Source organism: Xyrauchen texanus, chromosome 16 (assembly GCF_025860055.1).
Source record: "Xyrauchen texanus isolate HMW12.3.18 chromosome 16, RBS_HiC_50CHRs, whole genome shotgun sequence".
Taxonomy (NCBI): domain Eukaryota; kingdom Metazoa; phylum Chordata; class Actinopteri; order Cypriniformes; family Catostomidae; genus Xyrauchen; species Xyrauchen texanus.
In genome coordinates this window covers 9386989-10444827 of record NC_068291.1, presented here as the reverse complement: position 1 = coordinate 10444827, position 1057839 = coordinate 9386989, and the positions used below count along the sequence as shown (strand labels likewise).

General features: G+C 39.9%; 1 protein-coding gene and 1 pseudogene across 1 annotated transcript; one reads left to right on the top strand and one right to left on the bottom strand.

Moving 5' to 3' along the window:
• The first annotated feature begins 115620 nt into the window (after positions 1-115620).
• LOC127657223 (ALK tyrosine kinase receptor) lies at positions 115621-867353 on the top strand. Its single transcript, XM_052145921.1, has 29 exons — positions 115621-116341; positions 398124-398237; positions 437121-437267; positions 574080-574281; positions 726402-726529; positions 767984-768109; positions 778087-778221; positions 783735-783835; positions 788742-788908; positions 791272-791366; positions 809576-809713; positions 824731-824896; positions 827449-827596; positions 827764-827874; positions 834917-835058; positions 837778-837948; positions 839316-839414; positions 843907-844062; positions 846489-846602; positions 848147-848333; positions 848867-848957; positions 850060-850124; positions 850278-850407; positions 850788-850885; positions 852120-852212; positions 862810-862911; positions 863097-863231; positions 865482-865572; positions 866092-867353. Exons 1-29 carry the CDS (start codon positions 115621-115623, stop codon positions 867043-867045), a joined length of 5127 nt encoding a protein of 1708 aa, XP_052001881.1. The 3' UTR covers positions 867046-867353.
• Positions 867354-896759: 29406 nt separating this feature from the next.
• LOC127656595 (CAP-Gly domain-containing linker protein 4-like) lies at positions 896760-947620 on the bottom strand (annotated as a pseudogene).
• Between the last annotated feature and the right edge of the window lie 110219 nt (positions 947621-1057839).

Here is a 1057839-nt window from a genome sequence, read left to right as displayed (position 1 = left end):
GCATAGCCAGGAAATCACTTTTGGGTGAGCCCCAATAAAAATGTTTTCACCCCAATTTTTTTGAACAAAATTTTCCCTTACAACAGAGAAGCGGTACATTCAAACAATACTTAAAAAATGCATGAATTCTGATTTCTGCAAGTATGAAACTACTTTATAAATATATATTTAAAGTCAAAGAATAATTTATTATTCTGGGTGGGCCTGGGTCTGGCTATGCCATTGCTACAGTTACTGATGGTAGGATAAAACCACAGTAAATCAATATAGACTTTCCTTCAAAACGCAAAGTTATTTGGTTTAATACATTTTTTTTATGACAGAGGTGGTTGATATCACTGTGAATTTGGCAACGGTAGATAACAATTTGAAAAACTTTCACCAGTCGCCAAAGTGGGAATTGTTTGGAATGTTTGGGTACACGTGGAGCAGTTCTTGGGTAAAATGTCCACAGAGTTGTAAAGTTGTTACGCACTTCTCGGCCGGTAAAACAGTACATGCTTTAGGTTTGCATGCAATTAGTATGAAAATATGACAGACAGACTTCATCTGGGGACGTGTATATTGACCCTTGACCCAAATGTATGACGTAATATAAACAACCACAGAAATCATTCACAGCCGTTTTTTTTATATCCACGTTTATTTATCCTTGTCTCCTTAGCTCCCAAGGGATCGTAAAGTGTCCAGTAAATTCGCACTTCGGAATCTCACCGGAAATAGTAGGTCATCCAGGTATTTTCCAGTTACCTGATTTTTGTAACCTTGCATAATCTGTACACACAGTCTGTGTGTGCGCATGGAATTGTTTGCACTAATTAATTAGTTCACTAGGTGGCAACACTCACAGTTGGCCCATTGCTTTCACAAAGTACTGCTCACAAAGGTGGAAACAACAACAGTGGATGTGCATTTTAAGAGCGAGTGTGTGAGGAGGTCACGAGATATTTGAATTTGTTTAACTCAAGCTTGAAATACTATAAAGACATTTTTATGTGTATAAATTCCAGAAGAGAAAGGAACGCATGTAAACTGTTCAGTTGGCGACTGTGACATAAACACGTAGATGGTGTGCAACAGCGAAAGCCATCTGTATGGGGGTTAAGATGGGCAAGGAGGAGGCGAGAACCAGCTTGTCAATAGAAATAATATTTAATGAAACTCAAAACAAAAACACACAAACATAAACACACACATGATGGACATGCCCGTAATTCTCTCTCTCGAACCGTCGTCACCGGCCGCCTTTATCCCTCGCGCGCCCAATCAGGCCGATTGGGGACCGGGCGTGCGACATTCCAGCCCGGCCCCGCCCCCCCTCCGCTCCACACCATCCATGTAGTGCAACGTCATAAATGAACACTGTTCTGTCGTTCAGACCACTGAAAAGGCCTCGTGGTCCCTTTATCGCTTGATGTCACTGTGAAGTCGCCAGTGGGTGGTCCCCGTTTTTTTTTTTGTCCCTAAAATTATCATTCTGCTGGGGAGAGTGTTTTTATATGAACTGCAGAAGTGCTCATTACATAATATCATTAATAAGATGAACGAACCATCAATGTACCAATCAAACTCACTCAGACTCCCAGCAGTTTCTTTTCCACACATCATTTTTTATTGTATTCATGTATGTGGTTACAGACGAATCATACAAAACAGTGAAGTGGTTAACAGAAACTTCTCCTCTCCCTGCGCTCAACTCCATTATCTCAAAGGAGACGGATGACGTGAGATGCACTGACACCGTTTTAGCTTCGATTGGTTGTCGCTCCCAAAGGTTGCTCCTCATTTGCGTAAAGTTTAACTTTTCTCAACTTTGTCGTGTCGCTCACCACGGCCACAGCTAGTCAAAAGAGGTCACTGTCGCTCGTGTCGCCGGAAGTCACCAGCGCTCATCGACAATGGATGAGGTCGCTTTGTCGCTGGAAGTCGCTGCATGTGCACGGGGCTTAATACAGCCCTGTTTTGGTGTTAAGGGTAAATTTGTATGGCAATTACTTTTATATAGTTCTTGGCGTTTAAAATATCACCAGGCTCAGACAGAATCTGCAGACATTTTTGGAATTTCTGTGCTCATTTTGAAGAAAAATCTATGTATTTGTGGATGAACCTGGCTTAATGTGTTAAGCAGAGATGATAGTAGTACATACTTACTGGCTGATGAAAGCACAGCAAAGTAGTTTAAACATTAAATAAATGAATATGCAAGAAGCAGTGGATTTGTAGAAATGTATAAATGACAGGTGTTCCAATTCTGCAGATCTGTGTGAGTCTACACATCACTAAAAAAAAAGCACCAAAACGTAACCCAGTGCCACTTTGTTTTTTGTTTTTGTGTTTCACACATACCATGGTAGCATGATATTTTGATACATGAATAATGGAACATCAATATGGTAATCATTCAGTAATCATAAATCAAAGTACCATCCTACAGCCACAGTACTTTTTTGCTTGTGCAATGCAGGGTTGAGATGTTTCCTCAGAGGTGTTTTCATTAACTTTAACAACACCTTTTCTGTTGTTTTATTAAAGGGAAAATTCTGTGGAACCAGGCACATTCTCAGGAACATCCTCATACTGTAGGCAGACCTGCGTTTTTTCATATTCAACATTTGTTTAGCTTGGAGGCCTTGCTCTGTGGTTGTGGGCCAGCAACATCGTGAATATCAGTCAAATATTTATGAGTGCTGGTGAGAAGCAGGCTCTGGTTTCAATGGGGGTGGGGGGGTGGTGGTATTAGGGTTGTGGGCAGACTTCACACAGTGCTGAGAAAAAGCTTATGACACAATCTCAGAAAGAGAAGCCCTTCTTGAGAGAAACAACTTGTATTTCTCTTTTATCATAAGCCCCTGACACAAACGATGACAACACATTTTTCAGAGGAATGTAGGGGAGTGGGTCCTCGGGAGAAGAGGGAGGATGTCTGGCTTTGCTGTTCTTGGAGTCTGCACTGACTGCACTGAGATGATCCTATTGCTGCTTAAAGGTTAAGTGTGTAACCTTTCCAATGTTAAAATACTTTCTCCTACTCCAGCTTATTGTGGATAGACCACTATAAATAAAGCCAAGCCAATGTAATCATAGGCTGTTTTCCCTAAAACTTGTTGATAATTGTTAGTAATGTGGCTTTGTGGTTACACCATTGCTCTGTTCAAGCACCCTGACAAGCCCTGTTTGCAGACATGAACGATACCTCAAATTTAAAGGGATAGTTCACCCAAAAATGATCTAGTCATTTACTCACCCTCTTGCCATCCCAGATGTGTATGACCTTCTTTATTCTGCTGAGCAAAAATTAAGATTCTTAGAAGAATATTTCAGCTCTAAAGGTCCATAAAACACAAGTGAATGGTGGCCAGACTTTTGAAAGGTCCAAAAAGCACATAAAAGCAGCATAAAAGTAATCCACATGACTCCAGTGGTTAAATACATATCTTCAAAAGCGATATGATAAGTGGGGGTGAGAAACAGATCAGTATTGAAATCCTTCTTTACTCTAAATGCTCCTCCCTGCCCAGTAGGTGGTGATATGCATAAAGAATGCGAATCAATAAAAGCTAAAGAAGAAGAAGGTGAAAGTGAACATAGAGATTTATAGCAAAAAAGGACTTCAATATTAAGCAACTTGGCATAACTTGGTTCAAGTTCACCTGCTCATTTGCTTCATCGTCTGTGCAGATGTAAATTGCAATTTATGTTGTGTATATAGTTAATAAATCTTGCATAGATGTGTTTGAGTAAGGTAATTAAACCATTAGTAATGGTCATTGTGCTGGTGTTCAGTTCTTGCAGATAAAGCAGCGAAATCCCCAACAAACAGTAATGACAGGATTGTTTAAATCAATTCTTTCTAGATTTTCTTTAAAAAAAAACAAAAAATAAACCAGGCATGCTGAGTGACTCCAGTCAGACTTCCTAAGCAACCAATTGGCCCAGTTGCTTGGGTGGGTAGAGTCATGTATGGTTAACCTCCTCATGGTTGCTATAATGTGGTTCTCGCTCTTGGTTGGGCATGTGGTGAGTCGTGTGTGGATGCCGCGGAGAATAGCGTTAGCCTCCATCCTGGAAACCACCAAACACCCTAGGATTGTGGTGGACAATTTTGCATGTGTAAGTACAACTCACATGTTCTTCAGAAAATGCAAAAAAGTTAGAATTATAACTCTACAAATCCTGCTTGACTGGATATTATTGTGAGTTTGTATTGAATTTGTCTGATTGCCAAACGTTTGTGGTATAAGAGCATATTGCCGTTAAAGGAACGTGTATCAGAAGTAATCACAATTCCGCTCAGTTTTCAGCTAACTGCTATGTGATACTTCCTCGCAAGACACAGATCTAGTCTTCTTGTGCTTTGTTTTAAGTGGCTTCATAATTTATAAACCTCCATCAAATATTTCCACGGTCCACAGTAAAACTGTCCTCTTTAATTTTTTAGATGGAACACAGATTTATCTTTGGCTCCAAACACAGTTGAAACATATCTAATATTTACCTTATCAGAAACTACTGTAGCAAAGAGCAGCCACCATTAGACCAAAGCCCCACAATATAATACTTGTAAGCCTTGCTTTAGTCATGGAATTATGAAACAGAGTGCACTGTCTGTGTCAATATGCCAAAATGAATCGTAATATGCTTATCCTGAATGCCGCTGACAGGATTAACTGCTCAGGATTTCATTTTGAAGAGTTTTCCCACCGTCCCTACATAATTCAAACCAATCACATCATACAGTAATTGCTCACTTTAAGTTGCAGGCAGTGGCAGAGCTAGGGGGTGGCCAGACCGAAGCCTGGCCACCCCATTGGCCACCCCACTCGCAATTGCTGTTTTAGTCATTTTTTTGGGTCATTTTTTGGCACAATTTAGTTCTTTATAGGTGAAATCATCTCTGTACAAATGTACAAACTTAACATGTGCGCACACCAAGGTCGCCAAAGCTCTCTGTCCCGGGTGTCATGTTTTCCATAACTCAGCACTGTTTGCAGACATGAATGATACTTCAAAATTAAAGAGATAGTTCACCCAAAAATGAAAATTCTCTAGTCATTTACTCACCCTCATTCCATCCCAGATGTGTATGACCTTCTTTATTCTGCTGAGCACAAATTAAGATTTTTTGAAGAATATTTCAGCTCTAAAGGTCCATAAAATGCAAGTGAATGGTGGCCAGACTTTTGAAGGTCCAAAAATCACATAAAAGCAGCGTAATACACATGACTCCAATGGTTAAATACATATCTTCAAAAGTTATATAATAAGTGTGGGAGAGAAACAGATCAATATTTTGTTGCTGGAGAATATATGACAAATGATTGAATATGAACCCCATATATGTTGAACAGCATTTTTGTTCTCTGATTTGTTGCCTTTTCACCCAGATAATGACAAATTCTTGACTCAGTCTCATGCTGTTCCAAACCCATATGACTTAAACACAAAAGAAAAACCTTTAAGGGGCTCTTTGCCATAGAATGACTGCATAAAGTGACCAAAGACTGTCGAGCTTCTAAAGGGACAAAAACGGACCATAAAGATACCATAAAAAAGTACCAAAAAGTCTTTTGAAACCCAACAATAGCTTTGTGTGGGAACATCAAACTTATTGTTCCAACTTGATCATTCCAGCTTGATCTAACCAATGGAAATGATTTTTGTTGGTGTAACCTAATTTGTTATGTAAATTTAGTATGATTAAATATTTGTTTTTAATCGAATAAAACCAGTACATTTAGATGTTACCATATGAAGCACATTTGTAGGTTACCTGAAAAAAAAAAAAATACAAATAAAAACACTAAATGTTAATGTACGCAACCGTGAATGAGATTTGAGAGGTAGAGGAGAAGATTTCCAGTAAAGAACAGTATGCTTCTGGAAGACTTGGAATATACCACACAAGTTTTATGGACTATTTTTAGACTATTTATAGACCTTTCATGGTCCATTTTTGTCCTTTTTGGAGCTTGAAAGTCCATGATCACTATGTGCTTTTGTTCAATAGATAAGAGCAGTGTGAACATTCTTCAAATCATCTCTTCTGACATTCCACAGATGAAAGAAAGACATAAGGGTTGTGAACAACATAAGACTGAGTAAGTGAAGACAGATATTTTTTGAGACAAAACTAATCAGTATGTCTTGTGTTTCAAACAGACTGTAATCCCAGTTGAAAATGAGGATCAGTACTTTAAAATGCTTGGAAGGTTTCAGTCTTTTCAATAAAAAAGTTAGTTTGTTCTACTAAGTAGTTCTTTATCTCTTACTATTCCGTTTTTGCCCTTGCACAAAGAGAGCAGAAAAAAAACCTAATGATTAATAATTTATAAGTGTAATATATAAAGCTTAAGGAATGATCTTAGCAACTCTCAGAAAGTCTCATTAGCCTTTCTATTCAGAGAGATGATAAAATGATTTCATTTGCACATTTCTTGACCATTTGGCTTTTTTGCACCTTCGTCTTTGCCTTATATGCAACCAATTATCCTACCCAATTAGAACTCTGTATAGCAACACTGCATAATGCATGGCGTTAACGGCTTCAAAACAGTTTTATTTTAAAAGGAAAGAGGCCCAGAGCAACATACAGTCAGGGGGCCCAGAATTCCCTGCTATGGGCCATGCCTGTTATTAGCTCATAGTCCCTATGAGCAGACATCTTCAGGTCTGCATCAAAGCCTCTGTCACTCTGAGGTCTTGGCTTCTCATGCATGGCTAAGACGGCCCTCTCAGAGCGAGTCTGCTTTCTTAATTTGGATGATCTGAGACACAGGATTTTCCAGTACACAGCTGCCATCCGGCTTAACATACAGATCTTATCTTTTGATTTGGGGAAGGGCATTGATTTATGTTGCTCATACAAGGGTTTTCACCATGTTTCCTTACAAATAAATGTAAATATCTTTGGAGATATTTGGAGCAAGTCAAAACTGTTTGATTTCAGGATTTATGACAATCCAATATTAATTCAAGATGTCTTTATAATTATCATTATTATAATTGCTTATAGGGTTAGGGATTTGAACAAACCGTAAGCAATAAACTGTGATCCAAAACTCGTCTACGCCTTTTGTTCTATGGACAAATCATGCGGTTTGATGAAGAGAGGTGAGCTTTAGAGGTCAACAATGCCTGCCCGCTTTTTCAGCTGTCTGGGTTTCAGAAGTATTTTTCCAAAAAATACAAACCTACTGTGTCAAACAATAGACAGTGTCTCTCATAAGTGCATGAACTACAATCCCATGTAGCATTGCAGTATACATAATTGAATAAGAAACAATAGAAAAATAGAAAACTATTGATTTGAAGTTATTGTTTATAAGTATAGAAGGTCACACTTTATATTAGGTGGCCTTAACTACTATGTACTAACATTAAATCCATACAAGACTATGTATTTACTGTGTAACTACATGTTGTTCTGCAATATTCCCACATTTGCTGCTACTGAGGTTGAGGTACAAGTAGGTTTAGGAGTAAGTTTAGGGTTAGGATTAGGGGTTAAAGTTTGGTTTTGGGGTAAGGGTTGGGTTAGGGTTAGTGGTAAAGTTAACAGTGTAACTACATTTGTATTTGAATGCAAGTACTTTAAACATAAATACAATGCAACAACATTGTACATTGTATCAAATGGTTAAGCACATAGTAGTTAAGGCCACCTAATATAAAGTGGGTACATATAGAATCAATATATGTTCATTTTGTTGCAAAATATGAATCTATTTGCAAAGATACAAGTAATACAAAAGTGTAGGCAGAATGACTCGATTATGTGATTCATAGTGTGTCATTGGCAGTGGCAGGCCATGCATTTTAAATCTAGACTTTCAGTGTGATTCATGCCATTAAGAAAACACAGCTTCACAATGAATAAGACACCCTATGCCTTTGGGCATCATACATTATGTCGCAGCTAATTAGTAATACCAATTGACATTTTAAAAACTCGTCCATGCACGAAACCAGAACTTGAAATGACACTTAATGCTCAAGCAAGCCTAATTTTAACTGCAGCATGACTGTTTTGTGAAATGAACATCTCCCAAACAGACATTCAAAAACTATAATTTTTCATATGAATCTACCAAGGATGTTTATAATACCTGGAAAAATCTATCTAATAATATCTGCGATTTAAATGTTGCTTGCAATAAATTTTGTTTCGTCAGGGTACACGGTTATGCTCCGTTCCATTCAAGTTGGATCAGGGATATTCCTACTTGATACCTCCGACCATAAATGCATTCCATTTCCCGATATTCAGAAGATGACGTTTAAGAAAACAAAATGCTCCTGTTAGCTTAGCAGGGTTTTAGAGATATCTCCTAGCAACCCAACTGATAAACAATGCTGCAGTGCTAGCTTTTGTGCTTCAGGTGTACGATTATCAAAAGAGATTATAATTTACCATGTTTTATACACCTGTTTATACAGGCTTTTGTTAAACAAGCTTCAATATCATGTAATGTGGAAACAAACACATTTATCAATATTACTTAATTAAGTGAATGTTTATCACTTACTTTGTAAATCTCCGTGAGTGTCCACAAGTTTGTGTGACGTCATGCACCTGCATCTCGGCAAAATTGTTGAGAATTTTAGCAAGAGCCTACAAGTTCAAGATGCATTCCATTGCACTTTTCCTAGTAGGAAGTTGTAAAATCCAACATTGCGAGTTGAATGGAGTGCAGCACTTCTTTTCAAAACTTGATCTGACACCGAATGCAGTGATGACAGCCGACTCGTCAGCAAGATCTCGCGCTCTTCGCTTTCAAATTATGTACATCACTTAAAGCGTGATTGTGTCACTCAAGGCCAGCTAGAAGGTCTCAACCGGGACATATCCTAAAGATCACACCCACAAAGAACAAATAATGAATGGCTGATGAATCTGACAATCTGACTTTAGTTGCTTCGGGGATGTGATTTGTGAAACAGTTGTCACACTTTGCTTGTAAGCATCAAAGAATATATTCTGACTGGATACACTTTTCGTTTTTCTCTATTTGATTGTAGATTAATTAAGAGTGGAAAGCGATTAAAAATGCATAGGCAAAAAGGTGATTGAGAATTAAAGATATGTATTTATTTGGCATGTTGGACCAGCAGAAAAGGCTTTGCTGGCCCTGAGAATACGTCACTGGTCATTGTAGTGGCCAGTCATTGCAGTGCTTGTTTGGAATGCTTTGTTCCCTGCAGGTCTCTGATTGGTTGATAGTTTCCATCTAGGGCTAAAAAAATATATATATATATATATATCAATTTGTTGCTTCAATTTACTTACTTAAAATGAACTAAGGCAACACAATTCTAGAGCATTTTATTCAAATTGATTTCATTGCGTTCTATACATTTATATTTGTTAAATGGAAGTTTACTTAATTCACTATATGAATCATTTATAAGGAGTTAATATAGCATTGATGAAACAATTTACGCACTACCAATTATTTTAGCATTGCACCATTAAACTTTGGTGTAATTTAACCCTACGTGTAAACTAAACAAAAATATTTACAGAAGCACCGACCATAACGGTTGAAAGAAACAAATTAACCGACATCAATAAGCTCAAGTTTTTTATGACTTCAGTCCATAGACATACAGTATGTGCTGATGTTGACATTTACACAGCTTACTACAGGTACTGTTATAAACAGTTTGCACTGCCCTTTGTCACTGGCATACCAAATAAAATAAAAAAATACAGGACATTAAAATGAATAAATGCCAATTTTCCCTGTCTGTTGTATTTATTTATTACTTCAAAGATTCAGTATTATGTTCCATTTATAAATTAGCGCTGTCAGTAGATTCAAATGTTTAATCGCAATTAATCTCATAGTTGTTCATAGTTAATCGTGATTAATCTCATATTTTAAAAGCAGTAAAATTGTACTCTATATATACTTATTTCCTGTGATAATGTATGTACTTGTTCTTTGGAAAGAACAACACAATATAACAAAACAACACAGTGTGTAACAAATATACTTCATGAACATTTTCCAACTCCACAGTATAAAGATTTGAGTAAAATTCAACATTTCCCAAAGTCTAAGTGGTATGTTAACTTATTGAAAGAACTAGCATTCATTGCAATGCACGTTAAACCCTCATTTAATATTAATTAGTCAGCAGGCTGTCTTTCACTTTGGATATCGAATGCACATGATTTGTGTCAGTGCATGTAGCGCTTCATTGAACTCATTATGAAAAGTGCGTCTTGGCGTGTTGTAGTACTCCCAAGAACATATTTTCATGGTCTTGGTCTTGTCATGGACTCGTAAGCAATTTGACTCGGTCTTGACTTGTATTCGAACAAGTGTGGACTCGGACTTAACCCAGAGTCCAGTCGAGTCTCTTTTAAAAAAAAATACAGTGAAAGCTTCGTTTATCTGATAAACATTTTTGACTGACAATATAAAATATGACATTTGTCCCACATTTCAATCCACCGCATAGAATCAGGACTAGTGATGCGCGATTCACAAATAAATAATTCTATTGATTCTTGGCCAAACAGGTTAGTAAAAAGGTCATCAGCAGCATCTCACTCATTAAAATGGCATCGAATATTTATAAATACCTCTTTTTTAGAGGCAACTTTGAGAAATTTCCATTGGTGCTGTGTCTTGATAATAAGGGCTGTGCACACGAAACGCATTGCTGCATCCACCCATTCTGTTTTACAGTTGTTTTTCTATGTAAACATGCTAAACGTATGTATTTGACCATTGCATTACGGATCGCTGTGTTTTTGCCATCTCGTGCCGAAGCACCCCATTTTTTTTAAGTTCTTTTGTCAAGTTCAAAAGAACCTCAACTGTTAAAAACGTGTCTCGAGACACCCGTGTTATACTCTTTTTCCCTGATAGCACACGTGCAACACCCAGACGTCTATTTTACATTGTCTGCTCTTCTGAAATAAAATGTCAACAAGTATGTCTCGGATGTTAAAAACACATTTTGCTAATGTCTTTGAGAAGTTTATGATTTAGAATGATTGTAAATTTGCTCTTTTAAAGATGTTTAGCAGATGTTAGATACTTTCCAGATGAAAAGATCTAAAAAAAAAAGGCATCTTGTATACATAGGTGTGCTATCTGGGTTTGCTGCACTGCATTGGTCTGAACTTTTAGAAATACTTTAGCCATTAGTTACATCAGAGTTTCCCAACCTTTTTCCTGCCATGGCACACTTTTTATGACAAAAAAGTTGTACGGTACACCACTATCTCACATTGGCTAACCATCGTCATTATTTTTCCTTTTCAAGAACTTGTCCATGTTTTCTGTCTGTCTTAGTTGCGTGTTTCCTTGTTTGCACTGTGGTGTGGGGACGTGGTCATGTGTTGTCTGCGGGAGAGAGAGAGCAGTAAGGCTTGTCACCTGGTTCATAATTAACCCTAACACCTGTCTCTTGTTATAGTGATGCAGAGGGAGACATAAAAGGCACGCCGAGTGTCCAAAGAGAGAGAGAGAGAGTGACCTACTCTTATTTTTTATTCCGACGGTGACCGTCGATTGTGTGTGTGTGTGTGTAAAGCTGAATAAATTAAAGACTGACATTGAACCTGCTTCGCTGTCTCCTGACTCCTCCATTTCCCTGAACGAACAGCTTTTTACATTCACAATTTCATTTTTAACCATGAACTTACAGGACGAGCATAGCAGATTATGCATTTATTTATTTATTTATGAAGACAACAGATGAACAACATAGACACCACACGAAGTAGATGAAAGTGGAGGCCACTAAAACATGACATATGAACAACGCAAAAATACAAAAAACAAATACGATTAAAATATGAACAAAACACGTAAAACATGAACTGAACAGAACTCAATCGACAACTCCAACTTTCCTCCTGGTCCGCATCGCCTTAAACTGGGTGCTCGCTTGTGCGTAATCAAACGCATTAAGGGAGACGGATGCTGAAGTAATTGTTATTAGAGTTTGTGCCTCGGACAGACGACTTCTCATGGCAGTTTTAATTTGGTTTGTGAGGCTGAACCACAATAAACATTGAAAACATGTATTTGTAAGAGAGAAAAAGCATAGTTGCTTTGATAGCAGAAAGTGAATTTGAATTAGTTCAATAACTGGGGTCTCTGATATATGTAAACAATAAGGTAATATTTAATTAAAAGAAATTATGAGACATTCTATGTCTCTTCACAAATTTGGAAAGTTTTTAAATATTTCTTGTTGCCTAGTACTCTCAAAGACATTATTGGTGAAGTAAAAACGTGTATGTGAAAAACACTTTGGTGTGACGTCACTTCATAGACTTCAATGTATTCTGCAGCACTGATGTGAGTTATGTGAAAGACCCTTAACGCGTATACATATTAATCATTGCATTTCACAATCACAGATTATGGTTTCAAAATGGCAAATTTCTCCGAAATTTTATAATTTTCCATGGCACACCTGACAATCTTTCATTTCTTTGTTTGGGAAACACTGAGTTACATGAATGCTACACATACTGAAGAAAATGTAAAAATACTTCTCTCAGTGTCATCAGAATTGAATGGTTTCTGAAAAACAAAACAAACTTGTCTGTGCATTACCACAAAATGAAATATTGCAGGCAATTCTGCATACATGACTTACAATGAATTAAATATAGTAGTGCAACTGAGGAAATTGTTAATAAGGTGTGCAATAATTTTTCCAGTAAATGCACGGATATGAAGTAGTTCCAGGTCTTGACCACATAAAGGTTCCATATCACTCCGCCATGTTAACTGAAATAACAGAAAAGTTATAGGCTTGCTATAAGCTGGGTTATAGATCAAACAACAAACAAAATGACAGACAACTGAAATTTTCCAGAAATAACTTCAACAACAATTTCAACAACTGGGCGGCAGCTGAATTGGACAGTCCAGATGAAAGATGTTACAAAATAAAGAGAACATCAAAGTTAGCCAGCAACTGAAACTAAAAAAAGACTCAACGATGAACAGCTAGACAGGCTTGAGGGTGAAAAACATGAAGTAAACTCCAAACAAAAAACAACAGCTTGGGCAGAAAATGTGTTTAACGGTTGGCTTAAATCCAAAAATACTTCTGTGTAAGAGGTGGAGAGAGAGGGGGAAAATGCCCAAAATACCCAGCTGCGTGCTTTCTACGCCACAGTCAGAAGCGCACTGGGCACAGAATATTCAGTGCCAAGTTTTCACTCTCTAAGAGCTGGACTGATTCGTTATATTTCTAAAAATAACATCAGTGGGCAAACAGAATTCAAATCATCCAACGATGTATTCAGGGCTGTCCTCAAAATATTTCACATGGCTGAGAAAGACGTCAGCCCTGATCATCCTCCAATCTCCACTGCTGAAATAGAGCACATTTGTAACTCTCCATATCTGTCACAAGACACCGCAACTTGGCTGGTTCGAAAAGTCTGGTTTGACATTCAGCTGAAACTGACGAAGAGGGGGCGAGAAGGAATTCGAGAGTTAAGAAAACACTAAAAAAGATGAAGATGGTGTTGAATACGTTTGCCTGTCTCATAATGCAGAAACAGAAAACCACAAAAAGCTCAGTGATCCCAACAAAGAATACTACCAGGGGTGTAAAGTAATGAATTACAAATTCTCACATTACTGTAATTAAGTATTTTTTCCCAGGAATTTTTCTTTTTTAAGTAATTTAGAAATTGGATACTTTTTATTTTACTTGAGTTCATTTTAAGTGTTGTAACTGTTCTTTTTCTGCGCTATTTTCCCACCGTCTCTGTTCGCTACTTCCCCGTCCTGATTTTATTTTTATCTATCAACATGATTGGCTATGAGAGTCTCATGACTCCCATCAAATCAAATCACACACTTGAACGGCAGCTGTAGAGGATGAAGGCCAACTGTGGAGGATGCCTCAAGCACAGTTCAACACCTGAAAGCACTTTTCTCAGTGAAAAAGGCCAATTGCTTGATCATATGAGTTTAACTTGCTCAAGCCAGATATCATCATTAAACCTGCCTCTAATCTGAAGAAACTTATCAAGGTAAATTTAATATTTCTGATTACTCGATCCTGTGTGTCTATAATGTAGCCTGCAAATTAGCTATCTAATGCTGAGATTATTGGGTCGATATGAGAGATTAATGCAATGTTATCAATAGGGCTGGGCAATAAAACAATCTTGATGTTTAGCTGATAAATATAAAAGAGAGACTGTCATGTTCTCTGTTGTCTTTTGTTTTTGTGCTTTTATGTTGAAGTTTAGTTAAGTTCCTGTTTCCTGTTTGGTTTTTGTAGTCCTTTGTAGTTTCATTTTATGATTGGTTCTTCCCTGATTATTTCTCATTCCCTAATTGTTTCCCCAGCCCCTGACCCTGTTCCCGTCCTGTGGCCTCCTCCCAGGCCTCCTGACCCGGTCCCTGTCCTGTGTAACGGCAACTCCGCTGCACGTTGTGGCTGCATTACCACCTTGGATGTATATTCATTTTCAATAATTCAACGGTTCGTCATCAATTATTCCTGACATATTAACTTTCTGCGTAAACATTATCATATTTAATAAATTATCGTTTGGTTTTTAGGCCCATTTTAGTTGTAGTACAGTAATACTGTATTTTGTTATGCAGAAATGTGTACATAACTTGAATGGAATATAATAGTATACAGAAGCTGGTAGTTTGTATTGCCATGCTGAGCCACATAGGCACTTTGAACCTTTAATTTAAGTTCTTTTTATGTATGCCACTGTATCTGTGAGTAACACTTTCACAAAACATGGCCTCATTTCCCAAAACATAGAAATATGCAATATAACAATTACAATAAAAACAGTTTATTTGATTGTTTCTTTGGAGGTAAAGTTATAATAGAGAAATGGTTATATGCTAAACAAATTAATGTGCGTTACTGTGCAAAGAAATCTGTGTACTCAAAAATGAAATTTTGGTAATTGTTACCAAAAAATGTAAGTGAGACGTTACGCACAATTGGGGCAACCCTACTCAGAACAGCAAAAAGACTTGGGTGTGTCTCTTTTCAGAAAGAGAACACCCAGAACACCTAAGCAACCACAAAGAAACAACCGAGCAACCACCAAGAACACCCTAGCAACTGCACAGCAATGCCCTGGCACATACCCCCCACACTCCCTTCATCCAGCTCCTTCCTAATCAAAGCTGGACACCTCAACGCCTCGCTGATCCCCTTCTGCATCTGAACCTGTGGGTTGGCACTGACTGGTGATTAATGCCTGTTCTCCTTAATGAGCCTACAGTTTAATCAAAACTGCCCCCTAGTCTGCCTCATTCCCCCACCATTCCTGTGATAACAAAACTAGTCTTGTAGGCCCCTAGATTTAAGTCTTGTTGAAGTAGTCAGGCATCAAAATGTTCTATACAGATCCCTCCCGAGACCTTTAGCAGCATTGTGATTCATTTGGCACTCAATTCAAAAGCCTTTCCTCATTCAATCCGACTTAATCCCCATATTAATCAAAGGATCTTGTTGTTTTCGCTTCTCAGGTAAAATCCTTGAGCTGCAGGTGCTGATCTGATAAGTTGCTTGAAGATTAAACCCTGAGGCGTTTATCAGAGAGAGATTTCCTAAGCTGCATTATTATTTTGAAGTTAGACAGTGAAGTTTAGGTTTTATGACAAAAGGTCTGGTCCTCATTGCAGCTTATTCAGAACAAGAAATGCCACTTAGAGAAACAGAGTCAATCCAACTGACATGTAAATTGACCAGCCACAGCTCGTTTTGTTCTTACATGTTATTTAGGAAAGGGTTTTGAATTGATTCTAGGAACAATTTGTATGTATTTTTTTTCCATAATATAACCAAAATTATTTAATCCCAATAATCTTTCCTCAGACCAAAGGGTGTATAACAGTAAACCTTTGGTACTACACCACTTTATGTTGCTTGGAAAAAAAATTAAATAAACTATAATAAATAAATACATATCTTTGCATAATTGCACGTTGTGGATGAAGCCTTCCGGGAGATGCTGAAGACATTTTTGACAAATATACATATTTAATAATAAAAATGCATGGTTAATCCAGATTATTTTTACCCACTTGTTCTATTTCTATGCAGAGGACACAACTTTTTCTAACAAGCTTTTCTTCATTTCCTCCTTTACAGGGAGTCAACTTATCAGTGCTGTCTAGTCCCCTTATTTTGTATTTGTATTTTTCTTTTTATGTATGCCACTGTATCTGTGAGTAACACTTTCACAAAACATGGCCTCATTTCCCAAAAGCATTGTAAGCCTAATTGGATGGTCAAACTAGGTTTTGAGTAAACTCCCTTTAGTAGATTGGAGAAACTATCATTTTAGAATTATGGGCTGTTTCCCAAATATGAAAAGAACTACTGTAATAGAAATGATCAAATAATTAGGCCTAAATAAATAGATTACCTACAAGGATTTGTGTGCACAGTTGGTACTAAGTGGCCGCATGATTGTATTACTAATTGAATTTGAGAAATTGATGTTGAATTTAAGGGGAACATTGTATATCTTGGCTCTTCTTTCCAGCTTTTTCTTCTTCTACAACCTCTTAATCTTTCTCTCTGATATCCAAGGGCACTGTCACCCGCACTACATTAACTACTATTAATTGTACTGCATATTTAATTATGTACTAAATTAGTTATTTTAAATAAATTATTTGAAACATTTCCCAGGGAGGTAAATATTATATTCATAAAGTTAAGCGCAACGCTTGAATGAAATTACAAGGGCAAGTGACACTATATGGTCACATTACAGCACTTCACACATGGACAAAGACTCTTAAGAAACACATAAAGGAGTAGTTTACCCAAAAATGAAAATTCTCATTAACACACTTTCATGTCATTCCAGATTTGACTTTCTTGCTTTGGCTGAAGATGTTTAAAACAATGTCTCAGCTTTGTAGGTCCTTAGTGAGCAAGTGAGTGGTGCCCAGAACTTTGAAGCTAAAAAAATAAAATAAAATAAAAGGCAGCATAAATGTAATCCATACAACTCCAGGGGTTTAAAATATGTCTTCGGAAGCAATGCAATCACTTTGAATCCTTTTTTACTATAAAACTGTGAAATAATGTGAACGTGGAGATTTATAGTAAAAATCTGTTTCTCACCCACACCTATTATATTGCTTTTGAAAACATAGATTTAACCACTGGAGTCAGGTGAATTACTTTTATGCTGCCTTTATAATTTTTGGAGATTGAAAGTTCTGGTCACCATTCACTTGCATGGTATGGACCTACAGAGCTAAACTATTCTTCAATGTGTTAATAATTTTTTTCAGTAGAAGAAAGAAAGTCATACACATCTGGGATGGCATGAGGGTGGCTATCCCTTTAAAGTGCATCATTGCTCGGTCATGTTAAGTGCAGTTTTGGGAAACGCACATGAAAAAGGAAAGAACGGTTCTAACATTGCATGTAGAGAATGCTTGAAGAGCTAAAATCCATCATTATGAGAAAACACAGCCCAGTTTATTTTCCCCACTCACAACAATAATGACAACATAGATGATGGACAGAAAAAAAGGAAACATATTAGGGGTAAAAAGTTCATTTCTCAGTTGTTTACTAGTCTGCTATGATTTATAGTTAGATTTGATGCATTAATGCAGATTTGATGCTGCTGGAGGTTGACTGAGAATCAGAGTATTTGTTTTTAATTTATTATCATTATTTTTATTTAGGCCTTACTTTCTGATACTTTCTGATGAAACTTCTGTTTCATATGGCTAAAGATCTAAGAGCAATCTGTGTGTGCTCCCTTTTGTTTTACCCCAATATTGGTTACTAAAGAAGTAAGTTGATTCAGGACTTTATTAGTTGTAGAAAAACATGTAATGCACATGTGCTCTGTGGGTGTACCAAGGTTTAATAAAAAAAATAAACAATAATCATATGTACCGCATGTGATGCTTGAACAAACGTACCCGCTACTTAAAATTAGTTTGAAACTCCTACTCTTCGTAATGTTATCTTACTAGTACAAGTGCAATGGAATGCCACTTGAAGTCAACTTGGAACCTGAAGGAGGTCCTCAACTCTGACTTTGCACAGATGAAGGTCAACGACCTCACGTAAACATGTCGGCATGCAGGGAGATGTATTAAGTTAATGATAAACATCTCTCTCATCAGTCAAACACTTGCTTAGCTAACATGAGCGTTGCAGTTTTATATCCTTATTAAGTTGGCTTGTGAGAGCCAACTTACTGAAATCCTATTTAAACTTATTAAGTTGGCTTGTGAGAGCCAACTTACTCAAATCCTATTTAAACTTATTATTATTATTATTAGTGGTGCTTGCAAAGCATCACTATTGTAATCTCACATACTTATTTTTATTTTTATACTTTTTATTATTCTATCTCCGTACAAAACTTCGGCACCTAACTCGTCCCGCACCGTTTGGCGTAGACCCACGAATGAGGTGTCAAATCGAACGACCTATTGAGGACACGTGTGCTATGACTTTTATAAGCGATCGGAGTACGGTAATTGCCCCAGGGGCAAAAAAGCGGCCGAAAAATCCCATAGACTTAACATTGCGACAAACTTTGACGCGTCACAGCTCCGAGCGAGGATTTCGCAGAAACGTGTGATTTGCCACATTTGAAGAGGCTGGCAGGCTCTGTAAGAGCATACCTCAAAATGGGGTAAAAGTTGCACCCCTGGGGGCAGGAGCTGCCCAAAAATGCCCCAATTGACTTACAATGGTGTAGGACGGCCCATGAAATGAAATGGCATTGGGATTTGTATTCAACATAGCTCTGGATCACAGTGTCATAGAGACAATGGGGCGGGCTCATTTTACTCAGACGACCAATCAGTATCTCAGGATCATTTTGAATCTATCAAGCCACGCCCTAGCAACAATTTAGAGCACCTTAGCAACAAGTCCCATACACTTCTAATGAAAGACATCAAAGGGATATCTCCGGATAGAAGTTTCATAGAAACACAAGGGTGGTCTCGTTTCACTCGGGGCAGCAAACAGCCAATCATGAATCACCTCAACACTTCCTAGCCCCTCCCTAGCAACCATTGTCGAGCACCTTAGCAACCAAAATCCATAGAGGATATCTTCCATTCTGAATGTCACAGAGGCATGGGAGTTGGTTTATATCATTCATACTGACAAGCAGCCGTTGGAGATTAATGATTGGCAGCTGCCAAGCCACTCCCTAGCAACTAAACAGAGTACCCTAGCAACCCTTTAGCAGTAACTATATCTCTGCACCAGAAAATCAGAGAAACTTCTGGGTTGATTTATTTCAATCAGGATGGCAAGGACACTTCATTAGTATCACTAAGGTAACTGCCTAGCAACCAGATGGGGTTACCCTAGCAACCGAGTAACAAATCACATATCTCTGCATCAGAAAAACGTAGAGACTTCCGGGTTGACTTATTTCAATCAGGATGGCAAGGACACTTGATTACTATCACTATGATTACTGCCTAGCAACCAGATGGGGTTACCCTAGCAACCGAGTAACAAATCACATATCTCTGCACCAGAAAATAGTACTGACTTCCGGGTTGATTTATTTCACTCAGGATGGCAAGGACACTTCATTACTATCACTATGGTAACTGCCTAGCAACCAGATGGGGTTACCCTAGCAACCGAGTAACAAATCACATATCTCTGCATCAGAAAAGCGTAGAGACTTCCGGGTTGACTTATTTCAATCAGGATGGCAAGGACACTTGATTACTATCACTATGATTACTGCCTAGCAACCACATGGGGTTACCCTAGCAACCGAGTAACAAATCACATATCTCTGCACCAGAAAATAGTACTGACTTCCGGGTTGATTTATTTCACTCAGGATGGCAAGGACACTTGATTACTATCACTATGGTAACTGCCTAGCAACCAGATGGGGTTACCCTAGCAACCGAGAAACACATCACATATCTCGGCACCAGAAAAGAGTACAGACTTCCAGGTTGATTTATTTCAACCAGGATGGCAAGGACACTTCATTAGTATCAATATGGTAACTGCCTAGCAACCACATGGGGTTACCCTAGCAACCGAGTAACAAATCACATATCTCTGCATCAGAAAACGTAGATACTTCTGGGTTGACTTATTTCAATCAGGATGGCAAGGACACTTGATTACTATCACTATGGTAACTGCCTAGCAACCAGATGGGGTTACCCTAGCAACCAAATAACAAATCACATATCTCTGCATCAGAAAAACGTAGAGACTTCCGGGTTGACTTATTTCAATCAGGATGGCAAGGACACTTGATTACTATCACTATGATTACTGCCTAGCAACCAGATGGGGTTACCCTAGCAACCGAGTAACAAATCACATATCTCTGCACCACAAAATAGTACTGACTTCCGGGTTGATTTATTTCACTCAGGATGGCAAGGACACTTGATTACTATCACTATGGTAACTGCCTAGCAACCAGATGGGGTTACCCTAGCAACCGAGAAACACATCACATATCTCGGCACCAGAAAAGAGTACAGACTTCCAGGTTGATTTATTTCAACCAGGATGGCAAGGACACTTCATTAGTATCAATATGGTAACTGCCTAGCAACCACATGGGGTTACCCTAGCAACCGAGTAACAAATCACATATCTCTGCATCAGAAAAACGTACATACTTCTGGGTTGACTTATTTCAATCAGGATGGCAAGGACACTTGATTACTATCACTATGGTAACTGCCTAGCAACCAGATGGGGTTACCCTAGCAACCGAGTAACAAATCACATATCTCTGCACCAGAAAATAGTACTGACTTCCGGGTTGATTTATTTCACTCAGGATCGCAAGGACACTTGATTACTATCACTATGGTAACTGCCTAGCAACCAGATGGGGTTACCCTAGCAACCGAGAAACAAATCACAGATCTCGGCACCAGAAAAGAGTACAGACTTCCGGGTTGATTTATTTCAACCAGGATGGCAAGGACACTTCATTAGTATCAATATGGTAACTGCCTAGCAACCAGATGGGGTTACCCTAGCAACCAATTAACAAATCACATATCTCTGCATCAGAAAAACGTAGAGACTTCTGGGTTGGTTTATTTCACTCAGGATGGCAAGGACACTTCATAAGTATCACTATGGTAACTTCCTAGCAACAAGGAGGGGTTACCCTAGCAACCAAATAACAAATCACATATCTCTGGATCAGAACATCGTAGAGACTTCCTGGTTGACTGATTTTACTCTGGATAGCAAGGAGACTTGATAAGTATCACTATGGTAACTGCCTAGCAACCACATGGGGTTACCCTAGCAACCGAGTAACAAATCACATATCTCTGCACCAGAAAATAGTACAGACTTCCGGGTTGACTTATTTCAATAAGGATGGCAAGGAGACTTCATTACTATCACTATGGTAACTGCCTAGCAACCAGATGGGTTTACCCTAGCAACCGAGTAACAAATCACATATCTCTGCATCAGAAAACGTAGAGACTTCTGGGTTGATTTATTTATGACCATAATTTTTGTTCTTTTCAAGCATGCTATTTCACGAGTTTTGCCACGGCAAGCACCACTCACATTTTCTTCAGGAAATGTACCTATCTAGTTATTATTATTATTCTTCTGAGACTAAAATTACCAAGACTAACTCCTCCTAGAGCTTTTAAGCTACAGGCACCAAACTCGGCACAGACCTTCAGACTAATCCCGAATAGTGTGCTATATCTTTTCTAACTGATCGGACTTACGGTTTTCCTAAAAATGATGATCAAACTCGGAAAAAACTCCCATTGACTTAACATTGCGGAATGTTCAGAAATTCAAATTCCAACTGACATTTTCACACACACAGACAAAAAGGGCCTGTCAGCCCTGCATCTCTCCCTCTCTCTCTCCCTCAGAGGATTTCTTTTATCAAGCAGCCAAAAAGTAATGACCTAAAATCTTCCTAGCCACACGCTAAAACATGCTAAAAGCGTGCTAGCATCTATCTGAGGGTCAATATCTATCTACCTATCTATCTATCTATCTATCTATCTGAGGGTAAATATCTATCTCTCTCTCTCTATCTATATCTATCTATCTCTCTATATATCTAAGGGTAAATATCTATCTATCTATCTATCTAGCAACTAAGTTAAACTTTTTTAAAACTACACTGTAGAACTGGCTCATTAGAGTCATTCATTTGGGAATCAGACTACACTGGTCACACTGTATGTTTCACACTGTAGATTCAAAAGAACTGGCTCATTAGAGTCATTCATTTGGGAATCAGACTACACTGGTCACAATGTATGTTTCACATTGTAGATTCAAAAGAACTGGCTCATTAGAGTCATTAATTTGGGAATCAGACTACACTGGTCACACTGTATGTTTCACACTGTAGATTCAAAAGAACTGGCTCATTAGAGTCATTCATTTGGGAATCAGACTAAACTGGTCACACTGTATGTTTCACACTGTAGATTCAAAAGAACTGGATCATTAGAGTCATTCATTTGGGAATCAGACTACACTGGTCACACTGTATGTTTCACACTGTAGATTCAAAAGAACCGGCTCATTAGAGTCATTAATTTGGGAACACACACAGACAAAAAGGGCCTGTCAGCCCTGCATCTCTCCCTCTCTCTCTCCTCATTGCATAGGGATTTTGTATTGAACATAGCTCTGGATCACAGTGTCATAGAGACAAGGGGCGGGCTCATTTTACTCAGACGACCAATCAGTCTCTCGGGATCATTGTGAAGCTATCAAGCCACGCCCTAGCAACAATTTAAAGCACCTTAGCAACAACTCCCATAGACTTCTAATGAAAGATATCAAAGGGATATCTCCGGATAGAAGTGTCATAGAAACACAAGGGTGGTCTCGTTTGACTCGGGGCAGCAAACAGCCAATCATGAATCACCTCAACACTTCCTAGCCCCTCCCTAGCAACCATTGTCGAGCACCTTAATAACCAAAATCCATAGAGGGATATCTTCCATTCTGAATGCCACAGAGGCATGGGAGTTGGTTTATATCATTCATACTGACAAGCAGCCTTTGGAGTTTCATGATTGGCAGCTGTCAAGCCACTCCCTAGCAACTAAACAGAGTACCCTATCAACCGTTTAGCAATAACTATATCTCTGCACCAGAAAATCAGAGAGACTTCTGGGTTCATTTATTTCAATCAGGATGGCAAGGAGACTTGATAAGTATCACTATGGTAACTGCCTAGCAACCACATGGGGTTACCCTAGCAACCGAGTAACAAATCACATATCTCTGCACCAGAAAATCAGAGAGACTTCTGGGTTGATTTATTTCAATCAGGATGGCAAGGAGACTTGATAAGTATCACTATGGTAACTGCCTAGCAACCACATGGGGTTACCTTAGCAACCGAGTAACAAATCACATATCTCTGCATCAGAAAAGCGTAGAGACTTCCGGATTGACTTATTTCAATCAGGATGGCAAGGAGACTTCATTATTATCACTATGGTAACTGCCTAGCAACCAGATGGGGTTACCCTAGCAACCGAGTAACAAATCACATATCTCTGCACCAGATAATCGTAGAGACTTCTGGGTTGATTTATTTCAATCAGGATGTCAAGGAGACTTGACAAGTATCACTATGGTAACTGCCTAGCAACCACATTGGGTTACCCTAGCAACCGAGTAACAAATCACATATCTCTGGACCAGAAAATCGTAGAGACTTCTGGGTTGGTTTATTTCAATCAGGATGTCAAGAAGACTTGATAAGTATCACTATGGTGACTGCCTAACAACCAGATGGGGTTACCCTAGCAACCGAGTAACAAATCACATATCTCTGCACCAGAAAATCAGAGAGACTTCTGGGTTGATTTATTTCAATCAGGATGGCAAGGAGACTTGATAAGTATCACTATGGTAACTGCCTAGCAACCACATGGGGTTACCTTAGCAACCGAGTAACAAATCACATATCTCTGGACCAGAAAATCGTAGAGACTTCTGGGTTGATTTATTTCAATCAGGATGGCAAGAAGACTTGATAAGTATCACTATGGTAACTGCCTAGCAACCATATGGGGTTACCCTAGCAACCGATTAACAAATCACATATCTCTGCAACAGAACAACATAAAGACTTCTGGCTTTGTTCATGGGACTCAGGGTAGCAAGGATCAATCAATCAATCAATCTATCTATCTGAGGGTCAATATCTATCTATCTATCTATCTATCTATCTATCTATCTATCTATCTATCTATCTATCTGTCTCTCTGTCTGTCTGTTGTCTATCTATCTATCTGAGGGTCAATGTCTATCTATCGATCTATCTATCTATCTGAGGGTAAATATCTATCTATCTATCTATCTCTCTATCTATCTGAGTGTCTGTCTATCTATCTATCTATCTAGCAACTAAGTTAAACTTTAAACTACTTTAAACTAATTTAAACTAATTTAAACTATAAACTACTTTAAACTATAAACTAATTTAAACTAATTTAAACTTCAAACTAATTTATACTTCAAACTAATTTAAACTACAAACTAATTTAAACTTCAAACTACTTTAAACTTCAAACTACTTTAAACTTCAAACTACTTTAAACTTCTTCAAACTTTCTGGTCCAAACTTTCACAAGCCAACTTAAAGTTTGTCTCTGACATAACTTTTTTTCTAGTTATTATTATTCTTCTGAGACTAAAATTACCAAGACTAACTCCTCCTAGAGCTTTTAAGCTACAGGCACCAAACTCGGCACAGACCTTCAGACTAATCCCGAATAGTGTGCTATATCTTTTCTAACTGATCGGACTTACGGTTTTCTTAAAAATGATGATCAAACTCGGAAAAACTCCCATTGACTTAACATTGCGGAATGTTCAGAAATTCAAATTCCAACTGACATTTTCACACACACAGACAAAAAGGGCCTGTCAGCCCTGCATCTCTCCCTCTCTCTCTCCCTCAGAGGATTTCTTTTATCAAGCAGCCAAAAAGTAATGACCTAAAATCTTCCTAGCCACATGCTAAAACATGCTAAAAACGTGCTAGCATCTATCTGAGGGTCAATATCTATCTATCTATCTATCTATCTATCTATCTATCTATCTATCTATCTATCTATCTATCTATCTATCTATCTATCTATCTACCTATCTGAGGGTTAATATCTATCTCTCTCTCTCTATCTATCTATATCTATCTCTCTATATATCTAAGGGTAAATATCTATCTATCTATCTATCTATCTATCTATCTAGCAACTAAGTTCAACTTTTTTAACACTACACTGTAGAACTGGCTCATTAGAGTCATTCATTTGGGAATCAGACTACACTGGTCACACTGTATGTTTCACACTGTAGATTCAAAAGAACTGGCTCATTAGAGTCATTCATTTGGGAATCAGACTACACTGGTCACACTGTATGTTTCACATTGTAGATTCAAAAGAACTGGCTCATTAGAGTCATTCATTTGGGAATCAGACTAAACTGGTCACACTGTATGTTTCACATTGTAGATTCAAAAGAACTGGCTCATTAGAGTCATTAATTTGGGAATCAGACTACACTGGTCACACTGTATGTTTCACACTGTAGATTCAAAAGAACTGGATCATTAGAGTCATTCATTTGGGAATCAGACTACACTGGTCACACTGTATGTTTCACACTGTAGATTCAAAAGAACCGGCTCATTAGAGTCATTCATTTGGGAATCAGACTACACTGGTCACACTGTATGTTTCACACTGTAGAGTCAAAAGAACCGGCTCATTAGAGTCATTCATTTGGGAACACACAGACAAAAAGGGTCTGTCAGCCCTGCATCTCTCCCTCTCTCTCTCCCTCATTGCATAGGGAATTTGGATTGAACATAGCTCTGGATCACAGTGTCATAGAGACAAGGGGGCGGGCTCATTTTACTCAGACGACCAATCAGTCTCTCGGGATCATTGTGAAGCTATCAAGCCACGCCCTAGCAACAATTTAAAGCACCTTAGCAACAACTCCCATAGACTTCTAATGAAAGATATCAAAGGGATATCTCCGGATAGAAGTGTCATAGAAACACAAGGGTGGTCTCGTTTGACTCGGGGCAGCAAACAGCAAATCATGAATCACCTCAACACTTCCTAGCCCCTCCCTAGCAACCATTGTCGAGCACCTTAACAACCAAAATCCATAGAGGGATATCTTCCATTCTGAATGTCACAGAGGCATGGGAGTTGGTTTATATCATTCATACTGACAAGCAGCCTTTGGAGTTTCATGATTGGCAGCTGTCAAGCCACTCCTAGCAACTAAACAGAGTACCCTAGCAACCGTTTAGCAATAACTACAGTGAGGAAAATAAGTATTTGAACACCCTGCTATTTTGCAAGTTCTCCCACTTAGAAATCATGGAAGGGTCTGAAATTGTCATCGTAGGTGCATGTCCACTGTGAGAGACATAATCTAAAAAAAAATCCAGAAATCACAATGTATGATTTTTTAACTATTTATTTGTATGATACAGCTGCAAATAAGTATTTGAACACCTGAGAAAATCAATGTTAATATTTGGTACAGTAGCCTTTGTTTGCAATTACAGAGGTCAAACGTTTGCACACACTGCAGGAGGGATTTTGGCCCACTCCTCCACACAGATCTTCTCTAGATCAGTCAGGTTTCGGGGCTGTCGCTGAGAAACACGGCGTTTGAGCTCCCTCCAAAGATTCTCTATTGGGTTTAGGTCTGGAGACTGGCTAGGCCACGCCAGAACCTTGATATGCTTCTTACAGAGCCACTCCTTGGTTATCCTGGCTGTGTGCCTCGGGTCATTGTCATGTTGGAAGACCCAGCCTCGACCCATCTTCAATGCTCTAACTGAGGGAAGGAGGTTGTTCCCCAAAATCTGCATAATACATGGCCCGGTCATCCTCTCCTTAATACAGTGCAGTCAGCCCTGTCCCATGTGCAGAAAAACACCCCCAAAGCATGATGCTACCACCCCCATGCTTCACAGTAGGGATGGTGTTCTTGGGATGGTATTCTTCTTCCTCCAAACACGGTTAGTGGAATTATGACCAAAAAGTTCTATTTTGGTCTCATCTGACCACATGACTTTCTCCCATGACTCCTCTGGATCATCCAAATGGTCATTGGCAAACTTAAGACGGGCCTTGACATGTGCTGGTTTAAGCAGGGGAACCTTCCGTGCCATGCATGATTTCAAACCATGGCGTCTTAGTGTATTACCAACAGTAACCTTGGAAGCGGTGGTCCCAGCTCTTTTCAGGTCATTGACCAGCTCCTCCCGTGTAGTTCTGGGCTGATTTCTCACCTTTCTTAGGATCATTGAGACCCCACGAGGTGAGATCTTGCATGGAGCCCCAGTCCGAGGGAGATTGACAGTCATGTTTAGCTTCTTCCATTTTCTAATGATTGCTCCAACAGTGGACCTTTTTTCACCAAGCTGCTTGGCAATTTCCCGTAGCCCTTTCCAGCCTTGTGGAGGTGTACAATTTTGTCTCTAGTGTCTTTGGACAGCTCTTTGGTCTTGGTCATGTTAGTAGTTGGATTCTTACTGATTGTATGGGGTGGACAGGTGTCTTTATGCAGCTAACGACCTCAAACAGGTGCATCTAATTTAGGATAATAAATGGAGTGGAGGTGGACATTTTAAAGGCAGACTAACAGGTCTTTGAGGGTCAGAATTCTAGCTGATAGACAGGTGTTCAAATACTTATTTGCAGCTGTATCATACAAATAAATAGTTAAAAAATCATACATTGTGATTTCTGGATTTTTTTTTTTAGATTATGTCTCTCACAGTGGACATGCACCTACGATGACAATTTCAGACCCCTCCATGATTTCTAAGTGGGAGAACTTGCAAAATAGCAGGGTGTTCAAATACTTATTTTCCTCACTGTATATCTCTGCACCAGAAAATCAGAGAGACTTCTGGGTTCATTTATTTCAATCAGGATGGCAAGGAGACTTGATAAGTATCACTATGGTAACTGCCTAGCAACCACATGGGGTTACCCTAGCAACCGAGTAACAAATCACATATCTCTGCACCAGAAAATCAGAGAGACTTCTGGGTTGATTTATTTCAATCAGGATGGCAAGGAGACTTGATAAGTATCACTATGGTAACAGCCTAGCAACCACATGGGGTTACCTTAGCAACCCAGTAACAAATCACATATCTCTGCATCAGAAAAGCGTAGAGACTTCGGATTGACTTATTTCAATCAGGATGGCAAAGAGACTTCATTAGTATCACTATGGTAACTGCCTAGCAACCAGATGTGGTTACCCTAGCAACCAAGTAACAAATCACATATCTCTGCACCAGATAAACATAGAGACTTCTGGGTTGATTTATTTCAATCAGGATGTCAAGGAGACTTGATAAATATCACTATGGTAACTGCCTAGCAACCACATTGGGTTACCCTAGCAACCGAGTAACAAATCACATATCTCTGGACCAGAAAATCGTAGAGACTTCTGGGTTGGTTTATTTCAATCAGGATGTCAAGAAGACTTGATAAGTATCACTATGGTGACTGCCTAACAACCAGATGGGGTTACCCTAGCAACCGAGTAACAAATCACATATCTCTGCAACAGAAAATTGTAGAGACGTCTGGGTTGATTTATTTCAATCAGGATGGCAAGAAGACTTGATAAGTATCACTATGGTAACTGCCTAGCAACCATATGGGGTTACCCTAGCAACTGAGTAACAAATCACATATCTCTGCAACAGAACAACATAAAGACTTCTGGCTTTGTTCATGGGACTCAGGGTAGCAAGGATCAATCAATCAATCAATCCATCCATCCATCTATCTATCTATCTATCTCTCTATCTATCTATCTATCTATCTATCTATCTGAGGGTCAATATCTATCTATCTATCTATCTGTCTCTCTGTCTGTCTGTTGTCTATCTATCTATCTGAGGGTCAATGTCTATCTATCTATCTATCTATCTATCTATCTATCTGAGGGTAAATATCTATCTATCTATCTCTCTATCTATCTGAGTGTCTGTCTGTCTATCAATCTATCTATCTATCTAGCAACTAAGTTAAACTTTAAACTACTTTAAACTAATTTAAACTAAACTAATTTAAACTATAAACTACTTTAAACTATAAACTACTTTAAACTAATTTAAACTTCAAACTAATTTAAACTACAAACTAATTTATACTTCAAACTAATTTAAACTATAAACAAATTTAAAATTCAAACTACTTTAAACTTCTTCAAATTTTCTGGTCCAAACTTTCACAAGCCAACTTAAAGTTTGTCTCGACGAACTTTTTTTTCTAGTTCATCATTGTTTCCCTTATACATCATGCATCATAGCTAGCTTTTCGAACAAATCTTTTAAGTGAACAAATCATTCTCGTTCACCTCCATTCACTGACTAGTGACTCATAAGACGCCTCTTCCTTTCAAAGCTATTGAGCTCTAGTTTGAAGCGTGAGACTGCTTTGGTGACTTTTCATGCCTGTAAAGACAGATTAAGGCCCTTACAATAAAATCTAGAGTTCTGGCAAACTAGCTGCAAACTAGCCACTCATTATTTTAACATGCAAATGAGCTTGCAATTCGCCATAATATTTGATAGAAGTTTGCATCTCTTCACCGGTAGTGGTGAACCTACAGCAAACCTTTGGCAACAATGGACAATTTGCGGCATGCGAGTCAATTGCGTTCAACATGGAGAGAAAGGGGTGAAATGCACAAAAAAAGTTTATAGGTATGCACAAAATATAACCCCCAATTTATGAATGTGTAAAATGACTGAAGACCATACTGTTAAAATGTCATGAATTTTGAATGGAACCTTTTTGATTTGGTTCCCAGTGTTATAGATATTATTAAGCTTTTCTTAAATGTTTTCTATGTCTAAAACTGAAGCCTAGCATTTGACAAAATTTTGGAAAATAAGACCTGCCATTTGTTGTGAAAATGATTATGTTGTTTAAACTCTAATATTAAGGTGTCTTTATACATTGGTAGAAATTCAAATTCAATGTGTGTTTCTTTAAAAGACTGACTATATCATGAACCAATAGCATTCGAGTGCTGGCTGTGAAGGAGCATATCATTGGTTTTACCCACTGAACGAATACACCACTTCACTTAACCAGACTAATTTCATTTGTGCATGGTCCAAATGTACTGTTGCAGTCATTCACAAACTAGATGAATGAAATGAATCAGTCATCAAGAATGAGGATCAGTTGACTGACTAAACGAGAGGAGAAAGCAAGTAATTCGTTCAGTTTTGGTTCAATGCAGTTACTTAAAAGTAGGCTTAGGATTGATGCCTTTTTCATGCATCAATAATCTGCAAATTTTCCCAATGATTATCGATATATATCTTTTTTTTTTTCAGATATAAATAGGGCTACCCCTTATACAATAGTCTTTATGTTTTCAAACATATTTCACAACACACCTTTTGTAAAGCGTGAGCAGCAGGGTAAATAAATGGGAGTTACACACTGGACGTGTCTGGCAGACAACGTGGCGCATTCTAAAATTCTGAATAATTATTTTCAAGAAGATATGCATGCACACACCGCAGGCTCGCTGTCTCTCGAGGCAGCTCGGAAATCTGTAGGGCCATGGAGCATAACTCACATAGTTTTTCCATTAAATTTGATCCAGATCATTATTAAAGGACAAAGATAATTTACTCTTGCCATCAGTGCATGATATATTGTATACTGTATGTTTTTTTGTGGTTTGACAGCTTGAATGAACCCTCTTCAAAGATACATTCAGAGAAATTACATAATAATTTTGAATCGTTTAGTTGCGCAGTTCCACCAGTTCCACACACTAACCTGCAAACTCATGAACATCACTTTCATTCAAGTCAGTTTTGTTGTGTATGTGTCCTGTGTAATGAGCTCTAAAATACTCATCCTATGTTGTGATATCTGTGCCTTGTAACCTGCTTCAGTAAATGTTACACCCTCTAGTGGTCTCCCAATGCTATTACACTAGACATTCAACAGAAGCTCATCTGAGTAAATCTAAAAGCATGCAAATTAGTCTTCTAATTTAAATGTTGACTAATGTTAATATATCGATGCCTCGAATATGTATAAATAAAATAACATGCTGATTGATCGATACATCAATATTTTATGACCAGCCTACTTAAAAGTCAGTTATTTGCTGCTATCTACAGGCACAAAGGTGTAACTTGCAGAAATGGTCAATTAACTAATCTTTTTGGTGGATGGAATCAAAAGACTCGTCACTGAAATTAACCAAAATTCCCACCACTACTAGATATAAAAAACTAGTAATGGGTTTAGCAGATTATTGACATTTTGTGATGCAAAGTGCCCCTGTGGTTTCAGTTTAATCATTCTTTTGTCCACAACACAACTAAAACTAGACAGATTTGTTGAGCTGTAAGGATATAATTGATGTTAAAAATACAGATAAAAGCTAATACTGCTCTTTGAGGCTTTGAAAACAAGTTTACGGTACTTGAAATAATATAGGAAAACCAAAGGAAGGATTCTAATCTTGTTCTCTTGCAGTTGCTAAAGTATGATCCTAAGCTGGTAAGAAAGAGTAACAAACAGCTTTGAATTTATGCAGGGCTGTTTTTTTTGGGGGGGGGGGGAATCAAGTGTGTTAAGGGGTAATTGTCTGAATATTGAAGCCATTGTTTGTAAAAAGTCTACAAGTCAAGAACCACATTTATAAAATGCAGTGGCAGGCCATGTATTTAAAGTCGAGGCCTTCAATGTGATTCATGCCTTAAAGAAAACACAGTTTCACAATGAATAAGGCACACTATGCCTTTGGGCATCATAAATTATGTCGCAGCTAACTATTAATACCAATTGACATTTTAAAAACATGTCCACGCACAAAAGCCAGAACTTGAAGCCCTAGCATTTGTGCTTCAGGTGTATGATTATGAAAAGAGATTGTAATTTAGGTTTATAGTTTTAGAAAACAAAATGCTCCTGTTAGCTTAGCAGGGTTTTAGAGATATCTCCTAGCAACCCAACTGATAAACAATGCTGCAGTGCTAGCTTTTGTGCTTCAGGTGTACAATTATCAAAAGAGATTATAAGTTACCATGTTTTATACACCTGTTTCTTGTGGAAATTTGTTAAACAAGCTTCAATATCATGTAATGTGGGAACAAACACATTTATCAATATTACTTAATTAAGTGAATGTTTATCACTTACTTTGTAAATCTCCGTGAGTGTCCACAAAATTGTTGAGAATTTCTGCAGGAGCCTTCAAGTTCAAGATGCATTCCATTGCACCTTTCCTAGTAGGAAGTTGTAAACTCCGACTTTCCATGATGAATGGAACGCAGCACTATTTTTCAAAACTTGATCTGACACCGAATGCTCCAGCAGCCTAATTTACACTTAGAAAACTCCTGATGTTGCTATAACAATGCAAAAAGCACTTACCAATTTACTTGAAGTGAAAATCAGACCTCCTTTCTTGTTTAAGAAATAAGCAATCACATGGTCATGCAGAACATCTCAGGTTTTTAAATCCTTCTCTTTCTCAACTGCAATACCAGCAGTGATGACAGCCGACTTGCCAGCAAGATCTCGCACTCTTCGCTTTCAAATTATGTACATCACTTAAAGTGTGATTGCGTCACTCAAGGCCAGCTAGAAGGTCTCGACCGGGACATATCCTAAAGACCACACCCACCAAGAACAAAAAATAGATCAATCTGATTGGCTGATGAATCTAACAATCTGACATTAGATACGCATTAATTTGCACTGTTGAGGGTTCTGTGAAAATTCTGAAGGCCTGACGGGATGGAGCTCAAACTGAAGCGCTGCTTCGTGCATGTGAAACGCTTTGCTTGTAAGCATCAAGGAATAAATTCTGACTGGATAAAATTTTCGGTTTTCTCTGATTGGAAAGCAATTAAAAATATATAGGCAAAAAGGTGAAAAATATTTATTAATTTGGTATGTTAGGCCAGCAGAGAAGCCTTTGACGGCCCTGAGAATTAGCCACTGGTAAAATGCTACCTTGCAGAAGGTAGAAGTATATTTAATGAAAAACTCATTTGTGCTCACATTCAATTCAAATTTGTTGCATCACCACATGTCATGTCGTGTAACATTTGATGCCATTATTGTCAAGGGTAATTGGTTCTTGAGTGTCTTTTCTTTTAATTTAAACTTGGGGAAATGAATTTTGACAAGCCATATTTGAACTGTATGAGATTTGAGGGCAATGATGGAGAGGAAGATTTTCAGCTAAAAGTTTGGTAATTTCCTCACAAAAAGCACACTGGATCGCTTCAGTAGACACAAGTTAAATTAACTGCTTGTCTGTTTTTATTTATTTGCTATTTTTGAAGCTTGACAACCACTATATGCCTTTATGGAAAAGGACACTGGACATTCTGGAAACATTCTTAAATCCTGTAAATTGCGATCTGACATGTTGGTCATCCCATAGATGCTCAAACAGATTGAGATCTGGCGAAATTGAAGGCCAGGGCAACTGCACCTTGAACACTTCATCATGTTCCTCAAACCATTCTTGAACAATGTGTGCAGTGTGGCTGGGCACATATTATCCTACTTAAAGAGGCCACTGCCATCAGGGAATACCATTGGCATGAAGGGGTGTACCTGGACTGAAACAATGTTTAGTTAGGTGGCACGACAAACTTCCAGTGCTCCAAGGTCCAGTTCCAATGCTCGTTTGCCCAGTATAGAGGCTTGCGAGTGTGGACAGGAGTCATTATGAGTGTGGACAGGAGTCATTATTGGCACTCTGACTGGTCTGCGGCTACACAGCCCCATATACAGCAAGGTGTAATGCACTGTGTTTTGTGACACATTCCTCCCGTAACATCATACAAATTTTCGTCTTTTCTTAAACCTTCTGTCGGTTCGGACCAGGCGGGATACCCTTCGTTGCTCTCGCGCATCAATGTGATTTGGGTGACCAACACCCTCTTGCCGGTTTGTGGTTTATCCCTCCTTGGACCACTGTCGGTAGGCACTCACCACTGCTGACCAGGAGCACCCCACAAACCGCTCAGGTCTTTACTCCTGCCCATTTCTCCTGCATTCAACACGTTGGCTACGAGAACTGATTGTTCGCTTATCTACTCTACACAGACCTTGACATGTGGCCTTGTTAGGAGATGATCAGCGTTATTCGCTTCAATTGTGAGTGGTCATAATGTTTTGGCCCATCAGTGTCTGTTACCCAGGGATGGATTATAACTTGCAAAGGCCCTGGGGCCAATTATCTCTTGCCTCCACCCAAAAGTATTTGCATTTTCTCCAAAAATATGGAATTAAACCAATTGTACATACAGTGCATAGTGAATAAGACATTTACATATAGCACACGTGAAGCATTTTTACCTTGAAGTTGCACCAGAGAGTATTTATCAGTGATGGGCCATGGGAGAAATTAGAACGCCCAACTGCAGACAACTGTCAAAGATGTAGATAGGAAGTCCTGCCTTATGTGTAAAAGAGCCTATAACCTTTTAGATACAGATATCACCTGTCAACTCAACTCGTTCCCAGCTATAAAAGCTTTTTTTTTTTTGCATAATCCGAGGTAAAGAAGCACCATTTATGATATCAATGTTGTCAGATTTAGTGCTAATTTGAAATATGTTCCTTGAATGTAATCTTGACCAACCATTTTGAATATTTTGGTCTTTCCCCATTCAAGTAAATAGGAGCACTGTCATGACTGGAAATAGCCTCCCAAGAGCATTCCAAACATGGCCGACAGTGGACTGACTTGCTAGAAAGACTTTTGTTGCACTCACACGCTCTTGCGGATCCAGCTAGCAGCAGCAATCTCCTCACATTTTAAACAGCCTGGATGGCCTGCTTGGATTGTGACCACTAACCATCATGGTTTGGGAATAAGAGGAACAAAACAAAGTTTTGATTCTGGCTGATTGAATACGCGCTTCAGTGGAATATATTAGATGAGCACTCAACAGGAAGAAAATGCTGGATTTTCGTGAGGTTCATGAATTACATCTGTTTATACAAGTTACAGTATCTGCAAATTAGCAAACGGTTTATAATATAAGTTTTATTGATATTTGCCTTTTATCATTAAAATAGAAAGTTAAAAGTCACAGAGAACTGCTGAGGAGATGCTGATAGATTATGTGCTTTAGAGGTAAATAAATTAGCTTTCCACATGATGCTGGATCTGCTCAAGATGTGTGAGGTTGGTTTATTGCATCTAAAGCTTGAGTTATCTACATGCTCATGTCTCATCTCTTCATTCCTATATCAGTAAGTGTATATTGACAATCAATGACAGGGCAGTGAAGGAGAACACAATTGGGGAGGTGATTGTCAAGATCAAAGGTTCGTTGTGAAATCCTAAAAGAAGTCTCATGCCGCCCCTCTCAAAAGATTTCGCCCTGGGCGGCTGCCCATGTCACCAATGCCTAAATCTGCCACTGGCTGCTTTTATTGATTTCACATGGATTCCATTCATAGAATGATGCCGAATGCCACAGTAGATGACAGCTGTCCAGCTCTACTGCAGTGACAGCTCCGGAACTGTCAATAAATATAAAAATAACAAACAACACATAGAAAATAGACAAATCATATATTTTCATAATTGACTATTTATTTAAAAAAAAAAGTTAAAAAAATAAAATAAAATTGGGCACACTGAGGTAGTCATGTTCTATGACCATATTTAGATCAAGATATGCATGTGAACACCCACTGGCTTCCTGAGTGAATGGAACTCATATGAGAGAATTTTAGAGTGCTTCAGATTGCATAATTAAGTTGAAATATGGACATACTATAATTCTTTGAAGAGTTACAAAGCAGTGCCACTATAACCTTGTTGGTGGTCCAATTTGGCCCGTGGGCCGGACTTTGAGTATAACTGCATTATACATAATTTATGAACACAGGGAAACTTAATGGAGAGTATCTTCACAGAAAGAGCAAAGCTATTCATAAAACATTTGAAAAAAGATGCAGCACTTACACAGACTAATAACACAGGAAGTAATTGTACTGGCAAAGGGAAACCATGCAATCCATTAGCAGGGCATTGTATTTACTATTGCACTGTTGCAGTGAGTAAATTAATATTGGAGCTGACACATGTGGAGACTGGATGTTACCAGTGGTGTCTCTACAATAGAGGCAGGTGGGGCTGTGCCCCATCAGATGTGGCGCTGTTGTGCAAAATGTTATAATTATTATGATGTGACTATTTGCAGTGGGTGTAAATAGAACCAGCCACACAGCATGGCTATTTGCACTCCTATAGTCTGGTGGAAACACATACATTAAAGACAAAGCCCTAGTGTCTCTACAGTGGTGTGGGGTATAACAACAGTGTGGATGTGCTTTTTTATGCGGACGACTCGGTTTCGATTCCTGTTTCCACTCTTAATGAATCAGTTTTTCCTTTCTTGATATTTAGACACATATGAGGCAACTGTACTATAAAAACATACTGTCAATTTCAGAACTCAAAACTTCCACATCAGTCTGAAAAGGCTGAAATGTTTCGTTTTGAAATCTGTCTGTTAGTGATGTTATGAATCATTGCTCATTTGTATTTACACATCCCACAACATGTGGCATTGCACCCTTGGCCCCGCCCACTGGCATGCAGTTCATGACAAGATGGCAGACCTTGTGTGACTATATAACTATTCCTAACATATGTCCAAAGGGGACCCATCTGGACTATTTTTTATTATTTTGTATATAAACATGAACTACACAGACTCTTTGACCACTGACATGTATCTCACCACTTTTAAGACGCTGTGTCAAGTTACAACTCTGAAAGGGAGAAGCAATTCTCTCATTCAGCTGCTGTCTCTGTCATGGACACATTCTGTCACCTATCTGCGCTATTTTTGATTGTTGGTATATGTAAACTTAGGACGTCTTTCACGATGGACGATGGATATCTTTGACTATTTTGGTGTGTTTCCGACAATGTGCATCACAGTACACCTTCAGTATGTGTGCGTAATTTCACTATTCATTGGACTATGATTTGTTTTTTGGCTCATGTCGGCATGGATTGCTTGTGAACAGTCAAAATACGATTCAAGCTTTGCTAAGGAACTGTTATTGAAGGATGGGACAGTTAAAAACACTTCAAAAACATAAGTGAACCATTTCCTTCATTAATATATCAAATGTCATGACTATTTGTTTATGGTGCCTTGTGTTAACAGTTGTGCTTGAGATGGACAGTTTAATATATTCAGATGATATGTGTTGGATGTTTGTTATATGTAAACCCTGCAATTTTGTTTTATAATGTCAAGGTTCATTCTCTTCTGCTTGAGTATGGTGAATTTGAGGGTCTGCATGATGTAACCAATCAGAACAGTGGGCGTTTACATTTAAGTTTTAAGAAGCTTAGGCCCTATACTGTGTGTTGGAATTTAATAAGGGGTTCACTGAACTTTTTCAGTGTGCCTGAAATCAACATTAAAGTGTCACAATTGAAAAACAGACACATCTCTGAAGCTCAGCAGAATTTTCGGTTATTGCAATCCCTGGCATGTTGGGTTAAGTGATTGTTTGTGCCCTGCCAGAAATAATGAGCAACTGGTTGTAACTCATTTTCTTGTCAGCTAGATTTGAGCACACTGGTTGTGTCTTGTACCCACTTGAGAGACTTTTACAAACAATAATGTTATACTTGGCACAAGCATCATTGTAGTGACTGGAGGAATCAATGAAGGATAATCATTAACTCGGCGGGTTCCAAACAAACAAGAACTTACTGTTAAAAACTCCCCTAATTACTGAAATAGCGCCAACCAGTCTCCACAAGCACAATAAATGTATTGACAAAGAGACAAGGAACCCCATTGACAGAGGATCCTCGTGGTGCTTTCTAAAAACCCCCGCACATGTGAGACTCTGTGCTTCACCAGGTGAGAAAAGGGCACGTGAAAAGTTGGCAACAGAGAATGTGTGCGTTTTCAGTTTTAAACTTAGAAATGTATTTTCTAGTGAAATATGTTTTAATCCCCATATGTTTTGTTTGTCTGATGTTAGATCAAACTAGTAAGACTGTCTAGTAGTGTAGTAAAACTAGTTATAGTTAATAAGAGGCCTTATATTTAATAGCCTAACAGTGTAAACCCATTTTTAAGGGTACCAAATATACTTTTCTTGGTATCAAATTAAACCTTACGATTTGTCCTAGCCGAATTCGAATATAAGATCTCCGTAGAATGATATTTCGGCTATGTTTACCATCTTTTGAGTCATTCAGCCCAAAATCTCTTACCGTCATAAACACAGTCATAAACATGCAAATGAGTGAGACGGGACAAAGGAATCATTCTCCTGCCCAAAGAAAGGAGAATTTTACGACCTCCAAAGGAATGCTCAGACAGGGCTGATTCTCACTCAATTCTTACTGAGAAGGAGAAATGAACACTTTTTAATCCTATATAACCATATACATATATATATATAATCTATGTGATAAAAATATTGACATGTATCTAATGTGCCATCTCACATTTTCCCTTAAATGTGCTTGATCTATGTTTTCTTGCAAACTCTAATGGGTTAATGTTTCAGACTTTGCATACCATGGTTACCCGAAATCATATGTGTGGCATATTTGGTCTCTATAACTTGGTATTTCGAAGATTGAAATGACTGTGTACATGATATGTCGATAACAACAACATATTAGTATTACAAGTATATTTCCTAGTTTTCTTTCTTGCACATGCAATGAGAAATGTGAGAACAAAAGAGCAATAAACCAAATTCCCGCCTGGAACCCAAACCCTTCTCATTGGTCGAGCCAATGAGAGGTGGGACATGTTTTCTAAGGGTATAAAATTGCTGCGCCCACTTCCTCTCACTCTCTTAGTCCTCTTTATCTCTCTTACTTCCCTCATCTCCTTACAGCTTAGTTCTTCCTCTTAGCTCTTATCTTCTTCCTCTCTCTTCCTTTTCAACTCCTCTCCTCTTACTTCACTTCTGGACCTCCCTTGGACTTCTCCCGGATCTCTTCAAGCCATCTTACATTTTTCTCTTCTCTTCTGCTGAACATTGCAACTTCTCGGAACAACCCTACAACTCTCTCTCAACAAGTGAGTTTCAACTCCACGCTCTGGAAACACCGAACCGAAATCCTCCGTCTCAAAGGACACCACGAGGACCCGACATATGTGCAGACTTGCTCAGCGACACACAGAGTTCCATTTTGCAAGTATCATTTCATCTGAAATCCAAACGCGTTAAAGTGTGTAATTCCATTTGCTGGCTCTTAAGGGTTAACTGTTGTAATAAGTTGCTATCCTTAATAATCTCTTTATTTTCCTTATTGCTTCTACTCTGTTTATTTTATGTTTATTTTATGTTACATGTTAAGTGTCTGTTTGTCAAGTGTAGTGATATATTCTAGTTCCTTGTATTAAACCCAATTATATGCTTGATTGTCTGCGTGTGTTGATCATAAAACAAAGCCTCTTTAATGTGCGATTTTAAGCTACGAGCTGATATTATCAAAGTAAGTTAACGTGCTTTGATGAGTTAGCTTATAACTAAGAATAAACCTTCAAGGGAATTGATCAGGAATATTTAGCAAAGCTGTTCAGCTGGACGAACTGACTGGTTCTTGTGTAGCCTACGGGTCAATTCCATTGAGGGTCTAATTAAATTAATATAGCCTGTCTGCATATAATGTATATTCCTAATTAATTATAATTCGTGGTGTTTAATTATCTATATATATTTGAAGCAGACTCCTGGACTATATAAGCCCTTTTTGGGGCGTTTTTACAATGTGTATGGGTATCCGGGTCAAATCGTCTGATTAATCATTGATTACGATCATTGAAATTAATTATACATTTCCCCAAACCTGACCTGCATACCCTACATCATCCAGAAGCTGCTAGATGAGACATTTCAACAGCTTTTCTGCAATATTACAAAATTATTGATATCTCATTACAGGAATGCTAACCGGTAAGATGTTAAATGGCTAGCTGGACCATTAAGTAAGTGATTTGAAGCCAGAGTTGCCCTGAGATCCAATATCTCAGTTCTTTAACTGTCCTAATGTCATATTTTATGGCTTTTAACATTTTCATATGATAACTGTCCTCCTGATGCTGATTTTTTGATAATCAGGTGAACGCCACACTGGATGGAGTAATGGCTTTAGTACAAGTTTCCTTACAAATTGGGACTGTAATATAATTGTTCCATGTTTTCCACTAAATTAAATGGTTAATTTAAATCTGAATGCTTGACTAGAGGATTAGGGGTGAACAGGGGCAATTGTAAAATGTTGAATATTTTCCTTTATAACTCTTAAAACTACTAACAATTTATCTGTAAGTTTTTCATATAAGAAACATACAGTATGTACCACCATTGAGAAATATTTGATCATGATATTGAATGTAAGAAATCAGAATGTATTGTAACTGTATAAAATATAATTACATTTTAATATAACTGAATAGTTTTTGTTTTTATATAGTACTCATTTTGTAACACTTTACAATAAGGTTAGGGTTAGGAATTCCTTAAAATGAGTTAACATAAATGAACATTGAACAATACATTTACAGCATGTATTCATTTTGGTTAATATTAATTTCACTATATATAATTTTTTTTTATTATTATTATTAAAATATGTGTATTTTAACACAAGTTATTACATATGAACAAACATGAACTAACAATGAACTGTTGTATTTTAATAAATTAACATGAACTATTTTTAGTTCATGATATCTAATGGATTTACTAATGTCAACATATAGAACGTTATTGTTGTTTTGAATTTCTCCTTTTTCCTCCAATTTGGAAAGCCCAATTTCCAATGCACTCTAAGTCCTCATGGTGGTGTAGGAGGACGAATCTCAGTTGCGCATCTTATCATGTGGCTTGCTGATCGCATTACCACGGACACCTAGCATGCAGGAGGCTCACGCTATTCTCCGCGGCATCCACGCACAACTCACCACGTGCCCCACCAAGAGCAAACCACATTATAAGGAGGTTTCCCCATATGACTCTACCCTCCCTAGCAACCGGGCCAATTTGGTTGCTTAGGAGACCTGGCTGGAGTCTCTCAGCACGCCTTGGATTCGAACTCACGACTCTAGGGGTGGTAGTCAGCGTCTTTACTCGCTGAGCTACCCAGGCCTCAAAAGAACATTATTGTATACTGCTACTGTAGCTGCCAGGAATTTTTATTTCATAACTAGTAATATAAATGTCAATTCATAGACATCATAACTTTAGACAGCAGAAAAAGAAAGAAAAAAACAATAGATTTGCTTCTACAACTGAAAAACCTTGAAAATTCAACTCATAACCTGATATTCAATTATTCCTAACTAATACACCTAAGCAAAGACCATTCCAAACTGGTTGACTGGTTTATGATGGGCACTGTTGATCTGTAACTTGCACTTGTTGAAGGTAAACTAGCTTGATCAGTGTAGACTGGGTGGGTGCTGGGTGACCAACCACAACCAGAATAAAATGGCCCAAAATACCATATACTGGTAACCAACCATTACATTTGAATGCTCATTTAAGCAGGTCACCATCTGAACCAGCTAAGTTTTTTCCAGCATGGTAAACTAACAGAAGGGTCTAAGAATGTCAACTAGTAGATACCCATGTAATTGTTTTTAAAAGCACCATGGACGTCCTAATGTAGTGCAGTAAGAGATCAATCCATAATGCCCGACTTCACTTAGAAAAAAAAACAAAAAAACACTGCAGCTGCCAATTTTTTTCTAAGATTGTCTGACAGAGAGAATTAATGAACTCTCCATGAAATACACATTCAGTTTGTCCTTGTTAAACTGATTCATTTAGAGACAGCAGCAGTGCATTACTGCCATGTGGCTGCTTGGCCCTGTCAGAGTGGGTTATGGTGAGAGCGACTGTCCATGAATAGATGTTTTGGATGCATCAGCTGCAGGCGCTCAGAGGAAGTGGGGTTCCCATACCTTCACGTTTGTGTAATGGCTGTCAACAGGGCGCTGTTTTTAATGGGAAAACACAAGATTTCTCAGACCAGCAGTACACTCTATCATTCCCGATGTGCAGTATTGATCTGTTGACAGGTAGGTCAGCTCAGTCATAGCTGCTACAGCGACTGCTGCCTCTTGATAAGTCAACTTAAAAACCCCATTTATCTTTTTCTGTCTCTCTCACACACTCAGAATCAGAGACAGCCAAAAAGTAGATAAAAGCAGCACAACAAACAAGAATGAAAGGTTTTATTTCTAGTTGTATTAAAATGTCCCTGACTTGAAGGTGCACAATAATTTTTCCAACTTAAAAAAAACGTTTTACATCAAATCAATTGTACTTTTAACAAATAGTTGTTAAACTAAAATCAGCTAAAAAGCTAAATCAATTTTCAGTGTGACCACCTTTGCCTTTAAAACAGCACTAATTCTCCCAGGGACACCTGGACACAGTTTCTCTTAGTTGTTGGCCGATAGGATGTTACAAGCTTCTTGGAGAATTCACCACAGTTCTTCTGTCTATTTAGGCTGTCTCAATTGCTTCTGTCTCTTTAAATAAACGCAGACTGACACACTGTTCAGTGGGGGGGTGGGGGGGGGTTTGTGGCAGTGGCGGCTGCTGGTCTTTCAAAGAGGGGAAGCTCATTTTCGGCCTACATTATAAACTTATTTACCCTATTTTTTGCACTAAATCAATCTTAGGTGTTGATCTGCCCTGCTGTTTAATTCTAATTTTTTCCTCGTAAGGAAGACTTTCGCCAAAAATCAGGTCGACAATATTAGCACCGTCTGCCATCGTGCGCAGTTTCACCCGTACGACGCTAGCCTAGCCTACTGTATGAATGAATGAATGAACGAACGAACGAACGAACGAACAAACGCTCTAAAACAAAATATATTAAACTTGGTAAAACTGAAACAAGGAATGTGGTGTATAATTGTGTGAAATGTATTATGCAAATTGACTAGCAATTTCGCCAAACAAATATAAAGAAATAGGTTGCAGCAGTTTGTCTTTCGACTACACTTGAGAAATCACGATGGGACTGAGCGTGAAATAGCTTCAGTGACTTCTTATAGTACAGATTAGCTGTCAATCAAAAGGAGATGCAGTCTTTCGACAGATCCTCCAATCATCACGCGGAAGCCCGGAGTCCGGGCCAGCCCACTCCTCATTCACCCCCAGAGACGCTGAGCGTCCGTGGGCGGGACATAATCACAGCATTTATCCAATGACCGTCTATTTTCGGAGCACTGAAAAAAACTGTTGAAGTCAATGGACGCTCGGCTTCAACAGGGAAATGCACTGACGCTACGGGAATGTATGAGAAGTAAATCGAGTCAGCCGACCTGCTATATGTAATGTAGCTGATTCTGAATGAACTCGTCTTCGAGATGAATGTGTTCTAACGCATTTTTAGTCAATAAATTGTTTACACAATAGTACATATTTGACCATTATTTTTTTGACATTACAGGGGAAGCTGAGCTTCCCTTGCAGTCTTAAAGAAATCCCCACTGCTTTGTGGGGGCCATGACATCTGTTGCAGGGCTCCCTGTAATTCTATTCTAATCTTTTCTATTTGCAAAAGTAATATAACATTTATATTTCCTATTGACACACTAAAGCTGAAGATTTAAATAACCATCTTAAGGCAAATGCTTTTGTGAATCATCTTATGTTCCTAAGACTTTTGCACAGTACTGTACACATTCAGGAAATGTATCTACTGTATAATTACAGGGGCTGTAAATAATTAATAATTCACAAAGTGAAACATTTTAGATTTATTAATTTCATACATATTTGTGCTTGAAATATTTCATTCTCAAGTGATACAAGACAATGCACACTGAAAACTTGAGAATTTGAAGGTCAAACAGCATATAAAGGCAGCATAAGAGTCATCCATATGACTCCAGTGGTTAAATCCATGTCTTCAGAAGCAACTGATTGTGTGGGTGAGACACAGATCAATGTTTAAGTCCTTTTTTTTATACGAAATATCTACTTTCACTTTTACATTCGTATTTTTTAGTTTTTGCCGATTTGCATTCTTTGTGCATATCGCCACCTACTGGGCAGGGAGGAGAATTTATCATTTATGGCCACCATTCACTTGCATTGTACAGATCTACAGAGCTGAGATATTTAGCAGGAGAAAAAAAGTCTGGAATGGTATGAGGGTGAGTATATTATGAGAACATTTTAATTTTTAGGTGAACTATCCTTTAATGTCTGTCAATTGCGAAGATGTTCTTTGGCAAGAGCATGGTGTAATTACAGGATCAGTCAGTCTTTAAGGGAAATTCCATGGGGGTGTGGTAAAAATGTAAATATTTGTGAGGCATTATTTGGGGTTCCTCTGGAGAATCTCATCTACAATTCTATACTTGATTTAAAAATATATATATAAACAGAATCAACACAAGCATTGACAAAACCAGATTTGGCTGTAGGGAATCAGTCATCCCTTTATCAGATCACTTTAAATCAGAAGATCAGATGTGCTGCCACTAAACAGACAGTGGAAATATTATTTAATATTCCATAGTTTAACATTAACATGAATGACTGGTTCAATTTCAGAGACTATGAGCATTTGCTGAAGCTTATGGCTCTATTTATGGATCATTGCCTTTTGGAATTAACACATATCACCATGACCAAATTATGTGGCATTGTGCTGAGGAACTATAGAAAATAAACTGTGCCCTGACCCCACATCATCTCGTCTTTGAGTTATGGGTTCAGCCCTTTTAAAAAAAAAAAATAGTAATTAAAATATATTTTTACACAAAGTTATGAAGGACATGTCTTACAAAATAACTAATTGGAGTCCGTTGCCATGGCAGCTTCTAAAATATTCTGAAAAAGTAAACAAAAGAATAAGCTACCAAACAATCATAAACTTCCAATAACCTTTACGGAAAGCAATTTAGTCTGTCGGTGTAGTGCATTGCAAAGACAGAGAGAAAACTCATTGATCTGATGGTTATGAAAACACAAAGCAATATAATCATGCTTTCATTTGGCCTTTCGTTTGATCACTGGCACCAATGAATAATGGACATGTCTTCAAACAAAACAAGTGCTGGTAGAGCTTGTATGAATATCACTATCGCTTATTGAATGGGCTATTGAATGCACAGCTTACTGATAGTCATTGAACACGGGTCATTGGAGAGCCAGTTCCTATACAATAGATCAACTAGCAATGGGAGATTAAACTGTAAGCAGAAATATTTGATAATTAACATGTTTCACCCTGCTTAGTTAGAATATTGGTAAATAAAAAATATTAAGCAATATCAAACAAACAAGACTGTGATGCACTGGCCACCTATCCAGGGTGTTTCGCTGCCTTCGGCCTGAGACAGCTGGTATAGGGTCAGCACTAACCCTACATAGGGCAAATGGCTTTAGAAGATGGATGGATGGATGGGCATGAACAAGAGTGGTGTTGTATTGAATAGTAACACAGATTCAGCTTTCGGCAGGTAATCACAGCCAAGATGATTTTCAGTACAAACAGCACAATTGTGATTCTGATATTGCTTTTAAACTACAGTTTTATAAACTTCTAAGAAAAGAAAATATCTGATATTTCCATATTAGAAAAAAAATTGGCCTGTTAGTTTGTATGTTTTTTCTTCACCATCAACAATACTTCCAAAGAAGCTAAAGCAGTAAGCTGTACATTGCCAAGCAACACACAGACTGACGGTCAGCAAGCACAGACAAGAGTGATACAAACAGTGAAATGTCCCAGTGCTGTTATCCACAATATCATCACTGTTGGAGTGCCACTTATCCAATTTAATTAGAGGACCTAACCAAACTGTTGTATAATTTATATTATACAACAGTTAGTTCCGATCCTCAAATCTGATTGGACGAGAGGTGTTCCAAGAGTCCTGTTAGCTCACACCATGCTTTACTATTTGTATCACTCCGCTTGTGTTTGTGGCATTCCAAACTAACATGTAAGAGAAGTGGTAGATGTGTGAATTTTAATTCATCCCTGTTTGAGCTATGAATTGTGTGCTATGACTGAGTTGAGCTGATGTTGACAAACTGTGTCGTCACTCATTGAGCAAATTTCTTTGAAGTTATCCATAATTGTCTCTCACTCCATGATTGCTTGTATTACTACTACACTATAGCTGAGAAATAGAGTTAAATTAACAGTTCCATGTGCAAAATATATGCAATACATAAAGTTGTTACTTATATAAGTACATATAAAGTTCATAAGTTCATGAAAATCAATGTGTTTTCACAGATATGATTGTTGTCATCATTACAAGATTGTATACATTTGAAATTATTGCACTAGATAGGATGTAGTTAAGACTTAAACCTAAAATAAACAAAAAGAGGTTGGATAGAGAGCAAGAGAGATAGGAAACTTTGAGCTTTTATCATCATAAATGGAAAAAAAACAAAAACAATCATAAGTTCTTGTTGACACACACTTTTATTGCGTTAGCTCAAGTTCTCTTTCTTTCAGGACTTATTTGATGATGTGTTCTTTTTATATTTCCTTTTAAAGATTCATTGTGCTTTTCTTGTTGCTCATAGCCATGGTTTTGCTAAAAGCCAGGCACCAGTGGTGTAATTTTCTCTGGTAACAAGGGAAACAAATGTGAGGTTGAAATAGATGCCATTTAGAGGTCTGAGGAGCGATCAAGAATCTTAGAAAGGCACAGAAGAATTACAGCTAATGCACCTCAGAGCACTATGGAATAGAAAAAGACAACTCAGGGTGCCCAGAGCGAAGTGTCTTCACATGAAACACAATCTAATATAAGGTCTGATTTGTGCTTTAGGGTATACATTACCTCTTCTTTGAAAGAAAACATTTAATTATAGTGTTAGATATTTGTTATTATTGCTATGGTGTTTAAAGTGCCGGTTCCATTGCTCTGGGACTAACTTTGCATTATTTCAGAGGGTTAAGGCTCGCATTAGCAATTTAGGTTCTTGTCAGATGCTTTCTTATCAAAGCAAACTACAGGCAAATGCGTATATGTGTATATACACTCACCTAAAGGATTATTAGGAACACCATACTAATACTGTGTTTGACCCCCTTTCGCCTTAAGAACTGTCTTAATTCTACGTGGCATTGATTCAACAAGGTGCTGAAAGCATTCTTTAGAAATGTTGGCCCATATTGATAGGATAGCACCTTGCAGTTGATGGAGATTTGTGGGATGCACATCCAGGGCACGAAGCTCCCGTTCCACCGCATCCCAAAGATGCTCTATTGGGTTGAGATCTGGTGACTGTGGGGGCCATTTTAGTACAGTGAACTCATTGTCATGTTCAAGAAACCAATTTGAAATGATTCAAGCTTTGTAACATGGTGCATTATCCTGCTGGAAGTAGCCATCAGAGGATGGGTACATGGTGGCCATAAAGGGATGGACATGGTCAGAAACAATGCTCAGGTAGGCCGTGGCATTTAAACGATGCCAAATTGGCACTAAGGGGCCTAAAGTGTGCCAAGAAAACATCTCCCACACCATTACACCACCACCACCAGCCTGCACAGTGGTAACAAGGCATGATGGATCCATGTTCTCATTCTGTTTACGCCAAATTCTGACTCTACCATCTGAATGTCTCAACAGAAATTGAGACCCATCAGACCAGGCAACATTTTTCCAGTCTTCAACTGTCCAATTTTGTTGAGCTCATGCAAATTGTAGCCTCTTTTTTCCTATTTGTAGTGGAGATGAGTGGTACCCGGTGGGGTCTTCTGCTGTTGTAGCCCATCCGCCTCAAGGTTGTGCGTGTTGTGGCTTCACAAATGCTTTGCTGCATACCTCGGTTGTAACGAGTGGTTATTTCAGGCAAAGTTGCTCTTCTATCAGCTTGAATCAGTCGGCCCATTCTCCTCTGACCTCTAGCATCAACAAGGTATTTTCGCCCACAGGACTGCCGCATACTGGATGTTTTTCCCTTTTCACACCATTCTTTGTAAACCCTAGAAATGGTCCTGCGTGAAAATCCCAGTAACTGAGCAGATTGTGAAATACTCAGACCGGCCCGTCTGGCACCAACAAACATGCCATGCTCAAAATTGCTTAAATCACCTTTCTTTCCCATTCTGACATTCAGTTTGGAGTTCAGGAGATTGTCTTGACCAGGACCACACCCCTAAATGCATTGAATCAACTGCCATGTGATTGGTTGATTAGATAATTGCATTAATGAGAAATTGAACAGGTGTTCCTAATAATCCTTTAGGTGAGTGTATATTGTTTGTGTCAATTATCCAGGAAAATAGTTTAGAATACAAGAACTAAGACTAAACTCCACTCCAGTACGAATATTATTACAACTGCAAACATGGAGCCACTGTTGCAGTGTATGATACAAGCCCAGTTACAAGGCTGGACTGGGACTAATATTCATCCTTGGAAAAACCAGCCATCTGGCCCACACATTGCCCAGTGAACGTTTTACAGATGGTGGCACCAGCACCTGATTTGGTAGCACTGGTGGGTTTTAGGGCCTTTAAATTGATTAATAATAATAATAATAATAGTAAATAAATATAAAGAACAGAAATCAATAATAATATTGGGATTATTATAGAATGGCAAATGCAGTTAACTGTATTAATATTGCATATTTTTTGTCACATTTATATGCTCACTTTATAATAAAGCATTTATTTTTGAGTTGGGATGCAGATATAAAAGCAATTATAAATGTTAATTTAGAATTAGGATATTAATGAGAATAAAATCTATAAAAAAAAATGTTTACACATAATTTATGTATAGTTATGTTCAAAAACAACAGTAAGACTTATTAATTTATATTGAGATTTAATCAGTATACTTAGTTATTGAATGAACTTTTTTCATTTGAAGTTCTTTACAAATTAACATATTTACAGAGGAGAAAAACTAATAGCTTTGTCCTTAAATCATCATCCGCCTCAAGGTTTGACATGTTGTGTATTCTGAGATGCTAATCTGCTCACTACAATTGTACAGAGTGGTTATCTGAGTTACCGTAGCCTTTCTGTCAGCTCGAACCAGTCTGCCCATTCTCTGTTGAAATTTCTCATCAACAAGGCATTTCCATCCACACAACTGCTGCTCACTGGATATTTTTTGTTTTTGCCCCATTCTAAGTAAACTCTAGAGACTGTTTTTGCGTGAAAATCTCAGGAGATCAGCAGTTACAGAAATTCTCAAACCAGCCCATCTGACACCAACAATCATGCCACAATCAAAATCACTGGGATTACATTTTGTCCCAATACTGATTGTTGATGTGAACATTAACTGAAGTTTCCTGACCCGTATATGCATGATCTTATGCATTGCAATGGTGTCATACAATTGGCCGATAAGATAAACGCATGAATAAGTAGGTGTAGAGGTGTTCCTAATTAAGTTCTTGTGTGTGTATATTACTGTTTATATTATAATTATTAATTAAAGTTTATATGCTATTTTAATATCGAGAGGTATGTCTTTATGTATTCTCTATATTTTTTGTAAACAAGTTGTAAACAACTTGGTGGCCTTGGGCTATGGCAGAAACACAGCCATGCTTTCAGTACAACAGCATATGTATTCTTGCTTGTGTGATATTGCCTAATCATATGACTATTTTCTACTCTCTCTGACCCCTGGAATTAAATATTTTATTTTTATTTTTTTGCTTTAAGGAGTTTTAAATGCCCTCACATGTGAAATGAGCAACAGTAATTTGATGTGAACTGCATATTTCTGTCAGCTCCAATATAGTTTTCAACTGCCCCATGCTTAAACTTTCACACATATGTTCACACCAGTGAGAATATACTAAGCTGGGCTCAGAGGTGTGCGATCAAACTGGTGTGATCTGCATTTGCATAGCTGTTTAAAAAAAATGTGCTCAAACAGTATTTTCAACATCACAATATCTTTATTTTTTATGTTACAAACATTTAAATAATCCCAAAATCAAAATTTAAAGGGGCCAAGACATACACTTTTTTTATTATCTTATTGTCTTTCCTGAAGTCAACTGATAATTTACTGGTAAAGTTTATGAAGGTTTAATTTTATTCTTTGTTGGCTGTGTATTTATTATTAGTCTTGTAAAGTTGCCATTCAGGTAGATACTCATGTTCCAATGGATTGACTTGCCGTATGCCTGAATGGACACCATATGCCAGCACAGCTTTTAATAACAAGATCCACTTGTTTAAAATTCTCAAAATTATTTTAACATTTACTATTATCTCGGGACAACTTTCGAGTAAAAGTTTAGCGTAAATGCATGGGGCAAAATTCTCGTGTCACAATAGCGTGTCTAAAATAGCTTTTTGTCAGGTGACAAGAGCATTGATGTGATTTGCGTGTCATTTGCTTCATGTTACACTGCAGATGCGCTGCTCACTATAAAACAAAAAATGTCAGCTCTGTCAGCGGGTGTTTTGTCAGGCAGGTGCTATAGTGACAGACAAAACATTACTAATAATTCGGATGCCTTTTGGGATGGACTCTGTAATGCAGCAATGTAATTTTTTTTAACTTTCCTGAGAATGTTTACTTATTCCAGCTAACTATTTGCCTTTACTCTATTAAACAACACCTACACCTTTTACAACTGTAGTTTAAAATGGAAGATTACATGTATTCAATATTGATGGACTCCCTTGTCAATTATTTATGTTTACAATTTGAAAAAGATGCTTTCAAATAATTTTGCCTATTATTATTAATATTATTGTTATAGTAGTTACTTAAAAAAATGATCTGTTGAATATTTTCAATGTAAAATAAAGAAGGATTTTCACAACCCTATACGTTGGCCACAAGGAGGAGAAAATGAATTAAGGTAAACAAAGATGGAGATGGAGGAGGAAGGGTTAATACCTGTAGGTCCTTCAAACCTGCACAGAACAAAAGATGTGCTTGATAAAAAGAATTGTGCATCATTGGTGGTCTGGAATTAGTTTGGTTTTGAGAAAGATGACATTGAGCAAATATCTGTCATCTGCCAGAGAATCATCATTGCTGCAGGCGGAAATACAACCAACCTATTCTGATACCTTAAAAAGAGGCACACAAATGATTACAGCCTCAGCCAGAAAATGTGTGCACCCACGAATTCAACTTTGCTGAACTTTGGTAAACCCCCGCTCCAGCTAACCGAAACATCTATAGCAGCATCTTTTGTTTTATATCACACTGTATGATAAAAAATCACAGAGATGGAAATAAATTACTCTGGTCATCTACATACATTGCTAAAAACATGGTGCCTGTTTATATCATAGAGAAGGAGGTGTTCAAAGTGTTGATTTAGATGCTTGATGCGAGAGATGCAATGCCAAGTCGCAAACATTTCACCGAAATGCAGTTGGCTAATTAATATTCATCTTGTCATGCTAAAGTTCAGTAGGAGCTACAAGGATTGGCATACTTTCAACGACAACCAATTTTTGGACAAGTCTCTCCACACTGCCATACATGAGTTTAATGGTCAGTTCAGACTCTGCAGCAGATCTTGCAAACATCTTATTTTCCAAATGACCACACCAGGGAGTTAATTGCACAGATCTTAAGAGAGGCATTATAGTCTTGGGGACTGAAAGAAAGATGGCCAGTTTGCGTCACTACCGATAATGCCAATAAACATATTAGCTCTTAAAGGGTTAGTTCTCCCAAAATGTAAAAACCTCTCATGGTTTACTTACCTTTAAGCCATAGCAGATGTTTATGAATTTCCTGCTTCAGCAGAACTGAAGTGATGATTTTTACAAGCACATTTCAGCTATTTTTGTTGTTACAATGCAAGATAATGGGTGCCATTAGACTGTTGGCTATTTGATGGCCCAAAAGTCATATTTAGGCAGCATAAAAGTAATCCACATGACTCCAGTCGATGAATTAAATCTGAAGCAAATTGATAGGTTAGTGTAAAAAACAATAATAATCCTCATCCATTAATTGGCTCTATAACTCTACCATCTCCTCTCCACCAATAGCTGGTGTGTGGTGAGCATACTGGCGCATTATGGCAGCTTTTTCATCATCCAGGTGGATGCTGCACACTGGTGGTGGTTGAGGAGAGTCCCCTGTTCACTGTATTAAGCGCTTTGAGTGTAGTGGCAGCAAAGTACTATATAAATGTAACATTCATTCACTCATACAACTTTTGATTTGAAAAATGTTTTACTATATGTTGACATTAACAGTAACTATGATTAATAAATGCTTAATAAGCATTTAACTGTTCATTGTTAATTCATGTTAACTTTTGTTGTTAACTTATGTTAACAAATGAAATCTTATTGTAAAGTGTTACTATTATTGTTACAACTATTAGTTTGTTGTTTAAAAACAAACCGACCACTATTATCTTTTAATTATATTTAATTTAAGATCCTGTTAATGCAATTTGTTAAAATATAGGTATATTAATGACGTTTTCTCTAAAGAGAAAAAACACACAGATGCACTAATGTCAATAGCTTATCACACTGACCATTGTGCATCAGATGAGGATTGTTAAGTCATGTCAAAGCATCTTACAGCTAGAGGTCAATCACACATTTAGCAATATCCTTGTGGCTATTTTCTCTTTTTCTGTAAATAGGGAAAGGTATGTATCTACCACTGGTGGAACATGACATTTGTGTATGAGGGTATTGATTGCCTTCTCCAATATCTGGAAGAGAAAGAGGGAACTGGCTGTTGCTCAAGCAGAGCTTGGGCCTACCACACCATCAACTAATACTGTGACAGTAACCCGGTAAGGCTTCTGACAAAAATGATTGAGAGATTTATTGAATGGGAAAAAGACATATACCAGGTTCTGAGAGCAGACAGAAAAACACGCAATTTAACACCAATATGGCAAGACCAGGATGTGCTTGACTCTGTAAATGCCTTTCCAGGAGAAGAGTACGTCAGTTTATCCTTATAACCTGTGCTTCGTCTTTTCAGTGAAACTGTGCTAGCACCAAATGAGGACGACACTGAAGTTACCAAAGATCGAAAATGGAAAACCTTGACTAATTGATTGAGAGGTATGCGGTTTCTGCCACACAAGATCTTCTGGACATGGTATCCTTTGTCGACCCCCAGCTCAGGACCAAATACATCAAAGATGACAAGGTAGTGTACATAATGACGAAAGTAGCTGAAGAGATTGAAGGAATTTTGTTATTTGTTTATTGTGCTAAAAAAGTGAATTCTTTATAAGAAAGCATTGCTTGCTGAATTTGATCCCAACTGTTAAATTCACATGTCAAAATAGCTCTTCAAAATATTATTTTGTTTGCTGTAAACCTTCCTTGCTTGATTTATATTCACACAATATTTAGAATTTCCTTTAAAAATATTATATTATGATATATACGTTATCAAAAAACATTTTTTTAAGTATTGTGATAATTCCCCATATAGCCCAATCCCTCGTCCAAAGTACGATGAAACAAGGTGCACACACATACAATATCATCCTGCACACAAGGCGCTCATTGCCAGAAACACATCAAATAGCATCAAAGATGTCCATCTAGTGCATGTTTACATACACCAACTATCAACAATATTGCAGATGGATGCAAGAACATGTCCAGGACACATTTGTGCTCAAAACAGCAAGATGCAGTGCAGTTAAATTAATCAGAATGGGGGTCTCTTTTAAGAGTGACATCACATATTTTAAAAGTGGCAAAAGATACACGACAATGGTCAAAGATATCTGTCTAGTGCATGTTTATTACAAAAAATAATTCCAAATAACCCCCCTTCTGGTCATTCATTTTTCCATCTCTGGAGGGGATACATTTTATCCTTTTCTAGTCAGACTGAATGCATACATATCCAACATTAGATGGTGCTAAAGCCCTATTTGGTTGTGATTACTTTTCCGGACAAATGTCTGACTATACAGTATATTATTTATTACTGTGGACATCTGTTATGTTAACTTTTGATTTGCACAGGATAAGGAATGTCTGTAGAGATCCAAGAGATGGGTACGTAAACTCATTGCATTTACAAACTGATGTCACATGTAACTAACCCATCAGAAGCTGTGCTTTTGTAAATATATACATAAACATATGCTGTAGTCTATCTGGGATTATTAGAAGAAATTTATTAAAATACCTACCTAAAAACAACATAACTGATGACATTAGTGAGCCTGTAGTCCTATATTACACTTTTGAATTAAAACATGGACAAATATTTCACATTATGTATTTTTTTATGACACTCCAGAAAATATGTTTCAAAACAAGAGGCTGCAGTGTCTGAACAACACTTTTAACCACAACTTTTCCCCATTGCTCTGTTCAAATAACAAAAGTTACATGCTTGTGTTGTGTACTATTTTGTGAAACCAGAAGTCATACACTTGCCTTCATATTTAAATAATCTCTATGAATTTCTACTCTGTATTTGCTGAATTGTTATTGTTGATGTTTTTAAGCAACTAATAATTATAATAATAACAACTATAAAACCAGCAATGAAAGTGATAATAATAATGATTATAAAAATAATGGAATCTGAGTAAATGTTAATTATAAATTTTTTTGAATTCATCCATCTGCTCAACAGAAAGGTTTGGTAGTGTAGCAGAATTCAGTAAGGGGTGATTGACATTTTAAATCACCTATCAGCGAGACAGGCTTCCCATTGAATTAGGTAAATAGAGATTGAAACTTGAAATTACCTATCAGTGAGACAGGCTTCCCATTTAAAAAGCTGGTTGGTTGCTGCCTGGGGTGCGTTAAATCTGGCTTTCATACTTTCTTCGGCATTAATGACTGTAGCTGCAGCACGTCTATTTGCCTGTCATGTTTTTCCAGCATGTTCCATTACTGGACTGGATGACTGTTTCACCCCTCAGGTATGTGGTTTAAAGCTGTCTTTGTACTGAGCTGGTGGTTCAGGATCCCTATTGTGTAGTGCAGAGACGTGGGTATTGTTTTTGTTGGATTAGTGTTTTGGATGTTGTGTGTTTCATTTTCTTTTGCAGAAACCAGAGAGCAGCGGTCAGTGTGAAGAGTAGACCCTTTTTCATCTATAGTGGTAAGCGATAGAAAAATTGGAAGCCCAGCTAATGAAAATATAGATAATAGATAATGAAAGATTGCAAAAGAAGCAAGTGCCGTTTGCACCACCGGGTCCATCTAGTGCTTTCATTCCTGCAGTTGCAGACCCCCCACTCATTGGTACTGGTGCACCAATGACAGAGCAATTTGTTTTTGTTCCTAGGGATCGAAGGTGCCCAAAATTTAATGGTAGGTCCGGCATTGGTATCAATGAGTGGGTGGAAGAGGCCCAGGCCTGCATGCGGCTTCGCCATCTCTCTAATATTGATCAGGCATTTTCTTGTTTGATCATTTGGAGGGAGAGGTGAGGGAGGAAATTCGATATCGGTCAGGGGACAAGAGGGAGGATCCAAATAAGATCATTCAGGCATTGCATGAATTGTATGGTTGTACAAAATTGTATGTAGCTCTCCAAGAGTCCTTTATTTTCAGGAGACAACAGGATGGGGAGACCTTATTGGAGTTCTCCCTGGTCCTGATGAATTTTCTGGAAAAAGTAAAATGTCAATCGCCTTATGGTGTGCCTAATGCAGAAACATTGCTGCAAGATCAATTCGTTGAATATGTTAGTGATGGGGCCCTTTGACGTGAATTGAAACAGCTAGTCCATCGTCAACCCATTGCTAAGTTGTTGGATGTTCGCAGTGAAGCTATTCGCTGGGAGCGGGAGGGAATGCCTGGGGGGGGGGGGCATGGGGCTGAAGCCAGTCCATTCCTTCCACTTATGGTATTCAGGATGGGGTACAGGGACTTCAGGACATTAGGAGAAGTAGCGTCTCAGTGATGTCTGAATTGAACGAATTACGAGAAATGTTGAAAACGCAGCAATTTAATCAGTTGACCCAAAGTATGGCTCAATATCAAAATCCCCAGTCACGTAAGTGATTTTCCCAGCCTAATCAGATTATTTGTAGAAAGTGTCAGCAGCCTGGTCATTTTGCCAGGGATTGTGTTGGGGAGCAGAGACCTTCTCGGTTTCCACCGGTGCGTGCACTCAGCTTTAACAAGGGGTGTGCAGTCACCATCAAGGCAACCGTCAGAAAACTAGTACCCGCCAAGGTTCCAGGGCCACAGATTGGTTGGTGAAAAGACAGGCTTGGGTGTTCTGATTGGTTCAGATTTTATGTCTCGTTTTATGTCGACTTGTCCTCAACTCATCATGTGTATAGGTGGGTTCAAGGTACCTTGCCTGGTGAACACCGGTTCCATGGTGTCCACCATTACGGAGAGTTTTTTCTTGACAAATTTTGAATCTTGGGGTCAGGAACAGCTTAGGTCGTGCCATTGGTTACAGCTCCGGGCTGCAAATGGCCTCTCAGTTCATTACATTGGCTGTCTAGAACTTGTTGTAGAGTTTTGTGGGTGAGTGGCCTTTGGTTGCGGAGTGCTGGTGGTCAGAGATCTTCCAGGTGGGTTGTGTGCTCAGGTTCCTGGGGTTCTGGGAATGAATGTCCTGAGCCGCTGCTAATGGGAGCTCTTTGGCCAGCATAGCACAAGCCTTTTCAATTTACCTGTTGTGTCACAGGACCCTAGTTTTGTTTTCCAGGTGTTACAACACTGTTATCACATTAACGCGCTAGTCTTGGATCGGGGGGGTTGGAGTGAAAGTGCGTGGACGTCGGGAATATCACATTCCAGGGGGTACCATGAATTTGGTTGCCGTAACTTGTGCTGCAGGGTACTTAAGTGGTACAGTACTGTTTGAGCCACCCGATTCTGGTCTTTCAGCAGGTGTACTGGCATCTCCTGCTCTAGTACGGGTGGACCGTGGTACAGCCAATGTGCCTGTGGTTAATGTTGGAACGGTAGATGTAGTATTGTATGCCAGCACTGTTATGGGTACTGTCAACCATGTCTATGTGGTTATCTTTCCCCCAGAGGTCACTGAAGTTCAGGTGGTTTCTGGTAGGGTGAGTACACAAGTTGTCAGGTTGCGCCTACTGTACCTGAACAGATGAGGGCGATTTATTTGTCTGTGTTGTCATCGGAAGATCAAGGTAAGGTGAAGACATTACTGGAAAAGTATTTGCCTGTGTTTTCCATGCATGATGGGGATTTGGGATGCACTAATATTCTTTCCCATGATATCCCATTGCTGGATGATGTTCCTCTGCGGCAGCGGTATAGGCGTATTCCTCCATCCGAATATGAGGTAGTGAAGGCACACATTAACCAACTGCTTGAGGCCCAGGTAATTAGAGAGAGCTGCAGCCCTTATGCTTTGCCCATCTTCCTGATCAAGAAGAATGATTGTAGTCTATGCATGTGTATAGACACATTTTCTACCATGGACCTTGCAGCGGGTACAATCAGGTTCCTGTTACAGAGGCAGATAAATCTAATACTGAATTTTGTACTCCGTTCGGCCTTTTCGAATGAAATAGGATGCCGTTTGGGCTTTGCAATGCCCCCAGCACCTTCCAACGATTGATGGAACGGTTGTTTGGGGACCAACAGTGCCAGTCTCTGCTCTTGTATCTGGATGACATCATTGTGGTTTCTTCTTCGGTTGACCAACATCTGGCCTGGATGGAGGTCATTTTAAGCCAGTTGGAAAGGGAAGGGTTGAAGACCAAACTATTCAAGTGTGCGTTTTTCAAACAGGAAGTGCAGTATTTAGGTCACATATTGTCCAACATATGTTGCGGAGTTGCGTTCATTCTTGGGGTTTGCTAGCTACTACCAACCTTATGTGGAGGGGTTCGCTAGGTTACCTGCCCCTCTACATAGGTTGGTGGCTGAGCTGGCAACCTCAAAGTGCCCGAAGCTTTGGTCACAGGATTTCGCTGGAGCCTGGTGTGCAAAATGTCAGAGTGGCTTTGAGGAGTTGAAGTGTAAACTCACCACAGTCCCAGTGCTTGCCTATAATGATTTTTCACTACCATTTTTCCTGGAGGTGGATGCCAGCAATGGAGGGCTAGGGGCAGTTCTCTCACAGGAGCAGCAAGGTAAGGCGCCTCCCATAACTTATGGTAGCCACAGTCTTAGGCCCACTGAGGGCAATATATCTAACTACAGTTCTATGAAACTGGATTTTTTTGGCGCTCAAGTGTTTATGACTGAAAAGTTCAGGGAGTACTTACTGGGGCATAAGTGTGTGTGGTCTTTAACGATAAAAACCCTCTTAGCTACCTGACCTCAGCGAAGTTAGGTGCCATGGAACAGTGTTGGTCTGCCCAGTTGGCAGCCTTTGACTTTGAGATCAAATATAGATCAGGGAAGAGCAACCGCAATTCGATGCCTTGTCATGACAAAATCTTCCGGTGGTGGAAGTGGTTTAGGATTTGTGCCCAGGTGCAGTTGTCCCAGTGGGGTTGCAGCAAGCCGTCCAAGGTGATCTGGGTACTCAGCAGGAGGCAGATCTGACAATAAGGGAGCTGTTGGTGTTTTGGAGGCAGAAGTCACCTCCCAGCTCTGAAGAGCATAAGACACTCTCCAGATCAGCAGTGATTCTGCTTCGGCAGTGGGACCACCTGGTGGAGACTGATGGAGTGCATTATCGTTGGGTGTTTCACCCGGATGGTGGAGAAAAGGTCCTCCAAGTGTTACTGTCAGTGGTCAGGAAGGTTGAAGTATTGACATAATTTCACCAACAGCACGGGCACCAGGCGGTGGAGCGTACAATCCAGCTGGTGTGTCAGCGATGTTATTGGCTGGGTATGTCCTCGGACATTGCCTGTTGGTGCCAGGAGTGTGAGAGGTGCCAGTGTGCTAAGGGCATACAGCCCACCTCAAGCTTCATGGGACACTTACTGGCTGCACGGCCTAAAGAAATTCAGGATTTAGATTTCACTGTGTTGGAGCCCTCGTGTTCTGGTCATGAAAATGTTTTGGTCATGACCAATATTTTCACCAAGTACACCTTGGCTGTACACACTAGGGACCAACGAGCTGAGACAGTGGCCCAGGTCCTTGTAGTGGAATGGTTTTATAAATTTAGGGTGCCTGGTTGTATCCATTTGGACCAAGGCCATAACTTTTAGTCAGCTCTCATTCAGCAGCTTTGTTGTTTATACAGAGTTGAAAAGTCGCTCACTACCCCATATCACTCGGTTGGAAACGCGAACATTTCAACAGGACTTTGCATAATCTATTGCACACATTACACATTTCAAAGAGGGCGGATTAGCCCCTCGGTCTCCCTCAGGTACTTTTTGCCTATAATACTACTCCTCATCAAGCTATGGGGGAATCCCCTATTTTTTGATGTTTGGGCAGCAGCCTAGACTTTCAGTTGACTTCCTGCTTGATAGATTTAAAAAGCCGCTGGCAGGTAGTGTGCATAGATGGGTCCTGGAGCATCAGGATCGGTTGCAGGTTGCCTTTGAGGGTGATAATGAGCGGATGGAGGCCGCAGCAGATCGTCGAAAGGCCAGGCATGATCTGAAGGTACGAGAAGCACCACTGAACGAGGGTCAGTTGGTGCATCTCCGTGATTATAGTGTGAGGCTCGACACCAAATGCAGGACCTGTGGAGTTCAGTGGTGCACCAGATCGTGAAAGCACATAAGGAAGGTGGTGTGGTAAATAATATTGCCCCAACACAGATTTATGTGAAGTAAAGCATGTGCACCAATCCTTGCTGAAAACTCTGATCGGTAGGAACTCTTCCCCTGACTTGTGGAACAATCCGGTAGTTGAATCTGTGCGGCTGTGGGAAGAGGAACTAGATGAGGAAGACTTGTTTGTACTGGTGCCGGAAACATCGCAAGTTAGTGGTAGGCAAGTGCCTTGGTGTATAGTCCCTTCTGCCCATCAGGGATTTGAGGAGATACCACCTGGTTAAGCACCTAGGGCAGAAGGAATTTCTGAAGTGGACAGTCTGACAGTGTGTAATGAATCTTCCTTCCAATTCGGCTGGGATAGAGGAAAGTGTTATGAGAAGGACTGGAAGGAGTACTGCTAAGCAGCACACTGATATACACCTTCTCCCACGATCAGTGGTACGTGTCTAGTATAGTGGGGAGTGGAGCTGCTGCTTGGTTCTGGCCTTGGAACTGAAGGTGTCTAGTTTTAGTTCACCATTGGGGCAACAGTGCAGAAGCCAGGGGTGGATTGTAGCAGAATTCAGTAAGGGGTGATTGACATTAGAGATCACCTATCAGCGAGGCAGGTTCCACATTTAAAAAGCTGGTTGGTTGCTGCCTGGGTTCTGGCTTTCACACTATCTTCGGCGTTGATGACTTTAGCAGCAGCACGTCTGTTTGCCTGTCATGTTTTTCCAGCGTTTTCCATTACTGGATTTCACCTCTCAGGTATGTGGTTTAAAGCTGTCTTTGTACTGAGCTGGTGGTTTAGCTTTGCTTGGGGGTATAGTGATTGGGTGATGTTTTAAGTAATGTGCGGTTCCCTGCATCCCTCAGTTAATTGCCAGATTATATGAATGCTGTTAGCTTTTGCCTGTGAAGGGACTTGATATTTAGGCGACTTGTCATTTTCTGGTAAGCGGTTCCTTTGTTTGTAATTCCGAGCGGGTAATATGTAATCATTAGTAATGCGTTCTTTTTGTTTGTATTCGTCGTAGGATTCTCCCTCTCATTTTTAGCGATCATTGTCCTCTGCTGTCAATTGTTTTCAGCCCTGTAGCTTTTCTGCTGCCTTGCTGTGGAAACGCAGTCATCGGGAAAATAGCAGCGGAGATTGTTGCTGTCTGGTTTAATTTTGGTTTATGTTTTCTTATTTTCTTTTCCCTGGGGGTGAGGCTTGGTTACTTAATTACTGGAGAACAAGCGACCTGGTCGTGCCGTCTTAGTGCTGTCCCTCCCCTCGTCTGTGTTGAGTTTTTTTGAACATTTTGTTTGTGATGCTTTTGTGATTGCTCACCACTGTTGCCTACGGCGTGACTGAGCTATATGAAACTATCAAACTGTGAGTAAAATTTGTTTATTGTGCTACTTTGGTGATTACTCCTATTGCATAAATGAGCTATATGAAACTATCAAACTGAGTAATATTTGTTTATTGTGCTACTTTGTTGATTAATCCTATTGCATAAATGAACTATATGAAACTATCAAACTGAGTAATATTTGTTTATTGTGCTACTTTGGTGATTACTCATTACTGTTGCCGGTTGCATGGATGAGCTGTATGAAACCATCAACTGTGATTTAAATTTAAGTGTTGTTAGTTATTTACTTATTTTTGATTTCTTTCAGGAGCTGGGTGTCCCACGGGTGGAGGGATCATTTTTCTTCCTGTGGTGGTGGTATTCCTTCAACGTGTGCCTTATGACACTTTTGAAGTGTTTGGTTGTGTGATCTGAGTGCAAGGTGGAGTGTTTGGAAGTGTGCTTTTGGATATCTAGCTTTGGTGATCGCTCATTCTGTGGGGAACTTCAGCCCTGTAGGTTGGTGTAGTGTATTTTTTTTTTCTTTTCTTGTGTAAATGTTTAGTTCCCTTTACAAAAAGCTTCACTAAGATGCTGCGCTGAGAAAAGAGCTTTGGGAACAATCCTACATGTTTGTGACCAGCTGAAATATGTGTGTAACACATCAATGAACATTGACCAGAATTTATAGCCTTGGTTGGTGTAATCATTGGATGCACCTGTGACCGGGCTATAAATGGATGCGCCACCAGCGTGTCGTCAGATCCTTTTCTTCAGAGAATTCTGTGTGTGTGTGTCTCACAAGCCTGTCAGAAACTTTCTTTCCTCTGCTAGGATCTGCAGTGAACCTTTTCTCCTTTCCCTCTTTCTATATATATATGTATATCTATATATATAAAAAGAAAAAAAAAGAAAAGAAAAAGGTGGAAAAATGTTGGAGAAGCAAAACAAACGATGCGTGTTTCCCTGTCAACGTTCTATGACTGTCAGGGACACGCATCAGTTTTGTTTTGTTTGTTTGGGGGAAGAGCATGCTGCTCTCGTGTTGGGGCAGGGTGGGTGCATGCATTGCGACCTACTTTCGGTCAAAATGCTTTGCGCTCGCCTTGCTTACTTCCGAGAGCCGGCACCCACACTTCATTCGTGGGGCTCTTGTATGGATCTGGTTGAGGAGCGAGAGATGGGTTCGACCCTTTCGCTCGCTCTCTCCCCAGAGCCGGCTGGTCCTTCCCGTGGTCTTGAATCGCCTCTTCAGTTCGTGAGGGGAACCGTGATTCTCTTGAGTCTGCGGACTTTGAGTTACCCACATCCGAGCACTCCAAACACGACTCAAAATCTTCTGAGGAGTTACTCGATGTGGTTACTCGTGCAGTGGACAGACTACAGTTAGACTGGCCGCGTGATCAAAAGACCCCCAAATGCTCCAAATTAGAGTACAGATTTCTGTCTGCTGGCCAGGTGAAGGGAATGCCTCATCAGTCCCTTCCCTTCTTTGATGACCTTCTCGTTCGTGGAGGACGCCTTATACCTCTTGCGTTTACGTGCCCTCAACGTCGTTATATTCGACATTAAGAGCAGAGCGATTTCTGGCGGCTCGAGCTGCCACGGCCACTGGTGACAGAGATCACCGTGGAGAGTTACAAGACAGTTTGAGAAAATGTCCACTTTATGCAAATGACGAGTGACATTTGCAAGCAAACACCAATGAAAGTGAAGTCATCTGTATCCTGGCAGAATGGAGATGAGTGCAGGCAAGACAGAGGACAAGTTTAAGCTTCATGAGAGATTTTTACGGTTCTATAACATTTGTCTTTAACCACAGGGGACAAGGGCTCAGGGGGCAGAGCCACAGGAGGAGGAGCGGGCAGAGCCACTTGAGAGGAAGTGGGCGGAGTCACAGTAGGCTCAGGGAATTGAGTTCCAGGAGGGTGAGTGGAGGAGGCGGAGCCACGGGAGGAGGAGTGGGCAGAGACGCATGAGGGGAAGCGGGTGGATCCACAGTAGGCTAAGGGAATTTAGACTTAGGAGGCAGAGCCAAAGGAGGAGGAGTGGGCAGAGCTGCTTGAGGGGGAGCGGGCAGAGCCGCTGGAGGAGGAGTCTCAGAAGAAGTCATGGGTTAAGCCATGGAAAGCTCGGAGGGTGGAGCCGTGGACTGTGGCCGGCCTGGGTGCTGGCCACAACCGGGGAATGGCCTCCGTGGACGCTGCCAGCGGCAGGGAGATGGCCTCTGTTGAGGTGGTCTCCCGGACTACCAGAGCAGAGAGCAGAGGGACCTTCATCGAGGGGGTCTCCAGAACCACCGGATCTAGCAGAAGTGCAAAATTTCTGTCTTCCATAATAACATTTCACAAAATAACTTACAAACATTTTGTTATTAATAGCCTTCTTATCAGTACATTTCAAGCAGTGACAACATTGTCTCATAGTGTGACATACTTCGTCTTATACTATTATACTTGCTGTTGTTATGAAATCCTATTAATTTTAGAATGTATGACCCAAAAACTCAAACAAATGCATGAAGAGGCTCAAAATGACCCCTAATGGTTTTCTTTCAAGAATAGGTATATTGTTTATATAATTCACAGCGGTTTTAATGTTTAATTCATGTTTTTTGTTAACTTTTAATGTTTTAAAATAATAATCAAAAAATATTTTCAATATTAAATAAATGAATTGCAATTCTTCTTGAACCGACTCTTTCTCAGCCTTTAGACAAACAAAGAAAAAATATTACTGTAGTCACGAACCACATTTTTAAATTCATGGTATGTCAAGGAATAAAATTGTTACTTATTGACAAAATGTGTATTTACAAAGACTTGGGGGTAGTGATACAACAATGCTAGTTTTCTTTTTTTTAAACCTATGACCAATTCATATAAAAATGTAATTAGTGAAGTTCACAAACAAGATTTTTGAGGCTTACATGGAATATTTATTTTATTATTAATACAACATTTAAAAAACCACACCCATCTGTTCAAGTTGAACCCCTTTATGCATTATATGGTTAATTGAGTCTATGTATGCAATATCTGGACCTGTTAATATTCATATAAACGTTATCTCTCGATGCATATCTTTTTTAAAAACATGACAACTCTTGACATTGTTCAGTACACTACATTAAATTTCTTAGCCTAAGTCATCTGCAATTCTGGAGAGCATGAGCAAACAGTAAATATTTTATAGCTATCTCATTGGATCTTGTGTAAAGTCTACATTAAACAGAATGTAAAATTATAATAGATTCAGTTATATAGCAAAAATGTTAGTGTAATTAATTCAGTGCAAATGTTATGTAATCTTCCATCTTCAAAGCACCCAGCTTTTATAAATGAAGTGCCCACTTTTTACAACTTTTTGTTAACACTTTTACCACAGTGCATACCATAATGTGTGCATGGCATGAGGTTCTAGGAATGAGCACCTGAACTCATTTAATCTCCATGTTATACAGTGGTGTACCAATCATATGACTGAATCAGTTTGACCAAGTCTAAATACAGTATCAAGCATTATTAAATATTTGGCTATATCCATCTTTTTCAAAATAATAGGACTATGATGTAAAAAGATGTCTTTGTAATATCTTAAATTAAAGAAATAATTAATGTAAAATAAATGCCACAGCCCCACCAAGCTGTCTTTGTTCCAGCTCAGATTTAAAAATGAATGAGAGAAAAAAGCACAGATTCGTTACATTTTCGTTTGTGACTTCCTTGGTTGTTTTACAATGGGCAACTGGAACTTATCTGAATACATTATGGTTTGAACAAGACGTTTTAAAAAGGACTTATGAATCAATAAATTACTTTCTAGACATAAGGCAATTTTTACAGTCTCTCGTGCTCTTACAAAACCTTCCTTTTCCACTCAATCAGAAGGAGTGAGGCACATTCTGTCCAGCTTAGATTGCATACTGTGGATGAATTTTTTATACCATAAGACTGATGAAAATGTTAAGAGCTAATGCAGGTGGGTGCTTCACCTCTGTGCTCAGCAAACCACACACAATCATGGGAGGAGGTTGTAATACATTTGCAGAAGTAAAACTATGAGAACTGTTTTTTTTTGACATCTGCATATAAGGTCATAAGTAAGACACATGTCACAATATTGAGTAAATCAAAGAAAAATATAGGCTTAGATGTCCTCTTATGAACAATGTGTAGTTACTGATCAATGGTAAAATATTTACAGTAGATATAATTTAAGCATGTACAGGGATATTGATACATTTATAATTTATTAGTCACAAAATTTAAAATTATTGCCATGTTGTACGACTGAGATAGTGGGACCCTACTATATACAATGAATATAATATATATTTACATATAGTTGAAGTCAGAAGTTTACATACACTTAGGTTAAAAAAAAAGTACCACTCCACAGATTTCATATTATCAAACTATTGTTTTGGCAAGTCGTTTAGGACGTCTACTTTGTGCATGACACGTCATTTTTCCAACAATAGTTTACGGACAGATTTTTCACATTTAATTGTCTATATCACAATTACAGTGGGTAAGAAGTTTACATACACTATGATAATTGTGCCTTTAAACAGCTTAGAAAATTCCAGATAATTATGTCAAGAATTTAGGCAATTAGCCACTTCACTTCTGATTGGCTAATTGGAGTCCAATTTGAGGTACCAGTGGATGTATTTTAAGGCCTACCTTCAAACTCTGTGCCACTTTGCTTGACATCATGGGAAATTCTAAATAAATCAGCCAAGACCTCAGAAAAAAATTTGGACCTCCACAAGTCTGGTTCATCCTTGGGAGCAATTTCCAAATGCCTGAAGATACCATGTTTCACTGTACAAACAATAGTACGCAATACAAACACCATGGGACCATACAGCCATCATACTGCTCAGGAAGGATATGCAATCTGTCTCCTAGAGATTTATGTAGTTTGTTGCAAAAAGTGCAAATCAATCTCAAAAACAACAGCAAAGGATCTTTTGAAGATTCTGGAGGAAACAGGTTGACAAGAAACTATATCCACAGTAAAACAAGTCCTATATTGAAAGAACCTGAAAGGCTGCTTGGCAAGGAAGACACTGGTCCAAAACCTCCATAAAAAAGCCAGACTACAGTTTGCAAGTGCACATGGGGATAAAGATCTTACTTTCTGGAGAAATGTCCTCTGGTCAGATGAAACAAAAATGTAACAGTTTGGCCGTAATGACCATCGTTATGTTTGGAGGAAAAAGGGTGAGGCTCTCAAGCCGAAGAACATCATCCCTACTGTGAAGCATGTGAAGATGGTCGCAGCATCATGTTGTAGGGGTGCTTTGCTGCAGGAGGTATTGGTGCACTTTACAATATAGACGGCATTGCGAGGAAGGAAAATTATGTGGATAGATTGAAGCAACATCTCAAGACATCAGCCAGGAAGTTAATGCTTGGTCACAAATGGGTCTTCCGAATGGACAATGACCACAAGCAAACCTCCAAAATTGTGTCAAAATGGCTTACGAGTAACAAAGTCAAGGTATTTGAGTGGCCATCACAAAGCCCTGACCTCAACCCAATAGAAAACTTGTTGGCAGAACTGAAAAAGCATGTGCGAGCAAGGAGTCCTACAAACCTGACTCAGTTGCACCAGTTCTGTCTGGAGGAATGAGCCAATATTCCAACAACCTTCTTGTGGAAGGTTTGACCAAGTTAAACAATTTAAAGGCAATGCTACCAAATACTAACAAAGTGTATGTAAACTTCTGACCCACTGGGAATGTGATGAAAGAAATAAAAGCTGAAATAAATAATTCTCTCTACTACTATTCTCACATTTCACATTCTTAAAATAAAGTAGTGATCCTAACTGACCTAAGACAGGAAATGTTTTCTATGATTAAATGTGAGGAATTTTTAAAAATTTTTGTGGCAAGTTTAAATGTATTTGGCTAAGGTTTCTGTAAATTTCTGATTTCAACTATATATATATATATATATATATATATATATATATATTATTATATATATTTTTTTATTATTTGTTTGGTTTTTATTACATTTCATTGAATTTAATTGGGAAAAATAGTTACAAAAGAGATCAATTTGATAATAGATTAGGAATTAAAATCGATAAACATTTTATTAGCTTCAAATAAACGAAATTGGCATAATTAGATTAAATGAACAGAATTTGAAAAGAAAGAATATTGAATTTAAATATCCAATTGTGTTTATTGTATTTTATTTAAGATGTATTTGTTGTATTGTTTATTGTTTTATCTGTGAAGTTTATTTTGTTCAAGTTATTCAATATAAATCAGTTATTTCACATAAGTCAGTTGTTGAGTGTGTAAGTGTACTTACTCCTTCACGTACCCTAGCTATCTTCTGATTGGCCCATCACTTTGTCGCCTGGGTGCCATCACACATGCATCCCACATGCTACACACTGCATCATCGGACTGAGCTTGTTGTCATTGCAGGCGATCTCAACACTGTACATTATAGGGATGACATCCTCCTCCCTCATGTGGTACCCTTCCTGCAGGTTCATCCTGACATGACCCTCCAGCATGACAATGCCACCAGCCATACAGCTCGTTCTGTGCGTGATGTCCTGCAAGACAGGTATGTCGGTGTTCTGCCATTGCCAGCGAAGAGCCCGGATCTCAATCCCATTGAGCACGTCTGGGACCTGTTGGATCGGAGGGTGAGGGCTATTGCCGCTCCCCCCCAGAAATGTCCGGAAACTTCCAAGTGCCTTGGTAGACGAGAGAGGTAACATCTCACAGCAAGAACTGGCAAATCTGGTGCAGTCCATGAGGACGAGATGCACTTCAGTACTTAATATTTACACATGTTAAATTTGCTGAAAATAAAAGCAGTTGAAAGTGAGATGGAGTTTTATATATATATATATATATATATATATATATATATATATATATATATATATATATATAAAGGTAACATTACACCCTTGGGATAATATGAATATATACTAATATATACTGTATGTATATATATATACAGTATATATATATATATATATATATATATATATATATATACAGTCAGGTCAATAAATATTGGGACATCGACACTATTCTAATCTTTTTGGCTCTATACACCACCACAATGGATTTGAAATGAAACGAACAAGATGTGCTTTAACTGCAGACTTTCAGCTTTAATTTGAGGGTATTTACATCCAAATCAGGTGAACGGTGTAGAAATTACAACAGTTTGTATATGTGCCTCCCACTTTTTAAGGGACCAAAAGTAATGGGACAATTGGCTGCTCAGCTGTTCCATGGCCAGGTGTGTGTTATTCCCTCATTATCCCATTTACAAGGAGCAGATAAAAGGTCCAGAGTTCATTTCAAGTGTGCTATTTGCATTTGGAATCTGTTGCTGTCAACTCTCAATATGAGATCCAAAGAGCTGACTATCAGTGAAGCAAGCCATCATTAGGCTGAAAAATCAAAACAAACCCATCAGAGAGATGACAAAAACATTAGGTGTGGCCAAATCAACTGTTTGGAACATTATTAAAAAGAAAGAATGCACCGGTGAGCTCAGCAACACCAAAAGACCCGGAAGACCACGGAAAACAACTGTGGTGTATGCCCGAAGAATTCTTTCCCTGGTGAAGAAAACACCCTTCACAACAGATGGCCAGATCAAGAACACTCTCCAGGAGGTAGGTGTATGTGTGTCAAAGTCAACAATCAAGAGAAGACTTCACCAGAGTGAATACAGAGGGTTCACCACAAGATGTAAACCATTTGTGAGCCTCAAAAACAGGAAGGCCAGATTAGAGTTTGCCAAACAACATCTAAAAAAGCCTTCACAGTTCTGGAACAACATCCTATGGACAGATGAGACAAAGATCAACTTGTACCAGAGTGATGGGAAGAGAAGATTATGGAGAAGGAAAGGAACTGCTCATGATCCAAAGCATACCACCTCATCAGTGAAGCATGGTGGTGGCAGTGTCATGGCGTGGGCATGTATGGCTGCCAATGGAACTGGTTCTCTTGTATTTATTGATGATGTGACTGCTGACAAAAGCAGCAGGATGAATTCTGAAGTGTTTCGGGCAATATTATCTGCTCATATTCAGCCAAATGCTTCAGAACTCATTGGACGGCGCTTCACAGTACAGATGGACAATGACCCGAAGCATACTGCGAAAGCAACCAAAGAGTTTTTTAAGGGAAAGAAGTGGAATGTTATGCAATGGCCAAGTCAATCACCTGACCTGAATCCGATTGAGCATGCATTTCACTTGCTGAAGACAAAACTGAAGGGAAAATGCCCCAAGAACAAGCAGGAACTGAAGACAGTTGCAATAGAGGCCGGCAGAGCATCACCAGAGATGAAACCCAGCATCTGGTGATGTCTATGTGTTCCAGACTTCAGGCTGTAATTGACTGCAAAGGATTTGCAACCAAGTATTAAAAAGTGAAAGTTTGATTTATGATTGTTAATCTGTCCCATTACTTTTGGTCCCTTAAAAAGTGGGAGGCACATATACAAACTGTTGTAATTCCTACACCGTTCACCTGATTTGGATATAAATACCCTCAAATTAAAGCTGTAAGTCTGCAGTTAAAGCACATCTTGTTCGTTTCATTTCAAATCCATTGTGGTGGTGTATAGAGCCAAAAAGATTAGAATGGTGTCGATGTCCCAATATTTATGGACCTGACTGTATGTGTATATATATATATATATATATATATATATATATATATATATATATATATATATATATATACACACACACAATCAGCCACAACATTAAAACCACCTGCCTAATATTGTGTAGGTTCTCCTACTGCTGCCTAAACAGCGCCAACCCAAATCTCAAAATAGCATTATGAGATGATATTCTTCTCACCACAACTGTACAGAGCGGTTATCTGAGTTACGTCAAGTCATTTTTATTTTTATAGCGCCTTTCACAACACAAATAGTTTCAAAGCAGCTTTACAGAAAATCATGCATTAACAGAAAATGAAACCATAATATCTATAAAGTCATGTCAGTCATCATTGTGTAGTTTGATTAGTAATGAGTTATCGTAGACTTTGTCAGTTCGAACCAGTCTGGCCATTCTCTGTTGACAACCCTCATCAACAAGGTGTTTCCATACGAAGAACTGCCGTTCACTGGATTTTTTCTCACCAGCATGTCTGGCACCTGCGATTATTTAATCAGGCAATTTTGTGGCAGCAGTGTATAAAATCATGCAGATACGGGACAGGATGGACAGCATGATTGTTGGTGCCAGGTGGGCTGGTTTGATTATTTATGTAACCGCTGATCTCCTGGGATTTGCATGCACAACAGTCTCTAGAATTTACTCTGAATGGTGCCCAAAACAAAAAACATCCAGTGAGGGGCAGTTCTGCAGATGGAAATTCCTTGTTGATTATAGAGGTCAACAGAGAATGGCCAGACTGGTTCAAACTGAGAAAGTCTACGGTAACTCAGATAACCACTTTGTACAGATTTGGTGAGAAGTATAGTATCTCTATTCTGAGATGTGGGATGGCGCTGATTGGCGGCACAAGGGGGAACTACACAATATTAGGCAGGTGGTTTTAATGTTGTGGCTGATCGATGTGTGTGTATATATATATATATATATATATATATATATATATATATATATATATATATATATATATATATATATATTGCATATTACCCCAAGGGTCTAATTTACCTTTTTACTGCAAATAAAATGTTTACAGTAATATCCTACATCATATAAATTCACAGATCACTATTATCTAATGACATAATATAATAAAATAAAACCTCAAAACTGTGGCAATGGAATAAATCTCACAAATGTTGCTGTACAGGTGGTGTCTAAATGAAAAAGACCATAGCTATTCAATATACAGTATGTGTTGAGTTGAGATTTAGTGCCATCTATAGTTAAAAGAGCATTAAAAGCTTGTAGACATCTTGCCTAATCCCTCCTACTCTGGACAGCATTGGAGCTTAAAGCACCAAATGTCCAGCAAGCATCCATTCATCCATAGATACCACCAAAACATGGCTGCATTAAAAATAAAAGCAGCAAGAAATGCCTATAACACAACAGCAAATTCCTCCTTCTTCTAAATGTAAAAATTCAAGCTAGTATGCCCGTAAACAAGGTATTTTGGAGATATGGAACTAAGTTTTGGCAGGGAAACCAAAAATACACCTCTCTGCCATTTCTGTGCTTGCTGCTTCATGCTATGTTTGTGCTGTCCATATGACAGGTGATTGAAGGGGCAGGGTTAAAACTGACTAAAAACCTTTGACTATTGACTTAATTGCAGCAAAGCCTTGCATACCTTAACAGAGAAGAGAAGTCATATCAAAGGAAGTGCAAGCTATAACTTATTACCAATAATTAAAAACATTATAATTATAATTATGCAGCTCAAATAGTTTACTTAAGAGACAAATGGTATTACTTGGTTGAGGAATTGATTAAATATAATTGCAATGCAGGAATTAAGTAGGTCTTCGTGAACTTTAATAGAAAGTGACTGAAAGTGTCTAATTTACTCTGCAAAGGAGCATACAGTATAATGAATGGTCCAGAGTAGCATGCATGAAAATTCATTTTCAAAAAATAACTTCTGGTGACCTTGTTGCATTTTGATAGTTCCCTGTGATGTACTCGCTTACTGTCTTTTCGTTTTTAACTCACTTGTACAAAACTATAATGTAAAAAGCCTTGACCCTGTCTGGTTGCTTGCCTCGCTGGACACTTGCACATTCTCATATCTCAAATTTTTTCTTTATTTATCTCTCTCTCTTTCCTTCACCCTCTCTTGCCTTAGCCTAATTTGACAGATGAAAAACAAGGCCACATTTTTCATCTTCATGCATGGCAAACTGCATTTTTACAACAGTAAAACCCTCTGCTGAGACATTTGTGTGTGCCAGTGCCCAAATTGTGTCAAGCTCTTGGAGAGTAACCCTCCCCCTTTCGAAAGTGGACCCATTTTAGAAAAACACACATGTAAAATCAAATAAATTCAATTTGCTTTCATGTATAGTATCAAGTTAAAACCTTTGATACACATTATATGTATTTTAAATGTCTTTTACTACTATGTAGGAGCAGTGATGAACTCTCAGGGTCTGAAAAGCCTCTATGCTTGTGTAACAGGCCTCATATTAATAAAACTATTGATTTTGTGTGATAGAGATAAATGCTCTGTCAATTTTAAACAAGGAGGTCTGATTTGACTTCAATTACTCATTGGCCAGTGTTTTTTGCGAGTTTTCATGAGTTTTCTAGTTTGTCAATTGCTTAAATTTGGTTCCCTATCAAGTCGGTCTCTCAACACTGCATCAGTAGCTGGAGTGAAAATCTCTGAAGCCTGAATAGAATCCTGCCAATCTATTGGTAGATGGTGCTTGATGCTCCACCACATGTGCAAATAAACTGTAGCACAGCGCCATTTTTCTTATAGATGTAGCCCTATGGGAATGTGAAGTGTTTTCTAAAATGATTATTTTTATTTTGTTTATTTTCTCAGTTCATGTTGTTAAAAATGTTTTAAAAAATATTTATGTGTGTTAAATATTAAGTCAGTTAAAATTCATGTACCCGAAAGAAAGATCCAATCAGGAGTGAGGGGAGAGGTCAGGAGAGGGAGGAAGAGAAAAAACGCGAAGGACGGAAAAAGAAAGAGAGAGATATGATTGAGAAGTGTGCTGTGAATTTCACGTTAGAAGTTGGTAAAACACCAATTTAATGCGTGTGTGTGAGTAAATGTAATTGTATATTGCACGAAAAGTGAGTTGCAGACATTTGCTTAGTTTACAGTGTGAAAGTTTATGGTTTTGAAGAACTCGGTTAGAGTTTTCCACGAGGAGAAAAGAGTGGACGGCTAGTCAGCACGATCTAACTACGAGGACTTTGCCCGCGAGTATCCTGCTCGGTTGCCCTGTTGTGCATTGTCTGAAAAAACCCTTATCTCCAGAACCATTCTCTGCATAGCTGTCGGACGACGGTTTCCATTGCCGGCAAAGCGAGCACCGCAGCGTCGCTGCTTAAAGGACGACGCACCGATCAGCACTACCACAGCTGTGAGTTGTTGTTTTTTTTCTGCGCCACGGCGGCTTAACCGTTGTGTTTAAGGTCTCCCCGCTCCCAAGCAACACTACAGGCCTGCATCTTATCCTCCTCTGACTGTTGGGGTATTCATTTTATTTCATTGAGTGGCCATTTAGTTATATTTGCCGGTTTAGCTTTGATTTTGGGAATTTAATTGTGTTTTATTTGAATTGCATTGTTGATATTTGAACTATATGTACATACTATATATATTTTTTCTAGTAAATAGTTCAAACGTATTTCTGTGGTAGTTTTTGCATTACATTGGGTTTAAGATATTGATCATTTTGATAACTAATGTAAGATAATATCATTGAGTTTACAGTATCCTGGTTTAAAGTGACAGTGTTTATTAATTCTGACTAATATAAGTGACTTTTACCTTGATGCTTATTGCCTTAAAGTGTTGATAGTCATTTATAAAGGTTGGAATATTAATGTAACTTTAAAAGCCTATTTAACCAAGGATTTGAGATAGCTGCATACAATTAGTGTTTAACTTTAATTTGGTTATAAAGACACTATTGCCACTTTACATTAAGTTAAAATCTGACATTAAAGTAACTGCTAACAAATAGGTATTAGGGAATTACATTAGAGCATTAATTAATTTAGAGAGGGAGATCTCTTGCAAAATAGGAATTCGGGGAGCGCACTCCACAATAATAGCTAGACACGCTAGGGGGCGCTACATAATGTTTATCCATCATTGTCCTGATTACATCTCTCGTGCTCATCACTTCGTTGTTCTGATCTGCACATGTAATCCGCAAATATTTTTCAGCAAGCTGCTGTGCTTTTGTATAACTGTATCCTTTGCACTACAGTGTAATGTGATTGTATTGTTTCTTTCTAGCTAAAGAAACTAAAAGAGCCATTTGTGAAAGGCGTTTTTGTCAAATTTCACGTTGCATGTGTGTCTGTGTCCTTATGTTTTATGTTGTTTCAAGTTAATTTACATCATTAAAGTTTATGTTTATGCCGGATCCTGCCTCCTCCTTGCCTGTCCTTTAACTGTTATAGTCAGACTGGGCACCAGTGACTGGAAAAGTGACAGAATGGGCGCTGGCCGCAGGGGAGAGAACGGAGACATAAGCAGCCCAAACACACACAAGGGCAGTAACAAGGAATGAGATGGTAATATCAGCTGGCATACTGACCTCAAGAACCGTGAGAGCAGCTCACACAACACTAGTGTCAGGATCCAGCCATGAAAACAATAAACAAGACAAACCAAAGTGGCAGGATCCTGACACTATATATGCAAGACAGGCATTAACACAGATGGTAATATCAACTGGCTTACTAACCAGAAGTTTGGGGTTTGGCTTATCTGGGTTACTAACCAGAAGTTTGGGGGTTCAAGTCCCAGCACTGCCAAGATGCCACTGTTGGGCCCTTGAGCAAGGCCCTTTACCCTATCTGCTCCAGGGGCGCCATATATAGCTGACCCTGCACTCTGACACCAGCTTAGCTGGGTTATGTGAAAACAAATACATTTCACTGTATATATGCAATAACAAAATGTATGTTTAACATTTGGTCACACATTATGTATAATGGGATTTAGTTATTCATTGCATTTTAATATTATTGGCATGCACATTCTCATTACTGATGCATGAATATGCACATTACATAGTTCTCAGATTTATTATGCTACGGTTTATGAAGTTCAAACGACATTTTAAAATGTGAGTAATGCAACTCACATCAACAACAAGGAAGAAAAAATGGTCATCACTCCTTGTCTTATTTACTATTTACTACCAAAGTAATGACTTTAGTTTAACATCCATGGGGTAAGAGGCAATGAAACAGCACCAAATGTGATTGTGAAACTTTTCACAAATCAGGCTTTGTCCAAATCAAGTGAAGCATGAATCCAGACTGTGTTTATTGGAAATAGCATTAAAAGTGAAGTGTCCTTATTTTTAATTCTCTAGACTCACAGACTTAATTTTAATTTAGGTGTGAAAATGTTAACATTGGTTAACAAATGTAATAATCCAACTGCACTCTAAATATATGTATATAAATATATACACTACTGTTCAAAAGTTTTTAAACACTTATTCTTTATTATAATATTTTCACAGTCATCAAAACTATGGAATTATGGGAATTATGTTGTGACTAAATAAAATCCAAAATAAATCAAAACTGTGTTATATTTTAGCATATTCAAAGTAGTCACCATTTGCCTAGAATTTGCAGACATGTTCTCTTGACATTTTCTCAACCAACTTCTTGAGGTGCTGGGATGGTTTTTAAACAGTATTGAAGGAGTTCCCATCTATGCAATGATTGCACTTATTGATTGATTTTCTTTATTATTTGGTTCAAGTCATTAATTTCAAAAACCTTTTTTAATAAAATTTCAGTTTTATAATGAAATAAATGTATGTGTTGCACAATTATATTTTTGTCTACAAAACTAGTTTCAAACATTTAAGCATACGCCTTCAGATTCAAAGATTTTTAAGATGACGAGAAACATTTCAGTCAAGTGTTTCAAAACTTTTGACCGGTAGTGTATAAAACATTATTTAAAAACAACAATACATTTTCCCTACACAATGAAATACCTAATACAGCATATTTCAAGAAACTCTTAGCCTCCCTGCAATAAACGCATATACTGTAAGCCCACACTTTGGAAACATGCACACATTAGAATCAGTCACAATTTCAATAAACTTTTCCGTCCAGCATTTCTCATCAGAGCAAATTGTAGCCTATAAATTTAATATTTTCTAATACCATTCTTGCAAGGTTATACAGTAAATGCATGAGATACTGTATAAACCACAAAAGATGCAGTATGTGTGGGTCATTACACATCGGTATAGTGACAGGGAAACTATATTGTAAAAAGGCACCATCTTTCGAATTAAACATTAAACTGAGGTCCTGACTCTCTGTGGTCATTAAAATCCCAGGTCACATCTCATAGAAAAGTATGGGTGTGACCCCAGTTTCCAGGCCAAATTCCCCCCATTGGCCCTTATCAGTAATGGCCTCCTAATAATTCCCATCAAAGAATTGGCTCTATCACTCTACATCAGTTGCAGGTGTGTGGTGAGCATACTGGCACACTATGGCTTCTGTAGCATCATCCATGTGGATGCTGCACACTGGTTGTGATTGTGGAGAACCCCCTGTTCACTATGTAAAGCGTTTTGAGTGTAGTGTCAGAAAAGCGCTATATAAATGTAAAGTTCATTCATTCATCAGTCTGACAGCAGGCTGCGACACCTGTGCCAGGTTCTATAACCTGGATGTTTCCTCTCTCTCTTCCCAGATGATGTCTTAGCAGGAGGGTTAACATGTCAATGGTTCACTACCCAGACTGGTTAGTGTCATTGCTTTTAGGGTTTTTGCCATGATTCACAACATGGACATTTCTCTCTCTTCCCACTATGATTTTCAATGTATTTCACTACCCTGTTGGCAAGTGAGCATTGTTCTGGTGCATCTGAATCAGTAGCACAGTGTTATGGTATACTCTAGTTTATATGCCCATGAGGATGAGTGCACAAGTTGACGAATGTCAAGCACCATCTGCTAATATATTAGCGTGCTTCTATACAGGCTTCAGAGATGGTCACTCCTGGGATGAGTTCCCATAGTGTCAGCTACTCTGCCCTGCAAAAGCAAAAGACCTTAACTCACTAGAGTGAGAAAAATTACTTTAACGTTTCTGTTTTGTCCAGACAAAAGTATTATAGGTAGGACTCCCAAAATTTCACAACTAGTTGCTATACTGAAGAAATGTTTGTATGCAAAAAATCTTGAGCTCATAATTGACCTTTGACCCTTGTTTGGCAGTTACTGTACTCTGCCTTTTTATCATGTGCCAAAAATCAGGAGTCATGCAAAGGCAAAAGGCCGTAACTGACATATAATCAATATTTACTTGCTGTTCACCATACTTACATCCATTATAAGAACACCTAACCACGGTCTAGTCATCATGGTATTTGTTTTAAATTATATAGAAGACCTTTGGTTGTTCCTATTTAGTGCTATAATGATCAGGATAGTGCGGCAACACTAACAAAGTTAAACTGTATAACAGATAAGTTACTTTGCAGTACAGTATGTACAGTATGAATAAATACAATAAATATTTTCACAATAAAGATAATTTAATTATAATTGAATACAAAGGTATATGTATTTAAATGCAAGATATAGAGTAATAATTAATTAAACATTGGACCAATATATTAGAGATTAGAGACTGCTCATTCCAAGTTTTTTACTGCGCCTAAATAAAATCTTACTGAAAGCTAATTTTTGAGATATCAACCTAAAATTTGGAACACAACTTGTCCATAGGTATATATAACAAAGCATTCTTGAAATACAACCATTTAAGTTTGGATAGTGATTTTCATGTCTATGCGAAAAAAGGGGGAGGGATGACAGTTAAAGGGTTAAGGGTTAAGGGCCACCAAACTGCTCAAGATGCTCAGTCAACGAACTCGACTTGGATTACTACTTTTTAATTCTGAGATAATATAGACAGAGTATACCGAAAAAAGTTGGAATTACTTTTACTATTTAGGTTAGCCTACTTTGTACGGACGCTAGCGATAACCAGCTGTAAAATCTGACGTGAACACCTGCAAGAAGGAAATATGGCTCAAACACGTATGGATTGTTGTGGATACAGCAGATGACGTGCATTGCTATGGATTATATCTTCTATGGATTATATCGGATTGCATGGAAAGGTAGGATGCCTCTGTATTTAATATTTGGTTTTCAGCATCTGATGTGAGGCGAGTGTCAGCGTCAACGTTAGCGCTAATTTACGTGACACCGATTAAATTTAGCAAGCTCCGGGCTGTCACTGACATTGACAGATCTGAACCATCGCCCTATCACATCGCTATCACAGAGTAATAATACAAACAAGCAGTCGGCAGTCTACACTTTATTTCAAAGATGTGTCGTGTGTATGTTACGCAGTTTGGTGACAATAAAAGAGCGGTAATCTTTGTCAGTATGACAAAGCCAGAGTACAGTAATATCACAGCGGCACCGTAACATCTCTCTTGATGCCAGGCGAAACAAAGTCAGAACACCTTAAACTCAACTTAAGCGTGCCGGAACAAAGGCTAAGAGCCGTAACAACTGTTACGGCGTTCTGCTGTGGTTTCTCGTATGGTTTTGGATGTTACGGTTGTCATAGCCCTTTAATTTCTCGTTAAAACAATCAAATTGACTCACAATATTTATTCACATGATAAAGGAGGTCTTGAATACCCCCAAAATGACATTAACTCATTTTTGACCAAACATGATGTTACGGCGTTTTGCCTTTGTAGGGCAGCACTGACACAGTGTCTTGTTACCTGCTTTCAGTGAACCAAGATACATTTTTAACAAGATGTTTATTGAAGTTTAAACTAGGCTGGCAACCGCTCTGTTAAATCTGGTAATCTGAAATTATATTGAAACATACATTTCCTTTTTTCTAGGTACATCAGAGTCACTCAGAGTAAATAAGATCAAAATCAACCTGATATTAACATTTATTTACATAATGGTTATATCCCCTAATGGATATATAATTAAACCATTTCAATAACAGTTTGTTTAATGTGTATTTTTTTGTTTATAATAGCCTCTATTATTTTATATTTATTATTAATGACAGCCAATGCTCCATCCTTCTTAACGGCATGCATCCCATCAAAGGCCTAGACTAAAAGTCGAGAAAAACTCAGAAGTCACCGATTTTATACATCATCGTTGTGTGTTGCGTTAAGAGTGAAGCAAAAGACAATTTGAAATCTGAATTGAACAGCCAGAGTGTCCCGGACTGAGATGCATCTAGAAAAATCTGATTTCATGTGTTTTTTTTTTGCTGTCTAGACTATCAAAAACTCATCTGGATACAATCTGGATATGCAAAAAAAATTATTTTTAGTGGCAGTCTGAACAAGGCCTTAGTGTACTGTCCATCACTGAGTAATACTCTGAATTTAGAATGACTTGGGTTCAATACCCATGCAGGAATAAAATTATCTTTTTTTAATTAATGAAATGAAATTGCAACTCTGTGTGAATGTATTAAGAGGACTGGGATCTCATTTGTTTCCATTTTAGTTAGTTATTTCACTGACATGATTAACTTGACTTTAGAGCACTGGGCAGCTTCAGTTGAATTTAACATTACCTAAAAATAACTCAAGAATTATAAATGTGACTGTTCAGCTCAAAGGTATACCCAGATATAATGAGTAACTGTCTAGTAGTAATTTGTGTGTAAACAAACAAACATAAATGAATAAAAAAAAGATTTGTAGCTTTACTCTTAAAATTTGAAGACATTTTAAGACAGAGACGAGATCAGCAGTGTCAGTCCCGTTCTTCAATTACAAATGTCCTACCTGACAATCAGTCTGAATCACTAATTAATTAGATAATAGTTAGATAAAGGGGGTAAAATTATGTTAAGTTAGGGCATTAATTAGACACTTTTTCTAATTTTCTATCACTTTATTTAATTACATTAAATGAAACTGGACCCCAATTGTATTTATTTATTTTTATTATTTTGTTCTATCTCCAAGGTCTGAAAGACTTTATAGCAGGACGAATTATCTGTCTGTAGCTGACACAAACTGTTCAAGAGAGGGGAAACAGAGCTGACTGATTTATTACTGCAGACTTATTTTTGTAGTACCGTGTGGGTGTGTGTGTGTGTGAGTGTGTCTATGTTTTAGCTGTAGTTTAACACTATGTGAAGTACCATTTTATTATACATTGACATCACCACAAAATGGCCTGTGCCAGCATGCAATATTCACTGTTAAAGAGACCAGGACTGGCCTGACATATATTTCCTTTCTAAAGCTGTGTGTATAAACACAAAAGTAGCCTTTCGAGCTAGTTACAGTCTTACACTGAGCAAAAACAGTACATTTTTTAAATCACAAATGCAATCTCTTTAATGTCTCATGTATTTCTTCTAGACAGCAAGGCGATTAAATTAAAATTTGGCACCATGGAGGCTTTTTTCAGAATTCATTTTTTATTTTTTATTAATTAATAAAATGATGGCACTTTTCCATCCCAGAGAGTGAGAGCAAAAAAGAAATAGGAAAAACAAAGACAACCATGAGTCCAATGAAGTCAACTGGATGTTTATAATGGCAGCAATTGGCAGGCTATGCATAAAGATGGGCACTATTATCAATGACATTTTGGAATATGGTCATGTGCCAGCCACTTCTAAGGAGTATTAGGAGAAACATCCGGGGCAAAGCTTATACTTAAATGAAACATAACTGATGTCCATGAAGTCTCCACAGCAATGAATGCGTAACCTCTGAGTAATGTAATTTTTACATTTACATTTATGCATTTGACTGACACTTTTATTCAAAGCGACTTACAGTGCCCTTATTACAGGGACAATCCCCCTGGAGCAACCTGGAGTGAAGTGCCTTGCTCAAGGCTGTGGGGATCGAACCGACAACCTTCTGCTTAACAGTTTAGTGCTTTAGCCCACTACGCCGCCACCACCACTCCATCAATTTTTCAAGCTAGAAATATGCTGTTCGGTGTAATCATGCTGCCTGGAAAAGGAATTAAGGAAGAAATGCTTACTGTCTTTTCCCTCTTGTCATAAACATTTAAAACCTCAATAATTGTGATTGTTTGCCACAATCAGCAATAAACATGTTCATAACTTTGATCAATACCCAACATGCATCTCATGTGTTATAACATGACTCCACATGAAAAGGTTCCATCAAATATAACTGCGCACAATATTGCCCTTTGTCGTGTATAAATTCCTGGTCTGAAACCATTCATTTTCCATTGTGATATAAAACCAATAATGAGTATTTCAGTATTTCTGGCTTGCCGTTTAATTTCATCTCATTGAAAAATGAACCTATCTTTAATGGCTGCTGGTGGAATGGCTCCTCTAATTATAAAGATTAAAAAGTTCTTTCAGAGGTTCATACCGTAGGTTAATTGCAACTGGTCAATTTTAAAACTCTGAACACAATTCACTGATTTCATTCATAATGTGGGATGTTTGTTTAGGGACATTTACACTTTAATGATATTTTCATGTTTTTGTACCTAAACGAGTAGACTATGGCACAAGCAAAGCCCAGGTCATGCGTTCCTAAGGAACACACAAACTCACAAGAATGCAGGAAGAAATTGTTAGTTGTCACTTGGGAAGGTGGCACAATGGCTAAATCTTAAACGTTTTGGGGACTGACCAAGTAATCAGATTGCCGGAGGAACAAGCAGGGCTGGAAAAAACAAAACATGGAACCTGTAAGAACAAAACCAGGATAATTTGCTCATATAAGCACACAGATACACACTGTCACAGACAGAAAAAACAAAATTGAGGGAGGCACAGAATGAAGTCCTGCACTGTAAGTTGCTTTGGAAAATGTATCTGGTAAATGCATAAATAATATCATGTTGTGTTAGTAACTATCATTTGGAAGTACAACAAAATTGTGAATAACTTGGAAAGACCAATGCAGTAACCACTGTTCTTGTGTTTCCACAGTCGAACGTGAGCATGTCAAAGTATACTTCATATAACTGTCCACCTATACACAGGCGGTTGGCGCGTGCATGCTACGAATTCTATGAGACATTGGACTATCTCTCCTTAGGAGTTTAGACCCATAAAGATGTCTTTATATTCCTTCAGGCTTGAGCTATAAAAATGCAAGTACCTACTGACCTCTTCACACACACATTCTTTTTATCTTCTTTTTTGGATTTTCTCCCCTTTTCTCCCCAATATAGCATGCCCAATTCCCAATGATCACTAGGGCCTCATGGTGGCAGAGTTGCTCACCTCAATCCAGGTGGTGCAGGACAATTCTTAGTTTCCACCGTTTCTGAGACAGCCAGCCCGTGCACCTTTTCACATGGCTTGCTGGGTGCGTTACCATAGAGAAATAGTGCGTGTGGAGGAAATCATGCTATTACACGCATACAACATATCACGTGCCCCTTTGAGAGTGAGAACCAATATATCGCGACCACAAGGAGGGTTACCCATGTGACTCTACCCTCCCTAGCAACTGAGCCAATTTGGTTGCTTAGGAGGCCTGGCTCGAGTCACTCAGCACACCCTAGATTCGAACTTGTGACACCAGGGATGGTAGTCGGCATCAAGGTAAGAGCAGCCTACATTCCAGTTTCGCCTGCCCGCAGAAACAAGTTTCTCACTTCAGAACTGCATTCAAACAGCCTTGCGTTGCCGTCTTCTGGTGGAGTAGGACACCAGGCTTAGGTGAATCTTGACATGGCTTTATGTGAGTCCAGTTGTAGAGAGAAACACTGGACACATTTGAAAATATCTTGGCAGCAAAACACTTTTATGCTTTGAATCTGAGGAAAATATAGTTAATATTTATTTATAAACGGAAATATATATATATATAGCAAATTGCAGTTTAGTTGTTTTGTTTTGCACTGTTGTTGAATAGGTTTTTAAATAAGATGTTAATTCTATGACAGCTGTTTTTTGAACAGCAGCTATAATGAACAAACATTAGGTGAGGACAGTTAGCAGGTTCAGATGTACGGCCAGCTGGTGAAGCTGGCCGTACATCTGAACCTGCTAAGACCACCAAACCACCTTTTTATCACCTATTTATCACCATGTGTGTATATGGTGATAAATAGGTGATAAAAAGGTGGTTTGCTGGTCTTAGCAGGTTCAGATGTACGGCCAGCTGGTCTGTTAGGTCCAAAACCCCTCTAAAACCATCAAAACAGACCAGCTTGACCAGCTTTTTTTTTTTTGTAAGCAGAGTGAACATTATATCATGTCATTTATCACTTTAGTAGTTCTTGAGCAACTGCTGTTCCCCATCTTATATAACTTATTCAGAATGTTGTATCATTTTAAGCATCTTCAAAGCTATTTTTGAGTTTTCACCCATTTTGTGAATAGATGACCTCCCCTTTGGCAACTTTTGACAAATTAAATAAAGTCTTTTAGCTAGAAAAAAACCCCACTGAAGAATATGAACCAAAATACCAAACAAACAAAAGGGGAAATCAATGCTGGAACCCATTAAGAGAGAGAGAATAGGCTGCAGAGCAGGGTGGGAGTGAGGGGGACTCCCAGCAATAAAAACATATGACTTACATTAAGTGAGAAAGATGAAGTACCCGGACAGGAGGAAATGGGACTATGATGTGGCCTGAGGGGGAATGAAAATCTGGGTAGAAGTATTGTGCGATCAAGGGTGACTCAGCTTTGGTACGTGAAAACAAAAATAAATAAATAAATAAATACCCCCAACCAACCTATTCTTCATCTCCCTTCTTGTTGTCTCTCTTTCCTGTTTGGCCATTATGAAATATATAAAAAAAGAATTGCATTGTAGGGAGGAGAGGAAACAAGAAGACATAGCCAGAGAAGGAGAAAAAAAACAGATATATTTTTTTCTAATTACAAGCAAGTACAGCCAATCAATCATTAAATCTATATACAGGTGAGAGGTATTGCAATCTTCTTCCTGTCTGCACCAAGACGGTATATAATACCTGAAGAAAACTATCCATTAGCATTCCTATTTTATCGCAATGGCAGTTGCTCGGCTGGTTTAAGCTTCCCTAAAGTACACAACCTGATTGATGCCTCAGCTTATGGGCACTCCAGAGAAAGTTCCAGAGATAGTGTCGTTTTTATCACTGTTACGACCCTGCGTTCCGCTTGCTCGCCTGCTGGTTTTGCTCAGAGAGAGCGTGGGAGATCGCACACACCTGCTTCTTCATTGTCCTTAATTATGAAGAGGATAAAACCTTGGATTGAACATCTCCTCTTCACCTTCGTCCAGAGGATTGACAGCCTCTGGCGAAGTCATTCGAACCTTTGATTTACAGCCCATACCAGCCTTCTTTTACTCCCCAACTGGATTATGATTTTTCCCCTTTTGATTTGAAACCCTAGACTTTGTTATATTCAGTTAATTGTGATTGTTGAGGACAAATAAAATCTTGCAAGTCATTTTGGTGTACTTGTTTACTTTATGTACGGCCGAAACGAGCTGGCCGTAACATAAATTGGGTGCTCGTCCGGGATCCTATCGGGGTAGGAAACGTTGGTAAGTATGGGTTGTATGTGTGTATGTTTTTGTGAATGGTTATCTTTATAAATGAGAACTCTGGTGAGTTAGAGTGTTTCCAGCTGGATTGTGACTACAATCCTTCCGACGGAGCACTGATTGTTGTTTTGTTTTGTTATTTTGCCTTTCTTGTTTTTGGAGGTTATCCTGGGTGGAGATTAAATCTCTGTAGGGGGTACGCTTCCGGACTTTCAGTTTGACTGATAGTTGCGGAGTTCAGCGTTTAATGTCGCCTCGAGCCCGGTACATCTCTGAAGACTAGGTAGGATTTAGTTAGTGTTTTTCTGAGTTAGGAGCTGGAGTTCTCTTATATTATAAATGGTAAATCCATTCTACAAAAATAAAAAAGGTAAATCGTTGAGTTTGCGTGTATAGTGCAGTTTATTTTGCGCTTACACTGTGTTTTGACTTGTGGGAAGTCTTTGGAAATTTTTGTGAATGAGATTGCGTAATACGGTGACGTAGTTCCTTTTTGAAGCAGTGGCTTATGGGAATTGTATTTCGAGTGAACAGCGTCTCACGTGTGTTAGCTAGTAGTTTCGTTTGTGTTATTGTGTATAAAACATACGAACAAAATGTCTTCGGTGCTCGAGGATTTCTTTGCGTGTCCATCAGAAGCTTTGCTTGAGAGTTGTACAAAGGAACAGTTGGTGCAAATCGCCGAACGCTTCAGTGTTGATTTTACTTCTCAAGAAAAGAGGCTGAAGGAGACTATGGTGACTACTCTGAAGCGGTCACTTGTTGATAGAGGAGTTATAGAGGTAAACACTGAGTTAATCACTCCGAGTGAATCGTTTGTGTCTACTCCTGTTGAGGTTTATAGTGAAAGTGAGACAAAATTTCCAGAGTTGTCTTTGCAAGAGAAGCAACTGTGTTTAGATGCCGCGAAAATTCGTGCAGAACGTGATGATCGCGCTATGAAAGAGCGAGCGGTAGAGAGAGAATTTGAAGAGAGAAAATTAAATCATCAGTTAGCTATGCGGAAAATGGAGCTTGAGTTAGAGAGGGAACGTGAAGAGAGAACATTTCAGTTAGAGAGGGAACGTGACGAGAGAGCGTTTCAGATAAAAAAGTTGGAGTTAGAATTAGCAGCACAGACAGCTGAAGTTTCACAAGCGAATGTGCCTCCTATTTCACAACAGCATGCGAATGCAGGTGAACCTGTATTTGACGTTCACAGAAATATAAGATTAGTGCCGCCAGTTTCTGAAAAGGAAGTGGATAAATATTTCTATCATTTTGAACGTGTTGCTTTGTCCATGAAATGGCCGAAAAGCTTTTGGACTTTATTGTTGGAGTGTGTGTTTACAGGTAAAGCTCAAGAAGTTTATTCTGCACTCTCACTGGAACAGAGTGGTGAGTATGATGTGGTGAAATCTGCTGTGTTGCATGCATATGAACTCGTGCCTGAGGCATATCGTCAAAAATTTAGGAATTTGAGTAAAGCTGATGAATGTACTTATGTTTAATTTGCAAGAGGAAAAGAGGACCTATTTGATCGTTGGAGCATTTCAATGAAAGTTACCACTAAGGAGCAATTAAGAGAATTAGTGCTCTTAGAGGAGTTTAAACATTGTGTTCCTCATGCTGTAGCTATGCATCTCAATGAACACAAGGTGAATACACTTTCAGAAGCTGCTATCATGGCAGATGAATTTGTGTTAACCCATTGTGGGTCATTCAGTTCAGTAGGTCTTAAAACCAACAATATGAGTAACTCTAAGTTTTGCTTTCAACCTAAGACAAAGTCTTATGTGGTGAGTAGGAATAGTAAGACAACAGTGGCTGAACATTCTAGTAAACCTGCACTCTCACGGGACATGGTTTGCTTTTATTGTAAGAAGCTTGGTCATAAAATATCGGACTGCCTTACTCTCAAGAAGAAAGAGAGACTGTCGAAATCTGTTGCTTTGGTTTCTACTTCATCATTGATTATTGACACTTGTGATGAGAAAGATCGTCATTTATCTAGTTCTAGTGATACATTTGTTGATCAGTGTATAACTTCTTCTGTTGATTATGCAACCTTTATCACTGAGGGAAATGTGTCATTGCCTGGTTCAAACGAAATGGTGCCAGTACGTCTTCTTCGAGATACGGGAGCTGTGCAGTCGTTTCTTTTAGAAGGAATTTTGCCTTTGACTTCTGAAACCGCTACTGGAACTCATGTATTAGTGCAAGGGTTTGAGATGAGGTTTACTGAAGTGCCTTTGCATCGAATCCATCTTTCCTCTGCCATTGTATCTGGTGAAGTAGTAGTTGGTGTTCGTCCTGCATTTCCAGTTCCTGGGGATTACATTCATTTTGGGAAATGATTTAGCTGGTGAGAATGTTTGGGGAAGGAGTGATGTGGCAGCTCCACCCATAATAGCATCTACACCTAGGAAATCTGATGTTGAATATTGTAGAGAATTTCCTGATTTGTTTCCAGCTTGTGCAGTTACTCGATCAATGGCTAAACCATTAATTGAAAATGAAGTTGAAGTTCCACTGCATGACACCTTCTTTTATACTGTTCATACAGGTGACTCAAGATCTGATGTGTCCAAATGTCCTGAGCAGAGAGACCTGAAATCCTGTTCTTCGTTGTCTTCTGACCAGAAAAATTCGACAGTGTTGCGACATGAATCTACCGATACATCAGAGGTTCTGTCCACTCCTGAGAAAACCAATGTTGATCTCTCTGATGTTGATTGTCCTCTGACTTCTTTGTTACAGATTTCTCGAGAGGATTTGATTAGAGATCAACAGAGCAACGACAGTCTTAAAACCTTATTCTCTGAAGTAGGGTCTAAGAAATGTTCTGATCCTCAGTCTTTTTCGTACTTTCTTGATGGTGGTCTGCCAATACCTTTTAACTGTTATGTGCCAGACTACTCGTTATCCTACTGCCTATCCATTAAGGTCCATTACCACAAAATCTGTCTTGAAGGCCCTCACTAATTTCATGTCGACCTTTGGAATACCCAAAGTTATTCAATCTGATCAGGGTTCGAACTTCATGTCGAAACAGTTCTCAAAAGCCCTGTGTCAACTTCGAGTGAAACACAGTATTTCTAGTGCTTATCATCCACAGAGTCAAGGAGTTCTTGAGAGGTTTCATCAAACCCTGAAGTCCCTTTTGAGGTCATATTGTGTGGAACTCGATGCAGATTGGGAAGAAGGTCTGCCGTGGATGTTGATAGCAATACGTGAGGTAATCCAAGAAAGTCTTGGGTTTAGCCCAAATGAATTAGTGTTCAGACATGTAGTGCGAGGACCTACGGCTGTGTTAGCTGAGGAGTGGCGAATGTCTAAACCTTCTGAAAATATTTCAGATTATGTGAGTGGATTCCGGCGTAGATTATATGAGGCACGAGCTCTTGCTAAAAAGAAACTGAGTAAGTCTCAAATAAAAATGCAACAACGCTTTGACAGAAAAGCTAAATTAAGAGAATTTCAGGTGGGTGAACAAGTATTGGCTTTATTGTCTCTACCTGCAAATCCATTTCAGGCTAAATTTACAGGGCCTTACGAGATAGTTAAACGTCTTTCCGATAATAACTATCTGTTGAATACTCCTGATCGGAGAAAGAAGGTACAAGTATGTCACAGTAATCTGTTGAAATTGTACATAGCTCCTGTTCGTTCCGTTACTGTTAATGTGGTAAACTCTTGTGATTCTTTTTCAGAATTGTCATCTTCCTTTCGTAGCCCGAGTAAGGATTCTTTGGAGAATGCTGATGGGGATGAGAGTTTTCTTTCTCGAGAAAAAGTTGACGGACGACTTAAAAACTCTGAGATTCTTCTTAATCTGTCCTCCCATCTTTCTTATCTGACAGAGAAGGAGAGGAGTGATGTCACTGAGTTGGTGATGTCATTTCCTCTCTTTTCCGTGATGTTCCTGGTCGTACTTCTATCATAGAACATGATATCGACGTAGGAGCCTCGTGGTCCGGTTAAACAGAACGCATATCGAGTCAATCCTTTTAAAAGAGATTTGCTGAAACAAGAGGTGAACTATCTACTTGCTCATGATCTGGCTGAATCTAGTTTCACTTCATGGAGTTCCCCTTGTGTTCTAGTAAATAAATCTGATGGCTCATATCGATTCTGCACAGATTATCGAAAACTTAATTCTGTTACTAAGCCGGATTGCTTCCCTTTGCCTCGAGTTGATGACTGCGTCGATCATGTTGGCTCTGCCCGATATGTTAGTAAGTTCGATCTCTTAAAGGGATATTGGCAGGTGCCTTTGACTAGTCGAGCGAAGGAATTATCCGCCTTCGTCACACCTGATGTTTTCCTGCAGTATACGGTTATGCCTTTCGGAGTGCGAAATGCACTCCGAAATTATTGCATATTAATTTCGGAGTGCATAATATATGCAATTATTTTCTCGTTTAGCAAAGGCTAATCTTACCATAAACCTCGCTAAATCGGAATTTGCGAAGGCAACCGTTACCTATTTAGGTAAAGTCGTGGGAAACGGTTGTGTAAAGCCTATTGAGACCAAGGTCGAAGCCATTTGTGACTTTCCCGTACCCACCAATCATCGTGAATTGCGGCGGTTTCTCGGTATGGTGGGATATTACCGGAGCTTCTGCGAAAATTTTGCTAGTGTAGTCTCACCTCTTACCGATTTATTGAGTCCAAAGTTGACTTTTCGGTGGTCTGAGCTCTGTCAACAGGCTTTTGAAAATTGTAAAGCGTTGCTGGCGTGTGCCCCTGTTTTAACAGCCCCGGATTTTGAGAAATCTTTTAGCCTTGCAATCGATGCAAGTGCTTGTGGTGCGGGCGCTGTTCTCTTACAGGAGGGTTCGAACAAGGTTCTACATCCTGTAAGTTACTTTTCAAAAAAATGTAATCGACATCAACAGGTATACTCTACCATCGAGAAGGAAGCTCTCGCCCTAGTGTTGGCCGTGCAACATTTTGAGGTATACCTAGGGTCAATCGCTGCACCGATTATCATCTATACGGATCATAATCCGTTGGTTTTCTTGAATCGAATGATAAATCGAAATCAGCGACTTATGCGATGGAGTCTCATGTTACAACCTTTCCATCTTGAGATTCAACACATCCGAAAATAATGTCATAGCTGACACACTTTCTAGAGCATAACCTAATCTCTGCGTGGTTCATTTCTTTTCTTTGCATCTCTAGGGCCCAGAGGTGCTGAAGAATGAAGAGAAGACGACGTTCAGAATGCTGGAGAACTCAAATGCCATATGACTAATACTGTGCAACATCTAACTTCAAGTTCTGGCAAACTTGTCACAAATTTGCCACTCAATGAGCCTCTTCATAAATATACGAAAGAATTGGGAGTCATTTCTTTTTAAAATGGAGCTTCCTTAAATATTTTCAGAGTGTGCACACACGTTCATTCACAATTATCATAATCCATGCACATGAAATGCCATATAAGGATGGCTTCAAACTTGCTAGTAAATGAGAACAGGATGCTTAAACATTTATGTGAACAGAAATACATGTTTTATATATATATATATATGGAGTGCATTCACTGCAAACACTCGCATCTAAAAAGTGAGGAATTAGTCATCTTTGCTGTTATCAGAGGTTCTTTTGTGAATTAAACTGTCCAAGAGGTCAATAAAATGGTTTGATATGAAGCTTTAGTGTAAAAAAAAATTCAGTTCACGCCGACAGGAGGATGTCCACCAACTTCTCTGATTCCCTTTCAACAGGAACAATCTACAAAATAATTTATAGAATACCTGATGAAGGCCTTTGGCCGAAACACTGTAAAATATTACAGATTTAAAAGCTTCAAGAAAGTGTGCAGGCTTTATCCTTTTTACCCTTTGTATTGTTTATGCACCTGCCAGCGATGTGTCGATTTATGGTTTCACCACTGACCATAAGTCAACTGAACATGATTTGCCTATAATAAATGATGAAATCTAAATAATAGAGCTTATATATATATATATATATATATATATATATATATATATATATATATATATATATATTAAACAATTAAATAAAAGTCCAACAAGTCATTTTAGAGGGCAGTTTTGGTTTGAGAAAATCAAACGCAAACCCATCAAGTTTAGGAAGAAACTATACTATAGCAGCAAAGAAACGTTTCTAAATGAAAGCTTTTTTATTATTATAATTTGTTATTTTTTAAGGTTAATTTCATTAATTTAATTACAATTATTTTTGTTATTATTTCTATCAAAATGTAGTCATGGCAGTTTGTGTAAAAGAACACAACACATTCGGATGTCTTACGCACGATTTACACATAGTCGGGAGCAGGTGTAAAAAAAATTGTCATACCGACTAACGTTTTGAAAATACGAAAACTTGAATGAATCCCAAAATGTATGTCAAAAGGAACGATTTACACAAAAAGCTGTTCTGCTCATGTTGATGAATGAGGCCCATTATTTTAACATGCAAATAAGTTTGCACCTCTCCACTAGTAACTGTGAACTTGCAGCAAACCTTTGGCAACAATGAACAATTTGTCGCTTCTGGCTAACTATTCTATGGCAAACCTGTTGCAACAATAAAGAGTTTGCTGTAAAGATCATTTGCATGTGAAAATAATATTAAAGTTTGCTACATGGGTTTGCCAGAACTCTAGACCCCCAGGGAGATTATTTATTAATGATAAACATTCACTTTTAAGCAAATAAAATGAATAATTGATTCAAAGTTCCAACGTTACATGATAGTGAAACCTATTTAGCAAATGTCTGCTGATCGGACAAATAAATCATCATGTATTTGGCCGAAATGAAAACGTCCGCATGCAATGGCCATTCTCCCGTATTTAAATGTCGAGATGCTTGAGGGGGACCTGAACAGTTGATGAAACGCTTTAGCATTTTGTACTGTATTAAAGCACTCAAAATGCTAAACCGTTTGTATTCCCATGGTGAAAAGTTGCCAACACTGATTGCCTACTGACACAGGCACCTGAAAGAGAAACAAATTTAAATCAATGTCATGCTTTTAAGAGCCCCTCAAATAAAAAGTTTACTGAGAAAACATCTATTATATTATAATGAAATATTTGCAATCATATGTTGCTAGCAAAAGTTATTTCAATGGATAATGATGCTTTTGCCCCAGTAATGGTGCAATTGTGACATTTACTGGCAGGGACTAAATGGACCATTCTAACAATCCAAAGCTTGATGTCTTGGTCTCCCCAACCACAACTTAGGTTTTCGAATTTAAAGTTTTCCAGTTTCTTCGGTGCAAAGAAGTCTTTGCACAGCCATGGTGAGAGAGAAAAAGAGAAACGGTGAGGCACTGAACCAGGTTTCTTCATAAGAACAAAGGTAATATTAAAAATGCTTTGGGAGGGCAGGGATGCAGACAGAACAGGGAGGGTGACAATTAGCTAACCTAAATGCCAGAGCTGCTCTCTCAGCAGAGTCGTCTTAAACTATTATATCCTTCTGAGTCACTGTGTTGATGCTATCATTTATCTTTCCTTAATGCCCATAAGAGCTGCAGGATATAATTGTGTCAGTGTATGTGCGTGGGCTTTATTCCATTGGTCAACTGCTGTGTGCTGAAATTTGATGTTTCTATTGATGTAGTATATCCATTATCTCTAATGCATCTAAGGCAAGTGTGGATTGAACCACCCAAATTCAATGGGTAACTCTATGTTGCAAAACCACAACAAAACACCATAATAGTCTCTATATTCTTTATGACTGACAAGTGAATTGGCTTCTTATTTCATCATGTTTTCGTTTGTGCTAGTACCTTGATTCTGTTGATTTCTCTTTTTACTGCATCTCATGTTAATTCAAAATAGGTCAGTGGTAAAAACAGGATTAACATGATTTACCAAAGCAGGAAATGTCCCTGGAGACATTCAAAACCACGAAACTCGTTTGGAGATTTGGAACTTCTGGGGACTTTGCAGAGTTGTGGGTGACTCTGACAAACAAGACAAAAAATAAGAAAGTGAGTCTTTAAAGATGTAGATCGCCTAAAAAAGAAAGTCATTTTATCATGTACTTACATTTTTCTTTGAGGGAAAAAAGTAAGATATTCTGAAGAATTTCTGAGCTGCTGTTCTCCATAAAATGAAATATTACATATTGTGACAAGGGGATGTCAAGCCCTTAAAAGGACAAAAATCACAATAAAAGCACAGTAAAGAAAATCCATTTAACTTGTATGCTATATACCAAGTCTTTGGAATCCAATACAATAGCTTTAAAATTTCATTAGTCATTAGTCCTTATTCATTAAGCCTTTATTCGCTGAAAATGTTTCTCTCCTCCGCAGTTCTCAAATGTAATTTATGGAAGTACATTTTCAAACTTGGGCCACCAAGACAATTTACATCATTGACACAAAACCCATTGGTTCTTGTTGCAAGTGAATGTGACATGGCAAGCTTGAATATGAATCTACAAAAAATAGATTTCAAAACTACTGCAGAAGGCACAATATGCTTTTATTGAAATGCAGAACAGCAGCTTAGAGATTCTTCAAAATATTTTAGTTTTTATTCAATGACAGAGATAAAGTCATATAGGTTTGGAATATCATGAAGGTGAGTAAAAACATAACAGAATTTTCATCTTTGGGTTATTATTATTATTACTATTATTTTTATGTGTGCAGGGCGACAAGCTTTTATATTTCAATAGTTCCTTTTCCACTATATGCGAGCCAGGGATATCAACTGACCAGCCGTGTCCAATATCCTTGAACCTCGAGCTGCGAGACCAAAATCGGTCTACTTTTCCACCATCGGGCAAATAGCCCTGCAGTATTGCCCCAAAACTGCCCTTAACAACTGGCCCTGGCACGCACTAGCCTGCACTCAATAGGCCCGATAGTGGAAAAGTGGCTAATGTGGCCTTAAGGATAGGGTTAGGAAGCAGTTCAAAAGAATATTATTCCAGGAAAAACTAAGGATGTTGATGAAGGAACATGCCTTACTTTTGCAAAATCAAATTGTATGGAGCATAATATGAAAAAAAAAAAAAAAAGATCTTGAAGATTATTTTTAGCATGGTCTCATCTGGTAATACTAGCAGAAAGAAAGTCATGAAATAAGGGTTATTTCATTTTAGGAATATCAGGTGTATTGATAGCGATGTTTACTGTGCTGCTCTTGTTAGCAGAGTATTTCAGTTGTTGCTATTTGGAGATCAGATGACTACAACATAAGACAGTGATTGAATAGCAAACTGTACACACACAACACGTCTTACTGTCCATTTGTAAACTGTTAGCCTCATAGCATTGCTTATCAGGAAACGGAGAATGAGGAAGCTGTGAAGCTACAAATGGATTTAAAGCCTGAGTGGAAAAGAAGAAAGTATCAGTGCTTATTCATACAAATGAATGGCTCTGCATTTTTCAAATGAGATTTGCATACTATTTTAGGCAGTTCTGTGTAATTTCAACTTCAACGCAGTTTTTTGCATGAGGAAAAGTGTCATCACAAGCATAGAGCAGAAATTGAAAGTGTGTGTGTGTGTGTTTGTTTGTGTATGTATGTTTGCTCTGCACTGGTGCTCACTAATTTAAGACTGTACTTTATGAACCTAAAGACAAAATGGCTTTGTCATAATAAAGTTTGCATACCTCAATTATATGTGAAGCATTTACAGTTTCTGACAGCTGTTTCACAGCTCCTGAGTTTGACAACCTTTGATCATTAATTCTCAATTGCCACTAGCACATACTAGTGGTGGGGGTTTCAATTCATCCTAGTGACTGGAATCTGTTTGTTAAATTCGTTTTGCAGTACAGATTCATCTATATACCTTTTCCACCAAAATGGTGCCGCTTCTCATGCCAGGGGATCAGGAGAGCTGTGAAACGCTCTCAGAACTGGCCCATGTTCCACTGACTTTAGAGCTGTGGGTGAGAAGATGTGTATGTGTTGAACAAACTACACCGTGTGGTTGCACACCAAAAACATGTAGTGGTACCCATCCAAAGGCATTGACACACTTGGGGGGCAGGGGCAAACATTTTTTATGACACTGTTTCATCAGTAATGTTTTATGTCTTGTAGTCATGTAGAATGAAACACTCTTTTCAGTTGGGTCTTCATTCAATCAATCAATCAATCAATCAGATTTTATTTGTATAGCACTTTTCATACAAACAGAATGTTACACAAAGTGCTTTACACATTATATTATCAATTCCCCACCCTATCATTGACACACAAAGTATTAAACAATATTAAAAATACAATTTTTCAAAATAAAAGTCTTCATACAAACAGGGAGTAAGGAACTGGGAGGTAAAATTAAATTAAAAACCAGACTAAAATGGAAGTTCTTAAGATTGGTTTTAAAAATATCAACATTCTTTGCTGCCTTCAGGTCTTCAGTGGGCCATAATAATAAAGGATGCCTCACCGTGGGTTTTTGTCCTGACTTTTGGTATCATTAAAAGGCAACTACCTGAAGACCTGAGAGTTCTAGAAGGTTCATAGGATAGTAGCAAATCTGATAAATAGGTGGGACCAAGCCCATTAAGAGTTTTATAAACCAATAGAAGGATCTTGAAATCAATTCTGAAGGAGACAGGGAGGCAATGCAGAGATTTTAAAATTGGTGTAATATGTGTTCTCTTTCTGGTCTTCATCAAAACACGTGCAGCTGAATTCTGAAGCAGTTGAAGTTGAGATAAAATCTTCATGGGGAGACCAGAAAGAAGAGCATTACATTAGTCAATTCTGTAGGTAATAAAAACATGCAGTAGTGTCTCTGTATTGGCAAGAGAGAGAAATGGTCGCAATATTCTTCAGATGATAAAATGCATTCTTAGTTATGTTTCTAATGTGAGGCTCAAAACTGAGATCTGAGTCAAAGATGACTCCCAGGTTTTTCACTTGTTGACATGGATTTTAAGCCATTGCTTGTAGTTTTCATTGAGGTTCTCTCTCTGCGCTTTAGTACCAATGACCAAGACTTCATTTTTGTCCTGATTAAGCTGTAGGAAATGTTCAGCAATCCATAATTTGATATCTAGAATACAGTTAAAAAGAGCATTGATTGGCCCTGGAACATCAGGAGACATAGCAATGTAAAGTTGTGTATCATCAGCATAACTATGGAAATTAATGTCGTGCTTCCTGATGACTTTTCCAAGTGGCGACCTATAAAGTTTAAAAAGTGTAGGACCTAAAATTGAACCTTGAAGATCCCCACAATTCATTTTATAGATTTTAGATGAACATTTATCCATGTTTACAAGAATTTCTCTATCGGTAAGATAAGATTTGAACCAATTAAAAACTGGTCCAGAGATGCTAGTCAATCTGTAAATTCTGAAGAATTGAGTGGTCTACTGTATCAAAGGCTACGCTTAAGTATAGTACTGTAGTTCTAAAATCCATATTTGACCTGAGGTAATTTACAACCATGACTAATGCTATATCTGTTCTATGATTGGTCTGAAAACCAGATTGATCTGGCATTGAGTTCATAAAATAATTTAACTGATTAAAAACAAGCTTCTCTAAAATGTAACTTAAAAATGGTAGATTGGACACTGTTCTTTAATAATTAAGGATTGTGGCATCTAAATTGTTTTTCTTCAGAAGGTTTTTAACTATAGTGGTCTTAAGAGCAGTAGGGAAGACTACTGTACAATAGTTAACAATGTTAATTAATTCTTATTTAAAAATGCTAAAATTTGTTTTAAAAATGGATGTAGGAATGGGATCTAAAAAAGCAAGTTGCCGGTTTTAGTTGGGAGATATCTTTACCAAGCATCTCAGCATCAACCATGACAAATTTCTTTAGTGTTTTCTCTTCTGTAGGACAAGGATTCTGTGGTGAGATGAATTTGAAATGGGCAGCAAATTCTTCACATTTAGGGTTAGACATACAGCTGGACTTCATAAAAACAGGATTAGTTAAATGGTCAGTAGTTGAGAAAAGGATTTTGGGATTGTTTCAGTTGTCAGTAATACATTTTGAGAAGTAAGCTTGTCTTGCATGTTAAAATGCCTTATTGTAATTAGTCGTTCTGTTTGCAGAAAATTTGATAATTGACTGTCAGTTTATTCTTTCTCCATCTTCTTTCTGCTTTTCGATATTTTCTCTTTAATTGTTCCTTGTTTCTCCAAGGAGGTGTAGAGTTTGCCATATGCTTTTTTCAGTTTTAATGGAGCTACTATGTCAAGGGTAGATCTTAGTTTACCATTAATATGATCTACAATAAAATCTCAAGAGGAGGGTAGAATATCAGCAGTAGTGTCACATTTAAGATTAATACAATTTGCAGCCACTTCAGTGGTAAGATGGCATTTCCTGACAGTTCGTTCTGAGATATCCTGTTGTATAAAACCATTAACAGTATAAAATACATAAAAGTGATCAGACAAGCCTACATCCACAACTGAAGAGATATTAGCAGACAGGCCGTGGGTTATTACAAGATCTAAAATGTGGCTTCTGTTATAAGTAGGCTGATTAACGTGTTGAATATAATGCATACAATTAAGCAAAAGTGTCTGATTGATTGTCCACATGCAGGTTAAAATCACCTAAGATAATAATTCTGTTGTAATTGGAGTTGATCATTGAGAGTAATTCTGAAAAATCTGACATAAAGAGGGTGCATTGTTTGGGTGGCCTGTAAACAGTTATACACAGTATAGGAGGGCTAATATACATAAAAGAATGATATTCAAAGGATAAATCAAACCTAATATCTTTCAAACCAAGGATGAAAGGATGGTCACTGTACCCCCACATTTTTATCCTTCCAAGAGGAATATTGTAAAATTGTAGCTTGGTGGTAAGGCTTCAATATGAGTATCTAGTCCATCAAAGTAAGCCATATGTCAATGTTATTATCTAAAATCAGATCATTAATAAGAAATGTTTTGTTTAAAAGAGATCTGACATTGATAAGTGCTAATTCAGGGTCATGGGTCAAATTTTCTTATGGGGTGAATTAGTAGATTGTAACAATATCTTTGTGTTCTGGGCAAAGGAGGAGTCAGGAGACAGCGAACAGTGAAGGTGAGTGTTTTATTGCTCTGTCACACAAGAGATACTTGCGATTGTCACCATGCACGCACCTCACCCTCACCTGCTTATTCCTATCCAATGCCCCGCCTTTCACCTAGCATTGGTGGATCGATGTTTGAGAACAACCTGTATCCACCAAAGCTTGATGTGTATCCCCTTTTACTCCTACCGGTATCCGATACACCCCTACCTGATCATGGCGGCCTGTGGAGCATGGGAGATACCGACTGGTGTCCCCACCTCACCAGACACCGATCCTGACTGTGTCCGGCTTCCCAAAAGCTCCAGCAGACCAGCCCAGGTCTTCCTTCCGCACTTGTGGGGCGGTCTTGCCAACATGGGGGGATACCGGAAGGAAACAGAGGGAGTAGGAGGGACAGACAAGGGGAGGGGTCCCCTGGACTGGGGATGGGTTTGGACTCCTCCCCACCTCCGAGGAGCCGGAACTGCGTGGGACTCGGAGGGATAGGGTTGGGGGAAGAAACATGAGACACTGGTTTTGAGAGAGAGCAGAGAGAGAAGGAAAATAAAAAAATTTGACCTCCTGGAAACAGCGATGCTGGGCAGTGGCACTGGACCCACTCAGACATTCCTTGCGGAAGCTGGACGAGGAACTGCTCCAGTACCACCAGGTGAACTTCATACACAATGCCACAGGTTCCCTCTACCAGCAACCCTTTCCAGCAGGCATCCTGGAGCTTCGAAGCAAAAGCGAACGGGCGGCCGTGCTTCCCGAAACTCAGGGATCGAAAGAGCTGAAGGCTTTGTTCGGGGCTACGACCAACCTGTTGCTGGATGGCCTTCTTTAGATGTTGATGATAAAGGAGGCTGGTGGCAGGAAGTTGCTGTGCTACCAGCTGCTTCTCCAGAGAGTAAGGGCCATAGCCACTTCCAGACCTCCTGGGAGGTTGCAAGTTTTAGCCTCCTTGTGTTTGAATAGGGTCTGGAATCAAGAATCTAAGGAGTCAGAATAAATTCTTATCAAAGAATTGGTCAAGCGGTTCAGCAGAATTATCTGAATAGGTTTGCAATTCAGTCTGAATCATTCGGACAGACAGCTCTCTCACACACTGAATTGTTTGAAGTGGTTCTCACTCAGTAAACAGAAGTAATGGGATACTTTAGAACATAGAGAGCAATATAATTGCAACTGGATAATTACCTATAATCATTATGATGAAGGAGGATGCGAATATGAATGTCTTTATTTAAAGGGATAGTTTTACTCACCCTCATGCCATCCCAGATGTTTATGACTTTCTTTCTTGTGAAAGTGAAAGTGTAGATTTGGAGTTAAAAAGGACTTAAATTTGGATCTGTTTCTCACCCACATCTGCTTCTGAATAGGGCTGGGTATTGAGATTTCCCCATTCGATTCTGATTCACAAGCACTCGATTCGATTCAATTCCGATTCGATTCGTCTCTGGTTACTTTGCTGTAACCCTTGTTCCCTGAAAAAGCAGAACGAGATGCTGTGCTTGATTCAGTGCTTTGGGGAATGTCTTTTTGGAGTGACCAGCTGTGAATGTGTGTGCAACACGTCAATGAAATTGACTAGAATTTATAGCCTCTGTTGGTGACATCATCAGAATGCACCAGTACCAGGATTATAAATAGATGTGCCACAGGTGCAACATCAGGTCTTTTGTCTGAAGAGCAGTCCTGTGACATCCTCAGTGTGGCAATGAAGCGCAGCATCTCATTCTGCTTTTTCAGGGAACAAGGGTTACAGCAAAGTAAACCGAGACGTTCCCTTATCAAAAGCTGCACTTAATGCTGTGCTTGATTCAGCACTTTGGGAACGAGAATACCCACTGTGGGTGTCTGGACCCCTTACAGTTGTGTAGTGTGTGCTCACAAGAGCACGAGAGGTCTAAGACATGAACTTGTGATGATGACTCAAGGATGTAAGAGTGGAATGAACATCCAAACTATAAAATCTTATGAATGTATGCGTAGAGGACCAGCCTGCCGCATCACAAACATGCTGTAGAGGGACACCCCCAGCCAGAGCTTTAGAAGAAGCGACCCCTGTGGTAGAATGAGCCCTGATGCCTGCTGGCGAAGCTTGACCACGTGCCTCATTGGCCAGGGCAATGGCATTTCTCACCCAATGTGACATTGTCTGTTTTGTGGCAGCCGCCCCCCTGTTACGGCCCCCATGGCAGACGAATAGTTGCCCTGACTTACACCACTGGCTAGTGCGGTGGACGTAGGCCTGAAGAGTACAGACTGGACACAAGTCTGAAATTTCTCCTGATCTGGCATTATAAACGGCAGAGGACAGAAGGCTTCAAGTGTGACCAGATGTACGGTCAGCATTCCTGGGGGAAATTCTAAGCAGGATGTCAAGACAGAAAGAGCCTGCAAATCCCCAATTATTTTGAAAGAAGTAATAGCCATAAGAAAAAACATCTTCAGAGTCAGAAGCTTGTCGGATGCCGACTCTAGAGGTTCAAAAGGGGTCTCAACCAGACCCTAAAGGACTATAGCTAGGTCCCATGATGGGATCCTGGTCCTAATGGGAGGCCTCAGTTGCATAGCTCCACGAACAAAGCGAGTGAGTAAAGGATGTTTCCCCAGTGGCACAGGCGTGGCAAGCCGATAGAGCTGCCATATAAACCCTGAGAGTGGCAGGGCATGTGCCTGCTGATAATTGTTCCTGCAGAAAGTCCAGAACTGAAGCAATCTAGCAGTTAACTTGAGCTACATTATGTGCAGCGCACCACCTTCCAAAGACACCCCATTTATTGGCATAACTTCTTCTATTAGAAGGAGCTCTAGCGCTCAGAATGGTCTCAATAACTTCAGGTGAAAATCCAGTGCCCCTCAGTTGGTATCCTTCAAGGGGAAAACATGAAGGTTCCACAACTCGGGCCGGGGATGAAATATTGTCCCCTGCGCATGAGACAGAAGGTACCACCTCAAGCTGTCGCAGAGAGCTATTATTTCCGAGAACCATACTCTATTTAGCCAACGCGGCGCTATCAATAAGACACAAGATCCTTATTGGTGAACACTGGCTAGAACTCCCAGGAGCAAAGCAACTGGAGGGAATGCATACAGGTGCATTTTGGGCCATGTATGTGTTAGATCCAGGGGGGCTGGGTGACTCAGAGAGAAGTAGAGGGGACATTGCGCTGTTTGTTGGGAGGCGAAGAGTAAAAACACTGTTGCAATTACAAATGTTGTTTTCTTTTTATATAATTTATTAATTAGTTGTAAAACGATCACTTTTGAAATGCATACATGAAGTGAGTTTTTTTTTGTTTCACTGTTTTTGCTATCAGAATTGTTCAAAATAAAGAGTATTTTGTTAAAATGTTAAAATGTTGTGCTGAAATCATTTTTTCTTGTGTGGTTTGATGAGCAGAACAGTTCTGAATTGATATACATGTATGTAGTATGTAGTGTTTACTCCTTATGTGATTTGGTTACCAGATGTCCATTTGGAGTCTCCAACTGGCCTTTTGGAAAGGACGCCTAGACGTTCCCTGAATAAAAGCTTACAGAAACTACATTTTTGGGAGTATCATCTTCAAATTTGAATCAGAACATGGTCAGACATTCAGTTTTATCTTTATGGTGTTTTCAGGCCTTTAACATAAAAGTCTGATACAGTTTTCCCTAAATGAAGTTCATTCATAGAAATCGTGAGTCACTTTCATGTAAATTTGACCTTGTTTTACTCTGTTCCTATGCTACTTTTGAATTAATATGACTCTTGGGTAACAAAGTTTCAAGTGTCTAGTTTAAAAAAATATCAGAGTTATGAATGTGGACCATATGGTTTAGGAGCTACAGACATTTGTATTTGGGTATGTCATTTTCAGAAAATTCTCAAAAATAGGGGTGCGGGTTAAGAGGTTAAGTAAAATCTTAGCCAGATTTGTTTCACTACCTCGGGGTGGAGTTTCCATTCTCCCGTCTGTATTTTTTGTCTGGACAGTAAGCCCGCTCCCACATTCAGGCATCCAGGGATATATACTGCTCTGATTGTCAGGAGCTTGCCCTGGGCCCAAAGGAAAATCTGCCATGGCAGTCTGTTTAGCTGACGTGAATGTAGACCTCCTTGATGGTTTATGTAAGAGACTGTCGCTGTGTTGTCCACCCACACCAGGACATGGCAGTCTCTCATATGCTGGAGGAAGTATTTCAGGGCCAGAAATACAGCCATCAACCCGAGACAGTTGTTGAGCCAATCAAGCTGATGGGCCTCCCATTGCCCTTGAGCTGGTCGACCACTTAAGACTGCTACCCAGTCCGACTGGGAGTCTTCTGTCGTTAGCAATCTGCGACGGCAAGATGCACCTAGAGTGGGACTCAAGGCGTGGAACCGGGGTCTGAGCCACATAGAGAGTATCTGCCTTTGGGGATTGGCCCTTGGGTGAAATCCCATGGCTTTGAGCCACAACTGAAAAGGTCTCATATGCAGAAGGCCCATAGGAATCACAGAGGATGCAGATGCCATGAGACCTAACATCCGTTGATACTGAAGAACAGTACAATCTTGGCCTAGCCTGACTTGCTCAGGGTATACTGAATGGTCTCGATTCGAGCAAGGTTCTCAGGTTCAAGGTTTTTGGGTGAACTGTCCCATGATATTGTACCATTTGACATAAGGTTGCTTGAATGCATTTAAGAAAATGTTATTTAGTATGAGAATTTATATGAGATTTTGTGTGTGTGTTTTACTCGCTGTTTGTCTGTTAAGGAGTCAAATAAAAAGGTACTACATTTTAACTGATAAGAATAATCAACACATTTTAGAAGAATAAAAGTTTCTAGAATGATGGACTTATCTAGAGATGTTTTTTTTTTTAATGTGGTCTTACTGCAGCAATTATAAACAATATCCATATGAGGTAACAGATCTGATCAGTTATGTTTGTGAATAAGTGTCATCAAATTTATCACAAAAGCACATTCCTGTACATTTTTTAAACTAAAACTAACTTTACCCTGTAAAAGTGCAGTTCTGTATTTATGTTTGGATTAAATTGTGAATCCAAAATTAGGTGTATTTGGATTCAACTGGTTCAGTGGCGGATTTAGGCATGGGCAGTCACCCAGGGCGGCATCTCGCGGGGAGGCTGTTAACTGGTGGCGGCTGAACCCCCACCCCCAGTTAACAACTTTGAGGGGCATGTTGAAGCGTGCTTTGCCCAGGACACCAAAGAAGCTAGAACCACTACTTATCTGGATAAAACCTTTACGAAGACATGGTGACACATAGTTATGTGACACACAGAGGGAAAATTTAAATAATAATTAAAATGTGTCCATCAGGAGTTGTTTAGTTATGCAGTGTAAAGTTGAGGAAGTAAAGCACACCTCCAAATGCTTCATTAGATTTGACATGGAATTGTTTGCAGTGGAGAGGATATTAAGTTAGGTAGGCAATTAATGCTCAATAATGTCTTTGCCCTGTGTCTCCTTAAAATTCAAATCATTTTTGTAAATCCTAACTGAGACCGCTCCATCTTCATTGCAATTATAGCTGCCTGGATAGTGGCAAGTGTAAGGTCTGTGTGTGCAATTCCAAAACCCTCCCCCATATCTTCTTAAAACACTTGAATACTTACAAAATTTATACCAGCTGATTTAGAATGAAAAAAAAAAAAAGAATCAGGAGAAACAATAAATTATGAACAATTTATTTACATATGTGACAGCGGTTCATGCTGCGCAAGTTCAACAGCACTCTCGAAACAGATATGAGAGTTGCTTTTGCACTAAACATGGTGGTGTGATCGAACTTACTTGTTTTTAGTAATGTGGCATAATGAAACCACAACAGGTCTGTTTTGATTTTTAGAGGTGACTGATGAAGGCACTGGTACTTCAGATTTTCTAAAGTCTTCTGTTATATTTATGAATAAGGTGCCCTCTGTGTATAATTTAGCAAATTCAAAGGTGTCTCACTCATTTTCTCTTTCTTGGTATGGATGTCCTAAAATGTTTTACAAGCTGAAACATAGCCATCATATCATAACGCTTGGGTTTTGTAGCAAAAAACAAAGCAACGTATCTGAGACAAGGATATGGGATTCATGTTATTGTAGAAGGTTTTGGATATAGCATCAGGCCTCGGAGAAGAGTTTAAATGGCAGAACATATAAACAATGAAAACGCGTACATTAATTGTACAGGCAGATTGTGAGAGAACTGTGTCCTCTATAATTTGGGGGCTCAATGAAGGTCAGGGAGTGCTGACAGTGTTTGGTCCAGGTAAGGGATGGGATCTGACGACCACATGTGCTCCATTCTTTGTCCCAGGGCATGGCTTTCAAAGCCACACATGGGTCGGAATGCAAGTGTTCAGTGATGCAGTATTCTCTAACCACTCAACATTTTCATGCCGAATGTTCATGTATCCTGAAATCAATCCCATTCACCTGAATTACTGACAAGCACCATACCCAATCAGATATTTCTGCATCAATTTATGCATTAAAGTATATTCCTCTAGTGCTGCTGATAACACATTTCACAAACCATCTACGAGAAGCAGGTTTTTATTGGGCTTTGGGCTAGTGGGTAGAGTTATTAAAGTATGCATTCCATACAGTTGACAGTATTTCATCTTTTGCAACAAAAAACGATCAAGAGCGGTCAGAATTAATGCATTAACTCATGCGATTATTTAAAAAGTTCAACACATAAACTTTTCTTAATCGTGATTAACGCATTTAAAGTTAATACAGACTAAACCAGTGATCCTAACAATGGTGCACACTTCACAACACACAAAACAGCATTTCAGTGTCAGTGAAAAAAATATGGGGAAAGGATCTCTTAAAGCTTTGATGTACAAAACAAGCCCAGATGGGACTTGTGACAGAAAGGAAGTACATTTCAGCCTATGTAAGGGGCATTTTAATTAACACAGAAGCACATCAATTCTTAACTATCAACAAAACACAGAATGAGATGTTTTTGTCTGCAAGCGCTTTTCATGCGGTGTTCAAAGCGGCACTTGATGTTACCGTTGGCGCCTTGAAGCGAATTATGAATGTGGCTTCATGATTGCTTTAGCAAAGCAGATATTGTGGAAGATGAGAGTTTAAGAGATTCTATTCCATTGCAATGAATATGCAACCTATGGGGAGACTAAATCTTTCAATAAGTCAAACTCCAACTTAGACTTTGGGAAACATTTAATGTTACTTGAATTAGTGCTATTTTAGTGCATTTTTATATTTATACCGTGGAAGGCTTTTTTTGGAAATTGTTAATAAATCATATTGTTACATATTGTTTTGTTTTCTTAACTAAGATGGAAATAAATTAATTTTGACAGGATAAGAAGTATATATAGTTTAAAATTTTAGCACTTTCCAAATCTGCGATTAATTGCGATTACAAAAAAATTATCTACTGACAACACTACTAAAAATACATCTCGCTTTTGGTGCCACTCTATGGACATTTCACCCATACGTACAACAACATTTTCAGCTTAATTATGTCAAGTATAGTCTAGTCATTCAAGTTTATCTTCACTTAAGTCTATCTTTTCTTTATTTTGTTCACGACTGAAGTTATGGTTCTGCTAAATAAATAAATGTAAATATGAAGACCATATGGATGCATAAATCTACTCATAATTATTAACAGTTTACCATATTTAATTTTATTTTCTACTAAAATAATGTATTATCTTGCTTGACACAGTATTAACCTGTTCAAACCCAAATGTCAAGATTCAAACTTCCCGTCCTCCTCTGTGAGTCAAATGATAAGGTAGTTTTCTTTCAAAACTGGCCTGTCATAGCCTAATCAATTCTCAAACAGAGAAAATAATGAAGATCATTTTAAAACCATTCTCGAGAAGTCAGTCATTTTCAGTCTTTTGCTGTCTTCAATTTACTCAAGCTCAACTCAATTTGCAATAACTTGCCTAACTTCACATGCTTTTGAGAGACGCTTATCACATCACATCTTGTCATTATTAAAATGAATACATTGATATGCAGTTCCCACCTCTTCCATCTGTATGATAAAGTGTGGTTATAGGGTTATGTGACATACATCTGGAGGAAAGTGATGTGCCAAACTCAAATCAACGCACTGACGATGTTCCTCAAGATGTGTCACCTTAAGTTCCTTGGGAGAAGATAAAAATGATAATTGACTTCAATGAAGGATGGGTTCATATTCCATTTTTGGTACACAATCTGCCTTCTAAAACCACAGAAGTAAAAAAAACTAACTTTAACTGTGTGGCCTCTTCATCTGATTCACTGAAAATGGAGTGGGAGTAGGGGGGCGGGGGAGTAACTCCTCTAATAGCTCCATTTATTTGCACTTGTTGTCTTCATAGTTTTAGAGCCTGATTTACTAAAGGAATTATGCAAATTGGGAAATGGCATGAATAGGCCCAAAAAAACTGTCCTGAACACAACTTGTGTGCCACAATTCTCCATCTTGAAGGCCGGTTCTGAGTGATGGGTGGTGGAGGATGCAGTAGACTACTGCAATCTGGCGTACTTTACTGGGAATGTACAGCATTGCTCTACCACTGTGATCCACCTGAATTGACTGTTTTACAGTAAATGCCAAAAGTGCGTTTGACTACACCTCACATCTGGATATTACCCGGTTATAATTGTTGAATTACTGCTGCTATGATCAAAAGAAGAACTAAAAAAAACCATTGCCTTTTTAATTGAATTCCATTTACCAACTGCTTTCCATGGGTAGTGATAGTGCATGTTATTTGCACCAGGCAAATAGAGATGAGTTTTGTGGCTCAATTTACAGTGAGGAAAATAAGTATTTGAACACCCTGCTATTTTGCAAGTTCTCCCACTTAGAAATCATGGAGGGGTCTGAAATTGTCATCGTAGGTGCATGTCCACTGTGAGAGACATAATCTAAAAAAAAAATCCAGAAATCACAATGTATGATTTTTTAACTATTTATTTGTATGATACAGCTGCAAATAAGTATTTGAACACCTGAGAAAATCAATGTTAATATTTGGTACAGTAGCCTTTGTTTGCAATTACAGAGGTCAAACGTTTCCTGTAGTTTTTCACCAGGTTTGCACACACTGCAGGAGGGATTTTGGCCCACTCCTCCACACAGATCTTCTCTAGATCAGTCAGGTTTCTGGGCTGTCGCTGAGAAACACGGAGTTTGAGCTCCCTCCAAAGATTCTCTATTGGGTTTAGGTCTGGAGACTGGCTAGGCCACGCCAGAACCTTGATATGCTTCTTACAGAGCCACTCCTTGGTTATCCTGGCTGTGTGCTTCGGGTCATTGTCATGTTGGAAGAAAAGCCTCGACCCATCTTCAATGCTCTAACTGAGGGAAGGAGGTTGTTCCCCAAAATCTCGCAATACATGGCCCCGGTCATCCTCTCCTTAATACAGTGCAGTCGCCCTGTCCCATGTGCAGAAAAACACCCCCAAAGCATGATGCTACCACCCCCATGCTTCACAGTAGGGATGGTGTTCTTGGGATGGTACTCATCATTCTTCTTCCTCCAAACACGGTTAGTGGAATTATGACCAAAAAGTTCTATTTTGGTCTCATCTGACCACATGACTTTCTCCCATGACTCCTCTGGATCATCCAAATGGTCATTGGCAAACTTAAGACGGGCCTTGACATGTGCTGGTTTAAGCAGGGGAACCTTCCGTGCCATGCATGATTTCAAACCATGACGTCTTAGTGTATTACCAACAGTAACCTTGGAAACAGTGGTCCCAGCTCTTTTCAGGTCATTGACCAGCTCCTCCCCTGTAGTTCTGGGCTGATTTCTCACCTTTCTTAGGATCATTGAGACCACACGAGGTGAGATCTTGCATGGAGCCCCAGTCTGAGGGAGATTGACAGTCATGTTTAGCTTCTTCCATTTTCTAATGATTGCTCCAACAGTGGACCTTTTTTCACCAAGCTGCTTGGCAATTTCCCGTAGCCCTTTCCAGCCTTGTGGAGGTGTACAATTTTGTCTCTAGTGTCTTTGGACAGCTCTTTGGTCTTGGTCATGTTAGTAGTTGGATTCTTACTGATTGTATGGGGTGGACAGGTGTCTTTATGCACCTAATGACCTCAAATAGGTGCATCTAATTTAGGATAATAAATGGAGTGGAGGTGGACATTTTAAAGGCAGACTAACAGGTCTTTGAGGGTCAGAATTCTAGCTGATAGACAGGTGTTCAAATACTTATTTGCAGCTGTATCATACAAATAAATAGTTAAAAAATCATACATTGTGATTTCTGGATTTTTTTTTTAGATTATGTCTCTCACAGTGGACATGCGCCTACGATGACAATTTTAGACCCCTCCATGTTTTCTAAGTGGGAGAACTTGCAAAATAGCAGGGTGTTCAAATACTTATTTTCCTCACTGTATATATTTAATTTACATAGAAATTAGCATTTAGCGCCTGGTTAAACTGAATTGTGAGTGGAAATTGAACAAGATGCAGGTTTTTGCGCTAAAATACCGAATAATAACAAATTTCTGGTGACTTTGCCCCCAAGAGCTGAAACCAGGACTTTTCTCAAGTTAAGGGTGGGTTTTAGAAACCAAGGATGAGAAAATGAATCACCACCACCTGCAAGCAAAAGGTGTCATTGCCAGTTCAGGATTAATTTGACACTTGTCTCAAAGAGGCAATGACTCATTCCCACAAAGTCATAATCAAAGACAGTTTGTACACCCTCTGTGGTTTCATAAAAGTCCCATCTGTCTGTTTTTCTTTTTTTGGTGGTTTCAACTATAGTTTGCAATTTATTCATCAAACAAAGAGAGGTATAGTAAGCATTAGGAGTATGGATGCATCTAGCTGTCCCAAGGCTGATGCAAAATGCATGACATGAGAAGTATGCAGCACTGGACTGCTTTCAATCTCCTCAAACACATGTGGACTGATACAGGAACTTGGAGGAGGGAAAGGTAAGTTCAAGGGGACAACTTTTTACTTTTGTAGTAATCAAACATCCTCAGGTGCTACATTGAAAAAGTGGCCTAAAGCTGGATCACACTGTAAGTGGAACACTGGCAACCGCCCTGATTTATGGCTTTGCCAAATATAATGGAATACTGGGGGTAGGGGTGTTGGGGAGGGTTGTAAGAGCATATTTTGCTGCAATTTATCACAACACCGCCACCCTATAATACTCTTGAGTGTTGGGGGAGCGCAAGATGCGCAATTGATACAACAGGTCTTTTTAACTGTAAGGAACACAAAGGGTCTCAAAAGTACAGAAACATGGCAAGGCATTTTGTATGCTGAGGGTGATACAGCCTGCACAGTTTATTCAAATGGAGTGTTACTAATGTAATGTTACAGACTTGTAAGCACTGGTACATCTTGGGGAATTTCTGTTATGCCACATGAACCTTTGATTTTGACTAATCACTTTTAAGAAACAATGGAGAATTATACCAATAACTGTAACAAAATTAACTAAAGGAATAATTTAGCCAAAAATTTAATAAATGAGTCTCCCAAATTCTGTGTCTTGGGCTTACTACATGAATGTGTATCCCTCTCCAGTTACAAAATGACTGATATCTGCTTAGTTGATGCAAGATCTACAGAAAAAATAAATAATAATACTGCATGTCTTTGAAATATAAAAAATAATATTATAAATATATATATATATATATATATATATATATATATATATTTTTTTTTTTTTTTTTTTTTATAATTTACTCATTCTCATGATTTCAACTCAAATTTGTCTCTCTTTTTTATTTATTTTTTGCACATGAAGACACATTGCACCAGGTTTGATGTCAATAATGCCAAATGCCATTGGTTTGTGCATGTCTCTTGAATAATTGTGGAACACCAAAAGACTTAACTTATAAACTACCAAGTCATTTGACTAAGTCATTTATAAATGCAGTATAAATCATGATGGTGGTTATAGCAATATGAACAAAAAGGTTGACTTTCATGCAATATCTACCAAATAGTGAGCCATCACAAGTTTTAAATTCTTAACACTTATTCAACTTGAGTTACTAATTTGGAAATGTACCTTAATGTAAATTGGACACATATGAATAATTTATTAAGGAGTTGTAAACAGAAAACTAAGTACATAAAACGATATATGGTCATCAGGCTTAATTATATGATAAATGCTGTGAAGTACTTTAGGTAACTAGGACTAGGTAATTTGGGAGTCCACTCAGAGTTGCACCATAATTTTGTCATCAGTGTGACAAGGAAAGTGAAACACAAGTGATTCATGACATTACAGTAATGTAAACATAAAGCATACACATCACAAAATTTTCACTGTAATAGGCTATTTTGGTGCATTGGGAAATGAATCATGAATAATTGCATTTTTGGGTTTTGATTAAGATAAGGTATGTACTAAGCATTCATAACATGTGAGGTAAATGGCACACTATTTTGCAAGTCTTGCATGAAAGTAACCCATCTTTATATCAATGATTTATAATGCATTTGTAATGACTTAGTCATTAATTAACCTATTTTAAAAGGAAAGATTAATGTGTAACTCAATTATCTTTCCTGAGTTTATGTTTTTCCATTGAAACAGGAAGGTGGATTTTTTTTGCAAAGAAGATAAGTCATCAATATGTTTGGGGCAATTTCTTCAAAGAGAATGACTGTCCACATATCTGTTATAAGTTTATGTTCAGTTTTCTCTTTTTGGGTCAGCTACTGTCATAGAGATGCAATAGTTTGAAGAGAATCTTGCTGAGTTGTATGAACTGTATAACGGGACCACACATATATATGGACTAAAATCAACAAAACTCCCACATTGCATACTCAGGGTCTTTAATATTCTACTCTGAATAATCAATGTCCAATTTTACACTCATTGTTATATATATATATATACCGGTTGCTTAAAAAAGGTTCCTTTTAAAGTCTTTGAACAGTTGTTGAGCACTCAGAAGATTCGTCCAGGGCAATGGTGAGACAATATAATCCCTTTGTACATTTTATTTCACCTCTTTTGACCATTAATGAGAACATTGTGAAGAATTCACTGTGCACTGTTCTATTCATTACTGCATGAAATGAAACTTCCCTGTCTATTTCAAAGGCTTGAGCATTCGTACTGAATACAGTGAAGAGGCTCAGATTTACTGTGAATGATGTGCTGAATATTAATGAAGCTCTTTCTTCCCTCTCTATACCACGCTATCTGTTATCAGTAGCCCCCGCATATTAATAAAACAACCCAACTTTATTTTTCATGGATGTGGGTCCAGTGAGGCTAGTACAAAAAGAACATTTCCTTGCATAGATGCTTAGCTGCAATTCAACATCACTCTGCTTCAGAAAGACGGATACTAAAACAAGGTGTTTTATAAATTTGTACCCTCAAGTGAGCAAAATCGGACATGACATCCCTTTGGGGACAGTTGGGACATTCTTACTTATAAATATTATCCTTATACATGTATGTAACGATTTTTTTTTTTATTTATTTTTTTTATCTAATAATGCAAAATATTTTCGGTTAGGGTTAGGTTTATGGTGTGGGTTAGGGTCAGTTTATAGTAATTTACTTATCATTGACTTATATGGTTTTTATGTAAAGCTATGTTGCCATTTAGATAACTGATCTAACGTGTGTGTGTGTGTGTGTGTGTGTGTGTGTGTGTGAGAGAGAGAGAGAGAGAGAGAGAAGAGAGAGAGAGAGAGAGAGAGTGAGAGAGAGACATGGTCAAAAAGCATCCTGTATTCTTACGGACTTATGGAAAGCCCCTGTAACTCAACTTGGTAATGTGTTTTAAATTATTAAAAAACTGCCCATATATTCACTCATACACACACCCGCTAGTGCAAATGACCGAGCAAGTATCAGCTCAGAGCAGAAATCAACCAAGACAGGCACATTTTTAGAAATGCACAGTTTCTAAATGTACAGTGAAATAAAATAGCATTTGTGTCTTCTCACCACATTAATCACGCTGTCTATAACGTGTGTTGGAAACTTCAAGCAAGTGCTTTATGATATTTAACCTCAAACTTTTTATGTTGTCACATAATCAATCACAAAATGTCCTTCTAACCATAAATATGCAACCTGTTTTTAACTTGATACTGTAAAGTGCAATGTCAGATAAGATAACCAAAAGAAATGTCATATGGTAACATCAAAATTAACTGCATTTATCATTAAGTCTAATAATAAGTCTTATTAATAATAAGACTAATTAAGTATTTTTGACTGAATCAACCTAGCAACATAAGTTTACACAAACAAAAGTATTTTTTATGAGTTAGATTAGGTTCCTCCTGATCTAAACCTTAACAACTGCAGTTTTGACAGTGTTGCTTTATTCTAGGTTCACTACAAGTTAAGCTCAATCAGCAGCATTTGTGGCAATTTATTGTTTTGACTTGTCCCTACTTTTCTTTAAAAAAAGCACAAACTGAGGTTACAGTGAGGTACTTACAATGGAAGTGAATGAGGCCAGTATTTAGAGGATTTAAAGTAATAAATGTGAAGCTTATACATTTATAAAATCCCTTACATTAATCACAACGTTAGCTCATGTAGAATTAGAGGTGTGAAGTAGTTTAAATCTTAGTTTTTGTGTGTGGTTGTTTTAGGGTTTAGGATTTGCGGTGTTAGGGGATCATGGCAAATCAGTTGAAAAATTGGATATATATTTACAGCCGTGGCAAAAAGTATTGGCAGTGACATACATTTTGTGTTTCGCAAGTTTTTCTGCTTCAGTTGTTGTAGTGTTGATTCACATTGTTTCTAGGTTATTGTGCAGAGTGATCAGATGCATTTGAAATAATTGCAAAAAGCTTCATTGAACTTTATCACAAAAACCCAAATTTCACTGTTTTTTGGTCCTGGCACAAAATGACCAGCCAACAACATTGCACTAATCATATCAGCAGCACCTGGGAAAGTGTGAACGAGTACTAGTCAGGTGAAATCACTCTATCATTCTGATTGGATTATAAGAGCAGACTGATTGCTATAAAAGGAGGGAAGATGTGCTTCCAATCATTGTGTTCTGGTTAGCAATGTTTACCTCTAAAGAAAGACGTGCAGCCATCATCACTTTGCATTAAAATGGCCTCACATGCAAGGAAATTGCTGCAAAGAATATTTCACCTGAAAGAACCATTTACCAGATCATCAAGAACTTAAAGGAGAGAGGTTCAACTGCAGTTAAGACGGCTTCAGGACATCCCAGAGTGTCCAGCAAGCACCAGGACTTCTCCTCCTGAGGAGTCAGATACGACCACCAGTGCAGAGCTTGCTCAATATTGGCAGCAGGTTGGTGTGAGTGCATCTGCACGCAGAGAGAGACAAAGACTTTTGGGCAATGGCCTGGTGTCAAGAAGGGCAGAAAAGAAGCCACTTCTCTCCAAGAAAAACATCCAGAATAGACTGAAATTATGCGGGAAGTACAAGGATTGGACAGCAGAAGACTGGTGCAAAGATATTTTCTCTGATGAAGCCCCCTTCCGACTGTTTGGGACATCTGGAAAATCGATAGTCCGGAGAAGAAATGGTGAACGCAACCATGAGTCCTGTGTCGTCTCAACATTGAAGCATCCTGAGACCATCCATGTGTGGGTTTGTTTTTCATCCAAGGGAGTGTGCTCTCTCACAATTCTGCCCCAAAACTCTGCCATGAATAAAGAATGTTATCAAAACGTCCTGCAAGAGCAACTTCTCCCAACGATCCAGGAGCAATTTGGTGATAATCCGTGCATTTTCCTAAATGATGGAGCACCATGTCACAAGGCAAGAGTAATAATAAAGTGGCTCTGAGATCATTACATTGAAATTTTGGATCCATGGCCAGGCAACTCCCCAGATCTTAATCCCATAGAGAACCTGTGGTCAATCCTCAAAAGGCGAGTGGACAAGCAGAAGCCCACAAATTGTGATCAACTCAGAGCACTAATAAGGCAAGAATGGATCGCCATAGAAGAATGGATAGTTCACCCCAAAATAAAAATTTCTAATGATTTACCATATCAGAAGTGTATGCCTTTCTTCCTTCTACTGAACACAAACAAAGATTTTTAAAATAATATTTCAGCTCTGTATGTCCATGCAATGCAATTGAATGGTCGCCAGTTCTTTGATTGGCCAAAAAGCATGTAAAGGCAGCATAAAAGTAATCCATATGACAGTGTTTAAATCCATGTCTTCAGAAGCGATATGATGGGTGTGAGTGAGAAACAGATTAATATGCAAGTCCTTCATTACTATAAAATGTCCTTCTTCTCCAGTAGGTGGCGATATGCACAAAAATGTGAATCAACAACAATAAAAAACTAAATAAGTGGAAGTGAAAGTAAAAGTGGAGATTTAGAGTAAAAATGACTTTTTAAGGCATTTTAAGGACCTAAAGAGCTGAGATATTTTTTTTAAAATATCTTTGTTTGAGTTCAGCTGATGAAAGAAAGTCACACACATCTGGGATCAAATGAGGGTGAGTAAATGTTGAGAATATTTTCCGTTTTGGGTGAACTACACTTTTAACTGTATTTTGTGTGTGTGTGTGTGTGTGTGTGTGTGTGTGTGTGTGTGTGTGTGTGTGTGTGTGTGTGTGTGTGTGTGTGTGTGTGTGTGTGTGTGTGACAATGTTAAACTAATTCCAAATGATCAAAACCAGATAGCATAATTCTCAAAATCTGATATGACACTATCATTATCTGATCATTCTGACGGACTGCCTCTCATTGCATTGCATAAGCAAGTCCCAACCCAAGACGTCAGGATCTCATTTCAGTTATGCAGTGCTCCATAGTAACCTTCTCTTAATTAAACTACAATTAGACGGATTGTCTCTTTCATATCATAACAATTAGAATACAGTGCACAATTAGTCACTCTATTTCCGGGAATGATAATACCCGTATGGCAGGTTGTTTAAATCCCTGTGTCATGAGAACATTAATGAGCTTGTCACGATGGTACAGATCAGAGGATTAAGTGCACCATACTGCCATCTAGCGGGAAAATGACAATCGGTAGCACTTTAAATAGCTGTCAGTCCTTTCAAATCTGTCTGTCTGTCTATCTATCTATCTATCTATCTATCTATCTATCTATCTATCTATCTGTCTGTCTGTCTGTCTGTCTGTCTGTCTGTCTGTCTGTCTGTCTGTCTGTCTGTCTGTCTGTCTGTCTGTTGTCATTTATCATGTAATATCCGTTAGTCTAGATCACGGATGAGATACACAACAAAAGTGATCCGCTCTCTCTCTCTATATATATATATGTATGTGTGCTGAAATAAAAATAAAAAAGGCGACTTTATATTGATATAATAGGCTACTACTGTAATTAATACAATAATATTAATAGCCTGAAATCATTTGGAGAGCAAAATAAGAAGTGCGTCTGTCTCAAATTTATCTGTGACGTGGAATGACATAATTAGAGAAACTGTGAATGATCCTTTACTGAGTCGCTTAATTATTGGGAGGCGATTCTCGTCATACACAGAAATTCTAAAATAATAACAATAATAATAATAATTACAGCGCGTTCCCGCCATACTGAGGTGTCACCGGTCATTTCAACGAGTATCGTAAGCTGTAACGAGTCGACTTGAATCACAGTCCCTCATATACTCTTATAACGACCTGCAGCTGGTGGTGATGTCATAAGTAGGTGCAGAAGTGACTTTGACGATCAAAGAACAAAATTTCTGAGAGCAAAATTTTGGCACGCGCACAGTGGTCTCGCGCACACGCGGCATTCGCAGCATCAAATGAGCAGCGCGCGCTGAAAAAGCTCCCTTGCGTTTGACTGGATGCGCAGGTAAGACCCGCTCGATTTATATAAACCACGTCAAAAAAGTATCCGTAGGAGCTGTAGTAAAAAATAAACTTCGTTTTATGCTCGGCGGCTTCAAAACTGTCAACTATGGATTATATTTGATTCCGCGCGTAAATTTGTTTGTTTCTCGAAAAGTGGACAGGTACGTGTGAGGATCTACAATACCGACTGTTGACGGCATTGAAAAAGAGAATACTGCACATCTTTGCTGAATTCTTCCACCGCGTCAAAAGCATTGCATGCAGATACAAGGAGCCTTTTTTGAGCCGCCTTGGGGAACTTGTTAGGCTTACCACGAAGCTCCACAAGAGGCGAATCTTTTTGTGAAATTCGTATAACCAAGGAATCATTTTGTGGATGATAGCCTACTTCTTTAATATGCGGGAATTCAGCAGCAACTTCAAGAGCTTTTCTAAAAAGCAACCCCACGTTTATGCATAAGGAAAAGAAATGTAGATCTTGAACAGCAATCCAATCGTTTTCTAAATCAGCAATCCATTTGGAGAGAGTGCGGGTGCTGGAGTGAAGCAGTATCAACAGAAAGCGGATCATTTCAACCTAAATCATGATTGCACGGATACTCTACTTTTTCCTTTGGTCTGCGGCTTTTCTATCCGAGCTGCAGTGCGCTTCTCAGAGAACCGCAGACGGTCTTACTACTTTCCCCATGTCTGCGTTCATCAACAGCACCGACAGAAAGGACTCCAACCAAACCTTCACCTCCAGACTGAAAAGGAAGACGCTCTCGGTGGATTTCGCCATCCCGTCGCTGTTACGGTATTACATGGCTCTGTTTATCAAACGCCCGCTTAACGGAGACTGTCTGACGTTTAACGGATGTTACACGGTACGCGCAAACTTACTGATGCGCTGCGTGCCTTTGCAGAAAACCATCACTAGTTTGCTCGATGTAAAGTTGGCCGCAATGAATGTCAACAGATCCAGCACTGGACAGCGCCCGTACAGACAAATGCGACCCGTGCCGAAAGTTTTGAATTTAGGTTTGATCAAAGCCAGTCGAAAGTCCAATCAAGTTGTGGTGGAGATCGGAGAGGAGATGGTAAAAATGGGATGTGGAGGATTGGATGTGTACGAGGACTCGCCCGTTGTGTTCCTTGAAATGGACCTAACGCGGATTTTGGAGTGGTGGCTGGGGGCAGAAGGAGGCCGGCTCAGGGTCCGACTAATCCCCGAGAGGAAAGCGCAGGTCCCGGGGAAAGAGGACAAGTACTCCGCTGCAATCAGAGCTTCGGACGCTCGACTTTTCCTACACATATCCTCAAGTGGTAAGCTTACAATTTTGACGGTTTGGTTACACTTTACATTAGTGTTCAAATCACAGTACAATTATATTGTAATTGCGCTAATTACATATTACAAGTAGGTGCTAAGTAATAATAATGATCTGCTTATTTAATATGCTAAATGGGATTGCTTGTGATGTTATACAGTTATTACAGGTAATTTCTGTAACATGGACACTGTAATGTAAAATGTTACCAAAGTGTGCGTGAAAAAGTTTGTTAAGCTCCGTTTTGGTTATCCTGAGGTTTGTCACCTACACTCTTGACTGAAACTGCCGTCACAACATGAATAGATTCAGTTGGTGGTGTATCACAGTTTTGTAAGTCTTAGCAATTCATTGGCTGTTCAAAGGGGTGACACTGCAACATTAGTGAAGACTACACACAACATTTAAGCATTCACAATAAGGCCAATTTTGCAGAACCATATAAGCTAACATATGAAAAAAAAAAACAATCCCACCACGCCTGAAAGAGCCAAAACTGTTGACATGGAAAATGTTAGTATTTTCTCATTTTGAGTTAGTGTCTAGATCGTCAGTGTTAACCTTAACTGCATGGACTACTGGATGGGCTTTCATAGAGATGCATTACTGATTATTATGTTGCAGTGATGATAGAGGCTTTATTTTGCCTGGATTATGACATCTTTTGCTCATAAACTCTATAAAAAAAGAGGACTCTGTCCGAAGACCACTGAAAACTATAAAGTGCATAGACCCCAAGAGATAAGTGTAGATATTACTACTCTTGAATAAGCTCTGTATAGGTTCTAAAATACAGGCTTTTTCCCAAAACGATTGGTTATTATAAGTTCAGAAACTACTGACCTTCTCAGTTTTTGATGTGGGTGTGTTACTTTCAGGGCATTTGTGTGGCCCTTAGAGTTTTGGCAGTGTTATAAACAGTGTTATTTTCTGTTTGGGGTGAGGACCATTACTTCTGCACAGTTAGATTGTTATATCTCAGAAATATCTTGAACTGTATATTGCATTCTAACCTGGAAAGTGGTGGTAAAGGCAAGTCACCTGTTATTGTGCACTTTGATTGTGACACATTCATATTTCTCTTGTTTGTCTCCTGTCAACGCTTTCTCAGTTATTTGAGAGACGATTTGTGACATTCGTTTAGACTGCCTGAGAACATAAGAACGTTTTTTTGATTTATGTGTTGAATACAGAATAATATGCCAGCATATTAATCATAGTCAGATTGAAGTTTGTGGTAGGATATTTTAGCTCACGTATTGGGATTTAAAGCTATCCAAATCTGGTTGGTTCTGTGCTTTTTTAAGAACTTGATAATTATTCTTTGGTCACCCATCAGCAGCCTTGCTGCCCTTTGATGTACTTAACCCTTACATTGTGTTCTGGTCGAAAGTGACAGATGAACAACTATGTTCTTTTTGGTGTCTATATGACCCCAGACCCTCTTTAAATAGTAAGCAAAAAAACATGCATCATTATGTTTTCATCCTGATATTTCATGTATTTTCCTAATTACATAAGATCTTTTCAGAAATGTGTTTTTACATAATGATAATGTTTCTGATGTCTGCCATGATGATGCTTACATGTGATGTTTGGGGTCATAATGACCCCAGTAATAAATGTTATTTAGAGCAAAGGATTTTCACATGCTTTGAATCTGTTTGGTAGCTAAAGTGCAATTTCTCAAAGCAAATCTCTCTCTCTCTCTGTCTCTCTCTGTCTCTCTCTCGCTCTCTCTCTCACACACACACACACACCCAACACACACATACACTCTCTCTCTATCTATCTCATCTGCATCAGTGAAAATCTGTGGTATACAACTGTAAATCCCCGGAAAAAGTTTCTACCTTCTCTGGCATAGGGGTGGAGCAATCAAATAAAAAGGGAAGGACACGACAATCTGGATCATTCTAAAACTTCTACACTAATAGGTTTCTCTCTTGGCTATGTTTTGGTTTGTAAATGAATAAAAGAGCTAGATTCAGTGTTTTTGAGGCATGGGATATGTGCCTCACCGACAGTGAATTTGAGGAGAATGTGTCAGAGTCAGACAATGCTTCTGAAATCAATGATGTTGTGGAGGACCCAGGTTATGTTGGATCCTCCTCTGATGAGAGCAATGCTCCAGAAGATGGCCCTTCTGAATCCTTCACAACAGCAAGAGGCCCCTGTTGCTCAGCTACCCAGACCGGGCACATTTGTTTCCAAAAATTGAAAATTGTCATGGCCTCTCTCACCACCTGAGAAAAGGGGTAGATTTAGAGATACAAATACTATCAAAATGGTCCCAGGTCCTACCAGGTATGCTGTAAGCCATGTCACAGACATAAAGTCGGCTTTCGAGCGTTAAATCTCACCTTCAATTGAAAGAATTATTCTTGAGATGACAAATTTAGAGCGGAGGCAGGTTTATGGTGACAAGTGGAAAGATGTAGATGTGATCCTCCAAATCTATATTGGGCTACTGCTCCTTGCTGGAGTATACAGATCAAAAGGTGAGGCTACATGTAGCTTTTGGAATCCAAAGACTGGAAGAGCTATTTTCCCAGCTACCATGTTTCTTGAAACTTTTCATGTCCTGTCACAAGTCATACGTTTTGACAACAGGGAGACAAGAGTTCACAGGAGGGAACATGACAAATGGCAGCCATTAGGGATGTTTGGGATAGATGGGTCCAGCAAATGCCCCTCTTCTATAACCCATGTCCCTATGTGACTATCGATGAATGTCTTGTTCCGTTCAGAGGAAAATGTCCCTTTCGGCAGTACATGCCAAGCAAGCCTGCGAGATATGGTATATATGGGCAGCTTGTGATGCCAATAATAGCTATGCTTGTAAATTACAAGTCTACAAAGGAAAACCTCCTGGAGTTGCATCAGAAAAAATGCACCAACAAAAATAAAAATGTCCTCCTGATGAGCACATTGCACAAAGATACATCTTTGGGCACCAGAGATTACAAACAAAAAAACAGACATGGTGTTAGATACAATAAACAAAAGGAGGGGTAGACAACTTAGACAAAGTGGTTGCACATACAGCTGTCAACGAATGACTGCTCATTGGCCCCAGGTAATATTCTTCAACATCCTGGATATCAGCGCATACAATGCGTTTGTGATATGGTGTGCCATCAACAATGAGTGGTGTGGTGGCAAAATGAACCGGAGGAGAATATTCTTGGAGCAGCTAAGATATGCCTTGGCGAGGCCTCACATTAACAGGAAAGAGCAGCTTCCTAGGTCACATTTTGCTGCATCCACTGTGAGGGAGATTCAAAGTCGGCCTGGAGCAATCACTTTTCCAGCAGCTGCTGGAAAATGTGGATGATGCCAGGTCTGCTCCAGAAAAAAAATATTCAAAGACTAACAAAAGATGTCGGAAATGTCACAAGTATTTGTGTACAGCACACACACAAATGATCTGTTCCTCTTGCATCTGAAGTTAGTCTTTTTTGGATTTCACCATTAGCATAATACAGTATCAGGAATTTTGTGGTGTGCCAGGGTTTTAGGAGAAAAGGATTTGGACTTCCTTTTTGTGTATTATATGTTATATATATATATATGTATATAGAGGGGATACAATAAAAACTCTTTGAATATCAGCAGTTCAAGACATATTGGGATTGGCAAAATCTATTACAGAGAGAACATCAGTTATCTAGCTTTGGAAATGTTCTGTTTGAAAAAGCTCTGTGTTTCTCTTGGGTAACAGTAATATGTGCCTGTTATTTTTTCACTAGCACTAGGGAACAGAGGCTGCATCTGGCTGCCCTGTTGCCTAGATGATTCTGTAAATTTGCACATAGTTAGTCTGCCTAGATGGTGAGTGTGTGGAAAAAAGCACTTACATTTGGATTTCTTCTGTCAAATATATACTGTATATATATATATATATAGAGAGAGAGAGAGAGAGAGAGAGAGAGAGAGAGATGGAGCGTGTGCCTGTTGCCACTCCCAAGCAAAGATGCTGTCAGCGTTCTGATGGTCAGCTTTCTCACTGGAAAAAAATGATCCAAGCGGGAGTATTTCTCCCTATTTCGTGGTAACCGCGCAAGAGTCATTCACTATAGAAACAGCGATGTCCTCCGCTATTTTAATCAGTGTGTATCCAATGTGGTTCTGTAATCATACAGTCCGTTGTGTCTCTCAGCTGCGATGAGCCTTAATCCTGACATAGTTAATTTAAAGCCAATATCCTAGCTTAAGTAATGTAGTGGTAATACGAGCGATCACCGAGCGCTGTTCTATGTAAACAATGACTAACGAATTCACTTCATGTCAAGAACTGGCTCATATTACACACAAAAATTATCTTTTGCCACCACCTGCTGGCTAACATATGTAATAATAATAAAAAAAAACTACAGTAACTCCTAACAGATATGCACTACTCTTACACTAGTTTAGAACAGCATGAACGCGGAGTGATACACACACAGTGAAGCGTCCGTGTGCTGATGCTGTCACACCATCAGTGCTCATGGAACGTCTCTCGTCCAATCAGATTTGAGGATACAATTGATACTAACTGTTGTGTGTGTATATATATATATATCTTTCTATATACAATTTTTTTATTAATATTTTGTGTAATCAAAAGTTATATGGTTATTTTTTTTTATTATTTTATTTTTTTCTGATACATAGCATTGAAATATGCATGAAATTTACATTTGGCTCTCCTGTTGCCAAGACAATCTGTATATACTGTGAATTTGCACATAGTTAGTTTGCCTGGTTAGTGAGTGTTTAGTAAAAAAAGCACTTTTGCATTTACTTAATTTTTCTTTTATAAAAAACAATGATATATATATATATATATAAGCACGCACACACACACACACACACACACACACACACACACACACACACACACACACACACACACACACACACACACACACACACACACACTTGTTGAGGGATATTTCAAGATCTACCTATCCTATTATGTTGTGTTTGGACTCTTTTGAATCTGGATAGTCTGTGGTAAGTTACAAATGTCATTGTCTGTGTTATATGTATGTTTACGGAAGTAATAAGGAAAAACATGATGCTAATGAGAATTTCATTCACTAATACTCACTGCAATTTGGCATTTTACTCATTTTACTCATTTTCTAATTGAGACGTTTCCAACGATATATAACACATGGCTACCACGTCGTTTTTATGTTTTTACCAAATCTGAACATAATTGTTATGTTAACAAATTTGCAAATTATGACAATAAGACGTCCTAATTTGCCAGCGAATTAAAAAGCATTATTTAATAATTGGTAGGATCAGCTATATGCATTTTAAAGTACAGATTCTACGCTTTGAATCTATTTTGTTTAGATCAAGCAAGAGTATATTAATTTATTACATCATTATTATAATTAAAAAAAATCTGCAGGGAGTGCCCCCCACTAGCCTAGTATGAGCTCAGTTCAATTCATCCTTTTATAAAATATATATATATATATATATATATATATATATATATATATATATATATATTGGGTAACTCCATCACCCTTACTAGTCAATTGAGCGGGTGGTCGCAGCCAGAGGAAATGTTATTGTATTCATCTTGTGTTCAGCACTTTATAAGGATTAAATATGCTTCTCATTTCTGACACACGTATATCCGTAAAGCGAATGAAGCATGCTTTCACGTGAACCGCCGCAGCACACATCAGCGTGCTCTGGAATCCCTTTGAATTCTCCTGAGAATCTTCCTTTTTAAAGCGCTAGATGGAGGAAGCCTCAAACTGATAGACTGCCCTAACTAAACTGTACTGAGGTAAAAAAAATACAAATGTGTAGCATGCATCAACATCGATTACAAGATTTTTATTTTACACATCATCATCCAAACTAAAATGTTTTACTTCAGTTACACCAGTAACTGGAATAGATGCATATTAAATCAGTTAAGTCGAATATATAAGGATTATTTATTATTAATAATCATTATTCTGTCATTATTCAGTCACCTTTATTCATCCAAACCCATAGGACATTCTTTTTCAATGAATGGAAAAAGAAAAAGGAAAAGAAAAAAAAATGTATTTCAATCAATCAATCAATCAATCAATATTTATTTATAATGCCCAATTAAAAACAACCATAGTGCTGTACAAGGTAACATGGTTATTACAAGAAAATGAAACATACAAAGTAGATAAAAAATAAAATGAAGATAAAACAGGTCACAATAATTAAAAAGAGAAAGCCAAAGAGAAAACATATGTTTTTAGAGATGAATTGAAGGTTGAAATTGAGGGAGCTAATCTAATATGTAGAGGTAGACTATTCCATAGTTTCAGTCCAGCGACTACAAATGCTCGATCACCATGTTTGTTTAGTCTAGATCTAGGCAAAGAGAGTAAACCAAAATCTGAAGATTGCAGAGTTCTAGAAGGAGTGTATGGTTGAAGTAAGTTTGATAGATATTTAGGGGCCAAATTATGTAGTGCTCTGTAAACAAACAGTAACATTTTGACATCAATTCTGTACTTGACAGGAAGCCAGTGCAAAGCAATTAGAATAGGTGTAACTGACTCGTACTTGCAAGTCCCCGTGATAAGTCTGGCAGAAGCATTTTGTACCAGCTGTAGACAAGAGTGGGAAGACTGAGAGACACTGTAGTAAAGAGAATTACAATAATCTAAACGAGATGTTACCAAAGCATGAATCCCAGTTTGAAAGTTGTGCATGGATAAAAAAGGTTTTACTTTGGTGAGAAGGCGAAGATGAAAAAAGCATGACTTTACAACCGCACTAATTTGTTTATCAAATTCTAAATTGTTATCAAATCGTACACCCAGGTTTCTGGCGCATTGTGTTTTATATGGGACAAGAGAACCTACGTCGAGGTAAACAGCACGATTTTCTTTAATGTACCTAACATCTTCTTTTGTACTCCATGGAATTATTAACTGTGAAAGTTGTAGTTGTAAGTAAGTTTCTAAATATGTTTAGGGTATTTGTTTTCCATAAAAAAGACTATAGTTAATAATAATTAAAAAAAAGATGATCTACATTAGCCTAACCACAGTAATGTGGAGCCAACCATGGAAGCCTGTTTATTACAAATGCCACTGTTAAACAATGGAAGAACAATGGTAAACTCTTATGAAGGCAAGTACAATTTACAATGGTTAAAGGGGTTAAAAGGTGTTAAACTCTGGACTTCTACAGACAAATGGACAAATTATTAACAAAGTCTTCCTCCTGTTCAATCCTTCTCCTGTTCTAACTGGCCATGTTCCAATTTTCCGAAGATGACTTAAATCATTAGTCTAAGGGGTGGCTGTGGCTCAGTTGGTAGAGCGGGTTAGCCACTAATCACAGGATTGGTGGTTCGAAATCCAGCCCACACGACTCCACATGCCAAAGTGTCCTTGGGCAAGACACTGAACCCCAAGTTGCTCCCAATGGCAGGCTAGCGCCTTGCATGGTAGCTCTACTGCCATTGGTGTATGAATGTGTCACAGTGTAAAGTGCTTTGAATACCGTTAAGGTTAAAAAGGTGCTATATAAGTGCAGACCATTTACCATTTCAAACAAATGCATGCAGTTACAGTCTCTAGTTACTTTTATCTCTTTTTGTGGGGTGGGGGATTTTGGCTAGTGACTTTAAAATATCACTAGCTACAGTGGTCGGTGAGCCAAAAATGTAATGTCAAGCCCTGAATGCAATCTCTTGGGTTATTTTTGACCAATGAAATACAAGTGATACAAGTGTTCTGGTGAATGGATAAGTTACCTTATTTTCATTTCATATGTGCAGATAAATTATTATTGTAGCTGGAAATCCTTTATACCAATCTTACATTGATTACAGCAAACATAGCTGCAGAGTCTCGAATGCCTCTCAAGTTATTTATGAAATTACAAGAGCCATAATCATGCCCCAAATGAAATAAACTGCTTTTTTCTCCAACATCATAATATTTTTCACTGGTTTAAAAAAACAAGAAACCAAAAAAAAAACGAACTGAATGATGAAGATACAACATAACGCTCAACTGAATTCACAAACAACATCACGAATGCATGTCACATATCTTGTTTCACTGTGAGGAGTTCTGCACAGAAACAACTGCAAACATCAAATAATCTGTAAAAGGAATATCAAAGGCTTGTTGTTCCTTGCAGAGAGGACAGTCTAATCCTTTAGTCTAGTTCCTCCCTGATGCCACTGGAACTTTCTCATCCGAGGGTCAGAAAAGTAATTAAGACTTCTCAGCCTCTCTCAGGCTGGTGCTTTGTGACATTGGCTGTCCTCTGCTGCTCTCAGCATTCTTCATTACAATCAAAATTTCCCCCTTACTAGCATGCTGTTCTGAGATGTTTATTTGTCCTCATGTAGTTTATATTTTGTATGATTAGCAGCAAGTGGGCATACAATTTATAGACAAATAGTATATTGGCACTATACAGCCCCACAAATGAGAAAAAGCACCATAAAAGGTATCCCATGCGTCATATTGCAGTATTTTAAGTCTTCTGAATCTATACTATAAAATAAAAATGGATTGCAATAAATCTGTAAAATTGGTTCTTGCACATGAATTTGATTCAAATATTGTGGCATTAAACATTAGAAAATGCAGGTTTAACATCATTGATGCAAAGTGCAGTTGGTTCTCACATACCACATGATCAATCACGATGTGACTTGAGGGCTGTGGCAGAGTGTTATTGCTTGGAAGTATAAATCACCATCCACTTTCCTTAAATACAAAATAGACACTCGGACATTCTGCCTAAGATTTCCTTTTGTGGCAGTGGTTGAGTGATTATTTATTTTTGGGTCAACTGTTCCTTTAACACGTTTTCACTCATCCTTTTACTCTAACTGACTACTCTGGTTAGCTTTTGCCCCCTGTTGAAAAGCTCTTTTATACAGTGTGCTCTCCTTCACTGAGTTTGAGAAGATCAATAATCCACCTGCTTGGAACAGTTTATCTTTGAAACTCAAAATATTAAGTTCCAGGTTAAACTGTTCCAAGGATAAATTGTTCCACAGTCTGGAAATTATTGTTCGATCTGTTTCGACAATGTGTGTAATTTGTTATGGTAAAACGCTTTCTCCTATCCCAGTTTAATGTGTGGAGACAACTGTAAGTAAGCCATTCATAGATTGATTTTCCTGAAGAGTAAAACACTGTGGATTTGTGGCACTTTCAACATTACTCAGTTTGATACAGGAAAACAGCAACAATGGCCCAAGCAATGATGTGAGTTTGGGGCGGAACTATCTATTTGTATAAGCAATGGCAGATTGGGGCATATTTGGGAAACCTAGTCATGAAAAGCTAAACTATGACTTTATGTTTTCAGGTGGAGTGGATAAATTATTAGAACAATGTATGACATGAGCCCTTTAATTTGTTAAAGGGCTAGTGTGCTATTGCAACTGCCACCAATAGCATATTTTGAATGTTTCTCATCATATATTGGCTGAGAAAGGCACACATTTAGCCTTTTGTACTGGCAGCTGTGTTTTGGCCAGTATTTCAGAGGCTGCCTTGACTTTTGTGCATTGAGCATCATGAATAGCTTAGGACATGTGTTCTAGGATTTGTTTAAAAAACACAAGCCTATTATATCTGTGTATGAAAGACTTACAGAGGGATTGATGCTCGATGAGAACAATCAGAAGAATGGAATTTTTGTCAGGGTGTTTTTATTTTCCCTCAATGTCAACATCAATTGAGCTAACAGTGTTAATTATGCAAATTACAGCAAAACAGCAATTTGTGGAGATTAGCATATTCACTTTATACAGAGGTCTAAAGCTGTTAGGTTATATTTGAGGCTTTGGGGGAATTCACTAAGAATGAATTGCACACACTGTAAATGCTGTTTATCTGTGCTGCTTTCAATCAATCAATATAACATGTACACATATATTTCTGTTATATGAAATTCCATTTTCCACCTGCTTTCCATTGAGTTTCACTGATTTGTGTGGAAAAAACAAGCGTCATTTCCCATCAGACATTTTTCAATCGTTCAGATGAATTTACCTTCTCCTGTGGCATGACTGGAAGTATGTTGCATCAGCAGCGTGGCACCCGAGTTCACGTCCCGTGTTGAAACTGGCAAGTAATTGCGTTTGCATAATGAGTTATGACTACGATTTGGAGGTTGCATTTTCCTACATACTGCCATGAACAAATATCAATGGGGGGACTTTTTGCCTGCGCTATTGAAATGTCCCTCTGATGTGTAATATTCAACTCATCACTCAGATGCCATTGCCTCTTGCATGTCATGTGACTGATCTTGTCATGTGACTGATTGCGACAATCTACCCTGTGTTCCAAATAGGATACATCACCATCCGAAGGGCACTTTGAAAGGAAAACAAGGTTGCTTCTAACAGAATTTCCAATAAAAATGCCTTAAAAAGTGAGTTCTGAATGACCAATATTTTTGAGTCCCACACCTTATAGACCTCCAAAGGTCTCACAGTGGATGGTAAAGTCTTCAAAGGGAATAGAGCATAGTTATGATCACTTCTGAATTGAACACACCCCTAATGTTTGGATGTATTTTCAGAGAGGAACATTTTCAGCAAATAAAACCTTCAGTTTCATCCAGTTTCCTACTCAGAGCTATCATATGGGTTCAAAAGACTTTAAATACAGCATAATGTCATTTGTTAAGTTGTTGTGACTGTGTACTTGTTTCTGTTTGTTAAATCTTTTATATTTTTGGTTGGTTATATTGTTGTTATATTACAGGTTAGGCTTAGGGTGGGGTTAGGGATCTAAATATTAATATTGATTGTATAATGTAACTAAACTTTTATTAAACGCGCAATAAATCAGAAGATTGCTGAGCCTGTGACGGAATTGTCTGAACAAGTGAAAACGGCATAACAATGTAGGTAAAAAGTTAGTTACGACTCGCTTTTGGTGCCCCTCTGTGGACATTTCACTTGGAAAATGAAGCTCTTACATTCAAAAACACTTCCCGCTTTGGCTACTGGGGCAGTGCTTCGAATTTTGGTGAGAACAGACCAAGTTTTGCTCAAGAAAATGTAACCTACTGTTTACAAATTCACTTTGAGATCAGTCAGAACCCTTCTACAGAGGGGAGCCTACAAGCATAGCCTAAAATAGCATAAACGGCTGGTCCCATAGACATTCTATGGGCAATACACTGGCGAGGAGACAAGAGGCCATTTTTTTAATAATTTTTTTTGAATGGATGTCTGTGGAGTATATGCTTCATTACGTTGCAGAAAATGCTTTTGTGAGGAAATAGCTCACCATTTAATAAATTGATCACATGTCCACCTATTATCAACATGTTTTACACTCAACAATCCTTTTGGAATTAACACCGTATGTGTGGAGTTTACTATGATAAAATTGCTGTTTTATAAGAGAAGACACGGACAATTTTGTAGGTGTCAGTTTACGGCTCTCCCCATTCATTTGTATGGTATACCCAATCAGGACTTACTGTCATAACACGCTAGTTGACCATTACGCTCTCTCCAATGGAGGTTGTCAAACACGGAGGTTGTTATCTCTGCATAGAAGATCTCTTGATCAGTCTCTAAATTACATTGAAATGAAGTGTGTTTGTGCTTACACATATAGTAATAAAGTATTACAATTGCTTAGTTTAAATATGCCTCAGCATAATTTCAGCACTCACTGCCCCTACTTAAACTGGATTGCGGCTGGTGAGTAAATGAGATGCAAGTTTTTGCGCTGAATTAGCGAGTGCAGCAGTGGTGCTACTGTTTACCTTATTGTATTTTTTGCAAAATTATTTTGTAACCTCCCATTAGCATGTTTTAAATCAGTCCTGCTTTAGAATCAGTGCTATCTATAGTCATCAAAATAACATAACTACTTCAAAGTCAAAGATTTTCATGTCTGAATCATTGTTGCGCATCTTCACACACATATGCTCACCCATACATGCATATTTTGCTTTGAAGCACGGTTAGTGTTCTCACAGGAGCCCTGCTCACTTTGTATATGCTGTTTTTGGCACTGCGCTATCTGGTTGAAGTTATTTCAAGGGTTTGCTGGAAACAAATTTTGCATGGAAGGCAGCCTTTGGTTTACGGAACAAGAGAAGTTGTTGAATCCTAGTGCAATCAAAGGATTTTTAGAGGTGTATGTGTGGTGAGAGTGCCGCCTCAACAGGGTGTAGACTTAAGATCTTGAGGTACATGGAGCATCCAGGTATCATCTAATAATAGGAAAGTGCAAGTAAGGAAGTGTGAATCAATTGGCTCTTGACTTTTCAAGCTTGTATCAATCAGGCACTCATGGACAAATCAATACGGAGTTAAATGGCACATGGGTTCATTATTTATGTATTATTATAGTCAATGCACTGGTGCAGCACCTGTCCACAGGTCCCAGGATATTTTCTCACTTTAATGGATCGATGTTTTTCAATAACGTAGATCCACTCAGTCTACAATTTATCCATACCTCTAGTTGTAAAACAAATGTATGCTTGGGATTCTAGAACTTATAGATTTAGGGCACTTTAACACTGTTTAACGTTTTAACCAAGAATAAACCTTTTTACTGGGATCATCGCTATCGGGGAGACACCTGCTGAAGTTCTCCACATTTGTTTTTTTGCATCTTTAATAAGTTCATTTTGATGTTGTTTTGAACTTTATCTAACATAGTTTTACAGAAATGTGAGAAAACATTATGTTAACTCTGTACTATAATGGAATTACACAAATTCATTTTCCCATTGGGATGTTTTATAGATAGTGGCATCTATTATATTGTATTTATTCATTTATTTGGAAATGTTAAACACACTGTAATTTCATGTATGCATAAATAGCATATTCACTATTTGTGTTTCTTCATTTCAGACAAAAATAATAAAGTCAATGTTTTATCAAAAGTTCAAAAATAGTGCACAGTGCTCAACTGACTGACAACAGAGAGCATGAGCTAGGCATTAGTGGGCTTTATATATATATATATATATATATATATATATATATATATATATATATATATATATATATATATATATATATATTTGTGAGTAAAACATTTTAATATTATTTGCAATATGGGATTATATTTAAATGTTTCAGGGGATTGATTTGCTGTCAAGTAGTTTGACATATAATCCATCAAATATATTCAGATATCTACCAAAAAAAAGCCTGGCTTAAGTGCTGACATTGATGTGAAATTGATCTTAAACTACGTCCAAAGTATGCTAAACAGTATTTGGAGTTATACCTTTCAAGGACGTTGTATGCTTGTTGTGAAACATTCTCTTCCCAAATTGTTATTAGGTAGTTTACATGATATATCAAGTTGTGTCCTGTAATGTGACATGCTATACTTCATCTAAAACTATTTGATATAATTTTTTTTTTCTAATTATTGCACAATCACTATACCTGCTCTTTTTATGACCTCATATTAGTTGATAGACAAAGTAAAACTCAACAGAGGTGTGTGTAAACCTTTAGGCTTAGTGAAACATTGACGACAACAAACAGTGTTTGACATTTTGCATCACTGCACTTGAGCTGGGATTTTCTTTTCTTTTTTTTTTTTTTTTTTTGATGTTCACTAACCACAAACCCACTGTGCTCCTAAAAAGTAACATTGAACCCAACAGATACAGTTACAGTTGCTTTCCAGTTTGAAGGGACCCATCTTTGAAGAACTTAAATGTTTGGCTCAGCTAGCCATGCAGATAGATAAAATCAATGCATCTTAATGAGCTGCCCTTCTAACCTACCACTATCTGTCTCCAATGCTAATGTGCAGTGGTTCACTCTCTAGGGCTATCTGCAAATGGGCTCCTCTGATGGCGAAATGCATATAGCTGCTGCATAGCTTTACATCTACACACTGGGAAATGGGAACAGATTTGTATGTTTCTATGTCACTATTAGAGATGTTGTCACAACGGATTGATGATAAGATGGATGCATGGACGAATGGATGGATTATTATATTATATTATACAGGATATTATATACACTCTTTGAGCACTTTATTAGGAACACTTTGGTACTAATAAAGTGCCCGACATCGTCTTCCCTTTCGCCTCAATGTTCGATGTGTTGGGCATTCTGAGATGCTATTCTGTTCACTACAATTGAGTTACTGTAGACTTTTTGTCTGCTCGAACCAGTCTGGCCATTCTCCTTTGATCTCTCTCATCAACTTGTCTTTCCATCCGCAGAACTGCCACTCACTGGATGATTTTTTTTTTGGCACCATCCTGAGTAAACTCTAAAGAGACTGTTGTGTGTGAAAATCCCAGGACTTCAGCAGTTGAAATATTCAAACCAGCCCATCTGACACCAGCAATCATGCCACAATCGAAATCACTAAAATCATTTCTGATGGTTGATGGGAACATTAAATGAAGCTCCTGACCTGCACATGCATTATTTTATGCAATGCACTGCTGCCACACGATTGACTGATTGATTGATTGATTGATTGATTGATTGATTGATTGATTGACTGATTGATTGATTAGATAATCGCATGACTATATAGGTGTACAAGTTTTCCTAATAAAGTTCACATTGAGTGTATATTATATAGCACATGGATCACAACAGTATTCATTGGACATGTATTATATTGTACACGTCTAATATAGCCATATGCAAGTGAAGACTGAAGAATTTTGTCATCTTAATAAATATAATCTAATTTATTAGTTATTTTAAGAATTATTAAAAGGCTTTATTATGACTTCAAATGGTTCTAGCAGTTCTATAGGTTCAGAGAATCCAAGCCTAATTTTGAAGTTTTCCCTTAATCAGTAGTAATGCATACAAGCATCCCCTAATCCTGGAGTTATATATGATGCATATATTCCTTTTTTTTTGTGTGTGTGTTTGATTAATTGCTTTGTTCATGTGTTGCCTGGGCAGCATTGTTAAACCTTAATAAGAAAAGGAGTATTGAGTGGAATCTTGTGAGCCTTCTTGTGCTTGCTCTGTGTCTTCATTAACCAACTACTTAATTGTGTGTGTGTGTGTGTGTGTGTGTGTGTGTGTGTGTGTGTGTGTGTGTGTGTGTGTGTGTGTGTGTGTGTGTGTGTGTGTTGGCAGGTTTGGGTGGTTTACGAGGACATTTTTGCAGGTTACAAACTGGTAATGAAAAGGATATTATGCTATACATATGGTTTAAGAGGACATTTGTAGTGTCCCCCTAATTCAAATTGCTTAAAAAACATAATAAAGCATTTTATCTTTTTTTTTTTTTTTGTGGTAGGTTTAGTGTATAGAATCTATAGTTCGTACAGTATAAAAATCATTATGTCTATGGAGAGTCCTCATAAGAATATCCACATTAATTTGTGTGTGTGCTTGCGTGCGTGTGTGCGTGTGTGAGTGTGTGTGCGCGTGGGGGTATGTACATGTAGGCCTATGCAAAAATGATTTGATGCTGCAAGGTGATTTAAGAGCTTCTAGAGCAATGTTGCTGCATTACAAGTATCTGCATCCTCATTGAAATGCAGTGTACAATCAAGTATCACTCAATATTAAATGACCTCGCTGAGTAACTCTCAGTGCACTTACATAACAACAAGGTGATTATGTGCATGTGGCATTCTTTCTATATATCTACATTAGACATGTGGGGCTTTTATGCAGGTTTTAAAAGTTGCTCTTTCAAAGGAGTCAATTCCATATACTATAATTATAATTAACAAAGCTACAGTGGCGGGTGACCCTTTTTTACAGTAATGACTTTCTCTTGGAAACAATAACCATTGGTGAGAGATTTTAACAAGGCCAAATTTATGAATATCTCACCTCAATAACAGAAGATAAGTGGGTAATTTGAAGAGAATGGAAAGAATGTAACGATTACATCTCAACAATACATTTATTTTTAGACAGAATTAATAAATATGATAAAAATCTAAAAAGATATGGATAAAGACGGTCAGTTATACCTAGAAAAAGCCGTTAGCATTCCTATTCACTGTCATTTGACCCCTCAAAAGTTCAAGTCACTCTTTTAAGAGCATGCTGGCAAAACATCTTCAATAAAACATTGCATTAAAGAGTAAAAGCTGTAAAATAGTTCAACGTTTTTATTCCTTCAAAATTCCTCGTTACCCTCCTCATATCCTTCCCTTTATAGTCCCCTCATGTGCTCTGTTCTGTGCTGGTTCATTCCATCAGTCAAACCCCGATTTCTATGTGTCTTGTTCTGGTGTTGTGTATGCTGCCATTGGTCAGTTGTTGTTGTTTTTGTTTCATATTTCTTTTCTCTTAGTTCTGTTTACTTATAGTGTTGTGTTTTGTTCTGGCTTCCATTTCCCTCGTGTGGTGATTATTTTTTTGCAGTGTTGTGCTGTTTTATGGGCAGTTTTGGTGTTCTTGCTCTTATTTTGGTGTTCTCTTCACATTTTTCTTTGTATTATCTCGGACATGTCTTTGTATTTTTATGTTTTTTATATTTTTATTCATCTCATGTGACAATAACATAAAGCAGCCTGCCCACTGATGGCCATGCAAATATAGCTGCCACTGTATAAAGGTTTAGCAAACTACCTACTGATTGGTGCATTTCTATGATTGGCGCAGTGGCTGCGTACATTTACATAAAACCAAATAATTCATAAAAAACCCGGCTGATAGCTTGGACACACCTCAATTGGGTAAAAACGATCTGATTGAGCTCGATACGAATGCATTTTCTGTTCGATTGAAAGGGGTGGTGTAGAGCCATTAACCCTTTTGCCTAGTGCGATCAAACTGGTGTGATTACACTAGACTGGGCTCAGAGGCGTATGATCAAACCGGTGTGATCTGCATACTGCTGTGCTGCTGTTTACCAGCAAAGAGGGACTGAAGCAGCTGTCATGAATAACAATGAAAAAGTCTTTTTAAGATGATAATATCTTTATTATATTTGTTTAAAACATTCAAAGAATCACTAAATAAAAGTTTAAAGCCGTTATCATCGGAGCTGACTTTGTTTTGATGCAGCGATGCAGCCATATTTTCTGACATCAAACAACGATTATACAAACTAGAAGAGGTGGAGTACTGTAAAAATTGTACTCAAGTTAAAGTACTAAGTCTTTTTAGTTATTTACTTTAGAAGTAAATGTTCTAATGTTAATAATTACTTGAGTAAGCGTAAGAAAGTATTGAATTAAAAGGTTACTCAAGTAGTGAGTAACTAGTTACATTGCAAATTACATTGCAAAGATCTAATTATTAATTTGAACAACTTGTGTGCATGAATTGTGTGCCTATTTGATCCTTTGTTTGAATGGTGACTGAGGATGTCAGTCCCTAACATTCTGCATAACACCTTGTTTTTGGTTCCAGAGAAGGTTTGTAATAATGAGAGTCTAAATGATGACAGAAAATAAATGTATGGGTGAACTATCACTTTAAGGATTCTTGACAGATCAGGTTTGAAAATTAGAAGAAACGTTTGGAAACATTCCTAGCAATTACTACAGAAAAAACAAAATGTCTCACAGGCTCAATTATATTATTTTGTACTATTTTGTATAATTTAGTTACGTATGAAAGCAAGATCATGCATTATTTATGCCTAATGTCACTAGTTCATAACTTTTAAAGTCCTGCATAAATTCTGTAGCTTACGGTATACTGATAAAAGAATTTAGATAATTAGTTTTGTGCAATAAATGAGTGAAGTTGCACATTATCTCTTAGGCTTGTTTTTGTTCAGAGCTTGTTCTCTGTTGTCCTTAAGAAAAAGCATCATAAGTGTGCTTTATAATTCATATGGCTGTTTGCTCGTGTTGCATTATCAAGCACATGATCAGCAGAGCAAAATAACGTTCTGTCTATATCAGAACTGAGCGGAGCAGCACGATGCGACAGAAACAAATTTTAAACATTATAATCAATGTTTGTTGATTGCGATGCAACATCGTTCGCGTCCATTGTATAAACATTGTAGCATGGATTTGTATTTTTATGCACTGATGTATTGCAGCACTGATAGAAGAAAATGTATCATTAAAAACTGAGATCAACAGACCCCATACATACAGAATCACACTGAAACTGACAATTCCCAAAACAAACAATCTTGCATTATCATTATCACCACAATTTACTGCAACATGTTTTATTAGTTCAAAAACCATAATTCTGTATTCTGAAATTCCCGCTAGCTGAATCCATCATTCTGTATGCTGAAATTCCTGCTTGATTTGTTGCTGAATGAAGGCATTGTATAATTTTACTGTGTGAAAAAAAGAAAGTGTTTTTTTTGAGCGCTTACTGCTGTTGCTGCGGTGATGAACTTGAGTCGACTGACAGAGCTTCACTTTAAAATCCCATTAAAAATCTCAGTTAATTACACATTTATTAACACTTATTGAATTAATACCAGTAATGTAACGACAGTAATGTCCCCCATTGTAACGAAGAGTAAATTTTTTCATTAGAATTTCAGTAAGAGTACATTTGAATATGAGTAAAAGTACCTGCCATTAAATAAAAATGTACTTAAAAGTACATTTTCTCCAAAAAATGACTCAAGTAAATATCAAAGTAGCATAACAGAGTAAATGTAGCACATTACTACCCACCTCTGCAAACTAGTCTGTCCAGTTGAGCCTTCTCTCATTTAGTAAGTCACTCATTCTACCACTTACGGTGCTGAGAAAGTGGAAGGGCTTGGTTTTTAGAACCTTCTATGCTTCTATATTATCCTGTGTTGCATTAAAATGTAAAAAATATCTATCATTATCATTCATTATTAACATCTAAAGGATAATATATCATCTGACCTTCAGTGCATCTGCTGTGAAGAGTACAGTAACTTTAGCTTTAATTACAGCATGCATTAAAGAACTCATGCTGGGGGAAACTTGCATGTGAAACGTTAAAAAGGCCCTTTGTGTAAACGTTTGAATCAGACTACTTTCTCATATGGATTCTAAAATACCTTGCACTCATGTGCAGAGCAGTGGTGTGTAGGTATATTAATTACTAATTCTTAAACTAATTTATACAAAGCAATGACATCACACATTATTAAGTTCATTGGGGCTTGCACTGAATATTCTGCTGGGTACATATGTTCTTTAACGGCATCATATACAGCAAAAAAGAACGTTGTACCATTCATGGAGTTTAAGCAGCTTGGTTGACACCGTAACCATAATTACTAAAGCATTTCTACTTTACTAATCTGTCACATAGTTTCGATTAAGGCAAAGTAAAGAATATGTTTTACAAGAGATGATGCAAAGAGAACAGAAACATCCTCCTCAAAACACATGTATGTGTTACATTTATTTCCCATGATTGGTAAGACTTTGAATAATAATAAAAAAACTAAATATCAATAGTCTATTAATAATACCTAGGTTTTAGATGTATTGATATTGTACAATTCCACCATCATTATTGAAAATTGATTTTGTATAGTCGTCCCATCCGCGAAAATTCCTTCATATTTTGTTTCCAATCCACATCCGTAATCGCCTTTAACGACAAGGTCAACTCTCACTTACCTGTCTACTTCGTACTCTCATCCAGAGATGCCTGTGGTTATATTAGAGGAGGAATGGACATGAGGCAAATACTGTATGGTTAAGCCAGACATGATGTTGGATGCTGCTTCTGATTCTTATTTTGCAGTGTAAAGTGAGTAATATACAAAGGAAGCTTTTCTGGCATATGTGTTACCCACACATTTCATTATATTTTATGGGAATAGTTATGCTTCTTCTTATTTTTAATATCACTTAAATACATTGGGCTGTTCTTTGTTATATTTGATGTAGTTTAATGTTTTATGCATCATTTTAATTTCACATGTGTTACCCTGATGGTGTTTAGTGTTTGTCTCTACATGTTTATTGGTCATTGCTCTAGGAAAGGCCACTACTGATGAACTTCATGTCATCATGTGCATTTCTGTAAATACTACGGTGAGTAACAATAGATTATAAAGTGAAAAACCTATAAATCAAAGTTTATATCTTGTATGTATGTAATAATATAAACGGTAATGAACCGCAAAATATACAGACATCAAAATTACATCCCGTAAAGGCTGAAGTGTGGTTACCGTATTTTTTTCAGTGAAATTCTGGCAACCACAGCTGCCTGTTTGTACTGTAAACAGGTTGTTTTTTTTTGTGCAGTGCAAGTTTGCGGCTAGATTCGGTTTTTTTTGTAAGGGATATTACGCCACCAAAAAAGTACTAAGCTCTCCCTGAATGTTTGGTTCTCATCCTCATTCGTATGTCCACTTCAATTTCAGCTGTGTTTAGCCATGAGGTTAATTCTGATTGGTTGGTCATAGTGATGTTATACCAATGAGACCAGAAGTTATTACAACTGACAAGCCTTCCACAAAAATATGTTTACAAAGTGAAACTTTGAGTCTCAAAACTGTCATTAAAGTGCCGCGCAAGGCTTGTGAATCATGGATGGAGTGCCAAGGTTTTACAGAATGCCAGAGGCAAGCTTTGCACTGAGAACTACCTCAGATTAAACAACTTTAAGTGAGATGCTTCTGAAAATCTCTTGAAAAATAGTAATGTGTGTGTTTAATGTTGTTCTAAAAATGTCACAAACTCCTTTTGATTTGAAAATTGGGAATCAATGTCTGACTTCCTTGCACAGTCTGAGACTGGGGTGAGAATACAGTACTACCAAACATAACACTACTCTCTTTTGCTAATGGTGTCTCTTTTTACTCTCAAAAATAGTGGTCCTTGTAGAAAACAAAACATAATTTACACACCCTCATGCCATTTCAAACAACAGAATCTTTCTTCTGAGGAACACCAAATGAGAAATTTAGCAAAATATCCAAGCTACTCTATTCTAAACAAAAGTGGATGGGGACCAGGGGCTGTCAAGCTCAAAAGAGAACAAAAAGCACCCTACGAGCATCATAAAAGTAGTCATACAGTATTCCAAATCTTCTGAAACCATACATAGGTTTGTGCGAGCAACAGTCTGAAATGTAAGTAATTCATGGAAAATAGCGGCTTAAACATTATGATATAAATAACTCAAAGAATATATTACTTCAGTTTTGGGTGAACTTTTCATTGAAGATACTGTATCACTGCTCAATATAAGAAATGTTTTGCAGTGTTTACAATGAGAAGAGAGAGTTCTACTACTGCAAACATAAAGGCAAGTTCAGTAAACTTGGCTTGTGTATGATGCAACAAAGGCTGATTGATGTTCCGCCTTCCAGACATTTAAAGAAAGAAAATACAAGAGTGGCAATTTGACAGTAGGGCTTTAAAGTCAACAGAAAATGTTGTGAAACAGGACATTCAATGAGTAACATGGATTGGATTGTAAAGAGTGGATGTTCCATACCAGAATGGAACCAGACCTGATTGCAAATTTGCAGTGAATGTTTCAGGACTACCACCCTCTTGAAACACTGCTGGTGACACTTTTCGTTGAGGCATTTTTTCACCAGGACATGGAGGCTAAAGGTCAAGTTCACTATCTTGACATATAACAATGGTAATGCTTTTTTTCAGTTTTAAAGTTATTTGGTTAGTTGGTTAGGAACATATCACATGCAATCTGGATTATGTAATTACATAATTACAAATATCAAGTTGTAAATTGATTAAATTATTTTTTGAATAAGCAGATTATACTTTATGGATTAGATGATGAAATTATTACATTACCAATCTGCCAATGACAATAATTAGTGTATAATTTAAACATTATGCTCCTAAATTTTTTTGTTGCCGGTGATGTCTGGTAAGGACCTACCTTACAAAAGGCCTACAAGCCCTCATTCCAGCTTCTCTCAACATATTGCGGACAGTCTGTGCACTGTTGGAGGGATTGTGCATTCCTGGTGTAACTTGGGCAGTTGTTGTTTCCATCCTGTACCTGTACCGCAGGTGTGATATTCAGATGTACCGATCCTGTGCAGGTGTTTTAAGGAGATCAGGGTCTCACTGTAGCGCTGTCATAGGTGTCTCACTGTACGGACATTGCGATATATTGCACTTGCCACATCTGCAGTCCTCATGCCTACATGCAGCATGCCTAAGGGATGTTTATGCAGATGAGCAGGGACCCTGGGCATCTATCTTTTGGTGTTTTTCAGAGGCCACAAGACCGAGACGGTTAACGCTGGGGGCGATTTAGGGTCTTCAATGGAAGTAACTCTGCCTGGTGAATCCCCACAGACCTCCCATTCCCCAGCATGCTCGTGCGCCCCAGTTGAATCAGGCAGCCCGCCTCAGAGCAGGTTCGACTGCTCATTCGGTGCTCAGGAGTATGATGAGATCTCGGAGAGCAGTCTGCTTCAGTCCGATGCGGAGGACTCTGCTGGGCTTCTGCCTTTGGTTGTGGTCGCCCTGTTTTAGGCTGAGTTTTAGGCCGAGCTTATGGTCATGCTTGCCCGTGCTGTTGTGAGCGTCGGGCTGGAGTGGAACCCTCCGCCCCACCCTGAACCCTCGTGGCTTGATGATTGTTCCTGGGCTTGGAGCGCTGCTCACGGCCATGCCTTGCCCCGGTCCCTTTCTTCCCAGAGGTGCACGAGGAGCTCACGAAGACATGTAGGGAACCTTTCACTGCCCGGACCCGATATTTGAACTACTCCACACTCACTACCCTCAACGGTGGGGCTGCCAAGGGGTACTCGGCGATTCCCGACAAAGTGTTTTGATAAAATATTATGAAGACAAACATTTTATTATCTGTATAAACAATTAGAAAATTTTTTGAAATACTGTAAGTAATAATTAAGTTCCTTCAATTGCTAAAACATAGAAATAAAAATGACCACAAAAGGACTCTTTACACGAGATTACTGAAATATTGACTGACAAATACCTATTGATGTTGCTAATCTAGTGATTTGTTCATAATAAATGTGGTGTTAGGAGCCCATAGACAGGCATGGTTAAACTCATCTCTTTGTGATAGCCATGTTGAGTGGATATCATTCTTGACAACTTCTAAGCCAGCTCAACTCCTGAAAGAGAGAAAAACAGAGCAAGAGAGTGAGATGTGGAGAGAGGAGACAGAAAGTTGAAGAATTAGTGCTGACTTAAACGCGAATCTGAGGGGAAATGACATCCACCACAGGATATCAACTGCCAGTTCAATTTTAATCCAAAAGAGATACGAGTCAGCCTCTGAATGGGAGTGGAATGAGCTGCTATTTCATATCTTTTTGGATTCGGTTACTGCTGAGATGCATGTGTAAGTAATTGATTTGTATGTTTGGAGTGGGCCAAGTGCTTCCTTTTAGCGTAGAGCATTACAGCCAAGTTCAGGATGTAGTGCACATGACGCCAAAGGATTACGCACCGATTTGCCTTGCTTCTTAGCATGCGTCTTCAGTAGGTTTACAGTTGGAATTTTCTTATTGTCTTGACAAGCATAAGAAAATCAGAGTTGTTAAGGTCGCCTTGGCAAGTCCTATATTTATTTGTGAGTTTGTGTGTGCACGTATGTATCATGCATGTATAATTTACAGCATGTTAAAGGAATAACGCATACACCAACATTTATTTATTTATTTATTTTTTTTTAGAACCAAAGCTCTTTTACTTTATTATTATCATTATCATTATTATTTTTATTATTTTACATTTTATCTTTAACCCTTAAATGCATGCTTTGGGTCATTAGTGACCCAGGACCTCATTCCACCCCCTGTATGTCGTATCTTGAGGTATGACCACACATCTTTTCTCTTCTGAATAGTGTAAAAAATAATAATAATACAAAATTAATGTCTAAGGGTCATTATAGACACTAGACATGTAATAGTGTGTTTGTTTTTTGCACTTTCATAAGTCATACTGTAGTTTTATGATTATTTCATATCTATATAAGTTAACAATCACATGAAATCTATTTTTTTATTACAAGACAATGATTATTATATTCATACAAATGTCTACTATATCACTGATTTTCTGTGACAATGGTGAATTATCATTATTCCATATGTTTACACATGCTATTTCTTGTCAGCAATTGACTTGATTATCATTTAACATTGATGAACAACATGAACAGAATGATTTGTCTATTGCAATTTGGGTGTAGTACTGAAATTATGTAAGCTGTGCATCTATTTAGACTCAAAAAGTGCCTGAAGTGATACATATGTGTAGCTTATATGCTCAATATGTGTTTGACAGCCAGTTGCGTCTCATGAAATTTCATTGTGGAAATGATTAATCCTGTTCTATATTTGTTGCATAATCTCTTGATGCCTCAAGATGCACTGTACCAGGTTTGACATCAGTAATGCAAATGTCCATTGGTTCTCACATATCACATAACCATGTGATAGAGTGGAAGGGAAGATTTTCATTGGGAATGTAGCACACAAGATGTATGGACTACTTTTATGGTGCTTTGTGGAGCTTGACAGACTCTGGTCACGGTTTGCCCTTGCATGGAAATGGGAAAATATATCCTTCTGGTTTAAACAGAAAAACAGGTCATAGGTAGTTATTTAGCCATAACTACATTTGCTATAAAGCATTACCAGCCAGATAGGTGCTTGATGATGACAAAATATTCATTTTGGGAGAACTGTTCCTTTAAGACACATGCCTGCAAACAGTCAAGGAGAGAGCTAGTTCCTTTTTCACAATGCTGACAATGAATATGCACGTCATTAAAGAACACCTCTGCTTTTTGCTGTCCTTTTCTGCATTTCGCGGCGGCATTTTGTGGTCCATTCTGCATAACACAGTGGCTCATTGCTGCCCATTCTGCACGTTTTGTGATAGAACCACCGGCCCGCTCGGTTCTCCCGATGGCCATTATGCCCCTGATTGGCCCAAAAGTGCATCGGCCCACCGGGAAAATGCCCTGTATGCCAGATTACCAGTCCAGCCCTGACGCTGCCTCATGCATGAGCTCGCATTACAGTGGATAATTCAAAATCACACACGGACGTGACAGCGGATCCGGGCCCAGATATGAGAGTGGGCTTTTACACAAAACACTGTGGTGAGATTGGAATCACTCATCACTATGGACAACAGTCGATAACTGGACTGAAGCAAGAGCATTTGTTAACTGTTTGTTTTGAGATACATTGATTCCATCGCGTTGTCTTTGTTCATCTGATCATGAACAGGATAACACAGTGGCTTGTTCAAAAACAGAAGACAGTGATGAGAACCAAAAACTCAAAGTTCTTTTATATCGTGCAAAAGATACCAGGATTTAGGCCTACAGTGTTTACTGGCACTCCGTCATCAAGACAACGAAGTTAAAATACTTAATAACTTTACACAGACAAGGTTTTTAACACTAGCGTCATGCTAACACCCATATAGGGTTAAATAGATTTGTAGTAGATTTACAGCACATTTATCTATTATTTATGAACATGAAATTTGGAATAGGCTTACCTATGTCTTCACACTGAACACAGGCTTATTTAGTAGCATTATAACTGGAAAAAGTGTCACCTATATGTCAGTTGCGGTAAAACTAGTGTACAGATAATATACAGTGAAACCTTTGCTTTACTGTAAGGATTTACATTAATTAAAATAAGATGATAAATAAAATTGTATTTGTTTGAATGAAAAACAGAATCATGGTTTATATTCTGACATATTTACACACATCTGTGTGTGTGTGTGTGTGTGTGTGTGTGTGTGTGTGTGTGTGTGTGTGTGTGTGTGTGCTATACACACAGTTTTGGCAGTATGTGTAGGTGTGTCTATAATATCTGCAAATATTAAACCTGTATACAATTTCATACACAATTTTATAAAGCCTCTATATCATCAACATGATAAATACTTAACTGTATGCAATGTATTAGATGTCTATTGACACCTGGTAAAAGTTTCTGTACTTCTGGAAGAAGACCTTGTAATATCATTTGCAAAATGGCCTCCTTCATAATCATCGAAACTGAAATCTTTGATATTTTTTGCTGATTTTACTTAAGTAAAAGTAGCAATAGTGTTTATTTTGTATTTAAGTCAGTGAGTGGGAGAGAGAGAGAGAGAGAGAGAGAGAGATAGAGAGGGAGAAGCTTCACATCTGTATTAAAAACCATCATAATTTGCCCTCAGATAAGAACATAAAAGGTGGAGACAAAAGGTTTGACATTCCATAAATATTTTATATTATAAATAAATTAATACATATATATATTTCAACATATTCATTTTGAAAAATAACGTTGACGATAAACCAAAGACATTTTGATCGAACTTAAGATTAAGATTTTTTTTACTCATAAATGGGTCAAAACTGACCCGGACTTAACTGGAGGTTTGGAAGTATTGTGGCTGTACTTTTGAAACAGTGTGTAGTTAACCCTTGAAGCTCTCAAGATGTTTTTAGTGGCATACCCAAAATTAAAGGATTATAACTCAACAAAAACAAACAAACAATAAAAAAAGGTGGTATTTGCAATCATTACAAAAAAAAGGTATAGATTATGATGTATTTTGAGACTGCTGTTACTAATCACGACAACTGTATCTGAGAAACATATTGTGTCGATATGACAAAGCAATCAAATATATAACATTACAAAAATAATTTATCATAGTGTCCAAAAACGTCTCCATGTGTCCAAAAGTCTCTTCAAACTAATACAACATAATAATTGTACATAAGAACTAATTACACATGCAATGACAAAAACACAACAATGTCTAAAGGTATGCATAGCATGGAGACATGATTTTAGGGATGAGATTTCACAGAATGAGTCTGTGTCATTTACATTTCCTGGTGGTGCTTTGAATGGATTATCTAATGATCTCTGCATCCGGTTAATTTGTGTGTGGGCTCATTTGAAAAATAATAACATCCTCTAGGTAATGGTATGTAATATTTTATGTTCCATTTATTTTTCTATAAGTGAAGACACGGCATATAAGTAACACCAACATAACTGTCAAAGACATATACTTAGCTATTACTCACTATATTTTTGTCTGTGAGTAAAACAAGCATGTTTGTTGTATTCTACTCTTTGAGAGATTTCCAGTAACATATGACACATGGCTATTTGACCAGTTTTATGTTTTTAGTGATTGCAATAATATGTACTGTGCATGTTTTTATATATATAAATGATCAAAATGGAACACTTCTGATCTGTCTGCACATTTCAAAGCACTTGTTCAGTTTTGGTCATAATGTCTGCATTTATTGTAAAATAGAGTTTCCAAGCTTTCAAACAATACCTATTTTCTGTTAGTCAAGACTGTAGTTAATGTTCAGTGTAGCATACACATTTATTTTCTTTATAATAAATATCTATGAATTTATGTTGAGTCTCAAAGTCCTTGTTTTGGTGGCAATGATTCACTCAACACTCTTCACTCATACTGTTCTTGGATTATGTCTCCAGGATATTACTTAAGAGGATTATAGAAGGAGAAAAGCACACAGTTCACCAATCAAAAATGTATAAATAAATAAAAAATCATGCAATCAATTCACTCATGCTCATGCTGTTAAAATCACACGTTATTTATTTTTTCTTGAAATCACAAAAGGATAATATAAGAAGCTTCAAGCTCTGGCGGCCTGATCCCATTTAAATGTCATAACTGGAGCGTCATTTTGCAAAAGGTTTTGCTCGACAGGACTTGTAACTTGGTACTTTGCAGCACAAGTGCAACACTGTATCAATAGAGCCACCACACAGTTTAATATGTTTATGAACTGCTGATATGCCTTTTTACATGTGATTTATGTGAATTAAAGTAATTTGTGTTGTAGTGCCTCTAGTGTTTTTTTCACAAGGATATAGCCGCGATGTGTACAACAAGCCAAATAAAAACCATCTTGGAAACATGTACGTATAGTAATGTGATTCTGAAGAGCTACATAAAGATTATTGTGGAACGACATCAGTAAATAATGAAATAATTCTCATTTGTGGATAAAATATTCCTTAAACAAGATGTGAGATGATGGACAGTCAAGAAGAGAGTGTAGGTGCCAAACTGAATTAGAGACACAGTTCTGCAGACTTTGCTCAGTCGCATCACCCACTTCTGACATACACCAAGCATTCACCCACTGTGCCGCTCCACAGAAATCAGCAGCACTGGCTTATGGCTGAGCAGACACAGGTGGGAGTCTCAAGTTAAGGAGAAATACCATGGGCAGGGGGAGTGTCTGAGCAAGAGGGAGCCTAGGGCTTATCGACTCAGTTCACACCATGGCATGCCATGCTCCATCGTGCAGTGGTGTGAAGATGCATGGAGAGAATCCAACTACTTGTCAGACAGGTCACCAGGATTAAATGCTGAATGCCACTCCTGACCTTTCTCTACTCTGATACCTCTTCTTATGGAGAGCTTATCTCCAGAGTTTAAACAGTGGATGCAAGGGTGTAGCAGCCCCGGGGGATGTGGGGGACAGAAGCTATATGATAGCTTTGTTAGAGGAACATGACAAAACTGAAGTTGAAAATCTTCTCCACTACTGTAGCCCTCAGTGACTCTGTCACTCTTAACTTCAACCTCTAACCATCATAGCAAAGAGCTAGCAAACCCTATTTGCATTGTTTAACATTACATCAACTAATGTGACTTACAATACTTGTAGATGTAATGCTAAACAATTAAAACAAGTTTGGCAGTAGTTCAGCTATGCTTACAATAGTGTAGCATTTCCAGTAATGAACTTCATTTATTATGTAACACTGCAGTGTTACAAAGCACTACATTTGTCACATTATATTGCAAACTCAGCAATGGAGCTCTGCTTAACCGTCTGGCATAACAGCATAGGGAGACCACAAGAGGAAGATATACCATTTACTGAAGCACACACACACACACATACACAGGATGAGTTGAAGCAGCACAGGAGATGGTAGTCAAAAATTACGAAAGTTTTGGGACTTCTTCAAGAATAAACAAAGTGACATTGATGAGTTTGCAGGTTAGTGTATGAAACTGGTGTAACTGCGCAAACTGAACAATTCAAAATGTTGATGTTTTTTATGCAATTTCTCTGTATGTAGCATTGAATATGTCTATCATTCAAGCTGTCAAACCACAAAACAACATATTTGTAACTGAAATTACATTGTGTAGGCTCTATGAAAGTTACATGTTCACAATATATCCTCCAGTGATGTCTAGAGTAAATCATCTTTGTCCTTTGATAATGATTTGGGTAAAATTTAATGTTAAACTATTCGAGTTGCTCTCCGTGGGATTTCAGAATGTTGACGCTGAAGTTTAGCGGTGTGTTCGTACCTTTGCAGGTACCTTTCGTACCACTGTTTCTCATATTAGAACGTGCCATATCGTCCGCCAGCTGCTCACACTTACCAAAGATGTGTTGAGAAATGTGTTTGAAAAGACAAAGACTATTGTGTAATAAGCAGCCCAATTTATATCTGAAAAAAATCCTGATATGTTACTGTCTTGTAAGTATTAAACTTGAATATACTCTTGAGACTGTTTTTGTTGCAGCATATGTTTATTTAAAAATAATTAAATAATTTGGGGATTTATAAACTGAACTGGAGCCAAACTTTTTTATCTGTATTTATCTTACCCAGCACATTTATTTTAAAACAAAATAGTTAATAATGTGTTTATTTACATTGAAATAGTATTTAATTACGTTAAAAGAGGTATTTAAATGACATTTTCAAGGTCTGGCCTTAAATTCCTTCTTCAGATCTGGCTGAAGAACAAATATGACCTTACATCCTCAACTTACAAATTGGTTTCAATTAACTTTTCTTTGAAAAATAAAAATATACAATGTTGGGTTATTGTTTATATAGAGCTAAACTCTGTATCTAAGTTAGAAATCTCTTTTTACATAAAAGTAATGTAGCCTAAAACACTACAGAAAAGAATGGAGAATAAAAATGTTCCTATGTATTTTATTTGAAGGTTGAGTTTTCATCATCTTTTTGTCTCTTGTGAGACAAGGTTGTGCATATAAGCTGTCATCACTTCTGTAACAGCTTTTTTTAAGCCTGTAGTTTTGACTGCACTCAGGGCTAAACAATTTGCATAAATACATTGAGTGAATAAGATGCGATAAAATGTGCTCACCCAAAAGTTGTTGGTTCATGTTTTGCAGAACAGTGAAACTGAAGTGCACTCTTAAAAATAAAGGTTCAAATTAGAACCAATAAGGGTTCTTCAGAGTGATGCCATAAGAGAACCCTTTTAAGATCTACAAAGAACCCTATATTGTAAAGTTCTTTAGAGAACCATCTATATACTGGTGCTTTAAAGAACCCAGAAATGGTTCTTCACAGTGGTGCCACAAGGAACCCCTTTTCAGTTCCACAAAGAACCTGTTTCATTTCCACAAGGAACCATGATATTGCAAGTTCTCTAAAGAACCCTTAGTACTATGGTGCTTTAAGGAACCATAGTTGTAATGATTTGAGGAAGCAGGAGAAGGCAGACGGGTGATTAGGATCCAAACGCAGTTTATTGGGGAAGAACACAAAAATAAACAAACACTGGAACAAGTGAAAGTCCACGATGGGAAAACATAGGCTTAAGTACTGGGTTAAAACACAGGAGGGGGTGCAGGCAGTGAACATCCACGAAGGGGAAAGTAGACCTCGAACGGGTGACACAACAGGGAAACACGAACGGCGGGAAGCTGCAGGGAACAGGAACAAAGAGCATACGGGGCATACACCAACGTAAGAACGAACATGGAACGTCAACGCACGACAACGGGAAGGGAAAACAGCGGGGTTTAAATAAAGAGACACGGTAATGACAAAATGACAGACAGGTGCAGACAATAACACACTGACAGGGCCGGAAACGACGGGAAGAAGGGAAGTGTAGTTTTCACAAAGACAGTGAAACGCGGGCGGACAACAAGGAAGACATGACAGGGAGCGAGATCGGCAAAACGGAAAACATGGGGCGGACAACAAGGGAACGTGACATGGAACGTAATCGGCAAAACCGAAAACACGGTGCAGACGACACGAAACATGGTGCGGACGACACGAAACATGGTGCGGACGACACAAAACCGTGACAATAGTAAGGTTCTTAAGAGTGATGCCATAGGAGAACCTTTTCCAGTTCCACAAAGAACCAAATGTACATTAGATCTCTGAAGGACCATGGGCTTTACACAGCACTGTTAAGATACAAAAGGATGTGGTCAGTTAAAATAATAATAATCCAAAGCATTTGAAAATTATAACATATTTTATTCAAATTTACCGTAATTTCCGGACTATAAGCCGCAACTTTTTTCCCACGCTTTGAACCTCGCGGCTTATACAATGACGCGGCTAATATATGGATTTTTCCTGCTTTCAAATTTTATACAAAAAAAATTAAAAAAAACATTCTGTGACGTGCTCAGTTTTTTGGCGGCGTGAAGCTTTCATTAGACCAATGAAATTGCCGAACGGGTTAAGGTCAAAACAACTTTTTTTGTTTACTGTTTAGATTAAATCGAGCGCGCTCAAACTTCCCATCATTCTGATTACGGTAGTAATTTTGTCACCCTCACCATGGCAAAGATATGGAGAAACGCATATGATGCTGCTTTCAAGTTGAAGGCGATTGATCTGGCTGTTGGAAAAGGAAATAGAGCTGCTGCACGGGAGCTTGGTCTTAATGAGTCGATGATAAGACGTTGGAAACAGCAGCATGAGGAATTGACTCAGTGCAAAAAGACAACTAAATCTGAGGCTATTCAACTCCGACACCGAAGGAGATGACTTCAGTGGTTTCAGTGCACTGGACGAGGAAGATAGTGACCAATGACTTTCTTGGTAGGCTACTGTTTACTGCAAATGTTTTATTACAAGCCGTGTGTGGCATCGGGGCGTGGTCAAGCGCCCATACGGGAGAGAAAAGCTGTAAGGGCGCTTACACCTGCGCTAAATTATGTCTAACACCGGTGTCTAATTTCAAGTGCCCTGCTTCACGTGTCCTTCTTGGGAAAACTGTCACACGGGCACCAGTGTGACAGTTTTCAGCAGGGCACTTGACGTTCCAGGTAAAGCTTTTAATGGCCACAGCAATGTTTACAATCAATTTTATAAAGTTCCTCAATTCTTCTATGCGCCAACACTAGACTGACGTGTGTCACTCTCTCAGCTCTGTGGCTGCTGCCTTTTTATACCGCTCTCCCCATGCTTACTGAAATTAGACACCGGTGTTAGACATAATTTAGCTCAGGTGTACGCGCCCTTACCGCTTTTCTCTCCCGGACGGGCGCTTGACCACGCCCCCGCTGCCACACCGTGTTTCGTTAAAGCCTGTTTATTTTTGTTACAAGCCGTGTTTCGTTAAAGCCTGAGTAAAGTTAATTTGTTTCAATGTACCGGTAGGCACCTGCGGCTTATAGACAGGTGCGGCTTATTTATGTTCAAAATAATATTTTATTTAAAAATCAGTGGGTGCGGCTTATATTCAGGTGCGCTCAATAGTCCGGAAATTACGGTACCATCCATAGCTTTTGTAATTTAATTGGGCTTTTAAGTTTATACAAATGAATTTGGATTTATAGTCCCTGTAGTTAGCATTTCATTCTTTAAATTAACATCATGACTGAATTAGAAAACAGATATGGAATTTTTTTTACGTTTTCCATAAACATTTAGCTTAGAAATGACGTGTAAACTTTCTGGACAGCAATTCAAAAACTGACATTTTCATTTTGAAGACAATTACCTCAAACCAAAAACAGTTTTTCTTATACATTCATCTTACGTAGGATTGTAAACTCTCTGGACAGCAATTGGTACTCTAATTTTCATTTTGAGGACAAATGCCTCAAGGAACAACATAGTTTTCCGTATAATTTGGAACAGGTGAAACAATGAAAATGCCAGACCCATTGCAAGTTAATGGGTCAACTCATCCATCGTCATGGACCATGACATTTCCATCTGTTTTGATTGTCACATTTGTGTTATCAAGTGGACTCCCATCACAGCTACCTAACACCAGCGTGGTTGTTGGAGACACCAGAACATGAAAATTAAAGAAAAAAAAAAGACCTCTCAGACCTTGCATCATAAACATCTCAAATCAAAGTAGGGTTTGGTGGAGTAATAGATGATGATGATTTAGGATTATTTTGGAGATAATGATGAGGATAAGTTAATAAACTTACCTTATCAATAGTGAAAAGTTTATCTTGGTTAAAAAAAATAACTGGGCAGGAGCAGGACAGCTGCATTGACCATTTGGCCTGTACACAATGAATGAAAACTAGTGAAAAGTATATTAATTTCAATAACAATCTTTGGCTACACAAGACTAAACCCAATCCTTCAATAACAGAAAACTAAAATTATGTTAAATGCACTTACATATCCAGCTCCATACTTTTCATGCAGGAATGGGTACTGGATGAGAAGCATCTTCAGAAGGTCCAAATACTACCTGTGACTTGGTTAACCAGCCATGGATATTAGTGGAACTAATTTTAACACTTAATTTATAAGCAACATCAGATCCTCTAATATTTTAACCTATTCCATTCTATATTCATATTAGCACACAATCTATCACATCTGTAATTTGGAGGATGTGAAGTGTTTATTTGGTTAAGTTTTAGAGAAGAAAACATACATAGTTTTCAGGCTAAGATTTTTTCATCTTAATCCTTTGATGAGACTTCAGCTGAGGGTCTTTGGCACTGCATTTGGTCCAGTTAGTTCACCAATGAAAACTGATGCAAAAGCACTAAATTCATTCTTCTGCAGTCAGCTGCATACATAATTCACTGACCACTAGTGTGTCAAATCTAAGATGGAAAAAGGACAACAATTATTGTTTTGTTGTTTGTAAACAATGAAAAGCAACAAAAGTCTAAGATTTATTGGAACCGTTACATCAGAAATTTTTTTAATTATTTTTACAAATTGTATTTTTTTTTAAGGCTGTCAAATATAAAATGTTAAATAACAATATTAAATAAAAATGTCCAATACAAACACAGAGTTTGATAACTTTCATTATCGCCTTAAAAAACAATCACGATTTTAAGAACATTTTAAGTTCATCCAAATCTGAAAATTGTTACATTTTCACCTTCATGTCGTTCCAAACTTTATAAACCTGTATTACATCTTCAATAGTCACTAGTGATTTTCATTATATAGACAACATATTCAAACACAACAATTAAAGTCATATGTACAGGTTTGAAACGACATGAATCTATATTATTTTATTCTATTGACAGCTATAGATTTGAACAATTAAAGGCAAATCGACATATTTTTGTGGAAAACATATCTTAGAGTCCCTTGCAAGAGCATCATTATATTTGCTGGGTCTTTGGCATCAAAATATTTGAGAACCACTGGTTCAGACTACAGACGCATTAAAAAGCTAATAAAAATTAAATATAAAAACCAAATCTTATAATATCACAATAAACCATTACAGATATGTTAAACTCCATTTTTTGCACCAAAAGAGCACCATTTTAATTTATACTATAAACAGTTCTAATAACATTACAAAAAGCAAATAGGAAGATAACTCACGTCATAAAACTAACTCGCCATACTGACCTTCCTCTAAAAATAGTAAGTTACAAGAATTAATTAAACTTCCCTTCATGTCCATCAATTTTGTTGAACTAGGTACAACTAACGGTGCACATTGATTGTTCCAACATTTTAATATCACCTCATCAATAAGTAGAAATGTAACATAAAATACTATAAATAATACATTTATAAATAATAACTTACCACCGTCAAATGAAGCTGAATGATAAACAGTTGGAGTTGAAGTTCCCGCTGGAGAAATCCGTGGACTTGAGAGAGGAGAGCAAGAGCGTGATTGGTTGTTTCGAATGAAGCGCGAAAAAGATCAATCAGGGCGCGTTTGTCTCTGTGCAGCTTTATTTCTTTATCTATCATATTTGTACATGCGTGCGCGTGCATGCACGTGTTAGAGAGAGAGTTTATTCACACAGTTACACAAGTGTATGTTTTATTTATTTATGTGTGTGTGTGTGTGTGTGAGAGATAGATGAGAGAGAGAGAGAGAGAGAGAGAGAGAGAGAGAGAGAGAGAGTTTATTCACACAGATGTATATGAGATTTTTTTTATTTATGAGTGAGTGTGTGTGAGTTTGTGTGTGTTTGGGTATATACACACACCTCTCTCTCTCTCTCTCTCTCTCTCTCTCTACACACACACACACACACACACACACACACACACACACACACACACTCATGTTGTGTTTCCATGTTTTATGGGGACTTTCCATAGACATAATGGTTTTTATACTGTACAAACTTTATATTCTATCCCCTAAACCTAACCCTACCCCTAAACCTAACCCTCACAGAAAACTTTCTGCATTTTTACATTTTCAAAAAACATCATTTAGTATGATTTATAAGCTGTTTTCCTCATGGGGACCGACAAAATGTCCCCACAAGGTCAAACATTTTGGGTTTTACTATCCTTATGGGGACATTTGGTCCCCACAAAGTGATAAATACATGTTAGGAGTGCTTCACTACATGAAACCTTAGATGATACCTCAGAGAACCATACACTGAACTGAAGAACCTATACTGAACCATAAAGAACTTTTTTAATCTCCAGACAACCATGTAACTCAAATCAAGAACCCTACATCGCTGAGTTTTGCTCAGAGAGCGTTCGGATGTATACCGCAATTTTATCAAAATAATTTGGAAGGTCAGAAGAAAGTGATTGGCGTGCCACATTAAATAACTGACTTACATTAAATAAAGGCATTACATCGTACTGGGAAACTCTGAGAAGTTGTGGTATGCAAGAAAAACTGCCTGTACTCTGTAGACAAAATTAGGGAAGTGCAGGTACTGCGTACCACTGCGTATTGCCCCACTGAAAAATTGTCCGATTATCGATGCGTGAAAAAGGCAGCGATCCCAAGCCAAGTTGTCACCCAATTTGCTTAACCCTTACAAAATATACCATAGTTGTACTAAAGTAATATTGAAGTAATCATGACTGTAACAATGCTGTTTTGCAGAAACCATGGTTTTACTAATATTGTAGTAACCATGACTGTAACCTTAAAGGGAATGTCAACCTAATTTATATATATATATATATATATATATATATATATATATATATATATATATACACACACTCACCTAAAGGATTATTAGGAACACCTGTTCAATTTCTCATTAATGCAATTATCTAATCAAACAATCACATGGCAGTTGCTTCAATGCATTTAGGGGTGTGGTCCTGGTCAAGACAATCTCCTGAACTCCAAACTGAATGTCAGAATGGGAAAGAAAGGTGATTTAAGCAATTTTGAGCGTGGCATGGTTGTTGGTGCCAGACGGGCGGTCTGAGTATTTCACAATCTGCTCAGTTACTGGGATTTTCATGCACAACCATTTCTAGGGTTTACAAAGAATGGTGTGAAAAGGGAAAAACATCCAGTATCGCGGCAGTCCTGTGGGTGAAAATGCCTTGTTGATGCTAGAGGTCAGAGGAGAATGGGCTGACTGATTCAAGCTGATAGAAGAGCAACTTTGCCTGAAATAACCACTCGTTACAACCGAGGTATGCAGCAAAGCATTTGTGAAGCCACAACACGCACAACCTTGAGGCGGATGGGCTACAACAGCAGAAGACCCCACCGGGTACCACTCATCTCCACTACAAATAGGAAAAAAGAGGCTACAATTTGCATGAGCTCAACAAAATTGGACAGTTGAAGACTGGAAAAATGTTGCCTGGTCTGATGAGTCTCGATTTCTGTTGAGACATTCAGATGGTAGAGTCAGAATTTGGCGTAAACAGAATGAGAACATGGATCCATCATGCCTTGTTACCACTGTGCAGGCTGGTGGTGGTGGTGTAATGATGTGGGGGATGTATTCTTGGCACACTTTAGGCCCCTTAGTGCCAATTGGGCATCGTTTAAATGCCACGGCCTACCTGAGCATTGTTTCTGACCATGTCCATCCCTTTATGGCCACCATGTACCCATCCTCTGATGGCTACTTCCAGCAGGATAATGCACCATGTCACAAAGCTCAAATCATTTTAAATTGGTTTCTTGAACATGACAATGAGTTCACTGTACTAAAATGGCCCCCACAGTCACCAGATCTCAACCCAATAGAGCATATTTGGGATGTGGTGGAACGGGAGCTTCGTGCCCTGGATGTGCATCCGACAAATCTCCATCAACTGCAAGATGCTATCCTATCAATATGGGCCAACATTTCTAAAGAATGCTTTCAGCACCTTGTTGAATCAATGCCACGTAGAATTAAGGCAGTTCTGAAGGTGAAAGGGGTCAAACACAGTATTAGTATGGTGTTCCTAATAAGCCTTTAGGTGAGTGTATATATATATATATATATATATATATATATATATATATATATATATATATATATATAAAATCGATCAACATTAAAACCACCTGCCTAATATTGTGTAAGTCTGCCTCGTGCCGCCAAAACAGCAGAATAGAATTCTGAGATGCTATTCTTCTCCCCACAATTGTACAGAGGGGTTATCTCAGTTACCATAGACTTTATCAGTTTGAACCAATCTGGCCATTCTCTGTTGACCTCTCTCATCAACAAGGCGTTTTCATCTGCAGAACTGCCGCTCACTGGATGTTTTTTGTTTTAGGCACCATTCAGAATAAATCCCTGGAGGTCAGCAGTTACAGAAATACTCAAATCCATACCCATCTGGCACCAACAAACATCCATGCGATTATCTAATCAGCCAATCGTTTGGCAGCAGTGCAGTGCATAACATCATGCAGATATTGGTCAGGAGCTTCAGTCAATGTTCACATCAACCATCAGAATGGGGAGAATGTGATCTCAGTTATTTGGAGTGTGGCATGATTGTTGGTGCCAGACGGGCTGATATGAGTATTTCTGTAACTGCTGATCTCCTGGGATTTACACACAACAGTCTCTAGAATATACTCAGAATGGTGCCAAAAACAAAAAACATCAAAGAAATTTGAAAAAGTGATTAAAAGAGAAAGAGAAGCTAAGTATCAAAGTTTTGAGAAAGTCAAACTTTCTCCAACCCTGCTTTTTGAAATGGTGGTTAAAATTCAGAGCAACAAAGTATGCACTATACGCTTGAGAGCACAGATTATTCCAGCTGAAATATGGAAGCGCAAAATTGGGAATGGCAGAGGTAGACTGTGGCCTTTGCATGTGACACAGGCAGAGAAACATCAATCATAACATGTGACTGTTTATTTTCCAGCACTCTTGTCTTCTAGAATCTCATTTTGGTTTGGGATTTGGGGATGAGTTCCAAGACAAATTGTTTTATTTTTTTCTGTTGTCATTTTACAGCCTTCAGGTGGCCGTACTAGCACCCTATTATTTGGCAATAAAAACACAGCACAATTTCAAAGACTCTTTTCTTTTTATATATATTTATGTTTAATTTAAGCCACAGTGGAGGAGTTTCTCCAAGTAATCAAGCTGAGCCAGACTTTTAAGTCTTGTCCTCATTATATCTTATTGTGGCCAAAAACTGCCCACTTAAATAGTAAGGTCAAGTCATTTTATTTGTATTACACTTTTCACAAAACACATAATTTCAAAGCAGCTTCACAGTAAATGATGCTGTAATGTCTTTAATGTCTTAAATGTCCTAAAGTCCTCGTTGAGCCCTTTCATTGAAAAATATAATTGAAAATCATGACTTAAATGTAAAGCAAACAAGTGCTTTATTTTTAGTGTCATTTAAGGGCGAGGGTATCAGAAATAGATTATAAAGTTAAAACACAATTACAAATGTTGAAAAAATGCATACAAATTATTGCGCAATATGTGATCACAAATGGTTAAAAAGAAAATGTTTAGACTTTGTTATCTGAATTTTTGTCTATCTAAAATTAATAAGTATTGATTATTTCACAGACATAAAATTGTTGTGCTCAGTATTTCAATGCATAAAGAGGCGGTCACACTACACTTTGCACTCCATTCAAACGTGTCCAAAAGCAAGAGCCTGCAAACGCAAGCTAATGCAAAGAAATGTTGTACGACGATGCGCTCCAAGGTTCAAGCTTGATGAATTCTAAACTGCAAATCTGGATGACGAGAGGACGCGTGACCAATAGAAGATCAAAACATCACATACTGACCTCTTGGCTCAATTCAAAGGATACATATTTCAGAGCTGCATGTTTTTATTGTTGCTAGAAAGTGTGTACAGTATATTATAACATTTTGAATAAATGATTTGTTGTTTGGGAAATCTTATTTACTAAAACCAGATGCCTTCCCATGTGACATCATATCCTGGTCCATTGTGTTGTCCAAAAAAGGTCACATGTTCAAAGCATAGTGTGAATGCCCCTTAAGAAAGCATCTTATTCACTAACCACACGCAATCGATTTTAACCAGGTGCAGTCAGCACTGTGTAATTATTTAACATTGTTTTCAGTGTAAAAATGCCTCCTTACTATTTAAATTAGACTCATTATAGTTTGCACTTTATTTAAAGTCAGCAAATCAGATTGGAACTGGCTATTTCAGCCAGCCCTGGACATTTTGGGAGCAATTTTTGGGAGCCTGCCATTGGGAGCAATTTGGGGTTCAGTGTCTTGCCCAAGGACACTTCGGCATGTGGATTCGTGTGGGCTGGGAATCGAACCGCCAACCCTTTGATTAGCAGCCGACCCGCTCTACCACCTGAGCCACAGCTGCCCCATTTTAAAAAAACCGTACTGAAATTTGTCCTTGTGTTCCGTCACCAGACAGCAATTCCGAGTAAACCTTCCGTGATCTTTGAAGGAATGCAATGTGAAGGTTGTACAAAAAGTAACACTTTTTTAACAATGTTATCAAAGTGACTAACAGGCACAGCAATGACGCTACAAAATGGGCTGCCATCTTGATTGTTTTGGGTTGAATGGATCACATGACTGTTTTCTCAAATTTGTCATCGTTTTAGATATTTCCATTTTCCCTGCACACACTACAACTCGAAGATGGCGTTTCCACATATATCCACTTAGGAGTTTGCTGTCAAAAAAGCTGTTTTTGTGTTGACGGAAGGCCAAAACAGAGAGGAAAATATGTGTTTTCAAACTAAAACATATGAGTGTGGCTGTGGCCTGAGGCTGGGACTAGTGCATAAGGATTTGTATAGATTCAGCATCATTTACATCAACCCAGTTCAACAGTTCTTGGTGGTCCAGATTGTTTTGGGATTTACTTCGAGCTGACACATCAGCACAAATGCAAGTGAGTGTAATTGATCACACTGGATAAATCCCAGTTCAATGACATTAAACTGACCTTCTTTGAAAGACCATGGGCTTGGATTTCGCCCCAGACTTTTGCTAATTTTTCTTTTTTAAATGTGTGCCGTTGGTCATTGAAAACTGGCTGGTACATTTTCGAGAGTTTTATGAACAGGACAATGGGGAAATGCTCTTGACACTATGTGAGGGCCTCCTCGTGGTGTTATAAGCTAATTATAATATAGTTAAAATTGCATTTCTAGAGCTATTTCACCCTGGCTAGAGGCCACAGAACAGAAAATATATGGTATGTTTACACAGAGACAGCATAAATGTACTTATACAGGAATCAGTATCGTGGAAAGCAATGTATTGTGCTCTAATGTTGATTATTGATGTGCTTGCATATTGGACCGAATATATGATGCACACTGACTGACATTACAGAGCTGTTGGAAACTGTGCCAGTCCAACTGCTTTCCTGTGATGTGAAGGACACATGTAGGATGTTATTAGGATGGAGCTCCATTCTAGAATTGCTGAATCGCTTCTCTCTCATTTATGTCACATTCAAATGTTTACTGACTGGTTGACATTTAAACTCTCCAGCACTGACCTGCTGTAGCCCATCAAATTAGCAATTTCTAAATTTACAGAAAGATGAACAGAAAGTATTTCAGCAAAGAAAAGTAAAAATAAGGTTGAAGGTTTTAACCTCATTAGACCCCCACATGACTGCTGTGTGCATTTTCCATTTCGCTTTTTGATTTGTAACTAGTAGCACCTAATACACAAGGGAAAAAAAATTCTAGAGGAAATAGTTTTCCTATAAATTGCGGCGGCATGCTGTTGTGTCACGTGACTTCATGCGGCAGAAGTTAACCCTTTAAATGACAGTCTAGAGTCTTGCGAACATTATCCAGTCATTTTTTATTAATTTAAATTATGTTTTGCATATAGCAAAGCTAAAATACAATGTCCATGCGTGTGGACATGGGGTTGCATGAGGTTAAAGATGTTCTCCATAAGTGATACGATTTCACCACAACACTTGTGCATCATGTCACCACAAGATATGTGGCATGCCACTGGGCAGCAAGCTGGGATTTCTTTCATTCACTTGGCAATGGTGTAGATTATTGTGGCATGTTTTGCTTAATGAGTTGTTTGACTTCATTTAACATGATATCAACATGAAGCAGAATGCGTTAACACCGTGTGACAAAATGCCCTGTCGCACATATGTCACAAACTTGCAAAAAAAAGCTGTTTCAGAAATATTCTAATATGAATTCTAATATTTGCTGTCATTCCTCTGGGATTTAGTATCATGAATCAGTGTTGCATAAATAAAAAACAAAAAATAAATAAAGATGCTTCTCTCTGACTGAAACTTAATTCCAAGTGTCTAAATAGCTCTATTAAAGGCTTTCTAGCATGAGAAAATTACGTGCCAGATCCTCAGGCTATAAGACAGGATCAGTTTGCATGTAAAATGTTATTAAGTTGTCAAGGTTTAGTGGCATCAAATGCTTTAATGCATGGACCTGGAAAAAAATAGCATTTATTTTTTACCTCAGAGGCACTAGAGATAAGAAATCTAGGTGTGGATAATTGCATCACATTGGGTTTGGGAGAGAAAATCTTCTGTTTTTGGAAATAAACATATTTTGTAACTGCCTCTGCTCCTTGAAAATCAGATCCAAGGTATTAATCCTAAATCCTAGGAAACTTCGAGGGCTAAAGGGGGTGAATCTAATGAGCAACTTAAACAAACATTCTTCCATGGCCTATTAGCTTTAATTTGTGCTCTTTTTGCTGACAGGAAGAGCAGTACTTAATTGCCATGACTGTTCATCCAGTTAGTTAAATGTCTCTGGCCTTGTTGATGGTCCATCAACAAGGCCAGAGCCATTTAACTAACTGGATGAACAAGGATGGGAATCATATGGATTTGAGCAATTCTGGTTCAAATTCGACATAATAGTTATGATATCTTAATGATTCCATCAATGAGGGTACAAAGTTGTACCCTACAAAAGTAGGCTTTATGTGTTTGATAATACAGTATATACTCTGTTCTCCAGAGCATCTGCTATAAAGTATGAGGTGACAATTTTTTTTTTATTACAATGCGCATTAAAGAATTCACACTTGGGGAACCTTCAGTAAAGGAAACACTCTAACCCAGGGGTCTCAAACTGCCGGCCCGCGGGCCACTTCCGGCCCAGGTCCGGCCCAATTCCGGCCCGCGACTTGATGTCAAAATAATAATGATTCGGCCCTTGAGGGTATTTTCTATTTTTTTGTTTTACCCCCACAATAATTACCCCCATAACAACATTTTTAGATAATAAAAAAAAACATTTAATTAAAAAACACTTATTTTGAAATTGCTAAATAATTGAAAACGAAGAGCGCAGGTGTGGAACAACACGAAGTTCACGACACGAAGACGACCACGAGGAGGGAAAGTATGTCGCTTCCAGAGAAAGGTGGATAGCGAGCATAGACAGTTTCAAGAAAGATGGACATCACAATATTTCTTTGTTGAGTTCGGTGGAAATGCGATCTGCCTCATACGTAAAGAAAAACTCGCTGTTTTTAAGGAATAAAATCTCAGGCGTCATTATTCGACTAAACACGGCGAGCATGATGAGAAATACAAGGGAGATGATGACAGGAGACAACAGGAGACAGCTACAAAAAGGACTACTATCCCAGCAAGAACTTTTCCACTAAGCCGGTAAGGACGCTGATGCTGCAGTTGAAGCAAGCTATGTGGTCAGTGAATTGATTGCCAAAGCGGGAAAACCATTCACCGAAGGGCAGTTTGTGAAGGACTGTATGTTGCGAGTTGCTGAAATTCTCTGTCACGAAAAGAGGAGCTTATTCAACAACGTTGCTCTATCAGCAAACACTGTGGCCAAGCGGATTAATGGACTGTCAGGCAACATCTATGAACAGTTACAGGACAGAGCCCGCAGTTTAATTGCGTACTTTGTTGCGCTTGATGAAAGTACTGACAAAACGGACAATGCTCAGCTGGCAATTTTCATCAGGGGTGTTGATGACAAGTTTGAGGTGACAGAAGAGTTGCAGAGTTTGTGTCCAATGTATGGTCGTACCACATCAAAAGACATATTTCAGCAGCTGTGCGGTGCGATTGAGTGGCTTGGTGTGCCGTGGAACAGACTGGTGGGCATTACCACTGATGGAGCACCGTCCATGACAGGCAAGAAAAACGGACTGGTAGCACTGGTACAGAGAAAGTTAGAGGAAGAAGATGCTGATCCAGCTATTGCTCTGCACTGCATTATACATCAACATCAACTGTGTGGCAAATGCTTGAATTTTGAACATGTGATGTCTGTCGTCCTGAAATGTGTTAATTATATCAGGTCCAGAGGTTTACAACACCGCCAGTTCCGGGCCTTTTTGGAAGAAATTGTGACATCGTATGGTGATGTGCTGTACTTTGCCTGGCACCTCAGTAGCAGGGGAAACGTGTTGAAAAGATTTTTTGAGTTAAGAGCTGAAGTGAGGAGATTCATGGAAAATGGCTGGCTGAATATTCCAGAGCTTGATGATCCAAAATGGATAATGGATTTGGCATTCCTTGTGGACATAACATAAGAACTAAACATCCTGAACCTAAAGCTGCAGGGCCCTGGTCAGCTCAACACAACAGCCTATAAGAGTGTGAAAGCTTTCTCCACAAAACTGAGATTGTGGAAAACTCAACTGTCTGCAGCAAACCTCTGTCATTTTGCTGTATGCAGCTCTTTGGTGGAAGAGGGCACAGCTTTCAGTGGTGATGAATATGTCTCTGCTATTGAAAACCTGCAGCGAGAGTTTGATGAACGTTTTGCTGACTTTAAGGTACACCGTGACACCTTTCAGCTATTTGCAGACCCCTTCTCAGCTGATGTGGAGAGTGTCCCCAGCGTTTTGCAAAATGAAATAATTGACTTGCAGTGCAACAGTGAACTAAATTTAAATTCAGAGAGGCACAGGGAAAAGCAGACAAGATTGGAATTTTTCTGAGAGAGCTGCTTCCATCATTCCCAGAGCTGTCCAGAGATTTCAGTCATGTACTGTGCCTGTTTGGAAGTACATATGTGTGTGAGAAATTGTTCTCAACAATGAACTTTACCAAAAGCAAGTACAGATCAAGGCTTACAGATGCCCATCTTGAAGCTGTACTCAGAGTTTCAACTGCAACTTCCATTAGAGCAAATGTGACTCAGCTTTGTGAGCACAAGCGCTGCCAAGTATCTGGCAAGAAATAAAGCACAAATGGGCTCAAAGATGATTTGTTTGTTGAGGGCAATACAATAAGTTCAAATAAATAGTTTGTGGAATACAAATGTATATTTGTGTTTGAGAGTGTTATTTGTTGTGTTAGCAAGAAGTAATGCATTCTGGTATTTCATTTATCAGTTCCTTGCCAGGTTTAAATAAGTTATGAGAGGAAAATATTTGTATTTCGTGTGAAACACACACATATACCTGTTTTTATGCTTTTTGGTTTGTTTTTATAATTTTAATAAATATGTATTTTATTATTATTTTATTTATAAGCTAAGGTTGCTAGCACAGGTGTCTAAAAAGAGATAAAAAGACTTGCAATTTCTGTTTGCAGTTTTGTGTTATACAATATTTGAAATAAAAAAATATTCTTGAACACTGACGTGGCCCTCCAATCAGATGATGTTTGCAGCAGTGGCCCCCAGCTCATTTGAGTTTGAGACCCCTGCTCTAACCCTAATGTGTTAAAGGGTTAAGGAGCTGTTTTTAACTGATCTAAGCCTTAAAACTAGTTTTGTTGGTGTAACCGAATACATTCAGGTTGATTTAGTGATGTTAAACAATATATTTAACTTGGTGCTGAATAGTAGTGCAGTAAACCATGTCAGAGTATTTTAATATGTTGTTCTATCCCCTTTTGGTGGAAGAATGCATCGATTCCTGTTTTAGTTTTTTTGAACAAAAACTGGTTCTCTGTTCCCTGTCCTTCAGTGGTCAGAGCAGAGCCCACTTTTTGGGAGACTACAAAGAGGATGACCAAGTTACCAAGTGAAGCAAGTAGTACCTTTCTCTTTAACATCTGGCAGCCCGGCAGCCAGTCGTAGTGTGAACCTTTTTGTCATCTTTCTGTGTTCTGAGGCTTATGTTGAAGTCTTTCCTCTGAACTACATTTCCCATCATGCACCTCCCAGACATCCTCATCACACACACACACCTGTTCCCAATTCCCTCTGATCATGGTTCCCAGCTGTTCCTTGTTATGTCTTTAGTTCTTGTGTGTGTGCGTGCGTGCGTGCGTGCGTAGTCCTCCTGTTCTCCTTCCTCTTGTCAGTTCTTGTTTGTATGGCTGTGAGTTTAAAAGTTAGAATGTTATTTCTCTTTTCAAGTGTTTTATTTTCATCTTGATGTCTTCATCATCTTCTGAGTTTCATTAATAAAAGATTCTGCATTTGGATCCACACTCTCCCGTCTCATCCTTCCTAGCAGCGTTACACTGTGATCTGCCCATTTGCACTCACTTGTGGCCACTTGGGGCAAAGTCAGGTACCCAATGTTCTATTACATGCTGTGACTTTAAGGGTTTGTGCCATCACTTATGTGTAAGCACTTCTGGACAGAATTAGTAGGGAAGATCAAGAGGTCTTCACGTGTCCGCTCCATTGAAGCTCCACTATAGCTTGTAGTGCCTTAAATAAATGTGGGTCAGGACGTGAAGGACCCCCTATTGGATCTGCGCTCAGCTTGTCTTGAGTGGTGATGAAGCAGACTGCGAGTCATCCATCTCCTCCGGCTTTACTGCTTTAGTATTGAGCAGACCTCAATCAGTCACCTGATGAATGTCATCCACAGCTGGAGAAGCAATAAAATAAATAAATAAAAAAAACGGATGGGAGAGACTGAATTAATGGCGACAGCAGAGCAGGGAGGCTACCTCACACTCTTACTCTGATTAAACAGAGACCATCAGAAGGGAAGGGGCCATTAGAGATTGATTGTATTGATTTTATTGACTTTGCTGGAAAAAGACGTGGTGGCAACCATTTTAGCCCATTCACGCTGTTTATGTGTGTGCCCTGGGCCGAGGGAAACCCTTGCTCATTCTTTCAGACAGAAATGTCTGGTAAATGGACAAGGCTCCAAAGATGTTCCAGCAGGCAGTGTCGACAAATTCGTGAAAAAGCTTTCAAAGTGAAATGCTTTAAGAAAATGCTTTAAAACGGGCTTTGAGGTGTTAAGGAGCAAACAAAACCCCCCAGGATAGCAGAGGGGAAAAGAAAAGGCAATCATTTCTGGATAGTAGGATGACTACACCACAAAAGCAAGGCCAGGATACTGCAATGTTGTTAAACTTGATTGTAGAGGATGACTTATTAGTTAAACTTCAATCAAGTTCTTTTTTCCTTTATGGTATTTTTTTTCTCCATACTGAAATTTCTTACTTTCTACCCCAGTTTAATTGTATGAGCAGTCCAGCCTATCAACCTCAGCCAATAGCGTGAGTTTGGGGTGGTACTACCTGTTTGAATGAACAATATAAAATGAGGGATAGGACTTAACTGGTTCAAATTTCTAAATAACTCTATTTCCAAGACGATATATGGATGCCACTCATACACAATGTGATGAAGTGAAGTGACCAAAATGCAGGATACTACTGTAACACTTCTTGTTGCAGAATGCCTACTGTTTTACTTTTTTTTTTTTTTAATGTATTTAAATTATTTAGTGTATACTGCAGTAGGCTAGTATTCCATTCCAAACATAGCCATTAGGTCAAAGTTCCTGTCAAGGCAAGTCAGTCCACTCAGCGGCCATCTTGGTAATGCTCCCTGGCAGCTATTTTTTATGGGTGCAAGTGGCAAATAAGGACAGTTCATATCTACTTGAATGGGGAAAGAACAAAATCGCCATAAGAACTGGTATCATGAATTGTGCTTATTTAGCTCAGATCACGTGAAAACACAGCTGTTTTACCAGCTGGTCTATATGCCCATTCTCAAGTTAACTGACAGGCAATGTCTCTATTAAAAAGGCGATTGGCTCTTTTACCTGTGTGGTGGGACTTTCATTTCTACACTGGTCTACGCCATTTAATTTCTCCCATTCATTTTAATACGAGAAGTCCTTCTTATCTTAACTGTCTCTGATTTATTGCCCACTAGTGGCGTAGAAATTTTACAATTCATCTTTATCAAATTAATTTCAAGTAGTTTCACCACCAGAAAGTTCAATATCTCAAATGAAATATTAAAGCCGTACGCCATTCATGTTTTAATCACATTTTTGCCTGTTTGGTCCTTAGAACACTGTGCCTCATGAAAAATGCTCATTGAAGTTAAAAATACATAGGTACATACATATATAGCCAACTACATTAAGCAATGAAAATGTTCAGTCCCTCTTTGCCGTCGAACTAGGTGGCAAATCTAGTAATGCATGTTTGTAAGAATAAATTCAGTACAACACATTTTAGGGATAAACACCAGCTTTCACTTGTTTACACATGATTATAGTTCAGAGTGTATGATTACAATTATGGTGGTGACAGACTACTTGGTATTGCATTTCCTGTGATGGTGCTTGGTAGTTACTAAGTGGAAGTGGGAAAACCTGGAAATGGGAAGGCCCACACATTATTTACAACACATCAGTGTTTCCGTTATCCGTTAATTACCGGTTTTTGGCTGTTGAAATGTTCTAATGACAAATTCAAACATTGTCAGACCCAATGTCCTGTGAAAATATTAACACGATGTATTAGCAACCCCTTTAGTTGATGCCACAAGTGTATGGTGTAACACCATGCCAATGACAACAGTGCTACACTGCCACAGAGGTTTAATATTTCCAGAAGTTTGCGAAGTCCTAATCCGCGATTACAGCGCATTGTGTCCTGCACACTGGCAAAAGCGACCTGCGTTATTCCCATTTTGCGTGTCTGCAGGGAGAAGCCATCTTCTGAAGATGAAATACCCCAGGCTTATATGAATCTCACTGTAAAACAGTTAAAGGATGGGCAAGGAGGAGGCGAGAACCAGCTTGACGATATAAATCATAGTTTAATGGAAAACTTAAAACACATAAACAAACACACATGACGGACATGTCTGCTAACGATCTCTCTCTCCCGCACGGCCCTCTGCAGTCAGCCTTTAAACCTCACGGAGGCATAATTAGCTTAATACGGGACCGGGTGTGTAGGATCATGACCTGGCCCCGCCCTCCGCCCTGCCACATTGCTCCCTCGTTCTCTCAGGCTGGGGAGCCCCCAGCCTGACGTACACCCCCCCCCCCCCCTTTCCCTGGGGGAGGGCGCGCCTTCCGCGCTGACTGCCGGCAGGTCATCCCCATCTACCTGGACGAGGGAGAGGACAAGGGGAGGGAAACAGAAATGATTAAAATGGGAGGGTACTCCTGTAACAGTGTAGTACCCCCCCCAAAAAACTGTAAAATTTAAAAGAGGATAAAAGCCAACACAGAGCGACAGTGAGAGAGAGAGAGGAGAGGAGAGAGAGATGAAAAAAAAAAAAAAAACTTACTCGCCAGTTCTCCGATACGCCGCAGCTTGTTCCTCGGCCACTCCTCCACCCTTTATCGGACGACAGCCGCGCCTCTCAGGGCGGATCTGAGGCAGTCCTCCAGCCCCTGGCGGACGGAACACCCCGCCGCGTTCTCGGGGACTAGAAGGGGTCTCCCCCGCCCCTGGCAGCGGTTCTCTCGCTCCAGGCGGTCGGCAGTGAGCCCCTACCCGCTCGCGGTCTTAAACCCCGCTGCGTTTCAGCGGCCGGTAGGCGACTCCTCCGCCCCTGGCAGCGGCCCTGACCGCTCCAGGCGGTCGGCTAGGAGCCCCTCCTCCCCTCGCGGTCGGCGGCCATCGTCCTCGTTCAGGTGGCTGGGCTCCTCGTCCCCCGGCAGATGGCCGCAGCTGCTCCGTTGGGGTGGACGGTAGTGGCGAGAACTCTACTACGGCGTATCCCTCCTCCTTCCCGGTCTTCGGCACCAGTGTAACATATTCAATGGAAAGGAGGAGGCGAGAACCAGCTTGATAATATAAATGATAGTTTAATGGAAAACTTAAAACACATAAACAAACACACATGACAGACATGTCCGCTAACGATCTCTCTCCCCCGCACGGCCCTCTGCAGTCAGCCTTCAAACCTCACGGAGGCATAATTAGCCTAATACGGGACCGGGTGTGTAGGATCACGACCCGGCCCCGCCCTCCGCCCTGCCACACTCACACTGGACACATTTGTCTTCACAGAAAATTGCGGAAATGAGGAAAATTGTCATAAAAATAAAGAGCCAAGAATTTTTTTTTTGCCAAGGTGAGAAATTATATGGCATTGATATTTTATGATATTTTTTTTTATTTTATTAGATGTTAATTCCTAGAAGGATGTTTTTTATAAATGTTTTTATGTAAAAGAAGCTATAATGAACAAACATTTATCATTTGACTCGATTGTGTCATTATCAGCCTATATCGCATTACAATGCATAGTCCATTGCATCCAAAATGTGGATCCAGAATTTTTAAGCAGAAACTCTGCTACACAGAAAAAAAGAAAGAAAAAAAAAATAGAAAAGTAGCTTTCTTGTGTACAAGAACAGAAAGTGCACTCTTGTGTAAATTTTGATATCAGCAGTCTCCTTGGTGATCATGATTTTAAACTAGATTACGTTTTGTAGCCCTATCCAGCACTCTGCACTATGAAGTAAAGCAAATGTGCTCCATCAACACCATGAGATGTTGTCATCATTCTATGAACATGCTAAATAGAAAATTTAGCACAATTCAGAAACAAGTGCAGCAGATTACAGTGATTACAGAGTGAGTGACTGCCAGTGCATATCTAAATGTCTGTGCACTGTGTAATGGTTCAATATTGCTGGTATTTACCATTTCTGTGTGAAATCCCTCCTGAATGAGTGAGTGTAAATGGTCTTGCAGATCTTTGCTTGCACATTTATTGCAGCATTAATAAAGTTTTCCTGTCGCAATATGAGCGCAATGAAAATAAGAACAAAAACAGCGCAGATCAGCAGAAAGACAATCATCCCAGCCTCATCGCATAATAAGAAACCAGACTGCTTTATAGTGGTTTTTTATGCTTTGATTCTAAGCAAGCAATATCTTTCATCTCAAAGTAGCCCAAAGCAATGCATACATAACTCAGCAGTAAGGACAATTTCGAATGCTTCAATGACATTTGCTTCGTATTGGTTTGAGATGGACAGGCCCCTTTATGCCCACAGAGACTGTATCCCCTAGCAGCCGCCACTGTTAAACCATTTGATCTGGCGATGTGCCTTCAACATCAGCCGTGGATATGGCAGAGATGCAAGGCTTGACATTAACGCTTGTCTGCTTGTTCGAGACATCGTCATGAAAAATTTGGACAACTGAAACGTGAAATGAAATTTATCAGATCAGACAACTAAGGTCATCTTTATACTGCAAATGTAGTACAGAAGTGATTTGAAGTGCCATATGTACCATGGAAGAAGGGTGACCATACGTCCTCTTTTTTCCAGACATATCCTCATTTTCTGACTGAAAAAGCCTCCGGCCAGGAATTCAGAATTGGCTGAAAATGTCTGGGACTTGGCTTTTTCTTCATCTTAACTCTACAGTTAGGAATATCATACATACGTGTTCTTACATGATTAATCTGGTTGACAGCGGCAGAAAGCGCACTCTTATAAAGTAATTTTTTATACACTCTCTCACTATCTCTTGGTCACTATCTATGAGCACGCTGTACATGTATGTGTGTGCTTGCCAAGAATGTAAGTAAACTTTTAATCAGACTTATGCTTACTACGCATTTGAATTTTTAAATGAAAATGTTGACTATAGTGCCCCTAAATGGCACTTTTGTGCCATTGAAATGCAAGTGCCAGATTTACAGGTCACATAGAGAGGTTGTGCTATACATATCTGACAGACTGAGTAGGCACATTTCCATCATGTTTTTTTTTTTTTTTTGTCATATTGTTTTAAATTTCCCTTTTTGATTTTGTATCAGTTTTGATCATATCAATGCCACAAAAGTCAGAAAATACACAGGTCAGGTCAGGCCATGTGAGTGGAGAACCAAGCCCTGCGTCTCTATGCACACACTATCCATGCTAAATATTATGTGACAGGCACAAAACTTCAACAAAAGGAGAGTTTGTCAAAAAAAATAACAAATTATAACAATAATTCTTCAGGAAGTTACACCTGGGAACACCAGGAGTACTGCAAAGTGTGAAGAGTAGCACTTTATTTTATATTGTTTTATTTTATTTTATGGCCATTATTACATTTATTAATCATGCCCCCTGACATAAATGCATGTTTACACAGACCAACAATTCAAACAAATATTTAGCAGACAGAACGCATCTTGTTTGAACGGCCTCTAACTTTACCTTGGAAAGATCTGACAACTTCATTACAAAATTGATTTCTGTGGACTATAGGCTTCTAAAGCCACTTTTTGTTAAGTCTGTTCAATGATTTACTCATCTTCCATAATGATTTAATGTCTTTGAATTATCTCTCTTTTTAATAATAATATCATGTAATACTTTCATGAAAATAATGAATCCATTAATAACCCTAGTATTTATACATGAATCACAATTGTGGGATACAAGGAGCACACACTCAGAAGTTGATTGTTGATTCTCGTGCACAGCTCACAGAAAACAAGACACACTGATTGAGAACAGCAAAGCTTAAGATACTAAGTGGTCATATTGTAGTGCATCTTTTATACTGCCTTTTCATCAGTACACATTATTTGTCAGTCACAGAGCCGTCTAAACTTTGCAGTATACATGTGGTTAAGAATAATCACAGAGGAATATTATTCTGTGCTGGAAACTACCATGTCCCTAATTTTCCACATGGCAGTCAAGGTTATCTTACATTTACATATAGATTCAGTTCAGATTCAGTTATGATGTGAATTGAATACAAAACCTTTAGGGTTCTGTACTCTTTCTAGGCCACTAATCAAATAAGCTGATTGGCCACCCTGCAATCCAGATATCAATATAGGCATCAACAACCTCTAGTTACAGGTTTCAGTCACCTATAGACACCACACACAGTTAAAGATATGGAAGACGTGGGCAGGAGATTTGCATATTGATCCATTGCTAGGCCTCCCAAAGAGAATGGCAATTTGAATAAACAGCAGAGTTTTCATCTGAAGACACCCATCAAGGTGGGTCAATAGCTCCTTTAGGGAAAAGAGCGGGCGTCAGATCTCCTGACAGCCATCTGCTTGGGATCAACACTTCGACCAGCATGAAGATTGAGAGAGGGAAATGTGGGGTAGCGAGAAAGAGGTATAGAAAAAAAAACATATCCATTCTTGCAGAAGAGAGCATTAGATATCATGTGCCTCACAATAGCACAAACATCTGCCGATTGAGAAAGCAGTGAAATGGCAAATTACAGTGGGTGGATATTAAATATAAGGATGTTTAAAATGTAAGTCACTATTCACTGAAAGTCATCCCCACACCTGTAGCTCCTAATTCAAATATGGCAACATTGGCATTAAAGGCGTACGAGACTTGATTTATTGACCATTTCTGCAAATTAAGCCTTTGCGCCAATAGAACAATGTATTTTACATTTTGAAGTATTGCATTAAAGTCACTCACTGCTAAAAACAAGTCTAATAATAATTTTTAAAAATGTGCATGTAAACAATTCCACTAAGATACTTCAGTACAGCAAAGTGTTTAAGCTTAATAAATGGTAAATTGTCTGCACATATATAGTGTCTTTTTAAACTAAGTGGTATTCAAAGCACTTTACACTGCATCTCATTCACCCATTCACACTCACCAATGATGGCAGAGTTGCCATGCAAAGAGCTAGCCTGCCATTGGGTTTAAGTGTCTTGCCCAAGGAATATAAATGTTTCCCCACAAATGACAACAAAGCATATCAATCATATTGTGAACTGCTAAGCACAAACTATACAAAAAAGTAAATGAGTTTTACTAATTTATGAGTTTTTTTCAGTACATTCAGTTCATACATGAACAAGATGTTTCGTCTTATTCAGACTCATCAACAGTGAAGGGGTTTATTAACTCAGTGGGTCAAACTAATTATGCACCTTCACATCCCACTCTCGAATGCTAGTGGCCAGCACTACAGTCAGTCTTTAAAATCAGGACAAAGCAACACAAATGGAATTTGATTTTTTGAAATGTACAAAGACACTTTAAAAATAAATTTTAAACACCAGAACTGTTTTCGCCAAAACATTACAAGAAAGAAGGTCTTATTTTTCCTATATTTTGTCAATTGTTGGGCTTCACTTTTACCAATACACAGACAAAGTTCAAGAAAAGCCCCAAAAATTTACACTGTGCACCAAAGCACATTTCCAATCTGAATTCATTCCATGTTAACTGAATGGACTTCAGTCATTTTTACACATTCATAAATTGGGTAATATCTGTATACCTATAAACCTTAAGTAATTTTGTTCATGAACGTGTATACATGTACATATCATTTTAGACGTCTCATTTTATTCTGAATGAAATGACCATCTCGGCTGGTTCAGTAAAGGGCGTATTCGTTCAGCTGGTCTAACCAATAATATGATCCTTTACATCCTGCACTCAAATGCTATCATTTCATTCTATAGTTAGTCTTTAAAGGCAAGAAAAGCCACCAAAGCAGTATCACACTTTAAACTAGAGTTCATTAGCTTCGAAAAAGGGAGAAACATCAGTGAGCCAGAGACATGGGACGGCTGTGGCTCAGGTGGTAGAGCGGGTTGGCCACTAATCGCAGGGTTGGCGGTTTGATTCCTGGCCCACATGAATCCACATGCCGAAGTGTCCTTGGGCAAGACCCTGAACCCCAAGTTGCTCCCAATGGCAGGCTAGTGCCTTGCATGGCAGCTCTGCCATCATTGGTGTGTGAGTGTGTGTGCGAAAGGTGAATGAATCACAGTGTAAAGCGCTTTGAAATCCGCTAAGGTCTATATAAAAGTGCTATATAAGTGCAAACCATTTACCAAGTATGTCAATGTATTGAGGTGAGCAAGATACATTTTTTCAAATATTCGTTCATGAACAAAACATCACTAACACACGAGAACTAATGGCATTTGGCTTCAAACGTGGCGAGGAGCTATTTGTCTAGTTAATACAACTTTTGTTGCCCATTTCAGAGCTTTCTATAGAAGGGAAAATTTGCTGTAAATAACACCTACTCTGCGAACCATTCCAATGGGCAGGGCCAGTAATGTGTATAGTATTTATTTTGTTGTCATAAGACCAAAGCTCGAATGATTATCAAAAGAATAATGTAGTGAAATATGATCTCTGAAAGACAATAACTAGAAAAACATCTTATGTCTGCTCCAATCACTGCTTCTGTAAACACTAATTAGCCACAAACTCTATATAAGCTCTAACCTTAGTTTTATTCAAAATTGGTCTCTCTACTTGTCTATGAACTTGTTTGGGTAAACAATCATATGTTGTGTCTCAGATGTCCAGAACATAATATGTAGTCCAGCAGTCAAATCATGATAAACAAATCATCAGCAAAGTATGTGATGATGAAATATTATATATAACCGACACCTAGATTAAGCTTCTAGTCCTCTCAGATGCTGAGATATTTGACGAAAGAGTGAAGGTGTATGAGATAAAAAAAAAGACTGAATGCCAACGGACAAGCACATGTGCGAGTGCTCAGCTACGTAAGAGGGCTAACTGCATATCAGATCTGTATATTGTGGTGGGAGGTGATAAAACATTTTTTTCCTAGTTCTTTCTGCCATGTAGCAGCATGAACTAACACTTTTTACACGGACATAGAGCCTACAGAGCCTGAATATAGTGCAACAGAGCCTGAATATAGTGCAACAGTGCCCGCACACTTATTCAGCCTTCTGGGTGCCGGAAGTATTTTCCCCATTAATTTTTCACATAGACTTTCATAAAATCCTTCATAAAAGAATTGTAAGTCATGAACCAAACCAACCAGCTCCGAGGTAAATCACAACATCACAAACTTTGTTTTGAGGCAAAAAAGCATTTGAAAATCGGACAAAAAGACAAGTTTGTGTACTTACAGTCTGTCATGAGGGTGCAGACTACAATCCCAAGAAGCATTACAAACTATATTGAATAAAAAAACTATGGAAGTATAAATATATATAATAATTGAATTAGGTTGTTGAATATAAGTATAGAAACTATATATTTTATGTTTCTTGCAAAATATTCTGATGTGTACAAATAGATAAGTAGTTAAATGTTGAAGAGACACCAGCTCGATTAAGTATTTCACTGTGCTCATGGTAGTGAGCGGTCGCTCAGAGGCACGATTCACAGGCTTGGTTGGCAACGGTTCTAGAGTCCCTTATGGCTCATGTTTACTTTAAAATATTGCTTGGATGGACATTAGAAAACATTCTTGCCCATTCTATCATGGGCTGCATATATTACCTGTCATATGCAACTAGCCGATCAGTCCTAAGGGTCATAAACTGGCTTTAGGGGGGCATTACAGTATGCTTGTCCATTTACTGCCCCCTGCCTCCATTTTTTAATATAGGAGCTCTATGCCTGACATACTGTCACGATTCCCTTGTTGTCTGCCCTGGTTTCACTTGTCTTTGTCCGAACTACATTTTCCACAATCCACCTGCCGTCATCACTGCCATTTTGTGTCATTGTTCACACCTGTGTATCATTTGTATTATCCTGTCCTTGTGTATTTAAGCCCTGTTTCTTGTTCACTCCTTGTCGATCATTGTATGTTGTAGCCTGGTATGTGTCCTCCTGCCCTATTGTTTTAGTTTATGTTTTGTTTCCCCATTGTGGGCTTTCCTTTGTGTTTTGCCTGTATTCTAGTCAATAAAGATAACTGCATTTGGGTCCTCAACCTTCGTCTGCCTTCGCTGCCTCATTAGTAACAGAACGATCGACCTCCATGGATCTAGCGGTTCTACGAGCCAACTGCCAGCTGCTCAGCCTCATTCAGGGGGACCGTCCTGTGGAAGACCACATCCGTGATTTCCTTGAGCTGGTGAGCATCACGGACTTCCCAGACTCCTCCCTGGTGGGCTTTTCCGGGCCAACCTAAACAGTGTGCTCAAGGAGCGGTTGCCACCGGCGACGCTCGGCTGGACGCTCCGCGCGTACATTGAGGAGACTCTGCTGGACTGCGCCTCGCCGTTCACTGTGGGCATCGTCGAGGAGAACCCTGCCTCTTCTCCCACAGTGGTAACCCTCCATTTGCCCGTGGTTCGTCCCTTCACGCCTGCCAGCGAGCCAACCTCCATGCCTGCCTTGGTCAAAGAGCCAGTGCTGCCAGCACTGCCCGGAGGAGGAGGAGAAGAAAGGCTTCCGCTCCCCAGTGCACACCTGCTACGGTCAGCGAGCCTGCGCCTGCCCCCTCAGCCGTCCCTGAGCCAGCGCCTGTAGCCTCGACCGTCCCTGAGCCAGCGCCTGTAGCCTCGACCGTCCCTGAGCCAGCGCCTGTAGCCTCCGTCGTCAGCGAGCCAGCGCCTGTAGCCTCCATCGTCAGCGAGCCAGTGCCTGTAGCCTCCGTCGTCAGCGAGCCAGCGCCTGTAGCCTCCGTCGTCAGCGAGCCAGCGCCTGTAGCCTCAGACGACAGCGAGCCAGCGCCTGTAGCCTCGACCGACCCAGAGCCAGCAACCAGAGCCAGCACCTGTAGCATCGACCATCCCAGAGCCAGCGTATCTCGAGTCTCCCAGGGCTCCGCCTCTCGAGCCTTCCAGGGCTCCGCCTCTCGAGTCTCTCGAGCCTCCCAGGGCTCCGCCTCTCGAGTCTCTCGAGCCTCCCAGGGCTCCGCCTCTCCAGTCTCGCGAGCCTCCCAGGGCTCCGCCTCTCCAGTCTCGCGAGCCTCCCAGGGCTCCGCCTCTCCAGTCTCGCGAGCCTCCCAGGGCTCCACCTCTCCAGTCTCTCGAGCCTCCCAGGGCTCCGCCTCTCGAGCCTCCCAGGGCTCCGCCTCTCGAGCCTCCCAGGGTTCCGCCTCTCGAGCTTCCTAGAGCTCCGCTTCCCGAGTCTCTCGAGCCTCCCAGGGCTCCGCTTCCCGAGTCTCTCGAGCCTCCCAGGGCTCCGCTTCCCGAGTCTCTCGAGCCTCCCAGGGCTCCGCCTCTCAAGTTTCTCGAGCCTTCCAGGGCTCCGCCTCTCAAGCCTCTCGAGCCTACCAGGACTCCGCCACTCAAGCCTCTCGAGTCTTCCAGGGCTCTGTCCCTCGGGCCTCCCGAGCCTTCTACGGCTCCGCCCCCAGAGCCTCCCAAGCCTCCTTTGGCTCCGCCTCCCAAGCCTCCTGCGGCTCCGCCTCCCGAGCCTCCTGTGGCTCCGCCTCCCGAACCTCCTACGGCTCTGCCTCCCACGGCTCTGCCCCCAGAGCCGCCTTCCTCGGCTCTGCCTCCTGAGCCTTCCAGGGCTCCGCATCTAGAGCCTCCTACGGCGCCACCTTCCTCGGCTCCGCCCCAAGAGCCTTCCAGGCCTCCACCTCTAGAGCCTCCTACGGCGCCACCTTCATCGGCTCCACCTCCTGAGCCTTCCAGGCCTCCGCCTCTAGAGCCTCCTACGGCGCCACCTCCCTCGGCTCCGCCTCCGGAGCCTCCCAGGCCTCCTGAACCTGTCCTTACCCTGTGGCCAGCTCCCAGGCCTCCTGAACCTGTCCTTGATCTGTGGCCAGCTCCCAGGCCTCCTGAACCTGTCCCTGCCCCTTGGACTGCCTGCCTACCCTCTGTGCCTCCTTGGACTGCCTGTCTGCCCTTTGTGCTCCTTGGTCTGTCTGTTTGCCCCTTGTGCTCCCTTGGTCTGTCTGTTTGCCCCTTGTACTCCCTTGGTCTGTCTGTTTGCCCCTTGTGCTCTCTTGGTCTGTCTGTTTGCTTCCCCCACCCCACACTCCTTGGTTGTTTCTGGGGAGCGTCTGGAAGCCGCTCCTTTGAGGGGGGGTTATGTCACAATTCCCTTGTTGTCTGCCCTGGTTTCACTTGTCTTTGTCCGAACTACATTTCCCACAATCCACCTGCCGTCATCACTGCCATTTTGTGTCATTGTTCACACCTGTGTATCATTTGTATTATCCTGTCCTTGTGTATTTAAGCCCTGTTTCTTGTTCACTCCTTGTCAATCATTGTATGTTGTAGCCTGGTATGTGTCCTCCTGCCCTATTGTTTTAGTTTGTTTTGTTTCCCCATTGTGGGCTTTCCTTTGTGTTTTGCCTGTATTCTAGTCAATAAAGATAACTGCATTTGGGTCCTCAACCTTTGTCTGCCTTCGCTGCCTCATTCGTAACACATACATTGGGAAGACTGGGGCTAGTTGTCACACAGGGAAGTTGCCACAAGGGTTATATCCCAGTAATTATAAGATTCTGAATCTAAAGTCAAGTTATTGTTTTCTTACAGGTGTTTTGTATGATGGTCTCAGATACCTTATTTTAACCCATTCTTAATTAGGAACTCTATATTTCAAACAAAAATTTCAAAATCGCCAAGTTTTTGCTATAGCTGTTGGCTGCACAAGAGAACAAAATAAAATCACACTGGCATACAATAGCCAACAATATTTGATTCTGTTAAATTATTATTATACATTTTTTATTTTGCTTAAAAACCTATTAGAGGCTGTTTAATGGCAGGTACAGTTGTGACCACATGTAGTGTGAAAAGATGCTGTCATCATCACAAAAGGTCAATGTGTGGTAAATTAACAGGATTTTTCTTTATTTATTATTATAATTATTTTGTAGTCATAATTTCAAAAATAAACATAACCTAATTTCCTGGAGTAAATAATGTGGCAACTAGCCCCAGTCTCAGTGATACATGTTTGTTTGGTTGCCATTGTGCCTGGATACAAGCATCACATACATTTAGATAAGTATATCCTCGTTCCTGACCCAACACATAATCACTATCTCTGATATGAGTGTTGAGTTTATGGGGTTACAACCTCTACTTTCTTTCAACCTGCTTACAGGGATGCAGTCTTGACCCTGAAGCTCATTAAGATCCACATAAGCTATTTATTACATTTTTAAATAATTCCTGCGATCTCTGTACTGATATATGAGTTTTTATAAAAGACTATGATGTGCAAACAATTTTAGTGAGCAAATAAAAAGCTGTTATCTTCCAGTTTTTCAAATAGCTAAAAGCCAATCATTTATACAGACAAATAACATATGCCCATAACAGATCGACAATGCTTATGATAGTCTTATCTTTCTAGTGATGGCCAGATATTACCTTACAGGATGCTTAACAGGGGCAGAGTACTGGGATGTGTTAACAAAATTTGTCAAAGTCAAACTATGCAATAATATACAAATGTATACCTATATGAAAATATGGAAAATATGTAGACCAAAAAAAAAAAAAAAAAAACTGAAATCAAGCATATATTTAAGCTTCTTCAAAGTAGCCACCCATTGCCTACATACAGCTATGCATTCTAGTAATTCACTCCAACATGATCACATAGGAAATCAACATGTTGCTTCCGAAAGTTCCTGCAACCTGAAATCCATCCCATACTGCCAAATTACTGACAAGCGGCATCCCTCATCAGACATATTTACATTATTTAAATCAGGCTCATCTTTCCCTCTATTACTACCGCTATCCAGCAGGGTTTTTCCTGGGTAAAGTATGTTCTTCGTGGTGGCCGACATATGGGAATTCTGATTCTTTTCCGTGAACCGGTTCTTTTGAACCATTCGTTTAAATGAACCAGTTCTTTTACGTCATCACGTAATAGTAATGCTATAAACTAGGCCTCATGGACTACATGCTCAAAACGTTCAATTAAAGCCATATGTAAGTTCATATTACATTTTATGCAATTCAATTATAATAATAATAAGGGTGTTCGAATATGACTGACAACTATTGATTACATCATGGATACGTTACCTACATTAAAGTTTTGCACCTAAAGCACCCAATACCTGTCACGAACCCCGCTCCTCTGCCCCATCTCCGCTTCCTCGAGCACGCACCCATACACTCCGCGAGCATGCTCGCTTCCCACTTCCTCGCTCCGCCCCCTTGAGCTCGTACGCTCTGTTTCCTCCCTCACGAGCTCACACGCTCGTTCTGCTATTACGAGCTCTCGCTCGTAAACTCTCTCCCCTCTCTGACTCATGCTCTCGTCTCACTCGCTGCAGCCTGAACATTATGACCACCTGCACTCACGCGCTTCTCAATCACCCCTTTATTATGTACACCTGCACTCGTCCCATCACCTAGTTATTCGTTTCACCTGCACCGCTCGTTTGTTCCCCTATATATATCACAACCCTTTCGTTTCACTTTCGGGTTGGTTATTGTATGTATTTAGATTCCCGTGTTTATGCCCCGCTAGTCTCGTCTAGTTTTGACCTCCCTACTTGTTACCTCTTAGCTTGCCAACTCCCCATCCCTCTAGTCCCCTCTTGCTACGTGTTTGTTTCATCCTGTTTACCCCGACATTGACCCTCGTTCCCTCGACTACTCTCCGGATTTGCCCCTTGTTTGTACTTTTGCCCGGACTGCTTTAATTTAATAAAGCAGTTTTCATCCGTCATTGTGACTGTCTCTACTTGTGTGTGTCGGGTTACAGAATAACCAACCTCACCGTAGACAGTCACAATGCGTCCACGCGGATGTTTCGCGCAGCTCACTAGAGCGGAGAGGCACGTCACATTCGGCGCAAGGAGCTACAGTTTGGAGGCAGGACCAAGCTCCACGGCCCAGGGGCAGCAGGTATGTGCGTTGTCTGATTTATGTCACACTGTTTCACCTGTGTCTGCCCCTGAGCCCGTTTATGCCTCCAGCGCATTTCTGGCGCCGTGAGCCTTCAACCCCTGAGAGGTTTGACGGCTCTTCGGACGCCGACCAAGGGGTTTTTCTGCGAGGCAGCGGTTGTGTAACCCATAACCCCGCCCTCGGCATTATGGACCCAGCGGCCCAACTCGTGGGTTTGCGTCAGGGAGCCAAACCGTGGAGGCTTATATTATGGATTTTTGTGTCCTGGCATACCAGGTGAATTTTAATGAGGTGGCTCTGAAGACCATTTTCCAATGTGGTCTGAATGAGCCAACCTCATCATTAATGCCTGGTGGTCGCTGCCCCTTAACCTGGCTCAGTTTATTGACCTCGCCCTACTGTACTCTGGTTCCTCGTTCACTGTGGGGAGGCAGACACTGAACCAGCGCTCCACACCAAGACCCCGTCTCGAAGCCTACCACGGCCCCAGTCCCGAGGCCTGTCACGGCCCCAGTCCCTAAGCCTGACACGGCCCCAGTCCCGAGGCCTGTCACGGCCCCAGCCTCGAAGCCTGGCACAGCCAGCGAGCCGGCGCCCATGCCCGCCACGCGACCAGCGAGCGGCGCCCATGCCCGCCACGGCCAGCGAGCGGCGCCCATGCCGCCACGCCAGCGAGCCAGCGCCCATGCCCGCCCACGACCAGCGAGCCAGCGCCCCTGCCTGCCACGGCCGGTGAGCCAGCGCCCATGTCTGCCACGGTCAGCGAGCCAGCGCCTGTAGCCTCGACCCCCTGAGCCAGCGCCTGTAGCCTCGACCGTCCCCATGGCCACGTCCCCTGTTGGCCGAAGACGTAAGAGAAGGAAGAGGGCCCCTTCTCCCCAGTCTCGTCTGGTGCTCAAGACCTCTGCTCCGCCCTCAGAGTCTTCCACGGCTCTGCAGACCTCTGCTCCGCCCTCAGAGTCTCCCACGGCTCTGCAGACCTCTGCTCCGCCCTCAGAGTCTCCCACGGCTCTGCAGACCTCTGCACCGCCCTCAGAGTCTCCCACGGCTCTGCAGACCTCTGCTCCGCCCTCAGAGTCTCCCACGGCTCTGCAGACCTCTGCTCCGCCCTCAGAGTCTCCCACGGCTCTGCCGGGTTCTGCTCCGCCCTCAGAGTCTCCCACGGCTCTGCCGGGTTCTGCTCCGCCCTCAGAGTCTCCCACGGCTCTGCCGGGTTCTGCTCGCCCCTCTGAGCCCTCCCGGGCTCCGCCTCACGAGTCTCCAAGGGCCCCTCACGAGCCTCCTAGGGCTCCTCCTCACGAGTCTCTCAGAGCTCTACCCCTCGAGTCTTTCATGGCTCCACCCCTCAAGCCTCTCACGGCTTCGCCTCTCGAGTCTCTCAAGGCTCCATCCCTCGAGTCTTTCATGGCTCCACCCCTCAAGCCTCTCACGGCTTCGCCTCTCGAGTCTTTCATGGCTCCACCCCTCAAGCCTCTCACAGCTTCGCCTCTCGAGTCTTTCAGGGCTCCATCCCTCGAGTCTTTCATGGCTCCACCCCTCAAGCCTCTCACGGCTTCGCCTCTCGAGTCTCTCAGGGCTCCTCCCCCTCTCAAGCCTCTCAGGGCTCCCCCTCTCGAGTCTTTCAGGGCTCCCCCCCTCAAGCCTCTCGAGCCTCCCAGGGCTCGGCCACTAGAGGCTCCTATGGCTCTGCCTCCCGAGCCTCCTACGGCTCCCCCTCCAGAGCCTCCTACGGCTCCACCTCCCGAGCCTCCCAGGGCTCGGCCACTAGAGGCTCCTATGGCTCTGCCTCCCGAGCCCTCCTACGGTTCCCCTCCAGAGCCTCCTACAGCTCCACCTCCCGAGCCTCTCATGGCTCTGCTCCCAAAGACTCCAGAGCTTCCTAGGGCTCCGCCTCTTGAGCCTTCCACGGCTCCACCACCCGAGCCTCCTACAGCTCTGCTCCCTAAGACTCCAGAGCCTTCTAGAGATTCACCTCTCGAGCCTCCTACTGGCTCCGCCTCTCGAGCCTTCCACGGCTCCACCACCCGAGCCTCCTACGGCTCTGCTCCCTAAGACTCCAGAGCCTTCTAGAGATTCGCCTCTGGAGCCTCCTGCGGCTCCGCCTCTAAAGCCTCCCTTGGCTCCACCTCCAGAGCCTTCCAGGGCTTCACCTCTGGAGCCTCCTACGGCGCCACCTCCCCGGCTCTGCCTCCAGAGCCTACCAGGGCTTCACTCCTGGAGCCTTCTACAGCGCCACCTCCCACGGCATCACCTCCCCGGCTCTGCCTCCAGAGCCTACCAGGGCTTCACTCCTGGAGCCTTCTACAGCGCCACCTCCCATGGCGTCACCTCCCTCGGCTCTGCCTCCAGAGCCTTCCAGGGCTTCACCTCTGGAGCCTCCTACGGCGCCACCTCCATGGGCTCCACTTCCTGAGCCTTCCAGGCCTTAGCCCCTAAAGCCTCCTTCGGCTCCACCTCCAGAGCCCACCAGGGCCTCGCCCCTGGGGCCTCCTGCGACTCCACCTCCCTCGGCTCCGTCTCCTGAGCCTCCCTCGGCGCCGCCTCTTCTGTCTCTCAATTCCCGCCTGCCGAGTCTCTCACGGCTCCGCCTTCCAAGGCTCAGTCTCCCAAGTCCTCCACGACTCCGCCTTTCACGGCTCCGCCCCTGAAACCTTTCCTCACTGGGTCTTGCCTGCTCCCCTTGTTACCGTTCCTCTACCTGTCCTGTGGCCTCTTCCCTGGCCTCCGGACCCTATTCCTGTCCGGTGGTCACCTTCCAGACCCCGGACCCAGTCCCTGTCCTCCAGTCGCCTTCCAGACCTCCTGACCCAGTCTCTGCCCTATGGCTGCCCCCTAGACCTCCCGACCACCCGCCTGTCCACTATGTTCCCCCTGACCTTGCCTTGAACTGCCCGTTGACCCCCATGGACTGTTTCATTCCCCTTTTGTGCCTTCTGTCCCCTCGAGCTCACACGCTCGTTCTGTCCCCTCGAGCTCACACGCTCGTTCTGTCCCCTCGAGCTCACACGCTCGTTCTGTCCCCTCGAGCTACGCAACCCAGCGTGGCCGTCAGGAGCCGTCCTATTCAGAGGGGGGAGTACTGTCACGAACCCCGCTCCTCTGCCCCATCTCCGCTTCCTCGAGCACGCACCCATACACTCCGCGAGAATGCTCGCTTCCCACTTCCTCGCTCCGCCCCCTTGAGCTCGTACGCTCTGTTTCCTCCCTCACGAGCTCACACGCTCGTTCTGCTATTACGAGCTCTCGCTCGTAAACTCTCTCCCCTCTCTGACTCATGCTCTCGTCTCACTCGCTGCAGCCTGAACATTATGACCACCTGCACTCACGCGCTTCTCAATCACCCCTTTATTATGTACACCTGCACTCGTCCCATCACCTAGTTATTCGATTCACCTGCACCGCTCGTTTGTTCCCCTATATATATCACAACCCTTTCGTTTCACTCGGGTTGGTTATTGTATGTATTTAGATTCCCGTGTTTATGCCCCCGCTAGTCTCGTCTAGTTTTGACCTCCCTACTTGTTACCTCTTAGCTTGCCAACTCCCCATCCCTCTAGTCCCCTCTTGCTACGTGTTTGTTTCATCCTGTTTACCCCGACATTGACCCTCGTTCCCCTCGACTACTCTCCCGGATTTGCCCCTTGTTTGTACTTTTGCCCGGACTGCTTTAATTTAATAAAGCAGTTTTCATCCGTCATTGTGACTGTCTCTACTTGTGTGTGTCGGGTTACAATACCAGGGGCGGACTCAGACAAAAAAGTGGCCCTGGACTTTCTGGCCCACAACTCACCACACCATAACACACTGGCTCATTGATTAGATTTTCTGGCTCAATTAAAAAATGTTTTGTCTAAAAAAATGACTGCAAACATATAAAACCACTATAACTGTGATGAGTGGAGTTTTATCGAAAGCACTAAAATAAGCACTTTACTCTGACAGTGCTTAAAATTTCATGTCAATTAATCACATAACTATGTGCAAATATTAATTAAAAATAAATAAATAAATTAAATCAAATTTGGTCAGAATATCTATAAATATAAACAAATGTAAATAATGTGTAAAACTAAATAAGCATACCTCTTAAAGTGTAGAGCTTTGCAGATATTTTGCAGAATATTTGCTCATATTTTCAATCAGTGTGAGTGTATTGTGTCTTTATATCTGCTGTGTTTTTATTCCTTCCCCAGATTATTCTTGAGAATAAATTTAAAAGTCCTATGCTTTGACAAGTGCTATTTCTACTATCCTTTAAAGTAAAGCCTCAAAAACTCAAATAGCCACAAAGAAATATTTTTCATAACTTATTTTCTGCATTATTCAGCAACCTGGACTTCAGCTCACCATAATTTTCCGTGGTATGAATAAATTATGCAAATGTACTGCTCATAGCTTTAGTGTTTGCAAATTTTATATATGATTTGTATTTGCTTGAGGAAAGAAGTTGTTGTGCATTCCGATTGTGTGAGTAATTTCAAAATAAAAGATATTTCATTATTTCAAAATAAAAGATATTATATTATTTCAAAATAAAAGTCATAATAATGCGTTATCTGACATAGTAAAATGCTTTACTGTTGAATACACGCCCTGTAAAGGGATGCACGTGAGAATGTTGGCGCCCAGGGTGGGCACTTATATCGCCTGTAGTACCGGCCGGTACTTGCGCAGCAGCGTACCAGCCCAAATTACCCAACAGCCCACTGGGAAAACACCCAGTGCTCCCAATGGCCAGTCCGCCCCTTCCCAATACAGAAACTGATTTACAAAAATTTATGTTATGTGTCTTAAGCATATAAAGTGAATAAATTAGTCTTAATCAGTCAAAAACCCTAATACAACTCATAACAATTTAAAATATAATCTGCATGCATACTGCATACTCAATAGTAAAATTCATTTACATCCCTTGTTGCATGTTTTAATAAAACATTTGTTTAATAAAACTATTGAATGCATTTTTTCTGTACGTTTGATTTATTATTAAAGAAACTTTTACTTTTTTCCCCCTCATTCAAGTCCTCAGTTCACCCATGCTCAACAGCAGCTCACTTGTCAGTTTTCAGCATTTGAGGCATGTCCGAAAGAGGCGATTCTCAGTTCAGTGTACTGGTGACTTGATAACCGCTGTCCAAGGAACAGTGTACTGTTGACTCGAGAACTGTTGCGACCGGATCTTCATCATACATTGATAAAATGGTAACAATCAAGTCAAAAGCACATTTCAAGTATGTTTTATTGTTATACTTTCTGCTGCTCAGCAGATTACTTCAACAACATACATTTCGCCCCCTTAATCACACGGCACATGCATGCTGAGTATCAGCAGCTTATCAGTTCTCAGTATTCTCGAATACGTCAAAAAGATGCTGATTTGCTGATTTTAGATCAGTGTACTATTGAATCGAGAACTGCTACGAGCGACTCACTGTACTGTTGACTCGAGAACTGTTGCGACCAGAGCGTTCAGTCCGATTTGAGAACTAGTTTGTGCGGTTCATTGCACAGGAGAGTTAGGAAAAGCAGATATCACCAGTTCTAGGATCATAATACTCCCGAGTTCCCCGTCTGTCACTCAGTCGACGTTGTGTCGCTGAGATGACACTAGGGGTCGCTCTTGCGGAGCATGGCCATCTCTGATTTTGAGAAAAGGCCAATGAGAATTGGCGTGTGGAATTTGCATGCCACTTCCCCGGACATACGGGTATAAAAGGAGTGACGCTGCAAATACACATCAGATATCTTTTTCGGAGCCGAGAGAGCAGTCATAGAGCTGAATTCCTCTGCTGTTCCAGTCATCTCTGCAAGCTGTTGGCTTTACGGCGCTTTTCAGCGGTCCTCCCCTCGCATACTACGTTGTGCTGAGCATACACCCCTGGGCGCTTCTTCTTTTTCAAGATGTCTTTCCGTTTGTGTGTGTTTCCTGGTTGCGGTCGTTCTCTCTCCCCGTCTGATGGCCACGATCGTTGCCTCTTGTGCCTGGGTGCTACCCACGCAGAGTCAGCGTTCGTGGATGGTTCATGCTCTCACTGCGAGAGCATGCCCATGGCTACGCTGCGGTCGCGCCTTGCACTCGTAAGAGCGCGGGGCACCCCAGCCGCTCCCCGTCTCGGTCCTTCTACCTACGGGTATGAGGCGCTGGGGGCTTATCTAGCGCTGGGGGCGATATGGGGACCTCAGTGGGAGCCTCTCCACGGGGTACAACCCCACGGACCTCCCACTCCCCACCACGCTCGTATGCTCCAACCGAGCGCTGGGGCGCGGTTGCCGGCTCTCTTCATAGCGGACCCGCGATCACGTTCGGAGCGCCTGACGACGATGAGATTTCGATCGGAGAGCGGGTTTGTCATGTCTGACGCTGAAGACTCGGCTGAGCTCCCACCCTCGGGTGCGGTGGCTCAGTCGCAGGCTGACGCGGAGCTGACAGCCATGCTTCCCCGGGCAGCTGCGAGTGTCGGGCTGGAGTGGAATCCTCCGCCCCCCCGAACCCTCGCGGCTCGATGATTGGTTCCTGGGGCCGGAGCGTCGTTTACGAATACACGCCTCCACCTGGCGGAACCGCCCGACGCTTCCGTCCAGGGCCTGTAGGCTGACGTCGTCTCTGACGGCTAAAGCCTACAGCGCTGCTGGACACGCCGCCTCCGCCTTACATGCCATGGCACTCCTGCGGTCGTTCTCTCTCCCCGTCTGACACTTCCGGTCTCCCCGTCCGTCGTTATTACGACTGCTGGCCACCGGTTCTCTTTGGCAGGTACAGTGCCCTGGAACCGGGTCTTCCGCTTCCACGCGTCCAGCCGCGGCACAACCCCACCCCCGAGCCGACGGTCTCCGCGGGCCATGAGGACGAAATTCTTCCTCCCCCTACCCAGGCTGTTCCGGGAGCGGTCACAAGGAGCCAGGTAAGTGCTTCGATGTCCCTAGACTCAGCACCCCGGCCAATCCTCGACCTGCGAGTTCTGAACCGGGCTCTGCACAGACTCCCGTTCAAGATGCTTACACAGAGACGCATTCTAGCGAGCGTCCGGCATCTGGATTGGTTCGGGCGGTAGACCTGAAGGACGCGTACTTTCATGTCTCGATCCTTCCTCGGCACAGACCCTTTCTCAGGTTTGCCTTCGAGGGTCAGCCATATCAGTACAAAGTCCTCCCCTTCGGCCTGTCCCTGTCCCCTCGCGCCTTCACGAAGGTCGCAGAGGCAGCCCTTGCCCCACTGAGGGAAGCGGGCGTCCGCATCCTCAACTATCTCGACGACTGGCTAATCTTAGCTCACTCGCAAGACATGTTGTGTGCTCACAGGGACTTGGTGCTCAGGCACCTCAGCCGCTTGGGGCTTCGGGTCAACTGGGAAAAGAGCAAGCTCGTCCCGGTTCAGAGCATCTCTTTTCTTGGTATGGAGTTGGACTCGGTCTCAGTGTTGGCGTGTCTCACCAGCGAGTGCGCACAGTCAGTGCTGAGCTGTCTGCGTACATTCAGACAGAACACATTGGTCCCACTGAAATCCTTTCAGAGGCTCCTGGGGCATATGGCATCATCAGCCACGGTTACACCGCTTGGTTTGATGCATATGAGACCACTCCAGCACTGGCTGCAGACCCGAGTCGAGAGACAAGCATGGCACCACGGCACACACCGCGTCCTTGTCACGCAGACGTGTTGCCACTCTCTCAGCCCCTGGTCAGACCTAGCGTTCTTACGGGCAGGAGTTTCCCTAGGCCAGGTCTCCAGGCACGTCGTGGTTACGACAGATGCCTCCCAACGGGGCTGGGGTGCCGTGTGCAGCGGGCACTCAGTCGCCGGCCCTTGGACGGGCCCGCGACTGTCTTGGCACATCAACTGGCTCGAGTTGCTGGCAGTATTACTTGCCCTGAGGAGGCTTTTGCCGTTGATCCGGGGCAAGCACGTGTTGCTCCGGACGGACAACACAGCCGCGGCGGCGTATATCAACCGCCAAGGCGGTCTACGCTTTCACCGCTTGTCACAACTTGCCCGCCGTCTCCTCCTTTGGAGTCAGCACTGACTCAAGTCACTGCGGGCCACTCACATCCCAGGTTACCTCAACAGCACAGCGGACGCGCTGTCGCGGCAGGTTACATCCAGGGGAGAGTGGAGGCTCCACCCCCAGGTGGTTCAGCTGATCTGAAGTCGATTCGGCCAAGCGCAGGTAGACCTGTTCGCTTCCCCGGAATCCTCCCATTGCCCACTCTGGTACTCTCTGGCTGAGGCCCCCCTCGGCACAGATGCCTTGGCACACAGCTGGCCCCCGGGGCTTCGCAAGTATGCGTTTCCCCCAGTGAGCCTACTTGCACAGACGTTGTGCAAAGTCAGGGAGGACAGGGAGCAGGTCCTCTTAGTGGCCCCTTATTGGCCCTCCCGGATCTGGTTCTCGGACCTCACGCTCCTCGCGACAGCCCCCCCCTGGCGAATTCCCCTGAGGAAGGACCTTCTTTCTCAGGGTCAGGGCACCATCTGGCACCCGCGACCAGACCTCTGGAATCTCTATGTCTGGCCCTTGGACGGGACGCGGTAGACTTAGGTGGCCTACCACCCGCGGTGGTAGACACGATCACTCAGGCGAGAGCCCCCTCAACGAGGCGTCTTTACGGCCTGAATTGGCGTCTGTTTGCTCAGTGGTGTTCTTCCCGTGGTGAAGACCCCCAGAGATGTGCAGTTGGATCAGTGCTTTCCTTTCTGCAGGAAAGGTTGGAGGGACGGCTGTCCCGCTCCACCTTGAAGGTGTATGTAGCCGCTATATCGGCACATCACGATGCAGTGGAAGGTAAGTATTTAGGGAAGCACGACTTGATCATTAGGTTCCTGAGGGGCGCGAGGAGGTTAAACCCCCCAGGCCGCCTGCTTCCTCGTGGGACCTCTCCGTGGTCCTTCGGGCCTTCGGGAGCTCCCTTTGAGCCCCTTGAGTCAGCAAAGCTAAAGGCGCCTCTCTGAAGACCGCCCTCCTGACGGGCTCACCTCCATCAAGAGGGTAGGGGACCTGCAGGCGTTCTCTGTTAGCTGAACTGTGCCTAGAGTTCGGTCCGGCTTACTCTCACGCCATCCTGAGACCCCGACCAGGCTATGTGCCCAAGGTTACCACGACCCCCTTTAGGGATCAAGTGGTGAACCTGCAAGCGCTGCCCCTGGAGGAGGCAGACCCAACCTTTACGTTGCTGTGTCCGGTGCGTGCTCTTCGCGATCTACTTGGACCGCGACGCAGAGCTTTAGAAGCTCCGAGCAGCTCTTTGTTTGCTTTGGCGGACAGCGGAAGGGAAGCGATGTCTCCAAACAGAGGATCGCCCACTGGGTCGCCGATGCCATCACGATGGCATACCACGCTCAGCATGTGCCGCCCCTGCTGGCCTACTGAGCCCATTCTACCAGGGGCGCTGCGGCTTCATGGGCGTTGTCTCATGAGCCTCTCTAGCAGACATATGTAGAGCCGCGGGTTGGGCAACACCTAACACCTTTGCGAGGTTCTATAACCTCAGGGTTGAGCCAGTTTCGTCCCGTGTGTTATCAGGTGATACAAACAGGTAAGTTCGGGTCAGCCGGCCGGGTGTATCGCTTGTGCATAGCGCCTTTCCCCTCCCTTGAGGTGAAGACGTGCGCTCTTTTCCCCAGTTGCGTTCGCAGGAAGTGTGAACCCTGGACGTTCTTCCTCCCTAGCCTAGCGGCCGTTGAGTCTTCGGAGAGGCTCACTGCCGCCCCGGTACGGGGGTCACCAGGCCCCCGTACTGAGGTAAGTGCTCCACATGTGCTGGTTGCCCCCTTCGGCAACACTGTGTGACGTATATTCCGCAAAATGGTTTCCCTACCGGCAAACCGCATCTTCCTTGGACAGAGGGTCCTCGGCCCCGGGTCGCCGTGTTTGTATTAACCCCTCCCCACCTTTGGGTAGGGTCTACCACGGCGCCGTTCCACACGATGTGCTTCCGCTGCTGGCTGGTAAGACCGTGTGTGTATTCCCTCTCGGGGCCGGGTGTGGTCTCTGCGGTGTCCTCCTCTTTGGAGGGACACCCCCCAGCTTGGACCATTTATAATTGGCCCCCAGCCGAACGATTGCGTTCCTTTTACAGGGGAGAAAAATAGAGAGAGGCCCGGCTGGGCCAGCCAGTCCTTATACTTCTGAGCAGTTAGCTGTTCCCCCTAGGTGCAGGGGACCGCTTCATGCCTGCCAGTGTGGTGGGGGTAGTTATGCGACGGCTTGCTGCGCTGGCTACGAGGCACACAGAGGTTTGCCCGTCTCGCACCGCTTGTTTGCGTAACTTGGTTCAGCTCTGTGGCATTTTCCATGGGACCCCTAGTGTCAACTCAGCGACACAACGTCGACTGAGTGACAGACGGGGAACGTCTCGGTTACTGACGTAACCTCCATTCCCTGATGGAGGGAACGAGACGCTGTGTTCCCGCTAGCCACAATACTGAACCATCCGCTAAAAGCGCCGGGTCTTTGGCTCGGCTCCTCAATGTGATACCTGATGTGTATTTGCAGCGTCACTCCTTTTATACCCGTATGTCCGGGGGAGTGGCATGAAAATTCCACACGGCAATTCTCATTGGCCTTTTTTCAAAATCAGAGATGGCCGTGCTCCACAAGAGCGACCCCTAGTGTCAACTCAGCGACACAACGTCTCGTTCCCTCCATCAGGGAACGGAGGTTACGTCAGTAACCGAGACGTTTTGGCTTATTTTGAGTCAGATTGTCAGGAATGTCCAAGAGACAGGTTAACATGGAGTAACATTCACTCGAGATGCAAACTGTTTCAAATGATTTAGTCCGATCTGGTGAGCTGGTTCAACCTGTACACGAAAAAAAAAGAAAAGAAAAAAACAACAACTGGACATCACTATGAATGCAGTCACCTTAATGCTCAAAGGTGGTCATTACATAACCGCAATTAAATAATATATTACATAATTATTTGACTGCATTTATTGGAAACGAGTAATTTTTCATCATCCAAGCACCTGGAACCTTTTCAATTTGACACATTTTTTATTTTACATTAAGGTGCCATGTGAAATCAAACTAAACTAAATTTAATTAACAACTTATTTATAAAAGACTAGTTATAATTCCATGACTAGACCACTGTACTGAGTTGGGACTGTGCTAATAAAAATCATTGGCAAACAAGGCCAGTTCAGTTTATTTCCTAATATTTAACATCATTAAAAGAGAATATATATATATATATATATATATATATATATATATATATATATATATATATATATATATATATATATATATATATATATACTCCTGATTTTCAAAGGTAGCAGAATTACCAATTATGCTTATCGCATTCTTCCAATGCAAATGCTACAGACTTTAAAAAAGGTCTATATGTGTATTCTCTCTCTCTCTGTGTGTGTGTTGTATGTATGTCTATTGCTCTCTCTCTCTCTCTCTCTCTGTCTTTCACACACACACACACACAAATTCAAATATAGGGCATGTGCAGAGAGCGCTAGAGCCCTGTGGAGTAACTTTACCATGCAAAAGTGTGTGATTGTGTATTTGTCCATTTGGGGATTGCTGTGTGAAACCTATGACCATAAGTAGCCTTTAGTGAGAAAGGGATTTATGATAAGTAAACACAGACTGTTCTGCCATTTTTGACTGTTGTTAGTGATATTTCAGTGCTTGGAAATGGGAATAAGCTGTGAATCAGAAGTCACCTCAAATCAAATCACTTTATTGTCACACGACAATATGTTGTTAAATAAATTGATATCTGCTGTGTTAGTAATGTGCACATATTTTCACACAGCAATCATGACTTCGCTATCTATAAAAGAGTGATGTGAAATGTGAAAATGTTTGACTATTGCCAATAGTTTAGAGAAATGTGTAGAATAGATTGAGAAAAACTGTAATCTGAACTGCAAAAATGGCAACATGTAAATTCCAAGCACTGCAATTTCAGGTAATTAATCAAATAATTTCAAACTCTAATTCTGTTCAGTCCTAATTAATGTATCTAATGAATCAGAGGACTTTGTCCTGAAATATCAGGTTATCAGATTAATATGTAAAAAAAATAAAATAAAACTTAAATAATTCACTAAGAGATATCATACATTATCATACATTTCATGTCTTAAAGGATTAATATATATCCCACTCTTCCCAGATCTATCCCCAGCTCAGGTTGAGGGAAAAGTTGAGAAGTTATTGTTCTTTGGGCACTGACTATTCTTCTGTTCGTAACAGAAGAATAGTCAGTGGCAGTAGCAGTAGCAAGAGTCAGAGCAATTATTGTGCTTTGGCCCTGACTATTCATTGTTCTGTTCCTCTGCTCGTATCTGATTTTGCTGGAAGGCAGCAACGTTGTCTATGTGCCACTAATTTTCCAGTAAAACGTGGACTGCACAGTGCAATTTTAATATGTTAAAAGCTGTGGGGTTGCCAGTATCTCATTTTCCCAGCATTAACGTAGACTTTTTGGTTATTGTGAATGTCATTGGTGAACCAGTTTTACAGCAAAAACAAATTTGCTGACTGTATTGTTGTGTTTGAAGCGAAGCTGCCCATTTCTGATCATCTCTGGCTTTCTTTTTGTTATGCATTACTCACAGCAGGTGCTCATAGTATATTCATGCTAAAAGTGAAATGGTGGAAGTTGAGAAGCTGCAATGTGATAATTACTTGTCTTGTCCCTCTGAAAGCCTCTCAAACCTTGAGAAATTAGTTGGATTGCACGGCGTCTTTGAAAAGTTTATGTACTTGCTGTAAACAAAGTGTGGCAGAATCAATACTTGGTTTAGTATGCCAGTTATGCAGTATTATAATTTATTTTATTTGGATTCCCTATAGAGCCGGTTGGCAACTGTTCTGCATTCAAGCATGTGCTTATGCCAAGATTGTGCATTTCGTCCTTTTATTGACATGCTTCCAATTATTCTCAATTGTGCAAGGCACAGTAGAGAAGTTATATGGTTGATAAGCATGAAAGCACATCCTTGATGTTATTTTCCAGATTTAAAAATTACTGAAAACATTTAATGCCAGAAATGATGTTAGAAGACACAGAAAACTCTTTTTTTATTCAGTTTACTTCATACTGTTGAACAATAACCATTAGAATGGCCTATTTTCTCTCATGCATAATGGGATGCTTTCTCTGTGAATAAGTTAAGGGCTGTCAGATAGGGTGTTCTGCTCTTTCTCCACACTTTACTGAGTTTTATCTCTTGGGGCAGGGAAATGTGTGACTGATTTTTCCTCTTGTGACTGGATGACCATTCATAAATACTTGATGGTTCAATCCCTCATTGATTAAATAAAACATAAAATAAAAATGGACACTGCTTGGGAAGTTCCATTTTTTTCCCCACTGTCCCCCAACCACAACGCGATTTAAGTGACATGTGATGAAAGTTGTTTTTGTCCTAACCAGAAGCAATAAATGCTAATTTATGTCCATTTTGGTCATTGTCACGATCATACATATCTACAGGATATTAGGCGATGTGTGAATGCAAATAGTATATCAATTGAATGTGTTCTTAATTCTGATTTTATGACCGGATTTAACTCACTGAGGAAAAAATTACCCTCCCACATGGAGTCAGAACTAACAAACTGGACACATCAAAGACACTATGCTTTTTAAATGGGCTCTTAAAAACATACACACTCAAATAGAAAGGTTCAAGAAAGTGATTTTCAGCAGTACTGGATTAGAAACCTTCCATTGCTTCTCTCTCTCTCTCTCTCTCTCTTTCTCTGTCTCACACTTTTTCTCCTGTCAGCTAGTGTTACCTTGAGCCAAAGTCAAAAAGCCTCACTCCACATTAGAATTAGAGTACATAGCTTGGCCAGTCAATTTGTTGGAGTTCTGAATTAGTTCAGAAAATCTAATCTAACATAATGTTTTGCTTAAAGGGATAGTTCACCCAAAAATGAAAATCCTCTCATTATCCTTTCATGACTTTCTTTCTTCTGCTGAACACAAACAAAGATTTTTAGAAAAAATATTTCAGCTCTGTAGGTCCTCACAATGCAAGTGAATGGTGGCCAGATCTTTGAAGGTCAAATAAGCATATAAAGGCATCATAAACGTAAACCGTAAGACTCCATTTCAAAATCCATATCTTCAGAACCGATATGGGTGAGAAACAGATCATTTAAGTTCTTTGTTTACTGTAGATTCTCCTGCCTGCCCAGTAGGTGGCAATATGCACAAGAATGTGAATCATCAAAAACAAAATGAGAAGAATGTGAAAGTAGAGATGCATAGTAAAAAAATACATTAACATTAACACAAAGTAATGCCTAAATAAAAAAATTAATAATCTGCACAGAAAATGTTATTACAGGTTAACTCCAACATTATATCTGTATAAACACATCACATCTAATTATCATTCTGTGAAGGCTTGGAAACAACTGATAAGATCGCTTTTTACCTCTATATTTTTCATGTATCTGTTCATGTTGTCATTTTTGTCGTAGTTGAAGAATAATGAAGTGGGGTTGCCCTCTGAGAGTGTCACTCACAGTAATGAGTCAGCGAGTACAATATATGTGAGGTCGCAAGTGCCCAAAGTTGACATCTCTGATGGTGGACATGCACCAGCAAGCCACGAAAAATGTGATTGTATTCTGGAATAAGTAAAAAAAAACACAACCCTAGGGTGCTCATATTTATAAGCAACACTATGGAAAAACAAGCCCAAACTCAATAATAATAAGCTGACATGGCAACTACAGGTGAAACTCGAAAAATTAGAATATCGTGCAAAAGTTCATTAATTTCAGTAATTCAACTTAAAAGGTGAAACTAATATATTATATAGACTCATTACAAGCAAAGTAAGATATTTCAAGCCTTTATTTGATATAATTTTGATGATTATGGCTTACAGCTTATGAAAACCCCAAATTCAGAATCTCAGAAAATTCGAATATTGTGAAAAGGTTCAGTATTGTAGGGTCAAAGTGTCACACTCGAATCAGCTAAACACCTGCAAAGGGATCCTGAGCCTTTAAATGGTCTCTCAGTCTGGTTCAGTTGAATTCACAATCATGGGGAAGACTGCTGACCTGACAGTTGTGCAGAAAACCATCATTGACACCCTCCACAAGGAGGGAAAGCCTCAAAAGGTAATTGCAAAAGAAGTTGGATGTTCTCAAAGTGCTGTATTAAAGCACATTAATAGGAAGTTAAGTGGAAGGGAAAAGTGTGGAAGAAAAAGGTGCACAAGCAGCAGGGATGACCGTAGCCTGGAGAGGATTGTCAGGAAAAGGCCATTCAAATGTGTGGGGAGCTTCACAAGGAGTGGACTGAGGCTGGAGTTACTGCATCAAGAGCCACCACACACAGACGGGTCCTGGACATGGGCTTCAAATGTCAAACGTCTTACCTGGGCTAAAGAAAAAAAGAACTGGTCTGTTGCTCAGTGGTCCAAAGTGCTCTTTTCTGATGAGAGCAAATTTTGCATCTCATTTGGAAACCAAGGTCCCAGAGTCTGGAGGAAGAATGGAGAGGCACACAATCCAAGATGCTTGAAGTCCAGTGTGAAGTTTCCACAGTCTGTGTTGGTTTGGGGAGCCATGTCATCGGCTGGTGTTGGTCCACTGTGCTTTATTAAGTCCAGAGTCAACGCAGCCCTCTACCGGGACATTTTAGAGCACTTCATGCTTCCTTCAGCAGACAAGCTTTATGGAGATGCTGACTTCATTTTCCAGCAGGACTTGGCACCTGCCCACACTGCCAAAAGTACCAAAACCTGGTTCAATGACCATGGTATTACTGTGCTTGATTGGCCAGCAAACTCGCCTGACCTGAACCCCATAGAGAATCTATGGGGCATTGCCAAGAGAAAGATGAGAGACATGAGACCAAACAATGTAGAAGAGCTGAAGGCCGCTATTGAAGCATCTTGGTCTTCCATAACACCTCAGCAGTGCCACAGGCTGATAGCATCCATGCCACGCCACAATGAGGCAGTAATTAATGCAAAAGGGGCCCAAACCAAGTACTGAGTACATATGCATGATTATACTTTTCAGAGGGCTGACATTTCTGTATTTAAAATCCTTTTTTTTATTATTGATTTCATGTAATATTCTAATTTTCTGAGATTCTGAATTTGGGGTTTTCATAAGCTGTAAGCCATAATCATCAAAATTATATCAAATAAAGGCTTGAAATATCTTACTTTGCTTGTAATGAGTATATATAATATATTAGTTTCACCTTTTAAGCTGAATTACTGAAATTAATGAACTTTTGCACGATATTCTAATTTTTTCGAGTTTCACCTGTATACCTGTCAGATACAGAATCACTGTGCATGCGCTGCAGTAGCCAAGTACGCAATTGGCAGCTGATGTAATCAATCATGCCATTGGCTGAAGCGTCATTTATGTTTTCAGTTAGAGTTGAGGCAATGCGATATAAATAATTCTTAAATAACATCGGCATCAGCATTTATATTTTATACATTGGGAAACCAAATGCTGGGGTGGCAATGCTTTTTCTTAGGGTGCCAGTAGCCACCTGATTAGGGCAGCAACTAATGATTATTTTGATAATCGATTAATCTAACGATTATTCGACTATTCGCCAATTATTGAAAAGATTAATCATTAGCTCTTAACCGATTATTCAGCTTATGTTCCGACTTAAAGGGGTCATGACATGGTTTTTTTTATTGTATTATTATGTTCCCTTAGGTGCAATTATAGTATTAATATATTTTTTTTTAAGAAAAACTTTTAAAATCTAGTGATTTATGACCTTTTCCCACCCTGTTTCTCATCCTCTGATTCAAACAGTCTGTTTTGGGGGCGTTTTCCATTTAAGACTTCAGTGTTAACGCCCACTGTTATGATTGGCTAACGTCAGTGCCTATGTATCAATTATTGACGCCCCAGCCAGAACAATATGCAAGTAAACTAAGTAAAAACACTGTGATTATTCATAATGAATGAAATTGCGCTTTAAAAAGTAGTTTAAAGTTTAAAATAGATTACTTACAGTTTGCGTCGTCGTTGTTCCCAGAATAGTCGGCACGGACTTATCTTTGAGCAACAGTTTTCTGGCAAAGCCAGCATCATATTGAGATTTGTTCTCAAAACAGTCATCCTTAAAATGTACAGAACAAACGCTTAAGTTAACACTGCCGTGACTGGAACGTCCGCAAAAAATAAACTGCATCCATTTTTCCCTGACGTCTGGATCTTTCGGCAGCTTATTCAGAGGTTTTGTTTGACCACAGCCAGGAACAGCACATCTGTGTGGCATCGTAATTTTCCTGTGCACAAGTAGTATCTGTCAGAGCTCGCTGTCCATCGACTGAACACTTGTGAGGCGACGGCGATACTGAAACGAGCGTAGTTGTCTTGCGCTTAAATCGTAGTTATCTTGTGCTGGAGGCGGTCATATGCAAACGCTGTTACGTCACTTCTAACCGACACGTCACTTCTAACCATGAATCCAGAACGAGCTGTATTTTGAGCTTGATTAAATAAATGATTCGTTTAGAATGGGGAGGACGTCTTAAAATATTAAACTTGCAGGACGTTTTAATGATACAAAGACCTCTTATATACCAAAAGATCAAGGCAAATTTGGTTTCTCATGTCATGACCCCTTTAAAACATTGTATTAAACGTGCTTACTAACAATAAAGATTACAAAATCATCTTAAAAAAATACCTCTAAATGACATTTACTGAATTAATTGGAAATATAAAGATATTCACTGCAAAAAATCCTATTGTTATCAAGTTTTTTTCTCTTGTTTTCCATTTTAAATTGTCTAAAAAACTAGATACGTTTACTTGAGAAGCAACATATAAAATATTTAGACTTGCCTTAAGAGAATGTCTCTTAAATATAAGTGTATTTTGTGTACAAGTGTATTATTTACTTGGTTATACTTCTATGAGTGCAGTAAAGACAAAATCTACTTATATTCAAGATCTATTCTCTAAAAGCAAGTATAAATATCGTATATGCTGCTTCTCAGGTGAATGCATCTTTTAAAGGATTTTGAGATATTTTAAAATATTTGTATGTTTAATATTATATTCAACATTCTCAGAAAACAGTTTTTTCTTCTGCAGTATAGCTGCTAAAGAAAATGTTTTTAAGGAGTTTTAGATATTTATATTGGAAATCAAGCCAAAACAAAACAAATCAAAAACATATTTTGTTCACTTCAATCCATCTTATAATGGGGTGAAGACTACCCTCTCTCTCCTTTCTGTTCACTTCAATCCATCTTTAACACACAAAAAAACAAACTCTCTCATATTAAAAAAAGCTGCATATTGACAATTTTATTCACGATAAGAAATGCACAGCGATATATATTATAATTCAATAAGTCGCGAACCAATACATTTTAATCTAACCACAGCAAGCGTGCGCACTCGAGGGATGAGCGTCCCCACAACAGAGTGCAGTTTCAATCTCTCTCTCTTATATTGGGACATTTGCGCAGCTCATAGAAGAGGCGCTGACCGCACTGAGAAATGCCAGATTCTGAGTTTGTAGTTATTTACATGATCTGCATCCGTATTATTTGAAATTTAATAAAGCTATAACACATAAAATATATCTGCATTTAAGATGTAACCCCAGGGTTTTTCCTTTAAAGAGCTTCAGCTCCACTTATTCCACAACGAGAGTGCTTCTGTATTTACTTATTTGGTATTTTTGTATAATTCCCCAATACTTTGGGATCTACATCACCTGAAGCTGTTTGAAAGGTTTAGAGTGAATCTGGACTGTGATCTGTGCAATTCTTCCTCTCCTCAGTCAGACATGAACTGCAGTGCTGCTCTCGCACGCCATCATTACAGTTTAATGTGATCCCATGTTACATTAAAAGAGATCAAAAGACTATTCGACAACAACATTTTTTGTCGACAATTTTTTATTGTCGATAATGTCGACTAATCGTTTCAGCCCTACAACTGATGCCACCCATGTTGATCCGCCCCTGGAATAATGACTGCTGAAATGTGAAACTGATCATTGTCTAATCAAGGCAATCAAATTTCTACATAGTTTTGCTTGTTTCATGTCTTTCTATCTTTCTACTGTATCTTTCTTTTCAAATAATAAATACATTTCAGGTCAAATCAATATTTCATGTCCATTAATTTTTCTTTGGTAAGTTGCAGTGTAATAAGAAGGCAGTGGGCATTATCGGAAATAAAACTCCTACAGGGTTACACAGGACCTCTTAAAGGGGTTATAGTCCAGATCACTCTGTCAGGGTTTTGTCTTAAAAATTCTAAATCTGACTTAATCAGTGTCCCAACCACCCATGAATCCTATTCACTAGTGTCGCTAAGCTTAATGGTATCCTGGATACCATTGACGGTGTCCTGTCCCTCTGATATACTCACTCCAGAAGATGTCTTGTAAATTCCTCTAAAGCTCCAATATACTCTATGATCTTGTCTGAGGGTATTATATATCCTGCTCATATGCACTGATACAATCACTCTATGATCTAATCTGAGAGTCTTGTGCACCCTGATCTTATGCTGCAGAAATTACTCACTCCAGTTTCTCCTTTCTTCATTTATTATACGGTTGGAAAGTCTCTTAGTTGCAGCAGAGAGACTCTTTGAACGGAGAACTCACATAAGCTTGCATACTGTACATTACAATATCAAAGTCCCATAAAACTTGTTTTCTTCTTTTCTGATTGGTTCAAATCTTATCATTAGACAAAAGCTATAGCAATAGATGGGTTTTCTTTCACATCAGACATGAGCATATCCGCATATGAGCATATAAGCAGTACACAAATAAGTATTAACATAAGTATTCTCCTTCAGAAACCGTGTGGGATAAATCGTTTTCTCTTAACAGCCTTTAATCCCTTAAACGGCTGCATTCACGTTTACGTGATGTTTCATAACACCGCATTCTGGAATAAGCCGTTTTCTCAAATGCATGTAAACGTAGTCAAAGTGTTGACAGAATGAAAGACATATATGGAATTAAAGATATAGAAGCCTCAGCGAAGTAAAATAATGTCCACACAGCAAACTAACAAGAAAGTATGCTATTAACCACAGGTAAAAAGCTGTAGTTCCAACCACACAATATTGCGATGCTGTCTGTGAATATTCGTTGGAACTATGGTTTCGGGAAACACCAAATCGTTGAACTATGTTGGTAGCAATGAAACTTGCGGCCATAGTTGGCTAACAATGCTTTTTGTAAATGGAAAACAAATAAATCGATAAACAAAATTCATTAGGTGGTTTGGATAGGACTTATAAAAATCGGTCTCATAAAAATCACATTGTTTATTTCCTGTTCAGTCTACAAAAAAACGAAACCAATTTTAGTCATATAGGGAAAAAAGAGATCTTTTTGGTGCAAGTCTGAACATAGCCTAAGAAACAATAAAAGGTAGCTAGCTATGGATTAGCATCTTTCTTTTTCTCTTCTTATATCTTCTTTTTTAGAAATTGTGCCCCTGAGGGCTTTGACATTTTCATAACACTCTGACTCTAACACTTGTTCCACTAGGTGTGCAAGGTTGCTCCCATCCCTCATCTCTTTCTTCCCAGCAGCAGCGCCCACTTACACCAGGGAAACTGGACTTAATCGCTGTCTCAGATACTGCAACCATAAATGGTCACCTGAATGAATATTGAAATAAAACTAAAAACTGAAATTATAATAATTCTAAAAAATGCCTGGTTCATCTATTCCGGTCCTGTCTAAGCAGATAATGTAAGAACAACTGTCAGTTACAGACTGTTAATGTTTTTGCTTAACTTATGCCCGTTAAATGTCAGCCTGCAAAGATAGATACCATTGCAAAACCATCTTTAACTGGCCCTTAATTCCTTATAGACAGCCATTTGTAACTTCCATCTCAGAATATATATGTACATTTCTGATTTCCATTACAGTTTGTTTTGCAATAATGACAAGCTGACAGTACATTATCTTTTTCTTAGCTGTTACAAGATCAGCTTTTGTTTTATTGCAGAGGGAAATCGTATACATCCCAGTTTTTGGCTTGTAAAGAACTGTTTTGGCTTCCATTTCAGATTAATTTGAAAGTTTAATCTTTCATCCAATTGGGTCAAATCCAAAATTATTGTTGCAATCAGCAAGCATCTGTCTTTATATGGAAACTTCTATTGAATAAAGCACAAAAATAAATTACTCTTCACTGGGCATTGGGCACCTCAGCTTTGCAGTTGACCCAGTCTCCATTCAGTGTCTCCAGTGAAATGTGAACACTGTTGAGGTTCATTCTTCTGTCAACTGTCATTTTGTTTCAATGTGGTGCCTGAATTGTTATTTTGATGCCAACCAACTGCAGGTCGGAGTGAAAACCTTCGGTGATCTAAAGTTAAAAGCAGGGAAAAGTATATACATTATATAGTTGGTAGTCAAACAAAATTATCCTTACTACCGAGCAAAGTACTGCCGCATTACACTGTGAATTCTCCAAAATGAAAGTAAAGCAGTATATTATATTAATAGTTATATATATATATATATATAAAAACTATGGCGCTTATAAAGTGGTTGATGTGGTCTTCTGCTGTTGTACCCCATCCGCCTTAATGTTGGACGTCTTGTGCATTCTGAGATGCTATTTTTCTCTCTACAATTGTACAGAGTGGTTATCTGAGTTACCGTAGACTTTCTGTCAGAAACAACCAGTCTGGCCATTCTCTGTTGACCTCTCTCATCAACAAGGCGTTTCCGTCTGCAGAACTGGCGCTCACTGGATGTTTTTTTGTTTGTTTTTGGCACCATTCTGAGTGAAATCTAGTGACTGTTGTGCGTGAAAATCCCAGGAGATTAGCAGTTACAGAAAATACTCAAATCAGCCTGTCTGGCACCAACAATCATGCCACGATCAAAATCACTGAGACTTTTGGTTTTTTTAGCATTGGAAGTTTTTTTTTATATTTGCATATTCTCAGGGCTGGTTCTAGACATTAAGAGACTTATGTTCCCCTCACAAAACAGATTTCTGATTTGGAAACTAAATGTATGTGTGTGTGTATGTATTATGTCAGAGAAGTAGCCTAATGTAGTTAATTGATGTTACAATAGGTGTGTTTGACTTCAGGCAAACTGATCGGTGTCTGTCTAGAGATAATACATATCGGTTTAAAAACAATTTGGTAGAATTATTATTATTATTATTATTATTGAATGTTAAATTTTTATGTATTTTTTTCCTGGTACCTTTTTTTTTTTAAATTACTATGGTATGACATGCAACAAAGTAGTAGCTTATTCAAATAATCACTTCATCACAAAATCTGCAAACAGTATCATTTCTTTCAAAGATTCAATGCCATGAAGCTTTGGCAAATCTAATAAAACATCTAATCGTTTTTGACTAGTTCTTCCTCGAAGGTGCTCATTGTAGCAGCCTGGTAACTTCTAAACAAAACTTTGTTACCTAATGAACCGATAAAGACCTGTGAAACCCTGTCTCACAAGAGTTGCATTGCAGCCAGAGAATCAGAATGGATTGTCTGCCAGCTCTTTCTATGTTTGTTGTAATATACATCATGCTTGTAAATGGTCTATGAATATTCCATAGGCAAGCTGTCTGAGACTGTTTGTTTTACAATTACATCAACTAAAACATAAGGGACTGCAAACTAATGAATCCCATATCCATAAAACATTTTGATAGAATAACATAATTTAATTACTAATTAATATTCATGTTACAATACATTATAGCCATTTCTGAAATGCCAACACATCAAAGGATATGCTTTTTTATTTCCTGCTTCATATGAAACACTAGTATAATTAATATTACCATATTTAATAAAAAGATTATTAACATTAATTTTACTGGTTTAATAATAGACCACTGAAAACCCTTTATACATCAACCATTAATATGAATGGCCAATTAGAGTAATGCATCGCAGGGTGTTTCTCTAAAAAACATCCTGAATTCAGTGTTTCTGAGTCAAAAGCTCACCATCTTTAAGCTCATTCTTTGTAAGTCAAGCATCTAGATACTTATAGAATTGCAGGCAAACAGAATAATTTCTGCTGCTCTTGTTTAGCGCAGAGGGAGCATTGCAGTACCTCGACCATGCAAATTTGTCCATGAAAGTTTGAGCGCTGGAGATTTCCAGATAGTGAAGTAGACATCAGACTCATTTTACATTTCATTTGTGCATTTTCCAAGCGCTAGAAATGTAACTTTTTATGCACGTTTTTATACGTGTAGTGCTGCTGTACATTCGAAGCCTTTATATAAAAAGTTGAACATTTCTCTGTCTCCGGTCACGCTTCTTACTAGAGCCCCGTAGAGGATGAGCATTCCACCCACCTACCTTCATATTACTGTATACAGTCCGTTACATCCACAGTAAAACGAGTCCTATAGAAACATAACCTGAAAGACTGCTCAGCAAGGAAGAAGCTACTGCTCCAAAACCGCCATAAAAAAGCCAGACTACAGTTTGCAAGTGCACATGGGGACACAGATCTTACTTTTTCGAGAAATTTCCTGTGGTCTAATGAAACAAAATGACCATTGTTTTGTTTGGAGAAAAACTAAGGCTTGCAAGCCGAAGAACACCATCCCAATCGTAAAGCATGGGGATGGCAGCATTAAGATGTGGGGGTGCTTTGCTGCAGTAGGGACTGGTGCACTTCACAAAATAGATTGCATCATGAGAAAGGAAAATGATGTGGATATATTGAAGCAACATCTCAAGACATCAACCAGGTAGTTAAAGCTCGGTCACAAATGGGTCTTCCAAATGGACAATGACCCCAAGTATACCTCCAAAGTTGTAGCACAATGGCTTAAGGAGAACAAAGTCAAGGTATTGGAGTGGTCATCACAAAGCCCTGACCTCAATCCGATAGAAAATGTGTGGGCAAAACTGAAAAAAGCATGTGCGAGCAAGGAGGCCTACAAACCTGAACTATTACCAGTTCTGTCTGAATGAATGGGCCAACGTTTCAGCAACTTCCGTAAAGCTTGTAAAAAGCTTCCGTAAAGCTTGTGAAACATTTGACCCAAGTTAAAGTCAATGCTACCAAATACTAACAAAGTGGATGTAAACTTTTTATCCACTGGAAAAGTGATGAAAGAAATAAAAGCTGAAATATATAATTATCTCTATTATTATTCTGACATTTCACATTCTTAAAATAAAGTAGTTATCCTAACTGACCTAAGACAGGAAATGTTTTCTATGATTAAATGTCAGAAATTGTGAAAAACTGAGTTTAAATGTATTTGGCTAAGGTATATTTAAACTTCTGACTTCAAATGTCTCACCCAAATGTTTATATTTATATATCAGCCGCGGCCCATGCATTTTAAGTATAGGCCTTCAGTGCGATTCATGCCATTAAGAAAACCGTTTCACAATCATACATTATGAGGCAGTCAACTAATAATTCCAGTTGAAATTTTAAAAACATGTCCATGCACAAAAGCCAGAACAAAGGAGGTCTAATACAAAGAAAATCTATCTAATAATATTTGCGATGTAAGTTTAGCTTGCAGTTTTGTTTCATCAGGGTTACTTTAGGTTAAGGTTACTACTACAGTGTTACTTTTCAAAACTTGATCTGACACGGAATGCTCCAGCAGCCTAATTTACACTTAGAAAACGCCTGATGTTGCTCTAACAATGAAAAAAGCACTTACCAATTTACTTGAAGTGAAAATCAGTCCTCCTTTCTTGTTTAATAAATTAAGCAATCACATGGTCATGCAGAACATCTCAGGTTTTTAAATCCATAAGGATCTCTTTCTCAACAGCAAAAACAGCAGTGATGACAACCGACTCGTCAGCAAGATCTTGCGCTCTTCGCTTTCAAATTACATACATCACTTAAAGCGTGAGTGCATCACTCAAGGCCAGCTGGACTGGGACATATCCTAAAGACCACACCCACCAAGAACAAATAAATCAATCTGATTGGCTGATGAATCTGACAATCTGACTTTAGATGCCTATTCACTTGCAATGTTGAGGGATTCTGTGGAAATTCTGAAGGCCTGACGGGGTAGAGCTCAGACTCATGCACTGCTTCATCTAAGGAGCATGGCTTCGAGCATGCGATTTGTGAAACAGTTGTCACACTTTTCTTTTAAGCATCGATGAATAAATTCTGATTGGATAAACTTTTTGTTTTGTTATTTGTTTGTAGATGAATTAGGTGTGGAACGTGATTAAATATACATAGGCAAAAAGGTGATTGAGAAAAAATATTTATTGATTAGTTATGATATGCCAGCAGAAAAGTCTTTGCTGAAATGGCCACTAAGAGAGAGAGAGAGCATCAGACAACTGGATATTTCCTCATCAGTTATTTATGGAGGCAAGAGGAGCTTGACAAGACGAATTATGTATTTACATGTGCAATTATTTGATAGTTCCTTAAGTTGCTACGTTGAGCCACAGGAGAGAGAGAGAGAGAGAGAGAGAGAGAGAGAGAGAGAGAGAGAGAGAGTATAAAGTACAGAAAGATATATAAATAAAATGGAAAAGGCCCCTTGGGTAAGATAATTTTTACGCTGATGTTTTTTGTTTTTTTTTTCCTCTTTGGATTCCAGTAAAAGGGTGAAATACAGTAATAAGTGAAATAGACTCCAACACTGTGCTTATTGATTAAATAACTCAGGTGTAAGTTTATATTTATGTTGACAGAATCATAGGAGATTTATTAAATTGACAGTTGTTTTCAGTGTTCATTTTCAATTTACACTTGTTGAGTTATAATATGTTGTAGAACTGTAAAATTGCACTCCAACATGCTGTCTTAACCAGGCTGATGCAACAAATTGACAATCATTTGTCCTAACTAACTCGCAAAAGGCGCTGAGCGACAGGACACTTGTCAGTTGCTTGGTTTCTGGTTTTGTAGTGTTGCTCTGGCTATCCCCATCCAAAGTAAAATCTCATTATTCCACAATCCATCACAATGTAGCTGTATATTCATCATAAATATGTGTTCTTATTGTCTGTTACTGTGTTCTGTCATGAGGCACTTTTGCTTATGTTTTTCATCATTTTCAGTGTCTTGAGTTTCAGTCTCCAACTTGTTGTTTAGTTCCTGATTAGGACACAGTGTTGAGATTCAATTTAATTGATTCAATTTAATTACATGCAAAACATAAAAATATGAATTACGTTCATAAATTTGTCTGTTTATGCTTCTGTGACAGCGTAAAGGGTTATTTAGCCAAAAATGAAAATTCTCACATAATTTACTCACTGTCATTTCATCCCAGCAGTGGATGACTTTTTTTCAGCACCAAAAGTTTTTTGGAAGAAAAATAGAAACATATCTTAGCTCAGTAGGTCCTTAAAATGCAAGTGGATGGTGATTCGACCTTTGAAGCTTCAAAAAGAACTATCAGCATAAACATCATCCATATGACTCAGTTAAATTAATGTCTTCTAAATCAAAACTATCACTTTTGGTGCAAGAAAAAAATGCAAATATGTAAAACGAGAGACCATGTGAACTCTGCCCTCTCATGAATGCACATACTGCTGCTGACTGGAAGATGAAGGACTTAGTTGCAGAAGAGAACTAAAAGAAATTGGACAATTCTACACAGAATGAATTAAATACAGAATCTACACTGACTTTCTCCAGGGCTATAAATACATTTTTATCGCATCTGGCAAAGCTTAACTGCGGGGAAAGCACAACAAAATCTCTCTCATCTTTGTTCTTAATCAGATAAACCCCCAACTTTAACTCATCAAATGACTGATAAATTGAGGGACTGTTCTATAACCATCATGGAAACCTTCATTGTTCTTCAATTTAACCAACTCTCTACACTAAAAATGATTATACTAATCATGAGGCATGTTTCCAGCTGACCAGCTCACATGAAGCTTAATTCGTGAACATTTGATATGGACTTTGGACTTTGCTTATATTACTACTATCAAAATACACAGCCATGTGTAGGGTTAAAATTGACAAATGCGTCCTATGCAGATGATTACCTCGACAATTATGTTTTTCATAATGTGTAATGTATTGACACACCTTTGGGGTGATGCTAACCTAACCTAAACTCAACTAAACTTCCCCGCCTAGGATGAGCGCTCTCTGTTCTACCTTTTTCTTCTTGCACACACGTGACGTGGCCTTGCTTCCGGGGCTCAGCCTGGTCATTCAATCACAAATTCGGGATCTACGATCTTAAACAGAATTCCAAACACTGATGCAAAAAATACTTTCTATGGATCAAGCCAAAGAACCAAGGCAGCGCAACGCAATGCAACTTACACAAGTACAAACCTCCAAACTTACACTGAAAGTGCTGCTGCTTTATTAGATTCCTGGTAACCCGATCTAAATCAAGGCATACTAAATGTTAGTTCTCACAGCATGGTCTGTAGACTCATAAACAGTATTTCAATCTATTTGTGATATTATTTTCAATGGCCATAAAAGTAGCATTACTTTAAGAATTAATCTTACATCTCGATCAATTCATTGTTGGATGATGACTTTGTTCAGATGCAAATATTTATTATTTTAATATTCCCAGAATTAATTATGTATTGCCCTATTGTGCTAAATTCCTTGCATTAATGGTCAGAGAATGATGCAGGTACAAGCTCTAAGTCACAAGTCACCATAATGCTAATTCCCTACATATAATTGGTGGAGGAACTAAATTCCAAAGCTAATTACATATAGCAAGTTGCTACATATACTGGTGGATTTGATACTGGAAGATTCCATAAACAAATTAATCATTTTCAAATCAATCGCTATAAAGTAATGATTTATTGTTAAAAAGTACTTAAATATTGATCACCAAAAAGTGCACCAACAGCAATCATTTCACATTAGAAGACATCAGTTTAAGCAGTTGAGTCATATGGATGAAGTTTATGCTGACTGTCAGTGATTTTTGGAGCTTTAAATGTCAGATGACAATGTCACAGCAGGGGTTTTATAATGTTGTGGTGATTCAGGGCATGGCCGAGTGACATCTGTGGAGAGAGAGACCGGGAGAGGAAGAGCGGTATAGATCCAGTGACTTGTTACAGTCCCAGGTTTCGGGACCACTGTAACAAGTTACTGGATCTGTAGAAGGAGGAAGTGGGACTTGGCACATTATCTTCTCAATGAATCATTTATTTACATTTACATTTACAAGTGTTGGAGCAGCTATCATTATGAGAACTCTCCATAGACATAATCATTATTATACTGTACGAACTATATATTCTATACCCTAACCCTACCTCTAAACCTAATCCTCACAACAACAAAAAATTCAGCATTTTTACATTTTCAATAAAACATTGTTTAGTATGTTTTTTTAATTGATTTTAATTATGGTGACACTAGAAATGTCCTCTTAATCCACATTTATAGCATAATACCATTGTAAGTACCAGTTGGTAACCTCAATTTTTTTTGAAACCACTTAAACCTGCACACACACACACACTCTCTCACACACTCTCTCTCTCTCTCTCTCTCTCTCTCTCTCTCCCCTCCAGCAGTTTGGACTGCCCTTGTATCCCTCTTCAGCTCTCACTGCAACACAAAACAGCTGTTAGGGGTGATATCCCACAAGTGTCAATCCTTACTGCTCTTCCTGTCCCGGCCTCGCTCTCCAAAGACGTCGCTCGGCCACGCCCCCCCATCACCACACATGCGATTACTTTTTATGAAGTGATCAGTACAATTACAATTGTAGAGAAGTAATTAGAAAATTTGGAGTGGATTACTTTTTTGAATAACTATTGACAGCCTTTGACCATAGTGGAGCGAAGAAAAACAAGCTATAAATCAACTTGAATATAAGGAAAGCCTTCTTGAAGATCATTGGCCATCTTTTTATTTGCATATTTTTTGCCTTCAAGGAAAGCAGCAAATTTATTGTGACAGTCCTTTAGGAGGTCAAACACTTTTTCATGAGCTCAGTAATCACTCTGAACATTTGCATATTCATAAAGTGTTTTGCATTCGATTAGTATAATTATACATGAGCAGACCACTTCAGTGAAACGGCCACCATCTCAACCACGTTAAATCTCAAATCAATAGCATTTAAGCACTTAATCACTTCATTGTGAAATTACCTGCACTATTGCTTCAGAAATGTATGGGTGAATGACAAACATGGATGTCCAAGATCTAAAAAACAAACAAATCTAGTTTAAAAGGTAATTAATCATACTACTGAACTCTCCTGTTATAAAACAAAAATTTCTGAAAATCTGTTATTTTGTCTGATAAGAGATTTACTGACCTTGACATAAACGAATAGGTGTGTTTGACCCTATGCAGCACTGCTCAGACCGATCTGCACTGGAATTGGAAGCAGTGCATGTCGGTTAGAAAGTTTGTCAGAACTGAGATGCCACCACCTCCTCATCACTGTGACTTATGCTATCAAAGTACCGCAAGAACTATTCGAGATGCAGATGCTCCAGAGTGGCTACACAAACTTTGAATGACGACAGCTTATTTGCAATTGGCCAGATATGTGTATCATGGGTTGCGTTCAAAATTGCATACTACACATGCTACTCTTACTTCTTCTGCTATGTCAGTCTATATCAGAAATAAGAGTAGTATGGTAGTATGAAATTACCAAAGTGTTTATTCTGACAACTTCTGTTCCACTAAACTCTCACAAATCTGTTTTTATCAGTGTTGGGTAACGTTACTTGTAAAAGTAACTCATTAGAATATTGTGTTACTCCATAAAAAAGTAACTTCATTAATTATAAAGATATTTTTCAGGGAAAGTAAAACGTTACATTACTTTTGCGTTGTTTTTGCATAACGTTTTTCTCACAGCCACTTTCTCTTCTGCTATGCTATGCATTCCATTCAAATAAGCTATGCATTGCATACAAGTGACATTACAGGTCATGCTACCTACTGTACAACACTCATGTCAAAACAACATACTAAACAAACAGATATTTAGAAAGTGATTCTTCCCATCATATTTATAATAAAGAATTAATACCATTAATATGCATGATTTGTTTTTCTATCAACATGGCAGCCAATATGAATAATGAAGAATAACCACTGTCTTACCTAAAGAAGCAAAGTCCAACATTTGAACCTGCATCATATATGGCATCATATGCTGTGCCCATCGACAATGTCAGTGTCAACATAAGATGTTTTTCAAAAGTCAGGATAAAATTCAGAGGGGAATGCCAGCCTAACATGTTCAAGGAATAAGTCTGATTAACGTAATAAATGTGAATAAATGTATATTTTTCACGATTTGTTTCATGAATTAAACTACTTGGTTTCTAAAAATATTCAACATTTTTGTTTTATAATAAACAAGACATTTTCTCTGCATACCCAATCTTTGTAGAACGTTGCACGGAGCGACTGATCCAGAGTCATCTTTTCTAATCCCATTCTCCTATTTCAGGGAGTTGTAACACAGAGCAGTTTGGCTGCATAGTCAATTGAATGAGTATTTCACCCCGTGGCCAGTGGACACTGTCTTATAATGTCTTTGCCTAAACACATTTACTGATTTTTTAATGCAGTATGTATTAACGCATGAATCAATCGTGTTTCACTCAACCAAATGTTGACCTCATATTACGGTAAAACACAAAATGCACACGTATTAGCTAGATGATTGACAGTCGATGTCTGTATCCAAAAGGTGTTTAGCTCTTTTACCAGGAAGGTGGGACTTCCTTTCTACATCCATTAACAGGTGTGTGCTAGAGCTTTTTGGTTGGGCGTTCCAATTTCTCCCATTCATTTCAATAGAAGTGACTCGTCTCTGCTAAATAGTCTCTGTCCTCAAACTCCATAAAAAATACAAGGCCCATCATTCACTACGGTGTCCTCCTCGAAGTTTGCACAATTTTACTCCTGAATTCTCGCAATACAGGGACAGTAGAGGTGTAAAAAAGCAACGTGTTACTTTATTTAAAAAGTGGTCTAAAATAAAAAATATTGCAATATTGTACTCATTACTCGAAAAAAAAGTAATCTGATTAAGTAACATGCGTTAATTCTATCGCGTTACCCCCAAGACTGGTTCTTATAATAGTAAATCATGTTTATGTCATGCTATGACTCCTTTATTGGTATTATTATAGGCTTTTATTGGACATTAGGCACTGTATTAAAAGTGCACTCAGAAACTTCTGGTGGATTTACTGCAAAGGCAATCCCTACAACAACAAAAAGGGTACATTGATGAATCAACCTCATTTCGATGTTGAATATGTTCTATTTTTGACCTAACAACATTCTGATGTACCGACCAAATAGTGAATATTGATTTAACATGAAAAATGATTGACGACTAACCTTTACAACTAAAAATAGATGATGAATCGATGCCTCCTTGCTATCTGGGTCCTCACCCAACTGCAACCGGCGAAACAGTAAATCGTGATGCAGTTCAATTCGAGCACACCTGAAATATCTGGACACAACCAAAAAAGTCACATGTTATTAACTGACTTATGCCAGGCTTTGGTTTAGGAATTACCATAGTGAATGTGTAAACTGTAGCACTTTGTTCATTTAGAGGCTTAGTTGCAGATACTGTCCGTATCATATGGCTGCTGGCAGTGTGTTGTAATAAACAGCTCATTAAGTGATTGAGTTCTTACATTCACGTCATTAAGAATCTGCGGCAGTACATTTTGAATAAGCAATAAGACTGGAAAACAGTTCCATTAAAACAGGTGAGGAATGTACTGTTGTTGTTGCTGTTCCTCCACAAGGGCGATAGTCAATTAGTAAACAGGCTTAATGAGCTGGAAATAGGAGTTAACAGATGTAGGTGAGCGACACAACCATGCTGTACTGCAGGTATTCACAATAGAGCCAGGATAGTCATGATTTATATATATATACATAACTGGTCATAACATATAGGCTACCAAACATTTTTATTATTATTATTATTATTATTATTTTATTGTTTCTTAATTTTAAAGTATCTTTTATACTCCCTTGTGTAAAAATATATGTGACGAGGCAGGCAAAGAATGAGGATCTAAGTGCAGCTTTATTCAAATAAACAAGAAATCTCAGAATAAATCAAAATGCAGGGAACCTAGCACAGAGCATAACAAAACATGCAAGAACTGACAAATTAACTGGGGGAAACAAGGGCTTAAATATCCAAGGGAAAACAAGGAACACCTGGGGAAACAATCAGGGGAAAACCAATCATAAAATGAAATTACAAAGGACTACAAAAACCTAACAGGAACTAAACAAGAACTTCAACATAAAAGCACAAAAACAAAAGACAACAGGGAATATGTGACAATATACACAATATACACAGTATATTTTATATCTCTCTTGTGTAAAATATACACTCAGTATTTTTATCTCTGTTCCTTGCATGTATCTCAGCAAATCCGAGGTGAAGTTTCCACTGTATGGCACAAAAATGGCTCAAAGATTTGTTTTGTAATGTTAATGCTATGAAGAGTTTTAAATAAAGAAAGAAAAAGAAAGAAAACTACCTACTCTAAACCTTAAACCTAAAAACTAACCAATATTGTCATAAAAAGCAAATGTGACATGAAAAACACAATAAAGAATAACAGATGCATTTCAGAAGTAAAAATCTGTCACTCACTCGATGTTGAGTCAAATGTAGTTACACAAGGGGACACAACGTCTCGTTCCCTCCATCAGGGAACGGAGGTTACAACAGTAGCATGATGTTTTCTTATGTTTTGTTGATGTCCTTAAGCGCTGCATCAACCGGCTACTCCTATGACTTACTTTGAATGAATCAATAGAGTCTGTTTTCCTCCACTCTCAAACTACGTACACTACCGGTCAAAGGTTTTAAAACACTCATTGTTTATTTATATATATATATAGAGAGAGAGAGAGATGGAGAGAGAGAGAGAGAGAGACTTTTGACTTTTCAACATCTCTTTAATTACAAACCATTAACACCAAAATATACATACACCTTTAGCACCTTACTTCATAAATACATAATTCTACTAAAATAATTTTTAAAAATTGTTTAAAAAACAGCTTATTTTACAACAGTACTTTACATCCTCCCTCTTCATTGGGTTCACATAAAATATTTTCAACACCCCATAAATAGAAGAAAGATTCAGTATCATTCACCAATTCATAATACTTATACTCCATAACCAGTCTGCTTTTAACCAGAGCTCTGAACATGTTCAAAGGATCAGTGTCACTATTAAACTGCATTTTTCTCTTTCTTGTCAGCCAAATTGCCATTTTGGCCTTACTGAATAAAACATTAATCAAAACAATTTTACATTTATTCGAGGTGCTATATTTGGGTCCAAAAATAAAAAAACTATTTGTAAACATAAAACCAAAATTATGGCTCAAGTCTTTTAACACACCAAGAATTCCCAATAGCCTAGTACAGCCAATAAATATGTGAAAAACTGTTTCTGGTAGACCACAAAACACACACTCTTCTCCTTGCAAAGAATTTAGATGCACTTTATAACAGTTTGTTGCTAAAATCCAATGAGAAATTCTCCATTGCAAATCTCCACTTCTTTTCTCAATTGGTTTTTTATACAAAGTCCTCCAACACCCTTTTGTAGAGGCCCCTGATTCAACAAAATTAACCCATTTGGTCTCTGGAAGATCTTGCAGTGCTTTTAAATGTAAATATTTTACACAAACAAGATAAAGTGACTTCTTAGATATAGTTTCAAAGAGACCGATTTCAGGTGTTGTAAACGAAAGTAATCTTCCATCCACCTCCTGCCAATCTCCTACATTTACACCCACGCTGATGCTGGGGAATACAGTCTCCACCCTTTGTTCTTGCACAGGTAATATAATAAAAGACTCCCGTATCTGAGCTAATAATTTTTCAACAGTCCGAACAGAATGAATACCAATCTTCGAGGCCAGTTTTTCTGCAGAAATCCATTTGTCCCTTGACCGAAGATGACATGTTTTACATATTCCTGCTTTAACCAAGCTCGCGCAGACACCTTTCTATTGTAACATCCCACTGGATAAAAGATGATTAAAAACCAAAGGTTCTTCAAGAACCCACTCATAGGTTACCTCAGACAGCTCTCTTTTAACAATAAATATTTGCCACACATTTAAGACTGATGCATAAAAAGAAGAGAGTCCATTAAAATCCACTTCTTTCAAATTCATTAAAAATAGGTGTCTATCCAAATTCATACGCCTGACTCTTTTTAGTAAAGCACAAGCTATTTTTGTCCAGTTCTGAGGCTGATTATATAGGAGTCTTTGTACAATCTGCAGTCTAAACGCAGCTACCTTGGACTTAATGTCCATAAGGCCTTGGCCTCCCTCACTTAACTGCAGATACAGAACTGATTCTCTTAGCCAGTGTTGTCCGTTCCAAAAGAAATTTACCAACACTCTTTGAATTTCCCTAATGAGTTCCTCTGGTGGGTTTAACACAATTAATTTATGCCATAAGATAGAGGCAGCAAGAATATTTACAACCAGCACTCTCCCTCTATATGATAATTGAGGTAATATCCAATTCCATTTTGATAACCTATTACAAATTTGATCTTTAACACCTTCCCAGTTTTTTCTTTAATATATTTCTGAACCTAAAAAGATGCCTAAAAACTTAAATCCATCCTTTTCCCATTTTACATTTCCAGGGATAACGGGTTTTGCATTGACATGACAGTATTTATCATTGCACCAAAATGCTTCTGTTTTGCTCCAGTTCAGTTTTGCAGACGATGCTCTCTCATATAAAGAGATACTGTAAATAACAACATCAACATCTCTTTGATCTTTCACAATTACAGTAATATCGTCTGCATATGCTGTTAACTTAAAAACATTTTCATCAATATTTAACCCAAACAGTTCTTTTCTTAAAATACATAGGAGTGGTTCCACTGCTAAGGCGTATAACTGACCAGATAATGGGCATCCTTGCCTTATACCTTTAAGCAAACTTATTGGTTTACTTAACCCACCCCCTATTTTTAAAATACAAGAGGCGTTCATATATAGGAGTTTGATCCAAGAAATAAAACCATCTCCAAACCCAAAAGCACTCATTGTATCATATAGAAAACCATGATCTACTCTATCGAATGCTTTTTCCTGATCCAGGAATAGAAAGCCAACATTCACTTCATATAGCTTAGAGTAATCTAAAATGTCTCTGATCATAAAAATGTTATCAGAAATGGATCTTTCTGGAATGCAGTAAGATTGATCTTGATGTATTATATCTCCTAATACAGTTTTCAGCCTATTTGCCAACACTTTAGCTATTAGCTTATAGTCAGTTGTTAGAATTGACACAGGCCTCCAGTTTTTAAGATCACTCAGGTCACCTTTTTTAGGTAATAGTGTTAACACTGCCCGTTGGCAACTTGTGGGAAGGCGTTTTTCTTTAAAACACTCTTGGATCACCTCATAAAAGTCTTTTCCAATGTAGTTCCACATAGCTTTAAAAAAGTCCACTGATAGCCCATCGATTCCAGGTGCTCTACCAGGCTTCATCTGCTTCATGGCATCAGTTAACTCCTCAAATGATACAGAACTGTCCAAATTCTCACTCTGTGTTTTAGTGAGAGAAGGCAACTGCTGCAGTATCTTTGACACACATTCAGTCTCTCTTTCTTCTTTTCTATACAAGTTTGAATAAAAGTCCACCGCAATCTTTCTAATTTCTCTTGCATCAAAAGTCTTTCGTCCATCAGGTTTTGTCAAACAATACGTTTCATTTTTTTGCTTTGACACTTTTTCTAAATTAAAAAAATATGCAGTAGGAGCATCTATCTCATGTACAGACATAAAACGAGATCTTATCAGGGCCCCTTTTGCCCGCACTTGCAACAAATCTTCTAGAATCTTCACCCAACATGCCAGCTGAAGATGCATTCATACCAGATGTGATGTGTAAAATATCTTGTTCTATTTCAGAAATTTTTTGTTTTATATTTCTTGTTGAAAAACTTGTATACTGCTGACAAAATATCTTTATTTGCATCGTTCCTATTTCCCACCATTGTATCAAATTAGCAAATTCCTTTTTCTTAGAGAAATTCCTCCATTCATTCCAAAACATTTCAAATTTCTCAATGAACTCTTTTTCTTTCAACAATGCAAAATTAAATTTCCAATATGGATTTTTAAATCTAGCTTGTGTCAAAACAATATTGACTGTAATAAAATTGTGATCCGATAGACAACATGGAAAAATATCACACCCCATTATTCTATTATTTTCAACACACTTGACGTAAAACCTGTCCAGCCTTGCTACCCTCATCATTCCCTGCGAAACTTTTGTCCATGTATATTGCTTCATCTCTTTATTCCTGTCTCTCCACACATCTACCAATCCATTCTGAACTATAATACTTTTTAAAACAGCAACTGATACAGGATGTGTTTCCTCATTATTCCTATCCAAAAGAAAATTAAGGGAACAATTCCAATCCCCCCCAATGATAAGCATACCCTCTAAAGTATAGCTTTTTAAAAACTCTCCTAATTTTCTAAACATGACAATTCTATCTGACCCTTTATTTGGAGCATAAATATTTATAAAAACGAATATCTGATTTTCTACTTCAGCTTTCACCATCATAATACGTCATCTCTCTATTTCCATTTCTGATAAAATATTGACATTGAGGTGAGTTGAAAATAAAATGGCTACACCTGCACTAACATTTGTGCCATGGCTTAAACATAGCTTTCCTTCCCACCACAACTTTAACTCAGATTCACTTTTTGTATCACTATGGGTTTCTTGTAAAAATATTACTTCTGAATCTTTAAGCCTAAGAAACTCAGAAAGTAAAACCCTTTTTCCTCCATCCCTCAAACTGTTCACATTTAATGATCCTAGTCTAAGAATCTGCATGGCAGGGGAGAGGGAAAACAACATCAAGTGACAGAAAAATAAACCAAAAAATAGAATAGTTCCCACACCCATGTGCTTTATTTTTCCCATTTTGACAATTTAACGGTATTTCTTTGAGTTTTACGTACATTTGTTAGAAACTTTTTCAGCCGAAATCGTTTCTGTTTTGAAATGACCTCATAGCCCACCGTCCTCTGAGCTATCGCCACTGATTTTATAAACTTATTAACATCAGGAAAAAATGTTGCAACCTCAACCTTTTTCCCCTTAGTTAAATCCAGAAACTCATTTAACTCTTCGACTGAATAAACGTCCTCCATAGACTGACTATCTATCTCCGAATACTCTGAACAGTTGTCACAGTCTTCCCCTTCTTCATCGCTGTTTCCACTCTCCATAAGCGCGTTATTCTGTAACCCGCTAATACTCGCAACAACCACATCATCATGAGCAATTTCCTTATCCTTAACCTCAACATCTTCATCCATCCTAACAGTCGGACCTACAGCATTATCACCAGCTCGCATAGATGAAATAAACTCACCTCTGACTTTGAACTTGGATCTAAAGCACTCCTCTCGGGTAGAGAACCCGAGGAGTAACACTGAGTTCCCCTGCCGACGCTGTAGCCTCCGAATCCTTATCGTTAACCCCGCTTAGCTTTTGTTTTTACCGATTGACTATCTTGATTCCCTTCGTTCTTTTCATTTTCTGCTTGTTTCTTATGCGGGCATGTGAACTTCTTATGTCCTAAATCACCGCATTCAAAACAACGCAAGCTATTTGTCGTTGCAAAAATCATATAGGAACTGTCCCCTTGTTGAATGCGAAATGAGATATCCAATTCCTTAGATTGCGCATTCAAAAACATGAATACTTGTTTTCGAAAAGACATCACGTGTTTTAATGCTGCGTTTTTACACCCGAGCGGCAACATTTTAATGGAGCCAGCAAACTTTCCAAAGCGACTCAATTCTTTTAGAATTTGCTCATTGGAGATAAAAGGAGGCGCGTTTGAGATGGTAACCCTGGTAGCAGGTGCGCGCAAAGGTGTTGCACCAGGGAATCAGCAACAACAATTCCATTTTCAACCAGGCTGTTTACGAATTTTTCATCTTTTAAAAACACAACCACCGCCTTGTTCATTCTGGAGGCCGATGCTACATTTTCGTGCCCTACAATCTCGCCCATTGCTAAAAGTACGTCTTCTACAGTAACCGCTTGATCGGAAAAAACTTTACACCCATTCTTGATAGATAACCCCGGCGTCCCCCCAACTGAGCGAGACGCCATGGTCTTAATCAAACTAATTAAATCACGCCAAACTAAATAATTTTTTTTTTTTTTCTTAAACTAAAAAATGTGAGAAAAAAAAAACAAACACAGAAAAAGAATTCAAACTTGAAACCAAATTCAAACGTGCTGCTCTCACACCCCACACTACACTTCCACTCCCAGCATGCAACCCACACACAGAGAGAGAGAGAGAGAGAGAGAGAGAGAGAAGACAGCAATATAATAGTAGAATTGTGAAAAAAAATTTTTACTTTACTATTATTATAAAATGTAAAAAAAAATATATATATATATTTTTTTTTCTTTTTTTTTTTTCTTCACATTTTAGAATAATAATAAAGTCATCAAAACAATGGAATAACATAAATGGAACTATGGGAATTGTGTTGTGACTAAACAAAATCCAAAATAAATCAAAAGTGTGTTACATTTAACATATTCAAAGTAGTCACCATTTGCCTAGAATTTGCAGACATGTACTCTTGACATTTTCTCATCCAACTTCTTGAGGTTTCAGCCTGGGATGCTTTTTAAACAATATTGAAGGAGTTTCCATCTATGTTGGACACTTATTGACTGCTTTTCTTTATTATTTGGTCCAAGTCATCCAATTCAAAAAATGTTTTTTAATAAAATATCAGTTTTACAATGAAATAAATTAATATGGTGGCACAATTATATTTTTGTCTACAAAACTAGTTTCAAACATTTAAGCATACGCCTTCAGATGAAAATATTTTTAAGATCATGAGAAACATTTCAGGCAAGTGTTTCAAAACTTTTGACCAGTAGTGTGTATATTTGTAAATATCTGGATATTTTGCAATGAAATTAAAAAAATATATATATTGTTTCTATACATATAATCAACAACTTTGAAACCAATAATTGTATATTTTTCTATAGATTTTCATTTAATTACATCATTCGCATGCTTCCTGGTATTGTAGTTCATGGCCTAATGAAAGACGTTCTGTGCAAAATATTTTACAATTCATTTACAATTAAATTTTAAATATTTGTTTTTTTGCTTCAAATCAGTGTTTGTAATATGTTTATTCAATGTGGAGCAGGTTGGTTTGGTTCATGACTTAAAACTCATTTACTAAATATTTTATGAAATCTCTATGAAAGAAATTATTTGGGAAAATACTTCCGGTAACCAAAATGTCTGAAAAGTGGGCGGGCACTTTCTAATGCTAATGACAAAATTAAATTTTGTGGTTATTCTATGACACTTTCAGCACTTTAGAGCAATCGAGTGCTGTGTAATCGTTCAGATTCTTATTCCACTTAACGATTTCAGTCCTTTTATGATTAAATTAAGGATTATTTTAGTACTTCTGAGGAGGGATTTAATAACTGTATCTATAAGCTACAAAATAACAACAAAAAATAAAATGTTATTGTTTCTTTTTAAGTATAATTTAATATTTAACTCTCTCGAGCGGAAAAATATTCACTCAGTAATTTTTCTTCAAAACATTTTTATAAATAAAATAAAAAATGATGAAAATAAAATTTATAAAAATATGTTTTAAATTATATACACTTAAATGAGGCTTATCATGGGCTTAAAACAATTATCTTTTTTTCAAGGATCGGTTCACCTAATGGGGCCAATATAATGTTTTCATAAAATATGCATAATTCTTCTCTTTTTTTAATGGAGATCAAAAATTATCCATTTTCCCAACACTAGTAGACACACAACCGATACTTGTGAAACTCCTAAGTGCCTTTAAACGTGTTGCCATGGTAAAAGGCTACTGGTAATTACATTCATTAAAAAGAGTGCAGAATGTACACCTAAGCCAACATTTGATTTTGTTAGTTTATATTCACTTTGGCTGGGATGTGTCAGTGTGCCCTTCCATTTCTAGACAATAAACACTATAAGCACCTTTCCTTTTCACCTTTATTTAATTCATAAAAGACAACCTCACTGCTGTCTGAACGCGACACTACTACCCCCACAACAATGTCAGCCACAGCAGAGAAGGGCACATTCACAGGCTCTGGGTCTAGCTGTCTGATTGTGAAACCACATTTTAGGGATAGTTCGCCCAAAAATTAAAATTATGTCATCATTTGATCACAATCCATGATATTCCTAAGCTGTTTGATTTTCTTTCTGTAGGGGTTGGGGGGGCATCAGGGTTTGGAACATGATGAGGGAAGCGTATTATCCATTTGTACCATATTGTTTACTGACATTTCCTTTCTTAAATTAAACTGTTGGATAAGATGTAAGGTGAAATATGATGGCAGTGTTGTATTAATTTGGGGCCAAGCACTGAAAGTGCGTAGGCTCCTGTTGTATTTGTTAGTGTTCTTATTATTATTATATTCCGCCATTGCATACTATGGTTTCAATTTCCGTCTGACTAGAATTTCCGCCATTTTGAATTTACCCAAAAACATACTTTTCGAACACCTCCTAGAACCTAACTCTGATTCGCACGAAATGTGTCAGATATCATGTAGAGTCACTGGGTAAGGTCCTGGTGTCATGGGCAGAGACCAGTGGTTAAATCCATCTGTGTAGTGCATGGTGATAGAGTTTTGTGTCACAGGTGCACCAGCTTTTTCAGCGGTGAGGAGTGGCCCTGCCCCCTGGTCCTTCGCTAATTCACACCAGAACCTTCCCGCACCATTCCTGGACCTGCAAGATTTGCTCACATGGAGATAGAAATCGGCTTCATGAGGAGAGGTGCACTCTATGTTTTAAACTCCTGAGACCCCCGCATGACTGCTGTGTGCATTTGGCATTCCCCTTTTTGATTTGATTCAAAGAATTAGAAGCAGCGTCTGTCTGACTTTATGTATTTGCCTAATGTCCATTCCTCCTCCAATCTAAACGCAGGCATCTCTGGATGCGAGTACAAAGTAAATACAGGTGGGTGAGAGTTGTCCTTAAAGGAGTTTACCGATATGGAATGGAAATAAAATAATAGGGACGGTAAGCAACAGCTGCAGATGGGATGCTACGCAAAAATCACTAAGCAATAATGACGGTACAATGGAGCATTTAATCATTCAAGAAAAAAAGGTAGGCTAGTGTGACAGATCTCTTGTTATTTTGTGAAGGAGGAAGTGGAAGCTGGGTAAACAATTCACATAAGCTTTTTATTGCACACACTTTTTAGTCTAATACACTCTGTTTACTTTTTAGCAACAAACACACAAGACTCTGCTGTATGCACCTCTCTCTCTCCTACGGCAGTCTGGACACCTTTTTATCCTCCTCCAGCTCTCATGGAAACACAGAACAGCTGTTGGATATAATTTCCAACAGGTGTCAATCCTTAACGTTCTCTTTCTCCCAGCCTCTCTCTCCACAGACATCGCTCAGTCAACGTAATTTATACAGTTCACGTAGTATATGGGACATAAACATCATGCCCAGATCAGTGATTAATTCTTTCGGAATACCCACTCGGGAGATTATTCTGAAGAGTGCCTCCGCAACACTACGTGCTGATATGTTGTACAGAGGCACTGCTTCTGGATATCACACTGCATAGTCCACCAGAACCAAAACAAAGCGATGCCCACGCTCTTGGGTGGGCCGGTGGATTTACTAGTTGACATTCACAGCATGCCGCACACCACCTGCAAACATCCCTGTGAAAGCCCGGCCAATTGAAATGGGCCATTTTACAGTTGTGATTTTCTTGCCCTAAGTGATCCGCCATCGAATTATGATAAGCCAACAGGAATAGCATTTCCCGATAGCTCTTTGGTATGAACATTTCAGTTGTATCCTCCTTTGTGTGAGCGTCCTGTGTCACTTGATACAACCGATCCTTAATAATAAAAAAATATGGGTATGAGAGTGCAACGTCTGGCTGGACACATTGACCATCAATCACTTTCAGTTGGACAAAGGCGTACCTAAGGGATTCGTCTCGTGTCTGCTCCAGAGGGAATTCCCCTGCAAGGAATCCTCTATGGGTGAGGGAAGCCGTGGCTTGTAGTTGGCCCCAGCACCGCCTCCCCAGCCAGTGAATCGCACCGCACACACCGATACACATTGTTCCAAGACCCATCCACACAAATTGCCCACAACAAAGTTGTAAAATCTGGCTAATTCGTACTTTGGTGAATAGAGGTTTAATTACAACCTGAATCCACCAAGGCTTGGTATGTACCCCCTTTAATTCTCACAGGTAACAGGTATGCTCCTGCACGATCGAGGGCAGCCTGTGGCACGTCGGGGTTCCGGACCAATGTCTCCACCTCCATCGCGAGGCACTGGCCCTGAAAATGCCCAGGTTCCCTGCAGCTCCAACATACTGGCCCAGACTACATGCCCACACCCACGACAGCAGATTCACCAACCTGTGGGGGAGAGCAGAGAGGGTTAGGGAAAACCGATGGAGTGAACGGGACAAGGGAACTGGTTTTGGGGTAGGAATTCCCAATTTCCATGGAATAGGAACAGGATGAGAGAGAGAGAGAGAGAGAGAGAGAGAGAGAGAGAGAGAGAGAGATAAAGAGAGCAAAAAGAGGGCTCACCGGCCCCAGAATATGCCACCATATGGTCCTCAGCCAGCTGTATCGTCTCATCCAGCAACGTCGGTCGGTGGAACTGGACCAACTCTGCCATTCATTTTGGTAGCAGGCAATGATTAGGCTACTTAATGTGCTCACGTTGCATCATCATTTAAAAAACGAAATCAAACATTTACTTTCCTAATTTGTTATGTATAGTATGTTCAACTGTCACAGTGGCAAAGAAGAAATGCTTTAGAAATTATGGTTTCGACACCAGGAAGTGAGTGAAGTCGCATACATGCAATGGAACACAGAAAGCTGTGTCTGCACCTGATGCTTATAGTCCCTATTAAGAATGACACAACATACTTTTTTGCTTTATGAGATGCCACGAAAGAACATATGCGCCCTGCAGAATATTCAGTGTGAGCCTGAATACCCTTAACTTTGTCTAAATTAGGTTCCCATGAAGAGTATCATAGATAAACATACACATGCACCACATCTCTACGCATGAGCACAAGGTATTTTGAATACGATTGAGAAAGTAGTCAGATTCTAATGTTTATATGGCTAATATTTTTCTTTTAATCAGATTATTTTTAGGTCTACACTGCCCCCTTCAATCGGATGAAAATGTAATTAGAATCCAGCTCAATTGGATCATTTTTTGTTTACATGAAGTCTTTTCAGTCCGACTGAGCTATCAGTCGGATTCTAAACAGATTATTTGGTTGCACGTAAACGTGGCCACTAATGATCAAGGAGGCGACACACAATATAAAGCGATATGTAAACTATTGAACAGGATAATTTTTGTAATATCAGTTATTATTTTGTTTTGTGGTATATATACTCAAACATCTAAACAGAAAAAAAGCCCTTATTTAACTAAATAAATGTTTCTTATTTAGTCTTTTTAACAGATTCTGCAAAGGCTTTACAAACTTATGAGAAAAAAGGTATGTAAACATATTAGCGCAACTGTAGAACCACCAACCCACCACACGAAGATACATGTCTATTCGATTACAGAATTGAGTTATACTGGCGACTTGCGTTGGTATTTATTTCTTCACCAAAAACAGTACACAGCTGCCATAGACATGCAAATGCACAGAGCTAGTGAAATGCCCTAGCAGTGATTTTTGCTCAGCACCTCTTGGCTGGAATGTGCCGTTTCGCAAAGGGGGATGTTTATTGACAGCTACATGTGTCAAGCTAACACCTGGTGGTGGGTTGATGATGCATGGCATAAATAGATATGGAAGACACTTGAACATATTACACTTTTGAAGGCCCTCTAAGTGAGTCACAGTAAGACCACTTCAGCACAGATACTAGGTTGTTGACATGAGCTTACATTATTTTGACATGGAGGGCCTTTGAAAAGATGAAATTCCATCACAGACATGTGTACTTTTAACAGTTTTGTCTGTGTTTGTGTTATGTTTGTTCTTTGGAGTTCTGTTCTGTTTTGAATGTTATGTTTGATATGTATAATAATCTCTCTTATTGTCTTTAGTTTCTCATTACCAATGTTTATTGTTTTCATTTGAGTTTTGTCCTGTATTGTTGTAAATGTTGGTTAATTCATGGTATCACCAAACGGAATTGCAAAGTAGACCTACTTAAAACTCACACTATTGAGTTTTTTTTATTATTATTATTTTGGGCTGGTCAGGATGCCCAGACAAACAGAGCAATGTTTTGAAAAGAATACAGAACCACTCTTTTTACACTTTTTGGGGAAATCAACCTACTGATGGCTTACTTAGAGTAGTTGTCTTTGCACATTAACCTTCTGGGTTTGAAGGACGCGCTGGCTTGTCCTGCTGGATATTTTCGTCATTACAGTGGAAACAACTTAAAATACTCTGTCATTTTTGGATATACAGATAAGTGTAAGACATCATTAGAGACTATAAAAGGTCTACTTTTATTTGTGTACACTCACAATAACAACAAAACCTTGTGCTTTTGTGAAATAAAGAAAATAAAAAGGGTGAGCTATCAGACGTGTCTGCCTCCACAAGCATATTTCTGAAACACGTCACAAAAATGAACTGAAACTCTGCGAATACTTATCACACAAACATGAAACATTTTTCTAAAGAAAGCTTAAAATGTCTACTTTTAAATAAAACAATTACAATTTAAAACAAATATTCTCCTGCAATGTAATCTGTATGAAACAAAGTGATGTACAGTTTTACCGGTACATCTAATTATAGATAATGTGATCCCACCCACCAGCAGAGCGCGCCATTCATACGCTAATGTGCTGAGATGATCAAATCAAATGGGAAAAGCCCCCGACAGTGTTCAGAGGTTTGATGTAAACACAATTCATTCACTTTAATGCGTGTTTGTAATGATACACAGGTGAGGAAACTTCTGGATATTAAGGAAGAGTTAACATTTTCCTCAGAAGAAGAGCGGGACTCTGATGAACGTTTGTATTTTGAAGCGTGACTTGATCCAGCCGAGGATACAATTTCGGACGAGTAAGTCATTTTGTTTTCTTTAGTTGACATGCTATTTTATATAAACATGTACATATTTTACTAGTGGACCTGTTTCCAGACTTGCCAGCCAGGATTCAGAGTATTGACATTTGAAATATGACTCCTAATAAGCAAGTTTTAGTTACATGTAAATGCTGTTTCTGCTAAAGCAGGTATTTAAATTGTATGCTGTATGATATAAATATGATATGTAATATGATATAAAATTATATGAATGTTTAGAATATATTTGATCTAATGTTTATGCTGCCTCATTATCATCAATGCTTGTGCTTGAAAATATGTGTTAGGGTTAAATGAGTAAAATGCACTTTAAATATGCCCATATTAGAAAATCAGCAACTTATAATGATTTCTGAAGGATCATGTGACACTGAAGCCTGCAGTAATGATGCTGAAAATTCAGCTTCGATCACAAATTGCATTTTACAATATATTCAAATAGAAAACTGTTCTTTTAAATTGTAAAAATAGTTCACACAATGTTTTTTTCTGTATTTTGGATCAAATAAATGCAGTCTTGTGAGCAGAAGAGACTTCTTCTAAAACTTTTAAACAGTAGTGTAGGTATAAAATGAAGTAAAGTCTTTATGTAAAGAAAATGTATAGTCAGATTACTTCTTTTAACTTAAAACTTGATTTTGATCATTAAGTCTCCTCACATTCATTCTCTTTCTGTCACATTCCTCATTGATAGGCCCAGGGGAGGGGTCATTTGTCTCCTCAGGTGTGAATCACATCAATATTCATGATAGTTCACGCCTATGACATTTCTAACACTAAAATTGTCTTACAAAAGTTAAATTACTATATTGTTTTGTAGGAATGAGTGATCAGGATGGTTTTCACATCATTTTGTAGCAAAAACTCTAGGCTACAATATCCAGTTCTCAAAAGTCTTGTGGACAAATGTTTAGTATGTGTTATATGGCCTTATTTCAATTACTTTTTTCAAAAACCACGCATAAACGTTATTTTCTCAAAAATACAAACCTGTACATACATGTTGCTTACATATTATTGTAGCACATTTTGTGATGAATACAGTGTTATCAGACTTTAGCCATTAATATGTTTTTAAGCAACTGAAAAAAAACCCCACAAATGTCAAGGCATGTCAAAAATGCTCCAGGGCCCAAAACACCCTCAGACCCCAGAGGGTTAAACTAGGATACAAGTATTTTAAAACTTTAATTAACTAAGGTTTTGAAAACAGATCAAAACCTAAAAGCAAACACAGACTGACAGAACCATTACAGCACTGTTATTTCATGTTTTATTGTTCAGTTTTAATTTGTCTCTTTGATCGCACAATAAGCCATGATGATTTTGCTGCTGAATAAAAATGTTAATCTCTTCTTTGGCACTTTCTGCTCACCTATTTTTTTCTGATTGATCAGAACAATTCCACAATCATTATGCTATTATAACAGATCAAAGCAAAATAACATTTGCATCAGCACATATGGTGTTCATTTTCTTTTTTAATAGCTTTAAACATGGTTTCTCTTCAAATGTTGTTTTATTACTACAAATGATAATGGGTAAACATTAGGAATTATCATTTGTAACTATAAAAGGTCTTTATCTTAATACATACAGCTATTTTCCCTCAAAAAAAATTCAGGAATGCTTCAATGCTATTTGTTGCACCATTCATTTGTGCTATTATTTTGGCTTTTTTATTGGGGATTGTTAAGGCAAGCATCTCTATAATCACTATTAATTATAATTAAGACTTTGAACAAACCCCTAAGTATTAAACACTTAATTCATCACGCATTGTTTGTGTTACATACATGAAGGAGACCTCAAATCATGTGGCTTGTTGAGAAGAGGTCATTTTCTTAAGAGGTAATTTTTCTTCTGGGAAACAATAAACTGGGCCAAAGATAGACTTACATTAAATTGAAGATTAGAATATCATAGAAACATTGGTTGTGCTCTTTTGACTTGGACCAATTAGCAACCACACAGAACTTCTTAGCAACCACTTAGTAATGCCATGGAAAAGCACTAAAAACCATTTAGAACAATTTAGTAACTGTATAGAATTGTCCTGGCCCCCACCCACTAAACCCACAGTTTTTTAAAAGTCTGTTTTATATTTTACCCTTTCACATTTACAATCAAACCGGTGTGATTACATTAGGCTTGGCTCAGATGCGTACGATCAAACCGGTGTGATCTGCATTCATGGTTCTGTTTACCAGCAAAATCAATTGTCATAATTACTGAAGAGGTTGTCATAATGAACCAGCACCTCAAATGGTCTTTTCAACATCACACCATCTTTATTTTTATGTAACAAATTTTCAAATAATCACTAAATACAAGTATAAAGTCAATACCATTGGATGTCAAAGAATATACAAACTAGTCTGTCCACTCGAGTCTTCTCCCATTCCGTCCATCACAACCACTTTCGGGCTGGGAGAGTGGAAGTGCTAGGTTTTTATAACATTCTATGCTCCTCCTTTTGTATGCTTCTACGACAATACAAATTCAGATTCCCATCTTGCATTGCAACAAAATATGGTGACACGCATAGCTGGCAAGCGCATTCACGATCACATCTTATGTGGTTAAAATATGACTAGGACATATTCTTTTGTAAAAATCAACCCTCGAAACATCAATTTATTTTTGTGTTTGACATAGATAAACACAAGTATAGGATTACCCATATGGCTTAAGCATTGTGTCCTCACTCTGTGAGGAAATGGAACACATATGGTGTCCAAATGGTGGCCATTGGACTTTCAGCATGGTCATTGGGTCTCGCCGTTAACACCCGGCAACGTGCCTTTCCAGTCCTTTGAGAGATGAACAGAAGAGCATCCTGGGAAATTGTATCAGCCTCAAAAGGCAGTTGAATCTCAGCATGCAGCCACCTGAACGCCTGTTGATCTGATCTATTTTCTACTTCTGGCATTTACCCAGCAAGGGGTTTACAGAGGAGAAAAGAGAAGGGTAAGATATGCCTACCGTGTAGAGGAGGCATTGGAAGAAACCCAATTTGATATCTGAATTCCCTCCTGGAGTTCCCTTGATGGCAAAACAGCACAGACAGTCTTAAATCTATGCACTTTATCTTCAAGCACTCCTTTAACACACAAGGGTCACTGTGTTTGTGAGTGTGTTTGAGTATAATGTGTAAAGCAGCCTTTGAGTTAATTTACCAGCATGTTCACATAGCAGCAGAGTACAGTTGTCAGTCCTGTTTAACAATGCTAAATACATAATATATCATGTATATGCAGATTATGTAGATATATGTTGATATAATATCACATAAGGGTTTCACGATGGGCAATTATGATTTTTATCCCCAATTTAACCTCTGCCTATGAGTGCAGGCTATTTATATCTGTGTGCTTAAATAAGTACGTATTTGTCATTCGTCTCCCCATCTTTAGGTGTATGCACAACCCGACAGCAGATTACCAGAGAGATAAAAAGCATGTCACAAACAGAAATATAGAAATTTGAAACTCAAAACAATTTAAAAACAACCCCCCACCAACTTACGACTTTTTAAGTCACGGTTTTGTGTGCATGCATTTGCATGTACCATGAAAGTGATACATTGCTGCGGTTCACAGCTGTCCTTTGCCGCACCAGTAAATGAATGCTAATGCAATTCGTTTTGTTACCTTCGTCGCAGTTTCCCTGCGCTAACCAGAATGGAAATGGCATGCAGTGGGCGAAAGTCGAAATTATATCTATGCCTCTAATTAGGCAAAAAGCGTATACCGGAAATAGGTTTGGAATGCTGTTAAATCCCCCATATATTTCAAAAGTCATCCATTGATTTTGTATCCCAATGAATATTCTAATGAGATTCTGGATATATGAGAAGATTGCCCTGGAGGACCCTGGCCGCGACTGCTAATCATTGGAAAAGCCATATTGTAAGGTGAATGTGTCACCGTAATGTGACGTGATTGATCAGAGTGCTAGAAAACTTGGCACAGGCAACTGAGAGGTTTCGTATATATCTCATCAATTACAGCCTTGGAAGAAAAGACAAATTAGTGTCTTGTTCTTATTAAATAAAGAAGTATAGTTTTGTGATTGTCACTTTGTGAAAGCATTACAACAGTCCCGCAGGGTGTCTTACAGTTTTGCTGTCAACATGATTGTGAGTTCTTACCCAAATGGAATATATCATATGACAGCAGCCCTCATTTCTTATTAAATAATAAAAATATAAAAGACTGCATGAGCAATGATGCTTGTTTGATTTCTGATTTATGAAGCTATACACACTATGCCTACTTCCATCAACAAATTCAACATGCCTACAGGATGAAAACCAGATTAAATTCTGATTTACACATATTTGCTTGTTATTTCCTGGAGCAAAGCAGGTCAAATTTAGTGATGCTTGCTAAAGCAAGCATCTACCAATACCACTATTGCTCATACTTAAGGTTAAGGATAAGGATTTAAACAAGCCCTCATCAAAAGTATTAAAATTAAGTATGTCATTCATCTTGAACTGTTTATGCTACAGACATGAATAATACTCAAATTATGCATCTCCAGCAGAGGAGATGCATGCTATTACTTTTCGAAAAAGTTTTACTCACGGTTTTTGCCTGGTGGTCGATAAAAAGAAAAAGTCCCATATAAAGTATTTACATTGAAGGAGGGACCCGAACCCTATCTAGAGACCAGAATATCATAGGGTGTGTCTCCTCTCAAGGTCGTGCTTTAAAATGCATCTGCTATTAATCAGCACCAAATCGCTGTAAAAATGACACTATCATACATTTTTGTTGTAGATATTAAAATGTAGTGTGTTATTATGAAAGATAAACGAGATAAATAAAGGAATAAATATACAAAGGAGTGTATTTTTTATGTTTTACAAATAATTATAATATTTAAAAAAGATTGTTTCCCTTTTGTGAATATTATAGGTGAAAAATAGTTCTCTTTTGAAAAGAAAATTAAGGCTTTGACATCATATTTACACTTGTGCTCGTCCTCTAATGGCTTAGGAGACAGAAGACGTCACAACATTTCCAGTAGTAAGCAACAATGCTCTAAGGCCAACCCTAGAAATGTTAGACTCCCTGAACAGTGCCTTGACTACTGAACTAGGGAGCTGATTGAGTCACAACCATACACTTGAGGTGGGCTTAAAGGGTCTAGGTTTGGTTAGTTATCATGGCCCAGTTTGCCCTTGCTGATTCCAAAAAGCATTTTATCAATAATAACCATATATTCTGATGAAATATTTGCAAGCAACATATATATTACTTATTTCCATTTTAAGTTTTATTTTTATTTTTAAGTCTGCTGTTTTTGAGTTTACAGCTTAACCCTCTGGGGTCTGAGGGTGGTTTTCAGTTGCTTAAAAACATATTAATGGCTAAAGTCTGATAACCCAGTATTCAGCACAAAATGTGCTACAATAATATGTAAGCAACATGTATCTACAGGTTTGTATTTTTGAGAAAATAACGTTTATGCATGGTTTTTGAAAAAAGTAATTGAAATAAGGCCATATAACACATACTAAACATTTGTCCACAATACTTTTGGAACTGGATATTGTAGCCTAGAGTTTTTGCTACAAAATGATGTGAAAACCATCCTGATCACTCATTCCTACAAAACAATATAGTAATTTAACTTTTGTAAGACAATTTTAGTGTTAGAAAGGTCATATGCGAGGAGGCGTGAACTATCATGAATATTGAGGTGATTCACACCTGAGGAGACAAAATACCCCTCCCCTGGGCCTATCAATGAGGAATGTGACAGAAAGAGAATGAATGTGAGGAGACTTAATGATCAAAATCAAGTTTTAAGTTAGAAGTAATCTAATCTTACATATTCTTTACATAAAGACTACCGTTTAAAAGTTTTAGAAGAAGTCTCTTGTGCTCACAAGACTGCATTTATTTGATCCAAAATACAGTAAAAACATTGTGTGAACTCTTTTTACCATTATAAGATGGTGATTTTCTAATATGGGCATATTTAAAGTGCATTTTACTCATTTACATCTGAACAGATATTTGCAAGCACAAGCATTGATGATAATGAGGTAGCATAAACAGTAGATCAAATATATTCTAAACATTCATATAATTTTATATCATATTACATATCATATTTATATCATAAACCATACACTTTAAATACCTGCTTTAGCCGAAACAGCATTTAAATGTAACTAAAACTTGCTTATTAAGACATATTTCAAATTTCAATACTCTGAATCCTGGCTGGCAAGTCTGGAAACAGTCCCACTAGTAAAATATATACATGTTTATATAAAATAGCATGTCAACTAATGAAAACTAAATCACTTACTCTTCCGAAATTGTATCCTCGGCTGGATCAAGTCTGTCTTCAAAATACAAACGTTAATTGGAGTCCCGCTCTTCTTCTGAGGAAAATGTTAACTCTTCATCACTATCCTTGAGTTTCCTTGCCTGTGTGTCGTTATCGACATTATCTAGTGAAGGGCTTGAGAACGGGCTTGCTCTTTAAAGGAATAGTTCACCCAAAAATAAAAATTTGCTAATACTTTACTCACCCTCAGGCCATCCAAGATGTATCTGAGTTTCTTTCTTCATGAAAAAAGAATTTAAGATTTTTAGGATTTAATTTCAGGCCTCCTCCTTTAAACAATGCAAGTGAATGTACTAAATTTTTTGACAGTCCAAAATGGATATTTGGGGTGCATCAAAATAATCCACACGACTCCAGTCGACAAATAAAGTTCTTCTGAACCCAAATGATTGATTATTTTTAGAAAAAAACAATACTTCTACACTTTTTAACTACAAAAGTTCACTTCTGTAAATCTCTTTGATGTGCGCTCATAAGGTCACGCGTCTCGTGGAGGAGAAGTCAGGAAGCGCGTCATTGTTTACAAGAGAAGGAGTGCTGTACAAAAGTTTATTTGTCTTTGCTGTAGATTTGTATTTGTATACGATTATTGTTCAAAATGGTCTTTTGGCATGTGTATCCTGGATGCTTCAGCCTTCAGAAACCCCAAAGAAAATGCATGCCGGGAACAATATTAGCTTATCATCAATTGCTTATACATGATCATGAGCGATTGAAGCTCTGGTTTATCGCGCTGAACCTGGATATCAGTACACCCCTACATTCTCTCAAATATTGGAGGGTGTGTAGTAAACATTTTACCCCTGAGGATTTCACACCATTGAAAGAAACAAAGGGTCGATATCTGAATTCATTGGCTATGCCCATGCTGTTTTTCCAGCGAACTCAGGCATGTGTGAAAACGTAGTCATTGTCACGCATCCCTCAGGCTCTGCACCTCCCACAGCGGTCCACTCCTCATCATCTGATTTTGAATTCACCACACATGCACTCAGTTCACTCACTCATCACTGCCAACTGACCTTCACACCACTTCACTCTCAAGTTTCACACAAAGGACCTGCAGAGTTTATTTACCTGTCTGTATTTGCTCTTGATCTTCATCGATATCTGTTTAGTGCTTTCCCTGTTGTTTCGCCTGTTACCCCTTCTTCAGTTTGTGAAGCTTCTCTTCTGTGATATCACCTGTACCACTGATCTCGCTGTGTAAACCCTGTAAATCCTGTGAATCTCAGTAAACGGTCTCACACTTGGTTTCACTAACTACAACTTGAGTGGCTTTAAATCCTGATGGTAATATAGGCTAGATATTTCTGCTAAAGAAAAAGCAGATAATGTAATGACATTGCTCCGAAATAAAGGATGGTTATTTACTGCAGTAAATCTTTTTTTATTATTATTATTTTTAAATTATTTTTGTATTGTTTATATTTGTTTGAAATCATTTTGGACTGTTTTCGTTTGTAAACGGCACTTGGTCTGTGTTCTGTGCAAGTTTCTCTTGTAAACTCATCCACATGATGCGTGACGTTACCGACGAGCTTACGTCATCCCTCACAGAGATGTACGGAAGCAAACATTTGTATTTTGTATTAAAAGTATCTTGTTTCTAAAAATAATCAATCGTTTGGGTTCAGAAGAAATTTATTTGTCGACTGTTTTTAGTTGTGTGGATTATTTTGATGCACCCTAAATATGCATTTTGGACCATCAAAATATGGGAGTACATTTGCTTGCATTGTTTAAAGGAGGAGGCCTGAAATATCCTAAAGTTCGTTTTTGATGAAGAAAGAATCTCAGATACAGAAATTAAAATTTTTGTGTGAACTATTCATTTAAGTACCATCAACCAATTAACGTTGTCTAAAGATGTTTAAGGCAGCCATGTAAGATCTAACAGGATAATCATGTCTTTGTATTTATTATGTCTTTATAATTATGTATTTATTTTGACTGCAGTAAGTAACTTTTTAACCATTTTTTAACCGTTAACATTTTCGTGCGTGAGTTTCTCCTGTACTTTCTTTAATTAACTTTAAATTAATCTTATGTTGCACTTCACAGCAGATGCACAGAAGGACATATTACATCACAGCAGGTGCACTGAAGGTCAGATTATATAAAATAATGTGGTTGTGACGAGGAGGAGGGTGGGGCTGGGCCATGACTACACATGCCCAGCCACAATTCGGGTTAATCAGCAGAGGAGAGGGATTAGTGCAGCGGAAATTTGCAATCCGAGAGAGAGAGAGATCCACATGTAGATGCCAAAGTGTGCGTTTGTGTTTCATGTCTTTTTGTTTTATTAAATATTACTTTGAATGTTCAGCCGGTTCCCGTCTCCTCCTTTCCCATTTTTAACCTTGTTACAGTGTTTTTTAGATGTTTATAATGGTTTATTATGATAGACTAGATGCTATTGCAAATGATGCCTATATGACGCCATATTGTTTACATGCAATGCAACATGGGATTGAGATCGTGATAGAAGTGTAGGTTCTAAAAGCCTAACCCTTTAACTTTCCCAGCACCAGAAGTGGTTAAAATTAGTGACGGATGGAATAGGAGAAGGCTCGAGTAGACTGACTAGTTTGTATATTCTTTGTTTGACATCTGAACACATGGCCGTATCGCTGCATCAAAACAGTACGCTTTGACGGTGACAACCGCTTCAGTCCCTCTTTCACTGATAAAGAGCAGCACGCATCCAGATCACACCAGTTTGATTGTACACGTCTGAGATCAGCATAGTGTAATCCCACTGGTTTGACCATAAATGCAAAGTATTAAACTATTTTTCCTTCCAAAAATTGCATATTATAGTTACTATGGATGGGCGATACAACTTATTTTCTTTTCGATGCAAAACCAATATCGTCGATACAGAAACCGGTACCTCTATTTTTTTCTTGTGATAAAAATGATAATTAAAAATATTATGTTGAGTTATAATTCAAGCCAATATATATATATATATATATATATATATATACATACACACATATATATATATATATATATATATATACATACACACATATATATATATATATATATATATATATATATATACATACACACACACACTGGGTACGGAAAGTATTCAGACCCCTTAAATTTTTCACTCTTTGTTATATTGCAGCCATTTGCTAAAATCATTTAAGTTCATTTTTTTCCTCATTATTGTACACACAGCACCCCATATTGACAGAAAAACACAGAATTGTTGACATTTTTGCACATTTATTAAAAAGAAAAACTGAAATATCACATGGTCCTAAGTATTCAGACCCTTTGTTCAGTATTTATTAGAAGCACCCTTTTGATCTAATACAGCCATGAGTCTTTTTGGGAAAGATGCAACAAGTTTTTCACATCTGGATTTGGGTATCCTCTGCCATTCCTCCTTGCAGATCCTCTCCAGTTCTGTCAGGTTGGATGGTAAACGTTGGTGGACAGCCATTTTCAGGTCTCTCCAGAGATGCTCAATTGGGTTTAAGTCAGGGCTCTGGCTGGGCCATTCAAGAACAGTCACGGAGTTGTTGTGAAGCCACTCCTTCGTTATTTTAGCGGTGTGCTTAGGGTCATTGTCTTGTTGGAAGGTGAACCTTCGGCCCAGTCTGAGGTCCAGAGCACTCTGGAGAAGGTTTTCGTCCAGGATATCCCTGTACTTGGCCGCATTCATCTTTCCCTCGATTGCAACCAGTCGTCCTGTCCCTGCAGCTGAAAAACACCCCCACAGCATCACCATGCTTCACTGTTGAGACTGTATTGGACAGGTGATGAGCAGTGCCTGGTTTTCTCCACACATACCGCTTAGAATTATGGCCAAAAAGTTCTATCTTGGTCTCATCAGACCAGAGAATCTTAATTATCACCATCTTGGAGTCCTTCAGGTGTTTTTTAGCAAACTCCATGCAGGCTTTCATGTGTCTTGCACTGAGGAGAGGCTTCCGTCGGGCCACTCTGCCATAAAGCCCCGACTGGTGGATGGCTGCAGTGATGGTTGACTTACTACAACTTTCTCCCATCTCCTGACTGCATCTCTGGAGCTCAGCCACAGTGATCTTTGGGTTCTTCTTTACCTCTCTCACCAAGGCTCTTCTCCCCCGATAGCTCAGTTTGGCCGGACGGCCAGCTCCAGGAAGGGTTCTGGTCATCCCAAACGTCTTCATTTAAGGATTATGGAGGCCACTGTGCTCTTATGAACCTTAAGGGCAGCAGAAATTTTTTGTAACCTTGGCCAGATCTGTGCCTTGCCACAATTCTGTCTCTGAGCTCTTCAGGCAGTTCCTTTGACCTCATGATTCTCATTTGCTCTGACATGCACTGTGAGCTGTAAGGTCTTATATAGACAGGTGTGTGGCTTTCCTAATCAAGTCCAATCAGTATAATCAAACACAGCTGGACTCAATTGAAGGTGTAGAACCATCTCAAGGATGATCAGAAGAAATGGACAGCACCTGAGTGTCACAGCAAAGGGTCTGAATACTTAGGACCATGTGATATTTCAGTTTTTCTTTTTTAATAAATGTGCAAAAATGTCAACAATTCTGTGTTTTTCTGTCAATATGGGGTGCTGTGTGTACAATAATGAGGAAAAAAAAATGAACTTAAATGATTTTAGCAAATGGCTGCAATATAACAAAGAGTGAAAAATTTAAGGGGGTCTGAATACTTTCCGTACCCACTGTATATATTAGATTTCTGTTTTGTTTACCCTTACAAAAACTAACCATGGTTTTACTACTAGTAAGGTTTAAACAAGTCAAGTCAAGTGGTTTTTATTGTCGTTTCAACCATATACAGTTAGTACAGTACACAGCAAAACGAGACAACGTTCCTCCAGGACCATGGTGCTACATAAAAACAACAAAGGACCAACATAGGACCACATGAGACTACACAACTAAATAAAATACCTATATAAACTACCTATATATACCTATATAAAGTGCACGTGCAAACATGTGCAAAAAGTACAGGACAGTACAACAAATTACTGACAATGAACAGGACAATAGACAGTGCTGCTCTGACCAGTACTCAGTAGTGCAAAAAGATGACAGTTTCTAAAAATGTAAACATAACATACTATGAGATAATGTTCTATGCACATAGCAGTTATTGAGGTAGCAGACAGTTATAAAGTGACAGTTATTAAAGTGCAACTCAGGACACGTGTGTGTCAAACCAGTCTCTGAGTATTGAGAAGTCTGATGGCTTGGGGAAGAAGCTGTTACACAGTCTGGCCGTGAGGGCCCGAATGCTTCGGTACCTCTTGCCAGACGGGAGGAGGGTAAAGAGTTTGTGTGAGGGGTGTGTGGGGTCGTCCACAATGCTGGTTGCTTTGCGGATACAGTGTTTTTTGTAAATGTCTTTGATGGAGGGAAGAGAGACCCCAATGATCTTCTCAGCTGTCCTCACTATCCTCTGCAGGGCTTTGCAGTCCGAAACGGTGCAAGTCCCAAACCAGGCAGTGATGCAGCTGCTCAGGATGCTCTCAATAGTCCCTCTATAGAATGTAGTGAGGATGGGGGTTGGGAGATGTGCTTTCCTCAGCCTTCGAAGAAAGTAGAGACGCTGCTGGGCTTTCTTGGTGATAGAGCTGGTGTTGCGGGACCAGGTGAGGTTCTCCGCCAGGTGAACACCAAGAAATTTGGTGCTCTTGACGATCTCCACAGAGGAGCCGTCGATGTTTAGCGGAGTGTGTTCACCTTGTGCTCTCCTAAAGTCAACAACCATCTCTTTTGTTTTGTCGACATTCAGGGACAGGTTGTTGGCTCTACACCAGTTCGTCAGCCGCTGCACCTCCTCTCTGTATGCTGACTCGTTGTTCTTGCTGATGAGACCCACCACGGTCGTGTCATCGGCGAACTTGATGATGTGATTCGAGCTGTGCATTGCTGCACAGTCGTGAGTCAGCAGAGTAAACATGGTATTTACTAAACATGGTATTTAGTAAAATCATAGCTACCACAAAATTAACCATAGTTACTTAATACTACATTACTGTAGTAAAACCATGGTTTCTGTCAAAAAACAAAACAATCCAAAAAAAAAAAACAGTCTACAGTCATGATTACTTATTACTTTAGTAAAACCATGGTTAATTTGAGTTTTTGTTATTATTAATTATTAACAACAATTACAGAACATTTTCAATTAAAATAAATTTGTAACATATGTCACACAACTCATTAGAATATACTGTATGTAATCTTAAGATATGTTGTAATTTAGTGTGAATTCACTACAGAAACAGTTTTTTTGTTTTTTTGTGTGAGAATCGATATTTACGATGCAACATCAATATCGGAAGAGTCGATACTTTTGGATCCGCCCAACCCTAATAGTTACAGAATCTTCAAACTACAAGGAGTGCTTGAAGACAGATTTCACTGTGAATTCGGCAAAAGTAGATCAAAAAATCTCCATGCTGTGCTTACAGAAATTGTAAGGTCACTTACAGTAGACTTTTGTCAATAATGGGATCAAATTGGATGATTACATTTAAATAATTTAATGGCCAGATAAACTTAAGTGTAACTTGCCAATATACTATTAGACACTATATACTGTATACATATACAAAAACAAATAGAATTCTGAAATTTAACCGGCTGAAGATTAAAATCTTAAAACTATTGTTTTCTCTGGTTGCCGTTAAGTCAATACAAATATACCTGGCTGCAGCTTGCTGAACAACCACGTCCTTTTTTCAGGCTCTATCACACACACGCTGGGTCTCTATCATGCAGTTTATTTTTTGACAGTGGTTCAGATGAAAGTAAGTGAGGGTTTTAGGCAATGCAATACACCAGAGTGCCCGTATGTCACCTGGCTCACCACTTGCGGGTAAAGTCTCCATCCTCCTTACAGTAAATCTGCTCCTGTGTTTTTGCCTAGGATGTGCTTCAGGTGTAATGAATAAGAGTGCACTTCTCCACACAACCAGTTTCTGTGCTAGGATGTGCAGTCGAGGGTGTATTGAATTAATTGCATTTTTTTTTTACTCATTAAACAGTCAACAATTAATACAATTAATTAACACGTTAAATGTCCCAACCCTAGAAAACACATTTTAATTGATGTAAAAATGTCTGAAGGGAGATGATGCTTGTCTGTAACTCGGAGTAAGTAACCTCTGTACAGAGGGTACTGGAACATTTGGTAGCAATAAGTCATCTTCCCCTGTGATTATGTTGTAAAGGGATACAACTAGAGTAGCTATTGTTTGTTTGTTTATCTACTACGTTCCATAGTTATTTCTTCTATACTTGAAATGGCCTTGTGCATGCCTCTAGAGTTTGTATGAAAGACAAAACGCAACGCCACAGAACAGAAAGATCAATACCAAGTTTGACCACTGTCCACTGCATAAACAGAATAAAGCCTCATTACTGCCTTTGCAGATAAATAAATGTCTCAAACACTTCCCAGAGTGAATAATTCATGAGAAGCAGTGGGAGAAAAATAAAACCCCACTGCTTTCAGCTGTGCTGACATGGATTGAGCTGATGCCTTTTATATTTAGAAGTCATTAAAATGGCCCCCATTTTGTCAGGCCCTCCTGGCACTGAGTTAGTGTTAATTACACTCGGATAGAGGTCCAGTTCTTATCGGTTCTACCCATGATGCCAGAACAGAGCTGGATCAAAAACACTGGTCCAGAGCTTGAGAAAAAAATAAAAAAAGACAAACACAGAGAAACACAATGACAACGAAAGAAGGTTTTGCTAGGGCATGCTCAACTAGTCACAAATGACAAATGAGGTTAATGTACCACAATAGATAATGTTCATGTCACTTTTGTCTTATACTATTGATTGGCTGTCAACGTCTCATTGGCAGTCTGTTCCCTTAAGCAAGCGATTTCTTTTTTTAATTGTGCATAACCAAGGACATAAAGAACTCATTGCACAGCAAGAACACAAAACAAAATCTCTGGGGGAATTCAATTAGAATGAATTGCATTGAAAATAAATACATTTCAGAGGCAAAGCATTATTACCTTTTAATGAAATATTAGACAACATTTTTACAAAAGTAGGGTTAATTTTTATTTCAAGCTATGTCAAGCCTCATCTCATGTCATGGCCACCTAAAAAAAGTAAGGCTGGTTATATCCACTTTCGAAATGAACATGGAAAGGATGTGATTTAACATCAGTTTACATGGGCCATGTTCTAGACAGTGAAATTGATGTGCACTTGCTGTATTTTGGGCTCTGCTTGCACATGTCCATGATTTTCACACCATAGGATGTCAACATTTTCATTTTATGATTCAAGTGCTCACAAGACTTTTGCTGCATTTGAAACCAAATGTAGCTGTCTTGTTGCCTCACTGCCCTATCAGTCAATGACTCAACAGACAGCATTTTCATAAGAAGGCAACTCCAGAAACTGGTTTTGTACAGGCTACTGAGGGAGCTCATCATGTTGCTAGGATACCAGCAACTGATTAACGCCATCTGGTGTTCACTAAAGTTAAAGCATCTACTTCTTTCATCAAACCAATCCAAAATGGTCTAATAATCTAGAACAAATTCAAGAGTTTTGGTGATAACCAAGTGTATATTTCATAACTACAATACTAATTTCTCACTAGATATGAAATCAAAAGTTGGAAAAAATGGGGACATTATACAGAAATTGGCTGTCAACTGAGACTTTGGCTGCCATTTTTTTTGTTTTGTTTTTTCAGCTCAACCACCGTAATTCTGTGCACATAGTATTGTGGGATTTCATAGGCAACTAAGTATACATCTATGCTGCCTTCAAAAATGGATCAGATGAAGGTATCTCAGTAGACAGGATGTGACATGAACATTGGATTCGGACATGCCTTGATCCCTTCCTAACTTTGTGTACAGCCTACAGAGGCAGCATTCTCCTGGTTTTGTATGCAGCCTTGGACTTTGCTGCTGACTACTATCCAATACTATATATGCACTATTATGTCACCAAAGTCTGAACTTGGAGGAGGACTGCAAAGTTAATGCACAACAATAGATGATGTTAATGTTACTTTGTCTAAGACTATTGATTGGCTGTCAACATCTTTGTCTCTCTGTTCCCTTTAGCAAGCTTGTCCGCCATTTACAGTAATTGTGCATAAGCAAATACATTGTACAGCATGAATGCAAAATAAAAAAAAAATCTCTGTTACAATAGTGAAATGGACATAATTACATTTTGCATCCCAATAACCCGGTTTCTATTTCAATTGTCCTGATGTCTTCCCAGTGTTATTCCATACTATTTTACATAGATTAAGATTGAAAATACCAACAGGTCTTTTTAGGTGAATACATCAAGAAAGTAGGAATTAATTTTCCTCATCAGGATGGCCCTAGAAGCAGAGATGTGTCAAGTGGCAACACCAGTCTTTTCTCTCTGTCAGACTCCAGTCAAGAGTACAGATAGAGCGAGAGTGGGAAGCGAGAGAAAGAGAGAGAGTGAAAATAACTGTTGGTGCCTGTCATCTTTATATTCGCTGGACAGCTCTTGTGCGTATCTGAACGCTGCATACAAATAGTGTTCACGTACTGTTCACCCTTGTGGTTAGTGTGGCCATGCCTCGATAGTTACTAGGTCATGTGAAGTGTGTTTTTGAACTGTCTTTGATTTTATGTGTTTGTAGTTCATATGCACAGCTTGACTGAAGTTAAACCATAAAACATGTGTCAAAGTTATTCAGGTGCATCGGATAAGATGAAAACAGTGTATTTATACATTTTCTACCACAATGTTTATGGTATGTAGCACATTAGTAGGCTTACATTGTGCTTAATATTTTGATTATTGGTAATAATTTTTTTTAATGAATTTTTTAATGGTTTTTCTACAATTGGGGGTACATTTCATGTCAATAAAAAAGTACAAAAACAAAGTGCTTTCTCCAATAAAACAACTATTGGTTTAAGTTCATATAATTCTTCAATGAAACTATCTACTAGTGGCAAAGCTTAAGCATTAAACACCTTTTGATATCATAAGTGAAAGGATGTTTTCCTTTGTGAGTTGTTCAACTATGTTACGAACAAACTGCATGCCATTACAGACACTGATTTAAAGCTGCACTTCAAGTAACACATATAATAATTGGTTCTTTTGTTTATTCTGCCATATGTCCAGTAATTCTTTTAAAATACTTTTAAGAATTTTATGTTTTTACAGATATTCATGTGATATTTCCAGCACGGTTACTAATAAATCTGCCTTTAGTTTAAAGAGATGTTATGCAAAACTGTAACCTTCGTGGATGTAACATATACCTCGAAGGATGTCAGAAGCAACAGTATTTATATTTGAACTGGAAAAAAAATTGTTGGTTACAGTTGACAGTGAAAATAATATAGTTGGAAAATCAATACCCTGCTTTTTTTCCTCAGTGTCTTCTGACACATACATGCTTAAATTATGACCAAAAAAAAAACTGATCTATGCAAAATAATTAATTATCATCAGTGGACACAGTAGGGTCACATCAAATAGGTTACCCAAGAGTTGGCCCTAGATAGTAACATAGTTGAATTCCCCCATTTTGACTCATAATTTCAATGGTAGGCCTTGTCTGGCCAACCAGTTTTCTTGATCAGGTTTACCTCAACTTTGACTTAAAATCATAAAAATATTGCAAGCCATAAAAATTTACCCAACATAGTTGATGGTCAATTAATATTTTCCTTGACAATATGCTATTGTAGTTAAAATATTGAAAAAAAAAACAGAGCACAATGTGTTAACAATTTCCCCCACAGAGGAAAGTGACATCAAGTTACATGGTTTTGGGATGCACAAATGTATTTGTTTGTTAGTTTTAGTAACAAAGCTGACAGAAATTTTGTGGATTGAGTAAAATAATATTTATTAAAATTTCAAACCCAATCTAAAAAATACTATTTTTCTGACGTGTTTAGAATTTAAAAATAAACTAAATATAGATATTGTTGACTTGTATTCATTATTTTGAACATAAGACCCACTCACTGCAAAAACGAACAATGCAAAAACTGTAAATTAAGAAACATCTTGGCAATTTCAAGCCAAATGAAAAATTGAGTGCACAAAGTATTTTGTATTCCCTTAATGGATAAAAGGGGATATTTGTTTTCTTCTCGAAGCTGCAGCCCTTATGCTTCGTTCCGTTTAAGTCGATGTGGGATATTCCTACTTGAAATCTCTGATCTTCAACCATAAAAGCATTCCATTGCCAGATGCTCGGAAGATGATGCGTAAACAAACAAATCTGTAATGCTCCCGTTATCCATTCAGGAATTTGACTGTCACCAGAGACATCTCCCAGCAACCCAATTGATAAACAATGCTGCTGTGCTAGCATTTGTGCTAAAGGTGTATGATTATCACATAGAGTTAAGTTAACATGTTCTGAAGCCCTTTCTCTGTAAACATTTGTTAAAAAAATCATTGATATCATGTAATATACCAGTAACTTTGACTAATTTATCAGAATGATTTAATAAAGTAAATGTTTGTCACGTACTTTGTATATCTCCCTGGGTGCTAGCATGTTTGTGTGATGTCACGCACATGCATCATGGCTAAATGATGTTCAAGCTACTTCTAGTAGTGTTCCATTGCACTTTTCCTAATAAGAAGTTGGAAAATCCAACTTTCCAATTTGAATGGAATGCAACATTAAACACCTTGTAGCCTATAAAGGAGCAGAAATGCTAGGTTCACAAGAGAAGCTTAATACATTTACACACTGTTTATTTTGTCAAGCTGCAACCTTTGCCATAAACCTGCCCTAACCCTAACTACAAAAATAAAAAATTAAAGCTGGCGAAAGAGAAGGAAAATAAAAGGAAACTGCGAGGAAAGCTGTACTAGTGACTAGTGTGCTAACTAGCAGGCTAATCAGCCAGTGACATGCTAAGCTAGTTAGCAATCTGGTTCCATGCTGGAATACAAAATACAAATAAAAAATAGATATTCTTATGCATTTCCACAATAATTATGGAATATGAGCAGATAACTATTAAAACCATTACCATTTTTTTTCGATTCCATTAGAATTTCATGATTTGTATTATTTTCGATTACAGATAAGTAATTGGTCACTATGGTATCTACAAGACATAACATGCCACCATTAGAAGCCAACACATTTCCAGTTGAGATCAACATTGACCATTACAGTTCCCATTAAACTGATACAATTCCCATTAAAACCAATCAACCATTACAAATTCTGTAAGTTTTTCTTTCTTAGCAGTGTTACCTTATGAGTTAACTGGGGAAAAAATAGAACTAGAAATTATTAATTTCACCATTTTAATATTATATATGACAAAATGTTAAACTCTTTGTCATATTTACATAGTTGAGGCAACTTCAATCATAAAGCAATTGTATAGGTCAAGGTAATTTATTTATAATGCACAATAAAAACAACACACTATTGTAGAATGTGACGTAAAATAATAAAATAATTATAAGACAATATATATATATATATATATTTAAGCAATATCACACGATCAAGAGTGCAATATGGCCCTACATCAGCACTGCTGTGATTCGGCCGCAGGCACGTAGGTAATTACAGCAGTGCTGATGTAGGGCCATATAGCACGATTGCGAGTGTGATATTGCTTATATACAACAGTTCAATGAACAAGTACATTTTAAAAAATTATGAAAAACTGAGTATGGTCATAAAAAAGCATTTGTGCATGGAACTACTTTATTACGCGACCGATCAGAATCTGCGTTGCTGGTTCAAAACAAATTAAGCATCCAACCCTTCGCTAGTAATTCAGAATGTTCACCTCAGAAATAGTATCATGGCTTGTGCTGTTTCTAATAAGTCATTGGATAAACAAAGATTGACGGATGGATGTGTGTGTGTGTGTGTGTGTGTGTGTGTGTGTGTGTGAGAGAGAGAGAGAGAGAGAGTGTTCCGTGTTCTCCCCACGGAAAGGGCAACCCAGTGTACAAAAGGATATTACTCAGGTTTTTCTTGGTTCACTTTTGTTTGTTTATTTTTTCTCACCAATAAATAACCAGGTAATAAACCTGAGAAGATAAGAAGAATACAACATTTCAATTTTCATGTGTATTAGTACAAACACAATTCAGTAACCCAATAATAATAATAATATGCAACAATAAATAACATTAATCAAAATACTAATTATAACAATATTAATATGCTATAATAATTTCACAATTATCATATACACGTTTCACACTTTACATTATACACCATACTCAAATCCTACCAAACCTCTGCAAGCAAGAAACTACATTTCCCAGAATGCTCCGCGGCAAACCAGGAAGAATAACATTACTCACATTAAATACCGTTCCGCGATTCATACTTCAAACATTTATAAATTCAAATAAAGTAAACAACTGGACACGTCTAGTATAGCGATGTTCTAAGTAAGTCTAATGTTAGCTTTGTCTCACGGTTACTTCGTCAACTTATAACTTTGAAGCATAGCGATATATTTATCAGTCAACTAACGTTAGACTGTTTAGATCTACCGGAGCATAGCATTATCTATAACGTGAAACGGACACAAACACAGTACAACAACATAGCATGGTGACAGCAGACAACATGAAGCGTACATCATAAAGTAGACAAGAAACATTTAAAATTAAGAGAGCTCACCAAGTGGCTGCACACCGGATTGAAGTCATTATAGATTCAATGAATCGCGCTTCCTTTTCACACAGTGAACTCCGGTCACATGTTCCACAGCACACTCATCTCTTAAAGAGGCACTACACCATTAGGCTACTAACCTCAAAACATTCCTCATAACAGTTGTAACTTTAATTTAATGTACACATTTGAATTAAACATAAATAAATAATAATAAAAAATAACAAAACTCCACAGAAAACACAACAGAGAGAGAGAGATGGAGCATGTGCGATCACCTGTTGCCACACCCAATCAGAGATGCTTACAGCTTTCTGAAGGTCAGCTTTCTCAGTGGAATATAGACGTCCAAGCGTTGTATTCCTCTCTATTTCAGGGTAGCTGGTGCGCAAATGTCATTCACTATAGAAACAGCAATGTCCTCCGCCATTTTAAACAGTATGTATCCAATGTGGAAACTCACAGAGCGCTGTTCTATGTAAACAATGACTAACGGATTCACTTTACATCCCCAACTGGCTCATATTACACACAATTATCTTTTGCCACCACCTGCTGGCTAACGTATGTGATTTCAAAAATAAAGACAGTTACTCCTAACACATATGCACTACTCTTACACTTTAGTTTAGAACAGCACGAACACAAGTGGAGTGATACACACACAGTGAAGCATCTGAGTGCTGATGCTGTCACACCATCAGTGCTCATGGAACGTCTCTCGTCCAATCCGATTCAAGGCCATTATCGCAAAGGCACAGCCACCCCTCAGCTTGAGTCTGGACCTGGAAACAGACCACTTATTTCAAAACAAACAGTAAAGTCATAAAATCAATTCTATAATGGACCAGCAGCCAATGAAGACTTATATGGGGGAAATGTGAAATGTAAACATCTCGAAATCACATGATATGTTTCATAATATTAAATTCCTTCCTCCAGTACATCTGCTGTGAAGTGTAAGGCGACGTTTGTTTTAAATACAGCATGCATTATATAACTCACGCAGGGGGATTAGTCAGTACAGTGAGTACTAATGTGTGAAGAGGTTAATAAAAGGCTGCACTATGGCATGTTTAAAACAAACTGGCACAGACCCTGTTGTAAGGCATCTATCGATTATAGCCAGGATACTAGGCCTGACAGTATTAAAGACTTGTTTGAGAAATTAAGATCAAATAACAACTTGTAGACAATCTGTAGTCTTCAGATGATCTCAATTTCTGCCAGGTAAGATAGACACGCTCAAACTGACTAGAACAGCAGGACATATAGGAGAAACAGATGGGTCATGAGCAGCAGATAGGATGTGAGATCTAATATCAGCAATCTTATTAGAAATGTTTAGCAGGTTGCTGAAGACACATCAAGGCAGATGGTGTCAGTGGAATTAATAACATAATTTAAAGTGCAAAGTAAAAAAAATAATAATAATATATATATATATATATATATATATATATATATATATATATATATATATATGCTTAGCTCTCCTGCATACCTGTCTAAGAGCATGAGTAACATAATTTAGCCAATGTTTTGATTTAGGTTTAGCACGCCTAACCTTTAAGGGAGCAACAGAGTCTAAAACAGTGGTACAGGTGGAGTTTGACAGAGGTTGCAGAGCCTCAGAACTCAAGTGAGAAGGAGGACTTTCAAGGGAGGAGGAATGGGAAGCATTGGTATAGGTTGAAAAATGCTTTATAGGAGCAGAGTTAATCATGCAAGCCATGCAGGTATGAGCGCAAGGTTTAACAGTTTAATAAAGGATAGAAGAATCAAACGTAAGTGGCTAAAGGCACCGTCACATTTAACTCTACACTATGAAATTCCGCAGCGAAGTAGGTGTGGGTGGATGTTGAGTGCATGTGATACCAGAAAAAAAACTGAATTGTTAAGCTGCACTCATGTGAAGTTAAAAAGTAACTGTGCTAAAATTATATAGTTTTCTTTTGTGAATATAGTAAGCTGTGTATGAAGAACCTCCCACAAAGAGGTCACTGCCAAACCAAGCAAATTCCTATTGGTCAACGTGATGCATTCACCTGTGAAAGTTCATCAAACTTGAGCCCCACTCCAAAAAAATACAAAATGTCACTAACGACAAAAAAACTCGACTATCCCCCTCCCCCTCAAATTTAAAAAAAAATTACGAAAGGATGAAAAAGTCAGATATCCGAAAATATGTCAGGAAATTAGCATATCTTCCACTGTTGTTTTGACTTATTGAAAACAGTTGTTTTAAAATAAATAGCATTACAAAAGTTAGGCAACGATGACATTAGACATAACAATGCTAGTCATATCAGATAAAATAAAAGAATTATAACTTGGCTATCAAAAAGAAAATGCAGAACAATGCTGTCAAATACATATTGCCTTTTCGGTGTCAAAATAAAAGCCCCAGGTGAAGGTGAAGTAAACAGAACAGAAATATAATACTTTTGTATAACGCAAATCTAATAATCAGAATAATAATGATAATTCTGCATTATATTATAAAAATAAACCTGAAGTGTACCACAGTAATAATATTGTATTATGCAATGTTCAACTGGGGTTTCAAAATTAGTCAGTGAAGTAGCTTTGCACACACAAAAAAATAATTATTAGTAAGATCATTTGAAGGTAAATAATGTTTTTTATTAAGCAACTTTGTATCATTGTGTTTGGAACATAAATATTAATGAAAATTATTACATTTCATTATCCCTTGTTTTTATTTAATGAGAAACTAATTATTATATTGGCTGTTTGGATGAAATATGGCTCCTCTAATAAAAAAAAAATAATAATAATAAAAAAAAAAAAAAAACACTTTTGAGCCATTTTAGAGCAAATATATAATTATCGAGATATTTATTGAATATCGTCAATTTGCTGAAGAATATCGAGATATATTTTTTTAAGACATCACCCATCCCTAATTGTTACTAGCATAAAAGTCCTTCCTTCCTTCCTCGAAAATAAAATTGAAAGCACTGCAAAATCTATGTCCATAATAAAATTACCCATATGGGTGGCTAAAGCTATCTAACAAATACCATGCTAAGAGAGAGCTACCTGGCTAACTATTGGTCCAATAAAATATCTTACCTGTCCAGCAAGATAGAACTTATTCTCTTGGTTGGTTTTAAATCCTTTAAGATTTTAAAGAAAAATGTAAGAATTGTCGCTACTTCTGAAAAGCCAATCTAATGTTTTTTCGTGTTTTGTTAAGGGTTCTGTCGTTTTCTCTTTTTGCTTGCAGACTCTTCTTGGTTCTGGTTTCTTTATTTTGAAAACCAGTGATTCCCCAGAGGGTTGCTTTTTGAATGATCCATGGTGAATTTCGCTCAGTTGTTGTGGCTACAAGCTTTCAGCTTCAAACTACTACCACACCTATCACCGCATATACAGTATACATGCGTTGTAGTAGCTGGATCTTCTTTTTCTTTTATTTACAGACATGACGTAAACACGCACGGACAAATGATGGAAGTATGCAATTTCCTGCCAAATCCGTCCAAATAGCTCTAAAATAAACATTATTATACTTACTTACTTATAGGCTAACCATAGGGAATCGAGGTAAGGCAAAAACATGGTCTGGAAGATGGATTGTTGGTGTACTTGCTCATTAATGAAATTTTGTTAATTTCTAACTAAATAAATTATACATAGTGTAGCTTTAATTTGAAAATTGCACTAAATATTATTTTAAATCAATATTTTCAGTTGTCTGAATCCAGTTTTGGACAGTGTGAAATATGAGGTGCTTGTAGGGATACACCTGTTTGACAGTGTGTATTTTGACTGGTCCACCTGTTTGCCTCCTGCTAGTGAAGAAGCTACTGCCAGGTATGAGAGCTCCTTATGCTGTGTATCTCTCAGGGAAGCTGATGTGTACTCCAGCAGCAGCTGTGCTCTCACATTTACACATTTTAACATCCAGGTGAGAAACATGCGAGTGTATGTTTTTGTGCCGTCCTTAAGCAATTTTTGCTTTGTCCCTCTCTCTTACTGTGGCCATGTTCGAAATAGCATAATACCATACTACTCATACTATTTCTGCAGTTAATTTGCAGTGCATAGTATGGAATCTATTTTGTATGCACAGAATACCGGGATGACCTACTACATTTGCTAAAATGTGCAATATATTACAGAGCAGAGAATATTGTATTATTCAATGCACAGCACTAAACTTCCATTTTTATGAATATTTAAAATATTCTTTGTTGCATACTGTGTTCTGCATAGCATACTTCGGTAGGTGATATACAGTATACACTGCACATTATTTAGTAAGCAGTATGCTAGTATTCCATTCTGAACATCGTGTCTCTCTGTTTCTCCTCAGATAACTTACACACGCATGCACGCACACACGCACGCAACACAGACACACACACACACATCCTATCCCCTCTATTTTCCCACTGGAAGATGTCTAGATGCTGGGCCATCCATTACTGTAAATAGAGCTTGAGACAGATGAAATGAGGAAAATCGTGGAGGTTGATGGGGATGTCAAGGGCACATTACTGAAGTTTGTGGCTCTCTGGGCCTCCGTGCTAACGGGCGCTAATGTAAGTGTGTGTGCCTTAAATAAATGCTTGAGTGAGCCACCTGTGCGTGGAAATGGATTTTCTGTGCATCAGTTATGTCCGGACTGTATTCATGCCTTGAATATAGCAGATTATGCTCTGTAAAATTCACTTGGCAAGAATAATATATTTTTTTTTAAATAATACATTGAAAGAATTGTTTTGTTATAGCCTAATCCTAGATGCATATGGCTGATTTAATGCTAATCATGCACTTGATTTATGTAATCACATTAACATCAAAAACCACTGTGTTCTCTTCTGTAAATTTCAGTATGTTTCGGTTTCAAAACATGTACAATTATTCATTTTGCAAATCATCTAAGGAGACAGGGGTATGAAAAGTGCCATACCACAAAGTTTCACTAGCATCAGAATAGTATTCAAAACAGATTCAAGTGCAATAATATTTTAATTTATTTATTTATTTTTAGTATATGGAGTGTTTATGGAAAAGATGTGTTTTACGTCGTTTTTTGAAGACAGAGTGAGTCGGCTTCACGGATGGAGTTGGAAAGGTCATTCCACCAATGTGGTATGATGAAACTGAAAGTCTGGGAAAGTGTTTTGGTGTTCTGCCGAAATGATTTTAGGTATGCTGCAGTAGACCCAGTGACTGTTTTGTATTCAAGCATCAGAGCCTTAAATTTAATACGTGCATCAACAGGCAGCCAGTGGAGAGAGACAAAGAGTGGTGTAATATGTGCTCTCTTTGGTTCATTAAAGACCAGACGTGCTGCTGCATTCTGGATCATTTGCAGAGGTCTAATTGCACATGCAGGGAGGCCTGCAATGAGAGAGTTACAGTAGTCCAGTCTAGTTATGACAAGTGACTAAACAAGCAGTTGTGTGGCATGTACAGAGAGGAAAGGTCTTATCTTCCTGATATCGTAGAGTGTAAATCTACATGATCTTGCAGTCTTTGAGATGTGGTCTGTGAAATTTAGTTTGTTATCGATGGTTACCCCTAGATTTCTGACCTTTTTTTAAGGTGTTACTGTAGTTGTACCAAGCTGCATGGTGATGTTGTGTTCAACAGCAGGGTTGGCTGGAAAGACAAGGAGTTCGATCTTGGCTGGGTTGAGATGCAGGTGGAGTTCCTTCATCCAGCCCGAGATGTCTGCCAGGCAGGCAGCGATTTGAGCAGTCACTGTGGTGTCGTTGGTGTGGAAATACAAGTAGAGTTGCATGTCATCAGTGTAGCAGTGGTAAGAGAAACCATATACCTGAATGATGGGTCCCAGTGATGTTGTGTATATAGAGAAGAGAAGTGGTCCAAGCACTGATCCCTGAGGTACCCCAGTAAGTAATTGATGTGGCTTGGATACCGCAACTCTCCAGGCTACCTTGAAGGACCTACCTGAGAGAAAGGAGTTAAACCAGTCAGTTCCTGTGATGCCCGGAGTAGAGAGGGTGGAGAGTAGGTTCTGATGGTTGACTGTGGCTGCAGAAAGGTCCAGCAGAATCAGAATGGTTGATATGGATTCAGCTTTCGCCTGTCTCAGCGACAGACAGCAGGGCATCCTCGGTGGAGTGTCCACTTTTGAAGTATGACTGATTGTCATCCAGCAGCTTATTCTGTGAGAGATTTGATCGAAAACTTACCTTTAAGTGTTTTTGCCACGAATGGGATGAGAGAGACTGGTCTGTAGTTTTTTATCTGTGTGGTTAAGTGCAGTTTTTTCAGCAACAGGGTTACTTGAGCCTGCTTAAATGTAGTGGGAAAAGTGCCTGTATGTAGAGATGTGTTAATTATGTGTGTGAGTCCATGTAATATGGCCTGGAGAAGGTGAGAAGAAATGGGGTCAAGGGAACAATTGTTGGGGTTGTTGCAGTGGAGGAGTTTAGAGACCTCAGTGTCAGTCAGAGGAGAGAAAGAAGGGTTGGAGACAGGAGACAGATAGGGTGTGGTGCTGTGAATGTATTGTTGATGGTTGTAGCCTTCTTAGTAAAAATGTGGCGAAGATATCTGCTGTCAGTGATGAGTCAGGTGGTGGATTGGGAGGGCAGAGAAGTGCGTTGAATGTTCTAAACAAGCTACGAGTGTCTGTGGTGCTGTTGATCTTGAACTTGTCTGGTAATATGAGGTTTTTGCAGCATTAACGTTATCTGAGAAAGTTACAAGCAGAAGCTGATACTTACATAGATCGGCTGGATATTTAGATTTCCGCCATCTCCTCTCAGCAGCACTGAGGTCAGTCCGATGTTCACAAAGGATGACAGACAGCCAGGGGCTGGGTGGTGTAGTATGTGCTGGTCTAGAGGAGAGAGGACAGATGTTGTCTAGACAGGTTGTTAAAATGGAGCTATGTGTGTCTGTGGCAGTGTTTACATCAAGCATGGAAAATACATTTCTTGTGGGAAGAGAGGCAGAGACTTCAATGGAAAGGCAAGAGTGTGAAAGGGAACAGAGGTTACGGCGAAAGGAAACCAAAGGTGGAGTCTGTTTTAATGTAGATGGGAGAGTCATATTGAATTGAACAAAGTAGTGATCAGAGACATGTAAAGGTGTAACAAGAATATTTGATGTGGTACAGTTATGTGTAAAAATTAGGTCTAGCTGGTTGCCCGATCTGTGAGTTGCTGTGGTGTGTAGTCTGTCCAAGTCGAATGAAGTCAGAAGAGTAATCAGTTCAGTGGCCTGGGGCTTGTCTTGGTGTATGTTGAAATCACAAACAATCACAAGTGGACTACCGTCCTCTGGCATGGAGGACAGCAGGACATCCAACTCCTCAAGAAAATGTATCAGCTGACCTGGAGGGCAATAGATGACAACAACATGCATTTTTGTGGGTTGCATTGTAGTAATGGCATTCAAAAGATGTATTGTTACATAGTGAAGCCTGTGGTGAAAAACTCCAATTGTTATAAATGAGCAAACATGTTTCCCCACCCCTACTGGTATGTCGAGGGGTGTGAGAGAAGGATAATTTGTTGGAGAGAGCAGCAGGTGTTGCTGTATCCTCTAGATGTTTCCATGTCTCCGTCAGTGCCAGGATGCTGAGGGTGGACTGTGAGGCAAAGGCTGGAATGAAATCAGCTTTGTTTACAGCAGACTGGCAGTTCCAGAGTCCCAATGAGAATGAGACCGAAGCAGGTGCTGAAGTGCAAAGTGGCTGTAGGTTGTGCTGGTTGCATTTGGTCTTGCATCTATAGCTTGTAAACGGTCTACAACAGATAACAGGGATATGCTTGAAGGCATGTGTTAATCGTGAAGTAGACATGCACAAGAAAAAAATAAGTGAAGATATAAAATTAAAAGATACGTAAGTGCTATGGTGAGTGGTGCCTTGACGGTGTCCTTGCTCGGTGGACTCGCACAGGAGCCTTTACACAAAAAGGTCTTCACACGAGGAGGGTTTACGAGAGGGCTACCACTTAAGTAATCTATATACACGATTTTAATGAGCCGTTCAACGGAAAAGAGCAGACCACGCCTTAATGCTACTTAGCACAAAAAAGCTAGTCACGTGGTCAAGGGAATGTAAGGGTCGCGCGAGGAGCCAAGCATGAAATCAAACGCGAGCTGCCCTGTAAGGCAGCATCCTAATCAAACTGTAACCTTGTAAGTTACTGATTTTAAATGCTCTACATAAGCAGCAACTCCATAAACTGGAGTTTGGGAAAGGGGGTGCAGTTATTAACTTGCTTTTGGCAACACTCTGTGGACATTTCGGGAACTGGAGCTCACATGTGCCCATATGTTTGACAACACATCCAGCTTCAGCGACAGACCGATATAATGCAGCAAAATTTTGACCCACTGTTGCCAAAATCACAGTGTGATCAGTCTTCATCAAAATTAAGTGAAATGTAAAAAAAAATGTATTGATTCTTTCAGTATTGAATGAAAAATAAGTATTTTATTAGGTAAAATACAAGCTACTCAAAACAACTCATTAGAAAAAATAGTTAAGATAAGCTAAATGCTACACTTCTGAGAAAGTAGCAAGTTACACTACAAGCTACACACCAAATTAGCTTGCTACATTTAAGTAGGGGTGCAACTAATGATTATTTTGATAATCGATTAATCTAACAATTGTTTGAACGATTATTCAACTATTCTGCAATTATTGCATTGATTAATCATTAGCTCTTAAATGATTATTCTGCTTGTGTTCCGACTTAAAAGGTTGTATAAACGTGCAATAACAATAAAGAGGAATAAAAAAATATTAAATGACATTCACTGAATTGCATGTTATCAAATGTTTTTGTCTTGTTTTCCATTTATAAATGTCTAAAAATTTTTAAAACTAGATACATTTACTTGAGAAGCAACAAATAAAACATTTAGATTTGCTTTAAGAGAATGTCTCTTAAATATAAGTGTATTTTGTAAAAAAAAGTTTATTTTTACTTGGTTATAAGTACAGACAAAATATACTTATATTCAAGATCTATTCTATAAAAGCAAGTATAAATATATTATATGCTGCTTCTCAGGTGAATGCATCTTTTTAAAGGATTTTTTGATTTTTTAAATTATTTTTATTTTTAATATTATATTCAACATTCTCAGATAACAATTTTTTCTTCTGTAGTATAGTTGCTAAAAATAATTACATTGTTTTAAATGAGTTTTACATATTTATATTGTATATTTATATTATATTATAAAACAAATCCAAAACATATTTTGTTGCAGTGTATAATGGGGCGAAGACTACCCTCTCTCTCCTTTCTGCTCACTTCAATCCATCCAACAAAAAAACTAAATAAAAAAAAATCTCATTAAAAAAGCTGCGTATTGGCAATTTTCTTCACGCTAAGAAATGCCCAGTGATATATATTAGGATTCAATAAGTCACGAGCCAATACATTATAATCTAACCACAGCAAGTGTGCGCACTCAAGGGATGAGCGTCCCCACAACAGAGTGCAGTTTCAATCTCTCTCTCTTATATTGAGACATTTGTGCAACTGATTGAAGAGGTGCTGACCGCATAAAGAAATGCCAGTTTCAGAGTTTGTAGTTATTTACATAATCTGCTTCCGTATTAACTTTAATAAAGCTATAACACATTAAATATAACAGCATTTGAGTTGTAACATCGGGGTGTTTGACTTTAGGAGAGCACACAGTGACCGCTGAACATCGATGGCTCCTCTGTGGAGATCGTCAAGAGCACCAAATTCCTTGGTGTTCACCTGGCGGAGAACCTCACCTGGTCCCTCAACACCAGCTCTATTGCCAAGAAAGCCCAGCAGCGTCTCTACTTTCTTAAAAGGCTGAGGAAAGCACATCTTCCACCCCCCATCCTCACTACATTCTATAGAGGGACTATTGAGAGCATCCTGAGCAGCTGCATCACTGCCTGGTTTGGGACTTGCACCGTTTCGGACCGCAAAGCCCTGCAGATGATAGTGAGGACAGCTGAGAAGATGATCAGGGTCTCTCTTCCCTCCATCAAAGACATTTACAAAAAAACTGCATCCGCAAAGCAACCAGCAGTGTGGATGACCCCACACACCCCTCACACAAACTCTTCACCGAAGCATTCGGGCCCTCACGGCCAGACTGTGTAACAGCTTCTTCCCCCATGCCATCAGACTCCTCAATACTCAGGGACTGGACTGACACACACACACACGTGTCCTGAGTTGCACTTTAATTACTGTCACTTTATACCTGGCTGCTACCTCAATAACTGCTATGTCCATAGAACACTATCTCATAGTATCTTATGTTTACATTTGGCATTTTTAGAAACTGTCATTATTTTGCACTACTGTGTACTGGTCGGTACTGGTCTCTCACTGTGCCTATTGTCCTGTAAATTATTTGTAATTTATTGTACTGTCCCATACTTTTTGCACACGTTTGCACGTGCACTTTATATAGGTATGTTTTTTAGTCTGTCTAGTCTCATTTGGTTCTGTGTTTGTCCTATGTTATTTTATGTAGAACCATGGTCCTGGAGGAACGTTGTCTCGTTTCGCTGTGTACTGTAATAACTGTATATGGTTGAACGACAATAAAAAACACTTGACATGACTGACTTGACTTGAGTGTGCACCTCCTCTCTGTAGGCTGTTTCATCATTGTCAGTGATCAGACCTTCCACTGTTGTATCATCAGCAAACTTAATGATGGCATTGCAGCTATGTGTTGCCACACAGTCATGTGTGTACAGGAAATACCGGAGTGGGCTGAGAACACAGCACTGTTCCTGTCTGCTTGACAGGAAGTCAAGGATCCAGCTGCACAGAGAGCTGTTTAATCCCAGAGCCTGGTGTTTCTCTTCAAGCTAAGAGGGCACTATGGTGTTGAATTCTGCGCTGTAGTCTACAAACAGCATTCTCACATATGAGCACCATTTTTCCAGGTGGGAGAGAGCAGTGTGTAGTGTAGATGCATTGTCATCATCAGTGGAGCGGTTGTTGCGGTATGCAGTGAGTCCAGTGAGGCGGGCAGCACAGAGCAGATGTAACTTTCAAGCTTTAACTGTCAAAACTTAAACACAAGCCCTTTAATATGCTTTAAGATGCTCTCTTCCTTCTTTTTTTCTTTATTTCTTACTGTAAGACCTGTAAAATTTTTTTACTTCAAGCATTTAAAAGTATTTTAAACTTTTGTTAAACCAACATTCCAGTTTGTCTCAACACAATTTACATATATAGTTTAATCAGTAGGCTACTTTTGTACCACACAATAAAATATCAACATCTTATTTTTCCCAACCCCCTATGCCCATTATTTTTGTAATGTAGGGCAAACATGCAGTTATAGCAATAAATATTATATTAAATGTTTTTGTTTGACAGCACTTTTCTTACAAAGCATAACACAACCCTATAAACCTAACTAATGAAATAATAGTCAGAAAATATGTATATTTTTTTTAATTTATTCAAACTCATTTTTATATAAAATAATGACATTTTAAGTAATATTCAATTTAATAAGTACTTACTTTGAAATATCAGTAACAATATCAACATTATTGTTAATTTTTAATTCATAAGATTTCAATTTCTATTTTAAGGAATTAGCTTTTAAGAAGGGAATTATGACTTATTGGAGTAATACTATTATCATGGTTTATTGAAAATAATATCACAAATATGTTTAGATATGGTTCGAGCTTCGGAGTAAAACTAACATGTGTACAGACATGGAAAACAGATTGTAAGTGAACTGTTACAGAGTAACTTGAATGGAAATTATCTATACAGAGAAAATGAACTTTATGGAGTCTACAGACAATGTCTTGAGAACCATTGTTACTTAAAGTCTAACTCGATTTGCAATCATGTAACTTGAGTTATATTAGAGAGACACCAGTACTTTCAGCAAAGTCTGGAGACGTACTTGCATTTCCTTGCATTGCTTGGTTCTTTGGCTCTTTGTAGAAAATTCTGGTTGTTCCGTCGATGTTTTGGACCTCTGTTAAGATCGTGGATAGTTTGTTGTCACGTGTTGTTGTCAACTTTGTATTCCGAGCCTTCCTGGACACTACATTGTATGGAAATTGAAGGGTGCCGGAGAAGGCAACAATTGTACTATTGAAGTTGACCAAACCCCAAAGGTGTCCCGAGCCAATAAGAAGCTTCTTTAGGGAACTCCTGTGGTCATTCCTCTCCCATCTTGAGATAATTGATTTACGAGCATTTGTCCTAAACATATTCAGTTTCCCGCTTAGAAAGAGCATAAATTATCATGCATTTTATATCTTGAAAACTGTGCAAGAGACATGACATTCGTTAACGTCAACATTCTCAACCTTAACAGACAATCATTGGCATCATGGCATACTTTATCTTTGTAGTTAGTTCACCACATATTAAATCCTAAATAATGTATTGTAATACATTAATCATATATGTGTGAGGTCAGGATAATGCACTCTATTATTCTAAATACACAAATATAATGTGAGGGTTTTTGATACATTTTAGCATAAAACACTTGGTTATGTGCATTGTGAAGTGTAAATTCACATATTTTCCAGCAAGGATGCCATCTCCAGGAAATTACCAAAAAGGATGTCTCATGGCTAATTCGGAGCCTAGAAAACTGATTATTGTCCAGAATAAAGAGTAATAGAATTGACATTGTGTTGTTCATTGTAATTCAGGAGGGTCTCACAAGGAGAGCTTGTTCTAACTCTGTGTCTTTTATTGCCCATCACCTCTGCCCTTAGGGTCTCTTTGCTGAGATGTTTAGCTGGTCATGTCATCTGGGTATTCCCTAATATATATAACATGGACAAGTAAAGGTCTTTGTAGCCTACAGATCTCTTTTGTTCTCAAAATGGTTGAAAAAAAACAAACAAAAAAAAAAACAGATGCTGTAGCCTTAGACTGGCTGGCAGCAGTCTGAATTTTCTTAGCTTCTTAATGCTTAGAGGAATTTTCGGTGTTATAGGCCATCTTGGTGTAATTCTGTTTAATTCTTCTTAATTTCCTTCTGCTGGGCTACACCGATCCAACAGTGCCCACAAAGTTATGCAAACACCTCATAACATCAATATATGAAAACACAGATGGCAGCACATGCCCCGACATTCTCACAGTCCCAGAGTATATTTACATAAATGCCTTCATTTGTGAATGAGTGATTGCATTTGAAAAAGGGCACTGACTTCTCCAATTTTTTTTGAAGCAGTTGTACTATGTGAATAAATGTATGTACTGTAAATGCAAGTACGTGGTGGTCACTTGTGTCAATACGTCTGTTATTCTGTGTGCGGTAGTGGGTTGAGGTTCCAAGACCAAAGTTCCTTTAAGCAAGTCAGTTCACTCTCTGAGCAGTTATTTTCCATCGTGTAAGTATAGCCCCTATGTATCTAATTGAATGAGAAATACATCTCTATTGGTCAAGATTACATTCAAATAAAACAAATTTAAATCAGAAATAAAACTCACAATAATGGTTTCATAACTTCTGCCTCAAATCACACAAAAGCTAATGAACATATGCATTATCAAATAAACAAACGTGCTATTTATCTATAAAAAAGACAACTGGTTCTTTAAACTGTAGAGCAGGACTATAGCTGCCATACTTAGAGATGTGTTTTCTCCCATTCAGAGAAAGATGAGTGACTCGTCTCATTCTTATAATGCTCTGCTTAGACTTCCTGTTGGAGAGATGAATCAGTAGGCTCAGCAGGCATTACGGGGTGATTTTGGCAGAGCGCCCAAAGCCTCAAACTTTCACCAGCTGCCAGAAAGCAACAGTGTACTCCAATCTGGCAAACAAATGAGGGCTGAGCATGAATCATTATCCAAGTCTGTCCACTCATGCCCTCTGGAGATCTTCAGAATTAATACACATTATAATGACCTTCACGTTTAACCTTGTAACACTACAAAGGGGAAGACATTACTAAGGGGTCAGGGTGGTTAACATGACACAGTTAGCCTCGGCTGGTAGATGACAGGGATGGACTGGCCAGTTGATTAGGGGGCCAGTCGTTTGAGTAGTTGGTCAACTGGCGAAACAAACTATTTCTTTAAAAGTTTTTTTTCACCTAGTATAATCACTTTGTGGTCCGAGGACAAATCTTGCACGACACCAGAACTGAGTGTCCATGAGCAAAGATGGCTGCAAGCTGATCACACTTCAGAGGCTCATGTGCCAGCCAAGCAACTGCCATGAAGATGAAAGGGAATGCTCATGGAAGCTTTATCCAGGTATTACAGACCTCTTTGGTTGTTACCACTTCTCTGAATCCACTAGAAGGAAATCCTTGAGGGTCTCCATTTCCTTGTGTATTTCTTACTCCTCATTCCCTGTTGGTGCTCCATTTCAATTGTTATCATACCTTCACCTTCAAATGCACATCTCCCTCATTTCAGGTACAAAGTTCATCCTTGGTTCAGGCAGCTGATATGACTGATGAGGCATCTATTGTGATATTGCAGTCTGGAGATACACAGATACAAATGGTGCTCTTGGTATGAAGGCAGCATCAGTGTGTCCTTATCTTCTGTAGTTTAATTAGCACATCTTCCCATAGCTAGGAAAATTTTCTTTGCTGCCAACAAGACACACTGAGGCTATGTTATATTTGCTGTGTTTCCAGCTTCTATCACGTGCTAAATCAGATCTAGCACCCGCCAAATAGTCTCTGCTTCACTTACAGAGACTGAAGTGACAAATGAGGCATCCGCTTTGCAATTCATCTCCTTAGAAGTCTATGATAAACAGTAATAGGAAAGAAAGTCCCACTGTCAGGCTGACTGTGAGGAAACAGTTTGTCAAAAATGATGAGAGCCACATGATTTTAGCCAGATGAGCTTGAACTATTACTTGCGATATTATGTTGCACGCCATAGGCATATTATGTATAGGCATAATATTGTTTGCCATTGAAGCCAGGATAACTTAAGTACCTGACAGGCATTTATAAAGTATGCACAATTTATCAGAGCAGTGGCCTAGCAGATACAGCCTTGGTGCTCATCTGGGAAACACAGGTTCTAATGTTTGTTATTCATTCAGGTCATAGTCTTCCTGCAGAAGGTCACATGACAGAATCTAAGCTATTGCATACAAAAGAGGACAGATTTTTTGAAACAGTGCCAGGGATATTTTAGCAGTCCCACTTTGTCTAGGTTGGGCAAAGAACGACGTGCAGGAAGAGCTTTTGTTCAGTGCTTCTCAATGGAGCTGGACTACACATGATCACTTAGACACACTCCTGTCAGCTATTCTGTCATATCTTCCCACAATTTTAAAGTGACAAATGTAAGCTTTGAAGAGTTGCCATGGTTTGGCCACATGATCTGCCTGGCACCCTGCCAGTGGGGATTGACTGTAGGCTTCCCTGGCATCTAACTCTTGGACCAAATTTGGGAAAGCCTTGAGATCAAAAGAGAAGTAAGCTTAGGTGAAGGGCTAGCATAACTTTTGTTGTGTTTTGAATAGGGCTGTTTATTTAATACGTTATTTAGTAAAATGGAACACAACAGAATGCAGGGATCCTGCGATTTTCACATTTTCAACAACTTTTAACTTGACACAGCTGGTAAAGCCACTTTTTGTATTGTCTAATCAATACTTTTCTCACCTTCCCCAGTAATTTAAAATAGTCCAATTTGAACATCTGAATATCAGCAACAGAAACTAAGTATGCTACAGAAAAAAGTAGCGATGCAAAACACAGCCCATCCTGGACAAGTCCCCAATTATGCTACAATCCAAGTTTGGGACCAACATAAGAAGCCGTTAAAAGTAGAAAAACAGTCATAATGGCCAGGGTAAAAAATGTGAGGTTTTATTTACAATGAAAATAAAGAAAACCAACAGTAAATATAAAAGTAGAAATCTTCATAACTACCGATTAAAAAACGTATGTGCAAATCTTACAGGTCTGCTTTCTTCCATCCCACTCTTTACTGGTTATGCTGCTTTATTTAAACAAAGACAAACTCACCATGATTTAAAAACAAATAAAGAAATCAAAAACCAACAACAAACACTAAACACAGAAGCACGTTTCTTGGGGCTGCAGCCCATGAAAAAGGCAGGACTTCAGTTTAAGCAGGATAGAGTCTTTGCCCCAATCTAATTTGTAGCCTCGCACAGGGGGAAAAAGTTAAAGAGCAAATATTATGAATTATTATGCATTTTTTATATTGAATTATCTTTATTTGGGGGCCTTTGTTAGTAAATATTGATGTATAATTGCAATTAATTTGATTAATTAGTTGACATGTCTCAGCTTGATTAAAACTTTTAATCGATTGACAGCCCTAGTTCTGGACTGAAATTGCTTTCATAAAATGGCAACAGAAATATGATAAAATGCACCAATGTTCTATTAACATTAAATGTATTATTAACAATTTCTATAATATACAATTCTTCTGGCTATTAACATAGTTGATTACCCTGTACCCTGTATAAGTGTGGCTGTTTGCAACTTGCTGACTGGAGTCAGAACTATCAGAACCGTCATAACTTGTATAAAAATAGCATTTTACAACCAAACTGAAAAGCTTCAATCATGTTTTGTCTGAAGGCAATGGTACTCACATTCTTGTTTCTTTTTTGTTTTGTTTTTTCTGAAGGAAATGAGTAAAATATTATTATTATAATTATTTTTATTTTTTTTGCCATACCTAACCTAACCTTATATTTCCTTATTTTTCCCCCAATACAACATAGGGGAATATGAACATGCTGTGCTCCTTTGTTGCACAGCCAAACCCCTAATTGCTGCATAAAACTTTTCAATTAGTTCTGCAAGTTCATCTTACCGAGATCAGGTCTACTCCAGCATGGCAGAACTAAACAAATGCTGCTGGGAAATCAGCTACTTCACTCAAGACTTTTCCCTGACGCAGATGAACACTTTAATGCTGTGATTGGACAGGAATAAACAAGTTACCTTGACAGAATCAGAGAGAAAGTTTAATTGAATGCCTCTTGGGTAAAATGCTTCTCTAAGGAATTCGATGGTGCGAGTCTGACTGGCAAAATGCCTGGTCCAGGGACTCACTTGATTACTCTGTGGGAACTGAGCCACATTAGCCGATCCTCTTTTAATCACAGGTTGCCTACGTGAGCTGGGACAAGTCTGTTAATCCCCTCCAAATCTGTTTTTGTTAGGATGGCCTTGAAATGCAATTAACACCCTCATGGTGATGCTTCGGCAACAGATATAGCATATCTTTGCCAGCTGCATGACCATAGCAACTTCGAGTCAAACAATTAAGAGACACTTTGGTTAGAAATAAATTTTCTTAAATTTTAGAAAGTGATTTTTGCAGATTTAAAAAAGTAGGTTGATTTGTCTGTACCACCAAAAGGGATATCTATGGTTTACAATGAATAAATTATGTGGATTCATCTAAATGATCATAAAACTTGATTCAATATGCCTGTATTATTATGTAACAGGATAATGAATACATATCCTCACTACTAACAGAACTCTAAAGCCTGAGAAATGTGTCATACAAAAATTTTAACTACCATTAGTAATCAATATGCATCTTTAATGCTTAAATAATTAACTCACATAAAATAAATATTAATATTTGACTTCAATATTGTCACATTACATTTTCAAATGTAATAACAGCCCTTTTTGAATTTTGACTTGCTGTATTCAAAATAAATTAAAAGATTACATTTTAGCTATATTGTTTCACAAGCAGTAGACATGCTGCGATGGTTCCCGTTCATCCCGTTAGACCTACCATGGGTTTTGTCAATATAAAATCATTCTTAGACAATATTTGGGATCATATCTGTCACAGCTGTTGCACTTTGGAAATTAAAAACTGCTGTTAGTGCGATTTCTTTGTAATAAGTTGAAATACACCAACAGCAGCTGTAGGTCAATTGGGTCTAATTGAGCAGATACGATAGCAATGATGGTGATCTGTGAAATATATCATTATTTATGTAAAATCCTGAGTTTGTCCTGATCCAGTGATCCTGATTGATATTTAAAGAACCTCAAATATCCAATAATCTGTAGGAAACAGGGTGTTTCAACCCCATACATATTTTGTCAATTTTTAGCTCAATTTGTGCGAAGCGCCCATTGAGCACAGCTCTTTTCTGGGTTGTCAAAAGAACTCGGAAGTGGCAGAGTGGTACATTTGTTTTTAAATAGTAACTTCATCTATAGCAATAATCAATAACCTTTGCTTGCATGCCACATTACAGGTCAGTATCCCATATTACATGCTTGGATTACAACTGATATGATATATGATGTGAAGGCAAGAGATTTTAGATAACAAGATCTTTATATATGCAGTAAATCTTTAAAGCTAATGCTCATTAGCTATAAAACTAGCTATATGAAAATAATTATGAATTTCTGCCCGCCACCTCATTGTTTCTCTGTTAGTGACAAACAAACCATCTCCTGTTGGAAACACAAGAACAACATCTGACAAATAGCGAGAGAATATAATACTTGTCCTTTCTCTGGGTTTCCTTCTTGTATTCAAGACCATATTCTGATTTGGACAGATTGTCCTATTTATTTTTGGCAGTAATAATATTAATAATAAAACAAAAGATGTAGAAATAGCTGCATAAGATGGTTCTTAACCTTTGACACAATTATTCTGCTTCCAGCACATCCACTCCCAGCTACTGATTCCACTGATTATCACAGAAAACACATTGTCAGGAGAGATTAATGGAATTTATTAGTTGTGTAAGCTAATGCAGCATTTTCGTCTTATCAATGTTTGGCCAATAATCCTGTATTAGAGCTACTTGGGTTATAGGTAAGACAAATGATTCTTTACACGTTGCTTCTCCCATCTCTGAAGGGGCAGTTTTGAGTGAAAATCATCTCTGGAGGTCAACAACAGAGGTCTCTTGTTAGCTGTTGGTGATTATGTTTTCCGGCCAATCAGCTGTCTTGACTGGCACTTTCTTGACATAGTGATGAGAGATGCCCATGCATTTTTTTTCAGGCTGTTTTATGTCCATTTAAATGGAAGGTAGACGACTGGTTTAGAATCCAGAGTCTTTCAAATAATGTATATTTTGCAATAAAGCATTTGTACTTTTATGTACACTTTTATGACAACCAGTTCAAAGGGCTTCTGGAGCCCTGTACAGCTAATGTGATTTCACTGCTCTCTGATCTCTACTGTCAATTGCATTAAGTGGAATGGTCAGAAGATCAATCAGATTTCACTCAGACGTTTTGAAGATGGACAGACAATGGTTTGCTCAAAGCAGCGGAGGGATTTAAATGTACCCAATTCATCAGATTGCTACTGTTGTGGATCTTTGAAATATTGATGTGGCAATGGGAGCATGACTTCTTAACTTAACTAATGAAGCCTTGGTGCATCTGTAGATTTTTCTAAAAATCTTATTTTTAACTGTTAAATGCCAGGAACAAGGCTCGGCTCAACAGGGGGGGCCTGGGTAACATGTAAAGTTATGAAAATTTAGAAGGCCACTGACCTCAAGGTAAATATGTTCATTTCTTTGCATGTTATATTAATGAAAGAAACGAATTTAAAACTCAAGTGTGTTTTAACCAACTTTATATTCATGTACTGTATATTATTCCTTAATAAAGAGAGGCCGTGAGGTCTAAGATATTAATAATGTTCTTCTTCAGAACATTTAATCAATGTTCACATCAATGTTCTGAAGAAGAATCTCGTGTGGGTCGAAACATTGACCACATGGTTACTTATTAATATTGACCACATGGTTACTTATTAATGTTGACCACATGGTTATTTATTAAAAATATATATTTTTGAAGCAGAATGTAAGTGTGCAAGCATTTTTTTTTTTTCTTAAATTTGAGGCTGATGTTTTGGACTCAGCACCTTACAAACATTGCTTTTGTGTTCCTGTGTTTTATAGACATTAGGATGGGTAATTGTAAGCACAGCTAGATTTTTACATTTTCTTAACATCGGGAGCTTGCCCATGCAAAAGTAATGATGCCAGGGTGTACTGGATGGTTGCCAGTCCATTCCTCTGTTATTAATTGGATATTATGAGTGGATTCTAGCATGAAGCTACGTGATTGCTAGGGTGGTCTGGGTGGTGGCTAGGTGGTTACTTACTTGTCCAAATCAAAAGTGCCCACCACCAAGTTAACATGATATTATCTGATCAATAGATATAACTTTTTTTCTGTATTTAATAATATAATAATATAATATATATATTATATATTTATATATATATATAATATATATTATATTATTACAATTCTGATCGAGCTTCTACATATGGTTTGTGCTATCAACATTTTTCCTGAACGCTGAAGTGTCCCACAATTCATATCGGAAGCCTGTTTTCGTTTTCCGGTCTCCTGTGTTTTCACTCGCATTGGCATTAGTTTTTATTGGATAATGTGATGTTTAGCGTATTGAATTTGTAAAAATTGCTGAAAAAGCATGAGGCTCAATAGTGCCTTCAAGACTTTTAACAGTCCTTACCCATCAAAGTTTAAGGAGTGGGAGGATGACTGAAGCTATGGACCTAGGTTAGTTACATTGATATCTTAAACTACTTGGAGTTGTAATGACAGCCAAAAAATTCACAATTTGAGCCTGAATTATGTTTACTCCAACAAACACTTAAAATTGTTTGATATTCTCCACCTGGAACACTCATATTGGTAGATTGTACATTGCTTCTTATGAAGACCAGAAAACATTCTAGCTGCAATTAGAATCATCATGGTGGTGCTTAGTGGTTGGTTAGGAAAACTATGGTTAAGGCTTTGTAAACTACCTAACATAAGGTTAAACACAGGTTTGGGGAGTACAAAATGCTTGTAACAATGTTACGTAATTAGGATACAAAAATATAGAATATGTAATATGTTACAGTTACATAAAACCCTAACATAATCAGATTACATTTACATTTAGTAAAAATTGGGAGGACTAGCAGAATTAACATTTTTCATTTATATCAAAAGAAACAAAGAAAAATTTCTCCAGAAATAAAATGATATGCTCATCCCCATTTACACCTTTCATTAACATCCGTTTTCAGCGATTGGGTCGCTATTGGATAGCACTTGACTGCATTAAATGACAGGTGTATATGCACCCAAGACGCATTGTAATCGAATCCTGATCAGATCACTCAAACAACATTTGTCAAGGTGGTCAGGGAAGGATTCTGACCACATTCAAAGAAGGTGTAAATGCAAAGGCTTTTTCATTATCCAGATACGACTACATAGGTAATTAATTATATTAAGAGGTTATCTACAGTCATCAGTTGTAAAGCTCTGTGTTGTGTGTTCATGCCTTTTTCTGTTAATTCTGCCATTGTAATGTTAAAAACACAACAGACAATGCTATTTTGTAATGAACAATATTCCACTAATTATTATATTGAAATTCCCTTGGATCACGTCTCTCTCCTGAAATCCTCAATCGCTCACGTCTCCCGTTTTCTAATCGTGCACGTCCATGTTTCATTCGCAAGCTTAGACATGGTAAAATTCCTCAGGCGAAGATGGTGTGGGCGGATGTTGAGCATGTGTGAAACCAGTAAAAGCATTCTGTAATTGTCAAGCAGGCTCTTTTTAATGATGCATTTTATACTTGGTGAGAAACTCATCACTAAAATGAAATCCTTATCTATTGTAAATATTCAGTGTAGCTGTGTATGAAGCACCGTCCACACAGAGGTCACTGAAAAATCAAGCAACTTTCCATTGGTCAATGCAGCGAATTCACCTGACTTCACCAAATTTTTCATCACCTGAAGTCAATCTTGCAAATTCCCATTGAGATGACTAGATTTTCACCATGCTAAACCATTCAAAGGGATGTTTCATCGTGATGGCCACTGGAGAAAATGCTAATTTCTTGTGGAAACTTTTCTAAGGTAAAAACATTGGCCGTTCAGTGCAATTCAGGCCTTCAAGCTGTGAAGATGCTGTCATTTTCCGAAGACCCAACATATCATTTAAAGAAGCATTTGGAGGTAAGCAGCAAAGCCATTATCTGTATCTGTATTTGTTCATATGACAAAATTATCTGTATCTGTCTCTTTATTAGAATAGAACCAGCTGTGGGCGGGGCTTAAACTGGATGTGTGTTAAAACAAAATTAAATGCCTATTTTTAAATATTATTTAGTTATTATTTACTATTTTTAGTTTCTATTAATAAAATATTTCTTGTTTTTTTTTGGCATCCAGAGGGTATTATTAAAAGTCTTCAAGATCATCTCTTTACTTTATTTACATATGTGACCTTGACATAATTCAAAAGTAATTAAAAGTAATCAGATTGCATGACTTTCTTAAAGTGGTAATTGTATTAAAGGTGCATAAAGTAATTGTATCCTTATTAAAAAGTTTAACTACTACATTTACATTTACATTTATTCATTTGGCAGATGCTTTTATCCAAAGCGACTTACAAAAGAGGAAAACATAAGGGAATCATCTTAAGGAGACAGTGGTACGAAAAGTGCCATATTACAAAGTTTCACTATCATCAGAATAGTATACAAAACAGATTTAAGTGCAACAAGAAATGTAAATTTCTTTTTTATTTTTTTTTATTTATTTTTTTTTAGTGACCAGTTAAGTGCTTTTGGAAAAGATGTGTTTTTAGCCGTTTTTTGAAGATGAAGAGTGAGTTAGCTTCCCGGATTGAGTTGGGAAGGTCATTCCACCACCGTGGTATGATGAAACTGAAAGTCCGGGAAAGTGTTTTGGTGCCTCTTTGTTTTGGTACGACAAGGCGACGTTCCTTAGCCGACCGCAGGCTTCTGGTGGGAACGTAGCTCTGCATAAATGTTTTTAGGTATGCTGGAGCAGACCCAGTGACTGTTTTGTATGGTTTTAGCTTTGAGGCCATCTGTATGTTAGTGTACCCCTGAAAGTTGCCAAATTTTACTTTTAACAGATTTTACATTTACAGTGATTTTCATGCTTCACAGCTGTGATGTAAACTGAAGAATATTGTCTTTTTTTTTAAGAGACAAACCTTTCCATATTTCCATAGCCCCAATAGGAAATGCGTCAACTCAGACAAGAAAAGGCGTCAAGCCATTCATTGGGTCTTTAAAAAAATAAGGAAATAAAGACATCAGCCTGATTTTAATCTATGGTGCTATGCTGAAAATGATCCCAAACAGCTTAAAAGCTGTCTGAAATATTCAGAGATAAGCTCTTGTATGCTTAGGCAGAACCCTGAACCCCAGGCACATTGTCTGCTATCTGCAACGCTTACTCATTGTGTTGTCGTTTAACACTTTCCAGCTCTGGGAAGGGCCTTCTAAACCTGTAGGCAGAAAAAGCTTATAAACGAGACAGAGTCTTCTTCATTACCTTTAGAAGAAAGCACAAATGTTTTGAATCTTTCTATATATGCATTTTCTGAGGCATTAAAGGAATCTCCATAATCCATATGTTCAGAAATTAAAAGCGCAAAGCTAATGCCAGAACCCTGTGTTAGGCTCCATGACAGGGTGTTGTCAAAGAAAGTGACATTTGTGTAGTAAGAGGATTTAAAGAGACTTTTAAAGGGATAGTGCATCTAAAAACCAAATATTTATCCAAATCCACTCAACATATTTTTCACTTTTTTAGTTTCCTTAGCACAACACCCAGTCAAGGGGCCTAAAGCAAGGTTCTGACATCTACTCTGTGCTTAACATTAAAAAAAGAAATAATGGATTATGGTTATTATTTATTCTAGTATTGCTATACTCATTTCAGCCAGCAGAGAAAGGAAACCTTTATTAAAATGAATGGAATAAATTGGAACACCCAATGACCAATGGATATAGAAAAAGAAGTCCCACCTTACAGGTAAATGAGCCACCTTTTAGATTTCAGGTCACATTTCAGGTCAAGTTAAAATAGGACAAAAATTGGCTCATATTTTGTCTCTCAGTAGTATACATTTCTAGATGCATCAGAAAATTGAGAGAAAAGATACGTTAGACATGTTCTGATTAGTCTGCATTTCAGCCTTTCTTTTGTGGCAAAGAACAAAAGAAGCTAGGGTGAGAGTGCTAATGTGATCTGTTGACTTGGCAGTTGAAAAAACACTTCCAGCTACTCTTAATTACCCTTTGTTAATTGTCTTTGAGTCTCACAGGTATATTTCTTAATTGCTATTGATAGTTTTTTTTTTGTGTAAGTGGAATTCATAGCTTAAAAGAGACTCTCTCCCTGTGATGTGCCATTATCAAATGAATTCACAGGGAGACCAGAATGTCACGCATGCATTTCAAAGTAAACACATCCTGATTGCATCAATTAAGGTTCAGTTGTTGATTAAAATGAATTACGTCTGATTAACAAGTCTCTGACTGATAGATTCAATCAATTGAGTGTCACTACCTGCATTTGCAAGGACATACAATCCCTACATCTCGATCAACTTTGGAGATATACCTTTTGTGTTTTTGTGTGGGGAAAGCTTCTTATTAGATGACAAGTGTCATCTTCTATCAGACATTTTTGCATCAGCTCTAAAATGTTTACCTTCCCTTGTGGCATGCCCAGAAGCATGTTATATCAGCAACGTGGGAGATCCAGGATCGGATCCCACGTTGAAACCAGGAAGTAATCTAGTTTGCATAATCAGTGATGAGTGCAATTCAGAGGTTGCATTTTTTCCCCTCTAACATTAAATTTTTACTCCTTTGATGGTAAGGTTTAGGTTTGGGGGTACAGTTTATAAAATATGCATTCCTCTTTACTGAATCACAATATGTGCAGCTGAAAACAACTCGCTTCACAACTCATTTTTGGCAACCCTCTGTGGACATTACACCCTGACAGTGTCAGCGCTTTGTTAGTAATGTTATGTAGCGACATCTGGTGGTATTTGGAGTCATTGTGCTTGTAAGGAGATCATCAACAGGGGTACATGCAGACTGAATGCTCCTCTAGCAGAGTTATTTGTCTATCCTTGGAATAGATCCATCAGTGAGTATGGTCGCTCAGATGTTTAAATAGTTAAAACATCTGTAGACGTTCTTCTACTGTTGTTTAAAAGCATTTATTTTCAGTGAAAATCGGGTTAATGCTAATCGCGATGCTAACCGCTAGCATGGATTTAGCTGGGCTATATATACAGAGTTAGCAGGCTGTTAAGACTCATTTATGATTATTTACATGCCTGTGTTTTATTTAGCCATTTACTTATGTATCATGTTGTAATATGTGCTGTGGTTATTATATTTCTGTTGATGTTGCACATATTTGACTGTAACATAGTGTTTATTTTATACTGTATTGCAGTTTTACAAAAAAGAAAACAACCAAGATTTCAGTAAAGAAAACACTGAATCTGAGTGTTTCAAGCCTACTGAGTCTTATTGTTGATGTTCGCTATCTGTCTAACAATACAGTGACGTATCTGCCAGGACAGAATACTGACAATGGAACTCACAAGTACCCATATGCCCAACAACACTTACCGCTTTGGCCACTAGGGCAGTGTTTCAAATTTAGGTAAGCACAGGCTGTCAACCTACTGTTTCCCACAGTATTTCATTGTGAGATCAGTCTGCTCAGTCCCATTACGGTACAAAGGTCTGAATATCAATTGCCTTATTTCCAACAGTGACAGTAGATTACTTAGTAAACTTTCTTATATATTCACAGTCTTGTTTTCTGGGTGCATTCATCTGTATGAATACAATCCACAAAACCTAACCCTTTTATAAGCTTTTGTGAATAACTCATCCCACACTGTTTGTGCTTTAGTCATTAAAGGGGACACATTATGCAAAATTCACTTTTACATGGTGTTTGTACATAAATGTGAGTCGGCAGTGTGTTTACACAACCACACTACTGTGTTAAAAGTCCACCCACTCCTCTTTCTTATATTTCTCTCAATCAAAAACAGTGTGTCAAAATTAACGGTTTTCGTTTCTGCTCTAAAGTGACATCACGTTAGAGCAGGCCTCGCCCACGACTGGTGACGACTGGTGACGGACTCCACCAGTCGTGAGTGATCCTCCTGAGTGATCTACACACAGTCTGCCATTTTATTCCATGCTGGAGTTGATACAGTGGGAAGAATAATGTCTCAGCTTCATAAGCATCATAAGTGTTCTTTTGTTGGCTGTAAAAGTGAACATTAGCGTTTTCATGTACTCCGGCAACAGAGCCACTGAAGACGCAGCGGACAAGTTTTGCTTTTGAAAGAAATGTGCCCCAAATCATACAAAAATGTGAGTATGTTTGTGCAAATCATTTTACACCTGACTGCTTTGTGAATGAGTGTCAATATAAAGCAGGATTTTCAAAAAATGTGATTATCTAGCATGGATCAGTACCAACTGTTCATGTTCCATCTTTATATCCTGAAGATGTAAGTAATGTTTACAAATCGCCTTTCCGAATGTGCTTGTTAGCTGATTCCACGGCTAATGCAGCTAAAGTTACCATTGTCTCTGATTGAATTCATGGAGACCAGAGCTATCTCGTTATTTTTAGCTTACTGTCTGTATAATTCATAACCGCACCTTTATTATGCACAATACAGTAAGGTGTTTGTCTTTTTGAAAACTGTGCGTTTTCTGTGAATATAAGAGAGTTGTACTAAAAGTGGAATGTTTACTTGCAAAGGCCAGCTCATCTGCACAACATATCAATACCACAAGGGATGTTGGGTGCCAAACTGACTTAACACAGCTGTGTAGTGTCAATTAACCATTCAGAAACATCCTGGTTAATTCTCACAGTTGTGACTTCTGCCGGAGTCTCTCCTTCATCAGTGCCCGACTCTGGTTCATACATACATGGCTGAACTTCGGTATTTACTCTGACAGTCATGTTGGTTCTGATTTGTAGTTTCTGTAGTATATGTAGTAAGCTGTAGTGACGGTCATCGGCGAGCCTCTTCTTTTTTTATATATTTTTTTTGGCAGTTTCTGTGAAACTTGCTAAATTCAAATTAGCTAGCAATACTATGAACATTTTTAACTAAATATCAATAAAAAAATTTGCCAAATTGCTTGTAAAAAAAATCTGACTGAAGTAATGTGAGGCAGAGAGCAGATTTTTACTTTTTTTTTTACGCTGTACGCTGTTCACAAGCTGTAAAGACACAGCCCTCTTCCTGAAAGGGGGCGGGGGGCGGGGCAGCAGCTCATTTGCATTTAAAGAGACACACATAAAAACCGCATGTTTTTGATTCCACCCAAAAAGAGACATTTGCAACTTGGTATAATAAATGATCCGTGGGTTATTTGGAGCTGAAACTTCACAGACACATTCTGGGGACACCTGAGACTTATATTACATCTTGGCTCTTTGATGTGGCAGACGTTGACGCTGGCTTTGTGACTGCGGCAGGTGTGGGCACTGGCTCATTGTCCGCGGCAGGCAAGGGCACTGGCACATGGACTGTGGCAGATGGGGGGCTGGCTTTTGACCGTGGCAGGTGTGGGCGCTGGCTCATGGTCCATGGTCCATGGTGGGTGTGGTCAGTTGCACCACCAAGATGAGGACCAGTGAAGTTGAGACCAGTGAAGCTGGTACCACTTCTGCCTCTGTTATGGGAATCTCTGAGGAGAGAGCCTTGAGAGCATCATGGGGATTGGAGCAGTACCCCACTGTTTAGGGGGAGTAATTTAGCAGTAAGGCGTAATATATGTATGTAACGTAGTCAATGGAAAGGAGGAGGCGAGAACCGGCTTCATTATATAAACAATAGTTTAATATAAAACTTAAACAGAAGACACAAACACACATGACACACGATGGACATGTCTGTAAAGTATCTCTCTCTCCCGCACAATCCTCTGCTGTCGGCCTTAATCCCTCTCAGAGGCTTGATTAGCCTGATAAGGGACCGGGTGTGTATGATCACGACCCTGCCCGCCCACCGCCCTGCCACAATGTACTGTTCCAAAGTACAGTTAAACTGCCTCCTGGCAGCCAAGGCTTGATGGGCTGATTGACATCCTTAAGCTCTATGACTCCCCAATTTAGCATGTTGGTTAGCGCACAAAACATTTCCACATATTCCTCAATGGAATTAGTTCCCTGCCGAAGAGACAAGAGTTCACAGCTGCTAGATCCATGGTATGGGTGGTTCTTCTTTAATGATGGCAGACTGATTAAGGCTGGATCTAATTGCAGCTTTTAATGAAAAACACTAGAGAAAGCACAAAAATGAACACAATCTACATTAGACCTTTAGTGGCCGCTAGAGAAAATGTCCAAAATATATTACAACACTATAGTGCATGATTTGTAAGGTTATCCTTTTTCAAATTTTTACTGAACAAACAAATAATTTTCAAGCTTGTTCGTTTGCAATCAAATTATAACAGTGTGCATCAAAACATGCACAGTTGTCTTAGGGTCACATAATTGAACTTACTTCCTAAGCATTCTTGCATGCTTCTTCAGTAAGAGAAGAAAATGTGCTTCTCTCATGGTTGCTCCATGATTCTCCCAAAGGGAAGAAACCAAATCAAAATGTCCCCAAACTGTCAGAGAGGTGCATTATTCAGAGTTTGTTTTTCAGGATTTGACGTCACCTAAAGCTTTATGCACACTGCACATTTTTGGCCAAAGACATTTCCATCTAAGACAAATTTAGGTCTTTGATTGCTTAGTGTGTGTGACATGCTCACTGGTGGCCAATTAATCACCTTTGCAATTAATCTTAGTCTTCAATCAAGATCTGACAGTATTTTGGGACACAGTTCTGCAGTGTGACACCTCATACAAAGGCCATCTAATGAAAAAACAATAGAAGCTCAGCAATTGATGTATTTTTTTTTGAGTGTGAGAGAATTTAAAAGGTTGATACTAGCTTGTTTATGTGATATGCAACACATATATGGGTGTTTCTTTAACTTTCAGCATTTTAATGTCCCAAGTGTTGATTTTTGTTACAATGAACTTATTTAAACTTTTTTTTATATTTGTTATGTTAAGGTCACATTGAAACTGACTTCAGCTGAAAGCATTCTTTAGAAATGTTGGCCCATATTGATAGGATAGCATCTTGCAGTTGATGGAGATTTGTGGGATGCACATCCAGGGCACGAAGCTCCCGTTCCACCACATCCCAAAGATGCTCTATTGGGCTGAGATCTGGTGACTGTGGGGGCCATTTTAGTACAGTGAACTCATTGTCATGTTCAAGAAACCAATTTGAAATGATTCGAGCTTTGTGACATGGTGCATTATCCTGCTGGAAGGATGGGTACATGGTGGCCATAAAGGGATGGACATGGTCAGAAACAATGCTCAGGTAGGCCGTGGCATTTAAACGATGCCCAATTGGCACTAAGGGGCCTAAAGTGTGCCAAGAAAACATCCCCCACACCATTACACCACCACCACCAGCCTGCACAGTGGTAACAAGGCATGATGGATCCATGTTCTCATTCTGTTTATGCCAAATTCTGACTCTACCATCTGAATGTCTCAACAGAAATCGAGACTCATCAGACCAGGCAACATTTTTCCAGTCTTCAACTGTCCAATTTTGGTGAGCTCTTGCAAATTGTAGCCTATTTTTCCTATTTGTAGTGGATATGAGTGGTACCCAGTGGGGTCTACTGCTGTTGTAGCCCATTCGCCTCAAGTTTGTGCATGTTGTGGCTTCACAAATGCTTTTCTGCATACCTCGGTTGTAACGAGTGGTTATTTCAGGCAAAGTTGCTCTTCTATCAGCTTGAATCAGTCGGCCCATTCTCCTCTGACCTCTAGCATCAACAAGGCATTTTCGCCCACAGGACTGCCGCATACTGGATGTTTTTCCCTTTTCACACCATTCTTTGTAAACCCTAGAAATGGTTGTGCGTGAAAATCCCAGTAACTGAGCAGATTGTGAAATACTCAGACCGGCCCGTCTGGCACCAACAACCATGCCATGCTCAAAATTGCTTAAATCACCTTTCTTTCCCATTCTGACATTCAGTTTGGAGTTCAGGAGATTGTCTTGACCAGGACCACACCCCTAAATGCATTGAAGCAACTGCCATGTGATTGGTTGATTAGATAATTGCATTAATGATAAATTGAACAGGTGTTCCTAATAATCCTTTAGGTGAGTGTATATACATGCTTTATTAGGAACACCGGTACACCTACTTATGCATGTGATTATCTAATCAGCTAGTTGTGTGGCAGCAGTGCCAGATCATGCAGATACGGGTCAGGAGCTTCAGTTCATTTTCACATTAACCATCAGAATGGGGAAAAAAATTATCTCAGTAGTTTTGACCATGGCATGATCGTAGATGTCAGCTGGACTTGTGTGATTATTTCTGTAAGTGTTCATCTCCTTGGATTTTCACGTGCAACAGTTTTTTCCCAGAATGTTGCCGAAAAAAAAAAAACATCCAGTGAGCGGCAGTTCTGCAGACGGAAACACCTTGTTGATAAAAGAGGTCAACAGAGAATGGCTAGACTGGTTCGAGCTAACAGAAAGGCTATGGTTACTCAGATAACCACTCTGAACAATTGTAATGAGAAGAATAGCAACTCAAAATGCACAACAGGTCAAACCTTGAGGCAGATGGACTACAACAGCAGAAGACAACTTTGAGCACTTTATAGGTTGAGGACCATAGTGTTCAGTCTTGAAATCCACAAGGTTTGAATTCAAGGCATGAATGCTATAAATAGTGTATGAAAGAGTTAAATAATCTAGAGTGTTTACTGGTTGTATGTGTTGTGCACATAATGTCCTGGTTACTTTTGTAACCTCTGTTCCCTGATGGAGGGAACGAGACGTTGTGTTGATGTAGTGACACTAGAAGTCGCCCTTGGGACCCCCAAAACAATGGGAATTGACAAGTGGAATTTGCATGCCACTCCCCTGGACATATGGGTATAAAAGGAGCTGGCTTGCAACCACTCATTCAGGTTTTAATGTGAGGAGCCGAGACAAGTTCCTGGTAATTTCAGCAGGTAGTTCAGTATTGTGGCAGGAGGGACACAATGTCTCGTCATAAGATCCCCTATCTGTCACTCACTCAACGTTGTGTCGATGAAGTGACACTAGGGGTCCCTATACAAAATGCCACAACTAGCTGAACTGTTTTACGTGGACTGGCAGTACGAGTCACGTAACCTCCCCCAATGCTCTTACAAGCGTCGTACAGTCCCCTGCACCTCAGGGACAAGTGGACTGGCCAAAAATAAGGACTGGCAGGTGGCCTCTTCTACTTTTTTCTCACCAAAAGGAACAAAAATGGGGGGGGGGGGGTCAATAGGTCCAAGCACCTTTTAGGTCGATAGGTCCAAGTCAGGGGGAGAGGAGCTCTACAAACATGGTGACCGGGGGCAGAGGTGCCTCTGCTCAAGGAAGACACGGGTTTACCAGATGGAAAACCATTTCGCGGGATATATATCACGACTGGGGATAAAAAGCACACTTCTTCAACTCGGGTTGACTCATCTACCACACAAAGGATGAGATCGGCTCAACCCGGAGATTATAAAACCGTGCAAAGGTTTTGGGTGTTTCCCAACACGCCAATGTCTGCCAAAGAGGCGCCATTGGTCAGGGCCCAGGAAGCCGCCACATTCCTAGTACAGTGTGCTCGGCTACAAACACTTTCAAGGTGGAGGGGGACAGCCGTCCTTCCAGCCTCTCCTTCAGGATAGAAAACACTGATCCGACTGCACATCTCTGGGGGTCTTCGCATCGAGATGAACGCCACTTAGTGAACAGACGCCACTTCAAGCCATACAGGCGCCCCATAAAGGGATCCCTGGCCTGAGTGATCATGTCTACCAACGCTATAGCAAGGAGCGTGAAGTCCGAGAACCAGGACTGGTTGGGCCATTAGGGTGCTACTAGGACGACCTGCTCCTTGTCCTCCCAGACCTTACCTCCCTGACAGCGTCTGTGCAAGTGGGCTCACTAGGGGGAACACATACTTGCATAGCCCCAGGGGCCAGCTGTGTGCCAGCGCATCTGTGCTGAGGGGAGCCTCGGTCAGGGAATACCAGAGCGGGCAGTTTGAGGATTCCTGGGAAGCGAACAGGTCTACCAACATGACCAAATCGACTCCAAATCAGCTGGACCACCTGAGTGTTGAGTCTCCAATCTCCCCTGAGTGTGACCTGCCATGACAGAGCGTTTGCTGCACTGTTGAGGTTGCCCGGGATGTGAGTGGCTCGCAACGACTTAAGCCACTGCTTACACCAGAGTAGGAGACGGCCGGCCATTTATGATATGCGTCGAGAGTGCACGCCACCTGGGTGGTTGATGTACGCTACTGTTGCCGTGTTTTCCATCCAGACCAACACGTTCTTGCCCTGGATCAACGGCCAACACTTTCTTGTCACGTCCTTGCCACAGTCGTTTTCAGCTTACTCACTGGGGTTATTAATACAATTATTATTTAATTACTTATTTTTAAACACGATAAACAATCGTATTTTATCTAATTACACAATGATGATTCACTGACATTATAGACATTCGTTTTATCATCTGTTAATGCCTAATCTTCTGTAAAACTGCTTTGAAACAGTGTGTGTGTTGTGAAAGGTGCTATACAAATACAATTGACATGACTTGACTTGTCCTGGATCAATGGCCTCTGCAGGGCGAGCAACACTGCCAGCATTTTGAGGCAGTTGATGTGCCAACGCAGTCACAGGCCATTCCATGGACCGGCAAAAACACAAGTAGTGTGACCACCATCGAGCATGCCATATGCCCCAGGAGCCTCTGAAATAGTTTCAGGTGGACTGCCGTTCTCCGCCTGAATGCCTTCAGACAGTTCAGCACTGACTGCACGTGCTCGCTCGTGAGGCGCGCCATCATCGAGACAAGCTTGCTCTTTTCCCATTTCACCCGAATCCCCAGCCGGCTGAGGTGCCTGAGCACCAGGTCCCTGTGTGCACACAAAAATCCAATGATTGAGCTGGAATCAGCGAGTCATCGAGATAGTTGAGGTCGCAAACGTCACTTCCTTTAATGGGGCAAGGGCTGCCTCTGTGACTTTCATGAAGGTGCGAGGTGACAGACTGAAGGGGAGGACCTTGTACAGGTTCGCCCGGCCCTCAAAAGCAAACCATAGGAAGGGCCTATGTCGAGGTAAAACCGAGATGTGGAAGTACGCGTCCTTCAAGTCTAATGCCGCGAACCAATCTTGATGCCGGACGCTCACTAAAATGCGTTTTTGTGTCAGCATCTTGAACGGGAATCTGTGCAAGGCCTGGTTCCGAACTCGCAGGTCCAAGATTGTCCGAAACCCACTGCCTTTTTTCGGTACGATGAAGTAGGGGCTGTAAAACCCCTCTCTGATGCTGCGATCGAGAGCTCATCCTCTTCGCGAGCTCTGAATGAGATTGCAAATCCGCCCTGAGACGAGCCGGCGGTCTCATTCCAGAACTTGAACGGTACACACGAGCGTGCTGGTGAATGTAGTAGGAAATATACAATTTTGTTTTGTGGAAACAATATACTCTTTTAGCTGCTGAAGCACCCAGGGGAGTTCTCTGCACAATGGCGGTGCAAGAGGGGGAGAATATGCTGCAATGCACTGTAAATCCAATAACTTCATTCGCTTTCAGAAGTGAATGGACTGGAAGAGGAATTCAGCTGAACAAAACCGATTGGCTCCAAAGAAAAAATCTGTATGAGTGGTTGCAAGCCAGATCCTTTTATACACGTATGTGTGGCATGCAAATTCCACTCACCAAATCCCTTTGGCCTTTTCTCAAAGATCAGAGGTGTTTGGGGCTCCCAAGGATGACCCCTAGTGTCACTACATCAACTCAACATTGAGTGAGTGACATATAGGGTACTGAATAAAATGTGCTGAATCAGTGATGGCGTATCATTGTACAGTAAAAAGATCCAACCTTACTCTACCCCAAACTTTTTAATCCTTCCCTTTACCTTCCTGTGAATTTGTTGAACAATTTGTAAAACCTTTGTTATGACATAAGCCTTCATTTTTAAATCGTAATCTTGCACTTTTCCTTGCCTACACATAATCATACATCAAAACCCACCTGAGACTCTATATGCCAGCAGTGTAGCGATAAACTAATCAACAGCTGGATTTATGTATTTCTCTATGGAGAAATCACAGGTTTAAAAGTATGTTGAATGTTATGCACTTTGAACCAGTATTGAGCTTAATACATACTCATTTTTTAACTTAACTCAGAGATGGTAACAAAGGCTAAGCTGGGGTTTTGTGGGATTGTGTGTGTGTTTGTAGCAGGGGCACAGTGCTAGGAGGCTTGTTGCATCCTAAATTCTCACCACGTCAAGGTCGAGTTATACGAACGTGTGTAAAAAGCTAAATATCAAACATACACAGACTAGGCTATGCTGTCTATGTGTTCAGTTATTCTAACGCTCCATTTCGCCGATTTGTTGTGGTTCAGTATTGTTGCACTCATGTCTGTCTCATTACTGTCATTCACAATTATGTGCTGATTACAGTAACCTTAAAATGTGCCAAGACTGCTATCTCAGCAACTTTTTTTTTGCACCACAGATTTGTTGCACTGTCTCCAAGGCACATTTCACATTTTTTATTTACAGCAGCAAAACTGCTCAACTTTTGCAATTAGTCCTGTCACACCAGTGCCGTGGTGCAAGAATTATAATCCCTCTGTATTCTAAAAGAAAATAACAAAATGTTGAGCCTAATTAACACCATCACTTGCAGCTTGCAGCAGCTTTTTTAGCATCATTGTGTGCACTTGGGATTGCACATAATTAACTACTTCAGTTAGTATCAACAATTAATTTATAAAGTCAGATTTCTTCATTATTACCTGTCTTAGTAAAGACAGGTAATAGGAGGTAGTCTGAAAATGGCACCCCGCAGATATGCAGAATTTAGACAACATTCTACTTCAAACACACTTTTGAACTTTCCTATTCATCATAATCAGAGCAGCTTGGCTTGAATTTGAGATTTTTGCTCATTTGCACACTGTTCCGGATACAAGTTTTTTGTGCAAGTCACCTGAGCTGTAAATGTTATCTGACTAGTTACTTTAGACCAGCAGGCAAATTATGTCCTGATACAGTTGACAACATTAACTGTTTGATGGCCAGAGTGTACTCACATTTAATGCTGTAAAAGTAGGTAGATAATTTTTGAGCAAAACTCGGTTTGTGCTTACCAAAATTCCAAATACTGCCTGTGGCTGAAGTGGAAAGTGTGAGGTCCAGTTACCAAGTAATATGTACACAGAATAGGGCCAAAAGTGAGTGGTTCAATGAGTTGTTTTTAGTTGAAAATAATGTAATGCAGTGAGGAGGAATGCATCTACCCCAAACTCAAACCCCAACCCCAACCCTAAATCTTAGTTAGGGAAAAATGGACCCTCCGAATCATGCTCGACACTGATTAAACAAGTGTGATTACTTCCTGCTTTCAACACCGGATGAGAATCTGGTGCCAACATTCTGTCGAGCACTAGTTATGTTTTGTTTGTGAACAATTCTGTATTTTTAAGAAAATCTATTGTGTGAACAAAGAAGTGAATGTTCTCATTCACCTCTATACACTGACTCATATTCCTAGTTCACTGGAGTCTCTCCCTTTCAAAGCCAATGAGCTCTACTGTTTTCATGCCTGTAAAGACTGAGAGTGCAAGCCAATAGCATTTGAGTGCAGGCTGTGAGGCAGCATATTATTGGTTTCACCCACTGAACGAATATGCACCTTTACTTTGATTTGAACGAGATGAGACGTTGTTTAAAATTAACTGAATGAAATGGTAAACTCGTTTGTTAACTAATTGAATCACATTGATCTTATTCGAGAAAAGAAGATCTGCTTGTAGAGCGTAGGAGGGGCTGGGCTGGAACAACGCACACCCGGTCCCCAATCAGCCTGATGGGGGCATGCGAGGGATGAAGGTGGCTGGTGACGATGGTTCGAGAGAGAGAGAGAGAGAGAGAGAGAGAGAATTACAGGCAGCTGCTCTGTGAGTTTATGTTTGTGTGTTTTTCGTTTATTTCTTCATTCTTATTGTTTATATTGTCAAGCCGGTTCTCGCCTACTCCTTTCCATTGAACTGCTTTACACTGCTGTATGACTGAATGAGAGGAGGCAAGTAGTTCATTCAGTTTGGCATGTGAGTCAAACACATTCAACATGGACAGAAAGAGGTGAAATGCATTGACAAGTTTATAGGTATGCACAAAATATAATCTCCAATTTATGAATGTGTAAAAATTACTAAAGGGAATACAGCAAATGTTTTGCTTTGGTGTGTTGGGCCTCATGTACTCAGATATGAGATAAAGGCAGGCCTACATACAGTCATGAAGCCTGACTGAGGGCTACATTCAGCCTGATAACAACCGAACCAAAATCAAACAAAGGGATTCCAAAACAGACTACAGATCCCATGAAGCCTTGCTTACATTACACCTATGTGTGACATTCTCAAGGACTCCTATTGGATGAGGTACACGACAGAATGCGTCCCTCAACCAGTATGTCATCGGGAGTATCAAAAACCTTGGAGATCTTTCTGGGCATTGCTTCCAGCGACAGTATGTGCCGCATCTAGATGCAGCTCTGGTACTCCCAGGTGTAGCTTCATAGCCCATGAAAGTAACGTGTGTACCTGAAACTGGATGAAGAATGCTAACGGGTCCAAAGGAGACCACAGAGCAATCCGCATCTTCATCCTTTTTTCCTGCAGAAGTGAAGAAAGAAAATATCTCGTCCTTCTTCAACCAAGTCGACTTCACTGTTTTCTCTGCCGGCCAGTTGAGAATCAGCTGCCGTTCCGCCCACCGACAGAGCGAGGAAATGGCCTCCCGTCATCACCCGAGCTTCAAGGAACTGAGTCAGAGTCAAACAATGGACAAACTCACATTCTAACCACGTTATTATAGTGTGTTACTCTTGTGTATCAATGCTATTGCTTGTAAAGTTTACAGACCTCCAAGTCCACTCAATGCTGCTAATAATACTCAAGGTATTACTGAAACTTACTGTTACCACAAATGATATTTGCTGTGTTGTCATCCAACCACGTTTGTCTGTTGTGTATTTCCACCATCACTATTGAGACCGGCACACTAAGTATATCCATTAAAGAACCAACAACCATGGTGGACCGATTACGAGTTGTTTACCACATCTCTGAGAGATAAACTAACAGTTGCCTTCTCGACTGTTATACCAGCACACACATTGGTGAGTAGATAACTTGGTGATAAAGCTCAGCTTTGTCCCAAGGTTAATGACACGCATTAAATGGACAGATGCCATTAACCAGTCTCTCCACCCACATTCAAGTGACGTACTCTCCACATGAGCCACATCCGCCATTTTGTGCCCTTCTTCCCTACTTACACACACATATACATATATTCCTCTCATATATTATAGGCTTATTTGTTACCATATCTAACCATGTTACTGTTTAGTTTGTAGTTGGAAGTTGGAAGTTTATTGACTGCATTGTATTGATTATTAATTGATATTAGTGCATTCATAAAATTTGTTATACTTTAAAGAGAAGTGTTTTGATATTGTTCTGCATGCACCTGTGTCATGGGCTGGCAGGGGATGTCAGTGCTCGGTTTCAAGCCTTCATTGGTTTCCTTTTGAATGTCGATATACTACGGACTTTGACTTTCCGAAGAGAACAATTCTATAGTGAAATTGTTATACTGTCTGGTTATTAGTCCCTGATTCCAGGGTGGTGCCCTGGCGATATTAATCCTTATTATTATTCTATTGATTTTGATCATTATCTTTGTTGATTTGAAAGATCAATAAGCTAGTGTTAATTCTAATCAGTGGTCTATTTATTATATTAATTATCTTTGATAATAATTTATATTCTGTCAAATTTGATAATTGATGGTTATATTTAATGATTGTTGATTTAAAGTATGAAAAAGCTTACATTGATTCTAATCAATTTTCTATTGATTTTAATAATGAATAATTATCTTTGATAATTATTAATTATTGCTAATAAACAAACCTGCTCCTGAACAAAGCGCCCAACAGTTGCGCAGTGTAAGATATTAGCAGGCTTTTCTTTAATTTTTCCTATGTCTTGGTAAAAGCCCAGCAATTGACAAAATATAGGAAAAATAAGACCTGCCATTTATGTTGAAAATGGTTATTATGTTTAATCTCATATTTTATTGTCTTGGTACATTTGTAGATGTGCATATTCCATTTGTGTTGCTTTTAAAGTTGCTTTTTTAGCTTGAGCCAATAGCATTCGGGAGCTGGTATGAAGGAGCATATCATTGGTTTGACCCACTAATCTAATACACTCCTCACTGTACCCATTGTTCATTCCATTTGTGAATGAACCAAATGTACTGGTGCACTTGTTCGCAAATGACATGAATGAATCAGTCATCATGAATAAGGATCAGCTGAACGAAAGGAGCTGCATGTCTTTTGTTCTGTTCGTCAATCTCATTCAACAAGAAAAGGGTTCGGATTAATTATTAATAAAAGTGAGTGATGACTACACATTACAATGACATACAAACATTACTGAAACTTATAAATACTTTGTAGGCTAGTCTTGTGGTCTATTTTTGTATAGTTTAATAAATAGTTATGCTCAGAAGTTCACAGTATGATCGATATGCTTTTGTTGTCATTAAGGGGGAAATGCAACACTCTGCAGTGCTGAAGTCTCTTAGTAGAATTGTAGACACTTCAGTTTTAATTAAGGACAATTAGACTTGTTCTGGTCATAAATTAATGTTCTTATGTTCAATGCAATTCATTAATATCAACTATAATGAGTTGTGACATCAAAGACAGCAGACAGAAAAAAAGAGCCTATTTCATGCATGTAAGTGCCTTTCCAAAAACTGGCCACTGATAAACATCTACTATAACCCACCTTATTTATGAATGGAAACCTGTATTTGTTTTCCAGTCTCCAGTGTTTTCACTTGCCTTACTGTATGTTTTAGCAGATTTTATGATGTGTAAAAATTGCCAAATAAGTTGTGATAACCTATTTTTGATTGTGCCTTACCTGTCAAAGTTTAAGGAATAGTTATATAAAAGGTAGGTAAAAGCGATAGCCTGAACTTGACACGATGGCGGAGGACTTGAGAGGTCTGACTGACCGAGTGGAAGAAGCGGAGTCCAGGGTGGGGCGTGTTGAGGACGTTGCTTTAGATTTGGCCGTAGCGCTGGCAGAGGGAATGAAGCGACAAAAGGATCTTCAAGACAAATTGACCGATCTGGAGTCAAGATCCCGCAGAAATAACATCAGGATATTTGGAGTTGACGAAGGAGAAAAGCCGGCGTCAATGGTGAATTTTGTTGCAGATTTACTCCAGCGACAGCTGGCATTACCAGCTGAATTGGACCTTAAAATACTGCGAGCCCACCGAGCCCTTTCCAGGCGCCCGGTGCGCACCAAGACCTATCATAGTCAATTTCCAGGAATTCACTATTAAAGAGAGGATACTAAAGGAAGCGTGGAAAAAGGGAGTTTTTCAACTAAGCGGCAGGAACATCTATTTTGACCACGACTACGCCTCAGAAATTGTCCAAAGGAGAAAGGAGTACCAGAAGATCAAAAAGGTGCTGAAGGAGAAAGGCATTCGCTTTCAAACGCCGTACACAAATATGCGTATTCACTGGGAGGACGGTGCTAAAGTATACGGCTCCACACGCGAAGCGGGGCTAGAGCTAAGGAGGCGAGGTATCGATGTGGAGTTGCCGGCTGTGACGGAAGAGGACGCGGAAATCTGGCTCCAAAAGTTAAACGTATGGCAGCGGGAGGGCCAATCATCCAAGGACTATGTATCAACCACAGCGCAAAGGGCACAATTGAGGCTGAAGGAGTTTCAAAGAAGCGGAATCTGATTTCTAGGATATGGACATTTTCATAATCACAAATCAATCTCTCAGTCTTCGCTCATTCATTGTCTAGGTAGAGCAGCACATGTAGATGGCGTTATATCGTTGGACTTTAAGGATGGAGGTGATTTCTATGCCTCTCAACCTTTGCATAGGGACCTCTTTTTTTTGGAGAACCATCCCTAGACCCTCCAACGGGGTCATGGTGGGACAGACAATTTTCCCACTGAATGGAAGTCACAGGTATCGTTCAGTTCGTATTGTTTTTGAAGTTATTGTTCTTAGTTTATGTTTGTTTGCGGGGTCTTTTTTCTCTATGTTCGTCAAACATGAGTGGCTTGGGTGAACTTAAAATTGTTTCAATAAATGTAAATGGTCTTGGCAATCCAATTAAGAGAAGTAGGTTACTAACTAAATTAAAAAGGTGTAAAGCACAGGTAGTCTTCCTCCAAGAAACTCACTTGCCAAAAGAAGAGCATGATAAATTTAAAAAGTTTGGATACAGAAATTCTTTCTCTAGTGCTTATAAAAATAGTAGAAGGAGAGGAGTGATCACCCTTGTTTCTAATTCTGTTAACTTTGATTTGATGGAGGAAGACTGTGATAAGGACGGTAGATTCGTGATTGTTAAAGGCAGAATTGACAACTCAATTGTTTTTCTAGTAAATGTATACGCACCTCCAGAAGGCGATCGGAAGTTTTTTCAACTACTATTTGACAAGATTACTTCCAACAGTGAGGGAGTTTTGATTTGTGGAGGTGACTGGAACTCTGTTTTAAACCACGCTAAGGATTCAACCAGCAAAAAAAGATATATTAGAAATAAATCAAAAGATCTTAAAAAACTAATAAAGGAGGCGGACCTGTTCGATGTGTGGAGAGCTTTCCACCCACTAGAAAGAGACTATACTCACTACTCAGCAGCTCATAAGGTCCACTCTCGGATTGATTTTTTCCTGATGAATACTATTGATCGACACTGTGTCAGAGACTGTAGCGTAGGAATAGCAGATGTTTCAGACCACAATGCTGTCCATTTGACCATTCATTTAAGTAATCTAATTAGAAAAACTACATGGAGGATGAATGTCAGCATTATCAATAATGATAAGGTGATGCAAGAAACGAGAAAAGAAATTCAAGACTGTATCTCTGATAACAAGGATGATCAAATAGAACCAATAATTTTATGGGATACTGTAAAAGCTGTTATGCGAGGCAAATTGATATCAAGAACGGCACATATGCATAAAATGAAAAGACTAACTCAGGCCAAATTAGAAGAACAATTGAGAGAACAAGAAATAAAACAGCATTCAGATAAAAGTGAATCGCTGGCTGAAAGTATAAAAGACTTAAGAAATCAACTGTCAGATCTAGCAAAAGAAGAGATTGAAAAGAAAATGAGATTTACAAAACAAACTTTTTATGAAGCAGGCCCGAAGGCGACAAAAATTCTGGTAAGATGCCTTAGATCACAACAATTGAGAAATTCAATTAACAAAATTAGAGATCACTCAACTGGAGAGTTATATTTTGACCCAGGGAAAATTAAAGATACCTTTCAATCCTATTATAAATCCTTATATGACCAATCAATTCAAGTAGACGATAACGAAATTGAAGACTTTTTGACAAATTTAGATCTCCCCTCCATAGGATCTACCCAGAACGAGATGCTATCTAGACCTATTACTAAAGTAGAACTTGATAAGGCAATAAGTAGTTTAAAAAGCAATAAAAGCCCAGGGAGTGATGGCTTTCCCAATGAATGGTAGGTATTTCGAGACGATTTGGCACCTTTACTGTTGGACTCATTTAACTACACTTTAAAATACGCAAAGTGCCCCCCTTCATGGAGGGAGGCTATTATCTCAGTCATATTAAAAGAGGGGAAGAACAGTGATAACTGTGAATCATATTGCCCAATTTCCATCCTAAATGTCGATTATAAAATTTTTACCTCCATTATAGCTAAAAGATTAGAGTCTTTCCTTCCTGATTTAATAGACGAGGATCAGACGGGATTTATTAAGGGGCGCCAAGCCCAAGACAACATACGACGTTCCTTACATATAATTAATGAAGTTAAAAAACTAAATATCCCAATAGCCTTAGTAAGCCTTGATGCCGAAAAGGCCTTTGATAGAGTCAGTTGGAACTATCTATTTGCAGTTTTGAAAAGACTGGGATTCAATGATTCTAACATTAAGTGTATACAAGCCTTATATCATAAGCCGTTGGCAAGAATCAAATTAAACGGTGACTTGACTGATAACTTTGAGCTCTTCAGAGGAAGTAGGCAGGGCTGCTGTTTAAGCCCCTCCCTCTTTGCCCTGTTTATTGAGCCTCTGGCCCAATGCCTGCGACAAACATCAGAGCTCAAAGGAGTAATGGTGTCCAATGAAGAACAAAGAATAAGTCTCTTTGCAGATGACGTAATAGTATATCTTCAAAATCCTGATCAAACATTCCCCAAACTTTTAAACATCTTAAAAGACTTTGGAGGGAAATCAGGCTACAAATTAAATATTACTAAGACTCAAGTCCTCTGTATTAATTACAGTCCATCTGATCAAATTAGGGGAAAACACAAACTCAAATGGGACTCAGAACAAATTAAATATTTAGGTATTTTTTGACGCGAGATCTCAGTTCATTATACGAGGCTAATTATAGTAAAATAAATGAGGTAATACAAAGTGACCTGACTAAATGGACAAACCTAGTTTTAGATTTTAAATCCAGGATTGAGGTGATTAAGATGAATCTGTTACCCCGATTGTTATACTTATTTATATCTCTACCAGTTGTAATACCCGATTCTCAGTTTGCTAATTGGGATAAGCAAATGAGTAGATTTGTATGGAAGGGGGCAATACCAAGGATTAGATTTAAAACGCTTCAGTTGGAGAAATTGAAAGGGGGGTTCTCCCTTCCAAATCTCAAAGAATATTTTACGCCTGCCCAATTGAGGTATATTATCTATTGGTAGATAAGTATTATTCCAAATGGAAACAAATTGAAGTTAACTATATCCCAACGTCTCTACCTCAATCAAGACTGGGTGAGAAAACTAATATACAGTTGAAAGAGGGGAGTCCCATAGTCGAAACAACCATTAAGCTCTGGTGGGACACGGTGAAAAAATAAAATTTCGAAGGTGATTGTAAATCCTTGATTTGGCCTTCTTTCGCTCCTGATTTTAGAAGTGGTCAATTGGACAGCACATTTAGAAAGTGGATTGGAAAGGGAATCACTGCAGTGTGTATGTTAACCAAAGGTTCGGTGTTTAAATCATTTGAGGAAGTAAAGAGGGAATTTGGCCTGAACAACTCTGACTTGTTTAGGTACATCCAATTACGGCATTTTTATGATTTAGAGATAAGGTCTCACCTATCACAGGAGGGCTGTGAACTGGTAGAATTGGTGTCGGGAGCATACCAAAAATTACCCTCAAAAATTGTTTCTAGACTGTATAAATGCCTGCAAAATTGTAACGGTACTAATTCACTGTATATAAAACAAAAGTGGGAATCTGAACTTCAAATCAAGGTGTCAGAGGATGATTGGCATTTTATTTGTCTATTTCAACACACTTCCACCAGCTCAAGACAGTGGAGAGAATTTGGCTGGAAAAACTTAATTAGATATTTCATTACACCTCATATCAAAAGTAAGCAACTCAAGTCCCCCCAGCATTGCTGGAGACTCTGTGGCAGTACGAATGCCAATCATTCTCATGTATTTTGGTCTTGTCCCAAAGTCAGACCCTTCTGGGAAATTATAGCGACTGAAATAAGGGTTGTCCTGGGCTATGCGTTTCCAACTGACTTCCAATCTATGTACCTTGGTTTACTTTCCTATTCAGATATACGAACAGAGGATATGTATCTCTACAAAGTTTTGTTGATGGCCAGCAAAAAAACTATTACAAGGAACTGGCTGAAGAGTTTCACTTTAACATTGTCACAATGGATTGAGATAATGGAAGAAATCTTTACAATGGAAAAAATCACTCACTTTATTAGGCTGAAATCAGCTCTTTTTGAAAAGAGATGGAAGAAATGGATATTCTATAAGACCCAAGTGTGAAAAGGGAATCTTTGTAACATAACACCCTGCTGTTCTGTTTTTGTACTGTTATGTTTGTTATTATTTGAATTTGAATAAATAAAGAGTTTAAAAAAAAAAAAAAAAAAGCGATAGCCTGAAGTTAATTATGATATCATTAACTACCTTTTGTTTTTATGGCAGACAACATCTGCACAACTTGAGCCTGAACTAATTTTTACTCAATTCAACACCTAAAATGTGTCTTGATCTCCATCTGGATCACTCATTTCAGTAGTTTTACATTGCTTCTTATGGAGCCCAGAATCAGAAAACAATCCAGCTGCAATCATAATCATCTCACGAATGGTTTAGTTACAACATGGGCTAACCGGACTATGCTAACTAGCCAAATCTTAACCCATTGGTTCCACTTGTCCTGCTTTGTACTACTTGTGGTGCTGTGTTTTCTAACTTCCATTCACTTACTATTTAAGAGGAGGGCATTCATTCACATATGGTTGTTCATCACTGCTGCAGAACCCGACAAGCACCCTTGTTAGTTTCTAGCAACTGTGAAAGATCAAACTCATAAATTACAACTCATCTGGGATGGGTAAAAAACTAAAATCCAATTAAAACTGAAGCACTACCCAACTACTTCAACGCCCTTGCTTACTTGCATTCCATCTTGCTGTGTACAGTGTTGTTTCTAGCTTTGCATAACTAGATGCCTGAGCCAGTGTCTGTTCTAATGATCGAGGCCCTCGGCTGCATTGCGCTTAGTCTCTCTTGATTTTGGGTATCTTTCATTCCCCACTAACAGTTAATGTAGCCAAAGACCAGTGCTGACAAACAAGCCCATATTTTTCTGTTCGATTTAAGTACATGACATAATGTGGTATTCTTTAACAGGCTGATCTTTAAAATTCCTGTTAGATGCAGAAGGAGTCAAGGAAGTGATATAGCACAGTTGAAATGTCTAAAAATGTTGATGATATGCATATGTTGTTTTGTCAGTATCATTAACTCATGTTACACCGGATCACTGCTGATGCCATATTTGCATATCATGACGGTTGCATTCCTTAAACAGTCAAGCTCAGTGGTAGTCATGAAACTGTGCTTTAGAGTGACAGCTGGTTAAGCTGGATTCAGAGAAATTCAGCATTCGAGCTTAGTGTTGGGAATATTTGTTTAGACACTAGCGGCATAACATTTTACATTTGTCACTACTCAAGAACTTTCTTTGCACAGTACACTGGTGTGAAACTTGTATGGTTTGGATTTTAACTTTTACAATATTGAAGTCATCATAAAAAAATTGTCCAGCTACCTTGAAAGTCTCTGCTTTATTAGGGTGCATCCTAGAAGTTGTTTTCACTCTTGGCTCCAGCTTGCTAGTAACACATCAACCTCCTTCAGTTCAATTCACCCCAGCTCAGCTGTAATTGAATGCCATTGAGCAACTCAAATGAAGGATCTTCAATCAAATCAGGTGACCTACTTTATGCATCAGGTCATTAGTTATTGTTTCGAACGGTAATGTATGTGGTATCATTGTGTTGTTTACACAAATTGCTGTAAGCATCAGCGACTTGGCAGGGGGTGAAATTAAAGCCTCTGTCAAGTAGGGAAGCAGAGAATAATAATTTTTTTTCCCTAGCGGAAAGGCCAAGGACCTGGATAAATCTTAACGAAACATCATAATTAAATATCTGAGAGCCATGCCTCTAATGAATAAGCCACACACACATGGCATAAAAAGCCAAATGCTGCAGAGTACGCAGAAAAACGAGAGATATTGTACTGCAGAGATTGTAATGGCATTCATAGGAACACCATCAGCATTACTCCTCTATGGTTGGCACAAGTATTTTAACACTTTAGCCATGCCTATAAATGCATGAATATAATTGCATTAGATAACACAATATACAATTTGGCATATATTTTTAAAGTAGAAAGCACATGCACACTTTTCAAACATGTCCCAAGATTAATGTTTTACAAGGTTTTCAATTATACGACAAGAGAGATACTGTTCAGAGTTAAGACCAAAAATCTAACAAAAACAAACATTTGGACCCTTTATGATTGTCAAACGTATTCTAACAAGTACATAGTTAAAGTGATGAACTACACCAGTGGTTAATCTAGGGGGCGTATGTAAACTTAATGGGAACTGACTAAAACCATTACAAATGACTTTGGGAAAAGATGGTTAAACGTTATTTAAAAAATGTCAAAGAAAAGAAGTAAGCTCATAGAAAGTGTCTAGCATTTGTTTACAAATGTCGAGTTGTTCCATATTTTGTAATGTATACATTTATTTTAAAGTTATAGTTCACCCAAAAATGAAAATTGTCTCATCAATTACTCACCCTCATGCCATCCTAGATGTGTATGACTTTCTTTCTTCTGCTGAACACAAACAAAGATTTTTAGAAGAGTGTTTCAGCTCTGTAGGTCATAACATTGCAAGTGAATGGGTCCTGAAAATGTTAAGCTCTTAAATGCATAAAACACAGCATAAAAGAAATCACTAAGACTCCAGTGGTTAAATATAATCTTCAGAATTGATATGACAATTGTGGGTGAGAAACAGATCAATATCAAATTCTCCTTACTGCCCAGTGGGTGGCAATATGCATGAAGAATGCAAATCACCAAATCACCAAAAATGAAAAGGTCATCACAAATTACCTTTTTTCTCACCCTCATCTATCAAATCACTTCTGAAATTATGGATTTAACCAATGGATTACATTTAAGCTGCCTTTATGTCCTTTTGGAGCTTCAAAATATTGGTACCCATTCACTTGTACTGTGAGGACCTACATAGTGGAAATATTCTTCTAAAAATCAGGGTCATCTGGGAAGGCATTAATGGTGAGTAAATAATGAGAGATTCTATGCTTTTTAGTGTGGCTTAAGGGTCCATATACGTTTTGAGGTCATTGTACAAATCTGAGGTACATATAGAAGTTTCGGCTGAAGGATGATGCTACAAATAGAATTTCCGATTCTGTTTTTCTAGTCATGGTTGTCTTGTCACAACCTTCCAATCCTCAAAACCTTGCCTTACTTCACTCTTGAAAGCAATTGATTCTTTCAGGTTTCCTTAAGAAATAGGGTCAATACCCTTTTTGGCATAAGCAAGCCCTTCTATGTGCCTTGTCTCTAAAATTAGACTGTGTTTGGTGACTGGTGGAAGCAAATAATGTCTGGAATTCACAATGATTCTCCCAACACCAGTGTCTGAGTCAATCAACTGCCTCTATCTTTCATGTTTGTCGATACTTTTATTTGCTCTTTGTCAGGATGTTGTGTACTTTAGCTGGGCTACTAATTACTTTATTGGTGGTCAGACCCTCACAGGGGGCAGCTGCCATTCACATCTGAAAGGATAAGAATCTTTTCCAATTGGCAGGCCAAAGACCATACGCCAGGCAAAATTATTCTTGAGCTTGCCAGCAAGTCGTGATGACAAGATTCAAGGACAGAAAGCTCACACAAGGCAGCATTATTACAAAAGTGAGCAGAGGCAGAACAGCTGGTTGAGTGTTGAGTTTAACTAGGGCATGTGCGTGTGTCTGCATGTTTGTATTTTTTCTGGCCTGAGCGAGTGTGTCTGAGTAAGGAGAATCTTCGCTAACAAGATGCTACAGTGCCTCTTGTGCTCATTAGCTATCTCATTTGTGCACTCATTTCTCAGGATGTGCAAAAGGGCCTCTGGGCACTGGAGCGACTAGGAGCACGGTACAGTTGCACAGAAATGCGAGCCTGTAAACACATATCTCTCAAACGGTAATGCACAACCATGGCCCTGAACTGAGAGACAGTGTATAAAAGAACACTACAGCATTTCTGAATATTTCCTCACATTTTCTCCTTCACTGATGAGGCAAGGGTATCTTTCTCTCCTGAAAGCTTGTCAAATCTTGTTAAGAGATGTGTCAGATTTAAAATATGGAGTTGGATTAGTTTGCCATCCCTCTTATTCACTCTGTCATGCAATCATCTTACTGCCATCTTTACCTTGGAAAATGGAAGATGGATTGCTGGCTTTCTTCAGCATTTTCTAGTCTAGTCTAACATCCTGTCCTCTACGCAAACTTCCACATCCTGAAAACATGCGGCACAGATGTAGTCCATACAGTGAGTTCTGGAGACGAGTGTAGGGATGGAGGAAATGAGTCCCCAATGATAAAGAGGGGGTTTTCTGATCTTAGCTGCCCTCTTCCCTGGAGATCTCATTTGAGGTGAGAAGCTGAAACTGAATTGAGCTGACTACAAGGGAATAGAAGAGCTTGTGTGAAGTCCCTTGACTGGCTTTTCACCATCTCTCTCAAACTCTCCTTTTTACTTCCTCCCAGCCTGTCCACCCATGTATGAATGATCGCAAAAGCAGGACAAAGGTGTAAGGTGGTAGAACTGGGTGGAATTTGTGGGTGGAACTTAAATCACCTTGTGGACTCTTAGCAGTGAATCTGTCACAGTCTACTTGGTTCAAGGACTGTCATAGTGACTATAGATCAACGTCAAATAAAAGACAAATAACTTATTTATACTAATGGGCAATATTTGATTTTCTAGGGCCTTTTTTTACCTTTATGGGGTTATTGCTGTTTCATGTTATAGTGTTGTTGGATATGGATTTTTTTTTTCACAGTTGAGTGTATTCACTGCTGACTGTAGTTTTTATTTAACCCTTTCACTTGTGTGATCCGACTCTTGTGATTACACTAGGGTGGGCTCAGAGGCGTACGATCAAACTAGTGTGATCTGCATTCATGCTGCTGTTTACCAGAAAAGAGGGACTGAAGTGGTTGTTATAAAGAACCAGCTGCTCAAATAGTCTTCTCAACATTACAATATCTTTATTTTTATGTTACATACATTCAAAATATCACTAAATAGAAGTTTAAACCATTACTGTTGGAGCTGACTGTTTTGATGCAGTGATGCAGCCATGTTTTCTGACTTTAAACAAAGAATATACAAACTAATCAGTCCACTCAAGCCTTTTCCCACTCTGTCCGTGACTCATTATAACCACTTCCGATGCTGGTAAAGTGGAAGGGCTAGGTTTTTAGAACCTTCTATTCATCTATGCTATGACAAAATCAGAATCCCATGCTGTAAAACGCTAATGGGCTGGGCAATTTAATTCTGAAGTTCTTCTCTGGCTCCATCTGCATCCTATTATATAGTCCATACCCTCAAGCACCAGCATTATAAACAAAGATAGCACATTCATAAGAAGTTGATAGTGTAAATTTACATTTACATTTATGCATTTGGCAGACGCTTTTATCCAAAGCGACTTACAGTGCACTTATTACAGGGATAATCCCCCTGGAGCAACCTGGAGTTAAGTGCCTTGCTCAAGGGCACAATGGTGGTGGCCATGGAGTTTTGAACCAGCGACCTTCTGATTAACAGCCCTGTGCTTTAGCCACTATGCCACCACCTTTCCCAAATGGACTGTATGCAATGAATTAGAAGAATAGAAATATGAAATTACGTTCTTTTGAGCATTAAATGTGTCCTTGCATATTTCTATGACAGTGAAATTTTTTATAGGCATGGAAAATGTGGATCTCATCAGAATATGGATGTACACTCCATTAAATTATACAGATTGTAAGTATTATTTAAAAAAATATATCTACTGACACAAAAATAATGACTTTTATTAATAGTGTTTGTGTTGGAATGCTCTTCACTTCTACTGGTCGATTTAGATTTTGATAAAATCAAATTTATTTATTGAAAATGTTTTACAAATTTAACAAAAATATTTCTAAATTCAAATGGCACTTTAAACTAAATGTAATTATAATAAAATGAAGTGGTCAAAAACTCAATACCAAATACAAACATTTTACTCTCTCAACTTTCTTTCTCCGGCCCCTTTTACTACAGCAGGTGGGGAAATACCAATACAAATTAGGTCATCAATACAATTGTAAAAATAAACAATAATAATAATAATGATAAAACTATTAACAATGACCTAAAGATGGTTTAACACAAATAAATGTTTGTTTCATGTGATCAACATGAACAACATGAACATCATGGACATAATTTGACGTTCCACTGTATTTTCAGAGTTTGGACATGAATTGTATTACCACCTACTGGTTGAATCGCCAAACAGAAATGCAGGAACTGAATTTGCACTGAGATAAGACCTACTTTTGAAACGTGCAATGACCAATTTCTCAGGAAATTAGCAAACTGCGCTTTACGCAATTTCATTACTATACAATGCACCCACAGTTTGCACCCACGGTAGCATAATCGCTCCCACCCACACCTTGCGCTGGCACGCAAATTGCCCTAAGATGTTGTGCTAATTCATGAAAATAGAGCCCACAGGTTTTTAAAAAAAAAACTTGCTTCAAAGACAGCAAATACAGACCTAACTTGTACTAAATTAAAAACTAGAGACCTTAAATAGAACAAACACACACATTATATAAATATCTGGGGCATTTTTATCAGTTTTGATGACCTTCCTACCTGAGCGCTGGTTTATTTCATAACCTGCTATAGATGCATCAAGTGTTTTAGTATAGGAGCTAGATTTTTTCAGTAACTTTAGGAAAAGTGCTATGTATTATCAGAGAAATCACATTTGTTCTTCTTGTAGTCATATTTATCATAGTTATCATAGTATCAAGACACTATTAAAAAGATGATTGTTGGCTCAGTTCCCAGCCACTGATTTTTCTGATCATAACCCCGGTGCTGTAGAGGATTAGCAGATCATAACTGTATAGAGAGACAGTTCGGCATTAGCATTGTCAGTGTCTACCTGCGTCTAAACTCACATCTGAGTGCTAAAACTCCTATTAACTGAGTCACTGGGGCGTTAAAGTGCAGGAACCTTCCTGCTGCAAAAATATGCCAACTAGGCATAGGAGCAGAAATACAAATCTGGATAAATTTGGATGGAATACCTTTTGGAATTGGGATTTCTACCAGAAAGACTCTGAATACTTTTGAATAATCATAATATTCATGAATATAATCGTTTCCTTTGGCATAAGCCCCATTCTACAGTTCAACACTCGCACAAACCATCAGATCCTGCCAGAAGATGAGAGGAACGTACCCCTTCAACAGGATGGGACCTAAACTGTTTGTGAAGTGGTGGACTGGTGAAAACAACATACATTACAAGTGAATAAAGAGAGCTGCAGAGTTTATAAAGCCAAAGCTGGATTATGATTGGATGAGATGCCTGAATTGAATGAATGGTGTAATGGTACTACAAGTCTTCCTGAAAGAACTAACGCTAAGCTTCCATTTCCTGGGGGATTTCTCTAATGTGCATTTGCACCATACGTTTTTCTAGTTTGCACTCAACAGCTAATTATGATGGCTTGTTCCTGGTTCATCAGTTAGCCAATCAGCGTACTTGCATAAGCGCTGTGACCTCAACCTCCATAGCTGCTGCAGAAGTGAGTGATGGTCTGGTAATTGCTGTGCATTTGACTCCTTTAATTGGAGACGTGACCATACGCTAAATCGAAAATGGAAGATAAAATGTTAGAGGATATTTCTCTGAGCTTTTGTCAAGAAAGGTTTAATTATCACTGGATGTTTCACTACGTGAGCAAATTGGTTTAATCTTGATTATCTCTTGTTGTCTCACTTGCTTGGTGTTTAAATATGATGTCATCAGACGGGATAGCAACAGTGGCTACAATGCGCCTGGAAGTCTCAGATTATCAAAGCTGTTCCTCACACACTAATACAGAGTAGAGGAACCATTGATAAGGAAACTAGCCCCTATAATCAGCTGCTAATTGATGTTACATAATTCCAAACGTTAGAGCATCTAGGATGCACCATTATACCTCATGACTTCCAATAATTTCAAAGGGGAACATGTTGTTAAGAGCAAATTAATTTATGGTTATGTTTGCAAATCTAGAATAGTTTTACTCTGCATAAAAGCCATTTTAAAGCTGAACAGAGGCATTGAAAATTTATTTCCATTGGAATTGCAATGTATCTTGGTCTAATGTTGATTATTGATTAAAATGCACAGAGGACCGAAAATACGTTTTATGCACTGATTGACATGGAAGTTGGAGGGGCAGTCTTTGCCAGTTCAACTTGTTTCTCTCTCATTTATGTCACGGTCAAATGTTGGAGCTCAGGAAAGTACTCACAGCGCTTCACTTTTTCCTCATTTTGTTATGTTACAGCCTTATTTCAAAATTAAATAAATTCATTAATGTAGGTATTATTCTACAAACAATACCCCATAATGACAACAGATTACAAAAGGGTGGACACAGAGGCAGGTGTCATAATGAAAGTGCTGCTCAAATAGTATTTATAACATCATTATATCTTTATTTTTTTCTGTTAAAAACATTCAAATAATCACAAAATAAAAGTTTAACTGTCTGTGCTGGCTGATTTGATGCAGCGATGTGGCGCTGTTTTCTGACGTAAAACAAAGAATGTACTGTATAAACTAGTTAGTCCTCTTGAGCCTTCTGCCAGTTGTCAAATCACTCATTCTCCCCACTTCCAGTGCAACAAAGTGGAAGGGACAGTTTTTTTTAGAACATCTTTACTCTGTCCAACTTCTTCCACCACACCAGCCCCTTTTGCAGTGACATTAAAAATCTCTCTACGACAACAGGAGGGAAAATACCAATATAAATTAGATCATAAATACAATTATAAATATAATGATAATAATTCAAAAATAAGCCATGACCTTTAGCACAATCTCCCAAAAAAAAATTCTTAAAATGGCTACGACAATGATAGTCAGGGACAATAACTACTTTTTAATGTTTAATTTTCCACTATATTTTAAGAGTTTGGACATGAACTTTATTACCGTCTGCTGGTGGAATCTCCAAATTTCAAAAACAGGAACTGAATTTGGACTTTGCTCTGAGAAAAGACATGGTATTGAAACGTATTAGCGCAATGACAAAATTCTTAGGAAAATAGCAAATTGTGATTTGCACCACTTCGTTTACACACAATACACCCCCAGTTTGCGTGCATACACTAGAAGTAGCACAAACACTCCTACCCATTCCCACTTGTGATTTGACCTGGCACGAAATTGCATTTAGAATTAGATAAGAAATTGGATAAGACATTGTGCGCAGTGTTAGTGCATAGTGCTGAACTTTGCATACTCACGAAAATTGAGCCCTTCAAATTGTAGTGTCCCCCAATATTTGCAGTATGCCAATGAACTATGTCAGACAAAATCCCTATAAACCTTTGAAAGGTGAAAACATAAAATGTAAAGGTTATTCTTATCTCCAAACCACCAGGTTCATCTGACCTAACCAAACCAAAAGGAAAAGCATAGCTATAAATCTTTCACCTCTTTTAATGTCAGAGATTAATTAAATGTATGGGGCATAATTCACAGTTACAGTGATCATTTAGCCATATCATCAGTATATATTACATGTAGACACACAAATATCAGGTGATGCATATTCCCTAGAGTGTGTGTGTGTGTGTGTGTGCATGTGTGTGTGTGTGTGTGTGTGTGTGTGTGTGTGTGTGTGTGTGTGTGTGTGTGTGAGTGTGTGTGAGTGTGTATGTGTTTGCCTGTGTGCATGTGTGTATTTGGTGAATTATATCAGCCCCGTATCCACCGAGTCATCACACAATCGAACAAATGTCAGCATAGGCATCCTAAGGGCTTTAGATAAGACTTAAGCTTCTTTTGCTTGCCTGAAAGGAACAGTTTTGGTGAGCGGCCAACATGGTTAGTTATTTGTTAAAATACAATGAAGCTGATCTATCTGTACCATCTGTTGTGATGAGGTTATGCTGGTCTTAATACTTCAGCTTGCTCAATGTGTACATAGCATTTGTTCAACATCAAACTGAATGTGAGCATTAGCCCCACTGAGGTAATCAAATACATTAAAATGTCAGGCTTAGGCTGCTAAGCAAAAGCCCAGATGAACACATAATTTCATAATCTCTTGCAGATATTTTCTTGAGAAGGGAAGCCCCAATTACAATCCCCCAATTACAATATATATATATTAGGGTGACCATATTCTGGTTATCCAAAAAGAGGACACCTTTTTTTTTTTTTTGCTGGGGGGTGGAATAATTGGGTTCAAATCAGTGTTACTATGAACTTTAATACAGTGAAAAAGACACTCTATTAGCATAACATAAATAGATTCCAACATTATTATTATTACTATTATTTTGAATGGCCATGGAAAATGAAGCAATGTGATAACTTTACCTGGTTGCAAAAAGTAGCTGTAGCAGTACTTTATGAATTTTCACCTTTTGCTGACCCTTTATGCTTCGCAGAGCTAATGTGTGATTCTAATTCTAAATTATGGAGTGGTGGTGGCGTAGTGGACTAAAGCGCATAACTGGTAATTAGAAGGTCGCTGGTTCGATTACCACAGCCACCACCATTGTGTCCTTGAGCAAGACACTTAATCCAGGTTGCTCCCGGGGGACTGTCCCTGTAATATGTGCACTGTGAGTCTTTGGATAAAAGCGTCTGCCAAATGCATAAATGTAAATGTAAATGCAAATCACTTGCATCTTTATTAGCAACTGACACATAAGTGCCAGCTTTACATGTCATACAACCTGCTTCCCGGGGATCTCAACCTGGACGAAAGCATGGGAATTTTTTGTGCAAACCTTCTGTAAATTTGCACTTTCGTTTGGGCATTGTTTCCACTCAGATGCCATTTGCTGCTAATGTTAAGCAACTGTTTGATGCCGAACACAACATTGCTTCGTGTGTGTTCGCATAGAGATGGACAGCCAGGAATTTGGCCAATAGTTGCTGTAAGCCTCTTATAATCGACCAATTGGTGTGTGAGAAGGCGGTACTTACAAAGAGGGGATAAAGCAATCCAAATATGCACTCACACACAATGAAGTATTAGACCAGATGCACACCATAATGCAAATAAAGCCAAATCCCGGACATTTTTGCAAATTCGAAATCCCGGCCGGATGCTTTTTTAAGGTCCGAATAAGACGACATGTCTGGGAAAAAGAGGACGTATGGTCTATATATGATATATATATATATGTGTGTAGTACAGTTAATTGTAATAACTTATAATAATACAATAATTGAAATTGTGCAAATGTACAGTATTGTGCAAATGTTTTAGGCACTAGTGAAAAATAATGCATTGTGAGGATTTCTTAAAAAAATACTTAGTTTTCATTTATCAATTAACATCAAACAAACTCCAGTAAACATAAAACATGCTAAATCAATATTTGGTGTGACCACCTTTGCTTTCAAAACAGCACCAAGGTACACCTTTTTATTGGTTGTTGGCAGATAAGATTTTCCAAGTTTCTTGTAGAATTCACCACAGTTCTTCTTTCTATTCAGGTCTCAATTGTGGTTTTCTCTTCATGTAATTCAAGACTGACTCGATTTTCAGTGGGGAGTTCTGTGTTCTTCTGTACTATTCTATTCTATTCTATTTGCAATAGGAATGTCTGGTCTAAAATGTGTATTTCCTATTAACACTGAAGATCTTAAGACAAATGTTTATTGTGAAACAGCTTATGTGCCTAAGACTTTTGAACAGTACTGTATATCAAATCAAGTCAACCTTTATTTATAGAGCATATTTAAAAACAACAGAAGTTGACGCAAAGTGCTTTACAGATCAAACAAACAAAATATATAAAAACAGACTGTTTTAAAGTTAAATATATTACATAATAAAATAAATAAAAAACATTTAAATACAACATCATGTATTAATCCACTTCAACCTATTCAATGATCTATTCAAAAGCCACAGAATAAAAATACGTTTTTAAAGATTTACAAAATGGCTAGTGATGAAGCTGACCTCAAATGGAAAGGAAGACTATTCCATAGATTAGGACCTATCACAGAAAAGGCATGGTCACCCTTAGATCTATAGCAGCAACGAGGAACCTTCAATAGGAGTTGATCAGAAGACCTGAGCTCTCTGGTGGGGGAGTTGAGGTGTAGAAGGTCACTGATATATTGGGGGCAAGACCAGATAGTGCCTTGTAGACAAAAATTTTAATTTTAAAATCAACCCTGAATTTCACTGGAAGCCAGTGTAGAGATGCTATAACCGGGGAAATGTGATCCCTCTTTCTTGCGTTTTGAACAAGCTGAAGGTGGGATAATGCAGTTCCCCTTCTGTCACTCTCTCGATGTCGTGTCGATATAATGACACTAGGAGTTGCTCTTGGGAGCCCGATCCACCTTCAGATCTTTGAGAAAAGGTCAATGATAAATTGTCGAGCTGAATTTGCATGCCACCCCTCTTGACATACGGGTATAAATGTTAGATTGGAATGCGAATTGATTAAGACAAAGTGGTCGTATTACCGCCAGATGAATACCACTGCCGTTCCAATTCCCCTAGACTCTTCAAGCGCTTCTGCTGTTGGATATATGGCGCATTCCAGCGGTTCTCTCTCCACTCTGCACCCCGCTGCAGATTACACCCCTGGGCAATTCGACAATGCTTCAAAAAGAGATTTTCTCTAAAAGAGTGTGTTTCCTCTTTTTCCGTCTCTGTGCCGTTCCTGGATGCGGTCGTTACCTCTCCACCTCTGGCGGTCATGATCACTCCCTTACGTGCCTGGGCAGTAAGCACGTTGAGGAATCGTTCGTGGATGGCTCATGTTCTCACTGCGAAAACTGTTGCGGTCATGGCTTTCCTTCTGAGAGAAAGCCACTTCGGCTGTCCCCCTCACGGCTCCTCCTACCTACGGGTACCAAAATCAAAATTGATTGCAAGTTGGGGACTTCAGTGAGTCTGGCTCCACCGAGTAAATACCCACGGACTGCCCACTCCCCGATACGCTCATTTGCTTCTGTCCAGCACTGGTATGACACAGGCTTGCCTCATCGTCAGCCTTGATCTTCCGGTGCTCGCGAGCTGGATGAAATGTCAATTGCTGTATCGTAGGGTGTCTTGGTGATGTCAGACACCGAGGACTCGACAGGGCTGCCGCCTTCGGGTGTGGCAGCCCAGTCTGAGGCAGACGCGGTGCTGACCGACATGCTTTCCCGGGCTGCCGCGAGTGTTGGGCTGGATTGGAATATTCCACACAGCAGATGCTCTGTCATGGCAGGCAATGCTCAGGGGAGAGTGGAGACTCCACCCTCAGGCAGTCCAGCTGATTTGGAGTCGATTCGGCCAGGCACAGGTAGACCTGTTTGCCTCCCTGGAATCCTCCCACTGCACGCGCTGACGGGAGCTCCCCTCGATACAGACACGCTGGCACACAGCTGACCCTGAGGGCTACGCAAGTATGCATTCCCCCAGTGGGCCTACTTGCACAGTTTCTGTGCAAAGTCAGGGAGGACGAGGAGCAGGTCACCCTCGTGGCTCCGTACTGGCCCACTCAGACCTGGTTCTCGGACCTCACACTCCTCATGAAAGCTCCTCCCTGGTGAATTCACCAGAGGAAGGATCTTCTTTCTCAAGGATGGGGCACCCTCTGGCACCCACGCCCAGAGCTCTAGAATCTCCATATCTGGTCCCTGGACGGGAAACGGCGGACCTATAGGGTCGCCCGCTGTGGTCAACACGATCACTGAGGCTAGAGTTCCTTCTACAAAGCACCTCTACTCCTTGAAGTAGCGTATCTTCACTTGGTGGTGTTCTTCCCGTGGCTAAGAGCCCCAGAGTTGCAGAGTTGGGTCAGTGCTTTCCTTCCTGCAAGAGAGACTGGACAGGCGGCTGTCCCCCTCCACTCTCAAGGTTTATGTAGCTGCCATTACAGTGTATCACAACGACATCCAAGGTAATTCCTTTGGTAAGCACGATCTGATCATCAGGTTCCTGAGAAGTGCCTGTGGTGCCTACAGAGAGATCCATTGACACAACATCGAGTGAGTGACAGAAGGGGAATGTCTCAGTTACTGTAGTAGTTACTGTCCCTGATGGAGGGAACGAGACATTGTGTCCCTCTTGCCACAGGCTGAACTGCACCGCTGTAATGTCCGGCACCTTGTCTCGGCTCCTCAGTGCAAAACCTGAATGAATCCTCATTCCGATCTCCCTTTTATACCCGTGTGTCGGGGGGAGTGGCATGCAAATTCAACTAGCCAATTTCTCATTGGCCTTTTCTGAAAGATCTGAAGGTGGATCAGCTCCCAAGAGCGACCCCTAGTGTCACTACATCAACACAACGTCTTGTTTCGGCCATCAGGGAATGGAGGTTATGACTGTAACCAAGACGTTTGGGGCAGACCAATGTACAATGTTGCAATAGTCTAACCTTGATGAAATAAGTCAGTGGATCACAATTTCCATGTCTTTATGGAAAACATTTTTTTATTTGATGATAGATCTAAGGTTGAAAAAGCTACCCTTGACAACAGCACTGATCTGCTTATTGAAAATTCATGATGAGTCTAAAATCACTCCAAGACTCCTCACATGATCTTGTAAATTCAACGACAGAGGACCTAACTGGGCAACCAGGCCAGGTAAGGAGGACATGGAGGAACCTAAAATCAGAACTTCGGATTGAAGCAATTTAGGGCATTCTCAGATTAACAATTCTTGTCAACACTCACTGGGAAATAAAACTGTGAATCGTCAGCATAACAGTGATAAGATATGCTGTACTTATTAAAAATAGAGCTCAGAGGAAGAATATACAGTGAAAATAACAAGGGTCTCAAGATTGACCCTTGAGGGACACCACATTGTAATTGAGCTGATATAGAAGAAAAAATACCTAAATTCACAGAGAACGTCCTTTCTTTTAAATAGGAGGAAAACCACTAGAGGGTCATCCCCTGGATGCCACCCATACATTCTAGACTAAAGACAAAATATTATAACTAAGACGACAGGTGAACCTGAATCCATGGAGAGTCAAATATAATTAGTGATCTTCAACAATGTGGATTCAGTGCTGTGCAAGTGTCTGAAACCAGACTGAAATGTATCTAAAATGTTAAATGCATTTAGATAGGTGTAGAGCTGCGAATAAACAAAATCTTGGAAATAAAAGGCAGTTTGGAGATTTGTCAGTAATTGTTGTGTATTGCCAGATCCAAAAACGTTTTCTTTTAACAAAGAATTGCATGTTTAGAAACTACTTGGAACAACTCCACTTGCTAATGAGCTGTTAATTATAGCTGTCACACTGGAACTGATAGTATTGAAAACGTATTTAAGAATGCGTGGAGAAAAAATATCCAGCTTGTAACTGGAACACTTCATTTTGGAGAGTATATCTGCTAAGTTCTCTGATGTAACTGGTTGAAACTGCGTCAAGGAGCTGGATGGTGAAGGTATTAGTGGTTGATCAAATTATGAAGGTAAAATCACACCTTTAATGTACTCAATTTTGTGAGTAAAGAAGTGTAAAAATGTATCACAGTTCTCTTGGGTGGCATCCAGAAAGGCATTTTTTGTTGGGTTCAAAACAGAATCAATTGTTTTGAACAAAACTTCAATGGTCAATTTGCGTTATCAGAGACTAATGTAGAGAAAAATGTAGCTTTTGCTTCCTTTACAGCTCTCTGATAGTTTGTTAAACACTTCTGTAAAAAATCATAAGAGACCTGAAGCTTGTCTCTTTTCCATTTGCTCTCAGCTTTTCTGCACTCATATCTGAGAGCATGGGTGACGTCATTTAGCCAAGGCTGTGAAACGACCTTAACTCTCGTTGACTTGAGCGGAGCGATGTTATCAAGGGGAAAAGTACAAGATTTATTAAAAGCTCCAACCAATGATTCAGTGTCGAGTCCAGCTAAGACATAATCTGTTAAAATGCGTTAGATACAATTTTGAAAATAGATTAGCCGTAGATGAGTGAATTGACCGGGAGTGGCGTAAGGGCTGAGAAAACGTAGGCAGAGGACAAGTAGATACAGACATAAACATTATTGAATAATGATTAGAAATGCCAATATCTAAGACCTCTAAGTTGAAAACAGAAAGACCATATGATAACACCAGATCTAATGCATGACCCATATTGTCAGTAGGACCAGTGACATGTAGTACAAAATTTAAAGACTGTGAGGGAGATAAATTAATTTACCAGAGATTTCGATGGACAGCATACATGAATATTAAAATCCCTAAGAATCAGGAGTCTATCACCAGTCCAGAGAAAAAGTCTGAAAATTGTTGGATGAAGTCATTATTCAATTTGGGAGGTGTACAGAAGTGCACAGAAGGCAGGACCCAATATGTCAATATTTAACAATTGGACCTCAAAACTGGAATATATGTCCTTAGGCAGCTTTCTGCATTTAAAAGAGTTTTTAAAAACAGCGGAAATGCCACCTCCTCGTCCTGAGGTCTGTGGGGAATTTAAAAAGTCACAGCCTGGTTGTGTTAGATCCCCCAGGGCCATTTGTTTGCCAGGATTCTGCCAAGTCTAAGTGATGAATAAAAGTCCAATGATCGTGATATAAAAAAAGCGATACAGTATTTAAGATTTGTTTGATATTGAACATGCATTAATGAGGGCCATGTTAGTAGTGGTGAAATCTGCGTTTTGTGGTGAAATAAAAGATGTGAGTTTCAGCAAACTGAGATTATCAAAATTGACACCCCGCTTCAAATCACTATCACCAGTCCGAGGGCGATGGCGTGAAGACCAGATCGCCGGTATGTGGTGATTGTCAGGGGAATCAGCAGGTAATCTGCAGGGATGTTGGTGTGACCCTCGATGGACATTTTTCAGTTTCTCCGCTGAAACTGGCGAGGGCAAACAGCAAAACTCCAGTAGGCCAAGATGGGCAACAGAAGGCAGAACATCCTCAATGCATCCACCAACACGACTCAAAATCAAAGTCCACGTGCTCTAGCCCCACTGGACGTCGACGATGGACCAGGAATCAAGCAGCCTATTTAAGACTGTACGTAGCAGTCCTGGCGTAGATCATAGGTGAGTGCAGAGGTGATTCATTTAGTTGAAGAAATCAAGTCAGATGTCAGGTGTAGCATAGATTTCAAACAAACTTACACTCACCAGTTCAGAAGATTGTCCATAAAAGAGATGTTTAAAACTCGACTTCCTGAGTTTGCTTATACAAAAGGCCACTAAAACAAAAGCATTTAAAAACAATTAAAAGAACCCGGAGAGCAGTGACAGACAAACACGCCAGCGTTCACTTTAGTGCCAGTTCCAGTGGCTCCACCGCATTAAGACGTTTTTGCAAGTTGTGCATCTGATGCTGTCACTGCAGTGTATATAATCAAGAACACTATGCTTTGGCTTGACACCTTCCTTCACAGTGATTTCTGGCATGCTGTGTTAAATATATATCAAGTTTGTATAGTGATTGTGTCAAATAGCATCCAACTAACCAAGAATATAAATATTTTTGATTAAACTAATGATTTCAATATTGCTGAGTATTACTGTTTAACATTAAGCACTTCATTGTACCCTATTGTTTATCAAAATAAAGAAGCCCTGCCTTGTCATAAATCAAAGTGGAGATGTTAATGTCAAGCATGTCAATGCTGGTTGCCTCAGTCTTTTGTGGTATTTGTTGAGCTGCCATTTATTAATCTAATAAAGCAAACCCTGTTTATAAATGTGAATGTATTTCTTGATGCATATGTAATGTAGGGCTCATAACACATGATAAATTGATTGCATGTGCAGATTTAATGACACTTGTGGAAGAAAAGAAAATACTTTAACAAATCAAAAACCAAAATTTGACCAAAAAAACTTAATTAGACACAAACATGACAATGAAAATGTGTTTAAGGAAACATATAACACTCAACAAAAGATAAAGGGAAACATAAATATGCAATCACTCTTAATTACACACATGTAATCACTCTTTTAAGCTTCACAAAATGGGAACTGGCTATAAGAAAAAGCCTTGAAAATACCCATTTCCACCATCAGGGCAATAATTGGAAGTTCCAATCAACTGGAGATCTTAAGAATCAGCCTGGAAGAGGATGTGTGTCTATATTGTCTCCACACATAGTGAGGAGGATAGTTTGAGTGGCCAAAATTCTCCAAGAGTCACAGCTGGATAATGCTGGAGACTAATTGCAGAAATTAGTTGGGTCTTTGTGTCAGAATGTCTCCAAAACTACAATCAGACATCACCTACATCACCACAAGTTGTTTGGGAGGGTTTCAAGAAAATAGCCTCTGCTCTCATCCAACAACAAACTTATGCATCTTCAGTTTGCCAGACACAACTGTAATTTCAAATGGAATCGGGTTCTATGGTCAGATAAAACAAAAATAGAGCTTTTTAATAGCAAACACTAGAGATGGGTTTGGCGCACACAGAGAGGTAGCCATACGGAAAAGTACCTCATGTCCACAGATAAATATTGTGGTGGATTTTTTATGTTGTGGGGCTGTTTTTATGCCAGAGGTCCTGAAAATCTTGTACAGATGCATGGCATCATGGACTCTTATCAAATACCAACAAATACAAAATCTAAACCTCAATGCCTCTGACAGAAAGTTTAAAATGAGTTGTGGTTGGATCTTCCAGCAGGAAAATGATCCAAAACACACATCAGAAATACAAATATTTACTGATCACAAAATCAAGGTTCTACCATGGCCATCCCAGTTGTCTGACTTGTACCCCATAGAAAACCTGTGGGGTGGACTGAAGTGGAGAGTCTACCAGTGTAGACCTTGGAATTTTAAGGATCTGAAGAGATTCTGTATGGAGGAATGGTCTCAGATCCCTTGCAAAGTGTTCTCCAACATCATTGGGCATTTTAGAAGACACAGAGCTGTTATCTCTGCAAAGGGAGGTTGCACAAAGTTTACACATGTAACACATGTAACAAGAAACAATAAAGACATATTTTTCACAGCCCTATTTTTCCAATCCAATCAAAGCCGTGTCACTGGATATATAAAAATGATCTATGATAGTCAACCTGGGTACTTGTTAAGCTATCAGTAATCTAGTTTCGTTCCACTTTTCGTTTTGTTATCAAAGTGAAAATGCATAAATAAATTTGCCATAATTTGCCGTCTTCTACCTGTTCCATTCAAATGGCCTTTTAGCTATAAAAATGGTGTGCGTGATGACATCATGCTTAAAAAAAAACACTTTGTCACATACGTTTTGGTTTATCGCAAAATAAATCTGCTGTTTCCATACAAAAATGTTTGTATATCGCTAATTGTGTACCGTTCACCTCCCAGATGCCATCAGTTCTGACCCCAAAACGAATCGTCATGGCCCTGTTCAAGCTGGCAACCTGCACCAAGTATGGGGGGAACTTTCGGTCTTAGTATAAGGACCATCCAGTGATGTGTGTATGCTGTGTGCACAGCTATAAAATAAAAAATTATGCAATGTAATATCATGGTTTTACATATGATGCATTCCTGATATTCTATAGGCTATTTTGAACAATCATCTAATCTAATGCATTGCCATCACAACTGCATTATGCCCTGCATGTTTTCTAAAAGTGAACTAAGCATTGGACAAGTAGTTTTATCTAGTCTTGAAAAAAGTGTAGAACATTCTAAATATGTCATTAAGCCAGCTTTTTTCATCTACAGGGTAAGGATAATTTAAGTTTATGAAAAGATAAGGCAGTTATTATAAGATAAGGCAGATAAGGCAATATTCAATTTTTGTTTGGTATTTAAAAAAAAAAGATATATTTTAATATGAATAAGATATTCATTTGTTAATTTATTTAATTTAATACAGGGAATTTTGCCAGCATTTTTTTTCAAAAGTAAGCTAAACAATAATATTATAGAATTGGGCTGTGTTAGTGTTCCAAAAAAGCACACTGAAGCTTTTCTCCTAGTAGTGTGTATTTATATTTAATTTAAAACATCTTTGTGCATATAAATGATATGTTTTTTTTATATTGTGTATGTAATTCCATGACTGCCATCTATTATTTTGAATGCTGTGGAAAAGAAACTTTAATCAATAAACGGATGGCTACCGCGATCAAATTAATCACAAAAAGTGGCCATTCATTTGTTCTCTGTGCACTTGTTTATGACATCGCATGATTCAAAATATTTGTGTTTGCTCTTCTGCAAGTGTCATTACGCAGCTGTGTTGCAACTTCGGATCTCTACAGATATGCTGTTAAGTCCTATCCATAACAGTGCAAGTAATGCTTCACATACAATAAATTGGCTTTCAAGGATGTATACCTTTTCGTCAAGATAAACACAGGCTAATGATTGGGTTAAATTCTGTCATGTGACAATATATTTTTGCATTACTGCCAAAATGTGTTTCCAACCAAGTTTTTCATGACATTTGAAGTATCAAATTAGAGTTTATGCACTAGAGTTAAATGGAAAAATATTATGTCGACACTTTTTTAATGATAATTTGCGTTTCACTTTTTGAAAAACTTTTTGTCTTTAAATTTCAAACTAGCATCATTGTACATTAGATTGTACAATCTAAGAATTGATGGCAGCAAATGCTTAGATTCGTCTAAACTCTGAATATCAAATTACAAATTCAACGGAAGTGAAACAAATCTCTCAATTGATATCTTCTCCTTTCAGTCAGACTGTGCCCATTTAAATCTACTGTAGACACCTTGTGTTTAAAGACACTTCTCCCTCATTTCTAGGTCTGCTTGGCTATAATGGCATGTTAGATGTTGGATTACAGACCAGGATGTGAAAGTCGCAGATAGGAAGCTGATCCCCAAAATGACCATTTATCAACAGCAAGCAGATGCTACAGCTGAGTCACCCAGGCCTTCAAGTTTCTGACTAAATTATCTCCCTAGATAGCTTCGGTCTGCAGCCGGATTCCCTGACATGGTTCAATGTCCCCTAGTGCTGATAGAGATGAGCGGATCCCTACTATCCTATTCCCTCTTGTTTGCCTTTCACTATCTCCATCTTCCTCACCCCCATTTGGGGGGAAATGGTTGGGCTATGTAAGGTTAAGCATCATAAGACTCCCTGTGACTGGCCTGCATGGTCTCAAGTGTCCAAAATAAAATATAGATTCAAAATATATATAAATAATATAACACATGCTAATCATTCACTCAGTCATTTTTTTTTTGTTTTGTTTTTTAAGGTGGATTGTTCATCAGTTCCTTGATTTATAATGCAATCAATTTCTGGGCCCTGAGGGTAAGATCATAGTTAGAGAAGAACACACCTGTTTACTGGGATGGACCATGCTGACTTCACAGAGAGCTATATTAAAATAATAGTTTACCCAATAATGAAAATTCTCTCATTATTCACTCATTGTCCAAATCCATTTGTGATTGTAGAGCTCCGAGAAAAAAAAGAAATAAAAACAATCTCATTCATATCCATGTTCAGATAAAAAAATGGTGTGTTGACACGCTGCACCAAGTTTGACATCATTGGCGCCAAACACCACTGGTTCTCATGAGTGTTGTAACCAAACACAATGTGCCTTTTTGAATATGTGGAATGTTATGGCTTCACCCAAACATGAAAATTATGTCATTATTTACTTACTCGTGTTGTTCCAATCCCATGACTTTTTTCTTCTGCAGAACAAAAAAGAAAATATTTGAAAGAATCTTGATGATTTATATACAATAGCAGTTGATGAATAGTGATGTAGTTTAAAGCTTGGCAGGCAGGCCCCCTGCCCCCACATGCCCAGCTGTGGCACAATCCCACCCACAACATGATTGTTACAAGGACTATTTCCCTCCTCCCCCATTCCATACTGCTCCTACAGTGGTTATACGGAGCCAGGTAAGTGCTTCGATGTCCCCGGACTCAGCACAGCCAAGAGTGGCACCTCAGGCTCCGCCCTGCCACGAGGCCCCACCCACCAGTACATCCGACACTATTGTCCCCTTGGTCCCCCTCACCCGGAGGTTGATGCATATGAGACCGCTTCAGCACTGGCTTCAGACTAATGTCCCTATATGGGCATGGCGCCACAGGGCACACCGTGTGCTAATCACGTCGGTCTGCCGTCATCTGATCAGCCCTTGAATGGACCTGGCATTTCTAAATGAAGCAAGATCTAAAGTGCTTGGGGTATTCATAGCCATGTTGCCCTTACTCCGTTGATGAAGATGTGGGATTATCGTGTATTACTAAAATACTTCAGTCGATTTACAACCTCCAATCTCGTATTCATTATAATAGCAAGTTTTATTTATTCTATTGTGATGTACATATTCTGAATGTTGAATATATGTTGAGTTGAATTTGAAATGCTGTTTGTGTTGATGCATGTAGCGTGATAATGCAGTTATTAAGTTAAAATGTTAAGTTAGTAATTAGAGAAGTTTTTACCGTATGGTTTTACCATAGTAATATTGTAGTAATATTGTAGTAACCATGAATGTAATAACAATGACTGCTGTCACTATGGCTTTCTTACCAGAAATCATAGTTTTGATACAATTAACCATTGTTTTGCAACAGTAATAATAGAGTTTCCATATAGTAACCATATGATTTTAATATAGCATTGTAACTATAACAGTGACCATGATGATATTGTGATTACTAGGATTTTACTGCAAATACCATGGTTAAACTATGGTTACTGTAGTAAAACCATGGTGATTAGAAGTGAGGGTAAATCTGCATTTTTGTGCATAGATGAGGATACCACATAGAATATTATTACTTTGGCAGTAATATTTTTTTTTACTCTGAACATAACAAATACCGAACCGTAACAAAACTGTGACCCTAAAACCGTGATACAAACCTAACCGTGAGAAATTTGAACCGTTACACCCTAGTGCGCACCAGAGTTTGGAAAACAGCTTTCACGTCATCCAAACAAACTTTGACATCATTCTAAAAAAAAGCACCTTTATGTAACTTGATTGCCATAGCGATGGAGTTCTGTGTGTTCAGATACAAAGCTTTCATATGGTACTATATGATTATTAATGAGTCCAGAGCTTTTCATTTTTAAAATCTAAACTTCCGGCCCACCTATTTATGCAGAGTTGAAGAGGTTCATTTTACATATTTTTATGTTACTAACACAATATTCAAACATAAGGATAGTGGTTAAATTGTAAGGATAATGTTTAGTGTATAGTCTTTGAAGTCTATCTTAAACTGACTGGAGAGATGCAGGCAGTAGTCAGTAAAAGATACTTTGTTGTCTAGCTATTGTAGCCTGACAATGGAAGTAGCCTACGCCCAGCACCACCATCTCACCACCTAGTGGTCAGTAAGGATTCCCTCACTGTTTGGCTGTTTGACTTAAATTTCAGTATTTTCCTCGCATAAAGCTATTGCGTTGGTTTCACAAGATGTGAATTAGAGCACATAAGTCATATGAACAACTTTTATGGTGTTGTTTGGTCAGTTTTAGAGCTTGACCAGTGTGGTCACTATTAACTATAATGGCATGTAAAAGAACTATGTGAAGATACTTTAAGTTCTCCCTTTGTTTTCCATGGGGGAAATAAATAAAATAAACGGCATACAGGTTTGGAGTGTTATTAGTGTGAGTAAACAATTACATAATTTTCATTTTGGGATGAACTGTTCGTTTAACTTGTTTGAGATTAACACAGAGTTAAAGTCAGATGTACAATTAATATAAGAGTTTGCACCAAATAAGAGGTCAAGATGCAAAATGTGCAGATCATTTGTGGACAAAAGGACAACAAGGTGCTAATTACCCTAACGTTTTCAACATTAATTAAGGGGTAGTTAGGAGTTGACTAATTGCACGCCATTAAGCACAAAACAGTTAAGAAAGAGAAAGCAACCTCAATGTGGGTATAATTGGGAGATATGAGTCTGTCTGCCATTATTCCTAATTAGTATCTCCTTGGAAACACATTTTCAGTGTTATATTTGAGTCATATTAAGTGTACAAAGACTGTTGACCAGTGTATTTACAAACCAGATAAAATACAATCCATAAGAAGACAGTTGCTGTGGCAATTTTGGCAGATTTTACTCAATTTTAAAGAAAGGGCAAACACATGATTTAAATAGTAAGGCTTTAAGGGACTGTGGGTAACATTTTGAAAATTCTTCATGGGAGAAAATGAACACAGTAGGTCACTTTGTACAATCTGTGCTGAACCTGAATGTTGACAGTCATCCAAACTCTGTGATTTTTTTTTATTGTCTCAGTGAAAAGGGTATTGATTATTTTGCTACCCTCTGTGTACTCAGAGGAATTTCTAAGAAGCTCTCAAGCTGGTGCATACTCAACGACACAATGGATATAGACATACTGCCACAAATCATTGCACAGATAAAATATGTAGTAAGTGAAGGAAGGAAGGCTAAACAATGTTAAAGAATAAACAGTGTAAAACATGGAATAAGATAACAACTCACTTCACAACTTGATTTTGGTGCCTCTCCGTGGACAATACACCTGGAAAATAGAGCTTGCAAATGCCCATGTGCCCAAAAACACTTACCACTTTGCCCACTGGGGCAGTGTTTTGAATTTCAGTATGCACTGAATGATTTTAGCTAAAGACAAGTCTACCTACTGTGTCTGATTTTACTGTGAGAAAGGTTTGAAGGATGACATTTGTGTGCCTTACATCAGTCCACTAGTATCAGAAGCCTGCAGCCACAAACATTCAACGTACTAATAAAATAAAAGTTTAAACTCTCAAGAATCCACTCAAAGTGCCTTTGAAATTGTATATATTCCATAAGTGTTGCCTTCATTCGGAGGGTAATATGAGGTCTCTCATATCTTTTTGTATGCATCAGTTCACTGTGTAATTTCCGTCCATGCTGAATGCTGACCTTGCTTGGGTATCACTCTTATAGCTCAAACTGACATGCCATATCTGCCTGCCTCATTGCCCTCAGGTATAAATTATTTAAGGAATTCATTGTCCTGTACAAATCTCACCATTAAGCAGTGCACTGTCAGTCAAAACCATATTATTATCATCCACTCGCTGGAATCATGGACTCCACAGTTCATTGCATCGCATTAGTGTAATCACCCCGTTTACAGTCAGCAGCCATCTCTACTGTCCAAGCTAAAAAAAAAAGAAATCGTAATATTATGCAGCACATCAGATAGTGCTCTGGGCTAATTAATAAGTCAAACCGGCCCTACGCTATTTCATTTGGGTTGCAAGAAAATCTATTGAGAAACTGAGGAGGATTAATGGGCAAAAAAGGAAGTTGTCGTAAATGCAGTTGACCCTCACTAAGCTCCACCTTATTTGGGAACTGTTGCTCAAAACAAGCTTTACAGCACATCCTATAAGAATGAATCTGAGATTTCCATGAAAATTACTTTAAAATGTGTTAATATTGTAAGTGCTAAATAATATTGTATGGGCTAAAAAATAATAATGTGTATTATTTTTTTGGACTGCAATGAATTTCAATGAGTTTTTTACCTTTTCTATTTCTCTTTCAATAAATTGTTACATTACAAATTAATGTGATTAAAAACTGTGGAGACAGCATCATAATCAAGAAAAACAGGTATCACAGTAAATTGAAAAGAGACAAGCTTAATTTTATAGTTATTATAATTGATAACATTTGAGAACTGCTCAATTTTTTAATCACTCTGATGCAGAAACTCGTTGAGTTTAAACAACCCAACAATTAACTTTTAACTTTACTTTTTCAGTATAAAAATATCTAATCATCATTTAAAAAATATATATTTTCCTGAGAATCAGAATTGTATATTTAGACTTGTTAACAGAGTACAGTATATCATTTATATCTAGAATATATCTTATTTTTTTATATTTTTTAAGTGTCATCTTCTATGTTTTTTTCAGTGAATTAAGAGTGAACCTAACCTAACTTAAAAGCCAGTTATCATCATGGGCCTCCGCTAATGCTGCCATTGTCTTTCAGAGCTGCATTCATCCTCATTCATTTATATACACATCAAATTTGTAGACATAAGTACAATGTATGTATCAATTAGTCATGTTCAGTGTAACTACTAAAGTGCACACAATTGGCAAGTAATAATAAGGCTTCATTTGATTTCCACAATCCATCTGTGCATGGATGGCACATAAGCAATAATGACAGACGTGGACGATCAATCATTCTTAGTTGCACTCTTTTTCCAGTGCCGTTGCTAACTGACCAAACACAGCAAAAGGGTAGAGCTTGCATGGCGGAGTGCAAACTTTCATATCAAATTTACTTTTTATAAATCCCATCAGCATACGCTACATTTTTGTGCATACTCAACATTTTTGTGCATATGCTACATTTATACATTATGCATTGCTTCAAGAAGGGGTAGGGATCCAGAAGCCTGGACAGGGAATGAGGTCAGGCAGCTTAGGAACTGGGATAAGGTCAGGCGGACCTAGGAAAGGGATGAGGTTAGGCAGCCCTATGAAAGCGAATCTGAGAGTGGGCTCGGCGAAGACTGGAAGGTGGGATTGTATGAGATGGATGACCCTCCCCTGAGCAGGATCTCCATCTCTTTAAGGCAGCAGATATGGTCAACCACCCCCCAGAAGGGCCAGAAAAAAAAAATCCCACCCAGCTCCTCTGATCTGAAAGGCTTTTCATGTCCAGAAGAAAGAGATTTTAAAATCAGAGTCTCACCTGCATTTAAAAAGTCTTTAACAAAAATACAAAACAGGAAACAAAAAATAAACACAAAAGGCCTGGACAGTAATCAGTGGGGCTGTGAACCAAAAATCCCATAGGAGGGCAAAACAGGAAAAGCAAACAGAAAACTGGAACAGACAAACAAAAAATAAACAAGGAGAACAAGACCAAACAAATTGACAGGGAACATCAAAACCAAACAGGAGGAACCACAAGGAAGAATCCAACATAAGAGAAGAGACACAAGGAGAATATAAAGGGGGGTGGTGGGTCAGGAGGAAAAGGAGGAGGACAGATGGGACAAAAAAACAAATAGCAAAGCAAATGAGGGTGCGGGGTCAAGACACCAGAGAAAGCACATGGAGGGGGAACAGGCCAGAGAAACACACACAAGACCAAAACACAAGAACATGAGTGACAGGATCCTGACACTAAATAAAGAGTGTCGGGAAACTTGCACAGACAACGAATAACTATGCACGCAAACTACAGTTTCGGTTTTCTTTTTCTTTAGTTATTATTGCCAGGAGAATATAACATAGGGCACAATGATAAATATAGATTCATTAATTCACATTTGATAATCCTGTTTAAGGATTCGGCACATTAAATCGGCACATTAAAGAAAACACAGGCTCAGAGTCAGCTGACAGTTTGTGGAAGGTACAATTGTTTGAATATGCCGCCAGATGATGCTCACTCATAAAGTCTGTGCAAATGTATAAAAATGATTACAAATGATAATTCTTTTAATGAAATGTGAATAAATAAATGGAAACACATAAGCATCCGATGAGTGCGCGTCCTTGTGAATGCTGGATGTTGCAGGAAAGTTGCCTCTCTATTGCAACGTCTAACCAGCAAATCAATGTTATTGTCGTGTTCTTGTGCTTGTTCGTCTTCTCTTTTATTGCAGAAGGCAAAACATGCTTAGCGTGCCTTTACGCCTCCAACTAGATGGTCATGATTTTGCTAGAATGAGCTTTGAGTTGTTCAGCTCTCACATGTTGAAATTCATTATAGCAGCCCTTAGGGGTTTAGAGTTGCTGATGACTAATCCATGCAGGCGATATTAAGCCTATTCTGGTTGATAATCTACTGTAGAACTTAAATTTACATTTGAAAAGACCAAAAGCTGATAATAGAGTTACTAAGGTAAGATTAGCCAGTAAAATTGTCAGGGTCAATTGGCAAGATACACTCATGTGGGTTTCATCAGCCCACCAGAGTCAGTAGTGCATGTCCACACACATTCACGCGAGCATGTGTGGCATCAGACATACATCAAAAAGATTTTAATTGTCTTTAAAATCTCTTTTTTTTACAGTTTTGATGTCACAGCATAAGTGATCCTAGTTAGCAAAATGCACTCAGGCTAGTTCTGGTTATCCTCATCTGCCAGAGACTAACCCATTGGCCAAATTTATTCTGCTGTACTCAGGCTGGATGCCTGAGTTCTCACTCCCCTGATTCATTCTGAATCAATCGGTAGCCTGTTATCTTTAAATTGAGTAATATTGAAATCACTTCACTGAATTGACTAATCATTAAGTAAAGAACATATTATGAATTCAGAATATATGTGAAGTATTGAATTAAAGGGTAACTAAACCCTAAACCAACTTTTTTTAGTTAATGATCTGTAAGCATGGGGCTTTATTAGTACTGGTCATTGATTCAAGTAATTTTTTTGACATTTGTGTATAAAGTGTTTTAATTCTACAATATATGGTGTAAAAACGTCTGAGTGCTGCCCTCTTCAGGTTGAACGGTGGCTACTGCAGTTGAATTTTCCTATTGGCTGTTGCGGTACTCGTGACGTAGCGGTGACAGCTGACGTAAGCAGGTTCCAGCTCACCACGCCAGATTCATGTACAAGTCGTCTTGCGACCGTGTGAGGAATAATAATAACATAGAGTCTGACAACAGCTGTCAATTAATCCGTCACTACGAGTCTCAGGTGCCCCCCTCTCAGCCCCGCGACTCGGTTCGTTCCCTCTATCCCCGCCGGGGTCTGCCCACTTTTCCTGCATTTTCAAATATTTCTAGTGAGTGGAGTCAGACTCTGGGCAGGTGTTTAGTTACCCTTTAAACTTAAATGAGGAGTATGATCTTTAAAAAATTTAGTAAGCTGAAAAAATTTAGCTGAGGCTGAAAATAAAAGTTTTAAACAATACAGTTTCGTAAAAGACAATCTGCTATTGTCTTTGGCATTAATTGACCAACCTTTATACTAACAAAACTTGAATATTTAAGAAATTTAATCCATGTGTTTGAATCAAACATATCAGGAATATGTTTTTTAGCAAATCTGCAATCAATGTGCGTTGGCCTATGCATATGTTCTCCTTCCACAATCTCTATTGGGAGCTTTTCATGCTTTTCGGCTCCCATCAAAAACACAGACTCCTACACAAACTCTGAAAAAATTATCCTAAATACCTAATACCCTAAATGTAAATATGCATCAGTGCTTACCCAAGTTATTTTCTTCTAAATTATGACATCCATATGACATGAAGCACACCCCTCACTATCACCTCAGGATGATGCCATGCCAACCCTGAGCCCGCTAGGCTGCCATGCTCGGGCCAATCACTACATGCTATCTGTGATGTGTCAGAGCACCAAATACTGCTTTTACAGTTGCCTGATGTTGAGCTCTACAAAACTTGCTCTCTATGATCTAGAACCCCCTTATGCAAATCTTTTCACTTTGATCAAGCCATGTAGCTTATGTGGATCCAATTGTGGAAAATGTTGGGAGGGAAAGGTGGAAGAATTGCTTATCCCAAGTAGTTTATATTGTGGAAGTGGGGATGATATGCAATCGTGATTCCTCATTAAACCAGAAATAAGATTGGTGTAAAGCATGATCTGTCCCATCACAGAATCCTGTCCCCAATGTTTATCAGTTAGCATACAGCTAACTGATATGCCTACAAGGTACTACAGTACTACTAAATCTGTGCTGTTTATTATTTGCTGTTGCCACTGCTACAAAAAGATTACAGGTGTCACAGACTTTTTGAGTGTCAAGAACAAGACATTGTGATGACACGATACATTTTTGAACAAGCATTACAAATGACTGTGCTGTAAAAAAAATGGTGTGAAATTGCAGTATATTCCCAGTTAATAATTGCATTACTTTCACAGTAATTTCACAGTAGGATTTCTCTTGTGTCTAACTGGTTAATGACAACTTCATAATGTGAATTCACAGTAAACAAGAGCAGTAAATTACTGTGCTGTTAGCAACATTCTGCTGTTGAATCACAGTCATTTTCCAATCAGGACTTACAGCACTGTATTGTGTTTTAATGGACTTAATTTAAATGTAATTCATGGTGAAGTTGCAGATAGTTACTGCCTTATAGCTACTGTATTTTCATGATAACTTTTCGAAGAAAGTGCACAGTTCTTTATTGCTAAATTACAAATCCACAATGAAAATTCACAGTAAGTCTGGTGAATTACTGTGATGTATAAACATTTTGCTGTGTAATTTAAGTAAATAGCAATGTTGAAGTTACAGTACAGTACTGTGTATTACTAGGCCTTATTCAGCAGTATTTCTCTGTGACATTACAGTTGCTATACTTCTATTTCCTTATAAATACTGTGAGATCTCAGTGGCCTTGGCCATGAGGGGCTACAACTACATCCTTGACTGTGATGCAGAAATGTTGTGCTGTATAATTACTATGTGTGGCTTATGGTGTGGATGTGTATTTTTACCTATTTATTATCACAGTGATATCTTTAATTTAACTTTACTATATTGCCTACTACTTACCATACTTTCACAGTATCATGTTAAGATTTCTACAGTACATTACTTTGCATATACTTGGGAAAACTGAATTCACATTAAAAAGTGCCATGACAGCTGAGATACATTCTGCTGCACAAACACAGTACCTACATATGACACCTTATATCTTGCATTGTCACAATATAACATACAGTAGCTTTTTCATTCATATGTCACTAATTCATTCACATTTTAATTAAAATTATAAAATGAATATCCCTTTTCACACAATTAATAACCATAACATTGCATTTCTTACATGTATTCAGCACTTTCTTATCAGAAATACAATGATAATCTGGTATTAACACAAAAGTATTGGTACTACTTCTTTCAGGGGGAAAAAAAATTATGAATAAAATGAATAAATAAACAACATTACAAATAAAAAATTTGTCACATATTCCTGGCTTAATACAGCAGAATTTAGAACACATTGTTGATCAGAAATCCAAACAAATAACAATTAATGGATAAAATATATAATATTAAATGTATCTCTTTCCTTCACCATACATATGTTTAATATTTAACTATCATGTTGTCTAAGTTGACAGGCACTCAAAATCTAAAATTATACGCAGAAGACTGCAAACTTTCTGATAGATGTCACTATGCTTTTTACTTGATTTAGAGAATTTTTGTGGACTAATTCCCAAGAAGCACCTATGTTAAAGATACTACAAATACTTTAGTAGCACTCCAAAGAAACTCAATAAAAACAAATATTTAATGCATATTTTTAAACAGAAAGAACATCCAAAATTGGACAAAACGTGCCTTTGAGATGTCCTAAGTATAGGACTTCATAACATTAGTATTGTGCATCTATGATACTTCTAGTGCATAATAGACACAGCAGTATTGTTTACTTTGTTAAGATTCTCTGTTAATGTTGCAGACATAGCTTGCATATGTGGGCTGAGGGGTTGAAATAAAAATGTTCTTCCTTCAGCATAGTTGGGATGCAGTGATTACCAGTGTTACTATTACCAGTGCTCCATATATATATATATATATATATATATATATATATATATATATATATATATATATATATATATATATAGCATGATTGTTTGGTTACCTCTGTTTAAAGTCCATAGTGCATGAGAAATCTTCGAGATACTGAAAATTGAAGTTATAATAGCTTGCAAAAATGTTAGCTATGCCATTGGCAAACTCCTTGTGTGGTCCCATAACCACTTGTCCATCAATGGCCAGCATCCAGGCTGCAGGTTTCATCATGTCACCTGAAATAAACAAATATCCATGTCACGAACCCCGCTCCCTCGCTCCGCCCCCTTGAGCTCGTACGCTCTTTTTCCTCCCTCGGGCTTCCACGCCCGTTTTGCTCGTTCGAGCTTGCACGCTCGTTTTTGCTCCTACGAGCTCACATGCTCGTAGACTATCTCCCCCCTCGGGCACACATGCACTCCGCGAGCGTACTCGCTCGCTTCCCGCTCTCATCCAGAACATTATGACCACCTGCACTCGTCCCAATCACCACGTCATTGTTTACACCTGCACTCGCGTCATCTGCACTCCTGTTCATTGTTTACACCTGCACTCGTCACTATATATTCCACACGCATTCGTTTCTCCAGTGTTGGTTATTGTATTTAGTTTCCCGTGTCTTTGCCCCCGCTAGTCTCGTCTAGTTTTGACCCCCCTGTGATTCGTTACCCCTTAGCTTGCCAGCCTCTCTTGTTCCCCTAGCTCCCCTGTTTAGTCCTTCCCGCTAATCTGATTCTGATTACCCCGGCTTTGACCCTACGCTTACCTCGGCCATTCTCCCTCTGGATTTTCCCCACTGTACCTTCATCTGCTCTTTAAAAATAAAAGCAGTTTTGATTTACATTGTGACTGTCTCGTCTTGTGTGTGTGTGAGCGGGTCACAATCCATTATATAAAATTGTTGAGAAGTGTAATGAATAATAGAAAAAAAAAATCATGGAAAAAAATAAAACAGTTAATTTAAAAAAAAAAAATGTAAATAACAAGATCACGATGGATTGTTCCCCTTGGGACGGTTCTGCCAAAAAAATAAAATTCACCCTCATATTTTTCCAAACCTTTATGACTTTCTTCTGTGGAACACAAATGAAGATATTTTGAACAATGTTTGTTTTATTCAACATCAGCAAGTGTGGCACACTTCTGTAAATAGTTTTTTAAATATCACCACATATTTCACCATAGCACAAATGAGGCAAGATCTCAATTAGTATGTCTCAAAATCTATGACAATGAAAAAGCACTTCCATCTGAATTAAGTATGATGGCATTTGTGGCCTCTTTAAAGTAAGCCATCAAAAGCAGAAGGATGCATGCATGCTTGTATGAAGCCTCTGGTTCACATTCACCCAGGACGCACGCCCTTGATGCCTGGATGATGAGTTTGTTTCTAGCAGAACTTCATAACTGTATTTCCTCTGCTGTTCAGGGCCTCTCTCAACTGGTTGAGGATGGGGACATCAGTTAAAAGCTTAAAATGAAAGAACATACCTCTTTGAGCGAACAGTAAAGGCCATTCCTCCTTAATCTCTGAAATGGATGGTCCAGGGACATTGTTAATGCATTGGCGTTGGAGAATATAGGTCTTCTCCATTAGTGGCTCAGCTCTTTCTGTCCCAGTCATTCCTTCTTCAGAAAAGATGTTGAGCAGCTGCCTTTTCATGTTCTCTAATGATACAGTTGTTTCTGCCAAAGGAAGTTCCATGGGACACCACCTCACACACCCATACATGTCCACAGGGCCTCTAGACACATGTCTTTCTGCATTAGTGTGAAGTCTCCTCTCTCTGTGTTGTCATGCAAAAGTATTTTTCCTGTTTTTATATTCCAATCTTGCTTTAATTTTTTGTAGAAGGGAGTAACACCCATCTCCCACCATATTTTCCATCATCAGCAAAACATTTGGGGTAAACCTTCACAATAGAAGAATGATGCTGAGACACAAAGTTCTGGAAGGGTTAGGATCTTGATGTAACATCTGATCACAACTGCCTTTACCATATCTTTTCTGTTATCTGGTATCCTCTGCTTGGAGACAGCGCTTTCTTTCCACTGTCCACCAAAGCAGACAAAGAGCTGCTCGGAGCTTCTAAAGCTCTGCATGTGAAAAGCACGCACTGGACACACAATACCAAGGCTGTGTCTGCCTCCTCCTGGGGCAGTACTTGCACTTTCACCACCTGATCCCTGAACAGAGTTGTGGGAACCTTGGGCACATAGCCCGGTCAGGGTCTCAGGATCACGTGAGAGTAACCCGGATTGAACTCCCGGCACGATTCACTAACAGAGAATGCCTGCAGGTCCCCTACCCTCTTGATGGAGGTGAGCGCCGTCAGGAGGGTAGTCTTCAAAGAGAGCGCCTTTAACTCAGCTGACTCTAGGGGCTCAAATGCTGGTTGCCGAGGAGGAAAATCATCCTCGCAACCAGTCTAGAACGTCATTTCGAGGGTGGGTGTGCACCACAGCTGGGCAGGCGGGGGCGGGAGGGCCGCCTCCGAGGCGCCATACCTGCCAGAGAGAAACGGTGCCCAGCGATCGGGATAACGATGGCCGTGGACACTGACTGTGAGACCTAGGAAGTGAGGAAACCGCTCTTTTCTTTAAATGTGGGTACCACAGCACTTGGGGTGAGCCGCAAATGAGATCGTGAACTCGCCCTGAGAGGAGACGGTGGTCCCATCAGCAACTCGCTGGGGCAAACGAGCGTGCTTGGGAATGGGAGGTGCGCGGGGGGTTTCCTGGCAGAGCGGCTCCAATTGAAATCCCCAAATCGTCACAGTGGGCAGCGCCCAACACGCGAAAGTGGCCGTGGGAAGCGGAATGAAATGATCGCAACCAGGAAATATACAAAAACGGAAAGGCATCTTTAAAAAGACACTCTCCGTGAGTGCCACTCTTTTAGAAGGAAAATATACTCTTTTAGAGGAAGAATATAGGTTGCTGAAGTGCCCAGGGGCGGTCTCTGCACTCAACCAGTGCAAGAGGGGGAGAAGCGACTGTAATGCGCCGTAAATCCAACAGCTTCACTGGACTCAGAGATGAATGGATCTGCAGAGTAATTCAGCTCACTGAACACAACCGCACATCTCCAAAGAAAAAGACTGAATGAGTGGTTGCATTCCAGCTCCTTTTATACCTGTTTGTCCGAGGGAGTTGCATGCAATTTCACTACAGATTACAGAATACATGCAGTAAAATGTCATTTGTAACATATTTCATTAGATTACTCAAGGTCAGTAATGTATTCTAAATACTTTGGATTACTTCTAAAGCAATGGTAGATTTTTTTCACTTGTTTTGACTATAAAAATTCTGCCAGTACAGTATCTAGATCAGTCTATTGTAGAAACATCTGTCTCCAGTGAGTGTCCCAGTTTGGCAGAATCAAATATTCATGAAGAGGATGGAGGTGAATACATTCTCTGAAAAACTAGATAAATTGATCTTGTTTTAAGGATTTTTAGATATTTTTACAAGAAAACAATACAAAGATTATTGTCAAGAATACTATTTTTGCACTAATATCAAAGGTCTTACTAGAAAATAAGAAATTATGATCCAACGTGAATTTGCAACGTGAAAAAATATTATCCTGTCTGGTAACATGTGCATGTAAAATGGCTAGAATTAGCATTTTATCTTAGCGTAATTCTGACAATTTAAAAAGATCCACACTTACTTCAAACTTACTTCTCTGTCTGCTCGTATGAATGTAACATATTATAAGAAAGTGTTTCTCTGCTATTCAAATGCTCTTTGGATTGCATAATTTATATGTATAAATATTTTCCATCTGAAAAGGACTAAATATTAAATGAAACAAATGAAAATAAAATGCAAACTAATATCTTCAGTAATCAAAATACATTTGGAACGTAACTGTATTCTAATTACAAGTATTTAAATTGTAACTAGTGGATTTCAGTTACTTATATTTTGTATTTTAAATATGTAATCCTGTTACATGTATTCTATTACTCCTCAACACTGCATACTAGGAAGCTTGAAACTTAAATTAGATGATGAATTCATTTGAAGCATCATATGTCAACTCAAATGAAGAAATAACCCAATAGCATATTTGTTTATGCCAAACTGACACACAGAACCATAAAAGCAATAAATATATAAATGATGTGCACAAAGCCATCAACATACAGAGACAAAAGCAATTTGAAAACCAATACAAACACTCTCTATTACCATACTACCACACGAATGCTAGATTATTAAATAAATAAACAATTTTTAATGTTACTGTTTGTAATTTCTATTGACAGGACTATAGAATGAAACTGTTCAATATTATGCTTATAAACACTATTTCAAAACAATCCTGTGTGTGTGTGTGTGTGTGTGTGTGTGTGTGTGTGTGTGTGTGTGTGTGTGTGTGTGTGTGTGTGTGTGTGTGTGTGTGTGTGTGCGACATGACAATCCCTCAAATAAACAATGTTTTGAAATCAGCACAGCATTTGATTTAGTTGTCTCTGCACATAAAGGTAAAATATTATAATGTGTTTTGAGATCTAAATTCTAAAATACTTACGTAAGCATTAATAAGAACACACTACTTACCTGTATGTCATCATGTAAATTCCAGGAGTTTTAGACATTCGTTTTTTTACCAAAGGTGACCATCGTTTTATTAATCTTGCTTAAGACCTATTAAAAATGTATTGATTAATGAAGCTGTGCAGGTCAATTCAGCGCAGTGACGCTATGCAAATACACTGTAAAAAAAATTAAACGGCAACTTTTCGCAGTTGCTTTAAAATATTTTGTTAAATCAAAGTTGCTTTACAAGTGCTTTCAATTAAATTATATTAAACTGACTTTCAGATGAGTTGAAACTCGTACAATTACGTTGATGGATGATGATTATTTATTTGACCATAAATGACTGGTCAAGTAATGTTTTACAGTGTATGCCGCTTTGAAGTAACAAGTGATTTATTTTTCTTTTGAGTGCCGCAGCACTTGGAGAAACCGAAGATGGGCAACTCTGCGCAGACGCTTCTCTAGTGATGGGAGATGACAAACTCCTCACCTTTTTTTATTGTTTATTGTTGCACATTTACTTAACAAGACATTTGGGATTCCAACATCATAACACACACAAACATGAACATAAAAACAAGGAAAGAATTACACCCCGTACGCCTCACCTTGAATGTAGACAGGAGTAGGTTAGAAATGAAAAAAAGAGGCGTCAATTCGGACATTTTCAAGTTCATGTGTGGCCCAGCAGTCTACATAAACAAAGCCAAGCACCATGATTGTGTCGTTGGCTGCCGATGAAGTGGAACATTTTGAAATAGGCTAGCTGCTGCTTTTATGTGATGAATGTGATTTAACAAGTAATCCAATGTCTCTGTTATTAAAGTGCACCAGAATCTGTCTTTTCAATCCATTTTCAATAAGATGTGTTTCCTCTAATATGATTAAAATATCATATTCAATACATATAACCTACGTCAAATGTCTATATGTATTGAATAAATGTCACTAAATGTCATTTAGTAGGATGTTTTCATACATATTTAAAACAGATTTTAAAATGATACAGTTTAATGCCTAATATTTTAGACAAGAGCCAATGAGATGTGCCAATTCTTTTAAGCCAATGAGAATTAAGCTGCATCATCAGCAAGTTGTTTCCAACCATGCTTTAGTTTGCAGAGTCGGGATAATGTTTCGAATCAGTAGGAAACATTCAGATCGCATATCAAACCACGTGATTTCAACCAACAAATTTGGTCAAAATAAACAAAGGAATGTTTTAAAAGCTCCACTGTACTTACAATTTAACATTGAAACACACACTTTAAAATTAAGTATACTATCTACCAAAATGTTTTTAATAAAAACATTAAAAAGTTTGCTTGCTTCAATGTGAATGGATATTGAATTACAGTATTTCACAAATAGTGCTGTGGCACCATATATGTTTCAGTTGGCATCATATCATAATATATATATATATTTTTTTAAATAATACTGTTTAATACTGTAAATTCCTGGCAATATTTTTTCTGTGTTCCTCTTGGGGTCTGGGGGATAGGAGTTTGCAGAGGATAGAATTCAGCATTACATTGGGAGTAATTTGATTGGCCTAGAGCCTACATTTGTTGCTCATGCTGACGAAACCACGAGATAATGTTTGTGAGAATAGATGAGAAAAAAGAGAGTTTGTAAGTGGTACATATCTGTATCAGGCCACTAAGGTTGTTTGATGTAGCTCTACTTCCCTCAGATGCTATGATCACTATCTTAAATCAGTGTTTGGAGGAGGTGACTGAAACCTATCTCTAAGAAGTACATCAACACACCCCTTGTACACTGAGATCACCACTCCTTTGCCAGGATGGTGCTCTCAGAAATAACATCCATTCTTTCAGCAACTAATCTAAACCTATTTCATACAAAAGACGGCCTGGAAACTAAGGTATTAGGAGTAGAGATGGTTGATGATGGTCAACTAGTAATCCAACAACCAACCTGTTGGTTAGTGAGGTCATCAATAAGTTTTCATCAATATATATATGTGTGTGTCTGTGTGAAACAGTTAGTTCTAGTCCTTCAATCTGATTGGACGAGAGATGTTCCATAAGTACTGATGGTCTCACACCATCACTGTGTGTATCACTCCACTTTTGGTTATGCCATTCTAAACTAAAGTGTGAGAGCAGTGTAGATGTGTTAAGAACTATCTGTCTCTTTACATTTAATATTGTGACATTACATATTTTAGCCAGCAGGTGGAAGCAAAAGACAATTTTTGCGTGTAATATGAGACAGTTGGTGATGTGAAGTGAGTCAGCTTCACTCAGTTTTTATGTTCAACAGCACTCCATGATTGCTCGTATTCCTGCTACACTTCTAAACCAGTCTGGGCATTCTCAGTTGACCTCTCTCATCAGCAAGGTGTTTAGTCTGTAGAAATGCCGCTCACTGTGTTTGTTTGTTTTTTGGCACCATTCTGAGTTAATTCTAGAGACTGTTGTGTTGAAAATCCAGCCCATCTGACACCAACAATCATGCCATGTTAGAAATAACTGAGATCACATTTTTCCCCATTCTGATGATTGATGTAAACATTAAGTGAATCTCTTGACCTGTATCTGCATGATTTTATGCATTGCACTGCTGATTAGATAATTGCATGAATAAGTAGGTGTATAGGTGTTCCTAATAAATTGCTCAGTGAGTGTGTGTGTGTGTGTGTATATATATATATTTATATATGTATGGCTACAGCCATACAAATGCAGACAGATATCTTTGGCATTGAGTAGCGAGTCGTGCTATTTTTAGAGTGTTTCATACGTTGTGTTAACAACGTATGATTAACAGTTCTACTTTTTATTATGCATCTCTAGCCCCCTGCTTTCCATTCCATTCAGTTTCGTGCTGCATAGGTGTTTATGAATGCCAGAATGTGACTAATGTTAAATCCCCCTAAGAAATGTTTACAATCAGAGTAAAGTGAAACTAAATAAAGCCTAATTACACAGGGCTTCCATATGCCCAATTAGTCGAATAATTCAGACAACCTGACTATTTGTTTTTGAAAACCTGTAGTTTTGCACATCCCTAGTTTAGAGTACAAGTATGCGTCCTTTGATCACAGACAAAAAGAAGGGTGATTTTGATTATAATTATCAGTAAGTTTGATAGCACTTTGAACCTTTGGTATAAACTCTAAAGCCTTGTCTACACTAAATTAGTTAAGCTCATCTCCTTTGATGTTTGTGTAGGTAACTGGTCTGCGACGAGAAGTCTTAGATCTTACAACGAACGGTCTTGTTGTGTGAGCACTACTCTGACAGGCCGACACTATTCCCAGATGCTACAACAGTTTTCAAAACAGCTTGATTTGTGCAGGTGTGCGCACTGTCCAACCAAGCGAGAGACAGACAATAGCCCCGTTCACACATGCAACCAGGTAAATTACAGGAAAATCGTCGGGTTGCCTTTACTGGTAAATGTACCATATACGCTGTTCACACTTTTCGCAAAAATTACAAGAGAAAAATTTGCCAGTATTTTCAAAAGGGTCATGTTCACATATCTCCTCACCCACTGTCTTTATAATTAGCAGGTGGTTTTTTTATATTTTTTCCTTTGTATGCTTTTTTGCGCTAATTTGCAAATTCGGGCACAAGCTGTTCTTTCATATTTGTTGAAAAACGAGAGTGATGTTTTGGTAGCAGGAGACATAATAATTAAAAAATGTCCCTACTTGCTATTTTTTATTATTTTCAGCTGTTTTTATAACTAATTTCCCTTTGCAAATGGCGCCAGTAAGCGCTAAATAGGGAGAGCCGTTCTTTCATGTTTGTTGACACATTATCAAGAATAAACTGCATGAGTTTGTAAATTAATTTAGTTATATTAAATTTAAGATGCATTTTGGGCAATTTGTTTGAAATGGGAAACACTAAAGGCAGCTATAATGGCCATGCAATGTTTCACCGGTTACATGCAAATTTTAACGGGAAATAATCGAGCGACTGGAAAATGAAAAAAAGCGAATGCATGACCATGACTGAGAAATGAGAAACAAGACTGTCAGTCGCAGGGCGCCGACTGCAAGTTGTGTTGTGTACGCGTGGCTTAAGATGTATATCATATAGCTTTTTTATGTGAATTGTGCATAGGAAAACCTTAACCATGGAGAAACCAACCTAGTATTTAAATCTGTTTTGGGGGATCAAATCACATGTTGACATCCACATTGGCCACAGTCACAGTCAGCCATGATTACTTTAATCAGTGAGTGAAAGTGTCAAATAACAGGACGATTACTGATATTAAATAAGTAGTATTCGGCTGGCCATGTGATTCTAACATGGCAGTTCCCATGTGCAGACCCAGTCCATGTAGAATAAAATAGCTTTATACCTTTAATTCAGCAAGAAAGAAAAAAAAAATGGGCAATATGATGGCATGATGGGGCTGATGCAATTGATGGTATTTTCCTTTTAAAGTGGGCAGATATTGGCCAGATCAAGCATGCAAAATAGGCCTGATTTGTAAGGTGATAGTCAAAAGTATGCCTTAATCAGATTAACTCTGTTAGAACACAAACAGTGCAACATGTACAGTGGATAAAAATACACACTGTTGTAGGAATTTAGCTCATTATTGGTTACAAATGGGGAATAATGATCTAATATCTAGGGAATCTAACAGAATTAATATTTAACACCCAGTCAACGTATTCGTTCACCGATATGTTGAAGCTAGTGTCTTTATCAGTTCTGGAAGGAATATCACCTTGTGGCCAATTAAATAATATCCTAAATTTAGGAACAGGATCAAACAGTTTAATACATGAACTTTATGAGCATGGAGTATAAGACACTCCTCTTTGAATACAAATGAGACTTTATTAAACTAATCTAAAACTAATACATAAACTAATCTAGAGCACACACACACACACACACACACACACACACACACACACACACACACAGCACATCAGACTGAACAGTAAAGAAAACAAGATTTGTAATACTGGAAATGCAGACTATTGAGTTATGGCAATGTATGAAATTTAGCAAACCATGACAGAACGAACCATCAATCTATCTGTTTCACCTTCGTATTGGCCCGAAATGGCGTTATTGATTTTATCTAATACACCAGCTTAATGAGACATGGAAATACTTGGTTAATTGGTCAGTGGATGAGTTTTTTCTTTCATTGTGTCAACGGTCTGGGAGCTGAGCCAAAGATGACATGAGGGTCAGAGAAGCCCATCGGGAATGACGTGTTAAGGGATGAATGAGCCAGGTTTCATTCATATGCGAGTTGCTGCGGTGTGTTCAATGGCTGAAGGCAATTGCGGCGAAGTAAAATACTATTGCAAAATACTTTGTGGAAAACAAAGACTGGATGATAATGCTAACAGCTCAAAAGAAAACGTAAACTTAGCGTAGAATTTGTGTTCAGCGTAGATTCTGTTTTCAGCATAGATTCAACCCAACTCATTTAAACTCAAATCAACACATTTCTTCAATGTCATGAGGTTTTAACAACACAGAAGACCTCTGACCAGTCAGAAATGAACTTGACCAGGGGGCATAAGCAGCTTTTCCTGCTTAAAGTTAATTAGCATATCATTCTCTTGTTACATGCTTCCCCCTATTTTCCTGCACTGACTACATGTCTTTTTGTCCTAAACCTTGATAGCAACAATAAAATGCAAGTTATAGGATTTTACCCTATAGCAAGGTTAACATTACATGAGGTAGTCTAAAAGTATCTAAGGTAGATATACTTTTTAGAAGGACAAGAACAATGTTAGTTCCATGTGTTAGTAAACCCAGATTAAAAGTTATAATGGTTACACCATTAACTTAGAGCATAGTGATACTTGATTGTCTGTTATTGTAGATGATAGTCAGGCTAAGCCTGGGTATAGAATTATCTTGTAAGCTTTTTCCACATGCATAGAGTTCAAAAGTTCGGTGCACGTGAGGCAAAGTTCAGAAGGTCATAAAGTGAGAACTGAGTATGCCTTATGTAATGTTTTAAAATCATGCTGTTTTTTGCTGTTTTAGCAGGATGGTTGTCTCTTTGACCAGCCATTTGGCACTCGTTAATTATCTCAAATCAACAACCTAAAAGCAGCTTTAGTCCCTCAACAGGGGACTCCTCGAAAGGAGTGCGATCTTCCTCACAGTTCTTTAGTTTAGTTTAGATTTATAGCCTGGAAAGGACCTAACGTCATTCTTCCAGAAGGTTTGCTTATTGCTTTGTGTGTCCTTTGGTATGTTTGCTGCCTGGTGCAATCCTACACTGTGTTCCCCACATTAAAATCAACAGAAAAAATTTATTTTATCCACACGCATACAGACCATGCTAACAAACTAAGTGATTATGACTATGTGAGACAATTACCTCAAACAAATTGGCACTGTTCATGCATATTAAACAGGTGTAAAAGAAGCATCCCTCTGCTAAATCATTACACTCCCACTGGCATCTGTCATACATGTAAAAAAAATTCTGTAAATGGATGGCTTCTGACTGTGTGTAGGCTACATGACTTGAGTTGGGATCATTTAGACCTGAAACATAATTTCTGGAGCGAGAAACCCCAAAGTTTATTTTTCATCTTAAAACTACACAGCTAACAAAGGCTTTTGGTTGTTTCACTTGGCATAGCAAAGCTCCCCTAGAAGAGTTGAGTGGTTCTGCTTTAGCTGTGATCTTAAGGGCAGATTACTGGTCACACAACTCACTGTGCTTTTTTCCCCCATCATAAATAGGGATGTTTGCTGAAAACTTGATCATTCACCTATTTTTTATTTCTATTTTATGTAAGCTGTTTCAATTCTTCCTTGACATTTGGGGTAGAAACAGATTGTTTAGCTTTAAATGATTCCTAAATTACTATTTAGATGATTCCTTTGCTTTCAGCTATACTTTTAAAGTCGGCATGAAACAGAAGTTGCGACAGACTGTACTTCTGTATTGTGACATATTTCCAAGTGAACCGGCTTATCGAACCAGTAAGAAATGTAGGGTGGGGACTTGATTTTATCCATCGGTTGATGATTGGATTGTGAAAAGTGGGTGTTGCATACCGGAGTGGAGGCAGATCTGAATGCAAGTTTGCAGTCAACACAAAGACACAAACACACACACCCTTTCCACAGTCTGAGCCGGTTACCAGGGAAATTGATCAGTGATCTCAACTCACTGAAAATAGTGGTCAGAGTGGATTGGGAGGGGGGGTTACAACACTCGGGGACCTATATGAGAGTGGAGTACTGAGATATTTTGAAAATTTGGTTCAACATTTTAAGATCCCTAGATCTCAGTTCTTTAGGTATTTAATGCTGTGCCACCTGTTCTGTACTATTTTTGGGAGTAGTATACACCCCCCTAACACGGCAGATAAGGTCATGAGACATCAGTGTATTACTCCCTGTTAATTCAGAGTCTGGGTTATGGAGCTTCGTCTTCTCTCAAGAGATTATGGGAGAAAGATTTGGTATTGGAGGAGGGAGTGTGGGCTAGGGTTCTAAAACGCTTCCAAGTCTACATCTAGAGATGCAAGGGTCTGTCTGATGCAATTTAAGATTTTGTATTGATTCTATTGGACACCCTCTAGATTGTATAGGTTGGGTCTTAAAGACACACCCACCTACTGGTGGTGCCAATCTGAAGACGGGGACACAGCACATGTTTTTTGGGGATGTGTTAAGATCTAGGATTTTTTGTTGAGGGTTCAGGGCTTTATGTGTGAGGTGTTGGACACTCAATATTCATTTTTCCCCAGTCTCTGTATCCTGGGTGATGGGAATTATGTTTATATTAGGGACAGATATTTAAAAAGTTGGGTCCTAGCCAGAGTTATGATTGGCAGAAGGGTCATCCTCAGGAAATTGAAGTTGGCTGGATAACCCTTGTTTAGGGAGTGGTGCAGGGAGATGGGCAAGGTGGCGGCATTTGAAGAGATGTTTTTTAGAAGGCTGGGGAAATGGGATTTGTTTGTCAGGAAGTTGGGGTTATTTGTCCTTTTTGGAGGGTTCTCAGAGAGGGGCTGTGGAGAGGGATTTGTAGTTTAGTTGGGTGTGTGTATTATTGATTTTGTTTGAATGTATATTTTTTATTTGTTTTTATATTTTTATGTTCTAGTTGTTGGTGATCACAGTAGTGTGTGTTTGTGTCAATTGGGGGGGTGGGGTTTAATGTAAATAATTGATTCCATTTTTTTATTTTGGGTTTGTATGTTTTATGATCGGAATCAAAAATTGTTAATAACAAAACACATTGATAATAGCATGTCAGGGCCTTTGTTTAAAAAGAGTCCAGTTTTGTAGTCTAGGGCATACACTGACATATGCCATATGCCCACCTATCTTTCTTAGGTTTTGTGTATGCCTGCCTAAAATAAGTGATGATTCCTATGGCCACCAGTACAACGAGGCTTTTGACCCTTAACTTTTTCAATCTACTAACATGATGCTGCAACATCGTTGAGTGAATTGTATGTGTTTGTACAGAGATTTTCTCTAACCATGCACTGAGCAGCGGCAGGCAGTAACGCTCAGCTGATCCACCAATCAGAACATTAATTTCACACACGATTGGATATTTGCTAACCAATCATATGTTTTGCTTTAATAAGGGGCGGGACATTTTCAGCGTCTAATGCTAATGCACAAGCATCCCTGGAGTAATCATAAATTGCGTCATAATTTCCCTTAAATTTAACTTTTTTAATTAAACTTTTTGAAAATAATGCATGCTATTGCACATGTGCTAGTTTTGTATGCTGTTCCCTATGCTGGAAAACTGTGTCCCATAATTATATCAAATGTCTTTTTTGTGTATGCTTTTTACTGCTGTCAATGTTTCCTTTTGCTTGTGATATCAGATTTCTAATTATATTTAAAAGAAGGAAAATAATTTAACTAAAGACAGTACACATTACAGTACACATATAAAAAAATAACAACCATTAATTCTTAAGTCTTGTGATTTAATTCTTAAATCAGCCACAACATTAAAACCACCTGCCTAATGTTTTGCAGGTCCCCCTCGTGCCGCCAAAACAGCACCAACCCACATCTCAGAATAGCATTCTGAGATGCCATTCTTCGCTCTATTGTACAGAGCGGTTATCTGAGTTACCATAGACTTTGTCAGTTCGAACCAGTCATTCTCTGTTGACCTCTCTGATCAACAAGGTGTTTCTTTTCACAGAACTGCCCCTCACTCAATAACCGTTATCTACTATTGTAGTGAGAAGTATAGCATCTCAGAATGCTATAATGAGATGCGGGTCGGCGCTGTTTTGGCAGCATGAGGGGACCTACGCAATATTAGGAAGGTGGTTTTGATGTTGTGGCTAATCAGTGTATATGGTAACACAATACAATGTGTAAATGTGAATACACTCATATAAGCTATACAATGCTTAACAGTTTATTGCATATTATGTATGTATTAGTTTAGTAATTTTCATAGTAGCCTAATAAAAGGAACATTAATTAGACCTATAAATTGAAATACATATTTAACATCAAGTTACCATGGTTTTAAGTTCTTCTGTACATCATGCCAGCAACTTATCATGATATATAGTACATATTGTAAATGTATGTGTGACAATAATTACAACAGCCAAAAAAAGATAATTTAGGGGAAAAAAAATATATTATACATTTTACAAATGTACTGTAGATAAATGTAAATATATGAATTTTAGAAACCAGGTGCATGTTTTTTATTTATTTATTTTGGTGGCGGGAGAGGGGGGGTGTCCTTCAGATAGTCACAGTATGCTCACCTCTTCAGACACTATGACACTGAAAGTCAAACAAGTGAGTCAAAGATCACATTATTTCAACGTTTTCAATCACAATACACTAGACATAAAGGGGAAAAACACTTACTCATGCTATACATTCCAAGATATCTGCATTTAGAAATATGAATTAACTCCAGAAGCATTGCATTCTCCTTGCGTTGCATTCAGTAGTGATCACCTCAGCAGTTCAAGCGTGAAATGTCTAGAACAGAACCGCAAATTCGCCGTTATTCTTCCTTCTTTGAAATGTAAATACAAGCCAGCGGGCCTGTAACCAAGGATGTTTGGGGTAAGGAATGGGTGTTTTGGCGGGAATCAGCTGTAAATACACCTTTTAATCTCTGCATTAGCTTCTTTGATGGCAGGTTGTTTACAAGAACCTTGGAGGGTTGGGTTTAAAACTGAATACCACTTGCATACGTCAGCAGAGAAGAGACAGTAATTTCACCGGAAGAGCAAGTTATATATAGATGAAAGATTAAAAGGTAAAAAAAAATCTTATTATTCACTAACCACCTGCAACCTAGTTTAACAGGCGCTAAATACATTGAAATAGCATTAAGCCATATTTAAATTAGAGTAATTGCTGTTCTTTTTAGCACAAACATGCCTCCTTTCTTAGTGCAAACATGCCTTCTTTCTATGTAAATAAGGTTTACTATAGATTGCGCCTTTTCACAAAAAGCCGGTAAACAAAATTTTATGTTAAACATCCAAATCCTTTCAACATTTCAAAGAGCTAATTAATGCCTCCTACACACTACACAACTTTCAAAGACGTCGGATCGTGGTACCGTTCATATTACACAACTGCCTGTCTTGTCATAGAAGTCGTAACGTTTTCAAATTACACGATGAATCGGCGACAAGGGTGAACACATTACAAAAATATTCACTATTGAAAAATCACCGACGACTCTGCTTGGACTCCAAATTACGTTTCACAACAGAGTATACACTCAAGAAGTGATACGAGATACGAAAACAAATGCATGATGCATATGATGTGCATGGTTTTTAATCACCTAAAGGCATCATATATTTTATTGGTTGCAATATGAAAAAGGACCTCCTACTGAAAAATCTACCTATTTGCTTTCCTGACTGTCCAAGAGAATTTGCAATTTCCCTCCAACTCTTCTCTTTCTCCACCCGGTTGTGGTACAGTTCAGAGGAAACATCAAATATGCACTGGTGCTCCTGCTAATGTTCCACAAATTTTTCCTTCATTTCTTTGGTCAAATGAGACTTTCTTGATACTGCAGCCATGCTAGTTGATGTTCTGTTGCAGGTACATCAGGACTCCTCCCACTGAAACTTCCCGTGCTCCATTTCTTGCTCTCTCTCATTGGCTGTAGGTCAACGCTGCAGTTGTATTCAGTCAAAACATATTTCACATTGGAATCGATTTGGAATCACAGATGGGTCCAGATATTTAACATTCTAGGTATCTCGCTGACATTGGCAATGCGTCGGCACTTTTCTCAAATTGTGTCTTTGATAGTTCATACATTGCGATCGGCGCTCACTGGAGCGAGCTCCTATTTGCCTACGATTTCAGGCTTTTGTCGGCGATCTCCACAAAACTGTCGGCGAGCGAAAATCGATTGTGTTTGGATCACATAACAGTTGTGGAGGGATACCGTTTTAAATCTGCAACAAAACACCCAGATTATAGTCCCTGTTAATGACTCTCTTCTAGTATGCACACTTTAAAGACATTAAAAAGCACTGCTTGTAAGTTTGATGGGTCTCTCTTGCATCAGGCAAAGCTGTTTTGCTTGGAAAGGCATCCAGCCCTGTACGCTTAGAACCATGGTAATATTTCCTACTTTTCTCCCGCCCACTGTTCCTTTGTTCACCATCTGTCTGGATTCTGGCAGCCATGTACAGATGTTATCTATGCTTCATTGTTGCAGGAGTGGGCCACACGGGAAGGTTTAAAAACTGCAGGTCAGAGCTGAATTTTCGTGGATCTGAGAGGGGAAGTAAACAATATGTCTTTGAGCCGTGAAAGTACACAGCAAGAATTAATTTTCGTACAACCTAGTTTAATCTGGGCAAAAGCCATCTCATAATGTTGAGTCAAGTAGATTTGTAATGCAACTTCCAAATAAAATTACCATATATATATATATATATATATATATATATATATATATATATATACACACACACACACACACACACACACACATACACTAGCGGCCAAAAGTTTGGAATAATGTACAGATTTTGTTGTTTCAGAGGAAAGTTTGTTCTTTAATTCACCAAAGTGGCATTCGGCTGATCACAAAATATAGTCAGGACATTACTGATGTAAAAAACAGTACAATCACTATTTGAAAAAGTAATTTTTTATCAAATCTAGACAGTCCCTATTTCCAGCAGCCATCACTCCAACACCTTATCCATGAGTAATCATGCTAAATAGCTAATTTGGTACTAGAGAATCACTTGCCATTATATCAAAACAGTTTAAAGCTATTTGGTTCATTAAATTAATCTCAACATTGTCTTTGTGTTTGTTTTTTGAGTTGCCATAGAATGACCATTAGGTCATATTAGGTCAAAAATGGCACACAAAAAAATGCTTTCTCCAGGAACTCATCAGTCAGTCATTATTTTGAGGAATGAAGGCTATACAATGCTTGAAATTTCCAAAAACCTGAAGATTCCTTACAAAGTTGTACACTACAGTCTTCTAAGACAAAGGACAAATGGCTCTAACAAGGACAGAAAGAGATGTGGAAGGACAGATGTACAACTAAACAAGAGGATAAGTACATCAGAATCTCTAGTTTGAGAAATAGACGCCTCACATGTCCACAGCTGACAGCTTCATTGAATTCTACCCACTCAACACTTTTCATGTCCAGCAGTAAAGTGAAGACTCAGGGGTGCAGGCCTTATGGGAAAAATTGCAAAGAAAAAGGCACTTTTGAAACAGAAAAACAAAAAGAAAAGGTAAGAGTGGGCAAAGAAACACAGCCATTGGACAACAGATAATTGAAAAAGAGTGTTATGGATCTTGACCTGAGTAAGGTGCCTGGGAATTGCCCAACAAGACTTGCTACAGGAAATGTGGGGTGAAATGTCACCTGAGTATCTGGACAAACTGACAGCTAGAATGCTAAGGATCTGCAAAGCTGTCATTGCCTCACATTGAGGATTTTTTTTGATGAGAAGTCTTTGAGGTAGTTTCAGTGTTATATTTTAGTATCTCCAAAGTAGTCACCCTTTGTCTATAATTTGCAGACACGTACCTTAACTTCTTAAGGTGTCGCCCTGGGATCCTTTTTAAACAGTATTGAAGGAGTTCCCCATCTATGTTGGGCAATTATTGGCTTCTTTTCTTTATAATTTGCTCCAAGTCATCAATTAAAAAATTTTTAATTGATGACATATATATATATATGTATATATATATATGTGTGTGTGTGTGTGTGTGTACAGTGCCTTGCAAAAGTATTCATACACCTGACTAATTATCTCATATTACTGAATTACGAATACACCAATGAAAGAAATTGCCCTAACAAGGACACAGTTACTTTAACATTGGCATCCACCTGTGAATCATTAAAGTTGCAATAACATTTTCTGGATAAAAAAATAATTGTTGAAGGATCATTGGTCAGGCTGGGAATCTGAAAGAAAATGAAGACCAAAGAGCATTCCACAGAAGTTAGAGATAAAGTGATAAAAGTGCATAGATTAGGGAAAGGGTACAAAATAATATCTAAATCTTTGGATATCACAGTGAGTACAGTTGGATAAATCATCAGGAATTGGAAGCTGAACCACACCACCACTGCCAAGAAAAGGCCATCCCTCAAAACTCAGCCCTCTAACAAAAAGAAGACTTGTGAGAGAAGCCACAGAGAGGCCAACAATCACTTTGTAGGAGCTACAGAGTTCAGTGGCTGGGAGTGGAGTAATGGTGCAACAGTCAACCATATCAAGAGCACTGCATAATGCTTGGCTGTATGGGAGGGTGGCAGAAAGAAGTTGTTACTCAAAAATTACCATCTGAAAGAATGTCTGGAGTTTACCAGAAAGCATGTGAGTGACCCAGCTGCAATGTGGGAGAAGGTTTTGTGGTCAGATGATTTGAAGATAGAGCTTTTTGGCCAAAATTCAAAGCACTATGTGTGACACAAACCTAACACTTCCTATGCCTCAAGACACACCATCCCTACAGTGAAGTATGATCATGCTGTGGGGATGTTTCTCATCAACAGGGACTGGGCATCTTGTTAGAACTGAAGGAAGAATGGATGGAAAAAAATACAGGGAAATACTGCAAGAGAACCTGCTTCAGTCCATTAAAAAAATTAAAGCTTGGGAGGAAATTCACCTTTCAGCATGGCAATGATCCCAAGCACAAGGCCAAAGCAACATTGAAGTGGCTCAAGAACAAAAAGTTAAATGTCTCACAGTAGCCCAGTCAAAGTCTTGTTCTCAATCCTATTGAGAATGTGTGGCACTATTTTAAAATTGCAGTCCACACGTGTCACCAGTGTTTTGTGTGTTCAGTGTTTAAAAAAAAATAAATAAAAAATCAGAATTAAATCAGTGTACCATTTGTAATTCGGTAATATGAGAGAATGAGATGTGAGAGGGTCTGAATACTTTTGCAAGGCACTGTATATATATTGTTTGAACCCTGGTCTGTCTGCATGCTAAATATAAAATGCACCACACTATTAAGTCTTGCACCTCTCAAAGCAACTACTAACTACTATATAAAAAATCTCACCCATGGCACCAAGTGAGCCAGAACTGCCACTCGCGTCTGTGCCTCTGCCAAAACATAAAAAATTGGTGCATGCTCCCCACCAGTTAAATATTCCCCTTATCCCTTGTTTATCCCCTTGAATAGGCGTGTGTGCCATGTTTGTCTGTTATTATGATTTAATTTCGGAGAGAGATGGACAAATTATCATTTCCATCTTAATAGTGTTGGCATGGGCAAGAAGATTAAATCAATCCTGAACATTCTGATTGTCCCAGTGTTTAAATAATTAATTTCGGATTTAAAGCCTGGAGTGGTGTGAACAGGAAGTGCGTTTGCCAAAGCGCCACTATCAAGATTTAAGTTAGCTTTGGAGATGAGACAATTAAGGGCTTATTGTTAATTTCACACCAATTTCTCTACTCAAAACTCTGTGCAGTAATGGGGGTGTTAAAGAACACAAAATGATCATGGTACTTTGCTCTTTGAACAGGAAAATTGCTTCATATCTCCAGGTGTTCTTACTGTGAGATCTTCAATGTAATTGCTGGGTAAAAATGGCAAGCATTCCCCGACCAAAGAAGGAGCCTCTCTGTTTGAGCTTCCACAGCTCTTCCCCGGCACATACATCCTCTTTTAATCCACATCCTCCAGCATGTGTAATGTGCCAATGGGACGTGTGCCCAGAGTGTAGACTTCTCAGACTGGACTGAGTCCCCCACTTGAACTAAGTAGTTATCTTTGACTTGACTGTATCAGCTTGATTGCAGAGAAATCAGGGCTTACTCCTCTAGCATTCAAAGCCAGAAGTCCTGAACTTCTTTCTATTTTTTTAGAGAGTGTTTTCCTCCTGTTATGCTAATAATTGCCTTCGGTCTTACACATTTTTACATTTAAATCAGAATATTCACAGAGAAAAAATGTAGGGTGGGATTTTTATCCATCCGGAATTGACTGGATCATAAAATGGGCTTTCTACACCAAAGTTTGCAGTCAATTGTATAATACTATTAAAAAAGACAGCACATATTAGCTGAAACTTAAGAGGCCTGGATCTAAAGTCAGCTGAATGGAAAAGTCATTTCAGAAGCAGAGAAATGTATTTAATTTTGATTAAAGAATCCGAAAGCATTTGAAAATGTTTCATTGCATTTGGAATAGCGTGCACTGATGAATCATGAACAATAAGACCAGGGATGTGTATTAAGAAATATATGGGTCAATTTTTATTTTAAAATAACTTTAAATTGTATGAAAATGTAATATTTATGCAAGAAATCTTTGATATTTGTATCACTTGCACATGCCCATTTTAGGTTAGCCTACTCAGAATTGAGAGCTAGCATAAAACATTTTCTGGCAATGTTAGAAAATCAAAGACAGTGGCTATAAATTGAGTTCTAAGTGATTATTATTTCATGGAAATCTCTAAATAAACAAATTTTTTTCTGTGTGGTATTATTTTGAACACCCTGTGATGACCTTGTGAAATCTAGATCTTTGAAAAACTGTAACCCAAACACACACACATATGACGAGACAGTCACAATGTAAGTCAAGATACTGTTTTAATAAGTAAAAAGCAGGCGAAGGTACAGTGGGGAAAATCCAGAGGGGAGAAAGGTCGAGGAATGCGAAGTCGAGAGCCGGGGAATCAGGATAAGACAAAAGGGCAAAACTTTAGAGTGGTCACGGAAAGCAAGGGGTCTAAGCCGGGGGATACGATATCGAAAGCAGTGAATATCTACGAATAGAATAAACAAGGGGGAGCTAGGGGAACACTAGTGCTGGCAAAGTGAAGGGGTAACTAGACAATAACCAACGGGTGTGAAACGAATGTGCTGTGATATAAATAGGGGAACAAACGAGCGGTGCAGGTGAAATGAATGAAGGGGTGATTGAGGCGAGTGCAGGTGTATTCAATACTCTGGCGATTGGGAGCGGGTATATGAGCCCGGGGGGAGAGATTGCATGCGAGCCGGAGATCTCGAGGCATGAGAACGAGCGTGAAAGCTCGCGGGCTCCGAACAAGCATGCACGTTAGCGGGCTCGGGGTGAACCGAAGGGGCAGGGTTCGTTACAAAAACATGCTATTCTTTGTTAGCGTTTCTGAATTCACTTGTATGAATAGAGAAATTCCTCCCTTGAAACTTTACTTTTCTTTTTTTTTTTTTTTATTCTTATTGAACGAGTCCTGCACTCTAAACTCTAAAACCATACAATCACAGTAATAAATCAATAAAGGAGATTGACTGGCCGAATCAGTAATAGGATTTTTGACTTTTGTGCCAAGAAGCCAATTTCTGTTCTTGCTCATGTTGCTAGGTTGACCTTCAACTTGTTTGCCTGATCTTCCATTCTTTCTCATCACCTCCCTTCTTATTTTTCTCCAAATAGTAAGGGATATCTGCAGTATGTGCCTGCAGATTTTGTTTAAATTTGACTGGTGTTTTGGTCTTTTTATTTTACAGAGTTTGGGTGCCAACCCAATGAACAATATAACACTCTCAGAAAAAAAGACTAAAAAGTCAATTATAAGGTACTGAGCACTGAGGTTGTACCTCTAGGTAGTCATAGCCTGTTTATAACTTGTTTATAAAGAATGATTATAATTCATAATTGAACCCTAAGGACCTATTGTGTATATACTTATGAATATGTTACTTTGTTTCAGTCTCTGTCCAACTTGTTCTAGTTCTCTTTTACCATCATTTTCTATTTCTTTCTCACATTTAGAGCAGATCAATAAAGAATGCTGTGGTCTATGAGAACCATAATCTATTCTGCTCAGCCTTCAGACGTCCTTTAACCAGCTCCCTGAAGAACCAGCCATTACATACTGTATATTAGATGTGCAAGAAACACGGTTCAAAGGAGTATCCATTTTTAGAGAAACTGCTAAGGCTATCTAGCCTATTTCTTCAAGAGTCACTAACTTTTCATTAGCGTTCCTGGCAATACCTTGCATTATACAAAAAAAAAAAACTATCTTCTTTACATCTCTGTACCTGTAACATACCAAAATAGTCATGAAGCATGCACATAGGTTTTTTTCCATAGTGACTTTTATGAGCATTTAACCCTTCTAAGTCTAAGGGGTTTTAAGGGGTTTTAAGTGGCACTATGTTGATATTTTGGCTTCTGGAATGGTCAATTTTCATAGCAGAGTGAAGAGAGTCATATTTCTGGATTCTATAGATTCTCAGCTACAATGTGGATGCATTGTCAATACACTTCTTGAGACACTTGTACACGTTCTGATGTGATATATCACCAATAAATACAAAAACAGAAATTCAATTTTGTTGTTTTTATTATATAAAAAATATTAAACATAAATGAATAAGGACTTTTACAACAAATATTTATTCCTCAAAGGCTTTAGAACAACTTCAAAAAAATTGGGTGAAAAAATATAAAGAAACAAAACAACTATTTACATTTCTGTGACTATAGTCACCATATGTTTTTTTTGTTGAAAAAAAGTGTATAAAAAAGGTCATAATGGCGTCATGCAAACAATTCTAAGAGGAATCCACAATGCGTGGAATTGATTCCAAACCCCTCCCCTTTTTACGTTCCTAGGACATCTGACAACGTCATTCTTTGTTTTTGGTCTGTGATTGGTTCACACACAGGTCTGTGATTGGTTTACACACACCAACAGCATTTTATATCATTAGATAAAATAAAGTACAATTTCTTTGTTTTGCGGTAAAATGCTATAGATTTGCACTAAAATACGGAAGGCTTATCATTCGCGGAAGTCAACACAGTCTATGCAGACGAATGTCAGCTTTTTCATAAAAAAAAAAAGTAAGTTAATACCTTGATCCATTCCGAAGTTATTAATAGATATGTCAGGGGTGCACACTTTGACGCTCTAGAGCGTCAGTCGACTTATAAAAAATTAAAAAAAAACACCAAATCCTGAACTTTAGTTGTGGTTGCAAGAATATTTTTATGTAATTCATAAACTACACTGATCACATAATTAGGAACACTATGGTCCTAATAAAGAGCCTGACGTGGTCTTCTGCTGTTGTAGCCCATCTGCCTCATGGTTCGAAATCGTGCATTGTGAGATGTTATACTGTTCAATACAATTAGAGTAACTGTTGCCTTTCTGTTAACTCAAACCAGTCTTGCCATTCTCCGTTGACCTCTATCTTCTACAAGGTGTTTCTGTCCACAGAATTGTCGCTCTAGATGTTTTATTGTTTTCTCCACCATTCTGAGTAAACTTTTGATACTTTTGTGCATGAAAATCCCAGGAGATCAGCAGTTACAGAAATATACAAAACAGCCTGTCTGGCACAAACACTCATGCCATGGTCAAAATCAAAAAAAAAATTCCCAATTTTGAAAGTTGATTAACACATTTATCGTTAATACAGCATAAACACTGGTGTGAAGGGCAGAAGCTTTGTAATGTGTCTGCCCGGAGTCATTACACTGACACACACGCCACAGCGCCAGAGCCCTTCTACCAAGGAGAGCCTACAAGCTTAACATACGCGGCGGTCCTATAGACATTTTATGGGCGGAACTATCTTAACGCACTAAAGTTGACCGTTATGCTCTCTCCTATGATAGAAGTTGTTATCTTATTAAATTAATAATTTCTGACAGCACTTCCCTGTCAGTGATAAAATGTTGGAGAAAGGAGCTCTGAGCGCTATTTGATGTACAAAACAATTGCAGATGGGACTTGTGACAGAAATCAAGTATTTTCAGAATATGTAAAGCGCATGGTGAGTTCAAAGCGGCCCTCAACGCTGGTGTTGCTGCCATGATGCGAATCATGAATGCAGCTTCATGATTGCTGTAGGAGCAGATAGATACAGTCTACCAACAGATTAACCCTCTGGGGTCGCCCGCACGTCCTGCTGGATATTTTCGTAATTACAGCAGAAACAACTTAAAATACTCCGTAATTTTTGGGTATACAGATAAGTGTAAGACATCATTAGAGACTATAAAGGGTCTACTTTTATTTGTGTACACTCACAATAACAACAAAATCTTGTGCTTTTGTAAAATAAAGAAAATAAAAAGGGTGGGCTGTCAGCAGTCTCTGTGTTCACGAGCATATTTCAGAAACACGTCTCTACAATGAACTGAAACTCCGCGAATACTTATCACAAAAACATGAAACATATGTCTAAAGAAAGCTTAAAATGTCTACTTTTTAATAAAACAATTCAAAGTTAAAACAAATATTATCCTGCAATGTAATCTGTTTGAAACAAAGCGATGTACAGTTTTTACTGGCTCAACGAATTATCTCTAATGTGGTCACTCCCACAAGCAGAGCGTGCCATTCATACGCTAATGTTCTGAGACGATCAATGCACATGGTAAACACCCCCGACAGTGAGGTTTTAAACACATTTCATAAATTTTTCTGCTCGTTTGCAACGATACACAGGCGAGAAAGCTCCTGGATATTAAGGAATTCAGAATATCAAAGTTGTTTCTGTATTTTAATCCAGTCTTGGTGAGCAGAAGAGACTTATTTTAATGGTAGTGTAGGTCTAAAATTAAGTAAAGTCTTTATGTAAAGAAAATATATAGTCAGATTACTTATTTTAACTTAAAAGTTGATTTGGATCATTAAGTCTCCTCACATTTATTCTCTATCCCTCATTGATAGGCCAAGGGGAGGGGTCTTTGTTTCTCATGTGTGAATTTTACATCATGTGTTAAATTACTATATTGTTTTGTATGAATGAGTGATCAGGATGGTTTTCACATCATTTTGTAGCAAACACTCTAGGCTACAAGATCCAGTTCTCAAAAGTCTTGTGGACAAATGTTTAGTATGTGTTATATGACCTTATTTCAGTGACAACATTTTATTTAGAAAAAAAATCATGCATAAACGTTATTTTCTCAAAAATACAAACATGTACATGCATGTTGCTCACACATTATTGTAGCCCAGTTTGTGCTGAATACAGTGTAATTAGATTTTAGCCATTAATATGTTTTTAAGCAACTGAAAAAAGCATAAATGTCAAGGCATGTCAAAACGTCTCCAGGGTCCAAAATACCCTCAGACCCCAGAGGGTTAATAGTGTGAATGCCCATTGCAATGGATATGCAACCTATGAGGAGACTAGTTCTTTCATTTAGTCAAACTCCCACTTAGACTAGGAAACATTTTATGTTACTTGAATTGGTGATGTTTTGAGTGCATTTCTATGTTTATATTGTGGAAGTCTTTGTTTGGAAAATGTTAATAAAGCATTATGTTGATACATATTATTATTAAGATGGAAATAATTACATTTTGACTAGAAAATAAATGTATATACAGTATATATATTGTTAATTGCTTCTTCATAATACTTAGCCACTGTTAACAAATGGGACCTTAATGTAAAGTATTACCAAAATCTCTAAAAAGAACAAAAATAAATAAAATTCTCTATCAAAATACTTTGAATACAATTAAATACATCAACTAGCCTAATATTATATATATATATTTATTTGTTGAAAACATTGTTATTACATTTAAAAGCTGTTTATTATACATTGAATGTGAATATACTGTATTATAGATAAGGTGAATTTTAAAGGGTTAAAACACATGTATTATTTGGCTAAAAAGTTGTTTAAATCATAATTGACCAGGGGATTATGGGATTTACAGGGTTTACAGCATTATGTCGTCATTCTGGATCATTCCACACCATAAACGTGGTTGACTCGTCTTGCACATATAGGGATATCAAAATGTTTTCCTTTAAAATGATCGCTAGAATAAGAATATCTTGCCTTCAAATACCATCAGCCTCTGAAAATAGTAAGCAGAAAATTATGGTTCATGGCTGTGACGTAAACTAAAGGCTAAAGTCTATTTTAAAAAAAAGACGAGTCCTTCATAATGTCCCATCCCAACATGCTATTTCAATAAGAAATACATCAACATGGTAACTAAACTGCATTCGTCAAGTCATTCTATGGGGTCTTTACAGTATTTCCTCTTACAGTTAACAAGTCAATTGGTTTACAGTACCATTTTTGCATTATTTTTTTCTGGTAAAATTTCTATCAGTATTTACAGTATAAATTAAGTCATACATGTCTGAAAAATGCACTCAAATACTTTTACACATACTGACACACATAAGAGTGGTGGATCAGCTAGTTAAGTGTGTGTGAGCAGACCAGGCCTGCCTCTGTGCTCTCTGTGAATAATACATCTGACAGAATGCATGACACTGTGCTCTCAGCTGGCATTTAAACTGGCGTTTTACAGAGATGACTCGTGTCTCAACTCGAGGCAATGGGAGCAAGTGAGAGAAAACACAGACCACGAAGGAGGGAAGGCTGTGGGGACCACAAATGCACACACACATACGCAAAAGATGGTGAATAACGTGTGAGAGGGGACAGCAACATGAGGCAGGTGGAAAAAAGCAGGGAGGAGGATAAGTAGATGTCTCTGTGGTGATTAAAACAATGCCTGGGGTTATGGGGCCCATGTGACAAGGAGAAATGCTTGTAGAGAGACCGGGATGCCAGCATTGCTCTTACATAGCCCACCCAGCACGAAGCAAACACTCCTACAGCTCCCCCCAGGCTATAGCAATATTCATCTCATTTCATTCAATGACCAAAGCTGTGCCGTCATCACTCTCTCGCACACTGATAAACCTCTCTTCAGGGGCCTGTCTTCTTCCTGTCTAATTATCCCATAATGACAGGCCTTTGATTTGCCTTGCAGGAAATGAGCAGGAATCAGTTAATTGGGGTTGGGGGCTCATTAATGCTTACTCAGTACAAAAAATGCATGACATACTGTACTTCATTAGGATGTTTGATGCTCAAAAATGGACATCTGTTCATAGGTTATGGTCAGAATCAGAAGAGAAAATTATGGACAGTGTTAATTTCAGCAATGATTACGAATTTCAACTGGTAAATAAACTGGAGCCACTCGCCTGTAATCAAGCTGAAGGAGCTAGTTCACAATAAGTGATACATATTAAAAAACTGTAAAAGTTCCCTTGAAAGATTTGCCATATTTTAGCAATGACTATCCACAACAATAATAATGGTGCATTTTAAAAAGCAATTCTGGTCCTGGATAATGATTGGTCAGTATACGGCTTTCCAACTGTGATAAAATGCACTATGGCTACAGTAGTTTTCGAATGCAAATATGGTTAGGTTCACACTGAGTGAAAGTGACATCCTTACATTTTCAGAACTAACTTCTAAATTTTTCAAACAACCAGTGCTGTGTAAATGGAATCGTAATGGACAACCAGTTGTCCGTCACATCATATAATGCAATTGCCACTCTCTACTGTAGAAATGCTTGTCTCGTGTGTGTAGTGTTTTTTTTTCTTTTTTCTGTGGGCTTCTGGAAACATACAGAGATGAAGATATAGGCATATGTATTCCATGTCTTCCACCAAAGCTGCTTCCAAACAGTTTTGTGCTCTGGGCACGGCCCAAATGTTGCACTCAACTTTCAGTTACAAATCATTCCATTACATACAAAGCCATTGTCGATTAATTAAGAGTGATGAATGAACTGAAACCTCATTTGGACTCAAGTTGTCAGAAGACTTCCCAGTGTTAAAGGTGCACTCAGAGATTCCTGAGAAACACAGATGATATTCAAACTCAACTGCCAAAACAAACACACCCCTCCCTTCATTGCTCCTTTGGAAGCTCCGCCCCCCAAATTCATGCATACGAGATGGTTTTACATACACCAACTCCAGACACTCACATCTCTACTAAAACATCACAACAACAGCATATATGGGTTCTTTGAAACATATCAAAATTGATGTTACCCACCTATCGAGAAGAAAAAGAGCAACTTCTGCAACTGTCTTCAAGCCTTTTACCTCTCGGAGGTCTTCCCACCACTGAAAAGCCTCGTCTATGTTGACGTAGCTCCTAGCCCTCGATTTATCATAATCCTTCGTTTTTAGTTATATTCGTCTGCCCTTTTTCCTCTTGGTCTGTTTCTCAGCCATTTGTCCTTCTTGGAGTTTAGAAAGTTTGCATCTTCCAGATTTGCCTTCGCTATTCTAACTACTTTCTCTCTCGCTCTGCCCCCACCCCCATCCTGTGCACGTGCAACAACCACCCCCTGTTGCTTATTGACTAGAATAGTGTTCTGTGTATCGATCTGTTCCACTTTGTTTTTGTCACATTTACAGACCAGGGCTGTGTACAAATACTATATATTTTTTAAGCTTACTTAGAAGCTAACTTATTTCCATGTACTGTACATCTACTTGTTATACAAAACCCTGAATGTTACTTTTGAAACATGATGGAATTTGAATGCTCCAAAAGTCGATATAATGCAAGAAATAAAACACAGATCTCACCCAACAAAACCCATTTCAGTCTGACCCATTAGATACTTTAAAACTGCCAACGACAGCACAGCTGTTAACGACTATTAACAATAGCACAGCAATAACAATTTTGTAAAGACACCACCAAATTTTTGGTATACAAAGGCTGCAGTGCAGTGCAAGCTACAGCAATAGTATAAATTGTATTAATATTTGGTGATGAAAAAATGTACAATCTAAAAAGTTATTAAAAAGTGATACAAAGCAAAAATTCTGCAATATATATTATATTAGAGACAAAAGAGAACTCAAGTAAGATTAAATGCAAAGGCAAAAAATGCAGCAATATTGAATGCATTATGAAAACAATCCACACACGATCAGAGGTTTTTTTTTTTTTAAAGGAGTTGCAAGGCAGTGATGCAGCAATATCATTTAAATGTTATGAGAATTCATAGTAGAATCTGTTTTCAGTTTTTAAGGCATTTTAAGAACGTGAAATACACATCTTCACTGCTGGTTCAGGATTTATTCCTATTCAGCATTTAATGTTGGTGGTCAAAACAGCTTTGCGCTTTTCTGCAGCACCAATTCCACTGGTTCTGGTAACTGCAACAGCTTGTGACACGGGATCTAAAGCTTATATTCTATTGGTCATGGCATTTTTTTTTTTGACACATTCTCAAAAGCTTTACTTTGTCGCTGCGTGATTCTTCATGAATGTTCACTTCTGTGAGGACTGCTTGTTAGTATTCCATTGTTTCAATTCAAAATGTTGATCGTGGTGAGAAATTGTGGCAACATTTCGCGTTTGGTGTGCAAAGGCCTTTATTCAAACCTATGCATTGTGATAACTGAAAAGGGGCTTGACTTCAGTTTGAGAGTCACACCTGTACGTGAATGCAGTATTCTGTTAGTCATCAATCCCAAATGCTGACTGCATGATTGTAGCGAATATTGTAACAGATAGGACTTAAAACAACTGTTCTAACTACTATGTATTTTATTGCACAGCACACAAAAACACACAAAATTAATCTTAACACTATCTACGTTTACGTGTCAGGGACAATATCTTCTAATGGAAGGATGGGGCTTGATGAATTTGCTTAATAAGGTAACATTTATTGAAAATTTTTACTTTAATTAATGTATTTTCAGAAAAGTTGCTTCTCTGTATATCATACAGACAGAGGTTCCATTCGGCAGGCATAAGGACCCGGGATGAAGATTACCTCACAATCTACATAACATATCACACAGTATTTGGCCTTGTTTTAGTATAAACATGACTATAGTCAGCGTCTTTACTTGCTGAGCTACCCAGACCCCCCAATAAAGAGGGAGTATTTGCTTTAAGTAATCGTATACGACAGATTTTCATATTCTGTTTATGTTTTATGAAAAAAAAAACAAAAGACCAAGTAACCATTTAAGAAAAGAAATAAGGCACAATAGACTGTTCTATACTGTGAATATAGTCATATATATATATATGTATATATATATATATATATATATATATATATATACAGTATATTTGAGCTGTCATAATTGCGATGTGATTAATTTAAAAAGCTTAACGTGTTAATTTTCCTTAATCGCGATTAACTCATTTAGTGTTAATACAGCATAAACCAGCATAAACAATGGTGTGAAGGGCAAAACCTTTGTAATGTGTCCGCCCGGGGTCATCACACCAACGGACTCACCTCAACGCCAGAGCCCTTCTACCAAGCGTGCCTACAAGCTTAGCAGGCTGGTCCCATATATTTGATGTTACTTGAATTGGTGATATTATCTTTATGGCAGAGGCTATTTACACAGTGTAAAAAGCATAATTTTTGCACTAAGTGCAAATAACATTAGTGCAAATAATGGTAGATACTCTTACATCCCTGTTCAAATACTAACATACAGTATAGGTGCATCACTGCAGCACTTTTATTGTGTTTATTTGGAGTCCCACAGACACCCTACACCAACCCCTGCCTCTAACCCTACCTTACAAAAATTTACCATGGTTTTACTACAATGTTAAACCACAAAATTAAACATGGTTATTATTAACTAATATTAACAACATGCTACTATAGTAACACCATGATTTGTACACCAGAACTATATAGTGTATAATGTGACCAAATCACTATGAAGAATCTCTTTTATTTATTATTATAAATGTAAGCGCAGAGTAGTTCTAGCGGAAAGACTAGCAGCTGTACATCATCGCACCATTAGCTGGGTAATTCCTAGCCAATCACATGTAAGCCATTGCTTTATAAGTCTGCTCAGAATCTATCACATTGCCGTTTCATTGTGCTAACACAGCAACCTCCACCACCACTAGTTGAGTCCCGTCCTACATGGGGGTAGGCTCCTCGCCACTGCCTCCTATATCCGGCAGGATATGACGTTACGATTACTTCTTCGGACCGCCAGATGGGGCCTACGCCAAAGATAGACATTACTTTTCTGTTTAATATTCATCATATAAATGTCATCTTAAATTTCACTCAAGTCTGCAAGTCTTCCTGATAGAAGTAGTATCATGGGAAATATTAAGAGTAGAGACATGGGAAAAAGTATTTCAAGGGGGGGAATCAAACCATGATCTCCAGCATGACAACAGATACACATACCATTGTTACACCCAGAGCTACTTCAGTTGCACACGGGGGGTGCAGTTTGTAGTAAAATCTTGTTTCCACCAGACTATTGGAGCCCAAATAGTCACTTAGTTATCCAATCTCTTTATCCACTAAATGTCTAACCCATTTACCAGTTTAATGTTTCTGCCCCATCGTGAAAAATTCAAATATGCCAGCCTTCATTTGATCAGCAGTTGACCCCAAATAAATCTGTTGTGGCTGTCTTGAGTTTGGGCTCAGCAGTGGTGGGTGGAGTTAGTGTAAATAGCATCTGCCAACAAGACTGTCTATAGCTTGTTTGCACATGACGTCACGTCACTGCGGCGTGAAATGCAGATGGAGGGCAGGAAGTGATTTTCTACATAGGAAAGCACTATCACAAACTCAAAATGCCTAGTTTTGCATCGTTTATAGTTGCTCAAATCGACCAAACCGAGAAACCACAAGGAGCTTTTATTGTGTACCAAAGTTTGTTGTTCATAAGGGGGAAAATGCAAGAAATTGACTGGCTTGTAAACCTGCGTCTGCGGTCTGGAGAAGCATGAGTCGTATAATGCTCATGTGTGCAGTGAGCACTTCGTCAAAGATAAGTTAATACAACTTATGTGGCTATGTTTATGTAACGTTAGCTGTTTCCGTACTTTGTAAAGTTAAAATAATTGTTTTTTCTTTTCTTTGAGTTTGTACCTCTGTAACTGAATAAAAATACGCAACTATAGCAAAGCTAATACTACAAAGTATTTGCAGGCGAACGAAAATATCTTACCCTGCCATGCAATTGCAATGCAACTTCTCCGTCTTGTTTCGTGACGATCCATGTCTTTAGGGGCGTTTCGGCGGACCTTTGAGAATGGTTAACCTAATAACGTAAAGTAAACCACTGTAACGCTAACATCTAGAGGTGCCGCAGCTTTTAATGTTTGTCGCTAGGTTAATCCACAGGACAAAAAAGAAATGCCACTCACCCGGGCGAAAACCAAACGACAGTCATTGTGGAGCACCTTGGTACTGAGGTCGTTGACCCAACCACTAACAAAAAAGTTTTATGCCTCCATACTTTTGTATGCTTTCATTTGTTTTCTGGAGTAGAAGGATGTCTGGAGGACAAGGTAGTTGCTTATATCTACTGCCTCGATGGCAGGCAAGTATTCAGTTGAAAAATCGCTCCTCTTCAAAACATAAGGATCACGTCCAATATATGTTGTGATTTTCTGTTTATATCTTTCTCTCGTAATAGTGTCTAAACTAGTACAGTATGGACTTTCCTCCATCTCGTCCATTCTGCTTTTCACTTCCTGCCCTCCATATGAATTTTGCACGTCATAAGAATCACGTGACTGCAAACAAGCTATTTGAATTTAGTGTAAATAGACACTCTGTATCTTTATGTTGGAATGCTTTGTTTGGAAAATGTTAATAAAGCATAAAATTGCTGCATATTGTTTTATTTTGTTTCCTAAGACAGAAATAAATTAATTTTGACAAGAAAATATGTATATATGGTTTCAAATTTCTGCAGTTTTTATGAGAAATCCCAAGATGTGTATACAAATTTGTGGATGGAAACTCAGCTAATGATACAAGTAAAAATTTACTTTTTTATCTTATAGAAAGCATTTTATTGAAATAGTGGCCATGCAATGAGTTGACAGCTGTATCAAATATTTGAGCATGTTTGACTGTAGGAGATGCGTACAAGCACTTAAAGTGAAGCTTATATTTTAATGCCACTCACCTCAGACTCACATTGCAGTCTCTAGCCTTTCTGCCCACATCTTCCTACCCTACACTGCACCCAAATGTGCTTTTCCAGTGAATCAGCTACAACAACAACAGCTAGTTCTCATATACATCTTTGTTTACAAAATCTGTTCAGATTTAAAAAATTGTTTAGTGTAATCCAGCATTTAAAGAAAAAGAAAGATAATATCGGGACAAAATTCAATCAATGTATCAATGTTTTTATATGATGTCAATCAATTATCATTTTTTATTAAATTGATTACATGATATTCCAAATAATTAATCAAATTAATCACAGTTAATCACATATATAAATATTTGCTGAGAAAGGCCCGCAAATAACAATTGTTAAATATATAAACTTTTCAATACTGCGGACTCATAGATGGGTCCAAAAGTGGGCGCTATATTGTGAATAAAGTTTACACTTAAAATGTTCAAGTCTCCGGATACATAAGTCAGGCATATGTGGTATAGTTTCAAAGCTTATAATCTGAATTTTTCATAGATAATCATCACTTCTGCATTTTTGTTTCATAAAATAACAGAATATGTCCTGAATTATCTAAAATTAACACCACCTAGATATCATGTGGTAGAAATATTAATATGAATTTAAAAGTTTTTCAAATAGCACATAAATTCACAAATTATATATCAAATAGAAGGAATGTGATGTACAGTTTATTTTGTTGCCCTAATACTCATACTAAGAATCACAAAGTGAAATATTATTTCTGTAAGACATCAAATACAAATGTCTCTTTTATGCAGCAATCATTGTTGCTGTAAGCCACAAATAGCTAAAAACTTTATATCTGCTTTTACCTTAGTTAGTGTTATAAAAATGTGCCATTTTTTACTTGTCTGTGAGCTTCGTTGTGTGAATAATCTCCAATGTTATATCTTAGATGGCTCGAACAAAATAAGCAGAAAAATAGTGCTAAGCAAATCAGTGGAAATATATGTTATGACCATTGATGATAAAATGTAATACATCATCGTAAAGGGGAGGAACTCAGTTTGAGCTTCTAGTCCACTTTCATCATATTTGATGAAACAATGGTGGTGGTGCATGAACAAAAGATAAGACTGAATGTCTATGGACAAGCACATCTGTGAGGGCTAAAATGTGTTAGAGTGCCACCTACATTTCAGATCGGCATTTTGTGATGGGAAGTGATAGAGGAAATACTTTTTCTTAGTACTTGCTGCCATCTAGTGGAATAATATAAGACTTTTTGGAGGGAGATGGAGTGAACATAACCATAACATGCTTACAAATTTAGGAAAAAGATTAAAAAAATACAAAAATAAATACATTAAAAAATGTATATTTTGATCATTATATTGTAAACAGATACTTCTGAAAGTAATTGAAAAAATTAGACACATTTTTGGAAAATAGTCAACAGTATGTGTTAATAGTGAGCTTTTAAATTTGAGTGTGAAATATTGCAGGTGGTAGCCCAAAAATTCTCCAGAGATGAAGAGGATAATAAATATATAATTATAATTATATTTAAATATTTATAAATATATATATATCAATATTGTAAATATAGTAATTCAGATACTTAAAATGCATAAAAGTTTGTGGCTGACGAGTAAGGTATTAATGAGACAATAAATAAAGTGGCTTTTCTGTTTTTTTTTTACCCAATTCCCAATGCGCTCTTTTCAAGTCCTTGAGGTGGTGTAGTGACTCACCTCAATCTGGGTGGTGGAGGATGAATCCACTGTCCAGATGTTTTTGAACGCATAAAAGCATTCTTGTCTAGTGATGTCACTGGTGTCAAGCAAGCCTGAGTGTGGTTTTGTTTTCTCGTTGCTAGTAGAGTAGAGTTCTGCTTACTACCCCCTGCTGAAAAAAGGTGGTACTTCATGCTTCAATTTCTCAGATGGTAGGAATATTACTTCTTACAGTCCGTGGACATGATATATTGTGTTCATATTTTGAAAGAGGCCCTATTATGCTTTTTAGGAGTTTACCTTTCCTTTAGTGTGTAAAATAGCTGTTTGTGCATGTAAAAGGTCTGCAAAGTTGCATAGTACAAATTCCACGCCAAAGAATGTTACACTTTCCCATAGAAAACACTGCTCCTGAACTGCCAGAAATGCCTGGTTTGCAGTCCAGCCATTACTTTCATGACTTAACTATGTCACTATGTTACACATTTGCATAATGCCAGCCTAAGGGCTACTTTAAGCTGGAACTCGATTATGGTAAGGGGCATTACATTTCTGACACATGCTCTAAGTGGTTGACCAGTCACAACAGACTGGGCCAGCTGACCAATCAGAGCAGACTGGGTTTTTCGGAAAGGGGGAATTTAAAGAGATGTAGAGTATAAGAAAAATAATTAGTTTTTTTTAACAGTAAAGCATGTAAACCTATTCTAGTAGACCCCCAAAATAAAATTATGAACCTGTAAATGAGCATAATATGGGCTCTTTAACACTTATATATATATATATATATATATATATATATATATATATGATTGACTGATCACACTAAATTGACTGAGCACATTAAATAGACAGCCCTACTATAAAGTGCAGTATATCACAGTGAGAACAATACAGCACTTTTCAGATAATTTGTCCTCAATAGTGTACTTCCTCTATCATAGTGTCTCCTTCTGCTTCTGACTTGGTGGCTCTAGTGTTGTGTGTTAAATACTTGATTCTGACTTCCTGAATTCCATCTTTGGAGAATGTGCTCTTTGAGTTCATGTTTGTATGAAGGTCCACTTCACTGAAGTTGTTTTCTTTATTTAACAACTTCAGCTAAAAATACAGTATTCTGTTTCACTCTAGTGGCATTGTGGCTCAACTTTGATGAGATGTATCCCTTTGCCCTTGAAGAAGCTTTGTCAGAGTGTGATCTTTAACGGTGCAGCTCTCTAAATTACAAAACCAATAAATTGACTGGAAAAGGGGACTGCCTCTGCCCTTCACCGATGTGAAATCTATCTTCCCCAATCCTAGTCATAGTATGGGATGTCTGCAGTTTCCTGGAATTATCTGTACTGTAGAATGATCCCACTGAACGCTGAAATAGCCAGAGATAAGGGACAGGGTGACGAATGGGTGAAAACTTGCGTTAGTGCGACGAGCAGAGACTAAATCTCTTGTAACAAAAACCTCCAACAGATTTGGGAAATCTGTAGGTTTCTGCTTTTTAATGGGAATGCATACCTTGAATGAACTGAGAGTCACTTCAAAACAAAGTGTCCGCAAAATGCATATCTGTAAAAATAAAGAAAATCGTACATGTTTAGAATGTTGAGTAAAAGATTACACAATTCAGCTTTGGGGGAACTATTTCTTTTCATTTCATTTATGAAAAGGAGACCAAAGAGGCCCAAATCTAAATGATATTGGTACTATGCATAAGTGCATAAGTATTAAATATCAAAATCAATAGCACAGATATCTATACACTGTCTACATGAGTGTAAGATTAGTAGATTTGTAAAAACTCTACCCTTTAGACCACAGAGGCTTGGTAATTACTCTACAAGAGGAAATAACCAGTAAATTACACTGAACACAGGAACTAGCTTACAGTGGTTTGCAATTAACCTGCTTTGCCCTCTCTATTGAACATTCCTTTGCAACATGTCACAGAGAAGTAATAAGATGTGGTTGTTTTTTTTTGCATGTCTGACTATGTTCTCTATTACTATCATGTACACTTCACTCCCTTCAAAATCGTATTAGAATAATAAACACATTGCAATGACTCTCAAAATGTATTTGAATTACACACTGTTTATGTAGATTTACAATGAACCTTCATCCAATCAACACCACCTTAAATATATTGACAAGTTGGAAGGCTGAGTCATATAGAAAGATATTAAAATGGAACCTTCTCCTGTGGTTTCGATCCTAGATGTCACTTAATTAAAAGTTGTTGTTTAAAAGTTGTTTAAGCTCAAAATAGTAATATATTAACATGTTTGCCTCAAAATCCTTAGATTTCAAGAATGTCACAAACTGCTCAGATTTGCTCAGCACTGTTTGCAATCCAAATCCAAAGTCAGAAATCTCCAAATTAACTCAATGAGGTAAATGTAGCAGAAAGAATACCGTGCCATAAATATTTTAGATTTAAGCATGCTGGGCCCATAAGAGATTCATAACCTTCACATCATTTGAACCTAATAACAGTATATGCAAGTAATATATTCAATTATCAATGGTGATTTGTCTAGTAGCTTTTAACTTATTGTGACTTCAACTTCTCCACTTCAAGCCATTGTAATGGCAGAGGTTTGCTCGTGGAGGGCTCTTGATAGGGCACCACCAATCACACCCTTCCATTTAAGAGCTCTAACTTTCTGGAGTCTGGATAAAGCCACATATTTAAGTGTTACAATATGATTGTCCAGTTTTTACCTGTAAATATTAAGGGTGTAATGGTTCTCGGTAAAAAAAAAAGTTACCCTATGTTTTGCCACCTACAGTTCAGAAAGCACTGGCACCGCAGTCGGTTCACCTCTCGTTTAATGACGCATCTGGAGCACAACATTTGGTCAATAAAAAAAAAAAAATAAAAAAAATCAAACAGACAGGCACAGTTACAACCTCCGCTAATGCACCTGAATGGATCTGTAAATGTATACGCTCAACCTGTGTTTCATGTGGGTCAATTTGATGACATCACTATTCTGCAAATGTTGTGCGTAGTTGAAAATGGCAAGTGGAGAAAACGAAAAGCTGATAGCGAAGATCCCTGAATTTCTCCTTTCTGGGAACATTTTATTTTTGCAGTCAATTACAATATCGATGGTCAAAAGATGTTTACAAAACAGGCACTGTTTGCATATATCACTCGACACGAGTGCTGTATTCTGGTATAATATATGTAAAAAATGCACGTGAGGTTTTAATTAAAATGCGCACGTAAGTTCTTCCTGTTTCCTTGTGCTGCTGTAATCTATCACGGGCGTCAATAATGCGCTTTGATTAATGGCATGACTTTAAGATGACTTTATATCCTTTCCTGTTTTCTGACATTGAACAAAGATTATACCAACTAGTCAGTCAACTTGAGCCTTCTCCCATTCTGCCTGTCACTCATTCTAATCACTTCCAGTGCTGGGAAAGTGGAAGGGCTAGGTATTTAGAACCTTCTATGCTTCTATGGCAAACTCACAATCCAGTGTTGCACTGCATGTAAACAATATGGCGGCACACATAGCCAGCAAGCGCATTCGTGATCGCATCTTATTTATCTTAATCAATCACTACAAACATCTAGAAACCACATTATATGTTTGATAATATATAATCTGACCTCCAGTGCACCTGCTGTGATATAATCTGTTCTTCAGTGCATCTGCTGTGAAGTGTAATGAAAGAATTGTTTTATTTTTTTAATTATACAGCACATTAAATAACACATGGTGGGGGTTCGTCAGTACAGTAGAAACTCATGTGCGAAAAAGTTAAGGGTTTATGAATGAGTTAATTTATGACTAGTCAGCTGCGGTTGCGTAGTGGGCTACAGCACATAAATGGTAAGCAGAAAGTTGCCGGTTCGATTACCACAGCCACCACCATTGTGCCCTTGAGCAAGACACTTAACTCCAGGTTGCTCCAGGGGGGATTGTCCCTGTAATAAATGCACTGTAGGTCGCTTTGGATAAAAGCGTCTGCCAAATGCATAAATGTAAATGTAAATGACTAATAACTCACTTAAAAATGCATTATAATGTATTGATATGCGGATATAACAACATGAATAAAATGGCCAACATGCTATACTAGCCAAATTGTGAGCTATTTTCCCTCACATGTTATAAATGCTTTATTACATCTATTCAACATTAGATACATGTTAAGAATATACCTATATGTAAAGTGGACACATATGAATAATTAATTAGGGAGTTATCAACATTAGAAACCTATGTGCATAAAGTTCAGTGTGGTTTAATTTTCTTAAGGCTTTATTAAATGATATACACTCACCTAAAGGATTATTAGGAACACCCTACTAATACTGTGTTTGACCCCCTTTCGCCTTCAGAACTGCCTTAATTCTACGTGGCATTGATTCAACAAGGTGCTGAATTGCATTCTTTAGAAATGTTGGCCCATATTGATAGGATAGCATCTTGCAGTTGATGGAGATTTGTGGGATGCACATCCAGGGCACGAAGCTTCCGTTTCACCACATCCCAAAGATGCTCTATTGGGTTGAGATCTGGTGACTGTGGGGGCCATTTTAGTACAGTGAACTCATTGTCATGTTCAAGAAACCAATTTGAAATGATTCGAGCTTTGTGACATGGTGCATTATCCTGCTGGAATTAGCCATCAGAGGATGGGTACATGGTGACCATAAAGGGATGGACATGGTCAGAAACAATGCTCAGGTAGGCCGTGGCATTTAAACGATGCCCAATTGGCACTAAGGGGCCTAAAGTGTGCCAAGAAAACATCCCCCACACATTACACCACCACCACCAGCCTGCACAGTGGTAACAAGGCATGATGGATCCATGTTCTCATTCTGTTTACGCCAAATTCTGACTCTAACATCTGAATGTCTCATCAGAAATCTAAACTCATCAGACCAGGCAACATTTTTCCAGTCTTCAACTGTCCAATTTTGGTGAGCTCTTGCAAATTGTAGCCTCTTTTTCCTATTTGTAGTGGAGATGAGTGGTACCCGGTGGGGTCTTCTGCTGTTGTAGCCCATCCGCCTCAAGGTTGTGCTTGTTGTGGCTTCACAAATGCTTTGCTGCATACCTCGGTTGTAACGAGTGGTTATTTCAGGCAAAGTTGCTCTTCTATCAGCTTGAATCAGTCGGCCCATTCTCCTCTGACCTCTAGTATCAACAAAGCATTTTCACCCACAGGACTGCCGCATACTGGATGTTTTTCCCTTTTCACACCATTCTTTGTAAACCCTAGAAATGGTTGTGTGTGAAAATCCCAGTAACTGAGCAGATTGTGAAATACTCAGACCGGCCCGTCTGGCACCAACAACCATGCCACGCTCAAAATTGCTTAAATCACCTTTCTTTCCCATTCTGACATTCAGTTTGGAGTTCAGGAGATTGTCTTGACCAGGACCACACCCCTAAATGCATTGAAGCAACTGCCATGTGATTGGTTGATTAGATGATTGCATTAATGAGAAATTGAACAGGTGTTCCTAATAATCCTTTAGGTGAGTGTATGCTGACTGTGGATGAGCATGAAGACCTGAAAAGTGTTTTTGCAGAAGACTTTAGGTAAATAGGACTATGTAAGTTGGGTAAACACTCAGAGTAGCTCCATTCTTTTGACATCAATGTGACAAGGAAAGTGACAACACAAGTGAGTCAAGACATTACAGTTATTAATATAAACATAAATCGGACTGTATAAAAATTTTTTTATCTCACTATAATAATAATATATTATAATAATCTTCTTTTGATGCCTTGTGACATTTATCATGAATTTGGGCATTTTATGTATTTGATTTATAAAAGTATGAATATGTGTTAGCATTTATAACATATAAGTTGTCACTATTTGACAAGTATTGCATAAAAGTTGCCCATTTTATTTATAGTGTTATAATCACAAATCAATCATTAATAATGCATTTGTAAATTATTTTTTGTCATTAGTGAACCCCTTTATAAACCCGTGACAAAAGCTGTCTTACAGCTTTTTCATTTTGGAGTGAACTATTCCTTTAAATAGTTGAGGTTAGCAAAGAATCTTCCAACACAAAGGAAAAATATTTGTCTCTAAAAGAAGTGTGCTGACTGTTGATGTGATTTTTGTCAAGTGGTTAGTGTATGGCTAAATCGTAAGTTCCAAATCGATGTTCCTCCCTTGTTGAGTTTCTCAACAAGCCAATTAACCTTCCTCTCCTTGGGAGTTTGACTTTATAAATGGCTATTTGCAGAACATAATCTTTGCCTCCCATGTTCAATCTCCTATCCAAAACAAACAGTAAGCATCCAAACGACAGTTCCGAGGGGACAATGTCACATCTAAGAGGGTGTTTCCTCTCTCTCGGTTTCCTGTTGACAAATAAGGGGGATGCCAGTTCGATCACCTTGCCACGAAATCGCATCATCATCACTCAGCTCGCAGGGCTGTTTGACACAACAGCAGGCTATTAGAGTCCAGGGAATTTCCTCGCTCTTCTCTGTACTGGCCCAAATGCCTCAGAGTGTTAAGCACCTGTTCACTGGAAAACAGTCCACCAAAAACTGGGAGCAATTATGGAAAACCCTCTGCCCAAATTTTAAGCAAGGGAGAGAACTATAACATTTGGAGAGATGTTGTTTAGTTTGGTGCTTTGCAATTGGACAAAAACAGGAGCAGCAAGGGTCTGGAGTTGTAGCCAGAGGGGAGGACACTGTGTGTTCAAAAAATGTCAACATTTACCCATTACCTGTGACGATTCCTGTATTTACTTATTTTGTTAAGTGGTGCATGCCCTTTCTTGACAGTAGGGTTCAACAAGGTAGTGCATGCGTGTGTGTGTATTTAGGGAGCGAGCGATGGAGAGAGATCACGCGTGGGTTTACCTCTTTTTGCTGCGGCTTTCATCAGCAGTTAGATCGCTTCAAATCGGCAAAATATACATTTAAGTGTACTTCTCAGTGTTGCCATTCTTGTATATAGCTTATACATTACTAAACAACTGTTTACCTCTCCACTGAGTCACAAGTGTGCTTTCCACAGATGTTAAAAGATACATTATTTTGGATAATAAAGAAACTGTTGTATTGATCAAGTTGCGGGGGTTCGATGACATAATACTCTCTTTGTCATCGCAACTCGTGTCTAGGGGTGTGTTTGTGTGTGTGTGTGTGTGTGCGCATATATGTGTCAATATGTGTGAGTGTGGGTGAGAAGAGAGAGAGAGAGAGAGAGAGACAAAGTTATTGTTATTTGCACAAGGGCACTTTTTTAATAGAAATTTTAATAAATGTAAGATATTATAGACATTGTTTTGTTGTTCTTATCCGATGTACTGTAGCTACTTAGCCAATGTTTTTGTTTTATATGGTTTTTTTTGCTGTGCTATCCTGTACTGCTCTTTGAAATAACTGAAATAGTTTGGTCAAGTGATATGGAACCATTATGCGGACAAGACCTGGAACTACTTCATAGCCATGTGTTTACTGAAAAACATAATTGCACACCTTAGAACATCTGGCAATCAGAATCAAGCATTCAACAGACCCGTTTTATAGCAATAGTTAACGCATTAGGTATCATGAACTAACAACAAACAATATATTTTTATTGCAATTATTACTCTGTTATTGTTATTTAATACAATGTTATGTTTTGTCCATGTTAGGTCATATTGTTTAAACTAATGTTATCATATACAACTTTTGATTTATAAAATGTGTTAGTATATATTGAAAGTAACATTAACCAAGATGAATAAATGCTATAAAATAATTGTTCATACTTAGTTCATGTTAACTAATGTTAACAAACAATGCATTATTGTAAAGTGTTACAAATTAATTTACTTCAGTCAAGTCAAATTTATTTGTGTATTACTTTTCACAATACATTTTGTTTTAAAGCAGATTTACAGAAAATCCTGCTTAATGTCTTAATGCTCTTGTGAACAAGGAAAAGTATACGTATCGACTAAACTTGAAATGCCAAGTTGCCAAATCTGCCAACATCAGTTATATTAGAATATTTATTTTGTTGGATTAAAATTATGTTTGTTGGTTCAATATTATGTGCTTCATCTCATATTATGTATTCATCTCACATGAGAATATCTCTATGAGAAATGTACATGTCAAGGAAAGCTACTGTAAAAGCTTGCTGTCAACACTCGATGAGACAAACACCACACACAGACTTACACATGATACATAAAATACACAGGGTACAATTGACTAAATGTTAATTTCCTGCCTGATCTCACAGTGGAATCAGAAAGAGTAGACCAACTTTTCTTTAGTAAAAATCGGTATACATTGACAGAAATTTTGAAACACTGCCCCCAGTGGCCAAAGCAGTAAGTGTTGTTGGACATATGGGCACGTGTGAGCTTCATTTATGTCCAAGAGAGGTTGCCAAAAGCTAGTAGTGATGCTTTACAGGACGTTATAGAATGAAGAGAAAAGGATATACTGTATTTGTAGATTCTGTCCCCCAACCCAAACTCAAACCCAAACGTAACCTTAACCTTATGGATTAAAATATTAATGTTACAGGGAAAACTGAAAACTCAGAATCATGCTCGTCATTGATTATTCAAACGTGGTTTCTGCCAGGCTTTGAAACCTAGTCTATCAATCAGCTGATGCAAAGCGCTGCCAATCGTGCCAGGTGGAACGGTAAACACTTTAAAACCACTGCAAACATGTCTGATAAGAATGCTTCATTTCAGTGCGTCGGCAAACAGTTGCTGATCCTAGGGTATCGAAACTAACGGAAACATCATGCCAACTTCACGTGTGATCATGTTGACATCACAAAATTGCAAGTACTAAAAAATATTAATAAATCAACCACATCTCTGTAAATTAAATTGGCAATGGTCAAATAAGCATACTTATTCATGCCACAGTGCATGCTGGGAAAGGACGGCTGAAACTGAACCACTAACCCATTTTTTTCAGTACAAGCCTATTTAAAATGCATAAACCTAAATAAAAAAATATTAGAAAAGTTGTTAGAACTTCAGAATAGAATAATTACTTAAAAATAATTTTTACAGGTCAGTTGTTTTAGCCTGTGCTCGTGTGCTCTGGGTGTAACTTCCCATAAACAGTTGTACTTTCTAGGCCAAAAACCATAAGTGTGCACCTGTGAATGAACTAGTTGAACATGAGATGTTTGTATTGATGAGTCACCACTCGCGAGTAGGACGTTAGTTTCACACTCATTTTAACATTGGCTATAGATTCAATTACTCTGAAGTCACACCGCAGGAAACCCCGTTTCCAGGTTCTTACGAGCAGCAGATTTCAATGGTGGAAATAGGCAGCGCTGCAGTTTAAATAATCTTTTAAGCTTTGTAGAATGTAATACAGTCTTTGAATGTTAATCAAAGTTTTAAAGTGAGTATGTGGGTTATTTTCTGAAATCTCAGCAAAACAATTTTAAACTTCAATGAGCCTGTATTATTATGTCGGACATGTAACAAGTTGATGAATACACATCCTCACGTTTAACACACTTCTAAAGCCTAAGAAATGTGATATATAAAAATAAAAACTACCACTAGATGTGTCTTTACTGCTTAAATTATTAACCCACATACAATAAATAATAATATTCTTCATTCTTACAGCAGTTCTTTTCTGGGCTACCAAAAGAACCAGGAAAGAGCAGGGTGGAGCGTTTGTTTGTAAAAAGTAACTTCATCTATTGGAATAGTGGAACCAATGTTTTCTGAAATCGAACCTTTTATGTAATTCATATGCCCAGCTATCTTTCTTAGGATGCCCACATAAAATATGTGATGATATGTATGGCCGCCAGTACAACGAGTAGGCTTTTGACACAAAACGTTTTCAATACTAACATGATGCTGCAGCACCATTGAGTGAATTGTGTGTGTTTTTGTTTTTAAGGGTACAGAGATTCTCTTTAACCACACCCGGAGCAGCGGGAGGCAGGAGCACAACGAATGGCACATGCAAGAATAACAGTCCGATCCACCAATCAGAACGTTCATTTCAGATGTGATTTGATATTTGCTAACCAATCATATTTTCCAATTCAGTATGGGGAGGGACATTTCCAGCATATGATGCACAAGCATCCTGTAAATGTATTTCCCTGCTAAACGTTAATATTGCTGCAAGAAAATCTTTACAATGTGAACAGTCAGGGGGGACAAACACATTGCAAAACAATTCTTCTTTATAGACAAAATTCCACTCTAGTATGAAGTACTTTCTAAGCACTTTAACAGTTCCCCAACAATGCAAATATGTAAGTATGCTTAAAATCTTGAAAATATAAATACTGTTCATTTCAACAGTGAAAAAAATAATACAATAATAAAAATCAGGACATGCTGAAAATAAACTATTTTCTCTTCGGAAAAGACATTAGCTAAAGATATAAGTTAACAAAGACAAATGGTTAAAACTTGTGAGCAATATTTTTCTCATCCCTTGCACAGCATTCTAGCAATGAGTCATAAGACACAGAAGAACAAATGCGCTTTGATTAATTCCTGTAATTTTGGTGGATTTCTATATGTACTGCATACAGTACTAAACTGCAAACCTCCACAGCACTGCTAAAAGGAGAAAAGAAAAATCAGCGTTCTTGGATTTTGCTATTAATAACTAATTACTCTCTATTTCTCTCCACATTTATGCTGTCAGTGGGCCATGTCAAAAAGTGAACTGAACGTATTTGAAAGCTTTAAAACTTTAATTAACTTTAAATAGTTCAGGCTTTAATGAACATTTTAACTGGTTGTTATATTTAATAAATGCCAATTCAGACAAATCGGATAAATTCAAATCAGTTTCAAGGTGTTATGCTTTGTTAGATATAAATATATATATTCACAATTCTGTTGACTGTTGATGGCCATTTTTCTGCCAAAGGGTTATATATTTAGTTTTCATTTAAAACTAGTTTTAACATTTAACATAGCAGGTTTTGGTCCAATAGAAACCCTCTCCATACTCCTAAACAGATGGTGCAAATATTTATAGAATTAGAAGGCATTTATATGGTTCCAGAGCATTTATTGGCAATTCAAAATTAATTATAGTTTACAGAGATACAATTGAGAAGACAATTTAATGGGTGACATGTTAAATTAATATAAAATGCAAGTAAAATGTTACACCACCTTGTATGGTTAGACTTGCAGGATTAGTTTACTTAATTTTATGGGGCAGGGCTGAAAAAATATTTTTAGATATATATTATTTATCATTATTTACTTGCTTGATTGAAATAGACAGGACTCACACTGGGTTTTTAAGATTCATGAATCTAAGGAATAGCATTGACATGCATTATGCATCCTTTGAAAGTACTTAAACTAAACGAATAATGTCAGGTTGTTCATAACATGGAACAGTACTGTGTCATTACTCAGCATTATTTTAGTGGGCCACACACTGCCTGTTAATTTTTTCTCTTAACTCTACTAATAATTTATGTTAATGTTATTATATAATAATAACATTATTACAAAAATATTGTTATAACGTCAATATTGCAGAGCAGTGCAGTAACATAGCAGTCATGACAGTGATGAGACAGATACCATTTAACAATGAACATCAGATTTACACAATGAAATTTACATATCTAATTGACACATAATTACTCACAACACAATATACAAATAATAATATACAATGTACAGTATACAGTACATACAATATAGAATACACATACAATATAGAATACACAGTATACAGTAAAAATAGTATATATAAAATATACCGTAGGTTGTATTGTGCTGTATTGACATTCAGGTTGTCGGTTGATAGTCAGTTGCCAGTGTGTTGTTTAAAGAGAATATAATTTATGACAGTCCAGTGTGAGATTACTATAGTGCAGGGCTGACGTATATGATCATGAGAGATCAAGAGTTCAAAAGTCTTATTGCTTGGGATGAAGTCCCAGGTGCTGGTCCTGATACGCCTACCTGATTGTAGCAGTGAGAGCAACCCATGGCTCGGGTGGCTGGAGTCTCTGATGATCATCTAAGCTTTTTTCACACTGCCGGGTATATATGTCCTGGCTGTTTGCACCACTCTTTACAGGGCTTTGCAGTTGAGAGTGGTGCTGTTGCCGAACCAGGCGGTGATGCAGCCAGTCAGGATGCTCTCTATAGTGCTGGTGTAGAACAGGGTGAGGATGCCAATTCCAAACTTCCTCAGCCGTCTCAGGAAGAAGAGGCACTGGTGAGCCTTTTTCACAACGGCCTCAGTGTGGACAGATAATGGGAGTTCCTCAGTGATGTGGACACAGAGTATCTTGAAGCTGCTGACTCTCTCCACCTGTCTGTTCTCTGTCTTTTCTCCTAAAGTCCACCACAAGCTCCTTGGTCTTGCTGACACTGAGGGAGAGGTTGTGCTCCTGACACCAGCATGTCAGAGTATGCACCTCCTCTCTGTAGGTTTCATCATTGTCAGTGATCAGACCTACCACTGTCGTATCATCAGCAAACTTAATGATGGCATTGGAGCTATGTACTGGGAATACCAAAGTGGGAGAACACAGCACTGCGGGGCTCCAGTGTTGAGGGTCAGTGATGAGGAGATATTGCTGCCCATTCTAACCACCTGGCATCTGCCTGACAGGAAGTCCAGGATCCAGCTGCACAGCGAGCTGTTTATGGCCAGAGCCTGGAGTTTCACATCAATCTTAGAGGGCACTATGGTGTTGAATGCTGAGCAGTAGTATATAAACAACATTCTCGCATATGTGTTCCTTTTTTCCATGTGGGATAGAGCAGTGTGTAGTGTAGATGCAATGCCATCATCAGTGGAGCGGTTGTTGCGGTATGCAAACTGCAGTGAGTACAGTGATTTTCAGTGAGTACAGTGATTTTTCTCTCAAAGCATTTGCTGATGATGGGGGTCAGAGCAACAGGATGCCAGTCATTTAAGCAGGTGATTTTGGATTGCTTTGATACAAGCACAATGTTGGACATTTAAAGCATGTGGGGACCACAGATAAGGAGAGGGAAAGGTTGGAAATATTTGTAAAAACACCAGCCAGTTGGTTCGTTCATACTCTGATGACATGGCCCAGAATGTCATTATGACCCAGTGGCTTTACGGATAGTCACCCGTCGGAAAGATCGAATTACATCCGCTACAGAGATGGAGAGTGAAGTAACCTCTGTAGCTTTGGCCGTGAGGGCTGTGTTATTTCCCTCGAAATGAGCATAAAATGTATTAAGCACAACATGGTGTACTGACTGGTGAGAAGAGCTTTTAGATCTTGTGTAGTGGCCTTGTGTTTTTTCTCTCCCAATTTGGAATGCCTAATTCCCACTAAGTAGTAGGTCTTCGTGGTGACTCGGTTACTCACCTCAATCCGGGAGGCGGAAGACAAGTCGCAGTTGCCTCCCCTTCTGAGACCGCCACTCTGCACATCTTATCACGTGGCTCATTGTGGATGACACCGCGGAGACTCCGCATGTGGAGGCTCATGCTACTCTCCATGTACCGATCCATGTACAATTTACCACACACCCCACTGAGAGTGAGAACCACTAATCATGGGAGGAGGTCACTACATGTGACTCTACCCTCCCTAGCAACTGGGCCAATTTGGTTGTTTTGGAGACCTGGCTGGAGTCACTCAGCACACCCTGGATTCGAAGTCATGACTCCAGGGATGGTAGTCAGCGTCAATGCTCGCTAAGCTACCCAGGCCTCTGCATGGTTGTATTCTAATTATGACTAGTACTGAACTTCAAATGTTTCATAGTTCTTTTCAAGAGGTTTCAGGGTCAACAATGGAGAAAGTTACTACCATACAGTAGTTAAGACTCAGAAGAGGTCAGCTATCACTGTCTGAAATAAATATTCCCAAAGCTCAAATGGAAGCATCTATGGACATTCTAAAATGGAAGGTCTTGTGTAATTTGTTTAGCTCTCAAATTCACTTCTTTTCATAGACACCATTTATGGTGGTGACAGTGGGGATATGTCCCCACCACCTTTTGCTTTTGCTGATTTTGCTCCCTACCACTTTATGGAATAGCTTGTGGCAGTGATGTATCTAACACAGAGGAAGCATTTTCATATCAGGAGTTCATGAGTGTTATAACGAGTGCCAATACAGTTTTGGAATTTGTCATTTTTAAATTGCTGTGTGATTGTTGCTGTTGTCATTAGTTGGGGAATCCGTCAGCAGCAATGTTTTTTTTCTCGCAAACACTCAGATGCTCACTTCAATGTATCCCTTTGCCACGGCTCACTATCTGTAGTTCATGATACTGTTCTTCTGTCATTCACCAGCAATTTTGGTCTATTATGTTAAAATTGGGGTGAATTAGAACCCTTTATTAAAACACTGCCACTAGACCAAGACTTGATATTAAATAATTAATCCATGTATTGATCTACTGATTTCCTAAAGAGACTGAATGTGGCAGACTAAAGTAATCAGATAAAATATGTCTGGGAAATTAGAACTAAAGTAATTAGAATAAATAATTGTATGTGCAAATTTTAAACTCAATGCACCAAAAATATTATTTGTTTATTATTTATTTATTGTACATTTCTAATCGTAACATATACATTTAAGTTTTGTCTTGAAAATGTACAAATAATCTACTGCAGACCTAATCTACGAATCAATACATCATGTAGACATTATTTATCAAAATAGTAAAAGATCATATAGATCGTATTATTTGTGCATAACCTTATTTATTTTCATGTGTTAAGCTTTCTCTGTTTCATGACAACTAAGATATTTGTGCATCCCCGACCTCAACTGTCCTCACCACTTTTTAAAACAAAATGATGGCCATTGTTCCTTTTTCTCCCAATCAGACTGTATATTTACAAGCCTCTTTATATATATTTACGAGAGGCAATTGCTTTTCCCTAGGGCCCAGATGGACAAAAGCAAGAAGGAGAAGGGTACAATGAGGCATCGATCTAACTGTCTAGAGCTTCCTTTGGTCAGATTTGTACACGTCCTAACAAATCTTAGTTCAAGGTATGTCATGCAAGGAAGGAACCCTGGAAATGAGCCTCTGTCACAGCATGTGTGAAGTTTAGAAGTTCTAGCTAGCAGAACCAGTTGATGACAAAGATCTGAGAAATCGTTTGTACTAAACGATAAATAGTGTGCTCTTTAACATTCATAGGATGCATCATTAAATTAGAAAGAGAGAAACACAAAGAAATAATTGTATACAATGTTATTCCTACTGAAAAGAACAGCATGCTTGTATGCTGGTTTATATGCTAATTAAAAGGTCATGAAACCAAAACATTTTTTAGATGTTAACAGATATGTGCAAGATGCACATCATTGAAAACAAATTATAGCACTCGTTGTTATTAATAAGTGGAAAGTGATTATAGTTTTTTTTTTTTTGTTTTTTAGATATTTTGTTCTTCCAGTTTAAAAACACAGTTTCTACACATTATTCATGAGAAGGAACTCTTCCATCCAATCACAGCACAGCCTTATGCATTTAAAATACACAGGGATGTAACAGCAGTCCAAAACTGCACTCGTTGAACAGACAGGATAGGGGACTTTTACACTAAACAGTGGTTAGATCTAAAACATTCATCAGAACAGACGGCAGACCATAACCAGACTGGCGTAAGCATTTCTTGGCTGCAGTCATGAAGACCCTGTGTATGAAGGGATTCTTTTGTTTAGATGGAGCACTGATTGCATTGCTTATTCTCTGTCTGTAACATCATAAACAGGATAACACAATGGCTTGTTCAAAAACACAAGACAACGATGAAAATCAAAAACTCATTCTTGTCAGCACATCTTTTGTTCCCTATTATATTTATCTAAAATTACGCCAACATTGTTAACCGGTGTTATGTCGTCAGTTGAAAGAGTTGAAATGCTAGATAACTTTACACACACAAGGTTAGTAAGCAATTTTATGTAGTCATGTTAACACATAATATGCTGAAGTATTTTGGCTTTAATGTTTAATGTCTTGTGTATTGGACACTTTCATTGTATGTGCCTTACTGCAAGCTATTTTTTTCTTTAGAAAAAGAAGGATAAGTAGAAAGTATTTCCTGTGGTAATCAACGTTATGCCACAAATGCTGACAAAAGAAGACAGACTCCTTGTACGAACAAATATCTATGAATTAATGTAGTCTCAAAGTCGTGCTGGTTTTGGTTGTAATGTCTGCTTTGAGTGCTGTTCTCACTTTGTTTGACAAAACGTCCACATATTTTTTGCAGATCTGCAAACTGTTCTTTCGCTTTCACGTTTCATATTTTTGTCCCATGACTGACTGCCTATAGAGCAATGTGCCCCCAAAATCTTTTGATTTCATCTCAACTGTGAGTGTGTTTTAGAAGAAGCTCATGACCCCTCTTATCCTCCCCACTTCCCTCCCCCGCATCGCCCATATTTCACATTCGTCCACACCCATTTAATTTGATTATTTTTTCCCAGTGAACAAGGGGGGTTCCATGACACTTTAAGAAGCTGACCAGAAATACTATGCTGGCCATCCAACCAAAGTTTTATTGATGAACAGCATAGCTCTGGTTCACCAGCTGGACCAGCACATAACCAGCACAAACCACACTTAAATACATTGCATTTTACAGTTGTTTCCTTAAGAAGCTATTCCTACTAGATCTAAGACTTATAATATTTTTTTTATTATAATTATTTCGTGTGTGTGTGTGTGTGTGTGTGTGTGTGTGTGTGTGTGTGTGTGTGTAACCTACTGTAGTCAGGCTAATTTAGTCATTTAAATATGTTAGACTTTATGTTGTAACATTTCAGTTATTTTATTTCATTAAAGCACCTTTTTAGGTTACCTGACAAAACATTTTTAATAGTGCAGCATAAACCAACCTGGACCATAGAAATTCATGCTGACCTATGCTGTTCTTTTCAAAAGAGCATGTTTTGTGCTAAATTAAACGTCTAGTCCTGTAGTTGAAACAAATGAAATAAAAGTTATATTTCAAATGTTTCATCAGTTTAGTTTTTTCTTCCTATGGTCTGTCAAATTAGAGAAATTGGAATCAGGTGCATCATAGGCCTTGACAATCTCAGTGATAAAAGTGACAGAGTGAAGGAGGCTGTCTGTGTTGACCATCGAAGTGCATCCATTATCCACCATTGACTACAATCCTTGTTATATGGCATCTAACACATGTCAGCATATGGTGTCAATTACACTGATGGAGCAGTCAGATCCAATCCACTCTCTCGGGACACAAGGCTAATTGCACACCTGTTGAATGGCCCAGTGGATGGATAATTCTTAGTCTGTTATAACAGACATCAAAGAGCCATCAAATTCATCATAAGTGATGTCCAATTTTATTTAATTGAAGATTGCCCTCTAACATGTGTTCATGCTGGGATGTATGACTGTATGTGTAAATGTCATTTTCCGGCAAACAATGTGATACCCCAAATTTGCGTTAGCCACTTGACAGTCGTTGACTGATGCTGGCTGACACTTTCACTCTCTGACATTAACGGTGGGCTTGCAGCTACAATGTGTCCTGGTTTTCTATTACCATTGTTGAGCAATGGCTAGCTTTGATCTCTGACACCAAAATAACTTTGCAGTTTACTACGTCATTGTGGAAACATGGCTGTTTATGCCAAGTAATAATGACAGATGTCATCCTATATCTGAGAGTTGGCCTTAAATTCAACACAATGAGAATTCACCAAATTCTTTTTTTATTTTATATACTAAAGTGGTATTAGGGAGGCCAGCACGGGGTGCTCACCCTGTGGTTTGTGTGGGCCCTAATGCCCCAGTATAGTGACAGGGACACTATACTGTAAAAAAAGCACCCTCGTTCAGATGAGATGTTAAACCGAGGTCCCGACTCTCTGTGGTCATTATAAATCCCATGGCACTTCTTGTAAAGAGTAGGGGTGTGCCCCGGTGTCCTGGCCAGATTCCACCCCACTGGCCCTTATATATCATGCCCTCCTTATAATCCCCATCCCAGAATTGGCTACATCACTCTACTCCCCTCTCCACCAATAGCTGGTGTGTGGTGGGCGTTCAGGCGCACTACGGCTGCCGTCGCATCATCCAGGTGGATGCTGCACACTGGTGGTGGTTGAGGAGATTCCCCCTATACTATGTAAAGTGTTTTGAGTGCCTAGAAAAGCACTATATAAAATGTAAGGAATTATTATTATTCATTAAATATTATTATTAAAGACAGTTATATGTGTTTTATGTATACCACAATTACAATGGGCTTGCAGCCTGATTTTCAATTACCATTGTATAGCAAGGGCTAATATTTATCTCTGCCACCAAAGTACTATGGAAGCAAAACATGAGGCCATCTACTCAAAGTAAAAATGGCAGGTGTCATCACCTTTCTTAGAGGTGACTTTAAAGTCAACAAAATGTAAATTCAAAAAAGCAGTTGTCCTTGCACACGTTAAAGCCAATTACACTTTCAAGGAAGGGTGACCAAAAAAGGGAAATTTGAATTAAAGATTGGAGAGGGGAATGGTTGGAGAGCACAGAGAAAAAAAATCTTTAAAATGAATTGCTTGTATTTATAAGCCCTCAATCCAGAGAACGCACCATGCAGGGCAATCAGGAATTAATTCAGCAGTCAATATCACTTTAATCACTAGAATGCTGCTGCTTAGATGGCATTTTCTCTTTCTCTGCAGCAAAATTATTCAAGTAAGGCCTGCTGGCTTCCTGCTGAATACCTACATTTTCCCACCATGAAAGAAGGACAGGAAATTGGAGAAAAACAGAGAATAACCAGATAACAAGCAGCCAGCAAATGTGTGTATACCATAAAGAACATATACTATAGCTTTTTCTGTACTTAAATGTATCTACACCAACTCTACATGTGCATGCAGAGAAGATAGAGATCAGGAGAAAAAATACATTTTCCAAGGTCAGAATGCATAAATACATATCAATGTTACAATAACAACAACAGAATATTTCCTCCAGATCTGCAGGTTAGAAACCAAATACTGTTAGGATATTTGCGGATAAGCATCAATAACACCTTGACAGCTTTTACAAAGACCTTGTGTTTTGCTGAAGGGCTTGAATAGTTTTCAGATTTGTCACAAAGTAAACATGAGAGTGCTTTACCTGGGCTCTTTTGAGGAAAGCATCTGAATGATGCAGGAAGTTCATGAAGGCAGAAGTGAAGGGCAAAGTGAAATAAGGACTGAAAGGTTTGCTGCGACCGAGAAAGATAGCGTGTGTAGACAGAAAGAAAGAATGGGATAAAACAGAATTTTAAAGAGCGAGAGATGCAAGGATGGAGACAGCTATAAAAACAACTGTGTGACAGAGGCCAAACTAGCTGGAAAAACAAACTGCAAAGAGGAAGAGTGCAAACCGTGGGTGATGATAACATTTGGTAAGAAGATGGAGCAAAAAGGACCGAGAGAACAGGAGGAGGGTGCGGCGACACCAGTAAATTGGTAGTTACGTTTCGACAACAGCAGTTAGCATGCGCCTCAACTCATCCTATGTGGCAGATGGTAACTGCTTCACACCATTTAGACAGAAAAGAATGTGTTTAAGAACCAACACAAACAAACACTGAATCTACAGGATGTGGCGATTAGGGATTGTCATCACCTTGGGCTATTTATTTGATTTAGCGCTCAGAGGCCTTGGGCAGAATTGCTGTACCCATGTCCATGATTACTTCCTTTCTCAGACACTTTGGTTCGCATTGTATGGAACTTTATTGCCCCATCAGTCTCTATACATCTACAATAGGATGAGATAGACTACCTCGTTGTGGCTTTACCCTTTAGAAAATTACCTTTTGACGTGCAGAGGGATCATTACACTCTGAGCCTAACTTGTACATTGGATTTTGAACAGTTACCTTGGATACCAGTGCGTTGCTATATTTGCCCATAAACGGTTCAGAGTATCATGAAAATAGCATCATTTGCGGACCTAATGTCCCACGCATTGCCACTCAATCACTGAGATAAAACAACTCCCACTCACTTTGTGATATTCCCAGCCTCCATTCGAATCATACAGCTGAGCGCATGAAAAATGCATTGAGTCAGAGATGAGGAGAATGAAGAATGGCACAACTGATGTCAGAATCATGACTGCACTAATCAAACACGAATATTCTTTTGCAGGAACAAGAAAAGAACAGTTCTGTAATGACTACTGTGTTTGGACATACATAGCTGTCTATCTTTTCCTAGATTAATAAGAATGGATTGACCACAGTAGACCACCTTTCAACTAACAGGATGAAAGTTAGCCGGTATCCTGCTATTTACTCGAACTACCAACACCTTCAGTATTGGCCGCCTAAGGCGTTGCCCTTGGAAAAGGTTATTTCACACAGAATTTCCTATATCTCAGAGCTTCAATTCTCTCTGATGAGGCCCCACCAGAGTCAATGTAGCCTTTACGGTGTTTGACAGTTTGACAGTTTGACAGTTGACACCATTAGAAGCACTAGTATGCAACTCACTTTCATTTCCTTCAACCTGTCTCTGAATAGCATACAGTAACTCTCCACATCTTTCTGTCTTTCTTTTATCATCTCCGAGTGTTTTTACTGACACGTCAGTTCACCTTTGACTACAGCACATACGAGATCATAAACAATGACATATTGACCAAGTCTCCTCTTTAGACCTAAAATAGACCCTAGGAATGTTTTTATCTCCTCTAACAATAGTGAGGTCTGGTAGTGAGGTCTGGAATTTTACACATGTATTTGCTAAAATATTGAAAAGCACCTAGAGTAATATGTCATTTATAATATTGTAAGATGATGTGTATATTAAGCTCATCATTGCTGCATTTCTTATTAAATATCTAGGGGAAATAGTGCTTTCTGTGCAATCTTGAAGCAATTACCACTAAGTCTCCTGAGCAATTAAGGAACAACCTCTGAGGAATAAAATGTGGTCTTTTCAACAATAAGCTATTATATTTAGTAGTTCCCACAGTGTATAGTATCCCTCCATCTCAGTCTGTCTTTTTTTCCTCTGGCACAGGCAAAATAAAGTTCATTTCTGGAGTTGTAAACATTCTGTTACATCTCAAAAGTTTTGACTGACATGTCAGTTGACCTTTGACCTCGGCACATATGAGATCATAAACAAGGCCGTCTTCTTTGACTGAAGAGGCTGTTCTGTAGTTACCGAGCCTGAACTAGGTGATTTGTGTCTGCTTGCAGAGATGGAGGTGTCTCTGGTGAGAAGACAGGGCAAGATTGCCTTGGCTGGGTTTCAATTAATATCTGTCCATTGCATCCCTGCAGACTCAGTAGCTAGATGAGCAGGTTAGTTTTTAAGATGCAGGAATCTGTTGATAAAGTATGTGGATGTGTTTAGGGGATGAGAGAGTTACTCTGTGCTGTTATATATGTTATCTTAATGGGAAGGTGATGTTTAGGTATCGTTTATGTTTTATCAAATAAAGAGAGTGTAACACAGTTAATGATGGGCAAGGAGGAGGCGAGAACTGGCTTGTCAACATAAATCATAATTTAATGCAAACTTAAACCAAAGACATAAACATAAACACACACGACGGACATGCCCGTAATTCTCTCTCTCGAACCATCGTCACCGGCCGCCTTTATCCCTCGCACGCCTCATCAGGCCGATTAGGGACCGGGCGTGCGATATTCCGACCCGCCCCCTCCGCTCCACAGAGAGAAATAGAGGGAGAGGAGAGAGTTGGTAAACAGTTTAAGAGCTGGTCAAGTTTTGTAAATTATGCAGACACATATACGTAGTATTATGATAAGCAACAGGTAATATTCTTCTATTGTTTCTATTTGTATTTTTAAGGCTACAAATTCAGAATCATGAATGTAATATATCCCATGAGAAATAGGCCCTAGTAGTATGTGCCACCTCTAGAGTTCCAAAAGTTGTCTCAACAATGTCACAAATTATCAGGGGTGTAAAGTAATGAATTACAAATATGCATGTTCCTGTAATTAACTACTTTTTCCCAATAATTGTACTTGTATAAATCGTTAAAAAATGTTATATTTTACTTTTAATTGAGTACATTTTAAGTGCTGTAGCTGAACTTTTACAGCGCTGCTTTCCCACCGTCTATATTCGCTACTTCCCTGTCCTGAAATAATTTTTATCTTTCAACATGATTGTCTATGAGAGTCTTGACTTCCGTCAAATCAAATCACACGTAACAAATTTGAACCGCAGCTACAGATTTGGTGCCATACCGCCATCTGTGGCGAATGCCTCAAAAACAGTTCAACACCTGATCATCATGGCCGCACCAAAAAGGGATTATATCTCTGCGAAAAAAGGCCCAACTGCTTGTCTGTGTCATGTGTGTTTATTTGAGGAAACATATTGAGGTAAATTTCATATGTCTTCTTACTAAATTCTGTGTATATAACGTAGCCTGTAATTTAACTATCTATCACTGAGATTATTGGGCTGCTGTGAGAGATTAAAATGATCTGTTTATCGGAAAAAAGATAAATCTCCTCGATACAACTTTTGAGTAGTAGCCTATTCTATATTTAGCCTATGTTATAGTCAAGTCAAGTCAAGTTGACTAGTATTCTATATTTAGCCTATATTATACATCTAGAAGTAGTTCATTTTAGCGATAGCAAGACAACCACTGGTTGGAATACATGCTGGTGGTTGACATTACTTTATTTCCTGACGTCTGTAACTGCTCACTGTTTGATTGACAGGTGGTTAATGATTGTACACTTTACATGCGCGTGCTCCTAGAGCGCGAATGCGGGTTTGCGCTTAAACGATCAAATACACTTCATAATTTCGCCAATGCCCGTCTTAGTGAGGCATTTATGTCACCGCAGTCCTTTATGTCTAAAGTGAACTTTAAACAGTGGGACAAAAAGCGTATTTGTATCAAAATGTCAGACTTGAAGTGTGCATGTATGTGAATTGAGCACTGTCTAGTAGTGTTAAAGTAGTTAATGTAATTAAGCATTGATATTTTTTAATAATAATATATTTTTTTAAATATTGTTCATTTGTTAATTACCGATCCCAGATGAGGGGGTGTTAATTGGTACAATAAATTACCAGGAATGTAGAGATGATAAAAAATGTATAATTATACTTAGCCTATATAAATATCAACATTTGCAGAGCAATACTTCAGGCAGAATATTCCACCAGTCACAAACTTAAGAAAATTGTGCATCATGCATGAGAATGAGAACTATTTCGGGGCTTAAAAGATACAAGAACTAAATCAATGTGGAACATTGTATCTCAAAAGACCCCCCCCCATGTGCTACTTAAATAAATAAATCCCACAAAAATGAACATTCTCTCATCATTTACTCACACTCATGTCATCCCAGATTTGTATGACTGTAACACAAATGAAGAATATTTCAGCTCTGTAGATCCATTCAGTGTAAGTGAATGGTGGCCAGAACTTTAAAGCACCAAAAAGCACATAAAAGCAGCATAAAATACAGTAACTCCAGTTGTTTAATCCATGACTTCAGAATTGGTGAGAAACAGATCAATATTTAAGTATGTTTTTTGCTATAAATTCTTCTCTCTGCCCAGTAGGTTGCAATATGCATGAAGAAAGTGAATCACCAAAAACACAAGAAGAACAATGTGAAATTTAATGTGGAGATTTACTGAGCAGGGAGGAGAATTAATAGTAAAAAAGGAATTAAATATTGATCTGTTTCTCACATCTATCATATCACTTCTGAAGACATGGATTAAACCACTGGAGGCACATGGATTAGACTACTTTTATGTTGATTTATGTGATTTGTGGATCTTCAATATTTTAGCACCGATTCACTTTCATTGTATGGACTAAAAGAGCCGAGATACTCTTCTAAAAATCTTAATTTGTGTTCTGCAGAAGGAAGAAAGTCATACACATCCAGGATGACATGAGGGTGAGTAAATGAGAGACTATTCATTTTAGGGGGATTATTCCTTTATGAGCATGATGTAGCCCATGTACCAAATAACTTTTCCCATTCCAGCTCAACCTCCTCTATTCTGCAGGACTTGACGTACCAAGTGATCCTGCTTATTTAGCCTTTTTTTTTTTGCATTCCTGGCATTGTTTTGAACATGTTTTATGCACAACAATATCACTCTGTACGCATTAAAGTAAATTTAGACCCTGCACATAAGCTAATTGTAATGTCATTGTTTTATATATTACGATTTAAAATGGTGATCTGTGTATTGAAAATATTTTTTTAATATTCATTTCTGTTTCCTATTATTTTTTGGAATCAGATTCATGTAGTGTTTATTAGGGATGGGCATTCATCAATTATTTTGTATTCGAATATTTAAGCTCATAAAAAAGGAATATTTGAATATTCTATTATTTAAATGAAGGTAATTAATGAGAAAGAGACGTTGTAAAATATTTTTTTTGTCATAAAGGTTGCGTCACCATTAAAAAAAAAAAAAACTTCAAATTATATTCAAAACAAGGTTATCATGTCCTGTGTTTTAAAAAAAATATTTAAACAAGCAATGCGTGAAAACAAAAAAGAATAGAATAAAAGCATTTTAGCTCACACAAAGTGAAGAAAAAGACACCGCTAATGAAGTAGACTTACGCAGTTAACGTACAGGACTAATATAAACACTTGACATATAATAGTTATGTTTATATTGTACCTAATTGTTTTGTTGAGATTAACAAGCATACCCACGTGCTACGTAAACTATACTCATTTGTAAACACCAGTTTAAATGATTGAATGTCCCTTACCTCAGCTAGCAAAGTCTTTCTCGGATGCCAAGTTTGTTGTTTACAGAAGCGCTGCGGGGATTACGTTGCTACGGGGACGCTGCTTTCTGATGAGCTGCACATATACGAGAGTAAAGTGTACACCGCTTATCCAGTATATTTAAACTGTAACCCAGCTTTCTCAGAGTAAGCCACATTCTCACATGATCTGAACGTGCTGACAGAACTGTTTGCTCAACAAATGTGATCAACTTGTGTTGCACACTCAACAGCGCCACCCAGTGCATTTTGTTATAACTGCCAGTTTTAGTTTGTGTGTTCAGGATTTAACTTGCATCTCACTGTATATATGGCTAGCAAAGCACAACTTTGCGAAATTCGAATAGTATTTTACTATTCGAATAATTATTGCATAACTAATATTCAAATAATCGACTACTCTTACACATCCCTAGTGTTTATCATTAATAAGTGTTGCATTATAAAAGTTGGAATACAGTGTTCATTATAATGTGGGATAGGTTTTGCAACTCGCTACTCACTACTCATGAGTACTTTTAAATGAACTACTCTTCAAGTAGTTTTTAGGTAAGCTACTTCTACTCGACTCATACTACAGGTCTTCTACTTGAGTATGATTTTTCTGTTCTCTTTCCACCCCTGCAAATTATGCTACTTTCCCACCTCCAATATAATAAAATCAAAAGTGTTAGATTTCAATATGAACTCTGAACCAAATGATCTAAGCTATACTATTCACATTACTTTTATAGTTCTATACTCTTACTATATGTCAACAGTGTAATTTGTATCTATTTTCATTTGTGCGAAGGAATTTTAGGAGAATTATAGGAGAAACGTCAACATTTATAGTTAAAATGAAGCCTCTTTGAGAATTCCATTAAGTCTCTTGAGCTAAGAAAGAGAACTATATGAGGAATACAGTTTCTTGTATAATGTCTTTTACCATAAAAAGCTCACTTGTTTGATGCCTTCCAACTAATTTGTCAAATTATCCATCACCTGCTTTCATTCTATTGGCAATTCAACTTACTGAAGAATCAAACTCTATAGAAAGGTCAAGGATCTACTTCTATTACAGTTTTCTAGTGCTTGATCATTGTGAGGCGTACATGTCTCAGATGAGTAGAATGTGTTTATAGGTTGTAAACAGTATAATGGCCATGCTTTTCCCAGCGCTCCTAATGGCCACCTGAGAGCTAAAGCCTGTCTGGCTGCCAGAGGTTTGAATATAAGTTTTAGAACAGTAAATCTGTGCATAAATGCCATGCCTTTTTAGAATGTGATGCATTTGGCAAATGGACTAGCCAATTAGTGTTTGATCTAGAGTAGGGGTCAGCAACCTGTTTTGACATGGAGTGCCATTTTTAATTTTCGTTGTTAATGGCTGTGTTGACGCCTTATACAGTACTCCCATATGGTAAGACTTTCATTGTAAATGCATTTTTGCTTTGTTTTAAAAAATTGAGGGATCAAATACTTTTCTGTGGTAATAGACAGCATACCACAGTTTAACTTATATTTAACATTAAAGTTTAAGCTAAAACAAAGTAGGATTTCCCTCAGTGGTTTGAAGATTAATTGTACAAATAGCAAGTATTTTGAAGGTTCCAGTATGGGGGTTAACCATTAAAATATATATTATTATTGTAGCATTTTATTGAAAACACTTTTTGGTGAAAAAGACAGAAGGTGAGGAAAGGGGTTACTTAAAGTTGATAGGCATGATTTAGTAGCTCCTTTTGTACACTGCATGAGGAAGGGAGAGATAAAGAGAGAGCGAGAGAGAGCCATAGAGACAGACAGAGAGAGAGAGAGAGAGAGATAGGTCAAAGCTGCAGTTCAGATTTATGGAGTGTCGTTCCACTTTTTAAAAGCCAGGCCTGTATTGCATTAACTCCCAGATTATGGTGGAACCAGGGAGGCGTAGCGCTAAATCACATCCACTTTCATACGGTGAAGGTATTTTATAAATGTATTGCGTTTTGTGTCACAGTATTCTGAATGCCAAACACAGTGACGCTATCTCACTTATATATTAATGCTTGAAAAGGGCAGGTTTGTTCCCCCTGATTCAGTTAGATGTTCTACAATGGAAACAGTATTTAATCCTTAAATGCATGGGTGTTTCGCCAAACATTATTACATACTCAGGTCTATAAAGACTGTGCACTTAATTGCCATAATTTATGTATTACAATAATTCATAAATTATGACCCAGTGTTCCAAAAAGAACAAAATAGCACTAAAAATATAGACCATACAATTCTCACACTATATTCCCAATCTTCTTCAATCATACAATGGGTATGAGATACAGACATGCCATTTCTCTCTGATAAGCTTCACCTCTGCTTCAGCTCTCAAATCAAATGTGCTGCAGGTTGGATGTCAATAACATCAAACACAATTGGTTCTTCAGTGTCATATAACTACATTTCATAACATTAAACGTCCGTGTCGACATTTGTGTTGATGTAGTAACACTAGGGGTCGCCCTTGGGATCCCCAAACACCTCGGATCTTTGCGAAAAGGCCAGTGGGAATAGGCGAGTGGAATTGCATGCCACTCCCCCAGACATACGGGTATAAAAGGAGGTGGCTTGCAACCACTCATTCAGGTTTTGAGCTAATGAGCTAATGGACACAACGTCTCGTTCCCTCCATCAGGACATTGAAGCACTTACCTGGCTCCATATAACCACAGTAGGAGCGGAAATCATCCTCGTGGCCTGTTGCAACCAAGGGGGACGCCCTTGGCGACGAGCAGACAGGGTGCAGGACCTTAAGTCTTGACGGGGCAGGATGTGCTGAATAGCCTCCGTCTGCTGCTTAACCTCCGAGATCTGCTGGGCAAAGTCCTCGACGGTGTCGCCGTATAAGCCAACCTGGAAGATGGGGACGTCAAGGAACTGTGCCTTGTCAGCCACCCTCATTTCAACCAAGTTGAGCCGAAGGTAGCACTCCTGGACCACCAAGGTGGACATCGCCTGCCCGAGAGTCTACGCTGTGACCTTCATCATCCGGAGGGTGGGATCGGTCACTGAGCGAAGCTCCTGCATCGATCTTGGGTCAGAACTACCCTTGTGCAGTTCTCTCAGCACCTCGCCTTGGTGCACTTGCATGAGAGCCTTGGCTTGCAGGGCGGAGGTGGCCTGTACAGCAGCATTGCAGGCCCTAGTCGCCAGTGATGACGTAAACCTACAGGTCTTGGACGGGAGTCTCAGATGGCTCCTACTCCCTCTGAGGAAAGCCACGACCACAACGATGCTCTCGCAGTGAGAACATGACCCATCTGTGAATACTGTCCCTGCGTGGACAGCGCCCAAGTACGTGAGGCAGCGATCGTGGCCATGGCAAGCGGAGAGGTAACGATCGCAACCAGGGAATACACTCAAACGGAAAGGCATCTTTAAAAAACGCTGTCCGTGAGTACCACAATTTTAGAAGGGAAATATACTATTTTAGAGAAAGAATATATTCTTTTAGGCTGCTGAAGCGCCCAGGGGCGTTCTCTGCATTCAACGGTTGCAAGAGGGGAAGATGCTGCTGTAATGCACCGTAAATCCAACAGCTTTTGTTGAGGTGAATGCATCGGTGGAGGAATTAATCTCGCTGAAACACAACTGCTTGGCTCTGATGAAAAAATCTGAATGAGTGATTGCAAGCCAGTTCGTTTTATACCCATATGTCCGGGGGAGTGGCTTGGAAATTATTTTTTTTTAAGCCATACGTCATGAGGCTTTATGAGAGATACTATTTGGTTTCTGTTGTGTTTCTTTAAAAAGCTGTCACATCATCTTATAGGGAACTACTGTACATTAATATTGCACATAAATGCATCAAAATAAGTTTATGAAACTCTGACATTTAACGTTTTAACCGAAACCTTCATATACTAAATCATTTAGACCGATTCCTTGTGAGGATTTTAAATAACTCTAAAGGGAAGTGAATAAAACAAAACATTGCTTTAATTGAAATGTTGCTAAAACTGAAATATTTACATGACATGAATTCCCAGTGTTACTAATTTGCATTTAGATAAGAAATTACTTTGCCATAGCCAAATGCGCTCAATCATAAAACGCATGAAATAGCTGGTCCTCATATTTCCATTAATTAGTTTTAGATGCCCCTCATTAAAGATACAGTTTTTGCCTTTCAGTACAAGCAGCAACATCTGCAGAAATCCGGAGAGTCTATATGAAGTTAGTCTCAGTAGTTTATATCTCCCAACTGTATAATTGTATATTACAGTAGATAAAGGGCTTTATTATGTATTGTTGTCTTTTAATCATTCAGTAATAAATAACCCAATGTTTCAGAACTCCCATGTATCAGTCCGCTGTTTCAGTGGTGAGGTCTATTTGCTTCTTTGACTACTTTCTGTGTGTGATAGGCAAAAAGGTTGCAGCCCTCTAATGGCATCCCTACTTTTATCCATACCAGACTCTCAGACTGGTTAGCCTGTCAGGCGCATGGCACCTTACTTCAGTGTGCAAATATGTTTAGTTACAGTACTGTATAAATTACATATGTTACTGTGATCACTGTGCACTTTAAACTGTAGATTATAACTAACATACATAATGAAGCATGCATGTGAGCAAATCATGATGACATATGTTATGACACTCCACACTCAATAATTGAATCTAAAAAAACATCTTGAGGTGGCCAGGCAGTTTTAAATGTTTGGATGTGTAAGAATTGTATAAGCGAATTTCAGAACTATAACTTCAGAAGACCTGGAATGTAGTGCACATGTTGTATGGGCTGCTTTACTTTGATGTTGCTTTTTATAACTTCTCGAGCCTGACAATAAAAGGGCATAAAATTAGCATATAATTCAGTGCTATCAAATAATAATGTAATTAAGGTTACACTTATTTAATATACTTGCTAATTGTCATGTTTTTTCTCTTTTTAGGGTGTTTTCAGGGTGGTCATGCAACATAGATGTCCATACTCATCGCCATTTGTTTATCATTGTCATCGTCATCACTATCATCATCATCATCATCATCATCATCATCAGTATCACCATTGCCATCATCATCATCATCATCTCTAATATATTCAACTCTTTCATCCTCACCCATTCAGAGTTATTCCCACCTCATTGCCAGTGTCATCATTACAGGCTCAGATTATCTCCACTGTGGAGTCATTAAGCTGTCAACCCTTTTGAGTGCCTGAATGATGAGGTAGATCTTTCAATACTCATTGTTCTAATGCCTGTTGGGTAGACTGCTGGAGTGGAACATTACGACAGATGTTCTGAAAATAAATTGATGGCCATGCTTAGCTTCCTTGAACAAAATCTAATCCACTTCACTTCTCAAGCAAAGATTTGAAGAATAGATTGCCTCATTAGCTGTTCTGATCAATGGTCTGTCTATGTCACTTTGTCAACTTCACAGGCAATAAAGATGTATGGCAGCTTGTTGAAAAGCCATTTTGGTTAATTTAAGTGATTATTTGTGATCAACATTTTCCTAGAGAAATTCCAAACAAACTATCCAGGATAGTTCAGTCTGGTTTATGGTTAGTGCTGGTTTGGTGCTGATCTAGCACCAAAGCTATTTTGTTCACTAGCAAAACCCATTTGGTGGATTTTGGGGTGCATTTTCCAAAAGCATTATTACCCAACTATGGTCGCAAATCCCATTGTTACCAACATAGTTTAACGATTTGGTGTTTCCCAAAACCATGGGTCCAACAAACATTTGGAATTAGCATCCCAAATTTGTGGGGTTGGAAATACAGCTCTCCACTTGGTTTGAAGCATAGTTTATTGTTAGTTTGCTGTTTGGACATAATTTGACTTGAGTGAGTATTCTATATCTTTCAATTAATATATATATATCTTTCATTCTGACTTAAGTTTACATATATATATCTTTCATTCTTTAATATATATATATCTTTCATTCTGACTTAAGTTTGACTTAAGATTGTTTACATGCACTCATGCACATAAAACTGCATATTCCAGTGGTTTTGCAGAAAGTGGCATGCTGAAACGTCATGCTATTGCAGCCGGTCTCAGTATGCCAATAAATGGATTAAGAGAAAGAGATTTAAAGGAGACCTATTATGCCCCTTTTTACAAGATGTAATATAAGTCTCAGGTGTCCCCAGAATGTGTCTGTGAAGTTTAAGCTCAAAATACCCCACGGATAATTTATTAAACCGTGTTATAAATGCCTCTTTTTGGGTGGAATCAAAAACACACTGATTTCGTGTGTGTCTCTTTAAATGCAAATGAGCTGCTGCTCCCTGGCCATTTTCCGGAAGAGGGCTGTGCCGTTACAGCTCATGCTTCGGTTACTACAGCAAAAACAAATCAGAACCTATATGACTGACAGTGTAAATAACGGAGTTCAGGCAGGGCTGGACTGGGAAGAGTATAGTCCAGGATTTTACATAACAACTGGTCCAAAAGTTGGGGGGGGGGGGGGTGTTCACTGTCCTTTTCGTCATATCGCGGTGGCATTTTGAGGTCCGTTCTGCATAATGCGGTGGCTCATTTAAGCTTATCTCGGCCCATTCGGCCCGCTCGGTTCTCCGATGGCCAGTCCGCCCCAAAGTGCATCTGCCCACTGGGAAAATGCCCGGTATGCCAGATTACCAGTCCAGCTTGTCCACTGTGTCTTCAGTGGCTCTGAAGCTGGGAGTACATGAAGACTCTTATGTTCAGCCAAGAACAGAAAACACGCCACAATTTCTACTAGCAAACCGACGAGAAGTATGCAACAACCTACACTGGATCAGTGTAAATGGCCAAGAGGGTTGGGGACCTACAGGCATTCTCTGTCGGCGATACGTGCCTGGAGTTCGGTCTGGCATACTCTCATGTGGTCTTGAGACCCCGACCAGGCTATGTGCCCAAGGTTCCCACTACTCCCTTTAGGGACCTGGTGGTGAGCCTGCAGGCACTTACCTGGGAGGAGGCAGACCCAGCCTTGTCATTGCTGTGTCCTGTATGCGTTTTGCATATCTTCTTGGACCGCACGGAGAGCTTTAGATGCTTCGAGCAGCTCTTTGTCCATTTTGGGGGACAGCAGAAGGGGAAGGCTGTCTACAAACTAGGCATATCCGGCCCAGGGCATGCCATCCCCCTGGGAGTACGAGCACATGCCACTAGGAGTGAAGCATCCTCCTGGGCCTTGGCGAACGGCACCTCTCTAGCAGACATCTATAGAGTAGCAGGCAATACCATTGTGAGATGCTATAATCTCTGGGTTGAGCCAGTTTCATCCTGTGTGTTGTCAGGTACGAACAGGTAAGTGGCAGGAAGCTGGCCGGGTTTACCACTTGAACACAGTGCCTTTCCCCTCCCCAAGGGGAAGCAGTGCGCTTTTTTCCCCATGTGAGTTCCCGAGATCGGTGAACCTTTCACGTCTTCCTCCTCAGCCCTGCGGCAGGCGAGTTCGACGGAGAAATTTGATGCCGTGCCAAGTACTTGCATTGGTATGCCCTGTACTGGGTTAGATGCTCCACATGTGATGTATTTTCCACGTTTTCCCTGATGGCAAACCCATGTCTCCCCTCGGGAAGATCCTCCTCTGCCCCATCTGCCGTGGTTGTAGAGCTCCTCCCCTTCGGGTAGGACCTACCGTGGGGGCTTCTTTCCACATGTGTACTACCGGTTGGTAAGTCTATGTGACGTATTCTCCACATGTTAACCTTCCCTTCGGGTAGGATGTGGTCTCCGCTGTGTCTTTTCCACTTGAGAAAAAGAACACCTTCCCTGACACGAATACGCAGAATTTTGTTTTCTTCATTTCTTTAAAACAAGCAAGTAGGAGTAAAAGAAAAGAAAAAACCAACGCGGCTGGCGCGGCCTGGTCCATTTGTAAGTATGTCCTGTTCCCTCCTTTTTTGGGTACGAGGGACCTTGCAACATTTGTGGGCATTGGGAAGGTTATATGAGGGCCGAGTGCACTTGCTACTAGGCATGCAGTGGCCTGCGTGCAGCTGCACTGCCAGTCCACATAACACAGTTCAGTTGGTTGTGGCGTTTTGTATTGGGACCCCTAGTGTCATCAACACAACGGCGAGAGACTGACAGATAGGGAAGGTCTTGGTTACTGTTGTAACCTCAGTTTCCTGATGGAGGGAACGAGACGTTGTGTCCCTCTTGCCTGAACACTGTCACTACATCAACACAACGTCTTATTACTTCCATCAGGGAACATCAACAGTAACGAGACGTTTTAGTGAAATGTCATAAATTAGTCTGACATTTCAAGCATAGCCTCTCTAATTTGACAGAGCTGAAAGAACTGCAAATTGCTCATGGCCTGGCAGTGAGTCTCTAGAGCAAAATTTTCCCAAAAGGTGGCATTCCACCCTTGAGATGGTCAGCCAGATACTACGCAACAAAGACCCCCCTGATGGCAACATTGGTGCTGCAAAACCACAAGCTATCCATTCTAACATCTGCAGAGTTTGATAAACTTGCCAGGCTGGAGAAGCTACTGGAACCTTGCAGGTTGGTACTTAAGTTTATTTGGTGATATGTTATTTTTAGCCAGTATATATTGATTTTTATAACTGCTGTTAAAACATGTCCTGTATATATTTAGTCTAGCTCATGTCAAATGCAGCGTGTGTATGAGAGAGACCAGGAAAGAAAGTAAAGCAGGAGATAGGGTAACACTTTACAATAAGGTCCTATTCATTCATATTAATGCAACTAATGTGAACTATCAACTATTAGCAAAATTATCAAACTATTACTTGGTGTTTATTCATATTTGTTCATAGTTTAGAAAAAAAACTAAAACCGTTAATTTTAAATCTGTATTAGTAAATGTTGAAATTAAAATGAACTAAAATGAATAACTGCTGTAGGAGCATTGTTCATTGTTAGTTCATGTTAACTAATGTAGTTAACTAAGTGTTAATAGATGGAACCTTGTGTAAAATGTTTCTGTAGAGAGAATGTGTTTTCTGGCTTGTGTGTACTGTAGGGTCTTGATTAAATAAAGCAAATGCAATCTATTAATTGGATGTGTTTTTTGTATTTTTATTATGCAGATATGTCATGGAACTTCTTGTGGGTGAAAAATATGTTTCCTGTTCTGTCGCGTTACCTGCACTTTCCACTTGTCCCAGAAGATGGCTGCCTCAGAAGATGACCCTGCTTACGTTGTGTGCTTTAAGGATGCATTCAAAGGGGATTTGACAAAGTGCATGGAAAACACAAAACATTGCTTGGCTCAAAATAGCAACAGCTCTTGATCCCAGATTCAAAAACTTCAAATGTATTCCTAAAGCAGAAAGAGCTGAAGTTTGGGAAACATTATACAAGATGCTAAAAGAGGCTCCACATCACTCAGATGCTGAATGAGCCACCAAAAAAGAAAATTGGTCACACTTTTTGGGCTCTGATACAGAGTCAGATGATGAAACATCACTGGAATCCAGCACTCTTGCTAGATACATACAGTATCTCACAAAAGTGAGTACACCCCTCACATTTTTGTAAATATTTGATTATATCTTTTCATGTGACAATACTGAAGAAATGACACTTTGCTACAATGTAAAGTAGTGAGTGTACAGCTTGTATAACAGTGTACAATTGCTGTCCCCTCAAAATAATTCAACACACAGCCATTCATGTCTAATGAATAAGTGGTGCTCAAGATGCTCAATAGGGTTTAGGTCTGGAGACATGCTTGGCCAGTCCATCACCTTCACCCTCAGCTTCTTTAGCAAGGCAGTGGTCATCTTGGAGGTGTGTTTGGGGTCGTTATCATGCTGGAATACTGCCCTGCAGCCCAGTCTCCGAAGGGAGGGGATCATGCTCTGCTTCAGTATGTCACAGTACATGTTGGCATTCATGTTCCCTCAGTGAAAAGTAGCTCCCCAGTGCTGGCAGCACTCATGCAGCCCCAGACCATGACACTCCCACCACCATGCTTGACTGTAGGCAAGACACACTTGTCTCTTGTACTCCTCACCTGGTTGCCGCCACACACGCTTGACACCATCTGAACCAAATAAGTTTATCTTGATCTCATCAGACCACAGGACATGGTTCTAATAATCCATGTCCTTAGTCTGCTTGTCTTCAGCAAACTGTTTGTGGGCTTTCTTGTGCATAATCTTTAGAAGAGGCTTCCTTCTGGAGACCAATTTGATGCAGTGTGCGGCGGATGGTCTGAGCACTGACAGGCTGACCCCCCCACCCCTTCAACCTCTTCAGCAATGCTAGCAGCACTCATACGTCTATTTCCCAAAGACAACCTCTGGATATGACACTGAGCACGTGCACTCAACTTCTTTGGTCGACCATGGCGAGGCCTGTTCTGAGTGGAACCTGTCCTGTTAAACCGCTGTATGGTCTTGGCCACCATGCTGCCGCTCAGTGTCAGGGTCTTGGCAATCTTCTTATAGCCAAGACCAAATTTATGTAGAGCAACAATTATTTTAAACACATCCTCAGAGAGTTCTTTGCCATGAGGTGCCATGTTGATCTTCCAGTGACCAGTATGAGGGAGTGTGAGAGCGATGACACCAAATTTAACACACCTGCTCCCCATACACACCTGAGACCTTGTAACACTAATGAGTCGCATGACACCAGGGAGAGAAAATGGCTAATTGGGCCCAATTTGGACATTTTCACTGAGGAGTGTACTCACTTTTGTTGCCAGCGGTTTAGACATTAATGGCTGTGTGTTGAGTTATTTTGAGGGGACAGCAAATTTACACTGTTATGCAAGCTGTACACTCACTACATTACATTTTTGCTAAGTGTCATTTCTTCAGTGTTGTCACATGAAAAGATATAATCAAATATTTACAAAAATGTGAGGGGTGTACTCACTTTTGTGAGATACTGTAGCAGTGCCCAGCATAAGCCTTGAACAATGCCCTCTATAATGGTTGTCTGCACACAGCAGAGGTCAGGACAAGCTGGAGACTCTTGCACAGAAATATCTCGCAACTCCTGCCTCAACTGTGCCTTGTGAGAGACTATTTTCACAGGACACATAGTGCACAAGAAGAGGGCTGCTCTGGAACCTGAAAATGTTAACACACTTGTATACCTTAGCAGCTGGCTAAATGTTGACAAGAAAAATATGCTGACCTTACATGTCAGAATAAATTGTGCTGTGTTAGTTTTGCAATCAAAGGAAATGAGTGAAATAGTTCAATCTGATGGTTTACTTTGCTGTATATAGCAAATGATGACAAAATAAACGTGTTAAACAAGACAAATGGTGTATGCTTATTTTCACGATAAGTGTGCAATTAATCGCACAGAAAGGGTGCGATTAATCATGATTAAAACAGGCCTTATTAAAACACAACCCCGTGTGGTGGTTTAATTTTCAAATAGAGTTGACCACCTGATGTTCATATTTGATAAAAATTGATATGAGTTTTATGGTTTAGTCAACGAACCAAAAAGATAATGATAGACTACACTTCAGCAAAGTACATCTTAACAGAAGAGAACATATTAAAACATTAATGTCTGTTAATGTCTAATTAATGTTGATGAGTTCAAATAGAAGTTGCATCACTCCTTTTTCAAAAACCAACTGCCAATATGTAAAATCAATTTATAATACAGCTTTCTTTCAAACTGTAAACAGCAAAATTATTTGGATATTCATTTCAGAATAATTAATTCTCAATTACCATGTGCATCCATCTATTGATGGCACAGGTTTCTTTGGGAAAGCAGTGGGTTTTCAAAGGATTCACTATGTATACAATATAAAATACTGGGTACATGAGATGAGTTCAGAGGTTTAAGGTCAGCCTCTGAATTTGTTGCCATTGTCAACAAGTCTTCAAGCACTATTACTATCACAGAAAGCAATAACTCTCCTGCCAAACATCAATCTGTGCCACACTTTGACCAACTTAGTATAGTTTTTTTCCTCCACTGACAAAGACTGTAGGCATACTGTCCATGTGTCTTGGATAGATGGATGTGAGCTACATGGAAATTTAACCAACTGAAAAACATCAAGGTAGAAGTGGGTACCCTTCACCGCTGCATATTACTAAACTATGGGGACTATGAAGGGCTACATGTAAAAATGTTCTGGTGGGCTACTCAAGGAGTCAAAGTTTGGTTGGTTAGTGAGAGCCATTTTGCCCCTGCTGGTAGAAGATGTTACTAAACCATTCTGGGGTGAGGTATGGTATGGTTCACTGTCCTTTTCTGCGTATCACGGCACTGTTTTGTGGTCCGTTCTGCATAAACTGGCGGCTCATTTTAGCTTATCGCGGCCCTTTCGCCTGTTTCGCAGCCCACTCGGTTCTCCCGATGACCAGTCTGCCCCTGATCGGCCGCAAAGTACATCTACCCACCGGGAAAATTCCTGGTATAGTCCAGCCCTGGCTGTTAACCTAGTAATCCTGTACACAATGCAGCCCTGCACTTATAAACAATACTTTATTAGGCATTATACGGAGGTAAGATGAAAAGAAAATGCCATCAAAACTTTTCTTGTCAGTTCCCTATCAAAAGCTACACTTTGATGCTGCGCTGATTTTAGCGCTTTGGGAACGTCTTTAGGAGTGACCAGCTGTGAATATGTGTGCAACACGTCAATGAAATTGACTAGAATTTATAGCCTCCGCTGGTGACATCATCAGGATGCTCCGGAAAAGGGGCTATAAATAGATGCGCCACAGGTGCATCGTCAGGTCTTTTGTCTTCTGACCATTCTGTGTGTGTTGTGTTTCTCAACCCTGTCAAAAACTTTCTATTTTCCTCTGTTAGGAGTTAGAATTTGTTAGGCAGTGCGCAGAAACATTTCTCTTTAAAAAATAGATAACATAACTGATAAACAAAGAAAGTGGTGTGTGTTCCCGTGTTTATGCTCTTTGGCTGAAATGGACACACACGAGTTTTGTTTTGTGTGTTTGGGGGAAGAGCATGCTGTTCTTGCGTTGGGCGGGGCGGATACGAGCATTGCAATCTGCTTTCAGTCAAAATGCTTTGTACTTGTCTCGCTTACTTCTGAGAGTCAGCGCCCATGCTTCCATCGTGGAGCTCTTGTATGGATCTGGCCGAGGAGCGATAGACGGGTCCTTTCCTATCGCTCGCTCTCTCCCCAGATCCAGACAGTCCTTCTCATGATCTTGAAGCACGCTCCGGCGCCTCTTCGGTTCATGAGGGGTATGCCGAAACTCTTGACTCTGCAGACTTTGAGCTACCCACCTCTGAGCATTCCTTTTGCTTGAGGTGGTTACTTGGGCGGTGGCCAGACTACAGCTGGACTCAGAACTAGAACGCTACATCAGTCCCTTCCTTTCGTTGATGACTTTCTCGTTCATGGAGGAAACCTAATACTTCCCGTGTCTTCGTGCCTTTATGTCGACATATTCGACTATCGTGGGTGCTGAGGCACGGGGGTATTCCATGATGCAGCGGGTAGAAGAGACACTTGCAGTTTATCTCTCGCCTGGCTCGGCATCTTCTCTAAAGAGATGCACTCTCCCCACAAATCTATACAGGACCACCTCTATGCTTGTGGGGAAAGCTTATTAGGCAGCGTGTCAGGCTGGTGCTGCCCTGCACCCTATGGCAGTGTTGCAGGCATACCAGGCTGACCTGTTGAAGGACCTGAGTGCGGGCAGTACGGTCGACGAGAAGGTGTTTTCAGAGCTTCTTCGAGACATGGATCTGTCTCTCCGGGGGACCAAACAGACGGCTCTCACGATTGGCCGGTCTATAGCTGCTTTGATCATCACGTAGAGGCACTTATGGCTGAATCTTTCGGGCATCAGAGACAAAGTCTTTGTAAAGTCTAATTCACCTTCTGGCTTGATCGGTGCCACACAGTCATCACCAGGTTCCAGTAGGCAAAAAGTCACAAGGAAGCCTTTGGGCAATTCCTTCCTCACTGCACTCAGGGGGAGGGGCTGCCAGCCACCCAGCCCCACCCCTTCTAGAAGGGAGGCTCAAAAACAGAGCATGGCGAATTGCACTCCCCCTCGTAAAAACTGGGGACCGGCTCGTCGCCCTCAGCAGCCCCACAAAGCAAGACCTCAGGACCGTTATCTCCAAGAAGAAAAAAATTCCTGACGGTCTTGCGCCCAGCCTTGTGGGGGTAGCACCCCCTTGGAACGGGTCACGTGAGACATTCACCTTCACCTTCCCGATACCCACACGAAACCTCTCCATTCCCACTCTAGTCCGCCGCCTCTGGTGTTTCGGGAGTTAACGGTTTCCAGCGAAATGTTGGGTGTTCCATTGCTTCCTGCTGTAGTCCAGGACATGGAACACTTGACATCCCCTTAACAGGAAATATTTTGGATGTTCATTCCACTCCGGGCTCTTATGTCCTTGAGTCAACATCACAAGCTCATGTCTGAGACCTCTGGCACTCTTGTGAGCACAACTACACAACCGTAAGGGTTCCAGACATCCGCAGTGCAGTGGTGTGGGTATTCTCGTTCCCGCAGCATCAAAGTGTAGCTTTTTATAGGGAACATCTCGGATTACTTAACTGTAACCACTGTTCCCTGATAAAAGCGGAACGAGATGCTGCGCTTCATTGCCGCACTGAGGATGCCCCAGGACTGCTCTTCAGATAGAATACCTGACGATGCACCTGTGGCACCTCTATTTATAGCCCCTGTACCGGTGCATCCTGATGATGTCACCGGTGGAGGCTATAAATTCTAGTCAATTTATAGAGATATATTTATAAAACTATGAGAGCACTTGGATTTCGTCACAAGTCATTCTGTATATTTTATACTACTTGTCAAGTTTTATATAAAGTGTTGTGACAGCAAATCTGCCTATTATGTTTTTATATTGCCAACAAATGGTTATGGTGTATTGTATTGAGAAGGTTTAGAAAAGGCACACATATTTAGAGGCAATGTCGGGTCCATCCAAGGAGGTCAGCAGTTACAGCAATACTCAAACCAGCCCATCTGGCACCAACAATCGTTCATGTGATTATACAATCAGCCAATCGTGTGGCAGCAGTGCAGTGCATAAAATCAAGCAAATACGGGTCAGGAGCTTCGGTTAATGTTCAACCATCAGAATGGGCAAAAAATGTGATCTCGGTGATTTGGACCATGGCACGATTGTTGGTGCCAGACAGGCTAGTTTGAGTATTTCTGTAACTGCCCATCTCCTGGGATTTTCATGCACAACAGTCTCTAAAATGTACTCCCACCGAATGGTGCCAAAAATAAACAAACAAACTAACAACCAAAACAAAAAAATCCAGTGAGCAGCAGTTCTGTGGATGGAAATGCCTTGTTGATGAGAGAGGCCAGAATAGTTCGAACTGAATGCTATTCTGAGATGCGGGTTGATGCTAATTTGGCGGCACAAGGGACCTACACAATATTTGGCAGGTGATTTTAATGTTGAGGCTGATCAGTGTATACATGAAAGGAAATCTGATGTGGAATCTTCTCTAGTGCATGTTGTAGTCTAATGGTTTACGATGTCTCTACCAACAGTTCTGTTACTTTTTGGATAAATACATTTTATTCCTTACTATCAAGTTATTGCCATTGAGAAATAGCCTGATAATTAATCATGCCTGTTTTCTTGGATTTCTTGTAACTTATTTTGTTATATGGGATCACTTAAAGCTATGGATTGATCATGGGAAGTGAACTGATAAGCACTATGCGGCTCTAAATCCCTTGACCCCATCTTCCATAACCCTGTTGAGAGGTTTGACCGGGGTGTCAGTGTGTGTCTGTAATCAGGTCATGTGACTGAAAAATCTTCCGCACACATGCAGAATACTGACGAACTCTTGTCAGGTCACTGAAAGAAATCGATGCTCTTCTGTGGGTTTAATTCAGCCCTTGACATTTTTCTTTTTCTTTCTTTCTTTTCCCTGCTTTCTTTGCTCTCAGGCTTTGACAGGAATTGAATGACCCGCCAGGAATGAATGTGTAATCAATTTATAAGAGCCTTAATGTATGTATCCACATCCAATCTTAATTAATACAAACGTAGACAGCTGCTGTAATATCTAAACTGATCCGCTATAGGATGATGGGAAAAGAAGTGGGTCACAGGGTTTACTTGGACCCATTCAGAATGTACAGTATTTTCACGTAGGCTATGCCCTAATTTCCAACCTATTTTGCATTATTTTTCACCTCTCTTATTTACAGTGACAGTCATGTCCGAAGGACACATAGGTGTGATTAACAGTGGGGCTTGGATCAGGGATTACTGTATGTGTGAAATAAATTTCTATTTGAAACGGCACTCTAGTGCTCGACCAACATCTGTGATTAAAGTACATTCTCGTTTCCTTTGATACTTTTATCCAAAACAAGAAAGCAAGTAGTTATTTAGCACGTCTTTTGTCCAAAGCAATTTACATAAGGCAATATATATGACAAGGACAGTCTCAGTGGAGCAAGATGGGTTTAAGTGCCTTGCTCAAGGCTACAATGATGATAGCTGACATGAAGCACATTTTTTAGGTAAACATTTTTTTTTCTGCGTATCAGGCTGACACTTTGTGACTTTTCCTAATCTTACAAGAACTTGTTTTTAAACAGAATTTCATTTTGATAACATGATAAAAAATAAAAAAAAACGGGACAAAGGTTCAATAATACAGTATTTGGCAACTGGGATTTTATTAGCTCAGAGGAAAGCCTTCATGGATTAGTTCATCAAAGGAAAATTCAGCTATTGCTTACTAAACCTTATGTTTATATAACCCTATTTTAATTTCTTTCATTTTCTTAACACAAAGGGAGAAACTGAAAAAAATTTGCTCAGTGATGTCATACAATGGCAGTTTATGGTGACTACCTCTTCAAGATTCAAAAGAATGCAAAAGTATAATTCAAAAGTCTTATAAATTATTCCATGAGAATGTTCATAATTGATAATTATGAAAACATACGATAAGGTTTGGTGAGAAACAAATTGAAATTGAATGTAATATTTAGTGAAAATGTTCACTGACGGTTTATCTCGTGAGCACGTTCATGATAGGGCACGAGAGCAAAATTCCATGCAGCCACCATGCGATATTCGGACATTCATATGAAAGCTCGTTTTGTTTATTTAAAAACAGGTCCACCACAGTGATAGTGACAAAAGAACACAATATATCTGCACACAAAACAGAGAACAGAACTTACTAAACATGTCTGAAGAGTTTGTAGTCATATCATTTATGCATTTCTATGCCCAGCCTTATATTTTTGAATTGGAAATCAAACAGAAACATAGAGGAGGCTACAGGCAGCCATTGTCACTAACCTGTGTCCTAACCTGACGCTCAATAAAAAGGTATATTTTCAATGGTAATCAAGAGATTTTGTCCTAACCAGCAGTGACGAGCAACAGTACAGTCTATCGATCAGTAGTTTTCTATTTTTGGCATTTTGCTGGGAACTCTGTCCGCTGTGAACTAGCACTGGTTCAAAACTGTTCAAAAAATATACGGCTGGGCATAGAAATGCATAAATTCTTTGAATACTAACTCTTCAGACATGTTTAGTAAGTTCTGTTCTTGGGTTTTTGTATCGCTGTGGCGGACCTGTTTTTAGATAAACAAAATGAGTTTTTTCTTGAACGGCCCAATGTTGCGAGTGGGCTGCGTGAAGTGTTGATCTCATGCCCAATCATGAACGCGCACTGATAGTAAACATTTTCAATAAATAATACATTATTTTTTGGTTTGTTTCTCACCAAACCTTATTGTATGCTTTCATAACAATCATAAGTCTCATGATATTATTTTATTAGACTTCTGAATTATAGTTTTGCATTCTTTTGAAGCTTGAAGAGGTAGTCACCATAAACTGCCATTGTATGACATCACTGAGCACATTTAGATTTTTCACAGTTTCTCCCTTTGTGTTAAGAAAAAGAAAGAAAGTCATATATGGTTATAACAGCATAGAGGCGAGTAAACAATTACTAAATTTGAAAGTGAGAAAGTGTGTTGAGGGCAGCTAGTTCATTCAGGTTTTGTGCAGAAATACCATGTGCAAAAGTTGCTTAACTGTTTAGTGAATTTGCCGTTTATACCCTAAAAATCAGGGTGAACTATCCCTTTAAAGAAACGGAAGGAAAAGAAATAGAGCAGTTGTGAAACTACTACTATTATTGTTAATACACATAAAACATTGGGTTCACTGTGACCCTAAATATAAAAGATGCAAAATCAGATTCAACAGAACATGAAGGTTAAAAAAAGACTAAATTTAACCTAGTATAAATTTAAAATGACATTGCAGTGTTTATAGATTGAATAAGTTTTCCTGTGCTTTTTTTAAAGACCTCCCAACTGCCAAGTCATATCACCCTGTCCCACTGTCTGATATTTAGGAGGATCTGATAAGAGAAAATCCCCTTGTGCAACTCCAAATGAGGCTCTTCTACGTAATTCTATTTTATTTGTATTATTTATTTATTTATTGAGAGAGAGTGTGTTCTGGCTGAGCAGGCCTGAGATTGGAGCACTGGGGAATGATGGGTGATGAGGGGTGAGTGGGTGCAGAGTTAAGGCTGAGCCTCATTGATCAAATGATTGAGGGCTCATGAGTTCTCAGAGACAGAGGAATATCCAGCCGCTGGCAACCACATGATAAACAGAACAGATTTTTTTACCACAGGCGGGACATAGGAACATGAAAGACACTGGTTGACAAATATGACAAGAACAAGAAATGCTTATGGGTGTTTGTTCAAATAAAAGCACTCTTGTGTCCAAGCCATTGATTTTTTATTAAAACAAAATGTTTTATATAAACTTGTAAACTTTTTACCATGACTTCATAATTTACTTTTTTTACTTTTAAATTAGGATACAACGGGGCTAAACGCACACATTGTGTGTGTGTGTTGGGTGTTTGGTTCAGCATTAGCATGAAATTATGCTTTAGCTTGACAAAGTGTCTGCAATTTTAAAATGTCATTTTGAACCACTAAATGTGATTAAAATATAACTTACTTTAAAGAAAAGTAAATTACATTTGGTGTTTCAGAAAAATAACAAATAGTATAAACGAGTGAGTGTGTGAAAAGTTCTAAAAGTCCACAAGGCCAAAGTTTTCTATAGAAGAAACACCCTGATTCAAGCTTGGTGCATTAGCAAAAGATGCTAGTAGTAACCTATCTCCTGCACTGGTTTTTCAGTTGCACTTCAATAGCGACTTATGAAATGTGTTCCCTGTATGGTATTGATTCTCTCTTAATGGTGATTTGGAGTTATTAAGGGGTATATGGGCACCTGTGGTCCTTTGAGGCCTTAAACTATTGACCAGAGAACACTTCTTATTACCTTCCACAAAGGCTAAAATGACCTGTGACAGATCTTAACTCGCCAGCTGTGTTATAGTCAAAAACATACTCCCTGTACTCCCTCTACTATTTAGCTTCATATTAATTTGCCTGGTTCAGAATTTAGAGGAAACAATCAGGGTCACATCACAGTCCTGTACATTTTATGGACTTAAAAATACTGGTCCACATGGGCCATACAAATGTACAGAAATTCACAAAGTTTAAAAAGAAATGTACTTTGTTTTGTTTGTTGGTTTGCTGGGTTATTTTAGGACATGTGGAAGGGATGTGTGGCATACACACTGGGGCTAAGTGTATGCCACTTAATGTGTGTTGTTTTGTTGGTATTTGGACCAAAAGCACTCAGTAATGCTCATTTGTCAACCTTTGCAACCTTTGTTTTGGCTTATCGGATTCTTAGCTATTTGGATGAGACCATCTTATGACATGTCCTATAATAATATGAGTATTGATGCTAGGTTTGCCAAGTTTTTGTCACGCAAATATGAGGCACTTGAGCATTGTGAGTACTTCTATACATAACGGTGTCCCCTTCAAGCATTTCAGTCCATTCTGGGTGGGCAGTTCCAATACAATATGGAACACAATGCCTTCAGTCCAGAACATGTCACTGTCCTCTATAATAAGGCACAATAGCCATCCCATACGGGATGTCTTCATTTTGGACAAAATACGGGATGTTCCAGCTATTACATGACAGTTGACAACCCTAACTGAGGGCTGAAAATGTCGGCGGTTCAAACCTCAACAATACATTTTAAATATCATTGATATTATCCACAGGGTTTTTTCCCCAAGCTCTTTCTCTTTTTTTCTCTCTTTCTGAATATGCTACTTAATGGTTCATGCAGAAGCGTCATATTTATTCATACTGTAAAGGCACATGCCCCCCTTAGATTTGGCCAAATGGAGGTTTTTGAATATCATCAATATCATTTAGGATAGGTAATTAAATTGCATGTTTTGGTCAGGTCAAATCTCACATTGCTCACCACCTTCATTGGTGCAGGAAACTCCTGGATGCATGCGCTACTTTTCATCTTATAATTGTCCAATGATTTTGCAGGTTCAAGTGATTCAGCCTTGGAAATTGTATTTCTAAGAATGCACTCTTAGCAACATCTATTGTAAACCATTGCTAATGTGCAGGAATCCATAATTTGATGTGCAAGAAAATACAATAAAGAGTTAAAGCATTATAATAGACAGAGGTATAATGCTTAAAAAAAAAAAATGTAAATATTTGTGCTGATCTAATCACTGTCTTTGGTAAGGACACCCATGGTGTTTCTTGATCCTAAAATTTGCTTAGAACAGTGGTGCTTCATAAACAAATGATCTGTGTCAGCAATATCTTTGCAGGTGTGGAATGAAGGCATATTAGAATAGCTAAAGTAAAAATAATGAAAGCAGACTATATTGAAACAGGTGTACCACATTGTCAAATAACACATATCTAACACACACTATATTCATTACATTTATTTATGTGACTATGTGAAAATATGTAGTTTAAAGTGTAACATTTCTTTGTGGGAGGTTTTAGACAAAGTGCCATATTAACGTTAGATAGAGTCTGACCTGTTCTATAGCTGTGATAATATCTGTATCACATAAAGCTTATCTCAAGTATCGTGTCACTGGTATATTTGCAAAGGCCTCTGATGCAAACTGTGCCTTTGTTTGCAGATCGGCCTTCATCCACACACTCACGAAAGCCCATCACCTCCCCCAAATACTGGAACTTTTCTTGGATAGCAGAGGATGAGCTGACTTTCCCTGAGGACCCTGTATCAACTTCAGGTAAGTCAACTGCAGTTAGTATCATAAAGCTTCTTAAACTCTGTGGTCAGAGAGAAAGCCAGCTCCTTGTAGGCAGTTGGTTGTCAGTCTCCATAAACATCCATGTCTCGTTCTCAACCCATTAATATAGCTTTTGACCGCCTGGTCTTGAACTTGCAGTAAGCAGTCATGAGAATCAAGCTTTAAGGATTACAAATGATGCAACACGCTAGACCGAAAATTATGTTTTAAAGAAAATAGCTCTAAATTCATTCAGATTGTACTGCTTAGATGCATTCAGTGCTCTGAGTGATGTGCATCTCTGATAAATATAGCTCTAAACTGTAATTTACAAGGTTTTCCCCATGTAGTCTTTGCAATTTATGATCACATATGCTGTGAAATATTCATAATGCCATTGATTAAGGAGAGAAGTATAGTGATGCAAGTAATGGTATTTTTGATTTAGACTGATTTCACTGGAAAAACATATTCAAGAGGTCAAAATTTCTGTCTGCTTAAAATAAGTCTAAGCTTTCCAATTTTACAAACATCAAAATCTATTCAATTTTACACTGTAACATTTTTTTTTTTTGTGGTAATAGGATTTGATAAGCAACAGCTGGGGAACTGTTAAAAATGAGTTTGCGCATTTGTTTGCATGGATGAATAAATCATATCTACATATCACCTATGAGAGCTCATATGTGTGTGACTGAGAGATGATGCCTTTAATAAAACTCTTCAGTGTCTGGTTTAGATCAGCGAAACCAGTAGGTGACTATGTCAGATATACTGCAGCACTCCAACAGCAGTGAACTCCTGACAACCATAGTTTTTGTCACAGGTCAGGCTCTCTGCCATAATTTAGCTGTGTTGTTGCCAATTGCTGTCACATAAAGCTGTTTATGCCACACATCCTTTGACTGACATGTGGAGATTAAGGCTGGAGTGGCTGTGACTGGGGCTCTTTCAGGCTGGGTAATTAGTGTACTTCTTTTGGCCCTGCTCTCCTTGATTTATGTTTAGAATCAGAAACCTGATGACATCGACATAATTCTGAGAGTGGGGTGGTCTGGATTTTAGGGTATAAACGGCAAATTCACTAAACAGTTAAGCAACTTTTGCACATGGTATTTCTCCACAAAACCTGAATGAACTAGCTGCCCTCAACACACTTTCTCACTTTCAAAACTCATGTATTTTGGTTATTTCTGGCCATCTAATATTTACAAAAAGAAATCCGCTCTAGGATACAGAAGTCATGCATATTGATTTATGGTGTATGACATTGCCATCTTAGATCTAATCTGTGAAGCAAAACGACCATTTATTCTTGAGTTCACAAATGAACGCAGTGCCAATCTAATGTCACAACGATGTCACCACATCCACTCTCACTGCTGTGCAAGTTCACCTCAATATCCATGGCAAAATAATTTTGAATTGATCCAGAAAGCTGAATGTGACATGGACCCAACCATAACATGGTGTGCAAAGCTTCAATCTTCTCCCGGCAGCAGAAATTTTCAAATTATTTGAAATAGGGCCACCGGGACAGGCAAACACGTCAGCTCAGCTGAGCCCTGTTTTATGGGGTTTTTTTGTGGGTTGATGATAGTGATATTATATAAACAATTTTAAATATCTTTTTTAAAACACTGACATTTTAAATAAAACAAAATAATCTTTTTTTAAATTGTGGAAATGGGATATTTTGGATTTCCTCACAATAGCTTCATGCAGCCCTTATGAATATGTACAATGGTTTTACTAAAGAAACCAAATTTAAACCATTATATTCATAGTGAAACCATAGTAATAAAAATTCTGCCAAAAAACAAAGAAATACACATGGTTACTACAGTATTACTCTAGTCACACTTTGGTTAAATTGTTGAAACCATGTTTTCCACCCAAAACAAAAAACATGCCTTTACCAAAATTAACCATAGTTCCATTTCTAGTCAGTTCTCTGTACGTAATGTTTGGAGACTGACGCTAGGGGTTGCTCCCAAAAGCCCCAATCTCTCTCAATGTTTTTTCTTTATGCTAATTTAACTGGCAGATGTCGTTTGAAGTCCTGCCTCCCATAATCAGCACACAAATGTAAGGCACGACGAATGACAGCTTCCTCAGAAATTGTCCTTCAGAGTTGAGAACGGATCTCTCTCTGTGATTCACGGCCTTCTACATTCATTGATAGTTGGGCACAGAGTTCAGCTGATAGAGTCTTCTGCGTGCCCAATGAAAAGCATATCCTTACATTTATTATTGTTTTTGTGTGTTTTTACCAACAGAAAAAAAACTATAAGAGTAACACTGTGATATATGCATCCTTTTAAGGATGGATATATCACAAGTGAATTGCATGTGGTAGACGCATCCCTCAGCAGGACAGGCATGATCACTGTCTTACATGCCTGGGCAGCGCCAATGCTGAAGCAGCGTTCAAGGATGCACAATGGGCTCACTGCGAATGCATGAGCATCAAGACACTACGTTCATGGTTGTCATTCTTCTTGGAGGATGCCACCATGTCTACAGTCACAGGTTGGTGGTGTGCGAGGCTCAGACTTTGAGCATGGAACATTTTTTGTAAAGTCTCCTTCAAGTGCAAGCTTTGCGGGCTTCCTGCTCTCCAGCGTTTTCGCCCATGGAATATGCCCACGAAAATCTCCATCAGTTGAGATGGACGTTTTTATTTTGTTTGGCATATCTCCAGACAGGGATGTGGTGTCTATCAAGGCATCTGAAGGTGAAGCATGGTACCGTTCGGCTGACGATCAGAATGGCTGTCCCGCAAGCCAGACAGCCAAGAGTTAACAGATCAGAAGCTGAACTGATACGCATTCTATACAGGGCAGTTGAGGAGTTTGGGCTCGAATGGTCTCCTCCATCCGAGCCTGAGCATTCACATCTGGACAAACGGTATCTGAATGCTGGTCGCTGTCAAGCCGCTCCACAGGTGGAAGAAGTGATTGTAGCACATTTATGCCCCCGCTTTGGCACCTGGCTGGAATAAGTGCCCTTCACTTCTGTCCAAACCGTGTAGTCTTTCGTCTGTTCTTGTTGCTAAGTCTTACGCGGCCTCAGGAAAAGCCAGATCTTCTTTGCACACCATGAAAGTTTTGCTTGTCTTTCAGGTGAATATCCTGAGAGACATGGAAGACTGTAGTTCCAACCATGCGTTCTTCAAGATCTTTTCAAATAACGTTAAAACTGCAAAAACTTCAAATTACCAGACCAAGATCAACAGCACCACAGACACTCGTAGCTTGTTTAGAACATTTAACACTCTTCTCTGCCCTCCCCCTCCACCACCTGACACATCACTGACAGCAGATATATTCGCCACATTTTTTACTGATAAGGTTACAGCCATCAGCAATACATTCACTGCACCACACCCTGTCAAACACCTGGCTCCTGTTTGCAACTCTTCTTTCCCTATGTTCTCTCAGTGTTTAACTGACACTGAGGTCTCTAAACTCCTCCTCTCCAACCACCCCACAACCTGTTCCCTTGACCCCATTCCATCACACCTTCTCCAGGCCATCTTTCCGTCCATCCTACCGGCACTTACACACATAATTAACACATACCTTCTTGCAGGCACTTTTCCCACTACATTTAAGCAGGCTCGAGTAACCCCACTGCTGAAAAAACCTGCACTTAACCCCACACAGATAGAACACTACAGACCAGTTTCTCTCATCCCATTCATGGCAAAAACACTTGAAAGGGCAGTCTTCAATCAGATCTCCGCCTATCTCTCACAGAACAAGCTGCTGGATGACAATCAGTCAGGCTTCAAAAGTGGACACTCCACTGAGACTGCCCTGCTGTCTGTCACTGAGTCGCTGAGACAGGCGAAAGCTGAATCCAGATCATCCGTTCTGATTCTGCTGGACATTTCTGCTGCCTTTGACACAGTCAACCATCAGATCCTACTCTCCACCCTCTCTAAACTGGGCATCACTGGAACTGTGCATGACTGGTTCAACTCTTATCTCTCAGAAAGGTCCTTTGAGGTAGCCTGGAGAGGGGAAGTATCCAAGCCACACCAGTTACTTACTGGGGTACCTCAGGGATCAGTGCTTGGGCCACTTCTCTTCTCCATATACACAACATCACTGGGACCTATCATCCAGTCACATGGTTTCTCTTACCACTGCTACGCTGATGACACGCAACTCTACTTGTCTTTCCAGCCCAATGACACCACAGTGACCGCTCGAATTGCTGCCTGTCTGGCAGACATCTCAGCCTGGATGAAGGAACACCACCTTCAACTCAACCCAGCCAAGACCGAACTCCTTGTCTTTCCAGCCAACCCTGCTGCTGAACACAATATCACCATGCAGCTGGGTCCAACTACAGTTTCACCTTCCAAAACGGTCAGAAATCTAGAGGTAACCATTGATGATGAGCTAAATTTCACAGACCACATTTCAACAACTGCAAGATCATGTAGATTTACACTCTACAATATCAGGAAGATAAGATCCTTCCTCTCTGTACATGCCACACAACTGCTCGTTCAGTCCCTTGTCATAACTAGACTGGACTACTGTAACACTCTCATTGCAGGCCTTCCTGCATGTGCTATTAGACCTCTCCAAATGATCCAGAATGCAGCAGCACGTCTGGTCTTTAATGAACCTAAGAGAGCACATGTTACACCACTCTTTGTCTCTCTCCACTTGCTGCCGGTTCATGCACGTATTAAATTCAAGGCCCTGATGCTGGCAAAAACAGAAAAACAGTCACTGGGTCTGCTCCAGCATACCTAAAAACATTTATGTAGAGCTACGTTCCCACCAGAAGCCTGCGGTCGGCTAAGGAACGTCGCCTTGTCGTACCAAAACAAAGAGGCACCAAAACACTTTCCCGGACTTTCAGTTTCATCATACCACGGTGGTGGAATGACCTTCCCAACTCAATCCGGGAAGCTAACTCACTCTCTATCTTCAAAAAACGGCTAAAAACACATCTTTTCCAAAAGCACTTAACCGGTCACTAAAAAAAATAAATAAAAATATTTCATTTCTTGTTTTTTATTTTGTAAAATATTTACAATTATTTACAAAACTTAAATCTGTTTTGTATACTATTCTGATGATAGTGAAACTTTGTAATATGGCACTTTTTGTACCACTGTCTCCCTAAGATGATTCGCTGATGTTTTTCCTCTTTTGTAAGTCGCTTTGGATAAAAGCGTCTGCCAAATGCATAAATGTAAATGTAAATCTTGCATTGCATGCCACCAAGATTACTGCCCAGGCCATCATGAGATTGATTGGCAGTATGGTGGCACTTGAGCGGCATCTCTGTTTAAATTTGTCAGAGATGCGCAAGGCGGACAATGTAAGACTATTCGGCACTACGGTGTTACAGCTGGGCTTGTTTGGAGATGCAATAGATGCTTCCTCTGAAACACTTCAGACTGCATTGAAACATTTCCTGCTGATTCGTGCTACAGCCGCAGGTAAGCTGCTTTGCGCACAATCTTGGTCAGGGCCACGCCCTGCCAAAATCAGTACTTCTTCGGCCTCAGCTCTGTCAAGTGAACACTGAGCCAGTGTTGAGTTCGCAACACCCATGGCCGAGATGCAAGATGCCGCTACCAAGCCCTCGCTATGGTTGGAAGAACCCCCCAGGCCAGCAGAAATTATCGTTACGTTGTCAGTTCAACAAAGAGGAAGCCAGAGCTCCAGCCACTGTTTACTCTGGCCCAGAAATAGGCTTGGTTCATGTCTCTTCTCCCTGCAGCCACTGCCAGGAGATATTCTAATTCATGTGCAAACATAAAAATAAAATTTATGCATCTCAAAGCTGTTGCATACTCAAAAAAGGGCTCTTTTTCTCACCATACTGTAGACACACCTTCCACATGTTCATGGCTAGGAACCAAGATTTCATGCCCTCTCGTGCTCTAATCAGATGCCTGGAATGCATTACTGGGCATATCCAAAAGGGTTATCAAAACTATATGGAACAGTTATACAATCCAGTTTGCAAGGTGTCTGCCTCGTTTAAACACTGTTTGGTCCTCCACAATTTCAGTCAGAGGACACACACTGATACTTCACTCAGTGGTGAAGAACATCCTTGCCAAACAGGCAATAGAGATCGATCCTCTGAGTGAAGACCAGAGAGGTTTTTAAAGCCATTACTTTCTGAATCGAAGAAAGACTTTTATGTTCACATTTCCCCTAGACACAGGCCGTTTTTAAGATTTGTCTTCGAAGGGATCTTATATCAGTTCAAGGTCCTCCCATTTGGGTTGTGTTTAGCTCCCCGCACATTCACGAAATGTGCAGATGTAGTACTTTCCCCCATCAAAATGCAGGGCATACACATCCTGAATTACCTGGATGACTGGCAAATTATAGCAACATCAGAGGCTCAGTGTTACACAAAGCACAAAGACATCTTGCTTGCACATCTGCAGCATCGTCCCAGACTCTTCCCCACTTAGATGTGGATGTGAACTTTCTGCAAACATTCTATCAAAATCTTTGGCAACAAGTGCAGCCAAATCAATATTGTGGCGTTGTTGTATACAAACCCCTGGCATCATTCCCCTGACATAACGTCACGAGAACTGATTTGAAAGGGAATAGGTTCCCTGAAAGGAAGGGACTGAGACGTTATGTAGCCTTGCCACAATACTAATTGCCACTGAAAAGGTTTAAGAGATCCTCTTGCCTCTTCAGTCGAATGTCCTGAGGAGGCTGTTGTTCGGCATGCCTTATATATGCTCACTCAGAATGGGAGGCAGGACTTTGATCGACATCTGTCAATTAAATTGGTGTGATGAAAACCATTTAAAGAGATTGGGGCTCTTGGGAGCGACCCCCACTTGCTCCTCTGCAGCTACCGAGGGACAGTATGAGTGATATTTCAGATGATGGGAAATATTTTGTCGCCAGCTCAAGTCTTACGAGCCTCCTCTTCTCCATTTCAAGCGGCTTCACCTGTTCAATATAGATGTGATGATCTGCGCCCCACAATTGGTGTGCATGATATGATCACATTCAGTAGAGACAAGGTGGATGCTATATTGCTGGATGTTGGGATTTTATTAGTTAGAGGTGCGGGGCTTGACATAATCTTTTTGCTCAGCGTCCACTGTGGCTAGTAGTATTCCAAAGTCACTAGCCGCTCAGCATTTTCACTAGCCAAAATCCCCTTCCTCGCAAAAAGTGATAGAACTAACTGGAGACTGTACCCACATGCATTTGTTTTGCACATTTTATTTGAACAAGAATGACAGGACTTCAGTAGGGCACAAGCCTAATGATTTAAGTCACCTTTAGAATATCTGAAGGCCAACATAAACAGTTAGAACAGGTTTAGGATAGAACAGGAGGGAAACTGTATCAATAATTTGTCCATTTGTCCATGGAAGTCCAGGTTTTAACCTCTTTTAACCAATTTAACCAAAAGGAGATGTTTGGTAGATTAAATTCAGTCACAATTCCATATCATTGCACCTTTGTCCAGAAATAGAAAAATTGATCATGGAAGAAATACATTTTATGGGTTTGGATCAAGATAAAGATGAGTGTATGGTGACAGAATAATTATTAATAATAAAAATTATTATAATAGAAGTCTTATAGATTCACCCTAATCCATACCAGTTACCAATTAGTGTTACTTCAGTAAAAACATTTTAGTTTGGATGATGACATTTTTTTTTATGTTGATGCTGACACTGTTGCCTCTTTACCTTGTCAGTTTGAGAGGTTTAACTTCCTCCATATAGTTTGTTAAAGTAGAAGATTCTCAGTAGAATTCAACTGGGTCACATATGTTTTGTGGTCTCTCCTGGCTGCCATGCTATCGAGTGAAACCCAACTGAACACTCAAGTTTCACTCTGCACTGTGACTGCCATAGGACGGTGGGCTGTGGCCCATACTGGACTTGAGGAACTTGAATTGGATACTCATAAGTCTATCATCTAAGGTGGTTCCTCAGAGACAGATTTTGTCTCATGTTTGCCCGGTGGACTGGTACGTGTCAATAGATATGAAAGATATACTTTTATGTGCAGAAAACCCACTCAAGAACCCTCTCATTCTTGAGATTCACATTCAAGGGGACTGCATTCCAGTTCAAGCTCTTACCCTTTGAGTTGTCCCTGTTCCCTGGCACATCTACATAATTTGCTGATGCAGCACTTGCTCCACTGAGGCTGAGTGGCAACAATGTCGATTTCCTCTACGATTGGTTGCTGCTGGCTCAATTGAAGGTATAAGCGTGCAAGTACGGAGACCTGTTGCTTGTGCATTTGGTGCAGTTGGGCCACAGGGTCACGTCATTCTTAGGAATGAAACTTGACTTAGTAGCCATGTTGGCACACCTGAACTACGAATGCGTTCAGTCCATTGCCCTAGACTTGGCAAGGTTCATGCAGGGGAGAACCCTACCATTGTGTCAGTTCCATTGAGCGCTTGGTTTGATGGCCACGAAGGAGACCTCTCCAATGCTGGCTCAACTCGAGGGTCTTGTATCATGCTTGACAACATGGTCATCTTTGCCTCTGTGATGCTTTGCTGTCTTGCCATATTCACCTTTAGGAGAATGCCTGAATTTTGTTTGGAAGGTGTGACACTCACCCAGATGGTCAGATGCAAAGTTGTAATCACATCTCTGAGAGCCTTCCTGTCAGATTTTCAAAAGTTTGGACAGCACTGTAGTTGTGGCATACATGTCCAAGGAGGAGAACAGTCACGGCCAGAAAAGCTGAATTTTCCTCTGAAGCGAGTCATGTCACCTTTTGAAACATGTAATGTCCCCACTTACACAGTTGAGCAGATTTACTGTTTCGTCATGTTGACAGGCTGGGGGAATGGGGACTCCATCGTCAGACAACTCAGATGATTTGGGACGTATTCGGAGAAGGAGAGGTGGACCTGTTTGCCTCACCTGAGACCAGGCATTGTCGCCTCTGTGCTACAAGCTCCACTAGACTTGGATGCTTAAAATGACAACTTTTGGCTGATCGTATTCCTCCCGGGGTGAGGACCCAACGTTTTGTCCTGTGCAGACAATATGCAACATTCTGCAAGAGATTTTGGATGCAGAACATATTCTCATGGTCATCAAAATTTTCATAGTGCAACACTTTTATGACCCTTTCTCCTCACTATCATCCCTACCTGGGAATTAACACAGGTGATAACACACTTATGGGTTCCCAATTTGATCCACCAGAGCTGGTAAGCTTACACATACTCTTTTTGAATACTGCTGATACTCTTGTTTAGAGTTCGGACCGGGCCCGTCAATAGCCATTCTCAAGCCCAGAGATAATTATGTGACAAAAGTGCTGGCAACCCTGTTTATGGCTCAGGTTGTCAGCCTGCTAGCATTGTCTCCTCCTCCCTTTGAGTCGAATGAGGACGAGAGAGACTACACATGTTCCGAACGAGTCAATTCAGGGTGTCCAACAGCTCTTTGTTTGCTTTGGAGGCTGATCACAGGGTTTGTATTCAATGCAGTCAATAAACTTACAACTACAAACTAAACAGTGACATGATTAGATATGGTGGTGGTGTAGTCGTCTAAAGCACATAACTGGTAATCTGATAATCTGTAGGTTGCTGGTTTGTTCCCCACAGTCATCACCATTGTGTCCTTGAGCAAGGCACTTAACTCCAGGTTGCTCCGGGGGGATTGTCCCTGTAATAAGGGTTCTGTAAGTGGCTTTGGATAAAAGCGTCTGCCAAATGCATAAATGTAAATGTAAATGTATTGCCACAGTTTCAAGTTGTACATTACTTCCTTGTGCAACAAGGCTATACCTGAGTGCAGCGATGAGCTGCATCTATGCACGGCAAGCAAAGTCACTGGAAGCGATGCCCAGAAGGATCTCCGAGGTATTTCTACTCCTGATGACATCCCGGTTGAGGGGCATTCTGTTGAGCGCATCTCATCCAATGGAGTTGAGAGTTCGATCCTTTGGAATTTCACACATAGTTGTAAAGTGAACAAGGTTTCTTGGGATTTGTAGTCTGTTTTGTACTCCCTTTGTTGATTGTAGTGCAGTTTTTATCAGTAAGATTTATGACTTTGTGTTTGTGGGCCTCAGTCAGGCTTTACGACTGTGTTAGGCATGCATTTGTCTTGTATATGAATACATGAGGCTCAACAATGTCGTAAAACCATGATAAATGTTTTACTTATGGTTTTAGTATAAATACAATAGTTGAACTATTGTCACTGTAGTTTAACCATGCTAATTTTTGTGATTAATATGGTTTTACTACAAATGCCATAGTTAAACTATGGTTACTAAAATACTGTACAACTTTATCCATTCCTTAAAGGATGGATAAAGCAATTGTGAGGGAAAGCCAAATTATTTTGAGGAAAATCTTTCTTTTATTATTTTGTTTTGAGCAATTCTCTTTAAAATCAAGCCTGTTCTGATTGACAAAAAAAGGGGGCATTTTAATACACCTGAGGTCATTCATTATGGTCTGGCATGATAGTGTTACACAGATTTTCTGGTGATGTGGTTGTTTTTGCATTTGGTTGGGGATTAAGAAAGGCAGTCATCAAAACATCTGTACCATGCAAAGTTTGTAATCTATATAAACAATTTGTAGATAATTTGTACTTGTTAGATTTTCTGCAATAGCTGAATGTGATCAGTTTTATTTTAGCAAAATACACAGGGCTTAATCAATGCCTGAATAAGCTAGATCTGGATTCTGGACATTCAGAATTGGGCATGGATTTTAGTGAACCCCTAACATCACTTTTGAAAGATACTTTATGCTACGATCTGTACATACAATTGCTCACAAAAATATTTGGACTCTTAGGTCACACCTATAAATTTACAACACTAGTTATCACTTTTTGTCAATACATTTAACAAAAATAATTTCATTTTTAATTATCAATAAAACAATAGATAAACTTTAAAAATAAGACAACAAATATTTGAAATCTAGTTGTTAAATTTAGTGGTACATGTCCATAGTTAATGTAATCACCTGTGATTAATCTTCTGGGGCACCTGTGTGGAACTAACTAACATGCATTCACTAAAATCACCTTGAGAAACTCTAAAAATGGTAAGGAAATGCAAAATAAGCATAAATTTAGATCTGATAAAAGGTCTAGAATTTTTTGTTTGGAGTTGCATGGTTTTATATTTTATCATCTAATGCAATGCCATACATTTATTTTAAGCATGGCTTAAGTGTCCAAGAATGTTTTGGGGCAACTGTATCTTTCATTGAGACTTGTGTATAATAATAATAATAATAATAATAATAGATAGTATAATATATATATAACATGCAATACCCTCATAAGAAAAATGTACAACTCAAAACCATTTTAACGCCATGTAGAGTGGGGTCCAAAGGTTTGTGACCAAATTGAAAATTTGTGAATAAAAATCTTAAGTAAACCTAAAAATTATGTTTTAGGATTTAATAATAAAAACAATGATAACAATAAAAATTAAAAAATAATTATGTCTATAACATGCAATATCCTCATAATACAAATGTAAAACTCAAAACCATTTTAACACACCTGTTAAATGCACTTCATGTAGAGTGGGGTCGAGATATAACCAGGAGCAATCAATGTGTTTACATGCACAAGAATGAGATGATAAATAACTTAGTGCAGGCATGCAACTCTGAATGTCACAACCTGATAGGTCCTTTGACATGTAATCAGATAGCCAATCAACATGCTTTCTCTCTCTTGCCTAACATTAAATTTGCTCAGTTTGCAATTTAGCCAGTTTCACTGTAGCACGCTGTGAGAGGTTTAATCGATGTAAGACTGTGCATGTAAATGCACTTACTGTAACACTGGTGTGCAATTACGAGAAATGAATAAAAAAATATTTATACACGTCATGCCTTTGAAGAGACTGTAAGTCTATCCCTCACAGCCTTGTTTTCATTACCATAAAAAATCAAAGATGGCGCTGCTGTGAGTAAGTCTATAAAATTGTTTAAAACTACATACATTCTGACACTGGACTATTTTTTACCAAAATATAAAATACATTTAAAATGAATAAATAAATTAAATATAACATATATTTAGTGACCACTAATAAAATAATTGTGAAAATGTTAACTCATTTGTAGAAAAAGTCATTTTTCCTTGCTTCCATTGAAGCACTCAAGATACTGTTTGGAACGTTCTCAAAACATGGATCATAAAAGTATCATTAAAGCAAAAGGGGGACATACCAAATACCAATAAATTCAAACTCTGTCATGTAATAGACATTGTGTCTTGTGTAATATTGCTTGTGTAAAAGTAACTCTCCTAACGTGTACAATCTCATATCCTGTATCTGGATTCTGTGCAGCTGGCACTCATCTGTGCATTTTGTTAATCGGTCCTTTGGGCCCACTGTCATAATATGCCAATATGTGAGATAGTTAAAGTTGATGGTGCAAGACATCAGTGCTAGAGTTCCACCATCCTGTCCACACCTTTCCAAAGCTACCCCCTCATATCCCATTATGCTTTGCTTTGTCCTACTGGTAGTGCAGAATATGCATGCCACATCCAGCAAACTAATCTGAAATTAAATGAGAGTTCAATTGATTTCCATCTGAAGTCCAAAGAAAGAAAAACAATTGAGGAGGATTTGAAGGCATTGAAGATTATTATTATTGTTGATGGTGCAGCTGTGTGAGCATTATGGTTTATGGTAAAGCTTGTCCATTTCAGTATCTATCTCTTCCATCTGTCAACGCTGACCCCAATAGTCAATATGTAAGTCAATATATTGTTAGTTTTAATCATATTTCAGTGAACATATTGTAGGCTTACAGATGACAGCAATTAATTTTGCAATCAAGTTCAATCTGTCCTGTTCTCACATCCTACTTTTATTACACAATTTAAATGCGGGTAAGGGCGCATGATTGTGTTATTTTTATATAATTAATGGGACTAAATTAAAGCATTAAATCTACAGCCCACCCTAAATCAAAAACAAAACTTTGCTAACCTCTTTCCTTAGAGGTGTTTATTGTATCAACCTTTAACATGACTTTGTTTCCAGATGGATTGATAAAAACTGTGCACCCTGAATTCCCAAAGTTGCAAAGCAGCCAGCCAGTCATATTGGATCTGGTGATTTCAGCCAGCTCTTGCCATTTTTGTGTGCAATATGCATCACACGGTCAGTGAACAAACTACGGGTGGTCCGTGACCAAGCCGTCTGGGGCTGAGACTAAGTTCAGATCAAATCGAAATAGCTCCTTAAGGTTTTAGAATAGATTATTACATAATAATGTATGCAGATCAGTGGTCCAGTCTTTTTGTTGGCTCTCAGGCTAAGCTGAGCTATGAGTGGTCATTTGTATTCGCACAGCCACACATGGCAGTGTTTTAGCCTACCCCTGTGTTGTACTGTAGCTCACAATCTCAGCTCTTGTGATAAATGAGGCCAGGGTCACTGTGACATTACAGCCTCTTAACTGAAAGCACACTCTCTAAATAAGTTTTACCGCCACCAAAGATGAATCAAAAGGTGCATTTGCATATGCAACACCTAACATGAATAAGCCACATAATATATCCCGTGCTGAAGCCTTACCAGTTGTATTTGAATTGTGACTGCTCGCTATCCAATATCATTAGCCAGCAAATTCATTTTTTTGCGTGTGTTTCCCTATGCATCAAAATCTGTTCAATCATTTTACATTGAGACAGCATTCATAACTGAGTGAGAGAATCATAAATACCTTTTTGGATAAACATCAATTAACTACTGTGGACGAATGATGACAAATTTTCCAAATTATTTAACTTGTGTATATACAGAACCTTTCTATTACCAAACGAGAAGCTTATTTTCTGTGGTCACAGTCTCCCATAGCCAGACTTCTGACATACAGCATTAAGTCGACTCTACACAAGGGATCAAGTTTTGCCTGGCGAGTGCCATAATAAAGTAAGCCTACTGGTAGATATATAGACCATAACTACCCCATTCTGCAAGCAATAAGCATATATCTCTATTGACAGCCATTGGAAAATAGCTGTTTATTCTGACAAAATAAACCATTTTGCTAGCAACCAAGCGCTAACATGTCATTTTATTATAGTAGATGTTACACCAGTGATTTTTTTACCCCTTTATGCTGCCTTTGACTACACAGCATAGGATATTCGATAATCGACATCAGCCAATGAGCATTGTCCGGAAACTACAGTAATTTGTCAATTGCCATTTACGATTCAGGCAAAAAAAAAAAAAAAGCATGCATGCATACTAAATGAAACTGTGTTGAAAAAAATAATTGTGTGCAGAATCTATGCGGTCACCTTGGGCACCAATGTGAAAGAAACCACTTCCCCTGGATTACCAATAAACCCAACAAGATTACCAATGATGAGATAATTCTCGTAGATGGGAGTGCCAATAAGGAGATCACTGTGCAAGTAGGTAATACAGCAGAGTGCCATGCAAGTTGCCAGTCATGGGGGTGCCCTCTGAGGCTGAGATTACTGCTGGCACTAACTGCTCCAGGTCATATCTAGGGACAGAGATGCCAGTCAACAGATGCAAAGGCTGCTCTTCTGGCACACATATTCTCACTCAAGAAGCATGGTCATTCTGTGCACCTCCCATCATCCAAATTCTTTATGATCAGTGTTGGATATAAAAGAAGTGGGGGAATAATTGACCATTTTGAATGAACAAATGTATAGGCTTTAAAGGCTCATGGTTGAAAGGGTTTACAGGCAAACCTCCCTGGCTATCTGTTGTGTGTTGAGCCAGAGAGAGTGCTCAGCTATAGTTATTGTAATTCTGACTCTGCCATTTGCACTTTTAATGGTGTAATAGTATAAATGTGCTTCTCAGTATCTTGGGAGCCCATGCTGTGAGAAAAATTAAAATATGCAGGTGTAGCAAGGGCATAGCCAGGAAATTACTTTTGGGTGAGCCTTAATAAAAATTAATGGACCAAGTTTTCGGCCATTTTTGTTTTTCCAAATTTTCACATTCAAACAGGTCTGTCACACTTTCAGAATTCAGAAATCAGAATTGATGCAGTTTTAAACTATTTTAAAGACCTTATTCACAGCAGCGCCATCTTTGATTTTTGATGGAAATGAAAACGAGGCTGTGAGGGATAGACTTACATTCTCTTCAATGGCATGAAGTGTATAAAGCTATCAAAAATCTCCTAGATCACATCTAATTTTCCTTAAGTCATGTTTCCTAGAGTTTTTGCCTACTGGTATTTCTTGGAAAGATATGTTTTTAGTGTTTCGGCAACCCATTGAATTGGCTGTGCATCTAACACTCACAGCCTCTTTGTCATTCCCCTCAAAAATTAAAGATGGCACTGCAGTGAAAAAAGTCGCAAGAAGAATATATATATACAGTGAGGAAAATAAGTATTTGAACACCCTGCTATTTTGCAAGTTCTCCCACTTGGAAATCATGGAGGGGTCTGAAATTGTCATCGTAGGTGCATGTCCACTGTGAGAGACATAATCTAAAAAAAAAATCCAGAAATCACAATGTATGATTTTTTAACTATTTATTTGTATGATACAGCTGCAAATAAGTATTTGAACACCTGAGAAAATCAATGTTAATATTTGGTACAGTAGCCTTTGTTTGCAATTACAGAGGTCAAACGTTTCCTGTAGTTTTTCACCAGGTTTGCACACACTGCAGGAGGGATTTTGGCCCACTCCTCCACACAGATCTTCTCTAGATCAGTCAGGTTTCGGGGCTGTCGCTGAGAAACACAGAGTTTGAGCTCCCTCCAAAGATTCTCTATTGGGTTTAGGTCTGGAGACTGGCTAGGCCACGCCAGAACCTTGATATGCTTCTTACAGAGCCACTCCTTGTTTATCCTGGCTGTGTGCTTTGGGTCATTGTCATGTTGGAAGACCCAGCCTCGACCCATCTTCAATGCTCTAACTGAGGGAAGGAGGTTGTTCCCCAAAATCTCGCAATACATGGCCCCGGTCATCCTCTCCTTAATACAGTGCAGTCGCCCTGTCCCATGTGCAGAAAAACACCCCCAAAGCATGATGCTACCACCCCCATGCTTCACAGTAGGGATGGTGTTCTTGGGATGGTACTCATCATTCTTCTTCCTCCAAACACGGTTAGTGGAATTATGACCAAAAAGTTATATTTTGGTCTCATCTGACCACATGACTTTCTCTCATGACTCCTCTGGATCATCCAAATGGTCATTGGCAAACTTAAGACGGGCCTTGACATGTGCTGGTTTAAGCAGGGGAACCTTCCGTGCCATGCATGATTTCAAACCATGACGTCTTAGTGTATTACCAACAGTAACCTTGGAAACGGTGGTCACAGCTCTTTTCAGGTCATTGACCAGCTCCTCCCGTGTAGTTCCGGGCTGATTTCTCACCTTTCTTAGGATCATTGAGACCCCACGAGGTGAGATCTTGCATGGAGCCCCAGTCCGAGGGAGATTGACAGTCATGTTTAGCTCCTTCCATTTTCTAATGATTGCTCCAACAGTGGACCTTTTTTCACCAAGCTGCTTGGCAATTTCCCCGTAGCCCTTTCCAGCCTTGTGGAGGTGTACAATTTTGTCTCTAGTGTCTTTGGACAGCTCTTTGGTCTTGGCCATGTTAGTAGTTGGATTCTTACTGATTGTATGGGGTGGACAGGTGTCTTTATGCAGCTATCGACCTCAAACAGGTGCATCTAATTTAGGATAATAAATGGAGTGGAGGTGGACATTTTAAAGGCAGACTAACAGGTCTTTGAGGGTCAGAATTCTAGCTGATATACAGGTGTTCAAATATTTATTTGCAGCTGTATCATACAAATAAATAGTTAAAAAATCATATATTGTGATTTCTGGATTTTTTTTTTTTAGATTATGTCTCTCACAGTGGACATGCACCTACGATGACAATTTCAGACCCCTCCATGATTTCCAAGTGGGAGAACTTGCAAAATAGCAGGGTGTTCAAATACTTATTTTCCTCACTGTATATAGCGGCAGCCGCCTTCCTACCGCCTTCCTACCGCCTTTGTTCCGCGGCCGGCCCGCTGGCTATCCGCCGTTCCGCCGCCGTTATATCGAAGGTGGACCGTCGGAGGCAAACGCTTTTTTCGAGCCATCTGCCACCGCTTATTGTGTATATATATATATATATATATATATATATATATATATATATTTATAGCATGCACTTTATCAAGAATAATGATTGATCAAACCAGACAAATTTCCATTTGCCGTTTTAATTCCACATTTCAAAGTACAGTAACTGTCATTGAAACAAGATGTCAGATCACTGAAATATAAATAACAGAAAAATACAAACATTATATATACACACACACAGACACACACACACTAAAGAACATGCAGGTTTCCAATTCAATTTTGGTAAAAAAAATTATTTTTTTTTAAAAACACTATTGTAACACTTACAATAATTGTTAATAATATAAAGAGGTCAGCTCTGGGATAAAAAGAATTACCAGTAAACATAAGCAATGAGGATATTTGGTACCAAATAAAGTGCAGGATACCAAATAAATTGAGGTATAACATCATATTTACAAGTCATTTCTAACAATAGGTTAAGTGGTAATAATTTAGAGTAAAGCTCTGGAGTAGAATATACCATTATAACTGCAATGCTGACCTGTGGCACAAGGATTTACAAGCTATATTTAACAATAGAATAACAGTTAAGCACTGTGACTGAATGAAAGTAGAATTTTTGGTACTAGTTAATGTGCAATATCAAGTATCAGAGGTATGAAATAGGATTTACAAACTATAATAGAATCGTTAAGCACTGACGGAATGAAATAAGCAATACTAAAGTCACGGTAAGTAGAATATTTGATACCAGATAATGTGCAAATATCAAGTATTAGATGTATAATCTAGGATTTACAAGCTATATTTTAAAATAGAATAGTTAAGCACTGTAACAATGAAATAAGCAGCAAATTGTATATGAAATAATTGAGATCTTTGGTATCAAGGAATGTGCAGGATAACAGGTATAATATACATTTTGACATTCAACTTAAACATGACAACAAGTGGGAATAAATATAATTAACAGCAGAAAATCTGGCTGTAGAGAACACAGCCAATCAGAATGTCTGGAGAGGTTGGGGACTGCGTGGTGTAGTGGGCTAAGAATCACCGGTTTTCCCCGACCTCCAGAATGAGGCAGTGCAAATTGGCATATCTTCAGTGATTCCTCGTGCACTTGTATAAAAGCACAAACAATTCCATATTCATCCAAGGAGCTGCCCTCAAAGCAGGGTCACGAGAGAAAAGAAAAAAAAAAACAATTTCCACAGTGAACAGTGTGGATTGGGTGAGTGTAGTCTGACACTTTTAGCAGGCTTTTTTAGGGGGTCTTGATGTTACTGACTGCAGGATAAAGAAAGGGTTCCAGTTGTCAGTGATGCTGGGGTGTCAGTAGTCAGCCTAGGTTTAAGGGGTCGGCTGTGGGTCCCTCTCAGCTGTGCGGCGCCTTTTCCACCTTCATGTTCAGATGCTCCTTTCAGGTAACGCGTAACGTTAACCTGGATCGCCTCATCAGTGGCATCCTGGGTTGCCGGGTTCTTCCGGATGGCTCCTGTAGAAAATAAAGATCTGTCATTCCATTTGAATGGCATAAGGTCATACACATCTACTTAAATATAAAAAAATATCCAACTTACTTTGAACAATGGTCTTCAGGAACATGTCTCTAAAACATGCTTTATCCCCTACACCAGTCCAGTTTGTATTGATGGAAAGGTGATTAGAGAAGATACTCTGAAGCATTCGCCACACGGTTGTCTTTAGGCCCCTCCCACATTTGATTGCCAAAATCCGAAGCTGAAAATACAAAAAAAAACATGTTACAAATTACATTTCTCTGAAGCTTCTCATAAATTTAAAATGTGACAGGCTGTGGATTCAGACTGTAGAATATGCAGTGTACAATCTTAATTTTACTTTTTAGATTACCCTATGGCGTTATAAACGAAATCAGCACACTTACAAATCGTTGCTGGAGCTCTTTATCCTGCCTCAAACTGTTGTCAAGCAACGCCAAATCTTCCTGGGTGTCTAGGGGGGAGTAACAGATCCCCTGGCAGGGATAACTCTCCAACAGACACATTGGCACTGAAATGTTGCAGCATAGCATTTTGTTGTCCATGCTACGCACAACATCGCCAAACTCCAAGACGTCGCAGCATTAGGGTTTGATCTGCACCTACAAGGATTCCCAGAATAAAAGAATAAAGTAGTCAGTCCTGGTCCTTCAACTACTAAACTATGACATTTATATCTAGGTCTACTACATGTACAGGTGGCCCCAGTGGGAATTAAACCAACAACCACAGGTGTTGTTTGCAAGTTGTACCCGATTGCCCAGTCGCGAGCAAATGTCTTCAACATTGTCCCAACTTGCTTCACCTGCTCTTGAAGTGAGCCGCTGTCACCTGGGAAGTAACAATATATTGATTAGCAATACACTAAATATAATAGTAATATAATATAACCACAATTATCATCCCAGTAACTTTCTCTGTAATTTCTATCCACAGTATGTTATGCATGGCATACAAGTTCATAATGAAGAACCCTTATGATAACATCAATTTCATTTTTTTTCTTTGAAGCAGAATATTTGTTTGTAAAAGGGAGGAAAAAGAAAATAATGAAATATTGGTATACAGATTTTGGTTGATATATCATACTGTACAGTGAAATTTGCTATTGTTGTATCCCTACTCACCTGAAGGACGGATAGATCAGGCAAATCTCCAGTCAGGCCTTTGTAGAGTGTGTGCACCTGCATATCCACAGGTATTTTAATTCAAACATGCAACATATTGTAATAAATCTACAATATTCAGCCTTTACCTTACACCCTCGGTTGTTGCTCTACACTTTTATTCTATTAAATACTTATTTATATAGCTTGCTCACTGTATAATCATGATAGCCTAATACTTATAACACAAGATTGCATCTTAAACGAATGACTGAGTTGAAAACTTGAATAAGAACGCATTTTACACAGAGGGGACCAGCTAGGGAAACTTACCTGCCTACAATAACTGTTTTCATTTGATTTGAGTTACATTAAACATGAATAACCTTAGCCGAGTCCCCAGGAACATCGGGCTATTAAAGTAAGAAGCCTGTAACTGCGGTCTTATCAATTCTAGCTTCACCATACACTCAAACTGTGAGGTTTATCTGTTTTCCTCGTGGACCTATAGCACAATGCCCTGACAGTGACTTCACCTTTGCCCTGATCTTTATTAGAAACTGAGAGGAGAGCAAGTTAATATTATTTATATTACAATTATCACAAAAATTAACAAACAGTCTGCTTTAAAATTAAGAAAAAACAAGCTTCTATACTAACCTTACATAAAAAATGTACACGTGGCGAACTAGCTTAGCCGCTATCTGCCGGCACACCACATTAGATTAAAATACTTACCCTTGTAGTTGTGCAGATAACTCGATATGTAGAGTTTAAAGCCCTTGTCCCTCTTGCTTGTCGGAGCAGGGGACAAGGCATCAACAATCGCGATGAACATCAGCTGACGCCAGTATTTTCGGAAGATTCTGGAGACATCGAGTAAAAACAGACATTTTGGGCGACGCGCAAGTAAACCGGAAACAGATATGGCGACAGCGGAACTTCACTGTTCAGTCTTTGTAATGTGTTTTAGCAATACATTTAACATTTATAATGCGTTGAGATTTTTTTTTATTGCCTTTACAGGGACTTTAACACTTTCTTAAACATTTGTACAGGTCATAATTGCAAAACCTGTAAAAGGTAAAATAACAAAAAGTTTCAAATTAATTTAAATGTCATTTCCTAAACCTTACCTTATCGTGGAATCAAGAGTCAAGACTCTGTTATAAACCCTAATGGCTTTGGAGCAAAAAATAATAATAGCCAACATGGCTGATCGATTTTGAGAGTAGAAATCCTTGTATTTCAAAGCGGCTTGCCGCCAGCCGCCCGCGGTCGATCAGCCCGAGGCAAACGCCAGAGAAAATGAAGCCGGCGGCATATCGCAAGAAATGGGAGTGACGAATTCAGTGGCAAACATTTCATCCCCGCCAGTGGGACGCACCTATAGCCGACAGCTTAGGGACGGCGGCAAAAAGAAGCCGTGCGGATATTTTTTGCTATCTGGGAAGTCGGTATTTTAAGCTAAAAGACCCCTTTGCCCCTTGAAAAGGTCTTTTAATTTTTTTAACTATACATTGAGTATAGCAGTGCATAATTGAAATCTCTAGCTAGATTTTAAGATTTCCTGAAAGAAAATTTGAGTGGTGCTTGTCAGTGAAAAACTGGCTGCCGTAATGCTAGGGTATGAGGGATTTGGTTATGGCGTTGCTATTCGGTTGCTAAGGTGTTCTGAGTGGTTGCTAGGTCATTAGATGGTTGCTTGCTGAGTCCAATCACTTAATCAAACTCCTCAACCACACAATTTGAGATACAATTTATTTCCTTAGCACAAAAGGTGAAAAACAAGTAAAACACCAAAATTTTATATGAGAAACAGTAATAGTGAGAGGTAGTAGGAGGTAAACCCAGTCTCATGAGGCAGGCGTCACTGTCAGACTTTGGATATTACAGTCTTGTGTGTTTAACCACAATATGTTTTATCATACTTTCACATTTTAGTGTAGGCTACTTACCTTATATCAATATTTTATATTTTTTAACCCAACCCCATTCCTGAACATATAAGTATCAACAATATAAAACATGTAACAGACAATTAAATGGGTTCACAATCATTTGATTAACATTACACTATTATGTAGATATGTTTGAGCAACCAACACCAACCCTTCAACTAAACCTAACCAGTTCTCATCAAAAAGACACAACACACAAGCATAGTCACAACATTTTATTTTATTGCTGATTAAACATTAACCACTGTGAATAAATGTTTCTGATTTCAAATGAAATAAAAAATAATATCCCTAAATATTATGTCAAGATGACAGAATTGTGCCCCAACATATATTTTCATGATTAAAAAATGTGGATGCTCTTCACGTCTATTGACGCCAAAGGTTTCTCATTATAAGCAATGAGGTTGCTGGCTTGTCGGAAAACTGACACAGGAGGGTGCTTTTGGCGTCTGTAGATTGATGTGCTGTAGAGGCAGTATATGGTGCCTTGAGAGTGAGAACAGTTCCCCATATGTCGCTCACTTCGACGTTGTGTCGAGTGAAGCGACACTAGGGGACTTTCTTGAAGGCCTCGGTTACCTCTGAACTTGAGAGAAGGTCAATGAAAATTTGGCAGACAGAATTTTCATGTCCCTCCCCCTGACATACATGTGTAAAGGGAGGGAATCATGTGTCTATACATTCAGATTTCTTCTTCGGAGCCAAGCGGTTGTGAGATCAGCAAGCTGAGATCACTACTGTTCCACTAACCTCTGTAGCTCTGGCTTTCTCCTTCACTGCAGTGTAGCTTTGCCCCTGGGCGCTTCGACAACATTTCCTTAAAGAGTAAAAAAGTATATTTTCTCTAAAAGAGTATACACATTGGTGTTGAACGTCTTTTTAAAGACACGTCTTTTTAAAGATGTCTTTCTGCCTTTGTGTATTTCCAGGATGAGGCAGCTATCTCTCCGCTTCTGACGGTCATAAGAGCTGCCTCACGTATCTGGGCTGTGATCAGATGCAGGCAGCGTTTTATGAATGCTCATGGTCTCAGTGTGAGAACATTTCCATGGCAATGTTGCGGTTGCGGCTTTCTTTCCTCCAAGAGAAAGCTACTTCAGCCACCCCCCCCACACCGCGCCTCCTTCCTACGGTATTGGGGTCGGCACGGCCGGTGATGGAGGTGATTTGGGGATTGGAGTGTGCTCTGTTTCACCGGGTAAGTCCCCATGAACCACCCGCCCCAGCACGCTCGTTTGCTTCCGTTTGGGCTCGAGGTGAGAGCGGCTCGCCTCACGGGCAGATGTCTGCTATGCTTGCCTGGGCCGCCGTGAGCATGGGACTGGAACCCCCCTCACTCCTCACGGCTAGACTATTGGTTACTCGGGTCAGGGCGCCGCTTAATGCCATGCCCCCCCCAGTTCCTTTATTCCCGGAGGTGCATGACGAGTTGACGAAGCAGTAGAGGACTTTTCCTTCCCGAAACCAGCTTCACCACTCCTCCGCTCTCACTACCCTTGGCAGCGGAGCGGCCCTAAGCAGTCTCCGCCCTGCATATCATGGCCCCCCTGATCTGCACTTGGGTACTCCTGTCCCTGATGTGCTGTAGGAACTGCGCTCGACGACCGATCGCGTCCCCTGGGCCATGAAGGTCACAGCGCCGGCACTCGGATGGGCGATGCCCACATTCGTGGTCCAGGAACGACATATGTGGCGGAACCTGGTCAAGATGCAGGGTCCCAACAATCTGCAATCTTCGGCAGTGACGAAGCAGACGGAGTCTATCACCCACATCATGCCTTGCCGCCATTCCAGTGGGAGCCGTGCTCCGTCTGCTCATCGAGGGCGTCTCCCTGCAGCTTCTAAACAACAGGCAGCTCCTGGGCCCAGCTCTCAGCCCCAGCATAGAGCTCCCCGCAGGAAGCTGACGCCCCATCTCACGAACCACTACCGGGACCCAGAAGACTCCCAAGCATTCCTGAGACAAAAAAAACAAGGATGACAGGAGATGACCGCTTCGGAGTTGTTATCTAAGCCACTCCATCCCCCTATGGAGGGCCAGGAGGGAAACCTCTTGTTGCACATTGCCCAGGCCGCGGTTCCCACATTACCAGGAAAAAGAGAGCAGTTCCCTTACTCCTTTGGTCACCTAACCGGCACCCCCACATGCCGTTCTCACAGTGGTCTGGCGCCAAGCACCTACAGTCACGGCACCATAGACGCGCCCCCCTCGCCTCGTTGCCCTTGACTGTAGACTCCAGGCGGACCGGTTCTGACGATTCTAGAGGACGCCTCCATAGGACCTCCTCCGTCAGTCACTTTCCCGCCCTCAGCCTGGTACGCAGAGCAAGGTAAGTTCTTTGAGTTTTTTTTCTCAGCACAATTGTTTCGGGACGCAACTTTGCTTCCCAACATATTACCTGCTTCCCCCGCTGCGAAGCCCCACCAGGTACGTCATATGTAATCGTCCCCTTAGTGCCCCCTGCTCAGAGCTTGGATGCATTGCTTATGCTTCCAACCCATTGGGACTCGATTTAGTTCGCCAGGCACTCGCCCTACAGGGGTGCGATAGAGTCGTCCCTCCAGCCGAGATAAAGCCAGGGTTCTACGGCCCTCACTTCATCGTACCCAAGACAGGTGGTGCGACCAATCTTGGACCTGTGAGTTTTTAACCGGGCCTCACACGGACTCCCGTTCAAAGGTGCTCACGCTTAAACTTATTCTAACGTGTGTCCATCATCTAGATTGGTTTGCAGTGGCAGACCTGAAGGATACGTAATTTCACGTCTCACCTTGCCTCAGCACAGACCCTTCTTGCGGCTCACGTCCAGCAGCCTGATGTACTAGTACTAGGTCCTCTCCTTCGGCTCGTCCTTGTCCCCACGCGTCTTCACGAAGGTCGCAGAGGCCGCCCTTGCCCGAATATGGGAAGTGGGCATCTGCGTACTTGACTCCCTCGATGACTGGCTGATTCTAGCTCACTCTCGAGAGTCTCTGTGTGCCCACAGGGACCAGGTGCTGAGGCACCTCAGCCGTCTAGTGCTTCAGGTCGATGAGGAAAAGAGCAAGCTTTCCTCGGTTCAGAGTATCTCTTTTCTCAGCATGGAGTTAGAGTCAGTCTCAATGACAGCGTGGCTCACAAATGAGCGCATGCAGCTGGTGCTGAACTGCATAAGTTCGCACAGACAAGGCACAGTGGTTCCATTATGGCAGTTCCGGATGCTCCTGGAGCATATGATATCCTCAGCTGCGGCCGCGCCACTTGAGTTGAAGCATACAAGACTGCTTCAGCACTGGCTTCAGACTCGGGTCCCGAGATGGGTATGGCGCCGCGGCACATACCATGTGTTCATCACCTCTTTATGCCACCAGACATCCAACCCTTAGACAGACTTCTTTTCTGCGGACAGGAGTCCCCCTACTGCAGGTGTCCAGACGCATTTTGGTCACCTCAGACGCCTCCAAACAGGGTTGCGGTGCCGTGTGCAACGGGCACGCAGCCACTGGCTCCCGGACGGGGCCCCGGCTGGGTTGGCACGTCAACTGCCTAGAGTTGCTGGCTGTAATCCTGCAGAGGTTTCTCCCACTATTTTGGGGCAAGCACGTTTTGATTCGCTCAGACAGCACCACCACAATAACGTACTTAAATCACCATGGTGGTGTGCGCTCTTGTCACATGTCGCATCTCCTCCTTTGGAGTAGCAGCGACTCAGGTTGTTGCGTGCCACTCATATCCCGGGCAACCTCAACGGGGCAGTGGACGCGCTGTCGTGACAGGGTACACTCAGCGGAGAGTGGAGGCTCCACCCCCAGGCAGTCCAGCTGATTTGGGAGCGGTTCTGTTAGGGGTATAACAGTTATGACCCAGACCAGATATGGAGAAAGAAAACCAGGAGTCAAGAAGTTCAATTAAAGAATCCAAAATTTACTGAAGAATAGTTTGCAGTGAAATTGGTAGAGCCAGAGGCAAAGTCTCACGAGGAGATCGAAAGCCAAAATCATACATTACACAAAATCTTACATCAATTATACCATTTGCAAGGAGTACATTCTATTATTTCACTCCTGATTGGCTAACAGAGCATAAAGTCACAACATATAGATAGCTATAGCACATCAACATTAATCAGCGCAGTTGTCGTCCTGGCCCGAGATTTACATCTGAAGTGACCTCGCAGATGGTCTCGGGCGTCTTCGAGTCTGCCTGCTGTGTCTCCCTGGGTTCAAAACCTGGGTAGAAGGTCAATACGCACACACGAAACACTGACAAACGACAGTGTTTCTCTGCGCACAAGGGAACCAGAGCACACATTTATCAGGTCATTTAAGCCAAAACAAGAGAGATAAAATTTTCACTCCTCAGGCAGAGGAGAGGGGTAGAAATAACATACCTTTCTTCCCTAAAGAAATAATAAGAGAAAATCACACTTCTACTATTCAGGTAGTATTGCATAGGACTTTAAACCATATACTTAATCATAGAAAAGTAACGATCAAACACAGAACATACGTTTAACATTCTCCCTGCCCCCTCTCATCACAGCTAAGCTTATCCCCAAAGGACCTTCAGACTACGGGCAGGACAGAGAGAGAGACTCTGGAATGTTCCTTAAAAGACACTAGTTAACATTCCAACACACATATGATTCAAAGTATATTTCAGTTATGCATAAGAAAATAGAATTGATTATGTGATCATGCATATAGTTATTTCTTCACTTTATTAAAGAAGATAAGCAACAGAATATAGATAGATATTGATATAAAAGGATATATATATGTATTGATATATCTGAAGAGCCAAGGGATTTTGACCCTCACCCTTCAGTTCGGCAAAGCACAGGTAGACCTGTTCGCTTCCCAAGAGACCTCCCACTTCCCGCTCTGGTACTCCCTAGCGGAGGCTCCCCTCGGGACAGACGCACTGGCACACAGCTGGCCCCAAGGGCTGTGCAAGTATGCATTTCCCCCAGTCAGCATGCTTGCACGGGTGCTGTGCAAGGTCAGGGAGGACGAGGGATAAGTCACTCTGGTGGCCCCCTACTGGCCCACACGGACTTGGTTCTCGGATCTCACGCTCCTTGCGGCAGCCCCTCCATGGCGAATTCTGAGGGACTGGGCACCCTCTGGCATCCACGCCCAGACCTCTGGAACCTCCACGTCTGGCCCCTGGATGGGATGCGGAAGTTCTAATTGGCCTGCCACCTGCTGTCGTAGACATGATCAACCAAACCAGTGCTCCTTCTACCAGGCAACTTTATGCCCTAAAGTGCCGCTTGTTCACACATTGGTGTTCTTCACAATCTGAAAACCCGCAGAGATGCACAGTCTGGTAAGTGCTCTCGTTTCTGCAAGAGAGATTGGAGGGGAGGCTGTCCCCCTCCACCTTGAAGGTCTATGTAGACGCCATATCGGCTCACCACGACGCAGTGGACGGTAAGTCCCTAGGGAAGCACGATCAGATTATCAGGTTTCTTAGAGGCGCCTGGAGGTTGAACCCTCCCAGGCCATGCCCCCTTGTGGGTTCGAGCACACTCGACGAGAAGTGTGGTATCCTCGTGGGCACTGGAAAATGGCACCTCCCTAGCAGACATCTGCAGAGCAGCGGGCTGGGCAACACCCAATACCTTTACGAGATTCTACAATCTCAGGGTTGAGTTGGTCTCGTCCCGTGTTCTCTCAGGTCAGAGCACGTAGAACTCGGGAATGTGGAACATCTGACCGGGTGTTCCGCTTGCACATAGCACCCTTCCCCTCCACTGAGGTGATCACGTGCACTCTATTCCCCCAGGAGAGTCCACTAGATTCACGCTCCCTGGATGTTCTTCCTCCCTAGCCCTCTGGTCCGTGAATTCAGAGGTTCCCCTACCAGAACCATTACGGGTACTAAAATGACTCTGTACTGGAATAGGTGCTCCACAGGATGGGCCCTTGTGGATTAATCCCCCTGTGTGTATTTTCCATGGTATGGACCAGCGTCTCCCTTGGGCAGTCCCCGCTACACCTCCCTCTCAGCAGGTAGGATCTACCACTGCAACATTTCCACATGTGGCCTGAAAACCCATGTAACATATTTCACCACTCTTTATTTCCCCCCAGCCTGGGTAGGTGGTGGTCTCTGCAGAGTCTTTTCCCCCTGAAAGAATAGGAGTTGGAAAAGAACGCCTTCCCCGATGCATGTGATAGCGTTAAGACAGCCGCTTGAACTCTATGCAAGAAACATAGAGAGAGAAAAGGCATGGCTGGCACGGCCTGCTCCCATGCTTGGCATGTCACTTTGTTCCCCCCTTCGGGGTACCGGGAACCTAAAAAGTTTATGAAGTTTATTGCACTGAACCGTGTACGTGCACCTGCATCAGCAGTGCACGTACATGGTTCAGTGCAAGGCTTGATTGAATAGGGAACCCTAGTGTCGCTTCACTTAACACAACGTTGAAGTGAGTGACAGACGGGGAACGTCTAGGTTACTGTTGTAGCCTCCATTCTCTGATGGAGGGAACGAGATGCTGAACCGAGCCATTGCAATGGCCTAACTTTATTCTCGGCTCCTCAGTGCAAAACCTGAATGTACAGAGACATGATTCCCTCCCTTTATACCCATATGTACGGGGGAGGGACATGCAAATTCTGTCTGCCAAATTTTCATTGGCCTTTTCTAAAGTTCAGAGATAACTGAGGCCTTCAAGAAAAGTCCCCTAGCGTCACTTCACTCGACACAACGTCTCGTTCCCTCCATCAGGGAACAGAGGTTACAACAGTAACCTAGTTTTTAAATACATTTTTTACATGAAAACTTGTATATTAGTCAAATGGGTAATGAACAAACAATACACTATTTTGATAAATTAACATTAACCAAGTTAACAAATGCTGTTCATTGTTAGTTCATGATCCCTAATGCATTAAATAATGTTAACAAAAAGAACCTTAATGTAATGTTTTACCAATGCATTTTTACTTGTGGTCTCATTTTTGCACCCTGCTGTTTATTATGCAGTCATAGTCTATTTACACTTGATCAATTATTTACATACTTTGAGATATACATTATTCATATTTATATACAGTATAATATACTTATACAGTATAGTGTACTGTATGTGTGTGTATAGTGCATGAATGTACTTTTCAATTTATGAAATGAAAACCTTGACATCTTTTGTTTTACACTAGTTTAAGTTGGTGAATTTTGTGATATTGTTTGATGTGAAAAGAAGGACACAAAGCTAAAACAGAGATATTAACAGCTTAATTGCAGTTATTTTCAGGGTTATTGTGATTAAGTGGTTCTAAGTGTTTGCTTCAATGTATGTCAAAGGGGATATGAGCACACATTCAGGGAATTAAGACATTAGATAAGTGAGGGTTCTAAATGAGGATGAATGGCCAATAAAATCCTTGTCCTTGGCCATCTGGTAAGTCATCAATTCTCTCTTAGTTTGCCACACTGGTGGTTCAGGAGACATGTGACACATCCAGAACTTGTCACAGGCTTTGTTGAACCGTTTCCCTCAAGCCTTATTTGGAACGAGTAGAGTGGGGAAATGCAATTTTAAGAACGTGATTTCATAGACCAAGGACACATTGTCCATGAAGTCCACTTGTAATGTTAGTCAAGGGTTTTTGCACCTTAACCTTTCATAATTTAGTGTTCTATGATCATTTTCTACATTTTCCAGGACCCTTAGCATTAAATGAACTCATTTTATATAAATAAAAAAAATAAAGTTTGGAATAATGTACAGATTTTGTTCTTTCAAAAGGAAATTGGTACTTTAATTCACCAAAGTTTCTTTCAGCTGATCACAAAGTATAGTCAGGACATAATTAATGTAAAATTAGCACCATCACTATTTGAAAAAAAGTCATTTTTGATCAAATCTGGATGGGCCCCATTTCCAGCAGTCTTCATTCCAACACCTTATCCTTGAGTAATCATGCTAAATTGCTAATTTGGTACTAGAAAATCACTTGCCATTTTATCAAACAGCTGAAAGCTATTTGGTTTGTTAAACATTGTCTTTGTGTTTGTTTTTGTGTTGCCACAGTATGCAATAGACTAGCAGGTCTTAAGGTCAATATTAGGTAAAAAATGGCAAAAAAGATACAGCTTTCTCTAGAAACTCATCAGTCAATCATTGTTTTGAGGAATGAAGGCTATACAATGATTGATAGGTTTCATACAAAGGTGTACAATAAAATCTTCAAAGACAAAGGACAACTGGCTCTAACAAGTACAGAAAGAGATGTAGATGTCCAGATATACAACTAAAAAAGAGGATAAGTACATCAGTCTCTAGTTTGAGAAATAGACACCTCAAATGTCCTCAGCTGACAACTAAATTGAATTCTACCCACAACACCAGTTTCATGTACAACAGTAAAGAGAAGACTCAGGGGCACAGGCCTTATGGGATTAATTGCGAATAAAATGCCACTTTTGAAACAGAAAATCAAAAAGAAAAGGTTAGAGTGGGAAAAGAAACACAGACGTTGGACAACAGATAATTGGAAAAGAGTGTTATGGATCTTCACCCTATTGAGCTTTTGTTCGATCACTGTGCCGAAGTGTCTGACAAGACAGCCACATCTAAGTCAAGTGCTACATTCATTGTGACATGTCACCTGAATATAAGGACAAATTGACAGCTAGAATGCCAAGGATCTTTTGGAAGTTTTTTTGATGAGAACTCTTTGTAGTTTAAGAATTTCAGATTTTTTTTTTTCAAATTGTAATAGTAATGTTTCACAATATTAATGTCCTGACTATACATTGTGATCAGTTGAATGCCACTTTGGTGAATAAAAGTACCGATTTCTTTCTATAAGAGCAAAATCTTTACATTACTCCAAACTTCTGGCTGCCATCTACACTCACCTAAAGGATTATTAGGAACACCTGTTCAATTTCTCATTAATGCAATTATCTAATCAACCAATCACATGGCAGTTGCTTCAATGCATTTAGGGGTGTGGTCCTGGTCAAGACAATCTCCTGAACTCCAAACTGAATGTCAGAATGGGAAAGAAAGGTGATTTAAGCAATTTTGAGCGTGGCATGGTTGTTGGTGCCAGACGGGCCGGTCTGAGTATTTCACAATCTGCTCAGTTACTGGGATTTTCACACACAACCATTTCTAGGGTTTACAAAGAATGGTGTGAAAAGGGAAAAACATCCAGTATGCGGCAGTCCTGTGGGTGAAAATGCTTTGTTGATGCTAGAGGTCAGAGGAGAATGGGCTGACTGATTCAAGCTGATAGAAGAGCAACTTTGCCTGAAATAACCACTCGTTACAACCGAGGTATGCAGCAAAGCATTTGTGAAGCCACAACACGTACAACCTTGAGGCGGATGGGCTACAACAGCAGAAGACCCCACCGGGTACCACTCATCTCCACTACAAATAGGAAAAAGAGGCTACAATTTGCAAGAGCTCACCAAAATTGGACAGTTGAAGACTGGAAAAATGTTGCCTGGTCTGATGAGTCTCGATTTCTGATGAGACATTCAGATGTTAGAGTCAGAATTTGGCGTAAACAGAATGAGAACATGGATCCATCATGCCTTGTTACCACTGTGCAGGCTGGTGGTGGTGGTGTAATGGTGTGGGGGATGTTTTCTTGGCACACTTTAGGCCCCTTAGTGCCAATTGGGCATCGTTTAAATGCCACGGCCTACCTGAGCATTGTTTCTGACCATGTCCATCCCTTTATGGCCACCATGTACCCATCCTCTGATGGCTACTTCCAGCAGGATAATGCACCATGTCACAAAGCTCGAATCATTTCAAATTGGTTTCTTGAACATGACAATGAGTTCACTGTACTAAAATGGCCCCCACAGTCACCAGATCTCAACCCAAAAGAGCATCTTTGGGATGTGGTGGAACGGGAGCTTCGTGCCCTGGATGTGCATCCCACAAATCTCCATCAACTGCAAGATGCTATCCTATCAATATGGGCCAACATTTCTAAAGAATGCTTTCAGCACATTGTTGAATCAATGCCACGTAGAATTAAGGCAGTTCTGAAGGCGAAAGGGGGTCAAACACAGTATTAGTATGGTGTTGCTAATAATCCTTCAGGTGAGTGTATATATATATATGTGTGTGTGTGTGTGTGTGTGTGTGTGTGTTCTTTTCTTTTTTTTCTATTGTGCCTTTAAAGTCCTCTACGTAATCTTTATCTTTGCATCTGAAGTAACAGAACTTACTCTTTCGCTGCAGGTTTTCTATCACGTCATTTGTTTTTGTGACTGATTCATAAAACTATCCCTGCTGAAATGTGTCACTTTTAAGATCAGATGGAAATGATCAGGGACCTTATTAAAAGTAAACATTAGCCACTCTTTCCCAATTTTGAATCCTTTAATGGAAATTAAGACTTACAGATGCTACAGTCAGGAAACGCGACATTTGGCAGTTGTTTACCTTTCACCCTTCGTTTTGATCTTTCTTGCTTCCGCATCACCTCATTGTGAGTGGATGGATCACATTTCTGCAGAGTGATCTCACAGTGAAATCGGAAACAGTATGTTGATATTTCTTTTGCTAAAATAAGCCTGTGCTTACTATTCGAAAAACTGGCCCCAGTGGCCAAAGTGGTAAGTGTTGTTGGATGCATGGATGCATGTGGGAACATTTTCTGGGTGAAATGTCCAGAAAGGGATCTGAACCCATGTTTCCCATGCTGCTGATGCAGCACGATTCCAGTTGTACCTTAATGGAATGTAAACATGTTTGAGCCGATGCAAAAATTATAGGAGATGGCACTTGTCAATGAGTCTGCATAATGTGTCCGACCCTAGGGTATTGGAACTCTCGGAAACAACATGCTGACTTCCCATGTGATCATGTTGGTTTCTGAACATAAAGTAAAACATCAACAACATTTATTTCATGTGATCATGTGATAACACATTCATTTCACTTGAAAGCTGCAGACGTTCAGAGCAAGCCTGTTTTGCAACTGTGTGTGTTCAGAATTTTGATGAGTGAAAGTTACAGAACTGTAAATTTTCAAAGTATATCAAACTCTCTTATCTCTAAAGAGCAAGGCAAATTCAATTTCTTGTGATATGACCACTTTAAAACTTGCTTGGGCATTCTGTGTGAAAGTATTGGGGTGGTATGTTTTTTATTTTCTTTCTTTTAGCCTGTATCATGCCAGATCAATATATTGCATACCCACTTAATAAAATTAGTGACCTGTAACCAATTAAATGTGTAGAGCCACAGTAAACATCAGATATACAAACGCTGAGCTTATTGTTCAAAAACTTTACTGAAAAGAGCCATTACAGCATTTCACATCTTTTGAGACCTAAGTTTCCCGCTGGCATTTAAACACCATAATCTGATGTTTTTAACAAATGACTCATAGCAGTTGTGCATGAAAAACACTAAGTGAAGGAAAGTGAAATCAACCACTTGCTCTAGTGTTATACCATACAATATTAACAAGCTCTAATGCAGCATCTTTTTAAAACCAAATCTGGTTAGACAGATAGTGCCAATTTTTGGTGAACTTGATCAGTTTCTGGGGCAATCAGATCGATAGATAACTTACAATGTACAAGATTTGCCCAGAGGGACAATTGTGAGTCATTGAAATGAAAGGAGTCTCTCAATTAAGAAGATGTGATGTTATTTGTTTAAATATATACCCTAAATGAGGGAATGATTTATAGATGATTTATTAAATGTATTAATTGCATAGTGTGCAACCTGGACCTTTGGGAAAGAAAATCACAAATTAAATCTCTTTGGCCCTATTTAATTTCTTGATGTACCACATTGTGAACAATTGTAATTGCATATTGCAAATTACATATAACGGTGACATTAATATTTCAAGTATTTCATTTCAATGCAGAGTATTGAACTGAAACTTTTGCTTGTAGGTTGTGTTTATTTCGGAGCAAGTAGCGGCACCAAATGGAATTGCAAAATAATAACTTTTTTCAAACAGGTTTCTACACAATCCACTACCTCTGTCTTCCATTGTTCAAAACAAACTGATAGTCCTGTGCTCACATTTGCCAAGATAATAAAGTAAGCAATCAAAAGTCAAAGATATCAGATCCCAGACATTTCTCATCAAACTCATCAAATTATCTGAGCTATCTTTATTAAATTAAATAACTCTTCCTGTATGTTCACAACTGTCTCATTTGATTCTAATATTTATTTGTTATTCTGTTTAAACCATCATCCAGACATTCCCTTTCGTAGGAACTCGAGCTGCATAATCGCATTGGGAACGATATATGTACATTCATGACATGCGAACAGTAGCTGCCAACTGTCTACGCCCATGTGGCAAGCATATAGCGACGCACAAGCGAGCTAAATCGTCTTAATATATCAGAGAAAATTATGAGTTTACTCCTGCTCCAACAGAGAGAACCTGGGAAGCAGGAGTCAAACCCTCATCCAGATTATACAATCTATCAAATTTATGTGGAGAGGACCACCCTGCCACCATACAAATGTCCTCTAAGGACGCACCTCTAGCCAAAGCCTATGAGGATGCCATGTTCCTCGTAGAATAGCGTTGAATACCAGAAGGTAAACCGTACACTTTGTAAACACTTGCATTAGTAAGCCAATGAGACAGTCTATGCTTGGACACCAAAACACACCTGTTGCAGCCACCAAAGCACACAAACTACTGCTCTGACTTAAGTCACTGGATAGTACAGTCAACATAAACTTGCAGCACCCAAACTGGGCAAAGCATATGCAATCTTTCATGCTCCCCTGACTCAAATGGGGGAGGACAGAAAGCCTGATATTTAATTGTCTGCGAGCTAAATGATGTAGAAACGAACTTGGTGAAATTGCCCAAACGAGGTCTTAACACCAACCAATCATTGAGATAATTCAAAACGTGGATGCCTTGAAGCCTCAAGAGCATCAAATCTGCATCTATACATTTTGTGAATGTGCGTGGTGCCAGTGCATGTCAGAACGGAAAGATGCAAAATTCATACTGTTGCCCCCGTAAGTGAATCTGAGAATGTGCCTGTGCTTTGGCACAATCTGCATATGGAAATGAGCGTCCTTCAAATATATTGTCAGAAACCAGTCCCCAGCTGCACTTTTGACATTTTTTATTTTATTGACATTTCATTAGAGGGAAATTCAAACATCTCAAAATCCAGAATGGGACTAATAATGAACAGAAAATAATGACCGTAAAAGCCGCATTCTCTCTAAGAAGGGGAAATCTCTTTTATTGCCCCTTTTTCTAAGAGAGTATGAATTTCCCGAATCAAAAACAGGGCTTCCTGAACAGAAACGTCTGTCGGAACAACCCCACTGAACAATCCCCACTGGAGCCCACCTGAATTGAATTACATAAATTGATTATAGTTCCTGCGATGGACTGGCGACCTGTCCAGGGTGTCCCCCGCCTTTCGCCCAATGTTAGCTGGGATAGGCTCCAGCCCCCCGCGACCCTGTACACAGGATAAGCGGTTGACGATGGATGGATGGATGGATTTATTGTTCGAAGTACCAGTTCAAAATGCCATACAGCTGCTGCCAAGCAGACAGATAGTCAGACTGAGGGATTAATGCATGGCTCTTGCCTGCAGCGCGACCTGTAACCACTAGATGGCGCACTTGGCTTACTTTTGATGACTTTTCCAGAACTAGTGGCACAGCGGAGAGAAGCCGGGTTGTGTCTGGTTGAAGGGCATTTGATCATATTTTTTCCATTTTTGTATTTAGGCATAAATTATGAGCACATCTAAAATGTATCTACAGCAGGAATGCTGACAGAAAAAATTTTTTCCCTGGTATTTGTATGGGGAAAAGTGTATGAACATTTGGGGGAATGTTTATTTGAGAAAACTGGTTCGCTACAATGGCACAGCATTCATTATGGGGGACAATGTGTGATGACCCTTGGTCATGGAGGCAGAGGCCAAACTCAAGCTGAAAATATTCAATGCTCGTTTGCCAGTGTAAATTACAGTGGAAACCGAGCTAAATTGGTGTACTGAAAAATGGGTTAGACACTAAACCGATCCCAGCATATAATGTGAAACAACGTGTAGCACCCGGATAGTGGGAAACACCCTCGCAAACAAAAGAATCGCCTTGAACAACTCGTTCCCCAGCACGAGCCTCGGGGGGAAAAACAGGAGGGAAATTTTAAATGGAGCCGATATTAAGTCAGTCATTCCTTAACGTGATGCACTTTGTTGGACTGCAAAACGTTTGTGTGTAGTTCCAACAGTAGACTGAAAAAAGCGACATCCATGCCACCACAAAAAAATCGTGCAGAGATAACCGTGCGCCTCTGTTGTCTCACCAGAATGCCCGTTTTTGCACACTTTGTTCATCAGAAAATGGCCGCCCAGCTAGGCCTCAGAGCATGTCTGACGGGACTCACGTTTTTGCTCATGGGGAGGGCGACAAACATGAGGAAGAACCTGATTTCTGTTCGAACTCCAAATTTCTCAGACACAAAGCTGAAATCCCAAACAGCTCCCGCACATGAAGCTCCAAATCTGGATGCCTTGAAACTGGAACAAGTGGGGATAATGCCTCGTGGTGAGAAATTGCAAGCCTTCAAAAAAGGGCAGCTGTCCTTGTCAGACCCTTGTAACGCTTGGAAGTATCCACATTAAAATTGCCCTTAAATTTACGCCGTATAAACCAGTGTTTCCCAATCTTTTTTCTGCCACAGCAGACTTTTTTTGATAAAAAAATTATACGGCACACCACTATCCCACATAGGCTAACCATCGACAATATTTTTTCCTGTTCAAGAACTTGTCCATGTATTCTGTCTGTCTTAGTAGCGTGTTTACTTGTTTGAAATTCAACTATGAAAAAAAACAACAAGTCACATACAGTGCTTGCGTTAGACTTTCTCATCGTCCGTCATTTTGATGAACAGGGTCGTAAAAATTCCATCATAATCTATTATTACCCGTCATTTAAATTTTCATATTTTATTGATAATAAGACATTTAATAGCTTTTATTTTCATTCACATTTTCATTTTTAATCATGAACTTACAGGACGAGCATATAGCAGATCATGCATTTATTTATTTATGAAGAGAACAGATGAACAACAGAGACACCACCAGCAGCAGATTAATATTTTTTTCCACCGCAGTGACAGTGGTGGCCAATAAAACATTACATATGAACAACATAATATTACAAAAAACAAATACGATTAAAATATGAACAAAACATGTAAAAAATTTACTGACCAGTATTCAATCGGCAACTCAAACCTTCCTCCTGCTCACTTTAAAGACTTCAATGTTTTCTGCAGCGCTGGCGCGAGTCATGTGAAAGACCCTTAACGCGTAGAAATATCACTCACTTTTAATTAAGCATTGCTCTTCACAATCACAAAAGTGGCCGATTATTTACATTTTATTTACATATTTTATATATGCTTTTATGGGCCTGTGACATAGATCCCAAGGGCCGTCGCTTAAGTGCCACCAGCCAATAAATTGACGTGATTGTACAAGGGCTTCAGACCATGAGACACTCAGGGCATGTCCCAATGTGATTATGCTGCTCGGGTTTCTACTAAAGGGAACTACTCTATATACACACACCTGTGACTGGTTATTCCATATTAATGTGCTTTACTAATCACAAACAGCCTACAGTTAGATTAATGAATCTAAGTGGTTGTGGTAAAGTGGGCTAAAGCACATAACTGGTAATCAGAAGGTTGTCGGTTTGATCCCCACAGCCACCACCATTGTGTCCTTGAGTAAGGCACTTAACTCCAGGTTGCTCTAGGGGGATTGTCCCTGTAATAAGTGCTCTGTAAGTCGCTTTGGATAAAAGCGTCTGCCAAATGCATATATGTAAATGTAAATGTAAATATTACTTTGCAGAATACATTTTTATTTACAAGTATTCATAATTGTTAATAATAAACTTACATCTTTATTAAACATTGGTGTCTTTTATCACAGCACTGTTGCCACTAAAAACATGTATACACTTGAGTCCATTAAGCCTTCTGAGGAATAAAAGATCTGACTTAACAATACATGCAGCAAGTACCTAGGAAACACACACAGAGCAGGCAAGTGAACAGAAAGCTTGCAAATTTGTACGCTGCCTGGGGTTTCAAGCAGCAATACTCTGATGAACAACTGGTCCCATTGGTGCTTTAACAATCCAGTGAATACATAAGGAATATGTGGTTGGAATATAACACAGTTGGAATATGGTTTGGAAGCCATTCTAGCACAATAAACTAATAAAATAAATAAATGCATACAAAACCACAGGGAAAGTGTTGTATGTTTGATGTCACAGTGGGAGAAATTGGAAACTGAGCTGTGACACAATAATCACATTAAAGTTCGATGTCATTGTGCTTAATGCTTTTGTTGTACTGAAAAATGGCTTTTGACATTCAAGATTATATGAATTCAAGTTTTATAAATATTAACATGACAGAGCTAAGCGATAAGCTTATGAGATAATCTAGGCTAATGTACTTTGACACATCATTATTGAATTAAAACTCCATGTGACATTTAATCTACTTTCACCTGACATTGCACTCTCTCTAAAACACACTCAATTTATGACTAGAGTTTTTCAATTCTGTTAAATAATGAACAATGTGCAATCTTTGCATATGCAAATTCAATTTAATTCAATTTAATGTATTTGTATAGGGCTTTTCACAATGCATATTGTTCCAAAGCAGCTTTACAAAAAATAATGCCTTACAGACCACTGTGAAGAAGCCAAGGGCAAAAGTTGCAAGGATAAAAGTCCCTAAGATGTTTAAGATGTTTAACAATGGAATCAAGACTCAACTGGGGAAGCCTTTCCTTGGGCTGACACATATTTAGTAATTTTGCAGAATTTTACACATTTCATATTTATTTTATTTTTCCGGTTAAATTTAGATTTTAAATGCGGCCTCAGATTTTTGCATAGTACTGCATGAAATCATGAGGCATAATTACACATCCAGACATAAGCAGACATGTTTGTGTATAGGATATTCTTAGAAATTTAGAAAAGTCTGGAGTTTCAGATATTTAAACACACCTTTATGTTTTCATACACAAATGTTAATTTGACCAGATGTAATCAAGCCGTGATGTATTAATGACAGTTTTAACAAATTATAATGAACTGAAGATAATGATTATTAAAATCATATTTCTCTCTCTATCAGATTGTTTCACAAATGGAAAGTTATGTGACCGTGGGCCTCCTGGATACTATCCTGAGTTTGCTTGGAGTTTAACATCAGCAGACGACTCATGGGTGAAGGACGAGACAATGCAGAAGACAAAAGCAAGCTCCCAGGGGTGGGAAGAAGGTAAAAGGCTTCCTTTGTTGTAAAGCAACTGTAATGATGCTTTGCCACATTTAGCCACAGCGGCATTTCAGATACTTTCAACTCCCAGACACATCTGATAAAAAAATTAAATGCTTTGTGAAGGGGTAAAAAAGGCTTTAGGTTCATTGTGGCTTTGATTAAATTGCCCTTGCCCATCTAAAATAAATTAAAAAGGTTCCCATCACAACTTTTCCTTCATTTCACTACTTCAATTCACAAGATTTAAATCCCAGGAATTGAACTGGGCATGGGAGGTTTAACGGAGATGTGGTTGGGTAAAGTAGAGAACAGAGAGACGATCCTCACCCTATATGGATCATAATTTCATTTTTTTCTCAGAAAGCAAGGTAGTTGAAATTATGTGGAATGGAGATGATATGCAAAAGAGAGAAGGAGATAAACCTAAAAGAGTTGGAAATAGAAAGTGAGGGTCGAGAATGAGCATTAGGAAAGCCTCATTAGATAGTCAGGTTGCAAGAGAAGGTTGGGAAATTATGAACTCTTCAAGCACAGCTCCTGCACTTCAAAGACAAATGTCGCAGTTCTGCATGCTGTTCAATCCCTCGGTGCAGCAGCCGTGCGTGGAGCTTGTTCTTTTCACACATGCAGCAGCACGGCAGGAATACAACACTATGAAATGATCATAAACATGCTTACAGAATCATAAAGGAACTACAACATAGATTGATCATGGGGAAGTCTATCTTTTTAAGCAAGACACTTTTGGATAGTAGTCTGTAATTAAGGTGCATGATAGCCATACTTAAAACTGGGTAGGCTGACATGTAGATGGTGTACTACAGGCACTATGAACCAGAGGTTCATTTTCATTCAAACTAAAATATGTTTTCCCCCCATTTTGTTATATAACGCATTGTAATTGTGAAATGTATCATAATTTAATTTTTTAATTAACTATTTATTTAATTTTTTGTGTTTGAAAGTGATTTGTTTTACACAAATTACGACTGTCCCACAGTTTCGGCGTTATCGCATCATGGCCGAAAAAAATTTACTTTATATTTTTTTGTGTGTGTTTGTTTGTTTTTTCAAAAGAAATTGTCAGTGAAGAACATATTTGAGATGTGATGTGAAAAATAATGATGTGAAAAATAAAATTTAAGGTAAATATCACTTGTTAACAGAATATTTGAATAATTGGGCATCATTTTCCAATCAAGATTTAATTTTGTCAGATGATGCAAAAAGTTTTTAAAAAGTTTTTAGTATATGTATTATTTTATGTCTAATATAATACAATTGGCAAATAATATATATATATATACACTCACCTAAAGGATTATTAGGAACACCTGTTCAATTTCTCATTAATGCAATTATCTAATCAACCAATCACATGGCAGTTGCTTCAATGCATTTAGGGGTGTGGTCCTGGTCAAGACAATCTCCTGAACTCCAAACTGAATGTCAGAATGGGAAAGAAAGGTGATTTAAGCAATTTTGAGCGTGGCATGGTTGTTGGTGCCAGACGGGCCGGTCTGAGTATTTCACAATCTGCTCAGTTACTGGGATTTTCACGCACAACCATTTCTAGGGTTTACAAAGAATGGTGTGAAAAGGGAAAAACATCCAGTATGCGGCAGTCCTGTGGGTGAAAATGCTTTGTTGATGCTAGAGGTCAGAGGAGAATGGGCTGACTGAGTCAAGCTGATAGAAGAGCAACTTTGCCTGAAATAACCACTTGTTACAACCGAGGTATGCAGCAAAGCATTTGTGAAGCCACAACACGCACAACCTTGAGGCGGATGGGCTACAACAGCAGAAGACCCCACCGGGTACCACTCATCTCCACTACAAATAGGAAAAAGAGGCTACAATTTGCAAGAGCTCACCAAAATTGGACAGTTGAAGACTGGAAAAATGTTGCCTGGTCTGATGAGTCTCGATTTCTGATGAGACATTCAGATGGTAGAGTCAGAATTTGGCATAAACAGAATGAGAACATGGATCCATCATGCCTTCTTACCACTGTGCAGGCTGGTGGTGGTGGTGTAATGGTGTGGGGGATGTTTTCTTGGCACACTTTAGGCCCCTTAGTGCCAATTGGGCATCGTTTAAATGCCACGGCCTACCTGAGCATTGTTTCTGATCATGTCCATCCCTTTATGGCCACCATGTACCCATCCTCTGATGGCTACTTCCAGCAGGATAATGCACCATGTCACAAAGCTCGAATCATTTCAAATTGGTTTCTTGAACATGACAATGAGTTCACTGTACTAAAATGGCCCCACAGTCACCAGATCTCAACCCAATAGAGCATCTTTGGGATGTGGTGGAACGGGAGCTTCGTGCCCTGGATGTGCATCCCACAAATCTCCATCAACTGCAAGATGCTATCCTATCAATATGGGCCAACATTTCTAAAGAATGCTTTCAGCACATTGTTGAATCAATGCCACGTAGAATTAAGGCAGTTCTGAAGGCGAAAGGGGGTCAAACACAGTATTAGTATGGTGTTCCTAATAATCCTTTAGGTGAGTGTATGTGTATATATATATATATATATATATGTGTGTGTGTGTGTGTGTGTGTGTGTGTGTGTGTGTGTGTGTGTGTGTGTGTGTGTGTGTTCTTTTCTTTTTTTTCTATTGTGCCTTTAAAGTCATCTATGTAATCTTTATCTTTGCATCTGAAGTAACAGAACTTACTCTTTCGCTGCAGGTTTTCTATCATGTAATTTGTTTTTGTGACTGATTCATAAAACTATCCCTGCTGAAATGTGTCACTTTTAAGATCAGATGGAAATGATCAGGGACTTTTAATAAGTAAACATTAGCCACTCTTTCCCAATTTTGAATCCTTTAATGGAAATTAAGACTTACAGATGCTACAGTCAGGAAACGCGACATTTGGCAGTTGTTTACCTTTCACCCTTCGTTTTGATGTCAGGAACAGTATCTTTCTTGCTTCCGCATCACCTCATTGTGAGTGGATGGATCACATTTCTGCAGAGTGATCTCACAGTGAAATCGGAAACAGTATGTTGATATTTCTTTTGCTAAAATAAGCCTGTGCTTACTATTCGAAACACTGCCCCCAGTGGCCAAAGTGGTAAGTGTTGTTGGATGCATGGATGCATGTGGGAACATTTTCTGGGTGAAATGTCCAGAAAGGGATCTGAACCCATGTTTCCCATGCTGCTGATGCAGCACGATTCCAGTTGTACCTTAATGGAATGTAAACATGTTTGAGCCGATGCAAAAATTATAGGAGATGGCACTTGTCAATGAGTCTGCATAATGTGTCCGACCCTAGGTTATTGGAACTCTCGGAAACAACATGCTGACTTCCCATGTGATCATGTTGGTTTCTGAACATAAAGTAAAACATCAACAACATTTATTTCATGTGATCATGTGATAACACATTCATTTCACTTGAAAGCTGCAGACGTTCAGAGCAAGCCTGTTTTGCAACTGTGTGTGTTCAGAATTTTGATGAGTGAAAGTTACAGAACTGTAAATTTTCAAAGTATATCAAACTCTCTTATCTCTAAAGAGCAAGGCAAATTCAATTTCTTGTGATATGACCACTTTAAAACTTGCTTGGGCATTCTGTGTGAAAGTATTGGGGTGGTATGTTTTTTATTTTCTTTCTTTTAGCCTGTATCATGCCAGATCAATATATTGCATACCCACTTAATAAAATTAGTGACCTGTAACCAATTAAATGTGTAGGGCCACAGTAAACATCAGATATACAAACGCTGAGCTTATTGTTCAAAAACTTTACTGAAAAGAGCCATTACAGCATTTCACATGCTGTAATGAAAGGTGATTTAAGCAATTTTGAGCGTGGCATGGTTGTTGGTGCCAGACGGGCCAGTCTGAGTATTTCACAATCTGCTCAGTTACTGGGATTTTCACGCACAACCATTTCTAGGGTTTACAAAGAATGGTGTGAAAAGGGAAAAACATCAAGTATGCGGCAGTCCTGTGGGCGAAAATGCCTTGTTGATGCTAGAGGTCAGAGGAGAATGCGCCGACTGATTCAAGCTGATAGAAGAGCAACTTTGCCTGAAATAACCACTCGTTACAACCGAGGTATGCAGCAAAGCATTTGTGAAGCCACAACATGCACAACCTTGAGGCGGATGGGCTACAACAGCAGAAGACCCCACCGGGTACCAATCATCTCCACTACAAATAGGAAAAAGAGGCTACAATTTGCAAGAGCTCACCAAAATTGGACAGTTGAAGACTGGAAAAATGTTGCCTGGTCTGATGAGTCTCGATTTCTGTTGAGACATTCAGATGGTAGAGTCAGAATTTGGCGTAAACAGAATGAGAACATGGATCCATCATGCCTTGTTACCACTGTGCAGGCTGGTGGTGGTGGTGTAATGGTGTGGGGGTATGTTTTCTTGGCACACTTTAGGCCCCTTAGTGCCAATTGGGCATCGTTTAAATGCCACGGCCTACCTGAGCATTGTTTCTGACCATGTCCATCCCTTTATGGCCACCATGTACCCATCCTCTGATGGCTACTTCCAGCAGGATAATGCACCATGTCACAAAGCTCGAATCATTTCAAATTGGTTTCTTGAACATGACAATGAGTTCACTGTACTAAAATGGCCCCCACAGTCACCAGATCTCAACCCAGTAGAGCATCTTTGGGATGTGGTGGAACAGGAGCTTCATGCCCTGGATGTGCATCCCACAAATCTCCATCAACTGCAAGATGCTATCCTATCAATATGGGCCAACATTTCTAAAGAATGCTTTCAGCACCTTGTTGAATCAATGCCACATAGAATTAAGGCAGTTCTGAAGGCGAAAGGGGTCAAACACAGTATTAGTAGGGTGTTCCTAATAATCCTTTAGGTGAGTGTATATATATATATATATATATATATATATATATATATATATATATATATATATATATATATATATAATTATTCTATTTTATTATAACATTATTGTGTGTATTTAAGATACATAAAAGTGCCATAAAGCTATAAAGTCAGCCTCAGCAAGACAAAGGAATCTATGTTTTTAATATAAAACGTTTAAATAATTTCCACCTCTGTCACTTCCAACTCAGAATGAATGATATGGTGATATATGGTGGAAGTTATTCATGATTCAGGGACCAAAAATATGTATGTATATAACGTATACGTTACCCATTGTTAGACATTTTTAGTTGAAAAATTTTATGAATTTGTGAGAATTTATTATTTAAAAGTACACAGGGCCAAAAGTGTCCACAGTTGAAGAAACACCTAGATACGGAATACTCACAACACATGCTCAGCAGGCCTGTGGAAGGACCTGATAAGAGTGAACTATTAGTTTATCATCTAATCACATTAAAGGAGAGTTAAATTATTTATATTATAATTTTCGTAAATACCAAGGGCTATACACAGATATAAACAGTCTTTCGAGACCAGCAGAAACAGCTTTGATGCACTTGTCTGGAACGGAATTGAAAATATACGAACAAAATCATTCCTGTCCTATTTCACCAGTTACCAAGCAATTGACTTCAAGTGAATGATTACGCTCTCCATATGTCCTCAGTCCTATGGCTTTATGTGGCAGGAAATAGAGGATAAAAAGTTTGATTAATGCAGAGTGTGGAAATGCCAGGGCTATTTACTTTTCTATTGGCTGGTGCCCTTACATTCTCCAGGGACTTGTACTGCATGGTTGTCACCAGGGAGGCTTGAGTCCAGTGGAAAGGGAGTGGGTTATTAGGTGGTCCGTGTAATGAGGTGGGTTAAGGTAGGGTCACTGTTGCTGAGAAGTTTTATAGTCTGACGCATGTATCGGGTGGAATGAACACCCAGAGCACTGAAAATATTTCTCACCACGTCATATTAAAGGAATAGTTCACACAAACATGAACATTTTGTCACTATGTACTCACCCTCATGTCATTCTATGCCAGTATACTGTTATGTTTTAAAAACACCATTAACATAGTCAATAGGACTTGTGCGCTATATTCCAAGGCTTCTGAAGTCTATGTTTGCTTTTTTGTGAGGAACAGAAAAATTGCACTCTTCATTGATAATTTTCCCCTCCACCGCAGCTCTGAAATCTTATTTGTGTCCATACATTGTGTGTTGAAGCACCGTGGGAGGTTTGATGTCATCTGCGGCAAATGCCATTGGTTCTTGCATAAGTGTGTGTGTTCTTGCATAACTGAATGAGGGCAAGCCTGTTGGATTATGCAGAATTGAGAATGACATTTGAGAATTGCCGTGGAAGGGAAGATTTTCAGTGAATTACTAAAATTTCTTAACTTACATTTTGGATTGCTCCTCATATTAAGTTATTTTATGGCTTCAGAAGACTGAATATAGCGCTTAAGTCGGTATAAACCACTTTTATGTTTTATTTTTTTGTTTGTTTTATTTCGTTGCCTTTTGTGTCCTGCAAAAATAACAACACAAAAGTTTTTCTTTCGTTTTTGGGTGAACTATACCCAGAGTAGTTTAGGTTTGATTTTCGTCAATAAATATTATGTGTCAGGAAGATTATTTTATGAATGCCATGAAAAGAAATAAACAAATACAATTACATTTACATTTATGCATTTGGCAGACGCTTTTATCCAAAGCGACTTACAGAGCACTTATTACAGGGACAATCCCCCCAGAGCAACCTGGAGTTAAGTGCCTTGCTCAAGGACACAATGGTGGTGGCTGTGGGGATCAAACCAGTGACCTTCTGATTAACAGTTATGTGATTTAGCCAACTACACCACCACCACTCCCACATATATTAAATAAATAAATAAATGAAATAATATATTTTCTATACTGAATACGTTTCTACAAGTTGGAAAGGTCTTATCCAAAAAGCACTGGAATATTATAATGAATGATTTAAGATTAAGATACCTGAGGTATCAAGTGCTATGGTTCTATTTTTCAATAATGATCCCTCTATGAGATACTATTAGATATTTTTCAATTTCATCCATTTTTCATAAACATAAACTGATATAATTTATATGCCACTAGCTTTTCTTGCTCGGAGCCATACAAATAATTTAACATATATTTAATGACCCAAAAAAATCAGATTTGAAGTTGAGTGGCCTTTAGTTTTTTAATGATAATGTGTGCCCCACCTAAATAATAAATACAACATGCAATTGCTAGGTAACAAATGATAGTTTTGCCATGCTGTGATGGTTACCAATGTAACACAGGAAAGATACAGGAAATAAAATTGTATTGTCTAAACCATTTCATGTGGTCTTTAAGTTATTGTGTGTAACGCTGATGTGTGAGTTTTAACTAGTCTTAACTTTTGCTAGATCTACTTCTACCACTATAGTTTCATTTATTTAATGTATTTATTTATTTATTTTGCTGACACTGATTAAAGATGAGTAACAATTACTACATTAGCATGCTTAACACTGTTAATGATAGAAAGTGATCAATGGGCAGCACTATAAGCCTTTGTTTGATTCATTATTCGAACAGTAATCTAGAGTGGTCAAAGCCAGGCATGATCGCAGAACATTAATTCCACAGCAGCTTTTGGAGTTGTTGGACTCAGGGGAGTTTCTGCGCAGCTTGCCCAGAGAACAGGTGGTGGAGAGTGGAACTGGTACGGATCACTGCTGAGAAGGAAAAATGTGCATAGAACCTCAACAGAAGACAACAAACCAATACTTAGCTTGGATACATTCCAGTCTGTTGACAAATCATTAAAGGAATAGTCTACCTAAAAATAATAAATCTCTCATCACTTAATCACCCTTATGCCGTCTCAAACTCTTGTGGAAGACAAATGAAGACATTTTGATGGAAATATATTTTTAATATCTCTACCCATTAACACGCCAAAAGCCAGAGGAAGTGTATTCGAGCATCAAATCATGATTGCGCCTAGACAGCAGATGGCAAGGTTTATAGTGAAAAGGGAGTTTCATTTTGGTCTGTTCTCACCCAAAATCAATTGCATCACATTAGAGGACATGGATAAAAATAACTCGTTGCATGGATCACCTTAATGTCCTTTTTGTATCTTGAATGTTTTGGACCCACTGACTTGCATTGTATGGTTATATTCACATTATATATGCATCAAAATATCTTTGCGTGTGTTCTGCAGAATAAAGAAAGTCACATGGGTTTGAGATGGCATAAGGATGAATAAACGATGAGAGAATTATCATTTTTGGTGAACTATTCCTATGAAATCAAACTTTGCTCATGGGTTCACAACACAAGCCGCATGGACTACTTTTATGATACTGTATTTTTTTACTGTGTCCTTTGTTTGTGAGGATTGTCATACTTGCATGCAGAAGTGGTAGAAATGCTCACACAGACGATTACAGCAAATATGATTGAACATTGATTTTCAGTCATTCTTGCGGAGTCTGGACAGAACCAGCTGGCTTAGGAAAAATAAGGTTTGACGCATTCACTGCCTCTGTATTAGTTCAGTTTATTTGTTTGCATTGGCTAAAGTGCTCCAAAAACTAGTCCCTCTTTGTGATTCCAGCTACACTATTCACCTTTTTCCTGAACATGGAAGTGTTTCAGGATTTGACTGTTTTCAATTTCAGGTCTCCAGTGTTTTCACTCACATCGGCGTATATCCTTAGTGGGTAATGTAATGTTTAAGGTATTACATTTGTAAAAATTGTCAAAATCATGCAGATACTTCACAGAGTAAAGATGACCGTTTTGTTTATAGATAGTGCCTCACCGGAGTGTGTAGATGACAAGAAGCGATAGTCCAAGGTTAGATAAGTTGATATAATTAATTATTAGTGTTATAAAAGTTATGACAGCAACAATGGCACAAGCTGAGCCTGAAATAAAATTTTTTTTAAACTTTTTTACATTTAAATAGTTGTTATTCTCCTCTGGATCGCTTGTTTGGGCAGTTTTTACTTGGCGTCTCAAGACCAGAAATACAAAAAAGGCCATTAGAATCATCATGACGCTGCCCAGTGATTGATCAAGAAAACTGTGGATAGGGTGACGCATGTTGGTCTCTGAGTATGCAGCATGCTTGTTAATGTAGTCCATGAAGATCCAACCAAGCCCTTGGATCGAGAGCTTAGACAGATTTGCATGGGTAGAACTATATTTATTTATTTATTTTTTACCTTCTTTTGGGATCTTACTTGTTGGGCAAAAAATAAACAGTGAACAGATAGTGATAGACTAATTATGATACAATGCGACGGTATGTATAGTACACATTGGTGCAAAAACACTTTATTTTGTTTTTGGAAAGGTAAACCAACATCATATACTAATCTGTCCAGGCATAGCATGTCTCCCATGTACAGCCCAACCTTCACTTCTCCCAGTATGACGTGAACACGACCTTTTTGTTTCAATAGTCTTATTCGGAAATAAATAAATATATATATATATATATATATATATATATATATATATATATATATATATATATATATATATATATATATATATATATATATATATATATCTTTTTATTGCCAACTTATAAACATTTAAAGACAGACTTACCATGACATCCATGGCTGTTCATCAATGGTGTATCCCTCTGCTAAAGCCATCAGTCTGCATTACTTCAACTTCATTAATTGTATTATTTTTAATCTTGAAATATATTAATTTCTGGTGAAGAACTATGCTACCCATAATTCAGCAGTGAAAGATCCACCAGTCTCAGATAACAGTGGCAAACAAAGGGCCCCAAACGAGTCCGGTTAGCGACCACCTACTCCCATCACTGCCTAAAAAATGTACAAGCACCGTTGCGCTCTATTCAAAAATTTTTTAAGTGGATTTCCCCCCTGGATTTTTTTTCTTTCTTTTCCTTTACCTTTTTGAGGGCATTGTTTGTTTAAACATACAGTCCATTGATTTAAACATTTACAGTAAAAATATTTAATTGAAATAAAACAATCAGTACAAGTATGTATGTCACTAAAATAAAAACATAAACATCGGACAAAACATTGTTTGTCCGATTGTTATGTTAGATTATACAGATCATGTTTTGGTAGATTTTACTTGAGATTTAATGTTCTGATGTAATCATGTTTTGTGGTTTTATTTATCTCCAGCCTGATCTCACTATTATATATAGCTAATTGTACATTAATATTTGTAACATTTAAACATACTGTTTGAATAGACACTAAAACGTACAATATGGATGTTTGAAAGCATCTAAAACTTTATTTATTTATTTATTTTTTACATTTACAGCTTTAGAAATGTAAAATATTGACAAATCCATTATCAAAGCTAAAGTTGGTCCAACAAAAATATTTTAGAATGCATTTTTGGCCAGGCAGTGTATCTCAGATTCCTTAACCCTTCCCCAACCTTTAAACATAACCACTTTTCATCCATTTAAAAACATTTAGCAAGTAGATTAATGTACTGTAGTAATAATTTTTGTTACAATATATTAATTTATATATATTTAATTGCAGCTAATCCCACACCTACCAAATCATAACCATTTATTAAGCATATAAAACACATAACATGCTGATACTTTTAATCACAATAATTTATTCAGAAAAATGCCCAAATTAAGTACAAAAGTAGTCCAAAGGGTGATGGGCTGCATCAGATGTGCTCCCTGATGGATTACAATAGCTTTGTGTGAGTTAGAGAGTGGATTTTAAATAATTAATTGCTGTAAATCTTCTCCTGATGCACACCGTAAGAGCGCTGTCATATCACATTCAAACACACACATCTCAGAATATGGCAGTCGCAAGCGGTCACAAGACACTTGAGAGCCAATGAGCATACGACATCACTGCCATAAAACCGGTGGTCAAAATGTTTCTTGAGGCAGCAGTTGTTTTAATTTTTTAATGAAACCATAAAACAACCAACACAGGTAGACGGTTACGGCGGGTGCAACATGCTTCGGTGAATGGAGATGGAGATTGTTAAGTAAAAGGCATGAGTTTGAGTCTGTTTTTCACAGAAAGCAATCTGAAGATTTGGATTATGGCTAACAAATGTATGGATTAATTATATTATTTTTTATGCTGCTTTTGTGGTTTATTTAGTTTTTTGGCATATTCTGAAAACTCCTTTTTTGTCCCATGGTAATCAAAAATAAAATGAAATGCTTTAGAAATTATTTAATGATTACAGAGTTTTTTTAGTTTAAAGTCTTGTTTAAAGTGATATAATCCTTTAAAACGTTGTATAGGGCAGTGTAAGTCACACAGAACTGAATGAAACCATTAAAATGTCATATTATAATGTCAACTGCATTAAATAAATGTGATGGCATTTAACTCTCTCATTGATTATAAATGAAATGTAATTAACTGATTAATTGTATTAATTAATATGTGTTAATATGTAAAATTATGACGTTTAGATGCTGTAAATACATCAATATTGTACGTTTGGTGTCTATGCAAACATAAGAGAATGTACTGTACATTTGCTAGAACCAAACTTTACATACAAATACATACGCATTCTCATGAGATCACGATGTTTCATGTTCAGTTTTTTCAGATGTTAATATCACAAACCACAGCATATTTGCAATTTTTTTCAGTGAATAAGTCAGTGAATGTTGATATCTGACATCTCACTACAGTGTCTGCAGACTTACTAAATCCATCACTAGGTTGTAGTGGCGGCTCTAGAGGGGGGGCCTGACAGAAGCCTGGCCCCTCCATGTACCCTCCCCCAGCCGGATGATGTAACAGCCTGACCATGGTCCCCTGCCCGGCACCCCCTGTGAAAAAATCCTGGCACCACCCCTTCTAGGTTGGTCTGGAATCAAATAGAATCAATTAAACCAAATGTTTAGTTACAAATTAAAAGCCAGAACAGCTTTAGATCTAATTTAAACTCACATTTAAAGTATCTGGGCCACTTTTGTCAGTTTTAGTGGCATCTTTTTCTCAAGCCCAGATTTCTGAACATTGACTACTGTATACAATGCACTTGTCATTCTGATGTCCTGTATGATATGTGCCATCTACTGCTTTGTACTCTCTTTTTTATGTATGACTGCCTCACATAATTATATTAAACATATTATACAATTTTAAGATGATATGGCCATCATAGTCTTGATCCAGAACAACAATGAGATTCGTTGAGAAGGTTGACAGAGTGAGACAGAGAGTGTAGAAAGTAATATTTTCATAAAAGAAGACTGCCTATGTCAGTTAATTAAACTGAGGAAAGAAGTTAAATTCTGGTGTAGTTCCATCTTGTCCACAAGTTTCACATAGGCTTTGTGTTGACCTGCTGACTGCCTACATCGACAACATCCTAACTGAAATCACATGTGATTTTGAGTGCTCTACATAGACCGTTACAGCATAGTATTATACAAATAGTACGTCACATGGAAGACTGCATTGGACTCTGTATTGATTACAATGTAACTTGATGTTAGCAAGTTGCTAAGCTAACAATACAATACTCTTAATGTCTTCAGCTAGAGTTAAATCGCTCTATGCTTACCAACATTTTAATCTTTGACCACAGAGACCGAAGCCAGAAGTGTTTTTGAACGTATAGGTAAAATGTCCCTGGCTGCCGGGCTTGCTCCCATGCTAGTCATGTAGCGCCTGTTCCCCCCCTCAGGGGTGCGGGGAACCTAAGGTCTGTAGTGTCACTTCTTTCAACACAACATCGAGTAAGTGACAGAAGGGGAACATCATGGTTACTGTTGTAACCTCTGTTCCCCGAGGGAAGGAACGAGAGGTTGTGTCCTTCCTGCCACAGCACTAGACCTACCACTATAAATGGCCGTACCTTATTTTCGGCTACTCGCTGCCCCGCTTCCCTTTATACCCGTATGTCCGGGGCATGCAAATTCTGTCTGCCAACTTGACATTGGCCTCTTCTCAGGTTCAGAGGTACGTTTGGCATCCCAGGAAGACCCCTTGTGTCACTTCATTCGACACAACGTCTGGTTCCTTCCCTCGGGGAACGGAGGTTATAACAGTAACCATGATGTTTTTAGTTGTAAATGATGAAATACAGTGCAGAGGAATCTATTTTTTATCCATTCTATCCCAAAACCAAAACCCTAAACATAACGTTCAGTGGAGCAAAAAACAAAAAAACCCTCTGAATTATACTCGTCATTGATAATGTGAGCGTGATTACTTCCCGGTTTCCATATGGCACAATAACCGGTGTGTCGGAGGCTGCTGACGCAGCACGCTATCAGTCGCACCACAGGAAAGGTAAACACATTTAAATTTAATGCAAAATTGTCTGATGGGAGAGGATGTTCATCAGTAACTCATCAGAATGGGTTCAATGTCAGGGTACTGGAACATTCGATAGCAACATGTCAACTTCCCATCTTGGAACAGAGATATTGTGTTTGCTTTTTTAGTTTTACATGTGATGTGCCATCCTAACTTCCATAGTACTCTGTACATATGGGAATAAGGGTAAAAGGTTGAAGTATAAATAATTTCTGCACAAATTTCATTAGATCAAGGCATATTTTTAAGGGGGAAAAAAGGGAGCCCACAAAGCAATTTTCTTCAAACGCAGAAGCAAATTCTGGACAAATCAAAATGGTACCCTTGCAACGACCTTCGCCTGCACAAAAAATATAAATCCACTCTTCCAGTGAAATCTGAATATTTTATTCATTGCATATCAGCTCACAGCCCTGCTACAGTTCTGCCTCTGTTTTAGAAATTGTCACTTCTAATAGGCCTCTCGTGCTAGTATCTCATATTACATTCCAGGGAAGTTTCGAGTGGCAGCGATCCATGTCAAACAAGCGGCTAATTGAACTTCCCACTAAACATGTTTATTTATTCATCTGTTTATTCAGTCATTTACTCATGTGGGAGGATTTGAATGCAGCATGCAGTGGCAAGAGATCTGGCTCCCTCTGCTGAACTTAACCTCTTTACCTGTGCAGACCATAGACTGCTGTGGACTTCTGGAACAAATTACCTATACAGTCTGTTCGTACAGCATTGGTCTGATACATAGAACTAAAACAATGAGGAGGTTGTATGCATAAAGATTCAATTGAACTACAGAAATATTTAAAAGGCAGTGGTCAATGCAAAGACATGTGCATGAGAAATACACTTCCAGGAGAAACATCCTCATAGAACAGTGAGACTCAGATTCTAAGGTTAAAGGTGAGATGTGTAATTTCTGTGCCACTAGCATCACAAAATAAAATCACTATGATAATGATTTTCAAACAGGTTTCCTAAACAGTTCCCCCCTGCCACTGGTTGGTCAAACGAGTGCAAACTCAGATATTAAAAGTTTTGGCACTTAGGATCAGGACAGAGCGCAGGCCAGATACAAACCCACATGTGCATTTACACTTGTAACCACTTGGCTATGGCTCCATCCGCTTGCCAGGTTGCAGATCACACTAAACATAAATAGTAATTGTTGCATCATTATCTATGGACTGCAGTAAGAATGGATTGCTACGTGTGTTTCTTGGTCCATGTGGTGTTTGTTGTTTTGCTGGCACTGATTTAAGCTTGCTGGCTTTACAACAAAATACCACAGAAGGAGGAAAATATTGATTTAACACACCATAGAAATTACTGTGTTGAAATCTCCTGATAAACACTCAATGTTGATCACTAACTGTCAAGTTGCTGAGAGCTCTAGAGCTTTTGGAATAATCATTTCAGCTATGTTATGAAAAGTTAAGGGATTTATCTTTTTGTTATTAGTTTAAATATCAGCTAACTGCACTCAAACAACAACTGTTAACCTTGGCTGTTCATGCTTCCACAACAACAAATTCAATAATGGTATTCAATAGAGGTATCCTACATGCAGTGTCGGGGAACAACAAAACTATTGATGCTACAAACTATACGGATGAGTGAGCTGAGGCAACAATCAAACACACTATCCTGATCAGTTTTCTCTCTGACTTGCTATGTAGTGTATCTAACTACTTTTTTTTAAGTCTTCTTAAATCTTGATTCTAGCTAAACTACTTTTAAGTATGACTAGCTTGTAGCTTGGTAAGTTTCAAACTAAAAAAGTTTTAAGTAGATTCTTCAAAACTGCTTACATTTAATGTTGATGCAAATTTAACAGAAAACAAAATTTCAGACATAATTGCTGGAACTGTTGGATCTATTAGAAACTGCTAACTTTAATTTTTCTAGCAATCAATCAATAATCAAGCTTAAAAACTACTGACACCAAATACCAAATGGGAGCTTTCAGACATTAGTGGAGTCTGTGCTTCTAAAAGTCTCTGACATAAAAGTCATGAGAAATCCCTTGAGCACCAGTAAATCCAGCCCAATCTCACAAGAATTCATAAGAATGGTACGAGATGGCGATTTTGCAACAAATCAGATAACTTTGTTTGTACGAAAAAGTATGACTTATACACCAACCAATCACATGCTCTCGTGTCCTTGAAGACCCCATTGTTTTGTTTCTTCCTTGTTGAACAAAGTGCATGTCAGCACAAAGGTAAACCTAACAAAGAAGTGTAAGACCTTACACAGACCCTAAACCTTACCAATAAACTGATGTAAAAAGCCCTGTTGTGTTCGACTTCGACGGAATGAAGGAAGAGACTTTCGAACGCGCATTTATGATGTTTTTACCTCATTTTAACCCAAAAACCATCAGTAAACCTTATCATTAGGTGTAACACCTTAGACCCTAAACATAACCATGATAGTAATGTAAAAAGCTCTGTTGTGTACAATGGAAGATAATAAAAGTTCTGGGTTCTGAAAATGCGTTTGTGTGATATTTGTTAATTTTAACCCCTAACCTAAACACCATACCTAAACCATATATTTCAACCGTTACCATGATTGTAACTGTAAAATACATTTTGTGTACCATAAAATAAATATGAGGGTTTTGAAGGAGATGAGGGAAGCGTATGTGAGAGATTGGTGTATTAGTTGTACGTTTTTATACAAACAAAGTTGAATTGACTGTTACATAGTTGCGACAATGATAAGTGAAGAAGTCATTGACATGTTTCTTAAACTTAAGAAAATTGTTTTTTTGATTTGAGATTTGAAAAGAGCTACTATGGCCTGGGAATTACATGATGAAAGTAACATTTATGCATCTATTGAAGATTTTGGATCTCTAGGGTTGCAAGTCTGAAAGTGATCTCAGATGAAAAAGAGCTTAGATGAATGAACAAAAAGTTGCTTTTAATGAGTTACACTAGACTTTTGATATTCATCAAGATCTTATGTGAAACCCAGTTTTGGTGCCAGGAAGAACTACAGAGGAGGTTGTTTGAAATTTCTGAGGGGGCACACATTTGGCACTTTACCAAACCTTAAAAATAATATTTAAATCTTTATGCACCTTTACACCTGCAGACAAAACTTGCTATAAAATAGATAAAAATAAAACCAATGTTAAGTTTATTAAAATCATTAAGAAAATGTAAGAAACTGAAATACAGAGAAATGCATATTAAAACCAGTGATGCAATAAGCTAATTGACTTGAGAGTTTACATCTGAAAATGCATCATTTGAATATCCATTTTGATTAGTCATTTTACTAAGAGGAGTCTCCTCTGGCATTTATGCAGTGATTAAAACTCACCTAGGCTACCACATATGAAATAAAAATTAAATACATATTAATAAAATACATGTTTTACATCATATGTATCCAAATTGTGCACATTAGCATGTCAATTGATCAAAACAACTTAATTTCATCACTTTTTACATTTTTGAGGAGGTTAATCAGTCCTTCTGATGGAGCACCAATGCTACAAACAATTACTACTATTATAACATGATCTAACTTACCTTCAACTTCTGGATTTCAAAGGAGTGCTTCAAAAATAAATTTATGCTGCATCTGAATTGAAGTGCATCTGCAGTTTCTCTCTCCACTGGAATGGCTGGACTGGTAGAGCAGGCAAAATGTTTTGTAAAGTGCTCGCCAGTTCCTGTATCCATGGAAACATTTCCTGTCTCCACATTCTGAAGAAGGCCATGTTGCTGTTACCACTGCGATAAAAGGAGCATGCGATTTTGCTTAGAATACATGATATAAACGTCCTCCCAATTTCAACTGCTTTTGTTTTCAGCAAACTTAACATGTGTAAATATTTGTATGAACATAAACAGATTCAACAACTAAGACATAAACTGAACAAGTTTTACAGACACGTGACAAACAAAAATGGAATAATGTGCCCCTGAACAAAGGGGGGGTCAAAATCAGAAGTAACAGTCAGTATCTGATGTGGCCATCAGCTGCTTTAAGTACTGCAGTGCATCTCGTCCTCATGGACTGCACCAGATTTGCCAGTTCTTGCTATGAGTTGTTACCCCACTCTTCCACCAAGGCACTTTCAAGTTCTTGGACATTTCTGGGAGGAATGGCCCTAGCCCTCACCCTCCTATCCAACAGGTCCCAGATGCGCTCAATGGGATTGAGATCCAGGCTCTTTGCTGGCCATCGCAGAACACTGACATACCTGTCTTTGCAGGAAATCACACACAGAATGAGCTGTATGGCTGTTGGCATTGTCATGCTGGAGGGTCATGTGAGGATGATCCTGCAGGAAGGGCTACACGAAGGAGGAGGATATGTTCTCTGTAATGCACAGCATTGAGATTGCTTGAAATGACAACAAGCTCAGTCCAATGATGCTGTGACACTCCGCCCCAGACCATAACAGACCCTCCACCTCCAAAGTACAGGTTTCAGAGTACAGGCCATGGTGTAACGTTCATTCCTTCAATGATAAATATCTGACCATCACCCCTGGTGAGATAAAACTGAGACATGTCAGTGAAGAGCACTTTTGGCAGTCCTGTCTGGTCCAGCGAAGGTTGGTTTGTGCCCATAGGCGACATTGTATCCGAGGATGTCTGGTAAGGACCTGCCTTACAACAGGCCTTCAAGCCCTCAGTCCAGCCTATCTCAGCCTTTTGCGGACAGTCTGAGGGATTGTGCATTCCTGGTGTAACTCGGGCAATTGTTGTTGCCATCCTGTACCTGTCCAGCAGGTGTGATATTCGGATGAACCGATCTTGTGCAAGTGTTGTTACACGTGGTCTGCCACTGCGAGGAAGATCAGCTGTCCTTCCTGTCTCCCTGTAGCACAGTCTTAGGCATCTCACGTTAGGGACAATTTATTGCCCTGGCCACATCTGCAGTCCTCATGCCTCCATGCAGCATGCCTAAGGTATGTCCACCCAGATGAGCAGGGACCCTGGGCATCTTTATTTCTTTTCTTTTTCAGAACAGAGAAAGTGAATGATCGTGAAATAGACTTTGCCTCTATGCAACGGGAGGTGCAGCTCGTTCATTGACAGCAGAGAGCGAGTTGGGACATAGAGCTGGAGGAGTGAATTGAAGTAAGAAGGTGCTGTTCCACAGCTTGTTCTGAAGGCCAGAGTCAAAATCTTGAATTAGATGCGGGCAGCTACAGGTGGTGTGAAAACAAGAGTTGGATGAAGCAAACCCTTTTTTGCTGATTGAACACCAGATCTGCAGTGGCTTACTCATGCTAGCTGGGAGGCCGACCAACAAAAGTAGTCTAGTCTTGAGATGACCAGAGCTTGGACCAGGAGCAGTGCAGCATATTCACACAGGAAAGGTCTGATTTTCCTGATGTTATAAAGTATGAACCTGCAAGAGGTTGATGAGATGTGGGCAGTAAGGTTAAGCTGGTCATCTACCACCACTCCAATGTTCTGAGTGGTCCTGGTTGGCATATGTGTAGATGAAAGAAGCAGGGGTGTAGCACCAAATTCTGGGCCCTTGGCACAGAACTATTTTAGGGCCCCCTGACAATTTGGGTTTGTGGTGGGGATAATATCAAGTATAAACATTGTAGATGGATATTTAGCGGTTTCTAATTTACAACTTTTTATTTTCAAACACAAATATTATTTGAATCAAGCTAAATATTATAAAAATCTTACTAACAAAATAAATTATACATATATAAATGTATGACATTTCACCATAACATTTCTGAAATGAAAAAATTCCCCCCAACACATCTGAATAGATTGTCAGACTATTGTTTGATATTATTTAATTATTTTTATAATTTAATGTTAACAAGAAAAGTGCAGAATTTATTAACTGAATTATGACATTGAATATACAACATTCTATATTAAACTTTTTATATTAGATAATTTTTGTAATGGTGGAGAGAAAATGGAACAAAAACAATAGAAAGAAAAAAGAAACAAAATAGAACATAATTTGAAATTCCAATAATTGTCCATCGCAGTCAAACCAGTAAGAAGATCTTTAACAGAGAGGAGGAGTGTGTGTGTGTGTGTGTGTGTGTGTGTGTGTGTGCAGTAGCGGTTCTAGCTTTGTTTGGCGCCCTAGGCGGGTTGATGGTTGTTGACCGGGGGATTAAAAATGAGAACACTCCCAAAGTTGTTGACAGGAGCACCATCTCGTGCCATCATCTTGTGCCATCATCTTGTGCCACCATCTCGTGCCGCCCACCTGCAAGATGCCGCTCTGGGAAACTGCCCATGTCGCTCGCCCATGCCTAAATCCGCCACTCTGTGTGTGTGTGTGGGCATGTTTATGTGGTTTACGGGGACAATTATTTAGGTTACAAACTGGTAATTACAAGGGAATTATGCTATAAATGTAGTTTATGAGGACATTTCTAGTGTCCCCATAATTTAAATAGCTTATTTAATTATTTAATTTATTAAATGTTTTATTGAAAATGTAAAAATGCAGTTTTTTGTGAGGGTTAGGTTTAGGGGATAGAATATATAGTTTATACATGTAACATATTCAATGGAAAGGAGGAGGCGAGAACCGGCTTGTCAATATAAATAATATTTTAATAATAAACTTAAACAAACACAAACCCACATGACGGACATGTCCGTAAACTATCTCTCTCTCCCGCACAATCCTCCGCAGTTGACCTTAATCCCTCTCGGAGGCTTGATTAGCCTGATAAGGGACCGGGTGTGTATGATCACGACCCGGCCCCGCCCTCCGCCCTGCCACAATACAGTATAAAAATCATTATGTCTATGGAAAGTCCTCATAATGATATGTAGACCAACATGTGTGTGTGTGTGTGTGATTGGGTAGGCAAAGGACAACTTAATAGAAACTCTTTTTGAATGTCCATTTTGTTCACGTGCCTCACATACGCTAACAGTGGTGTGCAGCTGGCCACATCAGTGGATTCGTCTATCTGAAGTGCAAAAAATTTGCTGTGCCTGATGCTGTCTAGCACTTGCTCCTATACATCCTGTTCCATGTCAGAGATGCACCAACCCGCTGTGTAGTCAGAGAGTGGAATAGCTCTCTTTTTTTCTGTAAAAATAAATAAATTGTCTGCTACTTCCTGTTCTTTCTCCACTTTCTCTCTATTATAACAAATTGTTATATAATGGAATATTAATGTTGCCTTTCTGTGTGGCCCCCTCCACTGAGGGCCCCTGTTATTCTGGTCAATCATTACCTGCAGTCAAATCTCCTGGAACCAATATGAATAGTTAGGTTGTGTTCAACAGATGTGTTGGCTGGGGTCACAAGGAGTTCTGTCTTGGCAAGGTTGAGCTGAAGGTGGTATTCCTTTATCAAAGTCGAGATCTCAGAGAGGCAGGCAGAGTTACGAGCTGAGACTGGGGGTAGTAAGGCTGAAACGACAGGTAGAGCTGCATATCATCAGTGTAGCAGTGGTGGAAAAAGCCGTGTTCCTTAATTATCAATCAGAAACTGTGCACCTTATAAATCTTAAAGGGCACCTATTATGGAATTTTGAAAATTACCTTTCATGTAGTGTGTAACATAGATTTAAGTGAACAAAAACATCCTGCAAAGTTTTATATATGAAAGTTCACCGTAAAAAAAGTTATTGTCTCTCAAAAGTAGGAGTCGACTCTGAGTCAAAGTAATGAATCGATTTTCCAATGAGTCATTTTCCTTTTCGTTGTGACGTCAAGACGAAAAATTATCAAATTGTCCGCGCCCACTCATTGCGCACAGACATCAGGGAAAACTTGAAAACATCTTGTCGACAACAAGACGCTGTGTTCTGAAGTGCATATCAAAAGCGACCTTTTTTTCACTGCCCAGGGACGAGCATGAGAAGAATCAGTGGCTAGAGTTTATATTTACAACTATACCACACAAGTATAGCCCGAACCTTGTGCTGTGTTCGCGTCATTTTAATGACGATTGCTTTACGAACATGAATGCTTTCAAGTGTGGATTCGCGAGCCGGTTGATACTGAAGGAAGGTTCAGTACCAAGTTTATTACTTATTAATTGTTGCTTTTATGTGTTTTTTAGCATGCTTAATAAGTATTTGTGTGTGTTGTGTAAGTTACGCTCAGCGCAGCTTCTAGGTCTCCAATGTCAATTTTTTTGAAATACGTGAAATGTTTGTCGGTGTTATTGGAGTTGTCATAAAGAATAGAGCAATAACTTGTAGTAATGCAGTGCTTTACCAATATGTTTATGCATTGGGCTAACGCAGACAATAACTGATTGGGTGTTTACCACCGAACTTTGGGCTATGATCGCTAACATAAATCAACTCAAATTCCTTCTCTGATTTTGATTTTTTTACTACAAAGCGGTGATGGGCGTTCCGTTTCCGACAATCTCTGCACAGAGTATACCAATCACAACTGACTGGGTCATCTGACCAATCACCACAGATTAGCGTCACGCAAAGGAGGGGTTTGGAAAAATGAGTCGTTGAACGAATCATTTGGGAGTCGGTGAGCAAATCAGGTAAACATAAATGCATATTATAAGACAACAAAAGTGTTTTTTGTCATTGCATGCATGTAAAACTGTTGTTGGGGACTCCCAAAACAATATTAGGAACATTTTAAATTCCATAATAGGTGCCCTTTAAATTGTATCAATGGATACATTCATTGTTTACATTACATTTCATGCATTTGGCAGACATTTTTATCCTAAACTCCAAAACAGTGGATTCAAGGTATACATTCCACCAGTAAGTGTGTTGCCTGGAAATGTAATCATAAGTGTAGTTCTAGCGGGAACATCTCAGATTCATTCTATCAGGCATCCCATCCCGTCAAAATGCAGTCTCTGCTTTATATGTCCTATCAGCTGTCTCTCATTGTTGGCATGCTTTTTGGTCAGCACAGAGAGACACTTATATCTAAACTTTTCGGGCATCAGAGACAAGGACAAATTGTTCCTCCTCTATGCCCCGATTTCACCTTCTGGCTTATTTGGTGACTCTATGAACACAGTTTATGTGAACAGGTTTCAAGAGGCGAAAAGTCATGAGGAAGCCTTCAGGCAATTCCTTCCTCGCCGCACTCAGGGGGAGGGGCTGCCGGTCCCTTGAAGAGAGGCTCAAAAACAGAGCATGGCGAATTGCTTTCCCCCTCATAGAGACTGGGGACTGGCTCGTCACCCTCAGCAGCTCCCAAACCAAGACCTCAGGACCGTCATCTCCAAGAAGAGAAAGCCCTGACAGTTTTGTGCCCAGCCTTGTGGGGGTATCCCCCCTCGGGACGGGACACGTGAAACTTCCACCTGTACCCTCCCGATACCCCCACGAAACCTCTCCATTCCTGCCGCCTCTGGTGTTTCGGGAGTTAGCGGTTTCCAGTAAAATGTTGGGTTTTCCTTTGCTTCCTGCCGCAGTCCAGGACGTGGAACACTCGACATCCCCTCAACAGGAAGTGTCAAAATTGATACCCATCTCAGAGAACCTGGCAGCGTGGAAGCTACAGCCAGGTGTTTCTATGTGGGTCCTAAGAACAGTAGAAAAAGGCTAAAGAATTCAATTTGTTCACCGTCCTCCGCATTTCAACGACGTGGTTCCCACTACCGTGAAATGGGAACAAGCATGTCTACTATGGAAAGAACTGCAAAATCTCTTGGTCAAAGGTGCCATAAAACATGTTCCCCTTCCAGAGGGAGAGTCGGGTTACTACAGGAGATACTTCCTGGTTCCCAAAAAGATGGGGGGTTGCATCTGATTTTAGACCTTCGAGGCTTGAATCGCTCAGGAAGGGCATTCAAGTTCAAGATGCTAACTGGTAAGACGGTCGTGTCTCAAATCCAACATCAAGATTGGTTGGTCACGATCGATCTCATGGCTGCATACTTTTCCATTCAGCCTAGCCTTATCACCCCGCAAATTCGCGAAGTGCATATTCTGAATTATATAGATGACTGGCTGATACTAGGACAGTCACAAGAACTGGCATTACAGCACAGGGATATCGTCTTAGCTCATCTGGTTTCTCTGGGGTTGAGGCTCAATGCCTCTCTCCCACTCAGAAAACTACCTATCTGGGATCATATGGATGCACAATTGTCTCCCTCTCGAATTGAGTCCATTCAGAACACCCTGAGCAAAGACAGGCTAGGCCAAGATTGCATTTTTCATCATTATCAATGAATACTAGGTCTCATGGCATCTGGGTCCTCGGTGATCCCTTTGGGCCTTCTGCACGTGAGACCATTTCAGTTGTGGCTCAATGCCAGGGGATTTCATCCAAGGGCCAGTCCCCTAAGGCTGATAAGGGTTATATGCTGCACACTTCACCCTTTCTATATGGTTCAGACCCTGGTTCTGTGCGTCTTGCAAGTTGCTAATGACAGACGCCTCCCTGACGGGCTGGAGAGTGGACTTAAGTGGTCATCCAGCTCAAGGGGAATGGGAGGGTCATCAACTTGATTGGCATATCAACTGCCTCGATTTGATGGTGGTATTTCTGGCTCTGAAGTACTTCCTCCAGTATCTGAGAGGCTGCCATGTCCTGGTGTGGGTGGACAACACAGCAGTAGTCTCTTACATAAACCATCAAGGAGGTCTACGTTCACGCCAGCTCAACAGACTGGCTCGGCAGATTATCCTTTGGGCCCAAGGCAAGCTCCTGTCAATCAGGGCAGTTTATATCCCTGGATGTCTGAATGTGGGAGCAGATTTACTGTCCAGACAGAAAATACAGATGGGGGAGTGCAAACTCCACCCCGATTTTACAGAGCAGAAGTGGACCTCTTCGCCTCCCAACAGACAGCGCAGACACCCATTCCCCCTGGGTCTGGACGCAATGGCACATACATGGCCCAGAATGCACCTGAATGCATTTTCTCTGGTTTCTCTGCTCCCGGGAGTCTTGGCCAGAGTTTACCAGCAAAGGTCCTGCCTCTTACTGATAGCGCCGCATTGGCCGAACTGGGTATGGTTCTCGGAGATAATGTCTCTCCTCGATGGCTCGCCTTGTGTGATTCCGGACAGGAGGGACCTTCTGTCGTAGGTGCAGGGGACAATATTTAATCCCCGAGCTGTGGAACCTTCATGCTTGGCCCCTGAACGGTAACAACTGAGGGACACCGGGCTTTCACCTGAAGTTATCGAGACCATTCTCGATAAGTGCTAGGGCTCCCTCTACTAGAAGAAGTTATGCCTATAAATGGGGTGTCTTTGAAAGATGGTGCAGTGCACATAATGCAGATCCAGTTAACTGCCATACTGCTTCAGTTCTGGACTTTCTGCTGGAAAAATTATCAGGAGGCACATGCTCCGCCACTCTCAGAGTTTATGTGGCCACTCTATTGGCTTGCCGTACCTTGATTGACGGGATGCCATTGGGGAAACATCCTCTGCTCGCTCGCTTCGTTTGTAGAGCCATGCAATTGAGACCTCCTTCTAGGACCAGGATCTCTACATGGGACATAGCAATAGTCCTTGAGGGTCTGGTTGAGACCCCCTTTGAACCTCTAGAGTAAGCATCTGACAAACGTCTGACTCTCAAGATTGTTTTTCTTATGGCAATTACTTCTCTAAAAAGAATTGGGGATCTGCAGGCTCTGTCTGTCTTGCCATCCTGCATAGATTTTGCCCCAGGAATGGCTAAAGCAATATTGCACCATCATCCTGACTTCCTGCCTAAGGTTCCTTTCTCGACCATACATCCGGTCACTCTTGAAGCCTTCTGCTCCCCGCTGTTTACAACACCGGAGCAGGAAAGACTTCACGGACTGTGTACAGTCCATGCCCTTCAGACTTATGTCCACCGCACTAGCCAGTGGCATAAGTCAGGACAACTATTTGTTTGTCATGGGGCCGTAACAAGGGGGCGGCCGCCACCAAGCAGACAATGTTGCGTTGGGTGAGGGATGCTATTGCCCTGGCCTACTAGCCCCTGTACCGGCGCATCCTGATGATGTCAATTTAATTGACATGTTGCACACATATTCACAGCTGGTCACTCCTAAAAACTTTCCCAAAAACTAAATCAGCGCAGCATCTTGTTCTGCTTTTATCAGGGAATAGGGGTTACAGTTAAGTAACCCGAGACGTTTTCTTGAGTTCAATGTCTTCACTGTTCCTCTTAAAAGGGAAGAATAATATGTTGATGCTCTGACACCTGGTGGTTGACATTGCTCATAACATTCCTATTTCATTAACAACACAATGCATTTGCTGCTCTAATACAAGAAATAATAAAATCAAATCAAGGAGGTACTGAGTCCTATATACATTTATTTTACATGTTCTATTTTATTAGACTCTTTCTTGCATCTTACAGTGTTGATATTTGCAATATTATGGGCTACTGTAAACGTTTAATTATTTTATTAGTGATAGGACTCGAAGCTTCCTAACAATGGTGATTTATCACAAATGATTGAAATTCCAAAGCTTCTTTATTCAAGTGTCTGCATACAGTTCAATTTTCTGCACCTGCTGGTCGAAACATTAACTCTCATTAATGCTTTGCTATTTTACATTAACAATATTATATTTTATTTTAAATTACCTATGTAATTTGGTCAAATTGCTCCATTCAATGTATAGCTGCTTGTGGTCGGGGTAGTTAGTTGGAGGTATTTAGTAGCAGACAAGTATTTGTATTAATTAATTGAGATAAAACCCATGCTGGATTAATGCTTCTTTTGAAGAAGATATTGAATATTCAGTCAAATGAAACATCACACGTCATGGATTATGCATATGTGTTGTTGGTTTGACGCAGGCTTCAACAGAAGTCTTTGTATCTAATATCACACCATCATGTAGCATTTGCCAGTACCTTAGTTTAATTTAGTTTAGTTTATTTGTTTAGCATGTTTAGTACAAGTACAGAACAATGCAAGGAGGGAACGACGCCACTCTAGGCTTGTACAGAGTTCCACTCCTACTCCTATTAACTCATAAGACATGCAGACTAAACTTCAAAAAAGAAGAAAAAAACAAAAAACAAAACACACAATAAAAAAACAAACAACTAACGATAGAAAGCAATTCAATACAAGCAAACAATAACTAGAAAAAACTACATAAAAGGCGTCAAGCTAGCAATAGTTGTCTCTTCAAATGCTTTTTAAAAGCTGAATAAGACGACATTGATCGCAACGATGGACTTAAATCACTCCAGAGCTTAGTACCTCTAAAATAAATATTAAATTGATGTCTTGTAGTTTGTGTGTATGGTAAGACTAAATTATTATTGCTATGTCTAGTTTGAAATGAGTGTACATGTGAGGTAGGGATAAACAAACTCTGAAAAGAGTCTGGTAGAACTTGTTTCCTATATATAAAATGCATAAGTAAACATGTTTGATAAATATTTACCTTATCAATAGGGAGAACTTTAAATTTATTATAAAGGGGTGCCGAGGGTGCATATCTATTTGAATGAGAAATAAATCTGAGATATTTCTTCTGTATGACTATTAATTTCTTCAGGTAGGTAGGATAGGTAGCTGCCCAGACAATATTGCAAAAATTAATAAATGGAAACAAAAAACTATAATATAAGGTTAGAAATGCTAAAGAATGAACTAAAGGACAAACCCTCCTCAATATACCCAACATTTTAGCTGACCTCTTAGATACAAAGTTAATGTGGTTAGACCAATTAAGACCACTATCTATTCTGCCCTGCAAAAGCAAAAGACCTTAACTCACTAGAGTGTGAAACTGAGAAAAATGACTTTAAAGTTTCTGTTTTGTCCAGACAAAAGTATTATAGGTAGGACTCCCAAAATTTCACAACTAGTTGCAATACAGAAGAAATGTTTGTATGCAAAAAATCTTGAGCTCAAAATTGACCTTTGACCCTTGTTTGGCAGTTAATGTACTCTGCCTTTGTATCATGTGCCAAAAATCAGGAGTCATGCAAAGGCAAAAGGCCGTAACTGACATATAATCAATATTTACTTGCTGTTCACCATACTTACATCCATTATAAGAACACCTAACCAAGGTCTAGTCATCATGGTATTTGTTTTAAATTATATAGAAGACCTTTGGTTGTTCCTATTTAGTGCTATAATGATCAGGATAGTGCGGCAACACTAACACAGTTAAACAGTATAACAGATAAGTTACTTTGCAGTACAGTATATACAGTATGGATAAATACAATACATATTTTCACAATAAAGATAATTTAATTATAATTGAATACAAAGGTATATGTATTTAAATGCAAGATATAGAGTAATAATTAATTAAACATTGGACCAATACATTAGAGATTAGAGACTGCTCATTCCAAGTTTTTTACTGCGCCTAAATAAAATCTTACTGAAAGCTAATTTTTTGAGATATCAACCTAAAATTTGGAACACAACTTGTCCATAGGTATATATGACAAAGCATTCTTGATATACAACCATTTAAGTTTGGATAGTGATTTTCATGTCTATGCGAAAAAAGGGGGAGGGGTGACAGTTAAAGGGTTAAACTTTGAAGTCCAAACTGCTCAAGATGCTCAGTCAACGAACTTGACTTGGATTACTACTTTTTAATTCTGAGATAATATAGACAGAGTATACTGAAAAAAAAGTTGGAATTACTTTTACTATTTAGGTTAGCCTACTTTGTACGGACGTTAGCGATAACTAGCTGTAAAATCTGACGTGAACACCTGCAAGAAGGAAATATGGCTCAAACACGTATGGATTGTTGTGGATACAGCAGATGACGTGCATTGCTATGGATTATATCTTCTATGGATTATATCGGATCGCATGGAAAGGTAGGATGCCTCTGTATTTAATATTTGGTTTTCAGCATCTGATGTGAGGCGAGTGTCAGCGTCAACGTTAGCGCTAATTTACGTGACACCGATTAAATTTAGCAAGCTCCGGGCTGTCACTGACATTGACAGATCTGAACCATCGCCCTATCACATCGCTATCACAGAGTAATAATACAAACAAGCAGTCGGCAGTCTACACTTTATTTCAAAGATGTGTCGTGTGTATGTTACGCAGTTTGGTGACAATAAAAGAGCGGTAATCTTTGTCAGTATGACAAAGCCAGAGTACAGTAACATCACAGCGGCACCGTAACATCTCTCTTGATGCCAGGCAAAACAAAGTCAGAACACCTTAAACTCAACTTAAGCGTGCCGGAACAAAGGCTAAGAGCCGTAACAACTGTTACGGCGTTCTGCTGTGGTTTCTCGTATGGTTTTGGATGTTACGGTTGTCAAAGCCCTTTAATTTCTCGTTAAAACAATCAAATTGACTCACGATACCGATGACCAAACATGATGTTACGGCATTTTGCCTTTGTAGGGCAGTATTATGACTCCAAAAAATCTGGTATGCTGAACCAATTCGATTTGAATATTGTTAATAAAGATCTTAGATAATTCTGAAAGGGTAATGTTTGTTAATATTACAAAAAATCATAAAGTTGCATTTTTTTATATTTAGAGTAAGTTTGTTCCATTGAAACCATTCCATAATATATGATAGTTCCTCATTGACCATTTTTATTAAAGTATTGAAGTCTTGGTGAGAAGCTACAAGATTTGTATCATCTGCGAATAGAACTGGGAGGAGTTTGGTACAAGTCGTAGCCATATCATTAATATCAATTAAAAATAAAAGAGGCCTCAAAATTTATCCTTGAGGGTCCCCAATCATAATTTGTGACTTCATTGAGGTATAGCCTTCCAGATAAACATATTGCTCTCTATTAGCTAAGTAGCTTCTAAACCATCTCAAGGCAACATCCTCCACTCCGTATCTACTAAGTCTGGCAATCAAAATATTGTGACTGACCGTATCAAATGCCTTACTCAAGTCCAGGAAGACTCCAAGAGCAAATATTTTATTATCAAGAGCTGAAGAAATATAATTCACAAGTTGAATAAGGGCATGCTCAGTAGAGTGTCACTTCCGAAAACCATATTGATGTTTGTATAAAATATTATTGGCATCCAGGTGACTAAATAATCTCGAATAGACAAGTCTTTCTAAGATTTTCGATATACACGGGAGAATTGATATTGGCCTATAATTACTAAATTCCTTGGAATCACCGGTCTTGAAAATTGGTATAACCCTAGCAACTTTCAAATTCTGAGGGACAATTCCAGTTCTCAGAGACAGTGAGAGAATATGAGTGAGAGGTTTAATAATGTAGTCAATTGTCTCTTTAATAAGAACACTTTTAATGCCGTCATGACCATGGGCTGCATTTTTAAGTGATAAAATAATATTCCGAACCTCTTGAACAGTTGGTGGGTCAAAATTATAAAATAAAAATCTTATATTATAAAACAAAAATCTTTGATTAAAGAACATGGATGTATATTCGAATCATTAATGTTAGATGCTAGATCAGAACCAACCGATATAAAGAAATCATTAAAGCCATTAGCAATATCAACAGGGTTAGAGAGAATCCCCTTCTCACTGTTCTTTAAAACAGGGGCAGTAAATGGAGATTCAGTGCGGTTCAATAAATGATTAATAAGGAGCCATGTTGTCTTAATATTTTTAGAAGCTTGTGCAAATTGATTAGAATAATATGCTTTCTTTGCTTTTCTTACTAAAGATGTAAATTGGTTTTTACATTTCTTATAAATTTCAATATTAATTGAAGAAGGATTAAGAATAGACCTCCTATAAAGTTTATTTTTTTTCCGGGAAAGCTTTTTTAGTTCATCAGATATCCACGGCTTCCCCTTAGAGTATTTATTTCCAGATTTTGTGCTCGTCAACGGAAATGATAAATCCAAGGCCATATTAAAAGACTTTAAGAATAAACTACACTCACCTAAAGGATTATTAGGAACACCATACTAATACTGTGTTTGACCCCCTTTCGCCTTCAGAACTGCCTTAATTCCACGTGGCATTGATTCAACAAGGTGCTGAAAGCATTCTTTAGAAATGTTGGCCCATATTGATAGGATAGCATCTTGCAGTTGATGGAGATTTGTGGGATGCACATCCAGGGCACGAAGCTCCCGTTCCACCACATCCCAAAGATGCTCTATTGGGTTGAGATCTGGTGACTGTGGGGGCCATTTTAGTACAGTGAACTCATTGTCATGTTCAAGAAACCAATTTGAAATGATTCGAGCTTTGTGACATGGTGCATTATCCTGCTGGAAGTAGCCATCAGAGGATGGGTACATGGTGGCCATAAAGGGATGGACATGGTCAGAAACAATGCTCAGGTAGGCCGTGGCATTTAAACGATGCCCAATTGGCACTAAGGGGCCTAAAGTGTGCCAAGAAAACATCCCCCACACCATTACACCACCACCACCAGCCTGCACAGTGGTAACAAGGCATGATGGATCCATGTTCTCATACCATCTGAATGTCTCAACAGAAATCGAGACTCATCAGACCAGGCAACATTTTAACAGTCTTCAACTGTCCAATTTTGATGAGCTCTTGCAAATTGTAGCCTCTTTTTCCTATTTGTAGTGGAGATGAGTGGTACCCGGTGGGGTCTTCTGCTGTTGTAGCCCATCCTCCTCAAGGTTGTGCGTGTTGTGGCTTCACAAATGCTTTGCTGCATACCTCGGTTGTAACGAGTGGTTATTTCAGGCAAAGTTGCTCTTCTATCAGCTTGAATCAGTCGGCCCATTCTCCTCTGACCTCTAGCATCAACAAGGCATTTTCGCCCACAGGACTGCCACATACTGGATGTTTTTCCCTTTTCACACCATTCTTTGTAAACCCTAGAAATGGTTGTGCATGAAAATCCCAGTAACTGAGCAGATTGTGAAATACTCAGACTGGCCCGTCTGGCACCAACAACCATGCCACACTCAAAATTGCTTAAATCACCTTTCTTTCCCATTCTGACATTCAGTTTGGAGTTCAGGAGATTGTCTTGACCAGGACCACACCCCTAAATGCATTGAAGCAACTGCCATGTGATTGGTTGATTAGATTTGAACAGGTGTTCCTAATAATCCTTTAGGTGAGTGTATATGCACTGTTAACATCTTGTGACACAAGTACCTCCTCCCATATGATATTGCCAATGGCAGACTTAAAATGATCAATGTTATTTCTAGAGAAATTACGATATTTATTTGGCCCATTCTTAGGATAGCTAGACATTAGTTGGCGGGATTGGATAAACTGAAAGACAGGAAAATGGTCAGAAACATCACACTTCAGGAGGCCTGAAGTGACCTCAAAATTATAATTAAACAAAATATTATCAATGAGAGTAGCAGATGAGGAGGTGATTCTAGACGGTTTAGTAATAAGAGGAAAAAAATTAAAAGAATGGAGTGCATTTAAGAAATCAACTGTTTGTGGTAAATCACATTTAAGTAAATTAATATTGTAATAACCAAGTAAAAAACATAATTTACTTTCTTTGGTTATTGACTCAAGTGTTGATTGAAGTGCATCAATATATGTGTTATGGTCTGAATCTGGTGGTCTATAGATACATCCAATCAAAATGCTCTTACCATTGAATTGCTGACAATTTGGAATTTCAATAAATATAGACTCTGTATTAGTAGTATCAAATTCTGTACTAAGATCATCCCTAGCACCAGCATCAAAGGAATTCAAAACATATAAAGAGACACCCCCTCCTCTTTTGTTTTTTCTACAAGAATGAAATGATAAATAATTAGGTAAGGGGAATAAAGAAAATACATCATCAGTCAGCCAAGTCTCGGAAAAAGCCAAGACTGAGTGGTGTAGCGAATCAGCTCTATGAAATATTAATAATCAATCATAACTTGTTATAATCGATCATGAATATTTGGATCAGTTAGTCGGGTTAACTTGATGTAGCTACATTAACATTACAACCAAATACTCGGTTCATCCCGTGAACACTCAATATTGGTTATTAATTAATTAATTAATTAATTAATTAATAGAAATGTACATTTCCGGGGCAGGGAAATGTCTTTCTTACTACGTATTAAGAGCAAGTAGTCAAAATCTATGATTAGTGACTTTAGATATGAGCTTGAGACACAGACAACATTACATGTGACATGTGACATGAACAAGACTTTATTAACTAGACTAAACATTTAAACTACTCCAACATACAGATACATACATGCATACAGTTTACCAAGGGAAAGAGGGCTGAAGCAGAATACAGGAAGGGAAGAAGTTATAGCATTGTTTGAAGTTCAGCAGATCAACAGCCTGAGCAAACCATCATATTAGTTCTGACACGCCCTTTTTAGAAAGGGGTTAAGGATACTTAATGTATCAAATAATGAGACTAAGTTTGATACTTGCATGTCCCATTTGAATTAAACTGTCCTGATGCAATTTGTTGATGGCTTGAGTTGATCTTTGATGATGTTGTCTTGATGAGAGAGAGAACCAGTGGGAGTCAGAGACAAGGCCGTAGCCTGGCGCACGCTTGGGAGTCCTTGGGGCCTGCTAGTTTGGCATCATTCAGCGAGAGAGTGAGAGAGCACAAGGCTCAGAGGGCAAGAGAGGCAGGAAGCAAGAGGAGCATAAGAGAGTGAAGAGACGAGAGGACTAAGAGAGCGAAGAGATAAGAGAAGAGAGCGAGAAATAAGAGCTAAGAGCATTTATAACCTTAGAAAACATGTCCCACCTCTCATTGGCTCGACCAATGAGAAGGGTTTGGGTTCCAGGCGGGAATTTGGTTTATTGCTCTTTGTTCTCACATTTCTCATTGCATGAGCAAGAAAGAAACTAGGAAATATACTTGTAATACTAATATGTTGTTGTTATCGACATATCATGTACACAGTCATTTTGATCTTCAAAATACCAAGTTATAGAGACCAAATATGCCACACATATGATTTCGGTTAACCATAGTATGCAAAGTCTGAAACATTAACCCATTAGAGTTTGCAAGAAACATAGATCAAGCAACATTTAAGGGAAATTGTGAGATGGCACATTAGATACATGTCAATATTTTTATCACATGGATTATACATATATAGCATATATAGGATTAAAAGGTGTCATTTCTCCTTCTCAGTAAGAAAGCAGTGAGCTTCAGCAGTCTGAGCATTCCTTTGGGGGGGGTCGTAAAAGTCCCCTTTCTTTGGGCAGGAGAATGATTCCTTTGTTCCGTCACGGCTCATTTGCATGTTTCTTATGACCGGGTCTGGCTTTGGTTTGAATAACTCAAAAGATGGTAATACCTATCAGAACACCATTCTAAGGTAATCTTATATTTATATTCAACTAGGACAAGTCGTAAGGTTTAATTTGATACCAAGGAACGTGTATTTAGTACACTTAGAAAAGAATATACACTCTTCGGCTATTAAATATGAGGCTTCAGAGTTTAAAACACACAACGAAACAGTTCTAACGAGTTTGATATACCTCAGAAATACACAACATACAGGGATTACACGTATTTCATTAGCAATATGCAGTTCTGTGTTTAACTGAAAAACACACACACACACATTGTTATGCTCAAAGTTTCCCCTTCCTGTCCACACGATAAGCACGTGGTGAGCATGCGGATGTCACATGCGGTTCTCTGTCAATAGTTCATTGTCTCTTTGTCAATACATTTATTGTGCTTGTGGAGACTAGTTGGCGCTATTTCAGTAATTAGGGGAGTTTCAACAGTAAGTTCTTGTTTGTTCGGAAACTGCCGAGTTAATGATTCCTTCATTGATTCCCCAGTCGCTACAGTGGGAAAAACTTAAGGTAGATAGGAAAATTCTCAATTCGTCATAATTTTTAGACATACTACGAATATTCAAATGGAAAGTAGAGAAAAGATTTTTAAAAGATTTTATAGTTTGATACAGTGAGTTTACTTGCCCTTCAGAGTAATAGTTACAAGACAGTTTTAATAAGTTTAAATGAGGTTGATTTACATCAGGATTAAAGAAACTATCGTAAATACCACAACTGTCTATATTCTGCTCAAACGGATTAAAAATAAAAGAGTTATCATCAAAGATGGGCAAGTCAATAGAAGCCATAAAAATTAAACTGGCAAAAAAATCGACACAGACTCATGAGAAAAACTGACTGTCTCCTGGTTGAAAAGGCCTCCTAGATCAAAAGGACTAATAACCAAGGTTAACTGAATATTCCATCTGTCCCAAAGAATTGAATAATCATCATCCACAATCAACGACACCAAAAATAAAAAAAAAATAAAGTAATAGGTCCGCCCATCCACAGATCATGTTGTAACTCAGTTCTAATCATCATTTGTACAAGTTCAATTTGTCCATTTCCTTCACCATCACAGCTCTTTCCTCTTCTGGTGTTACACCAATCGTTCGAATATAAACTTTACCATTCCGAGACCAAGTCGCTTTAATCCTTTTAGCCTTTTTCAGTTGCCGCGCTGCATAAACAATATTCCCGTTCTTCCTCGTTAAATGTTCATTCACAAACACTCCCGTGCCTTTTAACTTGAACCCCTGTTGCAACAAGGCGATCTTGTCCTTTCTGTTGGCAAAGCGAATTATGATGGCCAGTGTGGTAGGACTATTTTTATTATTTCGAGGGAGTGTATGACAGGCCGAGATCTGATTACTGCGAATGGGAATCTCCTTACTACCGAAGAATTGGATAACCTGGATTTCCAGGGTCTCCGTCTCAGCAGTTGTGTCATCAGCATTGTTTCCCGCAGCGACACTGGAATAAGCACGGTGTCGTGTTTTCAATCCAGAGATAATCAGATCATCCATACGGTAATATTGCTCTACATCATCCAATCTCTTTTCCAGTTCCTTGATCTGATCGTCTTTCTTCTTTAGTTTAACTTCATAGCCGCTCACTGAGCCTGTAGTAAATTCACCTGTTTCGTGAGCTGCAGGATCTCCGTTTGTTGCGTTGCACTTTTACCGACCTCTAGTTGGATTGAGGCCAGAGTTTTTTTTATATCTTCCATATTGACAACAATCGTAAGCTTTCTCGTTGTTGTAATACCAAACAGGCACTTCGATCACTTTCGATCAAATCCCCAACAGAGAAAATGCTGCAGTCAGCTCAAACATGAGCTGGACATAAACATGAGCACACACTCACTTTACGAGCGCCATCTTGAAAAAGATGACCTTGACCTTTCAGTCATCTAAGATTGCAAATAGTAAGATAACCATTTAAAGGAATTTTCCTTTCCTTAACTTTCATTAATTATTGATATGCTTTTGCCTTATTGTAGTAGTTGCATGAAATTGTATTTATTTATCCCTTCTTCTGCAACACCACTCTATGATATTACAGTTCACGTGGCATTTTCAACCAATCAAGTGCATCAGTGCTCACCCTTTTCGCAAGGGCAATATGCAACGCAAATTATTAAGCCTTTTGTCTATGCTTTACTGCAACTGCAGTGGTCCTGCTATTTGCTCACTCCATCTCCTAAGCAGTGCAAATGTGCTGTCCTGGTGCCGCAACTGTGGCATATTTCTGCTATCGGCTCAGTACATCTCCTAATCATGGCAAATGTGCTGTCAAGGTGCCACAACTGTGGCACATTTTATGCTATCAGCACATTACATCACTTAAGCAGTGCAATTGTGCTGTTCTGGCACCACAACTGCGGCATGTCTTTGAGGTCATGCTTCTAAGCGTTCCATAACAACGCAAAAGTGGGTGATAAAATATTTATTCTCCCTTCACATGGCATAGCATTCTTTATCTAGGCAGGGGTATTGCATAAAAAATTCTAGCCCTTATCACAATGCTCATCCTTAACATATGGCTCAAATGCTGTGCTGTTATCCTTGCAAGGGTATTGCACAAACTACATCGCCCTTATTGTAGCGCTCAGACGCAAAACGTTGTTTGCCTTCTGCAGGAATATTGCATAAATGACATTGCCCTTATCATAGGGCACAACGCAAATGTTGTATGTCATTTTGCAGGGGTATTTCATAAACTATGCCCATCAATTTTGCAAGGGCTCAAGTACAAACATTGTTCACCCTTCTGAAAAGATATTGCACAAACAAGGCTCACCCATTCACAGAGGTTTAAAAATATCATACGATAGCCTACCCATCTGCAATGTATGGCACAATAGTAATATATTTATACAGTCATATACAGGCTTATGTTTGCATTATTCATTTATATTTCTTCCTTTTCAGATTTGTTCCTCACCTTCTGAAGACCTGGTTTTTATCCTGAATCTAATTGACTAATTTTGTATTTTCTTTTAGGGGGCATATGTTTTAAATTAGGTTCAAATTCATTTTGTGGCAAGCTCCGCTCCCCTGCCGTCATCACTAACTGTTCAAGCAAGTATCCGAGCGCTAAACCATAGGACAGGGTTCATGCCAAATTATATATGTATCTTTACATTCATATTAATTCCAATAATCCTCAGTCTTTCTGATATAAATGCATGTGCAATCTAGCAGGAAGATCTCAGGATTCATTCTATCAGACGTCCCATCCAATCACAATGTAGCCTCCGCTTAATAAGACCTCTAGGTTGTCTCTCATTGTTGGCATACTTCCTTTGTTTTCACCCCTCTCCACCCCATCCCCACCAGTTTAGGTCCCATTCTGGACAGTGCTAAGCACGATCTGATGGTTCAAGCAAGTATCCAAGCGCTGGACCAAGCAAGTATCCAAGCGCTGGATCATAGGACAGCTTACGCCAAATGATATACGTATCACTACATCCATATTAATCCCGATAATCCAGAGTCTTAATTATAGAAATTAAGTGAACTACCTTGGCAGTGCTAAAACCATGATCTACCAGTAGAGCTACAAAACCACAAGTCATCAATTTTTTTTCTTATCTGAAGGGATATGACTGGGCTGTAATTATACAACTATTCTCTAAATTAATTGCATACACTATTTTACAAATAACAGTATATGTAATGTATTGTTTTTAAGTGCTGATTTTTAGACAGCTACCTATAATGATGCTGGTCAGATCTGTGCTTCATTCTAGAAACAGACTAACATCTGAGTACAAATATGTCTGCAACAGAGCATAGTAATTTCCTCTTTTTTTGTCGTTTTGTACCATTCAAGATGGGGAATGCATTGCATGTATTGAAGGCAGGAATGCCCCTTGTAGCCTGAATTTCTATTGAAAGTTCACACCAAGAAAGACACAGTACATATCACAGATCTAACCCTTATGGTGTTCTCTGCGAAGTATATAAAAAGACACATGAGTTCAGATCATTGGTTAATCAGCTCTTAAAAAGTTTATGCAAGTCTCAACACTAGATTTCCCACCCCTTCTTCCTAGCAAAATTATTAAGCTCTATCAAATTGAATGTGGACCATTAGTATACAGCAATTTTGAAGTCTTTCCACAGATGCTCAATTAGACTAAGGCCTTGGCATTAACTACACCACTCTAGGGAATTAAAAGATTAGTTCACCTAAAAATTAAAGTTTTGTCTTCATTTACTCACACTTCTGTCATTTCAAACCTTTGAAAATACATATAGGTCACCATTTTCCAAGAAACTGCAATCATTGGGAACTGAGGTTTCCAAAAAACTATTCAAAAGCATGTTAAATAATGGATGTGATCCAAATGACCCTCTGATTTAATTTTTATATGTAGCTATTTGTACAAAACATTTAAATGTACTTATTTGTATGTTTGCATATATGCTGGAACGTCATGACAATAAATCTAAATATATCTATATATCTGTGCATTTTAACTATTTTATCGATATTTTAGATCCCTTAACCCTACCCTAACTCCTAAACATTAAAAATATAAATATGTAAAAGGCATATTAATGTACAGTGACAATAATTATAGTTTAATATACTATTTTATATATACTGTATTCTAAAGCTGTTAATCCCACACCAAACCCTAAACCTAACCTTAATTATTGTTTAAAATGGTTCTGACTGAAATTCTATTCTCTTATATACTATTTCTCTGTAAAAAATGTTTTCTAGTATTTTCAACATAAATTGGAGATTTGAGATTGATCTATAATTAGCCAACTCTCCAGGATCAAGCTGTGGTTTCTTAATAAGTGGTCTGATAACTGCCAGCTTAAAGTTTCTTGGGACATGCCCTAAGGATAATGAGGAGTTAATAATATTGAGAAGAGATTCTGAGATTACAGTACAGGACATTTTTCTTTTAAGTGCTTAGTCTATATTGGATCTAACATAGATGTTGTTGCTTTTGATGTTTTGATAAGTTTAGTTAGCTCTTCTTGACCTATGACAGCGAAGGACTCAAAATGCTCATAGGGAATAATATGAGACATTGTCTTCTGCAGTGCTATGGCAGATGGTTGCATAATTCTGTTTCTGATGATTTACAATATATCAGTAAAGAAATTCATAATGTCATTACTACTGTGCTGAGATGGAATATCTGGTTCAGTCAAAGCTTTATTCCTTACTAATTTAGCCACAGTATTGAATAGACCAATGATTTTTGTGGTTATTTTCTACGTTTGCTGAAATACGCAGATCTAGCAGCTACCTGTCTGTAGCTAAAGACACTATCCTTCCTGAGTATTTGAGACACATCTGGAAAGATTATTAGTGAAGCTACCTTAAGTGGTCGAAAGAACAGTTCTACCTGATTGATAACGCAGCATTGACTGAGTGACCTTAGTCTGACTTTACTGATAATCTTAGCCTCTAGTGAACTGTTAACCACTTTGAACAGATCAGAGTCAGTGAATTGAGCAAGAAAACCAATTCAGTTTGATTCGTTCACTAATCATTCAGGGTCTTGTTTCCTCAATAACGATTGATCATAATGGTTAAGAGTGTTTTCTACAAGCAATTTTACGAATATTCATTATATTTTACGTGCGTTTCCCAAAATGTCTCGGTTACTGTTGTAATGAGAAGTTGTGTCGATGTAGTGACACTAGGGGTCGCCCTTGGGAGCCCCAAACACCTCTGATCTTTGAGAAAAGGCCAATGGGAATTGGCGAGTTGAATTTGCATTCCACTCCCCCGGACATACGGGTATAAAAGGAGCTGGCTTGCAACCACTCATTAAGGTATTGTGCTGAGGAGCCGAGACAAGGTCTTGACCATTCCAGCGGATAGTTCAGTGTTGTGGCAGGAGGGACACAAGGTCTCATTCCCTCCATCAGGGAACGGAGGTTACAACAGTAAACAAGATGTTCCCCTTATGTCACTCACTCAACGTTGTGTTGATGTAGTGACACTAGGGGTCCCTATAGAAAATGCTATGACTAACTGAACTGTGTTACATATACTGGCGGTGCGAGAAGCATCTCATGTGGAGAAGTCCCATGGTAGGTCCTCCCCGGGGGAGGAGTTCCACAAACACGGTGACCAGGGGAAGAGGGACCTCTGCCCAAGTAAGACTTGGTTTACCAATGGGCAAAACATCACACAGGGTTACCTGTGGTCAACCAGCACATGTGGAGCACCTACCCCAGCACAGGGCCTAGTTAGCACACGTACTGGTTTCTCTGAAATCTCACCTGCCACAGGGCTAAGGAGGAAGGACATCCATGGTCCATGACTTTGTGAACACAACTGGGTGTAAAAAGCACACGTCTTCACCACAGGGGAGGGGAAAGGTGCTTTGCGCAAGCAGTATACCCAGCCAGCTGTCTTGGAACTTACCTGCTCGTACCTGACAACAAATGGGATGAGACTGGCTCAACCCGGAGAATCTCGCTAAGGCATTGGGTGTTGCTCAGCCTGCTGCTCTGCAGATGTCTATTATAAAGGCACCATTGGTCAGGGCCCAGGAGGCTGCCACACTCCTGGTAGAGTGGAATCGTAGCCCCAAAGGGGGCAGCACGTCCTGGGCATGATATGACATAGCGATGGCATCACTGACCCAGTGGCCGTTCCTCTGTTTAGAGACAGCGCTCCCTTTCCACTGTCCACCAAAGCAGACAAAGAGCTGCTCAGAGCTTCTAAAGCTCTGCATGCAATCCAAATAGATGCGCAAAGCATGCACCAGACACAGCAACGCAAAGGCTTGGTCTGCCTCCTCCTGGGGCAATGCTCTCAGGTTCACCACCTGGTCCCTTAACAGGGTCATAGGAGCCTTGGGTGCATAGCCCAGTCGGGGTCTCGGGATCACATGAGAGTATCCCGGACAGAATTCCAGGCACATTTCGCTGACAGAAAATGCCTACAGGTCCCCTACCCTCTTGATGGAAGAGAGTGCATTCAGGAGGGCAGTCTTCAAAGAGAGTGCCTTAAGCTCAGCTGACTCTAGGGGCTCAAAGCTACACGTTGGCCCCGAAGAACCACGGCGAGGTCCCACGTGGGGATGGGATGCGATCTGGTGGGGTTTAACCTCCTAGCGCCTCTCAGGAACCTGACGATCAAGTCGTACTTCCCTCTACTGCAATACTTACCATCTACTGTATCGTGATATGTGGATATAGTGGCTACATACACCTTCAAGGTGGAGGGGGACAGCCGCCCCTCCAGCCTCTCCTGCAGGAAGGAAAGCACTGATCCATCTGCGCATCTCTGGGGGACTTTGTGTCAGTAAGAACACCACTTGGCAAACAAACGCCACATCAGGGCATACAGGCGCCTCATAGAGGGAGCCCTGGCCTGAGTGATTGAGCCATGGGGGGGCTGTCACAAGGAGCATGAGGTCTGAGAATAAAGTCTGAGAATGGATTAGTAAGGTGCTACTAGGATGGCCTGCTCCTTGTACTCTCTGACCTTGCACAACGTCTGTGTAAGAAGGCTCACTGGGGGGAATGCATATTTGCGTAGCCCCAGGGGCTAGCGGTGTCTGTGCTGAGGGGAACCAATCATCGAGCCGCGAGGGTTCGGGGGGAGCGGAGGATTCCACTCCAGCCCGACGCTCACAGCCACCCTGGCAAGCATAATGTGGAGCCAGCTCCACATTAGTCTGCGACTGGGCTACCGCACCCGAGGGTGGGAGCCCAGATGAGTCCTCTGTGTCAGACTGGACGAGCTCGCTCTCTGGACGTTGCCATGGTCATGTTCTCCTGGTTGCCGAGGAAATGAACCATCCACGAAAGATATCTCCACGTGGGTAGCTTCCAAACACTGCGATCGTGGCTGTCAGAAGTAGCGAGAAAGTGAACATAACCAGGAATAATACACAAATGAAAAGACATCTTGAAAAAGGAAAATATACTCTTTATGAGGAAATAATACACTATTTTAGCTGCTGAAGCACCCTGAGGCATTCTCTGCACAACGCCGGTGGAAGAGGGTGAGAAACTGCGTAATGCGGCATAAATCCAACAGCTTAATGCACACAGTGTTTAATGGATCGGCAGAGTAATTCAGCTCGCTGAACACAACCGCTCTGAATGAGTGAAAAATCTGAATGAGTGGTTGCAAACCACTGGCAATGGCATGCAAATTCCACTCGCTAATTCCCATTGGCCTTTTCTCAAAGATCTGAATGTCGAGTGAGAGACAGAAGGGGAACAGCACATGAATGCGCGGGGACGTGCGTTAAGTGCTACTTAAGAGAGACGCTGTCCAGAAACGTATAGTGCTGCTCGTCATTGCGATTTCATTATATTTGTGCATAACTTTAAAAATATTTGTAATTTAGCTCACTTTAAATATTTGCAGAAAATTTCTTAAATATACTTAATTCACCAAAAATAATTGCATTTTGTTTTGCAATATTTTTATGCTGAAATATACATTTATTTTACACAATCACTGCTTCAATAATCAGATGTGCATTTTAACATTTCATTTTCAAAATTTGCTCTGTTGGTCGAGATTAAAGCTTCCAAGATCATTGAAGTCAGCAGAGACCCTGTGTATGGTCCTGCTAATGACAGCAAGCATTAATTGAATATAATGAAGTTCAACATTTATTGCGGAGTGCAAAATAAGGAGATGCATGGAAGTTACACTTCGGACATTCAGCAATCAAAGGGATATCTACACTTTACTCCCAAAAGTTATAACGGTAAAAGCAATGCTGCACAACCAAGTGTGACGCACAAGCCCTCAAAAGTGAAGCCAATACGTCTCGATCGCTCCCCGGTGACTGGTCCTAGTATAGGTCATAAACCCCACCTCCCCATGTTACTCAATGGGATGTGAGACCAACTAAACTATTAAATTACATTTCAAATATCTTTTTACAAAGATAGTTTCTGTCATTTACTGTAGTTTCTATCACGTTGATGTAATTTCAAGTGTTTGTTTTCAAAATAAGTTTGTTTTTAGTTAGTTATTTGATGCTATAAACACGGTGCTGTGACATCATGAATAACAGCTGTGATTGACAGCACCAACTGACTTTTTTTGGGGATCTTCAGAGGACTGAGGAGATTGGAGCTTTAAATGTAATATCTAAATTTCTATAATTAATTATTTCACACCGTCATATGTCAAAAGTGCAGGGGCGTGTGTTTGCGATTGATTTAGCGAGAGTGAGGGCGGGCCCTTGATTTCGTGGCTTTACATCCTGCTCACTACTGCGCAGGTTTGGTCTCAAAATTGCAACTGCGCAGACTCAAGTCCCAAGATGTCAGCGCCATATCGAGACACTGGTGGCTTCAGTTCTCACCAATGGAAAAGAGCAAAGGGGCGTCGTCCATCTTTTTTTACAGTCTATGTACACAACATGTGCGGTACAACACAGCGTGTGGTGTGGGCGAGAACACCCTTAGGTGTCAGAGAGGAAGAGGAGATGAGAATGAAGAGCCAATATACTGTATGGATGGTTTTCATGCATGGCAGTATAACGTTTGGTGCCAAAGGAGTGGAAGAGATTAGACGCAGGAGTAGAATTCGCTGGAGTAGAAACAAATGCTGGATTGGAAACAAACATAACCATTCAAACATGAGCATATCAAACATTACTATTCTAACATTACAATTCAAGGACTGACAAAACATGAACAAAGCTTGAGGGTTTATATACACATGGAAACTTAATCAGGGAATGGCATACACATGGGGATAATTCTGAAGTGATTAGGGCAATGGATTCTGGGAAACGTAGTGCTGGGGAAAACTTCAAAATAAGAGTCTGTAACGGTGGCGGGCCCAAAAACCAGATTCAATTTTGGATTTTAAATAGTACCAGAAATAATTTGGGCGCCAGACAGGTCAGGCCTGTCTACTGGTAGATTTGAACCCTTAAAGGATAGCTCACAAAAAACCACCAGTTACATACACAAAAAAAACAAAACGCCACAAACAACTGAATGCAGTTCAATATGATATATTTTTACCCCCATCCATAACACAATGTTTAACAGAAAACAGTTATAAAAAATAAAAAACACTGTAGCTGAAAAAGTCTATCGGTGATGCTTGACTCATGCACCTGTATTTTTTAATCAAAATCAGCAGATTTCGAGTGTCCTTTTCACTCACAATATCAAAAACAAAACAACAGGGAGGCAAGAAATAGAGGGTCATTAGATTGGCAAGAAAAAGTTATTGAATTTAAAGGAAACAAAAAAACTAGACGCAACACTCACTCTGAGCGAGGAACAAATGTGGGGCTGTGAATGTATGCAATTAGGTGTGTTTGTGTGGGTGTGTGTGCGTGTTTGTAAATCACTGACCATGCAGGGAGAACTATTCCCAGGGGGCTTGAGGTTGCAGAGAAGCCGACAAGTCGATTACCTGAACTGGTTACTTGACAACTGCCTTCGCATAAGATGAAAACACTCTGCAGCCGGCATAAGGAAATGCGGCGCGGAACCTCTTCACTCCGGCGTTAACACTGGCCAAACACAGAGCACATCCTGCTCTAGCTTTGGAACTGATCTCATACACCCTCAGGTAATCCGAGCACCTCGCTTTTTACTAGATCCTCTCCACTCTCTCCGTCTCCATCTTTACCTTCCTTTTTATCATTTTCCTTAATTGTTTTTGTTCCATATATGGGCATGAATGGGGCGGATTTTTTCATGCACCATCACAAGTCCTTGAATACAGTGACAAACTGTGACAGGCAGCAATTATTTACTTTTTTCCTTCAACAAACATGCCACAACTATGTTGTTACCAACTAGCCCACAAATAACTTTGTTTACTTATTCATTTATCTGTTCATCCAATATTGACAAACCATTTTCTGCATTTATTATTGTTGTTGTTATTATTATTATTATTCTCCAGAGCACTCATTAATCTACGAGCATTTTCAAATACTACTTAAGTTACGATGCTTTTGGGAAATGGGCCACAAACTAAGATTAATCATAAGATCGATTCTACAATCTACTTAGGCTTTCAATGCGTTTGGGAAGTGAGGCCCAGACCAGTTCTGAGAAATGGATTAACAGATTTATTGAAAAGATCTGGCTCAAAAGAATGATTCGTTCACAAATCAGACATCATCTTATTAAATATTTAATTTATATATTATTATAATTACTGTATGAATGTGCAAAGGAGAGCTAAGGTGAATGACAAGATTGTCAGTTAATTAAATTTAAGATTACTTAAATTAATCTGTATTGATTTTTCAGTTAAATCCTTTCATTTTTATTTATTTATTATTATTGTTATTATTATTAGTTGTTTTTCTGTTACTTTGGGATAGCTGTTGCTGTGTGGTTTGGGTAAATGTCTTTTCAGAAGATTCATTATTTTCCATTACCGTGTGTTCCTGCAGATTGTGGCAGTTTTCCTCCAAGATCTTTCTGAATTTAACTCCATCCATTTTCCCTCTATCTTGAGTTTTACAGTTGCTGCTATAGAGAGGTATACACTGTGATACAGCCCCCACCATTCTTCAAAGTTCCAGTGGTGTCACAGTTTGATCTGTTGGATTTTGTTTGGGCAAAACATTGTACATTCAGGCCCAAAGGTAAAATTATGCTTTTATCAAGCCATAGCATCTTTCTACAGTTGTAGTGTCCACATACCCACTGGCAAACTTCTTCTGAGATGTGATGTTTTCTTTTTTCCTTACCACCCTTTCATACAAGTTTGATTTATGAAGTATGCATGCTACTGTTTTCTCATGCATAAGTTAATCCTTGTACGTCCAAAGCGAGAGCTGTGTCCGGGTCCTCGGCACGAAGTCGAGTTCGTTCCATGTGGGGGTTGGTCTCCGCCAAGGCCATTGTCACCAATCCTATTTGTGATATTCATGGACAGGATATCACGGTGGAGTCGGGGTGGGGAAGGTGTGTGGTTCAGTCGGCTGGGGATCTCATCGCTGCTTTTTGCAGATGATGTAGTCTTCAAGTCATCATCGGTCCGTGATCTTCAGCTCTCACTGGATTGCTTGGCAGTCGAGTGTGAAGCGGCTGGGATGAGAATTAGCATCAATGGAGTGCGTACTCCGGGTAGGGAAGGAGGTATTGCCCCAAGTGAAGGAGTTCAAGTACCTCGGGGTCTTGTTCACGAGTGACGGGACAATGGAGCAGGAGGTTGGCCTGACAATCGGGGCAGCGGGGGTGGTATTACACTCGCTCCGTTGTCCCGAAAAGAGAGCTGAGCCAGAAGACAAAGCTCTCGATCTACCGGTCAACTTTTGTTCCTACCCTCACCTATGGTCATTATTGGCTGGGTCATGACAGAAAGAACTAGGTTGCGAGTACAAGCGGCCGAAATGGGCTTCCTCAGAAGGGTTGTAGGCTTCTCCCTTAGAGATAGGGTGAGGAGCTCAGTCATCTGTGAGGAGCTCGGAGTAGACCGCTGCTCCTTTGCGTCGAAAGGAGTCAGTTGAGGTGGTTTGGGCCTAGGGAGGTGTTTCAGGCACGTCCAGCTGGGAGGAGGCTTCGGGGAAGACCCAGGACTAGGTGGAGAGATTACATCTCCACATTGGCCTGGGGGTCGCCTCGGGGTCCCCAGTCAAAGCTGGTTAATGTGGCTCGGGATAGGGAAATTGCTAGGAAAATAGGCTCCTGCTGGAGCTGCTGTCCCCGCAACCCAACTTTGGATAAGCGGTTGAAAACGGATTTACATTTACATTTACGCATTTGGCAGATGTTTTTATCCAAAGTGACTCACAGAGCCCTTATTACAGGGACAATCCCCACAGAGCAACCTGGAGTTAAGAGCCTTGCTCAAGGACACAATGGTGGGGATCGAACCAACAACCTTCTGCTTACCAGTTCAGTGCTTTAGCCCACTACGCTGCCACCACCACTCACAGATGAATGGATGGATGGATGGATGGATGGATGGATAAGTTAATCTTTGTTAAACTCATGACTGTATGATCTCTTCCCAATTTGACCTGCTTTACACACAATATTTTCTTTTGGTGCTTTTAATCTATTTATAGATAAAGTTTTTTTATCATCTTTGTGTCTTCATATTGTCGTCATATTTCCTCAGTGAATCACAAAATGTGTTCCTATAGTGCAACTACAGTAGATGAGGATGGTGCTAGCAATGCAATTTTCATCTCTCTCTCTCTCTCTCTCTCTCTCTCTCTCTCTCTCTCGTTTTATTAATTAAATAATTGAATTCTCTATTTTTATAATGAATGCAGTGATTTACTTTTGTAATCTCCATTTGAATAAAACCTGCATACTTTCTAGGAAGTTGTTTGAAGCTTGTTTGATAGAAATGTATTTTAAGGAAAAGTTTATTAGCCAAAGACTTATTGAGCTAAAACTGTGGTCCTAAAGTTTGAAAACATATATGATATTACTATTACCATGGTGTTTTAAACATGGTACCATTTTTTTTTAAACATGTATCATGTTAATTCCATAGTGTTCTTTGCTGTTTCTATGAGCACCATGATAATATCATGGATTCTGAATATACTAATTGTTCAGTACCACAGTAGGCTATACACTCACCTAAAGGATTATTAGCAACACCATACTAATACTGTGTTTGACCCCCTTTCGCCTTCAGAACTGCCTTAATTCTACGTGGCATTGATTCAACAAGGTGCTGAAAGCATTCTTTAGAAATGTTGGCCCATATTGATAGGATAGCATCTTGCAGTTGATGGAGATTTGTGGGATGCACATCCAGGGCACGAAGCTCCCGTTCCACCACATCCCAAAGATGCTCTATTGGGTTGAGATCTGGTGACTGTGGGGGCCATTTTAGTACAGTGAACTCATTGTCATGTTCAAGAAACCAATTTGAAATGATTTGAGCTTTGTGACATGGTGCATTATCCTGCTGGAAGTAGCCATCAGAGGATGGGTACATGGTGGCCATAAAGGGATGGACATGGTCAGAAACAATGCTCAGGTAGGCCGTGGCATTTAAACGATGCCCAATTGGCACTAAGGGGCCTAAAGTGTGCCAAGAAAACATCCCCCACACCATTACACCACCACCAGCAGCCTGCACAGTGGTAACAAGGCATGATGGATCCATGTTCTCATTCTGTTTATGCCAAATTCTGACTCTACCATCTGAATGTCTCAACAGAAATCGAGACTCATCAGACCAGGCAACATTTTTCCAGTCTTCAACTGTCCAATTTTGTTGAGCTCTTGCAAATTTTAGCCTCTTTTTCCTATTTGTAGTGGAGATGAGTGGTACCCGGTGGGGTCTTCTGCTGTTGTAGCCCATCCGCCTCAAGGTTGTGCGTGTTGTGGCTTCACAAATGCTTTGCTGCATACCTCGGTTGTAACGAGTGGTTATTTCAGGCAAAGTTGCTCTTCTATCAGCTTGAATCAGTCGGCCCATTCTCCTCTGACCTCTAGCATCAACAAGGCATTTTCGCCCACAGGACTGCCACATACTGGATGTTTTTCCCTTTTCACACCATTCTTTGTAAACCCTAGAAATGGTTGTGCATGAAAATCCCAGTAACTGAGCAGATTGTGAAATACTCAGACCGGCCCGTCTGGCACCAACAACCATGCCACGCTCAAAATTGCTTAATTCACCTTTCTTTCCCATTCTGACATTCAGTTTGGCGTTCAGGAGATTGTCTTGACCAGGACCACACCCCTAAATGCATTGAAGCAACTGCCATGTGATTGGTTGATTAGATAATTGCATTAATGAGAAATTGAACAGGTGTTCCTAATAATCCTTTAGGTGAGTGTATATATCAAAGTACAGCAGTTTATCATCCCTGTACTGTGTTACCACCACAGAGGAGAATGCACAAAACTTACTAAGTACTTTCAACAATTATAAATGCAGAAATACCTCCAATAAAAGTTGCAAACTAAGTAAGCTAGCCCAGATGCTAAATTAAATATACCTTGATGAGTTCCTAAATGCATTCATTAAAACTGATGTTTTGGGACATAACCTTAACCTTGAGAGGTTTGTTTGACTTGTAGGATCAAACTGGTCATATATAAATGAAACGTTGAGTACAATTATATTGGTTATGCTAACATACTAAACTCAGGCTTTACCGCTGTCATTCAAACTATCTCCAGAGGGCGATGGCAGTCCATGGTGAGGGCTATTCTGTTTTCTCCAGTAAATTACCTTCTGTCACTAAATTGACAAATATATCTGCTTGTCTGACACTCCATACTGTAGCTACTCACCACAGCAGTAGATAAATATAACAATAAGCACTAATTACAGCTACAGCGTACCTTTCAAAGAAGAAAATGAGACTCTCATTATCCTTCATGTTCACTGTGATGTAATTAAAACACATCTGCACTTTGTCCAATCTGCAGACGGTACTGTATGTCATTTGATCAGAGTGTGTATTATGGAAGATTTGTGTGTAGTAGGAATATTAAATAATTTAGACTGATTATCTTTCGATTTTTGGTGGACAGCTATTGGTGAAGTGGAAACTCCATTATTGGCCAAACAAGTCTTGTTACAGACTTTTTCACAAGCACTAAATTGTTTACAGGCTTTCCAGTAGGTAACATTATATGGTGTTCGGTAAGGTTAAGGTCCTCCATTTGTACAGTTTTAAGGTGTGTATGTTTGTGTGGATCTATATATTGGACTTCTAGCTTAAATCAAAATCTGGTTCTCAACCAGTTTTTCTTGAGGACCCAGATTTTATGTATGACAAAGAGTTTGATTGTGTTTATGTCAACACAATCTTTGATGTCAACATTGAAAAAGGAAAGTGTTTTCTCCTCCCTTTTAAAATTTGATAAGGATATTTGTTTTGCTTTCTTTATAATAGACAGTAATAAATTGCATTGTCTTATTTGCATTTAGCATTGTATCTTTCCCTGCTATATTCATGATCCCATTATCAGAACAAATCTGTAACCCATTTTTGGGATGCGACCCATCAGCTGAGAACTTATCTAGAGATCTATAATGGCACAAAAAGCACTTAAATAATACATGATGGTATGTTGCTGTCTATCCTTGGAGTGCAAGATATGTATGTTCATTTGCTGGTATCAATTGGAATCTTTGGGCCAGTTATTTAAGGGCGGTGCAATTAAAGCCACCTTGCACTTTAGCCCACGAGAGGCTTTGAACCTTGTTACATCAAAGAAACCCTTTTGTTCTTAGACCAAGTGGCTCTTGCCCTTTATGTAGCTTTTTAAGCAAATCAATGATGTAGCTGTCCGATCAGCGTTGGGTGCAGCTCTTAAGCCAGCTTGTAAGTATAATATGCCATTCTAGGTCATTATGTTGCCATTCCATGAACAAAATTAAATAATTTTCTGTTCACCAACATCCTTCCTACTCTCGCCTCCCTCCTAGTACCACAACCTGTACATCAATTCAAAGCTATTTTGGAGTTATGTCTTTGAATAACAGCATAATTACTGTGGAGTCATGTTTCCTGTAGATTAGCTCTGTGCAAATGAAGTGTGTGGAATTTGTGTAAATGAGATGCACAGGGAAAATGATAATAAGGTTGAGATTTTTTTCTGCAGAAAAATGGGTTTCACATATGCAGAGAAATGTTTTTGAGATGAGAAGCTTAGTCCTTGACTTGATGAAACTGGTGGTTAACTGGTACTTTAAGGGAATAGTTTGCACAAAAATAAAAATGATGTCATCATGTACTCACAAATGTGTCACTCCAAAGAGGTATTATTTCCTTTTGTCCATGTAACACAAAAATAGATCTTTGGCATAATGTCTGTGCTCCTGTTTTCCAAACAAGGAAAGCGGATCGTGATTTATAGCGAATTCCATTTGTAAGTTATTATCCATATGGCCTACTCACTCCAAAGGACAGAGCTCTTGATGTGGGCACTCTGAAGGGAGCATGACATTACTGTATGAACCCTTCGCTAACAGTCTTGTGGAAAGGACATTTTGTGAAAACAATATTTTTCGTACTTGGTTTGGAACGACCTTTCGAGTGGTGTCCCCTTTCTGTAGTGCCCTTCAAGGTTGCAAACATTCTATAGTAGTTTTAACACAACTTCATTAGGTTCATCAAACTCAATTTACTAATGTTGTATTCAATTATTGTTGTTATGTTGGACCAACTTAATTTATTTTAGTAATCATTAGTATATGCCAGGTGGGCAATTGTAAGGACAGTGAAACTGTTGCACTGTCAATTTAATTATAACCACTTATAGAGCTAAGTAGCACTCAAATGAAATATCACTTGAAACTGAAAGTCCATTCTCCAGCTAAGAACAAGCAACATTCTTCATCACAATAACCATGTTTCCATCCAAGCGAAAAAAATTAGCGCATAAACACAAATTATCAATACAAATTCACTAGTGTTGACATTATATTTTTCTGTTTAAAGGTGCAATAAGTAAAATGTTTCATGTAATATTCAACTTTTTTTGCCAATGTGTGAATGGCTTGTAACTGAAAATAGTACCTATTAAAGTCTGTAGACTGATTTTCACGTGAAGGGAGCGGGTCGCATTTGCTGGGAAAATCCATAGGATGTGACGTTTATGGGCGCTCCCGAGAGCCTTGCCTTAACTTTGTTCGGTTTTGGGAATCAAAACCGACCCTGAATTGGCGTTCTTCTTGTTGGACAGGTAAGCTTACATAACTGCAAAGCATGTGAAATATAGTGCCATAAGGATTAAATACATCGGATTACAACATCCCGTGGGCGGGCCTGTAAATGTTCAAAATAAAACTATTTGATGTACACAACTGCTGTGTGTACATTGGTATACATGCCACATATCTTTGGAAAGCTGCATTTCTTGATTTTCTATTGATATAAACCATTTTAAGATACAATCACAACAGCAGGTACAATCTATGTCTTTGTCAGACCAAAAACAAAAAATAAAAACATTTAGGCAACTCACCTATGACGCCTCATAGTAGTCCACTGATCCATATATTCCCAACAAAAATGGTGTTGTTATATTGTCAAATGTCAAACGATCAAATCAAGTAAAATTGTTAGTCCAAATCACATTATTACATCAATAAATACCCACGGACTCTTGTTGCATCATTTCAAAGTACCCGTCAGCTGTGGCTAATCTTTCACATATTCTCTGTCATAACTTCAGTTCAGATGTAAACATTTCCTATATCCGGTATCAAAATGGATGCTGCACTCTGACCTTTCGATTGACACCTCATTTGACCCAATAGGAGCTTCCATGTCCTGTCCATAGCCTTCAATAGCCAACCACAATCTGTGTCGAATGTAAGTGCCTCCCCCCATTCCTTTGTGTAAAGATCAAGCCAGTTACAGCCGAGTGGAGGATGACTGGCGCATCGTATAGCCAATGAAATTCTGAAAACAATGATATGCGGCTTTAGTGGGAAGTTTCAATAATGTTTCTAAAAAGTGTGTGCGTAATGTTTACTTGCTAGCACGAGGTGATTTGTGCGTCTGTGCGTAAAAGCTGAATAGTGTAATTTTGGGACTGTTTACACTTTTGGAGATTGAAATATGGCAAAACGGACCAGGAAAACAAGATTTTCGCTCCAGGATGTGATAGAACACAGAAAATATATACATTGTATTATTATAAAACAATAGTGCATTGATATAACAAAATGACAGTTGTGATGGAATCACATCAATACTCAATTGTGTCAACATATTTATAATGTACAGTCTTTTTTATAAACAGCTACTGTCATCATCCACCAAATTTAGCTAATTGCTATAGATAAAGAATGCTAGCTAGCTAATGCCGACATAGGATATCGTATAAATGCAGTCAATGTATCATGCCATGAAAAATGATTACTTCATACTACAGTCTCACATAGTCTGACCTATATCCACACTTTGTTTTAGCCCTGTTCCAGCACTGGAGAGTCAAATATAATATGCATTCTCAAAGTTTCTAGTAAAACAATCATAACTGTGCAATTTTAATTATGCTACCTCATCTGTCAGCATGATGCCGGTGAATCATGTTCAGTCCCTTTGATGCTTGTGTCCCTATGAAGTGTGTGCACGCGATCACAAGCACCAGGCAGCTGGCTGCAGTTCACCTAATGGCCACATGTGTCATTAATAACAAGGGTTTCTGAATCTTACATACTGCACCTTTAACCTTGCTGTTTTTATGTTGATAAAAACTAGTTTGGACACAGTTGTATTGAGAAAAATGATTAAAAAAATAATAATTGCAGTGTCACATGACAGAATTGATATCACATTTGTCATCACAACGAACATCATAGCAGAGAAGTACACTTGCAGTGATGAGGAGACTCGAGTTTTCCTCAAATAGTTTAAAGACAACAACATTACCGTTATTCTTGATGGAAGTTTTTCCAGACTTGTTATGGTCTGCTTATTCCCGAGCTGGTAAAGATTGCAGCGTCTTTTACCAAAATGGTCGTTAAAAATATCCCCAGGTTATATTAATCCCCTGCGATAAACATGCTGGTCACAAAAAACTGTGAATCTTCACTGCCCAGAATATAAGCCTTATTATAAATTCTTCAAGTGTCAAGTGGATGTGGGCCAATGAGAAAGACACTAGAAAAAATGTGCTTCTTTTTTATTGTATTGCAACAAGAAACAAAAGTTTTCAGAACAGAAAAACAAAAAGAGAAATACAAAATTGGACCTGGAGGGAGTAATTAATTTAAATGAAGAAAAATAAATCATAACAAATGTACAGAGAAAGATAATTAACAGAGCTATGGGGTCATATTATACAAAATGTTATAAAAACACAGAAATTCGTTCACACATTCCAAGTTTTTTTGTTTTGTTTTAAGAATTGTTTGGTTTGATGTTGTACAGAATTTGTATGTAAATTCCAACATTTCTCAAGCATTTCATGCGATCTAGTGTTTATTTACCATGCAAAAGGGAGAGAAGGAAGCATGAATTCTTTTGGTTTGAAAAATTAGAAAAGAACTCAAGCACATATTTGGGTGATTTGAGCAGATTGAAGAGGAGTGTTGAAGTTTGTCGTGTTGTTCGGACACCACAGCCCTGTGTTTCGCAACATATTTTCCGAATAATGTGACCTGACTGTTCACATTCACAAGTGTAATATAGCATTACAGGCTCACTATAATGCAACCTGTTCTATTGTATTTTGCCAGGTATGGCAATCAGTTTCTTCTAATAATCCCAGATACAGACACAAATTCTTCTCCATTTCGACGTGGTCTTCTGATGTTTCTTACAATTGCAATTATGTGAAAATAAAATGACAGTAAGCTGACAAATTTCAATAAATTACCTCAATACTCTCTCCATTTTACACATGTGGGGACATCTTGGGATGCAAAAGGTACACAATTTACCATATAGAGCACACACATTTTACATGGAAATGGCTCAAAGGCAGATATTTTCTTTTGTGCGCGAAACCAAAATTTACACAACAGTGTTTTTTAAGAATGATGTCATCACACATTTTATCACTAAATAAAATTAATAATTTGAATACGAGCAGGAGACAGCGAAGTTCACAAACATTTAAAAAAAAAATGGATTAAGATAACTTATGTAAAAATGACAAATTTATATGGATAGAATGCAATAAATCTAGAATTGTGTTGCTTTAGTTCAGTTTAATTAAATAAACTGAATAAGCAGCAAAAATTTTTTTTTTTAGCAAAGTTTATACAACTTGCATGCTATATTCAATGTCTTCATATGATAACTTTGTATGAGAAACAGACCAAAATGTTGCTGTTCATTGCTCTGAATCCCAACAACCCCCCCTTATGTGACAAACAAGATCTAATATTGTTTGCCATTAATTACATCTTAAGGCACCATTTTTTTACAAAACTCCAGGCCAAATACATAACTGCTTAAATTTTCATCTGATCCTCAAACAAAGCTGTTGTATAGCTTCAAAAAGCCTTGAAATATATGTGCACAGTATGGACCATTTGAAGTGGATAATGTGCTTTTCTTTGTTCTTAATCACGATGCTGTATGTCACCATCCACTTTCATTTTATTTGAAAAGCACAGCTTGGACATTCTAAGATTTTTTTTTAGTGTGTTACAGAATAAAGGAACAGCATGGGGTGAGTTAATGTTGACAAAAATGTCATTTTATGTGTAAAATATTTTAATAAATCAGTGGTGATTTCAGAGCATCCAGAATCCAAATACTCATGTCTAAGTGAAGTAAGGGTGATACATATCACAACAGAGGCTAATAAAATGATGGAGGTGAAGCCACTGATTGCTCCATGTCATGAATTTATCTAATGGCTGAGCCAGAGAGAAGAATATATTGATATTGTTGAGAAGTGACCTGAGATATATAAATTAATTAAACACCACTGGGGCCATTGCTACAATGGCACTGCTGGAGATAGTATTTATTATTGCAAAATTGAAAATAAAAACGAATTGTTGATGTCTCGGTCGATAAAAATGTAATTAGCCTGTCCATTCTTTAAGCTTTAAAATGTACTTTGCAGCATTATCTTCACGGGCTAATTTCAGGTTGAGAGAGTCTGTCTACCTGCAGATCAGAAGTGTTTTGCCTCCATAGATTGCTAAGCAAAGTTGATTTTCAGCGCAACTTCCAAGTCGTAGCGTTTGATAATGTAGTCACACAACTATTATAGGTGGCAGAAATTCACATTTATATAAGGTCAGTCCAATTGAGTCGCTTCTTCGTCGGGTTATTTGCTGCAAACTGAAAAAGAAAATTTAAAAGCTGATTTTTTTCCCATAAAGCTATACAACAAACATGCATAATGATCATTTGCTCCCAAATTCAGTTGCAATTTTGCTTAGTTTAAAAAAAAAATACATACAAAATATGTATATGGCTGAGATTTTAACCAAAGGTATCCTTTATCACTAATTCTAATTGTACATTACATTATTTATTCATATTTGTAGCTGAACTTTTGCTCTGTTGGGAGCACCATATGCATTGTTTTGTATTAGTAATGCATGATAAAGGCCAACTAGATGTCAGATCTAGTTAGTAACGTCCACTAGGATCTAGCAAATATTGTGCAAATCTTTGTTCTCATATAATACAAATTCAGATTTTTTTTCTTTAAAAAAATATTGCAGGCAGAAAGCTGTTTGATATTGCATATTAATTACAGGTTCCTGCATCAATTTCTTTCTTGGAACTGGTGTCTCCTGTAATTATAATTTTACCCTTGATAGGAGTTAAATAATAGAGAACATATGTGCCTTCTTTTAAACCTAGTCAACAACTTTGAGCTGAATTAGATATACTCACTCTGGGCCCTTGTAGATTGCTAGAACCATGTTAATTAAAATAGTCTAAGTACTTAAAATGCTTATTCTACTGAACAGAAGGCCATGATAGTTTATTAAAGGTAGCATGAATAATGCTGAAGCTCATTCTTTTTATTCTTCTTTTCCAGTCAATATATCTTAGGTTTATATGTTAACGCATGCAATTAATTTGAATTGTTTAACACATAAATTTTTTTTACGCGAGTAATGCATTTACCAATTTAACATTAGATTATATTATTTTATTAAGCTCCATGTGAGTTCTGAACACTGGTTGGAATAGGGCGGAACCTTTGCAATGTGTCCAAATACATTATTACACTGATGCACATAGCCCAAACAAGTGTATCAGTGATCAAGTGATGGGGAAAGGATCTCTTAATGCTATTTGTTATACAAAACAAACCTAGATGGGACTTGTGACAGAAATCAAGTACTTTTCTGCTTCTGTAGTGTTCAATTTAATTACTACAGAAGCACATCATGTTTTTACTGTCACCAAAACACCAATTTGGATGAAGTATCATTATGTGGGCAGTGCCAGTGCTAAAAGCAGAAGAAGATGTCTGCGGAGCTTCCATGTGGCTTTCAAAGCAGTGTTTGATGATGTTGTTAATGCTCTGACATGAATCATGAATGTGGCGCCATGATTGCTAAAGTAAAGTGTATAGCCACAGTCTGCCAAGCGATTAATATTGTGGAGAGTTTAAGAGATTTAATGAGCATTGCAATGAATCTGCAACATATGAGGACTGTCACTCACTTGATGTTTTGTTGATTTAGTGACACTAGGGGTCACTCTTGGGAGCCCCAAACACCTCAGATCTTTGAGAAAAGGCCAATGCTTTCCCGGGCCGCCGCGAGCGTTGGGCTGGAGTGGAACCCTCCACCACCCCTGAGCACTCGCAGCTCCATGGTTGGTTCCTGGGTTCGGGGGCCGCTCACGGCCACGCCCCCCTGATCCCTTTCTTCCCGGTGGTGCATAATGAGCTGATAAGGTCGTGTGGAGCACCTTTTTGTGACCGAACACTACCTCTCTGCTCGTCCGCCCTCATTACCCTCAATGGCGGGGCAGCCGAGGGATATGCCACGATTCCTCAGGTGGATAAGGCAGTTGCGGTGCACTTGTGCCTGCAAATCATCGCCACCTGACAGAGTCACCTGGCACACCCCTACAAGGCCTGTAGGACTATGTCATCTCTGGCGGCCGAAACCTACAGCGCTGCTGGACAGGCCCCCTCGGGACGAAGTGAGGCTCCTTGACGTGGCGTTTCCTGCTGCCCCCTGCCGCGAGGCCCCACCACCAGGTATGTCAGACGCGATTGTCCCCTTAGTGCCTCTAGCCCGGAGCTTGGACGCATGGCTAACACTTTCCATCCCGTCGCGTTGGCTTGCCAGAAACGTCCGACTCGGCTATGGCTGAGATTTTAACCAAAGGTATCCTTGATCACTAATTCTAATTGTAGGTCTAAAATTTTCCACTAAACCAATAGGTCTTACATAAATTGTCATTTTTACATTTGAAAAAAATCATAAAAATAGGTGTATGACACCCTGAATAGAGACAGCTGTTTATTTGTGCAAATTATTTAACCACATTTAATTAAATTATGATAAACGCTGACCATTATTTCACATTCTGAGACCATGCCTGTTTAGGGGAAAATGCTATTCGGAAAATACATGTCAAAGCCCTATTTATACATTCTCTTAATGTTTCCTTCAGATTTGAATCTCACCTTGCTCTCAGACACAGTTGAAACAGACATTGCAGTGTCATTTTATTTTTTTTATTATTTACATTATTTATTCATATTTGAAGCTGAACTTACTGCCTGTAGCCCGGAGCTTGGACGCATGGCTAACACTTTCCATCCCGTCGCGTTGGTTTGCCAGGAACATCCGATTCAGTTTACCAAATTTACCAAAATTTCACAGTGTGTGTGAGACACTGTGGCATGAAGGCCTTTCCAGGTCTCTGTCCAACCATTAGATAACCAGGTGGAGGATCAAGGTTGCTTCAGCAAGGCTGGAATCAGACAGATTCGTCTTTGTGAAGGACGGATGAATCAAACCACGTACAAGGTTTTCCTGGAAGCCCTGACCAGGTCAAAATAACCCATTCCCCTGTCTCTATGACTTTATGATCTAGATCCCATCGATTTTCTGTCAATGTTATGTCTATGGGACATTTTTCTCCTGATTTTTTGTTTGCCAGGCAAAACAAAAAATTTTTTTTGTTTTGCCTGGCACACTTAGTGACAATTGTTGCTGATCATTTTCACTTACCAGTTAAAAACAGAGGGAAGGTGTCACACTTAACGATTGCCTCAGACTTTTCTCAACGCTTCATTGTCATGCCCCATTTTCGCAGACAATCAAGCTTTTGAATACAGCTCCTGCTGAAATACACTAATACGTGCTTAGTCTTCCTCTGCTTGGCCGAAGATTATGTTGAGTAAGTCTAATACCTGAAAAATCAGCTCGTGAGACACTGGCTTTAACCTGCACCAGCCTGAAAAATTCTGTTTTAGTGTGGTCAGAGCCAAAGAAAGCTCAATTTATGATATCACTGTTGTCAGGTTTTACTGCTGGTCTGAAATATGTTCTTTGATCGTAATCTTTACCAACCATTTTGGAGATTTTGATCTTTTCACAGTCAAGTAGAGAGGAGCTGTACTTTTATTCTGCTTGTATACAAAGAAAAAAGCTGCCCGGGAGCATTCCCAAGGTGGTGGCTTAGTGGACTGACTTGCCTTTAAAGGGACATTCTTGCTCTGTTAGCAATGCTAAGATCATTGGTTTCATTCTCAAGGAATTCACTGACTAATAGATGTATTGCCTACCTTGAATGCACAGTAAATCACTTTTGATTAAAGTGACACCAATTCACATGGATCCCACATGGTGTCATTTCATGGATGTTTCTTGGTAAAAAGCATTACACAAACATAATTAAGAAAACAGAGCATGCTGGCTTTTATTTATTTATTTATCATTTTTTTATTAAACTATAGAAAATTGATATTTTTTCCCCCAAACTCATTATATACTTTAATCTGTCCCTTCATTAGATAACACATCCTATTTCTTGTTTTTATAATTAATAATATATTAAAGATGGCATCGCATGAATGAGAGCATTTCCAATTTCTGAGCCATTGTCTTATTTGTTAAAGGAATTATCTTCTGATTACAAATAAGAAGAGCATCATTGCAATGTTTTGTCCATTAGAGGTGATGGATTGTACTCTGCTCAAGCACTCTGCAATGCAAATATGTGCAGGGCCTTGTAATCTATACTGCATTTGCTGTTGTTATTTTCTTTTTTTTTAGTGGATCAGCACAAATGCTATTCTGTTACAGCGATATTGTTTATCATTATTTAATGCTTAATTTCTGAATCCTGGCTACTTAAAACCTGCCATGAAAACTAAATTAATTAAATTAATTATGGATGGAAGCACCAAACAAATGTAAAGGAGTGGTGTGTTTGTTTTTATTCAATTTGTTGTTGCTTTGCTAATAATACATTTTCTAGTAAAAAGGGATGTCAGTTTTATAAGTGAAAATCAATTAAATTAGGTTACGTCTAGTTTTATTGTTTCTTATATTGTATGTAGCTTATGTAGACTTAATCTTAAGCAGTTCATAAACACAATTATTCAATTTTAGTCTTTTAGGTTATAAATTATGTAAATGTATACTAATTAAAGACAGTATACAGTATTTGTATATTTGAGTTCATATAACAATTATAAATTCCAGTTATATACACTATTTCACTTTAGTCTTTTACTGAAAGGAGGACTCCACAAAGCCCTTTTTGTTCAGCTCTTTAAGCCTTGCAAAAAGCTTGCATATGTACATACATTCTGCACTATATATTATTTCACTTTAGTCTTTTACTGAAAGGAGGACTCCACAAAGCCCTTTTTGTTCAGCTCTTTAAGCCTTGCAAAAAGCTTGCATATGTACATACATTCTGCACTGTATATTATAGTGGCTCCAAAAAGTCTCGCTATGGGATTGTGTCTGAATATAAAACTTGTTTACCTTCAGTGGTATGTTCTGGGAATTTCTGTACCCACCAGTCATCAGAGGATGTGTTCTCCCTCCAAAGTTTTATGCTGTCAATACTCTCAAATTGTATGCTTCAGTGTCTATCCAAATGTACAAAACATATATGCATAAACATAACATACTGTATAAATAGGCGCTCAATTTGCACTGACATGTTCTTCTGCTGTTGTAGCCCATCCGCCTCAAGGTTCGACGTACTGAGCATTCTGTTATGCTATTCTGCTTTCTACAATTGTACAGAAGGAGTTATCTGAGTTACCGTAGCCTTTCTGTCAGCTCCAACCAATCTGGCTATTCTCTCACCAACAAACAAAAGATGTTTTTAAGTTTTTTTTTGGCACCATTCTGAGTAAATTCTAGAGATTGTTGTGTGTGAAAATCCCATGAGGTCCCAAATCACTGAGATCACTTTTTTCCCCATTCTGATGGTTGATGTGAACATTAACTGAAGCTCTTGACCATACCTGCTTCATTTTATGCATTGCACTGCTGCCACACAACTGGCTGATTAGATTATCACACAAATAAGTAACCTAATAAAGTTATCAGTGAGCGTATACAGTATGAATACTAATGAGATCACCCTGCAATATCAAACTAAGTGGCATCTTCGAACAAATTATGTGATAATTTTTTTCTGAACTACCTTCACTTTTGCTTTTACCTTTAACTAACTGGTCTCAAGGGATTTTTTTGTGAATTTTAGTTCACATCAATTTCACACAGGTGTCTCAGCAGAGAAACCACAAGAGTCGTTTTTCACATTAACTGTAAACTTATTCCACTAAGACAACATAAAGTGTACAAACACTTGTCTTCACTTTGAACAGAATCTATTATTTAATCATTCAAAACCTTACAAACATATTTTTGTAAAATGGTAATAAAGTGTGGTTTTAAGTGTCAAAGTACTTTATACATGAAAACAATATTCTGTTCTAGAGCTGACAGTGCTGTGGTTCATTAGATTTACCTCCTGTGGAGAACCAGCTTCTCCTCCGCAGTGACTAAATCCAGATCACACCGAATCACATTTAATCATACAGTATCAAACACTGAAGTGTCCCTCACAACAGAGATGCTGAAACATGGGGCTACCACCACTATACTGCCATTTTAACCCTTCCCATCGTACTCTGCAGAATGTCATGACATTTATTTCTAAAATTTGGTTGAATCCCTCCCTGGCCGGGAGGGATTCAACCTCCGGGCGCCTCTCAGGAACCTGAGGATCAAGTCGTGCTTACCCAAAGACTTGCCGTCTACAGGATTGTGGTGGGCGGCAATGGCGGCAACATACACCTTGAGGGTGGACGGGGACAGCCTCCTGTCCAGCCTCTCCTGTAGGAAGAGGCTGGACAGCTGGAGCTGGAGCACTGACTTGATCGCGCATCTCTGCGGGTCTTCAGTTCGGGAAGAACACCAATCTGCGAACAAGCGCCACTTTAGGGCGTAAAGGTGCCTGGTAGAGGGGGCTCTGGCTTGATGATTGTATTCACAACGGTCGCCGGTAAGCCGGCTAGCTCTTCCGCATCCCGTCCAGGGACCAGACGTGGAGGTTCCAGAGGTCTGGGCGCGGGTGCCAGAGCGTGCCCCGTCCCTGAGAGAGGAGGTCCTTTCTCAGGGGAATTCGCCAGGGAGGAGCTGTCGCGAGAAGTCTGAGTTCCGAGAACCAAGTCCGAGTGGGCCAGTAGGGGGCCACTAACGTGACTTGCTCCTCGTCCTCCCTGACCTTGCACAGCACCGGTGCAAGAAGGCTCACTGGGGGAAATGCGTACTTGCGCAGCCCCGAGGGCCAGCTGTGTGCCAGCGCGTCTGTCCCGAGGGGAACCTCGGTCTGTCCCGAGGGTGGTGAAAGTGGAGTGGGTGGCACCTAGACGGGCGGAGAGCGGGGCTCTCCACGTAGACGTCAGCTCGTCATGCACCTTCTGGAAAAACGGGACTGGGGGATGCGAGGCCGCGAATGGCGCGCTGCCCCCAGGAACCAGTCATCCAACCGTGAAGGCTGTGGGGAGGATGGAGGGTTCCAATCCACGGCGGCCTGGGAAAGCATGTCAGACATCTGAGCGTCTGCCTCAGCCTGGGCCTGCTGGCCCGAAGGCGGCAGTCCAGGGGAGTCCTCGGCATCAGACATCACACTCTCCGATGCAGCGGCGAGCTCATCTGCTTCGGGCTCGGGAGGATAGACAGCCGGGCCGTGAGGCGAGCCGCTATCGCCGCGAGCATAGACGGGGACCAGCGAGCGTGTCAGGGAACGGGAGGTTCGCGGGGGGCTACCCGGCGAAACTGCACCCGCTGCCGCCCCCAAATCGCCCCCAGCACCAACCGCATCGTCCTCAATCCCGTGGGAAGAAGGAGCAATGCGGGGTGCAGCTGGGGTGGCTTGCTTTCTGTTGAAAGCAAGCCGCGACCGCAACGTGGTCATGGTCATGTTCTCGCAGTGAGAACATGAGCCATCCACAAACGCCGCCTCGGTGTGATCGCGGCCCAAACACACGAGACAGCGCCTTTGGCCGTCTGAAGCGGAGAGCACTCTACCGCATCCAGGAACAACACAGGGGCGGAAGGGCATCTTGAAAAAGACGCGTCCTGAAAAGGACGTTCAACGCCGCTGTGTTTTGCTCTTTTAGAGAAATTACTCTTTTAATAGGAATTTACTCTTTTAATACACAGTGTGTGTGTGTGTGTCTGCGCTGTCGAAGTGCTCAGGGGCAACAATGCACGCCGTGCAATGTGAAGGAGAAAGCCGCTGTTGTGCGCCGTCAAGATCCAACAGCATGCAGATCGTCAGAGGAAACAGGAACGTTTAAAGTGGTGTGTAACTCGCAGCAAACTGCAGACAGACCATCGGCTCCGAAGACATTTTCTGAATGAACTCCCGTATTTGCGCCGCTTAAATACCCGTATGTCCGGGGGCGGGACATGCAAATACCGGCTGCCAACTCTCATTGGCCTTTTTTCATAGATCAGAGGTGGATATCGGCGCTCAAGAGAGACCCCTAGTGTCGCTTCTCCGACACAACGTGGAGAGAGCGACAGAAGGGGAACTTAGTCTTACAGATATTTGGAGACTTTGGAACCCATCTGGTAGGAATAATACATTTTTTCATCAGTCCATAAGATTGACTCTAGAATAGATTTATTTTTTATTTTTTTAATGTCCAAGTCCCTCATATCATCTGTTGTTGATTGCTCAATTGGAAAATGTTTAGTCTCAGATCACACCCTGTTGTGTTGAGAGGTGTTGCCAAATACAGAGAAAAAAATATTCATATAGTTGGCAGAATAGTGTCTGAAAAAAGAAATGAGAGTTTAACAAAACAGAGATCCTTACCCTTAACCAACACCCAACCTAAACCGATAATGTATTAAAATGCAGAAGTGAAATGAAAAGCTAATTTTCTGAAGCAACCATGACAATTTGTGTTGTTTCTATGTTTCCTATCTTGCCATGTGTCAGTTTGAGTTCTTGTCTGGTTTTGAACCAGAGTCCAAAGTCCAACACTCTGTGAGGTTCGCTACTGCGCAAGCTAATCACTTTGAAATAAGTGTATATATGTAGGTAGGTCTGTAATACAAGTGTTAAAATTTATAATTTTTGAAAAAATGCATTAAAGTAAAAGTCTCGATATCATAACATAGTAGGGTCTGAGTAAAAGAGAGAATTATAAAGTCATAATCAGCCATTGAAGTCATGATTTGAGTGAAAGTGTTTAAAACACACAGTTGTTGTATCACATGTAGTGTTAATTTCACCTTGAAACTACAGGGAATTGTACCTGGAGACAAGTATGACAAGTTTTGCAAAAATGTATATACTTTAGAGTTACATTTTCACTATGAGACCAGGTTGTGATAATAAGTTGAGTAGAGATAGAGAGCAGTACTGTATACGCCTTACAAAACGTACTGTTGCAGTACCATGGTACAGTGATCTTATCAGATGATACCAACTTTACCAACTTTATTTGTTAAGCACTTTACAACAACCAAAGTTGACCAAAGTGCTGTACAGAAAAATATACATAAACATATGTACAATTAATAACCAGACAATAAAAACATTCAAAGTAACAAATACAATCAAGTAAATAAAGTCGACATCTTACTAGGTGTCAAAAGCCATAGAGAAAAGATGGGTTTTAAGAAGGGTTTTAAAAACAGAAAAAGAAGAGGCCTGCTTAACATGCAAAGGCAGATCATTCCATAGTCTAGGGGCAGACACAGCAAAGGCACGGTCCCCTCTGAGCTTACGATTAGTTTTAGGCACAGTCAGGAGCAGCTGATCATCTGACCTGAGAGCGTGGACGGGTTTATAAGAGTGTAGAAGCTCAGAGAGGTATGGCGGGGCAAGACCATTTAATGATTTAAAAGCAAATAACAGAATTTTGAAATGGATCCTAAAATGAATAGGCAGCCAATGTAATGAAGCTAAAATAGTGGAAATGTGCTCATGTTTACGTGTGCATGTTAAAAGACGTGCTGCTGCATTTTGTATCATCTGGAGACGGGTGATGGAGGACCCACTCACCCCCACATATAGCGAATTACAATAGTCCAGCCGTGTAGTTACAAAGGCGTGGATTGCAGTTTCAAAATGTTTTCTTGACAGAATTGGCTTTATTTTGGCCAGCTGCCTCAAATGAAAGAAGCTTGATTTGACAACAGCTTTGATTTGACTGTCAAATTTAAGCTGAGGGTCCACTTTAACTCCTAGGTTTGTAAGGCTAGGTTTAATATAGGGTGCCAAGGAGCCCAGATCTACAGGCAGGGTCCCAGTGGTGCCTCCAAAAACCATCACTTCTGTTTTTTTATCATTAAAATTTAAAAAGTTCAGAGCCATCCAGGCCTTTATGTCATCGAGACAACAGAGTTATCATTTTTCTTTTTAAGAGGTACATAAATCTGACTGTCATCTGCATAACAGTGGAATGAAATGCCGTACTTTCTAAGTATGGAACCAAGTGGAAGCAAATACAAAGAGAAAAGTAGAGGGCCGAGGACTGAGCCCTGTGGGACCCCACACAAGAGAGGAGCATAGGAGGATACAGATTCACCTATGCTGACACAAAAAGTTTGATCCGCTAAATATGACCTAAACCACTCCAGTGCCATGCCACCGATGCCCACCCACTGCCTTAAACGTGAAATCAATATCTCATGATCCACTGTGTCAAATGCAGCAGTTAGATCCAAAAGCACAAGGATAACACAGTCGCCAGAGTCAGTCGCTAAAAAGATATCATTAAAAACTCTTAAAAGAGCGGTTTCGTGCTGTGCAAGGTTTTAAAGCCGGACTGGAAAACCTCTAGTATATTATGTTCTTCCAAAAAGACCAATAATTGACTGTGCACAATCTTCTCCAGGATTTTTGAAACGAAGGGCAATTTGGAAATAGGCCTGAAATTAGCAAGAACTGACGGATCCAGAGCAGGTTTTTTAATCAGAGGTTGAACCACTGCATGTTTCAAAATTACAGGGACCACACCTGAGGTCAGACTACTGTTTAGTGAAATGATGAGACATGGTACTTTCATGGTGCAGAATAGGGATGTCACAATACCAATAATTCTGCTGATGATTCAAATACTAGTGAAATTTCACAAGTCTGGATAGCAATTTTGATACCACAGCAAACACTAGTATGCCAAAGAATGCACTTATTTATTTTAAAAGTTAAACACTAATTGAATAAAATTTATAATAATCACTATTATATAAATCAAAACAATGTAATGTAGTTTTCAAATATTTCAAGAAAACATTGCTTCAGTCTGTTCAAGAATGGTGAATTTAGGTAAATTAGGTTACTTTTTGATAAATCTTTGTCCAAAATCATGGCATTACATTTGCTAACACCACTCTACCAGTTATATTAATATTTGTTGGCCAAGGTCTTTAGATGAAAAATAAGGTATTTCATCACAAAATATCATGACACAAATGTACAAGTTTGTGTACAATAAATAAATAATATCTAAATGTAAAGTAAAACATTTAAATCTAACATTTTAATAATATGATAAAAAAAAAACATGGTAAAATTCCATGGTACGTGTGTGTGTGTGTGTGTGTGTGTGTGAGTGGAGTTGGTCATTAGAGAATAAAATATAAAGCAAGAAAGACAAAATTGTAAACCATTTAAAATGTATATAAAGTTTAAACATTATTATAATTTTTTGCTAATTCTTGCCGTTCAATTGATGGAATCCTGCAGGTGCTCCTGTACAACTTTGCCACTATATGTGCTCCCAAAAAATGGAACAGGACCTTAGCTTTTCTAGCACCATATAGTCGACAGAAAAGGATACTATCATTGTCTTTCAGATTTCAATTTACCATTATAGAAAACATTCTTTTCCTTTCCTCTCTTTATGGGAGGTTTATCGACCATCTACCCTGTTAGCAAATGTTAACATGCCCTTCTGTTTTTCATTAGAATGTTGTTCCTCCCAGCTCAGACAGGTGGACCCTAAAGATCACTCTTAATGCTGTTGTTTCAGACCTGCAGGATGATCAATCGGTGTTGCAGGTCTGATTGGGGAGCAATTTTTCCTCTTCAGGAAGTCATTAGCACAGTGGCGAGACAGAACAGAAGCCTCATTTTTTCAATTCAGGGATGATCTGTATAAGACAGCATTGGTGGGAAATGCAGGTAACCTGATTTGTGAGAGAGACAGATAAAACATATTGGCTATTCTTGCACAAGGTTATGATTAATGCTCCTGTGCTTCCCCTTTCTTGGCAAACTTAACAGCATGGACACTGGGATTGCCTAAAATGAGGGTCTAGAAGACATCACCAGGCATAAAGAAATCACCATTCTAAACACACAGGAATCACCAATCCAGTTCTCAGATTGAGAAAACAATTTTTTTAGATGGGTGGATGCAGACATGTAGAGAAAAAGTATATAATAATAAAATTCTCATTGCCATTTTCAGTTCTATATTTTAAATGTCAGTATCAACCAAACTATTTCTGTGATGTTCCGATTTCATTTCCTATTTATTACAATGAGAATCAGAGAGCAGAAATAAAGATTTGTGGTTCTTTATTCAGGCCAGACTTAATAGCGAAGCATGTAAAAATTTCCTAGCCCAGTTTAATGTGCAGGGACAACTATAAGTAAGCCATTTGTCGGTTAACTTTCTGAAAAGTATGTATAAACACTGTGGCTCTGTGGCACTTTCAGAGCATTTTTGGAACAATATGGCATGTCGAGCATGTATGGCAAATGTGAGTTGTATTTTTAGTTGTAAATAATCTAATTCAGTCATCAGGAATGCATATTTTACTAACCCAAATCAAAACCCAAACTCTAAACACAACTGTCAGTGGAGTAAAAGTGTCATTTTTGAGTGAAAATGCATACAACCCGAGTTTGACATTTACAATCACCATCCTCTCAACCCTCATCTTTGTATTCCATGGATAAAATAATATATATATATATATATATATATATATATATATATATATATATATATATATATACACACACACACAAGCATCTTAATTTTGCCAGACACTACTGGAACTTCAAATTCAGACATTTTCTATGGTCAGATAAATCTATAATAGACACCAGAGATGGGTTTGGCACACACAGAGAGGTATCCATATGGAAAAGTACTTCATGGCCATGGTTAAATATCGTGGACGATCTTTAACGTTGTGGGGCTGTTTTTATGCAAAAGGTCTTGGACATCTTGTTCGGATACATGGTATCATGGAAAACACATCAAAATCAACACAGAAATGGTTCACTGACCTCAAAATTAAGGTTCTGCCATGGCAATCTCAGTCTCCTGACCTGAATACCATAGAAAACCTGTGGAGTGAACTGAAGAGGATTATTCAGTTAGAAGGATTTGGAGAGATTCTGTATGGAGGAATAATCTCAGATCCCTCGCCATGTGTTCTCCAACCTCATCATGCAGTATAGGAGAAGACTCAAGAGCTGTTATCTTGGCAAAGAGAGGTTGCACAAAGTATTGAATAAAAGGGTGCCACACATATATTTAACAAAAATATTAGTTTTTTTTTAACAAACTTGTGTTGTTTGTGTTTTCACAGCCTTCTTTTCTCATATTTACCAAGGGTGCCTATGTTTTTGGCCACCTCTGCATATATATACATAGACGAATGTCATGGCAGAAGTGTCATTTAGGTGAACTACTCCCTTTTAATTTTGTTTTATTTATACAAGTATATATATATATATATATATATATATATATATATATATATATATATATATATATATATATATAAAGATATATATATATCTTTTTAAAGGCATTTTATAACATTATTATTTTGTTCTATTTAAAAAATAAATATGTAAAAAAAGGTAGCCTTGGTGACAACATTTTAAATTCATTATTCAACAAAAAAGTGAATAATTAAAGAACATATGCAGTATATATTTATTTTGGTGTAAAACAGAAATTAAAAAAATATTCATAATCAAACATAACTTTTAATCTTCTAAAGTTCTAAACTTGCTAATCTTGTAGGCAACTTTTTTGCATTGCTTGCATTTTCTTCTCATTTTTAAGTCACTCTGCTAAATAAAGAAATGTAAATAATGTAAATTATGTTTTATTTTTAATTGTTTTCTTTTTCAAAATTGTGCCAAAATCTGTTAACAATACAGATAGATGATAAGATTATGGTAAGGGCAGAACTTTTTACTTGTTTCAAAGTAGAGCATTGCAACAATTATTAATATAGTGGCAAATCAGACATTTGTACTGGAAGTGCTGAATGTGTAGTGTCTGAAAATATAGGCTTTTATCTACCCTCCTAAAAAGCTGTAATATCAGGGATCTGTGTGCATGTGAATGTGTATTTATATGTGTCTATCCATTATGGCTCTAAGTAAACTATATTTTGCATGCATATTCTCCATTAAGATATCCTCCAAGTCCATCTCCTTAAAAGGTAGCAGCAACAACACGCCTTTATTTTAGAGCAGTGTATCTCAGCTGATAGGATTCAAAATTTGGTCACAGGTCTGCTCTGATAGGGCAGACTGATCACACTGTCAATTCAGCAACTGTAGGTTGAAAATTGTTCTGTGCTAAACAAAATTTGAAACACTGCCCCCATTAGCCAAAGCTGGAGGTGTTTTTAAACGTAAGGGCAGTAAAACGTCCACAGAGTGGCACCAAAAGTGTGTTGCATTTTAGTTTTTAAGCACATTTTGTCAACAGAAATGCATATTTTACTCCCTAAATGTACTCCCAAACCCCAATCTTAAAACTGCCAGAGGAGTAAAATGTAATTTTAGAGCGAAAAAGTAACCGGTTGAAAATCACTGTTAAATATAACATTAAAAAAGAATACCATTACACACAAAATATCACTCCCACATTCCTGCAATTGTAATTGAAAATTGTTACCTATTTATGGTTCATGCTTGTAAATGTTCATTTGTTTGTCATTTGTATGCCCATTAACACAGATTGCTGTGTGTGTTTGTTTTGGCTGGGCACCCAATGGAATTGGCACTACTTTATACTGAACATCTGGACTATGAATCCACTGTGTCGCCAATTCTGTTTCCATTTGCACATTACTTTCCCTACAAAAGGGCATCTGTGCATGTACACACAAACAGCCACAGTCCAAGATATGAATGCATGTTCATAGGAGGATATACTGTACACAGACATGTACACTATAACCAATACAAGAGTTATGTATGTTCATACTGCACATACAGACACTTATTTTAATTGATTTTTCAGGTGTATGTACCCAAACACATCTGAAAGTTATGCTGCATTCCATGAAACTCCAAATTTCCAATGTTCGACTTGGAAAAGGGCAATAGAATGCCCATTGACGGTTTCCCATTTGGGAGCTTCTGTGTGGAATTTTCAACCTAGACTTTCCTGAGATGTGTGTGCGTGACATCATGAAAACATGGCATTAACCCTTCTGTAAAGTAAATTTTTTGTCCCGTTTAAAACAGTGAAAAATGAATCTTTATTGTAATCTTGTATTCCGTTAACATCCCTTTGGATTCTCCACCACGATGAATACATTTTTTTTTAAATTGTATGCAATGTCAGGGTTTTTTGGGTGGATACTAGGGCATTTCTAAGCCGTTTCTAAGTGGTTGCTTACTGGTCCAAGTCAAATGAGACTATCCCCAATTCTCTATGATATCTTGATACCCAAATATGTGTGGGGACATTGTCAGTGGAAGTCTATGGGATGTTTCATTAATTTTTCATCCGCCAGGCAGACATGTATAGAATTAAAAATCTTTTAGAATATATACTATTATTCTGTATTAGTTTAAAACAGACACAATGTTTATGTTTTTCAATTATCAGTTTGTTTCACTCAAAATGAAGGGGTTACTGTATATTCACTGTAAAAAAAAAATATATTTCTATCTATGACATATAGGTGGCAGTATTTCCAGATTAAATGCTACTTTTAAAAAGCTTGTGTTTATTATGAAAAACAAGCAAGCCTATGCCAATGTTCATGTATATAATACAAATTAAAAAGGGAAGTGTGATGTATATCTTCTGTACTCTGCCGGGTCTTTTTTGAACCAAACAGAAAAGTGGCGGCTGGTGATAATGATTTTTTTTGGGGCTTTTTTATGGGCAAAAATAAATACAAAGCAGTACCAAAAAGCATGTTGACTACTTTAACATACATTTTGCTCTCCTTTCTTTCTGGCCAGCAAATTTCTCAGTGACTCTCTGATTAAAGTTAGTCATCTCATTAATAAGTCTCTTTTCAATGGAGAGCAATGCCAGTGCATTCAGCCTCTCCTGTGTCATGGTGTTTCTGAGAAAAGTTTTTATTCTTTTCAAGGTGGAGAAGCACCTCTCAGCTTCAGCCGTATACTTGGGAGTGGTAATGAGAACTTTTAGGAGAGTCACAGTTTAGGGAAAAGACTTCTTCGAGATTATTCTCCATAAACAGCTGAAATAGGTCCACGGTAGGCTTTGAATTCTTCCTTGCTGTAGATGAGACTGAGCTCTGTCTTCAGCTTGCTTCCACTGAGCATCAGGTACGCTTGTACCTGATGCTCTATGGAAGCAATTAGTTTTTGGTGGCTTTATATTTCATTTGATCATTTATTTTTCTGTTGCCAATGTATTATTTTTGGGATGCTGTTGTATAATATTACAATTATGATTTTTGTAAGGATTTATACCAAACAAAATGTTTTTTTCTTGAGTCTGTAGAATATGATATGTGGGCAGGACATCTCTGCAATAATGTAAAATGGTATTTTTACTAATTTCTATATCAAACTCACCTCTGCTGCAATCCATTCACGCTGTTCTAATCTGAGCGCCCGGCACCTCTTTGTTGGCCGAGAACCACTGCTTTGCTCACCAATGGAATGGAGAGAGTTTCCTTTTTTTCTTCCAGCGAACGCCTTGTGAAAGGATTTTTTTGTAAATCAATGACAGAATTTGGTTTAACGCTGCCATTATCTCTGCGAAAGTGATCAGCCTAGCAAAGTTTTGGCGGAGTCGCCTGCGCACACGCAGTAGTGGCCAAGAGCGTAAAGTTACATTTACATTTATGCATTTGGCAGACGCTTTTATCCAAAGCGACTTACAGTGCACTTATTACAGGGACAATCCCCCCCAGAGCAACCTGGAGTTAAGGGCCTTGCTCAAGGGCCCAACAGTGGCATCTTGGTGGTGCTGGGGCTTCAACCCCCGACCTTCTGGTCAGTAACCCTGAGCCTCAACCACTGAGCCACCACTGCCCCTAAAGTGACTTACAGTGCAATTATTACAGGGACAATCCCCCCGGAGCAACCTGGAGTTAAGTGCCTTACTCAAGGACACAATGGCAACCTTCTGATTACCAGATTACCAGTTATGTGCTTAGACCACTACACCACCACCACTCCAAGTTGAATGACAGGTGACGAGAACCAATCAGATTGGATAAAATAACATGTATCCAATTCTGATTCGCCAGGGACGCAGCGACCTGCGCCCTGAGGAGAATCTTTAAGAAACCAATTAGAGACAAGCTTCAGGTCACATGCTGCCCGAAAATTGAAGGACTCAGAAAGACATCCATTTGTCCGCCGTCCCTCGCCCATGAAACCGCATGAAACATATTAAAAAACATAGAAAATAGTTAACCGATTAAAGCCAAAATTTATTAAATGCTGAGGCTCCTACTACCAGCCTGCACATCGTATGAGTAAACTATTTTATTTTTTTATTTTTATTTCATATTTATATCAATTTTGTATTCATGTATATTTCTGGAATTTTGATGGGGGCGGCGCCCCAGCGCCCTCTATTGACAAGCCTCCACTGTTTAATGCTACAATGATGATTACAAGATGACAAAACCTGTTTTCCATCATTTTCTCACCCTCATGCCTTTAGAAACAATCACATTTATCCCTGGAAAGAAGTTATTTATAACAGATTCCCAAGCTGCTCATTTCCATGAAATGAAAGTATATGGTTATCACGGCAGTCAAAAACATTTACATTTATGCATTTGGCAGACGCTTTTATACAAAGCGACTTACAGAGCCCTTATTACAGGGACAGTTCCCCCGGAGCAACCTGGAGTTAAGTGCCTTGCTTAAGGACACAATGGTGGTGGCTGTGGGGATAGAACCAGCAACCTTCTGATTATCAGTTTACCAGTTATGTGGTTTAGACCACTACACCACCACCACCACCACTCCAAGTGGTTTAAACTTTGTCAAAGATCCACACGCAAAGATCTTCAGAAGACTTGTAATATAGTACACAATTCGAATGGACTCCTTTTAAAATACTTTCATGGTTCTTTTTACTAGCTTTTAATGTTTAATAAATAATAAATAATAAAAAGTTATTTTCAAAGATTATTACAAGGTATGAAGGACAATGAGAGATCCTTGGCAGAAAAGTTAAATGTATTATATGTAAATGTAAAGTTATGTTAATTCATTACACTTTGGTTATAAAATATTTACCTGCCCTATCCAAGAGTCTTCTAAACCAGTCACCTTTCACATAGGCTAAATCAAACATATTAATAAACACCAGGCGGCATGTCATACACACTTAATAAACGCTTTTTCATCAATATAGTAAGACTCGCTTTCTTCTGCACTCAACAGGAGCCAAGAAGCACGTCTTTCTGTGCTTTCTGCAAAGTACCGTTATTACTGAAATATGCGCTCACTCGGGTCTAAATCGCGGCTGGCTTGACCGCAGTCATGCAGTCGTCCCGGTCCCTCAAGTTGGCTGGCAATGAAATTGACCAAACGTTCAGGGTCACTGTATTGTCTATGATAAAGTTGTAGACGTGATAGTCTTCTTCTAAGGTGTCTGACACGAATCTGGAAGTTGTCAATGACTGAGAGACATACAGCTATTTCAGCTTGAGTGAGTCCTTGATCAAAGTAATGACATATTCGGTCATCTGTTATGCAACAGTGCGTTTAGCTGTTGCCTCCAGATAGACTTATTGAAAATAACTTTTTGTTATGTCGAGATCACAAGAAAATTAAGTCATGATCATGAGAAAACAACCTTTGTTATGTCGAGATCACGAGAAAACGAGACAGAAAAATAATAATAACGCAAGGCCTCTTTGAGCTTCCGTACATTCCTGACATAGAAACTCTTTACCCACATTTGCACATACGTAATCCCAGGGTAGCATGTTGTTTCTCCCCGGGCTCTGGCCGGAGGGTCCTGATGTGTACTGATGGGGATGTCAGCATGAGGTTCTTCAAGGTAATCAGTTGGGGTCATTTAAATAGGAGCTGCTTTTGCTCATAGCAGCAGGGCTAATTTCATCAGCCCTCATTGCAATGCATCTCAGCAAAAGACATTAGCCTCAAATGAGCTGATAGAGCCAGACGCTCAGTTGATTAGAGGTACCTATTACTCATCCTCTGCATTAGCTCCCACTGCTCACACCCAGCCGGGCAAACAGGCTTGAGAGAGTGTTGGGAAGATAGAGGTAGACAAGCAAAGAGAGGAAAGAAAAGAGGAGGGTGTGTCCTCAGGCTTTGAGACCACATGGATTGCTGCATCCTAAAAGAGGCAGATATTGTGTTTTGTTTTGGTTTTAGGCCAATTTAACACTAGGCACAATGCTCATGTAATTAGTGGTGCTCATTAAAGGTGAAGTGCGTAATTTCTACGTCACTAACATCACCAAATGTTATTGCAAAAATAATGAATGTTTTGAACAGTTACTAGGTAAAAAATTCACAGAGTAGCGCAAATGCGAGTTTGGTAAGATTTTAAGTTGTAAATTATGTAATACAATAAACAGGAATGCATATTTTATTAACTCTGCTTAACCCAAGCCCCAACCCTAAACCTAACCATTAGTGGAGTATAAATGTACATTTAGCATGACAATATAACCTTCGAATTTTTTGTGTGAAGTCAATTACTTTCTGATCCCATGGGACCAGAACCCGTGTTTCAGAGAATGCTCATGTAAAATGCTAATCAGCGTTTTTATACCTGAAAATGATTTCAGGTAACATGAACTTTCAGAAGTAACATGTTGATTTCCTGTAATCATGTGTTCCACCCCAAACTCACAATAGGTGTGCTTGACTTCATGCAATGCTGCGCAGACCAATCGGTGCTGGACTTGAAGCAGTGCATGACGGTTAGACATTTTGTCAGACTTGAGACCATGTCACTGACGTCTCACCGACAGTGTATGCCATCAAAGTACCACAACAGCGATTTGAGACAATCCCCCTTGCTCAGCCGGTTGCTTCAAAGCAATTGCACAAGCTACGAATGATGATACAGCTTATTCACAATTGACTTACAATATCATGTTATAATATGTTTAACATATTAATATCTTGTTTATTCATAAAAACAATTCAAAATTATAACAATTTCTGACTCATTTAAAGGTATTAAAATAATAAAGACTTTTATTGAAATGTCTTCTTGTACACAGCAGTTACTGTATTGAGCAGCAAAGAACCTTTTCAAATGAATAATATTTCTGGTTATTATTATAAGTAAAATTCAAACCTCTGTCTATCAGAAATCCACTTCGTCGGCAGTAAAGAAAGTAAATATTGCAGGATCTGCAATGACAAATATAGGTTCAGCACAAGTTTAGATGTGGCGCAAGCTACATTGTTATCTGTGAGCCAATCGAATCGCTTACATGTGACATGTTACGCCAATTGGAGAACATGGTGTAAGCTGATTGGTCCTTTGACATGTAATCAGTTAGCCAATCAGCTTGTATGTTAAAGCAGTGTTTCTCAACTGGTGGGTCGCACCCAAAAGTGGGTCGCATTTCTATTCGGACTGTGTCGTGGAACGCAGGGAAAGAACAATGACGTGGTTCTCACATTAAAGATATTTCGGCAGCCGTCCAAGTGATAGCCTATTTAGGAGAATTAATGATAACCTTGCTATCAGCTAAAAGTTTCTCATCTCCACTTTCGCACAAGGGTAATAGAACCGGCTCGCGATCATGATTTGCTCTTCTTACTGGCATGTGCGTGCAATAACCAGGCTTACGGAGCTCAGACCTCAAAATTGGTGACGTATTTCAATTCTAGTGAGACTTCAAGTTTAAAGCGTTACGAAGGAAGTCAAATCAAACCCATCAAACAGTAACTCTGTGTTATGTGCTAAAAAATAAAATCATTACACATCATCACATGAGTAAAAGTAAATGTTATAGTTTCATATGAAATAATATGTATAATTGTGGAGCGGAGGGGGGCGGGGCCGGGTCGGAATATCGCGCGCTCGCTCCCCAATCGGCCTGATGAGGCGCGCGAGGGATAAAGGCGGCCGGTGACGATTGTTCGAGAGAGAGAGAATTACGGGCATGTCCGTTTGTGTGTTTGTTTATGTTGTGTTTTAAGTTTCTTATTAAATTATTATTTATGTTGACAAGCCAGTTCTCTCCTCCTCCTTGCCCATCCTTTAACTGTTTTACATTGGTGCCGAAAGCCGGGAAGGAGGAGGGATGCCCGTCGCAGAGTCCTCGACACTGCCGTCCACCATGGGGAGCGCCGCTGCCATCTGCCGGGCGACGGAGTAGCCCGACCGCCCGGATGCGGGGAATGACCGTCGTCTGCGGGGCAAGTGGGGACGGGATACCCCGACTGCCTGGAGCGAGGGAGCCGCTGCTGGGGGCAGAGGAGTGCCCTGCCGTCCCCAGAGACGCGGAGGGGTCGAGGGAAGACCGCCGTCCGCGAGGGGAGGAGGGAAGAAACTCTCCGACCGCCCGGAGCGTTAGAGCCGCTGCCAGGGGCGGAGGAGGGTCCCCATTTGCCGCCAGAAAAGCGGAGGCGCGTTCTACCCGCTGGGGGTCGAAGGTTTCACTCCGGTTCGCCCGGGGTTGGAGCGGCTGTCGTCCGCCTGAGTGTGGGGGAGTGTTCGAGGACCACGCGACGGTACATCAGAGAACCGGTGAGTGAGCTTTTTCTCTCTCTCCTCTCTCTCTCCCTTTCGCACCGTGTTTGCCTTTTCCCTCGCCTATTTTGTTGTTGTTTTTCCCCTCCTGTCTCCTCCCAGGGCGAAGAAGGCGGGGATGACCACGCGGGACGCGAGATACACCCCGCCCAAGGGATAGGGGGGGTGTACGTCATGCCGGTGGCACCCCGGGCTGAGGTAACGCCGGGAGGAATGTGGAGCGGAGGGGGGTGGGGCCGGGTCGGATGAGGCACGCAAGGGATAAAGGCGGCCGGTGACGATTGTTCGAGAGAGAGAGAATTACGGGCATGTCCGCTTGTGTGTTTGTTTATGTTGTGTTTTAAGTTTCTTATTAAATTATTATTTATGTTGACAAGCCGGTTCTCGCCTCCTCCTTGCCCATCCTTTAACAGTTTTACAATAACCAATAATGTATAATTTATTAAACCTCATTTTATATCAACAGTGGTAGCTGTAGTTAAAGTTTCAAGATGTGTTTAAGCTTGTACTTATTTTTTTATAAATACTATAATTTGTTATTATTATTACTATTATTCAAGACTAGACAATGGTAATGAGGAGCCTTTTCTCCTGTGTAATATGTATGTTCTGTTTGAATTATGTTTAGAGAACAAACATAATAATAATTGGCTCATATAAGTAAATATGCTCTTAAATTTTAAAAGGGGGAGAGAAAACTTGACGTCAATAACAAAAATAATGTCACTTGATGCCTGTCCTTATACCTGAAAACCATGAACAAAACTATGGAACATAAAAGGAAATGCGACCCAGGATACATTAAATACAGGTTACGTTTTTACTCTTGTGGGTCGCCACTTAATTTCAAATGTAAAATCAGGGTCCTGAAGCTAAACCAGTTGAGAACCACTGAGTTAAAGGTACAGATAGGAGCAGCATATGTTAATTATTAATAATCATAGGACATTACTTTAAATATATAACTTTAGTTCATTAGAGTTATGCCATTCGGCCAGAGGCCAAGGCACATATAGCTACCATTCAATCTGTGCACCAATCTTTGGAGCAGTTTAGTACATAAGTCTTGGCGATAGATCTGTTTGGTTGGGGGTTGTGTTTTGTGTTTGTGCTATACGTTTGTGCAGCTTTGTTGGTGGATCGTCATGTATGGTATAATTCCATTTTGATGCAAACACTCAACATCTGTGTACAGTCAAAAGTGAGCCTTTCAAAGTATACTCCATATAACTGTGCACGCATACACTGGCAGATCGTGCATGCGCACTATGGCTGCTATGAGATGCCACACTCTCTCTTCAGGAGGGAGATCCATAAAGATTCTTTCAGACTCGAGTTATACAAATGCAGGTATCTCCAGACTTCTGCACACACCTTCTAGACTTGCACATCCACTGGTGTTTTTTTTTACCTTCATCTCCTTATATTTAGTGGCAATTACATCTCCTTCTAGCACTTCTTTGTGACCGCAATGGCTATAAATTTAAGTGTTGCCACCTTGTGCACGGTTAGAAAATCGGCTGCTCACGTTCATGGCTCGCGCACTCTGCTGATGACAATATTTGCATCACGGGTCCTACCGAAGTATACCTTAGGCTTAATTGTGCAGCAACAGCAGCATGTCCACATGCTTAACTCAGTATGTCTATGTATGCTCTAGCCTTAGGAAGTCTCCACACTTAATCTGCAGCAGCATCAGTGTAACAAATCTAGTATGCCAAGACCAATATCCTATCAATATATCATATCCACATTGACAGCAACACACAAAAAAAAAAGCAGCTAAGAAAATATAATAGACTTTGTGACAGGGCAGAGGGCAGGGCCAGGTCATGATTCCGCACACCCGGCCCCTAATCAGGCTAATCAAGCCTCAGAGATGGATAAAGGCTGACTGGAAGCTGTAGTGCGAGAGAGAGAGAGAGAGAGAGAGAGAGAGAGAGAGAGAGTGATTGATTGATTGATTGATTGATTGATTGATTGATTGATTGATTGATTGATTGATTGATTGATTGATTTACAGACAGCTGTCCGACACCTTTGTGTGTTTGTCTTTTTGTTTCAGTTTTATATTAAACTATTATTTATATTTTCAAGCCGGTTCTCGCCTCCTCCTTTCCATTAATCCCTTTACAGATTTATAATGAAGAAGGGACCCAAGCCATATCTAGGGAGCAGGAGACATAGTTGCTTGTTTTAACTTGGACCAGTAAGCAACCACCTAGTAACCACTCTGAACACCTTAACAACCTCATAGCAATGCCATAGCAACTAACCAGAATCCCAGGAACTGCATAGCAATAACCTCAACACTACTTAGAACATAGCCAGGCCCAGATTAAGGATGCAACATCTCTCTCTTGCAGTGTGCTTCACTGATTCTACTCAAAAACAAAACATGTTTGACTAGTAGAGTACAATTGTCCAGTTTTGTATTTATCTTGCAATCTGACAGAAGAATAATGGAACTCCTATGCAGTGCATATTTTTAGGAATGCAAACAAGCTAATATCTTTGAGTCACGTCCCTATCAAAATCTGCTATGAGTCTGCCATGTATAAATTAAATACATTTAAAGCCCTATTCAGACGGCAATTGTTTCTCAGGGTGATGTCTGTAAAAGTACATTTTCATGGCTCCTCTGTGATAAAATGCATGCATTCTGATAACAATTAAATCACGGGGGACGAACGAGACTTTATGTCAATAACATGATTGTAGTTGTGCTTGTTATATGGAAAATCCATAAATCCACATACTATATCCTCTGTATTTGCATTTAAATATGTAATTACACTAAAGTGAATAAATGTTTTTTAAAGCATGTGGGGACAGCGCAGCAAAGCACTGCGTACCTTTACAGTGTGTATGTTCACATACGGAACAAGCTAACATTCTTCACAAGACCAATTAAACGAATTTAGAAACTGTAGGGACAAGACTGTTTATCAACGCAGCCAAATAAATCTGTCAATGGGGATATGCATGTTTCATCACCTGCATCACCAGTATCAGTTGTGCCGCTTGTGCGCTCTCTCTCCTAAGCACACGCAAGGAGATATAGAATCAAGGTTGGGAGGTTTCCTTTTTAAATGTATTCCACTACAGATTACAGAATACATGCTCTAAAATGTAATTTGTAATGAATTCCGTTAGATTACTCAAGGTCAGAAACATATTCTAAATACTTTGGATTACTTCTTCAGCACTGGTAGACTTTTTCACTTGTTTTGACAATAACAACTCTGCCAGTACAGTAAGACAAAATACACATGTTAAAAATAAATTTTCTGAAAAACCTAAATATCTTATGCAGTGTTGTTTCTAAAACAAGATAAATCAAATTGATTTTGTTTTAAGGATTTTTTGATATTTTTACAGTAAAACAATAAAACAATTATTATCTAGAATATGATTTTTGCCCTATTATCAAAGTACCAAACACGAATTTTATTGATAAAAAAAATATGATCCTGTCTTGTAACCTGTAAATGTAAAATGGATAGAAATAGCATTTTAGCTTAGTGTAAAGCTGACCATTTTAACAAGGTTTATTTCTATTTCTTGTTCTCCAAACTTACTTCAAACTTCTCTGTCTGCTCATGTTTCACTGCTGTTCAAATGCACATTTGCTTCCATCATTTATATGTATAAATGTTTTCCATCTGAAGGGACTAAATATGAAATTAAACAAATGACAATAAAATGCAAAGTAATATCTTCAGTAATCAAAATACTTTTTGAATGTCACTGTATTCTAAATACCAATGATTTAAATTTTTAACTATAGTGGAATGCAGTTACTTATATTTTGTATTTTAAATACATATTCCCAATATGTATTTTGTTAAACTTGTATAGAAGCTGCACATATCAAGGACAGTAAAGATAGTTAAAATGAAATTTGAGGAGCTATGGTAAAAAAACAAAATTCTCTCCCCTATTCCGAATGCCCAACTCACAATGTGCCCTAGGTTCTTGTGGTGGCATAGTGTCTCACCTCAATCTGGGTGGCGGAGGACAAATCTCAGTTGCCTCCACATCTGAGACCATCAATCCGTGCATTTTATCACATGGCTTGTTGAGCGAGTTACCGCAGAAACATTGTGCGGAGGCTTCACGCCACTCTCCGTGGCATTCACGCACTCCACCAAGAGCGAAGCACATTATAGAGACCACAAGGAGGTTACCCCATTTGACTCTACTCTCCCTAGCTACCAGGCCAATTTCGTTGCTTAGGAGACCTGGCTGGAGTCACTCAGCATGCCCTGGATTCGAACTCATGACTCCAGGGGTGGTAGTCATCGTCTTCAATCGCTGAGCTACCCAGGCCCTTGTAAAAATAGTTTTTTTATGTTTTACCTATCAAAATGATGAAGGTGGAAATAAAATAAGATAGACATTGACCCAGCAACAGTTCTGGGACTACTCAACCCGTATAAACAAGTAGTCATGCAAGCCCTATGCATAAATGTATTTAGTAAATGTTTCTACATTTGTGAAATGTGATATATTACAATTGTATTACATTGCTGGCATAATAATAGACCATTTCAAAAGTTTACGTGATATCTCGTTTTTTCCCCCCTTCTACTTAAGTGTTCCCACTCACTGTGCTGGAGCTGCACTGTAATTTCATTATTGTGAATTATTTCAAAAATATATGTTACACAATCCTCCATCTTTTACAACTGTCCATTACCGCCGGAGCTGTTACTGTGCACAGCGCAAATGTACGGCACAGTGTTAAAAAATGATTTCCAAAATGGCTTTTGGATTATAAACTCAGATATGGGGGTTCGGACAGTAATTAAATTACCACACAACCTTGCTGCTTGTCAAAAAACAGTAGGTAATTTGTCTGAGAATTTTCTCGTGAGAGGTGGGAGAAAAACACAGACATTTCTGATATGGACAGCAATATAATTACTGACTACCCCCTGTAAATGCTGGAATTACCTCACGTCCCCATGCAAAATTATTGCCGTCCGAATAGGGCTTAAGACAAACTTGTGTCTCCTAGACATTCCCGATTGTGATCCGGTTCTGACAATTCATCATCTCAGTTTTTGAAAGTTTGAGAGATTTCAAATCAACATCAGGCACAACGATTTACAGTAGATGCATTATCCTACATAATGAATTGGAAAGTGTTCTTTTGAATTGACCTGCCTTGAAAACAGTTTCTCCAGTCGTTTAGTTATTTTTAAAGTTATACACATCTATTTGACATATACTGTAAGTTATCACAAATATCTGTATAAACTTACACATATTGGTGATATTTTGTAAAACAAGACAGTGGAAGCAATGTAGCTCACTCATAATTCTGTTCAGATGCTGTTTCCTTTTATGCCCACATCAAACAAAGACCAGTGACCTTTACGTCTTATATAAGGTGACAACGCTTTTGTTCTTTCATCTCAATGTCTTTCTCTGTTTCTCACACACTGTTTAACACAGATACGGTCATAGCACAGAAAGTGTCCACCATGAGGCCATATAGACAGAAATTGACAAATCAAGAAGATTTGGTTTGAAACAGACTATTAAAATATATATATATATATATATATATATATATATATATTTGAGAAATAATTACCATTAGTTTGAGAGCAGGAAAAAACACATATTAAATTCAGAACTTACATGTTAGTTCCCTGTCTGTCACTCACTCTACTTTGTGTCGATGTGAGAAAAGGCCAATGGGAATTGCCGAGTGTAATTTTCATGCCATTTTCTCGGACAGACAAGTAAAAAGGAGCTGGCTCGCAACAAATTCAGAGCTGAGCAGGTATTATTCCTCAGAGGGAAAGCCACCCCAGCTGCTCCCTGACGCCGTCCTTCTACCTACTGGTTTGAGGCCAGGTCGGTTAGCACTAGGGGCGACTTGGGGATCCCAATGATAGCCGCTCCGCTGGGTAACCCCCCCACGGACCTCCAATTCCCCAGTGTGCTTGTTTGACCCAGTTGAGTTCTGTGATGAAACTGCCGGCTCATCTCAGGGTGAGTTCACAATCTCATTCGGGGCAAGCATCGGGCTGGAGTGGAACCCTCCGCCCTGCCGTGAACCGTTGCGGCTTGATGATTGTTCCTGGCTTCCAGGAGGTGCATGAAGAGCTCACAAAGTCATGGTGGGCACCTTTTACTGCCCGGACCCAATCTCTGAGCTCCTCCGCTCTCACTAACCTCGATGGTGGGGCTGCCAGGAGGTACTCGTTAATTCCCCTGGTGTATAAGGTGATTGCGGTGCACTTGTGCCCGCAAGGTGCCGCCACCTGGGGGAACCATTTGAGACTACCGTCCAAGGCCTGTAGGTATACGTCATCACTGGCGACTAAGGCCTTCGGTGCCTCTGGACAAGCCACCTCTGCCCTGGACGCCATGGCTCTCCTGCAAGTGCTATTTCTGAACGAAGCATGCACGCTGCTTCCGTGTTCACAGTGGTTTCGAGCCGCGCTCTGAAGCGAGGAGGGCGGCGATCGAACTGTAGCAAATAGCCCTGTTGTATTGTGCTTAACACCCACTTGGATATCCCTGGAATAACTTTCCACGCTTTGAAGCGTAACGCTAGAGGGTGAATGGCCAATTCGCTCTGATTGCCGCACACAGAGCGCTGAACAAAATGTGTGAGCGCGTTTAGTGTGTTTATGCATGATTGCTCGCAGACAGCATGAACAGGCTGTTTTGTGAGTGACTTCCCGATTAGAATGAATGGGGAAAGAGTCACATCTGTTACGTGATGCGCAAGCATAGTCATGGGCACGGGACTTACACACAGAGGAATGTTTGCTGGCCGTGTAACAGAGCGGGCAGAGAATGGGCGCGCGCACGTATTCGTGGGCGCATTTATTGACTCTAGCGCTCGAGCGGTTCGTAATCGCTTTATGTGAGCGTGCTCTGGTGGGGAGACGAGACATGCAGTGCTTGTGTGCAGAAGTGAACACTGGATTGTGGGCACGTTTTCTACACATAGGGCTGGTCGTGTGACAGAGCGGCCAGAGAATGGGCGCGCGCACGCATTTGTGGGCGCCTTCATTGACTCTGACGCTCGAGCGGTTCGTAAGCGAGCTCTCTAAAACCAAGCCAAGGGGCTGAGAGAACTGCACAAGGGTAGTTCTGACCCGGGATTGATGCAGTAGTTGCACTCGGCGACCGATCTCACCCTCCGGGCAACGAAGGTCACGGCATGGACTCACAGGCAGGCGATGTCCACCTTGGTGGTCCAGGAGTGCCAACTTTGGCTCAACTTGGTTGATATGAGGGAGGCTGGCAAGGCACCCCAGAGACAGGCGACCTCGGAACATGGAGACCTGCTACAGGTCTGGAACAAATTAACAAACCACTCAATCCCCCGGTGGATGGCCGTGAGGTGAATACTTTGTTGCATTTTCTTTTCACTTTACATTTTCTAGAAAAGAACGGTTTCCTAATTCCCTGAGTCACACACCCGATAACACGATGGATGATGGACAACACAGCGATGGTAGACAAGACAGCTTGCGCTAGCGTCGCATGTCACTACTCCCCCGCTGCCTCCTCCTCTGGAGTCAACAGCGACTCAAGTCATTGCGAGCCACTCACATCCTGCTGCGACAGGTCACACTCAGGGGAGAGTAGAGACTCCACCCCCAGGTGGTCCGGCTGGTTTGGAGTCGATTCGGTCAAGCACATTTAGGCCTGTTCACTTCCCGGGAATCCGCCCACTGGCCCCAGGGGCCGCGCTAATAAGCTAGGAGGAGGCAGACTCAGCCTTTTCATTGCTGTGTCAGGTGCGTGCTTCGGATCACACGCAGAGCTTTAGACGCACTGAGCAGCTCTTTGTCTGCTTCAGAGGGCAGCGGAATGGGAGCACTTTCTCCAAGCAGAGGATCGCCCACTGGGTCATTGATTCCATTGCTTTGCTGTACCACATCCAGGACATGCCACTCCCCCTTGGGATGTGCGTGGATGTTACGTAGAATAGCGTGGGCCTCGCCAAGCTACATCTCTGTGGTAATGCGCTTAACAAGCCACGTGATAAAATGTGCAGATTGACAGTCTCAGACACTGAGGCAACTGAGATTCATCCTCTTCCACCCGGATTGAGGTGAGTCACTACACCACTATGAGGACTTAGAGTGCACTGGGAATTGGGCATTCCAAATTGGGGAGAAAAGGGGAGAAAAAATTATATATATATATATATATATATATATATATATATATATATATATATATATATATATATATATATATATATATATATATATATATATATATATATATATATCAAGTGATCTGCAAACAAGTAATGTTAGAGTTAAGAACTACTGTAATTTGACTTTCTCAGCGTTCTCTTTGTCTGAATATACATACCTGCTCCACAGTAAGCAAAAAAAAAAAAAACATCAGTATGTCAAATGTAGTGTGTCCAAATGCTTAATTAATGAGACAGTAGACAAAAATTCCTTCATGGTTACATTGTACTTGTTTAACCCTAAAATGCATAGGTGTTGCATAAATATTACCATTATCTTATACTCAGGTCTTTAGAGACCTGGCACATATACAGTATCACAAATGGATCTACAAAATGTCCAGATAGCATTAAATGTTTAAAAATTTTTCAAGACAATTGGAAAATAATGAAATAGAATATATTTTGATATATATATGTTTTATTTGTCATATATCAAAGAGATGATGCAACCAATATAGAACACGATTCATAATTTCCACAATGAAATTTCATGAGATGCAACAGGCTGTTAACACATACATATAAGATACACATAAGCTACATATATGTATATTCACACTTGTTGAGTCTATATAAACACAAAACTTGCATAGTTTCAGTAGTACACACAAATGACAATAACCAAATTATACTGTGCATATGGTGTTACATTTGCTATAGTGTAATTCCATGTTTATTCTTCATCAAATAGCAATATCAAATGTATATCAAATCAATCACTGACTCATCAGCACCACAGTGAGTAAGAAATAGCATGCATAATATGCATGTGAAAATGCATATGGAATACTGATAATGCACCATTGTCACATAGAAAACCAACTTTATTTAATAGTCATTTGTATGCAAATGCATATATATACTATCCATATAGTGCTTATTTATCTTGCAATAAACAAACAGATACAGGTGAAACTCGAAAAATTAGAATATCGTGCAAAAGTTCATTAATTTCAGTAATTCAACTTAAAAGGTGAAACTAATATATTATATAGACTCATTACAAGCAAAGTAAGATATTTCAAGCCTTTATTTGATATTCTAATTTTCTGAGATTCTGAATTTGGGGTTTTCATAAGCTGTAAGCCATAATCATCAAAATTATATCAAATAAAGGCTTGAAATATCTTACTTTGCTTGTAATGAGTCTACATAATATATTAGTTTCACCTTTTAAGTTGAATTACTGAAATGAATGAACTTTTGCACAATATTGTAATTTTTCGAGTTTCACCTGTATATATCATGTGATGGTTAACTTACATATCTAGGCTCATTAATGACCATATACATTTTTGATAACTAAGCAGTTATATATATATATATATATATATATATATATATATATATATATATATATATATATACACGGAGGCTCTCTCAATAATTAATATAATCTCTGCAAACACACACAACGCGGAGGTTGTTATCTCAGTAAATAAAAGAATCTCTGTTCACACACAAAAACAGCGCTTTCATAATAAAATGATGGAGAAAAGACCTTACATTATTTGATGTACAAAACAAGCCCAGATGTGAAATCATGTATTTTTTAGGCTGAATAAGACTCATTTTAATTACCACATAAGCATGTCAAGTCTTAACTATCATGAAAACAGAATGAGACGTTTTTGTCTTCAAATGCTCTTCATGTGGAGTTCAAAGCGCCACTGGCATCGATGCCCTGATGCGAATCATGAATGCAGCTTCATGAATGCTGTAACAAGGTGGATAGCTACAGTCTACTGGCAAATTACTATTGTGGAGGATGAGAGTTTAAGATATTTAATGCTAATTGCAATAAATATACAACCTATGGGGAGGCTAGTTATTTCAATTAGTCAAACTCCCACTTAGACTTTGGGAAATGTTTAATGTTACTTGAATTGGTGCTATTTTAGTGGATTTCTATATTTATACACAACTGCCAAAAGACAATTGTACTTCTATTAGACTGCATTTCATCTTTTTACTTATTTACAGCTTTCTACCCTTTCAGTTTGTTGAACTGTTTAGTGCAACTGCACAGAGTAAAGAGGATGCAAAGCAGCTCCAGAGAGCATTAGCTTATTTCTCTTTGCCAGAAAACAAGACAGAAATGTCAATCTGGATCACAGAGGAAGAAAATACTCTGAGGTCTGAGCTCAAATTTCCCCCTCACATTTGGCTTAAGCTCAGAGCCTGGTCTTCAGGGACAGCACAGTGCTGCCACTGCAGGAAATATTTATACCCCCTGGGTCATGAGTGTCATATATGTATGTTTGTTTATACTTTATATGAATTATTATAATATATGTTTATTATATATATTATATATACATATATAAATCTCAGAGATTCACACCGAAGAAAAAGATTAAAAACACAGCTTTTGCTGACCTAGAGTTGTGTTTATTGTACATTTCTATGTGGGGAATTTATTATTATAGTCCCCCCACCCCCCAATATGCAATCTCCATAATGAACCCGAAGTGTGTAATTTACTGCATATCGTGTGGCTTTAATGTTCTCTTTGTTCTATTCTGTTTCTCAGTCTGATTTTATTTTCAACTTTAATATGAGATAAACATTCAGTTGCCAGATCAAGGAAGCCTAGATTTACTACAATTTACATTAATTGATGATTGCAGTATCTGGATCATTAGTCTCAAAAGTTTGGATCATGACTACTAACTGATGCAATGTTTTAGCCCTGATTTGCTCTCTGATAAGTCACCTGTACTTAACACCTCATAGTGAAGCATTTGCTGATAACATTGCTTATTTGCACATACAAGTACTTCATTCACTGAAGGAATTATACCTAAATCTAGTGTAGTGTAAAATGTAGTGGTAAAAACATGCCCCCCATTTTCACTAGAAAATGTACACAAATGCCTCTTTTAAACATAATTCCTTTTACCACCTGCCTTATGATGGCTGTACTAATACTATTCTCATGGCCATCAAAAATAATATCACAAATGTGTTGAAATATTGTTTGAGCACGGAGCATAGACCATTAAGAATCAGTTGACAAGATTATTTAGCAAAATATACCACAGTCAAATCTTCTATGAATACAGATTCAAAGATACAGAATTTTGAAGACTTTATTTATAATCAACAACATAAAAATATATAACACACATATAAAAATATAAAAACATGTTGGGGGGCAGTGGTGGCTCAGTGGTTGAGGCTCAGGGTTACTGACCAGAAGGTCGGGGGTTCAAGCCCCAGTACCACCAAAATGCCACTGTTTGGCCCTTGAGCAAGGCACTTAACTCCAGGTTGCTCCAGGGGGATTGTCCCTGTAATAAGTGCACTGTAAGTCGCTTTGGATAAAAGCATCTGCCAAATGCATAAATGTAAATGTTGGTGAATGAGCTGTAACAGAAGGTGAATGTAAATTATCTGTATCGGAGAAAATTGAAAATTATGTTTCTATAGGCCATGCCCCGAGAACCATCAATACTTTATTATACCTTGATTTGCAATTGGGTTACCCAAAGTATATAAATAAAACTCCAGCACTATATACACACAAAACTTGCATAGTACTTGCATTTCATTGCTTTGCTTTGCTTTGGTTCTTTGGCTCTTTGGATGGGTCCGTAGAATGTTCTGGTTGTTCTCCATTGATTCTTTTGGATGCCGGATGGTTCAATGCTGGAATGATCAGGCGGGGCTTTGAACAGAGGCCTCCCACAAGGGAGACTTGTGACTCCCCGTCAAGTGTGTGAGTCATATAGCAAAGAAGAGAACTCTTTTTGGGACTTTGTATTCCGAGTTTCCTGAACTCTACATTGTGCAGAAAATGGGTAGAGGGGCGCCAGAGTCAAGCCAGCTGAAGAAGGACTAAGAGAAGCGCAAGAGCCAGGAGAAGAGAGAGTACCTCCTAGGTGGGGAGGATTTGTTGAGTTGAGGTTGGCTGCACCCCAAAGGTGTCGTGAGCCAATCAGAAATGTATTTTGCTGGGTCACATGGTAATTTCTGTCCCTCCCCTCAAGATAATACATTTATGGCCCATTGTGTGTGAAAATGTCTGTTTCCTGCTCAAAATAGGGCAATGTTTAATCATGACTATGTGTTAGTGTCTCACAATTTACAGGGTTATTGTCAAGTTAAACCTTGAATGAAAGATCTAGGAACTTTGGCAGAATGTGCAGGATACAATAATATTAAAATAAGTTTTGTGATAGTGTAGAGTATGAACGAGGGTGGCAACAGTGCCACCCTCACAGCCTCTAACGCTGGCTCCGCAGATTTCAAACAACGACATAGCGGACATGCAAGCCTCTGACACATCCATACAGACTTTCCTGAACCACCTCTCAGACCCCACCAACCACCCTCTGGCACTGTCTGACCTCACTGACAACCCGTGCCTCAAACGACTGCATGACATAAAGCACATGCTGCGTGTGATAGACAACATTTTGTGGTAGGCACCTGATGACATCACAGCGCCAAGGCTTGTGGTGCCACAGTGCCTAAGGGGGGGTCATGCTAATTTATGCCCACGACACGCCATGTGCCGGACACCACGACGCCAGAGCCACTTATGAGACACTAAAGCAAGTGGCATACTGGCCCCACATGCAGAAACAGTGGCAGAATATGTCAGAGAATGCCTGGTTTGCTGCCAGTTTCAACCGGCAAACCCAAACCACATAGCTCCACTGCAACGCAGAAGAGTCACATTCCCATGGTCAGACCTCCAAATTGACTGGGTAGGACCTCTGCCCAGGTCGACGAGGGGCAACAAATACTTCCTCACAGTCGTGTGCCAGTTCACAAAGTGGGTAGAGTGTCTTCCAGCACCCAACGACACTGCCCAGACCACGGCATACCTCCTGATGAACCACATCTTCTCCAGGTTCGGACTGCCCCTGAGAGTCAACTCAGACAGAGGCACTCAATTTACAGCCGAGATTGTGCAGCAGATCTGGAAACTCCTGGGGGTCCAAGTTCAACTACACATCAGTCATCATCCAATCTCATCTGGCCAAGTGGAACGATCGAATCGTACCGTGGTCAGTATGTTGAAAAAGTATGTGTCTGCCAATCAGAAAGACTGGGATGTAAAACTCCCGCTGGTGTTAATGGCCCTCAGAGCTACCCCGCAGGACTCAACTCGCGTGTCTCCCTTCGAACTAATGACTGGGCGGCAGATGACACTGCCACTGCATCTGCTGTATCAGCCAGGAGACTCCAGCCTCGTCACAGCCTGCACCACTCACCAGTACCTCGACGAGTTACACCGGCACCTGAAAGCAACATTTGCTTTAAAAGAGCAACTCACCACACAGAGTGCATCCCTGCAGACCATCGGCAAGACCTTGAGAGGAACGGTGGTAATTCTCAACACTCACCGTGTTCTACTGAACCAGACAGTGAACTCCATGAAACAGCTGTTTACTGTCTTCCAGAACGACTTTGCTCAAATGCAGCTGGTCACAGCCCTAATAACCACCTGCTACAAAACCCTCATGATTCACCTGCCATCCGTCATTGTGATGATTGTCGTCCGATGATGTCTCCACAGGGACTTCATCCGACGAAAAGGGGGACTGTAGAGTATGAATGGAAAATCATGAACTCATTAACTCTGAATGCAATGCACACATTTATGCGAAGGCTCCTAAACCCACACCCTGTGACTCCCCATCTAAATCACGAGGTAGCGCCAGCAAGTGTGGGAGTTAGAATGCTTCTTGACGTTTTTACAACCCAAAGAGCCTCTCCAGAGACACTCGTGATATCGCCATCTACACACTGAAAATCTATACACACACACACGTTCATACCATTTAAAACCAAGAAATGGCTTATTTTTAAGGAAATATGTTTTATTCCCATATGCTTGGGTATTTCTGCTGTTATATCAAACTAGTTAAGATTGTTTAGTTGTGTAGTTAAACTCTGAGGGCTTATATAAAGAATCTAAGAGTATATATTCACTTCTTGGCGTTTATCTCAGTCTTTTCCTTGTCTTCGGACAAAACTCAGCTCCCTCAGTCAACAACTACTCTTTAAGACGTTTTGAACTTTCCGTGAGCGATCCACGCTCGAGAAGCACCAAGAGAAATCCTCCATCTCACGGACGCAACGAGGACATTCACGCACACACGCAGTCTTGTTCAGCGACACAAAGGTCCATTTTGCAAGTATTATCCCATCTAAATTCAAATGCGTTAAAGTGTGTAAGTCCCTTGCTGGCTCTTAAGGTTTAACTGTTGTAACAAGTTTGCTATCATTTTCCTTACTGTTTTACTTTGTTCTATGTTAAATGTTTGTTGTTAAATGTGTTCTATGTTTGTTTAAGTGTAGTGACATATCCTAGTTCCTTGTATTAAACCCAATTATTCGCTTGATTGTCTGTGTTTGTTGGTCATAAAGCAAAGCCTCTTTAATGTGCGATCTAAAGCTACGAGCTGATATTATCAAAGTAAGTTAACGTGCTTTGATTAAGTAGGCTTATACTAAGAATAAACCTTCTGGAGAATTGATCAAGAGTGTCGAGCAAAGTGGTTCGGAGGACGAACTGATTGGTTGCGGTACGGGTTAATCCCATTAAGGTGTTCTGGAAATTAATACAGCCTGTCTGCATATGATGTATATTCCTAATTAATTATAATTTGTTGTGTTAATTATCTATATATATCTGAAGCAGACTTTTGGGCTATATAACCCCTGTTTTGGGGCAATTTAGAATGTATTGTTATCTGGTTCAAACAGTATGATTAATCATTGATTACAATCATTAATATTAATTGTACATTCCCCAAACCTGAACCAAGAAACCCTACATAGTGTAAAAGTCCCTGGATTAATATGAGATGTCCTGATATGTGTTTACATTTGAAAAGTTAATTTGTACATTTCAATTTATGAGCAGAGATGTGATGACTATTAAGTGTGGGGGTATTTCCTGATTCATAAAATGAGTGAAGAGGGGTCAACAGAGCAGCTTTTCTGGACTCTTTTCTGGCCTCTGGCTCATTTATGCCTGATTTCAGCAGGGCAGATTCTTTCATTTATGACGTTAAGGAATTTCGGGGGCCTCTTTGTGTCTTAGTTTTCACTCTTTTCACTTAGTTTTTCAACGTAGATCCTGGATTCAAGAAATTGTTAGTTCTTCTGCCCATAATATACTACATACTGCTGGTAAACCAGAGGAGAGTTAAACTGGATTGCAAGTTTTTGAACAGAAACACATTGTGTTTATGTAACACAAATTTTTATTGAGTTTGCTCCCACAGACTTTTGCTTCAAACCAGTTTCATAGCATACATCCTTCAATTGAAACATGAAAATAATAATAATAATAATAATAATAATAATAATAATAATGTGTTATTTAATTTGATTAATTAATTAATTATTTTTGCAATTCACCCTTCTTTTAAAATAGTTAGAATATATTCAAAGGGCAGCCATGCAAATACTTTAAAACCACAGTGAATGCATTTACAGCAAAGAGATTATTTTGCCTTGTGCTTCGGGAAATCTGTTAAATTTCCAGGTCCTTCGAGCCATAGCTACAATGTGATTGCCTCCCTGTATAGAAGAACTGTTGGAAGCAGGACAGTCTAACTGGTTTAATTTGGTAATCAGACAACTGGCACAAACTTTGGGAAAAGCACAAATAGCATGTGTCTCAAAGATAATGCCACCAAAATATCCTCATTTGATTGTGTTAAGGCAAAACTATTGAGCTGTGCATATCCATGAATTGTCCCTGGGTGAATCCTGCCATAATTATCATGGCTTATCTTGATATGCAGCCTCCACACTGAGCTGAAGCTAAACCATGAGCGTTTATTTTCTGGAAGCACTTTGTGGATGTGGATTATGCACAGTGTAAGCCGTCCTTACCTCAGGTGCTATGAAATGAGAGTTAGTGCCTGGAATTCTCAGAAGGACAAGTTGGTTCATGTTAAATATGATAATTAAAAATTACTTTCTCCTCAGCACCTGCATTTAATCATCCTCTTTTGAAGGTTCTGGAGATAATTTAGTACCTTTGCTTTCAGGACCTGTAATTTGCAGAGCAAGATCACTGCTCACTGTTTCACGCTTGATGCTAAGCCTGACAAATATGGCTACCGAGAGCTACTCACTTTGCTAGATTTTTACACTTCAAAAGGTGGCACCTGGGTGCACATTTCCCTCTTCATGAGATCCGCTTATAATGGTTAATTGAGTCAAGGGCTTTGATGATGTGAGGGAAAATGAAGGAATTCATCTCTGACAGTAATTACCGACATCTTCTGTTGGCACCCAAGCTTCCACAACTGTTAGGGAGGAGCCAAAAGGATTCAGGTCGAAAGTCTTGTCTATGTTTGTTTTTCCATTGAGACAGAGGTTTAATTTAATCCAATAACACAATCTCTCGGAATGGTTTGCTTTTCTGATAAAAGCTTGGCCAGGCTTTGATACCAGCTTAAACCAGCTAAGACCTACAAACCAGCTTTTATGGCAGTTATGGTCAAGCCAATTCCATAGCCTGACATGCAGCTCTCCAAAAATGTAACAATGTGTCACAGAAAACGCAGCCCACAAAAGCTGTGATTGGTCCAATTTGTAACCAGATATTGTCCACCAGGATGACAAACAATGTATCAGAGGTAGTGCCATATTTTCTCCAGGATTATTTTAAGATCTATGTTTCATGTAAACTGATCAGTTGGATTTTGACTTTTGTTTTTTCGGAAGCTTCTGCTGTTTTTCTGCTGTTTTTTATGTTTCATGAAGTTACAAGCGACAAGCCACACCTGTTTACAACTAAGGAACTCTGTGTTTTTTTCTGTATATATTTGGTATGTGAGTAACAATATTTGTTATATTGTACTTAAGAAATTTCTGATCTATATGATTTTTTGACCATACGTTTGACAGTATGGTGTAAATTATATTTATACCATATATATATATATATATATATATATATATATATATATATATATATATATATATTATATTCCACAAGTTATGAAAACAGAACACTTTTGATTTGTCAGCAAATAAAAAGCACCTGTTAAGCACCTGTTGGTTACATTGCCTGTATGCATTGTAAATTCCAGCTTATAAGCTTTAAAACGTCACCCATTTTGTGTTGGTCAAGTCAATATTGGTAATAGTTAGCTAATTTTGATGGGGATTTTTTTTTTTCCAGCACAGAGCATCAAAGAAAGCAAAATATGTATTTATTATTATTTAAGTGACCTACGAGTAAGCATAAGGTATATGATTGTAATACAACATACTTTGATTAACTCATTTTTAATGCTGCAATTTTTAAATACTTTTGAACTAATGACAGTGTTTTTGTTTATTTATGAAATGCATAACAATTTCAGAAATGAAGGAATATACTCTCAATACACTACAATATTGGCTGTGTACTCCCAGAATGATGCAGACACACCAAAACAGAACTATAGTTACAACCCACGCCGTTGGCCACTATGTGGAGCCTTTGTCGTAGGTTCGACGCAGAAGTATAAATCAGCCTTAAGGCATGAACTAAGTCACATGGTAATGGGAATTTTGGGGATGTACTGTATTCGTGCAGGCTTGGAGGATGGATCGTAATATCTACTCAAGCTTTGACTTGGTGTTTTCATAGCAATCAATAAAACACTGAGATGGAGAGGCACTGTAGCCCACCTAGTGAACCTGTCAATCTCTCACACAAATTGAACTGAATCAGCTGTTGACATGTGGAACATGGATGCCCATGGTGGCCCTCTTTATATTTAGGTCTGAGTTTTAAATCAAATCGAATGAAATTGTGCATTTTGGGAATGGAGAAGATATCTTAGGAGCAGTGAGATAAAACTTTTTTTTTTTTAAATATGTGTTACTATTATTTTTATTATCATTATTAGTATTAATATATATACAACAGTTAGTTCCGATCCTCAAATCTGATTGGACGAGAGAAGTTCCATGAGCACTGATGGTCTGACAGTATCAGTACATGAACACTTCACTGTGTGTGTGTGTGTGTGTGTATCTCTCCGCTTGTGTTCGTGCCGTTCTAAACTAAAGTATATGAGCAGTGCAAATCTGTAAAGAGTTGCTGTATAAGTGTCTCTTACATGTATTTTTTTTTTTTTTTTTTACATTACATATGTTAGCCAGCAGGTTGTGTCAAAAGATAATTTTTGTGTGTAATATGAGTAGTTGGTGACATGAAGTGAATCCGTCAATTATTGTTTACAACAGCGCTCTATGATCGCTCGTATTACTATTATTAAACAACTACAGCTAGAAAATAGCTTTAATCGACTTTAAACGAACAACTTCAGCATTATGGCTCATCACAGCTGAGAGACACAACAGACAGATTAATTACACAACTCATTACTTTCCTCTTACTGGAGTTTCCACATAGGAGAATGGCTACTGCAAAATAGGGAGAATTTCCCCCGCTTGGACAGCTATTTTTCCACTGAGAAAGCTGATATCCAGAAAGCTGACAGCATCTCTCCTTGATTGTGGCAACAGGTCTCTCTCCCTCACACACACACACACACTCACATCCATAACTTGTTTGAAACAGCACAAGCTGTGATAATATTTCTGAAGTGACATTTTTGAATTACTAACGAGGTTTGGAAGCATAATTTGTTTTTAACCAGTAACGGCAGATTCTAATTGGTCGCGTAAGAAAGTAGTTCCATATACAAATGCTCTTTTTATGACCGTACTCAGTTTATCCTCATTTATTTACTTGTTCATTGAACTGTTGTATATAAGCAATATCACACTCGCAATCATGCTATATGGCCCTAACTAAGCACTGCTGTGATTATCTACGGCCGAATCACAGCAGTGCTCATGTGGGGCCATATTGTACACTTGCTCGTGTGATATTGCTTAAATATATAATTTTGTTATTATTATAAATTTTTTTTTTTTACTATAATAGTAAAGTAATCTAAATTATGGAATAACATAAATTGAACTATGGGAATTATGTTGTGACTAAACTAAATCCAAACTAAATCAAAACTGTGTTAAATTATAGCATCTTCAAAGTAGTCACCCTTTGCCTAGAATTTGCAGACATGTACTCTTGACTTTTTCTCAACCAACTTCTTGAGGTATCACCATGGGATGCTTTTTAAACAATATTGAAGGTGTTGGGCACTTATTGGCAGATTTTCTTTATTATTTGGTCCAAGTCATCAATTTCAAAAAGTGTTTTTTTTTTTTTTATTACGTTTTACAATGAAATAAATGAATATGGTGGCACAATTATATTTTTGTCTACAAAACTAATTTCAAACATTTAAGCATATGCCTTCAGATCAAACTATTTTTAAGATCATGAGAAACATTTCAGTCAAGTGTTTCAAAACTTTTGATCGGTAGGGTACTTGACTTGATAATGGTTTCAGTGGTACTTTTTATTCATAAAAAGTGTGCCGTAGTAGAAAATATGTTGGGAAACACTGCTCTAGAACACGCGTTTGCGTTAGCTTGACCATCCATGAAATTTCCATCTTCCATATAAGTAGGTAGGAGCTGTAGTTGCATGATTAGACAATAGTTGCCTGAAGATGTTACAAATATGGCCACTGAGTGAACTGACTTGTCTTAAATGCTTTATCTCGTCAGGTATTTCTGAAACATATTTCATTCATGAAATTTGTTTCAGAAATACTTGCTAAGATGAAGCATTTGATTAATGCATTTCAACCAAAGCCCCTTTAAGTCTAGTCAGATCTTTTGAAAATGTTTTGTCAGATAACCTAAAAATGTGCTGTAACATCTAAATTACTGATTTTATTCAAATTAAAAGTATCAGGCAACATGACCAAATAAACCTTACTACATTAGTTTATACAAACAAAAATAATGTATAGGTTAAGTACTGAACAAATAGATCCTTAAGTTCACACATTTTAAAAGTATAGTCTAACTGTGGCAACCTGGGGTTCCACAACACTATGGTCATAAGTTTCTTCTCAGTAACTCTCATCTTTCTCTTCACTCCTATCTAGAATTATCCTTCAGTGTTAACATAGCCAGCCTAGAACCATAATCACTAGGCATCAGCAGCTCTCAGATTTTACATGTCTGTGTTTGTTTAGCTGTGGCTGTGCATGTATGAGAGTCATGCCACGGTACTTTATTCTGTGGTCTATGATTGCTTTGCCTCAGACTTTGAAATAACATATGGAGTGCCAGCAGCACTGTGAGCAGCCCTTGACGTGAGAAGAAAGAAATCTGAAAGATATCAGTGAGGGCTTTTTCTTTAAACCCCTTCAAAGACACAGTCACAGCAAAAGTCATGGCAGAAATATTCAAGAACTGAGAGCAAGAGAGAGTATCAAGGAATATCAATATCTGATATAAATGGAAGATATATTGAATGAGCCCAGTGAGAAGGAGACAATAAGGAATTGTAGTGAGAGGGAAGATGTAGTAGGAAGGGACAGAGAGAAAGGATACAATGTGTTTGCACAACCTTGACAGAATTTAAGGGTGTTTGAACACTCTAAAAAAATGAGCCTCAAGTTAAGAAGTTCAAAAGTTGAAAGTGAAAACATAACTCAACTGTAAGATGCAATATTTTTTTGTCTCTTAATAGAGTACCCTTCAAATGTGCACATGAAGATGCACCATGATGACATGAATATTCAAAAATTCCCAATGCACTCATTCAAAAGCTATGGTGCTCAACATGCTGGCTGCTTACTCAGTGTTTTTGAGTTAGAAACAAACCAACATGAACTCCTTTTACTATTAATCTTGCCATCTGCAGTCTTTAAATCATAGAATTAATGACTTGAAGCTCGATTACATGTCTTACTCTTGATGCATACCTTGTATGGATGTATTTACCTCATATCACCATCAAAAAACTTTAGTTTGTGTCCTGCGTAAGAAAGAAAGTCATACGAATTTGCGCATAAGGTTAAGTGATGAGAGAATTAATATCGTTGGGTGAAATATTCCTTGAAGCACTTGCTTACTGACCTTATGCACCAGAGAAACTAGCATGCAGCCTTCTTGAAAATGTTGTCATGGATCTTCCCATGTATTGGTTGCTATATAGGAATCAATGTTGTTGATGACAAAGTGTAATTAGCTAGCATAGATGATTTACTGGTTGTAGGTTTGCTTAAGGTTATCATGAGTATTTTAAAGTGTTCAGGGTCTCAAAACAACTGGAAGTAGAGGGGGAGATAAAAATATCTCTGTTATACACCTCTGGCCATCTTCACCATGTCATTCACCTATCTTCTGCCTTACAGTTAAAAGAGGTAACAATTTAATATATAGAGACAACCATCAATTGATAGAGACATTTTCTGTAATTTTACTCTAAAACATGCATTTGCATTCCTTTGCAAAAAACAAAACTAGCCGCAAATTTGTCGCAAACTTTCTACTCGTTATTTTCACATGCAAGTAAGCCTTTGATTCGTCGCAAATGTTTGCCAGAAGTTTGCAGCTTTTCATCGGTAAAGGTGAACCTCCTGTAAACCTTTGGCAACAATAGAAAATTTGCTGCAGTTTTGCCACAAAGCTCATTTGCATGTGAAAATTATCAGTGGTGAATTTGCGGCAAGTTTGCAGTACATTTGTCATGAACTCTCGATTTTTGTAAGGGTTGGCTGGATCAGCCATGAAATTTTAATCTTTCCCCATTCAAGTAGAAAGGAGCTGTAGCTGAATGATTGGACAATAGTCACCCAAACCGTTACAAATATGGCAACCGAGTGATCTGACTTGCATTAAAGTTACTTTGGTTGAAATTCATGATCAAAGGCTTCATCTTAGCAAGTATTTTTGAAACATACAGCATTTCATTATATTCTGTAAAAAGTTTTTGTCAGATAACCATAAAATGTGCTGAAATATCTACAGTAAATGACTGGTGACATACCCAGTTGCATATGACATTCAGTCATACCCACTCGCATTATACCTACAGTAAAGGTGAGATGTTTTAAGTGTTAAACTGAGACGGGGGAAGGGATGCCACTATACAGTATAAACACACATACACACACACACACACACACACACTTTGGTCTACCTATCATTATGAGGACTTTCCATAGACATAATGATTTTTTATGCTGTACAAACTATAGATTATATCCCCTAAACCTGACACAACCCCTAAACCAAACCCTCACAAAAAAATTCTGCATTTTTACATTTTCAAAAAAACATTTTTTAATATGTTTAAGCTATTTAAATTATGGGGACACTAGAAATGTCCTCATAAACTACAGTTATAGCATAATACCCTTGTAATTACTAGTTAGTAACCTAAAAAAATTGTCCTCGTAAACCACATAAACATGCCCACACACAGACACACACACACACACACTCAAACACATACGCATACTGTACATGTGAAAGTGTACAATTTATTTTATTTTATGTTTTCAACTATTTTAAACACATTTAAGCATTTTAAAAATGTGGGGTGACAAATAGATTTTAAGAAGTAAAAATGTAACTTCCTTTAATGTCATGAACTTGCATGTGTATTAATACATGAACTTGCATGTGTATTAATACATAGTTTAAAATGTCATGTCAGCTACACATTTTAACACAAGCTATTATCAAATTGAAACCTAAAAGTCGAATTATACATATAACAATTAAACATGAAAAAAGTGCAGTCCGAATTTGATCAGCATGGTCTAATTTACCACAGTGTCAGAAAACATTTACAGTGACAGCAAAACACCTCAATAGCATTTTCACATAGCCGAGGGTTGGTGTAGACATCAGAGAAAAATACTTTCTGTGAACATCTCTTCTTAGTAGCTTCAATACAAAAAGGAATTTATATGGCAAAATCCCGGAAGATTGTAGCATTGAAAAGGGGTGGGGCTAAATAAGTGTAATGTCAACTGTGTAATGATGGTCTATGTTTGTATATTTAAGCAGTAAAGTACAATAGCCTGTGCTAAACAGCATGTGCCTTCAGCAATAACTATTATCACAATATAGCACAGCCGTCATCATCCCTTTTATACCCAATTATCAAGAAAGTGCTAAGGTGCATAGTTAATAGATGCACTATAATTGGTGAGCACGTGTTTTGCTTCCAACCTGGTAACACAGAATCACTATACCTACATTTGTGCAAAATCATTTTGACGTGTCACGTTGTATGTATTTTGGCAGTTTCCTGGTGAAATTATCACTAGAGGCACTAAAACAACTATGACTTGTATTCCCTTTCACACAAATCATAAGCAAAATGGCAGATTATCAGTTCATAAACACCTGTTTCTCACACAATGCTATCTTATGACATAACACTTTTACTACAGGGCATGACCTGCAAAGTGATTCATTTTAACATATGCATTTTATAACCAACTACATTTAGAAGCATACTTAACCCTCTGGGGTCTGAGGGTATTTTGGGCCCTGGAGAAGTTTTGACATGCCTTTTCATTTGTGCTTTTTTCAGTTAGCCAAACACATTAATGGCTAAAGTCTGATAACACTGTTCTCAGCACAAACTCGGCTACAATAATATGTGAGCAACATGTATACATACAGGTTTGTATTTTTGAGAAAATAACGTTTATACGTGGTTTTTGAAAAAACTAAAATTTTAAGTCATTGAAGTAAGGCCATATAACACATACTAAACATTTGTCCACAAGACTTTTGAGAACTGGATCTTGTAGCCTAGAATTTTTGCTACAAAATTATGTGAAAACCATCCTGATCACTCATTCATACAAAACAATTTACTAATTTAACTTTTGTAAGACAATTTTAGTGTTGAAATGTTATATGCAAGGTGTCGTGAAATATAATGAATATTGAGGTGATTTACACCTGAGAAGACAAAGACCCTCCCCTAGGCCTATCAATGAGGAATGTGACAGAAAGAGAATGAATGTGAGCAGACTTAATGATCAAAATCAAGTTTTAAGTTAAAAGAAGTAATCTGACTGTACATTTTCTTTAAATAAAGACTTTACTTAATTTTAGACCTACACTACCATTTAAAAGAAGTCTCTTCTGCTCACCAAGGCTGCATTTATTTGATCCAAAATACAGTAAAAACAGTGATATTTTGAACTATGTTTACAATTTAAAAGAACAGTTTTCTATTTGAATATATTGTAAAATGCAATTTGTGATCAAAGATGAATTTTCAGCATCATTACAGTAGTCTTCAATGTCACATGATCCTCCAGAAATCATTATAAGATGGGGATTTTCTAATATGGGCATATTTAAAGTGCATTTTACTCATTTAACCTGAACACATATTTGCAAGCACAAGCTTTATTGATGATAATGATGTTGTTGATGTTGATGATAATGAGGCAGCATAAATACTAGATAACATATATTCTAAACATTCATACTATTTTTATACCATATTACATATCATATTTATATCAAACAGCATACAATTTAAATACCTGCTTTAGCTGAAACAACATTTACATGTAACTAAAACTTGCTTATTAGGATATATTTCAAATGTCAATACTCTGAATCCTGGCTGGCAAGTCTGGAAACAGGCCCACTAGTAAAATATGTACATGTTTATATAAAATAGCATGTCAACTAATGAAAACTAAATGACTTACTCATCGGAAATTGTATCCTTGTCTGGATCAAGTCTCTCTTCAAAATACAAACGTTCATCGGAGTCCCGCTCTTCTTCTGAGGACAATGTTAACTCTTCCTTAATATCCTGGAGTTTCCTCATATGTGTATCATTACAAACGTGCAGAAAAATGAATGAATTGTGTTTAAATCAAACCTCACTGTCGGGGGCATTTACCATTTGCATTGATCGTCTCAGCACATTAGCGTATGAATGGCACGCTCTGCTGGTGGGTGTGATCACATTATCTATAATTAGATTAAATGTTAAAAAATGTACATCACTTTGTTTCATACAGATTACATTGCATGAGAATATTTGTTTTAAATTTGAATTGTTTTATTTAAAAGTAGATATTTTAAGCTTTCTTTAGACATATGTTTCATGTTTGTGTGATAAGTATTCACAGAGTTTGTTACTTTTTGTGACATGTTTCAGAAATATGCTCGTGAACACAGACAGCTGAAACTCACCCTTTTTATTTTCTTTATTTTACAAAAGCACAAGGTATTGTTGTTATTGTGAGTATACACACATAAAAGAAGACCATTTATAATCTCTAATAATGTCTTACACTTATCTGTATGCCCCAAAATGACGGAGTATTTTAAGTTGTTTCCGCTGTAATGACGAAAATATCCAGCAGGATGCGCCGGCGCGTCCGTCGACCCCAGAGGGTTAAGTGTGATCAACTTGTGCGGTATACACGACAGATAGAGCAAGGCTTTTTTTAATAGTTTTTTAATATATATATATATATATATATATATATATATATATATATATATATATATATATATATATATATATATATATTTCAGCCTAGGAAACTGCTGAAATTGTTTTTTCTTATTTTTCTTTTTTGACATTATATATATCGGTGAGTGTAAATAAGTTGGCTTTGAAAGAACTGCTTTTGTTTTGTTCCTAATGTCAACTGTATCTGAGAAAATTTTGTGTTGATGTGATAAAGCAATAAAAAGTTAAAACGTTACATAAATAATGTAATATTTTTGTAAAGATAATTACCTCCTTTAAGTAATGGTATGGTAATATGGTATGCATATTACTTTTTTGAATGTTCTTTTTTTCTAGCAACATGAACACTACAAAGATGTATTTGTGCCAGTGTGCTTTTATTCAGCAATAAGTGAAATACTGTATTTTAAACTGTATTTAGCAAATCCATGAAAGAAGTGATTTTGGTGCCATTCACAGTTTCCTGATATATCTATATTGGAGAGTGATTAAGCTTTTATTATTTTATCCAGCGTATATACAGTAGATAATTATAGATATTTAATATATTTAATGGCCAGTGTGTTAAAACTATCAGGAAAACAAGAACAAAATTAATTTATGTATATATATATATATATATATATATATATATATATATATATATATATATATATATATATATATATATATATATATATTTACACAGTACTGTGCAAAAGTCTTAAAATATTTAACAAAAACCTTTGTCTTAACATGGTTAATTATATATTTAGCTGTAGTGTGTCCACAGGTAACATACATGTTAGACTTCCAAACATTCCTTCAGCAAATAGAATAAAATAGAACATAAGAACATGTAGCCCTGCAACAGATGGCATGGCCCCACACAGACCTCCACTGAACATTGAGTAAATCTGGGATTACATGAAAAAATAGAAGCAATTGAGACAGTGGCAAATTCTCCAAGAGGTTTGGAACATCCTATTTGCATCCAGGTGTTTTGAAGGCAAAGTTTGTCACACCAAATGTTGATTTAGCTTCTTTTATGTTTACTAGACTTTTAAGAAATTTTAAAGTTTTCACAAATGCCTAAAACTTTTGCACAGTTCTGTATATATACAGGGTTGGGGAGTAACAGAATACATGTAACTGGATTAGTTATTTAAAATAGAAAATTAAAGTAACTGTATTCCATTATAGTTACAATTTAAATAATTGGTAATTAGAATACAGTTACTTTTAAAAAGTATTTTGATTGCTGAAGAGATTACTTTGCATTTTATTGAAAATTGTTTCATTTAATATTTAGTTATTTAAGATGGAAAACATTTATACATATAAATGACGCGATCCAAAGACCATTTATTTGAACAGCTGTTATATATATATTATATATATATATATATATTACCTGCCTAATATCATTATTATATTATACATATATATATATATATATATATATATATATATATATATATATATATATATATATATATATATATATCACACCATTCTTTGTAAACCCTAGAAATGGTTGTGCGTGAAAATCCCAGTAACTGAGCAGATTGTGAAATACTCAGACCGGCCCGTCTGGCACCAACAACCATGCCACGCTCAAAATTGCTTAAATCACCTTTCGTTCCCATTCTGACATTCAGTTTGGAGTTCAGGAGATTGTCTTGACCAGGACCACACCCCTAAATGCATTGAAGCAGCTGCCATGTGATTGGTTGATTAGATAATTGCATTAATGAGAAATTGAACAGGTGTTCCTAATAATCCTTTAGGTGAGTGTACGTTGTTGTATATTTTGAATTGTGTTTTGAAGGGTGAATCCTTATTTCCTTTTGAAATTTATTTCGCCCACACTTTCAAAAAAAGAGCAGTTTCCTCAGCCCCCGGGCTCTATTTCCGGTCTTCCCGGCCGTCGTTATCACGACTGCTGGCCACCGGTTCTCTTTGGCAGGTACAGCGCCCTGGAACCAGATCTCACGCTTCCACGCGCCCAACCATGGCACAACCCAGCCCCCGAGCCGACAGTCTCCGCGGGCCATGAGGAAAAAATTCTTCCTCCCCCTTCCCAGGCTGTTCCGTAACAAGGAGCCAGGTAAGTGCTTCGATGTCCCTAGACTCAGCACCCCAGGCTCTGCCCTGTCACGAGGCCCCGCCTGCCAGTACGTCCGACACTATAGTCCCATTGGTCCCTCTCGCTCGGAGCTTGGGGGCATGGCTCGCGCTCCCCAACCCGTCCGACTCGGCTATGTGATTCAGTTCGCCAGGCGCCCGCCCAGGTTCAACGGCGTCTGCTCCACCACGGTGAGAGGTGAGAATGCAGCTGCCTTGCGTGCGGAAATCGCCTCCCTTCTATGGAAGGGTGCGATAGAGCCTGTCCCTCCAGCCGAGATGAAGAAGGAGTTTTACAGCCCCTACTTCATCGTACCCAAAAAAGGCGGCGGGTTGTGGCCAATTCTCGACCTGCGAGTTCTGAAACAGGCTCTGCACAGACTCCCATTCAAGATGCTCACGCAGAGACGTATTCTAACGAGCGTCTGGCATCTGGATTGGTTTGTGGCAGTAGACCTGAAGGACGTGTACTTTCATGTCTCGATCCTTCCTCGACACAGACCCTTTCTCCGGTTTGCCTTCGAGGGTCAGGCATATCAGTCCAAAGTCCTCCCCTTCGGGCCTGTCCCTGTCTCCTCGCGCCTTCACGAAGGTCTCAGAGGCCCCACTGAGGGAAGCGGGCATCCGCATCCTCAACTATCTCAACAACTGGCTAATCTTAGCTCACCCGCGAGACATGTTGTGTGCTCACAGGGACCTGGTGCTTCGGGTCACCTGGGAAAATAGCAAGCTCATCCCGGTTCAGAGCATCACTTTTCTCGGTAAACTAGCGACCTCTAGTATCAACTCATAGACACAACGTCTCATTCCCTCCATCAGGGAACGGAGGTTACATTAGTAACCGAGATGATTTATTGGTCCCTATCCCTAAAGGCCACACCTACCCCTGACCAAAACCATACAAGGGAATCAGAAACCAGCATAACAACAGCAGCCCCAAAAACTCAGGGCCGATGCTCCATTTGGACTGAATAATGACTTCAGATGCACAGCACTTGCAAGATTTCCCAAGAATCCCTATTGTATAGTACAAATTCATAGAATAATGTGATATGTTGATTAGAATGAGTACTTTTGAAATGCCAGTGAGTTTTATAAATGTTAGGCTTAATAATAGATAGATAATAGTTTTTAGAATTTACAGACGTCATCATGGGAGCAATGCATAGTGATTGATTATTATTATGTCTTGAAACCATATTTATATTGAGAAAGATATGACATCTTTGGTTGAAATGATCTACAGAACGATGTTTGACTGTTGTTTGAATGGAGTCTGTACATTAAGTAGCTTAGTTAATTGCAGAAGTGTAATATTTAGGAAATATAGTTCAGGAAAGACGGCCATTAATGTTTGGGTATGTTATTTTCATGGTTTGTGCTAAAGGTTGTGTCAACAGGTTAATAAGAATTTTAATATCAATACGGTGCTGAAATCATCATAAATTTGCATAAAATGGTGACATGAATAAATGATTGAATGGACCAATAGACAGATGAATGAATGGGTTGTTATTTGTACCCTGCCAATAAACAAACTACCCATCCTCACAATCTACTGAACTGCAGATTCATTTCACCCTACTTGTTAAAAATACATTATTGATTTATGATCCACTTTTCCTCCAATCCATATTTTCCTCCAAATCAGTCTCTTGTTATGAGAATGAATTATTTATCAACGAAAAAGGGTTCTAAATAGGCTTAAATCTGTTTAAATGGGGCAATGTGTTTCCTGGAGACCCCCAGTCCTAAATTCTTTCTCACTGTTTTATCCCTCTTTTCATCATGCACACCAAGACTCCTTTTATGTATGCATCACACAATCCCTTTCCCCGTGGTTGAGCATGCTGCCCTCTGTGCTTCTTGTGATTTTAAGTCTGATGGTAATTCAAATAAATGAACATCCCTTTCCATTTGCTGATAAATGACTGGCTTGAAAAATTTGTATTGGATGTGTTGCTGGGTTGATGAGGAAGCCAACTGAACAAACCAGCCTGTATTAGCATGTAATTTACTAGGAAAGCACTCTATATAACATATCATTTGTCTTTCTTTGCTCACCTATTGCATGATCTGTGTGCTAGACTAAAAGGGCTGATGATAAATGTGGTGCTAGTGTATGTTGAAATTTTATGAGCAAGTGAAATAGGGAATACTCCGGGAAGGGAAGCAGGTCTGGCAACCTAGAGACATTCTTCAGAGCTCCTTGTGTTTACTTTCACTTGACAAGTGAATAGTGTGAATAGTAGCATGTCCCTGGGGTGTGCTGTGATTTTATTAACTATATTTGACTCGCTCCTAATCCTGTTAAAAAGACTTAAGTAGACTTGCATGTTCGGTAGAAGTAAGCATAGATCTACGTACACAAACATTTCACACAAGTATACAACATTTCCCTAAAAATGTATGTGAAAGATCATCATTCTTGTAGCCTAGTCCGACCTAAAATTGTTGGTTAAACTACTTGAGTCAGCGAAGGTGAATTATTATTGCAATTATGGATGAGCTCAGATGTCGTTGAGGTGACAAAGGTGTTGGAATTTTTTTGGCAAATAAAGTGAGGCAGTAGAAAATGCCCACTGGTTGGAAAACCCCCATTTTTGTTCCACAGAGACATTCTTGACTGGAGAGCAAATCTTTCACCACAGTCCTGAGAAGTCCAAAACACATAAATACTGCAGAAACATTTTGCAAGAGAAAATCATTTCATCATCATGTTATGACAGTAGAATCTTTAAAAGTCATAATAAACCCATGAATGATTATGCTATGGTATTGACACAACAATATCTGCCAAGTAATGTATACTAAACAAAATGTAAAATTATGAAATCCAGCTCAGGTTTATATATAGTAAAAAAAAATGTTTTATTTTCTATGACACTTCAAACTTATTTTATTGCACCTTGTCAATCATCTAGTGAAGAATCAAGAACTATTCTTATCGCAGGGTGAATCTCATAAAACCGGTAAAAAAATATATATATATTCTGCTTACAGACAAAGAGGCCTTATTCTCTTTCACAGAAAAAGTAATGAGTTGTCAGTTCATAAACACTTTTTTGGCCAAAGTGGTCTCGGGGGAGATAAGTAACGGCCCAGTCCACCGAAAGAGGGGGAGAGAGAGTCCAGCTGAGAATGCCATTGTTCTTTTATTGAAGCACCTTGACCTTATGTGCATCTGAATTTGTACTGTTGCGCTGTAAAGCGAACAATTTTTTGAGTTGAATTAAAGACATTCCTGCATTGGAATTGCCATGTCCTGCTTCCTCCTTTTGATCGAAATGCGAACATCTGTTACAGTGTCATAGAAGCACCACAAAATGAGGTGGTTGCTTCAACAAATGCATTTTTCATGTCACTTTTGCTTTTTATGACATTATCAGTTATGTTTTGGTCACTTAACAATAAGATTCCATTTGTTAACATTAGTTAACAACATTAGTTAACATGAACAACATTGAACATCACTTATTATGCATTTATTTATCTTGGTTAATGTTAATTGAACATATAGTTATAAAAAACTAAATAAACCATATCATTATTGCAAAAAATATGAAAAATAAATACATTTGCACATATATTTAAATGCCTTCCCTTCCAGCCTCCGCCCCCTCCTTCTGCATCCAAGAGTTCAGTTATAAAGGCCAAAATGTTGTTACACAGAGGCAGAGACATACATATTCACATATCTTCAAACATATAATAACAATCCAAATTTATCAGTCAGTGGAGTAAGAGGAATCTTCTGTCACCTGTGGTAATACATTGTTATTTTCCAGAAAGTGTATAAAAAGATCCAAGATTTTATAATGTTCTTTTAGTTTGCCCTTAATACTGTAGGTTATTTTCCCCACAGTGCAATACAATGCAACAGATCCTTCAACCAATGACCAATGGATGGACTTCCAGTAAATTGCCACCAATTATCTTGAAATAACTAAACAGATGTCAGTCATTTTAGTGTGATAGCTTGACAGTGATAAACTTTGGATTAAGCTTAAAGCACATATTTCAGGGGTCATTGGAATAGGTTTTGAAATAATTGCAGAGATTAATGAATGTAATTGCTTCTTGCCAGAATGTTTTGATCTCCTCACATTCCCAGATACATTGAATAAACATTCCATTGTATTTTTGGAATTTAAAACAGAGATCTAGCATGTTCAGTTTAAACTTATTTATCATTTTAGGGGTGACATAAATACACATTACTCAGTTGTATTGGATAATCTTAAATCTGGTGTTGATTGACAGGTACTGGGCTCTAGCACATATTTGACTCCATTCTGAATCTGAGAGGTCATATTGCAAATATATACTCCAAGCTTCCCTCTTTGGTTCAGGTGAATCTTTAGAGCTGTTTATAAATGTGTGGTAAAGTAGTGGAATTTGATTTGTGCTGATTACCTCATAAAACATGACCTTTTCAAGCTCTGTCATTGAAGGTCTAATTAGTGACTGATTTTGATTAGCATTAATATAGCTGTGATTTGTAGATATTTGAAGAAGTGTGTCAAAAGGATACCACATTTTTCATGAAGACCTTTAAAAGACATCAATGTATCCTCCTTGAATAGATCACCAATCTTACGAATACCCTTTATTGCCCACTGTTTAAATCCCAAGTCATTTTTCCCTGGTCTAAAGTCCCAGTTTCCCCAAATAGGGGAAAAGCAAGAAAGAGCTGGCACTTCTCCCAGTGCATGCTGAGCTTCATTCCATACTACTTAAGTGTTTTTATCAAAGGGATTTTTGGTAGTCTTTTTCACATTCTTAAACGAGTCACAGTACAAATATAAGTCCATTACCATACCTTTTACAACTTTTGATTCTATTTCTACCCAGAGTATTTGAGGCTTTGAGGACAACCAAAAGGTAGCATCCGTCAGCTGGGCAGACCAATACTACCACTGCAAATTGGGAAAGCATAAGCCTCCTCTATCGTATGGAAGGTATAACAAAGTTATGCATAGTCTTGCAGGAATTTGGGAGGAATGTTCATCTTAATAATTTTTATATGGCCAATTAATGAAACTGGTAGGGAGAACCATCTATGTAGAGACTCTGAATTTAGTTACAACTGGATTTTTATTGGCTGGGATTAACCTGTCAATTTTAGGAGTAATATTTATGCCCAAGTATTTGTAGCCATTGGTTGCATTTATGAAGGGATGCTTGATCGGTGGTTGGTGTCTTTCTTGAGTGTTTAAGAATAGTACTGGTGATTTGGAGTTATTCATTTTATATCCAGAGAACGTCACGAATCTGTCGATCAAGTTGAGCAGTGCTAGAATGGATCTCTCATGTTCTGTTAAAAAATAATAGTATCGTCTTCGTAGATAAGCAATCAGGTGGTCCCGAACTTCAGTTTTAATGCCCTTAATAATAGGGTTACATCTAATCTCAATTGCTAAGGGCTCTAATGCTAAAATAAAAAGCATTGGTGACAAAGGGCATCCTTACCATGTGACCCTATATAGATTAAACGGTTTTGATATTGAATTTTTAGTCCTAACCTCTGTAAATGGTTTGAAGTATAAGATATTGACCCATCACTGAAATGTACTTCCAAATCCAAAATAAGACAATATACTGCAACTCTATCCTATCAAACGCATTTTCTGCATCAAGTGATAGAATACACATGTCTGGGGCTTCCCTTTTTTCATAAATAGTGTTTAAATCCAACCTGATATTATGAGTGGCCTGACAGTTCTCGATAAATCCATTTGGGTCTATACCAGTTAGGGATGGAAGACATTTTTCTAGTCTTGAAGCCAAGATTTTGGCAATAATTTTCATATCTGTATTGAGTAGGGAGATTGGTCTGTATGACTCACATTTGATAGTAGATTTGTCAGGTTTAAAAATTAGGGTAATTAACGCACCTCTCAACATGTGTAGTAGACAACCATTTTGAAAAGTGTGGTAGACAACCATGTTGAAATGACTGCTGTACATTTCTTTCAAAGGACGAAGTTTGTCTTTAAATAGCTTATATATGTCAACAGGCAGTCCATTAGGGCCTGCTGATTTTCCGTACTTTATAATAGATATAGTTTCCAAGATTTCACTTTATTCAAGAATGTTATCTAAAGAATGTTTATCTTCTGACAGATGTGGGAGCTGAAGATCATTAAGGAACCAAGATTAGTCCTCACTAAAGTTGGCTAATTCTGATTAATATAAGGCTTTATAAAATGAAACAAAAGTGTTATTTATCTCTGGAGGATTAGATGTTATTTCTCCATTCAGAGTTTGAATACTAATAATGGCTTTTTCATTGGACTGAAAAGTCTTCTCTCATGTTCGTGATTGCACTCATAATGCTGCACTCTTGCTTTTTGTTGGTATTTGCGCTGGCTCCTTTGCCCTCTGGTGGCGTGCTCACGGGCTGGCTTACAGACTCAAGTTTGAGTCGTCTTGATTTCCTTATTTTTTCTTTGTTGTACGCAATGTCAAGTTATCACAGTGTTGTTAATAGTAACTTGCAGGTATTTGTCCAATTTCAGAATGTAATTAGGTTGTTTTAAAATATAAATTGACGAATGCATTGTGAGCTCGGATAAATGCGTGTGATCAACATGCCGCCATGTTGGATCCCAATCCCAAGTGTTAGGTTTAAGTATTAGATTAAGAATGTAGGTTTTGTTGATTGAAAACATGAAAGAGCATTCATCTTAAAAACCACAACTGTTTGGAAGAAAATTTAACTTGCTTTTAGCACCACACAGTGGACATATCACCTCGGAAGTGTAAGGAGCCACTTAATATAAATTAGCAAAAATTGAGATCAGGCTGTTTTATTATATCCAGAGAATTTATATACACACCAGTTCATGATGACTTTTGTGAGATTTACCATACAAGTTTATTAAGATGGTTATCATTAAGCCACGCCCACACTACTTCCTCCTCAACTTCACTGGCTGCTTCAATGTGGCTTTTGAACCCATCTGCATTGCTGACCCCCAATCTGTGCTATTTGAGGTGTTAATGACATTTCAAAGGGTGGTCGATGGGCTCCTCTAAAGATTGGTTCATCTCTCTTCTCACCATACTGGTGAATAATTAAACTTCTGGCTCAGTCAGGTGGCTAATTAAATCCACCATTGTGTTTGGAATGAGGCGAGACGCCTGCTGCTGGCTCGGAGGAGGGAGCTCAAACTAAAAAGGAGGGGCGAGGAATGATAAACAACATCCTAATTAATCTGATCGCTTATTTGAATATTGAATATTGCACATCTGGCCAGCGTGTGTTGGTCTGTTGGTCTCATGTGTCATTAGTCTGTGTTTAAGCATCTGCGTGTGCTTCACTTTACCTAAATAGAAAACTGGCATGCGGTAATCAAGTAAGAACCTTGTTGAGCATGACTGAATGTAGTGATAATGGTTTCCAATCAGCGGGAGACCATACTTCAAGATTTCAATAATACCCCGCTGAGTTGAGTATGTCTGATACACACTTCACTACAAATGCTGCTATTTAGCTCTTCTAATTTGACATCCAAACATAAACACAAAATTTAGCATTGCTTTCCAAGTATCCCTGCATGCTACGTTATTTTATTTACTAGAAATACATTTTAAAGCAGGGACAGAGACATTAAAACGTTAATTTATTACCACACTCATACATACAAAAACACACACATTTGATTGTTGTTAGACAAAAACACCCACATTGTCCACTAGGTAAGATAATACATTTGTGTTCAGCAAAGTCCTATACTGTACATGAATGAATGGATGATATAAATGGCAGCAAATTTTACACTTTTTTTCTGAAGTTAGGCACTCAAGAACTATGGAGTCCACTCTCTTAAAAAAGGTTTCAATTCAAATCAAAAAGTGTTTCACCGCCTGATGTCATAGAAGAATCTATGAGGGTTGCAGAGAGAACTTTTATTTTTATATTTATTTGAAAACCATCTATATATTGGTGCTTTGAAGAACACATAAACAAACATGCTGAACAAAAGAACCTATAATGTAACATCAAGAACATGTTTGATCTCAAAATGGCCATATAGCCCACTTAAGAACTTTATGTTTGTTGATAAGAAGATGGTTCTTTGCTAAATGCAAGGTTCTCTAGGAGTCTATGGGAGATTTATGAGTGCTATTTGGATTGGATCTGCATCCAAAAACTTATTGGACTACTCTGTGATGATTGGTTAAGCTCTCAAATGGGGTGGGACTTAACAATAAACTGACAAAAATTGAAATGCTGATGTACATGATTGACAGTGCATGAAATGTCAACAATCAGTTTAAAACAGTTACTGAAAAGTTATTGTTATTGATGTAATAGATTGATTTCAGCTTTCATAATCGAATATATTGCCTATTGGCACTTTGTTTATAGCTTTCATAATGAAATATATTTCCTATTGGCACTTTTAATTGTTGGAAAAACAAGTTTGAGTAGTAGTACGAGCAGCTTTTGGAAGCAACATTTGTAGAAACCAAAGAAGAAGAAAAAAATAGTGCACTTCCCCAGTGTTGAAAAGTCCTTGCTACCACTGGTATCTAATTCCAGAAAGTACAAAAAAGCACAATAAATGTGCTATAAAAGTAACAATGACTTGCAAGTGGCTGTTAACAACATTAATTAAACAGGATTGCAAGTGTCAAATTAGCAAAAGCACAAGCTTTTGAAATGGAACATTTGTGACATAATCAATAACAGGTAGAGCAGACCATTAAGAAGTTGCATCATTTTGTAAGGCTCACAAATTTTGGAGCGGGTGTGTTTATTAGCAATAATTAATATTTATCATAGACAACCATCAATTATTAATTAATAGAACATTGATTAGAATCAATGTTACACGGGCACCAATTTATGTAGGCTCACAGGTTGGTTAGATCAGTTTTACTATCAGATATAAATTTAGAATGAATGTTTATTAATTATTAATTAATAATGAAATTAAATAATAGAATTTAGTTCGTTAAATTCTATCCTCGGGGCACCACTCTTTGACAAGAGAAAAATGATAGTAAGTGACTGATCAAGTCTCATAAAATTCCACCCTGCAGATTGAGTATCTTGATTGAGAATCAAAATAATCAAAAGGGGAAGAAGTTAGTCATATTGTTTCCATATGAACCCAACAGTAATCTGGTTACGGTTGGCTTCTAACAACAACAATTTAACAATACTGAAGTAATACAGGAGTTCTTGATGTGGCAGAGGCTGGCTTCAACACAATATTCAAACAAACAAACCAGGAATACTTATTATAATATAACTAGATGTATTATAATCAAACAGCAATGAACACTGCCAATACTAAATTAATATAACACAAAAACTTAAGATGGAAATCCTAACTAAATGGTGGAGCTATGCTAGTGCATGTGTGTGTGTGTGTGTGTGTCTCGAGTCGGTAACCAAGTCACAAAATGGCGGACTAAACTCCTCGTGAGGAACTAGTCAAAATGGAGGGCTAGGCCGGAAAGGGCGGAGCCAACGATTATGTGATGGTGTAGGGAAAGCAAGATGGCTGGATCAGATCCAGCAGAACAGAGTTAATACCACGTGCGGGTGGTAATGAGCAGACACACAAAGGAACTGAACAAAACAGGCGGGAGAATTTGAAAAACACCAGCCTGATTCACACATAAACCCCGGTGCTGCTCGCTCCGTGAATTTCAATGTGTGTGAGAGAGGGAGAGAGAGAGAGCGAACAAACAGGGGTTCATGCAATTTAACAGAGGAGACACGCTGGTAAGAGCGCGATTGAATCGTTGATTCAGATCACTCAATAAATTAAAATTTCCCCAAAAATTACAATCTCATAACTCCAAACAGCAATCAGCGATCGTAGTTAAATGTACAGTTGTAAACAAAACATTAACATTCAGCGATCGTAGTTAACATACAAATGTAAACAAAACATCAAACATTCAGCGATCAAATATATGATTTAGGTTTATAAGAAAAGTCACAGTTTCTAAACTAAATCTGCCCAGATATCAAGCCTTACTTGTGAAATCCTGTGTGATTTCAGCAGGGTTGTCTGTTGGATTCCTGTTGCATTGAGCGGTCAGGAGAAACAATCTGGATTCGGTCCTTGGTCTCAAAGCTCGTCAGCGAAAAGACATGTCTCTGCGTTGTTTCTAGGGTCCAGTGATCGCGAGAAATGCGGGAGGTAGTCAACGTTGAGGGAAAACGATTGAGAAGGGAAGCTGGTCGCCTTTTCCGTTTTCTATATAAATTCACTGTTGTTTCACAGTGAAGATGAAATGAACCGGTTGTACACTACACAACTGGAACAAAGCTCAGTTAATCTTACTCTACCGTGGCCAAATGGTGAGGTTTAGAAAAAAGTGGTCTTTCTTTGTCCAGAAGGAGGGAAATTCCTTGGTGTAGATATGTCTCTTTAGAGCACAGCGAAGCTGAAGGTTTAACAGTCAGGCTTGATGCAGAGAGAGAGCGATCTCAAATGTGCGCGCTAGTTTTGTTAAGAAGATGACGTCATCGGTCATAGGCCGCTTTTGACCAATGACGTCTGAGATTGAGTCCATGGGCGGGACCTCCGTCCGGCTGCGATGCTTTCTGGGAAATCGAGTTCAATGTCTCACCTTTGATCATAGAACAAAGGGCCATGCTGTCTCTGCTGCCATTTTCAGTGTGTCAAGGCCCTACAATTTTGTCATAAAGTTATTACGTGCTGTTTATGTAAGCTATTCAAGTAAAAACTCTACTCAGGAGGTACTGTAAGCAATGGAGCAATCAGCTCTCCAGTTCTTCATTCCTTCAGTAGCTTTGTGATTCTGTAGCTGTATAAATGGCTTCAACAGGATTTGCATTTGCACACAGAACTGTCATTGCTGTGAAAGTGGTGGAGGCCAAAGGTGTTTGTACTGGAGGGGGTCTTACTAATTTATGGATTATTTCCATTTCATCTCCTCTAAAGCCAGCATCCAGTAATATGTTTATATATTTCCACTGCCGTCGGGTGTCTTTCTGTCTTTCAAAGCTGCTTCAGGTCTCCACTACCTGTTGCCACCAATTTCATGTGTTTTATTTTTCCCTGTGTGACCATGTAGACTAGTCTTTAAAATCCTTTTAAACATGCACACACATACAGTGGCCCCAAAAAAGCATTTGGACACTTAAGTCACTAAAAATGTTGTTAAACTAAAAAGTTACTAAAGCATGTAGCGAAACCAAAGCAATAATATCAATAAACCATAAAGCATCTGCAAGCAATTATTGTGCCTCCTTTCTTTTAAATTAGGCTGTTTGTAATTTTAGCTTTATTCACCAAAATCTGTGTTATTTTCACAGTGCAGTTACTGTTACTGCCAATGGAAAGCAAGTGGTAAATTGAATTTCCTCCTTAAATGCACTCAGAACCGGCCTGCAATTTTGGGAATAGTCCCGTGCAAATTGCATTCAGAACAGATTTTGGGTGTGTTTGCACTGTTGCTTAATTTAGATGATCTTTTTAGTGAATCAGGAACTTAAGTAGTACATACAGAGTGCAAATAAAAAGCGCTTTCATCTGGCACATGTCCTTCTTACTGAATCCCCCTCTTTAACTACTGTATTTTTGCTTCAAATATGTGTTTCTGCTTTATTTCACAATAAATGTATTAATAAAAGCAACTTATGTTGATACTTTGTAGTAAAATGCAAAAACATTAATAAATGTTTAAATGTGGCTTCAGTGTCCAAACACTTAAGCCATTGTTTACAACCCAATGATTATTTGGGTTGTTAAAAGATTTTTTAAGAAGTGAATTTCTTTGTACAGGATCATTAAATCTTGAATGACTCAGTTATTTTTTGCTATTGTCTCTTATCGAACCCCTATAAATCACGCTGACCAGCAAGTGAAAAGACAAAGATGCCTGTGCAATGCAGCACAACATTAAACACAATATTTTATTAAAACTAATTTTTCATCTACTGTCGCTCAGTTAAAGAAAGGTCTTTATTCTCAATTTCTTGCTGCCGATCAATTTGGCACAGAACTTTGGCCCCTCTCTCACACTCTCATCATTGTATAATGTCACAAAAATCTAGCCGAGGAGGCATATTACGTATTGATTTTATTTCTCATCCAAGAAGAGGAAAAAAGAAACACTGAAACACTCTGATCTTTTTCTACACTTACAATGTAAAGCTGATGGACGAACTCTTTGGGTATATGGTGCTATTTTATTTTGTCTATGGTGGGAGGAGAGGTGGTCCATCACGATTGCCAATGAACAGTGATGCTAAATCGATCATTTTCCATACAGCCTGAAGTGACTGCTTAATCACTTTTAAACACTATCCCATGCAGAGCTGTGTGCCATTCAAAATTTAATGGAGAATGCTTTATAAATTTAGGTTCTGTTCTTGAACTTGAACTGAATTTGAAGGTAGCAAACATGAAATACATTTAAACTTTTAAAATTTTTTATAATTTTTTTCCGAATGAATTACCCATTAAACATGTTATCATACACACACCATATGGGGTGTACTAATAACATATGGTGATACTAATAATCAATGTTTAAAATTCAAATAAAATTTGAATTTAATTCATATAGGTATACTGTATATGGTATATCCTTCATTTATAAACTTTAATCTTGGGCCATGGTGGAAGAACATTTAATTTACCAGAATTTTGGGGATGTCATTTACTCAATGTACTGCATTATTAATATATTCCAATTTTATTTTAAAAAGTGAAAATAAAGTGGTGGACCAAATGAAAATATAGATGGCTGTGTAATTTCTTTGTTTGTTTTGTTGTTGTTATTTTTATTTGGACTGTATCGAACTTAGTTAAATATGGAAATATGTCAAATCAGAAGTGCTATGTAGATATGTAGAAAGGTTATTCTACACATCAATACACATAATAAATATGCATAATCCCCTGGGGCTGTTGCAATTTCTTTGAATTACAATTCAGTAAATTAGTCTTCCTGTCAAATTTTGCTAATTCAATATCCATTTAATATCCTGTGAGGCATGGACAATTCAATTTAAATTCTAAGGCCATGTGTTTAGTGCTACAGTGGTCTGATATGTAAACAGACTGTCCCCTCCTTTGTCCGCACACAGATATTTTGGTCGGACAAGTGGAGGATGCACATGAAGAATGTGTTTATCAGCTAAAATATCCTCTCTTTCTATTTTCTTGACCTTTGCCTATTGGATCTTTCATAACTCTGTAATTCTTTGTGACCTTTAAATGATTTGCTGAATGCAAAGTATTTTAATTTTGCCATACTCATTTATAAGAATTAACGTCTAGGTTACGGATGTAACCTCCGTTCCCTGATGGAGGGAATGAGACATTGTGTCGAAGAAGTGACACTAGGGGTCTCTCTTGAGTGCCGAATATACCTCTGATCTATGAAAAAAGGCCAATGAGAAGTTGGCTGACAGAATGTGCATGTCCCGCCCCCGGACATACGGGTATAAAGGCGGGGAAATGCATCTGTTTCATTCAGGGTTTTTCTGAGGAGCCGGAAATGGTCCGGCCACAACAGTGGCTCGGCTCAGCGACGTAGTGGGGAGGACACAACGTCTCGTTCCCTCCATCAGGGAACGGAGGTTACATCCATAACCTAGATAGACATGGCGATCAGGGGCCAGTGGGAACTGTCCAAGGGAGATGTGGGTCCACTCGCATGGGGACCATACCACAGAAAATACACACAGGGGGAAGTCCATTTAGGAGCCCGACCAGTGCAGCACCTATTCTAGTACAGGGTAGATTGAGTACCCGCATTGGATGTGGTCGGCGAATTCCTCCGCTGATTTCGTGGACCAGAGGGATAGGGAGGATTCATCTTGGGATAAGAGCGCACGAGCAGAGGGAAAGGGCGCTAGGTGCGATCCACCCGGTCAGTTTGTCAGCGTGTTACCGAGTTCTACCGGCTCGGACCTGAGAAAACACGGGACGAAAACGACTCATCCCTGTGATTGTAAAATCTCGACAGCCTCCCCTCCAACCTCTCCTGCAGGAATGAGAGCACTGACCTAACTGCGCACCTCTGTGGGTCTTCAGCCCGGGAAGAACACCAATTTGCGAACAAGCGCCACTTCATGGCTTAAAGTTGCCTGGTATAGTGGGCACTGGCTTGGTTGATCGTGTCTACTACGGCAGGTGGTAGATCAGCTAGATATTCCGCATCCCGTCCAGGGGCCAGACGTGGAGGTTCCAGAGGTCTGGGTGTGGATGCCAGAGCATGCCCTGAACTTGAGAAAGAAGATCCTTCCTCAGGGGAATTCGCCAGGAAGGGGCTGTCACGAGGAGTATGAGATCCGAGAACTAAGTCCGAGTGGGTCAATAGGGGACCACTAGAGTGACTTGTTCCTCGTCCTTCCTGACCTTGCACAGCACCTGTGCAAGAAGGCTCACTGGGGGAAATGCATACTTGCGCAGCCCCATGGGCCAGCTGTGTGCCAGCCCGTCTTCCCCGAGGGGAGCCTCCGTTCGGGCGTACCAGAACGACAGTGGCAGGTCTCTCGGGAGGCGAACAAGTCTACCTGTGCCTTGCTGAACCGTCCCCAAATCAGTTGGACCGACTGGGAGTGAAGCCTCCACTCTCCGCTGGGTAAGCGTTGTCATCATAGCGCATCCGCCACCATGTTAACTTTGCCCGGGATGTGAGTGGCACGCAGCGACTTGAGTCGACGGGTGAGTTGTGACATGTACGCCGCCTTGGCGATTTATGTACGCAACCGTGGTGGTGCTGTCTGATCTGATCAAGATGTGTTTGCCCTGCATTAGTGGGAGAAAACTCTGCAGGGAAGAAAGTACAGCCAACAACTCTAGGCAGTTGATGTACCAGTGCAGAGGGGCCCCTTTCCAATGGAAAGGGAGCGTGCCCGTTGCACACGGAACCCCAACCCAATTTGGAGGTAACCAGGATGCGTCGGGACACCTGCTGCAAGGGGACTACTGTCCGCAGAAAGCAGAGTTCTTTCCAGGGTTTGAACTTTTGGCGGCAGGCGGGGTGATGATCACACGGTGCGTGCCGTGGTGCCATGCTCGTCTCGGGACTCCAGTCTGGAGCCAGTGCTAAAGCGGCCGCGGAGGAGGCCATATGCCCCAGGAGCCTCTGGAAAAGTTTTAAAGGGACCGTTGTGCCCGACCATTTCAGCACTGACTGCGCGCGCTCCTTGGTGAGCCTCGCTGAGTCTAACTCCATGCCGAGAAAAGAGATGCTCTGAACCGGGCTTGCTTTTTTCTCAGTTGACCTGAAACCCTAAATGGCTGAGGTGCCTGAGCAACTGGTGGGGGGCCTGGGCCTGGCAAATTGAATTGCATAACCGAGTCGAATGGTCCTGGCCAGCCAGCGTGACGGATTGGGAAGTGAGAGCCACGCGTCCAAACTTCGAGCTAGGGGCACTAAGAGGACGGTTATTTTTGATGTACCCAGCGGGGCAGAGCAGGTAATGTCGTGTTGGGAGGCAAGGATGCGTCCCAGGGCTCTGGTGCTGAGAGAAGACTCGAAGCACTTACCTTGCTCCCCACACCTGGCAGGGGGCGGGTTAGTGACTGAGGAGGAGGTCACGTGGGGGCGTCCTCTGGACTCGTCCGAACCGGCCGGCCGGGGAACAGTCCACACAGACCGGCACCGCCGCTCTTTCTTTCCCTTCCCACTATGTGCTTATGTATTACACACACACTGGCCCGCACTCTTGCCGGCCAAATATTATTCCCCCACTCACAAGGGCTCCCCCGGGTCCCCCGGGGCTCATGCAGTGGATGCTTGGCGCGCATGGCGTTGACAATGGGTTCCCGTAGCGTAAGCTAGCTTACGCAATACGAGAGAACCTCTCGTAAGAGAACGAATCGGTTACCTAATGTAACCTCGGTTCTCTCTAGATGAGGGAACGAGTATTGCGTAGCCGGCCGTGCTCGCGCCACGAGCAACTTTCGCTTCATTCAATGAAAACCAGGGTTCCAGCCTACGAACTTACGCTTATATGCACTCTAGCCACGGCCATTCTGGCGGGCTTCGATACAGTGACGGCGCGGGCGCCTCTCATTGGACGCGAGTTCACTCAAGTTCGTCTATAGGCTGCAGCAGTTGCCGCAGAGCAACCAATGAGCTCGCTAGCTAGCCCGCTCAAGGTATGCAGCTGCTGCACTGCGTTGACAATGGATACAAAATTAAGGATAATTTTTTGGCTTCAATATCTCAGAAAAGATGAATCTTTCTGGCTGACGGCGAGAGGTCTGCATCCAGTGTGCCGGGACTGTTGAGGTGTGGTGGCAGAGTGCCATGAGAATGGCATTTGTGGGCCAGGTGACCCAGAGACAAAGGAAATAGCTCTTTTACTTAGAATGTTGGTACCACAGCCCGAAAGGCGTGTGGCAAATGAAAAAAATACAACAAAGGATTCTCCTCCCGGCCCTCCACTGGGGGACAGAGTGGTCTTCTCACCAGCTCCGGAGTGAGCGGGGGGCGTGCGCTTCCTGTGGGGTGCTCAAAATAGGGGCTGAGAGCTGGTCCCGGGTTGAGGCGGAGCTGCACGTTTCTTAGCCGCAGGAGGACGCCCTCGGCGAGCAGACAGAGCGTGGCCCGTGCCGGCAGGCTTGCGGTGGGGCAGGATGTGCGATATGGCCTCCGTCTGCTTCTTCGCCGCGGAGAACTGCTTGTGGAACTGAAATGGGGTAAAAAAAACTGCACTATAGCCATATTTTCATCATCCTTGATGATAATTCCCTCATGAGACTGGGATGCTTGTTTTGACAATAAAACCTTTGCTTCTGGTTCAGCAAAGTATTATATTTAAGAGGGTGTAGTCTTGGCAAAATATGCCATATGACATGTTCCCCTTTTTATGTGTGTGTGTTTGTGATAACAAAAATTTTGTTCCTTTGGGTATTTTAGTCTTAATTTTAGATCTGGCTAGGTTTTTTTTTGTGTGTGTGTATGCTGCACTTTGTTCTTCACTGTGGCCTTTTTTGTGGCATTACAGAGCCAAACAGATAAAAAACATCCTAGTGTCAGTTGAGAAAATGTCAAAACAAAGAAAGGAATAATCAAACAAACAGGTGTTCAGGGTTTGGCTGAGAGAGCACAACAGATCTTGTGTTGTCTTATTAGCCTAATAAACAACACCAGATGCATTTGCTGTTGGACATGTTTATTTACAGCTAGGCCAATAAGATCTTCAGAAACCCTATGCCATTTGATATTTCATTTATCTGTTTATTACATCATGTATCATAATGTGGCAGCGGGGGCGTGGTCAAGCGCCCGTCCGAGAGAGAAAAGCGGTAAGGGCGCTTACACCTGAGCTAAATTATGTCTAACACCTGTGTCTAATTGCAGTAGCATGAGGAGAGCGGCATAAATAGCAGCAGCAAGAGAGCCTAGAGAGAGAGAATTATGGGCATGTCCGTCATGTGTGTTTGTTTATGTGTTTTTGAGTTTTCATTAAATTATTATTTATATTGACAAGCCGGTTCTCGCCTCCTCCTTGCCCATCCTTTAACCGTTTTACACATAATTTTTCTAGACTGCAATGATTTGGTATGCAAAACATTTAGCCTCACAGTTAAAAAAGGCATTCACCTCTAGAAGAATCACAATGCCTAATATGGTGTTCAGTAGGATTGGAAGTCCCACCTTAAAATTAAAAGTGCCAATTTTTTACACTATAACAGGCACGCTTTAGATCATCCTGAAAAACACAGTTCCCTTTCAAGTCGGTCTCTCAATAAGGCTTCGGTAGCTGATGCTATGGGAACTCCTCCCAGGAATGATGATCTCTAAAGCCTGTATAGAATCATGCAAATCTATTGGCAATTGGCGCTTGATGCTCCACAGGCATATAAACAGGAGCACATTTCCATTTCGTCCGAATTTGTCTTTTTTAGGCTCACAATTATATATTTTGTGCTCTCCAAGCCCCACTCATCCCTACGTCATTCTGATCTGCACATCTAAACAGCGAGGGTATTATTTTTTATCTCCATGTTGTTCTTCCAAAGATAAGCATATCCTTTGCACTACAGTGTTGTGAATGTAATGTTGTGTTGTGTGTTTCTTTCTAGCTAAATAAATTAAAAGATCAGTTTTCTTTTCATGTCTTTTGCCAGTTTTTATCTAGTGATTTATCCCTCTGTTAGGCATGAGCCCTGTTTGCTTTGCCTGAGCCCACACTGAAACAGTGTTCACTGAGATTGATTGTGTTCATTGCAAGAGCATGTAACTCAAAATGTTTGCTCCCAGCTTGCTTTCTTCAGAAAGATGATGCCAGTCCCCTCTCCTCTAGATATACGACCTCTGTGGCTCCTGAGGGACCACAAAAGCGAGGGAAGTGAGAACATGATATAGAGCACAGAGAGTTTGAGGATGATTTGTCGCCAGCTGAGACGTTGCATCTCTCCTCTTCTCCATCTCAATTGGCTTTGCCTGTTCAGTGTCTCAGTGATGGTGCTTTGGCATGCTGCGATCAATCACGTTTAGCGGTGGAGATGATGTGAGGGAGACATTAGGGGAAAACACATGCATATCACTAAGCAGCTTTCTCACTTTCTATGCTGTTGCGAGCTGGACACGAGTTTGTGAAGTGACACAATTCAATTCATTGCATTTATTTTCTTTTATTAGCAACGTACCAAAATACTGCCTTGTCACAACACAATGATTTAAGGTGAACACAGTGATTTCTTCCTGACCTCGAGAGGGCCACTTAACAAAAAACCCTCTGTGTCCCCAATGCAGCCCTCTTGTTTTCCCTGCCATCGTGAGCCAGGAATGAGTTCATGGTGTAATGCAGGTCACTTCAGTGTCTACTTTTACTGTTGTTGGTGACATGGCACTAAACTGCCCCAATAAGTCCAGAAAAAATGCCTCTGTGACTCCAAGGCCAGCCCTCCCACTTACCCCAATATTGCGAGCTGGGAACGAGTTTGTGGTGTAATGCAGTTCACATTGATGCCTGTTTTTACTGTTGTTGCTGATATGCCAGAAGGCTGCAATGTTTCAATATAAACAAAAGAACCCAGTAGCGTATGCACTAAAGCCCTGCGGAGTGATTTCTTCTGCTCAATCATGTTAAGCAGCTGCCCCTAACTCCTCACATACTTACCAAATGTGTCAAAGTGGAAATAGCTTTACGGAGGCTAAACAGTGTCCGCTTATTAAACTACCTTGCCGATTGGCTGCTGTTATCCCATTAGGAGGAGTTGTTCTGTTGCTTACACACTTGAAGCCTTTGGGAAGTCAATTGGGCAAAGAGTAGCATTTGGGAAGTCAATTGGGCAAAGAGTACCCTTGTGCTTAGTCGGCAGGCTCTTGAAATGAAACTCAACTCAGTAACCATATCGGCTCATCTGACTGACACACGCATTCAGTCTATTCTCTAATGCTTGAAAAAGTTCAAGCTGAGAGCAGCTTTGCTGCTTCGATTGTTCCAGCGAGTGTTGGGGTTGATAACCGCCTCGGCTGCCGTCACCCCTATTGGATTACTGCACGTGAGAACTCTTCAGTGCCTGGTCTACTTAAGGATGACTTGTCATATGTGGTGAGCAGTCAGTGCTACTGTGTAGCCACGCTTGCAACTTGGAGAGCACCTTCAATTTATCCATTTATTTGACACAACGTTGTCACGACGGACACGTATTGCTCAGGCTGGTGTGTCTGTGATGTCTGGTGGGAGAAGCATCCCCTGTTGATAAGTGCAATGCACATCCCTGGTCATCTGAACTGCAGTGCAGACTTGCTCTCACATCAGTACTTCAGACAAGGGAAATGGAGACTTCATCCTCAGAGAGTTCAGGGGTTTTGGGAGGTATTCCAGGAAGCCAAGGTGAACCTGTTTGCCTCCCAAAGACGACACATTGTACCCTTTGGCTCTCCAGGACACAAGAGCCACTGGGCATGGAAACCCTAGCTCACAAATGTCCAGCAGAACACAAGTATGCTTTCTCTCCTGTCTGCTTGCTACACCAAGTGTTGTAAGTTTCGTGGAGAGGAGTGGCCCAAACACCCTTGGTATCTGGAGTTGCTTGAGCTGTTGGATGCTAATCCATATATAATTCCCTTGAGTAGAGATCTACTCATGTCTGGCCCTTGAATGGGGCTAGTCACACACTCAGGGGTTGTTGCAGTCAGTGTTCAACACATATCACAAGCCAGAGCTCCCTCGACAAGCCGGCTCTATGCTTTGAAATGACACGCTTTGCCCTGTGCAGGTCCAAGGGGTCAATACAAATGGTTTGACATGAAGGTTTAGTGTTAAAAAATTTGTTCACGCTGGCAGGAGGATGTCCACCACCATGAACATTCTCTGGTTCAGTTGAGCGCATCACCAGCTTCATTGGAAAAAAACTTTGATTAAATCAAGACTGTAAAAGTGATATACTGTACTTCCCTTCCAAATAGAAGAATTTTCAAAGAAATTGTATAGAATGCCAAAAGAAGGTCTTTGACAGAAACACTTTAAGTTTCGACAGTGTAGGGATTTTTGTACTCACTTGCCCAAAACATGTGCTTATTTATAGCTTTAACAGCATTAACATTGACCACAAATTATCAACTGAACTTGATTTATTGATGCCTATACAAAATTAGTAAAACTAATATTACAGAGTTCATATCAAATGAAGAAACTCTCCAACCAGTCATTTTAGAGGGCATTATTATAATTGTTTTCTAAATAAACAGCATCTTTCCACAAACATTTTGCCCCACGCCATGCAATTCTTCTTGAAAAACGATATACAATTTGTGAAGCAGAGTTGAGAATAAACAATAATTTGAAGAAATAAATGCTAGCACCAAAGAAACACTTTAAAATAAGTTTTAAAATTAAGGTTTAAAACATTTCCTCTAATGTATGTTATTTTTTTAAGGTTAATTTTACTCTGTTTTTTTTTCATTACTTATTTAATTTAACTTCTGTCAATATGTAGTCATTGAACACTGTCTTAAAGAACATAAAATAATTGGAAATCTTCCACACAATTTGCACATGGACTGGAGCAATTTTTGAATATATGTAAACTTTCAAGAATCTGAGAATTCACGTCAGAACGGCTTTATGAATGATTTACACAAAAACTTGTTCTGCTCATGAGGCCCATGTGGGCAGGTAACAGAACATCTCAGTTAAAAATGTAACCTTGGTTCCATGAAAGGAGGGAACTTTGAGTACCTTTGCTGCACTTCTGATTTGTCATTGTTTAGGGACTGAGACTTCTGTCGAAAAATCTTGATGAAATGCGAGGTGCTCCAAGTTTAAATGCCTGCGATGTTGCCCACATAAGGGGCAGAGCATCAAGTGCCATCTGCTAAAAGACTGGCATGATTCTATATGGGCTTCAGATATCATCACTCCTGGGTTGAGTTCCCACAGCATCAGCTACTGACCCAGCGTCTCTTTCCCTCCTTTCACAATGGCATAATTTATGATGCAAATATGAGTCACTGCTGTTCTGGCAAGCAGATTGTCTGGAGAGTATATTGGATCACGCAAATGGGCCTGAGTCATGGGCTTTGACCATGCATCTATTATTCAGAGGCTTTATATCTTCCCAACCTAAACTGAAAGCATTTAAATGTACTGTATCTGTTTATTAGGATTTCTTACATTTTGCATGTTAACATGTTGTTAACTTCCTAGAATTTAGAGAAAATAAATGTAGATCCAGGCATGAACTTCTCTCTGAAAAGCATAACTTTGGTTGATTTATTGTGCATAAAAGATGGATGGATACCAAGAAGGGTTGAAACTGAAACTTAGAAAATCTCCATTTTAATGTAAATGATTACATTTTTAATTAAATGCTTAAGCACGGTTGTAGTGTTTGACAGTTGACGTGGTTTTGGCCATATTGTTTAATTGTGGCCAAAATTGACAAGATTAATGGAAGTGACACAAACACATGTAATGTGATTGCATGTGATGTAGAACATTAAAGAGACTCTACTAAAACCACTTAGATGCAATACCTAGTTATGGTCCTTTTGCTGGAAACTTAGCAAATGCACACAGAACAGAATGCTTTTCGTAAGCACTTGAAATTGCATCAATAAGCCAATGAGACGGTGTTTGCTTGGACACCGAAACACCCCTTATGCAGCCACCAAAACACACAAACAACTACTCTGTCTGGTCAACATAAACTGGCAGAGCCCGAACTGGGCAAAATATACGTAACCTTTCACGCTCCTCCGTCTGAAATGGGGGAGGATAGAAAGCCTGAAAATGAATGATCTGCGAGCAAAATTACATAAAAATAACCTGCTCAATGGTGTGTTAAAACCCTTGAGCACCCTGGCGCAAAATCCATACATAAGGGAATGGTTGACAGGGTATGCAAATCACCGACTCTCAGTCAAAATTGTATTAGTGACTGTTGCCAAGGGCTCGAACAGAGCACCTGAAGTTCCTCTAAAACAACAGATAAATCTCATAAAGGAACATGGACAGGAAGAAAAGTCTAAGTCTGCATACCCCATTGCATAAAACGAGAGACAAGAGAATGTCTGCCAACAGAGAATCCATTGATAAGTGCATACTCAGCTGCTTTATCGGCAAAATAGACTTAGGCAAACCTGGACCCAAAACACTTCTGCATTGTACCTCGTGCTATACACAAAGAAGCAAAAATATGCCTTGAAAGGATAAAGCCTCCTGGTTGAGCTCTAGCATTTAGAATGGTATCACAATGGGGGATAACCCATCATTCAAAAGAGCGCCCCATTGAGGGGCCATACCCATAACTTCCAAATGTCTGGCTGGGGGTGCCAAATGCTGTCCCAAGCCAACAACATGTCTGTTCTGACTGGAATCTCCCAAGTCACTTTCTACAGGAGAGAGAGACCAGAGTCAAAAACTCTATTTGAAATGGCAAAAATGGTACCAATAACAGAAGCTGAACCCGATCCTCCCGAACTCTCTGCAGAACTGCTTGCAGTAGACTGATTGGTGGAAACGCATAAAGATGCGCTGCCAGCTACTGATGCAGCAATGCATCGATGCCCAGTGATACTGGGGGCAAGAGGGAAAACCAGAGGGGACAGTGCAATGTCTCGCTCAAAGTGAACAGGTCCACTTCCGCTCTGCCTGACCTTCTCCAGATTCTCGATGGCCCGTCCAAACCCAATTGGCGGGACAACCCTCATATACAGTGCCCCAAACCATAGATGAGTCGTCTGTTGTAATAACATTGTGGCAACACATCTGTCCCAATGGAATGCCTGACATCAGAAAGCGGGTCCATTTCCATTGTAACAGAGCTTAGTAGCACTCATGCGTCACTTTGAAGAAACGGGACGCATTCTTCGGTGTTTGAAGTCCCTTTGTGGAGTTCATAAAGCACTGAAAAGGTCTCGCATTCAACATGCCCAGGGAAAGGAAAGCAGAAGCCGCAATCATGAGCACCGAAGCCTGTGAAATATTCTCACAGGGAGAATGCATCCCACTCTGGACATCAGAACGTGAACCGGAGACAACGCGCATGCATTGCCAGCAAATCCAACTTTTGTCCTGCCAACAGAACACTCTTGTCTAGGTTTACACACAGCCCTAGATTGTTCAAATGGCTGAGAACGACATCTCGATGTTGGGTATCCAAAGTCTCAGAGTGCGCTAACTCCAACCAATCGTCGAGATAATTAAAATTGCAGATGCTTTGAAGCCTCAAGTCTGTCAAAGCCTCATCCATGCATTTTGTGAAAGTGTGAGGTGCCGGAGAAAATCAGAATGATAGGATGCAAAATTGATACACTTTGCCTCCGAAAGTGAATCAAGGGCCTGTGCTTCTGCTCAATCTGAATATGGAAATAAGCATCCTTCAAATATATTGTCAGAAACCAGTCCCCCGGCTGTACTTGTGACATTGTTTGTTTCCATGTCAGGATTCTGAATTGACATTTCATAAGAGTGAAATTCAAACATCTCATATACAGAATGGGATGCAAGCTGCAATCTTTTTTCGGGACCAGAACATAACAGCTGTAAAAGCTGCATTCTCTCTGAGCAGTGGGAATCCTCCTCTATTGCCCACTTTTCTAAGAGAGAGTGAATTTCCTAATAAAAAGTGAGGCTTCCCGAACAGAAACTTCTGCCAGAAAAACCCCACTGAATACTGAATAAAAAAAAAAAATCTTTCTTTATTGTATTTAGGCATGCCAGCATGTGCAAAGCTGAAACAGCCTGACCCGAAGCCTGGTAGGCCTTGCTCAACAAGGACGGCGTCACCCTGCGCAGCTTTCATACTTTCCATATGTTCACCCAAGAAGGAGAGAGATGGGCAGCCAGCGTCTCTTCCATCGCCAGGACCAAAGTATATCCATGGTTGGATGCTCGACGCACAATAGAAAACTCAAGAGGACAATTGATATGTGATCCTGTCAGAGTAAGGTTGATCCCAGAACTTTGAAATCTCATGATGAAGGTGTGGGGGAAAAGGAAGTGGCCTACAAGGCATAGCTGCACATTGGCCCACTAAAAAATATTCGTCCAAGATCGATTTATCAAATCAAATCAAATCAAATCACTTTATTGTCACACTACCATGTACACAAGTGCAACAGTAGGTGAAATTCTTGTGTGCAGTTCCGAGCAACATAGCAGTCATGACAGTGACGAGACATATACCAATTACAATAAACAACATACTTACACAAAACAATTTACATATCAAATGTACACATACTTAAACAAAACAATTTACAAATCAGATGTACACATACTTACACAACACAATAATTATATACAATGCAGAATATAGAACAGAATATACAATACAATACAATAAGTGGGAGTATATGAAATATATATGTGTATATATATATATAGCAGTTGTATTGAGGAGAATATGTTGACAGTCCAGTGTGAGATTATAGCTGAATAAAGTGCAGTGCTAATTATTGATCCTGATAGATCAAGAGTTCAACAGTCTGATTGCTTGGGGAAAAAGCTATCATGTAGTCGGCTGGTGCGGGTCCTGATGCTGCGATACCGCCTGCCTGATGGTAGCAGTGAGAACAGCCCATGACTTGGGTGACTGGAGTCTCTGATGATCCTCCGAGCTTTTTTCACACACCGCCTGGTGTATATGTCCTGGAGGGAGGGAAGCTCACCTCCGATGATGTTCCTGGCAGTTCGCACCACCCTTTGCAGGGCTTTGCAGTTGTGCGCGGTGCTATTGCCGTACCAGGCAGTGATGCAGCCAGTCAGGATGCTCTCTACAGTGCTGGTGTAGAACCGTGTGAGGATGTGGTGGTTCATTCCAAACTTCCTCAGCCGTCTCAGGAAGAAGAGGCGCTGGTGAGCCTTCTTCACAACGGCCTCAGTGTGGACGGACCATGTGAGTTCCTCAGTAATGTGGACACCGAGGAACTTGAAGCTGCTGACTCTCTCCACCGGTGCTCCATTGATGGTGATTTATGATCCTCCGACTCTGTTTCATCCGGCCAGTCCAGGTGCAACTTCTTCACTGCATGTGTAATAACCTCCGGCAAGTCTAAGTTACATATGGTCTGGAATTCAAACTGCTAGGAGGCAAGTCTTCAGCCTGGCTGCCAGCGAAATCATCCTCAGCGTTGAAGGAAACCGCTGTGCAGGCCTCAAGTCTTGGACGCAATTGCCCGCATGTAAATTCCATAGGATAACTTTGAGCCAAATCTGGGGAGAGTGACAGAGAGAACCGATGGTTGGCTTGCTTCTCAGCTCCCATTTCCTTGGTGTCTGCGCCAGCCTCCCGCTTGACCGAATATCCAAAAAAGCCTTTCGTGGCGCATCCTAATATTCATTCATTCCTACTGTCGGCAATCCGAACCCTCCAACATGGCCTCCACAGACCAAACCCCAGACAGGCAATGCACATGTCATGGGAATCTTCACCAACGATAAACCACATGCACTGAGGCAAGCTCTTCTTAAATTCAATCCTGTGTTGCCAGTCAAAAGGTAGAATAATAATGACCCTTGAGTCACTAGTACAACATGGGCCAGACAAAAAATCTGACTCGATGGCGCAAAAGCAAGTGTCTTTATGGAGCCCATGACTTAGCTCCCTAGGTGTGTCGCTTAAACGCTATCAGTCAATAAATGTATAAGGGCTTCAGACCATGTGACACTCAGATGGTGTCCCATAGCGAATACGCAGCTCGAGTTCCTACGAAAGGGAACCGAAGTTGCGTATCTGTACGTGAATATCATTAAATGAGTATATTGTAATTTTTCTTCAAGGAATTAATCAATTAATTACACTGCTGTCTTTTACTAAAAGTTATCTTGAATGGCTAGGCAGCAAATAAGAAAACTTAAATGCATTCAACTGCATCATATACAGTATGCCTCCCATGACCCATATGTGTAAAGAACTGTAACTGTAACTGCCACCCTGGGACCAATCGGACCATCCAGGACCGGTTCTGGTTGCCGTGTATGGACAGAGATGTAAGAAGGCTCGTCCAGGGATGTCCGGAGTGTGCCATGTCAAGGACCCCATGGCAACTACCACCTGGCAAACTCCTTCCGCTGCCTGTTCTGCGTCACCCATGGTCACACCCTCGGAGTGGACATCATAACGGTCTTACAGCCCTCTGAAAGATTTACCTGTGTGCTAGTAACAGTGGACCGATTCTCCAAGGCCTGCAAGCTGGTTCTCCTCATGGGTCTTCCCACTGCCTTGGAAATGGCTGAGATGCTATTTAATAATGTATTCCTTAATTATGTAATCCCCAAAAACTTCATCTCTGACAGAGATCCCCAGTTCATTTCAAGAGTCTGGAAGGCATTCTTCTCCATCATGGGTGTGACAATCAGCCTCTCTTCTGGATACCATCAGCAGTGTAATGGACAGACAGAAAGAAAAATCCAGGAGATTGGCCGATTCCTCAGAACCTTCTGTCATCGCCGTCAGAACCGTTGGAGTCAGCCTTCCATCAATCTCACTCCATTCCAGTGCGTACTCTGCTACCAACCCCCTCTCTTTCCATGGTCCAGAGAGCCATCAGACATTCCATCAGTCAACCATTGGTTTAGAGAGAGCGAGAGGGTCTGGGACTTAGATCACCACCACCTGCAATGGGCTGTGTGAGCCACACTGATGCCTGGAGATCTTTAACTCCTGTTTACCAGCCCGGGCAGAATGTGTGGCTCTCCACTAGGGACATCAGGCTGCACCCACCATGAAAAAGCTATGTCCCCATTACATTGGTCCCTTCAACATCACAAGACAAATAAATCCAATCACATACTGACTCCAACTCCCACCTCAATATTGTATTCACTCTACATTTCACGTCTTCTTTTTGAAACTTCACCACCCATCTCTCTCTCATCAATCCTCAGAACCTGGTCCGGTTGATGAACACCCCACCGCTAATCCTGGAAGACGGACATGTCTACACAAATAAAAATAAAAATGTCTTGACTGAAAAGTAGTTGGTGCATCTATAACTTGACACATTTATTCAAATTTGTATTTAAAATATTATATAATAGCACACGATTTAACAGACGCATGGCCTCAAGTTTTCTGTAGCCAGCTAACTCTCTTTTTATTCTAAATGACATGCCTATTATTGTATGCACAGCATGTTTGCGATTTGCTGTGCATATACTGTAATCATAATATATTGTCAATGACATTCAAATCTAGGAACAGTGCTCTCCATTCCAAAGTCGCAATCTTAAATTTATTTAAATATAAAATAATTGCTTTTGAGTGTTTTAGATCATTGTTTTGGTATTAGTTCATGTAAGCTTCAGTTATTTACATTTTGTACTATGTTTTTGATCTAGTCAATCTAGCCTTGCAATTTTGCCATCTCATTTATCAAGAGTCCTAGTTGGCTCCTAATGCTCTATTTAGGGATTTAAGTAACCCAGCTATAATCTGTAATTGATTAAACAATGGTACTTTGACCCCATGAATTAAGAATAATTTAATACACTTTTTGTTTTGTAAGAGGTGTTTATGTGTACAAACATTCAAATCTGGGAACAGTGCGGACCATTCAGAAGTCTTCAAGAATTTGTTTTACATCATTGTCTCTTTTTTCAGACATTGGGACAATAGCCTAATTCTGGACTGTCAAAATAGTAGATTTAGCAAAACAAAACGATTCTGTGTTTTATAAATTGTTCATAAAATATTTTATTAAATTGTATAGTTTAAGGTCATAAATAGTAGTTAAATATTTCATAGCTGGACAGTTGTTCACATCATGTAATATTTGTATAAATTAAATGTTGATCAGAAATTCATCCAAATTTCCCCAGCCCTTCAGAATATTGCTGCCCTTGCTTGATACACATAACTATGTGAATATAGAAAATGCTAACTTATTTCCCTCCATACATTTCACTGATGCAGTTTTCATTCCTTTTCAATCAAAAGAAGGCCTCTTTTGTCTTTATTCTTGCTCTGGCCCTGTGGAGGAGTTCCTGATTGAGGGAGCTGGATGAGGCTGTTGAGAGGAGGGACTCTAAATCAAAGCCCACAGACAAAGCTTTGATTTCTCTCCTCTCTTTTATTATTTATTTAGTTTCTCTCTCGTGTGTTGTCATTTCCCCTCCTCACATATCTATGTCGGCTCTACACAGTCTCAATGCCTTCTGCTTGGGTCATGAGCCTATGAGTTTCAGCTTCACATACAGTATGATCATATGCAGAGGCGTTTCCAGCATTGAAGGACATCCAGGGCTTAGCCCAGACCATTTTATGCAAATACAGGGATCACTTGAAGAGTTGTTTTTTTTTTACAGTAACACTTTACTTTCAGTCAAAGTACATCTTAATTCTGTGGGTGTAACGGTGTTGACAAAACAGGCAGAAACAATGATGATAAAGTTAAGATGAACCCAAGTGCAGTTTATTCTTATAACGTGAAACAGTATCCCTAACTATGAAAGTGAAAGAAAACAAAACAAGAAACCAAGGACCAAACTAATAATGACAAAACTAGACACGACATGAAATAACTAAGGCTAAGGCTAAGGCTGGACAGGACTGGAACAACACTACAAGGTACATGTACACAGGCAAGACTAAACTATAGCAGGACAACAAGGTTACAAGTACACAGGTTAGACTAAACTATGGCTAAACAACAAGGTTACACAAACACAAAGGCTAGACTAGACTAGACTAGACTAGACTAGACTAGACTAGACTAGACTAGACTAGACTAGACTATGGCAGAACAACAAGGTTACAAGTGCAATACCTGACAACTTACAAAGGCAAACATGAGGGTTTAAATGCACAAGACATGGGTGACAAAGGCTAATAAACAAACAGAACTCTAAAACAAGATAACAAGACAATTAACTAAAACCAATGACAAACTAGAACTGAATCAAAGTAATAAAACAATAAACCAATGAAAACCGGACACATGAACAAGGGAAAACAGGAATTGACAAGACTAGGAAACAGGAACTAAACAGGAAATTTCAAAATAAAAGTACAAAAACAAAAGTCAAATGAGAATATTACAGTGGGACTTTAGTAGAACATAATATGAACTTTTGTGTATTGGTATATTACATTTAAGTCAACAAAACAACTGTCCTAGGGAGTTCAGTCAATCTCTTTTCACCTGCTCCTGTCGCTCTCCCTTCTCATCAAGTGTTGCTGTCTTTTTCTCTCTTGTTATATTTCACTGTCTCATCACTTGCTGTTGTCTCTCTCATCAATTAATATTGTCTCCCTCATCACTTGCTGCTGTTTCTCTCTCTCTAGTACTATTCTCGACTAACTCATCCTCTCTCCTCCCTGAATCATCTGTGATGCAAAAGAACAGATAAAGCACATAACTTATTGCAAATCAGCTTCAAACAACTAATTCATCAAGTGCTACATATTTTAAATAGTAGACCAATACCATTGAAGAAAATGTATTGGGAAGAGCAGATCAGTGGGATTCTTGAATTTTCATGTACATTACCATAAAGTCATCACAAAAGAGTTATATTATAGTGAGTAAAGTGAGGTTAAAAAAAAACATTTAATATAAATAATTTATATTTTTTACATAAATAGTCAAAATGATGTATAAGATCCTAAGTTAAAGCAATGCATGAATGACTTTAGTCAAAGTTCATTGACACCATAGCATCGAACTGTATATAATTCTCAATGTTCATCTGTCAAAATCCTTTCATTAGGATCATTAGGATCATTAGGAGCATTGGGATAAACAATGTTTCACTTTTAACTTTCTCTAAAGTAAAGTGACTGATTCATTGTTACCCCTTTTCCATGCCTGATTCTGGCACAGCTGCTGCTGCTGGCTCCTCAGTCTGTAGCTCATCTTTGCTACCCTCTACAAAACCATTTAATCAAATCAAAGTGTATATTTACTACAAACTAATATCACAAAACAAGTCACACATACATTTTATGTTAATGCTTATTGGTTATCCTTAGAGAAAACAACACCTGATAAACAAGGAAAGTATTCAGTGCAGTGGGATAAAACTAGTGTTTCTGGCTACCTACAGCATGAACAATAGCAAGGTTAAGGTGCGTACACACTGCCAGCGACATCGCGCGCGACAGCGACTCCATACCATTCATTTTCAATGAGAGCACAGTGACTTCCGGCGACACAAGCTGTCGTGACCGTTGGCGCTAGATGTGGGCATGTCCAGCGACGCGACAAAGTTGAGACAGGTTCAACTTTATTCAAATGAAGAGCGACTAACGGAAGCGACAGCCAATAGGAGAGAAGACGGGAGAGCTCACATGATCCTTTTCTCTCTCTCTCAGCTCCTGCAGTAACGGAAAGATGGATGAAAGGCTAATTCATGCTGTTAGAAATTTCCACTGCTCTATGATATGGCTCTTCCCACGTACAAGGACATTTTTAAGAAAAATACTGCATGGAAAGGTGTATCTGAGATCGCGGGGATTTTATGGACCCAGACAGACCGGCATTTGCATTTTCGCCGCAGATAAACAGCCGCTATGGCAAACAGCACGCCTTGTTTCTCATTCATCTTTGATATAAAGCATTTTATGTAATGATTCCATTTATATTTAGTCATTTCCCTCCAAAATGTTTGTTTTTAGTGGCAAGAAAAGAGATTCGCTGTCAACAGCAATGGAATGACATATGTGAATGTCATTTATAAACGTTACTAGGCAACCAGTAGTGGGAACACCCACTAGCGACTTCACCGCCAGCCACTGGCGACCTGCAGCAACAAAGTCGCTGGCAGTGTGTATGCACCTTTATGTAGCCTACACTTTTCTAGAAATGGGCACACTTATCTCGAAATGTGTAGCTGTTATGATTCCTGGTTGTCTGCCCCGTGTTTCTTGTCCCCTGTCATGAACTACATTTCCCACAATTCCCGGCCCTCATCACTGCCAGCACTTAATCATTGTTCTCACCTGTTTGTCGTTTGATCATCACTCTCCCTGTGTATTTAAACCCTGTTTGTTCCCCAGTCATTGTCGAAACACAGGGCAGACAACCAGGAATCGTAACAGTAGCCATTGTTTATCTTCAAATGCGATGATAAGCATGATGGTCCAAGTGCTAACGTAGCCTATGGTAATAACTAGCCTACTGTGGGTGAAAGCCAGCCAGATGATGATCTTCAGACTTTAAGGACCAAAACAATTTTGAATTCTTACCCACTGACTTCTTTCGGAAAAATCCCCAAAGTCTCATTTGCTTCATTTTTGCTGTCTTTCCTGCTAACTGCTGTTAACTTGCCACTACGCAACGATAGTTGATGTCAACGACTGTGCTAGCTCCTCCCCTACCTGCTGCATATTCAACAGAGAGGAAGAAACGGAGTAGCCCATAGGCTACCGACAGCAAAGAAACTTATTCTATAGGCTAGATTATTTTTAAGACCTATGTCTATTTTTACAGGCTGTATGCATTATGTGCAAAGCCAAATCACAATTAAATAAGGCAACTTATGATTAAATATATATATATATATATATATATATATATATATATATATATATATATATATATATATATATACGTATATATACCATTGTGCAGGATGTCACACAAGGATTCATTTGGTAGGAAACATGATACTAAATAATTTTACATTAGCTGGTAGTCCTGTCATAAGTTATGCATAAAACAGTATACAGTACAAAAAACTCTTTACAAGACAGTAATGATCCTATTCACAATATCCTGGGGATATAAATGTGAATTTATAGACAGTCTATAATGTACAGAAAAAAGTCTGTTGTTCTGTGCTTTGGGTCCATTTCTTTTGGGGGAAAGGAGTGAATCAATCTTTCTACATTCTTTGTTATAGCATACAGCTAACCTCCCCCGCTTGGAATATAATTGGGGGTCCACTCTTTGCTGGTCCAGTGGCAGCAAAGACAGTGTAAATGCTTGATAATGATCAGTGGGGGAGGAGACATAACCGAGTCGGCTTGGGGCTACTTGGACATTTGCTTGTTACAGTCTTGAGACATCTGTTGGCTTATTCATTAAATAATGAATAATTGTGTGTCTGATTGGTCCACGTGCTACAATGGTACTCTAAGGTACTTCAAAGGTTACAATGATATTACCATGGTTACATGTCAATGTCCAAAATGTTTTATCTTGTAACATCCTACAATAATGTTTCCTTTGTTAATGGTTTATAAATGGGTTCAATGATGACAATAAGCCAATAACAAATGCATTATAATCCTTGATTTACAGTTATGAATATAAAGGGTGACTTCCATGCAATTCTTGTAAGTTAAAATTGATCACTATTTGGCAGGTATTGCATGACTTTTTATGCATTTCATTGATTTCTAAATGAACCCTTTTATAAACCCTTACAAAGCGAAAATTAATGTAAAGTTTTACCTTTTATCTTTGACTTTCACGATCTCTACATATAGACAAAAATATTTATTTGTCTTTGTCTTGTGATCTTTCTCCAGGGTGGTTCCTCTCAGTCAATAGCTCAGCTCTGTCAGGCCCATGGGTTTTAAGCCCGTGGCTGCGTGCCACCCATCGTCCCTGTGGTTTGGATGTGACTGTTTTTTTGCACCCCAGGCAGAGTGGACTTTACACCGTCTGGCTCATTGAGAGGGACAAGCCCCCACTAGCTCTCCTCACCACAGAGCACCCCCATGTCATCGGGTGAGTTTGCCAATGGCATTTTCTCAAGTACAGAGTATGCAATTCTTTAAACTTTTGAGTCTTAAATCCACATCACTGCACTAACACCACCGACTCCTGTTGCATTTAGTGTGCAGTATTTGCACAAGTTCCAAATTAACAATATTATTTTGGCTTTGCAAGGCAGCACTGTGTTAATATTCTGCAAACATTCTATATCTATTGTTTTATTTTAGGTGTTTTTTTGCAATTAATTCAGATCGAACCACTTACTGTAACGTACAGGCTCGTACATACGGATTTTTCCGTCATTACAGCGGAAACAACATAAAATACTCCGTCATTTTGGGGCATACAGATAAGTGTAAGACATCATTAGAGACTATAAAAGTCTACTTTTATTTGTGTACACTCACAATAACAAAACCTTGTGCATTTGTAAAATAAAGAAAATATAAAGGGTGAGCTGTAAGCAGTCTCTGTTCACGAGCATATGTCTGAAACACATAAAAGAAAATTACTGAAACTCTGTGAATACTTATCACACAAACATTAAACATATGTCTAAAGAAAGCTTTAAATGTCTTCAAAACAATTCAAATTTAAAACAAATATTCTCCTCCAATGTAATCTGTATGAAACAAAGCGATGTACAGTTTCTCCTGGCTCAGCTAACTAACAATTATCTCTAATGTGATCACACCCACGGGCAAAGGGCGCTATTCATATGGAAATGTACTGAGATGATCAATGCAAATGGTTAACATCCCCAACTGTGCCTTAAAAAACAATGTTAATTCACTTTTCTGCACGTTTGAAAGACAGCACGATACACAAGTAAGAAAACTCCTGGATATTGATGAAAGGTTAAAATTTTCCTCAGAAGAAGAGCGGGACTGCGATGAACGTTTGTATTTTGAAGAGTGACTTGATCCAGCCGAGGTTACAATTTCTGACGAGTAAGTCATTCAGTTTTCATTAGTTGACATGCTATTTTATATAAATATGTACATAATTTACTAGTGGGACTGCTTCCAGACTTGCCAGCCAGGATTCAGAGTATTGAAATTTGAAATATGTTCTAATAAGCAAGTTTTAGTTACATTTAAATGCTGTTTCGGCTAAAGCAGGTATTTAAATTGTATGCTGTATGATATAAATATGATATGTAATATGATGTAAAAATAATTTGAATGTTTAGGTTATATTTTAACTAGTGTTTATGCTGCCTCATTATCATCAACAAAGCTTGTGCTTGCAAATATGTGTTCAGGTTAAATTAGTAAAATGCACTTTAAATATACCCATATTAGAAAATAAGCATATTATAATGATTTCTGAAGTATAATGTGACACTGTAGACTGCAGTAATGATGCAGAAAATTTAGCTTTGATCACAAATTGCATTTTACAATATATTTAAATAGAAAACTGTTCTTTTAAATTGTAAAAATTGTTCACAATATCAATGTGTTTTACTGTATTTTGGTTCAAATAAATGCAGTCTTGGTGAGAAAAAGAGACTTCTTTTAAACGGTAGTGTAAGTCTAAAATTAAGTAAAGTCTTTTTGTAATGGAAATTTTGATCATTAAGTCTCCTCACATTCATTCACTTTCTGTCACATTCCTCATTGATAGGCCTAGGGGAGGAGTCTTATCAACAGTGTATGAGGAGTTAAAAAAAGTAAAATTTCAATCATAAAAACCCATTTATTTAAAAAATAGCTAGTTCTTAGAATTTGTCTAGTATGTGGCGCTGTTCTGAAACAGCTCAGGTAGTATCTGGGCATGATGATTATCATATAGGAAAGCGTTCAAGAGGTTTAAGCCAAAATAGCTATTTTTCTATCTCCTGACCAGTAGGGGGCAGTGTGCCAAAATGCTGCAGGTAACCGCAGGGCCTAATGGTGATGACATTTACCAATTATCGTCCCAATCCCTCAAAGCGTTGTGGAGATACAGCCTCAAGATCAATTTTATGTGTTCTTTGTCAAATTCGTTGAAGCGCCATTCGAAAACGGTATGGTTTATCAAAACTCTATTAGTAACTTTTTGTCTTAAGTGCCTTTAGAAGATGCAGGCCAATTTTTGTGCAAATCAGACAAACAGTCTAGTAGGAGTTCAAAAAAGTATGTTTTCAAAACATTTAAAAATGGCGGACAGGACATTTGCTCGATCATGACATAATTGGTATCATTGTTCTCAGCATTAACCACGGAATCAATCAAGACCAGTCTCATGACACTAGGCGAAAGCAGTCAATAGCTATTAGCATTTTTAGAAATTGCATTTTCATTTTTGACCACAGGTGGGGCTGTCCTGAAACTTTTTTCTGGTCCCTTCAGAGCATAGTGCCAAAAACACTTACTGAGTGTCGTAATATGATAAGTTGTTCATAAAATACACCATTTTATGACTAAATTTAAAATGGCTGACGTCCAAAATAGCCACATAGGAAAATGTGGAATTGTTTGACTCAGTATGTAGCATCTAAAGAGACAATTTTCTTTATTTTTCGGCAAAAGTGTTAAAATGTTATAAGCCAAACAATACAGCCTAAAGTCATGTTATTTGGCATGTTATTTATCAATTTGTTGAAGCACCATTCGAAAACGGTATGGTTTGTCAATATTCTGAGAATAAAATGTTGTCATAAGTGCCTCTAGATGTTGCAGGCCAAGTTTTTTGCAAATCGTACAAACAGCCTAGGATGAGTTCGAAAAAGTAGGTTTTTCAGAAAATTCAAAATGGTGGAATTTTTAGGGTTTGAGGTAGAGACGCCAAATTTGCTGTGGCAACAGCTATCTGTGTGCCAAATGTAATATATTTCTAGCAATCGGTTCTATGGGCTGCCATAGACTCAAGAGTGGAATAATAATAATAATAATAGGAACAATAACGACAACAATAGGGGTCTTTCACCCCTTCAGGGCTTGACGCCTAATAATAGGAACACTACAAAATAACAAGAACAGCTTACATTGAGAGAAAAATGTTTATTGCCTTTTATTTATTTAAAAAAAATTATAATGTAAAAAAATCCAATATATTTTTTTCATGAAAAATATTTACAAATGCATTTTCTAAATCCAGATAACAAGCACGTTCCACAGGTTTTGCAATAAACTGGAATAAAACTAAAATGGTAATGAATAAATACCTACAGTATTTAAAGAAACAGTCTTTGAAAATGAATCAAGAGTGGTTGAATTTCACACCAGAGAGTGGGCGGTCACCTTTTTAATTGCAGAGATTATGTGCTCTCTGATTGGTGGATCCATGAAGGACTTCAGGTTTATGGGTAGTGTTGCTTTTGTTTGTTGACCAAATCTAGCGACTCGTGGGCAGTGAACTGCCATTGTAATTTTTTTCCATCCTTATTTTGTAAGCATTTCTTCATGGATGAAAGCTGAAATTTTAGGGTATTCTCTTGATCAAAATGTCACCATACCGTCTTTTTGCTTACATCATCAGAATGTAATTGTCATGCCATTCTCACCTCAGTTCAAACAGAGATTATTTAGCAGAGATGGGCCCCTTCTATCAAAATAAATGGGAGAAATTGTAAAGCCCAACATGCAATGAATGTATAAAGGTATTATCGCCTTACAGGTCAAAGAGCCAATCACCTTTTAGAAACCGACATCACCTGACAATGAACTTGAAAGTTGCACATGCACATTTGCAATACAAGCTGGGAAAATTGCGGGTTTTAGCGTAATCTGATGTAAAGGAGCACAATTTATGATACCGGTGCTGTCAGACTTTACTGCTGTTTTGAAATATGTTCTTTGATCATAATCTTTACCAAAAGTTTTGGGGATTACTGTCTTTTCACATTCAAGTAGATAGGAGCTTCACTTACATGACTGGACATTGCTTCCAGTGAGTGTGTTTCAAAGATGGCCGCAAGACTTGCTAGAAAGACTTGTTCGGATGAGTCTGTCACAGGCTCAACATCTTTGGATTTATTGCATGTGTTTAATATAAATTTAGTTAGATTATACAATCATATTATTATTTAAGATCCCCCAACTCAACCCCATCCCTAAACCTAACCACTAATATAACAAGAATATAACCAACCAACAATGTAATACACATAACAAGCAGATCCATATACAGAAATAATAACTTACAAAACAACTTGTGCTGCTTTTAAAATCTACTGAAACCATACTATAGCTCTGTGTGAGGAACAGAGTGTAACTAACGGTTTAAATCACTGAAAATGTTCCTCTCCGTGAAAATGCATTAGATTGTCGCAATCTGTCATATGACAAGATTGGTCACATGACACACAAGAGCCATTTTGAGTGATGAGTTAAAAATACAGCAGTAGAGTGACATTTCAGTAGTTCAGGGAAAAAAATTACCCCAGTGACATTTTGATTATGAGAGTGTGTAGCTAGGAAATTTTACTCACATTGACCAATGAAGAGTGAATCCACCACAGCACAGGAAAAAGAGGAAACATTCATAGGTTAGCTCAGTGACAGGTGTTCATTGTGATTAGTGGGAAGAAATCTCTGGGGAGGGGGTTGTGGTTATTGAATTGTTCAATTTAAATTTATATTTTGGTAACTCTTACAAAAGTAAGATGTTTGTTACTTGCTATTACACAAGGTAGAGACATATGTTTTATTCGATTACCAAGGTAGCAGTTTTTGTTTAATATTGATTTGATAAATAATAATCTTTCTTAAACTTTTGACTGTTTTCTAAAACTTTTGACTGTTTTCTGTATACTGTATATTCTCTGTTTAAGGATACAGTATACATTTGTTATTGAGGTAGTAAGCACAAAGTTGTTCTCCCAAACTAAGTATTTTTTATTTGTATTTGTTATTAATGTCAGTATCAAGCATACAACTGTATTTATCAAACCAGCCCATAACCAAACTTTGTTATATATTTGTAAACCATTATTAAAATTTACATTTAAATGGATATTTTCAAAATTAGATTGAGTAATTCAAAAATATGTACACATGATTAATAATTGATTGGTAAAAATGTGTATATAGTATGTATATATACCACAACAAATAAGCATAAAATGTGTGGCCTTTACAGACCTTGATTACTTTACTAGGGAATTGGGAATTAACTATTTTCTTGTCAAAATAAATAGTGTGTGAATGGGTGAAAAATATCAATAATTTCTGAAAACATGAAATTTAAAATTAAAGCTCAAGTAAATGAGCTTATTTATAAATAATGGATGGAAATGCGTATTGACATTTGTAAACATTTAAATGTGCATTAACAAATTATCTTTTAATCTTAATATAATATTTGCAAAACACTAAACATAAGAAGCATGTGTAGGTTTTAAAAAGTGCAAGGCCATGTAAATGAAAGCTTAATAACATTTGAAAGTATTTGAATTTACAATTAACTAATGATCTGTTAAGTAATGTAAGTTAAATTGAGAAGTTAACATTAACAAGCACATTATCTCGTATTTCTATTTCTATTCTATATTTATATTTGAAAATACATTAATGATCTGTTAAGCATTGAATATAGTTTGTTAATAATTTATTAATAAAAGTTATTTAAAGTCATCTTCAAAAACATTTTTGTCTTCCACAATCTGAAGTATTTCCATGTGATGCAGGATATGAGAAAACATTTTTTTTAAATCAGCAAGAATTACATATTGATGAAAGACTACTTGGACAAACATTTGTTTATTCTTTGGAAAAATTTGCACAGATTAAAAGTTCACAAAAAGACTCTATTAAGAAAATAAATAGGGTCAATTTTGATTTTATGTTAACTCAAACACTATTCTTTCATGCTGATATTTGACACTTGTATTTCCCTCTGGCAATGCAAATATGATTGTATTCATGAGATTTTTTATTTCTTAATTATACATTTTTTATGTTAAAGTTGTCAGTATCTTAAACTGACAGTATCTAAAAAATCTATGTTTATATTAAAAACTTTTGCCATTGTAACTTTCAACTAGTAGTCAACACCTCCAGTTCATCCTTTCTAAGGTTAACACCCAGTTGATTTGCTTCTCTGTCCCTGAAACACCTTTTTGTTCCCAGATATTTCTTGTTTGTTGGATTTGCCTCTGCAGCAGAACTCTATATTTTCAAAGGCTGGGCGGCATATAAATGCGCTCATCCATGCGTGGCATGTTCTGATGGGGAAAGTGTTCTGATCATTATAGAGTTCCTCTTGAGGTCATTATTTTTTATCATCCAACCCACTTGTATGCATGTAATTTTGCCTATGGCTATACCCTGGTTTGAACTCCTCACATTTACAAAGGAATATCCAGTGAATCAGGAATATAGAATTCCAGAGCTAAAAATTGCACACGGAGCATAAATTATAATGTATTGTAATGCATCAATGCAGAAGAAAACTAAGAGAAATTGAATTAAATGCAGAATGACACTGGCATTCCTCTGAACTATAAATAAATTCAGACTGGTGCCAGAAAGTTTTCTTTGTTTCTCTTGTTCTCCCATGTCATGTATTTAAGTCTCATGTTTGCCATTGTCCATAGTCAAGTATTGCACGTGAGTGTAGCTGTTTATGTTAAGCCACGTTTATGTTAAGTCATGTTTTAGTCAAGTCATGTTCATGTTTATGTCTAGTTTAGTTCACATTTATAGTAAGGATTTTGCATTTCACATTTATTTAATAAATTGCACTTGGGTTCTCACTCCATCGTCATTGCCTATGCCAGCAGCAGCATTTGTTACAGAATACTTGACCTACAATGAACCCAGCAATCCAGCTCCTCTGCCTACGTCAGGTGAATTGTCCCCTGGAGGATTACGTTGAGGACCTTTTCGGTCTGGCCTGCCATGTGGACTTTAATGAGGTTGCACTCAAAGACTGTTTCCGATTTGAAATAAATGAGCCTATCTCCACTTTGATGCCAGTCAGTAAGATTACCCTCACCTCACTAAATATATCGACCCTGCTCTGCAGATCATTGGTTCCACGTTCACTGTGGGGGAGGCGGATACCGAATCAGAGTTCCACATCATGGTCGACGAGCCAGTATCCCACGTCATGGTCGTCGAGCCAGCGTGCCACGTCATGGTCGAGTCAGCATCCCACGTTATGGTCGACGAATCAGCGTTCCACATCATGGTCGACGAGCTAACGCCCACGCCTGCCACGGCCAACGAGTCAACACCCATGTCTGCCACGGCCAACGAGTCAATGCCCAAGCCTGCCACGGCAAACGAGACGATTGAAATTGTATTTCATTTATTTTATTTGGAAAAGCTTAGTTCCTGTTCATGTCATGTGTTCCCTTGTCATGTGATTTCCAGTTTCCCTCCATGTTCATGTGTCTTCTGTTCATTGGTTTATTGTTTAATTATCTTGTGATCAGTTCTGTCTTTTCATTTCTTAACTTGTTTGTCTTGTTCTCCCATGTCATGTAATTAAGCCTCATGTTTACCATTGTCAATTGTCAAGTATTGTATGTGAGTGTAGCTGTTTATGTTAAGCCACGTTTATGTTAAGCCATGTTTTAGTCAAGGCATGTTCATTTTTATGTCTAGTTTAGTTCACATTTATAGTAAGGATTTTGGATTTCATGTTTATTTAATAAATTGCACTTGGGTTCTCACTTCATCGTCATTGCCTATGCCAACAGCAGCCGTTCATTACAGTGTGATTGGATTATTTGCAGTCATATTTCTCTTATGAAATTCATGATTAAAATTTTCACTTTTTGAGTAGAAAACTCACAAACCTTAGAACAATTGGTCGTAAATTAATTATCTTGAGGGGAGGACAGAAATGACATGTTTGTTAGTTTAGTTGTATGTTGTGCTTTAGTTAATAAAGTCTTGTTTGTATTCAAAGATAATTTGACTGTGTATTTGATCAAATCATATCGGTCTCTAGAAATCTGTTGATCCTAAAAAGCTGCATTGCTCATAAACAGTATTTTCCCCTTTTTCTCCCAATTTGGAATGCCCAATACCCAATGTGCTCTAAGTCCTCGTGGTGACATAGTGACTCGCCTCAATCCGGGTGGTGGAGGACGAATCTCAGCTGCTTCCACGCCTAAGACCGTCAACCGGCGTATCTTATCACGTGGCTTGTTGAGCGCGTAAACATGGATATATAATGCACGAGGAGGCTTCGCGGCATCGACGCACAACTCACCACGTGCCTCACAGAGTGAAACACCTAATAGCGATCACTAGGATGTTAACCCTTGTGACTCAACCCTCCTTAGCAACCGGGCCAATTTGTTTGCTTCGGAGACCTGGCTGGAGTCACTCAGCACACCCTGGGATTTGAACTCCAGGGGTGGTAGCCAGTGTCTTTACCACTGAGCTACCCAAGACCTCCATAAACAAATTTCAATCAATTTGTGATATTATTTTCAATAGCTATGAAAATAGTATTACTGTAAAAATGTATCTTATGAAGCAAATTTGGTTGTATAAATGTACATGGATGGTTTAAAGTGCCCGTGTACCCCTAACATTATATGTAGGAAACAGTATGTGTGAGCTAGGGATTCAATTAAACTCCTTAGTCTACATTATTATGTAAGGAAATTTATAACGGAATTAGTCGCGTTCGACAACCATCATAAATTAGATGAATGCCAAATACCTAGATTATTTGTCTGAATAAAATTATCCACCATTAAAATCATAATACAATGTCTTGTTGTATCCGCTCACAATTTCTATATTAAGATTCCTTAATATAGGAAATTAGCTTTAATGAGGGAAATATGATTAATTCACTTATTGAAGTAATATTATTCTCATGGCTTATCGAAAATAATATTACACATATTTACGTACAGCTTTGAAGCAAAATCTTTTAAAAACAGGGATGAGAATTTATCAAAATATACCACAGTCAAATTATCTTTTAATACAGACAATCTTTATTGCTATTCTAAACATAAAACTAATCTAACACATACAACATGAAACAGTTTGGTGAGTAGTGCCAGAATGTGAAATAAATGAACAATACAGGGAAAATGAACTTTATGGAGTCTGTTGACAATGCCTCAAGAACCATTTATCCTTCTTTGAGTCTAAATTGATTTGCAATCGGATTACCCAGTATTTAACTAATACACCAGCACTTAGAGCAAAAGTCTGGAGACGTATTTACATGTTGTTGCATTTCCTTGCGTTGCGTTTCTTGTGTTGCTTGGTTCTTTGGCTCTTTGTCGAAAGTTCATTCTGTCGATGTCTTGGACTTTGTTATGATCGCGGATATTTATTGTCTGGATGGCTGATAAAGTGGGCTTTGAAGCGAGGCCTTCTGTAAGGAAGACTCATGACTACCTTTGAGTGTGAGCAGAAAGTGGGAAGCTTCCTCTGGACTTTTGTGTCCTGAGTTTTCCTTGGACTCTACATGGCACAGAGGATTAGGAAGAAGCATGAGAGTCAAAGAGAGGAGTCCAAGCGACAGTTCCAAGAGAGCGTTGCAAGAGAGAAAAAGCAGAAGCGTTCTTTCTTGGTAGGAACGTTTTGAACTAAAATTGGCTGCACCCTAAAGATGTCTTAAGCCAATCAGAAGTGGCTTTTCAGAGTCACATGGTCGACTGGTCTGTCCTTTTCAAAGTTGATTTACAATCCTTTGTGTGGAGGATGCTTTCAACTCCCGCTCAAAATAGTGCATGTTTAATCATGAACTTTTATATATTGAAAACGGTACAAGAGACATGACATTTGTTGTCATCAACATTCTGAATGTAAACAAGCAAGCATGTACATACTAAATATGACTTTCATGAATATTATACATGTAAGTAACAAAACATGAAAATCCCTGATTACAATCCCTGATGGTTTTATAACATGGATAAAACATTACACGTTATAATAAACCTGATTGTCTGGGTATATATCTTGAATATACAAGTCTTGAATAGTTATCATTCTTAGTAGAATAATACAAGATTAACAATTATACTTATTGATTTGTTAGTTAGAATTTATTACTTATCTCTACACATATTTTAAAAGGTACATCTGCTATAATCATTCATTTTTCAGTTATAAAAGTGATCACAGGTCATCGAGTCATTTTCAGCATAATCTATCAAGGCTAGGTTTTGTATACATTGTGTGTCCATGCGATTTCTTGCTGAGCTAAGAGAGAATGTCTTTGGAATGTGCAGATGGGGAGAGGAGGTGTCAAATGTCACTGTGTTAGGTCTATGTTGATTTCGGGCCTTGGGACTGTCTTCACGAGTCTCTGTTTCCTGATATGGCAGCGGATTTATGCATTAAGGTCACAAAGTGTTACATTGCTATTTGGTCTTACAGAGGGTTTAAGTTTGTGGAACAAAGAAGGGTTTTCTTTATTGTTCAGCTCTAGGTTCTTATGAACCCTAGTTTGATATTGAGCAGGCATGGGCGAGATGGTCTCCAACAATTTAGGTGCCATGGATTCTTTTTTATGACTCTCTAATGGCTCGGTGGGTGATCTCTCTGATCTGTGGAATGTGGTTTTGTGTTCATTTGATGGCTTTGTTTTATCCTACATATAATTGGAGATGAAAGCTGGCAGTTGTAAATATACCCTGCCACAAAGTTGCTAAGTCCCTTCAGTGTGATACATTATATTACATAGTACAAAAACACCAACAACACCTAACAACATTATTATCTGTAAAACGTTTCATAAACACCTAATTTATTTAGGATTATGTTAAATCATTCTGGGAGTAGTTCTTATTTATTGATATTGATCTTTCATAAGGCTCTTATATAATAATTTATTATATTTTTTCTTCAATTAAAGTTAATTAGAACTGAATATATTTACAGAGGAGGAAAAACTCACTAATTAATGGGATCCAGGCTTTAAAAAACTTTTGTTAAATTCTCCTTTGTACTTAGCCTATATGAAAAATGTCAACAGTTCTTTCAAGGAATCCATTATTTAACTGTGGTATTAGTAAGACCATGGTAATAACAGGTAAAACCATGGTTCTCATTACATATAGTTCATTTGATAATTTATTACATGCAAATGAGCTTTGCTGCTGGTTCACCTCTATCAGTGAATAGCTGCAACCACTTCCGGTGAATAGCTGCAAACTTCTGGCCAACATCTGTGGTGAATCACAAGCTTATTTGCATGTGAATATAATGAGTGAAACATTAATGGATAGATTGCCAGAACTCTAGATACATTTTTTTATGGGTTAAGCAGTACATGTAGTACCGAGCACTGACTCAGTTCAATATCAGCACACTGTCTGACTGACACAAGACTGCTTTCAAATGCTTATACACAAGTTTTACATATTTGGGAAAAATAAATGCAAAAATAATCGAATTAAAACCGTGATAGGTCCGCAAAAGAATGCAATGTAATTAAATAAATATACTGTACTGTCTGTATGTGCTGCATGCTTTTCAGTGAATGTGTGAAGCCGCTCATATGCTAAAATCACCACATTAAGAGCGTCATGTGCATGTTGTAATGATGACAGAACAGAGCTTAAATTCACTGTGAAATGTGTAGGACCTGCAAACTATGTTTATATAATTAATCCATCCATCCATCCATCTTCAACCACTTATCCGAAGTCGGGTCGCGGGGGCAGCTGCTCCAGCAGAGGGCCCCAAACTTCCTCGTTCCTTTCTACACCTCGATATCCTGTCCATGAATTTCACAAACAGGATTGGTGACAAAGTGCAACCTTGGCGGAGACCAACCCCCACATGGAATGAACTCGACTTTGTGCTGAGGACCCGGACACAGCTCTCGCTTTGGACGTACAGGGATTGGATCGCCCTAAGAAGGGACCCCCCCACCCCGTACTCCCGCAGCACCTCCCACAGTCTCTCCTGGGGGACCCGGTCATACGCCTTCTCCAGATCCACAAAACACATGTAGACCGGATGGGCATACTCCCAGGCCCCCTCCAGGATCCTTGCGAGAGTAAAGAACTGGTCCGTCGTTCCACGGCCAGGACGAAAACCGCATTGTTCCTCTTCAATCCGAGGTTCGACAATCGGCCGAACCCTCCTCTCAGCACCTTGGAGTAAACTTTACCAGGAAGGCTGAGAAGTGTGATACCCCTGTAGTTGGCACAAACTCTCTGATCCCCTTTTTTGAAGAGGGGAACCACCACCCCGTTCTGCCACTCCTTAGGCACTGTCCCAGATTTCCACGCAATGTTGAAGAGGCGTGTCATCCATGACACCCCCTCCACATCCAAAGCTTTCAGCATTTCTGGTCAGATCTCATCAATTCCCGGGGCTTTGCCACTGTGGAGTTGTTTGACTACCTCAGTGACCTCCACCAGGGAAATAGAATCTGATCCCCCATCAGCCTCTGGCTCTGCCTCTAGCATAGAGGGCGTGTTGGGATTTAGGAGTTCTTCAAAGTGTTCCTTCCACCGCCCAATAACCTCCTCGGTTGAGGTCAACAGCGTCCCATCTCTGCTGTATACAGCTTGGATGGTTCCCCGTTTCCCCCTCCTAAGGTGGCGGACGGTTTTCCAGAAGCACTTTGGTGCGGACCAAAAGTCCTTCTCCATGGCTTCTCCGAACTTTTCCCACACCCACTGCTTTGCCTTATATAATTAAATTGCAGTATTTTATGCTTTAAAGTGGTTATGACATACTCTTTATTTTTAATCATTGCATTATCTTCCCTGAGGTCCACATAGAACGTTAGTAAAGTTTTTCTTTTGCACCAAACTAGTCATATATGATAATTTTCCACCCTGTCTCTGGCCTTCTTTCTGAAATGCTCTGTTTTAAGCTGCCTGGCCCTTTAATCTTCAATATAAATTCCCACTGTTGTGATTGGCGAACATCATGCATCATGCAGTGATATGCAGGCATATTTGAATCGCAATCCGAAGAAAACACACAACATTAAAACTACATATCAGGGTTAACTCACACCCAACACATTTCATCTGAATGTATCAAACTGTTCATTCATGAAGCACCAAAAACTATCAAACAGTCATGACATATGTCATGAATTAATAAAATGTTTTACTTTTTTAGTTTTTCATCTAATTGTCCAGTTTTAACGGCCCCATATTTCAATATCAGTTCCTTTACAGAGCTTGAATCATATTGTGACTGTTTCACAAGCAATTCACATTGAAATCTTCTGAATACACAAACGTAATTCAATCCATGGTGATGTTGAGTGCAACAGGCCAAAGAAGAGATGCTAGTCTTTACATCTCACATATTCCCAGTTTGTTTACACACAGAAGGGCATGTGTTTCTCCCAGTCAGTTGCAGCAGACTGAGATGCATTTTTTGCCACTTTTAAAACGTGGCGCACATCGCCGGAAACACATCAAAATGATCAAAGATATCCATCGCATGCTACAAGAGACCAACAATTAAAATTCCACAGATGGGTGCAAAAATGATTCAGGACGTCTTCCAAACAGCTCAATAGCAAGACATCAGCAGCTGAATTAAATAGAATGGGGGTCTCCATTTTAGAGTTATAACTTGACATTGTGTCCTTTAAAAGTGGTGCAAAATGTATGATAATGGTTAAAGTAATGCACGTATATATACAGAGTTCGTATGGGTGCTGGAAATCCTTGAAAATGCTTAAATTTGTATGTAGTGTTTTTAAAGTTTGAAAAGTGCTTGAATTTTGGATAACGTACTTGCAACTGCTTGAAATTGTAATTGCATTGCTTTCATAATAATTAGCTATTTTACTGAATAGTTCACTTTTTAGATAAAATAAGCCTAATTGCTTTTGCCTAAAATGAAAACAACTCCACACGAGCCTGCGCGTGTGGCTATAGTGTGATCTGCCAGTCTTTTTTGATGTGCGCCCTCTGATGGAACAGAGTGGGAGATGACAACATACCGGGATGTCGCTTCAATGAGTGTTGGCTTGAGAACAAAAAATACAAAATATGGTTAAAACAAGCACCAAATCCTTGAGCAGCCTCCTGTAAAGTCTGCAAAAAGGATGTGCAGCTTTTCACCATGGGAGAGTCTGCGCTTTCGAGCCATGTGAAAGGTAAGATGTAGGGAATTTTCCATTAGGCCAATTAAGTTTATTTAAGCTAGCTGGCAAATTTGCATGCTATTGATCTAAAATATAAAAAGTGTGCGCTCACTGACTGAATTCCGCACCCTCGTGAATTATCTCATCATAAACAACAAAGTGCAGATACGATGCAAACAAGAGATTCATTTTGCAGTGTAGACAGATTCAGTGATTATAATGGGAGTTTATGCGAGAGTGCATTGTGAGCTCGCACCTGACTGAAGACTTCCGTTTCAGTGAGTGGAGTTGCTCGCTTTCTGTATACCAGTGTTTCCCAAACTGGGGTACGCGAATAACATTCTGAGATTTACCGTTCTTTAGGGTGACCATACGTCCTCTTTTTCGGACCTTAAAGCATCCGGCTGGGATTTCTAAATTTGAGAAAATATCAGGGATTCGGCTTTATTTGCATTATGATGTGCATCTGGTCTAATACTTCATTGTGTGTGTGCACATATTTGCATTACTTTAAACCCTCTTTGTAAGTGCCGCCTTCTCGCACACCAATTAGTCGATTATAAGAGGCTTTTAGCAACTATTGGCCAAAAACCTGCCTGTTATATGACCTATAATGATCTGTATATACCTGCCTATATATATATATATATATATATATATATATATATATATATATATATATGTATGTTATGCTAACAGAGTGTCTTTTTCACTGTATTAAAGTTTGCATTCATAGTAACACTGGTTTGAATATGGTCACCCTACCGTTCTTTCAATTTCATCAGAGTCTAAAATAACATTCATACCCAGTTCATGTATTTCTCACTGGCAAAAATAATTGTGTGTGCCCTCTAATGTAGATACACCAAAATAGTTGTGTCATAAATTCAGAAAAATAAGCAATGAAATAACTCAATATTTTGTGTAAATAACTCATAAAATGCATCTACTCATGCGTTGTGCGTCACACAAGTATCTATTTGCCAGCCAGGCACATTGCTAGGTTGAATTTCCCAAACTCTTCTTCCTGCTCGTCAGCTGTGGTCCAATGACGGAAAAATCGGCATTGCATATGCAGATGTATTTGGCCCTTATGACATCACAAGTTTCATGAATACCAATGAGCCGTTTTTGCAGCTGAATTTAAATAATGCTCTTTTTCAATTAAGGAGGAAGTTTTCTGTTCTGAATATTAAAGTATGTTTTTATAGTATAATATTCAGAACAGAAAACTTCCTCCTTAATTGAAAAAGAGCATTATGTATTATAAAAGTATGTTTTTATAGTACAATTACTTCTTATATGTCAAAATATCAAAGTAAATTTGATTACTCATGTCATGATCCCTTTAATAATCACAATGGGCCATTTAAACTGCTTATCCGGAGGAGTGAAGCTATTATCAAAAACACACCCAAACTGAAAAGCATTCATATTAAAATAAAAGCTTGATTCAACATGTAACATAGTATAATGTAATATTCTCTAAATTGGCAAAATCACCACTGATTATTTTCACATGCAAATAAGCTTTGCAGCAAACTTGCACAAATGTGTGGCAAGATGTTCAGTATGTGTTTTTGTAAGGATACTTCATTGGAAAAACATTTGAAGGAAAAAAAGTAATTGCTTTAATGTATTATTTATTTATGTTTGACTTTTTAAATAGGCTAAAAATTGTGTTTAATAGCATATTATCCATTTTTCTGTGGTTTTGAAATTGGTATAAAGAATCATAAAAGTTTACTGGTATTAATTCCAACTTCTGAAATTTGGTATCGTGACAACACTAGTAACAACCCGTACCATATGTATAGGTCTTTATCTCAGCATTTTTCATGTTTTCTTCCATAAAATTATTTTGTGTGTAGTACTACTTTCTAATGCCACCGAAACCCCATTCAGCATTTTCTTAGCTGCTGAAATTGATATACTTGCCATGGATTAAAAACAATAATGGAAACATGTTCATTAATTGTAATCATTTGTCATTTATGTTGATTCACTTGATCATTGTCTTCATCTTTTTCTGTTTCAGTTGCTATTACAGGCTGTAAAGTCCTTTTTGAGTTCCATTTTTAATAATTTGTAATCATTTTGAAAGAACATGAAGAATTTACTATACATTAACTTCTGAACTTATTGTTTATAGAACTGATGTATAGTAAAACCAATATCACATGATCATGAGTGCTGCATATCAACATGGCTGTGATTCGCCTATAAGCACAAGGTTGCAATAACTTACCAAAAATTGTGGACTTATTTTTTTTACATTTTTCTCTGTTTTTTTTTAATAGTTCCAAACAAAGTCAAGACATGAACAATCATTGCATGTCATTGAACAACACACAGATTTTATACTAAATATCAGCACTCTTGGAATGCCACTTGTCTAATCATACCAAAACTAACAGTAATGATTTGTAATGTGGTCAACAAACCTGGAATTACTGCATAGCCATGCAGTGATAATAAATTAACACACCTTGGAATGTTTGTCAACCAATCAGAACCTTGTAAAAAGTGGAGCAGCTTTTTGATGAAAAGTTTCTGATCTCATTTAACATGTCTACCCACTTCACACCATAGCTGAGTGGTGCAGACCTATCTCCAAGATGAAAAGGCAAAGGAAGAAAATTTATTTTGTAAAATGAAAGGCTTTGGTTAAGCAATGATTTGTGCTCACCACCCAATGTCAAACAGGATTCCCAACAGAACAGAGGCATTTCAGCTCTCTTTTGATCATCCCTCCATTTTTGTCTTGGTCCTAGCCTATATTAAGACTACTGTTGTATTTGCATTTGCAGAAACTAGGTTATGAACCTCTGGTAAGACCAGACTGCCACGGTGACCTGTGTGTTGCTAACTTGTATTTGATATTGCTTTGTGCGATTCTTATTGGTGAGTCACGGAACTGAAAAGGGAAAAGTGTGTCAGACATCAAAATTAAATATATATGCAAATTAAAACATTCAAATACCCAGGCTCTTTTTGCCTGAGGGATTACGTGCTCTAGAAAAGGCAGCACACCTCAGCAGCTAAAGACAGGCCGCTGTTCACAGCCACGATCCAAACTGAATGCTGTGTCACAAAGTTAGGTTTGTGTTCATTAGCTATTTGTGGCTGCTTTAGCAGCACACAAACACCATCGTAGATTAGGTGGGAGGTACTGAATCTCACAAGATCACAAGAGAGGAAAAAGCATAGTCAAAAACCTTCAAAATTTTCTAAGATCAACTGCAACCTCTGATATGTTTTGTTTTAGGAAAGAGAGAACGTCAGAACATAGTTGCTAAATGCACAAATATTTGTACAATTGACACAAATCTTAAAAATAACCTAAACTAGCAGCAAACTTGCCACAAATTTGCAGCAAATTTGCTGATCGTTATTTTCATATGCAAATGAGCTTTTGTTTCACCTCAAATGTTTGGCAGAAGTTTGCAACTCTTTACTGGTTGTGGTGAACCTCCGGCAAACCTTTGGCATATATTGACAATGTTATAGCGTTACATGTTGGACAAAACAGCGCAAGCGCATAAACACAGCACGCAAGTGAATTACAACAGTGTGAGCACCATGACACAGTTTGCACGTAACATTTAAACCTGCAGAACTTGCAAATCCCAAATTCGAGCACAAAAAATATGATTGTGCACACAAATTAACAACTCGCGAGCAGAAATAACAAAACCGTGAGTAATGACAAGTCCCACACACGCACGCAGATCTGAACACATGCGCAAGTTATTTTCTGCACACGCGCGCGTAGATCTGTACACACGCGCAAGTTATTTTCTGCGCACACGCGCAGCTGAAATCTTTACGCACACAAGTCGGTTTTGACCCTCAGTGGCGGGGCCCAATCCTTTGTTAACAAATGCTATTGGCTGCTGATCAAATCCTGTATTGATTGGCTGCATCTCGTGGAATCTCCTGATTGGCTGTTGTTGGACGAGGACAGACAGAAAGCGAGACGATTGGGAAGCGGATGATGGCAGACAGTAAAGAGGTTATGGTTTCTTTCTAAATTTCTTGTAGCTGTAAGATGTTTTGTGCATGTATATATATATATATACTGTATATATGAGGCAAGATGAGACTAGCTGTGTTTGAATAAAACGAGAGCGCATCCATCTGAAGTGTGATAAGAGACATGAAAGAAGGGCCGGATGAGCGGTCATTATAAAGCCTTGCTACTGACAATGATCATTATAGGTCATATAATGTTGTGACTGACAAATCAGAATCAAACATTTCAGAGAGCCATGTAATAAGAATCTTAATGTGTTGATTTCCTAACATGGCCATATTCTGCTGCATCTGCTGTGCTTTCCCAGCCCCAAGGGTCCTAGGGCCTGACTGGCTTCCTCTCTGAGCCTGCATTTCATCTACATAATGAATTCATGTAGAGGCTGATGAATAGTGGATGGCCCTTGCAGTACCACACTAACAAGCTGGGAACTATCTGGCATATAGCTATCTACACTTACCATTTTGTGAAACGCTAACGTTCCCTTCAACATTAACGTTAGATGGACCTGCGTTCAGGGTACCTCTCAACAGGTTCACTAAATGCCTTGCTGTGTTCTGTATTTCCACCTATTTTCAGTTATTATCAAAGACAGAAAACACACATACAATATCTTACAGCTACAAGGAATTGAGGAATTTAGCAAGAAACCATAACCTCTTTACTGTCTGCCATCATCCGATAGTGAAAGAGTATGATAAGGGTGGTATCAATGGACTTTGAATCAGTGTTTGGGGCATTTAAGAGTAAATGGTTGAAATCATACTTATCACAACCTTACTCTGTGTGGTTTCACATACCTAGATCTCTATTTAATAAAATAGGTGGGCTTGAATTTCTTTTAAAATGTGATTTTGAGGTAACTAAGATTCTTATTAAATTATCAAACTTCCACAAACAACTTCTACAATACTGTAAAATTATATTTACCCACAACTTTTCTCCCTATGGATCCACCCCATGGGATAACAGGGTCATTACAATTAATAAGAAATCATTGTTTAAAAGTGATTGGTACGAGACGGGTATTGTGTTTGTGAATGATATATTAGATGATAATGGTAACTTCTTGGTACATATTATCTTTTTGCTCAAGTATAATCTTAACCGCACTTATAGAGAATATAATAAAATGTGTAAATCAATACCTTTATTACAGTTAATCCAAAACACATTGATGTGAGAATAAGACTTTTACCAACCTTACCAAATCTAGTAATTTAATGATTTTTTTAAATCTAGAATGTTTTTGGATTATAACAGAGGATTGTATGTACAAGTTCCAAATATGAATGCCTTGTCCATAGATAAACCACATTTCAAATTCATCAAATGGCCCATTTCCCCTAAAGTCAAAGAGACTCACTTTAAAATAATCTATAAAATATATCCGGTTGCTGACTTTCTTAGAAAAAGGTTTAAATTTGAAGAAGATCCCTGTGTATTTTTTGAGGCAGCTGATGAGACTCTGGAACACTTGTTGTTTTTATGTCATTTAAGATTGATGACATCCCGATGTTTGACTTAACACAAATTCTCTTTTATATGGATAATGTAGATTCATCCCTATCTGATTTGGTTAATATGATTGTTGTCATGTGTAAATATCATATTCATTGTAGTAAGTGGATATATTCGAAGCCTCCTTCTTCATGGTTTATGTATATTTATAAACCATATAAAATATATTTTTCCTCACTGAAAAAGTAACATCTAGTAACATTGCAAGAAAGATGTGTATTGATATATCCAGATAATTGTTTTTATAAATATCCACTTGTATGCTACGTCTAAAGGATGCTTTTATTTTAATTTGTTCTTTAATATAAATTTTTTTTCTCTAGAATTTTGCTCTCAAGACTCTCAAAAAAAAATTTTTTTTTTTTAACTACCGTAATTTCCGGACTATTGAGCGCACCTGAATATAAGCCGCACCCACTGATTTTTAAATAAAATATTATTTTGAACATAAATAATCCGCACCTGTCTATAAGCCGCAGGTGCCTACCGGTACATTGAAACAAATGAACTTTACTCAGGCTTTAACGAAACATGGTGTGGCAGCGGGGACGTGGTCAAGCGCCCGTCCGGGAGAGAAAAGCGGTAAGGGCGCTTACACCTGAGCTAAATTATGTCTAACACCGGTGTCTAATTTCAGTAAGCATGGGGAGAGCGGCATAAGAAGGCAGCAGCCACAGAGCTGAGAAAGTGACACATGTCAGTCTAGTGTTGGCGCATAGAAGAATTGAGAAACTTTATAAAATTGATTGTAAACATTGCTGTGGCCATTAAAAGCCTTACCTGGAACGTCAAGTGCCCTGCTGAAAACTGTCACACTAGTGCCCGTGTGACAGTTTTCCCAAGAAGGACACGTGAAGCAGGGCACTTGAAATTAGACACCAGTGTTAGACATAATTTAGCGCAGGTGTAAGCGCCCTTTCAGCTTTTCTCTCCCGGACAGGCGCTTGACCACGCCCCCGCTGCCACACACGGCTTGTAATAAAACATTTGCAGTAAACAGCAGCCTACCAATAAAGTCATTGGTCACTATCTCCTTCGGTGTCGGAGTTGAATAGCCTCAGATTTAGTTGTCTTTTTGCACTGAGTCAATTCCTCATGCTGCTGTTTCCAACGTCTCCCGTGCAGCAGCTCTATTTCCTTTTACAACAGCCAGATCAGTCACCTTCAACTTGAAAGCAGCATCATATGTGTTTCTCCATGTCTTTGCCATGGTGAGGGTGACGTAGTCAGAATGATGGGAAGTTTGAGCGCGCTCGATTTAATCTAAACAGTAAACAAAAAAAGTTGTTTTGACCTTAACCCGTTCGGCAATTTCATTGGTCTAATTAAAGCTTCACGGCGCCAAAAAACTGAGTACGTCACAGAATGTTTTTTTTTGTGTTTTTTTATAAAATTTGAAAGCGGGAAAAAATCCATATATTAGCCGCGTCATTGTGTAAGCCGCGAGGTTCAAAGCGTGGGAAAAAAGTTGCGGCTTATAGTCCGGAAATTACGGTAATACCACTTGTTGTGTGCTTTTTGTTGTTCAGTAAAGTGTAGGGGACGCTTTTCTTTCATTTACACTGACATTAATTGTATTGATCCTATTGATGTATATTTCTTATTTCTCCCCTTCGAAGGTTTTGTATTTTTTCATTTTTATATATATTTTTTTTTTGACAAGAAAAAAACAAAGTTCCAGCTTTCTCTCTGTCCTCGTCCAACAACAACCAATCACAAGATTTGAAGAGATGCAGCCACTCAATACAGGATTTTGTCAGCAGCCAATAGCATTTGTTAACAGAAAGGATTGGGCCCTGCCCCTGAGGGTCAAAACCAACTTGTGTGTGTAAAGATTTCAGCTGCGCATGTATGCAGAAAATAACTCGCGGTTTGGTTATTTATGCTCGCAAGTTGTTAATTTGTGTGCACAATCATATTTTTTGTGCTCGAATTTGGGATTTGCAAGTTCTGCAGGTTTAAATTTTACGTGCAAACTGTGTAATGGTGCTCACACTGTTGTAATTCACTTGCGCATTGTGTTTATGCGCTTGCACTGTTTTGTCCAACATTTAACGCCATACAATATCCCGCAAGATTGCTGCAAAGCTAATTTGCATGTGAAAATGATCAGTGGCGACTTTGCAGCAAGTTTGCGGTAAATTTGCCATGAACTCTTGATTTAATATCTAAGTAAATCAGTGTGCAATATTGTGAATATAGTCACGGCTAACCATGTGTCCTAACCAGGCTTGACAACCAAAGCTACAATAGATTAAAGGTCTTACATCTTCTATGTGATTTTTTTATTTTACCAGTCACATGGCCTCAAGTGCAAGTAAATTACTTTTATAAAACAATTACTACTTAAAACAAATATTTAAGGTGCAAATGTCATTTGAAGTGCCATTTAACCTCTAGACAATATAATCCCTGACATTTAAACAAAGGTTAATAGGTGGCCTTTATGGGTGCTTTGCAGTGATATACGTATACAGTAGTTAGGTAAAGAGGTGTTTTGCATCATAGCTGTTACTTTTGTGTATTTTAGCTCAGCTGGAATGCTGTATTTACCAATCATCATCCAGGACAGGAACAATCAGTTTTATGAACTGACTTTAGTCCAGAAACAGTGTCTAGGGATTAAATAACTGTAAAACACTGATATTATGCCAATAATCTACACTAAAGCTTTGCATTATGCATAAGAAGTTGAAATTACATTTGTAAACCATTTATAAAACATTTACAGGTCTAAAAATTGGCTTTTCAGAACATAATTTCATGCACATTGTATGGTAAATTGTAAAATATTATAAATGAATTATTAATCATGTACAATAGTATTAACTCGGGCAGATCATATCATTCTTGTTCCTGAAAACTAAAATGATACCTAGTAAATTTTGCTGTGGCAACCCCAGAGCTCATTTCTTTTCCACTTTTACTAATGTTTTTTTTTTTTTTTCCCACTTACTAAAATTCCACAATGGTGTTCTCAGTAAATTGTTTATAACAGTATATATGTTTCTAATTGTGTCTAAGTGTTCAAGATCTAATCATGGGTTGCATCTGTTTTGCTAATTAGTCTAATTTGTGTTGTTGTGCATATCTGATGGCTTTGCAGCTTCTTATTTGCTCAAGATTAACACCTGTTTTAATCATTTAAAGATGGCTTATATACTGGTCGGCCAATAAAACGTTGTAAGAGGGTTTGATTAGAAGCAGTAAAGGGGTGGTTTATGTTGTACATGTATTTCTGTGTTCAAAAGAGCATGCTGTGTGTTTTGATCATGCATTAACTGGAGTGAGATGAAGGAGCCACAAACATCCCAATTTTCAAATGTTTTCATATGCCTTATCATACGCCACCCATAGGAAAGAAAAATCACAAATTAGATGTCTTCAATATATCAATTATTTCTCTTAGACAGAATTGAGATCAAATGTTTTATACTTACCCTAACCCCATCCTTTCCCTAACCCACTAACCCAAACCCTAAACCTCACTCCAACCCTGATAAAAATGACCCTATAATAATCTCCAAAATATCACAAACTGTGGCTGTCAGATTTGCCAAGATAAACTATATTGCTAAAAGTATGTAGACACCTAAATACCACACCCATATGTGTGTGTTACAGACCATGGCCATAAAGGGTGTGTTCACACTTGGCAGGTTTGGTTAGATTAAAACGAACTTTGGTGTGATTGCTCTGTTAGTGCGGTTCATTTGAACAAGTGTGAATGCTGCCATCCGAACCTTGGTGCGCACAAACAAGCGGACAAAGACCACATGAATAGTGGTTCTCCGTCCGCTTCCAAACAAACTCTGGAGCTGTTCGATTGATGAATGAATGCAACATGGACCAAAGACGTCTAAACAGACCAAAAACAGGAAGTAATTTGCCTAATACTGACCTCAAGCATACCTGGTTCTTCCCATCATAGGAGCTACGTTGCCCACTATACTTTGGTTCTGGCATCGGAACCGCCGTCAGCTGTCCTTGCAGCATATCTTCATTTGTGTGTACAACAGAGGAATTCCTGTTGCTGTTTTGACTCCTTTACACATTTTATTATCTCTTTGTTTGTTCTCAGCTGGTAAAAATACCACCATATATACATATATATAAATATAAAGAGCGCATTTTGCCCAGCAGCCAGCACTGTTTTGGATCATCTGCAATTTCCTTAAAAAAATATACATCATAAAAGCTGTCCAATCAGGTTGTGACTTTTTCCTGATACCTTTGGTTAGGTACGGTGTTAAAAATTCCAATGTGAAAGCTAAGCGAACCAGGAATAAATGTATAATTAAATTTTTTGGTCCGGACAAAGAGGACCCAAGAGAACCGAACTACTAGTGTGAACACACACTAAAGTTAAAGTTCGCCCTAAAAATGAAAATTCATTCATCATTTACTCACCCTCATGCCATTCCAGATGTGCATGTCTTTCTTTCTTCTACAGAACACAAACTAAGATTTTAGAAGAATATCTCAGATCTGTAGGTCCTCACAAAGCTAACCCTTTCGCACGTACTATCAAACTGGTGTGATTACACTGGGCTGGGCTCAGATGCATATGATCATACCAGTGTGATCTGCATTCCTGCTGCTGTTTACCAGCAAAAGAGGGACTGTTTACCAGCAAAAGTCAAGTCAAGTCAATTTTATTTGTATAGCGCCTTTCACAACACACATCGTTTCAAAGCAGCTTTACAGAATTATCAGCATTAACAGACGATAAAACTGTAATGTCTATAAAGTCGATTAATCATCGTTTAATTTAGATAAAATATGATTTTTAATAGTGTTTAAAAATAATTAAATGATAATTGTATTAATAACCCCAGTGAGCAAGCTGTAGGCGACTGTGGCAAGGAACACAAAACTCCATAAGATGTAGATTAATGGAGAAAAATAACCTTGGGAGAAACCAGACTCACTGTGGGGGCCAGTTCCCCTCTGGCTTACATTATTAACATTAACATGAATGTAATGTAAATATTAATTATGTATAGGTAAAATCATGATTTAAAATTATTAAACTAAGTGTTAAGGGTCAGTGATTAAACATTGATTGTGTTTGAACTGTAAGATTAATGACCAAAGTCTTTGATTAATTGCAGAAGTTCACATAGATGCAATTGTCCTTGTCAATTGGCTGATGAAGGCTTTTGATGGCAATATTTAGTCTAAGCATTTCATTTCAAGATCGTAGTCCATAAATAGATTGAAATTCTTCATATATACTATTTCTCTGTAGAAATGAACATATTTGGGAGGATACTACATTTTCTAGTATTTTTGACATAAACGGAAGATTTGAAATCGGTCTATAATTAGCAAGTTCTCCAGGATTAAGTTGTGGCTTCTTAATTAGCGGTTTGATAATTGCCATTTTAAAGTTTCTTGGGACATGTCCTAAGCATAGCGAGGAGTTAATGATATTAAGAAGAGGTTCTGATATTTCAGGAGATACCTCTTTTAAGAGCTTAGTTGGTATAGGATCTAACAAACAAGTTGCGGCTTTTGATGTTTAGATAAGTTTTGTTAGCTCTTCATGACCTATGATAGCGAAGGATTGAAGTTGCACATGAGGGAAATTATTCGACACTGTTTTCTGAGGTGCTATGACAGATGATTGCATAATTCCAATTTTATTTCTGATTATTTCAATTTTATCTGTAAAGAAATTCATGAAGTCATTACTATTGAGCTGTGACGTAATATCTGGTTCGGTTGAGGCTTTATTCCTAACCAATTTAGCCACAGTACTGAATAAACATCTAGGATTGTTGTGGTTATTTTCTATGAGTTTACTAAAATATGCTGACCTGGCAGCTTTGAGTGCGTGTTTGTAGCTACAGACACTGTCCTTCCATGCACCCTGAAATACTTCTAATTTTGTATTTTTCCACATGCGCTCCATTTTCCGAGCTGCTCTTTTGAGAGCATGAGTGTGATCATTGTACCATGGTGCAGGGCTTATTTCTTTAATTTTCTTTAATCAAAGTGGGGCGACAACATCAAGGGTGCTAGAGAATTTTTTGTTATTTCATCAAGTTCTTCTGGGCTTTGGGGTTTATTGAGTATATGAGATAGATCTGAAAGAGTATTAGTGAAGCTGTCTTTAGTGGTCGAAAGAATAGTTCTACCTGAATGATAGCGTGGTGTAGATTGAGTAACATTACCTGATTGCAGCATGCAAGAGACGAGGTAATGATCCGAGATGTCATTGCTCTGCTGCAGAATTTCTATATTATCAACATCAGCTCCATATGAAAGAATTAAATCTAGCATATGATTATGCCGATGAGTTGGTCCTGTTACATTTTGTCTGACTCCAAGAGAGTTGAGAATATCGATAAATGCTAATCCCAATGTATCATTTTCATTATCTATGTGAATGTTGAAGTCACCAACAATTAAGGCTCTATCTACAGTAACTACAAGATCTGATAAAAAATTTGCAAATTCACTAAGGAAATCTGAATGAGGCCCGGGTGATCTATACACTGTAGCAAAAGGTAAAGGACGACAGAGAATTTTTATTTATATTTGTATTTAATGGTGTCACCTTAAGCATTATTAGTTCAAAAGACTTACATTTATATCCTGTCCTCTGAGTAACACCAAAAACTTCACTGTAAATTGTAGCAACACCTCCTCCTCGACCCTTCAGACAAGGCTCATGTTTATAACAATAACCTGGGGGAGTAGATTCATTTAAACTAATATATTCATCTGGTTTAAGCCAGGTTTCAGTCAAACAGAGCGCATCCAATCTATGATCTGTAATCATTTCATTGACAATTAGTGCTTTGGTAGAAAGAGATCTAATGTTTAGTAGCCCTATTTTTATATGATGTACATTTTTTATTTTTTGTTTTGTTCAAGTTTGACCTTAATCAAATTTTTTCTAAATGATTCAGTGAGGGTATTGTGTTTCGTAGTTCGTGGAACAGACACAGTCTCTATGAGATATCTAGGTGATGCAGTCTCTATGTGTTGTAGTTTATGTGACCTGTGTGACGCCTCAAGGCAGCTAGCAGACGTTCGGATTAACCAGTTTGTCTGCTTCCTGACCTGGGCCCTATTTAGTCAATTAATATCATTATTAAGTCTATGAGCCAAATTACTAGAAAGGAGAGCGGCACCTTCCCTGGAGGGATGGAGTCTGTCTCTCTTTAGCAGGTCAGGTCCATTCAGTCACATCCAGCCATTCAGTGACACTAATCTACTATAAACCTCGTCACCATGACGAGCAGGGAGGGGACCAGAGCATATTACAGTGTCTGACATCGTTTTTGCAAATTTGCACACCTCTTTAACATTATCTTTAGTGATCTCTGACTGGGGAAGCTGGACATCGTTAGTGCCGACATGGATAACAATTTTAGAAAATCTACGTTTAGCATTAGCCAGCACTTGTAAATTTGATTTGATGTCAGACGCTCTGGCTCCCGAAATGCATTTAACAACGTTCCTTACAATAGAATCACCGATAACAAGGGCTCTTTCAATATTATTCTCAGTGGGTGTATCACTGAGTGGGGAGAATTTATTGGAAACCCTAACAGGAGCGGGAGAGTGGTGTCTCTTTGCTGAACGAGTATGCTGCCGAGACGTCACCCAAATGCCCTGCTGCAGGGGCTCTATAACCGGAACCAAAGTGTGTGTGTTGCTCTCTGTACTGCCCGCATCCGAAACAGTATCTAACGGCTTCTCTTTCTCACTGACCTCTACTAGCGTTCGGATGCGAGTCTCTAACTCATTAACCTTCTCCGTCAGCCTGACTAATTCCTTACATTTATCACAAGTGAATCCCTCACTGCTGACGTAGGAGGCTATTTTAAACATGTGACATGCAATGCATGAACAAATAACATGAGCCGATGCCATGACTTACCGCAAATTGTTCGTTGTTCCTGAGCGGTGAGGGTTTTGAGATTGATTTGAATCCCTCACAAAATTGTTTGTTGTTGGTGGTGGTTGTTCTTGATAAGCGGCGCTTTGAGATCGATGCAATAATCTGTGTACCGCAGAGGAGAAAAAACGGGTGCGCGCTGAAAAAATTTATGCAGTTTAACCGCGATAAAAATAGAACGCGGATACAGGTGGAATATGTGCGCAGTTGAATCCCGATAAGAGAATAATACGGGAAGACCCGATGCGTGCTTAAAAATGGCAGATGTTTAAGGATTAAAGGCTACAAACACAGACTCTAGCTAGGTGTCAGCAGCAACTGGTAAAATACACGCAGATGAAACAGGAGAAAAAGCGGAAGAATCTGAAACGCGGTAAAATGACAAAGGATATAACTATGAACGACGCGGTAAAATGACAAAGGATATAACTATGAGCGATGACTATAACGTTGAACGTATGAGAATAAGCAGAGCTAAGCAGGCCACAAACAAACTCTCGTGCAGTGTGCGTGTGTCAGAGGGAATGAAGCAGTTGTCATAATGAACAACCCGATCTGATGAATATATGCAAATATTTTACGAGTTGGCAATTCCATATGATTTCATATGATTTTGTTTCTATGAATTCGTACATTTTCATGACGTGCAAATGCCTGGATGTGGAATGTGGAAGTAAGTGTGGTTTCCAAGCATGAGGTGTCAAGGACATGCTTATTAATATTATGCCCTTACCCAAACCCCTTATCTAAACATAACCAACCAGAGTGTGTAAACATGATAGGATACTGTTGTGTATTAGATGGAAACAATGTCCAGTGACATCATTGCCTGTAGTCATATCATACGAATTAGCCAAATTTAGAAAAGTTATACGAATACTTATGATTCACTGTGAGAGTGTGTTGTAATGAACAAGCTGCTCAAATCGTCTTTTCAACATATCACACAATATCTTTATTTTTTATGTTATAAACAATCAAACAATCACTAAATTAAAGTATAAAGTCATTACTGTTGGAGTGCTCTGTTTTGATGCAGCGATGTCGCCATGTTTTCAGACATCAAACAAAGATTATATGAACAAGTCAATCCACTCGAACCTTCTCCCATTCCACCCGTCACTCATTCTAATTACTTCCGGTGCTGGGAAAGTGGAAGGGCTAGACTTTTAGAACCTTCTGTGCTTCTATCACAAACTCAAAATCCCATGTTGAAATGCATTTAAACAATATGGCGGCGTGCATAGCCGACAAGCACATCTGCATTTGCGATCGTGTCTTATCTATTATAATCAATCATTATAAACATCTAAACACCACATTATATGTTTGATCATATATTATCTATCCTTCTGTTCTCCTGCTGTGATATAATCTGTTCTTCAGTGCATCTCAAAAATTACAGCATGCATTAAATAACTCACTCTGGGGGGTTCGTCAGTACAGGAGAAACTCATGAGCGAAAAGGTTAAATCCATATCCTCCCTGCCCAGTAGGTGGTGATATGCACAAAGAATGCAAGTGGCCTAAAACAAAAGAAGAATATTGTGAAAGTGGAGATTTATAGTAAAACAATTACATTAAAAAAAAAATAAATAAATAAAAAAAATATATATATATATATATATATATATATATATATATATATATATATATTTATCGCCCATACCTATCATATCACTTCTCAAGATGTGGATATGGCCACCATTTACTTGCACCTATGGACCTATATATATTTACGTTATTGTTACATTTATGCATTTGGCAGACGCTTTTATACAAAGCGACTTCGGTGCTCTTATTACAGGGACAATCTGGAGTTCAGTGTCTTGCTCAAGGACACAATGGTGGTGGCTGTGGGGCTCAAACCAGCGAACTTCTGATGAACAGTTATTTGCTTTAGCCCACTACGCCACCACCACCATGATGCAAAATGTGCGGTAGAATAAAAAAAAATGTTTTCTTTAAGAAATAATATTAAACTTGAATTATTTTCATAAAATAAGTCAATGTTAGATATTATTTTGAGAAATTCAATAATGTTTAATGTCTGTTGCGTTAAAGCCATTTCTCATTTGCTATGTGTGGGAGTAGCCTGTTGTCCACTGTGTTAATCAAAGAAAACTTAATGCACAACAAGTGTTCAGTGATATCCTGAGGGGCACATTTGTCTTTGCCCCTTAACCAATCAAACGTTTTGATCACATGTACACATGGAAAGCTGGTATGGTTTTCAGAATTTATCGTTCTTGAGTGCAGACCTGCGTATTGAACTTCATTGGTAATTTGTCAAAAGCTCATTTTATTCTAATGTGTCGCTGGTTAATGCACACTATTTATCATTGCAATTAATTGTATTCCATGGCTTTGAGGTGTTGCTGATGCATTGTTTTTTTTATTAAATTGCAATAACTGCAAAATATTGAGTCTTTTGATTTGATTAGTTTTTAAATGCTGTTCATGCGAGCTAGTGAGATAATATTCACAGCCTTTGATGATTTTCCTATATATGGTTTGCTTTCACAGTCACTTGAGCTTCTTGAAATGGATGTGTATGTTTTATTGGTGTTTTGTGCCAATATGAAATTATTAGGAATGTTTGTGTGTGGCATAATTTTCAGAGGTTGGGCAAAAAAAATATATACTTTATCCATCCCACTGAAGTCAGCACTGAGTTCTATAATATCTGTTGTTATCTATTTAAATTGTATAATTAGTAGGGTTAATTTCAGGAGTGCAGCATCCATTATAATGGCATATACCACATTACAGTGGATAGGCTTAAAATATATAGTTTTTGACTCCACATGCTTGAGCCTGGTGAAACCGAGGAGTTCAAGGGTGAAAGTTCTACCTGTCAGTAAACCATTGAGCTAAAAAAAAAAAACATTTGCAGGTTAAATCGCATACATACATGAATAAGTTCACAGAACTTTTTCAGTATGCCTGATATCAACATAAAGTGTCACAGATGGGAAGCACACACACTTCACTGAAGCTCAATGAATACATTTGCTCTACTAAAATAACCAAGAATTCTGCTCTAACATGGTTCACATACTTTTGGCCATATAGTGTAACAAATTCTGCAGTCAAACATCAGAGGTTCAATATGATCTCAAACATTTCTCAGCAAAATACCTGGGCCATGCTATTCATTTTAATTGCATAGCTTTATAGTCTTAATGCTCATTTATTTCTGGTCCAATCAGATTGCTTGAATGCTATGCAACTTCTGGGAGTTTGGGTTTTAAATTCGCCGTGGCTCATCTATACTCGCCATTAATGTCTTGTTGAATGATTATGAGCAAGTAAATTAGATATTCACGAGCAGAAAGATTTATTCCACTTACATTTTCTGAATTATGTCCAATCACAAACCCTTTTCCACTAATTTCTTCAGGATCATGTGCAATCAAATGTTCAAATGAGATGCCATATTATTGCTCACTGTATGAGCAATAGAGCTTATTGTGTCATAATTTCAGATTTGCCTGCCCTTAAACATCACATTAAAAACCAAAAACAAACTGCGGCTGGTCACTTTACATGTCGGTCAGATGGTCTCTTCCTGTTTAACTGGGCGGTTCATGACCAGAATAAGCTGCAAATTGGAGTAGACTTTATGCCCAAAAAGTTTTTTTTGCAAGACTGCTAATGAGCAACTTCAATTTTCCTCAGGGTCATCAGTTTCAAAGAGCTATTCACTTTCTTCATCTTTTTACACTCTTAAAAATAGTTTGGTGGGGCTAAATTTGGAGGAAGATTTCGCTTTCACTAGATGGAGGTTAGTCAAGCAGTCAGGGCCCAAAAACACTCCCAGTGGCACTGCAAGCTGAACCCCATTCTGCTGACACAATGTATTACCTCCCAAGTCACTTCTCATTACTTTAGGAACAGTCATCGCCAAAGCAGTCGCAGACCCTAATAGTGACTCATTCCACTTTGAGTTTCTCGTGTTTCTACACACTTCAGCCAATAGCAACCATCTTTTCTTTACCAACTACACAGTGAGGTCCCAAAATGTCCCAGGCTTATATAACTCACACTTTCGGCCCTATCCTATGACTGTTTAGGTTGTAAACTAATCATTCTAATTTACTTCAGTGCATAACTTATATTAATTCACTTAAGTTTCTCTCTTTTTTAGGGCATTACTGCATTGGCACATACAAATAACATGTGAGTACCATCTGTATCAATGAGTGCATTTGCATCCACTTCAAAAGTTCGATTATAGTTGGACTAAAGCTATAATTAGTTCTTGCAAAATCGAACTAACTGATCTAGATAATGCAATTGTAGCTCAGCTTTGTGCAGCATTTATACACATAAATCAGACCACAAATGGCCTCAGCATTATGAACATGCCCTGAAAAACTTGGTAACGTACATCTGATCTGGCCCAAAATAGACACAAGAAGATTGTAAGAAATGCACTTGGCTGTAAAGTTTTCCATGTTAATGTGCCTGTTGTGTGTCTCATTGTTCTTTGACACACTCCCTTACAAATAATTTGCATGTACATAATCAATGAAGAATTTTCGGCAAGTTTGTAAGGGCTAATATGATGCAAAATGTAAACCTAAAGTCTAAATCACTTTCTCAGCTATCCTTCCTTCAGTTATTCAGTCGTGCATGGTGTCATGTATACTTTGAAAGAGAGATGGAGACTTTAACTAGACTAAGTAAAGCATGCATTATCTCAATTATAGCTGCCCGAGTAAACATATTAATTGTAGAAGCAAATAATTGGTAGGACTATCTGAACAAATATGCTTTTCAATGATTCACATTTTTTGAGCATGAACTAGACTTGGATCATCTTGTTCGTGAACAAACAGAATGGATTAGGAATCTTAGAATTTTTCAAGTCACCTGGTAGATCTATAACCTATAGAAAGGGTCACTGAATTAATCTGTGAAGAAAAATAAACAAATATTTATGGTGAACAGAATAAAAAGATTTGAGTCATTGGAATGAATTAATATCCCAACGACCTCCTCCTCCTTCTCTCCATGGTCTTCAAGGACCGGGAGCATCAAACAGCTTGCATTAACTAGAGTACACAAGAGACATAAATACTTTAGTGCCAAACATGAGAATCAATAAATGCATGTTATCCACTAAGGAACTTGTTGTCATTATATTGAATCAATTACAGCTGCTCTGCATCATTTAAGACACATACATTATACATTAACATAAGTATTAATTTATTTCTTTGTTCTTTTGTTATAAATGCCTGTTTCTGTTTGGGAATGATCTCATATTGGATTTTGATGGCTCATTAATTCCAGCAACCAAATCATGCACACTAGCCTGTTGTCCATCCCATGTGGTGTTGAAACCAGCATGTCGTACCTGATCTGCATAAATATCATATGTAAAACTACTAGATGTTTGCATTTTGTGGCGCTTTTGCATATAGTTGTTAATGGGCTTTTATTGGCAAGAAATGTTGGATAAAGTCTATAGATATATGAAAAGTCAAATATTTGAGTGCTTGTGCCCATCCCTAGAAGTTACACCTTAAGCTGGCACCACAGTACAACTCGATTCTGGACATAGGTTTCACACATTTTTCCTGAGAACTCACTCTATTCTGTCAGAGGTATGACACATCAATACAAAATGGTGACAAAGATAACATACATACCAACTCACCTCAACTCTCTCTTTCTGATTCCCTGTAATGTGGAGCTTGCTGAAAAAAATAACAGGAGTAATGCGTGAGCATAAACATTTGTAATAGATTGATTTAGGAAGTGATATATGGAGTAACTTAACCTTGTAAACATAATGATTGGCGTATTTATTCCCTCGAGGCTTGCCATAAAACGCATATGCAACTTTTAATGAGTAAGGAATTTACATCCAATAAAACAAAATTCATTAGTAATTTTAGTGTGGAAAAACATTTGGTGACAGAACCACTATGGATTACAATCAGAGTTTGTGATGATATGCATCTGATTGCAATGAAAATGTTCAGATCAGCTTGACATCTTTACACTTTAGAGCCTGTCCCGGCGACAGAACACATTTTTTCTGTCATGTAGTATCCTTTTCTTTCTTAATGTTGGATGCATTCAGATTAATTACATTTTAGCTAAAGAGCTAACAGCTGTGCCAGGCTGCTGGCATATTTCTCTGGATTTTGTTTGTTGCTGGCCTTGTGACTCTGTTCCTCAACTCTCCATTTAGCATCTGTCGGAGTTGATCCCCCACCCCCCACACTTCTGATGCAGAACCACCCATGTGCAGCTCTGATGGGCTGGAAATGACCCTGACTTTCACAGTCTGGGAAGAGAGCCAGAAGCTTCAAATTCATCAGTACAGCTTAGGAACTAAATGAGAGGCAAATACTACTTAACAGAGGTCTTCCAAAACCATGCACAACAAAATCCATTCATGCATAGAACTGATGGTGTAACGTTGGCCCCTAAAGGCCTTTGCACACCAAATGCATTTTTTTTTTTCAGCGATTTCTTGCTGCGATTAACATTATGAAAAGAAATAATGGATTCCTATGAAACCTTACCACCTCAGGCAAACATTTGTGCACTGATAAATCAAAGTGTTATTTTTTCTTTGCCTGGCGAGGGAATGCACTGACAAATAAAATATGAGCCTTGGATTATGTGTCAGGTGCCGCCACAGTTTCCAAAACCAGCGCAACTGGTACCTTAAAAACTTAGCACACTCACAAAGTTCTTCTTCGTTCTTCACTCAAAGTCAAAAAGAACGTCAAAAGAGCTGAGCAAAGACATACTGTTTGTGAACATTCAGACACCGGCCATGCCGCTGGGGGAGACGTTTAGAGGAGTGTGTACATATGAGAAACCTTAATCAAGTATTATCATTGACTTCATGCCTCATTCTATGGGTAGAATTCACATGAGATCAGTAGAAAAAGCTGTTTTAACATTCAATGATGATTTAAAGTAATTTATATGGCATAGATAATGTGTAATTTGTATTGTTTACATTTTGAAATAATGCCGTTAATGAACTAACAAAATATATGCAGCCATAATATGCATCTTTTTCACACTTTTATTGTAATTTCTGATGACACTGATACAGTATCAGCAGGCGCATATTAATGTATGAAAGGAACGATCTACAAATCTGTCACCATATATTGCAAAAGTGCAAAAAGTGGACACAGTTAACACATCTGTGAGGTGTACTTGGTGAAACTAATACCAGGATGTGAAGGATTGGAGAGACCCATGTCCTGCTGCATCCAACTCCCTGTCAAACTTACACTTTCATGTTGGATGTGATGTGTAATCATTCCATTGAAACCATGATGGTATAGCTCAGATTTTAAAGCGTACACAATTCCACCTGTGAGCGACTGATGTAAGTCCTCATCTTGAAAAAAACTGTCCACAGACAAAAATGCTTCCTCTTTTAATAAAGAAGTTATCTTCACACCGAGCTCGAACAAAGTTCAGTATCTTCTGGAAATTCATGAAAATATAAATCCAGACATTTTCTTTAAGAATTTAGGCAAATAGGAACACTATATTGGCACTTGTTATTACTGTTCTTCCCGATTTCCGCCACAGTTTACCCAAATAAGAGAACTTGCCCTTTGTGAATGCATAAGTGTGAAAAGGGTCCATTTCATGGTTGTTTACTATTCTTCTTCTTATCCATGATGGACGGAGGGCAGTCTAGCTGAATGGTGCTTTTCTCCACCTACCATACCGATGTAAAATTGCTTGTCAATTTAGCATATTGAAAAATTATTTTAGAGGCATGAGTGTGCTAATGATGATCATCCTCCTCGCTTTTAATGTGTAAGGGTCAAACATTGGTTTTGCATTATCGTGTTGCCTCTGGTGTGCAAAGGCCTTATGGCTGGTGTATGTAGCATTGTGTTTATTTTGCACTGGTTAAATAGGACGTCGGGAGGCCCATATGGAATCTGCAGAGTTTTATCACATGTGTAAATTTAGGAGAAAACTGACTTTTGGATGCATTGTAAAAGTGACTTACAAATGAGAAAAATATGTTTTTGCTAGACTTAGCCATTGAACTAGAGCATTCTCTTTTTGGCTAAAAAAGGAAGGGTCACTTTACTGACCAAATTAGCAAAGCAAATAAAAGCTGAAAACACAACAAAAATAAGATAAAATATGAAATTAAGCTGCAAAATTACAAAATTAATAAGATACACAACAAAATAAGAGATACTGTGTTTAAGTTCTTTAGCCAATACTTGGTTTGGTTTCTATCAGTACTCTACCAGTACTCTTCAACATTTGCTCAAATCCGGGCAATAATGCGCAAATGATGTCACAATTCCTGCAGCTATTCTTGCATACCGGCATTTCTGCTCCCCCAATAATGGGCTGTACACAGGCTGCCCTTGCTCGGACATCGAAACGCTCAAGGGAAACGTTCAGTTCCTTGGTCAATGCTCTATTGTGACCCTTTCACAGGGGAACTCTTGTAGTGACTTGCAGTGGGACGAGCAACTCTCTGCATCTTCAGAGCAGCCTCATGATCTCTTATGCATTTGTATACATTTTTCATCATATTTAATAAATTAACTTTTATTTTAATTGTATTAGGACGGATGAACATTTACTATTCCAGAATGCACAAATTTACGTCAATATTTATTTATTTATTATTTTTATTTTATTTTTTTGTTCTGTAGGACTTGGTTCTGTATCAGCTAAAACCTTTTTATGGTTTTGATGGCTGTTAATTCTTTTAACGGTTATGAACTTGGTTTAGTTAAATATGTCTTACCAGTTGAGAAAACAATGACATAGTTAAAATGGATGATTATTTAGTATGTTTTGTCACAAAACTTGTGTTGGACTAATGAGATCCCTTTGTTCATTACCCTGTATTTCAAATTTCAAAGTCTACATCCCGTGAGGTGCGGTTAAATAGATTAAAATTCTCATGAATTTAAAGAAATCAAATTCTAAAATTCAAGCTAGTGTGCTTAGTATTAAAAAAAATGCTTACAGCACATTTATAGCTCATGTAGACAATGTCAAAACATGCTGCAGTGCCACTACATATCTCCTCTTTGGTTTCAAAGAGCTCAGCTGAGAACCATAATGGAGGTATTTAGTCAAACAAGTGTTGACAAACTACTCCATGCTCTGTGAGATGGTGGAGCTGAGCAATGGAAAAAAATATAGTCATTGTCACTGCCAAAACAAAACAAAAGTATACTTTTGCACATAGTGGGCGTTTTGTTAGGTCCTACTAGCTGAAGGCTATATTCCCCCCTACCCCTCACTATCTTTCAACCCATGTCTCTTTATATTTTCCTTTCTCGCACTCACTTCTCTTTGATACAATGCCGTTTGAAGTGTAAATACCTCAACTTGCAAGGCATGCAGTTCAGCAGCCCCCCAGAAACCCTCCTCTCTGGCAGCGAGGTCTGGGCTCCCAGAAGCCATCATCTGCATCCTGGTGTTTCATATGCAAATCCACATCCATGCTGCCACAGTTACAGAGGCACCTTTGCTGATGTGTAGCGACCGCTCAAAGGTGCATCAACATAGGGATGCAAAAGACATAGAGACATGTGCCGTCAGGATCATGCTAAAACATTTAAGTTGCTGAGGAGGAGAGAGGGACTCATTGTGTCGGCACAGGTGTTTGCAGTTTATTCTGTCCTTACTGTGCACTCCCAGTCTGAGCCACTTGGTAGGGACTGCTTCCTCTGGGACAGGACCGAGAGTTTGAAAAACAGGAATGTAGAATGGGAAAATACAGTAAAAGAGGAGGGGATGATATTGAAAACATTGTTTACTTATTTACAGTGACAAAAAGAAGTGATCTTGTTGCATGTTAAATTGAGTTTTGGAATAAAACTTGTTAGCAGGCAGCATTAGATCTTTGCAATAAAAACTTCAAACTCAACTTTTTTCTTATGTATTAATCACAATGTATAAATATGTCATGCACATATATAAATTCACTCATATTTTATTCAATAAACATACCTACCCCTACCCCTACCTTGCACATATATTACCACTTGCACATACATGTGACATTCTATGTCTATTTATACTCTTACCTTGTTTTATATTCTGTGTCTCCCTGTAATTTTCTGTGAAAACTTGTTTCTCCTATCACCAAAAAATAAATAAAAAAATCTGTGTGCACTTGAGCACACTTGGCAATAAAGCTCATTCTGATTCTGACCATTACAGCATACAAAGATATCCTGTTATTTTAGCCATTGCATGTCCAGTATATATGCTAGTATATGTGCTGTGGTGGTGGTGGTGTAGTGGTCTAAGCACATAACTGGTAATGTGGTAATCAGGTAGGACGCTGGTTCGAGCCCCACAGCCACCACCATTGTGTCCTTGAGCAAGGCACTTAACTCCAGGTTGCTCCAGGAGGATTGTCCCTGTAATAAGTGCACTGTAAGTCGCTTTGGATAAAAGCGTCTGCCAAATGCATAAATGTAAATCCAATATTAGATATTATGAAAGATTACAATAAGTGCATTGTAATACATACTTCCTTTGAGAATTGCAGTGAGTAACAGTACACTGTAAATGTTTTGGACTGAATTTAACAAAACAAAATGCTTTATGTGGTAACATATAAAACACTGTTATTATTTGATTAAAAATAATTATTTCATGTGATTGAGACTACCTGACTTCATTTGCTACACCAAAAAAAAGTAATAAGTATGTAAATTGGGAGTCAGCCATAGTGATTTGGCCACATAAACATATGGGGAAGACACTCAGCACAATTGTTTAAACAGATATTGTGTTTAGGCCTTTTTAACTCCTTTCTATTACAGTTAAATGCCTGGTAAATATTTCCCCAAACACAGGAGGTACGTCCCAAATTTTACACTTCTGCACTATTCTAAGCCATTTTGTAGTTTAAGTAGTGCAAGGATGACACTGTAAACTCAAAGTTAGCAGCACTCAAAAACATTTTTGGTAATCAGTATTTTTATTAATTATTTAATAATTAGTTAATTACAAGTTTAAGTATGCAGAACTGTCAGATTTTGATTTTTTACTACTCATGCGTTTTGATTGCTCTTAACCCTTAAATGCATACCTCAGGTCTTTAGAGACCCAGGGCCTCATTTCACCCTTTGTACCTTGTGCCCACACATCTTTAGTATTCTTCAATCTTTCTCTTATAAATAGTGACACACAAAACAAATGCAAAAATTGCAAAAATAAATAAATAATAATAATAATAATGGTTTAAGTAGCAAAACTGTAAAGGCTCTCTAGATTTACAAGGTATGTAAGAGTGTTTTTTTTTTTTTGCAGTTCCATAATTTATATTTTTTATAATTATTTAATATCTATTTTAGTTTACTATCACATGATATCTATTTATTGTATTAGTTTATTACATGATGAATGAGTACTATATTCATACAAATAAACACTATTCCACATTGACTTTCTGTGTAGTAGCTTGATGAGGTGTAGTATTATAGCAGGAGAGCACCTGAGGAAGACAGGAAGCACAATCCTTTTTTCTGGAGACAGGTAGGGTCTGCAGGAGGTTGTGCAGAGTCCTATTCAAAGACAAACTACTCTGCACTTGCACTGTCCATTACCAGCAGGATGGTATGAGGTTGTGAGAGACTTTTGTAAAGTTTACAGGACTGCTGAATAAGAGAAGATTCAAAGTTGCGGCACTGGTCAGAAATACATCCAGGGACCCCAAACTTATAAAACCACTCCACCACCAAAATCTGGGCTACAGTCTCAGCCCGCTGGTCTCATGTAGGGACAGCAAAAGTGTACTTGGTAAAGTCATTCGTAGTCACCATAACGTTTTCAAACCCTGACTGGGATAGCTCAAGCATGGTGAAGTCAAGGGCCAAGATCTCATTAGGTCTTGAGACCAACAACTGGCCCATAAAACTACAGGCAACAGTGCGTCATTTGGGACATAGCTAGGGATTTTAGAAGCTTTTAGTGGGAGAATGGATTGGAGAATGCATGAACAGACTTGAAGCTGCTTTTTCAATTTCTGCAGGAAATTGATGCATTTTATCTTGGCAATCAGATCAATCAGTAAAAGAGGAATTAGACCTCACACCAGAGAGAAAACACTGATTGCATCGTGTGTGTTTTGTTAAACACTATAGTGTATACTGATTCTTTAAGGGTCACAGACTTCGAACCTTCTAGCATCATTTTCAAGATGTGTGGTGATATTACATTAAATCATACACATACATCACCTCATGCACACATGCAAATGCTCATTTTATGTATTTTAAGCATTTAAACAGCTGTTAACAACTCATGGAGTACAGACATCTGTTGTGTTAGTTTGCATTTTGGTTGTCAGTATTTGGGATCATCAGAACAAAAGACAAATCCAGCATCACAGACAAATGGTGTGGTGAAACAATGCATCATAACTTGTTGCAAAATACACACAGGTTATGTAGCAGCCTATTGCTATACAATACAAAACCACGATCAGCACAATATACAGTATGTAACAAAACAGAAAATGGCACATTTTTATGTTAAACATTAACACAGAAATGACAAGAATAGTGTAAAACATTGTTTAAACTTTGTGTTGCTTTAAGTGCATTGCCCAAGGGATGGCATGATTGAAGGAGATTGTAATTGCTCTATCCTCTCTTACTCCTAAGAAAAAGTGTCTATGACAGCTGACATTTGTACCTCTATGTTAACAGTAACTAATAAAATAGGACCATTTGTTTAGTGATAGAAACTCTTTGTGATGTTGGTTTGTTTACATAGTGACTAAATACTGTATAGGCATAGTGGCTGATTCGTAATGACTAATTAGCCATTTAGCTTTTTTTTTATTCAAAGGGACTTATTAAAATGTAATATTACACTTTAAATAGCTTGTGTACACTTATTGCAAGAACAATCACTTTGGATTAACCTGAATAAAGCATCTTGCTCCAGGGAAAAATATACTGACAGTTAATGGATCTGCATATGTTGGATTTGAACATTCATCCTCACGGCTACCAGTCCAGGGGGCCTCATTACTAATCCAAATTGTTCTTACAAACTATTGTCCTATGAATGTCTATAAGCACACAATTATTTTCCAAAATCTAACCCACTTGATTAATCACAAATCATCATATGAATGAACACATATTTGGACCCCACCTTGAGAACACCCACAAATATGCTTATATGGTGATACAGAATATAAAGTGCACACACAAATCTATTCAGTTGTCTTATTATGCAAAGTTATTTAGTGTCCTCTATAAAGCCAGATCAGCATTTATTTTCCCATTTTCTGCCAATTTTAAACTCATTAACATAAGCAGTGATTAATGTTCAAATAAAATCACATTTCCATATTCAGTCTTAGAATCATTATGTGCTCACCCTTTGTGATTAAGGAAGCATATATTTTGATAAGAGGCTTCTATGCTCATAGAGTTGACAACATTAATGAATATATGTTAATCAGCATATTGAGAGTAAATTAATTATGTGTTCCATTCAACTCGGAAAGTCGGAATTGCCAACTTTCTACTAGGAAAAGTTCAATGGAATGCCACTTGAAGTTGTACTTCCAACTTGGAAACTTGTGCGGAAATCTCAGATTTCGCTGAGATGCAGGTTTGTGACGTCAAACAAACATGCCGGTACAAAGGGAGATTTACAAAGTTAGTGATAAACATTCACTTTAATTAAATAATATCAATCAATGAGTTCCTACATTGCATGATGTTAAAGCTTGTTTAACAAATGTTTGCAGAGACAGGTTTACAAAACACTGTAAATTGTACTCTCTTTTGACACTCGTACACCCTTAACACAAATGGGTACTATAACCATAAAATAAAAACTACAAATGTATTTTTGTTGATGCCTCAAACATTTAGGACAAAAGCAAACACTGATATTCACCCACATTTGATGGGTAATTTCATAATCTTGTATAATCAAATGATGTGATTGTGAAAATGACTTCAAATAAGAAAAATTACACTGATATCGTCTCAGAATTGTACCCTTGAAACGGATAATCCCTGTACTTATTAAAGTGAGTGAAGTCCTCTTTTTTCAACATTTGTCCATCACTTGAAAGTTTGCGGATATTTCAGAGTCAACATGCTTTTTCATAGGATGAAAATCATTGACATTGGACCTTCGTTGTGTTGTCTTCAAATAAATGGGAAAGTCTCTTCTTACACTATAGAACATTCCCTATCGGTCACTCACTTGATGTTGTGTCTGATTGTTGCGATGATTTCCCTTCCCTGCCATCCCAGACCGCTCCTACGGTGGGTATATGGAGCTAGGTAACTGCTTCGATGTCCCCAGACTCAGCACGGCCACCGGTGGCACCTCAGGCTCCGCCCCGCCGCGAGGCCACACCCGCAGGTACGTCCGGCGCGATTGTCACCTTGGTCCCACTCGCCCGGAGATTGGAGTTTGGGTCGCACTCCCCAACCCGTAGCAGTGGCTGATCAGGACCGTCAACTCGGCTACACGATTCAGTTCGCCAGGCACCCGCCAAGTTTCAAAGGCGTACGCTTCACCTTGGTAAAAGTCGAGAATGCTGCTGCCTTGTGCACGGAGATCGCATCTCTTCTATGGAAGGACACGATAGTGCCTGACCCTTCAGCCTGACCCTTCAGCCATGATGAAGAAGGGGTTTTAAAGCCACTACTTTATCGTACCGAAAAAAGGTGGTGGGTTGCGGCCAATCTTGGACCTGCGAGTTCTCAACCGGGCCTTGCACAGACTTGCACTGATGCAAAGATGCATTTTAGCAAGCAGCCGGCGCTAGACCTGAAGGACGCGTATTTCAACGTCTCAGTTTTACCTCAACACAGGCCCTTCCTATGGTTTGCTTTCGAGGGCCGGGCATACCAGTACAAAGTCTCCCCTTCGGTCTGTCCCTTTCACCTTTTGCCTTCACGAAAGTTGTAGAGGCAGCCCTTGCCCTGTTAAGGGAAGTGGGCATTCACATCCTCAACTATCTTGGCGACTTGCTGATTCTAGCTCACTTTCGGGACTTGTTGTGTGCGCACAGGGACCTGGTGCTCAGGCACCTCAGCTGGCTGGGTCTTTGGGTCGACTGGGAAAAGAGCAAGCTCTTTTCTCTGTGTGGAGTTAGACTCAGTCTCGATGATGGTGCACCTCAGGAGCGAGCATGCGCAGTCGGTGCTAAACTGTCTGAGAACGTTCAAACGGAGACCGGTGGACCCACTGAAATTATTTCAGAGGCTCCAGGGGCATATGGCACCCTCAACGGTGGTCACAGCGCTCGGATTGATGCATATGAGACCGCTTTAGCACTGGATTCAGACTCGAGTCCCGAGATGGGCATGGCGCCACGGTGCACACCGCATGCTCGTCACGTCGGTCTTCCGCCGTCTGTTCAGGGCTTTGATCGACCTAGCATTTCTGCAGGCAGGGGTTCCCCTAGAGCAGGTCTCCAGGTGTGTCATGGTTATGACGGATGCCTCCAAGCATGTCTGGGGTGCCGTATGCAATGGGCACGCAGCCGCTGGCCCTTGGACTGACCCGTGACTGCATTGGCACATCGACTGCCTCGAGTTGCTGGCAGTGTTGCTCATCCTGCGGAGGCTTCAGCTGTGGATCCAGGGCAAGTACGCTTTGGTCCGGATGGACAAAATGGTGACAGTAGCGTACATCAAATACCAAGGTGGCGTGCGCTCTTGTCGAATGTCGCAACTCGCCCACCGTCTCCTCTTCTGGAGTCAGCAATGGCTCAAGTTGTTGCGATCCACTTACATCCCGGGCAACCTCAACAGCACAGTGGACACGCTATCACAGCAGGTCATGCTCAGGGGAGAGTGGAGACTCCAACCGCAGGAGTACCAGCTAATTTGGAGTTGATTCGGTCAAGTGCAAGTAGACCTGTTTGCTTTCCGGGAATCCTCCCACTGCCCGTATTGGTATTCTCTGTCCGAGGCTCCCCTCGGCACAGATGCGCTGGCTATACAGCTTGCGCTGTGTGCTGCGCAAGTATGCGTTCCCCCAGTGAGCCTACATGCACAGACATTGTGCAAGGGCAGGGAGGATAAGGAGCAGGTCGTCCTAATAGCACCCTATTGGCCCACCCAGACTTAGTTCTCGGACCACGTTCTCCTCTTGACAGCCCCTCCCTGTCGAATTCCCCTGAGGAAGGACCTTCTTTCTCAGGGACGGGGCACCATCTGGCACCCACGACCATACCTGTGGAACCTCAATGTCTGGCCCTTGGATGGGACGCGGAAGACCTAAGTGGCCTACCACCCGCAGTGTTAGACACGATCACTCAGGCCAGGACTCCCTAGTGGCATCTGTTTGCTAAGTGGTGTTCTTCCCGACATGAAGACCACCAGAGATGTGCAGTCAGATCAGTGCTTTCCTTCCTGCAGGAGAAGATGGAGGGGTGGCTGTCCCCCTCTACTCTGAAGGTGTATGTAGCTGCTATATCGGTGCACCACAATGCAGTAGACGGTGTATGTAGCTGCAATATTGGTGCACCACGATGCAGTAGATGGTAAGTATTTAGGGAAGCATGACTTGATCATCAAGATCATGAGAGGCGCTAGGAGATTGAATCCCCCCAGATCGCGCCTCATCCCCCATGGGACCTTTCCGTGGTCCTTTGGGGCCTACAGGGAGCTCCATTTGAGCCCCTGGAGTCAGTTGAGCTAAAGGCACTCTCTTTGAAGACTGCCCTCCTGAATGTGCTCACTTCCATCAAGAGGCAAAGGGACTTTCAGGCATTCTCTGTCTGCGAAACATGCCTGGTGTTTGGTCCAGGTTACTTTCACGTGATCCTGAGATCCCGACTGCCTATGTGCCCAAGGTTCCCACAACCCCATTTAGGGATCAGGTGGTGAACCTGCAAGCGCTGCCCCAGGAGGAGGCCTTGGCATTGCTGTGTCCGGTGTGTACTTTAGGAAGTAGGAAGTGCTTTTTCCAAACAGAGGATCACCACTTGGTCATTGACGCCATCGCTATGGCATATCATGCCCAGGACATGCCACCGACCTTGGGGCTACAAGCTCACGCTACTAGGAGTGTGATGGCCTCCTGGGCCCTGACCAATGGTGCTTCTTTAGCAGACATCTGCCGAGAGCTCCTCCCCCCCGGGGTAGGAAATACCGTGGGACTTCTCCACATGAGATACTTCTGACAGTACTCAGTAAGACAGTGACATATTTCCACTCAAATACCCCTCTTCTGGGCAGGGTGTGGTCTCCGCGGTGTCCTCCACTTCAGAGGGACACCCCCAGACGAGGACCCTATATGGCCCCCAGCTGAACAGTTTTGTTCCTTTGGGGAGAAAAAAGGAGAAGAGGCCACAACTGGGCCAGCCTGTCCCTATTTTGGGACCGTATGATGCCTTTAAGAGCGTTGGGGGACGTTACGTGATGGCCGGGTGTGCTGGCGACGAGGCACACAAAGGTCTGCCTGTCTCACACCACCAGTCCATGTAACACAGTTCAGTTAGTCGTCACATTTTGTATAGGGACCCCTAGTGTCACAACATCAACACAACGTCGAGTGAGTGACAGATAGGGAACGTCCTGGTTACTTTCATAACCTCCATTCCCTGATAGATGGAACGAGACCTTATTTCCCTCCTGCCACAACACTGAACTACCCGCTGAAATAGCCGGGACCTTGTCTCGGCTCCTCAGCACCAAACCTGAATGAGTGCTTGCAAGCCAGCTCCTTTTGTACCCATATCTCTGGGGGAGTGGCATGCAAATTCCACTCGCCAATTCCCATTGGCCTTTTCTCAAAGATCAGAGGTGATTGGGCCTCCCTAGTGTCACTGCATCGACACAACTTCTTGTTCCCTCCATCAGGGAACGGAGGTTACAAAAGTAACCAGGATGTTACCTGCCATCTTACATAGGTTCACAGCTTTGATATTAAGTTTAAACAGATATATTCAACAAATAATAAATCTAAAGACAATATATTTTTTTTCTTTTCCTTCCACATTTCTACTCTCATCTTGTCAAGAGACCATTGAAAAAACCTCAAAGGTAGCTAGCTGAATGTTTGCTGAGAAGTCTTACTGGAGTCTTATCTTATGCTGGTTCTGTGTAAACATGAAACAACGTTTTTTTTTTATTTTTGCATCAGGGTGATGTGAGATGGAAAGTGCATCTTTGAATGTGCTACCGCTCCAACCATAGATGCATTGCAATAGTATGCATGGTGCTGGCCTTCTTTAGTGCACCACAAAACATAAGGATGTTAGATACAGATTACCCATTTTGGTAACACTTTATTTTACGTAGTCCTTGATACAGAGTAATTACTTAGTTAATTACTTAGTAATAAACGTTGTAATTACATGTACCAAAATGTAATTAACATGTAACTAAGTTATGGTACAGCCTGTACTTACAGATTGTAATTACACACATGTAATAGGCAGCTACTGTTACACATATGTAACAAGCCGAGTCTGTTACATACGTGTTACAAACTTGATACACTGTAATTATGTAAGAAAGTACTTAGTATCACACAATGTATCAAGAAGTACTTAAATATATTAGGCTACTAAGGTCTGCAGTTACACATGGCAAATGTGTACGTTTTGTAGCATTACATGTATGTAACATAAAATAAAGTGTATCAAGATTGTACTTGAGTGCAATTCATGTGTATCTACATACCTTATCCATCTTAAATAACCCACTAGTTCACCGCTAAAATACATGCATTAGCTTCTTTATTACATTAAAATTACAAAAAATTACACAGGTATAAGCCACATAAAATAAAGTGTATCAAGACTTTACTTAAGTGGACTTCATGTGTATCTACATACCTTGTCCATATGTACCTTAGTTTGAATTAACTCTCTAGTTCACAGCTTAAATACATGCATTAGCTTCCTAATTACATTGCTAATTACATGTTGTATTTGAAGGGGGAAAATAAATGTACAATTTGACTTGTCATTTTAATAATGTCACCTTTTGTGTGCAGGCAGGTGGATGGAAAGGGTAACCACATCAATTCAACTCTACACTATTGAGTTAAAATACAGTATTCTGTAATTGTAATGTAGTTGGGAAGCTACTGCTTGTATTTATGCTGTGAACTAGTGAGTTTACCCAAACTAAGGTACATATGGACAAGGTATGTAGATACACATGAAGTCCACTTAAGTACAGTCTTGATACACTTTATTTTACGTAGCTTATACCTGTGTAATATTCTGTAGTTGCAATGTAATTAAGAAGCTAATGCATGTATTTATGCTGTGAACTATTGAGTTTACACAAACTAAGGCACATATGAATAAGGTAAGATAGAAATGAAGTCCACTTAAGTACAGTCTTGATACACTTTATTTTACGTAGCTTGTACCTGTGTAATATTCTGTAGTTGCAATGTAATTAGGAAGCTAATGCATGTATTTAAACTGTGAACTAGAGAGTTAATTAAAAATAAGGTACATATGGACAAGGTATGTAGATACACATGAAGTCCACTTTAGTACAGTCTTGATACACTTTATTTTACGTAGCTTATACCTGTGTAATATTCTGTAGTTGCAATGTAATTAAGAAGCTAATGCATGTATTTATGCTGTGAACTAGTGAGTTTACCCAAACTAAGGTATTATGGACAAGGTATGTAGATACACATGAAGTCCACTTAAGTACAGTCTTGATACACTTTATTTTACGTAGCTTATACCTGTGTAATTTTCTGTAATTTTAATGTAATAAAGAAGCTAATGCATGTATTTTAGCGGTGAACTAGTGGGTTATTTAAGATGGATAAGGTATGTAGATACACATGAATTGCACTCAAGTACAATCTTGATACACTTTATTTTATGTTACATACATGTAATGCTACAAAACGTACACATTTGCCATGTGTAACTGCAGACCTTAGTAGCCTAATATATTTAAGTACTTCTTGTTACATTGTGTGGTACTAAGTACTTTCTTACATAATTACAGTGTACCAAGTTTGTAACACGTATGTAACAGACTCGGCTTGTTACATATGTGTAACAGTAGCTGCCTATTACATGTGTGTAATTACAATCTGTAAGTACAGGCTGTACCATAACTTAGTTACATGTTAATTAAATTTTGGTACATGTAATTACAATGTTTATTACTAAGTAATTAACTAAGTAATTACTCTGTATCAAGGACTACGTAAAATAAAGTGTTACCGTGTAGGTACATCACCTTTGGTGAAAACTAGGCTGTTGTGTAGAATAAGTGAAAGTGAAGTACTCTGGTACATTGCCATCCCACAGCCAGTGCTGAGACTGGTATGAACTATCACGTTTCTCCACTATTCTGGAGTAGGGGCAATCTGGCTGAGCGTAATATTTTAGTACATGGCAAAACATGGCACCTTTGGAATAATAATAACAGTACAACTGACACACAATATATGTGTTTTATCAGTTGTATGGGCTTCAGCAGTATTCTTTTTGAGAACAATTACTTTTTTTAGACCTGTTTGGGATTAGATGCTTCTTGAAATACAATAGTCGGCCTACATACTTGGTTAAACTCAGATATTAATTATATAGTGACAAAAGGGCTAGCAATAATATTCTATGCTTCTCTCTGTGTATTTTAATAAATAATTCCACCAATAAAACATATTATTTTCTTCCTGCCATCCTCAGTGTTTCGGTAACAGTCAATTATTGCAATTAGATTATATTTTAATTCTTCAATGTACGAAGTTCCCATATCTGAAGTAATTACTCATTTGCGCATGTGTCTTTTTCAGTGAGGCATGATTATTCATGCATTTACATGAGTCTGGCCGCATTCCTGACATGGGGACCACCTACAGTCTATTCACTGACAATCTGATGGATATATCACTTAAAACTGGACAATACTTTCCCGATCTGACAAGCTCTAATCTGATTAATTTGATTTGATTTCTGGGAATAAGTGATTCATGTTTTTTGTTTTATCAGTATGTCAGGAAACAAAGGGATTTTTACAAGATGCATGCTGAAAAACAAAACAAAACTTTTCAAAACAAATAAAAAAGCAATAGAATTCAAAAACAAAACAATTAAAAATAATTATGGGCTGGGCTGGTTGGGATGCTCAGACAAATAGAGCAATGTTTTGATGGCACCACAGATCCACAGTGTTTGCATTTTGGGGAAATCAAATTACGACTAGTTTACTTAAAATTGTCTCTGCAAAATAATATGAGATAGGAGAAGGTATTTGATCTGGAATCTGAAAACAATTAATTCACATGATCTAAGATATCAAAATGAATTTCTGGAATGTAAAATGCAAAATGTAAGAAACAATTTGGATGCCTTATATCATTTGGTACCCACATTTTGATTTTGGTGTTAACCAAGGATAAAAATGGCTTTAACTTGAGGTGTAGTTTAGTATGAAAAGCCTTTCTCTTTTGAGAGTCCTAAGAATATTATAAATATAAAAGACACCATCATCTGTTGGTCAATATATCTCAATATATCTCAATATATCTTGTCACATAATTGAGACTAAGACAAAAACGTGGCTCCAAGCTTTCCACTATTTCTCTCCATTATACAACCCTGTCTGTGATGTGGATTATTAAAGCTTGAATCTGGGTAAACCATCTCTTGACAAAGAATTGCAAATCAAATCTAATACTAACACATTTCAAACAATGTGTTTCCTCTGGGCAAATATTACCTGTCTTAAGGTTTTGAGTGGTATGTTTGTTTCAGGATCTTGACAGATGGTTTTTGATCATTATTGAAATTAGGTGGGACTTTGATTGGAATTTGTGCTCAAGGCTGAAAGCTGTAGTGATCCAGCTTTAGAAAGAAATCTGATCCAGATACACAAAGGACCATGTGCCAACTTTAAACAGGAACCTGTTCAACAGTTAGTTCCAGTCCTCTAATACGATTGGACAAGTCGTTTACCAAGAGTGCTGATATTTAGTATAACAGCACTGGGCCGCTTCACTATGTTTCACTCTACTTGTCCATGTTAGCTAGCTAAAAGCTACGTGTTGCTTGACAACACATCAGTTTATCTGCTTTTGTTAAAATTACGTTTGTTAACAGAGCATAAATGGACAAATTACCTGGCAATATTGAATCTAAAATGTTTGTTACATACAGTATTAACGTATTATCATACTCACAATCGTCATGTTGTACTGGATATTACCAGATATGTAACCTGTGACCAAAATTATTTTTGAGGAAATGTATTAGGGGAAAAAAATATGATTCAAATGTTTTTCTCATTCTGTTTTATTAGGCAACACAAAAATGTAATACAAATTATGTGGAAAGAAGACTAAATATTTATAGCTTTATAGCACCCATAACTATCATACAGCATAAAATACATTAATTTCTCTCCCAACTTAGGGGACACCGGGGCTAGTTGTCACACATGAAGTTGTCACTCAATTGCAATATTTGGTGGTGTGATATAATAGTATGACTTGTCCATTTGTGCTGTTTCTCGAAATACTCAATAGAGCTCAATAGAGGTCTTCAACCATGATTAACTTTTTTTCAAGTATAGGGTGAGTTAGAGCCCCTAAACACCCAACGTGTTTCCGCATGCTTTTGCACTGTTTTCAGTTACTTCTGTTATCAAAACACATGCTTGATGGACATCTTTGTCCATTGCTCCTCATCTCACTGTTTTCAGCATCTCTCGGAAGAACGACAAATATTTTAGACATTTTGGTTGAGCTGCTTCTAGCGGAGCTGTAACAAAGTTTAGAAGTTCTGAAAAAGTTCAGGTTGCTTAGAAGACTTTATGTGACAGTTACATGGTTACACTTGATTCCAGATTCCAGTTTTACACCCAGCAAAGTTAAGCGCATCATAAAAGGTAAGCCAATATTTTTCCCTTTTGTTTAAGGTGTGCATTCTTGCTTACATTAATTCGAGAAGTCAAATGCTAAACCGAAAAATCAAAGCATCCTTAAACTGCAGCAGTGTAAACTCCACGCACATGACAATACTAGTGTTTGCTGCCTCCAGAAATGTCAACCTCAATGAGCAGAGCACATTTTAAGTTTGGCACTTAAATTTTTTATTTTCTCTTGGTTAAAGTAGTTATGTTGCAGGTAGTTACAGTTTCATTATTTTTGTTTGACTTAAATGTGTGTAATTTTATCATTTTGGAATCTATATATCGTGCATTTCATGAGTTTGCCTGCCCATAAAATTTTTGAGTGATAAATGCATATTTGGCTTACTCTACGCCAGGGTTTCCGTTGTCCGGTAATTACCGGACATTGGCCGGTAAAAAAATTAAATGTCCGACAAAATTAAATCTCTCCGGTCAAATTGTCCGATTAAAATTGCCTAATAATCCCGTCCCCCTAACACAATCTGAATTTCAGAATAAGCCTAAAATGTATAAAGCAAAAATACACCGATCTCTTGCTATGTTATAAAGGAACAGGCTCTACGTTTGAAAGTTATGAAACAACATCGCCTGCTGCATTTCAAATAAAGCGCACGCCTAAAACGGCTGCAATATAGACCTAAACAACGAACGATTGAGTGAGACGTTTCAAATATGGCCAGGCCCAGGCAGACTAGCTTTAAAAGCTTTTTTCAGAGGCCAGACGATGGTGAATCAGGAACATCTCATTATAGATAGATCAGTGCTTCTAATCCGCGCATTCGTGCAGTTTTTTTTTCTCTATCATCAAAACTGAATAGCCTATGTTCATCAGTGCATGGTTACAGTCTATATCAAGCAGGGACACGTTTGTGTGCATTTTATTTTGTGATTTCACCGGAATTAATAGAGAGTCTCCGCAACGGCGATAGATTGAAACGCAGCGTCCTAGTGAAGATTGCGCAACTCGCGCAGCGCGTCGTCCATGCAACTGATAGCAGCGGACACGAAGCTCAGCTTGATTTCAAAAACAACAGATTTTAGCGCTAGATCTCTTATTTAATAACGGACTAAATGAATGATCTGCTAGTTAACTGGAGATGTTTTATTTATTTGTATTAGGTACATCCGTGCCTCAATGTTTCAAAAAGTGAATGTGTGTGAAACCACAGTAAAAAACAATTGGCGTTGATTGACGCCAATCGGACGTTCATGTTTTTTTTTCGTCTATTTGAAAGTTAAGCTAATAATAATATGTTGCATTCTATACGGCCTGATTATGTCATTTTTTAAGTTACATAGACTGCCTCCAGTTTTCCTCAACTTGACTAATTAAGAGGCGATATATTTGACCGGCATATCATCAAAATGTCCGTAAAACGACCATTTTTTTCTAGCGGAAACTCTGCTCTACGCATAGGAGCAGCTCGAGTATAAGGTTCAACTCAAGCTCTAATTTAAACCACTTAGGGACTGCTAAAATTTAGCTAGAGTGTGGTAAGCGGCAGCTTATATATGTTGTGAGTTGATTGGCAGGTTAAACAAACAAGCAAGTAATTTACGCAAATGTAGCATGGAAATTACATTCTATTTAAAGAGAGAACCACGCTTAGCAGTGCGTGTAAATGGGAACGCCATAAAACGCAATAAACCACTTTCTCACAATAAGCCACTTTCTGGTGTCCATGCAAACATAATCACTGTGTAAGCAGACCCGGAGAAAGTTCAGCAGAGCTCATTGCAGTTGCATAACTAAAATTAAATGCCATTTCTTAAAGGAGCAGCAGCAATTAAATTCGAAGGTCAGAGAGAGGGTGGAAAACAAAACAAAAACATTTTTTTTTTTTGGCACTTTACTATTCTATGGGAACCTAGGAGAAACAAACAAACAAAAAGAAATAAACAAATCTATGATGTGTAATATTTAAATTCCAAAGGGGTTTTAGAGTTGTTCTTTCTGAACCTTTACGTTGCTATTTCACTTTCCTATGACAATTGGGGTTGTTTTCTGATCAGAGCACCTAACCTCCTATAGGGGTGTCCATGGGATTGTAAAAGTGCAAAGGCTGCTCTATTGCCTTTTTATTAATACATAATGTTCTTAAAGTGATAGCTGAACCCATTTAACTATGTCATCATTTACGTCCATTATTTATTTACATGTTGTTCCAAACCCATATGAATGTCTTTCTTACAAGGAACTCAAAAGGAGATGTTTGACAGAATGGTAGGAAAGGTGAATGATAACAGAATTTTCTTTTTTTGTTGAAATATCTCTATCAAATTAAAAAAGATAAAAACCTTACTACATGATATGAGGGGAAAAGTGAGTGGGAGAAAGGATGAAAAGGTCTATTACATGTGAAAGAGGCAAAGTTTATTATTGCAAGGCCTTTGCAACTCCATAGCACTGATGAAAGGAACCCCCTATGGGGTTATGATCTGCTATCTGACTATGCAGAGAATAAAAAAAGAAGTGGAGAAAAGAGGGCCAAAGAGAGCATATAGCATTCAAACTAATTAGCTTACAATGTCTTCAGCTACAGATAAGAGTAAGGCAGCTGTTGAAGCATGTCATAAGCCATTACCTTTAGCCAGCTACTTCAACTGTGAAGTACTCTCCCCTTTTTAAAATTTTAAATGGTTAAGAATATGATAAAACATAGTTTTCTTCATGTCAAAATCCCTTCTTCTGGAACTGGCAGCCAATGACTGTGCAAGCTGGCTGAAAAAAACTGTTCAAAAGTTGTGAGCTAATTTGTTCTGCATTTGTGCTTTGGTTTTTGGTTAAATATTACAAACATGAGTAAGAGAGTAAGTGAGAAAGAACCTGCTCAGGAAACTTAACAGGCAAGTCAAATTTGTATGACAATGGCGACACATTTTGGAGTGGGAACAAGTGTTTTCTTCTTGCAGTTATTCAGTCCACATTTGTCAAATCTTCTGTGATGAGAGCACCTAGCAATATAAGAACTGTTTGTTGAATTTGATTACTTACCTCAAGAGGCACTTGTTGGAAGGAACAATTGACAAATGTAGCACATTTTGAGCTTGTGCTTCTGAAAATCTGTTGTTAGATTGTTAAAGTAACCAAAATACATGAGAGCTGTTCTTTTTAGGCTTAGGATAATTTCTTCAAGCATGCTATCTGAACAAACCCTGCTTGAAAATCCCTCTTAAACTGGCAGCTGTGTTTTGGAACATGGTAGATGATTTCTAGCTGGTCCAATCTACTGTAGCAGACCATGCTGGACCAGTAACAAACCAGCTACCAGCTGGTAATTCTTGGTTGAGGTGGTCAAGCCTGTTTTTGGCACATGGTGACTGGTAAACCAGCCCATGACAATACTACATGGACCCTTTTCACATACGTGGGTTTGAAACACAGAAGTAACAATAGCATGGTAATATTCTATAGTGGTGGATGGGAGACCACATCAAATATAATTTTTGCTTACTCATTTGCGTTTGCCTTTTGTAACCGCCATTTCCTGATGGAGGTAACAAGAAATTGTATCGATGTAGTGATACTAGGGGTCACCCTTGGGAGCCCCAAACACCTCTGATCTTTGAGAAAAGGCCAATGGGAATTGACGAGCGAAATTTGCATGCCACTCCCCCGGAGATACAGTATAAAAGGAGCTGGCTCAAAACCACTCATTCAGGTTTTGTGCTGAGGAGCCGAGACAGGGTCCTGGCCATTTCAGTGGGTAGTTCAGTGTTGTTGCAGGAGGGACAATGTCTCGTTCCCTCCATCAGGGAAGGCTGGAACAGGCCGCCCCAGCTGTGGCCTCTTTTTCTTTATTTTAGGACTTAAGTGTCCACGTCGGGGGGTGTCCATTCCCAAGGGGAAGACACCACGGAGATCACACTCTGCCCAAAGTGGTGGCAATTGTGTGGAAATAAGTCACATGGTCTTACCGAGTTTTGTCAGCAGTGTCACATGTGGAGAAGTCCTCGTGGTAGGTCCTACCCAGAGGGGACAGAGCTCTACAAACACGGCGACTGGTGGCAGAGCGGACTCTGCCCTAGGATGACGCAGGTTTACCAATGGGGATTCATCACACAGGGTTACATACAGGCAATTAACACATGTGGAGCATTTACCCCAGTACAGGGCCTATTAGCACACGTACACGTACACCACAAACTCACCTTCCATTGGGCGAAGGAGGAAGGACATCCAGGGTCCACGACTTCATGAACACGGCTGGGGGGTAAAAAGCTCACGTCTCCCCCTCCAGGAGGGGAAAGGTACTATACGCAAGCGGTACATCTGGCCAGCGGCATGCCCTGGGCCTGATATGCCACAGCGATGGCGTCAATGACTCAGAGGCATTCCTCTGTTTGGAGACAGAGGTCCATTTATGCTCTCCTCCAAAGCAGACAAAGAGCTGCTCAAAGTGTCTAAAGCTCCGTTTGCAATCCAAATAGATGCCCAAAGCACGCACCGGACACAGCAACACCAAGGCTGGTTCTGCCTCCTCCTGGGGCTGCGCTTGCAGGTTCACCACCTGATCCCGAAACGGGGTTGTGGGAACCTTGGGCATATAGCCCGGTCGGGGTCTCAGGAGAATATTTCGGACTGAACTCCAGGAATGCGTCGCTGACAAAGAATGCATGCAGGTCCCCTACCCTCTTGATGGATGTGAGCGCAGTCAGGAGGGCAGTCTTCAAAGAGACCGCCTTTAGCGCAATGGAAGGTCCCTGGTGGAGCGGCTCCCATTTGGGTCCCCAAATCGACCCAGTGCTAACTGACACAGCCTCATACCCGCAGGTAGAAATACTGAGGCGCGGAGCTGCTGTGATGACTTTCCCTCTGTTAAAGGAAAGCCGCGACCACAACATTGCCATGGTCGTGTTCTCGAAGTGGGAACATGACCTGTCCAAGAATGCTGTCTCTGCGTGTGAAGCGTCCAAGCACATGAGGCAGCGATCGTGGCCATCGGAAGTGGAGAGGTAATGACCGCAACCAGGAATTATACACCGACGGAAAGGCATCTTTAAAAAGACGCTCTCTGTCAGTGCCACTCTTTTAGGATGGAAATATACTCTTTTAGAGGAAGAATATACTTTTTTAGGTTGCTGAAGCACAGAGGGGCATTCTCTGCACTCAACCGGTGCACGAGAGCGAGAAACCGCTGTAATTACAACAGCTTTAATTTTCAGAGATGAATGGAACGGCAGAGGGATTCAGCTCACTGAACACAACCGCTCGGCTCCAAAGAAAATATCTGAATGTGTGGTTGCGAGCCAGCTCCTTTTATACCTGTATGTCCGGGGGAGTGGCATGCAAATTCCACTCGCCAATTCCCATTGGCCTTTTCTCAAAGATCAGAGGTTTTTGGGGCTCCCAAGGGAGACCCCTAGTCTCACTAGATTGCCACAACATCGAAGGAACTAGTTTTTTAAAACTAGTAATTAAATACAAAAAGTAATTAATTAGTAAAAAAGTAAAGTTCAAACAAATTGCAAATCTAAAAAAAAACAAAAGAGCTAGATTTACATTGCTAAATAAGGTGAAAATGCATCATCATCATCTGTAAAAAAGGATCCATAAAGCAAGTTGTGTGATCTGACCCTTACGGATTAATTACTTGTAATAAATCATAACAGGGGTCAATGGGATGCTTTTGTTTTCCTATGGAGAAGTTGTGGAGTTTCAGTCCAATATGTTTTTATAGATGTTCTCAAGTGTTGGATCTATTAAATAGTGCAATATTGATCACTTTGTTGGCACATGTTCCAGAGATTCTTCTTGTGTCCTCTTTGAAACAGTTTTCAAGTTTTACTTTCAAGTTTCATTGTCATTCCAGGCAATATACAAGTATACACCTTGAGTGCCATCTCTTAGTCAATTTTATTTCACCATAAGGCAAACTTCTGTATGTATTTGGACACTAAATAGAAGATGACAACTTCCTAGATGTCTATGAATAACTCAAGGGGGTTGATCAAGCACGGATCTCTCTGTCTTAAGGATCGAAATATAATGAAAAAAGTCAGATTTCAACCCTCTACTGTCATTGAGCTATAGGTTGACCTGTATGATGTTGCCAATCAATTGTGGTGATGGAGTAAAATGTGGCAAAGGTACACCTGCTGGGCTGCTTAACCCTCTGGGGTCTGAGGGTATTTTGGATTACACTGTATTCAGCACAAACTGGGCTACAATAATATGTGAGCAACATGCAAGTACAGGTTTGTATTTTTGAGAAAATAATGTTTATACATGGTTTTTGAAAAAACTAAAATTTTAAGTCACTGATATAAGGTCATATAACAGATACTAAACATTTGTCCACAAGACTTTTTCATGATCCTTCAGAAATCATTATAATATGCAGATTTTCTAAAATGGGCATATTTAAAGTGTATTTTACTCATTTAACCTGAACACATATTTGCAAGCACAAGCTTTGTTGATGATAATGAGACATTTTAAACACTAGATAAAATATAATCTAAACATTCATATTATTTTTATATCATATTACATATCATATTTATGTTATACAGCATACAATTTAAATGCCTGCTTTAGCCAAAACAGCATTTAAATGTAACAAACTTGCTTATTAGGACATATTTAAAATGTCAATACTCTGGATCCTGGATGGCAAGTCTGGAAACAGTACCACTAGTAAAATATGAACATGTTTATATAAAATAGGATGTCAAGTAATGAAAACTAATTGACTTACTCGTCTGAAATTGTATCCTTGGCTGGATCAAGTCTCTCTTCAAAATATGAACGTTCATCAGAGTCCCGCTCTTCTTCTGAGAAAATGTTTAAATCTTCCATACTATCCTGGAGCTTTCTCGTCTGTGTATCGTTGCAAACGCGCAGAAAAATGAATAAAAAGTGTTTACAACCTCAGAGTCGGGGGCGTGTACATTAGCGTATGAATGGCGCGCTCTGCTGGTGGGTGGGATCACGTTACAGATAATGAGATGGACCGGTAAAAACTGTACATCACTTTGTTTCAAACAGATTGCATTCCAGGAGAATAATTGTTTTAAATTTGAATTGTTTTATTTAAAAGTAGACATTTTAAGCTTTCTTTAGACATATGTTTCATGTTTGTGTGAGAAGTATTCGCAGAGTTTCAGTTCATTTTAGTGACGTGTTTCAGATATATGCTCGTGAACACAGAGACTGCTGAAAGCTCACCCTTTTTATTTACTTTATTTTATAAAAGCACAAGATTTTGCTGTTATTGTGAGTGTACACAAATAAAAGTAGACCCTTTATAGTCTCTAATGATGTCTTACACTTATCTGTATACCCAAAAATGACGGAGTATTTTAAGTTGTTTTTGCTGTAATGACGAAAATATCCAGCAGGATGCACCGGCATGTCCGTCGACCCCAGAGGGTTAAAGGGGCCAGGGAAACCTAATACATATTGATACTTCTTCTAGAATCCCTCTGACACCACCAACTTGAGTCAAACTTCATGCTTGAGTGCATTCATTAAGGCAAATGCATCTATCCTATTCCACATTCCTCTTATAGATTATATGAACATGTGAACAGCTAAAACAGTTAATTAGCAAGCATGAAACAGAATGTATAATGAGTATAGGGAAACTTCACAGGAAGCAGTGAATTTGCACTTCTTTCTAAATCTCAGCCACCCACTGACAGGCGTACTGAAAAGGCAAATTAAACAGTGGAATGGCAAAGTAGCTTTGTAGCTTTGAGGTCTAGAGAGTATGTGTGAAGTCCTCTCATGGGAACCAGCTCTGTGTTATGATTTTCATGGAAGCTGACTATAAAATGATATCAGCTGGGCAAAATTCCAGCTCAACCCGGTCAATTAAGCATAGCTAATGAAATTGAATTAGTCAGTACATTTAGATGCTTCATTTGCATTGTATCTTTAGAATAAGTCCTTTGAATTCAATTAAATCATATAAAGGTTTTCTTTTTCAACAACGTTTTTCAGAGCCTGTTGTGCTTAATTTTTAGTATTTGAACAGAGACATTATTTAGAAGTGAGCAGAAAATGTCAAGTTTATGTGTTTTGTTCTTGTTTTTATGTCTTTTATTTTCTAGTTTAGTACCTGTTCTGGTCATGTGGTGTCATGTCATGTGATTTCCTGTTCCCTCATGTGATCTTGTCATGTGTTTCCCCTGTTCATGTGTCTTGTTTTCATTGGTTATTTACTTTATCAGTTCTTGTTTATCATTGGTTTTAGTTTAGTAGTCTTTTTATCTTTTTTTTTGTTCTGTCAGTTCATTGGTTGTCTTGTTGCCCATGTCTGTGTACTTAAGCCATAATGTTTGCCTTTGTCTAGTGTCAGGTATTGTGTGTGTAACATTGTTGTCATAGTCAGTCATAGTCCATGTTTACGTTCTCGTTTTTACTTAGGGTTTTTGGATTACACGTTTGATAAATAAACTGCACTTGGTTTCATCTTCACACCAACGTCTGTTGCCAACGACGTTACAGAATAGTTAAGTGTCAAATAAATTTTGCCAAAAAAAATAATATTTCCAAATGCCATTCTTTCCATTAATTTATAAAAGTCAGCTTAGAACTGTTTCTGAAATGTATCACCAAAAACTATACTATTAATTTCTACACGTGATGTCAAGCAACTTAACTTAAACTAGTCTTAAAGGGATTGTTCACTCAAAAATTAGAATTCAGCCATTGTTTACTCACCCCTGTGTTGTTTTAACACTATATACATTTTTCTATTTTTCTTAACACAAAGGTAGGAATTGTGGAACAAAAATTTGCTCAGTGATGTCATACAATGGCAGTTGGTGACTACCTCCTCAAGCTTCAAAATAATGTAAAAGTATAATTCAGAAGTCTTAAAAAATGATTCCATGAGACTCATGATTGTTATGAAAGCACACGATAAGGTTTAGTGAGAAATATAATGAAATCTAATGTATTATTTAGTAAAAATGTTCACTAACCATTGATCTCCTCTGCACGTTCATGACAGATTTTTTTATTTTTTTAAATTTTTGGACTGGTACCAGTTCAGAGTGGATGGATTTCCCCAATATAAAAGAAGATATCGATAAAATGTAGCATCCCTTATCACTTCTAGTTAGGACAAAAACTAATTTTATTGTGTGACTTTTGCCATTATGTTAGGACTCAGTGTGAATGTGGCTGCGTCTAAGTTTCCATTTGATTTCAGTGTACTCCATTTAAAAAAAATAAGGCTGTACATAGAAAAATCTCATTCACAATCATGAGTCTCATTGTGGAAGTAATATATTAGACCACTGAATTATACTTTTGTGTCCTTTTGAAGCATGAAAAGGTGGTCACCATAAACTGCCATTGTATGACATCACTGAACACAAAATGTTTTCACAATTTCTCCCTTTGTGTTAAAAAAGAAAGAAAGTCATATAGTGTTATAACAACACAGGGGTGATTACACAATGAATGACTGAATTTCATTTTTGGGTGAACTATTCCTTTAACTCGCCACTTCATTTAGAATGTAAACGTATTCAAAAATGTCAAATAACTATGCCTGAAGACCTTGTGCTGACAAATTATGCATCCAATTATGCATGATTTAACATATTTGCTATAGCTGAATATTTCTATTTGATTAATATTTGTAAGTTCGTTCGTAAGCTTAAGTAATTTGTAACCTTTTTAAGTTCAACTTCTTGTTTTAAGTTAAAATTAGCCATGTCAGATTTCCCATGTGTGCCTTATTTATAATTCTCAGTCTTTTATTTATTTTATTCCGAAATTTTTGCTTAAGCATTGTACTTAAAATATGCCATAGACAAATTTGAAGATACAGTTGAAGTCAGAAGTTTACATACACCTTAGCCAAATACATTTAAACTCTGTTTTCACTATTCCTGACATTTAATTGTAGAAAACATTCCCTGTTTTAGGTCAGTTAGGATCAATACTTTATTTTAAGAATTTGAAATGTCAGAATAATAGTAGATAGATTGTGATATATTTATCACATTCCCAGTGGGTTAGAAGTTTACATACACTTTGTTAGTATTTGGTATTATTGCCTTTAAATTGTTTAACTTGTTCAAATATTTTGGGTGGCCTTCCACAAGCTTCTCACAATAAGTTGCTGGAATTTTGGCCCATTCCTCCAGAGAGAAATGATGTTATGGAGCCTCCTTGCTTGCACATGCATTTTCAGTTCTTGAGGTCAGGGCTTTGTGATGGCCACTCAAAAACCTTGACTTTGTTGCCCTTAACCAATTTTGCCACAACTTTGGAGGTATGCTCGGGGTCATTGTCCATTTGGAAGACTCAAATGCAACCAATATTTAACTTCCTGGCTGATGTCTTGAGATGTTGCTTCATTATATCCACATAATTTTCCTTCTTAATGATGCCATCTATTTTGTGAAGTGCACCAGTCCCCACTGCAGCAAAGCACCCCCACAACATAATGCTGCCACCCCCATGCTTCACGGTTGGGATGGTGTTCTTTGGCTTGCTAGCCTCACCCTTTTTACTCCAAACATAACAATGGTCATTAGGGCCAAACAGTTACATTTTAGTTGCATTAGACCAGAGGACATTTCTCCAAAAAGACCAAAAGTAAGAAGCACTTGCAATCTGTAATCTAGTTTTTATGGTGGTTTTGGAGCCGTGGCTTCTTCCTTGCTGAGCAGCCTTTCAGGTAATGTCAATATAGGACTTGTTTTTCTGTGGAAATAGATACTTTGCTACCTGTTTCGTCCAGCATATTTCCAAAGTCCTTTGCTGTTGTTCTGGGATTGATTTGCACTTTCCACATCAAACTATGCTCATCTCAATGAGACAGAATGTGTCTTCTTCCTGATCAGTATGATGGCTGTGTGGACCCATGGTGTTGTGTACTATTGTTTGTACAGATGAACGTGGAACCTTCAGGCATTTGTAAATTGTTCCCAAGGATGAACCAGATTTGTGGAGGTCCAAAAATGTTTTTATGAGGTCTTGGCTGGTTTCTTTTGATTTTCCCATGATGTCAAGCAAAGAGGCACTGAGATTGAATGTAGGCCTTAAAATATTTCCACATGTACACCTCCAATTCAGTACACCACTTATCAGAAGCTAATTGTCTAAAGGCTTTATATAATTTTCTGGAATTTTCCAATGCTACTTAAAAGTACAGTTAACTTAGTGTGTGTAAACTTTTGTCCCACTGGAACTGTGATATAGTCAATTAAAAGTGAAACAATCTCTATGTAAACAGATGTTGGAAAAATTACTTGTTCATGCACAAAGTAGATGTCCTAAACTTGCCAAAACTATAGTTATAGTTGCTAATTTTAAATCTGTGGAGTAGTTAAAAAATGTGTTTTAATGACTTCAACCTATGTGTATGTAAACTTCTGACTGCAACTGTATATTTGAGCATGATACGCCCAATAGACAGCTTTAAAGAAGATCATGGCATATACTCATTCTATTTTGAGTTTTATTTTCATTTAAATGCAGTAGCTCATGTCTCACTCCAAAACACCATAACCATCCTCATTATTTTAATGCATCACTAAGGAGCTGTGTTTCTCATATGAGATTGTTGGCAAATTGGTTTACACAGAGCAGTGTATCTTCTGTAAGGAGCGTTTATGTAAGCATTGTAATACTCATAGGATTAAAGGAAAAGTTATGTATTGTTTGCACAGAGACATATTGGATTATATTAAATTTTACAGGGCAAGATTACTATGGATGGGGTTAAATAAATGCCTGGAGACAGCTATGTGTAAGAATGTATTCTGATTTAAAGTATCACATATTTGAGGGTTAAGAAGGAAATACACAACAACAGCTTGGTGTGACAAGGAGGAATTGATAGATTGGTTAATTTCAATAAGCATTTTGTTTAGTCTAATCCAACGTGTTATCCAACACCTATAATATGTAATTATAATTATATTCTCAAAGATAATAATTAATTATTAAAATTAATTAAACATCGATTAGACTTAACACTAGCTTATTGATCCTTCAAATTCAACAATCATCAAAGATACTTGTCATTTATCAAAATCAATAGAATATTAATTAGGAATAATGTCGACGGGCACCACCCTGGAATCAGGGACTAATAACCAGAACGTATAACAGTCTCAATGTTAGATTGTTCTCAACAAAGGTTTGAATTCGAGCACTGGCATCCCCTGCCAGCCTTTGACACATGTGTATGCAAAACAAACCAAAACACTTCTGTTTAAATTATAACAAAGTTTATTGATGCAGTAATATCAATTAATAATTAATACAATGCAGTCAATAAACTTCCGATCTACAACTACAAACTAAACAGTGACATGATTAGATATGGTAACCAAAACAAGCCTATAACACATGAGAGGACGGTATGTCTGTGTGTGTGTGTGTGTGTGTGTGTGTGTGTGTGTGTGTGAGCGTGTATTTATCACTTTGTGGGGACCAAATGTCCCCATAAGGATAGTAAAACCCGAAATTTTTGACCTTGTGGGGACATTTTGTCGGTCCCCATGAGGAAAACAGCTTATAAATCATACTAAATTATGTTTTTTGAAAATGTAAAAATGCAGAAAGTTTTCTGTGAGGGTTAGGTTTAGGGGTAGGGTTAGGTTTAGGGGATAGAATGTAAAGTTTGTACAGTATAAAAAACATTATGTCTATGGAAAGTCCCCATAAAACATGGAAACACAACGTGTGTGTGTGTGTGTGTGTGTGTGTGTGTGTGTGTGTGTGTGTGTGTGTGTGTGTGTGTGTGTGTGTGTGTGTGTGTGTGAGGAGTGATGTGCAGAAAATGGCGGCCATGACTCTCGTGTCTCTCACATAAGATTTCCGGCCAGAGAGTATGGCCGTGAATGTGGGCGGAGAAAATCCGGTTAATGGTGTCTGACCGTTTACAGCATGTCTCCGCTTGCACGATAACTTGGGGACAAAGTTGAGCTTTATCACAACCCTGGAATCAGGGACTATTAACCAGAACGTATAACAGTCTCAATGTTAGATTGTTCTCAACGAAGGTTTGAATTCGAGCACTGGCATCCCCTGCCAGCCTTTGACACATGTGTATGCAAAACAAACCAAAACACTTCTCTTTGAATTATAACAAAGTTTATTGATGCAGTAATATCAATTAATAATTAATACAATGCAGTCAATAAACTTCCGATCTACAACTACAAACTAAACAGTGACATGATTAGATATGGTAACCAAAACAAGCCTATAACACATGAGAGGACGGTATGTCTGTGTGTGTGTGTGTGTGTGTGTGTGTGTGTGTGTGTGTGTGTGTGTGTGTGTGTGTGTGTGTGGAGTGACGCGCAGAAAATGGCGGCCGTGACTCTCGTGTCTCTCACATGAGATTTCCGGCCAGAGAGTATGGCCGCGAATGTGGGAGGAGAAAAGCCGGTTAATGGTGTCTGACCGTTTACAGCATGTCTCCGCTTGCACGATAACTTGGGGACAAAGTTGAGCTTTATCACAAAGTTATTTACTAGCCAAATGTTTGTGAGGGGTTTCGCGATCGTGGGAGAGAAGGCAACTATTAGTTTATCACTCAGAGACGCGGTGAATGGCTCGTAACCCGTCCCGCGGCCTTTGATCCTTTAATGGATAAATACAGTGTGCCGTCTCATCCACGATGACGTAAATACACAACAGTCCAACGTGGTTGGATTACAACACAGCAAACTCTCATTTGTGATAACAGTATGTTACATTAATACCTTGTGTATTATTAGCAACAATGAGCGGACTCGGCGGCCGGTAAACTGTACAAACAATAAACTTGATCCACAAGAATAACACACCTAAATATCCTATCTCTGCCCAGACATTAACCTCTTACTTGGATCGCTTGGGGACGCATGTAGAACGTGTGTTCATCCGTTGTTTGACTCCAACTCGGTTCCTCGAGGCTCGGGTGATGACGAGAAGCCGTTTCCTCGCTCTGTCGGTGGGCAGAACGGATCACCTTATTTATCTGTATCTACAAAATCCAATATCAGTCAACCTCTAGTATGCAGGTCAACAATATTTTGCAACCTGTCTCTTGGGCTGCTATACAATATGTTGTCTGACATGTGCCATCAGGTCTCCTTAACTCAACTGTAAAAAAGGAATCAGAATCAAGATGTCTTGACAGCATACAGTATCAGCCTTTTAGTTTCAAGATTCAAGGTTATCAAGGATTTAATCATGTAGGTGACTTCATTTCCTAGTAGATTCTATTGAACCACAAGTCCATGACATTGTCATTCTGAGCCTATGTCTTTAAGACAGCAATCTTTACTTACGGAATATAATTTTGTCAAGTAGGAGTTACAGAAAAAAGCTACAGGGTGTTATTTAGCTGGATCTGCTTAATACTGAGATTAAATTCTTTCAATTGTTGATTCAGAGTCCTCTTTCTCTACAGCAAATAGTAATGGAGGGATTTTTAACACTTGTAAATCTTCTGTGAAGCTTTTGTAAATCCTTAGATACAGCTTCTGGGCATTTCAATTTTGTATTACATCCCTTCAGCTAAGGAGAGACTAAGAGCTAAACCCTGGAATGAAATGTTAAAAAATGTGCATACTTTAACAATCTCTGCAAATCTCTTTAAGGATCTGGATGGAATTTACTGTCTTATGGAATATTTCTTAACCTATCCATATACATAAGTTATTGTCAAGGAGCTTTCTCAAGACCAAGCACACATGATTCATGTCTGACTCTATATCCTGACAAGTCTATTTATTATGTCTCAGAAAACCTTGTTGCCAGAAGCTTACAGAAATACATCTGGTGAGTCAGCCAAGCAGTACAACCTCAAGAGGTAGTCATAGTCATACCCATTTGTAGCTAAGAATGTGGTCTTTCTTTAGTCTCCTTCTGAAAGTCAAATCAAATTATATGCACTACATAAATCTTGTTGAGAATATGTGGGCATTAGTGACAACACCTTAAAAGAAAAAGAAAGTTACTTACAGCCTGGGAAATGTATTTTTATCTGTTAGGGTTAGCCCTTACCCTACCCCAAGTGGTGAGGGAACAGGGAATTTTGTCAATTACTATTATTTCTATTTGTAATTTTTTTATTTTTGTGGCATCGCCCCACCCACTATGACATTTAATTTGTCCAAAATCCTGCTCCTGAACATTAAACCTAAAATATGCTCTGATTGGCTGTGTTTGGAATCTTGTGGGTGTTTTACTTGCCACTGTGTTTTACCATAAACATTGCCCAACTGCAACCCTATGGACACAGTGTGCAACTTAGTCCAGTAATCTGACATGTAAATTCATTTAGACTTCATAATCTGAACACTGACATGGTAGAATTTAATTTCCAAAAATGAAAATAGTAGTACTTCATGAAAATCTAATTTGTAATTATTATATCTCTTTCAAATTAAGTTAAAATAAATAATGCAACATTACAGAGTTAATGAAGGATAAATCAGATTGCCATATTGTATAAGCACACATCTACTTGAATCAAATCCTCTCAACCTTCTACTTTACATGAAAATTGTGGAGTGGAGAGGGGCGGGGCCGGGCTAGAATGTTGCACGAGGGATAAAGGCGGCCGGTGACGATGGTTCGAGAGAGAGAGAATTACGGGCCTGTCCGTCATGTGTGTGTTTATGTAAGGGGGTTAAGATGGGCAAGGAGGAGGCGAGAACCGGCTTGTCAATATAAATGATAATTTAATGAAAACTTAAACCAAAAGCACAAACATAAACACACACATGACGGACAGGCCCGTAATTCTCTCTCTCTCGACCCGTCGTCATCGGCCACCTTTATCCCTCGCGCGCCCCATCAGGCCGATTGGGGACCGGGCGTGCGACATTCTAGCCCGGCCCCGCCCCCCTCCACAAAAATATAAAGTATTTTTTTCTATTTCTGTCTGCCCTGCCTTTAGGTGCTTTGTATTATTTTGTTTTCTTATATGGGATCTTCTCAGCTGTTTCCCAATCTTTTCTCTCTACCAGTCTCTGATTCTCTCACTATTACTGTGTCTGTGTTTTCTTGTCTATCCATATAGAATTTGCAGTCCCTATAGTATACTGATTCTTATAAACTTCATCTCTGTGTAAACATTATTTTTCGTACAGAAACAAGTAAACAACTTTCATAGAGTCCTTAAAGTCTCTAAGTTCATCCCTATTAAAGTTGTCACACAACTTCAAGTGTAAACACAATATAAGAACAACCCACTGACTAGTGAATTTTGAAATCATGTAGATTAGTGCATCCCTAACACTGACTTGAGAAGTTTAATTTGAAATAAACAGTCCTTAAGGTTTAATAGATATTCTTGAGTTTAAATGGAAGTGGAAATTCTTTTTTTCATTATCAGTTTCCAGAAAGACTTAATGTTTCAACAACAACCTGAGAAGGGGATATATTCCTCCACCTTGAATACCTAATAGGAATCCATCCATATTTAAAATAGCCTGACTGTGTTTCATTGCATCTCAACAAGAGTCTTGTAAACTCATGCACAGACTAGCATCCTGCATATTGTTGCTTCATTATTATTAACTATCTCAGTGCTTGTTAGGGCCACAGCGTCAAATATCATAAACACATTTCTAATCTTCATATGGAACATATTGTTAAAAAACGTATCGGTTACCTAACGTAACCTCGGTTCTCTCTAGATGAGGGAACGAGTATTGCGTAAGCTAGCTTACGCTACGGGAAAGATTAATCTTTTCTGAGATATTGAAGCCAAAAAATTATCCTTAATTTTTGTATCCATTGTCAACGCAGTGCGGCAGCTGCAGACCTTGAGCGGGCTAGCTAGCGAGCTCATAGGTTGCTCTGCGGCAACTGCTGCAGCCTATAGACGAGCTTGGGCGAACTCGCATCCAATGAGAGGCGTCCGCGTGCTCACTGCAACAAAGCCCGCCAAAATGGGCGTGACTAGAGTGCATATAAGCGTAGTTCGTAGGCTGGAACCCTGGTTTTCATTGACTGAAGCGAAAAGTCGCTGCGTGGCGCGAGCACGGCCGGCTACGCAATACTCGTTCCCTCATCTAGAGAGAACCGAGGTTACGTTAGGTAACCGATACGTTCTCTTCACGAGAGGTTCTCTCGTATTGCGTAAGCTAGCTTACGCTACGGGAACCCATTGTCAACGCCGTGCGTGCCAAGCATCCACTGTATGAGCCCCAGGGAATTAAGGGGGACCCGTGGGAGCCCTTATGAGTGGGGAAATAATATTTGGCCGGCAAGAATGCGGGTCATTGATTGTGTAATACATAAGCACATAGTGGGAAGGGAACGACAGAGCGGCGGTGCCGGTCTGTGTGGAATGTGTCCCATCAGTGCAGCTCACCAGGGGAGCTGTAGCGTATTAAACCGCTAGTAGTTTTGCCTGCAGAGCGGGCACTTCCATATTGTAAAATCTGACAAAGGTGGAGGGGAAGTCCATCCCGCTGCCACACATATGTCGTGAATGGAAATCCCGCTGGACCATGCCCACGAGGATGCCATGCCTCTAGTGGAGTGAGCCCTAATGCCCAACGGGCATGGCAGGTCTTTTGACGCGTATGTAGCAGCAATAGCGTCCCACTATCCATCTAGATAGTGTCTGTTTCGAGGCGGCGAGACCTTTGGTGCGCCCTCCGAATGAAACGAAAAGCTGCTCAGAGCGTCTGAAAGCGGCGGAGCGCGCAGTATACAATCTCAGTGCTCTGACCGGGCAAAGGAGATTGGCGTCGCGTTCGCTAACGGTGCTGGCAGCTGATAGGGAAATGACCTGTGCTCTGAAAGGAGTACCGATCACCTTGGGAACATAGCCGTGTCTAGGCTTTAAAATGACCTTGGAGTCACTTGGTCCAAACTCAAGACACGCAGTGCTGACAGACAGCGCGTGAAGGTCTCCCACACGTTTGACTGATGACAGGGCAGTCAGAAAAGCGGTTTTGAGTGAAAGGTATTTCAAATCCACGGATTGAAGTGGGTCGAAAGGGGGGCTTTCATAGTTTCGAGAACTATAGAAAGATCCCAGATAGGAACCGATGGGGGCGCGGGGGTTCATCCTTCTAGCTCCCCTGAGGAAGCGGATGACCAGCTCGTTTTTACCCCATGACTGGCCGTGCAGGGGTTCAGCGAACGCCACAACGGCCGCCACATACACTTTGAGCGTGGATGGGGATCTGCCCTTATCCAGCAGCTCTTGTAGAAATACGAGCAGCGACGACACCCCACATGTCCGCGGGTCCAGGTCTCGGTCGGTGCACCATTTTGAGAACACAGACCATTTTGACGCATAGAGTCTTCTCGTGGAAGGGGCTCTAGCGTGTATGATGGTGTTTATTACTCCTTCTGGCAGAGCGACGGGTAGTCGTTGATCACCCACGCATGCAGCGCCCAGCGCTCTGGGTGGGGATGCCAAATTGTGCCGCGAGCTTGAGAGAGGAAATCTGTTCTCACTGGGATGGGCCACGGCGCTGTCAGTGACAGCTGCGTAAGCTCCGGGAACCATGTCTGATTCTCCCAACGCGGGGCTATGAGGAGCACCGAGTGACGCGTTTCCTGATCCTCTGCATTACCTGTGGCAATAGCGAGATGGGAGGGAAGGCGTAAGCGGGCGTCTGGGCCAGTCCTGGGCCAGCACGTCCTCGCTTTCGAGAAAAATATTGGGCAGTGAGAGTTCTCTTTGGACGCTAAAGAGGTCTATCTCCGCTCTGCCGAATAGGTGCCATAACGTCTGGACTGTTTGAGCGTGCAGGGACCATTCCCTGGGGAATATTGTCTCTGGACAGTCTGTCCGGGCCGTCGTTCAGGTGGCCTGGCACGTGCGTCGCCCTCAGCGGCGCAGGTGGCACTGGGACCAACTCAGTATGCGTTTCGTCAGATGGAAGAGGTTCCTGGATCTGACACCGCCCTGACGGTTTAGGTAGGATACCACAGATCTGTTGTCCGAACGGACCAGGACGTGGTGACCCTGAATGACCGGGAGAAAGCGCACGGCGCATACTCGACCGCTATCATTTCCAGACAATTTATGTGAAGGAGCTTTTCCTGAACTGACCATAGGCCGAAAACCGGAGAGCCCTCGCAGACCGGCGCCCCAACCCGTGTTGGACGCGTCTGTCGAGATGACTTTTCGGCGAGATACAGCTCCCATTGTCACTCCCCGCTGATACCATTCGGCCACTGTCCAGGGCTGCAGAGCTGAAATACAGGTCTGAGTCACCTTGATGGGCTGGCGGCCTGTGGCCCAAGCCCGGCGAGACGCGGGTGTTTAGCCAATGCTGAAGCGGCGCATGTGCAGTAAACCCAGCTGAAGTACTGCTGCGGCTGAGGCCATGTAGCCTAGCACTCTCTGAAATTTCTTCAGAGGTGTGAGGCTGTTCATCTGAAATGACGCGGCTAGTCGCTGCACACGGCGCGCTGCTGTGTAGATAAGCGAGCCGTCATTGCCACTGAGTCTAGTTCTATTCCAAGGAAGGAAATTGCCTGACTGGGCTTTTGTAGTGAGCTCTTGGTCCAATTGACTGCAAGGCCCAAACTGTTCAGATGACTGAGGAGAACTGTCCTGTGAGACAGAAGCTCCGTATGTGATTGTGCCAAAATCAGCCAATCGTCCAAATAGTTCAGAATTCGCAAACCCTGACTCCGCAGGGGTGCGAGCGCCAGCGTCCATGCACTTCGTGAAAGTACGGGTGCTAAGGACAGGCCGAACGGAAGGACGGTGTATTGATAAACCTGGCCGTCGAGGCGAATCTCAAGAATGGCCTGTGACGGGGATTTATCTGAATCTGAAAGTATGCATTTTTCAGATCGAGAGAAATAAACCAGTCCCCTGGCGCATCATGCGCGAGGAGTTTGCTGATTGTAAGCATTTTGAACGGTCTTTTTGCAAGCACTTTGTTCAAAACCCTGAGATCTAATATTGGTCTGAGGCCGCCGTCTTTCTTGGGGACAAGAAAATAACGGCTGTAAAACCCCGACTCGCTCAGGGGAGGCGGCACTCTCGCTATGGCCCTTTTGCACAGAAGGTTTGCTATTTCTGAACGAAGCATGCACGCTGCTTCCGTGTTCAAAGTAGTTTCGAGCCGCGCTCTGAAGCAAAGAGGACGGCGATCGAACTGTAGCAAATAGCCCTGTTTTATTGTGCTTAACACCCATTCGGATATCCCTGGAATATCTTCCCACGCTTGGAAGTGTAATGTTAGAGGGTGAATGGCCAAATCGCTCTGATTGCCGCACACAGCAGCTGAACAGAATGTGTGAGCGCGCTTACTGTGCTTATGCTGGACTGCTCGCAGACAGCATGGACAGGCTGTTCTGTGAGTGACTTCCGATTGAGGTGAATGGGGAAAGAGTCGCGTCTGTTAAGTGATGCGCAAGCATAGCCACGGGCACGGGACTTACATACAGAGAAGTGTTTGCTGGCCGTGTGACAGAGCGGGCAGAGAATGGGCGCGCGACGTATTCGTGAGCGCATTTATTGACTCTAACACTCGAGTGGTTCAGTAACCGCTTTTGAGTGTGCTCTGATGGGGACACGGAACGTGTAATGCTTGTGTGTAGAGGTGAACACTAGATCGTGGGCACATTTTCTACACATAAGGCTGGTCGTGTGACAGAGCGGCCAGAGAATGGGCGCGCGCACGGATTCGTGGGTGCGTTTATTAACCCTAACACTCGAGCGGGTCGTAACCGCTTTATGTGAGTGTGCTCTGATAGGGACACGGGACGTGTAATGCTTGTGTGTAGGGGTGAACACTGAATCGTGGGCACATTTTCTACACATAAGGCTTTATTTTGGGCGCCGTGGAAACGGCGTTTGAGTGCAGAGCAAGCGGGTAATATCACCGGCTTGTTAGCTGCTGAATCCACCACTGCAGTAGCCTGAGAGAAGGGGACTGACAAGGGGCGTACGGGACTTACATACAGCTGGCCGTGTGACAGAGCGGGCAGAGGAGGGGCGCTGCACGGGCTCGTGGGCGCGTTTATTAACTCTAACACTCGAGCAGGTCGTAACCGCTTATGTGAGTGTGCTCTGATAGGGACACGGGATGTGTAATGCTTGTGTGTAGGGGTGAGCACTGGATTGTGGGCACATTTTCTACACATAAGGCATGTTTACTCTTTACAAGATTTCTTTGGGTCGCCGTGAAAACGGCGTTTGAGTGCAGAGCAAACGGGTAGTATCACCGGCTTGTTGGCTGCTGAATCCACCACTGCAGTAGCCTGAGAGAAGGGGACTGACAGGGGCGAAGCTTTGACGGTGGTCCGGCCGTGGCGGGACTGAGCCGTCATTTTCTCAACAACGCTAGGAGGACTTCGGTTGCTCAGGTTTCAGTACAATCTTAGGCCGAGGCCCGCGGGGGCTGTCTGAGCCTGATCGAGGGCGGCCGCCCTGTCGACGCTGAGAAGTCTGGCTTGTTGAGCTGGGCGCTGTGAAGAGGCTCGTGCAGGAGGCTGGTCACGTGGGCGGCCTGCAGAGGAGCTAGCGCGACGAGGCAGAAAGAGATTCAGATCTGAAACAGCCTCTGTCTGTAAGACGGCCATGGAATGCAGAGCAGATGCGGCTTGGCCGGCGGCGGTATAGGCGCGGCCAACACAGGCGGAAGTAGTTCTGCAGGCCTTAGACGGGAGCACCAGCTTAGACCGCCATCTCGCGGAGGGCGGGCAAAGGTGCGGCGTGGAGTCTGTTGGGAGCCTGTTCAGGGGCGGTGACCACTCGAGCCCGAGGCGGTCGACGGCCTGTGTGAGGAGGCGCTAGTTCCCCTTCGACTCGGCGCGGGTCCTGCTGGATTCCTGGGCCGAGGAGGAGGCGTGTGAGCCTGACCACTCCTCGCTGTCCGAAGCAATGATGGAACAGCCCTTATCCTCCGCTTCTTCGTCCGAGATGGCAGCAGAGCAGCCGCCGGCGGCAACTGCGCTGGCCCGAGTGGGCGGGGAGGGTGAAGGCGATGCTCGAGGGAGGGGCTCCGGTGAGGCAATCGCTTCTACCACTGGTTCCGGCAGCCTTTGAGAGCGGCGCTTTTACTGCGCGGCTGAATGGAAGGCGGCGCTGCGGCTTCGGTCCTGAGCGCTTGAGTCGAGCCCGCAGGGTCGACATCGAAGCTCCTCGCAGAGATCGCGATCCGCCTTCAGCGAGGGCGAGCTCTGCATGCCCCAGTCCCAGGCAGAGAGCGCAGATGACGTGGCGGTCTCCGGTGCTGAGAGGGGCGCAGCATGAGGCGCAAGTGGAGCGAGACATCTTTAAAAAGACGCTCGTACTCTTTTGTGAAGTTCATAAGAACTAGCTTGCTTTAAAAGGATACGTCGCCGGATGGCGTAGCTTCGCAGGACGGCTGAAGGTGGCGAAGACGGCCGGCTTCTTGAGCGCTGTCCACGCTTGCTTGATGCCCCTCAAACGGCGACGCGGCTTCCAGTTCAGAGATGCGAAGAGCTTCACTGAAGAGATGAAAATCAGGGTTCCAGCCTACGAACTACGCTTATATGCACTCTAGTCACGCCCATTTTGGCGGGCTTTGTTGCAGTGAGCGCGCGGACGCCTCTCATTGGATGCGAGTTCGCCCAAGCTCGTCTATAGGCTGCAGCAGTTGCCGCAGAGCAACCTATGAGCTCGCTAGCTAGCCCGCTCAAGGTCTGCAGCTGCCGCACTGCGTTGACAATGGATACAAAAATTAAGGATAATTTTTTGGCTTCAGTATCTCAGAAAAGATGAATCTTTCCCGTAGCGTAAGCTAGCTTACGCAATACGAGAGAACCTCTCGTAAGAGAACACGATGATCACTGCACCAATCAAACAGTTTATGACCCACATGCAAGAGATTTGCCAAGAGTGTATGGTGATTACTTACTTTAGTCAAGGATTTGTCTGTTGTGTGCATTTGTTAAATATTCACATGCAGCCTACAGAATACAGTTGTCTTGTTATTATATCCCTTAACTTTTGCTACAGACTCTGACTCTGGTCTCTAAAAGATTCAATCTGTTTCTCTTTGCTTAGCATTAGTATTGCCACTTGTCCCTCGCATGATTATCTTTTTTGCTTTTTAGGTAGTGGTGAAACTTCGGCAAACATTTGGCAACAATGGACAATTTGCCCCAAGTTTGCCGCAAAACTCATTTGCATGTGAAAATTATCAGTGGCAAAATCGCTGCAAGTTTGTACGAATTTGCCATGAACTCTCGATTTTCCTATGGTAGTGATTCATGATGACTGAATACATTGGAAATTTACCTACAATCAACTGAGACAAAATGTTGTATTTTTGAGAGGTAACTTTGATAGGTAACTTCAGCTAGTGATGTGTCATGTGAACAAGGGGCTGTTCAAACTGAACATGTTTCTGCGTCCGTGCACGCTGTTTTTCAATCGTTTTACATGTAAAGATTTGCTAGAAGGTTATCTTTTGGCAACTGGATATAATTTCAACAAAACCTAAAATCCATAATGACTGTAAATTTTGTCAAAATTGCTATTGATTGAGCTTAACTTGTATTGAACCCGGAACATTCTTTTAAGTCTGACATGGAAACTAACTGTGTGCAGCGATGCCATTATCAGTATTTGTATCAGTCTCTGTATTAAGATAGAAACGGTATGGGTGGGGTTTAAACCAGAAGTGTGTCAAAACTAGGCCCATTTTTAAATATTAGTCTTACATTTATAGTTCCTATTAATATAATATGCCTTTTATATGCCTTTTCATGATAATATCCTAATAATAATAATAATCATTATTATTATTATCATACAACTATCATTTAAATAAATATTTTAGTTTATTTATTTTTTCTTACCAGATGAAGCTGAATTTGTAGGCTACATTAATTGTGGGATATTTTGTCATTACTCCTGGTATTTTTTATATTAATATCTGCCTGAAACAGAATTTTCATTTGTCTGTGCAAGTAAACAACATTATTCTGGAGGCAGGAGGCGTCAAGCAAAATGTGAAATGTCAAGCACACATTCTTCAGTAAATAAAAAATACAGGAGAAAAAAAGACTTCTTCATTTTACTTAAATTGGAATTTGCCTAATAGATGAATACTCTGTGGCGCATTTAAACCTTTATTGAGCCTTTAACTTTTTTTCTGAATAAAGTGTTAACCAGATAATGTTCTTAATCACTGATGTGGACATATATGTGGTCAAATTTAAAAGACGGTCTTCATCATTACAGGTCAGGAATTTAACATCGCTCTCAGGTTTAGGCTATAAATAAATACATACGAAACACGTATGAATCGTGTGATACATTAAAGGGTAACTAAACACCTGCTCAGAGTCTGACTCCACCCACTAGAAATATTTGAAAATGCAGGAACAGTGGGCAGACCCCGGCGGGGATAGAGGGAACGAACCGAGTGTGGGGCTGAGCGCGGGCGGGGGCACCTGAGACTCGTAGTGACGGATTAATTGACAGCTGCTGTCAGACTCTATGTTATTATTATTCCTCACACGGTCGCAAGACGACATGTACGTGAATCTGGCGTGGTGAGCTGGAACCTGCTTACGTCAGCTGTCACCGCTTACGTCACGAAGTACCGCAACAGCCAATAGGAAAATTCAACTGCAGTAGCCACCGTTCAACCTGAAGAGGGCAGCACTCAGACGTTTTTACACCATATATTGTAGAATTAAAACACTTTATACACAAATGTCAAAAAAATTACTTGAATCAATGACCAGTACTAATAAAGCCCCATGCTTACAGATCATTAACTAAAAAAAGTTGGTTTAGGGTTTAGTTACCCTTTAACAAAGACATTTCAAGAAGTGGAAAGTGAACATGATGTCGTATCTTATTTAATGTTACACTTGATAAGCTCGAAACATGCACAATTAACAGAGACTGCAGACGGAGTCGAGACCGTGCCCATCTGATTTGAAATCACAATGTGCGCATTTTCATTAATAAGGTTTACACTTTAGAAATATTGGCTGCACAGATTCATAAGTTATTTGTAACTTTTTATATGTTTACATAAAATGTCACTTTATTCTTCTGCCTCTTGGATAATCAGTCACACAAATATTTTTTATATTATTCGGATGAATCCGTTATTCGTTTTGAAATCATTATTTGTACCTTTCTGAAAGGTATTCGCTTTGGGCACATCCCTAATGGAAACAATGTCTTAGCCTCAGTCCATTCACTGACCATCTGATGTAGCACACACTAGTGTTTTCTGGCTTTATGTAGCTTCAGGGATTTAGGTTGTACATGTTTTACGAGTCTGCCTAGAAACAAAGACATGTTTACAAGGTACCAGTTTGCTACATGAGCACTTTTGAGGAAATTACTAATTACTGGATTTAAATACTAATTACTGGATTTACCACAGTTTATAGGTTTGAGTTATCAATGTTTTTGAAAGACACTCGGGTTTGTTTGAGACACTTAGTAACACGTAAACAAGACATTCAAACTTATGATATGTACATATCATATCAAATATATATATATATATATATATATATATATTATTATTATTATTTTTTTTTTTTTTTCCCACGCTGATGTATTGTTGTGGTACCCTCAAAATGATATGGTATTATACTTTTCAGATGTAATCTCCACTAAATAGCACATACTGTAGAACCAAACCAAGCTGCAAAGTGGACCAAACTTTATGCTAATAATACAAACTTTGCAACACCATAGTTCACCTATTAATTGTTTAGTGCTTGGAGGGGGGGGGCAATCTTTGCTTTTGCGTCTCAGTTTTTAGTTATTGTTTAACTCTGAATTGACAGCCATTGGATTGGTGTTGTCCAATATAAACTTATTGTCGCCTTCACCTCAGCTTGAAACATTGATGCGTTTCTTGTTCCATAAATCCCTCTCACCTCAAGACAAATGCCCATGCTGTGACCAGACCATCATGCGGAACCTGTATAGTTTGGAAAGTTTGTTATTTTATAAACCATTTTTTTTGTTGGGGATCATGATGGGCTGTCAGGTGGTCTTGCAGTCTTCCGTCCTGATGCAATCAGGTGACATACAACAATTCCAACAGCTTTGATGTTTCCACTGCTCAAATATTTTCAGTGTGGTAGATCATAACAGATATTTCTTTTGTTAAGATGTAGAGATGAGGAATGGGAGGAATGAGGAGAAAGAAAAACGAGTCCAGAAGGATGGAAGATGTAGACAAGAGCTGGCAGGCCAATGTTAGTCATTAAGATACATTTTTTTATTAATGTAAGGCTTTGTAGGACGATGATTTTGGTCCATCGATAAATATCACATGGATATTATGAAGAAGCAGTTGTATCTTGTGAAATATTTCTAAACTGAATGAATACCCCTTCAAAACAAGCTGGTTATCTGGCTTCTTCAAGACTAAAAGTCCTAAAACTAGGGGGACCACACAAATCAATAACCTAGAGCTCCTTATCACGCTCATCAACTCTTGTTTACTTGTTCTGCTGAGACTAAAACATACTCAATCTTGAACTTTTCTCTGTTTGTGGTTTTCAGTTAAATATATTTATGTATTTAAAAAAATACAATTAGTATTTTTTTCTCTGTTAAAATACTTTCTTCTATCCCAGCTTAATGTGCAGAAACAACTACATGTAAGCCATTCATAGATTGATTTTCTGGAAAAGTGTTTTTTTGTGGTGCTATCAAAGCATTGCTTTGTTTGTTAAAGCATCCCAACCAGGCCTATATATCAACATTACCTCAACTAATGGTGTGAGTTTGGGGTAGGACTATCTGTTTTTGCTACCAATGTCAGATGAGGATTGTTTTCAGAAAAAAACTGTTTAAATATAGACATTATATTAACTATTGATGATGCTTGTTGTGTAACAGGGTTGGTTTGGACCTCAGATGTCTTGTGCTTGGTAAATTACTCAAAAAAGTAATCAACTACAAATTACTTCTCTACAATTGTAATCAAATTAATTTACTGCTTATTTAAAATGCAGGAATTTTAAATTAAATATATTACTTACAAAGTAATTATCTTAAATTGTAATCTAATTACAAACAACAGATTACAGTTACTAAGTACTTCAGTTTACACCAAACACTAGTCTTGCCATTGCAATATCTTGCACAAATATCTTTCAGGCAAATTAGAGTAGTATTCTGAGAAAAAAAGTGTTCTTTCAGATAATTAATCAAATATAATATGTAATAAATACAAATGGTAGCATTTAATATATACTATCAAATGAAATGTATTTTAATAGTAAGAACTAAACGTACATCAGTTGAACATTAATTTATTACAATTTTATTCCATGTCCTTAAATGCAAATCTACATCCTTTTTGCTACCTCAATTCAGGAATTCAATTAGAATTTAAAAGGGAGTCAGCTCAGTTTGAAACGGTGTACAAACCTGTGGGGCAGGAATTACACACTTCACCTTTAAGGCTCAGTCATTATAACATCAGTGAATGTGGCAGCTGCTACTCTGAGATTTGCGAGGGTGGAGAAAAGAGGGGCTAATTGGATAAATCTGAGGGTTTTGAAGGTGTAGAATATTGTATCTCCACTGTGATCACTGATTACATAAACCTTACCCCTCCTTTGTCGTGTTTGCACACCCTCCTTTGCCTGATGTGTGGGGATTTGTTTTCAGGGATTGTGTAGAATACAGAATGATATGGCAGTGTTTAAGCTTTTATCAAAAGAATGTGGAGCCAATACAAAAGCATTCTTCCTTTTGCTGAATTTTGGAAAGATGTTGTGTTCATACACTGAAAATGTCACCTGTCAAATGTATTCTATTGTGGGTTATGTCCATAAGGCCATTCCCGTGAACCTCAGCTACATCTTTTGCATGACAAACTGTAAGTCATCTCTTGTTGACCTGCTGCACCACATAAGATGAATCAAATCAGGCCCATAGAAATACAACATAAACGTATATAAAAAAAAGTGTGTATAAAAACATTTAAAGAAATATGTTTTGATGAAAGCATACCATGCTTTTTGTGTGCGTAGAGGGGATAAGGCCGGGTGTGTGAAACAGGTGTTATAGTGAATTCAAAAGGGCATCTCATCTGCATGACATGACGCCCTCCCACATGCACAGGGAGACATTTCATGTGGGCAAAAGAACAGGAAAGGGATTGTAACAGCTCTAACTCGGTTACCTTAGAGGTTATGTTTTTCCACTGCATTAGGGGGCGCTAACCATCTTCATAGATGAGTATTTAGCCGGGTACTATACCTGAAGAAGTAGGCAAGTATTTGGGTAGATGAAGCACTGGCTATCTTGTGTTATTCCAACTTTTTTCTGAGGTCCTATGATTGAGGAATTTGTTTCCTTTTGGTCAATCAATGGACCTTATATTCCTGTGCTTTCTTTCATGTGAGGAAAGTAGTTCACAAGGTTTGCTCCCACAAATTGCCTGCTTTGTTGCTGGAGTCATGAACACTTGGGATGTATTACAGGAGTTTTCATGTGGAAGACAGGAGGACTTTTACTTTTGCACCAAGTTTGACTTGTTTATGTCAACATTGGATTACCACTAATTGAACTTTGCTTTCTGAAAGTGCTGACTTTTGCATGGACATCATAATTTCAACCATTACCAAGCATTGTCGGATTAAGCTATGTTTTTACCATTCTCTTTTCTGGTTCAGATCACTCAACACTGAACATTCCTTGATTATTTCTGGATTATTTTGATAATTTCATTTCATATTGTCTACTTTGTTTATTTTTTTGTGTGCAATGTAAATCCTTGTGATGAGTGGGTTGTTAAATATAATATACATGCAATTCAGTGCAAATTTTGGGTCTGTTACTTCATGAACATTGTTGGGTAAACCAAAGGATGTTAACATTCATCTTTTAATAATACCTAAGATAGTATTAAGCCTTTCAGTCTTTACTCTGATATGTAACTTAAGCCTACAATGGGGTAGCATTTATACTGTGCTGAAATGCAGAGGGGTCTGGGTAGCTCAGCGAGTATTGTATATGCTGACTACCACACCTGGAATCGCAAGTTTGAATCCAGGGCATTCTGAGTGACTCCAGCCAGGTCTCATAAACAACCAAATTGGCCCGGTTGCTAGAGACGGTAGAGTCACATGGGGTAACATCCTCTTGGTCACTATAATGTGAATATCGCTCTCTGTGGGGTGTGTGGTGAGTTGTGCGTGGATGCACTCAACAAGCCTTGTGATTAGATGCGTAGATTGACTGTCTCAGACGTGGAGTCACTACTGCAACATGAGGACTTGGAGCGCGTTGGGAATTGGGCATACTAAATTTCAGTGTGAGAAACTCAAAAAGGGGAGAAACAAAACTGTGCTGAAATGCATAAAACAGATTGCTAAATAAAATTGTACTATATTTTTAATTTTATTTAAAATACAGTACTATATAATGCAGTGGATATAAAGTATATGTACTCTGTCTTATGAACAAACAAATGTCAGCTGTTAATTAAAACTGAATTGTACAAGTATTTATAGTTTTTTTTTAACAGATTCCAGAATACTTCCCTGTCTGCCATTGCTTGTACAAACTCATGCCATTAGTTGACCCAATGTTTCTGTGTTGGACTGGTCATGATGCTCTAACAAAATTAGCAACGTTGAATGGCACTATAGTGTTAGATGTTTTAGGGAAATCCACAAAGGCTAATTTAATAATTTCATTAATTAACAGCTCTTTGTGTCACTTAAAGTCACATAATGGAGTGTTTCTTAGTTTAAGTGTGAGTGGTTTTTTTTCTAACTAAGAGGAACCTTGTTCAATTGAAGATATAACAGCATACAAGAACAGATGTTGCACCAACAGTATCTAGGAGGATAAATGCATTGAAATGGCATTTACTACTTCAGATTTTCTCTCAGTGGTGAAATGCATTCAGATATTAAATATTAAAAAGTCTGGTTGGCGAACAGATTGAGTTTACTCAAGTTAATTTGTAGCCTCATATACAATTCACAATTGTTTCGTTAGAATGAACAGGATTAAATATGGCAGAAATTACTTGGTATAACTGAGCGTATATTACTAAAAAGAACACGTAGCCTATTTTCAACCAATAAATAGGGCTGTCAGTCGATTCAAATATGTAATCTCGATTAATCTCTTTTTGTATTTAACAATTTTCCAGTTAATTTTACAGAAAATTAAACAAGAAATGTATATTCAGTGCATCCAGACCCCATTTTTCTTTACAAAAAAATGTTGCAGCCTTTTGATAAAATGCTTTTTCAAAAATCACATCAATCTACACTCCATACCTCATAACGACAATGCAAAAAACAGATTTTTGATAACTTTGAAGAAAAACTGAAATATCACATTGGAATAAGTATTAAATTTAGCTCAGGTGCATCCCATTTCTCTTGATCATCTTTGAAATTTCTACACTTTGATTGGAGTCCACCTGTAGAAAATGCAATTGATTGGACATGATTTGGAAAGGTCCACACGTCTATCAGAGCAAAAACCATGAGGTCAAAGGAACTGCCTGCATAGCTCAGAGACAGGATTGTGTCGAGGCACAGATCTGGGGAAGGATGCAAAAAAATGTGGCTGCATTGAAAGTTCCCAAGAGCACAGTGGACTCCATAACTCTCAAATGGAAGAAGTTTGGAACAACCTAGAGCTGGCTGCCTAAACAAACTGAGCAATCGGGGGAGAAGGGCCTTGCTAAGGGCAGTGACAAAGAACCCTATGTTCACTCTGGTTGAGCTACAGAGATCATGTTTGGAGATGGGAGAAACTTGCAGAAGGACAACCATCACTGCAACACTCCACCAATCTGGGATTTATGGCAGAGTGGCCAGATGGAAACCTCTCCACAGTGCAAGGCACAAAAAAACACCTAAAGGACTCTCAGACTGTGAGAAACAAGATTCTTTAGTCCAGTGAAAGCGTCATGTCTGGAGGAAACCAGGCACCGCTCATCGCCTGCACAATACCATCCCAAAAGTGAAGCATGGTGGTGGTAGCATCATGTTGTGGGGGTGTTTTTCAATTGCTGGGACTGGTCAGGGTTGAAGGAAAGCTGAATGCATCAAAATATAGAGATACCCTTAATGAAAACCTGGTCCAGAGCGCTTGGACTGAGCCGAAGTTTCACCTTCCAACAGGACAATGACTCAAGGCACAAAGCCAAGACAAAACAAGAGTGGCTTAGGGACAACTCTGTGAATGTCCTTGAGTGGCCCAGCCAGAGCTCGGACTTGAACTCAATCGAACATCTCTGGAGAGAACTGAAAATGGTTGTCCACCAACAGTCCCCATCCAACTTAACAGAGCTTAAGAGGATCTGCAGAGAATAATGGCAGAAAATCCCCAGATCCAGGTATGCAAAGCTTGTCAAAACACTTGAGGTTGTAATCACTGCCAAAGGTGCTTCGACTAAGTACTGAGTTAAGGATATGAATACTTATGTCATTTCATTTGTAAAAAATTTGTAAAGTTAACTTTAGCATAACTGGTAATCTGGTAATCTGAAGGTCGCTTGTTCAACCCCCCCATCCCCACAGCCACCACCATTGTGTCCTTGAGCAAGGCACTTAACTCCAGGTTGCTCTGGGGGGATTGTCCCTGTAATAAGGGCTCTGTAAGTCACTTTGGATAAAAGTGTCTGCCAAATACATAAATGTAAATGTAAAAATCTTTTTTTGCTTTTTCATTATGGGGTATGGAGTGTAGATTGATGTGAAAAAATATATATTTAAAGCATTTTAACATAAGGCTATATATACTAATATATATATTACAGCTGGAAACGTAATTTATGTGTGATTTGATTTAAAGTTTGTAAAGTTAACTTTACAAATTTATATTTATATATATATATATATATATATATATATATATTAGTATATACAGCTGGAAAAAATTAATAGACAACTGTAAAATGATACATTTCTCTGGATTTACTATTTATAGGTACAGTATGTGTTTGAGTAAAATTTACATATTTGTTTTATTCCATAAAGTATTGCCAACATTTCTCCCAAATAATTTTTATTTAGAGCATTTATTTGCAGAAAATGGCAACTGGTCATAATAAAAAAAAAAGATTACGTGTTTTCAGACCTCGAATAATTTAAAGAAAACAAGTTCATATTAATTTATAAACATCACAATACTAATGTTTTAATTTATGTAGAGTTCAGAAATCAATATTTGGTGGAATAACGCTGATATTCAATCACAGCTTTCATGTGTCTTGGCATGCTCTCTACTAGTCTTTCACATTGTGTCTTCAGCTTCATCACATTGCACAGGTTTTCAATGGGGTTTAGGTTTGGAGATTGGGCTGGCCATGACAGTGTCTTGATCCCTTGGTCCTCCATCCATACCTTGATTGAACTGGCTGTATGGGATGGAGCATTGTCCTGCTGGGAAAAACAATCCTCAGAGTTAGGGAATATTTTCCAGCAAGTTTTCTTCCAGGATAGCCTTGTGCATGGCTTGATTCATGTGTCCTTAACAAAGATGAATCTGCCTGAATCCAGCCTTGCTAAAGCACTCCCATATCATCACCGACCATTCATTTATTGTTTCTGGTAATCTGTCTGTCTGTCTGTCTGTCTGTCTGTCTGTCTGTCTGTCTATCTGTCTGTCTGTCTGTCTACATGCAAAAGCAAATGTGCTGCATTTTCTTTGTTGTAAATTGTAGAAATTTGGTATTCATAGTCAGCCTGCTCAGCCATGATTGATTTATTCCATGAGAAAAAAATTCAATTACGAGGGATTATCCTGATAAAGTGTGTAATAAGTGACTTGTCATATAATTTCAACATGGAAGCACTCATATGCAGCCAGCACTATTTAGAATAAAGCAGCTTTTTCTCAAACACTGATATGAATCTTTATCACTTTATCAAGTGTATCTAATTTAAACATATTTTCCAAAAATACAATTAATATATTTCTGTTTAAAAGTAAAAAAATTAAAATACAAATGAAAAAGCTGAGTGAATTATTATTATTTTTTTTTAGCATTTTGAGAGTGCTACTAATGCACTTAAAATGTAATAAAATAAAAATGCCATTTTCTTCAATGTGGAGGTAAAACTATGGTCGATGATGCAGTGATTAACAATATGCCTTATTTAACTGATAAGGCATATTGGCAGATGCATGGATGCAGGCAGGGGTGGACCTGTCATCAGGAGCACCATGCATTTTCCCAGTGGGCTGCTGGGAAATTTGGGCCAGCCCGCTGCTGTTCAAATACCGGCCCATCCTATAGGTGATATATGTGGCCACCCTAGGCCCCAACATGCCCGCATGGACCCCATAACAAAGCAACAATTCAATAAACTCTACCAGTTAAAACCAAAATTACTTCTATTTTTAAATACTGGATGGCAGAAACAGGGCTTGTCAAAGCATAGGGCTTTTAAATTTTTCTCAAGAATAACAATGGGAATGAATTTAAACACTTCCGATATGTAACAAACTCATTGTGAAAATATGAAGAATTAATCTGCAAAATATCTGCAAAGATCTACACTTTAAGATGTATGTTTATTTATTTACTTATTGTTTAATTACATATATTTATATTTGTTTATATGGTAACACTTTACAATACGGTTCCATTTGTTAACAACATCAGTTAACATTTATTAATCTTCTTTAATGTTAATTTCAACATATACTAAAACATTTTTAAAATCAAAAGTTTTACTAAGTATTAGTTAACATTAGTTTATACACTATGAACTAAAAATTAACAGTTGTATTTTTATTAACTACCATTAACAAATATTAATATATTCTGTAACAAATATATTGTTAATTGTTTATTCATAATAAATAATGCATTTACTAATGTTAACTAATGGAACCTTATTGTAAAGGGTTACCGTTTATATTTATACTATATATTTTTTTTAAATCAACATTTATAAATATTAATTTGAGTAATTGACCTGAAACTAAGAATTGTCAGCTGTGTCCTCCTGTGTGACACTTTCATTTTAAACAACATTTCATGAAACAAAATTTGTAATAAAATATATATATATATATATATATATATATATATATATATATATATATATATATATACACTGAAAAACCTTTTCGTACATGTTATTTGACTGATCTATAAAGTGCTTATTTTTAGGGGTTTCTCTAAAAAAAATCCACTCATCCCATTAATAGTGTTTTTTTTTATGTTATGAAGTTATGACAATTTTTGCACTGGTCCATTGTCATGACTAGCAGTCAATATAAATTTTATAAAAAAAAAAAATTAAACACAAAAATTTGAAATTGAACCAGAAAATGAAACCAATGAGCCGGTGTGTTGTTGTGATGTGTGTTGCGTGTTGGGTTTGGTAAGCCACTCTGGGCAAGACAGTCCAGGGCCACTTTTTAGTCCCTAAAAACATGCTGCTAAAAACATTAACTGTGGATTGGTGGGATATGATTCAAATCGTGTTGTTTATAATTATGCAAATTAGGCATTTATTGTCTTTTTATTCAGTGTGGCGGTAGAACCAGGCACATGCACACATAGACATCAAAGGGGGCTTTAGCACCTGCCCCTAAGGGCTGTCAATCGATTAATATTTTTAATCAAATTAATTACATGGTGCCCCTATTAATTAATTGCAATTAATCACATATACAAATATTTGCTGAGAAAGCCCCTCATGTAACAATAATTCAATATATAATGATTAAATAATTATACATAGTTATCTTTAAATATTTAAAAATGATATATACTGTGTGTGTGTGTGTGTGTTTGTATATATATACATGTATGTATGTATGTATGTATGTATGTATGTATGTATGTATGTATGTATGTATGTATGTGTGTGTGTATGTGTGTGTGTGTGTGTGTGTGTGCGTGTTTTTGTGATTTACTAGGACAATTTTGTAAGTTACAAACTGGTAATTACAAGGTTATTATGCTATAAATGTGATTTATGAGGACATTTATAGTGTCCCCATAATTCAAATTGCTTAAAAATCATACTAAACAATGTTTTATTGAAAATTTAAAAATGCAGAAGGTTTTCTGTGAGGGTTAGGTTTAGGGGTTGTGTTAGGTTTAGAGGATAGAATCTATAGTTTATACAGTATAAAAGCTCATTATGTCTATGGAAAGTCCTCATAATGATAGGTAGACCAACGTGTGTGTGTGTGTGTGTGTGTGTGTGTGTGTAATAAGTTATCTAAAATTTAGCTAAAGCAATATTTCATGGCCATACAGGCTGTAATTCATGGAGACACTACAGGTGAATACAGTAAAATATGTGTTTAATAACGTCAACACAATCACCACATTGATATGCAAATTATGCGTTAACTAATTAGAATGCGCTAATTTGCATGCATTTGACAAAACAAAAAAAGTTCAATATATAATTATGAGAAGTGCCCTTTTTTTCCACTTGAGCCTCTGCCCCCCAAAATGTCTGTGCACGTCCCTGGGTAGAACTAAGTTCGATGATGGAGTGACTAACAGAGAAAAGTAAAACATATTGTCAGTGCGACTTAAGATATCACAGAAATGTGTTGCCTCATATATGGATTTTTGGCAACCGTTATCTGTCAGCGATGATGCCTGTTGTTGTAAGCTCATGTTGGGGAGCTTGGGTTTTGTTGAACCACCTCTTATATTGCTGTCAACAAGATTAGACCAAACTAGGCTCCATCGTAATACTGTCGATGGAGATGTTTGGTAAAATCAGAGCTCATCATTGCCAATTTAGGACCACATCTGGCATCCGTTGCTTTCATTAGAGCATTGCAGGGCTGAATTAAAGCTTGTAGAAAACTATCTAAGTTTTTTTTTTTTTTTTTGAGGAATAGAGTAGCAATTAGTAATTTTTGCTGTGAAACTTACCTCCTGTTTTAGCTCTCAAATCTCATTCAATCAAAATATTGTATGTCAAAACACATTGGCCAGGTTTGACGACAATGATGACGATGAAGACACAGAAAAACCAATAGTGTTTGACATCGTTGACGTAACCGAACATTATGTTGATGTGCTATATTTGAATTAAATGTGAGTGCAAATTAGATGTGTCTTTTACCCTGCTACTGCAGTAATATTCATCTTCCTTGAATACATTTGAAGTGACACCAAAATGTGATGCTCTCGGTGACATATTGTGCTCAATTTGGTTTTCTCATTGCATGCTCCTTGTAGCCATATCAAGAGATTATTTGCATTCATGTGTGCCAACAGGCCCAGTGCTGAGGTTGGAATGTATTATTGTCACAGAAGTTTAAGCCACCCATGTGCAGTTTTGCACACTAACCAAATCCAATATCCCCAAACTTCTCAACCTGTGCAATGGATGCATGCATATCCCTGCTCTGAGCTTCCTATTTATTATTATAATACAAAAGGTGTCTTTCTCCCAATGGCCTTCAACTCTACACAAATAACATTGAGTAATCTATCAAATGTGTCAGTCAGGTTTTCCTATTAAATTGGGGATGAGAGAAGAATCATGCACAAGGTAGGTGTCTCAAAGCTCCAGCCTCTGTAAGGTATATCTTATATAGGTGATAATGATAGTGACAGAGATCTGTTGGCTTAACAGAGTGTCCGGTGTTTAAAGGACTGCCAATAATTACATTTGTCACATATTCCCTTCAACCCTGGCAGACGGCTACCTCTGGATTCATTGGTGTCACTTTGTTTTAAAAATTGGTTGGGATGGGTGGTCCCAGAAACAGGATGGACGGGATGTTGACATTACAAAATGGCAAACACTTAGCTCCATAGTAGTTAAAAAAGGGTTATGTTCAACAATATGAAAATAAAGAAAACAATATTTTGATTTTTGAGACACTTTTTTTATTGTCCAAATGCTTAACTTGTCTGCTGTCACAATACAATATATGTATATGATGTAATGTACAGAATTTGAATTGTCTGAGTTATAATATTTATTACATATTATATTTAGCCATTTTTTGCACATGAGTTTCTACTGTACTAACGGACCCCCGGTGAGTAATTGAATGTGCGCTATAATGAAAATAAATAAAAACATTTTACCTTATCCTTCACAGCAGATGCACTGGAGGACAGATTATATCACAGCAGGTGCACTGAAGGTCAGATTATATATTATCAAACATATAATGTGGATTTAGATGTTTATAATGATTGATTATGATGGATAAGATGCAATCGTGAATGTGCTTGATGGCTATTCTTGCCACACATTGTTTATATATGTAATACAACATGGGATTTTGAGTTCGCTATAGAAGCATAGAAGCTTCTAAAAACCAAGCCCTCGGCACAGCCATTGACGAGATAAATAAAAAATGGCACTCCATGTCAAAAAGGTTTCCGAACCCTGGACTAGTTTATATATATTTTTTGGTTTTACGTCAGAAAACATAGCAGCATCGCTGCATCAAAACGGCTTATAAACTATTATTTAGTGATTGTTTGAATGTTTGTAACATAAAAAAATTAAGTTATTGTGTGATATGTTGAAAAGTCTATTTGAGCAGCTGGTTCATTATGACAACCACTTCAGTCCCGCTTTGCTGGTAACAGTAGCACAAATGCAGATCACACTGGTTTGATCATACCCCTCTGAGCCCAGACTAGTGTAATCATACCAGTTTGATCAAACGTGCGAAAGTTTTATATTCTAAATTACCTTTATTTGGGGGCTTTTTGCAGTTAATATTAAAATGTAATTAATTATGATTTATTCAATTCATAAATTAAAACTTGTACTATTTAACATGATCATTCTTAAATACAGTCTTCTATTTGATGTATTTGAGATTGGGGGTGTACTCTGAAGCCATTATCTGTTGCTTTGACAAAATTATCTGTATCTGTCATCAGATAAAACCAGATGTGGATTGGGCGTAAACCAGAAGTGCGTCAAAACTAAATAAAAATAGTATATATCCATATTACATTTATAGATTCAATGTATTGAATAATTCATAACATTTTAATTATTATTTGTGCTGTTAATATTAATAATAATTTGTAATATTAGTTTTATTTGTAGTAGTAGTAGTCCTTTATTGTCACATAGTCACAAGTACCAGTGAAATTAGCCATCGACCTGTCCATACAAACATACATATGACAAGGGGGTAGACAGGACAGGAAGACAGGGAATTAGAAAGAAATACAGCATGACATGAGGAGAGGTGAGGAGAAAAAAGGCAGCCCCCAGACTATGCTCCTTAAGGAGTACAGTGTGGGAACAGGAAAAAAACATCTCAGCAACATTAGCACATAATCAGTACACTCTACAACATGAACAAGACTTGCAACAGGGGTGGGGATTGGGGGGTGGAGGTAGCCCAGCACAGGCAAGCAGCCATCCGGTCCTGCAGCCATTCTTGGCACTGGTCACAGACCCACCTGTCAGACTGGTGGTACAAAGCGGCGAAGGCGAGGGATAGGGTATCGGGTGGATGATTGCATATATGTATGTAAGAGTTCATGTGTGTTTGGCCTGGAGAGTCGCTATGCCAGCATCTTAATCTAGGTGCCTCAGTCCGCAGGGTTGTCATAGCGATACACAGCAAGTTGCCATGGAGACAACCTTGATCAGGTGCCAGACATAGTCAACAATCACCATGTGTCTGGGGAGTCGGGGAAGGAACGCAAGAGTGGCTCTTTGCAATTTGCAATCTTTGTATATATCACCACCTACTGGGCAGGGAGGAGATTAATAGGGAAAAAAGACTTAAATAATGATCTGTTTCTCAACCACACCTATAATATCACTTCTGAAGATATGAATTTAACCACCAGAGTTTTATGGATTACTGGTTTTATGTGCTTTTTGGAACTTCAAAATTGTAGTATCCGTTTACTTGCATTTTGAAGACCTTCAGAGCTGAGATAATCTATCAATGACAGACAAGCTCCCTCTGGGGGCACCATAAACTCCACTGGCTGCCTTCCCTCACCGTTTATACTTTATTCAAGCACCAATAGCAGTTGCAGAACACAGTCGATCACCTACATTTTCATTCATAAAGTTTACACTTTAGTCATATTGACATCACAGACTCATCTTTCCATTGTAATTTTAAATGTGTTTAAATAAATATCTCTTTATTATTGTACTTGGTATGTAATCAGTCTAACTTTTTTTGTAACTGCAGAGTGAATGGTAGCAACCATAACTAAAAATATGTCCAAAGAAATTCAGTACCAGCAGCGATTATGAGCCTGTTAAAAGTGGAGGTACAGCACAAGAGCTACAGAGAGACCACACTCTGAATATTAATAACCAGGTTCAGCTATGACTGTCGTATTTGTATAATATCTCGTAAATGCAAGTGAAGTCGTTTAGATCCTCATTAAAGCAGAGACTAGAGGCTAAGTCATTTTCTTTCCAATATATAAATGGTGTAATTGCGAAAGATTATGAAACCATATTGTTTTACAGACAGCCAAGGGGCCACAGGCTCTGGGCAGTGTGAACAGTAACTAGTGGTCTGTCTAAGTAATACTATAAACCAATTTGGGCTAGTATGGGTCTTTTATAGTGACCAGAACATAGCGGCTGTAGAAGCCAGACTGTGCACCTGCCGGCACAATCTTTATGCACCCTGGTCAAGAGGCTATACCTCTAAGCATGAGGTTGGAGAACTGGACACCGTTGAAGCAAGGTGGTCACCTCGTGACCTGAAGCACATAGCCATCCACAACTGTGCTCAGTACCGAGCTGGAGACCCCCGGAAGACTGGGCCATGCATCTGTGTAATGTGCCAACGGACATGGGGAGCCTTTTGGCACATTGACAATGACAATACAAGCAATCACAAGACTGAAATAGTGTTCTCACCTTGGCAATATGTAGGCAACTGACTGCTTCTTGGCTGAATCTTTCAGTGACACCACTCACGGAGTTCATGCTGTGACAATGGAGCGTTGAGCAAAACGGCCTTGTCCTTGTCACATATCTCTGACCTATTTAGCCAAAGATGATGCTCAACAAACACCAGACTATCCTTAAATCTACCAATAGTCTGGGCAGTGAAATTGGTAGCATGGAGGGCCAGATCTGTGGCACGATGCAGCTTTTTCAAGGACTCGGGGCCCAGGGTGCATTTGTCCATGTAATTTAAAGGCCTGCTAGGTATGCCTGCAGAACCACTATTGTGTGAAGGACTGAACAAGCCTGGCCTGCTGCAGAGCATCCCTTTCCGACCAATGAGTATGTAAGCCTACATGGATTGCAAGAAAGCACCGGCTTAGATTTCCACACAGTCCAGAAGAGGAGGGACACAAATAAGCCATCATATCCTCTTGAAGCTCTAAGTAAACTGTCTTCGTAGCCTTACAGGACACATGCACTCTCGCTGAGTAGGCAGATTGCTGTGTTTTAACCAGCTCTTAATGCCACTCCGGGAACAACTGCACTGGCAGTGGGACTCTGTAGTCGTGCAGACTACACTTTCACATTTAAATTGCAGTAAAAACCATTCATCAAGTCAAAAACTCTCATCAGGCATGGGTCAATTGAGCTAAATCGAGCTTAATTCCATAACAGGCATTGGCTAATTAAGCTTAAGTTTCTCAACCACCTGCGAGGTAACCTCTATTAATTCAGCATCAGAGTCTGCTCTGACCAGGTTTTCCAATACCAGCATAAATACCAGTAGGCGCCTCAGCCAAGTGTAAACAGTTCTTGCCATCAGAGGCCTCCAGCGATAGAGCATCATCTCCTCTGCCATACGTGATTGCTTCACAGGCAAACTGAACAGGCGAAACCACTTGTGATGGAGAATTGGAGAGAGACGCAAGGCTTAAGCCGACAAAAAATCATCCTCAAATTCTTTGCAAAATTCTGATGAAACGCCGTTATGCTCTGGTTTGTATTGGTTTATATCCCCATGATGATGCGCATGAGGGGCTGAGTGTCAAGTGCCTTCAGCCAATAAAATTATCATGATTCTTTACGGGCTTCAGAGATTATCACTCCTGGGAGGAGTTCTCATAGTGTCAGTGACGAGATACCACCTTGAAAGGGAACTTATGTGAATTATTGCACACCAGGCAAAAGTCATAAGTCTGCATGATTTGAATGATTTTGAATGTACGAAACAATTTGTTCTAAACCTCTAACTTTGTTTTAGAGTTGTAACAGTGATAATCACCTTATTAAGTACTTCAATTAAATTATATTAACGAAGCTTGAGTTTGAAGATATGAAAAAGTTGTAGGGGCTGAGCCCAAAGGCTCTTTATTTTACAGAATTAATTGAAGAAATGGACAAATTATCGATTCTCAAACTAAACTGCAGTATTTTGGGGAAGCTACTTTGAAACTCTAGCTTCCTAAGCTGTAAACTATTCATAAAATAAAATAGTTCAGTCATGTCATCTCTCGAAAATATTTAGCATGTCAATACCGGTATGACATATTGATAGCATATTGGTCTTGGTGAAATAGATCTGCTATGCTGCAGAGAACCGGCTTTCTGCAAAACTAAGCTATTTTAATGTTAGACAAAGAGAGAGCGTTGATTGTCTCCCAGATTACATGTCAAAAGACCAATCAGCTTACACCGTACAAGCAGATTGGCTTAATATGTCACATGTTAGCGAGCTGATTGACTAACAAATCAACTTGCACCACATAGAGTTACTTTATGCAGCACTACTGTATACAGACCAATTGGCACTGGACTTGAAGCAGTGCATATTGGTTTGACATTTTGTCTGACTTGAGACAAAATGTACAACGAGAGTGATTCGAGATCAGCCGTCTGCCTCAGCCGGCACATTTGCTTTAAAGCAACTGCACAAGTACCGAATGACGACACCGCTTATTCATGATTGGGCCACTTTTATGTCTTGAAACAAACCGTTTTTTGGGGTCGACAGCTTCTAAAAAATTATTTCTGGGTTATTTAGCTTGTTTGCTGTACACCTTGTCACACAGCAGCTTTTAGACATTGTTTTGTTTTTTGTTATAAGTCATAAATGACAAGGAGGCAGCCTCTCGCAATGCAAAGTCAATGGAGACGGTTGGATTGTTTCCCCCCCGGTTCATGTTTATATGCGAATATAATTCAAAACATGTTCGGGAATAGTTAGGCCACACCAGGCCTATTTGTCCTGCTCTCTGTCTCTCTCTTTGAGTACAAACTGAGTGCCAGTGGTTGGGGCCAAGGGCGTGATGATGTAATACAGTCGTTAATGTTTGTTTTTTTTGTTTTTTTTTTTATGTAGAGGCGGTCATGAATTAAAGGACCCCTAGTGACATAGAGAAGTCGCAACAACAGAGAAAAAAGTGTTTTTGCAGCTTGGCCTCATTAAATTATTTTATTGCATTGGGAATTAAGTTATGAGTTCTGAAATTTATAGTATGTTTTTATAGTAGAATGACCACTTATATGTCAAAATATTAAGGAAAATTTGATTCCTCATGACATGACCCCTTTTAACTCCAATCAAACTACTCTTTAAACAGAATAGTGAGATGCAATATAAGTCACTAAAAAATTAACTTCACAGAAAACTATTTAAAGAAGATAATATTTTAAAACATTTAATAATCAGATTATATTTAATTAGGATTACATGAAACATGACATGGATGACAACATGAAATTGAAAATGTTATTTTATACAAAATAAACTAATAAAACTAGAAAACACCTTTTTTACATTTCCACCTTTAGTTAGATACACTGCTAAATTAAGAAACAACTAGTTCTGATCTGATAGTTAAATGGGGGGGGGGGGGGGGGACTTTGTCTGATAGTGCTTTACAAATGTTATTTAAAAATGAACAGAACATCAAAAAGATTGCTCTTTAAGTTGTTTACAAAATTCTGGAAGGTGCATTTTATTTGAGTCTCTCATTCTGATATGGAATGGCCATTATTTCAAAATACTCATACTCATATGTTTATCTAAATACTAATGCATTTATTAATTATAGCAGGTGTTATGGTACACACAGCCAGTTGAATAGATATTTGACTAACACTGACATAACACACAGTTCAATGGAGGCTTTGATAACCATATAGACCAGCGGTTCAAATGCTGTGTAATTCTACCTCTCTGACCCACTGGGCTCTTTGTTGAAGATTTCTGCTAAAGCTTGACAGGCCCGCAGTATGTAATCCTTTGCAATGATTACCGGCGAGCTCTAATGAAAACTCTGTTGTTAGTCATGCTCTGTATTAGGCACAATTGGATGTTATAAAATGAATGAATTACTGGGGTTTATTATACAGAGACCAAGACCAAAAGATATTTGATGTGTGCAAAAGAAATCATCTTAAGTATGAGTGAAGCGAATTAGCTCCCAATAAGCCTTTTAATGATTCTGTTTCGGTGTTATCAAACAACCTATGATTGTGCTTTAGGATTTTAAGACTATTGTAGCTTGGTCAGTTGTACTGTACTGTTTGTAATTTACATTTTTGGAAAGCCTATTTATTTTGTATTTATTTTTAGATTTGGTTGTAGGTTGGTCACATGGGGCGTTTGGCGTGGGGGTATGTTAATAAGGATTTTGAATTTGTGATTAGTATATGCACATTGTATTACATTCTAAAATAGATATCATGAATCAACAATTAATATTTTATATTTCACACATTTGTTCACCTTGATAAATGATTATTTATAAATATATTACTTTTCATTTTTAGTTCTTAATAAAGTTACATCACTTTTTTAATATAAAACAATGGAATAGTAAAAAACTGCCATCTTTGTTCTCTTTCTGTAGCTCATTGTGTCTTCACTTGTGTTTGAAATCTTAGTGCAAAAGAAGCAGGGGTGTAACTACAGGGAGGGCAGGGTAGGCAGCAGCTCCAGGGCCCGGGGTGAGAGGGGACCCGCGGTGAGAGGGGGCCCGCGAAGGTCCACCATAAAGAACCATAAAAACAACTGTGGGCCCAACGGGCAATGAACAATTTCCGAGGTCCCCCAAGGAGAAGACCCAACAGGTTCTTTGTACTGGGGACGTAAGATCCAAGTTATGCCACTGAAAAGAAGAGCTTTACTATTTGGAGTAAATATAATTCCATGTTGATATAGTTCACTATCAATAAAGGGCCTAATTGAACTTCACTTTCTTATGAATCAAACATAGACCATTTGTGACTAAGGGGGCTGTTTCTTACAACTCATAATATTTAAAAAGAGAAACATTAATTGATTTGTTTTATTCTTCATTATTCATACTAATGTATTTCTCAGCTCAACATTATGTGAGGGTCTTCATCTTATTTCATTTAAAATAAAATGTTACAGTTTCTTTCTGTCTCAGAATGTAATGAACTTTTTCTTTCTACCAGTCTACTGTTGCTATAGTAACAAATGCAACTTCCACTCACAATTGATTGACAGGTAAAATTAAGACTCTTATTTTAGTTTTTGTTTTTTTGCTTGTTTTTGGTTATTTCAGAAGACAGCTTTGCTTCATATTTTCAGTTCAGCAATATTAAGTTAAAAAGGGTAAACTTTATAATTTAACAACTGTGCACATGCATTTTAGACACTTACATTATGTTCTGTACTCTGTCCATGCATGTAATGAATGTACATCCTTGATTGGCATCTTGTTTTGGGAATCAAGCCCCCACAAAACCCTTTAATTCACACACTGAATTAAACATCCGAAACAGTCGACCAAAAAACTTAATGACATATTGATCACTCAAATATTTGTCCAATAAAATTCTTTTTTCGGTCGGAGCATCAACACTGCTTAATGCTATCGTCAAGCACAGCTTTGACCTCCACATGAAACGTGCGGCAGAAAATGCCTTGTTTTGATTTTAGTACTGGCATTACCCAAGTAAAGATATGTCATCTGAATTTTTCTTTACTCATTGGCTGATGCTTCAAAATTACGGTGGCAATGGGGTCAAAGTTTAAATATTTCTTTTTAAATATTTACAACACTTGACAGAAGCGCAATGCTGTGCCATTGGTAACGTCGAAGCTGAAACTACACTCCATAGAGCTCAATGTATTGTCAATGCTGATGCGAGTTATGTGAAAGGCCCTTAACCCTTTCGCACATACAATCAAACCAACACTTGGCTGGGCTCAGAGGCGTACGATCAAACCAGTGTGATATGCATTTTCGCTGCTGTTTGCCAGCAAAAGGGGGACTGAAGCAGTTGTCATAATAAACCAGCTGCTCAAATGGTCTTTTCAACATCATAATTTTTTTTATTTTTATATGTAAAAAACATTCAAACAATCACTAAATAAATGTTTTAAGCCACTACTGTTAGAGCCGTTACTGTTTTCATGCAGAAATGCAGCCATGATTTCTGATGTCAAACAAAGAATATACAAACTAGTCAGTTCAATTGAGTCTTCTCATATTCCATCCATCACTGATTCTAATCACTTCCAGTGCTGGGAATGTAGAAGGGCTTGGTTTTTAGAGCCTTCTGAACCTTCAGTGGCAAATTCCCATGATGCATTGCATGTAAACAATATGGCTGAGGGCATAGCCAGCAAGCGCATTCGCGATTGCATCTTATCTTATCAATCATTATAACTATCTAAAAACCACATTCTGTGTTTGATAATATATAATCTGATCTTCAGTGCGCCTGTGTGATATAATCTGTCCTCCAGTGCTTCTGCTGTAAAGTGTAAGAATTTGTTGTTTTTTTATTTTATTTTTATAACAGAGTGCAGTAAATAACTCTGGGGGACCATCAGTACAGGAGAAACTCACATGCGAAAAGGTTAATACAGTATCACATGCCTCTGACTAGCAATAGCAGGTGGCAAGTCATGGTTCAAGGCTGTGATGAAACCTAAATAATATTTAAACATTAAATAAAGGGACGAGCCCTTCAATGAGACAGCCCCAACTTCTTGTTTCAACAGGAAATGTGTCAACAGGAAAGAAAACTGCATCAAGGTATTTCATGAGGTATTTAAGGTCAAGTAGTCAAGAAGAACCAATACATCAAACTACGTCAATTCCTTTCCCTCATATTAACCACTGCCCTTTAGATTCTAGTAGAGGTCAAACTTTTGTAAAGCTTTCCATAAGGCAATAGAGGTCTTTCTTTCTTTCTTTCTTTGCAAATTGCAACAACCCACTTTAACACATAGTCAACTTATGTGCTTATGAAAGTAGTTATATGTGGAGGCAAACAGCAATTAACACAATTGGGTGGCTGAGAGTGTAGCTCTTCCAGAATGCTTCTGACACCAGCCTGCTTCCTGGTGCCAGGGTCAGAGTCAAACTACATTTAGTATAATGGCTTTAGCACAGAAGCTTTCCAGATAGACTGGAGGTAACAAACATCTGCAACTTCCATAGCCATTATTTATAGTGTATGCCAGACACAATGTTTATTTATTTATTTTTTATGATAATGGTTTATTGATAAAGCCAGTCACTGGTTTCTAACTGTACTCAAGATTCTTTCTTATGATGTTTATTTATTAATAATATTAACTAGGGATGAAAGATCAGACTAAAGCAAGTGTAACAGGTTTTTTAAACAAAACTAGCTCAGTACGTTTTTCAGATCAAAAACAAAATTCACTGGTGTTACAGATAAAATGTCTAGTTTACTAGTGTAACCCCTGTTCCCTGATGGGGGGAACGAGACGTTGTGTCGATTGTAGTGACCCAAGGGATCCCATTAAATAATGCCACTTACACTGTGTTATCTGATCTGCTGATGCTGGTGCAAGCAAGCTGTTGCATGCCAAAGGAGCATGGGCATCAGACTGCACATAACCTTCCCCATGCCCCACTTAGACATCATATTGTTTTTATTAGGTTCCTGGCATTTGACCAAGGTTTTCCCTTGAGGGGTGGGAACAAGGGATGTGACAAGCATGGGAACAGGCTGTGTCAGCCGCAGCCTCTTCTCTCTCTATGTTTCTTCTCATAGAGTGTTAGATGTGGCTGGGGCCATCTAGCTATAACACGCATCGGGGAAGGAGTTCTTTTCCAGTCGTATTCTTTCAGGGGGAAAAGACCCCGCGGAGACCACATTCTACCCAGGCTGGGGAGGTCAATATGTGGCAAATACATTACATAGGCATGTTACGCCACTCATGGAAGAGGCATGGTGGTAGGTCCTGCCTAATGAGGAATACTTGCAGGTCTGCAACCATCTTCTGGGAGAGGGCACTTAGCTCGACTGACTCTAGCGGCTCGAAGGGGGTTCTCTGAAGGCCCGTAAGGACCCATCAGGGGAACAGGTATGGCCTGGGATGATTCAACCTCTGGGTGCCTCTTAGAAACCTAATAATCAAGTCGTGCTTCCCTAGGGACTTACCGTCCACTGCATCGTGGTGGGCCACTATAGCGGCTACATACACCTTCAAGGCGGAAGGGGACAGCCGCCCCTCTAGCTTTTCTTGCAGAAATGAGAGCACCAATCCAACTGCACACCTTTGCAGGTCTTCAGATTGGAAAGAACACCCGTTTGCGAACAGACGCCACTTTAGGGTGTATAGGTGCCTGGTAGAGGGAGCTCTGGATTGTTTGATCATGTCTACGGTCTGGTGGTAGACCATTTAGATCTTCCGCATCCCATCCAGGGGCCAAACGTGGAGGTTCTAGAGGTCTAGGTGTGGATGCCAGAGGGTGCCCCGTCCCTGAGAAAAAATGGGATCTTTCCTCAAGGGAATTTGCCAGGGAGGTGCTGTCGTGAGAAGCATGAGGTCCGACTGGGCCAGCGGGGGGCCACTAGAGTGATTTGTTCCTTGTCCTCCCTGACCTTGCACAGTACCTGTGCAATTAGGCTCACTGGCGGAAATGCGTACTTGCGCAGCCCTAGGGGCCAGCTGTGTACCAGCGCATCTGTCCCGAGAGGAGCCGCCGACTTGAGGGAGTACCAAAGTGTGCAATGGGAGTTCTCTTGGGAAGCTAACAGGTCTACCTGTGATTTGCCATAATGGTCCCAGATCAGCTGAACCACCTGGGGGTGGAGCCTCCACTCTCCGCTGAGCAAAGCCTGTTGTGACAGCGCAATCGCTGCCGTGTTGAGGCTGCCCGGGATATGAGTGGCGTGCAGCGACCTCAGTCGATGTTGACTCCAAAAGAGGAGATGGCGGGTGATTTGTGACATGTGACGAGAGCGTACGCTACCTTGGCTATTTATGTTTGCTACCGTCGCAGTGCTGTCTGAACGGATCAAGACGTGCTTGCCTCGGATCAGTGGTAGAAACCTCCGCAGGGCAAGAAATACAACCAGCAACTCTAGGCAGTCGATGTGCCAAAGTAAACGCAGGCCTTTCCAGGAGCCGGAGGTTGCGTTCCCATTGCACACGGTGCCCCAACCCTGTTTGGAGGGATCTGTGGTGACCACGATGCATCTGAACACCTGCTGTAGGGGGACTCCTTTCCTCTGAAAACAGAGGTCTGTCCAAGGGTTGAATAATTGGCGGCACAGGGGGGTGAAGACCACACAATTCAGCATTGACTGTGCGTGCTCATTTGTGAGGCGCGCTATCATTGACACTGAGTTTAACTACATGCCTAAAAAAGAGATGCTCTGAACCGGGGAGAGCTTTCACTTTTCCCAGTTGACCTGAAGCCTTAAACGGCTGAGGTTCCTGAGCACCTGGTCCCTGTGAGCCTCTCGAGAGTGAGCTAAGATCAGCCCATCGTAAGTGGCCCGTCCGGTGGCGCTGTAGGCTTTGGAGGCCAGGGACAATGTCGTCCTACAGGCCTCTGAGGGGAGTACTGGGTGATCCTGCCAGGTGGCCGTGTTTTGCTGGCACAGGCGTACTGCAACCTCCTTGTCCAGTTGGGGGGCCGCCGCTGTCGAGGGTAGTGATAGTAAACGAGAGAGGAGGTCGGTTTCGGGCAGTAAAAGGTACCCTCCATGACTTCGTCAGCTCGTCGAAGGAACAGAGGGGGGCGTGGCTATGAGCTGTGGCAGCCCAGTCGAGTCCTCAGCGTCAGATGCTGCAACGCTCTTCGATGCTGATATTCTCATCCAGCTCGGGGGGTCTGAAGGAGACATCAGACTGGCCGTGGGGCGAGCCGGTCTCACATCAAGCCCAGACGGAAGCAAACAAGCATGCAGGGGGACAGGTGGTCCATGGGGATTTACCCGGAAAAACCACGCTCGCCGAACTCCCAAACCGCCTCCATCGCCAGCCGGGTTGGCCTCAAACCCGTGGGAAGAAGGTGCGTAGAGGGGGGAGGGTGGCTGGAGTGGCGTTTCCTTTAAGGAAGGAAAGCCGTGACTGCAATGTTGCCATTGTCACGCTCTCGCAATGAGAACATGAACCATTCATAAATGCTGCCTCATTTAGTGTGATCGCAGCCCATACACGTGAGGCAGCATATATGACCATCAAAAGCGGAGAGATATCTACCACATCCAGGAACTACACAAAGGCAGAAAGGCATCTTGAAAAAGAGGCTTTTTTTAAAAAGACGTTCAACGTTAATGTGTATACCTTTTTAGAGGAAATATACACTTTTAGAGGTCTGTTTGCTCTTTTAGGAAATGCTGTCGAAGCACCCAGGGGCGTGGACTGCACTGGCGTGCAGAGAAGGGAGAAAGCCACTGGTAATGCGCTGTAGGACCCAACAGCAATGCTGTTAGAGGTGAGTGGAACAGTAGTGAGTGTCTCAGCTCGCTGATCACACAACCGCTCGGCTCCAAAGAAAGAATCTGAATGAACAGATTTTTATACACGTATGTCTGGGGGCGGGACATGCAAATTCTGTTCACCAATTTTTTATTGGCCTTTTCTCATATTCAGAGGTATCCGGGGCTCTCGAAAGAAGCCGCTTGTGTCATTACAATCGACACAACATTGAGTGAGTGACAGAAGGGGTACTATTTTTCAAATGTTTCAGAAGAAACAGTTCTGCAGGAGTTTTAGGCAAAGCATGTTGCAGATTACAGAAAATGTAATCTTACTTGTACCTTTTTTTTTTTTTTTTGCTGTGTTGTAACTTTACATTTGGACAACCATGTTTGACAAGCAATGAATAACTTCTGACAGGCAATAAGACCCTGGTTGCAAAAGCTTTTTACAGTTTTTACAAGTGTTGGGTTCGAGTTCACCTTAGTTGAGTCCAAGTCAAGTCTGATTCATTAAACAATCGAATCAGAGTCCAAGTCCAAAAGGGGCTAAGTCGGACTCATGGCTGATTCCGAGTGAATCAGTTCATGATTCTGAATTAACATTTTAACCGTAAACTCAACATCAATATTTTAAACTTATTTTAACTTTCACCATTAAGAAAACACTATTGTCAATATAAATGTAACAAAAATACCTCTATATCTTATGATTAGTTTCCAGCTGAACAAACTTCAAAGTGCATTCAGAATGAAAGCATTTACTTTAGGTGTTTTAAGACAAAACTATCCTTCAACACTTCTTATTGCATTGTGTTGGCATTTCAGTTATTTGTTGTTTTTTTTTTCCCCTCCACAAAAACAAAGACTAAAGAAAGTGAAAAGTGCATTAGTCATTAAAAGTTATTATTGTTTCGTTTTTTTATTTCTACTTAATTTGATATTTTTTCCCATTCAATTTAGTTAACTTTTATCTAAAATGACCCCTGAGAAATTGTGGAAAAATTGTGCTCAGTGATGTCACACAATGGCAGTTTATGGTGACCATATCTTAAAGCTTAAAAAGAACACAAAAGTATAATATATATATATATATATATATATATATAGTCTAACAAATTATTGTATGTGACTAATGCCTTGTTCTGAAGGAATACAATAAGGTTTAGTGAGAAACAAACCGAAATCTGATGTATTATTAAGTGAAACTCTTGAATGAGCGCATTCATGAGACAGACTGCACGCGAGCTTTAGAGCTACTGGCACGAGATCAAACCCTTTATTATGGCGTGTAGCTTTCTCTATGATTAATGACTGTTTGTGTAATAATTGTACTTAAGTCCCTGCTTTGTCATGAGCTGTGAAGCTGCCCGCTTTTCTTAAGAAAAATACTGTACATTCTTTGGTTTCCCAGCATCTTCTGCACATTTGAGTTCTTTCCAACAGTGGCTAAATGATATAGACATCCAGCTTTTGACACTAAGGACAATTGATGAACATATACACACCTATTACAAAAAGTGCACACATCCATTGATGCTCAAGAAGGCAACACAAGAACCAAGGGGATGCAAACTTTTGAACAGGATGATTTGATTACAGTACGTTTTGTGTAATGTAGATTTTGAAGGGAACTACTACATAAAATATATAATCTTTTATATTTGCATACATTCTGAAAGGGGTGTGAAAGTGTATAGGCCTAAAAAAAAGGGGTATGCAAACGTCTTCAATATATAGTTTGTGAAAATATATATTTTATTTAATATTTTGTTTTTCACTATTTAACCACATTTGAGCTTTTTTTAATTTACAAATTCCCCGTATCCTATTCTATCCATATAATTTCATATTGCATGTGTAATTATTAGAGCTGTCTATCGATTAAAATTTTTTATCAAATTAATTACATGGTGTCCTGATTAATTAATCATGATTAATCTAATTTAAACACATATACAAATATTTGCTGAGAACCACCCTCATATAAAAATAATTCAATGTATAATGATGAAATAATTATACATGGTTATTTTTAAATATTTAGTTAAATATAGTTTAATACCCAATCTTTAAACACATCTTGAGATCCCTTAGTTCGCATTTGCGCTCCTTCAATTGTTTAGAATGCAAGAACGTAAGGCATGTTTGTATTTTTCTGCCTACTGAAGTGTTGTTTTCTTCACTGTATAAACTGCGCGTTGCCCATACAGCTGAAATTTCAATTACTGCCCTCTGTGGAGTTAACAGGTGGTAATAAAAGCTTGCATTTCGCAGGAATCTTCCTTATTACGGTCCGGGGGCATTGCGATTAATTGTGTAAATTTTTTTAAAGCGTTATTTTTTGTCAAATTAATCGCACTGAATTAACGCGTTAAATCAACAGTGTATTAATGTATAGCCAAATCAACGTGCAATGCAACAAAATGTATTTTCTTCTCTGCAAACAATACCAGAGACTATAGTGAGAAAGACAATGAAGAGATTAAATTTAAGAATAAAAAAATCAGTGACCCTACCAATAACTGGCACTGTCCTGTGTAATAAATTGGTATGTCTGGTCACCCAATCTATAATTAAATGATAAAAATAATTCGCAGCACAAAATAACTTTTATTGTTATACCTAATAATATATTAATAATAATAATGATACTTTTATTTTTATTATAACTTTTATTGTGGAAATTGTTTTTTAAAGAACATATTTTATGCAGCTCGTCAATGCTTTTAAAATACAAAAACAATAATAGGTGCTGTTTATCTGTTTTTCATAGTTTCAGTCTGCTTTAGCAATAAAAAAAAAATGTCCGACTATTTAAAAAGTTACAGTTAATTCATCAAGGACTAGTTTAAGTTCACAACACATACATTACGCCTAAAAAGACTTAATAGCCTAATATTAACACAGTTTTTTGGAATTTTTATTTTGATATGTTGTTTTAGTTAACTGTCAGAGACATAATGTGGGTGACTTGACTTAATGAAGATCTTAACCACGCCAAAACGGTGATACAAACACAGTCTTAGCTGCACAAACGCTGCATATGATTTTGCCAGTTGTCAGGTCCCGTGCCATGCGAAACTACCTTGTAGTTTCTAGTACATTGGCTACATACCTGTCTTTGTGTCTGTCGTGCCAGCCACCTCGGTAATCAATGTTATACAGCTCCAGTAACATTAAAGCATATTGGTTGACTGAGTGTGCTGATCTGCATGTGTTTGCTCAACAAACTCTGGTTGCGTCTAAGACATCAGAGGGTGCTAAAATTGCTTGCAGACAGAGTGTCCATATATTTCTGTTTCATTATTTTTATTGATTAATTTTGTTCATTGCATCACAAATCAAATGCCATGGACTCAGCTGGACTCAGAAAAAAATCCAGAGTCCCAAAGGCTCGAGTCCAAACTGGAGTACCCCAACTCTAGTTTTTACAAACATATATAATTACATAATTTATAAACACTCCAAATTACAGCTCCCCTAAGTACATTGCATATTCAGAAATAAATTATCTTTTTTTACACATTAAAGTTGTACGTTTTGATCACATATCGTGGTAAGTTATGTGCTCTGAAACTTGTGTGAAAGTGCTATTCTTGTTTTAAGTTGCATAATCAAAATGCTTTTGGGAAGAAAAAAAAATATTCAAAATTATTCAAAACCATTGAATGTGTTTGTATTGTGATTTTTTTGTCTAATATCACAATGTCTATCTTAATCAGTTTTGGGTTTTCAAAAAAGGAATCCACTACAAATTACTAACGACTTCTCTAAAAATTTTATCAGACCACTGACTAACTTTATTGAATGAGTAATCACATTACTAATTACTTTCAAGTTACTTTCTAAAACACTTTTCAAATTATTATTATTTTGTTGCCTTTATTTTCAACTCGCCTATTGATGTACACAAGACATACACCCAGCACCACGCATTTACAATGACTTAGGGTTTGCATGCTCTTTAGCGCTTATAACAATGATGGTGATCTGTAAAGGGAACAATGGAAAGGAGGAGGCGAGATCTGGCTTGAAAATAAAAATTATAATTTAATGGTAAACTTAAACAAAAGACACAAACATGACGGTCAGCTGCCGTAAATGATCTCTCTCTCTCTCTCTCTCTCTCTCGCACCACCGTCCGCATTCGGCCCTTATCTCTCTCGGAGGTTTAATTAGCCTGATAAGGGACCAGGTGTGTGGCCCGGCCCCACCCTCCGCCCTGTCACATTATCCTTAAAATATCATAAAATATGTCAAATCCTGAATTTGTCCTAATGCACTGGACCTGATGGAAATGTAAAGAAGCCTATTTTTTATTATTATTTTTTTTGCATTTTCTGCTCAAATTGAGAGAAGCGCCCATTTAAATTTGTTTATTTCTGGGGTGCTAAAAGAAACCCAAAGTGCCAGAGCTGAACGTTTGTTTGTAAACAGCAACTTCATATATCTAATCCAATGATATTCACATATTATTTAAGTGTGAATTAATTGTCCAAATCATTTTTGGGGCCCACCGTCAGTTTGGAAGGCAGTTATCAAGACCATAGCTCAATGTTCAGTACATTAGACAGGAGTTGACAAGGTGAAGTGAAGTTCTGTCAATCATTGTGACACTGACAGGGCAGTAACTTACTGGGGGATGACGATAGGATGGTGCAAGAAGAAGAAAGAACACAAGGTTGTGGTTGGAGATGGAAAGGGTAGTGGTGATTGATAAGACGCTGATGTATCTGGGTCTGCATGACAGCTGCATTCTGGCAGAGTTGAATTGTGGGCCAAGAGAAAGTGAGGGGTAATGAGTGAAAGAACAGGTGTGAGAGAGTTGGAGGAATGTGAGGAACTGATAGAGGTGGAGAATGGTCAGTGACTGTAATGGAAGGGTCAGTCAGCTGTGAAGGACTCACAGGAGACATTGGAGGAGGTTTTGGAGGGTTGAAGTTGGGTGCATGGGGATTGAAATGATAGTTCATAATGGAACAGTAGGAAGAGTTTGTGTGCGATTGTATGTGAATGCTGACCATTAAGTCAAATAGGGCCTGCTGAATAGGATATTATTGACATTTAACACAAAATAATTGTGTACCTCTACCATTATATGTAGGGAAACCGTATGTGTGAGTATGTGTGAGGAATTCAATAAACTCTCCTTATTCTACATTAATATAAGGAAATTTGTAATGGAATTAGTTGCTTTCGACAACAATTATAAATTAGATAAATGACAAATAATTAGATTATCTGTCTGAGTAAAATTCTCCACCATTAATATCATAATACAATGTCTCGTTGTATCCGCTCACAATTTCTATTGTAAGGAATTAGCTTTAATAAGGAAATTATTATTAATTATCTTATTGGAATAATATTATTCGTAAAGGATAATTTTCATGGCCACACAAAAATAACTCTTAGCATGTAGATGTGATCAAATCATTAAATTGAAGTTGATTTACAAGCAGACCAGAATCAACTCACAAGAATGTACACAAAAGCTTTAACTAAATCACAAACACATAAATAATCTAAACAACTACATACAAAAAATGTATGCATACATGGGAAATGGAAACGTGAAAGAAACAGGAACAGAGCAAGGGGAATGAAGTTATGAAAAGAGTAATTTAACCATCTGAAAGATCCATCAGTTTCTAATTTCAAAGCACATTTGTTTACAAAGGGTTTTCAGCTTATACTAAACCTCTGTTTAGTTAGTTAATTGTACGATACTTGCAATGCCTTGGCTGTTGAGAGTGTGCCCAGATGCAGTCTCAGGAGAAAGTCTTGATGGTTCCCCGATGGTATTGAAGTTGCAATCAATTTCTCTTGCTTTGAATGAAGAAATTATGATTAACTCGCAGTGTTAGTTTGACTCCGTCCTCCTCACAGTCTTCGCAGCTCGATGACTGGTACCTCGGCTCAGGGCGCCCCCAGTACCTTTCTTCCCGGAAGTGCATGACGAGCTGACGCGGTCATAGAGGGCACATTTTACTGCCCAGAACCGACCCCTCCGCTCGTCTGCTCTCACTACCCTGGATGGCGGGACGGTCCGCAGGTACACGGAGGTCCCCCCCTGCTATCCACCTGTGTCCCTAGAATGCCGCCACCTGGTGGGACCGCCCGGTACTTCCCTCCAGAGCCTGTAGGATGACTTCATTACTGACCCCAAAGCCTACAGCGCCACCAGACAGGCCGCCTCTTCCCTGCATGCCATGGCTCTCCTGCAGGTCCACCAAGCCAAGGCACTTAAAGATCTGCACCTGGGTTGTCCCGACCCCGATGTGCTGCACGAACTACGCTCTGGTACCGACCTCGCTCTCAGAGCTACGAAGGTCACAGCGCAGGTACTTGAACGGGCGAAGGCTACCCTCGTGGTCCAGGAGCGTCACCTCTGGCTGAACATAGTCAAGATGTGCAACGTTGACAAGGCACGCTTTCTCAATGCCCCCGTCTCCCAGCTTGGCCTCTTCGGTGACACCGCCAACGACTATGGCCAGATGTTTTTGGCAGTGAAGAAGCAGATGGAGGCGATCTCCCACATCATGCCACAGCATCGCCAAACCAGCACACCCCGCCTGCCCGCCGAGGGCATCCCCCTGCAGCTAAACAACAGGCAGCTCCGCCTCAATCCGTGCCCAGCTCTCAGCCCCAGCATCGAGCACCTTGCAGGCGGCACATGCCCCCTATCTCTAGGACCCCCTTCCAGGACCAGGAAAACTCAGAAGTGCTCCTGAGATGGGCGACCCAGGCAGTCAGATGTTCATTCCAGAGCTGGTAACCAAGACCATTCTGTCCCCCGGTGGAGGGCCAGGAGAAGAATCCTTGTTTACATTATTTTAATTTGCCGCACTAACTTTTGGCTGCGGTACCCACATTCTCAATAAAAGAGCGATTTGGGTCATCCAGCCAGTGTGCGCCGTTCTCTTGGTACCCCGGCTCCAAAAATCAACAGTCCCGGCTTCCCGGACACATCTTCCTCGATTCCGGACCCGCGACTGCTCAGCCCCAGCAGGCCAGCACTGTTCTGAAGATGACTTTCCATGACCTCAGTCTCTAACCCGTGTCGCAGAGCAAAGTAAGTGCTTTCAGTCTTTTCTCAGCACCCAAGCCTCGGGATGCTCTTCTGCCTCACGATACGCTATTATCTGCTCCCCCTGGTACGTTAAAAGTGATCTTCTCTCTAGTGCCCCTCATGCGGAGTTTGGACGCGTGGCTTTCACTGTCCAACCTGTCGCGCTGGTTGGCCTGGACCATCCGACTCGGCTACGTGATTCAGTTCGCCCGGCTCCCACCTCGTTTCAGCAGTATTTCCTCAACCTCCTTACATGGACAGAAAGCCAGCACTTTACAGGCAGAGATCATGACTCTGCTTCTCAAGGACGCGATAGAGCCTGTTCCTCTAGCCAAGATGAAAAAGGGTTTATACAGGGTTTATACCCAAAAAAGGTGGCAGGTTGCAACCATCTTGGACTTGCGAGTTCTCAACCGGGCCTTACACAAACTCCTGTTCAAAATGCTTATGCAGAAACAGATTCTGACCTGCGTTCGACAGCTAGATTGGTTCACCTGAAGGACGCATACTTCCATGTCTCCATCTTGCCTCGACACCGACAATTCCTACGGTTCACGTTCGATGGCCAGGCATATCAGTACAATGTCCTCCCCTTCAGCCTGTCCCTTTACCATGGTCGCAGAGGCAGCCATTGCCCCACTACGGGAAGTGGGAATCTGGCTCACTCGACATGGAGTTAGACTCAGTCTCAATGACAGCGTGCCTCACCAACGAGTGTGCCCAGTCAGTGCTCACGTGCCTCTCTTTCTTTGAGCCCGGCACAGCGGTTCCTCTAAAACAATTCCAGAGGCTCCTGGGGCATATGGCATCCTCAGCCGCGGTCGCACTGCTCGGGTTGATGCATTTCAGACCGCCTCAGCACTGGCCGTGGCACATACAGTGTAATAATCACCCTCTTCTGCCATCAGACTTTCAACCCTTGTACAGACCTCTGTTTTCTGTGGACCGGATTCCCCAGGTGTGGTCACCATTGACGCCTCTCAACAGGGTTGGGACGTTGTGTGCAACGGGCACGCTGCCGCTGGCTCCTGGACAGGGCCCTGTTGCATTGGCACATCAACTGCCTAGAGTTGTTGGCTGTATTCCTTGCCCTGCAGAGGTTTCTCCCACTAATAAAGGGTAAGCATGTCTTGATCCGTTCAGACAGCACCACGACGGTAGCATACATAAATCACCAAGGCAGCGTGTGCTCTTGTCATATGTCACAACTCGCCCGCCATCTCATCCTTTGGAGTCAGCGACTCCAGTCGCTGCGCGCCACACATATCCCTGGCAACACTATGGCGGACGTGCTGTCGCGACAGGTTTCACCCAGTGGAGAGTGAAGGCTCCAACCCCAGGTGGACCAGCTGATTTGGGACCGATTCGGCTTGGCACAGATAGATCTCTTTGCCTCCCAAGACAACTCCTTCCCACTCTGGTACTTGGCTGCGCAAGTACGCATTTTCCCAGTGAGCCTTTTGCACTAGTGCTTTGCAAGATCAGGGAGGATGAGGAATAGGTCACCTTGGAGGCCCCATAGTGGCCACCGGACCTGGTTCTCGGATCTTGGACCCGGACCTGGTTCTCGACAGCATCTCCCTGGAAAATCCCCCTGAGGAAGGACCTTCTTTCTCAGGGACGGGCACCCTCTGGCATCCATGCCTAGACCTCTGGAATCTCCACTTCTGGCCCCAGGATGGGACATGGAAGACCTGAGTGATCTACAACCTGCAGTCGTAGACACGATCAACCAAGCCAGAGCTCCCTCCACCAAGCAGCTTTACGCCCTGAAGTGGTGATTGTTCGCGAATTGGTGTTCTTCCCGAGCCGAATACCAGGGGTTGAGTCGGTCTTGTCCCGTGTTTTGTCAGGGCCGAGCCAGTAGGACTCGGTAATGCGGAACAGCTGACCGGTTGTTACGCTTGGACACAGCGCCCTTCACCAAGTTGACCCAGTGCGCCTTCTCTCCCAGGCTAGCCACTAAGCATCGCTTCTTGGATGTTTTCCTCCCTAGCCTTCTGACCTGCAATTCGCGTTCAGACCCACTACGAGCCACAGGTGCTCTGTATTTGGGTAGGGCTCCACAGGCTTAATTCCCTCTTCAGGTAACTCCCTGTGATGTATTTTCCGTGGTTTGCGTCTCCATAGGGCAGTCCCACTGCCCCCGGTGGCTGTGCTTGTAGACCTTCTCCCTCATCAGGCAGGACCTACCACTGCGCCGCTCCCAGGGTCTTTGTCCCCCTGAAAGAATAGAACTGGGAAAGACCCGGCGCATTTCATAGTGCTAAGATAGTCCCAGCCGCTTCACACTCTATGCGAGAGACATAGAGAGAGAAAAGGCTGTGGCTGCCAGACTTGCTCCCATGCTAGTCATGTAGCACCTGTTCCCCCCTTAGGGGTGCTGGGAACCTAAGTTATGTATATGACATCTCTTTTGGGGGCGTTGGGGTGGGCTACGTGCAGCCAAAACAGTTGCCTCTAGCACGCAGCAGCCTGCTTGCACCTGTTTTGGCAGTTCACGTAACATGGACTAGTGCGTGGCGCTTTTGAAAGGGACCCCTTATGTCACTTAATTTGCCACAGCGTCGAGTGAGTGACAGAAGGGGAATGTCACGGTTACTGTTGTAACCTCCATTCCCTGAGGGAGGGAACAAGACGTTGTGTCACTCAATGCCATGGCACTAGACTTACCACTGTAAAAGGCTGTGTCTTATTCTAAGCTCCTCAGTGCAAAAACCTGACTGACAGACGCACGCCCACTTCCCTTTATACCCGTATGTCTGGGGGTGGCACATGCAAATTGTGTAGTCCAATTTGTCATTGTCCTTTTCTCAAGTTCAGAGGTACATGAGGCTCCCAAGGAAGACCCCTTGTGTCACTTCAGTTGACACAACTTTACAGCAGTAACCGTGACGATTTTCTTTTAACTTAGAAGCTAAATTAAAAACCTTATTTTTTAATATTCTAAGACCAGATTTAACCTAAACTCAATGTAACCTTTATTGAATCTTTATATATATATATATATATATATATATATATATATATATATATATATGATTAATTGATGTTTGTGCTGTAAGTGAATAAAAGAGTAACTGCTCTTACCAATTTAGAAGATTCTGGTCATAGAAACCAAATAAAAAATTTTCTCATTCATGTAGTTTCAAAAAATTTACACAGTTCTCCTTCGGACAGCTAATCTATAGCCTCAAAACATACACCAACACATGATGAATTTACAGCCTTCTTGTAAGTGTGCTGTTAGCTTTGCTTATGCTTAAATTCTCAAGCATCCTATAGCAACTCATTAAGTGCAGAAGAAGCCTCTGTTCAAAAGAAACACTGTGAGCTTCTGTGATTTTTTAATGTGGTCTATCTGAATTTAGTTCTTGTCAGAACTTTTGCTTCTTATGTCCATTGTGTCCCAGTGTTGAGAAGGACGTTGGCAAGTATCGAGGGACAAAATGTTTTTATTAAATCCACGAGAGCTTAACATTGCCTAAATCGACTGTGATCACATTGTAGATTATCTGCTTTGCATCCCTTTTATAATTCATTTTTTTATTATTATTTTACAGCATAAAAGATTCCGATAGATTCTGGCTCAACAAACCTTGTCCATTTCGATCATCAACCTTTGAATAACTTTGTGCTACAAAGACCCAAGGCATTTCTAAAAACCCCAAACATAAATGGTTGCTTTAACTTTCGGCACATGATGTTGGCAGCCACAGTAATGCTCAGTCATTGTGTAGCATCTGCATCTGTTTTCATTAAGCGATTAAACAAACATTGATGCACACTGATGAAAGAATTGATTTTATATAAATAGGTACTTAATGCATCTTAGCTCATGTTTCAGGGGTATTCATTTTTGCTAACATCAGTAAATGTACTTAATAGATATTTGGGGGATTCCTGCAAAAGCAGCACAAGTGTCACATCTTGTCACAGCCCTTTAAACCTGGAAACAGATTCCAATGAATATATATTAATCTATGCTAAGAGTAGTTAAGTTATGGTTCAGAAATGGAGCATAATGGCACAGACACATTTACCTTTGCACAGCAAACTTCCGCAGGTGAAGAAGATGTGGGTGGATGTCAAGCAAGTGTAAAACACTCCAAAACTACTTGACAATCAGCCTCTTTATATGCTGCACTTTATAAACTGGGTGAGTGAAGTTATAAATAAACTTACTGCTAAAATGATTTCTGTTGTAGTCTTATAGTGTGTAGTGACTCTGTATTATAAGAATGTAGTATTATAAGCACTGCCCAAAGGTCACATCTAAACAAAGCACTTCCTACCGGTCAACAATGGAAATTTGTGCATCAAAATTAACCAAACTTTATCCCTCTGGGGTCTGAGGGTATTTTGGGCCCTGGATAAGTTTTGACATGCCTTGACATTTGTGCTTTTTTCAGTTGCTTAAAAACATATTAATGGCTAAAGTCTGATAATACTGTATTCAGCACAAACTGGGCTACAATAATATGTGAGCAACATGTATGTACAGGTTTGTATTTTTGAGAAAATAATGTTTATGCGTGGTTTTTGAAAAAACTAAAATATGAAGTCTATCACAAATATGGATGTGTTTCACACCTGATACAAAGACCCTGCCCTGGGCCTATCAATCAGGTATAGAGAATTAATGTGAGGAGACTTAATGATCAATATCAAGTTTTAAGTTAAAAGAAGTAATCTGACTATATATTTTCTTTACATAAAGACTTTACTTAATTTTAGACCTACACTACCATTTAAAAGAAGTCTCTTCTGCTCACCAAGACTGGATTTATTTGATCCAAAATACAGAAACAACATTGATATTCTGAACTCTTTTTACAATTTAAAATAACAATTTTCTATTTAAATATATTGTAAAATGCAATTTGGGATCAAAGCTGAATTTTCAGCATCATTACTGCAGACTTCAGTGTCACATGATCCTTCAGAAATTATTATAAGATGGTGATTTTCTAATATGGGCATATTTAAAGTGCGTTTTACTCATTTAACCTGAACACATATTTGCAAGCACAAGCTTTGTTGATGATAATGAGGCAGCATAAACACTATTTAAAAAATTATCTAAACATTCATATAATTTTATATCATATTACATGTGATATTTATATTATACAGCATACAATTTAAATACCTGCTTCAAACGTTCATCGGAGTCCCGCTCTTCTTCTGAGGAAAATGTTAACTCTTCCAAAATATCCTGGAGATTTCTCGTCTGTGTATCATTGCAAACGCGCAGATAAATTAATGAAATGTGTTTAAATCAAACCTCACAGTCGCCTGTGTATCATTAAAAACATGCAGAAAAGTTGAGTTGTGTTGTGTTTACATCAGACCTTATGGCCGGGGGCGTGTACATTTGAATTGAACGTCTCAAATTAGCGTATGAATGGCGCGCTCTGCTGGTGGGTGGTATCACATTACAGATAAGTAGATAGCCAAGTAAAAACTGTACATCGCTTTGTCTCATACAGATTGCATTGCAGGAGAATATTTGTTTTAAATTTGAATTGTTTTATTTAAAAGTAGACATTTTAAGCCTTCTTTATACATATGTTTCATGTTTGAGTGAAAATTATTTGCGGAGTTTCAGTTCATTGTAGAGACGTGTTTCTGAAATATGCTCCTGAACACAGAGACTGCTGAAAGCTCACCCTTTTTATTTTCTTTATTTTACAAAAGCACAAGATTTTGTTGTTATTGTGAGTGTACACAAATAAAAGTAGACCCTTTATAGTCTCTAATGATGTCTTACACTTTTCTGTATACCCAAAAATGACGGAGTATTTTAAGTTGTTTCTGCTGTAATGACGAAAATATCCAGCAGGACGCGCCAGCGCGTCCGTCGACCCCAGAGGTTTAACCCCATGCTAAATTTTCATCATTTAATTATTTGCCACCAGAAGTCCATCAGATTAAGTTCCAGATTAAATTCCAGATTGAGCGGATTCTCATTGAGATTTGCTGTGCTAAGGCAAGTGTGACGGCACCTATAAAATAAAGCGTTTCAAGATTTCATGCGATCACAATCAATCACTGCGAGCGCTGTGTCAATGTGCACCCAGCCCTGGTTCTCTGGAGGAGAGAGGCACGCAAGGCTGGGCTGGCAACAAATCCTCCTCAAATCTCCGTGCTCTAACCCATCCTTGTGCGCCTCCCTCATGTGTCCTTCTGCATCTGCCGTGGGAGGGGATTGGCTTCAGGTGTATATGGAAAACAGTGCATGCTCCCTTCTGACAGAGGGATATATCGCTCAAAGTTGGAAATATTTGTAGAACGGCGCTTGGAAAAAGACGTCGCTAAGCAAATTACTCTTTTATGTTCTTTATGTACTGTACACAATCAAACACAATGCAATAGCGTTACATATGCGCAAGTGATAAAGGATACTCAATTGGTCCGAGCACAAGCAGGGAGGTAGAAATAATCCACACTGTACAGTTGTGTAAACACACACATGCTGCACATGTACACACACAAACAAACATGCTGTACATGCACACGTACACATGCATAATGCAACACACAAGCAAACATGTTTATTCATACCAAAAAAGAAACAACAAGCCTTCAAATATACAATGGATTTACTCTCAAAGCTTTTACACCAACACAAACACCGGTAAACAAGCTTACTGTACACATACATGCCACACACAGCTAAGAAGGTTGTATATAGCGGGGACACACATACACACACACATTAAGGATTTTTTAAAGTTTGATTTCCAGGTCTTGAAAAGTCATGGAAAATAAAACAATCTCAAAAGTCACAGGAAACTCATGGAAATTTCATGAATAATTGATACAGTCTATATATATATATTTGTTTCTAGTTTTTTACTGTTCTATAATACTTCATAATCTAGATATTGCTCTTGTGTGGAGTAAAACGTGTTTTCAAGCCAAAGTGATGTCTGATTTGTCAGCAAATCTTTCTTTTGAGTCAATTCTATTGAATGCATTTGTCGAAACGGTTCACTAATTGATCTTAATGATTCATTAGCTCACTGGTCTGAATCTTTATCTAGTTATCACAAACAACTGGAAAGATAATGGTAAAATCGTGGAAATGTATTGGTCAAAATGGGTGTAAACCAATTTCAAGACTTTTGAAATGAGGAGACAGATTGCAATCTCAGGGTTCTGTTTTTATTTCATAATTCATTTCCATTTGACATTTAGCATAAACCCATACAGAAGTCTGATATCACAATATATAACAAAAAAGCAGGCCTATATAAAAATATATATTATATAAAAAGTCACATACTGTCTGTATACTCAACAACATATATTTCAAAATACTTAGAAAAATGTAAGTTATATACTGTATGTGAAAACAGAAATTTCTATCATAGTTTGAATAGGCTATGTAGCCTCTAGTACATACTATCTGAAGCAAACGATTCTTTGTGCAGCCAGACCTTCCCTCATACGCTCCTATCAAATGGTGACACCAGGTCCACTTTCAGTGATATCACATTCCACTTAAGACACTTTATGTCAATCTTTTTAATATTTTTAAAGGGAAAGGAGGAGGAGTTACATTAGTTTACATTAGAGTTAGTTTGCCACATCTAAATTACGGTGTAGCCTGTGTACTGTCATACATCTGTCATTGAACAATCTGACACACACGATACATGAATATAAGTGTAGTAAACAAATATTGTTGAGTGTTATACTATAGCGTTTAAGGATGGCCTCTCGAGGGAAAATGATGGTTAAGATGGCTTTGAAACGCTGACATCAGTTTCAAGGTAAGATATTGTGTAGCACAAAAGATGCATTAGACAAAAGAATTAGATAGATAGATAGCAATCTACTTCATTTAGCTAGCTAGCAGCCTATAGCATAAATAGGCTACTAAGCTATCCAATGAATAGGCTACCAAACTGCTCCATATAACAAAGCACTGTAAACAAGCAAAGACTAGATAACTTGCCAGCAATAAGTAATCGTAAATATATATATATATATATATATATATATATATATATATATATTTAAAAAAAATCATAATGCAGATTATTCAGTCAGTTCCAGTCTATCAGTGACAGCTGTCAACATCAGTATCAGTGACAGTCTGGGGCTGCCAACTAGTTGCATGAGTGTGGACTCGAATGCCATGAAAGCGTTGCATGTAGCATGATCACACATAATATCAGTAGTAACAGATTGCAATTAAATCTATCCTACCTTTTCTAGTAACCCGATAAAATCCATGGCAATGAACATCATCGCAGATGTTTACTCCACAACAATCCACAAGCATTCTGATTTCTGAGGATTATTCCTATTTGCTGGTGTTCAAATCAATCCACAAGTCGATCTTTTAGGTTAGGCTACTGTCATTCAATATGATGTAAAAGCACTTAGGCTAATTTATATCTTGTATACTTTTACGTTAGTGAATACTGCAATGAATAAATTGGTTTCAAAACGGTATCCAACCAAATGTATAACTTTTTGTCTGGATGTCAGTTCAGGTCAGATTCAGAAAAACAATTAATATAGTCACATTACTCTATATTATATCCATTAAGATTGGCCAATACAATCCACCAGTCAGAGAGCTGTGCATTGGAGCATGGTAGCCAAACTTAACCCTTGATTAACCAGCTGTGGCACCACCTTGTAGTCCTGTGTCTGTGCCCAATTTGTTAAAATAGACATCGATTAATCAAATAGCCTATTGGTAAAAAAAATTTTTTGATGGACCTTACGATATTATTTCCTACGTGTATTGGATATAAAATATTATTACAATTTCCTATTTCCTTCCATGCCTTATTATTATTATTATTATAATCATCATCATTATTTGTATTTGCTCTATTCCTTTCAGTTCCTTGTGGCGATATTACTTGCGGTCCAGAAGCATTACACACACACAAATAAAAGATTGTTCTGGACAGTGGTAGGCATTTCCCCAATTTGATAACATTGACATTAATTAATCAAATATTGTTCAAATATTTCATGTTCATGTTCCAATTATTTTCCCATGCATGTCTCCAGTAGTAAATTTGTTCTGTTAATTTCAGTTACTATTGGGGATATTGATTGTTATCCAGCACCCAAATAAAAATCATGAACAGTCCTTGATAGTTGTCTGGATATTAGTTTCCCGGCATTAGGTTCTGATGAGCTGTTCTGCAGCACACCTGACACCACCCTTGTTGATCTTATGGAGTTTCTCCTCACTCCAGCCACAGCTCTACTACCAGCACCACAGCCCACAATCGCTCCAGTCACAGCACCACTGCCAGCACCAGAGCACACCCTCACTCCAGCCACAGATCCACTACCAGCACCAGAGCCCCACCAATGAGAGATCCGTGTGGCCAAAAATGCAGAAGAAAATGCACAAAACAAATTTAGTGAGGAGAGGCATAAGGAGATCTGGAACAGGTACTGGGACATGGAATACACAGACAGATGTGCATTCATGTTCCACGGTGTCAGCCAGCTACCAACAGTAAAAAAGGGAGGGAAAAAAACAAATTGTATTGCATTATATAACAAAATCAAAATATTAAACCAAATGGCATCTACAAAAAAAATATTTTAGACCTTTTCTCAGAACTAACTTTAGTTTTCTGGGCCAGTGTCTCCCAAATGTTTTTAATTCTCAAGACAATCATGTGCTGACATGTCCTTAAAATACCTTTAACAAATACCTGTACAGGTAGTTAAAAGTATAGTTCACCTAAAAATTAACATTCTGTCATGATTTGTCAACTATATGTTGTTCAAATCCCATATACATGTCTCTCTTCAATGGAACACAAAAGGATATGTTAGGATGAATGTTAGTTGTAGGAAATTTGGTTGATGTAGATGTACACGGGATGGGTTAAATTGACCGCGTACCCCCACCATTATATGTAGCGAATTTTGGTAGTATAAATGTACATGGTACGGATTAAGGTGCCGTAATTCTCCGCCATTATATGTAGAAGCAGTATGTGTGAGCTAGGAATTAAATTAAACTGTCCTTATTCTACATTATTATGTAAGAAAATGTGTAACGGAATTAGTTCTGTTCGACAACCATTATAAATTAGATAAATGACAAATAACTAGATTATTTGTCTGAATAAAATTATCCACCATTAAAATCGTAATACAACGTCTCGTTGTATCTGCTCACAATTTCTATTGTAAGGAATTAGCTTTATTAAGTGAATTATGATTAATTTTCTTATTGGAGTGATATTATTCTCATGGCTTATTGAAAATAATATTACACATATTTAGGTTCACATTTGAAGTGAAATCTTTTAAAAACAGGGATGAGATAATTTATCAAAATATACCAGTCAAATTATCTTTGAATACAGACAAACTTTATTGCTATTCTAAACATAAAACTAATCTAACACATAAAACAGGTTGGTGAGTAAAGTGATAGAAGGATCAATACAGTGAAAATGAACTTTATGGAGTCTAAATTGATTAGCCTTATTTGAGTCTAAATTGATTTGCAATCGGATTACCTAAAGTATTCAACTAATATACCAGCACTTTGTGCTAAAGTCTGGAGATGTACGTGCATGGCGTTGAGTTTCCTTGTGTTGCTTTTCCTCGTGTTGCTTGGTTCTTTAGTATTTGTAGAAAGTTTGTTCCGTCAATGTCTTGGACTCTGTTATGATCGTGGATAGTTATTTTCTGGTTAAAGCACTGGACTTTGTGGGTACCGAGTTTCCTTGGACTCTACATGGCATGGAGAATCTGGAAGCTGCAAGTGAGCTGAAGAGTGGAGACCAAGAGACTGTTGCAAGAGCAGAAGTGTTCAGAAGAGAAGATCAAGAGAAGAGGGAAGTCTTCCTTGCATAGGAAAGTTTTGAACTGAGATTGGCCACACCCCAAAGGTGTACTGAGCCAATCAGAAGTGACTTTCCAGAGTCACATGTTCGACTGGGCTGTCCTTTTCAAAAGTTGATTTATGATCCTTTGTGGAGGATTCTTAAAAACTCCCGCTCAAATATAGTGCATGTTTAATCGTTAACTTTTATATCTTGAAAACGGTCAAAAAGAGACATGACATTCGTTGTCATCAACATTCTCTACATAAACACGCAAGCATTTAGATCCTAAATATTATATGAATATTATATGTGTAGGTAACAAAACATGAAAATCCCTGGTTACAAATCATACTGGTTAATTCATTAGTTTTACAACATGGATAATACATTACACGTTATGAGAAACCTGATTGTCGGGGTATAATATCCAGTTGAACCTTGAAGTTACCATACAAGTTTAAAGATTATAATCATCGATTTGTTAGTTAGAAGTGATTACAAATCACTACACATATTTTAAAAAGGTGCATCAGGCTATAATCATTCTTAGATCTGAGGATTTAATGGGGATCTCACAAAGAAACCTTTCAAAGGAAACCTGCTTTAGCTCTGTGTGGAAGTTCAGAAGGTTAAGCTAAGGTTTAAGTTTGTGAAACAACGGATCTTCTTTATTGGTCAGCTTTGTCATTAAAAAACCTAATTTGAAATTAAACAGGCATGGGAGCATGACGATGTGACAAGGCAAAAAGACTCCTCAAATGCTGTGCGCTTACATTGTAGACAGTTCCTTTGATTACAAACAGGAGCGATTGTTTATCACGTTGCTTGCTTTTAGAGACAATGAGTTGCGGAATGTTGCACGAGCGAGCGAGACACAGCGGCAGTGATAATATGAATATTATTATTACATGTTACTATTGAGAAATGTATGATATTCCTGTTTTAAATATGCAATATATGTTTTTTTTTTGTTTTTTTTTAATGTTTGAAGGATTTTTCCAGATGGCATCTTGGTTTGGAAACGCTGTTCTGGGCCATTGTTGCAATTACTTTTAGCTAACTGGTCCCAAGATCATTTGGTATTTGTATGAAGTCTGTTTCATTCAATTTCACACGTGTCATAGCAGACTAACCATTCAAACTGATCACACTGTGAATTCGGCAACAGAAGGTTGAAAGTATTGCTGCTGAAATCAGTATGTGCTTCTGAAAAATCGAATCACTGCCCCCAGTGGTGGAAGCAGGAAGTGTTGTTGAATGAATTGGTATGTGTCAGCTCCAGTTTTGAAAAGTGAAATGTACACAGTGGCCTAGTTTCCATCCACTTTTCGCACTATTTTGTTATCGACGTTTTCAGACAGTTCCGGTCAGGGCATAGTACAATAACCGCCACGTTAAAAGTCATGGATGACCTCAAAGAGGCTATAGATAAAAAATGTATTTGTGTTTCTCTGTTCATAGACCTCACAAAGGCTTTTGATACTGTGGACCATCCATTGCTTGTTAACACCTTGCTGAGATCTGGCATTGGATGTAATGCGGTCAAATGGTTTCATAGCTATTTGTCCAATCGTTCACAAATGGTTAAAAATGGAAATGAATTGTCAAACCCAGTCTTTGTTACGAAGGGTGTCCCACAAGGTTCAGTCTTGGGACCCTTGCTTTTTCTAATTTATATCAATAATATTTGTGATAATTTTAAATTTTGTAAGTATCATCTGTATGCAGATGATACAGTTCTGTACTCCTGTGCCCCCACAGCTGAGTTGGCCTTTGCAAATATGCAAGCAGATTTTGACACACTGCAACATGCGCTAATAGATTTGAAGCTGCTGTTAAACCCACATAAAACTAAAGTTATGGTTTTTAATACGGGGCGATTAATGTTGCCACCTCTCTCCATCGCTTCACAGGATGGAGTCTGTATCCAGTCTGTAGATAATTATAAATATCTGGGAATTTGGATGGACAAAAAACTTAATTTTAAATACCATGTTGATTATCTTGCAAATAAATAAAAATTCACATTGGGTTTTCTGTATAGGCTAAAGTCCTGTTTCTCCTTGGCTTCACGAAAACGCTTAGTTGCTGGCCTATTTCTGTCACAGATAGATTATGGGGATACAATCTATAGGTTTGCCTCTCTGTCCACTTTGTCCAAACTGGACCACCTTTATCATTCAGCTCTTAGATATGTCACTAACTCTAGTTTTAGAACACATCATTGTATATTGTATAGTTTGGTAGGATGGTCATCTCTTCATTTGCGAAGGCTTGAACACTGGTATATTTTAATTTATAAGGTCATTTTAGGAAAACTTCCAAATTATTTAAATAGGAAATTTTTATTATATCGAAGTTGTCATAATCTCAGGTCACAGAACTGGCTACAGTTCAAAGTGCCTGCTATTAGAACAGAGGCTGGAAAGCTGAGCTTGTTCCATTACGGCCCTTGGTCTTGGAATGATGTACAGACTAAACTCAAACTACAATCCCTCATCTCTCTAAATGATTTTAAACATAGAATAAAGGAGGTGGTTACTGCTAATTGCAGCTGCTTTGCTAATTCTATCACCACTTAACTCCTTACTAAACCTATGATTAAATATAGTTATTTATGCGAACAGTACCATGCAGGGTATTATGAAATACCTATATGTTTGTGTTGTTATGCTGTGTTTCGGTGTTGTATAACATCGTGTCGTGGTGACTTGTTTTTTCTATGTTTGCTGTTGTCTAATGATGATGTTGCGTTTGGTTCCTTGTTGCTTGTTATGTGTTTAATCCTGCTATCTGACCCTGTCTTGACTAGGTCCCACTTGTAAAAGGGGTTTCAACCTCAATGTGATTTTCCTAGTTAAATAAAGGTTAAGAAGAAGAATACACACACGTAGTGCAAATCTATTACAATCTGTTATATAAAGAACAAAAAACAGTATATTATGTACAGAGCAATGTAAGTAATGGCAGAAGTGGATATGTTGAATAATATAAATAGAATTAAACTGTGTATTGCACATAATTATTGCTCAATGGGGCAATATAATTGTACATTAGATGGATGGCCTGAGGGAAAAAACTGTTCCTGTGTCTGACGGTTCTGGTGTTCAGAGCTCTGAAGCGCCGGCCAGAAGGCAACAGTTCAAAAAGGTAGTGGGCAGGGTAAGTGGGGTCCAGAGTGATTTTTTACAGCCTTTTTGTTCACTCTGGAAGTGTATAGTTCTTGAAGGGGGGGCAGGGGGCAACCAATAATACTCTCAGCAGACCGAACTGTCCTTTGTAGTCTTCTGATGTCTGATTTCGTAGCTGCACCAAACCAGACAGTTATTGAAGTGCGGAGGACAGACTCAATGACTGCTGTGTAGAACTGTATCAGCAGCACCTGTGGCAGGTCCAGGTTGTTTTGACTGCACCAGACAGCCAGCCGTTCAACTTCCTTTCTATATGCAGACTCATCATCATCTCGGATGAGGCCGATGACAGTGGTGTCGTCAGCAAACTGAAGTGAATTTTCCCTGCCTCACAAGCTGCTGCCTGTCTGTCAGAAAGCTTGTAATCCACTGATAGGTAGAGGTGGGAACCAGGAGTTGGTTTAACTTAGACCGGAGTATATCTGGGATGATTGAATTGAAAGCCGAGCTGAAGTCCACAAAAAGGATCCTTGCGTATGTCCCTGGTCTGTCCAGATGTTGCAGGACGTGATGCAAACCCATGTTGACTGCATCATCCACAGACCTGTTTGCTCGATAAGCAAATTGAAGGGGGTCCAGAAAGGGTCCAGTGATGTCCTTCAGGTGGGCCAACACCAGTCTCTCAAATGACTTCATGACCACAGATGTCAGGGTGACAGGTCTGTAGTCATTAAGTCCTGTGATTTTAGGTTTCTTAGGGACAGGGATAATAACTGAGCGTTTGAAGCAGCATGGGACTTCACACTGCTCCAGTGATCTATTGAAGATCTGCGTGAAGATGGGGGCCAGTTGGTTAGCACAGGAACGAAGGCACGCTGGTGAGATGCCATCTGGGCCTGGAGCCTTCCTTGACCTTTGCTTCCGAAAGACACGGCACACATCATCTTCACAGATCTTGAGTGCAGGTTGTGTAGCAGGAGGGGGGAGGAGGGGGGGTTGCAGGAGGTGTTAATGGTTGTGTGAAATGAAGTTCTGAGTGCATGCGGGGTGTGAAATTGGGCCTTTCAAATCTGCCATAGAACACATTCAGGTCGACAGCCAGTTGTTGGTCCGCCACAGGGTTGGGGGTAGGAGTCCTGTAATTAGTAAGTTGTTTCAGGCCACTCCACACTGATGCAGCGTCGTTAGCTGAAAACTTGTTTTTAGCTTCTCAGAGTAGCTTCTTTTAGCCACTCTGATTTCCCTATTCAGTGTGTTCCTGGCCTGATTATACAAGACTCTATCCCCACCCCTGTAAGCCTCCTCTTTGACATGACGAAGCTGTCTGAGTTTTCCTGTGAACCATGGTTTATCATTGTTGAATGATAAAAATGTCCTAGTAGGGATGCACATATCCTCACAGAAACTGATGTATGATGTAACAGTATCTGTGAGCTCATCCAAATATGTAGCTGCAGCTTCAAAAACACTCCAATCAGTGCAGTCAAAGCAGGCTGGTAGTTCCAGCTCTGCTTCATTAGTCCATTTCCTTACAGTCCTTACAACTGGCTTTGTTGATTTTAATTTCTGCCTGTAGGATGGGAGAAGATGAACCAGACAGTGATCAGAGAGTCCGAAAGCTGCACGTGGGACAGAGCGATATGCATCCTTTAATGTTGTATAGCAGTGATCCAATATATTCCTGTCTCTGGTGGGGCATGTAATGTGCTGTGAGATTTGTTTTGTTAAAGTCCCCAAGAATAATAATAACTGAGTCCGGGTATTGTTGTTCTGTGTCTGAGATTTGATCAGCCAGCTGTTGCAGCGCTATGTTCCCAGTGTATGTGAGTAAAGAACAGATATTGATAGCTAACAGCTTTAGAGCTGGGTCTCACTGCGGCCCTTGACAATCACTACCTCTTGAATAGAGGGTTTTAGCAAATGTAACCATTTGTGAAGTGAATACTAAATCATTGCAGTCAGATTCAAAATTATGATGTTACCTTCAGAGGCAATCTTGTAAAAAAAAAATAATAAGGTCCGGGTAGAAGCAGGTACTTTGAACTGTGCTTAGACGAGATCTATTTTAGTGCCTGTACCGATGTTTTTGCAAAAATAAAATGGCTGTGTGTAGGCAGATGGATTATGCTATGTGATTGTACCACCTGTGAATGCGTCATAGTGCACCAAGTAAACAACATCATTAAAGAGTGCTATTTTCAGCCTAACAATGTGGCAATTCGATGCATAACACATGTGGCACCCTAACAAATAGTTACCATGACAACCACACTTTATAACTGTCTGCTACCTCAATAACTGCTATGTGCATAGAATATTATCTCATAGTATGTTATGTTTACATTTTTAGAAACTGTCATCTTTTTGCACTACTGAGTACTGGTCGGCGCTGCACTGTCTATTGTCCTGTTCATTGTCAGAAATTTGTTGTACTGTCCTGTACTTTTTGCACATGTTTGCACGTGCACTTTATATAGGTATATGTAGTTTTTTTTATATAGGTATTTTATTTCGTTGTGTTGTCTCATGTGGTCCTGTGTTGGTCCTTTGTTGTTTTTATGTAGCACCATGGTCCTGGAGGAACGTTGTCTCGTTTTGCTGTGTACTGTACTAACTGTATATGGTTGAAACGACAATAAAAACCACTTGACCTTGACCTTGACCACAGTTTCCCAAAAGTACTGCAGTTTTGTCTCTAACAAAAAATACCAAAATCTTCCATGGTAATGTAATGGTTTATTGGGCATGCACCATAGTAGTTTCATGTAAATAGAATATTATATGAAAATTAATATTGACAGAGACTTTCTAGTCAGCCCACTGTCAGCCATCTTTGGAATGCTGTTGGTTAGCTACTTCCAGGCATGAAAGAGCAGCTCCTATCTACTTGAATGGGGGAATACTGAAATCTCCAAAACAGTTGGTCAAGATCAAAGAACATATTTCAAATCAGCAGTCAATTCTGACAACACTGAAATCATAAATTGTGCTCCTTTAACTCAGATTACGCAAAAAAAAAAAATGTATAGTTAATGTGCATGTGCGTTCTTGAGTTGACTGACTGGCTATGTCTGTATCTAAAAGGTATTTGGCTCTTTTTTCCCCATAAGGCGGACTTCCTTTCTACATCCGTTGACCTTTGAAAATTCCAGTTTCTCCCATTCAAGCCGAAATTGGGTTTGGCTCAATTATGCACAAATTCAGAGAAAACAGAGTGTACAGCAACTAAAGTTAAATAAATAAAAAATTACTTTGAATCCATGTCTTTTAGTTGTAGTGTTGATGTAGTTACTGTGTTTTGCCTTAGTAGGACAGTGTAGTTCCATAGTACATTTTTGTAAGGGCACAATGAAACTAAAAAAGCATAACTGTATTGAATCTTTCTAAATAGCATCATGAACATAAGCTGTTGGCTAACCTTAAAGTCTTTTGAAGGTTGAACTGTTGTCATTGCATACAGACCATGAAAGTTATTGACAGAATGTACCAGCATATGACAAATGGCAATGGCAATATAAACTAATATACTAGCTCCAAGGTGACATGATACCAAAGCAAAGCTGAAATGGAATAGCCTCCAGCTAATTTGCGAGCACAAAGCTTTGTAATAAAAGTGATGCTATACAAGAACAAGCGTATTTCAGTCTTGAGGATGCATTGGTTGCTCAAGGCCTCCTCTCAGGTTTGTTTATTTGCACCTTATGCACCTTTGGATATAAGTTACCTCTGAGTTTAGCTCTGAATGCTCTACAGAAATGCTTTGCATTCAGAGCCATACAGGCAGACACACTGTTCTAGCATGAAGATTTGTTGATGAAGGCATTGGATCTCTTGATCACCAAAGCCCTGCCAGTTATTTCAATATAACAATTTCAATTGGCTTTATTTAACATTATAATCAATTTCTCTGCTAATCTTAAGTAAGCAAGTGTTTTTAAAAGCCAGCAACAAGTAGATTTTCATATCAACCAGAACTGATTTCAGCTGCTGCATTCATTATGAAGTCTATGAAGATATGTAAAATGTATAAGTCTTAAAATGGAGTATTATTAAAATACATTTTGGCATTTTACTTTCCAGTGAACTAAACTGTTGATACTTCAAAGAACATTGAAGGATCTTATTCATTGTTAGAACAGGAATCTTCATGCATTAATTTCATTCACGTATGTATTCATTATTTTTCATTTTATTTCTTAGTTGTAGTTTTGTCTTTCATAGGGAAACTGGACTAAATAATGACTTATATGCACATAATAGATAAAGGTGAGATCCTACTTTAAAAACATTTTAAAATTCATTTTAAAACCATAGCTTTCATAGCCCTTCTTAAAGAAACCAATAGTGGCAGGGGCCTGGGTAACTCAGTGGTAAAGACGCTGGCTACCATTACTGGAGTTCGCTTTTTCAAATCCCATGGCGTGCAGAGTTCTTCTAAGAAACCAAATTGGCCCAGTTGCTAGGGAGCCACGTGATAAGATGCTTGGGATGATGGTCTCAGACGTGTAGGCAGCTGGGATTCGGCACTATGCGACCACAAGGACTTAAAAGCACATTGGGAAATGGGCATGCCAAATTGAGAGAAGAAAATAAGAAAGAAACTCCTAGTGGCAACAAACAGGTTTGCTTAAATAACAATAATATTAATAGTTTCCAATCAATGTCTATGGACTGCATCAGTGGCACACTGTCAATTACCACAGACAGTGTTTTTGTCCCTCAATGTGTATAAACACTTTTTATTTGTATTTAGATTTTTTTTTTTTGCTAAAGAATTAATGTTAGTGCTTTAACAAAATTATGAGCATCACATTCATGGTTTAAAATCCTTCTATCAGCTTATCTGATAAGCTTACTTTGTAAGGTTTCAATCTGGTAAAAGGGATTCTATTATACCTTGTCTAAGAATATACTTTTACAAGTATATTCACAGTTTCAAAGACACTGTCATTAGACATTAAGTTGCAATTAGCTTGTTATATTCCTAAGAGAAATACAAAAATACAGTTACTTCTAAACAGAGCCACCAGTGAGACCAAAGACAGCTGCAGTGCAGAAAAATTAAAAGGATGCTGCAGACAAGAGAATAAAGGAGAACATGGGAATTCATTGGATATACTGTATATGAGAAACAGGGGAATGGAATTAAAGCAGTAAAATCTTTACAATGTTAAATGCCTATAAAAATTGGATATCTGTTATTACCTTAAAAGCACACACTGTAAAACAATTATTTGAACAGTAAAAGACTGTAAAAATGGTACAGAAATAAAACATTAATCGATTAAAGAATATTAACTGTAAAATATACTATTTTTTTATATATTTCAAAAGACAATACAGTAATTTTTACAATAAAATGTTGTAAAATCAAATGTTTTAGATGCAAAAAGTATGCTTTTCCTGTATAATTAATGGTAAAAATGTACATTATACTTAACAAGAGAGTACATGTATTTTTTTAAGTAAATTATTACGAAAAAACAATAATCGTGCATTCCCACTATACACGGAAAATAATATTTCATTGTATTTTATGGGAATAGTAATGTTTCTTCTTTTTTTAATATCAGTCACGTACATTGGGGTGTTCAGTGTTATATTTGATGTAGTTTAGTTCATGTTTACAGCATTATTTAAATTTCACATGTGTTACCCTGATGGTGTTTAGTGTTTGGGTGTGTGTGACACTGAGCACTGTCTCTACAAGTTTATTGGTCATTGCTCCTGGAAGAGCCACTATTGGTAAACATCATGTCATCATATGCTCTTCTGTCATTATTATGGTGATTAACAATACCTTATTAAAGCAAAAAGCTGATTTTTACAGTTTCAGAAGATTCATATTCATTGCATAAGGTTTTTTACTGTAAATGTAACTTTTTTTTTATTACACTACTATCATGGTCATGTCAATTACAACAGTTTTAAACAGTCAAATGTACAAGTTGTTCTGTATTTTTACTGTATTTTTTGCATAATTATTCTGGCAACCACAGAAGCCATCTTGTTTTGTTTAAAACAACAGCATAATTATCATTATTTTTTTTACAGTGCAGTTCACCTAAAACTGAAAGTTCTGTCCTCATTAACTCAGTTTCATGTTGTTCCAAACAATTCATTGCATAAATGATATGCAATTAAAGTGAATGGGGGCTGTCATTCTGTCTAACATTTCCAATTGTGTTCCACAGATAAAAGAACGTTTTGGAAAAGCAAATGGGTGAGCAAATGATGAAATAAGTATATATTTCTTTTTTTTTTTGGGGGGGGGATTTCTTGATCTAATCCTTAAATACTTTTTTGTTTGTGTTGTCTGATGTAATCAGGTTGATTCAGTCATGAAAAATATTTTTAACTTGAATTATACTTTTTTTTTAAGTTACCACAGAAAACATTTGACATAGTGACTTTAGATAATACTGGTTTGGCTTGGCCCACCAAACTAATTAGACTTAATTAGATAATACAGTAGATGTTGATAAATTAATGATAAATCATAATGTAAAACAGTTAAAGGATGGGCAAGGAGGAGGAGAGAACCGGCTTGTCAACATAAATAATAATTTAATAAGAAACTTAAACCAAAAGCACAAACATAAACACACATGACGGACATGCCCGTAATTCTCTCTCTCTCGAACAATCGTCACCGGCTGCCTTTATCCCTCGCGCGCCTCATCAGGCCGATTGGGGACCGGGCGCGTGATATTCCGACCCGGCACCGCCCCCCCTCCGCTCCACATTCCTCCCGGCGTTATCTCAGGCCGGGGTGCCACCGGCATGACTTACACCCGCCCTATCCCTGGGGCGGGGTGTATCTCGCGTGGTCATCCCCGCCTTCCTCGCCCTGGGAGGAGACAGAAGGGGACAAACAACAACAAAATAGGCGAGGGAAAAGGCCAACACGGTGCGAAAGGGAGAGAGAGAGAGGAGAGAGAGAGAAAAAGCTCACTCACCGGTTCTCTGATGTACCGTCGCGTGGTCCTCGAATACTCCTCCACACTCAGGCGGACGACAGCCGCTCCAACCCCTGGGGAACCGGAGTGAAACCGTCGACCCCAGCGGGCAGAACGCGCCTCCGCTTTCTGGCGGCAAATGGGGACACTCCTCCGCCCCTGGCAGCGGCTCTACCGCTCCGGGTGGTCGGAGAGATTCTTCCCTCCTCACCTCGCGGACGGCGGTCTTCCCTCGACCCCTCCGCGTCTCTGGGGACGGCAGGGCACGCCTCCGCCCCCGGCAGCGGCTCCCTTGCTCCAGGCGGTCGGGGTATCCAGTCCCCACTTGCCCCGCGGACGACGGCCGTACCCCGCATCCGGGCGGTCGGCTACTCCGTCACCCGGCAGATGGCAGCGGCGCTCCCCTGGGTGGACAGCAGTGTCGAGGACTCTGCGACAGGCATCCCTCCTCCTTCCTGGGTTTCAGCACCAATGTAAAACAGTTAAAGGATGGGCAAGGAGGAGGCGAGAACCGGCTTGTCAATATAAATAATAATTTAATGAAAACTCAAAAACACATAAACAAACACACATGACGGACATGCCCGTAATTCTCTCTCTCTCGAACAATCGTCACCGGCCGCCTTTATCCCTCGCGCGCCTCATCAGGCCGATTGGGGACCGGGCACGCGATATTCCGACCCGGCCCCGCCCCCCTCCGCTCCACACATAAGTAGTAAATGAGCCTTTATATACTCATAGTGGTGATTGTGAGTTTAGAGGATCATGCTCCTCCTGAACATTAGTTTACATTATGAACTTGATTTAGAAATATTCATGTTGTTCTCCACTGGTTTTTTGTTTGTTTGTTTATATTTTGTCACTCTTGTCTTTGTTCCTGTGAACACAAAGAACAGTGTAAGCTGTCTATCAGTGACAATGTCACATTGTCTACATGGCATTTGAGGTAATAAATTTGAATTTGAACCGGAAATAAAAATAAACCAGCATAGTGAAATTGTAATTAAAGGCTTTACATTAAGACAACAAATCACCTTGAATTATCTGTAGTGTTGACACAGCTTTGCAAAATCACCCAAGCTTTGTTCACAGCAGCAGTTTTCATTCTATTTTTGAAGTCTGAGGATGCTGGATAATTGAATTTTAGTCCCAATTCGCCTAGAAATGCAAGCAGTTTGTCATGTGATTTTCTTTTTTCCTGTACTCTTTTATCTCTGCAATTTCTTGCCACTTTCGGCCACAGAAACAACATATTAATTACAGCAGTTATACATGGGCATTTACGTGAATCTGTTTTCCATCATGTCTTTGTAAAGCAACAACATATATATATATATATATATATATATATATTGCTGGATTTTCCAGCATTGGTGGATCAGTTTAGAAACGTCATGGTTACTGTTGTAACCTCCGTTCCCCGAGGGAAGGAACAAGATTTTATGTCGAATGAAGTGACTCAAGGGGTCTTCCTGGGATGCAAACGTACCTCTGAACCTGAGAAAAGACCAAGTTGGCAGACAGAATTTGCATTCCCCGCCCTGGACATACGGGTATAAAGGGAAGGGGGCAGCGAGTCAGTCAGGATTTTGCACTGAGGAGCCGAAAATAAGGTACGGCCGTTTACAGTGGTAGGCCTAGTGCTGTGGCAAGGGGAACACAACGTCTCGTTCCTTCCCTCGGGGAACGGAGGTTACAACAGTAACCATGATGTTCCCCTTCTATCAAGTCAATTTTTTTGTATAGCACCTTTCACAACACACATCGTTTCAAAGCAGCTTTACAGAAGATCAGGCATTAACAGACGATAAAACTAATGTCTATAATGTTGATAAATCATCATTGTGTAATTAGATTTAATATGATTTTGAATTGCGTTTAAAAATAAGAAATTAAATAATAATTGTATTAATAACCCCTGTGAGCAGCTGAATGTGACTGTGGCAAGGAACACCAAACCCCATAAGATGTTGATTAATTGAGGAAAATAACCTTGGGAGAAACCAGACTCGCTGTGGAGGCCAGTCGGGGAAGGCGGTCTTTCCCGGTCCTATTCTTTCAGGTGGAAAAGACCCTGCGGAGGCCACATCCTGCCCAGTTTGGGGGGAGGTAACATGTGGCAAATACACCATGAGGGTTGTGAAGCCATATGTGGAAATGGCGGGGTGGTAGGTCCAGCCTAATGAGGGTGGACTCTACAGCACAGCGACCAGGGCTGCCCAAAGTGAAACGCGGGTCCGCTGACAGATGAACCATACCGCGGGAAATACATCTCAGGGAGTTTGCCTGAAAATGGGGCCCGTGGAGCCCGACCCCAGTACAGAGCACCTGTGACTCATAGTGGGTCTGGCCACAAATTTCTCTGCTGAATTCGCCGGAATATAACTGACATTAATTGCACTCGAACTCGCAGCTCCAACATGAGCACCATGGCTTAACGTGTCAGAGCATGTGCTAACCGCTAGGCCACGGCTCCAGCAGAGTTTTTAATTAACTTCTTGTTTTGCGGATAAAAAATTTACTCAATTTAGAAATGAGATTCTTGTTGCTTAGAAAAAAATAGAAATGTAAAATGATGTGAGATAGTGCAGAGATTACAGGAGCAAGCATGAATGTGTCTGCACAGAAACAAAAGGCTGCTTGAGCAAATAAACAGCCTGAGCTTCTTTCCACCGCTATCTTGTGTGCTGGGCTCTAAGTGTGTCAGCCACATTGGAAAACCAATTACAGGTATAATGTGATTAGCTCTGCCAGAGTAATGCCGTCCAGTGGATTTCAACTCTCACACACACTCAAAAACACACACAGCATAGGTCTGTCACATAATGTTTGGCAGCTGGCTATGAAAAAAGCCTGATTTGTTCTGGCTCTCATTCCTTCACAACATCCGTCCCTAGCTTCACCCTTTACTTTACTCATCCATACGGATGGTAAGGCAGGCACTCATCCATGTCCAGTGACAGTTTAATGATGTCAGCTTGGATTCATTCCACTTGTATCCATGCACATGCTATGCCCGGCTCTTTTCAACCTCATGATATTTACATGTCTGGCCAAGCATTCCACCCTGCCTGGTACATCCTAAGGAGCTTGGATAAGCCTGTGTGGGATATGTGGGGATGTAGGGGCAAAATAGAGAAATAACATAGGTTAATGATCTTGTGCTGTGAACAAGGTGTTTAATAGTTGTTTATCTGTTTTTGTTCTGTTCCATAAGCAACCAGAAAGTGCAGAAAGCAGCATCCTAGCAATTACCCAGAATACTAATAACAACACCTTGGCAAACTCTAAAAATAACCAAGCATTGTCGGGATGCGATTTGCATGGGCAAACATCATATGGAGAAAGTTGATGAAAGATTACATTTCTGATGAAACAAAAAATATATATTTTCGTTATTTGCACCATAAGAAAAGAGAAAATTTTTAAAGTGTGTATTTTCTGCACCACTTGCATCACCAAACACTTGTTAAGGGATTATACTGTGGTTCAGAAATGACTAATAAGTCATATGCAGTTCTAGCAACATGAATAAAAAGGGCAACTTCCATCCAATACTTACCAAATATATGTTATAAATCCTTAATTAATAAATGTATTCATAATTAATAAAAACTTAAATGTCCTAATTAATAATTTATATCACAATATAGCAAAATTGACTATTATAGTTCAATTAAAAGGAGAGATCATGTAATGTTGCTAATGTTGGTAATTAAACCTGCTTCACACGTGTCCACTCTACATCAAGGTACATTTCTATAGGTTACTATTGTTGAAGAAGTGTTATTAAGCATTTATAACATGTGGGATAATATGGCTCACTATTTGGCATGCGTTGTCTGAAAGTCACCCTTTTTATGCTTGTTGTTATTACCTAATATTAATAAATTATAATTAATTTTAAAATAATTATTAGTAATTAATGAACACCTTTATAATCCCTTAACAAAAGGGAATATTAATGTTAAGTGTAACCAAAATAACAATTGTTTTCAAACAGGTTTCTCGAACTCTCCCCTCATCTGTTATTGGTTGGCCAGACAAATAGGCTCACCTCAACCTCACGTCATTATGAGCAATGTTACTGTCTCAAGCTGGTTGGGATGCTCAGAAATATCGAGCAATGTTTTAATAGCTGTATTGTTTAAACATTTTGGGGGAATCAACTAATTAATGGATTGCATATACACTCACTTGACACTATGCTCCTAAATAAAGTCCCAGACGTGATCTTCTGCTTTTGTAGACCATCCACCTCAAGGTTCGATGTGTTGTGCATTCTGAGATGCAATTCTGCTCACTACAATTGTACAAAGTGGTTATCTGAGTTACCGTAGCCTTTCTGTCAGCTCTAACCATTATTGCCATTCTCAGTTGACCTCTCTCATCAACCAGGCATTTCCATCCACAGAACTGCCACTCACTGGATGTTTTTTGGGTAAACTTTAGAGACTTTAGTGCATGAAAATTACAGGAGATCAGCAGTAACAGAAACAGTCAAGCCAGCCTGTCTGGCACCAACAATCATGACATAGTAAAAATTACTGACATTATATTTTTACCCATTTTAATGGTTGATGTGAACATTACCTGAAGCTTCTGACCCATATCTGCATGATTGTATGCATTGCACTGCTGCCAGATGATTGGCTGATTAGACAATCGCATGAATAATTAAGTGTACAGGTGTACTTAATAAAGTGCTCAATGAGTGTAGCGGTCTCAACATATTAGGCTTGGATGGGAAATTTTTTTAACATAAAACAAATTCACACAATACCTTTGAGAATGTAAAAGGATTTTATTTTGATATCATGTTCTCTTTAAAAATCAAAACAAATCTGACATATCAGCACTTTATACTGAATAACTATCCTACAAGATTGATGCAAAATACAGGTGCATCCATATTTTTTCCTGATTACAGTCTTTTAGGCAAATCTTTATCCCATTAAAACTATTTGAAATGACCCTACTTCATTCCAACGTATCCTCCTCCAGTGTTATTAAATTAGTACACAAACAGCAGTCCTTAAAGGAAATGCCAACTGGTGGTAAACATGCTCTCTTTATTTTTTAGAATGTTTTCCCTCTCTCATTCTCTCACACTTTGCACCCTATGTGTTTTCTTTATTCTTTTTTTATCCGTCACAAGAAATGCACAATGAGAAAGATAAATGCCAGCAAGATCTTTTCGTTTCTAGCTGTAATTTGTTTTAGATCAGGAAACGTGAGCCAGAAGCGGAAGCATACGTTTGTTAATTTTAGCCCACAGGGAATTATGACTGGTGCACTTTGTATTGGAAAACGTTGTCCCAGGGTACATTATTCTACAAAATAGAGCCTGGATTTAACAAATATCACATATCATACACCATATAATTATTGCTCTTCCTGTGGAATTGCAAGTGATTTGGCAAACCAATTAGCCCCATTGACCCTTGCTCTCACGCAACAGCAGCTCGCCCTCATGAATATACAGTTGTGTATTTCAGTTGCCACACTGAGAAAAGCAAGAAAAACAGCTATGTTTTGGAGAACTGCAATTAGAGCTGTGGCCTAAGACTTTTCACAGTTTGATTCTGTAGCTTCCTCCTAGCAAATATATTAAAATATGAATATGAAGCAAATTAGATCCATACATGACTGTATACAATCTCAAGTAACCCAGCATAACTGCCATATTTGCTGCAACCGAAGGAAAAAAAAAAGATCTTCCTCTTCGATAGTATTCAAATATGTCCCATTGCATTTGAGGAAGTAGCATTTATTTGGCCCACCTTGTCAAAGTGCTGCATCTAATCAACAGTTTGTGTGGTCTATCTCTGCCAGTTTCATCTGCACTGTGTGATTTGACAGTCAAAATCAATGACACTTAAATGGGCAGTGCGATTCTCTAAACACCAGTGCCACTACACTGCCTCCTCCTATATTGAGCTCATCTATCTAGCATGATTTTGAGAATCTATTGCCTTGGGCTCCAGTTTGTCCATGGCATTTGCAATTTAAGTTTTGCCTGTGCAGCCTGACAGCAATTGGGTATGTCATAATATAATGATGCTTTCTCCGATGCTTTATTTGAAATAAAAAAATCTATATTAATTTATTTTATTTTATCTTAGCATCCTCAGATAAAAAAACACATTATTATATGTTTTTATTTAATTCATATTTATAATTAATTCTGATTTCAAATGTTATTATTAATATCAAATATTGGTTTAATTATAATAATATTAATTATAGCAGAAGAATTGCAAAGAAACAATTTGCTTGAAAAACAAAACATAAAAGGTTAGAGTGGGCAAAGAAACACAGACATTGGACAACAGATAATTGGGAAAGAGTGTTATGGGTCTTAACCCCATTGATCTTTTGTTGGATCAGCTAGACTGTAAGGTGCGTGAGAAGTGCCCGAAAAGACAGCCACATCTATGGCAAGTGCTGCAGGAAGCATGGGGTGAAATGTCACCTGAATGTCTGGACAAACTGACTGCTAGAATGCCAAGGAACTGCAAAGCTGTCATTGCTTAAAGTGGAGGATTTTTTGATGAGAACTCTTTTAAGTAGTTTAAGATCTGAACATATTTTTCAAATTGTAATAGTAATTTTTCATGTTAATAATGTCCTGACTATACATTGTGATCAGTTGAATGCCAATTTGGAGAATAAAAGTACCTATTTATTTCCATAAGAGCAACATCTGTACATTATTCCAAACTTTCGCCCACCAGTGTATATATATATATACAACAATTAGTTCCGGTCCTCAAATCTGATTGGACGAGAGACGTTCCTTGAACACTGATGGTCTGACGCCATCAGCACTCTGTCGCTTCACTTGTGTATCACTCCGCTTGTGTTCATGCCATTCTAAACTAAAGTATAAGAGCAGTGCATATGTGTAAAGAGATTCTGTTTGTCTTTTAATTTTTTTTACATTATGTTATCCAGCAGGTGCTGGCAAAAGATCATTTTTGTGTGTAATTTGTGCCAGTTAGGTGATGTGAAGTGAATCCGTGTCAGCTAGTGTTTACATAAAACAGCTCTTTGTGATCGCTTGTATTACTACTACTAAAGTTAGGAAATAGCTTTAAACAGCTTTAAATGAACAACTTCAGCATTATGGATCATCACAGCTGAGAGACGCAACAGACTGATTAATTGCACTATGGGTGCTGTTTAAAATGGCAGAGGACATTGCGGTTTCTATAGTGATCGACTCTTGCGCACCGGCTACAACAAAATAGCAACAGGTTATTTACACACGCTCCATATCTCTCTCTCTCTCTCTCTCTCTCTCTCTCTCTCTCTCTCACACACACACACACACACACACACCCTTGTTTATCCAGTAACTTGTTAGAAACAGCACAAGCCGTGATACTATTTCTGCAGTGACATTTGTGAATTACTAATGGAGGCTTGGACGCATCATTTGGTTTGAACCAGCAATGGCAGATACTGATCCGTTGCATAAGAAAGTAGTTTCATGCACAAATGCGTTTTTATGACCATACTCAGTTTTTCCAAATATTTTGCATCTATATCTATATCTATATCTAATATATATATATATATATATATATATATATATATATATATATATATATATATATAATATAAAAAGGGTCTGTAAGTAAATACCATACATTCACAAATAATTAATCACTCTAAGCTATTATATAGCAGTCATCTTTCAGGGTTCTATAAACTACTCAACCACATCTGGCTATGTCTAATAATTGCATGTTGGGAGTCATGTTTGCTTGTGTCAACAAAATAACCACTTCAAAGCATGTGTTTGAAAGCAGTTTACTTTGTAAGTCAATGATGGTAGATCTCAAATTGTTCATATTAACTGTAGATTTCAGGAAAAAGAAATTGTGTTCACAATGTAATTTTTTAATTTTATTTAGGTTTTTGCAACTTTGTGATTCAATGTATTGCATCATTGTCTTCCTCTGTAATCGTTTAATAATTCATTGTCTTAATTTTTTTAAATTAAATCGCAATCTCTTTAACGTATTTGTTTTTGGCAATAAAGCAATCATTTATAACCAATATTTTGCACAATCAGCAAACAATGCAGAATGGCTGCTGCATCTTTCAGCATACTAATGGATCATGTAGCCAATAGCAGCTCCGCTGACCTCAAAAGTCATTAAGATTTAATGACAACAAACCACAGACCAAAACATAAAATCAAATTAAAGATTATTAAAAATACACATGATAAATTTAACTGCAAGAGTGTTTGTTTGTTTGCATCTGTATATTAAAGTGCATATGGTCCAGAGCTCTTTGGATGGAATGATGGTATTATATTATAGTTATAATGTAATAATAATGAAAAATGTTATCAGCAGCAGTTCTTATTAGTCATGTTAATAACCTTGCATGCAAGATTTTTATTTTGATCTTTAGGATGTCCCACAGGATAATTGATTAATTAGATCCAAATGTTTAATTGAGGTGTTAAAGAGAGGCCCAGCTGTTTATCACAGAATTGATGGAGAGGGGATCAAGATGGTATTTTACCTCTTTATCTCACCAAGTTTTGCATAATAATAGTTTTTGGATTTCATTAGCACAGGAGATGAATGCAATAATTGGAGTGCTTGCTAATTCAGCAGGTGGGGATAATCCCAATACACTTTCTGAGTAGCATACAAAGGTCACTAATATGTGAGTGTGGTGTATTATATTTTTTGTCCCCAAAATCATGCCCTGTATTATTAACAGATATGATATATTTCTTACCTTGAGGGCCACTGTAAACATAGTTCAGCCTCTTCTGAAGAAGCCCTAATTAGACCCTCTGGTTGTAATAACTATTGACCCTTCTCAAAATTACATTCCATCTCAAAAATTATAGAGAAAGCAGTAGTGAAGTGACTGTTGGAGGTAGCAGATGACAATATTTTGGAAAAAATTCAGTCAGGTTATAGAGAAAATCATGGGCAGTTTCTGTACTTTCTTAGGGTTACCAATGACTTAATGATGGTGGAGGACGCTGGGGAATGCTCCATTTTAGCGTTGCTTGATTTAACTGCAATATTTGATACAGATGATCATTCAGTTTTAATTGATACATTAAAGATATGTGTGGGAATATCTGGTGTGGCTTTAGACTTGTTTGTTTCCTATTTGTCAAATAGGAAATTTGTAGTATCTGTTGGAGATGACATGTCCTCCTATTCAAATATAAATTGTGGTGTTCCTAGAAGATCTCTGTTAGGGCCAATTTAGTTTTCTCTATACATGTAGCGTCTAGGTTACGTATGTAACCTCCGTTCCCCGATGGAGGGAACGAGACGTTGTGTCAGAGAAGAGACACTAGGGGTCTCTCTTGAGCGCCGATATCCACCTCTGATCTATGAAAAAAGGCCAATGGGAAGTTGGCAGCCGGTATTTGCATATCCCGCCCCCGGACATACTGGTATTTAAGTGGCGCAAATACGGGAGTTCATTCAGGATTTTTCTGAAATGGTCCGGCCACAACAGTGGCTCGGCTCAGCGACGTGGCGGGAAAGACACAACGTCTCGTTCCCTCCATCGGGGAACGGAGGTTACATACGTAACCTAGACGTTCCCCTTCTGTCGCTCTCTCCATGTTGCGACACTAGGGGTCCACTTATAAAAGTGCCATGCGCTGAGCCGTGTACGTGAACTGCTGATACAGGAGCGAGCAGGTATTCCTATGTGCAAAGGCGACCAACTGTATCAGACTGCACATACCCTTCCCCAATGCCCCATTAAAGCCATCAGAGTCCTTCTGGTTACGCTGGAGGGGGAACAAGGTGATTGCCGCCAACCTGGGAACGGGCCAGCCTGGCTGGGCCTCTTTTCTCTCTATGTTTCTTGCATAGAGCAACTATGGCCGGGGCCCTTACACGCATTGAGGAAAGGGGGTCTTAGCCCTTCTTTCAGGGGGAGAAGACCCTGCGGAGGCCACACCTACCCTGCAGGGGAGGCAAAGAGTGGCAAATACATCACATGGCCTGTTAGGACCTATGTGGAAAAGTTGGTGCGGTGGTAGATCCAGCCTCATAGAGGGGGGAAACATACAGCACAGCAACCGAGGCAGCTGTAACTGCCTAAGGGAGACACGGGAGTCCGCTCGTGAGGGGACAGTACTGCAGAATTACACACAGGGGGAGTCCGAGCAGGAGGCCTTACCTGTGGAGCACCTATTCCAGTACAGGGTAGTTTGGGTACCCGTAGTGGCTTGGGACGGCGAGTTCCTCCGCTGAACTGCGGACCCAAAAGGGCTAGGGAGGAGTCAACCAGCGACCCGAAGATGGGGTCTCCTGGGTACGGAGGCGCACTATTTTACCTCGGCTGAGGGAAAGGGCGCTAGGCGCAAGCGATTCACCTGGCCAGCTCGTCAGCGTGTTACTGACTTCTACGGGCTCGGACCTGAGAAAACACGGGACGATACTGACTCAACTCGGAGATTGTAAAACCTCGAGAAAGTGTTAGGTGTTGCCCACCCTGCTGCTCTGCAGATGTCTGCTAGGGAGGTGCCCCTGGCCAGTGCCCATGGGGACGCAACACCCCTGGTGGAGTGAGCTCGGACCCGCAAGGGGGTGGGGGTACGGCCTGGGTGTGATAAGCCAATGAAATGGCGTCGAAAACCCAGTGGGAAAGCCTCTGTTTGGAGACAGCGTTCCTTTTCCGCTGTCCCCCGAAGTAGACAAAGAGCTGCTCAGAGCGTCTAGTGCTCTGCGTGCGGTCCAGATAGATACGCACGTACTGGACACAGCAACGAAAGGGCTGGGTCTGCCTCCTCCCGGGGCAGCGCTTGCATGTTCACTACCTGATCTCTGAAGGATGTGGTAGGACCCTTGGGCACATAGCCCGGTCGCGGTCTTAGGATCAAGTATGTGTCTGCCGGACCGAACTCCAGTAAATGTCGCTAACAGAGAACGCTTGCAGGTCCCCGACCCTCTTGATGGAGGTGAGCACGATCAGCAGGGAAGTCTTGAGAGAGAGGGCCCTAAGTCCAGCTGAATCTAGCGGCTTGAAGGAGGGTCTCTGGAGGCCCGTGAGGATGATCGAGAGATCCCAGGAGGGGAATGGGTTAGGCCGGGAGGGAGTTAGCCTTCGGCACCTTTGAGGAACCTGACAATTAAGTCGTGCTTACCAAGAGACTTGCCGTCTATCGTGTCGTGGTGAGCCACGATGGTGGCAACATACACCTTGAGGGTGGAGGGAGACAGCCTCCTCTCCAGCCTCTCCTGTAGAAACACGAGCACTGACCTAACCGCACACATCTGTGGGTCTTCAGCACGGGAAGAACACCGGTTTGCGAACAGACGCCACTTTAGGGCGTAAAGATGCCTGGTCGAGGGGGCTCTGGCTTGGTTGATAGTATCTATGACAGTCGGTGGTAGGCCGGCTAGATCTTCCGCATCCCTCCAGGGGCCAGACGTGGAGGTTCCAGAGGTCTGGGTGCGGGTGCCAGAGCGTGAAAGAAGGTCCTTCCTCAGGGGAATTCGCCAGGGAGGGGCTGTTGCGAGGAGCGTGAGGTCCGAGAACCAAGTCCGGGTGGGCCAGTAGGGGGCCACCAGAATGACTTGCCCTTCGTCCTCCCTGACCTTGCATAGCACCTGTGCAAGAAGTCTCACTGGGGGAAATGCGTACTTCGCAGCCCCGCGGGCCAGCTGTGTGCAAAAGCATCTGCCCCGAGGGGAGCCTCTCTCCAGGCATACCAGAGCGGGCAGTGGGAGGTTTCTCGGGAGGCAAACAGGTCTACCTGGGCCTTGCCGAACCGGTCCCAGATCAGCTGGATCGACTGGGGGTGGAGCCTATCTGCTATCACATTGAGGTTGCCGGGGATGTGAGTGGCACGCAGTGACTTGATTCACTGCTGACCCCAAAGGAGGAGACGACGGGAGAGCTGTGACATGTGGAGGGAGCATACTCCGCCTTGTCGATTTATGTAGGCTACCACTGTGGTGCTGTCTGTCCTGACTAGGACGTGTTTGTCTCGAATTAATGGGAGAAACTTCCTCAGGGCAAAGAAAACAGCCAGCAGCTCTAGGCAGTTGATGTGCCAACGCAGCGGGGCCCGGTTCCAACGGCCTGCGGCTGCATGCCCGTTGCACATGGCGCCCCAAATCAATTTGGAGGCGTCGGTTGTGACCAGAATGCGTCGGGACACCTGCTGCAAGGTTACCCCTGCCCATAGAAAGCAGAGGTCTGTCCAGGGTTTGAGGGTTTGGCGGCAGGCGGTGGTAACTTTCACATTGTGCGTGCCGCGGCGCCATGCTCGTCTCGGGACTCGAGTCTGGAGCCAGTGCTGAAGTGGTCTCATATGCATCAACCCCAGTGGTGCGGCTGCCGCAGAGGATGCCATATGCCCCAGGAGCTGTTGGAATCATTTTAGAGGGACCACGGTACCTGGCTTGAGGGAAGCGAGGCATTTCAGCACCGACTGAGCACGCTCGTTGGAGAGACGAGCTGTCATTGAGACTGAGTCTAACTCCAAACCGAGAAAAGAGATGCTCTGGACTGGGGTGAGCTTGCTCTTATCCCAGTTGACCTGAAGCCCCAAACGGCTGAGGTGCCTGAGCACCTGGTCTCTGTGCGTGCCAATCTAGATGCCGGATGCCAGATAGAATTTGTTTCTGGGTGAGCATTTTGAACGGGAGTTTGGACAGGGTCCGATCGAAAACTTGCAGGTCCAAGATCGGTCGTAAGCTGCCGCCTTTCTTGGGTACAACGAAGTAAGGTCTGTAGAAACCCTTCTTCGTTTCGGTTGGAGGGACAGGCTCTATCGCATCCTTGATTAGAAGGGAGGAGATTTCTTTGCGCAGGGACTGGGCATGTTTGCTGTGTACTGCGAAAAAATGAACGCCCACGAAGGGGGGCAGAGGCCTGGCAAACTGAATTGCGTAACCGAGTCGAATGGTCCGGTGCAGCCAGCGTGACGGGCTGGGCAGTGAAAGCCACGCCTCTAAACTCCGTGCTAGGGGCACCAAAGGGAGGAGTATTTTGGATGTACCCGGCGGGGCTTCGCAGCGGTGTGGAACAGGTAATGTGGCGTCGGGAGGCAGAGAAGCGGCCCGAGGCTCCAGTGCTGAGAATAGACTCAAAGCACTTACCTTGCTCCGCGCACCCAGCAGGGGTTGGGTGGGTTCGTGACTGAGGAGGAGGTCTGATGTTGGCATCCTCTGGACTCGTCTGAACCGGCCGGCCAGGGAACAGTCGTGGGGCTGAAGGCGGGGACACCGCGTCCAGGAAGCCGGGACTGTTGAGGTCTGAAAGCAGAATGCCGTGAGAACGGCATTTGCGGGCCATGTGACCCAGAGACAAAGGAAATAGCTCTTTTATTGAGAATTTGGGTACCGCAGCACCTGTTGGGGGGTGCGGCAAATGAAAAAACACAAAATTCTCCTCCCGGCCCTCCACCGGGGGACGGAGCGGTCTTACCACCTCCAGAGCTAACGTCTTGGACTCTGGGTGGGCTGTCTCAGGAGCGCCTGGGAGCCTTCCGGGTCCTCGAGGTGGTCCGTGAGACATGATGTGAGAGATGGCCTCAGTCTATTTCTTCACCATGGAGAACTGCTGGGCAAAGTCCTCGACGGTGTCTCCGAAGAGGCCAAACTGGGAGACAGGAGTGTTGAGGAAGCGAGTCTTGTCTGCTTCACGCATCTCGACCATGTTCAGCCATTGTTGATGCTCCTGGACCACAAGCTTGGCCATCGCCTGCCCGAGCGCCTGCGCTGTGACCTTCGTCACTCTCAGGGCGAGGTCGGTCGCTGAGTGCAGTTCCTGCAGCGTGTCGGGATCAGGACCACCCCCATGCATGTTTCTTAGTGCCTTGGCTTGATGGACCTGCAGGAGAGCCATGGCATGCAGGGCGGAAGCGGCGCTTCCTGTGGCGATGTAGGCCTTTGCGGTCAGCAAGGATGTTGCTCTACAGGTCCGGGAAGGGAGTACAGAGCAACGCGGGGGGCGGCTGGAGTGGCTTGCTTACGGTTGTAAGTGAGCCGCGACCGCAACGTTGTCATGGTCATGTTCTCGCAGTGAGAACATGAACCATCCACAAACGCAGCCTCGGTGTGATCGCTACCCAGACACACGAGACAACGCCTGTGGCCGTCTGAAGTGGAGAGCACTCTACCGCATCCAGGAACAACACAGGCATCTTTATAAAGACGCATCCTTAAAAGGACGTTCAACGGCGCTGTGTTTTGCTCTTTCAGAGGAAATTACTCTTTTAAATAAAATCACTCTTTTATGAAAAAAAGGACTCGTGAGAGTTCTTTTTAATCTGCAACTGTCGAAGCGCCCAGGGGCAGGAATGCACAGCCGTGCAAACAGGAGAAAGCCGCTGTTGTGCGCCGTAGAATCCAACAGCATGCAGCAGAGGGATGACAGGAAATCGGTGTGTAACACGCAGCAACTGCAGACACGACCATCGGCTCGAAGAAATTTTCTGAATGAACTCCCGCTTAAATACCCGTATGTCTGGAGGCGGGATATGCAAATACCGGCTGCCAACTTCTCATTGGCCCTTTTTCATAGATCAGAGGTGGATATCGGCGGTCAAGAGAGAGCCCTTGTGTCGCTTCTCTGACACAACGTGGAGAGAGCAACAGAAGGGGAACTCTTGGTTCTGTGATGATGTGAAACACAACATTAATTTTCATTGCAATGCAGATGACCTACAGTTACATTTGTTGTTTAATCCCAGTGATCTGGCTCATTTAAATAATCTTCAAGATTGTTTAGTATATATACACTTTTGCATATATAAAAAATTGGATGGCATGTCATTTGCTGCACTTGAATTCAGATAAAGTGAAGTTTGTCATAATCAGTCATGGTTTTAAAAAGATTCAGATTTAGTCAGCACTTAATCAAGTGCTCATGAATATTCAGCAGGTGGTGAGAAAATTCTTATTTTGAATATCACGTCAGGATTTCAGTCTTGTTTGTATCTGTTAAAAAACATCTCCAACGTTAGTTTTTTAGCGATACAGAGAAGTTTATTCATGCCTTTATATAGTCTCGCCTAAATTATTGTAATGTAATTTTGTCAACTTTAAATCAAAGCACGTTAGCGCTGCTTAAATCAGTAAAAAATTCTGCAGCTAGACTTTTGAAACAAACTAGGTCTTTTAATCATATTAATGCAGATTTAGCTTCTTGCATTGGTTACCAATTCATTTTAGGGTTGATATTAAGATTTTCTTAATTACGTACAGTATAAGGCATTACATGGGTTGGCGCCCGATTATTTAGCAGAAATGTTAAGACCTTATGAAACAGTTATACCTCTTAGAGCTTCTTGTCATGAACTGTTGGCTGTTCCAAGATTCAGATAAAAAACAAAACAAAAGGTGATAGTGTTTCTAACGAAGTCCCCACGATTATGGAACAGCCTTGCCCAGGGATATTAGATCTGCTGAATCTTTGTCTGTTTTTAAGTCTCAGTTAAAAACTAATTTGTGTAAACTTGCTTTTACAGCATCTTTTATTATTATTATTTATTTATATTTTTTAACCTATGTTAAAAAAAAATTATTTATTGAACCTATGTTTTGATTTTAGATTTTGTGAAGCACTTTGTGCTATATTGCTAAAAAGTGCTTTATAAGTTATTAATAATAATAATAATAATAATAATAATAATAATATGACAGAAATGGGAGGTTGTATCCAATCAATACAAAATCTGGATTATGAACAGAAATAAGTTAATAAAAAGAAATTACACAATGTCCATTCCTTTATATACATATTTACACTGCATCTCAATTTGGATAATACCTATCATAAATATTATGCAAGATTAGAATTAGTGTGTCTAATTGGTTAGTCAAATTAGTGCTTCAAATTATATTACACTGAACATAGTGTACCAACGGTGCCCAAATGGAAAAGTATATTTGATTTTTTATTTGTGCAGTAATGTGGAAGAGGAGGATTTTGTGAGTTTTGTGAAAAATGGCAAGGAATGCATGAACAAAGCTGTCACTGCAGTGTTTAAATGTAAGAACAAAAGATTTAACACATGATATTGGTATTGCAAGCACAATGCTCAACCAGTTGAGCTGCAGGAACACCACAAAAAACTAATTGAATTTAGCAACTAGGCCTCATACAATCACGTTAATATACCAAAATTATTGCTAAATTATTTGTAAGTAATTGTAAGTATCACAACAGTTTCCTGTTGAAATTAACATGAACAATTACACTACAACAAGAAGTTATGCTACAATAACAATTACTTCTTTCACTTTCACACCAAGTAAAGGGCAGATTGTCACTTCATAAACACTCACTTTTGGCCCTATTCCTCACACAATGCTATCTTATAACACCAAAATACCCTCCCTATAGCACATATATAAGGCAGTAAATTTAACGTTTGCTGTCATGGTTTCGTAAGTTTGTATGAGCTATCCTGTTTGTTTGTCATTTGCGCTTCCCCAGTGTGTTTTCAGTGGTGAAGATCTCCTTGTTTAGATTCCCCCTGTTTATTCTCCCTCTTGTGCACTACTCATTGTCAGTTTGTCATGTGTGTTCATGCTACTCACTCATAATCTCTGCCTCAGTTGGGTTTTCTGTTTGTTTAGTCTTTGTCAGATTCTGTTCACCAGCACCATTGTATAGTGTTCCTCCTGTAACTTTACCAGACACCTTGCCTTCTGCTCGCTCCACGGGGTTGCCTCATTATCTAGACTATCTCTCCAATCACCTCTCCGCAGTCCAAGCCGGCACCAATTCCACAGCTGTGTGATATATTTATCCCTACCAGTTTTAGTTTTCAATAAACTGCTGTTCTGGGATTGTCCATGTTTGGGTCCTTCCTCAGATATCCCTGACAGGATAATCTGACCCAAACGTGGATCCAGCAGAGGAGCTGGACTTCAGAGCCGCTTTGGCTCAACAAGGTGGCTTTGCTGGGACATCAACAGGAGCAGATTTCCGCTACCACTGAAATTCTGTCAATGCAAATGGACGAGCTTACCACCCTAGTGCAACAACTTCGCCCATCTCCCGAGACCTGTCCCCCACCTGAAGTCCATTCTCCATCTCCAGTGGTCCCCACTCAAATGTGGCAGCCCGAGCCTCATGTCAATCACCCTGCTCTATAATCTGGTAAGCCAACCACATGCCGGTCATTCCTTTCCCAATGCTCATTGATATTTTTGCTCCAGCCATCCTTTTTCCCACCGGAAGATTCCAAGGTGGCTTACATCATTACCCTCCTTACGGGAAAGGTTTGTGAGTTGGGATCCGCTGTTTGGGACAATCAAAGTCCCTGCTGGTCCTCTTTACATTCTTTATACTTGGAACTATGTAAAGACTTTGACCACTCTGCTCAAGGCTGGTAGACAGCGAGTGTACTGTCAGACCTGTGCCAAGAAGATTGGTTCATTGGTTCAGCCTACGTCGAAAGTTACACTGTCCATCTGCAACCGGCGCATACCAACCAATAGTCCACCGGTTTCACCCACCACGTCGGCTGAAGTCTTGTCCGAACCAGAAACCATGCAGGTCAGGAGAACACGGCTGTCTGCAGAGGAGAAATTATATCACCTTACTCAGGGTTTGTGTCTTTACTGCAGGCGTCCCGGCCACTTATCTGCTACCTGTCCAGTAAAAGCAAATGCTGGGGTTACTGGTGAGCATCACTCCCTTGGACAATCCTCTACATATATATATATATATATTTTTTTATTTTATTATTTTTTTTTTTTTGTGATTCCACACACTTGGCCCCTAATCAGCCACAGCTGCTCCATTGGGGTGGATGTTAGGGGCAAGGACTCTACTACATCCCTCCTCCTTCCCGGGTTTCTGCACCAGTGTAAAGGAAATTAAAGGGAAAGGAGGTGGTGAGAACCAGCTTGACGATACAAATAATAGTTTTATATAAAACTGAACCAAAAAGGCAAACACACACACAGGTGACAGACAGCTGCCCGTAAATCTCTCGCTCTGTCCCACTGTAGTCTACAGTCGGCCTTTATCCCTCTCTGAGGCTTGATTAGCCTGAATAGGGTCCAGGTGTGGGGAATCATTAGCCGGCACCGCCCTCCGCCCTGTCACATTCCTCCCTCATTCTCTCAGGCTGGGGAGCCACCAGCATGACGTACAACACCCTCTCTTTCCCTGGGGAGGGGCGTGCCTTCTGCCGCATCTGCCAGCAGGTCATCCCAGTCAACCTGGATTAGGGAGGGGACAAGGGGAGTGTAACAAAAAAATGTGTTACCTACACATCATAACGGCGATCGTACCAAATAAAATAAAAAAATATTAAAAAAGAGAGGAAAAAGCCAATACCTCCTACTTACCTCAAGCTCTCTGCCTTGGTCAGTTTGTCTGTTTGTTTAGTCTTCATCAGTTTCTGTTCACCAACACACTTGGATAGTATTCCTCCTGTGCTTTTACCAGCCACCTCGCCCTCGCTTCACTCACTCCACAGGAGTGCCCCATTTGGGTCCTTCCTCAGATATCCCTGACATTTTGCATTACATAACCAACTACATTTGCAATCGCAAATTACATTGCACTGTAGCTCATCTGATTTTGAGTCAACACATGAGTCAAAAGTGGCATATAAGCACTACAAAATGATATGGTTGCTTCATAAATTGTTTTCTTTTAATTTTGCATTTACTTTTATAACACTATCGGTTGAGGTTTAGGTTAGGGAGGTGGGTTTTGTTAATTTAAAACTCGATTTTGAAATAACATTAAAAACCTCACTTGGAGAAAACATTTAACTGGCTTTCTGCATCAGACAGTGGACATTTCAGAACTTCCACGATATGTGTAATGGAACACAAAATATAATTTTGCAAAAATGTCGAAATTTAGCTAGAAGCTAGCACTTGCATGTAAACAAACAATACGTTACACGGTAGTCTGCATCAAGATGCAATGTTATGATGTGTTAGTGTGTCCCGAAGCTGGCAATGTCTTTCTACATATTCAAAACTACTTAGTTTCCCATTACAGTACATACTTTTAATGCATAGATGATGTGCAGTATGTGAACTGAAACACAACTGTTTCTATATGTCATCTTAAATGTGCAAGTTTACACAAATGTATAGATTTATGGACTAAATGCTTTATTAATTTTGAACTACTTGAGAATGGGTTTCTGAAACAGATCTGTATCATTCTTTTTTTTCTCAGAATGCTGTTTTTTACTCAACTTTAGCATTTGCTCAGCTGGAAGATAACATTTACTATGCAACACTGACTGTAATAATACACCAGGAGGCAGATGATGTTGAGTCAGTGCAGGGTTATTTTTACAGCCATAAATGCAGAAATTACATCAAATATACCATGAGCATATATGCTTTTGCATGCACGCAGTGTATCTAATGACTACACTGTCCTATGTAATTAATATGAAGAAATTATTATATCCTTTCTGCCTATGCACTACCAGAACCAATTCAACCTAAAATAGTGCTGAATTTCAAATTATTCAAATGGTATGTATGCATATCACTCTCCCATGCAGTTTAGGACTGTTTAATTAGATAGAAGCAAGCTTCTACTAACAAAGTTGATGTTACAGTAAGTCAACTCTGTTTGTGTGGGAGTGTTTTTTTTTTCAGTCTTACATAAGTAATTTGAATTTGACAGCCGAGAACACAGAAATTATCTTCCAAATGCAGCCCTAATGGCAATATATTACGCATTTGTACACATCAATATGCATTATTCTAGATCTACAAAACAACATTAGCAATGATGAAAACCAGATGTTTTAATGACAAGTTCAATTCTAAATTCACATTGCACTCCATCAAAATAAGAATTTCTCTCTCTCTCTCTCTCTCTCTCTCTCTCTCTCTCTCTCTCTCTATATATATATATATATATATATATATATATATATATAGATAGATAGATAGATACACACACACACACACACACACATACATACACAGGTGAAGTCAGAAATTTACATACACTTAGGTTGAAGTAATTAGAACTCATTTTATAACCACAGATTTAATATTAGCAAACTATAGTTTTGGCAAGTCATTTAGAGCATCTACTTTGTGCATGACATGAGTACATTTTTCAACAACTGTCTACAGACAGATTGTTTCAATTTTAATTGACTATCACAATTTGTCAGAAGTCAACATATCCTTAGACAATTAGCCCATTAGCTTCTTATAGGAGGTGTACTGAATTGGAGGTGTACCTGTAGATGCATTTTAAAGCCTTCCTTCAAACTCAGTACCTCTTTTCTTGACATCATGGCAAAATCAAATTAAATCAGCCAAGACCTCTAAAAAAATGGTGGACCTCCACAAGCCTGGTTCATCATTAGGAGCAATTTCCAAATGCCTGAAGGTACCATGCTTATCTGTACAAACTATAGTACTCAAGTATAAACACAGTGGGACCACACAGCCATCACACCGCTCAGGACGCATTCTGTCTCCTAGAGATTACCATAGTTTGTTGTGAAAATTTCAAATCAATCCCACAACAACAGCAAAGTACCTTGTGAAGATGCTGGAGGAAACAGGTAGACACATATCTATATCCACAGTAAAACAAGTCATATATCGACTCAACCTGAAAGGCTGCTCAGCAAAGAAGCAGCCAATGCTCCAAAACTGCCATAAAAAGCCAGACTACAAGTGCAGTTTGCAAGTGCACATGGGGTCAAAGATCTTACTTTTTGGAGAAATGTCCTCTGGTCTAATGAAACAAAACCATAATGTTTCATAAAGTTTGACCATAATGACCATCGTTATGTTTGGAAGAAAAATGGTAAGGTTTGCAAGCCAAAGAACACTATCTCAACCATGAAGCATGGGGGTGGCAGCATCATGTTGTGGGGGTGCTTTGCTGCAGGGGGGACTGGTGCACTTCACAAAATAGATGGCATCATGAGGAAGGAAAATTATGTGGATTAATTGTAGCAACACTCAAGAAATCAGCCAGAATGTTAAAGCTTGTTTGCAAATGGGTCTTTTAAATGGACAATGACCCCCAAGCATACCTTGCAAAGTTGTGGGAAAATGGCTTAAGGACAACAAAGTCAAGGTATTGGAGTGGTCATCACAAAGCCCTGTCCTCAATCCGATACAACATTTGTGTGCAAGCAAGGAGGCCTACAAACCTTCCAGCAACTTATTCTGAGAAGCTTATGTAAGGCTACCCAAAAGTTAAACAATTTAAAGCCAATGTTACCAAATACTAACAAAGTGAATGTAAACTTCAGATCCATTGGGAATGTAATGCAAAAAATAAAAGCTGAAATTCTTAAAATAAAGTAGTGATCCTAACTGACCTAAGACAGGGAATGTTTTCTATGATTAAATGTCAGGAATTTATGGCCAGAGTGTGCTGAGTAACTCCAGCCAGGTCTCCTAACCAACCAAATTGGCCTGGTTGCTAGGGAGGGTAGAGTCACATGTGGTAACCTCGTCATGGTTGTGATGAATTGTTCTCGCTCTCAAAGGGGCCCTAGAGTAGCATGAGCATTCACATGCTTCACAATAAAGAACAGTAACATAATCATATAGACAATCATATAGACTTTGGACAGTTGTCCAGTCTGGAACAAAAACAAATGCTGTTGTATATAGCAGATATCAGATTGTGCAATCAATTAGTCATTTCAAATCAGTACAAAAGAACACATAACATTGTGTAGACAGTATAGAAAAAGTAAGCAGTGAAGGCAGTGGCCCAATCAGAATACAGATAAGCATTCAAATACAATGAGCAGTTCATGAAGCATATACACATTATGACTGATAATATTGGGAGAACAAATAGGTTTTGAGCTGAGATTTGAATTCAGAGATAGAGGTAGTAGAGAGCCAGAGGGATTGAGTTTCATATCTTAAGTGCCACAACACAAAAAGACCTGTCACCTATTGAAGAAAGGTGGAATCTAGGAACAAGAAGTTTGCACCCAGAAGATCGGAATCAGAAAGGTAAGGAGCTAGACAGTTGAGTGACTTAAATGTAAGCAGGAGAATTTTGTATGCAATACGGGATGCGACAGGTAGCCAGTGAAGATTTAATAGGATGGGAGTAATATGTGCAGATCGTTTAGTGTACGTTAGTACTCTCACAGCAGTTTTTAGCGGGATATAGAGTGTGCCAGTAATCCAGAAAAAAGGCTGTTACAGTAGTCAAGGCGAGATGTAATAAATGCATGTAAAAAGTATTCAGTATCGTTCGGTCTAATGTAGGGACGAAGTTGGGAAAATGCTGCTTTAGAGAAATTTTTAATATAGGCATCCAGGATCAATGGAGGCTCAAGAATGATACCTAAGATTATGACAGTGGCATATGGGAAGATTAGAATATCATCAAGGTCACAGCTAATGACATTAGTTAGATTTAAGCCAACAAATTAATTGACACATGAGGATAACAAGGTAGTCTGGTTAATAGAATCTGTCTGGCAAGCTGTATATATTTGTATATCATCGGCATAGCAGTGACAGTTAAAACCATGACTGCGAATAATTTGTCAAAGAGGCATAATGTAGATGATGAATAGTAATGGGACCAAGAACTGAGCCCTGAGGAACCCCTTGTTTGAGTGAGACAGTGGGCGATTTGTAATTGTGCATAGAAATGTAGTACTGCCTATCCTTGAGATATGAGGAGAACCAGGACGCCTGAGACACCAATCTCTGAAAGGCGAGAAAGTAGTAGTTTTGGCAGACAGTGTCAAAAGCTGAGCAGAGGTCAAGTAATAAGAGAATGGAGAGATTGTCTGAGTCACCAGAGAGTAAAAGGTCATTGACAACCTTTGTAAGCAGAAACCAGATTGAAATAAATCAAACAGATTGTTGTGAGCTAAATTTGCAGCAGACACTGGCTCATTTATATGAAACATTTAAATGATTGATTTATGAATTTCATAATTTTCTTAGTATTCAATGACAGTATGCATTCGCCCTAGTATGGACTCCACAAGTTTGTGCAAAATCTGTGATTCATATTATCCCATTATGATTTGAGAATTTTCCAAAGAGCATTTGACCTTTTGTATAAAGTATTTATTCAACATGGTCAATATAAAAAAATAATTTTATTTCTCAACCAATAAAAAGTGCTGAATACTAAATATTTCTTATTAATTTCACATCATAATTTTTCTTTGCTTTGTTATTATTATTGTTATTATTATTATTATTAATCAAAATCCTAAAAAAACCTCTTTTTATTTCCTATTTAAATAAAGAAATACAAATGAGATCAAATAAAAATAAAAACAGATTTTTTTATGTGGCCTCAGACTTTTGGACTCTTCATTGAATATTGAATACCAAAGGTTAAAGTTACACTTTATTATTTTACCCAAAAACATACTTCTTCAATTCTTCAAACATCTTCAATTCAACACAAAATGAGATTTTAGGCAGAATGTCCAAGAGGCTCTTTTTTCATACAATGAAGACAGATGATGACCAGGTATTGTTCCTATTATTTTTTATGAAAAATAACAGCTTGGACATTTTTATATATATCTGCTGTTTTCCACTCAAGAAAGAATAACTCCCAAATAAACTCTTTTAAATGATGAGAGTGTGAATGCATCCTTTATCCAAGTGTATCCAAGTGCATAATTTCTGCCTTATAGCTGCCTGTCTTCATTTCGCTGTGATTTCTAGCTGTCTACATATTTGTTTAGTGGAGGCCACTTAGTCATGGGTCTCATCTCCTGTTGTTTGAGCAAATCAGACGTCAATGCAAATCCTGCAGTGAGATTAGAAACAACACAACAGGCAGGTTACCAGTCTAGGAGAAAGCAATGAACAAGAGAGGGTGGAGAAATAGAGGGTGGAGAGTAGAATCATTGGTCACTGGCCCCTAGCAAATTTAAATCTAAGAAATTTGCTTAATAAAATTACCTAGATCATTGACTTTCTTATGAGAGGTGGTGGTTGGTTAAATAAGCAAAAACCCACAGAGCAACCAGGCATCCAGGCATTCTTTCACAGGCACCATCCCTGTAGACGGCATCTCTAAACACATATACACAAACATACGTGCCTTGTCCACGGTTGTCTCTAATTTTTGGTGAAAGAGCTTCAACGAACAGCCTGAATATCCTTGGAAGAGTAGGGGATGTGTGATTTACCAACAGAGGATGACCCCAAAATGGCAGAGGGTGGTGGTTTGGTATCAGGCTGCCAGACGTCTCCATCTGTTAGCTCTCCAGAGACTGTAGCACTGGCCCAAACTGGGGAGGGAATTCCAGGACCCACCCTTAACTCCAACAGCCCACTGCAGGCATTGAACCGGCCCTGCTGTTTGGTTCTGGTGCTGATCTTGCTGGTTTTCTCTCTGCTTTTCAGCTGGGCAGTGGTTCACCTCAGCTTTGGTGCTCGGAGCAAACCCTTCAGGATTTCTTCTAGCTACAACCAGCCTGGTGACATGGAAACAGCGACCTATGACCCCCGCTTCACTACCAACTGCACTATAGGTGAGTGTTTCACTTCTTGGAAATGTTTCTTATCAAAATATTTCTAATAATATAATCATGGTCTTCGGCCCTTCAACTGCACCAAATCTAGAGGGATTCAAGACTTGAGTCATCAGATATACACTGCTAGAAATAAGCAAGTTAACTGTTGTAAAGAGGATGATTTGATTTGTCTGTGAAAGTCTGGATTTTCCATTATAGGTCTTTTTGTACTCAAGTTTGTTCTTCACCATGGTAAAAGAGCAAAAGCTGATTTAAAATGAATCAAGTTCAGGACTAAAAAAAAAGTCTTCTCCTTGATTCAAGCTTTTTATATTTTTCTGTGCTGTGCTTCTAGCTGAAATGGTTCCACATGTTTCGCTGTGATACTTTTCTGCTGTGATTTATTGGTTCTTAGCTAGTTCTTGGCTCCAAAATTGAGAATAGCTGAACAAGTTGCTGTCAATATCTCAATAGGTATACTGACATTTTTTAACCTTATAAAAAATGTGCTTCATGTGGTAAGATCTAACTTAACTGGCTTTATTCATGTAAAAAAATGTATTTAACATCACTGAAATCAACCTGAGTTCCATAGGCTACACCAACAAACACAATTTTAAGGTGTCAGTCTGGTAGCAATAGATCCTTAAGGTAACTATTGCAGGTTACCATTTTTTACAGTGTAATGTGATGTTTTCTCCATTGCTTAAACTAAGATCAACAAGATTTAAGGAGGGACTAATATATAATGTATTTAGATTTGTAGAGTGCAAAACTCAAAATTAATAAATTGATTTATTTTAAACCTCATAGAGTCACCGACTCTGAATATAAAATATTACAAGCAGTGATAGCAGGAAAGGATAACAATACTTACGTTTATGTAAGTGAAAAAGTGGATATGTGCCATTGTTATTTTAAGGTGTTATTTTTACTTTAACATTTTAACATGGCTTTTTATGGTGTAACCTAATGGAATCATATAAATTCAATTGTACACTATCTATCTATCTATCTATCTATCTATCTATCTATCTAGTTCAATTCATAAATGTTTTATTTTTTTTTTTTATTTTTTGTTACTCTTGAATAAAACCAGTTACTTTAGATGACATTTGTACAAAAATATCCAGTGTGTGTTTTCAATGCTCTCAACCTCTGTATACAGAGCAACTGCCTTTTGCCACTTCCTCATTTGAACTGCAACATTTACCATACAGCACTCATGATTTTTAAACCATCAGCAGCAACTAACATTTTTTCTCTCACTCCCTATTTTCATTTATTTATTTATTTTCTGCTCCGTGCTTCCTGATTCAATAACTGGCAGGGAAATTGGCCATGTCTGACCACAGGGAACATAACGCTGCTTGTCATGCAAATTCAGAGGCAGACAGACCTCTAATTGTTTCAGGGTTGTGAAGCTCAGTAGCCCGGTTTATTGCATCTGCCCAAACAAATCCCTCCAGGGGGTCACCATGTTAGACAGGCTGTTCCCATCCTGAAGCACAGCATGTTCCTCTGTTCTTGCAGTTTAATTCCCTGTTCACTCCACATCAATCCGCTTCACTCGCCAAAACAGATATTAGCAGATTGAGATGCTTTAAAGGGTGACTTGTCTTCCTGAAACACCTGCCACTAGATCTCGAATTACCTGCCACCCGTAAAGGTGCTCACTTGACATTCTAATTTACAAAGCTGAGGTGTGTGTGTGTGTGTGGTACTTTGAGGGAGATGTGCTTGATAAAGCTTGAAATTCCTTTTTAATTACTTGAAATAATTGCTGTAATCGGAAAAAAAAACACGTAACTCATCACATTTAATCTGCATTTTGCTTTGGGGTGTCTAGATTTGTAAATTTCTTTGAAGAAAATGTCATATTCTATTGTGCAAGGGTGGTTGCTAGGGTGTTATGGATGGTTTGCTGGTCATTGCTAGGGTGTTATGGATGGTTTGCTGGTCATTGCTAGGGTGTTATGGATGGTTTGCTGGGCATTGCTAGGTGGTTGCTAAACTATTCTTGGTGGTTGTGGTTGCTTACTGGCCCAAATAAAATAAGCCCAGTGACAAGTTTCTATGATACTCTGTGCCCTATGGCTTGGGTCCATCCTTCCATGATCTTTGAATTGCCAATGTGCAATATAAATAAACTTGCCTTGCCTTGCAATGTACAGTAAGTACATACATTTTTTTGCCATATTGTTTTTTTTTTATATATTTGGAAAATGTAATAGTATTGTCCGCAAAAAGTCTTATGATTTGAGCTATTATTCATGTCCATAGCACAAATGATTTGGGACTAATTACGTTCCAAATTTTGCATGAAAGAATAAAGAGAAGTATATTGTTACATTTTCTGAAGAAAATGCATAACTCGCAGCCAAAATGCTATGGTGTGGTAGGTGGTTGCGAGGATGTTGCAGTGTTCTGCACTGTAAAAAGGTTTTATTAGGTAGCCATACATTTTTCATGTGATAACATCTATACTAACTAGGCTAAATCTACCTGACTAGGTTAAACCAGCAAAGTACTGGTTAGATCAAGAAAAATAACATCATGTTACCTCTTTTTACAGTGTTAGTGGTTTTTAGTACTATGCAGTTGCTTGGGTGTTCTGAGTGGTAGCTAGGGTGTTGATAGTTGTTTTCTGAGGCATTCTGTGTGGTTGTTACAGGCCAATGTTCAAAGAGCCCACCACTAAGTCTCTATGATATTCTGGTCCCGAGATATGGATTTCACCTTTAATGTAGGCTAACTCTATGGAATTTCACCATGCAAAGTCCAATCATTTATAAAAAGTAATAGCTCACCTTTACTCAACAAGCAGCACAATTTGAGGGATCAGTCTTCCCCATAGCACAAACAGTGCAAGACGAGTTATGCTCTGAAATGTAATACAAAGGTTAAAAGGTTTCTTCAAATCCCTAACCGTTAGTATGGGCAACAGTGATGCTTGCCTCAGCAGTGAAGCCATAATCTCTCTTCTTTTTTGCATTCAAAAGCACTGTCACCTTATCTTAGCAGAGCTGAATTGAGAGCTGCCATCACATCAGACTGAAAACAATGCGGAGGTGTAGATCATCCAATCATAAAATGTTAACTCACTCCCTATTTTTTCTGTCTGAGTCATCTGCTTTCTGCACCCTCCAGCAGACCTGATTTTGATTACATCGCTATCATAAAAATGTGCCTTGCAGGCTGAGCCGAGTTCTACAGCTGTTTGATGAGGTCCGTTTTTATTTTTTGTGTTATCTTCTCTTATTTTTTCCTCAGAAGAACAGCGTAGTGAGCGGCCAGCACAGTGTCTTGCTGTGAGTGCAAAGGAAGGGTGTTCAATTTCTTGTAGTCTCTTACTGTGAATCAAATGACTTCAGTGAAAGTGTCACAAGGATCTTTTTATGATCACTTAAAGTATATAAGGTGTTTCGCTAATTAACTTATTTGCATGCGCTAAGGAGGGAATCCGCCAAGAGCAAAATCCACTTTAAAGGTTGCAAAGAGGACAGATTACCATCAATTGTTGCAATGGGTAAATTAGATAAAGCAAGCATGTCTCGAAGTAAGATATTATAATAAATTATATTTATTTGTATTCCTTTGCATGCATGGTATTTTTTAAATTGTATTATTGCATTATTATTTTTAAGGCAACATGTGGTCCTCTTTTCATCATGCAACTCAAATTCAAGAAAGCAACAACATGAATAATGAATTCTCAGCATGTTGGAATGTGCACAAACAACTCAATTTCCCTAAATGCATTCTTATTTTGCCATCAGGCATAAAAAACAGACTGCATATATGAATTCATTCATTACAGCGACTGGGCTCCATGTAAGTTAGAACCAGCAACCTTGTGTTTCCAAGTCTAAAAACAGAACCACTAAGCTGTGTGGTTGTCAGCATCTGACAAGTTGCTTGCTGCTTTAGAGCCTAGGATGGACCGGGAAGGTGCCACAAGCCTTTCCCCAAGCCATCAATCATTCAGACCCGAGAGACTGAGTGAGTAAAAAAAGAACTGTACCATGAGTGGGAGAGCAGCAAGAGGAAGGAAGAGGACACATCCCAGGAAGCATCCAGTGGGGACAATGCTTAGTGGTTCTGTAGTTAGACTATCTTGCACTGGGGGATGTGTGCTCATGTGTACAAAGGAGATTCATAAAGGGTCTTGCCCATGGGATGGTAGTCAAGCTGTGCTTGAAGAGAATCATATGATGTTGTTGATTTGATTTAAGGAAAGATCTTAAGGTCTATATCTATCAGAAGTAGAGGCAAGGTTAATGCTGGTTATTGCTGAATTGCTAGTGTGCGATTCAGAATTGAATTTAGAATGCCAACTCAATTGGGGTGGCAAATATGATGTGGAATTGTAATGAAATTTACTGTAAATACATAATATAATAATTTTCATTCATTCATTCATTCTTCAATTTACATGAATCCTATTATCGTACGCACAACATTTGGGTTATTTCCATATATATTAGTTGATATTAATAATCAGTGTCGGTAATGCCTCCAATAGAATTGGATATAACATTTATTTAAATATTTTACAAATTTATATTAATTTAGCCATATTACACTATAAAAAAGTGTTGTTACTTAAGGAGTAAAAGTTGTTATTTTAGGAGCTATATCTTCTTGATCTAACCCTTAGAATTTGTTTTGCTGGTGTAACCTAATGTATTCAGATTGATTCACTGATTAAATTATATTTGTGAGGTAAAGTAAAAAATTATTAAAATAATATTGAATCAAATGACTTAAATTAGTTTATTTACAGTAGATGTTACTGTGTATAGCAAATTTTTAGGTTAACATGTATGTATTTATTTATTTATGTATTTACAGTCTTGGGTAATACAATTATAAATGTATTAGTTAGTGTAATCAAATTATTTTTTAGCAAAAAAAAGGTAGGTGTAATGCATTACATTTAAAATTATTGTGATCAGATAACAGTTACTGACTTTCAGTTAATTTAATTACTTTTAAGTACATTATAGAGTTATGCTTATTTCAAATATATTATTTATGTAGAATACATTAATTATGGCCCTGTAATGAGTCATTGTGAAGAAGAAGGACGTTAGCTTTCCTGGATCAGATAGCTTCATCGGAATTGATGTAGAACGTTGCCCAACGTCATGGAACGCTAAACCAATCATATTATATGATTCAGATTGCTACAACCAGAGGTGGAAGTCATATAAATATGGGCAGAGAGGATCATTCACTCTAATTTCATATTGCCGCCAATACTAAATGATGGCTAAAATGGCACAGACTGGAACTGAATGAGATCTCATTACTCATGCCTGCATGCTTTGGAGAGATCACATACCTTTAGTCATTGTTGTATTTGCATGTGTAATGACTTCTTATGTAAAGTGATTATATTTTGTATTTGTTTGGAGAGGCTTTCGGACACTTAGAGCTATTTTTGGACACTAGGATAAGTTATTTGCAATGATATAAATTTTGATTGCTTTGTCATAACAACACCAAATTTTACTCAATTACAGGTGACATGATTGGGAACCAAACAAAAGCTTTTTGGAGCTACCTTATTTACACCCAGAGATATATAATGTCAGAAACAAAATTATAATATTTTTTTTTTTGTTCAGCAGATTCTTAGGCTGAGTTTCAGAATTTAACTATGATAATCTATATATATATATAAAAAATGAAATGTTTTCTTTAAATTAATACCAAAAACTTCCTGTTTTTTTGTTTGTTGTTGTTTTAGTTATAAGCCTTTAATTTTGAGGATGCCAATGAAACGTCGAGGTTACGGATGTATCCTTCGTTCCCTGATGGAGGGAACGAGACATTGTGTCGAATAAGCGACACTAGGGGTCTCTCTTGAGAGCCTTTCGCATCTCTGATCTATGAGAAAAGGCCAATGAGAAATTTGCAGACAGAATTTAGCCAGACATACAGGTATAAAAGGAGGTAAATGTGTCTGTTTCATTCAGGATTTTTCTGAGGAGCCAACAATGAGGTTCGGCTGCAACAGTGGCTGGGTTCAGCAACGTGGCCTAGAGGACACAACGTCTCATTCCCTCCATCAGGGAACGAGGTTACATCCGTAACCTAGACGTTCCCTGTCTGTCGGTCACTTCGACGTTGCTGATACAGGAGCAGGCAGGTATTTTACATGCCAAAGTGACCGGCTGTGCCAGGCTGCACATACCTTTCCCCAACGCCCCATAAAATCGTCAAAGCCTTCTGGTTCTTTACCCCGACAGGGGGGAACAAGGCGACTTGCAAAGCATGGGAGCAGGCCGCACCAGCCACACCTTTTCTCTCTATATGTTTCTCGCATAGAGTTAAAGGGGCCATCTTATCACTATCATATGCATCGGGGGAGGCGATCTTTCCCAGTTTTCCTATTCTTTCATTGGCCTTTCCCAGACTGGGGAGGTAAAGTGTGGTGAAATACATCACATGGGCTTTTGCTGAATTCGCAGACCAGAGGGCTAGGGAGGAGTCATCCAGGGAGCCGAGTTCGTGGGATCTCCTGGAGTAAAAGTGCTAGGTATTACCTCAGCAGAGGGAAAGGGCGCTAGTTGCAAGCGGTCCACCCGGTCAGTTTTTCAGCGTGTATCAAGTTCTACAGGCTCGGACCTGAGAAAACATGGGACAAAACCGACTCAACCCTGAGATTATAAAATCTTGCAAATGTATTGGGTGTTGCCCAACCCGCTGCTCTGCATATGTCTGCTAGGGAGGTGCCCCTGGCCTGTGCCCATGAGGACGCAACACTTCTTGTTGATTGCCCAAGGGGGGGCATGGCTTGGTTGTGATAGGCCAACGTAATGGCGTCCACTACCCAGTGGGAAAGCCTCTGTTTGGAGACATCATTCCCTTTCCGCTGTCCACCAAAGCAGACAAAGAGCTACTCAGAATGTTTAACCTCTTAACCAGCACCCCTATTTTTGAGAATTTTCTGAAAATGACATACCCAAATACAAATGTCTGTAGCTCCTAAACCATATGGTCCACATTCATAACTCTGATATTTTTTTAAACTAGACACTTGAAACTTTGTTACCCAAGAGTCATATTAATTCAAAAGTAGCATAGGAACAGAGTAAAACAAGGTCAAATTTACATGAAAGTGACTCACGATTTCTATGAATGAACTTCATTTAGGGAAAAATGTATCAGACTTTTATGTTAAAGGACTGAAAACACCATAAAGATAAAACTGAATGTCTGACCATGTTCTGATTTAAATTTGAAGATGATACTCCCAAAAATGTAGTTTCTGTAAGCTTTTATTCAGGGAAAGTCTAGGCGTCCTTTCCAAAAGGCCATTTGGAGACTCCAAATGGACATCTGGTAACCAAATGACATAAGGAGTAAACACTACATACTACATACATGTATATCAATTCAGAACTGTTCTGCTCATCAAACCACACAAGAAAAAATGATTTCAGCACAACATTTTAACATTTTAACAAAATACTCTTTATTTTGAACAATTCTGATAGCAAAAACAGTGAAACAAAAAAACTCACTTCATGTATGCATTTCAAAAGTGATCGTTTTACAACTAATTAATAAATTATATAAAAAGAAAACAACATTTGTAATTGCAACAGTGTTTTTTACACAAATAAATGACAATAAACTGATAATTATAATAAATATCCAATTACTAAAGAAAAAAAAGCAATTACAGTATTTACAGTATTTATGTTGATCCAAGGCAGTCACTAACAAGGTTTGTTACCAACTGGAAACCAAAGCCACTGAAAGACAGGAAAGCTAAAGATAAAGATATTTTTGTTATATTATATGCATCATAAATATAATGTGTGTGTGTGATATAAATATTATGTCTTTATGTATAATATACAGCTATCACCTAGCTACTCGTGTAGCCTCGTGTCTTTGCTAGTCATTTTATAATCAAAAACATGATATGAACAGAAAAACTGCCAATACTTCATAACCATAAAAACTCAAGACGACGTGTTTCAACTTACCGATCTAATACGGGATCGAGTCCATGGAGAAACATCTCCTCTTCAGCCGAATCGACACTCGACACCGTGCTCTCTCCGTGTAGCAAAACAATGGTAAAAACTATGCGCGCTGTGCGTAAAATGACGAAGAGCGCACGAGTGGACGCACTTGTATTAGACCTATGTATTAGACAGATCTTCTGAGGTAAACTAAGCAAACTGTCAATCACTGCAATCGTGTTTTAGTTGGTTAATACTCCCATCCATCAAAATTTTGCTGACCAGACATTGGGTGGCTTTTATCCAGTCAAAAACCGAGGTGCGAGAGTGACAGGTCCCGCAGCCTGTTGTTGCGCTCCCTTCATATTTTGGTCATTACAGAGCCTGTGATTGAAGGAGAGAAACAGGGAATGGCTCATTTTATCGGAAACAGTCCAAACTACGGGGGAGAGATGGTTTTTGAACATTGGAATACAAATTAGAATCGATATTTCATTGAAACTGAACATGATGGATTACTCTAACTGGAAGCGCTCATGAAAACTGAGGAGGATATTTCGTTTTTTTCCCTATTTTTTTGTTGTTTTGGATTAAAAAGTGGGATGCATTTTGAAGAGTAGACCCTTACGTTGAAATGTATGCTGGTGTTTCTTGGATTCGTCCGAACAGATCTGAACCATAGGAGATGAAAGATTGCCGTTCATTTTGTTCATATTTACAGGGTCGGTCTGTCAGCATTTAATTTAACCCTTTCCTCTCTGGTGTATTGATTGCAAAAACAAGTTCAGAACGTAATTCTTGAGTGTTTTAGTTTTCAAATGATGCATAGTTTATGATAGTTGATTGAATATTTGTTAATAAAACAAATGTAATAAAACTATAAACACGCCCCCACGGCCCGCCCACGCCCCCCTGCTGGTATAAGGCGTTAAAGCTCTGCATGTGGTACAAGTAGATATGCAAAGCACGTGCCGTGCACAGCAACGAAGGGGCTGGGCCTGCCTCCTTCCTGTTCCCTGAAGGGAGTGGTATGAACCTTGGGCATGTAGCCCGGTTGTGGTCTTAGGATCACGTGAGTGTCTGCCGGTCCGAACACCAGGCAGGTGTCGCTGACAGAGAACGCTTTAAATTGCCCCTTTAACGGGTAGCAGGGATCACTAATAGTGCAATCACCCCGTCCCTGGCCAAGTGGCTCCTTTATGGGGCCCGATCCGTTATGAGTCCTCTGCTTAGGCATGATGCTTTCGGATCAGGCCATGTATGCACTGATTCCTGCCGCACTGCTCAGGTGTGTAAAATGGGCACAGGGGTTAGCTCCCCCTGTGCCGTCAAACCTCTGCTACAAATCTAGAAAGAAAGCCTCGAAACAAACAAATTACCCAATGTCGACCACTGCATGGACCACGACTACGAATTAACAAATCCGATTTGACTATCCTTGAAGTGAACATCAGAGGACTACGGTCCAATATTGGGGATCTTGCCAACTGTTGCTCAGTGAATAAACCCTCCATAGTCATCATAGTCGAGACTTTTCTTGACTCCACCACTCCAGACGGGGCTGACTCCATCCAGATCCCTGGCTACTCGCTCAACTGTCGCAGAGATTGCACTCGAAAAAACAGTGGTGGCATAGCAGTATACTGTCTTGAAGGAATATCCATCTATCACAATCCAGCTAGAGACCCTGATGACCTTGAGCTTATGTGGTTTACTGTTGCTCTGAAAACCAGGACACTCCTGATAGGTGCTATTTACTGCCCCCCAAGTGCCTCCTGCGATATCATGGACTACCTTGATAAGAACACATTCGCAGTGATGGACGAATATAGAGCACAGTCCGTAATGCTCATAGGCGACTTCAATGTACACCACCACGAGTGGCTGGGAAGTAACAAAACTGACACTGCTGGACGGCGAATCTTACAACTCGCCAATTGTCTGGGACTAGATCAGACTGTCATGGAACCAATTAGAGGAGATAATATTCTAGATCTAGTTCTCTCAGACACACCAGCAACTACTACCACCTTAGCACAAATGGGATCCTCTGACCACAACCCTGTTCTAATACAGCTACAAATCCCAGTCTTCAGAGACAAGCCATACAAGAGAATAGTATGGAGATACAATAAAGCTCACTTCTGGGAAATGAGAGGTTACCTCTCCAACATCAACTGGCCCTGTATTCTCAAGGATGAAGATCCTGAAATCATCTGCACAAACTTTACCACCATACTGCGAGACGCCATGGCATTATATATTCCCAACAAGACCATCACCAAAAAGCCCGGGGATAAAGCCTGGTTCAACGCAGAGTGTAGAAGATTAGCCATGGTAAAAAGAAAGCTTTATTACAACATACGGACCTCTGATGACCCGGCTATGAAACGGAAGTTCCTCAAGGCAAGAGCAGTTTTCAATCAAGCTGAAAGGAGGGCAAAAAGAGAGTATTACACCAAATTGAGGAATGAACTTGCAGACAACTCAATAAGCTCAAAAAATGGTGGGGCATAGTAAATTCACTTTCAGGCAGAAGTGGTTTCACAGACATCCCGGTCATTGAACACCGGGGTACCACCCACATCAGTGCCAGTGCAAAGGCTAACATTTTCTGTCAAACCTTTGCAGAGAAGTGTACTTTGCCCCGATGCATCTGCGCACTCGTTGCCTCAGTGCCAGCAACCAACATCCTCTTTTGCCAATGTGCACTTCAAACCCAAAGACATTAGAAATATTCTTCGTAACCTTGATCCAGCAAAGGCAATGGGACCTGATGAAATACCAACAAAAGTCCTTAGAGAATGTGCAGCGGAATTCGATCAGATCTCCGCCTATCTCTCACAGAACAAGCTGCTGGATGACAATCAGTCGGGCTTCAAAACTGAGACTGCCCTGCTGTCTGTCATCGAGTTGCTGAGACAGGCGAGAGCTGAATCGAGATCGTCCGTTCTGATTTTGCTGGACCTTTCTGCTGCCTTTGACACAGTCAACCATCAGATCCTACTCTCCACCCTCTCTAAACTGGGTATCACTGGAACTGTGCTTGACTGGTTCAACTCTTATCTCTCAGAAAGGTCCTTTGAGGTAGCATGGAGAGGGGAAGTATCCAAGCCACACAAGTTACTTACTGGGGTACCTCAGGGATCAGTGCTTGGGCCACTTCTCTTCTCCATATACACAACATCACTGGGACCCATCATCCAGTCACATGGTTTCTCTTACCACTGCTGCGCTGATGACACGCTAACTCTACTTGTCTTTCCAGCCCAACGACACCACAGTGACCGTTCGAATCGCTGCCTGTCTGGCAGACATCTCGGCCTGGATGAAGGAACACCACCTTCAACTCAACCCTGCCAAGACCGAACTCCTTGTCTTTCCAGCCAACCCGGCTGTCGAACACAACATCACCGTGCAGCTGGGTCCAACTACAGTTTCGCCTTCCAAAGCGGTCAGAAATCTAGGGGTAACCATTGATGATGAGCTAAATTTCACAGACCACATTTAAAAACTGCAAGATCTTGTAGATTTACACTCTACAATATCAGGAAGATAAGACCCTTCCTCTCTGTACATGCCACACAACTGCTCGTTCAGTCCCTTGTCATAACTAGACTGGACTACTGTAACACTCTCATTGCAGGCCTTCCTGCATGTGCTATTAGACCTCTCCAAATGATCCAGAATGCAGCAGCACGTCTGGTCTTTAATGAACCTAAGAAAGCACATGTTACACCACTCTTTGTCTCTCTCCACTGGCTGCCGGTTCATGCCCGTTTTAAATTCAAGGCCCTGATGCTGGCATATAAAACAGTCACTGGGTCTGCTCCAGCATACCTTAAAACATTTATGCAGAGCTACGTTCCCACCAGAAGCCTCGCGGTCGGCTAAGGAATGTCGCCTTGTCGTACCAAAACAAAGAGGCACCAAAACACTTTCCCGGACTTTCAGTTTCATCATACCACGGTGGTGGAATGACCTTCCCAACTCAATCCGGGAAGCTAACTCACTCTCTATCTTCAAAAAACGGCTAAAAACACATCTTTTCCAAAAGCACTTAACCGGTCAATAAAAAAAAAAAAAAATATATATATACGTATATATATTTACATTTCTTGTTGCACTTAAATCTGTTTTGTATACTATCATGATGATAGTGAAACTTTGTAATATGGCACTTTTTTTGTACCACTGTCTCCCTAAGATGATTCGCTGATGTTCTTCCTCTTTTGTAAGTCGCTTTGGATAAAAGCGTCTGCCAAATGAATAAATGTAAATGTAAATGTAAATTGGTCAGCCCCCTCAGTCGTCTCTTTCAAATTCTCTTTTCACATGGCGTGTTCCCCAAACAATGGAAAAACGCCAGAGTGATTCCAATACATAAAATAGACTCTAAATCAGATCCAACAAATTATCGTCCCATATCCCTCCTTCCAGTCCTTAGCAAAGTGATGGAATCCTCAGTTCATGAACAGCTCCAGGGCTACCCTCTTCTGTCATAATTTAATTTCTAATAAACGGTATGGATTTAAACCGAACCACTGCACAGCAGACCTCCTTACAGTTCTATTGCAGACGTGGAACAACATCTTAGACAAAGGAGGTGAGGTGTATATTGTTGCACTAGACATTAAAGGAGCGTTCGACCAGGTTTGGCACAACGGCCTTCTGGATAAGCTTTCTGCTAAAGGCATAACTGGGCCATTACATTCTTGGCTACAGAATTACCTGGAAGGAAGGTCTATCCAGGTCGCTGCTCTCTGGTCAGTCCATATCACCTAAACCAATCAACGCCTCGGTGCCCCAGGGATCCATTCTCGGCCCGCTATTATTCTCCATCTTCATTGACGATGTTGTAGAACAGTTCAATAATAGCATTTTTTTCTATACGCGGATGATTCCAACGTTTATGGCTCAGTAACGACACTTAATGGTCCCAATGTGGCAGCATCCCTAAATAAAGATCTGAAGAATTTTCGCAGGTGGGCAGATACTTGGAAGGTCACATTCGAACCCAGCAAATGCAAGGCTATGGTTCTGTCGAGAAAGAGGCCTCCATCCTGCCCGGACCTGTTCTTTGGGGCAATCAGAATTGACCTCTTTGAGCAGTTGAATATTCTGGGACTATGTATCGATAAGAAGTTGCTATGGACTAATCACCTGTCAAACATCGGCAAGCGTGCTGGACAGTGTCTTGGAGCTCTGCGCAGGTTGGCCAACAAGCTTGATGTCAAAGGTAGGGCCAGTGTCTACAAGGCACAAGTCAGGAGTACCTTGGAGTACTCATGCCTTGCCTGGATGAACACATCACAGACCACCCTTGGGCAGCTTGACAACATCCAGAAAAAGGCACTGAAAATCATTGGGGAGGATGAGGACACTGCCCTAAGGAAATATGCAATCAGTCAGCTCAGCCATCGTAGAACTGTTGCAGCAACAACTGTGCTTTTCAAAATGCACACTGAGAACTGTCCAGAGGATCTCAAAGCTTTGCTACCCCCACCAGATCTCGTTTGCCAAACCACTCAAAGAGCACGACCAAGTCACACCCTAAAACTCCCCAAGTCTAACACCAAATGTTTGGGAAGGAGCTTTCTTCATTCGGCTGTAACAACTTGGAACTGCCTCCCCTCTACTGTAGTAGGTGAAATCACCTCAAAGAATGTTCAGGCCTTCAAGAAGAGACTAAACAAACATCTCCTTAGCAAAAATAAAACTAATTTCTTGATGCTTAATGTCACTTATCCCATATTCTTAGTCCTGAGTAGCTGCAGATCACAATAGGCTTTCGGGCCACAAACTATTAAAACCTGTATCTGCTAAAGCACAAATAAAAAAAATTAAAAAAAAATAAATAAAAAAAAAACTCTATGCGAGGAACATAGAGAGAGAAAAGGCACGGCTGGCGTGGCCTGCTCCCATGCTTTGCAAGTCGCCTTGTTCCCCCCTGTCGGGGTAAAGAACCAGAAGGCTTTTCCCCAAGGGCCTCTGGAAATGTTTTATGGGTACTGCCGTGCCCAGCCTGAACGTGGTGAGGCATTTCAGCAATGGCTACTCACGCTCGTTGGTGAGGCCGAGTCTAAATCCATGCCGAGAAAAGAGATGCTTTGAATGGTTGAGGTGCCTGAGCACCTGGTCCCTGTGGGCGCATAGTAACTCGGGAGTGGTCCAGGATGAGCCAGTCGTCAAGGTAGTTGAGAATGCGGATGCCTGCTTCCCGTAGCGGGGCAAGGGCCACCTCTACGACCTTCATGAAGATGTGAGGGGACAGGGACATGCCGAATGGGAGGACCTTGTACTGATACGCCTGGCTATCAAACGCGAACCATAGAAAGGTTGGTTCGCAACTGCTCTGTCCACCTGGGGGACTGCCGTGTACACGTGGGCTGCTCCGCCGCCGAGGGTAGTGAGAGTGGATGAGCGAGAGGCACGGTTACGGGTGGAGAAGGGTGTCCTCCACAAACTCGTCAGCTCATTATGCACTTCTGGGAAGAAAGGAACCGGGGGGACAGAGGGTTCCAGTCCAACCCCACGCTGATGGCGGCCCGGGCAACATGTCAGACATCTGGGTGTTAGCCTCAAACTGGGCGTGCTGGCCCGAAGGCAGTGATAAGTGATGTTCCTTTTGAGCAAGGAAAGCAGAGACCGCAAAGTTGTCATGGTCATATTCTCGCTGTGAGAACATGAGCCATCCACAAATGCTGCCTCGATATGATCGCTGCCCAGCCACAGGCGGAAAGGCATCTTTCTAAAGACGAATCTTGAAGAGGACGTTCAACGCCGCTGTGTATTTTGCTCTTTTAGAGAAATAACTCTTTTAACTGCGTTGTCGAAGCGCCCAGGGGCAAGCTGCACTGCTGTGCAGGGAAGGAGAAAGCCGCTGATATGCACCATAGATCCAACAGCAATCGCTCAGAGATGGGAGGAAACAGACTGTGACTCACAGTTCGCTGCATACACAACCGATCGGCTCCGAAGAAAATTTCTGAATGAAACAGCCGCATTTCCCTCCCTTTATACCTGTATGTCTGGGGGCGGGACATAAAAATTCTGTCTGCCAATTTTTCATTGGCCTTTTCTCATAGATCAGAGATCTCTCAAGAGAGACCCCTAGTGTCACTTCTTTGACACAACGTCGAAGTGAGAGACAGACGGGGAACAGGAAATCTTTAAAAACACCCTCAGAGCTTAAATTGTTAAGTAACTTGCCCAACACTGTTTATTTATTTCAGTGTGGAACAGCACACAGGTAATTTGTCAATACATTCAAATGTTGATGTATTTATTCCTTTTTATGAAGTTATCTGAAAACAGTAAAGTGGACGTTTTGTGATGCTGTGGAAAATAAGTTTGTTCAATGGCTTTTTTAATTGTTTTGACAGTTTAGAACATAGTTTAGAGATAAATGTTTTAATCAGTTAAGGAAAATACTACATATGAGGGAATACATAGGCATAATTAGTCTAAATTAATTATGTAGTTTTGTCACAAACAGTGTGATGTGTTGGACAAATGAAATCCCTATTTTGTGTTTTCATGTTGAATTCTTTTGAGTTAATTAAACATCCTGTCAATCTGATTAGCCCAATCTTCCAATTCAGCATTTGCAACAATTGGAGAATAGCCAAGTCGATTAATATTCTAATAAATGAATTGGAGCCTATTCTGAATTTTGCCCAACTCAGGTCTTGATGTTGTCCTGATGTTGATAAAAATGATTAAGGTGATGGTATCATGTGTAATGCATTATTTGCAAAGCAGCCACCATTAGATTATATTTGAGTTATAAGAAGATAATTAATATTTATTGCGTAAATTAGTTGTTGAACACTGACTGTTGTCAGCAGTTTCCTGTCATGACTGGTGTTTATTGGCCATCAGATAGAGATATATATATATCTGATGGTTAGAACCACTAAAAAATCCATGTTTTTTGTCTTGTCTTTTATGTTGAAATCTTGTTTAGTTTCTGTTTCCTGTTAGATTTGTAGTCCTTTTTAGTTTCATTTTATGATTGGTTTTCCCCGATTGTTTCCACAGGTGTTCCTCGTTCCCTTGTTTGCCCCCTGTGTATTTAAGAGTTTGTTTTCCCTGTTTCCTTTGTCAGTCTTTGCATATTTTGTTTGATGCTCTGTGCTTGGCTCCTTGTGTTTTGAGTTAGTTTGCTTATTCTTTGTTAATAAAGATTTGTTTAGATCCTCATTCCTCGCCTGCCTCGTCACAGAAAGGCTGACCATCCAAAATGGATCTAGCTGCATTCTAGATCCATTGCCAGATACACAGGATTTGCAGAATCTCACTTGAAGTCCTTGCCAGAGTTGTTGCCGGAGACCGGTGATTACATATGAGTTAGTTTTGGAGACATCTGCTTTAGAGCAACCTCCTCTCGCAACCCCGGTTTCGGTTTCCGAGCCTTCCACGCCTCAGCCCGTTTCATGTAATGCCCCAGCTACGCCTGAATCTGCTCCATGCCATACCACAGCCCAACCTGTCCTGGCCCTTGTTTCCAAGTTAAATTATCCTCCACTTATGTCACGTCAAGTGGTTTTTATTGTCGTTCAACCATATACAGTTAGTACAGTACACAGTGAAACGAGACAACATTCCTCCAGGACAATGGTGCTACATAAAACAACATAGGACAAACACAGAACCACATGAGACTACACAGACTAAATAACATATCTATATAAAGTGCGCATGTAAACGTGTGCAAAAAGTATGGGACAGTACAATAAATTAACAGGACAATAGGCACAGTGAGAGAGAGAGCAGCGCCAACCAGTACACAGTAGTGCACAAAGATGTCAGTTTCTAAAAATGCCAAATGTAAACATGACATACTATGAGATTGTGTTCTATGCACATAGCAGTTATTGAGGTAGCAGCCAGGAATAAAGTGACAATAATTAAAGTGCAACTCAGGACACGTGTGTGTGTGTGTGTGTCAGTCCGGTCTCTGAGTATTGAGGAGTCTGAGGGCTTGGGGAAAGAAGCTGTACACAGTCTGGCCGTGAGAACCCGAATGCTTCAGTACCTCTGCCAGACAGCAGGAGGGTGAAGAGCTTGTGTGAGTGGTGTGTGGGGTCATCCACAATGCTGTTTGCTTTGCGGATGGAGTGTTTTTTGTAAATATCTTTGATGGAGGGAAGAGAGACCCCGATGATCTTCTCAGCGGTCCTCACTATCCTCTGCAGGGCTTTGCAGTCCAAAACGGTGCATGTCCCAAACCAGGCAGTAATGCAGCTTCTCTGGATGCTCTCAATAGTCCCCCTATAGAATGTAGTGAGGATGGGGGGTGGAAGTTGTGCTTTCCTCAGCCTTCGAAGAAAGTAAAGACGCTGCTGGGCTTTCACGGTAATAGCGCTGAAGTTGAGGGACCGGGTGAGGCTCTCCGCCAGGTGAACACCAAGGAATTTGGTGCTCTTGACGATCTCCACAGCGGATGTTCAGCAGAGAACAGTCACTCTGGGTTCTCCTAAAGTCAACAACCATCTCTTTGTTTTGTCCACATTCAGAGACAGGTTGTTGGCTCTACACCAGTCCATTAGCCGCTGCACCTCTATGTATGCCCACACCTGCCACGGCCAATGATCTGGAAGCCTCATCCGTCCCAGAGCCAGCATTGCAAGCCTCATCCGTCCCAGAGCCAGCGTTGCCAGCCTCATCCGTCCCAGAGCCAGCATTGCCAGCCTCGTCCGTCCCAGCCAGTGTTGCCAGGAGAAGAAGAAAGGCATCTGTTCCCCAGTCTCTACCTGTACTCTCTTCCATGGCTCTCAGCCCCGAGCCTGCCACGGACTCTTCCCTCGAGACTCCCATAGCTCCGCCTTCCACAGCTCTGCCCCCAGAGCCTTACGTGGCTCCACCCACTCCCCCAGAAACTATTCCTCCCGTGGCTGCACCCGCTCCCCCAGAGACAATTCCTCCCGTGGCTCCGTCCGTTCCCCAAGAGACTATTCTGCCTCAGGCTCTGCCCGCTCCCCCAGAGACTCATCCTACTGTGGTTCTGTTCACCTTACCCGTGACTCCTCCTGCAGCAGCTCCACCGCCTGACCCAATCCTTGTCCTGTGGCCACCTCCCAGGCCTACTGACCCTGTCCCGGCCCTGCGGCCGCCTCCCTGGCCTCCTGACCTGATCCCCACCTTGAGGTCATCTCTTTGGTCTCCTGGCCATCCGCCAGATCTGCTCTGGTCCCCTTGGTCTCCTGACCGTCTGCCGGATCTGCTCTGGTCCCCTTGGTCTCCTGGCCCTCCGCCTGATCTTCTCGTCCTCAATCCCTCCGTCTCCACCTCGGTCTAAAACCTCCCTGTCTTTGCAATTTGCTTCTGTTTTCCTTGTCCCCTTGAACTGCCTGTTTGCCCCTTATGCCCCCCTAACCACCTGTTTTCCCCTACAATCCATGGACAATTAGTTTGTGTGGATCATCTAGAATCCGCTCCTTAAAAGGGGGGACTCGGTCACATATTCCCTGTTTTTTGTCTTGACTTTTATGTTGAAATTATTTTTTTAGTTCCGGTTTCCTGTTAGTTTTTTAATCCTTTGTAGTTTCATTTTATGATTGGTTTTCCCCTGATTGTTTCTACAGGTGTTCCTCGTTCCCTTGTTTTCCCCTTGTTTAAGCCCTCGTTTCCTTTTTCAGTCTTTGCATGTTTTGTTTGATGCTTTGTGTTTGGCTCCCTGTGTTTTGGTTTTCTTTATATTCTGAGTTAGTTTGCTTATTTGTTAATAAAGCTGCATTTAGACCCTCATGCCTCGTCACAACAAGAGCCACCCACTAAGACATTAAGGGGCCATCTGGCCAATATGTAAAGAAATGTTTGCTATCACACATCATCATAGAAGCCCGCTACCTTGGAAAAAAAATTACTTGTTAATGTAACTGTTTCCAGACAGACTAGTAAAACCATGTGCACCTTTATTTAAATAAGTTTCAATAAATAATCTGATTGAAGCATGCAATTTTGCTGGCAGTTGGTGCAAACCAAATTATATTTATATAAGATCAATGGTTGTACACCAAATCAAATGAAAAAATCTGCCAAAGTACTTGTAATATTATCCTTTCTATTGACAGTTATTAAAATATCACAGAAATAAATGTTCAGCCTGCTGGCCTGGTGCACTGCCTGGTGTTTTCATTAATCAAAAGGAGCAGATTATGTTGGAGTGAGGTTTGCCTGAGGAAATTTTCTTAGTAGTGAAGTAGTGAAGGAATGGCCTGGAAAAATATATACACTGTATGCCATTTTACAAACAAACTACAGGCCATAAGTGTTCTACAGACCTAAATTGGTCATTCTAGTGACACATAATCACATCTGAAATCAACATGTTACTTCTGAAAGCACATGCACCCTGAAATCAGGGAACCAGGGGATTAATAGCGTTCAATGTTGAGAACCCTCTTTTTTAGGAAATAAAACCAAACAATATTGTAAAGCAGTCAATGGAAAGGAGTCGTCGAGAACCGGCTTGGCAATGTTAATAATAGATTAATTGGTAAACTTAAAACAGAAGACACAAACACACACATGACGGACATGTCCGGAAACTATCTCTCTCTCCCATACAATCCTCCGCAGTCTGCCTTTATCCCTCTCGGAGTCTTGATTAGCCTGATAAGGGACCGGGTGTGTATAATCACGACCCGGCCCGGCCATGCCCTCCGCCCTGCCACAAATATGTTGCAATAAATTTGTATTAACATTTTTAAAACAAAACTTTCCACAGCATGAAGACAGAAATGCACTAAAATCAGCTTTATTGCTAGGTATGCTTACACATAAAAGGAATTTGTCTTGGTGACAGGAACTTCCAGTGCACAACAATACAATTCAGCAAACAAGACATAGGCAGTAATAAAAAATAACAAAACATTTGATATAAAATACAGTATATAGAATACAAAAATAAGACAGTATATATACACACACACAAACATACATACATTCACACATAAACAAACATAGTGCAAATCTAAATAAAAATAAAATACACCAATTCAAGTATCTTCAAACATTTTCCAAAGTTAAAGTGGGAGGTTGGCTAATAAAAAAAAAGAAAGCTAGTCCACATAGGTTGCATATTTATTGTAATGGGCATTAAATCACTTCAACCCTCATCCTTCACAATATACATTTTCACTACCCACTTTTCTCTATATGCGCTTGTTCCTTGGGGAAAGTTATACGTGAGAGGGAAACCCACCATTGCAGCACAATTCCACTGCAGGTCGTTATAGAAAGTTAAGGAAACAAACAGCAACAAGTCCTCATCAGATGCCATGTTTGTTATTTACACAAGCGTCGTAGGGAAACTTTGTTGCCGAGGAGAAAGCTGGTTATTGACTGAGCCACATGAATAGGGAAGTAAAGAGTATCTGTGCCCATATAAATATAGTTACTGTAGTGTGTGTGATTGTGGTGTGTACATCAGTGTTATGTTTTCTGACACATCACAAAGGTTCCCCTCTATTCCAACCTGTGCTTAGAACTCACTAAGAGGTGAATAAATAATTTCAAATTGGTAATTGTGTTAACAGACTTAAAAAAAACAACTTGTTAAACATTTTTTGTATTGCATGAGCATGGTAATTTATGCAGCTCTAATATTTACACATTATGTATATTAATGAGTATATACATATATAATTATGAATGTGGTGGTAGTGTAGTGGTCTAAGCCCCACAGCCACCACCATTGTGTCCTTGAGCAAGGCACTTAACTACAGATTGTTCCGGGGGGGATTGTCCCCTCTAATAAGTGCACTGTAAGTCGCTTTGGATAAAAGCGTCTGCCAAATGCATAAATGTAAATGTAAATTAATGTGTGTATCTAACTACAGTTTAGTTTGGGGACAAATTTGTACCCAAAAGTAACTGAAATTGGATTGAAATGCCTCCCTTTATGGACATCCTCATTTGAAAAGATGATTCATATATGGCCATATGAATTTTTAAATTCTAAGAATGCAAAAAAAAAAAATATTTATGTTGGGGTTAGGTCTAGGTGTGTGTTAGGGTTAGTTTATAAGAATTACAGTTAAGTTCTGACAGCTCTCAGAAAGATTTAACAGGTTAATGTGGGTATGAAATATTGGTCTCGGCAGACTCGATCTGCTACACTGCAAATGCTTCTGCAGAACAAGTGTGAAGACTTGCTTCTGCTAGAACATGCACATACTGAGTTTAGCATTTGGACATGCTGCTGCTGCACGATTAGAAAAAAACAAGACATGCTGGATCAAGCATGTATGACATGCTGCTGCACAATTACATAAATACAATTGCATAAAAACAATATGTATGTGCCTGAAATGAGTCATTCCAGTCATGACAACTCGGAAAGTTTTAGCATGTTAATGTGGGTATGACACATTGATAAGATATTTGTTTTGGCAGAGTAAATCTGCTACTGTTGCTGGAAAGCAAGTACGAAGACTTGCTACTGTTAGAACATACACGGACATACTGAGATATGCATGTGGACATGCTGCTGCTGATGCACACTTAGAAAAACACAAGACATGCTGCATCAAGCATGTGTAACATGCTGCTGCACAATTAAGACATACAGTAAATACAATCCCCCCAACAAAGCAAGGAAGCTGCCAAATGCAAAACACAACCCCCAAACAAGCATATCTACCATTAAGACTTGTGTACTGCAGCTGGTCCAAAGAAACATATGCACCACCACATATGCACCAAGTGTGTGCTAGCTAGATGTGCCTTGGCCTGCTTGGCCGAATGTCAAAATGCTAATTAAATAATATCTGTGTCTTGCTTGCCAGAAAGGCTTAAATGGCTAGTGACCTGATCTGGACCAGGAAAGCCCAAAGCTTATTTAACTAGTGTTGCCAAGTTATGTGTGGATTAATTTAAACTAAAAACCTAAGATAGCAACATGTGACAGTGCCTGAATTGGCCATTTTGCGCGCGTGTGTGTGTGTGTGTTTGATTTATTAATTAGTTAAAAAAGTTCAAATAGGACATGGATATTCCATTTACATTGTAAGATGTGCAGGCCTGGGTAGCTCAGCGAGTAAAGATGACTACCACCCCTGGAGTCACAAGACTTTATTTGATTGCATTTTCCCCAAGTGGTTCAATCATACCTGAGGCCGGATGTTTTAATTTGGTCTGAGGAGGCAAAGAAGATCATCCTGATTGAACTTACAGTCCTATGGGAGGAAGGGAGCGATGAGGCTCATGAAAGAAAAGCCACTAAGTACCAGAAACTGACTCAAGACTCTATGGAGAAAGGATGGCAAACCTGGCTATTCCCTGTTGAATTCGGATACAGAGGTTTCCTGGCACAGTGTGTATGGAAGATGCCGACAGCCCTGGGAATAGCAGGCTGGGAGAGGCAGCAGAATGAGCCGAGGTGAGCTGGAGACCGTGATTAGATGGACAGTGACTTGGCAGCAACTGCTGACCTGCCAACTGGAAGGTGTTACGGTTAAGGGTAGAAACACCCAAAAAAGATTGGGCACCGTCTGATGACATCGACTCTTGGCCAAAGGCCACTGTCACTCATAGAGTGGCTGAAGATAAGGCATCACAAGATGTGTGCTAGTAAGTGCGCTCATATTACGAGCACTGCCGATGCACAAAACAATTGGGAGAGGACTTTTTGTGGAACAGTTTAAACAAACAAATCAATAATTGTTTATATTAAATATTGAAAATCTGATAATATACACAGATGAGCCAAAACATTATGCCTAAAATGCTGTTGGTCCTCTGTGTGCCACATGGACTCTACAAGACCCCTGAAGGTGTCTTGTGGTCTCTGGCACCAAAACATTAGCTGCAGATTCTTCAAGTAATGTAAGCTGCGAGGTGGAGCTGCCATAGATCGGACTTGTTGGTCCAGCACATCTTACAGTTGCTCAATAGGATTGAGATCTGTGGAATTTGGAGGCCATTGCAACAGCTTGAACTCTTCATCATGGTCCTGATAGCATTCCCAAACAATGTGTACAGTGTGGCAGGGCACATTATCCTGCTGAAAGAGGCCCATGCCATCAGTACCCTTGCCATGAAGGGGTGTACCTGGTCTGCAAAAATGTTTAGGTAGGTGGAACATGTCAAAATAATTTCCACATAAATGGCCGGACACATGGGTGGGCAGTGTATCTATAGGGGTAAAGTTGAAACAACTAGCAATCTACTGTTGTTGAATTTAAAGTACATCAGTCAGTCTGTCAATCATGACTCTCAAAAATCAATTTGCAGAAACAAAGTGACAAAGTGAAAGTTTAACTTTATGCAAATAAGCAGTGACACCGTGCAGTGACAACCAATGGGAGTGCAGAGTTTGTATCCCACTTGATAAAGCTGCAGTCAAGTCGGATGACTACTAGAGACCAACATTATGCGACTTGCTGACCACAACTGACCAAATTACTCTCTGTGTACTCTCATTTACATTTTGGCTCCGGAAGTAAAAATATCACTTATCCCATAGACAAATAGATTTTCAACGATAACTTATAAAGCTTTAAAGACAGACCTATCGTGAGCTACAAGGTTGTTTATCGATGGTATATGCTTCTGTTGAAGCCATCCATTTGCATTTTCTCAAATTCATTGTTTAAAAATTTGATAGCGGAAATTTGATGGTGAACTACTACTTTACCCATGGAACAGCACATTTTGCAGTAAATGTTAAATATATTGTTTCTTATAAACAACACCATAAAATCAATAGTTTTATATATTCCCATTGTTTTTATTCAGTTAAATAATTGTTAATGCTTCATGCGATTGATGTTTGTGCCCTCATGAGAGATGACAAGTATACATTGTACATTTGGCTTTATGTATTCAAATACTGTATTCTAATATTAAAATAAATCTGCTAAATAAATAATTGCAAATTTTATTCCAATGGAAAGAAAAATTGCCCTTTACTTAGGGCTGACATGACTGGGGAACCAATTTTTTTAGATTTGAAAATTATTGCAACCCCTGTATTTTCCTCCAGGGATGCATGGGAGTTTAATCCATGCAATGTCCTTACACATGACAGTTCAACTAACATGTCACATAATATTGTAGGAATAAGAGAAGACACATATTTTATATTGAATACAGTAAAAAAAAATGCTTAAAAATGTTACATATACAATAAATAAGATACAGATAATAGAAATCTCCTGCGACTCAATATGCATATACCAATTTTTTTATTTGTTATTTATTTTATTATAAAAAAATGTCAGTGCATTTAGTTATTTTTATTTTATCTCTGGAGTTTCTTTCTCAATAATATTTGAAAGGCAGCAGTTGAGCTTTAATGTGACAGTCCAGCTTTGCCAAGCATGAGGTAAACATCAATGAACCTGGCCACCATATAATCAAAGGGGCTCTGTGCCTCTGAGATGTTATGAAGAAGACAAGGCTGTCCCCCAATCTCTCTTGGGCAGCCTTTGATATAAAGACATCTCCAGTTCTCTGTGATACCTCCAGATTGGCCTTCCTCAACTTGCTCTAGAACATGGGACTACCATGTTAGATCTTCTATATCCTGTGAATGTACAACCTTAGGGTTTAACATTGTTTTACTTGACAGTTATGCATCCACATCAAAGGACTTTGAGTAATAGCATCTTTGCAGATTGTTATATGGTGCGTAGTTGTAAACAAATAATTAAAATCTTAAAAGAGAGTGTTATTTCTGTGGACTTCTGAAGGTATTGGAGGTTTGTTCAATTAGACCATCTTGAGTGAAGGAAGTGTGGGGGAATTCACAATTAATTTTCTGAAGAACTTAGAAGTAATTTACATTTTCCATTGTGATTGGACATATGCTGATTACTAAGTGTTACTGCCCCAGGTATCAATTGTAAAAGCTTAGTAAATGTAACTTCAGATTCTGTACTTCAAAGAGCAAACATTACAGTCTTTCATTCCTCCATCTCTCTTGGGCAGTATTTGAAGACACTATCCTTGGTGTTACCTGCTGTACAGTTTGGCCTTTCTCTGCATGGTCTCCAAAATGGGATTGCAATATCAGATGCTCTCTATACTGTGAATGGACAGCTTCAGGCCTCAACATTGTTAAGAAAATGAAAGAAAAAGCTAGGTAAAGAAAGTCTACATAGAGAGTTTAATCTATTTATGATGGCATTAAACAAATGTTGAATTGTTAGTATTTTGAAATCAGGTCACACAAATATATAGGCACCAGCACACAAGTAGAGAACATGCACTACTTGGCAAGACAAGTGTCAGACAAAATTCTGGAGATTTGATAGTAAAACTTCTGAAAGTAAATGTTCTTCTCTGGTAAAACTTATTGCGCATGTTGTTATAGTCACTGATGTTTTATTTTCGTTAGTAGACATTTAGTAAACTTTGATTTGAATCACTCTTAAACAAGTTGGTTTCAGTACGATCATTGATAGGGATAGGTTCCATTTTTGCACATACAATTTCTAACCTTAGGAACTACACAATTGCATTTTTGTCCTGGTCAGAACTCAAGTAGTTGCTCAGTAAGCAAGTGGTAGGGATCCGAACATGCATGATTTGCCTCTTTGTCTTGCAGAACATATACCACCTTTTACCAATAAAAACTTTTGTTTATCAGCTCACTTTGTCTTCCTCACTTCCTTGTCCCATTCAGTTAGTCTCACCCTCTAATGTAGCAGCTCCAAAATGTCCCCCAAAAAAGTAAAACAAAATGAACCAGTTATTTCTTTGCATGCTTTTGCCCCTCAGGCACTGTGGAATAATCTGACAAAGATAAATGATACCATGGTTCTTCGACGGCAAATCAAGCAAGGTACTAAACAGTTCATTGAGTTCCTAAATAGATGCCCCTCATTTCATCTGTTGTCCTGAGGGAGAGTAGGGTATAGTTCAGTGTCATTAACTCAACAGCTCGCCCTGCAAATCAGCCACATTGACTTGGACTGCCCCAACTAACACCTGTGTGCTCATCTAATATTCTCCATTAATTCCCAGAAGTCTGTTTGGAACATTATGTTCAGGACTGAACATTGGGGGCTCTCTGACAGGGACTTTAATACTTGAAGTGCAGTTCACATGTTTACATTTTCCTATAATCATTTCATACAATTAAGTGAGATGAAGGTAAACAGATTTGGCTCACTGTTCAAGATGAAGGAATCAAGTAAGAGACTCAACTTCAGCTTTAAATCCCCCTCTAGATAACTTAATTAAATAAGTGCATATAGATTTGTTAAGACATAAAAGAAGTGAAAATAAATGAAAGTGGATTAAACCCTTGCACTTTGATTGACAAAATTGTATGAGCATGTGCTTCCTGAACGTTTGTTTATAAATTGTATCTGGATATAGAGCAGGGGTATTATATTAGGTTCCAAGAGATCTCTTAATTTCCTTAAGTAATTTTACTAAATTAGTGTATAATGCTCATCCTTAATTAAAACTTAAACTTTGCTGTTGTTGTGGCAATCAATGCATGATAATCATCAAAAAGAGATCACTCTGAACTAATAATCATCAAAAAGAGGTCACTCTGAACTAATAAATCATTTTCCTGCAATTTTGATTCTTGTATATACTGTATACTAATCCATTTGTTTATATATACTGATTTAGAACAGGCAGACCTCTAGATATAACAAACTGTAGATAAAGATAAACTGTTATTCTTCCCCTCAAAATTTGCACTATAAAAATCAATGACAGCTGTAACTAATCAATGCTGGCAAGTTACCATATATAAATATATAAAAATGTTGATGGGAAGAATAACAGTTTATCTTTACCTACAGTTTGTTATATCTAGAGTTCTGCCTGTTCTAAATCAGACACAGTTAATGATTGCAGGAAGAATAAGCAGGATCTAAGTGCAACTTTGATTTAATAAGAAAATAAGTCCAGATACAAAACTTGGAATACACAGAAATAAAACAAAAATAAAACCCGGGAACAGAACAAATGTCACATACATGGGGTTAACAAGAAATAACAACTGACCAAGACACAAGCAAAGACAAGGACATAAAATACATTGGGGCAAACAAGGTAAATGAGAAACAGCTAGGAACAATCAGGGCATGAATCAGGAACAGAGACACAAGAAGTAAAACAAAACTTCAAACTAAAAGTCTCTTAAACACCAAACAACCTCTGGTGGCTGCTAGGGCAAAAGTCTCATGTGTGACACACAGAGATAAAATAGCATGGTAATCAGGCCCGGCTTCTGACAGCTATGCAAGGGTGGGCTGAGGGATATCATAGGTGGGCATTTGGGATGGGGTTGGGGTTACACAGACTACTAATTTAATGTCTTAATTGGCATAATATGGTGCAATAGTCAAGTTTATAAGACCCAATATAACTATATTTTACACTTTTTCCCCATATTAAAAATATATTGAAATAAATAAATTGTAATTTAATGTCTTTAATTGGCATAATATGGTGCAATAGTCAAGTTTATAAGACCCAATATAACTATATTTTACACTTTTTCCCCATATTAAAAATATATTGAAATAAATAAACTGATAAACATTGTATATATGCACTTAATTAGTTTCCTAATTTTAACCACTAATAGTTCTAAACATAACTAGTATTAGCATTATATTCATTAATTTTCACTTATAGCATAATTTCATGTACAGCTGCTTTGAAACAAGGCTGTTGTGAAAAGTGCTATACAAATACATTTGACTTGACTCATAAGATTGAAGTAATAGAGGTAGTATACTACCTCCTTTATTAAGAAACAAAATAATGCGATACACTTTTAGATAAATTAGAATTGCAGCTTAAAAGAAAATTACAAAGACAAATTAGAGTCCCCACGAATGCAAGGATGGAGTGGATAGAAATAATATCAAGGAGGAAAATAATGATGAAAGGAAAAATATTAGATGGAGAGATCAGTAACATATAAGATTAAGATCCTAAAATTTTACACAGATGGGAACTATTTAAATAAGTAATTATATAATATTAAATGATGACAATTCATTCTGTTTGACAGAAATGTATTAAGCAATGATACTACCCTACAAAGGCAAAACGCAAAATTGAGTTCTGACTAAAACAGGTGTCTTATGTTTTGTCCGGTGACAGATGAGTTTGTGTCATATTCTGAAATTCAGAGAAACCATTGTGTGAAAATGCAGTAACAACAAAATCCACAACAAAATAATTCAAGCCATTTTTCTCAGTTTCAATGTTAGGTAATGAGTATGGCCTTTGTAGGGTAGCAAAGGGTATTGATATTTGTACCAGTGAAACTACGTGTAAAGTCATTTTGGGAACACAGGAATTTGGATGAATGGATGGATGGAAAGTAATGCTATGTAAGCATCACATGTTATGTTCATGGCAAAAATAGAGAAGTTTAAAAAGCAATGACAAACAATAAACCAAAAAACTATCATAGCTCTGTAAATAGAGATGTAAGACACAAGGAGAAAGACAGAATCTCTCATCAACACCAAATTAACAACAGGGGAAACAGAAGCACAGCCTCTACTTTATAATTCAGGTCCAGAACTTCACGAACACCCAGGCTTCTATATGGGCACTAAAACATTACACAAAAATATCTCTTATTACCGTGCTCGCTCGTGTAACATCTCAGACTCTCTGCATTGCAGCAGCCGCTTCTTGAGAGTGTTGTTGCTTATGGCCAATGACAAAAATAGAAAAACACTACACATTTCTGGTGCTGTTTTGTGATTGGTTGGGCAGTCTATCCCCCATATTGCTTATAACCAATGCACAAATTGGGATTTTTTTCATTTAAAACTGTTTCGTAAATGTTTGATTGGGTGGGCAAGGATCACCCCTGCCCATGCCTTGAACCGGCCCCGGTGGTAATATAGTTTATTGGAGACCAATCACCCTTCAAAAACTGAATTTATATATTCAAACCAGATACAATAATTGCTACATAATGTAGAATGGTTGGTACCCGTGAGAACATGTCATATTAAACTTCTGTATTGCTGATGTGACGGTTGTAAAAGTTGCACTTACTGTTCATGTTGAGGAGAAAAACATCCATAACATTCCAATCCTGCAGACATTGACCTCTGAGACAGACATTGAATTAAGAATGAAATAGAGCAATGCCACATCACGATTTCATTATATATAGATGCAAAATGCTGTGTTCTATAAGACAGTCTCCATCCATTCACAGCTTGTCAGCGATTTTTGAGCAGGGCATTCATTTAAGATGATGTTTAAAATATTACAATTTAAATTGTCTTGCTGGACAGCGAAACACACATTTATTGGCGACTTGAGTTGTCTTTGCACTTAAATGAAATGTACTTTGTTTTTTTTTGTTGTTATTTTAATAATAAAAAAAAAATAATTAAATATAATTATTTTTCAGTCATTACAACTTTCTGAAAGTTTTGGCATATTAATGTGGGTATGCCATATTTATAAGATATTGGTCTTGGCAGACTAGATCTGTTATGCTATAAGTACAGAAACTTGCAAATGCTAGACAATACACAGACATTCTGAATTAAAAGATGTTGCTGTTGCAGCACAATTAGAAAAACACAAGATATGCTGCATCAAGCATGTATGACATACTGCTGCACAATTTGACATAAATACAACCCCTCAACAAAGCAGTGAAGCTGCACAAATGCATAACACAAAACAACCCCCCAAACAAGCAGATCTACAGCCAAGACTTATGTACTGCTGCTGCTCCCAAAATCCATGTAAAGAAAAAGCACAACAAAGTGGAAGGGATAGGATTTTAGAACCTTCAGTGCTTGACAAACTCAGAATCCCATGCTGCATTGCAATGTAAACAATATGCCATTGTGCATAGCTGGCAATTGCATTCATGATTGTATCTTAATCACTGTGGCGGTTCTACATTGAATTGCACCCTGGGCGAGACCACCTTTGCACCCTGGGCGAGACCACCTTTGCCCCCCCCCACAAAGAAAACACACACACACACAAAATTATCCACAAACAGTCATATTTTATTATAACAACATTTCTCTTAAAGAGAAATTTATATTTCTCAATTGCACAAATCCTTCCTAACATCCGACATTGTGCAGAATTGTGTTCATTGTCTTTTGGCAAACTATGACAGTTATCAGAACTTAAATATACACTATATACATAAATGTGCCAAACATATATACAATCAGATATATAAAAAATGTAACAAGTGCAGAGAGCAACAATAATATAACACATTAAGAATAATATACAAATAAAATATAGAATAGAATATATATATTATATATTATACACAAATATGAAAACACACTAAAGAGAATCTAATTATTACACTATTGCACTAAGAACAGAAAACACAAACTAAAACTAAAACCTGACTTTTCTGGCTTTCCTTGGTGCAAAATCATCAATGATGTCATCGTATGAAATCTGCTCCCCTATTGAGTGATTGATACTGATGACGGCAATGCCAGTGAGCCGTTCCTGGGACATGGTTGATCTCAGGTATGACTTGATCAACTTTAGTTTTGAAAAGCTCCTCTCTGCTTGAGCCACAGTGACTGGCAGAGTAAGTGCAATCCTGATAGCAGTCCAAAAATTGGGGTAGATCTCCGATAGATCCTTATCATGCATAAAAGTGATAAGCTCAAGGAGGCTCATGGTCTTTGATGGCAGTTCAGGGAAGTTCTTAATTTCCTAAAAAAAGAATAAAGAAAACTATTCATGACACAGTTATAATGGCTTCATGACAGCCAATGTCAAAACCAACATGGCAGTTTAATGTAATGTTAACTCATAAAGCTAAGTAGTTTCTTAAGTTTAATAATTCATCTGCTATATCATGTTTTTTATGACATATTTATGACAGGTTATGATGTCTTGGTAATGTCAAGTTGTCAACAAAGACATCTCAAACAAATAATGTCATATTTGCATTAAAAATGTCATTATTGAGCGAGTGACACTTAATGACAGTTGTCATAAACATGCATAAAAACCTCCTTCATATTCATGGCATGTGTCATGTAGCAAATAAGTAGTAAATAAATAGCAAATGTCGTCTCTTTGAAACTACCTACAGATTTAAAAAAAATTCCGTTGGCTAATTACAGGGCCTAACGTAACCCAACTGATGGAAATAAATAATAACTGAACTTGTAACAGTTTGGTTGCAAAGCACAATATTATGGTGAAATTAGATCTCGTGTTTGTTGACTTAAAACCGAATTATTGTTGTATAAGCATAGCAAGCATCATAGCAAATAGGCTAACAAACGTAAGAGTTACCAACAATTAACATTAGCCCTTCATTCATGACAACATGGATACCGTAATCATATCACAGAGAGAACATAGTTGCATACCTTTATCTTTTGCTCGTTTCTCCTGTTCTTCTTTTCTTTTGTTCCTAAATTGTGCACCTGATGGCTTTGACCTTTTCCTATCCATCCCTGTTTATTTGGCACTCGACAATCAACAGATTTCCCATCCCCCGCCCCCCAACACTGTCACTCAATCACCACGTTACGAGTCACGGCCAGAAGTCAAGACTAAACCAATTCACCTTGGTGAGGTGACCACATAATCGTTTTGTATTACTTATTTGTATTAGTCATTTCACACAGAAAAACAAAAATGTGCAGGAACTATAGGCCTGTATTTATAATATTATGAATAAAATGTGCGTTATTTGGAAGAAAGTCGAGTGTGACTGACTTTAGCCCACTAATTTCATTAGAGTATTGCTCTGTTATACAGTGGACCCCCCCCAGTCAGTCACTCAGAGGTGAACTATCCCCTGCCTGCTGCGCCCCCCTCCCCTTTCCCCTTCTCACGCACGGCACCTTCTCAGCACGCAGGGGCGCCAATTTGCCAATTCCCCACACGGTGAAATGATAGATACCGTAATTTCTGGACTATAAGCCGCAACTTTTTTCCCACGCTTTGAACCTCGCGGCTTATACAATGACGCGGCTAATATATGGATTTTTCCCGCTTTCAAATAAAAAAAAAAAAAAACATTCTGTGATGTGCTCAGTTTTTTGGTGGCGTGAAGCTTTCATTAGACCAATGAAATTGCCAAACGGGTTAAGGTCAAAACAACTTTTTTTGTTTACTGTTTAGATTAAATCGAGCGCGCTCAAACTTCCCATCATTCTGATTACGGTAGTAATTTTGTCACCCTCACCATGGCAAAGACATGGAGAAACGTATATGATGCTGCTTTCAAGTTGAAGGCGATTGATCTGGCTGTTGGAAAAGGAAATAGAGCTGCTGCACGGGAGCTTGGTCTTAATGAGTCGATGATAAGACGTTGGAAACAGCAGCGTGAGGAATTGACTCAGTGCAAAAAGACAACTAAATCTGAGGCTATTCAACTCCGAAGGAGATGGCTTCAGTGGTTTCAGTGCACAGGACGAGGAAGATAGTGACCAATGACTTTCTTGGTAGGCTACTGTTTACTGCAAATGTTTTATTACAAGCCGTGTGTGGAGAAGCTGTAAGGGCGCTTACACCGGTGTCTAATTTCAAGTGCCCTGCTTCACGTGTCCTTCTTGGGAAAACTGTCACACGGGCACCAGTTTTCAGCAGGGCACTTGACGTTCCAGGTAAGGCTTTTAATGGCCACAGCAATGTTTACAATCAATTTTATAAAGTTTCTCAATTCTTCTATGCGCCAACACTAGACTGACGTGTGTCACTCTCTCAGCTCTGTGGCTGCTGCCTTTTTATGCCACTCTCCCCATGCTTACTGAAATTAGACACCGGTGTTAGACATAATTTAGCTCAGGTGTAAGCGCCCTTACCGCTTTTCTCTCCCGGACGGGCGCTTGACCACGCCCCCACTGCCACACCGTGTTTCGTTAAAACCTATTAATTTGGTTACAAGCCGTGTTTCGTTAAAGCCTGAGTAAAGTTCATTTGTTTCAATGTACCGGTAGGCACCTGCGGCTTATAGACAGGTGCGGCTTATTTATGTTTAAAATAAAATTTTATTTAGAAATCAGTGGGTGCGGCTTATATTCAGGTGCGCTCAATAGTCCGGAAATTACGGTAATAGAAAACCTCTATGTAGAAAACCGCTTTGCGGCGCAGAGGATTTATTTATTTTATTTTTTAACTGCTCGTGCCGCCCCCCCCATGTGACATGAAAAAATGCCGCCCCGGGCGAATGCCAAAAGCATCAAAAAATCACATTATATTTTTTAGAATATATAATATGTTCTTCACTGCTTCTGCTGTGAAATGTAAGGTGTTATTTATTTAATTAAAGGAACTCAGGAGGAATTAAAGGAATGCATGATATGAGAGTGAAGCGATTGTCTGTGTTCCACAACTGGTTTCGGGTCCTTGAAAAACGTATAACGTGCGAGTAAGAGCAGCCGGTGGACTTTCTGGTGCACTCCAAGGGTAAGATGGTGCCCCCCTAGGGAGTTGGTGCCCTATGCAGATTGTGTAGGATGCGTGTAGGGAGCGGCGGTACTGCACCTGACACAAGGGCAACCAACAGATACACGAGACAGGACCAATTAGGCAGTGAGAGAGGTTAGTACTCAACAGCAATCTAGCCAAGATACTGAGAACACAAAGGGCTTAAGAAGGGAGTGAATTAGGGGAGAACAGGTGTTGTTCGGCACACTAATCAGTGGCATGATCAGCGTTCTCCCAAGATCAATCAGTCTTCCCATGGAAACGCCGATAATTCATGCCGGCCGTGCCTGCAAGACATGAGGGAGAGAAAATGACTAAACATACAAAACAAACTGACAAACTCACTGGAGCCATGACAGTTGAAAAGATACTAAAAGAATGAAAAGGTCAGAGGAAGGAAGGAAAGTAGTGATATGTGATGGAAAAGATATGAAAATGCAGGTATGAAAAGAACAAACAGAGTTTATCAAGATAAATTGGTCAGTTTACATTAATAATATTACACTGATTATGCTAAACACTTCTGTTTTGTGAAAAAATATCAATATTTGATTTGATCTGATCCATTATCATATTTATTGTCATCAATGTCCGACAGGACTTTCAACCAACAACCAGATACTGTTGTTACAGTGTTGTAATATCACAATCCTTAAGCAATATGAAAACGTCAACTACGTGCAATGAACTTACGGAGGATAATTTGCTTAGTTTGTCTCATTCCATTAACTGGTTTCTTAGAATCAGGACACAGCAGGTCTCTGTTCTTTTTTGAATGCTGTCCTTAATACTATTGAGAAAAGCACATTGTGTCCTCTATGAGTCAGGGGATTCACTGTCATCTAATTTTAAAAGAAAACATTTCAAACTAGAATTGACCTATATATATATATATATATATATGTGTGTGTGTGTGTGTGTGTGTGTGTGTGGGTACACCTGTACATCTACTTATTCATGTGATTATCGAATCAGCCGTGGCAACAGTGTAATGTATAAAATCATTCAGATATGGGTCAGGAGCTACAGTTAATTTTCACAACAACCATCAGTATGGAGGAAAAATGTGACCTCAGTGATTTTGACCGTGGCATGATTGTTGGTACCAAACAGGCTAGTTTAATTATTTCTGCAACTGTCGATCTCCTGTGATTTGCAAGCGCAACAGTCTTTAGAGTGTATAGAGAATGGTGTGAAAACAAAATGTGACCAATAAGAGGCAGTTCTGTGGACGAAAACACATTGTTGATAAGAGAGGTCAACTGAGATTAGCCTGACTGGTTTGAGCTTACAATTGTTGTGAGTAGAATAGCATTTCAGAATGCATAACACGTCGAACCTGGAGGCAGATGGGCTACAACAGCAGAAGGCCACGTTGGGTTCCACTTCTATCAGCCAAAAAAACAAAACTGAGGCTGCAATTGTGTACCTCAGCAGAAATCCAGATTTGTCAGACCAGGCAATGTTTTTCCAATCATCTAATATTTCCTGTTCTAAGTTGACGGTAGTGTTACCCGGAGGGGTCTTCTGCTGCTGTAGCCCATCCACCTCAATGTTTGATGTCTTGTATGTTCAGAAATATTTTTTTGCAAACACTGTTGTAACACGTGTTTAATTGGGATACTGTCACATTCCTGTCAGCCAGTATGGCCATTCTCCTCTGACCTCTGTCATTAACAAGCCGTTTTCACTAACAGAACTGCCACTCGCTGGTATTGATATTATATATATATATATATATATATATATATATATATATATATATATATATTTGCACCAATCTTTTTACACTCAAGAGGCTGTTGTCAAATTAAAAATAGTTAAACTTCAAAAAACGTTCTTGAAACACATCTGTTTGTATGGATCCAGAGTAATTTGCATAATGACCTATTCTAAACTAATTTTTTAATAGAATCAAGCCTTGTGTATGAAGTGTGTGACCTAATGTAGTAGAATCTTCTATATCGGGGTGTGTAGATGATGTTTTTTTGTGACTCACATTTCAAGACATCCTTAAGGCAATGTTTACAAGGTCGGCATTTGTGCCGCAGAGGCCATGTACCTCCATAATGGTCATTAAGCTTTTTCCCATGAGCAGTGGCAGACTTAAACAGAGGTCTTTTATCTTAGCTTAGCTTTCAGCGCTCTGAAATGAATGTTTGCCGTGCAGTGGTATGACTCACTATTACTGCTGGTTGTCAAATGCATGGCAAACAATAGTTAAATAATTTCAGTACTTGCACACGATTAGTTCAATGCATCCATAAATCACAAAATGTTCCCAATGTTCAATGTTCCCAAATCACAAAGACAATGTATCAGAGCAGCTTGGTGTATTAACAACTACTTGACTTTTGTCTTTTTTTTTTTTTCTTTTCTTTATTTATTTCTAAAATGGCAATTTTTTTCTCTCACATTTAGCAAGTGAAAGACATGCTGAGCTGTGAAACCGGGCTATCAATTACCATGCCAATTACATGAGCTGATGAGTCCTGCTCAAGGCATGTAAATGCAGCTACAGTCGCAATTTTAAAGATGTGACACTGGAAGATGTATGAAAGAGATTCAGAGTGGTTAGATAGAAATAATCAGTCTCTTGCTGATGTGTCACCAAGCAAGAGTGAAAGAGAGTAAATAGACTGCACTTAAAAACACCTCTACTAAAAAGAAGTTTCTCATCCATTTTAAGCACAATATTCACACACTTTGAATGGGAAATATAGCCAGGTTTGGGAGGGTTACTTTTAAAATATATTCCACTACAGACTACAGAATACATGCTGTAAAATGTCATTTGTAACATATTCCATTTTACTCAATGTCAGTAACGTAAATTAAATACTTTGGATTACTTCTTCAGCACTGGTAGATTTATTTTCACAAATTTTGACTAGTACAGTAAGACCAAATACACATTAAAAATACATTATGTGTATTATACATTCAAGAGAATTTATTTTTTTTTAAGGAAATTTAGATAAGTTTAGAGAAAAACAATACAAAAATTATCATCAAGAATATGATTGTTTCCCTAATTTCAAAGGTCTTACAACAGGGAAAGAAAAAATAAAAATAAATGATATATATATATATATATATATATATATATATATATATATATATATGCATGGCAAACAATAGTAAAATAATTTCAGTACTTGCACACGATTAGTTCAATGTATCCATAAATCACAAAATGTATATAAATATATACATGTATAATATATATTAGGGCTGTCGATTTAACACGTTAATTCAGTGTGACTAATTTGACAAAAAATAACATGTTAAAAAAATTTACGCAATTAATCGCACCATATTAAGGAAGATTCCTGAGAAATGTAAGCTTGTAGTACCAAATGTTTACTCCAGAGGGCAGTAAGTGAAATTTCAGCTGTATGAGCAACACACAGTTTATACAGTGAAGAAAACACTTCAGTAGGCAGAACAACACAAACTTGCATTACATTCTTGTGTTCAAAACATTTGAAGGAGCGCAAATGCGAATAAGGGATCTCAAGATGTGTTTAAAGATTGAGTATTAAACTATATTTAACTTGAAACAGTGAACTAAACATTTTATGTTTATGATGCAATGCGAGACGCTACACAAGCATCTGATGAAGGTATAGATTGACGGGCTCTTAAACAAGCCCTCATAATAAATCTCCAACTGATTGACAAATTCACTTGTGAAATGGATTGCTGTGAACTGTATGCCAATGATTGACTTATGATCAATAATATGGTAGTAAACAATACATTGTAATCTAAAGCCACTTTTTTTAAAATATATTTTTATATATATATTTTTTTTTATATTTAAAGATGTATAATCTTTATATATTGAATTATTGTTATATTGTTATATAACATATTATATATATATATAATATTGTTATATACAGCAAATATTTGTATATGCGATTAATCACACGATTAATTAATCGGGACACCATGTAATTAATTCAATAAAAAATTGTAATCAATTGACAGCCCTAATATATATATATATATATATATATATATATATATATATATATATATATATATATGATCTGACATGATTGGAAAATTGGCTAGAAATAGCATTTTAGCTTAGCATAAAGCCAAATGTTTACAAGAAAATGTACACAAAGTTTATTTCTATTTCTTCTGCTCCAAACTTATTTCAAACTTAACTCTCTATCTGCTTGTATGAATGTAACACGTCATAAGACAGTGTTTCACTGCTGTTTAAACACTCTCTGGATCACATCATTTATATGGTTAAATGTTTTCCAACTGAATAGACTATATATTAAATGGAACAAATGTAAAAAGTAATCAAAATATTTTTTGAATGTAACTGTATTCTGGTTAATAACTATTTCAATTGTAAACCTGGAGTGGTGGTGGCGTAGTGGCTAAAGCACAGGGCTGTTAATCAGAAGGTCACAGGTTCTAACCCCACAGTCACCACCATTATGTCCTTGAGCAAGGCACTTAACTCCAGGTTGTTCCGGGGGGATTGTCCCTGTAATAATTGCACTGTAAGTCACTTTGGATAAAAGCATCTGCCAAATGTAAATGTAAACCTTAAACGCATACCCAGACCCGTGAAATCATTCCACCTCCTGTACCTTTTTTTTTTTTTTTTGGAGTTGTGCCCACAACTCTTTAGTATTCCTGAATCTATCTCTTATAAAAAGAAAAAAGTGACAGAAAAATATTAATAATTATAATGGGCTAAGGACCAAAAGTGTATAGGGTTTCTAAATACCCAAGGTATGTAAGAGTGTTTTTTGTTGTTGTCGTTGTTGTTGTTGTTGTTGTTGTTGTTGTTGTTTTTGCACTTCCATAAATTTTATTTGTATTATTATTTCATATCTATTTAAGTTTGTTATTACAGGATATCTATTTCTTTGTGTATTACAAGAGAAAATAGTTCTAAATTCATACAAATAAATACTATATCATGTTGACTTTCTTTGCAACAATGAACTATCAACAATGGTGAATTATCAGCATTTTATATGTGTACAAAAATAATATGCAGGTAATTTCTTACTAAGTTGGCACTGATGTTTCAGTGATTGCTATTTGACAAAGAAACAACATTGAAATAAACTTAGAGCAAGTACACACATGAAAAGTATGATATGACTATTGACATTTGGGTGTAGTTATGTATCTTTTTATAATAAGCTACACTTTATAATCAATCTACATAAGCTACACATAAATTACACATACATTACACGTATGTTGATTATGTGTTATGTGTAGCTCAATATGTATTTGACAGCAAGTTGCATCTCATCAAATTTCAGTGTGAAATTAATCAATCCTGTTATTGATTAGTCCTGATTTGTTGCATTATCTTTTTAATTTATGAAAAATAAAACATAACAATATATAAAAATTTATTTTATTTTATTGTTTTCTAATTGTCTTGAAATAGTTTTTTAAATTTGACATTCTCTGGTCATTTTGTACATCCATTTTTGAGAGATATAAGTGTCTCTACTGTCTCTAAAGACCCAAATATAAAGGAGTGTTTGGGAAAATTACCATGCATTTAAGCGTTAAATACGTAATCATCGAGAATCATCCTTTTTATAGAGATGACATGCTCAACGTCATGTCATCCAAAACATGTATGACTTTTATTTTTAACAATAGCATGGCTGATATTTTTTATATAATGAAAGTGAATGAGGACTGTGACAGGTTTTATGGGTCAAATTAATTTGAAAGGACATAAATAAATCAGACAGAATTTTAAATTTTAGATGAACTATTATTTTTGGTACCCACCCCAATATTTGGTTACATCCTTGTTCGTTGGTCGTTGAAGTGGTTTTATCTCCTATATAAAAAACATTCATGTCTAGTCTAACCAACAAAATCTGTCATCACCCACATCAAGCACGCACTTGTTGTGTTTTTTTTTTTTTTTTAAGAAGGAAGTAAAAGTGAATCACTTCAGTGAGCCTGTGTTTTTTATTTTTGTACAATCGTTCTCTTTATCACAGTCAGCGTCATATGATGAACCCCTGGTGAGCGCGGCCTGTTTGTACAGCTCCGCCAGAGACGACTGTCTGCTATTTGCATAGATATGCAAATCCGGTTAGATCGTGTTCACTGTGATACTGTCAGGCACTATCAGCGCACATAAATCCAGTCACTACACCCTACTTATCTGGGCCATTGTTGCGTGCCACATATTCTGAAGTGTATGATATTCTATGCTTCATATGCAAAAAAAAAAAAAAACTCTCTCTAAAAACAATGAATATGGTGTCACAGTAAAATGATTCATATCTCGTCCCATAAAACAGTGTAGAGGCTGTGTACATTCATGCTAAAATTTTATCCTTTTCATCTCTTTAGATCTGTGGCTGTGTATTCTTTGCATTAACTAATTTGTTCAGTGCCTATGGTATCTTTATTAGGGAGGAAGGGCTTTTTGTTTTTTCATTAGTTGTCTTTTTCAGTATCCTTTGCTGTCGTCGAAGCTAGAAAAACAAGTGACTTCTCCAAGACTTTGCCTCTTTTATGGCCTGTTTCTGCCTCATTTAGTTTCACAAAGTGCTTGGATTTCCTTGGTGTCTTTTTGTTTGTTTGCACTAAAGCTTTTAATGTAGCCATCTTTTACTGTCATGGCAGAAAGTAACCTGTTAGACAGACTAATACCATGCTAATACCATGTTTTTGGACAAGGACCATGGCTAAAACTTAATTGTTTGGACTTGTATCATGATAGTACCTATTCTTTGAAGTATCTTGGAGGTCCATGTAAATAGCATGGTATGTGAATATAAAAATCACTCAGTATGTAAGGAATAATGTACAGTCAACTGGTTTTTGCAAAATAAACCCAGCCAGGGTCATCACAACTTGTATCACCCTGAAGGGGTTTATTCTGCGATAACAACCAGATGACTATACATTATCCCACTCATTAGATGGCCACTAACCACATAAATAAATAAATGGACTTATAAAATTGGCTTGCAATGAAATTATGTAATTATGTGAGAAGAAATCACTAAACAGCTAAATACCACCTCCGGTTTGTATCGAGTTCTATTTGTGTTTATTTTGTGAAAATGACTGTCTGACTCCCCATTATCCAGCTTACACAAGACTACTTGCCAAATAAATAAATAAACGGACATGGCACATTAATTTGCATTCAAATTGTGTAATTATGTGAGAAGAAAGAAATCTGTGAACAGTTGAATTAGACCGCTAGATAGCGCTAGATACAAATCAGAATTGAGTATTCCAGAGACCTGTGTAATAACACTGTATACTGTAACTTAAAATGCTATTAACCGTCAGGCTTCTGCCACCCAATTGTCTTGTACATCTGTCACAACCCTACATCAGGTTCATGCAAAGAGGTTTGTTTTATGTCTTTCCAATAGACTTTTCACCAATAAAGTAAATTAGAGGGCTGTATTAAATTATCATATTTACAATACTCTTTACAATATTGTACAATGCAAAATTGCTGTTGCAGTGCCAAGAAAAATCACAAATGAGATCTCTTGTAATATCTCAATAGTTTATCCTGGACATCATGGAGAGCAATTGGAGACTTTTGCTGAAGTCTCCTAATTCTCAGATGTTTCTCCAGAAAAAAGTCACATATTTAATGTCGGCAAAATTAAGTCACATATTTAAATAGAAACTAAAATTCTCTCAAGACCAAATTATTTAAGTCATGCTATCCACATTCATTTTAAAGCTCTATACTCTCGATTGCTCTACAACTCATTGTACCAAAATAATTTTAGGAGAAGCATTTGAAACAATTTGATGCTTTAACGAAACATAACTAACTCCATCACAGTATATCTCCAGAGATATGTTAGAGCACCTTTTAAGCAATATCATTTACACTTGGGAATGCCATAGGATACTTATGCAACTTTACATCCCATGTAGGGTTGACCATGGAATCTAAGAGTTACTGGGATTAAATTGTAGCTTTATCGCCATTGTTCCCTTGAGGTACTTAAACCCAGACTCCTCCAGGAGAACTGTCTCTGTAATTAGTGACTTTGATACCCTCTTGTCTTTCTCCTCCCAGAAACCTCTCGAAACGTGACTCTTCGGGGCCGCTATCACTGCAGAGGGGGCGGCGATACCAATGTGAGCCAGCTGTGTGACTTCAACCCTGACTGTCCACAAGGGGACGATGAGGGAGAACATTGTCGTGAGTATTACTGTAGTCCAACTGCAGGACATGAGAGTATAGAGGGATTCAGGAGGCAGACAGTAGCTCTTAAATGAGCCATCATGTGTTTGCCTATTATATAACAGGAGTTGCCTTTACTGGACATTGTGGGAGTAGATTTGCATTGGTAGCTTTTGTCATCACAGACAGTCTTTTCTAGATTCAGTTCCACCTTTATAAATTAATACACTATCTTCATAAAAAAAAAAATATATATAAAAATTATAACAAATTCAATAATAATTTACATGAATTTCAGGATTTATTTAGTATCTGGCATGTCCCTCATTTGAGCTGACATGGACTCCAAACGTTTTTCAGTGTTGTTAGAAACCAGATGATTCATGATATCCCAGAATTATGGATGTACACTGATGAGCCAAAACATTGTGACCACTCACAGGTGAAGCGAATAATGCTGATCATCTACTAACAAGGCCACATATCGAGGTATGGGTAGATTAGTTCAGGTTTTCTCAACCACTGGGTCGCAACCCAAAAAAAGGATAGAACTGGGCATTTGCAATGTTTGGGGCAACAGTGACCTGTATTGAATCGTGTTAATATCTCCAGGTTTGTGTAAACCAGTGTACACTAGTGAGCCATGAAAGATTGTCTGGTGTGCCGTAGAAAATGATCAAATTCCACAAAAAAAATTAAATGCATGAAAACACACAATGAACAAAATGAGGGAATGGGGGAATGTAGTGCAAGAGAAAATTTCAAAAATTCTTCATAGTGTGTTTAATGTTTGAAAATGTTTGTGTATTTATGAAATTACTTGGGCTACAAATATTTGGTTATATATATATATTATAGATATAACTAGATTAATGAAGTACCTATTAATTTACCACCAGTTGTGTGTGAAAATCCCAGGAGATCAGCAGTTACAGAAAAACTCAAACCAGCCCATCTGGCACCAACAATCATCCATGCGATTATCTAATCAGCCAATTATGTGCCAGCAGTGCAGTGCTTAAATCATGCAGATATGTTTGAAGTCTAGGCCTTCAGTGCAATTCATACCATTAAGAAAACACAGATTCACAATGAATAAGACGCTGTATTATCCTCATACAACTAATAATACTAATTAACAATTTAAAAACACGTCCATTTGTGACCGGCCTTGGTCACCCCGCTCTGAACGGGACTAGAACCGGCGTCTCCGGTGTGGGAGTCGGGTGCCCTCACAAGGAGGCTAAAGGCCTTTGCAGAGCTATCTATCAGCCTTTGCAGAGCTATCTATCAGCTGACCACCATTACACATGCATGAAAACGAATCGGTTACTAACGTAACCTCGGTTCTCTCTAGATGAGGGAACGAGTATTGCGTAAGCTAGCTTACGTTACGGGAAAGATTAATCTTTTCTGAGATATTGAAGCCAAAAAATTATCCTTAATTTTGTATCCATTGTCAACGCAGTGCGGCAGCTGCAGACCTTGAGCGGGCTAGCTAGCGAGCTCATTGGTTGCTCTGCGGCAACTGCTGCAGCTTATAGACGAGCTTGGGTGAACTCGCATCCAATGAGAGGCGTCCGCATGCTCACTGCATCAAAGCCCGCCAAAAAGGGCGTGACTAGAGTGCATATAAGCGTAGTTCGTAGGCTGGAACCCTGGTTTTCATTGAATGAAGCGAAAAATCGCTCGTGGCGCGAGCACGGCCGGTTACGCAATACTCGTTCCCTCATCTAGAGAGAACCGAGGTTACGTTAGTAACCGATTCGTTCTCTTACGAGAGGTTCTCTCGTATTGCGTAAGCTAGCTTACGCTACGGGAACCCTTTGTCAACGCTGTGCACGCCAAGCATCCACTGCATGAGCCCCAGGGAATTAAGGGGGACCCGGGGGAGCCCTTGTGAGTGGGGAATTAATATTTGGCCGGCAAGAGTGCGGGCCAGTGTGTGTGTAGTACATAAGCACATAGACAGAGCGGCGGTGCCGGTCTGTGTGGACTGTGTCCCATTAATGCAGCTCACCAGGGGAGCTGTAGCGTATTAAACCGCTAGCAGTTTAGCCTGCAGAGCGGGTACTTCCAGATTGTAAAATCTGACAAAGGTGGAGGGGGGAAGCCCAGCCCGCTGCCACACATATGTCGTGAATGGAAATCCCGCTGGACCATGCCCACGAGGAGGCCATGCCTCTAGTGGAGTGAGCCTTAATGCCTAGCGGGCATGGTAGGTCTTTTGACGCGTATGCGGCAGCAATAGCGTCCACTATCCATCTGGACAGTGTCTGTTTCGAGGCGGCGAGACCTTTGGTGCGCCCTCCGAACGAAACGAAAAGCTGCTCGGAGCTTCTGAAAGATGCGGAGCGCGCAGTATACAATCTCAGTGCTCTGACTGGGCAAAGGAGATTGGCGTCGCGTTCACTATCAGATGCTGGTAGCGCCGACAAGGAAATGATCTGTGCTCTGAAAGGAGTACCGACCACCTTGGGGACGTAGCCGTGTCTAGGCTTTAAAATGACCTTGGAGTCACTTGGTCCAAACTCAAGACACGCAGCGCTGACAGATGCGCGTGAAGGTCTCCCACCCGTTTAACTGATGATAGGGCAGTTAGAAAAACGGTTTTAAGTGAGAGGTGTTTCACATCCACGGATTGAAGCGGTTCGAAAGGGGGGGCTTTCATAGCTTCGAGAACTATAGAAAGGTCCCAGATAGGAACCGATGGGGGGCACGGAGGGTTCATCCTTCTAGCTCCCCTGAGGAAGCGGATGACCAGCTCGTTTTTACCCTGTGACTGGCCATGCAGGGGTTCAGCGAACGCCGCGACGGCCGCCACGTACACTTTGAGCGTGGATGGGGATCTGCCCTTATCCAGCAGCTCTTGTAAAAACACGAGCAGCGGCGACACCCCACATGTTCGTGGGTCCAGGTCTCTGTCGGTGCACCATTTTGAAAACACAGACCATTTTGACGCATAGAGTCTTCTCGTGGAGGGGGCTCTAGCGTGTATGATGGTGTTTATTACTCCTTCTGGCAAAGCGACGGGTAGTCGTTGATCACCCACGCGTGTAGCGCCCAGCGCTCTGGGTGGGGATGCCAGATCGTTCCGCGAGCTTGCGAGAGGAGATCTGCTCTCACTGGGATGGGCCACGGCGCTGTCAGTGACAGCTGCGTAAGCTCCGGGAACCATGTTTGATTCTCCCAGCGCGGGCTATGAGGAGCACCGAGTGGCGCATTTCCCTGATCCTCTGCATTACCTGTGGCAATAGCGAGACGGGAGGGAAGGCGTAAAGCGGGCGGTTGGGCCAGTCCTGGGCCAGCGCGTCCTCGCTTTTCGAGAAAAATATTGGGCAGTGCGAGTTCTCTTCTGACGCAAAGAGGTCTATCTCTGCTCTGCCGAATATGCGCCATAACGTCTGGACTGTTTGAGCGTGCAGGGACCATTCCCCTGGGGGAATATTGTCTCTGGACAGTCTGTCTGGGCCGTCGTTCAGGTGGCCTGGCACGTGCGTCACCCTCAGCGAGCGCAGGTGGCGCTGGGACCAACTCAGTATGCGTTTCGTCAGATGGAAGAGGTTCCTGGATCTGACACCGCCCTGATGGTTTAGATAGGATACCACAGACCTGTTGTCCGAGCGGACCAGGACGTGGTGACCCTGAATGATCGGAAACGCATGAGCGCGTACTTGACCGCTATCATTTCCAGACAATTTATGTGAAGGAGCTTTTCCTGAACTGACCATAGGCCAAAAACAGGAGAGCCCTCGCAGACCGCGCCCCAACCCGTGTTGGACACGTCTGTCGAGATGACTTTTCGGCGAGATACATCTCCCATCATCACTCCCCGCTGATACCACTCGGCCACTGTCCAGGGCTGCAGAGCTGAAATACAGGTCTGAGTCACTCTGATTGGCTGGCGGCCTGTGGCCCAAGCCCGGCGAGACGCGCGGGTGTTTAGCCAATGCTGAAGCGGGCGCATGCGCAGTAAACCCAGTTGAAGTACTGCTGCGGCTGAGGCCATGTAGCCTAGCACTCTCTGAAACTTCTTCAGAGGTGTGAGGCTGTTCATCTGAAATGATGCGGCTAGTCGCTGCACACGGCGTGCGCGCTGTGTAGATAAGCGAGCCGTCATTGCCACTGAGTCTAGTTTTATTCCAAGGAAGGAAATTGTCTGACTGGGCTGTAGTGAGCTCTTGGTCCAATTGACTGCAAGGCCCAAACTGTTCAGATGACTGAGGAGAACTGTCCTGTGAGACAGAAGCTCCGTATGTGATTGTGCCAAAATCAGCCAATCATCCAAATAGCTCAGAAATCAGCGCCGCGGCCATGAACTTCGTGAAAGTACGGGGTGCTAAGGACAGGTCGAACGGAAGGACGGTGTATTGATAAACCTGGCCGTCGATGGCGAATCTCAAGAATGGCCTGTGACGGGGATTTATCTGAATCTGAAAGTATGCATCTTTCAGATCGAGAGAAATAAACCAGTCCCCCTGGCGCACATGCGCGAGGAGTTTGCTGGTTGTAAGCGTTTTGAACGGTCTTTTTGCAAGCGCTTTGTTCAAAACCCTGAGATCTAATATTGGTCTGAGGCCACCGTCTTTCTTGGGGACAAGAAAATAATGGCTGTAAAACCCCGACTCGCTCAGGGGAGGTGGCACTCTCTCTATAGCCCTTTTGCACAGAAGGTTTGCTATTTCTGAACGACGCATGCACGCTGCTTCCGTGTTCACAGTAGTTTCGAGCCGCACTCTGAAGCGAGGAGGACGGCGATCGAACTGTAGCAAATAGCCCTGTTTTATTGTGCTTAACACCCATTCGGATATCCCTGGAATATCTTCCCACGCTTTGAAGCGTCATGTTAGAGGGTGAGTGGCCAAATCGCTCTGATTGCCGCACACAGCGTGCTGAACAGAATGTGTGAGCGCGCTTACTGTGCTTATGCTGGACTTCTCGCAGACAGCATGGACAGGCTGTTCTGTGAGTGACTTCCCGATTGAGGTGAATGGGGAAAGAGTTACGTCTGTTAAGTGATACACAAGCATAGTCACGGGCATGGGACTTACATACAGAGAAGTGTTTGCTGGCCGTGTGACAGAGCGGGCAGAGAATGGGCGCGCGCACGTATTCGTGAGTGCATTTATTGACTCTAACACTCGAGTGGTTCGTAACCGCTTTTGAGTGTGCTCTGATGGGGACACGGAACGTGTAATGCTTGTGTGTAGAGGTGAACACTGGATTGTGGGCACATTTTCTACACATAAGACATGTTTGCTCTTTACCAGATTCATTTGGGTCACCATGAAAATGGCGTTTGAGCGCAGGCAAGCGGGTGTTAACACCGGCTTGTTGGCTGCTGAATCTACCACTGTAGTAGCCTGAAGGAAGGGGACTGACAGGGGGCGAAGCTTTGACGGTGGTCCGGCCGCAGCGGGACTGATCCGTCGTTTTGTCAACAAAGCTAGGAGGACTTCGATTGTTCAGGTTTCAGCGCAATTCTAGTCCGAGGCCCGCGGGGGGGTGGTGGTCTGCGGCAGCTGTCTGAGCTCGATCGAGGGCGGCCGCCCTGTCGACGCTGAGAAGTCTGGCTTTGTTGAGCTGGGCACTGTGAAGAGGCTCGTGCAGGAGGCTCACGTGGGCGGCCTGCAGAGGAGCTAGCGCGACGAGGCAGAAAGAGATTCATGGCTTGTGTGGCTTTTTGGACCTCTGAAAACCGGTCAATGACACCACTCACCGCGGAGCCGAAGAGACCGGATGGAGAGAGAGCGGTGCGTTGAGGAACGTAGAGCGCTCTGCTTCTCCCATGTAGGCTAGTGTTAGCCACAGATGTCTCTCGGTCACAGTCAGCGCAGCCATGCACTTCCCTATAGCTTGGGCTGCAGCTTTGGTAGCGCGGAGGGCGAGGTCCGTAGCACTCCGTATGTCTGCAACCGCCTCTGGATGCCTGCTTTCCTCATCCCACTCCCGCAGAAGGTCTGCTTGGAGGATCTGTATGACGGCCATAGAGTGCAGAGCAGATGCAGCTTGGCCATCGGCGGAATAGGCGCGGCCAACACAGGCGGAAGTTGTTCTGCAGGCCTTAGACGGGAGCACTGGTTTAGACCGCCATCTCGTGGAGGGCGGGCAAAGGTGTGCTGCTACCACATCCTCGACCGGAGGGATGGAAGTGTAGCCCTTCTCAGTGGCGCCGTCCACCGAAGCAAGAGAGGTGGAGACGTGGGATCGAACCCTGGCCGAGAAAGGCGCGTTCCATGATTTGGAAAGCTCGGCGTGGAGTTCCGGCAGGAAGGGAGCGGCCCGGGTAGCGGGTGCTGCGCGGCGGCGGCTCTGTAGAAAGCAGCCGTCAAGTCTGTTGGGTGCCTGCTCAAGGGGCGGTGACCACTCGAGCCCGAGGCGGTCGACGGCCTGTGTGAGGAGGCGTGTTAGTTCCCCTTCGACTCCGGCGCGGGTCCTGCTGGATTCCTGGGCCGAGGAGGCGTGTGAGCCTGACCACTCCTTGCTGTCCGAAGCCACGATGGAACAGCTCTTATCCTCCGCTTCTTCGTCCGAGATGGCAGCAGAGCAGCCGCTCGGCGGCAACTGCACGTCCCGGGTGGGCGGGGAGGGTGAAGGCGATGCTCGAGGGATGGGCTCCGGCGAGGCAATCGCTTCTACCACTGTTTCCGGCAGCCTTTGAGAGCGGCGCTTTTTCTGCGCGGCTGAACGGAAGGCGCGCGGCGGCTTCGGTCCTGAGCGCTTGAGTCGAGCCCGCAGGGTCGACATCGGCAGCTCCTCGCAGAGATCGCGATCCGCCGGGCGAGGGCGAGCTCTGCATGCCCCAGTCCCAGGCAGAGAGCGCTGATGATGTGGCGGTCTCCGGTGCTGAGAGGAGCGCAGCATGAGGCGCAAGTGGAGCGAGGCATCTTAAAAAAGACGCTCGTACTCTTTTGTGAAGTTCTTTAAGAACTAGCTTGCTTTTAAAAAGGATACGTCGCCGGATGGCGTAGCTCGCAGGACGGCTGAAGGTGGCGAAGACGGCCGGCTTCTTCGAGCGCTGTCCTCGCTTGCTTGATGCCCCTCGAACGGCGACACGGCTTCCGGTTCAGTGATGCGAAGAGCTTTGCTGAAGAGATGAAAATCAGGGTTCCAGCCTACGAACTACGCTTATATGCACTCTAGTCATGCCCTTTTTGGCGGGCTTTGATGCAGTGAGCGCGCGGACGCCTCTCATTGGATGCAAGTTCTCCCAAGCTCGTCTATAGGCTGCAGCAGTTGCCGCAGAGCAACCAATGAGCTCGCTAGCTAGCCCGCTCAAGGTCTGCAGCTGCCGCACTGCGTTGACAATGGATACAAAATTAAGGATAATTTTTTGGCTTCAATATCTCAGAAAAGATGAATCTTTCCCGTAGCGTAAGCTAGCTTACGCAATACGAGAGAACCTCTCGTAAGAGAACCAGAAGCAAGGAGGTCTAATACCAAGAAAAATCTCTCTAATAATATATGCGATTTCAATTTTGCTTTGCAATACATTTTGTTTAGTAAGGGTACACGGTTACTTTTCAAAACTTGATCTGACACTGAATGCTCAAGCAGCCTAATTTACACTTAGAAAACTCCTGATGTTGCTATAACAATGCAAAAAGCACTTAACAATTTACCTGAAGTGAAAATCGATTAGTCAATCGCACGATCATGCTGAACATCTTATGTTTTTAAATCCGTAAGGATCTCTTTCTCAACACCAATAACAGCAGTGATGACATACGACTCGTCAGCAAGATCTTGCGCTCTTTGCTTTCAAATTACGTACATCACTTAAAGTGTGATTGCATCACTCAAGGCCAGCTAGAAGGCCTGGACTGGGAAATTTCCTAAATACCACACCCACAAGAATAATTTAAATCAATCTGATGGGCTTTCGATGCCTATTCACTTACACATTTGGGGGATTCTGTGGTAATTCTGAAGGCCTGATGGGGTGGAGCTCAAACTCATGTGCTGCTTCGGGCGTGCGATTTGTGAAAGAGTTGTCACACTTTGCTTGTAAGCATTGAGGTATATATTCTGTTTGGAGATTAATTAAAAGTAGAAAGCGATTAAAAATACATAGCAAAAAGGTGATTGAGAATGAAAGAGAAAAAAAAAAAATTATTTATTTATTTGACATGTTACACCAGCTGGCCCTGAGAAATCGCCACTGATATTTAGCTATATAAATAGATATACAATAATTTTTGTCAATTTATTTTTTTATTAAAATGTTATTAAATGATAAAAATGCAAAATAACAGCACGTTTAGACTTTTGGACTCCATTTGTTTTGCCTTCTTTTTATGTTGAACAGCATGCATGAACATATTTTTCAAGTATACAAAGTTAACCCCTCTCTATGTATGAAATCAAATGTGTAATGATTTGCACTGTACTTTAGAGAGAGTGAAGATTTTAAAGGATACAGATGAATGTGAAACATAAATTGTTCAATCAATCAATGTCAGTTTTTTTTCTTCATAAAATTCATAGGTCCAGTTTCCTATATAGCAGCTACAACGATCACTGATTTTGTTGTCTTACAGCTTAAATCTTTTAAACTCTTTCTCCAATTTTATTGTTGAACAACCATTGAGATTTTAAAGACACGAGCGCAGAGCTTTCCTACGTTGACATATGTTGATGACATTGACTAAAATTTGATTTCATGTGGTCTTTAAATATAGACAGTAAAAAAATTATTTAATTTATTAAATAAAAGTTACACTTTCTGCTATATATTTTTATACACAATGTAAATACAGTGGTATATGAATATGATAATCATTCAATACCATTATATTTTCAGACTGTGACCTACTAACATTAGTGAAGTGAAAGTGATCCAAAACCTAATCAAAATGTATGTAAATTAGAGGGATGAGGTAAACCTTTATGCTGTTTTGAGGTTTACCTGGACACTCGCCCTATTTTCACTGAGTTGACACAGTAGATTTCATTCAGAAGTTTACTTTAATTTTACCACGCTGTTCTTTTAAACACTTTAACACTGAGCAATTTCCGTTTAGATGACATTTCTCTCACATTTAATGCATTTTTCCTCTTTGTTACTCAATCGCTCTCAATGTCTCACAGTTCCACCTCTTCCCTGCTGTTTCATTTCTGTTACCAATCCTTCTGCCTTCAAGATCAGCAGCTCACACTATCCTGATCCTTCATCTCCTCCCTGTCATAATCTATTCTGTATAATATAACCATTAGTGCTATATTCCTTCTGTCTCTCTTACCCAGCACAGGTATTGCCTGCATCTATTTGATGTGGAAATCTCATCTTGTGTCATACAAATCAATTTTAAAATAATTCAGTTCAACTATGACTTACTATCACTTAAAGCAAAACATTGCTAATTAATCTTGATTTAAAAAAAAAGATTATTCATTTATATTTATACAAACAATATTTATTAACAATCCATTTCCCATAATTGCCATGTTATATTTCACCCTGTGAGTGCAGACTGCCTTGAAACATGTCATGTAGGCATGTCATTTTATACACCCAATGTTGGATTATATGTTAACCTCAAACAAAGCTTGTAAATTACATGCCAGCGGGCAATTAGTCTCAGTAATGCACTGGATCACTGAGGGCAATCATCTCCACCCCATGTTTCTTAATGAAGGTCAGATACATCCCTGCAACCCAGCGTATGAATTGGCTGTAGATGGAAGGGCTTGGGGGCCCATTGCTAATATGTCCTTTCTATTCATTTTCTTCCCTCCCTTTTAGTTCTTTTACATAAAAAAAATTAAAATAAATTATTTGTCCTCATTTGCACTCTCTTGTGTCTCGTGCTGCCCTTTTATGCCTCTTCAGACATTTGTAAATGGTCAAAGACTCTTTCTCATCAAAGCTTCTAAGCTCTTGGGGATTAGATTTTTAGCCCACATTTATCTTTCTTCTCCCCCTCTTTCTTTTTTTCTCTCTCAGGTCTCTCAGTATTCTCAAAATGTCTGATTTTCATCTCTTGCTCCCTCAGGTCAATTCCTCAATGGAAGCTATTGCTCGTTTGGAAGGGAGGACTGCAGCTGGCAGGTGGTTCCAGGCAGCGGTCCCCAATGGAGAGTCCATCCATCAATTCCCAAAGTCCTCAGAAACAGCTGTCCATCATCAGGTGCTCAGCCCATGTTTTAAAGGGATAGTTCACCCAAAAATAAACTATATTCATTCAAATGAACTTGAAGGGTGACCAAAAAAGAAAAAGAAAAAAGGAAAAAAAAAACATAATAGTTTTCTATATGAGATGTGCACTATATTCCAAGTCTTTTGAAACCATACAATAGCTTGAGGAACAGACAGATCTTTAAGTTGTTATTGACTGAAAATCTTCCCCTCTGCTGTAGTGGCAAAATCGTATTTGTGCCAGTTGATTATGTGCAAATACAAATTTGGTATGTTGCAATCCGTTACAAGTAGGTCTATCAACAGGGCTTCTTGCCCACTATGGATTCGTAATATTGATAATCACATTTTTTTAATTAATTTGAATTTATGCTTAGTCCAAAATCAAATATTAAATGTATGGAAATTATTTCAGGTAGGCAAAAAGCTATAACAGGGATCACTAGATTTTAGTGTTTCCCAGAATTTCATCTCATGCAATTTCAGTGTGAAAATAATTAATTATGTTCTGGATTTGCCCAAATTTGTTGCATTATCTCTTTGATTTATGAAAAAGAAATCGTCAAAATATATCAAAATATATTTTATTTTATTATGTTTTAATTGTTTTGAAGATATTCTGAAAATTTGACACTATCATAGATTTTTGTACATTCATTTTTGATAGATATAAATAACTGGTCTCTAAAGACCCGAATACATAAGAGTGTTTATGACCATGCATTTAAGGGTTAAATGAAGAAACTGTCGAAACCAGTCACATTAGAGGGCATACGTTTTTTGCATACAAACATACAAAATTTGTTGAAACAGAGTTGGGAATTAACTATTAACTACTTTGAAGAAATGCAAGCATCAAATAAAAGTTTTATTAAGAAGTATATGGTTTAGAACAAAAAATAAAATAATATATGCATTTTTTCATTTTTTTTATTTTTTATTTTACTAGTTTAATTATTAGTTAATTACTAATTTAATTTATTTTCTATCAAATGTAGTCATGGCAGATTTTCTGAAAGAACAAAAGGTTTTGGATATCTTTTTTACAGTACACCTGGTCAGGAGCGTGTATAAAAAAATGTCATACCAATTAACATATTGAAAATACGAAAACGTTCATGAATCCAAGAATTTGCGTCTTTACGAATGATTTAAACAAAACTTTGTTGTGCTTGTGTTTCATGATTGAGGCCCGTTATGTTTTAACATTACCCAACCTCTTTCAAGTTTCAGATGAATGACAACAACCGGACATTCTCCTGTAAAATATCTTGATACAGTTTTGAATCCATTGAATGGCAAGCTGTCTTTGTTGTTTCCTCTGGGGTGTCCTCCCATGAACACCATTCTTGTTCAGTGTTTTTCTTATAGTGGACACATGAACAGAGATTTCTGCAGATATTTTGCTGTTACACTTCAGCACTGCAAGATGTGCTCTTGAGGTGAACTTTGCAGGGCGCCCACTCCTAAGGAAAGTAGCAACAGTGCCTTCACCCATTTGTACACAGTTTGACGCACCGTGGATCCAACATCCAACTTTTTAGAAATATTCTGTAGCCTTTTCCAGCTTCTACAATTCTCTGCAATTCTTCTTCTGAGACCCTCTGACATTTGTTTTGATTGGTGCATGGTTCATATGCTTCCTAAACATTTCTGACTATGTCAGTACCCAGACTTATAGGCAGGGCTCCTCTACAATCCACACGTACAATCTCATCTCATTGACTGGAATTCCTATTCGTTTTTTAAGAAGTCATTAGCTCAAAGGTCCACATACTTTATCAATCCTAGACTATGAATGTTTAAATGGTATATTCAGTATTGACAAGAACAAGTGCAATTGTTTGTTTGTCATTACTTTAAGCAGATTGTGTTTGTCTATTTTTAGGACTTACTGTAGGTGAAGATCAGACCATATTTTATCAATAAAAATGCAGAAATGCTGATTATTCCAAAAGGTTCACTTATGTTTTCTTGCCAGAGTATAAGGTAAAACATATTCTAAATAATAGAGCTATTATAAGATTATAAATGCACTCCTTTTATTTCTTAATTTATGTTATTTTCATATTAGCATTGCTGTGCATGTTTGTAGCAGATTCAAATTACAGTGGTACCATACCAGCTGTGTTTAAAAGCCTCGTAACTGGGTTGCAGGCGATTGAGTCATTAATGTTCCAATGCTCAGTGGATCAACACCCTTGCCAATTTCGGAATTCATTTTCACGGGAGCTAGGGAGCAGGATGAGACAACCTACAAATGTTTAATATCTTCTATATTTGACACACTCAATTCAGATCAAGGAGCACTCTGCTAATTAGCAAATCAGTAGGGCTGGGAATTGACACAAACTTCCCGATTCAATATTACAACGGTATTTCTTAGCCGATTCGATATGTATTGCGATATTACGAATCTGTAAGTATTGTGATTTTATGTTTTGATATAAAAACGTCTTTAAAAGATAAAAATAAATAAATAAAATGAACTACTTTTTCTCAGAAAGGAAAACAGTTGTGTCTGAAATGACAGCTGTTTCACTCTGTAATATCATTTGCAGGTAAAAGGTAGGGATGTGCAAAATACCAATTTAAAACGAACAATCGACCGTTTATTGCATTGTCTGAGCTAGACGACTAGTTAGTGCAAAGGAACCTTTGTAAGGCATAATGATAATTTTGCAACATACAACTGGAGGCTAAAGGGTAAATTGTTCAAGAACCATTTCAGAGGCTGTACATGACACACACATGACAATTCATCTGTAGTCCCAATGTCGTTGCATGTTATTTGCATATGCATTCTGGGATAGTCTAAGAGCGTATGCAGCATTCTCATAGACAACTCTATTCTTAAAAACTGCTCCCAGAAAAAAGTGAGAAATCACAATTTGCGAGTGATCTGCGAGACACGGTCGTGCGCGCCAAAGCACAAATGAACTTGGGTAAAAATAAGAAAATCAGACACGCTAATCGCAGGCATTTCTTTCGTCTGTTCTTCAAAATATATTCAGGTATGTTTCCTCAAGCACATGTCTTTGTGTCTAGCGGCATTTCTTCTCGACAGTGGTGGGTAAATGTGCAAAATTACCCAGCACTGCGCATGAATACCCTGGCTGTTAGATTATTGTGGGGGCGCGACACGTAGCCTAGTTTACGGCATCCAGCAGTTTGATAAGCCTTTTTACAATTAAACTATTTATTAAAGCAGTGTCAGACAGAATTGCAGAATAACTGCTGACAAATACTCTCCACAACACTTCTCAAATAATCTTTTGGATTATGCATATCAGGTACATTGATCACATCAGTGGATTTTGACGTCCGACAGTGAACAAACAGTGCTTTAATGGCTGCATCAGCAGATCATTAAAGGATTAAAGGTAAATAATTAAAGAGACAAAACTTCTCAGACTGAAAACTGCATAGTTTTCATATATTTATCTATTAATTATTGTCGCAATAAGATAAACATGTATTTTTTTTTTGTATTATTACATAAAAAAAAAAAAACCATTTAATCAAGGAGACGATATCAATTCAATCTTTAAAACTTGAGGCACTGGGTTCTGTTACAACCCCAATCCCCAAAAAGTTGGGACAGAATGAAAAATGCTAATAAAGCAAAAAGGAGTGATTTGTAAATTATATTTACCCTTTGCTAAATTTAAAACAATACAGCTACACATTATATGATGTTTTACCTTGTGAATTTCATTGTGTTTTTATGTACAGTCATTTCTAATCAGATGATTGCAACACGCTCCAAAAAGAGGCAATTTAAGACTAATAACAATTTGACAAGTTAATATAAGAAGGCAATGTGAAACAGGAGATGTTAAACAGGTGAGGCAATCGTGTCATAGTAAATAAGGAGCCTCGAAAAACAGCCTAGTCCTTCAAGAGCAGTCTTTCTTTTTGCTTCAGCAAACAATCCAGCACTTTGAGAACAATGGTCTCCAAAGAAAAATAGGAAGGAATTTGGGCATTTCACCCTTTACAGTGCCCAAATATTTAAAAGGTTCATGGAATCTTGTCAAATCCCTGCATAAAGGACACGATGAATACCACTTCTGAATGCACATGATCTCTGATCTCTCAGACATTACAGTCTTAAAAAACATCATTTTGGGATAACTTTATCAAACCTTTGTTAGTCAACACCATTCACTTCCGGATCCACAAATGCAAGTTAAGACTTTACTATGCAAATCAGAAGCCCTACATCAACACTGTCCAGAAGTGCTGCCGACTTCTCCTGGCTCGGTCCCATCATAGATGGAAAATAGGACAGTTGAACTGAGTTTTTTGGTCCGATGAGTCCACATTTCAAATAATTTTTGAAAAACACAGCCGTCATGTTCTCTTGGCCAAAGAAGAAAAGGACCATCCAAGCTGTTATCAGAATCAGGTCCAAAAGCCAGTGTGTTTGGGCCAGGGGTGTGTCAGTGCCCATGACAAGGGTAACTCACACATCTGTGAGAGCACCATTAATGCAGAGAGATATGTACAAATTTTGTAGCAGCATGCCATCCAGCACCATCTTTTCCAGGGATGTCATGGCATTTTCAGGCTGAATAAACAGAGAGTGCAGGTGCTAGATTGGCCTGCCTGCAGTCCTGAACCTCACCTATTGAGAATGCATGGTACATAAAGAAGTGCACAACAAGGCAATGAAGACCACATACAATTGTGCAGCCGAAGACCTGCATAATGGATGAATGTGGAGAAATTCCACTTTTTGAACATAACAAACTTGTGTCTTCAGTACCTAAATGCTTAATAAGTATTAGAAGATGTGGTGATGTTTCACAGTGGTAAACACTTGACTGTCCTAACTTTTTGGAGTGTGTTCCAATCATATAATTTGAAACTACTGTACATTCACAGGTAAAACTTCATATAATGTTTAGATGTAGTGCTTTCAATATAGCAAAGAGTGATCATAATTTACAAATAACTCCTTTTATCTTTTCTTAGCATTTTTCATACTGCCCAACTCTTTCGGAATTGGGGTTGTTTATTAATTTGCACTGCACTTTTTATTTATTTTTTCACATTCAAATGTGCATTTTTATCTTCAATTCAACAAATATACACAGATGAGGATGAGTAAAGGTCTGTTTGTTCCTCACACAAAGCTATTGTATCATAATATTCACCCCTGAAAGCTGTTATATGAACTGAACAATTTTAGAGTCACGCCTTTTAAGGAAAATGGTTATCAACTCAAAACACTTTCTGTGTGAACAAAGTCTTGGAGTACCTTTTTATTTATGTACATATTTAATCTGACTCTTGCAAAAGCAAGGTTGAGGGATAACCTTAATACATTAAAAAGGAAGTGAAATAATTGAAGCAGACATGCTTATTGAATATGCTCTGTTAGAAATAGATTTTTTTTTTTCTGTTGGCAATCTAGCTTTCATCAATATTTTTCTTTTCTTTGGGGGAATATTACTTTGTGTAAGTTTGTTTCATGTCTGTCATTATTCTGTCTGTCAGGGGCATTGTTGGCCATTGACAGTCAGCCCAAAGGTCAGCGAGGATCAGCCCAAGTGCGCAGCCCGCATTTCTTCTACCCACTGCGCAACGCCCCTTGCATGGTAAGAAGATGACACCATTTTGGCATTCTGCAAGCAACTATGGCTAATGCACCGTGTCTGTGAAATGGGTTGTTGCTGAATCTCTGAGTAAATTAAGTTTTGAACAGTTTCCATCAACGCTTATTTTGGATCGCTAGCAAATGTATTCTAGCCAAAGCACACAGAAATCAATGCAAAGCTACACCTATAGCTTTGCTCTGAATACAGATATTGGCTATGGAACAGTTAAGATAGCACACCAGAAGATGATGGGAATTAAGACAAGATGAAAGCAAGTCTGTCCTAAATATTTGGCTACTAACATACTACTTATACTATTCCTGCAACATGCAGTACATTTATTGTCTGTAATATGCTATTTATTTTTTAGGCTATGCATGGAATACTTGTTGACCTACTTCATTTGCCAAAGTGCAGTTCACAACAGATAATTCTATATTCTGTGCCCTTTCTTTCCCAGTGTTAATAAATAAACCTATAGTAACATTAGATCATTATTTGATTGGACACTAGGATTTAAGACATTCTTACACAAAATTGGATAAAAAAATGCTAAATAAACGCTTTTATGTCTGAGTAATGATAACATGACGCTACTAGCTGAATTAAGCATGCAATATAATCAGGTATTTTATGCATACAGAAAATGTGCATTGTGTGCACAATATACATACTACTGCACATAGGCCATTGCAGAAAAAAAGGAGTTAAGTTCATTTTCAAAACTGTAGACTGCTGTAGCCTTTGAAATGTTTATTGTTGCATAATGTAGCCTATAATGTTTCAATCCGATTTTACAAAAATGATTACTACTGTCTGCAGTTATCTGTTCACTAGTATTCCATTCTGAATTTAGACCGTGTCTGATTAATCTGGGGAGGATTTTATGTTAAAATTTTAAGGGTGCCTGTAACAGCTTTCTTTTTTCATTCGTATTTCTTTATTATTTGCATGAGGTTCTCTTGTGAAAGGTTTCACATATATCTGGTTTTAGCTGATACTTTTTAAATTTTTACGGCTATGTGACATTTTTAGGATGTGAACTAGTTTTAATGACTTGCTATTTTAATAGCTACCAACAGAATTTAGCCTGATGTCAGGGGGTTATTGTTGCACCATCATTTCAATGAGATTTGAATGTAACTACAAGGAAATTTGGCAACCAAATCTGAAATGTTAATGTCCATTTTGAAGAATGGAAAAATGTCTGGCTCTCGCCTAGTTGAACGGCTTTTGAAAGACTGCCTCCATTCTAAATTCTGAACTCACAGACATTGACCCCATCAGTCTGTGCCTCACACAAAAGCTTGCTGGGAAAGGTGAATTACACAACTGCAAAAGACTTCCTGAAGAAAAACACTCAAACAGAGAGTTGCAGAGGGAATGGAGAAGCAAAGAGTGACAGAGATAGAGCAGAAAGGGAAACAGTGGGATAAAAAAAATGAAAGTAAGAAAGAGAGAGAAAATGTCAAGGAGATTATGGAGTCTAGATAAATAGAAGCACAAGTGGAGGAGGAGCGTTGGTTTGGGCTCTATGAGAAGTTTGACTGACAGCTTTTGATAGATGTGAGGTGAGGGCTTATTCTTGTATGAGCTGTGCCCAGAGCGGTGCCGAGGCACATCGGGCCATGACAGGATTTTGGACTGGAACCAGATGCGAGGCAGAACTGTAGATTATGACCATGATCTCCTGTCTCCCAGTTCTCAGCAAGAGTTCTGTAATAGGAGAAAACTCTCTCTCTTTTCAACAGCTGGTTTCTTCACACTCTATTGTATGTTGCCCCACACACAGGCCCCTCATTATGGATGAATCTCAGAGCAGATGTGACATACACATCATGGTATACATTAGATCAAGCATAGTCTTGCAGAGCAAGACTTTTGACTCTCAGCATAAAGTCTGGTCGATTTTGCCACTTAATATAGTTTAGAACTGCCCATTCTGTATATACAGTACAGGAAGAGACTATCTAATTTACAACAACAGCTCAGGTTGTTTTTTATGTGATCTTTAGGGGTGGGTAAGTCTGATATCCATTATAATAAAAACTATAATATCTGCAATCTGTAAACGGTTTTCTGAGAATCTTTCATGTAGCAGCCTGGTACACATGTAAAAACAACTTGTAAATAACTTGTCAGTCTGAGTTGGTACCCACTGACGCTAATCGGCTCTAGACTGCCGATTTTGGACCAGTCATAATGTCAAATCTTTACAGAAAATGACATTTTGTATGATGGGTACTGACTCTGATTTCTTACCCTCAGACTACTATTCCATCTTGTCGGAGGATATCAAACATGTTTTATATTATTGAGGCGACTATCCAAGACTACAGGGCACATCTCATATTGTATTATTCTCCAAGATAAATTTATACTAGTACTGTGAGCAGCCAATAGAAATCGAGCACTTGGGGTGGCAGAGCTCATGAAATGGATATGCAACTGTTCAAAGTAGAGCTTAACTTTTAATGCCACTCCAACTCATGTTGCTGTCTTTAAAGGCCATACTGGCTGCATCTTCCCACCCAAGACTGCACTTAACCCTCCCATGGTATTCAAAAATGGCACCTATCTTTGGTATCTGCTGTCATTTTTTACTAGAAGGTTTAGATGTGTAAAGCTTTTTTTGTATTTTTTATATGAAGAGGATAATGATACCATTTTTAAAATGAATGATTTTATGGTATTTTGATTATTTACTTGTAAAGGTCTCAATTTCACCATCAATTTGTGTATACAAATAAGCACATTTTATAATGATTAATGTAATAACTCAAAGTGAATGCATAATAATGTCAAGAAACAGAAATTAATCAGTTATTTTTCAAAAGCTCCACATCAAATAGCACCCCCCACAGAATCTCAGGAAATCTACTAAAAAGCAGCTGGACTGTGCTAAGTTAAAGTCAGCCCCAGCAAGGAACATGTACCGTCGTTCGGTAGGTATGAGGGCACCAGATGTTGAGGCCATTCTGTGCTCTGGTAACACCATGGATCAGAAATGGACCTCCATAACCACAGTGCTTCATAAAGCTGCAGTCGAATCTATAGGCTATTATGCCAGAAAACATCAGGACTGGTTCGACAAGAACTCCGAGACCATTATGTCCCTGCTGAAACCATGCGCAGAGCACACAGGGCTACTCTCAACTGCCCTGCATCTGCCATCCTCCGGGCAACACTTGCAAACAGCACAAAATGAGGTACAAACAACCTTATGTAGTCTGTACGAAATGCATGGTGAATGAACAAAGCTCAAGAAATTCAATCATATGCTGACAGAAAAGACACACACAATTTCTACAACTCCATAAAAACCATATATGTCCCTAGGAACTGCTCCATCAGACCCCTAAAAGCAGCAGATTGTCTCTCAAACTTGAAAGCTCAGAAACAGATCTTGCAAGGTGGGCTGGACATTTTGAAGCCCTCCTCAGCCAACACTCACCAACTGATCCTTTCATCCTGAAAGAGCTGATCCACCAATACACCCTGCATGTCTGGGACCTGGAGAGTATCTCCCAACAATGGAGGAATGCCAATATTGTCACTCTCTACAAATACAAGGGTGACAAAAGCACCTGTGGCAACAGTCATGGCATATCGCTGCTAGCTGTTGCAGGCCACTGTCACTGAACACCAACTTGGGCATGATATTAGGATGCCTCAAGAGTACATGCCACGGCAAGTCCTGTATGGACAACTTCATCATGGTCGTCAGGCCACATGGGGTCAGAAGAAGCAGTACAATGACCAGCTAAAAACATCACTAAGAAAATGTAAAATCGACCCCTAATGACTGGAAGAAGCTGCTGCTAACCATTCTGTCTGGTGGTAGTTCTACCGTACAGGAATTGTGCAGCTGGATTTGGAGAGGAATATGTAGAAACATCAAAAAAGACAAAAGAGACACACAGCCATGCCTGTCCATGCATGGTCCCCACTAACCCAGACTTTGCATGCCCAACATGCAATACATTTTGTGGATCTAGGATTGGACACTACAGCCATCAAAGAACACACATTTAATGAGGAGGAACATCATCATCGGATACGATGGATTGCTATAAGCAAGCAAATGCGTGTGTGTTTGTGTTTTTTGCACTGAGGATGTTTTAGAGTCTCACCCTGCAATTTCTTGTTTTTTCTGCATTGTGGCTGATTTATTTATTGAATTTTAGAGATAAATAATTTTTTTCATTAATTTTCAATGGTCAGTCAATTTTGACCACAAATACCAAAATTGTTGATTTCTTTTTTTTTACAACCAATTAGACTTAACGAATCAAGCCCAATTTTTATGTTCAGATGACAAATGGAGAAAAAGTCACCAAGTTTTGTACTGCTCAGATAATAAAGAAAATTATTTCTGTCAAAAATGACCAAATACCATAGCAGGGTTAAAAGCACTCAACCTGCATATTTTGCGGAACACAGAGTTGCAGCAACAATTACAGCATCGCTCCCATGAATGTTTGTTTACATCTCTCATGCATGTCCAAGAACAGGAGGGTGTGTATTTCCATGCAAGTTTGTGAAGGTGTGTGTGATCTTCATTCCTTTGCTGGGTGAGAGTCAGTTTTTTTCTGTAGAAATTTACAAAGTCGGTGTGTGAAACCTAGTATTTTGAAAATTGTTCAGATTTTGACAGTCTGGTATTGCAGTCAAGCCTTTACTCGCAGTCAGATAGGAACTGCCGACCTAGAGTTTGCCATTTTTTGTGTGGAGTATACATCATATAATCACTGAATGGTGTGCGAGATATCCGTCTGAGGAAAAGAATAGATCATGCGTAATCAACACCATCACTGTCTATTATCCTTGAGACTGGAAAGTAATGGTTGACTCCACATTTGGCAATGAATCTGTGCTCAAGTATGACATGTGATCCCTTTTATAGGTCAAGTTCTGGGTGTGTGGATCTTCAGATGGAGTGCTCACACTCTGGATTATCGAAAACAGCACAGGTCCTGAGGGCCAACGGAGTCTTTGGAACTCAACAAGCGAGGCTAATATGGGGAAAGGGTGGAAATTCATCGCCCTACCTCTCTTTGGATTGGTGGATCTGTAAGTCTACTCACAACCTTTACATTTTTAAGTGCTCATATATTAAAGATAAGAGCAGCTCCACATGCACATTCCTATTTGTTCATTTTTAAGTGTTTAATGTCAGTTTGCTAAGAACATTTTGTTGCGTTTGGGCTACCCACCAACACGCTGGATTTTGTAGCTGCATTGGCTCGGGACACATGACTAAAATCACTTATCTCTTTGGTCGATCATTTTTCTTTGCAGTCCAAAGAAATTTAAAATCAAACTCCCCTCCGTTCATTTTTACAGTTTGTCGGAAGACGATTTGTCAGACCTGGTGTGAATAGTACCATAGGAATCCATTGTTCCAATTTAAAGGCCCATTTGCAACGAACTTTCACATTGAAAATTCAAGCTTGCCTAAATAGGCCTTTAGCATTGTGGCAGCAAGTTTTGCTCAGACAAGCACCACTATCATTTTCCTCAGAAAATAAAAAAATTAAGTTCTGAACATTATCCGTGGTATGAATGTGCACTTGGGATTTACCACTAAACTACAGCACAAACAATGGTAAGCATTTGCTATAATCAATAATGCAAATTTCATTTTCATATACATGTGTGACGTTTTCACTCAGCACTGTGCAAAGTGTAGTCATTTGCCTTCAGTTTTGCACAAACCCACACATTTACACAGAACTCCTAATGACTTGCTCTGGTTCTGTGTCCCTGCCTTTGGGCCCATCAGCACACCACACATTGGTCATCATAATACTCTCTCCAGAAGAAAACGAGGGATGGAGGAAAAAAATCGATAAGGTGGCCCACCATTTATCTAAACTTTCAATCCAATTAGCAAGTGCTCTTGACTTGCAAGAGTAAGGAGGGCAGAGGAAAATAGAAGGCTACTCCTCCCAAAACCCACACAGTTCTCAACACCCCAGACTTCGCTCTTGTAATCCAGAACTCCACCAATCCCGGTCTACAGATGGCGATTACAATTTCTTTCATGGCCTCCTTATCCTTTCTTCTTTGAGTCCCATTTTTTTATATTTTTTTATTCAACCCTTAGACCCCGTGGTCTAGCTGAACAAGCTTCATGCCCTATGACCTGGACAGCCCATGCTGACCCCCGCTGTCAGGGGAAATATGAATTTGTAGAGCAGGACAAGATGGTGGTGATCTTCCCAAGCACTTATTCAAAATGAGCTGGCAAGAGTATGATTGGTTGTACTCTAGTCATAAAGTCAAAGACAATTTTGGCATCTCACTAGCCAACTTCAAATGCAAATCAAATTTGACAGAGGAAGACACCTGCTGACTGTTTTGCTGAAATCTTGCTGTCTTTTGTCAGAGGTCTGAGTTCCAATTCCAATGGTTGACAGACATAGTGAGTTTTTTCTGATTCACAGACATGTAGAAAGCTTGGAAGGAACCCAGATTTGGGGAAAGCCATGTCTTTAGGCTTATGCATTTATACAAATGTATACAAAGCATACATGCCTACATACATGCATAAATAAATACATAAATACACAATTTGACCACATGTAATCCAGCCGTATTGCCTTTACATCTCCTGGTGAAGTATTTTGAGGGATTTCAATGAATATTTCACCCAAAAATGTAAATTCTGTCCAAAAGAATGTCCAGGCAATTCTTTTCCATAAAATTATATAATAAAAGTAGTCCATAGTACTCTGGCATATACTCTTTTAATTATATAAATGTCTTCTAAGGACATAAAATAGTTTGAAGAAAAGACTGAAAATGAAGACATTGAAAATGTTCCCCTCTGTTATAGTTTTAAAATTTCATTCGCACTTGCATACATTCAAACATGGCACATTGCGATCAGTCACAAGACATGCAAGGACCACTGGCGTTTGACATCACTGATGTTAAACCTGGTGTGACTAACAGTATCTTGAGTTATCAGGTTTGAACATGCACAAGTGCAAATGAGATTTGAGTGCTGCTGCAAAGGGGAAGATTTTCAGCAATTAGCAACTAATTTCAGTCTTTTCCCCAAACACAGCTATGACTTCAGAAGAGCTAGAATATAATATATAAGTCATATGGGCTAATTGTATATTAATTTGTGTTGTTTATGGAACTTGACAGCCCTAGTACCCATTCACTTCATTTGTATGGTGAGAAAAAAAAAAGAAAAAAAAAAAACAGCTGGACATTCTGCTAAACATCTCATTGTCCATGGAAGAGAGAAAGTTATACAGGTTTGGAATTTAAATTTCAGTTTTTTTTTTTCATTTCGCCCAAAGGATTTTTTTCCCCATAGTAACTAGTTTATAGCTTTATTCCTGCTGGGTTATCACCATGTTTTTCTTTTCTATTCATGAGTCTTGGTTTAACATATCTCTTTATATCTGTTTCTCTAGATTTTACCTGCAGTTCAATGCAGATATATCCTCTAGTGCAGGAATCGCTTTTGCAGTGGACAACTTCACCCTCAGTATGGAGTGTTTCCTAGAAAGTGAGTATTGCACTTTTATTACCTGTCAAGTTTTCCTGAGATGAGACAAGTAGCCATTTAAAAACAGAGATCATTAATCTAGCCATTAATCATCCAAAATTGTTTTTTAGCAGCTAGTAACATCCTCTCCATTCAGGCTCAAATGCAGTGCAGTTTTCAGAGAACTGACTTTCATAGAATGCTGTAAAACTACATACAATTATTAGTCTTTACATATATATATATATATATATATATATACTCTGATTCTCAATCAGAGCAGGTAAATTGGCAGAATTTTTATTCTGTGCAAGTAGTTACCTCTTTAAACTTGGTTCCGTTTTCACCAGACTATTTGTAGAGATTTGCAAAACCAGATGCAAATTATTTGATTTTGATCACAAACAGATTTTCAACCATACTCCTTACAAAACAAATACTGTGGTGATACCATGGTACGGTTATGGTATCAGAGAGATAGTTGGGATATATTGTACTAGTACTTTGATACAGTGGCCCAAATACATATATTTGAACACTTAAGCCATTCTTAAAAATGTAGAATATCCAATATACCATGGCACTGAATGATTACCATATTGATGTACCATGGTATTTGTACAGTATGGTACTCTACGATACCTCAAGGAATATCATGGTACATGTCCATGGTTTTACCATGATACTTTTTGGTATTTCTTTGTTAGTGACAGAAAAAAAATAACTATAAAGGACTCTTAATTTACATGAGTAGGACAGTTGAGAATTTTCAACTGAAGTAAAATTCCATGTGTGATCTAAGAAGCCATAGAGATATATAGCATAGGCTTCTGGTTTCATATAAAGGCCAAAACAATGACTCAGTCACATCATGATAACTGAGATGCCAAGTTAATGATCATACGACAATGACAAGACCTTTAAGCCAGTACTAAGAGGACATTGACAAGAAAGATAGCCTCTCAAGATTCACTTTTTGATTGTGCACGAAATTGTGAGTAGTCTGAGGGGGCCGTTTAGATAGATTTGAATGAGATCACCACAGGATATGGCATAGCTTGTGAAAAAAAGCAGGAATGGGTGGCCCTCCCAAACCCTGGTAACAATATATGAAGAAGTACTTTAATGCCCAAAAGGAGTGGATATGACTTTACAATAATCTGAAGGAAAAGTTTAAAAAAAAATTTGGATGCTGGATGCTATGATGTGTTTTTGTGCTGGTGTCCCTACCAGGCTTTCTAACTCACCCAATGTATGTAGGTCTGATGGTCCTTCAACATGATTGGGTTTTTAAAACAATACATCCATAACATCTTGGTTACTGTTGTAGGTAATGATACATTGTGTCCATGTATTGACACTAGGTTGCTCTTGGGATCTCCAAAAACCTCTAATCTTTGAGAAAAGGACAATGGGAATTGGCAAGTGGAATTTGCATGCCACTCCCCCAAACATACAGGTACAAAAGGAGCAGGCTCACAACAACTCATTCAGGTTTTGTTCTGATGAGCCAAGACAGGGTCCCGGGCATTTCATCTGGTAGTACAGCTTTCTGGCAAGAGGGACACAATGTCTCGTTCCCGCCATCAGGGAATGGAGGTTACAACAGTAACCAAGATGTTCCCCTTCTGTCACTCACTCAACGTTGTGTCGATGTAGTGACACTAGAGGCCCCTATACGATATGCCACAACTAGCTGAACTGTGTTACATGGACTGCCGATGCAGTTGCAAGCAAGTCTCGGTCTGCACGTAGCTTGCCCCAATGCTACAAAAAATGTATATAGTTCCCCACATATAAACTATAGAGAAACATATAGTTTCTCTATTTTTTCTCTCCACAGAGTATTTCTATTTTTGGCTGGGGCCTTTTAATGCTTTTTTATTCGCATCAGGGAAGGTGTTCTTTTCCTTTCCTATTCTTTTAGGAGGAAAAGACACTGCAGAGACCACATCCTGCCCGAAGGGGTGGTTAACATGTGGCAAAACATCACGTGGGCTCACCAGCCGCACATGGAAGAGGCGTGGTGTTAGGTCCTGCCCGAAGGGGTGAAGCTCTACAAACACGGTGACCAGAGAGAGCTCTGCCCAAGGGAGAAGCGGGTCTACCAATAGGGAAACTGTAACGCGGAAAATACATCACAGGGGGTTACCGCAGGTAACCAGTGCCTGTGTAGCACCTACCCCAGTACAGGGCATGCTAGCACATGTACTGGTTCCGGCTACGAATTCCTCCGCTGAATTCACCAGCCATAGGGCTAGGGAGGAAGGACATCAAGGGTCCATGGTCTCATGAACTCACATGGGAGAATAAAGTGCACGTCTTCACCTCACAGAGAGGAAAGGTGCTGTATGCAAGCGGCATATCCAACCAGCTGTCCCGTAAACTTACCTGTTCGTACCTGAAAACGCACAGAATGAAACTGGCTCAATCCACTTTAAGGGCTCAAATGGTGCTCTCCGTAGGCCCAGGAGGGCGATGGAGAGATCATACGAGGGAAAAAGGCATATCCTAGGAGGATCCCGCCTTCTGACACCTCTCAGGAACCTGATGAACAGGTTGTGCTTCCAAAAATACTTACCATCCACTGCTAAAGCGGCTATGTGCACCTTTAAGGAGGAGGAGGACAGCCACCCCTCCAGCCTCTTCTGCAGGAAGGAAACACTGACCCGACTGCGCATCTATGGGTGTCTTCGCCTCCAGAAGAACACCAATTTGCGAAAAAACGCCACTTCAAGGCATATGGCTGCCTCGTAGAGGGAGCCCAGGCCTGAGTGACCGTGTCTACCACCGCCGGTGGTAGGGCACTTAGATCTTCCTCATCCCGACCAGGGGCCAGACATGGAGATTCCAGAGGTCTGGGCGCAGTTGCTAGATGGTGCCCCATCCCCAACAGAGGAGGTCTCATCCCAGAACTCGACCGTGGTCAAACAAGCGTGCTGTAGATGGGAGGCCCGCGAGGTATTACATGGGTGAAACCACTCCCATTGGGGTCCCCAGATCGGCCCCAGCGCTAAACTGACCCGGCCTCGTACCCATTGGTAGAAGGTGCAGGGCAGGGAGTGGCAGGAGTGGCTTTACCCCGAATGAAGGAAAGCCATGACTGCTTTGTCATGGTTATGTTCTCGCAGTGAGAACACGAATCATCTGTGAACGCTGCTTCAACGCGACTATGGCCCAGACACGTGATGCAGCACTGGTGACCATCAGAGGCGGAGAAAAATCGACCACAACCAGGAATTACACACAGACAGAAAGACATCTTTAAAAAGATACTATCCATCAGTGCGCACTCTATTGGAGGAAATATACTCTTTATTTGCAAGAATATATACTCCTTTAGCTGTCGAAAAGCCCAGGGACAAAAAATCGGAACGAGTGGATGCGAGCCAGCTCATTTTATACCCGTATTTCCGGGGTAGTGGCATGCAAATTCCACTCGCCAATTCACATTGGCCTTTTCTCAAAGATCAAAGGTGTTTGGGGCTCCCAAGAGCGACCCCTAGTGTCACTACAATGACACAACTTTGAGTGAGTGACAGAAGGGGAACAATTTACATAACAATATTTAAGTATAAATACTTAGATACTGACTTAGGATATCTTAGATATCGATTACAAGCAAAATGGACATCATTGTATTTTATTTAAAGTTTTTTGTTGGTGAACACCATCAGTACATGCTGGTCTCAGCTGGTCTTTTCAGCAGGGAAGACTATGCTAAGTTTTAAATGTACTGCATTTATCTTTCAGTAATTTTCCCTGGCTTACAATAAGAAAGAATAGTATTAAAGCGCAAAGTAATAAGCCTAACCTAAACATACAGAACATACATTTGATGTTTCTTATGCAGACTGTTACATCTTAAGTTGTTTTATTGTGCTAATTGTGTAAAGCTAATGGATTTTATTAAAGGATGTTGGGCTATGTAGCAATAAAAGTAAACGGATAGATGTATGGAAATCGAATTGATGGCGGGCACATTGATCCTAACAGTGTTATGACTTTAAAGCATCATTAGATGTGATGAGATATGCATCTTCATGAGATCTGAGAGCCTCACAACAGCCTCCTAATCCCTCTCCGTTGACAAGAGAGTGTCACTGATGTTGAATGGCTGACTTGCTCCATGAAATATGTGTCCAGCAGTCTGTATATAACACCATTTTCTGCCACGCATTGATTCGACACAGCAGCACTGCGGCACCATCTATTCCAACCTCTCTCCCATCTCCTTTTCAGGTGGCACTTTTTAATGAATAGAATTATATATTATGCCCTCATTCCCTGCCTAAATGAAATATAACTCTGCATCATTACAAGTCAATAAGCACTAAAGTCTGTGGACGAAGCATCCAGTGTTGTAAGGAAAGCAGTGTGTATCATTGACATTAATGATTTGTCTAAAAATCAATTGATTAATATATGGTACAAGACAGTGGTGTAGTTGTGACTGAAGAGATGGGTATACTGTGAATTTATTTGTGGTGCAAAGTACATACTATGAATTTAACTAGTGCGGGTGCAGTCAGTCTTTTCCCAAAGTTTAATAGCATTTGTTGTATTTAAATGCATAAAGATGTTCACGTTTAGCAGATAAGTACATTTACAGTGCAAATTATAATGACTCTAGCACTACTGGTTCATCAGCATTTCACTGTAAATGCTAAAAATGTGCTGCTCCTAACTAAAATGGAAAGTATGATTGGTTAGTGTATATATATCCTATCTCAGCTGAAACACATGTCTATCTTGCCCATGCCTTGAGTTCAGCTTTCCTGCCTCCAACTGCTTCATGACCGTTTAGAGAAGCACTTGTTTGTTCTGACGGCCATACATATCTTCACAGATTTTAGATGAGCATGTGCAAAATCCTTAGAACTATAGGTGGGCATACAGAATATGTGCTGCACACTACTGGTACAAGGCCGAATATATGGGGAGAGAGAGGAAAGAAAAAAAGCTCAGTTCAAAAGCCTAGTAAGCTGCCTTGCTCTCAACAGCCTACATACTGCAAGCAACATGTTGAAATGGAACCTCATAAGTAATTGATTTGGAATGCTCTACATATACAGCAACTCTACATCACACAAATAGTGTGCCTCACAAGAAGTGCGCACAGAACTCAACATGATAATTGATTTTAATTGTTTGCTGCCTGCATGTTGCTACGCCAACAACACGATACCAGATAAATTATAAGGATGATAAAGATTATTTATATGAATGGGAGAATGTGGCTTAATTTGGTAGGTGTAGGAATGAAAGTCCTGCCATAAAGTTTTGATAGAGACATCCCTGTAAAAGCACATACATTAGTAGGACCAGCCTAACACATTATTTGAGCTGTAGAAGCACAATTTATGATATCATTATTGTCAGACTTTATTGCTGATTTGAAACTGTCACTTGAATGCGACCTTGACCAACCTTTTTGGATGTTTCAGTGTTTCACCAGCAAGGAACTATACTTGCATGACCGAAATGAGCTAGCATATTTACATATTTAAACTTTATAGTCTTTCTCTTCTAGGACAATTGACTATAAAGTATATATTGTAAGTCATTTTAGATTAAAGCATCTGTTAAATTACTAAATTTGGTGATTCTTCATGTATGCACAGGAGTATAAATTTTTTTTTTCAATACAATGCCCTCTAGAATGAAGATATCATGTTTGATATTTAACCTGTTGATACACCCCCCATGAGCTGTATTTATATGTATGGTTGTATTTACTGGAACCTTTGGAGTATGGACACAGTTGTAGTATCTTTTGAAATAAGACACTTTGGGCTTTATTTCCCAAGTTTCAGAATTAATATATGTTGTTTTTCAACTAAAGTTAGAGAAGCTGAAGTTTTTAGTAATGGTTCTCAAAGCCACAAGTCTAAAGAAGTTATGTTTCAAATTTGTGAAAAGATGATCTAACACAAAATGTGGTTCCTGCCAGCTTTTATCTTAATAAAAAATATCAGGGGTTGTTAATGGATCACTCTCTCCAGGTATTTTAGAACTGCTTGGGTTCTTAGATTGTCTTTGTTTAAGTGTGTTTTATGTAAAGGCCGTCACTACCTTTCACTGTCCTCCAAATAAAGCAGATGGCATTGGATTCACTATGTAGGCGTTTACCTCTATTTCTCAGCTTTATCATGGCAGCAGACTCCTTTATCCTGTTTTTATTAGTTTCCTCGTCAGAACAGGGAGTCATATCAATATGAAATCTGCATACTTTACCCAGAGCAACAGCCTGTGATGGCACAGTAAAATAAAATATAAAGCTGTCAGACTAGATTCTTTCAATATTTTTTGCCCAGAGTCTTTCATTCTACCTGTGGTGGCCAGACCTCGTAAAATCGCCCAGTGCTGCATTTATGACAATGCCAGCTGCTCAATGATGGTTTGGTGTTTCCCTAATGAGCGACGTGAAATGCGTAGCTTCCCAGAAACACAAGTGGAATGCTCTAATGCATCTCAAATGAATTTTGTCTGCCAAAGATGCAATTTGGAAAGATATATTGGAATTCTGGGCTGTATGCAAAGGGAAATATAAAGAGCAACTTACAGTGAGTAGCCAAAGATTTAGGTATATATTGATAATGTATTGGCCCAATGGAATACGCATTTCAGGGTTTTAAATGTGGAAGCAGGGTAAATGACACAGGGGTAAAAAGGAAGACCATAGGAAATGTTATTGAAGGTTTTGCTTTAGCTCCAACAGCATAATAAAAAAATCCAATAAGATCCTATGAAATGGCTTGACGAGCACAGTTTTCTGTAATGTGCCAATGTTAGGGCTGGGCGATAAAACTTTATCGATATTTATCTAAAAAAATACATTTTCGATATCGATGATAAACTTTTGGAAAATTTCAGATATTTAGCTTGTGTTCTACATCTAGACATCGGATCAAGTGTGTGTCACTAAAAACACAAGCAGTTTGGCAAAGTTATACACACAACTAGATAAATTAATCACAGTCTTGAAATCAGCCAGTTGAAATATTGAAATCATTACTACCTGCTAAGTATTAGCAGGCAATAATGAGGCTTAGTCGCCACTAGCTAGCAACTAGCTAACCAGATAAAATTATATTGTTGTGTACCAAACAAGACATCATTGACAGTGCAATACAGCTATCGACTGAACACAACAACTTTGACATCAACCTAATTGCTGTTTATTTATGTACTATGTAGTTAAATAGCACTGTCACAGACAAGAAAGTAATTCTATTTCTTGTGATGTTTATTGGCGGTTGGCAGTCCAGCTTTTGGTGCATTACCGCCACCTCTTGAGCTGTAGTGTGGATTGTCACAGGAGTCTTTCAATGGAGTCAAATGTCAGCTGATGATGTTGTAATTTGCAAAATTTCATCAAAAGGAGGTCACACCTTATGTAGGATTAAGTCCTAAACTGATTGTACTTCAAAGTTAACTCACCATTTCGAGTTTTCTTGTAAACAAACAAGTTAAGTTTAATTAATTCTGGAGTTCTAACAAACATGTGGAATTCAGTTATTCCACCATTAATTAAATTTATTCTAGCCATATCGCACAGGCCTAGTCAATGCAATTCATTTTGAAACAGGAAGGAAACAAAGGACTTAGTTAAATATAATAATTATAATAATAATAATAACCCGATAGCAATGTAACCATGTATACAATGCAGTTAATTATTTTGAACTGCATTGTATACATGGTTACATAGCTAGCGGGTTATTATTATTATTATAATTATTATTAATATAGTCACAATTATCATATCACATTTCTCGTCCTATATTAGAAAAAGAACATTGATTCATTTATTTAGCAAACCAGCTTGCTAGCAAACAAATAAAACAAATAATGACACTCACCATTGAAATTTAAGAAATATCCCTCATAATATCCCTTTTCTGCTTTTTATTTTTTCTCAGTTAAAATTGCACAAATAATCTTGGGGATGTCTCAAGCCAGTTTGGCAAAAGTTGTTTAGCAACGCTGTAAACTGCATTGCAGCAGTGTTGATTAGTTGATTTTCCCTGCTAAGTGAAAGTGGAAATTCATCATGTAATTACCTCTGTGAAAACGTTCATCATATGTAAATCTAAAAAGTGTTTACATTTAGATTTTTTGGTTTTATTTAGTATGCAAATGAACTAGTCTCTATGGCAACATCCAGGCTTATGGTCTGAACTCAACCAGCCATTATAAGGGAAAAATCATGCCTGAGGCAAAAATATTAAAAGTATTACTGGCAGATGGAGTCAGATACTATATGTTCCTGTGAGAATTGCTCTTAATTCAGCTAAGAAACTGAGTTGAACAGATTCATCAATGTTTTATGTGGGCTGCTTGCTTCATGGAATTTGTGTTGAAGAAACCTTTATCTATTTGAGTTTTTATTTCCATCCCAGGTTTATGTAGGTACCAGTTCCATGTATGCTTTTGTGTCATGTGATTTTTAAAGGTTTGCACATGTAGTCCCTGCAGCACTGTAATAAATATCACTATCTAGACTACAAAGCACGCATATAAAATTCTTAGTCTGACATCCCTTAAACAGAAACTGACAGGGGGCAGGAAATAGCTCTGACTCTCAGATCCATCTGAACTCATTCAGACCTCAGGGTATAAACAAGATCAGAATACTAACACATATCGGAGCTGAGCCCTAGCACATATGATTGACACACAGAGCTGTGGGGCTTATGTGGATGACACAGGTCTGACTATGGCCCACGTCATTTCCTGATTGCGTTAAACCCATCTTCCTTCTCGTCATTTCATGCCCTCTCTCTCTATTACCTTTATCAATAAAAGTAAAAAAAGTAATATGAACAGACTAACCCAAATGGCCACAATGTAAGCTTCTAAAATATGTCAACATCCCCTATTTTTCTTGTGGAATTTAAAAAATCTAGTTTTGTGATGCTGTTACTCTATAAAATGTAATATAAAGCTAAACACATCTTCTCTACAAGTATTTTTAGAGTTTTGGATTTTGTTTACTGCAGGCCAAACTTTCTAGCAACAATTCTATATGAAGCCATATTGAAGTATTTGAAGAGAGATGACTCAGCTCTTCATGTTTGTCCAAGTAGATGTAAAATTAAATGTATCTGCTGAGTGACAGTCCCCCTGGAGCAAAGGATTATATTCCCCTACAGTTTAAGCAGTGGCGATTTCTCAGGGCCAGCAAAGCCTTCTCTGCTGGTCTAACATGCCAAATAAATACATATTTTTCATCCTTTCATACTCAATCCCTTTTATGCCTATGTATTTTTAATCGCTTTCCACTCTTAATTCATCTACAAACAAATTGAGAGAAATTAAAAGTTTATCCAGTCAGAATTTATTCTTTGATGCTTTCAAGCAAAGTGTGAGAACTGTTTCACAAATTGCATGCCCGAAGCAGCACGTGAGTCTGAGCTCCGTACAGTCAGGCCTTATTCATTTCTGCAGAATCCCTCAACAGTGCAAATTAATGGGCAACTGAAGTCAGATTGTTAGATTCATCAGCCAATCAGATTGATTTTATTGTTCTTGGTGGGTGTGATTTTTAGGACATGTCCCGGTCGAGGCCTTCTTGCTGGCCTTGATTAACGCAATCATGATGTAAAGGGTTAGTTCACCCAAAAATGAAAATGATACCATAATTTAATCACTCTCATGCCATCCTAGGTATATACGACTTTCTTCTTTCAGCCAAACAAAATCTGAGTTATATAAAAAAATATCCAGGCTCTTCCAAGCTCTCTAATGGGAGTGAATGGTACCTTAGATTTTGAAGCCCAAAAAAGCGCATCCAGCCATCAAAAAAGTTATCCATATGGCTCCAGGGGGTTAATAAAGGCCTTCTGAAGCAAAGCGATGCATGGACAGGGCATGTTAGTACACATACAGGGTCTGACTACAAATTCCTCCGCCAAATTTGTGAGCCAGAGGGCTAGGGAGGAAGGGCATCCAGAGTTCACGGTTTGTGAACTAGCATGGGAGAAAGAGTGCATGTCTTCACCTCATGGAGGGGAAAGGTGCTACATGCAAGCGGTACACCTGGCCAGCTCACCTGCATTACCAAACGTACCTGTTCGTACATGACAATACACAGGACAAGACCGGCTCAACCTGGAGATTGTAAAATCTCGCTAAAGTATTGGAAGTTGCCCAGCCCGCTGCTGTGCAGATATCTTCTAGAGAGGTGCCACCCAAAGGGGAGGGCATGGTCTGGGCCTGGTATGCCAATGTGATGGCATCCACAACCCAGTGGGCAAGCCTCCATTTGGAGACAGCGTTTCCTTTCCTCGGTTCACCAAAGCAGACAAAGAGATGGTCAGAGCATCTAAATCTCGGTCGCAGTCTCAGGATCATGTGAGATTCTTCCGGACCGAACTCCAGATACGTTTCACTGACAGAGACAGAGTGCCACTGCCCCATGCCAACCTTGGGACTTGAGTCTGAAGCCAGCGCTGAAGCAGTCTCATATGCATCAACCAGAGCGGCGTGACCACCGCCAAGGATGCCATATGCTCCAGGAGCCTTTGAAAGTGTTTCAGTGGAACCGCTGTCCTCCGCCTGAATGACTTCATGCAGTTCAGGACCGACTGTGCATGTTCGCTTGTGAGGCACGCTATCGCCGAGTCTAACTCCATGCCGAAATGAGATGCTCTGAACCAGGGAGAGCTTGCACTTTTCCCAGTTCACCCGAAGCCCTAGACAGCTGAAGTGCGAGAGCACCAGTTCCCTGTGTGAACACAGCAACTCTTGAGAATGCAATAAGATCAGCCATTCATCAAGGTAGTTGAGTATGCGTATGCCCACTTCCCTTAATGGGGCAAGAGCTGCCTCTGCGACCTCGTGAAGACACGAGGGGACAAGGGCAGGCCATAGGTGAGGAACTTTTACTGATACGCCTGGCCATCAAAAGCAAACAGTAGGAAGGGTCTGTGTCGAGGTAAAACTGAGACGTGAAAGTATGCATCCTTCAGGTCTACCACTGCGAACCAATATTGATGCCGGATGCCAAAATATGCTTCTCTGTCAGCATCTTGAACGGGAGTCTGTGCAAGGCCCGGTTCAGAACTCGCAGGTCCAGGATTGGCCAAAACCCACCGACCTTTATTTGGCACAATGAAGTAAGGGCTGTAGAACCCTTGCTTCATCTCGGCTGGAAGGACAGGCTCTATCACTGTAGAAGGACTACGATTTCTGCGTGCAGGATGGCAGGTGGCCCTTCACCGACTTGAAGTGGACGCTGCGGAAAAGGAGTGTTTGTCTGGCGAACTGAATCGCATAGCCGAGTCGGATGGTCCTGGCCAACCAACGTGATGGGTTGGAAAGCACCAGCCCAGAAAAATTTGATTCCTCATGACATTACCTCTTTAAATACAATTAAACCTCTCCTTCCCCCATATTGGCTTATGCAATGTGTAACATTGTATCTATGCTGCAAGTGAGCGGTGCAACATGACAGAACTAGATCCCATCATAATGAGCACGTTGATGAACAATGTAATTAGTTGCTCTGCATCTATAAAGGGCAAACTATGTGTGGAGGACATACAATCATTCAGAATATACCACTTAAAATAAAAAAAGAACAACAACAAGCTAGGCATATCATTAATGTTCTGGAAGAGTGCATTACTTTCTATAAAAATTAACAATGTTATATAATGAAATAACTTCATAAAATGGTTTACATTGCTAATTACTCCTTATAAAAGTAATGTTGCCCGGCACTGTGCTGCAATGTGCAGACAAGGCAAATTCAAGTATTACCAACCCGTATTTTCTGGTCCTCTCTATATGTACTCAAGTAAATATCCACCGTTTATTATACTTTCCATACTGTACAAACCTTGCTGGTGAACAATGGTAACATCATAATTTGGAATTATAAGATGGATGTTGTTATCATTTTATAAATGGCTGAGCCCTAACTACTTCCTCAGTAGAGCATTGTTTACTTCATACTTGGTTCTTTATGTAAGACAAAACATTCCTCTGCTTTGTGCATGAGAAACTAGGCACGCATTCTCAGAGGTATGATTTTAACAGATCAATTTCTTCCTTCTTGTTACCTGGAACGGGAGGACAGATAATAACTTTGCAACAGGGTGCATCATGGGAAGGAGCCTGCAACAAGGAGCCCAGATTGTGATGAATGATGGCATCTATTGTCAGAGTGGTGCGGGAGTTTCGTGGGAGTAGATGAGGATTTTAAAGCGATGATTAAGGGATGGAGATGAGAGGTAGCATTTTTCACAGAGTCCTAGTATTGTCTGAAAGGCTACGTGTAGGGAAAATGGATGATTTGCCTACACAGGAAGTTGACAATTGGAACAATGCAGGAGCTCATCATGTGGCTTGTCATAGTAATTAAGAAACATGATCTTGCCTCTTGACACCCTTGGTGGTGGTTGTCTGGGTTTGCAAAGTTTCGTTTTTGTTTTATGTCCAATAAGTAGCATCTAGTATTTCTAATAATATCCAGTTGCAGCTTATTTGGCTATGTAAGGAATAATTGACACAAGACTATAAACATTTTTAAATGAATGCACATTCAAGGTGGTAATGTGGGCATGACATTTATCTCAAATGTGAATTATTTTCAGTAGGATTGGAGTCAGTTATCCCACCTATATCATGGTTACCATATGTACATGTGATTATCTTAAGACATTTTTCAGGCATTCATCCTTACAATGAAGATGTATATTCAGCCCAAGCCACAGTAACTAGTTCAAACATTTTGTAACAATTCAAAAAGAGCATGGCAAAATTATATGCAACTCTTATGTTATCAAAAATAGCCCTGCAGTTATACAAGTTTTTTTGTAATAATAATAATCAAAAAGCTACCAATGTGGGTCAATCAATCAGAATGAATAATTGAACAATGCCATTGAAGACAATTAAATGCAATGGTTATTACAGTTATTTTCAAGTCGTCATTTTTATTTGTATATCACAAGTTTACAGAAAATCATACAGTAATGTCTGTAATGTCATAAATGTCTTGAATTCCCCAGTGAAGCCTTCACTGAAAATCATGCCGTACAATACATGCCGGTAATAGGCCCCCAGTAAGCAAGCCAAAGGTGACTGTGGAAAGGAACAAAAACTCCAAAAGTTAGTTATTGGAGAGAAAAGAAAGAAAGAAAGAAAGAGAGAAAGAAAGAAAGAAAGAAAGAAAGAAAGAAAGAAAGAAAGAAAGAAAGAACTTAGGAGGAAAAAGACTCTGGGGAGCCAGTTTCCCTCTGGTATTATCGCATGGACAAAATGCCAATATTAGTTAGCTATGTGTAATTAAAATAATTTATCAAATAGATTAGGTGATACAAATTTTAGGCTATGTGTAAAACTTAAGGGTACTAGAGTCTTTGAAATCCATCCCAAATTGACTGCAGCAGTACAGGTAGATGCAATGTCCATTTTCCCTCAAATCTTAAATTGAATAATAATTTTAGGATGCTATAGTATTTTCTTTTTTGTTTTAAGGAGTGGAAAAACACATAATGCAAATTTTACATTCGATGATTTTTTACAGGGGGGCGTAGTGTGGTGGCCAGCGTCTTAGCATTATATAGCAAAAGATTAAACGAAGTGGCATTTATTTTAAAGAAAGATAGCACAATCATACTTTTTTTTACAAAAAGAAGTTTGTTAGGTTTAATATTATGTATATCCAGTTGTGGCCAAAAATATTGGCACCCTTGGTAAATATGAGCAAAGAAGGCTGTGAAAAATATGTCTTTATTGTTTATCCTTTTGATCTTTCATTCAAAATATTCACAAAAATCTGTCCTCTAATGGATATCAAACAATTTCAAACACAACTGGTTTTCTATGGTGTTCAGGTCAGGGGCCCAGGATGGCCATGGCAGAACCTTGATTTTGGACAGTGAACAATTTTTGTGTTGATTTTGATGTGCATTTTGGATCATTGTCCTGCTGGAAGATCCAGCTAGGGCCCATTTTAAGCTTTCTGGCAGAGGTAGTGAGGTTAGATTCTTTATCTGTTGATAATTGATAGAGTAATTGATGCCATGTATCTGAACAAGATGTCCAGGACCTTTAACATAAAAACAGCCCCACAAATATATATCAACATTGTCAACATTAAACAGACATTTTTAAAGAGTATTGACAATATAATGTGTGTGTGTGTGGTGTGTGTGTGTATACACTGGCATATATACACTCACCTAAAGGATTATTAGGAACACCTGTTCAATTTCTCATTAATGCAATTATCTAATCAACCAATCACATGGCAGTTGCTTCAATGCATTTAGGGGTGTGGTCCTGGTGAAGACAATCTCCTGAACTCCAAACTGAATGTCAGCATGGGAAAGAAAGGTGATTTAAGCAATTTTGAGCGTGGCATGGTTGTTGGTGCCAGACGGCCCGTCTGAGTATTTCACAATCTGCTCAGTTACTGGGATTTTCATGCACAACCATTTCTAGGGTTTACAAAGAATGGTGTGAAAAGGGAAAAACATCCAGTATGCGGCAGTCCTGTGGGCAAAAATGCCTTGTTGATGCTAGAGGTCAGAGGAGAATGGGCCGACTGATTCAAGCTGATAGAAGAGCAACTTTGCCTGAAATAACCACTCGTTACAACCGAGGTATGCAGCAAAGCATTTGTGAAGCCACAACACGCACAACCTTGAGGCGGATGGGCTACAACAGCAGAAGACCCCACCGGGTACCACTCATCTCCACTACAAATAGGAAAAAGAGGCTACAATTTGCAAGCGCTCACCAAAATTGGACAGTTGAAGACTGGAAAAATGTTGCCTGGTCTGATGAGTCTCAATTTCTGTTGAGACATTCAGATGGTAGAGTCAGAATTTGGCGTAAACAGAATGAGAACATGGATCCATCATGCCTTGTTACCACTGTGCAGGCTGGTGGTGGTGTAATGGTGTGGGGGATGTTTTCTTGGCACACTTTAGGCCGCTTAGTGCCAATTGGGCATCGTTTAAATGCCACGGCCTACCTGAGCATTGTTTCTGACCATGTCCATCCCTTTATGGCCACCATGTACCCATCCTCTGATGGCTACTTCCAGCAGGATAATGCACCATGTCACAAAGCTCGAATCATTTCAAATTGGTTTCTTGAACATGACAATGAGTTCACTGCACTAAAATGTCCCCCACAGTCACCAGATCTCAACCCAATAGAGCATCTTTGGGATGTGGTGGAACGGGAGCTTCGTGCCCTGGATGTGCATCCCACAAATCTCCATCAACTGCAAGATGCTATCCTATCAATATGGGCCAACATTTCTAAAGAATGCTTTCAGCACCTTGTTGAATCAATGCCACGTAGAATTAAGGCAGTTCTGAAGGCGAAAGGGGGTCAAACACAGTATTAGTATGGTGTTCCTAATAATCCTTTAGGTGAGTGTATACTATCTATACTTTGTGACTATATATAGTATAGTCACAAAGTATAATCACTATTTGAAAAAAGTCATTTTTGATAAAATCTAGACAGGCCCGATATCCAGCAGCAATCACTCCATCCTTGAGTAATCATGCTAAATTGCTTATTTGGTACTAGAAAATAAATTGCCATTATATCAAACTCAAACACAGTTGAAAGCTATTTGGTTAGTTAAATGAAGCTTAACATTGTCTTTGTGTTTGTTTTTGAGTTGCCACAGTATGCAATAGACTAGCATGTCTCCAGGTCAATATTAGGTCAAAAATGGCAAAAAATAAAGAGCTTTCTCTAGAACCTCGTCAGTCAGTCATTGTTTTGAGGAATGAAGGCTATACAATGCTTGAAATTGCCAAAAAACTGAAGATTTCATACAAAGGTGTGCACTACAGTCTTCAAAGACAAAGGAAAACTGGCTCTAACAAGGACAGAAAGAGATATGGAAGACCAGATGTACAACTAAACAAGAGGATAAGTACATCAGAGTCGCTAGTTTGAGAAATTGACACCTCATATGTCCTCAGCTGACAGCTTCATTGAATTCTACTCGCTCAACACCAGTTTCATGTACAACAGTAAAGAAAGGACTCAGGGGGACTTCCTTATGTGAAGAATTGCAAAGAAAAATCCACTTTTGAAACAGAAAAACAAAAAGAAAAGGATTGAGTGGGCAAAGAAACACAGACATTGGACTACAGATAATTTGAAAAGAGTGTTATGGATCTTAACCCCATTGAGATTTTGTGGGATCAGCTAGACTGTAAAGTGCATGAGAAGTGCCCGAAAAGACAACCACATCTATGGCAAGTGCTACAGGAAGTGTGGGGTGAAAAGTCACCTGAGTATATGGACAAACTGACAGCTAGAATGCCAAGGATCTGCAAAGCTATCATTGCTGCATGTGGGGGATTTTTTGATGAGAAATCTTTGAAGTAGTTTAAGAAGTTCTGAAAATTTGTTTTCAAATTGTAATAGTAATTTTTCATGTTATTAATGTCCTGACTAAACATTTTGATGAGTTGTATGCCACTTTGGTGAACAAATGTACAAATTTCTTTTCATAAGAGCTAAATCTGTACATTATTCCAAACTTTTGGCTGCCAGTGTATATATATATTTATTTATTTATTTTTGCTGAAGCACCCCTCAGATTATCACTGATCCTCCACCAAATTTCACAGTGGGTGTGAGACAATGTGGCTTGAAGGCCTGACCAGGTCTTCGTCTAACCATTAGTAACCAGGTGGAGGATCGTGATGATCTTGTTGTGCTTCAACAAGGCTTTGTCTTTGTGAATGACGCATGAATCAAGCCATGTGCAAGGTTAACCTGGAAGAAAAGTTGCTTCCTTCTGCTCTGACAATGTTCCCCAAGTCTGAGGACTAGTTTTTCCAGCAGGCCAATGCTCCATAGCACACAGCCAGGTCAATAAAGGTGTGGATGGAGGACCACAGGATCAAGGCCCTGTCATAGCCAGCCCAATCTCCAGACCTGAACCCCATTGTAAACCTTTGGAATGTGATCAAGAGGAAGATGGATGGCCACAAGCCATCAAACAAAGCCAAGTTGCTTGAATATTTGTGTCAGGAGTCGCATAAAGTCACCCAACAGCAATGTGAAAGACTGTTGGAAAGTGTGCCAAGATGAATGAAAGCTGTGATTGAAAGTCAGGGTTATTCCACAAATTTCTGAACTCTTCCTAAGTTAACACATTAATATTGTGTTGTTTAAAAATGAATATAAATGTGTTTTCTTTGCATTTTTCAAGGTCTGAAAACACAGCATCTTTTTGTTATTTTGACCGGTCGTCATTTTCTGCAAATAAATGCTCTAAATGACATATATACTGTATATATGTGTGTATATATACACACACATGCCTGGAGCATTTTCACTTCAACCCACCAACTTTGTAATGTATTTGAGCTGTTTTTCGTTTTTCAACCTTTTACATTGCTTGCTGACACTGAAATTTGTGTTTTTTTGTTTTGTTTTTTAAATAGACAAATTAATTATTAGGACACATTTGTGTAACATGTCCATAGTCAAGTCAAACGACAATAAAAACCACTTGACTTGACTATGGACATGTTACACAAATGTGAATAGATAATGTGAACTACACCTATGGTACCTCTGCTTGGGCACTGCTGTAAACTTGAGGGGAACTGACTTTACACATCCACTTAAAATGTCCTGGAGACCAGTTGGCTGAAAATAATTGTAAAAAAAAAAAAAAAAAAAAGAAAGAAAGAAAACTGCCTACTTCAATTGGGGTCCACAGCAATGCTCATGAAAAACTATCATGATTACTTGTCTATATTATTCTTTGTTTATTGTTTACATGCCAATGACCAGGTGCTATACCTCAGAAAAAGAAACAATTACCGTCATGTGTACAGTTCCATATAGAGGTTTTGAGGTTAAGTGTTCATCTCATTTATGCTTCCAAATAATCAGTTAGCAACCTTATTATCATATCATTAACATGTCTATACATGTGAAGAATCTGTCACAAGAATACACATAGACAAGCCATTTTCAGTGCAGTATTCAAGAGAAGATGTTGATAGCATTAGCAGCTTTAGGAAAAAGATTTTGACATGGACAATATCATCAAAATGAAAGTTTTGTAAGCCAAAATGGTGCATGTGTAAGCTAGCTGTAGCTGTAGGCTCACAGTGTTATGTGGATGCAATGCTTTCTCAATGCCTGTGGCATTTTCTCTGGCTGCAGTGATGGTGTTGGACTGAATCCATGTATTGTGTCTTTTCTCTCATCTTCAGCCAATGGAGAATATCCTCCAGTGGCTCCCACAAGCCCCATGCAAGTGCTGTTCACACGAAGCAATGAGAATCTCAAGACCTCTACACCACATTATGGAGGGCCTGGAGCATTTTCACTTCAACCCACATCAACAGAATGTGAGTTTTTACCAACTTTTTAATGTATTTGAGCTGTTAGTCTTTTACATTAATTGCTCTCACTGAATTTGTGCCAAGATGTGGTGAAAAATTCACTTAGAATGAATTGCACCAGCTGATAGCATTGTTTATCTATATGCACTGGCTGTGTTCTTTTAGCACCCGGATAGGGAAAGTAATTATACAAATCAGGTGCAAATGTTGCAAACATGGCAAAAGAAATTTATGCAATTTGCACAGCCCAATTCCCTGTCTTGAATACCAGTTGAGTTCTCGAATGCGGGGGATTCAGAAGACAACTGCAGGCTGCTGTACTTTATTCGGACTGTATAGCATCGCTCTTCCACTGCAATCCAGACACCTGTAACGACTCTTTAAAATGCTGACATGCTCTTAACTATACTTCATGTCTGGATATATGTCTGGTTATAATGGTTTTTCTCATCATATGTTGAATTACAGCTGCCATGATAGGTAGAAAAAGTACACAAATGTCTATTTTAAGCAAACTTCCATTTACCACCTGCTTGTTAAATGCACCAGGCAAATAGTGCTGACTTTTATGAATAAGGTGCAATCTCTAATTAGCCTAATTTTCATGTTTCTGCTGAAAAGAATGACAATGGATAGTTTAAATATGCACGACACAGCATCATTCAAGCACAGATAGTGCCTGGTTACCTTGGATTGCGGGTGGTATGCAAATAAGATATATACTGCAATAAAATGCAACTGCTGAGTGATGTCAGATTTCTCGTGCAACTTATGGCTCTTTGAATAATGCAAATTGTAATATTATGTAGCACTTTACACACACTAATTAAAAACTAAAATATTGCTAAATATACACATCTAAGCCAGATAAAAAAAATAAAACAACTTTCCAACAACTTAAGCAAGCGTGTATTAAGAAACACTGGAATTTATGTTTTTATAAAGCTACTGCAAACACCAGAGGACCTAATTCAAAGTCCAGACCACGCAATTCCTTCTTAACACACTGAAATAGTTTAAATGCTTGAGTACACCAAATATGTTGGACTTCTAATGGATATAGAAGATGAATGTTTATGAACAGTAATGTTGCTTTTTTTTCTTTGTCACTCAGAGAATAGGAGTACTGCAGAGAAAAGAAAGTGTGCCATCTACTGGATTATATCTGCATGATTTTTTCTTCAAATGAAATGGTGTTTATAGGCCAGTTACACCATTTAAAAACATAATGTCTCCGCTTGCAAAATTTCCAGTACATCGGGGGGTTTTTTATCACACCTTTATGCTTTCAAATTATAAAAATTACTCATCAGGACAGTACAGTAAAATATAGGTGATATTTATATTAGCAAACTAGAATAACACTTGGTATTTCTGCAGTATATAGTACACTGCACATAGAATGCAAAATTTTCAGTATTAATGACCTACTACATGGGACTGGAAGTATTTAGCCTACTGCCATGATGTTTAGCAACTCTATTTTGACTCACCATTTGATAGGATTGCCAAACATTTGTACACAACACTGAAAATGCTAAATTACTTTTAATTAAAGTATAAAACAAATAGGTTGTAATAAAATATAAACTAGTATTAGTGAATTACCGGTATTACTAATAAAAACTACAATTCAAAAGCCGTTATTAGTAGAAATCAGTAGTGATGTTGCATTGACCAATGGTTTTGTTTAACTGTCGAACAGCCTGTGGGTAGAAGCTGTTCCATAGCTGGTTGGTGTTTGCCTTTCCAGATGGTAAAATGGAAAACAGGCAATGACTGGGGTGACTAGAGTCTTTCAGAATGGAAAATGATTATTTTCAGAATCTGTGTGAATAAATGTAATTGATACCCATTTGTTTATGGCCAGTGATGGACTCTGCAGTTTTTACCACACTCTACAAGTCCTTACACAGTTTCCATAGCAGCCAGTAATGCAGCTCTTAATAATACTCTCAATGGCACATTCACAGAATCGCAGATCAAATGACAGTAGTAAGCTAGATCGAAGGGGCTCAAATCAATTCTGAAATCAGTTTGTAACTGACCTTTGAGAATGGCCAACCAAATGCCATAAACTTTGGGAGGACCGATGTGTTTGGTCTTGATGGCATATACAGGTGTCCTGTTTCCAATGGCATTCATTGGAGTGATCCATTTATCAATATGGTACACTTGTGTGTTTGTGAAAGGACTCACATGCCATTTCAACCCTAATAAATCTCAATGAGTAGCTAATCTGTTAATCAACAGAACTCATTAGCGGAGGCTTACTCAAACAGGGCTTTCTATTGTGTAGTTCAACTGTGGAAGTCGGCATGACTGAAGCTCAACTGCTAAAACATTGCACTAGAAATCCCAAGGTCATTGGTTTGATTCCCAAGGAACACCCTATACCCATAATTTGTATTACTTAAATGCACTATAAGATGCTTTGGATAAAACTGTCTGCTAAACAAGTAAATATAAAGAAGGAAGGTTTAATCCTCAATGCTGCTATTAAAATGGATTGTTTGGCTCCCCAAGATAAACATCAGTGTGTGCTTTGTAGCGCTGTGAACTGTCTCACATACTCCGATTTTTGACTATTGGCATAAAGTTTAGTCTAGTTTACAACAAGAACCCACTAAGACAGGAAAGGTCTGTCTGGCTGACATGAAAAGCAACCAATCCCAGTTTGTTAATCTCATGCTGTTTAGAGGCATTGATACCACAACAACAGACCGGCATGGAAAACATCAAATAATTGTACAGCCATGTTTGTGCATGATCTGATGTACAAAAAACTAAAACAAAAATGCTGAAATGAGTGTAGACATTGTAATCAGAATTTCTGTCAGTCCAAAAGTAATAAATACAGATTATTTCATCAATAAAAGCAGAATATCTAGTTAACATGCTACTAAGTGTCTAAAACTAAACTCTCAGTATCTTTCAAAGATGAAACTAAACTGCCAGCTGATCAGATTGGAACTGGTAATTTAATCTAGCTCTTGTCAATTTTGTGTGCAATATGCGTCAGACAGACAGTCAGAGAATGGTGAGTCTTTGTTTAGTTTAAGAATGATTTACCTCATTAGACTGTCTGTAAAACCAAAGGTAAAGCAGTTTTTAAGGGCTGATATAGTAAAACGGACTTCATGATGAGCTTCAAGACTGCTTCCTTTGATCAAGATTCAAAGTAGATAAAACTACACATTTTTTCAGAACTCATGAGGTTTTATTCTCTTCTTGAAGATTAATTAAGTCTTGAGGTTAACAAGACACACATAAACTTTGAAGTCTTAAACACATATTCAGCCACATCTCAAAAGACATCAATGGTGTTTGTGAAGTCTTTAGGAGAACTAGGGCTGGATGTTATGATGGTTCATTTGAAGAAATCTGTACACTGTTAGAGTTTTCGCTATCCCTTTTATAATGTAGTGCATATGCCATATTTGTGTGGGTTATCAGTAGGAACAGCTCAATTTTGTTATTTGCATGTGAGAATGATGAAGAAACAAGAAGTAATATGAAAATACAGACATGTCCCAAACAAGTCATGATGGGGAAGATTTATAAAGGGGCTTTGTTAAGCACAATTCAAAAGTCAGAACTATCCATTTTATAATAGTAGTTTTATTGTTTTGAGTCTTATGTTTTTTAACTGCAGGGTTGCATAATTTGATTCTGTTTTTAGACTGATGCCACACTTAAAATTAATATTTTATGAATAGTCTTATTTCTTGGCCATATCAAGTTCCTAATAGGAAGAGAAAATAATTAAATAAGATTAATCACCTTTACACTGCGTCCTACCCCGACACGGTGCAATATCTTGCCATGTAAATTCAGTTTTTCTCCCAACCACTTTAACTGTGATCAGCAACATTTTGTTGGTAGCTTGGTTTTCTATTGCTGTTGTGTTGTGCTGTGTTGCCCTGCCCACAGTGATATCTCATTGGTCTAAAATCCAATGAGATATCATTTTGTTTGTATGATATTGTTGTGTCATGTTATTCAAATCAGGAATCTCATCCAATCACTATACAGCCTCTGCCTTATAAGCTCAGAACAACTGTCCCTCATTGCTCATTATACAGCGTTGCTTTTAACCCCCGCCACCCCAACTCTACCAGTTTAGGACCCATACTGCTGTAAGGGGTAAGCTTCACTCCCCTGTCATCAGCATTCCGGTAGGATCTGATGGTTCGAGCGATAATCCTATCGTGTGCATCCTATCGTGTGCAAACGTTGCATTCCAATGCTTTTTAATCACAAGCATTAAATTCACTGCATTATCCAAAAATATGCATTTTATTGAAACAAAAATAGCTACACTCACTAAGCATTTTATTAGGAAAACTATGGTCCTAATAAAGTTCCTGTTGTAACCCATCTGCCTCAAGGTTCAACATGTTGTGCATTCTGAGATGCTATTTTACTCACTACAATTGTACAGAGTGGTTATCTGAGTTACCGTAGCCTTCCAGTCTGGCGATACTTCATTGACCTCTCTCATCACCAAGGCACTTACATCCAATATTTTTTTTGTTTTTGGCACTGTTCTCTAGTAAACTCTAGAGACTGCTGTGTGTGAAAATACCAGGAGATCTGCAGTTACTGAAATACTCAAACCAGCCCGTCTAGCACCAACAATCATGCCACGTTTGAAATTAAAAAATGTTCCAGTCTGATGGTTGATGTAAATATTAACTGAAGCTCCTGACCTGTATCTGCATGATTTTATGCATTTCACTACTGCCACATAATTGGGTGAATAGGTAATCGCATGAATTAAGTAGGTGTACAAGTGTTCCCAATAAAGTGCTCAGTGAGTGTATATTGTTTTATACTGTTTGTTCGTATCCACTGTATAAATCATTCACTCACTATTTTGATAATTTTGCCCACCCCTAGCTTCAACCGAAACCACCTGTCATTTTTGAGCTGTTTGAAACAGAACTTAAGTGAAATAAAGTAAAGCTCAACACAATTAATAATGAAACACTGTGGATAAACTCTACGCACACACACTCAGTTAAAGCTTTCTGGATTTCTGTTCCTGGCAGTTGTTTTATTTCATCTCAAAGGGATATCAAATAGCACATCAATCTCCCCATGATTCCGTTATGGATAATTGAAATAGTTTTGAAAAATGTTTTGAAGTTAAAAAAATTGCAACATTGCAATTTTCCAGCAATCCTCTAATTGCCATCTTGCTATCTCTAATTTTACCCTTTCTCTATTGATTCTCCCTTTGCCACCCTGGCACCTAATTTTGCCAAGTCAATCCTAGCTGAATGGAGAAGTTTGCCGTCCGCTGACTCAAAACTGCAGCACTATGAAGAGAGAGAGGGAGCATGTTCTTCTGTCAGATCAGCTCCCTCTGCCTTTGTCTCCTTGATTACATCCTCCGACTTTGTCTCTGTGATTGCTTTCTCTGATGAGAAAAAATAGACAGGCTGCTAACCTCATGATGGACTGAGTTCCACTGCTCAGCTTCCGATGACTCAGCTCTTTACACCAATCAAACCTTCCAGAACTCTAATAAAAGGAAGTTGTATAAGACCATAATTGGTGATATTTTGCTTGCCTCTTACAATTCAAACAGTTCTTCGACTTGTGATCGAGTTACTGATCTCTGTAGGTACTTTTTTTTCTAGGAAGCAAACAAACCTTTATTTGGATGTTTGTTTTTTGTTTTTTATCAGGTTTTGGATGTAGCAGCAGAGTATTAAATTTCAGAAAAAATTTAATGTAGTGAAACATACCTTTTAAATGGGTTATCATGAGGACTAACATTTTCCTCAATCTTTTGAGAGAGAGGAGCTGGTCCAAATTTATATTAGAGGTCTTTCACTACTATGTACTTATATTTAAAAAAAAATAAAGCATTATTGTGTACATATACATGTTGTTCTTTTTAAACCTAACCCTACCCATACCTTAACCTCAGTAGAAACAAATGCAGATCTTGTGAGTGTTTACGAGATCATACATACATGTACTATGAATGTGCATGGTAACTGTTTGTAATATTTGGTTGACCATGATGGTTCACAAATGCTTATTTGGTTATTTGTAATGAGTGGGAATTCTGGAATAAAGAATGTATAATGCTATGGATATGTGTTGAACACTACTCAACAAAGCAAATAAAATGCACAGTAAGATGTGAGCCTAAATAGAAGAATATATACTGGATATCTTCAAATGTTAAAATCACTCACATTAAATTCAAACAAAAATAATCTAATGGTCACTTCCTGCAACACTGTATTCTTATCTAATGCAAAATATGTACGTGTTAATGTTTTATGTGCTGTGCCCAGGCAGGTTCACATTTCCATGAGGCAGCAAGTATAGTCCCTTTTCAAATATCTGGGTTTGGAATGCGGAAGTAAACGATTCCAGGGTAAGCTTATATGGCTGTGAATGGGAGTACACAGAAAATATAATTTTGCTCATTCGTTTGCTCCAACAGCAAAATAAAAAAATCCACTCTTATGCTTTCACAGCTTTCCAAATGAAAATAAAAAATAGAGAGAGGTGGATTACGGCAGTTATCCTTACTCAGAGATAAAGAGGCCACATTTTGTGTCACTCACTTCAGCAGCTGAATATGAAACCTCACTGCAGTTGTGGTAGCTTGTTTGTATAAAAATTTTGTATAATAAAAATTATAATGTTTTAAATGTACACAGATAATTTTAAATAAATGTAAAATATAAAAACGTTCGCTAGATTTACGCTTCTAAATATGGCGGAAACACATCATTACAGTCTGAGAAAAGAAAAAGATAATGGTTTATTGGGTAATGTTGGGCTTGGATCGGGTTGAAAACCTTTATTGCACCAAATAGTGATTTTGGTATTCGAATACATGAACGTCGCATGGTTAACTGAATGTCGACTATCTTTGCACATTCCTAATATGTACACAATAAGTCTGTCACAATGCAATGTGAGCTTTACAAAGAGGAAAGACGGGGAAGCACCCCAAATTGGACACAACAGGAAACCCACAGCCAATGGGGTAATAAACAAATTATGATATGAACCCTTTTACCTTTTAGAGTCCTTTCAGTGTTTTGGATATGCACCAAGCATATCTTATTGTTTCTTTTATGTTCAATAAGTGTCTGGTCCTTTCATATCCTTGTTTTAAGACTAAACCATAAATTGACTGTGGCTGTTTGAAAGCTCAGGCAGCCAAACTTCATACATCATATATCTTTCCATTTTTACCATCTAAAATAGTACGGACTCCATGTTCATCAGTTTCTCAATTTTGTGTTGATCATGACCCCTTTAAAACAAGAATACATGTGTGCTCCCTAACCCATACTCTGATCATAAATACATAAATAATTAAATCTTGTTTCAAGTTGTTTATTATTATTATTATTATTTAAAAATGATAATAATATATATATATATATATATATATATATATATATATATATATATATATATATTTTTTTTTTTTTTACTTTTGTCACAATATTTTTTGTGGGAAAAAAATACAATGAAATGTGTTCTTTCAGTTTTCAATTATCTGAATGAACTTCACTATAGGACTACATTGTTCAGTTATTTTCTGTATACTTTCTGACTTTCTGTCTTACATAAATATGTAAACAATTTAATAATGCCCATTTACTTGTAAAGCATGCAAAAATATAATAAATAATAAGATATATTTCTGTAGGAGAAAAGTTAATATATAATAGCTCATCCAAAACTTTAAAGTTATGCCTTTATTTACTCACCATTCTCATTCAAAACAAGTATGGATTTAGTTTAATCCATAAAACACAAGAATGAGAGATGAGGCAACCGTGGTTGTGACTGTCATGTTCCATGAGGACATAAAAGCACCCTTAAAGTCATCCATATCACTAGTGCACTATATTTAGAATCTTTTGAACCTTTGCGATGGTGTTGTGTGAGGAACAGACCGAAATGTAAGTGCTATTTCGCCTCTTTACCCATTTGAATGTGGAGCATGCTTAAATTTCTTTTTTTTATTTAAGCACAGCGCAGTAAGAACACCTGACACCACAAAAACAAGGGGTGCTCACACTTATATGGCGTGAGATCAACTTTTTCACAATGTCACTACAGTAAACCATGCAAAATGGTTATAAAGGCTACATTGTAAGCAGTGTTGTTGTGATACAAGAAAAGTAAGAAAATAAATTGTGTATTTTTTGGTAAAAAACAAATATAATTAAAGCTTCAAGCAGCGATGAACATGCCCTCGCACCCTGGTGCACATTTGGGCTGCTGTGCCAGGGGAATGTCATTTATTTTTTGCATTTTTTAAGAGTGTATCACATTGAAACATATGCTTTCCTGTTGCCAGTAGGTGGCGGCGCTATAACTACAACTGAATATTGGCATATGGAAGTGTTCAGGCTTGGACTCTTATAAAATATGTGAAGTTTGGAGCAGATTGGACACTGTATGTTCAATCTATGTTCAATAACACTATAAATGGGTGTTCAGTTCTAAAAAAAACACCACCAATTAGGTAATATATTGAGTTCTGAATTAAAGAGATCAAAATATTGAACTATGCCAGGCCGCCACGGACATGAACACTATAAATGGGTGTTCAGTTCTAAAAAAAACACCACCAATTAGGTAATATATTGAGTTCTGAATTAAAGAGATCAAAATATTGAACTATGCCAGGCCGCCACGGACATGCCATTCAAAGAAAACTCAAAAGCTTCACAATTTAGCATCACCAAGGCTAATTATGTTAGAATATTTAAAAATGTCTGAACAGTGTCAAAAGAAAATTAAAAGGTCTGAACAGCGTCTGCTCTCTGCCTCACATTACTTCAGGTGGATTTTTTACAAGCAACAACATTGGCAAAAAAAGTTATTGATATTTAGTTAAAAATGTACATTTTATTGCTAGCTGATGTTTATTTAGCAAGTTTCACAGAAATGTGCTTAAAAATAGAGGCTAGCTGCATGTCCGATGAACGCAGACAGTCATTTAATTTTTTCCAGAAATAACTAGCATTACTCGTACAAATAAATGCTTTGGAACTAAAACTTTTGATTTTCAATAGACAATATTGACAACACATATTAAATAACTTACCTTGAAAGATAGTCCAACACTGGAGTAAATCTCCCATGATATCCCATCTGTCTCCTCCCAAACAAATGAAGGATGACATTGATGACGATACATTTATTATTCACACCCAGTAACCCCTTAACCAATCACATGTGCCTTTAGCTTATATTGTCATGAGCATCTGGGCAGATTTCAGAAATAAAATCGGTGATTGGACGGCGAAGACACTGAGACAGGAACCATGGGAATAATTGTTCCCAAATTTGAACATTCTGGCTGGAAAGGGTTAAATGTTCTTAACAAAGATTGCATCTGCACCTCAGTTGATGTATTTAGAGTGGAGACACATTGTTTGCATTTTTTTTATGGGATTCGACTGCAAACGACCTCAAACAACTCATGAACTCAGTCCCCACCCATTCTGAACAAAGGAACTTGGAACTTTTACTATATTTTATTTATATAAAATTTAATAAATATTTTTATTAACATTACATTTTAAAATTGAATTATGCCAAATACCTCAAAACATGTGAATATGCACAAAACGGAATCATGACATTTAATGCGTTGCCATGACAACAATATTTCAGGCAATTCTTGGGTTTCAGTCACGTGAATATGATGACGCGCGAAGGCGGAGCGATTTCAGATGGAGGGCAGGAAGTAAACATGGAGAATACGTCTATGGAGGAAACCGTTGCGGAGAGTCCGTATTGTACGAATTTAGAACCAGTTTCAAGAAATAGATACAAGGAGTTAGTAAACGCATATGTTGGACGTGACCCGTTCCTCATGAAGATGAGTGAGTTTTCGGTCGAACTTGATGATTTGCCGACAGTGGAGGCTGTTGACATCACCAACTATCTGGTCCTTCAGACAGACATCGTACTACACCAGACAGCAAATGAAGGCATATAAAAGTCTGGAGGCGAACAACTTTTTTGTCAGCGGGTGGGTCCACAACCTCGGTACCAAACGGCTCCACGATGATCAGCGTTTGGTCTTCGCTAGGGTGAGTGTTTGTTCTTATATTGTTTTATGTGTTAAGATGCTAGCAGTAACGGCTATAATGTCAATAAACATGCAACACATCTTAACGACGACGTTAGACTGACAATCGTTTATGTTTCAAGGTAAACCACTCTCAGAGATCAGGCAAAACATCTCTGAAGACCTGGATTATTGCGAAGGAGGATGGAGAAGTCATTGCAGCTCATTGCAATTGCATGGCAGGGTAAGTAATTTATGTAGGCTAGGATGTTTAACGTTACCATATATCTTTCTCTCTCTCACACACACACACTGCTAGCATACTGGAGAGAGCTTTAAAGGGGTCATGAACTGGATTGTTTTATTATTTTATAATGTTGCCTGGGGTGCCCTTATAATGATAGTATCGTTTTTACATCAAATATTGTCATAATTTGGAAATAACATGCATTTTTCCTAGCCGGATTTTAGCCTCTGATTTGAACGCTCTGGGCTATATCGCACATCATCAAAATGGGCTGATATAGATTGCACTTTTCCCCTGGTGTAGATTGCATTTGAGGTAAAAATAAATAAAAATAATCATATTGTATTCTATTCACAGACTATCAGAATCATGTTCTCATGTAGGGGCAGTTCTTTTTTCCATTGAAGTTGGGGTAAAGATGCGAGATACAGCTTCCTGCACAACAGAGCAGTGCAAGTGGCTGATGCCATCACATGTAAAAAATGTAAGGTGACACTGTATTTTTTGGACACTGTGTAACTGTAGGCTAAATTATGATGTTAAATTAATGTTTATATTGTGCCCCTTTGGTTACGTCTTTGCTCTGGTTACTTCATCAGGCAGATTGCTTGTCTTCGTCTACATTTCATCTTCTTTTAGGGGATTTTCATTATATCCCATCATACCTAATGTTGGGGATTTTTAAATTATTTCTATTCTATATTCTGCCTTAATATGTGTAGCTTGTGACAATGTGGTCAGTCACAATTTCCCTGTTGGACAAAGAGAAGCTAAGACAGCAAAGACCCACATAAACACAGTTTGGCATCTCAATCCTGTGATGATAGCCTTACCTGTTTTGCTCACAGCCATAGGATAAACGCCAGATTTATACTGCATATAGATATGTTATGGTTATGGACCACAGAAATGTGGACTTAATGATCTTCTTTGTGTTAACTTATTTTCAGATTCCTGCTGCTCCAGTAGCTCTGATCGACTTCTCCTCTGCTAAAGCCAAAAAAAAAAAAGCTTGACCGTTCTATTGATGGCAGGACAACTGAAAACCAGGTTGGGAAATCACTTTCATGCCCAAGAGTGAAGAGAGGGTCAGAAACATATGCTAGTTTTTTGAGACTTTAAGCAAAAACTGTCCAAGGAGTGCAGCACTGATGGCTAGGGAGCCTTACTACAAAGAATTCATCCCCAAATCTAGTATGCTTCCTAAAACTGTTCTTGAATACAGAACACCAGAGACTCTGCAGCTACCCCCCAAAGAGCTTGGAGAGCTATGCCAGGTATTCCAGCTAGAAGAGCTCATCATGTCACAGGTCCAGGCTGTAGAGAGGGCAACTCGAAGTCAGCCCTCGAAGTCAGAGTGCAAGCAGGATTTGGTTTAGGCAAAGAGCTGGACACATAACTGTTTCCAAGCTGAAACAAGCTATTAAGACCAACCCCCAGCAACCATCCAAGAGCTTGATCAAGGCCATATGCTACCCAGAAGCATATAGGTTCACCACAGCCGCTACAAGGTATTTAGGGTTTGAATTAGGGTAAGGCAGATGTAAGGCCGCGTGTAAACAGTGTTTATGTCCAGAAAAAGAAACACTGACAACAGAGGGTATAATTTGGTTAAAAAAGAAGCTTGTCTATTAAGTAAATGTATATTACTGGTGGAATATTAAATGAAATGTATAGTAACACATTGCTTTGGTGCGCGTTAGTTATTAGTTATAGGGTTATAAGACTATGGTTATGCAGGAGTAGATCTAATTATAGGGGTTAGGGTAATGGCATTTAAATCACTGAACTGGCTCTACACATCCAATACTAAGTAATCATTTCCTTTTCATGTTTTGCATGTGTACTGTGTACAGTTATGGATGCAAACATGAAGCACAAGCCAGAGGATTTTATGAGAAGCTGATGGGTCGGGAGCATGCAGGCTTCTCCTGTATGGACAGTGGTCTCTGGCTGAACCCCAAGTGGCCATACATGGGGTCCTCCCCTGATGGGATTGTTGCTTGTGACTGTCACGGAACTGGCATCTGCGAGATTAAGGTAATATTACAGTCTCTGTTGTAGTAAAGTCCCTAAATCTCGAGTCTGAGTCGTGTCTCAAGTCCTAAACTGAGCAAAAAGGCAGAAAATATATTTGTTAATCTATTGTTCACGTGTCCTTCTCTCTGTGATTTTAGTGTCCACACTCTCACCAAGATGAAGCAAATCTGCGCTTGTGTGCTGGGGAAAAGGGCTTCTGCCTCATCAATGATGGGGATAATGTCATGCTGGACCGGACTCATGACTACTACTACCAAGTTCAGGGACAGCTTCACATTGTAGACGCTGAGTACTGTGATTTTGTTGTGTGGAACCACAATGACATTTTTGTTGAAAGGATTTTGCCCGATCTTGAACTTTGGGATGATGTTATCCCTAAAGTTGAGTGCTTTTTTAGAAACGGTATACTTCCAGAAATACTGGGACAGCAAGTTACAAACTCACATGTGTAATGTAATGAAAGGATCCAGGCACTCTTGAAAGTGGGCTGTGTGATATTGCTGTTATATCAATACGGTTATATGAGACAAGATTACATTTAGACTATTGTTATGAGTGTGGTCTTTGTGAGTTCTGGCTGTTGTATAATTTAAATGAAAAGATTAAATGCCATTGAGAAGACAGAATTATACATGGTGGTTTATTTACAAGATTAGATTTTTCAACAATTGTTATAATAACAAGAATATGGTGTGCAATAACAGATTAGAATCCATTTCATTACATATAATACATATAGCCAGTACAATTGGACTAGTGGATAAAAGTATTACACTTGTTGAAAACATATTAACAGACTGATATGTGTCGGGGCTCAGGTACTACTACTCCATGTCCTCTTACTTATCATCATCAGAGCCAAGAAGCAGGGATCAGGTATTGGACACTACATGTGTGAGGGCTCAGGTACTGGACTGACTGATTATTATCCCTATCCCTCCCTCCTCCTTACTCCAATGGGACAATAGACTCCGAAAGATTAGACAAGACACAGCAAATAACCAAATAACAAATAATGATGTGGTCGCTGCAGACACGGGCATTAACAGACTCTGCTCCTCCCGACCGCAGACGTACGTTAAAAATCCACTTTTTACGGTGTTGTTCTGTGAGCTTTTTACATTTCTCACCTTTATGAGTGACAATCTTCGGTACTCTATAAAAACCCTTTCCCTTTTCTCGATTAGAATGATTGGAGCAGCCGTAAACTACACAAAACATTGGCATTTTGCCAGACGGCAGGTCCTCAGCTATTTCACTTCCTGCCCTCCATCTGAATTGCGCGCTCTCGCGATGCAGCAGCGTGACGTCACGTGAAACCAACCTATTCAGGCTATAATAATAGGGATTTTTCAACATCTGTTAAAAGTGACACACTTCCTTCCGTCATTTGGTGGCGCAACAACCATGACCCACAATACCTTTGCCATTGCAACACCATTCGATGTATCTAAAATCCCTTTGCAATTTAGCATCGTCAATATCTTGGCATGATGTTGCCCACATTTGGTACCTGTAACAATAAATCCTTGGGAGGAGTATTTCAAATTCCTCAACATACATTTTTCAAAATTGCCAACTTCCTTTTGGGCAAAGCCTATGACTGTCAGCACGAAAGTTGTCTGGCTTGATGAGATCTATATGTGTACAAAGTTTGGTGACTGTAACTTAAAAGGGATGTGCTAGCTAGCACCCCAAACATGCCCATGTAATTCTGACACGCCCTAATGGCCAGCGACTCTGATGCGTTTGCAAACTTTCAAGAGTTTTCTCGCATGTTATGTACCCCAAAATTACTGAAAACCTTGAAAAGAAGAATTAATCCTTAGAAGAACAATAGGGCTTCGCACTTTCAGTGCTCGTGCCCTAATAATAATGTGTGGAAGTGAAAGTGATTTGAGAACGGGGCAGTCTTCCACACCCCCTTACAATACCTCCAACCTCCCACAGTCCGTTCACTGACCTTCTGATGTTTATTGCATAAATGGCAAAGACTGGATCAAATTGGCAGTTCCAGTCTGATTGGTTGGCTTTACAAAATTTATGTGAGTAAGGGTACAGTATATTTTATCAGTCTGTCTGGAAACAAAGTCATATTAACGAGAAACTGGGTTCATATAATGAAGGCTTCTGAGGAAGTACTGTACTAAGATCTGATTTGACAAAGCTTTCAAGTTTAGTGGCATCAAATCTTTTAAAGATACACTTATTTAATTATTATTGTTATTTAAAAACAAATTTTTTTTCTGTTGATTAGACAATAAAATGTACATCCACAAGCTGAACTGTATATTCCACTTTTTTATGTCTGTGAAATAATCATTATTTATTACTTCTCGATGCGCAGAAATTTTCACCACAGTCTTGCAGACTCTGCTGCGCCATTTTTGAAATTTGTATTGAATTTATTTGTGTGGTATAATCCTTTCAGATAACTGTGCCCATAAATGTCTCATAAAACAAACTCTGGTTGGTTGCTTTAAATTTTGGTCAAATGGTCTATATTTTGGTAAAATTGTCTTCCTGTCTATGTGGGTGCTTTTGGCCTCAAATGGTGCAATGACAACCAGACTTCATGCCACAAATCAAACGCCTACTATGTGAGACTGCATTGGTGCTAACATTTATGTTTCTGTGTGCATTTGTGTGTGTTTGCAGCTGTCAAGTGGATATTCCATACCTGCGGAGCCACAGGACAAGACGGTCCCACTCCATCTCAGTGCAGTAACTCCTACCGAAACACCAATGTCAATGTCACTGTGGGGACTAAAGGACCATTCAAGGGCATCCAGATGTGGCGGGTCCCAGAGACAAGGAAATACAGGTGCACACACCAACACACACTTATATAATGCCCTGACAACCACAAACCAAATTATCCTCCTGGACAGTACCATCATGCCCACATGTCCCCTTAGATTTTTGAGCCAAGTGGATTTTGAATGCCACTTGCACAAATTTCAGTAAATTATTGTAAGTGGTATGAAGTTTTTGTTACCTATTTCAAATTTGGTCAGGCCAGTCGAGTTGCACATTCCACAGATCATTTGCTTTAAACTGAAAATGTTGTCATCATCAGTAAAGCCTCAAGTCACTCCAAATACATATGAATGTATTCCCTCGTGGAGCACAATAGGAGTTATTATCAAAATATCAAAGCTGCTGTATTCTATACAATGTTCAAGTTCAGATTACATTTTGCTAGGTTTATAATAAGGGCTGTCAATTGTTAATTGCATGATATTCCAATTAATTAATTAAATTAATCGCAATTACTTGCATATATCAAAATTTGAATATAAAATATAATAAATTAAAATAATATTCACTAGTAATAATATCATTTTAATATAATAATATCAGATAATTCAAAGACATTACATTATTTTGGCAGACGAGTAAAGCATTGACTAGACAGCTTTAGTTTATTTTCATATCATTGAACATAGGCCTATCATTGTCCTACATTCCACAGTGATTAATTAATAATTGAAATGAATGCTTTCTCACTGTGGTTGCATCAAATCTCTCTAGTGTTTAGCATCTCTAGCCATTAATGCTGTGTTTTTAGGATGTGGTGTCAAGTTAAATGTAGTTTGAAACTTTAAAAAAATGTCTCGAGGCACCCACTTCGTCCAGCTGTCTGTACAGCTGCGTGTTTCCTGTACAGCTGGAGCTGCCCTCTGCTGACTGAGACTCGCAAAAACATGGAGGTAGCAATTTAAGCTTGAATTGCTCCATTGGTAGGAAAAAAATCCTCATTGCGGTGGTGTGATGTTTTATTTTAATAAGCATAATTTTAATAAGATATTTTTTTAAGCATGTTTTTTTATATAAATGATCACACCGAATCAAAATGTTAAATCACCTTTTTATATTAGATTGAAATTTTAATTTGTAGACTATGAAAAAATCTATACTACTAGACAAACACATCTTGTAGTTAGCAATTATGTAGCAGCTATGTTCAGAATTATTACGTTGTTAAACAGTGTTTAGTTATTTACATTTTCCCCCTATAGTTTGGCCTATGCCTTATCTAGGCTAGAACATCAATTGAGGTGGGACAGCCACTGGTACCCCTCAAAAAATGAATCCATGAGGTGCTCCCCCATTCTACCTCATTAGGTTAGCAAGAACTTTTTTGATGATTAAATGGGGAAATATTCTTCTTTGGCACAGTTGCAGCCTGCAATCAAGCACTGTCAGGTTATTCAGGTAATTGTTGTCTATGGTGCAAGAGGAATGAGAAAACACATTTTCAAAGTCATCAGTTGAATTGCTGAGGGTAGTACCAAGACTGATAATGACATTCAATTAGCAAAGCCAGTAGAGAACATATACCATGTTAGTCAGGCAGGGGGAGGTGTGGTTGCCCCCTCATTTCGAGAACTTTTCCTGATGTGACGGCTGTTTGAAAAGGTAGGAGTATTGCATTCTAAGATACCTTGTTTTGGTTAAATTACTAGGCAACATTGCATATATCCTTCAGAGATAATTAATCTCAGTATCAATCTCCAAATGCATTATCATGAGCTAAGTGGGAAAAATAAAAATCAGTCAAGATGGCGGACAGGACTGAGAGAAATGTAAATACTCTTAGAAATATAGAGTTTATTTGTAAACTGTAAAATGATAATAAATATAGTAGATTATAAAATATTTTACCATATACAAATGTTTGTGTTAGATATTTTGCTTATTAGACTAGTGTGCCATTAGCCTAGCAACATGCTAACTTACATGCCAAAAATGACCAGCATTGCTGGTAACTGTTTTATGTTATGTTTTGTGTGCTGGTCTTTCAACATGGGATGCTGGTGTGCTTGGCTCCACACAAGGCTTCTTAACTTGCTTAACCAGCTTTACCATAAAGACCATGCTGGTTAACCAACTTCACCAGCTAGGTTTTTAGCTAAACTGGTCCACCAGCTAGACCAGCACCAAACCAGCATAAACCAGCTCAGACCAGCATGGGAATTGCATGCTGGTTATGGTGGTCTTTTTTTTTTTATCAGGGTTGCACTATTTGCATGAAAAATGTGCTGCCAATGTAGAATGTTTCAAATCTGTCAATTGAGGTTCCATCTTAGTTAGGATGCTGCCTCAAAAGGCAGCTGCCTACGTAGGCTGTAGATAGCAAGGTAGCTCACCAGGCTTTGGAACAGAGCTTCATGTTGAACCATGTACTATGATTGTGTAGTTGTTAAAGTTGGCTAAATGGTAACTGGAAGGCTCCTGTTCAATCCCTGCAAGAAGCAAGCAATGAACCATCACCATTGTGTCTTTAAGTAAGGCACTAAACCTCAGTTATTCAAGATGCTATGGATAAAAGCACCTACTAAATGACTACTTTTTTATTTCTGTTGGGTTCAGGATCACTGCCTATGGGGCAGCTGGTGGACGCAGTGTCCTGACTGTTCCCAAGTCTCATGGGGTCTACATCACTGGAGACTTCCTGTTACAGAAGAATGAGCTGCTGTATGTTCTAATAGGACAGGAGGGAGATGACTCTTGCCCTAATGTGAGTACACCTGTGTTGTTGTTTCAATGATGTAAGAGGAATATGGTTAGTATCTACCAAAGTATGCAATGGTGTAATTACACTTTAATTCTGTGGCTAAAAAAAACTTTGCAGAATATAAAGTGGAGCAGATGAATGACATATTTTGCTGGAATGATCTTTCATAGACGGTGCCTACTATGGACAGGATCTGCAGAGAACAGCAAGGACCCTCCATTAACAAAACCCAACTCAAGGGAGGGGGTGGTGGAGGAGGAGGGGCCACGTATGTCTTCAAGGTGATGCTTGAGATATTGTAAGGCATATGGTTTGTACGTATGTGACCGAGGGCTTAGAAATGTCTATGAATGGTGCTGGTTTTCAGGACAATGATAGACTTGAGATTCAAATGACTATACTTTTAATTGGCAAATTAACTAAATAAAAGTCAGAGTACAGGAAAGGAGCAACACAACTCAATCACCAATAGCCAAATTGCCAGTCTTGGATGGCCTTCATTTGTGCATGTTCCTGAAGTCAACAAGACAGTAGGATTTCCCTTTTGTCATTTCATAATTCAGAAATGGGCTCACAAGCATCTCTTTTGCTCTATGATGTGCTTTTGGTACATCATTCTGCCATGTACACACCAGTGCAAACTTTACAGCAGATTACCCCACTCTAAAGTCTAAATTACATTATGTCACTGTAATGAGGAGGAGGGCATGGCCAGGACATGATGGAGCACAGCCGGCGCTGAATCAGCTGATCAGCAGGAGAGCGAGATAAAGGGCAGCTGGACATGGCGGTTCAAGAGAGAGAGAGAGAGAGAGATGCACGCGGCCACGTTCATGTGTGTCTGTGTTTGTTTAAGTTTGTTTTAAGTTGAGCTTCTCATTAAAACTTTATGTTTACTGTTCAGCCGGTTCCTGCCTCCTCCTTGCACATCCTTATACTGTTACAGTTGTACCGTAACCCGGGAAGGAGGAGAGATGCACCCGGCCTGAATCTGGAGGCCGGCGCTGAATAAGCAGATCAGCGGGAGAGTGAGATAAAGGGCAGCCGGAGACACGGTCAAGAGAGAGAGAGAGAGATGCAAGCGCCCGAGTTGCAAATGTTTCTGTTTGTTTATGTTTGTTTTAAGACAAGTTTCTCATTGAACCTTTATTGTGGCATGGGGGGAGTAGTCATGTGTCGGTCTGCGGGAGAGAGAGAGCATTAAGCCTCATCACCTGGTTCACAAATTATACACCTAACCTATACCCTAACACCTGTCTCTCATTATAGTGATGCGGAGGGAGACCAAATGGAACGCCAGAGCTCCTCGGAGCCCGTCCCACTGGTGGCTCTCACGAAAATGGGGCCAAACAATGATCTGGAGGCCTATCTCGACCTCTTGGAGAAAACCGCAGAGATTTGGAGGTGGTCTCCCGGTCAGTGGGTGGCCCGCATGCTGCCCCTGCTCTCCAGGGAGGCACAACTGGTGGCACAACAACTCCCCGCCGCCAGCCTCCTGGATTACAATCACCTGAAGAAGGCCATCCAGCAATGGGTCGGTCAGATCCCGCAGCAGAGTCGACAGCTCTTCCGCTTGTTAAGCTTTGGGAAGGAAGGCTGCACGTTTGCTTTTGCTCAGCAGCTCCGTGACGCCTGCCAGAAATGGTTGCTGGTGGGGGGAACCCGTGACATTGTAGAAGTGGTCGATCTGGTGGTACTGGAGGCATGTCCGAGTGGGTCCAGTGCCACCGCCCGGCATCATTGGATGGAGCCATCCAGCTGGCTGAGGACTACATGGTGGTGTTACCAGGAGCCAGTGAAGCAGTCTCTTCTCTCTCTTATCTCTCTATCTCTCTTCTCTCTCTCCACACCCTGTGCCTTATGTTCCATCCCCTTCCCCCCGTTTTCCTCACTCCCGCCCAGTTCCGGATCCTTGTAGGTGGGGAGGCCCGCCCCCGGTCCCCTTCCCTTTGTCTGCCCCTCCCCCCCCCCCTTTTTTATCTCTACGCTATCCCCCCAAGGCTGGCGACACCACCCCAATGAGTGTCGAAGGAAGACCTGGGCCAGTTTGCTGGAGCTGAGGGAAACCGGACACAGACAGGTGCAGTGTCCAGTAATGGAGTTGGGGACACTGGTTCGGATCCCTGACGCTCCACAGGCTGCCCCCGATCAGGCAGGGGTGTATTGTATACTGATAACAGTAAAGGGGGATACACATCAAGCTTTGATGGATACAGACCTCCTCTCCACCATCCTCGATCCACCAACGATTTGTGCAAGGTGGGGTATTGGATAAACATAAACTGGTGAGGGTGAGGTGTGTGCATGGTTATGTTCACAAGTGGTTACCATTGAGATACGATTCAGGGGAAAAAGGCATAGATTTGAGGCTGCGGTTAATTCCCACCTCACCCATCCACTAATTCTGGGAACCAATTGAAAGTAATGATGAAAGTAATTGATGGTCAACAGCTCCAGCCTGGTGTTGCACATACATACCTGTACTTTTCTATTATTAAAAAGTGGTTGTATTGAGTGACGCAGGATACTCAAACCAAAGAGACTACAACTCAACTGTTAGTACTGAAGTGCTGTCGGGAAACACTCTTCCAGGCGGCTCACTATAATCCAATCGTTGGCCAATTAGGTCACGAAAAGGCTTTGAACCATATAATGGCCCATTTCTTCTGGACTGGCATTCACGTGGACGTTCGCAAGTGATGTGCAACGTGCCGTGAATGTCAGTGGGTGAATCCACCGGCCACCCCAAAAGCACCATTGCACCGGCTGCCATTGATCGAGATCCCCTTCGAGAGAATTGGCATGGATCTCGTCGGGCCACTCTTCAAAATGATCTCCCAAGTGGGGATTCCGAAAGAAATCCTCACTGATCAAGGCACAACATTTATGTCACATACACTTCACAAACGATATGAATTATTAGGCATTAAGTCAATTCAGACCAGTGTTTACCACCGGCAAACCGACGGGTTGGTCAAATGATAGTAAAAACGATAGTAAAAATCTAATTCAATACGTATTTGACCTTAGATCAAAGCTCCAAACTTTGGGGCAGGTAACACAGGAGAATTTGCTCCAAGCGCAAGAACGTCAACACCGACTGTACGACAGGGGCAGTCGGCTACGGGAATTTGCACAGGGAGATAAAGTGATTGTGTTACTGCCCACCTCGAGCTCCAAATTACTCGCCAAGTGGCAAGGACCCTTTGAGGTCACACGGCAAGACGAGATCTCGGTTATGAGGTTAGGCGAACAAATAGGGGAGGGGCATGTCAAACCTACCACGTCAACCTCCTCAAACTATGGAGGGAGGCGGTATCTGTAGCCCTGGTGACGGTAGTTCCAGAGAGGCTGGAGCTCGGGCCGAAGGTATTCTACAATTTTCCCTTGCGGAGACCACCTCTCAATATCACTGCTTACAGATATTGCCGGGTTGCAAGCGGAATTCGCAGACGTGTTTTCACCCTTCCGGTCGCTTGAACCTCATAGAGCACCATATCAAGACCACCCTGGGTGTGGTGGTTCGTAGCCACCACTATCGTTTTCCTGAACACAAGAAAAAAATTGTTCAGGAAGAATAAGAGGCAATGGTAGAAAGGGGCATAATACAAGAGTCGCACAGCAATTGGGCCAGCCCGGTAGTTCTCGTACCGAAGAGCTACGGCTCGGTCCATTTCTGTGTTGACTACCGGAATGTGAACTCGAATTTGCCAAATTTGCAGCTTATCCAATGCCGCGAATTGATGATTTACTCGATCGGTTGGGCACGGCTCAATTTTACTTGACCCTGGACTTAACAAAGGGTTATTCCTTTCATGCCAGTGAGGCAGCTTTTTTTCACACCTTTCTGATTATACCAATTTGTTCGGTTTGTTTGGAGCCCCGGCCACGTTTCAGCGCCTTATGGACAAGATCCTAAGACCGAACACGGCATATGCTGCCACATATCTAGATGACATAATAATTTATAGTAATGACTGGCGGCGGCATATGCAATACCTGAGGGTTGTCCTGAGAGCGCTGAGACAGGCGGGACTCACGGCCTACCCAAAGAAGTATGCAATAAGGCGGGTGGAGGGTCATCTGGGGTTCCACTTGGGTCACGGGCAGGTGCATCCAGAGGTTGACAAAACCGCAGCAATCGCAGCCTACCTGGCGCCCAAGACCAAAAAAGGGGTAAGACAGTTTTTGGGGCTGGCTGGCTACTACCGAAGGTTTGTGACTAGTTTTTCTGATGTCACCAGCCCGTTGACTGACCTTACTAAAAAGGGGGCTCCCGATCCGATCCAGTGGACAGAGGCATGCCAACAGGCCTTTCTTAATGTAAAGTCTGCACTGTGTGGGGGGCTGCTTTTACATGCACCTGACTTCTCTCTCCCTTTTATTTTGCAGACTTATGTATATGACAGGGGGCTGGGTGCAGTGCTCTCGCAGGAGGTGGGGGGTGGGTGGGTGGGGGGGGGGGGTTTAGCCAGTGCTATTTATTAGTTGCAAGCTCTTCTTCAGGGAGACAAAATATAGTACCATCGAGAAGGGGTGTCTTGCGACTAAGTGGGCTGCCCTCCGATACTACCTGCTGGGGTGGGCCTTCACCCTCTGTTACGATCACGCTCCTCTGCAGTGGCTCCAACCCATGAAGGACACTATCGCGGATCACTCATTGGTATCTGGCTCTCCAGCCCTTTAAGATCAAGGTGGTCCACAGACCGGGGGCACAGATGGTTGTGGCTGACTCTCTCTCTCCAGAAATGGCAGGGGAATAGGCAGGCCGGATGTTGCCCCGGCTTGAGTCAGTGGTGGGGACATGTGACATGGGGGTGTGGTCATGTGTCGGTCTGCGGAAGAGAGAGAGAGCAGTAAGCCTTGTCACCTGGTTCACAATAATCCCTAACACCTGTCTCTCGTTATAGTGATGCGGAGGGAGAACAAACGGAACACCAGAGCATCAGTGGGCAGAGAGAGTGTCCAGAAAGCACAACAGCCAGAGTGTCTGAGAGTGTGCTACGTTTTGATTATCTTTACGTTTATAACGACGGTTACCGTCATGTGTATGCATCAAGGTGCAAATTAAAGTACTGACCTTGAACCTGCTTCGTTGTCTCATGACTCCATTGCCCACAAACTAAGATCTCATTCATGTTTACTGTTCAGCCGGTTCTCAACCTTTACCTGTTAAAGTTATTCAAATGTGGATTCAGAAAAGAAGCATAAGGGCAAGCCTTCACTGCCTTTGATATCTTAAATTCCTTTGCATGCAATTTGGTGGCTGGTTTAAACAATAAACATGGTGTTCAAAAGAGCGGTTGAAAGCAGTTATTAGTTTTTAAGGGTTGTTTATAAGGTATACCTTATGTATACCTTATAATGCTGCATTCCTTCCAAATCGTAAAGTTGGATTTTCCATCTTCATAGTAGGAAAAGTGCAATGGAATGCCATTTGAAGATGGAATTATAACTTGGAAACTTGTGCAAGAATTGTAGGTTTTCCAAGATACAGGTGTGTGACATCACAGAAATATGTCTGCACCTGAGGGTATATACAAAGAAAGTAATAAAACATTCACTTTTATTAAATTATACTCACCTAAAGGATTATTAGGAACACCTGTTCAATTTCTCATTAATGCAATTATCTAATCAACCAATCACATGGCAGTTGCTTCAATGCATTTAGGGGTGTGGTCCTGGTCAAGACAATCTCCTGAACTCCAAACTGAATATCAGAATATGAAAGAAAGGTGATTTAAGCAATTTTGAGCGTGGCATGGTTGTTGGTGCCAGACGGGCCGGTCTGAGTATTTCACAATCTGCTCAGTTACTGGGATTTTCACCCACAACCATTTCTAGGGTTTACAAAGAATGGTGCGAAAAGGGAAAAACATCCAGTATGTGGCAGTCCTGTGGGCGAAAATGCCTTGTTGATGCTAGAGGTCAGAGGAGAATGGGCCGACTGATTCAAGCTGATAGAAGAGCAACTTTGCCTGAAATAACCACTCGTTACAACCGAGGTATGCAGCAAAGCATTTGTGAAGCCACAACACGCACAACCTTGAGGCGGATGGGCTACAACAGCAGAAGACCCCACCGGGTACCACTCATCTCCACTACAAATAGGAAAAAGAGGCTACAATTTGCAAGAGCTCACCAAAATTGGACAGTTGAAGACTGGAAAAATGTTGCCTGGTCTGATGAGTCTCGATTTCTGTTGAGACATTCAGATGGTAGAGTCAGAATTTGGCATAAACAGAATGAGAACATGGATCCATCATGCCGTGTTACCACTGTGCAGGCTGGTGGTGTAATGGTGTGGGGGATGTTTTCTTGGCACACTTTAGGCCCCTTAGTGCCAATTGGGCATCGTTTAAATGCCATGGCCTACCTGAGCATTGTTTCTGACCATGTCCATCCCTTTATGGCCACCATGTACCCATCCTCTGATGGCTACTTCCAGCAGGATAATGCACCATGTCACAAAGCTTGAATCATTTCAAATTGGTTTCTTGAACATGACAATGAGTTCACTGTACTAAAATGGCCCCCACAGTCACCAGATCTCAACCCAATAGAGCATCTTTGGGATGTGGTGGAACGGGAGCTTCGTGCCCTGGATGTGCATCCCACAAATCTTCATCAACTGCAAGATGCTATCCTATCAATATGGGCCAACATTTCTAAAGAATGCTTTCAGCACCTTGTTGAATCAATGCCATGTAGAATTAAGGCAGTTCTGAAGGCGAAAGGGGGTCAAACACAGTATTAGTATGGTGTTCCTAATAATCCTTTAGGTGAGTGTATATCGATAAATAAGTCTGACTTCCTACATTAAATTGTATTAAACTTGTCTAAGAAACTCCTGCAGAAAATTGTGTATAAGACACTTTTCATACTTGTACACACATAGCTCAAATGCTAGTGTTCCAGCATTGTTTATCAATTGGGTTGCTAGGAGACATCTCTGGTGACAGTCAAACCTCATTTTTCATGTGAAGTTTCCTTATGTGTCATTTTCCGAGAACCTCGCAATGAAATGCTTTTATGTTCGGAGTTTGGAGATACAGAGTAGGAATGTCCCATATCCAACATGAATGGAATGTAGCATAAGGCCTGCCTTATTTTGGTATAGTTTACATTCCCCCCAAAATACTACAAAGTATTTACATTAGATACAAGTAAAATGACAAGAAAAATATTTAAAAAATCTATAATAAAAAATAAAATAAAAAAATTGCACATATTGATTTTAAACTGGATATTTAATTTTGTTTCTTTTTTTATTTTCACATTATCATGTAAGGTTACACTTTCGGTTTTCATTGGTTATAGGTAGAGAATGGAGTCCATATTCCATTACTGATTGCTGCTGGAGGTGGGGGCCGTGGCTACAGCAGCCAATCAAAGAACCTAGAGGAACTGATGGACAGGGATCCCAGCATTCCTGGCCGTAATGGCAAATCAGGAGCGGCAGGTAACCATGATATTGATCTCAACACAGTTTTATAGTAAATAACTGACTGCATAATAAATTATTAACACTATATTTAGCATCTTCTTATTGAATTAGTATGTCATTAACCCTTCTTGCAAACAGACAAAAAATATCTCACATACAGTATAGCATAGGTGATATTTTTGCAGCTCAACTGGATATTTGGAACTATGCTTTTGTTTGCCAAGTCATCTTGCATGAAATGAGGGGGAAAAATCAGCTTTTCCAAGCAGTTTTCCTCCAAAGACAGGGCTCATATTAATTGAATTTTTAGCCTGGCCAAATTGTGTTTCAGCACATACCTGTGTGCAAATACAATCTGGCATTGGGTATTATGTTTTAGATCTCTTCAAGTTCCCTATAGCAGTGCATTTGAAAAGTTTGAGTCTGCAGATTAGTCTAGGAGTGGATTGTGTGGATGCAAATCTGTATGCATTTTATATTTTGGCACCCATTCAAATTCATACACCTGTAGAGATTTATTCACAAAAAAAGTAATGCAGATGTAAACTTTTTAGATAACTGATGGGAAAATGGCAACAGCACAGAATGGGCCCTGCTTTTTTGTGTGTGTGTGTGTGTGTGTGTGTGTGTGTGTGTGTGTGTGTGTGCGTGTATTTATCACTTTGTGGGGACCAAATGTCCCCATAAGGATAGTAAAACCCGAATTTTTTGACCTTGTGGGGACATTTTGTCAGTCCCCATGAGGAAAACAGCTTATAAATCATACTAAATTATGTTTTTTGAAAATGTAAAAATGCAGAAAGTTTTCTGTGAGGGTTAGGTTTAGGGGTAGGGTTAGGTTTAGGGGATAGAATATAAAGTTTGTACAGTATAAAAACCATTATGTCTATGGAAAGTCCCCATAAAACATGGAAACACTACATGTGTGTGTGTGTGTGTGTGCGTGTGTGTGTGTGTGTGTGTGTGTGTGTGTGTGTGTGTGTGTGTGTGTGTGTGTGTGACACATTTGAAGTCACTGTGTATGTGTTTATGTGTTGTCGGCACCCTGGTTGTGTCCCGCTGAGCACTCAGTATTGGTTCTATCAGTGGTGCTCTTTTTAAAGGCCAGATCACCCATTGTGCTCTATTTACTGCTGCTTGGGTCTAGCCCAAGAGCCCAGTAGTGTAAACCCTTCACTCCTACTTACTGTATGTTCAACCGTTTTCCATAATTTCCATCTGGACCTTTGTTGTTACATGCAGTGGCTGTTTTCATAGCTTATTTGTTGTGCAAGTTTTGATGCACATTTAATGCACTTTGGCAAAAAAATAAACATCCGTAGAACATGATATATTTATACATCTTAGACCTCTGACACATTTTTTAATTGTTGAAAAAATTTATATCTTATTTGATTTTGCTTTTCAAGTAAATTTATCTTGTTTTAAAATGTTTAGATATATTTACTGGAAAAGACAAACATACTAGTTAAAAAAAATTTGTATTGTATTTTATTTAAATGTTTTGCAAGTGTCTTGAACCCACAATCCGGTTTAACAAAACACTAAATGCGCTAATAGCATTGTTCTGCAAAATCAGGAATTGAACAGTGCAAACTGCATTCTGCACAAATTGTTTTGACAGTATTTGTACCATTACCTTATCTGCATAATTTCTTTAATGACTCTGCTAAAACAATACAGACTGTGTGCAAATAAACAACCCTCTCAGTGGGAATGGATTCTAAGTAAATTCCCCTATTATCTTTTTTTTTATCTGAGGTTTATAGATCTCATTCTGTTTGATTTTGGGCATCTAAGCCAGAACGCATTGGTTCAGTTGCTGTATTTATCTGCCTCTGTTGTGTCCTTGCTTGAAATCAATGTCCAAATATTACTACTTTCTAAGAGATTTTCTTGAATGTTTTTGGCTGTTTGCATTTATTTGAGCACTTCAGATCATAAGACTGTTTCCCATTAGCCTGGATAAACCACATCACATAATTTTTCATTTTCTCCCTGCAGATATACAGTACATAAGACACCACCCTGGCAATTATGTTTTATGCATATTCATGTCTAGAATTCACTTTACCACAGGCTAAATTTTGTATTCAGAAAGCACTAGCACTCTGTGCCCCCCTCCTCTCTCTTCATCCATCCATGCATCAATCCCACACCATCCCAACATATATATTATTTTGACACTTAAGCCCCACTTAAAAAAAATTATGAATGTTATTGCAGTAGAATCAAATAATCAAATATCAAACAAAGTGGCACCTGCAAACATGATTTTAGATTTCTCTCAGAATATTTTTTTTTTTCTGTCTGATACAGTTCTGTGTTTGATGTTGTATCAGAACAATACGTCCTCTTTATTCAAAACTTGTTGAATTGCTTGAATGGATAACTCTACATGTTTAATAAGCAAAGCATGTGCTGCTTGGAAACCATTTGAGAGTTAGAAAAATGGGACATGTTTAATAATAAAACGTCTGAAATAATTTGCCACATTTGTATTGGAGCATTTTAATGCTTAGCAACAGCACTGACTTGCTTAGAGAGAAAATGATTTTCATAGAGTGTTACATACTCAGAAATATCTATATATATATTCTGGTGTCAAACTTTTTTAAACTGTTACCTGTTTTGATGTCTCCCCTTCAAGTTTAATTAGCCAATGAAAAATTTAAAAGGAGCAAAAATGTCTTTTCAAGTCTCCGGCTTATGTATGTGGATGTGTGTGTTTCAGGGGGTGGTGGAGGCTGGAATGACAGTAACCCTTTTCCTCAAGGCGGTAGACCCCTTATTCTGGGAGGACAGGGTGGGGAGCCCTGTCAAGCAATGGGCTGGAAAACACGAGGGGGTTTTGGTGGTGGTGGAGGGGCCTGTACAGCTGGTGGAGGAGGTGGAGGATACAGAGGTTAGACTGAATACAAACTTTGTATAGTATGTCAAGTTGATAACATTTCTATTTCTTTTTTTTTCTAGATTTATGGGTTGATTCCCCCCGAAAAGTGTAAACATGGTGGCGCTGTGGTGCTATCAAAACATTGTTTAGTTTAAGCATCCCAAACAGCCCATTATAAACTAGTAGTGGTGAGGATTTTGATTCATCCCAGTTACATGAGTCCTTAGAATCCGTTCCCAAAAAGATTCAATAAGATTTTTTAATTGATTTGTTCATTGACAATTTAATTCTCAATACCAGTAGATGACAATATTTGATGTTTTGAACGAGTGAACGAGTGATGGTCACTCACGACCACAACAAGTCTAATTAGCCTTTATCGAAATTTCTGTATTTACAATTATACTAAGATACTTTAGCACAGCAGTGTTTAAACATAAAATCGTTTCCTCACAAATGACAACAAAGCATACATATCATATCATGAGCATATCATGAGCACAACCTTTAATCAAGCTATAAAAAAAAAAAAAAAAAACTAGACTAAAAACGAATTATGAGTTTCAATAATGTCCGTATCATTGTAATGTGTGCTCATTTTTATTCATTATTTATCCGGGTCCTTTTCTTGTTGAACAAGATTGCAGAACTGAACAAAAGACTTGCCTCCTCCTCTTGTTCAGCCAGTCAGCAGATCCTCGTTCTTGAATGAGGTGACTGATTCCTTCATTTCATTCACAAACGAGTTTACATTCAGTTTGTTCATGAATGTCTCGTCTCGTTCAGACTCAAATGACTGACTATTAGTTCGGGAAAGGGTGTTTTCGTTCAGTGGGTCAAACTAATGATATACTGAATAAGCTCCTTCACAGCCCAAGCTCGAATACTATTGGCTTACTCTGTAGTCAGTAAAAGCAAGATAAAGCAACACAAATGGAATTTGCATGTCTACAAATGTACAAAGACAATTAACATAACTGTTTTCACCACAAAAAAAAAAAAGCCACTAAGTATTGTGTTGAGCTCATTGGCTTCTAAACGGAGAGATGTCAGTGAATGAGAAAAATTAGTCAGTGTACAGAGGTAAATGAGAACGATCCATTCCCTTAAAAGATTAATTTGAAAATACCAATTAATTCATGAACAAAACATCACTATACAGTAGCAACACTGACTATCTGTGTGAAGATGGGGGGAATGTTTGGGGAACCTGTTTGAAAACATTATTAATGCAATTTATTTTGATCAGATATTACATACCTCACCTATATAAGGATGTGCCAAGCTACATTTTACATGATTGAAAAATATTGCCATTTTGTATGCTTTGATCATGAATGGTAACATTTTGTGACTGTTTCTACCCTCCTTGGCTGTAGGGGGCAGCGCTTCGCAGGATAATGATCCCAAAAAGGACGGAGATGATGGAACATCTTTCATAAGCCCTGATGGTGAGATGTACGTGGAGCCACTCAAAGGTAACACAATAGATTTTTGAGATTTCTCCCAAATGACGTATTGTACACTATGCACTTACTCTATGCACTATGCACTCAACCATCTAGTGTATGAATTTTCTTGAAGTGTAGTATCATCAAATGGAACACTTAGTTTTTTGTTTGTTTTTCCCACTCCGAAGCATTCGTCGATTTTCAGCAGATGGAAATATCTTGCAAAGGCACACAATGTGTTGCCGCTAACTTTAGAACATTAGCCAAACTTAGTTCAACGCTTGTATTATTAATAATTTACATATTCTCACAGCATAGGGTGATGGTAAAGTATTCAGGTGCCGCATTCACCATTAACTAATTCAATTAGTTTGTAAAAGCATCTGTGCATACGTTTTGGGCTAACACTGCCCACAACCCCTTGTGCACAGAGATTGTGACAGTTTTCTTTTGACTTTTTCAGTGTTAGAAAAATGTCAAAAGGAATGTGAAGCCAAAGCATTAAATATGATTGTGACAGTTCTCTTTTGACTTTTTCAGTGTTAGAAAAATGTCAAAAGGAATGTGAGGCCAAAGCTTCCATGTCATTAAATATGTCAACCTATAAGTCAAGTAATAATTCATTTAAAGGTAACGACCCTGCTGAAGAAAAAAGCTTAAACCAGCCTTGGGTTTTTTGATAATTTAAGCTAGTTTAAGATGGTTTGGCTGGTTTTACAGCCAAACTAAGCTGGTATTTTGCTAGTTTAGCAGGTCCACCAACTGTCAAGTGAAAACCAGATTTCTGACCAGTGAAGACCATCAAACCACATTACAAACAGTCAAGACAATCAGTATGCAACAAATGGGTCTGTGGTATCAAGACATAATTCTAGACGTGGTAGTATATCCCAATACTAGCATACACTCTACTGTACCTACATACTTAAACGGATGTACTTTCCCATCAACAGACAAGTACATAATTTTTGAGCATAGCAGAAGTACTGTAGGTGAATAGGGATATGGCCAGGAGTAGGGTAAGGCTTCTCTTTAAATCAACAAATTTTAAGGCTTAAATTAATTCCAAGAAGCAAGTTATGATTTTCTTTGAAAATCTTAATAATATCATATTTATTTTGAGGTGATAATAAATACATTTTGTTGCATTATCTAAACGGCTGATACCAAACCTCTTGGGAAACAGAATTGTGGTGGCCTTATGATTAAAGCTCTCTTTGGTTTGTTGAATTTGAATCCAAAGTTTTGGGTGACCCAGTTCTACTCTGTCACCATTGTTCCTTTGAGCAAGATGCTTTAAGCATCTCCTTACTTTTTGGTAGGATTGGTGCATCAAGAAATGTGCTTCTTTGCCAGATATTTAATACAATTGTCCTGCTTCAGTGTTCTGTAACTGGGGATTTTTTATTTTAAAAGTATATAGTCATGTTATGATGTATTTCCTATTGACCCAGGGTTTTGGGATCAGATATGTCAAAGGGCATGTCCCTTTTTAATAGGACTTAGATTACATCACAGCCATGATTCGCTAATTTATATTGCTAATCAGTGGCAGTATAAGGGGTAAGGACATTATTATTCTAGATAATATTCTAGATTATTCGTGGGCCATACAATTGCTTGAAATTTCTGATTGTGGGTTGAAATTAATGTACGCATTCCATTACGTGCTCACACACCAAAAACACTTAAATATCTGTCTACAATATTTTGTGTTGTTCAGTGGCAGGCCATGCATTAAAAGTCTAGGTCTTCAATGTGATTCATGGCATTAAGAAAACACAGTTTCACAATGAATAAGACACCCTATGCCTTTGGGCGTCACACATTATGTCGCAGCTAATTAGTAATACCAATTGACATTTTAAAAACGCGTCCACGCACGAAAGCCAGAACTTGAAAGGACAATTAATGCTTAAGCAAGCCTAATTTTAACTGCAGCGTGACTGTGTTATTAAATGAACGTCTCCCGAAAAGACATTAAAAAATCATAATTGTTCATATGAATCTACCAAGGATGTTTATAATACCTGGAAAAATCTATCTAATAATATCTGCGATTTAAATGTTGCTTGCAATAAATTTCATTCAGGTTAGATGTGGGATTTTCCTACTTGATATCTCCGACCATAATTGCATTCCATTCCATGATATTCAGATGAAGTTTAAGGAAACAAAACGTCTCGGGTTACATGTGTAACCCTTGTTCCCTGAAAAAAGCGGAACGAGATGCTGCGCTGCTAAGCGCTACGGGGAACAACTGTAGCTGTGAACCGAGCTGAAATAGTGTGTGTAATTTATAGCCTCGGTTGATGTAATCATTAGATGCACCTGTGGCCAGGCTATAAATGGATACGTCACCAGGTGTCGTCAGATACTTCTTTTTGAAGAGCAGTCCTGGGACGTCCCAGTGCGGTAAAGCAGCGCAACATCTCGTTCCGCCTTTTTCAGGGAACAAGGGTTACGCATGTAACCCTTGATGCTGCGCTGCTAAGCGCTACGGGGAACGCAATACCCACGCCGCCGCACTTGAGGCTGTCCGGACCCCTACGGTTGTGCAGTGTACTCACAAAATCGCGAGAGGTCTCAGACATGAGCTTGAGATGTTGACTCAAGGGCATTAGAGCCCGGAGTAGCATAAACATCTAAACCATTCAATTTTGATGAATGTGTGCGGAGAGGACCAGCCTGCCGCATCACAAACTTGTTCAGGCGTGAGCTGAGATGTCGACTCAAGGGCATAAGAGCCCGGAGTAGCAAAGCATCTAACCCATAAAGTTCAATGAATGTGTGAAGATAACCCTATCGCAACACAAACTTGTCATAAAAACTGATGAATGTGAGCGGAGAGGACCAGCCTATATATAATATTTTCTAAACAGAAGAGAGAAGAAAAAAGAGAACAAAGAGAACAACGTTCACTGCACACTGCCTAACTGATTCTAACTCCTAACAGAGGAAAGAAAGTTTTGACAGGGTTTGTGAAACACACAGAAACAGAATCGCTCTGAAAAAAGAGTTTCTGACGACACCTGGTGACGTATCCATTTATAGCCTGGCCACAGGTGCATCTAATGATTACATCAGCCAAGGCTATAAATTCCAGTCAATGTTCATTGACGTGTTACACACACTATTTCAGCTCGGTTCACAGCTAGAGTTGTTCCCCGTAGCGCTTAGCAGCGCAGCATCAAAGTGAAGCTTTTTGTAAAGGGAACTACAATGCTCCCGTTAGCTTAGCAGGGGTTTGACTCTCATTAGAGAGGTCTCCTAGCAACCCAACTGATAAACAATGCTGCAGCACTAGCATTTGTACTTCAGGTGTATGATTATCAAAAGAGATTCAAATGTTTTATACACCTGTTTCTGCAGGCATTTGTTAAACAAGATTTAATATCATATAATGTGGAAATAAACTCATTTATCGATATTACTCAATAAAGTGAACTTTTATCACTTACTTTCTCCCTGAGGCATGTTTGTGTGATATCATACACCTGAATATCGGCGAAATCAGAGTTGAGAATTTCTGCAAGAGCCAAAAAGTCATAATTCTGACTTCAAGATGCATTCCATTGCACTTTTCCTGGTAGGAAGTTGTAAAACCCGACTTTCCGAGTTGTGTTGAATGGAACGCAGCACTACTTTTCAAAACTTGATCTGACACTGAATGCTCGAGCAGCCTAATTTACACTTAGAAAACTCCTGATGTTGCTATAACATACCAATTTACTTGAAGTGAAAATCAGTCCTCCTTTCTTGTTTAATAAATGAAGCAATCACACGGTCATGCTGAACATCTCGTGTTTTAAAATCCATAAGGATCACTTTCTCTATGGTGATAGCAGTAATTATGACAAATCTCGCACTCTTCGCTTTCAGATGACATCACTTAAAGCGTGATTGCATCACTCAAGGCCAGCTAGAAGGCCTTGACCAGGACATATCCTAAAGATCACACCCACCAAGAACAAATAAATCAATCTGATAGGCTAAAATATCTAACAATCTGAATTTAGTTGCTCATTCATTTGCACTGTTGAGGGAATCTCAAGAAATTCTGAAGGCCTGAGGGGGTGCTGCTTTGGGCATGCGATTTGTGAAACCATTGTCACACTTCGCTTGAAAGCATCAAGGAATAAATTCTGACTGGATACACTTATAGTTTTTCTCTATTTGTTTGTAGATTCATTAAGAGTGGAAAGTGTAAAAATACATGCAAAAAGGTGATTGAGAATGAAAGGATGAAAAATTATTATTTATTTGGCATGTTATGCCAGCAGAAAAGGCTTTGCTGGCCCTGAGAATTTGCCACTGGTGTTGTTATCATTTAAAATTATTTTTAAAGATTATTTGAAAGGAATTTTTTCAGGTTAATTGAATCAAGGCATTTTTTTCTTTTGTAATTATTTCTCAAATGGCCTTGCGGGAGAGTAAAATGGTCTCCCGGGCCTTATACGGCCCTGAGGCCTGACGTTCCCCACCCCTGCCATATATGATATAGCAATGCTGTTTTCAGGTATGGAAGGCGACGGTGAAGTTATCATCAACCCAGTGCAGAATTGCAGTCACTGTGAGTCAGGAGATTGCCACGAGACCTATGAGGGCACAGTCTGTTACTGTGATGAAGGTCTCTCACTGGCCCCAGATGGAATGTCCTGCATCAACTCTAGTGGTGAGTTCATCATAACACACTTCAGCACCATTAGATGAACGACTAGCTAAAAAAAATTTAAGAATGAATGTCTAGGAAATGTGTTCTCGGAATAACAAAGTTCTTTCTCAAGAACGGCATAAAAGCCCAACTCAATTCTCTTCCATTTACAGACACTCTGACAGAGGTCATCATTGTGAACTGTAGCTCCTTTTGCCAGCTTTTTCTCCAAAAAAGAATGATCATCACCTGTTGCACAACTCTGTGTGCTGATGCTTTATTACATGTACAAAATTTTGTATATGCAAATCTGTTTGTAAAAGGATTAAGGGAAAGGAGGAGGTGAGAACCGGCTTGACAGTATAAATAATATTTTATGACAAACTTCACCCAAAAGACACAAACACACACATATGACAGACAGCTTCCCGTAAACTCTCTCTCTCTCTGTCGCACCACCTTCCGCAGTCGGCCTTTATCCCTCTCGGAGGCTTGATTAGCCTGATAAGGGACCGGGTGTGTAGAATCACGGCCCATCCGCTCCCTCCGTCCTGTCACACTGTTAATTTATGCAAATTTGAAAATTCCATCTTTTCTCCATTGCTTCACCCAAAATGTTTTAATTCTGTCAACATTTACTCACCCTCATGTTTATTTCAAACCTCTTTTTCTTTTAAATGGAACATTCAATGGAAGGATGTCTGGTTGTTTTTATTACAATAATTGAGAACTAAAGCTTTCAAGCTTTTTCAAGGACACAAATGTACCATAAATGTATCATAAAAGAAGTCTATATGACTAATGGGCTTAATTATTTGTGTGAGGAACATACAGAAATTTAGGTAAAAAGTTTGAAACAAACTAAAGGCCTTTGCGCAACAAACACAACACGATTATGCGAAACAAATCACAGACAAATGGGCCTTTCACATTAAAAGTGAGGTGAATGATCGCTGTTAACACATTCACCCCTTTACAATAGACCTTTTTCACACCACACTCTGGGATTTGGTAAGCGGAAGTAAACACGTGCAGGGTAAACTTCGACAGGGGTGAATGGAAATGAATGGGAGATCACAACAAATGTTATTTTCACTTACTCATTTGCTGCAACAAAAAATTCACTATTATGTTTGAATGACTTTCCAGAAGAGGAAATAAATAGAGCAGTGAATTAACTTTTCTGAATTAAATTCTGAACCAGCAGTGAGGATGTTTTTTTTTTCATGTGAATCAAATGGCTTAAAAACCTTTTCTCATATGGGTTCTCTTAACATTTAAAGTATAAACATAAATTATATTGCTGCATCACTGCCTTGCATCCCCTGTAAAAAAGCTCCATGATCTTATGTGGATTGTCTTCCTTTGCTGTATTTTTTGCGTTTTGCTTTTGTCAGTGAGCGAATGTTTGCTCCAGGTGTTAATTGGCTTCATAGGAATCAATTATTTTAATTAAAATGTTTAATCACGTCAAGAAATCACTACATACATTCGCATTTGTTGTACAAAGGCCTTTAGGCGCATTGGCCAAAAATATTATTTTCACACTAAGCTTAATTCCAGGATAATATCTTTTTAACCCTGGGCAAAATAATGTTTGACACCCTTTCAACTAAATTTATACAGTATATATACAGTGTAAATAGTATTTATATAACTTAATTAAATAACTATAATATATCATTTTCACAAGCTATACTGTATATATTATATTATATTATATATTTTTCAGTTTTATATTTCAATAAGTTTTTGCCTCTAAGTAAAACTGACAATGAATGACTGATATTGATTCATTGACCCTGCACTCTGACCCCAACTTAGTTGGGATATGTGAAAAATAAATAATTTCACCATGTATATGCAGAAATGTATGTATAATGTGTGACAACTGATCAATTATTATTATATTATTATTATATTGTTAACTATGTAAAACGTCAAACAGTTACGCCAAATTCGTAAACTGGAGTGAAAGAAATGTTTAGAGATAAACATCCAAAATAGGTCACATGCTTGTTGCATATTATACTTGTCCAATCAGTGCCACTAACCTCATAAATATGCACATAAAAATGTTAACCCTGGGTTTACAAATGTCGAGTAAAATCTCGAAACCTGACTACCCAGAATTAATTATTTCTAGTTTAAAATATGGAATAAAGTGGCCTTGGAATTTCAGTTTAATTTGTGTGTATAGCACTTTTCACAATACATACTGATGCACAGCAGCTTTAAAAAGAGTAATGCCTTACATATCCCCCAATGAGCAAGCCAAAGTCAAGTGGCAAGGAATAACTCCCTAAGATGTTTTGTAGATGAAAAAGAATCCTTGGAAGGAACCAAGAGACCTTCTCTTCTGGCTGGCACATATTTTAAGTGTGAAAACCCAACTGAGTTCTACCTGCCTTATATGAGTAGTGTATTTGTTATTGTGCTTTGTGTAGAGGTGTATATGCTGCCTGCCCAGCCATCTCTCTCTCATCTGGCACTTGGCCTGTCTGTGGGGACCTCCGCGCTCATCGCCGCTCTGCTGTTGGCTGTGTCTGGTGTTATGATCAGTAAGTTGAGCATGTCAAATCCTTTTCATGAAGATACTTTCACAGTTGTTTAGAGACTTTATAACTAGGCTAACTAAAACATAATATTTGAGTAATATCTGATTTTCTGGGGTTCTGGAAAGAAAAAGGGTAATTCAGCACCTGTTAAAATATTACAGAAAAGCAAGTGTAACCATGTTTATTTGCACAAAGAACATAATCCTAGAAATGCTGACATGTCAATTAGGGTTGTGAGGGTTATGAAATTTTGGCTGATGATGAATTGTAATACAAATGTAATACAATACAAATATTTTAATTGTGTTTAGCAATATAATTTTGTGTTCATGTCAGCTACATTGTAGTTACAGCTAAATACATATATATTAAGAAATTCATATTGAATCGCATATTGATTTTTAAAATATAAAAAAGGCATATTTTAAAAGCAAATATTACACTGGGCAGAATGACATAATTATATTCTAAATGTGTGTGTGTGTATGAATATATATATATATATATATATATATATATATATATATATATATATATATTAGTAAATGCCTATTTAACAAGAGCTGTGAAGTTCTGAAATGAGGATGCGTGTAACTCCTTTTGTATCTTGTTTGCATTAGGCATCACCACAGGTTCACACGCACACAAACACACCCTGCAGCATCCCACCTTACACATCATCTGTCCATCTACGCTCTACTAACAGCCTCCAAGTGATAAATAGAATAGACGCGTGATAAATGGGCTGTTAACTGGACTTTGACAGGCCTTCTCGATTACCACTTTATGAATAAATCACTTCGACATGCCACACTAATGTGTTTACCGCTTGGGTCAAGCCCACCAGTTTATAGGTATGATCGTTTTTGGGTGTAACATTTCAGATATATCCATGCTAGTATCCACAAATTTGCAACACAAATGGCCCCTATGTGTTTGTTTTTATTTTGCACGTACAAAATCTGTTACAAAGTCCATTCAGGTACCTACTTCATTTCAACACTGAAATGTCAACAACACTATGTTGCAAACTCCTTTGTAACCAACCAATGTTAAAGGTGCTCTAAGCAATTTTTCTATTGAACCTAAAACAAAACGCCCTATTACCTGACAGATATTACTGAAAATATCACACCCATCTCTGTGGCAGACCTAGGCTCTATAAACAGTAAACTAAAATGTGAAGGTGAGTCGCAGTCAGATTCTTTATTTAGCCAATAAGAAGACTTTTAGGTGCTTCCTGTCTGTCAAGCATTTTGTGCATGCAGGACACACATTTATGAGAAAAAGTAAGCTGAGAGGCCAGGTCCACACTACGTTCAGTTGTGGGTTTTCTAACTTCATTATTTTTTTTGTAAGTATTAAAGTTAATGCTGTCCCAGCGTGGATGAGAGGCATAAAGGTAGCATAATCAATGTGTTTTAAACTGTAAACATATTAGTGTGAACATGGCCTAATTCAGTGGCTAAGTCTGTCAGAAGTTCCAGAATGGCTAATATCACTTACAACAACTTTAAGCAATTAAAAATGTCATATTGTGTATCCAGTGTACAGACGTAAACACACCGAGCTTCAGTCCATCCAGTTAGAGCTTCAGAGTCCAGACTGTAAGCTGAGCAAACTGAGGGCCTCCACCATCATGACCGACTACAACCCCAATTACTGCTTTGGTGGGAAGACCGCCTCTGTCAATGACCTCAAGGAGGTGCCAAGGCGCAACATCTCTCTTACCAGGTAAGCAGCGAATGCATACTCTGTGCTATTTATTTGGAATTAAGTATATGATTAAATCAGTTTATCCCAGTCCTCCTGGACCAGGATTGGGAAACAGAATTAAAGTGAGAGATGTTAAGGTTTAACACTGACAGCGATTAAACTTGTGGAGATCGCCTAGTTGCTCTATAAATGGTTGCCAGCAGGTGTTCCTACAATACTGTTAATCAAGTGAGTGTCAAGGTCTCTTCTCCTATTGGTAGTCACTGTATAATTTTTATGCTCCCCTTTTTGTTACACCATTAATGTTCGTTGTCAGTAACGTCACCATAAATATCCACCTCTAATTGAAAATAAAATACATCTGGTTGGTTTATTTCAATCGCTTTCAGTGTTAATACCCTTTAACAACTAACTGAGAATGGTTGACTACAGTTATTTAAGACTGAATTTTCTAATTAATGAAATCTGAAACAATCATAAATGATTGTATGTGTAAAAAATGTGAAAAGGCATTATAATAATGCTCAAAATGTACAATTATTTGCTTGTAGAGGTTTGGGTCATGGGGCCTTTGGTGAGGTCTATGAAGGGCTGGCCATTGGGATACCAGGGGAGCCAAATCCTATGCAAGTGGCAGTCAAGGTAAGATCTAAAGATGAAGCACTACATAATATATGAAACCACTACCCCCTATTTTTTTATAAATATGTTGTATGTTCTAGGTCCTGTTGTTGCCTGGCTTGCTTGATTAGCTCTATATGTTTCTGAACTTGAATTAACCTGGGATATTTTTTGTTCTTCAAAGCAAGCTTAAAATTATCCAAATATTTCATCAGATCAACACATTAAATACTGTAACCATCTTGCTATCAGGTTAACTATCAATGCTGAAAAGTATATAAAATCAACTTCTGAAGTTTTACATGATTCTTACTGGTCGATGTTGGTCAAAGTTGGTTAGGTGCTTGATCAGATTGACTACCAGCTGAAATCAACATGGTAGACCTTGATTGGGGTTAATAGACCAAATTGGCTAAGCTAATGAGGACCTAGTTTAGCTGGTTACCCATTTTCCAGAACAGCTTGTTGACCAGTCTGACCACCATGATGGTATGGTACACTGTAATAAATAAAAGATACTCAAGGCACTATTTGGGGTTCCTTAGCTTCCTCACTGGCAGAACTCTATGATGATCTTCCAGGCAACCTTTCAGTTCTCTGAGAAACTTACTCTTAGTTCCTGCAAGAACTGTTCACTGTTAGTTGTACCTTTCGTAAGACCATCATAAGGGAAACGCTTTGGGGCTTTTGAAAATATTTTGAAGGTCACTGAGTACATAAATAGGATATCTGAGGCTTTTTTAAAGGATGCCTGGGGAATCTCCAGAGAGTTCCACCAATGTTGCATGTGAAGAACCCCAAATGGTTTCTTAGGAGTCTTTTAGTTTTTACAGTGTATGACCTGTTTGTGTTTGTTTGTTTGTTTATTTGTTTGTTTGTTTGTTTGTTTTTTCCTTAAGGATTCCAGTAGATATCTCAGTTTTATACCAAATTACTTATCAGGCCATATTGCAAAAATTGGACCCAGGTCACTAAATCCAAAATCAGATTTAATTAACAAACCACATCTGGTACTACCTAATCTTACAGATGTTCAAATTGAGCCTTCAATTAAAAAATGTAATGAGCATGTGCATGTTTAGTGATGCATGTAGTTTTGATTATAAAATTATTCCCTGATTAGACACTTCCTGAGGTGTGCTCCGAGCAGGATGAGCTGGATTTTCTCATGGAAGCTCTTATAATCAGGTAAAAATGAAAAATAAACACACAAGCACAAAGGATACAACATTTTGTACATGCTTAGAGACAACCTGCTGTTTGGAGACATATTGCAAGAGGATCAACCCGACCACTGGTACGTCTAAGGGGTAAAACTCTCTTTCTGTCTTCCTCTGACAGCAAGTTTAGTCACCAGAACATTGTGCGGTGTATTGGGGTGAGCCTCCAGGCTCTGCCTCGCTTCATTCTACTGGAACTGATGGCTGGAGGAGATCTCAAGAGCTTCCTGAGGGAAACTAGACCTAGACTAGTAAGAGTACACACAGAACTCTCACTGTCTGTTATATTGCATACATTCTAAACCTCTTACAGTTCTTTTGATTAGACCATTATTGCTTTTTTATGAAACATCATCATAGTTTTCTTTTTTATAATTTATTTGGATTTTTTTCCTCATATCAGAATATTGTATTTTATTTTAATCTTAAGTTTTGTGTCTTTTGTAAACTGCAAAGTTCATTTGATTCTGTACTCTTGTTTATCTTGTAATGTCAATGCATCTCCCTTTTATCTTGGTATACACTTTGCCAGGCTGCAAGATTATTTTGACCACCTTATACCTGCAAACCATATTAAGGTTGGTTAAATTCCCAGCATTCTGTCCTTCTGTCTTGTTATTCTGCTTCCCAGGAGCACCCTTCCAGTCTAACCATTGTGGATCTTCTCAACATAGCCCGAGATATAGCCCGTGGCTGCCAGTACTTAGAAGAGAACCAGTTCATCCACAGGTATAATTACTGACTCCCCAACAAACCTGTGCACTTTATGGTTCCCTATAATCTAACATATGGATGGTCAACTTTCTTTCACAGTCAGCTTAAATTTGTTCTTTGACTCTGTGACTCTCACACTCCTCTGGCACTGGAAGGAGTTCTTCTTCCTTTAGAAACTCTCATCTAGAATGGCATGAAAAATGAATCCACTAGTGCTCATTTAAGCCAGAAGAGCAGCCAGCTGTATATCAGGGACACTGAGACTTGTACCCATCTGTGGTTTCATTCTGAAGTTCATTCTCACAGAGCTTAAAATGTACCTGGTTCAGTTTTGACTTTTTGTCTGAGCACTAAGGTGTTGCTCGTTCTTTTTTTTTTTTTGTTCCACTATTCACATTTACTCCAACTTGAAGATATTGGGTGAGAAACATCAAATGTCTTCAAATAGTTCCCAAAATATTTTTTTTTGGAGGATTTCATTTACAACAGAGACATACATAGTCTTACTTTTGACTGTCCTTATAAAGTCCACTTTGCCGCTTTTTCTAGCCATATAGCAATATTGGTATTTTGTTTACCTACTATAAAGTCTCTCAAACAATACTCTTAATATCATTAAAAGATTTGATGCCATTAACCTCACAGACTTTTGCAAATACAGTTTACTCTATTTGCCAATAGAGTTATTCGTTTTTACGAATGTGAACACAATTTTGTTTCTTGGTGAACTGATATAAACCTGTGCACCTTAATTCTGATAATTATGAAAATCCCAGCCAATCAGACTGGAACTGGTGATTTCAGCCAGGTCTTGCTGTGTGCAATATTACAATAAAATAATGTGCTAATATGGCCACATGGGTTAAAAAGTAATTTAAACCTAAGTAAATCAGTCATCTGTGATATGAAAGTGTTTTGAGGAGGAGATAAATAGAAAAGTTAAGAGATTCATTTTCTGAATAATGTACAAGTTGACTGAAGTCCATGTTAAGGTCATTAAAGTAATGTGTCTAATCTGAATGGGGTAAACATTGTAACTCTGAATATGTTTGAATTGTTTTCAAAACTCAAATTGAATGCTACTGTAGCAAAGCTGGAGCTAGTGTTTAGGTGTGATTTGAAAATAACAGAACAAAATATCATGTCTAACTGGATACTTTTTTCTATAGAAAATATTAGACTTCAATATGTCTGCCAGGTACAGTGTATTCAGTAGTTGAAATAATCACTCTTTTATTCTTGTTAACAGGGACATTGCTGCCAGGAACTGCCTTCTGACCTGCAAAGGTCCAGGAAGAGTTGCCAAAATTGGGGACTTTGGCATGGCCAGAGACATCTACAGGTATGGAAACAAATGGCATCATGAGCTAATAGATATATTGGCTCATAATTCACCTTAAAATCTTCATACCAGCCAAAGCAAAAATAAATAAATTGATCAAATATTCAAGGGATAAACCTTGGGAATAACCTTGGGATAAACCAGACTCGCTGTGGGGGCCAGTACCCCTCTGGCAAACATCATTAATATAATTCCAATATTACTTATGTATAGTGCAAGTCATGGTTTAAAATTATTAAATTAAGTAAGTGTTAAGCGTCAGTGTTTAAACAAAGATTTTGTATGAACTGTAAGATTAATGACTAATGTCTATGAAGTCCATCCTGGATTAACTGCAGAAGTTCACATAGATGCAATTGTCCTTGTTAGTTGGCTGATGAAGGGTTTGTTGGCAATTAATTGATTGTCTATGTATTCCATTTCAAGAGTGTAGTCCATCATTAGACCGAGGTGATGGAGGCAGAGATCAGTTAGGTGGATCGCAGTTCAACCTGCCGGTAATTTCGGTGAGGTCTATATTAAGTCCAAGGTTCAGGCAATGACATATGACATATCCTATGTCTTATGGTTGGAGTTAGTATCAGTTCATCCTCTGAAGTCCATCGTAATAGATTGTAATTATTAATTATACATGTAGCAGTGGAGTCCAACACGAACAGGAATGGAGCTGGATCCCTCCGGTTCTGGTGACCTCAGAATAGGAGTCCCGAGGTTGAGACAGGGCAACAAATAAAATAATATTAGTGTAGATGCCATTCAATTTATTACAGAGTTATAGATCATGATCACTGTTTCTGGTTCCGACAGACCTAACTAAAGCAGCCTAATTGTGAGTTGAAGCGTAAATTAGGTGTATGCCTGGCTAAACAGATGAGTCTTTAGTCTAGACTTAAACTGAGTGAGTGTGTCTGCATCCCGAACAATGTTAGGGAGAATATTCCATAGTTTAGGAGACAAATATGAAAAGGAATGGCCTCCTTTTGTGGATTTTGATATTGTAAGAACTATAAACAGGTCTGAATTTTGCGATTGTAATAAACGTGATGGAATATAGCATGGTAGAAGGTCACTTAAGTACTGTAGAGCTTGACCATTCAAAGCTTTGTATGTAGTTGACAGAATTTTAAAATGTATATGAAATTTAACAGGTAGCCAATGTAACGATGATAAAATTGGGCTAATATGATCATATTTCTTGGTTCTCAATAGCGTTCTGGCTGCTGCATTTTGAACCAATTGAAGTTTATTTATTGATGGACATCATCCCAGTATTGCATTACAATAATCTAGTCTTGAGGACATGAACACATTAATTCATTTTTCAGCATCAGCAACAGAGAGCATGTGTCCTAATTTAGCAATATTTCTTAGGTGGAAGAATGCTGTTCTACAAACATTGGTAATTTAATTTTCAAAGGACAGATTGGTATCAAATATAACACATAAATTCTTCGCTGTTGAAGATGATGTAACAGTACATCCATCAAGACTCAAATTAGATTTTAGCGGCTTATTTTTAGAGGTTTTTGGTCCAATAATTAGTACCTCTGTTTTGTCGGAATTGAGTAGAAGTAAATTTCTGGCCATCCAATCTTTTATTTCATTGATACACTCTGCAGTACATTCTAAGTGGATAAACATTTCCTTCTTATTTACATAGAGTTTCACGTCAGTTAAAGCAGGTTCTTTCTTTGGGCAGTTCACACAGTAATGCAGTATATACAGTAAACTGTATACAATGTAGAATTTGTTCTGCTTTTGAATTTTTTTTAAGAATTCTGAAAAGACATTCAACTACTCAACTTCTTTTGGGGTTTTTGGTAAAACATTTCTGTGGAGTGGAGGGGGGCGGGGCCGGGTCGGAATATCGCGCGCCCGGGCCCCAATCGGCCTGATGAGGTGCACGAGGGATAAAGCTGGCCGGTGACGATGGTTCGAGAGAGAGAATTACGGGCATGTCCGTCATGTGTGTGTTTATGTTTGTGTGTTTTGGTTTTGAGTTTCATTAAATATTATTTATATTGACAAGCCGGTTCTCGCCTCCTCCTTGCCCATCCTTAACAGTGGTACATTGGTGCCGAAAGCCCGGAAATGAGGAGCCGAGAACCGGCTTTTCAATATAAATTATAGTTTTAATGATAAACTTAAAAGACAACATAAACACACACATGACGCACATGTCCGTAAACGATCTCTCTCTACTGCACGATCCTCTGCAGTCGACCTTTAACCCTCACGGAGGCATAATTAGCCTAATACGGGACTGGGTGTGTAGGATCACGACCCGTCCCCGCCCTCCGCCCTGCCACACATACCTTTTAAAAATTAAATGAGATATGTTTTAAATGAATTTAAATTAAATGTTATAATTCATTATAATAAATTTCTCTCTGGTTTAAGTGTATAATTGGTGGGTGGGGGGAGAGGGTGCCACCGCCCAATGTTTAAACGAAACCTACACCATTGCATTCCGACATAGCCAGTTACATTACATTTTATATAAAGTTTTTAAAACCACTAATCAAAAGATTAGTTATAACTTATTCTGATTATAACTTATCAGAATAATTAGTGAATCTGTATGGTGTTTAGAGACCTGTAGCTTATTACAATTAACTATCTCCATGTCTTCATATGCTATATTTGCATACGCAGTCATTCAATAGAATCGTCATTTGATGATGATCATTAGATGAGATGGCATTAAATGAGACAGCACCACTGTGGTGTAATGAAAGGTGTGGAGATGTGAGGTTGATTGCCTTTCTGATACTGTTGGTACATGTGTCTGAAAATGGCTCACATGCTTTAATTGCTGATGTAGATTTTTCCCCCATTCTCTGGCTGAGCACTGCAGACAGGAACTAAGTTCAGGGCCATGGGGAAAATGCAACTGGGGGTGGGGAGACTTACATTAGAGTTTTTTGTGAATATTTTAGTTACTATTTTGAGTGTTTAATATGCTGGGTTAGAGTTGAGATATTGACTCTTTGAGATGGTCTTAGGGGATTTGGTAAGGTGACAGTGATCAATTTAATAGATAATTAAGTCTCTTACAACACACTTCCGTTGTCACTTCCTGTCTGACATTCTCATTTTTACCAGCTATTTTGGGCCAATCTTATGAAACCTATAAAAAAAAAACATGTTCAGGTTATATTTCTCCCAATAACCAAAAGAAATGCATAAAAAATTAAAATGCCAGGATAAACTTGGCTAAATGTATGTTTCTTGTGATATTAAAAACCATCTGATCTAGAGACATATGGTAAAATTCTTGAAATAAATTTTGCAGACAAATTTAAATTGTTCCTACGCATGGATTTCTTTACAAAACATTTAATTGTATTACTTTAATCCCATACATCCACAGGTGCTATTCCACATTTTTAATGAGTTTACTATTGTTGTAAAATGTTGAAAATTGCATTAATAAATAATAAGTAGTCCATACTAGCTATGTATATTTGATTTAATAAAACAACACTTATTTTAGGACCATTAAGTTGTTTTGCATTGAGACATTATTTCCATGTTAATTATGCCCTAAAAATCACTTTATTGCAAAAATAGATAATGTTGAAAAATATTTATCATGGTAATAAGCCTTTATGCTGATTTTAATTAAAAGATAAAACTGTATTGCAATATTATATATACACTCCCTTTTTTGTAGATATTTCGATATAGATATTTTTGTAAAAATCCAAATAACTTTACAGATCTTATAAAGGGTTTAAACAATGTTTGTCATGCTTGTTCAATTAACCATAAACAATTAATTAACATTCACCTGTGGAATGGTCATTAAGACACTAACAGTTTACAGATGGTAGGCAATTAAGGTCACAGATGTAAAAACTTAGGAAACTAAAGAGACCTTCTGACTCTGAAAAACACCAAAAGAAAGATGCCCAGTTTCCCTGCTCATCTGCATGAATGTGCCTTATGCATGCTGCATGGAGGCATGGGGACTGCAGATGTGGCCAGGGCAATAAATTGCAATGTGAGACGCCTAACACAATGCTACAGGGAGACAGGAAGCACAGCTGACTTTCCTCCCAGTGGCAGACCACATGTAACACCTGCAGAGGATCGGTACATCCGAATATCAGACTTGCGGGACAGGTACAGGATAGCAACAACAACTGCCCGAGTTACACCAGAAATGCACAATTCCTCCATCAGTGCTCAGACTGTCCGCAATAGGATGAAAGAGTTTGACCCCCCCCTTTGTTCAGGGACACATTATTCCATTTCTGTTAGTCACATGTCTGTGAAACTTGTTCAGTTTATGTCTTAGTTGTTGAAACTGTTTATGTACATACAAATATGTATGTATGTTAAGTTTGCTGAAAATAAAAGTAGTTGAAAGTGAGAGGAGGTTTCATTTTTTGCTTGGTTTATATATACACTGTTAAGCCAAACACATAATGACCACTCATGGGTAAAGTGGATAATGTTGACCATCTCCTAACCAGGCACCATGTCAAGGTCTGGGTAGTTAGATGGTAAGCGAACAATCAGTTCTCATTGTCAACGTGTTGAATGCAAGAGAAATGGGCAGGAGTAAAGACCTGAGAGAATGCTCCCGGTCAGCAGTGGTGAGTAGGTACTGACAGTGGTTTCAAGAAGGGACAATCCACAAACCGTTGACAGGGTGTTGGGTGCCCTAGGCTCATTGATGTGCAAGGGCAACAAAGGCTATCCCATCTGGTCCGAACCGATAGAAAGTCTACTGTGGCAGAAAGTTTTATGATGGTTATGGGAGAAATGTGTCACAACACAGTGTATCGCACCCTGCTGCATATGGGGTTGCATAGCCACCGACTGGTCAGATTGCCCATGATGACCCCTGTCCACCATCGAAAGCACCTGCAATGGGCATGAGAACATTGGACCTGGATCTTGGAGTAGTGGAAGAAGGTCGTCTGGTCCGATTAGTACATTTTTGTTTTAAATCACATGGACGGCCGTGTATGTGCGCACCGTTTACCTGGGGAAGTGATGGCCCCAGGATGCACTGTGGGAAGATGACAAGCTGGTGAAGGGAGTGTGATGCTTTGGGCAATATTCTGCTGGGAAACCATGGTTCTGGCCATTCATGTGGACATCAATTTGACACATGCCACCTACCTAAACATCGTTGTAGACCAGGTACATCCCTTTATGGCAATGGTATTCCTCGATGTCAGTGACTTCCTTCAGCAGTATAATGCGCCCTGCCACACTGCACACATTGTTCCAGAATAGTTTGAGGAACATGATGAAGAGTTAAAGGTGTTGCCCTGGCCTCCAAATTTACCTGATCTCAATTCGATTGAGCATCTGTGGGATGTACTGGACCAACAAGTACAACAGGACTGCCTCGGCAGGTGGTCATAATGTTTTGGCTCATAGGTGTGTATATACTATACAGTCAGGTCCATAAATATTGGGACATCGACACAATTCTCATCTTTTTGGCTCTATACACCACCACAATAGATTTTAAATGAAACACAAGATGTGCTTTAACTGCAGACTTTCAGCTTTAATTTGAGGGTATTTACATCCAAATCAGGTGAACGGTGTAGGAATTACAACAGTTTGTATATGTGCCTCCCACTTTTTAAGGGACCAAAAGTAATGGGACAGATTAACAATCATAAATCAAACTTTCACTTTTTAATACTTGGTTGCAAATCCTTTGCAGTCAATTACAGCCTGAAGTCTGGAACGCATAGACATCACCAGACGCTGGGTTTAATCCCTGGCGATGCTCTGCCAGGCCTCTACTGCAACTGTCTTCAGTTCCTGCTTGTTCTTGGGGCATTTTCCCTTCAGTTTTGTCTTCAGCAAGTGAAATGCATGCTCAATCGGATTCAGGTCAGGTGATTGACTTGGCCATTGCATAACATTCCACTTCTTTCCCTTAAAAAACTCTTTGGTTGCTTTACGCAGTATGCTTCGGGTCATTGTCCATCTGTACTGTGAAGCGCCGTCCAATGAGTTCTGAAGCATTTGGCTGAATATGAGCAGATAATATTGCCCGAAACACTTCAGAATTCATCCTGCTGCTTTTGTCAGCAGTCACATCATTAATAAATACAAGAGAACCAGTTCCATTGGCAGCCATACATGCCCACACCATGACACTACCACCACCATGCTTCACTGATGAGGTGGTATGCTTTGGATCATGAGCAGTTCCTTTCCTTCTCCATACTCTTATCTTCCCATCACTCTGGTACAAGTTGATCTTTGTCTCATCTGTCCATAGGATGTTGTTCCAGAACTGTGAAGGCTTTTTTAGATGTTGTTTGGCAAACTCTAATCTGGCCTTCCTGTTTTTGAGGCTCACCAATGGTTTACATCTTGTGGTGAACCCTCTGTATTCACTCTGGTGAAGTCTTCTCTTGATTGTTGACTTTGACACACATACACCTACCTCCTGGAGAGTGTTCTTGATCTGGCCAACTGTTGTGAAGGGTGTTTTCTTCACCAGGGAAAAAATGATTCGGTCATCCACCACAGTTGTTTTTCGTGGTCTTCCGGGTCTTTTGGTGTTGCTGAGCTCACCGGTGTGTTCTTTCTTTTTAAGAATGTTACAAACAGTTGATTTGGCCACACCTAATGTTTTTGCTATCTCTCTCTAATGGGTTTGTTTTGATTTTTCAGCCTAATGATGGCTTGCTTCACTGATAGTGACAGCTCTTTGGATCTCATATTGAGAGTTGACAGCAACAGATTCCAAATGCAAATAGCACACTTGAAATGAACTCTGGATCTTTTATTTGCTCCTTGTAAATGGGATAATGAGGGAATAACACACACCTGGCCATGGAACAACTGAGCAGCCAATTGGCCCATTACTTTTGGTCCCTTAAAAAGTGGGAGGCACATATACAAACTGTTGTAATTCCTACACCGTTCACCTGATTTGGATGTAAATACCCTCAAATTAAAGCTGAAAGTCTGCAGTTAAAGCACATCTTGTTCGTTTCATTTCAAATCCATTGTGGTGGTGTATAGAGCCAAAAAGATTAGAATTGTGTCGATGTCCCAATATTTATGGACCTGAATGTATATATATATATATTATTATTATATAGTATATAGTATATATTATATATTATATATATTATATCAGTATAAACATGGAGGACCAACAGCCTATTAGGCAGGTGGTCATAATGTTTTGGATCGGTGTGTACGGTATATACTGTACATATACACCACACACACACATATACATATATATATATTAGATAGATAGATAGATAGATAGATAGATAGATAGATAGATAGATAGATAGATAGATAGATAGATAGATAGATATTTTTTTTACTTTTGAATTTGGGGTAAAATAAGACCTTGTCATGTCTGAGAGATTCAGCCACAAACACTTCAACAAACTTTCACAAAGATTGTTCTTTTTGAAACTGATATTCGAAGTACAAGTCTCCGTAAGCATTGATGAATAATATATATTGGGTTTTCCAATGCACAAGTTTGATGTAAATGGTGTCTTCACCCTCCCCAACTTTGTCTTCCCTGCTTCATGTTTTTATCCTCCATCTCCTTGGCTGTGGCAGCACACCATCCCACCAGGGACCAGACAGATAGCAGCAAAACAAAGGTTTTCTATGATCTTCTAAATTTCATACTACAAAGGCTTTTTGCCTTGGTCTCCCTTAAGTCCTGGCATGCGATATGCATTCGCACAATTGAGATTGCAAAACATGAGTGTAATGTTGGTATGTGAGGTGTTCTCTAGGGGGCAGGTAGAACAGGCCCGGCTGCCCATGTTCCAGAAGGTCATACTGGTTTATACAGAACGTGAGCCTGATAAGACCATAGGCACCGAGATTTAGTTAAAGGTTCAAATGCTTTTATTTAGAAGATAGTGGGTAGTATACATTTTGCCTCAGTCTCGCATGTTTTGTTATGTTATTAATGCTCAGCATGATACTTCCCCATCCCACAAGAATTGCTTTAGCAGCCTCAGGATAGCTGATGGCAAAAAAGCCAAATCTATTTGTCTCTCTTTCTCACTTTCTTTCTTTCAGTGTTGTCAGCAGAGGGTCAGATATTGAAGCTTGATCTTGATAAGATGAGCTGTCCTTTTGGAAAATGGATTCAGACTCACTATAACTGCACAATGGGAAATGAGAAGGATATCTAGTCAGATAAGTCACCACGGGATGTTTTATAAGTGTAGGCGGCACTAGGTAAAACTAAATTTTGATATATTTTTAAGAAAATGTGAGGTTTTGCCGATGTAAGCCTTTGCTGCCAGATAATGTGTTCTCTGAAGTAGCAGGACTTTACTTTTGGACTTTACATTTCTTAGGGTGTGCTGATTGGTGTGTGCTTACTGACTTAAGTCCTTCCTTTAAGTCCTAGAGCTCTATTTTCTTACCCACTTTTCGTTTGAACACTAATTCTTAGCTCAATTATTGTGCCAGCGCAAAGTGCAATCTGGTATGGGTGGGAGTGTTTGCGCTATCTGTGGGTGCACGCATAATCTGTTGGTGTCTTGTATGTTAATGCAGTTGTGCAGAGTGCAATTTGCTATTTTCCTGAGAAAAATGTAATTGTGCTAAGACAAAGCCCAAAATCCACCAGCAGTTGTTACTAAAGTGCTATTGACTTTTAAAACCACCAGTGAGTTGTGTGTCAGCAGATCAATATGACTGTTAATAATAATAATATTGATTTTGTATAGCACCTTTCCAAAGCTCAAGGACACTGTTCAGAAATTAAACATAAAACAGTAAACAGAGAAACATATAACAAATATACATGACAAAACAATGAACAATGTGAGAGAAGCAAAGCATATTTCAAGTAGGTGAGACACGTGCGAGCAGGACAATAGTCCCAGATAGGCCAATACAGAATATATTCAACACATAGAGTCAATACAGAAACAGAGCAGGGGATGCATTGAATACAGTCAATTTACACTACCAGATTCTCATGAATAGAGAGTTTATATCAGAGTTGCTTGACATAGGCAATAACTGAAGTACCTCAGAATTAAATTGCAATTAACCCATTCCTTAGCTTTTTGTTTTGCGTGCACAATTTCGCCAACCAACTTGCGCCTAGTCTTAGTGTGCACGCTTGCACTAAAAAATCTAAACTTAATAGCCATGCCCACTAACTTTGTGCATATGACGTATCACATAGGGCTGTTTCATATAGGGCTGTGTTTAAGGCATGGCACTCTTAACATAGGTCCCGCAATGTAAGACTGTGGAATTTGTTTGTCCTTTTTGTATCCGGCAGGTTAACATTTAGTCGCATAAAAATACAAGCAAACCTTTGGAGTACAAACGCTTCAGGACGAGTTTTAATTTAAAGATAATTTTTATATTTTGGTTTAGGGGATTATTCAATCCCTAACCCTAACCTAACCCTAACCTACCTAACCCTAACCTAACCCTAACCCCAATTATAACCAACCCCTAAAATCAGAGGGAAATGAAAGGTTGATAAGAATTTTGTTTAAGCCTCTAACCCTAGAATCTGATTAGTTGATACAAACGTTATTCCAAGACAACAAGGATGTTGATCCAACCACGTTAAGCATATGATTGGATCCCCATATCTAGTGGCTATTTGTTTATTCAACGTTCAGCTGCACTGCATAACTACATGCTTGGGCTCGTTTGAATAGTGCTCATTTGAATCATGTTAGTTGATGTACTTTGCTTGTCAAGAGCATCTGCGTGCTATTAGTAAGACATGCAAATGCAAATTAAGCAAGGCTTGAACAAATGAACTAGGTCAGTCGCTTTCCATAAACCATTTAAGTAAACTTGCCTCCTGAATGCCTTTAATTCTAGCCAAGCACACATAATAGGTGATTTGAGCAATGAACTCCCAAATGAATGGTTATAGTTTTATAGTACTTAATTTGACAAAAAGCCAAGCTATATGCAAATCATCCCAGAATAAATTTTGAGGACAGTTAGAATTATTGCTTTTATGGATCAGGTCAAGAATTTGAAGAAAAAGTTGAAGAATCGACAGGAAGTGCTTTTTGGCATAAATCACAAATAGAAAGGCTTTTGTCATCTGCGACTGGGGTTAAAGGAATAGTTGACCCAAAATTAAGCATTGTATCATAATTTAAACACCATTTAATGAGCTTCTTACTTTTATGGGACATTAAAGAAGTTTAACAGAATGTCCTAGCTGCTGTAGTCCATATGGTGAATATAGAAGGAGACTGGGGGCTATCGAGCTATGAAAACAAGACAATATCACCTTAAAAGTATCATGCAATTAGTCCATACAACTCATGCACTATATTCTAAGTCTTCAGAAGTCATTCATTAGCTTTGTGTGAGGAACAGACATTATTCAGTAAAATCTTGATTGACAGCCATTCCCTATCCACTATTACTGTACAAGAACAGCTTGGACATTCTGCCATAAACATCTCCTTTTGTGTTCTATGGAAGACGGTCTCATGAGTCTGGAACAATTGTCTAAACCATACATTTGTTAAGTCACTCCACATCTCTCCATATCTACTGTTGGCATTCATAACAATGTCTGATTCACTGTTCTTTGTGCCTGGGAACATGTGTTTTTCCGCAGAGCCAGTTATTACAGGAAAGGAGGCCGTGCTATGCTGCCAGTCAAATGGATGCCTCCCGAAGCCTTTATGGAGGGAATCTTTACTTCTAAAACTGACACATGGTGAGTGCTGTGAAGTAATGACTCATTTAAAATATTCTCAGTTTCATTTGCTTTACAGTTGCCATATGTTTTGTCAGATGCCATCACAACCCCCCTATTTTTCACACTCTAATTCCATTCTCTGTAATTACTATACTTTCATCTCATTCTATCCTATTCTCTCTCCTTTCAACTTGTTTTACCAGGTCATTTGGAGTTTTGCTGTGGGAGATCTTCTCGCTGGGCTACATGCCGTACCCGAGCCGCAGTAACCAAGAGGTGCTGGAGTTTGTGACTAATGGAGGCCGGATGGACCCACCCAAAAACTGCCCTGGGCCAGTGTGAGTTGTCTCTTGCCTCAACAGAGTACCCATGCAGTGTTCCATATAACATAAATAGATGATTTTAAATGTTGGTTGCATTGTGTTCTTAAATGTCAAGAATGTGTCATTGTCTCTGATGCATTCAGTTTACTTTGAAACTCAAGTTCAGTCCTCAAAAAGGATGGGAAAAATTCTGAATTTAAGATTAGTTGGAATTTAAGTAGGCCACAAAGTTTTTTAACTGGAATTTAAATTGACATGACAGGATGAGGAATTTGCTGAATTGCAGATAAAAGAAAAAGTTGTGTTGACTTTCGACTTTCATTAGTCCAACTCAACAACACAATGATCTGTTCGATTTACCTATTAGGTTTCCATTTTGTAAACCTACTTCATGTTTTTGGCTCTATTTCTGGGTAAATTACAATATCTAGAATCAAAGAATCGTCTCGTGTTACTTAACCCTGTTCCCTGATAAAAGCGGAACAAGATGCTGCGCTGATTCAGTGCTTTGGGAACCAATTTAGGTGTGACCAGCTGTGAATATGTGTGCAACACGTCCATGAAATTTATAGACTCTGCTGGTGACATAATTGGATGCACCTGTAGCAGGGCTATAAATAGAGGTGCATCGTCAGGTATTTTGTCTGAAGAGCAGTCCTGGGGCATCCCAGTGCGGCAATGAAGCACAGCATCTCGTTCCGCTTTTATCAGGGAACAGGGGTTACAGTTAAGTAACCCGAGATGTTCCCTGTCAAAAAGCTACACTTTGATGCTGCACTGATTTAGCGCTTTGGGAAGGAGAATACCCACACCGCCGCACTGTGGATGTCCGGAACCCTTACGGTTGTGTAGTTGTGCTCACAAGAGCGTGAGAGGTCTCATACATGAGCTTGTGATGTTGACTCAAGGACATAAGAGCCCGGAGTGGCCTGAACATCCAAACTATAAAATCTTATGAATGCGTGCGGAGAGGACCAGCCTGCCGCATCACAAACATGCTGCAGAGGGACACCTCTAGCCAAGGCTTTAGAGGAGGTGACCCCTCTGGTAGAGTGAGCCCTGATACCTACTGGAAAAGCTTGACTGCGAGCCTCATAGGCCAGGGCAATAGCGTCCCTCACCTAATGCGACATAGTCTTCTTGGTGGCAGCCGCCACCCTCTTGTGGCCCCCATGGCAAATGAATAGTTGCCCTGACTTACGTCACTGGCTAGTGCGGTGGACATAAGTCTGAAGGGCACGGACTGGACAAAGTCTGTGAAGTCTTTCCTGCTCCAGCATTGTAAATGGTGGGGAGCAGAAAGCTTCGAGAGTAACTGGATGTGCGGTCGAGAAAGGAGTAGTCAGGATGAGGGTGCAAAATTGCTTTAGCCATTCCTGGGGAAAAATCTAAGCAGGCTGCCAAGACAGACAGAGCCTGTAGAACCTCAATTCTTTTTAGAGAAGTAACAAACCATCTTGAGGGCTTGTGTGGTGATGTCGAGTGTCCCGTGTCCTGGACTACGGCAGGAAGCAATGGAACACCCAACACGTTGCTTGAAACCGCTAACTCCCGAAACACCAGAGGCGTTTGGAGCGGTTTTGTGGGGGTATCGGGAGGGTACAGGTGGATGTTTCATGCGACCCATCCCAAGGGGGGGCTACCCCCACAAGGCTGGGCGCAAAACCGTCAGGATTTTTTCTTTTTAGAAGGAGGTCTTGCTTTGGGGGCTGCTGAGGGCGACGAACTGGCCCCCAGTCTTTACGAGTGGGAGCCCGATTCGCCACGCTTTGTTTTTGAGCCTCCCATCTAGAAGGACCGGGGCGGGGCTGGGTTGCCGACAGCCCCTCCCCCTGAGTGCGACGAGGAAGGAATTGCCCGAAGGCTTCCTCGTGGCTTTTTGCCTCCTGGAACCTGGTGATAACTACATTCATAGTGTCACCAAATAAGCCAGAAAGCAAAACCGGGGCATTGAGAAGGAAAACTTTGTCCTTAACTCTGAGTCCCGGACCGTGGTGCCCGCACTCAGGTCCTTCAACAGATCAGCCTGGTATACCTGTAACACTGCCATAGTGTGCAGGGCAGCACCAGCCTGAACATTGTTCAAACCCTTTACAATAAAGATCTGTAAAGTTATTTGGATTTTAACAAAATTATATTACAAAAAGTTATTTCAGTTCCCTGAAAAAGGGACATTTTATTTTGCTGAGTTTAGATATGATAAGCGCATGCTACAGATACCTAGAGAAGGAAAAATTATATTTTATTGTTTTTTGTATGACATAGATACCGGATAATGACACAGAGTTGGCAGCATCAACCAGAAGACAGGCCAAACTTTTCCACTATCCTAGAGAGGATTGACTATTGTCTACAGGTACATCTTAAAACTGCTACATACAATGCAACAGTGGATTTGTTCAGAAATGCACACTACCATTCTACTTGTACTTTTGCAGTATACAGTATTTAAAGTGTGCACGGTATGCACTTTTGCGGTTTGCATGAATTACTAAAATGAACTTCTACATTTTCAGAAATATGCAGTATACAACCAGCGCACTACCAGAGACTAGACCTTACATTTCCAGTGTGACGAATTTTCCTACTGATTAATTATTTGATTGGACTGCCAAAAGTTTAAATATATTCAGAGATGATAACTAGATAGAAACAACTGAATTAAACATGCAACATAGTGAAACAATTTTGCAAACTGAATACTCACAAACTTTTCTAGTATTTTTTTATGTTTTTATATTTTTATTTATTTCTAATTTATTTTTATTTAATCATATTTTAAGATTTATATAAAAAAAATTGAATTGTTTTTTACCATTTTTTATTTTATTAATTTTTTAACAATTTTGATTGTGTAAATGTGTGATCTTCACAGGATCCAGATGTGGTGAATGTGCCTTTGCCTGTTGAGTATGGCCCCATCCCTGAGGAAGAGGAGCGGGTACCCATGCGTCCCGAAGACCCCTCTGCCCCCTCCTTGCTTGTAACCTCTCAGGGCACAGAGGATGTATCATCTGCCTCTGCTGCTCACCCTGAGCAGGCAAAGAGAGATGGGGAGGCCCTGCTTACATCCAGCCACTCCTCTGAAAACAAACCCCAACCTGCGCCCCCCTCTCAGCCTCACCCTCATCACCAGCCACACCCACCAGTAGCCACTGCCCCCATACCTAATGCCAAACCCTCTTCCACTCCCCTGACTATCCAAGAAGGTGGCCACGTGAACCTGGGCTTCATGCAAGCCCACCCCTCGGAGAAGGAAAGCTGCAATGGGAAGCCCACCAACCTGTTGAACCCCACCTATGGCTCGTGGTTTCTACAGCAGCAACAGAAGAGGCAGCAGGCCCAGACGCAGAGGCAGGTGAGTGGCCCACGTATCCCAGGTGAAGGGCAAGAGCAAGCAGGTCGGGTTGTGACAGTAGCGGAAGCTCTTGGCCTGCAACAACAGCACAAACAGCAACAGTACCAACAACAGCTCCAGAGCCAACAACAGCAGCAACAACAAGGTTTCTGTCACCCATTTTTGCCACCTCCTCCCCCACCAGCCCCAGCCCCTCTCCTCCTGGATTCAGCCACTCTAGCTCCAGTTCCTCTATACAGACTACGTCGCTTCCCATGTGGGAACATCGGTTATGGCTACCAGGAGCAAGGCCTGCCTATGGAGTCAATGTCTGGCCCCCAGCCTCCCCCACCTCATACTGGCCAGCAGAGGCTCATATCTATGGCTCAGGCAAGTGGCCCTGAAGATAGCCACCCACTATTGGTCACCATGGGTACAGTGCAGGACTCCAGACTCCCTAAAATGGAAGGGCACAATGCCACTGTGCTGTAACAATAGATGCTGTCTTTCTCAGTGCCCACTTTGGGAAACACTGTGTTCTCCATCTGCGTCCACCTCTACCAAGCCCCTTGTGCTTTTTATTGTGCTTTCAAAGCACCATGTAAATGGAACTGATCGGAACACTTCAACACTGGAAAATTACCCTAAATGTTACAGTCACTGAACCAAGATTGTTTGTCATTTGAATACTGTTGTGTTTGGTAAATCCACATTTGAAAGCTTGATAGACAACAGATAAAGCTCTTACAAGGAGTAATCCAATGGAAAAGACTAGATTATATTGGTGATATTTTTCCAAAATGGGGGATAAAAAATAAAAACGGGTTTGTTGATGTCTGCTTGCCTGCTTGTTTATTTATTCATTTGTTAATTTATCATTTGGAGGTCATGTAAATTATTAATGGGTGTGCTTCTGAAAGCAAACTGCCCCCATTCATTATGTATCATTTTGTTCACTCTTGGACTTGGTTGGCTTTTAAACTGCCACAGTTTTCATCTAACATCAATTATTGTGAATAAAAGGAATCTCTAATGGCTTGTGTGTGAGATATAAATGATTGTTTTAGGCTGTTGGTGGCTTTATGCGAGGTGATAACATGTTTCCATGGTGTTGGAATGGAAACATGTAGCATCTGGTCAGGGACCAATGAGTGAAGGCCCTTTCACATGACTTGCATGCACTTCAACGCAACTTTGGACACAAGCATCACGTGCCGCTTTATTTGCAGCCCCAGAAGGCATGCCCATAGACCAGCCACTGCTGGTTCATTGACCATCTGATTGCATATTGCACACAAAACTTTGTGAAAATTAGAGATAGACCGATATATCGGTTTTACTGATTAATCAGTACCGATAGATGCTTTATAGTATGCCAATAGATACAGTATCTCACAAAAGTGAGTACACCCCTCAAATTTGGTAAATATTTGATTATATCTTTTCATGTGACAACACTGAAGAAATTACACTTTGCTGCAATGTAAAGCAGTGAGAGTACAGCTTGTATAACAGTGTAAATTTGCTGTCCCCTCAAAATAACTCAACACACAGCAATTAATGTCTAAACCGCTGGCAACAAAAGTGAATACACCTCTAAGTGAAATGTCCATATTGGCCCAATTAGCCATTTTCCCTCCCCGGTGTTATGTGACTCATTAGTGTTACAAGGACTCAGGTGTGAATGGGGAGCAGGTGTGTTAAATTTGGTGTCATCGCTCTCACACTCCCTCATACTGGTCACTTTGCCATGATGTTCAACATTGCACATCATGGCAAAGAACTCTCTGAGGATCTGAAAAAAGAATTGTTGCATTACATACAGATGGCCTAGGCTATAATAAGATTGCTAAGACCCTGACACTGAGCTGCAGCACAGTGGCCAAGACCATACAGCGGTTTAACAGGACAGGTTCCACTCAGAACAGGTCTCGCCATGGTCAACCAAAGAAGTTGAGTGCACCTGCTCAGCGTCATATCCAGAGGTTGTCTTTGGGAAATAGACATAGGAGTGCTGCCAGCATTGCTGCAGAGGTTGAAGGGGTGGGGGGTCAGCCTGTCAGTGCTCAGACCATACACCGCACACTGTATCAAATTGGTCTGCATGGCTGTTGTCCCAGAAGGAAGCCTCTTCTAAAGAGGATGCACTAGAAAGCCCGCAAACAGTTTGCTGAAGACAAGCAGACTAAGGACATGGATTACTGGAACCATGTCCTGTGGTCTGATGAGACCAAGATAAACTTATTTGGTTCAGATGGTGTCAAGCATGTGTGGTGAAAACCAGGTGAGGAGTACAAAGTCAAGTGTGTCTTGCCTACAGTCAAGCATGGTGGTGGGAGTGTCATGGTCTGGGGCTGCATGAGTGCTGCCGGTAATGGGGAGCTACAGTTCAATGAGGGAACCATGAATGCCAAAATGTACTTTGACATACAGAAGCAGAGCATGATCCCCTCCCTTCGGAGACTGGGCCGCAGGGCAGTATTCCAGCATGATAACACACCTTCAAGATGACCACTGCCTTGATAAATAAGCTGAGGGTGAAGGTGATGGACTGGCCAAGCATGTCTCCAGACCTAAACCCTATTGAGCATCTGTGGGGAATCCTCAAATGGAAGGTGGAGGAGCACAAGGTCTCTAACATCCACCAGCTCTGTGATGTCATCATGGAGGAGTGGAAGAGGAATCCAGTGGCAACCTGTGAAGCTCTGGTGAACTCCATGCCCAAGATGGTTAAAGCAGTGCTGGAAAATAATGGTGGCCTCACAAAATATTGACACTTTGGGCCAATTTGGATATTTTCACTTAGGGGTGTACTCACTTTTGTTGCCAGCGGTTTAGACATTAATGGCTGTGTGTTAAGTTATTTTTAGGGGACAGCAAATTTACACTGTTATACAAGCTGTAAACTCACTATTTTACATTGTAGCAAAGTGTAATTTATGTTATTATTGGGATTTTGGTTACAAAAATAAACTGCATCTTGTATTTTACAAATTTTGGATTCTTGTAGCCTCCATGTCTGTACCCATCATAGTAAGGAAAGTCCATGTTTTTTTTTGTTTTTTTTACTATAGGCTGATTAATCGGTTATTGGCCTTTTCCACCACCTAGTTATAAGTATCTGCAAAATTCACTATCGATCGACCTCTAGTGAAAATGACAAGCTCCAAGCAGATTGCTCAACTGCAGTGCAAATTCTGGGAATTGCATGTTTTTATCAGTCTGCCAGGAAACAAAATAGTTTGAAAGATGTTCTCTGTCTGTACAACTGTTCCCAATTTATATTTTTTTTTTCTGTGCCAGTCCATCATTGATTTCAGATCAACCCACCCCTAAAAACAAAACAAACTGTGATAATTCACTTTACAAGTCAGTCAGATTATCTCTTCTGATCTAAGTTGGCGGTTCTTGGCCAGAATAATCTGCAATGTGACCAGACTTAATGCAGCAGACAAAAGTCTCGCTACATGAGACTAGCTACGCTTTGACCTCCACATAAAGCAATTTTACGAGGAAGCTGGATTACTACAACAAAGCAGGATGTGTGCATAGTAAACAGAAAAAAAAAACAGTGAAAACAAATGAAAGAGTCATCATATTTAAGAATAGAATAGATCAAATTGCTTTGTTACATTGCAGGCAAAAGAGACTCAATAAACTTTAAATTCATGATTCTGTCATTTTATCCAAATTTATCTAGAGCTAGGTTTATTTAGAGAAGAAAAAATCCCTCTTCCATCTTATTTTGGTTTTCGTGCCGGCAATGGCCACCATGACATGCAAATTGTCCGATAATCATTGACTGTGCTTCGCTTGACTGTTTTTTCAGCATCTGCCTCCACGAGCGACACTGTTCTAACACACTGTGTCAAGATAAAAGAAGTTAAACTTTTAAATATGGATCTTGAGATGTAATGATCCATAGCCTGATGCTTCGCTTCAAAGAGTTGACATGTGTCTTGTGAAAAGGCCTTGACTTTAACTGATGAATGAAATTTTGGTGTTTGCTGTGTAAGATTAAATTCCTGCATTTAACTTTGAGAAATACGGCACTAATACCACTTATTCCATTTATTTAACTTTTTTTTTTCAGCATTGACATTTGTCATTGAATTGAATATATTGTGTGTACAGCCTTACACCTGTTTCAAAACAATTTACTGTCCTTTGCTCTGTTGGTTTATGTTTCTTTGAAGGACTTCAAGTGTATTGATAATTTATGTCTAACAGCCATTGCTAAAGGAATATTGCTTAATGTTCATTTCTGTCAAGCTGCTACTTCAAAAGTAAATGTTAATTTACTATCAGAGAGAACTGTTGTGTCTTGATTGTGAGGGTTTTATAAAGGAATATCTTGGTGGGTTACTTTTCAGTCATGGAGAAGGTCTGGTTTTTTGTTAACTAGTGGTCTCATTTTGAATAGAAATCTTCCAAATTCATCTTCATATTTGTTTTAACCATCATAGAAAGTGAAATTAATTGTAAGAGAAGAAAACAAATGTTTAAAAAAAATATTTTTATTTATATTTCATGTTGACATAATTTTTAATGTAGAGAATTACTTTTTGTTAATGCTGTTCTATTGTCATAAATAGTATATTTATTTACATTTTTGATAGATTAATATTTTTAGGTATTTTTTAAAATTCACTTAGGGCACAGCTGTACTGAGGTCTGGATCCATCTGACACTGATTAGGGAATGATAAAAAATCTGAGCAGCACTGCATTAAGTTAATTCTTTTTCTTTTTTTTTTTTTTTGCTTATTGCAATGACAGTGACCACACTTGTAAAAATGTTGTAAATCTTTACATGTATCTGTTAATCTCTGTAATTTGACATTCAATGATGAGATCTGAGAAATTAATAAATTACTATTTAATAACTTTAGTCTTGCTGCAAGGCATAAAATGTTTATTTAAAACTATCAAAATAGTTTATTATAATAACAATTCAGTTATTAAGAAAAAGCTGAAACACTGAAACAGTAATAGTAAATTAAGCAGCCAATATTTCAAACAAGTCTGCATTGAAAGAGTTGTTCTATCCTTATCGCATGTTCTTATACTCTGGTCTTAGATTTTACTTATGTTCTCTTTTGGTTAAAAATAACACACTAAATGTGCAAACATCTAAGATAGTATACTATAGTAGAGGAATAGTTGTTTTCATCATTTCGTCACTTTCAATATGGGTGTTCCTTGACCGAAACTATTTCTTAAAAAAAAAATCAATTTGTATTGCAACAATATAATTATTGTTGTAAAAAATACTCATCATCCTCAGGATAACCTGTTATTTGCCTCAGAAATAGCAATGCATTGTAATGCAATGCATTCCCTAGAGTTTGCACAGAATTGTGTGTTTTGTGGGGTCAAAAGCTTTGCCTCCGAAGAGAATGGCTTGACCTATCCAATCAGACAGAAAGTCCACAAATACCCCACTCCATAACACTCTATGACAATGGGGTGAAAAAGGGCAACTGTGACTTTCAAACCGTAGAAGCTGATGGACTACAGCAGCAGAACACGATGGATTTCTCTCCTATCACCCATCTTGCCGTAGCGCCACCAAACCAGCGCTCCATGCCTGCTCGCTGAGGGCATACCCATGCAGCTAAAGAACAGGTAGCTCCGCCTCAACCCGGACCCAGCTCTCAGCCCCAGCGTTGAGCACCTCACAGGTGGCGTATGCCCCCCGTCACCTGGACCCCTTCCAGGACCAGGAAAGCTCCAAAGCGCTCCTGATACAGGTGACCCAGGCAGTCAGACATTCGCTCCGGCGCATGTACCAAGACCACGCCGTCCGCCGGTGGAGGGCCGGGAGGAGAATCCTTGTTTCATTTGCCACACCGCCTTCGGGCTGCGGCACCCACATTCTCAATAAAGATTCATTCTCAATAAAGATCCGTGAGAACTCAAGAAGTTCTCACGGCACCCCGGCCCCAAAACTCTACAATCCTGGCTCCCCGAACGTAGTTCCCTCACATCCGGCCCCACGACTGCTCAGCCCCTCTAGGACCTCTTCCTCAGTCTCTAACCCACCCCCTGCCGGGTGCACGGAGCAAGGTAAGTGCTTTGAGTCTTTTCTCAGCACCCAAGCCTCGGGACGCTCTTCTGCCTCCCGACTCGCTATTACCTGCCACTTTAGTGCCCCTCGTGCAGAGTTTGGATGCGTGGCTTTCACTTCCCAAATCCATCGCGCTGGCTGGCCAGGACCATCCGACTTGGCTACGCGAATCAGTTCACCCGGCTCCCACCTCCTTTGAGCGGTGTTCACTCCACTTCCGTGCGTGGCAAGAAAGCCAGCGTCTTACGAGCAGAGATCATGACCCTGCTCCTCAAGGATGCGATAGAGCTGTCCCTCCAGCCAAGATGGTGAAGGGTTTCTACAGCCCTTACTTCATCGTACGCAAAAAAAGAGGTGGGTTGCGACCAATCTTGGACCTGCGAGTTCTCAACCGGGACTTACACAGACTCCCATTCAAAATGCTCACACAGAAACAGATTCTTACCTGCGTTCGTCAGCTAGATTGGTTCACGGTGGTAGACCTGAAGGACGCCTATTTCCCCGTCTCCATTCTGCCTCGACACCGACCCTTCTTATGGTTCGCGTTCGACGGCCAGGCGTATCAGTACAAGGTCCTCCCCTTCGGCCTGTCCCTGTCCCCTCACGTCTTCATGAAGATCGAAGAGGCAGCTCTTGCCCCGCTAAGGGAAGTGGGCATCCGCATATTTGACAACCTCCTGGCTCACTCTCGAGAGTTACTGTGCGCTCACAGGGACCAGGTGCTCAGGCACCTCAGCCGTCTAGGGCTTCAGGCCAACTGGGAAAAGAGCAAGCTCATCCCGGTTCAGAGCATCTCTTTGCTCGGCATGGAGTTAGACTCAGTCTCAATGACAGCGCGTCTCACCAACAAACGTGTGCATTCTGTGCTGAAATGCCTCACCAAATTCAAGCAGGGCACAACGGTAACTTTAAAACTCTTCCAGAGGATGCTGGGGCATATAGCATCCACCGCCACAGCCATGCTGCTGGGGTTGATGCATATGGGACAGCTTCAGCACTGGCTTCAGACTCAAGTCCCGAGACGAGCATGGCACCACGGCACGCACCGTGTGACAATCACCCCCACCTGCCGCCAGACACTCAAACCTTGGACAGACCTCTGCTTTCTACGGGCAGGTGTGCCCCTACAGCAGGTGTCCCGATGTGTCCTGATCATGACCGATGCCTCCAGACTGTGTTGGGTCACCGTGTGCAACAGGCACGCAGCTGTGGGCCTTTGGAGAGGGGCCCACTGCGCTGGCATATCAATTGCCTAGAGTTCCTGACTGTTTTCTTTGCCCTGCGGAAGTTTCTCCCGTTAATTCGAAAAAACATCGCAAGTCAGGTAAGACAGCACCACTGCGGTAGCGTACATAAATCGCCAAGGTGGCGTATGCTTCCGCCACATGTCACAACTCGCCCGTCGTCTCCTCCTATGGAGCCAGCAGCGACTCAGGTCTGTGTGCCACTCACATCCCTGGCAAACTCAATGTAATAGTGGACGCGCTGTCACGACAACGCTTGCCCAGCTGAGAGTGGAGGCTTCACCCCCAGTCGGTCCAGCTGATCTGGGAACAATTCGGCAAGGCCCAGGTTGATCTGATTGCCTCCCGAGAGACCTCCCATTGGTATGCTGGTATGCCCGAACAGAGGCTCCCCTCGGGGCAGACGCATTGGCACACAGCTGGCCCGTGGGGCTGCGCAAATACGCATTTCCCCCAGTGAGCCTTCTTGCTCAGGTGCTGGGCAAGGTCAGGGAGGACGAGGAATAAGTCACACTAGTGGCTCCCTATTGGCCCACCCGGGCCTGGTTCTCGGACCTCATACTCCTCACGACAGCCCCTCCCTGGAAAATTCCCCTGAGGCAGGACCTTCTTTCTCAGGGGCAGGGCATACTCTGGCATCCGCATCCAGACCTTTGGAAACTCCACGTCTGGCCCCTGGACGGGACGCAGAAGATCTAGCTGGTCTACCACCTACTATTGTAGACATGACCAACCAAGCTAGAGCCCCTTCCACCAGGCATCTCTACGCCCTGAAGTGGCGCTTGTTCGCAAATTGGTGTTCTTCCGAGCCGAAGACCTACAGAGGTGCACAGTTAGGTCAGTGCTCTTATTCCTGCAAGAGAGGCTGGAGGGGAGGCTGTCCCCTTCCACCCTAAAGGTGTATGTCGCTGCTTTTGCAGCCCACCATGACGCAGTAGAGGCAAGTCCCTGGGTAAGCACGACTTAATCATCAGGTTCCTAAGAGGCACCCGGAGGTTAAATCCCTCCCGGCTAAGCCTGTTCCCCTCCTGGGACCTCTCGGTAGTCCTGGCGGGCCTCCAGAGACCTCCCTTCGAGCCGCTAGAATCAGTTGGACTCAGGGCCTTCTCCCTTAAGACTGCCCTGCTGATCGCGCTCACTTCCATCAAGAGGGTCGGGGACCTGCAAGCGTTCTCTGTCAGCGACACTTCCCTGGAGTTCGGTCTGGCAGACACACATCGTCCCCTTGGAATTATAAGGTTCTATCTGCGTTCTGAGCAGTTTTGAGATATTGAGCTTTAAAGATTTTGCATTACATATAGGAAAATTTATATGGGGAACAAGTTTCTTTTAAACATAAAATAACAGGGACCCTATATGTATTCTAAATATACAATATCAAAATCCTCTCAAATTTGTAAATGGGGATTTTTGGAATGGGTCAAATGCAGATAGAACCTTATAATTCTAAAAAACACTTTTCAGCTTAGAATTATAAGGTTCTATCTGCCAAAACATTATTTGAACATTAAATATAAAATTAATGTTGTAACAATGTCTCAATATGTGTTAGAAAGTAAAATGTTATCCTTTATAATGACATTTATTTCATATTTTTAGCACTTTCATGCATTTAGGACATTTCAATTTAAGCAAGGTAGGTCTAAATATTTTGTCCAGAGCAGTTAATTTTTGGTACCAATTTGGTGGGTAATTAAACACATTATTGCAGAAATTGTTACTTTAATTTTTCTTTTGTTTAGACAGAAAGCAGCTACTGTAATACGTCTGAGCAGGACTTTATTCCACCTAAAGTGGGCCAGGTAAAATGGCTTTCTCTCTAGACATCAGTATGGCTGAAATAACATGGTAACGTTTATTGTTGTAATTAAGACCCCATGAATTCAATTGTTGACTATTTGACCTTTAAGGCTTAATATTGTAAAAATTAATACATTTTAAGACTTTAAAAAAGAAAACAGACATGCTTCAGCAAATTAATTCATTAAGTTTAATATACATTGAAAAATTATACACTGACTATATCAAAAAATCACAAACTAATTTTTTAAAACACAGAACTATAATACTCCCTGTGACTCATTTTTTTTAAAACACAGACTTATAATACTCTCTATCTGCTAGTGCCATGAATTTAAACATGGACATAATGTCACTCATCTTCACCTCTGAGATGATGCTCTGTTTGGGGAGTACCCTTGGTTTGGGTAAAATGGATGTAAATGTCTACTTTAACTCTTGGCTCTGCATGTGATTTTGTGTAATGAAGAGTATATGGACACTGATCAAACACAAGCTGTGACACTTCAAAAAATGGAACCTGTTTGTACTGAAACAGCTTGGAACATGCCTGAAAGTCATAGAAATCTATTCTCTTCATCTGTATGATTTCATATGGGTTGTTCCTGTTCACCTTCAGTAAAATGCTAAGAAAGACAGTGGTGAATAGAATTCAGACACTGCCATTGCCTTTTCAATATGGCTGTGCATATTGTCTATCTCCTGCACTGCGGAGTGGCCTGGAGTAGAGTATTTCATTGTCGATCTTGAGGTTTCTTAAAAATTTTGCGTTAGCGTGCCATTATCCTCTCAGATATTTTGTTTCTGCGATCTTTTCTGTATTCAAGGAAAAAGCCGGCGACACGACATATAAAGTTGATCCTGATTGGTCCTCTTCTGTTCATTCGAAGTGCTGATTGGCTAACGCAGATAGAACCTTATAGAGCCAACTTAGAGTTCGACTTTGTAGATAGAACCTTTTTGTTTTTTCAATAAAAAGTCCCAGAATGTACACAACTTAAAAAAAAACATCACATAATGTAAATAAGTTGTCACAGAATAAGAATATGTGAATAACTCAATTTTGACAAAAATGTCAGATAGAACCTTATAATTCCAAGGGGACGACATGTGAACCTAAGACCACGACCGGACTACGTGCCCAAGGTTCCTACCACGCCCTTTAGAGACCAGGTAGTGAACCTGCAAGCGCTGCCCCGGGAGGAGGCAGACCCAGCCCCTTCGATGCTGCGACCGGTACGTGCTTTGCGTATCTATCTGGACCGCACGCAGATCTTTAGATATTCTGAGCAGCTCTTTGCATGCTTTGGGGGACAGCTGAAAGGAAACGCTGTCTCCAAACAGAGGCTTTCCCACTGGGTAGTGGATGCCATTGCATTGACCTATCACACCCAAGCCATGACCCCCCCCCCCCCCCTTGCGGGTCCAAGGTCACTCAACAAGGAGTGTTGCATTCTCATGGGCATTGGCCAGGGGAACCTCCCTGGCAGACGTATGTAGAGCAGCAGGTTGGGCAACACCCAACACCTTTACGAGATATTACAATCTCAGGGTTGAGTCAGTTTCATCCCGTGTTTTCTCAGGTCCGAGCCAGTAGAACTCGGTAACACGCTGATGGGCTGGCCAGGTGGATCGCTCGAATATAGCCCTTTCCCTCTGTTGAGGTAAAATTGTGCGTTTTTTCTCCCAGGAGATTCCACTCCTCGAATACCTGGACGATTCCTCCCTAGCCCTCATGGGTCCGCTTTTCAGCGGAGGAACTCGCCGACCCAATCCACTGTGGGTACTCAATCTACCCTGTACTGGAATAGGTGCTCCACAGGGTGAGGACTCCTACTCGGACTCCCCCGTGTGTATTTTCCACAATACGGTCCCCTCACAGAAGTGGACCCACATTTTCCTTAGGCAGTCCCCGGCTGCCCTCCGGTCGCCGTACTGTAGCAACTCCCTCTCCCTGAGGCTGGATCTACCACCGCGCCACTCCCACGTGTCGCCTAAAAACACATGTGATGTATTCACCACTTTACCTCCCCTCTCCGGGTAGGTGTGGTCTCCGCAGGGTCTTTTCCCCCTGAAAGAATAGGATTTTGGGTAAGACCCCCCCTTCCCTCGATGCATGTAAGGGCCCCGGCCGTCTATTGCTCTATGTGAGAAACATAGAGAGAAAAGAGTCCCAGCCAGGCTTGGCCCATTCCCAGGTTGGCAGGCGTCACCTTGTTCCCCTATCTATGACTTTTTGGGGCATTGGGGAAGGGTACGTGCAGTCTGACACAGCTGGTCGTCTTGGCACGTAAGTCACCTGCCCGCTCCTGTGTCAGCAGAACACGTACACGGCTCAGCGCATGGCGTGATTTAAATTGGACCCCTAGTGTCGCTTCTCCGACACAACGTCGAAGAGAGTGACAGACGGGGAACGTCTGCCTTCTATGGATGTAACCTCCATTCCCTGATGGAGGGAACGAGACGTTGTGTCCTCCCGACCACGTCGCTGAGCCGAGCCGCTGTAGTGGCCGGACCATTTCCGGCTCCTCAGAAAAATCCTGAATGAACTAGTATTTCCTCGCCTTTATACGCATATGTCCAGGGGCGGGGTATGCAAATACTGGCTGCCAACTTCTCATTGGCCTTTTTTCATAGATCAGAGGTATATTCGGTGCTCAAGAGAGACCCCTAGTGTCGCTTCTCCGACACAACGTCATTAGCTATTCAAGATGGGAAAATGTTGTTTTTTAGCATAATCTGAGGTAAAGAAGCACACCTTATGATACCAGTGTAGTCAGATTGTACTTCTGATTTGAAATATGTTCTTTGATCATAATCATGACCAATCATTTTGGAGATTTCGGTCTTTCTGAGTAGTAGATAGGGGCTGCACTGGCATGCCGCTTGTTTACATAGAAAAATTATTCCCCGGGAACATTCCAGAGATGACCGCCGAGTGAACTGGCTTACTAAAAAGTAAGCCAGTTTTGCAAGCCTCAACCAGTTTATTTCGATAGAATGTTATAGTTCTCTCATCATTTTATTTACTGTTGATTTTTTTATTAAATTTGCATTGTGCTTATTTTTTTATTATTATTTATTAGGAAAGTGCGAAAATTTGCATACAAGAAATTGTAACTGTGAAAGCTTTTTCATTTTAATAGATTTTTTATTTCAAACGTCTCAAACGGTGATGTATCATTTGAGCTTATACCATGGTCTGTTCAAATACTCGATTCTGATTGGCTGGAATGCATACGGTTCAAACTGTTGAATGCACAGGTAGTTCCAGTCAGTTTTAATCACCATTCGATATTAATGTGCTGTTTGTAACCCTAGCAGCATAACATTACAGAGCAAGCATAGTGAGCTATAGCGATTGAAAACATTTCCTAACCACTTTTATCAGCATAGCTAATATAATGGAATTCAGCTTGTTTTGCATGGAGGAAATCAGGACCTATCCACCATTTTCCCAAGCAACCACTGGGCGGCACACAATGTAAAAACTACTGAAACGAGTGATTCAGACAAAGAACAACAACCATTTAAGTGTTATTTGGAGAAAAAATTATTTCAGACCCAACTTGTGCAGTTGTTGGCTGTCATAACTACTCAAAGTAGTTAATGACATCAACATAACTAACCTCGGACCTTCACTTCATGACATCTACATACTCAGGTGAGGCACTCTCAAAAAAAAATGTAATCTCGACTTACGTATTGTCAATTTAAAGTCACATATTTTTGAAAATGTTTACAAATGTAATACTTAAAACATCACATTACCCGCTAAGAATACTCACCGATGCAGGTAATAACACTGGAGACCGGATATTTAATACAGTGTCAGTGTCGAATCGTCGAACACTTCCACGTTCAGGAAGTGGTGGAGTCGTCTGCACACAATAACAGACTACAAAGGCAAGAAAAACAGTGATGTGGATACATCTGCCTCATTACCAGATGAGCTCAACACCTTCTATACTCATTTTGATGCAGAAAACAAATTTCCTGCTGTGAAAACTCCCACTGACCATAACAGCTGCCCTCAAGCACTAACAGTACCTGAAGTCCGTAGGTCCTTAAAGAGGGTCAAAGCTTGTAAGGCACCAGGTCCTGATGGCATTCTCGGACATGTCCTGAGAGTTTGTGCTGACCAGTTAGCGGGTGTGTTTACCAACATCTATACCATCTCCCTAAGTTTGACAGTGATCCCCACATGCTTCAAGAAGACCACCATCATCCCTGTCCCAAAGAAAACTGCTGCCTCATGTCTGAACATCTATCACCCTGTTGCACTGACCTCGGTTATAATGAAGTGTTCGAGTGGCTCATCAAAGCCCACATCTGCTCTTCCCTCCCAAACTCCTTGAACCCCTTTCAGTTTGCATACCGGACTAATAGGTCAACAGATGATGCCGTAGCAATGGCCATGCACTCTGCCCTTACACACCTGGAGAAAAGAAACACCAATATTCAAATGCTGAATATCGACTATAGCTCTGCATTTAACACCATCATCCCCACAACACTGGTAGTCAAGCTGAAAGATCTGTGGCTTAGCAGCCACCTTTGTAACTGGATTCTGAACTTTCTGACGTGCAGACCCCAGGTGGTGAGGATCGGCAGCTGCACATCCTCTATGCTCACACTCAGCACTAGTGATCCACAGGGATGCATGCTCAGTCCCCTTCTGCACTCCCTGTTTACACACAACTGTGTTGCAAAGCACAGCCCTAATATCATCTTCAAGTTTGCTGATGACATAAGTATTTTAGGCCTTATCTCCAACTGAAACAAAACGTCTTACAGGGAAGAAGTCAGAGCACTTTCAGCATGGTGTGGCGACAGTAACCTCTCCCTGAATTTCAGCAAAACAAAATAAATTTTTGTGGATTACAGGAAGTCTAAGAGAGGGACACATGATCCTATTCACATCAATGGACCGGGGGTTGAAAGGGTCAAAAGCTGATTTTCTCTGCGAAAACATTTCCGATGACCATTCCTGGTCCCTTCATTGCTTCAGACACCCTGACAAACTTCTACCGCTGCACCATAGAGAACATCCTAACTGGCTGTTTCAAGGTCTAGTATGGCAGCTGCTCTGCACTTGACTGCAAATCGACACAGAGAATGGAGAGAACAGCTGAGCTCATCATAGGCAGAAAACTCCTGGCCTTACAGGCCACTTACCATTCACATTGTCTGAAAAAAGCCAATAAAATCATCAAGGATAGAATCCACCCTGCTCACAATTTGTTCGTGTCACTGCCATCTGGCAGATGCTTCAGGAGTATTAAGTCACAAACAACTAGATAAAAAAAATGTTTCTTCATCAGACTATTCAACAACCATTAGCTACCTCCACTCTGCTCTCATTTTTCAGTCTGTTTATTCTGCATATTGTATTTTCATAACGCATAGTGTATTTATTATTGTGTATTTATTACTGCCTACACTTCTTCAGTCTGCTAACTTACTGTACTGGCTTCTGCTGCTATTCTCACCTGAGTCCATCTGTATATTTAGCAGTTTAGTGTATCACTCTGTACTTGCTTTTGCACTACATTAATGTTTGCAATTAATCTGCACTCTTTCTTATCTATGGTCATTGTTTAATATTGGGATCCCACCCCTTCTCCTGACCCAGTACTCTCTTTTTACGAATACCTCTCTGCATTTGCATTTCCTATGTTTACTTCTATGTTTGTGCTGTTTGGCTGTATGTTAAATTGTCCTGTGCTGTCTTTGTTTCTTTGACCTGAGAGTGTCCCAAGCATTTCAGTGCCCTGTGTACCCTCTGTAAGCTGTGCAAATGATAAATAAAATAACTTGGCTTGACTTGACTTGGAAAAAGGTGGATTAAATGCATATTTTGCTGTCCGGCATTTGTGTTGTGTATGTTATGTGCTGAAGTGCCGCCTATAGCCACTAGAGGCCCCCCGCTCTCACACATCTCTGACTCAAATACTGAAGGAGAAGCACTGTTTCTTTACAAAATGCACACAGCATTTTGTATTGAAGCATTATCATTCAAGTACTCTGGATATTATTATTTCTGGATTGTACATTTAAATTCACTGTTTTGACCAAGTGTGTGATCACACTACTTTTTCAGTGTGTCTAAATAGGCAGAGCTGTAGATCTAACGACATTTGATAAAATTAACCGTTATTTTTGGTCAAAATTTGCACTGCCAAAAATTTACGACAGCTGTAACTCATACTATGGTCACTTGCCAGAATTGATAAGTGGGATAATCCACGGTGAGGTGTGCGTAAAAATATTTTAATTGTGCTGCACTTTGGGTTGTTCTTCGTCTCACATCGTGCATTTAAAATCATTTAACACACACCTAGCCATGGATTATCACTTACATATGCATATCTATGAAAGCCAAGACTCGTAAATAAATGTATTGGGGGGGGATTGAAATGTAATTTTCAGCTACGTTAAATCTAACGGTATAGTGACAAATCTGTGCTCCCTTCAAAATTTAAATGCCCCCTCGGGTAAATTATCCTGGCTCCGACTCTGGTCAGCAAGGAAGGGATTTTGGGGCAAAGTGACTGGTAGGTCACTATATGGTAAATAACCATCTTGTGTGTTATATGACAAAATAAATAGTGCCTGCGGATTCCTCCGCAGGCACTAGGCCACAGCCGTGCCGTGGATAAACAATTACAAAAAATATATATGTTACAGTTGTCCTTGAAAAGTAAAAATTAGACCTTAACAAGCAAATATAAGCAAATTTGGTCTTTATTTGGTAAACAATGTACAATTTGCTTAATTTTCCATGAAAATAATGCCACAATGATAATTTCCTTTGAAAATGAGAAAGAAAAAAGAAAAGAAAAAAAGATTGGTGAAGTATGACATGGGGATTTTTTTAATTATTATTAGCTTTTTTTAAAAGTTTTTTTTGTTACAGAATTTAAATTTTTATTATTATTAAAACAAATCAAGCATGTATTAACAACTGCACTACCAATGAAAAATGCATGTACAATTTAAGATTCTCTGATTCGACCTTGAATTATGTTAGCGTTAAAGTGCTTATCATTATTCAATTGTATCTGCTCTTGCATCAGATGAAAGATCACAAGTTTCTGAATTGTATTCTGAAGTGTGTCTAAATGACAAGAGTTAACAAACTACACTATGCTTTGTTAAACTCCTCATGGAGGATTTGAAGAGCCGATATAATAACTGTTGCACATTATTAAATCTTCTGAACTGCTTAAATCCTGCTGTTTTCAAGTTATTGTCCTCCTCCACATTCCTTTTATTAAAGAGATTTCTACTGTTTACTTTGTCATATCCCATCTGAACCCAAACCTCCCGCTAAAATGAAAACATTCTCAACAAGGATTAAAGGAAAAGTTCACCCAAAAATGACAATTCTGCCCTTATTTACTCATATTGTTCCAATGCATAAGTTTTTTTTTCTTTTCTATTAGAATTATTATGCAGCTCTTCTCTACACAACGTCAGTTCACAGTGAGTATACCTGTCAAGTTTGTGTGAGAAACAGACTTCAATTAATGCCATTATTGACTAATTATATTCCCCTCTGATAAAGCTATCTAATCTCATTTGCATCTGCCTTCAGATTCTGAAGATGTGCTTTAAATTTCAGTGAATAACATATTAAATAGCACACATGTTGTAAGATACTTTTAGTCCTTTTTGGAGCTTGGCAGATGTGGTCACTATGAGCTGTTGTGTCGAAGAAGTAACAATAGGGGTCTCTCTTGAGAGCCTATTGCATCTCTGATCTATGAGAAAAGCCAATGAGAAATTGGCAGACAGTATTTGTATGTCCCGCCCCCGGACACACGGGTATAAAGGGAGGGAAATGCGTCGGTTTTATTCAGAAATTTTATTCGGAGCCGACTGGTTTTGTATGCAGCGAGCTGCAAGATTTTTGCCCATGGGCGCTTCGACAGCGCAGTAAAAAAGTTATTTCTCTAAAAGAGTTATGTCCTCTAAAAGAGCAATATACACAGCTGGCGTTGAACGTCCTTTTCAGGACAAGTATTTATAAAGATGCCCTTCCGCCCCTGTGTAGTTCCTGGATGCGGTAGAGTGCTCTCCGCTCCTGACGGCCACAGGCGCTGTCTCGTGTGTCTGGGCAGCGATCACACCGAGGCAGCGTTTGTGGATGGATCATGTTCTCACTGCGAGAATATGACCATGGCAAACTTCCTCAGAAGGAACGCCACTCCAGCCCCCCCAAGTCGCTCCTTCTTCCCACGGGATTGAGGACTACCCGGCTGGCGATGGAGGCAATTTGCGGATGGCTGCGGGCTCGGTTTCAACCCTGCATCAGAGTTTGGTCCGGCGTCTGACTCGAATGGGCTGCTTCCTTCGGGCCAGCATGCCCAGTCTGAGGTTGACGCCCAGATGTCATGATTGCCTGGGTCGCCGCCAGCGTGGAACCCTCCGTCCTCCCCACAGCCTTCGCAGCTGGATGATTGGTTTCTTGTCCCCCGGTCAGCCGGTTCTGATGAGTCTAGAGGACGCCTCCGCGGGATCTCCTCCTCAGTCACTAACCCGCCCCCTGTCAGGACACCTACTGCAAGGGGACTCCTGTCCGTAGAAAGCAGAGGTCTGTCCAGGGTTTGATGAACACACAGTGTGTGCCCGTCTCAGGACTCGTGTCTGGAGCCAGTGCTGAAGCGGTCTCATATGCATCAACCCCAGAGCAAGGTAAGTGGTTTGAGTCTTCTCTCAGCACCAGACTTCATCGTACCCAAAAAAGGCGGCGGCTTACGACAGATCTTGGACTTGCGAGTTTTCAACCGGGCATTGCACAAACTCCCGTTCAAAATGCTCACGCAAAGACACGTTCTAACTTGCGTCTGGCATCTAGATTGGTTCGTAGCGGTAGACCTTAAGGATGCATACTTCCACGTCTCAATATTGCCTCGACAACAACAATTTCTACGGTTTGTGTTTGGCGGCCAGGCGTATCAGTACAAGGTCCTTCCCTTCGGCAAGTCCCTGTCCCCTCACGTCTTCATGAAGGTCGCAGAGGCAGCCCTTGCCCCGCTTCGGGAAGCAGGCATTCGCATTCTCAACTACCTCGATAACTGGCTCATTCTGGCCCACTCCCGAGAGTTACTATGTGCCCACAGGGACCAGGTGCTCAGGCACCTCAGCCGTTTAGGTCTTCAGGTCAACTAGGAAAGAGCAAGCTCACCCCAGTTCAGAGCATCTCTTTTCTCGGCATGGAGTAGACTCAGTCTCAATGTTAGCGCACCTCACTAATGAGCTTGCGCAGTCAGTGCTGAAATGCCTCACTGCGTTCAGGCATGGCACGGCGGTCCCCTTAAAACATTTCCAGAGGCTCCTGGGGCATATGGCGTCCTCCGAGGCATGCACTGTATGTTCTTCACCCCCACCTGCCGCCAAACTTTCAAACCATGGACAGACCTCTGCTTTCTACGGACTGGAGTCCCCTTGCAGTTGGTGTCCCGACATATCCTGGTCACCACAGATGCCTCCAAATTAGCTTGGGGAGCCATGTTCAACGGGCATGTAACCACGGGCCTTTGGAAAGGGGCCCCGCTGCGTTGGCACACCAACTGCCTAGAGTTGTTGGCTGTACTTTTTGCCCTGCTGAGGTTTCTCTCTCTAATTCAGGGCAAACACATCTTGATCCGATCAGACAACACCACCACGGTAGCGTACATAAATCGCCAAGGTGGAATACGCTCCCGTCACATGTCACAACTCGTGGGAGGGAGGACGGGGAACAAGTCATTCTATTGGCTCCCTATTGGCCCACTCAGACTTGCTTCTCAGATCTCGTAGTCCTTGCGACAGCCCCTCCCTGGCAAATCCCCTGAGGAAGGACCTTCTTTCTCAGGGACGGGGAACACTCTGGCATCCGCACCCAGACCTCTGGAACCTCCACGTCTGGCTCCTGGATGGGATGCGGAAGATCTAGCTGATCTACCACCTGCTGTCATTGACATGATCAACCAAGCCAGAGCCCCCTCTACCAGGCAACTTTATGCCCTGAAGTGGCGCTTGTTGGCAAATTGGTGTTCTTCCGGGGCTGAAGACCCACAGAGGTGCGCAGTTATTTCAGTGCTTTCATTCATGCAGGAGAGGATGGAGGGGAGGCTGTCTTCCTCCACCTTGAAGGTGTATGTAGCTGCTATCGCTGCCCACCATGACACAGTAGACAGCAAGTCTTTGGGTAAGCACTACTTAATTTTCAGGTTCCTAAGAGGCGCCTGGAGATTAAATCCCTCCCGGCCGAGTCTGTTCCCCTCCTGGGATCTCTCAGTGGTATCTTGGGCCTTCAGAGACCCCCCTTCTAGCCGCTAGAATCAGTCAGACTCAGGGCACTCTCCTTGAAGACGGCCCTCCTGATCACAGTCGCCTCCATCAAAAGGGTCGGGGACCTGCAAGCGTTCTCTGTGAGCGACACCTGCCTGGTGTTCGGTCCAGTAGGCACTCACGTGATCCTTGGGCTACGTGCCCAAGGTTCCTACCACTCATTTCAGGGACCAGGAAGTGAACCTGCAAGCGCTGCCCCGGGAGGAGGCAGGCCCAGCCCCTTCGTTGCTGTGTCCGGTACATGCTTTGCGTATCTACATAGACCGCACGCAGAGCTTTAAACATTCTGAGCAGCTCTTTGTCTGCTTTGGTGGACAGCGAAAAGGGAACGCTGTCTCCAAACAGAGGCTTTCCCACTGGGTAGTTGACGCCATTACGTTGGCCTATCGCACCCAAGCCGTGCCCCCCCCATGTTGATTACTACTAAAAAATTATTTGGACTCGTCCCATTCTTTCCTTTAAATTAAAATAAATAAATAAAGGCTACAGTGAGGAACTTACAATGGAATTGAACAGGGCCAATTTTTATGTTTAGAATGTAACGTTTTTTTAAATATGTTTTATGGTCATTTTAGGGTTTATGACATTACAGCGTCATGGCATTGAAGAAAATTCGACATACAATGGCAAGAAAAAGTATGTGAACCCTTTGTAATTACCTGCATTTACTGTATGTATACATTTGTCAGAAGCTTATTAGATTCAGTAGCTGGCAAACCTGGTATCCAATTAATGAAACGAGATTGAAGGTGTGGTATAACACTACTTTAACTTGTAAAAAGCACTGTAAAGCGGACCAAGGAAGGGACGGAAACAGACGTCAGCTTAAGGGGTAAGCTTTATTTTTTGTCACTTAATTAAATTTTCTTAACACACACACGTATTCTCTGCCGTGTTGTCAGGCTCTCTCGATGCTCTGTGGCTGCTGGCTTTTATCCGCTCTCCTCACGCTACTGCAATGAGAGACAGGTGTTAGACATAATTTAGCTCAGGTGTGAGTGCCCTTACCGCTTTTCTCTCCTGGACGGGCGCTTGACCACGCCCCCGCTGCCACATACCCCCACCGCCCGACTCAGGCCGGGGCGTCATCCGGCCTGCCTACCACTCCCCCCCATTTCTGGAGAGGAAGTCAGCGGCAGCCATCTGCACCCCCGGTCTGTAGACCACCTTGAACTTAAAAGGCTGGAGGGCCAGATACCAACGGGTGATCCGGCGTTAGTATCTTTCATGCAGTGGAGCCACTGCAGTGGGGCATGATCCGAGCAGAGGGTGAAGGCCCACCCCAGCAGGTAGTATCGGAGGGTGAGGACCGCCCACTTGATGGCCAGACACTCCTTCTCTCTGATTGCTGTACTTAGTCTCCCTCAAGGAGAGCTTCCGGCTAATGTACAGCACCGGGCTCCTCTCCCTCCACCACCTCGTGAGTACGGCCCCCAGCCCTCTGTCTGAAGCGTCCGTCTGCAAAACAAAAGGGAGAGAGAAGTCAGGTGCATGCAAAAGCGGCCCCCACAAAGTGCAGCTTTAATCTGTGTAAACGCCTGTTGGCACTGCTCTGACCATTGGACCGGATCTGGAGCCCCTTTTTAGTGAGGTCAGTCAGCGGGCTGGTGATATCCGAATAGTTAGGCACAAATCTTCTGTAATAGCCAGCCAGCCCCAGGAACTGCCTCACCCCCTTTTTGGTCTTGGGTCTAGGGCAAGTCGCATGTCGCCCGTGGTCTTGTCAATTTGGGGGCGCACCTGGCCATGACCCAAGTGGAACCCCAGATACCGTACCTCCACATGCCCAACCAGCGCACTTTTTCTTGTTTGCCGTGAGCCCGCCCGCCGCAGCGATCTCAGGGCGGCCCTCAGATGTTGCATGTGCGCTGCCAATCATTGCTATAAATGATGATGTCGTCTAGATAGGCAGCGGCGTAAGCAGTATGAGGTCTGAGGATCCTATCCATGAGGCAGCTGAAACTTGGCGGTGCCCGAACAAACCGAAAGGAAGCGTCACGAATTGGTGTAAACCGAGCGGCGTGGTGAAGGCGTTTTTCACGGGATATTGGTGTAAAGGGGATCTGCCAATAACCCTTCGTTAGATCCAAGGTCGAGTAAAATCGAGCCGTACCTAACCGATCGAGCAGTTCATCAACACGGGGCATTGGGTACGCGTCAAATTTAGACACCGCGTTGACTTTTCTATAATCCACCCAGAATCGTACAGACCCATCGCTCTTGGGAACAAGGACGACCGGGCTGGACCAATCGCTGTGGGATTCTTCTATTATTCCCATCTCAAGCATCGCGTCCAATTCTTCTCGAACTACTTTCTTTTTATGTTCGGGCAAGTGATGGGGTGGCAACGTACCACCACGCCCGGCTCGGTCTCGATATGGTGATGTATGATGTTTGTGCGGCCCGGTAGAGGAGAAAACACGTCCGCAAACTCCTCTTGTAATTCGGAAACCTCTGCGAGTTGGCGCGGTGAGAGGTGGTCTCCACAAGGAACCGGGTGTTGAGATTGCGGGCTTTGTTTACCTCCGGTCCGAGTTCCGCCCTCTCCGGAACTACCGTTGCCAAAGTCACAGAGGCCGCCTCTTCTCTCCACAATTTCAGGAGGTTGAGGTGATATATTTGCCGCGCGCCCCCTCTATCGTTACGTTTAACCTCATAATCGAGATCCCCTACTCGTCGTGTGACCTCAAAGGGTCCTTGCCACTTGGCGAGTAATTTAGAGCTCGATGTTGGGAGTAATACAAGCACTTTATCTCCTGGTGCAAATTCCCGTAGCTGAGCACCCCTGTCATACAGCCGGCATTGGCGTTCTTGAGCCTGGAGGAAATTCTCCTGTGTTAATTTCCCCAGTGTGTGGAGTTTTGCTCTAAGATCAAGAACGTATTGAATTTCATTTTTACTATTGGAAGGTCCCTCCTCCCAAGCTTCGCGGATGACGTCGAGGACCCTGCGTGGGCGTCGCCCGTACAACAGCTCAAATGGGGAGAACCCCGTGGAGGCTTGCGGGACCTCTCGTACTGCAAATAACAGAGGGTCCAGCCACTTATCCCAATTCCTAGCGTCTTCGTGCATGAATTTACGAATCATATTTTTGAGCGTCTTATTAAATCGTTCCACCAGTCCATCTGTCTGAGGATGGTACACACTAGTGCGAATCGACTTAATGCCCAAAAGTTCGTAAAGTTCGCGAAGTGTTCGTGACATAAAGTAGTGCCTTGGTCGGTGAGGATTTCTTTCGGAACCCCCACCCGGGAGATTATCTTGAAGAGTGCCCCTGCAACACTATGTGCTGAGATGTTGCTCAATGGCACTGCTTCCGGATATCGCGTTGCGTAATCCATCAGGACTAACACAAAGCGATGTCCGCGTGCCGTCCGTGCTAATGGCCCGACGAGGTCCATTCCAATTCTTTCGAAGGGAACCTCGATCAATGGAAGGGGGCGCAATGGTGCTTTTGGGGTTCACACACTATGGTGAACATCCCCATGCACACACCTCACCCTCACCAGTTTAGCTAAACCCAAAGCCCCAGGTTGAACCAAGCATTGGTGGATGGTGGTCTGGTTACAGCCAGTATCCAACAATGCTTGGTATGTACCCCCCTGGATCCTTACCGGAATACGGTACGCTCCAGCCCGATCGGGGGCAGCCTGCGGGAAGTCGGAGACCCGCACCACCGTCCCTATTTCCATCAGCGGACACTGATCCCCGGAAGTGGTCCGGGTCTCCGCACCTCCAGCAGACCGGCCCAGGTGCCACGGCCGCACCCGTGCTGGCGGGCGCCCCCACCTGAGGAGGAGAGCAGCTGAAGGACGGGGAAGTGGTAGGCGGTTTCTCCCACGGCCGGGAAGTTGGTCTCACAAATCCTCCACGCCTGCGGGGGGCAGGCACGGACCCTGGGGAGAGAGCAGAGCGAGAGGGAAGAGGGGAAAAAAACAGGGGAAGACACAGGGGAAGGGGAGAAAGAGAGAGAGGGCTCATCCGCCCTTGGAATCGCCGCCATTTGGTCCTCCGCGAGTCGTACGGCTTCCTCCAGCGACGCTGGGCGGTGGCACTGGACCCACTCCGCCGTTCTCCTGGGCAGCCATTGCGCGAACTGCTCCAGCACCATCCGATCGATGACTTCCTCGACGTCGCGGTCCCCCTCGAGCAGTCACGCCGACAGGCGTCCCGAGCCGTTGAGCAAACGCTGAGCGGGCGTCGGACTTCTCTAGCTTCATGCTCCGGAAGAGTTGGCGATTCTCTTCCGGGCTCCGACCGACCCGTTGCAGTATGGCCCTCTTCAGGTCAGCATAAGCCAGGAGGTTTGTCGCCGGCAGTTGTTGTGCCACGAGTTGGGCTTCCCCGGACAGGAGAGGGATTAGGCGGGCTGCCCACTGTTCGGGCGGCCAGCCCCAGATTTCTGCCGTCCGCTCGAACAAGCCGAGGAAGGCCTCAGGATCATCTGCTGCCCCCATCTTCTGTAACGTGGGCGGGGGTAGCGTAGCGTGGGTGTCCGGGGTCGCGGCTGGGGCCGACGCAGTCTCCTGGCTGAGGAGGCTCCGGATAGCGAGTCGGTCCTCTGCCTGAGCCCGCATGATCTCGAAAAAACGTCGATCTTGATCCTGCCGGAGCTCAAGCAGGGATTGTTGGTGGCCTTGATGGAGAGTAGCGAGGGACTGGAGGACTTCTGCCAGCTGGGAGGACTCTATGGGGCGACTCTGTTCCATAACTTGGAACAAAAAAAAGGTATTCCTTCTATTCCTGGGTTTCGGCACCAGTGTAAAGCGGACCAAGGAAGGGACGTAAACAGACGTCAGCTTAAGGGGTAAGCTTTATTTTTTGTCACTTAATTTAATTTTCTTAACACACACACGTATTCTCTGCCGTGTTGTCAGGCTCTCTCAATGCTCTGTGGCTGCTGGCTTTTATCCGCTCTCCTCACGCTACTGCAATTAGAGACAGGTGTTAGACATAATTTAGCTCAGGTGTGAGCGCCCTTACCGCTTTTCTCTCCCGGACGGGCGCTTGACCACGCCTCCGCTGCCACAAGCACATTTTGAGTTTGCTATTCACAAGAAGCATCTGCTGACTTGGACCATGCCTTGCAAAAAAGAGATCTCAGAAGAACTACGATCAAGAAATGTTGATTTGCATAAAGCTGGTTACAAAGTTATCTCGAAGTTTATCTATCCACAGTTAGAAAAATTGTCTTTAAATGGAGATGATTTTGTACTGTGGCTACTCTCCCTAGAAGTGGCCTTCCAGCCAAGATGACTCAAAGGGCACAACGCAGAATGATCAGTGAGTTAAAAAAAATAACCCTAGAGTGACAGCTTGAAGGATTCATTCATTTGAACTGGTTAACATGTTCATGAATCTACTATACAGAAAACATTAAACAGGCATGGTATCCATGGCAGGACACCACAAAGGAAGCTGGTGCTTTCCAACAAAAACACTGCAGCACACCTGAAGTTTGCTAAAGACCACCTTAAAACTTCTCAATGCTATTGGTAAAATGTTTTGTGGACTGATGAAACTTAAGGTTGAATTGTTTGGGAAGAACAGGCAGCACTAAGTGTGGCGTAAAAACAGCACTGCATACTAACGTGAAAACATCACTGTATGTTTAAACACTGTCCCTTAACACTTACTTAGTTTAATCATTTAAATCATCACCATGACTTACACTATACATAAGTAATATTGGCATTATATTCATGATGTTAGCCAGAGGGGAACTGGCCCCCACAGTGAGTCTGGTTTCTCCCAAGGTTATATTTCTCCCATTAACCAACATCTTATGGAGTTTTGTGTTCCTTACCACAGTTGCCTTCGGCTTGCCCACTGGGGTTATAAATACAATTCACAATCGCATTTTAACTAATTACACAATGATGACTCATAGACATTACAGTTTTATCTTCTGTTAATGCCTGATCTTCTGTAAAGCTGCTTTGAAACTATGTGTGTTGTGAAAGGCACTACACAAATAAAAATGACTTGACTCTACTTACTTTTTCCACAGCTCTTTGAATATTTAATATGATGAGTTCAAGAACACAAAATCTTATAATTGTTTGTGTGTTGTTAGCATTGTGTTTGTCTATACTTGTGACTTTGATTAAGATGAGATCACATCTTATGACCATTTAATACAGAAAACCATTTAATTCCAAAGGGTTCACCTACTTTTTCTTGCCACTGTAACTACACAGAACAGGTTAGTAATTGATTTTATCACACTAAAATTATTTTTACATGCATATTGTATACATCTTGTGGCTATACCTTTGAAACAGTGAGTATTTTATAAACTGGTCCCATTCACTTGTAAGTATCTTTCTGGAACCAATTTTTTTTGTTTTGTTAAGAACAGGAGGAACAATTCAAAAGCAATTTTTGTGGCAATCAACATTATGCCACAAATGCTGTTGAGGAACCTTTAAGGCACCTCATGATTCAATTCAATTTGGATTCAGGGAGTCACAATCAGAGGCATTTCCAGCATTGAAGGACATCCGGGGCTTAGCCCAGACCATTTTATTTTCACACTAGCAACCACTTCTCTGTAGTCCAAAGCTGGTGAGAGGGTATTCTTTGAGTTTTTCTCTTGCTGGGCCTGTTTCTACAGTTCCTAAATCTTCCACTCTAGTACTATCCTCGACTAACTCATCCTCTCTCCTCCCTGAATCATCTGTGATGCAAAAGAACAGATACAGCACATAACTTATTGCAAATCAGCTTCAAACAACTAATTCATCAAGTGCTACATATGTCAAATTGTAGACCAATCCCATTGAAGAAAATGTATTGGGAAGAGCAGATCAGTGGGATTGCCCTAAGATCTATCATGATTCTTGAATTTTCATGTACATTACCATAAAGTCATCACAAAAGAGTTATATTATAGTGAGTAAAGTGAGGTAAAAATTATAATTGATATTTTTTGACATAAATAGTCAAAATGATGTATAAGATCCTAAATTAAAGCAATACATGAATAACTTTAGTCTAAGTTCATTGACACACCATGGCATCGAACTGTATATAATTCTCATCATCTCTATGAGAATAATTCATCTGTCAAAATCCTTTCATTAGGAGCATTAGGAGCATTGGGATAAACAATGCTTCACTTTTAACTTTCTCTAAAGTAAAGTGACTGATTAATTGTTACCAGTTTCCATGCCTGATTCTGGCACAGCTGCTGCTGCTGGCTCCTCAGTCTGTTGCTCATATTTGCTACACTCTACAAAACCATTTAATCAAATCAAAGTGTATATTTACTACAAACTAATATCACAAAACAAGTCACACATACATTTTATGCTAATGCTTATTGGTTATCCTTAGCGAAAACAACACCTGATAAACAAGAAAAGTAGAGAGGCGGATGCGCTAACAATGAGCTACCAAGTCATATCAATCTACACAAGGAGGTTAGAGGCTAGGTTTAGCCTACTGTGGGTGAAAGCCAGCTAGATGATGATCTTCAGACTTTAAGGACAAAAACAAATGTGAATTCTTACCCACTGACTTCTTTCGGAAAAATCCCCAAAGCCTCATTTGTTCATTTTTGCTTTCTTTCCTGCTAACTGCTGTTAACTCGCACTAAGTAACGTTAGTTGATGTCAACGACTGTGCAAGCTCAGGGCTGAATGACATAATTGTTAAGAATCGTTACCCGCTTCCTCTTATGTCATCTGGCTTCGAGATTTTGCAGGGAGCCAAGTTTTTTACCAAGTTGGACCTTCGTAACGCTTACCATCTCGTACGCATTAGGGAGGGGGACGAGTGGAAGACGGCGTTTAACACTCTGTTAGGACACTTTGAATATCGGGTTCTTCCGTTCGGCCTCGTAAACGCCCCAGCTGTCTTTCAGGCACTGATTAATGACGTCCTGAGAGACATGCTGAACATTTTTGTTTTCGTTTACCTCGACGATATCCTGATTTTTTCGCCGTCACTTCAAGACACTCCTGCACCACGCGCCTGCCCTAGACACCTTCTTTTCGTCCCCGTCCCTACTCGCCTGGCCGTTCTTCAGTGGGGCCACTCAGCCAAGTTGGCTGGTCACCCCGGCGTTCGGGGCACGCTTGCTTCCATCCGGCAGCGTTTTTGGTGGCCCACTCGGGAACGTGACACGCGTCGTTTCGTGGCTGCTTGCTCCGCAGACTAAGTCTGGGAACTCTCCTCCTGCCGGACTTCTCAGACCTCTTCCTATCCCCTCTCGACCATGGTCACACATCGCCTTAGACTTTATCACCGGTCTTCCTTCGTCAGCGGGCAAGACCGTTATTCTCACGGTCATCGACCGGTTCTCTAAGGCAGCCCATTTTATTCCCCTCGCCAAGCTTCCCTCCGCCAAGGAGATGGCAGAAATTATCGTCGAGAATGTTTTCAGAATTCATGGCCTCCCATCCAACATCGTCTTGGACAGAGGTCCGCAGTTCACGTCTCAATTTTGGAGGGAATTTTGCCGTTTGATTGGTGCTTCCGTCAGTCTCTCGTCCGGCTTCCACCCTCAGTCTAACGGTCAAGCCGAACGGGCCAATCAGACTGTTGGTCGCATCTTGCGCAGTCTTTCGTTCCGTAACCCTGCGTCCTGGGCCGAGCACCTCCCCTGGGCAGAGTACGCCCACAACTCGTTGCCTTCGTCGGCCACCGGTCTGTCTCCTTTTCAGAGTAGCCTTGGGTACCAACCCCCGCTGTTCTCATCTCAACTCGCCGATTCCTGTGTTCCGTCCACCCAGGCTTTTGTCCAACATTGTGAGCGCACCTGGAGGGGCGTGCGGTCTGCTCTTTGCCGCTATAGGGACCAGACTGTGAGAGCTGCTAACAAGCGTAGAACTAAAAGCCCTAGATATTGCCGCGGCCAGAAGGTATGGCTCTCCACGCTCAACCTCCCCTTAAATCCGCCTCAGTAAATTGACCCGCGCTTCATCGGTCCGTTCAGTATCTCTCAAATCATTAGCCCTGTTGCGGTGCGACTCCTTCTTCCCCGCCACCTTCGGCGTGTCCACCCGGTCTTCCATGTCTCTTGTGTTAAACCCACCGTGCGCTCTTCCACTCGTCCTGTTTCCCCCCCTATTTTGGTTGAGGGCGCTCCTATCTACAGGGTCCGCAGGATCCTGGATATGCGTTCTCGGGGTCGTGGGCATCAGTTTCTGGTAGACTGGGAGGGATACGGGCCCGAGGAGAGAAGTTGGGTTCCCTCTCGGGACGTGCTGGACTGCTCGCTCATCGATGACTTCCTCCGGAGCCGCCAGAGTTCCTCCTCGGAAGGGGGTACTGTTATGTCTTATCTTTGTTTTGTCATGGTATGTCTTGTCCCTGTTCTTTCTCTTTTCTCTGTCGCCCTCTGCTGCCCTCTTTGGTCATTTCTCCTTTCCCTCTTTTCTCCTCCTCCAGCTGTTCCTTATCTCCCCTGAATACTTCACTAATTCTCTTCCCACCTGTTCCCGTTTTCCTCTGATTAGCTCTCTACTTCTTTCTCTGTTCTTGCTGCTTCCTTTGTCGGATTCTCACTAGAGTTTCTCCCATAAAGGAATACAAGCACTGTCTCGTTTGTCGCTGTCCAAGTCCTGTCCTGTAGGCATCCGCCTGGCTTTACTACCTGTTCCCATCTAAACTACCCATTATTTGTATTCTGTCCAGCTCGCCAGACGCAGCGAGAGGAGCTGGATACAGCTAAGTGTTTTCTCTCGACCCTAGCCCTCCCTGGGGAGACCAGCAGCCAGTCGCCGCTCACTGCTACCCCCGGCCGCTACTTTGTGATGCCTACTGAAGTTCTCTAGGAAGTCTTCTGTTTGCATCGCCCTCTCTGGGGGTTGTTTATGTTCGCTGTCATTCTCTTAAGGAGAACATTTGTGTTTTTCATTATTGCTTCCTGAACTGACATTAAAAGACTCTTTTGTTATATCGCTTTTGGGTCCTCACTTACCATTGCAACAAATACAGTACTTTTATGGTGTTGTTTTGTTCTTTTTGGAGCTTGGCAGATGTGGTCAAAACAAACTGTCTTCTTTAAACATTCTATGTGTTTCACAGACAAATTAACAACATTTGAGATTAGAATGACCAGCACCAGAATCTGATTCTAAAATGATGCTCAAAGTATCTAAAGTATTTCAGGAATGGTATAGGGGCGCAGATCCTTGGCAAGTGAACATGGTTCAGTGCAAAAGTCTGTGTGAAGATTCTGAATAAAAGCTGTATTAAAATGCCTACTCTGATCTGACAATAGAAACATTATTTTGTGTAAATTAAATACCACATCAGAGTCAACTTAAATTTTGTTACTTTCAATCAGCACAATTTTTTTCTGTGACTGTTGTTTGCACAGTGTAAGCTCATCTTTCATGGAGTATGCCCCTACAGATGCAGTTTTTGCACTGCTGCACACTGCATCACACTTATTTTCAGTGGTTTGTTATGCGTATGCCTTTTCAACAGATTTATGAATTATAAATTATTTAAAACAAAATTGAAACATGAGAAAAAAGGTTGATGCAGTCAACTGTTCTTTACCCAACCCTGAATATCTAGCCTATTTACTGATAAATTATTACATTTTTTGGCATTTTTGCAGAAAGTAGAAAGAGCACAGGAAATGGTGGGAAGGGGTCATGAAATGACAAGAGATGACTCGAGCCTACATAACCCACATGAGCACAAAGGCTCAATGTGTCAGAGAATCTGGCTCATCTCGAAGTCACGGCAACAAAGAGAAATTCTTTCCTTTATAAGGGTATATGCACGTTAACGTCATTCCCACCTGCTGACTTGACCTTTCTGTCTTGGTTCTCTCTGCATGGCGATGGCTGAGGAAGTGCTTAGTGTGTGTCGAATTCCTTAATAAAACAAGCACACAACCACACATAAGTGAAAAATGACCACATATCTAAAATAATTACATTTATTTTATATGGCAGAACAAAGGAAATGTCTAAAACCTTTCTAGTATTAAAAGATCTGACAGAAGAGAATTAATCAGACAGCAGATGTGTGGGAAGTCTCACCTGTGAAGGAATAGTTCATCCTAGAGGAGGACAGTTCTGACAGACAGTCCACTGAGCCATGAATCCAGCTAGTTAAAACAGAGAATGTTCAATATTACTTATTTCGCTGGACTTTTACAACAGACATTCTGCCAGAAAACTGCCAAGGCACATTATTTTACCCTTGCGTATACCGCGTTAGCAGTCAAACTGCAAATTTATCAATTTCTATGTAGTGACAGCCACAGGGCTTTATTTGACAGTCACTTGTCAAAACTGTCACAAACAATCTGACAAGAACATACTGTATGCAGAAAGAATTAAATTGGAAACATTTTCATGATAGGATAGAGAAAACTGAATAATTCTCAAATGGACAGGTAAAGAAATCTATCAATTCTACATGCTCATTCTACTTCTATATTGTTTTGTATTTCTGATTGATACAGACAACAACAAAAAAAGACAGAAAAAAGGAAATAGGGAATGGAGTCATTTCATCCATAGACTAATTGATTTTTAATGATAACTTTAAATATAGACTGTGAGCTGCTGAAGCCATCAGTCTGCATTATTAAAACGTAATAATAATACAAATATTGTGTTTAATAGCACAATTCCTGGTAAAGAACTACACTACCCATGTTGCTGAAAAGAAAAGATCCATCAATCAGTGTATCAATCCAAAAAATGCTCTGCAGTGATCGGCTACTTCCATGACACATTGCAAATGACACAACGGAGTCGGTCTCCTTACACTCCATTTAAACTATATTTTTTATAAACCATTTTAAATCAATAGCTTCAGATTTTTCCATTGTTTTTAATTTGATTGCATCATTCGCAAAGCTTCGTTGTATTGTAGTTTATGCCCTTTTTAAAACATCAAGTACACGGTCTTATAATTTTGTCTTTTTGTGTTATTTTCAAATACTTTTTACCTCAAATCAAAGTTTGCAATGTCGTGTTCCACTTTGGAACTGGTTGGTTTGGTTCATGGCTTAGAACTATTTTATGAAGGATTTTTTGAAATCCCTATAGAAACAAAAATTATGTGAATAATACTTCCGAAACTAAGATGACTGGAATACTGGACTGGCAATGTTGCACTTTATGTTTACTTAATGTTTGTGAAAAGTGGGGATGAATGGAGCCAGACCTGAATGTGAGTTTACAGTCATTTCAACACCGCTGGCACCCACTTTCAAGTTTAAAGCTGAAGTGTGTAACTTTTTTTCATCTTAAAATAGTTTCTTCTATTCCAGCTTAAAGGAATAGTTCACCCAAAAATGAAAATTCTCTCAGGACTGACTTACCTTTAAGCCATCCCAGATGTGTTTGACTTTACTACTTCAGAACTGAAGTGAAGAGTTTTTATAAGCACATTTCAGCTCTTTTTATCCATACAATGTAAGGTAATGGGTGGCATTGGACTGCTGGCTAATTGACGGTCCAAAAGGCATATTTAGGCAGCATAAAAGTAATCCACATGATTCCAGTTGATCAATGTATGTCTTTTGAAGCAAACCGATAGGTTGGTGTAAGAAACAAATTGATAATTAAGTTTTTACCATTAAATCGTTGCTTTGAATTTTGATTCAATATTACAAACACAAATATTTATTCTCTGAAACAACTTGCACAGGTGAATTGTGCACAATAGACCAGTTTTGCTGTGTACTGTACTAACTGTATATGGTTGAAACGACAATAAAAACCACTTGACTTGACTTGAACGTGTATTAAAAACATAAATATGGTCAATATTGATTTCATGTCGAAAAGAATGATATACAAAAAAGATTGATACATATAATTTGCCTCATTTATATTACCAAAGGGCATATAAGATGGGGCTGGCAGCCAATTTTATTTAGAAGTACTAATCAGTCTCTGACAGATAAGTGGGTAAAAAGTGTTTAGAGAGCGTCATGCAGTGGTTAGGTGGGCTCTCCATTGGTTTAGCTGGCAGTGTGTCTGTGGCTGCCCTGAGGGTTAATTAAGAAGAGAGAATGAAAATAGCTTCTAGAACAATCTGCTTATCAGTCAGCAGAGCTGTTTTTACAATGGGAATGAGAGGAAGAGAGGCATATGGGATAGGTGAATGGTTCTGAATTAAGAATATATGGTCTATGACAAATGGAAAAAGATAAGAACATTGATAATTTGTAGAATAACCTGCAAGGAAATAAAAGCAGTTAAAGTACAATAGGACAAATGGAGGACCACTGGCAATGGGAAAGATTAAATGGAAGAGTTAATTAAAAGTAAATCAATAAATCATAAAATCATAAAATAAAATGAGGTTTGTTTATTAAAAGTAGAAAAGATGTAACATTTGAATGAATTATTATATTTCATGTAGTATCTCAATTAATGTATAGTCATGAAGCTGCATACGTAAAAAATTAAAAAACAAAGATTGGTGCTTAAAGTAGTTTTAGATTAAGTAGTTTTAGATTAAGTATAGCATGTCACACCTCAGGAAATGTTAACAAGAAAAATAAAGTAGCTGACATATCAGTTTCCAAAATGATTCCATGTTTACAACCCATAAACTGAAAAACATATGAGTGGTACTTGCCCATGTAAAACTCACCATCACAATGTTAGGGTCATTGGGATGCATTTGCTGGGGAGTTCTGTGTGGTTGCTAGATGACTGCTTACTGGCTCAAAAGAAAAGAGCCCACCCTTAATCTATACAATATTGCCTCAGCAACAACCACTCAAAAGATAAATTATACAGTTTAAAAACTGTTTCATACATAAAATAAAATGAGTGTATAGCAGAATCTTATTTGAGACGCCATCATGATTGTTAAATGATCGATCATTTTAAATGTCTTTTGAGGCCAAAAGGCAGGCCGATAACTTTCTTTGGCAGCCATTATTTGCCTCATGCAGAAAAAGACATGCAAATGTCAATGCACAATCTTATTAATGCTTTTGTGCAGAAAGGTTGGAATGTCTGTCCACCAATCAAAGACACAGGCAGCTAGAAATAATTGTGCTAAAAGTCAGCAAGATACCAGAAATAAGACTAGGTCAAGATGCGGTTAAGAATGCAAATCCTGCATGACACACTTGCCTCTGAACTTGTGAGGGAGGAGCAAAGACTCCATGTTTCTGTGAACAGCTGAAGTATCGCACACCTCCAACAGATCCGTCATTCTTTCCGCTTGGCTTGTCCAACTCAATCCCCAACCAAAAGCCTGTGGGGCACACACAGTGTACAGACAGACACATTTTGAAAAATGTAGTGATTAGATTGCCGACCTAAGCTTGGGTAAACAATCTCCAATCTGTCATCTCTCTGCACACTCATAGCCTAAAAAACGAATACCAAATCCTGTGATTTGAGTAATTCATTTATTCCTTCCAAAAGCTTTGTAATGCTTTGTAATGCAAGGACAAAGAAGCACACAGTTTCTTTTCGGTAAACAATGTGCACAGCACGAGGTGAACGTTGTCCAGTGAATCAACGAAATGGCAGATGAAGAGGTAAATTGAAAAGGAAAATCTATTTCATCTCAAGGTTTTCAGTACCTCATCAATAAAAAAAAGTAAGAGGAGGAGATCCAAGATCTCTCTTAAATGTGGATGGCAAGTATTTTTGTTGAATCTTTTCTTCCTGCAGAACTGAGGGCACTGGAGTTCAGTTCTTGCCCAGGAATAAACTTTAAAACCGCAACATGCATGCAGCAAATTACCAGACCGATGTTCAAGAGGCTTTGAACGTTTGAAGTTGACTTGGAATATTGTGCATGAATCATATGGACGACTTTGATACATTATACTATTTTGTTATTGTTTCTGGAGCTTGACAGGGCCAGAAACCATTATCTTTTATTCTATGGAGAAAAAAAAAGCTCTTTGGACAATACATTTATGCCTTTTTGTTATGCAGATGCTTTTATCTAAAGTAACTTTCAGTGCATTTAAAGTGTACGTTTATGGGTATATGTGTTCCTTGGGAATCTAACCCATGACCTTGTCATTGCTAGCACTTATGAATACAACCAGACCTGTGGCGTACTTTTTGGGTGAACTCTTCCATTAAACATCAGTAAGCACAGGGGTCAACGTAGTAACGGTTCCATCAAGCGAATTATCTTTACACGGCATACAGCTGAAAAGTGCAGCAGAGTGGTGGACATAAAATCCAAGCAGAATGACAGAACAATTATGTATTAAGTAAATTTAAGTGGCTGGCCTTCTACTCACTTAGAACATTTTTCTATCCATTGTTATAAAAGGCATCTCAGAACATTTATGCTGCTACTGAAATATGGCTTTAATTCATTCAGAGTTTACAGAAAGGAAAGAGATCTGAGAACATTAACAACGGAACAGCCATTGAATTTCTATAAATGTGCAATTAACCTTGACCAGCGCCATCATTTTTAGAGTCATCGTAAACTGCGGGAGGGTGTTAGCAAGGCAGGCGGTTTTACAAGTGTCATACCTGGTGCGAAATGTTTTGCAATAAAATCGGACAACTCTTGCCCTCTGTTCTACCACCAGTACACGCTAACCCAAAGCACCACTAGGCTTTCATGTGCAATGCTGCTTGCTGAAGGGGTTCTGCTGTGAGTGATCCCTGATAATAGAAGTATACTTCATAATGGATGTCAAAAATCAACTATTAGAATAAGAATTTACTATAAGAATGAAAATGTATTCCTCTCTGTTATTAATCCATGTCTAAAAAACAGACTCAATGAGATCATTACTATCATCACATAGCGAATAGTACATTCAAGATATATACATACTTTAAACAACCGTGAGTTCTGGTACTCTAATCTGGACTCTAAAGTGGAGTTCCAAGAGTGCTCTGCCCAGTTACAAGGAATCCCTTAGTTAAGACTCTTTAGTTATAACTGTAAGGGTTTTCTTAACTTTAGGGGTTTCTTGCATCGGCTGCTGATAATTTTCCAATACAATTAATTATTTGGCAAAAATTCACATAATAAACAGGATAGCGTACAGTCAGTCAATAAAATTGCTAAATAAGGGTAATACAAATCCTGATACACTGACAGGTTTTATTTTGAGATTTGTTGACTGTACATTAACACTTTTATATACAATGCAGAAAATGACTGAAAAACTATATCTAATTTGCCCATAATTGGAGGTAAAATTTAGACTTTTACACAGGGTGTACCATAATGTGGGGTGGCGGTGAGGGAGCGGGAGGGAGGAGGGGTGGATCTGGTGCCGGGAGGGGTCCGTCCCTTCTATGGGCACAGCAGCGGTCTTTGCCGTGGGCATGGAGGTCGCCTGGAGAGAGTTTCTCTGGAATCCAGGAAGTGGAGCAATTGTGTGAAAGAAGACCTGTGAAGAAAGAAGAGAAACTAGCTGACAATCAGAAAGTTTCCAAATACTTTTGTCTTCATTTAGATTTTGTAATATGTCGTTTCATCATTTAAAAACGAAACTTTGAAAACTTGAATATAAATAAACTTGAAATGTTTTGCTTAAAGTTTACCTGTGCTTTTTTCTTTAAAATAAAGGCCACTTGGTTTGATATTTTATAATACAAATACTTTAAGTATGGCTTAAGTGTCTAAATACTTTTTGGGGCAACCATATACATTTACAATTTACAGTTTATATAAATACAATATACTGTGTATTTAAATAAATAGTGGGGCTGCATATATGGAGGACAAATGTGGTATGTGACAAATTATTGGATTTTGTGATAAGTGATGTGATAATTCTATAATGATATCATCGTAGCAGGGGGAACATAAGAACCCAACCAGCCAAATGTACTGAAATTTATTGGAAACTGTAGTGGACTGTCTATCCCAGAGATCACAAACATAGTGGTCTTATGATCCAAATTGTATATGGAGAGTGCATAATACATATGGTTTTACCATTAGTTACACAGCAACAAATGTGAAACTTCCACCATTTGAGTTGGAAGTAGTTTAAGGAGATTTTAGTCTCCGCTTTCAAATTATGTCAATTTAATAAATTAAAAAAAATGTTTTTATGCTCTTTAATGCGATGTGTGACAGATCACTATAGCTGCCCATTCAAACGATGCACAAACTTGGCAAAGCACTTATAGTGCAAAAAACAAAACATGAACATCAGAGATTATGTTGAAAGATACAGTACAATTTACTGAAATGTGTAACTTTTCATGTCAAGTCTATTTTATTTGTATAGCGCCTTTCACAACACACATCGTTTCAAAGCAGTCTCTTAATGTTCAAATGACCATGTAGAATATGGATGGGTAATATCTTGTGCCTTTGCACATTGCTCTCACATGCACGCGCATGCACATACAAATGCACACACACATGCACACACAAAGTTCTCTGCTATTAGTGTCACCATAAACAAAAATTTGAAAAGTATAAAAAATAATTTGATAAATCATGCAATATGCTAATCATGATATATACATTTGCAATATTTTGATAAATGCAAAATATCGTGCACCCTTAAAGTTCAATTTGTCACAGTCAAAACCACAAAATGTACTTCTAAAAGACTATTATAAAGTTTAATGTGAAAATAAATAGGATTTGGTTAATGTACAATATGAATGTGTCTTCATAACTGTAACCCATGGATATGTTAATAGAACTTCTTCAAAGTAGAACCATATAAAATTTTTATGAGAAACAAACGAGGCTGAGGAATAGACTTACAGTCTTCTTCAACGGTATGCACTGTGTATAGCTATATAAAGTTCCTAGATCAGGTCTAATTTTCACATTTCATGTCTTCTAAAAACAATTTAGCATTTATTTTATTTCAATATTTAATCAGCGGAACAATCCAAAACACTTTAGTAGTATGTATTATGTACGTTGTGACAAAAAATGATTTATGGCCCTGATTTAAGGTTTAATTGCTGTACATTTGACCTTTCCCTCCGCCCCCCTCCCCTCCCCTCCCCTCCCTCCGGCAGTTGTAGGCTACATGCTGTGATATGGCGTGTCTGTTCTGATACCCCCATCGGTGTATTTAAAAGAGTAGAAAGATTATTAATCTTTAATGGAAAACTGAGATGACAAAAAAAGTAGTATTACGTTTAAAATGTGTTTAAATGATGTCTTTATTGGGGTTTAATGCTTGGTGAAAAACTGTTTTGTTTTTTAAACTTTTGACAAAGAGAAGAAAATGTGTTTTTAAACATTACGTTGTCTAACACATCTCTAGCAATGTCACTTTAAAGATGCTGAACAAAACATAAAATGTATTTAAAAATTGTATTTCAACAAAGAGCATTTTAAATAGCATAAATTGTAAAATGCAGCACAAAATCTACCATTTAAAATCCTTTCATGAACTCATTCAGCGATAAGTGATGTAAGTAAGACGATGTTTAACATTAACCTAGCAAACAGGATACATTTTCTAAAAACATAATATATAATTTTAACTATATAAGACAGAAATCTTACACGACTCCATTTAAAGTCCTTTCACGATCTCGATCCAAAATGACAATGGCGTAAGATCAGTTGACAAGCCCCTCCGCGGGGTGGGGCTTAACTCCTCCTAATCTTAGGAAGTGTTTTAAAGTATTATTTAAAGGTTTAAATGTATTTAACGAAAACTTTGACATTTTGTTTTAAAAAACGTATCAAGTTGGCAAATACAACAAAGGCACTCTAAAATTATAAAAACTTTAACAACATTCACTAGAAAATACAGTACTTTGGTAAACAGGTTTATTTTATATATAATTCTGACGAAATATCTTTAATACAAAAGTTTGTTACATTTTTTTATTTTTTTATTTTTTAACCATGAGATTCTAAAACAGTGGATATTGAATGATATTATTTTATTTTACGCAAACAGACGATACTGGCAGAGCAAACTCATTTAGACGGACACTTTAAAATAACGAATAAATGATTAACAAGTGTTATTTACTTTTACCAGAGACTAAAACGTATTTTAAACCAAATAGTATGAGTTTTCATTGAAATAGTATGCATTATAAATTGTAACTTTAACACGTGTTGTATTGCATTTTTTCCAATCAAAACTATTTGAGAGCATCGAAATTGATAAGGCCTTTTTTGATCCAGGTTTTTAGGCGCTGAGCAGCGGGGGATTCGTTTTCATGCGGTGTGATAGCCTAATTGTATGATTCAGACATAAAGGCTGACGATCGACAGATGTTTTGTGGCGGGATGTGTAGTGAACACGCCAAGAGTTCAAGTGTCAATTTAAATCTTTGATCTCTTAATTTTTCACAACGGGTGTTTTGGTATAGTCTATCGACAGTCCTTTTAAATGATTCAGGCACAGATTAAACTATCAAACATCCCAATGTTGCATTATTCAGTTCTAAAAGAGATTTTAACTAAACATATTAATATTGTAAATTAATGGGTCCTTTCTTCACGCGCAACCGCCTACTAAAAACAAGCTAATAGGCCTACATTCAATAATATTATAATAAAAACAGCCGCTGAGTTAAATCACTAGACAGAAAGATGTGCGGTCGTTTAAATGTATGAAAACAAAATGAGATCAATTGTTGTCTAAGAAAAGTGTATTTTTCTGTTGAGAATTATATAAAAGAGACATTAATAAAACTTTTTTTTTTATATACGTCATTTTGAACTTTTGAAAGTTTTAAACTTTTCTATACCTCATTTTGAGTTTGTCGCGATGCTTCATGAACCTAGATTTAAACAGAAGATGGCGCCAGATAGCTGTTGTGTGATTGTGAAACTTTGTGACAAAAAATTATATATGACCTATGCTTTATGACTTAATTGCAGTACCTTTGAACTTTTAATTCCTGCCCCCCTTACCCTCCCTCCCTCCTCCCCAACCCCTCCCTCCGGCAGTGAGTGAGTGAAGGTCTTCTTATGGGGAGAACTCAGCCTATTTAAACAGACTTTAAGTGTGTGTGGTCATCATTTACAGCTGAACCAGACGGACGTATCTGTAGAACACGGGTGATTGCACTTTAAAATGGCGTTTATTTTCAGAAGTATGTGATTTTTTAAATATTGATGTTTTACATTTTGGTACCTTGATTTTTAACAGGCGTTTAAATCATTTTTATTTGTACGTAATTCAGCCCCTATCAACGATTATGAAAACCTGGATTGCATCGATGAACTGCGTAAGTTTACATAAAGATCATTTTTATGTATTTATATATTAGAATTGCTTAGTACTGATGTGAATATTTTCTATTTATTTTTCAGACCCTGAACTGTTAATTAATGAAACAACGGGTCAGAGCAAATCTGTCAACAGATGTGTACTGCAAGGTATGTATACATTATTTGTGTTCTATTTTGATTATGCAATATTGATAAAACAAAAATGTATTTTCTGTGTTTGTAGATATTTCAAACGTCGACTTGTCAACGCTTGTCTCACAACCGAGGTTTGCTACACCCAAACCGAAGACATCACTGTCACTCAGTTCACGGAGACGCAACAAACCCGTTAGTCCAATTCCGAGGATTTCACGAAGCCCTCGATTACATGTTGTACCCCCAGCTGGAAACGGTGCAAGACACTATTTTGGAGAAAAAAAACATCGGTCTTCATCAGGAGAAAGGAGAAGCGATCAAACAACTTCACGTCAAATACCTTCTGTGTTAAACGAATCAGTTGGTGAGTACGATTTACACTAACATCATTAAAAATGGTAACCCCTTGCTAATACACATATTCTCATTCTTTATATAGATTTGTACGCTACCAGTTTACAAATTGACGAAGACCCCACAGCAATCTTCAATAATGATGCGTTCGTGAGGGAGTGGGACGCTCTTAACCAACCCATACTTCCAGACAACACCGATATTGCTGTCTCATCACACGGCGGGGCTGTGGTGTCAGAGGAGGAGGTGCTGCTAAACGACGCGGAGGATGTGATTTCGTTTATTGATGCTGTATCGGATTGTACGGAGGACGATGCGAATAATCAGGAGTGTGTGGAAGAGACAGTTATCGAAGCGGATGAAAATCTACCATCAAATCAACAGAACTTTTCCCATGATTTGTTGATGGAATTGCATGAACAGAATCGATTGGCGGACGAGAAGCTGGACATTATTTCAGAGAATGTCAAACGTCTTTGTGACTGCTTCCACATGGTGATGACAAACTCAGAAGAACAAGGAAGTCTTATACGGCTTATTCTCGATCGAGTTGGTGCCAATCGCGAGATGTTGAATAAAATTGAAAAGATTCTCCAGGACGAATTCCGAGAAAGCCAGCTCATGGTAAATATATTGACTAACATCAATAACGCTGTCATCGAACATATAAAATAACTAATTGTGTTTATGATTGATTTGTGTTAAAAGGGTGTTGTTGTTTTGTAGCTGGTATGTGTATAATTGTGTTTATGATTGATTTGTGTTAAAAGGGTGTTGTTATTTTGTATTATTTAGGCTACCTGTGCTTTTTTTGTAGTTGGTGTATGTGTATAATCTGTGGAAAATAAAACTGAATTGAAAAAAGTTTTCAATATGACGAGTAAAAGAACACATTCAGACGATGAATTGCTTAATTGTCAACCAGACTTTGAACAAAATCCTTCTGCAAGAACTAGATACGATCATTTGTCAAATATTGAACAGCTACAAAGCATAATCGATCAACAGATAGATGTTTTAGGTCCTGCCTATTTGGATTTAAATGCTAGATTAGAGGGTATTCTTCAAACACAGAGAAGATGTCTAAATTATTATAATGGTAATAAAGAATGTGAGATGTTAAATCAGTCACTAGAACCATCATCACACAGTTCATCCTCATTAATATCAGGCCCCTCGTGCTCTAAAGTACGCAAACGATTAGAAGACATGATCCAAAAATATAATGACAAACTGGGGGTCTCACGACCTAACCTTTGTGAAAGATTAGAAGCAATGATAAGAAAGCACGAGGATGCTAATAATGAGGATGAGCTGATTGTTGATGCAGTACAGACTGGTGGTGTAAGCAATATTTCATCAGACACAAATGACCCCCATGTAGGTTTAAGTCAGAATAATATTGAAACATTGGTTAGAAACGGAGGTGTTGTAAATTATTTCACAATTGTACCAAGACCGCGTTTCAATGGCATAGAGATACACAGGGCTCTAAATTTAAGGGATTTAATATCTACAGACCTTGCTGAATACAGTACATCTGTGCACAATGCATTGTCAGAGATGGTGTCATTTTCCAGACAGATGGGCGGTGAATCCAGTTTTATTAATATTTCACTGAGAGGCCCCAGTCTGAAATCTGATGTAAACTGTGTATTATCACCTAGCAATGGCTATAACGAATGCATTTTTGTTGAACAATTTGAAAAAATTATGCAGAGCAATGCGAAAGTGATGGCCGACGACAGTTTGCAGTTACACGCATCCATAGCCAGAAGTAGGAACGGTGGTGCTCAGTAGGAAGCTAGTTGATATAGCACATGATGACGTGATTAGAAGAAAAAGAATGCATTTATTCTGTCCTGTCAATACGTCAAACAACCTGTGTTTTTCATTATGTCTAGCATATTTTCTCGACCCTCAGATTTCCCATGACAACTTAGAAAGACGGGTGAATCCATTCAGAGTGCTGGCGGTTTCACACCTCGGGATAAAATAGGTCTAGGAGACATTGCAAAATTTGAACGTGCATTAGACATAAAAATTGTTGTCTTTTACAGGTCAACCGATGGAAAGTTGGAAAATATAAAACTTCAGATGAGCCACACACCAAAACAGCATATCTTTACATTCATGATTCTCATTATTACATGATAAAGAATCTGAAAGCCTTTATAGGGTCTGCATATGTGTGTGATTTCTGTTACACAGGTTATACGAGCAGACAGAATCATGATTGTAAATATGTGTGCTCTGTTTGCAACGATAGTGAGTGCTACAAACAGCCTAAAAGCATAATACACTGTCAAGACTGTTTGCGTTATTGCAGATCTAGATACTGTTTTAATGCTCATAAAATAGTACCCCCTACGGACGATGATTGTGGTAGATCTCCTTGCGATACTACAAAATATTGTCGTAAATGCAATAAACGTTACCATATACAGCCAAAAACCCCAAACCTCATAGCTGTCCAAATGATAAATGTCTACATTGCGGGGATGATGTAAGCCACGAAGGCCTACACCAGTGCTTCATACAGCCTACCATACCCAAGGAATATACAGATCATTACATTTTCTATGATTTTGAAACACGATGTGATAATGGTAAACATATAGCAAATTATGTGTGTGCCATGACTTTTGATGGTGAGACATTTGAATTTGGAGGTGAGGGATGTGTGAGACAACTCGTTTGGAGGTTTAGACAGCCGAGGTACAAAAATTACACTTGGATTGCACACAATGCAAGTGGGTTTGACAACTTTTTAATTCTGGAGTATTTTTGCAATGCAGGACTCCAACTTAACATAGTAATGCAGGGCTGTAGAACCATTTTCATGTATGATGAGACTTTTAGGCAACGTTTTATCGATTCTTACTCATTCCTCCACATGGCTCTGTCTAAGATGCCATCTGCATTAAATTTGGAAAATGAAGAAAAAGGCTTCTTTCCTCACTATTTCAACAGACAGGAAAATCAGACTTATATAGGTCCATACCCTGCTAAAAACTACTACGGGTACAACTCCATGACAGATAGCGCCAGGACAAAATTTGATCAGTGGTACGAAACAGTCGATGGTGAAGTCTTTGATTTCAAAAAGAGATTGGCATCTACTGCATGAATGACGTCGTTTTATTACGTGAAGCATGCATTAAATTTAGAGATGAATTCCTACGATGCACGCAGGTAGATCCTTTCAGCTACGTGACTCTTGCTAGTTGCTGTATGGGTGCTTTCAAGACGCAATTTCTCTCTAGAAATACACTGGCTCTGACACATAATAATGCATACGTCAATCAGTATAAGACATTCTCTAACATCTCTATTGAATGGCTTGAATATGTGAAAAAACACGTGACGTAGACATTCACCACGCGCTAAATCACGGTGAAGTGAAATTTGGAGGGTACTTTGTTGATGGATATTACGAAAAAGATGGTGTACGAAAAGCTCTAGAATTTGCCGGATGTTTTCACCACGGTCACGAAGTGTCGTTACAGATCTGACTATGTAAACCCCTGTCAAAAGTGCCTTTTGGAGTGCTCAGGATGCAGTTTAATGACAAGATTGATGTTTTGCAGAACGCATACTGTTTAGACGTTGAGGTGATTCATGAGTGTGTATGGAAGAATCTTAAGCAAACTGACCCTCATGTAATTGCGTTTATGACCACTTATTCGGCACCTGAGAGACTGAAACCACGTGATGCACTCTTTGGGGGGCGTACAAATGCTTACAAGTTGTACCACAAAACTTCAGAAAATGAAAAGATCAGATATGTTGATTTCACGAGTCTTTATCCTTACTGTCAGGCTCGAAAGCTACCCTGTTGGACATCCTGTAATAATTTTCAAGGATTTTGAACCCCTTGAAAATTATTACGGACTTATTAAGGCCACAATGCTACCCCCCCGAAAATTGCTTCATCCTGTGCTTCCTTACAGGTGTGCAGGGAAACTTATGTTTCCTCTATGCAGAACATGCGTTGAGAAACAAATCAATGTTACATCTTGTACGCATACAGATGAGGAGAGGTCTATCTCAGGCTGCTGGGTGAGCATTGAATTGTTGAAGGCGATTGAGAAGGGGTATCTTGTAATGGAGGTCTCAGAGGTGTGGCACTTTGCAGAGAAATCGGAAACACTGTTTTCCGATTATGTAAAGACCTTTCTGAAATTTAAACAGGAGGCCTCAGACTATCCCTCTCACGTAGTCAACGATTCAGACAAAAAAGCCTATATCGATGATTACTTTAAAAAAGAAGGGATTAACCTCGATCCTGCAAAGATCTGTCACAACCCTGCTCAGAGATCTATCAACAAATTGTTGCTGAATAGTCTGTGGGGGCGTTTTTCAATGAGAGAAAATCTACCCACTTCTAAACTTTTGAAAGACCCAGAAGAATTTGCTCACATCATATTTGGCTGTCAGTATGACGTTAAATATTTCACATTCGTGTCTGATGAAATTGCGCTGGTGCAGTACAAACATGACGATGGAGCCATGTACAACACACGGGATGTGAATATATTTCTGGGGGCCTTTACAACAGCACATGCACGGTTAGAATTGTATAGCCTTATGGATAAATTGGGTGACAGATTGTTGTATAGCGACACAGACAGCGTTATCTTTATCTCTAGAGACGGTGATTGGGGACCTCCTCTGGGTCTTTATTTAGGAGATCTGACTGACGAAATCGGCAATGATGATCACATCACAGAATTTTGTTCAGGAGGGCCTAAAACATACGGATATTGCACTGCAAAAGGTAAAGTGTGTATGAAAGCAAAGGGTATAACTTTGAATGCTGAAAATTCTATGGCGATTAGATTAGACACTTTGATCGGTCTTGTTGACAGTTATGTAAAATCGCATGACACCAAACACGTCCTAGCCTACACAGACAACATCATGAGGAATAAAAACAACTTCACTTTGCAAAACAAGTCAGTTGTTAAAAAGTTTCAAGTGGTGTATAATAAGAGGCTGCTTTTCCCTGATTATACAACTCTACCATATGGCTACTAATAATTTTTAAACCACCGCAGTGTGCGGGAGGTTGATGGTTTTGATTTTAGACTTCAACATCCTTTTTCATGTGTAATAAGTGGACCTTCAAATTCTGGAAAGTCTTATTTTGTAAAAATGTTGTTGGAAAATGCTGTAAATATGATTTCTAAAAAGATTGAAAACATTGTGTACATTTATGATTGCTGGCAACCTATGTATGATGAACTGTATAAATTGTATAACATTAAATTTGTGGAAGGAATACCGCAATCTCTGAATGATGATGTTTTATTACCTGTCAATAAAACAAATCTGTTAATAATTGACGACATGATGAAGGAGGCAAGTGGAAACTCTGAAGTGGAAAAGTTATTCACTCAATACGTTTACCATAGAAACCTCAGCGCTATTTATATTGTGCAGAATTTATTTTTCCAAGGTAAATCCAGCAGAACCATCAGTTTGAATACAAATTATTTAATATTGTTTAAGAATCCTGAATGTTTTCATCTCAGAACGGGGTTGCTTTCAAACCAGCCAGTAGTTTACATTCAAAAAAGAAAACCGTGATTTTGGTAAAATGTCTGCTAGACTATCTAGAAACCTCCCCCTGTTAAAAATGCTATTTAAAGCGACCCCCATGCAAAGGCGTCTTATTATGCAATCAGCATCTGACGAGCTCATTTTAACATTGTGTGAGATTGCATTTAATGTACTCTATGGCACAATCCCACTAACGAACCAGCAACACAAACGGTTGAAGAGGAGAAAGACTGAAATTAAATACATACCAATAAAAAGATTGGTGTGTCCACAAAAAAACGCATGCTCAACCAGAAAGGAAGATTTCTTCTTCCGCTTTTGAGCATAGCAGTCCCCTTTATTACAAGTCTGATAACGGCTAAACAAGGTTGAAGATGGAGTATGCTGAGAAGCTGTTTTTAGTGTCTCAAAACCAAATAGATAAACTGAAGATGTCCAATACCCGAGAGTCTATTCAACAAACCGTGGAAGACGATCTGGATGTTGCTATAAGAAATATTTTGAATAAAGACAATTTGGATACTCATGAGAAGGCTAAGCTTTACACCTCGGCTTTACAAAGATTTTTAACGGTAGTTAAACAGGGTGATCGAGATAGTAACACATTAACGCTTGCATTAACATCCCCCAATGAGTCTCGCAAAGAACAATCTGTTAACCCTGTTGAAGATATTATAGCAGATGTATTGAAAATGTCCCATTGAGATGTGTGAAAAATGCAAGATACATCATGGATAAAATGTCTAAAGCTAAAGAAATGGCATCTTGGAACGATTCGGGGGAGTTTGTATTTAAAGGCATTACTATACAGGGATCACACGTGATGGATCTTGTAAAGAGTATTACGGCTCTGCATAATATTAGGGATGACCGTAGACCTCATGGATGGACTGAGTTTTTGCAGGCAATTGCTACTTTAAACATCCCCTATTCAACAGTGCCAAACCATAAGGTTAGACGTGTAATAAGTTCATTTAAAACCAAACCGTCTACATCGCCCTCTACCTCTACGGGTCAAAGAATGTATTTAAGTATGCCTTCTTCTAAGGATTCAGATGTATCACCGTTTAAATCACCATCTCTTGATCAAAACGTATGACTGTCATTTTGATATTGTATAATTGTATATTCATTTTTGTACAAATTAATCATATGGTATTCAATAAAGCTATGACATTGGTACATTTGACATTGTGCTCTTTTTATTTACAGGTGAAACTCGAAAAATTAGAATATCGTGCAAAAGTTCATTCATTTCAGTAATTCAACTTAAAAGGTGAAACTAATATATTATATAGACTCATTACAAGCAAAGTAAGATATTTCAAGCCTTTATTTGATATAATTTTTATGATTATGGCTTACAGCTTATGAAAACCCCAAATTCAGAATCTCAGAAAATTAGAATATTGTGAAAAGGTTCATTATTGTACGCTCAAAGTGTCACACTCTAATCAGCTAAACACCTGCAAAGGGTTCCTGAGCCTTTAAATGGTCTCTCAGTCTGGTTCAGTTGAATTCACAATCATGGGGAAGACTGCTGACCTGACAGTTGTGCAGAAAACCATCATTGACACCCTCCACAAGGAGGGAAAGCCTCAAAAGGTAATTGCAAAAGAAGTTGGATGTTCTCAAAGTGCTGTATCAAAGCACATTAATAGAAAGTTAAGTGGAAGGGAAAAGTGTGGAAGAAAAAGGTGCACAAGCAGCAGGGATGACCGTAGCCTGGAGAGGATTGTCAGGAAAAGGCCATTCAAATGTGTGGGGAGCTTCACAAGGAGTGGACTGAGGCTGGAGTTACTGCATCAAGAGCCACCACACACAGACGGGTCCTGGACATAGGCTTCAAATGTCAAACGTCTTACCTGGGCTAAAGAAAAAAAGCACTGGTCTGTTGCTCAGTGGTCCAAAGTCCTCTTTTCTGATGAGAGCAAATTTTGCATCTCATTTGGAAACCAAGGTCCCAGAGTCTGGAGGAAGAATGGAGAGGCACACAATCCAAGATGCTTGAAGTCCAGTGTGAAGTTTCCACAGTCTGTGTTGGTTTGGGGAGCCATGTCATCGGCTGGTGTTGGTCCACTGTGCTTTATTAAGTCCAGAGTCAACGCAGCCGTCTACCGGGACATTTTAGAGCACTTCATGCTTCCTTCAGCAGACAAGCTTTATGGAGATGCTGACTTCATTTTCCAGCAGGACTTGGCACCAAAAGTACACTGACACTGACACTTGACACTTGACACTGCCAAAAGTACCAAAACCTGGTTCAGTGACCATGGTATTACTGTGCTTGATTGGCCTGCAAACTCGCCTGACCTGAACCCCATAGAGAATCTATGGGGCATTGCCAAGAGAAAGATGAGAGACATGAGACCAAACAATGCAGAAGAGCTGAAGGCCGCTATTGAAGCATCTTGGTCTTCCATAACACCTCAGCAGTGCCACAGGCTGATAGCATCCATGCCATGCCGCATTGAGGCAGTAATTAATGCAAAAGGGGCCCAAACCAAGTACTGAGTACATATGCATGATTATACTTTTCAGAGGGCCGACATTTCTGTATTTAAAATCCTTTTTTTTATTGATTTCATGTAATATTCTAATTTTCTGAGATTCTGAATTTGGGGTTTTCATAAGCTGTAAGCCATAATCATCAAAATTATATCAAATAAAGGCTTGAAATATCTTACTTTGCTTGTAATGAGTCTATATAATATATTAGTTTCACCTTTTAAGTTGAATTACTGAAATTAATGAACTTTTGCACGATATTCTAATTTTTCGAGTTTCACCTGTATTTGAAGCAAACATTTACAAATCATGTGTTTAACATAAACGTTTCACCCATTTGCACACATTGCATACACTTAAATGTAGTACTATTACAATGAGTTATCCTTAGTTTTTTCACAAAATGCAATACATATTCATCATTTTTAATTAAATCATCGCTATAAAGCATCATAACATCATCATAAGCACGACCTCGAATCATATGATATAGAAAGAAAATACAATGATGACCGCATGTGTCAGACATAAAATGCTGAACTTGTTTAGCTGAATATTGAATGCGTGTTGAATTCGTTTTTAGAAAGGCAGTGATTGATACAGGAAAACGAATAAGATCAGGACTATTACCGAAACTGTCAAAGAAAAATGCTGAACCATCCTTATTTATGTAAATTGCTAACCAGTGTTCACCGGGGAGATGTGCAGGGTCTGTGTTGATTATGGCTGATGTAGGTAATGTTCTTAAGGGGTCCTTCGGTAAATGATCACACGGTAGTACTCCAAGAAAATGCGTGTTTTGTGTGATTCTGTCTATAGCCGCTGTAAGTTGTATGGTATTCATGTTTTCAATTAATAGTAGTCAACAAGTACCTGTCTTCGGTTAGAAACTTCAATGATGTTGTCAAAAACAGCATAAACAATCAGATTAATGGTTCTTGGAAGCGGTTGTCTGAAACGTACTTCTAATCTGATATTCCCAGACTTAACAAGCGAGATGTGTTGACCACATTCTTCGTCTGGAGTGAGGTTGAAACCATAAAGTGTATAACCCTGCAGAAAATCTTCTCTGTCGATTACCAACGCTTGGTTTTTTAGATGTCTTCCAGACGAAAGTGCAAGCTGGTAAAATTCTTGCACGGCGGTGCCTGCTCCAAAGTCAGGTTGTAATGGTTTGGCGGGGTGTTGCTGACCATCCACATAAACAGCTAGAAACTCCAGATCACAATGCTTAAATGCAAAAGGGTTTTTATCGTATGCCCCTGTAAAAGCATCATTATCGACCATACCCAATATGATGGATTTGGGTAATGTACCTAAAAACAGGGTTTTCTGGTTTGATACACGGCCTCCAGCTGGTATGGAGAAATTTTTCAGGCAGACCCTGTCAATGGGGTATTTGGCAGTTGTTGAGAGTAGTGCTTGAGCGTGCCCCAGTCTCACTCCTGGTGATACAGATACTTTTTTAACAAACAGAGAAGCTGTCAAAATACGCAGTTTGTATGCTATAGCATCACTCCTCATTAGACAAAATTCATCTTTGCCTCTTGTCAGATGGATTTTAATGTCCACCCCATTAAGCATTAGTTTTTCTTGAAAGAAAATATCACTGTGTATTGGTGATAAAAGCTCAACTACTGCACTTTCGTTGCTAAAGGCAGCCCTCTTTGTCAGACCAATGTTAGCCCCTGCCGGATCGCCTGCATCCATATGTCCGGCAGAATCTTTGTAAAATAAACCTGCTGAGAAAACACTTTCCAATGTATCTTTACCATAGTTTAAAAGGCATTCTATAATACATCGATAGGGGTAAGTGTTTGTACTCTGCGAAATTAACCTATCACCAAGCGATACGTCAACCTGTGAAAAAATAGTGTTTCCTGGATAATTGACCAGTCCAACAGGAGTCCCATCTCTGATATTTGAACCGTCCGGATTTGTGATTTTAACACGCATGTAAAGCAGTGTATTATTTAAATCTATATAATCTTCACCATTCCCCGCTATGAAAAATTCCAATGGAGCGCTGTCCGATATCGCAGATAGAGGAGGGATTTCAATGTATGTGTTTTTTTCAATAGCCGTCTGCGTCATCGGTACTGTAAACAGATCCAGTTCGGATTTAATACACTCTTCGGACATGGTGTGTAGTAGTGCCATGGTTTAGAATATAGTTTTAACAGATGAAAACGCTTCACAGCTCTCTTTCGTTTTCGTTGCCTAACTGCGGTTTTCTTAGGGGTTTCCTGGTTTTCTTTACCGCCTGACCACTCCTCCCCTCCTCATTCCAGGTGGTTTAGACCTCCGTTTAAGTAACATAACCATTAACCCCGAACCGTCTTGAGATTTATCATTATTATTAAAGGAATGTGTCATAGCTCTGGTAACAACGTCGCTGGCTATGTTTTTAGCAGCGTTTTTAAGGTGTGGTTTGGCTATGCTGAAACCTCTTTTTAACAACGGAAGAGCCATTCGAAACAAACCCCTGAAAAGGCCTCCGAGCCCCGCCCCATACATGACCCCTCCCCCAGAAAACCCCGGCATTCCACCGCCTGCTTGAGTTTTATAATTGTTTACATAATGAGTGGGGTCCATTTGGTACGGATTATAATACGCCATTTTTAAAGGATCGGTTGTTTCACAGGCCTGAAGTGTAGTTTAACGACGACTTTGCCGTAAGAAAATTGCACTTCCCTGTTTCTGTCGTCTTTGAGCTCAATACAAATCTCTCCAATAGAATGTTTATTCACTGACACGTAGTGTACTCTGTCATATGCAACACTGACTATTTCACGATCCGATCCGGTTATATGTACACATCTCAAAAGCGGAGCATGTGCATCACCCACAGATTGATATTCGATAATATCTGTGTACATGTACATGGTGTAAAACCCTCCATTTATGTCTGCTTGGTGTGGCGCGTACACTGGCGTAAAACCGGGTTCGATGCTTTCATTTCCAGTATAATCATTTACAGCTACCAATGGTTTCTTCGGTATTACACCCAAAATAATGGCTAGTTTACCGTGGAATGTTAAGGAACTTCCTGGTGCCGCCATCATGAACACTTTGTTTTTCACATGATCGTAGCCAAGACGTGCATGCCGAGGTAGCATAGCATTTAGCTCCTTAATTACAAACAAAACTTCGTCATAATAACCACTTTTCAGCTTTATCTTCACAAGATGACTGATTCCGTCGATAACCTCTCTGAATTGGACTTTCGCATCATCATCAGTAATAGTGTACCATGATCTAGGGTATTCAATTTCAGCCACACCCACCTCCCAACGACCTTTTAAGTTTATAGGTTTGGCTAATCTTGTTCTGTAATTTGAAATTCGGTTTTCGGGGTAAAGAGCTAATGAAGCATTGCATGGCAATGTAACATAAAACCCTGCTTCATCCATGACCGTTTACTGCAGAAATGAAGTCAGGTAACAAATGTTTTATTTTTATATACTTTAAGAGGTTTGTAGATCTACAACAGCTTTTTCATTAACCCAGCTGTCAAACTTCGGAGGCCACCCTACCCATCGTACGAGCACCATGGATCTTTTACCGTGCTTCTTCTTGTCTAATATCTTTTCTACTTTAAAAGCTTTGTCCTTATCCACAATAATTTTTTGTAACTCCTCTTCATAAAATGATCCATCGATAAAGTCGCCATCGTAATCAGATAGTTTGTAGACTGGTGGTTGTTGTGGTATACATTCGGTTATAGTGAAGAACTCATCTGTGTAGTTTTGTTCATAACCCTTGGTAAAAGGACCCCTCATCTTTGATATTCTAACCACGTCGCCGATTTTGAATTTAAATACAGGCATCTTCTTACACACATTACCATACAAATTGTCATAGACGACCGGTTCATTTTCTTTGTTGACATCTACAGGCCTCATTTTAATACTTCTGTGATAACTACTGTTGTATCCTTGAATAATGTCTTGTAAAACATTGATGTAGCGTTTAGAGTTTATAGCTGTTAAATAATGCCACATCCGTCCTTTTAACGTTCTATTAAAACGTTCAATAACGCTTGCTTTCAATTCACTCCCCGTGCTGCAATGGTAAATGTTGTGTTTTTTAGTTAGTTGTTGGAAATGCTTGTTAAAAAATTCCTTCCCCTTGTCAGTCTGAATTTTCTGAGGGATTCTACCCTCTTGTAGTATTGAATTAAAGGCATTGGTCACCGCCAATCCAGTCTTGTTCTTTATACAACGTACCCATGCATATTTGCTAAACACGTCTATACATGTGAGAAGAAATTTAGTATTGTCATTTTCCGTAGAATATATTGACATATCTACCAGGTCCATTTGAAACTGTGTATCAATACCATAAACAACGACCCTATTCCTTTTAAAATGATGTCGCAGTGGTCTGTGGAGTGTATAAGCATCTTGACTGGCTAACCAGTCTGAAACTTCTTTATCACTTAGCAAATCACCACTTTCCTCTAATACACCACGTTTTAATCTACTCACACCCCTAAAGAGCCGGGGTTTGATGGTGTGTAGTACACCTTATGCAATTGTTCGGTCATGTTATCAGATCAGACACCACCTAAATAATGAAACAGTGAATCTATAAAAGTATCCTTTTATTTTAAAATCAGGGGTAATCATACAATACATGCTTAAATAGTCAAATAGAAACACCAACATCAACCAATGTCTAGATATTGTAGGAAATTAACGCATGTATCAGTATTTTTGTCAATCAGGTAATTAACCAGAGTATCAACATTTTCAAAGACATGACTATCACTCTGATCGTTTCTTGACAATAACATCACACATGTATCCGTCACAAATGTACATAAGCATATTATATCAGATATTTTACAGACATTATCACATTCAAACAATGAATTTAGAATGTTTTTAAGCAACAAACAGGGAGAATCATTCTGGTAGGCATAGACTTGTATCATTTCAGTCCAATTGTTTGATAGACCTCTGACTATATCCATGTGTTTTTTTAGACAAATCAGCCGTTTGTTAATATAGGCTTCATTTACAAGCTTGTTTTGTCCAGAACGTTCGTCATTAATGATCTTATACAGCATATTGGTTATTTCACATTGAAGTCGATGTCTCAGAATAAATGTAATCAGGCCAGTAGCTCCGCAGCAGTTCCCCATTGTTAGCATCAAACTTTGGACCCAGCCGAACAGCCTTTCCAACCGTCCACAGCGTCGTAGACAGCCTGTTCACAGGTATCATTCACCAGCTTCTCACGGATTTCACGTACTCTCTGTAGAATGTTCGGCTCCTCTCTTAGTTCACACAACACGCCTTCGACAACTCCATGGATTCTCTGAGGATGCGGTGTCAATCCAAATGGTTTTAAAGCCTGGCCGATGACTTGGTTTAACACAGGTTTAAACAGTTTACTGGAAATTTCTTCAAAATGAGTGTAAAAGAAATACTTGTCAGGATCAAACAAGCACGTGTGCTGGATCTGACTGGGGTGATCCACTTCACAACCGTAGCACAACTCTTTTAACTTTAAATCGAGGAGATGATCCAGAATGACCACTATGACTGCTTTTATGAAATTGAACCCCTTCACACCAATAATGCCATCCGTGTCGTCCTCTCCCTTAAGAGCCGCTGCATCCGGAAGTGGGCATCCTGATCCGTGGGATGAAATGAACGTTAGATTGCTGTAGCCAAGCTCCATGCAAAACTTGTCAAGCCAATGGCCGATGTCAGAAGACCCTACAACAGGGTCATCTCTTGCTGAAGTATCTGGGTCATTGGGTGATGCGACGGGCCCAGGAAGATATGTAGTAAAGTCTTGAGACATGTTGGTTTGAATGTTGGTTTGAAATGCGGTCAGTCACCGCCAGCCTTTAAGGTCTGTAGAAGGTGGGCGGTGTTACACGGTCACTCCCACGCTTTTTCGGGGTCAAACAGGCTGACCTTAATTACATTGTATTGGTCATTTGCATCACACCATTTAAACAGTTTGTCTATCTTTGAAAAAACATCATTCAGTATATGAATATCTTTCCACTGAAACAAAAACTTCATTTGGAAACATTCATTGTGCTCTGTCTCTGGGAAAGGACACCCTCTGTCACTGAGACCCTGTTTGTCCTCGCTGGTAAGTATGTAGACATGGTCAGCCACCCTCTTGATAGTGTGGTTACCAAACACACGGTCTCTTGGAAATGATTCTGGAGATGCTCCATTATTCAGATCCCTCCAAACACGATTGTAAAATACATCCCAGTCCTTTTCCGTGAAATACAAACAATGGTCTTCATCCATTGCATCACCCTTGTTGAATAACTTAACAGTACAAGATGTTCTGTCAAAGTCGTACACACACAACTGTGTGTTGTTTAGATGAAATTCATATTTTAGATCTTCTAACGGCTCATGGAGAGACCTGGTCATGCCTGGACCATGACATCTCCTCGGAGCCCAATATATCTTAGTAAGTCTTTTTACATCATTTAACATTGTTTTTTTAGGAGTGCTGGGAGCAGCCATTGCATAAGTGGAAATCACAAAATACTTGCTGAATAGTTGCAATGAACAAACCTAACCCTTTTTAAATACACCGATGGGGGTATCAGAACAGACACGCCATATCACAGCATGTAGCCTACAACTGCCGGAGGGAGGGGAGGGGTGGGGGCGGAGGGAAAGGTCAAATGTACAGCAATTAAACCATAAATCAGGGCCATAAATAATTTTTTGTCACAACGTACATAATACATACTACTCACTTTAAACAACAATATAACCCATTGAAGAGACTAAGTCGAACCCTCACAGACATTCCTATAAAAAATGGTGGCATATATAGAAAAAAGAAAGAATAAAGATACTGTATCGCTATTGTGAATAAGGTCCATGATATGTTATTGTAACAGTCACATAAACTTGTGTGCTTTGTGGGCATCCCACCATTTAACACCGATTATGTAAGCTGAAAACATGTGGTCATGCCTTAAATGGAATAACTTATAACGTATCGGTTACCTAACGTAACCTCGGTTCTCTCTAGATGAGGGAACGAGTATTGCGTAAGCTAGCTTACGCTACGGGAAAGATTCATCTTTTCTGAGATATTGAAGCCAAAAAATTATCCTTAATTTTTGTATCCATTGTCAACGCAGTGCGGCAGCTGCAGACCTTGAGCGGGCTAGCTAGCGAGCTCATAGGTTGCTCTGCGGCAACTGCTGCAGCCTATAGACGAGCTTGGGCGAACTCGCATCCAATGAGAGGCGTCCGGCGCTCACTGCATCAAAGCCCGCCAAAAAGGGCGTGACTAGAGTGCATATAAGCGTAGTTCGTAGGCTGGAACCCTGGTTTTCATTGACTGAAGCGAAAAGTCGCCGTGGCGCGAAGCACGGCCGGCTACGCAATACTCGTTCCCTCATCTAGAGAGAACCGAGGTTACGTTAGGTAACCGATACGTTCTCTTACGAGAGGTTCTCTCGTATTGCGTAAGCTAGCTTACGCTACGGGAACCCATTGTCAACGCCGTGCGCGCCAAGCATCCACTGTATAAGCCCCAGGGAATTAAGGGGGACCCGGGGAGCCCTTATGAGTGGGGAAATAATATTTGGCCGGCAAGAATGCGGGTCATTGATTGTGTAATACATAAGCACATAGTAGGACGTGAACGACAGAGCGGCGGTGCCGGTCTGTGTGGAATGTGTCCCATCAGTGCAGCTCACCAGGGGAGCTGTAGCGTATTAAACCGCTAGTAGTTTTGCCTGCAGAGCGGCACTTCCATATTGTAAAATCTGACAAAGGTGGAGGGGAAGTCCATCCCGCTGCCACACATATGTCGTGAATGGAAATTCCGCTGGACCATGCCCACGAGGATGCCATGCCTCTAGTGGAGTAAGCCCTAATGCCCAACGGGCATGGCAGGTCTTTTGACGCGTATGCAGCAGCAATAGCGTCCACTATCCATCTAGATAGTGTCTGTTTCGAGGCGGCGAGACCTTTGGTGCGCCTTCCGAGCGAAACGAAAAGCTGCTCGGAGCGTCTGAAAGCAGCGGAGCGTGCAGTATACAATCTCAGTGCTCTGACCGGGCAAAGGAGATTGGCGTCGCGTTCGCTATCCGGTGCTGGCAGCGCCGATAGGGAAATGACCTGTGCTCTGAAAGGAGTACCGATCACCTTGGGAACATAGCCGTGTCTAGGCTTTAAAATGACCTTGGAGTCACTTGGTCCAAACTCAAGACACGCAGCGCTGACAGACAGCGCGTGAAGGTCTCCCACACGTTTGACTGATGACAGGGCAGTCAGAAAAACGGTTTTGAGTGAAAGGTATTTCAAATCCACGGATTGAAGTGGTTTGAAAGGGGGGCTTTCATAGTTTCGAGAACTATAGAAAGATCCCAGATAGGAACCGATGGAGGCGCGGGGGTTCATCCTTCTAGCTCCCCTGAGGAAGCGGATGACCAGCTCGTTTTTACCCCATGACTGGCCGTGCAGGGGTTCAGCGAACGCCGCAACGGCCGCCACATACCACTTTGAGCGTGGATGGGGATCTGCCCTCATCCAGCAGCTCTTGTAGAAATACGAGCAGCGACGACACCCCACATGTCCGCGGGTCCAGGTCTCTGTCGGTGCACCATTTTGAGAACACAGACCATTTTGACGCATAGAGTCTTCTCGTGGAAGGGGCTCTAGCGTGTATGATGGTGTTTATTACTCCTTCTGGCAGAGCGACGGGTAGTCGTTGATCACCCACGCATGCAGCGCCCAGCGCTCTGGGTGGGGATGCCAGATTGTGCCGCGAGCTTGAGAGAGGAGATCTGCTCTCACTGGGATGGGCCACGGCGCTGTCAGTGACAGCTGCGTAAGCTCCGGGAACCATGTCTGATTCTCCCAACGCGGGGCTATGAGGAGCACCGAGTGACGCGTTTCCCTGATCCTCTGCATTACCTGTGGCAATAGCGAGACGGGAGGGAAGGCGTAAGCGGGCGTCTGGGCCAGTCCTGGGCCAGCGCGTCCTCGCTTCGAGAAAAATACTGGGCAGTGAGAGTTCTCTTTGGACGCAAAGAGGTCTATCTCTGCTCTGCCGAATAGGTGCCATAACGTCTGGACTGTTTGAGCGTGCAGGGACCATTCCCCTGGGGAATATTGTCTCTGGACAGTCTGTCCGGGCCGTCGTTCAGGTGGCCTGGCACGTGCGTCGCCCTCAGCGAGCGCAGGTGGCACTGGGACCAACTCAGTATGCGTTTTGTCAGATGGAAGAGGTTCCTGGATCTGACACCGCCCTGACGGTTTAGGTAGGATACCACAGATCTGTTGTCCGAACGGACCAGGACGTGGTGACCCTGAATGACCGGGAGAAAGCGCACGCGGCGTACTCGACCGCTATCATTTCCAGACAATTTATGTGAAGGAGCTTTTCCTGAACTGACCATAGGCCGAAAACCGGAGAGCCCTCGCGAGACCGCGCCCCAACCCGTGTTGGACGCGTCTGTCGAGATGACTTTTCGGCGAGATACAGCTCCCATTGTCACTCCCCGCTGATACCATTCGGCCACTGTCCAGGGCTGCAGAGCTGATATGCAGGTCTGAGTCACCTTGATGGGCTGGCGGCCTGTGGCCCAAGCCCGGCGAGACGTGCGGGTGTTTAGCCAATGCTGAAGCGGGCGCATGTGCAGTAAACCCAGCTGAAGTACTGCTGCGGCTGAGGCCATGTAACCTAGCACTCTCTGGAATTTCTTCAGAGGCGTGAGGCTGTTCATCTGAAAAGATGCGGCTAGTCGCTGAACACGGCGTCGCGGCTGTGTAGATAAGCGAGCCGTCATTGCCACGGAGTCTAGTTCTATTCCCAGGAAGGAAATGGTCTGACTGGGCTGTAGTGAGCTCTTGGTCCAATTGACTGCAAGACCCAAACTGTTCAGATGGCTGAGGAGAACTGCTCTGTGAGACAGAAGCTCCATATGTGACTGAGCCATAATCAGCCAGTCGTCCAAATAGTTCAGAATTCGCAAACCCTGACTCCGCAGGGGTGCGAGCGCCGCATCCATGCACTTCGTGAAAGTACGGGGTGATAAGGACAGGCCGAACGGAAGGACGGTGTATTGATAAACCTGGCCGTCGGCTGAATCTCAAGAATGGCCTGTGACGGGATTTATCTGAATCTGAAAGTATGCATCTTTCAGATCGAGAGAAATAAACCAGTCCCCTGGCGCACATGCGCGAGGAGTTTCCTGATTGTAAGCATTTTGAACGGTCTTTTGCAAGCACCTTGTTCAAAACCCTGAGATCTAATATGGGTCTGAGGCCGCCGTCTTTCTTGGGAACAAGAAAATAACGGCTGTAAAGCCCCGACTCGCTCAGAGAGGGTGGCACTTTTTCTATGGCCCTTTGCACAGAAGGCTTGCTATTTCTGAACGAAGCATGCACGCTGCTTCCGTGTTCACAGTGGTTTCGAGCCGCTCTGAAGCGAGGGCGGCGATCGAACTGTAGCAAATAGCCCTGTTGTATTGTGCTTAACACCCACTTGGATATCCCTGGAATAGCTTCCCACGCTTTGAAGCGTAACGCTAGAGGGTGAATGGCCAATTCGCTCTGATTGCCGCACACAGAGCGCTGAACAAAATGTGTGAGCGCGTTTAGTGTGTTCATGCATGATTGCTCGCAGACAGCATGAACAGGCTGTTTTGTGAGTGACTTCCGATTGGAATGAATGGGGAAAGAGTCACATCTGTTACGTGATGCGCAAGCATAGTCATGGGCACGGGACTTACACACAGAGGAATGGTTGCTGGCCGTGTAACAGAGCGGGCAGAGAATGGGCGCACGCGACGCATTTGCGGGCGCATTTATTGACTCTAGCGCTCGAGCGGTTCAGTAACCGCTTTATGTGAGCGTGCTCTGGTGGGGACACGAGACATGCAGTGCTTGTGTGCAGAAGTGAACACTGGATTGTGGGCACATTTTCTACACATAGGGCTGGTCGTGTGACAGAGCGGGCAGAGAATGGGCGCGCGCACGCATTTGTGGGCGCCTTCATTGACTCTGACGCTCGAGCGGTTTGTAACCGCTTTATGAGAGCGTGCTCTGATAGGGGCACGGGATGTGTTATGCTTGTGTGTAGGGGCGAACACTGGGTTGTGGGCACTTTTTCTACACATAAGACATGTTTGCTCTTTACAAGATTTATTTGGGTCGCCGTGAAACGGCGTTTGAGTGCAGGCAAGCGGGCAGTGTCACCGGCTTGTTGGCTGCTAAATTCACCACTGTAGTAGCCTGAGAGAAGGGGACTGACAGGGGTAAAGCTTTGACAGTGGTCCGGCCGCGGCGGACTGAGCCGTCGTTTGTTCAACACAGTTAGGAAGACTCGCTGCTCGGTTTCAGCGTTACCTTAGATCGAGGCCCGCGGGGAGGCGGTCTGCGGCGGCTGTCTGAGCCTGATCGAGGGCGGCCGCCCTGTCGACGCTGAGAAGTCTGAGATTGTTGAACTGGGCGCTGTGAAGAGGCTCGTGCAGGAGGCTGATCACGTGAGCGGCCTGCAGAGGAGCTAGCGCGACGCGGCAGGAAGAGGTTCATGGCTTGGGTGGCTTTCTGGACTTCTGAGAAGCGGTCAACAATGCCACTCACCGCGGAGCCGAAGAGACCGGTTGGAGAGAGCGGTGCGTTGAGGAACGTGGAGCGCTCTGCTTCTCCCATGTCGGCTAGTGTTAGCCATAAGTGTCTCTCGGTCACAGTCAGCGAGGCCATGCACTTCCCTAGAGCTTGGGCTGCAGCTTTGGTAGCGCGAAGGGCGAGGTCTGTCGCGCTCGTAGATCAGTAACAGCCTCTGGGTGCCTGCCTTTCTCATCCCACTCCGAAGAAGGTCTGCTTGTAGGATCTGTAAAACGGCCATTGAGTGCAGAGCAGATGCGGCTTGGCCGGCGGCGGAATAGGCGCGGCCAACATAGGCGGAAGTCGCTCTGCAGGCCTTAGACGGGAGCACAGGCTTGGAACGCCATCTCACGGAGGGCGGACAAAGGTGTGCTGCTACCGAGTCCTCGACCGGGGGGATGGAGGAGTAGCCTCTCTCAGTGGCGCCGTCCACCGACGCGAGAGAGGTGGAGACGTGTGAACGGGTCCTGGCTGAAAACGGAGCGTTCCACGACTTTGCAAGCTCCGTATGTAATTCCGGCAGGAAGGGAGCGGCCCGGGCCGCGGGTGTAGAGCGGCGATGGCTTTGAAGAAAGCAGCCGTCGAGTCTGTTGGGTGCCTGCTCAGGGGCGGTGACCACTCGAGCCCGAGGCGGTCGACGGCCTGTGTGAGGAGGCGTGTTAACTCCCTTCGACTCGGCGCGGTCCTGCTGGATTCCTGGGCTGAGGAGGAGGCTTGGGAGCCTGTCCACTCCTCGCTGTCCGAAGCCATGATGGAACAGCAGCCCTTATCCTCCGCTCGTCATCCGAGATGGCAGCAGTGCGGCCGCTCGGCGGCAACTGCGGCGTCCCGGGGCGGGGAGGGTGAAAGCGATGCTCGAGGGAGAGGCTCGGCGAGGCAGTCGCTTCAACCACAGTTTCCGGCAGCCTTTGAGAGCGGCGCTTCTTCCTGCGCGGCTGAGGGTAAGGCGGCGGCGGTTTCTGCTTTGACCGCCGAGTCGAGCCCGCGAGGGTCGACATCGGTAGCTCCTCGCAGAAATCGCATCCGCCCTCAGTGAGGGCGAGCTCTGCGTGCCCCAGTCCCAGGCAGAGAGCGCCAGATGATGTGGCGGTCTCCTGTGCTGAGAAGGGCGCGACATGAGGCGCAAGTGGAGCGAGGCATCTTGAAAAAGACGCTCGTACTCTTTTGTGAATAGTTCTTGAGAACTAGCTTGCTTAATAAAAGGATACGTCGTCGGATGGCGTAGCTCGCAGGATGGCTGAAGGTGGCTGAGACGGCCGGCTTCTTCTAGCGCTGTCCACGCTTGCTAGATGCCCCTCAAACGGCGACGCGGCTTCCAGGTCAGCGATGCGGAGAGCTTCGCTGAAGAGATGAAAATCAGGGTTCCAGCCTACTGAACTACGCTTATATGCACTCTAGTCACGCCCTTTTGGCGGGCTTTGATGCAGTGAGCCGCGGACGCCTCTCATTGGATGCGAGTTCAGCCCAAGCTCGTCTATAGGCTGCAGCAGTTGCCGCAGAGCAACCTATGAGCTCGCTAGCTAGCCCGCTCAAGGTCTGCAGCTGCCGCACTGCGTTGACAATGGATACAAAAATTATGGATAATTTTTTGGCTTCAATATCTCAGAAAAGATGAATCTTTCCCGTAGCGTAAGCTAGCTTACGCAATACGAGAGAACCTCTCGTAAGAGAACATCATTTTTATTTATTTTGGATTTTGATTAGTCACAACATAATTCCCATAGTTCCAATTATGTTATTCCATAGTTTTGATGACTTCACTATTATTAAAAAATATATATATATATATATATATATATATATATATATATATATATATATATATATATATATATATATATATTTTTTTTTTCTACTGGTGAAATGAACAAATTATTAAAAAGCCGAACTATTACATGCTATGGATCCATATTTACTGGGTAATCCATTATTTTGTAAAGAGGGGAAAAAATTACAGTTTTATACAATTTAAACAGAACCTTTCTAGTTTCAACATTATTTGTACTTCAGACCTTTGTATTGCTGGACAAGAAAAACTAGCTTCATACCACATGACCCACATTTGCTTTTCAAGCATTACATTTTATTTATGGATGGAGTCACATTGAGAGCCCCATACCTCTGGGATTTAACCATAATAGGGCCTTTGTTCAGAACCAGAATCAAAATAGATATCTTTAATACTAGGTGATCATGGAATTTAATATTTTGGATTTCATCAACATTTATTTTTTATCTTTCTTCAGAAAAATGTATGGAATCAAAAATTTCTGATACTAGTTTGATTTGAATGAATTCCGCAGGTGAATACCACAGGTGCAATGCTAATACTTTGTCTGTCAACAGTGAAAATAAGATAGTAGCGTGACATCACACAATTACAGCTGTTTCTGTTCCATTCAATTAGGGAAGTCAGAATTACCAGCTTTTGACCAAACATTTTCAGTATTCACTCTGTTTTTGCCAGGATGCTCTCACATGAATATGGGGCCACTGAAGCATATGTACAAAGTTAACCCAAAACGCTCACTTTTGAGCAAAATAATAATTTTAAAAATGTTTCACTGTGGGTGGGGCTGCCAAGCACAACAACACAGAAATAGAAACCAAAGACTAATGGAACCACTTTATATTAAGTGTCCTTGACTACTATGTACTTATATAAAAAATTAGAAATACACATTTAATACAATGTCCTCATGTTTTTCATACGTGTTGCTTCATTGTACTTACAATTTAAGAAACTGCATGTGATTACATCTGTAATTACACTGCTGACCCAACCCTTAAACCAACCCACAAACCTACCCAAGTTGTTCTTTTTTGATACGTCAACCTCTGACCTCAGTAGCAAAAAATGCAAATCTGGAAATACCTAATATAAAGTAGGATCTGACCAACAAAACGATGTGTTGCTTATTGTGGTACCAACTGGGTAGGACAAAGATTAACAGAAACATTAACTGGAAAGATTAACATGGAAGAGATTGCTTTTATCGAATTATGTTTATCGTGTCATGCCTGAATTAGACACAGTTAGGATTTTAAACCTTCTACACCTTAAAACACACTGAAACTAAAGATCTATATTTGAGAGACAGAAAGGAGACTCAAAAAGAGCAGGAAGCAGAAGTGATGCGTGGTTATGGAGAGGTAAAATCAAAGTGTGACATTGGAGGTGCAAATGAAAAGAATTTAATCTGATTGAGTTTTGTTTGGGTGCATGAATCACAAAGACAGACAGATCACATCCACCACACTTCACCAACAATTCTGGTTTACCAAGTCTCGGCTCTCAGCAAAATAAAATAATATACTGATTCTTAGCATTAAATTGATCTGCAAAGAACAAAATATGCCAATAAAAATGACTTTGAGAAGTCCTAATTCATTTTAATGTACTGAATCTGGAAGAGTTTGCATAAATTGCACATTGTTGTGTACTAATTGAAACTGATACTACAAAAAAAATAAAATTTCAATGGAATATAAGAGAGTCCATGAAATCCAGTTCAGTTGATTTAAACATGGTGCATGTTGAGTTTGAAAGATGTTCAAAAAGAGAATACATCCTTCACAGCACAATCTAATAAAGTAATTTTTATGCAGACCGTCTTAAACAATTAGAGCCTTTTCTAAAGCAAAAACATTGAACTCATGCAAGACTCATCTTGATGGAGAATTTGTGGAATTTGTGTCTTTTTACATTTTCTTAATCTGTACAGTGTGATTTTTACATTGGAAGTACAAAAATTATACATGCATATGCTCTTGCAAAAAACATAAATCTATAGATTTTTAAATAGGTATTAGTTGGGTTGGGATATATGTTTGCTTATATTGACCACAACTAGAGGGATTTTAGGCCAAAATGTCAACACTTCATTTCATAGGAAACAAATAACCAGTGGCGGCTTGTCAATAGAGGGTGCTGGGGCGCCGCCCCCATAAAAATTCCAGAAATATACATGAATACAAAAATGATATAAAAATGAAATAAAAAAAATAATAAAAAAATAGTTTACTCATACGATGTGCAGGCCTCAGCATTTAATACAAACTGGCTTTAATCGGTTAACTATTTTCTATGTTTTTCAATATGTTTCATGTGGTTTCATGGGCGAGGGAAGCCGGACAAATGGATGTCTATCTGAGTCCTTCAATTTTCGCAGGTCGTTGCATCCCTGGCAAATCAGAATTGGATACATGTTATTTTATCCAATCTGATTGGTTCTCGTCACCTGTCATTCAACTTTACACTCTTGGCCACTACTGCGAGTGCGCAGGCGACTCCGCCAAAACTTTGCCAGGCTGATCACTTTTGCAGAGATAATGGCAGCAGTTAAACCAAACTCTGTCACTGATTTACAAAAAAATCCTTTCACAAGGCGTTCGCTGGAAGAAAAAAAGAGGAAACTCTCTCCAATACCATTGGTGAGCAAAGCAGTGGTTCTCGGCCAATAAAGAGGCGCCGGGCGCTCAGATTAGAACAGCATGAATGGATTGCAGCAGAGGTGAGTTTGTTATAGAAATGAGTCAAAATACCATTTTACATTATTGTTATGCTGCAGAGATGTCCTGCCCACATATCATATTCTACAGACTCAAGAAAACATTTTTTGTTTGGTATAAATCCTTACAAAAATCATAATTTTAATATTATACAACCTCCATCCATCCATCTTCAACTGCTTATCCGAAGTCAGGTCGCGGGGGCAGCTGCTTCAGCAGGGGGCCCCACACTTCCCTATCCCAAGCTACATTAACCAGCTCTGACTGGGGGAACCCGAGGTGTTCCCAGGCCAGTGTGGAGATGTAATCTCTCCACCTAATCCTGGGTCTTCCCCGAGGCCTCTTCCCAGCTGGACATGCCTGAAACACCTCCCTAGGGAGGCGGCCAGGGGGCATCCTTACCAGATGCCCAAACCACCTCAACTGACTCCTTTCGACGCAAAGGAGCAGCGGCTCTACTCCGAGCTCCTCACGGATGACTGAGCTCCTCACCCTATCTCTAAGGGATAAGCCCGCCACCCTTCTGAGGAAGCCCATTTCGGCCGCTTGTACTCGCGACCTAGTTCTTTCGGTCATGACCCAGCCTTCATGAGCATAGGTGAGGGTAGGAACAAAAATTGACCGGTAGATCGAGAGCTTTGCCTTTCGGCTCAGCTCTCTTTTCGTGACAACGGTGCGATAGAGCGAGTGCAATACCGCCCCCGCTGCCCCGATTCTCCGGCCAACCTTCCGCTCCATTGTCCCCTCAATCGTAAACAAGACCCCGAGGTACTTGAACTCCTTCACTTGGGGCAATACCTCCTTCCCTACCTGGAGTATGCACTCCATCAGTTTCCTGCTGAGAACCATGGCCTCAGATTTAGAGGTGCTAATCCTCATCCCAGCTGCTTCACACTCGACTGCCAAGCGATCCAGTGAGAGCTGAAGGTCACGGACCGATGATGACATGAAGACAACATCATCTGCAAAAAGCAGCGATGAGATCCCCAGCCCACCGAACCGCACACCTTCCCCACCCCGACTACGCCGCGATATCCTGTCCATGAATATCACAAACAGGATTGGAGACAAAGCGCAGCCTTGGCGGAGACCAACCCCCACATGGAATGAACTCGACTTTGTGCCGAGGACCCGGACACAGCTCTCGCTTTGGACGTACAGGGATTGGATCGCCCTAAGAATGGACCCTCCCACCCCGTACTCCTGCAGCACCTCCCACAGTCTCTCCCGGGGGACCCGGTCATACGCCTTCTCCAGATCCACAAAACACATGGGCATACTCCCAGGCCCCCTCCAGGATCCTTGCTAGCCTTTGCTGCCCGGGTCTGGTCTGTCGAGGCCCACGGCCTTCACTGCCACCCATATGGCAGCGCACCCAACTCCTGCGGTTTCTCCAATGGGTGGTGGGGCCAAGGGAATTATTATACAACAGCATCCCAAAAATAATAAATTGGCAACATAAAAATAAATGATCATGTGAAATATGAATTCTGTCTTGTATGGGACAAAAACTCAAATGGCTCTATTTTTATTTTGAAAATCATTGCAACTGTGACAACTAGTGGCCTACTCCAGGTTACTACCTTACATTTATATATATATATATATATATATATATATATATATATATATATATATATATATATATATATATATATATATATATATTAAATTATCTCTATAGGTCTGTGATCCTGGGACACACTAGGGAGCGTTTCTCCTTCACAGACCACCTTGTCTGTGCCACCATGACCACGGCTGAAGCTGAGAGGTGCTTCTCAACCTTGAAAAGAATAAAAACTTTTCTCAGAAACACCATAACCCAGGGGAGGCTGAATGCACTGGCATTGCTCTCCATGGAAAAGAGACTTGTTACTGAGATGACTGACTTTAATCAGAGAGTCATTGAGAAATTTGCTGGCCAGAAAGAAAGGAGTGCAAAATTTATGTTCAAGTAGTCAACATGCTTTTTGGTACTGCTTTGTATTTATTTTCGCCCACAAAAAAAGCGCCCCCCCAAAAAAAATTATTATCACCAGCCACCACTGCAAATAACATTCAAATATAAACCACATAAACTATAAAGGTATACTACAAAGAATTGTAGCGGTGAAAAACACACCGCTTCTATTCTTTTTCATGTCAATTTCTGACAATCAGTTTAAACCAGTGTGAGAACTGCTCATTAAACTTGGCTTCATTGGACAATCATTTAACAGGGAACATGGAAATCCACCACAGTACACTATTCAAATCCACTTGGGAATGAAAGGAAAAAAGAAAAACGTTGAAACTGCACTGATTTAAGTACACCAGAGATCCGTCATTTCTTCGGCATGGGCTGTGAGACCAGTAACATCTTTATAGTGTTATTAGAAAGACAATGTTTTTCTTGGATATAGTTATTGTGAGCAGGCTGGATGTGCACGCAGAGGCATTTTGGTAATTTGGTATTTGAATGTGCGTCACATTTTAAGTCAGGCCACTAAAGTGAGTCACAAGTACCCTACGGAGCACGGTTTCGGTTGCCATCTCCGGATATGCATATAAGTCATATATGCATATATGTGCACAGTGTGACTCAACTGTGAGTCCTTCAAACCAAAAGAAAAAGGATGGAAGGATGGAAAAGTGTAAAGGTGCAAAGTTATAGAAGATCAGCATGAGATTGAAGTGGACAAAGAGGTTTGGAAATGAAAGGAAATGACAGTTGGGTAATTCTGTTTAATTCTGGGACTGTATATAACATTTAATTATAATGTCTCATAAAATTTTGAAAGATATGATAATTTACTCCCTCTGGTTTATGACTCGAAGGCAGAATTTATTAAAGAGTTCACAAAGTTTATTAATATTTAAACCATTTTTGTTAATTTAATTTATTAAGATGAATAGTTGTGACCAAACCATCAGAACCAATGAACAGAAAGGAAGAAAGAAAAGGAAAAAATGCAAGAAAGAAACAAACTAACAAAAAAAATGGGAAAAACAAGAAAGGCTGAAAAAAGTAGAAAAGCCTTTATTGTAAACAAAGTAGAAAATAATTTGTTGTATTGCAGTGCCTTGAGGGCTCTTCATATGGCATTATTGCAACACAAAGCTATTTGTTACAAACGCACCAGGCTCTCCCTCACCATCAGTCACCGGCTCTCACTTGCCCGAGTTTTAATCACGCACATCTGCAGCTAATTATCACCTCGTTTAGACTTGCACTTAAACCTCACTCTCACACTCTGTCAGTGTCTAGCCTTGTTGGAGGTACCTTGGACTGGCCGCCGCAGCCGCCGCAGCCGCCGCAGCCGCCGCAAACTGCTTTTCTGTTTTATACTTATCTGATTGTCAATGATCTGTTCTGGATATACAAGATAAATTACTTATGTGAAACCGGAGTTTACTGCATATCTACTTACCTGTGTGAAACGTGCCTGTTATACAATGAACCACTCTGAATGGGCTGGAAACGTGACTTGAGAACTCTGAATGTACTTGATGTCTTGATATACAAACCTGCATCTGAGTTAATGGCAGTGACTCACTTCAGACCTGTATGAAGTTTAGGTTACCTGTTTTGGCAAGTGTTTGTTTGGAATAAACAATTTGTGGATCTGTGCCTCCTGCTTTCATTCACAGTATAACTATAGACAGTGTTAAAAGACTTTGTACCTAACCTGAATTCTCACCTTACACTACATACCTGCCTCTCCTGTGTTCTGGTTGGTGTGTCCTTACACTATTGAGATCCATGTGTCTGCATTTGAGTTGTGTGAGTGGACAATACCTGAGCTCTGGAGATAGACACACTGGAAAAGTTTGTCTTTTAAGAGATTAATGCGAGCTCAACAATCTAATACCAGTCTGGAGTAAAGACCTCCTACCACTCACAAAGAACAGCAGCCCATGTAGACAGAGTGAAGGGACGTCTTACATGTAACGGGTGTAGAGAACTGCTGTTCATCAGCATTAGTGCACGAATGGAAGCCTGGCATGAGCGCTGTTTTATTTAAACTGCACTCATTGAGACTGATTGTGTTCACTGTGAACACATGAAACTCAAGACCCTTTGACCTATGCTTGCCTTCATTCTGAAAGTAGAAGCCGCTCTCTCCTCCCGCTATACTCCTTCTGTGGCAACAGAAGGGCCACACATGGGAGGCACACAAGGATATAATAGAGAGCAGAGATGTGAGGTGGATTTGTCACTGACCAAGCCTTGCATGCCTTTTCTCCATATCAAAAGACTTAGTCTGTTTAGTACAAGCACTCTCATTGCTTGGACTGAGCCCACACTGATTCATTGATTGTGTTCAATGTGAGCAAATTAAACTTGAAATTCTTTGCACTCTGCTTGCTTTCATTCTGAAAGCTGAAGCCACTCCCAACTCCAACCCACTATACTCCTTCAGCTCCTGAGGGACTGCATGAGGGAGGCTTGCAAGGACAAGACATAGAGCATGAAGAGTTTGTTGCAGTCTTTAGCCTTGTAACTTTCCTCTTCTCCATCTCAAGTGGCTTCGTCTGTTTAGTGTGCCCATGGTGATTTGCGGCATGCTTTGTCGCAGTGATTATATAAGATATATTTTGTCACTGGGATTTCATTAGTGAGACATGTTGGCACGCCACCAAGTTTCGCCACCTGTGCTGTTCTTTCCATGAATGCCATGAATTGCCGCTCCAGCCAGATAGGTCTCTACCCGGTGTGGGCCTGAAACAAGAGTGTAACATCTCATTTGTGGTACAGGATGCTGGAAGGCACTTAATGAGCCTCTGTGTCACCTAGCAGCCCTCTTGCTATTTCTGCTTCGCGAGTCGGGAATGAGTTTGTGGCGTGTCGCTGGACACTTCAGGCCTCAATGGGCCGGGAATGAGAAAAAGGCCACACTGTTCACTGTTTGCTTCCATGATCGTCGCGTTCCAACAAAGTTTCCGAAACCTGTTGCACGAGGCACAAAACTACTCATGACTATGTGCTTCAGTTTGCGAGGTGTCCGCCATGTTGCTATTTTCTACTAGTGCCAGTAAGGATGGTGGGCTACTTCCTATAGGGGACTTGAGATGCTTGAATCAGACACTCTCCATTCTAGATAATTAATCGAGACAGATTCGGTCTCATGTCCTTCCTCTGGAACGATTCATGTCAACCGATAGCCCCTCTCCACAGGCCATTCTTAAGAATCGCATTTGAGGGGACTGCATACCAGTTCAGTCTTGTCCTTTGGCTTGTCCCTGGCCCTACACAAAGTTTTGAAAAGTGTAAATGTACCACTCGCTCTGCTGAGACTGAGAGGTGTCTGTGTATTGACCTACCTCAACGATTGTTTGATTTTAGCACAATCTAAGGAACAAGCATGAAAGCACAGGGATCTGCTAACATCAGTGCAGATGTGTGAATTTTCATTAATCCCTCTTCCCAGAGGGGTTAATGAAATATTCCCAGATCTGCATAAGTGGGTTGATTTCTCAATGTTCACTGTCTTACTGACTAGAGTCATTTGTGTACTGACTGTTGGTCTCATGACCATGCTATTCCTTGACCCTTCCCAGTGTGAAGAGCAACGTTTTGAATGTTCTACTCATTATTTTGTCTGTCAACAACCATTCTAAAGTTTTCTCTCTACTGTGGACATTTTTGTACAGTTTTTTTACAACCCAGTATGGCTAGTATCATTGTTATATTTTAAACCATTCATGGATATTGAGGTTTCTCTTTCTTTTCCTCTATTGCTCAACACGCAGAGGAGATTATGGCAATTCCTTTTTAACTACCCTACTGGCTAGTAGGCATGGCATGAGTGTGAATCATTAGCATGGTGGTATACATGTCCCATAGCATCAGCTACTGACACAGCATCAAAGTGGCCGACTTGAAAGGGAATGTTCTGATTTAGACTGTTACCCTGGTTTCCTGAAGGAAGGTGAAAGAGGTGCTGCATAGGTTCACCACACTACTGACTTCTCGCTGTGAAGGGACAGAGAGATGCGCTCTTCCCTCAAGTAAAACAATCCTGATGAAATGGCGCTGAGCTCCGGTTTATATGCCTGTGATGAAGCATGAATCATGGGCGCAGAGTCAAGTCCAATCTACTAATAGATCGGCGTGATTTAATAAGGCTTCATGGATCATCACTCCTCAAAGGAGTTTCCCATAGCGTCAGCTACTGATGCAGTGTCACCTCCCCTCCTTTCAGGGAACCAGGGTTACAGTCATAGCCAGAAAGTGTTTATGACTGGTAAGTATTCAGATTGAAAAAAAAAAATATTTGTATCAGATTAGTTCATTTATTTCTAATAGTGTCTTTTTCACTGTATTAAAGTTTGCATTCATATTAGCACTGTTTTGAACCCTATTATTAATGGTCTGCATGGGGTGTGCTAGTCCAGTTATGCTAGTAACCAGCAACTGACAGACATAGATGGTCATATTAGAGTAAACTAATGTTACACTAAAATAAATTGTTTTAATGTTTAATGATAAATCAAGAAATTAGCCATTTGTGAGGTACACATTTTCCAATGAACAACATGTACTTCAGTGTTTCCCATTAATTGACTAGACTCTGGCGGCCCGCCACAGTCTCTTAATGAACCTAAACATTTTTACACTTCTCATCTAAAATATTTTTGCACTTCTCAGTCTCATAATAACATAAAATAAAAGTTGTGCTTTGCGCTCTATCTCTCTCGCACACCAGTCAGCCCCTCACCCGCTGCTGTAAACTCACGTGCTCACACACACTCACAGATATATGCACTGGAGTATTCCTGGATCTTGAATAATGTTATTTGGTTGAGGAGGAAATCTTTGAGGTAATCAACGTTAACTAAAATGAAATGTATCCACTGCATTTATACACTACTCCACACATAATTTATCATCATCAGTGTACAGAGCAAACAGATAATATTAATGCCAAAGTTACAATCATGATGATTAATGTTAGACTTACTAGGGTAATTGGCATAACGTTACTCTACTTATGGCTTCACTAGCTAGCAATCGTTAGCAGTCTGAGGTAATATTAAAAGATAAAAAGCTGAAACTGACATCCCTAGTTTTTACTTTGCTTTTCTGATTGAGCATGCAAAAATATTTTAAGAGATGTCAAACCCCAGATGAGGAAGAGACATGGTGTCTAAGATTAGTGAGAGATTAGTTAGCACCACAGACTCTAGCGCTGAGTGAAAATTGTGATTCGGGTAGTGTCAATCGAGCTAATTGTAGCCAATCGCTTTTGGCAAGTCAGGCCTTGGCTCTGTCACTTAAACCCTGGCTGGGTGTGAAAAGCATCATGTATAAGGGAAAGAATTGGGGGCGCTGTTTCTCACAATTCAATTTATTTAAAAGTTGCCTACTGCAGCTTTGGAGCACAAAATTGTTTACAAGAGCACAACACTAGCCTCTTAATTTTGCTCTCAAAGTGCACCAGATGGAAGCATGTAATTTTAAATATTCTTATGGGGAGCATGATCCTAGAGAATCGAAGGTCTGCCCCCCTAGTCTCACAAAATCTGTGGGAATCACTGTACTTACATTGTAAGTGAGGTGCCAGAGTGCAGAAAAAAAAAAAAAGGTAGAGTGTGTTTATTTAAAATAGATGGGGGGGGGGTCACCTAAAGCCACACTCACTTTAATGGGGCTGGGCTAAGCCCCAAACCTCCTCAAGTCCTCGAAATGCCCCTGGTGGCAAGGGCACTTACACCTGAGATAAATTATGTCATACACCTGTCTCTAATTCCAGTGAGCTTGGGGAGAGCGGCATATAAACAGCCATGCAACAGCCAGAATGGGGAGAGAGAGACTGGCACAAGGGTCACGATGAAGCAACGGAGTTCATGATGCTAAAGAGTTGTGATAAAGACTTTGTGATGATTAAGAGACTGTGACTAGGAGCCTATGATGCTAAAGAGTTTGTGAAGCTGAAGAAGTTACTGTGCCAGTTGTGACTGTGTTACATCTAAGTTTGGGATTAAAAAGCTCACCTGAGACCTGAACCCTCCTGTCCCAATGACCTCCTTTCCTTACAAACAGTATGTGTTAGGAATTAATTTAAACTGTCCTTATTCTACGTCATAATTATGTAAGGAAATTTATAATGGAATTAGTTGTGTTCGACAACCATTATAAGAAAGATAAATGACAAATCATTTGATTATTTGTCTGAATAAAATTCTCCACCATTAAAATCGTAATGCAACATCTCGTTGTATCCGCTCAACTTATATTGTAAGGAATTGCCGTTAATAAGGGAATTACACTTATTGGAGTAATATTATTCTCATGACTTATAGAACATAATATCACATAGCTTTGAGGCAAAATCTATTAAAATCAAGTGACAAGATTTTTTTTATCAAAATATACCAGTCAATTTATCTTTTAATACAAACAAACCTTATTGCTATTGTAAACATAAAATAATCTAACATACAACAGGAAACAGTTTGTTGAGTAAAGTGTCATAATGATCAATACAGTCCAAATGATCTTGATGGAGTCTGTTGACAATGCCTTAACCATTTATCCTTCTTTGGGTAATCCAATTGCAAATCGATTTATTCTCAAAGTTTTTAAATAATACACCAGCACTTTCTGCAAAAGTCTGATGATGTACTTATGTGTTGTTGCATTTCCTTTCATTTCTTTTCCTTACTATGGCTTGGTTCTTTGGCTCTTTTATGATCGTGGATAGTTATTGTCCCGATGGATGTTGAGGTGGGCTTTGAAGAGAGGCCTTCCGCCTTCCATTATGTGAGTGAACCGTAGAGCAGAGAGTGAGAGGCTTCCTCTGGACTTTGGGTCCTGGGTTTCCTTGAACTCTACATGGCATGGAGGCTGCAAGCCATGTGGGAAAGAGCATGGAGTATGAGGAGCTGCAGAGGAAGTGAAGAGCAAGACAGTCGAAGAAGAGAGGAGACCACCACCGAAGACTTCTTCCATGGTAGGAAACTTTTGAGCTGAAATTGGCTGCATTCCAAAGGTGTCCTGAGCCAATCAGAAGTGGCTTTTCAGAGTCACATAGTTAACTGGTCTGTCCTTTTCACAGTTGATTTACAATCTTTTGTGTAAAGGATTCTTACAAACTTCCTGCTCATAATAGTGCATGTTTAATCATGAAATTTTATATCTTGGATACAACTGAATACATAAAAAATGTATGAAACATTCAGAAATGCAGAAAGAATTTCAACTATAGTAAACATGAGGTGTTTTATTCTGAATAGTTACCATTCCTAGTCAAAATTACATAACTGACAAATCAATGATTATAATCCTTAATCTTGTGTTATTCATAAGTGATTCAAATCACTACACATATTTTAAAAGGTACATCAGGATATAATCAGTAATTTGTCAGTTATAAATGTAATTACAAGTCAATTTTCTGAATTATCTAGCAAGGCTAGATATTGTGTAAATTTTGGGTCAAAATACATTCTGTAAATTTTAGAGGGTTAACTCAGCGAAATAAAGTGACGTGGTGTGAAATGTTCATGATTCCTTTTTAGATGCGGTTTACAGAATAATGATCACAATGTTCAGTGATCTTGATGAGTCTAGTGTAACAAAAGTGTAAGTGTAGCAAATGGGATTATATCGAAGGACAAAACAGAGTGTGTTTTAAGTCTCTCCAGGGGTTTTCAAGGACTGTGTTCTCTGTCTTTTATTGCCCTTTGCCCTTAGGGTCTCTTTGCAGAGATGAATTTCTCAAATAATGTGTTATCTGGAAAAGTTCCTTTTGTTAGTTTTATTGGCCTGATGTGATCTTCAGCTAGACTTCTTGGTGCGTAGTCAGGCAGGATCTTTTAAACTATGACACTGAGGAATTCCAGGATTAAAAGGCAGGGTTTTCCAGATTCAACTCCTATTGCAGCAATTGTTCATTCACAAGTGGCTGAAGAATTACTCGAGGTGGTTACTCGGGCTGTGGCCAGACAACAGTTAGACTGGCCACGTGAACAAGAGACCCCCAAACGCTCCAAACTAGAAGACAGATTTCTGTCTGGTGGCCAAACAAAATTAAAAAGGAAGCGAACGCTATATCATCCCCTTCCTTTCTCTGATGACCCCCATGATGAGCTCTCTCGTTCATGGAGGAAAGCTTATACTTCCCGTGTCTTCGTGCCCTCGACATCGACATATTCGACTATCGCGAGTGCCGAGGCACGTGGGCATTCAATGATGCCGCCGGTAGAAGAGACACTTGCGAGTTATCTCTCGCCTGGCTCGGCATCATCACTAAAGAGACTCACTCTCCCCACAAAGCCATGCAGGACCACCTCCATGCTTGTGGGGAAGGTTTATCAGGCAGCAGGTCAGGCTGGTACTGCCCTGCACATTATGGTAGTGTTACAGGCTTACCAGGCTGATCTGTTGAAGGACCTGAGTGCGGGCATCACGGTCGACGAAGAGGCTTTCTCTGAGCTTCGTCGAGCCACGGATCTGTCTCTCCGCGTGACCAAGCAAATTGGCCAGTCTATGTCTGCTTTAGTCTGCACGGAGAGATGCTTATGGATCAACCTGTCGGGCATCAGAGACAAGGACAAAGTTTTCCTTCTCGATACCCCGGTTTCGCCTTCTAACTTCTTTGGTGACGCTATGAATGTAGTTATCACCAGGTTCCAGGAGGCAAAGAGTCACGAGGAAGCCTTCGGGCAATTCCTTCCTCGTCGCACTCAGGGACTCTCAAGGTGTTTTTTCTTATGGCAATTACTTCTCTAAAAAGAATTGGGGATCTACAGGCTCTGTCTGTCTTGCCAGCCTGCTTAGATTTTGCAATTTTGCACCCTCATCCGGACTACCTGCCTAAGGTTTCTTTCTCGACTGTAAATCTGGTCACTCTCGAAGACTTCTGCTCCCCGCTGTTTACAACACCGGAGCAGGAAAGACTTCATGGACTTTGTCCAGTCTGTGCCCTTCAGACTTCTGGCGTAAGTAAGGGCAACTATTCTTTTGCCATGGGGGCCGCAACAGGTGGGAGGCCGCCACAAAGCACACAATGTTGCATTGGGTGAGGAACGCTATTGCCCTGGCCTACGAGGCCAATCTACCAGAGGGGTCCCTCCTCTAAAGCCTTGGCTAGATGTGTCCCTCTGCAGCATGTTTGTGATGTGGCAGGCTGGTCCTCTCCGCACACATTTGGATGTTTAGATGTTCATGCCACTCCGGGCTCTTCTGTCCTTGAGCCAACATCACAAGCTCATGTCTGAGACCTCTCGTGCTCTTGTGAGCACAACTATTTACTATTTACTATATCTAAAATATTAAAATACATTGGTTATTGTGAAAAGTGTCTATATATATATATATATACATACTGTGTATATATATATATATATATATATATATATATATATATATATATATATATATATATATATATATATATTAAAAATAATAATAAAGGGTACAATAAGCACTTGAAGTAAAGGGAGAAGTCAACCAATACCTTGCAATGCCAAGAATAAACCCCAACGTTGACGTCCTTCAGTTCTGGAAGGATAACTCTATTATACTTCCCCAACTTTCACAAATTGCAAGATGCTTAATTAGCATCCCCAGCGGCTCGGCCAACATGTTTTCTATTGCTGGCCTGATGCCCAGCAGTCCTCGCATGTGCTTAAAACCTGCCACTCTGCAAAAGCTTGTTTTTCTGAAAGTGAACACCGCATTGGAGAAATAGTTTTGATGATTAAAAGTGTATTCAACCAACCAAACAACCTTTTTTCCATTCAGAGAATGATAGTTTTCAAGGTTAATATACATTTTTATTTTGTTTAAAGAGAAGGCATTAATAGCCTATATATTTTTTTCATTTGGCAATTCATTTAACTTTAAATTTTTTTTCATTTGGTAATTTATATATTTTATTTAATATAATGTTTTTCATGAGGTAATTTATTTAATTTAGCCTCATCCAGCATTTTATTTTTTTTCAAACGTGAGCTAAACGATAATTTATTGGCTTGGGCTAATATTACTGTTCCAATAAAGCATGTTGATTGTATTTCTCCTAGTATTGTGTATTTATTTTATACTGAATGCATCTTCTGCACAGAGGTTTGTGATATTTCAAAATAATTATGAAAATTTACATTGGAGCGGTAATTAGGCACAAATTTTGCCATGGAGCGTACAAGGATCGAGGAGTGAGTGAGGAGGGAGCAAGGAGCGGGAAATTGTCAACTCGGAGCAGAGTGATTATGAAATGCTTTGATCGCAAAGTGGAAGGTCTTGCTGCTCCACTCCACTCACATAATCCACTCCCAATTCATCCCTTTAAAAGCACCACAGCTTTTAAAGGGATGAACACTAAAAATTCTAAACTCTCTAGATTTAATGTAGGACTAATGGAACATCCTGTCCCATTTGTAGAACATGTACCTTTTATACGACTTCTGTCTGCATGTTTTGTTTGTATCACTCCACTTGTGTTGGTGGCATTACAAACTTGTAAGAGCAAGAATTTTCATTCATCCCTGTAAGATTAAAGATCTGAGCCAACAGGTTGCGATCATCTTGTGTGTGTGTGCTATGAGCGAGTTGAGCTGACATTGACAAACAGTGTCAGTCAGTGTCCGAGTTTCTTTGAAGTCATCCAGAATTGTCTCATATAGCTGAGAAATAGAGATAAACTAATAGCTTCAGCATTACTGCCGATCACAAGATGAGAGTTGTGAAAGATGGTGTAATTAAACATGCTCCAGGTCACAAGTTTCCGAGTTGGGAGAAGACGTAAACTTTCAACATGGCGAAGGAGAGAACGCATCCTGTACCAGTGTCAAAATAAGAGTTCCTCAAGAAATATACTGTATAAGAATGAAACTGGTGTCCTTCCTCTCAGAACTTGAACATGAGTGAAATAGTCATAGGATATTTCAGATTGCACATATGGAAGCATCACTCAACAAGAAGACGCAGGTAATCACATGGTCAGTCACTCACTCTAGTGTGGTTTTCAAATTAGTAACAGGCTTGGGTACATCTTTCAAATTAGCAATGGCAGATCCTGAATCTGTGGCTTAAAAAATTAGTTCCACAAGCATTATTTTATTTGTAATTTTTTGGGGGACAATTTTCCCTACTTATTTACTTGTTTAAATGTTGAATAAAAACATTATCAAACTCGCAATCATGTTGTATTGTCTATCTAATTTTCCAATTACGCAAATGTTAAATTGAAGTGAAACCGGACCGTTTTGCATTCGCTATAAAAATCATGGCTCATTTTTATGTGATTTTGGTGCATACCTCCTAAAAAGCCCTTGTGCATCAGAGCACTTCAGGGGCGATTCATCTTCAGGAGCTGCTTTGAGTGTGGTCCGCAGTGTGGGTCAGTGAGATGGGCGGAGTTAATTTTGAGTGCTCACATAAAGCAGTAACATTGAAATTAGACACAAAAATGTGTTTGTGACATTTATAAAATAGCTTAAAACTTCCTTATTTGGATACAGATGTGCACAATAATCGTGGTTGTAATAACAACAACAAAATCACGTTTAGATCAAATAACTGCGATCAGATGATTTAATAAGTCGGTACAGGCATTTTTATGAGGAAAAGAGGCCAGGATGTTCTTAAAAAAAAAAAATAATAATAAAAACTCACCTTTTGTATTCCATGGGTGAAAGTGATATGTGTTTGGAACAACATGACAACATTTTCATTTCAACAATTCCTTTAAGTGATGCCCTTAGTGTTTCTTTCTGAAGTTTGTGAGAATATAGCAACATTTAAACAAGTCATTTGTACCCCTTTTTAATTGTATGCAAAAAAACAAACAAAAAAAACAGTGTTTATGAATGCTGGCGTTTTTCACTACACACATTGGTGGGTGTCAAAATGTACTATGAATAGGCCTTGGGGTGATCACTGTAATGGCTCACAAGTTACATTAGCTCCCCCAAATGAGTACAATGAGCTCCGTTTCTTTAGTGCTCACATAGCTTTTTATTGTTTTCACAACCCCAAAGGGGACAGAATAAAGTGTTCAAGCCAACTGCTTTATAACCACTATCGCTCTTCAGACTAGTGTAAATGTATTTATCAAGCAGGACCTCTGGGATGTTAATTAGCTTTGAGTCTGTGGTGGCCGCTGGCTTGCTGCTGATGTTTGTGGGCTATAAAGAGGATCATTAACAACCGGGTCAGTGAGAGTATTACCGGTGTTGACCTTGGCCATGACCCGTGCCAAGTTGATGCATCTTAGGTGGAGGATGGGAGCAGAGGGATGGAGGGGGATGGTTTTGCGCTGCTCAGAGAGCTTGCTGATATTAGAGAGGGGGCAAATATTCCTGGGGGTGGCAGATGTAAATAATTTTGTTAGTCATTAAGAACAGATTAGTTATTATATCATTCAAGTAACAAAGAAATTACCAACTAATACAGAAGGAATAATAGGGTTGGATATCATTAACTACCTCCAACCCTACAGAACAGCTGAGCTATATAACATTTTACACATTATCCTAACACGTCATGACTATTAAGCCTCTAGTGCCAGGTAATGTTTCTGTTCTCGCTTAAAGCAAAATGCTAAGTGAAGTAACACTGAGCAATATTTTGGGCAAATGGCATTTCAGTATGGGCGAAGCAACCTAGCACAACACAATGAAAATAGAAACCATACGACTGACAAAATGTTGTCAAACTTGTTACAGACACAGCTAGTTTGGAATAAAACTTGAAGAGTCATGAATTATTGCTTGACACTCACATAGGTTTGCCAACCATCCCACATAATGCGAAATCATCCCGTATTTTAGGAAACATAATTGCGTTCCGTATTAAATACATGCGGGATGCCGTTTGACCCTTATTTTAGTGTCTCACACCCAAACCTAAAACAAACACCTTTCATGTGTGTTGTGTGAGATATCGGCTGTTAAACATTACATGGAGGCCATATTTGACAGAAGTGGCCAAGGGAAATTAATATCAATGACAATCAGCACACATTTTCTGTTGTGGTTTTTGTCAAACATACAGCATTCGAGTGCATAATTTTGTTTCTCACAATTGTGATTCCTAAAACAAGCAACTCATGACATTACATTACACTGCATATGTCTGTGCTCGCTCTGGAAGAGAGACTCCGCTAAATGTCTGTGAGAAAAACAGCAGCACTTGAAGTACAAAAGTACAGTACAGTAGGGTTTAGATTAAACATTTAAGATTTTCTTACATTTCCCTTGTAATAAACACTATTTAATGACAAAACTATGAGACCTCAAAGGAGAAATACACTATTTTATCTTTATAAATCCATTATAATGCATGGTTGCTTGTAACAGTAATAAGACTTGAACTGAGACAGTGGCCCTGGAAGGCCAAATTATTATTGTTTTTTGAGTGATATATATATATATACTATACTGTCTACAAACTGATGAGCACAATTTTAAACAGAAAGCTGGTTCATTGAGCTTTAAAAATAGGCTTAAGTTTAATTATGGGGAAGAAAACACACTTTACAGCTTTGTTCTTTCAAGATTGTCAGAAATGTGGTTCTTTCTGTTCGCTGTATTGAAGCGGTTTTCATTTTAAGTGTATGTGGCATGGGGGTGTGGTCAAGTGTCAGTCTGCGGGAGAGGGAGAGCGGTAAGGATCATCACACCTGGGTTATGATTACTCTAACATCTGTATCTAATTATAGTGATGGTGAAAAAAAAAATATAAAAATTGTAAAAAGTGAAGATTGACAGAAATGAGATCTTTTCTGTTCGCTGTATTGAAGTGGTTTTCATTTTAAGCTGAGAGAAAGACCAGCAGCATAAAGATCCCTGTTTTGAGTTGGCTGTAAGCTATGCTATTCACATTAAAAGAAAGACTGACCTTACCCTGTCTCCGGACTCCGGAGTCCTCACCACTGGGCGAAATCTTCAAGACCCTCGCCAGTATCCAGCAAAGTCAACATTTCCAAATCCTGCTCCAGGCACAAGTGGAGGACCGGCAGGTGCTCCAGAGCCGGATCGCAAGAGAGGGGGCTGGCGCTGCAACCTCCACGGAACCCACCCCTCCCACGGCCCTAATGGATATAGGGCCGGACGATGACCTGGAGGCCTTCCTGGACCTTTTTGAGAAGACGGCGGAGGAATGTAAGTAACCTCCTAACTAGTGGGTAGCCCTTTTATGATCCTTACTCTCCAGGAAAGCGCAGCTTGCATCAAAACAACTTCCAGCCACCAGCCTCCTTAATTATCAACACCTGAATAAGGCCATCCAGCAACGGGTTAGTCATAGCCCTAAACAGAATCATCAGCCTTCAGATACTTGAGTTTCGGAAAGCACAGTTGCACGTTCATTTTTGCCCAAAAGCCCTGGGATGCCTGCCGGAAATGGTTGCTGGTGGAGGGAACCCACGATGCCGTGGATGTTGTTGACCTGGTGGTACTGGAGTAGATTGTCGCCCAGCTTCCTCAAGGTATGTCCGGGTGGGTCCAGTGCCACCGCCCAGTATCACTGGAAGAGGCCGTCCAGCTGGCAGAGCACTACATGGTGGTGTTTCTAGGAGGCAATGATGCAGTGTTTTCTTCTTCTCTCTCTGACCTCTCTCCAACTCCTGCGTCCAAACTGTCTGTCCCTCCTACTCCTCGTCTCCCTCCGCTATCCCCCTCAGGTTGGTGAGACTGCACCCATGAGTGTGGAAGGTAGGCCTGGGCCGGTCTGCTGGAGCTGTGAGGACGCCGGACATAGTCAGGCTTGTTGTCCGGTAATGGAGGTATGGCATCTGGATCCCCGACAGCACTGTCGAGGAGTGTCTGGCAATTAAGTGGGCTCTTCTTACCCTCCGCTACTGTCATGCTCTGATCATGCTCCTCTGCATTGGCTTCACCACATATTAAAGATACTAATGTGTGGATCAACCGTTGGTATCTGGTTCTTCAAAAAAAAAAAAAAAATGTTTTTCTAAAAAGTGAAGGTTGACAGAAATGTGGTTCCTTCTCTTCACTGTATTGAAGTGGTTTTAATTTTAAGAGTATGTGGCAAGGGGGTGTGGTCATGTGTCAGTCTGCGGAAGAGGGAGAGCGATAATGATCATCACACCTGGGTTATGATTACTCTAACACCTGTATCTAATTATAGTGCTGGTGGAGGGAGACCTAAAATGGCCTGCCAGAGCATCAGAGTAGAGAGAGAGCACCAGGAACGAGTTGAGAGAAAGACCGGCAACATAAAGATCCCTGTTTTGAGTTGGCTGTAATCCATGCCATTCACATTAAAAGAAAGACTGACCTTACCTGTTTGCTGTCTCCATTGCACACGAACCTAGAACATCTACAGTGGTGCCGATACTCAAGTTAATATCATGCAAGGAAGCCAAGATACTAGGGCTGGGATGACGTCGACAAAATACGTCGACGCAAAATATGCGCGTCGATTCGTCGGACCCAAAACAAAGATGGCGGCGCCGGAGAGTAGTAGCAACACGAGTGGCTCCTCAAACTATCAGAAGTGCAAGGCGGAACGCACTCGTTCCTCTTAAGTATGGGAATTCTTTAATTTAAAAGGAAACAATTCCGTGATATGTCGTCTTTGCAAAATGGAGATGGTCTTCCATTCTAGCACCACGGCAATGCACCAGCACCTTAAGAGGCGCCACCCGGCACGCGCACGCGTGCGCGCACACACACACACACACACACACACACACAGTATTCTTAAGGTGAAAGGAAAGTGTCAGAGTGTAAGTTGTTATTTGCATGTTATTTGTTGAATTCTGAATGTTTATTTTTATAATTTATTTTTTGTTGGAAAATAACTCTGTATTAGCTTAAAGCCCCCAAGTTTACAAGTTACTGTATTCTTTCAATAGCTCTAAGAAAGGGTGGCTGGGTGACTTTTTATTTTTTTATTGAATGCTAGACATCAGAATGCATTATTTTGCTCTTGTACACTTTTACTTGAATTTTATTTTTGAATTTTGAGTTTATGAAAAAGGTGAGTGGCAGAGTGTATTACTATGTTGTTGTTATTTTTATGTGAATGAAGAATTAAAAGCTGCACTTTTTTCAGTAAGCTAGGACTATGTGTTTTCAACATAAATGTTCAATTCTGTTGGTTCAGGATGGACGCCATGACAGGCTGCTGGCTCCCACTGTCGCTGTTAATTTTTATTTATTTTTTGTTGTAAAAGCACTTCTGTATTAGCTTAAAGCCCTCAAGTTTACATTGGTTACTGTATTCTTTCAATTGCTCTAAACAAGTATTTTGGGTGACTTTTTTATTTTTTTTATTGAATGCTAGACATCAAGTTGTTGTTATTTTATTCTGAAAGAAGGATTACAAGATGCACTTTTTTTCAGTAAGCTAGGCCTATCAAGGTTTTATTGAATGCTACCTATGGCTAAGAATGCATTACTTTGCACTTGTATAGTCTTTTATTTTGGAATATTAAGAGCAATAAACATATATTGCAATGTTAAGGAATTCATGTTTTTTTCATGCAGATATGTAAATCAACATGTATAAATTGCTATTAGTCAATTAATGGGGAGATAATCGAATCGAAATCGAATCGGACTGGAAAAATGAATCGTTAGATTAATCGATGCATCAGAAAAATAATCGCTAGATGAATCATTTAAAAAATAATCGTTTATCCCAGCCCTACAAGATACCATTTCCAACTACACTCTTACCATGTTTAGCAGGTCAAGTGAAGTACTGGACGCCAACTACTGATCCGTCATTCTTGACAACTGGTTGGTGAAGTTCCACTCTGGCCCAAATGACACCAGCAAATTCATTATTGCCACAAACAAAGCAGAGCAGTAAACTAAGGTTTACTCAATGAATGAAAGAAAGAAAGAAAGAAAGAAAGAAAGAAAGAAAGAAAGAAAGAAAGAAAGAAAGAGACAGCATACAAGAAGAAAGAGCCTCAAAGAAACACTTTAGCAAACGGAGAGGAAGCTCTGTGGGGAAATAGTTTTCTGTCCGTGTGGGCCGTAGAGGCAATAATACACATTCAATAGACCTGTTTCTTGCTCTCTTTATCTCTTGCTGTGTCCTCCGGAGGGCAATGAAAGTGATTACTACTTTATTCCAGAAACAAACAAGCACATTTGCACACAACAGCACATATTTAGTGCTATTCCACCGGTCACCGGAGAGCCGACCTTGTTTTCTTGTGTGCCGACATTCATAATCAGACAAAATAACGTCAAAAGTAAAATGAAGATCAAAATGGAGCCAGAGGCGCCAAGGATCCCTGAAGATAACAGGATTTTGAATAGCCATTCTACAGATTCAAGACACTCTGCCCACTTTAGTCAGAATGTGGTGGAGGATTTCATTAATGTCTAATTTTGCAAGTGGGTATGTCAGGGCGCAAAGGACAGCCACACAGCTTAAAATCATTTCTGTAAGGACAATACAGATGAGCGAGCACTAGACTGCAATCTCTTCTTTGCTTTTCCTGACCTGCTATTCTCCACACTTGTGCCGTTTCCATCATAAACGAATCAGTGTTTTTGAAGAAATGTTTTGATTTACTGGAGTTTCTATTATTTCGAGTAACAATTAACATTAGAGCGTGCGCTGTTACTGAGCTACTGAATGAATATGCCTTACGAAGTTGGTGTTTTGAGTCTGAACAAGACTCAGAACAGCACTGAAGGATGCTTCTCATTTGTGAACAAACTAAACAAATTGGTACATCTAATTAGTGTAAAAAAAATTACTGAATGATAGGGGACATGCAGTTTAATTTTTCCATGAGTCAATCTTGTTCAACAATAAAAATAAATAGTTTTTTGATGATCTCAATGTGTGAATGTTTAAGAATTAGTTCGCACTGTGCGCACCATGAGTGCTCTGACTGACCTGAGAAATATTTACTCCTGGAATATTTTGTAAATCATGAAGTGTGTCCCGTATTTCTGTTGGCTGTTTAAAAGAACTAGCGATGCTCAATTTGCGAATGAATAATTCTTTGATTTGGTTATTTTCAGTGAATTGGCCAAACAGGCTTGCAAAATGGTCTGAATCGATTTGTGATTCAGTACAATTCGTTCAGACCGATCTCTCACTGAATCATTTGGAGCGGTTTCTCACACAGTAAAACAGTATTGGAATATTTAAAAATACAGCGCTGGATACAGTGTAAATTTACCTACAGTCAACTGAAACAAAAGGCTGTCTTTTTTAGAGATAACTTTGAGAAACTTCAGCTAGTGCTGTGTCATGTGAACAAGGAGGGTCAGAACGAGGATGGAAAATTATCATGTTTTTTTGTGCAAATAACTTTGATAGCATTATAAACTATCCTCATGTAACATAATAAAAAAATTGGACTGTTGATTTAATACATTAATATAGTGTGATTAATTATATAACAGATAACGTGTAAAAAAATGTAACGATGTAAATCATGCCCTGTAACATACACGTAAATTCCATAATAAAAGTATGGATTTTCCTACCATACGAGCTGCAAGTGGGTGGAGAGGATCTTCAAGTGTTCATTACATATGTGAGACGGTTGTAGATTCGATGTCAGCAAGCGAAATCACCAACTTTCTCAAGCTTGAGGACATCTGTTTTTACAAGCCACATGAATAGGTGGTCACAGCCACAGAATATTAGAGCAGCTCACAGAGGAAGCACAGCAGATGTGCGAAACACCACAAAATAAAGGAATCTTGAGACGTGATTTTTAAAGTTTCCATTATTTTACACAGCATCCTAAAAATGCAGCATTTATGATGCTGAATACCAGTGAGATGGTCCAAAAGTGTCCCTCTGAGGAAAGCACATGTAAATAGAGCAACGATTAAAAATAGCGCAGAAGGAACGCAAGAATGTATACTGTGAGAACTGGACACAATGAATTCAGTGCAAAACAGATTGCTGTCAACTGCAGAATAAATGAGAATAAAACAAACAATATATTGAGTTCTTAAGCCACTTTTTGTATTGTCTAATCAATGCCTCATTCATCTGCTACAATATTGCAATTTAGTTTTAAAATGAATTTCAATCTGTAGGCTGATTATTTTCTTATTATATGCCCAAAATATTATATTGATTAATATTTGCATTATGTATATGAATGATTTTATTTGGGGGCCTTTCTCAGCAAATAATGATGTACTCTATGCGATTAATTGTGTTAAATTGGATTCATTAATCAGCATGTCATGTAATAATTCAATTTTAAAAATGTAAACCAATTCACAGCCATAATTGTTTTTTTAAAAAAATATATATATTTTTAAGTATTTTATGACACTTTTAAAATGCCTTTTAGAAGAAGAAAAAAAAGAAAACGCTTCCCGGAGTCAATGTGGCAATCATGCATTTAGATGTAGTAAATATCATCATGCATACAGCATGAAGGATAAGTTTTATTGTATACTAGCTTCAGGAGACCCGCTCAGTGGCATTTTATTTCACTGGGAGCAGTGTATTAAATATTTTCTCATATAATAGAAAATATTTATAAATATAATTTTCTCAAATAACTCTCATTTAGAGGAACACTGTTAAAGTGCACCAGTTTCTGATAAATGTCATTTCTCAATGGCTTTTATCAATACCAATCACGTCAAACCTTTTACGTTATAAAACATCTGTAACACCTGTATCAATACATTTTCTTTTTTTTTATGTTTTGAGCTGTTTTTTCTCCATAAATAACCAATACTAATAGATCAGCAGTTACAGAAATCCTCAAACCAGCCCACCTCGCACCAACAATCATGCCACGCTCCAAATAACTGAGATTAAAAAAAATTCCCATTCTGATGGTTGGTGTGAATATAATCTGAAGCTACTGAACTGTATCTGCATGATTTTATGCACTGCAGCCACATGATTGGTTGAATAGATAATTGCATGGATGATTGTTGGTGCCAAACAGGCTGGTTTGAGTATTTCTGTAACTGCTGATCTCCTAGGATTTTCACACACAACAGTCTCTAGAATTTACTCAGAATGGTGCCAAAAATAAAATAAATATTCAGTGAGAGGCAGTTCTGCAGACAGACACAACTTGATTATGAGAGAGGTCAACAGAGAATGGCCAGACTGACTTGAACTCAGCCTACGGTAACTCCGATAACCAACCTGTAAATTGTGGTGAGAAGAATAGCATCTCAGAATGCCATTCTGAGATGCAGGGTGGCGCTGTTTTGGCGGCACCAGGGGGATCTACACAGTATAAGGCAGCAGGTTTTAATGTTGTGACTGATTGGTATGTGTATATCTTAATTTGTTTTATGTTTTGAGCTGATGTACTCCAGGATTTTTTCTAAAAATAAAATCTCCATAAATAACCATATATATATATATATATATATATATATATATATATATATATATATACACATACATACATATAATATGGGTCAATGACAAATAAGATTTTCAAGATGAAAAAAAAAACATATTTTGAACAAAAAAATGTATGGTGTTGATTCATATTGGTTTTACAGCATTTTAGGCAGCATTAATTCATTATTAAAAAAGATTTCAGATTTTACCACCCAGAAAATGTCAGGTGGGGCGACCATGTATTAATTTAAAATAATATACATTTAATGTACTTAGCACAACTGAGACTTGTAAATATGAATCATTGTAGTGTCTAAAATGCATATCACATGGTAAATTCCCTTTCTATTTCTTTATTTATTGCCTTTTTACTCCAAATAATATAAACGGCTGCTTTTCTGTGTGTTCAAACACCCATTTTTCCATAACGACTTTTTATGTTTTGTTTTTAACTGTAAAAGTGATTTGTATACGTTATATAAAGGTTTACAGTTATATTTCTTACTTAATTTTGCAATTGCAGTGGGAATTGATACAATTAAATGTAAATTTGCTGGTTGCACCACCTGACCATGACCGGTCGCACCACCTGATATTGTGATCAATAATGATTGAGATTCACAAAATAAAAAGAAAGATATGTCAATGAATTTTATTCAGGTTTATATGTATATATATACACGCTAGTGACAGTGAAGTGAACTGACAGGGAAGTCTGTCTTCATTATGTAATGTGTGTGTGTGTGTATATAGGTAATTATATAATGTTTACACAGGCATCAGAGGTCACAGTATTCATAAATAAACATATACGATATATAATTAAAAAAATAATGAACAAACCATCAGTTATCAAAAATTAAAATATTTGAATTACTTGAGAAAAGAGGATTTGAATCTGATTTTCATACAACGGGGTAAAAAATACCGTCGACCAGGCATCAACAGTTCAAAAGCAGAGATGAAAAGATGCTTCTTCTCATTCATAATATTATTTGTCTTATTTAACACTCTCTCTTCAAAGATTTTTTCAATGCTTGGCTACGCAGTTCCTAACAATTTACTTGCGACCTCTGAACGATGTTTACCTTACTAACAGGGGACTCCTATAGCCTGCAATGGAACTGAGTGTGTGTGAAGTGAAGTGGCAGTGAAGTCTGTCTTTGTTGTTTAATATATATATATATATATATATATATATATATATATATATATATATATCACAAGACTTCAAATATGATAAGTATGTTTTTTTAACATGTCAAGATGGGACCTGTGACTCTGAACGATGTTTACCTTACAAACAGGGGACTCCTATAGCCTGCAATGGAACTCTGTGTGTGTGAAGTGAAGTGAACTGGCAGTGAAGTCTGTCCTCATTGTTTAATATATGGTGAGTACTCCGGTTTTGAATTCGTGTTTTGTGACTTGTACTGCTTACCTAAATGCAAGAAATACATTTGTTATAAGCTTTCCATCGAAAAACAGTGCTCTATCATCGATGCTTGAGGCTTGGACCTTTAAAATTATATATAGTTTGCCAGAATTAATGATCTTCTTTCACTTTAAATCCATTCATAAACATTAAACTAGTGGGGGAAAAATGCGCCAGTGTCTGTATACTGTAATTGGCCATCACCAGACAGTGATTGTTGATTGAATAGATGAACATTACTATGAATGCTGTGTAAACGACTGCAGATCAGTTTAACTGTTGACTGAATGGACGATCTTTTTTATGAATGCTGTCTTATGGTTGTGTATTATTTTATGAATTGCCTAAAGTAGCTTGCAACATTTGGTCATTAGGTTGCTTTTGAATTATCCAAGAGGTTTCTTGGTACTTGGACATGGTCTTGGAAAAAATATTGTAGTAATCTAATTTTTCGTAATATCTTCCTCAAATGTGAAATATAAACTGATGAGACTTATGTCTTTCTATCATTTACCTATCTGGATTCCTCCAGGTTTGTTTTCATTTATTTTTACATGGAATAATAAAATATTACTTGCAGTATAAATTATCTTCAAAACACTTCAGATTCTATAACTTTTTGTCTGTGTAAGTATTTTCAACTTTAACATTTGGGTAATAACCTCTAAAGTGTCTTCTTCTTAAAAATGTCTAAATTGTGCATGTAGTGCAAATAGTTCAGCAACTGCAATTATTTTAGTTTGGGGATGCCGTTTCTGGGTTATAGCAATGTATTGGTGTAAACAGTGAACTAGATTAAGTATGCAAAACTCCAAATAAACAATACATGGTCTAGTAGTTTCTTAATATCATTAATCTTGCGGCACAACTTCAATTTAGATGCATCATCACATTGGATTAAATTTTCAGTAAGGTTCTATTCATTAACATTATTTAATGCTTAAAGTTACCTGAACTAACCAATGCCATAACACATAATACATTAATTAAGAGTGTATTTATATAACTTATTCAAATGAGCTCATAAAAATACAACCGTTTATTTATAGTTTATGGTAACTCATCTTAACAACTGGGACGTCATTGTAAAATAAGTAGCACTTCAGTTTCTCACTGCTGTGTTTTTCAGTCCCTGAGTGGACTGCTACCTGAACCCCCACCCCACCCCCAATTTGCATTTCTATGGAGAAGGGCTTAAAAGGACAACATGTAACAGAAACATAGGCCGGACTGTGAAAGTTTTACCTTAGACCTAAAAATAAGTCATCCTATCTACGTAAAACAATTGAGGCAGCACTCTGCATGCACTTTTTGAGTGATTCAACATGAGGTACCATTAAGTAGGTGATATCAGGTAAAATGGGCCATCAGGTAAAATGGGCAACTTAAGGTTTGGGGGTCCCAGCCCCTATGGAATTTAGAGCCAATGACTGCAAAGGATTTCAAACTGTTGTCATAACTGTGCTTGACAAATAACAGGTGATTTGATTGGTTTATGGTTGCTATGGTGGGCGGGGGAATAGTTCAAATCAAGACTACACCAGAAAGCTGTATGGTAAGTAGCCTGGCATACCAACTCTGACTAAACTATTATAAGGATGATAAATCTATAAAAAAACAAACATGCACAAAAATAAATTATGCATAATATCTGTCTTGATGGCATCAATCAGAAATAATGTTGTTAGTTTGGTAAATAAACATATTTTTTGAAAAAGTGATGATTTTTTTGGCGGCCCAATTTACCTTAACACACTGTGGTAAAATGGGCCACATGGTTTCAGCTAAAATGGGCCATCTGTGTCACTCACAAACACACATACACATGTATTTGAGTGTGTTTGTGTGTGTGTGCGTGTGTGTGTGTGCGTGTGTGTTTGTGTGTGTGTGTGTGTGTGTGTGTGTGAGTGTTTGTGAGTGTGTGTGTGTGTGTGACTGTTTGTGTGTGTGTGTGTGACTGTTTGTGTGTGTGTGTGTGTGTGTGTGTGTGTGTGTGTGTGTGTGTGTGTGTGTGTGAGTGTTTGGACCCCCCCCAACAGTAATAATGGAAGTAGAAATTTTATTTATAGTGAGTATGGCAAACGAGAAGGAAGCGAGAGGAGAGAAGAGAGGAAGGAAAGAGAGAGGAAGTGAGAGGAGGAGGAAGGATGAGAGAGGAGACAAACAGAGACAGGAAGTGAGAAAACAGGTGAGGAGAAAGGAATGCAGAGAAAGTGAGAGGAGACAGAAAGAGAGAAAAGAGAGGTGGAGCAAGGACCAGAGAGGAAAGGAAACAAAGATAAAACAGGGAGGGAAAGGAAGGCCAAACAACTACAATCTGTGGAAAGTTGAGAGGATGAAGGGGGCCTTAGATGAATATAGAGAGGGAGTGAAGAAAGGAATCACAGTTAGTATGCACCTCTTATCACGAGCATGGGGTGTGCCGCGATCCACACTGCAAAGACGCATCAGTGGAAAGGTGACTACCAGTGAACATGCGTCAGGGCGGAAGCCCTACCTTCCAGAGGCGGCGGAAAGGGAGCTTGCTGCCACCCTCAAGACCTTGGCGCAGAGGGGTTTCCCTACACAAAACGTGATGTCCAGCAAGTGGCCTTTGATTTTGCAGCCAAGAACAACATATCTGGTTTCTCCAAGACAGCAGGGAGGGCCGGATATTACTGGTTTCACAACTTTCTAAAGCGCAACCCAGAGCTTGGGATGCGCAAACCAGAGGTCCTGTCTGCAGCACGGGCTGCTGGACTCAACAAAGAGGTGGTTACCCAGTGGTTTAACAAGTATGAGAGCCTTTTGGTCGAGCTGGGTATTAAGGGCGTACCATCACATATATGGAACTGTGACGAGTCTGGGCTTCAGGACCAGTTCAGTTCGACAAAGGTCGTTGGACAGGTTGGTCAGCCATGTGTGGAGGTGTGTGCCGGAGAAAAGGGGGAGACAACGACTTGTCTGGCAGCGTTCAATGCCGAAGGCACATATAGTCAAACAATGATTATTTTTAAGGGGAAGCGTGTTTGTTCTGAGTGGCTACAGGGATGCCCGGAGAACACCAGCGTAAGGTGTTCAGACAATGGCTGGATTACCTCTGACCTCTTTCTGGAATGGGGTCAAATGTTCATTCAGTCCCTCCCCAGGGATGACCCCAGGCCCCACCTTCTCCTCCTAGATGGCCACAGTAGCCACGTCTATAACCTGGAGTTTATTAAGCTACTGAAGAGCAAGAATGTGCACATCATGTGCTACCCTGCCCACACAACCCATGCGCTGCAACCGGCGGACAAAGCCCTCTTCAAGAGTCTAAAACACCACTGGGACCAGGAAGGGAGGAAGTGGACGAGGATGATGGCTGGGCAGAAGCTGTCAAGGATGGAGTTCTTTGCAGTGTTCAGCAGGGCTTGGGCAAAGGCTGCCACTATTGAAAATGCCCAGGCAGGGTTCCGGGGACAGGGATGTTCCCTCTCAACAAAGATATTCTCCCTGAAACTGCTTTTGCCCCCAGCAAGACCACCGAAAGAGTGCTACCATCCACTCTACCATCGTCAGCCCACAAGGCCGCAGTCTCTCCCAACCCCGCCCACAAGGCCGCAGTGTCTCTTACCCCGGCCCACAAGACCACAGTTTCTCCCATCCCCACCCACTGGACCATGGTCACCCCTGCTGACCTTGAACAACTCTGCCCGCCAGCCATCAGCCCTGCTCTCTGGACATCAGCCCTCCCACCCACCAGCCAGACCTCAGTCGCCTGCTTCCCTGACACCCCTCCTACCTGTGGAACCACTGTACTTTTTCCCAGAAGATGAGAAGGTGGTGTTTCAAGAGGTTGTGTTGGAGGATGTACCGGAAGAAGATAATGACCTCTTCAATCAGTTCTCACCACAGGAAGAAACCCACTCCCAGGATGAGGGACCTTCCACCTCCACAGTAGGTGATATTAGATCTGTCACATTCACTGATTTGATCTCAGTGCCGCAAAGGGAGAGGGCCATCAGAAAGAGAGTTAAGCCACCATCATATAACCTCACAAGTGAGCAACATATTGAATACATTAAAACAAAAAAGTCATCCAACAAGCTACCACCCAAGCAAGCCAGAAAGTACCCAGGCAGCAAGCAACCAAAAAAGAAGACAAAGCAGGGCATGGGAAGCAAATCACCTTGCAAAGTCTGCAACACCCACTATGGTGACCCAAATGACCCTAAGGCTACTGAGGAATGGGTAAAATGTGATCCATGTTCTGCCTGGTTTCATGAGAGCTGTGGTGAAGAGAATGGAATTTGTGATGACGATGGCTTCATTTGCAAAGACTGTGTTTGAAAAAAAATTCTTCACACACACACATCAGTTATGAATTTTGAATATGAACTTTTGTAATTTGCACATTCCGTTCTAAATATGTTGTACACTCTCTCTCACACACACACACACACACACACACACACACACACACACACACACACACACACACACACACACACACACACACACCACTGACATCAGTTCACTTATCTATACTGTTCCAAATTTTACTTTTTTAATTGCACATTTGAATATGTGGGTTTGCACCCAAAATGTTTTTTTAATGGCACATAAAAATGTTTGTTTAATGCAGTTTAAATGTTATGTTATAAGCTATTGTTTATTAAAATTGATAATAAATTACCATTTCCCTTTGCAGTTTGACTGGCCCATTTTACCTGAACAGCTGGCCCATTTTACCTGAAACTGCTTATGCAAAAACAGTTGGCACAGCTGATGTTTCAAGAATTATAGGGCCTAAACAATAATATTTTGTTATATAATTTCAACACAAAATGATCAAAAACAGTCATTGTTAATCATAAAAACACATGGAAAATGCATATATGGTATTGAATTATTGTCCCAAACGATTTACCAAAAAGTGGCCCAATTTAGCTGATATCACCTAAGTGGTACCAGCTTTCTTTTCAGATGTGGTATAAAGGTTAAGTTAAACCAACATTAATATGAATGCCCATGGTAATATGCAATACGTCCCTATAACATCATTTGATTTACATTAAATGAGCAGATTGCTTTTTAATTCACAGGGAAATTTGCATAACAAAACCAATAGTAATGATGCCTAACTGTGGCTTATCCGAGGCCCAATCACTGCTCAGAGCAGCATGTATATCTGTCTTTTCTGGGTTCTTAACTAACTCCCATTGCCATTTGGAAGACCACAACTTTGGAAGACAAAAAGCTTCTACGAGATTGTGTCCTACATTGGAGAGTTATCTTTCTGTTAAGGTTTAAAGACTGTATCTACCTAAAAGATACTGAGAAAAAGCGCACTGAGCCATTTCTCATCTCACTTGTTTATTTCCGAAGTAATAGGTAAGTTGCACATTCTAACTTCATTTTATGATAGCCTAATTTTTAAATGCTAACATTATAAAATGTATTTATATCCTCTGACAATGTAAATGTGCATGTAGATTAGTTCTCTTACGAGAGGTTCTCTCGTATTGCGTAAGCTAGCTTACGCTACGGGAAAGATTCATCTTTTCTGAGATATTGAAGCCAAAAAATTATCCTTAATTTTTGTATCCATTGTCAACGCAGTGCGGCAGCTGCAGACCTTGAGCGGGCTAGCTAGCGAGCTCATAGGTTGCTCTGCGGCAACTGCTGCAGCCTATAGACGAGCTTGGGCGAACTCGCATCCAATGAGAGGCGTCCAGCGCTCACTGCATCAAAGCCCGCCAAAATGGGCGTGACTAGAGTGCATATAAGTGTAGTTCGTAGGCTGGAACCCTGATTTTCATCTCTTCAGCGAAGCTCTCCGCATCGCTGACCTGGAAGCCGCGTCGCCGTTCGAGGGGCATCTAGCAAGCGTGGACAGCGCTAGAAGAAGCCGGCCGTCTCAGCCACCTTCAGCCATCCTGCGAGCTACGCCATCCGACGACGTATCCTTTTATTCAGCAAGCTAGTTCTCACGAACTATTCACAAAAGAGTACGAGCGTCTTTTTCAAGATGCCTCGCTCCACTTGCGCCTCATGTCGCGCCCTTCTCAGCACAGGAGACCGCCACATCATCTGCGCTCTCTGCCTGGGACTGGGGCACGCAGAGCTCGCCCTCACTGAGGGCGGATGCGATTTCTGCGAGGAGCTACCGATGTCGACCCTGCGGGCTCGACTCGAGCCGGTCAAAGCAGAAACCGCCGCGCCGCCTTACCCTCAGCCGCCCAGGAAGAAGCGCCGCTCACAAAGGCTGCCGGAAACTGTGGTTGAAGCGACTGCCTCGCCGGAGCCTCTCCCTCGAGCATCGCTTTCACCCTCCCCGCCCCGGGACGCGCAGTTGCCGCCGAGCGGCCGCACTGCTGCCATCTCGGATGACGAGCGGAGGATAAGGGCCGCTGTTCCATCATGGCTTCGGACAGCGAGGAGTGGACAGGCTCCCAAGCCTCCTCCTCAGCCCAGGAATCCAGCAGGACCCGCGCCGGAGTCGAAGGGAGTTAACACGCCTCCTCACACAGGCCGTCGACCGCCTCGGGCTCGAGTGGTCACCGCCCCTGAGCAGGCACCCAACAGACTCGACGGCTGCTTTCTTCAAAGCCATCGCCGCTCTACACCCGCGGCCCGGGCCGCTCCCTTCCTGCCGGAATTACATACGGAGCTTGCAAAGTCGTGGAACGCTCCTTTTTCAGCCAGGACCCGTTCACACGTCTCCACCTCTCTCGCGTCGGTGGATGGCGCCACTGAGAGAGGCTACTCCTCCATCCCCCCGGTCGAGGACTCGGTAGCAGCACACCTTTGTCCACCCTCCGCGAGATGGCGTTCCAAGCCTGTGCTCCCGTCTAAGGCCTGCAGAGCGACTTCCGCCTATGTTGGCCGCGCCTATTCCGCCGCCGGCCAAGCCGCATCTGCTCTGCACTCAATGGCCGTTTTACAGATCCTACAAGCAGACCTTCTTCGGGAGTGGGATGAGAAAGGCAGGCACCCAGAGGCTGTTACTGATCTACGAGCGCGACAGACCTCGCCCTTCGCGCTACCAAAGCTGCAGCCCAAGCTCTAGGGAAGTGCATGGCCTCGCTGACTGTGACCGAGAGACACTTATGGCTAACACTAGCCGACATGGGAGAAGCAGAGCGCTCCATGTTCCTCAACGCACCGCTCTCTCCAACCGGTCTCTTCGGCTCCGCGGTGAGTGGCATTGTTGACCGCTTCTCAGAAGTCCAGAAAGCCACCCAAGCCATGAACCTCTTCCTGCCGCGTCGCGCTAGCTCCTCTGCAGGCCGCTCACGTGATCAGCCTCCTGCACGAGCCTCTTCACAGCGCCCAGTTCAACAATCTCAGACTTCTCAGCGTCGACAGGGCGGCCGCCTCGATCGCGCTCAGACAGCCGCCGCAGACCGCCGCCCCCCCGCGGGCCTCGATCTAAGGTAACGCTGAAACCCGAGCAGCCGAAGTCTTCCTAACTGTGTTGAACAAACGACGGCTCAGTCCCGCCGCGGCCGGACCACCGTCAAAGCTTTGCCCCCTGTCAGTCCCCTTCTCTCAGGCTACTACAGTGGTGAATTTAGCAGCCAACAAGCCGGTGACACTGCCCGCTTGCCTGCACTCAAACGCCGTTTTCACGGTGACCCAAATAAATCTTGTAAAGAGCAAACATGTCTTATGTGTAGAAAAAGTGCCCACAACCCAGTGTTCGCCCCTACACACAAGCATAACACATCCCGTGCCCCTATCAGAGAACGCTCTCATAAAGCGGTTACGAATCGCTCGAGCGTCAGAGTCAATGAAGGCGCCCACAAATGCGTGCGCGCGCCCATTCTCTGCCCGCTCTGTCACACGACCAGCCCTATGTGTAGAAAATGTGCCCACAATCCAGTGTTCACTTCTGCACACAAGCACTGCATGTCTCGTGTCCCCACCAGAGCACGCTCACATAAAGCGGTTACGAACCGCTCGAGCGCTAGAGTCAATAAATGCGCCCACAAATGCGTGCGCGCGCCCATTCTCTGCCCGCTCTGTTACACGGCCAGCAACCATTCCTCTGTGTGTAAGTCCCGTGCTTGCGCATCACGTAACAGATGTGACTCTTTCCCCATTCATTCCAATCGGAAGTCACTCACAAAACAGCCTGTTCATGCTGTCTGCGAGCAATCATGCATGAACACACTAAACGCGCTCACACATTTTGTTCAGCTCTGTGTGCGGCAATCAGAGTGAATTGGCCATTCACCCTCTAGCGTTACGCTTCAAAGCGTGGGAAGCTATTCCAGGGATATCCAAGTGGGTGTTAAGCACAATACAACAGGGCTATTTGCTACAGTTCGATCGCCGCCCCCCTCGCTTCAGAGCGCGGCTCGAAACCACTGTGAACACGGAAGCAGCGTGCTTGCTTCGTTCAGAAATAGCAAGCCTTCTGTGCAAAAGGGCCATAGAAAAAGTGCCACCCTCTCTGAGCGAGTCGGGGCTTTACAGCCGTTATTTTCTTGTTCCCAAGAAAGACGGCGGCCTCAGACCCATATTAGATCTCAGGGTTTTGAACAAGGTGCTTGCAAAAAGAAAAAAATGCTTACAATCAGGAAACTCCTCGCGCATGTGCGCCAGGGGGACTGGTTTATTTCTCTCGATCTGAAAGATGCATACTTTCAGATTCAGATAAATCCCCGTCACAGGCCATTCTTGAGATTCGCCTCGACGACCAGGTTTATCAATACACCGTCCTTCCGTTCGGCCTGTCCTTAGCACCCCGTACTTTCACGAAGTGCATGGATGCGGCGCTCGCACCCCTGCGGAGTCAGGGTTTGCGAATTCTGAACTATTTGGACGACTGGCTGATTATGGCTCAGTCACATATGGAGCTTCTGTCTCACAGAGCAGTTCTCCTCAGCCATCTGAACAGTTTGGGTCTTGCAGTCAATTGGACCAAGAGCTCACTACAGCCCAGTCAGACCATTTCCTTCCTGGGAATAGAACTAGACTCCGTGGCAATGACGGCTCGCTTGTCTACACAGCGCGCACGCCGTGTTCAGCGACTAGCCGCATCTTTTCAGATGAACAGCCTCACGCCTCTGAAGAAATTCCAGAGAGTGCTAGGTTACATGGCCTCAGCCGCAGCAGTACTTCAGCTGGGTTTACTGCACATGCGCCCGCTTCAGCATTGGCTAAACACCCGGCGTCTCGCCGGGCTTGGGCCACAGGCCGCCAGCCCATCAAGGTGACTCAGACCTGCATATCAGCTCTGCAGCCCTGGACAGTGGCCGAATGGTATCAGCGGGAGTGACAATGGGAGCTGTATCTCGCCGAAAAGACATCTCGACAGACGCGTCCAACACGGGTTGGGGCGCGGTCTCGCGAGGGCTCTCCGGTTTTCGGCCTATGGTCAGTTCAGGAAAAGCTCCTTCACATAAATTGTCTGGAAATGATAGCGGCCGAGTACGCGCTCGTGCGCTTTCTCCCGGTCATTCAGGGTCACCACGCCCTGGTCCGTTCGGACAACAGATCTGTGGTATCCTACCTAAACCGTCAGGGCGGTGTCAGATCCAGGAACCTCTTCCATCTGACAAAACGCATACTGAGTTGGTCCCAGTGCCACCTGCGCCGCTGAGGGCGACACACGTGCCAGGCCACCTGAACGACGGCCCGGACAGACTGTCCAGAGACAATATTCCCCAGGGGAATGGTCCCTGCACGCTCAAACAGTCCAGACGTTATGGCACCTATTCGGCAGAGCAGAGATAGACCTCTTTGCGTCCAAAGAGAACTCTCACTGCCCAATATTTTTCTCGAAAGCGAGGACGCGCTGGCCCAGGACTGGCCCAGACGCCCGCTTACGCCTTCCCTCCCGTCTCGCTATTGCCACAGGTAATGCAGAGGATCAGGGAAACGCGTCACTCGGTGCTCCTCATAGCCCCGCGTTGGGAGAATCAGACATGGTTCCCGGAGCTTACGCAGCTGTCACTGACAGCGCCGTGGCCCATCCCAGTGAGAGCAGATCTCCTCTCTCAAGCTCGCGGCACAATCTGGCATCCCCACCCAGAGCGCTGGGCGCTGCATGCGTGGGTGATCAACGACTACCCGTCGCTCTGCCAGAAGGAGTAATAAACACCATCATACACGCTAGAGCCCCTTCCACGAGAAGACTCTATGCGTCAAAATGGTCTGTGTTCTCAAAATGGTGCACCGACAGAGACCTGGACCCACAGACATGTGGGGTGTCGTTGCTGCTCGTATTTCTACAAGAGCTGCTGGATAAGGGCAGATCCCCATCCACGCTCAAAGTGTATGTGGCGGCCGTTGCGGCGTTCGCTGAACCCCTGCACGGCCAGTCATGGGGTAAAAACGAGCTGGTCATCCGCTTCCTCAGGGGAGCTAGAAGGATGAACCCCGCGCCTCCATCGGTTCCTATCTGGGATCTTTCTATAGTTCTCGAAACTATGAAAGCCCCCCCTTTCGAACCACTTCAATCCATGGATTTGAAATACCTTTCACTCAAAACCGTTTTTCTGACTGCCCTGTCATCAGTCAAACGTGTGGGAGACCTTCACGCGCTGTCTGTCAGCGCTGCGTGTCTTGAGTTTGGACCAAGTGACTCCAAGGTCATTGTTCCCAAGGTGATCGGTACTCCTTTTCAGAGCACAGGTCATTTCCCTATCGGCGCTGCCAGCACCGGATAGCGAACGCGACGCCAATCTCCTTTGCCCGGTCAGAGCACTGAGATTGTATACTGCGCGCTCCGCTGCTTTCAGACGCTCCGAGCAGCTTTTCGTTTCGTTCAGAGGGCGCACCAAAGGTCTCGCCGCCTCGAAACAGACACTATCTAGATGGATAGTGGACGCTATTGCTGCTGCATACGCGTCAAAAGACCTGCCATGCCCGTTGGGCATTAGGGCTCACTCCACTAGAGGCATGGCATCCTCGTGGGCATGGTCCAGCGGAATTTCCATTCACGACATATGTGTGGCAGCGGGATGGACTTCCCCTCCACCTTTGTCAGATTTTACAATATGGAAGTGCCCGCTCTGCAGGCAAAACTACTAGCGGTTTAATACGCTACAGCTCCCCTGGTGAGCTGCACTGATGGGACACATTCCACACAGACCGGCACCGCCGCTCTGTCGTTCCCGTCCTACTATGTGCTTATGTATTACACAATCAATGACCCGCATTCTTGCCGGCCAAATATTATTTCCCCACTCATAAAGGCTCCCCGGGTCCCCCTTAATTCCCTGGGGCTCATACAGTGGATGCTTGGCGCGACGGCGTTGACAATGGGTTCCCGTGAGCGTAAGCTAGCTTACGCAATACGAGAGAACCTCTCGTAAGAGAACGTATCGGTTACCTAACGTAACCTCGGTTCTCTCTAGATGAGGGAACGAGTATTGCGTAGCCGGCCGTGCTTCGCGCCACGCAGCGACTTTTCGCTTCAGTCAATGAAAACCAGGGTTGCAGCCTACGAACTACGCTTATATGCACTCTAGTCACGCCCATTTTGGCGGGCTTTGATGCAGTGAGCGCCGGACGCCTCTCATTGGATGCGAGTTCGCCCAAGCTCGTCTATAGGCTGCAGCAGTTGCCGCAGAGCAACCTATGAGCTCGCTAGCTAGCCCGCTCAAGGTCTGCAGCTGCCGCACTGCGTTGACAATGGATACAAAAATTAAGGATAATTTTTTGGCTTCAATATCTCAGAAAAGATGAATCTTTCCCGTAGCGTAAGCTAGCTTACGCAATACTCGTTCCCTCATCTAGAGAGAACCAAGGTTACGTTAGGTAACCGATACGTATTATTGATATTCAGTTTGTTTGTAAAATGTTTTTTTTTTTTTTAAATACTTCATTTAATCTTTTTATATTGTCACCCAAGTTGTTATCTTTTCAACAATTTACTGTCTATGAAATTCTAAAGAGTTTTTTTTTTTAATTAATTTTTATTGGCATATGCAGTAGATCCTAGATAAAATATTCCTAAATATTTCACAGGAAAATGAGACCCAGAAGAGTTTTTCCTGAAAAGGAAGCTTTGTACTTCATTGCTTCTGGGAAAGATAAAGACACATTTGAGAAAAAATTCATGAGTGAAGAGAAAGGTAAGTTACTACATACAATTATAATCAATACTGTATTACTTTGCAAAAAAGCATTAATTAAAAGCTAAGTTTGGTCACTAATTAATGTCTAAGGGTTTGGGTTTAAAATATGAAGCTAGAAAGAGCAGGCAGTTAAAACAAAACACAAGAGAAAAAAACATGATTGCTTTGACCCTTCATCAGTAAAAGGTGGATTACATCTGTTTTTCTGCCAGTATTTATGTTAGATAAGCTGCAGATGTCTCTGAATTAAACTGTAGATGTAGATGTGTGAGTGGTCTTGATATTATTTTTATGTAACTTGTTTGTTAGGATGTGAGGGGCCTGTTTAACAATGGAAATTATAAATATTTAGTGCCATGATACATGTGAGTTTTGTAGTTTTGCACTTTTATAAAGATTTAGATACCGTAGTTGTTTTAGAAGCAAGGCTACCATTTAACAAAATGTAGACAACCTAATCAACTTTATGAATCTTTTGTCTTATTATACTATTAATTAATATACTATTAATTTACCCTTATTTATACTCTATTCATTAGGTTTTGGAGTAATTGCCACAAAAACCATTGAGCCAGGAGAGTTCCTGCTGGAGTATGTTGGAAGACACATCACTGGATCTGAAGGAGAGACCCTGTCCAAAGACTACTCCGCTGAAGATGCAGTATTTTTGTATTTCTACTCCTTTCTGGGACGATCTTACTGGTAAGATCAAATTAATGAATGTTCTAATGACATATAATGACATTATGACATTTCAAAAGTGTTTTTAAAATATTTCACCACACAGTGTTGATGGCAGTAAAGATACAGAAAGACTTGGAAGATTTATAAATGATGATCACATCAAGCCAAACAGCAAAATTAAAATAGTAAGTGTGTCTTTAATGTATTCTAATTCTTTGTTTTAATTACACATGTAATACAGCTTCATAGTGTTTGTAGCATTATTTGACATTATTACAAACTATGCGACTATTCAAATGATGTTTTTGTTGATGTTGTGGTTTTCAGTTGTGTGTTTGTGTGCTTTTGTGACCAAAAGATAATGGATGAAAAGAAAAGACCACATCTGTGTGCATTTGCGTTAACAAAAATCAACGCAGGAGAAGAAATTATCTATGACTACGGAGATCCTAACTGCCCATGGAGACAGGTATTTCTACTTCTATTTCTATATATTTGTGTCTTATTTTCATTATTTTATCAAGTGGTGAGGAAAACTTTGTAACACTTAACAATAAGGTTCATTGGTAAACATTAGTACTATGAGCAATACATTTGTTACAGTATTTGTTCATCTTTGTCAACATTAGTTAAAATACAGCTGTTCATTGTTTGTTCATAGTTCACAGTGCATTAACCAATGTTAACAAATACAACTTTTGATGTACTAGTATATGCTGAAAATCACATTAACAAACTTAATTTTTGAAGAATAATTGCTGTATGAGTGCAGTTCATTATTGGTTTATGTTAACAAATGTAGTTAACTAATGTTAACTAATGTAACCTAATTGTTAAGTGTTACCGAATCCTCTTATCCTCAACAATACTGCTGTACAATTTTTACCTTTAAAAAAGAGAATGATTGAGGTAACACGTAATACAATAAGGTCTCGTTTGTTAACATAAGTTAATGTATTAATTAACATGAACTAAAAGCAATACAGTTGTTACAATATTTTTTCATCTTTGTTAATGTTAGTTAATAAAAATACAGCTGTTCATTCATTGTTCATGTAAATTTACAATGCATTAACTAATGTTAACAAATAAAACTTTTGATTTTAATAATGCATTACTAAGTGTTGAAATTAAAATTACCTAAGATTAATAAATGCTGTAAAAGTGCAGTTCATTATAGGTTAATTTTAACTAAATTAATGATCTAATATAGACTGAAATCTGTATTGCCATGATTAAAATGTGATTTATTTTAATGTAATTTGTTTCAGAAAACCATTACTTCCACATTCAGAGAGATCAAGGAAAATATGGTAAATATACATAGAGAGGTTTGCTCCTTCAGCTGAGTTTACTAAGAAATGTATACACTGTATGTATTTGTTTTACATTTAAATATGCATTTCACATGCTTTTATGCATTTTACAGGAATCATGATGGAAGAATTCATTTCAAAACCTTGATTTAAAGCCTGGTGTGATGAAAATTGATGACCTTGTTATCAACACAGAAATGAAGATTGCAAATGGATGCAATGCTGCTGAGATTTTCCCTGGAGTCTTCAACAACTGCAAAGTTGCAGTGAAACGAGTTGCCAAACATGTTTCCAAAACTGAAATGGAAATGGCTAATTTCCTGAGTTCAAAAAAATTACAAACAGAGCACCTTCTGCAAACCATTTCGGTGTTGGAAGACTCTTACTTTGCCTATTTTGTCTCACCTCTTTGTGAATATAGTCTGATGGAGCTGATTGAAAACAAGGATTTTCCAGAAAGAAAAAGCCTGATAGAGAATCGAAGACTAGAGATCTGCCAGGAGTTGCTGCAAGGACTTCAGGAACTGCATTCATATGGAATTTTGCACAGAGACCTGAAGCCTGAAAATATTTTGTTTGGTAAGAGCAGTCTCTGGATTAGCCATAGCTATAATTATCCTGTAAAATAAGCAGAAATTTATATTTAAAATGCATGAGCATATGATAATGTGGATGTCAATGGTTTAAGTGTTAATTTTGTTATGAGCATTTTTACTTTTCTACAGATATCAACAATAAACTGTACATCGCAGACTTTGGAGCAAGCAGAAAACTGGATCTGGCACAAACCACACTGCTCTCTCAAATGGCTGGATCTTTTTCTTGGTCAAGTTATGAAGATGTTGGAGGCATGCAATACAAGTACAAGAAAGAATCAGATATCCAGGTAAGGATTGAAAAGATCATGTTAAAACCTGTTAATTTGTGGTAGGATGCCAACACACTGAAGTGTTCTTTAATTACACTAGATAAAAATAACTTTATTTTTTAATGTAAAAAATAAGTAAATAGTAATTGTTGGCAAACTATACATTATTTAAAAGGTTTAAGACTCAAGCCTAACTTTTTTACCTCTGTTTTATTATAAATATCTCATGGTGACAGTAATTTAATTTCTTAATTTGTGTCAGGAAAAAAAAATCTGCTATATGTTCATCATGAAAGCATTTGGCTAAACAACGGTCGGTTTCACTTTAATTTGATGGTCCCTTTAACACATTATGTTGACTATAAGTAACGTTGCTCCTACATGTCTACTAACTCTCATTATAGTTTTGTTTCATTTAACGCGCCTTATAACCCGGTGCGCCTAATGTACGAAAATAGACCCGTTAGCAGTCGATTATTGATATTGCGCCTTTTAACCCGGTGCGCCTTATGGTCCGAAAAATACGGTAATCAGGTGTGTTTGATCAGGGTTGAAGCTAAACTCTGCAGGACAGCGGCCCTCCAGGACCGAGTTTGAGGAACCCTGCCATAGACCTAAAAAATACATAAACGCCCTATACGTCAATTCACCAAGACATCAAACCAGTAATAGACGTTCTTCCGGGTGCAAAAGACAAAGCATTCGTATGGCAACGCTAGTAAATTGCTTGGAAAGGAGACCCACCGTCGACAGTAAAAATGTAATAAAAATAAAAAATTTAATTAAATATAATGCGTTTTTTATCCAAGGTCACCGACCTAGACAAAAAACAAAGAAAACATCATGGTCATATGTAATAAATCATAATTTATGATGATGTGCTCATCTTAGTTAATGTTTTAAATAAGGTGTTGTTCATCCATGAAGTCATGAAAAAAAAAAAATTGAAGTTCCTGATGATTCATGAGATATTAATGCATGAATGAATGCATAATTTGTGCATTAATTTATACATGAATTCATGATAATTCATGTACCCTTACCGTAAAGTGTTACCGTGTCTTTAAAATTAGACTACAATATGCTTCTATTCCAAAAACTTAATGAACAATGGACTTCATGAGCATCCCCTATTTAATTTGGGGATGACATTTCTTGTGTTTGGGTTCAAAGGGATTAACAGGTTACAAGTATGCAGTTATAATACTATTTTAGTGTTTGACCACTATGAATTATCACAAAAAAAAAAATAAATAAATATATATATATATATATATATATATATATATATATATATAGTCATCAGTTCTGCCAAAAATGCATACATTTGTTCTATGTTCAATTGTCCTGAATGCTAATATTCAGAGCACCCTTCATTTGAGCACAGCAGCATTTTCTCATTATTTCAATCATCTTTATTCATTCTGCAGTTTAGTTGTGACAATTACTGAAATCATTTTTGAAATCATATTTTATTTTGTAGGTAGCAGGATGCTTGGTGCATTACATCCTGACGGACGGGCAACACCCCTATCAGACAACTACACCCTACTCCAAGGATCCAGTTGGACTATCTCAAAATGTCAGAATAGGTAACTTCGCTCTTCAATGTGAAGAAAGATGGATAAGACAAAAAGATATTATTAGCAGAATGCTGTCTAAATCGATTGAAGAACGGCCCACCATTGAGGAATGCCTTCAGTCTTTCACATGTATGTTCCAAAACTTACACTCTTCTCTTCACCTCATTAATAAACATTGTAGATTTACAAGAATGTAGTTAAAAAAAAAAAACATCCTTAAATGATTGGGTATACTTAACAATTGTTGTGCATTTACAGGTTTCGAACACCAGTCTGATTACACTGGAACCACAAACAACTTTAGCAATGTGAATGAAAATGAAGTAAGTACTTTTCATTTTCATTTTAAATAAAAAAAAACCAAACAAACAGTTGAATACTAAAAAGACTACAGTGATTCTAAAACACAGTGTTATGAGATAAACAGCTGCCTATAGATAGAAAACTAACATGGACATTTATTTGTTACATGGATTCATACACTGTTATTGTTTTACAGGACAGAACCCATACAGCGGATTGCTGTCCCCAAACATCAGATGAGATGGACATCCTAGAGAGTACTGACAGTGATTTGCCAGAAAGAGTTTGTAGTGACGTGATGGATTCATCTTCTCACACTGAGGAGGACTTATATGAATTTGAAATGGTAATTAGAGGTTTTATTACATGACCTGGTGATGAATAATGCATAGACTATTATTAATATGGGGAAAGTTTAATTTATACCATTGTTATTATTTACAAATTCACATTGAAGAGCGAAGTTACCCATTCTGACATTTCAGTTGTGTGTTTCTGTATTTCAGAACAACACTGAACAACAGGTTTCCTTTCCTGGAAATGTCAGAAGAAGAAGCAGAAGAAGAAACAAAAAAGCTGAAGGACAAGTAGCAGAAGGCATCCGAGGAAAACCACTTATGAAAATACATGAAAGTACCCATGGTTGTTGCTCTCAACAACATAATATCAAAGTGAAAATGTCCTCAAACAGTGTACATCAACACATCTATGACAAGAAGAATTACTGTCTTTACTGTGAGAAGCCTTATTCAAAAATTGCAAGACATCTACAGCAGAAACATTCTGAAAAAGTTGAAGTTGCAAAGGCACTAGCACACATCCGAGGCTCAACCATGCATGCTCTTTTATTATCCAAAGTAAGGAACATGGGAAACTACCACCATAACAGTTCAGTCCTAACCTCTGGGAAAGGAGAGATCATACCAAAAAGACAAGCAACTTATGAATCAACAGCAATGGACTATCTGCCTTGCAAGTTTTGCTTTGCTATGTATGTTAAAACAGATCTCTGGAGACATCACAAACGTTGCAAATTACAAGTAAAAGAGAATATGCCAGTGAAAAACCATTTCCGTTGTCAGGAGTGCAGCAAGAGCAAGTAAGAAACCTTCAGTTTAGGAGTGTATGGACCTTGAATAAACATTTACTTGATTTCATTCAACATGCTGTAGGTTTGCATTTTTTTTTGCAATAGATGGTAAGGAGTGACAAATGTTTGGTTGTATTTAAATTTAGCAAAATTTCAAACACTGACTATCTCTGTACAACAACATGCTAGAAAAAAAGAAACAAAAAAGGACACGTCAATTGATTTTATTAGAGTAGAAATTAGTAGAAATTAATTATGTTTTAATTGATAGGCAGCCAATACTATAACTAACATTATAAATATCTTAATGTGCTTGACAATAAAGTTAAATGGGATATGTGGACCGATCATCTACTGTAAGTATGAAGCCACAACAGATAATGCATTTCTTAAAGCAATAACTTTCCTGTAATGTCCACAACAGAAAGCTTCTGGAGTTTTATAGTGCTTTCATCGAAAGTGTTATGATATTCTGGATTATTTGTTGCTATGGAAATGCTACTGAGAAACAGAAGAAGTCAGTAAGAAAAGTGGTAACAATAGCAAGTAAATTGTTTTGGACTGCGTAGCCAGTTTCAGTTTTTGATAACTGATAGTTTGGTTATTAATTTTTTAATTATATATCATATATGTTTATCTATGCATATTGTGACCTCTGATGCTTGTTTGAACATTACACACACACACACATATATATATATATATATATATATATATATATATATACAGGTGAAACTCGAAAAATTAGAATATCGTGCAAAAGTTCATTAATTTCAGTAATTCAACTTAAAAGGTGAAACTAATATATTATATAGACTCATTACAAGCAAAGTAAGATATTTCAAGCCTTTATTTGATATAATTTTGATGATTATGGCTTACAGCTTATGAAAACCCCAAATTCAGAATCTCAGAAAATTAGAATATTACATGAAATCAATAAAAAAAGGATTTTAAATACAGAAATGTCGGCCCTCTGAAAAGTATAATCATGCATATGTACTCAGTACTTGGTTTGGGCCCCTTTTGCATTAATTACTGCCTCAATGCGGCGTGGCATGGATGCTATCAGCCTGTGGCACTGCTGAGGTGTTATGGAAGACCAAGATGCTTCAATAGCGGCCTTCAGCTCTTCTGCATTGTTTGGTCTCATGTCTCTCATCTTTCTCTTAGCAATGCCCCATAGATTCTCTATGGGGTTCAGGTCAGGCGAGTTTGCTGGCCAATCAAGCACAGTAATACCATGGTCATTGAACCAGGTTTTGGTACTTTTGGCAGTGTGGGCAGGTGCCAAGTCCTGCTGGAAAATGAAGTCAGCATCTCCATAAAGCTTGTCTGCTGAAGGAAGCATGAAGTGCTCTAAAATGTCCCGGTAGACGGCTGCGTTGACTCTGGACTTAATAAAGCACAGTGGACCAACACCAGCCGATGACATGGCTCCCCAAACCAACACAGACTGTGGAAACTTCACACTGGACTTCAAGCATCTTGGATTGTGTGCCTCTCCATTCTTCCTCCAGACTCTGGGACCTTGGTTTCCAAATGAGATGCAAAATTTGCTCTCATCAGAAAAGAGGACTTTGGACCACTGAGCAACAGACCAGTTCTTTTTTTCTTTAGCCCAGGTAAGACGTTTGACATTTGAAGCCCATGTCCAGGACCCGTCTGTGTGTGGTGGCTCTTGATGCAGTAACTCCAGCCTCAGTCCACTCCTTGTGAAGCTCCCCACACATTTGAATGGCCTTTTCCTGACAATCCTCTCCAGGCTACGGTCATCCCTGCTGCTTGTGCACCTTTTTCTTCCACACTTTTCCCTTCCACTTAACTTTCTATTAATGTGCTTTGATACAGCACTTTGAGAACATCCAACTTCTTTTGCAATTACCTTTTGAGGCTTTCCCTCCTTGTGGAGGGTGTCAATGATGGTTTTCTGCACAACTGTCAGGTCAGCAGTCTTCCCCATGATTGTGAATTCAACTGAACCAGACTGAGAGACCATTTAAAGGCTCAGGAACCCTTTGCAGGTGTTTAGCTGATTAGAGTGTGACGCTTTGAGCCTACAATACTGAACCTTTTCACAATATTCAAATTTTCTGAGATTCTGAATTTGGGGTTTTCATAAGCTGTAAGCCATAATCATCAAAATTATATCAAATAAAGGCTTGAAATATCTTACTTTGCTTGTAATGAGTCTATATAATATATTAGTTTCACCTTTTAAGTTGAATTACTGAAATTAATGAACTTTTGCACGATATTCTAATTTTTCGAGTTTCACCTGTATATATATATATATATATATATATATATATATATATATATATATATATATATATACATAAACAATGAAGACAGACTTCACTGCCAGTTCACTTCACTGTCACTAACTTGTATATATATACTGTGTGTGTATATGTATATATTAAACAATGAAGACAGACTTCACTGCCAACTCACTTCACTTAACACACACACAGTTCCATTGCAGGCTATAGGAGTCCCCTGTTAGTAAGATAAACATCGTTCAGTGTCACAGGTCCCATCTTGACATGTTTAAAAAAAAAAAAGACAATGCATATTTGAGGTCTTGTGGGACCCATATATATATATATATATATATATATATATATATATATATATATATATATATAGCAGGGTCCCCGTGGGTCCTTAAAAAGTCTTGAAACGTCTTAAATAAAAATTTTGATTTTTAAGGTCTGAAAATGTCTTGAATTTTGGAATTTTCCGTAAGGAGGTCTTAAATTTCATGTGGGATCTTAAATTGCATGTCCGTCTCGTCATTTTTATTTATTTTTTCAACCGCAATTTGACCAGCGCAACATTTGGGGGCAGCACTTCGTGGGTACAACCTGCATCATTCCATAGGTGACATACGAGTAAGTGATTGATGAATGCGTTCCGTTGATGGTTCGCCACCATGGCATTTTGCGAAATCGCAAGCATGGGCAAATGTTTGTTTAATGACAATTGGTTGGAGGACGAAAAGTATCGGGGGTGGCTGAAGAAAACAGCCAGTAATCATGAAGCGAGGTGTGCTTTATGTAAAAAGACGATACAGCTGGGGTCAATGGGCCACATAGCGCTCGATTCACACATGAAAGCATAGAAGTATGTGTCGTCGCAGGCAAGTAGTTTGCCCGTAATGTTCTCATCGAGCACTTCGACCTCTCAGCCTTCCACAAGGCCGTCCACTTCAAGCAATGCCTTCGGCAGCTTTGCGAATGTAGCTACACTTAAAGCCGAAATACTGTGGGTATTTCAAACCGTAAGCCGCCACCACTCGTACACCTCAAATGAGGACATCCACCTAGTTTTTCAAGCAATGTTCCCTGACTCAGATTGTGCGAGTACGTTCACGTGTGGAAGGGACAAAACCGCATATTTAGCACGATTTGGTGTTGCCCCATACCTAAAGAAGGAACTAATTTCACGGGCAAACAAGGACGCTTTCATCATAATGTTCGATGAGTCCATGAACACAACAACGAAAACTAAACAGTTGGACTTGCACGTCAGACATTGGTCAACCGACGAGACCGGCACCCCGATTGTCAGGTCTCGCTATCTTGGTTCTCAGTTTTTGGGCCACTCAACGGCAGAAGACTTGCTGGAGCATTTTATGGTAAGACTATCAAAGTAACATTTAAAATTCTTTGAATATGTTAAAATGCTTTGTGTGTTTTCATGTTATTTCCTAATGAATATTTGGGACAATATATCGAGTCATTGCGATTCTTGGATTGATTTCAATTTTTTCCTAATGCTTTGCGAATTGATTCTGAGCTTAGTTTTTGCAGATGGCGCTCTAGGCTAGTTTTTAACAGCACACTCAAATGCTCACGAAGAAGAGCGTTTGTGCGTTCGGCTGAGTCTGAGAATGTACTTGATATAATGCTTTTATGATACGAGATTATTGTAAACAACCCACTGCAAACACTTGAAAGAAATCATAAAAGGGGTGGTGATGGCGCAACGGATAAGACACATACCTTTGGTGTGAGAGACCCGGGTTTGAATCCACTGTGAGACACCAATGTGTCCCTGAGCAAGACACTTAACCCCTAGTTGCTCCAGAGGCGTGCGACCTCTGACATATATAGCAATTGTAAGTCGCTTTGGATAAAATGACTAAATGAATAAATGTTTCTCTATTTGTCATCCCATGTAAGCGTGATTGTTTTCATGCTATTCTGTTTGTATACTGTTATACATGTATATCTTTGGATTGCCAGATTGGTATTAATCCCATTGTTAACCATATTGGAAGTTTGATGCACAGTACTGAAAGTAGTTGCTGAACAAAGCACTTTTAAATAAATTCTGATCCTGATCTTTCCTACAATTGTCTGACTGGATCTTCATTCATTAGGTCTATGCATAGATTATTGAATGTGCTTGCATTTATCTGTGTCTGAAATGACATGGAAAACACTATCAGACCCTGAATAACATTTTCTTGGGGGAGAACCCCCAAACCCAGCTCAAGGCTATTTGGCAGCCACATTTACCCATAATTTAGATCAAGTATGACAAATACTTTAACTTTTGTGTATTTGTGGGCTTTTGTAATGTCCTGGGGCTATCTTCCATGTCTTTTTCAAACTGCTATGAGGGGCCAGAATTTAGAAATTACCTGAAGTACCTTAAAAGCTGATAGTTTATACATAGTCAACCATGTCAGGGTTGTAAGGTGAATCAGCACTTGGTATAAAAGGTTTCGCGTCCCATTGACCTGTCTTGAGCGTTGCTCTGGTGAGTTGTACCACAACACATCATTCTGTGTTGTTGCGCTGAACATTTTCCTGTTTTTTTTGTTGAGGTAAAGTCTTAAATTTTCCTTTTAGAGGACTTAAAAAGGTCTTAAAATTTATTAAATTTGCTGTTAAAAAATGTGCAGATACCCTGTATATATATATATATATATATATATATATATATATAGATATATATATATATATAGATATATGTATATTAAATTATGAGGACAGACTTCACTGCCAGTTCACTTCACTGTCACTAACTTGTATGTATATATATATACTGTGTGTGTGTGTGTGTATATATATATATATATATATATATATATATATATATATATATATATATATATGTATGTATGTATGCATGTATGTATATATATATATGTATGTATGCATGTATGTATATATATATGTATGTATGCATGTATGTATATATATATATGTATGTATGCATGTATGTATATATATATATATGTATATTAAACTATGAGGACAGACTTCACTGCCAGTTCACTTCACTGTCACTAACTTGTATATCTATACTGTGTGTGTGTGTATATATATATATATTAAACAATGAGGACAGACTTCACTGCCAACTCACTTCACTTCACACACACACAGTTCCATTGCAGGCTATAGGAGTCCCCTGTTAGTAAGGTAAACATCGTTCAGAGTCACAGGTCCCATCTTGACATGTTTAAAAAAAAAGACAATGCATATTTGAGGTCTTGTGGGACCCATATATATATATATATATATATGTATATATATATATATATTAAACAATGAAGACACCCTTCACTGCCAGTTCACTTCACTTTCACTAACTTGTGTATATATATACTGTGTGGTGTGTATATATATATATATATATATATATATATATATATATATATATATATATATATATATATATATACATATACATATATACACTACCGGTCAAAAGTTTTAGAACACTTGACTGAAATGTTTCTTATGATCTTGAAAATATATTGATTTGAAGGCATATTGTTAAATGATTGAAATTAGTTTTGTAGACAAAAATGTATTTGTGGCACCGTATTAATTTATTTCATTATAAAACTCAAATTTAATAAAAAAAAAAGTTTTTTAAATTGATGACTTAGACCAAATAATAAAGAAAATCAGCCAATAAGTGCCCAACATAGATGGGAACTCCTTTAATACTGTTTAAAAAGCATCCAAAGGTGATACCACAAGAAGTTAGTTGAGAAAATGTCAACTGTACATGTCTGCAAATTCCAGGCAAAGGGTGAATACTTTGAAGATGCTAAAATATAACACAGTTTCGATATATTTTGGATTTTGTTTAGTCACAACATAATTCCCATAGTTCCATTTATGTTATTCCATAGTTTTGATGACTTTATTATTATTCTAAAATGAGAAAAAAAAAATTATAATAAAGAATGTGTGTGTTCTAAAACTTTTGACCGGTAGTGTATATATATATATATTTATATATTAAACAATGAGGAAAGATTTCACTGCCAACTCACTTCACTTCACACACACACAGTTTCATTGCAGGCTATAGGAGTCCCCTTTTAGTAAGGTAAACATCGTTCAGAGTCACAGGTCCCATCTTGACATGTTTAAAAAAAGACAATGCATATTTGAGGTCTTGTGGGACCTATATATATATATATATATATATATATATATATATATATATATATATATATTAAACAATGAGGTCAGACTTCACTGCCAATTCACTTCTCTGTTCACACACACACACACACACACACACACACACACACACACACACACACACACACACACACACACACACACACACAATTCCATTGCAGGCTTCATGAGCCCCCTGTTGGCGAGGTAGAAGTCGGTCAGGTCCCCTCTTGACATGTTTTTTAAAAAACAAAAAAATTTATATTTAAAGTTATATCATGAAAAAAGACCTTAAAAGAACATTTTGTATGTCATTTTTGTTTCTTCAGAATGACCAGAATCAGTAGTCCCCTCTTGGCCAGTGTAGAGCAATAGTCCCCTGTTAGTAATATAAACGTGTATGTGTGTACAACCAACCCAACTCTATGGGTTGATTGTCTAACACATCTTATGGGTAGTGATAATTTTTTGCTGGGTTACAACAACCCAGTTGTAGGTAATGTCTCCCCATCCAGCTTGAAGCACTGCGCTGATCAGCTGTCTCCAGTGTTCACAGACATTTTCAACACCTCACTGGAGACATGTCACGTGCCAGCCTGCTTCAAGTCTTCAAGTCAAGGACCACAGGACATAATGACTTCAGACCCGTCGCCCTGACCACTGTGGTGATGAAGTCCTTTGAGCGCCTTGTGCTTTCTCACCTCAAAGTCATCACCGACCCCCTCCTGGATCCCCTGCAGTTTGCATACAGAGCCAACAGGTCTGTAGACGATGCAGTCAACTTGGCCCTCCACTACATCCTCCAGCACCTGGACTCCGCAGGAACCTACGCCAGGATTCTGTTTGTTGATTTCAGCTCTGCCTTTAACACCATCATCCCGGCTCTGCTCCAGGAGAAGCTCTCCCAGCTAAGTGTGCCTGATTCCACCTGCAGGTGGATCACTGACTTCCTGTCTGACAGGAAGCAGCATGTGAGGCTGGGGAAACACGTCTCCGACTCACAGTCCATTAGCACTGGATCCCCTCAGGGCTGCGTTCTTTCTCCTCTGCTCTTCTCCCTGTACACTAACAGTTGCACCTCCAGTCACCAGTCCGTCAAGCTTCTGAAGTTTGCGGACGACACCTCCCTCATCGGACTCATCTCTGATGGTGACGAGTCTGCCTACAGGTGGGAGGTCGACCACCTGGTGACCTGGTGCAACCAAAACAACCTAGAGCTCAACGCTCTAAAGACAGTGGAGATGGTTGTGGACTTCAGGAAGAACTCAGCCTCACCTGCACCTGCCCCCATCACCCTCTGCGACTCCACAATTGACACCGTGGAGTCTTTCCGCTTCCTGGGAACTATCATCTCCCAGGACCTCAAGTGGGAGCTGAACATCAGCGCCCTCATCAAGAAAGCACAACAGAGGATGTACTTCCTGCGGCAGCTGAAGAAATTCAGCCTGCCAAAGTCAATGATGGTGCACTTCTACACAGCCATCATCGAGTCCATCCTCACTTCCTTCTTCACTATCTGGTACGCTGCTACTACTGCCAAGGACAAGGGCAGACTGCAGCGTATCATCCGGTCTGCAAAGAAGGTGATTGGCTGCAATCTGCCGCCGCTCCAGGACCTGTACGACTCCAGGACCCTGAAGTGTGCTGGAAAGATTGTGGCTGATCTCTCCCACCCTGGCCACAAACTCTTTGAATCACTCCCCTCTGGCAGAAGGCTGAGGTCCATCAGGACAAAAACCTCATCCCACAAGAACAGTTTCTTCCCATCCGCCACTTGCCTTATCAACAATGCCCGGTACCCACCCTGACACTCTCCACACTCCACCTCTGGCTCTACATTTCACTGCACTACTCTGCTCTTTATTTTATACTTACTTTTAATTGATACTGCGTGGACATATTTATATTTATATTGCTTATATTTTTATTCTTCATATATTTAGAGACTATGTGAACGCACCTACAACACCACAACAAATTCCTTGTATGCGTAAAAAATGTACTTGGCAATAAAGCTTTTTCTGATTCTGATTCTGATGTGTTTCAAGCTGTTTATAAAGGGTTTGAAAGGACCACATCAGTATTTTCTGCAGTTTTTGTGAATATATAACTCAGGTGTACATTGCATTTCTGCAGAGAGTATGTCATAGTTTTATATTTCACTACCTTCACTTATTGTAACTATATACAGACAAAAAACAGAAAGCGTTCTTCACAGAGAAAGCATAAGTATATTTTCATTCTCAATGTTTTGCATCTACAAAAACAAATTAAAATAGATTAATTTCAAGATGCAATTGTTTTAGTATCAATGTTGATTATACAGTCCTGAAGAATAGGACTTTAAGATGGACAATGTGCTCTTTAAATTGTCACACATACCATAATAAAATAAAAAAATATATATATACATATGTAGATTGCACCTTTAAACAACTTAAAAGCTTTATATATTTATTAAAATGTATTTAATATATTCAAAAATATGAATTAACATGACTTTTTTTAGTTGCTTTAACTGTAACTCTGGTCGCGACACCTGACATATTGGTCGCACCACCTGACATTTCAAACTCAATTAGATTCTAACAGGCATTAACTGCTCGTTATGTGCAAATGTGCTCAAGGTTATACATACATTTTTTAAATCAAATTTAAATTTTAAATTTTTATAATAACAACACATTTTCAAAGTTTTCCAGGGGTCATACCACCTGACATGATAAGTTGAATCAACCACATCATTACTCAAAAATGTCAAATTATCTAATATTTATGGGTGGGTGACTAATCTTGTTACTGCATCAAAGGGGTCCTCTGGAGTCTTCTGTGTGATGTCAAATGCCGTCACATGGTTTTCTTAAAGGAACGTTGCATAAAATTGCATTTTTATGTCGGTCGCCCTCCCTGACATTAGTAGAAGTCAATTTTTCGGACAAAAGTTTTTTAAGTAATAGAATAGTTTTGAAATTGGTCCGATACACTATTTCCCCTCATTTATAAGGAATTTAACATAAAATCATGGCAAAATATTTGATTACGATTAACATTTTTAACATAAAATTTAATTTAACATAAAATCATGGCAAAATATTTGATTACGATTAACATTTATATCTCAGTTTTGTTCTCTGCTTGTACGTTCGGACGGTCGCACCACCTGATTTTTGGTCTTTCAAACACCAAAACTCAAAAAATCTATTGAATTTCAATAAAATGAAAAGGGTTTCTTATAAAGGAGATATTGTAGATCCATTTGATATATGACAAGTATTTCTTCAAATTCTTTTTAGGAAAATAATGAATTTGGACACAAAAAAATACATGTCATGTCATTGACCCATATATATATATATATATATATATATATATATATATATATATATATACACACACACACACACACACACACACATATACACGGCCAAAAGTTTGGAAAAATTTACAGATTTTGTTGTTTCGGAAGGAAATTGGTACTTTAATTAACCAAAGAGGCATTCAACTGAACACAAAGTATAGCCAGGTCATTACTGATGTAAAAACCTCATCACTATATGAGAAATTTTATTTTTGATTAAATCGAGACAGGCCCCATTTCCAGCAGCCATCACTCCAACACCTTATCCTTGAGTAATCATGTTAAATTGCTAATTTGGCACTAGAAAATCACTTGCCATTATATCAAACAGCTGAAATCTTCATGTTTGTTTTTGAGTTGCCAAAGCATGCAATAGACTGGCATGTCCAAGGTCAATTTTAGGTCAAACATAGCAAAAAAGAAACATCTTTCTCTAGAAACTCACCAGTCAATCATTGTTTTGAGGAATGATAGCTATACAATGCATGAAATTTCCAAAAAACTGAAGATTTCATACAAAGGTGTACACTACAGTATTCTAAGACAAAGAACAACCGGCTCTAACAAGCACTGAAAGAGATGTGGAAGGCCAGATGTACAAATAAACAAGAGGATAAGTACATCAGAGTCTATAGTTTGAGAAATTGAGACCTCCTATGTTCTCAGCTGACAGCTTCATTGAATTCTACCTGCTCAACACCAGTTTCATGTACAACAGTGAAGAGAAGACTCAGGGGTGCAAGCCTAATGAGAAGAATTACAAAGAAAAAGCCACTTTTGAAACAGAAACACAAACAGAAAAGGTTAGTGGGCAAAGAAACACAGACATTGGACAACTTATGATTGGAAAATAGTGTTATGGATCTTAAACCCATTGAGCTTTTGTGGGATCAGCTAGACTCTAAGGTGCGTGAGAAGTGCCTGACAAGACGTGGGGTGAAATGTCACCAGCTGTGCCATCTGGGCAAACTGACAGCTAGAATGCCAAGGATCTGCAAAGCTGTCATTTCTTTGTTTTGTTTTTTTGGTGATGCTTGTACGGCCTTGCCCCACTAAAAATGGCAGCAGAGACAGCATGGCCCTTTGTTGTATGATCGAAGGGGAGACATTGAACTCTGTTTCCCAGAATGCTTCACAGCCGAATGGGAAGTCCCGCCCATGGGCTCAATCTCAAACGTCTTTGGTCAAAAGCGGCCTATGAACGATGACGTCATCTTCTTGACAAACTAGCGGTCCGATTTAATTGCGCTTTAAAGAGACCTGTCTACACACAAAGGGATTTCCCTCCTGGACAAAGAGAGACCAAGTTTTTCTAACCTCACCATTTGGCTACGGTAGAGTAAGATTAACTTAGCTTTGTTCCAGTCGTGTAGTATACTATTTCAACCAGTTCATTTTCATTTTCACTGCGAGACAACAGTGAATTTAATTAGAAAGCGGAAAAGGCGACCAGCTTCCCTTCTCCATCGTTTTCTATCAACGTTGACTACCTCCCGCGTTTCTCTCGATCACCGGACCCGAGAAACAACGCAGAGACATGTCTTTTTGGCTGACGAGCGTGAGACAAAGGACCGAATCCAGATTGTTTTCTCCTGACCGCTCAATACAACAGGAATTCAACAGACAACCCTGATGAAATCACACAGGATTTCACAAGTAAGGCTTGATATCTGGGCAGATTTAGTTTAAAGCTAAATCATATATTTGATTGCTGAATGTTTGATGTTTTGTTTACAATTGTACATTTAACTATAATAACTGATTGCCGTGTTGGTTTATGAGATCGTCATTTTTGGGGAAATGTTATTTTATTTGAGTGATCTGAATTAACGATTCAGTCGCACTGTTACCAGCGTGTATCCTCTGTTAAATTGCATGAACCCCTGTTTGTTTGCTCTCTCTCTCTCTCTCTCTCTCTCTCTCTCTCACACACACACACAGAGAAGTCTCACACACACTGAAGTTCACAGAGCGAGCAGCACGCAGTTTATGTACGAATCAGGCTGGTGTTTTTCAAATTCTCCCGTTCAGTTCCTTTGTGTGTCTGCTCATTATCACCCACAATTGGTATTAGCTCCGTTGAGCAGGATCTGATCCAGCCATCTTTCTTTCCCTACACCTTCAAATAATCGTTGGCTCCACCCTTTCTGTCCTAGCACTCCATTTTGAACTAGTTCCACACGAGGAGTTTAGTCCGCAATTTTGTGTCTTTGTTACCGAACACATACACTAGCATATAGCTCCACCATTTAGTTAGGATTTCCACTTTATGTTTTTGTGTTATATTCTCTAGTATTGGCAGTGTTCATTGCTGTTTGATTATAATAAATGTTGTTATATTATAATAAGTATGCCTAGTTGTTTGTTTGTTTGAATATTGTGTTGAAGCCAGCCTTTGCCACGTCAAGAACTCCTGTATTACTTCAGTATTGTTAGATTGTTGTTGTTAGAAGCCAACTGTAACCAGATTGTTGTTGGATTCGTATGGCAATAATTTGACTAGCTTCTTCCCTTTTTGATTATTTTGATTATCAATCAAAATACTCATTATTCAGGGTAAAATTTTAAGAGACTTGATCAGTCACATACTATCATTTTTCTCTTGTCAAAGAGTGGTGCCCCTGTTGTAGATTTTTGCCTTAATCTATGAAGAATCACTCTCAAATTCTTAGGTTTTGATTTCAGAATATTAGACTTTATTGCAACCAATAAAGCAGAGTCGGCCTGCAGAGCAACTCACTCACTCTGGGTTTCATTCACTTAAATACATTTTCACAAACAAGGTTGGGCTTATCCTTTTTTTAAACATGCATTATCTATCAGACTCTGGTCTGGCCATATTAGGAAGCTACAGAACCACCTTTGTAAGGGATATTTTCTCCCAGCAGTCATGAGAGCCCACACGTAATGCTTACTCTGCACACTTTCAAATGTCACACATATATGGAACACACGTTCTTAAGGCCTTCATGCACATACAGCAAACTATATGTTTGCCTGTCAGATATAACTGTGGTACAAATCAACAATGTTTACATTAATTATACCTGATAAAATCTCCTACATATTCCCCCCTTTGTGACTTTTTAGAGTCACATTCCTGAGTGCAGTTTCATAATTCAGTCTCTTTAGCTATGCTATCTAGTGACTCAATTAAGTCTCACCATTGCACTACCAATGACCTCATTATGCAACCGCACTCCGGTGGAGAATACAGAACCAAACATCTCTACTCAAATTGTTTCGAGAGCAGAGTAAAAGATCCTGTCTCCATTTTCTTTTAATATACAAACATGTTATAATCCTAAATGTCCAATTGGTTCAGCTTGATTGTGATGGATTAGCTTTACTTGTGTTTACCATAGTCTTAAACCATCCATCATATCATTAAAGTGTAATGCAGATGTCTTCAACCCAGATACTTTATGTATCGTAGAGGGCCACCCATTGGGGAGAGGTTAGGGTAGCACTTTCACCCAGGGTATGGCTCATCTTTTATTCATCTTCTTCGTCTTCGTTGGAAGTGCTTGACTCCTCATCCAATGTTTGTGAATCCCAATTTGGTTTTTCAATCCAACCCTGATGCTCTACTATAACTCTACCATTATCTTGATATCTTAATAATTCCATTTGCTTAACTGTGGCTTTAATAAATAATTACCTTAATAAAGGCAGCATACAACAAAATACTAACACTCCTATTACTATTGCAATTCCCAAAAACATTCCTAATTTAACAAACCATGCTCCCCATGCTCCTAACTTTAAATCAAGCCAATCCCACATTTGGTTATCCCTTCCAGCATTTGATTTAACTTCGGTTCTTAAGTTTTTTAACTTAATCATGACTTCACTAAATGTTCGTCCTGGTGCAGTATTGTTTGGTATAAAAGTACAACACTGATCTCCAAACATAACACATACACCCCCTTGTTTTGCCAATAACAAATTAAGAGCCTGTCTGTTTTGCCATGTCATTCTACTTGTTTCATGTACTTGTTCTCCTAAAGCAGTTAAAGCGTCATCAGTGTAATTAATAAATTTTTGTTGATTATAGTAAATATAATTGATCCACTCTGTATTCTTATTTTGTGTAATCCAAATGAATATTGATTCTATCCCTGCTTTGACCTCATCTCTAGCCTTATATTCATTAGGTATACCCCTAGGTTGACCAATTGAGTCTAAGAACACATTAGGGTCTGTTTTATATGCTCTTTTCGTTCTGTTTCTATCTTCCTTTATGAATTGTCCTGCTTCCCACTGTGCCATTGTAATTTCCTGAATCAATCGTACTCTAACACATATCCTTTTCCATCCTAGTGGTAACGATGCCATAAGTTGTTCTTTCTCACAAACCCAGAAAAAATCTGCCACCACTAGTGTTTGATCTTCATATAATTCTATCGACGGTACCGCTATAGTTTGATTCTCAAACTTTTCTTGATTTATTTGTATTCCCTTTCTTAATCCTTGTGCTTGAAGTTCTGGGGCTCTTACAGGTACATCTGAGTTCCAAGCATTTGTTTTATCTAGATTCCATGTAATAGCACATTTTCCCATGAATTCTCCCAAATCATGAACTCCTTTAGGTTTACTATAACACTCATACTCCTGGCTATAATCTATGTCATACCATTTTGGGATTTCTACCTTTCCTTTTTTTATTTTAATGTTTTCTTTTATATCCCCATATCTACACCAATCTCCCCAATGCGGTTTATTGAAGTGATCCTTGAGAATGGAATTTCCCAGAAATGCCAAACATTCTGCTGGGCAGTACAGTCTAACATGCTTTCTTAAATGACAAAAGTTTATATTGAAGTTGGCACATTTTTGATAGTCATGCTGATTTGGAATTACCGTTACCTTATTTAGGGGTGATTTGGAGCATAGTAGGCAGTTTTCCATACCTATTTCTCTTGCTGTAAAAGTTGCCCATTGTGGCAGCGGGGGCGTGGTCAAGCGCCCGTCCGGGAGAGAGAAGCGGTAAGGGCGCTCACACCTGGGCCAAATTATGACTAACACCTGTCTCTAATTGCAGTAGAGCGAGGAGAGCGGTTAAAAAGCCAGCAGCCTCAGAGCAGAGGGAAGACGACCGTGCAAGCCAACCCAGTGCGCTTGTGTCTTTGTGTGAACTAGTGTGTAAATTATTGTGAGACATACGGCAATTAAAGCCTTACCTTTTTTGTTGAAACCTTCGTTTCCTGTCCTGCTTCCCGTGAGAGTTCCACACTGGTGCCGAAACCCGGGAGAATTAATAATGGAACAGAGTCGCCCCATAGAGTCCTCCCAGCTGGCTGAAGTCCTCCAGTCCCTCGCGACACTCCACCAGAGCCACCAACAATCCCTGCTTGAGCTCCGGCAAGACCAGGATCGCCGTTTTTTTTAAATCATGCGGGCTCAAGCAGAGGACCGGCACGCCATCCGGAGCCTCCTCAGCCAGGAGGCCGCTCCAGCCGCAGCCGCGACCCCGGACACGCGCCACATTGCCCCCACCCGCGTTACAGAAGATGGGGCCGGCGGACGACCCAGAGGCCTTCATCGACCTCTTCGAGAGGACGGCGGAGATTTGGGGGTGGCCCCAAGACCAGTGGGCAGCCCGGTTAGTCCCTCTCCTGTCCGGGGAAGCACAACTCACGGCCCAACAACTGCTGGCAACCAGCCTCCTGGCTTACAACGACCTGCGAAAAGCCATCCTGCAACGGGTTGGTCGGTCCCCAGAAGAAAGTCGCCAACTCTTCCGGGCCTTAAAACTTGAGGAATCCGACCGCCCGTTTGCGTTCGCCCAACGGCTCCGTGATGCGTGTCGGAGGTGGCTGCTTGCGCGGGACCGCGGCGTCGAGGAGCTCGTCGACCATGTGGTACTGGAGCAGTTTGTCCAGCGTTTGCCCCGGAAGACGGCCGAGTGGGTCCAGTGCCACCGCCCGGCGTCGCTGGAGGAAGCCGTCCGGCTCGCGGAGGACCACATGGCGGCGATTCCTAGGGCGGATGAGCCCTCTCTGTCTGTCTCCCCTTCCCCTGTGTCTTCCCCTGTTTTTTTTCCCTCCCCTCTTCCCTCTCGCTCTGCTCTCTCCCCAGGGTCCGTTCCTGCCCCCCGCAGGCGTGGAGCGTTCGCGCGCCCAGCTCCCCGGTCTTGGGAACACCCACCAAGCCCTTCTCCATCCTTCAGCCGCTCTCCTCCTCAGGTGGGGCGCCCGCCAGCACGGGTGCGGCCGCAGCGTCTGGGCCGGTCTGCTGGAGGTGCGGGGACCCGGACCACTTCCGGGATCAGTGTCCGCTGATGGAAATAGGGGCGGTGGTACGGGTCTCCGATGTTCCACAGACTGCCCCCGATCGAGCTGGAGCGTATCGGATTCCGGTAAGAATCCAGGGGGGTACATACCAAGCTTTGTTGGATGCCGGCTGTAACCAGACCACCATCCACCAACGCTTGGTTCAACCCGGGGCTTTGGGCTCAGCTAAACTGGTGAGGGTAAGGTGTGTACACGGGGATATTCACAAATATCCCGTGGTGACTCTGGCGATCAAATTCAGGGGAGAAAAACATAGTGTAGAGGCAGCGGTTAGTCCCCGCCTCACCCATCCGCTAATTTTGGGTACGGATTGGCCGAATTTTAGAAAGTTATTGGAGGGAGTTTGTGCGGATGGGTCCTGCGCGAAAGTGAAGGGGTGTGTGATGTGCGATGCTTTGGCGGGGAGGCGGAGCCAGGGCCGTCCTCGACTGCTCCGAGTGACGTGGGAAGGGGCGAGGTGGACGCCCCTCCTCTCCGGGAATTCCCGGAGGGGACTTCCCCTTGGAGCAGTCGCGGGATGATACCCTTAAGCACGCCTTTGACCAAGTGAGAGTAATCGATGGTCAACAACTCCGGCCGGGTGTCGCCATCTCATATCCGTATTTTTCGCTGATCAAGGATCGCTTATACAGGGTGACGCAGGACGCCCAAACAAAAGAGGAAGTAACACAATTATTGATTCCACGGAGCCGTCGGGAAATGGTTTTCCAGGCGGCTCACTATAATCCTATGGCCGGTCACCTAGGGGAACGAAAAACACTTCTCCGTCTAATAGCCCGTTTCTATTGGCCGGGCATTGGCGGTGACGTCCGCAGGTGGTGTGCGGCGTGCCGCGAATGTCAGCTGGTAAACCCACCGGCCACCCCAAAAGCGCCTTTGCGCCCTCTACCATTAATCGAGGTCCCCTTCGAAAGAATTGGGATGGACCTCGTCGGGCCATTAGAACGGTCAGCACGCGGACATCGCTTCGTGTTAGTCCTAGTGGATTACGCGACGCGATATCCGGAAGCAGTGCCTCTGAGCAACATCTCCGCACGTAGTGTTGCAGGGGCACTCTTCAAGATAATCTCCCGGGTGGGGATTCCGAAAGAAATCCTCACCGATCAAGGCACAACTTTTATGTCACGGACACTTCGCGAACTTTACGAGCTCTTGGGCATTAAATCGATTCGCACTAGCGTTTACCATCCTCAGACAGATGGCCTAGTGGAACGGTTTAATAAAACGCTCAAGAACATGATTCGTAAATTCGTGCACGATGACGCTAGAAATTGGGATAAGTGGCTAGACCCCCTGTTGTTTGCGGTACGAGAGGTCCCGCAAGCCTCCACCGGGTTCTCCCCGTTTGAGCTGCTGTACGGGCGACGCCCCGCGGTGTCCTCGATGTCATCCGCGAAGCATGGGAGGAGGGACCTTCTAACAGTAAAAATGAAATTCAATTCGTTCTTGATCTTAGAGCAAAACTCCACACACTGGGGCGACTAACACAGGAGAATTTGCTCCAAGCTCAAGAACGCCAACGCCGGCTGTATGACAGGGGTGCTCGGCTACGGGAATTTGCACCGGGAGACAAAGTACTCGTATTACTCCCAACATCGAGCTCTAAATTACTCGCTAAGTGGCAAGGACCCTTTGAGGTCACACGACGAGTGGGGGATCTCGATTATGAGGTTATACGTACCGATAGAGGGCGCGCGTCAAATTTATCACCTCAACCTCCTGAAATTATGGAGGGAGGAGGCGGCCTCTGTGACGTTGGCCACGGTAGTTCCGGACAGGGCGGAGCTCGGACCGGAGATAAACAAAGACTACAATCTCAACACTCCGGTCACTTGTGGAGACCAACTCTCACCGCGGCAGCTCGCAGAGGTTTCTGAGTTACAAAAAGAGTTTGCGGACGTGTTTTCCCCTCTCCGGGCCGTACAAACCTCATACAGCACCACATCGAGACCGAGCCGGGCGCGGTGGTGCGTTGCCGCCTCTATCGCTTACCCGAACATAGAAAGAAAATCGTTCGGGAAGAATTAGATGCAATGCTTGATATGGGCGTAATAGAGGAATCCCACAGTGATTGGTCCAGCCCGGTTGTTCTTGTTCCCAAGAGTGATGGGTCGGTTCGGTTCTGTGTGGATTACAGAAAAGTCAACGCGGTGTCTAAATTTGACGCGTACCCAATGCCCCGTGTTGATGAACTGCTCGATCGGTTAGGTACTGCTCGATTTTACTCGACCCTGGATTTAACAAAGGGTTATTGGCAGATCCCCTTGACACCAATGTCCCGCGAGAAAACAGCCTTCACCACGCCGTTTGGATTACACCAATTTGTGACGCTTCCTTTCGGTTTGTTTGGGGCACCAGCCACGTTCCAGCGACTCATGGATCGGATCCTCAGACCGCATACCGCGTACGCCGCTGCCTATTTAGATGACATTATCATCTATAGCAATGATTGGCAGCGGCACATGCAACATCTGAGGGCCGTCCTGAGATCGCTGCGGCGGGCGGGGCTCACAGCAAACCCTAAGAAGTGCGCGGTTGGGCGTGTGGAGGTACGGTATCTGGGGTTCCACTTGGGTCATGGCCAGGTGCGTCCCCAAATTGAAAAGACTGCGGCGATTGCGACTTGCCCTAGACCTAAGACCAAAAAGGGGTGAGGCAGTTCCTGGGGCTGGCTGGCTATTACAGAAGATTTGTGCCTAATTATTCGGACGTCACCAGCCCGCTGACTGACCTCACTAAAAAGGGGCTCCAGATCCGGTCCAATGGTCGGAGCAGTGCCAACAGGCGTTTACGCAGATTAAAGCTGCACTTTGTGGGGGCCGCTTTTGCATGCACCTGACTTTTCTCTCCCTTTTCTATTGCAGACGGACGCTTCAGACAGAGGGCTGGGGGCCGTACTCTCGCAGGTGGTGGAGGGGAGGAGCGCCCGGTGCTGTACATTAGCCGGAAGCTCTCCTTAAGGGAGACTAAGTACAGCACCGTGGAAAAGGAGTGTCTGGCCATCAAGTGGGCGGTCCTCACCCTCCGATACTACCTGCTGGGGCGGGCCTTCACCCTCTGTTCGGATCATGCCCCACTCCAGTGGCTCCACCGCATGAAGGATACTAACGCCCGGATCACCCGTTGGTATCTGGCTCTCCAGCCTTTTAAGTTCAAGGTGGTCCACAGACCGGGGGTGCAGATGGCTGCCGCCGACTTCCTCTCCAGAAATGGGGGAGTGGTAGGCGGGCCGGATGACGCCCCGGCCTGAGTCGGGCGGTGGGGGTATGTGGCAGCGGGGGCGTGGTCAAGCGCCCGTCCGGGAGAGAGAAGCGGTAAGGGCGCTCACACCTGGGCCAAATTATGACTAACACCTGTCTCTAATTGCAGTAGAGCGAGGAGAGCGGTTAAAAAGCCAGCAGCCTCAGAGCAGAGGGAAGACGACCGTGCAAGCCAACCCAGTGCGCTTGTGTCTTTGTGTGAACTAGTGTGTAAATTATTGTGAGACATACGGCAATTAAAGCCTTACCTTTTTTGTTGAAACCTTCGTTTCCTGTCCTGCTTCCCGTGAGAGTTCCACACCCATTCATACCATTAATTATTTTGTGCTGTTTCCCATAACCTATCTAATTTATAAATAAATAAATCTAATTTCCTAATATTTCCATTACTCTCGATCTTATTTTCAATGTTTCTACGTTGTTTTGATATCTTTTGTGTTTTACCTAATTCTTGATTTGTTTGCGTTATTTCTGAATTGCTACTAGGTTTGACTGAGGGCTGAAAAATCAATGATAGGGAAGTCTGGTTGACTTCCTGAGTAACAATGTTGGCTGTGGCTTGAGCTTGCATTGCCAGATGCAATAGGTATATGATGATTATCACAAATGTTATTGGATTCATTTTTATTGCTTTGTTGATCTTCTCTGCTTTGCTCCACTCCCTGTGTAACTTTTTCTGAACTTTTAACATTCTGTACCTTTTCCTCTTGTGTCTCTGGTCTTACCACACTTTCTTTTGTACTGTCGGGATCAAGTTTTTCTCCTTCTCCTGCCTTACTTACTTTGGGTACTCTTGTACAGTGGTTCAAATGATACCAGGTGGTACTTCCTTCAACTTGGACCGCTGTTGGAGTAGCTGTCACCACTTTGTAAGGTCCCTCTCTCCTGGGCTCATTCCACTTTCTTCTGAATACTCTCAAATAGACTTGATCTCCTGGAACGACTGGACAAAATGTCTCTGTCTCTTTTTCAGGCTCTTTTCTTTTTTCCTGTAAATAGATAGCTTTATGTATTGCAGTTAGTTTTTTCATATATGACCTCAGTTCCATTTGCAATTGCTCTAGAGGGGGTCCTTTGTATGGTCCTCTGCAATATGGCACAGGCATGGGTCGACCCGTAAGCATTTCATGCGGTGTTAAATGCGTGCTTCTGTTTGTTTGCATGCGATAACTCATTAGTGCAAGAGGTAGAGCACCAATCCAGTTGAGTTTAGTACTTTCACATATTTTGTTAAGTTTGGCCTTGAGGGTACCATTTACCCTTTCCACCAGCCCTTGAGATTGTGGGTGGTAAACACAGCCTAACCTCTGTTTTATTCTTAGTTGCTGTAATACTTGCTTTACAGTTTTTTGAATAAACGCTGACCCGTTATCTGAACTTATTTCTGATGGTATTCCAAATCTAGGGATTACTTCCCTTGTTAGAAACTTAACTGTTCCTGCCCCCTCATCTGCTGATGGTATTGCTTCTACCCATCTGCTAAATCTGTCTATTACCACAAGCATGTATCTTTTGCCTTGTACTCGCTTTATCATGTCCACATAATCCATTACTAAGTGTTTGAATGGTCCTTCTGGTATTGGTATGTGGCCTATCGGTGTGGTTGTTCCCTTCCTAACATTGTTTTTGGCACACATTTCACATGTGGACAGAAATTCGTCTACCATTGCATATAAGTATGGTGACCAATATCCTTGCTGCTTAATTTTCCTTACAACTTCCCCCCTTGCGCAATGGTCAAATCCATGCGCATCTGTAATAAGTATGTTTAATAGTGTAGTTGGTGCTACTATCTGTCCTTCATGTGAAAGACAAATATCTTGTGTGTCTTTTTTTGCTCCTCTTTGATGCCACATTGTCTGTTCATATGGACTTGCTTGTTGTTGAATTCTAATTATATCCTCTATCTGAGGTTGTGGTTCTATTAAAATTGTTGGAGCTAATACTGCCACCTTACATCCTGATGCTTTTTTAGCTTCTAAATCAGCTGTGTCGTTATCCTTAATGATATAATTGTTTCCTTTTTTATGAGCCTGACATTTGATAACAGCTAATCGCTTTGGTAACATCATGGCAGAAATTAACTGTACTATCTGTTGTGTGTGTTGGATGGGAGTCCCATCACTCTTTTTGAAACCTCTTTGTTTCCACACAGCCCCAAATAGATGACATACACCATGAGCATAAGCTGAATCAGTAAAAATATTTGCTATTTGTCCTTTTGCTAATTGGCATGCAATTGTGAGAGCTTTTAATTCCGCTAATTGAGCCGAACATGGCTGTATACAATGTTGGGATATTACTGGTATAAATTCATCCTTGTCTTTCTTTATTATTGAATATCCTGTATGAGTTCCTGTATAATCTCTAAAACTGGAACCATCAACAAAGTAAATTACTTCTGCTTCAGAGATCGATGTTGACTCAATATCTGGTCGTAGCCTAGTGAATGCCAATGAATTAGCCACACAATCATGTGGCTCACCTTCAAAATCCAGAGGAATCAGTTCAGCTGGATTGATTGTATTACATCGTTTAATGGTAACATCTGGATACGTTAGTAGTGACGAGTATGCTAAAATACGAGCTTGCGTTAAAACAAATTTTCCTTGTTCTAGCAACTCTACAATTTTATGATGCGTGTAAATGATTACTGGGTACCCCATAGTCAATGTGGAAGTCTTCTCATACGCAAAATATAATGCAGCAAGGCCTTGTTGTTAACATGGTGGGTAGCCTTGTGCTACATTATCCAACTTAGTGCTATAGTATGCTATGGGTTGTTTTTTCCTGCCACTACATGTCTCTTGCATCAATACAGCTGACGCATAGCCATCAGTTCTGTTTGCCACATATAGGTGAAATGGTATAGTGTAATCAGGATTACAGAGGGCAGGTGCTTGTTGTAATTCTTTTTTTATAGATTCAAATGATATCATTGCATCTGCATTCCATTATATTTTAGTATATAAATTTTGCAATCCTGCTTGTTTCATGATCTCTCTTAGTGGAGCTGTTTTTACTGCATATCCCTCTATCCAATCAGAACTAAATCCTGTCATTCCTAGAAAGGTCATCATCTGCCCTACTGTTTGCGGTAATGGTGTTTTACTTATGCCTTCTAAATGATTTGGAGCTATAGCTTTTGTACCATATGAGATCAGTCGTCCTAAGTATTCCACTTGTGGCTGGCAATACTATAGTTTTGTTTTGGATGCTTTATGTCCTCCTTGTGCTAACCTAGTAAGTACTTTAATAGAATCTTTATGACACTGTTCCAATGAGGTGGAGCAGATCATTAAATCATCTACATATTGCAGCATTACACTGTCTATTGTTAGGCCTTCTAAGTCAGCTTTGAGAACCTGATTAAATATATGTGGTGAGTGTTTAAATCCTTGTGGCATTCGTCTATAAGTATACTGTTTTCCAGCATATGTGAATGCAATTAAGTATCTACTTTCTTTTGCCACAGGAACACTGAAAAATGCAGAACATAAATCAATTACGGTAAAGTACTTGGCATTAGGTGGGACATTTGTCAGCAGTGTGTGTGGGTTTGGAACATCAGCTGGCCAATCTTCTACTATATCATTTATTGCTCGTAAATCATGTACTAGACGCCACTTTGATTTGTTTGCTTTGATTACAGGAAAAATTGGAGTATTACAATAACTGTTTGTTTCCACCAATACTCCTGCTTTTACTAGACCATCTATAGTGTCTTTTATGCCCGTTTCAGCTTCAGGCCGCAAAGGGTATTGCAATTTTCTTGGCAGACGTGCACCTGGCTTAAGTCGTATTCTTATTGGACTGGCTGACTTTACCAATCCTACATCTGTGTCATGCTGAGACCATATCTCATTTGGTACTTGACACTCCAATTCTTTAAATAGTTCAGTATCAATAGTTTCTTCCAATTTGTGTGTTGTCATCATTTGCGTTTGCATTTTTTCATTGATGACTATTTCCTGTGGATTTCCCAATAATGATGTCCCACACCAAATTTTTATGTAATTTTTGTCAGTAGAATGGAAAATCAATGGATTTATCGTTGTTTCCCATTGGCACCGTTTAGCTTTTATCATCATTGGCCCCAAATCTTTTGCACTTGAATTTTTACCTACATATAAAGATACATGTGGAGCGGAATCTGCAATATTGAACCACTTTTTTACAAATTCATTCTCTGTTATATTCAAAGATCCCCCCTGTTTACCTATTATGATGTATTGGGAGGTTATTTCGATTTTTTGTTCTTTAGCTCCTTCCTGCCATTTCTTTTCTATTTCTGCATCTCTCTTAGGATCATATATCATTGTACAGTGAAATTCTGATCTTGGCAACTGTGCTTCTGGAATCTGTGCTTCAATGAATTTTCCCCATTTAATTATTATTTGTCTCACATCGTTCTCTTACGAGAGGTTCTCTCGTATTGCGTAAGCTAGCTTACGCTACGGGAAAGATTAATCTTTTCTGAGATATTGAAGCCAAAAAATTATCCTTAATTTTGTATCCATTGTCAACGCAGTGCGGCAGCTGCAGACCTTGAGCGGGCTAGCTAGCGAGCTCATAGGTTGCTCTGCGGCAACTGCTGCAGCCTATAGACGAGCTTGGGCGAACTCGCATCCAGTGAGAGGCGTCCGTGCGCTCACTGCATCAAAGCCCGCCAAAATGGGCGTGACTAGAGTGCATATAAGCGTAGTTCGTAGGCTGGAACCCTGATTTACATCTCTTCAGTGAAGCTCTTCGCATCTCTGAACCAGAAGCCGCGTCGCCGTTCGAGGGGCATCACGCAAGCGTGGACAGCGCTCGAAGAAGCCGGCCGTCTTCGCCACATTCAGCCGTCCTGCGAGCTACGCCATCCGGCGACGTATCCTTTTTAAAGCAAGCTAGTTCTTAAGAACTTCACAAAAGAGTACGAGCATCTTTTTAAAGATGCCTCGCTCCACTTGCGCCTCATGCCGCGCCCCTCTCAGCACTGGAGACCGCCACATCATCTGCGCTCTCTGCCTGGGACTGGGGCATGCAGAGCTCGCCCTCGCTGAAGGCGGATGCGATGTCTGCGAGGAGCTGCCGATGTCGACCCTGCGGGCTCGACTCGAAGCGCTCAGGACCGAAGCCGCCGCGCCGCCTTCTATTCAGCCGCGCAGAAAAAAGCGCCGCTCTCAAAGGCTGCCGGAACCAGTGGTAGAAGCGATTGCCTCGCCGGAGCCCATCCCTCGAGCATCGCCTTCACCTTCCCTGCCCACCTGGGACACGCAGTTGCCGCCGAGCGGCTGCTCTGCTGCCATCTCGGACAAAGAATCGTGTTCCATCATGGCTTCGGACAACGAGGAGTGGTCAGGCTCACACGCCGCCTCCTCGGCCCAGGAATCCAGCAGGACCCGCGCCGGAGTCGAAGGGGAACTAACACGCCTCCTCACACAGGCCGTCGACCGCCTCGGGCTCGAGTGGTCACCGCCCCCTGAGCAGGCACCCAACAGACTCGACGGCTGCTTTCTTCAGAGCCGCCGCCGCGCAGCACCCGCTACCCGGGCCACTCCCTTCCTTTCCAAATCTTCGAACGCACCTTTCTCGGCCAGGGTCCGATCCCATCGGTGGACGGCGCCACCGAGAAGGGCTACGCTTCCATCCCTCCGGTCGAGGATGCGGTAGCAGCACACCTTTGCCCGCCCTCTACGAGATGGCGGTCTAAACCAGTGCTCCCGTCTAAGGCCTGCAGAACAACTTCCGCCTGTGTTGGCCGCGCCTATTCCGCCGCCGGCCAAGCTGCATCTGCTCTGCACTCTATGGCCGTTTTACAGATCCACCAAGCGGACCTTCTACGGGAGTGGGATGAGGAAAGCAGGCATCCAGAGGCGGTTGCAGACATAAGAAGTGCGACGGACCTCGCCCTCCGCACTACCAAAGCTGCAGCCCAAGCTATAGGGAAGTGCATGGCCGCGCTGACTGTGACCGAGAGACACCTGTGGCTAACGCTAGCCGACATGGGAGAAGCAGAGCGCTCTACGTTCCTCAACGCACCGCTCTCTCCATCCGGTCTCTTCGGCTCCGCGGTGAGTGGTATCATTGACCGGTTTTCAGAGGTCCAAAAAGCCACACAAGCCATGAATCTCTTTCTGCCTCGTCGTGCTAACTCCTCTGCAGGCTGCCCACGTGAGCCTCCTGCACGAGCCTCTTCACAGCGCCCAGCTCAGCAAAGCCAGTCTTCTCAGCGTCGACAGGGCGGCCGCCCTCGATCGCGCTCAGACAGCCGCCGCAGACCGCCGCCCCACGGGCCTCGGCCTAGAATCGCGCTGAAACCTGAACAACCGAAGTCCTCCTAGCTTTGTTGACAAAACAACAGATCAGTCCCGCCGCGGCCGGACCACCGTCAAAGCTTCGCCCCCTGTCAGTCCCCTTCTCTCAGGTACTGCAGTGGTAGATTCAGCAGCCAACAAGCCGGTGTTAACACCCGCTTGCCTGCGCTCAAACGCCGTTTTCACGCCGACCCAAAGAAATCTTGTAAAGAGCAAACATGCCCTATGTGTAGAAAATGTGTTCACAACCCAGTGTTCACCCCTACACACAAGCATTACACATCCCGTGTCCCTATCAGAGCACACTCACATAAAGCGGTTACGAACCGCTCAAGTGTTAGAGTTAATAAACGCGCACACGAGCCCTTGCGCGCGCCCCTCCTCTGCCCGGTCTGTCACACGGCCAGCAAACACCTCTCCGCATGTAAGTCCCGTGCCCGTGACTATGCTCGCACATCACTTATCAGATGTGACTTTTTCCCCATTTACCCCAATCGGGAAGTCACTCACAGAACAGCCTGTCTCTGCTGTCTGCGAGCAGTCATGCATAAACACAGTAAGCGCGCTCACACATTCTGTTCAGCGCGCTGTGTGCGGCAATCAGGGCGATTTGGCCATTCACCCTCTAACATTATGCTTCAAAGCGTGGGAAGATATTCCAGGGATATCCGAATGGGTGTTAAGCACAATAAAACAGGGCTATTTGCTACAGTTCGATCGCCGTCCTCCTCGCTTCAGAGCGCGGCTCGAAACTACTGTGAACACGGAAGCAGCATGCATGCTTCGTTCAGAAATAGCAAACCTTCTGTGCAAAAGGGCCATAGAGAGAGTGCCGCCGCCTCTGAGCGAGTCAGGGTTTTACAGCCGTTATTTTCTTGTCCCCAAGAAAGACGGCGGCCTCAGACCAATATTAGATCTCAGGGTTTTGAACAAAGCGCTTGCAAAAAGACCGTTCAAAATGCTTACAACCAGCAAACTCCTCGCGCATGTGCGCCAGGGGGACTGGTTTATTTCTCTCGATCTGAAAGATGCATACTTTCAGATTCAGATAAATCCCCGTCACAGGCCATTCTTGAGATTCGCCTTCGGCCAGGTTTATCAATACACCGTCCTTCCGTTTGGCCTGTCCTTAGCACCCCGTACTTTCACGAAGTGCATGGACGCGGCGCTCGCACCCCTGCGGAGTCAGGGTTTGCGAATTCTGAACTATTTGGACGATTGGCTGATTTTGGCACAATCACATACGGAGCTCCTGTCTCACAGGACAGTTCTCCTCAGTCATCTGAACAGTTTGGGCCTTGCAGTCAATTGGACCAAGAGCTCACTACAGCCCAGTCAGGCAATTTCCTTCCTTGGAATAGAACTAGACTCAGTGGCAATGACGGCTCGCTTATCTACACAGCGCGCGCGCCGTGTTCAGCGACTAGCCGTGTCCTTTCAGATGAACAGCCTCACGCTTCTGAAAAAATTTCAGAGAGTGCTAGGTTACATGGCCTAAGCCGCAGCAGTACTTCAGCAGGGTTTACTGCGCATACGCCCGCTTCAGCATTGGCTAAACACCCGCGCATCTCGCCGGGCTTGGGCCACAGGCCGCCAGCCGAACAGAGTGACTCAAACCTGTATCTCAGCTCTGCAGCCCTGGACAGTGGCCGAATGGTACCAGCGGGGAGTGACGATGGGAGCTGTATCTCGCCGAAAAGTCATTTCGACAGACGCGTCCAACACTGGTTGGGGCGCGGTCTGCGAGGGCTCTCCGGTTTTTGGCCTATGGTCAGTTCAGGAAAAGCTCCTTCACATAAATTGTCTGGAAATGATAGCGGTCGTGCGCTTCCTCCCGGTCATTCAGGGTCACCACGTCCTGGTCCGTTCGGACAACAGATCTGTGGTATCCTATCTAAACCGTCAGGGCGGTGTCAGATCCAGGAACCTCTTCCATCTGACGAAACGCATACTGAGTTGGTCCCAGTGCCACCTGCGCTCGCTGAGGGCGACGCACATGCCAGGCCACCTGAACAACGGCCCGGACAGACTGTCCAGAGACAATATTCCCCCAGGGGAATGGTCCCTGCACGCTCAAACAGTCCAGACGTTATGGCGCATATTCGGCAGAGCAGAGATAGACCTCTTTGCGTCAGAAGAGAACTCTCGCTGCCCAATATTTTTCTCGAAAAGCGAGGACGCACTGGCCCAGGACTGGCCCAACCACCCTCTTTGCGCCTTCCCTCCCGTCTCGCTAATGTCACAGGTAATGCAGAGGATCAGGGAAACGCGCCACTCGGTGCTCCTCATAGCCCCGCGCTGGGAGAATCAAACATGGTTCCCGGAGCTTACGCAGCTGTCACTGACAGCCCCGTGGCCCATCCCAGTGAGAGCAGATCTCCTCTCGCAAGCTCGCGGCACGTTCTGACATCCCCACCCAGAGCGCTGGGCGCTACACGCGTGGGTGATCAACGACTACCCGTCGCTTTGCCAGAAGGAGTAATAAACACCATCATACACGCTAGAGCCCCCTCCACGAGAAGACTCTATGCGTCAAAATGGTCTGTGTTTTCAAAATGGTGCACCGACAGAGACCTGGACTCACGGACATGTGGGGTATCGCCGCTGTTCGTGTTTTTACAAGAGCTGCTGGATAAGGGCAGATCCCCATCCACGCTCAAAGTGTACGTGGCGGCCGTCGCGCGTTCGCTGAACCCCTGCACGGCCAGTCACAGGGTAAAACGAGCTGGTCATCCGCTTCCTCAGGGGAGCTAGAAGGATGAACCCTCCGCGCCCCCCATCAGTTCCTATCTGGGATCTTTCTATAGTTCTCGAAGCTATGAAAGCCCCTCCCTTCGAACCGCTTCAATCCGTGGATGTGAAACACCTCTCACTTAAAACCGTTTTTCTAACTGCACTATCATCAGTTAAACGGGTGGGAGATCTTCACGCGCTGTCTGTTAGCGCTGCGTGTCTTGAGTTTGGACCAAGTGACTCCAAGGTCATTTTAAAGCCTAGACACGGCTATGTCCCCAAGGTGATCGGTACTCCTTTCAGAGCACAGATCATTTCCTTGTCAGCGCTACCAGCATCTTATAGCGAATGCAACGCCAATCTCCTTTCCCCAGTCAGAGCACTGAGATTGTATACTGCGCGCTCCGCATCTTTCAGACGCTCTGAGCAGCTTTTCGTTTCATTTGGAGGGCGCACCAAAGGTCTCGCCGCCTCGAAACAGACACTGTCCAGATGGATAGTGGACGCTATTGCTGCCACGTACGCGTCAAAAGACCTACCATGCCCGCTAGGCATTAGGGCTCACTCCACTAGAGGCATGGCCTCCTCGTGGGCATGGTCCAGCGGGATTTCCATTCACGACATATGTGTGGCAGCAGGCTGGGCTTCCCCCTCCACCTTTGTCAGATTTTACAATCTGGAAGTACCCGCTCTGCAGGCTAAACTGCTAGTGGTTTAATACGCTACAGCTCCCCTGGTGAGCTGCATTAATGGGACACATTCCACACAGACCGGCACCGCCGCTCTGTCTATGTGCTTATGTACTACACTCACACTGGCCCGCACTCTTGCCGGCCAAATATTAATTCCCCACTCACAAGGGCTCCCCCGGGTCCCCCTTAATTCCCTGGGGCTCATGCAGTGGATGCATGGCGCGCACGGTGTTGACAAAGGGTTCCCGTAGCGTAAGCTAGCTTACGCAATACGAGAGAATCTCTCGTAAGAGAACGAATCGGTTACTAACGTAACCTCGGTTCTCTCTAGATGAGGGAACGAGTATTGCGTAACCGGCCGTTCTCGCACCACGAGTGATTTTTCGCTTCATTCAATGAAAACCAGGGTTCCAGCCTACGAACTATGCTTATATGCACTCTAGTCACACCCATTTTGGCGGGCTTTGATTCAGTGAGCGCGCGGACGCCTCTCATTGGATGCGAGTTCGCCCAAGCTCGTCTATAGGCTGCAGCAGTTGCCGCAGAGCAACCTATGAGCTCGTTAGCTAGCCCGCTCAAGGTCTGCAGCTGCCGCACTGCATTGACAATGGATACAAAATTAAGGATAATTTTTTGGCTTCAATATCTCAGAAAAGATGAATCTTTCCCGTAGTGTAAGCTAGCTTACGCAATACTCGTTCCCTCATCTAGAGAGAACCGAGGTTACGTTAGTAACCGATTCGTTTTCTATCTGTCCTATCCAGTACACATTTGCTTTTGGCTCAGAAATCATCATTTGAGTTTCTACTCCTTGTAAATCAATATACACTCCGTCTGGAGAACACAAAATTTGAAGTTCCATTTTACACAATGCATCTCTTCCTAATAAATTAACCGGTGTCTGATGTGATACTAGGATAGGTATGGTTGCCGTTTTATTTTTAGTTTGTAGACAAACTGGAGAAGTCATTGGAATTAGCTGCATTTGTCCCGAGAATCCTATTGTCTTTGCAACTATCTTAACCTGCAGCATAGGTTCTTGATCAGCATTGGTTGTTAAAATTGGAAGCTGACTCTCCCCTATAGGACTCTCTGGGCATCCCTAATATCCTTGATTTGGTCCTCCCCACAGGTTTACTGGACCTTGAGATGGACCTCGAAAGGGCTGCCGCCTCTCCCCCCTCCAACCCCAGGTGGTGCTTGCCATGGATTTATGGGGCATTCATTTCTGTTATGTCCAGTCTGTTCACATCCCCAGCACACTCTTGGAGGGAATCTTTTAGGTCTGCCTCTTCCTCTCTGTTCCCCTTGCGATGGTTTTGTTTTCCATCCCATCATATCTGGTTGTTGAGCATAAACATTGATGATGGGCGCAGGGCCCTGGTGTGTATTTTTAGGGATAGCTGTAACTGGATTCTGCTGCATGTTTGGTGTTAAAACATTCACAGGAGTTACTACTGTCATTTGCTCTGATTCTTCCTTCGTTACGGTGGCTTGAATCTTTTTCTTGTTCTTTTGTATTAATTCTTCAAGCTGTAACTGTGTTAGTTTTTTCTGCAGCTCTTTCTCTTGGGTTTTTAACTTTTGTTCATTTTTCCTGTATTGCTCTACTGCACGAGTCACATGATCACAAAACTCCTTGTGTGTTTTGGAGGTTAAGTCAACCACGTCTTCCAGCCTGCTTTTTACAGTTTCTGGCATGGCATCTATTACAGCATTTCTGAACAACATAGCTATTAATGAGTCTCCTTCTGGATTCCCTTCAGTCTCTTGCTTCCATTTATTTAGTTGTTTCTGAACATATGCAATTGGGTTTTCTGTTTCCCCAAGCTGTTCCCCTTTTAATGCCTTAGGGTCTACTCTGGTTGGATACTCATTACGCATTGCCTGCCACATTGTTGGACGGTATTCATCAAAAGCAGTTCCATCCATATAATAAGAATCCACAGCTCTATCAAGATCTGATGCTTGAAGGATTTTCACCATGTCAGCTCCTCCTATAACTTTTGCCAGGAGTGCTTTAATGTCCCCCACAGATAACAGTTTGCCCATTGTTTGTTCTTCAAGCACTCTTATCCACTTTCCAGCACCCTGGTGGATATCAAGGAGGCGAGCGACAAGCCCATCAAGGTCCTGTGTAGCCCAAGGCACATAATGTCCCTGCGTACCCTTAATCAAAATTGGGAGTTGTTTCGTTAAAGGTCGTAACCTATGCTTCTCTCTTCCTTGTATCCAATTTCCATCATCACATGACAACTCCTCTTCACTCTCTCTCTCCTCTGTGTCTAATAATCTGCTTCTACTCTTCACCAATTTATCTGTATCTCGTATTAATTTCTCAGTTTCTTTAACTTTCCTATTTATTTGTGCTTCTATTATTTGCGCTTCTGCTTCTATTTTCTGTTCTTCTCTTCTTATTTGTCCTAATGATTTTTCATATAATGTTTCTTTATTTAACTGTGCTTTCATTTCTTGTAACGCTGTCCTTGCTTGATCATAACAGTCTAATGACAGACTCTTCTCACTTTTTCTATCCTGCGTCTTTTTTGGTCTTGCCCCTAATTTTGTAAGTGTTTCTTTTTCAAACTGCACATTTCCTTCCATTTGCATTTCTCCTAAAAACTCTACAGTTCCCTTGAGCATTGGGAATTGACCTTCTGAGGGTATTTTTGGAGGTGATTTAACAGGAGTCTCTTCTCCTTTTTTATTCATTTCTTTTTCTGTCTCTTTTAATATTTTCCTAGTCTGTCTTGTGGTTTTTAGAGCATTTTCTCCTTCTTTTTTTAAACAATATCAGTACTTCTCTCTCTCTCTCTCTCTCTTTTTGCTTCTCTCTTCTTATTCTTGTTACTTTCTTTGGGTCTATAATTTTTTATCAATGTTTCCATCTCCACTTACAAAGCTACATCAAATGTCCCATCTTTTGGCCATTTTGTTATCATATTTTTAGTTCTTTTTTGCCATTTGTTTGAGAGTTTATCTATAAGTTCTTTACACAACGGATATTTTAATCCTAATATATCTACTGGAGTTGCTGCCATAATTATATTTTTTATAACAACCTTTTGTTTTAATATCCACTTTAATATCCACTTACTCCATTGACTTTTGTTTTAAAACCATATACTGGACCCAAAGCTTTTAATTATTTTCCTTATTATTTATTATTTTATTTTTCCCTTAGCTATTTTTGATTTTTCAAACTATTTTTAAATTTTAAATTACCTATTTGAAGTTCACTTGTCTTCTGTGACTGTCTAGTTCAGAAGCTTAGAATATTTTTACCGTGAGCTGCCAACTGCTAGTTCTAAAAAAAAAAACTCACAGCTGAGAGTTAATTTTCTTTTCACGCAGCAATGACTCCCGCTACTGGTTACACATGTTACACTATGTTAGATTTTAGTTTTCTATGTGTTTTCTATGGAATTTTCCTGCTTCCCACAGTTTTATGAGACAGCTTTCATTTCCAACATTCATTCAACATATAAATTACAAACTTTCTTTATTGGACGGCTTTTCTCCATTCATCTTGTCTCTTATTTATTTTTTAGGCTCATAATACATCCACTCTGTGTTCCTGTTATTGTTTAAGGATTCATCAGACATCTCAATCCCTGTACTAGGTTTATATTTGTATTCAGTCCTACACTTCCATACACACACTTTCAAACACAGACTCAATTACATTCACAACCACATGTCACACTTAGTACACACAATAGGCCTTTATAAAAACAGAGCTCACAATAACACAAAATAATTCTAGAACGCAACTATTCTACCACTCCTCTTGAGTGACCCGTTCCTACAGGATTTATACACACACACACACACACTCCTCTTGAGTGACCCGTTCCTACAGGATTTATACACACACACACACACACACTCCTCTTGAGTGACCCGTTCCTACAGGATTTATACACACACACACACACACACTCCTCTTGAGTGACCCGTTCCTACAGGATTTATACACACACACACACACACACACACTCCTCTTGAGTGACCCGTTCCTACAGGACTTACACACTCCTCTTGAGTGACCCGTTCCTACAGGATTTATAAACACATAACGATTACCAAAAATGTACTGTTATCCATCAAGGCCCACTTAACAGTAGAAAACAGATGATTGCATGCAATTATTTCTTCTGGAATCAAAACCCTTTATTTATTCTTATTTTCCTTTTTTTTTTTTTCTTTATTGGTTTAGAAGAGCTTTTTGAGTGTTCTTACCACCACAGGCAAACTGGCAAGTAACACAAACATTTATAAGCAAAATATGCTTTCCTCTTAATGGTGGCCACCGTGTTTGTGTTTGCCTTCCCATCCAGCCCGCGATGTAACGACTCTGCTCTCTTCTGTCCCTGTTCGGGTGCCAATTGTTGTAGATTTTTGCCTTAATCTATGAAGAATCACTCTCAAATTCTTAGGTTTTGATTTCAGAATATTAGACTTTATTGCAACCAATAAAGCCGAGTCGGCCTGCAGAGCAACTCACTCACTCTGGGTTTCATTCACTTAAATACATTTTCACAAACAAGGTTGGGCTTATCCTTTTTTTAAACATGCATTATCTATCAGACTCTGGTCTGGCCATATTAGGAAGCTACAGAACCACATTTGTAAGGGATATTTTCTCCCAGCAGTCATGAGAGCCCACATGTAATGCTTACTCTGCACACTTTCAAATGTCACACATATATGGAACACACGTTCTTAAGGCCTTCATGCACATACAGCAAACTATATGTTTGCCTGTCAGATATAACTGTGGTACAAATCAACAATGTTTACATTAATTATACCTGATAAAATCTCCTACACCCCGAGGATAGAATTTAACAAATTAAATTATATTATTTAATTAAATTATGAATTAATAATTAATAAACATTAATTATTAATTATATCTGATAGTAAAACTGATCTAACCAACCTGTGCACCATACATGCTGCAGTTTCAGCAGTGACACAGAAAACACTGCAGAACTCATTACGGTGATAGAAGAAATGAAGGACTTATGTGCTAACTTTTGACCGACAATGACTACTTTGTCTCTGACGTGAAGGCCCATACTTGAGAGCTGGGTGTGGGCCTTTTCTGAGAGGAGGCCTGGAGGTTTGGCTGGCAGGTGAGGGAGGAAAGTGTCTGGCCTTGGGAGGATTTCCTGCAGCAATGCACGGAGCTCTTTAGCCTGGATTGCAGCATCAGCTATCCCTAGAGGCATGTCCAGAGGCTCCGGAACAACATCAGCTGGACACTGACCCCTCTCATTCTACAGATGTAAGAACAGCAAGAAGCAACACAATTATTACAGAGTGAACAAAGTAAGACACAAGCAAGTTCGTAAACCTACAACATCATATGCTTGTGAGCATCAACAGTTTTAAAAGCATAGAAACCAAGACAGTTAAGGTGAAACTACTCTAAACTGCATCTAAAAGCTTTTCACAATTTAAAGTTACACTGCTTTCCTTTCAAGGAGTTAGCTACATTTCAAGATTTTCATAAAAAATACCTTATTCAAGCTATTTAAGAGACATTTTCTTCATTATGTAATTAAATTGTTCAAAAGGCCCAGGTATTCTCAGACTTGATGGAGAATTCTGACCAATCAGATTGCTTGTTACTGCAGCCTCACGTGTCTGAAGTGAAATCCCAACGTGAGCGTTGAGCAGATGCAATATTGCAAGTTAGAGTGAACAGTTCGCTAACTTCGCTCTAGTTAGTTTAATTACTGTTCTTTGGTAGTACTTTTGAGTTTTAGGGATATGGGATATGGTGTGCGTGCATATAAAGTGCAAGTAGACTTTCTGTTCTTAATTAGTTGTTTGGTTTGATGCATCATAGCATAAAACTAGCGACATTGCACCTTCATGAATATTCAATCTAGAATGTTATGAGTGTCTGAGGACTGCTTCACTGTATGTTTGAATCTCTATTGCATATTATTATTTATTATTTAATGATTACATGCAATTCAAGGTATTGTGTTGAAGATTTTCGTGATGGTCAGTTAGTTGCGCAACGTTCACGTCTACTGATGTTTAGATAGACGCTATTTACGGTTTGGTGGCGCCACCCTGTGGGCAAATTAAGAATAACCACCCAACAGTGTAATTTACCTACTTTGTTATTACCTTTTGTTCTGGTAGTCTATGTAGACTTACAAGGTATTGTTATATAGTCGATTGGGTATTTATGTTGTGAATAAGAATGTGTACTAAGTTTATTTACTGTGTTAATTTGTTACAGAACCACACATATGTATGCCCAACGAAGTGAATTTCAGTAAACTCATTGAAAGAACTTGGAAACTGCCTGGTGATTCTCTTCAAATAAGTGTCATCACACACAGTTCTGACCGACTGTCTGCAGCGTTTCGAATCAATCCGAATTAGTGTCTAAAACTAAAACCCCTCTATTTCAATTGGTCCTTCAAGCCGGATCGGCAAATCACTGCAGAGATGATGTCCCATTCTGAGTCAGATCCTCCTGTTGTCCGACCCAGACGACAGCTAAGGGTATCTGCATATCTAGCAGATTATCAAGTTCATGGATCAGACCATGTGCGGAGATCACTACCAAATCCTTGTCTCAGTGAAACTGAAATTGAAGATGCTCCATTGAATTCAGAAAGTATATCCAGAGCGTCCTTGCCAAAAAGTCAGCCTTCATACATAAGTGATCTGGTTCTACAGGATGAATGGCAAGAAACACTGGAGGATGTGCAGCATGAGAATGATGTGCTTCACAGTCACATTCACTATATGCCAGAAATTTTGAAAGCCTTACAAGGGCTTAAGGCAGAGAATGCCACACTAAAGCATGAAATCCAAAACATAACTAGAAGTATGGAGACTCCCAACAGATCAGTGACTCCTATACCAGCCCCTCGTACCAATGTGCCACGAATCACCTGTCGTCAGCCTCCACCATGCACAAGTATTCCTACCATGCATTCCAAAGATATACGGCAACCCAGATCTGTACAGATTGAGCAGTTGACTGACCAGATGAGCGGCTTCACCCTTAAACCTAAACAAGATGAACAGATGCATACTGACACAAGCTGTCATGTCCTTCCACAGAGGTACTATATTCACACAGAACAGTCAGCTGAAGCCACTCATTATGATAAGTATACTGCCAGATCAGGGCACCAACCCTTTCCGGGTGAGAGAGAGTACCGCCTACCACGACAATCTGAGTTTACACCAAGAGCTGAAATGTCACACCATCAGGAGAGGATGTACAGAGGACCTAAGCCTACTATACCCACCTTGACATCGTCAGATCCAAGACCGTTTTCAAGGCTTCGAATGGCTTTAGAAAACATCCTCCCGGAGGAAGCCACAGAGCGTTTCAAATATCAGATTCTCACTGATCATTTAAAGTTAGAAGAGGCATTGTTAGTGGCAGACTCCTACTGTAACTCGACACACCCCTACACAGACACCATGCAAGCTCTTGTAAAGATGTATGGTCAACCCCACAAGCTGGTTCTACAGAACATTGCTGAAGTCATCGATGGTCCCAGCATCCGAGCGGGAGACGTGAAGGCATTTAAGCTGTTCGCACTACGCGTGCGCTCTTTGGTGAGCATGTTGGAGCAGCTAGGATCTGAAGGGACAGTTGAATTGGAATGTGGTTCACATGTGTCAAGGTTACAAAGTAAACTTCCTCATGATCTGAAGACTAGTTTTAAGAGGTATATATACATCCATACAGAGTAACCATTCCCACTCTCTTTGATTTCGCTGATTGGTTGGAGTATGAGCTCCAAGTTCAAGATGATAGTTCCAGAATAAGTATTATGCTCCTGACCAGACAACTAAGAGAAGGGATGACCGCCACAATCAGAGGTTCTCTGGGAAATCCACCTCAATCCTGTTGGGAACTGAGAAATCTGTCATGGACAGTGAACCCAAAATGACTGCTTCAGAGACAAAGCATAGCCCAAATAGCTACAGAGGGAAGTTACATGCATACTGTCCTTATTGTGAGAATGCCAATCATTTCCTTCATGGATGTGAGAATTTCAAAGAACTTTCTAGGAAACAAAAAGAGGCATGGATCCGCAAGAATAATCGCTGCTGGCGCTGTGGCCGTAGCCATCATGCATCTAAATGCACCTTGAAAGCCCTCGGTAAGACATGCAACAGGAAACATCTACTAATATTGCATGATGTGAATGAGCGAGCTGCAGATACCGCTAATGAGTCTGAAACCAGAGAAAACTCCTGCCTGGTGAGCACCACAAAAGATATCCTATATGTAGATCGTCCTGTCTACAGCCGTAAGGTTCTCCTAAAAGTGAGTAAAGTTGTCATCACAAACGGGAATAAATCCATTGAAGTGTATGCAGTGTTGGATGATGGGTCTGAGAGAACCATTCTCCTACATGCCGCAGCACAGCAGCTAAACCTCAAAGAGTTTCCATTGATGGAGTAATGCGTTATGCCACACCACTCCTTCGGATGCAGAACATGCCACATCTGTGCATGCCTAAAGAAGCAGTTCTGCCACAACTAAGAACCCTGTGCAGTCTTCCGCCTACAAAGCTGAGATTGCAAAGCTGAAGGATGCTGGATATGTGGTGAAACTAGAATCAGTTGAAGTTGATAGTTCAAAAGATTCGTGGTACATCCCCCACCATATGGTACAGCATAACGGTAAAAACTGGGTCGTCTACAACTGTTCATTCCAGTATGGGGGTCACAACCTAAATGAACTTCTCTTACCTGCTCCCACATTGGGCCCATCTCTGTTGGCTGTGTTACTCCGCTTCCGTGATCACTCCATAGCCATAAGCAGCGACATTCGTGGGATGTTTCATCAGGTGAGGCTGCTCCCTGATGACATGTCTTTACTCCGGTTCCTGTGGAGGGATCTAAAGTCAGAGCAACCTGCGGAAGTGTACCAGTGGCAAGAAGCTGCTAAAGACTTGGTTAACCAGCTCTGTACACTCCTGGCTGCTGGAGGCTTTGAGTTGCGCCAGTGGGCAAGCAATTGTCCATCAGTAATAAATCACCTTCCCCCTGAAGCAATATCCAATAGTTGTGATCTTTGGCTAAGTCAGGGCCACCAAAATGTCCATGAATCAACACTTGGATTGCACTGGCATTGTCAATATGACACTTTGCGATACAAGCACCGAGCTACAAGCTGTTCTACAGTGACAATGCGTAACATCTACACCGTTCTGGCAAGACAGTATGATCCTCTTGGTTATATTATCCCTTACACCACCAGGGCAAAGATATTGGTGCAACGCCTGTGGGACAAAAAGCGTGACTGGGATGATCCACAGTTGCCAGAGGATCTACTTGCCTCATGGTACTCATGGGAAAAAGAGTTGAGTTATCTAGAAAATATATCTCTGCCCAGGTGTTATTCCAGCCCACATCTGGATCTCCTGATCTGCAAACATGAAATACATGTGTTCTGCGATGCGTCAGAACAGGCATATAGTTCAGTGGCTTATCTGCGGACAGAAAACACTAAAGGTGAAGTGGAAGTTGCATTCCTGGCCGCTAGATCTCGCGTCGCCCCCCCGAAAGCAACAGTCCATACCCTGGCCTGAACAACCATCCTTACACCTTGAACAGCAGAACAGTGAGTTAAGGCAGTCTGCATTCTGTGGGTTGGCAACAACAACAACTACACCCTTGCCAAACCCCCAACAGTATAAAACATTAACAGAGTTCATAGAGGCTTGTTGCCAGCATCTTCATGGGGCAGCACACACTGCATGCACTGACACACTACGAGATATCGAGCAAACAATACTTTGTCAAGTACAGATTGAGTCCTTCCCTTCTGAGGTAAACCAGCTGAAATCAGGCAAGCCAGTTTTAGCCACAAGCAGATTGGCTTCTCTGTCCCCTGAATTTGATACTGCTTCAGGGTTGATCAGAGTAGGTGGGCGCTTGCGCCATTGTAATGAGCTGGAAATGGATGCTGTCCATCCAATCGTCCTTGAACCTCAAAATCCTATCACCAGACTAATCATTAAGGATTACGATTGGAGATTGCCCCACCCTGGACCAGAACGAGTGTTCGCTGAAATAAGGAGGACCTACTGGATATTACGAGGTCGTGAAGCAGTGGCGACATCAACGGCACTGTGTGGACTGCAGGAAATGGAGAGGACGCCCAGAAGCACCCCGTATGGCAGACCTGCCTCTCGCCAGACAGCGAATTTTCAAACCAGCTTTCTACTCAACTGGCATGGACTGTTTTGGACCTTTTCTAATCAAGATTGGACGCCGTAATGAAAAAAGGTGGGGCATAGTGTTTAAGTGTCTGACCACCAGAGCTGTCCATCTCAATGTTCTTGCTAGCATCGACTCAGACTCGTTCTTGATGGCCTTGAGACGCTTTGTCGCTCGCCGTGGGAAACCCTATGAGTTGTTATGTGACCAGGGAACCAATTTCAAAGGGGGAGAATGAGAGTTGAATGAATCCTTCGCTGCTCTGCATCATGAGCTACAGAATCACCTTGCTAATCAGCAAATCAAGTTTGTCTTCAATCCTCCAGGAGCGCCTCACTTCGGAGGGTGCTGGGAAAGAGAGATCCGCTCAAACAGCCCTCCGAGTTATCATTGGTGCACAGAGTGTTACTGGAGAAGTGCTAAGAACAGTCTTAATTGAGATTGAAGGGATCCTCAACTCAAAACCACTTGGTTACACATCTTCAGACATTGCTGACCCTGACCCAATTACCCCCAATTGCTTCCTCATAGGACGGCGGGATGCATACTTGCCCCAGGTGGTCTATCAGAAGTCCGATGCACTGAGTCGATGGCGCTGGCGTCACAGCCAACTGCTTGCGGATCACTTCTGGAGGCATTTCTTAAAGTATTATCTATCTAGTCTCCAAAAGTGGAGATCTGAGAAAGAGGCTTTACAGGTTGGTGATGTGATCATGATCGTCGATCCTCAATTACCACGGGCCCTTTGGCCAGTAGGAAAGATCACCCAAGCATTCCCGGGCACAGATGGCAGAGTAAGGTCAGCCAATGTGGAGGTTAAAGGAAGGATGTATACACGACCTGTAGCTCGACTTATCCACCTTCCAGCTTTACCTGATGAGGACTGATGTTATAAGTCGACCTTTTGTGAAATGGGCGAATTCAATCACTGAATTCGGGGGCGGCTGTTCAAAAGGCCCAGGTATTCTCAGACCTGATGGAGAATTCTGACCAATCAGGTTGCTTGTTACTGCAACCTCACTGCAGTAACACTGAAGTGAAAACCCAACGTGAGCGTTGAGCAGATGCAATATTGCAAGTTAGAGTGAACAGTTCGCTAACTTCACTCTAGTTAGTTTAATTACTGTTCTTTGGTAGTACTTTGAGTTTTAGGGATATGGGATATGGTGTGCGTGCATATAAAGTAAGTGCAAGTAGACTTTCTGTTCTTAATTAGTTGTTTGGTTTGATGCATCATAGCATAAAACTAGCGACATTGCACCTTCATTAATATTCAATCTAGAATGTTATGAGTGTCTGAGGACTGCTTCACTGTATGTTTGAATCTCTATTGCATATTATTATGTATTATTTAATGATGATTACATGCAATTCAAGGTATTGTGTTGAAGATTTTCGTGATGGTCAGTTAGTTGCACAACATTCACGTCTACTGATGTTTAGATAGACGCTAATTACGGTTTGGTGGCGCCACCCTGTGGGCAAATTAAGAATAACCACCCAACAGTGTAATTTACCTACTTTGTTATTACCTTTTGTTCTGGTAGTCTATGTAGACTTACAAGGTATTGTTATATATTCAATTGGGTATTTATGTTGTGAATAAGAATGTGTACTAAGTTTATTTACTGTGTTAATTTGTTACAGAACCACACATATGTATGCCCAACGAAGTGAATTTCAGTAAACTCATTGAAAGAACTTGGAAACTGCCTGGTGATTCTCTTCAAATAAGTGTCATCACACACAGTTCTGACCGACTGTCTGCAGCGTTTCGAATCAATCCGAATTAGTGTCTAAAACTAAAACCCCTCTATTTCATAAATAATTGTGTCATCTTCAATCAGGACCTAAATTAGAATTTCAATTAGGCTGGCTGCCCTAAACAAAATTTACACAAAAAGTTCCTTAATTTACATTTACAGCCAAAACGGAAAACGAAAAAAGTTCTCAATGCATATTTAAAGCGAACCTAACTATCAAGAATCTACATCTGAGATGGAGTTCATGTGAAGTGCTCACACACTGCAAGCCACAGCACTGAAAAAAGCAGCTCATCATCACGTATGTGCATGTCAACATCAGAGCAGTGCTCATTCACTGAAGCACACTGCGCATGCAGACTATATTTTAACATATTAAATGCATCCTGTGTAATTCACAAACCTATTGTATGGCTTCAAATGTCTTTAAATATAATTGCAAGAGTAACATGGACTACTTTAATGGTGCTTTTATGCTGCTTTAATATCATATTTGATCTTGACGGTAACGACCATGACCCACAATATCTCACAATACCAGAGCACGGGATAACGCTCTTTATTAATGCACTAATGACCCGGAGAGATATCACATTACTTCAGGGGATATGGAAGTTAATTTTCAACAAAAACCATTTAGTTTTTCGGTAACTAGATTTTAAAGAAACAGTTTTTGTAAAAATTTTCAGCCAGATTTCTGCCTTTTTTTTCTCTCTTTAGGACGATAAAACGAAAATAGCTTTTTTTCAATTTTCATACGAACATTTTTAGTGGCCAAAATTTATGTGCATACATAATTTACATAACTAAATTGAAATATATACTTTTTCATACAAAACAGATGTAGAATATCATGGGCTACTGTGCTAAGGGCCTTCTGGAAGCACTATTGGATGATGATTCAGCATGAAAATTATTTTGTCAACCATTGAAATTAATCATCTGAACAAACCTATTCACAAAATGAATTTGACTTTCCAACGCTGCTTGAGAGAGGACAATCTAAGAGAGCATGTTTGATTATTACCTCAGCTCACTCATGCGCAACACAATGAGACAATAAAAAGTCTAGGTTACGGATGTAACCTCCATTTCCTGATGGAGGGAACGAGCCGTTGTGTTGAATAAGTGACACTAGGGGTCTCTCTTGAGAGCCTTTTGCATCTCTGATCTATGAGAAAAGGCCAATGAGAAATTGGCAGACAGAATTTGTATGTCCCGCCCCTGGACACACGGGTATAAAGTGAGGGAAATGTGTCTGTTTCATTCAGGATTTTTCTGAGGAGCCTGCAATGAGGTTCGGCCGCAACAGGTGCTGGGTTCAGCGATGTGGCCGGGAAGAGACAACGTCTCGTTCCCTCCATCAGGGAATGGAGGTTACATCCATAACCTAGACGTTCTCCATCTGTCGCTCACTTAGACGTTGTGTCGAAGAAGCAACACTAGGGGTCCAATTTAAATCACGCCATGCGCTGAGCCGTTTCTCTATCTCTGTTTCTCGCATAGAGTTAAAGCAGCTGGGATATCTTAACGCTATCATACGCACTCTGGGAAGGTGATCTTTCCCAGTTTTCCTATTCTTTCAGGGGGGAAAGACCCTGCGGAGACCACACCTGCCCAGACTGGGGGAGGTAAAGAGTGGTAAAATACATCACATGGGCTTTTAGGTCACATGTGGAGAATGGCGCGGTGGTATCCTACCTCATTGGGAGGGAGGAGTTGCAACAAACACTGCGACCGGGGGTCCATGAGGACTGCCCAAGGGAGATGCGGGTCTGCTCACAAGGGGACTGTACTAAGGAAAATACGCACAGGGGGAAAAGGTCACGTGGGAGCCCATCCTGTGGAGCACCTATTCCAGTACAGGGTAAATACAGGGATAGGCCAACGTAATGGCGTCTACTACCTAGTGAGAAAGCCTCTGTTTGGAGACAGTGTTCCCTTTCCGCTGTCCACCAAAGCAGACAAAGAGCTGTTCAGAACATCTAAAGCTCTGCGTGCGGTCCAAGTAGATACGCAAAGCACGTACTGGACACAGCAACGAAGGGGCTGGGCCTGCCTCCTCCCGGGGCAGTGCTTGCAGGTTCACTACCTGGTCCCTGAAGGGAGTGGTGGTAACCTTGGGCATGTAGCCCTGTCATGGTCTTAGGATCATGTGAGTGTCTGCCAGACCGAAATCCAGGAAGGTGTCGCTGACAGAGAACGCTTGCAGGTCCCCGACCCTCTTGATGGAGGCGAGTGCGATCAGGAGGGCCGTCTTCAAGAAGAGGAGTCCAACTGATTCTAGCAGCTCGAATGAGGGTCTCCAAAGGCCCTAGAGGACCACTGAGTGATCCCAGGAGGGGAACAGGCTCAGCCGGGATGGATTTAACCTACGGGCGCCTCTTAGGAACCAGATAACTAAGTTGTGCTTACCGAAAGACTTGCCTCTACTTTGTCATGGTGGGCTGCGATAGCAGATACATACACCTTCAAGGTGGAGGGGGACAGCCTCCCCTCCAACCTCTCCTGCAGGAATGAAAGCACTGACCTAACTGCACACCTCTGTGGGTCTTCAGCCCGGGAAGAACACCAATTTGCGAACAAGCGCCACTTCAGGGCGTAAAGTTGCCTGGTAGAATGTACTCTGGCTTGGTTGATCGTGTCTACGACAGCAGGTGGTAGATCAGCTAGATCTTCCGCATCCCGTCCAGGGGCCAGATGTGGAGGTTCCAGAGGTCTGGATGCGGATGCCAGAGCGTGCCCCGTCCTTAAGAAAGAAGGTCCTTCCTCAGGGGATTTGCCAAGGTGGGGCTGTCGCGAGGAGTACGAGATCCGAGAATCAAGCCTGAGTGGGCCAATAGGGAGCCACTGGAATGACTTGTTCCCCGTCCTCCCTGATCTTGCACAGCACCTGTGCAAGTAGGCTCACTGAGGGGAATGCGTACTTGTGCAACCCCGCGGGCCAGCTCTGTCTGCCCCAAGGGGAGCCTCTGTTCGGGCGTACCAGAGCGGGCAGTTAGAGGTTTCTCGGGAGGCGAACAGATCTACCTGGGTCTTGCAGAACCGTTTCCAAATCAGCTGGACCGACTGGGGGTGAAGCCTATACTCTCCACTGGTTAAGCGTTATCGTGATGGTGTCCGCTACCACGTTGAGGCGATTTGCTGCATGCCCATTGCACACAGCGCGTTAACCCTATTTGGAGGTTTCTGTAGTGACAAGGACTCATCTGGACACCTGCTGCAAGGGGACTCCTGTCTGTAGAAAGCAGAGGTCTGTCCAGGGTTCCAAAGTTTGGCGACAGGTGGGGGTGATGAACACACAGTGCGTGCCACAGCGCTATGCTCGTCTCGGGACTCGAGTCTGGAGCCAGTGCTGAAGCAGTCTCCTATGCATCAACCCCAGCGGCCGCGGAGGATGCCTTATGCCCCAGGAGCGTCTAGAAATGTTTTAAGGGGACCGCCGTGCCCAACCTGAACGTGGTGAGGCATTTCAGCACTGACTACCATTGAGACTGATTCTAACTCCATGCCGAAAAAAGAGATGCTCTGAACCGGGATGAGCTTGCTCTTTTCCCAGTTGACCTGAAGCCCTAAATGGCTGAGGTACCTGAGCACCTGAGTCCCATAGTAACTCTCGGGAGTGGGCCAGAATGAGCCAGTCGTCGAGGTAGTTGAGAATGCAGATGCCTGCTTAACAATGCGGATGCCTGCTTAACAAAGCAGGGCAAGGGCTGCCTCTGCAACCTTCGTGAAGACGCGAGGGGACAGGGACATGCTGAAGGGGAGGACCTTGTACTAATATGCCTGGCCGTCGAACATGAACCGTAGAAAGGGTCGATGTCGAGGCAATATTGATACATGGAAGTACGCGTCCTTCTACCGAGCATTTTGAACGTGAGTTTGTGCAAAGCCCAGTTTAAAACTCGCAAGTCTTGCTGGAGGCGAGAGGTCTGCGTCCAATGTGCCAGGACTGTTTAGGTGTGGCGGCAGAGTGCCGTGAGAACGGCATTTGCGGGCCAGGTGACCCAGAGACAAAGGGAATTGCTCTTTTATTGAGAATGTGGGTACCGCAGCCTGAAGGGTGTGCGGCAAAGTAAACTTAACTGAAAATTCTCTGAGCAAACATCTTGGTGCCTGGGTCGTCTGTCTCAGGAACGCTTGGGAGCCTTCCGGGTCCTCGAAGGGGTTCGTGAGACAGGGGGCAAGCACCTCCTGCAGGTTGCTTGACACTTGGGCTGAGAGCTGGGCCCGGGTTGAGGCAGAGCTGTGTTCTGAGGCGCCGCAGGGGGAAGCCCTCAGCGAGCAGACGGGGCACGGCCCGCTCTGGAGGTGCGGTGGGAAGTGATGTGTGATATGGCCTCAGTCTGCTTTTTCACCACTGAGAACTTCTGGGCGAAGTCCTCTACAGTGTCGCCGAAAAGGCCGAACTGGGAGACAGGTGCATCGAGGAAGCATGTCTTGTCCACTTTGCGCATCTCAACCATGTTCAGCCACAGATGTCATTCCTGAACCACAAGAGTGGCCATCGTCTGCCCGAGTGGCCGCGATGGCCACTCAGGAGCAGAGAGCAATCTACCGGAACTACACAGGGGCGGAAGGGCATCTTTAAAAAGACGTGTCCTGAAAAGGACATTCAACGCCGCTGTGTATTTGCTCTTTTAGAGAAATAACTCTTTTAAATGCGCTGTCGAAGCGCCCAGGGGCAAAGCTGCACTGCCGTGTAGAGAAAAGAGAAAGGAGAAAGCCGCTGATATGCGCCATAGATCCAACAGCAATCGCACTCAGAGATGGGAGGAACAGTGTGTGACTCGCAGCTCGCTGCATACACAACCGGTCGGCACCGAAGAAAATTTCTGAATGAAACAGACGCATTTCCCTCCCTTTATACCCATATGTTCGGGGGTGGGACATGGAAATTCTGTCTGCCAATTTCTCATTGGCCTTTTCTCATAGATCAGAGATGCAAAAGGCTCTCAAGAGAGACCCCTAGTGTCGCTTCTTTGACACAACGTTGAAGCGAGCAACAGACAGGGGAACTGGCTACATTGCTACTTGTTGGAGAAATGGCTTGTAATTGGAATAGCTACACTATTTTGAAAATAACTGAGCTACAATCACACTACTAAAAATATAGTTTAATTTAGCCAGAATGACTTGTTAATTTACTTAGTTAGGCTATCCCCAATACAGGCACAAGCTTTAACTTTGCAACATCACTGAATGGCAAGACATGGCATGCCAAGTTACATGCGAGATGAAAATGTTGACTCAACAGCCCAGTATGACTCAACAGCACCTCCAGCTCACTGCAGCATGGCTCAGCACCATTTTTAAAATATGTACACAGCCAAATGCCTGAGTATTGGACTTGTTGTGTCTTATCCAACAATGTGTTGTGGCAGGCTCAGAGCTGGAAGGAGACACCAAAGATGTCCAAAACAAATGTGTTGTCATTGACATGGCTTGGAAACCAAGCTGTAACTCTTATTTTCCACTTTTTATCAGCCTAATGGCTTTCACTGGGCTTTAGGCTTAATGTGTTTGCTCATTACACCAGCCTCATACATACGTACTTTGGGACATTCATTTGGAGAGCTCTCTTCACAGTCAAGAAATGCTAAAGGGGTTTGATGCACCATTCATTTCTTAGGGGGCAGCATGGGTTAGGATTTTGCATCATTAGATATATATGAATGTACAGATTCAGACAACTTAGACTAAGCACTCTCTGTTCATAACACGACCATAGAAAGAAAAAAAAAAACTTCAGATAATGTCTTCCTCTGTGCAGCTCTATATATCAACTGGGTTTTTCTGAAACTACCAGAGAGTGTGACAATAGCTTTGTTCCAAAACCTGGTTAGCTCTCTACCCTGATGGAAAATAAGCTTAAACTGGTGGTTGTTTTGGAACCAAGGTACCTGGTTCCCAGCTGGTCTTCAGTGGTCATGAGATGTCCAAGCTGGTCATTAGCCGATGACCACCATGCTTGAAAGAGCATCTTAACAACCATAAGCTGTTGTGACAAGTCGGTAGTTGGTTTGTTGCTGGCCCAAGATAATCTACCAGCTTGGGCCAGCTACCGTGTTTCAAAAAATTGGCCCAGCTACCATGTTCTACAGCACAGCTGCCAGATAAAGGGTGGGCATTCATGGTGCTAGTTCTGACAACCTGAAAGTTGTGAACACTTCCACGTTATGGGTCAATTTACCTGATAATCGTACAGAGGCAGTGGTAAACAATTTGAAAAGTCAAAGTCAAAACAATTGTAATGTGTCATGTTCACACTAAAAAAATTTCATTTGAAAATGCATTGCTTTCGCTGCACTTATGCCTCTCATCTACAACAGAATGCCATTTTAAGTTTGAAAATGCTCCCCACTAACGCATAATTGTAACAATGATGGCGTTAGGAAACTGAAAATGTAGTTTCTGAAAATGGATTAGAGTGGATGTACTGTAGCTATAGTTTTTTCTAATGTGTGAAAGCTTCAAGAACGGTTAACATATTTTTCAGTGATTGTGCATGCTTTTCATGGTTTACATTTTATCCGCTTCCTGATTGGTAAACTTCAGTTGAATCGCTAAATCGGCTTGTTCAACTGCATTAATTTCAGAGACTCTAGCAGACAGAACCATGTTTAAAAATTATCGGAAACTGTAATGCAAGCTGCACAACTCTGCTCACAATACATCTTTCACAATGTGAAGTGAGACCATAAAATAAATTATGTTTTGTCCCAATGAGGCAAAAAAAAAAAATATAATATTTTTATTAAAGTATTGTGTCATTAGCTTAGCAACATTCTAGTGTATAATTCTATTGGAATACATTTTTTGTCTAAATTTTTAGTTATCAGATTTGACAGAAAATGTAGGTTAGGGTACTGTAGGTTAGGGAATATGGGTACTGATTTCAATTTCTCACCCTCCGACTATGATTCCATTTGGTCAGAAGATATCAAACATGCTTGATATGTTTGATATCATGACTACAGAGGGAAGTGTATAATGGTCCACAACTTCAATGGAAATAGAGTGTGCATTGCAAAAAAGCTCAAGAAACAGAGATGGCAAGCAAGCACTTAAAGTGGACCTTACTGCTCAACCAACTCATGTTGCACTCTATAGAGACTTTGAACAAAGAGTTGCAGTGATAATAACAGCAATGCTACCAACCATCATGCAGCTCCTAGAACATGAGGGCTTGTGTTTCCATGAGTATTTGTGATCACTTCTGATCAACTTTGTGTGTGATCCTTGAGACATTTGGTGTGTAATGGCCAGATTTGTACTGTAGTCAATATAAAATGAAATTGGTAAGTGTATGATCCCTAATATGTTTAGAGTCTGTTCAGATTTTAAAAGTCATGTAGTGTAATCCAGCCTTTAGGGCTAATTCACACAGGATGAATTCTACCATCTATAGCTAGACAGAGCAAAAGGGAATTGAAAAGGTACATTTATATATGCATTGACTCCCATACTCCGGTGCTAACATTAGCACTTAATATGCTTGTCCTTGAGAAAAATATCTTATCTCACTCTTAGATTCATATAATTGGTCTTTTGCTTTAATACAGACCTTTATCCTTTGCACTGCAAGTCAAAAGTTTAACTATTTTAACTACTTGACACATCATCATAAAAACACGGTGCTCATGTCACAAGATGCTAAAAAAACAGTATACCTGGCATATCGATCAAAGATGTAAATCTAGCAGATGCTTATGTAGGCCAACAATTTATAAATGGTGCACAAAGAATGCAAGAACATGTCCTGTGTGAAAAGCCCCTTAAAAAAAATAAACACACTTTGATGCTTTTATATATATATATATATATATATATATATATATATATATATATATATATATATATTAGCTGAATCAGGGCATGTTGGGAGGGTTGTGACTTGGTTCGTCAGTCAAAAAAAAAAACGTCCAAGAGATGGATGGCGTAGTCGAACAGTGATGTGCGATATGCTGACTGTAGGTGCTAACGTCCTGACAATCAGTACCCTTCAAACCTGTGCTCTTCTAATATCCCTGTCAGTGAAAGGTAATGTTGAACTACCTCCAAAATTGTGCTGAAAAAATGGTTTATCACCATCACTGTGACAGAGGTTTGTTAGCACAGGGGCAGAATTTTAAAATGATGATATATGCAATAAGAAGACATACATTATTCTTTGTCTAATCCATATGCATGTGTAGTAAATCAAGCAAAAACCATATATGCAATGTATGTAATGCATTGGGCCCTATATTACTGGGGGTACCGGCAGCTCACCAAGGGGGCACAATTGATTTCTCACTGATGACTTAGGTGGCGGAAAAGGCAGATAACTGATTAATCGGCCGATAGTTAAAATTACAACTTTGTCTTTCCTTACTATGAATGAGATGGAGGCTGCAAGAATCCACAAATAGCAAAATACCAGATGCAGTTTATTTTTAAACCAAAATCCGAATAATAACCAGAAAAAAACATTATGATTGTAACATTCTACATTCTACCAAACTATTCTAATTGCAAAATCCTCCAGCTTCGGCTACAAAGGAACACAGAGGATCACAGATATCAACATAGATATTTGCAGATAAGTGATAGATCCAAAAAGCAACTATCGGCACAGATTAATCATTAAAACCGATATATCGTTCTACCTCTACTGTATATCTATCTATGATGCATTTTATTTTATTTATCTTGTTAATTATGTTTCTGTAATTGTTAAAATAGCATGTTTAGCATACTCGCCCTCATTACTATTAAAAGTACTTAAAATAGTTTTAATAAAAAAATTTACAAAAATTGTGCGGCCTTCAAGCTAATGCTGCCTTTATGTGCTATCGGAATTATCCAGCTTCGCAATTCTGAAGTGGTTATTATTAAACGAGTATGTCACGTTTAAGTGCTTTGCTGTTGGAAAGAATAGGGCACAACAGGGCACCACGCAAGATTCATTCATACATATTTCTAGAGGAACTTTAATTTTGACACCATAATACATATTGCTCAGTTAGCTTGCTGATGATAATGGAATTTTAGTCAAATACAAGCCATTTTCACAGTGTAAAAATGTACAACATGCATTGATTGATTGAAGTTTATTTCGAGCAAAATAAAATAAAATAATATATACATATATATTAACACACACACACACAAATAAAAAAATAAAAATAAAAATAACATAGCACAGCTTATCTCCCATATACATAGATATAAATATATACACATATACACACATATTATTTACACTTATAATAATAGTTGCTCGAAAGGGAGTGGAAAGAAGTATAACTTATTTACTCCCACCCCCAATTCCTTCCCATATATTACCCCATATATCCGCTGTCATTAACAGTTAAATAAATAATAATTTATTTATTTATTTATTTTTTCTTTTCTTTTCCCCTTCCTCTTCAGAACATAATCATTAGTAACAAAACATATTTTAACCAAAAAAAAAAAAAAAAGAAAAAGAAAAAAGAAAAACCCAAAATGTAATACAAACAGTAATATAAATATTAATAAAATGGCAAGAAACAGACTGTATGGTAATTCAAATCAACCTCTTGAAGAGGAAATGAGACATCAAATGGTTTGTTGATATTCATAAATGAATATGACCAGAATGGCAAGCGCTAACAATTAGCTGTATTTAGAAAAATGTATAAAACTTATTCACTACAGAAACCATACTCTACTCCACCATGTTGAAAGTTTACATCTTTTCCCAACTGGGAAAATCTGGTATCAAAATTTGTTTCCCAGTTGTAATTACAAATTGAGGGGTTGTTCCCGTGTGTCATGTATTTACAATAATTTCAAACACATGTGAAGGCGGCATTAAGGGATCCGGTAAATAATGGTAAACATATCATTATTTATTTTTATTTAATAATTACATATTGACATTTATTTTATTCAGGGTCCTTTCTCAGCAAATACTGATAAAGTGATTAATTGCAATTAATTATTATTAATAATAATTTTAATCGATTGACAGTCTTTTTTTTAACCTTCTGTCTGATGCTCTACTGTTAGTCTGCATGCAAAAATTATGTTATATTTTAGCATCTTCAAAGTGGCCACCCTTTGCCTAGATTTTGCAAATGTACTCTTGACATTTTCTCAGCCAACTTCATGAGGTATCACCCTGTGATGCTTTTTAAACATTATTGAAGGAGTTCACATCTATAAGCTGGGCACTTAGTGGCTTCTTTTCTTAATTATTTGGTCCAAGTCATGGTTCGTTTTTAAATACAATTTTAATATGTTGGCACAATTATATTTTTGTCTACAAAACTAATTTCAAATATGTAAGTATACGCCTTCAGATCAAAAGGTTTTGAAGATCATGAGAAACTTTTCAGGCAAGTGATTCCAAACAGTTGAATGGTAATGTATATAATAGGTACTTCTCAATCAGAAAGATGCAGCCTAGTTAAGCTGGATATCTCAGCTGCCATGTCATCAAGCACCATCGAAGGCCATCTCAACTGTGAGGACTCTTGAAATGCAGCCTTGTTTCTCAGCCTGCATTTGCCATATTTTGGAGGGCGCATCAAGTGCATCCTTCACAGCCTTTAATCACCCACAATCCCAAAAACGGTCCAATTTATTAATAAAAATTGCGGAAGACGAGTCCTTCTGTGTGCTATTGCATGACTGTGCACTGCCCTCGTTTGTTTATCCATATCTGCAAAGAACTTGTAAAAGATCAGCACAATTTCCACATCTGTCATCTTCAATGTCACTTATTTTCTCTTCAAAGTTTTTGTGCTGTGACCGCGGAGGAGAAAACTTTTATGACCTAGCCATGTGCATTTACAAGACTGTCTCATTCTCGTGCTGAATGCTGAGGAGGAGCATAGCCTTGAACAGCCTCAGCATGACTGGTCTAGGAAGGACACAGTCTAACTAGGCTGCAGCCTTCCAATTAAGAAGCAATATTCAATTCCATTCATGGAGGGACACATCCTGCAAAGTGTATTTCCAAACCTGCTCTTACAAACATGCCTGTAATTTTCAAGAAATCCTAAAGGACTTGATTAGCTGCATCAGGTGTATTTGATTCGAGTTAGAGCTGAACTAAGGATGTGGCCCTCTAAGCATGGAATTGGACAGCGCTGAATAGACCAACAGGAAAAAAAAGGTTAGACTGAATTCAAGAACGTACAGCACAACGTTTTTTGCACCAAACTATCAGTCCTCACAAAAAATAAAGACCTTTTGGATTATGTATTATAGAAGGAACATTCATCACAGCAGATGATTTTAAGACTGACAATACTGTATTGAAATATATAGTTATTTACACTGAAATTGTTGCAAAAGATTTGTTTTGATAGCTGCAACTAAGGTTCTTTAGAAGAGGTGATTTTAGCAACACTGTTTTTCTTATTACTGTGCTGAAAGTAATGCATGGTAACATACAGCACACTAAAATACAGTATAGAGAAATTGTGTCTCTACATTCATCACCTCTAAAAAATGTCACTCAGTGATCAACTGGTCATTTGTATGTGGATTTTTCTGCACATCCCTAGAAACTATGATACAGTTACTGCATTGTTGGGTTTTCTCACACATATTTGGAGCCAAACATCACATTTCCACAATCACTGCTTACATAACTCTGCATATTGAAAATAAAGGAATTTCCACAATTACAAAAAGGTGTTTTTTTAATTATGCTCCATTGGTATCAAAGACCAAACAATAAAATTACATTTCCTGAAGCTAAGCTGACACTGTACCTTAAGGTTCAGCCCATCATAGCACGCATCAAGATCCAGATTTAATGCTCCCCTAGCAGGACTATTAATTTACACTACATAAGACTGCCCCCAAGTGGATGTCATCTGCAGTAAACTCAACTATTCTGCTTCAGCAAAACCAATAAACTGCTCCATGTCTGTCAAATAAAAGACTGATTTAGATAGTAATATAACTGTATTGGCAGAAGTATGACATAATATTACACATAAGAGGCTATAAATGATGAACAAATCATAACAGTCAAATAATAGATGTCACATTCAACGTGATAATTGTCTGTGGTATTTTTTCATTATTTTTAACATAAGCATATATGACCAAGTATAACCAAGGTTTTTCAGAATTTCTACCATGGGAACAGCAAGTTTTTTGTCTATAATATTGTATCATCATGGTATTCTTAATGATGCATATCATTGTATTCTTTGAAGTAACTTGGAGTACCATAAAGCCCATTGTAACAGAATATAATAATCATTCAGTACAATATCAAAGAACTACGGTAATATCATCTGATACCATCACTATCCCATTGAGCACTATTAACAAAACATTTAAATAAGTATGGTATTAAGATTATCTATGGACATGATATGGAAATACTATGGTTTTTTAATATTTACCATGGTAATATCATGGTACACTTTGAAGTACTATATAAATGCCATGGTACATATATATGATGATCATTCAGTAGTCTCATCATCTGATGCCATTTCTGTACCATGGTATCACTACAGTTTTTTTTTTTATAAGGGCAGAGTATTAATACGTCCCTAGCTGTAATGTCAATAATGATGATATATGTGGACATTAATAAAGACACAAGAAACATATGGATACTTTTAGGGCGATGTTGCCAATCGAACAGGTGTAAGAAAGAATGACAATGGTTTGCTTTCTACTAAACTCTTTGCCCATGTTTTCTACTTTTCTACCTAGGCCTATTTTATGGCTAAATATCAGCTACTCCAGAGTGCTCTGCGTCCCACCAACACAAACATCTGCCAAGTCTGTTGTTACAGCATTATCAAATGATTTGATATTTGACCCACACAGTGAAGATATCTCTATTAAAGTGTTGGTTCAGGAAAAAACAAAAAAACAAAAAAAAAGTTCTTTCTGAAGAAATGGACAGATGCCCAGGAAAAACACTGGAAACAAACAAACACCACTATTGGCACTTAAAAAAAAAAATAAGGATGGAGAACTTTGGCACACTCACAATGGAAAGAAAAAAACCCCAGAAAAAGTCAAGCCTCCTGCCAGTGCCTATTTTACGTTCTGGCAGGAACGCTGATAAAAACCTTTACACGCAAACAAACCACTCAGACTAAAGGAGTGCTAAATAGGCAGGGTTTCTCACCTCACTCCCCAAAGGCCTGGTTGAGCCGAAATACATGTATTTTTACTAACATTTAAATAAAATCAATAATTCAGTGACATCTGCTGTTTGTGAGGAGAATGACCCCTGGCAGCGATGCTCCGTGAGTGTAAAATGAGTTTGGGAAGAGAAATGAGCATGGCTAATTTACCGCTGTGCTAGTGGGAGCAAACTGAGAGGAAAATAATAAAGATGGCTGTGAATGTTTATGTGTTCATGTTTAAAAAGCCTGACCTTTTTTCACAATTACCTTATATAACCCTAGTCTCATCCTTAGATGGCACACCAATGGTCAGTTTAGAAACCATCTGATACATCCTGCATACAAAAATGTCAGGAGCTGACTAAAGAGGTGACTGATTGTCACCAGTTACAATCTGACTGGCTGGCTTCTAAGCAAGTTCTGAGACTATGTGCACAAAGGTGTTTATTGTTCCACGGGGAAGGCTTTTAAATTAATTAATAAATAATTCTTGTATTTACCCAAATATCCATCCATTCATTTATTAATTTATCATTCCATATTAAGAAAACCACCGTCTCATATTTCACCACAATATCTTAAGAAAAAATTAGAAATTATATTTTACTTGAAAATGAAGACCCCTCTAACAGTATAAAAATATAAATGGCTCTTCAAGACATTAGCAGAAGATCCTTCAACTCCTGTAAGTTGCGAGGTGGAGCCACAGTGGATCGGACTTTTTTGTCCAGCACATCCCACAGATGCTCAAAAGGATTGAGATCTGGGGAATTTGGAGGTCATTGCAACAACTTGAGCTCTTCATCATGTTCCTCAAATGATTGCCAACCAATGTGTGCATTATCCTGCTAAAAGAGGCCACTGCCATCAGGGAATACCATTGCCATGAAGGGTGTAACTGGTCTGCAAGATGTTTAGGTAGGTGGCATGTGTCAAGTTGACATCCACATGTATGGCCAGACCCAGGGTTTCCCAGTAAATCATTGCCCAGAGCATCACACAGCCATCCACGTGCTGTAAAAGAAAATGGGACTTATCGGACCAGGTGTCCTTTTTCCACTGCTCCAAGGTCCAGTTCCGACACTCATGTGCCCATTGTAGGTACTGTCGACGGTGGACAGAGGTCATCATGGGCAATCTGACCGGTCTGCGACTGAGCAGCCCCATATGCAGCAGAGTGCGATGCATTGTCGGCGGTTTGTGGTTTGTCCCTCCTTGGACCACTGTCGGTAGTTACTCAACACTGCTGACCGGGAGCACCCTACATGCCTTGCCGTTTCAGAGATGCTCTGACCCAGTCATCTAGCCTTAACAATTAGGTCGCTCAGGTCATTTCTCCTGCACTCAACATGTTGACTATGGGAACATTACCATCTAATCTACCCAGACTTTGACATGTGGCCTTGTTAGGAATATATATATATATCTACCCAGACTTTGACATGTGGCCTTGTTAGGAATATATATATATATATATATATACACATACATACACATTACCAGTCAAAAGTTTTGAAACACTTACTCATTCTTTATTATAATTTTTTTCTTCTTTTTTTTTTTTCATATTTTAGAATAATAGTAAAATCATCAAATTTATGGAATAACATAAATGGAACTATGGGAGATGTGACAAAAAAAAATCAAAAATATATCAAAACTGTGTTATATTTTAGCATCTTCAAAGCAGTCACCATTTGCTTAGAATTTGCAGAAATGTACTCTTGACATTTTCTCAACCAACTTCTTGAGGGATCACCCTGGAATGCTTTTTAAAAATTATTGAAGCAGTTCCCATCTAATATTGGGAACTTATATATAAAATGTTTGTTTTATAATCAAATAAATTAATATGGTGGCTCAATTATATTTTTGTTTGCAAAACTAATTTCAAACATTTAAGCATGCCTTAAGATCAAAAGATTTTTTAAATCATGAGAAACATTTCAGGCAAGTGTTTCAAAACATTAGACTGACAGTGTATATAAATTATAAAGTAGTATTTAAATTGAAAAATATTTATACATCATGGTAATATTTGTTCCAAATCAAAAAGCTATACTTTGATGCCTCGCTGATTTAGCGCTTTGGTAACGTATTTAGGAGTGACCAGCTGTGAATATGTGTGCAACACGTCAATGAAATTGACAAAATTCATAGCCTCCGCCAGTGACATCATCAGGATGTGCCGGTAAAGGGGCTATAAATAGATGCGCCACAGGTGCATCATCAGATCTTTTGTCTTCAGATCATTCTGTATGTGTTGTGCTTCTTGACTCTCAGAACATTCAACTTTCTCTTTCTCTTTTCCCTTTAAAAAAGAAGAAGAAAATGAATGACTGATAAACAAAGCAAGCAGTGTGTGTTCCCATGTTTACGCTCTATGGCTGAAAGGGAAACACACCAGTTTTGTTTTGTGTGTTTGGGGGAAGAGCATGCTGCTCTTGCATTGGGGCAAGTGCTTTGCACTTGTCTTGCTTACTTCCGAGAGACAGCACCCACTCTTACATCGTGAGGCTCTCTGGCTGAGGAGCAAGAGACGGGTCCATCCCTATCGCTCACTCTCTCCCCAGATCCAGCTAGTCCCTCCCTTGATCCTGATGTGTGCCCGCACCTCTTCGGTTCATGAGGGGGACCATTAATCTCTTGAGTCTGTGGACTTCGAGCTACCCACCTCTGAGCATTCCACACATGATAATAAAGCGACAGAGAAATTACTCGAGGTGGTTACTCGTGCAGTGGCCAGGCTTCAATTAGACTGGCCATGTGAACAAAAGACCCCCAAGCACTCCAAACTGGATGGCAGATTTCTGTCTGGTGGACAAGGGAATGGAACGCCTCATCAGTCTCTTCCCTTCTTTGATGACCTCCATGACGAGCTCTCTAGTTCATGGAGGAAACCTTATACTTCCCGTGTCTTCGCGCCCTCGACATCGACATATTCGACTATCGTGGGTGCTGAGGCACGGGGGTATTCAATGATGCTGCCGGTAGAAGAGACACTAGCGGGGTATCTCTCGCCTGGCTCGGCATCATTGCTAAAAAGACCTACTCTCCCCACAAAGCCGTGCAGGACCACCTCTACGCTTGTGTGGAAGGCTTATCAGGTAGCAGGTCAGGCTGGTGCTGCCCTGCACACTATGGCAGTGTTACAGGCATACCAGGCTGACCTGTTGAAGGACCTGAGTGTGGGTACCACGGTCGACGAAGAGGCTTTCTCTGAGCTTCGTCGAGCCACAGATCTGTCTCTTCGCACGACCAAGCAGACGGCTTGTGCCATTGGCTGGTCTATGGCTGCCTTGGTCAGCACTGAGAGACACTTATGGTTAAACCTTTCGGGCATCAGAAATAAGGACAAAGATTTGGTGATGCCATGTATTCAGTTATCACCAGGTTCCAGGAGGCAAAGAGTCATGAAGAAGTTCCTTCCACGCCACACTCAGGGAGAGGTGCCTTCAGCCACTCAGCCCAAGCGTGGCAAATCATGCTCCCCCTTGTAGAGACTGGGGGCCGGTTCGTCGCCCTCAGCAGCCCCCAAAGCAAGACCTCAGGGCAGTTATTTTTAAAGAGAGAAAACCCTGGCGGTTTTGTGCCCAGCATCGTGGGGGTGGCCCCCCTCGGGTCGGTGCGCATGAAGCATTCACCTTTACCTTCCCGATACCCCACAAAACCTCTCCATTCCTGCCGCCTCTGGTGTTTTGGGAGTTAGAGGTTTCCAACAAAATGTTGGGAGTTCCATTGCTTCCTGCCTTAGTCCAGGACACGGAATACTCGACATCCCTCAACAGGAAGTGTCAAAGTTTATTTCCATCTCCCATCAAGGCGTTCAAGTTCAAGATGTTAACTAACAAGACGGTCTTGTCTCAAATCCAACATCAAGATTGGTTGATCACAATCGATCTCATGGATGCATATTTCCATCTAGAAATTCTGCCACGACACAGGAAGTAACTGATGTTCGCTTTTGGGGGCAAAGCTTTCCAGTATTGGGTTCTTCCATTCGGCCTAGCCCTATCACCCCGCACATTCAAGAAGTGCATGGATGCAGCACTGGCTCCTTTTTGATTCCGGGGCATCTGCATTTTGAATTATATAGACGACTGTCTGATACTAGCACAGACACAAGAACTGGCTTTTCAGCAGAGAGATATCATCTTAGCTCATCTGGTTTCTCTGGGTCTGAGACTCAACGTCAAAATGAGTGTTCTAGCTCCTACTCGGGAAATTACCTATCTGGGGGTTGAATGGAATTCGATCATGATGTGGTCACAATTGTCTCCCGCTCGAATCGTGTCCATTCAGAACACCCTGAGCAAAGTCAGGCTTGGTCAAGGTTGCACTGTTCATCAGTATCAACGAATATTAGGTCTCATGGCATCTGCGTCCTCTGTGATCCCTTTGGGCCTTCTGCACATGAGACGTTTCAGTTGTGGCTCAAAGCCAGGGGATTTCATCCAAGGGCCAGTCCCCTAAGGCAGATAAGGGTTATGCACATGCATTTCCTCCGGTTTCTCTGCTCCCGGGAGTCTTGGCCATAGTTCCCCAGCAAGGGTCTTGCCTCTTACTGATAGCGGCATGTTGGCCGAACAGGGTACGATTCACAGAGATAATGTCTCTACTCGATGGCTTGCGTTGGCCAATTCCGTACAGGAGGGACCTTCTGTCCCAGGCACAGGGGACGATATTTCATCCCCGGCCAGAGCTGTGGAACCTTTATGTTTGGCCCCTGAAGGGTACCAACTGAGGGACACTGGGCTTTCACCTGAAGTTATTGAGACCATTCTAAGTGCTAGGGCTCCCTCTACTAGAAGATGTTATGCCAATAAATGGGGTGTCTTTGAAAGATGGTGCAGTGCACATAATGCAGAACTATTTATCTGCCAGACTGCTTCAGTTCTGGACTTTCTACAGGAAAATTATCAGCAGGTACATGCCCCGCCACTCTCAGGGTTTATGTGGCCGTTCTATCGGCTTGCCACGGCATGATTGACAGGATGCCTTTGGGGAGACATCCCCTGCTCGCTTGCTTTGTTCGTGGAGCCATGCTTTTGAAACCTCCTGCTTGGACCAGGATCCCTTCATGGGACTTAGCAATAGTCCTTGAGGGTCTGGTTCAGACCCCCTTTGAACCTCTAGAGTCAGCGTCTGATAAAATTCTGACTCTCAAGATGGTTTTTCTTATGGCAATTACTTCTCTAAAAAGAACTGGGGATCTACGAGCTCTGTCCGTCTTGCCATCCTGCTTAGATTTTGCCCCAGGAATGGCTAAAGCAATTTTGCACCCTCACCCTTACTACCTGCCTAAGGTTCCTTTCTCGACCGTACATCCGGTCACTCTCAAAGCCTTCTGCTCCCCGCCGTTCATAAAACTGGAGCAGGAAAGACTTCACGGACTGTGTCGATTCCGCGCCCTTCAGACTTATGTCCACCACACTAGCCAGTGGCGTAAGTCAGGGCAACTATTTGTTTGTCATGGGAGTCATAACAAAGGGACGGCCACCACCAAGAAAACCATGTCACATTGGGTCAAGCTTTGCCAGTAGGTATTAGGGCTCACTCTACCAGAGGGGTTGCCTCCTCTAAAGCTTTGGCCAGAGGTGTCCCTCTGCAACAGGTTTGTAATGTGGCAGGCTGGTCCTCTCTGCATACATTCATAAGATTCTATAGTTTGGATGTTCATGCTACTCTTATTATTACTCTCTTATGTCCTTGAGTCTACATCACAAGCTCATGTCTGAGACCTCTCGTGCTCTTGTGAGCACAACTACACAACCATAAGGGTTCCGGACATCCAAAGTGCGGCGGTGTTGGTATTCTCATTCCCAAAGCACTAAATCAGGGCAGCATCAAAGTGTAGCTTCTTGGTAGGGAAAGTCTTGGGTTACTTAACCCTGTTCCCTGATAAAAGCGGAACGAGATGCATTGCTGCACTGAAGATGCCCCAGGACTGCTCTTCAGACAAAATACCTGACGATGTACCTGTGGCGCATCTATTTATAGCCCCTTTACCGGCACATTTCATTGATGTGTTACACACATATTTACAGCTGGTCACTCCTAAAGACGTTCCCAAAGCACAAAATCAGCTTAGCATCTCATTATGCTTTTATCAGGGAACTTATACAGTTAAGTAACCAAGACGTTGTACTGAAATTAAGTTATGCTAATAAAAAACGAAATATTAAAATTAATATTTTTTCAAGACAGTAATGGTACTGCATATGAGACTTTAAATTGAAAACGTGCTTAATTGACATGTAAATAATGTCACAATAGACTTATTTTTCTTTTATCTCTGTTTTTTTCTTCTTCTTTTTTTAAATATGACAGACATTACTTAAGGCCTGAACAGTAAGGAAGGCTTGCTGGCCAGTAAGAGAGTGTTTCAGTTGATGGAACTGTTTCATGCCCAATCAGCAGTGCTGCATTGTTCCTACATCTTACATTTGTTGATCATGTGTTTTTAAACCTTTGCAAACTATATTTGATTTATAATATTCTGTGATGTTTTGTTCATTACTGTTGCAAATTATGCTGATTTAAACTAGTCAACTAGGTAACATTATCAAGCTGGCTAACACAGATGAGGCTCTATCAAAATTAACTTCTAAGGAGAAAAAAAAAGAATAAGAAGACTATGAATAGTGACAATTATAAACCAATCATTATTTTATTTGATTTTTTATATATTTTTTTGAAGTGGGGCCAGAGGGAAATGGGATCGGGATATTCAAACCTGGCTCCTTGTGACCACATAGCTGTGATGTGTCATACTGTTCACTGTATTCATGCTTAAAGATGGCTCGTCTCCCAGCGATAACAACAATCGGCCGCACTTTCAGCATCACCTGCAAAAACAGATGTGAATCTCAAAATCCAATCTCCTCCCACAGTTCGGATTTTTTTAAACCGATCTTTCTAGTTTTTTTGATTAATGGATAATGATTTTTGTAATATAATTTTATATCAGCCCAATTTGCTAATGAATAATTTTAACCAATTATTTTATTTAAAAAAAATTTACTTCCAGCTTTAATTGCTCCGATGTTAGGAAAAAAATAGTATGTACTCTTATTAAAGAATCAACATACGGGTGATTATTTATGATAAATTGCTGTAATTGTTTTATGCTATAATATCTCTAAATTAAGTAGTTAAATCGACAGCCCTAGTTTAGATTTTTTTAGTATTATTCTTGTTATAGTTTAATCAACCTTTACTATTTTTTTCCCTTTTCTTACAATAATTATAAATTATATTTTATTTAAATTACCATTGGCATTTCTATCACAATCAAAGGTTACGCTACACCCTTCCCCATCTCTGTCATTGACACCAGAGCCTCTCTTTAGAACCTATGCAACACAGCAAATCTCCCTACAATAGATACAGCAAGGACATCCAGCTAAAGATTACATGCAGAGAGAGAGAGAGAGATAGAGAGACATACACTGTCTACAGACAATTTAATCACTCTTAATTACAAATGGCCACCAGGAGATGCACCAAGTACATGACACAGACTTAATGATAACTCACATAGCACAGAATGAAACTCATACTAAAATCATGTCTGCATGCTATGCAAACCTTGAGTCATTGTTGTGGTTGCATGTAATTAGTTCTTATATACAATTATTATCTTTGATTTGTTTGGAGAGGTTTTTGGACACTTGGATACTAGGATAATTTATGTTTGTAATGCTATAATTTTTGATTGTTGTATCAGGGCCATCATGGGGGTTTGTTAAAATCCTTAATGTTAGGAATGACCAATACAAATATTGATGTTTGCCATAGCAAGCACCATTAAAAATAATGATCCTAAAAAAACAGCCTACATTTTCCCCTCCCTTGTGATCCAATCAAATTCTGATGAATAAATCAAATCAAATCACTCAAAAATCACACAATGCCAGTAAAATGTATTGCAAATTAGGGATGCATGATATATCAGTGGCCGGTATATTATTGGCTGACAACCTGGAAAATTAAAATATTATTAATCACGCGATAATGGAATTACCGCAGATATTTTTGCTAATAATTTGTTACAGTTTATTTGCTTGCGGCTGAGAATCACTTGACTGCCAGCATCTTCTTTCCTTCAGGCAGAGACTTGGGCAGCCGCAAGTGACAGTGCGCCTACGCACATACAGCCTATCTGTGTGAATGTGAGCCAAGCTCATGTCACTCTGTGAGATTAATTCAACATCTCTGCACCTTATGTTGCTTTTAGGCTTGTTTTAGTCATCTGCTGTAAGCAACCATGTGCCATATTCGGTTTGTTTCTCATATTCTATTTGTTTCATGAGACAATGCATGAAAACGTGAAAAAAACATGTATGTTACGATAAATGGGGCAATAATTTTCACGTATTACTTCATGAAACATAAGCGGAATCATTAATTACAGAACAGCATTGTGATTAAAACAATTCCAAACACTACATTTATCTTGAAATAATGAGATGGCTAAAAACACTAGTTTGAATATAAACACTAGTTAGAGTGAAATGAATGTGCTTGTTGTATTTTACGTGTTGCGACTTTTATAACGTTACTCATGAGTATTCGATCAGTATGATCTTACCTATTCCCATTATGATTGTTGTGTTCACATTTCATAATGTATACAGTGGAACTGTCACAGATGAGTGCTGTAACAAGCGTCTGTGAATGAGACAAGCATAAGCACAATGCCACACATACATAACACACTCATACCACCACTGTAAACGCTGTCTGGCTGCTTTCATAAATGTTATACCATGTATACAGAGATTAGGGTTAGTATTGAATGTTGTATTGTTTAATGTTCATTAAATGCATTTTATAGCCTCATTTTGGTTTAATGCATTATTACAGCTGTTTGAAATTTTTTTGTTCTCTCTTTGTTAGAGAGTCATCACGATTACTGCAAACACTCATATAAATGGGAACCATAAAATTTATGCAAGAGTATTGTCATTAATTTGTAATTCAAATCAGCATACATCTTTAATATAGGCACACTTCTGGCTCATGTTATATCTGCCAAACTTTAATAGCAGTCCAAATTCCTAGCTTTTAAGTGAGATTTTGTTTTTTTTAATGAGACGCTTTTAACGAATTAGCTAGTAGTTCTAGGTTAAAGGATTAAAAATCACAACTTCTTTTTATATCGGTTATCGGTGTCAGCCACAATGAGCTTTGCCTTGAAGGAAAAACTATTGATATTCAGCACAACACTGACCTCATTGCCTTTAACACCAATATTCCGCTGAACTTGGGGAACCCACTTCCTGAGAACAGTAAAGAGCTCGGACACAGTGGTCCGAGGGTCCAAAAAAACTCTTGACAACGAGGATCACACGGGTCGAAGGAGGCAAAATCTGCAAAAAAAGAGATCAGCCTGAATCAATGTAATCTTTAAATAACTCTAAGAAACATTTGCATAAGTCAGTATAAATTATTATCTGAAAAGCTATGAAATCATTCTTTTAGATTTAGCCATTCTGAGCATGGACCTGATCACTCATATCAAGTTAAACAGCTCAGTTTGAAGTGAATTAAAGTGAAGTGTGGAGTGAATGAGAACGGCGTTGAGAGGGCGAATAATGTATCAGTGCAGACAGGCAGAAAATTGGAAAAGAATTTCTGTGACCTTGTCAATGCTTCACTTTTGCAGCAGTTTAAGCAGTCTCCACAGTTTAGGGTTTAAAATGTACTCTATAAATAAAGCTACACTTCAAAAAAACAGCTAAATATGTTGTTTGTTTATTGGCTGTGAAGCCTTATGACAGGAAAAACAAATCCATTGGTGTACAGCTCCAGGCAGAAATTGAAGAGATAAATACCCTACCAGTCAAAAGTTGACACAGTTGACTGAATTTATGTTTCTCGTGGTCTTAAAAACCTTTCAATCTAAAAAGCTTAGCTTAAATGCATTCAAATATTTTTGTAGACAGAGACAACAGTAAATTGTGCCTGTGGATTATTTATTTTTTAAACTAAAATAAAGCAATAATGACACATGACACAAAGTGGATTACCTAACATGAACTGCTGGTATTCTTAAAGGGACAGTATCATTTTACCACTTGCATATTTATGTAAATACTCCTATAGCAGAAGTGCAATGCATAAAATAATGCATATACAGGTCAGGAACTTCAGTTAATGTTCATATTAGCCATCAGATTGGGGGAGAAAATGTGATTCCAGTCATTTCAACCATGTCATGATTGTTTGTGCCAGGCAGGCTGGTTTGAATATTTCTATAACTGCGGATCTCCTGGGATTTTCCCAAACAAGAGTCTCTAGAGTGTACCAGTGACGTGCGGTGATGTCTTAAAGAGGCTAGGCACTGAGTTATGAAAGCCAGATTACCTGATTTATTGTTTAAGCTAATAATACGTAATAACAGTGAACGTTACGCACAAGCTGGCATATCAAGAAATGTATATGTATTTTATATATGTTTTATATATACGATTTTGTTCATATATCTTCATTAGATATTATTATACAAAATTCAGTAGTCAAAACACAGAACATATAACAGAACATAAGTTGTTTATTTTTTACAACATTTTGTGCTTATTTTTTTATGTGCAATCTTCATCTTTATAACAGAAGATACAATACAACAATCCTTTACCTTTTCATTGTGGTAGGTTATATACAGCTTCCTTTGCTCGTCAAGTGCAAGGTCGATCCGAGATTTTCCAAAGGTTTTCAGTGTAATTTGACACTGGATGTGAGCTGACGACTTTTCATGCTTGGTTAAAGCTGCGGGCAGGTTGCTCAAATCACAATATCCTGCTGAAGTCCAAACAGTCTGACTGGTTGAAAAAAGCAGGCAGGGATGCTGATTGTTAGCACAGCCACATAGCCAATCTTTTCTTACATACCAATCAGTTTGAAATGATCGGATAATTTTTGGGCCCTTTTGCTGTACTAGTCCATCTAAGGCTGGCGTAGACCTCCCTCTTGCAATTAACTCATATTTGGAATTAAAATCGAGCTTGGAAGTTGGAAAAAATTCTTAATTCCGTGATTACGGCCGGTGCTGTCATTTTGATTTTGAATTTGGCGGGGATTAGGCATGTACGCTAGCTGTGGTGTAATGACGTTAGCTACGCAAATGTCCAGGAATATCTCGATTTTAATTGGTCCATGTCTGATATGTAACGGAGATGATTACGGGCATAACATATTTAAGCTATGAAATCATTCTTTTAGATTTAGCCATTCTGAGCATGGACCTGATCACTCATATCAAGTTAAACAGCTCAGTTTGAAGTGAATTAAAGTGAAGTGTGGAGTGAATGAGAACGGCGTTGAGAGGGCGAATAATGTATCAGTGCAGACAGGCAGAAAATTGGAAAAGAATTTCTGTGACCTTGTCAATGCTTCACTTTTGCAGCAGTTTAAGCAGTCTCCACAGTTTAGGGTTTAAAATGTACTCTATAAATAAAGCTACACTTCAAAAAAACAGCTAAATATGTTGTTTGTTTATTGGCTGTGAAGCCTTATGACAGGAAAAACAAATCCATTGGTGTACAGCTCCAGGCAGAAATTGAAGAGATAAATACCCTACCAGTCAAAAGTTGACACAGTTGACTGAATTTATGTTTCTCGTGGTCTTAAAAAACCTTTCAATCTAAAAGCTTAGCTTAAATGCATTCAAATATTTTTGTAGACAGAGACAACAGTAAATTGTGCCTGTGGATTATTTATTTTTTTAAACTAAAATAAAGCAATAATGACACATGACACAAAGTGGATTACCTAACATGAACTGCTGGTATTCTTAAAGGGACAGTATCATTTTACCACTTGCATATTTATGTAAATACTCCTATAGCAGAAGTGCAATGCATAAAATAATGCATATACAGGTCAGGAACTTCAGTTAATGTTCATATTAGCCATCAGATTGGGGGAGAAAATGTGATTCCAGTCATTTCAACCATGTCATGATTGTTTGTGCCAGGCAGGCTGGTTTGAATATTTCTATAACTGCGGATCTCCTGGGATTTTCCCAAACAAGAGTCTCTAGAGTGTACCAGTGACGTGCGGTGATGTCTTAAAGAGGCTAGGCACTGAGTTATGAAAGCCAGATTACCTGATTTATTGTTTAAGCTAATAATACGTAATAACAGTGAACGTTACGCACAAGCGCGGCATATCAAGAAATGTATATGTATTTTATATATGTTTTATATATACGATTTTGTTCATATATCTTCATTAGATATTATTATACAAAATTCAGTAGTCAAAACACAGAACATATAACAGAACATAAGTTGTTTATTTTTTACAACATTTTGTGCTTATTTTTTTTATGTGCAATCTTCATCTTTATAACAGAAGATACAATACAACAATCCTTTACCTTTTCATTGTGGTAGGTTATATACAGCTTCCTTTGCTCGTCAAGTGCAAGGTCGATCCGAGATTTTCCAAAGGTTTTCAGTGTAATTTGACACTGGATGTGAGCTGACGACTTTTCATGCTTGGTTAAAGCTGCGGGCAGGTTGCTCAAATCACAATATCCTGCTGAAGTCCAAACAGTCTGACTGGTTGAAAAAAGCAGGCAGGGATGCTGATTGTTAGCACAGCCACATAGCCAATCTTTTCTTACATACCAATCAGTTTGAAATGATCGGATAATTTTTGGGCCCTTTTGCTGTACTAGTCCATCTAAGGCTGGCGTAGACCTCCCTCTTGCAATTAACTCATATTTGGAATTAAAATCGAGCTTGGAAGTTGGAAAAATTCTTAATTCCGTGATTACGGCCGGTGCTGTCATTTTGATTTTGAATTTGGCGGGATTAGGCATGTACGCTAGCTGTGGTGTAATGACGTTAGCTACGCAAATGTCCAGGAATATCTCGATTTTAATTGGTCCATGTCTGATATGTAACGGAGATGATTACGGGCATAACATATTTACGACAAAAGGCACAGCAGATTTGTGCTTTTTGCCGTACATGTTAAAGAATACAGGATCGAGCGCGCATGCGCAACATGGGTTTTCCGCGTGTCGTCTGCAATGAATGGGCCGTAAAAGCACTGCTTATTCTACCATTTGTTTTTAGTTGATTATGCGTAACTGCTACATTTGTCATCATAACGTCTAAACAATTGGAATAACACACATATTGCATATATATATCACAAGAATAAAAAGTAAAAATACAAATACAAGTTTATTATTTAATAAACATTTTATTTTTGAATTTTGGCAGGGTAGGCAGTGCCTAGTTTGCCTACCCAGACCGCACGTCAGTGGAGTGTACAGTTTACTCAGAATAGTACAAAAAAAACATCCAGTGAGCGATAGTTCTGCAGTCGGAAATGCCTTTGTGGCGCCAAGGAGTGGGGAAGGGGATATTATTAATGATAAAGAGAGTAAAAGCAACGAAGGTTAAGGGCTGATGTCTCCCAGCACTGTAAGGAGACACGGGGCCAACCCAAATACCCCAGTAATTAATAAAGATCTAAAACCCCCATTAAGCACAGATTACACCACCTTGGGAGTTTCATCCAAGGAAATAACAACCCAATAAGGGCACACAGTTCCGTTCCCAATGTGATAGAGCAGAGATGTGAAATACAAAAATACTTAATTTTTAAAGATTTAACAATATCTAAAACACACCAACCCCACACAAGTCAATGACATAAGAACCGGGTCTGGTAGCTTAAAGAAATAACACGTATTTAAATACAATTCACATAGGAGCACACAGTCAATGGGAGCGATAACTAACAACTTGCTCAGTTTCCACTTTCCTATAATTTCACACGTGCACTCACTTCACCACGCACATATGCAGGTAACACACAAAAATAGAGTGACAACACTCAGTGACAAGGGTACCCGTTATCCCAGAGCAGTTAGTGCTCGCTCCTGGTGCAGCTCCGGCCCATAATAGAATTAGAAACTAGTGCTTCAGATCAACATGGAGGCATATAAAAACAATTTCACAATTACCACCAAATTCAATTCTACAAAAACATATCAATTAACCGAAAACACAAAAAATAAAATAAAAATAAATTACTTTTAACTACAACATAATCTACACAAAATACAATACCTTTTATGTAAATCACCTTACATATCTACTCACTTTACAAATTACACAAAACAAATTTACTTACAAGAGGATAATTCCACATGCACACACACACACACGCACACGCATACACGACGCTGTAAACAGATCACACACATGCACACACATGCATTAGACAGAATATGAAGACAAAATCAAAGTTCCCCAATGAATCAAAAACAAAGTCTAATAATGACAGAAACAAAACACAGACTCACATAGCAATCACAGCCCAGTTGAATCAAGATGATATGGTGGCGCCAACGCACAGTTGATAGTCAAATTCCACAATCTCCCAATGCAGTAGGGGTATTGTTATTTGGTTACCACGAACAATAATCATAAACTTCAAAGTGAAATAAAATGGATTAGGCTATATTAGCAAATACTTGTGCAGAATGGGAACTGTTTCTTCTACTCATCTTATCTTCATAAATGCTGAAAAACACAAGCAGACAAGACTCGTTCAAACAAGAGAGATCAGCATCTTGTAGAGGTAATGTTACAAAATCAGAGAAAAAGCTTCTGGTGTGTAGTCTATACGTCGTATGTCCTACTATCAATTTTAGGTTTTGCATATGCCCACATTAAATAACTGATGATATGTGTGGCCGCCAGAACAATGAGCATTTGACCCGGAACTTTTTCAATCTAATAACGCAATGCCGCAGCACCGTTGAGTGAATTGTGTTTTATTATTGTTATTTAAATTTTATTACAAAGATTCTCTCTAAATGCGCACGGAGATGCACTGGGGAGCACTGGCAAGACAGACAGTAAGACTGAGCTGATCCACCAATCAGAACATTAATTTCAGACATGATTGGATATTAACTGGTCATATTTTCCGTTTTAGTAAGGGGCGGGACATTTCCAGCATCTGATACACAAGCATCCCTGGAGAAACTATAATTTGCATATGTTATATGACTTTTGGTCCATATTGTCCAGCCCTAGTATTTGGCAACAAACGCGAAATTCTAAAGATGAATACATACTTTGATGTATTAGTGACTAAAGACAAAAAATCAAGTAAGGAATCTTGGTGTCAGACCTTAGTTTCAGTTGTCACATCAAAGCAATAATTAATTCAGTCTACTATCATCTAAAACATATAGCCAGAATTAGATGTTTTTTATCCAGTCATGACTTAGAGAAACTAGTAGCAGTCTAGTTTTGTTTTTTGGGGATTTCCCCACAAGGTATGTTTGACCGGTTGTTCTACTCACATATCTCATTAGCACAAAAGTAGCACAACCAATCAATACATACACAAACACGTTGAATTTATTCCTTTCCCGAGTTAATTACTGCTATTTCAAAGTTCAGCTCTCAAAGGAAAGTAATTGGAGTTATTAGGAATGCACAGAACCAGTTCAGGGAGAAAATGTTTCTGATATAATGTCATGTTTAGCTGACAAATAATGATGGCATGTTTAGCGTCGCTCCAGTAACGTTATTTTTAACACCTGATTTGTTTTCATCCTGACTGTGCCAGCCCCCTTGCAAGGTTTCCTTATTTATAACCAGACTGTCAGATTTATGCATTTTACTCTTCTTGCAGAGGTTAACGGTAATATCTAGAGTGACTATTGTACTGTGTCACATTGATAGGTATTCGTCTTCTGGCTGGCTCTGTGGATCCCTGTGAATTCTCACCAGGCATATGTGGGACCTGGGCAGATGGGGATATATGGATAGGGATGCTCAATTCCTGCCATTCCAAAGTCCAGACACTACAGGTGCGAGAACGACCAGAAAAATACAACTGCACCGAGTATCTGCAGGTTGTTTTTGTAACATCACTTCATGGATAGTTGGCATGATATGTCTTGTGGCGTGACATGCTCTACTCTGTATGCAGCTTTATGATTAATTGAGAGACAACATGTAATATTTGTGCTTTGAAAGATAGTGAAGGCTATGAAGGAGTCTCACTTAAAATGTACTCTAAAATTTGACTTGAACATTTAGGTCTGTGTTCAGCACTAACAGTATGTCACTTATAAATGTCCAATGAATCACATTAAAGTGGTAAGAAATAGAAATAGTCAAAGTTTGCCTTTTTCTTAATGAATTTCCCTCCTTTCCTTCTAGCTTCTAGTGTGAGGACTTTAGATGTTGTGCATACTATTGAAATGATCAATAACTGAAGTTTCCTGTCGGCTGTTTGACTGGGCTACTACATCTGTGACACTTGCTCTGATGCCTTGAAGGCCATTCAGAGCACTGAACAGCTGCTTGCTTTAAATTAAACATTGCCTCTTCAATGTGAATTCCTTGAAAGATCTAATGTAAAGACACTCATCGTATTTCCATTCTCAGAAGACTCTGGCAGTGGCTCAGCTTCTATATATGGTCCCACTGGTACATAACACTGTCGCCTCTGTGAATGTTAGGAGTAATCCATTTCATCTTAGAATTAGAATTCTGTGAAAATCAATGCGAAAGTGGACATGATTTTTTTTTGTGTCTGGTGTTATTCTGAGCGATTTATCGATGCATAATAGTCTAAACTTTTGTTTTTGTAATCCATAATCAAAATGTAATATTCACTTTGCCTCTAAAATGACTTTTCTGTTCAGCTAACATTTTATTTTATTTAACCCTTTTATTTTAGACCACTTTTTTATGATCTAATCATAAAACAGATAAGCACCATAGCATTTGCTTGGAGGCGGTACCCAGCATTCCTGCAAACCATTCCCAGCTATGTTCACCAAACCAAAGCTCTGGCTAATTTTATAAATCACTTTCATTGGGATTGGATTGGAGTAGTCTATAGAGATGATAATTATGGCAAAATACCTTCCACAGTGTGGAACTTTCCAGTAAGGAAGGGACAGGAAACGGCGTCAAAGGTAAAGTTTTTCCTTTTTTAATATGAATTAACAATTATAACAAATGACATCACAAATTTCTTGCTCGTGGTGTCAGGTTCTCTCTCTCAAGGCTCTCTTGCTGCTGCTATTTATGGCGCTCTCCTCATGCTACTGCAATTAGACACAGGTGTTAGACATAATTTAGCTCAGGTGTAAGCGCCCTTACCGCTTTCCTCTCCCGGACGGGCACTTGACCACGCCCCCGCTGCCACACACAGCTTCTTGGCTGATGCAGACAATGCAGATATTTGCCCTGCTTTTGAAAAGTATTTCCTCACTACCAAGCAAAAAATGATGTTGACAAAAAGATCAGCGTGGTGGCAGAAACAATCCGCTCATCTTAAAGGAAGAGTTGGTCAGTAAACTCTTCAAGGAGATGATTCACCAGAATATCTCCCAAACTTGGATACCAAGTGATGCTTGGTCAGTGTCACAAAATATATCTCATGGACGGAATCAACAATATAGGAGACATGTTTGGCATCACCTTTGGTCCTAAATCTGGCTTTCAAGAGTTTTTGCAAGCCCTGACTCAGTAAACCTCTTCTTAGACCAGCAGTTAGGCAAAGAGGCAGGTTTTCTCACAGAAGCCGATGATAGCATCATAACCTGTGGTGAAATACTTGCTGTATGTTCCACAGCTTATACTTTGAAACATATTCTAAACTGCAATTAAACTGATTGCCCAGGAGAAAGGGACTTTCCTCCATGGGAGGTGAATTGTAAAATGTTATATTTGTCTATATTTTTACAATGTTTGGAACTTCTTTTTATTTTCTAATTCTGTAAGCTCCTTAAGGAACTGCAAAAGGTCAATTTCACTATGGACAATCAGACATTCTATTTCAGTACATCAGGAAATTTCATATACGGATATAATTTAATAAACTGGGACCCAGATGAAACAAGTGGCCATGGACACTTTGTTGTTGTTGAAGATTACAATCTTATGAAAACAGAAATTTAGATTAAGGCGCCCATTAAATGGATTAACAATATGGTGAGCATTACTAATTAAAAACGATATTTTGAAAATCAATAAACTAGATCCAAAGCTATATTACATCATGAAAATAGGCTAGCATAACCCATATTATTACATATACACTGTAACGAATTGCTGTAAAAATTACATCATCATTTTACAGTAAGCTGGCAATTTTTCAATAATACAGTAGATTGCTGTCAACAGCAATGCATTCTGGGCAGTTTATTGGACCATTGTATCACATGTACAGCATACTGCTGTAAATTACATATGTACAGATGCATTGTGGGATATTTACTGGTCGCGATTATTGGCAGCAGGTGGAGGCAAGAAGAGTGATTCACAAACTGTGGTAAGTGATTAAAGGCTGAATTACACTACACTTTTAAAAATCACGTCAGATTTATTTATATATACACTCACCTAAAGGATTATTAGGAACACCATACTAATACTGTGTTTGACCCCCTTTCACCTTCAGAACTGCCTTAATTCTACGTGGCATTGATTCAACAAGGTGCTGAAAGCATTATTTAGAAATGTTGGCCCATATTGATAGGATAGCATCTTGCAGTTGATGGAGATTTGTGGGATGCACATCCAGGGCACGAAGCTCCCGTTCCACCACATCCCAAAGATGCTCTATTGGGTTGAGATCTGGTGACTGGGGGGGCCATTTTAGTACAGTGAACTCATTGTCATGTTCAAGAAACCAATTTGAAATTATTCGAGCTTTGTGACATGGTGCATTATCCTGCTGGAAGTAGCCATCAGAGGATGGGTACATGGTGGCCATAAAGGGATGGACATGGTCAGAAACAATGCTCAGGTAGGCCGTGGCATTTAAACAATGCCCAATTGGCACTAAGGGGCCTAAAGTGTACCAAGAAAACATCCCCCACACCATTACACCACCACCACCAGCCTGCACAGTGGTAACAAGGCATGATGGATCCATGTTCTCATTCTGTTTACGCCAAATTCTGACTCTACCATCTGAATGTCTCAACAGAAATCGAGACTCATCAGACCAGGCAACATTTTTCCAGTATTCAACTGTCCAATTTTGGTGAGCTCTTGCAAATTGTAGCCTCTTTTTCCTATTTGTTGTGGAGATGAGTGGTACCCGGTGGGGTCTTCTGCTGTTGTAGCCCATCCGCCTCAAGGTTGTGCGTGTTGTGGCTTCACAAATGCTTTGCTGCATACCTCGGTTGTAACGAGTGGTTATTTCAGGCAAAGTTGCTCTTCTATCAGCTTGACCTCTAGCATCAACAAGGCATTTTCGCCCACAGGACTGCCGCATACTGGATGTTTTTCCCTTTTCACACCATTCTTTGTAAACCCTAGAAATGGTTGTGCGTGAAAATCCCAGTAACTGAGCAGATTGTGAAATACTCAGACCGGCCCGTCTGGCACCAACAACCATGCCACGCTCAAAATTGCTTAAATCACCTTTCTTTCCCATTCTGACATTCAGTTTGGAGTTCAGGAGATTGTCTTGACCAGGACCACACCCCTAAATGCATTGAAGCAACTGCCATGTGATTGGTTGATTAGATAATTGCATTAATGAGAAATTGAACAGGTGTTCCTAATAATCCTTTAGGTGAGTGTGTGTGTATATATATATATATATATATATATATATATATATATATATATAGGTATCATACACTTACGACTTAGAAAGACGCTGTTGGCAAAAACAATGAACAATATTCTTATCATAGTGATCTCGCGGAAGCACGAACCTGCCGTAATTAGTTATTTTTAGGTTGTTGCTTTTATTATCTAAATCTATTAGATGTAGAGCAGTGATTTATTGCGATAATCCAGTCATAAATTTTAGCTGTGGGAAAGCCTTTTTTTCTACCGAGGCTGGCTGTGTTTTTATGTCTGTTCTTTGTAGCTCCGGTGTGTCAACATGGTCCAGTGTCAAATTAGCATGAATTAGCACGTATTTCGGGGTGTTTTTTAAATGTAAGCAATGAGGTACCTGTAGAGCAGTTAACTGTTTAAAAGACATAAAAAGATCTGCGCATTTTTCTTTTTTCGCTCCCTTTCTGCTTTGTTCCCTTTCACTGATCAACGGCATGATATCCAGAAGTTTTTGAGAGAACCTTGCAAAAATGTGATGTGTTTTTTCCTCCTTGAATTGACAGAGGTGTGCCTCAGCAGCAGATCTTCAAGAAACTGGGACCCCGCAAATCATTGTGCTTGGTAAGTATACGCTGAGATAGTGTACACACTCTTGAGTGACTAGAACATAAGGAACCCATGTACAGTGTACACACACACACGGACACACTGTCCCGCACACAATGAGCCTACTTTAACCGTGTACTGTGGATCACAATGTTAGTCTGATAATGTTCCATTTTTTAAAGAGAGGAGTTGATTTAACCTATTTAAAGTCTTGTTGTAATGTTTTGTGTTATGAATGTTTCTAATATTGTGTGCCGCCATTTAAGTTTCATGAAGTTAGTATTTTTGTAAAGGTCTCTTGTTGGATTACATTTGATTGATGTTTTTTGTGTATACTGATTCAGATTCAAGTAGCTTTATTGGCACGGTAAAAAGGATTTACATTTTTTATATTAAATTACAGATAAACACATGTACACACAATAAAAAAATTATAAGATAATAATTAAACTACTATTACTAATAAAAACAAGTATAAATAGTATTTATATTTGTTTTTCTCTCTCTCTATATCCTTACTTGTTCTATTATAAATAGTAATAAGTATATTCTGTGAAACTTGCTCATTATTTGTTCCCAATGCCACTTGTTAACCTTGGTTTAAAAGAATCGGTTCACTCAGTCATATATATTAAAATAAAGTTTAAATGTCAAAAGATTGAAGATAAAAATGAAATGGCTTGGTTAAAAATATCTGGTGTCATGTGTGGTATTGATTGTTTCAGGAGACATCTTGACTACTGGGCACTGGATGCTGAGCATTGAAGGCGAGGTTGTGTGTGAGGGCACTCAGCCCACCTTCCTGTCTGGCCTTGCCACACTATTTGCAGAGTACTACCTATTCAACCTTGAGTACCAAGACAAGGTTGTGTGTACATTGGAGTTTATTCAAAGGTAAAGGGTGAATTCTAACAACCTCAAAACCTGGTGTTTATATATGTAGATATGTTTTATGTTTTATATCTGTTGAGTCAACTAATATTATATGGTGGTAGGAAAACTTCCAACCCAAAAACTTGATTATATGCCTCAAAAGCTAAAACCTTCATTAAAATGTTGTGTGTTTCATGACACTTTCAGGCACTTTGTAGGCATTAACCCTGAGAGAGGGCCAAAGATGTCAAAAAGGGAAAGTGACCTCTAAAACCACTGGGTGACTTGTACAGAAGAAACAGGTTGCAGTGGACCCACACGTCACCACTCTACTCTGCAAACTGATGGACTACCAGTGGAATTTCTGAAATTGTAAGAAAAAGCAGACACACAGACACACACCAAGATCTCTCTCCCTATACTTTTATTAAAACACATTTAACAGCGACCAGCTACAGAACTACACAACACTACTGAAAACAAAAAAAAAAGGAAAAAACAAATATATCCCCGTTATACAAACACTGCATGGACACACTATCCCACAAACACACATTGTCCCGCATACACACACACAAAGATAAAAAAAAAGATCCCCCATTTAGCCTTAACAGACTGTAGGGGCAAGTACTGTTAGCAAGCACCTATGAAGGCTGGAACGGTACACGAGGGGGTAGGTGGCCAGCACCACGCCCGACCGCCTTTGTCTCCCCAGTGGCGATGTTTACACACTGCACCAGGTACTCATTTTAGGCTGAGTCGACCTAGGGGAGGCCCAGGACCGGTTCAGATAATCGTCACTGTTGGCCATGAGAGGGAATGGAACACGGGTCGCCTGGTTTGTAGTGCAGTGCACTAACCGCTACACTACCGCTCCCCACATACACACACATGGACACACATGGACACACTGTCACACACACATGGGCACACTGTTCCGCACATACACAGGCATACTATCCCGCACACACGGGCACATTGTCTCACACACGCGCACATTGTCCCGCACACACACACACACACACACACACTGTCCCACAAACTATCATTACTCAAGACATATTGAAGAGACAATAAAAAAGCACAAAAAACTAAATGTATCTATCATCCCTCTATCCATCTCTGGACCCTCTGGATCAGGATCAGGACATGAAACTGGATTTGAAACTGTTATGATGACCATGTTGATCAACTTCTGTTTATATTTCTGTATTGTTTGAATTGCCATGTTGGCAAATATGGTTGTGCAAATATAAGCTGTGAAGTGAATAAAAAAAAATATTCAATGTACAAAATTAACTTTGCATTGTTTTTAGGACCATGTACTCACATAGTGTCCATTAATGTATGTGAATGTTAAAGTCATATTTTACATTTTGACCAGTTTTCAAGATACATTTCAATACATTGCAAATATTTTTTTTTATATGTTTTGTGAAATAATAAATTAAAAATAAATTAAGTTATTATACAAAATAGATGGCAAACATTATGCAATTAATGAGTAGTTTAAATTTAAAATTCAGCTGCCAGTAATAGACATTCAGCAAAATATACTGGACATACAGTATTTTATGTATTTCCTCCAAAAATAGTAAATTCACACAATCAAGTAATATACTGTAAAAATTACAACATTAAACTGCTAAATGCATCTGATTAATTACTGCATTATTCTGTATTCTATAATTACAGTAAATAACTGTAATTAAATTACAGTAAGGTCACTGTAAAAAATTACAGTAACTGGCTGGCAACCCTGCTGCTAGTATTTTACTGTAAATTTTACAGGTTTTTTTTTTACAGTGTACTGTGCACATAAGGATAACATATTAACTACATTTCAATGCATCTTACTGTATTTTAGGCTCCTATTTCCATGTGCTCTTATATCTGCCCTCTTGGTACAGCTAAACAACTCCGCAAAAAGTTGTGCTGTCATAATTCCACATGTTTGGATGGAAATTACTCTAATGAAACCAGTGAGTATGCATTTATTTATTCAATATAATTGGGTATGAAATCAATATATATGCCCATGTATTTCTCTGATTAGCAGCCATGAAAGTGGGATCATTTTATGTAACATAACGTAGAGCAGGTCATTTTATAATTTGTTTATTTTGTGATAATGACTGGCTGACTGTAACGTTTGGTTATGTATGTAACCTCCAATACGGGAGTTCATTCAGGATTTTTCTGAGGAGCCGGAAATGGTCCGGCCACAACAGTGGCTCGGCGATGGGGGGGGGAACAAGGCGATGTTTGCCAACATGGGAACGGGCCAGCCTGGCTGGGCTTCTTTTCTCTCTATGTTTCTCGCATAGAGCAATCACGGCCGGGGCCCTTACACGCATATAGGGAAGGGGGTCTTACCCAGACCCTGCGGAGACCACACCTGCCCTTTTTCTTGGGGAGGAAAAGTGGTAGACACGTCACACGGCCGTCTTAGGGCTCGTGTGGAAAGTATGGTGCGGTGGTAGATCCAGCCTCAAAAGGGGGGAGTTGCTACAGCACGGCGACCGGGGCAGCTGTAATTGCCTAAGGGAGACACGGGGGTCCGCTCGTAAGGGGACAGAACCGTGGAATTACACACAGGGGGAGTCCGAGCAGGAGGTCTTACCTGTGGAGCACCTATACCAGTACAAGGTAGCCATCAGGGTACCCGCAGTGGCTTGGGTCGGCGAGTTCCTCTGCTGAACCGCGGACCCGGAGGGCTGGGGAGGAATCGACCAGGGTCCCGACTCGGAGTGGGGCGCCCTGGGAAGAAGGCGCATTACTTTACCTTGACGTCAGGAAAAGGGCGCTGGGTGCAAGCGATCCACCCGGCCGGTCGGTCTACGTGTTACCGAGTTCTACGGGCTCGGACCTGACACAACACGAGACGCAACCGTCTCAACGCGGAGGTTGTAAAACCTTGCGAAGGTGTTGGGTGTTGCCCAACCCGCGGCTCTACAGATGTCTGCTAGGGAGGTGCCCTTGGCCAGTGCCCACGAGGACGCAACACCCCTTGTTGAGTGAGCTCGGACCCGCAAGGGTAGGGGCATGGCCTGGGTGTGATAAGCCAGTGTGATGGCGTCGACAACCCAGTGGGCGAGCCTCTGTTTGGAGACGGCATTCCCTTTCTGCCGTCCCCCAAAGCAGACAAAGAGCTGCTCAGAGCGTCTGGTGCTCTGTGTGCGGTCCAGGTAAATGCGCAGGGCGCACACTGGACATAGCAACGAAAGGGCTGGGTCTGCCTCCTCCCGGGGCAGCGCTTGCAGGTTCACTACCTGATCTTGGAAGGGTGTGGTAGGAACCTTGGGCACATAGCCCGGTCGCGGTCTTAGGATCACAGACATATCTGCCAGACCGAACTCCAGGCAAGTGTCGCTGACAGAGAACGCTTGCAGGTCCCCGACCCTCTTGATAGAGGCGAGCGCGATCAGCAGGGCCGTCTTAAGAGAGAGGGCCCTGAGTCCAGTTGATTCAAGCGGTTCGAAGGGAGATCTCTGGAGTCCTGCCAAGACTACCGAGAGATCCCAGGAGGGAACTAGGCCTGGCCGGGAGGGATTCAACCTCCGGGTGCCTCTCAGGAACCTGAGGATCAGGTCGTGCTTACCCAAAGACTTGCCGTCTACAGGATCGTGGTGGGCGGCAATGGTGGCAACATACACCAACATACACAGGAGAGGCTGGACAGGAGGCTGTCCACGTCCACCCTCTCCTGTAGGAACAGGAGCACTGACTTGATCACGCATCTCTGCGGGTCTTCAGTTCGGGAAGAACACCAATCTGCGAACAAGCGCCACTTTAGGGCGTAAAGGTGCCTGGTAGAGGGGGCTCTGGCTTGGTTGATTGTATTCACAACGGTCGCCGGTAAGCCAGCTAGCTCTTCCGCATCCCGTCCAGGGACCAGACGTGGAGGTTCCAGAGGTCTGGGCGCGGGTGCCAGGGCATGCCCCGTCCCTGAGAGAGGAGGTCCTTTCTCAGGGGAATTTTCCAGGGAGGAGCTGTCGCGAGAAGTCTGAGTTCCGAGAACCAAGTCTGAGTGGGCCAGTAGGGGGCCACTAACGTGACTTGCTCCTCGTCCTCCCTGACCTTGCACAGCACCAGTGCAAGAAGGCTCACTGGGGGAAATGCGTACTTGCGCAGCCTCGAGGGCCAGCTGTGTGCCAGCGCGTCTGTCCCGAGGGGAGCCTCTGTTAGGGCGTACCAGAGCGGGCAGTGGGAGGTTTCCTGGGAGGCAAACAGGTCTACCTGGGCCTTGCCAAACTGTTCGCAAATCAGCTGGACCGACTGGGGGTGAAGCCTCCACTCCCCGCCGGGCAGGCGTTGTCGTGATAGCGCGTCCGCTACGACGTTGAGCTTGCCGGGGATGTGAGTGGCACTTGAGTCGCTGCTGGCTCCATAGGAGGAGACAGCGGGCGAGTTGTGACATGTGGCGGGAGCGTACGCCGCCTTGGCGATTTATGTACGCCACCACTGTGGTGCTGTCCGATCTCACGAGGACGTGTTTGTCCTGAACTAATGGGAGGAACTTCCTGAGAGCAAGAAGGACGGTCAGCAACTCCAGGCAGTTGATGTGCAAATGCAGCGGGGCCCATTTCCAACGGCCCGCCGCTGCGTGCCCGATGCACACGGCACCCCACCGGACCGGGAGGCGTCGGTTGAGACCAGAACGCATCGGGACACCTGCTGCAGGGGCACTCTTGCCCGTAAAAAGCAGAGGTCTGTCCAGGGTCGGAGTGTTTTGAGGCAGGCGGGGGTGATCCTTACTCGATGCGTGCCGTGGTGCCATGCTTGTCTCGGGACTCGAGTCTGGAGCCAGTGCTGGAGTGGTCTCATATGCATCAACCCCAGCGGCGCGACCGCCACGGAGGATGCCATATGCCCCAGGAGCCTCTGGAAAAGTTTCAGAGGGACCACTGTGCCTGGCTTGAAGGAAGCGAGGCAGTCCAGCACCGACTGAGCACGCTCGCTCGTGAGACGTGCTGTCATTGAGACTGAGTCTAACTCCAACCTGAGAAAAGAGATGCTCTGAACCGGAGTGAGCTTGCTCTTTTCCCAGTTGACCTGAAGCCCCAAGCGGCTGAGGTGCCGGAGCACCTGGTCTCTGTGTGTGCATAGTAACTCTCGAGCGTGTGCTAGGATGAGCCAGTCGTCGAGGTAGTTGAGAATGCAGATGCCGGCTACTCGTAGCGGGGCAAGGGCCACCTCTGCGACCTTCGTGAAGACGCGAGGGACAGAGACAGGCCGAAGGGGAGGACTTTGTACTGAAACACCCGTGCGCAGGGAACTGGCATGCTCAGTGAAGCGAAAGCCACGCTTCCCAGCTCTGCGCTAGGGGCACCAAAGGGACGAGTATTTTGGACGTACCAGCGGGGCCTCGCAGCGGGGCAGAACAGGTAATGCAGCGTCGGGCGGCTTCGTTGCGGCCTGAGGCTGAGGTGCTGAGAATAGACTCAAAGCACTTACCTTGCTCCGCGTGCCCGGCAGGGGGCGGGTTCGTGACTGAGGAGGAGGTCTGATGTTGGCATTCTCTGGACTCGTCTGAACCGGCTGGCCGGGGGACAGTCGTGGGCAGGCGGAAGGCGGGATCGCCACGTCCGGTGTACCGGGACTGTCGTAATCTGAAAGCACATTGCCGTGAGAACGGCATTTGCGTGCCAGGTGACCCAGAGGCAAAGGAAATAGCTCTTTTATTGAGAATGTGGGTACCACAGCCCCTGTCAGGGGGTGTGGCAAATGAAAAAACAAAGGATTCTCCGCCCGGCCCTCCACCGGGGGACGGAGCGGTCTTACCACCTCCGGAGCTAACGTCTTCGGCTCTGGGTCGACTGTCTCAGGAACGCTTGGGAGCCTTCCGGGTCCTAGAGGGGGTTCGTGAGACAGGGGGGCGTACGCCGCCTGCGGGGTGCTCGACGCTGGGGCTGAGAGCTGGGCACGGGTTGGGGCGGAGCAGGAGCTGGTTTCTTTGCTGCAGGGGGACGCCCTCGGCGAGCAGACGGGGCAGGGCCCATAGCAGCAGGTGTGCAGCGGGGCATGATGTGAGAGATGGCCTCCGTCTGCTACTTCACCGCGGAGAACTGTTGGGCGAAGTCCTCGACGGTGTCGCCGAAAAGGCCAATCTGGGAGACAGGTGCGTCCAGGAAGCGGTTCTTGTCGGCCTCACGAATCTCGACCAGATTGAGTCAGAGATGGCGTTCCTGGACCACTAGGGTGGCCATCGCCTGTCCGAGTGCCTGCAGTATGGCCTTCGCCGCTCTCAGGGCGATGTCGGTCGCTGAGCGCAGTTCCTGTAGCACATCAGGATCAGGTCCACCCCGTGCATGTTTCTGCGTGCTTTGGCCTGGTGGACTTGCAGGAGGGCCATCGCATGCAGGGCGGAGGCAGCGCGTCCAGCCGCACTGTAGGCCTTCGCGTTGAGCGAGAATGTTGTCCTACAGGGCTTGGATGGGAGTATCGGGCGGCCACGCCAGGAGGTAGGGCTACCGGGGCATAGATGTACGCAACTGCCCTATCGACCTGGGGAATCGCCCCGTATCTGTGGCGCTCTCCGCCGTCGAGGGTGTGAGAGTGGAGCGGGTGGCACCTAGACGAGCGGAGAGCAGGGCTCTCCACGTAGACGTCAGCTCGTCATGCACCTCCGGGAAAAACGGGACCGGGGGGATGCGAGGCCGCGAACGGCTCACTGCCCCCAGGAACCAGTCATCCAACCGTGAAGGCTGTGGGGAGGATGGAGGGTTCCAATCCCACCCCACGCTCACGGCGGCCCGGGAAAGCATGTCAGACATCTGAGCGTCGGCCTCAGCCTGGGCCTGCTGGCCCGAAGGCGGCAGTCCAGGGGAGTCCTCGGCATCAGACATCACACTCTCCGATGTAGTGGCGAGCTCATCTGCTTCGGGCTCGGGAGGATAGACAGCCAGGCCGTGAGGCGAGCCGCTATCGCCGCGAGCATGGACGGGGACCAGCGAGCGTGTCGGGGAACGGGAGGTTCGCGGGGCTACCCGGCGAAACTGCACCCGCTGCCGCCCCCAAATCGCCCCCAGCGCCAACCGCATCGTCCTCAATCCCGTGGGAAGAAGGAGCAATGCGGGGTGCAGGTGGGGTGGCTTGCTTTCTGTTGAAAAGCAAGCCGCGACCGCAACGTGGTCATGGTCATGTTCTCGCAGTGAGAACATGAACCATCCACAAATGCTGCCTCGGTGTGATCACGGCCCAAACACACGAGACAGCGCCTGTGGCCGTCTGAAGCGGAGAGGCTTCTACCGCATCCAGGAACGACACAGGGGCGGAAGGGCATCTTGAAAAAGACGCTTCCTTAAAAGGACGTTCAACGCCGCTGTGTTTGCTCTTTTAGAGGAATTTACTCTTTTAAAGGAAATTGCTCTTTTAATACACAGTGTGTGTGTGTGTGTCTGCGCTGTCGAAGCGCTCAGGGGCAACAATGCACGCCGTGCAAAGTAGGAGAAAGCCGCTGTTGTGCGCCGTCAAATCCAACAGCAAGCAGATCGTCAGAGATACAGGAGTTCAGGGTGTGTATTCTCGCAGCAGACTGCAAACAGACCATCGGCTCCGAAGAAATTTTCTGAATGAACTCCCGTATTTGCGTCGCTTATATACCTGTATGTCCGGGCGGGACATGCAAATACCGGCTGCCAACTCTCATTGGCCTTTTTTCATAGATCAGAGGTGGATATCGCCGCTCAAGAGAGACCCCTAGTGTCGCTTCTCTGACACAACGTGGAGAGAGCGACAGAAGGGGAACAGTGCATTATTCCATGGAATAATGGTGTACACCATGGAGTGGTGGTGGTGTAGTGGGCAAAAGCACATATCTGTTAATCAGAAGGACACTGGTTCGAGCCCCACAGCCACCACCATTGTGTCCTTGAGCAAGTCACTTAACTGCAGGTTGCTCCAGGGGGATTGTCCCTGTAATAAGTGTACTGTAAGTCCCTTTGGATAAAAGCGTCTGCCAAATGCATAAATGTAAATGTACTGTATGCTGGTAAGTTGATTGCCACACATTGATTTGTGTGTCAGCACGACACTAAGAGATACGAGAGTAGCATTTAGTGTAAAAAAGAGAGGGCAAAAAAAATGAAACTTTTTCTTCTGCTCATGTCAATTTCAATAGAAAATGTATATATATCTGATTTTAATTGGATTTCAATTTTGATCAGGTTTGTAAAAAACAGATTTAATGTGTTACTTTTCTGTTAAAAAAACAAATAAACAAAAAAAAAAAACAGTTACTCATGGTCGTATTAAGTGCCCCTGGGCATGAACACATTAAGTGCCCCCCATAACAACATACACACACACACAACACAAACAATACTCAATTACTGCTGACCTGACATGAACACGACGGAGTAATGCAGGGTGCACACAAGACCACACATTATCAAGTAATTTTATGAACAATATTCAGAAGAAGAGAAGAACAGAATACTGAAACATTTTAAATGTCATCGCATGGTGCCCCCCTGGACAGGGTGCCCCTGGCACGTGCCTAAATGCCCATATGGTTAATCTGGCCCTAGTTACTGAATACCTTTCTGTCTGTTGATGGCTATGCTAGTTAACCACCTAGACCAACATCAAACCAGCACTAACCACTAAACCATGGCAATACATGCTGCTCTAAGCTGGTCTTTTCAGCAGGGACTGCAAACAAACAGATTTTAGTCAGATTTCTGCCTTCCTGAATAACACATTTGTTTCTTTTTCAGACTTACTAAATTGCCTCCCTTGTGAATGTGGCACATGATCTTTGAAGTTTTTGCAAGCCAATGGAAGAGGACTACTGGAAATGTGATTGTTCTGCTTACATTCATTGCATTAGGGTTTGTGTTGTTTCTGTTCATTTTGATTATCTTCCTGGTCTTCCGTGGAGTTCCTGTTATGAAACAGGCAGGAGGTGACCTATGCTTTTTCATAATGGGAGAGTTAGCACTCAGTTATGCAAGCGTCATACTGTTCAATTGCAAACTCAATGTCCACATGTGCAGATGTCATCGGATTTTGTACTCATTAGGGTTCTCACACACAGTTTCATGTATTTTGGTAAAAGCTCTATGTACCTTTGTTGCTCTTCTTTTATAATATCGTCAGCAACGCATTAAATGTTTTACAAGCCCTAAATTATTATAACCTGTGGGACTCTCATTCAAATCCTCATCTGTATTTTCTGGATTATGTTTGATTCTCCTGCAGTGGAGACAAAGCAGTCTAACCAGTACATGATGACATCACTTTTCATTCCAAGGAAGGTTCTGGAATTGGATTTGCATCTTACTTTGCTATATTGAATTTCTAGCATTGATATGCTTTTTGCTGGCCTTTATAGGGAGAAAGGTTCCTCAGTGCTTAACTGAGACTGGACATATTATACTAAGTATGTTGGTCTACCTTTTTGTTAGGGTCAACAAACACTATTCAATTTAAGCAGCAGGTATACAGTACTGGTGTCATGTTTCTGAATTATTTTCTGCCACTTTGCGCCCAAGTGATACATGGCTCTCTGCAAGAAGACAGAAAACATTACTCAAGAGGCATACATGGCAAGAACAAATGACCACAGAATCTCATTTGACCCATTTGATTTTAATGCAGAGATTTCAGAAGAACCAGATTTGACAATTAAGACTACCATTAACTTTAAGGATACTGGTTTGTGTTCCATTGAATATACAGTGAAATAATTATATCAAGAGAACAACAAATGCAGTTTCCAGACATTAAAGAAAAGTTATAGAAGAAGATCCATTTGATAAGTGTAAAGCCTACAGTATAATAAAAAAATATGTATCTCACTGAGATACAAAATTATCAAGACATCAATTGAAATGTAGATGTGTAAGTGTTTGTTTTATATTGCATATACTGTAACATATGACATGGTAAAACTCAGTATGCTATACCCACCAGTATACGCACCATCACTTCTGAAGTTATAGTAGCATTGACAAGTCACCAAAAGCATTCAATCTAACAAATTATTATTAATATTATTATTATTTTTTGTGAATCCCTGATTGTTGTGCTACTTTCAAATATTTGCTTATTTTCTAACTTAAAAAGCATTGCATTCATGCAATAATCAGTTATCTTATACTTGTCTGTTTTTAGTAATGACAATAAGCTCTTTA

Coding starts and splice junctions, on each gene's coding strand:
- LOC127657223 (XM_052145921.1), top strand. CDS start 115,621: ATGATTGCACGGATACTCTACTTTTTCCTTTGGTCTGCGGCTTTTCTA. Junction 726,530..767,983: donor CACTACCAACTGCACTATAG/GTGAGTGTTTCA, acceptor TTCTCCTCCCAG/AAACCTCTCGAAACGTGACT. Junction 850,125..850,277: donor ATGGAAGCTCTTATAATCAG/GTAAAAATGAAA, acceptor TTCCTCTGACAG/CAAGTTTAGTCACCAGAACA.